Source organism: Phyllobates terribilis, unplaced genomic scaffold (genome assembly GCF_046119375.1).
Source record: "Phyllobates terribilis strain yellow unplaced genomic scaffold, ASM4611937v1 Scaffold_1__5_contigs__length_1240528914, whole genome shotgun sequence".
Classification (NCBI taxonomy): domain Eukaryota; kingdom Metazoa; phylum Chordata; class Amphibia; order Anura; family Dendrobatidae; genus Phyllobates; species Phyllobates terribilis.
Window position 1 is genome coordinate 663551869 of NW_027362761.1, and position 1153433 is coordinate 664705301.

General features: G+C 44.9%; 1 protein-coding gene across 4 annotated transcripts; it reads left to right on the forward strand.

Annotated features, from left to right (window-relative positions):
• Positions 1-30395: 30395 nt before the first annotated feature.
• Positions 30396-611843, forward strand: CRTC1 (CREB regulated transcription coactivator 1). 4 transcript variants are annotated; one of them, XM_073684981.1, is made up of 14 exons: positions 30396-30637; positions 148889-149005; positions 177800-177937; positions 201843-201904; positions 285349-285443; positions 341884-341969; positions 355387-355430; positions 383331-383551; positions 420210-420355; positions 433721-433963; positions 504900-505001; positions 535595-535678; positions 609188-609368; positions 609507-611843. In XM_073684981.1, exons 1-14 carry the CDS (start codon positions 30512-30514, stop codon positions 609716-609718), a joined length of 1857 nt encoding a protein of 618 aa, XP_073541082.1. In that variant the 5' UTR covers positions 30396-30511; the 3' UTR covers positions 609719-611843. The 4 variants fall into 4 exon arrangements, with proteins under 4 accessions (XP_073541082.1, XP_073541100.1, XP_073541091.1 ...); XM_073684990.1 differs by lacking the exon at positions 504900-505001 and having other exon boundaries at positions 30398-30637; XM_073684999.1 differs by lacking the exons at positions 504900-505001; positions 535595-535678 and having other exon boundaries at positions 30397-30637.
• The last annotated feature ends 541590 nt before the right edge of the window (positions 611844-1153433 follow it).

A 1153433-nucleotide genomic window follows, 5' to 3' on the forward strand; every position in this document is an offset into this window, starting at 1 on the left:
CGTGCCATACCGATGGCCCTAGTTTTCCTGGACTGGGGTGCGGGAAGGGGGTTACAGGAAGTGGGGGTGTCGGAGAATCTCACCTCTAATGTGCTATTGGGGACTGATCTGTGATGGTTGGTTGCCCGATACATTCCTGACAACCCTCCCAGAACTGATATGTCATGTAATGTCATTGTCAATAATGTCAAGGTCATGCATAATAAAAGTGTGTTGTGGTAAAGGGGAACACAGCCACCTCACACCGTGGGGTGATGCTGCTGAGAATCCCCTAAAATGAGCCAGTATAAGAGCTATGGTCGATGGGAGCAGGCACGGACACCAGGAAGCAGGTAGTCCCATGCAGCTAATCAGTGTCATGACGGATGGTGACATGGTCAGTGGTAGTTGCCCCATGACTAGCACGGCTCCAGAATCTGTGAGCCATAACGCAAAAGGACAAAAATAACGGACAACAGCCAGGTCATGTCTGGTCTATAAAAAATGGTAAATTCACAATAAAAAAAATGGCATCACTTGCTAACTTCTGCGATCAACTAGCGAGAAGTTATCACAGAAATTCGAGATTTAATAAAACCATGAAGGGCGGAGACCAGCCCATGAGAGGTCATCACAGGGGAGTGTGTGGGCAGGTCCCGCCTTCGGCATAGAAAATCCAGTTGAAGATGGGTATACACTCATGCCGGGGGATACATATTTATATAAGCAGGGGTCCCGTTCCATAACGGCCAGGATTGGAGTGCCTCTCTCCAGCTAAACTGAATCGTCTCTGTGATCGGTCTAGTAAGTTCTTCTATTAACCCCTTTTTATTTTGTGTAACTGTATATGCTGTATCGTCTTGTCCCTCTTTGTAAAATCAAATACATTACAGACCAAAAGTTTGGACACACCTTCTCATTTAAAGATTTTTCTGTATTTTCCTGACTATGAAAATTGTACATTCACACTGAAGGCATCATATTATATTATGGAATTATATAGTTAACAAAAAAGTGTGAAACAACTGAAAATATGTCTTATATTCTAGGTTCTTCAAAGTAGCCACCTTTTGCTTTGATGACTGCTTTGCACACTCTTGGCATTCTCTTGATGAGCTTCAAGAGGTAGTCACCAGAAATGGTCTTCCAACAATCTTGAAGGAGTTCCCAGAGATGCTTAGCACTTGTTGGCCCTTTTGCCTTCACTCTGCGGTCCAGCTCACCCCAAACCATCTCAATTGGGTTCAGGTCTGGTGACTGTGGAGGCCAGGTCATCTGGCATAGCACCCCATCACTCTCCTTCTTGGTCAAATAGCCCTTACACAGCCTGGAGGTGTGTTTGGGGTCATTGTCCTGTTGAAAAATAAATGATGGTCCAACTAAACGCAAACCGGATGGAATAGCATGCCGCTGCAAGATGCTGTGGTAGCCATGATGGTTCAGTATGCCTTCAATTTTGAATAAATCCCCAACAGTGTCACCAGCAAAGCACCCCCACACCATCACACCTCCTCCTCCATGCTTCACGGTGGGAACCAGGCATGTAGAGTCCATCCGTTCACCTTTTCTGCGTCGCACAAAGACACGGTGGTTGGAACCAAAGATCTCAAATTTGGACTCATCAGACCAAAGCACAGATTTCCACTGGTCTAATGTCCATTCCTTGTGTTCGTTAGCCCAAACAAGTCTCTTCTGCTTGTTGCCTGTCCTTAGCAGTGGTTTCCTAGCAGCTATTTTACCATGAAGGCCTGCTGCACAAAGTCTCCTCTTAACAGTTGTTGTAGAGATGTGTCTGCTGCTAGAACTCTGTGTGGCTTTGACCTGGTCTCTAATCTGAGCTGCTGTTAACCTGCGATTTCTGAGGCTGGTGACTCGGATAAACTTATCCTCAGAAACAGAGGTGACTCTTGGTCTTCCTTTCCTGGGGCGGTCCTCATGTGAGTTTCTTTCTAGTGCTTGATGGTTTTTGCAACTGCACTTGGGGACACTTTCAAAGCTTTCCCAATTTTTCGGACTGACTGACCTTCATTTCTTAAAGTAATGATGGCCACTCATTTTTCTTTACTTAGCTGCTTTTTTCTTGCCATAATACAAATTCTGACAGTCTAGTCAGTAGGACTATCAGCTGTGTATCCACCAGACTTCTGCACAACACAACCGATGGTCCCAACCCCATTTATAAGGCAAGAAATCCCACTTATTAAACCTGACAGGGCACACCTGTGAAGTGAAAACCATTTCCAGTGACTACCTCTTGAAGCTCATCAAGAGAATGCCAAGAGTGTGCAAAGCAGTCATCAAAGCAAAAGGTGGCTACTTTGAAGAACCTAGAATATTAGACATATTTTCAGTTGTTTCACACTTTTTTGTTAAGTATATAATTCCATATGTGTTAATTCATAGTTCTGATGCCTTCAGTGTGAATGTACAATTTTCATAGTCATGAAAATACAGAAAAATCTTTAAATGAGAAGGTGTGTCCAAACTTTTGGTCTGTACTGTATATACATATTCCATGCGCTGGAATTTGGAGGTGTGTACGCCATACACTCACTTGTCAATAGCTACGTAGTGAGTAATCGGGATCGTGGGTGTGCATAAACCCTGACAAATTGGTGGCAGCGGTGGAATATTGTATGATCCTACTGGTGTCATCCTGACACCCAGGATCTAAATAATCCTCACTGATTATACTATGTCCTAGGATATGCTCACAAGGACTTTTGACTAAAATAACAGTACAAACACACAATATACAACAACTGACACGTATACAATTTACAACAACTGACATAATATCTGGCACGTTCCCAAAAATTCCTGTATTTTTACGTCAGTCATATGGAATCATATCTGATAGCCACGGTTTCAGGCAGCCGTCTAATAGTATGGTGTTTGTCACCGACCAACTGTGAATAGGTTTAACACACAACTGCCATACTTTAAATGCAGTGTAATATCTGACAAGTTCCCAAAAATGTCAGTATTATTACGCCAGTCATATGGGATCACGTCTGATCATGGAAAAAAGTTTCTCTGCTTCCACAATACAGTAATGCGAATATAATCAAAAAAATCTGTCTGTATTCTGCAAACAAGCAAATGGAGCATTAAAATGTTGGACTGGATTGCTTTTTAAAGAAATAATCATGATTAAGAGCAAAAAAAGAAATCGCCCTGATATCTTGTCCAATGGCTGTCTGTAACAGGCAGCAGCAGCAGACAGCATGTGCAATGTAAATTATTGTGCTGTAAAGTGTTCACAATCTCTGCCTGCCTGACTCCTGCTATCACCACAGAATATATGCAGTTGGATTAATCCTTAGTTCAGATGGATATGTATCTTACTGTGGAATACCCAGGGCCGCATCAGGGCATTACTGTCCTTACTGGCATATGGGGCCCCCCCTCTGCTCACCGGGCCCCAGGGAACTGAACTTGCGTCTTCGCGCGGACGCAGGTTCATTTTAAAGCTATTGCTGTGTGGGAGTCTTCCCGCCAGCCAATCACAGGCCGGCAGCTGACGTCACACGCATGTCGCTGGCGTATGACGTCAGTTCCGGCCTGTGACTGGCTGGCGTCCACTCTTCACATCAGGAGGAAGGAGCGTTGTCGCTGGAGCAGCAGCAAGGTAGGGAGGAAGGTTTTTTTTGAGACATGGGGGCGTGCAGAGCTGAGACATGTGGGGGGGATGCAGAGCTGAGACATGGGGGGGTGCAGAGCTGAGATATGGGGGAGGTGCAGAGCTGAGACATGGGGGAGGTGCAGATCTGAGACATGGGGGAGGTGCAGAGCTGAGACATGGAGGGGTGCAGAGATGAGACATGGAGGGGTGCAGAGATGAGACATGGGGGGTGCAGAGCTGAAACATGGGGTGCAGAGCTGAGACATGGGGTGGTGAGATGAGACATGGGGGAGGGCAGAGCTGAGACATGGGGGGGGCAGAGCTGAGACATGGAGGGCAGAGCTGAGACATGGGGTGGTGAGATGAGACATGGGGGGCAGAGCTGAGACGACATGGGGGGAGTTGAGACATGACATGAGGGCAGGATGAAGTTACATGGGGGCAGGATGTGGGACATTATTACTGTAGGGGCTATTTAAGGGATATTATTACTGCTGTGATGTATTTTATTTTTGAGGATACTATTTTCAGTGGGGGGGGGCTGTCCTGTTACTGTGCAGGGCGGCACTATGTCACTTTTTTCTTCATCTGGTGTAGTGTAGAAGTTGGGGAAAAAGTGGGGAATGTGCTCTGGAAACTGCTGTAGATAACTGTGTGTTATTTTCTGCAGAGACGTGTCCTGGATGGAAGAAGTGGTGGCGGTCTGTATTGGATGCACAAGAAAAGCGAAGATGAAGGACTTAATCTAGAGACATCACCGGTGAGTCAGTGTGTTACCGGTATACTGACACTATACATTACATACTATACATAGGGCTCCTGTGTATAATGTCACTGGTGATCCCTGTATTACCTGTACACTGACACTATACACTGTATATTATGTGCAGAGTTCCTGTGTGTAATGGCATGTTACGGATCCGGGTGGTGGAACCTCTGTGCTGCGGTGCAAGGAGGGACCAGAGGGGCGTAACTAGGTATCAACTCGGACCGACAAAGGTCGTACGGCGGCTCAATCGACTCCGTGACCGGGGAAGGACCGAGCAGAGGGACCAGGTGCTACTCTGGGACCGACCTTGTATGAGAGCAGATGACTCCCACGGGTCAGAAGGCAGGGACTGACCGGTACAGCAGATGAGCACGGCAGGCAGGCTGACGGGTGATCCGGGCAGACGTACAGGCAGACACGGCAGGTAACAAGCAGGAGCTTCCCGGTAGCCTGGCTGGTAGGCACGGCAGGCAACAGCCAGGTGCTTCTAGGTAAGTGGGTTGGGAGGCACGGCAGGTAACAGGCAGGTGCTTCTAGATAAGCGGGCTGGCAGGCACGGCAGGTAACAGGCAGGTGCTTCCAGGTAAGCGGGCTGGCAGGCACGGCAGGTAACAGGCAGATGCTTCCAGGTAAGCAGGCGGACAGAGCCCATAGACAGACTGGCGGACTGGACTGTAGACAGACTGTCGGGCTGGAGAGTAGACAAGCTGGCGGGCTGGACTTGTAGTCAGGCTGGCGGACTGGACTTGTAGTCAGGCTGGCGGACTGGGCTTGTAGTCAGGCTGGCGGACTGGACTTGTAGTCAGGCTGGCGGACTGGACTGTAGTCAGGCTGGCGGACTGGACTGTAGTCAGGCTGGTGGACTGGACTTGTAGTCAGGCTGGCGGGCTGGACTTGTAGTCAGGCTGGCGGGCTGGACTTGTAGTCAGGCTGGCGGACTGGACTTGTAGTCAGGCTGGCGGACTGGACTTGTAGTCAGGCTGGCCGGCTGGACTTGTAGTCAGGCTGGCCGGCCGGACTGGTAGTCAGGCTGGCGGGCTGGACTGGTAGTCAGGCTAGCAGCGGGACCTGAGGGCTGAAGCAGAGTATAACAAACAAAGCTACAACTTTGCACGAGCACCTCCATTTTGGAGGAGGTGCCTTTTATATGAGAGGTCCTCCGGCCATTGGCCAGGGCCCCCTTAGGATGGCGCGCGGCCCCTTTAAGAGGGAGGCAGCGCGGGCGCACCCTAAGCAAAGTTACCGGGAAACGGCGCGTGCCGGCAGCGACAGAGGCAGGAGCGCCGGAGGACGCCGGGCAGGGAGCGTGGCAGTAAGTGGGACAACGCCTCTGTCTGTCAGGGAGCAGAGACGCTGATACTACATGGCACTTATGGTAATATTAGTATTTTTTTGTTTGTTAATGATCAGTATTGTAGTAGTCAGTCACTATGTCATGATAATATGTGGTCCGGCGGTATTTGTTCTGGTTATGGTCTGGTTATGGTGTGGCAGTATTTGTTCCTTGTATGTGGTGCTATTCGGTCACTATGTGGTGGTAATATGTGGTCTGGTCATGGTGTGGTGGTATTTTTTCTTGTATGTGACATTATTCAGTCACTATGTGGTGGTAATATATGGTCTGGTCATGGTTTGGCGGTATTCCTTGTATGTGGTATTATTCGGTCACTATGTGGTGGTAATATGTGGTATAGTAATGGTGTTGCAGTATTTGTCCCTTGTATGTGGTATTATTGGTCATTTTAAAAAAATGTATGTGACACATTTGGGAGAGTATGAACTGTAATAGCAGCAGGAGAGCATTAGGACCCTGTGGGTTTTGCCTGGCTGAGCAGAGAGCAGGGGCAGACCGGGAGACCCTGTGTGGAGTGAAGCTGAAGGAAGGTTAAGGGAAGGGAGGATTGAAGTCTGCTGTGTGAGACGCAGGAAGCAGATACTGGTGAGATGCGAGAGAAAAGACTGATGAGAAGTGTGTGGACTGAACTTAGGTAAGACTCTCTCTACAAGCTTTCCTGTGGGGGTTGTTAACCCCTGCCCCTAGTGAAGCTGTGTCCCTGCTTAAGAATGAGTGCTAAGCTGGGGAAAGCTGTGTGGCTCTTTGGAGTTTTGTGGAAGTCCATGCTGAGTGGACTAGAGACTTTGTGTTGAACGGGCCACGTGGCAATTATTCTGAAAGAGACAGAGGATATCATCTCTGTGATGGAGTGAGTGGTCGGTGACCAGGGAAACAGTGAGTGACGGCGAGAGGAGAGACAGGGTCTGGTGTCATTCACATTGAGAGGATACTGACAGGCCCTGTTGAAGAGTTCTTCCCTAACCATAACCTGAGGCTACAGGACTAAAGTCCCCGGCGTGTGGGCTCTGCATCGGCCGACAAGACACGGAACCTTTGCTGTCTTTGCAAAAGTTGTTTTTTAATTTGGCGCCAGGTTTTTTTTTTTTTTTCGGGACTAGCTGCAGCCAACGTGAATCACAGGCCTGTGATAGACCCCACCTGAGGTTAATGGTGTTGTAGCTTTAAGATACCGGGGTATCCCTATACTAGGTACATAAGAGCAATTGGTGTAGTTTCATGCATTTTTATTGTTAGTTTTGTTAGGTTTGTACTCAGTGTGCCATTTCAGGGGTTTCCATAAAACACCCTCACCAGATTGACACTGTGTCTAGGTAAAATTGTTCCAGATCCTTAGTGTAATTCACATAACCTGGGAACCTTGGGATTGGCACATTGATTTCAGCTCTTGCTGAGTGTGTTTAATTAGTAGAGATAGCGTCCTAGGGCGAACCTGAGACTGATACATTCAATACTGAATCCTAGTCTAATCTCTGTTTCAGTAAAGAAAGTGTTGTTTATTTCTGCCTCTGTCTCAGTTTGTGACTCACTGGATCTCTCTCGGACCTCTGGTCATTACACATTCCCTTAAAGAAAAATATACTTAAAAAGAGTATTCGGTATTATAAGAAATATTTAATAGGTTAGAGTAGAGTAGGGCCCGGCCAGAAGAGCCTCCTTGTCCTGGTAGCGGCTTAAGAAATCTTTTGGCCAAAACAAAAGCTGCTGGCTATGTGTGTGATCTGGTGTTCAATGGGAACTGTTAATGTTTGATGGGTGAGGACGTGGTGCAGAAGTGGCATTTTTCCAAGACTGGGCGGTGGGACTGTGGAAGGTTTGAGGGATGGAAGCGGAGCTGGGGTAGAGCCTGGGGCGGAGTCTCAGGGGGGGCCGAAAATTTTGCCAGTATGGGGCCCTGAAATTCCTAGGGGCCGCCCTGGGAATACCTATACCTAACATTTACACCACCAATTCTGTCCCTCACTCAGCCTGTTTCTCTGCCTCCTGCCCGGCAGAGACGCCGCCCCCCTTATCGCCGCGGTCCTGCTCCGGCGTCTTCTGGCCTCCTTGCAGCTGCTGCTAGTGCACGCAGCTTCCCTGGCTCTGTGCTCAGGGCAAGCGCGCCCGCGCTCCCGCCCTCTTAAAGGGGGCGCGCGCGCCGTCCTAAAAAGTCCCGGGCCGGAGGACTTCCTGTATAAAAGGCACCTCCTCCAATATGGAGGTGCCCGTGCAAGGTTGTAGCTTTGTGTTTGATACTCTGCTTCAGCCCTCAGGTCCCGCTGCTTGCCTGACTACTAGTCCAGCCCGCCAGCCTGACTTCAAGTCCAGCCCGCCAGCCTGACTACAAGTCCAGTCCGTCTGCTTGTCTACTCTCCAGCCCGACAGTCTGTCTACAGTCCAGTCCGCCAGTCTGTCTATGGGCTCTATCCGCCTGCTTACCTGGAAGCCCCTGCCCGTCACTTGCCTTGCCTGCCTGACAGCCTACGTAGAGGCTCCCGCCTGTCACTTGCCGTGACCACCTGACAGCTTACCTAGAGGCTCCTGCCTGTCACTTGCCGTGACCACCTGACAGCCTACCTAGAGGCTCTTGCCTGTCACTTGCCGTGACCACCTGACAGCCTACCTAGAGGCTCCTGCCTGTCACTTGCCGTTACCACCTGACTGCCTACCTAGAGGCTCCTGCTCGTTACTTGCCTTGCCTGCCTGACAGCCTACCTATAGGCTCTTGCCTGTTACCTGCCGTGCCTACCTGTCAGCCTATCTGGAGGCTCCTGCTTGTTCCTGCCGTGTCTGCCAGTCCGTCTGTCCGGACCACCCGTCAGCCTGCTTGCCGTGCTCATCTGCTGTACCGGTCAGTCCTTGCCATCTGACCCGTGGGAGTCACCTGCTGTCTTACAAGGTCGTCCCCAGAGTAGCACCTGGTCCCTCTGCTCAGTCCCTCCCTTGTCACGGAGTCGATTGAGCCGCCATACGACCTTGGTCGGTCCGAGTTGATACCTAGTTACGCCCCTCTGGGTCGCTCCTTGCACCGCAGCACAGAGGTTCCACCACCGGATCTGTAACAACAAGCATAGGACCACCAGGTCTTATATAGACCCGATGACGCTATGCAGCCAGCCAATCACTGTAATGCCACAACCAACATGGCTACGGCATTACAATGTGTGGCAAGCAATCTCTGCATGTTCATTGGATCTCTGAAGAGCGCCAATGTTATGTCCCATGATTGGGAATTTCGCAGACTATATTGGACTTCTTTCAGTTGTCATGTATTGCTGTTTCATTGCTATGCAGTAATGTTTGCTTTCCTTTGAAGTTTGTCTTTCCCTCTCCCTGTCCCCCTCTGGTGTGGCTGTGATGTAACTAACCCTTACCTTCTTGTTCATGTTCCTCTCATTCTCCATCTTAACCACAATAGAAGCTCATGTACTCTCAGCCTGTCTCTGAGAAAAAGTCTGTTTACCTTCTGCTGGATGTAAAACAAGATTTCTGCAAGAAAAATAAAGCTTCTTTTGAATCTTCACAATGTGCCATCCTGCAGCCGAGTTAAAGCTATCTGTGAACATTGCCCTTGTAAGTAAGGTGAAGAGACAGTCTGGAAACAGTGTCTCACGGCGCCCTATACTTGCAGCACAGCTGTGGCACCCCAGGGGTCTGTTGCCACAGTGATAGAAATATCACATCTGAGAGCAAGTGGGAGGTTCCCTGGTCAGGAGCCCTTGAACCTGCAACACCTCCTGTCCCAGACCAGATAGGGGAGGAACCTGCCCTATATAAACTGGATCTGGGGCGGGGTTAGTTCAGTTACAGCCTGGAGTGAAGTTCCCGAGACAGGGAAAGCAACAGCTAGGAGCTCTGTAGGAGCAGGAGCTGAGTGCCAGGGACTGGAAGCAGATATTGCTCATCCTGGCTGAAGACACTATGACCGGACAACGGAGTCCGAGGCTGTGAGGACTTATATATCCAGCAGCAGAAACCAGCCGGCAGGGGATATCAGGTCCTCTGGCCATAGGAAGCCCGGAGTCTCAGTCACACACACAAGGGACCGGTACCGCCATCGAGGAGCGGAAGCTACCAGAGGGTCCAAGTCACCAGCCATACGGGTGAGCACCACACGGTATACTCAGGGATGTGGGCTACTTCCACTCGCTTACAGCAAGGTAGCCAGGAAGAGTGCAGATAGACGGGGAGGCCTACAACTCCACCTCTCCAGGGGAACTCCTGTTTGTTCACAGTCTGACCAGGCCCCTTATGCTAGCCAGTACTCCCGGGAGGGTCTGCCTTATCACCATCAGTAAAGACCCTGAACTGCACTGCAAAGACTCTGAGTCGTTCCTGCTTCACCCGTGCACCATCACTCCCATCATCCACACTCACTGCCCTGAGGCTATACTCCTCCCGTGGGGAGTTGTCCCATCCTCTGCTGCGCACACAACACCAGCCTCAGCGGTCTGTCTCGCAGCGGCGGTACACCCTGACCGCAATCCACGGGTGGCGTAGTCGGACATTAACCTAAAACATATAAAAGACTGCCACTGGTCTGACCACCCTGAGCCACGGACCGGGTCACCGCGGAGCCTACAACCCCCAGCATCCCACAAGAGACCCGGCTCCGGGTAACTCACACACGTGCACACACGGCCCAGGGGGCGCGTCAACCTTTTGGCGTAATCGGCAGGATTGTGACCAACCCGCCACAAACGGGTATTGCGCGCCTGAAAAAGACTGTACACGTACCTCAAAAGGAAGTTTCCCGCCATTCGGAGCAGTCTCCCGCCATCTTCAGTCGTCTCCCGCCATCTTCAGTCGTTTCCCGCCATCTTCAGCTATTTTCCCGCCATCGGACGCCATCTTCAGGACGCCGGGCAGGAAGAAGAGGGGCGTGGACGTCCAAACCGCGCGAGACCTGAAGCCCCGCCCTACGCACCGACGCTGCGCAAGGTCCTGGAAGGAGAGAGAGCGGCGCTGACGTCACCAGGACGCGACGCAAGGTCCTCGCCCGGAGCAGCACCAGCGGAGCCGCGGCCTACGGAGGAAGAGCAACAAAAGGTAGGCCACGGTTAACTAGGGGGGCGGAAGATACCAGGAATGGAGGGAGCTCCCACCGCCAGTGCGGCCGCTGCCGCAGTAATGCCATTTACAATGCCTTACATCCCTGGAGCGGCCTGGCTGCCCCAATACTCAGGGGAGTCGCATACCCTAAGCGACTTTAAAGAGAAACTGTACAGCCTATTTAAAGTGTACCCCCTGACGGAGGGACAAAAAGTGAGCATATTGGTAGGCCAGCTTACCGGCGCAGCCCAACGTGAAGTAAAGTACTGGTCAGTCAGGGACAAGGAGACTGTGAAGGAGATCTTAGCCCGTCTGAAGGACCCTTTTGATACCCGTACCTCAGCAGAGATCAAAATGAGATTTTATGGGTGCAAGCAGCGGGCCCAAGACAGTATAAGAGGCTATGCTTTGAATTTGCAGGAGGCCCTGGGAGCTATTAAACAGGCAGACCCTGACAGTGTGCGGAATGCAGATGAACTGTTGACTGAGCAATTCATTGAGGGTCTGGTGTCCAACGCCCACCGAACCCAGTTACGTGCAATGGCCTTGCAGCACCCTGGGTTAGACTTTGCAAAGTTCAAAGACAGGGCCATCCAGGTGCTCCGAGAATCGGCACCGGGTAGCGTTGTAATCCACCGGTGCCCTGCTATTACCTATCACCAGGAGGCGGCGCCCTTGTCTGCAGAGCCTGTGGGAGCTGGTGCGCAGGCTTTGGATAAAGACCCGGCTACAGACCTGCACCATCAGGTCCAAGAACTGACCAAAAGCGTTGCCGCATTAACCAGGACTGTGCAGTCTTTACAGGTATCCTCTCCAGGAAGGATCGAGCTGGCCACCAGTCCGGAGGACGTCCCGTGGCGCCGACAGAGGAGGATCCCATCGTCCAGAGGAAGACCCAGCGACAGATACAATGAGGACGGACAACCCATCTGCCGCCGCTGCAATCAAACCGGACATATGGCAAGGTACTGTCATTTAAACGGGCACAACCTGGGGCAGAGGGCCCATCCCCAGGCATAAGATCATCAGGCCCATCGAACTGGCGTGATAAATACGTAGGGGGACGTCCAGTCTTGCCTGTGGTACTGGATGGCATTCCTATGAGTGCCCTACTAGACACCGGGTCACAGATAACTACCATCCCTTATGTGCTCTTTAAGTGGTACTGGAATGACTCGGACATAACCCGCTACCCAGATGACGACCTGAGTATCATCGCCAGCAATGGTCAGCCGTGCCGCAGATGGGATTCAAAGAGGTGACCATTAAAATTGGTAAGGTTGAACTGGCGGCACAAGGACTGATTATTGTGGACATTGATCGTCGTGAAAGTCACTCTAAAATAACCTTGGGTACTAACGTTATTGAGAATTGCCTTTCAGAAGTAATTGCCATTTTACAGCAGGTTGCCATGAACGCCAGCTCTGGCCAGCAGCGGGTCCTACAAAAGGAGATCCGGGCACTGATGAAAAGGCAACAGGTAGAACTGTCGGGTGGTGAGATTGGTAGCGTTAGGATGAGTGACCCGTTCCCTATCGCCATGCCCCCAAAGAGTGAGATGATGATCTGGTGTCGGGCAGCTATTGGTCTGAGGGGTAGAGACTACCAAGCTATGGTAGAACCCGTTTACTCAGACAGTAGGCCCACCATTTTGACGGCACGGGGGGTGGTTGATGTCCGCCATGGGAGGGTACCTGTCCGCATCCTAAACATTGGGGAAAGAGAAGTATACTTGCCCCGGTATGCCACGCTAGCCAAATTGTTCACCATAAACCAGAATTCTGTAAAGGCCGTAGAACCCTTGCCTCCGTCTCAACCAGAGGAAGGTAACGGCTCTAAGAAACAAATGGAAGACTGGTGTCAGCAGCTGCATTTGGGTACTGACTCCACTCCCTCACACCAAAAACAGGGAGTCTACCGGGTGGTTCAGGAGTACGAAAGAGTCTTTAGTAAACACCCACTAGACTTCGGGCGAGTAAAGGGGGTAGAACATCACATCCCCACAGGAGACCATCCACCCATAAAGGAAAGATACCTACCTGTACTCCCTGCACACTATCAGCATGGAAAGGGGATGTTGCGAGACATGAAGGAGGCTGGGGTAATCAGGGACAGCTGTAGCCCCTGGGCAGCTCCACAAAGATGCGTACCCGTTACCTAGGATAGAAGAATCTTTAGCTGCATTAAAATCTGCTAACTTCTTCTCCACTTTGGATCTTACTAGCGGGTACTGGCAGGTTTCTGTAGCAGAGGCGGACAAGGAGAAGACTGCGTTCACCACCCCGATGGGTCTCAGCGAATTCAACTGTATGCCGTTCGGGCTCTGCAACGCACCGGGAACCTTCCAGCGGTTGATGGAATGCTGTCTGAGACACCGGAATTTCGAGATGGTCCTGTTATACCTGGACGATGTCATCGTTTATTCCAAGACCTACGAGGACCATCTGAAACACCTGGCAGAAGTGTTTGACGCCCTGGCAAGCTACGGCCTAAAAGTGAAACCCTCCAAGTGTCATCTACTGAAACCAAAAGTACAGTACCTGGGACACGTGGTGAGTGCTGACGGAGTGGCTCCCGACCCCGATAAGATCACTGTGATTAAGGACTGGCCAAGCCCCTCCAGCGTAAAGGAAGTGCGGCAGTTCCTCGGGTTGGTAGGCTACTACCGAAGATTCATTCCCAGTTTCACCAGAATGGCAGCTCCTATGCAGGACCTCCTGATAGGCCAGTCCAAGAAGGCCAAAAAGCAGAAGCCACCCTTCAGGTGGGAAAAGCTGGAAGAGGAGTCCTTCCGGCAGCTGAAGATGGCCCTCACGGGGGATGAAATCCTGGTGTACCCTGACTATGGCCAGCCCTTTATCCTCCACACAGACGCAAGCAACATCGGGCTAGGAGCTGTACTGTCTCAGATCCAGCAGGGGAGAGAACGGGTAATCGCTTATGCCAGCCGAAAACTACGGCCCACAGAGAGAAACCCTGAGAATTATAGCTCATTCAAGCTAAAGTTCCTGACAGTGGTGTGGGCAGTGACGGAACGTTTCAAACATTACCTTGCCTCCTCCAAGTTCACCGTGTACACGGACAACAACCCATTGACACATCTGGACACTGCAAAACTTGGTGCCCTGGAGCAGAGATGGATGGCCCGCCTGTCCAACTATGAATTCACCATCAAATACCGGGTGGGACACTCAAATGCCAATGCAGACTCCCTGTCCAGGATGCCGAACTTACCGGACGGAGGGGAAGATCCAGAGGAACTGGAAGAGATCGAACTCCCTGCGTTCCACCGTCATGGGATTACCCAGTATTCCCACCGTGTAAGGGACAGGCACTCTGCTACGTTCAATCCCTTACCCCACTACAGCTGGGCAGAGACTCAATTCAGTGACCCTGCAGCCCGTCTGGTGAAGGAAATGCTGACACAGGCTGATGCCCGTCTTGACCCAGACGCCCCGGAGGAGACCAAACAGCTGTGGAAGGAGAAGAGTAAACTGTTTCTCTACAAGGGGAAGCTGTGCCGGAGAACTGTCAACTCCCGGACACATGAGCTGACCTGGCAGGTAGTGGTCCCGAGACGGGACGCGGCTATGGTCCTGGAGGCATACCACGACGGAGCAGGGAACTTCGGATGGAAGAAGCTGGAGTTCCTGTTGCGTGACCAGTTCTTCTGGGTAAACATGAGAGGGGCCATTGAGAGATGGTGCAGAGACTGCGGCCCGTGCAACCTGAGGAGGAAGGACCGTGCCAGCCAGAAGACCCCCCTGCAGCCCATCATCACAAAGCAACCACTAGAACTGGTAGCCCTGGACCATGTGAAGCTGGCTCCGAGTAGGTCTGGGTACGTCTACGCCCTCACCATCGTAGACCACTACTCTCGGTTCCTGGTGGTGGTCCCTGTCAAGGACTTAACGGCTCAAACAGCAGCTAGAGCCTTCCAGCAGCACTTCTGCCATCCACACGGGTATCCGAAGCAAGTGTTGACTGACCAAGGTCCAGCCTTCGAAGCGGAGGTCTTCCAGGAGTTCTGCAACTTGTATGGTTGCAGGAAGATAAGGACAACGCCTTACCACCCCCAAACCAACGGGCTGTGTGAGACAATATCGTCATTGATCTCCTCAAGACGTTGCCCCTGGAAGAAAGCAGCCTGTGGCTGGAGAAGCTGCAAGACCTGATTGACTTGTACAACCATATCCCAGTAAATTCCACCAACTGCACCCTGGCTTACCTAATGAGAGCAAGGCCTGGTAAGCTGCCAATTGACCTGGAGATGGGAGTCCTGACACCCGAAGACACCTCACCAGAAGCAGACTGGGACACGGAACGGCAGCAGCAGTACCGGAAAGTACAGGAGACCGTGGAGCGAAGTCTGTCTCAAGCAAGAGGAAGGCAAGAGAGGACTTATAACCAACATGCTCCCGCTGTTCTCCTGGCACCTGGAGAGCAGGTCTTGAAGAGGAAGAGACGGCTCCACAAGTTGGATGACCAGTGGGAGAAGGACCCATACACCATACTGCCCTCAAGCCATGAGAACCCAAAAGTATGTGTCATCAGTAAGGATGGAGGAGAGACCACAGCCACTGTCTCCAGAGACCACCTGAAGAAGTGTTCCGAGCAGCTACAAGGTGCTGAAGAAGACCAGGATATCCTTCAACCCGCAGAGGAAAAGGAAGAAATGATCAGTACCGTACTCGGAGACGTTCCCCGGTCCTGGACTCAAATCAACAACGCAGTCGTAGTACCCGTCCTCACCTTTCTCCAGCCAGCCCCTCAAGGGCCTACAGAAGAACAGGGAGTGTCGGGAGAGCAGCCAGCCCAGGAGGCAGAAGGATCCATACAAGCAGCCCAGGAGAATCAACCCTCTGCTAGTAGTGAGCCTGTCGTGCCCCTAGTAAGCCAAAGAGTACGCAGGAAGCTGCCAGGCCTACCCGCAACACCTCCTACACCTTGTAGTGCAGAGCCAGATAGTGGGTTACGTAGGTCCACCAGGAGCACTAGAGGACAGATGCCCGCTCGCTGGAGAATCTAATGAGAAGTATATATCTACCTGTACATACGTAAAAGTTGAAAATGTTTGATGTTTTTGTTACCTGGTTATTAATTATGTCTTTCTAGTTTTCCTAGTTCATGGACTGACAGGTTATGGACGCTGAATAACCGGAACTACATTGTAAATAGTTGCACTTAGTGCCTCTTGCGAAGACGGCCACGGAAGAAAAACCTGTCTGGCGTGGTCCCGTGTGGTCCAAAGTAGTTCGCTTCGCCTTGCAGCCACGCCCAGGGCCATCGTTTGGGGTTTGCTTTGGACAGGTCCCCTACTCTGTTCTAAGACTTCACCTTGGGTGATATGGACACCTGGTTAAGGAAATGCCGTGACCATCAAGACAAAATGTACTTTTTCCTGTTATTGTTTATACCCTGTTATATTATGTTTCAAAAATGTGTTTAGTCCCGGAGTACTAAAATTCACTAGTGGGGAATGTGGCACCCCAGGGGTCTGGTTGCCACAGTGATAGAAATATCACATCTGAGAGCAAGTGGGAGGTTCCCTGGTCAGGAGCCCTTGAACATGCAACACCTCCTGTCCCAGACCAGATAGGGGAGGAACCTGCCCTATATAAACTGGATCTGGGGTGGAGTTAGTTCAGTTACAGCCTGGAGTGAAGTTCCAGAGACAGGGAAAGCAAGAGCTAGGAGCTCTGTAGGAGCAGGAGCTGAGTGCCAGGGACTGGAAGCAGATATTGCTCGTCCTGGCTGAAGACACTACGACCGGACAACGGAGTCCGAGGCTGTGAGGACTTATATATCCAGCAGCAGAAACCAGCCGGCAGGGGATTTCAGGTCCTCTGGCCATAGGAAGCCCGGAGGCTCAGTCACACACACAAGGGACCGGTACCGCCATCGAGGAGCGGAAGCTACCAGAGGGTCCAAGTCACCAGCCATACGGGTGAGCACCACACGGTATACTCAGGGACGTGGGCTACTTCCACTCGCTTACAGCAAGGTAGCCAGGAAGAGTGCAGATAGACGGGGAGGCCTACAACTCCACCTGGCCAGGGGAACTCCTGTTTGTTCACAGTCTGACCAGGCCCCTTATGCTAGCCAGTACTCCCGGGAGGGTCTGCCTTATCATCATCAGTAAAGACCCTGAACTGCACTGCAAAGACTCTGAGTCGTTCCTGCTTCACCCGTGCACCATCACTCCCATCATCCACACTCACTGCCCTGAGGCTATACTCCTCCCGTGGGGAGTTGTCCCATCCTCTGCTGCGCACACAACACCACCCTCAGCGGTCTGCCTCGCAGCGGCGGTACACCCTGACCGCAATCCACGGGTGACGTAGTCGGACATTAACCTAAAACATATAAAAGACTGCCACTGGTCTGACCACCCTGAGCCACGGACCGGGTCACCGCCACGCAGAGCTTACAACCCCCAGCATCCCACAAGAGACCACTGCTCCGGGTAACCCACACACGTGCACACGCGGCCCAGGGGGCGCGTCACAGCCATGGGGACAGAATAGCCAAACATGCAGGGCGGGGACCCGAGCTTCCGCCCGAGCATCCTGGAAATACTCGCCGAGCATGTCGAGCTTGCTCATCACTAGTTGTTAATCATAATCACAATCCAGCTTTGCCCACTTTAGTGGAGCTATGCGAGATTGACGTCAAAACACCAAAAGTCGCAATATTTTTGTGCAATCCCGAGTTGTGAAAAAAAGTTTTTGACTTTGCCAAAGTGTTTTTCTCCACATTTCTGGCAAAAACACTTTAATGATCTGTGCCGTAGTATCTAAATGAAAATGATATAAATGAAAACACTAGCTCACCACAGAAATAAACAAGCCCTCACACATAAACTTACCGACAAAGCGTGTCCTTACACCTCCAGAGGAAGCCGCAAGTGAAGGCGGTGAAACGCGCTTTGAGGCGGTCTGTTTGGCACTCCCTCTTCCCATCTTGGTATCTTGCGGGGTGTTCTACAATCATGAGCATAGGTATGTTTGAATGACATATCCTTCTTGGCTATATTATATATATATATGCTGTGATATCTCAATATACATAGCAGTTCATCTTACTTTTGGATTATGTCTTATAGCATATGGGCTTAGTAGTTTGATTCAGGTTGCAGACAATTAGGCACTATATATTTTACAGCCTGCTATGCCACATACCTTTTGCTATTGTATTTTACTATTTTGATAGCTTTATAGTATACCACGTGGGATTAGTGTTCAGCCATTAGCTTTGTGTTTTCTGTTACCTATTATATTGTCCAGTATTAAGTATATGATATATGTAATGTGATTTATTAATAATCTTAAAATAAAGATCATGCATTCTTTATCCCATACACTCTGTTGGGTTCTTTGTTGATACTTTGCTAGTTTTCAGAGGGGAGCTGATTTATTGTGAGGCCATTTATATATACTAAGCCCTCACACATTGCCATTAATCAAAAAATAAAATGTTATGGATCTCAGAAAATGGCAGCACAAATCAGTATTTTTTTACAAAGTTGAGAATTTTTTTTTGTTTCAATTATTTTTTTTAAGGAAATGTTACATAATAGGGGGAATAAAAACAAAAAGGGGATAAAACACATGTGATAATGAAAAAACAAATGCAAGAATATAAGCCAAGAAAAGAAAAAAACAAGCTATACCTTAACAGCCTATCTAAACTAAAGGAGAAGGTAGAAGGTGAGGAAAAGAGGAAGGAAGAAAAGAGGAATAAAGAAGAAAAAGAAGGGAAAGGGGGGGTGAAAAGGAGGGAAAGGGAATGAAAATAGAGAAAGGAAAGGGGGAAGGAAAATAGGAGAAATAGGAGGGTGAAAGGTTAAATAGGAAAAGAATAAACAGGGAAGGTTGAAGGAAGGAAAGGAGTGGGAGAACAAAATAGTTATCTGAGAAGTGTTTAACACCGATAACACATAATGTACATTAGAGTATATGTAAAACACATTCAATGTTTTAGAAAAAAAACTGGCTAACAGGATTCATCATAAGAATTTAGTCTTTTTTAAGCCACTAATATAGCAAAAAAAAAAAGCAATACAAGTTTGGTATCTCCAAACTGACCCATAAAATCTTGTTGGTAAGTTATTTTTATTGCACAAAGCTGTAAAAATAACCCCCCAAAAAAGAATAGTGGAATTATGTTTTATTACCATTTCACTGCATTTCAATTTTTTTTAACACTTCCCTTCCGCTGTGTTCAGGGCAAGTTTTAGACAAAGTGGGGTCCTGGGCAAAAGTTTAAAGTGGAGCCCCAAATGCTAACATATTGCACCTTCACACAGAAACATTTTGATTCTATTTACACACACTGAGTTCAGGCCGTTAAACGAGCGTGATCGACAACATTGAAGTTGTTCGACACTTGTTTCCCGGCCTCTTTACATCAGCTGAGGAAGAATGATGGTCACAGAACAATCACTAATGGATCAACCTGTCCCCATACAGTATCATGTTATCAGCAGCATATCTGCAGTTTTCACCAGACGATGTACCGCTGCGAACAGATTATCATTCCAGCATAAACAATCTAATCACTCGATGAATAAGCAGCATTTTGCTTGTTTAGTATAAAACACCCCATAGTCCTCCATATAGTATAATGCACACCCCTTAAGGGTGCGTTCCCACGTTCAGTATTCGTTGCGGTTTTGACACTGCGTGTTTATGCAGGGTCAAAACCGCAGCGGCCAGATGTTGCAACATAGTGGATGGGATTTCTAGAAATTTCATGTCCACTATGCGTCTCTGTGCACCTGCGGATCACCCTCATATCTGTGGTCTTGTTGTGGAGAAATCATCTTTTATTTCTTTATAGTAATGGGTTCTTCCAGGCTCTGGGGCGTGCGGTGCCTGGAAGAAAACTCTGCCTCCGGTCTTCATTTGCGTGTCACCCCATCCCATTAGCGTCACAAGGCCCTGTGACGTGTACTCTGCTCATTGAATAGCAGAAAAGGTGCGTATAATCACGCTATTGCAAGGCGCAGGCGTGTGGGATTCCTGGGCCTCCAATACACATCACAGGACCCCGTGATGCTGATGGGAGGGGAGTGGTACGCAAATGAAGACCGGAGGCAGAGTTTTCTTCCAGGCACCACACGCCCCAGAGCCTGGAAGAACTCATTACCATAAAGAAATAAAAGATGATTTCTCCACAACAAGACAAGACAAGATATGGGCATACAGTTAGAATGGTTATAATAATCCTATCACCTGTATGCCCGTGTTAATAGCTTAAAAACTTCCCAGGGGGTGACAGATTCCTTTCATTTAGTGCTGCTCAGTTATGAAATACACACACACACACACACACACACACACACACACACACACACACACACTGTATACACCGTACACACCACACACGTACACACACACACACACTGCCCGGCACCACTCCTCCTGTCCAGTATATAATATAAACACATACAGTACACACCAAAAGTTTGGACACACCTTCTCATTTACAGAATTTTCTGTATTTTCATGACTATGAAAATTGTACATTCCCACTGAAGGCATCAAAACTATGAATTAACACATGTGGAATTATATACTTAACAAAAAAGTGTGAAACAACTGAAAATATGTCTTATATTCTAGGTTCTTCAAAGTAGCCACCTTTTGCTTTGACGACTGCTTTGCACACTGTTGGCATTCTCTTGATGAGCTTCAAGAGGTAGTCACTGGAAATGGTCTTCATAGTCATGAAAATACAGAAAAATCTTTAAATGAGAAGGTGTGTCCAAACTTTTGGTCTGTACTGTATATGTACACACACTGCACAGTACCACTCCTCCTGTCCTGTATATATATATATACACACTGCACAGTACCACTCCTCCTGTCCTGTATATATACAGTGGGTATGGAAAGTATTCAGACCCCTTTAAATTTTTCACTCTTTGTTTTGTTTCAGCCATTTGGTAAATTCTAAAAAGTTCATTTTTTTCTCATTAATGTGCACTCTGCACCCCATCTTGACTGAAAAAAAACAGAAACGTAGACATTTTTGCAAATTTATTAAAAAAGAAAAACTGAAATATCACATGGTCATAAGTATTCAGACCCTTTGCTCAGTATTGAGTAGAAGCACCCTTTTGAGCTAGTACAGCCATGAGTCTTCTTGGGAATGATGCAACAAGTTTTTCACACCTGGATTTGGGGATCCTCTGCCATTCTTCCTTGCAGATCCTCTCCAGTTCCGTCAGGTTGGATGGTGAATGTTGGTGGACAGCCATTTTCAGGCCTCTCCAGAGATGCTCAATTGGGTTTAGGTCAGGGCTCTGGCTGAGCCAGTCAAGAATGGTACTTTCCGTACCCACTGTATACACACACACTGCACAGTACCACTCCTCCTGTCCTGTATGTATATACAGTGGTGGCCAAAAGTATTGGCACCCCTGCAATTCTGTCAGATAATACTCAGTTTCTTCCTGAAAATGATTGCAATCACAAATTCTTTGGTATTATTATCTTCATTTAATTTGTCTTCAATGAAAAAACACAAAAAGAATTGTCCTAAAGCCAAATTGGATATAATTCCACACCAAACCTAAAAAAGGGGGTGGACAAAAGTATTGGCACTGTTTGAAAAATCATGTGATGCTTCTCTAATTCGTGTAATTAACAGCACCTGTAACTTACCTGTGACACCTAACAGGTGTTGGCAATAACTAAATCACACTTGCAGCCAGTTAACATGGATTAAAGTTGACTCAACCTCTGTCCTGTGTCCTTGTGTGTACCACATTGAGCATGGAGAAAAGAAAGAAGACCAAAGAACTGTCTGAGGACTTGAGAAACCAAATTGTGAGGAAGCATGAGCAATCTCAAGGCTACAAGTCCATCTCCAAAGACCTGAATGTTCCCGTGTCTTCCGCGCGCAGTGTCATCAAGAAGTTTAAAGCCCATGGCACTGTGGCTAACCTCCCTAGATGTGGACGGAAAAGAAAAATTGACGAGAGATTTCAACGCAAGATTGTGCGGATGGTGGATAAAGAACCTCGACTAACATCCAAACAAGTTCAAGCTGTCCTGCAGTCCGAGGGTACAACAGTGTCAACCCGTACTATCCGTCGGCGTCTGAATGAAAAGGGACTGTATGGTAGGATACCCAGGAAGACCCCACTTCTTACCCCGAGACATAAAAAAGCCAGGCTGGAGTTTGCCAAAACTTACCTGAGAAAGCCTAAAACGTTTTGGAAGAATGTTCTCTGGTCAGATGAGACAAAAGTAGAGCTTTTTGGGAAAAAGCATCAACATAGAGTGTACAGGAAAAAAAAAGAGGCATTCAAAGAAAAGAACACAGTCCCTATAGGCAAACATGGCGGAGGTTCCCTGATGTTTTGGGGTTGCTTTGCTGCCTCTGGCACTGGACTGCTTGACCGTGTGCATGGCGTTATGAAGTCTGAAGACTACCAACAAATTTTGCAGCATAATGTAGGGCCCAGTGTGAGAAAGCTGGGTCTCCCTCAGAGGTCATGGGTCTTCCAGCAGGACAATGACCCAAAACACACTTCCAAAAGCACTATAAAATGGTTTGAGAGAAAGCACTGGATACTTCTAAGGTGGCCAGCAATGAGTCCAGACCTGAATCCCATAGAACACCTGTGGAGAGATCTCAAAATGGCAGTTTGGAGAAGGCACCCTTCAAATATCAGGGACCTGGAGCAGTTTGTCAAAGCAGAATGGTCTACAATTCCAGCAGAGCATTGTAAGAAACTCATTGATGGTTACGGGAAGCGGTTGGTCGCAGTTATTTTGGCTAAAGGTTGTGCAACCAAGTATTAGGCTGAGGGTGCCAATACTTTTGTCTGGCCCATTTTTGGAGTTTTGTGTGAAATGATCCATGATTTGATTTTTGCTTCATTCTCTTTTGTGTTTTTTCCTTGCAAGCAAATTAAATGAAGATAATAATACCAAAGAATTTGTGATTGCAATCATTTTCAGGAAGAAACTGAGTATTATCTGACAGATTTGCAGGGGTGCCAATACTTTTGGCCACCACTGTATATATGTATATATGCAGTACAATGCCAGACCTCATGTGGCTGCAGTGTGTCAGCAGTTCCTGCAAGATGAAGGCATTGAAGCTATGGACTGGCCCGCCCGTTCCCCAGTCCGAAATCCGATTGAGCACATCTGGGACATCATGTCTCGCTCCATCCAACAACGTCACGTTGCACCACAGACTGTCCAGGAGTTGATGGATGCTTTAGTCCAGGTCTGGGAGGAGATCCCACAGGAGACCATCCGCAACCTCATCAGGAGCATGCCCAGGCATTGTAGGGAGGTCATACAGGCACGTGGAGGCCACACACAATACTGAGCCTCATTTTGACTTGTTTTAAGAACATTACATCAAAGTTGGATCAGCCTGTAGTGTGTTTTTCCACTTTAATTTTGGGGGTGACTCCAAATCCAAGCCTCCACTGGTTAATAAATTTGATTTCCATTGATGATTTTTGCGTAATTTTGTTGTCAGCACATTCAACTTTGTACAGAACAAAGTATTCAATGAGAATATTTCATTCATTCAAATCTAGGATGTGTTATTTGAGTGTTCTCTTTATTTTTTTGAGCAGTGTATATATATTGTAATGCAGTGATTTGCTGGCATTACGGTAATGGTCTAGGATGTGTTTTACCTGACCATATACCTTCCCCCTCAGGTGACTGGTCACATGACTGTGACATCACACAGGTCCTGTATGCACAGTAAAGGTCTGTACACATGACTGGGACAGCACACAGGACCTATACACACAGCTGACTGATCACATGACTGTGACATCAGCAAGGTCCTGTCAGTATGTGTGTGTGTGCATAGGATATATAAACCCTGGTAATTTGAGACAGGTGTGTTCGGTGTGAGGCGTGAGGCCTGTGCTCCGTGTGTGTGGGACACAGTTTGTGAGAGGCCTAGTGAGGCCGAGAGTGAAGCCTGGCAGCCTGGAAGGCCAAGCCTGGATCCGGTGCGTGGATGTCAGTGGCCTTTGAGGGAGAGCCGGCTTGGTGCAGAACCCTGAAAGGCGCAGGCTGGATGTCAAGTGTGGCAGACATACCAGTAGCCTACGAGGGGACGACGGCTAGAGACCCCCACCTGGGAAAGCCGCAAAGCCACAGTGGTGGCGGAATAAACGGACTGTAGCAGCCAAAACCCGCTAAAGGTAAAAACGCTGCGTTATATGGACATTTATGTTGTTGCCTAGCCGAGGGCTATAACGGGAGCCAAGTGGACCTATCTGTCGCTGGAAAGGCTCCTGAGTGTGATGTGTGTAATATGCCGGTCTGCCACTTGAGAAGCTCCCGTAGGTGATAGGTGTAAACATGCCAGGCGTATACTAAGATGGACTGTGTGATTAGCGGTTTATGATGAAATAATAAACTGCATTGTGAAATATCGGAAGGACATTGCTTATGTGCCTTAATTGACCCGGTGCAGCGAGTATCCCCCATTATGATGACTAGCGCTGCCTTACAATATATATACACACACTGCACAGTACCACTCCTCCTGTATATATACACTGTACAGTACAACTTCTCCTGTCCTGTATATATACACTGCACAGTACCACTCCTCCTGTCCTGTATATATATACTGCACAGCACCACTCCTCCTGTCCTGTATATATACACTGCACAGCACCACTCCTCCTGTCCTGTATATATACACTGCACAGCACCACTCCTCCTGTCCTGTAAATATACACTGCACAATACCACTTCTCCTGTCCTGTAAATATACACCGCACAGTACCATGTCTCCTGTCTTGTATATATACACCGCACAGTACCACTGCTCCTGTCCTTCATATATACACTGCACAGTACCACTCCTCCTGTCCTGTGTATATATACACCGCACAGTACCACTCCTCCTGTCCTGTATATATACACTGTACAGTACCACTCCTCCTGTCCTGTATATATACACTGCACAGTACCACTCCTCCTGTCCTGTATATATACACTGCACAGTACCACTGCTCCTGTCCTGTATATATACACTGCACAGCACCACTCCTCCTGTCCTGTATATATACACTACACAGTACCACTCCTCCTGTCCTGTATATATACACTGCACAGTACCACTGCTCCTCTCCTGTAAATATACACTGCACAGTACCACTTCTCCTGTCCTGTATATACACTGGACAGTTCCACTCCTCCTGTCCTGAATATATACACTGTACAGTACCACGTCTCCTGTCCTGTGTATATATACACTGTACAGTACCACTTCTCCTGTCCTGTATATATACACTGTACAGTACCACTTCTCCTGCCCTGTATATATACACTGCACAGTACCACTCCTCCTGACCTGTATACATACACTGCACAGCACTCCTCCTGTCCTGTATATATACACTGCACAGTACCACTCCTCCTGTCCTGTAAATATACACTGCACAGCACCACTCCTCCTGTCCTGTAAATATACACTGCACAGTACCACTCCTCCTGTCCTGTATATATACACTGCACAGTACCACTCCTCCTGTCCTGTATATATACACTGCACAGTACCACTCCTCCTGTCCTGTATATATACACTGCACAGTACCACTCCTCCTGTCCTGTATATATATACTGCGCAGTACCACTCCTCCTGTTCTGTATATATACACTGTACGGTACCACTCCTCCTGTCCCGTATATACACTGCACAGTACCACTTCTCCAGTCCTGTTTTCGGAGAGGCGTCAATATTGGTTTAGTATTTTCAATATTACTATGGCCAAATACAAATAACTATTGGAAAACCTGTTTAAATTGATTATTCCAAGTAATCATCTCTCCTCTGGATAGGGGATAACTGTCCAATCACTGGAGACTCGACTGTTTTGACCCCCATGATCCCGAGAATCGGAGCTCTGTAGAGCACCATGTAAATGGAGATGTGGCCAATCATACGCACTGTGGCGCCATTCACATGCTGCTCTTCAAATAACTCCCTTTAGGAGAGTGAGGGGCACAACAAAGTAAAGCAAAATTCACTGATCGGGGGTAATGAGTGTTAGGGTATGTGCACACGATCAGTAATTGCTGCGGATTGGACGCAGCGCACTTACGCTGCGTGCACTCCTCAGCGGCCAGATGTTACAGCATAGTGGATGGGATTTGTAGAAATCCCATGTCCAGTATGCGTCTCTGTGCACCTGCGGACACGGATATGTGGCGCGTCTTTCCAGACTGCATCATGTTAATTTCTCTTGCAGAGATGCTAGTCTCCACAACAGAAATTCTATCAGTGCAATGTATAGGATGCTGTAAATCCGCATGGTTCCATGAACACATGCGAATTCACTTGCGTGCATTGCTTTGGACGCAGCTTAAAGTAGGCTGCGTTCAAAGCGCTGCCAATACCAACTGTGTGCACATACCCTTAGGCTGTGTGCCCACGATGCATTTTTTAAGCGTTTCTGCATCAGCAAAAACGCTGCAGAAACGCTTAAAAAACGCATGGTAGAAGGCCTGCCATGTCCCCCAATGATAATCGCAATACATGCCCCATGTTCCGCAATGATAATCCACATGTGCTGTGCATATGCTGCGGAAATTTCTGCTGCGGATTACCATTGCGGAAAAAAACGCAGCACTACCAATTATTTTGCAGAAGTGCTGCGTTTTCGCCGCCATTGACTTGCATTAGAACGCATGCATTCCGCTTCACTAGATAAGGACATGCGGAATGCATGCGTTCAATGTGCGGATGGTACCCAGGTCTAGAGAAGAAGAGACTCTCCTACGGACCCGGGTACCATAGAAACTGTGAAAAAAAGAATAAAATAAAAAATAAAGATTATACTTACCTTCTGACGGCCCCCGCTGCGCTCGTCCTTTCATGCCGGCAAATCGCGATGGACTGAAGGACCTGCGCTGACGTCATAGTCATGTGACGGGTCACGCGACGCTGACGTTGGCAGGTCCTTCAGTGTACCGCTGCCGGCAAGGGAGAACGGAGGGAAGCAAGACACCGGGGGCCATCAGAGGGTAAGTATAGATTTATTTTTTACCATTCTTTCGGTCACAGTACATAAATCCATGCAGTTTGCATGGATTTATATAGTGTGACCAAGCTGACAAGCACTTCCCAAGTGATGCTAAAATCGCTTGGAAAGCGCTTGTCAACTCGCATGCAGAAATGCAAGTGAAGAACGCTTCACATCCGCATGTCCCTGGCAGGAAAACGCATGTACAATCTGCATGTACAATCTGCATGTACAATCTGCATGTACAATCCGCATGTACAATCCGCATGCGTTTTTTTCTGCCAGGGAGATGCAGAAACGCTCAGGAAAAAATCCTGAGCATTTCTGCATCGTGGGTACATAGCCTAAGGCTGTGTGCCCACTATGCGTTTTTCAAGCGTTTACGCTGCGGAATTTCCGCAGCGTAAACGCTTGGGAAACGCTTGGTAAACCTTCCCCCGTGGTCTCCAATGCAATTCCGCACTTTCAATGCCCATGCTGCATATTTTTCCGCAGCGTTTATGCTGCGCTCAAAAATCCGCAGCATGTCCATTAATTTTGCGGACACGCAGCGTAAAAAATATATGCATTTCTGCATCGTGGGCACTTAGCCTAAGGCTATGTGCCCACAATGCAGAAATGCTGCATATTTTTTCTGCTTCTTCCCCGCATGCGGTTTTTACATGCGTTTTTCCCGCCAGGTAGAAGCGTTTGTGAAGCGTCTTTGCATGCATTTCTGCATGCGGGTTATCAAGCGCTTTCCAAGCGATTTTAGCATCACTTGGAAAGTGCAACTGGCATGGATTTATATAGTGTGACCAAGAAATAGTTAAAAAAAGAATAAAAATGGTAAAAAATGAAAAATAAAGATTATACTCACCTTCCGATGGCCCGCGGTCTTCTCTCTGGTGCGTCTGGTCTCTTGTATGGCTCGCGGCGGTGTGAGGACCTGCCATGACGTCATTTAGTCATGTGACAGGTCACGCGACGTCATGAAAGGTCCTTTTACACCATCGCGAGCCGCTGGGGAGCCAGGACGCACCATACAGGAGACCGGGGGACAAGTATACCGGAAGGTAAGTATAATGTATACTAGATGGTGGCCCGATTCTAACGCATCGGGTATTCTAGAATATGTATGCGGCCGACCGGGCGCAATTAGCAGAGCGGTGTTTAAATTTGGCGGCAATATCGGAGATTGGTCGCGGGCGCCGCCCGCGACCAATCAGCGAACCGTGTTAGTGAGAACTGGAGAGCGTGTTTAAATTTGGCACGAAAATAGCTGACTAGTCGCGACCAATCAGCAGAGCGGTTTTTAAATTTGGCTCCAATACTGCTGGTTGGTCGCGACCGCCGACCGCGACCAATCAGCAGAGCGATGCAGAGCGTTGTTTCAATTTGGCGCCAAAATTGCTGATTGGTCGCGGATGGCGGCCGCGACCAATCAGCAAAGCGGTGTTTAAATTTTGGGCCAAAATCGCCGATTGGTCGCGGGCGGCGGGCGCGACCAATCGGCGAACCGTGTTAGTGAGGACTGGAAAGCGTGTTTAAATTTGGCACCAAAATCGCTGATTAGTCGCGACCGCGACCAATCAGCAAAGAGGTGTTTAAATTTGGCGACAATACTGCTGATTGGTCGCGGCCGGCGACCGCGATCAATCAGCAGAGCGTTGTTTAAATTTGGCACAAAAAACGAAGATTGGTCGCGGCCGGTGGTTGCGACCAATCAGCAGAGTGAGGTTTAAATTTGGCGTCAATACTGCTGATTGATCTCGGCCAGCGACCGCGATCAATCAGCAGAGCGTTGATTAAATTTGTCGCCAATCTCGTTGATTGGTCGCGGCTGGAGTACGTGAGCAATCAGCACAGCGTTGTTTAAATTTGGCGCCAATCTTGCTGATTGGTCGCGGATGCCGGACGCGTCCAATCAGCAGAGCGGTGTTTAAATTTGGCGCCAAATTCGCTGATTGGTCGCGGCCGGCGGCCTCAACCAATCAGCAGAGCGGTGTTTAAATTTGACGCCAATCTCGCTGATTGTTTGCGGCCAGCGACCGCGACCAATCAGCAGAGCGGGGTTTAAATTTGGCCCCAATACTGCGAATTGGTCGCGGCAAGCGACCGCGACCAATCAGCAGAGCGTTGTTTAAATTTGGCACAAAAAACGAAGATTGGTCGCGGCCGGTGGTTGCGACCAATGAGCAGAGTGAGGTTTAAATTTGGCGCCAATACTGCTGACTGGTCACGGCCGACAACCGCGACCAATCAGCAGAGCGGTGTTTAAATTTTGCGCCAATACTGCTGACTGGCCACGGCCGACAACCACGACCAATCAGCAAAGTGGTGTTTAAATTTTGGGCCAAAATCGCTGATTGGTCGCGGGCGGCGGTCGCGACCAATCGGCGAACCGTGTTAGTGAGGACTGGAGAGCGTGTTTAAATTTGGCACCAAAATCGCTGATTAGTCGCGACCGCGACCAATCAGCAAAGAGGTGTTTAAATTTGGCGACTGTACTGCTGATTGGTCGCGCTAAGATCAGTGATTGGTTGGGTCCGAAGACCGCGACCAATCATCGTATCGTCTTGGTGAGGACCGGGGAGCGGCGCTGCCTGTGCGGGTACTTGAGCTGTGAGAACCCGGGACATAGCGGGCGCTGGCAGCAGAAGTATCCCGACCCGCAGCGCCGCTCCCCGGTCCTCCCTTCCGCATGGACGTCAGCGGCGCCGGCGGTCCTTCCGCTGCTACCGGCCGGGAGATGAGCGCATCGCGCTGCTCATCTCCCGGCTGCATCTCCGTCCCACAGATGGGTCCGGCGGTCGGGTTCCTTCTGTTGTTGCCGGCCGGGAGATGAGCGCCTCGCGCCGGTCATCTCCCGGCTGCATCGCCGCTGAGCTCCGTCCCGCAAATGAGCCGCTAACGGCCGCCATCTTTTTTCAGAAATCCCGCGGCGCTGATTGGCCGCTGGCGGACCAATGAGCGACGCGGGATTTCCTGGACAGACAGACAGACAGACGGGATAAGACGATTATATATATAGATTTTCTATTTTATTCTTTTTTTTACTAATGGTACCCGGGTCCGGAGGTGAGTCTCCTCTTCTCCAAACCCGGGTACCATCCGCACATTGAATCGCTTAATATCCGTGTGTGCTCATGTAGTCATGCGGATATTAAGCGATTCAATGCAAGTCAATGGCGGCAAATACACTGCGTGTCCCCAAAATTAATGGACATGCTGCGCATTTTTCTGCAATGATAATCCGCAGTGGAAATTTCCGCAGCATGTGCACAGCACATGCCGATTATCATTGGGGACCATGGGGCACGTATTACCTAGCGTTTTCGCTGCAGTAATTCTGCAACAAAAACACTTGAAAAACGCATAGTGGGCACGCAGGCTTACAGTATGTGGGCTGGTGGGGTTTGGGTGGCAGGCCTGCTTTATTGAACCAGTCCGGTCCTGGGAGGGGTTAATGGTAGGCAAATGTGGACGTAACATCAATAACTCCAGCAGGTAAATGAGCACTGACACATTGCCGCCCGACGCCGCACCCGTCACCCCACTTCTCGCACACAAGCGGCCAGTCAGGTACGGAGCAGGCGCACTCCGGTCACTAAGCAGGAGCGGAGCCTCCGCTGTGGAGTCGGGAGCGCGCCCGCCGCTGGGAGTAGTGCTCCTTACTCCCACTCCCCGATAGCTGCTACGTCACGTTCACAGCGGGACTGCGCATCCAGAGGAGGAGGGAAGATGGCGACCTCAAACAATCCACGGAAATTCAGTGAGAAAATTGCACTGCACAACCAGAAACAGGCAGAAGAGACCGCAGCCTTCGAGGAGGTGATGAAGGACCTGAGCATCACTCGTGCTGCGCGGGTAAGACGAGTAGGGACCGTTCTAGCTGTGTCTGTGGACGAAGTGACATAACCATTACCACCAGACACCCCCCTGCATTGGGGTGAAGGGTCCTGTGAACAGGGGCCCTTGGCTGGACATTGGGAGGTGGTGTGTGCTGCCGGCCTGTCATAGAGTGGCACCGCATCCTGGCGTCCGTACACCCATAACAGGCAGCGCCTGCTCTGTGCCCTCCATGCTGTCCAGGCCTGCCAATGCGCTGCTGCACTACCTGGCCCTGCTGGCAGATGCCCATCCTGCCTTGTTTTGGATAGCTCCTATTTGCCACTGTGAACTTTAGCTTCTGCTTGGGCAAGAGCGCCCTTCTTCATTTCCCTGCTCCTCTGATGATCTTGTAGATGTGGGGTCAGGTTGGAATTCAGAACTATTTCTAGGTGTTTGTTTATATGGTTTGTATTTACACCTATAAATATTTAATTTAAGTTGTAACATTGTATTGAGGGAGGGGGGAATTCTCTTAGGGTTCACTGTGTTCATTGTATTATGGGCAGGGGGGGATTCTCTTAGGGTTCACTGTGTTCATTGTATTATGGGCAGGGGGGGGTTCTCTTAGGGTTCACTGTGTTCATTGTATTATGGGCAGGGGGGGATTCTCTTAGGGTTCACTGTGTTCATTGTATTATGGGCAGGGGGGGATTCTCTTAGGGTTCACTGTGTTCATTGTATTATGGGCAGGGGGGGATTCTCTTAGGGTTCACTGTGTTCATTGTATTATGGGCAGGGGGGGATTCTCTTAGGGTTCACTGTGTTCATTGTATTATGGGCAGGGGGGGATTCTCTTAGGGTTCACTGTGTTCATTGTATTATGGGCAGGGGGGGATTCTCTTAGGGTTCACTGTGTTCATTGTATTATGGGCAGGGGGGGATTCTCTTAGGGTTCACTGTGTTCATTGTATTATGGGCAGGGGGGGATTCTCTTAGGGTTCACTGTGTTCATTGTATTATGGGCAGGGGGGGATTCTCTTAGGGTTCACTGTGTTCATTGTATTATGGGCAGGGGGGGATTCTCTTAGGGTTCACTGTGTTCATTGTATTATGGGCAGGGGGGGATTCTCTTAGGGTTCACTGTGTTCATTGTATTATGGGCAGGGGGGGATTCTCTTAGGGTTCACTGTGTTCATTGTATTATGGGCAGGGGGGGATTCTCTTAGGGTTCACTGTGTTCATTGTATTATGGGCAGGGGGGGATTCTCTTAGGGTTCACTGTGTTCATTGTATTATGGGCAGGGGGGGATTCTCTTAGGGTTCACTGTGTTCATTGTATTATGGGCAGGGGGGGATTCTCTTAGGGTTCACTGTGTTCATTGTATTATGGGCAGGGGGGGATTCTCTTAGGGTTCACTGTGTTCATTGTATTATGGGCAGGGGGGGATTCTCTTAGGGTTCACTGTGTTCATTGTATTATGGGCAGGGGGGGATTCTCTTAGGGTTCACTGTGTTCATTGTATTATGGGCAGGGGGGGATTCTCTTAGGGTTCACTGTGTTCATTGTATTATGGGCAGGGGGGGATTCTCTTAGGGTTCACTGTGTTCATTGTATTATGGGCAGGGGGGGATTCTCTTAGGGTTCACTGTGTTCATTGTATTATGGGCAGGGGGGAATTCTCTTAGGGTTCACTGTGTTCATTGTATTATGGGCAGGGGGGGGATTCTCTTAGGGTTCACTGTGTTCATTGTATTATGGGCAGGGGGGGGATTCTCTTAGGGTTCACTGTGTTCATTGTATTATGGGCAGGGGGGAATTCTCTTAGGGTTCACTGTGTTCATTGTATTGGGGGCAGGGGGGGATTCTCTTAGGGTTCACTGTGTTCATTGTATTGGGGGCAGGGGGGGATTCTCTTAGGGTTCACTGTGTTCATTGTATTGGGGGCAGGGGGGGTTCTCTTAGGGTTCATTGTATTGGGGACAGGGGGGGATTCTCTTAGGGTTCACTGTGTTCATTGTATTGGGGGCAGGGGGGGATTCTCTTAGGGTTCACTGTGTTCATTGTATTGGGGGCAGGGGGGATTCTCTTAGGGTTCACTGTGTTCATTGTATTGGGGGCAGGGGGGGATTCTCTTAGGGTTCACTGTGTTCATTGTATTGGGGGCAGGGGGGGATTCTCTTAGGGTTCATTGTATTGGGGGCAGGGGGGATTCTCTTAGGGTTCACTGTGTTCATTGTATTGAGGGCAGGGGGGGATTCTCTTAGGGTTCATTGTATTGGGGGCAGGGGGGGATTCTCTTAGGCTATGTGCCCACGATGCAGAAATGCTGCATATTTTTTGCGCTTCTCCCCCGCATGTGGATTTTACATGCGGTTTTCCCGCCAGGTAGAAGCGTTTGTCAAGCGTTCTTCACTTGCATTTCTGCATGCGGGTTATCAAGCGCTTTCCAAACGATTTTAGCATCACTTGGAAAAGTGCTTGACAACTTGTTCACACTATATAAATCCATGCAACCGGCATGGATTTAGAAAGAAAAGAATAAGAATGTTGAAAAATAAAAAATAAAGATTATACTTACCTTCTGATGTCCCCCGGTCTCCATAGCGATGCGTCCAGTCTCTTGTATGGGTCGCGGTGGTGTGAAGGACCTGCGGTGACTTCATTGAGTCGCGACAGGTCACATGACCGCCGACGTCAGCTGTCGCGTGACCTGTCACATGACTCAATGACTTCATGGCAGGTCCTCACACCACCGCAAGCCATACAAGAGACTGGACGCATCGCTATGGAGACCGGGGGACATCAGAAGGTAAGTATAATCTTTTATTTTTATTTTAAATTCTTTTTTTAACAGGTTCTATGGTACCTGGGTCTGGAGGAGAGTCTCCTCTTCTCCAAACCCGGGTACCATCCGCGCATAGAATCACATAATATCTGTATGTGCACATGTACTCATGCGGATATTAAGCGTTTCAATGCAAGTCAATGGCGGCAATTACGCTGCGTGTCCGCAAAATTAATGGACATGCTGAGTATTTTTCCGCATTGATAATCCGCAGCGGAAATTTCCGCGGCATGTGCACAGCACATTCTTATTATCATTGGGGACCATGGGGCACATATTACCAAGCGTTTTTTAAGCGTTTTCACTGCGGAAATTCTGCGGCAAAAGCACTTGAAAAACGCATAGTGGGCACGCATCCTTAGGGTTCACCGTGTGCATTGTATTGGGGGGAGGGGGGATTCTCTTAGGGTTCACCGTGTGCATTGTATTGGGGGGAGGGGGGATTCTCTTAGGGTTCACCGTGTGCATTGTATTAGGGGGAGGGGGGGATTCTCTTAGGGTTCACCGTGTGCATTGTATTGGGGGGAGGAGGAGATTCTCTTAGGGTTCACCGCGTGCATTGTATTGGGGGGAGGGGCTGGATTCGCTTAGGGTTCACCGTGTGCATATTTTGATACATTCGCCTTGTGATGCTTTTTGTTACATCACATATGTCCAGGAGGCAAGTAATTTGAGTAGTCTACAGGTTCAGATATTCTGTCAACTGTATATACTGTATGTCTGTGAATGATAACTATACCACAGAAATATCTACTTGAGGAATGAAGTCACTATAGACCTGTAATCTCCAGCATGTGGCTTCAATTGTGACAGGTTGGAGACATATTACTGGGCTACCTGAGTTTGGCTGCGTGCCCACTATGCGTTTTTCAAGCGTTTTTTGCCGCGGAATTTCCGCAGCGAAAACGCTTAAAAACCGCTTGGTAATACATGCCCCATGGTCCCCAATGATAATCGGCATGTGCTGTGCACATGCTGCCGAAATTTCCGCTGTGGATTATCATTGCGGAAAAATACGCAGCATGTCCATTAAATCTGCACATGCGGATATCACACTGTTCAATTTGCAGATGCTACCCAGGTTTGGAGAAGAGGAGACTCTCATCGAGACCCAGGTACCATAGACACTGTAAAAAAAAAAAAAAAAAAAAAAAAAAGAATTTAAAATAAAAAATAAAGATTATACTTACCTTCCGATGTCCCCCGGTCTTTTGTATGGCTTGCGGTGGTGTGAGGACCTGGCATGACGTCATTTAGTCATGTGACAGGTCACGCGACCGCTGACGTTGGCGGTCGCGTGACCTGTCACATGACTCAATGACGTCACCGCAGGTCCTTTAACACCACCGCGACCCATACAAGAGACTGGACGGAGCGGAGATAATACCAGGGGTCATCGGAAGGTAAGTATAATTTATTACCATTCTTATTCTATTTTTTTTTTTTTTTTTTTTAACTATTTCTTGGTCACACTACTATAAATCCATGCCGGTTGCATGGATTTATATAGTGTGACCAAGTTGTCAAGCACTTTTCCAAGTGAAGCAAAAATCGTTTGGAAATGCATGTGAAGAACGCTTGACAAACACTTATACCTAGTGGGAAAAACACATGTAAAATCCACATGTGTTTTTCCTGCCAGGGAGAAGCGGAAAAAATCTGCAGCATTTCTGCATCGTAAGCACATAGCCTTTGAGTTGTGACTTGATCGTTGAGCATGTTTCTCCGGCTTTTATTTATTTATCAAATATTTCTATTAGAAAAATAATATGGTAACTTTAACAGAAAAATGTCAAAAGTAGGTTCCAGCTTTATGTATTGTTTCCAAGTAAATTAACCCCTTCACCCCCAATCCTGTTTTCACTTTCATTATGACAAGGCCATATTTTACAATGCTGACCACTGTTACTTTATGAGGTAATAACTCTGGAACGCTTCAACGGATCCCCCTGATTGAGACTTTTTTCTTGATATATTGTACTTCATGATTGTGGTAAAATTTGTTCAGTATCACTTGCGTTTATTTGTGAAAAAACTGAAATTTGGCGAAAATTTTGCATTTCTCAAACTTTTAATTTTTATGCCCTTAAATCATAGTTATGTCACAAAAAATAGTTCAGAAATAACATTTCCCACATGTCTACTTTACATCAGTACAAATTTTTTAAATTATTATTTTTTTTTGTTAGGAAGTTATAAGGGTTAAAAGTTGACCAGCGATTTCTCATTTTTTCAGCAAAATTATCAAAACCATTTTTTATGGCCCACATCATTTGAATTGACTTTGATGGGGTCAATATGAAGGAATAATCCAAAAATGACACCATTCTAAAAACTGAACCCCACAAGGTGCTCAAAACCACATTCAGGAAGTTTATTAACCCTTCAGACTCTTCACAGGAATTAATGGAATGTGGAAGGAAAAAATAAACATTTTACTTTTTCACCAAAAATGTACTTTATGCTCAATTTTTTTTACGTTCATAGGGGTAATATGAGAAATTTGACCCCAAAATGTGTTGTGCAATTTATCCTGAGAAGGCAGATAAACAATATATGGAGGAAAACTACTGTTTGGGTGAACAGCAGGGCTTGGAAGGGAAGGAGCGCCATTTGACTTTTTGAATGCAAAATTTTCTGGAATAATTAGCGGCCGCCATGTTGCGTTTGCAGAGCCCCTGATGTGCCTAAACTGTGGAAACCCCCCAGAAGTGACACCATTTTGGAAACTAGACCCCTCAGGGAACTTATCTAGATGTGTGGTGAGCACCTTTAACCCAAGTTGCTTCACAGAAGTTTATAACGTAGAGTCGAAAAAATAAAAAAAAAAAATCACATTTTTCTCTCAAATTTTGTTGGCCCCCAATTTTTTTTATTTTCACAAGGGTAACAGGGGAAAATGGACCCCAAAATTTGTTGAGCAGTTTTCTTCCGAGTACGCAAATTCCCCATATTTAAAGGAAAACTACTGTTTGGGTGGACAGTAGGGCTCGAATGGAAGTGGAAACTCCCACAAGTGACTCCATTTTGGAAATTAGACCCCTCCAGGAAGTTATCTAGACTTGTGGTAAGCAACTTGAGCCCACAGGTGCTTCACAGAATTTTACAACGTTGATCTGTGAAAATGATAAAACGAGGATAGCAGGAGAAAATGGATCTCAAAATTTGTTGTGCAATTTCTCCTGAGTATGACGATAAGTGGTCGAAAACTGCTTTTGAGGTACAGTGCAAAGCTCTGATTTTGCTGGACTAGTTTGAGGGTGCCTTGTCTCGGAGGTGCCAGAACATCATACTCTCCCATTCCCCATAAGAGACCTCATTTTACAAGCTACACTTCTCAATGAATTCACCTAGGAGTGCAGTGATCATATTGACGCCATAGGTGTGTCAGAGAATTTTATACCATTATGCAGTGAAGAAAAATGATTACATTTTTACCTCCATAATTTAGTTTTAGCCCCAGATTTCACCTTTTCACACAGGAAATAAGTAATAATGGCACCAAAATTTGTCCCACAATTTTTGCCGATTGTAGAAAGAACCCATACGTGGCTGCACAGTACTGCTTAGCCATACAGCGAGACTCCGGAGGGACAGAGCGCTATTTGCCTGCTGGAGCGCAGATTTTCTTAGAATAGTTTGCAGACTCCATATTCATAGCCCCTAAGTGCTAGAAGAGCAGAGACCATGTTAAATTTAAAGAGCCACTGACATGCCAAAACAGCAGAAATGCTCACAAATGACCCCATTTTGTAAACTACACCTCTCAAGAAATTCATCTGGGGGTGCAGTGATCATATTGACACCACTTGTGCCTCTCAGAAATTTATACCATTGGGTGGTGAAGAAAAAACAATTAAATTTTTACTGCAAAAAAAATTTTAGCCCCAGATTTTACATTTTTACTCAGGGCAATGGGTAAAAATGGTGCCAAAATGTCCCACAATTTCTGCTGAATGTGGAAATACCCCATATGTGGCTGTACTGTACCGCTTAGCCACACGGCGAGACTCTGAAGGGAAGGATCGCTATTTGACCCTTGGTGAACAAATTTTTGTAGAACAGTGTGCCGACTCAATATGCCAAGCCCCTAAGTGACCCCATTTTGGTAATGATAACTCTTTGGGAATTTATCTACAGGTGTGGTGATGATATTGACTCCATGGGTATTTTCCAGAAACAAGCAGCAGTGGAGTGAAAAATGCAAACTGCCTTTGCAGTGACCAGTACGTTGTGCCCAGCTCGTGCTTTTAGAGGAGACATGCGCCCGTAAATTAGGCGGGCTCTATTGCTACAGAATGCCAAACATGTGGATGCTAAATGTGGTTTAGGCACACTGGGCAACAGAAGGGAGGGAGGCATTTGGATTTGGGAGCGCAGAATTTGTATGGATGGTTATGTCCAAGGTTGTGAAGGGGTTAATATTTAGAATGCAGGGTTTCTTTACCTTTTCCTAAATGTATGAATCATGGGTATGTTGCAGGTTAGTACTTGTTATATTTCAAAACTGTCAGAACTCATCCTAAGCTTTATTTACATTTCCCAATACATTCTGCTTGTACAGTGTTTTATCATATTCACCATGCATATCCACAGGCTCTGTTTAAGGCCAGGGTGACACAAGCATATAATACAGCCATGCGCTATTCAACGTTTTATTGCATAGCACTCGGTCCAATGTTATACTATGGGCCAAGTGCTATCTGCGATTATTTTCTCATTCTGCAATTGGCAGTGAGACTCGGTTCAGTTGCACCCATACAAGTCTATGGGTGCGTGTGAAACATCGGACTGCACTTGGATGTCATCCCATTGCAGTCCGATATACTCTGAGATGGTCAATAGAGGAGATGGAGAAATTACATTCTCTGTCTCCTCCGCACCTGTGCTGCGATTCTGTCATGCGAGGCACGGAGCACAGAGCACTGACACTCGGATCACGCGTGCTGCAGAGCAGGAGCCGAGGGTCATTGGCATATCACATCCGATCCTATACGCTCATGTGATTCCAGACTAACATCGTACTTGGCATACTTCACCCATAGTGTTCAATTGTTTAAAAAAAGATAAACAAACAACATACTTTGTGGTATAACTTGGGGCTCATTCAGACATTCAGTTTTGACAATTTGTGGTTTTGTTCAGGTTGTCATCCAAGTTTGGTCCGTGTTACTTCAGTTATCTGATGACGAATTCTGACCAGCATCACTTTGAGGTGATAACTCTGAAACGCTTTAACGGATCGCCGTTATTCTGAGATTGTTTTTTTCGTGACATACGAGGGGCCATCCTAAAGTAATGATAATCAATACTAAACACAATGAATATAGTCAAATTTTTTTTTAATTTTTCTACATAGTCTCCTAACAAGTCTATACATTTAGTGCATCTCTTTTCTAAACTTAGAATTCCCTTCGAAAAAAATTCTTGATCTTGACCCTCAAAAAAATCACCAACAGCAGTTATCACGTCGCTATTGTCGTCAAATTTCTTGCCCCGGAGGTGTTCCTTGAGCCGAGGAAAGAGAAAGAAGTCACTGGGGGCTAGATCTGGCGAATAGGGGGGGTGTTCCACCAGTTCAAAGCTTCTTCTTGAATGGTAGCCATGGCAACTGCAGCTTTGTAAGCCGGCGCGTTATCTTGGTGAAACAGCACTACAGCCGCAGTTTGCCGCGCCTTTTCTCCTTGATAGCCTCCCGCAATCTTCTTATTTGTTCTGCGTAGTAGGAGCCCGTAATAGTAGCTCCCTTCTCCAAATAGTCCACCATAATAATTCCTTCAGCGTCCGAAAAAACGGACGCCATAACCTTCCCTGCTGAACTTGACACTTTGAATTTCTTCGGCGTCGGTTCGTTGGCTCGTTTCCATGTCATCGATTGTTGTTTTGTTTTGGGATCAAAGTGGTGGATCCAGGTCTCGTCCATGGTCAAAAAACGTGACAAAAAATTCTCCTTGTCTGCTTGGAACTTTTCGAGATTTGCTATTGAAATGTCAACTCGTTTCTTGTTTTGCTCGTCGGTTAACATTTTTTGGCACCCAACGCGCCGAGACCTTTCTCATATGCAATTCTTTTGCAAGGATTCTTTGAATACTGCCATATGAGATCCCTGTGACCTCAGCTACATGCCTGATAGTCACTCTTCGATCGGCCAATACAACTTCTTCAACTTTTTTCACGTTTTCTTCATTGAGGGACATGGATGGGCGTCCTTCACGAGGTTCATCTTCCGTCGATGTTCTTCCCAGCTTAAATTCCTTGGCCCAGCGTGCAACTGTGGAATATGGAGGAGAAGAGTCCCCCAATGTTTCCACCAAGTCGCTGTGTATGTCTTTGGTAGTCATTTTTTTCAAGGAGAGATATTTGATGACAGCTCTGAGCTCGTTTTTTTCCATTTTGATGTTCACTCCTTGGCAGTTCCTATTGAAATGAATGTAGCTCCCGGGAATCGTGGTCTATTTAAGTGATTTTTTTTTTCCTGGACTAGTGGGTACCTAAGAGAAAAGAAAACATTTTATTTTAATTTCTGTGTGCAATAGAAATAACCGATTATCATTACTTTTGGATCGCCCCTCGTATTGTACTTTTTGCTGGTGGTAAAGTAAGATAGAATTGTTATGTGTTTATTTGTGAAAATATCATTATTTTGGATGAAAATTTTGGTAATATCACAATTTTCAAACTTTAAATTTTTATGCCCTTAAACCAGAGAGCATTGTATCACACAAAATAGTTAACAAATAACATTTCCCACATGTCTACTTTACATCTGCATCATTTTTGAAAAATATTTATTTTTTCAGGAAGTTAAGTTAATTAGAAATTTCTCATATTTCCAACAAAACTTACAAAATGTCTTTTTTAGGGACCACATCACATTTGAAGTGACTTTGAGGGGCCAATATTACAGAAAATACCCCAAAGTGACACCATTTTAAAAACTGCAACCCTCAAAATGCTCAAAACGACATTCAAAAAGTATATTCAGTCTTCAGATGCTTCACAGGAATTAAAGCAATGTGGAAGTAAAAAAATTAACATTTTACTTTTTCCACAAAAATGTTGCTTTGGCCCCAAATTTTTCTTTTTTCACAAGATTAACTGGAGAAAATGGACCGCAAAATTTGTAGTGCGCTGATAGCACATATCTGGGGGAAAGCTATTGTTTGGGCACACAGGAGGGCTTTGAAGGGAAGGAGCACCATTTGACTTATGGAACACAAAATTGGCTGGAATAGATAGCAGGCGCCATGTTGCGTTTGCGGAGCCCCTGATGTACCTAAACGGTGGAATCCCCCACAAGTGACCTAGTTTTGAAAACTTTTACCTCTTGAGGAATTCATGTACAGTGGTGTGAAAGTGTTTGCCCCTTCCTGATTTCTTATTCTTTTGCATGTTTGTTACAATTAAATGTTTTCAGATCACAAAACAAATGTAAATATTAGACAAAGATAACACAAGTAAACACAGAATGCAGTTATTTCAAATTGTGGTCTTAATTATTAAGGGAAAAAGAAATCCAAACCTACAGGGCTATGTGTGAAAAATTGATTGCCCCCCCCCCCCCCTTTCACCCTCCAGCCTTAAAACATAAATTAACTGTGGTTTATCAAATCTTTGGGAAGCTGAGTTCAATTTCCCTAGCCACACATAGGCCTGATTACTGCCACACCTGTTTTCAAGAAAGAAATCCCTTAACCCCTTTACCCCCGAGGATGGTTTGCACGTTAATGATCGGGCCAATTTTTACAATTCTGACCACTGTCACTTTATAAGGTAATTACTCTGGAACGCTTCAACGGATTCCCCTGATTCTGAGATTGTTTTTTCATGACATATTGTACTTCATGGTAGTGGTAAAATTTCTTCGATATCACTTGCGTTTATTTGTGAAAAAAATGAAAATTTGGCAAAAATTTTGCAATTTTCAAAATTTAAATTTTATGCCCTTAAATCAAAGAGATATGTCTCACAAAATAGTTAATAAATAACATTTCCCACATGTCTACTTTATATCAGCACAATTTTGGAACCAAATTTTGTTTTTATTAGGGAGCTATGAGGGTTAAAAGATGACCAGCGATTTCTCATTTTTCCAACAAAATTTAAAAAAACATTTTTTTAGGGACCTCTTCACATTTGAAGACACTTTGAGGGGTCTTTGACAGAACATACCCAAATGTGACACCATTCTAAAAACTGCACCCCTCAAGGTGCTCAAAACCACATTCAAGAACTTTATTAACCCTTCACGTGCTTCACAGAAATTTTTGGAATGTGGAAGAAAAAAATTAACATTTAACTTTTTTCACAAAAATGTTACTTTAGACCCAATTTTTTTTATTTTCGCAGGGGTAACAGGAAAAAAATGGACCCCAAAATTTGTTGTGCAATTTCCCCTGAGCACGCAGATACCCCATACGTGGGGAAAGAACACTGTTTGGGCGCACGGCAGAGCTCGGAAGAGGAGGAGTGCCATTTGACTTTTTGAATGTAAAATTTGCTTGAATAATTAGCGGACGCCATGTCATGTTTGGGGAGCCCCTGATGTGCCTAAACAGTGGAAACCCCACACAAGTGACACTATTTTGGAAACTAGACCCCTCAGGGAACTTATCTAGATGTATGGTGAGCACCTTGAACCCCCAAGTGCTTCACAGAAGTTTAGAACATTGAGCCATAAAAATAAAATTTTCACATTTTTCCCACAAAAATGTTTTTCAGCCCCCAATTTTGCATTTTCATAAGGGTAACAGGAGAAATTGCACCATGCAGTTTGTTGTGCAATTTCTCCTGAGTAAGCAGATACCCCATATGTGGGGGAAAACCACTGTTTGGGCGCACGGCAGGGTTCGGAAGGGAAGGAGTGCCTTTTGACTTGAATACTTAGCGGATGTGCCCCTGATGTGCCTAAACAGTGGAAAAACCCCACAAGTGACACCATTTTGGAAACTAGACCCCTCAGTGAACTTATCTAGATGTGTAATGAGCACCCTGAACCCCCAAGTGCTTTGCAGAAGTTTATAACATGGAGCCGTGAAAATAAAAAAATCAAACTTTTTCCACAAAAATAATGTTTTAGCCCCAATTTTTTTATTTTCACAAGGGTAAGAGGAGAAAATTGACCCCAAAAACTGTTGTGCAATTTCTCCTGAGTACGCCAATACCCCATATGTGGGGAAAATACAGTGTTTGGGCGCACGGCAGAGTTCAGAAGGGAAGGAGCATTGTGTGACTTTTTGAAGGCAAAATTGGCTGGAATTGAGAGCGGACGCCATGTCGCGTTTGGAGAGCCCCTGATGTGCCTAAACAGTGGAAACACCCCCCCCCCCCCCACAAGTAACCCCATTTTGGAAACTACACCCCTCAAGGATTTTATCAAGGGGGTATAGTGAAAATTTTGAACCCAGAGGTACGACACAGAATTTGATAACATTAGGTCATCATATTGAATAAGTTGTCATTACTCTTGAGCGCAAGTGCCTCACTACTTGAGTTTGCATCAGGTACACGGGTATGCACCATGTATCACGGGTGCTCGAGTGACATGCTCGAGTCCCCGCTCGCATGTTTTATGGTTATTAGACACCCAAAAAAATCCATGCGGGGATCGCTCGTGCATGGCAGGCAATCCCTGCGAGGTTTTTTTGGCCACAAAGCATATGGGGCAGAGACTCGAGCATGTCAATCGAGCACCTGCGATACTCGGTGCATACCTGAGCACCCGATGCAAACTCAAGTAGTGAGCACTTGCGCTCAACACTAGTCGCCACATCGTCGTCTTTTTTTTTTTTTTTTTTTTTTTTATACTTTTGAAAAAAATCCCTTGCCCAATCCTAACCCTAACACAACCCTAACCCTAGAGTTTATTTTTTACGCCGTTCCACGTGCAGTATAAGTGATTAGACGACTTTATTCTTTCGGGTCGGTGCGATTACCAGAATCATATCGGGTTTTTATGATTGACAGCAGTCACACACTAAAAGACGCATTTTTTTGCTAAATCTAGTTTTTGCATTGCCATATTTTGAGAGCTATAATTTTTCCATATTTTGGCCGACAGTCATGTGACAGCCTGCTTGTTTTTTGCGGGACAAGTTGACGTTTTTATTGGTACCGTTTTCAGGCACTTGACATTTTTGGATCGCTTTCTATTCCAAATTTTGGGAGGCAGAATAAACAAAAACCAGCAATTCCAGAATTTTTTTTTTTTTTATGCTGTTCCGCATGTGGTAAAATTGATAAAGCAGCGTTATTCTTCGCGTCAGTACGTTTATAGCGGTACCACATTTATATCGTTTTTCTATGTTTTGGCTCTTTTACACAATAAAAGCTATTTTTTTACAAAAAAAATATTTTTTTGCATCGCTTTATTCTGAGAGCTATAACTTTTTTTTATTTTTCGGCTGATGGAGCTGTATGGCGGCTTGTTTTTTGTGGGACAAGATGACCTTTTCAGCGGTACCATTTTTATTTATGTTCGTCTTTTTGATCTCGTGTTATTTCATTTTTTGTTTGGCGGTATGATAGAGCATTGTTTTTTTGCTTCGTTTTTTTTTTTTTTTTTTTACTGTTTTCACTAAAGGGGTTGACTAGTGGGACAGTTTTATAGGTCAGGTCGTTCCAGACGCGGCGATACCAAATATGTGTACTTTTATTGTTTTTTTTTCAAAATTATTGATGGGTACATTATATTTTTATTTATGGTGGTTTTTTTCTTTTCTTCATTTTTTAACACTTTTTGGACTTTTATTCTGTGTCCCACTCTGGGACTTTCACTTTTTTATTCTGATCACCTGTATAGCACAGGAATGCAGCACCATTCCTGTGCTATACAGGCTGTCAGTGCTGCACAGGGAGAAGATAGTTTGGTCATGCACTGCGCATGACCAAAGAATCTTCCTGCTGTCTGGTGACCCAGATGTTGTCATGACGACATCGGGTCATCATGGCAACATCCGGGAAGCCGCGGCAGATAGCGCTGGAGGCCGGAAGAGGAGGTGAGTATCCCGATCACCTCCCCTTGCCACCGCAATGCTGCGATCGATTTCGATCTCAGCATTGAGGGGGTTAATGTGCCGGGAGCGGTGCGGGACCGCTCCCTGCACATAGTACCGGGTGTCAGCTGTGACAATCAGCTAACACCCGGTGGCGATCGCACCGCTTGTGTGCGGGCGCGATCGCCTTATGACCTAATAATACGTCATTGGTCCAATCGGCCCAGGTCACCATGATGTACTGTTAGGTCATACGTCAGAAAGGGGTTAAATAGGACCTGCCTGACAAAGTGAAGTAGACAAAAAGATCCTCAAAAGCTAGATATGCTGCTATCCGAAGAAATGATGTCTGGCTTTTGAGGATCTTTTGGTCTACTTCTTTTTGGGAGGGGGGCGGCAATCACTTTTTCACACATGGTCCTGTAAGTTTGGATTTCTTTTTCCCATAATAATAAAGACCTTCATTTAAAAAACGTATTTTGTGTTTACTTGTGTGATCTTTGTCTAATATTTTAATTTGTTTTGTGATCTGTAACATTTAAGCGTGACCAACATGCAAATTAATAAGAAATCGGGAAGGGGGCAAACACTTTTACACACTACTTTAGGTCTGTAGTGAACATCTTTAATCCTCAGGCGGTTCACAGAAGTATGTAACATTAAGTTGAGTAAATGGGAAAATTACCATTTTTTTCCATTAAAATGTTGCATTGGCCCAAAGTTTTTAATTTTCAGAAGCGGTAATAGAGAAGATGATATGTTAGAATTTGTTACTCAATTTCTCCTTAACATAGTAATGTAGGTTGAATAAAGACCTAGTTCCATCAAGTTCAACCTTTCTCCCCCAATTGTACTCCCCATACCAACACTGCACTAACTTACTGGAACTAGGCCTCACAAATGAATTACCATTTTTATCATTACTGCACTATTACAATTAAACCAGTTTATAATTTTTTAATTAGTTTTATATTTGTATTAATAAAATCCATATACCTTAACCCCTTTACAGCCTGTGGCGTATTAGTACGCACCAGGCTGTCACCCCCTGTTCAGCGCGGGCTCCGGCGCTGAGCCCACACTGAACCGGGCCCATGTCAGCTGATTATTACAGCTGACATGTGCCCGCAACAGCCGCTAGTGGAATCACGATCCACCCGCGGCTGTTAACCAGTTAAATGCCGCTGTCCATCTCTGACGGCGGCATTTAACATCGCCGCGCCGGAAGCGCGTCACTTACCCCGTCCATCAGTGACCCCGTCACATGATCGCGGGTCACTGATAAGTGGGCATGACAACCTTGGGTCTGCAGCAGACCCCAGTGGTTGTCATGTGCTGATCGCTATGAGCGCCACCTAGTGGTCGGCGCTCATAGCACAGGAGCATTTCTGCTACATAGAGGTGATCTGCTCATCACCTCTATGTAGCCGAGGCGATCTGCTCATCACCTCTATGTAGCAGAGGCGATCAGACAAGTGCTGCTTCTAGTCTCCTATGGAAACTATAGAAGCATGTAAAAAGTGAAAAAAAAAATGTTTTTAAAAATATTAAAAAAATGTAAAAGTTTATATCACCCCCCCCCTTTCGCCCCATTCAAAATAAAATAATAAAAATAAACCCCACATACACATATTTGGTATCACCGCGTTCAGAATTGCCCGATCTATCAATATAAAAAAAGAATTAATCCGATCGGTAAACGGTGTAACGAGAAAAAAATTCTAAATGACAGAATTACGTTTTTTGATATCCGCAACATTGCAATAATGGGCAATCAAAACATCGGATCTACCCCAAAATGGTATCAATAAAAACTTCAGCTCGGCATGCAAAAAATAAGCCATCACCCGGCCCCAGATCCCGAAAAATTAAGACGCTACGGGTCTTGGAAAATAGCTCTTTTTTATTTTTAAGCATTTTTGGAATTTTTTTTCACCACTTAAATAAAAAGAACTTATACATGTTTGGTGTCTACAAACTCGTAATGACCTGGAGAATAATAATGGCAGGTCAGTCTTAGCATTCAGTGAACGTGGTAAAAAAAAAAAAAAACCTCTGTGGTATTGCACTTTTTTTGCAATTTCACCGCACTTGGATTTTTTTTCCCGTTTTCCCATACACGATATGGTAAAGCCACTAATGTCGTTCAAAAGTACAACTCATCCCTCAAAAAATAAGCCCTCACACGGCCATATTGACCAAAAAATAAAAACGCTATGGCTCTGGGAACAAGGGGAGCAAAAACGGAAAATCCCAGGGTTGCGAAGGGGTTAATCTGTTGATCCAGAAGAAGGCAAAAAACCCAGGATACATTCAGCCAATTTACATCACGGGGAAAAATTCCTTCTTAACCCCAAGAAAGGCGATCAGTACAAGAACCCTGGATCAAAAGTACTACTATAGGTGTAACATTTTGTCTAATTTAACTGTAACCCACAATGTTATGTGTATCGAGGAAATCATCCAGACCTTTTTTGAATGCTGTTATACACTGCTCAAAAAAATAAAGGGAACAGTTAAACAACAGAATATAACTCCAAGTAAATCAAACTTCTGTGAAATCAAACTGTCCACTTAGGAAGCAACACTGATTGACAATCAATTTCACATGCTGTTGTGCTAATGGAATAGAGAATAGATGGAAATTATTGGCAATTATCAAGACACCCTCAATAAAGGAGTGGTTCTGCAGGTGGGGACCACAGACCACATCTCAGTACCAATGCTTTTTGGCTGATGTTTTGGTCACGTTTGAATGTTGGTTGTTCTTTCACACTTGTGGTAGCATGAGACGGACTTTACAACCCACAGAAGTTGCTCAGGTAGTGCAGCTCATCCAGGATGGCACATCAATGCGAGCTGTGGCAAGAAGGTTTGCTGTGTCTCAGTGTAGTGTCCAGAGGCTGGAGGCTCTACCAGGAGACGTGGAGGGGGCCGTGGGAGGGCAATAACCCAGCAGCAGGACTGCTACCTCCACCTTTGTGCAAGGAGGAACAGGAGGAGCGCTGCCAGAGCCCTGCAAAATGACCTCCAGCGGGCCACAAATGTGCATGTGTCTGCACAAATGGTTAGAAACCGACTCCATGAGGGTGGTATGAGGGCCCGACGTCCACAGATGGGGGTTGTGCTCACAGCCCAACACCGTGCAGGACGCTTGGCATTTGCCACAGAACACCAGGATTGGCAAAGTCGCTACTGGTGTCCTGTCCTCGTCACAGATGAAAGCAGGTTCACCCTGAGCACATGTGACAGAGTCTAGAGATGCCGTGGAGAGCGATCTGCTGCCTGCAACATCCTTCAGCATGACCGGTTTGGCAGTGGGTCAGTAATGGTGTGGGGTGGCATTTCTTTGGAGGGCCACACAGCCCTCCATGTGCTCGCCAGAGGTAGCCCGACTGCCATTAGGTACCGAGATGAGATCCTCAGACCCCTTGTGAGACCATATGCTGGTGCGGTTGGCCCTGGGTTCCTCCTAATGCAGGACAATGCCAGACCTCATGTGGCTGGAGTGTGTCAGCAGTTCCTGCAAGATGAAGGCATTGAAGCTATGGACTGGCCCACCCATTCCCCAGACCTGAATCCGATTGAGCACATCTGGGACATCATGTCTCGCTCCATCCACCAACGTCACGTTGCACCACAGACTGTCCAGGAGTTGGTGGATGCTTTAGTCCAGGTCTGGGAGGAGATCCCACAGGAGACCATCTGCAACCTCATCAGGAGCATGCCCAGGCGTTGTAGGGAGGTCATACAGGCACGTGGAGGCCACACACAATACTGAGCCTCATTTTGACTTGTTTGAAGGACATTACATCAAAGTTGGATCAGCCTGTAGTGTGTTTTTCCACTTTAATTTTGGGGGTGACTCCAAATCGAAGCCTCCATTGGTTAATAAATTAGATTTCCATTGATGATTTTTGTGTGATTTTGTTGTCCGCACATTCAACTTTGTACAGAACAAAGTATTCAATGAGAATATTTCATTCATTCAGATCTAGGATGTGTTATTTCAGTGTTCCCTTTATTTTTTTGAGTGGTGTAGTATCTGCCATTACTACCTCTTGTGGTAGGGAATTCCACAGTCTGACTGCTCTGACTGTAAAGAGCCCTTTCCTATTTAGGTGACGGAATTGCCTTTCTTCCACCCATAATGAGTGCCCCCTTGTCCTTAGACTGGTTTTTGGAAGGAATAAGTCATGGGCTAGACCTTTGTACTGACCACACACATATTTATACATGTAAATGAGATCCCCTCTGAGGTGTTGTTTTTCTAAGCTAAACAAGCTCAACTTTTTCTGCCTCTCATCATATGAGAGGCCTTCCATCCCTTGTAATATTGTAGTTGCCCGTCTTTGAACTGACTCTTAACTTCTGAATCTTCTTTAAAATGTGGAGCCCAAAACTGGATTCCATATTCTAGATGTGGCCTTACCAGTGATTTATAAAGAGGTAACAATACGTTGGGATCACAAGATTTTATTTCTCTTTTTATACACCCTAAAATCTTGTTTGCTTTTGCGGCAGCTGCTTGACTTTGAGTACTGCTGCTCAGCTTACTCTTAACTAGTGTTGAGCCACCCCCGTAGTGTTCGGGTTCGGTTCGTCGAACACCGGGATGTTCGAGGAACTGTTCGTCGAACTGTTCGTCGAACACCTTAGAACACCGTCGAACACCGTTAAAACCAATGGCAGGCAAACAAAAACACATAGAAACACATAGAAAACACCTTCAAAGGAGTCCAAAAGCTCACAAACTGCTCAGAAGACGCTTTCTTTAAAAAAGCCGGCCGGCAATTCAGCAGCGGCATACACCGGTACCCGACAATTTAGACATGAAGGAATAGAGCATCACACATAGATTAGATAGATAGAAACATGTCAGTCACATATATATGAAGTACTGTGACAGTGTTGCTTACTGTACTTGTCATTTACTGCAAAGGATTTATTAAAAAAAATAATAGTGTTTTCATGCACTGTCTCTTTAAAAAAGCCGGCCGGCAATTCAGCATCTGTACCCGACAATTTATAACAGACAGAATAGAGCTTCACACGTAGATTAGATAGATAGAAACATGTCAGTCACATATATAATAAGTACAGTGATAGTGTTGGTTACTGTACTTGGCATTTAGTATTAAAATAAAGGATTTATTATTAAAAAAAATTGGCGTGGGGTTCCCCGTAATTTTAGTCTCTAGCGGAGGTTAAGCAGACAGCTGGGGCAGATGTTTGAAGCCTGGGAAGGGGGTAATACCCACGGAGCTTCCCAGGCTACTAATATCAGCCCCCAGCTGAATACCTAGCCTTTACTAGCTATTAAAATGGAGGACCCCCCCAAAAAAATGACGTGGGGTCCCCCCTAATTTAATAGCTAGCAAAGGCTAGGCAGACAGCTGGGGGCTGATATTAATAGCCCAGGAAGGGAGCCATGAATATTGGCCCCCTCCCAGGCTAGAAACACCAGCCGTCAGCCGCCCCAGAAATGGCGCATCCATAGGATGCGCCAATTCTGGCACTTAGCCTCGCCCTTCCACGCTGCCCTGGTGCGGTGGCAGGGGGTAATAGGGCTGGGGTTGATGTCAGCTTATAATGCCAGCTGACATCAAGCCCAGGTTAGTAATGGAGAGGCGTCTATAAGACACCCCCATTACTAACCCCATAGTCAAAGTTAAAAAAAAAAAACACAAACACCCAGAATAAAGTCCTTTAATTGAAATAAAGACACAATTCTTTATTGTTCTAAATTAAACCATACTTACCATCACGCCCATTCCAGCTGAAGCCAACGATCTCCTGCAAAAAAAAAGTAAAATAATAAAGCAACCTCATCCTTACCTTTCCATGGTTCCCAGGACAGCTTCAGCTCTGCTACATCGAGATGACAGGCTGGACCTGCAGAACGCTGCCATCCAGCCTGTCATCCCGCAGACACTGAGAAGCGCAGGCATGCTTGCGCTCCTCAGTGTCTGACTGTGACGGCATCCAGATGAGCCGACAATGAACTCGGCTCACCTCATGTACGTCACTGACAGCGTGGGAAAATTCTCCTGCACTCAGCGCTTCAGCGTGAGAATTTTCCCACGCTGTCAGTGACGTGCATGAGGTGCGCCGAGTTCATTGGACATGACCTCGGCTCATCTGGATGCCGTCACAGCCAGACACTGAGTAGCGCAAGCAAGCCTGCGCTTCTCAGTGTCTGCGGGATGACAGGCTGGATGGCAGCGTTCTGCTGCGGTCCAGCCTGTCATCTCGCTGAAGCTGTCGTGGGAGCCATGGAAAGGTAAGGATGATGTTGCTTTATTATTTTACTTTTATTGCAGGAGATCGTTGGCTTCAGCTGGAATGGGCGTGATGGTAAGTATGGTTTAATTTAGAACAATAAAGAATTGTGTGTTTATTTCAATTAAAGGACTTTTTTCTGGGTGTTTGGTTTTTTTAAATACTTTACTAGAAATTCATGGTGGTCATGTCTAATATTGGCGTGACCCCATGAATTTCGGGCTTAGGGCCAGCTGATAATGCCAAGCTGGCCTTAACCCCTTTATTACCCAGTGAGCCACCGCACCAGGGCCCTGGATGAGTTGGGTACAGCGCCAGAAGATGGCGCTTCTATGAACGCGCCATTTTCCGGGGCGGCTGCGGACTGCAATTTGCAGCGGGTGGGGCCCAGAAAGCTTGGGCCTCCCTGCGCTGCAGATTCCAGCCCCCAGCTGCCTAGTTGTACCTGGCTGGACACAAAAATAGGGCGAAGCTGCACGTATTTTTTTTTTAAATTCATGAAATTCATGGAATAATTAAGAAAAAAAGGGCTTCCCTTTATTGTTGTGTCCGGCTAGGTACAAATAGGCAGCTGGTGGTTGGGAGCAGCCCGTTCCTGCCTGCTGTACCTGACTGGACACAAATATAGGGCGAAGCCCCACATCAATTTTTTTTCATTATTTCATGAATTTCCTGAAATAATTAAAAAAAAATTGATGTGGGGCTTCGCACTATATTTGTGTCCAGTCAGGTACAGCAGGCAGGAACGGGCTGCCCCCAACCACCAGCTGCCTATTTGTACCTGGCCAGACACAACAATATAGGGAAGCCCTTTTTTAAAAAAATTATTTCATGAAATAATTAAAAAAAAATTGACGTGGGGCTTCGCACTATATTTGTGTCCAGCCAGGTACAGCAGGCAGGGACGGGCTGCCCCCAACCACCAGCTGCCTATTTGTACCTGGTTGGACACAACAATATAGGGAAGCCCTTTTTTTCTTAATTATTTCAAGAATTTCATGAAATTAAAAAAAAAAATACGTGGGGCTTCGCCCTATTTTTGTGCCCAGCCAGGTACAACTAGGCAGCTGGGAGCTGGAATCCGCTGCGCAGGGAGGCCCAAGCTTTCTGGGCCCCACCCGCTGCAAATTGCAGTCCGCAGCCGCCCCAGAAAATGGCGCGTTCATAGAAGCGCCATCTTCTGGCGCTGTACCCAACTCATCCAGGGCCCTGGTGCGGTGGCTCACTGGGTAATAAAGGGGTTAAGGCCAGCTTGGCATTATCAGCTGGCCCTAAGCCCGAAATTCATGGGGTCACCCCAATATTAGACATGACCACCATGAATTTCTAGTAAAGTATTTAAAAAAACACAACACCCAGAATAAAGTCCTTTAATTGAAATAAACACACAATTCTTTATTGTTCTAAATTAAACCATACTTACCGTCACGCCCATTCCAGCTGAAGCCAATGTCTTCTGCAATAAAAGTAAAATAATTAAGCAACCTCATCCTTACCTTTCCATGGTTCCCACGACAGCTTCAGCTCTGCTACATCGAGATGACAGGCTGGACCGCAGCAGAACGCTGCCATCCAGCCTGTCATCCCGCGGACACTGAGAAGCGCAGGCATGCTTGCGCTCCTCAGTGTCTCGCTGTGACGGCATAAAGATGAGACAAGTTCATGTCCAATGAACTCGGCGCACCTCATGCACGTCACTGACAGCGTGGGAGAATTCTCCTGCACTCAGCACTTCAGCGTGAAAATTCTCCCACGCTGTCAGTGACGTACATGAGGTCAGCTGAGTTCATTGGACATGAATGAGCTCACCTCATGCATGTCACTGACAGCGTGGGAAAATTCTCACGCTGAAGCGCTGAGTGCAGGAGAATTCTCCCACGCTGTCAGTGACGTGCATGAGGTGCGCCGAGTTCATTGGACATGACCTCGGCTCATCTGGATGCCGTCACAGCCAGACACTGCAGAGCGCAAGCATGCCTGCGCTTCTCAGTGTCTGCGGGATGACAGGCTGGATGGCAGCGTTCTGCTGCGGTCCAGCCTGTTATCTCGATGTAGCAGAGCTGAAGCTGTCGTGGGAACCATGGAAAGGTAAGGATGAGGTTGCTTTATTATTTTTCTTTTATTGCAGGAGATCGTTGGCTTCAGCTGGAATGGGCGTGACGGTAAGTATGGTTTAATTTAGAACAATAAAGGAATGTGTCTTTATTTCAATTAAAGGACTTTATTCTGGGTGTTTGTGTTTTCTTTTAACTTTGACTATGGGGTTAGTAATGGGGGTGTCTTATAGACGCCTCTCCATTACTAACCTGGGCTTGATGTCAGCTGGCATTATAAGCTGACATCAACCCCAACCCTATTACCCCACTGCCACCGCTACAGGGCAGTGGGAAGAGCGAGGCTAAGTGCCAGAATTGGCGCATCCTAAGGATGCGCCATTTCTGGGGCGGCTGACGGCTGGTGTTTCTAGCCTGGGAGGGGGCCAATATTCATGGAACCCTTCCTGGCCTATTAATATCAGCCCCCAGCTGTCTGCCTAGCCTTTGCTAGCTATTAAAATAGGAGGGACCCCACGTCATTTTTTTGGGGGGTCCCCCATTTTAATAGCTAGTAAAGGCTAGGTATTCCGCTTGGGGCTGATATTAGTAGCCTGGGAAGCTCCGTGGGTATTACCCCCTTCCCAGGCTTCAAACATCTGCCCCAGCCGTCTGGTTAACCTCCGCTAGAGCCTAAAATTATGGGGATCCCCACGCCAATTTTTTTTTAAATAAATCCTTTATTTTAACACTAAATGACAAGTACAGTAATCAACACTGTCAGTGTACTTCATATATATGTGACTGACATGTTTCTATCTATCTAATCTATGTGTGATTCTCTATTCCTTCTATTCTAAATTGTTGGGTACAGATGCTGAATTGCCGGCCGGCTTTCTTAAAGAGACGGTGCATGAAAACACTATTTTTTTTGATAAATCCTTTACACTAAATGACAAGTACAGTAAGCAACACTGTCACTGTGCTTCTTATATGTGTGACTGACATGTTTCTATCTATCTAATCTATGTGTGAAGCTCTATTCTTTCGGTTCTAAATTGTCGGGTACCGGTGTATGCCGCTGATGAATTGCCGGCTTTTCATGTTTCACTGTTGGCACTGTTCCCATCGATTTGGGCAATCACTGTAATGCCACAACCACCATGGCTGTGGCATTACAGTGAGTGGCAGACAATCCCTGCATGATTGGTGCTCTAAATAGCGCCAGACATACAGGACACGCTTTTGGTGCACGAACAGTTATCGAACATAACCTCGAACAGCCGAATTTTTTGCAAATCGTTCGGGTTCGTCGAACAACTCGAACACCGCCCAAAACAGCTCGAATTTGAGATTGGCGAACAGTTCTAGTCAAACACCGCTCATCTCTACTCTTAACCCTAGAAGGCATGACCATAAAAATGGGTATTTTCAAAAAAGAGTTGTTATACTGAAAATGCCTGTAACATAAAAATAAATGAACAACTGGAGATGACAAACAACTATATACCTGAGGAATACCTAGAGTTTCAAAATTCTAACTAAAGTAATCTTGCAGAAAATAGAAAACAATTAACAGGGCGGGCCTGCGAGGCCCCAGGTATGCGTTCTAGGGTTAACCAGAATACCCAAATCCTTTTCCTGTTCTGTAGTCCCGAGTATACTCCCATTTATTGTATATGTAGCAATAGGATTACTCAGTCGTAGGTGCATTACTCTACATTTATCTACATTAAACCTCCTCTGCCAAGTGTTTGCCCATTTAGTCATCTTATCCAGATCGTTCTGCAATATCGTATGTCAAGATCAGATTTTAATATCCTACATAGTTTTGTGTCTTCAGCAAAAACTGACAGTTTACTCCAGGGCTGTGGAGTCGGTAAGCCAAACCTGCGACTCCGACTCCTCAATTTCCCTTACACCGACTCCATGACTCCGACTCCCACATATATTGCTCATATTTAAGTGAAAAATTTATTGTAGTACAATGTGAACATCAGACATTGAATCATTTTTATGATACAATAATCAAGATATTTAGATAGAACATAATATATATTTATTGGAATACAACTTTAGAACACAAACTGTAATAAATTGTACATATGTAATACACTATGTAATATACAGTATTTACCATATATATATATATATATATAATATTTACAGTACAGACAAAGTTTGGACACACCTCATTTAAAGATTTTTCTGTATTTTCTTGACAATGAAAATTGTACATTCACACTGAAGGCATCAAAACTATGGATTAACACATGTGGAATTATATACTTAACAAAAAAGTGTGAAACAACTGAAAATATGTCTTATATTCTAGGTTTTTCAAAGTAGCCACCTTTTGCTTTGATGACTGCTTTGCACACTCTTGGCATTCTCTTGATGAGCTTCAAGAGGTAGTCACCGGAAATGGTCTTCCAACAATCTTGAAGGAGTTCCCAGAGATGCTAAGCACTTGTTGGCCCTTTTGCCTTCACTCTGCGGTCCAGCTCATCCCAAACCATCTCGATTGGGTTCAGGTCTGACAATTTTGCAAGTTTTCCCACCTACAAAGAATGGAGAGGTCTGTAATTGTACACTTTACCTGTGAGAGACAGACTAAAAAAAATCCAGAAAATCACATTGTATGATTTAAATAATATGCATTTCATTGAATTAAATACGTATTTGGTACAATAGAAAAACAGAACTTAATATTTGGTACAGAAACCTTTGTTTGCAATTACGGAGGTCAGACATTTCCTGTAGATTCTGTTTCTCTCAGTTGAAGTGTACCTATGATTAAAAATTTCAGACCTCTCCATTCTTTGTAGGTGGGAATCGACAGTGTATCAAATACATACTTTCCCCACTGTATAATTTTAGATAGAAATAAAACAAACTTTGCATAAATCAATAGTACAGATGATAAATATAAAGTTTGTAAAATATGTTATTAGATAGCTTTACTTTGACTTTCCAATCTCAGGCTTTTCTTAGGGTACAGCTCACTAAGGCTATGTGCTTACGATGCAGAAATGCTGCATATTTTTTATGCTTCTCCCTGGCAGGAAAAACGCATGCGGTTTTTCCCGCCAGGTAGAAGCGTTTGTCAAGCGTTCTTCACATGCATTTCTGCATGCGGGTTATCAGTCGCTTTTCCAAACAATTTTAACATCACTTGGAAAAGTGCTTGACAACTTGTTCACACTATATAAATCCATGTAACCGGCATGAATTTATAGTAGTGTGACCAAAAAAAAAAAAAAAAAAAAAAAAAAAGAAAAAGAATAACAATGGTAAAAAATAAAGACTATACTCACCTTCCTGTGTTATCTCCGCCGCGTCCTGTCTCTTGCACTGCTCGCGGTGGTGTGAAGGACCTGCGGTGACGTCATTCAGTCATGTGTCAGGTCACATGACTCAATGATGTCATGGCAGGTCCTTCACAACAGCGCGAGCAGTGCAAGAGACCGGACGGAGCGGACAAAACACCGGGAGGACACCGGAAGGACACCGGAAGGTGAGTATAATCTTTGTTTTTTATTTTAAATTCTTTTTTTTTTACAGTGTCTATGGTACCCAGGTCTGGATGAGAGTCTCCTCTCCTCCAGACCTGGGTACCATCCGCACATTGAACCGTGTGATATCCGCTTGTGCAGATGCAGTGATGCGGATGTCACGTGGTCCAATGCAAGTCAATGGCAGCGATTACGCTGCGTGTCCTCAAAATTAATGGACATGCTGCGGATTTTTGAGCGCAGCATGGGCATTGACATTGCGGCTTGTCATTGGGGACCATGAGGGGCTGATTACCAAGCGTTTCCCAAGCGTTTACGCTACGTAAATTCCGCAGCATAAACGCTTGGAAAATGCTTCATGGGCATGCAGCATAAATGCTTCACAGTCTATGAAGAGGGGAGGAGGGAGCGAGCAAATTTGTTGTGTATCATACTCCAGGAACAAAGAAACTGATAACAGAGCTAATAACTTGATATTTTGGCTTCTATGCATATACAAGTCCTCATATACAGTTGTATGAAAAAGTTTGGGCACCCCTATTAATCTTAAGCTTAATGTTTTATAAAAATTGGTGTTTTTGCAACAGCTATTTCAGTTTGATATATGTAATAACTGTTGGACACATTAATGTTTCTGCCTTGAAATGAGGTTTATTGTACGAACAGAAAATGTGCAATCTGCATTCAAACAAAATTTGACAGGTGCATAAGTATGGGCACCTCACCAGAAAAGTGACCTTATTATTTAGTAGATCCTCCTTTTGCAAAAATAACAGCCTCTAGTGGCTTCCTGTAGCTTTTAATGATTTCCTGGATCCTGGATGAAGGTATTTTTGACCATTCCTCTTTACAAAACAATTCCAGTTCAGTTAAGTTTGATGGTCGCCGAGCATGGACAGCCCTCTTCAAATGATCCCACAGATGTTCAATGATATTCAGGTCTGGGGACTGGGATGGCCATTCCAGAACATTGTAATTGTTCCTCTGCATGAATGCCTGAGTAGATTTGGAGCGGTGTTTTGGATCATTGTCTTGCTGAAAGATCCATCCCCTGCGTAACTTCAACTTTGTCACTGATTCTTGAACATTATTGTCAAGAATCTGCTGATACTGAGTGGAATCCATGCGTCCCTCAACTTTAACAAGATTCCCGGTGCCGGCATTGGCCACACAGCCCCAAAGCATGATGGAACCTCCACCAAATTTTACTGTGGGTAGCAAGTGTTTTTCTTGGAATGCTGTGTTTTTTTGCCGCCATGCATAACGCCTTTTTGTATGACCAAACAACTCAATCTTGGTTTCATCAGTCCACAGGACCTTCTTCCAAAAAGAAATTGGCTTCTCCAAATGTGCTTTTGCATACCTCAGCCGACTCTGTTTGTGGCATGCTTGCAGAAACGGCTTCCTTCACATCACTCTCCCATACAGATTCTCCTTGTGCAAAGTGCATTGTATAGTTGACCGATGCACAGTGACACCATCTGCAGCAAGTTGATGCTGCAACTCTCTGGAGGTGGTCTGAGGATTGTCCTTGACTGATCTCACCATTCTTCTTCTCTTCCTTTCTGATGTTTTTCTTGGCCTGCCACTTCTGACCTTAACAAGAACTGTCCCTGTGTTCTTCCATTTCCTTACTATGTTCCTCACAGTGGAATCGGACAGGTTAAATCTCTGAGACAGCTTTTTGTATCCTTCCCCTGAACAACTATGTTGAATAATCTTTGTTTTCAGATCATTTGACAGTTGTTTTGAGGAGCCCATGATGCCATTCTTCAGAGATGATTCAAACAGGAGAACAACTTGCAAGTGGCCACTTTAAGTAGCTTTTCTCATGATTGCATACACCTGGCTATGAAGTTCAAAGCTCAATGAGGTTACAAAACCCAAAAAAGTGCTTTAGTAAGTCAGTAAAAAGTAGGTAGGAGTATTTAAAACAAGAAAATGATAAGGGTGCCCATACTTATGCACCTGTCAAATTTTGTTTGAATGCAGATTGCACATTTTCTGTTAGTACAATAAACCTCATTTCAAGGCAGAAACATTACTGTGTCCAACAGTTATTACATATATCAAACTGAAATAGCTGTTGCAAAAACACCAATTTTTATAAAACATTAAGCTTAAGATTAATAGGGGTGCCCAAACTTTTTCATATAACTGTAAGTCCTCATCAATCCTGTTGCTGTATTTTCCCTGTATATTGTATAGAAGCTAGCTTCCCAAAAGTATATGAGCTCAAAGAAAAAACAAACAAGCATCAAGCATACAGAGAGAACATACAGTATACTGGACTATTGATTTATGCACAGTTTATTGAAAGTTTAAATATGCTTTAAGAAGTAATTACCTTAATCTTGTTATCCTGTTCACTCTAGCAATTCTTCTGAGATGAGTGCAGGCCTTCCATCTTTCTGAGTGTTTACTTTTTACCCTTTTCTGTAGAGGAGGAGCTTCACTGGTGCAGGAGTGCAGCACTGACTTATCTCAGCTAAGACAAAGCCTAGATCCTCAGGCTGCATTCACACCATGGGCGTAGCCAGGATCAAAACTAGGGGGGGGGGGGGGGGACCTCGTACTGCACACCTCAGCTGCTGCAGAACCTCATACTGCACACCCCTACACTTGAAAATAAAGCCTGCACCTTAAGAAGATGTGGTGAATGCAGTCTATTTATTCCAACTATCAATTGATGTTGATGTGTTACTGAAGACGAGCAATGCCTGTCCTGGGCGTCCTTTTGGGCAGCTATGAGGTGTATCTGGCTGGTGCCAAAAAAAAAAAAGTTGTGTTAGTCTGTGTACTACCCGGCTTTCATTCTTTTTGGTACAGATAAGATGTGGATGGATGGGTGGATAGCCATATGGAGAGATAGTGTGATAGACAGATGACAGCTGCAGACTGCAAATAGTACATTGCACATATCGCACATATAGTTCACACATTGTACATAATAATCAACTACAATATTAGCATTCGTTACCTTCTTGTGACAGAGATGAGCAGTAGTACTTTCACTTTTTCACTTTCTCACTTTCTCCAGCTCGGGGCCCAGGAATCGGATCCTGTGCAGGGCAGGCACCCCTCCTCTCTCTCTGGTGAAGATGGCAGAAGACGGGACAGAGGAGGGGAGATTGCCCCCTGCAGTCTGGAGCCGGTGCAGGACGGGAGCACTGCAGCATACTAGTGAGTTTTGATAGGTGCGTGCCCCTGCTTCTGGGGGGGGGGGGGCATCTGCCCCCTCTGCCCCTCGCTGGCTACGGCCATGATTCACACACAGCGTTTTTGCGGATCCGTTTTTTTCAGTAAAATACAGTGACTCTGGGCATCCCAGCAAAGTCAATGGGTTTCAAGATATGACATTCAGACGCATCGTTTTGTCCAGGTCTGGGAGGAGATCCCACAGGAGACCATCCGCAACCTCATCAGGAGCATGCCCAGGCATTGTAGGGAGGTCCTACAGGCATGTGGAGGCCACACACAATACTGAACCTCATTGACTTGTTTTAAGGACATTACATCAAAGTTGGATCAGCCTGTAGTGTTTTTTTCCACTTTAATTTTGGGGGTGACTCCAAATCCAGGCCTCCATTGGTTAATAAATTAGATTTCCATTGATGATTTTTGTGTGATTTTGTTGTCAGCACATTCAACTTTGTACAGAACAAAGTATTCAATGAGAATATTTCATTCATTCAGATCTAGGATGTGTTATTTGAGTGTTCCCTTTATTTTTTGGAGCAGTGTAGTTGAAAACAATACTCCTTCGTTTTTATCTATATGATTGGACCTATATTTGACATTTTTTTTTCTTTCTCCTGTTTCTTTTAGCATCTCTGCTCTTTGTTACTGATTGTTTTCTGCACTGTCTAACATCCACTTAGAGTAACCCCTTCCTGTCAGTCTGACACGCACCTCATTTTTAGCTTTTTCAAATGTTTCCTGTAGAGATGAATTCCTTTTAAACCTATACAACTCTGCAAGGGGAACGTTCTTAATTACATTTTTCTGATGACCTGACTGTGCCAGTAATGTGGAATTTGTGGCTGTACTTTTGCGATAGGGGGACACTACAACTTGATTCGCAGAATCCAAACTAAGCATCACATCCAGAAAATTAATAGAATTAATTCAAATTGAATGAGTAAATCTCAAATTCATTCATTACAATGCTGGATAAATTCCGATGCGGATTCTACCTTCCCGTCCCACACCAGGAGGATGTCATCTATATATTACGACATCGGTTATCCTCCAATCCTGTGGCACTACCCCTGTTAAAAGGAAGTCTAAGAAAATGTGATTCAGTGGTTTGTCAATTACTGAGCTCAATTCCCTCAGTTTCCATGGATGAACACCATCTGGGCCAGGGGATTTGTCAATGTATAATTTGCTCAGACGCAGGCGTATTTCATGTGTTAAACTAGTTTTATCAGGTGGTGAACTTAGATTTTTGCCTTGTTGAAAGATCCCTGGAACAGACAGTTCATTGGTGACCATGGATAAAAAGTGCCTGTTTAATATCTCAGCTTTTTCTTTGTCCTCTATAATTATCTACTATTATTGTCTTTTAAGGGGCCAATACCATCTATTTTTTATTTTTTGGCATTGATGTATTTTATAAAAATTTTGGGGATTTATTTTAATGTCACTGGTGATTTGTTCCTCTGTAGATAATTTTGCTCGCTTGATTTCTTTATTACATTTCTTATTTAGGTCTTTATACTCCTGAAATGCTATTTCTGTATTCTCGGCCTTCAAGATTTTGAATGCCCTTTGTTTTTGTCTTATTAAACTTTGTACTGTCTTTTTTATCCATAATTTTTTTTTTTTATTCCTGGACATTATATTACCAGAGGGTATACATTTTCTACAGGATTCTAGTAGTATTTCCTTAAACATGCCCCTTTTACATTCAGTATCCCCCAGTTACCATGAGATGGTCCCAATCTACACGATTAAGCTGTTCCCTTAAGTCCCGGGGGTGACACATTCCCTTTATCAGACCGCTAATATGGGCGTACAGGTGATAGAAATGTGTATCTTACCTGTATGTCCCATATTAGCGGTCTGATTGTTGTGGAATATCTTTTTAATAAATTAGTTCTGCCAAACTTCTCGTCCGGGGGACGCCAAGAAATACCCGCCTACTAGCTTTGTTTCCATACTCTCCCTACCTCTCCTGCACGTCACAGGGCCCTGTGACGTGCAGTCCACCGCCGGATCCCTTGCCTGCCAGTTTCCTCCTGTACGGACGACTCTGTTCGTCCTGCCGTCTGTGTAGCATTGTGCAGCAGGAAACTTGTGATCCGGTGAGTCACTCTGCCTTCCCAACTCCTGCGCACAAGTTTCCTGTTGCACAACGCTACACAACGTCCGGAAGAACAGCGCCATCCATACAGGGGAAACTGCACGTCACAGGGCCCTGTGACGTGCAGGGGAGGTGGGGTGCGAATGGAAACAAAGCTAGTAGGCGGGCATTTCTTGGCGTCCCCTGGACGCGAAGCTTGGCAGAACTAATTTAATTATAAGGTATTACACAGCAATCAGACCACTAATATGGATCATACAGGTAAGTATAGATTCACATTTCCTATCACCTGTATGCCCATATTAGCGGTCTGATAGGTACCAGGGGAGTGACAGATTCCATTTAGGAAAGCTGATTTCAGCAAATTAAAGTTCCATTTTTTTTCATTTCCTTTTTGAAATGTTTTATTAAATATTACATTGAAACTTACCATATTATGGTCGCTGTTTCGTAAATGCTCCCGGACCTGTAGATCTGAAATTATTTCTGGTCTATTTGACAGCACCAGATCCAGCAGATTACCTCCCCTGGTCGGTTCATCTACCAGCTGAGCGAGGTAATTGTCCTGAACAGGGCTGTAGAGTCGGAGCCCGTTTTGGTGGAGTTGGAGTCTCTATAAAATGGACCAACTCCGACTCCTAAAATATATAATAAATTGGGTACAGTAGTTCAATGCAGTTTGTGGGGAATAGTTTTTCATAAGAATTTGGGAAAGTTATGAAATGTCCTATAAATGTCTGTCCTATTCCTGATCTAAGGGTCTAGACCTTTAGCTGAGATTAGTCTGTACTACAGTAAATTTATCACTTAAACATGAGCCGTGTATGAGGCCGTTGGAGTCGTGGAGTCGGGGTCAGAGTTGGAGTCGGAGGCAGGGTGGATTTGATTTAAATCTAACTGATTTAAATCACGATTTAAATCAGTAGTCAGTAAGGCTTGATTTAAATCAGTGATTTAAATCAAAGTTTCTACCTAAACTAGTTCTTGCTACTTTAACATGCAAGTAGATGAAGATTTTTAGAATCACTTTTTATATTACTTTTTTCTCCCCAGTTTAATGGGTTAATCATTCATATTTGGACACCACTGTTTTGTTGTACTTAGGAAGGAGAAAAATAATCCTGACCTTAATAACAATTTAAATAGATTTATTCAACTGAAACAATAACAACATTACAACATAAGTTATTTGCTTAAACAAACATCCATATTTGTTAACTAATTTGGCTAAACAAAATATATATATATATATTTTAAGAAACTTAGACTGTCAGCCCAGCCGACACATGAAAAACTTAAATACTACTGTCCCTGCTGTCCTCTGTAGCTCACTCGTCGTCATCTTCATCATCATCTTCTTCTTTGTTCCTATTCATAATCTGGAAAAGAAAAACAAGCTTTCCTGCTTTATTGGGTCCCAACCGATTTCTCAATTTAGAATGAATGAGTCCAAAGGAAGAGAATATTCTTTCAACGCCTGCAGAAGAAGCTACTGCTGTTAAAAGTGAAATCATTACTTGAACAGTCTCTAAATCCAAGCGCTTAAGTGACTTCCACCAGTTTACTGGTGTGACCTTCCTTAAAATATCTTCAGCAAACATATATTTCTTGAATGGTTCCCCCTTAGCTCTGAAGTTTATTATAGTTGGCATTAAAGATGGATGATTGCTGGATACCCATGTCATAGCTAACTCCTCTTCCTCAGCACTTAGGTTTTGACCCTGATATTGGATATTGACAATATTTGCCAAAAAATGAGCTGGAGTCAGTGCTTGTCCCATTCGTTTGTTTACTGCTTGTAATTTAATTCTGTCCATGTGTAGTTCTGTTTTTAAGTGTTCACTCAGTTCCTTCCAAATTTCAACAGCATCCGCAATAAAACAGCTATTTTTCTGTATTTTGTTTAAAGCTTGAGAGATGGGTTTCAGGAAGCTCAGCATATGTTCAACATTTCTCTTAAGCCCAATGTTGAGGATTTTGGCCGTGACAGTGCCATCTATTTTATCTCGATTTTTTTCACAAAGTGTCATCAGAATAGGCCAGTTTTTGATATACTGCTCAAAACAATCCACCACAGAGTTCCATCTAACATCTTGTGGGAGCGTTGGCTTGGTTCCACCCATTCTTTTCAGAGCTGCTGCAGCAAAATGATTATTACGGAAGTATTTAGCAATTTCAACAACATTAGCCTTTATTTCTGGAACACTTAAGTCTTTGGCTAAGAGGTGCAGCAAATGAGCACTGCAACCATATGTTATTAGCAGCTTTGTATTCCCTCCCTGCTCTTCTAAATTTCTTCTCATCTTGGATACGTTTGCAGCATTGTCAGTGACCAAACTGCGTACTAGACATTTGAATTTTTGTTCACATGTTGTTATAGCTTTTACTGCCACTTCTTGTAAGTATTCTGCTGTGTGTGCATTTCCTGACGTATTAGTTGTTTGTGCAAGGAAGACTTTACCTTCTTCTGTTGTTATACAAGCACATACAATAGGATCATTGTGGACATTACTCCACCCATCAATACTTAGGTTAACAATTTTACCCTCCAGAGCTGTTGCACATTGCTCCATTTCTCTGTCATACACTTGATCCAGCAGTTTCCCTGCAACATCAGCTCTGCTGGGTGGACTGTATCCTGGTCTCAGTGACTGAACCATATTAATGAAATGTGGGTTCTCAGTCAGACGGAAAGAAGAGTTCGTTGCATAAATAAACTGGGCAATTTTTTCATCAATCAACTCTTTTTCTAATCTGCTAGTTCTTATCACAAACCTATCTATGGTGGTTCCAGGAGGTAAAGGTTTTTTCTTCCTTTTGGGTGATGGTGATATGTGGCTGTGGGTGTCTGATGATGATGATGCTGCTGCTAATGAAGCACTATCCTGGATGGATAACTCTGAAACTGTAGAACAGGATGATGGTGATCTTGGAGGTGGATAGTTTCCAGAATCCATGAATTCCCCTAAACGAAAAAAGTCAATGCTGTTATTTTATTGTTTATACAATTTCTGCTTATTGTACACAACACATCACTGCCCCTGCCCCAAAAGGAATATTTGTTTTTCTTCATAACTGTACCAAATGACAGTAACATGCAGTAATAATAAGAAATATAATTTTTCTCACACATGACAGTTCAGTCTTTAGAAACAGGATTCAATAAAAATGTTTACCAACAGATCCGGCCTGTTCAGAAGTGTTTCTTTAGTCATCTTCATCACCGCACTTCTCATGATGTTGCCTCATTCGCGCCACCAGGCCTTGCATCTCTTTGTTGCATCGTTTGCATTTTGCACGCATGCCTGCCTTACCGATAGGCGAAGGAGCTTCATTAAAATATTCCCAAACTGGGTCTCTTTTACGGCCTTCTGCCATTATAAGGAAAGAATGTAATAAACCTCAGATCGTACACACAAACAGATCCAGACTTGTCTGTCTGTGGCTATGCTGCAGTATTGTGCTCAAAGTTTCACTTTCATTTTCTTGTCTGCTTGCCCTTCCTCCTCCTCACACTTAGATTCACATTCTTCTTGTGTTGTGCAGATCTATTCCACTCCAAACAATCAGAAACATATTGTCTAACTTCTTGGACTTGGCACTGAAGGGGTTGATTCTGTATTCATAGGTTTGTAGAACAATAGGATTAAGGTCTTTTTCTCAACTCTGTTCATGTTGTAACATTTTTGCCATGAAGAAGAGGCTGGGACCTCTGCGGAGTCAAATTCAGTTTTGAGAACTGCGTAAGTAAAGCGAGCGTCTGTGACAATATAGGAGAGAAACTGCCCACTAATCCTACAGAAACCTCTGGAAGAGCATGGCATTGTGAATGTTACACATATACAGCCTTTATTCTACTGAGTTAAACAACTCCGCTTTATCTCATGATGGAAGAACCTTTGGATGGTAAAATATTTTCCTCAAAAAGCAGTTTATTGAAAAAAATCCGATTTAAATCAAAAAAATCCGATTTTTTTATTTTTTTAAATTTTTTAAAAAAAAACATTGATTTTTATCCACCCTGGTCGGAGGTTTGGTTTACCGACTCCACAGCCCTGGTCCTGAACTGTGAATAAGAACTTGCAGCTTTTAGCACAACTGGATGATTCTATGTCCCATTTTATATCTGGATAGTTAAAATCCCCCATAATAAGGACCTTATTATTATTTGCTGTCTTTTTAATTTGTAGTATTTCGTCCTCTATCTGTTCAGCTATATTAGGAGGCTTGTAACAAATTCCAATTAAAAGTTTTCCATTTTTAAAGCTTTCCATGGTTTTTTTTTTCTTTTAACTTACTGGGTTAGTAATGGTAAACAATTACCCCGATTACCACCACGCCTGGGCGAAGTGCCAGAATTGGCGCATCTGGGGTGGCTGCCGGCTTGTATTTTTAGGCTGCGTTGGGCCTAATAACCAGGGACCTTCCCATCCTGATAATGTAAGCTCCTAGCTGTCTGCTTTACCTTGGCTGAAAAAATAGGGGGGACCCGATGTTACTTTATTTAACCTATTAAATAATTAAAGAAAAAAAAAATGTTAAGCACCCTTTAGTGCCGCATGAAGGGCTCTAAAGCGTGCTTACTTTGGGTAGGAGGCTTGTGAAATTATGTCTTAAGGATATCGATCTCTCTATATTTGTATATAAGATTGCTTTATTAGTTTAAAAACTAGCTTTAAATAGGATCAATTTTTTTTATAAGCTAGTGTGACTGTAGCCTTAGGTCATGGTCCTACTAGCGTATCACATGCTATGCTAATGACACTGCTGCGATCCGGAGCCAAGTATAAGTGCTGTGTGCTCCGATCCTCTTGCATAAGAGGATCGCAGCACAGCTGCAGAGGAGATGGAGAAAGTAACTTCTCCATCTCCTCTTTTGATGGCGTCGGCGGGAATCTCGCTGCACTCGGGTGATATTTCAGTGCAGTGCGATGTTTCACACGTACCCCTAAATTTGTATGGGTGCTTGTGATCCGATTCTTGGGTGCAATTTCAGCATGCTGCGATTGGTTTCGCATGCCGAATCAGCATAAAAAATTGCAGATGTGAGCTGCACCATAGAGAAACATTGGGACTATTGCAATCCGAGTCCTTTCTCTGTACTCCGTCTGGTGTCTTTCTTTTCCACAGGTGCACAACTGTGGTCGACCGCGCTTTTGTGCATGCTTAGGCTATGTGCCCACGATGCAGAAATGCTGCATATTTTCTCCGCTTCTCCCTGGCAGGAAAAACGCATGCGGATTTTACATACTTTTTTCCTGCCAGGTAGAAGCGTTTGTCAAGCGTTTTTCATATGCTTTTCCGCATGCGGGTTATCAAGCGCTTTGCCAAGCGATTTTAGCATCACTTGGAAAAGGGCTTGACAACTTGGTCACACTATATAAATCCATGCAAATGGCATGGAATTATATAGTGTGACCAAGAAATAGTTAAAAAAGAATAAGAATGGTAAAAAATAAAGATTATACTTACCTTCCGATGGCCCCCGGTATTATCTGCGCTCCGTCAGGTCTTTTGTATGGGTCGCGGTGGTGTTTAAGGACCTGCGGTGACGTCATTGAGTAACGTGACAGGTCATGCGACCGCCGACGTCAGCGGTTGTGTGACCTGTCACATGACTAAATCACATCATGACAGGTCCTTCACACCACCGCGAGCCGTACAAGAAACCGGACGCATCACTAAGGAGGTCGGGGGACATCGGAAGGTAAGTATAATCTTTATTTTTTATTTTAAATTCTTTTTTTTTTTTTTTTACAGGTACTATGGTACCTGGCTCTGGAGGAGAGTCTCTTCTTCTCCAGACCTGGGTACCATCCGCACATTGAACCGTGTGATATCCGCATGTGCAGATGCAGTGATGCGGATGTCACGCGGTCCAATGCAAGTCAATGGCGGCAATTACTCTTTTGTCCGCAAAATTAATGGACATGCTGCGTATTTTTCCGCAGTGATAATCCGCAGCGGAAATTTCCGCAGCATGTGCACAGCACATGCGGATTATCATTGGGGACCATGGGGCACGTATTACCAAGCATTTCTTAAGTGTTTTCGCTGCGGAAATTCCGCGGCAAAAACGCTTGAAAAACGCATAGTGGGCACGCTGCCTAAAAAAGACTGACACCACCGTTTTTGTTTAGTATTTAAAGGGCTCGGATACGCCTTTAAAGAAGGTGATGCATTTTTATTATAATTAAATGATTACGGAAATTAGGAAATAGTGTGATATTGCGTACACTTTTTGCATAATATAAATCACAATCGTAAAGTACTTACACTGCACACTACACAGGAAGAAAGAAAACTTCACCAGGAATCGTACACATCATCTGTCCGGAAACATCAGCTGTGAGAAGCCAACAGCAAAGCCAGAGATTCCTGGGATATCCACACTGTGGACCCACATGGGCGTCCCCTCCAGTCTACAGGTTAACAGGCTTCTGTCTTAGCTGAAGTCTTCCCCAACTGATATATTGTTTAGAAACAAATGCTTGCACAACCAAGTGTTACACAAACTCTAACAAATTCTATTTGTCCAATATAGTATCTCTCTTCTGAGTGGCCAGCTCTTCAGATGTCACTCTACACCGGACAAATACGTCACCGGATGAAACCTACCAAAAACTCCTGGTACCGAATGTTTTACCATACTATAACCATATAATTTCTCACCAAACATGGATACTGAAACTATGCAGTAATTGGATGATAATATAAACATGCACTTTCCCACTAAACATTGCTACTATCCCACTAAAAAGCTATGTGATAATATAAACATACACCGTTCTCATTAAACAGTGATAAGGGAATTATGTGGTATTGGGTGATTCTATAAACATGAACGTTCTCATTAAATATTGCAGCCCCCAGGTGTTAGTTTAGCTCTGTATCTTCTGTAATTTTTCTATTACTGTTTAATATCTTTAAAGGGGTCTTCAAAGACAGGAATATCTTAAAGGGGCTTTAAAGACAGGCCATCAATATTGGTTCCTGATAGCTATTACCATTTTAGGACTACATAGGGGTTAGGGTTGTGTTAGATTTGATGCTGCGTGTTTATGCAGCGTCAAACCAGGCAGATGGTGCAGCATTAGTGGATGGGGTTTCTAGAAAGCCCATGTCCACTATTCACACATCTGAGACTGCGGATCACCCGCGGATACTGACATGCGGCATGTCTTTCAGGAATATGCTGCATCCAAAGTTCTGTTACGTCTGGATCGTGGGCACATAGCCTGAACTTAAATAAAAAATGCTGTGCGCTCCCACGTCATAACCAGCAGAGTGAAAGCCAGCCACTGGGGGCTGGTATTAGTAGCCGGGGAAGGGGCCTTTAGCCCAAAATTTTCCCTGGGTATTAACAACAGCCCGCAGCTGTTAACTTAGCATTTACTGGCTAGTTTAAAGGTGGTCCCCAGAAAAAAATTGACGTAGGGTCCCCCTATAAAATCTAACCAGTAAAGGCTAGGCAGACAGCTGCGGGCTGATATTAATAGCCAGGGAAGGGGCCATGGATCCTGGTTTCCTTAGAGGCTAATAATATCCGCTCTCAGTGGTCCCAGAACTGGCGCATCCATAAGATGTGCCGAATCTGGCACTTAACCTCCGTTCTTCCCACTTGATCTGGGGCGGTGGCAAGTGGGGTAATAGGTTTGGGGCTCATGTCAGCTTTGTATTGGCAGCTGACCTGAAGCCCAGGTTAGTTAAGTTTTTGAAATAAAACCACGGCTAGAATAGTCTTTTATTATAAATAAAATTCCACACTGTTTTAATCATTTATTTAAGAATAAAAAACACTGTATACTCACTTAATGCCCATTCCATTTGAAGCCATTGTCACCTGTAAGAAACCAAAAATAAAAAACAACCGTATCCCCTCACCTGTCCGCCATGATGACATAAATCCAGTGTCCCATGACGATCTGGGTCACTTCTACAGCAGTCACACCAGCAATCACTGGTGTGACTGTTGTAGAGGACAGTACTCTATACACTGACAGAAGTGTAATCACTCCTGTCAGTGCATAGCACTGTGCTGTCGGGACTGAAATCACTTGAGTTCATCAGCTGAAAAGCTTCGGTGATTTCACTTACTGCATCAATGTTGCGTGAGAATATTCTCACGCTCCTGTCAGTGTATAGAGAGTGCTGTCGGGTGATCGGATCGCCGTGGAACATCGAGTTTACGGTGGATAGGTGTCACTGGTGTGTCAGAGGTGACAGACAGTCACCCTGCAGTTGGTTGCCGGAGACTCTATGTTTGGCATTACAGACATCATCTTAAAGGCTGGCTGTCTCTAGGACCCAGCGGCTACCTCACTCTGGCTTATTAGCTTCCTGGCCTGGGTGTATAAATACCTGGTGTATCTGAGAGGGAGGTGCCGGCGATATTCATTATTACTTGTGAGTCTTTAGCAAGAGCAGTACGTCATCCTCTCTGGAGCTTGAGGCCGTGTGCGCATTTGTCTGGAGTCATCTAAGCTAAGCAATTTCCCCCTGTTTGTCTACCCTTGTTGTCTATAGAGTTTAGTGGAGATCAACTAGTGCTCATCTCCTCCCTTCCCTAGCCTTAGCCATACGCCAGGGAAAGTCAGGGTGAGGCATGCGTGCGGCGATTGGTGAAGAGCCAATATACCGACGGTACTTGAGTCAGAGTGACCATAGTTCAGTCTAGGCTCCCTTTCCCTCTACTGTTTGTGTTGCACTAAGTCTGTCCCTCACCTTGCGTGACAATAGGTGAATATAAGGTATATTTTTATTTTAATAGTGATTTATTTTAACTATTTTTTTACACTGTGCACAGACGTCGGCTGAGGAGACAACCCCTCACTCAGCCGTACCTGCTCCCGCTGTTATCAGTGGCAGCGTCCGTAGGATGATGGGACGAGTAGTCTCCCGCGGTCAATTCTGTGTCTTTTTGCCGCGTTTTTGACTTTGACTTGAACTGAGTCAGTCAAACATGCAGCAAACATCCGCAGCAAGTTCGCAAATATTTTTATACCTTTTGTTTTTGCTGCTGATTTGACTGACTCAATTGAAGTCAGTGAGTGAAAAATGCTGCTTAAACGCCTTAAGAATTGACATACTACAGATTTAGACGCAACAACAATCCTGACAGGAAAATTCCTCATGTGAACAGCACCTAGCTTTTTTGGCCCATTTGTGTGTACATAGCCTTAGGCTGTCTGCACACGTTGCAGATTTGGTATGTTTTTTTCTGTGCAGATTTGTGACAACCTGTTGCCAGCAAAGTGAATGAGAAACCTGACTTGTCATGCACACGTTGAGTATTTATTCAATCACCCATGACTGCATCACGAGAGAGACCACTCACCAAGGACAGGAAACCTACAGACTAAAAGGACCCTCTCTCCTGCCTCAGTTTGTTTTCCTGCCCTTGATGAGGGGAACCTAGTACAGGCTTACCTGCGATGAAGATCAGAAAATTTCTTCCTAGACCTGGCCGACCGGGATAGGTGGGAATGCCTTCTACCCCTCGGTCGGTGCAGGACTCCATAGCGCCACTGTAGGCTCAAGGGGGCCTGCTCCGTGAGCGGTCGCTATTGAGCCGCATCACCTGGCGATGAGCGAAACCAGTGCAACTCTGACTGCTGGAGGATTACCAGCCGAATCCTGTTTCTCTCTCGCGGTGCGGAAGTGCCTGGCAACTCGTAGAACACCGCTACGCCAGGCTCTCGTCGCACCAGATGTGTGTATAAGGGGAGGCGTCCCCTGCTTGATAATGGGAGGGACGCTGACAGCAATGCCGAATGCCGTGTGGGGGAAGGGGGGGTGTCACGTGACCCATAAGTCTTTAGGTGCCAGGCTCAGTGACCAGTATATAATAAACTGGCTCCACTGAGCAGGTGCCTCCCAGCCATCTGTATGACATGATGGGGCAGCAGCAGCTACAACATCAGTTGTTGCCTGGAGAGTTCGGTGTGATGTCGCCCTTGCGATAACCGTGGAAGCAGCCATACCGCGGTGAAGCGTGGATCTGGGAGTAGGTCCAGCCAACGCAGCTCCAGTAGACTGGACGAATCTGCATTTTTCTCTGAGAGAGGGCGAATGGGAACTAAAGCAGGATATTTTTTTTTCAGAATAGTCCGGAAATGGGGTCTTCCGGTGGTAGATCTCTTTGCCACAAGGCTAAATCGAAAGACAAAGCCCTTTTGCTCCCTAAATCCCAGAGAGAAGCCCCTGGCAGTAGACTCTCTCCAAATAGCTTGGGATTTCAGTCTGGCCTGCGCCCTCCCCCCCCATTCAATCTCCTTCCCATGGTTCTAAGAAAGATCAGAAAGGACAAGGCGAGGGTCCTTCTGGTCGCCCCCTTTTGGCCCTGGAGGCCCTGGTTCTCATGCCTGAGGAACATGTCCATCTCCGATCCTTGGGTCCTACCAGAAATCCCGGATCTCCTCAGCCAGGGTCCGATACTCCATCCTCAAGCTCCTGGCCTCCACTTGACGGTGTGGAACTTGAGAGGTCCCTGTTAGAACGCAAAGGATTCTCCCGAGATCTAGTGACTACACTAATGCATAGTAGAAAACCTGTCACGACCAGGATTTACGCTAGAACTTGGAAAACATTTTTTAATCTTTCTCTGGTTCTACAGTTGGTACGGGAGCTCCAATTAGTAAAATTTTAGAATTTTTACAGAAGGGCCTCGAGATGGGGTTTGCGACAAGCACCCTTAAAGTCCAAGTCTCTGCCTTAGGTGCTCTATATAACTGTGACTTGGCAGGGAATTACTGGATTTCTCGCTTTATCAGAGCTATGTTTAGATCCAGACTGGTTATCAAAAGCAATTTGGTACCCTGGGATCTAAATTTAGTTCTAAAAGCATTAACCGGTTCACCTTTTGAACCAATAGAGTCGGCATCTCTTAAGTCCATCTCCCTTAAAACAGCGCTTCTAATAGCTCTAACATCAGCTAGAAGGGTTAGTGATATCCAGGCTCTGTCTTCAGCCCCACCTTTCACTCAAATCCTGGACGATAGAATAATTCTTAGAACGGACCCGGCATATCTCCCTAAAGTAGTTTGCCGTTTCCATAGACTCCAGGAAATAATACTTCCCTCATTCTGTCCTAATCCAAGTAACCAAAAAGAAGCAGAGTTCCATACCTTAGATGTTAGAAGATGTGTGATTAAGTACCTGTCGGTCACCCAGGCCTTCAGGAAAGATAGTTCCTTATTTATCTCCTTCCAAGGGGTGAGGAAGGGGCTTAAGGTTACTAAATCCACCATAGCTAGGTGGATCAGGGAGGCTATTACTCTAGCCTATGTCTCCAGCGGTGAGGAAGCGCCACAGGGGTTGAAGGCTCACTCTACCAGGGCAGTGGCAACCTCATGGGCGGAGAAGACTGGTGTCTCAATGGAAGACATATGTAAGGCTGCTACTTGGTCTTCTCCATCTACCTCCTATAGGCACTATAGACTGGATTTGGGTGTTTCATCCAACCTCACATTTGGGAAAAGGGTGCTCCAGGCTGTGGTCCCTCCCTAGACTTTTTCATCTCTGCAATTCTCTCGTGGTGCTGTCATGGTCGACCGATAAAGTCATAAGTTACTTACCGGTAACAGGATTTTTCGGAGACCATGACAGCACCCTTATATTCCCTCCCTTCACCTTATGGGAGCACTCCTCATCTATTAATTAAAACCTTTTCTCACTTAGTGGTGATGTATAAAAATTTTATTTTTATGATTGTTTTGCTATGTCTACTAACCTGGCGGTCCTCTCAATGCTCTGTAATCCGAACTGAGGCGAGAGGGAGGGCCGCCCCCTTTTAAGCCTGTAGGTTTCCTGTCCTTGGTGGGCGGATCCCCTCTCTCGTGGTGCTGTCATGGTCTCCGAAAAATCCCGTTACCGGTAAGTAACTTATGACTTTCGTCCATACATGACCTAAAATGGAGTGCACTTGGTTGAGGCATGCACAGATGTGTGATAGGCAAACAAAACACCAGGGATGAAGTGGTCCCAGATGGTTCCTTGGTCATTGACAAGCTTGCTAAGAGATTCTTTGAGTGTTCGATTGTCACGTTCCCGCTGGCCATTTGTTTGTGGGTGGGCAGATGAAATGCGGTGATCTGTTTGAAAATGATCCATCAGGTTGTCGATGATGGAGTTCACAAACTCTCTTCCCTGGTCGCTAATCAAAGTGTCCATACAGCCCAAGTGGCAAATAATGGTGTACAAAAATTTTGCTAGTGACATGGCACTCTAGTCTGGAACAGCTGTTGCTTCAGCCCACTTGGAGAAATGATCAGTGACAGCAACTATATATTTGTTGCCGTTTGATGTTTCCTGAAGAGGACCGATCATATCAATCCCAGCTAAGCTCCATACTTTTCCAGGCACTGGTATACTGTTGAGTGGTGGAGCTTCTTTTCTGATTTTGGGACTTGTGACAAAATATTTTTGACAGGCTTTGACATGTTGGTGAACATCGTTCTTCATTCACTTCCAGTAATAACGGTCAGAAATTTTGGCAAATGTTTTGTCTCTGCCAAAATGGCCACCAGAAGTTGGGTTGTCGTGACAGGCCTTCAGGATATTTGGCAGTCGGCTTTTAGTGAGAACCTCCTTTTTTCCATAGTAAATAATCCCTTTCTCTGCTCGATATTGCTTAGATGTTTGTCTAAACTGTGACTTGGCATTTGAACATTTCTCTGGAGGAAGATCGTAGATCCACTGGGGGTACTTTTCTTCTGTTGCAGTGTAGAATCTCAAAAGCTGATCATACAGTTGGTCTTCTATTATTGTCAAAATTGGAAAACTTATTTTTTTGTTGGAGGTGTTCCAAGTTCACTTTATATATCTTATCAGGATAGAATAGGAACTCACACTGGAGAACTTAAAGTGCATATCATAGAGAGAAGGGAGAAACAGACATAACAAGTTACAGCACATAACATTATCTATGCACTGATTGAACTGTACCATCTACTGTCAGTTAAATGTAATGCCTCCAACACATGCTGTAAGTCTAGTCCACCCGTTCCCATGCACTAGATTTGCTGCTGATTTTCCACAGGGAAAAAATCAGCAGCCAATCTGCATCAAAATCCGCATCCCAATGATGTGGATTTTTTTGTGCAGAATCACAGCAGATTTCTCTGTCACGTGGAAGAGGGAAATCTGCTGCAGACTGCATCAAAATCTGAAAAAAGCCGCATGAAATGGTATATGGTTTGTGTATGTGCATCTATATATACTGTAGCACTACAGCTGCAAAACACACTAATATTCTGCCCTAGAAGAGTATAGACCATGGGTATATTATAGCCTAGGCCAAACTATGCCCCGGGGTTTAAATTGGCCTAGGCCAGATTATACTCCTCCGGGCCAGAATATACCTCTGCTGCTGTAAATCAGATTTTTCACGCTTATGAGAACCATTGGGGTATAGTTTGGCCTAGGCCAGAATATACCCGGGGTATAATCTGGCCTAGGTCACTTTAACCCCAGGTATATTTTGGCAGGGGGGTTAATCTGGCCTGTTACACCGGGAAAGAAGTGCGTTTCTAAATCTAAACACAAGGAATGTGCCTTGTGTAAAACTCTATTGCCAGATTCTTACCCCAAAAGGCTCTGTCAGTCATACATTGACCAGACAGTAGCAGAAGAGACTCCAACTTTTCTTCAGGATTAAAGTCCCTTATTAAAACCAAAATTAGTAAAGCCCTCTCAAAGAAAAAGAAACCAATGGGGGGGACGGGACATTGGAGACTCTCCTGTAATGGGTAGCTCCCCGGTATCTGATGGTGAGCTTAGCGGAGAGGATCCCTCCCTGTTTGCATAATCTTCGGATAGTGACTCTAGTCGCTACCGTTTTCCTCTGAATGAAGTGGATGCATTGGTCTAAGCGGTCCTTTCCACAATGGTTATTATGAACGCAAGGGCGGGGAGATCGGTCCAGGATTTAATGTTTAGGGGTCAGGATCAAAAGTAGAAAAGGTGCTTTCCCTTGAATTATAAAATCCAGGGATTAGTACAGAAGGAGTGGAAGAGGCCAGAGAGAAAAGGCTTCCTTTCACCTTTGTTTAAAAGAAAGTATCCCTTCGAAGAATCATCATCTTCTTGAGACAAAGCTTCTAAGGTTAAGTGCACACTGAGCGGTTTTGAAGGGGTTTCGTGAATTTTTTTCCACGCGGAAATGCACCAAAAACGCTAGGTAATCCGTCTGCCAGCTAATGCTGTGGCAATCCTGATGTGCTGTGCACATTATGCCGAAATTTCCGCTTAGGATTGTCATTGCGTTAAAATACACAGCATGTTCATTTTTTGTGGCGTTTCTGCAGCGCAAAAACGCTCAAAGAATGGTTCCCGGGCCAGGGAAGAAGACTACTTCCATTATTTGACCTGAATCGAGCCGAGGCTGTGCGTGGTGGAAAAAAAAAAAGTAAAAATCTTTTTAAAATAAAAAAACACCTTTTATCCTCACCTGTCCGGTGTCCCACTGTCCTCCTGATGTCCCCCGGCGACACGATCATCCCCGCGGCCGGCGGTACACTGACTGGAGCTTTCTCGCTCCCAGCAGTGTACATCGCTGCTGTCGTCACGAGAGTTCATCAGCTGAGAGCTCCGGGAGCTGTGTGGGAATATTCTCACGAATGTTCCCATGCAGTACTGATGCCGTATGGGGTCACCAGAGCTGATCAGCTTATCTTCAGCTGATCAACTCACCTGACCTCAGCCTGCAGCAGAGCAATATACACTGACAGGAGTGATTTTACACTCCTGTCAGTGTACAGTGCTGTTTTCTACAGCAGTCCCATCAGTGATTGACGTGACTGCTGTAGAAGTGACCCGGATCGCCGAGGGACAATTTGGATTACGTCATAACAGCGAACAGGTGAGGGATATGTTTTTTTTATGTTTCTCTTTTTCAGGAGACGAGGGCATCAGGGATTGAGCGAACAATAAAAAAAAAAAAAGAAATAAAAATTATTAGAACCGTGTGTCATTTTATTTTAATAAAATACTATATTCTGGCGGTGTCTTTATTGAAAAAGTGTTGAAAACTTAACTACGGGGTTAGTAATAGGGGTGTCTTATAGACTTGTAACTTGTTGTAGACTTATAACCTGGGCTTCATGTCAGCCACCAATACAAGGCCGACATGAACCCCATCCCCATTACCACACTCGCCACCGCTACACGGCAGTGGGAAGAGCGGAGGCTAAGCGTCAGATTTGGCGCATCTTATGGATGCGCCATTTCTGGGGCTGCTGAGGGGTGATATTATTAGCCGCGGAGGGGGCTAGTGTCCATGGCCCCTTTCCTGGCTATTTAATTTCAGCCCGCAGCTGTCTGTTTAGCCTTTTAAGGTTAGATTTTATAGGGGTACCCTACTTCATTTTTTTTTCTGGGGTCCCCCTGTAATCTAGCCAGTAAAGTTTACGCAAACAGCTGAGAGCAACAGCCAGGGAACATTTTTAGCTAATTGCCCCTTCCCCGGCTACTAATATCAGCCCCTAGCGGTCAGCTTTCTCTCTGCTGGTTATAAAAATGACGCAGGAGCCCACGCCATTTTTTTAAATTTTTTAGTCTATGTACCCACGAACCGGACTTGGCTGCGCTTTGGATGCCGGATATTTTTGCTGTGTCTAAAACGCTGCGTAATATTGAACGCAGGTAAATCCACACGTGTACACTGAACCATACGTGTTTACCGCATTCAGTACATTTTATTGGCCAAATTTCTGTTGCTAAGACTAGCGTCTCCGCAAGAGAAATTGACATGCTGCGGTCCTGAAAGACGCACCGCATGTCTGCATCCGAGGGTGATCCGCAGTCTCAGATGCACGCATAGTGGACATGGGATTTCTAGAAATCCCATCCACTATGCTGTAGCATCTGGATGCTGCATAACCACGCAGCTTCAAACCTGCAGCTGCACCTGATCGTGGACACATACCCAAACTCACCGACAGCATGTCAATTTCTGTGGTGGACACGCTAGTCTCCCTGCAGATTTTGACCGATTGAAATGTCATTATATGCGGTGGATCCGTATATTGACAACAAAAGTGCGGCATTAGAACACTGTTTTGGACGCAGTGAAAATGCGCTGCGTCGAAAGCGCTGCTTGTTGCTGTTTGTGAGGACGTAGCGGCTAATGAAACAGCTGTGAGCTGCTATTAATAGCCAGGGAACATGTTTGCCTAATGGCACCTTCAAGGGCCTAAAAATAGTAGCTCTCAACTGTCCCAGAAATTACATTAATGGAAATTCTAATGAGTTTGGGTGTATGGGATTAGCTTACACCTAGCCCTTTTGTGTGGTGATGACAAGGTATCAATCAGACCCTTTCATTACTAAAAGCTAATTAAAGTAAAGAGTTAAATAAACACACACGGTAATCCAAGGGTTGAAGCAATGTCCCACGTTTCTTTTTTCAAATATCTTTTTTTAGCGCCAAAAGGCATTCATTGATGTCCAAAAACGCATTAAAAAAAAAAAAAAAAAGCGACAATGTTTTTTTTTTTTCTGCAGCGTTTTTCCTGCCAAGAGATGCAGAAACGCTGCAGAAATCTTTGCATTAAAATACTGAACATGCTCACATAGCCAAAGTTGGACGCAGCCATAACTAAAGCCTCCAGAAGGTCTTCTTTGCCCTTTGACGACATGGGGGCATTGAGAGACTCGCTTGATAGGAAGGCGGATGCCTGCCTCAAAGAAACCTGGGAAACTTCGGCAGGAGCTTTAAAACCAGCGATTGCAGCAACATGCGCTTCCAGATCCGTAATGATCTGGTTACTACAACTGGAATCCCAGCTAAAGGATAAGGTGGCAAGGAAGGAAATCCTGTCCACCATTCCTCTTATTCAGGGCGCATCAGCCTTCTTGGCTGATGCATCAGCAGACTTGATGAGACTGGCCGCAAGGTCGACCGCCCTGTCTAATGCTGCCCGTCGAGCCTTATGGCTTAAGTGTCTGCCGGGGGACCTCCAAGCCAGGGCAAGACTATGTTTCATCCCTTGTGAAGGCGAGTATCTCTTCGGTTCGGCTGTGGATGACCTACTCAAATGTGGGGGACGCTAAGAAACGGTTACCTTCAGTGTCCATGTTTACATATATGCGGTCATTCCAAAAGAGGAAGTTTGTCCGCAGAAGGCTAATGATCTGGACAAGTACGAAGACCACAGAACAAAAGGTATAGGACTGTTTGGATCCTTGCAGTGGGAAGTCCGGGACTTGATCCAGAAAGCCGTCCCACTAGAAGTCCCAGAGCCAGAAAAGGGAGAGGTGTTAGCCCCACCCCCCTCTTCTTGGTACCTAAGCCAGATGGCTCCTTCAGAACCATTATTAATCTGACGTCCTTGAATAAGTATCTAAAGGTGCATACTTTTAAGATGGAATCAATAAACGCAGCAATAAAGCTACTCTTTCCTGATAGTTGCATGGTCTTGGATCTTAAAGATGCGTACTACCACATACCCATTCATGCTTGTTATCAAAAATTCCTCAGGGTGGCGGTAAAATTGGAAGGTTTGATTAGGCACTTTTCAATATACGTCCCTTCCTTTTGGACTATCTATAGCACCTAGAGTATTCACTAAGGTAGTGACTGAAGCTACAGCCCATCTCCAAGAAAGATGTCCTGATCATGCATTATCTGGACAATTTCCTGATGGTCGGGAACTCCTTCCACCAATGTAAGAAACACTTGGAGGAAGTAATGTCCACCTTGAGGAACCTAGGTTGGTTATTAAACCTACAGAAATCCAGACTAGTGCCCATGAAAGCCCAGCAATTTCTCAGTCATACTTGATTCAGAAAGGCAAGAATCTCGCCTCCCGGGCTCAAAAATTAAAAATATTCAGCACCAGGTGAAGAAAGCTATAGGAACCCCATCTGTGTCTCTCAGATGGGCGATGTCATTATTGTGTACTTTAACATCATCCTTCCCGGCAGTTTTATGGGCACAGTTCCATTCTAGGACCCTGCAGTGGGATGTACTCTATAACGAATCAGTCCTCAAGGGGCATCTAGAGGATATAATAACATTAACCCTTCGCTCTAAACAATCCCTTCTGTGGTGGCTGGAAGATAAGAACCTGTCCAGGGGGGTCCCGTTGGTGGTAAATCTGACGTGTAATAACCACAGAAGCAGAGTCCCACAGGGTGGGGGGCCCACCTAGGGGGAGAAGTAATCCAGGGAGTTTGGACAAAGGACGAAAAGATGTTCTCCTCTAATGTTAAGTTTGCCACCAGGCAGAACCGGAGCGTAAAAGATGTCTGTTTCTTGAACCCAAGGGAAAATTCCCTAGTAGTGGACTCTCTCCTGATCCCCTGAAAATTCAGTCTAGCTTATGCCTTTCCTCCTGTGTCTCTACTTCCGGTAGTCTTAAGAAAGATCAGGGTAAACAGAGCGCGGGTAGTCCCCATCTGGCCCAAGAGGCCTTGGTTCTCTTGCCTGATGGAGATGTCTGTTCAGACACGTGGATTCTACAAGAGATTCTGGATCTCCTCTCACAAGGGCCAAAAATCCATCCTCAAGCAGCGGGTCTACACCTGATGGCGTAGAACTTGAGGGCATTATTTAAAAAGAGGTTTTTAATCGAACCTCAGACATCCTGAGGTTCGATTACCCTCAAAAACACGTATATATGCAAGGACCTGGAGGAAGTTTCTGGCATTTTCAGGAGCTAAAGTTGAGGATGGGGCTCCTATAGGTAAAATCTTAAAATTCCTACAGAAAGGCCTTGAATTGGGGTTATCCTTTAGCACCCTTAAGGTTCAGGTGTCAGCATTCGGGGCTTTGTTTACCTGTGATTTGGCTGGGAATTAATGGGTCTTGCAGTTTATCAAGGCATCCTTTAGATCTAGACCCATTACTTAGACTAATCTGATGCCATGGGACTTGAACTTGGTCTTGACAGCATTGACCAACCTGCCTTTTGAACCCTTAGATTCAGCATCCCTTAAAATAATTATCTTTAAAACAGCCCTTCTAGTTGCATTAACTTTGGCCAGAAGAGTGAGTGACATCCAATCCCAGTCTTCGGCCCCACCTTTTACTCAAATATTAGATGACAGAGTGATATTTAAACCAGACCCGGCATATCTCCCTAAGGTAGCTACCTGCTTGCATAGGACTCGGGAGGTAGTTTTGCCCTCCTTCTGCTCCAATCCAAAAAACCAAAAGGAGGAAAAGTTACGCACGTTAGATGTTAGGAGATGCATAATCGGATATCTTTCGGTCACTAAAGATTTCAGGAAAGAGAGATCCCTTTTCGTGTGTCACCATGGAGTTTAGGAAAGAGTGTAGGGCCTCGAAACCCACTATTGTTAGGTGGATAAGGGATGCCATCTCTCTCGCATATTCATCAAGTGATGAAGTGCTGGAAGGTCTGAGAGCCCATTCCACTCGGGCTGTGGCAACCTCCTGGGTGGAGAAGACGGGTGTCTACATAGATGAGATATGCAAGGCTGCTACCTGGTCCTCTCACTCTTTTCACAGGCACTATAGGCTAGATATGGTTGTCTCTACCGATCTCCCCTTTGGGAGACGGGTGCTCCAGGCTGTGGCCCCTCCCTATAATATAACTAACTGTCATGGGTGATCGAATAAAGTCCGTTACTTACCGGTAACAGGATTTTTCGGAACCCATGACACCACCATGATATTCCCTCACATCACGTTTGTGGGAGCACTCCTTTTAAGTTACTTATAAACTCACTCTTATAGGTGTCTGTTGAAAAAAAGGTAACTAAGCATGTTATTGTTAATTTTGATTGTTGTCGTATTAACCTTGGCTGTCCTCTCATGCTCTGTAAACCAAATGAGGCCAGAGAGAGGTGCCGCCCTTTTAGCCTGTAGGTTTCCTGTCCTTGGTGGGAGGATCCCCTCTCTCTTGGTGCTGTCATGGGTTCCGAAAAATCCCGTTACCGGTAAGTAACTAAAACTTTTTGACTTGCAGATTTGGTGCAGAAAATAATCTGCAGCATATCAATTCTTTGTTGTTTTTGCCTGCGTTTTTCACCCATTGAATGCACTGAAAAATTGCAGGCAAACATGCAACGTTTTTGAGGCTGTATTTTCCTGCCAAGAGATGCAGAAATGGTGCAGAAATTTCTGCCGTCAAATACTCCTTGTACACATTACCTTACTCTCTACACATAAATGTGCTTTTCTCTTGAATGGGAGTGTGGGAAACCTTAGATATGCAATCTTATTGGTAAGGAGTTGTGATCAGGCCATGAAGTTCTTGAGTCTTTCTAGGAGAGCATTAACTCCTTAACGACCGCCATAACGCATTTTCACGGCCGCAGTTGAGGGTACTTATTCCTCTTTCACATTGCTGAGGAATAACAGTGTAGCGCCCCACAGCGTTGGAAAATCTCCGGGGTCTCTGCTACCGAGGCTAGCTGAGACCCTATAGAACATGATCAGAGTCCTTTTTTTTTCAGTGAATAGGGTTTATCACGAAAAAAACTGCCCGCTGTTTCAATGGTTTCTCTCTCTGAAATGATATAGATGTCAGAGGAGAGAGAAATGAAGCCGCCCGAGCCCTCCCGGTACCTCTACCATCCCCCTGATCTTCTGATTCGTCCCCCAACCCTCCGTCCTCTTCCGGTGAAAAGAAAAAAAAGCCGAGTGCATGCGCAGTACGCCTGCCGAGATCTGCCGGCCCGTGCCCGGCAACAATAGGGAATTTTCCCTATTGGTTTCTTTTGATCACCGTGATAACCCCCACCACAGTGATCAAAAGAAAAATAATAACCTCTTCTATATGAGGACTTTCAGACTCAATTTATATAGAACACAATGCTGACTATAACAACGAGCATAGCTCAGATAATCACTCTACAGATTGGTGTCAGACAGAAGAGTCTGATTGGGAGGACTCTGATATAGGATGTTTTTCGATAGAGACAACATCACCCCAACCTTCAATTGTATCCTTTCATAGCTCAGATGGAGTTCATGTAGTATATACTTCCTCATCAGATGATGATACTAAGGGGTATGGGCATGTAAATAAGACTCAATCAGAGGCATGATTAGTAAGCACACAAATCAATCCTGTTGAAATTAATGACCATCTCATTCACAAGATGCCATTTTGTGATATTAACGCTAAAGACAAACCACCATCTAAGCTCTTTGTCAAAGAGCTTTGTGATTCAATCGAATCATCCTTTAAATCTTGTCTATTCGCAATGGGGAATTCTCTTTCCAACATACCCTCTTTAGATACCAAAATTAAAAACTGCTCAAGTGGCTCCCTTAATAATATAAACGACTCGTTATCAGACACCTCAGACAACAATAAACCAGCTACAGAATTATAAAACAATCAATTATCTGATTTCATCTATGCAGCAACCCATAATTCCACAGAGAACAGAACTAATGTCTGAAATAAGTCTGTCCAAAATAGAATTGACACAACAGAAAACACTATAGTTAGCATGAGTAAACACAGAGGTTTTGTCAAGTTCAGTTGAATCCCTTCATAAAGAAATAATTCTTATTAAAGAACAACAAGTTATTTTTGAAGACAAGTCCAGAAAAAATAACTTAAAAATTAGAGGAGTTCCTGAAGCAATTTCTCCTTCAAACCTAGAGGCTTATATTACGGAAATGACTACTGTTCTACTCCCAGATCTCTCTGATGAGATGATAGTTACTAATGCCTAGAATCCCAAAACCTGATTTCTTACCCAGGGACGTTCCTAGAGATATTATCGTCAATTTCCACTCTTTTACCGTAAGAAATAATTCACTAAATTTAACTAGAAAAAATAAAAATCTCCCCAAGCCTTATAACCATATTTTACTCTTTAAGGATCTTTCTAAAGCCACCTTATTAGCTAGGAAATCTTTCCGAGACATTACAAGTAAACTTGTAAAGACAGGTGTGAAATATAGATGGATAGGTTCCACTAATCTTCAGATTTACTATCAAAATGAGATTTTCCTGGTCATGACTCCTGAAGAAGGTACAGATTTGTTACAGAAAATAATTACTACTTGATGTTTTCTCGTTAAACTAGCAAATTTTACTTGAATGTAATTTCTGCATATTCTCTTGGATCTGTTTCTCTTGGGTTTATTATGACCCTTATGGTTCTCACACATGTATTAACTTTGCTTTTTAAGAGGTGATTGTGATTCTAATTCCCATGGTCTATATCCCAGTTGTTACTTTTTTGGAGTCCTTTTTGAGACTTCACTTTTAAATCCTAAAACCGGACATTTTCCCTCCAAAGAGGTCATGATGGCCCTGACAAGTGTTCAACTGGAAAAGAATGTGTAGCGTAATTTACTTATCTTACTTGTTTGTGTCCACGATGGCCCTGAGAGGTCATATTGGCCCTTGACAAGAGGGCTTACAAGCAAATGAATAAGAATGTCTAGCGTGATTTGTATGTGTTTATAATTCTTTTCTTAAAGCAGTTACGTGTAATTAAATGATAAGCAATTTTATGTATCTAAAACGCAATGTACTCTTGTCTTGGTCCCTTTTTAGGGACTTATTTCCCCATTCACCTTGTTTCCTTCTCCCTTCCCCCTTTTCCCACCCTATTCTTTCTTTCCTCCCCCCTCCATTTCCTTTATTTTTCCCTTTATTATTCATGTTATAAAAGTTGAATAAAATTATTGGAAATGAAAAGAAAAATAAATCAAATCACCCTTTGTCACCCCATTAGTTAAATAAAAACTAAAAAAATTTTTTTCCATTCTTTACAGTTAGGGTTGTATTCGAATTGGAGTTAGGATTGGGATTTTTTCAAAAGTAAAAAAAAAATGACGATATGATGACTAGTTTTGAGTGCAAGTGCTCGCTACTTGAGTTTGTATCAGGTGCTCGGGTATGCACCGAGTATCGCAGGTTCTTGAATTACATGATCAAGTCCCCGCCCCACATGTTTTCCGGCTGTTAGGCTGCGTGTCCACGATGCGTTTTTGCTGCGGAAATTCCGCAGCGGAAACTCTTTTAAAATGCTTGGTAATACGTGCCCCATTGTACCCAATGACAAACTGCATGTTCTGTACCCATGCTGCGGATTTTCTGTGCGTAAAATCTGCAGCATGTCCATTATTTGTGCGTTTCCGCATGCGGATTTGCCTACTCAATGGATTTGAAAAACGCATTGCAAATCCGTAAGTATAAACGCTTAAAAGCGTGTTAAAATCCGCATGTGTTTTTACTGGCAAGGACATGCAGAAATGCTGCGGAAATTTTCTGCTTCAGTTCTGCATCATGGGCACATAGCCTAATTCAGCAAAAAATAACATACAGGGATTGCCTGCAATCCCTGAATGTTTTTTTTTTTTGGTGGCTGTCTAACAGCTGCAAAACATGTGGGAGTGGAACGGGGACTAGAGCATCTCACTCGAGCACCCCTGATACTCGGTGCATACCCGAGCACCCGATGCAAACTCAAGTAGCGAGCACTTGCGCTCAGCACTAATGACAAGATATTCAATATGACATCCTATTGTTATCAAATCCTGTGTCGTACCTCTGGGTTCAAAATGCTCACTATACCACTTGATAAAATCCTTGAGTAGTGTAGTTTCCTAAATAGTGTCACTTGTGGGGGGCTTTCCACTGTTAAGGCACATCAGGGGCTCTTGTAACGTGACATGGCGTCCGCTAATTAGGCCAGCAAATTTTACATTCAAAAAGTCACAGTGCTCATTCCCTTCTGAACCCTGCCGTTCGCCCAAGCAATGTTTTTCCCCACATATGGGGGGTATCAGCGTGCTCAAGAGAAATTGCACAACAATTCTCGGGGTCCATTTTCTCCTCGTACCCTTGTGAAAATAAAAAATTTGGGGCTAAAAGATTATTTTTGTGGAAAAAGTTGGATATTTTTTTCCGGCTCTACATTATAAACTAATGTGAAGTGCCTGAGGGTTAAAGGTGCTCATCCCACATCTAGATAAGTTCCTAGAGGGGTCTAGTTTCCAAAATTGTGTCACTTGTGGGGGGTTTCCACTGTTTAAAAACATCAGGGACTCTCCAAACACGACATGGCGTCCGCTCTACATTCCAGCCAATTTTGCGTTCAAAAAGTCACACAGTGCTCCTTCCCTTCCGAGCCCTGCCGTGCGCCCAAACAGTGGTTTTCCCCCACATACGGGGTATCTGCATACTCAGAAGAAATTGCACAACAAATTTTGTGGTCTATTTTCTCTTGGTACCCTTGCAGAAATAAATAAAAAAATTAAGGTCTGAAGTAAAATTTGTGTAAAAAAAATTTAAATGTTCATTTTTTCCTTCCACGTTGCTTCAGTTCCTGGGAAGCATGTGAAGGATTAATAAACTTCTTAAATGTGTTTTTGAGCACCCTGAGGGGTGCAGCTTTTAGATTGGTGTCACTTTTGGGGATTTTCGGTCATATAGACCCCTCAGTCACTTAAAATGTGATAGGGTCCCTTAAAAAAAAAAAAATAACCAATTTTTTTATTATTTTATTTATTACCTCATAAAGTGACAGTGGTCAGAATTGTAAAATTGGGCCTGGTCACTAAGGTTAATATTTTTTAAATTGCATTCAGCTTTATGGACCATACAGAAGAATACAGTACTTATCAGAAGTAATAATGCTGCATTCAAATACTTTTTTTTTCTTCTTCTTGACAAGACCATATGTGTAAACACAGCACCTCTACAAATTTTAAGTTAGGGGAAATTTAAATATATGCAGATTGTCTCTTAAGATAGGAAGAGGACTAGAACTTTAGTGTCACCTATTGGAAACAGCGACCCTAAAAGTCTAGATCTACACTTTAACTAGCCTTGCAATATGACTTGGGATAAAAGTCAAACCAGAATCTCAATTTGGTGACACTGTTCGGGGTGTTGCCCCTCATCATAGCAAAGTATGATATCTGATTTGGCTAGGTGACAGGTTCTGGACTGTGGTTTAAGGGGTAACTTTTCTCCTTGTTTAGAGTGATAAGCCAAGCTTTTAGGATTGCTGCTTCCATAAGGTGGCACTAGAGTTCTAGTCTTCTTCCTCTTTGAATAGACAATTTCTGCATATTTAATTTCCCAGAGGAGCATGCATGGCTTATAAGTCTCCTCACTCTGACATGACAGGCTTGGCTTATGACTCTTCATTCTGACGGAAGAGGTGGTTCAGCTTGCAAGCCCGCATCAAAGGTAGGGAGACGACACATGACGTAAAAATACGTCATATGTCAGTAAGGGGTTAATAGCTCTTAGAATAAAAATAAGTTCATCAATTGGATATGTTTAAAAAATAAAATAAAATGTTCCTGTCACAAGATGACTCATTGGGGATAAATTTTGAACATAATTTTTTCTTAAATTTTTCTGCTGATTTTACGGTAAAATAGGTATGCTGATTTCACAGCTGAGATTAGTTTTCTTTTCACGTCTATTTTTTTTCTCTTATTGTAATTTGATTACTCTAGTTTGGGTTGAGGGTAGCACTAGTGTTCTCCTATTGGTCAAGAGTGAACCACACTTGAGTGGGGAGGGGTGTAGGACGACCTTGGCGACAGGCAACAGGTTATTTGTCTAACCCAGTGTTAACCAAACTCCAGTCCTCATGACTCCCCAACAGGTCATGTTTTAAGGATTTTCTTAAAAAAAAAAACCCCAAAAAACAAACCTTTGGCAATTTCTGATGCTATGACGTCTCCATCACCTGTGTAATACTAAGGAAATACTGAAAGCATGATCTGTTTTGGTCTGTATGGACTGGAGTTCATGAAACAATGGTTTAAGCTATTCAGTTAAACGTGAGTGTGGCTAGAGGTTGTGTGCCATTCTATATAGTGATCCAAGGGGTAGCGTTTCTCCTTGCTGAGAGTGACATGTTAAGCCTGACATACTAAGGTGAGGAGACTTTTAAGACTTGCAATGCTCCTCTAGGAAATTAAATATGCATATTGTCTCTTCAGTTCTATATCCTATATACAAGGAGTTGGCAGATTTTATTTTTTATTTACACACTTATTTCCTTTCTTTCAGATCATGTCTGTCACTACTATTGTTCGTCGTAAGTGCCTAAACAGCCCTGATTCATTTTGTTATGTTTGTGGCAGTTCCACCATTCCCAGTCAAAGGATGAACATCAGCACACTTGCCAAGGAAGCCTGTTGTGCGTATTTCAAAGTAAAACTTGGTGATCAATTGAGGACTTAAGCCCCTCACAAAGTGTGCAAGATGTGTGTCGAGCGTTTACAAATATGAATGAACGGAACACATAAGATACCATTTGGTACACCTATGGTTTGACGAGAGCCAAGAGATCATTCCAGTGACTTTTGCAGTGTGAAAATTTTAGGAAAAATATAATAAGTATCCTATTCTACCATCCGCTATACATCCAGTGCCTCATTCAGCTGAAATCCTGGTGCCAGTTTTCCTTGAACTACCCTCTTTTCAAGAACAGCATTATGGTGAAGAACAAAGTGACAGCAATGATGAAGATTTAGAAATTGAAGATATCTTAGTTTATAAGGGATTTGACCATCAGGATTTGAATGATTGGACACGAGATTTGGGACTATCAGAAAAGGCTTCAGAACGCCTACCATCAAGACTGAGGAAAAAATTGCTTGAGGTATCCTACTTTCGATCCAGATGTGGACAGTGCATTTCTGCAATATTTTAGAAATGACAGTGGCTGTGTATTGCCATAACAAAGATGATTTAATCAGGGATTACCATAATGTAATTCAAATGAATGACGACTGTTCATCGATAGCTCAAAGTGCAACATACTGTAACTCCTTCATGCCCTGACCTGTTTTCACCTTCCTGACTAGGCCAATTTTTTCAATTCTGACCAATGTCACTTAATGAGGTTAGAATTCTGGAACACTTCAACTTATGGCAGTGGTTTTTGAGATTTTTTTTTGTGACATTACGTTGTATTAGTGGTAAATTTTGCATTTATTTATGAAAATATTGAAAATTTGACTTTTTTTTTTTTGAAATGTAGAAACTTTACATTTTGATGCCCTTAACCCATTTGCCCCCGAAGACCAAGCCAATATTTACAATTCTGACCAGTGTCACTGAGGTAATAACTCTGGAGTCCTTTAACTTATCCCATTGATACTGAGATTGTTTTTTCATGACATATTGCACTTCATGATACTGATAAAATGTCTTCAATATGACTTGCGTTTATTTGTGGAAAAAAAAAAGGAAAATTTGATGAAAATTTTGTAATTTTCAAACTTTCAATTTGTATGCCCTTAAATCAGAGAATTATGTCACATTAAATAGTTAATAAATAACATTTCCCACATGTCTACTTTACATCAGCACAATTTTTTAAACATGGGCAGCACGATGGCTCAGTGATTAGCATTGAAGCCTTGCAACGTTGAGGTCCTGGGTTCAAATCCCAACAAGGACAACATCTGCAAGGAGTTTGTATGTTCTCACTGTGTTTGCGTTGGGTTTTCTCCGGGTTCTCTGTTTTTTTCCCACACTCCAAAGACATACTGGTAGAGAATTCAGATAGTGAGCCCCAATGGGGACAGTGCCCATAATGTCTGTAAAGCGCTGTGGAATTAATGGCACTATATAAGTGAGTAAAATAAGTAAACATTTTTTTGTTAGGAAGTTAAAAGTTGACCAGCGATTTTCTAATTTTTCCAACAAAATTTACAAAACCATTCTTTTTAGGGACCACATCACATTTGAAGTCATCTATATCGCAGAAAATACCCAAAAGTTACATCATTCTAAATACTGCACCCCTTAAAGGGAATCTGTCACCCCTCTGGGACCTATGAGACTGCTAATATGGGCATACAGGTAATAGAAATGTGATACGATACTTACCTGTATGGCCCAGATTAGCGGTCTTGTGGCTGTGAAATGGCTTTTTATTTCTTATGGGTTATTCTGTGTTCCCGTCCGAGGGATGGGAAGAAATCCCGCCTTCTTGTTTAATTAAAATATTTCTCCCCTTCCCTGCACGTCAAAGTGCCATGTGACGTGCAGTTCCCGTGGCCGGATACCGCGCCTGCGCACTTCACCTGTTATTTCCCTGCCGTCTGTGTACAAGTGTAGAGCAGGGATCTAGTGCGCAGGTGCCGGGAAGTCAGAGTGAAAAGGTAAAAAATAGCACCAAAATTTGTTGTGCAATTTTTCCTGAGCATGCCGATACCTCATATGTGGGGAAAACAACTGTTTATGCACACGCCAGGGTTCAGAAGGGAAGGAGCGATATTTGACTTTTTGAATGTAAAATTTGCTGGAATTATTAGCTGCTACCATGCAGTGTTTGGAGAGCCCGTGAGGTGCTTAAACAGTAGAAACCCCCCTTCAAGTGACGCCATTTTGAAAACAAGTTTCCTGAGGGGTCTAAGATAGGTGTGTGGTGAGAACCTTTTACTCCCAGGTGCTTAATAGAAGTTTATAACGTAGAGCCGTGAAAATTAAAAAAAAATCCCCTTTTCCCACAAAAAAAAATGTTTTTGGCCCCAAATTTATTTTCACAAGGGTAACAGGAGAAAATAAAACCCATGATTTGTAGCGCAAATTCTCCCCAGTACGCAGATAACCCATACATGGGTGGCGCACTGCAGAGCTCAGAAAAAGAATGACTGTTTGGAATGCAGACTTTGATGGAATGGTCTGCTGGCGTCATGTCGCATTTGGAGAGAGTCCCTGTTGTGACTAAACAGTAGAAAACCCCCACGAGTGACCCCGTTTTGGAAACTAGATCCCTTTATCTAGATGTGTGGTGAGCACCTTGAACCCACAGGTGCTTCACAGAATTTTACAAAGTTGATCTGTGAAAAAAAATCACAAAAAATGTTGTTTTTAGACCCAAATTTATTCATTTTCACAAGGATAGCGGGAGAAAATTTACCCTAAAATAGTTGTGCAATTTCTCCTGAGTACACAGATACTCCATATTTGGCTGAAAACTATTTTTGAGGCACAGGGTAAGATATTGCTGGACTGGTTTGAGGGTGCCATATAACATTAGCAGAGCCTCTAAGGTGCCAGAGCAGCAGAACCCTCCCCCCTTATAATTGACCTCATTTTACAAACAACACTCCTTAATGAATTCATCTAGGGGTGCAGTGAGCATGTTAACAGCACATGTGTCTAACAGAGTTTTATACCATTGGGCAGTGAAGAGAGCATAATTACATTTTTACCACCCAAATTTAGTTTTAGCCCCAGATTTTACATTTTCACACTGGAAAATGGGTAAAATGGCACCAATTTTTGTTCCCCAATTTCTGCTGAATGTAGAAATACCCCATATGTGGCTGTACAGTACTGCTTAGCCACACGGCGAGACTCGGGAGGGAAGGAGCGCTATTTACCTCCTGGAGCGCAGATTTTCCTAGAATAGTTTGCGGGCTGCATATACAGAGCCTCTAAGTGCAAGGAGAGCAGAATCCCCCCTCAAGTGACCCCATTTTGGAAATTATATCCCTTTGGGAATTTATCTACAGGTGTAGTGAGGATTTTGACTCCATGGGTGTTTTCCAAAAACAAGGAACAATGGATGTTACTGAGTGAAAATTGCAAACTACTGTCGTAGTGGCGAGTACATTGTACCCAGCTCGTGCTTCTGGGAACACATACCTGCAATTTAGTCTGGCAATCATTGCCACATAAATGGCAAACATGTGAATGCTAAATGTGGTTTAAGCACACTGTGGAGCTCAGAAGGGAGGTGGGCATTTGGATTTGAGAGTGCAGAATTTGCTGAATTTCTTTGGGGCGCAAGGGCCATTTAGCTTTTCCAGAGCTTTTGTACTACCAGTAACATGGAAGCCCCTATATTTCCATTGACAGACGACAGACCTGGGTGGGGGCTTTTTTATTTTTTTGTGGATTGAGTTGAAGCTTTTATTGGGAACATTTTACATAACATTTTGGATCACATTTATCCAGCGCTTTATGCTGAGCACTTACTTCGGGGTTTCCATTTAAATCTACGAGTGACGTGCGTAATTCAGATGAACCCCCGAGGGATCCATTCACTATAATGAGGCAGCAGAGTTACTCTGGATTCCATCTGGCCTCTGTTCAGCATTGTCTATTTCAGAAATGCACAAAACTGTGGCCGACAGCATTTTTATATACGCCTAAAAAGACAGACACCGCAGTTCATAGGTCCACAGTGCCTCCATCTGCCTCATTATAGGGAATCTACCGCCGTGGTTTCCTTTTGAATCACATTTTTCAGAGATTTACACGGAAACCCCAGTGTAAGCGCTCAGCATAGAGCGCAGGATAAATGTGATTTGTGCCTTTTATTTTTTTACGCCGGTCCTCATGCGGTATACAGTTATATGAAAAAGTTGGGCACCCCTATTAATCTTAAGCTTAATGTATTATAAAAATTGGTGTTTTTGCAACAGCTATTTCAGTTTGATATATGTAATAACTGTTGGACACAGTAATGTTTCTGCCTTGAAATGAGGTTTATTGTACGAACAGAAAATGTGCAATCTGCATTCAAACAAAATTTGACAGGTGCATAAGTATGGGCACCTCACCAGAAAAGTGACATTAATATTCAGTAGATCCTCCTTTTGCAAAAATAACGGCCTCTAGTCGCTTCCTGTAGCTTTTAATGATTTCCTGGATCCTGGATGAAGGTATTTTTGACCATTCCTCTTTACAAAACAATTCCAGTTCAGTTAAGTTTGATGGTCGCCGAGCATGGACAGCCCTCTTCAAATGATCCCACAGATGTTCAATGATATTCAGGTCTGGGGACTGGGATGGCGATTCCAGAACATTGTAATTGTTCCTCTGCATGAATGCTTGAGTAGATTTGGAGCGGTGTTTTGGATCATTGTCTTGCTGAAAGATCCATCCCCTGTGTAACTTCAACTTTGTCACTGATTCTTGAACATTATTGTCAAGAATCTGCTGATACGGAGTGGAATCCATGCGTCCCTCAACTTTAAAAAGATTCCCGGTGCCGGCATTGGCCACACAGCCCCAAAGCATGATGGAACCTCCACCAAATTTTACTGTGGGTAGCAAGTGTTTTTCTTGGAATGCTGTGTTTTTTTGACGCCATGCATAACACCTTTTTGTATGACCAAACAACTCAATCTTGGTTTCATCAGTCCACAGGACCTTCTTCCAAAAAGAAATTGGCTTCTCCAAATGTGCTTTTGCATACCTCAGCCGACTCTGTTTGTGGCGTGCTTGCAGAAACGGCTTCTTTTGCATCACTCTCCCATACAGCTTCTCCTTGTGCAAAGTGCGTTGTATAGTTGACCGATGCACAGTGACACCATCTGCAGCAAGTTGATGCTGCAGCTCTCTGGAGGTGGTCTAAGGATTGTCCTTGACTGATCTCACCATTCTTCTTCTCTGCCTTTCTGATGTTTTTCTTGGCCTGCCACTTCTGGCCTTAACAAGAACTGTCCCTGTGTTCTTCCATTTCCTTACTATGTTCCTCACAGTGGAAACTGACAGGTTAAATTTCTGAGACAGCTTTTTATATCCTTCCCCTGAACAACTATGTTGAATAATCTTTGTTTTCAGATCATTTGACAGTTGTTTTGAGGAGCCCATGATGCCACTCTTCAGAGGAGATTCAAACAGGAGAACAACTTGCAAGTGGCCACTTAAAGTAGCTTTTCTCATGATTGCATACACCTGGCTATGAAGTTCAAAGCTCAATGAGGTTACAAAACCAAAAAAAGTGCTTTAGTAAGTCAGTAAAAAGTAGGTAGGAGTATTTAAAACAAGAAAATGATAAGGGTGCCCATACTTATGCACCTGTCAAATTTTGTTTGAATGCAGATTGCACATTTTCTGTTCGTACAATAAACCTCATTTCAAGGCAGAAACATTACTGTGTCCAACAGTTATTACATATATCAAACTGAAATAGCTGTTGCAAAAACACCAATTTTTATAAAACATTAAGCTTAAGATTAATAGGGGTGCCCAAACTTTTTCATATAACTGTAAGTGATTAGTCAACTTTACTCTTTTCTTCGGGTCGGTGCGATTACAGTGATACCAGATTTCTGTCGGGTTTTTTTGTTTGGTTGCTGTCACACATTAAAAGACGCTTTTTCTTTTTTTTTTTTGCAAAAACTTGTTTTTGCGGGACGAGTTGACGTTTTTATTGGTACCATTTTCGGACACATGACATTTTTTGATCGCTTAATATTCTGATATTTGGCAGAATGAACAAGAACCAAATATATATATATATATGTATGTATGTATGTATGTATGTATGTATGTATGTATGTGTGTGTGTGTGTGTATGTATATATATATATATATATATATATACGCACACACATACATTTTTTTGGGAAGAATCAACAACAAGTGGGACACAATCTGGAAGTGGAAAGAAATTTATTGGATATTTTAAACTTTTTAAACAAATTAAAAACTGAAAATTGGGGTGTGCAATATTATTCGGCCCCTTTACTTTCAGTGCAGCAAACTCACTCCAGAAGTTCAGTGAGGATCTCTGAATGATCCAATGTTGTCCTAAATGACTGGTAATGATAAATAGAATCCACCTGTGTGTAATCACGTCTCCGTATAAATGCACCTGCTCTGTGATAGTCTCAGGGTTCTCTTTCAAGTGCAGACAGCATCATGAAGACCAAGGAACACACCAGGCAGATCCGAGATACTGTTGTGGCGAAGTTTAAAGCTGGATTTGGATACAAAAAAATTTCCCAAGTTTTAAACATCTCAAGGAGCACTGTGCAAGAGGTCATATTGAAATGGAAGGGAGTATCAGACCACTGCAAATCTACCAAGACCCGGCCGTCCCTCTAAACTTTCATCTCGAACAAGGAGAAGACTGATCAGAGATGCAACCAAAAGGCCCATGATCACTCTGGATGAACTGCAGAGATCTACAGCTGTGGTGGGAGAGTCTGTCCATAGGACAACAATCAGTCGTACACTGCACAAATCTGGCCTTTATGGAAGAGTGGCAAGAAGAAAGCCATATCTCAAAGATATCCATAAAAAGTCTCATTTGAAGTTTGCCACAAGCCACCTGGGAGACCCAACAAACATGTGGAGTAAGGTGCTCTGGTCAGATGAAACCAAAATTTAACTTTTTGGCCACAATGCAAAACGATATGTTTGGCGTAAAAGCAACACCGCTCATCACCCTCAAAACACCATCCCCACTGTCAAACATGGTGGTGGCAGCATCATGGTTTGGGCCTGCTTTTCTTCAGCAGCAACAGGGAAGATGGTTAAAATTGATGGGAAGATGGACGGAGCCAAATACAGGACCATTCTGGAAGAAAACCTGTTGGAGTCTGCAAAAGACCTGAGACTGGGACGGAGATTTATCTTCCAACAAGACAATGATCCCAAACATAAAGCAATATCTACAATGAAATGGTTCAAAAATAAACGTATCCAGGTGTTAGAATGGCCAAGTCAAAGTCCAGACCTGAATCCAATCGAGAATCTGTGGAAAGAGCTGAAAACTGCTGTTCACAAACGCCCTCAATCCAACCTCAATGAGCTTGAGCTGTTTTACAAGGAAGAATGGGCAAGAATTTCAGCCTCTCGATGTGCAAAACTGATAGAGACATACCACAAGCGAGTTGCAGCTGTAATCGCAGCAATAGGTGGCCGAATAATGTTGCACGGACCACTTTTCAGTTCGGAATTTGTTAAAGTTTAAAATATCCAATAAATTTCGTTCCACTTCACGATTGTGTCCCACTTGTTGTTGATTCTTCCCCAAAAAATTAGAATTTCATATCTTTGTTTGAAGCCAGAAATGGCAAAAGGTTGAAAAGTTCAAGGGGGCCAAATACTTTCACAATGCACTGTATATGTGTCTGTATGTGTGTGTGTATGTATGTATATATATATATGTATATGTGTATATATATATATATATATATATATATATGTATATATATATATATATATATATATATCTGTATACACTGCTCAAAAAAATAAAGGGAACACTTAAACAGAATATAACTCCAAATAAATCAAACCTTTGTTAAATCAAACTGTCCACTTAGAAAGCAACACTGATTGACAATCAATTTCACATGCTATTGTGCAAATGGAATAGACAATAGATGGAAATTATTGGCAATTATCAAGACACCCTCAATAAAGGAGTGGTTCTGCAGGTGGGGACCACAGACCACATCTCTGTACCAATGCTTTCTTGCTGATGTTTTGGTCACTTATGAATTTTGGTTGTGCTTTCACATTCGTAGAGTCCGTCTCATGCTACCACTACCCACAGAAGTTGCTCAGGTAGTGCAGCTCATCCAGGGTGGCACATCAATGCGAGCTGTGGCAAGAAGGTTTGCTGTGTCTGTCAGCATAGAGTCCAGAGGCTGGAGGCGCTACCAGGAGACATGCCAGTACACCAGGAGACGTGGAGGGGGCCGTAGGAGGGCAACAACCCAGCAGCAGGACCGCTACCTCCACCTTTGTGCAAGGAGGAACAGGAGGAGCACTGCCAGAGCCCTGCAAAATGACCTTCAGCAGGCCACAAATTTGCATGTGTCTGCACATACGGTTAGAAACCGACTCCATGTGGGTGGTATGAGGGCCCGATGTCCACAGATGGGGATTGTGCTCACAGCCCAACACCATGCAGGACGCTTGGCATTTGCCACAGAACACTAGGATTGGCAAAGTTACCACTGGCGCCCTGTTCTCTTCACAGGTGAAAGCAGGTTCACACTGAGCACTGAAAGCTTGGTGGTGAGGAAGGGGGCTTCCTCCCTCTGCCTGCTTTCTAAATGCTGAGATTGATATCAATCGCAGAATTTAGGGGTTAGTGTCGGGAGCTGTGCGGGCACTGCTATTGGCACTGAGTCGGGTGTCGGCTGTCAGAATTAGCTGAGGCCCATTGTGATCGCGCGCGCACAGCCTCTGTTGTGCACAAAATCGCCAGGACGTATTCATACGTCCTAGGTCGGCAAGAACTTACTGATCCGGACGCATAGATACGTCCAAAGGTTATGAAGGGCTTAGGCTATGTGCCCATGATGCAGAAATGCTCTGGATTTTTCCTGAGCGTTTCTGCATCTCCCTGGCAGAAAAAACGTATGCGGATTGTACATGCGGATTGTACATGCGTTTTCCTGCCAGGGACAAGCGGAAGTGAAGCTTTCTTCACATGCATTTCCGCTTGTGGGTTGTCAAGCGCTTTCCAAGTGATTTTAGCGTCACTTGGAAATTGCTTGATAACTTGGTCACACTATATAAATCCATGCAACCGGCATGGATTTATATATTGTGACCGAAAGAATGTTAAAAAATAAATATTATACTTTCTTTACCTGATGACCCGCGGTGTGCTTGTGTACACTGAAAGGACCTGCCGACGTCCGCTGTCGCGTGACCCGTCACATGACTAAATGACGTCATGGCAGGTCCTTGAGTCCACCACGATCTGCCGGCAAGCCAGGACAAAGACACCGGAGGCCATCAGAAGGTAAATATAATATTTATTTTTTTATTTTATTCTTTTTTTTACAGGTTCTATGGTACCCGGGTCCGGAGGAGAGTCTCCTCCTCTCCAGACCTGGGTACCATCCGCACATTGAAACGCTTGGATTCCACATGTACAGATGCCGTGATGCTTAATCCAAGCGTTCCAATGCAAGTCAATGGTGGCGAAAACGCAGCGCTTCCGCAAAATAATTGGTAGTGCTGCGTTTTTTTCCACAGTGATAATCCGCAGCGGAAATTTCCACAGCATGTGCACAGCACATGCAGATTATCATTGCGGAACATGGGAGACCTTCTACCAAGCGATTTTTAAGCGTTTCTGCAGCGGAATTGCTTAAAAAACGCATCGTGGGCACACAGCCTTAAACCAGATTATTATCTATTTTGTGTGGTGTAACTAAAATTTACCACATATCTACTTAACATCAGCATCATGTTTGAAACATTAAATTTTTTTTTTTGCTTGGAAGTAAAAAGGGTTAAAAGTAGAGATGTGGTTGAAAACTACTTTTGAGGCACATTGGAATGCTCAGAAGGGAAGATGCGCCATATTGGAGTTCAGATGTTTACTGGACTGGTTTGAGGGTGCCATGTCATATTGGCAGAGCTTCTGTGGTGCCAGAACAGCCTAACCCCCTCAATAATTGACCTAATTTTACAAATGCCACCTTTCAATGAATACATCTAAGGGTGCCGTGAGCATATTGACACCACATGTGCCTTACAGAATTTTTTACCATTGGGCGGTTTAGAAAGAATAATTACATATTTACCAATAGAAAAATGTTTTAGCGCTAAGTTTTTAATTTTTTTTTTAAGGGCTAATAGGAATAAATGAACCTCGGTTTTTTGTTCAATTTCTCCTGAGTGCGCCAATACCCTACATGTAATCGGGAAATACTTAACAGGCACAGTGGAAATCTCAGAAGGGAAGGAGCACCATATTGTAATGCAGATTTGGTTGTTATGGTTTGCAGGTGGCATAACCCACTGGAAAAGTCCCTGAAGTGCCAGGACCTCCATCCCCCCACTCCTCTTTCCCATCAATTTTCTCATTTTACAAACTACACCTCAATGAATTCATCCAAGAGTGCAGTGACATATTGACACCACAGATGTGTCACAGAATTTTATAACATTGGGCACGGAAGAAAAAATTATTACGTTTTTACAACAAAAATTTTGATTTGGCCCCAGATGTTAAATGTTCACATGGGGAATGAGTAAAACTGGCAACAAAATTTGTCACACAATTTCTGCTTAGCATGGCAGTACCCCATATGTGACTGTACAGTACCGCTTAGCCACACGGTGAGACTCTGGAGGGACGGAGCGCTTTTTGACTCTTGAAGAACAAATTATCGTAGAATAGTTTGCTGACTCAGTATACAGAACCCCTAAGTGCTAGAAGAGCAGAATCTCCCCTCAAGTTACCTCATTTTGGAAATTACGCCCCTCTGGAAATTTATCTACAAGTAAAGTGACGATTTTGACTTTGTGTGTTTTCCAGAAACAAGAATTAGTGGGTGTTGCTTAGTGAAAATTGCTAATCTGCCATTGTGGGTCTGTACATTCCCGTTGCCCAGTACATTGTAGTGCCCATACATTGTTCCCAGCTCCTGCTTCTGAAGACTTGGAGTCTGTAAGTTAGGCGGGTTCTCATCGCTACAAAAATGCCTTAAGTGTATGCTAAATGTGGTTTAGGCACACTGCGGTGCTCCGAAGGGAGGGGGTGTAAGGCATTTGGATTTGGGAGTGCAGAATTGACTAAATTTCTCTTGGGCCTGGAGCCATGGCACTTTTCTAGAGCTTTTATGCTACCAGCATACCAACAAAGTGGAACCCCCCCCCCCCTATATTTCCATTAACAAATGATGGACCTGAGTGGGGACTTTTTTTTTGTATATTGAGTTGACGCTTTTATCAGGAACATTTTACATAACATTTTGAAGAACATTTATCTTGTGGTCTACGCTGAGCTAGGGGTTTCCATCTAAATCTCTGAATGAATGTAATTCAAATGAAACGCCCCTCCTTCCTCACTCCTTGAGGGAGCCATTCACTATAATAAGGCAGCAGAGTTACTCTGGACTTAGCCTGGCTTCTTTTCAGCAGTGTCCATCTTTTCAGGGGTGCACAAAACTGTTGCATACCACGCTTTTATGCTTAAAAGAAAAGACATCGCTGAATCATAGGACACACAAGAGTCCGCATTGTCTCCATTTACGGCATTATAGGGGATATTGTGTAGTGGGTTCTGTCTAAATCACGTATTCGAAATTTACATGGAAATCCCGGTGTAAGCGTTGAGCGCAGAGCTCAGGATGAATGTGAGTCTAGCCTTATTGTGATCTTTGGGAGGCAGAAAAAAAAAAGTAACAGCAGGCGAAGAATTGGTTTTACTTTTTTTTTAATTCTATTCCTCGTGCAGTTTACAGTGGCTTGCAAAAGTATTGATCCCCTCTTGGCTTTTTACCTATTTTGTTGTATTATAGCCTGTGTTTTAAATATTTTTGTAATCCGGTTTGTTTGTGAAGTATCAGCACTAAATAGTCTGTTAGTGAAGTGAGAAAAATATAGGCATAAATTTACATTTATGGGATCAAATAACTAAAAATTAGCATGTGTATATGTACCGTATTTGGCCCTTTTTTCTATGAATCCCCTAAAAATTTCTGATATACAAGTGCTTCTCACTAAATTAGAATATCAAAAAGTTACTTTATTTCAGGTTTTCAATACAAAAAGTGAAACTCATTATATAGTGATTACAAACAGTGATCTATTTCAGGTGTTTATTTCTGTTAATGTTGATGATTATGGCTTACAGCCAATGAAAACACAAAAGGCATTCTCAGTAAATTAGAATACTTTATAACAGCTTGAAAAATGATTTTAAAATCTGAAATGTTGGCCTACTGAAATGTATGTTCAGTAAATGCACTCAATACTTGGTCAGGGCTCCTATTGCATCAATGTGGTGTGGCATGGAGGCGATCCGCCTGTGGCACTGCTGACGTGTTAGGGAAGCCCAGGTTGCTTTGATAACAGCCTACAGCTCGTCTGCATTGTTGGGGTCTGGTGTCTCTCATCTTCATCTTAACTATACCCCATAGATTTTTAAACCAAGTATTAAACCAAGTATTTGTACTTTTGGCAGTGTGGACAGGTGCCAAGTCCTGCTGGAGAATGAAATTTCTATCTCCAAAAAGCTTGTCGGCAGAGGGAAGCATGAAGTGCTCTAAAATTTCCTGGTAGACTGCGCTGACTTTGGTCTTGATAAAACACAGTGGACCTACACCAGCAGATGACGTGGCTCCCCAAATCATCACTGATTTTAGAAACTTCACACCTAGACCTCAATCAGCTTGGATAGTGTGCCTCTCCACTCTTCCTCCAGACTCTGGGATCTTGATTTCCAAATTAAATGCAAAATGTAATTTAATCTGGAAACAACACCTTGGACCACTGAGCAACAGTCCAGGTCTTTTTCTCCTTGGCCCAGGAAAGACGCTTCTGCTGTTGTCTATTGGTCATGAGTGGCTTGACACAAGGAATGCGACACTTGTAGCCCATGTCCTGGATACGTCTGTGTGTGGTGGCTCATGAAGCAGTGACTCCAGCAGCAGTCCACTCCTTGTGAATCTCCCCCAAATATTTAAATGGCCTTTTCTTAACACTCCTGCGGTTATCCCAGTTGCTTGTGCACAGTTTCCTACCACACTTTTTCCTTCCACTTCACTTTCCATTAATATGCTTGGATAAAGCACTCTGTGAACAGCCAGCTTCTTAAGCAATGACTTTTTGTGGCTTACCCTCCTTTTGCAGTGTGTCAATGACGGCCTTCTGGACATTTGTCATGTCAGCAGTCTTCCCCATGATTGTGGAGCCTACTGAAACAGACTAAGAGACCTTTTTAAATGCTTAGGAAGCCTTTGCAGGTGGTATTTTGTTAATTATTGTAATTTACTGAGTTAGACTTTTGTGTTTTCATTGGCTGTAAGCCATAATCATCAACATGAGCTGCGGCTCCTGCTGCTGCCGGCTATCTCCTGTGCCCGCTGTTAAAGGCATGAATATTCAACCTCTCTCTACCCCCATGGGCATGGGGAGGGGGTGAATATTCATGCCCTTTAATGAGCGGGCACAGGAGATAGCCGGCAGCAGCCGCAGCGCGGCTCTGCTGTGTGCCGGCTATGAAGGAGAGTGAAGTCACTGCTCCCCGCGCACACAGAGCCGGCATGGGGAGCAGTGACTTCCGGCAGCTGATCTCTCCTTGTGAGCCGCGCATGGCAGTGACGTCATGTGCGGCTCACATGGAGAGATCAGTGCAGGCAGACAGGACGCAGCGCTGGAGGAGAGAAGAGAGGTGAGTATGAGTGTTTATTTTTTTTTTTAATGTACAGCCTGATGGGGATTAGGGGGACCATGCATACTAGGACAGGGATTAGGGGTGCCATGCATACCAGGACAGGGATTAGGGGTGCCATGCATACCAGGACAGGGATGAGGAGTGCCATGCATACCAGGACAGGGATGAGGGGTGCCATACATACCAGGATAAGGATGAGGGGTGCCATGCATACCAGGACAGGGATGAGGGGTTCCATGCATACCAGGACAGGGATGAGGGGTGCCATGCATACCAGGACAGGGATGAGGGGTGCCATGCATACCAGGACAGGGATGAGGGGTGCCATGCATACCAGGACAGGGATGAGGGGTGCCATGCATACCAGGACAGGGATGAGGGGTGCCATGCATACCAGGACAGGGATGAGGGGTGCCATGCATACCAGGACAGGGATGAGGGGTGCCATGCATACCAGGATAAGGATGAGGGGTGCCATGCATACCAGGACAGGGATGAGGGGTGCCATGCATACCAGGACAGAGATGAGGGGTGCCATGCATACCAGGACAATGATGAGGGGTGCCATGCATACCAGGATGGGGATGGGGACCACATATAAAAGGAAGGAGGGCAGCATATATACCAGGATGGGGGATATTGTCAGAATTGGGGGACATTACTCTATAGCAGTGTCAGCAGAAGACCCCCTCCCTCTTAAAAGTGCATCATGACCACATTTTTTGCTTAAATTTTTATTTTTTTATTTTCCTCCTCTAAAACCTAGGTGCGTCTTATAGTCCGAAAAATACGGCGTGTGTATGTATATATGTGTATATTGTAATGCAGCGACTTGCTGGCATTACGGTAATGGTCCAGAATGTGTTTTACCTGACCATGTACCTTCCCCCTCAGAGGACTGGTCACATGACTGTGACATAGCACAGGTCCTGCGCGCACAGAATGTCTGTCTGATCACATGACTGTGACATCAGCAAGGTCCTGTCATTATGTGTGTGTGTGTGCACGGGATGCATATATAAACCCTGCTTGATGGGAGACAGGTGTGTTCGGTGTGAGGCCTGTGCTCCGTGTGTGTGGGACACCGTTTGTGAGAGGCCTAGTGAGGCAGAGTGAAGCCTGGTGCCTGAAAGGCAAAGACTGGATTCTGTGAGTGGATGCTAGTGGCCTTGGAAGGCAGAGGCTTGAGGAAGAGTCCTGAAAGGCAAAGCCTGGATCCTGTGTGGATGTCAGTGGCCTTTGAGGGATCGACGGCTGGAGACCCCTACCTGGGAAGCCGCAAAGCCACAGTGATGGCAAGCCTAATGGACTGCAGCAGCTAAACCCGGCAAAGGTAATACCCTGTGTTATATAGACATTAATATGGACATTGCTATGTTATTACCTTGCTGAAGGCTGTACCTGGAGCAAGTGGGCCAGTGTGTCACTTGGCTCGTGAAAATTATATATGTGTGTCGGCGTGCCACTGAGTTGGACCCGGTCATATGCGGTTTATGAAGTAATAAACTGCTGAGCATTGTTTAAAAACGGAAAGACATTGCACGTGTGCTTTGATTTACCCAGCGAAGCGAGTATCCCCCATTATGAAGACTAGTGCTATATATATATATATATATATATATATATATATATATATATATATATGCACACGCACACACATTAGTGTACAGGTGCATCTCACTAAACTAGAATATCCAAAAGTTAATTTATTTCAGTTCTTCAAAACAGAAATTGAAACTCATTATAGTCATTTACAAACAGAGTGATCTATTTCTAGTGTTTATTTCTGTTAATGTTGATGATTATGGCTTACAGCCAATTTATAGTAGATTGCTGTTCACCAGAGGAAAACCATCTAAATTGAAAGAGCTGGATCTGTGTTATCTTGAGGAATGGGCAAAAATTCCAGGGGCAAGGTGTGAAAAGCTCATAGAGACTTATCCAAAGCGACTTGCGCTTTAATTGCTACAAAAGGAGGCTCTAGAAAGTATTGACTTTAGGGAGGTGAATAGTTATGTACATTTAAGTCTTTAGTTATTTTGTCCTATTTGTTTGCTTCACAATAAAAAGAAAAGTGAATGTTCACAATTGTAGTCATGTTCTTTACATGAACTAATGCAAACTCTCAAATACAGAAAAATTCCAGTAGCAAAATACAAAATATGCCGGTGGGGGGTAGGGGTGGTAAGGTATGTGTGAGGGGGATTATGAATACTTTTGCAAGCCGCTGTAAGTGATTAGACAACTTTATTCTTTGGGTCGATGCGTTTACAGCTATACCAAATTAATACATTTTTTTCTATGTTTGGCTTTTATCACACAAAGACTCTTTTTATTGCAAAAAAATTTGCATTGCCATATTTTGAGAGTTAGAATTTTCTTATAGCTGCTGACAGTCACGTGAGGGCTTTTCGGGACGATTTTACGTTTTTGTTGATACTATTTTCATACACAGTTTTTTGATTGCTTTCTATTTTGATTTTTGGGAGGCAGCATGAAGAAAAAAAAACAAAACAGCATTTCAAGAATTAATATTTATTTTTCTTTTATACCGTTCACAGTGTGGTAAAAATGATAATGCAGGCTTAGTCTTCGGGTCAGTATGATTACAGTGATACCACTTTTATATAATTTTACATTTTTTTTTCTTTATTTTTGCTGCTTTTACACACTATTTTATAGAAAAAAATGGTTTTGGCATCTTTATGTTCAGTGCTATAACTATTATTATTTCTCTTGTGACAGCTTTTCTTTTGCCTTCCAATATAGCTATAACATATTTTTATTTCTTGACTTTTTGATTGTGTTTTTATTTTGCTTTTTGTCCGGCGATATGCTAGAAGAAGTATAGTTCTATGTCTTGTTTTTTTTATTGAATTTTTTTTTTAATGTGTACACTGAAGAAATTAACTAGTGTGACCGTTCTATAGGTAGTCTCATTCTGGACGCGTCAATACCAAATATGTGGATTTTCTCTTATTTATTTTTTTTACATGTGTATGTATTGGTATATTCTTGTTTGGTGTTTTTTTTTTTTTTTACTCTGATCATTGGTAATGCAATGCATTATACCTGTTAGTGCTGCACTGACAGAAGTCTCCAAGACAATGGCATGGTTTAACAGTCTTGCCGTAGCAAGAGGTAGGCAGAGGTTGTAATGACTCCATGGCAACGTTTGGGCCTCCTATGATGTCGTGGTGGTGGTTGGGGGGTGCTGATTGTAAGGGAGAGGGAGCCCTTTCCTATTGCAGCCTTCTAAATGCTGCGTTCCATATCAATCGCAGCATTTAAGGGGCTCCTGTGTCCCTGCATGATCGCCATGAGGAACTCGTACATGAAAGTTCGGGAACATCAAAGGTCATTATTATTTATATAGCTCCATTGATTCCATGGTGCTGTACATAAGAAGGGGTTACATACAAAATACAGATATCACTTACAGTAAATAATCTAACAATGATAGACTGGTACAGAGGGAAGAGGACCCTGAAAGGGGTTAAAGTGTGTTCTCCTCCACAATGGCAATTTATTAAGTGCAGTCCCAATTGGCTATTCAGCTTCTCTTTTGTGAAGAAAACAGGCATAAAGAGTTATTGAGTTGTTGCAATATAACAAACACAATTGGATCATCTGAGTTGAACTTAAAATGGTATGCTTACTTCTTGGTCAGCTACGCAGATAAACCTAGTATTCTTGTTTTCTGTGCGTGTGGACAGCATAGCTTGTGAGAAACATTTGGTGGAAAGGAATTGGGCAAGATCTGATCTCAAACTAGGTGATCCAAGCATTCAACACGAGCCACTTTTGACAGAACATTATATTCCCACCCCTGCACATGAAACTGGGTTTCATGAAGGAATTTGTTAAACATTTGCCATCTGAAGCAGACTGTTTCAAGTACCTCATTTTGGCATTTCCTAGTCGGTCATTTGAATAAATAAAGGCTGGATTGATGGTCCACAGATTAGGCAGCTCATCAAAGATGAACATTTCTTCACCTTGGTGCAGTCAATGATGAGCAAGGTACATGATTCCAGCAAGATTTGAAGGTTATGGATGGACGGTATCAGGGTAGATGGGATGTACATATGATGGCTGACTATTGTTGGAGCATCAGGCGAGATTCTCCACAGATTGAACAGTCCAGGAAAAGCTCCAAGCATAAATTTTTAACGCGCTATAACATACTGTGTCCATCACAAGTAGCCTCCCTGCCCTTGATGCGGGTCTCAAGCCATGCCCACAACTTTTCCGGCACTCCTGTAAAATCCAGCCCGTGGCTGGCGGTTATAGGAGACTGTGGTTTCTGCTATATACAGGACTGCTGTGGCATTGGATAATTGCAGGTTGAAGTATTGAAATACAGTGAAAAGTAAAGTCATTTTTTTTTTAAATATAAAAGTTAAAATCACTCCTTTCACCACATTAAAAATTAAGAAATAGAAATGAACTACACATTTGATTTTGCTGTGTTCGGACTTGTCCGTTCTTTCAAAATATAAAATATATTAACCCCTTTACAACCCAAGGTGGTTTGCACGTTAATGACCGGGCCAATTTTTACAATTCTGACCACTGTCACTTTATGAGTTAATTACTCTGGAACGCTTCAACTAATGCCCCTGATTCTGAGAATGTTTTTTCGTGACATATTGTACTTCATGATTTTGGTAAAATTTCTTCGATATCACTTGCGTTTATTTGTGAAAAAAACGGAAATTTGGCGAAAATTTTGAAAATTTTGCAATTTTCAAAATTTGAATTTTTATGCCCTTAAATCAGAGAGATATGTCACACAACATAGTTAATAAATAACATTTCCCACATGTCTACTTTACATCAGCACAATTTTGGAACCAAAATTTTTTTTTTATTAGGGAGCTATAAGGGTTAAAAGTTGACCAGCGATTTCTCATTTTTCCTACAAAATTCACAAAACCATTTTTCTAGGGACCACATCACATTTGAAGTCACTTTGAGGGGTCTTTATGACAGAAAATACCCAAAAGTGACACCATTCTAAAAACTGCACCCCTCAAGGTGCTCAAAACCACATTCAAGAACTTTATTAACCCTTCAGGTGCTTCACAGGAATTTTTGGAATGTGGAAGAAAAAAATGAACATTTAACTTTTTTCACAAAAGTGTTACTTTAGACCCAATTTTTTTTATTTTCGCAGGGGTAACAGGAAAAAATGGACCCCAAAATTTGTTGTTCCCCTGGGCACGCAGATACCCCATATGTGGGGAAAAACCACTGTTTGGGCGCACGGCAGGGCTCGGATGGGAAGGAGCGCCATTTGAATTTTCGATTGTAAAATTTGCTTGAATAATTAGCGGACGCCATGTTGCGTTTGGAGAGCCCGTGATATGCCTAAACAGTGGAAACCCCCCACAAATGACCCCATTTTGGAAACTAGACCCCCATGGGAACTTATCTAGATGGGTGGTGAGCATTTTGAACCCCCTGGTGCTTCACAAATTAATCCGTAAAAATGAAAAAGTATTTTTTTTCCAGTTTTTCATTTTTACGAATCAATTTGTGAAGCACCTGGGAGTTCCAAGTGCTCACTATGCATCTAGATAGGTGCCTTGGGGGGTCTAGTTTCCAAAATGGGGTCACTTGTGGGGGAGCTCCAATGTTTAGGCACACAGGGGCTCTCCAAACGCAACATGGTGTCCGCTAACAATTTGAGCCGATTTTCCATTCAATTTGTTAGCGGACACCATGTCGCGTTTGGAGAGCCTCTCTGTGCCTAAACAGTGGAAACCCCCCACAAGTGACTCTATTTTGGAAACAAGCCCCCTCGAGGATTTTATCAAGAGGTATAGTGAACATTTTGAACCCAGAGGTACGACACAGAATTTGATAACATTCGGTCATCATATTGAATAAGTTGTCATTAGTCTTGAGCGCAAGTGCTCGCTACTTGAGTTTGCATCGGGTACTCAGGTATGCACCATGTACTGCGTGTGCTCGAGTGACATGCTCGAGTCCCTCCCCCGCATGTTTCACGGTTATTAGACACCCAAAAAAAACATGCGGGGATCGCTCGTGCATGGCAGGCAATCCCCGCGAAGTTTTTTTGGCCTCGAAGCATATGGAGCGGGTGCTCGAGCATGTCACTCAAATACCCACGATACTCAATGCATACCGGAGCACCCGATGCAAACTCAACTAGCGAGCACTTGTGCTCAACACTAGTCGCCATATCGTCATCTTTTTTTCTTACTTTTGAAAAAAATCCCAACCCCAACCGTAACCCCAACCCCAGCCCTAACCCTAGCTCAACCCTAACCCGAGAGTTTATTTTTTACGCCGTTCCTCGTGTGGTATAAGTGATTAGGCTACTTTATTCTTCGGGTCGGTGCGATTACAGTGATACCAGAATCATATGGGTTTTTTATGATTGACAGCTGTCACACACTAAAAGACGCATTTTTTGTAAAATCTAGTTTTTGCATCGCCATATTTTGAGCTATAATTTTTCCATATTTTGGCAGAGAGAGTCATGTGGCTTGTTTTTTGCGGGATGAGTTGACGTTTTTATTGGTGCCTTTTTCAGGCACATGACATTTTTTGATCGCTTTCTATTCCGATTTTTGGGAGGCAGAATAAACAAAAACCAACAATTCAGGAATTGTGTTTTTTTACATTTTTTTATGCTGTTCCGCGTGTGGTAAAATTGATAAGGAAACTTTATTCTTTGGGTCAGTACGTTTACAACGGTACCACATTTATATTGTTTTTCTATGTTTTGGCGCTTTTACACAATAAATGCTATTTTTATAGAAAAAAATATTTTTTTGCATCGCTTTATTCTGAAAGCTATAACTTTTTGATTTTTCGGATGATGGAGCTTTATGGCGACTTGTTTTTTGCGGGACAAGATGACGTTTTCAGCGGTACCATTTTTATTTATATTCGTATTTTTGATCGCGTGTTATTCCATTTTTTGTTTGGCAGTATGATGATAAAGCATCGTTTTTTGCTTTGTTTTTTTTTTTTTTTTTTTACCGTGTTCACTGAAGGGGTTAACTCCTGGGACAGTTTTATAGGTCAGGTCGTTCCGGACGCGGCGATACCAAATATGTGTACTTATATTGTTTGCTTTTTTTTCATAATATTTATTGATGGGTTCATTATATTTTTATTTTTGGTGGATTATTTATTTATTTTTTTTTTAATATTTTTACAATTTTTTTTTTTCACTTTCTGAGAGTTTTTACACTTTTTTACTTTGTCCCACTCTGGGACTTTAACTTTTTTTATTCTGATCGCCTGCATAGCATAGGGATGGAGCACCATCCCTGTGCCATGCAGGCAGTCAGCGCTGCACAGTGAGAACATTGTTTGGTCGTGCACTGCGCATGACCAAACTATGTTCCTGCTGCCTGGTGACTCGGATGTTGTCATGAGGACATCGGGTCGTCATGGCAACACCCGGGAAGCCGCAGCAGACAGCGCTGGAGGCCGGAAGAGGAGGGGAGTACACCGATCACCTCCCCTTGCCACCGCAATGCTGCGATCGACTTCGATCGCAGGATTGCGGGGGTTAATGTGCCGGGAGCGGTGCGGGACCGCTCCCTGCACATTGTCACAGCTAACACCCAGTACTATCAGCTGACCACCGGCGGCGATCGCGCCCGCACAGCCTGTGTGCGCGCGCGATCGCGGTGACGTACTAATACGGGTCAGGCTCTTAAAGCCCAGGGCACAGACGTACTTCATGGGCTTTAAAGGGGTTAATCCAATCGGTAAATGACGTAACGAGAGAAAAAATCACGATGACAGAATTATGGCTTCTCGTCCGCTGCAACAATAGAAATGTTATGGCAGACAATAAAAACATGATACACACCCCAAAATGATATCAATAAAAACATTGGGTCGGGATACAAAAATGAAGCTCTCAAACAGCTCTATAACCCACAAATTTAAAACGTTATGGCTCTTAGAAAGTGGCTACACTATCAAAATGTCGTACTGACCTTGAAAATCATATTGCGTCATTTGTACAGTAGAATAAGCGCTGTAAATAAAATACTCAGATTTTCCAAAATTGACTTTTTTTTTTACTATTTCGCCACACTTGGACTTTTTTAACCCATTTTACATTGCATCATACAGTGGGTACGGAAAGTATTCAGACCCCTTTAAATTTTTCACTCTTTCATTGCAGCCATTTGGTAAATTTTAAAAAGTTCATTTTTTTTCTCATTAAAGCACCCCATCTTGACTGAAAAAAACAAAACAGAAATGTAGAATTTTTTTGAGAATTTATTAAAAAAAGAAAAACTGAAATATCACATGTTCATAAGTATTCAGACCCTTTGCTCAGACACTCATATTTAAGTCACATGCTGTCCATTTCCTTGTGATCCTCCTTGAGATGGTTCTACTCCTTCATTGGAGTCCATCTGTGTTTAATTAAACTGATAGGACTTGATTTGGAAAGGAACACACCTGTCTATATAAGAGCTCACAGTCAGACCAAATGAGAATCATGAGCTCAAAGGAACTGCCCAATGAGCTCAGAGACAGAATTGTGGCAAGGCACAGATCTGGCCAAGGTTACAAAATAATTTTCTGCATTACTCAAGGTTCCTAAGAGCACAGTGGCCTCCATAATCCTTAAATGGAAGAAGTTTAGGACCACCAGAAGTCTGACTAGAGCCTTGGTGAGAGAGGTAAAAAAAGAACCCCAAGATCACTGTGGCTGAGCTCCAGAGGTACAGTAGGGAGATGGGAGAAAGTTGCACAAAGTCAACTATCACTGCAGTCCTCCACCAGCCGGGCCTTTATGGCATAGTGGCCCAATGGAAGCCTCTCCTCAGTGCAAGACATATGAAAGCCCGCATAGAGTTTGCTCAAAAACACATAAAGGACTCCCAAACGATGAGAAATGAGATTCTCTGGTCTGATGAGACGAAGATAGAACTTTTTGGTGATAATTCTAAGCGGTATGTGTGGAGAAAACCAGGCACTGTTCATCACCTGCCCAATACAATCCCAACAGTGAAACATGGTGGTGGCAGCATCATGCTATGGGGGTGTCTTTCAGCTACAGGGACAGGATGGCTGGTTACAATTGAAGGAAACATGAATGCTGCCAAGTACAGAGATATCCTAGATGAAAACCTCTTCCAGAGTGCTCTGGACTTCAGACTTCGCCGCAGGTTCACCTTCCAACAAGACAATGACCCTAAGCACACAGCTAAAATAACAAAGGAGTGGCTTCAGAACAAATCTGTGACCATTCTTGTCTGGCCCAGCCAGAGCCCTGATCTAAAAACAATTGAGCATCTCTGGAGAGACCTGAAAATGACTGTCCACCAACGTTCACCTTCCAACCTGACGGAACTGGAGAGGATCTGCAAGGAAGAATGGCAGAGGATCCCCAAATCCAGGTGTAAAAAACTTGTTGCATCATTCCCAAGAAGACTCATGGCTGTACTAGCTCAAAAGGGTGCTTCTACTCAATACTGAGCAAAGGGTCTGAATACTTATGACCATGTGATATTTCAGTTTTTCTTTTTTAATAAACTTGTAAAAATGTCTACATTTCTGTTTTTTTTCAGTCAATTTACCAAATGGCTGCAATGAAACAAAGAGTGAAAAATTTAAAGGGGTCTGAATAATTTCCGTACCCACTGTATGGTAAAAATGATGGTGTCAATTCAAAGTACAATTTGTCCGGCATAAAAGAAGCCCTTATACTCCTGTATCATCGGAAAAATAAAAAAATGTTTATGGATCTTGGAATAAGGGGAGACAAAAATGAAAAATTGCTTAGTCTTTAAGGGGTTAACTGCTACCTAACTTTACTACTTGCACACAATTTGACTTACAGTAACAAAATATTCTTTGTATGAGCTTAATAGCTTTAAATTGACATTACATTTAGTGTGTTTTTTGCATTATTTTTCATTGTATATATGTTTAAAACTGAGAAAAAGCTCAATCCTCATAATAGCATTTATTTCCATATGCACAGTCACTGTAAGAGCTGCACATTCAATTCCAAATGAAGAAAAATTAATAATAGGCTGTTCAAAGGAATAGCAGCGTCTGCATTTTATTTTACAAACTCTAATATTTATGGTATTTAATTTTGTTTACAGCTTTTCTGTTAATCACTGAACTAATATGTAATGCTAAGTGCACACAGTGTTTTTTTTCTGCTGCAAATCTGCTGCTAACTTTTCTCTTGCAAGAAAATAGCTGCGTAAAAAGCGTGTTTTTTGCTGTGTATTTGCTGCGTGTTTTTGACCACCCATTACTTTCTATGGGTGAAAAACTCAGCAAATACGCAGCAAAAACACAGGTGCGTTTACTGCTGCAGAAACGCTGAAAGAAGTGACATTCTCTATTTTCCAAATACGCAAGCAAGGCAGAAAATACGCAGAAAACAAAAAGCAACATATAAGAACAGAGAACTCTGGTTTCTCTTAGGCTGCGTGCCCACGATGCGTTTTTCATGCATTTCCGTTGCGGAATTTCCGCAGCGGAAACGCATCAAAAACGCATGGTAATCCGTCCCCAATGGCATTCCGCAATGTCAATGCACATGCTGCGGATTTTTCCGCAGCGTTTCTGCAGCGCAAATTAATCCGCAGCATGTTCATTAATTTTGCGGAAGCGCTGCCATGACTTGCATTGAGACGCATATAATCCGTGACTGTACATTTGTACAAGCGGATTATTTGCGTTTCAATGTGCGTATGGTACCCAGTTCTGGAGGAGTCCTGAGGAGATAATTTGCATATTCCCACTGCATTTTGGGGTAAGTGAAGAGTCTCCGCGAGCTCAAAGAACACTGGATTTTGGCTGTTGGAGCTGAAAAGAGGACATCGGTAAACCGCGCGCCTACCGGCGCGCGCATTTTAAAGCTTTTTTTTAAGCTTTTTTCACTGTTTTCAGAACATTAACAATAAGAACATGGAAGAGTCCAGGAGCCATTTGGTGAGCTGCATATCCTGCTACATGTTCACAGACTTGCCAGTGGAAAAGCCAGACTTCACATGCCAGAAATGCAAGCTTGTGTCCCTGTTGGAGGAAAAGTTGCGAAATCTAGAAGAGAGGTTAACTACCTTGAAAATCATTAAGGAAGGTGAAGAGTTCTTAGACAGAGCAGAATTATCTCTTCATGATTCAGAAAGAGAAGAAATTCAAACTGCACCTGACAAAACAGAGGAATGGAAGCATGTGACCCACAGAAGCAGGAGGATCGAGAGGCAGTCAGCACCCATACTGCTCAGGAACCAGTACCAGGCTCTCACACAGGAGAACCATGAAGAAATACAGCAAGATAAGACTTTGCCAGCAATGAATAACCTTGTAAGCCCTCAGAATCCTCCTGGATGGAGAAAGAAGAATGTTGTGAAGAAAAAACGGAGAGTGGTGGTCATGGGGGATTCCCTGTTAAGAGGTACAGAGGCCGCTATCTGCAGACCAGACATAACCTCAAGAGAAATGTGCTGTCTTCCAGGAGCAAAAATTAAAGATGTGTCTGACAGGATATCAAGACTCTTCAGACCTACAGATCACTACCCATTCCTGCTAATACATGTGGGGACAAATGACACCGCAAGAAAGGACCTGGAAACCATCTGCAGTGACTTTGAAGACTTAGGCAAGAAAGTGAAAGAATTGGGAGCGCAGGTGGTCTTCTCATCCATCCTCCCAGTGGATGGCCATGGAACAATGAGGTGGAATAAGATTCTACAGGTGAACAACTGGCTACGTCGATGGTGCCGTCAACAAGGATTTGGATTTCTGGATCACGGAATGAATTACCTATACGATGGACTACTTGCTAGAGATGGGGTGCACCTTACGAAGACTGGAAAACATGTATTTGGAAGTCGCCTTGCTACACTCATCAGAAGAGCTTTAAACTAGAACAATGTGGGAAGGGAAGCAAAAGGCCAGAAAAAGCCATACAGCTGACAAATACTATTGAGATCTCTGCTACTGGAAGTGGAAAAGAAGAACAAAGACAAAAAAATCTAAATAATAAAAATATGGGAGGAAGAGAAACCAATCACAAACTAAAATGTTTTTATACAAATGCACAAAGCATGGGCAACAAACAAGGAGAATTGGAACTACTAATGCAGGAAGAGGAATATGATGTCATTGGAATCACTGAAACTTGGTGGGACGATACACATGATTGGAATAAAAGGCTAAAAGGATACAACTTATTTGCAAGAAACAGACTTGATAAACGAGGAGGAGGTGTTGCATTGTATGTTAGAAAAGCGTATATCTGCACAGAGATTGAAGCTTCAGAGACTGGGAGTTCTGTGGAAACTGTTTGGGTAAGCATACAAGGAGAGAACAACGGAAAGGACACCATTGTAGGCATTTACTACAGGCCACCTGGGCAAGCTGAAGATATGGATGAACTCTTTATGTATCAAATGACCAAGTTCTCCAAAAAATATGACGTAGTGGTCATGGGAGATTTCAACTATCCAGACATTTGTTGGGAATCTCTCTCAAGTAAAACTAACAGGTCAAGCAAATTCTTATCCTCTCTTGCTGACAACTTTATCTTCCAAAAGGTAGGGGAGAAAACAAGGGGATCTGCTACTTTGGATCTAATCCTTATAAACAGGGAGGAAATGGTTGAGGAGGTAAAGGTGGCTGGGACCCTAGGAGGCAGCGATCATGCCATTATAGAATTTTGGATAACTAGAGGAGGAAGACATGTGAAGACTCAAACTTCAAGGTTAGATTTTAGAAAGGCAGATTTTAAGAGACTCGGAAAGAGAATAGGAGGGATCCAATGGTTGGATGTCCTTAAGGACAAAAATGTCCAGGAAGGATGGGAAATTTTTAAAAATGAGATTCTCAAAGCACAATCGTTAACAATCCCGAAAAGTAGGAAGAATGGGAAGCATTTAAGGAAACCAGGATGGATGAACACAGAACTTAAACACATGCTAAAAAGAAAGCAAGAAATGTTTATTAAATGGAAAGAGGGAGGCATATCTAAAGAAGATTATAATGCAGTCTGCAGATCCTGCAGGGCACGTATCAGGTTAGCTAAAGCTGACAATGAATTAAGGCTTGCAAGAGATGTCAAAAGCAATAAAAAAGGATTTTGGGGGTATGTCAAAAGTAAAAGAAAAGTCAAAGATGCTATAGGATTTTTACAGGATGAAAATGGAGAAATGGTAAGAGAGGATGTTGAGAAGGCCGAACTTTTTAATTCCTATTTTGCATCTGTTTTCTCTCAGAAAGAAAATGTAACATCAACTGATCTTCACTGTCCTTTTAAAGGAATAGAGGAATCCAAGTTATCAGTAAACAGAAAGATTGTGAGGGAATATTTAGCTAACATAAATGAGTTCAAGTCTCCAGGTCCAGATGAATTACACCCCAGAGTACTGAAGGAGATTGTAGAAGAAATTTTAGAACCACTCTCCATAATCTTTGAAAATTCTTGGAGAACAGGAGAAGTCCCAGAAGACTGGAGAAGAGCAAATGTTGTTCCTATCTTCAAAAAGGGGAAGAAGGTGGACCCAGGGAACTATAGGCCGGTGAGTCTGACTTCTATACCAGGAAAGATCTTTGAACAAATTATTAAACAACATGTATGTAAGTACATGGATAAGAATGAAGTGATTAACCAGAGTCAGCATGGGTTTGTAACTAACAAGTCATGTCAGACTAACTTAATTTCCTTCTATGACAGAATCACTGACTGGGTGGATCAGGGAAATGCTGTAGATATAGTATATCTTGACTTCAGCAAAGCATTTGACAAAGTACCTCACATCATCCTTATTGAAAAAATGACCAAGTATGCAATGGACCAGGCAACTGTTAGGTGGATTCATAACTGGCTTAGTGATCGGACTCAAAGGGTGGTTGTAAATGGCTTCACATCCAGCTGGATGAATGTCTCAAGTGGGGTACCACAGGGCTCCGTCCTGGGACCTGTATTGTTCAGCATCTTTATCAATGATTTAGATGAAGGAATTGAGGGTAAACTGATTAAATTTGCTGATGACACAAAGCTAGGAGGGATAGCTAATACTAGAGAAGAGAGAGAGAGGATTCAAAAAGACCTAAATAAACTGGAGCAGTGGGCAGCAACCAACAGAATGGTTTTTAACAGGGAAAAATGCAAAGTACTACATCTGGGCAATAAAAATGAAAAAAGCATATACAGAATGGGAGGAATAGAGCTAAGCAACAGTACATGTGAAAAAGACTTAGGTATACTAATAGATCATAGACTGAACATGAGTCAACAGTGTGATGCAGCAGCAAAAAAGGCAAATACAATTCTGGGATGTATTAACAGAAGCATACAGTCTAGATCACGTGAAGTCATTATCGGTCTTTACTCCTCTTTGGTCAGACTTCATCTGGAATACTGTGTACAGTTTTGGGCACCACATTTTAAAAAAGACATAGACAAACTGGAGCAAGTTCAGAGAAGAGCGACCAGAATGGTGACTGGTCTGCAAACCATGTCCTATGAGGAACGGTTGCAGGATTTGGGAATGTTTAGCTTGCAAAAAAGAAGACTGAGAGGAGACTTAATAGCTGTCTACAAATATGTCAAGGGCTGTCACATTGTAGAAGGATCATCTTTATTCTCATTTGCACAAGGAAAGACTAGAAGCAATGGGATGAAACTAAATGGGAGGAGACACAGATTAGATATTAGAAAAAACTTTTTGACAGTTAGGGTGATTAATGAGTGGAACAGGCTGCCACGAGAGGTGGTGAGTTCCCCTTCAATGGACGTCTTCAAACAGAGGCTGGACAGACATCTGTCTGAGATGATCTAGTGAATCCTGCTTTGAGCAGGGGGTTGGACCAGATGACCCAGGAGGTCCCTTCCAACTCTACCATTCTATGATTCTATGACCATTGTACCTGTAAAAAAAAGAATAAAATAATAAATAAAGTTTATATTCACCTGTCCGGCGGTCCCTGCAGCACTTCTCCTTCCAGGACCTGAGATGACGTCGCGGTCAGGCTGTCTCGCGAGATGCCGGCAACCCGGAAGAAGCCAGGACGAGCACGACAGCACACGCGGCGGGGGATCGGGGTTAAGTATAGCTTTATTTTTTTATTTTTACGGTCACACTGTATAAATCCATGCCTTTTGCATGGATTTATACAGTGTGACCTAGTTGTCAAGCACTTTCCAAGTGATGCTATTGCTTGGAAAGTGCTTGTCAGTCCGCATGCGGAAACACATGCATTAACGCATGTGGATACGCATGTGAATCCGCATGTATTCCTCATGTATTCTGCAGGAAAAACGCATGCACAATCTGCATGCGTTTTTTCTGCCAGGCAGATGCAGAAATGTTGCAGAAATTTTCTGCTTCATTTGTGCATCGTGGGCACATAGCCTTAGACTTTGCTGGTACTGCTGGATGCAGCTGAAAATTTGCATAAAAATCTGCTGCAAAACACATCGTGTGTGAACATAGCCTAATTGTATAATCTTTATTTCTGATAACTGCGTCAACTAACATCTGACACCTGTGAACAGTAATTTCGGTCCAAGCTGACTGGACTACATTACTCAGTTCTTTTGCATTCTTAGGTTTTGTATTAAAAAAAACATTTTTGATGTCACTCCACAAATTTTCAATCTGAGGTCTGGGGATAGAGCTTGCCACTTCATAACATCAATCTTGTTGGTCTGGAGCCAGGATGTTGCCCACTTGCCGATGTGTTTGGGATCGTTGTCCTGCTGAAACACCCATTTCAAGGACATTTCTTCAGCATAAGGCAACATGACCTCTTCCAGTATTTTGATATATTCAGGCTGGTCCATGGTGCCTGGTATGTGATAAATGGGCCCAACTCCATAGTATGAGAAACGTCCTCAAACCATTATGCGTGCACGTCCATGTTTTACAGTCTTCAGTGTACTGTGGCTTGAGTTTAATGTTTATGGGTCATCTCTCAAACTGTCTGCGGCCTTTAGACTGAATAAGAACAATCTTGCTCTCGTCAGTTAATAGGATATTGCACCACTTCTCTTTAGGCCAGTCAACATGTTCTTTTGCAAAAAGTAATCCTTTCAACAAAGGTTTTTTTGTTTTTAAGCAATGGTACTTTTACGACGGTTTCTTTCAATTAGTTTGACTTTACTACTTCTGTTGGTTGCCAGACTCCCAGTAACTGAAGATCTTCCTTGATCTCCCTGGAGCTGATCATTGGATGATACTTTGCCATTTTTGTGATTCTATGATCTATGCAGATGGTAGTATTTAGTTTCCTACCACGTTTTTCCGGTTTTACGTTTTAGCTGAGCAGCCAGTTGTTTTCTGCATTTTTGTATTTCCCTCTCCAATCAACTTGTCAATCAAAATTCTTTCTCATTGGGTACAATGTCTGGAATGACTGCATTTACTCACTGAGCAAGGGCTAAAACCAGCAGGTACAACATTTGCTGCCCTCCTTCTTTAAATAACGGCTATAGTTCACATCTGTTTCTTCAGAGAATGAGTAACCTCACTAATTGAACTCAGCTATATTAATTATAACAACCCCTTTCATTAAATAAGTCAACTACACCCAATTAGCAGCGTGCATGTCATGACTGTTAATTCGATTGGTTGCCCATTACTTGCCTACACCTAGTCATTAATTTTTTCCCATGTTTTATGATTAGTGTTGAGCGATACCTTCCGATATCGGGAAATATTGGATCGGATTGGATCGGGCCGATTCCGATACCGGAAGCCAATGCAAGTCAATGGGACAGAAAAATTGGAATGAAAATAAACCCTTTCTTTCCTTGTAGGTTAATTCTACATGAAGGAAAACAACTAAGAATAATGTAGAATGTATTGGGGGAGGTGGGGGAGACAATAAAGGCATAGAGGTTTAGCCCAGTCAAATGGAATAGCAGGAATTAATATTTTTTTTTAAGACGTTCTGAGATACTTAAATATTGACTATGTTAAGTATTTTTATATTTTGTCAGATATTTATGTTTCACTACTTCCATGCTCTTCACCTTCTTTTTTACTTTTCCCACACTTTCTCCTTCATCATCCTCCGCATCTTTTTCATCCACTTCTTCTTCACCTTCTTCATCTTCTTCTTCTTCACCTTCTTTGTATTATTCTTTTTTTTTACATTCTTCATATTCTTCTTCTTCATCATATTCTTATTTGTGACAGGCATTCCTGTAGTTATCTATAAAAGGTTGGACATTACACCTTTCGTTCTGCCTGTCACAAAAGATTTACAACAGGATTTGTCCGCGTTCAGTTTGGCCTGCAGCAGCAGGTCTTTTCCAGGGGCACCACGAGGAGGAACGGACTCACCCCCATACACTGCTTAGTCATCTTCTGCTTATAATTTAGATATTGTCTTTTGCTCTGATTTTTAGTCTTATGCTTAATGTTCTGCAGCTTCTTGTATTTCTGCTTCTTGGTTTTCTGTCTCTTGTTCTTCTGTAGCTTGGTGCTTGTCTTCTCTTCTTTGTCCTCTTGGTCAACTTCTTCAGGGTCATCTTCTTGGTCTTCTTCGGGGTGGTCTTCAGGGTCGTTGTCTTCGGGGGTCCTCGTCTTCGGGGGTCCTCGTCTTCTTTGGGTTGGTCTTCTGGGTCCTCGTCTTCGGGGTGGTCTTCAGGGTCCTCGTCTTCTTCGGGGTGGTCTTCAGGGTCCTCGTCTTCAGGGTGGTCTTCAGGGTCCTCGTCTTCAGGGTCCTCGTCTTCAGGGTCCTCGTCTTCAGGGTCCTCGTCTTCAGGGTCCTCGTCTTCAGGGTCCTCGTCTTCAGGGTCCTCGTCTTCAGGGTCGTCGTCTTCAGGGTCCTCGTCTTCAGGGTCGTCGTCTTCGGGGTCCTCATCTTCGGGTTGGTCTTCAGGGTCCTCGTCTTCAGGGTCCTCATCAGGGAGATCCAGAGTGATTACCAAGAACCATTTCAAAAAGCTTGAACTTGGAAATGTAGCAGAAGGTACAAGAAGGCTGAGGAACTACCGAGGACCAGCTGACGGTACTGGAACCCGGATGGGTAGCAGAAGGTACAAGAGCCAATGGAACTACCGAAGACCAGCTGACGGTACTGGAACTCGGTTACTAAGCAGGAGGTACCTGTGCCAGAAAGCACTACCAAGGACCAGCAGACGTTGGTGGAACTTGGATACCGAGAAGGAGGCACCTAATCCAAAGGCACTGCCGAGAACCAGCTGACGGTACTGGAACCCGGATGGGTAGTAGAAGGTATAAGAGCAAATGGAACTACCGAGAACCAGCTGACGGTACTGGAACCCGGATGGGTAGCAGAAGGTACAAGAGCCAATGGAACTACCAAAGACCAGCTGACGGTACTGGAACTCGGTTACTAAGCAGGAGGTACCTGTGCCAGAAAGCACTACCAAGGACCTAGCAGACGTTGGTGGAACTTGGATACCGAGAAGGAGGCACCTAATCCAAAGGCACTGCCGAGAACCAGCTGACGGTACTGGAACCCGGATGGGTAGTAGAAGGTATAAGAGCAAATGGAACTACCGAGAACCAGCTGACGGTACTGGAACCCGGATGGGTAGCAGAAGGTACCCATGTAAAAAAAAGTTTCAAGGCCGCGAGCCAGCCGCAGTTACCAAAACCCACAGTCCTACAGGGGGTGCTTGTCCTATTGGCACTATGAGACCAGCCTTCATTGCCAAATCCCGCAGCCCACATAGGAGTCACCTAAACTGCAGGCACCATAGAGTCGGCTAACCTGACCGCAACATGACAGGACAACGCATTGGAGGCAAAGTGATGTTGACACTACCCGGAAACAGCTGGCTTGCTGGAACCAGGCTGGGCAGGAGGGAGTACCCGTGCCAAAGACACTGCTAGGAAACAGCTGGCGGTGCTGGAACCCAGGGTAAATACTAAAAACAGAGTGGAGCCAGAGGCGTAATTGGAGCAAGTTTTAAATCAGTAGTACAGTGGATGTGGACAAAGCAGGAGAATTTGCCGGACACACAGCTGGGGAACAGCTGACGTTACTGAACCCCATTAACACGGCATCAAGTGTTGACTGTGCAGACGGCACTTCCGAGCGCCAACTGGCGGTGTTGGAGCTCAGGGATTACAGTTCAGGTGGTAGAAACATGAACACAACAGGAGACCTGGATACTGTTGCCAACCAATTATTTATTCTGGAAGAGGACTGGCAAATTCATGAGAGATCCAGGCCTTGTTCATTTTGAGAAAAGTAAGCCGGTCAACTTAATCGGAGGATAGTCGCATGCGACGGTCTGTTAGTACACCACCTGCGGCACTAAAGACGTGTTCCGATAATACACTAGCAGCAGGGCAAGCTAGCACCTCCAATGCATACTGACTAAGCTCTGGCCATGTATCCAGCTTACAGACCCAAAACTTGAAGGGAGAAGAGCCGTCTGGGAGTACACTAAGAGGGCAAGACATGTAGTCTGTCACCATCTGACAGAAACGTTGCCTCCTGCTGACTGGAGCCGTCTGTGATGGTGTAGACATTTGTGGCGGCGCGGACACAAAACTTTGCCACATTTCGGCCATACTGGTCTTGCCTTGTGCTGAGGTGCTGCTTCTGCTCCCTCTTTGTGCAGAGCTTCCTCCACTGCCTCGACGCACTGAGCTGCTTTGTAAAGCACTAGCAGCACTGCTCTCGGTTGGAATGGAGAACATGATGGAATGCACCAGTGCGTCTTGGTACTCCCGCATTTTACGCTCCCGATTAAACGGTGTTATGAGGCTTTGTAAGTTGTCCCGGTAGCGAGGATCTAGAAGGGTGGACACCCAATAATCAGCAGTGTTGAGAATGTGGGCGATGCGGCGGTCGTTTCTCAGGCACTGCAGCATGAAATCAACCATGTGCTGCAGACTGCCAACTGGCCAAGAAACGCTGTCCCCTGCTTGAGGCGTGATCTCTGCCTGCTCTGCATCACCCCACCCTCGCTCTAGATACTGACTATTAGAGCATTGTGTACCTCCCTCCTCTGGACAGATGTCTTCCTCATCCATTGACTCCTCCTCATCCTCCTCACAAAGTCTCCCCTGCCTAGGCCTTTGTGAGGAACCACGTTGCGCAGACTGTAGAGAAGCAGATGGCATTTGTGACTCCTCATCCTCCACCTCTTCCAAAACCTCATCCCTTAGTGCTTGCAGTGTTTTTTCAAGCAGGCAGATAAGGGGGATAGTCATGCTGACTAGTGCATCATCTGCAGTCGCCATCCGCGTGGAATAATCGAAGGCACGCAAAACGTGGCAAATGTCCTTCATAGAGGCCCACTCAGTGGTGGTGAAGTGTGAACGGCGCGCACTGCGACTTGTTTGCGCCTGCTGCAGCTGGTACTCCATTACTGCTGCCTGCTGCTCACACAACCTCTCCAACATATGTAACGTTGAATTCCACCTGGTGGGTAGGTCACATATGATGCGATGTTCAGGAAGACTTAATCGGAGCTGCAATGCGTGATCTTGCGTTGCTGGAACGCCGCAAGTGAGCGCACTCTATGCGGACCTTGTGAAGCAGTGCATCAAGATCCGGATAGTCCTTCAAAAAACTCTGCACGACCAAGTTGACCACATGTGCCAGACATGGGATGTGAGTGAGGTTGCCTAGGCCCAGAGCTGCCACCAGATTTCGGCCATTGTCACACACTACCATGCCTGGCTGGAGATTTGCTGGCACAAACCACACGTCGCTCTGCTGCTTGATGGCATTCCAGAGCTCCTGCGCTGTGTGGCTTTGATTCCCCAAAGAAATTAATATTAATACGGCCTGTTGACATTTGGCCATGGCTGTGCTCATATCGGTCATCATAACAGGTAACCGTTCACGGGTCGATGTGGAGGTAGACCGTGACGGCTCCTGCAGCGCTGATTCAGAGGAACTGGAGTATGAGGAGGAGTCAATGTGTACAGACTGGATTCCTGCAATCCTTGGAGTTGGCAGAACACGTACAGCGCCACTCTCAAGATCTGTACCCGGCTCCACAACATTTACCCAATGGGCAGTGAGGGAAAGGTATCGTCCCTGTCCATGCTTACTGGTCCACGCATCGGTGGTCAGGTGGACCATGCTACTGACGGCGTTTTGTAGCGCATGTTCAATTTTTCCCTCCACATGATGTTGCAGGGCAGGGACGGCTTGCCTGCTGAAATAAAAGCGGCTGGGCACGTTGTATTGTGGGACTGCCAATGCCATAAAGTTACGGAATGTGTCAGTCTCCACCAGCCTGAATGATAGCATTTCAAGGACCAGTAGTTTAGCAATGCCAGCATTCAGAGCCTGTGCTCGGGGGTGGTGTGCCGAGTATGGGCGTCTTTTCTCCCATGCCTGTGCTAACGATGGCTGTAGACTGGCCTGGGAGTGTGAGGATGACTGGGAAAGTGGTGCTGTGGGTGGAATTACACTGTGTCTCTGTACAACAGTGCCAGAGATTCTTCCATGGTGATCCTGTGAGGAAGCCGAACCAGCTGTGTGTGAGCTGGAGGAAGAGGCTACAACACGAGCTGAAGAGGTGGTAGGTGGCGCTGTAGGTTGGCCTAGGTCTTCAGTGTGTTTTTGTAACTCCACCACGTGCTTGGTCCGCACTTGTTTCCACATATTTGTGGTATTGAGGTTGCTGACACTTTTCCCTCTTTTCACCTTCTGATTACACAGCTTGCATTTGACAAAGCAAATGTCATCTGCAACTGTGTCAAAAAAGGACCAGGCAATGCAAGTCTTGGGAGCGCCCGCTTTGGATTTTGGAAGAGCCATGCTTCTAATGGGTGCCGAAGTGGAGGCTACAGACAACCAAGTCTGCCCCCTCCCTCTCCCTCCTTTTTGGGCTGTTCGGGGAATCTCTTCCTCAGAGCTGCTCCCACCACCTCCCTGTCCCTCACGCCATGATGGGTCAAGGACCTCATCATCTACACCACCCTCTTCAAACAACTGCTTCTTCTGGGTAGTCTCGACAGCACAGTACGCACCAGAAAGTGGCACCTGAGTCTCATCATCAGATGCGTACTGAGGTGTGCTGCTGACCATAGGCACTGGCCCACCCGCCTCTTCAGATTCAGAGAGACAAAACGGTTGCGCATCACTGCATACTACCTCTTCTTCAAATTCTCAAATTCTGCTTGGCTGGCCCCCTCTTTCCAAGCCAAGAGATTCAGAGAACAGAAGTAGAGATGGCTCCTGTCCATGGCTCTCTGACTGCCTGGGCAATTTGGCAGGTGGTGAAGAGACAGATGGGTGCTCTTCAGTGCTCAGGACCTGAGAGGATCTGGAACTAATTGAAGTCGATGCGTTAGCTGCCATCCATCCGACAACGGCTTCAATTTGGTCCTCCCGCAGCAGTGGGGTACGGATAGCTCCTACAAAGCTGCGCATAAAGGACTGTTCCCTGGTAAAACTGGGGGATGCTGAGTCACTGGTGCCTGCAGCAGGCACAGAATCCCCACGTCCTCTCCCTGCAGGCACAGAATCCTCACATCCTCTCGCTGCAGAAACTCCACACCCACGCCCACGACCACATGCCTTACTCCCTGCCTTCTTCATCTTGGTAGACTGATAAAGATAGGCAGAAAAGTACTAAGGGCTTAGTGTGCTTATTCCTGAACAGCTGCTAACAGGTATAAGAAACACTAATTTTATAAAGTTTGGACTAGACTTTAATATGAGCTAATGTGGCCTACACAACTGTAAAGTGGAGTGTTTGGTGATCTTTATTTAGGTTTTTTTTGTCACAAAAAGACACTGGATGTGCCTAAAAATGTAATACCGATAGTATCACAAACTTTTTTAGCTATTACAATGTAGGAAGGTAACCTACAATGCAATAGATGAGGCTACAAAAAATAGGCTAATACTAATCTGGCTGGGGCTGCAGGGCCCAATGCTGCAGAAAGGCTCCTCTAACTACTCCTATATAGTGTGTTTGGAACCAATTTAGCTGAATACGGATGGAACCACCACACTAATAGGAGAAATCAGGAAAAATTATGAATTGGCAAAAAAGGACAATGTATGAGGCAGTGACACACACTGAGTGCACTACAACTAGACGTGGTTGAAGCACACACTACAGGGTGAGCTGCACTCACACACACATACCTTCCAGACAGCGGTGAACAGCACAGAGAACTGTGCACTAGCGCTGCAAGGCACAGCGAATTATGAAGTAGCTTGGGTAAAGCAGAATAGACCAAATAGGTAGCTAAAACTGTCCCTCAGAACAACAGCGTCCTATCCCTAACTGAATTCACAGCAGAGTGAGCTCAAAATGGCGGCGGCGGCTTTTATAGTGCATCATGACATCATTTCAGCAGCCAATCACAGCCATGCCATTAGTTAAGATGCCTACATGCCTAACAGGATGTGCCCACACTTCTTAGGATCCTCATTGGCTGAATAAAATGAAAATGGCTCATTGCATTATGGGAACTTCCGATTCCGGTATACGATATTGCAAAAGTATCGAATTAAGTATCGGAATTCCGATACCGCGAATATCGGCCGATACCCGATATTTCGGTTTCGGAATTCTCAACACTATTTATGTTTTTTTCTGCCAAAAACAGTAATTACACATTAGTGTAAGACGTTAGGCTACTATTAGTTTGCACATGACTACATTTTGTATGGATTTGGAGACTAAGGTTAACCTGTAGCTTAAAAAGTTGATAAAGAAAAACGGAGGTCACTTTTGGCATCAGAAGCCAATAGTTAGTCAAAAACAAGTGTCCGATCTAACTAAACAAAAATTGTGTTTCCCAGTGTAACCTTATAAATGTGCTCTTGTGTAATGGATGTGTCCGACCATGGAGGAACGTGGTCGGATTTACCACTTCTCCTGGGTGGGGAGGAAGCATGAGTATACAGAAATAACAGCAGGGTATTGCAGCTGATTCTTTCTGGGAGGTAAAACAAGTTTTTAAATAGGCAGGGAAATGTTTTTCATTAGAGACCAGCAGCTGCTATCCCTTTCTGTGTTGTCTGTAGAGTGTTTTGCTTCACCCCATGCCCAGGAGCTGTGGTATGATCAGACCATGTTCCAGCATGGTCAGACACAGCCATGATACATTACACAGCAGGGGCACATTTATAAGATTATCCCAGCACAGGAACATTTTTATTTTTACACACATAATTGTGAAACTTTATTTTTATTTCAAAATATATTTATTAAAGCGTAATTTATTCATGGGAAAACCCCTGTAATGGTTTAGGTGCACTATACTTAAGTAAGCCACTTCATTACCCTTTTTCTGACGTACAGCCCTCCATGTGCTCACCAGAGGTAGCCTGACTGCCATTAGGTACCGAGATGAGATCCTCAGACCCCTTGTGAGACCATATGCTGGTGCGGTTGGCCCTGGGTTCCTCCTAATGCAGGACAATGCCAGACCTCATGTGGCTGGAGTCTCGCTCCATCCACTAACGTCACGTTGCACCACAGACAGTCCAGGAGTTGGCGGATGCTTTAGTCCAGGTCTGGGAGGAGATCCCACAGGAGACCGTCCGCAACCTCATCAGGAGCATGCCCAGGCGTTGTAGGGAGGTCATACAGGCACATGGAGGCCACACACAATACTGAACCTCATTTTGACTTGTTTTAAGGACATTACATCAAAGTTGGATCAGCCTGTAGTGTGTTTTTCCACTTTAATTTTGGGGATGACTCCAAATCCAGGCCTCCATTTGTTAATAAATTTGATTTCCATTGATGATTTTTGTGTGATTTTGTTGTCAGCACATTCAACTTTGTACAGAACAAAGTATTCAATGAGAATATTTCATTCATTCAGATCTAGGATGTGTTATTTGAGTGTTCCCTTTATTTTTTGGAGCAGTGTATATACAGGGTGGTCCAAAAGTAGGTGGACAGAAAATAATAACATTTATTTTGATTTATATATAAAATTTTATTTACTAACACAAGCATAACATTGACAATTACATTTTATTCTGAATAATAATACAAAAGCCCTTAAATATTTTCATCGCAGGTGCTCAAACTGTTTTCCATTACAATTTGCACAGCTGTGAAGTCTGCCTCTTACGCTGAAGTCTCTTTGGGTATTAATTTCTTGAAATGCATCTCTTATGTAATTTTTCAAATCACTGACACTTTTTGGTTTTTGACTATAAACTTTGTCCTTGAGTACTCCCCAAAAGAAAAAATCCATTGGGGTCAAGTCTGGTGAACGTGCCGGCCAATCAAGTGGGCCTCTTCGACCAATCCATTTATTAGGAAATGTTTCATCAAGATACTCGCGGACTACTCTTGTGGACTTTTTTGGACTCTGAACAAATGTTTCAGCAACAAGTTGTTTATTATCTTCTGTACAGACTGTTTTGGGTCGACCAGTTTTTGGAGCATTAAGGATTGAGCCATTGGCATTGAATTTGTCACGAATGTGGTAAATGGTTTGTCTCTTTGGGCCTTGAGTACCAAATGTTTCAACCTAATTTGCTCTAACGGATTCAGCATTTTGAAATTTCCAATACTCTGTTAAAATCCATTTTCTTTGATCTGTATTTAAATTATTTGCCATTATGTGTTATCTGAATTATCTGAAAAGAAAACCGATTTGGGGGAGATCTATCTGAGAAAACTAGATCTGTGAAACTGGCTGAGTTGCCCTTAGCAACCAATCAGATTCCACCTTTCATTTTCCAAATAGTCTGTGAGGAATGAAAAGTGGAATCTGGTTGCTAAGGGGAACTGAGCCAGTTTCACTTTACACCATGTTTGATAAATCTCCCCCGTCATAACCTTATTACACTTATTGTCCACCTACTTTTGGACCACCCTGTGTGTGTGTGTGTGTATATATATATATATATATATATATATATATATATATATATATATATATATATATATATATATATATATATATATATATATATATATTAGTACAGACCAAAAGTTTGGACACACCTTCTCATTTAAAGATTTTTCTGTATTTTCATGACTTTGAAAATTGTACATTCACACTGAAGGCATCAAAACTATGAATTAACACATGTGGAATTATATACTTAACAACTGAAAATAAGTATTATATTCTAGGTTCTTCAAAGTAGCCACCTTTTGCTTTGATGACTGCTTTGCACACTCTTGGCATTCTCTTGATGAGCTTCATGAGGTAGTCACTGGAAATGGTCTTCCAACAATCTTGAAGGAGTTCCCAGAGATGCTTAGCACTTGTTGGCCCTTTTGCCTTCACTGGGCGGTCCAGCTCACCCCAAACCATCTCGATTGGGGTCAGGTCTGGTGACTGTGGAGGCCAGGTCATCTGGCTTAGCACCCCATCACTCTCCTTCTTGGTCAAATAGCCCTTACACAGCCTGGAGGTGTGTTTGGGGTCATTGTCCTGTTGAAAAATAAATGATGGTCCAACTAAACGCAAACCGGATGGAATAGCATGCCACTGCAAGATGCTGTGGTAGCTATGCTGGTTCAGTATGCCTTCAATTTAGAATAAATCCCCAACAGTGTCACCAGCAAAGCACCCCCACACCATCACACCTCCTCCTCCATGCTTCACGGTGGGAACCAGGCATGTAGAGTCCATCCGTTCACCTTTTCTGCGTCGCATAAAGACACGGTGGTTCAAACCAAAGATCTCAAATTTGGACTCATCAGACCAAAGCACAGATTTCCACTGGTCTAATGCCCATTCCTTGTGTTCTTTAGCTCAAACAAGTCTCTTCTGCTTGTTGCCTGTCCTTAGCAGTGGTTTCCTAGCAGCTATTTTACCATGAAGGCCTGCTGCACAAAGTCTCCTCTTAACAGTTGTTGTAGAGATGTGTCTGCTGCTAGAACTCTGTGTGGCATTGACCTGGTCTCTAATCTGAGCTGCTGTTAACCTGCGATTTCTGAGGCTGGTGACTCGGATAAACTTATCCTCTGAAGCACAGGTGACTCTTGGTCTTCCTTTCCTGGGGCGGTCCTCATGTGAGCTAGTTTCTTTGTAGCGCTTGATGGTTTTTGCAACTGCACTCGGGGACACATTCAAAGTTTGCCCAATTTTTCGAACTGACTGACCTTAATTTCTTAAATTAATGATGGCCATTCGTTTTTCTTTACTTAGCTGCTTTTATCTTGCCATAATACAAATTCTAACAGTCTATTCAGTAGGACTATCAGCTGTGTTTCCACCTGACTTTTGCACAACACAACTGATGGTCCCAACCCCATTTATAAGACAAGAAATCCCACTCATTAAACCTGACAAGGCACACCTGTGACGTGAAAACCATTTCCGGTGACTACCTCTTGAAGCTCATCAAGAGAATGCCAAGAGTGTGCAAAGCAGTCATCAAAGCAAAAGGTGGCTACTTTGAAGAACCTAGAATATAAGACATATTTTCAGTTGTTTCACACTTTTTTGTTAAGTATATAATTCCACATGCGGAAACGCATTAAATCCGCATCGTGGGGACACAGCCTTAGGGTTTGTTTTTTGCGGGATAAGATGACATTTTCATTGGTACAATTTTTATTTACATTCATCTTTTTGTTCAGTGGTATGATAAATATAAATCCATGCTAGTTGCATGGATTTATATTGTGTGACCAACTTGTCAAGCACTTTTCCAAGTGATGCTCAAAATTGCTTGGAAAAGCGCTTGAAAAAACGCATGCAAAAACGCTTAAATGCTTCTCCCTGACAGAAAAAACGCATGTAAAATCCACATGTTTTTTCTGCCAGGGAGAGGCCGAAACGCTCAGGAAAAATCTGTATCAGTTCAACATCGTGGGCACATACCCTTACATGTCGGCCGAAATATGGAAAAATTATAACTCTAAAAATATGGCGATGCAAAAACTAGTATTTTCAACAAAAAAAAGGTTTTTTGAGTGTGTGACAGCTGCCAAACATAAAAACCTGATTATAAATCTGGTATCGCTGTATTCGGACCGACCCGAAGAATAAAGTCGTCTAATCAATTATACCACATGAGGAACGGCGTAAAATATAAATAAAACCAATTTCTCACCTGCTGCTGACTTGATCATTCTGCCTCCTTAAGATCACAGCAATGGCTCGGCTCACGTTCATTCTACGCTGAGCGCTTAAACCGGGGTTTCCGTGTAAATCTCTGAAATACAGTTATATGAAAAAGTTTGGGCACCCCTATTAATCTTAAGCTTAATGTTTTCTTAAAATTGGTGTTTTTGCAACAGCTATTTCAGTTTGATATACAGTGCCTACAAGTAGTATTCAACCCCCTGCAGATTTAGCTGGTTGACACATGCGGAATTAACTTGGCATTGTGACATTTGTACTGTAGATCAGCCTGGAAGTGGGAAATGCACTGCAGCAAATATTGTTTTTTTTTTTTTTTAAAGTTAATTCAGAGTGTCATTTATTATTCAACCCCTCAAACCACAAGAATTCTGTTTGGTCCCCCTAAAGTATTAAGAAGTAGTTCAGGCACCAAGAATAATGAGCTTCACATGTGTGGATTAAAGATCTATTTTGCCAGCCTTTTCTGACTATTTAAGACCCTCCCCAAACTTGTGAACAGCACTCAGACATGGTCAACATGGGAAAGACAAAGGAGCATTCCAAGGCCATCAGAGACAAGATCGTGGAGGGTCACAAGGCTGGCAAGGGGTACAAAACCCTTTCCAAGGAGTTGGGCCTACCTCTCTCCACTGTTGGGAGCATCATCCGTAAGTGGAAGGCTTATGGAACTACTGTTAGCCTTCCACGGCCAGGACAGCCTTTGAAAGTGTCCTCCCGTGCCGAGGCCAGGCTTGTCCGAAGAGTCAAGGCTAACCCAAGGACAACAAGGAAGGAGCTCCGGGAAGATCTCATGGCAGTGGGGACATTGGTTTCAGTCAATACCATAAGTAACGTAATCCACCGCAATGGTCTCCGTTCCAGACGAGCCCGTAAGGTACCTTTACTTTCAAAGCGTCATGTCAAGGCTCGTCTACAGTTTGCTCATGATCACTTGGAGGACTCTGAGACAGACTGGTTCAAGGTTCTATGGTCTGATGAGACCAAGATCGAGATCTTTGGTGCCAACCACACACGTGACGTTTGGAGACTGGATGGCACTGCATATGACCCCAAGAATGCCATCCCTACAGTCAAGCATGGTGGTGGCAGCATCATGCTGTGGGGCTGTTTCTCTGCCAAGGGGCCTGGCCATCTGGTCCGCATCCATGGGAAGATGGATAGCATGGCCTACCTGGAGATTTTGGCCAAGAACCTCCGCTCCTCCATCAAGGATCTTAAGATGGGTCGTAATTTCATCTTCCAACAAGACAACGACCCAAAGCACACAGCCAAGAAAACCAAGGCCTGGTTCAAGAGGGAAAAAGTCAAGGTGTTGGAGTGGCCTAGTCAGTCTCCTGACCTTAACCCAATTGAAAACTTGTGGAAGGAGCTCAAGAATAAAGTCCACATGAGACACCCAAAGAACCTAGATAACTTGGAGAAGATCTGCATGGAGGAGTGGGCCAAGATAACTCCACAGACCTGTGCCGGCCTGATCAGGTCTTATAAAAGACTATTATTAGCTGTAATTGCAAACAAGGGTTATTCCACAAAATATTAAACATAGGGGTTGAATAATAATTGAACCACACTTTTATGTTTAAAATTTAATAAAATTCAACTGAGCAACATAACTTTTTGGTTTGTAAGATTTATGCTTCTGTTCATAAAACCTACTCTCGTTTGCAGTTTGAAGGCTCTAACTTATTTGTATCTTATCAAACCAGCTAAATCTGCAGGGGGTTGAATACTACTTGTAGGCACTGTATGTAATAACTGTTGGACACAGTAATGTTTCTGCCTTGAAATGAGGTTTATTGTACTAACAGAAAATGTGCAATCTGCATTCAAACAAAATTTGACAGGTGCATAAGTATGGGCACCCTTATCATTTTCATGTTTTAAATACTCCTTCCTACTTTTTACTGAGTTACTAAAGCACTTTTTTTGGTTTTGTAACCTCATTGAGCTTTGAACTTCATAGCCAGGTGTATGCAATCATGAGAAAAGCTACTTAAAGTGGCCACTTGCAAGTTGTTCTCCTGTTTGAATCTCCTCTGAAGAGTGGCATCATGGGCTCCTCAAAACAACTGTCAAATGATCTGGAAACAAAGATTATTCAACATAGCTGTTCAGGGGAAGGATACAAAAAGCAGTCTCAGAGATTTAACCTGTCAGTTTCCACTGTTAGGAACATAGTAAGGAAATGGAAGAACACAGGGACAGTTCTTGTTAAGGCCAGAAGTGGCAGGCTAATAAAAACATCAGAAAGGCAGAGAAGAAGAATGGTGAGATCAGTCAAGGACAATCCTCAGACCACCTCCAGAGAGCTGCAGCATCAACTTGCTGCAGATGGTGTGACTGTGCATCTGTCAACTATACAACGCACTTTGCACAAGGAGAAGCTGTATGGGAGAGTGATGCAAAAGAAGCCGTTTGTGCAAGCACGCCACAAGCAGAGTCGGCTGAGGTATGCAAAAGCTCATTTGGAGAAGCCAATTTCTATTTGGAAGAAGGTCCTGTGGACTGATGAAACCAAGATTGAGTTGTTTGGTCATACAAAAAGGCGTTATGCATGGCGGCAAAAAAATACAGCATTCCAAGAAAAACACTTGCTACCCACAGTAAAATTTGGTGGAGGTTCCATCATGCTTTGGGGCTGTGTGGCCAATGCCGGCACCGGGAATCTTTTTAAAGTTGAGGGACGCATGGATTCCACTCAGTATCAGCAGATTCTTGACAATAATGTTCAAGAATCAGTGATGAAGTTGAAGTTACGCAGGGGATGGATCTTTCAGCAAGACAATGATCCAAAACACCGCTCCAAATCTACTCAGGCATTCATGCAGAGGAACAATTACAATGTTCTGGAATGGCCATCCCAGTCCCCAGACCTGAATATCATTGAACATCTGTGGGATCATTTGAAGAGGGCTGTCCATGCTCGGCGACCATCAAACTTAACTGAACTGGAATTGTTTTGTAAAGCGGAATGGTCAAAAATACCTTCATCCAGGATCCAGGAACTCATTAAAAGCTACAGGAAGCGACTAGAGGCTGTTATTTTTGCAAAAGGAGGATCTACTAAATATTAATGTCACTTTTCTGGTGGGGTGCCCATACTTATGCACCTGTCAAATTTTGTTTGAATGCTGATTGCACCTTTTCTGTTAGTACAATAAACCTCATTTCAAGGCAGAAACATTACTGTGTCCAACAGTTATTACATATATCAAACTGAAATAGCTGTTGCAAAAACACCAATTTTTATAAAACATTAAGCTTAAGATTAATAGGGATGCCCAAACTTTTTCATATAACTGTAGGTGATTCAGCTCGAAGCTCCGGCGGAAGATTCCTTGTAATGATGCAGATGGAGGCACCGTGGGTGCCGTCTGACCTATGATCCCACGGTGTCCCGTCTTTATATAAGGCGTGCTTAATAGTGCCTTTGGCCACAGTTTTGTGAACCTCTGAAAAAAAGGACACCGCTGAACAGAGGCCAGACGGAGTCCAGAGTTACTCTGCTGCTTCATTATAGTGATTAGATCCCTCAGGGGTTTCATCTGAATTACGTCACTCAGAGATTTAAATGTAAACCCTGATATCAGTGCTCAGCGTAGAGCAGAGAATAAATGTGAACATTTTATATAACATTTTGGATCACAAAGGTTTGACTCAATCCACAAAAAAAGCAAGTCCCCACTCAGGTCCCTCATCTGTTAATGGAAATCTGGTATATGAAACGTATTAAAATTGAATATCTATAAATAGAGTTGTGTTTTTTTTTTTTTTTTAAGTAAAGTTAATGACACCATAATATTTTTCTCATTTCAGAGATAACGAATTGTAATATTGGAACTAGATTTGTTACATGATGAAATATTTAATTTATGATTATGAAAATATTGTTATATAATTAATTGTTTTACCTTTTATTAATTTTAAAGCATTTGAAAAAGGCCCATGCTGGGGCCGAAACATCATGTTAATTTTTGGATTGCCTTATTAACAAATAAAGAGCACATAACATTATTTTTGAGTGCCGAATATTCTGTTATGTAAGTTTTAACGGAAATATAGGTGGTTTCCACTTTACTAGTAGCACAAAGGCTCTGGAAAAGCGAAATGGCCCATGCCCCCCAAAAGAAATTCAGCAAATTCTGTTCTCCCAAATATAAATGCCCACCACCCTTTTGAGCCCCACAGTGTACTTAAATTTCAGGTAGCATCCACATGTTTGATATTTCTGTAGCGATGAGAGCCCGCCTAACTTACGCGTGCATGTCTCCAGAAGCATGAGCTAGTACTGGTCACTACAACTGCAGTTTGCAATTTTCACTCGGCAACATCCACTGCTGTTTGTTTCTGGAAAACAACCATGTAGTTAAAATCCTTAGCACACCTGTAGATAAATTCCCAAAGCGGTATAATTTCCAAAATGGGGTCACTTGAGGGGGATTCTGCTCTTTTAGCACTTTAAGGCTCTGTATATGGAGTCTGCATACTATTCTAGGAAAATCTACGCTCCAGGAGGCAAATAGCACTCCGTTCCTCCCGAGTCTCGCCGTGTGGTTATTCAGTACTGTGCAGCCACATATGGAGTATTTCTACATTCAGCAAAAATTGTGACACATTTTGGTGCCATTTTTACCCATTTCTCAGTGTGAAAATGTAAAATCTGGGGCTAAAACACAACTTTAGTGGTAAAAATTTAATTATTCTTTCTTCACTGCCCAATGGTATAAAATTTTGTGAGGCACATGTGGTATCAACATGCTCACTGTACTCCTAGATTAATTCATTGAGAGGTGTAGTTTGTAAAATGGGGTCTCTTACGGGTGTTTCTACTGTTCTGGCACCTTAGGGGCTCTCTGCCTATGTGACATGGAACCGTCAAACCAGCCCAGCAAAATATAAACTCCAATATGGCGCTTCTTCCCTTTTGACCTTTGCATTGTGTCTCAATAGTAGTTTTCAACCACATATGGGGTGTCGTCGTACTCAGGAGAAATTGCACAACAAATTTTGGGGTCCATTTTCTCCTGCGATCCTTTGTCCTTGGGAAATGAAAATATAAAGGACTAAAAGATTATTTTTTTTTTATAAAATGTATCTAGCGCTTTTACAGTTCTACGTTGTAAAATTCTGTGAAGCACCTGGGGGTTCAAGGTGCTCACCACACATCTAGATGAATTCATTGGGGGGTCGTCTAGTTTCCAAAAAGTGGGCACTTGTTTGGCATTTCCACTGTTTATGCTCATCAGGGGCTCTGCAAATGTGACATGACGCCTGCAGACCATTCCATCAAAGTCTGCATTCCAAACAGTCACTCCTTCCCTTCCGAGCTCTGACATGCGTCCAAACTGTAATTTTCTCCCACATATGTGTTATCAGCGTACTCGGGAGACATTTTAACAACTTGTGGTGTCCAATTTCAGCTGTTACCCTTGTGAAAATAAAAACATTAAGACCATTTTTGTGGAAAGTGATTTTTTATTTTTTATTTTCACGACTGTTTTATAAACTTTTATGGAGCACTCGGGGGTTCAAAGTGCTCACCACACATCTATTTAAGTTCCTTAAGGGGTCTAGCTTCCAAAATGGTGTCACTTGTGGGGGGTTTCCACTGTTTAGGCACATCAGGGGCTCCCCAAATGCTACATGGTGTTCTCTAATTATTTAAGCAAATTTTACATTTAAAAAGTCAAATGGCGCTCATTCCCTTCTGAACCCTGCCTTGCGCCCAAACTGGTTTCCCCCCACATATGTGGTATCGATTTGCTCAGGAGAAATTGCACCACACATTTTGGGGTCCATTTTTTCCTGTTACCCTTATGAAAATAAAAAATTTTGGTGAAAAAAAGTTAAATGTTCATTGTTTTAGTCCACATTCCAAAAATTCTTGTGAAGCGCCTGAAGGGATAACAAACTTCTTGAATATGGTTTTGAGCACCTTGAGCGTTGCAGTTTTTAGAATGGTGTCACTTTTGGGTATTTTCTATCATAAAGGCCCCTCAAAGTCACTTCAAATGTAATGTGGTCCCTAAAAAATATGGTTTTGTAAATTATGTTGGAAAAAGTGGAAATCGCTGTTGTTATTTAATAACTACTTTGTGTGACATATCTCTCTGATTTAAGGGCATGAAAATTCAAACTTTGAAAATTTTGACATTTTCGCCAAATTTCCGTTTTCTGTTTTTTTTTTTTTTTTTTTTTTTTTTTTTTTTTTTTTTTACAATTAAACACCAGTCATTTTAAAATAAAATTTTTACCAGTATCATGATGTACAATATGTTCCAGAGTAATTACCTCATAAAGTGACCGTGGTCAGAATTGTAATAATTGGCCTTGTCATTAATGTGCAAACAGCATTCAAGGGTGAAGGGGTTAAGGAGTCTGTCCACTACTTTTACATTCATGGCTTATCCTTAGGATAGGCGATCAATGTCTGATGGTCTGTCAGTATATACACTCCTTTTCTGAAAGGCCACAAAGGCTGCAAACACCATTAAGCAAGAGGCACCACTAACACCATGAAGACCAAGGGAATCTGCAAACAAGCCAGGGACAAAGTTGTTGGAAGTACAAGTCATAGTTTGGGTTTGTTGTTTTTTTTATTTTTTAAACCAATCTCTGATTATACCCTGAAGTACCATCTAATTGAAAGAATATGGTACCACAACCAACCTGCCACGAGAGAGTTAGCCCACCAAAACTCTCAGCCTGGGCAAGGAGGACATTAATCAGAGAGGCAGCCCAGAGACCAAAGGTAATTCCCCTGAAGGAGCTGCTGAGTTCCCAATCAGAGACTGGAGTATCTGTACATACAACCACAATAAGCCGTACACTCCATAGATGTCACCTTTATGGAAGAGTGGGCGGAATGAAAGCCTTTATTTACAAATACAAATTTTAAGGCTCGTCTTGAGTGTGCTGAAAGACATATGGAAGACTCCCCAAATGTTTGGAGGAAGGTGCTGTGGTCAGATGAGACCAAAATTTAACTTTTTGGCCACCACTGTAAGCACTATATCTGATGCCAAACCAACACCTCTCATCACCCCAAGAACGCCATCTCCACAGTGAAACATGGTGGTGACAGCATCATGTTTTGGGATGTTTTTCAGCAGGCAGGACAGGGAAAATGGTCTGAGTCAAGGGGAAGATGCATGGTGCGAAATACAGGGATATTCTTGAGCAAAACTTGTTTGCCAGTGATTTGAGAATGGGACGGAGGTTCACCAACAAGACAATGACCCAAACCATACTGCTAATAGTAACACACGAGTGGTATAAGGGAAAACGTGTAAATGTTTTGGAGTGGCCTATACAAAGCCCAGCCTTTAATCCAATTGAGAATCTGTGGTCAGACTTGTAGATTGCTGTTCACCAGAGGAAACCATCTAACTAGAAGGAGCTGGATCTGTGTTGTCTTGAGGAATTGGCAAAAATTCCAGGGACAAGATGTGAAAAGCTCATAGAGACTTATCCAAAGCGACTTGTAGCTTTAATTGCTACAAAAGCAAGCTCTACAAAGTACTCACTTTAGGGGGGTGAATAGTTATGCACATTGAAGTCTTCAGTTATTTTGTCCAGTTTGTTTGCTTCACAATAAAAAGAAAACCAAAACATGTTCACAGTTCTAGGCATTATCTTAAGATGTCCGACCACCAAATCAAAAAAATTTTTTAAGCTAATCTGTGCATTATTGTAATATACAACAACCCTATAAATTTTTCTTTTTTGTTTCTGCCTTTTGTTCCTCCTGAATTTCACTTCATTCCCTGCACTCAGTTTGTTTAGCGGTGGCTCTACCAAACTTGACAGGCCCTCTGCTGTATTATTTAATCTCACAGCCAGAGTTGGCACCGCGCGCCCTCCATGTCCAGCACCCCTCTCTACCCACCCACTGCACACTCATTGGCTGGTATTATCTGCCCCAGCACTGGCCCCAGCACTGACCCCTGTCATTCATCCCAGCATTAGGAATAACCGAGCAGTGTCCTGTGTCCTCATCTGTGGAAAGCAACACTGATGAGCTCCCTCACATCACATCCACAGCGGTGATAGAGTTGCTACATGTTCCATACATTACCCCTTATATATATATGAATAGGGTGTAGTGAAAAATATATATAGCACCCAATATGAGTCTATAGGCACACTGTGTGCTTCCAGGATTCTCTGGAGGTGTACTGACTGAGGCCGCACACATCTAGTCAGAATGTAGAGTATGCATATTTTATACTTGCAGCCACATGACCGCTCCTTCTCACTGCCGACAACGGAGAATAATCACTGTCTACTGCACTAGATGTGATGATTCACAAGTCCGCAGTCACATAGAGTGACACATGGAGTGCCTGCAGACTTGTAGTTTTAGAGCAGACATCCCCTTTAATGTTACAGCCACATAAAGAAAAAATGAAAGGGTTTGTCCAGTAACAACACAGGAAAAGTCATGAATATGGGATTCGTCGGACACTCAGCACGCCCACCTGATGGATCTGAACACTCTGAATGGAGCTGCGTACTACTACAGATTACTATGCAGTGTTACATGGGTGGGAGAGCAGGGTGCGTGCTCTCAGACCGCAAAGAACGTCCTGATATCTGGCAGTGTCAGTGTTCCAGGGTCCAGACGTGTGCAACGCAGTGGTTGTGTTAAAGGGGTTGTCCGGACCAAATCGATAAGTCTGCAGTCACTCTGTGTGTCTCTCTGTGTGACCGCAGACTTATGAATCCCCCCAGCGCATGCACATACCAGTGTATGGATGGTGCAAAACATCGCACTGCACTCGGATGACATCAGAGTGCAGTGTGATTATCGCAGATGCCGGAGATGGAGAAATTAAGTTCTCCATCTTCTCCGCACCTGTGATCCAATTCTCGAATGCGAGCGAATCTTATCACAGTAAAATGACACTCTGTTCATGCTGGCAGCAGAGTTTAAGCCAATGATAATTTGCATACAGCATCTCATTTTCTTGCACAAGGGAATCATTGGATGTTATACCCCAGTGTGAATGTACCTTAACAGTGTACATGCCAGATCCTTCTCAAGCCAATAAAGGGGATCTCCAGTTTAAAAAAACAAGTCTGCAGGCCCTCTATGTGTCACTCTATGTGACTGCAGACTAGTGAATCCCCACATCGCACGCACTGTGTGCTGTGAGGATTCTACGGTGTTGGTAACGGCGCAAGTATGCAATATGCTCAAGACCACCTTCTGACTATACTGTGTCAGTCCTTGCATTCAGCGAGGCCGAGAACTTCCATCAGCCTAAGGTCTCATTCACCAACAGTACTACACATACCCATTATACTCTATGGTGCTATTCACATGTCTGTGTTTTTTCACAGACCATGTCCATACAAAACTCACAAAGACAGGTCCGTTTTTTTCCAATATCACTGATGAAAACGACCAATACAAGTCTATGGGTTCATGAAAAACTCGTACAGCACCATGGATGGTGTCATTATGCTATCCGTGAGCTGTACGTGTTTAGCATTGAAAAGGATCCAGCACTATAACAATGCTCTGATCCTCTGTGCCTCAGTTCAGTAGTTCTGACAACCCCTCCACAGGGAGCCAGGCTTTTAAAATGCTCTGATCCTCTCTTCCTCACTGAAACGGAGATGACAACCTCTCCACAGGGATCAGACAACCCCTCCACAGGGAGCCAGCCCTATATAAATGGTCTGATCATGTTTCCCTCACTGCAGCAGCGCTGCCAACCCTTCCACAGGGATCCAGCTCTATAACAATGCTCTGATGCTTTCTGCCTCACTGCAGCAGCACTGACAACCCCTCCACAGGGATCCGACAACCCCTCCATTGGGAGCCAGCGCTAGAACAATGCTCTGATCTTCTCTACCTCACTGCAGCAGAGCTACTGTACCAACAGGGAGCCAGGCTATTACAATACTCTGATCCACTCTTCCTCACTGAAACAGGGCTGACAATCTCTCCACAGGGAGCCAGCGCTATAAAAATGGTCTGATCATCTCTCCCTCACTGCAGCAGCGCTATACACAGGGAGCCAGCGCTATAACTGATTAAAATGATCTCTTGCTTGATGAAATCCGTCCTGGGGTTCTTTTATAATCTTTATTTTCATTTCTGACATAATGAGATTCTCGTGCTTTGGGGCGGCCTTCGGGGAGGGGCTTTATCTGGTGCTCTGCTTAAGTATTCCGATGTCTGCCTTCTGACAGGTCACTGTGCTTTCAGTGACCTACCTAGTATTTTAAATACTGCCTGTGTGTTTTGTGTCTTAAGCAAGAAATTTGCCTGTAGCAATATGGCGGCTCCGGCCGCACTTGCGCAGTAGTATCTCTTGGTTGCTGAGCCTTATTGCTACAGGCAAATTAATTTTTCCTCCAGCATAATGGTGCCCGTGTGTGCGCAGTAGCATCTAACGCTTGCTGATGGATGTTACTGCGCAAGCGCTATTTTGCTGGAGGAAAAAGAAATATGCCTGCAGCAATATGGCACCTCCGGCCGCGCTTGCGCAGTAGCTTATCTCGGCAACCGAGAGATCCTACTGCGCATGCGCGGGCGCCATTTTGCTGCAGGCAAATTTCTTGTTTGGGACACAATTACACAGGCAGTATTTAAAATAGTAGGCAAGTCACTGAAGGCACAGTGACCTGTCAGAAGGCAGACATAGGAATGTATAAGCAGAACATCAGATAAAGTCCCACCCCACAAGCCTCCCCGAAGCACGAGCATCTCATCTCCAAACTGATAATAAAGATTACACAAGAACCACAGGATGGATTTCATCAAGCAAGGTATTATATTAATCAGTGTAATGTCGCCCTCCTGACAGTGTGTGTGGTTTACTGTGCACAATCCTGCTGACAGGTGTGCTTTAAGTTTGGTTCTCAGCCTTTTCCTTGGCTGCTGGGCACATATGAATTGGCAATTTTGTGCTTTAAGTATCTTCATTTTTTCCTATTTTCTAGACCAGTAAGGCAATTCCAATATATATATTTTTTGTTTGCATGCCATAGCGTTAAAGAGTGCAACTTAATTTGTTAGATGGGAAAGTCTGCTTGATAGATGGATAGACAAAATTATAGATAGGATGGATCGGATAGAAGGATAGCTAGATTATAAGCCCATGTATATTTGGTTCACAGCATAAGGAACAGGGCACAGATGATCACAGCATGTATTTGCAGCTTCTTTATGAGATTGCCAGGAGTGTGGACAGTCATAAAGAAGGTGCACAGCAGACATTCCAAGTGGAGAGCAAGCAGAGCCAAAATAGATTTACTGGCCACACCCCCTGATCTCGGATTGTATAGAAGGACATTATAAGCGTGGCTGGCAGCTTCTAGCAGACAACACCCCTGCCACTTTCCCTGATCTTGAACTGCATAGAAGGACATTATCAGGGGGCTGGCTGATACTAGAAGCCAGGACCAGGCCACGCCTCCTAATCTTGTACAGCATAGAAGCAGATAGTATCAGGGTCGGGCTGTGGCTCCTAGAAGCCAGGAGTAGACCATGCCACCCTGATTTGTGACGTGACCTCTCATAAGAGCGGGGGAGCAGCGTAACACTGGATTGCAGGTAGTGTGAGGGTGGGACACAACACTATTCAGGTTATCTTCATAGTGAAGGCACGGCTATTACAATTTTTTATCTCCCTGGAGTACTTCTTTAATGGAAGAAAAAAGGTTTCATTTAAAAAAGTCACATTTTTAGGGAACTTAAACCAGCGATTGTTTGTCTGATCGCTTGTACTATATGCTGCACTACAGGCCCGGACTGCTAATCTGCCTTGTCGGGCAAATGCACTGTGGGCTGGTCTGTTAGGTCATAAAATGGGCTGCCTGGCTACTGTTGTCAGTGTGCCATTGTGTACCATTGTGTATCAGTGAGTCATGCAATCTGTGTGGAGTCTGAGGTTATCTGCTTATCTACTTATCTTTATGGTAGGTAAATAAACAAATGACTGGACAACTCAGAGTTCTAAGAGTTTAGAATGGGCTATCCATACACAGATTTTACTTTGAAAAGCTGATCTTGTATATTGTGCACTAATTAATAGCTTCTAATGCCTTTAACTGCAGAGTTTGCTCTGAAGAGTTTGTCACTAGTGATGGGCGAACCCATCACTGTTCGGGTTCAGCTAATATAGCCAAACACCGAACAGTTTTTTTTTTTAAAGTTCTGATTCGGGTACCCGAACCCGAACACGGACCCCATTCACATGAACGGGGCCCCGAATTTGCCTGGTTTCCTTCGCTGTCATGTGCAGGAAACACAGGCTCTGATCGCGGTAATTGCTTTACCGTGGTCAGAGCTCTGTGACATCATGGTGACAGGTGTTAGCATGATGCCACAGCAGTGATAGGTACTAATATTGGAAAAACGTAGCACTGGCGGTAGGGTTCTCAAGTAGGATCCAGAACCAGTCATAAAGAAAACAAAACTTGGCACTCCAAAAGAGTAATTGGATGAAGAATTTTTAATTTCAGTGCAGCTCAGGTAAGATATACAGACGTTTCGGTTGGCAAGACCTTCATCAGCATGTGCAGACTGTTTAGGAAATGTAGAATAAGTATAGGTGAGTGTGGACGCAGTCCAGGTTACAGGGGAAAATGCCCCATCCAGAGAGTGGCACAGAACGTGGCATCCACCGCTTGTCTGGGAGCTACCATGGCAGCCTATCTGTGCCACTCTCTGGATGGGGCATAATCCCCTCTAACCTGGACACTGCATCCCCACTCACCTCTACTTATTCTACTTTTCCTAAACATTCTGCACATGCTGATGAAGGTCTTGCCGACTGAAATATCTGTGTATCTCACCTGTGCTGCACTGCAATTAAAAATTCTTCATCCAATTACTCTTTTGGAGTGCCAAATTTTGTTTACTTACGGCAATGACAGGTGACCGCGGGTCATAGGCTACTACTAGCACCATCAGCCGGCGCTTCCTGCCATAGGAAACAGCGGGCACATGTGCCGCTAGATGGGAGCAGTAGTCTCCCATCCGCCGGTGTCTGTTCTCTGCTGAGTGTAAAAAAAGAAATGTTACAATTAATAAAAAAAAATATTAAAATAAAAATCAAACACTATACTCACCTACACCTTGTCCCCGATGTTCTCCGCACCTGCAAAAAATAAAAAAAGACCCTATACTCCCCTTACAGCTAATCCCCGAAGCCCCTGATCACCTGTAATAAAAGTAAAATAATAAAGCAACCTCATCCTTACCTTTCCGACTCAGTCCAAATAACGAGTGTCCCACGTAAATATTTTATTCTGGGTGCGGGTGTTTTATTTTACATTTTACTTTCACTATGGGGTTAGTAATAAGGGCGTCTTATAGACTTCTCTCCATTACTTATCTGGGCTTGATGGCAGCTGGCATTATAAGCTAACAGCAACCCTAATCCTATGCGAGGCTAAGTGCCAGAATTGGCACATCCTATGGACAGATGAGACAAAAATGGAAGTTTTTGGCAAGGCACATCAGCTCTATGTTCACAGATGGAAAAATGAAGCATATCAAGAAAAGAACACTGTCCCTACCGTGAAACATGGAGGAGGCTCTATTATGTTCTGGGGCTGCTTTGCTGCATCCGGCACAGGGTGTCTTGAATCTGTACAGGGTTCAATGAAATCTCAAGACTATCAAGGGATTCTAGAGAGAAATGTGCTGCCCAGTGTCAGAAAGCTTGGTCTCACATCGCAGGTCATGGGTCTTGCAACAAACACACAGCTGAAAACACCCAAGAATGGCTACGAGGAAAACATTGGACTATTCTGAAGTGGCCTTCTATGAGCCCAGACCTAAATCCTATTGAGCATCTTTGGAAAGAGCTGAAACATGCCGTCTGGAAAAGGCAACCTTCATACACGATACAACTGGAGCAGTTTGCTCATGAGGAGTGGGCCAAAATACCTGTGGAGAGGTGTAGAAGTCTCATTGACAGTTACAGGAATCGTTTGATTGCAGTGATTGCCTCAAAAGGTTGTTCAACAAAATATTAAGTTAAGAAGAACCATCATTTCTGTCCAGGCCTGTTTCATGAGTTCAATTTTTTTTTAAATTCTGTGGAAGCAGGGTTGAAAAGCAATGTCTGACTTTCATTTGTTCATTTTCATAGATTTTTAATTTATTATTACTTTTGTCAGATTCAAGTTATTTCTGTGACCATTGTGGGTTTTTCTTTCATTAAACGAGGGGTACCAACAATTTTGACCACGTGTGTATATCACATATTGATGTCTATCTGTATATCTATTGTCTATCTATCCATAGATAAGATAGATAGATAATAGGTCTATCTATGTATCCATATATCTATTTATCTATCCGTATATCTATAAATCTATTTATCCATATATCTATCCATATATCTATCTATCTATATATTCATATATCTATCTATTATCTAACTAAGATAATTAGCTAGGTCAACAGATAAATGGATAGATAATAGATAGATAGATATATGGATAGCTATATATATATATATAGATTGATATACAAATAGATATAAATATGTGATATATATATTTCGTACTTAGCGTGTGTACCTTACTGTTCATGTAATTTATTAAGAAATAGCCATGGAGCTTCCCAGGCTACTAATATCAGCCCCAAGCTATATACATAGCCTTTACTGGTTATTAAAATGGGGACCCCCCCCCCCCCAAAAAAAAATGACGTGGGGTCCCCCTTTTTTAACAGCTAGCAAAGGCTATGCTGACAGCTTGGGGCTGATATTAATAGCCCAGGAAGGGGCATGAATATTGGCCCCCTCTGAGGCTAGAAACAGGAGCTCTCAGCCTCTTCAGAAATGGCGCATCCATAGGATGCGCCAATTCTGGCACTTAGCCTCGCTCTTCCCACTGCCCTGTAGCGGTGGCAGTGGGGTTATAGGGTTGGGGTTGATGTCAGCTTATAATGCCAGCTTACATCAAGCCCAGGTTAATAAGGGAGAGGCGTCTATAAGACACCCCCATTACTAACCCCATAGTGTAAGTCAAATGTGAAATAAAACACCCGCACCCAGAATAAAACATTTTATTTGAAATAAAGACAGTATTCCTTTAATATCCTAAATTAAGGCATACTTACCGTCACGCCCATTCCAGCTGAAGCCCTTGATCTCCTGTAATAAAAATAAAAAAATAAACCAACCTCATCCTTCCCTTTCCGACGTCCAAATAATGAGTGTTCCACGAAGATTCCATGAACAGAGCAGCCACATAGTATGTGACCGCTCTGTTCATTTGCCGGCAATATACTGACTCAGTGTATAGCCGGCAAATCAGAAAATACTCACTGTGCATGTGCCGCCTCGTTTGCCGGCTCACTTAGTCAGTGTATTGCCGGCGAATGAACAGAGCGGTCACACACAGATTCATGGAATCTTCGTGGGACACTCGTTATTTGAACGTCAGAGAGGTGAGGATGAGGTTGGTTTGTTATTTTACTTTTATTACAGGTGATCAAGGGCTTCTGGGATTAACTGTAAGGGGAGTATATGGTGTTTTTTTATTTTTTGCTGGTGCGGAAAACATCGGGGACAAGGTGTAGTGGAGTATAATTTGTTTTATTTTTAATTTACTATTTTTTTATTAATTGTAACATTTCTTTTTTTACACTCAGCAGAGTACAGACGCCGGCGGATGAGAGACTACTTCTCCCATCCAGCGGCGCCTGTCCCCTCTGCTTCCTTTGGCAGGAGGCGCCGGCTGATGGTGGTGGTAGTACCATCAGTCAGCGCCTATGACCCCCGGTAATCTATTTACCGCCGGGTCATCTGTCACTGCTGTGGCATCATGAGGACACCTCTCAGCATGATGCCACAGTGCTCTGATCGCGGTGCAATTACCACGATCAGAGCCTGTGTTTCCTGCGCTGTCACGCAAGTAACAGTGCAGAAAACACCTGAAACCGAACAGAAACACAGACTTCCAGTGCACACAGCACAATACCACTTCTTCTGTCCTGTATATACAGTACAGACCAAAAGTTTGGACACACCTTCTCATTTAAAGATTTTTCTGCATTTTCATAACTATGAAAATTGTACATTCACACTGAAGGCATCAAAACTATGAATTAACACATGTGGAATTATATACTTAACAAAAAAGTGTGAAACAACTGAAAATATGTCTTATATTCTAGGTTCTTCAAAGTAGCCACCTTTTGCTTTGACGACTGCTTTGCACACTGTTGGCATTCTCTTGATGAGCTTCATGAGGTAGTCACCGGAAATGGTCTTCCAACAATCTTGAAGGAGTTCCCAGAGATGCTTAGCACTTGTTGGCCCTTTTGCCTTCACTCTGCGGTCCAGCTCACCCCAAACCATCTCGATTGGGTTCAGGTCTGGTGACTGTGGAGGCTAGGTCATCTGTTGTAGCACCCCATCACTCTCCTTCTTGGTCAAATAGTCCTTACACAGCCTGGAGGTGTGTTTGGGGTCATGGTCCTGTTGAAAAATAAATGATGGTCCAACTAAACGCAAACCGGATGGAATAGCATGCCGCTGCAAGATGCTGTGGTAGCCATGCTGGTTCAGTATGCCTTCAATTTAGAATAAATCCCCAACAGTGTCACCAGCAAAGCACCCCCACACCATCACACCTCCTCCTCCATGCTTCACGGTGAGAACCAGGCATGTAGAGTCCATCCGTTCACCTTTTCTGCTTCGCACAAAGACGCGGTGGTTGGAACCAAAGATCTCAAATTTGGACTCCTCATGAATTTAGAAATGTTGACGCTACTCCCTGTGTCAGCACAGACCTGGATTAAATGTTAAGGTTTAGTTGTAATTTATTATTATTATTATTATTATTATATATATTGTTATATACCAAAGCATAGATTTCCACTGGTCTAATGTCCATTCCTTGTGTTCTTTAGCCCAAACAAGTCTCTTCTGCTTGTTGCCGGTCTTTAGGAGTGGTTTCCTAGCAGCTATTTTACCATGAAGGCCTGCTGCACAAAGTCTCCTCTTAACAGTTGTTGAAGAGATGTGTCTGCTGCTAGAACTCTGTGTGGCATTAACCTGGTCTCTTATCTGAGCTGCTGTTAACCTGCGATTTCTGAGGCTGGTGACTCGGATAAATTTATCCTCAGAAGCAGAGGTGACTCTTGGTCTTCCTTTCCTGGGGCGGTCCTCATGTGAGCCAGTTTCTTTGTAGCGCTTGATGGTTTTTGCAACTGCACTTGGGGACACTTTCAAAGTTTGCCCAATTTTTCGTACTGACTGACCTTCATTTCTTAAAGTAATGATGGCCACTCGTTTTTCTTTACTTAGCTGCTTTTTTCTTGCCATAATACAAATTCTAACAGTCTTGAATAGTAGGACTGTCAGCTGTGTATCCACCAGACTTCTGCACAACACAACTGATGGTCCCAACCCCATTTATAAGGCAAGAAATCCCACTTATTAAACCTGACAGGGCACACCTGTGAAGTGAAAACCATTTCCGGTGACTACCTCTTGAAGCTCATCAAGAGAATGCCAAGAGTGTGCAAAGCAGTCATCAAAGCAAAAGGTGGCTACTTTGAAGAACCTAGAATATAAGACATATTTTCAGTTGTTTCACACTTTTTTGTTAAGTATATAAATCCACATGTGTTAATTCATAGTTTTGATGCCTTCAGTGTGAATGTACAATTTTCATAGTCATGAAAATACAGAAAAATCTTTAAATTAGGTGTGTCCAAACTTTTGGTCTGTACTGTATATATACACTGCACAGTACCACTCCTCCTTTCCTGTATATATATACACTGTACAGTACCACTCCTCCTGTCCTGTATATACACTGCACAGTACCACTTCTCCAGTCCTGTTTTCGGAGAGGCGTCAATATTGGTTTAGTATTTTCAATATTATTATGGCCAAATACAAATAACTATTGGAAAACCTGTTTAAATTGATTATTCCAAGTAATCCCCTCTCCTCTGGATAGGGGTTAACTGTCCAATCGCTGGAGACTCGACTGTTGGGACCCCCATGATCCCGAGAATCGGAGCTCTGTAGAGCACCATGTAAATGGAGTGATGGCTAATCATAAACACTGTGGCGCCATTAAAATGCTGCTCTTCAAATAACTCCTTTTAGGAGAGTGAGGGGCACGACAAAGTAAAGCAAAATTCACTGATCGGGGGTAATGAGTGTTAGGGTATGTGCACACGATCAGTGTTCACTGCGGATTGGACGCAGCGCTGCGTGCACTCCGCAGCGGCCAGATGTTACAGCATAGTGGATGGGATTTGTAGAAATCCCATGTCCAGTATGCGTCTCTGTGCACCTGCGGACACGGATATGTGGCGCGTCTTTCCAGACTGCATCATGTTAATTTCTGTTGCTGAGATGCTAGTCTCCACAACAGAAATTCTATCAGTGCAATGTATAGGATGCGGTAAATCCGCATGGTTCCATGAACACATGCGAATTCACCTGCTTGCAGCGCTTTGGACGCAACTTAAAGTTTAAGGCTGGTGGGGTTTGTGTGGCAGGGCTGCTTTTTTGACCCAGTCCGGCCCTGCTGCAGTACCACAGTATTGCAGTATATTGTGTAAACACATGATCTCTTAGGAAGCTAATCCTTTGGCCTTCATAAGTGTTACTAACGTGGCAGCAAACATAGCCTTTAGCCAAGTACCTGGCTGCCATCGCATTGTCGGGGGAGGAGGTGGAGTGCAGATGTGCAGGAGCACACCAGCAAGTGTTTTGTTCAAATGCCACTATTGGAGATTAACAGCAGCATCTAAATGGTAAACCGCAGCGGCCAGAGCCAAACTCTGATTTGGTTGGGCTATTAGTAACAGATGTTGGTTATGTAACATGTCTAATGAGTCTTCTCCATACTTGTGGTCCCCTGTCCAGGATGTACATTTTAGCCTATATGCGCGAAATGGTTAGAGAGTAGATACTGACTTGTAGGATTGCTTCTTACCACCCCTTTCTCTTCCTCTTAAAAGAGGATATTTGTATAAAATCACTAAGGGAAACATTTCATCATGTTCCTTGCCTGAGTGGAAAATGTAGGATACAATCCTCATTTTAGGTCTTATCTGCAGCCAGGATCAAAGTAAAATCTTGACCCAATATATACGTTTTTGGCAGATTTGAGATTTGAGATTTCGGACTACTTTTGGAATTTCACTATATATGAATTTCATTGAATTTACTTGATTTCTTGAAATTTTCGAACTTCTTGGTTCTAACTTTCCTGCCAAAGAGAACTTAATAAAGCTGAACATCAACTGTGGGGGTACTAAAGTTTTGTAATTCTGTAAAAATCCACTGAATTTGTCATTTGTATATAAAAATGTACTGTACATAACTCCTTTTGTAACTTAAAAATTAATAAGATATTTACATACATATATAGGGTACCGTATATATTTTACATAATGTACCCAAATAGTTTTTGTTGTTAAAAATAGTATTTGATTTAATTGCTCACTGCACTTTCAAGTGATGAATGTCACTTTTAGTTACAGCTACAGAAGACCCAATATTTGCAGTTGGGACAGAATCGCGGGCAGTTCTATGGAGGGTCTCTGCCAAACGTCAATCAGATTGGGAACAGTGCTATTGACCTGCCTTTTCAGGTAAGCATCTCCATCTGTGTGTCTGTCCATGGAAAAATAGCTAGTTCTCTTGCTTTTGCTGAGTATTATTCAAAATTAAATTGATGTAAATGTAGAACTATCCAGTTATTTTCTGAAACTACACAATCGTGCATAGTAGTGATGAGCGAGCGTGCTCCTTTAACCCTTTTGCCAAACACGCTCGGGTGCTTTCCAAGTATCTTCGGCGTGCTCGTATATTAAGTTCGAATCCCTGCGTCGCCATGATTTATGACTGTTAGTCAGCCTCAACACATGTGAGGATACCCTAACAAAAAGGCAATCTGTGCATAAGTTGAGGCTGACTAACAGCCATAAATCATGCTGACGCAGGAACTCGAACTTAACATAAGAGCACATCGAATATACTCGACAAGCACCCGAGCGTGCTCGGCGAAAGGTTTAAACGAGCATGCTTGCTCATCACTAGTGCATAGTTTGGAATAGCACATTGAATCTGATTGACAGCTATCCTTGTATTCTAACTTTTATACCGAAAGCAGCCAATCACTCTTTGAGGGCATGGAAGCAATACTCATCCACTGGACCAAACATTCAGACAAGACCTTGACACATTTACACAGATATTTATTTTCTTTTAAAAATGCAGCCATTTTTTAAACCATGAACGGTTTGTGCCGTGACCAGCACTTGAGGTAGAGCATTCCACATATTGATAGTACTTATGGTAAAGAAGGCTGGTCTATGGGGACATATACATCACGGAAGATGTTGGGGGCATATACATCACTGGAGATGCTGGGGCATATACAACTGGTGAAAGAGGTAATGAACACGTCACCAATATTCTAAGTAAATATATTTCTTAAGGAGCTGTTGACATGAAATTCTCACCAGATGTCGGTAACAACCCATCCAATCCACACAGGCAAAGAAATCAAGCCATAGATATCCAAGCCCTTACACTGTTGTCTATGTAAAAAATAAAAGGGTTGTGGCTCTTTAAAGACATAGCTTTACCAAAAAAAAAAAAGACCATGATGAATTGCAGTGGTGGGGAAAGACTAGTTGGCTTCAACCCGCTCTAGTTTTAAATAATATGGAAGCCCCATTTTTCCTTAGGGAAAGTAATACAGAAAAAGAGATGTACACTTGGTTTCCCAATATACAGGGTGGGCCATATATATGGATACACCTAAATTAAATGGGAATGGTTAGCTATAACAACTTCATGTTAGTGGCACATTAGTATATGGGAAAGGGAAAACTTTTCCAGATGGATGTTGTCCATGGCGGCCATTTTGAAGTCGGCCATTTTGGATCCAACTCTATTTTTTTCAATGGAAAGAGGGTCATGTCACACATCAAACTTATTGAGAATTTCATAAGAAAAACAATGGTGTGCTTTAACGTAACTTTATTCTTTCATGAGTTTTTTACAAGTTTATGACCACTTTTAAAATGTGTTCATAGTGCTGCCCATTGTGTTGGATTGTCAATGCAACCCTCTTCTCCCACTCTTGACACACTGATAGCAACACCGCAGAAGAAATGCTAGCACAGGCGTCCAGTATCCGTTGTTTCAGATGCTGCACATCTCGTATCCTGATGGTATGGTGTGGTATATGGGGTACAAAGATAGTGGGGCCATTCTTCATCAATGGAAACCTCAATGCCACTGGATATCTGAAATTGCTACATGATGATGTGTTGCCCTCTTTATGCACTGAAGATGGCACGTTCCCTGAGTTTTTCCAACAAGATGGTGCACCACCACATTATGGCTGTCAGGTCCGAGCATTCTTACATGAACAGTTTCCTGGAAAGTGGATTGGTCGTTGTGGGCCAGTTGTATGGCCACCAAGGTCTCCCGATCTGACCCCCTTAGACTTTTATCTTTGGGGTCATCTGAAGGCAATTGTCTATGCTGTGAAGATACGAGATGTGCAGCATCTGAAACAACGGATACTGAACGCATGTGCTAGCATTTCTTCTGCGATGTTGCTATCAGTGTGTCAAGAGTGGGAGAAGAGGGTTGCATTGACAATCCAACACAATGGGCAGCACTTTGAACACATTTGATAAGTGGTCATAAACTTGTAAATAACTCATGAAAGAATAAAGTTACGTTAAAACCAAGCACATCATTGTTTTTCTTATGAAATTCTCAATAAGTTTGATGTCACATGACCCTCTTCCCATTGAAAAAAATAAAGTTGCATCCAAAATGTCCGACTTCAAAATGGCCACCATGGTCACCACCCATCTGGATAAGTTTTCCCCCTCCCATATACTAATGTGCCACAAACAGGAAGTTGATATCACCTACCATTCCCATTTAATTTAGGTGTATCCATATAAATGGCCCACCCTGTATTATTTTTATTAATGTGCATTGATGGTGTTAGCTGTAGCAAAAATTAAACCTACAACATTAAGTTTAGTACAATTAAAAGGGGTATTGAGATAAGCCATAATGTGATTATCAGATAAATTTATTGATAGTATTACAGCAGTAATTGCTTAACTTTTTATTAACATTAACAGAACTTTTGGTATTTAATATGTTTTGTTATAACTCAACATACCCCATAAAGAAGAGAATGATACAATTATTAACTATATGTTGCAAACCCATGATGATTGTGAATATTCCCATGCACAATGTTAACATGCTCTGGTTGTTACTTATTAATAATAATAAAAAATATGTTTGAAAAAAAAAAGTTGCAATTAATAAAGAAATATTTAAAGAAACCTGTGTTCCATTTTTTGTCTTTCTAACAATACTGTAACTTGGCTGTAAAACAACTGTATGCAGAAGAAGCATTTCTTCTTTGCCCAGACTGTAGGAAACTAAGATTGAGCCCTACTCTCTTTATTTAGATTTACACTGCACAATTATTGTGAAAGAGCATTCAAGTTTCTTAAACATCATGCAGTGTAAACAGGCTGCTGATCACCCAATGAGAAAAACGCTTCGTCGGGCGAAATCATTTTTTAAATAGGCTAATGCCCTTAGTGACCTTAATGACCTCACTTCATGTGATAATAACTCTGAAACGCTTTAACGTGTCCCAGTGATTCTGAGATTGTTTTTTTCGTCACATATTGTACTTCTTGATAGTATTATGAAAGTTATTCAATATGACTGGCATTTATTTGGGAAAAATATTGCAGTTTTCGCAAAAATATTGAAAAAAAATCTTAATTTTCAACCTTTTAATCTTTATATCCTTAAACCAGTTAGTCATGCTGTACAAAATATTTAAGAAATAACATTTCCCATATGTCTACTTTACATCTGAATCATTTTATTTTGTTAGGATGTTAGATGGGTTAAAAGTTAAGGAGCATAATTTTATTTTTTTAAAATTTTTTACAAAACTTGTTTATTTAGGGACCTATTCAGATTACAATGGACCTTGAGGGGCCTATATATTGGAAACTCCCCAAAAGTAAGAACATTTTAAAAACCACACCCCCCAAATACTTCAAAACTGTCAGGAAATGTTTTAACCGTTCACATAAAACATGTTTTTTTATTTCATGAAGAAGTTGGTTACACTTTGAAACATGTAGAAGAATAAAAGAAACCGTTATTTTTTAATGCTTCTGGCTTCCGACGTTTCTTCACAAGCTGGCATCGCGGATATGGACCACAAACTTTCCATGTTTTATTTGGTCTTCTGGTGAAATCACCCGTGGATTCCCAGCAGCCTTTCAACTCTGGATCAGGTCAGCATATATCTATACAATTTCTGATATTTATCAACCAGATAAGACCCTATCCTTGCGCTATTTTTTTCTCTTCCGCTTTTTTTTTTGCATTTTTAACGCTTTACATGCTACACAGGAATTAATGCAAAGTGGAATGAAAAAAAAAATTCATTTTTTCCCTTTTGCAAGAGGTAACACCAAAAACTGGAACCCACAGTTTGTTACCCACTTTCTTACTAGCTCAATAATACCCCATATATAGTCAAAAAGTTCTGTTTGGAGAATTGGCAGGGCTCTGAACGGAAAGAGAAAAATTTGAATTTTGGAGCACGAAATGGCTGAAATAGATTGTGGGCGACATGTCACGTATGCACGGCCCCTAAGACACCCAAGAGCAAAACCCCATTTTGGAAACTACACCACTCAGGGATTTTATCCAAGGGTATAGTGAGCATTTTGAACCCACAAATACGACACAGAATTTGATGACTTTAGGTCATCATATTGAATATGTCATCATGTCGTCAAATTCTTTTTTTTTTTAAAAAAGCCTAAGCCCAGTCCTAATGGCAAAGAATGAATGAAAAAAAAGTATAAAATACAGTACAGACCAAAAGTTTGGACACACCTTCTCATTTAAAGATTTTTCTGTATTTTCATGACTATAAAAATTGTACATTCACACTGAAGGCATCAAAACTATGAATTAACACATGTGGAATTATATACTTAACAAAAAAGTGTGAAACAACTGAAAATATGTCTTATATTCTAGGTTCTTCAAAGTAGCCACCTTTTGCTTTGACGACTGCTTTGCACACTGTTGGCATTCTCTTGATGAGCTTCATGAGGTAGTCACTGGAAATGGTCTTCCCACAATCTTGAAGGAGTTCCCTGTTATGATCTGCTACAGGGCCTAAGGAAAGACAGGAGAACTGTCCCTACAATAGAACTAAACTAGATCCCTACGATGTAACGGGGAACCTGATCCTGCGATCAGACCCGCTAAAGTCCTCGGCTAGTCTGAACGAAGACCTATAGATGTGAGGGAGGGATCCCTAAAAGAACTAGGGACTGGGATAAGTTGGACACCTCCTAGCAGAAATAGTAGCAGTCAAAGACAAACACACAACAAAAAGCATAGAGGTCAGAAGACCTAGCAAAACTAACAGAGAACGGCAACAGAGCACCAAGCTAGCTCAAGAGTAGTAAATACAATGAAGTCCAGCAAGACCAGGAGGGCGGAGCCGGATTAAATAGGCAAAAATGGTCATGTGACCAGCAAACTAAAAAAAACCTAACAGGAGAGTTCTAACCGTACCCCCTCTTCTAAGAGGATCCTCCGGATCCCCTAGGCCCAGGCTTACCAGGAAACCTCCTGTGAAACGCTCTGACAAGTCTGGAAGCAGAAACATCATCCGCCCTCACCCATGAGTTATCCTCATGTCCGAAACCCTTCCAAGCGACGAGATACTGCAAACTCCCTCTATACCGTCTAGAATTTAGGATGCGGGAAATTTCATATTCCCCGTCCTCCACCACCGGAGGAACAGTGGCAGAGGCGTCACTATCAGACACATCAGCTTTTTTCAACAGAGAAACATGAAACACCGGGTTAATCTTCCAGGAGGTAGGAACCTCCAACCTAACAGCAGATTGGTTAACTATCTGAAGCACCTTAAAGGGCCCTACAAACTTGGGACCCAATTTTTTAGAAGGAATCCTCAATCGCAGATTCTTAGAGGACAACCAAACCATGTCACCAACAGCAAACAAAACCTCTTGCCGTTTCCTATCAAAGTACCTCTTAGATTTTTTGTTAGCCTCCTGAAGATTACCACGCACATCCGTCCAAACTCTCTCCAAATCACCGGAAAAACTCTCCTCCTCAGGCACAGCCGAAACCAATTTGGAGAATGACCCAAAAGACGGATGTCTCCCAGAACAACAAAAAAAAGGCGAACACCCAGCAGAAGAGGATGTATGGTTGTTAAGAGCAAATTCAGCAAGTGGCAGAAACTCAGACCACCCCTCTTGATTGTCTGCCACAAAACAACGCAAGAACTGCTCAACATCCTGGTTCTTCCTTTCTGTCTGGCCATTAGACTCAGGATGATATTCAGATGAAAACGACAAATGAACTCCCAACCTGTCACAAAAGGCACGCCAAAAACGAGCCACGAACTGAGGTCCCCTATCAGAAACAATGTCAGTAGGAACACCATGTAGTCTGACAATTTCCTTGACAAAGGCCTTAGCGAGTGTCTTAGCGCAAGGCAGTTTGATGAAGGGAACCAAGTGACACATCTTGCTAAAACGGTCCACGACCACCCAGATGACCGTGAAACCTTCAGAGGGGGGAAGGTCAGTAATAAAGTCCATAGCCAGATGTGTCTAAGGTGCACTAGGAACCTCCAGAGGGCAAAGCAACCCCGCAGCAGGAGCATGCGAAGACTTGGATCTAGCACACACAGTACATTGGCGCATCCACTTAATGACTTCCTTCTGCCATCCAGGCCACCAAAAACTGCGACCCACAAGTCTCTTGGTCTCAGAAATTCCTGGATGACCTGCCAACCGAGACTCATGACACTCAACAAACAAATCTCTCGTAAAGGTCCTAGGCACAAACAACCTCCCATGGGGAGTGTTAGATAGGGCATACTCCTGAGCTTTAAGAATCTCATCCTCCAAAACGGAGTCCAAAGCAGCAATCACACCTTCTTGTAAAATGCTCTCCTCTTCCTCCTCAACACCGACCATGGGAGAAAAGCTGCGAGACAAAGCATCCGCTTTAACATTCTTGGTACCCGGGATGTAAGTAACGGAAAAATTAAACCGCGAGAAAAAAAGTGCCCACCTAGCCTGACGGGCATTCAAGCGCTTGGCAGCATCAAGATAGATCAGATTTTTATGATCAGTGAAAACCTGAATGGGAAATTCAGCACCTTCCAAGAGGTGACGCCAGTGTTCAAATGCGAGTTTAATCGCCAGCAATTGCCGATTACCAATATCGTAATTAAGTTCAGTCTCAGAAAATTTTTTTGAAAAAAAGGCACAGGGATGTACTCCATCCTTGTTTTCCTGAGACAACACCGCACCGACCCCCACCGAAGAAGCATCAACCTCAACCAAAAACGGCTTAGTCACATCAGGCTGCATAAGGATGGGAGCAGAGGTGAACCTCTCCTTTAGAAACACAAAAGCTTCAATGGCCTCAGAAGTCCACTGAACCGCATTAGCACCTTTCCTGGTGAGATCGGTCAGCGGTTTGACAATAATAGAAAAATGTTTTATGAATTTTCTGTAATAATTGGCGAAACCCAAAAACCTCTGTATCGATTTCAAACCAATAGGCCTAGGCCATTCCTGCACAGCTTGAACTTTAACCGGGTCCATCTCAAAACCTTCACTGGAGATAATGTAGCCCAAAAAACTAATTCTCTGTACAGCGAACTCACATTTCTCCAGCTTAGCAAAAAGCGAATTGTCCATTAATAACTGTAATACCTCACGTACGCTCCGCCAATGAGACTCCAGATCAGGCGAATAAATCAGAATGTCATCCAAATACACAACCACATTTTTGCCGATTAAAGGTCTAAGGATGTCATTAATAAGATTCTGAAAAAATGCTGGAGCATTGGTAAGACCAAAAGGCATAACCAGATTCTCAAAATGACCCACAGGAGTGTTAAAAGCAGTCTTCCATTCATCACCCTCCTTCATGCGCAACAAATTGTATGCCCCCTGGAGATCAATTTTAGAGAACCACTTGGCCCCCACTAACTGGTTAAATAAATCAGGAATCAATGGCAGTGGGTAAGGATTGCGTACAGTAATTTTATTAATCTCACGAAAGTCCAGACAAGGACGTAAACCGCCATATTTTTTTTTTACAAAAAAAAATCCAACAGCCACAGGAGACTTGGAAAGCCTAATGTGACCGGCGGCCAAGCTTGTCTGTATGTATTCCTCCAAAGCCTTTCTCTCAGAAATAGTCAGATTAAATAAACGACTTTTAGGAAGAGTCGCTCCAGGGACAAATTCAATGGTACAATCATAGTCTCTATGGGGAGGCAAAATTTGTGACTCCTCCTCAGAAAAAACTCTCCAAAAATCCTGAATAGGTACAGGCAATTCCCCTTTATCCACAGCAGCAATACGTCCGTTACAACACTTGTCATAACACTTAGGGCTCCAGGACTTAATTTCATTGGTAGACCAATCCAGTACAGGATTGTGCAATTTTAACCAGGGTAACCCCAATATTACTGGAGAAGGCAAATTATCCAATACCACCAAATCCAAATTTTCTTGGTGAATACCATTAATAGTGAGGGGAAATTCACAGACCTTATGAGTAACACTCTTCAAGGGAGAGCCATCAACAGAAACCACAGCAATAGGGGATGACAAAGTTTTAGGTTCTAATCTAAGTTTTTCCAAGAATCCCCCATCAATCACATTCAGAGTAGAACCACAATCCACAAATACCCGAAATTCAATTAATTCATCCTGAGCAGCAGTAGTAGTCGATAGGAATACTCCCTTAGAATTTAAACAGGCAATACAGGCATAACTGACCATTTTTTTTACTTTCTTCAAACGAAGCACACAGTTCTTAATAAAATGACCAGAATTTCCGCAATAGAAGCACAAGCCTTCAGAAAGCCTGCGATCTTTTTCCTGAGAGCGGGGTGTCATCGCTCCAATCTCCATCGGCTCTCCATTGTCAGCACAGACCCTCTCAAGACTCGGAGCTGACATAGCAGAGGATTTGCTCTCATTAACCCTTGCACGCAGTCTCCTGTCCACCCGTATAGCTAATTGCATAGCCTCCTGCAAGTTTCCAGGTGTGGGATAAGCAATCAGTAAATCCTTAACCCTTTCACCTAGCCCTGCAAGAAACAAGCTTTTCAAAGCTGAATCGTTCCACCCCACCTGGGCAGACCACCGACGGAAGTGAGAACAATATTTTTCCACATTACCTGATCCCTGCCTCAAACGTCTCAATTCAGACTCAGCAGATGAGACACGATCAGGATCATCATACAACAAACCCAAAGCAGAAAAAAAACTATCCACTGATCTAAAGCACGGATCACTAGGTTGGAGAGAGAAGGCCCATCCCTGAGGATCTTTGCGCAAAAGTGACATTATGAGCCCTATGTGCTGTGATTCATCACCTGAGGATCCGGGTCTCAAACGAAAATACAATAAACAAGCATTTTTAAAAGAAAAAAAATCTTGTTGTTCGCCAAAAAATAAATCAGGCAGACGTACCTTTGGTTCCACAAAATGTGCTCCAGAACAGCTACTCACGTGTTGTTGGAGCTTGGCCACCCACAGAGAGAGTCCCTGCAAGCGTTGAGCCAAATCTTGAACCGAGACCATGATGGAAAACTGGAGGTCTTTCCTTAGAGAAAATTTTTTTTTTCTTTTAGGGCTGGACTTACTGTTATGATCTGCTACAGGGACTAAGGAAAGACAGGAGAACTGTCCCTATAATAGAACTAAACTAGATCCCTACGATGTAACGGGGAACCTGATCCTGCGATCAGACCCGCTAAAGTCCTCGGCTAGTCTGAACGAAGACCTATAGATGTGAGGGAGGGATCCCTACAAGAACTAGGAACTGGGATAAGTTGGACACCTCCTAGCAGAAATAGTAGCAGTCAAAGACAAACACACAACAAAAAGCATAGAGGTCAGAAGACCGTCCAGCTCACCCCAAACCATCTCGATTGGGTTCAGGTCTGGTGACTGTGGAGGCTAGGTCATCTGTTGTAGCACCCCATCACTCTCCTTCTTGGTCAAATAGTCCTTACACTGCCTGGAGGTGTGTTTGGGGTCATGGTCTTGTTGAAAAATAAATGATGGTCCAACTAAACGCAAACCAGATGGAATAGCATGCCGCTGCAAGAAACTGTGGTAGCCATGCTGGTTCAGTATGCCTTCAATTTTGAATAAATCCCAAACAGTGTCACCAGTAAAGCACCCCACACCATCACACTTCCTCTTCCATGCTTCACGGTGGGAACCAGGCATGTAGAGTCCATCTGTTCACCTTTTCTGCGTCGCACAAAGACACTGTGGTTGGAACCAAAGATCTCAAATTTGGACTCATCAGACCAAAGCAGATTTCCACTGGTCTAATGTCCATTCCTTGTGTTCTTTAGCCCAAACAAGTCTCTTCTGCTTGTTGCCTGTCCTTAGCAGTGGTTTCCTAGCAGCTATTTTACCATGAAGGCCTGCTGCACAAAGTCTCCTCTTAACAGTTGTTGAAGAGATGTGTCTGCTGCTAGAACTGTGTGTGGCATTGACCTGGTCTCTAATCTGAGCTGCTGTTAACCTGAGATTTCTGAGGCTGGTGACTCGGATAAACTTAGCCTCAGAAGCAGAGGTGACTCTTGGTCTTCCTTTCCTGGGGCGGTCCTCATGTGAGCCAGTTTCTTTGTAGCGCTTGATGGTTTTTGCAACTGCACTTGGGGACACTTTCAAAGTTTTCCCAATTTTTCGCACTGGCTGACCTTTATTTCTTGAAGTAATGATGACCACTCATTTTTCTTTACTTAGCTGCTTTTTTCTTCCCATAATACAAATTCTAACAGTCTATTCAGTAGGACTATCAGCTGTGTTTCCACCAGACTTCTGCACAACACAACTGATGGTCCCAAGCCTATTTATAAGGCAAGAAATCCCACTTATTAAACCTGACAGGGCACAACTGTGAAGTGAAAACCATTTCCGGTGACTACCTCTTGAAGCTCATCAAGAGAATGCCAAGAGTGTGCAAAGCAGTCATCAAAGCAAAAGGTGACTACTTTGAAGAACCTAGAATATAAGACATATTTTCAGTTGTTTCACACTTTTTTGTTAACGATATAATTCCACATGTGTTAATTCATAGTTTTGATGCCTTCAGTGTGAATGTACAATTTTCATAGTTATGAAAATGCAGAAAAATCTTTAAAGAAGGTGTGTCCAAACTTTTGGTCTGTGCTGTATATATTTTTTTAATCTGATTAAGGGGATAACAGGGGGAGATGAAGGTGGGATGGGAATAATGTACTAAATATTGGGCTTTTGATCACTGTGATACGGTCTATCTCGGTGATCAAAAGAAAGGAACCAATAAGGAGAATCACTGCTGTTACAGGGTGCCGGCTGGCAGATCCCAGCGGATGCATGCGCCTGCCATTTTTCTAAAAGTAGAGATGGCGGGCCAGGGGATGGCATAGGTAATAATGTCAGAAGAGAGAGAAATGATTTTGTTTTCGCCGTTATTCAGTCATTCACCTCCAGAAAGAACGCTTATTATTGTCTGGACGATGCAGTTTAGGAGCAGAGGAGAAGGCTTGTTTTAAAGAAAAGATACAAAGACACTTTCTGCCTCTGGAGTCCATATCTTAGGATTGGCCCCTTTGCTGGTCAGGGCTGAGATAAAAGCAGTCCGAGAAGAGAAATGTGAGATGAACTGGTGGTAGTAGTTTGCGAATCCGAGAAACCGCTGGATACCTTTTAGACAGTCTGGACGGGGCCACTTGAGAACAGCGGACACTTTCTTGGGATCCATTTTCAGGCCGGTTACTGAGCTAATGTATCCAAGAAACGGAAGAGAAGTTTGCTCAAAAACGCACTTTTCATATTTGGTGTACAGTCGACTCTTCCTTAATCTCTGCAGAACCTGGTGAACATCTCTTTGGTGTGAAGGCAGATCGGGGGAGAACACGAAGGTATCATCCAAGAACACTACTACACATGTGTATATGTGTAGACAAGATCCCAGAAGATGTCGTTTACCAGTTCTTGCAAGACTGCAGGTGAGTCCGAACGGCATAACATGATGCTCGCAGTGGCCATCACGGGTATTAAAGGCCTTTTTCCATTCATCTCACTGGCGAATTCGGATCAGGTTGTATGCCCCCCCACCCATGAAGGTCGAGTTTCATGAAGACTCTGGAACCTTTAAGATGATCGAACAGATCGGTGATGAAAGGCAGAGGATATTTATTTTTCATAGATTTTACCTTGTGGAGGTGATTCGCCTGGAAGGAGATCGATAGGATAGTCATACAGTCTTTGAGTTAGTAGTGTCTCAGCTTCCTTCTTGTAAAAGATGTCGTTGCACGTTCAATATGGCGCAGGCAAGCCAGGTAAGTTAAATGCAGAAACGGGGGGTTGAGCAGGATGAATGGGGACAAGGCAATTTTCTTGGCATTCCTGTTCCCAGCGGCGTACTTTTACAGTCCAAAGACAGGCTCGTGTCTCCGCAGCCATGGCAGACCTAGTAGTAGAGAATGAGACAGACCTGACAGCATGTAGATTGACCCGATTGTAGCATCCCTACCCGAAGTACGGGCTCGGTAACTAACAGGATGGTCTCGGAAAGAGGCTTTCCATCCACAGGTGAAACTACCAACAGATCCTGTAGACGTTGGATCAGGTTTTTATACCGCTCTACAATGGTCTGTTGGATGAGATTGCCTGTGCAACCGGAGTCCAGGTAGGCTGACTCGACAAAACAGATGTTGCCGCAGGAGACAGATACTGTCAGTCAGCGAAGGAGAGGAGTGATTCTTGCCCAGGGTAGCCTCTCCAACAGACCCTAGGCATTGGAGTTTCTCGGGGCAGGACCGGATAAGGTGTTCGGGACTGCCACAATAGAAGTATGTTCCTTCTGCATGATGAACCTCCTGACAATACTTATCCAACTTCACCTGGTCAATCCACAGCATGGGCTTGCTGAGTGATTGGCCTTTGGAAGGTGGAAGCTAGGCGCACAGATCTTCTTTCGTGGGTTACCTTTTTGGATCGCTCCTGAAACCTGATGTCTATCCGGATTGCTAGGGACACCAGGTCACCCAAAGAGGTGTGTATTTCCCGACCAGCCAGCTCGTCCTTGGTTCGCCAAGCGAGGCCCTCCCAGAAGGCAGCCACCAGAGCCTCATTATTCCAAGTGAGTTCGGACGACAGGGTACAAAAACGAACAGCTTACTGGCCCACTGTGAGGTTACCCTGGTGTAGCCTGAGTAGAGAAGATGCTGTAGAGGAAGCGTGGTCGTGCTCATCTAATACCTTTATGTAAGGCCTATAGAAAGGACTGGAAGTTTGACACCAGAGGATCTCCTTTCTCCCATAAAGGATTGAACCATGCTAGAGCTTCGCCAGAGTGATGGGACATGATGAAAGCCACTTTGGCCCGGTCCGAGACTAACTGATGAGCCAGGAGTTTGAAGTGAAGCGTGCCCTTGTTGATGAACCCTTGACATAGGACAGGCAATAGCGTGGAGGAGCAGACAGACTAGGTCCAGGAACATAGCTTGCTGGCTGATGGGTTGCGACCATGGTTGCCGCAGCTTGGGGAGATGCGGCTGCAGCCGACGTTGCCAGCATATTTAGGCTGGTGGTCACTGTCCGCAGGTAGGAAAATATTTTATTCTTCTGGTTTTCTGGCTGGAGACCTCCTGGTACCGGATGGAGGAAGCCTCGGAGCCAGCGGATTCCATGGCCTCTGCAAACTGTAGCGGACTGGGTGGTGGAACCACTGTGCCGTGATCTGATGAAAGCCTGGAGGAGTGTGACAAGGTGCCTCACCAAGTTCGACCTCGGATGCACGGCTGTTTACGATACCACTATCTGAGGAGAGATGAGGGAGGCGGGACCAGATTCTACACCAGGACTGACCTTGGGTGGATGGCAGCTCACCCTCAAGGGACAGGAAGCAGGAACTCCCAGAAATGGTAAACTTGGCAGGCGGACACGGAAGAAGACTTTTAATGTCAGTGAGGTCTATAGCGTCAAATTGGAGTCCTGAGTTGCCCATGGAATTTAGAATCAGAGGCTGATATTTTTTGGGGGTGGAGTTCATATGGGATCAATTACTAAAGGGATTGCTTCAGTCTTGAAGCACCTTGCTGGCAGTCCCTCCTGACTAGATGAGGAGGAAGAAGAAAGTGGAATGTGGCATCTTCCTTACTGTCTGAATCCGTGTTGGAGGTAAGGAAAGCGTATGCCTATCCTGCTGAAAAATGTATTGTTGCCGACTGGTCTATTTTATTCTTTTTTATGTGTATTGCATGGATCGTGTGTAAAAGGTACTATTTTTATGAATTTTACTGTAAAAAGAGAAAAGGAAAAGGGAACAATTTTGAAGAAATACTTAGACATTTTCCCACGAACGAAAGTTTATTTCAATAGATCTTGTAATAATAATAAGTTCCACATTTGGATGTGTTTAACCCCTTACTGACATTGTCAGTAATAGTACATCCCTGTGCCCTGGGCCTTATGGACCAGGTATGTACTATTACGCACAATGTGATTGTGCCCACACAGAAGCTGTGCAGGGCGATCGCCGCCGGGTGTCAGCTGATTCTCACAGATGACACCCGGTACTCTATGCCAGGAGCGGTCCCGCTCTGCTCCCGGTACATTAACCCCCGAAATGCTTTGATCGGAGTTGATCGCAGCATTGGTGGAGCAGGGTGAGGTAAGAGCCCCCCTCTTACCTTGTATCGGAGACCCCACGCTTTGTGCGTGGGGTCCCTATCGTTGCCATGGTGACCCGATGTTGTCATGATGACATCTGGATCACCAGGCATCAGCAAGTTAGTTAGATCGTGCTCAGTGCACAATCTAATTAACTTGTGCCAGTACAGGGCTGACAGCCTGCATAGCACAGAAATGTTGCTGCATCTCTATGCTATGCAAGCGATCAGCCTGCAAAAAATGAAAGTCCCATAGTGGGACAAAGTGTAAAAGTGAAAAAAAATTTTAAAAATATTTAAAAGAAAAAATAATCCCAAAAAAATAAAAATATATTGTACCCATAAATAAATATTATGAAAAAAAAAATAGAAGTACACATATTTGGTACCGTCGCGTCCAGAATGACCTGACCTATAAAACCTTCCCACTAGTTAAACCCTTAAGTAAACAGTGTAAAAAAAACAAAAACGATGCTTTATCATCATACCGCCAAGCAAAAAATGGAATAAAACGCGCTCAAAAGACGAATGTAAATAAAAATGGTACCTCTGAAAACGTCATCTTGTCCCGCAAAAAACAAGCCACCATACAGCTCCATCAGCCGAAAAAGAAAAATAATAATAAAGCGATTGCAAAAATTTTTTTTTTCTATAAAATAGTTTTTGTGCCAAAACATAAAAAACTATATAAATGTGGTACCGCTGTAAACGTACTGACCCGAAGAATAACGCTGCCTTATCAATTTTACCACACGCGGAACGTCATTTAAAAAAAAAAAAAAAATCCTGAATTGTTGGTTTTTGTTTATTATGCCTCCCAAAAATCGGAATAGAGAGCGATCAAAAAATGTCATATGCCAGAAAATGGTACCAATAAAAAGTCAACTCGTCCCACAAAAAACAAGCCGTCACGTGACTGTCAGCCGAAATATGCAAAAATTATAGTTCCCAAAATATGGCGATCCAAAAACTATTTTGCAAAAAAGTTTTTTTTAGTGCGTGACAGCTGTCAATCATAAAAACCCGATATGAATCTGGTATCGATTTAATCGCACCGACCTGAAGAATAAAGTCATCTAATCACTTACACCGCATAAGGAACAGCGGTAAAAAGTAAACTCTAGGGTTGTGCTAGGGTTAGGGTTGTGCTAGGGTTGGTGTTAGGGTTGTGCTAGGGTTAGGGTTGGTGTTAGGGTTGTGTTGGGGTTGGGATTTTTTCAAAAGTAAAGAAAATAAAAAGATGACGATATGGTGACTAGTGTTGAGCGCAAGTGCTCGCTACTTGAGTTTTCATTGGGTGCTCAAATATGCACCGAGTATCTCGGGTGCTCAATTGACATGCTTGAGTCTTCGCCCCATATTTTTCACGGCTGTTATACTGCCAAAAAAACCTTGCGGGGATTGCTTGCCATGCACGAGCGAGCTGCATGTTTTTTTTTTGGGTGCCTAACAACCGTGAAACATGCGGGGCGGAGACTTGAGCATGTCACTCGAGTACCCGCGATACTTTGTGCATACCCGATGAAAACTCAAGTAGCGAGCACTTGTGCTCAAGACTAATGACAACATATTCAATATGATGACCTAATGTAATCAAATTATGTGTCATACCTCTGATATCAAAAAGTTCACTATACGCCTTGATAATATCCTTGAGTAGTCTAGTTTCCAAAATGGGGTCACTTGTGGGGTGTTTCCACTGTTTAAGCGCATCAGGGACTCTCCAAATGCGACATGGAATACGCTCTCGATTCCAGCCAGTTTTGCTTTCAAAAAGTCATTTAGTGCTCCTTCCCTTCTGAACCCTTCCTTGCTCCCAAACTGTATTTTCCCCACATATGCGGTATCGGCTTACTTGGTAGAAATTGCACAACAAATGGTATGGTGCAATTTCTCCTGTTACCCTTATGAAAATGCAAAATTAAGGGCTGAAAAACATTTTTGTGGGAAAAATGTGAACATTTTACTTTTACGACTCAATGTTATAAACTTCTGTGAAGCACCTGGGGGCTCAAGGTGCTCACCACAACTAGATAAGTTCCCCAAGGGGTCCAGTTTCCAAAATGGTGTCAATTGTGGGGTGGTTTCCACTGTTTAGGCACATCAGGGGCTCTCCAAACATGACATGGTGTCCGATAATTATTAAAGCAAATTTTACATTCAAAAAGTTAAATGGCGCTCCATCCCTTCCAAGCCTGCCGCATATGGGGTATCGGCATGCTCAGGAGAAATTGCACAACAAATTTTGGGGTCCATTTTTTCCTGTTACCCTTGCAAAAATAAAAATAATTGGCGTCTAAAGTAAAATTTTTGTGAAAAGACTTAAATGTTCATTTTTTTCTTCCACATTCCAAAAATTCCTGTGAAGCACCTGAAGGGTTAATAAACTTCTTAAATGTGAATTTGAGCACCTTGAGGGTTTTTAGGGGTGCAGTTTTTAGAATGGTTTCACTTTTGGGTATTTTCTGTCATTTTAGGCCCCTCAAAGTCACTTCAAATGTGAAAATGGTTTTATAAATTTTTTTGGAAAAATCAGAAATCGCTGGTCAAATTTTAACCCTTATAACTTCCTAACAAATATAATTTTGGTTCTAAAATTGCGCTGATGTAAAGTAGACATGTGGGAAATGTTATTTATTAATAATTTTGTGTGACATATCTCTCTGATTTAAGGGCAGGAAAATTCAAAGTTTGAAAATTGCTACATTTTCATAATTTTTGCCAAATTTCCGTTTTTTTTTTTTTTACAAAGTAACGCAAGTTATTTCGAAGAAATTTTATCACTATCATGAAGTATGCCACGAAAAAAACATTCTCAGAATCAGTGGGATTCGTTGAAACTTTGCAGAGTTATTACCTCATAAAGTAACACTGGTCAGAATTGTAAAAATTTGCCTGGTCATTAACGTACAAATCCCCTTCGGGTGTAAAGAGGTTAAATAAAATGTTCTTGTGCTGATATAATGTTATAAATGTTACCCTGTGTAATGGCTGTGTCTGACAGTGTATGAAACACGCTCTGATCATACCACATCTCCTGGGCAGGGGAGGAAGGAAGAGAAATATACAGGCATTAAAGCACGGGATCACAGCTGATTCTTTTTGTGAGATACACATTTCACTGCCTGTTTTTAAAAAATGTTTTACTTCAAAGAAGGAATCAGCTGCAATCCCTTGCTGAAAAGTCTGTATACTCTTTTGCTTCCTACCCTGCCCAGGAGACATGGTATGATCACACTGTGTTCTGTAACGGTCAGATACAGCCATTACGCAGTACACAACAGGGGCGTTTTTTTAAGCACAGGGACATTTTATTTAAAGCGCTCCTTTCAGCGGGATTGTGCTTAGTAAACTACATACATTGTCAGGTGGGCGACATTACACTGAGTAAAATGATAACTTTGTTGATGAAATCCGTCCAGTGGTTGTTTGATAAACTTTATTTTCAGAGTGCACCATTTACTGCCCCTTCCTAAAATCCCGCCCCAGAGCACAAGCATATCATTATGGCAGAACTGAAAATAAAGATTATCAAACAACCACTGGACAGATTTCATCAACAAAGTTATCATTTTACTCAGTGTAATGTCGCCCACTTGACAGTGTATGTACAGGGTCGGCCATTTATATGGATACACCTAAATTAAATGGGAATGGTTGGTGATATCAACTTCCTGTTTGTGGCACATTAGTATATGGGAGGGGGGAAGCTTTTCCAGATGGGTGGTGACCATGGTGGCCATTTTGAAGTCGGCCATTTTGGATCCAACTTTATTTTTTTCAATGGGAAGAGGGTCATGTGACACATCAAACCTATTAAGAATTTCATAAGAATAACTATAGTGTGCTTGGTTTTAACGTAACTTTATTCTTTCATGAGTTATTTACAAGTTTATGACCACTTATAAAATGTGTTCAAAGTGCTGCCCATTGTGTTGGATTGTCAATGCAACCCTCGCACTCTTGACACACTGATAGCAACGCCCTCGTTACATAAGATTTGGTTCAGATGATCACCTAATCAGAAGCACATTAAGTAGAATGAGGTGTGTTTTGGTTGGAATTCAACTGACACTGGAATGGAATGGCTGTCAGACATGTAGAGATGGTGATCTTTAGAAAACTGTGCAGTGGTCTCTTAATTTTTGCCAGAGCTGTATAAAAAAATTACAGTGACGTTCACTTCACTAATGCTCTACCTAAAAAGCTGCTTGGTAATATTTTTTTTTTTAATGGAAAAGAAAAACAGATCACACTAACACTGTTACGTCTGCTCCCCTGATGTCTTTTCATTTAATCTATGCTGCACTAACTACTACTTTATAATGGAAAAGTAAAATTTCTGTAGTCACTCTCTCACTGCAGTTGCTGAATCGAGATAGCGTGCTATGCACACTGTCATGATTCCCCTCAATTCCCAGCTTAGTAACCACTGGTGTGCAATCTGCATAATTGTGGTCACGTCCCGACTAGAGTCTAAGCTGTTTATTTCAGTAAAACACTGATGAATAAGAATATATTTAGTATTTGACTGATGCTATACAAATCACATACCTGTGATCACTTGGCCACCCTCTGAATGGGAATAGAGGGGAATCGTGATAGTGAACAAATCATTCACATGGTGACAAAAACCTCCTTAAGGCTGTGTGCCCACTATGCGTTTTTTAAGCGTTTCCGCAGCGGCAATTCCGCTGCAGAAACGCTTAAAAAACGTTTGGTAGAAGGCCTGCCATGTTCCCCAATGATAATCCGCATGTGCTGTGCACATGCTGTGGAAATTTCCGCTGCGGATTATCATTGCGGAAAAAAACGCAGCACTACCAATTATTTTGTGTAATTGCGGCGTCGCCGCCATTAACTTGCATTGAATCACATAATGTCCGCATCAGTAAATGTACACATGTGGATATTCTGCGATTCAATGTGCGGATGGTACCCGGGTTTGGAGAAGAGGAGACTCTCCTCCAGACCCGGGTACCATAGTACCTGTTAAAAAAAAAAAAAAAAAAAAAGAATTTAAAATGAAAAATAAATATTATACTTACCTTCTGATGGCCTCCGGTCTCCTTATCCGATGCGTCTGGTCTCCCCGGCAGCTCGCGATGGTCTAAAAGGACCCGCCATGACGTCATTTAGTCATGTGACGGGTCACGCGTCCGCCGACGTCGGCGGTCACGTGACCCGTCACATGACTAAATGACGTCGTGGCAGGTCCTTTTACACAACCGCGAGACATCGGGGAGACCGGACGCATCGGATAAGGACACCGGAGGCCATCAGAAGGTAAGTATAATATTTATTTTTTATTTTTTACCATTCTTTTACGGTCACATTATATAAATCCATGCCGGTTGCATGGATTTATATAGTGTGACCAAGTTGTCAAGCACTTTCCAAGTGATGCTAAAATCGCTTGGAAAGCGCTTGACAACCCGCATATGGAAAAGCATGTGAAGAACGCTTCACATCCGCCTGTCCCTGGCAGGAAAAATGCATGTACAATCCGCATGCTTTTTTTCTGCCAGGGAGATGCAGAAACGCTCAGGAAAAAAACGGAGCATTTCTGCATTGTGGGCACTTAGCCTCAGGGTATGTCGACACAAAATCTGTTGAGATCAGTTTTTTTAGTCTAAGCCACGTAATGAAAACGATGTCGGTCTTTATGCTGAAGAGTCTTCAATGGTTACTTTAAAGTTTTCTGCTACGCCCTGGCGTCAGTTCTCTTCATTTTACACTGTGTTGGAGAGCGGCTTCAGCAAAGAATTAGCATGTCACTTCTTTTAACCTCTTAGTTTCTAAACCTTCAAGCAGTTAAAGTAGTAAGAAAACACTTAACATGTGCATAGCAATATTGTTTTTACAGTTCCCTGCATTATGTTCATTCGAGCATTTTAAACAGGCTATTTGCAGAATTGTGGATAATCTTTTTTTTTCACTAAAATTTTACTACAGCCAAAAATTTCTCATTTTCCCAAGGCTAAAAGGAGAAAGTGGACCCCATTTTTTTGTTGCGCAAACTCTCCTGACTACGATGATACCCTGTATGTGGTCGTAATCTAACATGGACAAACGGAAGTGCTCAGAAGATCATTAGAGCTATTCGATTTTTGAAGTGCAAATTTGACTGGAATGGATTGCCGATGTCTTCTCGGATGCTTTCCAAATGCGACTTGTCAAAACAGCGAAACCCACACCCCATCCCAAATATGCCCCATTTTTAGAAACTACACCCCTCAAGGAATTCATGTAAGGGTGTGATGAGCATTTTGAACCCACTGATGCTTCCCAGAATTTTAGAATATTGAGATGTGAAAATGTTGCTTTAGCTTCAAATTTTTTATTTTCACTAGGGCAACAGGAAAAAATAAACCGCACATTTTGTTGTGCAATTTCTCCTGAGTATGCCTTATGTGGTCAGAAATTACTATTTGAGCACACTGCAGAGCTCAGAAGGGAAGGCGTATCATTTGAATTTTGGAGTGCACAATTTTTGCTAGGATAGTCTATGGATGCCATGTAACATTAGGAGAGCATCTAAGATGCCAAAGAAACAAAACCCTTCCACATATGACCCCATTTTGTAAACTAGTGGTTTAGTGAGCATTTTATGCCCACATGTGATTTACAGAATTGTATAATCTTGGGCTGTGGAAATTAAAAAAAAAAAATTACACTTTTTCCACTAAAATGTTTCTTTAGCCACTATTTTTTAATTTTCAAAAGGGCTAATAGGAGAAATTGCATAACACATTATGTGGTACACTTTCTCCCGAGTGCGGGAATGGTTTACAGGTGCCTTATCACATTAGCAGAACTGATAGTCTTAGAAGAGCAGACCTGTCTTATTCCCCCCTCCATAACTGACCCCATTTTACAAACAAAATTAACATTTTATACCATTAAGCGGTGAAAAAAAAAATTTTCTCCACTAAAATTTTGTTCTAGCCCCATTTTTTCCATTTTTACAAGGGAAAATAGGTAAAAATGACTCCATAATTTGCCACACAATTTCTCCTGATTGTGGCAGTACCCATATGTAACTGTACAGTACTACTTTATTGCTTAGCCACACAGCATGGCTCATGAGGAAAGACACGCGGTTTGACTTTTGGAGCACAGGTTTTTCTAGAATAGTTTGCAGATTCCATGTCGAGAACCCCTTAGTGCCAGGATAGCAGAACACCCCCTTTCCCCTCATGTGACCCTGTTTTGGAAATTAAACCCCTCTGGGATTTCATCTATGGCTGCAGCGACTATTTTGGGTACTTGGGTATTTTCAAGAAACAAGCACACAGTGCAAGTTACAAAGTGAAAGTTTCAAATATTCCATTGGCTATACATTTTGCCCAGCTTGTGGTTCTGGAGAGACACTCCCTGTAAATTAAGTGAGTTCTCTTTGCTACGTCTATGCCAAGCATGTGGATGCTAACCATGGAAACCACATACCGTATATTACTATTAGTAGATGATGCACCCGTGTGGGGGCCTGATTTTTTGTGTGGATTAATTGGAATATTTTATTGGTATCATCTTGGCGTACATAATATTTTGGATCACTTTTAAGACTCGGTTCACATTTATGCTGCGCTCTATGCTTATCACATCAGCGGAGTTTCCATGTAAATCTTCGAAATACGTAATTCAGATGGAACCCTTTACATATCCATTCACTATAATGAGGGAGGCATAGTTGCCCTGGACTCTGGCCTGTGTTTAGCCGTGTTTATCTTTTCAGTTTTGCACGAAACTGTGGTCAACCCTGCTTTTGTGCATGCCAGAACAGATGGACATCGCCACATCACAGGCCAGATGGAGTCAATAGTGAATCCATCTGCTTTATTATTATGAATGTTCCATTGGGGGTTTTGTCTGAATCAAGTATTTCAGCAATTTACACAGAAATCCCAGTAAATAAAGAAACAAGAGCTTACAATTTACCAACCTCTTTTAATAGGACTACACAGTTTAACAAATGGGAAATGAGTAAGATTGCGATGTATCGATTGGAAACAAAAAGAGAGGTGAACCATCCTGATTAACATGCATGCATCCCTTTTGTGAAGTGAAGGACCCTAGCAGTGCCCAGGTGACTGAACGACGATGTATACTGTGCAAGAGTTACAGATTGGACAAATATTTAAGACAGGAAAAAGTTTAAGTTTTAACAGGATTAAAGCGGACAGCTAACGCTTCTTAGAGAGAGCCATTGTCCATGCAGGATGGACATTTCCTTCCTAAACGCATCTTTGGCAGGCTTAATGTCTCGAATTGAATATCGAAGTTTGTATGAATCAGATAATGATGAGACATACATTTTCTGCACCAGAGCAAACCAGGGAACAAGATGCGTATTTTCTCATAACTGTAATCCCTGCCTATAAGCCACAAATCAGTAGTGCCCAGAAAACTGACAGTAGCCATGTCATGTTTGATCTCTAGGTAACAATAATATCGCAATAAAAAATAGTGTCATTTTCAAACTACTGTGATCACAACCCAGCCCACGTGAGGTCATCACGGGCGGGTGGGTGTAACTCAGGTGCTAATAAAAGATCAAGCCAAATTATGATCCATGTTCCTGTAGAGAGAAACACATCATCGTGTATGCATGAATCCCATTTACTGAACATCCCCAAGCAAAGCGCTCACCTTCGGTTAAGTTGACTCGTTTATGCGAGCAGCTTACTAAGTTCTTATGTTAATCTCTTTTATTTTATGCAACTGTATATGCTGTATTGTTTTGTCCCTGTTGTAAAATCTTTTGTATATTTTTTATAAACACTGTCTCCGTTAGTTTTAAATATAAAATTTAATAGATCTGTTCCTTTTGTTATGTAAACTGCGCCTCAAAGCAATACGCTACCAAAACCAGGCCTCCAATCTGCCTGATTTAAATAAACGATCTGTGGTGGCAGCTAATAATCATTCTGGGGTAATCGTGGAGTAAGCATCGACCTACAGTGGGTTCGGAAAGTATTCAGACCCCATTAAATTTTTCACTCTGTTTCATTGCAGCCATTTGGTAAATTCTAAAAAGTTCATTTTTTTCTCATTAACCGGTTCCCGACCGCCCACTGTAGATAAACGTCGGCGCTTGCCGGGCTCTGTGCAGTGCCGACGTTTAAAAACGGTGGGTGGTCTCGCAATGCTCAGGACCCCCAGGGTCCTGCAAGCACTGCGATTCCGGTGCAGAGCGTTAGCTCTGACAGGGTACATCATCGGGACCTGATTAGATCAGGTCCCAGTGATGTTAACCCTTTGCTGTCTTCTATATGCTGTGATCTATAGTGATCACGGCATATAGGAGACAGCAGGAAGAGAGGGGGTCGTCTTACTTACCTCCGAAGACCTCCGTTTCGTTTGAGGACCTGGGGTTGCTATGGCAGCTGGAGGTCACATGACCGCCTCCAGCTCTGCCATATATGGTGTCCTTCCTGTCTGACTTCAGCCTGTATGTAGCTAAAGTCAGACAGGAGACTCTGACTGAAACAGTCAGTGAAGATCTCATATAATGTAATATATGTGTATTACATTACATGAGATCAGTGATCAGAAAAATAAAAATTAATGTCCCATACAGGGACTAAGTAAAAATGTAAAAAAAAGTAAAAAAAAAGTTTTTAAACTATTAAAAAAAAAAATCACAAAATAAATAAAAATAAATAAATAAAATATTAAACCAATAAATCCGTAAATTATTACAAAACCAAAAAAAGTACACATATTTGGTATCGCCGCGTCCGAAACAACCCGAGCTATAAAACTGTCACACTAATTAACTCCTTCTGTGCACACCGTAATAAAAATAAATAAAAAACGAAGCAAAAAATATGCTTTTTCATCATATCGCCAAACAAAAAGTGGAAAAAAATGCGATCAAAAAGCAGAATAGAAATAAAAATGGTACCACTGAAAACGTCATCTTGTTCCGCAAAAAAAAGCCGCCATACAGCTCCATCAGCCAAAAAATAAAAAAGTTATAGCGCTCAGAATAAAGCAATGCAAAAAAAATATTTTTTTTTCTATAAAATTGTTTTATTGTGTAAAAGCGCCAAAACATGAAAAAAATACAGTAAGTGTAGTATCGCTGTAAACGTACTGACCCGAAGAATAGCGCTGCCTGATCACTTTTACCACACGCAGAACGGCATAAAAAAAACCTCAAAAAATAATTCCTGAAGTGTTTGTTTTTGTTAACTTTACCTCCCAAAAAACGGAATAGAAAGTAAAAGAGTTTCTGTGTAAATCTCTGAAATACGTGATTCAGCCAGAACCCATGATGGAAGATTCCCTGTAATGAGGCAGATATAGGCCACTGTGGATGCCGTCTAGCCTGGGATCCCACGGTGTCATTTGTTTTAGGCGTGCATAAAAGTGCGGTTGGCCACAGTTTTGTGCACTTCTGAAAAAAAGGACACCACTAAACAGAGGCCAGACGGAGTCCAGAGTAACTCTGCTGCCTCATTACAGTGAATGGATCCTGCAGGGGTTTCATCTGAATTACATCACTTGGAAAATTAGATGGAAACCCCGATGTAAGTGCTCAGCCTAGAGCGCCGGATAAATGTTACGTAAAATGTTCCCAATAAAAGCTTCAACTCAGTCCTCAAAAAAAGCTAGTCCCCACTCAGGTCCATCATCTGTTAAAAATATAAGGGACTTCCAAGTTACTGGTAGCAGAAAGGCTCTGGAAAAGCAAAATGGTCCTTGCCCCCCAAAAGAAATTCAGAAAATTTTGTGCTCCCAAATCCAAATGCCTATTCTACAATAATTTGTTCTCCAATTGTCAAATAGCGCTCCTTCCCCCTCAAATCTCACCGTATGGCTAAGTGGTACGATACAGCCACATATGGGGTATTGACACTTTTAGAAGAAATTGTGTGACACATTTCGGCACCATTTTTACCCATTGCCCTGTGTGAAAATGTAAAATCTGAGGGTAAAACATTTTTTTGTGGTAAAAATATAATTATGCTTTTTTCACTGCCCAATGGTATAAATTAAAAAATTAAAAAATACTCACTACTTCCCTAGATGAATTCCTTGAGAGGTGTAGTTTACAAAATGGGGTCACTTGTGGGGGTTTCTGCTGTTTTGGCATGTCAGCGACTCTTCAAATGTGACATGGTGTCTGCTGCCTATCCCAGCCAACATAGCGCTTCTTTCTCTTCCGAACCCTGCCGTACACCAAAGCAGTGGTTTTCCCCCACATATGGGGTATCGGCGTACTCAGGAGAAATTGTACAACAAATTTCATGGTGCAATTTATCCTGTTACCCTTATGATAATGCAAAATTAGGGAATGAAAAACATTTTTTATGGGAAAAATGTGAAAATTTTATTTTTACGGCTCAATATTATAAACTTCTGTGAAGCAGCTGGGGGTGCAAGGTGCTCACCACACATCTAGATAAGTTCCCTAAGGGGTATAGTTTCCAAAATGGTGGCACTTGTGGGGGGTTTCCACTGTTTAGGCACATTAGGGGCTCCCCAAATGTGACACGGCGTCCGCTAATTATTCAAACAAATTTTACATTCAAAAAGTCAAATGGCGCTCCTTCCCTTTCAAACCCTGCCATGTGCCCAAACAGTAATTTGCCTCCACATATGGGGTATCGGCGTGTTCAGGAGAAATTGCACAACAAATTTCATGGTGCAATTTTTCCTGTTACCCTTATGATAATACAAAATTAGGGAATGAAAAACATTTTTTATGGGAAAAATGTGAAAATTTTATTTTTACGGCTCAATATTATAAACTTCTGTGAAGCAGCTGGGGGTGCAAGGTGCTCACCACACATCTAGATAAGTTCCCTAAGGGGTCTAGTTTCCAAAATGGTGGCACTTGTGGGGGGTTTCCACTGTTTAGGCACATTAGGGGCTCCCCAAATGTGACATGGCGTCCGCTAATTATTCAAACAAATTTTACATTCAAAAAGTCAAATGGCGCTCCTTCCCTTTCAAACCCTGCCATGTGCCCAAACAGTAATTTGCCTCCACATATGGGGTATCAGCGTGTTCAGGAGAAATTGCATAACAAATTTCATGGTGCAATTTATCCTATTACCCTTATGATAATGCAAAATTAAGGGATGAAAAACGGTTTTGTGGGAAAAATGTGAAAATTTTATTTTTACAGCTCAATATTATAAACTTCTGTGAAGCACCTTGGGGTTCAAGGTGCTCACCACACATCTAGATAAGTTCCCTAAGGGGTCTAGTTTCCAAAATGGTGTCACTTGTGGGGGGTTTCCACTGTTTAGGCACATCAGGAGCTCTCCAAACGCAACATGGCGTCCGCTAATTATTCAGACAAATTTTACATTCAAAAAGTCTAATGGCGCTCCTTCCCTTCCGAACCCTGCCGTGCGCCCAAACAGTGGTTTTCCCTCACATATGGGGTATCAGCACGCTCAAGAGAAATTGCACAAAAAAATTTGGGGTCCATTTTTTCATGTTACCCCTGTGAAAATAAAAAAATTGGGTCTAAAGTAACATTTTTGTGAAAAAAGTTAAATGTTAATTTTTTTCTTCCACATTCCAAAAATTCCTGTGAATCACCTGAAGGGTTAATAAAGTTCTTGAATGTGGTTTTGAGCACCTTGAGGGGTGCAGTTTTTAGAATGGTGTCACTTTTGGGTATTTTCTGTCATAAAGACCCCTCAAAGTGACTTCAAATGTGATGTGGTCCCTAAAAAAATGGTTTTGTAAATTTTGTTGGAAAAATGAGAAATCGCTGGTCAACTTTTAACCCTTATAGCTCCCTAACAAAAAAAAATTTGGGTTCCAAAATTGTGCTGATGTAAAGTAGACATGTGGGAAATGTTATTTATTAACTATTTTGTGTGACATATCTCTCTGATTTAAGGGCATGAAAATTCAAAGTTTGAAAATTGCAAAATTTTCAAAATTTTCGCCAAATTTCCGATTTTTTCACAAATAAACGCAAGTGATATCGAAGAAATTTTACCACTACCATGAAGTACAATATGTCACGAAAAAACAGTCTCAGAATCAGGGGAATACGTTGAAGCGTTCCAGGGTAATTACTTCATAAACTGGCAGTGGTCAGAATTGAAAAAATTGGCCCGGTCACGAAGGCAAAAACAGACTCTGGCGCGAAGTGGTTAATGTACACCCCATCTTGACTGAAAAAAACAAGAAATGTAGAAATTTTTGCAAATTTATTAAAAAAGAAAAACTGAAATATCACATGGTCATAAGTATTCAGACCCTTTGCTCAGTATTGAGTAGAAGCATCCTTTTGAGCTAGTACAGCCATTAGTCTTCTTGGGAACGATGCAACAAGTTTTTCACACCTGGATTTGGGGATCCTCTGCCATTCTTCCTTGCAGATCCTCTCCAGTTCCGTCAGGTTGGATGGTGAGCGTTGGTGAACAGCCATTTTCAAGTCTCTCCAGACATGCTCAATTGGGTTTAGTTCAGGGCTCTGGCTTGGCCCGTCAAGAATGGTCACAGATTTGTTCTGAAGCCACTCCTTTGTTAATTTAGCTGTGTGCTTAGGGTCGTTGTCTTGTTGGAAGGTCAACCTTCTGCCAAGTGTGATTTCCAGAGCACTCTGGAATAGGTTTTCATCCAGGATATCTCTGTACTTGGCCGCATTCATGTTTCCTTCAATTGAAACCAGTCGTCCTGTGCCCTGCAGCTGAAAAACACCCCCATAGCTGCCACTACCATGTTTCACTGTTTGGATTGTATTGGGCAGGTGATGAGCAGGGCCTGGTTTTCTCCACACATGCCACTTAGAATTATCACCAAAAAGTTCTATCTTCGTCTCATCAGACCAGAGAATCATATTTCTCATAGTCTGGGAGTCCTTCATGTGTTTTTGAGCAAACTCTATGTGGGCTTTCATATGTCTTGCACTGAGGAGAGGCTTTCGTCTGGCCACTCTGCTATAAACGCCTGACTGGTGGAGGGCTGTAGTGATAGTTGACTTTGTAGAACTTTCTCCCATCTCCCTACTCCATCTCTGGAGCTCAGCCTCAGTGTTCTTGGGGTTCTTCTTTATATCTCTCACCAAGAAATTTTTTTTAATGGGGTCTGAATACTTTCCGTACCCACTGTCCAACATATATTCCATGTGTTTAAATCCGGAGGTGTATATACCATTCGCTCACTGTTAGTATTCTCTGTTAATTGTTAGCCAATCGTGTAATTGTCTGGACTATAGGGGGCAGCAGAGAGCTGTTAGACAAAAAGACCACAGTGAGTGTTCCTGAGTGACCTTCCCAGGCTGTGATATCTTGACACTAAGTTTATATAGGTTTTACTACTATTACTCACTAAATGCATTTAAAAAAAAGTGTTGCATCTCCATATTTTGAGATCTATATATTTTCTTCCTTTTTGCAGGATATGTTGATGTTTTTATTCCTGCCATTTTGTGGTGCATAACCCTTTTTTGATTGGTTTGTATTCTCATTTTTGCTAAATATTTTGCCTTTGTGAAAAAAAAAAACATTTAATGCATAGTACCCATCATCTAAAAGCAGTATTGGTCATTTTGGATATAAAGTAAATTTATTAAATTCAGTTTACTACATAAATAGATAATGTTTTTTTGTTTTTTTTACAGACGCCGTTTCCATCTTCTGCATTAGACACAAGCAGAACAACTCGACATCATGGTCTAGTAGACAGAGTATATCGAGATCGAAATCGCCTTGGATCCCCACATAGGAGACCTTTGTCAATTGATAAACATGGACGTCAAATATCCTTAGGAAGAATGTTACGTTTTGATGAGGAATAGTTTTAATCTGGTCATGGTTATGTGACGTTCACATAGAACAAATTAGTGGTAAAGGAAAGCTGCAACTCTATGGATCTATCTGAGGTATCTGGCAATTGCTAGTCGCATGCTGCAGCTTTCCTCTCCTGGCATTTTCATGACATGACCGTGCCAGGAGAGGAGAGCTCCTGCAGTGATGAAGATTATGTGACTTGTGAGCAGCTTTCATAACATATAACACTCTGGATCTATCCCAGTTGTTGAAGCCTAATTCCACACTACCTGGGATAGATCCAGAGCATCGTTTGTAATGACATTACCACAATGACTCAAAGGCTATGTGCACAAGTTGCTTCTTTTGCAGCATATTTTTGAAGAGTTTTTGATTGCAGATTTGTCACAAAACCTGACGGAAATCCTGATGCCAGCAAAGTCAGTGAGAATCCTGAAGTGTCATGCATGTTGCTTATTTCTAACTAGCAGATTTGGTGCAGAAAAAAATCTGCAGCATGTCAATTCTTTCAGCTTATTTGCAGCGTTTTTCACTCAAAAATGCTAGAAAAATGCAGATAAAAAAAGCATCAGCTCGTTTTTGTTTATTTCCTTCCAAGCGAAATGGTGCAGAAATTTCTCCAGTCAAATACTGAACATGTGCACATACCCTTACTGTTTTTACAAGCACCTGGTGCTAGTAATGACACTAAGAGTCAGGAGAGAGAGAAGACGTTTTGTTGTTAGAAGGTTACACATATCTGTCTCTCCAAATCATAGTGAAAAGGCTCTAATAAGTTGCTACACTCTATTATTTTTTGACTGTAATATTCTGTCACCTTTCTATTTTGGTGCACTCCCATTCATTTTAGTTGCCACAAAGCACACACTGTCTATACTCAAAATATACAGGAAGAAAATGCATTCCTCTTAAAATTTACATTCAGTAGAGGACAAGCACATTCATTTTCTTCTGCATACTTTTAAATGCTGATAAAGTGGTTGGCAGCACTCACGAAGGAAGGGCACATAGTCTATCAAATACCTTTTCGCATGTGTGTAACATGGCCGAAGGTGGCCTTATCATCTCCGTTACCAGGTAACCTCAGTCAGCTGTCCAAAGTCAGATGTAGTGTTTCTACTCACTTGGGTGTGTCGGTAGGCAAACAGGAAGCATTTTCATTTAAATGTCCATGTTGGTTTATTACCTCATAAACCGTTCATAAGCAAAAGGAAAACTAACAGCCTTTAGTGCAGGCAAAACAAGGTAAACAGTCCTTTAGGAAAAGTCTCTGGTTAGCCAGTCCTGTGGTCACACAGGCTGGATAACGTCCAGTACACTGACTCAGTCTGGAGGCAACAACACACAGGAGGCCTTTTCCTTCCATACACAGCCCATGTGTCAAACAAAGGACTCCATTTTAACCTCTTAACCACAGCCAGAGATGAGGTGTGTGGGCAGCCAGACCTGCCCATCTCTCAGGGCTGCCCGTAAACTGGTCCCGGATGCACCAAACAATCCTTAGTGCTATGTGCACTAGAGCAACACTTCAGGATTACATCACAGACGACAACCATCTCTGTGATACATACCTTCCATCAACTATATGTCCGGTAGCTGCCTTACAGAGACATGAGGCAGATTCATACGTACATTCATTATGTAATGGCCAATCGTCGCCAAGCTGTTCAAATAATCTTAGAACCTGGCAATTCAGAACTGAATATGGGAGGGAATGATAATCACAACCCCTACATCATTTATATCATCATTTGCGAATAAAAAAGAAATGGTAAAATTATATTTTAACAATGCACAAGGCTATAAAGCAAAAAACACAAAAGGAATAAACAAAATCAATTCTGAGCCACTTTAGTCCAGAGCCTAGTGAGCGTATTCAACAGGTTTCTAAATAGGTGATTACCGTGGACTAACATTTAAACTGCCTCATGACCGGAAGATTTTCAGTTTTTGTTTTTCCCTCCACTTTTTCCAAGAGGCATAATTTTTTATTTTTCCATACACATAACCGTATGAGGGCTTGTTTTTTGTAGGACAAGTTGTAGTTTTGAACGACCCCATTAAACTTCTTATGTGATGCATCGGAAAGTGGGAAAAATATTCAGTGTGTGAAAATGGCAAAAAAAAAGTGTAATTCCACAATTGTTTTTTGTTTTTTTAATTACCATGTTCACTATACAGTTAAACTCACAAACATGTATAGCGTTTTTTTTTTCAAATGGTGAAAAAAAAATTTGGAATTTAAAAAAAAACAAAAAACAAAAGCGTTGCCATTTTCTGGATATGGGGCCATCTGAGGTCTTATTTTTTGTGAACTTAGCGGACGTTTTTACTGATACCATTTTGGGGCAGATACGGTTTTTTGGTCGCATTTTACTGCAATATTGCAGTGGTCAACTTAATTCTGGCGTTTTGATTTTTTTTTGGTAAGTTTCTGGATCAGATTACTGTTTTATGTTTTGATAGATGAGTCTCTATTGAACACCGCAATACCAAATACTGTGTGTACATTTTTTTTGTAATGGGGCAAATGGGGGGTTATATGAACTTTTGTACTTTTATTTCTTTCATATTTTTATTTCTTTTTACTATATTTAATATTCCCCTTAGAGGACTTGAAGCTGTGTTCGTCTAATCACTTGTAATATACAGATGAGCTTCCTGGAGAATATATGTAGATCCTTTAGGGCAATGAAGTAATTAAAACCATTAGTCAGGGAGAATGTCAGGCCGTTACTCAGTACCTCAAGGTGTACCCTCATCAAAATGTGAAGACAAATTAATCACCTGTAATTCACCCAGGGACTTATTCCCTTACTGTTTCACTGTGGATCCCTTATTCTTGGACGCTTGTCTAGTCTTCACTCCGTGTCAGTTTGGTACTCCACTTTAACCCATCTTGACTGTTCTTATTGGTGGCTTGGAGTTCTTCACATGAAGTGAAGGATTTCATGGAAGTAGACCTAGAGCGGGAGACTGAATCCGCTCTGAAAAAAGAGCGTGAGCGATGGCTTGTGTTCCTCCATTTATACATCCTAATGGATTGTCTGTCGTTCAAATCTCTCTGAAGTTTTTTAGTTTTTACTAGCTGGGTTTCAGACACCCACTAATATACACCGCGTGCAGGATTATTAGGCTAATGCGTATTTTGATCACTTCGATACTTTTTATACATGTTGTCCTACTCCAAGCTGCATAGGCTGGAGAGCCAACTACCAATTAAGTAAATCTGGTGATGTGCATCTCTGTAATGAGGAGGGGTGTTGTCTAATGACATCAACACCCTATATAAGGTGTGCTTAATTATTAGGAAACTTCCTTTCCTTTGGCAAAATGGGTCAGAAGAGAGATTTGATGGGCTCTGAAAAGTCCAAAATTGTGAGATGTCTTGCAGAGGGATGCAGCAGTCTTGAAATTTCCAAACTTTTGAAGCGTGATCACTGAACAATCAAGCGTTTCATGGCAAATAGCCAACAGGGTCGCAAGAAGCGTGTTGGCCAAAAAAGGCGCAAAATAACTGCCCATGAATTGAGGAAAATCAAGTGTGAAGCTGCCAAGATGCCATTCGCCACCAGTTTTGCCATATATCAGAGCTGCAACGTTACTGGAGTATCAAAAAGCACAAGGTGTGCGATACTCAGGGACATGGCCAAGGTAAGGAAGGCTGAAAAACGACCACCTTTGAACAAGAAACATAAGATAAAACATCAAGAATGGGCCAAGAAATATCTTAAGACTGATTTTTCAAAGGTTTTATGGACTGATGAAATGAGAGTGACTCTTGATGAGCCAGATGGATGGGCCAGAGGCTGGATCAGTAAAGGACAGAGAGCTCCACTCCGACGCCAGCAAGGTGGAGGTGGGGTACTGGTATGGGCTGGTATAATCAAAGATGAACTTGTGGGACCTTTTCAGGTTGAGGATGGAGTGAAGCTCAACTCCCAGACCTACTGCCAGTTTCTGGAAGACAACTTCTTCAAGCAGTGGTACAGGAAGAAGTCGGTATCGTTCAAGAAAAACATGATTTTCATGCAGGACAATGCTCCATCACATGCATCCAACTACTCCACAGCGTGGCTGGCCAGTAAAGGTCTAAAAGAAGAAAAAATAATGACATGGCCTCCTTGTTCACCTGATCTGAACCCCATAGAGAACCTGTGGTCCATCATAAAATGTGAGATCTACAGGGAGGGAAAACAGTACACCTCTCGGAACATTGTCTGGGAGGCTGTGGTGGCTGCTGCACGCAATGTTGATCGAAAACAGATCAAGCAACTGATAGAATCTATGGATGGAAGGCTGTTGTGTCATCATAAAGATAGGTGGCTATACTGATCACAAATTTTTTTTGTTTTTGTTTTTGCATGTCAGAAATGTTTATTTCTAAATGTTGTGCACTGATATTGGTTTACCTGGTGAAAATAAACAAGTGAGATGGGATTATATTTGGTTGTTATTAAGTTGCCTAATAATTCTGCACAGTAATAGTTACCTGCACAAACAGATATCCTCCTAAGATAGCCAAATCTAAAAAAACCCTTCTCCAACTTCCAAAAATATTAAGCTTGGATATTTATTTGAGTCTTTTGGGTTGATTGAGAACATAGTTGTTGATCAATAATAAAAATAATCCTCTAAAATACAACTTGCCTAATAATTCTGCACACAGTGTAGTTCTTGGTCTAACTTGGCATAAAGTTCATTTAAATTCTTAAATGACATTTCTCTTTACAGGGTAGGTTGTAAATCTTTAGTCATTGGGTAAATTCACTACAAGTTTTTTTTTTTTGTATCTGGTCTCCTGGTGGGTATGCTGACTTTGCCGTATATTGTTTTAATGTTTGTCGTCTTTTTTTTTTTTTTTTTATTGTAAATTTTTATTGGAAACTTCAAAATTTTACATTACATATAATGTAACAGGAGTAACAATTATTGGTTATAGAAGTAAATAGCTTATTTTGTTGGAGACATTTTGAATAAAATATATAACCGTAAACTATTAAGCTATATGCTCAACAAAGAATAGAATATAGTGATTTAAACCATTTTTAAAGATTAGTAATCTAAGGGGGGTAAAAGATAGACAAGATTTACATTGGAAGGGATAAGGAGAGGTTAGATTAGAAGGGTGAGGGAAGGATTGATTGATTAGTAGAGGTTAGTAGTCAAATGTTTAGTGTTGACCAAAAAGCATCCCAAGGAGACCAAATTAAATTGAATTTTTCAATTCTGTTTTCGTTCATTGCATGCCGGTATTCATAGTTTCTAATATCCTTAATTCTCATAAATAGATCTAATAGGAAGGGAGGGGATGTTTGCTTCCAGTGAGCTATTATTCAACATCTAGCAGCTGTTAATATGTTTAGAATGAGTTTGATCTTGTTTTTTGATTTAACTTGTTTGAATACTTTTAGCAAGAATATCTTAGGCTCCAATGGTAGTGTCAGACCAAAGATTTGATTAATTACTGAATGGACATTAGTCCAAAATGTGGTAATAAGGAGACACTCCCAGCATACATGAAAAGCAGTACTTTTATCCACTTTGCATCTCCAACACAATGGGGATATGGACGGGTCCATTTTATTTAGCTGTTCTGGTGTATAGTACCGGAAGTGCAAAATTTTATATTGATTTTCTTTGTATGTAATACAAGAAGCCGTGGTGTTTGCTCTGGACCAGACCAGTCTCCATTCTTCGTCCTCCAAAGGTTTTCCAAGATAATTATCCCATTTCAACATATATGGGTGTCTGATTAGGGAGTCCTCATAGGGATGTTGTAAGATATTATATATATCGGAGATCAGACCTTTTGTTGAGGGGCCCGCTTTACATAAACATGCAAAGGGTGTAGGAATAGAAGAGACCTGTGGGGAGCGATATATGGAAGTGGCAAAATATTTAATTTTAATTTATTGGAATAGGGAAAGGTTATGCACAGAAAATTTGGATTTCATCTCGTCATATGTAGTGAGTTTCAATGCTACTCTATTACTAATATCTGCTAAGGTAAATAAACCGGTATTATTCCAAATGTTTGTCAGCGAGGAAGTCAGACTGTCTGGGAGAGCTGGGTGGAATAGAAAGGATGTGAGGAGCGCGTTTGTGGATGATAGTTTAAATTTTTTGGAGCATTTCTTCCATACGTCTCTGGTTGCGATCATTGGGCCTAATAGTTGATTTGTAGGGGGGGTGTAGGGATTGTTCCAAATTAGAGAGTTAGGATGGGTGGGAGTTAGCCAGAGTTTCTCCATCTCCATCCATTTTGTGTAGGCTGGTTTAGATGACCAGGCTGGGATTCTCCATAGGTGGGTAACCCAATAATAACATACAAAATGGGGAACACCCAAGCCACCAAGGCATTAACTCGTCAACATAATTGAATGCGTAATCCTATGTCGTCTATCTGCCCATATAAACCTCATGACAGCTGCTTGGAGCGATTTTAACTCTCCAATTGGAACATGAATGAGTAGTGCTTCAAATAAGTATAATAGTTTTGGGAGAACAGTCATTTTTATTGCTGAAATGCGGCCAAAAAGGGATAAGGGGAGGGACATCCATTTTACTAGAAGGGAACAAATTTCCTTATACAATGGTAGGAAGTTAATTTTATATAGAGTTGAGAATGAAGATGTGAGATTAATTCCTAGATTTCTAAGGGCGTCCTTTTTCCAATTATATTTAAAGTTAGCTCGGAGGGGATTCAATTGTGGGACTCTGGGATATTCAGTGGTAGGGTTTTAGTTTTAATTGTATTTGTTTTGTATCCTGAGAGGTCACCAAATTTTATTAGTAGATGATGAAGATTAGGAAGGGATATGTGGGGATTAGTGAGAGTTAGGAGGATATCATCTGCAAAAAGTCAAAGTTTAAATTCTATGTCCTTTACCCATACTCCCTGTATGTCCGGGTTTAGTCTAATGGCGGTAGCTAGGGGTTTGATACATAGGAAAAAAAGTAAAGGCGATAATGGACATCCTTGTCGAGTACCATTTTTTATTGTGATTGATTTGGGAGACCCATGGGGTAGTCTAATTGTTGCAGAAGGTGTAGAATACAAAGTTTCAATACCTCTTAAGAATGGGCCTTTTGTGCCGTACATTTCCAGAGCCTTTAACATGAAAGGCCAGCTTAGGCGGTCAAACGCCTTTTCTGCATCAAGGCTCAAAAGCAGGGCAGAGTTTTTAGATTTTTGAACAATATCTGTAAGGTCAATTGGATGTCTGGTGTTATCACCTCCTTGTCTAAATAGGATAAAAGTAATTTAGTGAATATTTTAATGTCCTAATTAAGAAGGACTATAGGTCTATAATTTTTGCAATACAGTGCCTACAAGTAGTATTCAACCCCCTGCAGATTTAGCTGGTTTGATAAGATGCAAATAAGTTAGAGCCTTCAAACTGCAAACGAGAGTAGGATTTATGAACAGAAGCATAAATCTTACAAACCAAAAAGTTATGTTGCTCAGTTGAATTTTAATAAATTTTAAACATAAAAGTGTGGGTCAATTATTATACAACCCCTATGTTTAATATTTTGTGGAATAACCCTTGCTTGCAATTACAGCTAATAATCGTCTTTTATAAGACCTGATCAGGCCGGCACAGGTCTGTGGAGTTATCTTGGCCCACTCCTCCATGCAGATCTTCTCCAAGTTATCTAGGTTCTTTGGGTGTCTCATGTGGACTTTATTCTTGAGCTCCTTCCACAAGTTTTCAATTGGGTTAAGGTCAGGAGACTGACTAGGCCACTCCAACACCTTGACTTTTTCCCTCTTGAACCAGGCCTTGGTTTTCTTGGCTGTGTGCTTTGGGTCGTTGTCTTGTTGGAAGATGAAATTACGACCCATCTTAAGATCCTTGATGGAGGAGCGGAGATTCTTGGCCAAAATCTCCAGGTAGGCCGTGCTATCCATCTTCCCATGGATGCGGACCAGATGGCCAGGCCCCTTGGCTGAGAAACAGCCCCACAGCATGATGCTGCCACCACCATGCTTGACTGTAGGGATGGTATTCTTGGGGTCGTATGCAGTGCCATCCAGTCTCCAAACGTCACGTGTGTGGTTGGCACCAAAGATCTCGATCTTGGTCTCATCAGACCATAGAACCTTGAACCAGTCTGTCTCAGAGTCCTCCAAGTGATCATGAGCAAACTGTAGACGAGCCTTGACATGACGCTTTGAAAGTAAAGGTACCTTACGGGCTCGTCTGGAACGGAGACCATTGCGGTGGAGTACGTTACTTATGGTATTGACTGAAACCAATGTCCCCACTGCCATGAGATCTTCCCGGAGCTCCTTCCTTGTTGTCCTTGGGTTAGCCTTGACTCTTCGGACAAGCCTGGCCTCGGCACGGGAGGACACTTTCAAAGGCTGTCCAGGCCGTGGAATGCTAACAGTAGTCCCATAAGCCTTCCACTTACGGATGATGCTCCCAACAGTGGAGACAGGTAGGCCCAACTCCTTGGAAAGGGTTTTGTACCCCTTGCCAGCCTTGTGACCCTCCACGATCTTGTCTCTGATGGCCTTGGAATGCACCTTTGTCTTTCCCATGTTGACCATGTCTGAGTGCTGTTCACAAGTTTGGGGAGGGTCTTAAATAGTCAGAAAAGGCTGGCAAAAGAGATCTTTAATCCACACATGTGAAGCTCATTATTCTTGGTGCCTGAACTACTTCTTAATACTTTAGGGGAACCAAGCAGAATTCTTGTGGTTTGAGGGGTTGAATAATAAATGACACTCTGAATTAACTTTTAACGTTTTAAAAAAAAAAAAAAAAACAAAAAAAACAACAATATTTGCTGCAGTGCATTTCCCACTTCCAGGCTGATCTACAGTACAAATGTCACAATGCCAAGTTAATTCCGCATGTGTCAACCAGCTAAATCTGCAGGGGGTTGAATACTACTTGTAGGCACTGTACAATCTATCTTTGCCCGGGTTAGGAATTAAGGTGATTGTAAAAATGTAGAATAGAATCAAGGATGGGGGACAAGTTTAAAATAAAAGAGTTAAATAGAGGGGTTAAGGTGGGCAGGAAAATATCCTTAAAGGTTTTATAGTAGAGATATGATAGACTATCTGGTCCTAGTGTTTTCCTATTTGGTAAGTTCTGTATGATCTCCTCGATCTCTTCCTTTGTGATGCATGTATAGAGATCTGAAATTGCCTCTGATGAGAGGACAGGGAGGTGGCATGATTTTAAAAAGGACCATATGAGATTGTTCCTTGTGGAAAGGGTAGCATTTAAGGTGTTGGGGAGCGAATATAGTGAGAAATATTCGTGAAATATTTTTGCAATCTCTTTTGGGTCATACACTGTCTGTTTTTTTTTTTTATTACTTATTGCATAGGGTGAAGATTGTTCTGTATGATATCTAATTTGTTTAGCTAGTAGTGTATGCGGTTTGTTAGCTTTTTTCTAGTAGCGTTGACATGAGTAGAGAAGTAGTTTGTATACTCGTTTAATTGCTATATTTTTTAGTTGGGCTCTAACGTCTATAATTTTTTTACAATTTGTTTACATGGGAGATCAATCTGGACTCCAATGTCTTCAGCTCCAGGGAGAGAATCTCTTGCTTGCCTTTAGAGTCTTTTTTTTAGTCTAGCCCCTAATGCTATACAGTGTCCTCGAAAGACTGATTCATGGGCTTCCCATAGTACAGTTTCCGAGGAGACTGAGCCATTATTGAGTTCAAAGTAAGTTTGCAGGTGGGTAAGTTTGTGTAGTGCTTCTCTGATAGAATGTTTATGAAGAAAAGTTTTGTTAAGGCTGTGTGCCCACGATGCATTTTTTAAGCATTTCCTCAGCGGCAAAAACGCTGCAGAAACGCTTAAAAAACGCATGGTAGAAGGCCTGCCATGTCCCCCAATGATAATGCGCATGTGCTGTGCACATGCTGCGGAAATTTCCTCTGCGGATTATCATTGCGGAAAAAAACGCAGCACTACCAATTATTTTGTGGGAGTGCTGCATTTTCGCCGCCATTGACTTGCATTAGAACGCGCCAATTCCGCAAGACTGCATCTGTACTTGCGTAATTGGCGCGTTCTAATGTACGGATGGTACCCGGGTGTGGAGGAGAGGAGACTCTCCTCCACACCCAGGTACCCTAAAAGCTGTAAAAAAAAGAATAACATAAAAAATAAAGATTATATTCACCTTCCGACGGCCCCCGGACTCCTTCCCTGTGCTGGCTGCCGGCAATCGCGCAGGACTGAAGGACTTGCGGTGACGTCACAGTCATGTGACGGCAGGTCTTTCAGTACAGCGTACGGCGAAGCTGGCAGCCAGCACACGGAGCGCAGCAAGACTGCTTGGGCCATCGGAAGGTAAGTATAGGTTTATTTTTTATTTTTTGACATTCTCTCGGTCACACTATATAAATCCATGCTGTTTGCATGGATTTATATAGTGTGACCGAGTTGTCAAGCACTTTCCAAGTGATGCTAAAATTGCTTGGAAAGGGCTTGTCAACCCGCATGCGGAAATGCAAGTGACGAACGCTTCATTTCCGCATGTCCCTGGCAGGAAAATGCATGTACAATCCGCATGCGTTTTTTTCTGCCAGGGAGATGCAGAAACGCTCAGGAAAAAATCCCTGAGCATTTCTGCATCGTGGGCACATAGCCTTAGTCTCTACTGGCAAGAGCGGGTAAAAATCTGGGAGTCTTTAACGGATATTTCCACCGGGGCATGGTCAGACCATGTCACCTGACCCATTTCTGCCCCCGTTAATATACGTAGGAGAGGGGTATTTCCAAAGAAATAGTCTATGCCTGTGTGAGTGTTATGGGGTGGTGAAACAAAGGAGAAGGATTTGTCTTCAGGGTGGTTAATTTTCCATAGATCATATAAAGAGTATCTACGGATGAGCTTACGGAATTCTCTGGGTAGGTGAGATTGGCATGCGGATGGTGGTTTGTTATTTAAGGAAAGCCTGTCCTTTTGTTCAGAGAGCGCCATGTTAAAATCCCCTCCTAGAATAATCGCCGAAGATGGGAAACGTGAGATTTTAAGCAGGATCCCCTTGAGAAACCTAATTTGAGCTGTTTTAGGAGTGTAGATATTGCATAATATAAGGGTTTTTTCCCTAAGAATACCTTGTAGAATTATGTATGTCCCATTAGGGTCTAAATGGGAAGAAATTATTTGGATTGGGCATGTTCTAGGTATAAGAATTGCTACTCCTGCTTTCTTTCTTGTGTAGCAGAGTATATTATAGGGTAATGGTTTAGTGCAAAATTAAAGGAGCCAGGCTTATTAAAATGTGTTTCCTGAAGAAATACCACTTCAGCCCTGAGGGACTTCATTTCTGTGAGGGCAAGGCATCTTGGCATTTGAATTAAGTCCTTTGACATTTAGTGGGACACATTTAACCATGGTTGAGGTAACGTGTATGACTGCTGATGTGACTTACTTCTCTCAGAAGATGGGTGAGGGGTTATACGGATCAATCCACAGTTCCTCAGCAAAGCAGGTCTAGAGATACAGGGAGGGAGGGGAAACACAGAAGGGTACATGGTATACAGGGTAAACTTAAACATATGTGTTCAACAAGTTAAGTCTGAGAAGAGAAAAAATAAAGAATTAATATCTTAGTGAATGCTTAAACAAGGATCATAAATTCCTTGGGAATTCCGAGATTCAGGGAAATTTCTGGTCTCGGGAACACCCCATGAATTGTAGGGTCACAAACAAGCTCCCGGAAGGGCAGAACAAATGATTATAACTCTTAAAGCAAATTTAGTAAACAAACAAGTATATAAGTATTCCGAAGCCAATACTCTGGCAACTATGTTACATAATAAACATATGTAAATAGGCTATTTTATAGTTCATGAGAGAAAAAAAAGAGGATTCATAGCATCTCTGAACTATCACGCTGAGTCAAATGGAAATGAGTGAGATAGTCAATTAATTTCTCTTTGGTTAAGAATCAAGGGGGTTCATTTCTCGTAGGTGGTGAGGAAGATTGAGTAGATGCTGGTCTTATGCATTTCTTGCTGAATGATTGCCACAGGGGGGGTGGAGCTGATGGTGGTGTTCCCAACTCCAAGTCTAAAATGTCCGGGATAGGGACGTCCAGGATCTTGCCGAAATTTGGTAGGTCGTCATATATCTTTAGGATGGCCGATTTACCTTCATTTTTTATTGCTGTAAGTGAGAAAGGGAAGACCCATCTATAGATAATGCGTCGGTCTTTTAAGGAACAAAGAAGAGGCCGCAAATGGCGTCTTTTTTGTAGGGTTATCCAGGAGAGATCAGGAAATATTTGAAACGCGGTGTTTTTATATTCAAAGGTTCGGGCAATCCTTGCTTTAGACATAACAGCCTCTTTTGTGATAAAGTCATGAACACAGCATATGATGTCCCGTGGTGCGGAAGGGGGCTCCTTTGGCTTAAGAGCACGATGCGCCCTGTCCAGTTTGATTTTATTGGATTACGGTAGGCCTAGGATTTTATTAAAGATTGATTGAAGATCTTCTGTTCCATCTGTTTCAGGGAGGCCTCGCAGACGTATGTTGTTCTTTCGTTCTCTGTTGTCTATATCTTCTAGGTGGTGATTAGCGATCTTGAGGGCGTCAGAGTGGGAGGCGACTGCCTGTTGGATAAGATTCATATGCTTGCGTGTCTCATCATGGGTTTCTTCAAGGGAATCCACACGTTCTGCGATAATTTTAATGTCTTATCTCATGGCTGTTATTTCCGCCCTACAAGTAGATTTTATTTCTGAAATGAAGGCTTTAAAATCCTGTTTTGTTGGTAGATGTTGGAGGTAGGAGTAAAGCTCCTCAGAGATAGAAGGTCTTTGGGATTTATTGAAGAATGAGAAGAGTTTGGTGAATCATTCCATGGATCTGGACCTTCCACAAGATTTGAAAGGGATGGAGTGGCCCACAAATTTTCAGATGGAGCCTCCCATTCTTTAGTGGTACAGGTTTCCTTGGATGTGTCCTTTTGCTGATTTCTTTGTGGTTTTGGGGACATGTATGTAAAAGAGGGGTTCTCTTTCACTGTATCTCGGTTTGGGTGTTGATATTTATTTCTTGGGTATTGGTTATATGACCCGGGGGTGCGCTGGTAGAGCCGGTCAATGAGATGATTTTTAGGGATGTCCGTCTAGGAGTGATTAGATCTTCCTTTTTTTTGTTTGTTTGAGGGTTGAAAAAGAATTCACTTATAGTTTTGGGACTGGTTAATGTGGTGTGAGTAGGACCTTTTTTTTTTTTCCCACCGTCTTTTACCCCATCAGATTTAGTACAGAGTTATTTCTGAGCTTATTTCGTTGCCAGGTATAGGGAGCTTTTTAATTCAAGCGTTCATCTTTTATTTTTGTTTTGCGGGGGATATCCATGGTCAAAATGAAGAGTAGTTAGAAAGGGCTATTGAATGACAGTTATTGAGTGTCGATTCTTAGCTAGGTCTCAAGATGGCAGTAGAAATATAGTCTTGTATTTTCTTGAGTGTTTCTTCATATGAACACCAGAGGGAGGGCACTATTGTATTATATGTGTAATATTTAATAGATGTTTATATAGAGGAGGTCAAAACATTCCCAAAAGGTCTCTATAGGAGATAGAAGTTTTCAGTAGGGTTTCAATTTCTTTTGAGGAACTTTGAGATGTAACTTTAAGCTGTAATTTTATATATAATGTCCTTTCTATACTGTCCACAGGGAATGTCCCCCGAGTGGGTGGCGGGGGGGATACTATAGGCAGAGCATACAGTGTCAGCAATAGATTTTTCTGTTAGTCTTTACTAGATATTCTTAGGAAGTTGTCAAGTGTAAAATAATAGGAGGGTTAATAACACCTCTGAAACAGTTTCCCAGAAAGGGAGGGGGGAAAACCTCCTTTCAGCAGCCTTTGCAGTGTTCAGGAGTGACCGCACGAGGGCACTGTTATAGTCAGTGTTTTGGCACCAAGTCTCCCATAAAATGGCATCCCAAGGAGAAGCAAGGGGGGGGGGGAGGGGAGGAAAAAAGGCCCCCAGAGCCACGCCAGGTCCCCTCCAACCCACTCACGACATGACTCTGCAAGTCTCAGCCCCCGTAGGTCCGCAGCATCGGTCCCTCCTTCCAGGTCTCCCCGCAGCTCCGTGACTCCATGCCTCACCCTATCCACGTGGGCGATTCCACTATCTCTTCACCCCAGCCCCGCCGGCGTCCGGTCCCCGGGGCGAGCCCCCAGTGATTCAGGGTCCAGGTAAGCAAGAGGGAGGGCGGCGATCGGCGGGTCCCTTCTTTGGTATTGTTTCCTTGTTTGTGGATGGGAAAAAGGGTCACCCCTAGTCATGTTGCCACAACAAGCACAGGCATAGAAAATGACCAAGCCTGGGGGTACCAAGTACAGTTAATACCATTCCCTTAGAAGCAGCCACATCTAATTTGATTTGTTTGTCCTTAAGATTATAACATCACTTGTATGATAATAAATGTGGCTGTGCATACTCACTAATGACCATTATCCAGCAGTGGCCAATATCTTTTAAGTATTCTTAGCCATTATTTGGCAATATGTACACACAAAGGAAATCCTACTTTTTTTGACTCTTGAACATCCCTTCAAGCGCTCCATACGATTAAGTGTTTTGGTCTTTTTAATCCACATTACCTCAATCATTAGGTAACCCTAGTTATAAACTTCTGACACGTCGTCTTTTGCCCACCTTGGATTAACAACTGACGATACTCCTAACCCCTAATGAGCTGACTCGATTGTAAGAAGCCCACCATATTGCAGGGTGTGATTGCACTTAATATGCAACAATTTATTTCTATCAGTATTTTTCACGGTCTCGCACCGCTCCTGGCACATTAACCCCCGAAATGCTACGATCGAAGTCGATCGCAGCATTCCCGGAGCAAGGGGTGGTAAGTGCGACCTACTTACCTCCTCTCCTGCATCCCGTGATGTCTGTTCTGGGTCCCTGTAGTTGTCATGGTGACCCGATGACGCCATGACGACATCTGGGTCACGATGCAGCAGGAAGTTACTTTGATCATGCGCAGTACGTGATCAAAGTAACTTCTGTCTGTGAAGCGCTGACACGCAGCATAGCATAGAGATGCTGCTGCATCTCTATGCTATATAAGCGATCAGCTTGCAAAAAGTGAAAGTCCCATAGTGGCGCTTAATGTAAAAGTAAAAAAAGTATCAGAAAGTGAAAAAAAAAAAGTTAAAAAAATATATAAATAAAAATGAAAAAAATAGTCTAAAAAAAACATACTGTACCCATAAATATTATTATGAGAAAAAAAACAACAAACCAATAAAAGTACACATTTGGTATCGCCGCGTCCGGAACGACTTGACCTATAAAACTGTCCCACTACTTAACCCCTTTAGTGAACACGGTAAAAAAATAAAAAACGAAGCAAAAAACAATGCTTTAGCATCATACTGCCAAACAAAAAATGGAATAAAACGTGATAAAAAAGATGAATGTAAATAAAAATGGTACCGCTGAAAACGTCATCTTGTCCCGCAAAAAACAAGCCACCATACAGCTCCATCAGCCGAAAAATAATTTATGGCTCTAAGAATAAAGCGATACAAAAAAAAAATATTTTTTCTAAAAAATAATTTTTATTGTGAAAAAGCCAAAATATAAAAAAAACAATATAAATGTGGTACTGCTGTAAACGTACCGACCCGAATAATAAAGCTGTTTTACCACACGTGGATCGGCATAAACATCCCCCCCCCCCCCACACTAAAAAAAATTCCTGTATTGTTGTTTTTGTTTATTCTGGCTCCCAAAAATTGAAATTGAAATAGAAAGCTATCAAAAAATGTCACGTGTCCAATAATTGTACCAATAAAAACATCATCTCTTCCCGCAAAAAGCAAGCCTTCACATGACTGTCGGCCGAAATATGGAAAAATTATAGTTCTCAAAATATGGCAATGCAAAAACTAGTCTTTGCCCAAAAAACCCAGTCTTTTAGTGTATGACAGCTGTCAGTCATAAAAACCCGATATGAATCTGACATTGCTTTAATCGCACCGACCCGAAGAATAAAGTCATCTAATCATTTATACCGTACGAGAAACGGCGTAAAAAATAAACTCTAGGGTTAGAAAAAAAAGACCGCAAAATAATCAGCAGTATTTACCTGCTCAGATCTTCGGACTAAAATGAACTACCATATATACAGTACAGACCAAAAGTTTGGACACACCTTCTCATTTAAAGATTTTTCTGTATTTTCATCACTATGAAAATTGTACATTCACACTGAAGGCATCAAAACTATGACTTAACACATGTGGAATTATATACTTAACAAAAAAGTGTGAAGCAACTGAAAATATGTCTTATATTCTAGGTTCTTCAAAGTAGCCACCTTTTGCTTTGATGACTGCTTTGTACACTCTTGGCATTCTCTTGATGAGCTTTAAGAGGTAGTCACCGGAAATGGTTTTCACTTCACAGGTGTGCCCTGTCAGGTTTAATAAGTGGGATTTCTTGCCTCATAAATGGGGTTGGGACCATCAGTTGTGTTGTGCAGAAGTCTGGTGGATACACAGCTGATAGTCCTACTGAATAGACTGTTCGAATTTGTATTATGGCAAGAAAAAAGCAGCTAAGTAAAGAAAAACGAGTGGCCATCATTACTTTAAGAAATGAAGGTCAGTCAGTCCGAAAAATTGGGCAAATTTTGAATGTGTCCCCAAGTGCAGTTGCAAAAACCATCAAGCGCTACAAAGAAACTGCCTCACATGAGGACCGCCCCAGGAAAGGAAGACCAAGAGTCACCTCAGCTTCTGAGGATGTTTATCCGAGTCACCAGCCTCAGAAATCGCAGGTTAACAGCAGCTCAGATTAGAGACCAGGTCAATGCCACACAGAGTTCTAGCAGCAGACACATCTCTTCAACAACTGTTAAGAGGAGACTTTGTGCAGCAGGCCTTCATGGTAAAATAGCTGCTAGGAAACCACTGCTAAGGACAGGCAACAAGCCGAAGAGACTTGTTTAGGCTAAAGAACACAAGGAATGGACATTAGACCAGTGGAAATCTGTGCTTTGGTCTGATGAGTCCAAATTTGAGATCTTTGGTTCCAACCACCGTGTCTTTATGCGACGCAGGAAAGGTGAACGGATGGACTCTACATGCGTGGTTCCCACCGTGAAGCATGGAGGAGGAGGTGTGATGGTGTAGGGGTGCTTTGCTGGTGACACTGTTGGGGATTTATTCAAAATTGAAGGCATACTGAACCGGTTTGCGTTGGACCATCATTTATTTTTCAACGGGACAATGACCCCAAACACACCACCAGGCTTTGTAAGGGCTATTTGACCAAGAAGGAGAGTGAAGGGGTGCTACGCCAGATGACCTGGCCTCCACAGTCACCAGACCTGAACCCAATTGAGATGGTTTGGGGTGAGCTGGACCGCCGAGTGAAGGCAAAAGGGCCAACAAGTGCTAAGCATCTCTGGGAACTCCTTCAAGATTGTTGGAAGACCATTTCCAGTGACTACCTCTTGAAGCTCATCAAGAGAATGCCAAGAGTGTGCAAAGCAGTCATCAAAGCAAAAGGTGGCTACTTTGAAGAACCTAGAATATAAGACATATTTTCAGTTGTTTCACACTTTTTTGTTAAGTATATAATTCCACATGTGTTAATTCATAGTTTAGATGCCTTCAGTGTGAATGTACAATTTTCATAGTGATGAAAATACAGAAAAATCTTTAAATGAGAAGGTGTGTCCAAACTTTTGGTCTGTACTGTATATATAGATTTTCTTCCGGGGTGCAGCCAGACCCATTAGCGCTAGCATTGTAAACTGGGGTGTCTGTTCCCATGGGGTGCACTTGGATAGTACCGGGCAGCCCGCCTAATCTAATAGTATAGGCTGTAATCCTCATACTGTGTACTACCCAAGTGTGAACAGCACCCTATACAAGCCTTTTTGTGTTCAATTCAAATGCTAAGTAGTCATCCCCTCCATGAAATGGTAGGCTTTGAGTTATTGTCTCATCAGTATTTTGCACCTGTGTAGCCACCATCTTTATATGGGTCTGCTGCACCCTGGTAGTGAATTTTGGTCTGAAAATCTGAGCAGGTAAATACTGGTGATTATTTTGCTGTGTTTTTTCTTGAATTTTGGGGGAATTTTTATTCTTCTTATTGTGGCTTTGCTTTTTGTATTTTGTTCTTGGGTTAGGGTTGTGCTAGGGTTAGGGTTGTGTTAGGGTTGTGCTAGGGTTGGGATTTTTTCAAAAGTAAAGATAAAAAAATGATGACGATATGGCGACTAGTGTTGAGCGCAAGTGCTCACTACTTGAGTTTGCATCGGGTGCTTGGGTATGTACCGAGTATCGTGCGTACCCGAGTGACATGCTCAAGTCTCCGCCCCATATGCTTCGCTGCCAAAAAAAACTTGCTGGGATTGCCTTCCATGCACGAGCGATCCGCGTATGTTTTTTTTTGTGTGTCTGACAACCGTGAAACATGCGGGGCGGGGACTCAAGCATGTCACTCGAGCACGCACGATACATAGACCTATAGACCCTTCAAAGTCACTTTAAATGTGATCTGGACCCAAAAAAAAAAAAATAAATGTTTTTGTAAATTTTGTTGGAAAAATGAGAAATTGCTGGTCAACTTTTAACCCTTATAACTTCCTAACAAAAACAAATTTGTTTCCAAAATTGTTTTGATGTAAAGTAGACATGTGAAAAATGGCATTTATTAATGGTTTTGTCTCATACAACTCTCTGATTTAAGGGTTTGAAAATTGCTAAATTTTCTGATTTTTTTCACAAACACAAGTCATATCGAAGAAATTTTACCACTATCATGAAGTACAATATGTCATAAAAAAACAGTCTCTAAATCAGTGGGATCCGTTGAAGCGTTCCAGAGTTATTACCTCATAGTGACAGTGGTCAGAATTGTAAAATTTGGCCTGGTCATGAACATGAAAACAGACTTTGGGGGTGAAGGTTCAAAGGGAATTCATATAAATATGTATAGTTTATACATAATTATATGTATAATTGGCTGGGCGTGTGAACACTGGCACTGAGATATACTTAAAGAGATTGTCCACTACTATATAAAATGCACCAATGTATTTAAACTGTGGAGAGAAGTCTTTTTGTAAATACCTTGCTTGTTCTTTATTGCCTGTGAGTGGCGCTATCGCTGACCGCTCACAGGTATCACGTGAACTCCGGCTGCAGCCGACTCTGGCATCCGGTGATGTCACGCCAAGTCCCGGCTGCAGCCGAGGGTGACTCAGTGACGAGCTCCCCCTTGATTGATTGGCTGCGGGCGGGGTTTTGCCACATGTTACAGCCCAGTATCCACTGCACGCGTTCCCTCTCCTCTGCATTCATTGGGAAAGCGCACGGTGGATGCTGGGCTATGATGTGCGGGGAAACCCCACCCACAGCCCATAAAGCAGGGGGGAGCTCGTCACTGAGTCACCCCCGGCTGCAGCCGGGACTTGACGTGACATCACCGGATGCCAGAGTCGGCTGCAGCCGGGGGTCACGTGATGCCTGTGAGCTGTCTGCGATAGCGCTGCTCACAGGCAATAAAAAACAAGCAAGGTAATTAAAAAAAGACTTCTCTCCACAGTTTAAATACATTGGGGGGCATTTTATATAGTAGTGGACAAACTCTTTAATGTGCTGATGAAGGTACAGTCTGTAGACCTGGCTTCACTACGTAGGCCCCATCATTTAAGACATTGTGTGAATGTGCAAGATTTCCGGGGCTGAGGAGAGGGGATACGGAGAGTGTAAGGAACTTTAATTATGTCAAGAGGTGCAAGATAGAAGCTTGTAGGGGGAGGATTATTCCGTTGGAATAAATACCTCACTTGACTAGTCTGTGTTAATTTACATATCTTTGCAGCGGTACATAAGTCAAAATTGCACATATAGAGCAACTAACTGAACCCCCCCCCCCACCTTCAGAAAACAGTGATATTAAATATCTTGGTATATCTGGCTATTTTAAATGGAGCAAATTTGATACCATGATTTAAAATTATATATATTTTTTGGGATTCTAATGCTTTGTGTTCCACTAATGAAGTTGGTTCATCAACAGAATTGTGTCTGGGAAGAAAGATGTAGCAGAATTTAGAGTTTTACTAGGGCATAATAGAGTAAGATAACTTGGGTTCCTATAGTCATGTTGCTCTCTTTAGATTATTCTTGGATTTATCTATGAATCCACCTGTGGATCATAATCTTTGAAGACATCTGAGGGAGTAGGTACTTTATTGAGCTATTTTTTAGGGATTCATTTTTTCTACATTTCAATTGTCCAAATAGCACATTTTATTGTAAAAATATTGTTTTACAACCTCTAACCCTATTCACATGTTAATATTTGGTAATTAAGTATTTTGCATCAGTACTTGTTAGCTAACACTAGGAGTAGAATCTTCAGAGAGTAAAAATATAATGGAGAGATTTTCATGTTATCTGTTTAAAAGCCACTTCTGGTTTTGTCATATGCTGCTGAAATACTAACCAGAAATACTGATACACACGTGGTCAAAATTGTTGGTACCCCTCGTTTATTGAAAGAAAAACCCACAATGGTCAGAGAAAGAACTTGAATCTGACAAAAGTAATAATAAATTAAAAATCTATGAAAATGAACAAATAAAAGTCAGACATTGCTTTTCAACCCTGCTTCCACAGAATTTAAAAAAAATTAATCTCCTGAAATAGGCCTGGATGGAAATGATGGTACTCTTAACTTAATATTTTGTTGAACAACCTTTTGAGGCAATCACTGCAATCAAACCATTCCTGTAACTGTCGAGGAGACTTCTGCACCTCTTGACAGGTATTTTGGCTCACTCCTCATGAGCAAACTGCTCCAGTTGTCTCGTGTTTGAAGATTGCCTTTTCCAGATGGCATGTTTCATCCCTTTCCAAAGATGCTCAATAGGATTTAGGTCAGGGCTCATAGAAGGCCACTTCAGAATAGTCCAATGTTTTCCTCTTAGCCATTCTTGGGTGTTTTTAGCTGTGTGTTTTGGGTCATTATCCTGTTGCAAGGCCCATGACCTTCGACTGAGATCAAGCTTTCTGAGACTTTGCAGCTAATTTTTCTCTAGAATCCCTTGGTAGTCTTGAGATTTCATTGTACCCTGCACAGATTCAAGACACCCTGTGCCAGATGCAGCAAAGCAGCCCCAGAACATAAGAGCCTCCTCCATGTTTCACAGTAGGGACAGTGTTCTTTTCTTGATATGCTTCATTTTTCCGTCTGTGAACAAGGAGCTGATGTGCCTTGCCAAAAATGTCCATTTTCACCTTTAATCTCTTTAGAAGTTATCCTGGGATCTTTTGTTAACATTCGTATTATCCATCTCTTTGATTTCTCATCAATTTTCCTCCTGCGGCCACATCCAGGGAGGTTGTCTACAGTCCCATGGATCTTAAATTTCTGAATAATATGTGCAACTGTAGTCACAGGAACATCAAGCTGCTTGGAGATGGTCTTCTAACCTTTACCTTTAACATCTATAATTTTCTTTCTAATCTGCTGAGACAACTCTTTCCTTTGCTTCCTCTGGTCCATGTTGAGTGTGGTACACACCATGTCACCAACCAGCACAGTGAGTTTCTGTAGCCCTATATACAGGCCCACTGACTGATTACAAGATTGTAGACACCTGTGATGCTAATTAGTGGACACAACTTGATTTATCATGTCCCTTTTGTCACTTTATTTTCAGGAGTACCATAATTTCTGTCCAGGCCTATTTCATGAGTTTATTATTTTTTTTTAATTCTGTGGAAGCAGGGCTGAAAAGCTATGTCTGACTTTCATTTGTTCATTTTCATAGATTTTTAATTTATTATTACTTTTGTCAGATTCAAGTTATTTTTGTGACCATTGTGGATTTTTCTTTCATTAAACGTGGGGTACTAACAATGTTGACCATGTGTGTATATGAATTCGGTATAATATTGGCAGTTTAACCCATTGTTTGTGGACCGGACAAGTTCCCTTTAAGATATGCAAAGTTCATGAATGCCACTTTTGCCCATGTCTGAATGCATAGACTGTAGCGTTCAAAATAATAGCCATCAAATATGACTAACCAGATTAATCACTGTTTTTGGTATAAATTATATTACCTCTTGTCAAACAATTTACCAGTTGGTGCAATAGGTTATAAGAAAACCAACAGACTCAGCATTCATGATCTGCATGTTTTTGAGTCACTGTATTTGAATAATTGAAAGGGGGTGTGTTCAAATTAATAGCAGTGTGGAGTTCAATTATTGAGGTCAATCATTCTGTGAATAAACAGGTGTGAAGCAGGTGTCCATTATTTAAGGGTGAAGCCAGCACATGTTGTACATTCATTTCTCCTTGAAAACCTGAGAAATATGGGTCATTCGAGACATTGTTCAGAAGAACAGCGTACTTTGATTAAAAAGTTGATTGGAGACGGTAAAACTTATAAAGAAGTGCAGACAATGATAGGCTGTAAAGCTAAAATGATCTCCAATTCTTTAAAATGGAAAGTAAGACCAGAGAGATGTGGAAGAAAACGGAAGACTACCATTCGAATGGATCGAAGAATGGCAAAGGCTCAGCCAATGATCAGCTCCAGGATGATCACAGACAGTCTCAAGTTACCTGTGAGTACTGTGACAGTTAAAAGACGCCTGTGTGAAGCTAATCACTTAGCAAGAAGTCCCTGTAAAGTCCCACGGTTAAAAAAAAAACAAACAAACAAAAAACAAACAAACATTTACTGAAGAGGATACAATTTGCTGAAGAACACATCAACTGGCCTAAAGGGAAATGGAGAAACATTTTGTGGACTTATGTAAGTAACATTGTTCTTTTTGGGTCCAAGGGCTGCAGACAGTTCATCAGATGACCCTCAAACTCTGCATTCAAGCCACAGTATACTCTGAAGACAGTGAAGCATGGTGGTGCAGCATCATAATATGGGCATGCTTCTCTTAATATGGTACCGGACCTGTTTACTGCATACCAGAGCTTATAGACTAGTTTCCATATATTAAAATGCTTGAAGAGGTCATGTTGCTTTACGCTGAAGAGATTATGCCCTTGAAATGGGTGTTTCAACAAGACAATGACCGTAAACGAGCAAAATATTGGTTCCAGTCCAACAAAACTGAGGTTATGTAGTGGCCAGCCCAATCCCTGCACCTTAATCCGATAAATCACTTGTGGGGAGACATCAAAAATGCCATTTCTGTGGCAAAGCCAACAAATGTCAAAAAACTGTGAGATTTAGTCAAAGCATCCTGGGCTGGAATAACAGTTGACAGGTGCCAGAAGTTGATTGAGTCTATGCAACATAGATGTGAAGCAGTTCTAAGAAACTGTGGGTATACAACTAAATATTAGGTTAGTGATTCACAGGAATCAATAAGTGTACATATTGTGAGTTTGTAAAGACAAATGCAGACACTGCTACTTTTTAGAACAGCCCAATGTTCATTTTTCGTTATTTTCTGTCAAGTAATTAAAAATTATATACATTTTTCTTTATGTTTTGAATTAGAAAACCGTGTGCAATGTTCCCAATGCATGGAAATAAAAACTAGTATAAAGATTTTGTGCTTAACTCATGTTTTTGAACACACTGCTATTATTTTGAACACTACTGTACTCCATCTTAACTTAATTACCAGAACTGAAGAAAACAAAAACCTCTGCAGTCTCAATCTTAGTAAACAAAATATGGATGTCAGTATCTTATTAGCAGCTAAGCTATAATTTAATTCTAATTTGAGGCCTTTTAAATGTATTACTTATTACGTTAAGGCTTGGCTTCACTTTTTTTTTGGAGGAGGGAGGGGAATAAGATTATGGCTTCAATCCTTAACTTGCATGATACGTTGACAGCTGCCCCTATGGAACTGTGTATTTATCACCTCCCCCTGATACCAGCTGGAGACGGTAGGTCTTGCATCTTTGTTCTGTTTTTCTATTTAACTTGCATATGAAGTTTTTTGCTTAAAGAAGCACTCACATTAACATTTTCACAGGTTTAGGGGAAAAGGTTAGTGTATTGTCAGTGTGTTAATTTACTCACCTATGACCATCTTCTCTGGTATCTGTTGCTCTTTTTAATCACGTGACGACTGTTGAGACTCTCTGGATCACACTTTGCTCTGTGTGACGCACAAGTGGCTTATACAATGTAAGCCTGTGGAGTTTCACAATGGAGCTCCATGGACTTACATTGTGAAATATACTTCTGGCTCATGCATCGTTGTCATAGGGACACCACGAAAGAGAGGGACCAAAAGACCGTGGCGTCTGGTTTCACCAACTCCTTCACTGGTTAGAAGTACTTCACCATCTTATTAAGCATTGCATTTTTTTTTACTTACTAGCAGTGCAAGGTTTAATTTGTTCAGTTGAAGCTCTTACAGCTTTCCTACCTGGATTTTCTCAGCTGTTCAGTATTGACCACTCTCCTATGCTATATATGCTTGCCTCTGGCACTTAGGGATTGCCAGTGTTCTTTTTGCCTGGTTCTGGAGTTGGAAGTGTAGTTCGTGTTTGAGTAGGCGTTTGGGGACTTACGTAAGAGATTGTTGCTATGAGTTTTTTGTCTGTGTGCACATCCTCATCTTCTATTTAGTTTCTCCATCCTTTAATTCCCTTGTGTCCCACTCTGTTGCTTGGGGAGTGTATTTTGTATGGTTGGTACTTTAATTCATCCCTTTCCATCTTCCCTTGTTGTTCCTATACACTTCAGCTTCCCACTACCCTGGGTGAGGTAGGTGACAGATCAGGGTTAATATACGAGGATAGCAAGGCACGTGAACCCCGGCGTCTCCAACTTCAGAAGTAATCCGGGAGACAGGGATAGACTAGGGTGCTCCTGGTTCTAGGGACCTGGTTGGCACCCATAGTCCCAACACCTTCGTGACAGCAGTGTTATCCGGAGAGTCTGTATCGCAATCATGTGACTCCGAAGAGGAGCTGAACAGTGCTGGATACTGATAGAAGAGTAAATTAACACATTTACACTACACTAACATCATGGGTTTAGCAAAAAATAAAAAGTTAACAGGAGTGCTACTTTAATGTATGTTTAAAGTCTTGACTGTTCGTGTGCCATTTTGCCATGTTCACTTATTTCTCCATTTCTTCTTTGTATGTCAACTGCTTTCATGTCTGGAGAGGCAGGTTCAAAACACAGTGGGCTTTTTCTGTGACGTTTGCTATATACTATTTTTAAGAGTTTGCATCTGTTCATGTAAAGAACATGCCTACAACGTATAGCAAACAACAAATAGGATAAAATAACTGTAAACTTCAGTGTTCATAACTATTCACCCCCCTAAAGTCAGTACTTTGTAGAGCCTCTTTTTCCACAATTACAGCTGCAAGTTGCTTTGGATAAGTCTCTATGAGCTTCCACATCTTGCCACTGGGATTTTTGACCATTCCTCAAGGCAAAACTGCTTCAGCTCCTTCAAGTTAGATGGTTTCCTTTGGTGAACAGCAATCAAGTCTGACCACAGATTCACAATTAGATTTAAGGTCTTGGCTTCGAGTAGTCCACTTCAAAACATTTACACATTTCTCCTTAAACCACTCAAGTGTTGTTTTAGCAGTATGCTTTGGGTCATTGTGTTGTTGGAAGATGAACTTTTGTCCCAGTCTCAAATCACTGTCAGACTGAAACAGATTCTGCTCAAGAATATCCCTGTATTTTGCACCATCCATGATTCGTTCCATTTTCCCTGTCCCTGCTGCCGAAAAACATCCCCAAAGCATCGTACTGCCACCACCATGTTTCACTGTGTTGGGTTGACGCCTGACATAGTGTTTACTTTGGTGGCCAAAAAGTTAAATTTTGGTCTCCTCTGACCACAGCACCTTCCTCGATACATTTGGGGAGTCTTCCACATGTTTTTTGGCAAACTCAAAACGAGCCTTACAATTTGTGTGTGTAAGCCACTCTTCCATAAGGGCCACCTCTATGAAGTGTACTGCTTATTGTGGTCTCTGGTTTGCCTCACTGATTAATGACCTCCTTGCCCGGGCTGAGAGTTTTGGTGGGTGGCCCTCTTTTGGCAGATTTGTTGTGGTACCATGTTCTTTCCATTTGATGATAATATATTTGATGGTGCTCTGAGGGATCATCAGAGATTGTTGTTTTTTATTATAACCCAACCCTAACTTGTACTTCTCAACAACTGTGTTCCTGACTTGTTTGGAGATTTACTTGGTCTTCATGGTGTTGTTAGGCTAGTGGTGCCTTTTGCTTAATGGTGTTGCAGCCTCTGTGGCCTTTCAGAAAAGGTGTGTATATACCGACAGACCATGTGACACTTAGGAAGTTCACCTGTGTACAATCTTTCTCTTAAGAATGTGACTTATGAAGGTAATTGCATGCACCAGAAATTTTTAGGAACTTCATAGAAAAAGGGATGAATACATATGCACATGTCAATTTTTAGCTATTTTTCCCATAAATTTAATTTATGCCTATATTTTTCTCACTTCACTAACTTAGACTATTTAGTGCTGATGCATCAAACACAAATCGGATTACAAAAATATTTAGACACAGGTTGTAAAGTAACAAAATAGGTAAAAAGCCAAGGGGGGGTGGGTGAATATTTTCGCAAGCCAATGTATTTCTAAATCCCTAATCTGTTTTCTAGCCTCTCTCTCCAACCCTCTTCTCCCAAACTGGCTATGCTGTGCAAGTTTTAACTTTTGTGATTAATTGCAGCTCTGCAATCTCTTTTAGTGTTTTTTTAATATGCTGTGTGTGAATTACACTATCCTCCGTACTAGTCACAGATGCTGAATGGGTTGGCAAGAAGCTATTCTCATAAAGTGCAGTAAAAATATAACCTGGTCAGACTACACATAGCTTGATATCTGTAAACAGGTCACTGCAACAAAAGTGCACACCAATTAAACTAACTTTAATGGACCATAATGCATTTGTGCTCAAAAGTTTACATACCCTGGCAGAATTTTTCCTTTCTTGGCCTTGTTTCAGAGAATATGAATGATAAAAAAAAACTTTTTCTTCATTCATGGTTATTGGTTAGGTGAAGCAATTTATTTTCAAACTACTGTGTTATTTCTTTTTAAATCTTCATGACAACCAAATACATCCAAATGACCCTGATCAAAAGTTCACATACCCTGGTGATTTTGGCCTGATAACATGCACAGAATTTGACACAAATGGGTTTGAATGGCTACTAAAGGTAACATCCTCACCTGTGACCTGTTTGCTTGTAATCAGAGTGTGTGCATAAAAGCGGAGTGAGTTTCTGGGATCCAGACAGACTCTTGCATCTTTCATCCTGCCACTGACGTTTCTGGATTGTGAGTCATGGGGAAAGCAAAATAATTGTCAATGGATCTACTGGAAAAGGTAGTTGAAATGTATAACACAGGAAAGGAATACAAAAAAATATCCAAGGAATTGATAATGCCAGTCAGCTGCATTCAAACTATGATTAACAAATGGAAAATCAGGGGCTCTGTAAAAACCAAACAACGGTCAGGTAGACCAACAAAAATTTCGGCCACAACTGCGAGGAAAATTCTTCTTGATGCAAAGAAAAACCCACAAATAACATCAGCTGAAATTCAGGACTCTCTGAAAACTAGCGGTGTGGCTGTTTCAAGATGCACAATAAGGGGGGCATTTGAAGAAAAATGTGCTGCATGGTCGAGCCGCCAGAAGAAAGCCATTACTTCGCAAATGCCACAAAGTGTCTCGCCTACAATACGCCAAACTGCACATAGAGAAGCCTCAAAACTTCTGGAACAAGGTAATTTGGAGTGATGAGACCAAAATTTAACTTTTTGGCCACAACCATAAATGTTACATTTGGAGAGAGGTCAACAAGGCCTATGATGAAAGGTACACCATTCCTACAGTAAAGCACGGAGGTGGATCACTGATGTTTTGGGGATGTGTGAGCTACAAAGGCACAGGAAACTTGGTAAAAGTTGAAGGAAAGATGAATGCAGCACGTTATCAGCAAATACTGGCGGCAAATTTGCACTCATAAGCCCAGAAGCTGCGCATGGGACGTACTTGGACGTTCCAGCATGACAACGATCCAAAACACAAGGCCAAGTCGACCTGTCATTGGCTACAGCAGAACAAAGTGAAGGTTCTGGAGTGGCCATCTCAGTCTCTTAACCTCAATATCATTGAGCCACTCTGGAGAGATCTTAAGTGCGCAGTTCATGCTAGACAGCCCAGGAATTTACAGGAACTGGAGGCTTTTTGCCAAGAAGAATGGGCAGCTTTACCATCTGAGAAAATAACCTCATCCACAACTACCACAAAAGACTTCAAGCTGTCATTGATGTTAAAGGGGGCAATATACGGTATTAAGAACTGGGGTATGAGAACTTTTGATCAGGGTCATTTGGATGTTTTTGGTTGTCATTAAGATTTAAAAAGAGAAAACACAGTAGTTTGACAATAAATGGCTTTATCCAACCAATAACCAAGAGTGGAGAAAAAGTTTTTTTGTTTTCATACATATTCTCTGAAACAAGGCCAAGAAAGCAAAAAATTCTGCCGGGGTATGTAAACTTTTGAGCACAACTGTATCTAATGTGTGACTGGCTGTTGCTGCCTACCACAAAATCGGCTGACATGGAGTATCAATGGCAATCATTTGTAATAATGTCCATTCTTTGATTTACCACAATAATTGCTGAAAGACTGATGCGATGCATGTCTGTATGTGATAATTGAAATACAAAACAAGGAAATATTTATTTGCCAATGTACTCAGGTACAATTACAAACAATATCAATCAACTCACATTGCAAATTAGGTTTCTGAGCAAAATTTAAAACTTTATTCTGTTTGAAATAAGCCAATAAAACAAGATTAAATTAAATAACCCGACACAAGTAATGTAAGACTTAGTTAACATGTTGCAGCCACAAAAAAAGCACCATGGTCCCAACGTGTAAACACAAACACTTTTGATGGCTACATACATGATTTGTCAGAACACTGTGATTAATGTATAAATAAACTCCACTATTTCTGTAAATATTAAAAATGTATTTTTTTTTTATCAAAAAGCGCATAAGTCATCCAACCACGTCAAGGTGTACACAAATATAGATGGTCACTTTCACTAATTTTCTTCCTCTTCATGTGTCAAACCAGTCCTCATCTGATTGAGGAAGTGAAAAAACTTCAAGCATAGCTGGCAATTAAAACCTTGTTTGAGAATGATGTGCAGATAAGGTTTAGAAGCCCTGGAGAGGGTTTCCCCCTCCCCCTATATATGCTACAAAAAAATAGGGATCCTAAACTTTTGATGGTTTCTGAAGTCTCAGAATTATTCAACCCATTCATGACAAGCGTTTAGTATTTAGTAGAGCACCCTTGAGTGTGTGGTGACTTGTTGCAAACAATGAATAATAGCCAGACACCAGCTTCTGGCAGCTTTCCTGTGGAATTTTAGCACATTCCTCTCCAGTTCATTAATATACTTCTGTTTTTATGCTGTAATTGTCATCTTCTAATCCCACCAAAAGTTTTTTATAGGGTTCAATTCAAGCAACTATGTTTGCAACTCCAAAAACTTTCCCAGACTACTTGTCAAACAAAGCTTTGGTGAAGTTTGAGGTTTGCTTGGTTTCATTGTCTTGTTCTAAGGTACAATGATGCCTAAACGTCTGCCTCCTCGTTGAAGGCATGACTTTTGTTTTTCTATGGATTCTAGATTTAATCTATCTTGCCATTCACGTGCTGCATGGTTCCAGTTCCAGACAGAGCAAAGCATCCCCAGAGCATTACTAAGAGAGTGAGAGAGCTCCCATACTTCAGTGTAGGCAAGGTTTTCTTTTCAGTATATGCTTCATTCCTTCTCTTCCAGATGTTCCATTGATCTATAGACCCCAAAAGTTCCAATTTTGTTTATTTTATGCACAAAAGAGAAACCCATAACTTCTATGGCTTATTGTTTGGTTTTGAAATCATTGGAGCTGCCTTTTTTTTGTTCTTTTGGGTCAGTATAGTGGTACGTTGGGCATGGAGTGAGTATGCGCCATAGGCAACGGCCCAACTATCAGTATTTGGTCAGTATTTTATCTCAGGAGTGGGAGCCAAAACCAGGTGAGGAACAATCAGAGAAAAGGTATAATAGATACAAGTCACCAATTCTGCATTTATCACCCACTCCTGGTTTTAGTTCTCACTCCTGAGATAAAATACTGGTAGTGGGGCTTTGGCCTTACTATGCAAACTGACCTCTCAGTGCCTGCTGCCACCAAATCTTCCTGCAGGTGCTGTGCAAACATTCAAGGGTTTTTGATCATCTGCCTCATCAGGAATCTGGTGGCACCCAGTGAAGGCTTCCTCTTTCTGCCGTTTTCAGGAAACATAGCCAGTGTTCCTTTTAATTCTGAATTTGCAAATTATGCTTTGAACTGTATTTCTAGGAATATTCAATGCCTTTGCCTTTCACATACAAGGAAAAGAATATAAAAAGATAGCAATCATCTCAAATTTTTGGATATTTCTAACATGCAATTCAACGTAATAGTTAATAAACCCCTTTTCAAAAGTTTTTCTGTCGTAAAATCTTTCACAAATCGAAGCCAGTGTGCTTTAGACTCCAGCTTACCCTCCGAGATTTCCAAGGTGAAGACATGTCAAGAAAACTATTTTGGCAGGAAGCATCTTTAGGCTATGTGCCCACGATGCAGAAATGCTCCGGATTTTTCCTGAGCGTTTCTGCATCTCCCTGGCAGAAAAAACGCATGCGGATTGTACATGCGGATTGTACTTGCATTTTTACTGCCAGGGACATGAGGATGTGAAGCGTTCTTCACTTGCATTTCCGCATGCGGGTTGACAAGCTCTTTCCAAGCGATTTTAGCATCACTTGGGAAGTGCTTGTCAACTTGGTCACACTATATAAATCCATGCAAAAGGCATGGATTTATATAGTGTGACTGAAAGAATGGTAAAAAATAAAAAATAAATCTATATTTACCTTCCGATGGCCCCCGGAGTCTTGCTTCACCGTCCTGGCTGCCGGCAGATTGTGGACACATGACTATGACATGAGCGCAGGTCCTCCTGTCCATCGTGATCTGCTGGCTAGGGAGGAGGAGCTCACCGGGGGCCGCCAGAAGGTAAGTATATATTTATTTTTTATTTTATTCTTTTTTTTTTTTTTTACAGTTTCTATGGTACCCGGGTCCGGAGGAGAGTCTCCTGTCCTCTAGACCCGGGTACCATCCGCACATTGAAACGCATGTATTCCGCATGTGCTTAACTAGTGAAGCGGAATACATGCGTTCTAATGCAAGTCAATGGCGGCGAAACGCAGCGCTTCCACAAAATAATTGGTAGTGCTGCGTTTTTTTCCGCAATGATAATCCGCAGCGGAAATTTCCGCAGCATGTGCACAGCACATGCGGATTATCATTGGGGAACATGGCAGGTCTTCTACCATGCGTTTTTTAAGCGTTTCTGCAGCATTTTTGCCGCTGCGGAAACGCTTAAAAAGCGCATCCTGGGCACACAGCCTTATTGTGACTGTTTTCATGGTTTTTGCATCAGTTCTTTTTTGTAATTTAAACTTTTAATAGGGAGCAGTTTGCAAGAAGAAGAATGAACATGCTGCTTTTTTATGGCTTCTCAGCTTTCAAAGCCTGTAATGGTTAAAACATGACATGAAAAAACGGAACATATGCTCATGAAGTCGTCTTTACATTGCTGAAATGCGTAGAGCTGTGGCAGGACAGGGCTTGTCTGCACACCCGTCGAGTTCATCAAATCTGTGGCCATTTTTACTACTGAAATGCTCTAGAAGTTTTTTTTACTGCCTGCATGCCACTTACTAGAGGCACCAAATTCTTTAAGGTGGCATGCACCTCTCAATGAATCTGAAGCCGTTGAATCTGTATCTTTCAAGACTGGCATAGCGGGAATGTTCCCTATGTTAGTCTTGATGAATTGACCCTGCAGTGAGGAAAAAAATTCCAATACTGGCTTTGTTTTTTTCCCCCCTACTCCAGCATTTACCTGTTTTTTATACTTAGTCCAGTCACTTAAACGCAAAGATACACACCCAGATACCTAGTATGTTAATTTGTTTTTATCTTTTATATATTGCTGTTTACTTTTATGAACATTACATATTTTAATCTTTTATATTTTGTGTTTGTTTTTTTTAATCATTTTTAATTAGACCCCTTGGGGAACATGCTATCTCTTGTTTGCGTATGCAATACACTGCAAATACAATGATATATGATCTCCTATAGAAGGCTTTCAGGCTGCCATGACAACCAATCGGTAACCCCGTTATTAACTGGAGTTTCCGATTATCTTTAGTTGCTTCATCCAACATCCTAACTTTAAAATGCCGCTGTCATGCCTTTTTTGGCGTATTTATGACGTGAACTATAAGCGCTAGTTCCTATCGCATTGGTTAATGTCATTTGTCGACAATATAAAACAGCCGGAACCCGCTTTGCATGAAAGTACGGTGATCTCAGCTCCTGATTCCGCTTCATAAAGTGATAGCCAAGATTACCGTATATGTATAGCGGCTATGCACCAAGAGGTTAAAGCTTTTTTTTTTTTACTGTATTGCTGATGAAGAGTGTCATAAAAAATATTAAAATCTCTACGCCACACGAAATTGCAGGGGCAAAAAGAGCTGACAGTCTAAGTCTCTCTGTTGTAGGATTGTACAACAGACTAATTCAAGTAAGAAACTGATGTGGCTGACTAGTGAACCAGCTTAGTTAACATGCAAGATCACCTTTTGGGACAAAAGGACCATGGCAATACTAACAAGGATGTCCATTGTGCATAGACAAAAAGCTATAGATTGAACAGGGGATTAAAGCAGGGAGCCTTTTGTTCCCAGGAAATGCATTGTCCTTTCAGGGGAGATATTCTACATTTTCAACAGACATCTGTTGTCCCTGTAAAGGAAATATGCCTGCAACTGACATATGTCTCTGAAAGAAAATATGGAATATTGGAGTTTGTATAAATCCGACAGTGATGGGACCTGCATTTTCAGCCTCAGGCGAACCATTGAAGAAGAAGCATATTTTCTCATGACGGTAACCTCTGCCTATAAGCCACAAATCAATAATGGGCAGACCGCTGACAAGAGGCTTGTCATGTTTGGTCTCTGATTAACTGTAAACTCCCATTAAAAAATATAGTGGCAATCTCGAACTTTTGCGCTCATCCGTAGAGGAGTTATCGCATAAGTTGGGATTTTCATAAAATCCTGAAGGGCTGAGGACACAACCCGGCCCACGTGAGGTCATCACTGGGAGGGGTGAGTGAGTGTAACTCAGGTGCTCATAAAAGATCCAAGCAAATAATGATCAATGCTAAGGAAGATGCATTTCGGTGTAGGGTTGATCCCGTTAACCAGACGTTTTCAACGGATTGCTTCCATCCACTAAGTTGACTCATCTGTGTGAGCGGCATAGTTAATGTGATGCTGAGTCCCTTTTCACGGCCAGGCCGTGAGATGGGATAGTTAAGGAGTCAGAAGTCAAAGCCAGGAGGGTACGTCATAAATAGAGGGAAGAGGCAAAGGCATAGTCAGGTAACGTTCTGTAGATCAGAATTACAGGAGGAAAGCAGATCAGAGCAGAAGGGGTTAAACAGTTGGATGATCAGAACAAGGTCCAAGGTCAGGCAACAGAAGATCACTAAACAGAACTCAAGGCACAGAGAAGAAACCACACACTAACTGAATGTACGTCTGGCAGAGATCTGGGGAAAATAGCTTAGTTAAGTAGCCAGACATTCAACTGGGATTATGAACACCTGAAGATAGCCAGTGCCTCCCTGTACCAGATTGGATGGGCGAGTTGTCAATCACAGTACTGACAGCTCCAGCACGTCCCTGTACAAGATTGGACGGCTGAGCTGTCAGTAGCTGCATCCCAGACACAGTGAGGGGTGGAACCGTGACAGGTAAGTTCTTTTGTTAATCCCTTTTATTTTCTGTAATTGTATATTGCTGTATTGTTTTGTCCCCTTTGTAAAATCTTTTATATATTTTTCCTTCACCCATGACCGCACCACCTGAGAGAGGATCCGCCCATCCGGGACAGGAAATCCTCTTAAATAAATGGGCGGCACCTCTCCTCCGCATCAGTTCAGTATCCTGTCTTTGATGGGAGACCTCAAGAAGAAGGAGCGTCTGGAAGAATCCCAGATATCACCCGGCAGCTGGAAGGGTGTCTTACCTGGATGTGGCACCGTGAGTCGAGTCTGGAAGCGCCGCCCCAGAACTTTATATGGTTGATGAGGTAGGCGAGCATGGGCAGCAAGAAGTCCGGGATGATCCGCTGCCTACACGCTGCTCGAGTCTGCACGCACGGATATCCATGCGATGGTAGGCCCTTGTGTGTTGTTCTCCGAGTGAATACAGGAAGCCGGCGCGTCACGTGGCGCACCCTGTTGACGGGGTGCCGAGCAAAATGGTAACTGCCCGGCGAATGGTTACAGATGGTGCGCCCTGTAGCCAGCATGCCAGGCAGGTTGCATAGGCCTAACACATGATGAAGTCAAGTGACATGCAGTAAGAGAATTCACTTCCGGAGCCTGGCGGAGGCGGGACTAGGCTGCAGGCACAACATTTAAAAAAGGAGGCATGTTGAAGTGAAGGTTTTGATGCTCCAGCTATCCTCTATAATAGAGGAACAGCAGCAAGACCTGCAGCAACATCAGCAGCATTGTCAGAGGAGTGAGCACAGCTGTGGCAATCGCACGAGTAAGAGCGGCAGTAAGACCAGCAAAAGGTCTAGAGACTCCAGGAAGGAACAACCCTGTGACTTGATCCAGCCTCGAGAATCATTATCCTTGAATATCAGCGGGTTGTGAATGGTCTTGGAGAAAGTTCTCTGTTGCTAATGGTTCCCCCTTGTTTATTTTTTAAATACAAGAGGCCTAGAAAAGTGGTTGCAAAGTGTAAAAATAAACAATGTGCGCTTTGCAAATCCTCATCACCATCTGACTGGCAGAAACATATGTGTATGTCTTGCATTCAAAAGACAATCTGCGAGGAGGCCCCTGATTTTGTGTTAACCCTAGAATCAATCATTAAAGCAGAGGTCAAAGAGTCCTTTAAAACCCTGATACAGTCAGCTGCTAAGAAAGGAAATGAGATACGTAGACAATTATCTTCTAATTTAGATGAATCCCTTAGAGTTGTGGACAAATCTGATTCAGGTTCATCCTTGTCCTCCTCCGCCTCTTCATCATCTGAGGGTGACGTTGGTGGTAAACCATGATTTCCCTGTGGGAGACACAAGCAGATTAATTAAAGCTGTAAGAACCACCATGGGACTTGTAGAAACAAGACCCTAAATCAATTGAGAATATCATGTTTGGGGGCCTGGAACACAGAAGGAAGCGTACAATTCTGGTAAATGAGTTAAAAAACTCATTAGAGAACAGTGGAAGAGACCTGATAGAAGGCTTTACTGCCCTCATCCCTGAAGAGAAAATACCTGCTTGGAGAGCAGGCTACCTCAGTAGCAGTTGCTAAATCTTCAAAAAAATCTACTTTACCTTTTGAAGACCTGGGCATAGTTAGATATAGTTAGATAGGAAGGCAGATAGCTACCTGAGGGACATATTGGAGACATCAGCAGGCGCCCTGAGACCCGCCATAGCAAGGACTTGTGCAGCACCATCTTAAATGGTCTAGCAACAGCAGTTGGAGGAGCAGCTTAAAGACAATGTCCCTAGGGAAAGGATCCTGTGTAATCTACCATTAGTACATGGTGCAGCAGCCTTTATAGCAGACGACTCGGCGGACTCAATGAGGTTGGCAGCAAGATCTGCAGCTCTCGCTAACTCTTCTAGAAGAGCATTATGGTTAAAATGCTGGCCAGGTGATGCACAGTCAAAATCCAAAGCTATGCTCCATTCCCTGTGAAGAAGAATTTCTTTTTGGGCAAACATTGGATGATGTCCTAGAGATGGTGGGGGATAAAAAGAAAGGGTTCCCCAGTTTGCTGGTAGCCACCTTCAGAAGTAGGTCCTTTCGGAGGAAGAAATATATGAAAAGAAGGCCTCCCAAAAGGCAGGACAATTGGGATAATAAGAAAAAAAGGAATCCCATGTTTATGGTTGGGGGTCCTTCCTGAGAGGGGAAAAAGATCTCCCAATGACTCCATCGTCCAGGTGGGAGGAAGGCTCTCCTCCTTTCCTCTGGCCTGGAAGAAAATTTCATCCAGCAGCTGGATATTAAATATAATATAATAAGACTGTTTGAAGCTGGAGTTTCACTCGACCCCTCGGCGGGTCCCTAATAACATCTGGCAGGAGACCACGCAAAAAAACAATAGGCCATGGAAAAAGAAGTTCTGAGTCTGGTCCTGAACGAAGTCTTTGTAGAGATTCCAAAAGAAGGAGGCAGGGTATTCTATTCCCCCCTCTCTCCGATAAAAAAAAAAATGGATGGAACCTTCAGGACAAATATCAATTTAAACAGACTAAACAGTTTTTTGATTCATTGTCCCTTCAAGATGGAGTCAATAAGGACTGCCATAAGACTCCTGTTCCCGGATTGCTACATGGAGGTATTAGATCTGAAGGATGCATACTACCATGTGCTGATTCATGTAGTCCATGAAAATATCTAAGAGTGGCTCTACCCATGGGATGGGACCGATGACATTTTCAATTTACAGCCCTTCCCTTTAGCCTCTCTATGGTGCCAAGGGTGTTTACAAAAATTGTGGCGGAGATGATGGGTCATATTCGGGAACAAGACACACTCACTGATCATCCCATACCTGGATGATTTTTTGATTGTAGAGAGGTCAGTAGATTACTGCAACACCCAGCTTCTGCAAGTCTGGACTATCTTAGCAGAGTTGGGATGGCTGTTAAATCTGGGAAAATCAAGGTTAAAACCGTTAAAAGTGCAAACCTTTCTAGGTCTCATTCTGGACTTGACAACCCAGATGTGTTGTCTTCCAGAAGAAAAGAAACACAAGATAATGTCCTTGGTTTACTTGGAAGTAAACAGGCCAAACATGTCTCTCAGGAAGGCTATGTCCTTAGTAGGGTCCCTAACATCATAAATCCCCACAATATTATGGGCTCTGTTCCATTCCCGGCAACTACAGGGGGAAGTGTTGAGAGGGCAAAAGCGATTAGTAGGGCATGGAGTAGGAAAGATAAATCTCTCCTTGACAACCACAGACTCCCTGCTTTGGTGGTTAGAGAGAGAAAATCTGTCAGCAGGAGTCCCCTGGGTAACTTCAATAAGCGATACTGTAACCTGTAGCGTCGGCGTCCCTGCCTCCTGCTAGGCAGTGACGCCGTTCCCCTCACCTCTCCGCTCCGTGCCCGGCGTCTTCTTCCCGCTCTGCTGGCAGCGCGCGCTGCTTCCCGGCCACTGTGCTTAGGGCGCGCGCGCTCCCCCTCTCTTAAAGGGGCCGCGCGCGCCGTCCTAAGGAGTCCCCAGCCAATGGCCGGAGGATCTCACCATATATAAGGCACCTCCTCCAAAATGGAGGTGCCCGAGCAATGTTGTTGCAAAGCCTATCAACTCTGCTTCAGCCCTCAGGTGCCGTTACCAGATACCTGCCAGTTACCTGCCAGATTCCTGCTTGATACCTGCCTGATTCCTGTCTATCTGCTTGCATGCCTGCGGTCCGACAGTCTGCCTACCAGCACCTGCCAGTCTGTCTATGGATCAGTCTGCCCGCTCACCTGGGAGCGCCCACCTGCTACCTGCCTGCTAGCCTGGTCCGACAGTCTGCCTACCAGCACCTGCCAGTCTGTCTATGGATCAGTCTGCCCGCTTACCTGGGAGCGCCCACCTGCTACCTGCCTGCTAGCCTACCTGGAGGCTCGACCGTCACTTGCCGTGACCACCTGCCAGCCAGCCGTGAGACTCTTACCCGCTCACCTGGGAGCGCTCACCTGCTACCCGCCTGCTAGCCTACCTGGAGGCTTAGCCGTCACTTGCTGTGACCACCTGCCTGTCCAGAGACTCTTGCCCGCTCACCTGGAGCGCCCACCTGCTACCTGCCTGCTAGCCTACCTGGAGGCTCTGCCGTCACTTGCTGTGATCACCTGCCTGTCCAGAGACTCTTGCCCGCTCACCTGGGAGCGCTCACCTGTTACCTGCCTGCTAGCCTACCTGGAGGCTCTGCTGTCACTTGCCGTGACCACCCGCCTGTCAAGAGACTGTTCCCGTCACTTGCCGTGTCCGTTCTGTCCTTCTACCCTGAGACTGTTCTTGTCACCTGCCGTGTCTACCTTCCCACCTTCCCTGGGAGCCACCTGCCTCCTTACAAAGACTGCCCCTTTGTATAATAGCTCAGAGGTTCCACCTCCCAGACCCGTTACATAGCCAATGCAATCAAGACTGGATGGGGGGCACATCTAAGTGAGTGTGTAGTCCAGGGTGTGTGGATGAACCAGGAAAGAAAGGCTTCTTCCAATATGAAAGAGCTGTTAGCTGTGAGGATGGCATTAGAGAAGTTTCTCACTATCCTTCAAGGCCGTCATCTTCGAGTATTGTCAGACAACCGAGTGAAGGAGGCATATTTAAACCCTCAGAGGAGAAAGAGATCTTGCTCCTTGATGAAGACATCGGGGGACATTTTCTGTACAGCAGAGCAACACCGCTCTTCCCCGACCAGTGGAATCAGTGGGGGCTTCCGGAAATAGATCTGTTAGCCAACAGGAGGAACAGGAAAGTAGACTGATTCTGGTCTTTAGACCCTAGAGAGGAGCCGTATGCAGTGGATGCTTTCCAGATACCATGGGGGCCCAGCCTAGCCTATGCCTTTCCTCCCATGATACCATCAGTTCTGAGTAAATTCAGGGAGGATGGGGCAAATGTGATATTAATAGCTCCATTTTGACCCAAGAGGCCATGGTTTTATTGGAAGAGGCAGATGTCGATCTCAGATCCTTGGATCCTGCCGGAGATCCCAGATCTGCTCTCACAGGACCCTTAGGTTTCAGGGCTCCATTTTACAGCCTGGATTTTGAGAGCAGGTTGTTGACAGGGCAGGTGTTCTCCCAGTGTCTTCCCTTTTGAAGAGCAGAAAGCCTATAACCACTACGATATATGGTAAAACATGTAAGTTCCTATCTAGTTCAGGGGAGAAGTTAGATGAAGTTCCAATAAGATTTATACTAGAATTTATCCAAAAGGGATTAAAACTGGGGTTGTCCACCAGCATCCTTAAGGTTCAGGTTTTGGCCTTGGGGGCACTGTACTATTGTAATCTTGGAGCCAATAGTTAGATTGTGTGGTTTATCAAATCCTGTCATAGATCTAGACCGGTCCCTAATCCAAAGATTCCTCCTTGGGATTTGAATCTAGAAGTTCTAACGAAAAGCCCCTTTGAACACTTACAGGAAGCTTCCATCTAAAATCTCACCCTTAAGCTCACAATACTCATAGCATTAACATCAGCTTGTAGGGTCAGTGATATTCAGACCTTGTCAGTAAATCCCCCATACACTTAGGTGCTGGAAGATAGATTGGTCTTGAGACCTGACCCGGTCTACTTGCCGAAGGTGGCTAAAAAGTTCCATAGGACTCAGGAGATTGTTCTTCCCTCTTTTTGTAGTACACCAAAAAACCCAAGAGAAGAAGAGTTCTATACATTAGATGTCAGAAGATCCCTAATTAAATATATAGAAGCAATTAAAGGTTGGAGGAAAACCCAATCGTTGTAAGTGGCCTTTTTGGGGGGGGCTCAGAAAGGGATTAAAGGAGGGATGTCAAGCTCAAACACATAGGGGCCAAAATGAAAAACTTGGGCAAAGTCACGGGCCAATCAGTATACAGTATAATGGGTCCCACACAGTCCTCCATACAGAATAACGGGCCCCACAAAGTTCTCCATACAGTATAATGGCCCCACGATAGGGGGTGGTGGTTCTGGTGTCGTGGGTCACAGATAATCACCCTGTGAGCCAGATTTGCTCCACGAGCCAGAGTTTGACATGTATGACAAAGTCTCAAAGAGCACCTTAGCAAGGTGGATTAGGGGGTAATAAGTATAGCTTATTCGGCCAGTAGTGTGTCAATACCAGAAAGCATTAAAGCTCATTCGATTCGAGCGATTGCAACTTCTTGGGCAGAAAAGGCGGAGGTATCAATCGACCAGATATGTAAGGCAGCATCTTGGTCCTCTCCTTCAACTTTCTATAGACTCTAGGGTGACAATGTCAGCCCTTGAACACTTAATAGCCGTTAAAATAGCATTTGGGTAATTTTAATATAGAGCAGAAATAAGGGCCCCACCGCTCCTTGAAACTCTCTCCAATTTACTTATTTGTAAAGAATATTTAATATTATGAGTTTATATTTCCTGTTTCAAAGTAAACTTGCCAGATTAGACATTCATTATTATTTACTGTTTTATGTAAGTGTAATCTCTAAATATTTACGCAGCAACCTACACCACTCCCGTGTGTCTTTTACTGTCCAATTAAATTTTTGCCTGAAATTCACTTGCAAATTACTATTATAAATGACTGTGTATGTTGAAAGATATTTGGGTGATTTGCAGCAACTAGGGATGAGCGAATCCTTGTGTATTTGGCTTTGTTGTCCAGCCCGCACTGGAAGTGAATGGAGCGGAGGGTGAGCATGCACAGAAGTGCACTCGTGCTCCATTCTCTGTCCTGGCTACAGTTCAGGACAATAAAGTTTGGCTGCCCTGCACTCAGTCTCTCAACAGTCAACAAACTTTGTGGCTGTAGCACCTCCCTCAGTCATTAGCATAGGTTGCTAATGGCCAAGGAGCACAGCAGAACAAAGGGATTCTCTCATCCCCACCAGCAAAGTATCAAACTTTAAGGAAATGTGGTTTTATGTTTGCTATTTAGGCCTCCCACAGGTTTAGTCACTGTTTTCAGGAAAAATGGCGTCTTCATATTGCAGTGTTAGTGGAATGTGGTTTATTGGAGGGACAGCAGGCTGTATTACTGGTTCTATGCTGCCGTCAAATAGGCAGGTGTTTATTTATTTTACTCACTTATATAGCGCCATTAATTTCACAGCACTTTATAGATATTATCGGCACTGTCCCCATTGGGGCTCACAATCTAAGTTCCCGATCACTATGTCTTTGGAGTGTGGGAGGAAATCGAAGACCCCAGAGGAAACCCACACAAACACGGGGAGAACATTCAAACTCCTTGCAGATATTGTCCTTGGTGGGATTTGAACCCAGGACCCCAACCCTGCAAGGCTGAGCCACCATGCTGCCCCAGGTTTTAATAACTGCATTGTACTGAATCGCAATAAATATGTACTAGTGCAACCTTTGCAGCCAACAAAGTACTTAGGTTCTGGAAAAAGTGAGAATCCTGACAAGGCAACAATATCACGTGAAGTCTGTTTGGTTAATGGGAGAGTCTCAAGAAGAATGCTAAATGGCAAACCAAAACATAAGAATCCAAGGAGAAGGAATTTGTTAATAAAGGTGATGATTTGTTTGATGTTGCTCATGCTGACGCCATGAAATTTATGAAACTTCAGGAAGACCGTGACTTCTTGCTTTCTCAAAGGAAAAATGGTCGTCGTGGAGCCATGGGATCATTGAACAGAAAGATGGCCAAGGCCGGGGAAAGAAGATTTATGAGAGAATTACAGGCAGAGAAACAAAGAAAAAAGGAAACTAAGCAAGTTCAGCAGTCAAAATCATCGGCTGAACTTTGCAGTAGTACCAATTGCAGCGACAACGGCGCTTCCAATATCGATAGTGATGAGGGAGAAGTGCATTTTAGTCCCAAGAAACGCAAGTCAGTAAGACCTGTCAACATTATGACTCCGGAAGTTACTGCAGTTCTAGACAGAACTTAAACCAGTGATAGAAAAGCAACAAAACTTATCGCCAGCATTGAGAGATTGCAGCAAATGCTGTCAAAGCTTTCTTTGATAGCAGCGGTCCACTAACTGACTCTGGGACTGGAAAAGGTTTGCAAGCCAGATCCGCAATGAAACTGCTGAGCAACTGGCAGTACTCGTGTCAGGACGAGCAACTGAGAAGTTGTTTTCGGTCCCAGAGATGCCTAACAGCACAGGAGAGAAACACAAGGCTGTATTTGAGGTTCTACAGGATTGGCAGCTTTTGGATAAAGTGAAGTTTGTCATTCCACGTGACCAGTAGTAACAATGGTACAAAGGCTGGTGCATGTGTCCTCTTGCAACAGAAACTGCAGAAAAAACTGCTGAGTTTGACGTGTAGGCACCACATTTATGAGCTAAATTATTGCAAGCGTGTTTGATAAATTGTGGCCGGCATCAACAGATCAAAATATAAAGTTGTTTGAGAGATTTTCGGCTTCCTGGTAGCAACTGGATAAAACCAAGTTTTCGGCTGTGATGGAAGACCACACATTTTCAGCTGAGCTAGGTCCACTTAAGGAGTGTCTAGTTGAATTTTGCACTAACCATCTTGCTCAATGCCATCCAAGAGATCATTACAAGGAATTGTTAACACTGGCAATCCTGTTCGTTGGTTTGCTGGCAAACCCAGACGTACACATCAACACTCCAGCCGCCTACCATCGTGTCCGATGGATGACCAAAGTGATATACGCTCTGAAAATCTTCATGTTTCAACACCAATTTTGTTTAACTTTGATGTTAAAAAAGTTAGAATTAAAAAATCTGTAAATTTTGCATTTTACTGACCGATCATACTTGATCATACTTGAAGACTTGGTACCTCTGTCAGATCCTAGCCACATGGCTGCGAAATGACTTGACATTACAGCAAGGACTCGTAGCATATAAAGGAATCAATGCGCCTGTTGCTGAGGTAGCAATAAAAAATTTCAACAGACAAATGTGGTATCTCAGTGAGAGTATGGTGGGTTTTGTGTTTTTTTTTTTTTTGCTTAACAGTGAGGTTCCAACCGCAAAAAAGGTTGCGCTGGTACTGCTCTGCAGAAGGAAGGCAACAATGTCTGCTCAACTCACGTGCAGCTTGCCACACAAGACCTTGTCACACAAGAAGCTTCATCACTTCATGTCATCCAACACATAAAAACTGTTAGTTGCACTGGAGATAAACCAAGACTTTCTTCATCAAGATCCTTGTCTGAGGCACACTAATGCAAGTTACATCGCTGCATCCTCAAAAGTCACCCAATTGAAAATCGTGAATGATGCTGCCGAATGCTCCATTCCACTCATGAGTAGTGTTGAGCAAATTTGTTCGGCATTTCAAATTCGCTCAACACTACTCTTGAGTACATTAAATTCGCCACTGAGCACTCAAGAAGACCAGAAACAGTTTATTTTCCAGTGTGTGGAGACGCACTGCTATGATTATCCTGAACCAAATAAAGCTTGTTTTGTTAGAAGTGAAACTACTGTAAAATTTTACATTTAATTTCCTGCAAGACATTTTGTTACAAATAATTGTTAGTTTTGTGGTGATTGAGTCACCAGTAAACAATGTTATAAATTTTATGAATGGTACAATCACACCAAAGGGAATTATTCCCAAGGGTGAGACCTAAAAATTTGCACAATTTTTTTTGACTGTCACCCTAATAGATGCTACAGGCTGGACTTATTATCCTCCACAACTGATCTAACCTTTGGTAGAAGGGTTCTACAAGAGGTGATCCCTTCCTAAGGTGGATGGTTATTGTATATAAATCTCTTAGGTGGTGCTGTCATGGGTGAAGTGGGAAAAGCTTAGTTACTTACCGGTAATAGGATTTTACAGAACCCATGACACCACCCTTATATTCCCCTCCTTATCAACGGTTGTGGGTGCACTTTTTCAGATGGAATAATTAAATTTAGAGAGTGGTGAATATTTGGTGTAGGTATGTACTAATGATTGTTTAGAGGTCCTCTTATGCTGTTTAAACCAACTGGTGTGTAGGAGAGGTGCCACCCTTTTATTTCAGTGGGTTTCCTTTCCTGGATGGGCAGATCCTCTCTCAGGTCGTGCTGTCAGGAGTTCTGTAAAATCCCATTACCAGTAAGTAACTATGATTTTTTCATAAACACTGCCTCCTTTTGGATTAAATATAAAATGTAATAGTTCTGTTCCTTTGGTTCTGTAAACCGCGTCTCAAAGCCATAAGCTATCAGAAATCAGGCCTCCAGTCAGCCTGTATATAAAAAAACGACTGGTGGAGGCAGCTAATAATTTTTCTTGGGCTATCGTGGATATTGCAGTTACCGTATTGTTATGCACACGCCCGGACTGACTGGCGTGTGCATGATTAGTGATCCCACTGTGCCATGAACCGGAGAGTACCTGGAGGGGCATAACTAAGTATCAACCCGATCCGACCCAGGTCGCACGACGGCTGCGACGCTGTGCACCAGGGAGGAACCGAGCAGAGGGACCAGGTGCTACTCCAGGTCAGACCCTGGACACGGCTGTTGACCCACATCGGGGAATACAGGAACTGGCAGGTTAGGCTGGCACACGGACAGGCGGGTGTAGGCAGGCTCGACTGGTATGAAGACAGGGGGGTACTGGCAGGCACGGCTGGAGCGCAGACAGGTAGTCACTAGCGGGTTGAAGCGCAGGCTGGATAGGGTCCAGTACAGACTGGGACTCAGGAACAGAACCGCAGATGCGGTAGACAAGCAGAGCAAAGAGACACCGCCGGAGCGGTGAGCAAGCAGAGCAGGGCGAAACCACCGGAGCGGTGAGCAAGGCAGAGCAGGACGAAGCCGCGAGTGCGGTGAGCAAAGGCAAAGCAGAGGGAAGACCGCCGGAGCGGTGAGCAAGGCAGAGCAAGCAGGAGCCGCCGGAGCAGTGAGCAAGACAGAGCAGGCAGGAGCCGCTGGAGCGGTGAGCAAGACAGGGCATGCAGGAGCCGCCGGAGCGGTGAGCAATACAGGGCAAGCAGGAGCCGCCGGAGCGGTGAACAAGACAGAGCAGGCAGGAGCCGCCGGAGCGGTGAGCAAGACAGAGCAGGCAGGAGCCGCCGGAGCGGTGAGCAAGACAGAGCAGGCAGGAGCCGCCGGAGCGGTGAGCAAGACAGAGCAGGCAGGAGCCGCCGGAGCGGTGAGCAAGACAGAGCAGGCAGGAGCCGCCGGAGCGGTGAGCAAGACAGAGCAGGCAGGAGCCGCCGGAGCGGTGAGCAAGACAGAGCAGGCAGGAGCCGCCGGAGCGGTGAGCAAGAAGCAGGCAGGAGCCGCCGGAGCGGTGAGCAAGACAGAGCAGGCAGGAGCCGCCGGAGCGGTGAGCAAGACAGAGCGGGCCGGAGCCGCCGGAGCGGTGAGCAAGACAGAGCGGGCCGGAGCCGCCGGAGCGGTGAGCAAGACAGAGCAGGCAGGAGCCACCGGAGCGGTGAGCAAGACAGAGCAGGCAGGAGCCGCCGGAGCGGTGAGCAAGACAGAGCAGGCAGAAGCCGCCGGAGCGGAGAGCAAAGCGGAGCGGGCAGGAACCGCCGGAGCGGTGAGCAAGACAGAGCAGGCAGGAGCCGCCGGAGCGATGAGCAAGACAGAGCAAGCAGAAGCCGCCGGAGCGGTGAGCAAGACTGAGCAGAGGGAACAGGGCTCTGTTCACACGGAACAGACTGGAAGGGAAAGGCAGAACCAGATATACACAAGGTACTTGCAATGAAGTATCGAGTGGACTCTAAACTTACAAACGGAAGTACAGCGACAACGAGTAGGAGTTAGGTGCAGGTTCAGACTCTGCAGAAAAAGGGAAGATACAGACATAGAGCAGAACAGGTAACAGGCTAGGAGAGTGTTCAGACAGGAACTGAGTGTTCAGCCAGGAACTGACACTGCAGCGAGACACAGGAGCGAGTCTGGGTATACGGTCCCCAGAAAGGCGGACAAACAGGCTAGAAGACACAGATAACAGGTCTGGGTATGCGGCCCCCAGACGGCGGGACGAACAGGCTAGGAGCGTGTTCAGACAGGCCTGGAAATACAGCCTCCAGGAAGGCGGACAGGCAGGAAAAAAGAACAGGACCTGGCAGATCAGAGGCTAGGAGCTCTCTGAGGGTAACAGTTGCTCAGACACCAGCTTCCAGGTGAAGCTGGTTTAAATATCCAGTGACAGACAGCAATAGGCTGAGGACGCATTAGGGGTGTGCCCACAGCAGCTACAAGAAACAGGAAGTAACCGGGCCGCCGCCCTAAGCAGTCAGAACAGAGACAAACAGACAGCATGAATAGAAGCCAGGCCAGCAGACTGGACTGAAGATCAAGTTTGCGATCTTGCATAGTGAGAGATGGTGCACCATGCAAGCCCGCCACCAGGTATGTTACAGTACCCCCCCCCCTTATGCCCCCTCTTCTTCAAGCCTGCAAGAGTGTTCCGCAGAGAATTGGGAGGCCAATCCTTCTCTTCAAGAGGATTACCTCTTCTGTCCACTAGAGGGAACGAAAGTGGTCTCATCATCTTGGTAACTAGGATGCTTCCTCCCATCAAGCCATCCTCAGCAACGGATGAAGTGGGTGAAGTACCAGGTACAGGGTGTAAGAAAGTCTCTGTCCATTTGCAATCAGGTAGCACCCCGGAGGGTTCAGGAGACAACTGGAGGCCCTCCGCCTGGTTGGAGGGGTGCGGAGACTCGGGGGTAACCACTGCTTCGGGGTCCACTTGGTCAAGCTCACTGGATGAAGCGGGCGAGGTATCAGGTACAGGGTGTAGGAAAGTCTCTCTCCATTTGTTATCAGGTAACACCCCGGAGGATTCAGGAGGCAACTGGAGGTCCTCTGCCTGGTTGGAGGGGTGCAGAGACTTGGGGGTATCCACTGCCTCGATAGACACAAGGCCAGATTTATTGAAGATGGAGGGTCCATGCTTTGGGACCATGCTCAAACTGGTTTCAGAGATGACATGTCTGTGAGGCGGGACGGTACCTGAAGCCAGATCATTGGTACAATCGTCGAGACTGTGTGGGGACATTGCCTCCGCTTCTCTTCCTTCGGATACTTCAGCGCACAGCGAGTCAGCGACTAGCAGATCTGGTGAAGAAGAAGAAGAAACTGCTGACTGTCCTGAAGATATGGGGACTGGATACCCCTTGTACCTTAGCAGTCCCCCAGGATACACCATACAGGGTCTCCAGACCTGAGCAGGCACTAGATCTCTCGACTCTGGACAACTTGTGGGTTAACCAGTCAGCACCTGGAATGTAAGCTTCTTCATGTGTAATGCTCCAATCTGGAGCTTAATTTGTACAGACATATTTTAACTGTTTCTGAGTAGGGCTCGTCCTTCCGCTGACAATGCCCAAACCGGCTTCTGGAGTTTTCGGACGGGAATCAAACACTGACTCTTCAAGGCTTTAAGCCCGAAACTTCCGGTTAATCCGAGGCTTTTACTTGCCACGGAGACAGTCATGGTCATCTGTGGAGAGGAAACACTAAGGCCAAGGGCAGCCTCTCCTACATGCCTAATGTCTTGAGATTCTCCAACCCTCTCTGGACAAAGACCGTTAGGGGGTCCCAAACAACCGCAGTGGGACCGCAATCTGATTTTGTGACTGAGTTCCGGCCTCTGCTTCGCCTGACGAACATGGTCAACGTTCATGGATTCAGTGCGGGTAGCTGCTTCTGCAGACTGGGGAACAAGAGGTCTTTGGGAGGACAGAACCTGGCGTGATGGTTTGCCTCTACGCCTTGCACGTCTGGACTGCCTCTTGAGGTTGGGAAGAGAAGTATTCTGCGGAGCGTAGTCATCCTGTGTGGATTCTGGGTGGGCAGCAGTCTCTTCGGGCTGGAGAACTGGTGAGCTACCCACACACATTACCCATCGGGGCTGCTCCGGGATACTGGGAAGTGAAGCTTTAGCAGAGGCTTCAGGATTGGGGTCATCGAAGACCATTAGAAAGGCCACCAGGAAGGCCTGCAGGTCAAAGACGACAGGATCTCATGCTTCCCATAGGGGGGTGATCCATTTCAAGGCATCACCCGCTAGGTAGAACATCATAAATGCCACTTTAACCCGATCGGTAGGAAAATAGTGAGGATAGAACTTGAAATGCAGCATGCATTGCTCCACAAACGCACGGCTTTGTTTAGGATCCCCATAGTACCGTGGCGGATCCGTAGGAACGGGTGCTGAAAGCTCCATTTGGACTGGTGCGTACATCGCCTGGGCCATAGCTAGAGAAATTTTTTTTACATTTATTTTATTATTTATTTATTTATTTTCAATGCACGTATTCGCTGGACACGGATTCAAAATGTCTCTGAGAGCGAAGGGCCGTGGGGCTCAACGGGAACCATGGCCTGAGCAAACTGTTATGCACACGCCCTGACTGACTGGCGTGTGCGTGATTAGTGATCCCACTGTGCCATGAACCGGAGAGTGCCTGGAGGGGCATAACTAAGTATCAACCCGATCCGAACCAGGTCGCACGACTGCTACGACGCCGTGCACAAGGGAGGAACCGAGCAGAGGGACCAGGTGCTACTCCAGGTCAGACCCTGGACACGGCTGTTGACCCACTCCGGGGAATACAGGAACTGGCAGGTTAGGCTGGCACACTGACAGGCCGGTGTAGGCAGGCTCGACTGGTATGCAGACAGGGGGGTACTGGCAGGCACGGCTGGAGCGCCGACAGGGAGTCACTAGCGGGTTGGAGCGCAGGCTGGATAGGGTCCAGTACAGACTGGGACTCAGGAACAGAACCGCAGATGTGGTAGACAAGCAGAGTTGAGAGGAACCGCCGGAGCAGAGGGCAAGACAGAGCAGAGAGACACCGTCGGAGCGGTGAGCAAGCAGAGCAGGGCGAAACCGCCGGAGCGGTGAGCAAGGCAGAGCAGGACGAAACCGCGAGTGCGGTGAGCAAAGGCAGAGCAGAGGGAAGACCGCTGGAGCGGTGAGCAAGGCAGAGCAGGCAGGAGCCGCCGGAGCGGTGAGCAAGACAGAGCGGGCAGGAGCCGTCGGAGCGGTGAGCAAAGCAGAGCGGGCAGGAGCCGCCGGAGCGGTGAGCAGGACAGAGCAGAGGGAACAGGGCTCTGTTCACACGGAACAGACTGGAAGGGAGAGGCAGAACCAGATACACACAAGGTACTTGCAATGAAGTATCGAGTGGACTCTAAAATCACAAACAGAAGTACAGCGACAATGAGTAGGAGTTAGAAGCAGGTTCAGACTCTGCAGAAAAAGGGAAGATACGGACATAGAGCAGAACAGGTAACAGGTTAGGAGAGTGTTCAGACAGGAACTGAGTGTTCAGCCAGGAACTGACACTGCAGCGAGACACAGGAGTGAGTTTGGGTATACGGTCCCCAGAAAGGCAGACAAACAGGCTAGAAGACACAGATAACAGGTCTGGGTATGCGGCCCCCAGAGGGCGGGACGAACAGGCTAGGAGCGTGTTCAGACAGGCCTGGAAATACAGCCTCCAGGAAGGTGGACAGGCAGGAAAACACAACGGGACCTGGCAGATCAGAGGCTAGGAGCTCTCTGAGGGTAAGAGTTGCTCAGGCACCAGCTTCCAGGTGAAGCTGGTTCAAATATCCAGTGACAGACAGCAATAGGCTGAGGACGCATTAGGGGTGTGCCCACAGCAGCTACAAGAAACAGGAAGTAATCGGGCCGCCGCCCTAAGCAGTCAGAACAGAGACAAACAGACAGCATGAATAGAAGCCAGGCCAGCAGACTGAACTGAAGATCAAGTTTGCGATCTTGCATAGTTAGAGATGGTGCACCATGCAAGCCCGCCACCAGGTATGTTACACGTATCTTAGGTATATACATATATTCCAGTTGTTGGAATCGGAGGTGTATATACCATACGCTCACTGTTAGTTTCCTGATAATCGGCCTAGTAGTGGTGACAGCCTGCGGCCTCATCCGTTAATCATCAGCCAATCGTGTAATTGTTCGGACGATAGGGCGCAGCAGAGAGCTGTTCAACAAACAGATCACAGCGGGTGGTTCTGCGTGACCTTGACACAGAGTAATAAGCGGTGTGCTTTTGCAAAAATCTTTACCTCATTGATTTGATGGTTCTTTCGGCTCTCTCCCTTCCTGTCCCAGTGTTAGAGATAAAAGAAGGGAAGTACTTGTACACAATGTCCACAGCATTCAGAGAGGAGAAAGTACTCTAAGGCATATGAAGAGGAAATAGCAGGATAGAAGCTGTGCTGCTAGATTAATTACTGAAAGACCATATAACTGTAGATATAAGCAGATCTCACATCCAGCTTTTATTACTGAGAGATACAATTCCACAAGAGAAAAATCGGAAACTTGCATTAGGCTGCAAACTTTACATCAGGTGGTTGAAAATGATTGATTAAAAAAGTGAAGATTGCAGTCTGAATCTTTTAGCCATTGTATTAGGTAAAGTTAACCACTAACATACAGTGCTGGCCAAAAGTATTGGCACCCCTGCAATTCTGTCAGATAATACTCAGTTTCTTCCTGAAAATGATTGCAATCACAAATTCTTCGGTCTTATTATCTTCATTTAATTTGCTTGCAAGGAAAAAACACAAAAGAGAATGAAGCAAAAATCAAATCATTGATCATTTCACACAAATCTCCAAAAAAGGGCCGGACAAAAGTATTGGCACCCTCAGCCTAATACTTGGTTGCACAACCTTTAGCCAAAATAACTGCGACCAACCGCTTCCGGTAACCATCAATGAGTTTCTTACAATGCTCTGCTGGAATTGTAGACCATTCTTCTTTGACAAACTGCTCCAGGTCCCTGCTATTTGAAGGGTGACGTCTCCAAACTGCCATTTTGAGATCTCTCCACAGGTGTTCTATGGGATTTAGGTCTGGACTCATTGCTGGCTACCTTAGAAGTCTCCAGTGCTTTCTCTCAAACCATTTTATAGTGCTTTTGGAAGTGTGTTTTGGGTCATTGTCCTGCTGGAAGACCCATGACCTCTGAGGGAGACCCAGCTTTCTCACACTGGGCCCTACATTATGCTGCAAAATTTGTTGGTAGTCTTCAGACTTCATAATGCACACGGTCAAGCAGTCCAGTGCCAGAGGCAGCAAAGCAACCCCAAAACATCAGGGAACCTCCGCCATGTTTGACTGTAGGGACCGTGTTCTTTTCTTTGAATGCCTCTTTTTTTTTCTTGTACACTCTATGTTGATGCTTTTCCCAAAAAGCTCTATTTTTGTCTCATCTGACCAGAGAACATTCTTCCAAAATGTTTTAGGCTTTCTCAGGTAAGTTTTGGCAAACTCCAGCCTGGCTTTTTTATGTCTCGGGGTAAGAAGTGGAGTCTTCCTGGGAATCCTACCATACAGTCCCTTTTCATTCAGACGTCGACGGAGAGTACGGGTTGACACTGCTGTACCTGCGGACTGCAGGGCAGCTTGAACTTGTTTGGATGTTAGTCGAGGTTCTTTATCCACCATCCGCACAATCTTGCGTTGAAATCTCTCGTCAATTTTTCTTTTCCGTCCACATCTAGGGAGGTTAGCCACACTGTCATGGGCTTTAAACTTCTTGATGACACTGCACACGGCAGACACAGGAACATTCAGGTCTATGGAGATGGACTTGTAGCCTTGAGATTGCTCATGCTTCCTCACAATTTGGTTTCTCAAGTCCTCAGACAGTTCTTTGGTCTTCTTTCTTTTCTCCATGCTCAATGTGGTACACACAAGGACACAGGACAGAGGTTGAGTCAACTTTAATCCATGTTAACTGGCTGCAAGTGTGATTTAGTTATTGCCAACACCTGTTAGGTGACACAGGTAAGTTACAGGTGCTGTTAATTACACGAATTAGAGAATAATCACATGATTTTTCAAAGGGTGCCAATACTTTTGTCCACCCCCTTTTTTAGGTTTGGTGTGGAATTATATCCAATTTGGCTTTAGAACAATTCTTTTTGTGCTTTTTTCATTGAAGACAAATTAAATGAAGATAATAATACCAAAGAATTTGTGATTGCAATCATTTTCAGGAAGAAACTGAGTATTATCTGACAGAATTGCAGGGGTGCCAATACTTTTGGCCAGCACTGTATGTAAAAATAATTTTTTCATGCCAATTTAGTTTATAATCCTTAAATAATATATTTGCCGAAAATCCAATGCTGGACTAAAGTGGATGTCTGGTCACACCATACTGATGTCATAAGTATAAGATCACTTGGGGTCCAAAATATGGCATTCCCATCGATCAGCTATTTGTTCCAGTGGCCTCTGGATGTAAAAACTATGAAAGTAACTTCAAAGCACAGCTCCATTCAATGTATAGAAACTGCTTTTGGAACTATATTACAACATTTCGAGAATACAAGCTGAGCCCCTATTCTCCTTTTCTCCACTATTTCAGTGTAAGGGCACAATTACATGATCAGTATTTGGTCAGTATTTTACATCAGTATTTGTACGCCAAAACCAGAAGTGGGTGAAAAAAACAGATGCACGAGTTTCTATTATACTTTTGCTCTGACCTTACACTCCTGATTTTGTCTTACAGATACTGATTTAAAATACTGACCAAATACTGAACATGTGAACGTGCCCAGTGTTAACTGTTATGTGATTTTGTTTTAGTAACTTCCCTTTAAGGTTCTTTTCTTGTCTCAAATTTTTTCTCAGATTGATGCTTGTAAATTTGTGCAGATTTTTCCATATTTCTGCATACATTTGATCGAAAACTACATAAAATTTTCACACTAGTCCTAAAAGTAGATAAAGAAGACCAAGTTAGACACACATGTCAAAAATATGAGATGGTTATTAATTTTTTTATTGAGGAAAATAATCCAGTATTGTGTCTGTTATCTGCAAAAGTATGCTTTCAGTAACTAGTGTGACCACATTGTACATCAATCTAATCATTTCTGGTAATTGATTGGTCCTACACTTCTGCTTGGAGGAATTTTTGCTCACTCATCCCTACAAATCATCTTGAACTTTGTTTTGTTGTGTGTTTTCTCCCATGATTTGCTAGCTTCTGGTCCTTCCACAGCATTTCTATAGATTGTAGGACTGGGCTTTGTCTTATCCATTCCAAACTTAAATACAAATTTATTCTTTAATTATTCTTTTGTAGAACTCCTTGTGTGCTTGGGTTCATTGTCTTGCTTATGACTTACATTCTCTTGAGATTCAGTTCATCAACAGATGTCCTGACATTTTCTTTTAGAATTTGCTGGTATGATTGAGAATTCATTGTTGCTTCAGTGATGGCAGCCTGTGCTGGCTTCATTGCATCAAAACTGGCCCAAACCATGGGCTTGGCCTAGAAAAGCATGACGTAGGAAGCAGCACAGAGAACTCCTGCTGAGATTTATCGCTTTTATCCTGACATCTGTTCTGAAACACTTAAATAACACACCAAGATGAAGGGGGAGAGTTTCTGGAGGCTAAGGATCAACCATCTGAGTGTGCTGGCAGGCAGAATGACCCAAAAAAGGCAGAAATATCCTGGGGCCACGGTAAGCACTCAGAATCAAGATGGTACCCGATACCAAGGCTGAGGCTGCACAAGCCAATGCAGCCCTTGCAAAGAGGCTTGAGGTAGCTGCTAAATTGGAGTGGTTTGCTCGCTTGCAGAGTGAGGCTGCCATAACCCTGCTGATGACGAACTTTTAGAGGCGCCTGCAGCGTCTGACAAGCAGGGGGAAACCTCAGTGCAGCAAGCCATGGGGAATGGAGAATCACCAGAACCCACTATTTAAGATGTATTTGTGGTGGTATTCTTTTACAAAGCCACATTAAGTACCCTGACTCAGCGAATAAGTGGCATTAAAGAGGACATTTCTAATATCAAAGCAGATCTTAAAACTGTAATACGAAGGACAAGTGCAGTGGAAGAGAGAGTGGGCACAAATGAGGATGACATGGTTAACGTTAAGAGGATCCAAGAGAGGTCAGTCCAGCGTATTTCTGAACTGATTGCTTATACAGACGACCTTGAAAATCGCCTGAGAAGGAATAATTTGAGAATAATAGGGAATCCCAAAAAAACAAAAAGGAATGCTCCCACTGAATTTACTGAAAACTGGCTTAAAACAAATTTGGCGCATAAGTCCTGTCTGCACTGTTTGCAGTGGAGAGCGCCCACTGGATCCCTTCCAGACCCCTGCTACAGGGTCACCCTCCTAGACCAATGCTGGCATAAATTGTGCACTATAGGGATCGAGACACTATACTGAGGAAGGCCAGGGATATGACTGATCTGTCGATTAATGGACATAAGATCTCCATCTTTCCAGATTATTCCACTGAGGGGCAAAAACAATGGATGAAATTCTTGGAGGTTAAAAGACACCTAAAGGAACTTAGGACTGTCATATACCATGATGTATCCGGCTCGTCTGTGATTGCTTGCACTGAAAGAAACCCATTTTTTCCAGGTCCAGAAGAGGCCATGAAGTGGCTAGATCAACATGAAAGACAAATACGTCATAACCCCACCTGAAACTGCTGAGTAGTGAAGAGAGTGGTGGAAGAAGATGTGGCAGTGCTGCGGATTCATGCTTACGATTTTATATAGTAAATATTCCTGATGGGGTTGCTATCAGACTTGAAGTTATTATAATGGTTTTTCTTTTCCCTCCCTACTACTTGATTTAGTTTGGTGTGGTACTATATAATGAAACATATGCAGAGATAGATTTAATGTCAGGAAGTTTATCTGCGTTCTAATGGTGGTAATGTTTGCTGTCCTGCTAATTGCTCTAGGAGTATTTTCACCTACTCTCTAGGCAAGAGAAGAAAACAACCTTCCCTCCCCAAACAGCGGAGTATTATCTGTTATATATGGGGGGGCATTCACAGGATGAGTTCTTGAGGTACTGGCATGTAAAAAAGGCACCATGTAATGGCTTTCAAAACAAGATCCTAAGTACAATATATAATCCTAGCACTAATGTCTGGAACAATTGAGATTATAAGCTGGAACGTCAGGGGTCTTTCAGATGGGACAAGACGAGCAGCGATCCTTCAATATAGTCAATGACAAAATCCCTCCATAGTATGTTTGCAAGAAACACACGTCACAAAAGGGAAGCTTTATACTATGAAGAAGAGATGGATTCAGGCGAGTTACCACTCCATCTTCTCGTCATACTCCAGGGGAGTCTCTATAATGATTCACGCTTCTTTACCGTTTAATGTAATTAAAGTAGATATAGATGCAGAAGGACGATTTGTATATTTAACTGGTAAGATATCTGATATAGTGATCTCCATTGTTTCCGTCTACGTTTCGCCTCCTTATTCTGGTAAGGTTATGCAAAAAATATTATCTTCATCTGCGTCTAATCAGGGGACTCCGCTCTTGGTTATTGGAGATGTTAACAACACTATGGACCCCCAATTTGGATAAAGGGAAGCATGACCCCATTAGAATAGAAGGGAATATGACACCTTTTGGGTCCTTCATGAAAGAGGTTGCGCTAGTAGATTTGTGGAGAAATAGATTTACTGATACCTATCAATACTCTTTATTCAACAACACATAATTCCTTGTCGAGCATAGATTTGGCGCTGGGGATTTTGGCTATGGATCGCCTGGTGGGAGATGTTCAATACTTGCCTAGAATTATCTTGGATCACAGTCTTCTTCGGGTTTCACTCAAATTGGGCCTAAACTCCTCTAAGCTCTGGAAATTAAATCCGTTTTGGCTACCGAGCATAAATTTAGAAAAAGTGGCCGTAGACCTCAGAGTTTTACCAAATTAATAATAGAACAGCATCTACTCCAATGGTCTGGGAGTCTATGAAGGCCTCTCTGAGAGGGATATATTTCAGGAACTCGGGCAGTCTGAAATTAACATGATAGATGATCCTACGCCTGATGCTCGAAGAAGGCTTAAAGCAGCCCAGTCCCTGGCTACACGGACGTATTCCAAAAAGCTGAGAGGTAAAGAGCCTTTCAGGGAATCACCTTTTTTGAAGAAGGTGAAAGAGTAGGGCATTTACTATCTCTTGTTACTGCAGCGCAAAGGGATCCGTCCCATATTTACAAGCTTCGCTCTCAAAATGAGGGTTTTGCCAGAGTCTACAGGGGAGATTCTGGAGGTTCTGCTTTCATTTTAGGAGACCTTATTCTCTTCAAAGGTTAGACCCCCAGAAGGAAAAATTTTGCATTTCTTAGAAATGGCCAGGTTGCCCACATTGTCTGCAGGGAAGCGGAGGGCTCTGGATGTTCCCCTGTCACTGTAGGAACTAGAAAAGGCTCTAACTTCTATGCCGTGTGGTAAAGCTCCAGGTGTAGATGGCCTTCCTGCGAAGGTGTATAAACGGTTTAACAAGATATTACTCCCAAATTTGCTGCAGCTATACAACCACTCCCTTTCAGTGAAGTCGTTACCACCTTCCATGAGAGAGGCAATTATTACTATTATCCCTAAAAAAGGGTAAGATCCTCAGTTCCCTGAGTCATATACAGTGGGTATGGAAAGTATTCAGACCCCTTTAAATTTTTCATTCTTTGTTTCATTGCAGCCATTTGGTAAATTCTAAAAAGTTAATTTTTTTTCTCATTAATGTACACTCTGCACCCAAAAAATGTTTTGCCAATTTATTAAAAAAGAAAAACTGAAATATCACATGATTATAAGTATTCAGAACCTTTGCTCAGATACTCATATTTAAGTCACATGCTGTCCATTTCCTTGTGATTCTCCTTGAGATGGTTCTACTCCTTCATTGGAGTCCAGCTGTGTTTAACTAAACTGATACGACTTGATTTGGAAAGACACACACCTGTCTATATAAGACCTCACAGCGCACAGTGCATGTCAGACTCAATGATAATCATGAGCTCAAAGGAACTGCCCAAGGAGCTCAGAGACAGAATTGTGGCAAGGCACAGATCTAGCAATGGTCACAAAAGAATTTCTGCAGTACTTAAGGTTCCTAAGAGCACAGTGGCCTCCATAATCCTTAAATGGAAGACGTTAGGGACCACAGAAGTCTTCCTAGAACTGGCCGTCCAGCCAAACTGAGCAATCGTGGGAGAAGAGCCTTGGTGGGAGATGTAAAGAAGAACCCCAAGATCACTGTGGCTGAGCTCCAGAGATGCAGTAGGGAGATGGGAGAAAGTTCCACAAAGTCAACTAGCACTGCAGCCCTCCACCAGTTGGGCCTTTATGGCAGAGTGGCCTGACAGAAGCCTCTCCTGAGTGCAAGACATATGAAAGCCCGCATAGAGTTTGCTCAAAAACACATGAAGGACTCCCAGACTATGAGAAATAAGATTCTCTGGTCTGATGAGACAAAGATAGAACTTTGTGGTGATAATTCTAAGGGGTATGTGTGGAGAAAACCAGGCACTGTTCATCACCTGCCCAATACAATCCCAACAGTGAAACATGGTGGTGGCAGCATGATGCTATGGGGGTGTTTCTCAGCTGCAGGGACAGGACGACTGGTTGCAATTGAAGGAAATATGAATGTGGCCAAGTAGAGAGATATCCTAGATGAAAACCTCTTCCAGAGTGCTCTGGACCGCAGACTTGGCCAAAGGTTCACCTTCCAACAAGACAATGACCCTAAGCACACAGCTAAAATAACAAAGGAGTGGCTTCAGAACAAATCTGTGACCATTCTCGACTGGCCCAGCCAGGGCCCTGACCTAAACCCAATTGAGCATCTCTGGAGAGACCTGAAAATGGCTGTCCACCAACGTTCACCATCCAACCTGACGGAACTGGAGAGGATCTGCAAGGAAGAATGGCAGACGATCCCCAAATCCAGGTGTGAAAAACTTGTTGCATCATTCCCAAGAAGACTCATGGCTGTACTATCTCAAAAGGGTGCTTCTACTCAATACTGAGCAAAGAATCTGAATACTTATGACCATGTGATATTTTAGTTTTTCTTTTTTAATAAATTTGCAAAAATTTCTACTTTTCTGTTTTTAAGTCAAGATGGGGTGCAGAGTGTACTTTAATGAGAAAAAAATGAACTTTTTAGAATTTACCAAAATTTACTGTCGAGACTGGGAAACTTGCCATTGCTCGATTACTATACATGGCTAGAAAACTGATTGCTAAAAACTGGATTTCTGCAACTCCCCCGACAGGCACAGAGTTTATTAAACAAGTTGAGTTTCTTATATCATTAGAAAAAGGGGTATACCTCAAAAGGGATAGAAGTAAATATTTTGAGAAACTATGGGGTCCCTGGCTTGGAGACAACCAGTTATCAGCCTCGATAGGGTCTTGTTCGATGTGTAACAGTTACTATGGAATCACTCCACATTACGTTAACATATGCCAATCGGCTCTGTGCCTTTCGACTTGGCTGATCTCCATCGGCCTGATTTATTCTGTTTTGTGTGGACATATATCTACGATAAAGTATTCTGATTAACATATGTTGGGGGGGTGTTCAGGGTATGGGGAAGGGGAGAGGGTTAAATACCTTGGTTGAGAATGTTATTTGTATATGTGTAACTGTTATAAAATAAATAAAAATGTACTTGATTAAAAAAAAACAGGCCCAAACCATGATATTCCCAGCATTGTGTTGGTATGAGGTTTTTATCCTGTAAAGCAGTGCTTTTCTTTCTCCAAACATAAGTATTCCTATTTAAATCAAAAAGCTCTATTTTGGTCTCATCTGTCAACAAAACATTGTTCCAATAGTTTTCTGGCTTGTCTCAGGTGATCTACAGGCAAATTTTCTCTTTAACAGATATATTTTCCCTCCGATTCTTGATTAACATACTTAAAAATATTTGGTATTTTGTCCATAAAAGTCCAATCAAAATATGAAATTAATTAACCTGATCTGTAAATTCTGTAATGAAAAAAAATAAAAAAATAAAATCACAGATTTATCAACCGAAAATTGAAAACCCTAGAATCATATTGACATGAAATTTATACTGTACAATGAACACTGTAAGTAAATAAGAAAAAAAAAACGTGGAACTTCCCTTTTTTAGTGATTCAACCCCACCTAGAATAATTAAAAAAAAAGCCTATTGCTGCATCGATGGAAAAAAATTAAAACCTAAAAATGTCCATTATGTATTTAATATAAAACTGGATGCTCATTTACGATTGTCATCCCATATACTGCTAACGCCTGATTCAACTTTCACCTTCAATTATCTGCTAATCCTATAGGTTCACATACTTTTGCATCTCAGATACTAATATTTGATCATTTTTTCCTCTATAAAAAGACAGCGTCTGAGCTTTTCGACTAATTTGTTTAATTTGGTTCTCTATCTACTTTTACTAGTGTGAAAATCTGATTAGTAGTTTTAGGTCAAATTTATGTATCAATATAGAAAATTCTGATGGGTTCACAAACTTTTTAGCACCAATATAAAGGGCATTTTTTATTAGGAATACAGCTTTTCATAGCTTATAAATTAATATATTCTAAATTATGTAAGATTTATAACTAATTATGCTTTTAGCAGACAATTTCTAATATTGTGGGTTTTCAGCACGTTTTGAAGCAAAAATTATTTTACCAGAATGAATGCTCAATGACAACTGCAAAAACACTTAATAGTTCTTTTTATGTGTGTCCCTTTCAGAACCTTTTCCCATCAATTGGTTTGTGTAGACATTGTCAAATGACAGACAGCACTCAGGTTTCTGATGAAAAATTATATACTATTGGTGCACACTGAGGATTTTTCAACTTGAGTGCTGTGTCCTATTGTGTAAAAAGATTTCTTAAATAACGGACCGATCACTACAGAAATAAACCTACTGTAATGTCAAAAATATTCATCTTATCATATAAAGGCCGTGTTTGCTGTTCCATTATTTTGAATGCATTTATGTATAAAAGATATGTAGTGGCAGTGTAACGTGCCTAACTAACATTGTTATGACACTTTTAAGACAATATAAACAAATGATTGTCCAGTAAACTCACCCTCACACACAATTTTACCTATTTTTACTCTTAACCTTTTTTCTATAACTACTAAATCTTTTAATTATGGTCCTTAAATATATTAGTATGAAAACAGTTCAAAATAAATAGAAGGAAGGATTCATTTTGACACACCGGCCAGGTAAAATTGCAAAAGTCTTTTCAAACTGTTTAAAAGTTCCTCCCTAGCCCCCTCTCCACCTTTCAAAATAAATAGTTACCGCCTGGGGTCGCAGTCCTTTTGATGTTTCCCTGTTTTACAGTTACTTTAATCATTACGCTGCGTGCCCACTATGCGTTTTTCAAGCGTTTTTGCTGAGGAATTTCCGTAGCGAAAACGCTTAAAAAACACTTAGTAATATGTGCCCCATGGTCCCCAATGATAATAAGAATGTGCTGTGCACATGCTGCGGAAATTTCCGCTGTGGATTATCATTGCGGAAAAATACGCAGCATGTCCATCAATTTTGCGGACACGCAGCGTAATTGCCGCCATTGACTAGCATTGAATCTCTTAATATCCGCATGAGTACATGAGCACATGCGGATATTAAGCGATTCAATGTTCGGATGGTACCCGGGTCTGGAGAAGAGGAGACTCTCCTCCAGAGCCGGGTACCATAGTATCTGTAAAAAAAGAATTTAAAATAAAAAATAAACATATACTCTCCTTCCTATGTCCCCCGGTGTTTTCTCCGGTGCGTCCGGTCTTTTGTACGGCTCGCGTCCGGTCTTTTGTAGACCACCGCGAGCCATACAAAAGACCGGACGCACCGGAGAAAACACTGGGGGACACCGTAAGGTGAGTAGATGTTCATTTTTTACCATTTTCATTCTTTTTTTTAACTACTAACTTGGTCATAAACGCCACACACACACACACACACACACACTCTATACGCCGTACGCCGGTTGCATGGATTTATATAGTGTGACCAAGTTGTCAAGCACTTTCCAAGTGATGCTAAAATCGCTTGGAAAAGCGCTTGATAACCCGCATGCAGAAATGCAAGTGAAGAACGCTTCACATCCGCATGTCCCTGGCAGGAATCCGCATGCGTTTTTCCTGCCAGGGAGATGCGGAAAAAATCTGCAGCATTTATGCATTGTGGGCACTTAGCCTCAAAAGGTTTTTGTTCTGCCACTTTAAGAAAAAACCCAAAACACTGAGCTGTTTGCAGGTCTCCCTTTTATCTCTAAGGAAATGGACAGTACGTACTTGTTACGCTCTTTGATGATAACTTGCTTTTGGTGCCTTTCAATTTCAATAATGGCTAGGTCTCAGTGGGCTATGCCCTGCTTACTGTAATTTATATTTATGACCATGGTAACTATAAAAGTAATAAAAAAAAAAGCACGAGTCAGACTTCTTTATAGAAACTTACTAGGATAGTTATCCTAGTAGTATGTTCTCTTTTTAGAAGTAAAACTGTGTTAAAGAAGCACTCCCATGAAAAATTTTCTTAATTAAATGTGTATATATGTGTATGGTGTCAAGTGTCAGGTTGTTAATCTACTCGTCTACTGCTGCCTTCTCTGTGATCCATCGCCGATCTGCTCTGCTTCTCAGTGACGTCACCACAATTCAGACTAGCTAACTCACTATGCTCTATGCGTGAGCCGGAAGTGTCTTGTCAAGCCTCGTTCTGATACTCCATAGATTTACATTGTAAAATGCCATTTCCAAGTCATGCAGAGCGCAGTGTGACAGTCTGCAGAGCGGGTATGTTGCAGAGATGTGGAGCACACTGGCAGGAGTATTAATACTTCATCATACTACACTACATGCACATATGCACAAATTTAATGAAACTAAATATTAATGGGAGTGATTCTCTAAGAGTTTAGACTCTTAGGCTCCCCCCATTTATAAGCCGTTTCTCCAGTTTTCTGGAGTAATTTGCTTTTTTTTTTAGTGGCTTGACTATTTGCACCTTATTTTTTCTAAACGTTTTGTGACGCTTTTTAAGTTTTTCTTGTAAGTCATTTTTTTCTATTTTTCCTTTACACTTTGCTTATCCAGATGTCTTAGACAGATTCATGAATTGCATTTTTATTGCTGCTAAACGTAACCGGATTGGAAGTGTTTGAGTTCACTACTCCTTCCTCAGGACAACCATACAAAAATAGCCCTGAGGAATGAATCGATGGACTCTGAAACGTGTCGACATTAAACCTGCAAATTTTATCTAATATAACTCGTGTCATAATTCCAGAGAGAGCAGGAACACTTCCAATCCAGTTACCTTTATTGATTTTTTATGGAAGCTGCTGCATCTGATCTCAAGGCTCTTTAAGTGTTGTCTGTCACACAGCCTTATAAGGTGAGCGGTTTTACTTTTATTCATCATACTTTTAACCTGGATAAGACCCTATTGCACTCTTGCATTTCTTTACAATTTTTTTGCCGCTTCTCATTCCTGTCCCCCCTCCCTGAGTAAGGTGTTTGAAGATGTTTTTTCAATCTGGTGCATTTTTCAGACTTTTTTAACGGGGACCTGTTAGTAGGATTAACCCTCCTAAGCTGTCAACTTGGCTATTCAGGTCATAGCAAGTTAGAAGGTTATCTGCGATCAGATGTCTTTCTCCAGAGAACTCCTCATTTTTCTTAATATGTAAATGAGCTGTTAGGATCTACGGGCTGGACACAGATCTCCCTGACAATCTGCCTACAGAGCTTATTTTAAATCAGTGCGGACGTTAGCAGTGTGAGACAGGTACATTAGGAGAGCAGACTGTCAGTTATTACATAACACATCGGTAATGCACCTTTTCATTTGGAGGCAGATTCTCAGGGAGATCTATGTCTGGCCCAGACATCTTAACTAATTTACATATTAAGAAAAAGTGGATCTCTCTGGAATAAGACAACACATCGCAGTTAACAAGGTATTTGACTATCTATGACCTACATGCAGGGGTGCATTAAGAGTAGCCAGGGCCCCAAGCAGTTAAGAAGGCGTGGGCCCCCCCCAGATACCCGATTTATCATGTGACATGTCACATGATCCCCTTTGATCATGCCATAGGTCATGTGAGTAACAAACAGATGCTCTGGTGTACATCTGTAGATGGAAAATGGCAGACAGAAATTTTTCCCATATTTACAACACTATACATAACATAGCGTTACAATAGAGCAGGGGTGGGAGATTAATTTTCCTAGGGGGCCACATGAGAGACCATGACTGTTGTGGAGGCCACACCAATAGGCTGAAATTAATTCTGCTCCAATATTAGCATATTAATTAAAATTGTTTTTTTTATATTAATTGTATGACTTAATATTAAACAGAATTAAGTGTGTTGACATCCCCCTATATACAGTATGAGCCCCTACATACAATATGAATCCCCACCATAAACAACCAAATTGACCTGTTCGGCCCCTATACAGTTGAAACCAGAAGTTAACATACACTATATAAAAAGAAACATGCAAATGTTTTTCTCAATATCTGACATGAAATCACAATTAACTTTCCCAATTTAGGTCAGTTAGGATTACCATAATTTTTAATATTTGCCAAATGCCAGACTAATGAGAGTGAGAAAGTTTTAAGGCATTTTTATTATTTACTGCAAAGTCAAAAGTTTACATACACTAAGATTACTATGCCTTTAATTAATTCTGGACTGCCCATATGATGATGTCATGTGTTTGGAAGCTTCTGATAGGTTTTTTGGCAACATCTGAGTTAATTAGAGACACACCTATGGATGTATTTTTATGCACATCTGAAACACACTGCTTCTTTGTGTAGCATCCTGGGAAAGTCTAAAGAAATCAGCCAAGACATCAGGAAGAGAATTGTGGACTTAAGCAAGTCTGGTTCATGTTTGGGTACAATTTCAATATACCTGAAGGTGCCTCGTTTATTTGTACTAACAATTATACGCAAGTACAAACCAGAATGGGAATGTCCAGCCATCATGCCGCTTAGGAAGGAGACGGGTTCTGTGTCCCATAGATGAACGTGCTTTGGTCTGACATGTGCATATCAGCCCGAGGACAAAACCAAAAGACCTTGTGAATATGATGGTGGAAGCTGGTAAGATTGTGTCAATATCCACAGTGAAACGAGTACTGTATCAACATAGGCTGAAAGGGCACTCTGCCAGGAAGAAGCCATTACTCCAAAAGAAAAATATATAAGCCAGATTAATGTTTGCAAATGCACACAGGAACAAAAACCTTAATTTTTGAATTCATGTACTGTGGTCTGATGAAACTAAAGTTTAACTTTTTGGGCATAATGACCATCGTTACGTTTGGAGGAAAAAAGAAGAAGCTTGGAAGCCTAAGAACACCATCCCAACTGTGAAACACGGGGGTTTCAGCATCATGTTGTGGGTTTTTTTTGCTGAAGGAGGGACTGGTGCACTTCACAAAATAGATGGCATCAAGAGAAAAGATTATGTGGCAATAGTGAAGCAACATCTCAAGAAATCAGCCAGGAAGTTAAAGCTTGGGTGGAAATGGGTCTTCCAAATGGACAATGACTCCAAAGCATACTGCCAAAATGGTAACAAAGTCAATGTTTTGGAGTGGCCCTCACAAAGCTCTGATCTCAATCCTATTGAAAATTTATGGGCAAAGCTGAAAAGGCAGGTGATGGCAAGGCGACCTACAATCCTGGATCAGTTACACCAGTTTTGTTAGGAGGAATGGGCCCAAATTGTCACCAACTTTTGTGAGAAGCTCGTGGAAGGATATCCCAAACGTTTGACCCAAGCCATTAAGTTTAAGAGCAATGGTACCAAATACTAATGAAATGTATGTAAACTTTTGACTTTGCAGTAAGTAATAAAAATGCCTTAAAACATTCTCTCTCTCATTCTGGCATTTGGCAAATATTATAAATGATGGCAATCCTAATTGACTTAAAACGGGAAAGGTTTATTCTGATTTCATGTCAGATATTAAAGAAAACATGCATGTGTCTTTTTATATAGTGTATGTAAACTTCTGGTTTCAACTGTATTTCTGTATCTAATATATACTTACCTTGTAATGTCTTCACATCCTGTTACGTCCAGATGTGTCCGGATCCCAAAATTCCAAGCTGCCAAAGTTCCCCCACCGCCATATTGGGACACCCAAGTGATGGGTGTCTCAATATGGAAACCGCTGGTGATACCACCAGCGGAACACCATCGCAACACACACACACACACTGTATACACCGTACGCAACACACTGTATACGCCTTACGCACCACACACACACACTCTATACGCCGTACGCACCATACACACGCTGTATACGCTGTACGCACCACACACACACTGTATACGGCGTACGCACCACACACACACTGTATACTGCAAACGCACCACCACACACACACACTCTGTATACGGCGTACGCACCACACACACGCACACACACTGTATATGCCGTATGCACCACACACGCACCACACACTGTATACGCACTACACACACACACTGTATACGCCGTACGCATGACACACACACACTGTATACGCCGTACGCATGTCACACACACTGTATACGCCGTACGCACGACACACACACACTGTATACGCCATACGCACGACACACACACAATGTATACGCCGTACGCACGACACACACACACTGTATACGCCGTACGCACCACACACACACACTGTATACGCCGTACGCACCACACACACACACTGGATACGCCGTACGCATCACACACACACTGTATACGCCGTACGCACGACACACACACACTGTATACGCCGTACGCACGACACACACACACTGTATACGCCGTACGCACGACACACACACACTGTATACGCCGTACGCACGACACACACACACTGTATACGCCGTATGCAAGACACACACACACTGTATACGCCGTACGCACGACACACACACACTGTATACGCCGTACGCACGACACACACACACTGTATATGCCGAACGCATGACACACACACACTGTATACGCTGTACGCACGACACACGCACACTGTATACGCTGTACGCACGACACACACACTCTATATGCCGTACGCACCACCACACACACACACTCTGTATACGGCGTACGCACCACACACACACTGTATATGCCGTATGCACCACACATGAACCACACACCGTATACGCACTACACACACACACACACACTGTATACGCCGTGCGCACCACACACACACTGTATACGCCGTACGCACGACACACATTGTATACGCCGTACGCATGACACAAACACACTGTATACACCGTACGCATGTCACACACACACTGTGTACGCCATACGCACGACACACACACTGTATACGCCGTACGCACGACACACACACACTGTATACGCCGTACGCACGACATACACACACACTGTATACGCCGTACGCACGACACACACACACTGTATATGCCGTACGCACGACACACACACACTGTATACGCCGTACGCACGACACACACACTGTATACGCCGTACGCACGACACACACACTGTATACGCCGTACGCACGACACACACTGTATACGCCGTACGCACGACACACACACACTGTATACGCCGTACGCACGACACACACACACTGTATACGCCGTACGCACGACACACACACTGTATACGCCGTACGCACGACACACACACTGTATACACCGTACGCACGACACACACACACTGTATACGCCGTACGCACGACACACACACTGTATACGCCGTGCGCACGACACACACACACACTGTATACGCCGTACGCACGACACACACACTGTATACGCCGTACGCACGACACACACACACTGTATACGCCGTACGCACAACACACACACACACACTGTATACGCTGTACGCACGACACACACACTCTATATGCCGTACGCACCACCACACACACACACTCTGTATACGGCGTACGCACCACACACACACTGTATATGCCGTATGCACCACACATGCACCACACACCGTATACGCACTACACACACACGCGCACACACACACTGTATACGCCGTGCGCACCACACACACATACACTGTATACGCCGTACGCACGACACACATTGTATACGCCGTACGCATGACACACACACTGTATATGCCGTACGCATGTCACACACACACTGTATACGCCATACGCACGACACACACACTGTATACGCCGTACGCATGACACACACACACTGTATACGCCGTACGCACGACACACACACTGTATACGCCGTACGCAACACACACACTGTATACTTCGTACGCAACACACACACACTCTGTATACGCCGTACGCATCACCACACACACACAGACTCTGTATACGCCGTACACACCACACACACACTGTATATGCCGTACGCAACCTTTTGCGTGGTACCACCAGTGGAACACCATCGCGAACACGCCGTACACACCGCACATGCCGCTGCCATCAGCCGAATGATTCACTGACCGCCGCCATCTTTGTACAGGAGGAGCGCATGCGCAGTTTTAATGTGACCGCCGCTATCTGCCTGCACAAAGATGGCGGCGGTCTGATTTACTTCGCAGGGAGACAGCTCAAATGAGAGAACACATGAGGGAAGAAGACCGCACAGGGGTGGAGAGAGAGAGCAGACAAGGGGGTGAGCACATTGGGTACACAAGTCAAAGAAGGGATTACATCAGAGGAGAAGACAGCAGATGGGGGAGAGAGAAAGCGCACAGGGGGGAGAGAGACAAAGCACAGGGGGGAGACAACTCAAACGGGACAGCACATGAGAGGAGAACACAGCACAGGAAGGAGAGAGACAGCAGTCAAGGGGGATAACACATGGGGTAGACAGGTCAAAGAAGAGAGCACAGACTGGAGAAGACAGCAGATGGGGGAAATAGAGAGTGGGTAGGTGAGCGATTCTCAACGCTACAAAGCCTACCCCCATCATGACATTACCGCCCTCCTGATGCGATAGCATCGGGCCTCTATCTAGTAATACATATATGTATTACATCCTTTACATAATATGAGGTGTAATGTATAATCAGCAGGTGAAAGACGGAATGAACAAGTCACCAATTTTCTAAGAAAATAGAGAGAAAAACATGCATGTGTGTCTTTTTGTATAGTGTATGTAAACTTCTGGTTTCAACTGTATGTAGAGAAATATGTATAAATATACGAGACACACACACATATATACATACACATCGCAAGGCTAATGTTTGCGTAGTCCATTGGAGGTATGTGTCACAGAGATGGCTGGTCTCTGTGATGTAACCCAGAGTGTTTCTCTAGTGTATGTAGCACTAAGAGGATCATTTGGTGCACCTGGGAGCCATATTACGGGTAGTTTATAGAGATGGGCGGGTCAAGCTACCCACATACCTCACCTCTGGGTGTGGTTAACTATATAATGTAGGCTGTTGTTTGGCACATGTGCTGTGTTTGGAGGGAGAAGGCTTCCTGTGTGTTGTCTCCAGACTGAACTGTGTGCTGGATGCTTACCAGCCTGTATGACCACAGGTCCAGTTTACCAGAGACTTTGCTTAAAGGACTGTTCTCTTTGTTTTTGCCTGCACTAAAGGCTGTTTGCATTTTGCTTTTGACAGTCTATGAAGCTAATAAGCCGCTATGGACATTTAAAGGAACATGCCTGCTGTTTGCCTCTCATCGCACAATATCAATATATATATATATATATATATATATATATATATATATATATATATATACTGTATGTATATATACATATATATATTTATATATGCTGTGTATATATATATATATATATATATATATATATTTATTTATATATATATTGTGGTATGACGCCACATGTCTCTTCTGGAAGTAGACTGAGGAACCATGTTTTCTCTGCAGCCTTTATTTAGTGGCATAAAGCCCTGCAGCTCCAGCAAAAATAAACACAGCCTTGCTGGCAAAACAACAAAACAAAAGATAAACAATCGCACAGTCCATAGCAGTTTGGGATTAGCCACACAGGTTACTGTAGTCCTAGCTGTCAGCTCCTCTCTGAGCTGTGGCCTCCCAGTCTGGAGTCTTTGCTACTCCAAACTCAACAAAAAAAAAAAATGGTGACTGAGCATTTAAACCTTGCTCAGCCACACCCTGAAGCGGAGGTATGGGGAATGACTTCCCTCCCATCTCTACGTCATTCACATAAAACCACACCCTTTAAAAGAGTCAAACTTCAGCATATAACATGCTGGCGAAAAGTCTATTGGCTTCAGTTCACACAGGCCAGCAACCTACTTGTGACACATACCTCCCCTCATATAGCATACCAGTGACTCTGTCACAATATATATATACAGTACAGACCAAAAGTTTGGACACACCTTCTCATTTAAAGATTTTTCTGTATTTTCATGACTATGAAAATTGTACATTCACACTGAAGGCATCAAAACTATGAATTAACACATGTGGAATTGTATACTTAACAAAAAAGTGCAAAACAACTGAAAATATGTCTTATATTCTAGGTTCTTCAAAGTAGCCACCTTTTGCTTTGATGACTGCTTTGCACACTCTTGGCATTCTTTTGATAAGCTTCAAGTGGTAGTCACCGGAAATGGTCTTCCAACAATCTTGAAGGAGTTCCCAGAGATGATTAGCACTTGTTGGCCCTTTTGGCTAAACTCTGCGGTCCAGCTCACCCCAAACCATCTCGATTGGGTTCAGGTCTGGTGACTGTGGAGGCCAGGTCATCTGGCGTAGCACCCCATCACTCTCCCTCTTGGTCAAATAGCCCTTACACAGCCTGGAGGTGTGTTTGGGGTCATTGTTCTGTTGAAAAATAAATAATGGTCCAATTAAACGCAAACCGGATGGAATAGCATGCTTCTGCAAGATGCTGTGGTAGCCATGCTGGCTCAGTATGCCTTCAATTTTGAATAAATTCCCAACAGTGTCACCAGCAAAGCACCCCCACACCATCACACCTCCTCCATACTTCACGGTGGGAACCAGGCATGTAGAGTCCATCCGTTCACCTTTTCTGCGTCGCACGAAGACACAGTGGTTGGAACCAAAGATCTCAAATTTGGACTCATCAGACCAAAGCACAGATTTCCACTGGTCTAATGTCCATTCCTTGTGTTCTTTAGCCCAAACAAGTGCGTTCTACTTGTTGCCTGTCCTTAGCAGTGGTTTCCTAGCAGCTATTTTACCATGAAGGCCTGCTGCACAAAGTCTCGTCTTAACAGTTGTTAAAGAGATGTGTCTGCTGCTAGAACTCTGTGTGGCATTAACCTGGTCTCTAATCTGAGCTGCTGTTAACCTGCGATTTCTGAGGCTGGTGACTCGGATAAACTTATCCTCAGAAGCAGAGGTGACTCTTGGTCTTCCTTTCCTGGGGTGGTCCTCATGTGAGCCAGTTTCTTTGTAGCGCTTGATGGTTTTTGCAACTGCACTTGGGGACACTTTCAAAGTTTTCCCAATTTTTCGGACTGACTGACCTTCATTTCTTAAAGTAATGATGGCCACTCATTTTTCTTTACTTAGCTGCTTTTTTCTTGCCATAATACAAATTCTAACAGTCTATTCAGTAGGACTATCAGCTGTGTATCCACCTGACTTCTGTACAACACAACTGATGATCCCAACCCCATTTATAAGGCAAGAAATACCACTTATTAAACCTGACCGGGCACACCTGTGAAGTGAAAACCATTTCCGGTGACTACCTCTTGAAGCTCATCAAGAGAATGCCAAGAGTGTGCAAAGCAGTGATCAAAGCAAAAGGTGGCTACTTTGAAGAACCTAGAATATAAGACACATATTTTCACTTGTTTCACACTTTTTTGTTAAGTATATAATTCCACATGTGTTAAGTCATGGTTTTGATGCCTTCAGTGTGAATGCACAATTTTCATAGTCATGAAAATACAGAAAAATCTTTAAATGAGAAGGTGTGTCCAAACTTTTGGTCTGTACTGTATATATATATATATATATATATATATATAGATATATATATAAAAGGTGGGCTATTTATATGGATACACCTAAATTAAATGGGAATGGTTGGTGATACCAACTTCCTGTTTGTGGCACATTAGTATATGGGAGGGGGAAAACTTTTCCAGATGGGTGGTGACCATGGCGGCCGCTTTGAAGTCGGCCATTTTGGATCCAACTTTGTTTTTTTTTATGGGAAGAGGGTCATGTGACACATCAAACTTAGAGAATTTCATAAAACCAACCACACCATTGTTTTTCTTAACGTAACTATTCTTTCATGAGTTTTTTACAAGTTTATGACCACTTATAAAATGTGTTCAAAGTGCTGCCCATTGTGTTGGATTGTTAATGCAACCCTCTTCTCCCACTCTTGACACACTGATAGCAACACCGCAGAAGAAATTCTAGCACAGGCTTCCAGTATCCGTTGTTTCAGATGCTGGACATCTCGAATCTTGATGGTATGGTGTGGTATATGGGGTACAAAGATAGTGGGGCCATTCTTCATCAGTGGAAACCTCAATGCCACTGGATATCTGAAATTTCTACATGATGATGTGTTGCCCTCTTTATGCACTGAAGATGGCACGTTCCCTGAGTTTTTCCAACAAGATGGTGCACCACCACATTATTGGTGTCAGGTCCGAGCATTCCTACATGAACAGTTTCCTGGAAAGTGGATTGGTCGTCGTGGGCCAGTTGAATGGCCACCAAGGTCTCCCGATCTGACCCCCTTAGACTTTTATCTTTGGGGTCATCTGAAGGCAATTGTCAATGCTGTGGAGATACGAGATGTGCAGCATCTGAAACAATGGATACTGGAAGCCTGTGCTAGCATTTCTTCTTTGGTGTTGCTATCAGTGTGTCAAGAGTGGGAGAAGAGGGTTGCATTGACAATCCAACACAATGGACAGCACTTTGAACACATTTTATAAGTGGTCATAAACTTGTAAAAAACTCATGAAAGAATAAAGTTACGTTAAAACCAAGCATACCATTGTTTTTCTTATGAAATTCTCAATAAGTTTGATGTCACATGACCCTATTCCCATTGAAAAAAATAAAGTTGAATCCAAAATGGCCAACTTCAAAATGGCCGCCATGGTCACCACCCATCTGGAAAAGTTTTCCCCCTCCCATATACTAATGTGCCACAAACAGGAAGTTGATATCACCCACCATTCCCATTTAATTTAGGTGTATCCATATAAATGGCCCACACTGTACATATACAGTACAGACCAAAAGTTTGGACACACCTTCTCATTTAAAGATTTTTCTGTATTTTCATGACTATGAAAATTGTACATTCACACTGAAGGCATCAAAACTATGAATTAACACATGTGGAATTATATACTTAACAAAAAAGTGTGAAACAACTGAAAATATGTCTTATATTCTAGGTTCTTCAAAGTAGCCACCTTTTGCTTTGATGACTGCTTTGCACACTCTTGGCATTCTCTTGATGAGCTTCAAGAGGTAGTCACCGGAAGTGGTCTTCCAACAATCTTGAAGGAGTTCCCAGAGATGCTTAGCACTTGTTGTCCCCAACCCCATTTATAAAGCAAGAAATCCCACTTATTAAACCTGACAGGGCACACCTGTGAAGTGAAAACCATTTCCGGTGACTACCTCTTGAAGCTCATCAAGAGAATGCCAAGAGTGTGCAAAGCAGTCATCAAAGCAAAAGGTGGCTACTTTGAAGAACCTAGAATATAAGACATATTTTCAGTTGTTTCACACTTTTTGGTTAAGTATATAATTCCACATGTGTTAATTCATAGTTTTGATGCCTTCAGTGTGAATGTACAATTTTCATAGTCATGAAAATACAGAAAAATCTTTAAATGAGGTGTGTCCAAACTTTTGATCTGTACTGTATCTTCATGAAATAACTTTCCTTGTATAAGAGGAGTCATCATCAATGATGTCCAATATAAGATGTGTTTTTAAAAGAGAAGAAAAAGGAGCTACTAATCACTTAAAATATACTGTTGGACTATAGAAAAGGACACCCAAATGGCAAAGACAAACTTAGGCTGCGTATTTTCGCGCGCTTTTTTGCGCGTGCTTTTTCAAAATACTCAATGTGCCTTGTGTCTGCCAGCAAAGTGAATGGGAAATTCACTTTGCCGTTCAGACACTGTGTGATTTTACGCAGCGCGAAAGCGCAGCTGCGTAAAGAATTGACATGTCAGTTCTTTACGCAGCTGCGTCCCGCGCTTTCTCCTATTGTGCCCATTATAAGCGATGGAATTACGCAGCGGTGTTCACACACTGCGTAATTCCAGCGCTTTTTTATGGAGGCGCAGGAGAAACTATGGATACTCACCTATCCGATGGATGGGAGAGCCGTCCGGTCCGGTCCCGCGCTTCCAGCATCTGCCGGTGAAGCGATCAGCTGTTAGCTAACCGGCTTGTAACCGGCTTCCGGTCAGCTGATTTACAAGCCGGTCACGTGACAGTCAGCTGATCGCTACACGGCAGATGCTGGAAGCCGCCGGACCGGAGCGGACACCTCTCCCATCCATCGCATAGGTGAGTATCCATAGTTTATTTTTTTTAAAGCAGTGTATGTACTGCAGCCAGAAGCTGTCTGTACATACACTGCTAGGGGGACACTCACACACACGACACATATACGCACAGTACACACAGGAAACATACATTACACATGTCACACTTCATTTCACACTGCGTTTTTGGCTGCGCTTTTTTACGCAGTGTGTGAATGGAGGTGCTTTTTTTACCTGCGTAAAAAAACGCAGGTGAAAAAAAGCAGGAAAATACGCAGCGTAAAAAAACGCAGGGTAATACGCAATGTGTGAACGCAGCCTTAAATCAAATTCTAGAATACATTTCATTTTATCAGTTCCCTCCTCTTTAATAGTTTACATCTATCACCTCCTTTTCTAAGGGGAGGTATGTGGTCAATTATACAAAATCTCGACTGTCATTCAGTATGTTCGTATTGGACACCGGTAAATCAAGGCTTTTTTTTCTGATAATGTTACCTTGATGATTTATCCTGGTTTTAAAGTCCCAGGTACTCTCACCTGCATACCACAGTTTGCAGGGACATTCTAGTAAATAAATTACCTATTCTGAATGGCAGGTAAGAAAATAATTAATAAAGAAAACATCTTGAGTAAACTTTACTTTTAATCCTATTGTTCCAACTGACACAGCCCAAACAGGGAAATCAGAGTTTACGTGGTATACCTGTAAGGGTAGATTGAGTTTGTGTCTTTAAAGGACCAATATCTGAATATACAAATCTATCATGAAGATTTTTATTTCATCTGTAGGAAAAAATAGGGGGAGTTTTGAATTCCTCAATATCTGTCACGGGTGTGTCAGAGGTGACAGACAGTCGCCCTGCAATGGTTTGCAGGAGGTCTCCACGTTTGGCAGTGCAGACAGCTGCCTAGATAGGAGGCTGTGTTTAGGACCCAGCGACTACCTCCCTTTAGTCTGGATGTATATATACCTGGTGTGTCTAGATGGGTGTCGCCTGTTATACTCATTTCTACTTGGAACTTGGCTGAAGCAGCATCATGTCCTCTTTGGAGTCTTGATGCCGTGTGCCCTGTTGGAGTTCTTCTAAAGCCAAGTTATTATTTCCCTGTGTTGTCTTCCCCTTTTGTCTTTAGAGTGCTAGCGGAGGTTGACTAGCGCTCATTTAATTCCACCCCCAGGTTTAGCCTTACGTCAAAGAAAGTTGGGCGAGGCACGTGATCGGCGACAGCTGCGGAAGCTGTATAGGGACGTTAGGGGAAGACAGGGTGACGCTAGTCCAGATTAGGAAGCCACCTCTTCCCCCTTTCCCTAGTGTCTGGGCTCCCTTTCCCTTTCTCCTCTGTTGCACTCACACCTGGCGAGACAATATCTGGCAGACATTCACCCAACATTGGCAAATTTTGGCATAAGGTTTGATGTACATGACATCTTATTCAGACTTTCACGTACTGCTGTTTAAACTTTTTTTGTGTGGCTTTTTGAGGTGTACAATGAAACTACATCAAATCAAGCATGAATTATGTTACAATACAGTTCTACTGTCTGCAGTTTACATACAGTGCATTGTGAAAATATTTGGCCCCCTTGAACTTTTCTACCTTTTGCCACATTTCTGGCTTCAAACATAAAGATATAAAATTCAAATTTTTTTGGGAAGAATCAACAACAAGTAGGACACAATCGTGAATTGGAACAAAATTTATTGGATATTTTAAACTTTAACAAATTAAAAACTGAAAAGTGGGGCGTGCAATATTAATTTGCTCCCCTTGAGTTAATACTTTGTAGCGCCACCTTTTGCTGCGATTACAGCTGCAAGTCGTTTGGGGTATGTCTCTATCAGTTTTGCACATCTAGAGGCTGAAATTCTTGCCCATTCTTCCTTGTAAAACAGCTCAAGCTCATTGAGGTTGGATAGAGGGCGTTTGTGAACAGCAGTTTTCAGCTCTTTCCACAGATTCTCGATTGGATTCAGGTCTGGACTTTGACTTGGCCATTCTAACACCTGGATACATTTATTTTTGAACCATTCCATTGTAGATTTTTCTTTATGTTTGGGATCATTGTCTTGTTGGAAGATAAATTTCTGTCCCAGTCTCAGGTCTTTTGCAGACTCCAACAGGTTTTCTTCCAGAATGGTCCTGTATTCATCTTCCCATCAATTTTAACGATCTTCCCTGCCCCTGCTGAAGAAAAACAGGCCCAAACCATGATGCTGCCACCACCATGTTTGACAGTGGGGATGGTGTTTTGAGGCTGATGAGCTGAGTTGTTTTTACGCCAAACATATCATTTTGCATTGTGGCCAAAAAGTTAGATTTTGGTTTCATCTGACCAGAGCACCTTATTCCACATGTTTGGTATGTCTCCCAGGTGGCTTGTGGCAAACTTCAAACGAGACTTTTTATGGATATCTTTGAGAAATGGCTTTCTTCTTGCCACTCTTCCATAAAGGCCAGATTTGTGCAGTGTACAACTGATTGTTGTCCTATGGACAGACTCTCCCATCTCAGCTGTAGATCTCTGCAGTTCATTCAGAGTGATCATGGGCCTTTTGGCTGCATCTCTGATCACTCTTCTCCTTGTTCGAGATGAAAGTTTAGAGGGACCATCTGGTCTTGGTAGATTTGCAGTGCTCTAATACTCCTTCCATTTAAATATGATCGCTTGTGTTACGCACACGCCCAGACTGACTGGCTTGAGCGTAGTTAGTGATCCCACTGGACCATGAACCGAGGAGTGCCTGGAGGGGCGTGATTAAGAATCAACTTGGTCCGACCAAGGTCGCACGGCGGCTCAGTCGACTCCGTGAACCAGGGAGGAACCGAGCAGAGGGACCAAGTGCTACTCCAGGTCAGATCCCGGTCACAAGCTGTTGACCCACACCGGGGAATGCAGGAACAGGCAGGTTAGGCTGGCATACAGACAGGTGGGTACTGGCAGGCATGGCTGGTATGCAGACAGGTGGGTACTGGCAGGCACGGCTTGTGTGCAGACATGTGGGTACTGGCAGGTAGGAATGCAGGCAGAATAGGGACCAGTACAGACTGGGATACAGGAACAGAGCCGCAGGTGCGGTAGATGAGCAGAGCAAAACCCCCAGGTGCGGTAGATGAGCAGAGCAAAACCCGCAGGTGCGGTAGACAAGCAGAGCAGAGCAAAACCCGCAAGTGCGGTAGACAAGCAAAGCAAAACCCGCAGGTGCGGTAGACAAGCAGAGCAGAGCAAAACCCACAGGTGCGGTAGACAAGCAGAGCAAAACCCGCAGGTGCGGTAGACAATTAGAGCAGAGCAAAACCCGCAGGTGCGGTAGACAAGCAGAGCAGAGCAAAACCCGCAGGTGCGGTAGACAAGCAGAGCAGAGCAAAACCCACAAGTGCGGTAGACAAGCAGAGCAAAACCCGCAGGTGCGGTAGACAAGCAGAGCAGAGCAAAACCCGCAGGTGCGGTAGACAAGCAGAGCACAGCAAAACCCGCAGGTGCGGTAAACAAGCAGAGCACAGCAAAACCCGCAGGTGCGGTAAACAAGCAGAGCAGAGCAAAACTCGCAGGTGCGGTAGACAAGCAGAGCAGAGCAAAACCCGCTGGTGCGGTAGACAAGCAGAGCAGATCAAAATCCGCAGGTGCGGTAAACAAGCAGAGCACAGCAAAACCCGCAGGTGCGGTAAACAAGCAGAGCAGAGCAAAACCCGCAGGTGCGATAGACAAGCAGAGCAGAGCAAAACCCGCAGGTGCGGTAGACAAGCAGAGCAGAGCAAAACCCGCAGGTGTGGTAGACAAGCAGAGCAGAGCAAAACCCGCAGGTGCGGGAAACAAGCAGAGCAGAGCAAAACCCTCAAGTGCAGTAGACAAGTAGAGCAGAGCAAAACCTGCAGGTGCGGTAGACAAGCAGAGCAGAGCAAATCCCGCAAGTGCAGTAGACAAGCAGGGCAGAGCAAATACACACAAGGTACTTACAATGAACTAGCGAGTGGACACTAAACTCACAAACAGAAGTACAGAGACAACGAGTTGGAGTTAGGTGCAGGTTTAGACACTGCATGAAAAGGGAAGATATGGACATATAGACAAACAAGTATCGGGCTAGGACACTGTTCAGACTGGAACTGAACCAGGAACAAGATACAGGAACGAGCCTGGGAACTCAGCCCACAGGGTGGCGGAAACAGACTAGAAGTCACAGATACAGGTAACGGGCCTTGGTATACAGCCCCCAGGGTGGCAGAACAGACTAGAAGTCACAGATACAGGTAACAGGCCTGGGTATACAGTCCCCAGGGTTGCGGAAACAAACAAGATACCGGACAGGACCTGGCAACTCAGTTGCACAGAACATACTGAAAGAAAGTGTTGCTCAGGCACCTCCTACTGGGTGGAGGGAGTTTAAGTATCCAGTGACTCACAGCAATAGGCTGGGGACGCATTAGGACTTTGCACACAGTAACTACAAGAAACAGGCAGCAACCGCGCCGACGCCCCAAGCAATCAGACAAGAGACATGCACACAACAGGCACTGGAGCAAAGTGTGCAGCCTGGACTGATAGGTAAGATGGCGGTCTTGCATGGTGGGAGGTAGTAAGCCATGCCAGCACGCCGCCAGGGATGTTCCAGTACCCCCCCCTTTACGCCCCCTCTTCTTCAAGCCTGCAAGGATTTTCTGCAGAGAATTTGGAGGCCGATCCTTCTCTTCAAGAAGATTACCTCTTCTGTCCACTAGAGGGAACGAAACTGGTCTCACCATCCTGGTGACTAGGATGCTTCTTCCCATCGAGCCATCCTCAGCAACAGATGAAGTGAGTGAAGTACCAGGAACAAGACACAGGAAAGTCTCTCTCCATTTGTTAATATCGGGTAGCACCCCAAAGGATTCACGAGCAAACTGGAGATCCACCACCGGGTTGGAGGGGTGCAGAGACTCGGGGGTAACCACCGCCTTGATGTACACTTTGCCAAGCTTACTGGATGAAGTGGGCGAAGTAACAGGTACAGGGTGCAGAAAAATCTCTCTCCATTTGTTATCAGGTAGCACCCCGGAGGATTCAGGAGGCAACTGGAGGTCCTCCTCCTGGTTGAAGGGGTGCAGAGACTTGGAGGTAGCCACCGCCTTGATGGACTTATTGCCAGACTTTTTATAGATGGAGGATCCTTGCTTAGGGACCAACTTCAGTCTGGTTTCTGAGATGACACGTCTGCGAGGTGGGGCGGTACCTGAAGCCAGATCATTGGTACAATCGTCGAGACTGTGTGGGGACAATGCCTCCGCTTCCCTTCCTTCGGAGACTTCAGCGCACAGCGAGTCAGCGGCTAGCAGATCTGGTGAAGAAGAAGACACTGCTGACTGTCCTGAAGATATGGGGACTGGACACCCCTTGTACCTCAGCAGTCCCCCAGGAAACACCATACAGAATCTCCAGACCTGAGCGGGCATTAGATCTCTCGGCTCTGGACGACCTGTGGGTAAACCAGACAGCACCTGGAATGTGAACTTCTTCATGTGTAATGCTCCAATCTGGAGCTTAATTTGTACAGACATATTTTGACTGTTTCTGAGTAGGGCTCGTCCTTCCGCTGACAATGCCCCAACCGGATTCTGGAGTTGTCGGACGGGAATCAGACACCGACTCTTCAAGGCGAGGCCTTCACTTGCCATGGAGACAGTCATGGTCATCTGTGGAGAGGAAACACGAACGCCAAGGGCTGCCTCTCCTACAGGCCTAATGTCTTGGGATTCTCCAACCTTCGCTGGACAAAGACCGTCAAGGGGTCCCAAACAACCGCAGCGGGACCGCAATCCGATTTTGTGACTGAGTTCCGGCCTCTGCTTTGCCTGACGAACATGGTCATCCTTCATGGATTCTGTGCGGATAGCTGCCTCTACAGGCTGGGGAACAGGAGGTCTTTGAGAGGACAGAACCTGGCTTGACGGTTTACCTCTACGCCTTGCATGTCTGGACTGCCTCTTGAGGTTGGGAAGAGAAGTATTCTGTGGAGCATTGTCATCCTGTGTGGATTCTGTGTGGGCAGCAGTCTCTTCAGGCTGGAGAGCTAGTGGTCTACCTACACGCATCACCCATCGGGACTGCTCCAGGATATTGGGAAGGGAAGCTTTAGCAGAAGCCTCAGGGTTAGGGTCATCGAAGACCATTAGAAAGGGCACCAGGAAGGCCTGCAGGTCAAAGACGATAGGATCCCATGCTTCCCATAGGGGGGTGATCCAATTCAAGGCATCACCCACTAAGTAGGACATCAGAAATGCTACTTTAACCCGATCAGTGGGAAAATAGTGAGCATAGAAATTGAAATCCAGCATGCATTGCTCCACAAACGCATGGCTTTGTTTTGGATCCCCATAGTACCGTGGTGGATCCGCAGGAACGAGTGCTGATAGCTCCATTTGGGCTGGTGCGTAAATCGCCTGGACCTCAGCTTGAGAAAAAATTTTTTTTCTAGGTGTACCTATTCGCCAGACAAGGATTCAAATGTCTCCGAGAGCGAAGGGCCGTGGGGCTCAACGGGGACCATGGCCTGAGAAAACTGTTACACACACGCCAGGACTGACTGGCGTGAGCATGGTTAGTGATCCCACTGGACCATGAACCGAGGAGTGCCTGGAGGGGCGTGACTAAGTATCAACTCGGTCCGACCAAGGTCGCTCGGTGGCTCAGTCGACTCCGTGAACCAGGGAGGAACCGAGCAGAGGGACCCGGTGCTACTCCAGGTCAGACCCCGGTCACAAGCTGTTGACCCACACCGGGGAATGCATGAACAGGCAGTTTAGGCTGGCATACAGACAGGTGGGTACTGGCAGGCACGGCTGGTGTGCAGACATGTGGGTACTGGCAGGTAGGAACGCAGGCAGAATAGGGACCAGTACAGACTGGGATACAGGAACAGAACCACAGGTGTGGTAGACAAGCAGAGCAGAGCAAAACCCACAGGTGCGGTAGACAAGCAGAGCAGAGCAAAACCCGCTGGTGCGGTAAACGAGCAGAGCAAAACCCGCCGATGCGGTAGACAAGCAGAGCAGAACAAAACCCGCTGGTGCGGTAAACAAGCAGAGCAGAGCAAAACCCGCTGGTGCGGTAGACAAGCAGAGCAGAGCAAAATCCGCAGGTGAGGTAAACAAGCAGAGCAAAACCCGCAAGTGCGGTAGACAAGCAGAGCAGAGCAAAACCCGCTGGTGCTGTAGACAAGCAGAGCAGAGCAAAACCCGCAGGTGCGGTAGACAAGCAGAGCAGAGCAAAACCCGCAGGTGAGGTAAACAAGCAGAGCAAAACCCGCAAGTGCGGTAGACAAGCAGAGCAGAGCAAAACCCGCAAGTGCGGTAGACAAGCAGAGCAAATACACACAAGGTACTTACAATGAAGTAGCGAGTGGACACTAAACTCACAAACAGAAGTACAGAGACAACGAGTTGGAGTTAGGTGTAGGTTCAGACACTGCAGGAAAAGGGAAGATACGGACATATAGACAAACAGACTGGAACTGAACCAGGAACAAGATACAGGAACGAGCCTGGGAACTCAGCCCCCAGGGTGGCAGAAACAGACTAGAAGTCACAGATACAGTTATCAGGGTGGTGGAAACAGACAAGATACCGGACAGGACCTGGCAACTCAGTTGCACAGAACATACTGAAAGAAAGTGTTGCTCAGGCACCTCCTACTGGGTGGAGGGGGTTTAAGTATCCAGTGACTCACAGCAATAGGCTTGGGACGCATTAGGACTGTGCACACAGTAACTACAAGAAACAGGCAGCAACCGCGCCGCTGCCACAAGCAATCAGACAAGAGACATGCACACAGCAGGCACTAGAGCAAAGTGTGCAGCCTGGACTGATGGGTAAGATGGCGGTCTTGCATGGTGGGAGGTAGTAAGCCAAGCCAGCACGCCGCCAGAGATGTTACAGCTTGCACAGTGCTCCTTGAGATGTTTAAAATTTGGGAAATCTTTTTGTATCCAAATCCGGCTTTAAACTTTGCCACAACAGTATCTCGGACCTGCCTAGTGTGTTTCTTGGTCTTCATGATGCTCTCTGCACTTGAAACAGAACCCTGAGACTATCACAGAGCAGGTGCATTTATACGGAGACTTGATTACACACAGGTGGATTCTATTTATCATTACCAGTCATTTAGGACAACATTGGATCATTCAGAGATCCTCACTGAACTTCTGGAGTGAGTTTGCTGCACTGAAAGTAAAGGGGCCGAATAATATTGCACGCTCCACTTTTCAGTTTTTAATTTACTAAAAAAGTTTAAAATATCCAATAAATTTCGTTCCACTTCACGATTGTGTCCCACTTGTTGTTGATTCTTTCCAAAAAAATTAGAATTTTATATCTTTTTGTTTGAAGCCTGAAATGTAGCAAAAGGTAGAAAAGTTCAAGGGGGCCAAATACTTTCACAATGCACTGTAGCAAATCCGTAGTATCCAATATGAATGATGTCTCTTCTGACAAGTGGGCTTCAAACTTTGTCTAGAAAAATACCAATATTGCTATATATATATATCTTCACTTCTTGAAACTATGGGTCTTCCAGGGGGATCAACTAATAACTTATGTATTTTAGGAATTATTTATAAAACAGGAGATATAGGGTTATCTACCATGTGAAACTACTCAAACAAGTTGTTATATATTATCTTTGTTTTTCTTTTTTTTTCAAAACCATTTTGATTTTTTTACTAATCACTATTCACCTTGACACATACAGCAGGTGAAATAACTATTGAACACTTAACCAATTTTCTATGGAATTATATTTCTAAAAGTGCTACTGGCATGAAATTCTCACCAGATGTCTTTAAAGGGGTTGTCCGGTCGAAAGTGATAAGTCTGCTGTCACTCTGTGTGACTGCAGACTCATGAATCCTCCCAACGCAGGCACTGTGCGCTGTGGGGGTTCTCCAGTATGAGACCCGAGACTGGAGGGTATGTATACATTATACCTACCCCTGGCCATTCCGCGCTGCCTCACTATGGAGTGAGGCCACGTCCCGTCTACTGACGTGGACTAGAAGACAAGGCCTCGCTCAATACAAGTGTATAACGCATACATACCCTCCGTTACCTGGTCTCATACCGGCGAATCCCTGCAGCACAAGGTGCCTGCGCGGGGTAGAGAGGGTGGGATTCATTAGTCTGCAGTCACACAGAGTGACTGCAGACTTATCACTTTTGACCGGACAATCCCTTTAACAGCCCATCCAATCCACACAGGCAAATAAATCAAACCATAGATGTCCAGAAATTAAGTTACATGTAATAATGTGAAATTCATAAAAAGAAAAAAAGAATTGTGCTATAGAAAGTTGGGATCACCAAATAGGATACAGTATAAATTTATTAAACCAGGCAAACAATAACATAAAATAAATGAAAACATTTAAAAATCAAAAAGTGCTGCAGAATATAATCTACCAGGTGTGTTCGTGTTGGGATTAACACTCCTTCTCCAGTGTCCACTACTGTTATTCCACAATATGCTTAGGATATCACCAAAAAATGTGTAATGATATTGAATAGTCAAATACACATATAAGAAGTGTCATAGACCTACAACTATACCACTGTAAGGTGCTACATACATAGTATGGTTGAATGAGCTTCATACATCACAGAACAACCAAGATAATCAGAAGTAAAGAAAAAACATGTATAACAATAATAGTAATTAATAATTATATAGCTTAAAAACTACATGGCACTGTATGAGCCATATAAAGGAAATGATCCACAATTTGTGCGTGATGACACGGCAATATATAATAAGAAAAATAACATGTGAAGAAATACAAAATCATATGAACACCAAGTATTCAAAAATCAATATGCCATAGAGTAGACCAATTATTTCAATGCATGGTGTATAAGATTGAAAAGGCTGTGAGTGAAAGGATTCATATCCACAGTCTAAGAAATCTGGCATTAAGATCGGTAAAACCTGTGAATGAAAGAGAGTAGTGGACTTTTTGATTGTATACTTAGTAAACATTCCATTGTCTAATGCAGATTTTTTTTGTTGTTATTCAATCAATCTTGATATTAATGGATTTCGTTGTTTGTAATTGTTCCGTTTAACTTCTCATGCTTACTTTATGCATGATCATTCTCTTCATGAGGACTTATTCATCTTAGGCATATGAATAACCTACTATGCCTTGTACCTTCAGATTAGCATACTGAGGGAAATACTTACCTATGCATACCCTACTATACACTTGACACTTGGGTGTGTCTCATCTCCCTTAAATGTGCCTGTAGTGTGGCATTCATCATCCGGTTCCTAAGGGCATTGTTCACAATGAAGTGGTCATCTGTGTGGGATGTGGCCAAGGGATGCTCACTTCTCTGCCTTTCTGTGACTCCTCCAGTCTCTCTGTATCTCTGTTGCAACTTGCTGATGACACTCAGTGACACTCTCAGCTCAGTGGCCCCTTCCGTCTGAGAACATCCTGCTTGAAGCCTCACAATGGTGAGGTACTGTTCATTAATTGTTAGGTGTCTTCTCAGGCTGGGTGCCCACATAGCGTTTTTCAAGCTTTTATGCTGCGGAATTTCCGCAGCGGAAACGCTTGTGAAACGCTAGGTAATCTGCACCCCATGGTCCCCAAGGGGATTCCGCATGTTCTATGCACATGCTGCGGATTTTTCCGCAGCGTTTATGCTGCGTACAAAAATCCTCTCAAAAATCCTCTCAAAAAACTCTCATCCAGACCTGGGTACCATTGTACCTGTAAAAAAAGAATAAAATAACAAATAAAGTTTATACTCACCTTTCCGAAGGCTTTTCTCTGAATGCCGGCATCGCTTGAGGACCTGCGGTGACGTCACAGTCATGTGACCGCAGGCCCTTCACCGCTCTGTCTCGCGATATGCCGGCAGCCAGGAACCAGACAGGAACGAGCGCTGCTGCACACACCGGGGCCTCGGGGGTGAGTATAGCTTTATTTGTTTTAATTTTTACGGTTCACACTGTATCTAAATCCATGCTGTTTGCATGGATTTATACAGTGTGACCTAGTTGTCAAGCACTTTCCAAGTGATGCTATCGCCTGGAAAGCGGTTGTCAATCTGCATGCGGAAACGCAGCAGGCCACAAATGTGCATGTGTCTGCACAAACGGTTAGATACCGACTCCATGAGGGTGGTATGAGGGCCCGACGTCCACAGATAGGGGTTGTGCTCACATCAGGTGATACCATGCTTTCTATAGTTAGTCGTCTTATGTGCCCTCTATAGCTATCTATTATACTTTATATTTCTTTATAATAATTTATAATAAATTACTCGATAGTTTTACAGCTTTATGATGTTTATTAATCTGCTGTAATTATAAAAGAAAGTCCAACCTTACAGTGGACACAGGTGGAAGTGTCCTCCATGATGGTGTAGGCTGAGGTGGAGCAAGTATATGGATCCGCATGTATTCTGCAGGAAAAACGCATGCACAATCTGCATGCGTTTTTTCTGCCAGGGAGATGCAGAAATGCTGCAGAAATTTTCTGCTTCATTTCTGCATCGTGGGCACATAGCCTCAGTCCGATGATGTCAAAATGTGAACAGCATGATGTGGAGAACTGTTTAAATACCAATTCTAATTGAACGGCCCGAAACACCGTGTCTGCAAATTGAGACTCTGATTTGGCTTTTATCCTAAGTCATATTGCACGACTCGTTAAAGGGTTGGTTGTGACTTGTAGGATTGCTACTTCCAATAGGTGGTTCTATAGAGTACAAGTCCTCTTTTTCTCTGAAGAGGCAATTTGCATATTAAATTTCCCAGAGGAGCATTGCATAGCGAATAAGCCTCCTTAACTTGACGTGCCAGAGCTGGTGCGTCACTCTCCATAAGGAGAAACGCTACGCCTTAGACCTAATTGAACCCCGAAATGTATTGGGCTATTCATGGATCAATCATCTGTTGTGAATTTTGCCATTAACCCCTTTAAAGCCCGTGAAGTACTGATACGTATCTGCGCCCTGGGACTTAAGAGCCATATATGTATTAGTACGTCATGGCGATCGCGCCCGCACACAGGCTGTGCGGGCGCGATCGCCGCCCAGTATCGGCTGATTGTCACAGCTGACACTATGTGCTGTGAGCCGGCCTGCACCGCTGCCGGCACATTAACCCCTGCAATGCTGTGATCGAAGTCGATCGCAGCAGTGCGGTGGCAAGGGGAGGTGATCGCGATACTCACCTCTCATGCCTGTGTCCAACGCTGTCTGCTGCGGCTTCCCGGATGTTGCCATGACGACCCGATGTCGTCATGACAACATCCGGGTCACCAGAAATCAGGAAGATACTTTGGTCATGCGCAGTGCATGACCAAAGTATCTTCTGCATCTGCAGTGCTGACAGCCTGTATAGCACAGGGATGGTGCTCCATCCCTATGCTATAGAGGCAATCAGAATAAAAAAAGTGAAAGTGCCATAGTGGGACAAAGTATAGTAGTAGAAAAAGTGTTTAAAAATGAAAAAAAAAAAATTTGTAAAAATCTTAAAAAAAATAATAATAATAATCCACCACATATTTGGTATCGCCGCGTCCGGAACGACCTGACCTATAAACCTGTCCCACTAGTTAACCCCTTTAGTGAACAGGGTAAAAATCAAAAATAAAAAACGAAACAAAAAACAATGCTTTATCATCATACCGCCAAACAAAAAATGGAATAACATGCTATCAAACAGACGAATATAAATAAAAATGGTACCGCTGAAAACGTCATCTTGTCCCGCAAAAAACAAGCCGCCATAGAGCTCCATCAGCCGAAAAATAAAAAAGTTATAGCTCTCAGAATAAAGCAATGCAAAAAAAATAATTTTTTCTATAAAATAGCTTTTATTGTGTAAAAGCGCCAAAACATAGAAAAACAATATAAATGTGGTACCGCTGTAAACGTACTGACCCGAAGAATAAAGCTTCCTTATCCATTTTAGCACATGCTTAACAGAATAAAAAAAAATAAAACAAAAAAAACAATTCCTGAATTGTTGGTTTTTGTTTATTCTGCCTCCCAAAATTCGGAATAGAAAGCGATCAAAAAATGTCATATGCCCAAAAATGGTACCAATAAAAACGTCAACTTGTCCTGCAAAAACAAGCAGTCACATAACTCTGTCGGCCGAAATATGGAAAAATTATAGCTCTCAAAATATGGTGGTGCAAAAACTAGATTTTACAAAAAAATGCAACTTTTAGTGTGTGACAGCTGTCAATCATAAAAACTTGATATGATTCTGGTATCACTGTAATCGCACCAACCCAAAGAATAAAGTCATCTAATCACTTATACCACATGAGGAACGGCGTAAAAAATAAACTCTAGGGTTAGGGTTGTGATAGGGTTGGGGTTGGGGTTAGGGTTGGGCTAGTGTTAGGGTTGGGCTAGGGTTGGGGTTGGGCTAGGGTTAGGGTAGGGATTCTTTTCAAAAGTAAAAAAAAAAGGGGGCGTGTCTGAAGGCCGAAGGAGACAGACGTGTGAAGCAACGCTCCTGCTGGCACCCGCGTCTTATTTCGGCCATACCCGGCTGTTTACTGCCTTACCTACCGGGAACAATACCGGGTTGAAGTTGGGAGTCAGCAGAGACATCGGGTGTGGGTCCGGAGCCCTTGAGAAGGTGTTGTGGAACACCGCGGAGTCGGCGGCCTGGTCTGGCGGCCTCCTGGACCACCGCTTCCGCCCGCTCTTTCCCTGGAGCGGTCCGACACTCGGTGAGCTCTGTAGTCTCTGAGAAGTTCAGCAGCAGCGGAGAGGTCCACGGAGACACGCACCTGAGTCCTGTGATCGGAGTCGGTGGTGAGTGGGAGAGATAGCTGGGAGGGAAGAAGGGACGGCGGCCATCTTACTGATCCCCTCCCCTCTGGAAACGGAGAGCAAAGTTTGCAGCATTCCGCTCCTCATTCCACAGTAAAGGCTAAACGGCCCAGGACTGTAATGGTGTTTTAACCCCACATGGGTTGGGATCCATTTTATTTTCTTATACCGTGACTCCATTCCTGTGGAGACAGCTACGTGGAGTTACCTAAGATACAAACTATAGTCTCCACGCTGCTGCTGTGAGATTCTTCTTCTCCTGTGTTTTCTAACGCAAGTCTGCCGTCTGCTGGATCTTCTGGGAAAAGTAGATAACACCAAACTATTCCCAATATACAGTAACATGACTATGTCCAGTGCTTAACCCACTATGTTAACCCCAAGGTGAGGTGACTCCTATTGCATAGACTTCAATAAAAGCGGCACGGCGCATTTCTACTCACAGAGAACAGTGAAGCTAAGCTAATACTCCAAGACAGAGAACACGCTTAATACTGTTATATTTTGATCCCATTAATAAAACCAAAATGACCAGGGGCAGACCTCGCAAAACAGCGTCCCCTACTAAATTAACTGAATTTTTCTCACGAGGAGCAGCACAATCCACATCCAATCTGAGCGAATCCCAGCGAGTCTCCTCACCACCCTCTGGTATCTCCTCCCGTGAAAGTTCAACTATGGGAGAAGACCCAGGATCTGCAGATGCTCCGTTAACCAAAAATATGATGCAAGAACTACTGAGCACTCTGCGTAAGTCTCTAAAAGATGACATGAAACAAATGGAGAGTGCCTTGAAAAAAGATGCGAGAAACCTGGAGGAACGTACCTCGCGGTTAGAGGACAAAATGGTGGATTTTGCGGATTCTCATAACTCTCTGGTTGATGCATACTACGAACTAAAAGATACTTCAGAATATCTCAGAAATAAAATGGGAGACCAGGAGAACAGGTCTCGTAGGAATAACGTGAGACTTCGTGGGATTCCTGAAAGCGTTAAAAACTCTGATTTATCCCAATTTTTTCACAATCTGCTGCAGTTCGTACTCCCAGACGCATCTATCTCTGAGTTGGTAGTGGATAGAATTCACAGGGTTCCTAAACCTAAGCATGTAAACCCTTCACTGCCTAGAGACACTCTAGCAAGGATTCACTTTTTCACCATCAAAGAAAAATTTCTACGCTGCATCGGAGCTAAACAAGACCTGCCTGCTCCGTTTCAAGGGATCGCTATTTTTCAAGATCTATCAGCCGCCACTTTAACAAAGCGCAAAGAGTTTGCTCCTTACACAGCAATTTTGAGAAACGTCGGCATTCCCTACCGCTGGGTATACCCAGTCAAACTGTTAATCAGTAAAGAGGATGACGTGGTGGTCTGCCTATCACCGCGACATGCAGAAAAACAACTCGGCAAATGGAAGCTGCTTCCGGAGGGGTTTGTTTCACCTCTCCCCACAGAGAAACAATATAAAAAAATTCCAACTGATTGGATCACTGTAAATCGTTGAGTTCTGCAATCTTTCTTTTTTAGGAGTTCACCTCTAATCTCTGAATCTCTACTTACTGTTTCCTTCTGTTGCCTTCCGGCACGGGAGTACGGTCCTGACGACCTCGGTCGTCCTCTTCTGTTATGTCCGTACTCTTTGAATACCTCCACTCGATAGCGCATACCCAGATGGTTCGCTGTCATTTGGACATTTCTTCCATATATGTGTTTTTAGTTGTTTTATTTTATCTTTTCCCTAAAAATGTTTATGTTTGGTTAATTAACCTTCAACCATTGGGTCCCTATTCTCCAAATGCACGATATTGTATTGTTCTACCTCTCTCCATGCCAGGAATATGTATTGATGTACAAATGTCTTATTCTTTGATCATACTCGAGAATTTTGAACCCCATCATGGGTATTAAGATCTTATCTCTTAATGTAAGAGGTTTAAACTCCCCCTTTAAAACGTCTCTTCTTTGGAAAGAGATAGGATCATCCAAATGCGAAGTTATTTGCTTACAGGAGACTCATTTGCTTTCCCAAGACGCACCTAAATTATCCAATATTCACTTCTCCATATAATTCAAGCTAATGCCCAACATAAAAAAGCGGGTGTTGCAATACTCATAAAACATACCATATCATACTCCATGTTGTCCCTTTATACTGATCCCAGAGGGAGATACATAGTCCTATCCTGTTTACTAAATAATTCCCAATACATGATTGTGACCTATAGCCCTAATAATAAGCCCAAAATTTTCTTCTCTAAAGTTCTTAAAAAAATTCGCTCCGTCTCTCAGGGACCATTGATAATTTGCGGAGATTTCAATGCCCCTGTATCTAGAGATTTAGACACGGACTCAGATCGAAATACAGGTCGGGAAGATTTGAAAGGTATTATATCACAAGAAGCACTCCACGATGTTTGGAGATATCATCATGCCAATGAAAGGGACTTTACGTACTTTTCTCCTAGATTTTCATCACTTTCTCTAATGGACTATTTTCTAGTAAATAAAACAGCCTTATCATTATGTAAATCCTCAAATATAGGTTCGATAACCTGGTCTGATCATGCCCAAATTATATTAGAACTCACTGATGGAGGTGCTCCACCCTCTGTGTTTACCTGGCGTCTGAATACTTTTCTTTTAAAATCTGCTTATAATAGGGAATATCTTTCTAATGAACTAAAACATTTTCTCGAAATTAATGACAATGGAGAAGTTTCTGATGAGACTTTATGGTTATCGCAAAAAGCATTTATGAGAGGTTTATGTATAAAATTAGCTTCACGAGAAAAGAGACGCAGAGAGTGCGAAGTGCAATCGGTCATAAATAAAATTAAAATTTTGGAAAACAACCAAAAACAAAACAAATCCCTGGCAGTTAATAATGCTTTACTGGAGAGTAGAAATGACCTTCGGAAGCTCTTATTATTCAACTATGAACATAATTTAAAACGGGTTAAAGCAAAATACTATGCTATGGGTGATAGAGCAAGCGCTTTACTGGCCCGTAGAGTGAAAAAACTGACTGCTAAGGGGAGAATTGACCATTTGCTCCAGCCGAACGGGGATAAAATTTATGACCCAATAGAGATAGCCAACGCATTTGCGGACTATTATTCCCATCTGTACAATCTGAACATGGATCAGACCATCTGTCATCCCTCGCCCCCACATATAGAAAAATTTCTAAAATCTATAAACTTACCGAAAATCTCACAATCCCAACTTGAATCATTGAACTCGCCTATACAGGTTGGTGAAATAAAGAGTGCAATTAAAGCGTCTAAATTACACTCCACTCCAGGGCCAGATGGCTTTGCTAACGAATTTTATAAACTGCTCTCGGAGCAGTTATCCCCATACTTGCAACGACTCTTTTTAAATTGGAGAGACAAGGGTAAAATTAACCCATTATTTTTGTAAGCGACTATCGTTACCCTCCCAAAACCAGGCAAACCCCCAAATAAACCTGAGAATTTTTGACCTATTTCACTACTGAACTGTGATCTTAAATTGTATGCTAAGATCCTAGCTCAAAGAATTAATACGGTCCTCCCTCAGCTGGTAGCACCAGATCAAATGGGTTTTGTGACGGGGAGGCAAACCAGAGACGCAACTCGACGGGTTCTAAACCTGATCCACAGAGCAGAAAAATCTGGGGTCCCCAGTGTGCTCGTTTCGTTGGACGCAGAAAAAGCGTTTGATCGAGTACACTGGGGATACCTCCAAGCAGTCTTGACTAAATTCGGGTTAATTGGACACATACAAAAAGATATAATGGCATTATACTCCTCCCCGAGTGGGAAGGAATTAGCAGCAGGCTTTAGTTCAGACCAGGTCCATATCTCGAATGGAACCCGCCAGGGGTGCCCGTTATCGCCTGCAATTTTTGCATTGGTAATGGAACCCTTGGCGCAGGAGATTCGCACTTGTAAAGATATCTTTGGAATAAAAATAGGGTCCGTGGCTCACCCAGTTGGTCTGTACGCGGATGACGTAATTATCTCTGTAACACACCCCGAGACTTCCCTTCGAGCACTGCTATCCATTCTCTCTCGGTTCTCAGGAGTATCCCTTTACAAATTGAACTCAACAAAATCAATGGCCCTTCCAATTCATTGCCCCCCACAACTAATTTCTAGTTTAAAAAAATCTTTGCCATTTACATGGGCTAAAAACTCCATTATCTATCTAGGAATTCACCTAGTCTCTCCCTCAAAAAACTTAGTCACTAAAAATATTTCAGAGCTACTAAATTCAATCAAACCAGAGCTCAAAAGACTGAGCAATTTAGAACTTTCTTGGATGGCCCGTATACAAACGTGTAAAATGACCTTTTTACCTAAAATCCTATACCTTTTAAGATGTATACCACTTCCCATACAAAAAAAACTACTAGACGAAATCCAAACTTTACTACTTCGTTTTATATGGGGTGGCAAAAAATCCAGATTCCAGAGCTCCTTGCTGTATTATAAATTGGGAGAGGGAGGCTTGGGACTACCGAATATCTACCTCTATTATAGAGCATGCACGATTGACGCTCTTAGAGAGTGGTGGGACACTAAGTCCAATCTCTCCTGGGTTCAAATGGAAAAATCGGACACCAAATTTCATTCCACTAGACTCATGTTGGAAGCCGAATTCCTTCTTCCGAAGTCTCAATCTTGCTCCCTCCGACAATGATACATGCCCTTAAAATGTGGAGAGAGCTGATTTTTAAAAAGATTATACACATTCCGTTGAAATATATCTCGCTTAGGAGCGTTGATTTGGTGGTCCCATTCTCCTACTTCTGCCGTTGGGAAGATTACGACATTTCTAATTTGCAATCTATTTTTTCAGCTAGTTCTATCATGATGTTTGATGAATTATCCGCTATATATCAACTCCCCGGTAATCTTCACTTTTCCTATCTTCAATTGAAGAGTTTTCTTTCTTCCTCTCCAGCAATTGTGTCACGGCTAGCTCCATCCACAATACAACACTTTGTGTTGGGGAAGAAGGGATTCTCTAGGGGTGTTTCGGTGGCATATAATTTTCTCAACTCTCCCCCTAGTAATACTAAACTTCCGTACATGGTTAAATGGGAATCGGATTTGGACACTTCGTTTACCCTTGATCAATGGCAATTAGCCTTATCGTGGCCCCTTAAAAGTTCATCATGCATAAACCACTTAGAAATTGCAAAAAAAATCCAACTCCGTTGGTATTTACCACCAAACCGTATAGCTCACCTATCCCAAGATACATCCTCCTTATGTTGGAAAAAATGTGGAGGAGTAGACACACTTCTGCACTCTTGGTGGTCATGTCTTAAACTAAATAGTTTCTGGAAAGATGTATTTAAGATATTATCATTTGGTGCGGGAAAGGACGTCCCAATGAATCCAGCATTGGCCTTATTGAACATAGGCATTACAGATCTCCCATACAAGAACAGATGGCTCTGTTCCTTTATATTAACCGCGGCCAGACAAGCCCTGGCCTCTAAGTGGAAATCCCAATCTGCTCCATCAATGGACGATATCTGGTGGAGAATGGACTCATATAATAACTCTTATGAAATGATTCTCTCATGGGACGGATCGAAAAAAGATAAGACCCAACAACGCTGGTGTGCATGGCCGGAAATTAAAGCACTTTTTCATAGTCAAAAATCTTAGAGGTATTTTGCTCACGGTAGTTATTTTGGAGAATATACCCTTTTTTTTCCTGGTTCCCCCCCCCTTTTCTCTCATCCTTTACTGAGAGGTTGGCGAATATTTTGCTGCCTTTCCTCTCTTTTCCCCCAGGTTCATGTCACTAGAAGCTTCTTGTTATTTTCTTTTAGATACTTTATTGTACTCTATATCGCATGTGATGTGCCTGATACCCTCTCTTATGTTATGTTTAAAAACTTCAATAAAAATCGTATTGTTTAAAAAAAAAAAAAGTAAAAAAAAAAGATGACGATATGGTGACTAGTGTTGAGCGCAAGTGCTCGCTACTTGAGTTTGCATTGGGTGCTCGGGTATGCACTGAGTATCGCGGGTGCTCAAGTGACATGCTCGAGTCTCCAGCCCCATATGCTTCGCGGCCAAAAAAACCTTGCGGGGATTGCCTGCCTTTCACAAGCGATCCGCGCATGTTTTTTTTTGGGGTGTCTAATAACCGTGAAACATGTGGGCGGGGACTTGAGCATGTCATTCGAGCACCCACCATACATGGTGCATACCTGAGTACCCGATGCAAACTCAAGTAGCTAGCACTTGCGCTCAGGACTAATGACAACTTATTCAATATGATGACCTAATGTTATCAAATTCTGTGTCGTACCTCTGGGTTCAAAATGTTCACTATACCTCTTGATAAAATCCTTGTTTCCAAAATAGAGTCACTTGTGGGGAGTTTCCACTATTTAGGCACATCAGGGGCTCTCCAAGCAAGGCATGGCGTCCGCTCTCAATTCCAGCCAATTTTGCGTTCAAAAAGTCACACAGTGCTCCTTCCCTTCTGAACTCTGCCGTGTTACCAAACACTGTATTTTCCCCACATATGGGCTATTGGCGAACTCAAGAGAAATTGCACAAAAGTTTTTGGGGTCCATTTTTCTCTTCTTACCTTCTTAAATAAAAAAATTGGGGCGAAAATCAAATTTTTGTGTAAAGAGTTTGATTTTTTTATTTTCACAGCTCCATGTTATAAATTTCTGTAAAGCACTTGGGGGTTCAGGATGCTCACCACACATCTAGATAAGTTCCCTGAGAGATCTTGTTTCCAAAATGGTGTCACTTGTTGGGGGTTTCCACTGTTTAGGCACACCAGAGGCTCTCTAAATGCAAAATGGCGTCCACTAATTATTCAAGCAAATTTTACGTTCAAAAAGTCAAATGGCGCTCCTTCCCTTCCGAACCCTGCCATGTGCTCAAACAGTGGTTTTCCCTCACATATGGGGTATCTGCTTACTCAGGGGAAATTGCACAACAAATTTTGGGATCCATTTTTTCCTGTTTGGGTCTAAAGTAATATTTTTGTGAAAAAAGTTAAATGTTAATTTTTTTTTCCACATTCCAAAATTTCCTGTGAAGCACCTGAAGGGTTAATAAAGTTCTTGAATGTGGTTTTGAGCACCTTGAGGGGTGCAGTTTTTAGAATGGTGTCACTATTGGGTATTTTCTGTCATAAAGACCCCTCAAAGTGACTTCAAATGTGATGTGGTCCCTATAAAAATGGTTTTGTAAATTTTGTTCGAAAAATGAGAAATCGCTGGTCACCTTTTAACCCTTATAGCTCCCTAATAATAATAATAAAAAAAAAATTTGGTTCCAAAATTGTGCTGATGTAAAGTAGACATATGGGAAATGTTATTTATTAACTATTTTGTGTGACATATCTCTCTGATTTAACCCCTTCCCGACCCGTGTCACACCGTTTGTGACATGGAAAACAGTTCGTTCCCGACCCATGTCACAGCGTCTGTGACATGGAGGGAAAGAGCCCCTGCAGCGCCTGCGAGCGGGGTCGCTCAGGTGTCACAGTTGCTACTGCAACTGGACATCCTGAAGTCGACCCCCCGGGGGGTGGATTAACCCCCCCGTGCCTGGGACCCCTCCGATTGGCTGTTTCATTTTCACTTTTAATGAAACTGCCAATCGGTATGAATTAAATATTTCACCAATGAAAATTGGTGTAATATTTAAATCTGGGCATGGCCTGATGCTTACAGCATCAGCCATTGGCTGGGGGGAGTGTCAACTCTGTCCCCCCCTCCCCCCAGATCTGATTGGGGGGCTAGCGTCACATGGATACTAGCCCCAATCAGATGTGGAGGGAGTTTTTAATGATGGCCGCAACTGCCCGTCCATGGATCGGGTGCCGGCCGTTGTGGACCCTCTGCTGCTGCCTCCTGTGGACCCTCTGCTGCTGCCCCCCCCGTGGACCCTCTGCAACTGCCCCCCCGTGGATCGCTTCTGCCGCCGCTGATCGCCTGCTGCCGCCGCTGATCTGCATCAGGTAGTATTGCCCCCGCTCCCCCACGACCCCCCCTCCACTCCACCCTGCCCCCCCCTCCACCCCCGACCCCCCCTCCACTTTCATACCTGCACCCCGACCTCCGCTCCCTCTGCTCCCTCTCCCACGTCTTCATCCACCGGCTGCTGCTCTCCTTCTGACAGCCGGTGGACTGTGATCACAGCAGCAGCAGGCTCAGTGTAAATGCCCTGCTCCTGTGATCAAACCCACCATCCCCCAGTCCCAGTGATATCACCCCCTACCTCCCAATAATCACCCCTCCCCCCAGTGTTCACCCCCCCTGTCCCCAGTGTTCACCCCCCCTGTCCCCAGTGTTCACCCCCCCAGTGTTCACCCCCCCTGTCCCCAGTGTTCACCCCCCCTGTCCCCAATGTTCACCCCCACCTGTCTCCAGTGTTCACTCCCCATCCCCAGTGTGCACCCCCCCATCCCAGTGATCATCCCCCCCCCCGCAAACCCAGTGATCATCCCCCTGCTGCTGGCTCCTGCTCCCCTTTCTGCCACTGTAATCACCCCCCTTGCTGCTGCCGGCTCCTGCCCCAGTGATCACCCCCCTTGCTGCTGCCGGCTCCTGCCCCAGTGATCACCCCCCTTGCTGCTGCCGGCTCCTGCCCCAGTGATCACCCCCCTTGCTGCAGCTGCTGGCTCCTCCATCTCTTCAGCCCCCCCCTACGCCTGACAGCCCCGTACGCCTGACAGCCCCCTACGCCTGACAGCCCCCTACGCCTGACAGCCCCGTACGCCTGACAGCCCCCACACGTGACTGCAGAAGGTTACACCAAGCACACACACGTACACTCACACTATAATAAAGTTTCGATTTTTTTTTTTTTTTTTTACACACGCACACAGCACACAAAATGTCCCGCCCGTCCCACTCATCCCAGTCCAGGGCGTACTCAGCTTAGGAGGCTATGTCAGGTTGGTGTGTGTGTTGTAGTGTGTGTGTGTGTGGTGTATACACTACAATATACCACACCGCACACCAACCTGACATACACTACACAATGGTGTCCACTAACAAATTGGAACCATGTTGCGTTTGGAGAGTCCCTGTGTGCCCAAACATTGGAGCTCCCCAACAAGTGACCCCATTTTGGAAACTAGACCCCCCAAGGCACCTATCTAGATGCATAGTGAGCACTTGAAACCCCCAGGTGCTTCACAAATTGATTCATAAAAATGAAAAAGTGGAAAAAAAAACACTTTTCTATTTTTACGGATTAATTTGTGAAGGACCTGGGGGTTCCAAGTGCTCACTATGCATCTAGATAGGTGCCTTGGGGGGTCTAGTTTCCAAAATGGGGTCACTTGTGGGGGAGCTCCAATGTTTGGCCACACAGCGGCTCTCCAAACGCAACATGGTGTCTTCTAACAATTTGAGCCGACAATTTGTTAGCGGACACCATGTTGCTTTTGGAGAGCCGCTGTGTGCCCAAACATTGGAGCTCCCCCACAAGTGACCCCATTTTGGAAACTAGACCCCCCAAGGCACCTATCTAGATGCATAGTGAGCACTTGGAACCCCCAGGTGCTTCACAAATTGATTCATAAAAATGAAAAAGTGGAAAAAAAAACACTTTTTTATTTTTACGGATTAATTTGTGAAGGACCTGGGGGTTCCAAGTGCTCACTATGCATCTAGATAGGTGCCTTGGGGGGTCTAGTTTCCAAAATGGGGTCACTTGTGGGGGAGCTCCAATGTTTGGCCACACAGCGGCTCTCCAAACGCGACATGGTGTCCGCTAACAAATTGAATGGAAAATCGGCTCAAATTGTTAGCGGACACCATGTTGCGTTTGGAGAGCCCCTAATGTGCCTAAACAGTGGAGCTCCCCCACAAGTGACCCCATTTTGGAAACTAGACCCCCCAAGGCACCTATCTAGATGCATAGTGAGCACTTGGAACCCCCAGGTGCTTCACAAAATGATCTGTGAAAACAAAAAAGTACTTTTTTTTTCACAAAAATTTTCTTTTAGCCTAAATTTTTTAATTTTCACATGGGTAACAGGATAAAATGCATCCTAAAATGTATTGGTCAATTTCTCCTGAGTACACTGATACCTCATATGTGGTCATAAACCACTGTTTGGGCACATGGCAGGGCTCAGAAGAGAAGGAGCGCAATTTGACTTTTGGAGCTAATTTTCCATTCAAAAAGTAAAATGGCGCTCCTTCCCTTCTGAGCCCTGCCGTGTGCCCAAACAGTGGTTTATGACCACATATGAGGTATCAGTGTACTAAGGAGAAATTGACCAACAAATTTTAGGATGCATTTTATCCTGTTACCCATGTGAAAATTAAAAAATTTAGGCTAAAAGAAAATTTTTGTTAGAAATATAAAAATGTTCATTTTTTTCTTCCATGTGGCTTTAGTTCCTGTGATGCACCTGAAGGGTTAATAATCTTCTTGAATGTAGTTTTGAGTAGCTTGAGGGGTGCAGTTTTTGGAATGGTGTCACTTTTGGGTGTTTTCTGTCATAAAGACCCCTCAAAGGGACTTCAAATGTGATGTGGTCACTAAAAAAATGGTTTTGTAAATTTTGCTGGAAAAAAGATAAATTGCTGATGAACTTTGAACCCTTCAAACTTCCTACCAACATTTTTTTTTTTCCAAAATTGTGCTGATGTAAAGTAGATATGTGGGAAATGTTATTTATTAACTATTTTATGTCACATCACTCTCTGGTTTAGTAGAAAAAAAATTCAAAATTTGAAAATTGCAAAATTTTCACATTTTTTCCCATATTTTTGATTTTTTCACAAATAAACGCAAATATTATCGACCTAAATTTAATACTAACATGAAGCCCAATATGTCACGAAAAAACAATCTCAGAATCGCTAGGATCCGTTGAAGTGTTCCAGAGTTTTTACTTCGTAAAGGGACACTGGTCAGAATTTACAAAAATGCCAAGGTCTTTAGGGTCAAAATAGGCTGGGTCCTGAAGGGGTTAAGGGCATAAAAATTCAAATTTTGAAAATTGCTAAATTTTCAAAATTGTCGCCAATTTTCCATTTTTGTCACAAATAAACGCAAGTGATATTGAAGAAATTTTACCACAATCACGAAGTACAATATGTCACGAAAAACAGTCTCAGATCAGGGGGATCCATTGAAGCGTTCCAGAGTAATTACCTCATAAAGTGACAGTGGTCAGAATTGTAAAAACTGGCCTGGTCATTAACGTGCAAACTACCTTGGGGGGTAAAGGGGTTAAGCTACAAAAAGTACTGAAACATTGAACAGTTGGACATGTGTATTCAAAAGTTTATAAACAGTCACATTACGTTCACATGAAAAAGGTTAGAGTGCATTTCACCCAAAAGCCAAATATCCCTAACTTTTTGAGTATTTAACAGGGCCAGGATTATTGGAAAACCAATATTTTGTTTAGTAGATAGTTAGATACATACATACAAAGATGAATAGGGGATAGATAGATACATAGATAATAGTCATGTGATAGATAATAGAGAGATGGATAGATGGTAGAGAATAGATATGGGAATAGATAGGGGATCGATAAATAAATATCTAATAGATAGTTATAGATATGAGATTGATATACATACAGTCATGGCCAAAAGTATTGAGAATGAGACAAATAGTAATTTTTCCAAAGTTTACTGCTTCATTTTTTGTAATGGCAATTTGCATATACTCCTGAATGTCAAAGAGTGATCAGCTTAACAGCAATTACTGTACTTGCAAAGTCAATATTTGCCCAGAAAATGAACTTTAACCCCCAAAACACATTTCAACATCATTTCAGTCCTGCCTTAAAAGGAGCAGCTAACATCGTTTTAGTGATTGATCCATTAACACAGGTGTGGGTGTTGATGAGAACAGGGCTGGCGATCAATCAGTCATGATTAAGTAAGAATGACATCACTGGACACTTTAAAAGGAGGCTGGTTCTTGGTATCATTGTTTCTCTTCAGTTAACCATGGTTATCTCTAAAGAAACACGTGCAGCCATCATTGCACTGCACAAAAATGGCCTAACAGGGAAGAGTATCGCAGCTACAAAGATTGCACCTCAGTCAACAATCTATCGCATCATCAAGAACTTCAAGGAGAGAACTTCCATTGTTGTCAAAAAGGCTCCTGGGCGCCCAAGAAAGACCAGCAAGTGCCAGGACCGTATCTTAAAACTGTTTCAGCTGCGGGATCGGACTACCAGCAGTGCCGAGCTTGCTCAGGAATGGCAGCGGGCTGGTGTGAGTGCTTCTACACGCACTGTGAGGCGGAGACTCTTTGAGCAAGGGCTGGTATCAAGGAGGGCAGCAAAGAAGCCACTTCTCTCCAGAAAAAACATCAGGGACCGACTGATATTCTGCAAAAGGTACAGGGAGTGGACTGCTGAGAACTGGGGCAAAGTCATTTTCTCTGATGAATCCCCTTTTCAATTGTTTGGGACATTTGGAAAACAGCTTATTCGGAGAAGAAGAGGTGAGCGCTACCACCAGTCTGATCAGAGGATATATAAAATTAGGGATAATATAAATTGTAAGACCAAAGGGATTATATATATAGCATGTTGCTCTTGCCCTATGATATACGTAGGGAAAACAATACAAGAATTTAGGAGACGTATTTCTAAACATCTGAGCAGTATAAACACTAATCTGGATACCCCCCTCTCTCGCCACATGAGAATAGTTCACTCTGAGAATCCATTAAAATTACAATTTATTGGAATTAGACAGATGAAGTTGGGGCCCAGAAAAGGCAATCTTGATAGAATTTTACAGCAAGAAGAAGCTAAATGGATTTTCAGACTGAACGCTCTTGGGGAGGGGGGTTTAAATGAGGGATTTACCTATACATCCTTCTTATAATTAATCGATGTGAAGCCTGCAAATATAATATAAAATAAAATACTCTATTGAATATTGTTATTATGGTATAGTAATTTTAATGCACCCTGATTGAAACGCCCATATACCCAAAAATCTAGTTACCTTTTTTGCAGTCATATTTTACTCTTAATTATGATCAATAATGAATAGGATATCATTACTATTATCACTATATAGGTTAAGCAATAATTATTTATAGGTTTATTAACCATAGTGGAATGAAATATTGATATAAATGGAAGTGTTTATCCCCTTATAGCTATCTGTGATATATTGACAATAAGAAATCTCTGTTGTATGCGCAGTGAAGTCTAATTACTCCAAGAAATTAAATTAGAGCGTAAATAAATCAAGTAAATAGACATGCACATTGTGTAAAAGGAATGACATAACAGGACGTTGCCTACGTGGTACCGCGTGACTAGAACATGTAAAGGTCCTGATATGCATGATCTTTAATGATCCTAGTAACCTGTGCAATTATAGAAAGAAATCTGAAAAAGACCTTGGCTACGTAGTACCACGTGTTTAAAAAAAGAAGTAGAAAAAGAAAGAAAAAAAAAGAAAAGAAAGATATAGAAACCATATGTGTCAGGACCTTTATATATATACAGTGCCTACAAGTAGTATTCAACCCCCTGCAGATTTAGCTGGTTTGATAAGATGCAAATAAGTTATAGCCTTCAAACTGCAAACGAGAGTAGGTTTTATGAACAGAAGCATAAATCTTACAAACCAAAAAGTTATGTTGCTCAGTTGAATTTTATTAAATTTTAAACATAAAAGTGTGGGTCAATTATTATACAACCCCTATGTTTAATATTTTGTTTAATAACCCTTGTTTGCAATTACAGCTAATAATCGTCTTTTATAGGACCTGATCAGGCCGGCACAGGTCTGTGGAGTTATCTTGGCCCACTCCTCCATGCAGATCTTCTCCAAGTTATCTAGGTTCTTTGGGTGTCTCATGTGGACTTTATTCTTGAGCTCCTTACACAAGTTTTCAATTGGGTTAAGGTCAGGAGACTGACTAGGCCACTCCAACACCTTGACTTTTTCCCTCTTGAACCAGGCCTTGGTTTTCTTGGCTGTGTGCTTTGGGTTGTTGTCTTGTTGGAAGATGAAATTACGACCCATCTTAAGATCCTTGATGGAGGAGCGGAGGTTCTTGGCCAAAATCTCCAGGTAGGCCGTGCTATCCATCTTCCCATGGATGCGGACCAGATGGCCAGGCCCCTTGGCTGAGAAACAGCCCCACAGCATGATGCTGCCACCACCATGCTTGACTGTAGGGATGGTATTCTTGGGGTCGTATGCAGTGCCATCCAGTCTCCAAACGTCACGTGTGTGGTTGGCACCAAAGATCTCGATCTTGGTCTCATCAGACCATAGAACCTTGAACCAGTCTGTCTCAGAGTCCTCCAAGTGATCATGAGCAAACTGTAGACGAGCCTTGACATGACGCTTTGATAGTAAAGGTACCTTACGGGCTCGTCTGGAACGGAGACCATTGCGGTGGAGTACGTTACTTATGGTATTGACTGAAACCAATGTCCCCACTGCCATGAGATCTTCCCGGAGCTCCTTCCTTGTTGTCCTTGGGTTAGCCTTGACTCTTCGGACAAGCCTGGCCTCGGCACGGGAGGACACTTTCAAAGGCTGTCCAGGCCGTGGAAGGCTAACAGTAGTTCCATAAGCCTTCCACTTACGGATGATGCTCCCAACAGTGGAGACAGGTAGGCCCAACTCCTTGGAAAGGGTTTTGTACCCCTTGCCAGCCTTGTGACCCTCCACGATCTTGTCTCTGATGGCCTTGGAATGCTCCTTTGTCTTTCCCATGTTGACCATGTCTGAGTGCTGTTCACAAGTTTGGGGAGGGTCTTAAATAGTCAGAAAAGGCTGGCAAAAGAGATCTTTAATCCACACATGTGAAGCTCATTATTCTTGGTGCCTGAACTACTTCTTAATACTTTAGGGGGACCAAACAGAATTTCTGTGGTTTGAGGGGTTGAATAATAAATGACACTCTGAATTAACTTTTAACGTTTTAAAAAAACAAAAAAAACAAAATAAAAACAAAATTTGCTGCAGTGCATTTCCCACTTCCAGGCTGATCTACAGTAGAAATGTCACAATGCCAAGTTAATTCCACATGTGTCAACCAGCTAAATCTGCAGGGGGTTGAATACTACTTGTAGGCACTGTATATGTATGTTTTTTTTTTTTTTTGTTACTTTAGTAACCGCAGAAATGAATATGCTAAGGGAAATAACTTTGCCTATGTGGCATAATCTGATTGGAGTAAGCAAAGGTGCTGCTATATATGCCTTCTATTGATTTGGACCAATGGTGCAGACTTCATAACTGATGTGCATAAAGAAAAGGACCTTGCCTATGTGGCCTAATCTGATTGGAGTAAGCAAAGGTCCTGTTATGCATCTCCTCTATTGATTTGGACAAATTGTGCAGACGTAGTAAATGATACGTATCAAGAAAAGGACCTTGCTTATGTGGCGTGTTTCGAATTGGAGCATGTGACGGCCATGACATGAATCCCTCCTATTTTGAGTCAGCTGATCACGCAAGTGCAGCAATCGTTTAACACTACCTTCCACTTGTGGATTGGATGTAGGTAAGTTAATGCAGATTGGTTCCTGAAACTGAGGCATTCAGGCTATTATGAGAATGCTGATATATCGCTTTAATCTCCACCAATGTGGTTCCTTCTGGCCTGAATGACAGGTTTATCCTCCAATCATTTAAATGGTAGGTAACATTATAATGATATGATCTTCATGATTGGAAATAGGGTAGTCTATTCTATTGGCACATGGCTACAACAATACACATTGGCTTAGAGCCCAAACAGAGGTGATAAAAGCTACCTGGCGGCCATTTTGGGTGTCATTTAGCCTCTATCCCCTGAAGAGGCCGGTTTGGCGAAACATGTCGGGGAGGCTATAATTTTAGTTTACAATAGGACAGGTAGGGAATAGTGCAATAAGTGGTCCGCGGCCACAAGCATATGATAATGGAAATAGATAGGATGGCTATTGGATACACAGTTATGCCAATTGAATAATCCTGATAGTCCTCACTACCTGCGCCTATATTGGAATTTTAATATAAATTACTACTATAATAAGGATTTAATTATTAAAAGTTAAGTTTTATAGAGCTTTAGTTGGGGGTTCTATTTGCCAACAGGCAATATGTTAATGACTACCACCAGTCTTGTCTCATGCCAACTGTAAAGCATCCTGAAACCATTCATGTGTGGGGTTGCTTCTCAGCCAAGGGAATCGGCTCACTCACAGTCTTGCCTAAAAACACAGCCATGAATAAAGAATGGTACCAGAATGTCCTCCAAGAGAAACTTCTCCCAACCGTCCAAGAGCAGTTTGGCGCCCAAAAATGCCTTTTCCAGCATGATGGAGCACCTTGCCATAAAGCAAAGGTGATAACGAAATGGCTCATGGAACAAAACATAGAGATTTTGGGTCCATGGCCTGGAAACTCCCCAGATCTTAATCCCATTGAGAACTTGTGGTCAATCATCAAGAGACGGGTGGACAAACAAAAACCAACAAATTCTGGCAAAATGCAAGCATTGATTATGCAAGAATGGACTGCTATCATTCAGGATTTGGTCCAAAAGTTGATTGAGAGCATGCCAGGGAGAATTACAGAGGTCTTGAAGAAGAAGGGGCAACACTGCAAATATTGACTTGCTGCATTAACTCATTCTAACTGTCAATATAACCTATTGGTACTCATAATATGATTGCAATTATATTTCTGTATGTGATATAAACATCAGACAAACACTAATAAAAACCAGAGGCCAGCAGATCATGTGAAAATATAATTTTGGTGTTATTCTCAAAACTTTTGGCCATGACTGTAGATATGAGATAGTTAGATATGAGATAATAGATAAATATGTGACAGATAATAGGGATGCAGATATGGGATAGATAAGATAGATTTAGCTTTATTGTTCTGCTATCAGCTGAGTCATGACACTGCTGCCTTGTCCTGTGTGTAGGCACGGGAAGGCTGAAGCAAGAAGCATGAGGGGAGGGTCTGGCAGAGACTGCGCATGGCGTCAGTTGTGACATTATGTGTAATCTCCGAACAGAACAGGAAAATACCGTATTTTTCGGACTATAAGATGCACTTTTTTCCTCCAAAATTTTGGAGGAAAGTCAGGGGTGCGTATTATAGTCAGAATATTATATAGCTGTATATACTGTATGACTCTGCGTGGTAGGAGGTGTGGGGGAGCGGCAGCAAGGGATCAGCGTGGCACGGAAGGCAGCCGCCGCTTGATGCAGCCTATGCTGTTCCCGCTACTAAAGAAAATGAATATTCCCTGCTCCCCACGCCCATGGGCGTAGAGAGCAATGAATATTCCCTAATAGCTAGCACACTGTACCTCAGCGCGGCTCCTGCTGCTGCTCTGCGGTCTGTGTGCCCTGTATTAAAGCTCATGAATATTCACTACAACCCACTCCCATGGGTTGTAGGGAATATTCATGGTCTTTAATAGCAGGCACACTGACTGCAGAGCAGCAGCAGGAGCCGCGCTGCAGCTACAGTGTTCCGGCTATTGAAGAGACTGAATGGTCACTGATCCCCATGCACACAGTCCCAGCGCGGGGAGCAGTTACTATTCCGGCACAGCATTTCACACTGTGTGAGGGCGCATGGCAGGGACGCCATGCGCGCCCTGCCATGCGCGGCTCACACAGTGAGATTGTTGGCAGCAGAGCGGGACAGCGCTGGAGGAGAGAGGAGGTGAGTATGATTGTTTATTTTTTGTAGGCAGCGTGATGGGGGCTCAAGGGGTGCCATGCATACCAGGATGAGGTATCAAGGGGTGCCATGCATACCAGGATGGGGTATCAAAGGGTGCCATGCATACCAGGATGGGGTATCAAGGGGTGCCATGCATACCAGGATGGTGGATCAAGGGGTGCCATGCATACCAGGAAGGGGGATCAAGAGGTGCCATGTATACCAGGAAGGGGGATCAAGGGGTGCCATGCATACCAGGATGGGGGATCAAGGGGTGCCATGCATACCAGGATGGAGGATATTAACAGAATTGGGGGTCATTACCCCACTAACCATGTCAGCAGCAGACCCTCTCCCCCATAACATGGCATCATGACCACATTTTTTGCTTACCTTTATTTTCCTATTTTCTTCCTCTAAAACCTTAGGTGTGTCTTTTGGTCCGGTGCTTCTTATAGTCTGAAAAATACGGTACTAGTCAGGGTGTGACCCGCTCCTCCAGAATCAGGAATGAGGAAGATCACAATCCTAAGTGTTGTATCTAGGCAATGGTGCAGAATGCTGACAAGGGAGTACAGTGGGTACGGAAAGTATTCAGACCCCTTCAAATTTTTCACTCTTTGTTTCATTGCAGCCATTTGGTAAATTCTAAAAAGTTCATTTTTTTCTCATTAAAGTACACACTGCACCCCATCTTGACTGAAGAAAAACAGAAATGTAGAAATTTTTGCAAATTTATTAAAAAAGAAAAACTGAAATATCACATGTTCATAAGTATTCAGACCCTTTGCTCAGACACTCATATTTAAGTCACATGCTGTCCATTTCCTTGTGATCCTCCTTGAGATGGTTCTACTCTTTCATTGGAGTCCAGCTGTGTTTAATTAAAACGATAGGACTTGATTTTGTAAAGGCACACACCTGTCTATATAAGATCTCACAGCTCGCAGTGCATGTCAGACCAAATGAGAATTACAATGACTAAGGATTAATTTCCGAAACGCGTCTGCTGTTCTCCCATGCTTGTGATTGTTGTGACTAAAAACCGCATCTATTTGGCGATATGAAATATTTTAAATGAATTCATAAATATGGCTTTTATTGGAGATCGTTTTGCTGGATTTTCATCCTTTGCTGATCATTCCTCTACGTAACTCCGTGGATCCGTGCATATGATCTAAAAAAGGGTGAGCTGACTTTTCTTTTTCTATTTTTTCTTTAATGAGAATCAAGAGCTCAAAGGAACTGCCCAAGGAGCTCAGAAACAGAATTGTGGCAAGGCACTGATCTATCCAAGGTTACAAAAGAATTTCTGCATTACTCAAGGTTCCTGAGAACACAGTGGCCATCATAATCCTTAAATGGAAGAAATTTGGGACCAACGGAAGTTTTCCTAGACCTGGCCGTCCAGCCAAACTGAGCAATCGTGGGAGAAGAGCCTTGGTGAGAGAGGTAAAGAAGAACCCCAAGATCACTGTGGCTGAGCTCCAGAGATGCAGTAGGGAGATGGGAGAAATATTCACAAAGTCAACTATCACTAGCCCTCCACCAGTCTGGCCTTTATGGCAGATTGGCCCGACGGAAACCTCTGATCAGTGCAAGACATATGAAAGCCTGTATAGAGTTTGCTCAAAATCACATGAAGGACACCCAGACTATGAGAAATAAGATTCTCTGGTCTGATGAGACGAAGATAAAACTTTTTGATGATAATTCTAAGCGGTATGTGTGGAGAAAACCAGGCACTGCTCATCACCTGCCCAATACAATGCCAGCAGTGAAACATGGTGGTGGCAGCATCATACTATGGGGGTGTTTTTCAGCTGCAGGGACAGGATGACTGGTTGCAATTGAAGGAAACATGAAGGTGGCCAAGTAGAGAGATATCCTAGATGAAAAGTGCTCTGGACTTCAGACTTGGCCGAAGGTTCACCTTCCAGCAAGACAATGACCCTAAGCACACAGCTAAAATAACAAAGGAGTGGCTTCGGAACAACTCTGTGACCATTCTTGACTGGCCCAGCCAGAGCCCTGACCTAAACCCAATTAAACATCTCTGGAGAGACCAGAAAATTGCTGTCCATCAACGTTCACCATCCAACCTGATGGAACTGGAGAGTATCTGCAAGGAAGAATGGCAGAGGATCCCCAAATCCAGCTGTGAAAAACTTGTTGCATCATTCCCAAGAAGACTCATGGCTGTACTAGCGCAAAAGGGTGCTTCTACTCAATACTGAGCAAAGGGTCTGAATACTTATGACCATGTGATATTTCAGTTTTTCTTTTTTAATAAATTAGCAAAAATTTCTACATTTCTGTTTTTTTTTCAGTCAAGATGGGGTGCAGAGTGTACTTTAATGAGAAAAAAATGAACTTTTTAGAATTTACCAAATGGCTGCAATGTAACAAAGAGTGAAAAATTTAAAGGGGTCTGAATACTTTCCGTACCCACTGTATATTACAAACTGTCATCATTCTGCAGCTTAGATAAACACACAGAATAGGAAAAGAGCGTGTACAACCCCCCTTAAGTATTAAATTATAAAAAAAAACTGAAGATGTTGAGGTACAGTATATAGGAAGGCATTGTCTTGGATATTCACTACTGTTTTCTTTTTCTGACATTTAGAACTAATTCAGATTCTGCATTGCATCAAAGTACGATGAATCCCAGTCAACAAGAACCCTTCAGTGGAAGCTCTCAGGATATTCAGCAAAAGAGAGGTAAAAATTTATTTATAAATTTTCCATGGGTTTTAACCAAACTCTGTAAGTACTGTCTATGAAGGTGAAACTGTGTTAGAATTTGATGCCTTAAGTGTTTCCTTTTGCACTTTATTATGCTTAACGTTTCCATGTTTGGTGCCAGTTTCTTAAAATGTGACAATATAATGTACTTAATGGGAATTAAGTACTCAAATTCCAATTACACATAACATTTCAATAACCTCTTCCCATCACAGCCAACTTTTTTTTTTTTTTTTTACACTTTTTGTATTTTCTTCGCCTTCTTTAAAAATCCATGACTTAGTTTCTATGGGAATGGCCATGTGAGGTCTTGTTTATTGTGGGATAATTTGATTGTACCATATAGTGTTCTGGAAAACTGGACCAAAAATCAATGTGTATTGAAATTGCAATAAAAAAAAAAATTCTTTTTCTTTTTTATGAAGTTCATTTTGTAGCAAAAATGACCAAGCATAATGATTCTTTAGGTTATGACAAAAATAAAATTTACAAATTTTGTTAAAGAAAAAAAAATAGCTTTTTGGAGACTGATAACTTTTTTTTTTAGTCAATTGACCTGTGATGAAAAGGGTTTTTGATGTGATAATTGATGCCTTTTTGCAATACATACTGGATAAGGTCTAAAATAGCACTTTTTGAGGGAAGAGTCCTTCAGATAAATAAACCAGGTATGATAAATTTATAAAATTCATGCAATATGGGTGACTTCACATACTTATACATATTAATGATGGTTTGCTGATATTCACCTTGAATATGAAACCATAATTGAGGGACTGCTTTTTCTCAATAATCAATGGCTGAGAAATATAGGTATACAACACAGGGCCCAAGCTGTTGCCTCCTTAACATTTGCAAACATGCACACACACAGTACGCAGACAGGCACGCGTGCACAGAGCGCGTGGGCATGCGCGCACAGAGCACGCGGGCATGCGCGCGCACAGAGCACGTGGGCACGCGCGTGCGCACAGGGTATGCGGGCATGCACGCTCGCACAGGGTATGCGGGCATGCGCGCGCACACAGGGTACGCGGGCATGCGCAGGGTATGCAGATACGCAGATATTTTAACACATTATTATTAAAAACACATATAAAACAGACATAAATATATATACACAGTCATACACACTGACATACACAGACATTCACATCATATATGCACACACACACACACACACACACACACGAAATATTTTTAATATGGGGATTGGGGAAGCCGACAACAAGCCTCATTCACCTGCCCCCGGCCTGTGCCCCGTCCAGCTCCTCAGGCATGTGGCTGTGCAGGGGTACCGGTGTGTCTTTGATGACCATCACAGACATGGCCCTGGACCATGAGAGGGGCCTGCTCGCCTTCGGGGCCCGGGCCGCTCCCCCAGCATCTGTGCAGGATCTCTGGTGCTGTTTGATTGGCTTCACTTTACCAGACATGGCAGCGCACAGTACGGCTGTGTCTGCTAGTAATGACGCGGCAGGGGCGACACACAAGCACAATTAAAGATGCATTGTTGTCCCTGCCGCGTCATTACTATCAGGCACAGCCCAACAGCGCACTACGCCATGTCTGGTGAATTGCTGGCGATCAAGCAGCTCCAGAGGTCCTGCACAGATGCTGGGGGAGCTGCCCGGACGCTAACAACGACTGGGCCCCCCTGATGGGGTTATATACCCATTTATATTGATTAAATAGGAATCAAATTCCTCTTATGCACTAGCACTTTATTGATTGTTCTCTTATATATTTGAGAACTGGTGGTTTCACTTGTGTTCACTTTTTGGATAGTGGCACTTCTAATATACACCGCGTGCAGAATTATTAGGCAAATGCGTATTTGGATCACTTTGATACTTTTTATACATGTTGTCCTACTCCAAGCTGCATAGGCTGGAGAGCCAACTACCAATTAAGTAAATCTGGTGATGTGCATCTCTGTAATGAGGAGGGGTGTTGTCTAATGACATCAACACCCTATATAAGGTGTGCTTAATTATTAGGCAACTTCCTTTCCTTTGGCAAAATAGGTCACAAGAGAGATTTGACGGACTCTGAAAAGTCCAAAATTGTGAGATGTCTTGCAGAGGGATGCAGCAGTCTTGAAATTTCCAAACTTTTGAAGCGTGATCACCGAACAATCAAGCGTTTCATGGCAAATAGCCAACAGGGTAGCAAGAAGCATGTTGGCCAAAAAAGGCGCAATATAACTGCCCATGAATTGAGGAAAATCAAGCATGAAGCCGCCAAGATGCCATTCGCCTCCAGTTTTGCTATATTTCAGAGCTGCAACGTTACTGGAGTATCAAAAAGCACAAGGTTTGCGATACTCAGGGACATGGCCAAGGTAAGGAAGGCTGAAAAACGACCACCTTTGAACAAGAAACATAAGATAAAACGTCAAGAATGGGTCAAGAAATATCTTAAGACTGATTTTTCAAAGGTTTTATGGACTGATGAAATGAGCGTGACTCTTGATAGGCCAGATGGATGGGCTAGAGGCTGGATCAATAAAGGGCAGAGAGCTCCACTCCGACTCAGACGCCAGCAAGGTGGAGGTGGGGTACTGGTATGGGCTGGTATCATCAAAGATGAACTTGTGGGACCTTTTCGGGTTGAGGATGGAGTGAAGCTCAACTCCCAGACCTACTGCCAGTTTCTGGAAGACAACTTCTTCAAGCAGTGGTACAGGAAGAAGTCGGTATCTTTCAAGAAAAACATGATTTTCATGCAGGACAATGCTCCATCACATGCACTCCACAGCGTGGCTGGCCAGTAATGGTCTAAAAGAAGAAAAAATAATGACATGGCCCCCTTGTTCACCTGATCTGAACCCCATAGAGAACCTGTGGTCCATCATAAAATGTGAGATCTACAGGAGGGAAAACAGTACACCTCTCGGAACATTGTCTGGGAGGCTGTGGTGGCTGTTGCACGCAATGTTGATCGAAAACAGCTCAAGCAACTGACAGAATCTATGGATGGAAGGCTGTTGAGTGTCATCGTAAAGAAAGGTGGCTATATTCATCACTAATTTTTTTGGTTTTTGTTTTTGCATGTCAGAAATGTTTACTTCTAAATTTTGTGCACTGATATTGGTTTACCTGGTGAAAATAAACAAGTGAAATGGGATTATATTTGGTTTTTATTATGTTGCCTAATAATTCTGCACAGTAATAGTTACCTGCACAAACAGATATCCTCCTAAGATAGCCAAATCTAAAAAAAACCCACTCCAACTTCCAAAAATATTAAGCTTGGATATTTATGAGTCTTTTGGGTTGATTGAGAACATAGTTGTTGATCAATAATAAAAATAATCCTCTAAAATACAACTTGCCTAATAATTCTGCACACAGTGTATACTTGCCTTGTAATGTCTTCACATCCTGTTCTGTCCCAGAATTCCAAGCGGCGGAAGTTCGCCGACCGCCATATTGGGACACCCAAGTGATGGTAGCCTCTTACGTGGTACCACCATCGGAACACCGTCGCACCACACACACACTGTATACGCCGTACGCACCACACACACAATGTATACGCCGTACGCACCACACACACACACTATATACGCCATACGCACCACGCACACACTGTATACGCCGTACGCACCACACACACACAGTATACGCCGTACGCAACACACACACACACACACTACGCCGTACGCACCACACACACACACACACTTTATACGCCGTATGCACTAGACACACTGTATACGCCGTACACACCACACACACTGTATACTCCGTACGCACCACACACACACTATATGCCGTACGCACCACACACACACACTAGACACCGTACGCAACACACACACACTGTATACGCCGTACGCAACACACACACTGTATAAGCTGTACGCACCACACACACACTGTATACGCCGTACGCACACACACACACTGTATACGCCGTACGCACCACACACACACACTGTATACGCCGTACTCAACACACACACACACACTGTATACGCTGTACGCACCACACACACACACTGTATACGCTGTACGCACCACACACACACTGTATACACCGTACACACCACACAGACACACACACACTGTATATGCTGTACGCACCACACACACACTGTATACGCCGTACGCACCACACACACACTGTATACGCCGTACGTACCACACACACTGTATACGCCGTACGCACCACACACCCTGTATACGCCTTACGCACCACACACACTGTATACGCCGTACGCACCACACACACTGTATACGCCGTACGCACCACAACACACTGTATATGTCGTACGCACCACACACACACTGTATACGCCGTACGCACCACACACACACACTGTATACCCCGTATGCACGACACACACACACTTTATACGTCGTACGCACCACACACACTGTATACGTCATACGCACCACACACACACTGTATACGCCATACGCACCACACACACACACTGTATACGCCGTACGCACCACACACACACACTGTATACGCCGTACGCACCACACACACGCACACTGTATACGCCGTACGCACCACACACACGCACACTGTATACGCCACACACACGCACGCTGTATACGCCGTACGCACCACACACGTACACACACACTGTATACGCCGTACGCACCAAACACATTGTATACGCCGTACGCACCACACACGTACACACACACTGTATACGCCGTACGCGCCACACACGTACACACACACTGTATACGCCGTACGCGCCACACACATTGTAGACACCATACGCAACACACACACACTGTATACGCCGTACGCAACACACACACACTGTAGACACCATACGCAACACACACACTGTAGACACCGTACGCAACACACACACACACTCTGTATACACCGTACGCACCACACACACTGTACACGCCGTACGCACCACACACACACACACTGTATACGCCGTACGCGCCACACACACACTGTATACGCCGTACGCACCACGCACACACTGTATACGCCGTACGCACCACACACACACTGTATACACCATACACACCACACACACACACTGTATACGCCGTACGCACCACACACACACACACACTGTATACGCTGTACGCACCACAGACACACACACTGTATACGCTGTACGCACCACAGACACACACACTGTATACGCTGTACGCACCACACACACACACACACACACACACACACACTGTATACGCTGTACGCACCACACACACACACACACTGTATACGCTGTACGCACCACACACACACACACTGTATACGCTGTACGCACCACATACATACACACTGTATACGCCGTACGCATCACACACACTGTATACGCCGTACGCACGCACCCCACACACACTGTATACGCCGTACGCACCCCACACACAATGTATACGCCGTACGCACCACACACACACACTGTATACGCCGTACGCACCACACACACACACTGTGTACTCTGTACGCACCACACACACACTGTATACGCCTTACGCACCACACACACACACACACTGTATACGCTGTACGCACCACACACACACACACACACACTGTATATGCTGTACGCACCACACACACTGTATACGCCGTATGCACCAAACACACACACACACACACTGTATACGCCGTACGCACCACACACACTGTATACGCCGTACGCACGAGACACACACACACTGTATACGCCGTACGCATCACACACACTGTACACGCCGTACGCACGCACCCCACACACACACTGTATACACCGTATGCACCCCACACACTCACTGTATACACCGTATGCACCCCACACACTGTATACGCTGTACGCACCCCCCCACACACACTGTATACGCCGTACGCACCACACACACACACTGTGTACGCCGTACGCACCACACACACTGTATACGCCTTACGCACCACACACACTGTATACGCCGTACGTACCACACACACACTGTATACGCCGTACGCACCACCACACACACTGTATACGCCATACGCGTTACCCAACACACTGTATACGCCGTACGCACCACTACACACACACACACTCTGTATACGCCGTACGCAGCCTCTTACGCGGTATCACCAGTGGAACACCGTCGCGTACACGCTTCCGCCGGGATTAGCCGAATGATTCACTGACCGCCGCCATCTTTGTACAGGAGGAGCGCATGCACAGTTTTAATGTGACTGCCGCTATCTGCCTGCACAAAGATGGCGGCTGGCTGATTTACTGCGCGGGGAGACAGCTCAAACAAGAGAACACATGAGGGAAGAAGACAGCACAGGGGTGGAGAGAGAGAGAGCAGACAAGGGGAAGAGCACATGGGGTACACAGATCAAAGAAGAGATCACATGAGAGGAGAAGACAGCAGATGGGGAGAGAGAAAGCGCACAGGGGGGAGAGAGACAGAGCACAGGGGGGAGACAGCTCAAACGGGACAGCACATGAGGGGAGAAAACAGCACAGGAAGGAGAGAGACAGCAGACAAGGGGGATAGCACATGGAGTAGACAGCTCAAAGAAGAGAGCACAGATGGGATAAGTCAGCACATGGGGGAAAGAGAGAGTGGATAGGTGGGTGAGCACATGGGGGGGGGAGATTCTCAATGCTGCAAAGCCTGCCCCCATCGTGACATTACCGCCCTCCCGATGCGATAGCATCGGGCCTCCATCTAGTAGTCATATAGCAATATACTTATTCAGGAGGTCTTTATACTTTTTTATATTGTGGACTTAGTTTACCTATGCCTGTTACTCTATTGTGGATCTTCAGCCACAAACACCTGTGTCTTTGAGTTTGACTTTTTTATATTGTTATGTAATATAGCTTACTTTTTTGTATTTATTGTGGTAGGACGACTCGGTCGGCCACTTCTAGAATTAGACTCAGGAACCCGGGTTTTCTTTGCAGGCTTTGTTAAACCGTATAAAGCTCTGCACTCCAGCAAAATAAACACAGCCATACTTGGCCAAACAACAAAACAAAAGATAAACTGTAGCACAGTTCATATACTGTATGTGTGTGCGGTTCGCCTACACAGGTTATGTCCAGCCTTCAGCTCCCTCCTGAGCTATGGCTGTCAAATCTGGAGACCTTGCCTCTCCAAACACAACACAGAAAGAAAAAAAAAAACAGGGCTGAACATTTAAACATTGTTCCGCCACACCCGGCGGTGGAGGTATGGGGAATGATATCCCTCCCATCTCTATGTCATTCCCCTAAAACCACACCCTTTATGTGAGTTAACCCTCCAGCATATAACCTGCTGGCAGAAAGTTTATTGGTTTCAGTTCAGTTGTAGTAGTTCTCGACATAGTTGCTTCTGGGCCGGCGATAGAGTCTCTGCTATAGTGACCTTTTCCACCTTGCCTTCAGGAGCGGCTCCCAGGCAAGGAGTTTTCACCGGTTCCCGGTCCCGCCACGGCTTGAGCAAGTTCACATGGTATGCTTCGTGCGGCTTTCTTCAGCCAGGCTGGTGGACTCGGTAGTTCACGTCACTGAGTTTCTCCACCACCTCATACGGGGCTTGCCACTTGGCCAGGAATTTACTTTCGACAGTGGGAATGAGAACCAGAACGAAATCCCCAGGCTGAAACTGTCTCAGCCTTGCTGACCGGTTATACACCCTCGTCTGGGCTTCCTGCGCCCGGAGGAAATGTTTCTTCACGATGGGCATCACTTTCGCCATTCTCTCCTGTAACTGGGCGACATGTTTGATGATGCGCCGGTGGGGGGTGACCTCGGCCTCCCAGGTTTCCTTTGCGATATCTAAGAGACCCCTTGGATGCCGGCCATACAGAAGCTCAAATGGAGAGAAGCCAGTGGAGTATTGGGGAACTTCCCTGACGGAAAACAGTAGAAACGGAAGCAGGTAGGCCCACTCTCGACCATCCTTCTTGTCGACCTTTTTGAGCATTGCCTTCAGAGTCTTATTAAAGTGCTCTACGAGGCCATCGGTCTGCGGATGGTAAACAGAGGTTCGCAGCTGGGTTCATCACCTTGCTTATGAATGGGGTTCCTTAGTCCGTCAGGATTTCCTTCGGCAGGCCGGTCTTGGGAAAGATATGGACAAGTTCCCGAGCTATGCTCCTACTGGACGAGTCCCTTAAGGGTACCACTTTGGGGTACTGGGTTGCATAGTCCATGATGACCAAGATATATTGGTGGCCCCGGGCCGATTTAACTAAGGGGCCCACGAGGTCCATGGCAATCCTCTCAAAGGGAACTTCTATAACAGGTAGTGGAACTAAGGGGTTACGGAAGTGGGAGGTGGGCGCGGTTATCTGGCACGTGGGGCAGGACCTACAATAGTTTAAGATCTCCTGGCAACATCCTGGCCAATAAAACCTCCTCACTATTCTCTTCTGAGTTTTTTCCACCCCTTTTTTCCACGCCTAGGTGTCCCCCCAGAATATGTGAGTGTGCCATATCCAGTACCCTCCGTCGGTATGGTCCTGGCATTAACTGCTGTACCACTGTCTAACCGCCCCTTAATTTAGCCACCCGATACAGCAACTCCCCCTGAACTGCAAAATGGGGGAACCTGGTATCGGCCCTCTACTCTTGGGCAACCCCATTACATACAGTAACCTGGTCAAACGCCCCCTTTAATGTCAGGTTCCAAACTTGAGCAGTCCCAAAGTTTTCTCCAGACACATCTAACTCAGGGAGATCGACCTCCTTGCTCACCGTCTCGCCCTCATCGCTGGCAAGGACGCACAGTTGGAACTCATCCACTTGAGACTTCGTTGTGGGTCCTTCTCCAGGGACCTGGCTTTTTCCCATGCTACTTAGTCTAGTTCCCTTCCCCCACAAGTCCCAAAATAAAGAAAAATCACGGCCCAGTATGACGGGATGTATCAGGTCCTTAACCACCCCAACCTCCTGGGACTGAGCGCCATAGTTTGTTCCCACTGTCACTGTGGCCACGGGATAGTCCTTGGCGTTTTCGTGGATGCACCGAACGCCCACAGTTTTGGAAGGGATCAACTGGTGGGGAAGGGTAGCTCTGATTAAGGTCACCAGACTCCCAGAGTCCAACAGTCCAAGCTCCTTTACTCCATTAATGGATATGGCACATGCCTGCGGCCCCTCGCCAGGTCGACAGTCCACACTGCAGGCTGGATAAGCATAATAGGAATCCCGCATTCCGAGGCTGCAGTCCATGGGCTCAGGGGACATATGACACCGGGCGGCTACGTGTCCAGGCTTGTGACACCGCCAACAGACCATGTCTTTAACAACAGTCCTTGTGGCACCTTCAGTGGGAGTGGGATGCCCTCCAGTTTTGGCTCTAGACCCCTTCCATGGTGAACCCGCCCCCTTTTGGGTATCCCAGTATGGAGAAGTGATCACATCCGGTTTCCCTAGGGATTTGTCAACCACCTGATACCTCTCTACCAGGCCGATGAAGTCATCTGCATTCTGGGGATCGCCCTGGGCAACCCAAGTCTGTACCGACTTGGGAAGGAAGTGCATAAATCTATCAATCACCAACCGCTCAACCATCTGGGCCGGAGTGGAAGGCTCTGGCTGCAACCACTTTTGAACAAGATGCAGTAGGTCAAACATCTGCGAGCGAGGGGGTTTGTCGCTGGCATACACCCAGTGGTGGACTCGTTGGGCTCTCACCGCCATATTCTCTCCCAGGCGTGCTAAGATCTCTGTCTTTAGCTTGGCGTATTCCTTGGCATCCTGCAGTGCCAAGTCGTAATATGCCTTTTGGAGTTCACCCTACAAATATGGCGCCAGAACCTCTGCCCACTGTTCTGGTGGAAGTTTCTCCCGATCAGCCACCCTCTCAAAGACTGTTCTACATCATCCCCGGGAGTCATCTTCTGCATAGCCCGTCTTACCGCCTTCCTGACGTGGGAGTCATCAGTCGGCCTTGGGGGTGGGGCATTGCCCTGCCCTGGATGGCGTCCGCCAGAAGCTGTATCTGCTGTTGCTGCTCCTGCTGGTGCTTTTGTTGCTCCTGCTGGTACTGCTGTTGCGACTTTTGCTGCAAACTGGATCTGTTGCAGCAACAGTTTGGTTGTCTCCTGGTGCTGCTGCATGCTCTGCTGCATGTGCATCTGTTCTTGGTTCTGCACCAGGTGCTTAATGAGCTCTTCTATGCTGCCGGACTTCTCTGGCTGGCTGTCGGCCTTCACCCAGGACATCCAACGGTCTCTGTTGCAGGTACACGTGCTCCTGGAATCTTGCCAGCACGCTCACACCAACTGTGGTAGGACGACTCGCTCTGCCACTTCCGGAAGTAGACTCAGAAACCCGGGTTTTCTTTGCAGGCTTTATTAAACCGCATAAAGCTCTGCACTCCAGCAAAATAAACACAGCCTTACTTGGCAAAACAACCAAACAAAAGATAAACTGTATCAGAATCCATATATGTGTGTGCGGTTCGCCCACACAGGTTATGTCCAGCCTTCAGCTCCCTCCTGAGCTATGGCTGTCCAGTCTGGAGACATTGCCTCTCCAACCACAACACAGCGAGAAAAAAAAACAGGTCTGAACATTTAAACATTGCTCAGCCACATCCTGAGGTGGAGGTATGAGTAATGACTTCCCTCCCATCACTATGTCGTTCCCCTATAACCACGCCCTTTAAGTGAGATAACCCTGTGTGACACAGTTATATGAAAAAGTTTGGGCACCCCTATTAATCTTAAGCTTAATGTTTTATAAAAATTGGTGTTTTTGCAACAGCTATTTCAGTTTGATATATGTAATAACTGTTGGACACAGTAATGTTTCTGCCTTGAAATGAGGTTTATTGTACTAACCGAAAATGTGCAATCTGCAATCAAACAAAACTATGAATTAACACATTTGGAATTATATACTTAACAAAAAAGTGTGAAACAACTGAAAATATGTCTTATATTCTAGGTTCTTCAAAGTAGCCACCTTTTGCTTTGATGACTGCTTTGCACACTCTTGGCATTCTCTTGATGAGCTTCAAGAGGTAGTCACCGGAAATGGTCTTTCAACAATCTTGAAGGAGTTCCCAGAGATGCTTAGCACTTGTTGGCCCTTTTGCCTTCACTCTGCGGTCCAGCTCACCCCAAACTATCTCAATTGGGTTCAGGTCTGGTGACTGTGGAGGCCAGGTCATCTGCCGTAGCACCCCATCACTCTCTCTCTTGGTCAAATAGCCCCTACACAGCCTGGAGGTGTGTTTGGGGTCATTGTCCTGTTGAAAAATAAATGATGGTCCAACTAAACGCAAACCGGATGGAATAGCATGCCGCTGCAAGATGCTGTGGTAGCCATGCTGGTTCAGTATGCCTTCAATTTTGAATAAATCCCCAACAGTGTCACCAGCAAAGCACCCCCACACCATCACACCTCCTCCTCAATGCTTCACGGTGGGAACCAGGCATGTAGAGTCCATCCGTTCACTTTTTCTGCGTCGCACAAAGACACAGTGGTTGGAACCAAAGATCTCAAATTTGGACTCATCAGACCAAAGCTCAGATTTCCACTGGTCTAATGTCCATTCCTTGTGTTCTTTAGCCCAAACAAGTCTCTTCTGCTTGTTGCCTAACCTTAGAAGTGGTTTCCTAGCAGCTATTTTACCATGAAGGCCTGCTGCACAAAGTCTCCTCTTAACAGTTGTTGAAGAGATGTGTCTGCTGCTAGAACTCTGTGTGGCATTGACCTGGTCTCTAATCTGAGCTGCTGTTAACCTGCGATTTCTGAGGCTGGTGACTCGGATAAACTTATCCTCAGAAGCAGAGGTGACTCTTGGTCTTCCTTTCCTGGGGCGGTCCTCATGTGAGCCAGTTTCTTTGTTGCGCTTGATGGTTTTTGCAACTGCACTTGGGGACACTTTCAAAGTTTTCCCATTTTTTCTCACTGACTGACCTTCATTTCTTAAAGTAATGATGGCCACTCGTTTTTCTTTACTTGGCTGCTTTTTTCTTGCCATAATACAAATTCTAACAGTCTATACAGTAGGACTATCAGCTGTGTATCCACCTGACTTCTGCACAACACAACTGATGGTCCCAACCCCATTTATAAGGCAAGAAATCCCACCTATTAAACCTGACAGGGCACACCTGTGAAGTGAAAACCATTTCCGGTGACTACTTCTTGAAGCTCATCAAGAGAATGCAAAGAGTGTGCAAAGCAGTCATCAAAGCAAAAGGTGGCTACTTTGAAGAACCTAGAATATAAGATATATTTTCAGTTGTTTCACACTTTTTTGTTAAGTATATAATTCCACATGTGTTAATTCATAGTTTTGACGCCTTCAGTGTGAATGTACAATTTTCAAAGTAATGAAAATACAGAAAAATCTTTAAATGAGAAGGTGTGTCCAAACTTTAGGTCTGTACTGTATGTGTGTGTGTGTATATATATATATATATACAGTACAGACCAAAAGTTTGGACACGCCTTCACATTTAAAGATTTTTCTGTATTTTCATGACTATGAAAATTGTACATTCACACTGAAGACATCAAAACTATGAATTAACACATGTGGATTTATATACTTAACAAAAAAGTGTGAAACAACTGAAAATATGTCTTATATTCTAGGTTCTTCAAAGTAGCCACCTTTTGCTTTGATGACTAATTTGCACACTCTTGGCATTCTCTTGATGAGCTTCAAGAGGTAGTCACTGGAAATGGTTTCCAACAATCTTGAAGGAGTTCCCAGAGATGCTTAGCACTTGTTGGCCCTTTTTCCTTCACTCTGCGGTCCAGGTCACCCCAAACCATCTCGATTGGGTTCAGGTCTGGTGACTGTGGAGGCCAGGTCATCTGGCGTAGCACCCCATCACTCCCCTTCTTGGTCAAATAGCCCTTACACAGCCTGGAGGTGTGTTTGGGGTCATTGTCCTGTTGAAAAATAAATGATGGTCCAACTAAACACAAACCGGATGGAATAGCATGCCGCTGCAAGATGCTGTGGAAGCCATGCTGGTTCAGTATGCCTTCAATTTTGAATAAATGCCCAACAGTGTCACCAACAAAGCACCCCCACACCATCACACCTCCTCCTCCATGCTTCACGGTGGGAACCAGGCATGTAGAGTCCATCCGTTCACCTTTTCTGCGTCGCACAAAGACACGGTGGTTGGAACCCAAGATCTCAAATTTGGACTCATCAGACCAAAGCACAAATTTGCACTGGTCTAATGTCCATTCCTTGTGTTCTTTAGCCCAAACAAGTCTCTTCTGCTTGTTGCCTATCCTTAGCAGTGGTTTCCTAGCAGCTATTTTACCATGAAGGGCTGCTGCACAAAGTCTCCTCTTAAGTTGTTGAAGAGATGTGTCTGCCGCTAGAACTCTGTGTGACATTGACCTGGTCTCTAATCTGAGCTGCTGTTAACCTGCGATTTCTGAGGCTGGTGACTCGGATAAACTTATCCTCAGAAGCAGAGGTGACTCTTGGTCTTCCTTTCCTGGGGCGGTCCTCATGTGAGCCAGTTTCTTTATAGCGCTTGATGGTTTTTGCAACTGCACTGGTGGACACTTTCAAAGTTTTCCCAATTTTTTGGACTGACTGACCTTCATTTCTTAAAGTAATGATGGCCACTCATTTTTCTTTACTTAGCTGCTTTTTTCTTGCCATAATACAAATTCTAACAGTCTATTCAGTAGGACTATCAGCTGTGTATCCACCAGACTTCTGCACAACACAACTGATGGTCCCAACCCCATTTATAAGGCAAGAAATCCCACTTATTAAACCTGGCAGGGCACACCTGTGAAGTGAAAACCATTTCCGGTGACTACCACTTGAAGCTCATCAAGAGAATGCCAAGAGTGTGCAAAGCAGTCATCAAAGCAAAAGGTGCTACTTTGAAGAACCTAGAATATAAGACATATTTTCAGTTGTTTCACACTTTTTTGTTAAGTATATAATTCCACATGTGTTAATTCATAGTTTTGATGCCTTCAGTGTGAATGTACAATTTTCAAAGTCATGAAAATGCAGAAAAATCTTTAAATGAGAAGGCGTGTCCAAACTTTTGGTCTGTACTGTATACACACACACACACACACACACACACTATATATGGCCCCCAATCCAGGTACACATGACCCCCCCAATCCAGGTGTCCATGGCATTGCATCCCCATCCTGGCATACATGGCACCCCATCCTCATCCTGGTATATATGTCCTCCATCTCATCCCTATCCTGGTATGCACGGCCCCCATCACGCTGGACACAAAAAAATAAACAATTCTACTTACCTTCCTTTCCTCTGCTCCAGCCGCATTGTGTTCTCCTGCCAGCAGATGATCTCAGCGTGTAAGCAGCGCATGACGTCACTGGCATGCGCCCTCATACGCCAAGACCAGTTGCCGGAATATTCACTGCTCCCACGCCCATGGGGAGCGATGAAAATTCATTCTCTTTAATAGCGGGCACACGTGAAAGCCAATCTGCTGTAGGAGCCGACGGCTGCAGCCAACACTGTGCCCGCTATTAAAGAGAATGAATATTCATTGCTCTCCACTCCCATGGGCGTGGGAAGCAGTGAATATAAATTTTCTTTAACTGTGGGCACCGCGTTAGCCCCAGCAATCGGCTCTTGCCTCCTGTGACCTGCTCCTCCGCCGCTCCCCCCCCCCTCCACAGTCACAACTATAACCATATCATACATCCGGACTATAGGACTCACCCCCCACTTTCCTCCAAAATTTTGGAGGAAAAATGCGTCATATAGTCCAAAAAGTATGGTAAATACAATCTCAAAAGATTTGGCTCCAGCCTGTTGCTTAGTGGCACTGAGATGCAAAAACATAATTGGTGGTAGTGGGCAAGTGTCCACAAATCAGATAAAATGGGGAGTGGTTTCTGCTAAATTTCTTAGTGTGTTCCCACTTCTTTTTTTTTTCCGCATTCGGTTGAACTGGATAAAAAACACAGCAAAAATGCTGAAAGAACTGATGCTATGATTTTAAAAAAAATTGTGCTGCAGCTCAGAACGCAAAGAAAAAAGATTGATCATATAACTTAAATTTTACACATCTCATTTATTTTGCTGCTACTTTAAAACACTGCATTTTTTCTGCACAAAGATGCACGGTAAAAAAAAACACCGCCAAAAAGCTTTGTGTGAACAAGCCTTTACTGTTATGTCATTGTCTCCAGACAGTTGCTTAGTGACTCTGAGATGCTAAGGCATGTTTGGTGGTGGCAGGTAAGTGTGCCAATCCGTTTGGAATGGGGAGTGATCTACACTGAAACTTCATTTTAAGGCACACCAGTGTTACACTAACTAAAGACCGCCACTACTGCTGATACTGCTGCCCTCATACCACCACCTTTTTCTGCTAAAATGTATATTTTTCTCTTGGATCATTCCAATGTGGGTGCCTTTGTGTTGTAGAGAATAATTTACGTCCTACTAACCAACAATTTCAGATAAATTAACACAACTCATCCAAGTCTGTCTAAAGTCTGTGAGAACTGCTATGAATAACAGATTTGCCAATAACACTGACATTATCATGCGAGGTGCAAACAAAGGGGGAGGAATAGTTATCCAAGATTGCTCTCCTTACATCATGAAGCTAAACGAATACAGTCAGACCGAGAATATTAGATTCATCTAAATGTGACCCACACCCACTTACATAAATGAATTATATACTCTTATTGCTGCTTATTCAGATGCGGTATTCACATGCAATGAAAAGGGGAATACTTAAAAATCAAGATCCAGTGTTGGCTACCTTTTGCCACCTACCCAAGGTCCGTAAAGACACATCCGACGTTACCAGGCAGACCAATTATTGCAGGAATACTTTCCCTCGCTTTCAACCTATCCCAATATATTGAAATACAACTATAAAGGTTAGCTGTCAACCTCAGCTCCTATCTTAAGGACTCAACTTACTTGATAAAAATGTTAGAGAAATATAAATGGCATATGTCCTATAGATGAGTAACTCTAGATGTTGCCTCACTATACAGCAATGAACACTTTAACCCACGACCTTTGATGTACACATACGTCCTAGATAGAAGGGGTTTCCGACCTTTGATGTGTGAGGTTTGTCATGGTTATCGCTCAAGCACAGGGACTGTGCCCGTGTGATCAATCCCGGGAACTCTAGATCGATCACAGCATTTAGTAGGCAGGCAGAGGGAGGGGTCTTCCTCTCCCATCCGATCGGTACCCCTACAACGTCATCACGAGGGTCCGATCGTTGCCATGGCAACCTGAGGTTGTCATGATTACATCATGGTCACTAGGATGCGACAAGCCTGTAAGACCATGCTCAGAGCATGATCTATGGGGCTTCTGTCAGTGTAGCACTGACAGGTATAATGCATTTCAATGCTGTTGCATTGCAATGCATTATAAAAGTTATCAGAGTGAAAAATGTTAAAGTCCCATAGAGGGACTAAGTAAAAAAAGTATAAATAAAGTAAAAAAAAAAAAAAAAGTAAAAATATTTAGAACAATCACAAAATAAAAAACATAAATAATAAAAAAAAAAATACTTTTTATGTAAGCAAACAAACAAAAAAGTTCACATATTTGGTATTGCCCTGTCTAGAATGACCTGACCTATAAAACTGTCACACTAGTTAACCCCTTCAGTGAACACCGTAAAAAAAACGAAATCAAAAACATGACAAAAAACTGCTTTATCATGATGCTGAAGAAAAAGTGGAATAAAACACAATCAAAATGAGTCTGGAAATAAAAATGGTAAAGCTGAAAATATCATCTTGTCCCACAAAAAAAGCCGCAATACAGATCCATCAGCATAGAAATAAAAGTTATAGCTTTCAGAATATAGCGATGCAGAAACTATTTTTCTTCTATAAAATGTTTTTTGTGTAAAAGCGCCAAAGCATAAAAAAAATGCTGGATTTTGTTCTTTCGGCCTCCCAAAATTTGGAATTGTAAGCAATAAAAAAATAGTGTGCTCGAAAATGGTACCAATAAAAACGTCAACTCGTCCAGCAAAAATCAAGCCCTCACATGAATTCTAAAAAACTTATAGCTCTTAAAATACAAAAGCTTATTTTTTCAATAAAAAGCATCTTTTAGTGTTTGATGGCAGCCAAACCTAAAAAAATCTGTATAAATCTGGTATCGCTGTAATCGCACTGACCCGAAGAATCAAGTCGTCTAATCACCACACGAGGAACGGCGTAAAAAATAAATCCAATTCTTCACCTGCTGTTTTGTTCATTCTGCCTCCAAAAGATCGCAGTAAGGCTCGGCTCACACTTATCCAGGGCTCTACATTGAGCACTCACACCAGGGTTTCTGTGATTTAGACGGAACCCCCAATGGAAAATTCCCTGTAATGAGGCAGATGGAGACACTGTGGATGCCGTCTGACCGACGGTGTCTGTTTTTTAAAGTGTGCATAAAACCACGGTCGGCCACAGTTTTGTGCATCTCTGAAAAGGACAATGCCGCTGAACAGAGGCCCGGCCAAGTCCAGAGTAACACTTTTGCCTCATTATACTGAATGGATTCCTCCTGAGTTTCATCAGAATCATATCATTTGGAAATTTAGATGGAAACGCCGATGTAAGTACTGGAGCGTGGAGCACAGGATAAACGTGATCCAAAATGTTATGTAAAATGTTCCCAGCCAAAGCTTCAACTCAATCTGCACTCCAAAATCCTAATGCCGGCCTCCCTCCTGTGCCTAAACCATTTGTAGCGTCCACATGTTTGATATTTCTGTAGCGATGAGAAATTGCCTAATGCAGAGGTCCCCAACCGCCGGTCCGCGGACCAGGACCGGGCCGTTGGGGTTTTTCAGCCGGTCCGCGGCGCCGCTGACAGCTAGCTTCACGCCTGAGCAGGCAGAGGGGCCCACTGGCGGTCGCGCACCCCGCTGGGCTATGGGCGGATGAGAGGGGAGCGGTGTCAGCGCGCGCCCTTCTCCGCCGCTTGCTCAGGGCCCCGGCAGCCCGATACTTACCTCTCCCCGTGCCTCCGCAGATCCGCTGTCTTCCTGCTCTGCGCTCCCTGTGACGTCTCAGGTCAGAAGGCGCGGTGACGTCTTTACACCGCGCCCTCCCCTGGGCCGTCACAGGGAGCGCAGAGCGGGACAAAGTCGACAACGCTGGAGTTCGGAGCCGAGCAGCGAGCGGCGGGCAGCGAGCGGCGGGCAGCAGGTAGCAGGTGAGGAGAAGGGAGGTGAGTATTTGATTTTTTTTTTTTTTTTAATGTATGGAGGCATGGGGCATTATAAAGAGGGGAGGGGGGGCATCCTGCATGGGGCATTATAAAGAGAGGGGGAGACATCCTGCATGGGGCATTATAAAGAGAGGGGTGACAGCCTGCATGGGGCATTATAAGGTGGGGAACAGCCTGCATGGGGCATTATAAAGAGGGGAGGGGGGGCATCCTGCATGGGGCATTATAAAGAGAGGGGGGGACATCCTGCATGGGGCATTATAAAGAGGAGGGGTGACAGCCTGCATGGGGCATTATAAGGTGGGGAACAGCCTGCATGGGGCATTATAAAGAGGGGGGGATTCCTGCTTTGGGCATTATAATGAGGAGGGGTGACAGCCTGCATGGGGCATTATAAGGTGGGGACCAGCCTGCATGGGGCATTATAAGGTGGGGAACAGCCTGCATGGGGCATTATAAAGAGGGGGGGATTCCTGCTTGGGGCATTATAATGAGGAGGGGTGACAGCCTGCATGGGGCATTATAAGGTGGGGAACAGCCTGCACGGGGCATTATAAAGAGAGGGGGGGCATCCTGCATGGGGCATTATAAAGAGGAGGGGTGACAGCCTGCATGGGGCATTATAAAGAGGGGGGGCAGCCTGTATGGGGCATTATGTGGGGGGTAACAGCCTGCATGGAGCATTAAAAGGGGGGGGCCTGTATGGGGCATTATGTGGGGGGGAACAGCCTGCATGGAGCATTATAAGGGGGGGGCATCCTGCATGGGGCATTATAAAGAGGAGGGGTGACAGCCTGCATGGGGCATTATAAAGAGGGGGGGCAGCCTGTATGGGGCATTATGTGGGGGGTAACAGCCTGCATGGAGCATTAAAAGGGGGGGCAGCCTGTATGGGGCATTATGTGGGGGGTAACAGCCTGCATGGAGCATTAAAAGGGGGGGGCCTGTATGGGGCATTATGTGGGGGGGAACAGCCTGCATGGAGCATTATAAGGGGGGGACAGCCTGTATGGGGCATTATGTGGGGGGTAACAGCCTGCATGCAGCATTATATGGGGACCGGTATCCTGTATGTAGCGTTATATGGGGGCCAGTATCCTGTATGGAGCGTTATATGGGGGCCAGTATTCTGTATGGAGCCTTATATGGGGGCCAGTATTCCGTATGGAGCCTTATATGGAAGCCAGTATTCCGTATGGAGCCTTATATGGGGGCCAGTATTCCATATGGGGGCCAGTATTCCGTATGGAGCCTTATATGGGGGCCAGTATTCTTTATGGAGCCTTATATGGGGGCCAGTATTCCTTATGGAGCCTTATATGGGGGCCAGTATTCCATATGGGGGCCAGTATTCCGTATGGAGCCTTATATGGGGGCCAGTATTCCGCATGGAGCCTTATATGGAGGTCAGTATTCCGCATGGAGCCTTATATGGGGGTCAGTATTCCGCATGGAGCCTTATATGGGGGTCAGTATTCCGCATGGAGCCTTATATGGGGGTCAGTATTCCGTATGGGGCCTTATATGGGGGCCAGTATTCCGTATGGGGTCTTATATGGGGGCCAGTATTCCGTATGGGGTCTTATATGGGGGCCAGTATTCCGTATGGGGTCTTATATGGGGGCCAGTATTCCGTATGGGCGTTATATGGGGACCAGTATTCCGTATGGAGCCTTATATGGGGGCCACTATTCTGTGTGGAGCGATTCACCGGTTTCTGAGCTATTGTGGAATTTACAATAGATATCACTCATGAAGTGAAATCTTTGCATTGTACTATATATAGATATATTTCTCCGCCGTATCTCTGCATCATGAATCGTGGTATGTGTTAAAGGGGCCCACTGAGACTCTTTCGCCCGGGGCCCAGAAAAACCTGGAGCCGGCCCTGCTCCGCGGCCCTGCGCCTGGTCAGAGCTCGCAGCTCCCGGCAGAGAACATTATGCAGGATGGGGTGGGGCGTCGGGCGGGTCTTAGTGACGCCGCCCTCCTGCACAGCATGGTGTGTTCCTGACGGGGTGGGGCGGCAGGCTCTCCTCACTGACACGCCCCCGGCAGAACATGTTATGTGGGGCGTGCTGGGGCAGCAGACTGGCTTCAGTGACGCGGCTCCCGGTACCGGTGTTCAGTGTGTAGCGCTGCTAAGCAGCAGCGCTGTATACACTGACGCTCAATGTACAATGCTGCTACTTAGCAGCGCTGTACACCGAGGTCCCGCCAGCATCCTCCCCATACAGCTCCACCCCTCCATAACCCCACCCCCATATGACCAAAGCCCCGCCCCCACCCCCACCGGGCCATGGAAAACTGGTCTTGCTTAAAGCCGGTCCCTGGTGCAAAAAAGGTTGGGGACCTCTGGCCTAATGTACGGGGTCCATGTCTCCAGAAGCATTAGGCAGACTTGTAATTTTCACTCCGCAACATCCACTACTGAGTGTTTCTGGAAAGCACATATGGAGTCAAAATCATCACTACACCTGTAGATAAATTCCCAGAAGGGTGTAATATCCAAAATGTTGTTGCTTAAGGGGGGGATTCTGCTCTTCTGGCACTTAGGAGCTCTGTATATGGAGTTTGCTAACTATTCTACGAAAATTTGATCTCCAAGAGTCAAATAGTGCTTCATGCCTCACGAGTCTTGCCGTGTGGCTAAGCAGTACTGTACAGTCACATATGAGGTATTGCCACGTTTTGAAAAATTGTGTCAGTTTTACTCATTTCTCGATGTGAACATTTAAAATCTAGTGCTAAAACGACATTTTTTTAAGAGTTAACTATTTTTTCTTCACTGCCCAATGGTATAAAATTCTGTGTCACTTTGTGCTGTGTCACACGACTGTGAATCTGTTAAATTCCTCGCTGACTGGGACATGCATCATCCCACACTCCCATTGGCGTGACAATGACGTGATCGCTGGGCACCGATGGGTTATCATGACAGTTGGGGAGTCTCTTGATGACCTCCTTGCCTGCCATTACAAGACTCATTCATTGAAGATAATAATTTCTGCTTCTTATAGCACAAGCTATTAGACAATCGCAGCTTCAAGTCTCCTAAACGACTATTAAATAAAGTAAAAAAGTTAAAAACAAAATTTTTTTTAAAAAAAAAATGACAAAAAAAACCACAAGTTTATATCACTCCTCTTTTGCCCCGTTGAAAATAAAATAAAAAACTTCACATATTTGATATCGCTGCATTCAGAAATGCCTAAATGATCAAAATATGAAATAAATTAATCTGACCAGTAAATAGTGCAGCAAGAAAAATAAATTGAAACTCCAGAATTACTTTTTTGTTTGCCGCAACATTGCAATGAAATGCAATTAGAGACGATCAAAACATCATATCTACCCCAAAATTGTACCAGTAAAAACTTAAGCACATGGTGCAAAAAATAAGCTCTAAAACAGTCCAACATCATGAAAAATTAAAATGCTACGGGTCTCGGAAAATGGTGACAGAAGAGAACATTTTTTTATACAAATTTCTTTTATTTTTTTCACCACATAAAAAAAAAAATATGTTTGGTATCTGCTGACTCGTACTGACCTGGAAAATCATACTGCCAGGTCGGCATTACCATATAGTGAGCAAGTCAGCATAATACATAAAAAAAAAATTGTGGAAGTTAACTTATTTTGCAATTTCACCTCTTTTGGAATTTATTTCCTGTTTTCCAGTACATTCTATGGTAAAATCAATGGTGCCATTCAAAACTACATCTCGTCCCACAAACAACAAGCCCTCATATTGATGGAAATTTAAAAAAGTTATGGATTTTGGAAGAAGAGGAAAAAACAAAAAAAAAGGAATTTGGCCTGGGGTTGAATGGGTTAAAAGGTTTCAGCTACTGAGGATCTAAAATTTTAATATTTTTTTTTACCAATGCTGACTAATTTATCAAATCATTACTATTCAGATACTCTACTATTCTTCGTTTGTTCCTGTTTGTTCATCAGATATAGGATGTATCCACCTAACTGACTGCGTCGGCATGCCTGTCTCCGCTGTGATTCATTGCCATTTTTTGGTGGAACTTAGCAGTGCATGACACCTTATTATGGACCAATTGCGTGAGCTGGCTGCTTTAATTTCATCAGCAGTTATCTTCCCCATGGGTGATGACCATGTTTTAGGGGGTATAATTTTGCGCTTGTGCCCCTGAACATTACATTTCTGGGTGACAGAAGGCGGGGTAGAAGGAAGATTGGCAGGGAGGCTAGTCCTGATCTGGCACACTGCAACAACTTTGCCAAGTTGGCAGATGAGGGTGTGTCAGTACAGACACATCCTCCAAAAGAAAGCCATAAGAGTGTCTGCTACAGAAAGGGAGGAAATAGGAGGGCAGGCCAGACAGGTTTCTAAGTGGGGGACTCCATTATTTAGGGAACACGCAGGGCAATCTGTCACAAAGACAGGGATCGCCGAGCTGTGTGTTGTCTTCCTGGCACTCGAGTTCAGCACTTCGCTGATAAGGTTGACAGATTACTGAAAGGGGCTGGTGAGGACCCAGTGATCATGGTGCACATTGGCACCACTGACAAAGTTAGATGTAGGTTGAAGGTCCTTAAAAAAACGTTTTCAGGGAATTAGTCTGTAAGCAAGGACCTTGAAGGTAGTATTTTATGAAATACTGCCTGTATCACATGCCAAACTAGAGAGGCAGCTGGAGATTAGGGAGCTGAAAGTGGTTTAGGGATTTGTGTAGTAAAGAGGGGTTTGAGTTTCTGGAAAACTAAGCTGAGTGCTCTGTTGGCTACATGTTCTACACTAGGGATGGGCTACACCTGAATGGGGAGGGTGCAGCTGTGTTGGGGGAAAAAATGTCTATAAGGTTGGAGGAATGTTTAAACTAGGGAATATGGGGGTTTGGCAATCACTTGTACAGGAAGCGACTATAATGTAGATAATGACCTGGGCATTATTTATGAAATTGGGGTGCCATGGGGTGAGGGGTTAAGACAGTCAAGACACTAAGCAGGAACAGAGGTACAGAGAATACATAAAGTGCATGTACACTAATGCTTGAAGCCTCACCAACATTATGGAGGAATTAGAAATAAAATTGTGTAAGAAAATTATATTGTGGGGATAATGGAGATATGGCTGAGCCACAGCTATGACTTGGAGGTTAAAGGGCTATAGTCTGTTTAGGAATGATCGTAATAATTAAGCAAGGGGGAGGAGTTTGCCTATATGTAAAATCTTCCCGCAAACTTATACAGCTTGATAATATACAGTTATATGAAAAAGTTTGGGCACCCCTATTAATCTTAAGCTTAATGTTTTATAAAAATTGGTGTTTTTGCAACAGCTATTTCAGTTTGATATATGTAATAACTGTTGGACACAGTAATGTTTGTGCCTTGAAATGAGGTTTATTGTACTAACAGAAAATGTGCAATCTGCATTCAAACAAAATTTGACAGGTGCATAAGTATGGGCACCTCACCAGAAAAGTGACATTAATATTTAGTAGATCCTCCTTTTGCAAAAATAACAGCCTCTAGTCGCTTCCTGTAGCTTTTAATGAGTTCCTGGATCCTGGATGAAGGTATTTTTGACCATTCCTCTTTACAAAACAATTCCAGTTCAGTTAAGCTTGATGGTCGCCGAGCATGGACAGCCCTCTTCAAATGATCCCACAGATGTTCAATGATATTCAGGTCTGGGGACTGGGATGGCCATTCCAGAACATTGTAATTGTTCCTCTGCATGAATGCCTGAGTAGATTTGGAGCGGTGTTTTGGATCATTGTCTTGCTGAAAGATCCATCCCCTGCGTAACTTCAACTTTGTCACTGTTTCTTGAACATTATTGTCAAGAATCTGCTGATACTGAGTGGAATGCATGCGTCCCTCAACTTTAACAAGATTCCCGGTGCCGGCATTGGCCACACAGCCCCAAAGCATGATGGAACCTCCACCAAATTTTACTGTGGGTAGCAAGTGTTTTTCTTGGAATGCTGTGTTTTTTTGACGCCATGAATAACGCCTTTTTGTATGACCAAACAACTCAATCTTGGTTTCATCAGTCCACAGGACCTTCTTCCAAAAAGAAATTGGCTTCTCCAAATGTGCTTTTGCATACCTCAGCCGACTCTGTTTGTGGCGTGCTTGCAGAAACGGCTTCTTTCGCATCACTCTCCCATACAGCTTCTCCTTGTGCAAAGTGCGTTGTATAGTTGACCGATGCACAGTGACACCATCTGCAGCAAGTTGATGCTGCAGCTCTCTGGAGGTGGTCTGAGGATTGTCCTTGACTGATCTCACCATTCTTCTTCTCTGCCTTTCTGATGTTTTTCTTGGCCTGACACTTCTGGCCTTAACAAGAACTGTCCCTGTGTTCTTCCATTTCCTTACTATTTCCTCACAGTGGAAACTGACAGGTTAAATCTCAGACAGCTTTTTGTATCCTTCCCCTGAACAACTATGTTGAATAATCTTTGTTTTCAGATCATTTGACAGTTGTTTTGAGGAGCCCATGATGCCACTCTTCAGAGGAGATTCAGACAGGAGGACAACTTGCAAGTGGCCACTTTAAGTAGCTTTTCTCATGATTGCATACACCTGGCTATGAAGTTCAAGGCTCAATGAGGTTACAAAGCCAAAAAAAGTGCTTTAGTAAGTCAGTAAAAAGTAGGTAGGAGTATTTAAAACAAGAAAATGATAAGGGTGCCCATACTTATGCACCTGTCAAATTTTGTTTGAATGCAGATTGCACATTTTCTGTTAGTACAATAAACCTCATTTCAAGGCAGAAACATTACTGTGTCCAACAGTTATTACATATATCAAACTGAAATAGCTGTTGCAAAAACGCCAATTCTTATAAACCATTAAGCTTAAGATTAATAGGGGTGCCCAAACTTTTTCATATAACTGTATGTGAGGCTAATGCAAATGTAGAGTCCCTGTGGGTGGAGATGAGGGGAGGGAGAAAGAATAAATTACTGATAGAGTTTGTTATAAGTCTCCAAATATAAGGGAAGCGGCAGAAAATATCTTCATAAAGCAAATAGATAAGGTAGTGAATCAGGGAGAAGTAACTATTTTAGGGGCCTTCAACTATTCTGATATAAATTGGAGGTCAGAAACCTGCTGATCCAGTAATGGGAACAGGTTTTTGATAACAATTAAGGACAGTTATCTTTGTCACCTGATGCAGGACTCAACAAGAGGGGTGCACTTCTAACTAATAGGCCAGACAGAATATCAATCGAACAAGTTGGGGGTTACTTGGGTAATATTGATCACAAAATAAGTGTTCACGTATCGTTTAATAAAATGTGTAGTAGAACGGATAAAAGGACACTAAACTACATGAAGATGAATTTCCAACACCTATGAGATGATCTTAATTTGATAAACTGGGACGATTTCCTGAAAAAATAAAAAGTACACAAAGCAAACACACTTTTATAAGCATCCTAAATTGACCTATGCACAATATATACCCTTTGGGAATAAGCAATTGAGAAATAGGAGGAAGCAACTATGGCTAAATAGAGCTGTAAGGGGCTCAAAAAAATAATAATTTAGCATTTAGAAAATTAAAACAAGAAGGTAGTAATAAGGCATTACATTATCTTAAAAAAAAAAAAACAACAACAAATCAGGTCAGCAAAGACTGAGACAAAGTACAACCCCTGGCAAAAATTATGGAATCACCGGGCTCGGAGGATGTTCATTCAGTTGTTAAATGTTGTTGAAAAAAAGCAGATCACAGACATGGCACAAAACTAAAGTCATTTCAAAGGGCAACTTTAGGGCTTTAAGAAACACTAAAAGAAATCAAGATTAAAAATGTGGTACTCAGTAAGGGTAATTTTTTTCAGACCAAGCAGAGGGAAAAAAATATGGAATCACTCAATTCTGCGGAAAAAATTATGGAATCATGAAAAACAAACACACAAAAGAACACTCCAATACATCACTAGTATTTTGTTGCACCACCTCTGGCTTTAATAACAGCTTGCAGTCTCTGAGGCATGGACTTAATGAGTGACAAACAGTACTCTTCGTCAATCTGGCTCCAACTTTCTCTGATTGCTGTTGCCAGATCAGCTTTGCAGGTTGGAGCCTTGTCATGGACCATTTTCTTCAACTTCCACCAAAGATTTTCAATTGGATTGGACTATTTGCAGGCCATGACATTGACCTTATGTGTCTTCTTTTAACCCCTTTGCAACCCATGACGTCTTAGTACGCAGAAATTTTATCCCCCCCGTTCAGTGAGGGCTGCTGCACTGAGCCCGCACTGAACCGAGCACGTCAGCTGATTCTTACAGCTGACATGTGCCCGCAACAGCCCCGGGTGGAATCGCGATCCACCTGCGGCTGTTAACATGTTAAATGCCGCTGTCAATCTCCGACAGCGGCATTTAACGCGCGCTTCCGGGTAGCGCGTCATACGCCCCGCCCATCGGCGACCCCGTCACGTGATTGCGGGTCACCGATGGGTGGGCATGACAACCCAGGGTCTGCAGCAGACGCCTGTGGTTGTCATGAACTGGTCGCTATGAGCGCCACCTAGTGGTCGGCGCTCATAGCACAGGACCAATTCTTCTATATGCAGGGGATCTGCTGATCCCCTGTATGTAGCAGAGGCGATCGGATAGTTGCTGCTTCTAGTCTCCTATGGAGACTATTAAAGCAAGCAAAAAGTGAAAAAAAAACGTTTTTAAAAATATAAAAAAAAAAAAAATATATAAAAGTTTAAATCACCCCCCTTTCGCCCCATTCAAAATAAAATATTTTTTAAAAAATCCCTACATAGACATATTTGGTATCGCCGCGTTCAGAATCGCCCGATCTATCAATATAAAAAAAGAATTAATCCAAACGGTAAACGGCGTAACGAGAAAAAAATTCTAAACGCCAGAATTACGTTTTTTGGTCGCCGCAAAATTGCAATAAAATGCAATAACGGGCGGTCAAAACATCGGATCTACCCCAAAATGTTATCAATAAAAACGTCAGCCCGGCGCGCAAAAAATAAGCCCTCACCCAGCCCCAGATCCCGAAAAATGGAGACGCTACAGGTCTTAGAAAATGGCGCTATTTTTTTTTTTACCAGATTTTGGAATTTTTTTTCACCACTTAAATATAAAACAACCTATACATGTTTGGTGTCTACAAACTCGTAATGACCTGGAGAATAAGAATGGCAGGTCAGTTTTAGCATTCAGTGAACGTGGTAAAAACAGTAAATAAAAAACAACTGTGGTATTGCACTTTTTTTGCAATTTTACCGCACTTGGAATTTTTTTCCCATTTTCCCGTACACGATATGGTAAAACTAGTAATGGCGTTGAAAAGTACAACTTGTCCCGCAAAAAATAAGCCCTCACACGGTCATATTGAGCAAAAAATAAAAACGCTATGACGATGGGAACAAGGGGAGCAAAAAACGAAAAAGCAAAAACGACAAAATCCAAGGTTGCGAAGGGGTTAAGGAATGTTTTCACAGTTTTTGCTCTATGGCAGGATGCATTATCATCTTGAAAAATTTTGTCATCATCCCCAAGCATCCTTTCAATTGATGGGATAAGAAAACTGTCCAAAATATCAATGTAAACGTGGGCATTTATTGAAGATGTACACTGTGTTCCAAATTATTATGCAAATAATATTTTCTCAGATTTTCCCAAATTACCTATATGAATTGCAGTCATTGTAATTTTCCAGTCAAATAACTATTAGAGTACAATTGAAAGGTTTTTGTACAAACTGCCTATGATAACAGTATATTTTTTAAAAAATAAAAAACTCAAACTGCACTCAAAATGCATGTTCCAAATTATTATGCACAGCAGAGTTTTCAACCTTTTCATTTTAATAAAGAACAAAAAAATGGTCATTTGTGAAATTATAAGCATTAGCAGGTTATTACAAACTGAAATCAAACAGTTTTCAACTCAAAAGTTTATTCTAGGTGATGTTACATTTGCACATAGGACCCCTTGTTCGAAAGGAGCTTCTGAACTCTCTCGTCCATTGAATTTGTCAGGTTATGGATGGTTTCTGCTTTAATTGTTTTGCATGAGGACAGAATACCCTCCCAGAGCTGTTGCTTAGATGTGAACTGCCTCCAGCCATCATAGACACTCCTTTTGATGATGCTCCAGAGGTTCTCAATGGGGTTGAGGTCAGGGGAGCATGGGTGCCACACCATAAGTTTGTCCCCTTTTATGCCCATAGCAGCCAGAGATGCAGATGTGTTATGTGCAGCATGAGACGGGGCATTATCATGCATGAAAATGATCTTGCTGTAGAATGCACGGTTCTTCTTCTTGAACCATGGAAGGAAGTGCTGTTTGAGAAACTCAACATACATTATGGAGTTCATCTTTACCCCTTCAGGGATCCTAAAAGGGCTGACAATCTCTCTCCCCATGATTCCAGCCCAAAACATTACTCCACCTCCTTCTTGTTGGCGCCGTAGCCATGTTTGCATGGGGTGTCCATCAACCAGCCATCCTCCACTCCATCCATCTGGACCATCGAGATCATTTCATGCATGATAATGCCCAGTCTCATGCTGCACATAACACATCTGCTTCTCTGGCTGCTATGGGCATAAAAGGGGACAAACTTATGGTGTGGCACCCATGCTCCCCTGACCTCAACCCCATTGAGAACCTCTGGAGCATCATCAATTACCGCCATTGACTTGCATTGAAACGCATACGCTTAATATCCGTGTCAGTACATTTGTACACATGGATATTATGCGTTTCTATGTGCGGATGGTACCCTGGTCTAGAGAAGAGGAGACTCTCCTCTAGACCCAGGTACCATAGAACCTGTTAAAAAAAAGAATTTAAAATAAAAAATAAAGATTATACTTACCTTCTGATGTCCTCCTGGTGTTTTCTCCGCTCCGTCTGGTCTGTTGTACGGGTCGCGGTGTTGTGAAAGACCTGCCATGACGTCATTGAGTCATGTGACCTGACACATGACTCAATGACGTCACCGCAGGTCCTTCACACCACCGCGAGCTGCCCAAGCCACCGGACGGAGCGGAGAAAACACCGGGAGGACATCGGAAGGTAAGTATAATCTTAATTTTTTACCATTCTTATTCTTTTTTTTTTTAACTAACTTGGTCACACTACTATAAATCCACGCCGGTTGCATGGATTTATATAGTGTGAACAAGTTGTCAAGCACTTTTCCAAGTGAAGCTAAAATTGCTTGGAAAAGCGCTTGATAACCCGCATGCAGAAATGCATGCAAAAACGCTTGACAAACGCTTCTACCTGGCAGGAAAAACGCATGTAAAATCCGCTTTTGTTTTTCCTGCCAGTGAGAAGCAGAAAAAATATGCGGCATTTCTGCATCGTGGGCACTTAGCCTTACTGAGTACCACATTTTTTATCTTGATTTCTTTTCGTGTTTCTTAAAGCCCTAAAGTTGCCATTTGAAATGATTTTAGTTTTGTGCCATGTCTGTGATCTGCTTTTTTTCAACAACATTTAACAACTGAATGAACATCCTCCGAGCCCGGTGATTCCATAATTTTTGCCAGTGGTTGTAAAAACAAACCAAAAATATTCTTCAACTATATAAAAGATAAACTCAAAAGTGATAGTGTTGGCCCCTAAAAATTAATCTGGTAGAAATGGTGGAAAAGTGTGGGGTGATGGCTAGTCTGCTAAATGTCTTTTTCTCTTCAGTATTTAAGCAAGAAAATGCCATGCCAGACTACATGATCAGGGAGACAAGAAATTCTCCAATAAATGTCACCGGCTTAACCCAGCAAGAAATACGGTGCCGCCTTACAATCATTAAAGTAGACAAATTCCCGAGTGTAGGCAGGGAAAAACTGCACAAGTTAAATGCGATGCTAAGGCATATGGGCATGGACATAATAAATCATTAAGGTTTACTCTCAAAGGTCGGCATCACACAGGTGAAAACAATCCGCACAAGTAAAGTTTTGCACTGAGGTATATTTTGTGCATGCTTAAACACATGAAGCCAATAAAGTTAATTTACAAATGCATACGACTTATGCTGAAAAAGAAGGTCCGTGAAGTAGCGATAATAGAGCATTGGACAGGGGGTACCCGGATTGGATTTTGAGGAAGGAATATAATGAAACTAAGAATATAAATCAAGCTCAGCTACTTGTTCCTGCTCTCCCTAGAGAAGGACAAGCTTCTTTTCGTTAAATTTCCACTTTTGATAACGGCCCACAACAGGTCCATTCGATCTTACAAAAATACTGGCCAATTTTGCAGATGGATGGGGACATTGGGGAGTTGGTCTGTTCAAGTCCTAAAATCTCTTTTCAAAAAGTTAGCTCTATAGGTGATAGAAATGAGGCAACGAAATGGCTACGGACCAACACAAAAAATATGGCTTTCCTTTAACATCAAGGTCTGTTTCAAGTGTAGTGGATGTATGGCCTGCCCAGTCATCACTATAGGAATTAACTTTACGAGTAGTGTCGCTGGAAAAGAGTACCAGAATCCTTAATAAACTGCCTTACAAAGGGCTTTATATATACGTACAAAGGGCTTTATATATAGAGCTGTATGCCAATGTATAGGTGTAGCCGAACATGCTAAATTAACTTAATACATAACCTTTATTTCAATGATTAAAACACCACTAAACGTGGTATAAAAAACAAAACACACAAACCTATATAGACCTCACTACAAATACACGAGCAAACCAATATGAATCTTATTCTTCGAAGAGATGCTGTACATACAGCCATATATTAAGAAACAACTCCCTCCGCAAAGACGCGGTGGGGATGGGTGGGGGATAAGTTTTAATTTCAACAACCAGAAAAATACCACACATTAATTAAGCCAGCTTTACCATCAATAAGGAAGTATAAATTAAAGGAATTATCTCACCCAAGGCTTGCAGTTTTTTTCAGTCATCAGGTACTTTTTTCCTTTGGTCCATCAGGATGAAAAGTGAATCCATGCATAAATCTTGCATCCCATTGTGAAGGTTTCACCAATTTAAGATACACTAGGTAACTGCTCTCCTCCAAATTAAAGATGTCTGAGTGCATGCAGAGAAGCTAATTAACCAAATCTGCTAATCTGGTTGAAAAACTTCACTCAGAGACTGAACCATGCAAATGGCATACTTTATTACGTAGACATGGGGTTATATAGTATTCTCCTTCTAGGTGGGATTAGTACAATTTATTGCTCTTTTCTGATAACTCGGCACGCTGTTCATCCATGTATCTTTTGACCTTATTAACGACTTAGGAATTCCGATGGGAGGGGGTGAGTTCGTCTCTCAGCGCCATCTTTGCCAACTCGACATGAATCTCTCTGTTGTGAGCCATGCACATGCATACGTCATTCCCAGGAAATCATTTAGTTGTTTGTGTCTACAAATTAGAACAGAAACAGTTAGTTATATATTCATTAACTATTAACATAATCCATGTGCATATACACATTTGCATACATACATACACATAGATTATTCCATCATCTCTATATTGATTCACACTGATTAGGTAATCTATTAAAAGAAACTAATTGATTTTCTATAATATATATATTTTACCTTGATACCATTACCAGACCATATTAATAAATCCCATTTTTTTATCAAGGAAAACCTCCCGAAGCGTTTTCCCTTCACCCATGACAACACACCTTGAGAGAGGGATCCGCCCCATCAAGGACAGGAAACCGTCTGAAATAAAAGGGCGGTACCTCTCCCTCGCTTCAGTTGGTTTCCTGTCCTTGATGGGAACCTGTCTCTTATTTTGAAAAGGGAAGAAGAAAGAAGAAATTAAGTCGTCCCTCTTACCCGGCCCTGTCCTGGTTGCGGAAGAACAGGCTCCGGCCTGTGCACCGGCCTTCAGGGACCAGAAGCGCTGTCCGCAGCCCCTAGATGGTGCGGGCACAGGCGGTGAGGAAGGCTCCGGCTCTCTGCAGACCGCTGCGCCGCCCTCTCCCTGCCATCCGTCTGAAGCGTGGAGTGGCTTCTTTCGGGTATAAAGCGGCCCTTGACATCACGGTGCTGGCCATGCTGGGAGAGGCGTGCCGCATGACTTCAGGAGGTGTGGTCCCAGAAGCAAGATGGCGGCGCCGTGTTAACGCTCGCCGGCCGGTTAATGAAGCCTCGGCTAGCAGGTGCATGGAGGGCCCATAATCTGGTGGAGGAACCGGATGGTACCAGACCCTATTTAAAGGTGGGTCAGGGAGGTCAGCGCTGCTCATGCTCCAGCCCCATAGTCTTAGAAAGCCATTGTAGACCAGGTCAGCCAGGAGAAGCAACAACTGACACCCTCACCTCAGCAGCAGCAACAGCAGCAGCATCAGCGTAAAAAGCAGGCTGATGACCCACATATGCACAGTCGCTCGAGCAACCGCAGCAGTAGCCGCAGAAGCAGGGTCTCTGACGTCTCTGTGCCATTCCGAAGGGATTCTTCTTATATCCCGCCACAACCTCCAGAACCGGTACCCTTTTGTAACTTCAGGGGTGAGTGATCTTCGTGAATGTCACCTGATTCTAATAGAGGGTTTTCTCATGTGCTTAACCCCTAGGAGCCCATGAAAAGTAGCTCCAAAAAGAAGCACAGGATAAGTGCCTTGTGCCAGATACCCCTACCTGTAGAGTGGCAGAAGGATCTGTGTTCAGCCTGTATTGAATGAACTATTGCTCAAAGTATGCCCGATTTTGCCATTAATCTCAGGTCTATGGTCCGCTCTGAGATTCAAGGTTCCCTGAAGGGGTTGCTTAGGAAGAAGAGAAGATCCCGTAAGTAATCCTCCTCTAGTTATGCTTCTTCCTCTCAGTCTCTGGCTCTTACTGATTCCTCGGCCTCGTCCTCTTCGGATAGTGACTGTGGTAGGCCCTGCTTTCCTATTGAAAACACTCACAGGCTGGTTAAGGCCATCAGATCCACCATGGGTCTGAAAAAGGAAAGGGCTACTAAAACCTTAGAGGATATGTTTGCCTGTCTGGAGGAGAAAAAGAGGCGTACATTCCCGGTTAACCCTAAGATCCAGGCCCTTATCGATTGGGAATGGAAAAAGCCTGAAAAGTCAGTCGCTTTACCTTCATCCTCTAAGAGAAAATATCCCTATGAAGATAAAAATTCGGAGTCCTGTGACAAGGTTCCCAAGGTGGATGGCACTGTGGCTCGATCCTCTAGGAAATCTTCCTTGCCATTAGAGGACTCGGGCATTCTTAGAGATGCTCTAGACAAAAAGGCGGACTCCTTCCTGCATCATGCATGGGAGGCATCGTCAGGAGGCCTTAAGCCAGCTGTAGTGGACACCTGTGTAGCCAGATCATTAATGGTCTGGTTACAACAATTAGAAGATCAGATTAGAGACAAGAAGACCCCTAGGGATACAATCCTGACTAATCTGCCCCTAATTCAAGCAGCTTCAGCCTTCCTGGCTGATACTTCAGCCGACTCGGTCAGACTATCGGCCAGATCGGCAAACCTATCGAATGCAGCCAGGCGAGCCTTATGGCTCAAGGGCTGCCCAGGAGACCTGCAGTCGAAACAAAAATTATGCTCTCTCCCTTGCGATGGCAAGTTCCTCTTAGGCCGGAAATTGCACAATGTGCTCGAAAAAGTAGGCGATAGGAAAAAGGGCTTTCCAGGTATTTCGGTAGATGCAAGGAAGTCTTATTTTCGGGGGGAAAAATTTAACCGGGGTCAACCTCCCTCAACCTTGGCTAGAAAATCCTCCCAATGACTCCACACTGAGGGTAGGTGGAAGGCTGTCCCGTTTTGTTCCAGCTTGGGAGGCCATCACCTCAAATCAGTGGGTACTAAACATGATGGAGAAGGGTCTAAAGCTACACTTCCATTAGATCCGTCATCGCTCCTTTACAATTACCCCCAGAAGGAAGTCAGTGGAGGAGCAAAAAGCCTTGGAGACAGAGATCTTAGGTTTATTGGAAAACAGGTCCTTCTCGAAGTTCCAGAGACTCAAAAGGGAAGAGCATTCTATTCCTCCCCCTTTTCCTAATAAAAAAAACAAATGGGTCCTTAAGGACCATTATCAACCTCAGAAACCTGAACCAGTTAGTAGAGAACCAGACGTTCAAGATAGAATCGGTGAACTCTGCAGTAAAGCTCCTCCACCTCAATTGCTTTATGGCGGTAGTCGATTTGAAAGACGCTTATTACCACGTCCCAATCCATCCAGTCTTCCAGAAGTACTTAAGGGTGGCTTTGTTTATACGGGAGAAACTGAGGCATTTCCAATTTACGGCCCTTCCATTCGGCCTCTCAGTGGCTCCAAGGATATTGACGAATCTCATTGCAGAAGTGGCAGCCTTTCTGCGGATCAGGAACGTGGTAATCGTCCCCTACCTGTACGATTTTCTTGTGGTAGGGAAATCGGAGAGCCATTGTTCCGCTCAGGTGTCAGAAATCACGACACTTTTGCAGAAATTAGGTTGGCTAATAAATTTTCAAAAGTCAAGGTTAATTCCCTGGAAGACTCAGGACTTTCTAGGTCTGACCCTGGATTCTCAGCTCCAGGCCTGTTTTCTCACGGAGGAGAAAATATGCAAAATAATCCTTTTGGCCACAAGGGCCATCAACATTCCTGTAATGTCCTTAAGAGAAGCAATGTCACTCCTGGGTTCCATGATATCCTGTCTCCCAGCAGTAGCATAAGCCCAAGGTCACGAGTCCTCTGCAGTGGGAAATCCTGTCAGCGCAGAGGTTCTTCAGTGAACATTTGGAAAGAAAACTAGTTCTTTCCCAAGAGAGTGTAACCTCCCTATCTAGGTCGATGGACAGAAAAAAACTTATCCTCAGGCATACAGTGGCCCAGACCAGTCGACTCTGTTATTACGACCGACGCAAGCGGTTCCGGCTGGGGAGGGTCACCTAGCATATCACTCGATCCAGGGACTCTGGGCAAATCACGAGAAGGGGGCATCATCCAACCTGATGGAGCTTTGGGCGGTAGAAAGATCTCTGTTAGGTCTTCTCCCCCACATTCAGGGTCACCACGTTCAAGTCAGGTCGGACAACCAGACAACGGTGGCATATATAAATCACCGGGGAGGCACCAGATCTCTCTCCCTTATGGTAGTTGCAAACAACATCCTACAGCTAGTAGAACACCATCTCCCATTCCTCAGTGCGCTACACATAAGGGGGGTGGGGGGAGAATTCAAAAGCAGACTTTGTGAGCCGCCACACGTTAAGCCAGGGGGAGTGGGCCCTGAACTCGTTAATCTTTCACCAAATTGTCCGGTTGTGGGGTTTACCAGACATAGACCTGTTCGCCTGAAAGTCCAACAGAAAGGTCGAGATATTCTGTTCCCTAGACCCTTCAGAAGATACTTACTTCCTCCGTTTTCCTTGGAAGTTCAGGAAAGCTTATGCGTTTCCCATAAGAGTGATGATTCCTGCAGTGGTAAGGAAAATTCGGGAAGAACAGACAAGAATCATAATTATAGCCCCCTTCTGGCCAAAGAGTCCTTGGTTTTCCCTGCTCCGACTGATGTCGATATCAGACCCCTGGATTCTGCCAGACAGGCCGGACCTTCTCAGTCAGGGGCCAGTTTTCCATACGCAAACCAAGGGATCTTGTGGCATGGAATTTGAGAGGTCATTACTGAATAGTAAGGGTTTCTCCCCGGCTGTGGTTTCCACTCTTCTGCGTAGTAGGAAGCCCTTAACGACAAGAATTTATGGTAGAATTCGGAGGAAGTTCCTGGATTTTCTTAAAACCCCTTTTTCATATAATCCTCATATTAAGGAGATCCTGGAATTCCAACAAAGAGGATATGATTTGGGGTTAGCCACGGGAACACTTAAGGTTTATGTATCGGCCTTAGGTATATTATATAATTCTAACGTAGCCGTAAACAGATGGATTTCTAGATTCATTAGATCCTGTGCTAGGTCCAGACCAGTCGGAACCCCTAAAGTTCCTCCCTGGGACCTGAATTTAGTCCTTAACACTCTCTCTAGCGACCCATTTGAACCCCTGCTGGCTATTTCCCTGAAATTACTTCCCCTCAAAACTGTTCTTTTGATAGCTTTGACATCGGCCTGTAGGGTAAGTGACTTGCAAGCTCTTTCGTTTAATCCTCCTTTCACCCAGATTTATGATGACAAGATTGTCCCAGACCCGGCGTACCTCCCTAAAGTTGTGTCCAGGTTTCACTGTAATCAGGAGATTGTGTTACCTTCTTTTTGTAGCAATCCCAAAAACCCCGGGGAATCTAAATCTCATAATTTGGATGTTAGGAGGTCCTTATTGCAGTATATAGACGTAACTAAACAATGGAGAAAGGAGCATTCCTTATTCTTAGCCTTCCAAGGGTTTAGGAAAGGCCAGGGTGTGTCAAAAAGTACTATTGCCAGGTGGCTTAGGGAGGCCATCAGTTTAGCATACACATCTGCGGGAGTTCCAGCCCCGGTCGGTATCAAAACCCACTCCAGCAGGACCGTGGCAACCTCTTGGACAGAGAGAGCGGAGGTCTCCATTGACCAGATATGTAAAGCTGCTACTTGGTCTGCACCTTCCACTTTTTATAGGCACTATACAGTCATGGCCAAAAGTTTGGAGAATGACACCAAAATTATATTTTCACATGATCTGCTGGCCTCTGGTTTTTATTAGTGTTTGTCTGATGTTTATGTCACATACAGAAATATAATTGCAATCATATTATGAGTACCAATAGGTTATATTGACAGTTAGAATGAGTTAATGCAGCAAGTCAATATTTGCAGTGTTGCCCCTTCTTCTTCAAGACCTCTGTAATTCTCCCTGGCATGCTCTCAATCAACTTTTGGACCAAATTCTGACTGATAGCAGTCCATTCTTGCATAATCAATGCTTGCATTTTGCCAGAATTTGTTGGTTTTTGTTTGTCCACCCGTCTCTTGATGATTGACCACAAGTTCTCAATGGGATTAAGATCTGGGGAGTTTCCAGGCCATGGACCCAAAATCTCTATGTTTCGTTCCATGAGCCATTTAGTTATCACGTTTGCTTTATGGCAAGGTGCTCCATCATGCTGGAAAAGGCATTGTTGGGCGCCAAACTGCTCTTGGACGGTTGGGAGAAGTTGCTCTTGGAGGACATTCTGGTACCATTCTTTATTCATGGCTGTGTTTTTAGGCAAGACTGTGAGTGAGCCGATTCCCTTGGCTGAGAAGCAACCCCACACATGAATGGTTTCAGGATGCTTTACAGTTGCATGAGACAAGACTGGTGGTAGCGCTCACCTCTTCTTCTCCGAATAAGCAGTTTTCCAGATGTCCCAAACAATCGAAAAGGGGATTCATCAGAGAAAATGACTTTGCCCTAGTCCTCAGCAGTCCACTCCCTGTACCTTTTGCAGAATATCAGTCGGTCCCTGATGTTTTTTCTGGAGAGAAGTGGCTTCTTTGCTGCCCTCCTTGAAACCAGCCCTTGCTCAAAGAGTCTCCGCCTCACAGTGCGTGCAGAAGCACTCACACCAGCCTGCTGCCATTCCTGAGCAAGCTCGGCACTGCTGGTAGTCCGATCCCGCAGCTGAAACAGTTTTAAGATACGGTCCTGGCGCTTACTGGTCTTTCTTGGGCGCCCTGGAGCCTTTTTGACAACAACGGAAGCTCTCTCCTTGAAGTTCTTGATGTTGACTGAGGTGCAATCTTTGTAGCTGCGATACTCTTCCCTGTTAGGCCATTTTTGTGCAGTGCAATGATGGCTGCACGTGTTTCTTTAGAGATAACCATGGTTAACTGAAGAGAAACAATGATACCAAGAACCAGCCTCCTTTTAAAGTGTCCAGTGATGTCATTGTTACTTAATCAGGACTGATTGATCGCCAGCCCTGTCTTCATCAACACCCACACCTGTGTTAATGGATCAATCACTAAAACGATGTTAGCTGCTCCTTTTAAGGCAGGACTGCAATGATGTTGAAATGTGTTTTGGGGGTTAAAGTTCATTTTCTGGGCAAATATTGACTTTGCAAGTACAGTAATTGCTGTTAAGCTGATCACTCTTTGACATTCAGGAGTATATGCAAATTGCCATTACAAAAAATGAAGCAGTAAACTTTGGAAAAATTACTATTTGTCTCATTCTCAATACTTTTGGCCATGACTGTAGATTGGATCTATCCTCCTCTGCTGACCTTACCTTTGGGATAAGGTTTCTTCAGGCGGTGGTCCCTCCCTAGGGTGCTTTTAAGCTCCAAACGTCTCTCAAGAAGTGCTGTCATGGGTGAAGAGAAAACTCCAAGGTTACTTAACGGAAGTCAGTGTTTCCAGAACCCATGACAGCACCTCCTGTATTTTCTCATGTCTTGGGTATGCACTAATTGGGTGCTTTATGTGTGATGTAGGTGTTGGTTATGTCCCTAACATTTGTCTGGAGGTCCTCTCAATGCTCTGTAATCAACTGAAGCGAGGGAGAGGTACTGCCTTTTATTTCAGATGGTTTCTTGTCCTTGATGGGGCGGTTCCTTCTCTCAAGGTGTAATGGGTTCTGGAATAACCAGCTACTGGTAAGTAACCTTGGTGTTTCTTCCCTATTCAGTATTCATCAGAGGATATAGTGATTTTGGACAGAGGGAGGTCTTCACCTTCACCTCTTGTGTGAAAGCTTGTTCATCTGGGCTCACCTATAGCATTTTTATATTGCCCGGTGAAATACCTCACGGATGCGATATGCATAATTTCCGCTTATCGGAATGCATCCGCCCACTGTAATAGACTGCCAGTATCATTGTGATACGTCACTTCCGGTGTGCTGTATTAGTCAGAGCCACAGCACCATTGTGTCACGTCATTTCCGGTGCGCCGCTTCCCTGTAACGCATACATATGTCCAGTACACTCTATCAATTGAACCACAGCGTTATTGTGACGCGTCACGCCATCTCTGGAACGCATACATCAACTTGATACCACTTTTAGTGCGTCCCCTCCTTGGAACATATCCAATAGGGGAATGGTCCATATTTCTCAATCACATGTCTTTGTTACCAAGCATTTATAATGACTATAGAGACAGATAGCGGATGCTGGAAGAGTGCGGTAAGTATCGGTTGTAACTCAGTGTATCATAAATGTTCAGTTGTACCAAACAAGAAACAGTGCACAACTTGAACATTTGAGGTATGTTCATAAGAGCTCATTTCTAGGCTCATAAGAAATTAGTATTTTGGCAGTAACAACAGAAACTGCACAAAAAACCAACAGAAGAGGGACATAGAGAGACACTCCTACAAGTACTGTCCATACTGCAGAAAGCCAAATCACAACAAACCTCTACATTGAGTACCTCATGCCATGGAATATAGATATCCTAATTGAGAGAAAACCATAGAGGGAGAGTAGAAGAGAGCTATAAGTGGTTCAAAAAGATCTAATCTTTCCCTATGTAGGCTCTTACGGGTAACCCTACCTGAGAGTGGAGGTTGGCACCCTAAAACCTGCGCAGTGGCGCCCCCACTCCTCGTCTTCTCACCTTCCATAAGTTATCCCTATAGCTTGATAGAGAAAAATAAAAATTTTGAGAAAACATCCATATATCAGTTGTTCATTTAGGTCCAGAGGGGTTGTAGTTTTCAACCGATAGAGCCATCTTGCTTCTCTTTGCAAGATGGATCTATTCCAGTCACCCTCCGTTTGGGCCTCTCAGTTTTATCAATCCCCATCAATTTTATTGCAGATGTCAGACCCCCATGTGCCTGGTCTACTTGTCTTGCTATTGGGGTATCTCTTTTTTTGATGATTCTCCTCAATCGTCCCCCTAAATGCTCTTTATTTTCCAGACATACTCTATATCACAGGCACATGTTGCCCTATTTCTGCAATTGATAAAGGATCTTATGGTGTATCTTTCTCTAGTGGCCTTGTTCAGGAAATCTTCCCCATAGTTAACTCCTTGCATGCCACACAACCACTGCATTTATAGCAGCCAGTCGTTCCTGAAGAGAGCCAAATGGTTTGGCGTGAAGGGGAGAATTGATTATGGACAAGAAGATCTTTTAGGACCTAATTTTTTTATTGTAATTTGTGGATACGATGTTATAATCTCCCTGATGTCATTGTCCTTTTTGAGTGTAGATCAGTGCTTCCCCAATACAGATCTAATGGCTTGGGCACCACTGTTAAATGTTGTAATAAATTGTGAGTCTGGGTTGATTTCCTGCTTCTTAGGGGTTTTTACCAACAGATCTGTTCTCTCTTTTCTCAAGGCTACCTTGTATGCTTCTCTTAGAACTTTGTCCGGATATCCCCTTTCTAGAAATCAATATCTGAGATCCCCTGCTTGACATTTGAAAGTATCCATGTCTGTGCAGTTCCTCAGATACTGAGTCATGGGGATCCTTTTATTTTGTGGGGCAGGATGATTGCTCTCCCATCTAAGTAAAGAGTGTGTTGATGTTTGCTTTCTGAATGTACTGATATTCAGGGTGCCATTGGGCATCTTTTCAATAAGAATATCAAGAAAAGAGCCTAGTGCCATTTGTCTCAAAAGTGAAAGCGAGTGACGTTGAGAGTGTCAACAAAATGTTTAAAACTCTCATTTGTGCCACGCCATATTATGAAGATGTCGTCAATGTACCTATGGCACATTACGACGCCCCCACCGCCCGGAGTCCTCTCCTCTACAAAGACAACTGTTTCCTTTCACCAGCCCAGGAGCAGATTTGCATACGAGGGGGCACACGGGCTTCCCATCGCTGTTCCCCTGAGCTGGTGGAAGTACTTGCTGTCAAAAAGGAAGACATTCTTTGTCAGCAGGAAGTCCAAGCCCTCCATAACAAACTTGCTATGTCTCCGAAACGGACAGTCACTACTATTTAGGAAGTATTACACTGTTTCAAGTGTAGTGGATGTGTGGCCTGCCCAGTCATCTCAATAGGAATTACCTTTACGAGCAGTGTCACTGGCAAAGAATATCAGATTCACTCCTTTATAAACTGCCGTACAAAGGGTATTATATATAGAGCTGTATGCCGATGCAGCCTGGAATATATAGGGAAGACAACTAGGGAACTCAGAAGAAGAATTGGTGATCACTTTAGGGACATTACCCTCAAAAGCGATACCCCCTTGGCCATACACATGAACACCGCCCATAATGGAGATGTTTATGGGAATGGATAAAATCAATATGCCAAGGATGACAACTGGTCTTACAATGTGAGACGAGATGGATATTCCATCTCAAACACAGGCTCCCATGAGTCTCAACGAAATTGACTTACAGTTGTTTCCTCTAGACAAGGGATATATAGGGGTAGCAGGGATATCCGCCGTTGAGTGGGGGTGCCACTTCATTTCCCCCTAGTGTGCCATCCTCCACTGCCAGGCAGATGTACAGCCCTAGGTTATTGTAGGGTTTATTAGCATCCCCCAAGTACCATTGTTGATTCCCCCCTCCTTATCATCTGTGTGCTCATCCATTTGGGATTCATTTCCACCATTTTTGGTCAGTGCCTTCTGCTTTTTATGTCTCCAATACCTCTTTTTTTGCCTGTCCTCCCTCATGTTTTAGGGGTTGTAGGACTTCTGAATTTCTCCCTGGGACGGCTGGAGTGATTGTTGATAACTCGGCCTCCTCCCATCAATACCATATTCATAAAAAAATCTATTTTTGGACATACCTCTATTATAAACTGAGGTATGATGAATATAATCATGAAATGATTACTCTTGTTTGTGGGTCTATATGATGTGTTTTGTGGTCCACATATATAAATTATGACTTTTTGATTACCTGTCACGTGAGTGTCTCACCCTATGTGAACGCTCTGCTATACAGCATCACAAGGGACGCAGTAATTGACATCCCTAACAACAAAGGTGATGCACTGGAAGTGATATCTGCAGGCCAGGGGTGTGCTCCAGTTTGGAGGACACCACGTCTTCTGTTAATGTGGATGGCACGCCGTTAGTGATGGTTGCGGTTCATGAGTGCGCTCCAGGTAGTAGCGCATCGGAAATTACTTATGCGGTCCATTAGTGCGTCCCAAACAGGAGCGCAGCAGAAGTGACTAGGGCGGCAGGACTTTTAAACTCCCGTGCCCATAAGTATACAGTGCCAGACAATCTTCCTTCACAAGTAGAAAAGGGATTGATTCAGCCATAACAGCTGGTATACTAGACCCACTTTTCCTATTCTGAAGATTCGCTAGTTGAAACGCGTCAATAGCACCATGGGGCATCAATTGATCTGATCCTAGGAGTCCATTTTTTCAGGGTGTTTTGTGAGTATTTTACGGAAATCGCCCCCCCCACCTTTTGTTAATTCTAATAGGATCTATACCTGATTGACTCAGTAAGGGATCATACCCGTTGGTGAGGACAGCACCTGGAAGCACGGTGAGACTGTTCTTTTTTCCTAGGTTTTACAAGAGTCAATTCATATGACATATTCAGGTGTGTTATAGAGATTTGAGAATTATCACATCCTGTTATGCACACGCCCGGGCTAAGCGGCGTGTGCGTGGGATTGGTAGTGATTCCACTGGACCGTGCCGGAGAGTGAATGCCTGGAGGGGCGTAACTAAGTATCTGCCCGATCCGACCAAGGTGGCACGACGGCATACGACGCCAGAGCACCAAGGAGGAACCGAGCAGAGGGACCAGGTGCTACTCCAGGACAGACCCCGGACACGGCTGTTGACCCACACAGGGGAATACAGGAACAGACTGGTAGACTGGCACGCAGACTGGTATGCAGGCAGGCGGGTATGCAGGCAGGCGGGTATGCAGGCAGGCGGGTAAAGGTAAGCACAGCTAGAGTGCAGAAGACTGAGCAGGGAGGACAGGGCTCTGTTCACACTGAACAGACAGGAAGGGAAAGGCAGAGCCAGACACCCACAGGGTACTTGCAGTGAAGTAGCGAGTGGACCACAAACTCACAAACGGGAGTACAGAGACAACAGGCAGGAGTTAGGTACGAGTTCAGACTCTGCAGAAAAAGGAAGGGAACGGGCATAGAGGCAAAACAGGTAAAGGATAGGAGAGAGTTCAGACTGGAACTGAGTGTACGGAGGAGACCGACACTGCAGCGGGATACAGGAGCGGGTCTGGGAATACTGCCCCCAGAGAGGCGGAACGAACAGGCAAGGAGCGTGTTCAGACAGGACAGACTAGATACAGGAGCGGGTCTAGGTAATCGGCCACTAACAGGCGGGAGGAACAGGCTAGGAGCAAGTTCAGACAGGACAGACAAGAGAACACAGAAAGGACTCAGTTCAGACACGGGAACTAATACCGCAAAGCAGGAGACATACAGGACTCAGTTCAGACACGGGAACTAATACCGTAAAGCAGGAGACATACAGGACTCAGTTCAGACACGGGAACTAATACCGTAAAGCAGGAGACATACAGGACTTAGTTCAGACACGGGAACTAATACCGTAAAGCAGGAGACATACAGGACTTAGTTCAGACACGGGAACTAATACCGTAAAGCAGGAGACATACAGGACTAAGTTCAGACACGGGAGCTGACACCGCAAGGCAGGAGACATACAGGACTTAGTTCAGACACGGGAACTAATACCGTAAAGCAGGAGACATACAGGACTTAGTTCAGACACGGGAACTAATACCGTAAAGCAGGAGACATACAGGACTAAGTTCAGACACGGGAGCTGACACCGCAAGGCAGGAGAAATACAGGACTAAGTTCAGACAGGCCTGGAAATACAGCCTCCAGGAAAGGCAGACAGGGAACACAGAACGGGACCTGGCACATTCAGAGTGCAAGCACACACTGAAAGAAACACTTATGCTCAGGCAGGGATAGAAGGGAGCTGCTGAGCTATATACCAAGAGACAGACAGCGATAGGCTGAGGACGCACAAGGGGTGTGACCCACAGCAGGTACAAAAGGCAGGAAGTGATCGGGCGCCGCCCTTAAGCAGCAGAAACAGACACAGACACAAACAGACAGCATGGAGGGAAGCCAGAGAGACATTCTGGACAGGAGATCAAGTGCGCCCTCTTGCACAGTGGGAGATAGACCACCATGCAAGGACGCCGCCAGGTATGTTACACATCCTAGCTGGTTATATTTTTGCTGGTCACGTATATGTATTGTCATTTGTGTATATGATTTGTGTGTTTGCAGTCTGATGGCTGTTTTGTTCATTATTTTTGGTCTATATATGTGGTTATTCTCTGTGATGATTTCATGTGGTTTTAGTCTGAGGGCTGTTTTTTAGAATTTTCTATTAAGTTATATTTTCTACTACTTTCTACCTTGCTGGATCTCTCATAATCTTATTGATTGGTAGTTGCTCACATCGACTTAACATGTGCTAATCAAAATACAAATTGAAAAGAGAGATCACCCAAGCGCTATAATCGCTACTATAACTTCACTGACTTTATCCTTTAGCATACCTCATTGGTACATTAGGGGCTCTGCAAATGAGACTTGGTGTCTGCAATATATTCCAGCCAAATATACACTCAAATGTCACTTCTTCCCTTCCAAACCCTGCCATTGGTCCAAACAGAACCTTTTGACTATATCTGGGGTATCGCCACACTCAGAGGAAAGTGGCTAATGAACTTTCGGGTCCACTTTTTAGTGTTAACCTTTGCAAAAGTGAAACATTTGTGGCTGAATCAACATTTTCATGAAAATAAAAATTTTTAGTATGACAACCTAATGTTATCAATTTCTGTGTAGTACCTGTGGGTTCAAAATGCTCATTATACCCCTGGATAAAATACTTTAGTGGTGGAGCTTTCAATATAGCATTACTTGTTAATGGTTTCTGCTGTTTAGGCACCTTAGGAGCCCTGCAAATGTGACATGGTGCCTGCAATCTATTTCAGCCAAATTTGTGTTCCAAAATTCAAATGGTGGTCCTTCTCTTCTGAGCCCTACTGTTTGTCCTATCAGAGGTTTCTGATCACATGGCATATCAACGCGCTCAGAATTACGTTAACTGGGTAACAAATTCTGGAGTCCATTTTCTCGTGCTATCCCTTGTAAAAGTGAAAAATTTGTAAAATTATTATTTTTTCAATCCATTTTGCATAAATTCCTGGACAACACCTTAAGGGATAACAAAATTCCCGACAGCAGTTTTGATTTTTTTAAGTATTTGAGGGGTGTGGTTTTTAAAATGGTAAACCCCTTTAGGGAGTTTGCAATATATAGGCCCCTCAAATTCAATTACATTCTGAATGGGACCCTAAACAAACAGGTTTTCTAAATCTCTTGAAAATTTGAAAAATTGCTGCTAAACTTTTAACCCTTATAGCATCTTAACAAAATAATATAACATTTGAAAATTGATGCAGATGTAAAGTAGACATATAAGAAATGGTATTTAAGGATATAAAGATTGAAAGTTTGAAAATAAAATTTTCACCAAAATTCCAATATTTTCACAAATAACCGCAAAACATATTGATCTACATTCATCACTAAGATCAAAGAAAAAACCTGGGAGTCTGAACTGAAACGTAAATTGATGTGCGTGCAAAATGTAAATGCATGTTCACATAGGGCCACTAGACAGAGAAAAACCAAAAACAAGCAAAATACCCAAATAACTGGAAGTAAATGGGTAAATCCCACAGTGCAAAAATAATAATAAATAATAAAGGGTATTTAGTTAACATAATTTTGATCAAAATAATGTAAAAGCCATCCCACCAACGTCACGGTAACCCTTATGGGACAGTCCTAACTCTAATATTAAAACCTTAACATTTGTCAAGTGACATACAGTACAGACCAAAAGTTTGGACACACCTTCTCATTTAAAGATTTTTCTGTATTTTCATAACTATGAAAATTGTACATTCACACTGAAGGCATCAAAACTATGAATTAACACATGTGGAATTATATACTTAACAAAAAAGTGTGAAAAAAACTGAAAATATGTCTTATACTCTAGGTTCTTCAAAGTAGCCACCTTTTGCTTTGATGACTGCTTTGCACACTCTTAATTCATAGTTTTGATGTCTTCAGTGTGAATGTACAATTTTCATAGTCATGAAAATACAGAAAAATCTTTAAATGAGAGGGTGTGTCCAAACTTTTGGTCTGTACTGTACCTCCCCTCATATAGTCACAGTTATTAAACTTGGGGATTATTCAGGTTGAAAAAAATGAATGCTTAGCGGTGGTCTTTCTGCAATGTACAAATGTATGAGGGGTTAGTGCAGAGATCTTTTTACACCTAAGGCTGCATTGGTGACAAGGGGGAATCCTCTTCATTGAGGAAAGAATGTTTAATCATAGTTATAGACTCAAATTCTCTACTTTTAAGGCTATGAATCTCTCTGCCACATGATGTTGTAATGGTTGATTCACTCCAAAAATATTACAACAGGTTAATGGGTACTAAATTCTGTAATGGAGCTGTGATCCAGGGAGCTAATCTGATTGCCATAAATGGAGTCAGTAAGGATTTTTTCCCCTAAAATAAAGTTATTAGCGTCTGTACCATGGAGATTTTATCTTCCTCTGGATCAACATTTTGTGCTATAGGTTGAACTCGATAGACTTAAGTCTACCTTCAACTTTTAAAACTATGAAATAATAAGTTAATAAATATAAGTTTCAGTATAGACCACTACCCATTCTGTCTTATCTGCTACCGAAGACATCTTAGCATCTCGGCATCACTAAGCAACTCTCTGGAGACCAAACAGGAGATTAAGCATGAAGCACTCCCCATTTTATCTGATTGGTGTTGAAGATAAGTGTCCTCCAACCATGTTTTAGCTGCTCAGTGCTTCTAAGCAATAAACCAGAGCCAAATCTTTTTGTGATTGTATTTACTTTTTTGTTACTCGCTGTCATTTAATACAAAACAATAATCTAATTATTTGCTGTATCATATTATTTTCTGTATTACCATCATTACTACAACCAGTTTGACCATTGACCACGCTCATGATGCTTTAGTTATACTTTTGCATCTTTTTGTTCTGTTCAAACTCTGTAAGTCTTTCCCTGTTTCTTTAAGGTTTTTACCAAAATTCTGGCTTAAAATACCTTAATATATTACAGGATTTTTGTTAAATCGGAATTTAAGCAAAAATATTGTGACTTTTGGCATTTTCACACCTGTTTGGGGCAGCTTTGCCAATTTACGTTGACTGGCATACATTTCTTCCACATGCGCATGCCAGTTAATAGATGAGCTTAATTCATAATGTATGGACTAGCTAATGTACGATGTGAATAATTAATCAAGAGGGGCACACCATGTAATAGATTAAGCGCATCTCTTAACTGGTGTCCACCTCTTGATTAATTAGGCTCTTCATACACCAGCTAGCCATTATTAAGACTGTGGTGCGCATGCCAGTCTTAATGAATTGGCTCTTTAGTATTTTTATCTCAACAAGTGGGACTCTCCCCTCAAAAATCACTATTTTATACTCCATAAATATATACTTTACTTAATAAAAAACACTAGTGCCCATTTCTTTTTGTTTGTTTTCGTTTCTGCGTATACCTTTTCAAGTACTTATACACACTGGATGGCTGTTTTTTAAACCTTTCATAAACAGCATCATCTGTATCTTAGTAAGAAGGTACTGTATACCACGTTTTAGATACTTAAAACTTATATTCTGTCATAGTGTCGAGGCTTCTCACAACAACCCGCATATAACCAATATGCATACCATTCCTTATACTATATTATGCTATGTGCCGCGCTGTGGTGCTCAAATTAATTATTCATATATTCTGTATGCCCTTATGACAGGTAACTGTGCCTTCAGTGACTTGCCTCCTATTTTACATAGCATATGCATTATGTGGGATTAGAAAAAAAAAAGTGCATCAAGCAAAATGGAGCAGACGCTGTAGCATCTATCACTTGCCGATTCTTGCTACTGCGCAGGCACCTCGGCTATTTTGTTAAAGCAAAAAAAATTGTCTCCAGCAAAATTGCCGCGGTGCTTGCACAGTAGCATCTATCGACAAGTGATAGATGCAACAGCGCCTGCAGGGGCACCATTTTCCTGGATGTCTTTTTTTTTTTTTTCTAACCCCACATAATGCATATACTATGTAAAATAGGAGGCAGGTCAGTGAAGGCACAGTGACCTGTCATAAGCGCATATAGATGAATATGTAAGCAGAGCACCACATAAAGCCGTGCCACAGGCTACCCCGAAGCACCAGAATCTGATTATATCCAAACTGCAAATAAACATTAAACAAGAACCACAGGAGGGATTTCAGCAACCAAGGTATAATTTTAATCATTGTAACAACGCCAACCTGACAGTGTATGTAGCTTACTTAGCACAATTCTGCTAACAGGTGCACTTTAAGCAAGTTGAAGATGAAATAATCTCTAAAAGGCCTAAAGTTAAAGATGACACATTTCCTTTGTATTTTAGGCAATATATATATATATATATATATATATATATATATTACTCTTTTACATTTTAAAAATTACAAAAAAGAAAATGGGCTGATGTAAAAGTTTGGGCACTCTGCATGATTAGTGCCTAGTAGCATCCCTTTTTGTAAGTATCACCGCTTGTAAATGTTTTTTGTAGCCAGCCAAGAGTTTTTAAATTCTTGTTTAAGGGATTTTCATCCATTCTTCCCTGGAAGATTCTTCTAGTTCTGTGAGATTCCTAGGTCTTCTTGAATGCACTGCTATTTTGAGGTCTAGTCATAGATTTTCAATGATGATCAGGTCAGGGGATTGTGACAGCCATTGTAAAACCTTCAGATTGCTCCTTTTGAGGTAGTCTATTGTGGATTTTGACGTGTGTTTAGAATCATTATCCATTTGTAGAATTCATCCTCTTTTCAACTTCAGCTTTTTTAAAGATGGTGTTATGTTTGCATCAAGAATTTGTAGAAATTTCATTGAATCCATTCTTCCCTCTACCAGTAAAATGTTCCCTGTGCCATTAGCTGCAGCACAACAACCCCAAAGCATGATTGATCCACCCCCATGCTTAATTGTTGGCAAGATGTTCTTTTCTTGAAATTCTGTGCCCTTTTTTATCTCCACACATACCTTTGACCATTGTGGCTAAAGAGTCGGTCCACAGGACTTGTTTCCAAAATGTTCTGACACTGAATTAATTTGTTGGTAAGGACACTGGAGAGGTTTTCTTCTGATGACTCTTCCTTGAAGGCCATATTTGTGCATGTGCCTCTGTACAGTAGAACAATGTACCACAACTCCAGAGTCTGCTAAATCTTTCTGAATGTCTTTGCAGTCAAGCGGGGGTTTGCCTCTCTAGCAATCCTACGAGCAGCTCTCACTCAAATTTAGCTTGGTCTTCCAGACCTTATCTTGACCTCCACTGTTCCTGTTAACTTCCATTTTTTAATTACATTTCAAACTGAGGAAAGAGCAACTTGAAAATGCTTTGCTATTTTATTATAGCTTTCCATTTTCATTTTTAGATTGTTAGACAGCTGCTTAGAAGAACACATGGCTGCTGTTTTTTGGCACAAGGTTAGAGGAGGCTAGGTTTTTATAAAGCTGGGAAATTTGCATGACTTAGCCTTTCCTAATGATGATAGTGAACAAACCAATCTAAAGTTTGAAACATAGGTGAGCTTATGATTTCTTTTTTTCACCTCAATAAAATAGTCGCTTAAAAACATAGTTATATATAAATTTTATTACTTTTTTATTTTTAAAATTGGATTTATATTTGTTAGGTGGTGCGATGGTGCTTTTCAGCTGATCACAAACCATGCTATAGCACTGCCTGAAACAACCTTAATATATATGTTTAGTCTTAAGTGAGATGCAAACTGTTCTGCATTCAATCAATTAAGTGAACCTGTCATTTCCCCAAATGCTAATAACCTGTAATTATGAGAAAGCTGCATGCCCACTGCACCGAAAGCCTTGCTGCTGGGAGGAAATAAGTTTCATTTCTCCCAGAGGCGCGGCCGGCGCGGTTTCAGTCTCTACTTAGTATACAGTGAGCAGCAGCTGTAAGAATACTTTAGCATGTTGACGGACAGCCGTCTCTACACTTAAAATGCTATTAACCTGCACATTATCTGCAGGTTAATAACATTTGGGGACATGACAGGTTCCATTTAAGATTCACCTTTATTAGTTGTAATTTGTGTTTCATTGATTACGTTTTGAACATGCACTTCATTCTCATTTCCTAGTTCTCTGGAAAAATTACACTAGCTCAATTTTTTTCATACAGTGTCTGATATACACACCATGACCTTCGTGGTTTCCCATTTTGATCAATACCCATGACAATTTTGATATTTACTGCTACTTCAATATTTGTTGTTTTCAGAATGTAAAAGATATTTAGAGCAGATCCGTCACCAGATTTTAGATTTTACAGCATCAGGGGCATAATGACCGCGGTTGCAGAGGTCGCCACTGCCCCCGGCCCCGTGCTGGTGAGTGGTCCATCGACGCCAGCAGAAACTTAAACTGGATGTGCATCTTCAGACAATATGCGCTGTCGGCCAATCAGAGGCCAGCAGCTGACGTCTGCATGCACGTGACTGGGTGGCGCATGGTAGTGACGTCGTGTACTCCCATTGCTTGCACGCTGAAGTCAGCTGGTGGCTTCAGAAGACAGCATTGATCGATTGGCGGGGGAGCAGAGGATAGGTGAGTATAATGGTTTATTTTTGTTTTCTATGCATAGAAAAGGTGGCTAACGGACGCATAGTTGATGGGAGGCATGTATCACTGATATGGCTGATCTCTGTGGTGTAACCCGGAATGTTGCTCTAGTGCAAGTAAGCACTAAGAGGACTGTTTGGTGCACCTGGGACCAGGTTACGGATAGTTTGAGAGATGGGCGGGTCTTGCTACCCACATACCTCACCTCTGGGAGTGGTTGAGGTATAAAATGGAGGCCGTTGTTTGGCACATGGTCTGTGTGTTTGGAGGGAGAAGGCCTCCTGTGTGTTGTGGTCTCCAGACTGAGCCAGTGGACTTGATGCTGTCCAGCCTGTGTGCCCACAGGACTGGATAACCAGAGACTTAGCCTTAAGGACTCTTTACTTTGTTTTTGCCTGAACTAAAGGTTGTTTGTATTCCTTTTTGCTTTTGTCTGGTTTATGACGTAATAAACCGACATGGACATGTAAAGGAACATGCTTCCGGTTTGTCTTTCGACGCACCTTAGTGAGTAGAACCCCTACAATTGGTGTTGGCAGTGTGGGCAGCGTTCCCAGCAGATACGTGTGACTGCTACAGAATGGACTGCATTTCCTGGGCGAAGTCTGCTAAAAGATATCAAGTGACGCCAGACAAAATGGAGGACCTACTGAAACATTTGGTTCAGGTGCAGCAGGCACAACACCAGCAGCACTAGCGATTATTTCAGCAGCAACAAATGGCGCAACAAGAGACCACTAAGCTGCTGATGCAGCAGATACAGCTCCAGAAGCAGCAGCAACAGGATCAGCATCGTCAGCAGCAGCAGATCGAGGTACTTTCAGAGGCGATGCATGGCACAGCGACAGCTCTGACAAGGTCACTAAACGAGTTTTCCATCTGAAAGGCAGTAAGGAAAGCCCTGCAGAAAATGACCCCAGGGGATGACACAGAGGCCTTCCTGACCGTGTTTGAAAGGGTCTCCGAGAGGGAGAGACTTAAGTCAAAGCAGTGGACTGAGGTGCTGGTGCCATACGTGATGGGGAAGCCCCAGAAGGCTTACTATGATTTAGCTTTGCAGGACGCCAAAGAGTATGGCAATCTAAAAACTTATATTCTGGCATGCTTGGGGGTGACTGTCTGTCAGGGCACAGCGAGTTCACCGCTGGGCGTATCACCGTAACAAACCCCCTCACTTCCAAATGTTTGACCGTTTGCACCTGGTCCAGAAGTGGCTGCAGCCGGAGTCCTTTACGCTTGCGCAAATGGAAGAGCGAGTGGTGATGGACCGATTTGTACATTCCCTGCCGAGACAAATACAGACTTGGGTTGCCCAGGGTGATCCCCGGATTGCCGATGAACTGCTTTGACTGGTTTAGAGATACCAGGGGGTTGAGGGTTCCATGGGAAGGCAGCCCACTCCATACTGGGGGTCCCAACAGGGGGCGGAGGCCCAAAAGGGGGTGGGGCATCCATGGTCCAAAGGGGCGGGGGGGTGACAGGTGATGTCATTTGCTGGAGGTGCCACGGCCCAGGCCATATATCCACCTGTTGTTCCCTGACCCCCGAGCAGATGAACTGCAGCATAGGACGTCGCTGTTCATACTATGCGTATCCGACCTGCAGTGTGAACTGTCCGCCCATTGAGGGACCACAAGCTTGTTCCGTGAAGGTGAACGGTTAGCAGGTAATGGGACTCTTGGAGTCTGGTGACCCTTGTGAGGGCCACACTACCTCTCCAGCTGATCCCAGGGAAAAAGGTTGGAGTACGATGCATGCATTCATGGCGATGTTAAGGACTACCCCATGGCCAGAGTGGACATTGAAACGGCTCACGGTACTGAGTCTCACGAGGTTGGTGTCGTCCAGGACTTGTTGCACCCCATTATTATAGGCCCTGGACTTACGTTTGTTTTGTGATCTATGGGGGAAGGGTTCAGTGTTCGCTGGCTCTGTTAAAAAAACAGTTAACCCTGAAGAAGTCGGACGGCTTTCCCTTTTGTGTTCTTGTAGGGGATGAGGGTGTAGTGTCCCCTGAGTCTGACATTCCGGAGTTAGGGGTGACCAGCGAGAATTTTGGGTTCGCCCAACATAGGGACCTAACTCTGAGGGAAGCCTTTAATAATGTCACTGTCATAAATGCGATTGCACAGGAGTCGGGGACTGACAAAAGGTTTCCCTATTTTATATTGAGTGGGGAGTTGTTGTACCATGTTACGAAAGTGAGGGAGGAGCTTGTGGAGCGGTTATTGGTGCCGGGGCCCTATAGACGGAGGGTGTTGGACATGACCCATACACATATCTTGGGAGGATATCTGGGAGTGGAGAAAACGCAGGAACGGATTGTGCAAAGGTTCTATTGGCCCAGATGTCACTGGAAAATATTAGAGTATTGCAGGTCCTGCCCTACGTGCCAGTTAACCGCACCCAACTCTCACTTTCGAAGTTCCTTCATGCCATTGCCCATCCTTGAAGTACCGTTCAAGAGAATTGCTATGGACTTGGTCGGTCCCCTGGTTAAATCTGCTCGTGGGCATCCATATATATTGGTCTTCTTGGACTATGCCACCCGCTATCCTGAAGCGATCCCCCTGAGAAACTCCTCCACCAAGAGTATAGCTCGCGAGTTAGTCCATGTTTTCTCCCAGACAGGGTTACCAAGGGAAATCCTGACCGACCAGGGAACTCCCTTTATGAGTAAGGTGATGAGGGAATTATTTAAGGTCCTGCAAGTCTCCCAACTGAGAACATCAGTATACCATCCTCAGACAGTTGGCCTCGTGGAGAGGTTCAACAAAACTCTGAAGAGTATGGTGAGGAAGGTCATAGAAAAGGACGCCGGAGACTGTGACTGTCTCCTCCCGTATCTGTTGTTCTCTATCCGAGAGGTTCCCACAGGCCTTTACTGAGTTCTCGCCATTTGAACTTCTGTATGGCTGACATCCATGAAGGTCTCCTGGATGTAGCAAAGGAAACCTGGGAAGCCGAGGTCACGCCCCACAGGAGCGTTATCGAGCACGTCGCCCTGATGCAGGAGAGGACTGCGAAGGTGATGCCCATCATAAAAGAACATCTCCGGGCACAAAAGGCGCAGGCCAGGGTCTACAACCGGTCAGCCAGAGTGTGGAAGTTCAATCCCTTTTACTGATTCCTACCATGGAAAGTAAGTTCTTAGCCAAGTGGCAAGGGCCGTATGAAGTGGTGGAAAAGGTTGGTGAAGTGGATAAGATTCATTAACCAGAACGACATAAGCCATACCAGATATACCACGTCAATCTCATCAAGCCGTGGCAAGACAGAGAGACTGTTGAAGCTCCATGCTTGCTAGTCAAACCAGAAGGCAAGGTTGGAGGAGTTGCAATAGCGGAGACGCTGACGAAGGCCCAAAAACAGCAGTGTCAGAAGTTGCTGCAGAAGAACAGGGATTGGTTCTTGGAATTGCCGGGGTGCACAAGGATCCATAGAACACAAGGTTGTGACGGAGCCACTTGTGCGGTTGAACTTGAAGCCCTATCGGATTCCTGAGGCCCGACCTAGAGTTGATCTCCAAAGAAGTGACTCGTATGCTGAAACTCGGGGTCATTGAGGAATCTAAGAGTGGTTGGTCAAGCCCGATTGTCCTGGTCTCAAAACACAATGGCGAATGGAGATTTTTTAATGACTATCGGAATTTGAATGAGGTTTCCAAATTCGACGCATATCCGATGCCGCCTGTCGATAAGCTGATCAAGAGACTTGGGCCAGCAAGGTACATAACCACCTTGGATTTGATGAAGGGATATTGGCATATCCCCATGTCTCAGGGAGCCAAGGAGAAGACTGTGTTTTCTACACCAGATGGATGCTTCCAGTATGTCCGCATGCCGTTTGGATTGCAGGGGGCACCTGCCACCTTCCAGAGAGCCATGGATCAAATCCTTGCGCCCCACAAGAAATACGCCGCAGTATACCTGGACGATACTGTTATCTTCAGTCCAGACTGGGAAAGTCATCTGGAAAAGGTCCAGGCGGTGTTTGATGCTCTAAGGAAGGCGGGGTTTTCAATAAACCCCCCAAAAATGTGCCGTGAGGAAAGAAGAAGCCAAATACCTGGGATATGTAATGGGTAGATGCGAAATCAAACCCCAAATCACTAAAGTGGAAGCAATCCAATCTTGGCCGAGACCATTATGAAACCAGGAGGTTCATTCCAAACTTCGCCATGATGTCCGCACCCCTGACTGATCTCCTTAAGGGGACAAAATGAGCAATGGCCAAGTGGACTGCAGAGTCGGAGACGACCTTCCAAGAAATGAAAGTGGCTCTGTGTAGGCAATCGGTTCTGGTTGCCCCCCGACTTCAAGAGGGAGTTTATACTCCAAACAGACGTCTCAGATGTTGGGTTAGGAGCAGTCTTTTCCTAGGAGATACACGGGGAGGAGCACCCTGTTCTCTACCTGACTATGCAGCTGTCCTCATACGAGTGTTGCTCTAGTGCACGTAAGCACTAAGAGGACTGTTTAGTGCTCTTGGGACCAGGTTACTGGTAGTTTGAAAGATGGGCGGGTCTTGCTACCCACATACTTCTTAATGTGATTAAGGTATAAAATGGAGGCCGTTGTTTGGGACATGGTCTGTGTGTTAGGAGGGAGAAGGCCTCCTGTGTGTTATGGTCTCCCGACTAAGCCAGTGGACTGGATGCTGTCCAGCCTGTGTGCCCACAGGACTGGATAACCAGAGGCTTTGCCTTAAGGACTCTTTACTTTGTTTTTGCCTGAACTAAAGGTTGTTTGTATTCCTTTTTGCTTTTGCCTGGTTTATGGCGTAATAAACCGACATGGACATTTAAAGGGACATGCTTCTTGTTTGCCTCCTGACACACCTGAATGAGTAGAACCTCCACATCATTAAAGAACAGCAGCAGAATGGGGGACATATACTAGCATGTGGCCCAGGATTAGGGACATATACCAGAATAAGGGACGTATTACCCTGATGGGGCCCAAGATAAGGGACATATACCAGGATAGGGCCCAGGATGGGGAATATGTATATACTAGGATGGGGGATATATATCCCATGATGCAATATGTATGTATGTATGTATGTATACACATATATATCTTAGACCCACTGAAGCTTTTGTAATTGCTTTGTAAATCCATGTCAAAATTGCTGTATACGTTTTCCAGTCTTATAATAAAATTAGCATTTTGTTAATGTATACTGTTTAGTATTATGAAATCGTTAAGCCATAACAGAAGTGGGATTCTATGAGTTAGTGTGCCTTAAAGTTACAAGTTGTCTAACCACATCATAGGTCATAAATATTTGATTGTTGGGACCACTATCGATGATGATAACAGGGGTCCTGAATCTTCTGTCTCCATCAGAATTAACCAGCAGAGCAAAATCACAACTATGGCTCTATTGAAACCGTGGGGGTCCCAGCTGGGGGACCTCCAGCAATCGGATTCCTATTCTGTGGATTGTAGATTTACCCTTTTAATCACATCAGTCCCAAAACAGTACAAATATAATTGTGAAAATAATTGCATTTTTGGTGTGTTATATATTCATTTTTAGATATACTTTAGACTTTAGAAATCTTCAAATTGTGTCAAGTTATTTGTTTTTTGTAAATGAAAATATTGAAACTCTACCAATTAATACACTGCTTGCAATATACGGTAGTTACAAAAAAAGTCAAAACCTTCTGATTATTTTCATTTAAATATGTTATTTTAGTGTTGTTGCTGACTGTGCCCGGATTGGAAGATAATTCTTCAGAGACTGATAAACCACTTAACAAACAGGGATGGGACACAAAAAAGGTAGTTTCTATATGTTTGGTTTATTTTTGGTGGGGGGGGGATGTTACAGGGTAAGAGCGACGTTCTTCATTATAAATGTTTAACTGTATCTCTGATTTGCATTGACAGTATAGAAAACAATATAACTATATGCCAAAATATATTATCATTGGTTTTGGATCTAGAATCAAATATACCTCACCTCTACTCAATGGCACACAAACACCAATAAATGAAAAATTCCAAAAGATCTTTATTTCTTATTATGTGAAACATATTAAAAGCAAGAAACATGCATTACAGTCAAGCAACATTATGGACAAGAAAGATTACATACAGTCGTGGTCAAAATTTGAGACTTGACACAAATTTAGGTTGCCACAAAATTTACTGCTTCAGTTTATTACCTTATATTGACAATTTCCATTAACTAGATTGTTATGAAGAGTGAAAATATGAATGGCAAAAAGGAGTCATTCGTTGCCATGAAAATTAGCTTTAACACAAAAAAACACAATTTTCACAGAATTTCAACTGTGCCACAAAATGTTAACCTGCTTACATAATTTCACTGATCGATTTGGCTCAGGAGAAAGTGTTAACAGCTTCCTTGTCATCACTCTTTCATGGAATTTGAATTATAAGAGGAGACTGGTTGTTTTAAAAGGGGGTGAGTGCTTGAAAATATTGTTTTCTCCTGTTAATGGTTTTCTTCAAGGAAACACTTGTAGTTATCATTGTTTTGTGTCAAAAGAGTTTGACAAAGGATATTAACCCTAAATCAACCATCATCAAGATCTTTAAAGAGAGGCTCAATTGCTGTGAAGATGACTTCAGGGCGTCAAAGAAAGTTCAGCTAGTGCCAGGACCAACAAAGTGAGGATTCGGCTGCCGGATCGGTTCAACATCAGTTCAGAGCTCCCTTGGCGCTGACTGATAGCTTGCTCATCATTAGGGCCAGCTATCAGTTAGTGCCGCGAGTGTGGTTACTGCCACCGCTCTCTATACACAGAGTAGTGACTGAAGCCATGCCATCGTCATCTCTTTGACTGGAAGTCGAATGCTTCGGGGAGGAATAAAGTTAATTTCCTTCCTGCAGCTGAGCTCTAAGTGCAGGTGCTGGTTCAAAATGCTATTAAACTGCAGATTAAACCCCATATCTGCAGGTTTATAGCTTTTTTTCTACATGAGAGGTTTTCTTTTAAAATAAGAGACATACTCATTGTATATATACATTCTATATATTTCACAGTAAAGAGTGAAAGATGCCGGTGGCACTCCGAGAACAATGACAAAATCGCCAAGAAAGTCTCTTCAGGAAAATGTCTACTGGCATTTTCCTAAAGCAACTGTGCTTGGGAAAACTAGGTGCTTGTGCCGTTGTCTAAAAGTTGGCATGTGCAAATAACCTAAATAATCTAAAAACACTGAACCAAGCCAACTGTGAAAACCAATCATTGTCTGTCTGAAAACTCATGTCCACAACTGTACAACAGTACAATCACAATCTGTCAAATGTGCATCATGTGGTCTCTAACAATATCAAAGAGGCATGCGTCTTGTTCAGTTGTGTTGCGTTATTTATTTTCTTATCTCTTTGCCTCATCTATGTCCTAGCTGCTACTCTCTTTCACATCTACTGTCATTTTACACATAATGTGCATTTTCTCCACATCCGTCCCTCCCTCTCTCCTTCCCTCTCCCATGTACATCTCTTAATCCCTGATTATGATTCTGAAACACTAAAAAACATACACTACCAACATATAGCGCACAAAACGCTGACACACATCACTGAACCACCTGCTCTTTCTCTTTTGTTCTCCATCTCCCAGTTGCTGGCAACATCTCCACTAACCCTTGCTCTGAAACGTGGATCCAACAGTCGGACGCCGCCGCTTCTGCTCTCTCATATTGTGGGGTACAATTTTCACATAACGCTAGACCTGAGAGCAGACAAGGTTGAGGTGTTGGTCTTCTACTTTTATCACAATATTCTTTCCAGTTTTTTGGTACCCTCGATTTATGTTTCTTTCTTTAGAAGTCCACATTGTTTAACTCTTCAAACTTTTCTCCCTGCGAGTAGTTGTTTTGTATGGTCCTCCCGTCAAAACAAACCAGTTCCTGCATCACTTTGCTCCCTGGCTTACACACTTTTTATCCTCAGACATTTCCACTCTCATCATGGAGAATTTTAACATACACATTGATAATCCGTCCTCTCCATCTGCCACTCATCTTTTTTTTTTCTAACCTCATCCTTTAACTTTTCACAGCTTACTCTTCTACATATGAGGATAGGAATACTCTGGACCTGGTCTTTTCCCGGCTCTGCTCATTGTATGACTTTACCAACTTCCCTCTCCCGCTGTCTGACCAACCTTCTTTCCTTCTCTGTTAAGAATTGAATTCCAGCTCAGGACACTCCCACTTACCAGACATACAGAAGTCTACATGCCATCAATACCCAGCAACTTATGAACAATCTACAGTCCTCTTTAGCTCCGATCTTCTCCCTCCCCTGTCCAGACTTTGCATTGTCACATTATGTTAAGGCATTAAAAAATGCCATGGATGACGCAGCACCTGCTACACGCAGGACAACCTGACACAGACAATAGCAACCCTGGCACACGCAGCAAACATGTTTTCTCCAGGTGCGCCTAGTGTCAGTGGAGAAAATCACTTTAAGCAGAAGACTTCATCCACTTTAAGTTCATGCTTAAAGCTTATAACTCTGCTCTCCATCTAGCCAAACAAGTTTAGTTCATCATCCTCATCACATCACTATCCGACAATCCAAAACGACTCTTCAAAATTTTCCATTCCATCCTGAGCCTTAAAGTATAGGCCCCTGTCACCAACCTCACTGCTGGCTATCTGGCCACTTATTCCCTACGAAAAATCAATCATATCATTCAAGACAGTTTCGCACAATCCCCTCAGAGCCTGGATTCCCTTCCCTCCCGCATCTCAAGCTTAATTTCCACCTTTGAACCTTTTGCGAAAGAAAAAGTTACCAGGCTCCTTGCTTATTCTTGTCCTACAATTTGCATCAGTGACCCTATTCCCTCTCACCTCCCCCAGTACCTCTGCCTGGCTGTCACTGCCCACCTAACTAAAATACTTAACCTCTTTTTTTTTTCTTTCTTCCGGTATCCTATCTCTGATCACTCTCTTCTTGACCCATCACAATTCAATTTCCACTCTTTACATTTTACTGAAATTGCCCTCACTAAAGTCTCTATCGATGATTCTCCTGGATCTTTCTGCTTCATTTGACACTGTGGATCACCAGCTCCTCCTCACTATGCTTAACTCTATCTGCCGCTCTCTCCTGGTTCTCCTCCTACTTCTCTGACCGCTCTTTCACTAAATCTGTTATCTTCTATTCCTCTAATCTTCCACTTACTGTAGGGGTTCCTCAGGGTCCAGTCCTAAGCCCCCCTCCTCTTTCTTTACACCGCCCCTGTAGGACAAACCTCATGACCTGCATGCCTATATAGACTGCTTAGGAGGGTTTATCCTACTGGCAAATTCCCTTTAATCTCGTCCACTTCCTATACTATGTTTATTTCCTTTTGAAAATTGGTGCATGTATGAAGACAAGCCATCTTTTATGTTGATTGTATCAGGAAAACTAAAAATTTAAAAGGCAGAGCTTCTCTTCCAGCTTCCAGTGGTTTCTTCTTATTGGAGAAAGCTGTGGGTCACAGCACCTAGTGCTGCCAGGGGATAGTTAGTACTCGGAAGAAGTAGCTTCCGGTTCTAATGAGATGGCTGTGGGCAAGTATGTTGGAGTATCTACAGCAAAAAGGTGCAGCCACGAGCAGTCCCTGGAATCTTAACTTTGCCACCACAGTGGTGAATTTTCGGGGTAGAGTGCACACAATTACGATTGATGTTGTGACCCGACGTTGGAGCATCTGGGGCCAGTTCTGTGGATTGCGGCCTGGTTGGGCTCGGGCGTTCTGGACGAGCGCATGATATTTGAATAAGACAGAGCAGGAACGCTCATCTGGAGCTGTAAAGAGCTTGCGTGCATGCAGTGCTTTTGCAGATAACAGAAGATAACAGCCAGTCGAAGGATCTGGTGAATGAAGCCGCTCCACCATGCATTTGCCTTTTGAGGTGGGTAAGTCACAGATACCTTTTTTTATCCTTTGGGTCTAATGCTGTTTTCCTTTTTAATGCATTTTTGTTGTAGGACAGGCCTAGGAAATCACAGGCAAAACAAAGAATAAGGAGTGTGCCCTATGTAGAGTTATTACTGGTTTATGATTATAAGCTGTGTCAGAATTGTAGTGAAAAAATGCTGCCGGATGAATCCCCATTCTTTGTAAAGAGCTGTGATAAAAGCAGAAGTCGAGGACTCATTTAAAGGGAATCTGTCATCAGGTTTTGCTACCTCATCTGAGAGCAGCATAATATAGGAAAAGAGACCCTGTTTCTAATGATGTGTCACTTAGTTTACTGGGTGCAGCAGTTGTGACACAGAGTTCTTAGCTTTTTCAGCCCTACTATATTCTACATCTAACCCTGCCCCCACCAGGCTCTCTATGTACATTGTTTGTTGACAGTGAGTTGCTTTTCACAGGAGGGGGTGTGGTGGGGTGACTTGGCATGAGGCAGCTAGTCCTAGCAATGATAATGTCCTAGTGATAAAACCTTCACTGTAAGTAAACCTCACACTGTTATAACCACTACCTCATGCTGTCCTCAAAATGGTAGAAATGTGTCGGTAGGCACATAGGGCGTTTTTAAGGGATTGTCTATTGTGTGTGTTTATATGTAAAATCATCCTTAAAACCCATATTGCTTGAGAATATATGTGAATCTAATGAAAATGTAGAGTCCCTGTGGGTGGAGATAAGGGGAGGGGGAAAAATAATAAATTACTGATAGGGGTTTGTTACCAGTCTCCAAAAATAATGGAAGCAGCGGAGAATTTCCTCATAAAGCAAATAGATGAAACAGAGACTCAAGGAGAAGTCATTATTATGGGGACTTCAACTACCCTGAAATACATAGGGGAACAGAAACCTGTAGTTCCAGCAAAGGTAATAGGTTTTTGACAACTATGAGAGACAATTGCCTTTCACAACTGGTTCAGGACCCAACAAGAAGGGAGGCACTGCTAGACCTAATATTAACCAACAGGCCAGACCGCATATCAAATATACGAGTTGGGGGTCACTTGGGTAATAGTAATCACAAAATAATAAGCTTTCATGTATCCTTTAATAAGATGTGTAGTAGAGGGGTTACAAGGTCACTAAACTTCAGGAAGGCAAATTTCCAGCGGTTGAGAGATGATCTTAGTGCAATAAACTGGGACAATATCCTGAGACATAAAACTACACAAAGCAAATGGGAGACATTTATTAGCATCCTGAATAGGACCTGTGCACAATATATACCCTATGGGAATAAGCATGCTAGAAATAGGAGGAAACCACTATGGCTAAATAGAGCTGTAAGGGGCGCAGTAAGTGACAAAAAGAAAGCATTTAGAGAACTAAAGCAAGTAGGTAGTGATGAGGCATTAAATAAATAAAGAAAATTAAATAAATTCTGTAAAAACCAAATCAAGGCAGCAAAGATTGAGACAGAGAGACTCATTGCCAGAGAAAGTAAAAATAATCCCCAAATATTCTTTAACTACATAAATAGTAAGAAACTAAAAAATGATAGTGTTGGCCCCCTTAAAAATAGTCTGGAAATGGTGGATGAGGATGAGGAAAAAGCCAATATGCTAAATGATTTTTTTTCAACCGTATTTACACAAGAAAATCGCATGACAGAAAACCTGATTAGTGATGACAAAAATTCTCCATTAAATGTCACTTGCTTAACCCAGCAGGAAGTACAGCGGCGTCCAAGGTTTCATCCTCATCCTTTTCCTTGGATGATAACGAAGGCTACCCTTGTTTTCCTGGCTAACACATGGATAAGATGGTCAAGGCAGTTAAAGCCACAATTAAAATCAAGGACATTAAAGAACCCAAAACTATACAGGATATAATTAATGTTTGGGGGATTGGAGGGTTAAAGGCAGAGGTGCCTTCCTGTATGTAAAAATGTGTCCTTCCTGATAAAGGGGGAGTGGAAGAAACCTGATAAAAACTGCTTAATTCTGAAAGGGATTAAAAGGAAATACCTCTCTGAATTCAGTATTTGTGAGTGTTGGGAGAAGGCCATTTATCTGCATTTAGACCTCCTGATAAACCAATACCCGGTGGGGAAACGCATTGAGATACCTATGAATTTATATATATTTAGTGCTTTAAGCCCATAACCAGTACCATGCTCTAGTGCACTTTATGTATGTCTTGGTCTTGCGTGATCATAGTAATGTGTACCCTGTATTGACTAATGCTTTGACCTTTCATATACATGTGTTGAATGATGAGTAACATGGTGCTTGTACATATTAATGCTATAAGCATGTTATTACTAGGCATTACCTTATTTATTGCTGTTCATCATAGCGATATGTATTCTATACCGATCAACATTCCTGCCCTACGTATACATATGCCTGCATAGGATGTTGAGAGTGCGATCTGTAGCACAATATCAATTTTTTGTCTTTATCTGATTATGCCTATTGTGGATGTATCTTGATGTAATTAATGCGTTTAAACCATCAATCAAGGTCCAGTACTGAGGATATGATTTGGCTGCTACAAATGAGTTTTTGTAAATATTTATAATGTATTCTATCTAATACTGTACTGCCACCTGCTGTGACCTATGCAATACTAATGTAACACAACATGCAATACTGTTTATTCCATAAACTGCATACCCTACAGATTTGTCTTTACATTTTCACAGTAAAAGTTCTATTTACTCCCAATCCTGCTAAAATTTATTGATCTACTACCACTCCCTATCTAGTCTTGTTGGGGACTCCTAGTTACGTAATAGGGACAGACAACACGTGAGTGAGGGCGCCAATGTCGTACTATGTCGTACTATCTTATGGTGCCGACTCCTGCGACCAGGAAGGGATAGAGCAGGTACTGTCCCCCTTCCCTTTATTTTCACCTGTCACATGACCGCTGACGTCATGGAAGGTCCTTTTACATTACCGGTACCCGCCACGAAGCCAGCAGCGATGTCTGGAGCAGAGCGGGGGACATCAGAAGGTGAGTATAAGGTTCTTTTTTATTTAAATTCTTTTTTTAATTACAGATACTATGGTACCCGGGTCTGAAGGAGAGTCTCCTCTTATCCAGACCCGGGTACCATCCGCGCATTAATCGCATAAGATCCGCATGACTACATGTAGTGCGATCCAATGCAAGTCAGTGGCTGCGATTTTGCATCGAAATCGCACTAGAATTGGTCTTGCTGCGGGTTTTACCGCAATGCAAATTCGCAGCGGAAATTTCCGCATGATGTGCACAGCACATGCAGATTTGCATTGCAATAAATGGCAGACCTATTAATAGCTATTTTAATGCGTTTTCGCAGCGAAAATACGCCGCAAAAACGCATTGAAATCGCTTTGTGTGCACATAGCCTTACAATAGGGGATTGTTGGGAGAGATTTTTCTAATACTTTTCCTGTTACTGTGTTTCATAATTTACCAATGTACACTTAGTATATATTCTTGCACATGCATTTTATTCTTTTTGTTTTTTTTGTGTGGACATTTTTTTAATTATAACTAATAAAGATTATATGTCAGGGATTCACAGTGACAACACCGGGGAGACCACACAATATCCCACCGCTGCCATCAATCTGTCAGGATCGAGCAGGGATTAGCGCGGACACAATCCCGATTACTCACTACTTAGGTATCGGCAAGCGCACAGTGCGCGTATGGCATACACACCTCCGGATTCCAACGCATGGAATATGTGTATACGCCCCCATACGGTTACTGTCAGCTTCACGATAGCCCAATTTTTATTATTCGCTACCACCACCGACCCAATTTGAAATGTAATACAGGCCGGGTTGGACGCCTGTGTTCTGGTAGCGTATGGCTTCAGGGGAGAGAACGATTGCAGAGCAAAAACGAAACTATTAAATTTTATATTTAATCCAAAAGGGAGGCAGTGTTTATGAAAAATATGCAAAGATTTTACAAATGGACATTTACAGTACAGAATATACAGTTAAACAAAATAAACAGGATTAAAGAAGACTTACATACTAGACAGATCGCAGAGACTATTTCGTTTAGCTGGAGGGGGGCGTGCCAATGATTTGACTATTATCGAACGTGATCCTTTGCTTATAGAATCTATACTCCCCAGCAATGAATACTGACCCACCCTCGGCTGGATCTTTTATGCTGAAGAGGGAACCCGCCCACACACCCCCTGCGCTGACATCATGTGGGCTGGGCTCCAGCTTTCATATTTTTATTAGAATCACTAACTTCTGGGATAACTTATTGCTGGTTGATTGCAGAAACTTGCAAGCGACGCCATATTTTCTTTGTGTGTTAATTTGCATAGAAGCCACTGGCCAAAGTGTCAGCTCTTCTCCTTTGACAAACAGTATAGAGGAGAGAAGGTGGGGATTCAGGAGGGAGAGAGAAATCCTTAATATTTTCTTAGTATTTTTATGTCATGTTACTGTGTTTCATAATTTACCAATGTACACTTAGTATGTCTTCTTGCACATGCATTTTATTCTTTTTTTTTTTTTTTTGTGTGGACATTTTTTTAAATTATAACTAATATAGGTTATATTTTAAGGGTTACTTTTAATGTTAGTCCGATATTGGGAGAAGGCCCTAAAATTGATTATCCATTTCGCAAGTATCTCGCAGATCTGCTTTGCCCTTAGACGATGCCGGTGTGAAATGCACGCAGTTTCCTTACAAGGGCCTGGAAGCTGGCTGTGGCAGTCTTTAGCCACATGCAAAGCAATTTCTTTAATTATATGGCTAGATCAGCTGCAATCTCAGATTAAAAGCAAAAGTCTGTGTAATCAGATTTTGGCCATCTTTCTCACTATCCAGAAAATGGCAGAATTTTTATCGGTTGCCATGGCCAATGCTGTAAGTCTTAAAGTCCGCTTTTACACCCTGTCTAACTCTGTATGTCGGGCTCTTTGGGTGAAAAATTCATCAGGGGATCTTCAGTCAAAAAGTAGTTTATGTGGCATTCCATTTAAAAGAGAATTCCTCTTCAGGTCAGTCCTGGACGAGATTCTGGGGAAGGCAAGAAAGGCTTTCTCTCTAGTTCCTTTCAGAGAAGATCTAGACCTCTCCGTCAGGGCTATTGTGAACCTAAAGGACTTAACTCTTTGCTTGAAGGTCAAGCGTTTCAAAATGGGAATGGCATTGAAGCTCCAAAGCTTCAAAGTGTTACATGGCAATATTGTATCCCCAGGATGTGTATTACCACGTACCTATCCTTCAGGGACACCAAAAATTTATATAAGTAGCAGTGAATAGTCAGAATGACTAGTATTTATAGTTTAACGCTTCAGGCTTTCCATGTCCAACATAGTGTTTACTATGATCATTGCAGAAATGTCTGCTCATATTAGAGAAAGCTATGTTATTCTTTCTATACTTAGATGATACCATACTTCCTGGTTGTTGGAAGGACAAAGTTACATTGCAGTCAGGCAGTGAAACATCTACCCAGTAGCCTGGCATCCTTAGGATGGCTGGTAAGTGTGAAAAAAATATCAAGGATTATTCTGGAACAGAGACAGGTTTTCTTGGGAATCCTTCTGGATTCATGCAGACATAGATCCTTCCTTCCAAAAGAGAAAATAGTCAAAATGTTTAGGATTGTTTTGACATCTCATCAGGAATCCATTAATCACTCTGAGGGGTGCCACGTCATGCATTTCGGCATTTGCATTGGCATAGAGTCATTTCAGATCTCTTCAATGGGAGATACTGAAAGCAGAGAAAAGATGCAGGGGACACCTAAATGAGAAAATTTGGATCTCAAAAAATGACTCTGGAGTCCCTAGTTTGGGGGCTCTGCCAGGAGAATCTTTCACATGGAGTTCCCTGGAAAATTAGAAATCCTACAGTCATCACTACGGATGCCATCCTCAAATTTTAGGGAGTTGTCTTTGGTCAGGTTGGCTTTGGTAGAAGCCCTACCTTGGTTGGAAGGCAGCTATGTAAGAATCATTTCGGACAACAGAACAGCAGTGTTATATATATACAATAAGGGCAGCACAAGGTCTCGATCCCTGATGATAGCAGCAGGAGAGCTTATGGTGGTGGAGGAAGAAAATCTTCTGTCCCTATCTGTCGATTTTTTTTAAGGGAAGGACAATTTCAAAGCAGACTATCCACCATCATCTGAGTCAGGATGTATGGCCTCTGAATCCTGCAGTTTTTCAAAAGATAGTTTTATTAAGGGGTCAACCACTAATGGAACTCTTTGCGACAGGAGTCAACAGGAAAGTGCAGATATTTTTTTTTCCTTAATCCAGGGAATAAGCTCAAGTATTAGTTTATGCCTTCCCAAACATTTCCCTGATCCCAGTAGTATTAGGGAAGATTCAAGCCAAAGTAAACCCGATAGCTCACTTCTGGCCTAGAAGAGCGTGGTTCACTTGGTTGAAGCTAATGGCAGTGTGGAACTCATGGGTTCTTCCGGAGATGCCAGACCTCTATCACGGGTGTGTCAGATGTGACAGACAGTCGCCTTTCAGTTGGTTTTAAGAGATCTCTTCGTTTGGCCTTACAGGTACCTTCTTATAATGTGTCTCACTGTAGGACCCAGCGGCTACCTCCCTCCTGCTCTAATTAACACCCTGGCCTGGATTTTTAAATACTTTCAGTTTGCTTTTGGGAGGCGTCGGTGCTATTCACATGCTTTCCTGTGAAGCCTTGGAGCTATTGCAGTGTACTTACGTCCTCTCTGGTGTTTGGAGGATCTTTGATGTAACCTCTCTGAAGTCGGTTCAAGCTATGTTATTTTCCCCCCGTGTTTGTCTCTCCTTGCTGTCTTTATTTGTTAATGGGGACTCACTAGTGTTTATCCCCCCTTCCCAAGCCAAGGCCTAGCTCTAGGGAGATACAGGGTTTTAGGTTCCTGTGCGGCGATTGGCTTGGAACCAATATAGAGATGATAGGTGAGATTGGGTGATATCCGATCAGCCTAGGAAGTTTCCACTCCCCCTTTTCCTAGTGTCTGGGCCCCCTTCCCCTTATCCCTTTGTGTTGCGCTTAGTCTTTCCCACACCTTGCGTGACAACCTCCTTTCGCAGGGTCCAGTCTCGTGTCCCAGGTTGAGAAAATTTAATTTCATTGCATGGTGTTTGAGCTCCTTGAATCATGTTTTTTTTACAGAAACTTTAGTTTTCATCCTGGCAGGGTGTTAAGAGTGAGAAACAATATTTATATAAGGGTTTGGAAGAGTTATTATTTTTTTAAACGTTTACTTTGTGAATAATCAAGTTCTATGGGCCAGGATTTTGGAATTTTTACAGAAAGGCATGGAGTTGGGTTTGTCAATTAACACTTCTAAGGTGTAAGTATCAGCTTTGAGTGTACTTGCTGACCACCCTTGGGTAGCGAGGTTTATCAGGTTCATAGGCAGGTCTAGGCATATGGCCCTGCCTTGAGACCTCAATATAGTCTTGGATGCCCTGACTAGATTCCCTTTTGAGCCGTTACCTGAAATACAATTTAAGGTTCTAACCTTTAAAAACTATCCTACTGGTTACCCTTACTTCAGCTAGAAGGATATTGCAGTCCTATCAATAAACCAGCCTTTTTCACCAATATTCTCCCTGATAATGGTCATTAGACCTGATCCGACTTTTCTCCCCAAGGTATCCTCAAACAATCATAGATCTCAGGAGATTGTGTTACCCTCTTTTTGGAATGATCCTTGGAATAAGTAGGCAAGATTCCTTTTTTCGATGTCAGGTGGTGTTTGATTCAATATTTGGAGGCTACGTCTAGCTGGAGAATAACAACCTCTCTAGTATTTTTTCAGGGTCCAAGCAAGGGCCAGTCAGCTGCAAAAGGTACTCTGGCTAGATGGGTTAAATTGGCATTTTCATTAGCCTACACTTCAGGCAGTCAGAACCCTCCTGAAAATTTAATTTAAAATCTCTCACTGAACAAGGCGAGTGTCTGCCTCTAAAGGCGAAAAGAGCTAAAATCTCCCTTGAACAAATTTGTACGGCAGGCAGTTGGTCTACACCATCCACTCTTTTTCAAACATCATCGGTAAGATTTGGGTTATTCTGACTTTTCCCTTTGAAGAAAAGTGTTTCTAACGGGGGCTCCTTCCTAAGGGCTTCTTTGTTATCGCACTCTGTGGTGCTGTTGTGGTGATTGGAAAAATTATAATTACTTTCCAGTACTTTGATTTTCGAGAACCCACAACAGCACCCGTCCTTATTTCCTCCCTTCCATGGTTATTGGGCTTTCCTTAGTCTTCCTATTTTTTCACTGGGTGCTGCAGTTAAAAAAACAAAGCAATATGGTGCAAGTGTGGCTGGTGGCGGCATATTACTACAGGCAATTTTTTTTTTCCCTCCAAAAAAATGGCGCCACTAGCGGCGCTTGCGCAGTTGCATCTATATGCTACTGCGCGGGCGACATTTTGCTGGAGGAAAAAAAATTTGGCTACCACAACATGACCCGCTAGCCGCGCTTGCGCAGTAGCATCTCTCAGCAAACAAGAGATGCTACATTGCATGCGCGGGTGGCGGAGGCCATTTTCCTGCTTGTAAATTTCTTCATTTCAACCACAGAATTAAATATGCAGTATTTAAAATAGGAGGCAGATCACTTAAGGATCAGTGACCTGTCCAAAACGCAGAAAGTGAATATATAAGCAGAGCACCAGGGGTTGTTAGGGCAAAATAAAACTTTGCCCAGGGGATGAGATATGTAAAAAGTAAACTCATACTCACAGGCATCCATCTGGATCAGACACAGGAAGCTATGATGTCATAATAAAGAAATACTGATAGGGAATTTAGATTGTAAGCTCCAATAGGTACAGCGATAATTATGTATGTAAAGCGCTGCGGAATATGTTAGCGCTATACAAAAAAAAAGATTATTATTATTCCATGAGTCACCTTACCTTTGTGGTCTGGGACTGACTGCAACTTTCAATTTACTTTGAGCAGTGACTTGTAATACTTCTGATAACTCGCTGCTGAAGTCACCCCACTGCGGCTGCTACTCTCAGACTGCAGCAGTCCTGCAATGGTAGAATAGTGACACCATCACTTTCTGCCTATGTCCAGACCACCAAGTGGCCTGCACTGGATCCTGGTCTTTACCGGTATTTGAGTACAACTGAGTTGGGTATTTGTTAAATATTTAATTTCTGGGCTACGTGTTATTTTTACAACCCCTTTTCAATTCTCTCTCGATAAGTGGAAAATAGCTTTTGGCAAAAAAATAAATAAATGTTTGAACATATCTTTAGTTTTAATGTTTTTTTTTTTTATATATATTCTTAGAGTGGATCTTCAAGACCTAAATCATGTGAAGTTCCTGGCATAAGGTAAGTGGTACAATTGGATTGTAGATAGTATTGTTGTTATGGATTTAATAAATGAAGCAAAAATGCCCTACTCTTTTACCATGTACATTATATTAGTTTAAGTACTGTTCACAATAATGCTGAGATTAGTACCATGACATTTATTTTTTGACAGATGGTGCTCCACGGTTTTTATTTTTTGCTTGTTTTTCTGTAAAAAGAAAAAAAAATGTGCCCAGACAAGATATATTATAAGCAAATTAATTTTTCACGATGGAATTCTCAAAGCTGTTGTGACTCTGTTATGAATGTCTCCTACTTCCTATTCCTCCTGTGCATACTGGGTTGTCAGTAACACCACTGTGGGCATGCTACCAGCATGTGGTTGGAATGAGTGACTGCTGTCCCTGACTACTATGGGTTTTAAATATGCTGCTTAAGAATAATATGGTGATCATATACAAGTAATATTAAAGGGGTTGTCCACTACTATGGATAATGCCCCCAATGTATTTAAATAGAAGCACAAAAAGGAAATATCTTCAACGAAGGATAAATTAAAAACTTGGGTCTTACTTACTTTATTAAATACAGGTACAAAAAATATGTTCCAAAATAAATGAGTACAACCATCAGTTAATAATCCCAGAAATGGGTATTATCAGTCTGATCGGACACATTTCGACTCAATAGGTTTTAATCATGATCTAACATATAGTATGACTAACTCAGATTTATAGCAAAACAGAACCTCCCAAAGGAAGCAGGTGTGTTAAATTACTATCAAGGTTTCAAAGTAGAGACACAGGAGTAGCCAAACATTTGGGAGGAAAATGAACGGAATTAACGGCAGAAATTCATTCAAGACAAATTAACATATAATATTAAAAATCATCATACAAAACAAATGAATAAAAACATAGTAACATGATCAAGCTAATTGTATTGAAGAATAAGATCTTGCCTCATATTTAAACCATATGGCATTCTAGTTTGTAATTTGAATATCCAGAAACTTTCCCTGTTGAGGATTTTTCTTTTTATGTCTCCCCCTCGTATTGGTTTAGTGACTCTTTCAATCTCCATAAATCTCTAATAACACAGTACAGCCTGGAATACCAAAGAATTGTTACTAAATTGGTACTAAAATGAAAACAAACAATTATAATACAAATAATTGGTTATCCTGTAAAGGGTTTTACAAGTGTGAGCACAATATTTGTAAAACATGCAATTGTATCGTCCACTTACTCTTCTTCTGCAAACGGCTGACAATATACTATTAGAAGTTTTATCAACTGCAACTCTTCAGGGGTGATTTATCTTGTTGAATGTTTTGCCTGTCACATTCAGTATGTGGGGTGTACTAAGGGTCCTTTGAAGAAAAGGATCCGTAGGCATATCTCAGACATGAGCAGAAGTCCACTGCTACTAATATCTCAGCTGTTTCAAAACACTTTGCTCACAAACATGGGGGAGATGCATGTCATTTGAGATTTATGGGGATTAAAAGAGACCTATTGACCTATTGAGTCGAAACGCCTCCGATCAGACTGATAATACCCATTTCTGGGATTATTAACTGGTGGTTGTACTAATTTATTTTGGAACATATTTTTTGTACCTGTATTTAACTCCTTTACCCCCGAGGGTGGTTTGCACGTTAATGACTGGGCCAATTTTTACAATTCTGACCACTGTCACTTTATGAGGTAATTACTCTGGAAATCTTCAACGGATCCCCCTGATTCTGAGATTGTTTTTTCGTGACATATTGTACTTCATGATAGTGGTAAAATTTCTTCGATAACTCTTGCTTTTATTTGTGGGAAAAAAACGGAAATTTGGCGAAAATTTTGAAAATGTTTATGCCCTTAAATCAGAGAGATATGTCACACAAAATAGTTAATAAATAATATTTCCCACATGTCTACTTTACATCAGCACAATTTTGGAACCCAAATTTTTTTTTGACAAGGAGTTATAAGGGTTAAAAGTTGACCAGTGATTTCTAAATATTCCAACAAAATTTACAAAACCATTTTTCTAGGGACCACATCACATTTGAAGTGACTTTGAGGGGCCTTTATGACAGAACATACCCAAAAGTGACACCATTCTAAAAACTGCAACGCTCAAGGTACTCAAAACCACATTCAAGAAGTTTATTAACCCTTCAGGTGCTTCACAGGAATTTTTTGAATGTGGAAGAAAAAAATGAAAATTTAACTTTTTTCACAAAAATGTTAATTTAGACCCCAATTTTTTTTTATTTTTGCAAGGGTAACAGGAAAAAATGGACCCCAAAATTTGTTGTGCTATTTCTCCGGAGCACGCCAATTCCCCATATGTAGGGGAAAACCACTGTTTGGACGCACGGCAGGGCTCGTAAAGGAATGAGCGCCATTTGACTTTTTGAATGTAAAATTTGCTTGAATAATTAGCAGACGCCATGTTACTTTTGGAGAGCCCCTGTGTGCCCAAATATTGGAGTGACACCATTTTGGAAACAAGTCCCCTCAAGGATTTTATCAAGGGGTATAGTGAACATTTTGAACCCAGAGGTACGACACAGAATTTGATAACGTTAGGTCATCATATTGAAAAAGTTGTGCAAGTGCTCGCTACTTGAGTTTGCATCGGGTACTCAGGTATGCACCATGTATCGCGGGTGCTCTAGTGACATGCTCGAGTCCCCGCCCCCACGTTTCACGGTTATTAGACACCCAAAAAAAAACAATATGCAGGGATCGCTCGTGCATGGCAGTCAATCCCTGTGAGGTTTTTTTGGCTGTATAACAGCTGCAAAACATATGGGGTGGAGACTCGAGCATGTCACTCGAGCACCCACTATACTCGGTGCGTACCTGAGCACCTGATGTAAACTCAAGTAGCGAGCACTTGTGCTCACTAGTCGCCATATCGTTGTCATTTTTTTTCTTTACTTTTGAAAAAATCAAAACCCTAGCCCCAACCATAATCCTAGAGTTTATTTTTTACGCCGTTCCTCATGTGATATAAGTGATCGGACCACTTTATTCTTCAGGTCGGTGTGATTACAGTGATACCAGATTCATATCTGGTTTTTATGATTGACAGCTGTCACACACTAAAAGATGCTTTTTTTTTGCAAAGACTAGTTTTTGCATCGCCATAGTTTGAGAGCTATAATTTTTCCGTATTTCGGCCGACAGAGTCATGTGACGGCTTGTTTTTTGTGGAACAAGTTGACGTTTTTATTGGTGCCATTTTTGGGCACGTGATATTTTTTGATTGCTTTCAATTCTGATTTTTGGGAGGGAGAATAAACAAAAACCAACAATTCCAGAATTGTTTTTTTTTTAATACCGTTCCGCGTGTGGTAAAATTGATAAGGCAGCGTTATTCTTCGGGTCAGTATGATTACAGCGGTAATACTTTTATATTTTTTTTTTATGTTTTGGTGCTTTTACACAATAAAAACTATTGTATAGAAAAAAAAAAATTTTTCTATCGCTTTATTCTGAGAGCTTTAACTTTTTTCTTTTTTGGCCGATGGAGTTGTATGGCGGCTTGTTTTTTGCGGGACAAGATGACGTTTTCAGCGGTACCATTTTTATTTGCATTCGTCATTTTGATCGCGTTTTATTGCATTTTTTTGGGGCGGTATGATGATAAAGCTTGGTTTTTAGCTCTGTTTTTTTTTTTTTTTTTAAAGTGTTCACTAAAGGGATTAACTAGTGGGACAGTTTTATAGGACAGGCCGTTTCGGACTCGGTGATATCATATATAGGTATTTTTTTTTTTTTTTTTTTCCACAGTAATATTTATTTATGGGCACAATATATTTTTATTTTTTTGGATTAATTTTTTTTTATATTTTACATTCTGATTCTTTTTTTACTTTTACACCTTGTCCCACTATGGGACTTTGACATTTTATTTTCAGATCGCCTGCATAGCATAGAGATCAGCAGCAGCTCCCTGTGCTATACAGGCTGTCATTGCTGCAGAGGGAGAAGATACTTTGGTCATGCACTGCGCATGACCAAAGTATCTTCCTGCTGTCTGGTGACCCGGATGTTGTCATGACGACATCGGGTTGTCATGGCAACATCCGGGAGCCGCAGCAGACCGCGTTGGACGCTGGCAGGAGAGGTGAGTATCTGCGATCATCTCTCCTTGCCCCCGCAATGCTGCGATTGACTTTGATCGCAGCATTGAGGGGGTTAGTGTGCAGGGAATGGTGCAGGACCGCTCTCTGCACATAGTACCGGGTGTCAGCTGTGACAATCAGCTGACACCTGGCGGCGATTGCCCCGCACCGCTTGTGTATGGGCACGATCGACATATGACCTAATAGTACGTCATTGGTCCAATCGGCCCATAATAAAGGAAGACCCAAGTTTTTAATTCATCCTTCGCTGGACATATTTCTGTTTTGTGCTTCTATTAAATCAACCCGTACCAGGCCGGCTCCTTGCAAGGATTTTCTGGGAAGAAAGAATGATTCTATTACTGGTGAGCTGACTCTCCCTTTCCACTTTCCCTCTTTGTATATTCAACTTATTTAAATGGTGCAAGTAAGTTCATTTGTAAGTACCTTCTTTTGTCCTTCTTGCCTGTGAGACGCGCTATCGCTGGCCGCTCACAGGCAACACGTGACCCCGGCTGCAGCCGTCTCTAGCATCCGCTGATGTTACGTCAAGTTCTGGCTGCAGCCGGGCGTGACTCAGTGATGCGCTCCCCAGTGATTGATGGGCTGTGGGCGGGGTTTCTGCACCCATCACACCCAGCATCCACCGCGCACTTTCCCAATGAATGCAAGAGAAGGAAAGCGTGCGGTGGATGCTGGGCTGTGACACGTGGGGAAATTCCGCCCACAGCCTAGCATCCACCATGGGGAGCACGTCACAGAGTCACCCCCGACTTGACGTGACATCAGCGGAAGCAAGTGCCGCCTGCAGCCGGGGGTCACATGATGCCTGTGAGCGGTCAGCGATAGCGCCATATAAACACAATAAACACAACTCAAGGTAATTAGAAAAAATCTTCTCTCCACATGTTAAATACATTGGGGACATTATAAATAGTAGTAAATAGTAGTGGACAACTTCTTTAAGATAAATTCTGCTGTCGGGTTAACTTTATTTCCTTGCCGCAAATGCTCGTAACTGTACTTTCAGAATGCAGGTAGTTTCCCTCAGTTTCGTCTGTTTCATGGCACAGGCGTTGTGCCTGTGCAATCTTCAGTACGAGTTGGCTGTAATACACAACCAGGCTCTTTCTCCATATGTTGTGATAGGATTTTAACCACTCAAATATGCTATCCACACTGACAACGTCAAGAGAAGAGTTAAACAAAGGAAGATCCTCTCCCTTTGTCAACCATTGGCACCCACATAGCACGATCATGGAGACCTGGCATATCCAGAGGCCTGCCATTTTACTTACTCAATCAGAACTCGCTGGGGTGGGCTTCATAGGCTTATTGTCAGTCAAACACTAAGTGGTTAGATAATGCAGTGTGCAACATAGGTAGCACTGTGTATTATGAATATGAACAAATTATCCCTTGTTCAAGTTTCCTTGTATGACCAGTACATTTTGTAAAAACACTAAATAAAGAAACTTTTCAATCTAAAAAAAAATCAGTTTTAATAATAAAAAAATGGTTTAGCTTTTAAAAAATATATCCCCAGTAAAAAGATCCCATATTTGGTATTGTCGCAATCGAAACAATCTCTGCTTTAAAACATTATATTTTTTTCATTTTTCATCCCATATGGTGAACTCCATTAAAAATAAAATTAATAGCTTTACCATAATTGTCGTTTATTAATCTTTAGCTAAAAATTAAAAAAATTACAGTGTCATCTAAAAGTCGTATGTATCTTAAGATAGTGACAAACTATGGCCCATTATACAAAAAACAAACCCTTGCACAATTCTGTAAACAGAAAAATGAAAAAGTTTGGACTCTTACAAAATGATAACCAAAACATTTTCTTCTTTTTTTTATAAAAGTTGTAAAACATAAGAGAAAAGTATTAAGTTGGTATTAACGTAATCGTATCAACCTCAGAATAAAGTTAACATGTCAATTATTCTGCATGATGAATTCCATAAAAAATACAATTTTACAGCAATTTCAGATTTAATATTTTGGGAGCTTTTTTGTTCATGCATCCTATGAAAAAAAAAAAAGAATTAAGCATTGATCTAAAATTGGTATTTATCCAGAAATGGTACCAGTAAAAACCAAGGCTGCGAAGTCTGTAAGATTAAACCTCTGACTCCTCAATTTCCCTGACTCCACAGCACTGTCTGACTACTGAGCAAGTACATAAAGTGCAGCACAGATTCATCTCAACTAAAAGCCGAGATCCTTAGATCAGGAACAGAACAGACATTTATAGGACATTTCATAACTTTCCCAAATTCTTATGAAAACAGTTACAGCACATACTGCATTGCTGAAAATATGTCTTATATTCTAGGTTCTTCAAAGTAGCCACCTTTTGCTTTGATGACTGCTTTGCACACTCTTGGCATTGTCTTGATGAGCTTCAAGAGGTAGTCCCTGGAAATGGTCTTCCAACAATCTTGAAGGAGTTCCCAGAGATGCTTAGCACTTGTTGGCCCTTTTGCCTTCACTCTGTGGTCCAGCTCACCCCAAACCATCTTGATTAGGTTCAGGTCTGGTGACTGTGGAGGCCAGGTCATCTGGCGTAGCACCCCATCACTCTCCATCTTGGTCAAATAGCCCTTACACAGCCTGGAGGTGTGTTTGGGGTCATTGTCCTGTTGAAAAATAAATGATGGTCCAACTAAACGCAAACCGGATGGAATAGCATACCGCGGCAAGATGCTGTGGTAGCCATGCTGGTTAAATATGCCTTCAATTTTGAATAAATCCCCAACAGTGTCACCAGCAAAGCACCCTCACACCATCACACCTCCTCCTCTATGCTTCACGGTGGGAACCAGGCATGTAGAGTCCATCCGTTCACCTTTTCTGCGTCACACAAAGATACGGTGGTTGGAACCAAAGATCTCAAATTTGGACTCATCACACCAAAGCACAGATTTCCCCTGGTCTAATGTCCATTCCTTGTGTTCTTTAGCACAAACAAGTCTCTTCTGCATGTTGCCTTTCCTTAGCAGTGGTTTCCTAGCAGCTATTTTACCATGAAGGCCTGCTACACAAAGTCTCCTCTTAACAGTTGTTGAAGATATGTCTGCTGCTAGAACTCTGTGTGGCATTGACCTGGTCTCTAATCTGAGCTGCTGTTAACCTGTGATTTCTGAGGCTGGTGACTCGGATAAACTTATCCTCAGAAGCAGAGGTGACTCTTGGTCTTCCTTTCCTGGGGTGGTCCTCATGTGAGCCAGTTTCTTTGTAGCGCTTATTGGTTTTTGCATCTGCACTTGGGGACACTTTCAAAGTTTTCCCAATTTTTTGGACTGACTGACCTTCATTTCTTAAAGTAATGATGGCCACTCGTTTTTCTTTACTTAGCTGCTTTTTTCTTGCCATAATACAAATTCTAACAGTCTATTCAGTAGGACTATCAGTTGTGTATCCACCAGATTTCTGCACAACACAACTGATGGTCCCAACCCCATTTATAAGGCAAGAAATCCCATCTTATTAACCCCTTACCGACCCAGGGCGTATTAGTACGCCCCAGGCCATCACCCCCAGTTCAGTGAGGGCTCCGGCGCTGAGCCCGCACTGAACCGGGCACATGTCAGCTGATTATTACAGCTGACATGTGCCCGCAACAGCCGTGGGTGGAATCGCGATCCACCCGCGGCTGTTAACATGTTAAATGCCGCTGTCAATCTCTGACATCGCCGTGCAGGAAGCGCGGCATTAGCCCCGCCCATCAGTGACCCCGTCACGTGATCGCGGGTCACCGATGGGTGGTCATGACAACCCTGGGTCTCCAGCAGACCCCAGTGGTTGTCATGTAAAGATTACTATGAGCGCCACCTAGTGGTTGGCGCTCATAGTACAGGAGCATTTCTGCTGCATACAGGGGATCTACTGGTCCCCTGTATGTAGCAGAGGTGACCAGACAGTTGCTGCTTCTAGTCTCCTATGGAGACTATAGAAGCAAGCAAAAAGTAAAAAAAAAATTATTTTAAAAATATAAAAAAAATGAAAAAAATATAAAAGGTTAAATCACCCCACTTTTGCCCCATTCAAAATAAAAGAATAAAAAATAAACCCTACATACACATATTTGGTATCGCCGCGTTCAGAATCGCCCGATCTATCAATATAAATAAAGAATTAATCCGATCAGTAAACGGCGTAATGAGAAAAAAATTCTAAACGCCAGAATTACGTTTTTTTGGTCGCCGCAACATTGCAATAAAATGCAATAACGGGCGATCAAAACATCCGATCTACCCAAAAATGGTATTAATAAAAACGTCAGCTCGGTGCACAAAAAATAAGCCCTCACCAGGCCCCAGCTCCCGAAAAATGGAGACACTATGGGTCTCGGAAAATGGCGCCATTTTTTTAAATTTTTTTAGCAAACTTTAGATTTTTTTTTCACCGCTTAAATAAAAAAGAACCTATACATGTTTGGTGTCTACTAACTCGTAATGACCTGTAGAATAGGAATCGCCGGTCAATTTTAGCTTTCAGTGGACGTGGTAAAAAAAAAACAAAAAAAAAACATCTGTGGTATTGCACTTTTTTTGCAATTTCACCGCACTTGGATTTTTTTTCCCGTTTTCCAGTACATGATATGGTAAAACTAGTAATGTTGTTTAAAAGTACAACTCGTCCCGCAAAAAATAAGCCCTCACATGGCCATATTGACCAAAAAATAAAAACGCTATGACTCTGGGAACAAGGGGAGCAAAAAACGAAAATGCAAAAACGGAAAATCCCATGGTCGCGAAGGGGTTAACTGTGAAGTGAAAACCATTTCCGGTGACTACCTCTTGAAGCTCATCAAGAGAATGCCAAGAGTGCGCAAAGCCGTCATCAAAGCAAAAGGTGGCTACTTTGAAGAACCTAGAATATAAGACATATTTTCAGTTGTTTCACACTTTTTTGTTAAGTATATAATTCCACATGTGTTAATTCATAGTTTTGATGCCTTCAGTGTGAATGTACAATTTTCATAGTCATGAAAATACAGAAAAATCTTTAAATGAGAAGGTGTGTCCAAACTTTTGGTTTGTACAGTACGTTCCCACAATGGATTTTGGTGAGTTTTTGACACTGCAGAATTTCCGCACCCATGATTTCAATTCGGTTACTTGCTTTTTTTCATTGCATTTTTGTATGCATTTTCTTTAACACTCGCTTCTATTGCGTTTTTGACGCTGCATTTTTTGTCCTTTTCTGATGTGTCATGCTTTAAATAAAGCTGTTTAGTTTTTTATATTTCCTGGTATTTGGCTTTGACAAAACGTAATTCATACACCTTGGTGCGAGTTATATGCGTTTTTGATGCGTTTATGCATGTTCGTTGTATACCTGCAGATTTTCCACATCTAACGTAAGTCAATGGGGAAAATCTGCATAGAAAACTGACCAACAAAATAGGTTGACGTGCTGCAGATTTGAAACACACACCGCAGGTCACTTTACGCAGCGTTAAAAAGAAGCACAGTAGGCAAGATATTTCTATAAATCCCATCTACTTTAGTGGACGCTGCATTTTTGACACAGCAATAATATGCAGCACCAAAAGCTCATTGGGGAAATGTAGCCTAAATGGTGTTTAACCCCTCCCCACAAGGCAATTTTTTTTTCACTTGTTTTTCTCCTCCCTTTTTTCCTAGAACCATAACTTTTTTTAATTTTTTGTCAATATAGCCATATAAGAGTTTATTTTTTTGCGGGTTGACTTTTATATTTGTGTACTGGAAAACGGGGAAAAAGATTTTAAGTGTAACAGCGAAACTGCGTAAAACAATGTTATTCCACTACTTTTTTCTGGTTTTGCTTTTTACGCCATTTGTTATGCTGTAAAAAATGACCTGGCAGTGTTGTTCTCCAGGTCATTAAATTTTTTAGTTTGTTTTTGTATTTCTATTGTAAACCCTTTGTTTTTAAAAAAAAATAAAGGTTTTTTTTGTTTGTTTATTTTTTGCTAGTCACCATTTTTCAAGACCTGTAACTGTTTCATTCTTTGGTCATTAGAACTGTTTGAGGGCCATTTTTTTTTGCGGGTCAAGCCGGCTTTTTTATTAATACTGTTTTTAGGAAGATGCAATGTTTTTTTTCCCCTCACCCATGACAGCACACCTTGAGAGAGGGATCTGCCCCACCAAGGACAGCAAACTGTCTGAAATAAAAGGGCGGTACCTCTCCCTCGCTTCAGTTGGTTTCCTGTCCTTGATGGGAACCTGTCTGGAAGAAGATGCTGTCATACTTTCCTGGGTCTGTTCCAGTGTGGAAGAGCGGTCGCTGGACTGTGCACCGGGTTCCAGGCTCCAGAAGCGCCATCCACGAGCAGTGTCCAAGCGTGCGCAGGCGGTGAGGAGGGCTCCGGCTCCCCGCAGACCGCTGCGCTGTCCTCCCCCTGCAGCAGGCTCCTGGCTGGCCGCATGCCGGGATCGGCGTCTTCCGGGTGTGATGCGCCTGACTTTACGGCGCGGTGCACGCTGGGAGAGGCGTGCCTGATAACATCTGGGGGCGGCACCCGGATCCATCATGGCGGCGCGCTGTAAGCGCTTGCCGGCTGGCTTGGAGCCTCGGCCGGCGGGCGTCAGGAGGAGGGTGGACACCTGAACCGGAGGATGTTCCGGATGTGCCCTATTTTAGGAGGGGGGTTGTCCTGGCAAACGCTGCTATACTCGTGCTTGTGGTATAGCCGCTATGGCAGACCAGGACAGCCAGGAGCAACAGCAGCTGACCCCTCCACCTCAGCAACGCCAGCGAAAGAAGCAATCGGACGCCTCTCACACGGACAGCCACTTGAGTAACCGTAGCGGCAGCAGGAGGAGTAAGGTGTCGGACGCTTCAGGGCCATCCAGAAGGGATTCATCTTATGTCCCGCCACAGCCTCCAAATCCGGCAGTCTTTTGTGACTTCAGGGGTGTCTGATCTTCGGGAATGTCACTTGATGGTAATGGAAAGTTATTATGTTCTTCATTCCTTAGGAGCTTAAGAAGAGCAGCGCCAAACAGAAGCACAAGGTTTGCGCCTTATACCAAATGCCCCTTTCCATAGATTGGCAGAAACAGCTTTGTGCAAGCTGTATTAACAAAACCATAGCGGAGAGCACCCTGGATTTTGCATCTAATTTGAGGTCCATAATCCGTACAGAGGTTCAAGATTCCCTAAAAGGTTTACTTAAGGGAAAAAAGAGATCCCATAAGGATATCTCCTCCGACTATGATTCATCCTCCCAGTTGGAGGATCCATGCCTCAGTGAATCATCATCCTCCTCTTCATCAGACAGTGGTAGGCCCTGTTTCCCTATTGAGGGTGCGGACAAGTTGGTCAGAGCTGTCAGATCAACCATGGGGTTGAGGGAGGAGAAGGCAGCCAGGTCCCTGGAAGACATTATGTTCGCAGGCCTGGAGGAAAAAAAGAGACGCTCTTTTCCAGTGAATCCTAAAATTCAGACCCTTATAGACAGGGAATGGAGGTAGCCTGAGAAATTGGGAGTGTTGCCCTCATCCTCTAAAAGGAAGTACCCTTTGAGGATAGTGTCTCTGGGTCTTGGGATAAAATTCCTAAAGTTGACGGGTCTGTAGCCCGATCATCCAAAAAATCGTCCCTACCCCTGGAGGATTCGGGCAGTCTAAAGGATGCTCTAGATAAGGAGGCAGACTCCTTCCTGCGTCACACCTGGGAAGTGGCCGCAGGGGGCCTGAAACCAGCGGTAGCAGGCACTTGTGTTGCTAGGTCACTTCAACAATTAGAAGACCAGCTGAAGGATAAAAAGGTACCCAGAGATAAAATCCTCTCCAATCTACCTTTACTGCAGGAAGCATCCGCTTTCCTTGCTGACTCCTCAGCGGATTCGGTTAAACTCTCTGCCAGGTCTGCAAACTTATCGAACGCTGCTAGACGAGCCCTGTGGCTCAAAGGTTGCCCAGGAGACCTGCAGTCAAAACATAAACTATGTTCCCTTCCTTGTGATGGTAAACTCTTGTTTGGCCAAAAACTGGATGAGCTTTTGGAGAAGGCTGGCGACAGGAAGACAGATTTCCCAGGGTTCACGGGGGAAACTAAAAGGTCCTACTTTCGGAGGAAAAGATTTAACCGGGGTCGCCCTCCTGGAGAAAGGAAAAGATGGGAGCCCAGATCTAATGGTTACATGTTTGGGGGACCATCCTCCAGTTCCAAAAAATCTTCCCAATGACGCCAGGCTAGAGGTCGGTAGAAGGCTTTCCCATTTTATCCCAGCTTGGGAAGCCATTACTTCAAATCCCTGGGTGTTGAGTATCATAAAGAATGACCTAAAGATACGCTTCAGTCAAACCCCTTACTGAACCTTCATGATCACCCCCAGGAGGAAGTCCAGGGAAGAGCAGATAGCCCTAGAGTCGGAGGTGCTAGATTTAGTCAACAAGCAGGTCCTTCACAAAGTTACGGATTCACAAAGGGGAAGGGGATTTTATTCCCCCCTATTTGTAATAAAAAAACAAATAGGTCCTTAAGGACCATTATCAACCTCAAAAGTCTAAATCAGCTGATAGAGAACCAGCCTTTCAAGATGGAATCAGTGAATGCGGCAGTAAAACTCCTACACCACAATTGTTTCATGACAGTTATCGACCTAAAAGATGCCTGTTATAACGTCCCAATCCATCCAGACTACCAGAAGTACCTAAGGGTAGCCATATTCATCCAGGGAGAATTAAGGCATTTCTAATTTACTGCCCTTCCTTTTGGACTCTTGATAGCGCCGAGAGTGTTTACAAAGGTGATAGCGGAAGTGACAGCTTTTCTCCGAATCAAAAACGTTGTGATTGTTCCCTACTTAGACGACTTTCTGGTAATAGGGAAATCGGAAGACCAATGTTCCTCTCAACCTTTAGAGGTCAGGACAGCCTTACATCAGCTAAGATGGTTGATAAATGTTCAAAAATCAAAACTATCTCCCTCAAGGACTCAAATCTTTCTGGGTTTGACCCTAAATTCCCAACTCCAAGCCTGCTTCCTCCCGGAGGAAAAAGTTTGCAAAATAATCAGCTTGGTCTCAAGGGCCATAAAATCTCCAGTGATGTCCCTGAGAGGAGCAATGTCCCTACTGGGCTCCATGATGTCCTGTCTCCCAGCAGTCAAATGGGCCCAAGGTCATATGAGGCTTCTTCAGTGGGAAGTCCTGTCAGCGCAAAGATCCTTCAACGGACATTTAGAAAGAAGACTATCTCTTTCCCTAGAGATGGCAGACTCCCTCTCATGGTGGACAAACAGGGAAAATCTGACCTCAGTCTTGAAGTGGTCCAGACTAGTCGACCATACAATTACAACAGATCAGACAATGTGAACTGAGGTCTAAGATGGCAGACATACAAGAAACAGAGGCATGTTCACACTAGCAAAAAAGAAGCAAGACAAAAATATATCTCATACCCTACCATAATTATATATAAATGTAAAGCAAAATTGCATAATAAATATAGGGTACTTAGTGAACTATTTTTGATCAAAAAAAGTATACAAGCCGTCCCACCAGCGGCAAGGTGACCCTAAATTGGGACGGTACCTATACTGCCTATATTAAAAACCTTACTGTATATCAAAGTTGAAGTAATGCATATAAAAGGGTAGACAAATAGGACCGGGTCCCAACTCCAGACCACCTAGGCCCGTGGTAAGCTACATATATACCAATCAGCTCAACAAAGGGCATGCCACACCCTTAAATTGCACAGAATGCAAACAAGTCAAAAAACCAGACAATGTGAACTGAGGTCTAAGATGGCAGACATACAAGAAACAGAGGCATGTTCACACTAGCAAAAAAGAAGCAAGACAAAAATATATCTCATACCCTACCATAATTATATATAAATGTAAAGCAAAATTGCATAATAAATATAGGGTACTTAGTGAACTATTTTTGATCAAAAAAAGTATACAAGCCGTCCCACCAGCGGCAAGGTGACCCTAAATTGGGACGGTACCTATACTGCCTATATTAAAAACCTTACTGTATATCAAAGTTGAAGTAATGCATATAAAAGGGTAGACAAATAGGACCGGGTCCCAACTCCAGACCACCTAGGCCCGTGGTAAGCTACATATATACCAATCAGCTCAACAAAGGGCATGCCACACCCTTAAATTGCACAGAATGCAAACAAGTGAAAAAACCAGACAATGTGAACTGAGGTCTAAGATGGCAGACATACAAGAAACAGAGGCATGTTCACACTAGCAAAAAAGAAGCAAGACAAAAATATATCTCATACCCTACCATAATTATATATAAATGTAAAGCAAAATTGCATAATAAATATAGGGTACTTAGTGAACTATTTTTGATCAAAAAAAGTATACAAGCCGTCCCACCAGCGGCAAGGTGACCCTAAATTGGGACGGTACCTATACTGCCTATATTAAAAACCTTACTGTATATCAAAGTTGAAGTAATGCTTATAAAAGGGTAGACAAATAGGACCGGGTCCCAACTCCAGACCACCTAGGCCCGTGGTAAGCTACATATATTACAACAGATGCAAGTGCCTCCGGCTGAGGGCGTCATCTAGCAGATCTCTCAGTTCAGGGTCTCTGGTTACGTCATGAAATAGGGACATCATCGAACCTAAAAGAGCTTTTGGCAGTGGAGAAATCCCTGATAGGCTTCCTTCCCCACATACAGGGTCGCCATGTCCAGATCAGGTCTGACAATCGGACAACATTGGCTTATATAAATCACCAGGGAGGAACAAAATCACGCTCCCTGATGGTAGTGGCAAACAGAATCCTGCAATTAGCAGAACAGCATCTCCCATCCCTCAGTGCTCTTTACATCTGGGAGGTAGAAAATTCAAAGGCAGATTTTCTCAGTCGCCACACTTTAAGACAAGGAGAGTGGGCTCTAAACCCGATAGTCTTCCTGCAGATTATCCAACTATGGGGGTCACCGAACATAGATTTGTTCGCCACCAGGGCAAACAGGAAGGTGGAGAGATTCTGTTCACTAGATCCGACAGAGAATCTCTATGCTGTAGACGCTCTCCAGATACCCTGGAAGTTCAGGAGGGCCTATGCTTTTCCACCGATAGTAATGATCCCGGCAGTTGTGAGGAAAATTCGGGAGGAGGGGGCAAGGATAACTCTGATAGCCCCCTTTTGGCCAAAAAGACCCTGGTTCTCCCTGCTTCGTCTAATGTCGGTCTCGGATCCCTGGGTCCTGCCAGACAGGCCGGACCTTCTCATCCAGGGGCCAATGTTCCATGCACAAGCCAAAGGTTTCCATCTGGTGGCTTGGAATTTGAGGGGATGTTACTGAGTAGTAGGGGGTTTTCACCGGGCCTAGTTTCCACCCTATTGGGTAGTAGGAAACCCATAACAACGAAGATTTATAGCAGAGTCTGGGGAAATTCCTTGCTTTCATAGACTCCCCGTTGTCGGATAAACGTCCAACTAAAGATGTCCTAGAGTTTTTACAGAAGGGACGTGACCTGGGATTAGCTACGGGAACGCTTAAAGTTCAGGTGTCCACCCTAGGGGCGCTCTATAATTGCAACCTGGCTGGGAACAGGTGGGTCTCTAGATTCATTAAATCCTGCTCCAGATCTAAACCAGTTCGGGCTCTCAGAGTTCCTCCCTGGGACCTGAATTTGGTTTTAAACGCACTCTCTGGCATTCCCATTTGAACCCCTGCAGGTTATCTCTCTTAAGTTCCTCACCCTGAAAACCATTCTCCTAGTGGCCCTAACATCGGCCCGTAGGGTGAGTGACCTGCAGACCCTTTCTGTTGATCCCCACGTACACCCAAATTCATGATGACCTGGTCATCCTACGTACAGATCTAGCATACCTTCCGAAAGTAGTTTCCAGATTCCAGTGTAATCAACAGATTGTGCTTCCCTCATTTTGCAGTAACCCAAAAAACCCCGGGGAGGTTAGATTCCACAATCTGGATGTTAGAAGGGCTTTGCTACAGTAAATAGACATGACTAGTCAGTGGAGGAAGGACCACTCCTTGTTTCTGGCCTTTCAGGGGAGTAGGAAAGGTCACAGGGTGTCAAAGGGAACTATTTTTAGGTGGCTTAGGGAGGCCATTTGTCTAGCTTAAATATCTACAGGCGTTCCGGCACCAGACGGTATTAAAGCTCATTCCACCAGAGCTGTAGCGACCTCCTGGGCAGAGAGAGCAGACGTCTCCATTGACCTGGAGAGAGCAGACGTCTCCGTTGAGATATGTAGCTATTTGGTCTGCACCATCCACCTTCCTCAAGCACTATAGGTTGGATCTATCCTCCTCTGACCTCCCCTTTGGGAGAAGGGTACTTCAGGCGGTGGTACCTCCCTAGGGTGCTCATATTCTCCAAAATTCTCTCAAGGTGTGTTGTCATGGGTGAGGGGAAAACACCAAGGTTACTTACCGGTAGCCGGTTTTTCCTGAACCCATGATAGCACTCGTAGTTTCCCCCCCTGTCTTTTCTCAAACTGTGGTGTGCACGTTATGTTTGGGGTGATTATATATATTGTAAGTGTTGGTTTATGTGTCTAACCTTTTCTGGAGGTCCTCTCAATGCTCTGTAATCAACTGAAGCGAGGGAGAGGTACCGCCCTTTTATTTCAGACGGTTTCCTGTCCTTGGTGGGGCGGATCCCTCTCTCAAGGTGTGCAGTTGTAACGGGTCTGGGAGGCGGAACCTCTGAGCTACTATACAAGGGGGCGGTCCTTGTAAGGGAGCGGGTGGCGACCAGGGAAGACGGGCAGGCAGTCACAGCAGGTGACCGGGACAGTCTCTGAGTGAACGGGCTGGAGGTCACGGCAAGTGACCGGGGCAGTCTCTGGATGAACGGGCAGGAGGTCACGGCAAGTGACCGGGGCAGTCTCTGGGTAAAGGGTAGGTACGACCTGTGATGGCAGAGCCTCCAGGTAGGCTAGCAGGCAGATGGTAGATGTGTGCTCCCAGGTGAGCAAGCGAGAGTCTCTGGAATGGCAGGTGGTCACAGCACGTGACGGCGGAGCCTCCAGGTAGGCTAGCAGGCAGGTAACAGGTGTGCTCTTCCAGGTGAGCGGGCAGGAGTCTCTGGAATGGCAGGTGGTCACAGCACGTGACGGCGGAGCCTCCAGGTAGGCTAGCAGGCAGGTAGCAGGTGTGCGCTCCCAGGTGAGCGGGCAGGAGTCTCTGGAATGGCAGGTGGTCACAGCACGTGACGGCGGAGCCTCCAGGTAGGCTAGCAGGCAGGTAGCAGATGTGCGCTCCCAGGTGAGCGGGCAAGCTGGTCCATAGACAGACTGACAGGAGTAGGAAGGCAGACCTTCGGACCTCAGGCTAGCAAGCAGGTAGGAGGAATGTCAGGCAGGAAACAGACAGCAAACTGGCAGGATTCTGGCAGGTAACTGGCAGGTAACTGGCAACGGGACCTGAGAGCTGAAGCAGAGTAGTGAACAGTGCAACAACATTGCTCGGGCACCTCCATTTTGGAGGAGGTGCCTTATATATGATGAAGTCCTCCGGCCATTGGCCGGGGACTCCTTAGGACGGCGTGCGCGGCCCCTTTAAGAGGGAGGGAGCGCGCGCGCGCCCTAAGCACAGTGGCCGGGAAGGAGCGCGCGCTGCCAGCAGAGCGGGAGGAGGACGCCGGGCTCGGAGCAGAGGGGTGAGGGGAACAGCGTCCCTGCCTAGCAGAGGGCAGGGACGCCGGCGCTACAGCAGTCATGGGTTCAGGAAAAACCGGCTACCGGTAAGTAACCTTGGTGTTTTTATTAAATTGGCATTTTTTATTGAAATAAATTTTTCGATTTTTACAGGAAAATAAAAAAATAATTAGCCTTTTTAGATTTTTAACTGTTATACGTTGTCAACCAATCTTATACTATAGTAATACTTTAACATTTGCTTAAATATTTTCAAGTATATAAAGAGTAAAAGCTTATAAACCAACTCGCAGACTCAGACAAAAGTAAACAGGGGGAAATGATATGGAATGTTATGACCTATTTACAGTGAAGGAAATAATTATTTGATCCCTTGCTGTTTTTGTAAATTTGCCCACTGACAAAGACATGAACAGTCTATAATTTTAAGGGTAGGTTAATTGTAACATTAAGAGATACAATATCCCCCCAAAAAATCAAGAAAATCACATTGTATAAAGTAGATAAATTTATTTGCTTTTTGCAGTGAGAAATAAGTATTTGATCCCTCTGGCAAACAACACTTAATACTTGGTGGCAAAACCCTTGTTGGCAAGCACAGCAGTCAGATGTTTTTTGTAGTTGATGATGAGGTTTGCGCACATGTAGAAGAATTTTGGTCCACTACTCTTTGCAGATCATCTCTAAATCATTCAGATTTTGAGGCTGTCGCTTGGCAACTCAGAGCTTCAACTCCCTCCATACGTTTTCTATGGGATTAAGGTCTGGAGACTGGCTAGGCCACTACGTGACCTTAATGTGTTTCTTTTTGAGCCACTCCTTTGTTGCCTTGGCTGTATGTTTTGGGTCATTGTCTTGCTGGAAGACCCAGTCACGACCTATTTTTAATGTCCTGGCGGAGGGAAGGAGGTTGTCACTCAGGATTTTATGGTTCATGGCGCCATCCATTCTCCCATTGATGCGGTGAAGTAGTCCTGTACCTTTAGCAGAGAAACACCCACAAAACATAATGTTTCCACCTCCATGCTTGACAGTGGGGACGGTGTTCTTTGGGTCATAGACAGCATTTCTCTTCCTCCAAATACGGCGAGTTGAGTTAATGCCAAAGAGCTCAATTTTTGTCTCACCTTCGTCATGATCAAGGATACCCCACAAGGTGAGATTTTGCATGGTGCTCCAGATCGATGTCGATGGACAGTCATTTTGTATTTCTTCCATTTTCTTACTATTGCACCAACACTTCTCTCCTTCTTACCCAGCATCTTACTTATGGTTTTGTAGCCCATTCCAGCTTTGTGCAGGTCTATGATCTTGTCCCTGACATCTTTAGAAAGCTCTCTGGTCTTGCCCATGTTGTAGAGGTTAGAGTCTGACTGATTGAGTCTGTGGACAGGAGTCTTTTATACAGGTGACTGTGTAAGACAGCTGTCTTTAATGCAGGTAATGAGTTGATTAGCATCATCTAACTGGTCTGTAGGAGCCAGAACTCATAATGGTTTGTAGGGGATCAAATATTTATTTCTCACTGCAAAATGCAAATACATTTATCTAATTTATACAATGTGATTTTCTTGATTTTTTTTGATATTCTATCTCTCAATGTTAAAATTAACCTACCCTTAAAATTATAGACTGTTCATGTATTTGTCAGTGGGCAAACTTACAAAAACTGCAAGGGATCAAATAATTATTTCCTTCACTGTATATCCATCTCACAGAGGTCATATATTTAACTTGGCTCAAAAGAAATGCCAAGACCAAATAAGGTTAAGTCTCTCTACAGTATTGTCATTAAGAGCTGTCCGGTACTCGAAGATTCTGATATCCTTGATGCGAAACTATAGATCTAGATGGGAAGGTGGAGATGTTCCAATGGTAGACAAACAGCGTGCAAGATGCAATGTTTGGATAGCTTTTACATTTTTTTTGGAATGAGCGGCCGCTGAAACATCGCAATTCTGACTTTTTATTTTTTTTTCTCTTTATGACAATTGCTGATCTTGTTAATTTTCTATTTTTATAGATTGGACTTTTACTGACATGCTGTTACCAAATGTGTGTTTCTTAAATTCACCGTAAAAAAAAAAAAATAAATAAAATTGCACTATTTATTAGCCCCCTCAAGGAACTTGAACCTGAAAACGGCCAATCATTTTTATGCACAGTATTGCTATATAGCAAAAATCACGGTCTCCTATGAAATACAGCTACAAGCCAGACTGCATTGGAGCATCGTTATGATAGACACAGGAGACCTAGGATTTTGGGTCACAAGGGAAGCGATCGTCGATTTAATATAGTTTGCCTCCCAGGCCATATGCTGTAAATGCTCCTGTCACAGATTGACAGTGGCATTTAATAAGTTAATAGCCATGGGCAGAGCTCCTCTATACTCACGGCTTTTAGATGCAGACAATGGTTGAATAACACGGCTACCGTCTGCTGACAAAGATGCGGGCTTATCTTCTGAGCCTGCGTCAAAGCTGGGGAGATAAAATTTGAGATATCTGTACTTCTACCCTCGGTAAGGAGTTAAAAATGAACAAAAAATATAATTACTAGTGTTCTGTTCTTTTTGTCTCCCAAAGAGTTAATAAAAAGCGTTTAAAAAGTCAAATGTACAACAAGATGTCACCAATGAAGACTACAGCTTGTTGCTGACGGAAGATTGCATAACTTATGGGTCTCAAAATATAGTGACCCAAAAGCGAATAATTTTTTTCAATTTTTCAAAAATGGAACTAATCCTGGAAAAGAAATTACACTTAAATAAAACTACATAAATTTATTTCCTTATTCGCCCTGACCTTTAGAATAAAGTTAATACTTGATTTTTTTTTGTGCAGCATGTCAAAGAGCGTAAAATTTAAGTGGATGAATCTATTCTGCTTGCAGTCCTAAACATTCATAAAACTTCCAGCTACAAGTTCTTGGCCGTTAGGTACTGAACACTGGTGTAGCAAGGACACTTTGCTTTTTCTCTTCTAAGAAAAAACTGTGGCATCTTTAGAGCACACAAGGCGCAAACATTTAGTTACAATCTCTGTATTCTAAGTAATTATCAATCCTACATAGGGACCTAACAGATACCTTGGTAAGAATTGATTTGTATTTAAAGGGGTTGTCCGGTCAAAAGTGATAAGTCTGCAGTCACTCAGTGTAAGTTTTGCTCTGCTCGTGACAAACCCTACATAGCATTGTCCACTAATGTCTATCGTCTTCAAAATAAGCTACAGCAGCAATTGCCTTGATTGAAGCATCGGAGAACACACTAAGGGTTTGTGTCTATCTTGGTATTAGGTACAGATACATATGAGCTTGTTATGTGAAGAATTGATAAGGCTGTGCGGGAATTTCTCCAGGCTACCCACTTGGTTTTTTATTTTGTGGGAAGAGAAGTATCTCAGTTTAACGCCTCTCTGGTGAAGTCTCTTAACATAGCCTTACCCTCGATGATTACAGGAGTTGCAAACGCCAGTGGGTCATATAAACTGCTTATGGTTGACAGCACTCCTCTGAAAGTAAAGGCTTTATCTTCTCTGCTAATTTGGAAGGTGACTGTATCAGCTTTTAGGTCCCATAGTAGGCCGAGGCTCTTCTGCATTCGTGGGGAGTCTATGCCTAGATCTAAATTCAAGTAATTTGAGTGATCATCAGGAGAAAAGGCTTCCATCAATTCCTTGCTGTTAGAAGCGATCTTGTGTAACCTCAGGTTAGATAGAGCGAGCATGTCCTTGGCCCTTTTAAGAAGACAAATCACAGTCTCATTTGTAGGCATTGATTTCAAACAGTTGTCCTCATAGAAATCCTTCTCTACAAAGAGTCGGGCATCTGTCCCATACTTTGCTTCCACCTATTGAGTTGCGCGTCTCAGCCTATAGATGGCTACTGCAGGAGAAAAACTATTACCGAAAATATGTACCTTCATATGATATTCCGTAATCTCTTTGGAAGGATCATTATCTTTGAACCACAGGAATCTCAAGAAATTTTTGTATTCATCTTTAACGAAGAAGCAATGGAACATTTGTTGGATGTATGCTGTGAATGCGACAGAGTCTTTACGAAAATGGACCCGGGCCTGATAGCAAGACATCATTGAATTGAGACGCCTTCATACTTGGCACTTGAATCAAATACTACCCTGATCTGACCTGGCTTCTTTGGGTGATACACTCCAAACAGAGGCAGGTACCAGCGCTCTTCAGAGTCTTGTAGGGTAGGTTCTAACTCAGCATGACTGTTCGTAAATATCTTCTCCATGAAGGTTTATTATGGAAGCTGTGCCTGAGGGAGACAAATCATTTGTAAACTTGTTTTCTTTTGTTAGGTAAGCTTTGTCTTTGAGGCTTGTAGGGTAGAGGTGAAATCCAGCTCTTAGTTTGTCCTGCACCATTCCTTGCGCCATCATCTCTGGGAACAGTTTATCTTCATATGTCATTGCTGTACGATTGTCTTCTTCACTGTGCACCCAAGATGATCTTGGTTGCCATCCCAGAAGCAATCATCGTAGGCACTAGTCACTAAGATACTTGGTGCTGAAGAGCTGGCAGTTCCTTTATGAAGTTGTGATTTTCACATGGTTGAAGGAGAGATGGGCATCCATCCTCAAGTGTATTGGTAAGCATGCTGTTGATCGTTGAGTTGTGTGTATCTCCTAAACAGACCTCTCCTAAAATGACCCATCCTAGGTCAAGTCTCTGGGCATATGGAGCTTTGTGAGGGCGATTGATCTGCTGCCTAACCTTGTGGACTCATAGGATATCTCTCCCAAGGAGCAAGACTATCTGAGCCTCTGGATCAAGGTTGAGGATCAGGCATTCTATACGCTTCAGATGAGGATGATGCGATGCTACTTCAGCCATAGGTATCTCTGACCTATTGTCGGGAATCTGATTACATTCCAGTATGGTTGGCAAGGGAAGATACATTTGGCCATCTATAGACTCGACTGCGTAGCCTGTTGCTCTCCAACCAGCTGTCTCTACGATACCGGCACAAGTTTTTAGAGAAGAGAGGGCAATGGGTCCTCTGACGTTGAAGCTATCAAAGAAGGCAGACTTGTTACTCTGATAGTCTAAAATCGCGTATACTTTGATGGCTTTGTCCTTCTCTAATGCTGGATAAACTCACTAGGGAAATTTTAGAGCAGGACTTGCCTCCTGTGAGGTTTCCACAAACTTCTGTACACTTAGAAGTAATTGCTGGAGTGTCAGTATTTGTGTCCTTCAGCTCCTCAATATGCTCTTGGACTTGGGGCAAAGTCACCGTTGGTGGTCCATTGTGTAGAACTGTGTTATGTTCAGAGCTGTCACATTCGGCACACTTTGCACTTACCTCACAGTCCCTGGCAAAGTGGGATGTTGAAGAGCAGAATTTTTAGCAGAGGTGGTTCTACTTAAGGAAAGGAAGCCTTCCGTTCTTCTAATGACTTTTCTCTGAAAGCTCTGCACTTAAATAAGGAATGTGGCTTTTTGTATAAGGGACACTGTCTGCTTTGGTCCTTGGATTTGTCTTCTCCTTGACGGGAGATGAACTCTTTTTGAACTGAACCTGTGGAGGAAACGTTAGTTTTGTGGACCTCTACAGTTGCTCTATGAGGTATTGGCACATGACAGCATGAAATCAAAGGTAGGATCGTTTCTAATTCTTGCTTGTTCAGAGACCAAATCTACAAACACATTGAATAGAGGAAATGGTACATTTGTAAGTCTGTTTATACCTAGAACCATGTATAACACACTTGTCTTGCAGGTTGTATGGGAGCTTTTGAACTATGGGGTTCACACCTCTAGCAGTGTCAAGAAATGTCAACCCCACAAGATCCCCTTCTTCTTTTGCTACAGACAACTCCATTAACAAGTCAGTTAACTCTCTAAGCTCTGAATAATCCTTGTTCGCTATTCTAGGAAAGTCTTCTATTCTCTTAAACCAGGCACTTTATATAACCTCTACTGAGCCACAGCATTCATCAAGTCTATTCCAAATTCTTTTGAGACCGACATCTGGACGATTTACATTAATGTCTCTTTTTCTCTTTGCTTTCTCAGCAGACTCACTTCTTAGCCATTTTACCAGTAGATCCACCTCTTCACTACATGATGGACCTATGTCTCTGATGGCATTTTGGAAAGAGGCTCGCCACGCTCTGTAGTTTTCAGCGCGATCGCTGAACTTTACAAGTCCCTTAGTGATCAACTCATGTCGAGCAAGGAACTTTTTCAAAGTCCATTGTAGCTTGATTAGCGCTAATACCAGCTGATGGTGTGTTGTCGGAGTACATGTGTTAAGTGCATTCAAACCTGTTAGATGTCCTGGTTTAGTCCAACTGGTGTATTACCTTTCTGAAGCGAAGGGAGTCTCTTTAAGCCGGGGAAGATTCCGGATCTTCTGTCCTGGAGAAAAAATATTGTAGTCAGTCTCATCCCAATGTTTATTTCCTTGCTTGTGGTAGGGAAACTGATAGTTGGCTCTCTGGCGGTCTGAATAATCTGGTTGGCTTGACTTGTTGACAAAATGTTCTGTCTCCAACTGTAGGTCTGGGTCGTCGTCCAGTTTGGAATGTTGATGGACGTACTCTGAAGTGCGTTGCAGTGAATCGCGAGGAGCTTGCTGTAGGCCTAGCATACTGGTGTGTTCGCCATCCAAAGATATGGCAGCTTCTAAGGCTTCTGCTTCCGCTATGGCTGCTGCTGTTTCTTTTTCAATAGCAAGCTTCTCTAATGTCGCTTTAAAGCGCGCCTTTTCTATCGCTCCTTCTGCATCCAGGGATCCTTGTTGACTTGTGTTTTCTGCATCAAGGAATGCTTGTTGTTATTTCAGTTGAATCTCTTGCTCAGCAAAGGTGGCTTGTGCTTTCGCTGCTTCAGCTTTTGCGTGGGCTATGGCAGCGGCATTGCTGACGGATGATGCCTTTGAGGAACCAACTCGTGATCTCGTCTTTCAGATATGATGCAACCGTTAGGAGACCGCTGCGATATCCATATGCGGAATCTGCATATATAATAGCGTGCTCCATATGGTACTGAGCTTGTTCTTAGCAGCTTCACTATACTGTCCTCACAAGTTAGCACAGTGTGCAGTGAGACAAGTAGCTAACTCCCCTGTCTTCTTTAAGAAAAGAGGCTGTGAAGTTGTAACCTTCTTCTTTTATTGATTGGAGATTGACAGGAAATGGTGAAACTATAGGATGTAATAACAGGGGTATTTCAGAACATATAACTGTACAATGCATAGATACAGATAGTCTGCAATACACAGTATAGCATGAGGTAATAATACAAGGTGGTGATTACCTATCTAATATATCAACATTCTTGCAGCAACACTGCATTAAAACACATAGATAATGACTTACCAACTTTGCTTAGAGCAGGCTGTTTGCAAGGAACACAAGACAGAGCAAGAAGTGATGTGGTTTCTCTTCAGGAGAATACAGAAAATGGCTGCTGCTTCTTTCACAGTGACAAGACCACAATGCAACAGGAACAATCTCACAATACATAGCAAACTTAAACTAGAATGCATACATTAAATCACCAGCAGATGGTGCTGTTACCAAACAATATAAAAAATAGACAAGGTTCAATAAACACAGAAAGTATGACTATTGTAACTTGTAATAAACACAAAATATGACTTTCAGATAGCAAATTTACTGTCAGGACAGAGCACTCCCCGCTTGACGTCAACCGACATCACTATTGTGTTTATTGTTCTGTCCTGACAGCAAATTTGCTAAATCTAATATCCTGCTTGACATAAGCACTGTTTACATATACTCAACTATACAATAATGAACACTGATATCTGGCAAAATAGAATACTACAATCCAGCTCACCAAATCTTCATTAGAAGTTAGCTTTGCAAAAGGTAAAAAATCGACTTGGATGACCTCCTCCCCCTCAGTTATGAAAAGGTTAATATTCACTTCATCCTTTGCTTTTTCCATGTCTGTTTATTGCCATGTTACAGCCCACGAGTTGCAGCAAAATTGAATATATACCATATTTTTCGGATTATAAGATGCACCGGACCATAAGACGCACCTAGGTTTTAGAGGAGGAAAATAAAAATAAAAATGTAAGCAAAAAATGTGTTCATGATGCACTTTTAAGGGGGAGGGGGTCTTCTGCTGACACTGGTATAGGGGTAATGACCCCCAATACTGACAATATTCCCCATCCTGGTATATATGCCCCCCCCCTTCCTTTTATATGTGGTCCCCATCCCCATCCTGGTATGCCTGGCTTCCCTCCATCCTGGTATGCATGGAACCCCTCCATCCTGGTATGAATGGCACCCCTCATCCCTTTCCTGGTATGCATGGCATCCCTCATCCCTATCCTGGTATGCATGGCACCCCTCATCCCTGTCCTGGTATGCATGGCATCCCTAATCCCTATCCTGGTATGCATGGCACCCCTAATCCCGATCCTGGTATGCATGGCACCCCTCATCCTTATCCTGGTATGTATAGCCCCTCATCCTAATCCTGGTATGTATGGCCCCCTCATCTTTATCCTGTTATGTATGACCCCCTCAGCGTTATCCTGGTATGTATGGCCCCCTCATCTTTATCCTGTTATGTATGCCCCCCTCAGCTTTACCGTGGTATGTATGGCCCCCTCATCTTTACCCTGGTATGTATGACCCCCTCATCTTTACCCTGGTATGTATGGCCCCCTCATCTTTACCCTGGTATGTATGGCCCCCTCATCCTTACCCTGGTATGTATGGCCCCCTCATCCTTATCATGCTGCACATAAAAAAAATAAACACTCCTACTCACCTTTCTTCTCTCCTCCAGCGCTGCGTCCGGTCTGCCCGCACTGATCTCTCCGTGTGAGCCGCGCATGGCGTCACTGCCATGCATGGCTCACAAGTAGAGATCAGCTGCCGGAAGTCACTGCTCCCCACACCGTGACTGTGTGCACGGGGAGTAGTGACTTCATGCTCCTTCATAGCCAGCACACAGCGTAGCCGCGCTGCACTTGTTAACTTCCCTGTGTGCTGGCCCGGCCGAAGAAGAAGCAGCGGCCGTGCGCAGCTGCTGGAGGAGTGGTCCGGGGGCCCTCCGCCTCTGACTGCCGGTATGTGCCGCGGCGCCGCACATATTATAATGAGGGCAATCTGGCCATGGGTCCCCCGGAGCCCCGGGCGGTAGCCCAGATTGCCCTTATTATAATCCGCCTATGATTGCACCAGATTCCAAAAGCAAGTGTGCTCTGTGGACTGTGATATATTGCTGGACCCTGGTTAATACTGCAAACAATAACTTAGTCAAGATGTTACATATGTATGTATGGATCTAAATAAAAATAAATCTTTTCCCAAGTGAGTTAGGTCAAAGTGTGGATCACACCGTCACACTTTGTGAAGTTGATTTTTTTTCCCTTTCCACACTATTTTGTAACCAAGTTAGTGAGGCAACTGAAGTAAGCATCATTGTAACTAATATAGCAGCATATTGTGGAGGTTCATGCATATAAAATAGTACATACAAAAAAACAAGCATAAGCTTTTTTAGCATCCAAAATTTAACTGTCAAAATTTAATTGTGAATATAACAAAATTTTAAATGAGCATTTTTCATTCTGTTCTGTGACCTCTGACTGTCACACTATTTCAACTTTCTGCCTTTTTATTGTCAGACATTCAGCGACTGGAAAAGTTGACACTTTTTGCACCTTGGGGTCATTGTGACTGCCGTTTCATCTTCCACATCCAAGCTAATGCATTTTATGGGTCATTCTGTTACAATGGTGTCCCTTTAAAACCGCTGCTATGAATTAATTTAATTTTTATCCACCAAACAAAAACAACTGTTTTTTATTGCAAATTTGTGGCATAATGTACAATGCTGTTGTGTTTTTTTTACATTTTTTTTAATTCAATTTTCAAGTTCCCTTAATGGTTGTGTGTAGGTGTATTTTTTTCCCTTTGCGGCAATATATAATGAATACATTCCTTTTGTAAAAGATGATGGTTTTAATTTGTTCTTGATGTTTGTATTTAATATAAACTTGTCCTTTTTCATATTTTTTTTATTCAATGTTTGTGAGAACGCTACAATACAGCTATGTGAAAGATTTTCTATGTGTAATAATAATTTGTTATTTAAGTTTTCTAATCTATCTTATGTCTGTCTTCATTATTGAAGCATTTACCCATCAAATGAACAGGAGAACACTACAAGCCTCATACCTGCTACACACAACACAGGAGGCTCGCTACCTGACCTGACAAACATCCACTTCCCTTCTCCATTACCAATTCCTCTAGATCCTGAGGAGTCTACATTCCCGACACTGTCAAATTCCAACAGTACTGGCAATCTTGCAACAAATTTAACTCACCTGGGTATTAGCACTGCCAGCCCAGGTAAGCGGTCATAAGCTATTTATTTATTTGCTTAGTACCTATGTGTGTGTATATACTGTGTGTATATATATATATATATATATATATATATATATATATATATATATATATATATATACACACACACACTAACTATTGAACCTGTTCTGTGTCCGGGTGGCGAGCATTTTTATTGGTACATTTGCTGCGACATTTTTTTTTTTAAAGACCGTGTTTGCGAATTCACATATACAGTGTCTTCAGTAAAATGGCGCCGGAAATCACGGTATGCGCACGCGCTTACTCCAGCGCCATTTTATTGAAGTAATGAAATGTAATGTATTACAATGTCGACATAGCCGTGTGCACGTGCCGGCCATGGGGATGATGGCGATGGGTGGTGCCTGTGCAAAGCTATGTTGATATTGTAGTACGTTACTTCAATAAAATGGTGCCGGTGTCAGCGCATGTGCATACTGCGCTATCCGGCTTCATTTTATTGAAGACACTGTATATGCGAATTCGCAGACAGTCTTTTAAAAAAAAAAAAAAGAAAATGACACCAGATAGAGCGCTGACTTCGGCGCCATTTTATTTAAGCATTGTGCTACAAAATTAAAGGAATTCTGTCATCAGAAATAACGTTAACCTGCAGATATGTGGTTAATCTGCAGGTTAATAGCTTTATTATGCTGTCCAGCGACCACATGCAGCCAAATGCAGCGGGGAGAAAATTAACTTTAGTCTTCCCGCCAGAATTCGGTTTCAGTCAAGGAGACGGGGGCGGGGCCTCCAGCACTGACTGACTCTGTCTCTTCATTGAGGCTAGTTGTCATTCATGGACAAGGTTACAGCAGCCGCTCTATATTCTCAAAGCAATGACTGAATCGGAGCTGACCCAGACCCTGTGACTGAAACCGAATGCTCCCCCATCCTGATATATGCTCCCCCATCCTGGTCGCCCACCCTGGTATATGCTCCTCCATCCTGGTATATGGTCCCCCATGCTGGTATATGCTCTCCCATCCTGGTATATGGTCACCCATCCTGGAATATGATCTCTCATCCTGGTCCCCCATCCTGGTATATGCTCCCCATCCTTGTCCTCCATCCTGGTATATGTTTCCCATCCTGGTATATTCTCCCCCATCATGGTATATGCTCTCCCATCTTAGTTCCCCATCCTGGTATATGCTCCCCCATCTTAGTTCCCCATCCTGGTATATGCACCCCCATCCTGGTTACCCATCCTTGAATATGCTCCCCCATCTTGGTATATGCTCCCCCATCCTGGTTTCCAATCCTGGTATATGCTTTTCCATTCTGGTCCTCCGTCCTGGTATATGCTCCCTCATTTTGGTCCCCCATCCTGGTATATGCTACCTCATCCTGGTAAATGCTCCCCTATCCTGGTTTCTCATCCTGGTATATGCTACCCCATTCTGGTATATGCTCCTCCATTCTGGTCCACCATTTTGGTATATGCTCCCCCATCCTGGTCCTCTATCCTAGTATATGCACCCCCATCCTGGTTTATTCTCCCCCATCCTTTTCCTCATCCTGGTATATGCTACCCGATGCTGGTCTCCCATCCTGGTATATGCTCCCCCATCCTGGTATATGGTTCCCCCATCCTGGTATATGCTCCCCCATTCTGGTCCCCAATCCTGGTATATGCTCCCCCATCCTGCCTGCACTACTGTTCTATCAATACCAAAAAAACAACTCCTCCTCACCTTTCCTTGCTCCCCTGCAGCACGTCGTCTGCGTTATTTAATGGCGCCGGAATCAGCACGTGCGCATACTGCACTATTCATCGCCAGTTTGTTAAAGACACTGTGTGCAAATTTGTCTTCAGCAAAATGGCGGTATGTGGTCAGCATCTCCGGCGCCACACTCGTCCATCCTCGTCCTCCTCCCTGTCACCTGTAACGGCTGGATGTGTACTTCTGTCTGCGGCCACAGTGTGCAGACGCAGTCTGTAGAGGCTTTGGACAGAAGGACACATCCCTGATTATATTATAGATATACATACAAACGTGGTCAAATTGTTGGTACCCCTCGTTTAATGAAAGAAATACCCACAATGGTCACAGAAATAACTTGAATCTGACAAAAGTTATAATAAATTAAAAATCTATGAAAATGAACAAATGAAAGTCAGACAATGCTTTTCGACCCTGCTTCCACATAATTTTTAAAAAAATGTAACTCCTGAAATAGCCCTGGACAGAAATGATGGTACTTTTAACTTAATATTTTGTTGAACCTTTTGAGGCAATCACTGCAATCAAACGATTCCTGTAACTGTCAATGAGACTTCTATGCCTCTCGGTTTTTTTTGCCCACTCCTCATGAGCAAACTGCTCCAGTTGTCTTGTGTTTGAAGGTTGCCTTTTCCAGACGGCATGTTTCAGCTCTTTCCAAAAATAGGATTTAGGTCAGGGCTCATAGAAGACCTCCTCAGAATAGTCCAATGTTTTCCTCTTAGCCATTCTTGGGTGTTTTTAGCTGTGTGTTTTAGGTCATTATCCTGCTGCAAGACCCATCACCTATGACTGAGACCAAGCTTTCTGACACTGGGCAGCACATTTCTCTCTAGAATCCCTTGATAGTCTTGAGATTGCATTGTACCTTGCACAGATTCAAGACACCCTGTGCCAGATGCAGCAAAGCAGCCCCAGAACATAACAGAGCCTCCTCCATGTTTCACAGTAGGGATAGTGTTCTTTTCTTGATATGCTTCATTTTTCCATCTGTGAACATAGAGCTGATGTGCCTTGCCAAAAACTTCAATTTTTGTCTCATCTGTCCATAGGACATTCTCCCAGAAGCTTGTCAACATGTAGTTTGGCAAATTCCAGTCTGGCTTTTTTATGATTTTTTTTTTCAACAATGGTGTTCTCCTTGGTCGTCTCCCATGAAGCCCACTTTAGATCAAACAATGACGGATGGTGCGATCTGACACTGATGTTCCTTGAGCTTGAAGTTCACCTTTAATCTCTTTAGAAGCTATTCCGGGCTCTTTTGTTAGCATTCGTATTATCCGTCTCTTTGATTTGTCATCAATTTTCCTCTTGCAGCCACGTCCAGGGAGGTTGGCTTACAGTCCCAAGGATCTTACATTTCTGAATAATATGTGCAACTGAATTCACAGGAACATCAAGCTGCTTGGAGATGGTCTTCTAACCTTTACCTTTAACATGCTTGTCTATAATTTTCTTTCTAATCTCCTGAGACAACTCTTTCCTTTGCTTCCTCTGGTCCATGTTGAGTGTGGTACACACCATGTCACCAAACAGCACAGTGAGTATCTGTAGCCCTATATACAGGCCCACTGACTGATTACAAGATTGTAGATTCCTGTGATACTAATTAGTGGATACAACTTGACTTAACATGTCCCTTTTGTCACAATATTTTCAGGGGTACCATCATTTCTGTCCAGGCCTATTTCATGAGTTTAATTTTTTTTTAAATTCTGTGGAAGCAGGGTTGAAAAACACTGTCTGACTTTCATTTGTTCATCTTCATAGATTTTTAATTTATTATTACTTTTGTCACATTCAAGTTATTTCTGTGACCATTGTGGGTTTTTCTTTCATTAAACGAGGGGTACCAACAATTTTGACCGTGTGTATGCATTTAGGTATGGTGTATTATATGTAACTGGCTTTTGGGTACTCGATTTGATAAAAAAAAAACCCTCTCTTCCTAAATCCTCACAGGGTGCTTTAAGATAGGTCAAATGGTCAGGTATATGTCAAATGAATGTGCTTGTGACACATGTTTGGTAACTTTGGGACACTACTTTTTGGGGTTGCTGAGAAGAATTATCAATAATGTTTTACAATACCATTCTAGTTATAATATAAGTAAACAGCAGACAGGACAGATAATTTGACAAATGCTAAGAATTTTTTTGCAACTGCTTTCAATGTGCATCTGCAACAAAATCTACATTTGCTGTGGATTTCACCACTGCTGCATTTAAAAAGGTGCCATGGAAAAAAAACATAGAAAATTTGCAAAAATGGAACATATTAATGTTTTTAATATTTTTTTTAAATACCTTTTTTTTTAATGGTGGAAAATGTGAACATTTTTAAAGTGTTTTGATATTTTCTACTTTTAACCCCTTTCCGACCAAGTCAGTAATAGTACGTAGCTGTGCCCTGGGACTTATGGACCATCTACGTACTATTACACATAATGCGATCGCGCCTGCACACAAGCGGTGCGGTGCGATCGCCGCCGGGTGTCAGATGATTGTCACAGCTGTCACCCAGTTCTATGTGCCAGGATTGGTCCCTCACCGCTCCAAGCACATTAACCCCTGCAATGCTGCGTTCGAAGTCGATCGCAGCATTGCGGGGGCAAGGGGAGGTAAGCGCCTATACTTACCTCCTCTCTGGCGTCTAGCGATGTCTGCGGTGGCTCCTCGATGTTGCCATGATGACCCAATGTCATCATGACAACATCCGGGTCACCAGGAGGTAGGAAGTTACTTTGGTCATGCACAGTGCATGACCAAGGTAACGTCTCCCTGTATGCAGCGCTGACAGGATGCATGGCATAGGGAGCTGCTGCTCTCTATGTTATACAGCCGATCAGGCTGCAAAAAGCTGCCTTATCAATTTTATCACATGCAGAGCGACATAAAAAAAATAAAAATACGGAATTGTTGTTTTTTGTTTATTCTGCCTCCCAAAAATCGGAGTAGAAAGCGATCAAAAAATGTAATGTGCCCAAAAATGGTACCAATAAAAAGTCAACTTGTCCCGCAAAAAACAAGCCGTCACATGACTGTCGGCCAAAATATGGAAAAAATATAGCTCTCAAAATATGGCGATGCAAAAACTAGTCTTTGCAACAAAAAAAAGCGTCTTTTAGTGTGTGACAGCTGTCAATCATAAAAACCTGATATGAATCTGGTATCGCTGTAATGACACCGACCTGAAGAATAAAGTCATCTAATCACTTATACCACACGAGGAACGGTGTAAAAAAATAAACTCTAGGGTTAGGGTTGGCCTAGGGTTAGGGTTGGCCTAGGGTTGGGCTAGGGTTGGGCTAGGGTTGGGGTTGTGTTAGGGTTGGGCTAGGGTTGGGGTTGTGTTAGGGTTGGGCTGGGGTTAGGGTTGGGGTTAGGGTTGTGTTAGGTTTGTGCTAGGGTTAGGGTTAGGCTACGGTTAGGGTTGGGGTTGTATTAGGGTTGGGATTTTTTGAAAAGTAAAAACAAAAATGACGATATGGTGACCAGTGTTGAGCGCAAGTGCTCGCTACTTGAGTTTGCATCGGGTGCTCAGGTATGAACTGAGTATCGCGGGTGTCCGAATGACATGCTCGAATCTCTGCCCCATATGCTTTGTGGCCAAAAAAAACGTTGCTACGATTGCCTGCCATGCACAAGCAATCCCCGCATGTTTTTTTGGGTGTATAACAACCGTGAAACATGCAGGGCGCGGACTCGAACATGTCACTCGAGCACCCGAGATACATGGTGCATACCCGAGTACCCGATGCAAACTCAAGTAGCGAGCACTGGCGCTCAAGACTAATGACTACTTATTCAATATAATGACCTAATGTTATCAAATTTTGTCATTCCTCCGGGTTCAAAATGTACACTATGCCCCTTGATAAAATCCTTGAGGGGTCTATTTTCCAAAATGGAGTCATTTTTGGGGGATTTCCACTATTTAGGCACATCAGGGGCTCCTGAAATACGACATGCCGTCCGCTCTTGATTCCAGCCAATTTTGCGTTCAAAAAGTGCTCCTTCCCTTCTGAACCCTGACATGCACCTAAACAGTGTATTTTCCCCATATATGGGGTATTGGCTTACTCAGGAGAAATTGCACAGTTTTTACGTTCCAATTTCTCCTCTTACCCTTGTGAAAATAAAAAAATTGGGGCTAAAAGATGATTTTTGTGGAAAAAGTTAGATTTTTTTATTTTCACGGCTCTATGTTATAAACTTCTGTGAAGCACCTGGGGGTTAAAGGGTGCTCACCACAGATCTTTATAAGTTCCCTGAGGGGTCTAGTTTCCAAAATGGTGTCACTTGTGCGGGTTTTCCACTGTTTAGGCTCATCAGGAGCTCTCCAAATGCAACATGGTGTCCGCTAATTATTGAAGCAAATTTTACTTTCAAAAAAGTCAAATGGCGCTCCTTCCCTTCCGAACACTGCCATGCGCCCAAGCAGTGTTTTTTCCCCACATATGGGGTATCGGCTTACTCAGGAGGATTTGCACAACAAGTTGCAAGCATGGTGCAATTTCTTCTGTTACCCTTATGAAAATGCAAAATCAAGGGCTGAAAAACATTTTTGTGGCAAAAATGTGAAAATTTTATTTTCGTGGTTCCATGTTATAAACTTCTGTGAAGCACCCGGGGGTTAAGGGTGCTCAGCACATATCTAGATAAGTTCCCTGAGGGGTCTAGTTTCCAAAATGGTGTCACTTGTGGGGGGGGGTTTCCACTGTTTAGGCACATCAGGGGCTCTCCAAATGCAACATGGCTTCCTCTAATTATTCAAGCAAATTTTACATTCAAAAAGTCAAATGGCGCTCCTTCCCTTCCGAACCCTGCCGTGCGCCCAAACAGTTTTCCCCACATATGGGGTATATGTGTGCTCAGTGGAAATTGCACAACAAATTTTGGGGTCCATTTTTTCCTGTTACCCCTGCAAAAATAAAAAAATTGGGGTCTAAAGTAACATTTTTGTGAAAAAATTAAAATCTTAATTTTTTTCTTCCCCATTCCAAAAATTCCTGTGAAGCACCTGAAGGGTTAATAAACTTCTTGAATGTGGTTTTGAGCACCTTGAGGGGTGCAGTTTTTAGAATGGTGTCACTTTTGGGTATGTTCTGTCATAAAAGCCCCTCAAAGTCACTTCAAATATGATGTGGTCCCTAAAAAAATGGTGTTGTAAATTTTGTTGTAAAAATGAGAAATCGCTGGTCAACTTTTAACCCTTATAGCTCCGTAATAAAAGAAAATTTTAGTTCCAAAATTATGCTGATGTAAAGTAGACATGTGGAAAATGTTATTTATTAACTATTTTGTGTGACATATCTCTCTGATTTAAGGGCATAAAAATTCAAATTTTGAAAATTGCAAAAATTTAAATTTTTTTGCCAAATTTCCGATTTTTTCACAAGTAAACACAAGTGATATCGAAGAAATTTTACCACTTTCATGAAGTACAATATGTCACGAAAAAATACTCTCAGAATCAGGTGGATCCGTTGAAGCGTTCCAGAGTAATTACCTCATAGTGACAGTGGTCAGATTTGTAAAAATTGGCCCGGTCAATAACGTGCAAACCACCCTCGGGGGTAAAGGGGTTAAAGACTAGGTGGAGTGTGACACCCCAGGGGTCTGGTTGCCACAGTAACGTAATGTTATGTCTGAGAGCAGGTGGGAGGTCCTTTGGTCAGGGATCCTGTGCATGCCACACCTCCTGCCCAGTCTTGGGAGGGGAAGAACTTCCCCTATAAAAACCTGGGGCTGAGGCAGGGTGAGTGAGTAGAAGAAGAGAAGAAGTAGAGACAGCATAGGAAGAAACAGCAGTTACAAGGAGTCAGGGGCTGGCAGCTGCAGAGTTCGCCCTGACTAAGAAGACTTTTTACCGGACCCGGAGTCCGAGGCTGTGGGGACTAATTCCTACCCAGCAGCAGAATCCGTCAGGCAGGGGATTTCAGGTCCTCTGGCCCAGAAGCCCGAAGGCACGGTCACACGCGTGGGACCAGCACCGCCATCATGGAGCGGAAGCCATTAGAAGGCCCCGAGTCACCGGCCATACGGGTGAGCACCACACGGTACACTCAGGGACGTGGGCTACTTACATCAGCTTCTAGCAAGGTAGCCAGAAGAGTACAGTCAGTTTGGGAGGCCTACAACTACGCCTGGCCAGGGGAGATCCCATCTGCTCAAGGACTGACCAGGCCCCGTTCGCTAGCAAGTACTCCGGGAGGGTCTTTTGTTGTTACCAGTAAAGACCCTGAACTACACCGTACCGTCTCTGAGTGGTTCCTGCTACCCCCATCATCCACGTCGGCTGCCCTGAGGCCATACCCCTCCCGTTGGGGGTTATACTATCACGCTGCACAATCCCACCATCGGCCTCAGCGGTCTGCCCTGCAGCAGCAGCCCCCTGGCTGCACTCAACGGGTGGCGTAGTCATCAACCATTTACTACTAATAGACTGCCGTCTAGTTTGACTCCCTGGGCACGGACCGGGTCACCGCCACGAGACTACAACCCTCCACAGATCCGGCTCCGGGTAAGCTCCCGCGTGCGCAGCGCGACACAGGCCCAGGGGCGCGTCAACTTTGGCGTAGTCGGCAGGATTACGTGCCCGCAACAACCGGGTACTGCGTGCCTGAAAAAGAGACTGTTCAAACTTACCAGTGGTGAAGATTCCCGCTATCCGTGGAGGTTTCCCGCCATCCGGCGCCATCTTCTACCTTCTTCCCGCCATCCGCGAAGTTTTCCCGCCATCCGGCGCCATCTTCGACCTTCTTCCCGCCATCCGTGGAGTTTTCCCGCCATTGGACGCCATCTTGAGGACGCCGCGCGGGAAGAAGAGGGGCGTGGACTCCGAAAGCGCGCGAGAACTGAAGCCCCGCCTCACGTCCGGACGTTGCGTAAGGTCCTGGAAGGAGCCCAGCAGACGCCGACGTCACCGGAGCGCGACGGAAGGTTCTCAACCCTGACGATCCACTGCGGAGCCGCGGCCTACGGAACAGGATCATCGCAAGGTAGGCCACGGTCCACTAGGGGGGAGGAAGATGTCGGATACGGAGGAGAGCTTCACTGCCTCAACCCCCGCCAGCGCCACCGCTGCTGCAGTTATGCCCTTCACCATGCCCTATATCCCGGGAGCAGCTTGGCTACCCCAGTACTCAGGGGAGTCACATACCCTGCATGACTTTAGAGAAAAGCTGGATAGCCTCTTCCAGGTGTACCCCCTCACAGAAGAGCAAAAAGTGAGCATCCTGGTGGCCCAACTAACCGGGGCAGCCAAAAGGGAAGTAAAATCCTGGCCACCTGGGAGGAAGACTGTCGCAGAGATACTAACCCGGCTGAGGGACACCTTTGATACCCGCACCTCAGCCGAGATCAAGCTTAGATTCTACGGGTGCAAGCAGCGAGCGCATGAGAGTATAAGGGACTATGCACTAAACCTACAAGAGGCCCTGAGGGCCATAAAGCAGACCGACCCTGATGGGGTGGGAAACGAGGACAGGCTGTTGACTGAACAATTTATAGAGGGTTTATATTGCAATGCCCACCGAACCCAGTTGCGGGCAATGGCCTTACAGGATCCCCATCTGGACTTTGCACAGTTCAAGGACAGAGCTATCCGGGTGCTCCGAGAACCGGCACCGGGTGGCGTTGTGACCCACAGGCGCCCAGCTATCACTTACCACCAGGGGGCGGCGCCCTTGTCGGCAGGGCCTGTGGGAGCTGATGCGCAGGCTTTGGACAATGACCCGGCTCCAGACCTACACCATCAGGTCCAAGAGCTAGCTAAGAGCGTTGCTGCGCTAACCCGAACTGTGCAGTCTTTACAGGTTTCCACCCCAGGGAAGATCCAGCTGGCATCCGGACCGGAGGACATCCCGTGGCGTCGACCAAGGAGGACCCCACCGGCCAGAGGAAGACCCAGTGACCGATACAGCGAGGACGGACGACCCATCTGCCGCCGCTGCAATCAACCCGGACATATGGAAAGGTACTGTTCTTTAAACGGGCACAACCTGGGGTAGAGGGCCAACCCCCAGGAAAAAGATCACCAGGCCCATCGAACTGGCGCGACAGATATGTGGGAGGACGTCCAGTCTTGCCTGTGGTACTGGATGGCATTCCCATGAGTGCCCTATTGGACACCGGGTCACAGGTCACCACCATCCCGTACGTGCTCTTCAAGCAGTACTGGAATGACTCGGATATTACCCGCTACCCTGACGACGACCTGAGTATCATCGCCAGCAATGGTCAGCCCGTGCCACAGATCGGATTTAAAGAGGTGACCATCAAAATTGGTAGAGTCGAACTGGCCGCACAGGGACTGATCATTGTAGATATTGATAAACATGAGAGTCACCCAAAAATAACTCTAGGAACTAATGTAATTGAAAATTGTCTTGCAGAGGTGATTTTCCTTTTACAGCAGGTTGCCAAGAATGCCAGCTCCGGCGAGCAGCGGGTGCTCCAGAAAGAGATCCGGGCACTGATGCAACGGCAACAAGTGGAACTCTCCGGCGGTGAGATTGGTAGCGTAAGAATGTGTGACCCTTTTCCTATTGCCATGCCCCCAAAAAGTGAAATGATGATTTGGTGCCGGGCAGCTATTGGTCTGAGAGGTAGAGATTACCAGGCAATGGTAGAACCAGTTTACTCAGACAGTAGGCCCACCATTTTGACAGCACGGGGGGTGGTCAATGTACGCCATGGGAGGGTGCCCCTTCGCATAATAAATATCGGGGAGAGGGAAGTGTACCTGCCCCGGTATGCCACGCTAGCCAAATTATATACCACTAATCAAAATTCTATACAATCTGTGGAACCCTTGCCTCCATCTCACCCGGAGGAAGGTAACGGCTCTAAGAAAGACATGGAGGACTGGTGTCAGCAACTACATCTGGGTACTGACTCCACTCCCTCACACCAGAAACAAGGAGTCTATCGGGTGGTTCAAGAGTATGAGAGAGTGTTTAGTAAACACCCGTTAGACTTCGGGCGAGTCAAGGGGGTAGAACACCGCATCCCCACGGGAGATCATCCTTCCATAAAAGAGAGGTATCGACCCGTACCCCCTGCACATTACCAACACGCCAAGGGGATGCTTAGAGACATGAAGGAGGCTGGGGTAATCCGGGATAGCTGTAGCCCCTGGGCAGCCCCACTAGTTTTAGTCAAAAAGAAAGACAACACCATGAGGATGTGTGTAGATTACCGGAAAATCAACCGTATCACACACAAGGATGCGTACCCCTTGCCAAGGATAGAGGAGTCATTGGCTGCTTTAAGATCTGCTAACTTCTTCTCTACCTTGGATCTCACTAGCGGGTACTGGCAGGTTCCTGTAGCAGAGGCGGACCGGGAGAAGACCGCATTCACCACCCCGATGGGACTTAGCGAGTTCACCTGCATGCCGTTCGGACTCTGCAACGCCCCAGGAACCTTCCAACGATTAATGGAGTGCTGTCTGGGCCACAGAAACTTCGAGACGGTCCTGTTGTACCTGGACGATGTCATCGTATACTCCAAAACTTATGAGGACCACCTGAAACACCTGGCGGAGGTGTTCGAAGCTCTGGCGAGTTACGGCCTAAAGGTGAAACCCTCCAAGTGTCACCTCCTGAAACCAAAGGTGCAATACCTGGGACACGTGGTGAGCGCTGACGGAGTGGCTCCCGACCCCGATAAGATCACCGCAATTAAGGGATGGCCAAGCCCCTCCAGCGTAAAAGAAGTGCGGCAGTTCCTAGGGTTGGTAGGCTACTACCGAAGGTTTATTCCCGGTTTCACCAAAAAGGCAGCGCCTATGCAGGACCTCCTGATAGGCCAGTCCCGGAAGGCCAAGAACCAGAAGCCGCCCTTCAAATGGGAGGAGCTGGAAGAAGAGTCCTTCCGCCAGCTGAAGATGGCCCTCACGGGGGACGAAATCCTGGCGTACCCGGATTATAGTCAGCCCTTTATCCTCTACACCGACGCCAGTAACATCGGGCTAGGAGCTGTACTGTCCCAGATCCAGCAGGGGAAGGAACGAGTAATCGCCTACGCCAGCCGAAAACTGCGACCCACTGAAAGGAACCCCGAGAATTACAGCTCATTTAAGCTAGAGTTCCTGGCCGTAGTATGGGCAATCACTGAGCGCTTTAAGCATTACCTCGCTTCTTCCCGGTTCACCGTGTACACGGATAACAACCCGTTGACACACCTGGACACGGCAAGACTCGGTGCCCTGGAGCAGAGGTGGATGGCCCGTCTGTCCAACTATGAGTTCACAATCAAATACCGGGCAGGACGCTCCAATACTAACGCGGACGCCCTGTCCAGGATGCCCAACCTGCCGGACGAAGGAGAAGATCCGGAGGGACTGGAAGAAGTTGAACTCCCTGCGTTCCACCGTCATGGGACTATCCAGTATTCCCACCGGGTAAGGAGTAAGCAGGCTGCTACGTTGAACCCCTTACCCCACTACAACTGGGCAGAAACGCAAGACAGCGACCCTGCCGTCCGACTGGTGAAGGAGATGCTGACTCGGCCGGAGGCTCGCCTTGAACCAGACGCTCCGGAGGAAGCCAAACAACTATGGGCAGAGAAGAGTCGACTATTCCTTTACAAGGGGAAGTTGTGCCGCAGAATGGTTAACTCCCGGACGCATGAACTTCTCTGGCAAGTAGTGGTGCCGCGAAGAGACGCAGCCATGGTGATGGAGGCATACCACGACGGAGCTGGACACTTCGGGTGGAAAAAGCTGGAGTTCCTGCTGCGCGAGCGGTTCCACTGGGTAGGCATGAGGGGAACCATCGAGAAGTGGTGCAGAGACTGTGGCCCGTGCAATCTGAGAAGGAAGGACCGGGCCAGCCAGAAGACTCCCCTGCAGTCCATCGTCACCCGGCAACCGTTGGAACTGGTAGCCTTGGATCATGTAAAACTGACCCCAAGCAGAAGTGGCTACGTCTACGCGTTAACCATCGTGGATCATTACTCTCGGTTCTTGGTTGTCGTCCCCGTCAAGGACTTAACGGCTCAAACAGCAGCTAGAGCCTTCCAGCAGCACTTCTGCCGTCCACACGGGTACCCGGACCAAGTGTTGACGGACCAGGGACCTGCCTTTGAAGCGGAGGTCTTCCAGGAATTCTGCAATCTGTATGGCTGCCGGAAGATAAGGACGACACCCTACCATCCGCAAACTAATGGACTTTGTGAAAAAATGAACCAGGTGGTAATGGATCTTCTAAAAACATTGCCCCTGGAAGAACGCAGTCTGTGGCCTGAGAAGTTGCCCGATCTGGTGGACCTATACAACCACATCCCGGTAGGTTCCACCAACTGTACCCCGGCTTACCTAATGAGGGCAAGACCTGGTAAGTTACCTGTTGACCTGGAAATGGGAGTCCTGACACCCGAGGACACTTCACCAGAAACAGACTGGGACACAGAGAGGCAGCAGCAGTACCGGAGAGTACAGGAGAGCGTGGAGCGAAGTCTCTGTCAGGCTAGGGAAAGACAAGAGAAGACATACAACCAGTATGCTCCCGCTGTTCCCCTGGTACCCGGAGAGCAGGTCTTGAAGAGGAAGAGACGGCTCCACAAGTTGGACGACCAGTGGGAGAAGGACCCGTACACCGTACTGCCCTCAAGCCACGAGAACCCGAAGGTCTGTACCATCAGTAAAGACGGAGGGGAAACCACAGCCATTGTATCCCGGGACCACCTGAAGAAGTGTCCCGAACAACTGAGGAACCCTGAAGAGGAACAAGAAGACCTTCGACCCGTGGAAGAAAGGGAAGATATGGTTAGTACCGTGCTCGGGGACTTCCCTCGGTCTTGGACTCAAGTCAATGGTGCAGTTGTGGTACCCGTACTCACCTTCCTCCAACCATCATCCCAAGAACCTACGGAGCAACGGGTAGAGCTGGAAGAACAGCCGGTCCAGGAGGCAGAAGACTCCACACAAGCAGAACAGGAGAATCAACCCTCTGCTTATAGTGAGCCTGCCGTACCCCTAGTGAGACAAAGAGCCGGTAGACAGCTGCCCAGTTTACCCTTGACAGCTCCTACACCCTGTAGTTCAGGGCCAGACAGTCAGCTCCGTAGGTCCACTAGGGCCACTAGAGGCCAGTTACCCGCACGTTGGAGGATCTAAATGTTTAAGCTATTTTATATGTTTACCTGTGTATAGTTGCTTGTGTGTAATTTTGTGTTTCTAGTTGTTTTTAGGAATCCTTGGTGGATTTACCGGGAATCCTTGTACATAGTTGGAGCGTAACCCAGGATGGACTAAAGACTGTCAAGGACTCGGGGTAGAACAGACCCCTACCTGGTTACGTCTCCCTGTTTCGGTGAAATGGACACCTTTGCTTTTCTTCAAAGACTGCACCCGGTTGCGGACACGCCGTGACCATCTTATTGTGTTTCCTTATTGTATTTTATTGTTATTGTTTTTACCTTGTTATGTTTTTCTATAATGTGTTTAGTCCCGGAGTACTAAATTTTACTAGGGGGGAATGTGACACCCCAGGGGTCTGGTTGCCACAGTAACGTAATGTTATGTCTGAGAGCAGGTGGGAGGTCCTTTGGTCAGGGATCCTGTGCATGCCACACCTCCTGCCCAGTCTTGGGAGGGGAAGAACTTCCCCTATAAAAACCTGGGGCTGAGGCAGGGTGAGTGAGTAGAAGAAGAGAAGAAGTAGAGACAGCATAGGAAGAAACAGCAGTTACAAGGAGTCAGGGGCTGGCAGCTGCAGAGTTCGCCCTGACTAAGAAGACTTTTTACCGGACCCGGAGTCCGAGGCTGTGGGGACTAATTCCTACCCAGTAGCAGAATCCGTCAGGCAGGGGATTTCAGGTCCTCTGGCCCAGAAGCCCGAAGGCACGGTCACACGCGTGGGACCAGCACCGCCATCGTGGAGCGGAAGCCATTAGAAGGCCCCGAGTCACCGGCCATACGGGTGAGCACCACACGGTACACTCAGGGACGTGGGCTACTTACATCAGCTTCTAGCAAGGTAGCCAGAAGAGTACAGTCAGTTTGGGAGGCCTACAACTACGCCTGGCCAGGGGAGATCCCATCTGCTCAAGGACTGACCAGGCCCCGTTCGCTAGCAAGTACTCCGGGAGGGTCTTTTGTTGTTACCAGTAAAGACCCTGAACTACACCGTACCGTCTCTGAGTGGTTCCTGCTACCCCCATCATCCACGTCGGCTGCCCTGAGGCCATACCCCTCCCGTTGGGGGTTATACTATCACGCTGCACAATCCCACCATCGGCCTCAGCGGTCTGCCCTGCAGCAGCAGCCCCCTGGCTGCACTCAACGGGTGGCGTAGTCATCAACCATTTACTACTAATAGACTGCCGTCTAGTTTGACTCCCTGGGCACGGACCGGGTCACCGCCACGAGACTACAACCCTCCACAGATCCGGCTCCGGGTAAGCTCCCGCGTGCGCAGCGCGACACAGGCCCAGGGGCGCGTCAGGAGCAGCTGCTGAAATTACCTTATGTACTTCAAGCTTACTTTAGGAGTGCTGTAAAAGTGGGTGGGGTCTGCTCATATGTATGATGTCACACCTCTCCTCCTCTTCTGGGTGAAGGCTAGAGGACTAGGGAGATTAAAGTTTACAATCATAGTGCAGTGGTGACTGCAACGTGACATTGACATGTGGAAAGTGTCTCAGAGGACGACTGCCAGCTGCTCGCTATTGTCAAGTGGTACAAATCTGAATATTTTTTTTACCCGATGTCTTCAGATTTTTTTCTCTTTGTTTTTTTGTGCTACTTTAGTGAATTACAAAAAAAAGTTTTGCGTTTTTATCTTCATTAGTTAATTGCTTATAGATTTCTGAAGTGTTGAAAGTCTGAATTTTGGGCTTCTATAAGGTTACATTTCTTATTATATCTCAAGTTAGAAATAAGATAAAGAGATGGCAGAGGCACCGTTTTGTTTAGAACGGTACAGGCATTAATTTGATGTGTCACAAGATTATGTTTGTTGATATTTTGTTTTTGAGGAGTCAAATTCAAAATTTTGGTGCGCAATTTTGGAAAACAATATGTTATAAAATTTTTAAAAAAGGTATATGTGTCACTTGAGTTATTGGTTACATTTGTACAAGGATTAAAGTTGGACTCTCCTTGGATCATATTTTTAAGTGTGATTTTCTAAATACAGTCTCATCCTAATCATATGCTTAGTACTAAAGTAAAAACTGCAATATTAAATATTTAAATATACGTGTATCAATTTTTTTTTTATTACAACACTAGACATGTCCTTTTTTACGTTTTTAAATAGAGTATAGTAGTTAAATCATCATGCTTTAAAGTAAAACAAAATGAACTAGTCTGAACAATTAATAATACTTCTTTAAACTGAGCTTTTATCATCAATTTGTCCCTTCTAGTTAGCGAGATTTAATCTTGTCCACAATCGCTTATGAACAATGCGTGTTTCCTTTTGTGTCAGTATGTCCGGCTGTTACGGGGTTTGGCTCCACAAAAGTTATGTCTGATTTGGGTTTATTTTTATAATGTCTGGTTTTCTTGGATACAAAATGGATGGGGATGGACAAGAAGGTGCAGAAAAGTCACTTCTACTTCTTCGTTGTGATAATCTTTGGAGAGTCCATTAGCTGGCAGTGCTGATCATATTCACAGGTCACATAACCAGTTGTGTCATCCATTGCAAATCTTGTACCATCTTCAATTACTTCATGGACTTTACTGTCATTGCTGAATGAAAAAATCCTTGTTTTTATTACTGTTTCACCCAATGGAATGAAAGTGTGATATTGCGGAGTCCCTTTAACCAATGTTTTATTGTAATTATTGCTATATTCCAGCCCTTCTGGGGTGTGCTTGTGGTACTCTCCTTTCCAGAACCTGCTCAGGTTGTCTCCGTTACTGGGCAGATGTGGGAGATGTGACTGGATTGATGGAGAGCAGTCTGTGCGTGAAGATATGAGCATTTATAAAGCTCATCTCCAGTCAGCTGTTTGTCGTGTAAAGAAGCAGCCGAAGCATCCCTCCACACTCCCAATATCTAAAAAAAAAAATATCTAAAAAAAAACCCACACGTTTTTTATGTGGAAAACCTAGACACTTTTAGACCACAAGCTGAACAGATCTGAATTCAAGATATATATATATATTTATTTATTTTTTTTTTTTTTTAAGTATGATCCCATTGAGAGCCCAACTTGAATTTTGGTACAGATGTGGCTAGGAGGATAGGAGGCACATGTGATTTTTTTTGCAAATTTAATATTATATTGATTTTTATATTGATATATTGATTTTTCGGAAGTGCTTTGTTGAAATTTTGCGTTTGATTCCGTATGGGTAAAATATTAACAAAGATAGATATTCTTGTGACATATCTATTAAAAGCCTGTACTGAGTTGAATGGTGTTTTATCCATTTCTCTATCTTGTTTCTTGGACCTGTAGAAGTGTTGAACCACCGCGAAACGGCTGTCATCCTCCTTTCCTTTCTCCTTTCATTCTGCTTCCCTGCACCCATTCCACGTCACATATAATGGAATAAAGGACTTTGAATTTTTTGCTGAATTGGTGAGTGCCACTTTTTCCTCTTTTCCTTAATGTGCGGTCTACAGTATCTTGTTTCTTGCGTTACGAGGAGAAACGTAAAGGCATGCAACACAGAAATTCTCATTTTTTCACAATGAAAATTAATTAAACTAAATTTTTTTTCTTCACATTTTGCATTCTCTAACACAGTATTACTGAAGAACAAATTCTCAAAAGAATTAAAAATATAGTGGTAATAATCATTGATTCATTTGGCGTGGAATGGACCCATACGCGGAGTGTATCACATGTTGTGGTTAGATACAGGGATCAGTCTAGTGTATCACATATGATGGGATTAGATACAGGGCTCAGTAAAGTGTATCATACAGGATGGAGTTAGATAAGTGTGAGCCCCGCTCTGTCCACTTCTGTGGGAGCAGTGGTGTAATGTGTGACCCCCCCGCTCCATCCACTTCTAGGGGAGCAGTGGTGGGTGTAATGTGTGACCCCCGCTATGTCCACTTCTAGGGGAACAGTGATGTAATGTATAATATACGCTGGGATGGGATACACAGAGTGTAGCACACAGTAAGATTGGATACGCAGAGTGTATCTTATGGTGGGATTGGATACGCGTGTCTGGGGGCTGTACCACGCATGATGGGTGTTAGATATACTGCTCTGCTATGTCAGTCAGAGGCATACAATGACTTAGCAGATCTCAGTCAGTGTTCAGGTCACAGCCTGCGTGATGATCACACTGCTGTGCTCTGAACACGGCGGTGACAGCGAGAGGCAGTGGTGATCAGCAGCCAGATATAGTACTACTAATATCAGCTTGCCGGTCACCACTCACTTGCCGCCGAAACTCATCTCATCCTGGACCTCCGCTTTGCATTCTCCGCATCCCGTCACCCAGGGGTGGATTAAGAGTAGTAAGGGCCCCGGGCAGTTTAGAAGGCGCATGCCCCCCCCCCCCCCCCACACACACACACACACCTGATTTATCGCATGTCACATGATCCCCTGTGATAGATCATGTGATAGTTCACGTGTAATTAATTTGGCGCAATATTAATATATTAATTATAATTATTTTTTTAAGGCTGTGTGCCCACTATGCGTTTTTTTAAGCGTTTCCGCAGCGGCAATTCCGCAGCACTACCAATTATTTTGCGGAAGCGCGGCGTTTTCGCCGCCATTGACTTGCATTGGAACGCATGGAATCCGCATCGCTGCATCTGTACATGCGGATTCCACGCGTTTCAATGTGCACATGGTACCCGGGTTTGGAGAAGAGGAGACTCTCATCCAGTTCCGGGTACCATAGAACCTGTTAAAAAAAAAGAATAAAATAAAGACTAAATATTATACTTACCTTCTGATGGCCCCCGGTGTCTTTATTCGATGCGTCCTGGCTTGCCGGCAGCTCGCGGTGGTCTGAAAAGGACCTGTGGTGACGTCATTTAGTCATGTGACTGGTCATGCAACTGCTGACGTTGGCAGGCCATCAGAAGGTAAGTATATATTTATTTTTTATTTTTTACCATTCTTTTGCGGTCACACTATATAAATCCATGCGGTTTGCATGGATTTATATAGTGTGACCAAGTTGTCAAGCACTTTCCAAGTGATGCTAAAAGCGCTTGACAACCCGCATGCGGAAATGCAAGTGAAGAACGCTTCACATCCGCATGTCCCTGGCAGGAAAAACGCATGTAGAATCCGCATGTACAATCCGCATGTACAATCCGCATGCGTTTTTTCTGCCAGGGAGATGCAGAAGCGCTCAAAAAAAATCCGGAGCATTTCCGCATCATGGGCACATAGCCTTACATTAATTGTATGACTTAATATTGAGCACACATAGCCATCTATACACAGCAGGAGGCCGAAGGAGGCCGCACGTAGCCATTGTAATGCACGACCTTGCTTGGCATTACGGTAATGGTCCAGGATGTGTTTTGCCTGACCATGTACCCTCCCCCTCAGCTGACTGGTCACATGACTGTGACATCACACAGGTCCTTCTGCACACCGAAGGTCTGAACACTTGACTGTGACATCAGCTCAGGTCCTGTCTGTGTGTGTGTGTGTGTGTGTGTGTGTGTGCTACAGGATATAAAAACCCTGTTAATTTGAGACAGGTGTGTGAGAGGCATGAGGCCTGTTCCCCATGTGTGTGGGACACCGTTCGTGTGAGGCCTAGTGAGGCTGAGTGAAGCCTGGCAGCCTGAAAGGCTGAGACTGGATCCTGTGAGTGGATGCTAGTGGCCTTGGAAGGCAGAGGCTTGCTGAAGAGTCCTGAAAGGCGCAGGCTGGATGTGAGTGAAAACATACCAGTAGCCTTTGAAGGTACGAGGGCTGGAGACCACCACCTGGGAAGCCTAAAAGCTGAAGTGGTAGCAAACTAAACCTGAAACCGTTAAGACCCTGCAAAAGGTAAAAGCGGTACGTTATATGGACATTGTGATATATGGACATTGTTATAGTTTGCTGAAGCCAAGTGTTTTAGTTTACCTGGTGCCAAGTGGGTATAGCTGCCACTGGAAAGGCTCGTGGACATTATGTGTGTGAACAGCGGTTTATGATAACATAATAAACTGCTGAATCGTGAAATACCGGAAGGACATTGCACTTGTGCTTAATTTACCCGATGCAGCGAGTATCCCCCAGTATGATGACTAGCGCTGCCTTACACCATCTATACACATCAGGAGGCCGCACGTAGCCATCTATACACATCAGGAGGCCGCACGGCGCCATCTGTACACGGCGGGAGGCCACACGCAGTCTGAACGAAGACCTATAGAATTAAGTGAGGGGTCCCTAAAAGAACTAAGGACTGGGACAAAAATGGGACACCTCCTAAACAGAAATTGTTGTAGAACACAAAAGACACACTGACACAAAGTACTAGAGGTCCCAGAGGACCAAGCAAACTGACAGAGAAAGGCACCGAAGCACAAGGCTAGCAAAACAGTCAAACAACACTGAAGTCCAGTAAAGCCAGAAGGGCGGAGCTGGAATATATAGGCAGATGGTCACGTGACCGCAAAACAAAGATAGAAAAAACTAACAGGAGGGTTCTAACACTACCCCCTCTTTTATGAGGATCCTCCAGGCCCAGGCCTATCCAGAAACCTCCTGTGGAAAGCTTTAACAAGCCTAGGAGCAGAGACATCATCCATCCTTACCCAGGAGTTGTCTTTGGAACCGAAACCTTTCCAGGAGACAAGATACTGTAATTTCCCTCTATGCCATCTAGAATTCAAGATACGCGAAATTTCAAATTCTCCGTCTTCCACGACAGGGGGAACTGTGACAGTGGCGTCCCTATCAGATACGTCAGCCTTTTTCAACAAGGAAACATGAAACACAGGATTAATCTTCCAGGAAGTAGGAACATTCAACCTAACAGCAGACGGGTTAACAACCTGAAGCACTTTAAATGGACCCACAAACTTAGGACCCAGTTTTTTAGAGGGAATCCTCAACTGCAGGTTCTTCGAGGACAACCAAACCATGTCACCCACAGTAAACAAAACCTCTTTACGTTTCCTGTCAAAATACTTCTTGGACTTCTTGTTAGCCTCTTGAAGGTTGCAACGTACATTAGTCCAAACTGTCTCCAAATCACCAGAAAAATTCTCCTCCTCCGGCACCGCCGACCCTAATTTGGAGAACGAACCAAAAGACTGATGTCTCCCAGTAAAAAAAAAAAAGGAGAACACCCAGCAGAGGAGGATGTATGGTTGTTAAGAGCAAATTCTGCAAGAGGCAGAAACTCAGACCACCCCTCTTGATTGTCCACCACAAAACAACGCAAAAACTGTTCAACATCCTGGTTCTTTCTTTCTGTCTGTCCATTAGACTCAGGATGATAACCAGACGAAAATGACAAATGGACTCCCAACCTGTCACAAAAAGCACGCCAAAAGCGAGCCACAAACTGAGGTCCTCTATCAGAAGTAATATCTGTGGGAACGCCATGGAGTTTGACAATCTCCTTAACAAACGCCTTAGCGAGTGTCTTGGCGCAGGGCAACTTAATGAGCGGAACCAAGTGACACATCTTACTAAAACGGTCCACGACCACCCAGATGACAGTAAAACCCTCTGACAAAGGAAGATCAGTAATAAAATCCATTGTGAGATGCGTCCAAGGCGCACTAGGAACTTCCAGAGGGCAAAGCAACCCCGCAGCAGGAGTATGTGAAGCTTTTGACCTAGCACACACAGTACATTGATGCACCCACTTGATGACTTCCTTCTGCCATCCAGGCCACCGAAAACTGCGACTGATAAGTCTCTTAGTTTCCGAAATTCCTGGATGACCTGCCAACCTAGACTCATGACACTCCACAAACAAATCTCTCCTAAAGGCTCTAGGCACGAACAACCTCCCATGGGGAGTGTTACATGGAGCATCATCTTGAGCTTTCAGAATCCCATTCTCCAAAACGGATTCCAAAGCCGCCACCACAACTCCTTTCTGTAAAATGCTCTCCTCCTCCTCGGCACCGACTGTAGGAGAGAAGCTGCGAGATAAAGCATCGGCTTTAACATTCTTAGTACCAGGGATGTAGGTAACAGAAAAATGAAACCGAGAAAAAAAAAAGTGCCCACCTAGCTTGACGGGCATTCAAGCGCTTGGCAGCATCCAGATAGATCAAATTCTTATGATCTTTGAAAACCGCCATCCAAAAAATGACGCCAATGTTCAAACGCAAGTTTAATAGCCAGCAACTCCCTATTTCCAACATCATAATTCATTTCGGTTTCCGAAAATTTCCTCGAAAAGAAGGCACAAGGATGCACTCCACCCTTGTTCTCCTGAGACAAAACTGCTCCGACTCCCACTGATGAAGCATCGACCTCGACCAAAAAAGGCTTGGTCTCATCAGGCTGCATAAGGATAGGGGCAGAACTGAACCTCTCTTTGAGATACTCAAACGCTTCAATGGCCTCAGTAGTCCACTGGGCCGTATTCGCACCTTTCTTGGTGAGATCGGTTAGAGGTTTAACAATTACAGAAAAATTCTTAATGCATTTCCTGTAATAATTGGCAAAACATAAAAATCTCTGTATAGATTTCAAACCAATAGGCCTAGACCATTCCTGCACAGCCTGAACCTTCACAGGGTCCATCTCAAAGCCCTCGCTGGAGACAATGTAGCCCAAAAAACTAATTTTCTGCACAGCGAACTCACATTTCTCCAGTTTAGCAAAGAGTGAATTATCACTCAATAACTGCAACACTTCACGTACACTCTGCCAATGGGACTCCAGATCTGGCGAATAAATCAAAATGTCATCCAAATACACAACCACATTCTTACCAATCAAAGGTCTCAGGATGTCACTAATAAGGTTCTGAAAAAATGCAGGTGCATTGGTAAGACCAAAAGGCATCACCAGATTCTCAAAATGACCTACCGGAGTGTTAAAAGCAGTTTTCCATTCATCACCCTCCTTCACTCGTAACAAATTGTATGCCCCCCGGAGATCAATTTTGGAGAACCACTTGGCTCCCACTAACTGGTTAAACAAGTCAGGAATTAACGGCAATGGGTAGGAATTGTGTACGGTAATTTTATTAATTTCACGAAAATCCAGACATGGACGTAAACCGCCGTCCTTTTTTTTAACAAAGAAGAATCTAACTGCCACAGGCAACTTAGAAGGTCTAATGTGACCAGCAGCCAGGCTAGTCTCTATGTACTCATCCAAAGCCTTTCTTTCAGGGATGGTCAGATTAAACAAGCGACTTTTGGGAAGAGTAGCACCCAGAACAAACTCAATGGCGCAATCATAATCCCTATGAGGAGGTAAAACTTGTGACTCCTCCTCCGAAAAAACCCTCCAAAAATCCTGAATAGGTACAGGTAATTCCCCTTTTTCCACAGCCGCAATGCGACCATAGCAACATTTGTCATAGCACTTCGGACTCCAAGACTTAATCACATTAGTAAACCAGTCCAATAAAGGATTGTGCAGTTTTAACCAAGGCAATCCTAGAACAACTGGAGAGGGCAAATTATCCAAAACAACCAAGTCCAAAATTTCTTGGTGAACTCCATTGATAGGGAAAATGCAGCAGGCTTGTGAGTAATACATTTCAAAGGAGTGTTATCAATTGCAACCACAGAAATAGGTGATGACAAAGGTTTGGATTTCAATTTAAGATTTTCCAAAAACCCTTTATCAATCACATTAAGTATTGAACCACAATCCACAAATACCTGAAATTCAATCAAATCTCCCTGCAGATTAGTACTCCCAGAAAGAAATACTCCTGCAGAGCGTAAACAAGCTATACGGGCGTAACTGACCTTTTTTTTTTCTTTACTTAAACGACGCTCACAATACTTAATCAAATGGTCAGCTTTACCACAATAAAGACATAAACCCTCGGCGAATCTCCGGTCTCTTTCCTGAGAGCGGAGTGATATTACCCCCTCCATTGGTTCTCCGCTGTCGGAGCAGAATTTCTGGGAACTAGGACCTGACGTTACAGGAGTTTTTACATCATTCACCCTGGACCTCAGTCTCCTGTCCACACGAACAGCTAACTGCATAGCTTCCTGCAGAGTCTCAGGTGCAGGGAATGCAATTAGCAAATCCTTAACCCTTTAACTCAGACCAGCAAGAAATAAACATCTCAGCGCAGAATCATTCCATTTAACTTCTGAGGCCCATCTCCTGAAGTGTGGGCAATAATTTTCAACATCATCTGACCCCTGATTCAAACGTCTAAGTTCTGATTCAGCAAATGAGATTCGATCAGGATCGTCATATATTAGCCCCATAGCAGAAAAAAATTCTTCAACAGAACTTAAACACGGATCATTAGGCTGGAGAGAAAAGGCCCAACCCTGTGGTTCTTTGCGCACAAGTGACATTATAAAACCAATGTGCTGTGATTCATTCCCAGAGGATCTTGGTCTCAAATGAAAATATAACAAACAAGCATTTTTAAAGGAAAAAAAATCTTGCTGTTTACCATAAAAAACATCAGGCAGTCCTACCTTCGGTTTGACAAAATGCGCTCCAGGACAGCTACTCACGTGTTGCTGAAGCTCGGCCACCTCCAGAGACAATCTCTACAGACGTTGAGCCAAATCCTGGATGGAAACCATACTGATCCCCGAATTTCTTTCCTTTAAGTTTTTTGGGCTGGACTTACTGTTATGATCTGCAACAAGAACTAAGGAAAGATAGGGGAAAGCTGTTCCTACAGTAAGACTAAGCTGAATCCCTACGATGTAGCGGGCTGCCTGTTCCTAGTGAACAGACCCGCCTTAGTCCTCGGCTAGTCTGAACGAAGACCTATAGAATTAAGGGAGGGGTCCCTAAAAGAACTAAGGACTGGGACAAAAATGGGACACCTCCTAAACAGAAATTGTTGTAGAACACAAAAGACACACTGACACAAAGTACTAGAGGTCCCAGAGGACCAAGCAAACTGACAGAGAAAGGCACCGAAGCACAAGGCTAGCAAAACAGTCAAACAACACTGAAGTCCAGCAAAGCCAGAAGGGCGGAGCTGGAATATATAGGCAGATGGTCACGTGACCGCAAAACACAAGATAGAAAAAACTAACAGGAGGGTTCTAACATAAACAGACATCACACAATGATATCTGCCTGCACACACACACACTCACCATCCCCCGGCTCCCGTCATCCAGCTCCTCTCCGGTGGTAAGTAGCAGTGCAGGGCACGCACTGCGTGACATCACACTGGCAGACATGGCCGCGCACAGGGCCATATCTCCTAGCTGTGACGCGGCCGAGCCAGCACACAGGGAAGTTAACAGGTGCAGTGCTGGCCCGGCTGAAGAAGAAGTAGCGGTCATGCGCCGTTGCTTGGGTCCATGAACAGGCGTGCACCCTTTCATGGACCAGGAACATATGACATCACCACGCTCCCTCTTGATGGTCTTGATGAATCGAGGCACAAATGTTTGCATCAGACTGAAGAGAAGGCTATCTAAAAGTTACTTTGTAGTCTGTGAGTAGTGAGCAGGCTGTCCATCAGACTGCAGGGAAGTGGTTATAATTAGTGTTGAGCGATATGTTCTATTAACCCTTTCGCCGAGTATGCTCAGGCCGAGCTCCGAGTATTTACAGCTGCTCGGTGATATGGTTGAATCGCTCCCGTGTGCATGATTTTCAACTGTTTTACAGTTTTATTACATGTGAGGAATGTCTATTTCTTACACATTTCTCCCATGTAATAAAGCTGTCAAACAGTTGCAAATCATGCACACGGGAGCGATTCAACCATATCACCGAGCAGCTGTAAATACTCGGAGCTCGGCCCGAACATACTCGGACAGAACATACTCGCTTAACTCTAGTTATAATTAGTGTTGAGCGAGCACTAAAATGCTCGGGTGCTCGAAGCTCGGTCCGAGCTCACCGTGATACTCGGGTGCTCGACCCGAGCAACGAGCCCAATGTTAGTCTATGGGAGACCCGAGCATTTTTGCGGCGGCACCCCCGACAGTCTGTAGAAAGCCTAAAAAGTGCCCAAAACTATAGTGACAGTGCTCAAAAGACATGGGGACAGCATGGGCATCGCCCCAGGAAGCATTTCTGACCCCCAGGTCACTGCTGTCAACAACGTGGTCAGAGGTATTAAGCCACTTTTACGGGCTCACAATAAAACGTTCAAAAACGAAACTGAGATGGTTTTCCTGTGAAATATGTTAAGGAACTTCCTTTCCAGGGTAAAGACTTGTGTATAAGGTAAAATAAATAACCAAAAACAAAAATACTCCTCCACACCTTGGGCTATGTTCACAAGTAGCATTTTTTATGCGTTTTTGTACTTTTGTATTGCTTTCAATCGTGGCAAATGCATTCACCGGGAAATGTAATTTTAACATTTTACAATCTTATCTGGCCATGTGCTGTGTGACACATGCATACAGTGCTGAAAAGACATGGGAACAACATGGGGAAGACCCCTGGAAGCATCTCTGACACCCAGGTCACTGCCTAAAAGTGTGCCCATCAGAAGTGATCCTTGCCGCATCAGAAGATGCAGACTTTCAACTATCCCCGTGCAAGTCCTTGTCCCAGGGCAGTGTTCAATTGTACCTCCCCCATTCCTTGCAATGCAAGCGCAAGTATGCAGCCTGCCACCCACCCACCCCCGGGCTGCAATACCATACTGCTAGCTTGCACTTGAAGTGGGGCCTTTTAGTTTGGAGAAGGCCGAAGCTGGCCACTACCTCATGGCTGCATCGGCAGCGAGGTATCCATACTCAGTCACCAGCCGCCCGGCGGCCGGGTGTCCACGCTCGGTCCCCAGCCGCCAGGGGGCGGCCGGGTGTCCATACTCGGTCCCCAGCCGTCTCGCGGCCAGGTGTCCACACATGGTCCCCAGCCGCCTGGGGGCGGCCGGGTGTCCATAAACGGTCCCCAGCCACCCTTATTTCTCCTGGGAACTTCACCCACACTTTTCTTAGCCTGGCCTGCTTTAGAACAGCATTGGATGAGCCCACCAGAGAACCAGACTCCTCCGGTGGGCCCTGGCTTCTCCATCAGGGGAGATGAGAGTGCCAAGGTGAGGAGCATGATGATGATGATATTAGTTAGCATCTGCTTTGTTTACTTGGAATGCAAGCGCATGTATGTAGTAGCGGCTAGGCCTGAGGTCAGCGTTTTGGCGCATATCCTACCTTCTCCGAGGATTGCTGGATGTTTTCCTGCTACTATCCCAGTTCTATGACTCCCGTTAAAACAAACCTTCAGGTGATGAATAATGGATGAGGTGGTGGCAAAGGAGAAAGAGCAGGATGAACAGGGACCATTCACATCAATATCAGGCCAGTCAACCACACATGTCTTGTAGGATATGCTTCTGTACCAAAAGGAGCGGTTCGGCTACACAGTTATAGGGCATGCAGTGAGTGCAATGCCTACCAAAAATTTTGAGGCACTCCAATGCCCCTTGGAAGTGACATGGAGGTCAGAGGGCATTAACTAAACCGTTTTTTCCATTTATAGCAACTGGGTCTCCTGTGCACTGTTGGCCTAAGCAGTGAATGTAAGGCTTTCCAAAAATTATGAGGAACTGCAATGCCCCTTGAAACAGACGTGGATTACAGCATACTAAAAGCCTTCTACCCATTATTGGGGAGTAGGTCTCCCTCAGTGTTCGCCTATGCATTGAAAAGCAAAAGCTGACTAAAATTAGGAGGAAATGCAATGCCCGTTGGAGGAATGGTGGAGGTCGCAGTGGAATAAAAAGACAATATCAATGCCCCTTGGGAAAATGGTGGAGGTCGCAGTAGCTTAACAAGACGGTTTTAATGCCCCTTGGAAGAGACGTGGAGGTCGCAGTAGCTTAACAAGATGGTTTTAATGCCCCTTGGAAGAATGGTGGAGGTCGCAGTGGAATAAAAAGACAACATAAATGCCCCTTGGAAAAGTGGTGGAGGTCGCAGTAACTTAACAAGACTGTTTTCATGCTCCTTACAAGAGCCATGCAGTACAGCATATTAAAAACATTAATCCCATTATTGGGGAGTGGGTCTCCCATAGTCTTTGCATATGCCTTCCAAGCAAAAGCTGCCAAAAATTAGGACGGAGGAACTTGCAATGCTGGCAACACGGACCACGGTCACCCTAGTGGTATAGTGGTGGTGGAGGCTGAGGATAGGGAGAAGAGCAAAAAACAGCCGAAATGAGGAAGCATATACCCATGTGTGGGTGTGAAGTGGTGCATGGGAATACACCTCCCGAAATAACACAGTGGATTTGACACTGTTACTCTGCTGTCATTTGGTGGTGATGAGAAGTCTGGCCCAATCCAGCCCTTGTTCATTTTGATACGGGTCAGCTTGTCAGCATTGTCAGTTGACAGTCGAGTGCGCTTATCAGTTATAATTCCCCCAGCGACTCTAAAAACAATCTCCGATAACACACTAGCGTTTGGGCAGGCCAGGACCTCAAAAAGCGTACAAAGCGAGTTCATTCCAAGTGTCCAGCTTGGATACCCAATAATTAAAAGGCACAGAGGAATCTCGGAGGACGCTGGTACAGTCGACAAGGTACTCCCTCACCATCTTTTGAAACTTTCCACTCCTTGTGAGAGTATCCCGCGCCTCAGGGCCTGTAAGCTGGTTGGGTCTCAGAAAACTGTCCCAGAATGTTGACAGTGTTCCCCTGCCTCTGCTGGATTGGAGTTGCGTCTCTCTCACCTGTACGCCTTGGTGGGTCAACGAACTGTGACCTCTGCCGCTAGCGTGTTCAGATGGGAATTTTTTTTAACAATTCTGCAGCAAGGGCCTTCTGGTACTGTCCCATTTTAGTAGACCTCTCCACCTCAGGAATAAGAGAGTGAAAGTTCTCCTTGTAGCGGGGGTCTAAAAGTGTCACCAACCAGTAATGACTGTCACCCTACATTTTGACAACGCGAGGGTCACGGTTAAGGCATCGTAACATAAAGTTAGCCATGCGTGCCAGACTGGTAACGGGCAAGAAGACTTCCGTGTCCTCACCAAGATGACGACTGACCATGCTCTCCTCCTCCTCCTCCTCCTCCCCCCTGTCCTCAGGCCACCCATGCTGAACCGACTGTATTACAGTTGTACAGGTGCTACCGTCTACAGCGCATGATACCAGCTCCTGTTCTTCCTCCTCCTCCTACTCCTCTCCCTCATTGTCCCCCAATGCACGTTGGGATGAGATGAGGCTGGGCTGTGTGTAATCGCCGATTACGGCTTCTTGATCCATCTCATCATACTCTGGCTGCAATGCCTTCTCTTTAATTCTCTGCAGAGAGCGTTGCAAAAGACAGACAAGTGGGATGCTGACGCTAATGATGGCGTCATCGCCACTCCCCATCTTGGTGGACTCCTCAAAGTTTGTCAGGATGGTACATATGTCAGACATCCAGGTCCACTCCTGAGGTCTTATGTGTGGAGTCTGACCTGAATATCGACGGCCTTGTTGCAGCTGGTACTCCACAACTGCTCTCTTCTGCTCACAAATCCTTTGCAACATGTGGAGGGTAGAGTTCCAACGTGTGGGGACATCACACCAGTCGGTGTGCCGGAAGCTGCAAACGCTGCTGCAACACAGCAAGGGCTGCGGAAGCTGTAGCCGACTTCCGAAAATGAGCTGACAGGCGGCGTACTTTGACGAGCCGATCTGGCAACTCGGGGTACGATTTAAGAAACCACTGAACTATGAGGTTAAGCACATGAGCCAGGCATGGTATGTGTGTGATCTCGCCTCGCCTCAGAGCCGCCACCAGGTTACGCCCATTGTCTCACACCACCATGCCTGGATGTAGGTTCAGCGGTCTCAGCCACAGATCTGCCTGCTCTTTCACAGCTGTCCACAGCTCACAAGCAGTGTGAGGTTTATCACCTAAGCTTATGAGTTTCAGCACCGCCTATTGTCGCTTGGCTGAGGCAGTACTGCAGTGCTTCCAGCTAGTAACTGATGTGGTGATATCTGAGATGGAGGCTGAACATGAGGAGGAGGATGATGCGCAGGAGCTGTACACTGTGGGGGCAACTCTGAATGACATAGGGCCCGCAATCCTCAGTTTGGGGAGGATGTGTTCCGTCCCAAGGTCTGACTGGGTCCCGGCTTCCACTATGTTTACCCAGTGTGCCGTCAGGGAGATGTACCGTCCCTGGCCACAAGCACTTGTCCACGTGTCCGTTGTCAGGTGGACTCTCCCAGTAACTGCGTTGTTGAGGGCACGGCAGATGTTTTGGGACACGTGCTTGTGTAGTGTGGGGATGGCACACCGGGCAAAATAGTGTCGGCTGGGGACCGACTACCGAGGGACGGCCACCTCCATAAGGTTGCTGAAGGATTCCGTCTCCACCAGCCTGAAAGGCAGCATTTCCAACGCAAGCAGTCGTGAAATGTGTGAATTTAGGACTGTGGCCTGTGGGGCGTTGGCTGTGAATTTGCGCTTTCATTCAAAGCTCTGGGACGTGGACGTTGATGCTGTTTCTTGAGAAACTGCCATAACAAGTGAAGACTGAGAGAAGGGGGCATCTTTGCATGCAGTATAGACAGGGGATTGCCTTGCACGCACAACAGCGGGTTCTATTACACACACAACAGCGGAAGAAACAGTGGTGACTCCCGCAGACACTCGTCGTGGACCCTGGGGTTCGCCCCACAAAGTCGGGTGCTTTGCTGACATGTGCCTGATCATGCTGGTGGTGGTCAGGCTGGTAGTTTTGTCACCCCTGCTGATACTGGCATGGCAGCTGGTGCAAATGGCCTTTTTGGGGTTATCAGCAGAGTCTTTAAAAAAATTCCAGACTCTGGAAGACCTACTGGTTGTACTGGCAACGTCCCTCGTGTTGATGTTACGGGGAACTGTTGCCCACCTTCTGTGTGCGGCCACCACACTGCTTCTTCCTGCCTGTTGGGGTACTCTGCCTCCCTCACCCTGTGTGCTGCTGGCCTCGCACTGCGTGTCCTCCTGCCACGTTGGGTCAGTTACTAGATCATCCACCACCTCCTCCTCTTCCACTTGTGCACCACGATCCTCCTCCTCACTTCCTGGCAATTGATTTTTCGTCATCATCCACCTCTTGTGACAAATTGCCAGTGTCTACTTCCTGTGGCCGTGACTGTTCAAATATTTGGGCATCGCTACATGGGATCTCCTCTTTCACCACTTCAAGCGGAGCAGGAGAGGGGCACAAATATGGAAATGGACCAGTGAACAGCTCTTCAGAGTGTCCAAGTGTGGGATCAGTTGCTGTCTGACGACACTCGGCATGGTGGGAGGAAGGAGCATCAGGGTGAGGAGGAGTATGCGGTCAAGACTCACGGCTACTAAAACTTGACAGTGTGGAAGACAGACTGGAGGCGGTGGTGCCCAGGTAACTTGAAGTATTATCTGCTATCCAATTAATAACCTGTTCACACTGATCAGTTCGCAATACTGGTGTTGTAGTGTGCTTCCCTAGTAATTCGGTCAAGAAGTGGGAGCGAGAAGATGTGGCTGTTGGTTGTGGCACATTTTCACCGTGGCCACGGCCCCGTCCTCTACACGCACCATCACCAGAATGTCCCTTGCCATGCGCCTTGCCCATTGTAAATGAAGTAAAATAGCTTACACTCGCACGATCAATGGAAAAAGGGTAATAAAAAGGAGATTAGAACCATGAAAGAGGAAAACCACAGTTCTGTTTTTCTGGCCTACACCAGACTCTCTCAAACAGATATATTGGTGTCTGATCAGTCAGGGAGACACTATTACAGTTTTTTTTTACGGCAAAAAATGGCAAAAGCAGGATAATACAGATATTTGACCCGTGGAACTGCAAAACCACAGTTCTATTTCTCTGGCCTGCACCAGACTCTTTTAAACAGATATATTTGTGTCTGAAGTCACAGACACACTCAATTTTTTTTTGTGTGTGTGTGTGTGTGGGGGGGGGGGATACCGAAAGGTTAATAAGACGCGTATTTGCACAGTCTGACTGAGGAAAAAAATAATACAGGATTTAAATGAAAAAAAAAAAGGATTTTTCCTGACCCCTGAGACCGGGGAATAAGTCTAGCAATTTGACCAACAGGAGCACACAGGACTGTAATGCAGCATTTGCTGGTATAACCACTGCGTCTCCTATACAGCCTGCCTGCCTGATATCTGGGATGGATATTAGTCCTGAGGAGGACTGTTTGTTTGATCTGGCAACCTTTACAGACCCTACACTAACTATTTCGCAGTATATATCTCTCCCTAAATCAGCAGCTCTGTCCCTACACTGTCTGATGCGGAGCAACTGTGTCCAAGATGGCGGCGCCCGATTTTAAATACTCGAGTTGACGCTGTGCGGCCAGCCAATCACTGTACTGCCCACAAACAGCATGGCTGCGGCATTACAGTGACTGGCTGGCAATCCCTGCATGTTCATTGGCTCTGTAAAGAGCGCCAAACGTGCAGGGCGGAGACCCGAGCTCCCGCCCGAGTAACCCGGAAATGCTCGGTGCTCGCCGAACATCCCAAGTAGTGAGATGCTCGGGCGAGTACCGAGCAGTGTCGAGCATGCTCGCTCAACAGTAGTTATAATCACACATTATATAGTGAGCGTTAACTATTACAACCCACGTGCACCATTCCTATGACTGGAAGTTAGTGGCTGAATGGACAATATAACTTTTTCTTTTAACTTACAAATATGAACAGTCACAGTGAGATTCTTTGAGTGTTTCCACACATATAACCTCATTTATGTGAGTAAATATGTTATTTGTAATTGTTTATTTCCATAATCCATATAAATGTGCAGAAATTTGGTTTCTTATGTAAGAAGAACTTTTGACAAAAAATTGATCACATTCACTTAAAATGGTGTCCTTTAAGGTTATAATTTTGGCATATTCTGCTAGTCTTATTAACAGGAGGATTATTCCCAATAGAGCCTTTAGTAAGCAGTGGCAACATGGTCTAATTAGGAAATGCCACAGTTCTAATAAAAGATGATGTTTAAATGCTGACTTTATTCCAGTGTAATTAAAAATAATGTTTTTCACAGCCGACTAGAGTAGATAGTTGGCTGACATCTACTTTTTTTCTGTGGTAACTTTTGTTTTTTTGCTGTTTTTTAGCACCTTGGGGGCTCTCTAAATATGACATTGCATCTGCAATTTGTTCTAGCACAAATTGCACTCCAAAAGTCAAATAGTTCTCTTTGCTTCTGATCCCTACTGTGCGCCCAAACAGTAGTTTCCCATCACATATGGGTATCCGTGTACTCAGGAGAAACTCAGGGGTTAAATTATGGATTTGTTATTGAGGTGAACACTAAAGAGTAACCTCAGGCACAAGGTGCTTATACCACCACGAAGGTTAAATTTACACCTGCATTGAATTTTTGGAGAGCCATGATTGCTTCACACCTTCACTTTGCATTTCCTTCACTGTGCAAAAGGGACTTTCCTTTTTCTTACTACAAGGGGTCTGTTATTCCATGTGTAATTATTATTAGGTTGGACACAATGCTGAATTTTTACAGGAAGTTTTGGTAGTATGTATTTGCCATTTTTATTGGCAGTATGTGACCAAAAATATTTTTACTTATTAACCCCTTTATCCCCGTAGGCTGTTTGCGTGTTAATGACCAGGCCAATTTTTACAATTCTGACCAATGTCACTTTATGAGGTAATTACTCTGGAACGCTTCAACGGATCACACTGATTATTTTTCGTGACATATTGTACTTCATGATAGTGGTAAAATTTATTCAATATGACTTGTGTTACTTTGTGAAAAAATCAGAAATTGGGCGAAAATTTTAAAAATTTTACAATTTTCAAAGTTTGAATTTCCATGCCCTTAAATCAAAGAGATATGTTTCACAAAATAGTTATAAAGTAGACATGTGGGAAATGTTATTTATTATCAGCACAATTTTGGAACCAAACATTTTTTTGGTAGGAAGTTCTAAGGGTTGACCAGCTATTTCTCATTTTTCCAACAAAATTTGTTATACCATTTTTTTTAGGGGCCACATCACATTTAAAGTGAGTTTGAGGTGTCTATATGACAGAAAATACCCAAAAGTGACACCATTCTAAAAACTGCACCCCTCAAGGTGCTCAAAACCACATTCAAGAAGTTTATTAACCCTTCAGGTTCTTCATAGGAATTTTTGGAATTACTTTAGACCCAATTTTTTTTATTTTCACAAGGGTAACAGGAAAAGATGGACCACAAAATTTTTTGTACAATTTCTCCTGAGCTCGCCAATATCCCATATGTGGGGTAAAACCACTGTTTGGGTGCACGGCAGGGTTCGGAAGGGAAGGAGAGCCATTTGAAAATTTGCTGAAATAATTAGGGGACGCCATGTCCCGTTTGGGGACCCCCTGATGTGCCTAAACAATTGAAACCTCCAACAAGTGACCCCATTTTGGAAACTAGAACCCTCAAGGAAGTTATCTAGATGTGTGGTGAGCACCCTGAAACCCCAGGTGCTTTACAGAAGTTTATAACATTGAGCCGTAAAAATCAAATTTTCACATTTTTCCTACAAAAATGTTTTTCAGCCCCAAATTTTGCGTTTTCATAAGCGTAACAGGAGAAATTGCACCAAACCATTTGTTGTGCAATTTCTCCTTACTAAGCCTATACCCTAAATGTGGGGGAAAACCACTGTTTGAGCACACGGCATGGTTCGAAAGGGAAGGAGTGCTGTTTGATTTTTTCGTTTTTTTTTATGTAAAATTAGCTTGAATAATTAGTGGACGCCATGTCGCATTTGGGGAGCCCTTGATGTGTCTAAACAGTTGAAACCTCCAACAAGTTGACCCCATTTTGGAAACTAGAACCCTCAAGGAACTTATTTAGATGTGTGGTGAGCACCTTGAACCCCTAGGTGCTTCACAGAAGTTTATAACGGGAAAATAAAAAAATCTAACTTTCTCCACAAAAAAGATCTTTTAGCCCCAATTTTTTTATTTTCACAAGGGTAAGAGGAGAAAAAAGACCCCTGAAATTGTTCTGCAAATTACATATGTAATTTACTGCTTGAGCGCACAGCAAGGTTCAGAAGGGAAGGAGCACTGTGTGACTTTTTGAACGCAAAATTGGCTGGAATCGAGAGCAGACACCATGTCGCGTTTGTAGAGCCCTTTAAGCGCCTAAACAGTGGAAACCCCCCCCAATAAGTGACCCCATTTTGGAAACTAGATCCCTCAACGATTTTATCAAGAGGTATAGGGAACATTTTGAACCCAGAGGTGTGACACAGAATTTGATAACATTAGGTCATCATATTGAATATGTTGTCCTTAGTCTTGACCGCAAGTGCTCGCTACTTGAGTTTGCATCGGGTACTCTGGTATGCGCCAAGTTTCGCGGGAGTTCGAGTGACACGCTTAAGTCCCCGCCCCGCATGTTTCACGGTTGTTAGACCACCCCCGCCCCCCCAAAAAAAACATGCGGGGATCGTTCGTGCATGGCAGGCAATCCCCGCAAGGTTTTTTAGGGCTGTATAACAGCCGCAAAATATATGGGGCATCGGATCAGCATGGAAATGATCGGTCAGCGCGGGGTCTCCGATCCAAGGTAAGAGGGGCTGTCTTAGCTCTTCCTGCTCCTGAAATGCTGCGATCGACTTAAATCGCAGCATTTCAGGGGTTAATGTGCCTGGAGTCGTGCGGGACCGCTCCTGGCACAGAGTGCCGAGTCTCGGCTGTCAGACTCAGCCGATACCTGGTGGCGATCGCGCCCACCGAGGCGTAATAATACGTACCTGGTCCTTAAGGCCCAGGGCACAGAGACGTATTATTATGCCTCACGTCTAAAAGGGGTTAAAGAGAATCTGTTACCAGGTTTTTGCAAACCTATGTGAGAGCAGCGTAATGTAGGGACAAAGACGCTGATTCCAGCAATCTATCACTTACTGGGCTTCTTGCTATCATTTTCTTAAAATCATTTTATATCTGCTGCAAAATAACCAGTTGTCTGAATGCTGAGCTATGTATAACCCCACCCACAGCTTTGGAAGCTTACACAGAAAGCTACCAATTAGTGGATGAGGCTGGCTTATACATAGCTTATGAATTTCCTTGACTTTACCTGGCAGCAGGTTTACTAGTCCTGTAATGACAATCTCCCGGTGATAAAACTGTGATTTTATCAAAACTACACTGAGCAGCTTAGTAAGTGACAAGTCCCTGGAATCGGGGTCTCTGCCCCTACATCATGTTGCTCTGAGGTTGCAAAAACAGTTTCTCTTTAAAACCTGATGCATTTTTTTTTTTTTTTTGATTTTTTTTTGTTTGCTCTACATGACTATGGATGCAGATGTTTAATTTTAGCTATTGCCAAGATCAGGAGTTCTTTCAAATTAATGAGAAATATAAGGAAAGGACTTCTCTTTCCTTCAGGATCACGTCTGGCTTTATTTTGACAATTGTAATTAAGAACTGCACCTTAAAGGAGATGACTGGTCTTCTCTTAAAAGTCTGCAGTCTCCAAATGGGTACCTGTCGCCTAAAAAGACGCAGATATGGGGTTAATCTGCAGGCTAATAGTGTTATGAACCTGCTCGGCAGGTGAGTTTCCTCCCTGTAGTAGGGGGTCTAACTTTATTTCGCCCGGCAGCATTTGGCTTTCAGTGACCGCTCTGTGTATAGAGCGCAGCTGCTGTAACCGGCTCTGACTTGGGGGGGCCCTTTTCATACATTTCCAGGATGAATAATAAATGAATGTCAGACTACAGAGTTCTAATGAAAGATGCTTCAGTATTATTTCATTGGAAATGTGTATACTCAGTAAAACAGACATGTTATTAACAAGGACAGGTCCTCTGGTTGTTTTGGGGGCTTTTCAACTATTGAATGACTTCTGTCCTTTTCTTTGTAAACATTGCGATGTATTTTCATTTTAGGATTGACGACAACACAAGGAACAGTTACATGTTCCTCACAGCATCGACAACCATCGGTAAGCCCGTTGTTATTAAATTCAGATTCGAGGAGGCAGCAGTCCCAGCAGATGTCTCCAACTATATCTCCTCTTTCACCTATTACTCAGGTATGAAGATTATTCTAACTATGCCTTAAAGAAGTTCTACAGTTAGTTTCTCTTTTTTTAATAGAATAGGAAAATATTAAATTTTCGTATATACATTGTTCAAAAAAATAATAAGGAAACACTTGCACATCATAGTTTAACTTCAATTTAGTTAAACTTCAGTAATGTCAATCTGTCTAGTTAAGAAGGGTGAGCGATTGTGAATCCGTTTCATTTGCTAGTGTGCACATGAAAGTGACAACACTGGAGAGGCAGCACCAGGACAACTTACAAAAAGGAATGGTTTTGCAGGTGCTGGCTATAGAAAATTACTCTTTTCTTATCCTTCCTGACTGATTCTTCTCAAGCTTTATGTTTTGCCTGTGCCCAGGACAACGGGCCATTACATGAGGAGAGCTGGGCAGGGCAGTAGAAGGACATCAACCAGCATCAAGTGTAATATCTGTTATATTGTGCGAGTAGGAACATAAGGAGCATTTCCAGATTCCTACACTATGACCTTCCATGGGCTGCTGGTTTGCATTTTTCTGACCGTATTGTCAGAAACAGACTCTGAGAGTGGCATTAGGGCCCGATGTCCTGTAGTGGTACCTGTTCTCGCAGCCTGGTACAGTGCATGTTGATCAGCATTTACCAGAGAAAATCACAATTTCAGTCCACCATTGGCCCACATCTCTTCATGGAACACTGAGCACATGTGACTGATGTGAAAGAATGTGGAGATGCCGTTGTCAACGTTCTGCTGCCTGATAAATCAGCCAGCATGACCAATTTGTTGGTGAGTCAATGATGTTCTGGAGTGGCAAGTACTTAATCTGTCTCATAAATCTCCATGTGATTTCCAACTCTAAACTGATTTTTGTTAAGTACTGGAAGGAAATCTTCAAAGCCATTGTCAAAACTTACACTCTTGCATTTGACTCTGGGTGCCTTCTGGTGTAGGGCAATGCCCGGCCTCATGTTGCAAGAGAGTGTAGGCAGTTCCTGAATGATATAGGCATTGATGTCATTGACTGGCCTCAAAGCTGAATCCAGATGAGAACTAGTGATGGGTAGTGTTGAGCAAATTTGTTCGGCATTTCAAATTCGTGTTCATGTTCGGGGTTCCAGCTTGTTCGCGCCAAAAAATCGGCTCCGCCCATGAACATCCCTGATTTGCCACGCTGTCACGCAGATAACAATCTTCTTTTGAGAAGTACGCAAAACTCTGATCGACCATGCTTCTATGCACACTTAAAAAGATGGACACTTGTGGATCATAGGCCAGAAGGAGTCCAAAGTGACCCCACCTTCCTAATTATAGGGAATCTTCCATCGGGGTTCTGTCAGAATCACTTATTTCAGAGGTTTACACGGAAACCCCAGTGTAAGTGCTAGGTGTAGAGCGCAGGATAAATGTGAGCTGAGCCTTCCAGCGATCTTTGGGAGGAAGAATAAACAAACAGCAGTTCAAGAATTGCTTTTATTTATTTTTTAGAAGGAAGAGTTGGCGTGCACTCCGTGTAGGAACTTTGAGGTGCTGGTGAAGTGGGATGGAACCCAGTGATTTGTAAGCAATGAATCACCGCACACTCTTGAAGAAATTTGCAGATAATTAATTTCACATATAGTGAGTACGACAAAAGGCACTGGTATAGAAAATATTTTTTTAGGCCGTTCACTGTGAGGTATAAGTGATAAAGCGTATTAATCTTTGGGTCAGTACGATTACAGCGATTACAGATTAAAGTATTTTTTTTAAGATTTTGCTATTATCACGCACTAAAAACATTTTTTTTTCTTTTTTTTTTTACATTAAGTTTTTGTATTGCCATATTTTCAGAGCTATTATTTTTCTATATTTCTGCTGACCGGTTTTTGTGAGGGCTTTTTTTTGCGAGATAAGTTGAAGTATTTATTGGTACCGTTTTCTGGCATATCACTTTTCTCCCTTGACCCATGACAGCACCATAAGAGCGGGTCCACCTGTGAGACTGTCTGTACCATGAGAGAGGAAACCTGTGGATACAAAAAGGCGGAACCTTCCGCCATTCCCCAGTGGTTTCCTGTCCTAGAAGCAGGATCCTGCGGACGTCCAGGCACTGCCTGGGATCAGGCGAGGATATTTTTCTTCACCCAGCAAGAGACTGCCTTCTCACTGGGTGGTTGATGAGTGGTAATTTCCTCATTAAGACTGTGCCCGGGCCCCACAAGAGCCCCCCTATTATCCAGGATCGGCAAGGATATGATCGACCGCAGACATCCGAGTAAATCAGACAGGTCTGTGGTCTGCCATCAGCAGTTCGTCTTGGTTCCCTGTCCAGACTGGCCGAGCAGTGTCTGTCACAATGGTCACAAGTTCTATTAGTGACCCAGGTTTCTCCGGGCCACATCCCAGAATGCTCCCTTTCCACAGCCGCACTGCATCCAGTCATGATTTCATGTGAAATCCTCACACATGAAAGATCCTTTACTGATGCCATCGCGCAAGATGCAGGGAGGTGACGGGCTTCGGCTCGCGTTGATTAGGGACACACTCTAGGGGTGTGCAGTCCTCTTGTCAGCTGCCAAATCTGATAACAGAGGTGCATGCACGTATACGGAGAAATGATGACACTTGACTGCCAGTCTGGAGTCAAAGCATAAATTCTGTTTACTAATCAAGTTACACAAGTTTATATAGCAAATGTCTTGTGTGTTTCCAATGATTGCATATTTTTATTCTTGATCATTGCTGAAAGGTGCAATTATTACATTTACTCATGATTATTGCTTACAGCTGCAAAATAAATTAGCGAAATCAGAGCAAGCAGATCAATGTCCATATGAGCAGAAGCAGATCAATGCCCATATAAGCCTGACACGTCTTATAAGGCCTCTGAAGCTAACACAGGTGTGGTACAGAGTGTCAACAATTTGTATATCTTCATTAGTTACTAATATCCTTAACAGTCCCCTCTTTGGACATATGCAAAACCTAGCCCTATTCTCGTCGAGTCTATTGATCTGTCCTAGTGCATCGATGGTTGTTTCACCGTTTACGAGACAACCCATCCCTTGTGTATGGACCCCTCCTAACGGACTTGTGCAGAAGGAAGTCAGATCCTATTCTGTCTCTCATTAGCAAGTTCCAATTAGGCAATTAGGCATACTCCTCAGTGAGGGGAAGTGGAAACCTCCTCAGGGGATCATAGTAGCCTTCGTCATTTGGATCCTCGAAATCTGCATGCATTTGCCACCACAGTGTTTTCCATAGTTTGTCTCATGATTTTCTTCACACATGAAGCTACACAGCACAGAATTAAGGTCAATATCATCAAAACACATAGGATAACTACCCCTAGTTTGATAAGGGCTCTTTGCCATCCATCTCACCACCCAAACCAGGTATCAAATAGATCCTTTACACATGAGTCCTGGGCTATTTCTTATGATAAGTCAGTAAATCGTTTAAGTGCCTTAGTTATGCTCCCATCCGGGGCTGTATTATTGGGTATATATGTGCAGCAGTTAATCCCTATCATTTTGCAGACCACCCTTTTTCTGCCAGAATCATGTCTAGTGCTATCCTGTTTTGGAAGGTCATAATGGATGTGGAACCTAGCTGCTCAACAATTCCTTTTAGGTCATCCCTAGTATAGCTCACAAACCGTTGTTGATTATAGTATAGATCATTTATCCAAGCTACATTTTTATTTGCCATTATTATGGGGAAAATGGATTCAAATCCAGCTGCTACTTGGTCTCTAGCTTTGAATTTCTTAGGCACTCCCTGTGGGACTCCCAAGTCATCTATGTAGACATGAGAATCAAAAGACCCTTTTAATTCCCTTTTCATTTTGTACTTTAACCTAATACATATAACCCTTGATCTCTGAGGGATTTTCGATAGTGAGGTACAGGGTTATGCATCTATCCTTAGGACAATACACTGCGGGGATGGGGATTATTGGATCCGAAAAGCGTCTCCTGCCTTGAAAATGGGCTTTTGTTGGGGTCATGTGGGTTAATAGACTCTTTCCCTATTTATCCTTGCGTTCTGTTTGGGAAACGTCTGAAGTGCCTGTGTATAAAGTAACATACCCAGCACATCACCAGGGCAAGAGCGAAACCCCTTCTCACGTGCCACTGAAGTAATGATAATGTATCAATGCATCAGGCAGTGGCTTCCTTGTCTTGTCACTCATTGATGACAGTGCAGAGCACAGTAGTTGTGACTCACCCCCTGGACCTGTGCTGGGGAACCCGGAACCGGGCCTGTTTGTAGTATGCTGGGGGTTGTAGTCTCCGTGTGGCGGTGACCCGGTCCGTGGCTCAGGGTGGTCAAACCAGTGGCAGCCTATTTGTATTGTAATGGTCCGACTACGCCACCCGTGGATTGCGGTCAGTGGGGACCGCCGCTGCGCTGCAGACCGCTGAGGCTGATGTTGTATGCGCAGCCAAGAATGGGATAACTCCCCACGGGAGAAGTATTGCCTCAGGGCAGCTGGTGTGGATGATGGGAGTGATGGTGTGAGCGTCCCAATACTAATGGTGCTGATGCGGCGATGAAACACAGACGTGTGGTTGCAGTTCAGGGTCTTTACTGGTGTTATAAGGCAGACCCTCCCAGGAGTACTGGCTAGTATAAGGGGCCTGGTCAGTCTGCGAGCAAGCAGGAGTTCCCCTGGCCAGGTGGAGTTGTAGGCCTCCCCGTTTATCTGCACTCTTCCTGGCTACCTTGCTGTCAGCGGTTACAAGTAGCCCACGTCCCTGAGTATACCGTGTGGTGCTCACCCGTATGGCTGGTGACTTGGGGCCTTCTGTTAGCCTCCGCTCCTGGATGGCGGCGCTGGTCCCTTCTTTGTGACTGAACCTCCGGGCTTCTGTGGCCAGAGGACCTGGAATCCCCTGCCGGCTGGTTTCTGCTGCTGGGTATATATCAGTCCCCACAGCCTCGGACTCCGGTGTCCGGTTACTAAGTTCCTCTGCCAGGATGAGCTATATCTCTGCTCACAGCCCCTGGTCTTCTGCTTCTGCTCCTACAGAGCTCCTAGGTCTTCCTTTCCCTGTGTCTGCTGTCCTCCAGACCCGACTGCGTCTCTGTCTGGGACTTCACTCCCTAATCCCGCCCCAGACCCAGTTTATAAGGGCAGATTCTATCCCCTCCCAGGTCTGGGCGGACCGTGTTGCATGCTTAGGGCTCCTGACCAGAGAAACCTCCCACTTGCTCTCAGACATAATATTTCTATTACTGTGGCAACCAGACCCCTGGGGTGCCACAGTTGTGTTCAATTTGTCATCTGACTGCTGCCCTATGCTCAGGCAGTGACAGACATGACATAGCAGTGTAATGAAGTGAACTCTGACCTATCGGCTGTGCTATGCAGAACACAGCAGTCATATGACAAAGCCATTACAACTGCTGCAATGTGAGTAGTAACTAAGAAAATAAAGTAGCCACTGCCTTCTTAACTGGTTCAACTCCACACATGCCCCTTCCATGTATCTTCCACTGGCTGTTGCTATCTGTCTTCTTCCTGACTCTCCTCCCACATGTATTCCATTCTTGCTCCCCAGGTACTGATCTCTCCTCCTTGCAGTCAGGAGCAGAGGCAGTAAAACAGGCAGTGGCTTCTTTCCCTTCTCAATCTGCTGGCAGTGCAAAGCCCAGCAGTTGTAATGAGTTTGTCAACTGACTGCTGTGCTATGCAGAGGCTGGGATCTCGATTACAGAGCTCATTTCATTACACTGCCTGTGGATAGTGCAGCAGTTACATGACTGATCACAACTGCTGCACTCAGAGTTGTGGAGGTACAAACACTCAGTGGCTTCTTTGTCTTCTAACACTGCCTGTCAGTCTTTCTACAGCATCCATTAAAAAATAACTTGCATTATAATAAAGTTTACATTTTTGCATACTTTTTCTAACACCACCACAACAGAAGACCAGCAACCATCTAGCTGATTTTCATAAGATGATATCAGATTTTTTTTTTTTTTTTAAATGGAATAATTTTATTTCATCAATATTAAAATCATAATAAAATTACAGGTACTTTCCGTGACCAACCAACTACCAATTGCATCAGATTTAAATTACACCAGAATTACGTTGCACCTATTCTAAATTTATTAGGTGCAAATGCCTACCAATTAATTTAAAAATTACAATGGCCTTCTGTGCATGGTAGTGTTGGTTTATGGTTGGGTCATAAACCAACGCTACCGTGCACAGAATGCCATTGTAATTTCTGTAAGTAAGCCATTTATTTTATGAATAGACACTAGTTCTGATGCACAAACCTGCATTTAACAACCTCTTTGGCCAGCACATGATTGCACTTACACCTCACAATTGGACATATTATTGCTGTTTGCACATTGAATTGCTGTTATTCATGCAGGACTTTGTAAAGCTCATACACAGAATTGTGGCAAGGCACAGATCTGGCCAAGGTTACAAAAGAATTTCTGCATTACCCAAGGTTCCTAAGAGCACAGTGGCCTCAATAATCCTTAAATGGAAGAAGTTTGGGACCACCAGAAGTCTTCCTAGACCTGGCCATCCAGCCAAACTGAGCAATCGTGGGAGAAGAGCCTCGGTGAGAGAGATAAAAAGAACCCCAAGATCACTGTGGCTGAGCTCCAGAGATGCAGTAGGGAGATGGGAGAAAGTTACACAAAGTCAACTATCACTGCAGCCCTCCACCAGTCGTGCCTTTATGGCATAGTGGCCCGACGGAAGCCTCTCCTCAGTGCAAGACATATGAAAGCCCGCATAGAGTTTGCTCAAAAACACATGAAGGACTACAAAACTATGAGAAATAAGATTCTCTGGTCTGATGAGACAAAGATAGAACTTTTTGGTGATGATTCTAAGCGGTATGTGTGGAGAAAACCAGGCACTGCTCATCACCTGCCCAATACAATCCCAACAGTGAAATATGGTGGTGGCTGCATCATGCTATGGGGGTGTTTTTCAGCTGCAGGGACAGGACAACTGGTTGCAATTGAAGGAAACATTGATGCTGCCAAGTACAGAGATATCCTGGAAGAAAACCTCTTCCAGAGTGCTCTGGACCTCAGACTTGGCCGAAGGTTCACCTTCCATCAAGATAATGACCCTAAGCACACAGCTAAAATAACAAAGGAGTGGCTTTAGAAAAACTCTGTGACCATTCTTGACTGACCCAGCCAGAGCCCTGACCTAAACCTAATTGAGCATTTGTGGAGAGACCTGAAAATGGCTGTCCACCAACGTTCACCATCCAACCTGACGGAACTGGAGAGGATCTGCAAGGAAGAATGGCAGAGGATCCCCAAATCCAGGTGTGAAAAACTTGGTGCATCATTCCCAAGAAGACTCATGGCTGTACTAGCTCGAAAGGGTAGTTCTACTCAAAACTCAAAAAGTTTTTCTTTTTTAATGAATTTGCAAAAATGTCTAAGTTTCTGTTTTTTTTCAGTCAAGATGGGGTGCAGAGTGTACTTTAACGAGAAAAAAATGAACTTTTTAGAATTTACCAAATGAGTGAAAAATGTAAAGGGGTCTGAATACTTTCCGTACCCACTGTATATAGACTAATGTATTGAGATCTATAATAGCTCATAAACTAATTGGTAGGAATTTGCACCTTATAAATTTAGAATAGGTGCAATGTAATTCTGGAGTAATTTAAATCTGATGCAATTGGTAGTTGGTTGGTCATGGAAAGTACCTGTAATTTTATTATGATTTTAATATTGATGAAATAGAATAATTTTATTTTAAATAAAAAAAATTTGATATCTTCTTATGAAAATCAGCTAGATGGTTGCTTGTCTTCTGTTGTCGTGATAATATAGAAGGGAAGTAGTAATTACAATTGACGTTTGAGTATATTATACTTTTTCTAAACCCCAACTAGGATTCGGGTTAGGACTAGGATTAGTGGTAGAGAAATAACTGAAGCCCCCATACATAGTGGACGATGGTTGAAAACGGCGAGATTAGCCGATAATCTTATGTATGTTTACCCCTGACTAATGATGAAGCTCCGCTAGAGACTGTGAAATTGGCTATATACTTCAGTACTGTTGGAACTGTAGTACATACACTGCTCAAAAAAATAAATGGAACACTTAAACAACAGAATATAACTCCAAGTAAAACAAACTTCTGGGAAATCCAACTGTCCACTTAGGAAGCAACACTGATTGACAATCAATTTCACATGCTGTTGTGCAAATGGAATAGACAATAGATGGAAATTATTCGCAATTATCAAGACACCCTCAAAAAAGGAGTGGTTCTGCAGGTGGGGACCACAGACCACATCTCAGTACCAATGCTTTCTGGCTGATGTTTTGGTCACTTTTGAATGTTGGTTGTGCTTTCACACTCGTGGTAGCATGAGACGGACCCTACAACCCACAGAAGTTGCTCAGGTAGTGCAGCTCATCCAGGATGGCACATCAATGCGAGCTGTGGCAAAAAGGTTTGCTGTGTCTGTCAGCGTAGTGTCCAGAGGCTGGAGGCGCTACCAGGAGACAGGCCAGTACACCAGGAGACGTGGAGGGGGCGGTAGGAGGGCAACAACCCAGCAGCAGGGCGCTTGGCATTTGCCACAGAACACCAGGATTGGCAAAGTCGCCACTGGCGCCCTGTGCTCTTCACAGATGAAAGCAGGTTCACACTGAGCACATGTGACAGACGTAACAGAGTCTGGAGACGCCGTGGAGAGCGATCTGCTGCCTGCAACATTCTTTAGCATGATCGGTTTGGCAGTGGGTCAGTAATGGTGTGGGGTAGCATTTCTTTGGAGGGCCGCACAGCCCTCCATGTGCTCGCCGGAGGTAGCCTGACTGCCATTAGGTACCGAGATGAGATCCTCAGACCCCTTGTGAGACCATATGCTGGTGAGGTTGGCCCTGGGTTCCTCCTAATGCAGGACAATCCCAGACCTCATGTGGCTGGAGTGTGTCAGCAGTTTCTGCAAGATGAAGGCATTGAAGCTATGGACTGGCCTGCCCCTTTCCCAGACCTGAATCCGATTGAGCACATCTGGGACATCATGTCTCGCTCCATCCACCGTCACGTTGCACCACAGACTGTACAGGAGTTGGTGGATGCTTTAGTCCAGGTCTGGGAGGACATCCCACAGGAGACCATCTGCAACCTCATCAGGAGCATGCCCAGGCGTTGTAGGGAGGTCCTACAGGCACGTGGAGGCCACACACAATACTAAGCCTCATTTTGACTTGTTTTAAGGACATTACATCAAAGTTGGATCAGCCTGTAGTGTGTTTTTCCACTTTAATTTTGGGGGTGACTCCAAATCCAGGCCTCCATTGGTTAATAAATTTGATTTCCATTGATGATTTTTGTGTGATTTTGTTGTCAGCACATTCAACTTTGTACAGAACAAAGTATGCAATGAGAATATTTCATTCATTCAGATCTAGGATGTGTTATTTGAGTATTCCCTTTAGTTTTTTGAGCAGTGTAGTACAAAAGAACAGACGATTATAGGTTCTAGTCCTTCAAGGGGACGAAAGTAAGAGAAATTTAAAATATATATATATATATATGAATATCGGTGTAGATAAGATATTTAGGTTTCTTCTTCTTGCATTTTTGTGGTGTCATAGCAGCCAAAAAGCTGCAATTCTGGCAATTAGATTTTTTTTTCTCTTTACGTCATTTATCTCTCAGGTCAATTTTATATTTTGATAGAACACACTTTTACTTTTTTTTTATGGAAATGAAAAGGGAGTTTAATCAATTTTTTAGATTTATTTTAAAACTTTTTTTTACCTCTCTTTTTAGTCACCTTAGGGGACTTGCACCTGCAATTGTCTGATCATTTACAACGGTATTGTGGTATATAGTAAAAATCATACACTCCTCTGAATCCTGAACTCCTACATACAGATCATGGGGCCCCCATAGCAGAAGTTTTATTTCCCGCTCACCCCCCCCCCCCCCACTTAACAAAAAAAAAATACTCAGCCTCAGAAGAGCATCTCAGAAGATCATATCTCACAACTTTGCAGTCTTTATAAAGTAATTTTCCTCCTATTGAAGCCATAGATTCCCTTGCATTGCACCCATAAAGTACGATGCCAATAAAAGTGCTCCCCAAACACAGTATAATACCCCCACAGTGAATTCCTCCACACGCACAGTATAATGACACTACTGTACCTCAACTTCACAGGTGACCCCAACACAGTATGATCCCCCAACTGTGACCCCCACACAGCCCTCCATAAAGTATAAAGTCTCCCACTCATCTCTCCAAATATTATAATGGCCCCCGCATAACCCTCCAAATATAATGGCCCCACATAGTCATCCAAATATTCTAATAGCCCCCTGTAGCGCTCAATATAGTAGAATGGGCCCCATAGTCCTCCATATAGTAGAATGCATTGCCCATAGTCCTCCATACAGTATAATGCACTCCCTATAGTCCTCCATAGTCCATACCGCATAATGCACTTCCATAGTCTTCCAAATAGTATAATGCAGCCCATAGTCCTCCATGCAGTATTTTGCACTCCCTGTAGTGCTCCATACAGTGTAATGCGCCTCAGTATTCCATATAGTAAAATGCACTCCCCATATTCCTCCATACAGTATTATCCAACCCCATAGTTATCTATACAGTATCATGCACTTCCCATCGTCCTCCCGTCAGAATTCCTGTTGTCCTTCTACAGTAGTTTGACCACCAGTGGCTGCTATTGTTCACCTTAAAAATTGTGCTACAATCCCACTCCTTACGACTGGAGGCTGCTGATGTGTTCTGCAATTGCCCTTTACTAAGATGGCAGATTCCGAACCTGTGGGATCCATCTTGTTTCCTGTTTGGACCTACTTACAGTCTCATGAATCTCTCATTCATTGCTTGAGTATTGTGTTTAGCTGTTAGCCTAGTTTTAGTCTCCAGCTCCTGAATATTTTTTCCCAGACTGCTCTCACCTATCTATGGATTGTTTCCTACAACTCTTTTTCTTAACTCCAAGAACTTCTACTACCGCTTGCTGTTCCTGCTTGTGCTCCTTTGGCCACTGGTTTCCAGCAGTATTACACCAGTGTCGTAACACCTCCATTCAGTATAATGCACTCTATAGTCCTCCATATAGTATTCTGGCCACCACAATGTACTTATGTATTCTCCTCCTCAATCCCCCACTGCTCTGGTCCCTGCAGTGAGCTTTCTGAAGCGCCCACACATCTCTGGACAGCGGTCCATAAGTAGTGATGTCATTACACCCGCTGTCCTCTGAAAAAAAAATTTTGTTCATTGCTGTGTGTGTTTGTATATGTATGTGTATATATATTAATATAATGTGTATCTATGTGTGCAGTTGAAACTAGAAGTTTACATACACAATATAAAAAGACACATATGCATGTTTTTCTCAATATCTGACATGAAATCACAATAAAGAATTCTCATTTTAGGTCAATTAGGATTATCATAATTTTCAATATTTGCCAGATGCCAGAATAATGAAATAGAGAGACAAAACTGGTGTAACTGATCCAGGTTTGTAGGTCCCTTGCTTGCACCTGCCTTTTCAGCTTTGCCTATAGATTTTCAATAGGATTGAGATCAGGGCTTTGTGATGTCCACTCCAAAACACTGACTTTGTTATCCTTAAGCCACTTTGTTACCATTTTGGCAGTATGCTTCGGGTCATTGTCCATTTGGGAGGCCCAAGCTTTAACTTCCTGGCTGATGTCTTGAGATGTTGCTTCAGTATTGCCACATAATATTCTTTTCTCATGATGCCATCTATTTTATGAAGCGCACCAGTCCCTCCTGCAGCAAAACAACCCCACAACATGATTCTGCCACCCCTGTGTTTCACAGTTGGAATGGTATTCTTAGGCTTCCAAGCTTCTCCCTTTTTCCTCCAAACGTAACGATGGTCATTATGCCCAAAAAGTTCAATTTTAGTTTCATCAGACCACAGGACATGTCTGCAACAATTAAGGTCTTTGTTCCTGTGTTCATTTGCAAATATTAATCTGGCTTTTTAATGTTTCTTTTGGAGTAATGGCTTCTTCCTAGCAAAGTGGCCCTTCAGCTCATGTTGATACAGTACTCGTTTCACTGTGGTTATTGACACAATCTTACCAGCTTCTGCCATCATCTTTTGCTTTTGTCCTTGGGTTACTATGCACATGTCGGACCAAAGCACGTTTATCTCTGGGACACAGATCCCGTCTCCTTCCTGAGCGGTATGATGGCTGGACATTCCCATCATGTTTGTACTTGTGTATAATTGTTTGTACAGATGAACGAGGTACGTTCAGGTATCTTGAAATTGTACCCAAGGATGAGCCAGACTTGTGCAAGTCCACAATTCTCTTCCTGATATCTACAGTATTTAGACTATTTGAACATAGCAGTGGGGAAGGTGACTAAATTGGCGGTGATGGGGCAGCTGAGCCAATGAATGAGAGGCAGTTGCTGTCTCATGGCTCTTCTTGTTAGCCCTCCCACAATCTCTTCTGTTTAGTGCAGGGATGTCAAACTTAAACACACAGAGGGCCAAAATGAAAAACTTGGGCAGAGTCATGGGCCAACCAATATACAGGATAATGGGCCCCACAAAGTCCTCCATACAGAATAATGGCCTCACATATGGGTGGTGGTTCTGGTATTTAGGGCCAAATAATACCACCCTGGCACACGGGCCAGAGTTTGACATGTATGGTTTAGTGTGACATGAAGGGGGTATAAGTGAATCAGAAGACTTATAATAAGGTATTATTTATTCACGTTATCCACGTTTAACATTTTCTGTGATCATTTGTACCTGTTTAGGAGCCTTTAACTGCAAAGTGTGTCCTTGCACAACCCCCTTTAAGCAGTTAAACAGCAACAGACAGAGCTTGCACTGTTTGCTACTGTTGAGACCTATGCCAACTATACAATGCAGCTGCTAGCTGCTATGTAGATGTGGGCTCAGCTCCTGAGCGTGCACCTGATATCTAATATACGAGATATATGAGGAATGTCAAAAAGTAAAGAGAATCTGTTAGGCCCTTCATTCTGTCCTCTCTGACTGACAAATTTCCCCTATTACTGTATATAAGGAAGAATCTTTAAATTAGTGGCTGCAAGGTGAGCAGAAACCTGAAGCACATGAATATTGCTGAATATTGGGAATAAGTTGTAAGCTCTCCTAAATAACACATACATACCACTGTAACAGCATGTCTGTGTAAATTATGCTGTCCTAATTGTAGTCAGCTGAAAGGGGCTAACCAGTTTTTTTGAAATGTTGTGTGATAGTCATTTTAGCTTTTGACTTTTTTGTCTGTATTACACTATGTAAATGTCAGAATATGTTTGTTTGTCTTTTTGACATGTCAAGTGTATTGGTATTTTTTACTTTTATAGGCTGTAGCAATGGATGCTTTGTCTCTGGATCACCAACTGCCCCCGTACACTTTTTTTACGCAATCAGCTTCACCGCAACAATCCCAAGTGCCAAGTGGCCTTTCCCAAACCTCATTAATGCAGGGCTCTGGTTTACAAAGAGGAACACCACTCCCACCTCTTACTGTTACAATATCAACTACAGTCCCTCAGTCACCACCTGGCATTCAGACTCCATCATCATTGGCTATTGATATCAATTCGGTAAGTGTGTTAGCACAAACTGTTGATTTTATATATTTTTGTATAGTTAAAGTTCTTTGTTTTGGCTAATATGAATGGCACATGGGTGTTTTTTTTACACTTGTGGTCAACATTTGTGGCAGCTTTGATTTTGTTTTATTTGAAAAAGTCTATATCTTCAGAAATAATTGCATATTTACTATGCATCAGTAGAATATTGTATTAGCTTTTCCAAATACATTCAACAAAGAATTCAACCAGTCTCCATACATGATCTCATGTCATGAAAAAAATGATGAAATATCGTATATGACATGGATAGGATTAAAGATGATCTTTCACCAATGTCATCATATTAAACTGTCCACATCATGAAATAGTGGCTGATAAGCTGAATAAAGCATTTTATTTTTTCATTTTTCTACTCCGTTACGCTAGAGCGACACTAGCGTATAAAAAATCGGTCCGATATTGATCCAGAAAAGTAGGACGTGTGTCATGTGATTACAATTAACAAACTGTAACGCTAAGTATGCAAACATGAAATATATGAAATGTAAATAGCATTACTGCTGTAGAAAATAGAAATAAATGAGAAACCTTAGTCCATAAATTGGCCAATTCATGTGTACCTGGCATCCACGGTAAGGCGTCTCTCATCATACCAGGAACGTGCCAGTGTGAACTCCTCTCTAAGAGACATATGTCTGATTGTGTGTGGGATAATAAGATCCTACTGTAATTAAAATCACCTGTGGCCTAGAGGCGGAGTGCTCAGTCAAAGCTCAAACATAGAAACAGAAAAAACTGTCCGGCACTTCCAAAACAAGAAACAGGTATGAACAGGTGCAAAGTGGCCCTTTCAGCCCATGTTGATACAGTACTCGTTTCACTGTGGATATTGACACAATCTTACCAGCTTCCGCCATCATCTTCAAAAGGTCTTTTGCTTTTGTCCTTGGGTTGATATGCACATGTCAGACCAAAGCACGTTTATCTCTGGGACACAGAACCCGTCTCCTTCCTGAGCGGTACAATGGCTGGACATTCCCATCTTGTTTGTACTTGCATATAATCGTTTGTACAGATGAACGAGGCACCTTCAGGTATCTTGAAATTGTACCCAGAGATAAGCCAGATTTGTACAAGTCCACAATTCTATTCCTGATATATTGATTGATTTCTTAAGACTTTCCCATGATGCTACACAAAGAAGCAGTGTTTTTCAGGTGTGCATTAAAATACATCCATCATATGGGCAAAAAACCTGACCAGCACCTCCATATAGTGTGAACAGGTGCAAGCTGCAATGACTGCATAACATACAAAAAGAGAACACAGCAGCACTCTGTAAGGCGCCCAACATATATGCCAACACTGAAAGCATAAGATCTAAACTACATTGTTGCTAAATAAAGTGTACTTACAAAAAATTGCTTCTTACAAAAAATTGCGTCTTACAAAAAATGAAGGTTCTTAGCGCATAAATTGGCCAATTCATGTATGCCCATCAACCACGGCAAGGTGACCTCCCACTGATGGACTGCCTACTATCCCCTAGCTTGTTTCTGAATAATATGATAACATCAAAAACATGGTTACATAGGCTTTTTCAAGTGTGGACACACTAATTGCACTTGTTGTGGGCACATTACTAATGCAACAAATTTTACTTCTCTAGTTACAAACAAAGTGTACACTATACACAATTTCATTAATTGCACCTCTTCCAATGTTGTGTATCTAATTGCTTGCAACATATGCAAAATACATTGTCGGCTGCACATCTGGCCCTTTAAAAACGCTGGTCAGAAGATACCTGCCTGATGCTCATAATAAACTTATCACTAGATGTTCTTCTGCATCCAAACATTTCACGTTGGAACTGCATCTTTTTCAGTAATTGGCATTGAAAAAGTTAACAGACCATACAGAGGGGGTGATTCACGCAGAAAACTCCTCAACAGAGAATCTTGGTGGATATATATCCTTAAAGGGGTATTCCCATCTCCAAGATCCTATCCCAATATGTAGTAGGTGTAATAATAATAATATTAGCAAATATCTTCAATTAGAAATGTAGTATAGTATATTTGATTCGCTATGTCTCTTTCCTCATGTACAGGCATTGCAAGACCTTAGGTATCCACGGTTACGACCACTAGCAACTAGCTAACTAACTGTTACTTTATCAGTGGACGTAACCGTGGATACCTAAGGTCCTGCGATGCCTGCATATGTGGAAAGAGACATAGCAAATCAAAAATACTATACTACATTTCTAATTGGAGATATTTGCTAATATTATTATTATTACACCTACTACATATTGGGATACGATCTTGGAGATGGGAATACCCCTTTAATACTAGAATGCTACAGGGCATGAATGTCCGACTCAATATTATCTACCATTATCGATGAATTTTAGTGCACATTTCTTGGGTTATTCATATATGTTATTTCTCTATATTACGGCATTTTTCCTACAGGTGTTTCCAGGCTCGGACTGGCCCATAGGGCAGCAGGGAAATCCTCTGGTGGGCCCCCAACTCCACCATATGGCCAGTACTTGGCATAATTCACTTGGAACAGAAAAAAAGCAGCATACCATCATTCATTAACCAAAATACCCAGTTTATTATTATATAGAGGTATAGGTAAATTTGTGAACAAGGTAGTATAATATTTGCATGCAGTTGAAAAGTGGGTCCCCCAAAGTCAATGTTACTGGTGGGCCTTTGGCACCCCAGTCCGACACTGGGTGTTTCTCTCATTCCGTGTTTTATATCATTGTATATGTTAATTTTATTCATCCTTTCTGATTGGAGAAATTTCAACATGTTGACTGACAGGATATGACCTAAAACGCCTATTCACTTGTTACTCAGACATGCAATGATTAAAGTCGCACAGTCTGAAACGCATTTTCTACGCTAAATGCCATGCTGGTGATTGTGACCATTAGTCCTGTATTTATTTTAAATTTATACCAATAAACTTCAGTTTTAAGAAGATCATTGTACCCTGGAAGTTTTTCCTTTGTTTATTGATAACAATAGTACAATCGTATTATAGCATGCACAATATTGTTAGGCCATAGGACCAATAATACAATACCGTATAATGCTTAATAAATAAAGGCAAATAAAGGAACACTCTCACCAATTCTTGTAGTTTATGTAGTCATGACGATGATTCCATTTGCCAGTATGAAAGAAGTCCTGGTTTCTGCCCCTGTCCGTCCCTGTCAATAGACTGACCCTGACAACGCCAGACTCCTGCCCTTACAAGGGCAGTCCACAGCTAACCCTTTGAAGCTAGGCAGCCCTGGACTGTTACTATATGCCTCCTGATGTGTTTCTTCAAAATGATTCATCAGGGGAATGGCACTAATTATGTCATCAAGAACACACTGCAAACAACCCTCACTAGGGATGTGAGACAGGCAGTGGCACCAAACTAGTGGACCCTCAGGTTTATAAGCATGCACAATCATGGGTTAAGTCAGCACACCTAAAAACAATAATCAAGGACTTATCCCATCTCTTTTCCATTTGTGTAAGCTATGCATGTCAGAAAAGCGGCTTCCTGCACCTTGGATCGCTCACTCCCATGGAATGAAACACAGAGAACTAATCATCAGTGTCCCTTGGGACATGCCCCTCTCTACCTTATTCTGTACATCATTTCAGTGACCTGGAGCACATATTACGCTACACACTTGGTGACGCCCCACTGATGGCGTCACTTCCGATGGTCCACAACGCAAACTTGTGTTCCAAAGTGTGTGATGCCTACACTGTGGTGTCACTTCCGGTCTATGCGACATGTGACATCGATGTATGTGCGGAATTCATGCTCCACAGAAGGAAACGCCCACCAATTACGTGGTAGAAGATGGTTAAATTAGAACAGTGCTGGTTTCACCGAAATAAGCTTTCCACCATAGCAGATGCCCATTAATTCAAGTGGGAGGCGCCTGCTGGTATCGAACTTTATAGACTGAGTTAAGTGTAGCAGTAGTTGCACCTCACATGACCGGTGGTATACTGTGAAATTCATGCAAATGTATTAAAAAAGTGCAGTGATATAATGCCTTAAATGGATCTTAACAGAAGGTGGATTGACATGCAAATAGTTGGAGAAAGATGTATAAAAGGTTTTAAATTAGGGGGATATAAATGGAATTGGAAATATATTTACTGCATTTGGACTCTGCGTTTGTCTCCAAAATCTATTCCTGACTTAAAGAAGTTCAGGGGTGGCCATAATACCACCACAAATCTAATAAATAACTTCCATAAATGCCTTTAAGAGGCAAAAGGAAGTATTTGTCCCAAATCAAAAAATACATTTTAAACATCAATCATAGGATAATATCAATAGGTGACACCTAATTAGATGCCCAGGAATAGACTGGGTTTTTGCCTAGAACTGTTATATAAAGCAGCCAAATGTTAACTGCTCATTCAAGCCATGTGGTGACACAGTATTGAGGCGAAATATTCATCTTGCCTCCATTTGCAGGATCAAACGATCCCAGTCACCACCTCTCAATTGTTTTCCAGCCTTTTCAATGCCCATAAATCTCATCATAGTTCGGGCACCTCCATGGACCCCATTAATATGTTTAGAGATTGAAGTATCCCTTTTATGTTCTGTATCTCCAAGATGTTCTCCAATCCTTCATCTGAGCTCACTTTTCTTTTTCCCTATATATTAGAGTCCGCATTCACATGTTCCTTTATAGATTACACCCTGTGTACGACAGTTAATGAAGTCCATGATGGTAAACTCCCTGTTAAGGGTTGCTACCAGTGTGGGAAATACATCGGCTATCTCTTCATTCACAGTGCAAAAACTTTTAGAGGGACAGATGATGCATTTCCCACACTGGTAGCAACCCTTGGACTTCAACCAGGACTCCTTTTTTGGGGCGGAGAATTGACTGTGTACCAGCTTATCCTGTGTAAGGCGGCGGTGTTCACACCGTGCAGTAACTGAAGCAGTGACCCAAGCAAGTCCAACATAAACAGCTTTATTCAGCAACTCACGGGTAAACAGAAAAGTCCTTTGGTTAGCAGCCGGGTTAACATGAGTCCTTAAACAACGGTTGCCTTGGGCAACGGCTGCGCCGGGCCACTCAGAGCCTGATGGGTGCAGAGCCTTCTCAGGCGTGTGTTCAGCTGCTCACAGATCCGCCGAGCTTTCCTGCTATGCTCCTAGCTGGTCCCAACACTGACCAACACTAATCCTTAATGCAGGGTTTTTAAAGCACCTGTGGCAAGAGCCACTGGAAAACCCGGGTTGGAGGGAGGAGGCCGCTCCACTGCCTTCCTGTAGCCTTCTCCAAGAAATGAAGGTCCTGCCGGGTTTAACTTAATCTGCCTTAGCCTGGTAGTCTGACCAGGTCAATGCTCACCTTCATTCCTGCATTGCAGCCGCAGCTGTGTCCGTGACTGCAATGCACTCCAATGGGTTTAATAGGTCTCTGTACAGATTCTGGGGGATATATAACGTCCCTCGTATACGATCCCGGTCACTGCTTCACACCTTTAAGAAGCGACCCATTTTGTATGTAAAATGTGGATAGCCTTCTAAGATTGGGGTGATGTCACTATCCATTTCATGAATAGGCCAGTACTTTTCAAAAACATTTCTCACTTCTTTTGCGCCATTACTGAAGATGGTGACAAACCTCACCACATCTTCATTTTTAATCCTGGCATCTTTGGTCAAGAGCTCAGTCCTGTCCCTGGATCTAACACTGTAGGCCTTTTATTTGTATCTTCTTGGGGTACCGTCTCTCTAGAAACCTTGTCTCTAGATCATCTGTTTGTTCTTTTTTTCTCATTGGAGCAGTTTCTGCGAATCCACAGATAGTGCCCCCTGGGAAAGCCCCTTTTCAATAGGACAGCATGATTGCTCTCCCATCTGAACAACGAATTGGTTGCTGTCGGTTTTGCATGTCTATAGGAGTCAGTTATCATTTTTCTTGATAAGTACATATGTGAGGGGGTAGTAGATGAGTCCCACTCCCCTCTAAAGCTGTTTTAGTACATCTGTGTAATATAAAATGTGTTATTTATAGTACGGCCATTAGAACCACCCTATCCCCCGTTACACATCCAGAAAGGGCAGACATGTGGGACTGTATTCAAAGGTGAATCTTAAGGCCTATTGGATGGTTGTTAAGCCTATTCACGAACATTTGAAAACCAGGTGAAGTAATTTCTGGTCAAGCAGAACTCAAGGGCTTTCAGAACCAAGTCATTGTATGCCTTGCACTGTGTGCTCCTTATGGACAAATAGTATTTAACCTCTTCCAATCCCATATGATGTGGGATTGACGAGTATAGGGCCTCAACATCAATACTGGCCAGGATGGGTCTCAGGCCTACCGTTATACCTTCAATTTCAAAAGTAGATCAGTTGTGTCCCTAGTATAAGATTGTAATGACAATACAAAGGGTTGGAGAACCTGGTCTAGGTAAATACCGAGGTTTTTGGAACAAACCATCTACCCCTGAGACCAGGGTCGGACTGGGGTGTCTGGGGCCCACAGGGAAAATTGACTCTAGAGGCCCACCCTACATCTATATGCAAATACCTGTTAGCCATTATTCCCGTTATAGTGGAGCATTGACTGTAAAATACACGCGGCTCCTGCACATCTACTGTGCACATACTATAACGGGGATGTACACAGAATTACGGTAGTCTGCATTAAAGGGTTCTTTGATGAAAACTAATCAACACCGATCCACAAGTTAAGTAGGTGATAACTTATTGATGGGTGGAATCCGAGCACTGGAAACCTCACCGATCGGAAGAATGGGGAATTTTTATCACTATTTTAAAATGAATCTGCAGGTGGGATGTCTGACCGCAGCTCCATTCATCCTCTTTGGGGTCTTCCAGAAAAAGCCAAGTGCAGCCCCTTAGATAATGAATAGATCAGTGGTTGAGTCACACGTGCCGCTCCATACTAATGAGGATAAAAGCTCCACATTCTGCAGATCGGTGCAGGTCCCAGCAGTCGCCCCCCACCAATCAATAACTTATCACTTATCCTTTGGCCACGTTCAGTATTTGATCAGTATTTTACCTCAGTATTTGTAAGCCAAAACCAGGAGTGGAACAATCAGAGGAAAAGTATAATAGAAACATGTCACCACTTCTGTATTTATCATATTTATCACCCACTCCTGGTTTTAGCTTACAAATACTGATGTAAAATACTGACCAAATACTGAATGTGTGAACGGGCCTTAGGATAGGTGATTATTTGTTTTCACCATAGAACACCTGTAAGTGCATATTTGCTACTGTGTAATTGTCCCAGGACAGAGAGGGGTTAAACATCCAAGTATTTAAACTCTATTGGAAATCAAGAATCTTCCCATTATTGATATCAGAGAGAACAAATGGCCGCCATACACAACACAATCTGCTATACCAAGAGCAATACCACCACATACAAGGGATAAATACCACCACACCATGACCAGACTACATTTTAACACCACACTGTGACCGAATAATAATACATACAGGGAACAAATACCGCCACACTATGACCAGACCATATAGTGACCAAATACCACATACAGGCGATTAATACAGTCACACCATGACAAGACCACATATTACCTCCACACAGTGACTGAATAATACCATTACTCCATGAACAGACCATTTATTACCACCACAGTGACTGATTAATACAACATACAAGGAACAAATACCTCCACACCATGACCAGATCATATATTACCACTTCATTGTGACCGAATAATACAATAGTGATCATTAATAAAAAACACAATACTAATAACACTAATATTCTCACTGGTGACATTATACACAGGAGCTCTGTATATAGTATACAGTTAATACAGTAATCACCGGTGACATTACAGCATATACAGAGTACCTATATGCTGTAATACAGGTATATACAGTACGGACCAAAAGTTTGGACACACCTTCTCATTTAAAGATTTTTCTGTATTTTCATGACTATGAAAATTGTACATTCACACTGAAGGCATCAAAACTATGAATTAACACATGTGGAATTATATCGTTAACAAAAAAGTGTGAAACAACTGAAAATATGTCTTATATTCTAGGTTCTTCAAAGTAGCCACCTTTTGCTTTGATGACTGCTTTGTACACTCTTGGCCTTCTCTTGATGAGCTTCAAGAGGTAGTCACCGGAAATGGTCTTCTAACAATCTTGACGGAGTTCCCAGAGATGCTTAGCACTTGTTGGCTCTTTTGCCTTCAGTCTGCGGTCCAGCTCACCCCAAACCATCTTGATTGGGTTCAGGTCTGGTGACTGTGGAGGCGAGGTCATCTGGCGTAGCACTCCATCACTCTCCTTCTTGGTCAAATAGCCCTTACACAGCCTGGAGGTGTGTTTGGGGTCATTGTCCTGTTGAAAAATAAATGATGGTCCAACTAAACGCTACCCGGATGGAATAGCATGCCGCTGCAAGATGCTGTGGTAGCCATGCTGGTTCAGTATGCCTTCAATTTTGAATAAATCCCCAACAGTGTCATCAGCATAGCACCCCCACACCATCACACCTCCTCCTCTATGCTTCACGGTGGGAACCAGGCATGTAGAGTCCATCCGTTCACCTTTTCTGCGTCGCACAAAGACACGGTGGTTGGAACCAAAGATCTCAAATTTGGACTCATCAGACCAAAGCACAGATTTCCACTATTCTGATGTCCATTCCTTGTGTTCTTTAGCCCAAACAAGTCTCTTCTGCTTGTTGCCTGTCCTTAGCAGTGGTTTCCTAGCAGCTATTTTACCATGAAGGGCTGCTGCACAAAGTCTCCTCTTAAGTTGTTGAAGAGATGTGTCTGCTGCTAGAACTCTGTGTGGCATTGACCTGGTCTCTAATCTGAGCTGCTGTTAACCTGCGATTTCTGAGACTGGTGACTCGGATAAACTTATCCTCAGAAGCAGAGGTGACTCTTGGTCTTCCTTTCCTGGGGCGGTCCTCATGTGAGCCAGTTTCTTTGTAGCGCTTGATGGTTTTTGCAACTGCACTTGGGGACACTTTCAAAGTTTGCCCAATTTTTCGCATTGACTAAGCTTCATTTCTTAAAGTAATGATGGCCACTCGTTTTTCTTTAGCTGCTTTTTTCTTGCCATAATACAAATTCTAACAGTCTATTCAGTAGGACTATCAGCTGTGTATCCACCAGACTTCTGCACAACACAACTGATGGTCCCAACCCCATTTATAAGGCAAGAAATCCCACTTATTAAACCTTATAGGGCACACCTGCGAAGTGAAAACCATTTCCGGTGACTACCTCTTGAAGCTCATCAAGAGAATGCCAAGAGTGTGCAAAGCAGTCATCAAAGCAAAAGGTGGCTACTTTGAAGAACCTAGAATATAAGACATATTTTCAGTTGTTTCACACTTTTTTGCTAAGTATATAATTCCACATGTGTTAATTCATAGTTTTGATGCCTTCAGTGTGAATGTACAATTTTCATAGTCATGAAAATAAAGAAAAATCTTTAAATGAGAAGGTGTGTCCAAACTTTTGGTCTGTACTGTACAGGTGATGCAGTGACCATATCCATACAGAATTATGGGCCCCTATGGTGCTGCTCCATACAGTATATGGGCCCCTATGGTGCTGCTCCTTACAGTATATGGGCCCCTATGGTGCTGCTCCATACAGTATATGGGCCCCTATGGTGCTGCTCCATACAGTATATGGGCCCCTATGGTGCTGCTCCATACAGTATATGGCCCCTATGGTGCTGCTCCATACAGTATATGGGCCCCCATACTGCTCCATACAGTATATGGGCCCCCATACTGCTCCATACAGTATATAGGCCCCCATTCTGCTCCATACAGTATATGGGCCCCCATGCTGCTCCATACTGAGTATGGGCCCCCATGCTGCTCCATACAGTATATGGGCCCCCATGCTGCTCCATACAATATATGGGCCCCCATGCTGCTCCATACGGTATATGGGCCCCCATGATGCTGCTCCATACAGAATATGGGCCCCCATGATGCTGCTCCGTACAGAATATGGGCCCCTATGGTGCTGCTCCATAAAGTATATGGGCCCCTATGGTGCTGCTCCATACAGTATATGGGTCCCCATGCTGCTCCATGCAGTATATGGGCCCCCATGCTGCTCCATACAGTATATGGGCCCCCATGCTGCTCCATACAGTATATGGGCCCCAATGCTGCTCCATACGGTATATGGGCCCCCATGCTGCTCCATATGGTATATGGGCCCCCATGATGCTGCTCCATACAGAATATGGGCCCCCATGATGCTGCTCCGTACAGAATATGGGCCCCCATGGTGCTGCTCCATAAAGTATATGGGCTCCTATGGTGCTGCTCCATGCAGTATATGGGCCCCCATGCTGCTCCATGCAGTATATGGGCCCCCATGCTGCTCCATACAGTATATGGGCCCCCATGCTGCTCCATACAGTATATGGGCCCCAATGCTGCTCCATGCAGTATATGGGCCTCAATGCTGCTCCATGCAGTATATGGGCCCCAGTGCTGTCCCATACAGTATATGGGCCCCCCATGCTGCTCCATACAGTATATGGGCCCCCATGATGTTGCTCCATACTGTATATTGGCCCCCATGATGCTGTATACATTAAAAAAAAAAATCAAATCCTCACCTCTCCTGCTCCCTGGCTGCAGGTTCGGTGTAGTCAGCGTCTTCTGACTTCAGTTCTCAGAGCAGAGGGTGGTAGTGACGCCACCTCGCCCTCTGCCCTGAGACATCAGAAACAGAAGACGGTGACATCACTCGAGCTGCGGGGAGCAAGAAGAGGTGGGTATCTGAGAAGGAGGTGGGGGTGGCTCTCCCTCCCGGAGGGGGGGCTCTCCCTCCCCCGTCAAAATAGCATTCCTTCCCCCTGGGGCCCCAGCACTTACCTGAGTGCGCCGGGTGGTGAAGTGGCCGCCGTCCATGGGCATCACGGCGGGTCAGGTTCGCGTGCATGCGCTCCTGACTCCTGCGCTTTTAAAGGGGCATTTCCCTGCTCCACCCAGTCAGTGATTCCATCCTGGGGGAAAATTAGATGAATCTGCCATGATTTGTTTGCTACAAACCCATGCTGGCTCTGATTAATTTCTATATTGTTATCCAAGTACTTTAATACTTGCTTTTTAGGTTCTACAATTACCTCTATCTCTTTCAGTACCTTAGGATGTCATTTGTTTGGACCAGGAGATTTAAATTCATTTAAATTAGCTACGGCTGTGTGCCCACGATGCGTTTTTTAAGCGAAACACTTAAAAAACGCATGGTAGAAGACCTGCCATGTTCATCGGAAGGTAAGTATAGATTTATTTTTTTATGTTTTGACATTCTTTACTGTCACACTATATAAATCCATGCCGGTTGCATGGATTTATATAGTGTGACCAAGTTGTCAAGCACTTTTCCAAGTCATGCTAAAATCGCTTGGAAAGCGCTTGTCAACCCGCATGTGGAAATGCATGTGAAGAACGCTTCACTTACGCTTGTCCCTGGCAGGAAAAACGCATGTACAATCCGCATGCTTTTTTTCTGCCAGAGAGATGCAGAAACGCTCAGGAAAAATCCGGAGCATTTCTGCATCGTGGGCACATAGCATAAGTGTTCCCTCACCATCTCTCTATTTATACATAGCATGGATTATTTTATTTCTTCGAAAGCACAGTGAAGATCACTTCATGTTACATTTGCTTTGTTAGTGAACACAGATGCAAAATAACAATTTAAAAGTTCGTCCTTCTCAGTCCCGGGAATTTTACTGGTACCCCGCCAGGCCAGTCTGACCCTGCCTGAGACTATGTGTGTTGTGTATCTAATTATTTTATAGGATTTTTGCAATTTTAAATTATGTCAAGTAAAAGTTAAGTTTTAGCTTAGCACTCTATGCTACATAGTTGTTTTCATTGTTTTGCAACGTTTTTTCCACATGAAAATGCTCACAAAACTGCGTCAGAAGCGCACATAAATTATTCATTCTTTTTCCTGCCAACCCTCTGGTTTTTGCTGCAGAAAAAAATGTTCAAAAACGCCACTTGTGACCATTCCCTTAGACTGCATGTGATTGGTGCGCTCAGACAGCTCTGTTGGACTTAATTATCTTCAAAGCCAGTATTTATAAGCTAGTTAGTGTCATCTGAGTGCTGTCAGAGTGGACAGGTGAGTCTAATTAATCAACGGTTAGGCCAGTTTGACACATTAATAATAATTACCGTTATACATTTTTTTAAAAGTATTTTGTCTTGATAAAGCATAGATATGTGTTTTTCTATAATTTTCCTAATAGCTATAAATTGGGGATTGTAATTAGACACAAAGATAATGTTATCTAAGCTATGGGTTTCTTTGTTTTCTTTCTTTCAAAATATCCTGTATGGTGTATTATATTATTTGGTCTCTTGAGCATCCAATTATGGTATTTTCTAATCTGTAATCTTTGATTAACCAACCTAGCTTCCTGTTGGAATCTAATATCTGATGTTGTATTCCTTTTTGTACTTATTAGTTCACCAATATGGATATTTTTAATAGTTTGTTCAGGGGAACATGAGGTTGCTAGTAAAATAGAATTGGTTGCTGAACTTTTTCTGTTAGGAATGGGAGAGTTCATTAGAGAAATGTCAAAAAATCTATTTGTGTTTCTTTAATGTTATAAGTGAATTTTAGTTTCAAGTCTTTATTATTGAAATATTCAACGAAATCAACTGCCATTTCTCTGGTGCCATCCCTATCAGGTCATCTATATAGCGAAGTTATAATGGTTAAAAGTTGACCAGCGATTACTGCTTTATCCATCAAAATTTGCAAAACCATTTTTTTTAGGGACCGCATCATATTTGAAGTCACTTTGAGGGGGTATGAGAGAAAATACAAAATAGTGACACCAGTCTTAAAACTGCACCCCTAAAGGTGCTCAAAACCACATTCAAGAAGTTAATTAACCCTTCAGGTGCTTCACAGGAACTGAAGCAATGTGGGAAAAAAAATGAACTTTTAACTTTTTTTTTCACTAAAATTTTACTTTAGACCTATTTTAAAAGGAGAAATTGGACCCCAAAAGTTTTTGTGCTATTTCTTCGAGTATGCTGATACCCCATATGTGGGGAAAAAACATTGTTTGGGCGCATGGCAGGGCTCGGAAGGGAAGGAGCACCGTTTGACTATTTCAAAGCAAAACTCGCTGGAATCAAGAACGGACCCCATATCGCGTTTGGAGAGCCCCTGATGTGCCTAAACAGTGGAAACCCCCCACAAGTGACCCCATTTTGGAAACTAGACCCCTTAAGGAACTTATCTAGATGTGTGGTGAGCACTTTGGACCCCCAAGTGTTTCACAAACGTTTATAATGGAGAGCTGTGGAAAAAAAACACTTTTTTCCACAAAGATTATCTTTAAGCCGCAATTTTTTTATTTTTACAAGGGTAACAGAAGAAATTGGACCCCACAAGTTGTTGTGCAGTTTCTCCTGAGTACACTGATATATCATATGTGGGGGAAAACCATTGTTTGGGCGCACGTCAGGGCTCGGAAAGGAAGGAGTGACGTTTTGGAATGCAGACTTTGATGGAATGGTTGATATTCATCTCCTTTCTTTGAAGAAGCGACGCTCTAGATGACGGAGCGTGTGGTTTTCCTTTCCTCCAACTCCAGGCTACATAGAGGTTGAATACGACTAACCCATATCCTCTTAAAGGGACCGTTCAGCTACATAAACCCAAGCAGAGCATGCCAGAGTGCATATAGCCATTTCTAACAAATGTGTGGTGACTTACAGCTCAGGCCTTGTCATTGATCCTTTTTCTTATTTGTATTCTGACACCAGTTTCCATCATAGAGCATAAATCGGCATTATTTCATTCCCTTTAATACTTATATACAGTACAGACCAAAAGTTTGGACACACCTTCTCATTTAAAGATTTTTCTGCGTTTTCATGACTTTGAAAATTGTACATTCACACTGAAGGCATCAAAACTATGAATTAACACATGTGGAATTATATCGTTAACAAAAAAGTGTGAAACAACTGAAAATATGGTGTGCCCTGTCAGGTTTAATAAGTGGGATTTTTTGCCTTATAAATGGGGTTGGGACCATCAGTTGTGTTGTGCAGAAGTCAGATGGATACACAGCTGATAGTCCTACTGAATAGACTGGTAGCTGTTTTTTTCTTGCCATAATACAAATTCTAAGTAAAGAAAAACGAGTGGCCTTCGTTACTTTAAGAAATTAAGGTCAGTCAGTCCGAAAAAATTGGGCAAACTTTGAATGTGTCCCCAAGTGCAGTTGCAAAAACCATCAAGCGCTACAAAGAAACTGGCTCACATGAGGACCGCCCCAGGAAAGGAAGACCAAGAGTCACCTCTGCTTCTGAGGATAAGTTTATCCGAGTCACCAGCCTCAGAAATCGCAGGTTAAAAGCAGCTCAGATTAGAGACCAGGTCAATGCCACACAGAGTTCTAGCAGCAGACACATCTCTACAACAACTGTTAAGAGGAGACCTTGTGCAGCAGGCCTTCATGGTAAAATAGCTGCTAGGAAACCACTGCTAAGGACAGGCAACAAGCAGAAGAAACTTGTTTGGGCTAAAGAACACAAGGAATGGATATTAGAACAGTGGAAATCTGTGCTTTGGTCTGATGAGTCCAAATTTGAGATCTTTGGTTCCAACCACCGTGTCTTTGTGCGACGCAGAAAAGGTGAACGGATGGACTCTACATGCCTGGTTCCCACCGTGAAGCATAGAGGAGGAGGTGTGATGGTGTGGGGGTGCTTTGCTGGTGACACTGTTGGGGATTTATTCAAAATTGAAGGCATACTGAACCAGCATGGCTACCTCAGTATCTTGCAGCGGCATGCTATTCCATCCGGTTTGCTTTTAGGTAGACCATCATTTATTTTTCAACAGGACAATGACCCCAAACACACCTCCAGGCTGTGTAAGGGCTATTTGACCAAGAAGGAGAGTGATGGGGTGCTACGCCAGATGACCTGGCCTCCACAGTCACCAGATCTGAACCCAATTGAGATGGTTTGGGGTGATCTGGACCGCAGAGTGAAGGCAAAAGGGCCAACAAGTGCTAAGCGTCTCTGGGAACTCCTTCAAGATTGTTGGAAGACCATTTCCGGTGACTACCTCTTGAAGCTCATCAAGAGAAGGCCAAGAGTGTGCAAAGCAGTCATCAAAGCAAAAGGTGGCTACTTTGAAGAACCTAGAATATGACATATTTTCAGTTGTTTCACACTTTTTTGTTAAGTATATAATTCCACATGTGTTAATTCATAGTTTTGATGCCTTCAGTGTCAATGTACAATTTTCATAGTCATGAAAAATCTTTAAATGAGAAGGTGTGTCCAAACTTTTGGTCTGTACTGTATATCTATTTCCACTGGCATTATTAGCAGAGTGATGTGGGTATTTACATATACTGTGGAAGCCTGTTGTGTTTACTTATCTATATATATTCTTAGAATTGTGGTTTGGAGGATAAAAGCCAGCCCTAACACGGGCTGCTGAGATGAGTTACATAGCCATTCTGGGCTTTTTTTAAATGTTTTTAATTGTGTGATTTCCTTCATTGTTCAATAAAATTCTTTCTATTATTATGTTACTAATTTAATGGTGATCCTGACTATTTATATACATGCTTCTTTTCTTCCGTTACGCATTATGTTGTTTAGTGTGTAATCAGTGATCCCATAAGTATATTGGTACTTAGCTTTGCTTCTATAAACAGTGGAACCCCCCCCCCAAGTGACCCCATTTTGGAAACTAGACCCCTTAAGGAACTTATCTAGATGTATGGTGAGCACTCTCAACCCCTAAGTGTTTCACAAAAGTTTATAACGTCGAGCTGTGAAAAAAAAAATCACTTTTTTTCCATAAAAATGAACTTTTAGTCGCATTTTTTTTAATTTTCACAAGGGTAACAGGAGAAATTGCACCCCAAAAGTTGTTGTGCAGTTTCTCCTGAGTTACTCTGATACCCCATATGTGGGTAAAACCATTGTTTGGGTGCACATCAGGGCTCAGAAGGGAAGGAATGATGTTTTGGAATGCAGACTTTGATGGAATGGTCTGTGGGCGTCATGTCGCGTTTGCAGAACCCTTAATGTGCCTAAGCAGTGGAAATGCCCAACAAGTGTCCCTTTTTGGAAACTAGACCTCCCAATAAATTTATCTAGATGTGTGGTGAGCGCCTGGAACCCCCAGGTGCTTCACAGAAAATTATAACGTTGACTTGTGCAAATAAAAAAAGTCAATTTTTTCCACAAAAATGTTATTTTAGCCAAACAAAAATTATTTTCACAAGGGTAATTGGAGAAAGTGGACCTCAAAATGTTGTCCAATTTCTCCTGAGTATGCTGACACCCCATATGTGGGAGAAACTACTGTTTGGGCACATGTCAAGGCTCGGAAGGGAAGGAGTGATGTTTTGAAATGCAGACTTTGATGGAATGATTTGCAGAACCCCTGATGTGCCTAAACAGTGGAAATGCCCAACAAGTGCCCCCTTTTTGGAACTGATCTACTGTTTCCTGTATGGCATAGTGTAGTGGCATACATGAGTTGTGTAGTGTTCGTCAAATTGTCATACGTCAGTTGTGTAGTGTTCGTTAGGTTGCCATACGTCAGTTGTGTAAGTCAGAACTGAATTAAGTAGTCCATGGATGTGTGGTACAGTCTGAAGCATTCTTTCATACACAGGCCAAGTTTGTCAGGGCAGGTGTCACATTGATAAATGTTGTCCTTGCATATTCCCCTTTTGTAACACACTCGGCACCTCTATTATGACTTAGTTTTTTTTCTGCTTTGAGGGATCTCTCCCAGGAAATGTTGGCATGGTACGATTTGAGGATTTTCAGTTCCAGAAATACTGGGGCCCGCTCCTTCCTGACTGCCAAATATCATGGCCTTGATCACTACCTCCTGGAACTGAAGGTACGGCGAAGAAGTCTAGCCTGCACATCATGATAGTAGGAAAGAATAGTACATTGCCATCTGTACAATGTGCATGGCCAGCTTCTTGTACCACACCCTGGCCTTTCTAAATGCACTGTATGGCTGGAGGACTTGATTAGAGAGATCAACTCCCTCCATGTACTTGTTGTACCCATTACACAGTCTGGTTTGACGACTTGTGTAGAGGAACCTCTTACAGTGCTGATGGTGCTGCCATCACCATGTATGGTGGTCAAGAGAAGGACATCCTTCTTGTACTTGACCACCAGTAGGTGGTCGCTACATTGGTCTCTGCTCTCACCCTTACTGAGCATCTGTCAATTAGCGTCTTTGGGAGGCCTCTCTGATTTTTAACAGTGTTGCAGGCTGCGGTACCTCACGCTGAGAGGGACTTGAAGAGTTGGGTGCTGGTATAAAAGTTATCCATGTAGAGGTGATATCCTTGATCCAGCAGTGGGTGCACCAAATCCCACACTACTTTCCCACTCACTCCCAGGACAGAGGGACATTCAAGGGGTGCAGTACACGAGTCCTTCCCTTCATAAACCCTAAACTTGTGGGTGTGCCCTGAGATACTCTCACAAAGTTGTAGAGCTTAATTCATTATCTGGCCCTCTTACTGGGCACATACACGTCAGCAAACTTGTTGTTGAACTGATCGATGACCGGCCGAACTTTGAAAAGACTATCAAAGTTGGGGTCATCTCATGCATTATCGTTGTAATGCAAGAACTTGTGGATGGCCTCAAAACGTGTCCGGGTCATGACCATTCAGAGCACCGGAGTGTTATACAAAATGTCAACACTCCAGTATTACCGAACTTCTGGCTTCTTCAGGATCCCTATGTGAAGGACCAGGCCTGAAAAATTCATAATTTATATTGCATTTACAAGAGTCCAGTTAGAAAGTGATGAGCGGTTTTGTGGCAAAAAATTTTGAGCATACAAATTAGATTGGTCCACCATGAGGTTTACAAAATCCTCAGAGAAAAAGACTTTGAATAAATCTCTTTCTGTGAGGCCGGTGGTGTCATACTTGATTCCTAATTGTGCCACAAAATCAGGAATCAGTGGGTCATAATTTTCAGGGGGACGAGGTCCATACGGGGTCAGTAATGGGGGGCGCTGATTCATCTTCTATCCTAGAGCATCTTCGTGGCAGTTCAGCATCACCTGAGGAGGATGACAAGGAGTCAGAAAAATAAAGAAAGTTGGGATCCTCTCCCTCACTGTCAGTGTCGGAGGCAAGGAACACGTATGCCTTCTCCACTGAATAACGTTTTAGGGACTGGCGGGACTACATATTTTTTTATGTATGTGGTGTTTGTCAGTACTTTATTCAGTTGTGTGTGTAAGAGTGCTTGGTGTAAACGTCTTTGTTGCTTTTTTACTTAAAAAAAAAAAAAATCGGAGGTAGTGCAAGGAAGGGGGGGGTGAGTCAGTGAAAAAAAAAGTGTAAAACAGCGAGCACGAGTGTGGATCAGTGATCTGCGTCACTGATCAATGCTCATCAGCTGCTGGATGTGCACACGGAAGTGGTGCAAAGGGCGGGGGAGAAAAGTGAACAGGGACAAAAAAAAGTCCTGGAAAACAGTGAGCACGGAGGTTGATCTGTTATTTGCGTCACTGATCAGCGCTTGGCTACTGCACAACACACAAGGAAAAAAACTGCCAAAAATCAAGCGATCAAGTACTGATCACCACTCAGTGGCAGAAAGGAGGGGTGGAGAGAGGGGGATTGGTCGCGGTGGCGCATTAAATGTTAGGCATAATACGTATCTGGTCATTAAGGCTCAGGGCTCAGAGACATATTATTACGCCTCACGTCAAAAAGGGGTTAAACCAAGCACAGGCACCTGTTTCATTTTTGATGTGTCCAAACCATTCAGTACACCTTTCCATCTGCTTGCGGTTGATCTATCTCTGCACTTCTCTGGTTCCAAGTAAATCCTATCAAGAAAGGGGTAAGGGGAGAATCCACTGGTTCATAAATAAATATAAATAAAAAAAAACTAAAATGATATAATAGGAGACTTAATATTGTGTATTTTGTTACTAGTAAAAGTACTAAAGTTTAGCATAGACTACTGCATTAAATAATACATTTTATTTCTTTTGCGCCATCATATTCCTCAGCACTTCACATTTTAGAGGGAACTTGTACAGACAATAAAGACATTACACCTAACTCAACAGATACCAAAAGTTATGAGGGCCCTGCTCACAAGTTTACTATGAGGAAGTAGGCGAGACACGAAAGGTAAATGGTAAAGAGTGCGTGTATTGTATGGTTCAGCCATCAATAAAATAGCGTATTCCCATAATGCTGCATGAACCGATCACCAGCCAGTATGTCAGTATGTGTACTGACACAGACACAGAGGGCTATTAAGTGCATGGAGAGTGTGTGAACAGATGCTACAAGGGTCCTGATTTAGAATAAAATTTTGTATGGGCAAAACGTGGATAGTTAGAGAAATGACATGAGGTGAAAGGCCAGTCTTAAGAAATGCATTTTTAGGCCACACTTAAAACTGTTGGTATTGGAAATTTATCGAATTGTCCTGGGTAGTGCATTCCGGAGAATTGGCGCAGCACGCTAGAAGTCTTGGAGACAGGAGAGGGTGGTTCGGATTATTGAGGATGTTAATTTTTGGTCATTAGCAAAACGGAGGGCATGGGTAGGGTGGTAGACTGAGATCAGGGAGGAGATGTAGGGTGGTGCTGAACTGTGGCGTGCTTTGTGGGTGATGGTGATAAATTTATATTGGACTTTGTAGAGGAGGGCCAACCAGTGCAATGACTGGCACAGGGTAGAGCCATTAGTGTAGTTGTTGGAAAGGAATATGATCCTGGCTGCTGCATTCAGTATTGATTGGAGTGGGGAGAATTTAGTAATAGTTAAGGAGATTTAGTAGAGAGTTGAAATAATCCAGACGAGAGTGAGTAATAGCAACAGTAAGAGTTTTTGCAGAGTCAAAGGTAAGAAAAGGTCAAATTCTAGAGCTGTTTGTGAGGTGTAGGTGAAATGAGCGAGCGAGTGATCTGAATCATATATGACCCCATGACAGCGGGCATGTTACTAGAGAGTAATGGTGGAACCACGCACTGAAATAGCAATATCGAGCATAGGTAGATTAGTGAAGGGAGAAACACAAGGAGTTCAGTTTTTGACAGATTTAGTTTTAGATAGAGGGAAGACAAAATGTTAAAGACAGCGGAGAGACAATCACTCTTATTTTGTAGTAATTCAGGGGTGATGTCAGGAGACTGTGTATAATTGGGCATCATCAACAAAGAGATGATACTGAAAACCGAATCTACTGATGGTTTGTTCAATAGGGGCAATATATAAGGAGAAAAGGAGGAGGCCTAGGACTGATCCTTGAGGAACCCCTATAGTAAGGGAAGAGGAGCCAGCAAAAGATACAGTGAAGGAGTGGTCAGAGAGGTACGATGAAAACCAAGAGAGAGCAATATCCTTGAGGCCGATAGAACAGAGCATAGTGAGGAGGAGCTGGTGATACACAGTATCGAATGCTGCAGAGAGATCCATTAGAACCAGCAGGTAGTAGTGACCATTAGATTTAGCTGTTAGTAGATCATTACAGACTTTAGTAAGGGCAGTTTCATTAGAGTGTAAGGAGCGGAAACCAGATTGTAAAAGGTCAGGAAGAGAGTTATCTGACAGATAGCAGATTAGACGGGAGTGGACCAAGCGTTCCAGGAAATAGTGATGAAGGGAAGATTACAGACAGACCTTTTAAGTAATGGGTGTATGCTGGCATATTTAAATGAGGAAAAGCTACCAGATGCAAGAAAGATAATATTTTAGTTAGGTGAGTGGGTGGTAATAGCCAGGAAAAGGGACTGAAGAACATGTGAGTGCATAGGGTCCCTGGTGCATGTAGTAGTGTGAGAGATTGACTTCTTCTTCCGTGCCTGGTTAAAATACCGAATGTGAGCTAGATGTAATGTGGGATAGAGGAGAATGCAAGATATTAGGGGATTGGGAGAAAATTTCCTGTCTGATATGGCCAGTTTTTTCCTTTTAAATTGGGCAGATCGTCAGCGCTGAGCTCGGTGGTGTGGGCCTGCACTTGGATTGAGGAGAGAATGAAAAGTGTCAGTCGTTTAGGATTGTTGGATAAGTTTGTGATAAGGGTGTTGAAGTAGATTTGTTTGGAGAGGTGAAGGGTAGAGTTGTATGTTTAAAGCATAATGTCACAATGCTGTTGTCTGAAAACCCGAGACCAGGGGCTCCTTCCCGGTCCCGAACACTAAGAGCGCCCTGTCTATCCCCAGGTTACTTAAGATGGCAATGATGCTGGGGCCATGCACCTTGCTGTTCTCCTGAGTCAGCCCTTATTTGTTCCCCTTAGTCAGCCCTTATTTGTTCCCTTCCCCACCCAAGGAAGTGGGGAGGAACAGTGTTTGTAAAAACACCAACCAGACAAACAAGGAAGGACGTACAGGGGTAAAATAAAATACCAAACACAAAATATGCACTCACAGCCAACAGAGGGAGGCACCGAAGGGATGAGAAAGGTAAACCAAAACAGAAGAGGATAGGACTATGCACACAACCAAAACACCAAGCAACAGTCACAGATCGACTCGTGCACTCACACTGCAGACAGCGACATACTGTTAGAACCCTCTTGTTAGTTTTTCTATTTTTGCTGGTCACATGACTTTTTGCCTATATAATCCAGCTCCGCCCTCCTGGCCTTGCTGGACTTCAGTGTTACTTTTACTCTTAAGCTAGCCAGGTGCCTTGTACCTTACTCTGTAGTTTGCTTGGTCTTTTGACCACTAGTACTTCTGTTTGTTTGTCTTTGCTCTGCTACAATTTCTGCTAGGAGGTGTCCAACTATATCCCAGTCCTTAGTTCTTGTAGGGACCCCTCCCTTATATCTATAGGTCTGCGTTCAGACTAGCCGAGGACTTAGGAGGGTCTGTTCACAAGGATCAGGTCCCCCGCTGCATCGTAGGGAATCAGCTTAGTCCTATTGTAGGGACAGTTTTCCTTAGTGTTTGTAGCAGTTCATAACAGTAAGTCCAGCCCAAAAATAAAACACTCTAAGGGAAAAAAAATAGAAATCCTGATTTCAGCATGGTGTCGGTTCAGGAGTTGGCTCAACGCCTGCAGGGACTGTCTTTGGAGGTGGCCGAGCTCCAGCAACACGTGAGTAGCTGTCCTGGAGCGCATTTTGTCGAACCGAAGGTGTTAGAACCTTGCTCTTAGGTTTTTTCCTTTGCTGGTCACATGACCTTGTTGGCCTATTTAATCCTGCTCCGCCCTTCTGGCTTTGCTGGACTTCATTGTATATCTACTTTCTAGCTAGCCTGTGCTCTGTGTCTTGCTCTGTTAGTTTGCTTGGTCTACGGACCTCTATGTTCTATATATTTTGTTTGTTCGTCTGTCTGCTACTATTTCTGTTAGGAGGTGTCCCATATTCCTCCCAGTCCTTAGTACTTGTAGGGATTCCTTCCCCACATCTATAGGTCTCCGTACAGACTAGCTTAGGACTTTAGCAGGTCTGATCGCAGGATCAGGTCCCCTGTTACATCGTAGGGATTAAGCTGAGTTCTATCGCAGGGACAGATCTCCTCTCTTTCCTTAGCTCTGGTAGCAGAACATAACAGTAAGTCCAGCCTGCAAATTCTCTAAGGAAAGATTTTTCTGTTCCATCATGGTGTCGGTTCAGGATTTGGCTCATCGCCTGCAGGGACTCTCTCTGGAGGTGGCCGAGCTCCGTCAGCACGTGAGTAACTGTCCTGGAGCACATTTCTTGGAGCCTAAGGTATGTTTGCCGGATTTATTTTTTGGTGAACACCGAGAATTTTTTTCATTTAAAAATGCTTGCTTATTGTATTTTCGTTTGAGACCCAAGTCCTCTGGGGATGAATCCCAGAGCGTAGGGTTCATAATGTCACTTTTGCGCAAAGAGCCTCAGGAGTGGGCCTTTTCTTTGCAACCTAGTGATACATGCTTCAGATCAGTGGATAGTTTTTTTTCTGCTTTGGGCCTATTATATGATGATCCTGACCGTGTCGCATCAGCTGAGACTGAGTTGAGACGTTTAAAACAAGGATCAGGTAATGTGGAAAAATATTGTACTCATTTCCGTCGGTGGTCTACTCAAACAGGGTGGAACGATTCTGCTCTGAAAAGTCTATTTCTTGCTGGGCTCAGTGAAAGGGTTAAAGACCTGCTAATTGCTTATCCTACACCTGAAGATTTGCAACAGGCTATGCAATTAGCTATACGGGTGGATAGAAGACTGCGTGCAAGGGTTAATGAGAGCAAATCCTCTGCTATGTCAGTTTCTGGTTATGAGAATGTGTGTACTAACAGTGGTGAACCGATGGAGATTGGATCGGTGGCACCTCGCTCTCAAGAAAAAGACCGTCGATTTTTTGAAGGCTTGTGTTTCTATTGCGGAAAATCTGGTCATTTGATAAAAGCCTGTGAGCTTCGTATGAAGAAAGAAAAAAAAATGGTCAGTCACGCCCGTATTGCCTGTTTAAATTCCAAGGGTATATTTTTAGCTGCTTCCACGATTGCTCAGGAAAAAGTAATGGAATTTCGGGTGTTTGTTGATTGCGGGTCTACTCTGAATGTAATTGATGGGGGATTCTTGGAAAGACTCAATTTAAAACCCGAACCTTTGTCATCCCCCATTGCTGTGGTTTCTGTGGATGGTTCCCCTTTGAAGAATATTACTCTCAAGGTCAGTGAATTTCCTCTCACTATTAATGGTGTTCACCATGAGAAATTGGATTTGGTAGTGTTGAATAACTTGCCTTCTCCAGTAATATTGGGATTGCCCTGGTTAAAATTTCACAATCCTGTACTGGATTGGTCTACCAGTGAAATTAAATCCTGGAGCCATAAATGTTATGACAAGTGTTGTAACGGGCGTATTGCAGCTTTGGATAGGGGAGAATTGCCTGTTCCTATTCAGGATTTTTGGAGAGTTTTTTCTGAGAAGGAATCGCAGGTTTTGCCTCCCCATAGAGACTATGATTGCTCTATTGAATTTGTCCCTGGAGCGACTCTTCCTAAAAGTCGTTTATTTAACCTTACTATTCCTGAGAGGAAGGCTTTGGAGGAATACATACAGACAAGTTTGGCCGCCGGTCACATTAGGCCCTCTAAGTCTCCTGTGGCGGTTGGATTTTTTTTTGTAAAAAAAAAAGGACGGCGGTTTACGTCCTTGTCTGGATTTTCGTGAGATTAACAAAATTACTGTGCGCAATCCTTACCCACTGCCATTGATTCCTGATCTGTTTAACCAGTTAATGGGGGCCAAGTGGTTCTCTAAAATTGACCTTAAGGGGGCATACAATCTGTTGCGCATGAAGGAGGGTGACGAATGGAAGACTGCTTTTAACACTCCTGTGGGTCATTTTGAGAATCTGGTTATGCCTTTTGGTCTTACCAATGCTCCTGCATTTTTTCAGAATCTTATTAATGACATCCTTGGGCCTTTGATCGGCAAAAATGTGGTTGTGTATTTGGATGACATTTTGATTTATTCGCCGGATCTGGAGTCTCATTGGCGGAGCGTACGTGAGGTATTACAGTTATTAATGGACAATTCGCTTTTTGCTAAGCTGGAGAAATGTGAATTCGCTGTACAGAGAATTAGTTTTTTGGGTTACATTATCTACAGCGAAGGTTTTGAGATGGACCCGGTTAAAGTTCAAGCTATACAGGAATGGCCTAGGCCTATTGGTTTGAAATCGATACAGAGGTTTTTAGGTTTCGCCAATTATTACAGAAAATTCATAAAAAATTTTTCTAGTATTGTCAAACCTCTGACCGATCTCACCAGGAAAGGTGCTGATGCGGTTCAGTGGTCTGCTGAGGCCATTGAAGCTTTTGTGTATCTCAAGGAGAGGTTCACCTCTGCTCCCATCCTTATGCAGCCTGATGTGACTAAGCCGTTTTTGGTTGAGGTTGATGCTTCCTCTGTGGGGGTTGGAGCAGTATTGTCTCAGGATAATGGGGATGGATTACATCCCTGTGCCTTTTTTTCAAAAAATTTTTCGGAGACTGAACTGAATTACGATATTGGTAATCGGGAATTATTGGCTATTAAGCTCGCGTTTGAACACTGGCGCCACTTCTTGGAAGGTGCGGAATTTCCCGTTCAGGTTCTTACGGATCATAAAAATCTGATATATCTTGATGCTGCCAAGCGCCTGAATGCCCGTCAGGCTAGGTGGGCACTGTTTTTCTCGCTGTTTAATTTCTCCGTTACTTACATCCCTGGTACTAAGAATGTTAAGGCGGATGCCTTGTCTCGCAGTTTTTCTCCCATAGTCGGTGCTGAGAAAGAGGAGAACATTTTACAAGAAGGTGTTGTGATAGCTGCTTTAGACTCCGTTTTGGAAGATGAGATTCTTAAAGCACAGGAGAATGCCCCTTCTAACACTCCTCATGGGAGGTTGTTTGTGCCTGGGACCTTTAGGAGAGATTTGTTTGTTGAGTGTCACGAATCTCGGTTGGCAGGTCATCCCGGAATCTCTGAGACCAAGAGACTGGTGGGTCGCAGTTTTTGGTGGCCTGGATGGCAGAAGGAAGTCATTAAGTGGGTGCGCCAATGTACTATATGTGCTAGATCTAAGTCCTCACATACTCCTGCTGCGGGGTTGCTTTGTCCTTTGGAGGTCCCCAGTGCTCCTTGGACACATTTGGCTATGGACTTTATAACTGACCTTCCCCCCTCTGAGGGTTTTACTGTCATCTGGGTGGTCGTGGACCGTTTTAGCAAGATGTGTCACTTGGTTCCCTTCGTCAAACTGCCCTGCGCTAAAACTCTCGCTAAGGCCTTTGTCAAGGAAATTGTCAGACTTCATGGCGTTCCTACTGACATTGTTTCTGATAGGGGTCCTCAGTTCGTGGCTCTTTTTTGGCGTGCCTTTTGTGACAGGTTGGGAATTCATTTGTCGTTTTCGTCCGGATATCATCCTGAATCTAATGGCCAGACAGAAAGGAAAAACCAGGATGTTGAGCAGTTCTTGCGTTGTTTTGTGGCAGACAATCAAGAGGGGTGGTCTGAGTTTCTGCCACTTGCTGAATTTGCTCTGAACAATCATACATCTTCTTCTGCTGGTTGTTCGCCTTTTTTTTGTTGTTCTGGGAGACATCCGTCGTTTGGGTCGTTCTCCAAGTTGGGATCTGCCGTGCCTGAGGAGGAGAATTTTTCCGGTGATTTGGAGAGAGTTTGGACGGATGTGCGTGGTAATCTTCAGGAGGCCAACAGAAAATCTAAAGACTACTTTGATAGGAAACGACAGGAGGTTTTGTTCGCTGTTGGTGACATGGTTTGGTTGTCCTCTAGGAATCTGCGGTTGAGGATTCCTTCTAAGAAATTGGGTCCCAAGTTTGTAGGGCCCTTTAAGGTGCTTCAAGTTGTCAACCAATCTGCTGTTAGGTTGGAGGTTCCTACCTCCTGGAGAATTAATCCTGTATTTCATGTCTCTCTGTTAAAAAAAGCTGTTGTGTCGGATGGTGACGCCTCTGCCTCTGTTCCTCCGGTGGTGGAGGACGGGGAATATGAAATTTCTCGCATCCTTGACTCTAGACGGTATAGAGGTAGTTTACAGTATCTTGTGGCCTGGAAAGGTTTCGGACCCGAGGATAACTCTTGGGTGAGGTCAGATGATGTTTCCGCGTCCAGACTTATCAGAGCGTTTCACAGGAGATTTCCTGATAAGCCTGGTCCTAGGGGATCCGGAGGATCCTCTTAGAAGGGGGGGTACTGTTAGAACCTTGCTCTTAGGTTTTTTCCTTTGCTGGTCACATGAGCTTGTTGGCCTATTTAATCCTGCTCCGCCCTTCTGGCTTTGCTGGACTTCATTGTATATCTACTTTCTAGCTAGCCTGTGCTCTGTGTCTTGCTCTGTTAGTTTGCTTGGTCTACGGACCTCTATGTTCTATATATTTTGTTTGTTCGTCTGTCTGCTACTATTTCTGTTAGGAGGTGTCCCATATTCCTCCCAGTCCTTAGTACTTGTAGGGATTCCTTCCCCACATCTATAGGTCTCCGTACAGACTAGCTTAGGACTTTAGCAGGTCTGATCGCAGGATCAGGTCCCCTGTTACATCGTAGGGATTAAGCTGAGTTCTATCGCAGGGACAGATCTCCTCTCTTTCCTTAGCTCTGGTAGCAGAACATAACAGAAGGTAGGACTTCCAGATTTTTTTTGTATGGTAAACGGCAAGATTTTTTTTCCTTTAGAAACGCTTGTTTATTATATTTTCGTTTAAGACCCAGATCCTCGGGAGTGAATCACAGCGCATTGGGTTTATAATGTCACTTTTGCGCAAAGAACCACAGGGATGGGCCTTTTCTCTACAACCTAATGATCCGTGTTTTAGATCTGTGGAAGATTTTTTTTCTGCTATGGGGTTGTTGTATGATGATCCTGATCGATTCTCATCTGCTGAAACTGAATTAAGATGTTTGAAGCAGGGATCAGGTGATGTGGAAAATTATTGTACATACTTCAGAAGATGGTCAGCTGAAGTGGAATGGAATGACTCAGCATTAAAATGTTTGTTTCTTGATGGTCTAGGTGAAAGGGTTAAGTATCTGTTGATTGCCTTCCCAAAACCTGGAACCTTGCAGGAGGCAATGCAATTAGCCATACGTGTGGACAGGAGACTGCGTGCTAGGAGTAATGAAGAGAGATTTACTGCTATGGCAGCTCCTAGTTTTTAGAGGGTCTGTTCGGAGGGTGGAGAACCGATGGAGATTGGGGCGATGTCACCCCACTCTCAGGAAAAAGACCGCAGGTTTGCTAAAGGATTGTGTTTTTATTGCGGTAAATCTGACCACTTTATTAAGAACTGTGTGCTTCGTTTGAACAAAGAAAAAAAAAAAAGAGGTCAGTTATGCCCGCATAGCGTGTTTAAACTCAAAAGGAGTATTTCTTTCTGGAAGCACCTCATTCCAGGAGGAGTTGATTGAATTTCGGGTATTTGTGGATTGTGGTTCCACACTCAATGTGATTGATGAGGATTTTTTGGAAAAATTTAAATTAGAATCCAAACTTTTGTCATCTCCTATTTCTGTGGTTGCTGTTGATGGCTCTCCCTTGAAAGGTATTACTCACAAGGTTTTTGAATTTCCCCTCACCATTAATGGTATCCACCAAGAGAATTTGGATTTGGCGGTATTAAATAATTTGCCTGCTCCAGTGGTTTTGGGGTTACCTTGGTTAAAATTGCACAATCCTGTACTGGACTGGTCTACCAATGAAATTAAGTCTTGGAGTCCTAAGTGTTATGATAGATGTTGTAACGGTCGCATTGCTGCTGTGGAAAGAGGGGAATTACCTGTACCTATTCAGGATTTTTGGAGGGTTTTTTCTGAGGAGGAGTCGCAAGTTTTGCCTCCTCATAGGGACTATGATTGTACTATTGAGTTTGTCCCTAGAGCAACTCTTCCCAAGAGTCGCTTATTTAATCTTACTATCCCTGAGAGAAAGGCCTTGGAGGAATACATACAGACAAGCTTGGCCGCCGGTCACATTAGACCTTCTAAGTCACCTGTGGCTGTTGGATTTTTTTTTGTAAAAAAAAAGGACGGCGGTTTACGTCCATGTCTGGACTTTCGCGAAATTAATAAAATTACAGTACGCAATTCCTACCCACTGCCATTAATTCCTGACTTGTTCAACCAGTTAGTGGGGGCCAAGTGGTTCTCTAAGATTGATCTCCGGGGGGCATACAATTTGTTACGTATGAAGGAAGGTGATGAGTGGAAAACTGCTTTTAACACTCCAGTGGGTCATTTTGAGAATCTGGTGATGCCCTTTGGTCTTACCAACGCACCAGCGTTTTTTCAGAACCTTATTAATGACATCCTAAGACCGTTGATCGGTAAGAATGTGGTGGTGTATTTGGATAACATTTTGATTTTTGCGCCGGATCTGGAGTCTTATTGGCAGAGCGTACGTGAGGTGTTGCAGTTGTTAAGCGACAATTCGCTTTTTGCTAAGTTGGAGAAATGTGAGTTTGCTGTGCAGAGAATTAGTTTTTTGGGCTACATTATCTCCAGCGAGGGCTTTGAGATCGACCCAGTGAAGGTTCAGGCGGTGCAGGAATGGCCAAGGCCTATTGGTTTGAAACCAATACAGAGATTTTTGGGTTTCGCCAATTATTACCGAAAATTCATTAAGAATTTTTCTATAATTGTTAAGCCGCTGACCGATCTCACCAGGAAAGGTGCGAATACGGTTCAGTGGACTACTGAGGCCATTGAAGCTTTTGTGTATCTCAAGGAGAGGTTCAGTTCTGCCCCCATCCTTATGCAGCCTGATGAGACCAAGCCTTTTTTGGTCGAGGTTGATGCGTCTTCGGTGGGGGTCGGTGCTGTTTTGTCTCAGGAAAACAAGGATGGAGTACATCCCTGTGCTTTTATTTCAAAAAAATTTTCTGAGACCGAACTTAATTACGATGTCGGTAATCGGGAATTGCTGGCGATTAAACTCGCATTTGAACATTGGCGTCATCTCTTGGAAGGTGCTAAATTTCCCATTCAGGTTTTTACTGATCATAAGAATCTGATCTATCTTGATGCTGCCAAGCGCTTGAATGCCTGTCAAGCTAGGTGGGCACTTTTTTTTCCGCGGTTTAATTTTTCTGTTACTTACATCCCGGGTACCAAGAATGTAAAAGCTGATGCTATATCTCGCAGTTTTTCTCCCATGGTTGGTACCGAGGAGGAGGAGAGCATTTTACAGGAAGGTGTTGTGATAGCAGCATTGGATCCGTTTTGGAAGATGGGATTCTGAAAGCCCAGGAGGATGCCCCATCTAACACTCCCCATAGGAGGTTGTTTGTGCCTAGGAACTTTAGGAGAGAGTTGTTTGTGGAGTGTCATGAGTCTCGGTTGGCAGGTCATCCAGGAATTTCGGAGACTAAGAGACTTGTAGGTCGCAGTTTTTGGTGGCCTGGGTGGCAGAAGGAAGTCATTAAGTGGGTGCTTCAATGTACTGTGTGTGCTAGATCTAAGTCTTCACATGCTCCTGCTGCGGGGTTGCTTTGCCCTCTGGAGGTTCCTAGTGCTCCTTGGACGCATCTTGCTATGGATTTTATTACTGACCTTCCTGCCTCTGAGGGTTTCACTGTTATCTGGGTGGTCGTGGACCGTTTTAGCAAGATGTGTCACTTGGTTCCCTTCATCAAACTACCCTGCGGCAGGACACTCGCTAAGGCTTTTGTTAAAGAAATTGTCAGGCTCCATGGCGTTCCTACCGACATTGTTTCCGATAGGGGACCTCAGTTCGTGGCTCGTTTTTGGCGTGCCTTTTGTGACAGGTTGGGAGTCCATTTGTCATTTTCGTCTGGTTATCATCTTGAGTCTAATGGATAGACAGAAAGAAAGAACCAGGATGTTGACAATCAAGAGGGGTGGTCTGAGTTTCTGCCACTGGCTGAATTTGCTCTTAACAACCATACATCCTCTTTTGCTGGGTGTTCTCCTTTTTTTTGTTGTACTGGGAGACATCCGTCGTTTGGGTCATTCTCCAAATTGGTATTGGCTGTGCCGGAGGAGGAGAATTTTTCCGGTGATTTGGAGAGAGTTTGGACTGATGTACGTAGTAACCTCCAAGAGGCTAACAAAAAATCGAAGAGGTACTTTGACAGGAAACGTCAAGAGGTTTTGTTTACTGTTGGTGACATGGTTTGGTTGTCCTCTAGGAATCTGCAGTTGAGGATTCCTTCTAAGATATTGGGCCCGAAGTTTGTAGGTCCTTTTAAGGTGCTTCAGGTAGTTAACCAATCTGCTGTTAGGTTGGAGGTGCCTACTCCTGGAAGATTAATCCGGTGTTTCATGTTTCCTTATTGAAAAAAGCTGATGTTTCTGATAGGGACGCCACTGTCTCTGTTCCTCCGGTGGAGGAAGACGGTGAATATGAAATTTCTCGCATTCTTAATTCTAGATGGCATAGAGGGAGATTGCAGTATCTCGTCGCTTGGAAAGGTTTCGGTCCCGAGGATAACTCCTAGGTAAGGGCGGATGATGTCTCTGCTCCTAGACTTGTCGGAGTGTTTCACAGGAGGTTTCCTGATAGACCTGGGCCTGGATGATCCGGGGGATCCTCATAGAAGAGGGAGTACTGTTAGAACTCTCCTGTTAGTTTTTTCTATTTTTGCTGGTCACATGACTTTTTGCCTATATAATCCAGCTCTGCCCTCCTGGCCTTGCTGGACTTCAGTGTTACTTTTACTCTTAAGCTAGCCAGGTGTCTTGTACCTTACTCTGTAGTTTGCTTGGTCTTTTGACCACTAGTACTTCTGTTTGTTTGTTTGTCTTTGCTCTGCTACAATTTCTGCTAGGAGGTGTCCAACTATATCCCAGTCCTTAGTTCTTGTAGGGACCCCTCCCTTATATCTATAGGTCTGCGTTCAGACTAGCCGAGGACTTAGGAGGGTCTGTTCACAAGGATCAGGTCCCCCGCTGCATCGTAGGGAATCAGCTTAGTCCTATTGTAGGGACAGTTTTCCTTAGTGTTTGTAGCAGTTCATAACAGTAAGTCCAGCCCAAAAATAAAACACTCTAAGGGAAAAAAAATAGAAATCCTGATTTCAGCATGGTGTCAGTTCAGGAGTTGGCTCAACGCCTGCAGGGACTGTCTTTGGAGGTGGCCGAGCTCCAGCAACACGTGAGTAGCTGTCCTGGAGCGCATTTTGTCGAACCGAAGGTAGGACTTCCAGATTTTTTTTGTATGGTAAACGGCAAGATTTTTTTTCCTTTAGAAACGCTTGTTTATTATATTTTCGTTTAAGACCCAGATCCTCGGGAATGAATCACAGCGCATTGGGTTTATAATGTCACTTTTGCGCAAAGAACCACAGGGATGGGCCTTTTCTCTACAACCTAATGATCCGTGTTTTAGATCTGTGGAAGATTTTTTTTCTGCTATGGGGTTGTTGTATGATGATCCTGATCGATTCTCATCTGCTGAAACTGAATTAAGATGTTTGAAGCAGGGATCAGGTGATGTGGAAAATTATTGTACATACTTCAGAAGATGGTTGGCTGAAGTGGAATGGAATGACTCAGCATTAAAATGTTTGTTTCTTGATGGTCTAGGTGAAAGGGTTAAGTATCTGTTGATTGCCTTCCCAAAACCTGGAACCTTGCAGGAGGCAATGCAATTAGCCATACGTGTGGACAGGAGACTGCGTGCTAGGAGTAATGAAGAGAGATTTACTGCTATGGCAGCTCCTAGTTTTTAGAGGGTCTGTTCGGAGGGTGGAGAACCGATGGAGATTGAGGCGATGTCACCCCACTCTCAGGAAAAAGACCGCAGGTTTGCTAAAGGATTGTGTTTTTATTGCGGTAAATCTGACCACTTTATTAAGAACTGTGTGCTTCGTTTGAACAAAGAAAAAAAAAAAAGAGGTCAGTTATGCCCGCATAGCGTGTTTAAACTCAAAAGGAGTATTTCTTTCTGGAAGCACCTCATTCCAGGAGGAGTTGATTGAATTTCGGGTATTTGTGGATTGTGGTTCCACACTCATTGTGATTGATGAGGGTTTTTTGGAAAAATTTAAATTAGAATCCAAACTTTTGTCATCTCCTATTTCTGTGGTTGCTGTTGATGGCTCTCCCTTGAAAGGTATTACTCACAAGGTTTTTGAATTTCCCCTCACCATTAATGGTATCCACCAAGAGAATTTGGATTTGACGGTATTAAATAATTTGCCTGCTCCAGTGGTTTTGGGGTTACCTTGGTTAAAATTGCACAATCCTGTACTGGACTGGTCTACCAATGAAATTAAGTCTTGGAGTCCTAAGTGTTATGATAGATGTTGTAACGGTCGCATTGCTGCTGTGGAAAGAGGGGAATTACCTGTACCTATTCAGGATTTTTGGAGGGTTTTTTCTGAGGAGGAGTCGCAAGTTTTGCCTCCTCATAGGGACTATGATTGTACTATTGAGTTTGTCCCTAGAGCAACTCTTCCCAAGAGTCGCTTATTTAATCTTACTATCCCTGAGAGAAAGGCCTTGGAGGAATACATACAGACAAGCTTGGCCGCCGGTCACATTAGACCTTCTAAGTCACCTGTGGCTGTTGGATTTTTTTTTGTAAAAAAAAAGGACGGCGGTTTACGTCCATGTCTGGACTTTCGCGAAATTAATAAAATTACAGTACGCAATTCCTACCCACTGCCATTAATTCCTGACTTGTTCAACCAGTTAGTGGGGGCCAAGTGGTTCTCTAAGATTGATCTCCGGGGGGCATACAATTTGTTACATATGAAGGAAGGTGATGAGTGGAAAACTGCTTTTAACACTCCAGTGGGTCATTTTGAGAATCTGGTGATGCCCTTTGGTCTTACCAACGCACCAGCGTTTTTTCAGAACCTTATTAATGACATCCTAAGACCGTTGATCGGTAAGAATGTGGTGGTGTATTTGGATAACATTTTGATTTTTGCGCCGGATCTGGAGTCTTATTGGCAGAGCGTACGTGAGGTGTTGCAGTTGTTAAGCGACAATTCGCTTTTTGCTAAGTTGGAGAAATGTGAGTTTGCTGTGCAGAGAATTAGTTTTTTGGGCTACATTATCTCCAGCGAGGGCTTTGAGATCGACCCGGTGAAGGTTCAGGCGGTGCAGGAATGGCCAAGGCCTATTGGTTTGAAACCAATACAGAGATTTTTGGGTTTCGCCAATTATTACCGAAAATTCATTAAGAATTTTTCTATAATTGTTAAGCCGCTGACCGATCTCACCAGGAAAGGTGCGAATACGGTTCAGTGGACTACTGAGGCCATTGAAGCTTTTGTGTATCTCAAGGAGAGGTTCAGTTCTGCCCCCATCCTTATGCAGCCTGATGAGACCAAGCCTTTTTTGGTCGAGGTTGATGCGTCTTCGGTGGGGGTCGGTGCTGTTTTGTCTCAGGAAAACAAGGATAGAGTACATCCCTGTGCTTTTTTTTCAAAAAAATTTTCTGAGACCGAACTTAATTACGATGTCGGTAATCGGGAATTGCTGGCGATTAAACTCGCATTTGAACATTGGCCGTCATCTCTTGGAAGGTGCTAAATTTCCCATTCAGGTTTTTACTGATCATAAGAATCTGATCTATCTTGATGCTGCCAAGCGCTTGAATGCCTGTCAAGCTAGGTGGGCACTTTTTTTTCCGCGGTTTAATTTTTCTGTTACTTACATCCCGGGTACCAAGAATGTAAAAGCTGATGCTATATCTCGCAGTTTTTCTCCCATGGTTGGTACCGAGGAGGAGGAGAGCATTTTACAGGAAGGTGTTGTGATAGCAGCATTGGATCCGTTTTGGAAGATGGGATTCTGAAAGCCCAGGAGGATGCCCCATCTAACACTCCCCATAGGAGGTTGTTTGTGCCTAGGAACTTTAGGAGAGAGTTGTTTGTGGAGTGTCATGAGTCTCGGTTGGCAGGTCATCCAGGAATTTCGGAGACTAAGAGACTTGTAGGTCGCAGTTTTTGGTGGCCTGGGTGGCAGAAGGAAGTCATTAAGTGGGTGCTTCAATGTACTGTGTGTGCTAGATCTAAGTCTTCACATGCTCCTGCTGCGGGGTTGCTTTGCCCTCTGGAGGTTCCTAGTGCTCCTTGGACGCATCTTGCTATGGATTTTATTACTGACCTTCCTGCCTCTGAGGGTTTCAGTGTTATCTGGGTGGTCGTGGACCGTTTTAGCAAGATGTGTCACTTGGTTCCCTTCATCAAACTACCCTGCGGCAGGACACTCGCTAAGGCTTTTGTTAAAGAAATTGTCAGGCTCCATGGCGTTCCTACCAACATTGTTTCCGATAGGGGACCTCAGTTCGTGGCTCGTTTTTGGCGTGCCTTTTGTGACAGGTTGGGAGTCCATTTGTCATTTTCGTCTGGTTATCATCTTGAGTCTAATGGATAGACAGAAAGAAAGAACCAGGATGTTGACAATCAAGAGGGGTGGTCTGAGTTTCTGCCACTGGCTGAATTTGCTCTTAACAACCATACATCCTCTTTTGCTGGGTGTTCTCCTTTTTTTTGTTGTACTGGGAGACATCCGTCGTTTGGGTCATTCTCCAAATTGGTATTGGCTGTGCCGGAGGAGGAGAATTTTTCCGGTGATTTGGAGAGAGTTTGGACTGATGTACGTAGTAACCTCCAAGAGGCTAACAAAAAATCGAAGAGGTACTTTGACAGGAAACGTCAAGAGGTTTTGTTTACTGTTGGTGACATGGTTTGGTTGTCCTCTAGGAATCTGCGGTTGAGGATTCCTTCTAAGATATTGGGCCCGAAGTTTGTAGGTCCTTTTAAGGTGCTTCAGGTAGTTAACCAATCTGCTGTTAGGTTGGAGGTGCCTACTCCTGGAAGATTAATCCGGTGTTTCATGTTTCCTTATTGAAAAAAGCTGATGTTTCTGATAGGGACGCCACTGTGTCTGTTCCTCTGGCGGAGGAAGACGGTGAATATGAAATTTCTCGCATTCTTAATTGTAGATGGCATAGAGGGAGATTGCAGTATCTCGTCGCTTGGAAAGGTTTCGGTCCCGAGGATAACTCCTGGGTAAGGGCGGATGATGTCTCTGCTCCTAGACTTGTCGGAGTGTTTCACAGGAGGTTTCCTGATAGACCTGGGCCTGGATGATCCGGGGGATCCTCATAGAAGAGGGAGTACTGTTAGAACTCTCCTGTTAGTTTTTTCTATTTTTGCTGGTCACATGACTTTTTGCCTATATAATCCAGCTCTGCCCTCCTGGCCTTGCTGGACTTCAGTGTTACTTTTACTCTTAAGCTAGCCAGGTGCCTTGTACCTTACTCTGTAGTTTGCTTGGTCTTTTGACCACTAGTACTTCTGTTTGTTTGTTTGTCTTTGCTCTGCTACAATTTCTGCTAGGAGGTGTCCAACTATATCCCAGTCCTTAGTTCTTGTAGGGACCCCTCCCTTATATCTATAGGTCTGCGTTCAGACTAGCCGAGGACTTAGGAGGGTCTGTTCACAAGGATCAGGTCCCCCGCTGCATCGTAGGGAATCAGCTTAGTCCTATTGTAGGGACAGTTTTCCTTAGTGTTTGTAGCAGTTCATAACAGTAAGTCCAGCCCAAAAATAAAACACTCTAAGGGAAAAAAAATAGAAATCCTGATTTCAGCATGGTGTCGGTTCAGGAGTTGGCTCAACGCCTGCAGGGACTGTCTTTGGAGGTGGCCGAGCTCCAGCAACACGTGAGTAGCTGTCCTGGAGCGCATTTTGTCGAACCGAAGGTAGGACTTCCAGATTTTTTTTGTATGGTAAACGGCAAGATTTTTTTTCCTTTAGAAACGCTTGTTTATTATATTTTCGTTTAAGACCCAGATCCTCGGGAATGAATCACAGCGCATTGGGTTTATAATGTCACTTTTGCGCAAAGAACCACAGGGATGGGCCTTTTCTCTACAACCTAATGATCCGTGTTTTAGATCTGTGGAAGATTTTTTTTCTGTTATGGGGTTGTTGCATGATGATCCTGATCGATTCTCATCTGCTGAAACTGAATTAAGATGTTTGAAGCAGGGATCAGGTGATGTGGAAAATTATTGTACATACTTCAGAAGATGGTCGGCTGAAGTGGAATGGAATGACTCAGCATTAAAATGTTTGTTTCTTGATGGTCTAGGTGAAAGGGTTAAGTATCTGTTGATTGCCTTCCCAAAACCTGGAACCTTGCAGGAGGCAATGCAATTAGCCATACGTGTGGACAGGAGACTGCGTGCTAGGAGTAATGAAGAGAGATTTACTGCTATGGCAGCTCCTAGTTTTTAGAGGGTCTGTTCGGAGGGTGGAGAACCGATGGAGATTGGGGCGATGTCACCCCACTCTCAGGAAAAAGACCGCAGGTTTGCTAAAGGATTGTGTTTTTATTGCGGTAAATCTGACCACTTTATTAAGAACTGTGTGCTTCGTTTGAACAAAGAAAAAAAAAAAAGAGGTCAGTTATGCCCGCATAGCGTGTTTAAACTCAAAAGGAGTATTTCTTTCTGGAAGCACCTCATTCCAGGAGGAGTTGATTGAATTTCGGGTATTTGTGGATTGTGGTTCCACACTCAATGTGATTGATGAGGGTTTTTTGGAAAAATTTAAATTAGAATCCAAACTTTTGTCATCTCCTATTTCTGTGGTTGCTGTTGATGGCTCTCCCTTGAAAGGTATTACTCACAAGGTTTTTGAATTTCCCCTCACCATTAATGGTATCCACCAAGAGAATTTGGATTTGGCGGTATTAAATAATTTGCCTGCTCCAGTGGTTTTGGGGTTACCTTGGTTAAAATTGCACAATCCTGTACTGGACTGGTCTACCAATGAAATTAAGTCTTGGAGTCCTAAGTGTTATGATAGATGTTGTAACGGTCGCATTGCTGCTGTGGAAAGAGGGGAATTACCTGTACCTATTCAGGATTTTTGGAGGGTTTTTTTTGAGGAGGAGTCGCAAGTTTTGCCTCCTCATAGGGACTATGATTGTACTATTGAGTTTGTCCCTAGAGCAACTCTTCCCAAGAGTCGCTTATTTAATCTTACTATCCCTGAGAGAAAGGCCTTGGAGGAATACATACAGACAAGCTTGGCCGCCGGTCACATTAGACCTTCTAAGTCACCTGTGGCTGTTGGATTTTTTTTGTAAAAAAAGGACGGCGGTTTACGTCCATGTCTGGACTTTCGCGAAATTAATAAAATTACAGTACGCAATTCCTACCCACTGCCATTAATTCCTGACTTGTTCAACCAGTTAGTGGGGGCCAAGTGGTTCTCTAAGATTGATCTCCGGGGGGCATACAATTTGTTACGTATGAAGGAAGGTGATGAGTGGAAAACTGCTTTTAACACTCCAGTGGGTCATTTTGAGAATCTGGTGATGCCCTTTGGTCTTACCAACGCATCAGCGTTTTTTCAGAACCTTATTAATGACATCCTAAGACCGTTGATCGGTAAGAATGTGGTGGTGTATTTGGATAACATTTTGATTTTTGCGCCGGATCTGGAGTCTTATTGGCAGAGCGTACGTGAGGTGTTGCAGTTGTTAAGCGACAATTCGCTTTTTGCTAAGTTGGAGAAATGTGAGTTTGCTGTGCAGAGAATTAGTTTTTTGGGCTACATTATCTCCAGTGAGGGCTTTGAGATCGACCCGGTGAAGGTTCAGGCGGTGCAGGAATGGCCAAGGCCTATTGGTTTGAAACCAATACAGAGATTTTTGGGTTTCGCCAATTATTACCGAAAATTCATTAAGAATTTTTCTATAATTGTTAAGCCGCTGACCGATCTCACCAGGAAAGGTGCGAATACGGTTCAGTGGACTACTGAGGCCATTGAAGCTTTTGTGTATCTCAAGGAGAGGTTCAGTTCTGCCCCCATCCTTATGCAGCCTGATGAGACCAAGCCTTTTTTGGTCGAGGTTGATGCGTCTTCGGTGGGGGTCGGTGCTGTTTTGTCTCAGGAAAACAAGGATAGAGTACATCCCTGTGCTTTTTTTTCAAAAAAATTTTCTGAGACCGAACTTAATTACGATGTCGGTAATCGGGAATTGCTGGCGATTAAACTCGCATTTGAACATTGGCGTCATCTCTTGGAAGGTGCTAAATTTCCCATTCAGGTTTTTACTGATCATAAGAATCTGATCTATCTTGATGCTGCCAAGCGCTTGAATGCCTGTCAAGCTAGGTGGGCACTTTTTTTTCCGCGGTTTAATTTTTCTGTTACTTACATCCCGGGTACCAAGAATGTAAAAGCTGATGCTATATCTCGCAGTTTTTCTCCCATGGTTGGTACCGAGGAGGAGGAGAGCATTTTACAGGAAGGTGTTGTGATAGCAGCATTGGATCCGTTTTGGAAGATGGGATTCTGAAAGCCCAGGAGGATGCCCCATCTAACACTCCCCATAGGAGGTTGTTTGTGCCTAGGAACTTTAGGAGAGAGTTGTTTGTGGAGTGTCATGAGTCTCGGTTGGCAGGTCATCCAGGAATTTCGGAGACTAAGAGACTTGTAGGTCGCAGTTTTTGGTGGCCTGGGTGGCAGAAGGAAGTCATTAAGTGGGTGCTTCAATGTACTGTGTGTGCTAGATCTAAGTCTTCACATGCTCCTGCTGCGGGGTTGCTTTGCCCTCTGGAGGTTCCTAGTGCTCCTTGGACGCATCTTGCTATGGATTTTATTACTGACCTTCCTGCCTCTGAGGGTTTCACTGTTATCTGGGTGGTCGTGGACCGTTTTAGCAAGATGTGTCACTTGGTTCCCTTCATCAAACTACCCTGCGGCAGGACACTCGCTAAGGCTTTTGTTAAAGAAATTGTCAGGCTCCATGGCGTTCCTACCGACATTGTTTCCGATAGGGGACCTCAGTTCGTGGCTCGTTTTTGGCGTGCCTTTTGTGACAGGTTGGGAGTCCATTTGTCATTTTCGTCTGGTTATCATCTTGAGTCTAATGGACAGACAGAAAGAAAGAACCAGGATGTTGACAATCAAGAGGGGTGGTCTGAGTTTCTGCCACTGGCTGAATTTGCTCTTAACAACCATACATCCTCTTTTGCTGGGTGTTCTCCTTTTTTTTGTTGTACTGGGAGACATCCGTCATTTGGGTCATTCTCCAAATTGGTATTGGCTGTGCCGGAGGAGGAGAATTTTTCCGGTGATTTAGAGAGAGTTTGGACTGATGTACGTAGTAACCTCCAAGAGGCTAACAAAAAATCAAAGAGGTACTTTGACAGGAAACGTCAAGAGGTTTTGTTTACTGTTGGTGACATGGTTTGGTTGTCCTCTAGGAATCTGCGGTTGAGGATTCCTTCTAAGATATTGGGCCCGAAGTTTGTAGGTCCTTTTAAGGTGCTTCAGGTAGTTAACCAATCTGCTGTTAGGTTGGAGGTTCCTACTCCTGGAAGATTAATCCGGTGTTTCATGTTTCCTTATTGAAAAAAGCTGATGTTTCTGATAGGGACGCCACTGTCTCTGTTCCTCCGGCGGAGGAAGACGGTGAATATGAAATTTCTCGCATTCTTAATTCTAGATGGCATAGAGGGAGATTGCAGTATCTCGTCGCTTGGAAAGGTTTCGGTCCCGAGGATAACTCCTGGGTAAGGGCGGATGATGTCTCTGCTCCTAGACTTGTCGGAGTGTTTCACAGGAGGTTTCCTGATAGACCTGGGCCTGGATGATCCGGGGGATCCTCATAGAAGAGGGAGTACTGTTAGAACTCTCCTGTTAGTTTTTTCTATTTTTGCTGGTCACATGACTTTTTGCCTATATAATCCAGCTCTGCCCTCCTGGCCTTGCTGGACTTCAGTGTTACTTTTACTCTTAAGCTAGCCAGGTGCCTTGTACCTTACTCTGTAGTTTGCTTGGTCTTTTGACCACTAGTACTTCTGTTTGTTTGTTTGTCTTTGCTCTGCTACAATTTCTGCTAGGAGGTGTCCAACTATATCCCAGTCCTTAGTTCTTGTAGGGACCCCTCCCTATATCTATAGGTCTGCGTTCAGACTAGCCGAGGACTTAGGAGGGTCTGTTCACAAGGAACAGGTCCCCCGCTGCATCGTAGGGAATCAGCTTAGTCCTATTGTAGGGACAGTTTTCCTTTCTTTCCTTAGTGTTTGTAGCAGTTCATAACACATACTCCTGAACATCCTGATGCGCCCCAGACCACCAAAAACACCGGGTAAGGAGTTCTGTGGTGGCTTTACTTCCAGGGTGTCCGGCTAAGAACAAATCATTATGTTCACTTAAAATCTTATGATGTAGATGAACAGTTTACCTGATTATGATGTAGATGAACAGTTTACCTGAAGGATAGGCAGCCGGGGCATCCCCCTGAGCCTCTTTAACCTCTTTCTGAAGGTCAGAACTCGTAGCCACTATAACTGCTCCTTTCTGTAATATAGGTACCGATTCACAATTATCTCCTCATCCAAGAAAACAACAGGATAAGGCATCCGCCTTAATATTCTTATCCCCCGGCCTATACGCTCTGAAAAAGTTGAATCTGGCAAAGAATAGAGACCTCCTTGGCTGCCTAAGCGTCAGACAATTCTAAATACAATAGATTATGACCAGTGATTACAATGATTGGTTGTACTGCCCCTTCCAGAAAATGACACCACTTTTCAAAAGCCCACTTAATCACCAAGATTTCCCTGTTACCGATGTCATAATTTTTCTCAGCAGATGAGTTTCTTAAAAATATATGCACACAGACGCCATTTAATAGGAGACTCACCCGGCGACATCACAGCCCCCACCCCCACTTCAGACGATTCAACTTCAACAGTAAATGACGTCAGGCTGTATAAGGATTGGCACAAATGCAAAACATTTTTTCAAGATATCAAAAGCTTCCCAGGCCGGACTGGACCTGTTGGAAAAGTCCACCCCTTTTCTGGTCATATCTGTGAAAGGTTTGACCACCACTGAAAAACCTTTGATGAACTTTCAGTAGTAGTTGGCGAAACCCAAAAATTTTTGTAAGGCTTTTAGGTCCTCAGGACGATCCCAATCCAGTACCGTCCAGATTTTCACCTATGCAAAGCCGGAGGACAAAAAAAAATAACCCAAAAAAGGGATCTCCTGAACCGAGAAGATGCATTTCTCCGGTTTGACAAATAATTTATTGTCCCTGAGTATTTGAAAGGCCTGCCTTACATGATACTGATGTGACTCGAGGTCAGGTGAATAAATTAAAATGTTATCAAAGTAGATCACAACAAACCTGTCTGCCAGGTGACTAAAGATGTCATTAACAAAGTGTTAAAAGACGACGGGAGCATTAGTCAACCGAAATGGCATGACGAGGTTCTCATAGTGTCCTTCAGGGGAATTGAAGGCTGTCTTTCACTCATCCCCCTCCTTGATGCGAATGAGATTATAACAACCCCTGAGGTCTAGTTTAGAAAACCATTTGACTCCCACAATCTGATTAAAGAGGTCCAAGATGAGAGGATATCGATTCCGGACCGTGATCCGATTAAGTTCGCGAAAGTCTAAGCAATGGTGTAACCCCCCCATCTTTTTACTTGACAAAGAAAAACCCTGCAGCAACAAAAGATAAAGATGGTCTTTTTCCAGACATTCAGTGATATAGTCCTTCATGGCCTGCCTCTCTGGGCCAGAGATGTATAACCTGCTTTTTGGCAACTTGGCCACAGGAATAAGGCTAACTGCGCAACCATAAGGACGGTGTGGAGGAAGTTCCTGACACCCCTGTTCTGAAAAGACATCCCCGAAGTCAAACAGTATTCAGGCTGAGATTCGGTGTCTTCCCTGGCTAGCTGGGTGCCAAAACAGTGTTCCTGGCATTATTCGCTCCAGTTAACAACCTCCTGAGTTTGCCAGTCTACCACAGGGTTGTGTAGCGCAATCCAGGGTAATCGTAGAACTACAAGAGAGTACAGGCCCTCCAGCACATAACAGTCTATAAGTTAAGAGTGCATGGCCCTTACCCGTAGATTCATTATCTGAACAACCTGAGTAAAATACTCCTGGCTTATTGATGCAGAGTCAATAGCAATAATGGGTATTAGTTTAGATAATGCTTATGGTTTGAGACCCTTGGCCTGGAAGAACCTGTCATCGATCAAATGAAACCCTGCCCCACTGTACAGAAAGGCAGAAATGACCACCCTCTCTTTGCCAAGAAGTATCAGATGGTACAAAAACTTGAGATCTACCCACAGAGGAGATAAGTACACCCGGATTGCCAACCTCCACGCAACCCTGGCTCCTTAGTTTTCCGTTGGCTGTGTATGGAGGGGGGGATAGAAGGACACATACCCACAAAATGACCCCTTCCACCACAGGAAAAGCACACTCCCCTTTATGCCTAACTACCATTGCACTTACAGAACGTGCCGCCCCACCCAACTGCATGGGTTCGATGGTAGACTCAAACGAAGATGGCTTTCCACTCACATGGCCAGAGACATGGCCACCTCCGGGGAGTCATCTTCAGTAGGTTTTATTGAACATGGAACTTTCTGTATCTTCATTTTTTTTTGTTTTTGTTTTAAGCAGTTTAGAACCGCCCATTTTCTCCGTCCTGATGAGGCACATTTTAGGCTTTCTTGTACATGCGCTTTTACTGCCTCTAAGTATGGGTATGGAAAGTATTCAGACCCCTTTAAATTTTTCACTCTGTTTCATTGCAGCCATTTGGTAAATTCTAAAAAGTTCCTTTTTTTTCTCTTTAATGTGCACTCTGCGCCCCATCTTGACTGAAAAAAAACAGAAATGTAGAAATTTTTGTAAATTTATTAAAAAAAATGTATATTTATTAAAATATCAAATACATATGATCATAAGTATTCAGACTCTTTGCTCAGTATTGAGTAGATGCACCCTTTTGAGCTTCCTGGGAATGATGCAACAAGTTTTTCACACCTGGATTTGGGGATCCTCTGCCATTCTTCCTTGCAGATCCTCTCCAGTTCCGTCAGGTTGGATGGTGAACGTTGGTGGACAGCCATTTTCAGGTCTCTCCAGAGATGTTCAATTGGGTTTAGGTCAGGGCTCTGGCTGGGCCAGTCAAGAATGGTCACAGAGTTCTGAAACCACTCCTTTGTTATTTTAGCTGTGTGCTTAGGGTCATTGTCTTGTTGGAAGGTGAACCTTTGGCCAAGTCTGAGGTCCAGAGCACTCTGGAAGAGGTTTTCATCCAGGATATCTCTGTACTTGGCCTCATTCATGTTTCCTTCAATTGCAACCAGTCGTCCTGTCCCTGCAGCTGAAAAATATCCCCGTAGCATGATGCTGCCACCACCATATTTCACTGTTGGGATTGTATTGGGCAGGTGATGAGCAGTGCCTGGTTTTCTCTACACATACAGCTTAGAATTATCACTAAAAAGTTCTATCTTCGTCTCATCAGACCAGAGAATCTTATTTCTCATAGTCTGGGGGTCCTGCAGTGATAGTTGACTTTGTGGAACTTTCTCCCATCTCCCTACTGCATCTCTGGAGCTCAGCCACAGTGATCTTGGGGTTCTTCTTTACCTCTCTCATCAAGGCTCTTCTCCCACGATTGCTCAGTTTGCCTTGACGGCCAGGTCTAGGAAGACTTCTGGTGGTCCCAAACTTATTCCATTTAAGGATTATGGAGGCCACTGTGCTCTTAGGAACCTTGAGTACTGTAGAAATTCTTTTGTAACCTTGGCCAGACCTGTGCCTTGCCACAATTCTGTCTCTGAGCTCCTTGGGCAGTTACTTGGAGCTCATGATTCTCATTTGGTCTGACATGCGCTGTGAGCTGTGAGGTCTTGTATAGACAGGTGTGTAATGGACATAGATTTCTCTCCAGGCCAAATGCGCTCCCAATCATCGATAATACAGGTAAATATAGGCAGATATTATTTCATGTGCAATCTTTATTTAACCGTACAACGCGTTTCAACATAAAATTGTCTTCATCAGGTATATTTATCTAAATGAACAAAGGCCATGACTGCTTTATATAGAAAGCAGAAACATGTCAGTTAGAGCGGAGGCCGTGTTTAGCAAATCAAGGCACACCCATTTAAAATCTCTCTTACATAGGTAATCTAGTCCTAATAAACTCCATATCTTTATATAAACAGATAAAAAAAGAAATACATTTTTTTTTCCTTTTTTAAAAATTATATATATACGAATAGCTGCCTATGTTAATATTCATATTAAAACATCAACATCAATATACAGATAAAATATATTTTTCTTATACATACAACACACATAAATAAAATCTTATAAAAATTATATTTCTTTATATATGTCAGAAACATTTAAAACTCATAAACCCTGAAATTATTCATCGAGCATTCTTCATATTCCTTCTATAACATCATTTAGCCTGTCAGGGTACAATGTCCCCAATCGGAACATCCAAAACGATTCCTTGCTATTTAATTTTTCAACTCTATTTAAACAATTTGCAGGATTTTGTTCCACTGGAGTGACAGTTATATTAAATATTTTATGTTTTAAACATAAATGTCTTGACAAGCTATGTTTGAGAAATCCATTCCTTGCATTGTGCCTGTGGCCATTCATCCGTGTTCTTAATGTCTGCATTGTGCGACTCACGTATTGTAGACCACAGGCACAAGTTATAACATATATTACAAATTCACTATCACATGATAGTGTCTGTGTGATCGGAATTTTTTCTCCGGTGTTGTTTGATATAATGGAGTCCACATTATGGCTAATAATCCCACCACAGCAACATTTTCTAGGCTGACATTTTAAAACTCCCATTTTTTATCCCTTTGATCAGTTTTTTTTACTGTCTTTTGGGATTAGCTGTAACTTACTAGGGTCTTTTTTCCCCCCATATTCTTAATTTTCTCTTTACTGACATTTCTGTTGTTGTTTTTATTATTTTTTTTAATAAGGCACTCATCCTGCATTTTTTTCAAGTTCGCTTTATATGCATTTATACTTTAACATAATCTGTTTATATTCCAAGGCCAATTTTACCTCCAGCAGCTTGGTACGACGATGGGGACTCTCTTTATGGGCTATTCGAGTCCTCATCGCCTGTACATCAACAGCCTTACAATGAACATGTAGTGCTGTACCGTCAGTTTATAGATTATTTAGTGTTTAAATTTATAAACATTATGAATTATAATGAGTGGGGTATCACATTTACTGCCAATGTGAGCAAAGAAAAAATAGACTTTTTGGACCTTGAATTATATCATGTTGATAAAAAAAATTATTACTAAAACTTTTTTCAAAATAACAGATACAAATGGATTTCTAGACTACCGCAGTTGCCACTATAAAAAATGGAAATGCAATTTTCCCTTTAGCCAATTTCATTGTATAATAAAAGACAATACGAATAAGGAGGATTATATTAAGCAATCGAAAATACTCATTGATAGATTTAACAATAGAAAATATCCTAAAATATTAATTATGGGTGCATATAAAGCGAACTTGAAAAAAATGCAGGATGAGTGCCTTATTAAAAAAAGTAATAAAAAGAACAACAGAAATGTCAGTAAAGAGAAAATTAAGAATATGGGGAATAACAATAGATGGTGGTATAATTCTATAACAGCTTCTAATCGAAGTAATAACGATATTAGAAAAATCCTGAATAATTATTGGTATTTACTTAAAAAAGATGTGTATCTGAAAAAAGTAATACCAGAAAAACCGAATATCACCTTACGTAGAGGACAAACTATAAAGGGCATCATTACCCCTAGTAAGTTACAGCTAATCCCAAAAGACAGTAAAAAAAACTGATCTAAGGGATAAAAAAATGGGAGTTTTAAAATGTCAGCCTAGAAAATGTTGCTGTGGTGGGATTATTAGCCATAATGTGGACTCCATTATATCAAACAACACCGGAGAAAAAATTCCGATCACACAGACACTATCATGTGATAGTGAATTTGTAATATATGTTATAACTTGTGCCTGTGGTCTACAATACGTGGGTCGCACAATGCAGACATTAAGAACACGGATGAATGGCCACAGGCACAATGCAAGGAATGGATTTCTCAAACATAGCTTGTCAAGACATTTATGTTTAAAACATAAAATATTTAATATAACTGTCACTCCAGTGGAACAAACTCCTGCAAATTGTTTAAATAGAGTTGAAAAATTAAATCGCAAGGAATCGTTTTGGATCTTCCGATTGGGGACATTGTACCCTGACAGGCTAAATGATGTTATAGAAGGAATATGAAGAATGCACGATAAATAATTCCAGGGTTTATCAGTTTTAAATGTTTCTTACATACAGTACAGACCAAAAGTTTTGACACACCTTCTCATTTAAAGATTTTTCTGTATTTTCATGACTATGAAAATTGTACATTCACACTGAAGGCATCAAAACTATGAATTAACACATGTGGAATTATATACTTAACAAAAAAGTGTGAAAAAATTGAAAATATGTCTTATATTCTAGGTTCTTCAAAGTAGCCACCTTTTGCTTTGATGACTGCTTTGCACACTCTTGGCATTCTCTTGATGAGCTTCAAGAGGTAGTCACCGAAAATGGTCTTCCAACAATCTTGAAGGAGTTCCCAGAGATGCTTAGCACTTGTTGGCCCCTTTTGCCTTCACTCTGCGGTCCAGCTCACCCCAAACCATCTCGATTGGGTTCAGGTCTGGTGACTGTGGAGGCCAGGTCATCCTGGCGTAGCATCCTATCACTCTCCTTCTTGGTCAAAAAGCCATTAAACAGCCTGGAGGCGTGTTTGGGGTCATTGTCCTGTTGAAAAATAAATGATGGTCCACCTAAACGCAAACCGGATGGAATAGCATGTCGCTGCAAGATGCTGTGGTAGCCATGCTGGTTCAGTATGCCTTCAATTTTGAATAAATCCCCAACAGTGTCACCAGCAAAGCACCCCCACACCATCACACCTCCTCCTCCATGCTTCACGGTGGGAATCAGGCATGTAGAGTCCATCCGTTCACCTTTTCTGCGTCGCACAAAGACACAGTGGTTGGAACCAAAAATCTCAAATTTGGACCCCTCAGACCAAAGCACAGATTTCCACTGGTCTAATGTCCATTCCTTGTGTTCTTTAGCTCAAACAAGTCTCTTCTGCTTGTTGCCTGTCCTTAGCAGTGGTTTCCTAGCAGCTATTTTACCATGAAGGCCTGCTGCACAAAGTCTCCTCTTAACAGTTGTTGTAGAGATGTGTCTGCTGCTAGAACTCTGTGTGGCACTGACCTGGTCTCTAATCTGAGCTGCTGTTAACCTGCGATTTCTGAGGCTGGTGACTCGGATAAACTTATCCTCAGAAGCAGAGGTGACTCTTGGTCATCCTTTCCTGGGGCGGTCCTCATGTGAGCCAGTTTCTTTGTAGGGCTTGATGGTTTTTCAACTGCACTTGGGGACACTTTCAAAGTTTGTCCAATTTTTCGGACTGACTGACCTTCATTTCTTAAAGTAATGATGGACACTCATTTTTCTTTACTTAGCTGCTTTTTTCTTGCCATAATACAAATTCTAACAGTCTATTCAGTAGGACTATCATCTGTGTATCCACCTGACTTCTGCACAACACAACTGATGGTCCCAACCCCATTTATAAGGCAAGAAATCCCACTTATTAAACCTGACAGGGCACACCTGTGAAGTGAAAACCATTTCCGGTGACTACCTCTTGAAGCTCATCAAGAGAATGCCAAGAGTGCGCAAAGCAGTCATCAAAGCAAAAGGTGACTACTTTGAAGAACCTAGAATAAGACATATTTTCAGTTGTTTCACACTTTTTTGTTAAGTATATAATTCCACATGTGTTAATTCATAGTTTTGATGCCTTCAGTGTGAATGTACAATTTTCAAAGCCACGAAAATACAGAAAAATCTTTAAAAGAGAAGGTGTGTCCAAACTTTTGGTCTATACTGTATATATATTGGATAAATATACCTGATGAAGACAATTTTGAAAAATTTTGAACAATGTTCAAAATGTCAAAACGCGTTGTATGGTTAAATAAAGATTGCACAGGAAATATCTGCCTATATTTACCTGTATTATCGATTATTGGGAGCGCATTTGGCCTGGAGAGAAATCGATGTCTATTACAATCCTATGACAACTCTGAAGGTGTTCTCAATAGCTACCAGGAACGTGCAGCAGACCAGCAGTGAAGGAAAACTCACTATTGTGATCCTTAAGGATTGATATGCAAGATCTATAAATAGGTGAGTACAATATTTATTTGTATGCACCCATCTTAGCGAAGCAGCTACATTTAGATCTATGCACTCACTGTTTCTTTCTCTTTCTTTTTCTACGGTGGACATAGACTGGTGTGTGCTTTTCCAAATCAAGTCCTATCACTTTAATTAAACACAGCTGGACTCCAATGAAGGAGTAGAACCATCTCAAGGAGGATCACACGGAAATGGACAGCATGTGACTTAAATATGAGTGTCTGAGCAAAGGGTCTGAATACTTATGACCATGTGATATTTCAGTTTTTCTTATTTAATACATTTACAAACATTTCTACATTTCTGTTTTTTTTCAGTCAAGATGGGGTGTGGAGTTAATGAGAAAAAAAATGAACTTTTTATAATTTACCAAATGGCTGCAATAAAACAAAGAGTGAAAAATTTAAAAGGGTCTGAATACTTTCCGTACCCACTGTACCTGTGTGACTGGCGCACTATGCTAGCCTCATCTGTGTGCATTTATAATACTAGGCAAACAACCGGTTCATGGATGGTAGGTTTGTTAGTGGTTGTTTCATCAGTATTTTGCTCCTGTGCTGCCCCTGCTTTTATCATGGGGACTGCTGCATCCTGCTAGTGCATTCTTATTGTAACTTTGTATTGGTAAAAAAGCATTTTTCATGTGAACACTGGCCGTGTTCTGAGACTGAGCAGGGAAGCACTACCTCTAACAAGTGATGGAATTGTTTTCGCAGACATTTTTTCTTGGTATCCAGACATGAATAGCAGAACTGACTTTGTCTCTTAGGAATAAGATGCCTCTGCTACCTCACCACACCCATTGATCACCTGGTTACTGGGTCCAGAGGAGGAAACACTGTCAGTGCTACGTAAACTATACACACAAATGCTGGTTCAGCGTTATATGTACAGATATTAATCGGGTTGTCTTATCCTAATCTATAAGTCTGCAGACTTATGAATTCCCCCAGCACACGCACTGTGTGCTACGGAGATTCACCAGTCTCTGACCCTGGATTAAAGGATATGTATGTGTTATACATACCCCCTGCCAATGTGCGGGGATTCGCTTGTATACAATAGAAGTGTATGAAGGTAGACAACATCCAATGGACATGCTCTGGCCGGGAGTATGCTTAACTTATACATACCCTCTGGTTCCAGGTCAGAAAATGGCGAATCCCCGCAGCGCATACTGTGTGCGCTGGGGAGATTCATAAGTCTAAAGTCACACAGTAACTGTAGACTTATTGATTTGGACAGGACAACCAAAGGGTTAAAATTTTGTAACAGAAAAAAGTGCATACTGTTCAGATTTGTATGTAATTATCGGACACCAAAGCAAAGCCTGATGGGCCCACAGTCTTCTGAAAATATGGGGCTACATTATCCGTAACACAGGTTACATTGCCAAAGGATATACTGCTGCTATATCAGAACATAATGCAGGTGAATGGGGCTGTATTGCTACTTATCAAGGGCGCCATCCTTTGCACGTTGCAATGTGTCTATTTTCACCTGTATTAAGCTGGAATGTAGCAAGAATATACAGCGTTGTTTGGCCTAGACCTCGAACACTGGCAAAGTCACCGTGCAGCCTTAGGGTATGTGCACACGATGCAGAAATGAAGCAGAAAATTTCTGCATCATTTCTGCATCTCCCTGGCAGAAAAACGCATGCGGATTGTACATGCGTTTTTCCTGCGGAATACATGCGGATTCACATGCGTTTCCACATGCCTTTCCGCATGCGGATTGACAAGCGCTTTCCAGGCAATTTTAGCATCACCTGGAAAGTGCTTGTGACAACTAGGTCACACTATATAAATCCATGCAACCAGCATGGATTTATATAGTGTGACCCGAGAGAGTGGTAAAAATAAAAAATAAATGTATACTTTACCCTCCGATGGCCCGCGCTGTCCTGCTCACTCCGTTCTCCCTTGCCGGCAACATTGAATTGAAAGACCTGCCGACGTCAGCGTCACGTGACCCGTCACATGACTCTGACGTCAGCGCAGGTCCTTCAACTCACTGCAAAGTGCCGGGAACCAAGCAGGAGCGGTGCGCGGGCCGACAGAAGGTAAGTATACATTTATTTTTTATTTTATTCTTTTTTTACAGATTTTTTAATGGTACCTGGGTGTGGATGAGACTCTCCTCTCCTCCACACCCGGGTACCATCCGCACATTAGAACGCACCAATTACGCAAGTACAGATGCAGTCTTGCGGAATTGGCGCGTTCTAATGCAAGTCAATGGCGGCGAAAACGCCGCGTTTCCGCAAAATTAATGGACATGCTGCGGATTTTTGAGCGCAGCATAAACGCTGCGGAAAAATCCGCAGCATGGGCACAGCACATGCGGATTTCCATTGGGGAACATTGCTGCCCTTCTACCATGCGTTTTTAATGCGTTTCCGCAGCTTTTCCGCAGCTGCAGAAACGCTGCGAAAACGCATCGTGTGCACACAGCCTTCATCCTACAAAATGATAAAAACTGGAGAGACCAAAATCTCTTACAATCCAGTTAATACGGTCACATATTGATATACACGTACACAATTAATCACACATTTTTTTCCCCAAATTAGCCAATTAGATATCACACATCCTTCCCCAATTGGTAAAGGGAGTAATATTATGAAGAAAAGTTCCTAAAGCTGCCTCTGGGGTCCCTGAAGGCTGCATGTGGGTAAGGATCAAAATAACATCTGTAATTTTACATCCTCATGTAGCTTCCAGCAACCTGATTTCAAATGTATACAGTGCCATGTGTATTGCACTTTGAATTTTGAGATTCTTGATTTACTATACCACTATGTAAGTTAATCCTTATATTCTAGCGCCAATGCTACTGAAAGAGGTAAGTTATTTGATAATTAGATATAAATATATATATATATATATATATACCGTATATATGTATTATGTTATTAGCACTTATTTTATTGGAGTGCTAAAGACAATCTAGCTGAAATATTGTTACAAGGTTAAGTTCCCCACACCCTCCTAGGAGCCCATTCACAGGTGTGTACTGTAACTTTTATTCCTGTTATTCTGGTAGCAGTTTTGATAAAATAGATTTGAGATGCTGTAAATAATAAACGTATTAAACTTTATTTCCACCAAATCAAGAATTTATGGAAGAGCAGTGTTTTATAATATTGCGTTATGAAATTTTGCAGGTTAAAAACAACACAGATTGCGGAGTCGAGCCTCTGCAATCTGCCTGCACAGAAGCCTTTTTCAATTGCAATAATATAGTTCATCCACTGAGTTTATAGGGCTTACATCCAATCACGAACTAACTACAAATGTTACAGATGTGTACATAGATGAAAAGTATATATGGATATAAGTGTTGGGTCAAACTTCTAAATAATTGCATTCAGGTTTTTCATTCAGTCCCATTGCCATAAGTGTATGAAATTCAACACCTAGTCATGCATTTTGCTTTACTAAAATTTGTGAAAGAATTGGTCGCTCTAAAGAGCTCACTGAATTTAAATATTGTACTCTAATGGTATGTTACTATTTTTATTTATTTTACTCACTTATATAGCGCCATTAATTCCACAGCGCTTTACAGACATCAGCATCGCTGTACCCATTGGGGCTCACAATCGAAATTCCCTATCAGTATGTCTTTGGAGTGTGGGAGGAAACCAGAGAAACCGGAGAAAACCAACGCAAACACAGAGACAACATATAAACTTCTTGCAGATGTGGTCGGTGGTTGGATTTGAACCCAGGACCCCAGTGCTATAAGGCTGTAGTGCTAACCACTGAGCCACTGTGCTGCCCACAAATTGCTTAGGAACACCGACAACTCGGCAACCAAGAGGCAGAAATAAGTTAAAACACCACTCCAGTGTTTTTTTTGTTGTTGCAGCGCTAGAGTGGTGTCAGTAATAGAAGTTCCCTTCTCCTAGTAATATACTCAGGAACCACCATCTTCATATTTTATCAGTGCTGCTTCAGTCAGTCTTCTGCAGGTTGTGACCTGCCGGGGTCGCTCCAGTGTTTGCTGGGTGGACCGGATTTTCACAACTCCGTGTACGTCTGAGAGCCAGAACGAGGGTCTTATAGACTTAAATTGAGAGCTTGTGACCGTTACCTCTGACTTCCAGTCAGTCAGAAGCTGTGGTCACAAAATGATGGTGTAGGACCGGAGCTGCGCTGGAGAGAGCTGGAGATGGTGGCTGGTAAGTAGAATACTAGGGTCAGGGAACTTAGATTAGTAGCATCACGCTGAAGCGATGCTTTAACCCCTTTATGACGTGGTACGTAATAGTACGCTCCACGTCGTAAACCCCGGTTCAGCGCGGGCTCCGGGGCTGAGCCCGCACTAAACCGGGCACATGTCAGCTAATTTATACAGCCAACATGTGCCTATAGACCGTGTGCCGGGGTGGTCTCTCTCAGAATACAGCGGGCTGAGGACAAAAAACACGACCAAGCAATTTGTTAAGAAACTAATTTTTACTAACAACAAAAACAGTGTTACCCCGGAAACGTAAAAGAAACGCAGCTAAATATCACACGCACCTAGCCCAGATCAGCTAGGACCCCTGCGCTGCACAACTGATCGGCCCAGTATGTTCTTTCAGATACACTATAATTTGCCTGACCTGTGGTTATGCCTAATGCGGTAACCGGGAGTTTCCCAGAGCAAGGGTGTAATTAGATGAGTGCAAGAGGCGGCCCCTGCAGTGGTGCAGCGCAGAGATTCACAAACTTAAAGGGGTATTCCTATCTACCAGATCCTATCCCAATATGTAGTATGTGTAATAATAGTAATATTAGCAAATACCTCCAATTAGAAATGTAGTATATTTTTTCTGATTCGCTATGTCTTTCCTCATGTGCAGGCTTTGCAGGACCTTAGGTATCCATGATTACCACCACTAGCAAATAGCTAACTAGCTGTCACTATATCAGTGGTCTTAACCATGGATGCATAAGGTCCTTTAATTACTGCACATGAGGAAAGACATAGAGAATCAGAAAAACTATACTACATTTCTAATTGGAAGTATTTGCTGATATTTTTATTACTACACCTACTACATATTGGGACAAGATATTGGAGATGGGAATACCCCTTTAACAATTATGTAAAATTACAATTCAGTTATGCTCTCTATACACAAGCTCACCCACTGAAGGGAGTATCTACCTAATATTCACACAGCCCTATTAGCAAACAATGTCTCTAACTGAGAATTTATGTTTGGCGCCAAACTCGCTCTATAGACTGCTTACATACGTCCACTGCGATCCCTATGCTGGGGCCTGAGCTCGGGACTTGCCGACCGTTAACTGATCACTGAAAAGGCTGTCTGATCGTTTGAACGGCCGTTTAGCTGGGAGACTGTGGAGTGCATACTGGGCTTGTCACCTGAAGGGCTGTTTTAGCCTGAAAGGCTAGCAGAAGACCATTCACGTCACAACCAATGCTTTTGGGGGGAATTCAACTCTGCATCCAATTGTAGTCGTCCCCCCAACGTGTTTCTTCTTCTTTGACAGGAATTACAAGAATAGTCTGTCTCTGACAGGAACCCTCTCACGTCTGTCTCTATTCACTGTCTTTTCAACTGTGCGCTAAGATGGGCCGCCTTCAACCCTCAGAAATCCTTCAGTTTTCAACTGACGCTTGGGGCAGCTCAAACCAGTTATTTTCCTGTGTGCCAACTGGCACACAGGTGACAGTAGTATAAATGTGTAAACCGTTGCCATCTAATGGCCAAAACTCCAATAACATCTCTTATGTTTATATATGTTATACATATCTGATAAACACCAATAACATGTTTATACATGTAATCCATATCTGCTAAACACCAATAACATATTTTATGTTTACACAGGTAATCATATCTACTAAAACAGCTTTAGATGGGAGTGGAGTGGGAATCTTCAACCACCCCCTCACATGTCCGCAACAGCCATGGGTGGAATCACGATCCACCCGCTGATGTTAACTAGTTAAATGCCACTGTCAATCTCTGACAGCGGCATTTAACATCGCAGCTCAGGAAACACGTCACTTACCCTGCCCATCGGTGACCCCGTTACATGATTGCGGGTCACCGATGGTTTGGCATGACAACCCAGGGTCTGCAGGAGACCCCTGTGGTTGTCATGTCCAGATTGCTGTGACCGCCGCCCAATGTTCGACTCTCATAGCAAGTGAGCAAAAAAGCTACATACAGGCTATCTGCTCATCGCCTGTATGTAGCAGAGCCGATCAGGCAAGTGCTGCTTCTAGTCTCTCATGGAGACTAATGAAGCAAGCAAAAAGTAAAAAAAAAATGTTTTTAAAATTATCTAAAAAAATATATATATAAAAGTTTAAATCACCCCCTTTCACCCCATTCAAAATAAAATAATAATAAAAAAACATAATTTGGTATCGCCGCGTTCAGAATCGCCTCATCTATGAATATAAAAAAATACTTAATCCGATCGGTAAACGGCGTAACGAGAAAAAAATTCTAAACACCAGAATTACATTTTTTTGGTCACCGCAACATTGCAATAAAATGCAATAACGGGCGATCAAGACATCGGATCTATCCCAAAATTGTATCAATAAAAACGTCAGCTCGGCGCTCAAAAAATAATCCCTCACCTGGCCCCAGATCACAAAAAATTTAGATGCTATGGGTCTCGGAATTTTTTTTTTTTTTTTTTAGCAAACTTTGGATTTTTTTTTCAACACTTAAATAAAAAAGAAGTTATACATGTTTGGTCTCTTTGAACTTGTAATGTCAGTTTTAGCATTTAGTGAACGTGGTAAAAAAAAAAACATCTGTGGAAATGCACTTTTTTTTGCAATTTCACTGCACTGGGAATTTTTTTTCTGTTTTCCAGTACACAATATGGTAAAACCAGTGATGTAGTTCAAAAGTACAACTTGTCCCGCAAAAAATAAGCCCTCACACGGCCATATTGACCAAAAAATAAAAACGCTATGGCTCTGGGAACAAGGGGAGCAAAAAACGGAAAATGACCCTGTCATTAAGGGGTTAAAGAGTGAAATTACCGAGTGTTCATGCACGTAGTGCATAAAAGTTGCCAATGCTCTACTTATTCAACTCTTTTGGCATTAACTCAGTCCAAAGATAGATTCATATGCGCCACTGATGAACTTGTGCCGAACACTGATGTGCCTCCCACAAGGTCCAAAAGCAATATAAAAGTTCAGGAAAGCCGAGTCACCAAAACAACAGGTTCTGGATGAAAAAAAACCAACTTGTTCTTTATTCCATGTCCAATTATTGAAAGGCCAATTATGGCTGAAATGTTGCCTTCTGTGTCTTACTATGATGTTTTTAACTGACATGGAATAAAGAACAAGTTTTTTTTATCAAGAACCTGCTGTTTTAGTGCCTCAGCTTTCCTGATCTTTTGGCATTAACATTAGCTTCATGGCATAGGTTTCTATGGCTGAGCATATGCATGCTAACCTTACATCAACAATCATCAGTGTAGAGTAAATCACACCAACCCTGAACTCTAGAGCAATGAAAATTTATTCTGTGGAGTGACGAAACACGCTTTGCTATCTGGCGGTCTGAAGGACAAATCTAGATTTTCAGAATGCTAGGAAAACATCTGCCTGACTGCACTGTACCTACTGTAAAATTTAGTGGAAGAGGGATAATGATATGGAATTATTTTTCAGGGTTTGGCCTATCTATGCCACTTAGTTCTAGTGAAGGAAAATCTTAACGCGTTAGGGTGCCTTAACACTGGGTTATGCGCCACGCTCATAGATCCCTTCGGAGCTTACGGGTTTCGAGCGTATGTGTCGACTGGGCCAAGACTAATGGTGGAGACGATGTCACAATGTGCTCTGTCGTGCATCATTTTTGGGCATATACAGTCATGTCCAAAAGTTTTGAGAATGACACCGCAATTATATTTTCACATGATCTGCTAGCCTCTGGTTTTTATTAGTGTTTGTCTGATGTTTATATCACATACAGAAATATAATTGCAATCATATTATGAGTACCAATAGGTTATATTGACAGTTAGAATGAGTTAATGCAGCAAGTCAATATTTGCAGTGTTGCCCCTTCTTCTTCAAGACCTCTGTAATTCTCCCTGGCATGCTCTCAATCAACTTTTGGACCAAATCCTGACTGATAGCAGTCCATTCTTGCATAATCAATGCTTGCATTTTGCCAGAATTTGTTGGTTTTTGTTTGTCCACCCGTCTCTTGATGATTGACCACAAGTTCTCAATGGGATTAAGATCTGGGGAGTTTCCAGGCCATGGACCCAAAATCTCTATGTTTTGTTCCATGAGCCATTTAGTTATCACCTTTGCTTTATGGCAAGGTGCTCCATCATGCTGGAAAAGGCATTGTTGGGCGCCAAACTGCTCTTGGACGGTTGGGAGAAGTTGCTCTTGGAGGACATTCTGGTACCATTCTTTATTCATGGCTGTGTTTTTAGGCAAGACTGTGAGTGAGCCGATTCCCTTGGCTGAGAAGCAACCCCACACATGAATGGTTTCAGGATGCTTTACAGTTGGCATGAGACAAGACTGGTGGTAGCGCTCACCTCTTCTTCTCCGAATAAGCTGTTTTCCAGATGTCCCAAACAATCGAAAAGGGGATTCATCAGAGAAAATGACTTTGCCCCAGTCCTCAGCAGTCTACTCCCTGTACCTTTTGCAGAATATCAGTCGGTCCCTGATGTTTTTTCTGGAGAGAAGTGGCTTCTTTGATGCCCTCCTTGAAACCAGCCCTTGCTCAAAGAGTCTCCGCCTCACAGTGCGTGCAGAAGCACTCACACCAGCCTGCTGCCATTCCTGAGCAAGCTCGGCACTGCTGGTAGTCCGATCCCGCAGCTGAAACAGTTTTAAGATACGGCCCTGGCGCTTGCTGGTCTTTCTTGGACGCCCTGGAGCCTTTTTGACAACAATGAAAGCTCTCTCCTTGAAGTTCTTGATGATGCGATAGATTGTTGACTGAGGTGCAATCTTTGTAGCTGCGATACTCTTCCCTGTTAGGTCATTTTTGTGCAGTGCAATGATGGCTGCACGTGTTTCTTTAGAGATAACCATGGTTAACTGAAGAGAAACAATGATACCAAGAACCAGCCTCCTTTTAAAGTGTCCAGTGATGTCATTCTTACTTAATCATGACTGATTGATCGCCAGCCCTGTCCTCATCAACACCCACACCTGTGTTAATGGATCAATCACTAAAACGATGTTAGCTGCTCCTTTTAAGGCAGGACTGCAATGATGTTGAAATGTGTTTTGGGGGTTAAAGTTCATTTTCTGGGCAAATATTGACTTTGCAAGTACAGTAATTGCTGTTAAGCTGATTACTCTTTGACATTCAGGAGTATATGCAAATTGCCATTACAAAAAATGAAGCAGTAAACTTTGGAAAAATTACTATTTGTCTCATTCTCAATACTTTTGGCCATGACTGTACATCTACTGGAGTTGAACACTCAGATGCATTTTACTATGTCTGAGTGTCCGCCTCCAGTAGGTGTATACACCCGAAAATGATGCACAACAGAGCACACAGTGACTCCGTCTGCACCTCTTTAGTCAAAGGTCCTGTTGGCACATACACCTGGAACCCATTTTGTGGGGGGGGGGTTCAAACATAAGGCCTGAAAGGACCCCTGAATGTGACGTAGAACACAGTGTGAAAGGGGCCTAATTCTCAAGATATTAAATAGATAAAATTGCCAAGTGCTTGTAAAAATAAGCAACTTTGTAATCTACTTATTAAAAATCCTCTCCATTCTCAAGAATGGATGGATTTTAAATTTTGTTTGCTGTTCTTACCTTATGCTAATGCTATTGCTTATGTTGATCAAAGGTAGCAGGTCTCCTAGGCAAGAAGTGCTGCGCTTAAAAGCGGTCTCCAGCTAGATCTAGTCAGCTTTAGTGCAACTGCACTTCTCCAATGCTGCAGAGGCAAAGCTCCCTCTGCTTGAAGCATCAGAGAATTCACAATTCAGACCAACGGCACAACCATGCTGCTTGTCCAAACTGTCAATAGTTCAGGAGCACATAACCCCACATACCCCGCCACCCTTAGCAAGTTTGAAAGCAGTGGAGTGGTATACTCCTGAAAAGAAATCATGATACCAACTTGCTAATTTTGAACAATTATATGCACACCACTTTGTGGTAACAGTTTGGGGGAGGCCCTTTTCTCTTCCAGAATGACTGTGTACCAGTGCACAAAGCAGGATCTTTAAAGGCATGGATGTGTGATGTACACGACCCTGACATCAACCCAATTGAACTTTTTGGGGTGAACTAGAATGGAAATGACAAACCAGGCCCTTTCATCCAACATCCGTGCCTAACCTCACAAATGCTATCCTGGATCAATAGGCAAAAATATCCACAAACCCGTTTTTTTCTAATTTGAAAGTTGCATAATGTAGACATAGAGACCCTAATTCTAACAATGTGTCGCTTACTGGGCTGGTTGCTTGTGAGCACATGGGGGTCAATGGGTGCTCTCATCTGCTGGCCTGGCTGTCTTTAGAAAGACCGCATGGACCAAGGCTCATCCCACTGAACGCCCGTGCTCCTTCCCCGTAGGCAGAATACTACTTAGACAACACAGGGTGAGGGTAACACAGTGTGGCAATACTTTATTGAACCATCAACAGACAACATATAGAACAGTCCCAACAAATACAAAAAATGATGCAAATTACAGAGTCTCACCCTTCCGCTGGCTCGTCGGGAATTAGAACATCTGTGGCTTCAAGGGCCAACTACACCAACCAGTGGCACAAAGCTTTGGGCAGGCACCCACAGAGAGGGGGTAGTGGCAAGCTTAGGAAGCTGACAGTCCTTTGACGTACGTGACCAGGTGACCTGATTTTCCCAACCTGGCTTCTCCAAACGTCTCCATGGGTTCAGTGATGGTCAATGGATCAGATCTGCATTCCTCCAGCTGGGGCTGTGGTCCCTTAAAGGGGTTGTGCCGCGAACAAAGTTGATTTTAATCAATAGATCTTGGAATAATAATAACTTCCACAACTGGATATGTTTAAATAAAGAAGTCCCTGTGCTTAGAAATGTGCCCCTGCTATGTACTGTGTAATTGCGGTGTCTAACCCTGCAGTAACATGGTCCGATCATACCACAGCTCCTGGGCAGGGAAGGAAGGAAAACAAATTCTACAGACATTACAGCATGGGATCGCAAATAAATCCTTTCCCTTCCTCTTTTTAAAAAATGTTTTCCCTCAAAGAAAGAATTATCTTACAAAAAGAATCATCTGTGATCCCATGCTGTAATGCCTGTATACTCTCTTGCTTTTTCCCCTGCCCAGGAGCTGTGGTATAATCAGACAATGCCCCTGTACGGTCAGACACAGCCATTACATAGAAAAAAATAAACACAAATTTTGAACTTGGTTTAAGTTGGTATACATGCAGCACATAAATGCATGTTTCACAATGGCCATGAATCAGAAAAACCTACAAGAAGAAAAATGAACAAAAACCCTGCTGTAAATAAATAAAAAGCAAGTGCATTTACATAAAAGAGGGTTCTTAATAACACTGCATTACCCAGCACATAGCAGGAGCACATTTATAGTAGTGTTCAAAATAATAGCAGTCCAATATGACCAGATTAATCACTGTTTTTGGTATAAATTATATGACCACATGTCAAACAATTTACCAGTTGGTGCAGTAGATTCTAAGAAAACCAACAGACTCCGCATTCATGATCGGCATGTTTTTGGGTCTGTGTATTTAAATAATTAATTGAAAAGGGGTGTGGAGTTCAATTAGTGAGGTCAATCATTCTGTGAAGAAACAGGTGTGAATCAGGTGGCCCTTATTTAAAGGGAATCGGTCACCCCCTGGGAGATTTGCGACCTCTAATATGGGTATACAGGTTATAGAAAAGTAAATCTATACATACCTGTATGGCCCTCGTCTCACTCATTTCCTGCGCATGCGCAGAGCATCAGGAGCGCTCCTTTTTCTCCCGGCCCTGTTCTCTGCAGTGTTGTAATGCACAGTGCGCCGGGCAGTCACAGTGACTGCATGATTTTTTGGTTCATAATGCACCAAATGTTTTCTTTTTTTTAAACTAGTGTTTTAATAATCTTTTATTTTTAAATAAATGCTCATTGAAGCAATCAAAAAGACACCGTCCTTGATTCAATTGTGGCATTATTAGTATAATGCCTCAATTGATAATTCTAATTATTATAATTAAGATTATAATATTTTTTTTAAACACATCCAGTTGTGGCAGTTATTATTATTCCAAGATGCATTGGTTAAAATCAACTTAGAAATTATCTTTGTTGGTCGTAAAACCCCTTTAAGCTGACGTCCTTTAGAGTCTCTCAAATCTGTATTCCTCTGGTTGGAGTTATGGTGCCTTGGCTACTGTCATGTATTGTTTCTGCAGGAAGATAGAGGTCCCTTTTTATACCCACAACTGTCCTCCAGGCTGTCATCCACAGGTCAGGTGGGAGGCGGTGATCTCTTTTTGTTCAATCAATCTGCATAGTTGGTCCTTTGTAACGGGTCTGGGAGGCGGAACCTCTGAGCAACTTATACAAGGGGGCGGTCCTTGTAAGGAAGCGGGTGGCGACCAGGGAAGACAGGCAGGTAGTCACAGCAGGTGACCGGGACAGTCTCTGGGTAAACGGGCAGGAGGTCACTGCAAGTGACCGGGACAGTCTCTGGGTAAACGGGCAGGAGGTCACAGCAAGTGACCGGGGCAGTCTCTGGGTAAACGGGCAGGAGGTCACGGCAAGTGACCGGGACAGTCTCTGGGTAAACGGGCGGGAGGTCACGGCAAGTGACCGGGACAGTCTCTGGGTAAAGGGTAGGTACGATCTTTGACGGCTGAGCCTCCAGGTAGGCTAGCAGGCAGATGGCAGATGTGTGCTCCCAGGTGAGCAGGCGAGAGTCTCTGGATAAGCAGGTGGTCACAGCATGTGACGGCGGAGCCTCCAGGTAGGCTAACAGGCAGGTAGCAGATGAGCGCTCCCAGGTGAGCGGGCAAGAGTCTCTGGACTGGCAGGTGGTCACAGCACGTGACGGCAGAGCCTCCAGGTAGGCTAACAGGCAGGTAGCAGATGAGCGCTCCCAGGTGAGCGGGCAAGAGTCTCTGGACTGGCAGGTGGTCACAGCACGTGACGGCGGAGCCTCCAGGTAGGCTAGCAGACAGGTAGCAGGTGAGTGCTCCCAGGTGAGCGGGCAAGAGTCTCTGGACTGGCAGGTGGTCACAGCACGTGACGGCGGAGCCTCCAGGTAGGCTAGCAGACAGGTAGCAGGTGAGTGCTCCCAGGTGAGCGGGCAAGAGTCTCTGGACTGGCAGGTGGTCACAGCACGTGACGGCGGAGCCTCCAGGTAGGCTAGCAGACAGGTAGCAGGTGGGCGCTCCCAGGTGAGCGGGCAAGCTGGTCCATAGACAGACTGACAGGTGTAGGAAGGCAGACCGTCGGACCTCAGGCTAGCAAGCAGGTAAGCGGATAACAGGCAGGAATCAGACAGCAAACTGGCAAGTAACTGGAAACGGGACCTGAGGGCTGAAGCAGAGTAGTGAACAGTGCAACAACATTGCTCGGGCACCTCCATTTTGGAGGAGGTGCCTTATATATGGTGAAGTCCTCCGGCCATTGGCCGGGGACTCCTTAGGACGGCGCGCGCGGCCCCTTAAGAGGGGGGGAGCGCGCGCGCGCCCTAAGCACCGTGGCCGAGAAGGAGCGCGCGCTGCCAGCAGAGCGGGAGGAGGGCGCCGGGCTCGTAGCGGAGAGGTGAGGGGAACAGCGTCCCTGCCTATCAGGAGGCAGGGACGCCGACGCTACATCCTTCATTGTTTGCAGTTCAACAAGCTTCATGGACTGGAACAATGGGTAATCAACATATTGGTAACCATCGATTGTTCAGTTACCCTGCATCCATGACCTCCAAGGATAGCAGCAGAATAGGTTGCAATAAACATCAATTCAAGAGTCAACGTTAAGGCTCATATGAACAATGGCTCAGGTCTCCTGACCTGCTGAATAACATGTCTGTCATAATTAAGAATAAACATGTGTCTTCACGTTGCTGTATTGTTGATAGTTTCCTACTGATAAAACAGTGATTTTTATCACTATTGGAATAGTATACCCTCAAGCATGTAGTCCTCCACATTCATGAGCTTTGTATAACCCCACCACTAATTTGACAACTTTCTGCCTATATGCATAGTAGAGCTCTGCTTTCAGGGATTAGCTTTAACAGTGATTTTATCAAAACTGTACCCCAGTAGCCCAGTAAGTGATACATTGCTGATTCAAGGACTCTGTCCCTACATCATGCTGCTCTCACATATGGTAGCAAAATTCTGCTGACAGATTCTCTTTATTATTTATTTAGTAATGTAGAGTTTTCAAAAATTGTAGACTCGTACCACAATAGCATAAACTCAAAAAGTATCCTCTGATTAACTCGACTTTGCAAATGATTTGTTTGAGAGACTTGGGCAATTTTGGAGTACGAAACTATTTGGATTTGGATTACTGATAAATTTATTAGCTGGCATTTTTGATGATTAGGAGCTGAAATATTGTACACCAAATTCAAAAACAGTTGGGACTCTATGTAAAATGTAAAGAAAGTAAGCATGCAATGATTTGGAAATCTTATAGCCATATTTTATTCATAACAACATAGAACATGAATCAGAAGTTGAAAGACCTTTTTATGTTTTACTTTAAAAAAAATAACTCATTTAGAAATTGATGGCGGCAACATATCTTAAAAAAAATGGGAAAGGACCATGGGTCTACCATTGTGTGACATCCCCTCTCCTTTTTACAAAAGTTTATAAAGGTCTGGGAAGTGAGGAGACCAGTTGCTGGAGTTTTGGAACAGAAATGTTGTCTCATTCTTGTTTGATGTAGGATTCTAGCTGCTCAATAGTCCTGGATCTTTTGCATGATTTTTTCTTCATAATGCTCCAAATGTTTTCTATTCTTAAAAGATCTAGATTGCAGGCGTCCAGTTTATCACCTGAACTCTTCTTCTATGAATCCATGATATTGTCATGGATACAGTAGCATAGCTACCAGGGGAGGGTGGGGCAGAGGTGGTGGTCGCCCCAGGCCCTGCTCTCTGAGCGGGGCCCACTTGGAGCTACGCTACTATTAACTGTATTGGCGTGCGCAGCGCACCTACACAGTTACAATCTGCGGCAGAGTCGGGAGGCTCAGTCTCCCTGCACTGCCACCTGGGCGCTATGAGGCCCGGGCGGGAGTGGGGGCTGGATACTGATACAGTTAAAAGCAATGATGAGAGAGGGAGCGTCCTGCTCCCTCTCTCATCTTTCCCCCTCTGCGTCTGACGTCAATGACACAGACACTGACAGCGGTCATTATGATGTCCGTACATAGCACCAGCTGTGCTGAGATGTGCGGGTACTCAGAGCAGCGGGGGAATGAGGAGGAGAGGTGACTATTGTGTTTTTTATGGATAGGGCATTATACTGTATGGAGGTCTATGGAGAGTGCATTATACTATATAGAGGCCTAGGGGGAGTGCATTATACTATATAGATGCCTATGAGGAGTGCTTTATACTATTTAGAGGCCTATGGGTAGTGCATTATGTTGCATAGAGGCCTATGGGGAGTGCACTATACTATATGGAGGGCTATGGGGAGTGCATTATAATGTATGAAGGCCTATGGAGAGTGCATTATACTATATGGAGACTATTTAGGGGGCCATCATACAGTGTGGGAGCTAATGTGGGGTCTTTGTACAGTGTAGGGACCATCATACAGTTTTGGATCCCCACTGAATACTAAAGACAACAAGTGAGGACAAACGGGGAAATTGCTTAGCTTTAGACGACTCCAGACAAATGCGCACACGTCCATAAGCTCCAGAGAGGAGGAAGTACTGCTTTTGCTAATGCCTTCACAAGGAGTAATGAATATCGCCGGCACCTCCCTCAGGAACACAGCAGGTATTTATACACCCAGGCCAGGGGGTTAATTAGCCAGAGGAAGGTAGCCGCTCGGCCCTAGAGACAGCTGACTCGCCCCCTGGGCCGTGGGGCACCCGGATCCGGGCAATAGGGAAACGATGGGGGTAGTGGTGGCAACCTGGTCCGTGGCTCAGGGTGGTCAGACCAATGGTAGTCTGCTATGTGCTGTTCATGTTGTCCGACTACGCCACCCGTGGATTGCGGTTATTATGAACTGCCGCTGCAAGGCAATCCCCTGAGGCCGATGGTGTGTGCAGCTAAGATTGTATGACTCCCCACGGGAAGAGTGTAGCCCCAGGGCAGTGCAGAGGATGGTGGGGGTGATGGTGAGGAGAGTCCCGGTACCGATAGTGCTGGAGGAGCAAGGAACGCACAAACAACGTACTGCAGTCCAATGCCTTTTACTCACAGTTCATGTGCTCCGGGTCACTTCTGCACAGGTAGTGACCGCCCGAGCCGTGCTGCGTCCACCAGGTGTGGGGCTCGGTCAACTCCCACACAGTTCAGAAGCATGGCTCAGGACCCCCTTTTGTCCTCTCTCTGGCCTGCCTCAGCAGTGACCCACTTTAGTCCAGCTGCCGCGGATCTGTGTGGGTAAACGTGGGCCCCGTTCCCCGCTGTCCTATATGGTGCCTTCCTAGCAGGTTTGATGAGGTGTCGCACCAATAAATTATCACGACGTCCGGTCTTTGGCTGAGGGTAGTTTCTCCTCCACCAACTTGGGATCCGGTACCCTTAATCTGCCTGACCCTTCACCCGGTATTCTCGTGGGTTCTTAGGGTCCCTTCCACCTTCCTTTGGCCTCTTCTCCAGGCACACTTCTCCTTCTCCTCTCAGGCTCCAGCCTTTTCTCTAGGCCTGCCTCTGAGCAGAGCTCCTACAGAGCCTCGGCTCCCAGTCTTCTCCTCTCACAGACTGAACTGAACAGAACTGGACCTAGATCTAAGATGGTGCCCACCTTTTATACTTCCCTCTAAAACATGAGCCCAGGTGACCAGCAACCAATGGGCTCCTACCTACGCTCAGGAACCGTCCCCTCCTGCTCCTACATCACTGGGTTTTCCTCCCCCCTCCCCACTCCAGCCAGGGACATGGTCTGTCGTGCCTGCATTTCTGTCTAGTGGGAGCACCGTTGAACTGTCCCTCGGAAATGGGGTGAGTGTGCTGTATGCAGCTAACTGAGCCCTGGTCCATACTCCATCCTTACCTGGGATTTCAATATCACACCTCTGGCAGAGGTGCAATACCCCTGTAGCGGCCGAACCCTCGGGGCGCTACACAGCCTCTAAGAAGGTGCCTGCAAAGCCAAACGTAGAGATCTTCTGCAACCCACTGCAGGGCAACTGTCACTTCTGACACACCCGTGACAGGGGGCTACTAAGGGGTCTGTATACTGTGTGGGTGGTACTATTCAGTGTGGGGGCATTATACTGTGTGTATAGGAGAGCATCACACTGTGTAGAGGAGAGTTGTACAAGGGGAGACTTGAGACATTATTAAATGTTAAGTGGGCACTTATTGTTATAGGGGAACTCCAGGTTATCGTGACTGTTAAAGGGGCACACAGAGGGCATTATTATTTCCTTGGGGGCAAAATGTGGGCACTGTTTTTTAGAGCACTTTCACAAGGCATTAATATATTCTAGAGGTTTGTTTTACCATCTAGAGGGCACACAGTACCATACAATAGGTGCAGTAATAGGGACACATACGGCAGCAGCTGCTCAGTATTGGGTTATCAGTAGGATGAGGAGTTTGTGCAGGTTGGGAATAGATGGGGCCTTTCTGGAAATGTGTCTTTGTTGTAATCTCTGCAGTTGAGTCCTGCCTGGAAGAAGTTGTCATGTCGGTCTGGGTCAGATGGAAAAGACGGGAAATGAAAACAATTCAATTAGAAAGAACATCATCTGCAAGTTACTATATATAACTGCACTGTAATCTTCTATATGTTCTGCAGGACTGGTATCTACTACTATATGGTCTCCATATGGCAGTATTATCAGTTTTGGTTTCTGTATAGAGATTATTTTCAGTAACTACCCAGTCATCTGCTGAGATTTTCCTACATCCACTATTAGGGTATGCCACTATAGGTGTAATTACCTGGTTAGTGGCCCACTCAGAAGTTTCGTTCCCTTCCCCCGCCCTGAACCAAAACCCTAGCTACCCCTCTGGATGGATACAGTATGTGGTTTAGTATTGTCTTGCTGAAATATGCAAGTCTTTCCTGAAATAGACATTGTCCTGATGGAAGCTTATCATGTTCTAAAACCTCTATATAATGTTAAGCATTGATGGTGGCTTTCAAAATGTATAAGCTGCTCTTGTCACTAATGCGGCCCCATACCATCAGAGATGCAGGCTTTTGAACTGTGTGCTGCTTATAACAAGCATGGTGGTTCATCTATTATGAGTCCACAGGGCAGAGAGTCTGTGGTTTCCATAAAGAATTTCTCATTTTGATTCATCTGACCACAGAACAGTTTTCCATTTTGCCTCAGGATTTCTGGATTGTGCTGATATATGTATTATTCATCTTTGCATGTTAAAGTTTTAAATACCTGTTGTGGATTGCATGTCTAACTGTTCACAAACAATGATTTTTGAAAGTATTCCTGAGGAGTCATGCATGTTATTAATGCAGTGCTGCCTGAGGTCCCTGTCTGAAACTTTTGATGGTATGTATTGTAAATGGTGGAATATTCAAAGTTTTTGCAATTTTACGTTGAACATTTTTCTGAAGGTTTTCCACAATTTTAGCTGCAGTTCAGATTGAGAACCATGTGACAATCTTTGGTTCTGAGAGATTTTGCCTCTCTAACATGCTCTTTTTATACAGTCTTGTGACTGTGTTGAAAATTGACCGTCCATCTGTTTTTTTATTGGTACTACTTACTTTTCCAGTCTTATGTTAGCCCTGTCCCAACTTTTTTTGAGATGCGTTTACTGCCATCAATTTCTAAAATTAGTTAATTTTTTTCAAGTGAAATTAATTTTTTTTAACTTCTATCATATTCTGTTTTTATTCTGTGAAAAAAATGATTATAATAATTTTCCAAATTATTGCATTCTTGAGTTCTGAATATTTTACATAGCATCCACACTTTTTTTTTTTTTAATTGGGTTTGTAGTTATGCACTATTAGCACTTTACAATCTCCTAATGCACAGAAAAGAACATCACTGGCAAATCTAATGGATTGATTAAGATCTGGGTATAGGTTAATGTGGAGCAAGTGTACAAGACTGACATCCTCAACATATGATGTACTTTTATGATGTGTGGTGGGAGTGTATGGTGTAGGCTCAGAAGCTAGAAATGTCATAAAGCTGACAACCATCTACCACTGACAGGATGGATAACCACTCCGGTTGTGGTGATTTAATCTCTTAGATGTACAAGCTGTCAGAAGCGACCATGGAGCTTACATGATTAATCAGATGGAGGTGCCCCACCTTATGTCAACGCATGTAGCAGCACGATTGTGGAGTTTAATATGAAAATGTTGATGGAACAATACAAAACAATAGTGGCTTTTCTTGGATACTGCAACTCAGTTCCCATTGAAGTGAATGTGATCTGAGGTACAGTACTCAAGAATGGTGACTACACAGCATACAGCGCTGTGGTATTCCTGCTCACTTCATTATGTTCTTCTGGCCTTGGCATCAGTTATTAGCTGACCCTTTTCCTCGCTCCATTCACTTGTATAAATTCCACGCCCTGTCTAGTGATGTGGACGGCCAGTGTGCTCGTCCGACTAGAAGGCGAATCCCCGCAGCACACAGTGCCTGTGCTGGGAGGATTCATAAGTCTGGAGTCACACACAGTGACTGCAGACTTATCACTTTTGACCAGACCACCGCATTAAATACTTTTCACAAATAGGAACTGACAAGTTAGTTGCTTTTGTGACTCTAGAGCAATTAATTTGCTCGAGGGACCACATAAAACACTGTGAATGTTGTGGAGGGTCAAACCAAAAGGCTGAAATTAATTATCATTATTAATATTAACATATTAATTCTAATTATTTTATATTCATTTTATCCCTTAGTATCGAGCAGAATTAAGTATGCTGACAACCCCCTATATACTGTATGAACTCACACACAGCCCCCTACATACAGTATGAGCCCCCTGTATACAGTGTGAACCCCCACATAGCCCCCTGTATAGTGTGAACCCCCACATAGCCCCTGTATAGTGTGAACTCCCACATAGCCCCCTGTATACAGTGTGAACCCCCACATAGCCCCCTGTATACAGTGTGAACCCCCACATAGCCCTCTGTGTATAGTGTGAGCCCCCACATATCTCCCTGTATACAGTGTGTCTCCACATAGCGTCTCTATATACAGTATTAACCTACACATAGCTGCCTAAATACAGTGAACACACACATAGCCCCTATATACAATATGAGCCTCCACATAGCCCCCTATATACAGTGAGCCCCCATTTATCATCCTATATTTAATGAGCCTCCACATTGCCTCTCTATATACAGTATTAACCTGCACATAGCCACCTAAATATTGTGAGCCCCTATATATAGTATGAGCCTCCAAATATCCTCCTATATTCAATATGAGCCTACTTAGCCTCTTATATACATGCTAACATCCCATACTCATATGAAAAAAAAGATACTCGCCTCGCTTCTTGACTCCTCGCAACCGATGCAATTAAGTGACTTCATCGTGTCTGCTGGCTCAGTTGCACACGCTGATTGGTGCAAAAAATAGCTGGCGGCCCCTCCTCCACCATTGTATTCACCGCAATCTGCATCCTGAAAATGCAGATAACTGTGACCGCGAGCTGTGGAGATCATGGTGCGGGGCCTGTGGGCCACCATTTCAGCCCTTCAGCTGTCTCAGTCCGTGGGCTGGACAGGAATCGAGGTATAATGGACAATTAGTACTTAACTTTTAAGAGAGATTAGCGGAGACAGACATGCTGTGTAACTGGTAAAATAACCCATCTCTGAGTGTGCTGCAGATTTAGGTCCTCTGATGACCCCAGAGGGAACAAACGCGTTGGAACAGTATGGCAAGCACAGGGCTATCAGTACAGTTCTAGATGTGGACAGCCCTGTCAGGGCAGGAGCAAGGGGGGTTAGGACAGTTCAGACCACAGAGGGATATATTAGGGGCAGATGTATACACCTCTTCTCTGAACTTTTGCCTGTCTAGCTTCCTGGGAGAACCCCCCGATGTTGCATGTATACCTCACAACTCACGCGTGAGGACGTTCCAAATATTTTTTTTTGTAGTCTATTTGTATTTCTATACTACATGCTTTGTATTCCAGATTTCAAATACTTACTCTAGACGTTCTCTTATATACCTGGTTATCTGTCTATACACATACATACCTATGTCTATCTCATCTATTGTTTTATTAGAGAACGCTGTATTAATGTGACTTACTTTGTCCATCCAAGATTTGACTGGACGCTATGTATGAACATTGGGTCGTTAGGACATACATTTGACCTTGATCGACCACTGCCCGTCACTTGAATATGAGATCTAGGTCTCTCTTGCTGACACGGTCATTGCTACTGTTTGGGTAACAAACCGTTGCTGTCTCCTTTATCATATTTTAATTCTAGTTTTTAACCTATTTACGATTAACAGTTAAATATTAATTGACCCCTGCTACATTTCGAATTTTGACCGGGTGTATTTGTAAATGATTTCAAATCATTTCTTTGCTGCTCCTGGACTGGAATCGCCAGAGGGTCGTCGGGGGTGGCCCGCGAGCCACACTTTGCCCGGCTCTGCTCTAGAGGGAACTTGCTAGTTAAGTCCTCCTTCTCTTGAGCAGAGGAGGGGAAATGAAATGTGAGCTAGCTTGCTTGAATAAACAGTGACCAGACAGTGGGCTGCAGCTTAACTTGAATTGGCTTATTTTCTTATAAGTGAATCTGGAAAAGCTGCACAAACACTTCACAAAAGGTACTGTGCATGAAGATCTAGGAGCTGGAAGATCTAGTTTTATTTTTGCACTGGAGGTACGGGTAAAAGTCTGAATACATAAACCAAATCGAGAGTTTACTTGCAACCAATATGGAAAAAACTGATGAACGTACTAAAGTAGTGCTGCTGTACTTCTATATGAGTTACCAATTATTTTAAATGTATTTAACTAGATATCACGCCACATAACTTTTCCCAAAGGACCTGTTTAAATATGAACTGCAAGTGGTATTTAATTCTGTGTTGTTCTATAGGCCTCTCTCCAGCAGTACCGCAGTAATGCTGGGTCCCCAGCCAACCAGTCTCCCACTTCTCCTGGCTCCAATCAAGGTTTTTCTCCAGGCAGCTCCCCTCAAGTAAGGGAAACTGTGCCTTGACTTTGTTGTAGGCTTTCAGTCTCACCATCGCTACCACATGGTCTGTCACTGTATCTGTCGTGTTTTTCCATGATATTCCCATCATGTTGCATAGTATCATTAGATTGTGTGTGTTTTTGAGGTGACAGCTGTTGCTCTACCGCATGGTCTTCAATCAGTCCTTTGGGAGAGCTATGCAAACGAATTTTTATCGAAGACAAAAAAAGTTCTAAATGCAAGTTATTTTAAGAGTTCGGACAAAATTTTAAAAACACATTTGTATACAAAGTCCTGATTTTCAGCAGATGATTAGCATAAATAATACTTCTCATAAAACAAAGAATTTACCTAAATTAATTAAAAGTGATACTAACATAAATACTGAAGGACTATTTCTGCAATTTTCTCTACACAGATGACTGATACAATCTTCATATAAGTTCTATATATTATCCATGTTTGTTATACTGCCCAGGAAAAGGAGTTTACATTTGATTGTAAGGGGTTAATCAACAAAGCCTCTCACAAGTAAAAACACAGATTTGGCTTAAATGGTTTAAAGTTAGCCATACAGATTAGATATCACTTGGTTGAACTGTCCTTTCGATGACCGCTCTTTCTCTCTCGACTCCATCATATACAGAAATGCTGGGCTTATGAGAGAGCGCTGCCTCCAGAGTTACCTGGCATCAGCTTATCTCCCCCGTAGAACAGAAGGATGAGGCGCTTGAACTCTTAACTGCAAAATCTTTGTTTGGCATACACAATAGATAGTAGGCTTATCCCGCTCAAAATTAGTGGGTTTGGCTCACTTTTATCTGTGTATTGGGGTATTTAGCCTCAGGCAGCCTCCTACTGAGCCTTCTATGTATATCAGCCTTTAGGGCTCAAACATGTAAAAAAAGGAGAGAACAGGGCGCAATGGGTGACTCAGTAATGCAATTTGTAGAGGGGTGTGGGAATGGCTACTAACCTTATGGAGTTGTGCACCTCTGCACAACCCCAGTGTAAAGCTCCACAAGCTCCGCTCTGTTGGTGGCTGTCATCTGCTTTCAGCGGCGTTTACAGATCCTGATCTCACGGTGGTGGGTCACGTGATCAGGTTAGTTGCGCATACCGCCGAGATGGACGCCCACCTTCACCAACACTCACGGCAGTGTTCCAGAGGGGTTAGGGCAGCGCAGCTTGGAAACCAGGGTAGTAACTCTTAGTTAACTTCATCCCACAGGTGGTTGAACAAGTAAATAAAGGCAGCTCTACCGCACCCCAGCTGGGGGAGAAAGACAATCAGTGAATGTGAATAGCGGTATCAGAGCGCCAATAACAGGGCAAAAATTAATTAAAATTACTGATTTATTAATACACACAACGCATTTCGGTGGACAAGGCCACCTTCATCAGGTGTCTAGGGCTCAAACAGCCTTTTTCTACATTTTTGGCCCTGTTTGTATCGGTATCAGACTTGAGGGCTCAAATTTTCACACTTCTATCCACATCATAACAGAATGCTACAGGGATTGCAGGCTGCTCCCAAACAGAAAGGGGCCAATTCATTAAAACTGGTGTTGAGCACACCAGTCTTAATGAATGGGCTCGCTGGAGGATGATGCACTTAATCCACGCTACATAATGAATTGGGTTCTTCTCTTAAATAACATGCATCGCTGCCAGAAATGTACTCCAGTCAAAAATCCTGAGGATATAACTTTAATACATTGCCATTTATTTCTGAAGATATTGTACAGTCTATGAAAAAAATTAAGCGGTGTCAATAATGGTGAGCAGCACTGTACTTTAGGGCTATGCTCACAAGTGGTGTTTTTTGCAGCATTTCTTAATGCAAATTAAAAGATGCTTTTTACAACGCCAGCAAAAGCTTTCGGATTTCATATATCTCATGCACACACATTATTTTTTAATTCCCGGCTGAATTAGAAAACTACTGCATTATTTTTAAATCTGCAGCATGTCAAGTCTTTCAGCATTTTTTTTCACCCATATAAAGCAATGGGAAAGTGAAAAAATGCCGCAAAAATACAATAGTGTTTTTATGGCTCTTTTTAGGTATTCTTGCTGCATTTTTTATGCGTTTTTGGTGAATAAAACTAGCTTCATTAAATATAAACTGAATGCTGAAAACAAGGCACCCATGTAATCAGCTGAGAAAACACAGAAAAACTGGCATTTTGGTTGAACGCGGATTTTACTGGCAAGAAAGCATATTTTGACTGCAGAAAAAAATACAGCAAAAACCCTGCTTCTGAACATAACTTAAAGGGGTTGTGCCACAAACAAAAGTATATTTTAATCCATAGATCTTTGAATAATAAGAAGTTGCACAATTGGATGTGTTTAAATTGAATGTTTCTTTTGCTGAGATAATGTTATGAATGTTCCCCTGCTGTGTACTGTGTAGTGGCTGTGTCTGACTGTAGAGGAACATGGTCTGATCATACCACATCTCCTGGCCAGGGGAGGAAGGAAAAGAGTATACAGACATTACAGCAGGGGATCACAGATGATTCTTTATGTGAGAGAGAACATTTCACTGCCTGTTTTTAAATAATATTTTACCTCAAAGAAACAATCAGCTGTGATCCTCTGCTGTAATATCTGTATACTCTCTTTTGCTTCCTCCCATGCCCAGGAGCTGTGGTATGATAACACTGTGTTCTGTACATGGTAAGACACAGCCATTACACAGTACACAGCAGGGGCACATTTATAAGATTATCTCAGCACAGGAACATTTTTTAAAAACACATCCAATTGTGGAATTAATTATTATGCCAAGATCTGTTGATTAAAATATACTTTTGTTTGTAGCACAACCCCTTTTAACTTAAGCTGTTAATGAACTATAGATTTAGATGTGCTGTATAGCTGGTTTGTTGGCATTGTCTACATTCTGTCAAATTTTTGGGATAGGTTTCAGTAACTATAAGGGCAATAATAAAAGTTGTTTTTTTCTTCCTAACTTCTGGCTAGTATTGCCTAGGTGACGTTTACAATTTATTATTATTTAAATATATAAAATATAAATATACAGTGGGGAAAAAAAAGTATTTTAGTTTTTTTGAAAAAAATTTCTTTCCAAATCAGACAATGTGATTTTCAGGATTTGTTTTCTCATTTTGTCTCTCATAGTTGAGGTCTATCTATGATGTCAATTACAGGCCTCTCTCATCTTTTTAAGTGGGAGCACAATTGGTGGCTGACTAAATACTTTTTTTCACCACTGTATTAATAATAAACTAATATATTATTAATTGTTTGATACAGTTTTAGATAGTTTACTGTCAAAAGAAATCCTTGCGTTCATTAGCAATTCGTAAGTGACCATAAAAAAAAAATAGAAAGGTCTCGCTCATAGGCTGAATCTGCATTTGACTCTGTACGACAGATGCGGTTATGGCCGTAGGAAAGGCTTTTGTCACAGATACTATTGTCTATCTTTATCACTAGTTAAAGTAGTTGTTTTGTTACACAGCCTTTTTCATTATGGTTGGATTTCCTGGATGAATCAGCCTGTGTGCAGAGCAAGCTGTCTTCCAAAGTGCATGAGCGCTCCCCTTCTATTGAGTGGGATGTAATTACTCCTCTGCAATGTCTGGGTGACTCTGAGATAGCTGTTACACAGTGATTACAGCTTAATTTTCTCTGGGTAGCTGCACTTCATGTCAGCTAGTTACACAAGGTTGTAAAACTATTTACCTACGGATTGACCCCATATTTGTAAATATCTAGCATTTTTAGTGATGTCAGATTCGTTATTGCTACTGCAAGGGCAGCACAGTGGCTCAGTGGTTAGAACTGCCGCCTTGCAGCGCTGGGGTCCTGGGTTCAAATCCCATCAAGGACAACATTTGTTCTTCCCATGCTTACATGGGTTTCCTCTGCATACTCCAGTTCCCTCCCACATTTCAAAGACATACTGATAGGGAATTTAGATTGTGAGTCCCAATGGGGACAGTGCCCATAATGTCTGTAAAGCGCTGTGGAGTTAATGGCGCATACAGATGCATCTTGCAAAATTAGAATATCATCAAAAAGTTAATTTATTTCAGTTCTTCAATCTAAAAAGTGAATCTCATATATTATATATAGTAATTACAAACAGATTGATACTGATATTAAACACTATTTCAAGTGTTTATTTCTGTTGATGATTATGGTTTGCAGCCAATGAAAACACAAAAGTCATTATCTCAGTAAATTAGAATACTTTATAACAACAGCTTGAAAAATGTTTTTAAAATCCGAAATGTTGGCCTACTGAAATGTATGTTCAGTAAATGCACTCAATACTTGGTCGGGGTTACTTTTATCAATTACTGCTTCAATGCGGCGTGACATGGAGGCGATCAGCCTGTGGCACTGCTGAGGTGTTACTTTTGACAGTGTGGACAGGTGCCAAGTCCTGCTGGAGAATGAAATTTCCATCTCCAAAAAGTTTGTCAGCAGAGGGAGGCATGAAGTGCTCTAAAATGTCCTGGTAGACAGCTGCGCTGACTTTGGTCTTGATAAAACACAGTTTTTAGACCTACACCAGCAGATGACATGGCTCCGCAAACCATCTCTGCTTGGATTGTGTGCCTCTCCACTCTTCCTCCAGACTCTGGGACCTTGATTTCCAAATGAAAATTGGAACTCGGGGACCTCATGGAATGTGTCAATGACTGCCTTCTGGACATCTGTCAAGTCAACAGTCTTCCCCATGATTGTGGAGCCTACTGAAACAGAATAAGGTACCTTTCTAAATGCTTAGGAAACCTTTGCAGGTGTTTTTTGTTAATTATTTTAATTTACTGAGATAATGACTTTTGTATTTTCATTGGCTGTAAGCCATAATCATCAACATTAACAGAAATAAACACTTGAAATTGATCACTCTGTTTGTAATGACTCTATATAATATATGAGATTCACTTTTTGGATTGAAAAACTGAAATAAATTAACTTTTTGATGATATTCTAATTTTGTGAGATGCACCTTTAAGTGATTAAAATAAATAAATTCCCATTTATAACATCAACTGACCAAATATCTCTCCCTCCCCCTTTTTGACATTTGTTTTCCTTAAACCTTTTGCGCCAGAGCCTGTTTTCGCTTTTGTGACCAAGCCAATTTTTTCAATTCTGACCACTGTCACTTTATGAGGTAATAACTCTGGAACGCTTCAACAGATCTCACTGATTCTGAGATTATTTTTTCGTGGCATATTGTACTTCATGATAGCGCTAAAATTTCTTCAATATGACTTGCGTTACTTTGTGAAAAAATCAGAAATTTGGCAAAAATTTAGAAAATTTGGCAATTTTCAAACTTTGAATTTTCTTGCCCTTAAATCAGAGAGATATGTCGCACAAAATAGTTAATAAATAACATTTCCCTCATGTCTACTTTACATCAGCACAATTTTGGAACCAACAGTTTTTTTTGTTAAGTTATAATGGTTAAAAATTGACCATTGATTTCTGATTTTTCCAACAAAATTTACAAAACAATTTTTTTAGGGACCGCATCATATTTGAAGTGACTTTGAGGGGCCTTTATGACAGAAAATACCCAAAAGTGACACGATTCTAAAAACTGCACCCCTCAAGGAGCTCAAAATCACATTCAAGAAGTTTATTAACCCTTCAGGTGGCTTACAGGAGTTTTTGGAATGTGGAAGAAAACAATGAACATTTAACCTTTTTTCACAAAAATATTACTTTAGACCCAAATTTTATTATTTTTGCAAGGTTAACAGAAAAAACCGACTACAAAATGTTCTGTGAAATTTTTCCCTGAGCACGCCGATACCCCATATGTGGGGGAAAACCACTGTTTGGGCACACGGCAGGGCTTGGAAGGGAAGGAGTGCCATTGGACTTATTGAATGTAAAATTTGCTTGAATAATTAGCTGACGCCATGTTGTGTTTGGGGAGCCCCTGATGTGCCTATGTGCCTATACAGTGGAAATCCCCCACGTGACACCATTTTGGAAAGTAGACCCCTCAGGGAACTTATCTAGATATGTGGAAAGCACCTTGAACCTCCAGATGCTTCACAGAAGTTTATAACATTGAGCCGTAAAAATACAATTTTCACATTTTTCCCACAAAAATGTTTTTCAGCCCCCAATTTTGCATTTTCATAAGGGTTACAGGAGAAATTACACCATACCATTTGTTGCACAATTTCTCCTGAGTAAATCGATAGCCCATATGTGGGGGGAAAACCACAGTTTGGGCACACGGCAGGGCTCGGAAAGAAAAGAGAGCCATTTGACTTTTTGAATGTAAAATTTGCTTGAATAATTAGCAGACGCTATGTCGTGTTTGGGGAGCCCCTGATGTGCCTAAACAGTGGAAACCGCCCACAAATGACCCCATTTTGGAAACTAGACCCCTCAAGGAACTTATCTAGATGTGTGGTGAGCACCCTGAATCCCCCAGGTGCTTCACAGAAGTTTATAACGTAGAGCTGTGAAAATAAAAAAATCTAACTTTTTCCACTAAAATGATCTTTTAGCCTCACATTTTTTATTTTCACAAGGGTAAGAGGAGAAAATGGACCCCAAAGCCTGTTTTGCAATTTCTCCTGAGTATGCCGATACCTCATATGTGGTTGTACAGTACCACTTAGCCATATGGCGAGACCCGGGAGGGATGGAGCGCTATTTGACTCTTGGAGAACAAATTATTGTAGGACTCCATATACCGAGCCCCTAAGTGCTAGAAAAGGAGAATCCCCCCTCAAGTGTCCCCATTTAGGAAATTATACCCCTTTGGGAATTTATCTACAGGTGTAGTGACGATTTTGACTTCATGGGTGTTTTCCAGAAACAAGCAGCAGTGGATATTGCTTAGTGAAAATTTCAAACTGCCGTTGAAGTGACCAGTACGTTGTAGTGACCAGGACGTTGTGCCCAGCTCATGCTTCTGGAGACATGCACCCGTAAATTAGGCGGGCTCTCATTGCCACAGAAATGCCAAACATGTGGACCCTAAATGTAGTTAAAGCACACTGGGGCTCAGAAGGGAGGGGACATTTGAATTTGGGAGCACAGAATTTTCTGAATTTCTTTTGGGGGGCAAGGGCCATTTTGCTTTTCCAGGGCCTTTGTTCTACCAGTAACGTGCAAGCCCCTTATGTTTTCGTTAACAGATGATGGAACTGAGTGGATTGTAGATTGAGTTGAAGCTTTTATTGGGAACATTTTACGTAACATTTATCCTGTGCTCTACGCTGAGCACTTATATCGGGCTTTCCATCTAAATCTCCAAGTGATGTAATTCAGGTGAAACCCTCGAGGGATCCATTCACTATAATGAGGCAGAGTTACTCTTGACTCCGTCTGGCCTCTGTTCAGCGTTATCCTTTTTTTAAGAAGTGCACAAAACTGTGGCCGATGGCACTTTTATGCACGCCTAATAAAAAGACGAACACCATGGGATCACAGACCAGACGGCATTCACGGTGCCTCCATCTGCCTCATTACAGGGAATTTTCTTCCGGGGGTTCCGTCTGACTCACGTATTTCAGAGATTTACACGGAAACTCCTATGTAAGCGATCAGCGCAGAGCGCAGGATAAATGTGAGCCGAGCCTTACTGCGTTGTATTGGTAAGCAGAATGAACAAACCAGCAGCAGGTTAAGAATTGTTTTTATTTACTTTTTACGCCATTCCTCGTGCAGTATAAGTTATTAGACGACTTTATTTTTCTGGTAGGTTTGATTACAGTGATACCAGATTTATATCTAGTTCTTATGTTTGGCAGCTGTCACACACTAAAAAACACTTTTTGTTTGCAAAATCTAGTTTTTGCATCGCCATATTTTGAGAGCTATAATTTTTTCCATATTTCGGCCTGTTTTTTGCGTGACGAGTTGACGTTTTAATTGGTACCATTCTCGAGCACACAACATTTTTTAATCACTTTCTATTCCTTTTTTTGGGAGGCAGAATGAACAAAAACCAGCAATTCAGGATTTTTTTTAGAGGTTTTTTTTTAATGCCGTTCCGCTTGTAGTAAAAGTGATAAGGCAGTTTTATTCTTCGTGTCAGTACGATTACTAAACTTATATTGTTTTTTTATGTTTTGGCGCTTTTATACAATAAAAACTATTTTATAGAAAAAATAATTTTTTCTACATCACTTTGTTCTGAAAGTTATAACTTTTTTATTTTTCGGTTGATGGAGCTGCATGGCCGCTTTTTTTTTTGCAGGACAATATGACATTTTTAGCGGTACCATTTTTATTTCCACTTGGCTTTTTGATCGCACTTTATTCCACTTTTTGTTTGGCAGTATGATGAAAAAGCATCGTTTTTTACTCCATTTTTTAAATTTTTTTTACGGTGTGCACAGAAGGAGTTAGTGTGACAGTTTTATAAATCGAGTTGTTCCGGACGTGGCGATACCAAATATGTGTACTTTTTTTTGTTTTTGCATAAATATACGGATTTATTGGTTTAAAATATATATACAGTACAGACCAAAAGTTTGGACACACCTTCTCATTTAAAGATTTTTCTGTTAAGTAAATTCCACATGTGTTAATTCATAGTTTTGATGCTTTGAGTGTGAATGTACAATTTTCATAGTCAGGAAAATACAGAAAAATCTTTAAATGAGAAGGTGTGTCCAAACTTTTGGTCTGTACTGTATATATTTTTTATTTTGTGATTTTTTTTTTTAAGTAGTTTAAAAATATTTTTAGACTTTTTACTTTTACTTTTTTACTTAGTCCCTGTATGGGACTTCAAATTTTTAGTTTTCTGTTGACTGGTCTCATGCAATGCAATAGACCTGTATTGCATTACACGAGAGCTGACAGTTTTACGCTGTCAGACCTCCTGTTAGGCTCAGCTGATGACTTGAGCCTAGCAGGCCACTGTATATGGCAGACCCGGACGTCATCATGTGACCTCCGGCTGCCATGACGCCAGATCTTATTGCAGGGGCTGTCGGAAAGGTGAGTGAACGACCCCCTCTCCCTCTCACTACCTTCTAAATGCCACAATCGCTATGGATCGCGGCATCTACAAAATAGCAAAGGGTTAACATTATTGATTGAGGACCTCAACAACTCCAAAATAAAGTCCACTATTTCAAAAAGTTACTGACTGAGGTGGACTTACTCAATTAAAATACAACCTTTAATTGATTTCCTTTAAAAACACATAGAAATACACCGTACTTATATGCAGTTTTATCAGGTCTGAACATCGACCACGATACTAATTGTAAAATAGGTTAGCATGCTCATCTGCCAGCAGGTATGTCCTTTTTATTTCAATTACTCCCGTAGATTAGCAGGCCTTTTCCTACTGCAATGGCTATTATTTATTGCACTCAGACCTTACTAGCCCACTATCCCTATTATTCACAACAATATCCAGTTGGTCACATCAATATGTTTAGCTGCATTACTATTTTATGCAGACAGTACCACTTTATTGCACTAAGCCCTGGATAGATTACACTGGGGAACACAATTTTCGTTGAGGTAAATTTACGCATGTTGCTTTTCCTGGAATGTTCAGTATTGTGGAAAATCTCGCCTGATGCTCCAACAATAGTCAGCCATCATATGTACATCCCATATACCTTGATACCATCCATCCATGACCTTCAAATCTTGGTGGAATCGTTCACCTTGCTCATCACTGATTGAGCCTAGGATTTCAGGGAAGTTTGCAAGATTGCTATGCAGAAAATGTACCTTGATGCTCATGTTGCAACCAAGCATTTTGTAGCTCTCCAAGAATTTCTGGACAGTTTAGGTGTAATTGTTTGCTTGTATATTTCCAAGAAATTCCTTGACAAGTTTTTTGAATGATAACCAAGCATTATTTTGCAGTTCTGACATTGTCCCGATGAAATGTTCATCTTTGACGCGCTCCCAAATCTGTGAACCATCAAACATATCGGCCTTTATTTTTTCAAATGATGGTCTAGGAAATGTCAAAATAAAATACTTGAAACAGTCTCCTTTAGTTGGCAAAGCTTTAATAAAATATGCTTTGTGAGACCCTGTTCCATGTGCACAGGTGGGAATATAATAAACTTTTTGTCAACAAGTGGGTCATGAAGAATGTTTGGATCACAAGAGGCCAATTCCTCTCTAGCAAATGCTTCAAACGAGCTCTCCCACATGCATAGAAAACAAGAATATTTGGTGTATCTGCATTGCTGATCAAGAGGTAAGCATACCATTTTAAGGTCAACTCAAATGATCCAACTGTGTTTGATATTGCAACAACTTAATGATTTTGTATCCGTATTTTTCACAAAGAGAAGCTGAATAGCCAATTGGAACTGCACCAAATAAATTGCCATTGTGGAGGAGAACACACTTTAAGCTCTCCTTTGAGCTATCGATGAACAGTTGCCATTCATTTGAGTTATAGATTGGAATTCCCAATTCCTCAATTAAACCATGTATGTTATGGAAATGCTGTCACTTCTAAATTATTGCAGAAATGCACTTTTTCTGGATCGAAAGTAGGATACCTTTGCTCCTTTTTCCAAGCAAGTTTTTCCTCATGCAGTCTTGATGCTAGGAGTTCTGAAGCCTTTTTTCACAGTCCCAAATCTCACACTCAACTTCTGCTGGTCAAATCCCTTACAAACCAAGGCTGAGTTCACACGATGCGTTTTTCATGCGTTTCCGCGGCGTTTTTGCAGTTGCGTAAACGCCGCGGAAACGCATGAAAAACGTATGGTAGAAGGGCAGCAATGTTCCCCAATTGAAATCCGCATGTGCTGTGCCCACGATGCGGATTTTTCCGCAGCGTAAACGCTGCGGTCAAAAATCCGCAGCATGTCAATTAATTTTGCGGAAACGCTGCTCTTTTGCCGCCATTGACTTGCATTAGACCGCATGGAATCCGCATCACTGTATATGTTGATGCGCTTTTCATGCAGTCTAATGTGCGGATGGTACCTGGGTGTGGATGAGAGGACTCTCATCCAGACCCAGGTACCATTAAAAAAAAAAGAATAAAATAAAAAATATATATATTCTCACTTTCTGACGGCCCGCTCAGCGCTCCTGCTTGATTCCCCGCACTTCGCGGTTGAATGAAGAAGGACCTTCGCTGACGTCAGAGTCATGTGACGGGTCATGTGACGCTGACGTCGGCAGGTCCTTCAGTCTTCACTGCCGGCAGCCGGGACCGAGCGAAGCCGGACACCAGGGGCCATCAGAGGGTAAAGTATATATTTATTTTTTATTTTTTGACATTCACACACTATATAAATCCATGCCGGTTGGATGGATTTATATAGTGTGAAGTTGTCGAGCACTTTCCAAGTGAAGCTAAAATCGCTTGGGAAGCGCTTGTCAACCCGCATGCGGAAATGAAAGTGAAGACCGCTTCATTTCCGCATGTCCCTGGCAGGAAACCGCATGTACAATCCGCATGTGTTTTTTCCTGCCAGAGAGATGCAGAAATGCTCAGGAAAAAATCCTGAGCATTTCTGCATCGTGTGCACATACCCTGAGACATCTTCAATTTGAAAAGCTTCATAATTGCTGTCGCTTTGTTCTTCACCGTACTGCTGTTTATCTATTTATTTTTCTTGCTATATCCCGAAGTTTTCACTTAAGAAAAGTAACAGTCACTGGAATGATCTTTTGGTTCCGCCAAACGATAGGTGTACCGAATGCAATCTTAACACCTACCTAGTACACTTTGTGAGGGGCCCGAAACCTATCTTGATCACCAAGTTTTACTTTGAAATATGCAAAATAGGCTTGCTTGACAAATGGGTTGATGTTCGTCCTTTGACTGGGAATGGTGGAACTGCCACAAATGTAACAAAATGAATCAGGGCTCTTTAGGCACTTATGACGAGAACTAGCAGAGACAGACATGATATGAAAGAAAGGAAATAAGTGTGTAAATAAAAAAAAAAAATGCTAATTCCCTGTATTCAGACTTTCGGAATACGTTTTATTATATAGAGTGGCATACAACCTCTCACTACACTCTCACATATAACTGAATAGACGACTGCCAACCTGTTGCTGGTAGTCAAGGTTGTCCTCCTCACTCTTGAGGGCGGTTCAATCTCGACCAATAGGAGAGCACTAGTGCTATCCAGCCTAAAGTAAACGCATTAAGATAAGCTGTGGAGAAAAAACCTGACCTGATAGTTTTCTTCTAACCACAGTTTTGAAATGAGCATGCCTAGATTCAGCAGAAAAATCGAAAACAAAAAAAATAATGTTCAAAATTGTTGAAAATGAGTCTTGTTGAAAATATTCTTTTAAAATAGAATTGTAGAACACTGTATGCAAAAAGTGTAAAGTAATGGTTACAATTCTGTAACGTGACTGTAGGCCATAAAAAATATGTGGCTCTTTTGAGGTCTGTAGAAGGGGAGCAATACTTCAGCTAGCTCCTTTTTCATGAATTCTGTGAACCTGTGGAGGCTTTACCCTCTTTATAGAAATCAGACATTTTTCCTGGCGTCACCTGGTTATATACAGTGAAGGAAATAATTATTTGCACCCTTGCTGTTTTTGTAAGTTTGCCCACTGACAAAGACATGAACAGTCTATCATTTTAACATTGAGAGAGAGATTATGCAAAAAAAAATCAAGAAAATCACATTGTATAAATTTATTTGCATTTTGCAGTGAGAAATAAGTATTTGATTCCTCTGGCAAACAACACTTAATACTTGGTGGCAAAACCCTTGTTGGCAAGCACAGCAGTCAGATGTTTTTTGTAGTTGATGATGAGGTTCGTGCACATGTCAGGAGAAATTTTGGTCCACTCCTCTTTGCAGATCATCTCTAAATCATTAAGATTTTGAAGCTGTCGCTTGACAACTCGGAACTTCAACTACCTCCATAAGTTTTCTTTGGGATTAATGTCTGGAGACTGGCTAGGTCACTCCATGACCTTAATGTGCTTCTTTTTGAGCCACTCCTTTGTTGCCTTGGCTGTATGTTTTGCGTCATTGTCTTGCTGGAAGACCCAGCCACCACCCATTTATAATGTCCTGGCGGAGGGAAGGAGGTTGTCACTCAGGATTTTACGGTACATGGCTCCATCCATTCTCCCATTGATGTGCTGAAGTAGTCCTGTGCCCTTAGCAGAGAAACACCCCCAAAACATACTTTTTCCACCTCCATGCTTGACAGTGGGGACTGTGTTCTTTGGGTCATAGGCAGAATTTCTCTTCCTCCAAGCACAGCGAGTTGAGTTAATGCCAAAGAGCTCAATTTTTGTCTCATCTGACCACAGCACCTTCTCCCAATAACTCACAGAATCATCCAGGTGCTCTTTGGCAAACTTCAGACGGGCCTGCACATGTGCCCTCTTGAGCAGGGGGACCTTGCGGGCACTGCAAGATTTTAAACCTTTAAGACGTAATGTTTTACCATTGGTTTTCTTGGTGACTATGGTCCCAGCTGCCTTGAGATCATTAACAAGTTCCCCCGTGTAGTTTTAGGCTGATCTCTCACCTTCCTCATGATCAAGGATACCCCACGAGGTGAAATTTTGCATGGTGCCCCAGATCGATGTCGATTGACAGTCATTTTGTATTTGTTCCATTTTCTTACTATTGCACTAACAGTTGTCTCCTTCTCACCCAGGGTCTTATGGTTTTGTAGCCCATTCCAGCTTTGTGCAGGTCTATGATCTTGTCCCTGACATCCTTAGAAAGCGCTTTGGTCAAGCCCATGTTGTAGAGGTTAGAATCTGACTGATTGAGTCTGTGGACAGGAGTCTTTTATACTGGTGACTATGTAAGACAGCTGTCTTTAATGCAGGTAACAAGTTGATTAGGAGCGTCTAACTAGTCTGTAGGAGCCAGAACTCATAATGTTTTGTCGGGGTTCAAATACTTATTTCTCACTGCAAAATGCAAATACATTTATCTAATTTATACAATGTTATTTTCTCTATTTTTTTTTTGGGATATTCTATTGCTCAATGTTAAAATTAACCTACCCTTATAATTATAGACTGTTCATGTCTTTGTCAGTGGGCAAACTTCCAATAACTGCAAGGGATCAAATAATTATTTCCTTCACTGTGTGTGTGTATATACACTGCTCAAAAAAATCATGGGAACACTCAAATAACACATCCTAGATCTGAATGAATGAAATATTCTCATTGAATACTTTGTTCTGTACAAAGCTGAATGTGCTGACAACAAAATCACACAAAAATCATCAATGGAAATCAAATTTATTAACCAATGGAACAAAGTATTCAATGAGAATATTTCATTCATTCAGATCTAGGATGTGTTATTTGAGTGTTCCCTTTATTTTTTTGAGCAGTATATATAATGGTTATATATAGTTTTCACAAGACTGCTGTGTGATGGTGCAATATCTTACCATTTGGGGTCCCGGTTTTAATTTTAACCAGTCCACTTTGTCTAAAACCTGCCCTGGCTGGACCATTCTACCAGCTTTATTGTTTTTCTCTGAAACCAATTGAAAGTTTCTTTAAGGGCTGTGGAGTCAGAGTCCTGGAGTCGGTGTCCATTTGGTGGAGTCGGAATCGAAGTCGGTATAAAATGGACCGATTCCAACTCCTAAAATATATAATAAATTGGTTACAGTAGTTAAATGCAGTTTGTGGGGAATATTTTTTTCATAAGAATTTGGGAAAGTTATGAAATGTCCTATAAATGTCTGTCCTATTCCTGATCTAAAGGTCTAGACTCTTAGCTGAGATGAAAATGTGCTACAGTAAATTCATCACTTAACCCCTTTACAACCTAAGGTGGTTTGCACATTAATGACCGGGCCAATTTTTACAATTCTGACCACTGTCACTTTATGAGGTAATTACTCTGGAATGCTTCAACGGATCCCCCTGATTCTGAGATTGTTTTTTCGTGACATATTCTACTTCATGATTGTGGTAAAATTTCTTCAATATCACTTGCGTTTATTTGTGAAAAAACTGAAATTTGGCGAAATTTTTTTACATTTTGCAGTTTTCAAAATTTGAATTTTTATGCCCCTAAATCAGAGAGGTGTCACACAAAATAGTTAATAAATAACATGTCCCACATGTCTACTTTACATCAGCACAATTTTGGAACCAAATTTTTTTTTGTTATTAGGGAGCAATGAGGGTCAAAGTTGACCAGCGATTTCTCAATTTTTGCAACAAAATTTGCAAAACCATTTTTTTAGGGACCACATCACATTTTAATTCACTTTGAGGAGTCTTTATGACAGAAAATACCCAAAAGTGACACCATTCTAAAAACTGCACCCCTCAAGGTGCTCAAAACCACATTCAAGAACTTTATTAACCCTTCAAGTGCTTCACAGGAATTTTTGGAATGTGGAAGAAAAAAATGAACATTTAACTTTTTTCACAAAAGTGTTACTTTAGACCCAATTTTTTTTATTTTCGCAGGGGTAACAGGAAAAAATGGACCCCAAAATTTGTTGTGCATTTTCCCCTGAGCACGCAGATACCGTATATGTGGGGAAAAAAACACTGTTTAGGTGCACGGCAGGGTTCGGAAGGGAAGGAGCGCCATTTGACTTTTTGATTGTAAAATTTGCTTGAATAATTAGCGGGCGTCATGTTGCGTTTAGAAAGCCCCTGATGTGCCTAAGCAGTGGAAACCCCCCACAAGTGACACCATTTTGGAAACTCCCCTCAAGGATTTTATCAAGGGGTATAGTGAATATTTTGAACCCAGAGGTACGATACAGAATTTGATAACATTAGGTCATCATATTGGATAAGTTGTTATTAGTCTTGAGCGCAAGTGCTCGCTACTTGAGTTTGCATCGGGTACTCAGGTATGCACCATGTATCGCGCGTGCTCGAGTGACATGCTCAAGTCCCATGTTTTGCGGTTATTAGACACCCAAAAAACCCATGCCGGGATCGCTTATGCATGGCAGGCAATCTCCCTCAAGGTTTTTTTGAAGAATATGGGGCGGAGACTCGAGCATGTCACTCGAGCACCCGCGATAATTAGTGCGTACCCGAGCACCCGATGCAAACTCAAGTAGCGAGCACTTGCGCTCAACACTAGTCACCATATCGTCATCTTTTTTTTCTTACTTTTGAAAAAAATCCCAACACTAATACAACCCCAATCTTAACCCTAGCCCAACTCTAACCCTAACCCTAGAGTTTATTTTTTACGCCGTTCCTCGTGCTGTATAAGTGATTAGACAACTTTATTCTTCGGGTCGGTGCGATTACAGCTATATCAGAATCATATTGGGTTTTTATGATTGACAGCTGTCACACACTAAAAGACACTTTTTTTTGTAATATCTAGTTTTTGCATCTCCATATTTTGAGAGCTATAATTTTTCCATATTTTGGCCGACAGTCATTCATGTGATGGCTTGTTTTTTGCGGGATGAGTTGACATTTTTATTGGTACCATTTTCAGGCATGTGACATTTTTTGATCGCTTTCTATTCCGATTTTTGGGAGGCAGAATAAACAAAAACCAACAATTCAGGAATTTTTTTTTTTTTTTTAATATTTTTATGCTGTTCCACGTGTGGTAAAATTGATAAGGCAGCTTTATTCTTCGGGTCAGTATGTTTACAGCGGTACCACATTTATATTGTTTTTTTATGTTTTGGCGCTTTTACACAATAAAAGCTATTTTACAGAAAAAATTATTATTTTGCATCGCTTTATTCTGAAAGCTATAACTTTTTTTATTTTTCAGCTGATGGAGCTGTATGGTGGCTTGTTTTTTGCGAGACAAGATTATTTCAGCGGTACCATTTTTATTTATATTCGTCTTTTTGATTGCGTGTTATTCCATTTTTTGTTTGGCGGTATGATGATAAATAGTGTTGAGCGAGTATGTTCTATTAATCCTTTCGCTGAGTATGTTCTGGCTGAGCTCTGAGTATTTACAGCTGCTCGGTGATATGCTTGAATCCCTCCCGTGTGCATGATTTGCAACTGTTAGACAGTTTTATTACATGTGAGGAATGTCTATTTCTTACACATTCCTCACATGTAATAAAGCTGTCAAACAGTTGCAAATCATGCACACGGGAGTGATTCAACCATATCACCGAGCAGCTATAAATACTCGGAGCTCGGCCCCCCCGAGCATACTCGGACAGAACATACTCGCTCAACCCTAATTATAAAGCATTGTTTTTTGCTTCCTTTTTTAATTATTATTTTTACCTTGTTCACTAAAGGGGTTAACTAGTGGGACAATTTTATTGGTCAGGTCGTTCCGGACGCGGTGATACAAAATATGTGTACTTTTATTGTTTTTTTTGTTTTTTTTCATAATAGATACCAAGTATTTGTACTTTTATTGTTTTGCGTGTTTTTTTTCATAATAATATTTATTGATGGGTACATTATTTTTTTATTTTTGGTGGATTATTTTTTTGATTTTTTTTTTTTATATTTTTACAAATTTAATTTAATTTTCTTTTTCATGTTTTAACACTTATTTTTACTTTATATTTTATCCCAATATGGGACTTTCACTTTATTTACTCTGATCGCCTGTATAGCATAGGGATGGAGCACCATCTCTGTGCTATACAGGCTGTCACTGCTGCAGATGCAGAAGATACTTTGGTCATGCATTGCGCATGACCAAAGTATCTTCCTGCTTTCTGGTGACCCGGATGTTGTCATGACGACATCCGGGAAGCCGCGGCAGACAGCATTGGATGCCGGCAGGAGAGGTGAGTATCGCGATCACCTCCCCTTGTCCCCCCAATGCTGCGATCGACTAAGAACTAAGAACGCGGCATTGCTTGGGTTCATGTGTCGGGAGCAGTGCTCCCAGCACATAGCACCGGGTGTCAGCTGTGACAATCAACTGACAGCCGGCGGCGATCGTGCCCGCACAGCCTGTGTGCGGGCGAAATCAACAGGGCGTACTAATGCGTACCTGGCTCTAAAAGACCAGGGCGCAGGTACGTATTAGTACGCCCTGGGCTTTTAAGGGGTTAAACATAAGCCATGTATGAGGGAGTCGGAGTTGGAGGTTTGGCTTACCGACTCCACAGCCCCTGGTTTCTTTGGCTGTGTGTTTTGGATCATTGTCTTGCTGAAATGTCCTCCCTTGTTTCATGATCATCATCCTGGAATATGGTAGCTGATATTTATCAAGAATGTCTTGATACATTTGGCCATTCATCCTTCCTAACGTCAATCAAGTTTCCAGTGCCATATGCTGAAAAACAGCCCCACACCATGATGTTCCCATCTCCAAACCATGGTTGGTATGGTGTCCTTGATGTGATATGCAGCGCCTTTTGGCCTCTATACATGATGTGTATTATGACATCTAAAGTGTTCAGTTTTGGCCTAATCTTACAAGATTATATTCTCCCAGTATTTTAAAGGCTTGCCCAAATGTAGTGAAGCAAACTTTAAGCGCGATTGAACATGTTTTTTGTTCAGCAATGGAGTCTTGCATGGTCAGCGTGCATACAGTCCATGGAGGTTGAGTCGTGTCCGTTTATGGTGAAATTATGTTTTTTTCACTTCGGGATTATGGCCCCACCAGGCTCACTGGAGCCTTCAGTAGTTTAGAAGTTCTGATGTAACCAGTGCCATCAGTAAGTTTTGCCACTGGATTTACCCATCATGAGATATTTTTTGTGTGGCACCTTGGTAATAGACATTTTTTTTTAGGCCATTACATATTATTTTTCACTAAGTGGCAGGATTGCTTTCTAATTACTGATAGATTTCAGCTGGTGCAATGACTTTCCATGGATTTTACACATAACTTAATTTATGGACATCAATGATTTGATTTCTTTTCCTATGTGGATTGGATGGGTTGTTATCAACATCTGGTGAGAATTTCATATCAATAGCACCTTTAGAAATATATTTACTTAAAATATATATTTATTTATAAAATGTAATAGTTAAATTATATTTAATTCGTCGATAACTAGCAAACGTAAACAGTAATTGAACTGATCTATTACTGTTGAATTTCTACCTATGAAGTTGTATCACAAGTAGTGTTGAGCATTCCGATACTGAAATATCGGGTATCGGCCGATATTCACTGTATCGGAATTCCGATACTTAATTCCGATACTTTTATAATATCGAATACCGGAATCGGAAGTTCCCATAATGCCTGCGCTCTGCAGTGTCTCTGAAGGATGACAAGCTGGATGGCAGCGCTCAGCTGCGATCCAGCTTGTCATCAGAATGCCATCCCAGCGTGGGAGAATTCTCCTGATTGTTTAAAAGCCGGCGCGCGGTAAAAAGCCGCCGGCTTTTAAACAATCACACAGCCCCATACTGCTTCCCCGCAGCCTCCCACCCCGATCCTCCGCTCCCCTCGCCACCTCCCATCCCGATCGTAAATTAGGACCGGGCGGGGAGCGCAGCACCAAGGAGCGAAGGACCCGGGCGGGGAAGCCGGCAGTGAAAAGACTTCACCGCCGGCTTTCCCGTTCTGTGCTGCGCTTTCCCGCCGGTTATTTCAAATGAACAGCTGAGGTATCAGCTGATGCCGATCAGCTGTTCATTTGAAGTAGCCGCGGTGCCCTCAGAGGGTTCATGTGAGTTCATGCTTGACTGCATGAACTCACATCAACTTTCCCACGGCCGCACAGGTCAGCCTCACCTCCCAGACCCGTCATGATTAGTGTGTGCGGGGTGTGTGTGTGTGCGGGGTGTGTGTGCGGGGTGTGTGTGCGGGTGTGCGCGGTGTCTGTGCGATGTGTGCGGGTGTGTGTGTGTGTGCGGGGTGTGTGTGCGGGGTGTGTGTGCGGGTGTGTGTGTGCGGGTGTGTGTGCGGGGTGTGTGTGCGGGTGTGTGTGCGGGGTGTGTGTGCGCGGTGTCTGTGCGATGTGTGCGGGGTGTGTGTGCGGGTGTGTGTGCGGGGTGTGTGTGTGCGGGTGTGTGTGCGGGCAGACATAGGCCGATGTGACACTACTACTCCCATCGGCCTATGTCTGTCCCCCGTCCACTCCTGCCAGCAGGATCAGCTCGATGGGAGCAGTAGTTCCCATCAGCCTGATCCTGCTATTTAAATTGCCCTACTGTGTCCCCAATAAATGTTAGATACATGTCATTGGTGGCCAGTGGTTACCTAAAAGAAATTAGTTCATACATTACCTGTCCCCGCCGATCGCCACCTAAAATAAAGTAAAAAATAAAAAACTACACCTATACTCACCAAGACACCTAATTCCCCGAAGCCATCGATCTCCTGTAATAAAATATAAAATAATAAACCACAACCTTATCCTTACCCCTCCGTAGTAGTCCACGAGTGTCCCACGAAGATCTCCAGTTCAGAGCAGCCACATAGAATGTGACCGCTCTGAACCGCTGCCGCCGCTAGAATGACGGGGCCGTAAGGGTTCACCGGAGTTCAGGCAGCGCTGCTCCGGTTAGCTCCTTTACGGCACTGCTGTATCGTGAGAAATTCCCACGGTACAGCACTGCCGTAAAGGAGGTCTCCGGAGCTGCGCTGCCTGAATGCACTCCGGTGACCTCAGTCAGTGGCTCCCGCTGCCGGGAGCGGACGTGTTCCCGGCAGCGTGAGCTTACAGCAGCCATGCACAGCTGTCACCATCTCCAGATGTGACAGCTGTGCATGGGAGATCAGCGCAGGAACGTGGACAGGTAACTATTTTTTTTTTAGTAAACTAAGAATTAAATAAAATGGTGTTTTATTTCAAATAAATTATTTTTTTCTGGGTGTAGTGTGTTTTTTCTTTTTAACACTTTGTAGGTTAGTAATGGGGGTGTCATATAGACGGCCATCATTACTAACCTGGGCTTCATGGCAGCTGGCGCTGACATGAACCCCACCACTATTACCCCCTGCCACCGCACCAGGGCAGCGTGGAAGAGCGAGGCTAAGTGCCAGAATTGGCGCATCCTATGGATGCGCCATTTCTGGGGCAGCTGACGGCTGGTGTTTCTAGCCTGGGAGGGGGCCAATATTCATGGCACCCTTCCTGAGCTATTAATATCAGCCCCCAGCTGTCTGCCTAGCCTTTGCTAGCTATTAAAATAGAGGGGACCCCACGTCATTTTTTTTTGGGGGGTCCCCCATTTTAATAGCTAGTAAAGGCTAGGTATTCAGCTGGGGGCTGATATTAGTAGCCTGGGAAGCTCCGTGGGTTTTACCCCCTTCCCAGGCTTCAAACATCTGCCCCAGCCGTCTGCTTAACCTCCGCTAGAGACTAAAATTATGGGGGATCCCACGCCATTTTTTTTTTAAATAAATCCTTTATTTTAACACTAAATGACATTTGAGGACTTAATAAAGATGCAGTCCCTAAATTATTATTTATTTTTTAATAAATTTTTCCCAAAACTTTTGACGTGGGCTTCGCCATATTTTTGTATGCCAGCCAGGTACAGCATCCAGCTTCTATGAACGCGCCATTTTCCGGGGCGGCCGCGGACTGCAATTTTCAGCGGGGGGGGGGAGGGCAAAAAGCTTGGGCCTCCCTGCGCTGCAGATTCCATCCCCCAGCTGCCTAGTTGTACCTGGCTGGACACAAAAATAGGGAGAAGCTCCACGTTTTTTTTTTTTTAATTATTTCATGAAATTCATGGAATAATTAAGAAAAAAAGGGCTTCCCTATATTGTTGTGTCCGGCTAGGTACAAATAGGCAGCTGGTGGTTGGGGGCAGCCCGTTCCTGCCTGCTGTACCTGGCTGGACACAAATATAGTGTGAAGCCCCACGTCAATTTTTTTTTAATTATTTCAGGAAATTCATGAAATAATTAAAAAAAAATTATGTGGGGCTTCGCCCTATAATTGTGTCCAGCCAGGTACAGCAGGCAGGAACGGGCTGCCCCCAACCACCAGCTGCCTATTTGTACCTAGCCGGACACAACAATATAGGGAAGCCCTTTTTTTCTTAATTATTCCATGAATTTCATGAAATAATTAAAAAAAAAAATGTGTGGCGCTTCGCCCTATTTTTGTGTCCAGCCAGGTACAACTAGGCAGCTGGGGGCTGGAATCTGCAGCGCAGGGAGACCCAAGCTTTCTGGGTCCCACCCGCTGCAAATTGCAGTCCGCAGCCGCCCCGGAAAATGGCGCGTTCATAGAAGCGCCATCTTCTGGCGCTGTACCCAACTCATCCAGGGCCCTGGTGCGGTGGCTCACTGGGTAATAAAGGGGTTAAGGCCAGCTTGGCATTATCAGCTGGCCCTAAGCCCGAAATTCATGGGGTCACGCCAATATTAGACATGACCGCCATGAATTTCTAGTAAAGTATTTAAAAAAAACACAAACACCCAGAAAAAAGTCCTTTAATTGAAATAAAGACACAATTCTTTATTGTTCTAAATTAAACCATACTTACCGCCACACCCATTCCAGCTGAAGCCAACGATCTCCTGCAATAAAAGTAAAATAATAAAGCAACCTCATCCTTACCTTTCCATGGTTCCCAGGACAGCTTCAGCTCTGCTACATCGAGATGACAGGCTGGACCGCAGCAGAACGCTGCCATCCAGCCTGTCATCCCGCGGACACTGAGAAGCGCAGGCATGCTTGCGCTCCTCAGTGTCTTTCTGTGACGTCATCCAGATGAGCCGAGGTCATGTCCAATGAACTCAGCTCACCTCATGCACGTCACTGACAGCGTGGGAAAATTCTCCTGCACTCAGCGCTTCAGCGTGAGAATTCTCCCACGCTGTCAGTGACGTGCATGAGGTGCGCCGAGTTCATGGGACATGACCTCACCTCATGCACGTCACTGACAGCGTGGGAAAATTCTCACGCTGAAGCGCTGAGTGCAGGAGAATTCTCCCACGCTGTCAGTGACGTACATGAGGTGAGCCGAGTTCATTGTCGGCTCATCTGGATGCCGTCACAGCCAGACACTGAGGAGTGGAAGTATGCCTGCGCTTCTCAGTGTCTGCGGGATGACAGGCTGGATGGCAGCGTTCTGCTGCGGTCCAGCCTGTCATCTCGATGTAGCAGAGCTGGAGCCGTCGTGGGAGCCATGGAAAGGTAAGGATGAGGTTGCTTTATTATTTTTCTTTTATTGCAGGAGATCGTTGGCTTCAGCTGGAATGGGCGTGATGGTAAGTATGGTTTAATTTAGAACAATAAAGAATTGTGTGTTTATTTCAATTAAAGGACTTTTTTCTGGGTGTTTGTGTTTTTTTTAAATACTTTACTAGAAATTCATGGTGGTCATGTCTAATATTGGCGTGACCCCATGAATTTCGGGCTTAGGGCCAGCTGATAATGCCAAGCTGGCCTTAACCCCTTTATTACCCAGTGAGCCACCGCATCAGGGCCCTGGATGAGTTGGGTACAGCGCCAGAAGATGGCGCTTCTATGAACGCGCCATTTTCCGGGGCGGCTGCGGACTGCAATTTGCAGCGGGTGGGGCCCAGAAAGCTTGGGCCTCCCTGCGCTGCAGATTCCAGCCCCCAGCTGCCTAGTTGTACCTGGCTGGACACAAAAATAGGGCGAAGCTCCACGTTTTTTTTTTTTTAAATTCATGAAATTCATGGAATAATTCAGAAAAAAAGGGCTTCCCTATATTGTTGTGTCCGGCTAGGTACAAATAGGCAGCTGGTGGTTGGGGGCAGCCCGTTCCTGCCTGCTGTACCTGACTGGACACAAATATAGGGCGAAGCCCCACATCAATTTTTTTAAATTATTTCATGAATTTCCTGAAATGATTTAAAAAAAATTGACGTGGGGCTTCGCACTATATTTGTGTCCAGCCAGGTACAGCAGGCAGGAACGGGCTGCCCCCAACCACCAGCTGCCTATTTGTACCTGGTTGGACACAACAATATAGGGAAGCCCTTTTTTTCTTAATTATTTCATGAATTTCATGAAATAATTAAAAAAAAAAAATACGTGAAGCTTCTCCCTATTTTTGTGTCCAGCCAGGTACAACTAGGCAGCTGGGGGATGGAATCTGCAGCGCAGGGAGGCCCAAGCTTTCTGCCCCCCCCCCTCCCCCCGCTGAAAATTGCAGTGCGCAGCCACCCCGGAAAATGGCGCGTTCATAGAAGCTGGATGCTGTACCTGGCTGGCATACAAAAATATGGCGAAGCCCACGTCAAAAGTTTTGGGAAAAATTAATTAAAAAATAAATAATAATTTAGGGACTGCATCTTTATTAACTCCTCAAATGTCATTTAGTGTTAAAATAAAGGACTTATTTTAAAAAAAATTGACGTGGGGCTTCGCCCTATATTTGTGTCCAGCCAGGTACAGCAGGCAGGAACAGGCTGCCCCCAACCACCAGCTGCCTATTTGTACCTGGTTGGACACAACAATATAGGGAAGCCCTTTTTTTCTTAATTATTCCATGAATTTCATGAAATAATTTAAAAAAAAAATGCGTGGGGCTTCGCCCTATTTTTGTGCCCAGCCAGATACAACTAGGCAGCTGGGGGCTGGAATCCGCAGCGCAGGGAGACCCAAGCTTTCTGGGCCACCCCCGCTGCAAATTGCAGTCCGCAGCCGCCCCAGAAAATGGCGCGTTCATAGAAGCGCCATCTTCTGGCGCTGTACCCAACTCATCCAGGGCCCTGGTGCGGTGGCTCACTGGGTAATAAAGGGGTTAAGGCCAGTTTGGCATTATCAGCTGGCCCTAAGCCCAAAATTCATGGGGTCACGCCAATATTAGACATGACCACCATGAATTTCTAGTAAAGTATTTAAAAAAACACAACACCCAGAAAAAAGTCCTTTAATTGAAATAAACACACAATTCTTTATTGTTCTAAATTAAACCATACTTACCACCACGCCCATTCCAGCTGAAGCCAACGATCTCCTGCAATAAAAGTAAAATAATAAAGCAACCTCATCCTTACCTTTCCATGGTTCCCAGGACAGCTTCAGCTCTGCTACATCGAGATGACAGGCTGGACCGCAGCAGAACGCTGCCATCCATCCTGTCATCCCGCAGACACTGAGAAGCGCAGGCATACTTCCACTCCTCAGTGTCTGGCTGTGACGGCATCCAGATGAGCCGAGGTCATGTCCAATGAACTCCGCTCACTTCATGTACGTCACTGACAGCGTGGGAAAATTCTCCTGCACTCAGCACTTCAGCGTGAGAATTTTCCCACGCTGTCAGTGACGTGCATGAGGTGAGCTGAGTTCATTGGACATGACCTCACCTCATGTATGTCACTGACAGCGTGGGAGAATTCTCACGCTGAAGCGCTGAGTGCAGGAGAATTTTCCCACGCTGTCAGTGACGTGCATGAGGTGAGCTGAGTTCATTGGACATGAACTCGGCTCATCTGGATGACGTCACAGAGAGACACTGAGGAGCGCAAGCATGCCTGCGCTTCTCAGTGTCTGCGGGATGACAGGCTGGATGGCAGCTTTCTGCTGCGGTCCAGCCTGTCATCTCGATGTAGCAGAGCTGGAGCTGTCCTGGGAACCATCGAAAGGTAAGGATGAGGTTGCTTTATTATTTTTCTTTTATTGCAGGAGATCGTTGGCTTCAGCTGGAATGGGCGTGATGGTAAGTATGGTTTAATTTAGAACAATAAAGAATTGTGTCTTTATTTCAATTAAAGGACTTTATTCTGGGTGTTTGTGTTTTCTTTTAACTTTGACTATGGGGTTAGTAATGGGGGTGTCTTATAGACGCCTCTCCATTACTAACCTGGGCTTGATGTCAGCTGGCATTATAAGCTGACATCAACCCCAACCCTATTACCCCCTGCCACCGCACCAGGGCAGCGTGGAAGAGCGAGGCTAAGTGCCAGAATTGGCGCATCCTATGGATGCGCCATTTCTGGGGCGGCTGACGGCTGGTGTTTCTAGCCTGGGAGGGGGCCAATATTCATGGCACCCTTCCTGGGCTATTAATATCAGCCCCCAGCTGTCTGCCTAGCCTGTGCTAGCTATTAAATTAGGGGGGACCCCACGTCATTTTTTTGGGGGGGTCCCCCATTTTAATAGCTAGTAAAGGCTAGGTATTCAGCTGGGGGCTGATATTAGTAGCCTGGGAAGCTCCGTGGGTATTACCCCCTTCCCAGGCTTCAAACATTTGCCCCAGCTGTCTGCTTAACCTCCGCTAGAGCCTAAAATTAAGGGGAACCCCACGCCAATTTTTTTTTAAATAAATCCTTTATTTTAACACTAAATGACAAGTACAGTAATCAACACTGTCACTGTACTTCATATATATGTGACTGACATGTTTCTATCTATCTAATCTATGTGTGATTCTCTATTCCTTCTATTCTAAATTGTCGGGTACAGATGCTGAATTGCCGGCCGGCTTTCTTAAAGAGACGGTGCATGAAAACACTATTATTTTTTTAAATAAATCCTTTACACTAAATGACAAGTTCTGTAAGCAACATTGTCACTGTACTTCATATATATGTGACTGACATGTTTCTATCTATCTAATCTATGTGTGAAGCTCTATTCTGTCTGTTATAAATTGTCGGGTACAGATGCTGAATTGCCGGCCGGCTTTTTTAAAGAGACGGTGCACGAAAACACTAATATTTTTTTTAATAAATCCTTTACACTAAATGACAAGTACAGTAAGCAACACTGTCACTGTACTTCTTATATATGTGGCTGACATGTTTCTATCTATCTAATCTATGTGTGATTCTCTATTCCTTCTATTCTAAATTGTCGGGTACAGATGCTGAATTGCCGGCCGGCTTTCTTAAAGAGACGGTGCATGAAAACACTATTATTTTTTTAAATAAATCCTTTACACTAAATGACAAGTTCTGTAAGCAACACTGTCACTGTACTTCTTATATATGTGACTGACATGTTTCTATCTATCTAATCTATGTGTGAAGCTCTATTCTGTCTGTTATAAATTGTCGGGTACAGATGCTGAATTGCCGGCCGGCTTTTTTAAAGAGACGGTGCACGAAAACACTAATATTTTTTTTAATAAATCCTTTACACTAAATGACAAGTACAGTAAGCAACACTGTCACTGTACTTCTTATATATGTGGCTGACATGTTTCTATCTATCTAATCTATGTGTGATTCTCTATTCCTTCTATTCTAAATTGTCGGGTACAGATGCTGAATTGCCGGCCGGCTTTCTTAAAGAGACGGTGCATGAAAACACTATTATTTTTTTAAATAAATCCTTTACACTAAATGACAAGTTCTGTAAGCAACACTGTCACTGTACTTCTTATATATGTGACTGACATGTTTCTATCTATCTAATCTATGTGTGAAGCTCTATTCTGTCTGTTATAAATTGTCGGGTACAGATGCTGAATTGCCGGCCGGCTTTTTTAAAGAGACGGTGCACGAAAACACTAATATTTTTTTTAATAAATCCTTTACACTAAATGACAAGTACAGTAAGCAACACTGCCACTGTACTTCATATATATGTGACTGACATGTTTCTATCTATCTAATCTATGTGTGAAGCTCTATTCTTTCTGTTGTAAATTGTCGGGTACCGGTGAATGCCGCTGATGAATTGCCGGCTTTTCATGTCATTCTACATTATTCTTAGTTGTTTTACTTCATGTAGAATTAACCTACAAGGAAAGAAAGGGTTTATTTTCATTCCGATATTTGTGTCCCATTGACTTGCATTGGTTTCCGGTATCGGAATCGGCGATATCCGATACTTTTTGGGTATCGGCCCGATCCAATCCGATACGATATTTCCTGATATCGGAAGGTATCGCTCAACACTAATCACAAGTATTCAACATTTCATATTTTGTAATTTTTTTTTTCTGTTAGCACACTATTTTTACTTTGTGTAAGTAATTGTCTTGATTCTTGCAAAGGACTTTTGAAATGACCAATAACATCAGGATCTGTGTATAGAGATGTCATGCTACTTGTTTTCATCTGTATTTGTTGGTTTTATGTTCCTATCATTTGCTGTGAAAAGGAAATTCTTAGCTGTAGCATGCTAACTTATTCTTAATTATTTTATTACAATGGACCTGTCTAAATCGATCAACTTTGTTAATGTATTATTTCATGCCATATAGTAGAAAATTATGTAACAGAAAGTCACTTGGGAAAAAATACAAAGATGAATAGAAACTGTATTTAATCCTATGTGTTATATAAATCCCAAATCCTTTCAACTGTATTCTGTGGTGTAATATTTCTTAACATTTGCCTTATTCCTAGTAATATTTGTCATATGTAACCTTATTACCAAGGAAACATTGTGTACATTTTCTTCTACACATACTTCTATGGCTGGGCTTGCTTAGTCTTAAACCACCTGTGTTATTTAGCTACAAAGTGCATATGGATTCTATACATGAGAAATAGGTGTTTTTACGCATCTTCTAAAACAATAATAATATAATAATGATTTTTTTATTTTTATAGTGTCAACATATTCTGCAGCACTTCACAATTTTAGGGGGGACTAATACTGACGTTACAGAATAAGCATAACGCATATCAAAAGGAGTGAGGGCCCTGCTCTCTAGCTTTTACAGTCTGAGGAAATAGGGGGGACACAAAAGGTAATATGTACATATGTTATATAATACAGCCATAATATACTAAATCGGGTATGTACATAACACTACATGAACTGGTCGCCAGCCAGTATGTGTACAGTACAGGCAGAAGCTATTTAGTGCATGGATGGTATGAACATGAATTTGAAGAAAATGTTAATATGGGCCAAACTAGGACTGTTAGATAAGTATGTTGAGGTGATAGGCCAGTATAAAGAAACTAGATGGTGGCCCGATCCAAACGCATCAGGTTTTCTAGAATATGTATGCGGTACACCGGGCGCAATCAGCAGAGCGGTGTTTAAATTTGCCGCCAATATCGCTGATTGGTCGCGGCAGCGACCAATCAGCGAATCGTATTTCTGAGGACTGGGCAGCGGCGTTCCCTGTGCGGGTAATTCCGCTGCGAAGAGCTGGGAGATGGTCGGCTGCTCGCAGCTGAAGTATCCCGACCGGCGCCGCCGCTCACCAGTCCTCCCTTCACACTTGCCGTTGGGAGATCAGCGGACCAAGTCGCTGATCTCCCGACGGTAGCCGCATGGAGGTCAGCGGCACCGCCCGTCAGGGTACTTGTGCTGCCAGCAGGCTAGCGCCGCTCATCTCCCTGCTGCATCGCCGCTGACCTCCGTCCGGCAGATGAGCCGCTAATGGCCGCCATCTTTTTCTGAAATCCTGCGTCGCTGATTGGCCGCGGCCGGACCAATCAGCGACGCGGGATTTCCTGGACAGACTGACGGGATAAGACGATTATATATATTAGATAGTTTTTTTAGGGCACGCTTAAAACTATGGGTAATGAAAATTAATCGAACTGTCCTGGGTAGTGCATTCCAAAGAACTGGCGGAGCATGTGCGAAATCTTGGAGACGGGAGTGGGAAGTTTGGATTATGGAGGATTTTAGTTTTAAGTCATTGGCAGAATGGAGGGCACGGGTAGGGTGGTAGACTGAGACGATGGAGGAGATGTAGGGGGGTGCTGAAGCATGGAGCGCTTTGTGGGTAAGTGTGATAAGTTTATGTTGGGCAACTAGTGCAATGACTGGCATAGGGAAGAGGCATCGGTGTAGCGGTTGGCGAGGAATATGATCCTGGCTGCTGCGTTCAGGACGGATTGGAGAGGGGAAAGTTTAGAAATGCATAAAGACTCCTCTATTTCTCTTGTATATAATCTTTCAAGTGGGGTTAGTGTGTGTATACATAATCTTTGAATATGAAAATATGGGACTTTCTAAAAATCAAAAAGTAAATATGGATTTCCTTTGTATGGCTGTTATTCTTTCTTGTGTAGCCCTTTAGTAAAAATTTGCCTAGTGAGACATAGTCAACTAATCCAAGGGTTGTAAAAGCTAAAACTCTGATGTTACCTGTTATGAAAAGCTAGTCCAAATTCTAACTACTTATTAGAACATGCACTGTACTATAGTATAACCTATTAATTGTGTAGAAAATTTTGTTGTGTGCTTATTAATACCTCTTAGGCTATGTTCCCACATGTTGTATTTTTCTTACGTCAGAAATCTGCAGCAAAACTGATCTCTGGCAGGAAATAAGCTGCGTCAAAAATGCAGGTTTTGCTGCGTTGTTTTCACTGTCCTTCTCTCTCTATGTATATAAAGTTCTATGAAAAAAAAAGAACCCCATTCTATTTTGCCATCAAAAACGCTGAAAAAATTGAACTGCATTTTTTGATGCGTTTTTCATCGTTCTTTTTCACCATCCATTACTTCTTATGGGTGAAAAAGCACTGAAAGAAGTGACATGCTCTATTTTCCAAAAACCCAACCAAGGCACAAAATACGCTGCAAAAAAACACAAGCTGTGTGAACAGAGAATTCTGGTTTCTCATAGACTTTGCTGGTACTGCAAAACGCCGATGAAAATTTGCATAAAAATCTGCAGCAAAATACGCGGAAAAATAGAACGTGTGGGAACATAGCCTTAAGGTATATAATTTTGTTTGTGTTTTAATCGATACACAATATCTGCCCTGTATATTTACGTTACTTTAAAGACGAGACTGCCTGACTCCTGAATTTCTTGCTTTTTTTTGTTAAGGAGTGCAGCAAACTCTATTTTTTAAAGCATTACTTTAAAGCATTTTTCCAGCATATAAGGATCAATTTTTTGTTTCTTTCTTTTTTAGCATTCAATTTTAGGCAATGTGTTTGGAGATTCTTTTTATGACCAGCAGATGACTGCACGGCAAACAAATGCTTTGTCACACCAGGTATGTTACAAGATAAAAGTTTTATTTATGCCGCCTATATTGTGCCAACATATTCTGCATTGCTTTACAGAGCTTATGATTCACCGTCCTCATTGGAGTTCACAATCTAAATTTAATTAAACTTATTTTAAATAATTAAAAATATAGTTATTCACCCTACATTATTTAGTTAAAGGGGTACTCCGGGGAGATAAAAAAATTGTACTGTTCCTACACTCATACACTATAAAGATGATAAGGTCAGTGCAGTTTAATTTTCTTTATAACCCCTGCAATTCCATGTGCCAGAATCTGCTCCTGACCCCTCACCTCTCCGTCTGTGTCATTACATCATATACAAGTGTTAACCTCCCCCCTGTAAGGAAGAGTCACCCTGAGAATAGCAGGAGGCCAGGCTGTCCAGAGCTCCAGCCCCATGATATCTGTCTCTATTTAGTCCATGAACAGGGGGGGCTCCCTTCTAGTAACAGTCATGTCAAGAAGCAAATAGATGCTGCAACCCTCTGCTTTATGACCCATGACTGTGCAGAATGTATCCTGCCATGTGTCATACAGGGACCAGAGGCAGAGCACTACACTGATTTATTCAGTATAGCCATAGTCATAGTCCTGACTCCTGCAACTTTATCACTCTGGATTGTCAGGTGTCTCCTCAGCCTGAGGAAAGCAGTGCGTCAGCATCTGTCAGACATGGCATAAACCCCCCAGGCCCCACTGCTCTGCTCCTTATACTGTGCAACAGACATACATGGGCTTATAAAATATCTAGCTATCTATCTCTCGCACATCAAATCAAATAATAATAATGTCACGGGTGTGTCGCCACGAAGATCGTCACGATTACACAGCCTGACTTCTCGCAGCTGAGTTTTTGGTGCTTTGTGTTTTTCGGCACTGAGGGAGTTAACTCCCTCTCTCTCTGTGCTAGACGAGGTCCAGCCTCGCCCAGCTGCAATCAATGCTGCTGTAGTGAGACTCCTTCAAATGCCTGCCGGTCTGTTAGGGAAGTGTCGGTGAAAGCATTTCATGCAGACTAACAGAGCGGATTGTGGTATTTGGAGTTTCAGAGCTAAGTGTATTCGGAGTGTTTTTTCCCTTCCTCGCTTTATCATTTATCTCCTTTCCCGTTGGTGTTCCCTCTGTTGTAGTTGTGTAGTTTTTGTATGCAAGGTGGTTTTGGTTTTACCCTTGTACTGTCTCGTTCGTCTAAGTACTGAGTGTTGGCATATTATTACCTGTCCCCTTTTGTTGTGATCGGGGTCCTTCTCAGGACTAGATTACTTAGGTGCAGGGATCCTCAGGAGGTAGGGGTTACGCTGGTGGCCTGGACCTCTGTACCTTTAACAGTACCTCCAGGTAGAGGGATTAGTCAGGGCCCCAGCTTAGGGTCAGCTTAGGCCCCCTACCTCCAGTACACAGAGACAGCGTGACAAATAATCTTTATTTTTATATAGCGCCAACATATTCCGCAGCGCTTTACATACATTATCATCGCTGTCCCCATTGGGGTCTTTGGATGTAGTGTGGGAGGAAACCGGAGAACCCGGAGGAAACCCACGCGAACACAGGGAGAACATACAGTGGGTACGGAAAGTATTCAGACCCCTTTAAATTTTTCACTCTTTGTTTCATTGCAGCTATTTCGTAAATTCTAAAAAGTTCATTTTTTTTTCTCATTAAAGTACACTCTACACCCCATCTTGACTGAAAAAAGCAGAAATGTAGACATTTTTGCAAATTTATTAAAAAAGAAAAACTGAAATATCACATGGTCATAAGTATTCAGACCCTTTGCTCAGACACTCATATTTGTCACATGCTGTCCATTTCCTTGTGATCCTCCTTGAGATGGTTCTACTCCTTCATTGGAGTCCAGCTGTATTTAATTAAACTGATAGGACTTGATTTGGAAAGCCACACACCTGTCTATATAAGACCTCACAGCTCACAGTGCATGTCAGACCAAATGAGAATCATGAGCTCAAAGGAACTGCCCAAGGAGCTCAGAGAGAATTGTGGCAAGGCATAGATCTGGCCAAGGTTACAAAAGAATTTCTGCATTACTCAAGGTTCCTAAGAGCACAGTGGCCTCCATAATCCTTAAATGGAATAATTTTGGGACCACCAGAAGTCTTCTTAGACCTGGCGGTCCAGCCAAACTGAGCAATCGTGGGAGAAGAGCCTTTGTAAGAGAGGTAAAGAAGAACCCCAAGATCACTGTGGCTGAGCTCCAGAGATGCAGTAAGGAGATGGCAGAAAGTTCCACAAAGTCAACTATCACTGCAGCCCTCCACCAGTTTGGCCTTTATGGCAGAGTGGCCCCACGGAAGCCTCTCATCAGTGCAAGACATATGAAAGCCCTCATAGAGTTTGCTCAAAAACACATGAAGGACTCCCAGACTATGAGTAATAAGATTCTCGGGTCTGATGAGATGAAGATAGAACTTTTTGGTGATAATTCTAAGCGATATGTGTGGAGAAAACTAGGCACTGCTCATCACCTGCCCAATACAATCCCAACAGTGAAACATGGTGGTGGCAACATCATGCTATGGAGGTGTTTTTCAGCTGCAGGGACAGGACAACTGGTTTCAATTGAAGGAAACATGAATGCGGCCAAGTACAGAGATATCCTGGATGAAAACCTCTTCCAGAGTGCTCTGGACCTCAGACTTGGCCGAAGGTTCACCTTCCAATAAGACAGTGACCCTAAGCACACAGCTAAAATAACAAAGGAGTGGCTTCAGAACAACTCTGTGACCATTCTTGACTGACCCAGCCAGAGCCCTGACCTAAACCCGTTTGAGCATCTCTGGAGAGACCTGAAAATAGCTGTCCACCAACGTTCACCATCCAACCTGACGGAACTGGAGAGGATCTGCAAGGAAGAATGGCAGAGGATCCCCAAATCCAGGTGTGGAAACTTGTTGCATCATTTCCAAGAAGTCTCATGGCTGTATTAGCTCAAAAGGGTGTTTCTACTCAATACTGAGCAAAGGGTCTGAATACTTATGACCATGTGATATTTCAGTTTTTCTTTTTTAATAAATTTGCAAAAAATTCCACATTTCTTGTTTTTTTCAGTCAAGATGGGGTGCAGAGTGTACATTAACCCCTTAAGCCCCGAGGGTGGTTTGCACGTTAATGACCAGGCCAATTTTTACAATTCTGACCACTGTCACTTTATGAGGTAATTACTCAGGAACGCTTCAACGGATCCCCCTGATTCTGAGATTGTTTTTTCGTGACATATTGTACTTCATGATTGTGGAAAAATTTCTTCGATATCACTTGCGTTTATTTGTGAAAAAAACGGAAATTTGGCGAAAATTTTGAAAATTTTGCAATTTTCAAAATTTGAATTTTTAAGCCCTGAAATCAGAGAGATATGTCACACAAAATAGTTAATAAATAACATTTCCCATATGTCTACTTTACATCAGCACAATTTTGGAACCAAAATTTTTTTTTGTTAGGGAGCTATAAGGGTTAAAAGTTGACCAGCGATTTCTCATTTTTCCAACAAAATTTACAAAACCATTTTTTTAGGGACCACATCACATTTGAAGTCACTTTGAGAGGTCTTTATGACAGAAAATACCCAAAAGTGACACCATTCTAAAAACTGCACTCCTCAAGGTGCTCAAAACCACATTCAAGAACTTTATTAACCCTTCAGGTGCTTCACAGGAATTTTTTGAATGTGGAAGAAAAAAATGAACATTTAACTTTTTTCACAAAAATGTTACTTTAGACCCAATTTTTTTTATTTTCACAGGGGTAACAAGAAAAAATGGACCCCAAAATTTGTTGTGCAATTTCCCCTGGGCACGCACATACCCAATATTTGGGGAAAAAACACTGTTTGGGCGCACGGCAGGGCTCGGAAGGGAAGGAGCGCCATTTGACTTTTTGATTGTAAAATTTGCTTGAATAATTAGCGGACGCCATGTTGTGTTTGGAGAGCCCCTGTGTGCCCAAACTTTGGAGCTCCCCCACACGTGACCCCATTTTGGAAACTAGACCCCCCCAAGGCACCTTTCTAGATGCATAGTGAGCACTTGGAACTCTCAGGTGCTTCACAAATTGATTCATAAAAATGAAAAAGTGTTTTTTTTTTTCACTTTTTCATTTTTACGAATCAATTTGTGAAGCACCTGGGGGTTCCAAGTGCTCACTATGCATCTAGAAAGGTGCCTTGGGGGGTCTAGTTTCCAAAATGGGGTCACTTGTGGGGGAGCTCCAATGTTTGGGCACACAGGGACTCTCCAAATGCAACATGGTATCCGCTAACAAATTGAATGGAAAATCGGCTCAAATTGTTAGCGGACACCACGTTGCGTTTGGAGAGCCCCTCTGTGCCCAAACTTTGGAGCTCCCCCACAAGTGACCCCATTTTGGAAACTAGACCCCCCAAGGCACCTTTCTAGATGCATAGTGAGCACTTGGAACCCCCAGGTGCTTCACAAATTGATTCGTAAAAATGAAAAAGTGAAAAAAAAAAACACTTTTTCATTTTTATGAATCAATTTGTGAAGCACCTGGGGTTCCAAGTGCTCACTATGAATCTAGATAGGTGCCTTGGGGGGTCTAGTTTCCAAAATGGGGTCACTTGTGGGGGAGCTTCAATGTTTGGGCACACAGGGACTCTCCAAACGCAACATGGCGTCCGCTAACAATTTGAGACGATTTTCCATTCAATTTGTTAGCGGACACCATGTCGCGTTTGGAGAGCCCGTGATGTGCCTAAACAGTGGAGCTCCCCCACAAGTGTCCCCATTTTGGAAACTATACCCCTCAAGGATTTTATTAAGGTATATAGTGAACATTTTGAACCCAGAGGTACAGCACAGAATTTGTTTACATTAGGTCATCATATTGAATAAGTTGTCATTATTCTTGAGCGCAAGTGCTCGCTACTTGAGTTTGCATCGGGTACTCAGGTATGCACCATGTACAGCGTGTGCTCGAGTGACATGCTCGAGTCCCTGCTCCGCATGTTTCACGGTTATTAGACACCCAAAAAAAACCATGCGGGGATCGCTTGTGCATGGCAGGCAATCCCCGTAAAGTTTTTTTGGGCCGCGAAGCAGAGACTCGAGCATGTCACTCAAATACCCACGATACTCAATGCATACCAGAGCACCCGATGCAAACTCAAGTAGCGAGCACTTGCGCTCAACACTAGTCGCCATATCGTCATCTTTTTTTCTTACTTTTGAAAAAAATCCCAACCCCAGCCCTAGCCCCAGCACAACCCTAGCCCCAGCACAACCCTAGCCCCAGCACAACCCTAGCCCAATCCTAACCCAAGAGTTTATTTTTGACGCCGTTCCTTGTGCGGTATAAGTGATTAGACGACTTTATTCTTCAGGTCGGTGTGATTACAGCAATGCCCGAATCATATGGGGTTTTTATGACTGACAGCTGTCACACACTAAAAGACGCATTTTTTGTAAAATCTAGTTTTTGCATCGCCATATTTTGAGAGCTATAATTTTTCCAGATTTTGGCAGACAGTCATGTGACGGCTCGTTTTTTGCGGGATGACTTGACGTTGTTATTGGTCCCATTTTCAGGCACGTGACATTTTTTGATCGCTTTCTATTCCGATTTTTGGGAGGCAGAATAAACAAAAACCAACAATTCGGGAATTGTTTTTTTTCTTTTTTTTATTCTGTTCCGCGTGTGGTAAAATTGATGAGGTAGCTTTATTCTTCGGGTCAGTACGTTTACAGCGGTACCACATTTGTATCATTTTTCTATGTTTTGACGCTTATACACAATAAAAGCTATTTTATAGAAAAAAATATTTTTTAGCATCGCTTTATTCTGAGAGCTATAACTTTTTTATTTTTCGGCTGATGGAGCTGTATGGCAGCTTGTTTTTTGTGGGACGAGATGACGTTTTCAGCGGTACCATTTTTATTTATATGCGTCTTTTTGATCGCGTGTTATTCCACTTTTTGTTTCGCGGTATGGTGATAAAGCATTGTTTTTTGCTTCGTTTTTTTTTTTTTTTTTTTACCGTGTTCACTGAAGGGGTTAACTAGTGGGACAGTTTTATAGGTCAGGTTGTTCCGGACGTGGCGATACCAAATATGTGTACTTTTATTGTTGTTTTTTTTTTTATATAATAATATTTATTGATGGGTACATTATATTTTTATTTTTGGTGGATTATTTTTTTTATATTTTTGCAATTTTTTTTTTTTTTTTTTCCCACTTTCAGACAGTTTATACACTTTATTACTTTGTCCCACTTTATTACTTTCACTTTTTTTTTCTCTGATCGCCTGCATGGCATAGGAATGCAGCACCATTCCTATGCCATGCAGGCTGTCAGCGGTGCACAGTGTGAAGATTGTTTGGAGATGCACTGCGCATGTCCAAACAATCTTCCTGCTGTCTGGTGACCCGGATGTTGTCATGACGACATCGGGTCGTCATGGCAACACCCGGAAAGCCTTTGCAGACTGCGCTGGAAGCCGTTAGAGGAGGTGAGTATCGGCGATCACCTCCCCTTGCCCCTGCAATGCCGCGATCGACTTCGATCGCAGCATCGCAGGGGTTAATGTGCTGGGAGCGGTGCAGGACCGCTCCCTGCACATAGTACCGGGTGTCAGCTGTGACAATCAGCTGACACCCGGCGGCGATCGCGCCCGCACAGCCTGTGTGCGCGCGCGCGATCGCGATGACGTACTAATACGGGTCTGGCTCTTAAGTCCCAGGGCACAGACGCGTATTAGTACGTCAGATGTTGTTAAGGGGTTAATGAGGAAAAAAGAACTTTTTAGAATTTACCAAATGGCTGCAATGAAACAAAGAGTGAAAAATTTAAAGGTCCTTGCAGATGTTGTCTTTGGTGAGATTTGAACCCAGGACCCCAGTGTTGCAAGGCTGCAGTGCTAACCACTGAGCCACTGTGCTGGACTTTATTAGCAGGACTAAGTACATGTTAGCATTGCCAAAGCAAGTGGTAAAATAATGGGGGGATGGGGATAGGGACACATCCAGGGTAGGGTATTTGGGTCCATGACATATCAAGCTCCTCTTAGTCTGTGGCAGGCACTGACATATTGCGCTGCTATGGCCGCTGCACTTTCCTCTTCCCCTAGTAGTATAGGCAGTTAGTCTTCCTCCTCCATGGAGGTGAAGTCTGGGAGGAGATCGGACAGTCCCATGAAGTGAGTGTCCCTCACTGCGGAGTATTTGGAGCAGTCCAGCAAGAAGTGAGTCTCATCCTCCACGGCCTCCTGGGGGCACTGCTGGCTGAGTCTGGGCTCTTGGGGCATGTAATTCGGTCGGTGCCATCTGGATTCGATGAGTAGGCCATGGGCGCTCAGTCTGTACCGGCTCAGGATCTGTTGCTCTTTGGGGTTTGCAAGTTTCTCTAGATATGGGGCCCGTTTGTATTCCCTCTGTAGGTTCTGGTATATCATCAGTTTCTGTGATTTGTTAATGTCGTTCCTCCAGATGCTGAGATATTCCTCTTTGCCTTTTTGTACCGTTTCCGGATTTCCCCTTTTATCAGGCCACGAAGGTTGGTGGCTTGGTCAGGATGGTTTGGGGTGATTTGTGTTGGGGGGCTTCATTCTCCTAGGGCTTCCTGGTGTTGCAAGGCTTTGTGATGGTAGGAGTTGGGACTACTACTTTGTAGATGAGCCTTGAATGATAGTGCCTTCTTCTGGATCACAAGGTGTAGCGGGAATCTGCCCAGCGCTGCTCGGCAGGCGCTGTTTTATGTGCTCCGATGGACTTGGAGGAGGTGTTTGCAGAACTCTAGGTGGAATATTTCTGTTGGTCCAGCATCCCACTTTGACCAGTTTGGGTACGAGACTGGACCCCAGACTTCTCTGCTATACACAAGGATTGGGGCAATGATGGTATCAACGATTTTTAGCCAGACTGTTACAGGTGCTTTGAGGTGGTACATGTCTTCTGACGGCATGGAAGGCTTTGCACGCCTTATCTTTCAGCCACTGTATGGCTTGCTTAAAACTCCTTGATTGGCTGAGTTCTAGGCCCAGGTAGGTGTACTTGTTGGTTTCTGTAAGTAGACAGCTGTCTATTATTTAGGGGGAATGGCCTGCTGGTTTCTGCTTTCTTTTCTGAAACACCATGATATTAGTTTTCTTCCGGTTGATTGGCAGTGCCCTTTGTTTGTGGTACTGAAGGTGTCTAGGATTTTCAGATTATCCTGGAGGCCTTTCTCAGTTGGTGATATCAGCACGAAGTCATCAGCATAGAGCAGAAATTTCACCTCTGTGTCATGGAGGGTGAGTCCTTGTGCTGAGGAGGACTCCAGAGCCACCGCCAGTTCATTGATGTAAATGTTAAAGAGCCTTGGACTGAGGCTGCTGCCCTGTCGCACTCCTCGGCTCTGTTGGAAATAGGCTATCCTCCTTCCATTTACCCTCACGCTGTAGCTGTTCTCAGTGTAGGCGCTTCGGATTGCATCATATGTTTTGCCTCCTATTCCGCTCCCCAGCAGTTTTAGGAATAGCCCTGGGTGTCGCACTGAGTCGAATGCCTTTTTGAAGTCCACAAAACAGGCAGAGATCCTCCAATACTTTGTATTGTGGACATGGTTCTTGAGGCTGTGCAGGGTGTAGATGTGGTCGGTGGTGCGGTGGGTTGTCAGGAAACCTGCTTGGCTTCTGCTGAGGACGTTGTGTTAGGTGAGGAAGGTGAGGATCCTCTTATTCAGGACGCAGTTGAAGAGTTTCCCCAGGTTACTGCTGACACATATTCTTCGGTTGTTTTTTGGGTCGTACTTGTCCCCGTTTTTGTGTATCGGGGTTATGAGTCCTTGGTTCCAGTTTTAGGGAAAGTCGCCAGCCTGCAGTACAATATTAAATAGTTTTGCTATCACAGCCTAGATGTCTGGCGGGCTGTATTTCAGCATTTCTGGGAGGAACCCATCTGGGCCGCTGGCTTTTTTACCTTTTATCAGTGATCCTTTCTGTTATGTCTGGCAATGTAAGTGGTGTGTCCAGAGGGTTTTGGAAATATTACAATTTTTCCTCCATATCCTTCAGTTGGCACAAATAGAGCTTGTGAACAGAGTTCAGGTCTTCACTTGGGATGTCTTTGTAAAGGTCCTTGAAGTACTGGAGCCAGATGTTGCCTCTCTGAATGTGGGGGTTGTTGCTTTTTTGGTCGGATCCTAGGTGGTTCCATAGTTCCCAAAAGTTGTTGTCTTCAAGGGCATCTTGTAGTTGGAGGAGTTTGGTGGAAATGTGTTTTTGCTTTTTCTTTTTGAGGATTGATTTGTAATTTTGTTGTATGGTGAGGTAGGCTTCTCTCAGAGTGGGGTTGTTTGGGTTTCTGTGTTTTTTGTTTGAGGCCATTCTTAGGGCCTTCCTTATAACTTTACATTCCTTGTCAAATAAGTTATTGGGATTTTGCTTATTCTGCCCTTTGTTGTTGTATCTTTTCAGGTCTTACATTTCTGCCATGGCATAGAGTATGTCGTTAAGGTCCCTTACTGCTAGGTGTACTCCTTCTGGGTTAAGTTCATACACATTATTATGAAAGCGTTGGAGCTTATCCTTGATCTCTGGCCTGTTGATGCCATTTCTATATTTTACGGCCGACATCTTGGACCATTTGAAGGATGGAGGCAAGCTAAAGAGGCCGGTCTGCTGCGGAGTTTGTAAGTGTGATTTGTTTGTGGATTTAATGTATAGGAGCAGTTGGTTGTGGTCTGACAGATGTGTTTGTAGGGTGACTATAAAGGCGCCAATCCTTGTAGGGTCCATATCTGTGATGGCATAGTCTATCACGCTGCTGCCAACATGGGAGTTTAGGGTGTGTCTTCCCAATGAGTTTCACTTGGTGCGGCCGTTAAGGATACAAAGTTCAAGGCTTCGGCATAGGTTCAACAGTGTTCTGCCACTTTTATTAACAGTGCCATCATAGCTCTCGGTGTGCACTGGGTTGTCACAGTCTGTTTCTGCTCCGAATATATAGACGTTTCCTTCAGGTCAGGTAGTCTCTCTCCTTTCCCGTTCTGACATTGAGTTTTCCGTAGATGAGAACATTTCCCAGAGTCTGGAAGTGGGCAGATTCGATCTGTAGGGTCTCAAAACTGTCTGGGTTGAAGTTTGGAGAGTCTGGAGGAACTACATATGCTGCACAAAGGTGGATATCTGCCCAAGAAGTGAGGATGGAGTGGCTTATTCTTACCCAGATGTGGCTGTCTCCTCTCTTCACTGCTCTGATAAGTTCATGAAGCTCCTCTTTGTACCATACTAATATTCATTCTGAGCTCCGGTCCTGTTTGATATTTTTGTTTTTCAGGGAAGGGACAGAGAATTCCCTGTATCCAGTGGGGACAAGGGATTCATTTTCTGCTTTAGGCCATGTTTCCAGGAGGATCTGTGCATCGATATTTTTCAGTCTTTGACTGAAGTCTGGGTCGTCTGTCTTACGTCCAAAGACTGAGGTGCTCAGGCCCTGGATGTTCCAGCTACTAATGATTAGAGGTGGCATTGTATGGCTATATACCTTGTAATGAGCTGCCCTGCATAGGACAATTTGTGTTGCTGACTGGTGACCATGTTATAGGCAATTGGTCCAGTCGCATGAGTTATTTGCTCAGAGAGCTTAGCATGGTCTTTCTCTCCTCCATGTCACTGTTCTGCTTTACTCTGTGTGGCATGGGTGGTGTCTTCCACGGTTTGTCTCTCTCATGGCCTAATTTTGGGTACAGGTTCCAGTTACCCTTGCTGAGCATATTCAGTTTTAGGTCGATTTGTTCGCAGTGCTCTTTCTACAGGTTTTTGGTTCATGCTTGTATCATGTCCTAAGACTCTGTTGAGCACCATGTCTTTGAGTTTTTTGGCCAGAAGGCTGACTACTAAATTGTTCAGATGTTTATCATCATACTGGTGATGGAGGTTTATGGTTGGATGTCTGGCGTCGAGGTGATCTTGGCTGCTAGCTCTCTGTTGATGTCTTGTGTGATGTGTTTAGGAACATCTTTTCTTGGCAGCAGAGATGACAGGATGATCTTACAGCCAGGGTCTTCTGTTGTATGGTCTTTGCTAGCTGGCCCAATTGTCCTGCTACTTGCTGGTGTTGGTCCTGGAGGTTGTTGGTGTCTGTATGTATTATGATGTGGTTTGGGTCGGTGAAATATGGATTACTGATTACGGCTGTTGCTTATTCTATGGTTGAGCAGCGGATTTTGGAAACCCTTTTACCTGGGAAGAGTCGCCTTGTGTTAAAGTATTTTCCATTGGAGTCTATAATCAGGACTGTATCCGGACGTTGTGATTGGCTGCTTCCGTGTGGTCTTTTGTATGCGTTGTGCTTACTGCTCTGTCGTCTTGTAGTGGCCTGCTGTCATTCTAGGTTTGGAGTTTTTATAATTTTTGCTCTGGCCCACCCTGGATTTATTGGTTATTTTCTGCTTTGCTCCCGATATTTAGGCAGTTAAGTTATTGGTGTTGTGGCTGTTGACTCTCATTTTGTGTGCACTGCTCTTCTTCCCTGGGTCCCCCTCCTGAGTTAGGGGTGGTGTCTGGCTCTTTAGCTTTGCTATCTCTCCTGTTAGTTTTGCATTTTCTTGCTGCAGTTCATATAGTTCATGTTTGATTTCCTGCACGACCAATACACACTTCAGTCTGGTTGTCTCTGCATCTGTGTGGTCATTTGTTTTTCTTTGGAGTTGCTCCTTAAAAAGTATGAAGTCCCTCTCCAGCTGTGGCAGGCAATCTCTGAGGGTCTCCAGTGAAGAGGGTGCATCATTAGGGCTTTGGGCAGCAGGGGGATCTCTGGTGGTTCTCTTTGTAGAGGTGGGGCCTTTGCTATTCCTACATGCTGGCCTTACTTCTTTGTGTTTGAGCCTTGACCTTAACATGGGGAAAATTTTTCTCAAACGAATGAAGATTGTACTCATTGCCCTGTATGACTATTTTGCCAGAGTGGTATAGATTAATGGTGAATGTGACGTCGACATTTTCTGGGTCTTTTATTCTGATTTGATGGCCCCTGTTGATGCCACATTTTATAATGTTTTTATAGTGTTTCCACAAGGCTGTGTGCCATGCGCAGGGCTGCTCGCTATTGAAGAGGACATTTGTCTTTTTCTTATATTCCTCCTTAAGAGTAAAGTCAGCAAAGAGGTTTTCTGTTTTTTGTCTGATGGTGGATTGTTTTGTGGTCTTTCTTGCACTAATTCTCTTGTGACCTCTTGGATATGTTCTCTCCATGACACCTGTGTCCCTGCTGTCTGTTGTGGCTATAGTACTGATCTCTATGCTGGGCTCAGTTACAGGGCTGGAATTTTCAGTGTCCAAAATAATAATAATAATCTTTATTTTTATATAGCGCTAACATATTCTGCAGCACTTAACATACATAATCATCGCTGTCCCCATTGGGGTTAACAATCTGCATTCCCTATCAGTATGTCTTTGGAGTGTGGGAGGAAACCAGAGAACCTGGGGGAAACCCACAGAAACAGAGGGAGAACACACAAACTCCTTACAGATGTTGTCCTTGGTGGGATTTGAACCCAGGACCCCAGCGCTGCAAGGCTGCAGTGCTAACCACTGAGCCACTGTGCTGCCCAATATGTGATTTCTTTCCATATTTTCTATTGGGTTTGGTCTCTATAGGGATTCTATAGGGTTTGGAGATGCAGAGCGATGTAGCAGGGTGGCCTTACCTCTTCAGGCTCGGCTCTGGGGTCAGTCAGATTTGATATTCTCTGCTGTTTGCAGCCTGTCCAGTTCTATTGGTGTAGTTCTTACTTGTCATCTAAAATCCTCTTTTATCCTGATTTCTTTGTTTCTTTCTTGGGTGTGTTTCAGTCCTGCTCGCTTCTGCCTTCCATTGAGCTGTTATTTTCCAGGTTTTGCCTTACAGGTTGCTCATTACAAGGTATAAGTTGATAAAATCTCAGGAGCTCATGTTGAGTGCTGCTAACTCCTGGGAATCGTGGGCGGGATTATCTCTCTCTCTATAATAGAGACAGATATCATGGGGCTGGAGCTCTGGACAGCCTGGCCTCCTGCTATTCTCAGGGTGACTCTTCCTTACAGGGGGGAGGTTAACACTTGTATATGATGTAATGACACAGACGGAGAGGTGAGGGGTCAGGAGCAGATTCTGGCACATGGAATTGCAGGGGTTATAAAAATAATAGAAGTGCACTGACCATCTCATCTTTATAGTGTATGAGGGCAGGAAGAGTACAAAAAAATGTTATCTCCCCGGAGTACCCCTTTAACATTCATTATTAAATGTAACCAGTTGGTATTGAATTATTCATAGCACATTCAGGCATTTACTGCATTTAAAAAAAACATTTGCATTTTATATTAAGTTCACATCTAAGATTAAAATGTAATTTTGTTAAGTAGGTCTAATCTTCTTGACATACCACTAGTTTCCTTGTTTGTTTTTTTTTGCTCAACCAGAAATTGGAAGGGAAAATTTATGACGCTCATGAACAAGGTTGTAGAACTGTTGGTAAGGTATTTTTACCTCAGCATTTGTAAACCAAAACCATAAGTGGAACAAGCAGAAGAATTATAATAGAAACACATCACCACTTCTGTATTTATCACCCACTCCTGGTTTTGGCTTACAAATATTGACGCAAAATACTGATCAAATAGTGAATGTGTGCACATGTGCTAACTGCATGGGTTGCAGATTGTGTACCAATTTTCTGACTTTCATATTAATCTGCGAAGCAATTAACCTTGGATTTATGGTTAACTATCCTGCCAGAGTTTACTTTAAAAAAAACTCTTCAGTTCAGTCCTTTTATTGGCCATGGCATAGTTTTTGCTATTTCTTCTGTTTTTATAGAGGTTCTTTCATTTCTAGACTAAACCGTACATGCTGCCTCTTATATTTTAAAGGGAACCTGACACTTGATACATGCTGCCCAATCCGTAGGCCGCATGTATCAGGTACTGGCTGCCCAATTTCAGCCATATACACTACTGACAAAAAGTGAGAGATATTTGGCTTTCGGGCAAAATTTTCAGAATGAACCTAAAATCCATTCTAACTTTTTCAGGTGAACTTAATGTGACTGTCTCTAAGCTTTTGAATGCACATGTCCAACTGTTTAATGTTTCAGTACTTTTTGCACAACTTGCTGTTCTCTAACAAGGAGCTTAATAGCAAAATTCATAACCGGTGTTTGATCAATGAATCAGCCAATACATTTTTGGGGTTCAAACTACTTTTGGTATTTAAACAGTCCTCCACATAATGCTGTTCAGATTTTAACATCATGAGACCAAGATGACACCTAACAATTAATGAACAGTACCTCACCATTGTGAGGCTTCAAGCAGGATGTTCTCAGACGGAAGGGGCCACTTAGCTGAGAGTGTCACTGAGTGTCATCAGCAAGTTGCAACAGAGATACAGAGAGACTGGAGGAGTCACAGAGAGGCAGAGAAGTGGACATCCTTTGGCCACATCCCACACTGATGACCGCTTCATTGTGAACAATGCCCTTAGGAACCGGATGATGAATGCCACACAACTCCAGGCACATTTAAGGGAGGTGAGGGCCACCCAAGAATCACGTCACACCATTCAAAACCGTTACCATCTGCGTGGTCTTTGTGCTAGATGACCTGCAAGGGTACTTGACGGCACCACCAGGCACAGGTGTCAGTCTTGCTGGACGAGTTACGAGTGGGCCTCAGTGCTGTTAACTGATGAAAGTCGATTCACACCGAGCAGAAATGATGGCCGCCAATGATCTTGGAGATGTCAAAGAGAGCGCTATGCATCAGTCACTGTTGTCACCAGACGAGTCCTTGGTGGTGGTGGTGCTACAGTGTGGGCAGGTGTGTCTAGTCATTACAGAACTGCCCTACACTTTGAGAATGGTAAAGTGACAACCCCCTACTACTTGAATAACATCATTAATCCAGTCATTGCGCCTCTGCATGAAAAACACAGGCCTAATTTCATCTTCATGGACGACAATACTCCAACTCATGAGGTTGCATCATTAGGAAACTGCTGCTGGAGACTGGGGAATCTCAAATGGAGTGGTTTGCACTTTCTCTGGACCAGAATCCCATAGAAAACCTATGGGATCAGCTGAGTCACAGTGTAGAGGCTCTTAACTCTGTACCCCAGATCCTCAGTGACCTGAAAGCCACCCTTCAAGAAGATTGGGAAATAACTCGACCTGTGGACAGAACAAAACAACGTTGTCAAGTTATAATTAATGCTCAAGGCGGCATGACAAGTTATTGAGACGTTGACATTTTTTGGGGGGGGTATACCCACCATTGTTGTTGGCTTTTATTTCATTAAATTGTTTGAGATGCAGAAATCACTATTGCAAGCTTCTACATAAATGCCCTACTTTCATGACAAATTATTACTGTAGTGTAAACTTTTTATGTTTCCCATAAATTTTGCCCGAAAGCCAAATATCCCTAACTTTTTGTAAGCATTGTATGTTTAAATCTGAAACTCAGAGAGAAATATACTTTAATAGTCACTAGGTATTGAATGACAGGTCTCTCTCCCTGTGTGCATGCATAAGGAGAGACCTTTTACTCCAGGTCAGCGGGCGGGGAGAAGCTGTTATTAATCTGTTTAACATATATGCCTGAAATCATATACGCAATGTCTAATACATGCCTCCCTTAGAAAAGGCAGTATGTATTTTCTCTCAGGTTAGCTTTTACTCTTTACATGTTTTTTCGAAAAGCGCTCATTTGTGATATTGTATTTATTTTATTTATTTTTTTCTTTTATTTGTTTTATTTCTCAAAGTGAAACAAAACAGCTAGATGAGTAACTCAATGTTTAGGATACCTTTGTCAGAATTGAAATGAGTACTCTTCCCCAAATCCTTTGATTGAGTCTCCTACAATTTGTAGGCCACATACAATACAGACCAAAAGTTTGGACACACCTTCTCATTTAAAGATTTTTCTGCATTTTCATGACTATTGTACATTCACACTGAAGGCATCAAAACTATGAATTAACACATGTCAAATTATATACTTAACACAAAAGTGTGAAACAACTGAAAATATGTCTTATATTCTAGGTTCTTCAAAGTAGCCACCTTTTGCTTTGATGACTGCTTTGCACACTCTTGGCATTCTCTTGATGAGCTTCAAGAGGTAGTCACCGGAAATGGTCTTCTAACAATCTTGAAGGAGTTCCCAGAGATGCTTAGCACTTGTTGGCCCTTTTGTCTTCACTCTGCGGTCCAGCTCACCCCAAACCATCTCAATTGGGTTCAGGTCTGGTGACTGTGGAGGCCAGGTCATCTAGCGTAGCACCCCATCACTCTCCTTGGTCAAATAGCCCTTACACAGCCTGGAGGTGTGTTTGCGGTTATTGTCCCGTTGAAAAATAAATAATGGTCCAACTAAACGCAAACCAGATGGAATAGCATGCCGCTGCAAGATGCTGTGGTAGCCATGCTGGTTCAGTATGCCTTCAATTTTGAATAAATCCCCAACAGTGTCACCAGCAAAGCACCCCCACACCATCACACCTCCTCCTCCATGCTTCACGGTGGGAGCCAGGCATGTAGAGTCCATCCGTTCACCTTTTCTGCATCGCACAAAGACACGGTGGTTGGAACCAAAGATCTCAAATTTGGACTCATCAGACCAAAGCACAGATTTCCACTGGTCTAATGTCCATTCCTTGTGTTCTTTAGCCCAAACAAGTCTCTTCTGCTTGTTGCCTGTCCTTAGCAGTGGTTTCCTAGTTGCTATTTTACCATGAAGGCCTGCTGCACAAAGTCTCCTCTTAACAGTTGTTGAAGAGATGTGTCTGCTGCTAGATCTCTGTGTGGCATTGACCTGGTCTCTAATCTGAGCTGCTGTTAACCTGCGATTTCTGAGGCTGATGACTCGGATAAACTTATCCTCAGAAGCAGAGGTGACTCTTGGTCTTCCTTTCCTGGGGCGGTCCTCATGTGAGCCAGTTTCTTTGTAGCGCTTGATGGTTTTTGAAACTGCATTTGGGGATACTTTCAAAGTTTGCCCAATTTTTCGCACTGACTGACCTTCATTTCTTAAAGTAATGATGGCCACTCGTTTTTCTTTACTTAGCTGCTTTTTTCTTGCCATAATACACATTCTAACAGTCTATTCAGTAGGACTATCAGCTGTGTATCCACCAGACTTCTGCACAGTACAACTGATGGTCCCAACCCCATTCATAAGGCAAGAAATCCCACTTATTAAACCTGACAGGGCACACCTGTGAAGTGAAAACCATTTCCGGTGACTACCTCTTGAAGCTCATCAAGAGAATGCCAAGAGTGTGCAAAGCAGTCATCAAAGCAAAAGGTGGCTACTTTGAAGAACCTAGAATATAAGACATATTTTCAGTTGCTTCACACTTTTTTGTTAAGTATATAATTCCACATGTGTTAATTCATAGTTTTGATGCCTTCAGTGTGAATGTACAATTTTCATAGTCATGAAAAAACAGAAAAATCTTTAAATGAGAAGGTGTGTCCAAACTTTTGGTCTGTACTGTAGCTCCATTAGTGGACACAAAAAGAAGTTATAGTTCATCAGATTATAGCAATGCAAATTTTTTTTCCATAAAATATTTCTTATCTTGTAAAAAAAATACCAAAAATTTGGTATCATTATAATTGTACTGATCCCAACAATAAAGCTGCCTTATCACTTTTATCACCTGGTAAACGGCATAAAAAAAAACAATTCCTGAATTGCTGTTTTTTTTTTTTGTTTATTCTGTCAAAAAATGTCGTGCATAAAAATGATACCAATGAAATCGTCAAATTGTCCCACAAAAAACAAGTCCTCTGTGGGCCGAAATATTGAAAAATTATAGCTCTCAAAATGTGGTAATGCAACACCTAATTTTTGAAAAAAAAATAATAATAATAAAAAGTGTTTTTTAGTATGTGATAACAGCCAGACATAAACAACCAATATACATCTGTTATCGCTGTAATTGCACCGACCCGAAGAATAAGTCGTCTTTCACTTAAACCGCACTAGGAACGGTGTAAATAATAAAACCAGTTCTTGACCTGCTGTTGTTTTGATAATTGTGCCTCCCAAAGATCATAGTAAGGCTCAGCTCACATTTATCCTGCTCAGAGCGCTTACACTGGGCTTTCCGTGTAAATCTCTGAAATACGTGATTCAGATGGAAACTCCAGTGGAAGATTCCCTATAATGAGGCAGATGGAAGCACTGTGGACACCGTCTGAGCTATGATCCGACAGGATCAGTCTTTTTAGGTGTGTATAAAAGCAAGGTCAGACACAGTTTTGTGAACCTCTGAAAAGGACACCACTGAATAGAGGCCAGACGGAGTCCAGAGTAACTCTGCTGTCTCATTATAGTGAGCCGCTCCCTCGTGGGGTTTCATCGGAATCACGTCATTCTGAGATTTAGATAGAAACCCCGATATATGTGAGCAGCGTAGACCACCGGATAAATGTGATCCGAAATGTTATGTAAATTTTCCCAATCCAATAGAAACTTAAATCAGTCCACAAAAAAATCCCCTACTCAGGTCCGTCATCTGTTAATGGAAATATAGGGGGCTTCCACGTTACTGGCAGCACAAAAGCTCTGGAAAAGCGCAATGGCTCCTCGCCCTTCAAAAGAAATCCAGCGAATTCTGCATTCCCAAATCCAAATGCTCACCTCCTTTCTAAGCGCCAGTGTGCCGAAACCAAATTTAGGGTATGTGCCCACGTATCGTTTTACAAGCGAATATGCTGCGGAATTTCCGCAGCGTAAACGCTTGTGAAACGCTAGGTAATCCGCCCCCCATGGTCCCCAAGGGGAATGCGCAAGTTCTATGCCCATGCTGCAGATTTTTCCGCAGCGTTTTTGATGCGCGCAAAATCTGCAGCATGTCAATTAATTTTGCTTTTCCGCAAGCGGAATTGCCTTTGCAATGCAATAAAAAATGCAAGGCAATTCCGCATGTCGAAAACGCGCAATAAACGCACGATAAACGCTTGCGGAATTCCGCATGCGTTTTTCCGGAAGAGGACACGCAGAAATGAAGCAGAAAATTTTCTGCTTCATTTCTGCAACGTGGGCACATAGCCTTAGCGTCCATATGTTTTGGCATTTCTGTAGAGATGACAGTCCACCTAATTTACGGGTGCATGTCTCCAGAAGAATAAGCTGGTCACTTCCACGTGCTGGGGACTACAACAGCAGTTTGCAGTTTTCACTCAGTAACATCCACTGCTACTTATTTCTGGAAAACACTCATGGAGTCAAAATCGTCACTACACCTGTAGAATAATTTCAAAAGGGGTATAATTTCCAAAATGGGGTCACTTGAGGGGAGTATTCTGCTCTTCTAGCATTTAGGGGTTTGGAATATGGAGTCTGTAAACTATTCTAGGAAAATGTGTGCTCCAGGAGACTCCGTCCCTCCCTAGTCTCGCCTTATGGCTTAGCAGCACTATACAGCCAAATATATATGGGGTATGTCTACATTCAGCAGTGTAACATCCCTGGCGGTGTGCTGGCATGGCTTACCATCTCCCACCATGCATGACCGCCAACTTAGCTACCAGTCCAGGCTGCGCACTATGCTCCTCTACTTGCTGTGTGCATGTCTCTTGTCTGCTGGCTTAGGGTGGCGGCGCTGGAACTTCATTGGATACTTAAACCACCTCCACCCAGTGGGAGGTGCCTGAGCAACACGTTCTTACAGTGTGTTCTGTGCAACTGTGAGTTGCTAGGTCCTGTCCTGAATCGTGCCCGTTTCTGCCACCCTGGGGTCTGATTACCCAGGCCTGTTACCTGTATCTTGTTACTGTACCTCTTTCCTGTCTGAACGGTGTCCTAGCCTCTTACCTGTTTGTCTCTATAATAACAGGAGACAACAAGAGCTTTTAAATGCAAGTACGAAAATTCTTTATTAAATAAATATATAAATTGTAAAAATTTCACATAGAGTCAATAAAACATCTACAATGTGTACAGGACAGAAGCAAACACCCCAAACGGATAACCACTCCAAGGAGTAAAGTGGAAGGTAATAAAGTTGACAAGCATACAAAAGCCACCTATCAGCACATGAACCACCTAGTAGAAAGACTATTAGGAGGTAACATTAGATGAAGGGGAGCAGACAATGCTGCTAAAACACCCCATAGCTAATCAAAAGCCAATCAGAGGGAACACTAAATGATAGCCCTCCTGAAAAATTGTGCTGAACTGGAAAAGGGTGAAACCAGTAGTGGACACTTACCCAAGGATAGGAGACCCCCCAGTGGGATGAAAGGGTGCTAAAACAACTTCCCAACGCGCGTTTCGCGTTGACAGTGCGTTGCTTTCTCAAGGGAAGGTTACCTGTTTGTCTCTGTCTGATCCTTCCCTTTTCCTGCAGTGTCTGAACCAGTACTTAACTCCAACTCATTGTCTCGGTACTTCTGTTTGTGAGTTGTGTGTCCTCTCACTACTTCATAGCAAGTACCTTGTGTGTATCTGGTTCTGCTTGTCCCGTTTTCCTGCCTCCGTATCTACTTCCTGTGTTTTCCTGTGCCTGTCTGTTCCATGTGAACATAGCCCTGTCCTGTCTGCTCCGCTTTCTGTCCGCACCTGCGGCTCTGCTCTGCTCCGCTTTCCGTCCGCACCTGCGGCTCTGCTCTGCTCCGCTTTCCGTCCGCACCTGCGGCTCTGCTCTGCTCCGCTTTCCGTCCGCACCTGCGGCTCTGCCCTGCCCTGCTCTGCTCTGCTTCCCTTCCGCACCTGCGGCTCTGTTCTGCCCTGCTCTATTCCGCTTCCCGTCCGCACCTGCTGCTCTGCTCCGCTTCCCATCCGCACATGCGGCTCTGCCCTGCTCGGCTGATCTGCAATTTTTTTTCTCAGCTGAAATCGGACTGAGAGAAAAATCGCAGAATGCTTCGTATTGCTGCGTATCTCGGACAAGACTTGCCAATGCAAGTCAATAGGTGCGTGAAAAAAATCGCAAGGCACTCAGACCATGCAAGTGCCGTCCAATTTTCACACACCCATCTCCTAGAAACCCAGCAAATCATCAGTTGCGAACAGTAAAAACACAGCGTTACCTGACAATTTAGAATTTATAAACCTATTTATATCTATGTATATAGAGTGAAGGAAATAATTATTTGATCCCTTGCTGTTTTTGTAAGTTTGCCCACTGACAAAGACATGAACAGTCTATAATTTAAAGGGTAGGTTAATTTTAACATTGAAAGATAGAATATCCAAAAAAAATCAAGGAAATCACATTGTATAAATTATATAAATTTATTTGTATTTTGCAGTGAGAAGTAAATATTTAATTTCTCTGGCAAACAACACTTAATACTTGGTGGCAAAACCCTTGTTAACAAGCACAGCAGTCAGACGTTTTTTGTAGTTGATGATGAGGTTTTCGCACATGTCAGGAGGAATTTTGGTCCACTCCTCTTTGCAGATCATCTCTAAATCATTCAGATTTTGAGGCAGTCGCTTGGCAACTCGGAGCTTCAACTCCCTCCATAAGTTTTCTTTGGGATTAAGGTCTGGAGACTGGCTAGGTCACTCCATGACCTTAATTTTGCTTCTTTTTGAGCCACTCCTTTGTTGCCTTGGCTGTATGTTTTGGGTCATTGTCTTGCTGGAAGACCCAGCCACGACCCATTTCTCTAATCCCCTCCACGACAGCACCAACAGGAAGTTGCCTCCCCATCCTAATTAGGGACAAGAAACGAGGTTAAATAGCCCTCCCCTTCCCTCTAACCCCAGTGTTTTTCCTGTCCCTAAGGGATGAAGAGGTTTCCTTCTGGTGGGGCTGTGGCCGGCAATCAGCTTCCCCAAAAATCAGTATCTTTCAGCCGGGCAGCCGTGGATCGATCGCCCGCCCTGTGCCTTTCTTCCATGTCTGCTGCTCCTGCCTCCCGGCGGGACCGCACCATGCTGGATGGTGAGAAGATATTGGCTGGGGGCCTCTCGTAGCTCCCCAGCCAGTTGCGATGTCTCCCCCTCTACCTGCACACAACGCTCTCCTCCGGTGTATAGCCGGCCGCAAGGAGAGCGCATAGGAAGAGACGCTTGCCGGTCCATTCAATGGCCTCGACATCACCTTTGGGCGCGTTCCAGGGTGCAACGCACCGCCATTTTGGCGGGAAATTTGAAATTTAAAAAAAAAAGCGCAATAATCAGGATTGGAGGACCTAACATTAGGAGAGGGGGGGCCTCATCCTATTGGATGAGGACAGCGCTGGATCTCGGTTCAGGTATAAAAGGACCCTGATGGAAGACACTATAAGGTAGGACTGAGGTTCTAAAGATGGTGTGTCTGCCCCTAAAGCTGCATCTGCAGAGCCCAGCGCAAAACCCTGGCCCAGTGTGTATGTCTGGGAAGGGTAAGTCCGTCTCGGTGCAGGATCCGTTCTTATGTCTTCCACTTATTATTTTAGGGTGACAAGGATCCTGCACCGAAATCAAAAGAAAAACCTGCAAGTCGCAGATGTGCCATTTGCAATAAGAAATTCCCACCCACAAAAAGGCCCTATGTCAGTCGTGTACGGAGAAGATTGTCCATGAGGAACAACCATCCCTAATGGATGAAGTCAGGGGAATGGTGCGCCAGGAGATCCAGTTGTCCTTAGCCACCTTCTCACAATCTTTTTCGGGGGGTCCCTCAGTATCAAAAAAGCAGAAGTACGCCCCAGAAAATTCCTCATACTCTGAGGCAGAAAATTCAGCTCAGGAGGAATGGTTAGAAGAAGGCGAGGTCATTCCAGACATCAGTACTGATCAGGAGGATAGGAAATTCTTCCTCTCCTCTGATGACATGGAGGAACTTTTACTTGCCGCCACAAACGCAATGGGCGTGGAAGAAGAAAAAACGCCAAGACTAGATGTTTGGGGGATTGAGATCAAGGAAGAGAATGGTGTTCCCCATTCACAACGTCCAGAATTTAATTCTGGATGAATGGGAATTTCCAGAAAAAGACTGAACATCCCATCTCACCTAAAAGGATCGCTTTCCCTTAGATGAAAACATCTCTAAATGCTGGACAGAGATTCCTAAAGTCGACATTCAGGTGCCCAGGATAGCGACAAGGACTACCCTACCCTTTGAAGACTCCTCTCAGCTTAAGGGTCCACTTGATCGTAAGATGGACAGTTTAAGATGGACAGTTTTACAGTCATGGGAGACATCAGCTGCTGCCCTAAGAACAAACGTCGCCTCCACCTGTGTCACAAGAACCCTGTTCCGCTGGTTACATTAGTTAGAAGATCATATCCAGAGCTTTACTTACAGAGAAGATCTTCTGGACTGTCTACCCCTCTTACAGAAGGCAGCGGGATTCCTGGCGGACGCCTCCGCTGAATCTGTCCGGATTGCAGCAAGAACTTCGGTTCTCTCCAAAACCGCAAGAACAGCTCTATGGTTAAAGATGTGGAGTGGTGACATCCTTTCTAAATCCAAGTTATGCTCCATACCTTTCAAAGGGGAGAACGTGTTTGGTCCAGCACTGGACAATTTATTGGAGAAATTGTCCAATAAAAAGAAATGTCTTCCCGCACCTAAAACACCCAAAAAGATGCCATTTTGTCCCCTTCAAACACATAATCCCTCATACATAGTAAAGGGTAAATCAGGTTGTTGGAGCTACCCCAAAGCGGGTAGAGGTAAAAAAACATTTTTCAGTCCCAACGTTCTGATAGGCAATGACGCCAGACAAGAAGGGGGCCGAATCTCAGGATTTTTCAGGCAATGGGGGAAGATAACATCAAACCGCAAGATCCTAGACTGGGTCAGGTCAGGAATAAAAATAGAATTTTCCTCCTCAGAGACTGGAAATAACATCTCTCCTATCAGCAAAACTCAAGAAAGTTCTAACATCAGAGCTTCAGCAAATGCTATCCTCAGCAGTAATTACTCCCATGCCAGAAGCAGGGCAAGGCACATTACTCAAGATTGTTCCTGGTAAAAAAAAAAAAAAAATGGAACCCACCGGGTTATTAACAACCTGAAGCTGCTTAATCAATATATTCTTTATCAAAGATTCAAAATGGAGTCTGTAAAATCCACGGTTTCTCTGATCGAGAAAAACGTTGTCATTGCTACCATAGACCTAAAAGACGCATATTACCATGAGCCCATCCACCCAGATTACCAGCGTTATCTGAGATTTGCTTTCTCTCTGAATCAGACCGTATGCCATTTTCAGTTCAGGGTCCTTCCCTTCAGCATCTCCTCAGCACCCCGGACCTTAACAAAAGTCATGGCGGAAGTAACTGCATTTATCAGGGAAGAAAATATCTGCATCGTCCCTTATCTGGACGATTTCCTCGTCACGGCTCCATCTTCTTCCGTTCTCAGAGACCAACTTAAATCAGTCCTACAGATCCTGGGATCCATGGACTGGATCGTAATACGAGAGAAGTCAGACCTTACCCCGTCAACTCAAAAGGTCTTCTTGGGAATTCTCTTGGATTCTCAAAACCAGAGGTTCTTACTGCCAGCATCCAAATGGTTAAATGTGAGATCAAGGATCCAGATACTAAAGAGCCAAAAGATGGTATCCATAAGGTTTGCCATGTCGGTCCTGGGTCGATGACAGCGTGCATTCAGGCGGTCCCCTGGGCCCAGGCTCATACATGAATCCTTCAGAACTTTATCTTTTCTCGCTGGGACAAGTCTCCAGAGATGCTCAACTCAAAAATATCTTTTCCCCACCATGTGAAGGTATCTCTCAATTGGTGGCTCACACCAGGAAATTTGACCAAAGGGATTGCTTGGATTCCGCACCCGATCTCTTCTCTAACAACAGATGCCAGCAAAAGAGGTTGGGGAGCAGTCATCCGCAAATATCCTTTATTTTAACACTAAATGACAAGTACAGTAATCAACACTATCACTGTACTTATTATATATGTGACTGACATGTTTCTATCTATCTAATCTATGTGTGATGCTCTATTCTTTCTGTTATAAATTGTCGGGTACCGCTGCTGAATTGCCGGCCGGCTTTTTTAAAGAGATGGTGCATGAAAAAACTAATATTTTTTTTAGTAAATCCTTTAACACTAAATGACAAGTACAGTAACCAACACTGTCACTGTGCTTCTTATATATGTGACTGACATGTTTCTATCTAATCTATGTGTGATGTTCTATTCCTTCTTGTCTAAATTGTCGGGTACCGGTGTATGACGCTGAATTGCCAGCCAGCTTTTTTAAAGAGAGTGTCTTCTGAGCAGTTTGTCAGGTTTTGGACACCTTTGAAGGTGATTTCTATGTGTTTCTATGTGTTTTTGTTTGCCTGCCATTGGTTTTAACTGTGTTCGACGGTGTTCTAAGGTGTTCGACAAACAGTTCCACGAACATCCTGGTGTTCGACGAACCGAACCCGAACACTACAGGGGTGGCTCAACACTACTCCTGTCTCTATCAGCCCTTCATCTAAAAGGCGCCGACAATATTCAGGCAGACTTCCTAAGCAGGACAGAAATAAATCCGGGAGAATGGAGCCTCCGTTCAAGGATGTTTCAGCTAATAACCAGGAAATGGGGACTCCCAGACATAGACCTGTTTGCAAATCGACAGAATACAAAAGTGAATCGATATTTATCCCCATAGACCCCAGGGAGAATCATACAAAGGTAGATGCATTTTCTCACCCATGGAGCTTCAGGTTGGCCTACGCATTCCCTCCAATTCCATTACAGCCGAGGACCTTGCAAAAAGTCATAGTGGACAAGGTCAAAACCATTCTAATCGCCCCTCTATAGCTGAAAAGAAGTTGGTTTGGGGCTCTGAACCTTCTAAACCCAGAAAGCCCTCTTATCCTGCCTCCGGATCACAATCTACTCCATCAAGGTCCAATATTTCATCAGGCTCCCGACAGCTTATGCTTGGCAGCCTGGCTTCTGAGGCCTAAATCCTGAAAGCAAAAGGGCTCTTGGATTTTGTAATAGACACCCTGCAGAAAAGCAGGAAACCGGTCACTAATGCCATCTATTTCAAAATATGGAAGACCTTCTCTACATGGTATGGTTCTACTCCTATTGATCCCTTTCACCCTGATATTGCCAGAATACTGGATTTTTTACAGGACGTTCTATCTAAAGGGCTAAAACCCAGCACCTTGAAAGTCCATATTTCTGCTCTAAGTTCATTCTTTGACCAAAACCTATCTGACCACTGGAGGATAAAGAGGTTCATAACAGCAGCCTCTAGAATATGCCCGAGAAAGCCTATCGTGGTTTCTACCTGGGACCTAAATATAGTTCTAAAGGGTCTAACTATCTCTCCCTTTGAACCTATGACCCAAGCTCAGATGGACAAATTATCTTGGAAGGCAGCTCTGTTAGTAGCAATAACAGCAAGAAGAGTTGGCGAGATTTCTATCAGGGAACCTAATCTGAGAATCATGGATGACAGAATAATCTTCCGCCTAGACCCTTCTTTCCTTCCAAAGGTATCATCCCATTTTCACATGTCCCAGGAGATAATTCTCCCATCATTTTGTCAAAATCCCAGAGACAACAGAGAATCAGAATTCCATTCTCTAGATGTCAGAAGAATCCTCCTTTACGGTCTACAATAGATGGAACCTTGGAGGAAGGATCAGAATCTTTTTGTCCAATACTGTGGACCAAACCAAGGGAAGAAAGCCTCCAAAAGTTCTCTACCTAACTGGATTAAAAAAGCTATCACAGAAACGTATAAAAGTCACTCCTCCAGTGTTGCTAAAAGCTCATTCTTTAACATCCCTGGCGGCTTGCTGGCATGGCTTACCATCTCCCACCATGCAAGACCGCCAACTTACCTATCAGTCCAGGCTGTGCACTATACTCCTTTACTTGCTGTGTGCATGTCTGCTGGCTTAGGGCGGTGGCGCTGGTACTTCCTGATTCTTAAAGTCACAGTGTGCGAAGTCCTAATGCATCGCCAGCCTATTGCTGTTAGTCACTGGATACTTAAACCTCCCCCACCCAGTGGGAGGTGCCTGAGCAACACTTTCCTTCAGTGTGTTCTGGGAAACTGAATTGCCAGGTCCTGTCCTGTATTTTGTTTGTTTCCGCCACCCTGGGGGCTGAGTACCCAGGCCCGTTACCTCTATCTGTGATTTCTAGCCTTTTCCGCCACCCTGGGGGCTGTATGCCCAGGCTCATTTCTGTATCTCGTTCCAGTGTCAGTTCCTGTCTGAACTGTGTCCTAGCCCGTTACCTGTTTGTCTCTATGTCTGAACCTTCCCTTTTCCTGCAGTGTCTGAACCAGTACCTAACTCCTACTCGTTGTCTTTGTACTTCTGTTAGTGAGTTTTGTGTCCACTCGCTACTTCATTGCAAGTACCTTGTGTGTACCTGGTTCTGCTTGTCCCGTTTTCCTGCCTCCGTATCTACCTCCTGTGTTCTAGCTATCTTCCTGTGTTTCCCAGTCTGTTCCATGTGAACAGAACCCTGTCCTGTGTGCCCGCACCTGTGGCTCTGCTTGGCTCCGCTTGTCCTCCGCACCTGCGGCTCTGCTCTGCTCCACTTGTCCTCCGCACCTGTGGCTCTGCCCTGCTCCGCTTGTCCTCCGCACCTGCGGCTCTGCTCCGCTTGTCCTCCGCACCTGCGGCTCTGCTCCGCTTGTCCTCCGCACCTGCGGCTCTGCTCCGCTTGTCCTCCGCACCTGCGGCTCTGCTCCGCTTGTCCTCCGCACCTGCGGCTCTGCTCCGCTTGTCCTCCGCACCTGCGGCTCTGCTCCGCTCTGCTCCACTTGTCCTCTGCACCTGCGGCTCTGCTCCGCTCTGCTCTGCTCCGCTCTGCTCTGCTCTGCTCCGCTTGTCCTCCGCACCTGCGGCTCTGCTCCGCTTGTCCTCCGCACCTGCGGCTCTGCTCCGCTCTGCTCCGCTTGTCCTCTGCACCTGCGGCTCTGCTCTGCTCCGCTTGTCCTCCGCACCTGCGGCTCTGCTCTGCTCCGCTTGTCCTCCGTACCTGCGGCTCTGCTCTTCTCCGCTTGTCCTCCGCACCTGCGGCTCCGCTCTGCTCCGCTTGTCCTCCGCACCTGCGGCTCTGCTCCGCTTTTCCTCCTCACTTGCGGCTCTGCTCCGCTCCGCTTGTCCTCCGCACCTGCGGCTCCGCTCTGCTCCGCTTGTCCTCCGCACCTGCGGCTCTGCTCCGCTTTTCCTCCTCACTTGCGGCTCTGCTCCGTTCTGCCCTGCTCCGCTTGTCCTCCGCACCTGCGGCTCTTCTCCGCTTGTCCTCTGCACCTGCTGCTCTGCTCCGCTTGTCCTCTGCACCTGCGGCTCTGCTTCGCTCTGCTCTGCTCCGCTTGTCCTCCGCACCTGCGGCTCTGCTCTGCTCCGCTTGTCCTCCGCACCTGCGGCTCCGCTCTGCTCCGCTTGTCATCCGCACCTGCGGCTCTGCTCCGCTTTTCCTCCTCACTTGCGGCTCTGCTCCGCTCTGGTCTGCTCCGCTTGTCCTCCGTACCTGCGACTCTGCCCTGCTCCGCTTGTCCTCCGCACCTGCGGCTCTTCTCCGCTTGTCCTCCGCACCTGCGGCTCTGCTCCGCTTGTCCTCCGCACCTGCGGCTCTGCTCCGCTTGTCCTCCGCACCTGCACCTGCAGCTCTGCTCCGCTTGACCTCTGCACCTGCGGCTCTGCCCTGCTCCGCTTGTCCTCCGCACCTGCAGCTCTGCTCCGCTTGACCTCTGCACCTGCGGCTCTGCTCCGCTTGTCCTCCGCACCTGCCGCTCTGCTCCGCTTGTCCACTGCACCGCTTGTCCACTGCGGCTCTGCTCCGCTTGTCCTCTGCACCTGCGGCTCTGCTCCGCTTGTCCTCTGCACCTGCGGCTCTGCTCCGCTCTGCTCCGCTTGTCCTCCGCACCTGCGGCTCTGCTCCGCTCTGCTCTGCTCCGCTTGTCCTCCGCACCTGCGGCTCTGCTCCGCTCTGCTCTGCATCGCTTGTCCTCCGCACCTGCGGCTCTGCTCTGCTCCACTTGTCCTCCGCACCTGCTGCTCTGCTCCGCTTGTCCTCCGCACCTACGGCTCTGCTCAGCTCTGCTCCGCTTGTCCTCCGCACCTGCGGCTCTGCTCAGCTCTGCTCCGCTTGTCCTCCGCACCTGCGGCTCCGCTCTGCTCTTGTCCTCCGCACCTGCGGCTCTGCTCCACTCTGCTCTTCTCCCCTTGTCCTATGCACCTGCGACTCTGCTCTGCTTGTCCTCCGCACCTGCAGCTCCGCTCCACTTGTCCTCCGCACCTGCGGCTCTCCTCTCCTCTGCTCCCCTCGTCCCCCGCACCTGCGCCTCTGTTCCTGTATCCCAGTCTGTACTGGTCCCTATCCAGCCTGTTTTCCTACCTACCAGTACCGGCCTGTCTGTATACCAGCCGAGCCTGCCTGTACCCACCAGTCTGCATACCTTCCGTGCCTGCCAGTGCCCGCCTGCATACCAGCCAAACCTGCCCTTTCCTGCATTCCCCAGTGTGGGTCAACAGCTGTGACCGGGGTCTGACCTGGAGTAGCACCTGGGCCGCCTCCCACGTCCCTCCTCGGACCATGGAGTCGATTAAGCCTCCGTGTGTTTGTGGTCGGATCTGGCGAAGCCCCTAGTCACGCCCCTCCAGACACTCCTCGATTCGTGGCCCAGTGGGACCACTAACCACGCTCACTCACGCCAGTCAGTCCTGGCGTGAGCGTGACACATTCCACCAGAACCATGTCCACCTCATGGGCTGAAAGGGCCAGCGCTTCCATCGAGCAGATCTGCAAAGCTGCTACTTGGTCCTCGGTTCATACCTTTACCAAGCATTACAGATTAGATTTGATGTCTGTAAAAAATTTAGCCTTTGGCAGAAAAGTTCTGCAGGCTATAGTCCCTACCTAACGATTTTCTTTGGTATTACTCCTGTTGGTACTGTCGTGGAGGGTCTTAGAAACCGAATTGCCGGTAAGTCTAATTCTATTTTTGAATGTCCTGGCCCTTAGCAGAGAAACACCCCCCCCCAAAACATAATGTTTCCACCTCCATGCTTGACAGTGGGGACCATGTTCTTTGGGTCATAGGCAGCATTTATCTTCCTCTAAACAAGGCAAGTGAGTTAAAGATGTATTCCCATCTCCAAGATCCCATCCCAATATGTAGTAGGTGTAATAATAGTAATATTAGCAAATATCTTCAATTAGAAATGTAGTATAGTATTTTTGATTCAGTATGTCTCTTACCTCATGTGCAGGCATCGCAGGACCTTAGGTATCCATGGTTACGACCACTAGCAGCTAGCTAGCAGCAACTGTGACTTTATCTGTGGACGTAACCATGGATACCTAAGGTCCTGCCATGAGGAAAGAGAGATCGCGAATCAGAAAAAAATATACTACATTTTTAATCGGAGATATTTGCTAATATTATTATTATTACACCTACTACATATTGGGATAGGATCTTGGAGATGGGAATACCCCTTTAATGCCAAAGAGCTCAATTTTTGTCTCATCTGACCACAGCACCTTCTCCCAATAACTCACAGAATCATCCAGGTGTTCATTGGCAAACTTCAGATGGGCCTGCACATGTGCCTTCTTGAGCAGAGGTACCTTGCGGTCACTGCAGGATTTTAAACCTTTAAGGCGTAATGTGTTACCAATGATTTTCTTGGTGACTATGCTCCCAGCTGCCTTGAGATCATTAACAAGTTCCCCCGTGTAGTTTTAGGCTTATCTCTCACCTTCCTTATGATCAAGGATACCCCACGAGGTGAGAATTTGTATGGTGCCCCAGATCGATGTCGATTGACAGTCATTTTCTATTTCTATCATTTTCTTACTATTGCACCAGCAGTTGTCTGCTTCTCACCCAGCATTTTACTTCTGGTTTTGTAGCCCATTCCAGCTTTGTGCAAGTCTATGATCTTGTCCCTGACATCCTTAGAAAGCTCTTTGGTCTTGCCCATGTTGTAGAGGTTAGAGTCTGACTGATTGAGTCTGTGGACAGGAGTCTTTTATACAGGTGACTATGTAAGACAGCTGTCTTTAATGCAGGTAACAAGTTGATTAGGAGCGTCTAACTGGTCTGTAGGAGCCAGAACTCATAATGGTTTGTAGGGGATCGAATACTTATTTCTCACTGCAAACTACAAATACATTTATCTAATTTATGCAATGTGATTTTCTTGATAGAATATCCAAAAAAAAATCAATCTCTCAATGTTAAAATTAATCTACTCTTAAAATTATAGACTGTTCATGTCTTTGTCAGTGGACAAACTTACAAAAACAGCAAGGGATCAAATATTTCCTTCACTGTATATATATCTGAATTTGTGTATGTGTCTATCAATCTGTATATATCTATATATACTGCTCAAAAAAATAAAGGGATCACTTAAACAACAGAATATAACTCCAAGTAAATCAAACTTCTGTGAAATCAAACTGTCCACTTAGGAAGCAACACTGATTGACAATCAATTTCACATGCTGTTGTGCAAATGGAATAGACAATAGATGGAAATTAGTGGGCATTATCAAGACACAAGCAATAAAGGAGTGGTTCTGCAGGTGGGGACCACAGACCACATCTCCGTACCAATGCTTTCTGGCTGATGTTTTGGTCACTTTTGAATGTTGGTTGTGCTTTCACACTCGTGGTAGAATGAGACAGACTCTACAACTCACAGAAGTTGCTCAGGTAGTGCAGCTCATCCAGGATGGCACATCAATGCGAGCTGTGGCAAGAAGGTTTGCTATGTCTGTCAGCGTAGTGTCCAGAGGCTGGAGGCGCTACCAGGAGACAGGCCAGTACACCAGGAGACGTGGATGGGGCCGTAGGAGGGCAACAACCCAGCAGCAGGACTGCTACCTCCGTCTTTGTGCAAGGAGGAACAGGAGGAGCACTGCCAGAGCCCTGCAAAATGACCTCCAGCAGGCCACAAATGTGCATGTGTCTGCACAAATGGTTAGAAACCGACTTCATGAGGGTGGTATGAGGGCCCGACGTCCACAGATGGGGGTTGTGCTCACAGCCCAACACCGTGCAGGACGCTTGGCATTTGTCACAGAACACCAGGATTGGCAAAGTCATCACTGGCACCCTGTGCTCTTCACAGCTGAAAGCAGGTTCACACTGAGAACATGTGACAGACGTGACAGAGTCTGGAGATGCCGTGGAGAGCGATCTGCTGCCTGCAACATCCTTCAGCATGACCGATTTGGCAGTGGGTCAGTAATGGTGTGGGGTGGCATTTCTTTGGAGGGCCACACAGCCCTCCATGTGCTCGCCAGAGGTAGCCTGACAGCCATTAGGTACCGAGATGAGATCCTCAGACCCCTTGTGAGACCATATGCTGGTGCAGTTGGCCCTGGGTTCCTCCTAATGCAGGACAATGCCAGACCTCATGTGGCTGGAGTGTGTCAGCAGTTCCTGCAAGATGAAGGCATTGAAGCTATGGACTGGCCTGCCCGTTCCCCAGACCTGAATCCGATTGAGCACATCTGGGACATCATGTCTCGCTCCGTCCACCAAGGTCACGTTGCACCACAGACTGTCCAGGAGTTGGCGGATGCTTTAGTCCAGGTCTGGGAGGAGATCCCACAGGAGACCATCCGCAACCTCATCAGGAGCATGCCCAGGCATTGTAGGGAGGTCATTCAGGCACGTGGAGGCCACACACATTACTGAGCCTCATTTTGACTTGTTTTAAGGACCTTACATCAAAGTTGGATCAGCCTGTAGTGTGTTCTTCCACTTTAATTTTGGGGGTGACTCCAAATCCTGGCCTCCATTGGTTAATAAATTTCGTTTACATTGATGATTTTTCGTGTGATTTTGTTGTCAGTACATTCAACTTTGTACAAAACAAAGTATTCAATGAGAATATTTCATTCATTTAGATCTAGGATGTGTTATTTGAGTGTTCCCTTTATTTTTTTGAGCAGTGTATATCTACTAGCTATTGAGCCCGTTCTACACCCGGGTGGTGAGCATTTTTATTGGTATATGGTCTCCCATGCTGGTATATGCTGCCCCCATCCCAGTATTTGTGCTGCCCCCATCCTGGTATTTGTGCTCCTCAATACTATTATGTGCTCCCCTCATCCTTATCCTGGTATGCATGGCAGCACTCACCCCGAGTCTTGGTATGCATGGCACCCCCCACCTTCAATCCTGGTATGCATGGCACCCCTCACCCCCAATCCTGGTATGCATGGCATTCCTCACCCCCAATCCTGGAATGCATGGCACCCCTCACCCCTAATCCTGGAATGCATGGCATCCCTCACCCCCAATCCTGGTATGCATGGCACCCCTCATCCACAATCCTGGTATGCATGGCACCCCTCATCCCCAATCCTGGTATGCATGGCACCCCTCATCCAAATCCTGGCATACATGGCGCCCCTTATCCTGGTATGCATGGCTCCCTCATACCCAATCCTGGTATGAATGGCACCCCATCCCTCATCCCTATCCTGGTATGTATGGTACCCCTCATCCTGGTATGCATGGTACCCCTCATCCCTATCCTGGTATGCATGGCACCCCTCACCCCCAATCCTGGTATGCATGGCATCCCTCACCCCCAATCCTGGTATGCATGGCACCCCTCACCCCTAATCCTGGTATGCATGGCATCCCTCACCTCCAATCCTGGTATGCATGGTACACCTCACCCCCAATCCTGGTATGCATTGCACCCCTCACCCACAATCCTGGTATACATGGCACCCCTCATCCCCAATCCTGGTATGCATGGCACCCCTCATCCAAGTCCTGGCATACATGGCGCCCCTTATCCTGGTATGCATGGCTCCCTCATACCCAATCCTGGTATGCAAGGCACCCCATTCCTCATCCCTATCCTGGTATGTATGGTACCCCTCATCCTGGTATGCATGGTACCCCTCATCCCTATCCTGGTATGCATGGCACCCCATCCCTCATCCTGGTATACATGGTACCCCTTATCCCTATCCTGATATGCATGGCCCGTCATCTGGATCCTGGTATGCATGGCCCCCCCAGATCCCTATCCTGGTATGAATAGTACCCCTCATCCCTATTCTGTTATGTATGGTACCCCTCATCCTGGTGTACATGGCACCCCTCATCCCAATTCTGGTATGTATGGCACCCCTCATCCCCCAATCCTGGTATGTATGGCTTCCTCATCCCCCAGTCCTGATCTGCATGGCACCCAACCCCTCATCCTGGTATGCATGGCTCGCTCATCCCCAATCCTGCTATGGTATGGCCCCCTTATCCCTATTCTGGTATGCATGGCACTCCTCATCCCTTCATCCTAGTATGCATGGCACCCCTCATCCCCAATGCTAGTATGCATGGCACCCCTCACCCCCCAATACTGGTATGCATGGCACCACTCCTCCCCAATCCTGGTATGCATGGCCCCCCTCACCCCCCAATCGTGGTATGCATGGTCCCCTCACCCCCCAATCCTGGTATGCATGGCCCCCCTCACCCCCAATCCTGGTATGTATGGCTTCCTCATCCCGCAGTCCTGATATGCATGGCACCCAACCCCTCATCCTGGTATGCATGGCTCCCTCATCCCCATTCCTGGTATGGTATGGCCCCCTCATCCCTATTCTGGTATGCATGCACTCCTCATCCCTTCATCCTGGTATGCATGGCACCCCTCATCCCCAATGCTAGTATGCATGGCACCACTCAACCCCAATCCTGGTATGCATGGCCCCGCTCAACCGCCAATCCTGGTATGCATGGTCCCCTCACCCCCCAATCCAGGTATGCATGGCCCCCCTCACCCCCAATCCTGGTATGTATGGTCCCCTTACCCCCCAATCCTGGTATGCATGGTACCCCTCACCCCCCAATCCTGGTATGTGTGGGCCCCTCATCCCCCAATCCTGGTATGTGTGGCCCGCTCATCCCCCAATCCTGGTATGTGTGGTCCCCTCATCCCTTTCACGCTGCACACATAAAACATACAAAAAAACCAAAACACTTATACTTACCTTTCTTCCCTGTGCTCCAGCGCTGCTGTGTCCTGTTCTGCTGGAGGCCGGGGGAGGAGTGTGGCGCCGGAGTTCGCGCATGCCCATACCGCGCTGTCCGGAGCAATTTTGCTGAAGACACACTGCAAATGTGTCTTCAGTAAAATGGCGCCGGATAGCGCTATGCGCATGCGCCGATTCTGACGCCTTCACTCCTGCCCCGGTCTCTGGCAAGAAGAGAGATGCCACGGCAACACTCCTCCCGGTCAGGTAAGTATGTAAGTATGGCGCCGGATATCGCAGTATGCGTTCAGTGTCTACGCATACCACAATCTCTGACGCCATGCACACTCCTCTTACCTGTAACAGCTCCATGTGTTCTTCTGTCTGGAACCAGACTGCGCAGGCGTGTCGCTCTTGCGCTGTCTATAAAGGCTTCAGACAGAGGGACACTTGTACGATTATATTATAGATATATATCTATAGATATTTGTCTCTATATCTATATCCTAGACAATTCCCCTATGTAAAAGCCCATGTTAAAATCGTATTGCATATGGATGTCATATGGATGCTAGGTGAGGAAATCGCATAACACTCGTCCTTTTTTTCGGTCCAGCTATCGTAACTTTTTTTCTCACATATGTGTATGAGCCCTTAGATGCGTTCCAAAACTCCTTCCTTTCTGAGCTCTGCCGTGTGCTTAAACAGTAGTAATCCCCTTCACATGGGGTATGTACGTACTCAAAATAAAATGCACAGTACATTTTTGGGTTCATTTTCTCCTGTAAACCTTGTGAAAATAAAAAATTGGGACTAAAAAAAACATTTTTGTGAGAAAAATTTGATTTTTTATTTTTATTTTCACTGCTCTGTTATAAACTTCTGTGAAGCACCTGGGGGTTCAAGGTGCTCACCACACATCCAGATAAGTTCCTTGAGGGGTCTAGTTTCCAAAATGGGGTCACTTGTGGGGGGTTTCCATTGTATAGGTACATCAGGGGCTCTCCAAATGCGACATGGCGTCCGCTAATTATTCCAGCAAACTTTTAAGTATAAATGTCAAATGACACTCCTTCCATTCCGAGCCCTGCCATGCGCCCAAACAGTGGTTTTCCGCCACATATGAGGTATCAGCACGCTCAGAAGATATTCCACAACAAATTTTGGGGTCCACTTTTTTTCCTGTTTCCCTTGCGAAAATAAAAAAGTTTTGTCTAAAGTAAAATTTTTGTGAGAAAAAGTTAAATGTTCATTTTTTCCTTCCACACTCCATTAATTCCTGTAAAGCAGCACTTGAAGGGTTAACAAACTTCTTGCGTGGTTTTGAGCACCTGGAGGGGTGTTGTTTTTAGAATGGTGTCACTTTTGGGTATTTCTGTCATGTAGGCCCCTCAAAGTCACCTCAAATGTGATGTCTCTAAAAAAAAAAAAAAAATGGTTTTGCAAATTTAGTTGGAAAAATGAGAAATCGCTGGTCAACTTAACCATTATTACTTCCTAACAAAAGAAATGTTTCAAAAATTGTTCTCATGTAAAGTAGACATGTGGGAAATGTTATTTATTAATTATTTACTTTGTGTGACATATCTCTCATTTAAGGGCATTAAAATCAAAAGTTTGAAAATTTATAAATTTTCTACATTTTCGCCAAATTAGCGTTTTTTTTTTGCAAATAAACGCAAGTCATATCGAACAAATATTACCACTATCATGAAGTACAATCTCAGAATCAGTGCGATCCGTTGAAGCGTTCCAGAGTAATTACCTCATAAAGTGACAGTGGTCAGAATTGTAAAATTTGGCTTGGTCATGAAGGTGAAAACAGGCTTGGAGGGTTAAGGGGGTTAATATAATTTCAAACAATGTTTGAAAATTAACCCATTGTTTAGTTATAAGCACCATTGGTCTTAAAAAAAAAAAAAAAGTTAACAAAAAAATATACATATTTAGTATCTCTGCGTCTTATCACTCTTACCACACGATGAACGCCATAAAGAAAAACAAAATTCCTGAATTCCTGCATTTTGTTCACTTTGTGTCCCAAAAATCAGAATAGAAAGCGATCAAAAAATGTTGTGCAGCTCAAAATTATATCAATACAACTCATCCCGCAAAAAACAAGCCCACACATAACACTATTGGTAAAAAAAATTATTGCTTTCAAAACATGGTGATAGAAAAACTTTTTTTGTGTGTATAACAAAATTAAAAACATTTGTGCAAAAGTAGCCAAATCTCAAAAAAACTATACAAATCTGGTATCACCATAATCATACTGACTAGAATAATGAAGCTGTCTTAACACTTATACCGAATGATGAACAGCATAAAAAAAGCAATTCTTAAACTGCATTTTATTTGTTCATTTTGCCTCCCAAAGATCACAATGTGGCTCGGCTCACATTTATCCTTTGCTCTATGCTGAGCACTTAAATCAGGGTTTCCAAGTAAATCTCAGAAATACGTTACTCAGATAATACCCCTGACTGAAAATTCACTGTAATGAGGCAGATGAAGACACTGTGGTTGCCGTCTGGCCTATGATCCGAACATTGTCCGTCTTTTCAATGGTGCGTGAAAGTGCGGTGGACCACAGTTTTGTGCACCTCTGCAAAGACGGGCACTGCCCACCAGGCTAGACAGAGTCAAGAATAACTGTGACTATGCCTGCCTTATTAGTGAATAGGTCTGTCTGGGGTTTCATCTGAATCTCTGAGATGTAGATGGAAACCTGATGTAAGTGCTTAGCGTAGAGCACAGGATAAATGTGAACCGAGCCTTAAGAGTGATCCCCAATATGCTACCAATAAAAGCTTCATCTCAACTCACAAAAATAAGTCCCCGTTTTTATTGGAAATATAGGGGGTGTCCACATTACTGTAAGCACAAAGGCTGTAGATAAGTGACGTGGACCCCACCTCCCTCAACAGAAATCCAGCAAAATATGTGCTCCCAAATGCCCCTCCCCTCTGAACCCCATGGCAAACTTTCACATGTTTGATATTACTGTAGCGAGCAGACTCAATTTATTGAATGTGTCTCCAGAAGCTCAAGCTGGGAACAATATATTGGGCACTAACATGGCATATTTGGAAATGTCTCTTTGCAACATCCACTACCTGTTTTGTTTCTGAAAATCACCCATGGCGTAAAAATAATCACTACACCTGTAAAAGGGGTGTAGTTTCCAAAACTAAAGTCACTTGAGAGAGGTTTTGGTGCTCTTTAAATGTAAACTATTATAGGGAAATATGTGCTCTAAAAGTCAAATAGAGCTCCTTCTTCTATAGGATTTTGCCACATTCAGGAGAAATTGTGCAACAAATTATGGGGCCTTTTTGACCAATTTTCCTTTGTGAAAATGTTAAATCTGGAGATAAAATAACATTTTAGTGGGAAAAATTTAACTATTTTTTCTTTATCACCCACTGGTATAAAATTTTATAAAATGTCTGTGGTGTCAATATACTCACTGCACCCCTAGATGAATTAACTGAGTGGATGTAGTTCTTAAAAGGAGGTCACTTATGAGAGAGGTCTGCCGGGGTGACACCTTAGGGCAGAGGTCTCAAACAAGCGACCCGCAGGCACAGACCCCTTGACGATCCTGACCTGGTCCAGGAGGAGCCGCTGACAGCAGCACTGGATTGCCTTGCAGAGACTGTCTCCCAGCACAGCATTTCCAATTCCAGCCGCTGGCCTATCAGAAGCCAGCAGCTGATATCTGCATCCCAGCGCAGTGGCATATGACGTCAGCTGCTGGCCTCTGATTGGCCGGCGCCTGGCATTGGAAATGCTGTGCTGGGAGACAGTCTCTGCGCGGCAATGCAGCGCTGCTGTCGGCGGCTCCTCCTGGACCAGGTCGGGATTGTCAAGGGGTCTTTGCCTGTGGGCCGCATGTGTACAAAGGACGCCGAGGGAACGGAGGACAAGTGAGAAGAATCTTTTTTTTTTCTCTTTTATGTGTGTGTGAAGAACAGTGCAGGGGAGAATTCTACAAGATGGGGACCACTAGGATGGGGCATTACTACCAAATGGGGGACATTACTCCAAGACGAGGACCACGGTGGGGCACATTACTACAAGGTGGGGACCAGGATGGGGCACATTACTGCAAGATGGGGACCACCAGGATGGGGCATATTACTACAAGGCGGGGACCAGGATGGGGCACATTACTGCAAGATGGGAACCACCAGGATGGGGCACATTACTACAACATGGGGACCACCAGGATGGGGACATTACTGCAAGATCGGGACCACCAGGATGGGGCATATTATTACAAGATTGGGACCACCAGGATGGGGCACATTACTAGATGTTTGCCAGAATTACTATATGGTGCTAATTGTAAAACAATATTACTGTATGTGGCCAATTGGAGGAAAGAAAATTGTAAAAATTAAAAAAAAATAAAAATAAATAAAGCATGAAAAACTATTTTGCCACTAAAAATGCTGTTTTATATATAAACTAAAGTAAACACAAAAAAGTGCACGTTTATTATCGCCACCTCCATAATGACCCAAGCTGTAAATAAAATAAACACAGCAAAAATGTTCAGACGGTGTATACAAAAAAAAAAATGGTATCACTAAAAATGTCACTTTGACCTGCAAAGAATGCGGTCCCCCAAATTCAAATTTTTTCCATGTGCGGCCTATATACCCAGCCAAGTTTGAGACCCCTGCCTTAGGGTGTCTGCCAATCTGACATGGCACCTGCAACCCATTCCAACAAAATCTGCACTCCATTGTGGCACTCCTTCTTTTCTGAGCTTTGCACTGTGCCTCAAAAGTCGTTTCTGACCACATATGAGGTTTTGACATACTCAGTAGAAAATGCATAAGAAATTTTGTGGTCTATTTTCTCCTATTATCCCTTTTGAAATTATTGTAATAACTTGGGGCTAAAACAACATTTTTAGCTGAAAAAAAATGTAATTTAATTTCTCATTTTCATAGTCCAATGTTAGAAAATTCTGTGAATCGGCTTTAAAATGCTTAAAAGCTTATATGAATTCCTTGAAAAGCGTAGTTTCCAAAATGGGTCACTTGTTGGCGTTTTTTTCTATTATGGCATCTTAAGGGCTCTCCTCAATCTATTCTAGCAAAAATTTCCCACTAAATATCAAATAGCGTGCCTTCCCTTCCTAGCCTTGCTATTTGCCCAAACAGTAGTTTCTGACCACATATCCGTTATTGGTGTACTCTTGTGGTTGAACATAGAGAATCTGTCCAGTGAAGTCCCTTGGGAAAATTGAATATCATGAGCAATAACCATAGACGCAAACCCAAGGGGATTGGTAGCACATTCGTAAGACCGCCTGATCCAGGGCTGTTGGTCAAAAGAAGAGAAGTTAAATTCTTGCAAACTGAAAGAGCTGCTGAAGATAAGTCATGCTATGAGGCATTCTTTCAAAAATTCAGAGCCTTCATGTATGAATCCTATCAGACAACAAGGTGACAGTAGCTTAAATCAACCATCATGGAGGAACTCGGTCCAGTTCTCTCACGACGGTAACCGATCAGATTTTTAGATAGTGGAAACTCATCTCTCTTATGTAACTGCACTTCACATAAAAGGGAAAAAACTGCAAGGCAGACTTCCTAAGCTGAAATCAGCTGAAGCAAGGAGAATGGTCTCTGAATCCTGCAGTCTTCAATCAGATAGTAGACTTATGGGGTCTTCAGGAATCGACCTGTTAGCAAACAAACAGAACAGGAAAGTGATGCTTACTGGATCCGAGAGAAGATCCGCATATGGTAGATGCCTTTCTGGACAGATAGGATTTCAGTCTCGCATACGCCTTCCCACCAGTGATGTTGGTTCCGGTAATTCTGAGGAAAATCAGAGAGGAACAGTTGAGGGTGATCTTATAGCACTGTTTTGGCAGAAGAGACCATTGTTCTCGTGGATGAGGTTAACGTTTGTCTCCGTACCATGCGTATTACCAGAGGTTCCAGATCTACTCCTCTAGGGTCCAGTGTGGCATACTTAGGTGGCCAGGCTTCACTTGACAGCATTGAATTTGAAAGGTTGCTTTTAACCCCTTTACCCTCCAAGCCTGTTTTCACCTTTATGACTAGGACAAATTTTACAATTTCGACCAGTGTCACTTTATAAGGTAATAACTCTGGAACGCTTCAACGGATCCCACTGATTCTGAGAATGTTTTTCGTGAAATATTGTACTTTCTGATAGTGGTAAAATTTCTTCGACTTGACTTGCGTTTATTTGTGAAAAAAATGAAAAATTGGCGAAAATGTTGAATATTTTGCAATTTTCAAACTTTCAATTTTTGTGCCCTTAAATTAGAGCGTTATGTCACACAAAATAGTTAATAAATAACATTTCCTTCTACTTTACATCAGCACAATTTTTGAATCATAATTTTTATTTGTTAGGAAGTTAAAAGGGTTAAAAGTTGGCCAGCAATTTCACATTTCTCCAACCAAATTAACAAAACCATTTTTTTGGGGGGACGACATCACATTTAAAGTGTTTTTAAGGGGCCTATATGACAGAAAATACCAAAAAGTGACACCATTCTAAAAACTGCACCCCCTCAAGGTGCTCAAAACCACATTCAAGAAGCTTATTAATCCTTCAGGTGCTTCTAATTCCAATCAATGGAATTAGGAAGGAAAAAATCAACATTTAACTTTTTTCACAAAAATGTTAGTTTAGACCCAATTTTGTTTATTTCCCCAAGGGTAACATGAAAACCGGACCCCAAAATGTGTTGTGTAATTTCTCTTGCGTACGCAGATATTCGGTATGTGGGGGAAAACTACTCTTGGGGTGCACAGCAGGGCTCAGAGGAAGGAGTGACGTTTTGATGGAACAGTCTGCATGTCATGCCGCGTTTAAATAGCACTGCTTGCGGAAACCTCTCACATGTGACCACATTTTGGAAACTAGACCCCTCAAGGAGTGTATTTAGATGTGTGATGAGCACCTTGAATCCCATGTGCTAAACAGAATTTTACAATGTTGATCTGTGAAAATAAAAAAATATTTATTTTTCCCACAAATATGTTTTAGCCCCAATTTTTTTCATATTCACAAGGATAGCCGGAGAATGGACCCCAAAATTTTTATGTGGTCAAAAACTACTTTTGAGTCACAGTGCAAAGCTTAGAAGGGAAGAAGTGCCATATTGGAGTTCAGATTTTGCAGGGCTGGTTTAAGGGTGCCATGTCACATAGGCAGAGCCCCTGAGTTGCCAGAACAGCATAAACCCCCCATAAGAGACCCCATTTTACAAACTACATCTCTCAATGAATTAATCTAGGGGTGCAGTGATAATAATGCCACCACAGGTGTGTCAAATAATTTTATACCATTGGGAAGTGAAGAAAAAATAATTATTTTTACCACCCAAATTTTGTTTTAGCCCCAGATTTTACATTTTCACACCGGGAAATGGGTAAAAATGGCACCAAAATTTGTCCCACAATTTCTGCTGAATTTAGAAATACCCCATATGTGGCTGTACAATACTGCTAAGCCATGATGGAGTGCTATTTGCCTCTGGAGTTCAGATTTTTCTAGAATAGTTTGCTCCATATACAAAACCCCTAAGTGCTAGAAGAGCATAATCCAACTTCAAGTGACCCTATTTTGGAAAATATTCCCCTTTGGGAATTTATCTACATGTGTAGTGTAGTGTTGAGCGAGTATGTTCTGTCCGAGTGTGCTCGGGCCGAGCTCCGAGTATTTATAGCTGCTGGTTGATATGGTTGAATCCCTCCCGTGTGCATGATTTGCAACTGTTTGACAGCTTTATTACATGTGAGGAATGTGTAAGAAATAGACATTCCTCACATGTAGTAAAGCTGTCAAAAAGTCGCAAATCATGCACACGGGAGTGATTCAAGCATATCACCGAGCAGCTATAAATACTCGGTGCTCGGCCCGAGCGTACTCGTCGAAAGGGTTAACAGAACATACTCGCTCAACACTAGTGTAGTGACAATTTTGACTCCACCATGGGTGTTTTCCAGAAACAAGCAGCAGTGGATGTTGCTGAGTGAAAATTGCTAACTGCCGTTGTAGTGCCCAGCTCATACTTCTGGAGACATGCACCTGTAAATTAGACAGGCTGTCATCGCTACAGAAATGGCAGATGCAGAAATTAATCAGAAAATTTCCGCTTCATTTCTGTATGTCCATGCCCGGAAAAACGTGTGCGGAATTTGACACGCGTTTTTCTGCGTTTTTGAAGCGTTTTGCACATGCGGAATTGCCTTGCGTTTTTTAATGTATTGACAAGGCAATTTCGCATGCGTAAACGCACAAATAATGGTCATGCTGCGGATTTTTCTGCACATCAAAAACGCTGCGGAAAGTTCCGCAGCATGGGCATTGAAAGTGCGGATTGTCATTGGGGACCATGGGGGACGGATTCCGCAGCAAATACGCTTGAAAAACGCATCGTGGACACGCAGCCTAAATGTGGTTTAGGAGCACTGGAGTTCAAGAAAAGGGCAAGCATTTGGATTTGGGAGCGCAGAATTTGCTGAATTACTTTTGGAGGCAAGGACCATTTCACTTTTCCAGAGCCTTTGTACTACCAGTAACGTGGAAGCCGCCTTTATTTCCATTAACAGATGACTGACCTGAGTGGGGGCTTTTTCTGTGGATTGATTTGAAGTTTTTATTGGATTGGAAACATTTTACATAACATTTCGGATCACATTTATCCAGCGCTCTATGTTGAGCACATATCTACGAGTGACGCAATTCTGATGAATCCCCCGAGGGATCCATTCACTATGAGGCAGCAGAGTTACTCTGGACTCTCTAGCCTCTGGTCAGTGGTGTCCTTTTTTTCATAAGTGCACAAGACTGTGGCCAACGGCACTTTTATGCTCCCCTAAAAAGACTGACACCGCTGGATCACAGGTTAGACAGCGACCACGGTGCCTCCATCTGCCTCATTTTAGGGAATTTTCTGCTGGGGGTTCCGTCTGAATCGCGTATTTCATAGGTTTACACTGAAACCCCGGTTGAAAGCGCTCAGCACAAATCAACAGCAGGTGAAGAATTGGCTTTATTTATTATGTCGTTCCTCATTCATGCGGTATAATTAGACGACTTTATTCCTCGGGTTGGTGCGATTACAGCGATACCAGATTTATATTGGGATTTTATGTTTGGCTGCTGTCACCCACTAAAAACCCTTTTTTTTTTGCAAAAACTAGTTTTTGCAACGCCATATTTTGATAGCTATATTTTTTTCCATATTTAAGCCAACAGAGTCAAGTGAGGGCTTGTTATATGTGGGACGAGTTGATTTTTTTTTTCATTGGTACCATTTTTGGGCACATGACATTTTTTTTTTATCGTTTTCTGTTCCGATTTTTGGTATGCAGAATAAAAAAAACAAGCAATTCAGGAATAATTTTTTGGGGTGTTTTTTAATGCTGTTTTGCATGTGGCAAAATTGATAAGCCAGCTTTATTCTTCAGATCAGCACGATTACAGCGATAACACATTTATAACTTTTTTTATGTTTTGGTGCTTTTGCGCAATAACTATTTTATAGAAAAAAAAAAATTTTGTATCGCTTTATTCTATGAGCTTTACCTTTTTTATTTTTCCGCTGATAGAGCTGTATGGCATCTTGTATTTTACGGGACAAAATTACGTTTTCATAAATACTATTTTTATTTACATTCGCCTTTTTGATCGCATTTTATTCCACCTTTTATTCAGTGTTTTTCAGGGTTGTTTTTTTTTACAGTGTTCATTGAAGGGGTTAACTAGTGGGTCAGGTTTATAGGTCTGGTTGTTCCAGACGTGGTGATATCAAATATGTGTACTTCTTTTTTGTTTTTTTTCCTTTTCATAATATTTGTTTATGTAATATGTATGTATGCAATTGATTTGAACTGTCAGCCTGCTCTCACACAAACATATTAGATCATACACTTAGCATGATCTAACAATTGTGCTAGAGCCTGGTGAATCGGATGTCATCATGATGACATCTGGTCACCATGGCAACGATCAGGCCCCCCGCAATGACCCTGCCTTCTAAATGCTGCGATCGCTAGCGGGCACCGCTTTTGGCAGTGAATACTGGGTGTCAGCTGTCAGATTCAGCTCACACCCGGCGGCGATCGCATACTCAGTACATCCAAGATCGGAAAGCACTTCCTAACCAGGGCGTACTGACTATGTCCAAGGTCATGCAGGGGTTAAGGGATAGCTGTTTCTCACCGAACCAGGACTTCACCTTACTTCAAAGTAGAAAAATAGTAACCACAAAGACCTTTGGAAGTGCATTGAGCTGTAGGGTGCATTGCTGCAAAAGGGGAAAAAAAAACAAAAAAAAAACCTCTTTAAATCTCTTAGTTTGCGAGTGTGAACGAGCTGAATGTGACCGGAGCGTAAGTGCGAATGAAAGTAAGTGTGTGACTTGTTTTTCAGTGACTTTGGATTCAGGGAGTTTGGAAGAGAGGAATTTGGACTGAATTGCAGTCTGTATTTAATTAATTCTTTACTTTTCTTTTTACTTAACATTCTGTCTATTGCAATCCCCATTAGGAAATGAGATCCATTATTGACAATGCTATCCAGTGTACATCTTGCCACATGTATGCATTACTTGAACAGCCGGTCGGGGTTGCTTACTGCTGCGCGAGATGTGTGCATGTTGTGCATTTGGAAGCCCAGGTACTGGATCTAAATGAGCAGCTGGCAACACTGAGATCCATTGACAATATGGAAAGGAGTCTGCTGCTCACTGAGCAGCTGCTCACTGGGGTAGATATGGGGGAGGGTGGTAGTAGGGAGCTGCAGGACAGTGAGGCCGCTAGTTGGGTGACAGAAAGGGGGGTAGAGGGAAGAGTGCCAGGGAGGCTAGTCCTGATCTGGCACACCCCAATAAGTTTGCAAAGTTGGCAGATGAGGGGAGTGACGGTACAGGGGTAGCACTGCTGCAGCAAGGCATGTCCCCTGAAAGCCGGAGGAGTGTCAGCTCCAGTAAAGAGGGAAATGGGAGAGCAGGGCAGGCCAGGCAGGTGCTGGTAGTGGGGGACTCAATTATTAGGGGAACAGATAGGGCAATCTGTCACAAAGACAGGGATCGTCGAACAGTGTGCTGCCTACCTGGCGCTCGAGTCCGGCACATCGCTGATCGGGTTGACAGATTAATGGGAGGGGCTAGTGAGGACCCAGCGGTCATGGTGCACATTGGCACAAATGACAAAGTTAGAGGTAGGTGGAAGGTTCTTAAAGATGATTTCAGGGAATTAGGCTGCAAGGACCTCCAAGGTGGTATTCTCTGAAATACTACCGGTACCACGTGCCACGCCAGAGAGGCAACAGGAGATTAGGGAGATAAATAAGTGGCTCAAGAACTGGTGTAGGAAGGAGGGATTTGGGTTCCTGGAGAACTGGGCCGACTTCTCAGTTGGCTACAGACTCTACGCTAGGGACCGGCTGCACCTCAGTGGGGAGGGTGCAGCTGTGCTGGGGGAGAAAATGGCTAGAAGGTTGGAGGAGTGTTTAAACTAGAGATTGGGGGGGAGGGTATTCATTTTATAGATGGTGCAGATAGTGACCTGGGCACAATTAAAGAAATTGGGGGTGGGGTTAGAACAGTCAATAAAGTAATAAGGAATAGAGGTACAGAGAGATACATAAAATGCATGTACACTAATGCCAGAAGCCTCACCAACAAAATGGAGGAGTTAGAATTAATTTTGTTGGAAAATAATTATGACATGGTAGGGATATCTGAGACGTGGCTGGACGAGAGCAATGACTGGGCAGTTAATTTACAGGGCTATAGTCTGTTCAGAAATGACCGTGAGGATATATGTGAATCTAATGAAAATGTAGAGTCCCTGTGGGTGGAGATAAGGGAAGGGGGAAAAAATAATAAATTACCGATAGGGGTTTGCTAGAAGTCTCCAAAAATAATGGAAGCAGCGGAGAATATCCTCATAAAGCAAATAGATGAAGCAGCGACTCAAGGAGAAGTCATTATTATGGGAGACTTCAACTACCCTGAAATACATTGGGGTACAGAAACCTGTAGATCAAGCAAGGGTAATAGGTTTTTGACAACTATGAGAGACAATTATCTTTCACAACTGGTTCAGGACCCAACAAGAAGGGGGGTACTGCTAGACCTAATATTAACCAATAGGCCAGACCGCATATCAAATATACGAGTTGGGTGTCACTTGGGTAATAGTGATCACAAAATAATAAGTTTTCATGCAACCTTTAATAAGATGTGTAGTAGAGGGGTTACAAGTACACTAAACTTCAGGAAGGCAAATTTCCAACGGTTGAGAGATGATCTTAGTGCAATAAACTGGGACGATATCCTGAGAAATAAAGCTACACAAAGCAAATGGGAGACATTTATTAGCATCCTGAATAGGACCTGTGCACAATATATACCCTTTGGGAATAAACATGCTAGAAATAGGAGGAAACCACTATGGCTAAATAGAGCTGTAAGGGGCGCAATAAGTGACAAAAAGAAAGCATTTAGAGAACTAAAGCAAGTAGGTAGTGATGAGGCATTAAATAAATATAGAAAATTAAATAAATTCTGTAAAAACCAAATCAAGGCAGCAAAGATTGAGGCAGAGAGAATCATTGCCAGAGAAAGTAAAAATAACCCCAAAATATTCTTTAACTACATAAATAGTAAGAAACTAAAAAATGATAGTGTTGGCCCCATTAAAAATAGTCTGGGTGAAATGGTGGATGAGGATGAGGAAAAAGCCAATATGCTAAATGATTTTTTTTCAACCGTATTTACACAAGAAAATCGCATGACAGAAAACATGATCAGTGATAACAAAAATTCTCCAGTAAATGTCACTTGCTTAACCCAGCAGGAAGTACAGCGGCATCTAAAAATCACTAAAGTTGACAAATCCCCGGGCCCGGATGGGATACACCCGCGAGTACTGCAGGAATTAAGTAACGTCATAGATAGACCATTATTTTTAATCTTTAAAGATTCCATAATAACTGGGTCTGTACCACAGGACTGGCATATAGCAAATGTGGTGCCAATATTCAAAAAGGGGACAAAAACCGAACTTGGCAATTATAGACCAGTAAGCTTAACCTCTACTGTGGGTAAAATCCTGGAGGGTTTCCTAAGAGATGCTATACTAGAGTATCTGAAGAAGAATAACCTCATGACCCAATATCAACATGGGTTTACGAGGGACCGTTCCTGTCAAACTAATCTGATCAGTTTTTATGAGGAGGCATTTCTGGACTGGACCAAGGAAATGCAGTGGATGTTGTGTATATGGACTTTTCAAAAGCTTTTGATACGGTTCCACACAAAAGGTTGATACATAAAATGAGAACAATGGGGATAGGCGAAAATATATGTATGTGGGTTAAGAATTGGCTCAGTGATTGGAAACAAAGGGTGGTTATTAATGGAAAGCACTCAGACTGGGTCTCAGTTAACAGTGGGGTACCACAGGGGTTAGTATTGGGCCGCCTTCTTTTTAACATATTTATTAATAACCTTGTAGAGGGCATACAGAGTAGTATTTCAATATTTGCAGATGACCCTAAACTCTGCAGGGTAATCAATACAGAGGAGGAAAATTTTATATTACAGGAGGATCTATGTAAACTAGAAGCTTGGGCTGATAAATGGCAAATGAGCTTTAATGGGGATAAATGTAAGGTAATGGACTTGGGCAGAGGAAATAAAATGTATAATTATATGCTTAATTGTAAAACACTGGGCAAAGCTGTCACTGAAAAGACCTGGGTGTGTTGGTGGACGACAAGCTCACGTTTAGTGGCCAGTGTCAGGCAGCTGCTGCAAAGGCAAATAAAATAATGGGATGCATTAAAAGAGGCATAGATGCTCACGAGGAGAGCATAATTTTACCTCTATACAAGTCACTAGTGCGACCACACTTAGAATACTGTGTACAGTTTTGGTCTCCGGTGTATAAGAAAGACATAGCTGAACTAGAGCGGGTGCAGAGAAGAGCGACTAAGGTTATTAGAGGACTGGGGGGTCTGCAATACCAAGACAGGTTATTACACTTGGGGTTATTTACTGTGGAAAAAAGAAGGCTTAGGGGTGATCTTATTACTATGTACAAGTGTATGAGGGGACAGTACAAAGACCTGTCTACTGATCTTTTTACTCTGAGGCCTGAGACGGGGACAAGGGGGCATCTTCTACACCTGGAGGAAAGAAGGTTTAATCATAATCACAGACTGGGATTCTTTGCTATAAGAGCAGTGAGACTATGGAACTCTCTGCCGCATGATGTTGTAATGAGTGATTCACTGTTAAAATTTAAGAAGGGCATGGATGACTTTCTTGAAAAGTATAATATTACAGGTTATATATACTAGATTCCTTGATAGGGCGTTGATCCAGGGAACTAGTCTGATTGTCGTATAGAGTCAGGAAGGAATTTTTTTCCCCAATGTGGAGCTTAGTGTTGCCACATGTTTTTTTTTTGCCTTCCTCTGGATCACCATGTTAGGCAATGGGTTTAACTAGATGGACTTAGTCTTCCTTCAACCTTAAAAACTATGTTACTATGTTATGATACAACCTGGAGAAAGTTTCCAACTTGCTCAAGGGCAAGGCTGGAGGATGGAGTTCCAATCAAAGCCATTCTAGAGTTTCTCCAAAAGGGTCTAGAACGAGGGTTGTCTACTAGCTCACTTAAAGTCCACCGATAGAATAAAAATATAATTTGTATTCATTGAGAATAAAATAGAACATGGGGAAAGAAAAAGATTAAACACAGAGTGATTTCTCCCCCAGTAAAATAACAATTAGCCAAAGACAACTTCATGCACAGTACAGAAATAATAAAAGGGTACTTACTATTTCATCCGAGAAAAAAGTGAAAAAAAATCACATACATTGATACACTGTGGCCATCTAGTGGATGGTAGAAAATATTACATAAAATAAATTCATTCTAATAGATCCATATCAAAAAGTCAATTATGCAATTTGAACCTCAAAACCTTATTAGAAATTGCAACCTAACATATATAAAAAAAAATTGAGATAAAGAGTGTATATATATGTGGCCACTGTGTATGGTGTTGTGACAAGTAATAAGGTACTATATTCCACTAGTATTAATATGCAACAAATAAGAGATTATGTATTGTTTTACATTTTATACCCTTTTACACCTTCTCAAACACTAATATATATATATATACATTTTATCCCTTTAGTATTTTATTCACCTTTCACAATAGCAGTAGTCACTTTTCATATCTACCCTATTATCTACATGGTATTTATACTCAGTCCTCAATCCAGGTTCACACAAATAGGTTTCTGTTTTTTATTTTGTCAACACATTTCGAAGTTCATACATTTCTTCATCAGGACAAAAAAACTTCCTTTTTTGCCCTCGATGGAGAAGTGTATGAACTTTGACAAAATAAAAAAACTGGCATCTATTTCTGTGAACCTTGATTTATCAACTCCACAATGAGCAGCGCAGAACTTCAACAGCTATCCTTTCCTGCATTTTTCAAAATGCTCATCTCATGCTCTAGATGAATTCATTGAGTGTTGTAGCTTCCAAAATGGGGTCACTTGTGCGGATTTCTGCTGTCTTGGTACTTTAGGGGCTCTGCAAATGAGACATGACATCCGCAATGTATTCCAGCCAAAATTGTACTCCAAAATTCAAATAACACTCCTTCCCTTCCGAGCCCTGCTGTGTGCCCAAACAGCAGTTTCCAGCCACGTATGAGGTATCGTGCTCAGGAGAAAATGGACTCTACAATTTCTCCTATTACCCTTGTGAAAAATTTAGGGCTAAAGCAACATCTTTGTGGAGGAAAAGTAATATTTCAGTGAATATTAATTTCTTTAGTAGCTGGCACAGTGTAAGCTGCAGCAGGCGGCTGCTGCCTCCTGTGCCCCACTCCTCCACCGCTGCCGTCCCCCCACACCACCCACAGTATATATACACTGCTCAAAAAAATAAAGGGAACACTTAAACAACAGAATATAACTCCAAGTTAATCAAACTTCTGTGAAATCAAACTGTCCATTTAAGAAGCAACACTGATTGACAATCAATTTCACATGCTGTTGTGCAAATGGAATAGACAATAGATGGAAATTATTGGCAATTATCAAGACACACTCAATAAAGGAGTAGTCCTGCAGGTGGGGACCACAGACCACATCTCCGTACCAATGCTTTCTGGCTGATGTTTTGGTCACTTTTGAATGTTGGTTGTGCTTTCACACTCGTGGTAGCATGAGACGGACTCTACAACCCACAGAAGTTGCTCAGGTAGTGCAGCTCATCCAGAATAGCACATCAATGCGAGCTGTGGCAAGAAGGTTTGCTGTGTCTGTCAGCGTAGTGTCCAGAGGCTGGAGGCGCTACCAGGAGACAGGCCAGTACACCAGGAGACGTGGAGAGGGGGGCCGTAGGAGGGCAACAACCCAGCAGCAGGACCGCTACCTCCGCCTTTGGCAGTGGGTCAGTAATAGAGTGGGGTGGCATTTCTTTGGAGGGCTGCACAGCCCTCCATGTGCTTGCCAGAGGAAGCCTGTCTGCCATTAGTTACCGAAGTGAGATCCTCAGAACCCTTGTGAGACCATATGCTGGTGCCAGACCTCAAGTGGCTGGAGTGTGTCAGCAGTTCCTGCAAGATGAAGGTATTGAAGCTATGGACTGGCCCGTTCGTACCCCAGACCTGAATCCAATTGAGCACATCTGGGACATCATGTCTCGCTCCATCCCCCAACGTCACGTTGCACCACAGACTGTCTAGGAGTTGGCGGATGCTTTAGTCCAGGTCTGGGAGGAGATCCCACAGGAGACCATCCGCAACCTCATCAGGAGCATGCCCAGGCATTGTGGGGAGGTCATACAAGCACGTGGAGGCCACACACAATACTGAGCCTCATTTTGACTACTTTTAAGGACATTACATCAAAGTTGGATCAGCCTGTAGTGTGTTTTTCCACTTTAATTTTGGGGGTGACTCCAAATCCAGGTCTCTATTGGTTAATAAATTTGATTTCCATTGATTTTGTGTGATTTTGTTGTCAGCACATTCAACTTTGTACAGTACAAAGTATTCTATGAGAATATTTCATCATTCAGATTTAGAATGTGTTATTTGAGTGTTACCTTTATCTTTTTGAGCAGTGTATGTTTGTGTGAATATACAGTACAGACCAAAAGTTTGGACACACCTCATTTAAAGATTTTTCTGTATTTTCATAACTATGAAAATTGTACATTCACACTGAAGGCATCAAAACTATGAATTAACACATGTGGAATTATATACTTAACAAAAAAGTGTGAAACAACTGAAAATATGTCTTATATTCTAGGTTCTTCAAAGTAACCACCTTTTGCTTTGATGACTACTTTGCACACTCTTGACATTCTCTTGATGAGCTTCAAGAGGTAGTCACCGGAAATGGTCTTCCAACAATCTTGAAGGAGTTCCCAGAGATGGTTAGCACTTGATGGCACTTTTGCCTTCACTCTGCGGTCCAGCTCACTCCAAACCATCTCGATTGGGTTCAGGTCTGGTGACTGTGGAGGCCAGGTCATCTGGTGTAGCACCCCATCACTCTCTTTCTTGGTCAAATAGCCCTTACACAGCCTGGAGGTGTGTTTGGGGTCATTGTCCTGTTGAAAAATAAATGATGGTCCAACTAAACGCAAACCGGATGGAATAGCATGCCGCTGCAAGATGCTGTGGTAGCCATGCTGGTTCAGTATGCCTTCAATTTTGAATAAATCCCCAACAGTGTCACCAGCAAAGCACCCCCACACCATCACACCTCCTCCATTCTTCACGGTGGGAACCAGGCATGTAGAGTCCATCCGTTCACCTTTTCTGCATCGCACAAAGACACGGTGGTTGGAACCAAAGATCTCCAATTTGGTCTCATCAGACCAAAGCACAGATTTTTGGTCTAATGTCCATTTCTTGTGTTCTTTAGCCCAAACAAGTCTATTCTGCTTGTTGCCTGTCCTCAGCAGTGGTTTCCTAGCAGCTATTTTACCATGAAGGCCTGCTGCACAAAGTCTCCTCTTAACAGTTGTTGAAGAGATGTGTCTGCTGCTAGAACTCTGTGTGGCATTGACCTGGTCTCTAATCTGAGCTGCTGTTAACCTGCGATTTCTGAGGCTGGTGACTCGGATAAACTTATCCTCAGAAGCAGAGGTGCCTCTTGGTCTTCCTTTCCTGGGGTGGTCCTCATGTGAGCCAGTTTCTTTGTAGCGCTTGATGGTTTTTGCAACTGCATTCGGGGACACTTTCAAAGTTTGCCCAATTTTTCGGACTGACTGACCTTCATTTCTTAAAGTAATGATGGCCACTCGTTTTTCTTTACTTAGCTGCTTTTTTCTTGCCATAATACAAATTCTAACAGTCTATTCAGTAGGAATATCAGCTGTGTATCCACCAGACTTCTGCACAACACAACTGATGGTCCCAAGCCCATTTATAAGGCAAGAAATCCCACTTATTAAACCTGACAGGGCACACCTGTGAAGTGAAAACCATTTCCGGTGACTACCTCTTGAAGCTCATCAAGAGAATGTCAAGAGTGTGCAAAGCAGTCTTCAAAGCAAAAGGTGGCTACTTTGAAGAACCTAGAATATAAGACATATTTTCAGTTGCTTCACACTTTTTTGTTAAGTATATAATTCCACATGTGTTATTCATAGTTTTGATGCCTTCAGTGTGAATGTACAATTTTCATAGTCATGAAAATACAGAAAAATCTTTAAATGAGAAGGTGTGTCCAAACTTTTGGTCTGTACTGTAGGTGAGCGGGTTCTGCCCGCACTCGGTAGCACAACTGCTCAGGCAAAGTCCTTGTGAAAAGCTTTGCAGCTTCCACAACACTGTGTGGAGACTTCACTCTCCAGACCACAATCCAGAGAAAAAAAAAGGGACTGAGCTTTTACACATTGCTCAGCCACACCCTGAGGGGAGGTAGGGGGAATGGCGTCCCGCCCTCTTTGCCATTCCCATAAAACTGCACACTCCTTAACCGAGTAAACCCACCAGCATATAACATGCTGGCAGAAATAAAGCAGGTCTTAGTTCACACAGGAGAGCATCCTGAGTGACACATACCTCCCGTCACATATAAAACCAGTGACACTGTCACAATGTGTGTTGTGCACACGGCGTATACAGTGTGTGTGTGTGGTGCGTACGGCGTATACAGTGTGTGTGTGGTGCGTACGGCGTATACAGTGTGTGTGTGGTGCGTACGGCGTATACAGTGTGTGTGTGGTGCGTACGGAGTATACAGTGTTTGTGGTGCGTGCGGCGTATACAGTGTGTGTGTGTGTGGTGCGACGATGTTCCGCTGGTGGTACCGCGCAAAATGCTGGTACCACCAGCGGTTAAGATATTGAGACACCCATCACTTGGGTGTCCCAATATGGCGGTCGGCGAACTTCGGCTGCTTGGAATTCTGGGATCCGGACATATCTGGCGGAACAGGATGTGAAGACATTACAAGGTAAGTATATATTAAAGATGTATGTATGTACAGTGTGGGCCATTTACAGTATATGGATACACCTAAATAAAATGGGAATGATTGGTGATAACAACTTCCTGTTTGTGGCACATTAGTATAGGGGGGGGACTTTTCAAGATGGGTGGTGACCATGGCGGCCATTTTGAAGTCGGACATTTTGGATCCAACTTTATTTTTTTCAATGGGAAGAGGGTCATGTGACGCATCAAACGTATTGAGAATTTCATAAGAAAAACAATGGTGTGCTTGGTTTTAACGTAACTTTTTTCTTTCATGAGTTATTTACAAGTTTATGACCACTTATAAAATGTGTTCAAAATGCTGCCCATTGTGTTGGATTGTCAATGCAACCCTCTTCTCCCACTCTTGACACACTGATAGCAACACTGCAGAAGAAATGCTAGCACAGGCTTCCAGTATCCATTGTTTCAGATGCTGCACATCTCGTATCTTCACAGCATAGACAATTGCGTTCAGATGACCTCAAAGATAAAAGTCTAAGGGGGGCAGATCGGGAGACCTTGGTGGCCATTCAACTGGCCCACGACGAACAATCCACTTTCCAGGACTTTTTTTCTTCCACCTGTAATGAGTGCCCCCCTGGTCCTTTAGTATAGACTTTGGAAAGAATAAGTCATGGGCTAGACCTTTGTACTGACCACATACTAAATGACCACACTGTAAATGAGATCCCCTCTGAGGTGTCGTTGTTCTAAGCTAAACAAGCTCAACTTTTTCAACCTCTCATCATATGAGAGGCCTTCCATCCCTTGTAATATTGTAGTTGCCCGCCTTTGAACTGACTCTAACTTCTGAATATCTTTTTTAAAATGTGGAGCCCAAAACTGGATTCCATATTCTAGATGTGGCCTCACCAGTGATTTATAAAGGGGTAACAATATGTTGGGATTGCGGGATTTTATTTCTCTTTTTATACATCCTATAATCCTGTTTTCCTTTGCGGCAGCTGCTTGACATTGAGTATTGCTGCTCAGCTTACTCTTAACCAGAATACCCAAATCCTTCTCCTGTTCTGTAGTCCCGAGTATACTCCCATTTAATGTATATGTAGCAATAGGATTACTCAGTCGTAGGTGCATTACATCTACATTAAACCTCATCTGCCAAGTGTTTGCCCATTCAGTCATCTTATCCAGATCGTTCTGCAGTATCGTTATGTCAAGATCAAATTTCAATATCCTACATAGTTTGGTATCGTCAGCAAAAACTGACACTTTACTCACAATCCCATCCCCCAGGTCATTAATAAAGAGGTTAAAGAGAATTGGTCCTAGCACAGATCCCTGCGATACCCCACTGCTAACTATGTCCCATTTAGAGAATGTACCATTTATGACTACCCTTTGTTTCCTATCATTTAGCCAATTCCTTTCCCATCTACATATAGTTCCCCCACGTCCTTGCTTCTGTAGCTTAAGTATAAGGCTGTTATGTGGTACAGTATTAAATGCCTTCGCAAGGTCCAGATAAATCACATCAGCCGCATTACCAGCATCCAGATTTGCACTTACCTCCTCATAGAACCCCAACATGTTGGTTAGACACGACCTATTCTTCATGAATCTGTGCTGATTATCATTTATTATATTATTCTCTGCAATATAACTCTGCGGGTCATCTCTTATGATGCCCTCAAAAACTTACACACTACTGATGTCAGACTTACCGGACAGTAGTTACCTGGATCCACCTTCTTACCTTTCTTAAAAATCGTTTCCACATTGGCTATCCTCCAATCCTGTGGCACTACCCCTGTTACAAGAGAGTCTAAGAATACAAGATACAGCGGTTTATTAATTACTGAACTCCATTCCCTCAGTATCCACGGTTGAATACCATCTGGTCCAGGGGATTTGTCAATGTTTAATTTGTTCAGACGCAGGAGTACTTCTTTTTGTATTAAACTAGTTATATCAGGTGATGAACTTTGATTTTTGCCCTGTTTAAAGATCTCTGTAACAGACTGTTTGTGAACACAGATGAAAAGTGTCTGTTTAATATCTCAGCATTTTCTTTGTCCTCTATAATTTTCTTCTTATTATAGTCTTTTAAGGAGCTGATACCTCTGATTTTCTCTTTTTGGCATTGATGTATGTATAAAAATTTTTGGGATTTAATTTAATGTCCCTGGTGATTTGTTGCTCGGTAGATAATTTTGCTTGATTTCTTTTTTACATTTCTTATTTAGGTCTTTATACTCCTGAAATGCTATTTTGGTATTCTCAGCCTTCAAGATTTTGAATGCCCTTTGTTTTTGTCTTATTAAACTTTGAACTGTCTTATATATCCATAATGGTTTTAATTTTATTACCAGAGGGTATAAATTTTGTACAGGATTCTAGTAGTAATTCCTTAAACATTCCCCCAGTTAACATGACATGGTCCCAGTCTGCACGATTAAGCTCTTCCCTTAATTTGCTGAAATCAGCTTTCCTAAAGTTCCAGGTTTTTGCATTTCTTTTTTGAAATGTTTTTTTAAATATTACTTTGAAACTTACCACATTATGGTCGCTGTTTCCCAAATGCTCCCGGACCTGTAGATCTGAAATTGTATCTGGTCTTTTTGACAGCACCAGATCCAGCAGATTACCTCCCCTGGTCGGTTCATCTACCAGCTGAGAGAGGTAATTGTCCTGAACTGTAGATAAGAACTTGCAGCTTTTAGCACAACAGGATGATTCTATGTTCCATTGAATATCTGGATAGTTAAAATCTCCCATAATAAGGACCCTATTATTATTTGCTGCATTTTTAATTTGTTCTAGTATTTCATCCTCTACCTGTTCAGCTATATTAGGAGGCTTGTAACAAACTCCAATTAGCAGTTTACCATTATGGCCATCCCCATGTACATTTACCCAGACTGACTCTACATTGTCGCAGCTCCCCCCAATGTTGTCATTGAGCACAGGTTTTAAGTTGGATCTTACGAAAATACACACTCCTCCACCTTTTCTGTCTTTCCTGTCCTTTCTAAATGTAGTGTATCCTTCTATGTTTGTCACCCAGTCATGGCTTTCATCCAGCCAGGTTTCCCTAATAACCACCACATCGTATTCTGTGACCGACATAAGAATCTCCAGTTCAGCCATTTTGTTTGCCAGACTTCTTGCATTAGCTAGCAGACATTTAATACAATTAGCACATTTGCTACTCCTACTCAGCTCCCTACTTTCCTTGCGTATCCCAGCCCCCTTTAGATCCTCTATAACCCCTGCTGTCCCACTATCTCTGTCTACTTTATCTATCCCCTTATTAGCACAAATACCCTCCCTACCCCCAGATCCTAGTTTTAAAGCTCCTCCATCCGTCTGACCATTTTTTCCCATTGAGATGCAGCCCGTCCCTACTGTAGAGCCTGTAGCCGACAGCAAAGTCAGACCAGTTCTCCATGAACCCAAACCCTTCCTTCCTGCACCAATTTCTGAGCCACTTATTTATCTCCCTAAGGTCCCGCTGTCTTTCTAGTGACGCTTGTGGCACCGGCAGTATTTCTGAAAACATCACCTTGGAGGTCCTGGCCTTCAGCTTCTCTCCTAGTTCCCTGTAATCATTTTTAAGAACCTTCCACCTTCCTCTAACTTTGTCATTAGTACCCATATGTACCATGACCGCTGGGTTTTCCCTAGCCCCAGCAATCTGTCTATTCGATCCGCAGTATGTCGAACCCGAGCACCCAGCAGACAATACACTGTTCGGCATTCATGGTCTCAGCGGCAGATGACCCTGACTGTCCGCCTAATTAGAGAGTCCCCTGCCACCAACATCTGTCTAGCCTTTCCTGTACTTCTATTACCTTCCTTCCTACAGCAGTCGTCTTCCTGGTTGCTAGGAGCATCGTCCTGCTGCAGTCATCCTAATCCTGGACTAGCATTCCTAATATCAGCCAAACAGGCATATTTACTAGGTTGTGCCAGATCAGGACTGGGCTCCCTGGCACTTTTCCCCTTAACCCTTCTTCTGTTACCCAAGTACCTACTTCTGGGTCCTGATCTTCCCCACCTCCACCCTCCTTCATATCACTGGCTCCAGCCAGTGCACACTCAGTGAGCTCTAAACTCCTCTCCTGGTTTGCAGTGCTCCTGAGTGTTGCTAGCTGCATATTTAGATCCAGTATCTGGGCTTCCAAACATGTGACTCGCTGACATCGAGTGCAGATATATTCACCCTCAAACGGCTGTTCAAGTTATGCATACATCTCACAAGACGCACACCTGGTATCATTGTCTATGGAGCACATATTAATGGGGATAATCAATACAGGTAAAAGCAGAAAAACAAATAGAAGGCAAGTAAGGAAAACACCAAACTATTCTCTTGTATTAAACTGTTATTGAGTAGAGATGAGCGTTGTTCTACTCGAACTGTTCGCCAATCTCAAATTCGAGCTGTTTTGGGCGGTGTTCGAGCCGTTCGGCGAACACAAACGATTTGAGAAAAATTCGGCTGTTCGAGGTTATGTTCGATAACTGTTCGTGCACCAAAATTATAACTGGATTTTTTCTCAGTAATGATGAAAATTAATGTTAATACGCAGTTTGAGTGTACAGCGGGGTGGGGGGAGGGGCAGGGGATGGATCTCTGCAGGAATAATGAAGATCTCCATTTTTTTTTCTCTTTCCCGCATTTACAGTGGGGAGGTGCAATCTGTCAGCCTATCAGCAGCGCACACACGGAGCGAAGTGCTTTTTTCACACAAGCAAGGGCATGTGTCATTGGCAGTGTATGTCACATGTCCTTGCCCTATAAGACCAAGCCATTTTCCCCGTCGCCACCATTTTCTCACTGCTGCAGCTGCGTGTTAGACGGCACCGCTATTGCTGTGTGCGCTATACCGTGTTAATTTCAAGCCAATTTTCGCACAAATCTAGAGATAGCTTGGGAGTAGGGAATAGTTGTGATTGCAGTCCTTTTAAGGACTAGGTTACAGCATTTCCTACGACTTTTATCAGGCAGGTCTGTGCTCTTAAATAGATAGATTGTGGGAGTAAAGACTAATTGTAATTGCAGTCCTTTTCAGGACTAGGTTACATCAGTTCCTATCAGTTTTTGCCAGGCAGGTCTGTGCCAGTGCTGTGCAAGTTTTTTTCACAGCATTTGGCTGAATCTAGCAAAGCTAATCCTTTTTGGCCTATTGCAGAGTGTGTTAGTCAGTGGAGTAGCCTATCTGTGTTGCAAGATATACCACCTGTGTATAGAATACCAATTTTTTTACTGCACCTAGTGAAGTAAAATCTTTTGGGCATAGCATCATTCTATTAGTCCATCTATACTGACCTCCATCAGGTTGCAAATTGAATATAATTTTTTTCTGCATTTAGCTCTGAAAAAATATTTAGGCTTCTAGCAGTGTGTGGGACTTGTTCTATTAGTCCATCTATACTGACCTCCATCAGGTTGCAAACTGAATATAATTTTTTTCTGCATCTAGCTCTGAAAAAATATTTGGCCTTCTAGCAGTGTGTGGGACTTGTTCTATTAGTCCATCTATACTGACCTCCATCAGGTTGCAAATTAAAAATAATTTTTATCTGCATCTAGCTCTGAAAAAATATTTGGACTTCTAGCAGTGTGTGGGACTTGTTCTATTAGTCCATCTATACTGACCTCCATCAGGTTGCAAATTAAAAATAATTTTTATCTGCATCTAGCTCTGAAAAAATATTTGGACTTCTAGCTGTGTGTGGGACTTGGTCTATTAGTCCATCTATACTGACCTCCATCAGGTTGCAAATGAAAAATAATTTTTATCTGCATCTAGCTCTGAAAAAATATTTGGCCTTCTAGCAGTGTGTGGGTCTCATTGTATTAGTCCATCTATACCAAGCTCCACCAGCTTTTAAATTAATAATAATTTTTAGCTGCATCTAGCCCTGAAAATAATTTTTCTTCCCAATAGTGGTAGCAATAGAAATATGGGGCGCGCGCCTGGCTTACAAAAATATACGCTTCATAACAAAAAACACCAGCCTAGCGCACTGCATTAATAAGATGGCATCATCGTCTCCCCCAGTGCTAGGCCTACTACCCAGGCTAGCATTCCTGTGCCTAAAACGCAATGTATGGGTCCGCGCTAGCCACTATGCTGAGGGGTCTAAAGCTGCTGCTAACGCTTTATAACAATTCAATTGGCAGATTTTCACAGAGCTCTTCCACAACGCCCACCCATCGGGCAACAGTTGCCCACCTTCCCTATGGGATCTAGTGGCTAATAGTTGATGCCATTAATCAGAGTGTCAGTTGCCCCGTCGACGTGGCAAGCATACGGTAAGGCATGGGAAGAGTGGACACGACTAGTAGCAGGCAGACGGGTTGACCAATGTGAACAAGCCAGATCACAAGTCACCATAGAATTTCTCCACCAGCTAATTATGAGGGGCATATCAGGGGCGTCAGCGCAGCGGTGTCTGACCCGAGTAGCATTTCACTTCCAACTACTGAATTGGGGAGATGTGACAAAGGTTCATCATCAGACAATCCATAAAAGGGTGGAAAAGGGGTCAGCCAAGTCAGGAGTTTAGACGTCCTGTCCCGTGTCACTAAAACTGATTTCTCACATCATATCCCTAACACCATTAACATGACACTCACAATTTGAAGCAACACTACTGTCTACTGCATTTGTGATCGCCTTCTTCGGGGCGCTATGCATAAGCGAATTAGTCCCTCATTCCAAAATTACCACCAGTGGAGGCTTATTACACCAGGACGTAGTCATAGCCAATAATGCAATACGTCTACGCATACACAAATCGAAAACGGTTCCAGCGGGCAGGGGCACTTGGGTACTTCTACAACCCACAAACGGTACACTGAGTTGGGTAACAATAGTAAAAACATATCTAACCATCAGATCACAAAGTAATTTCTTCCTATCACACATTGATGGAATGCCATTATCAAGATACCAGTTCCAAGCTATATTTAATAAATGCATAACATCGGCAGGGAACCACCCCAAAGATTACGGGACACACTCATTCCGCATAGGCGCGGCCACGGAAGCAGCAAGAGCAGGACTGTCAGAAACGGAAGTTCAGAGGATAGGGAGATGGCGATCCACGTGTTTGGCAAGATACATAAGACCGGACTTGTTATCCTAACGTGGTTTGTTTCTTTTACAGGTGACGCTAAGCCAACAGTGTGGGTGATAGGCCACTCGTATATGTATTGGGCAGAAAAAAGGGCGAAAGTCTGCCCAGGCGGGAGGAAATTAGAGTTTCATAACACATATTTCAACTAGAGAGGTATTAGAGGCCTGCTATGGCCACAGGTACTAATGGAGGTAATCAAGGTAGGGAGAGAGGCAAGATGTCCGGTCATCTTAGTTATACAGGCCGGGGGAAACAACCTAGGTCATCATAACAGCGCATAACTAATGGCAATAATGAAACTAGACACTGAGCGCTTCAGAGAATTTTTCACAAAACTAGCGATAGTATGGTCAGAGATTGTGCCGATAGCGGTATGGCAAGGTGCGCGAGACATCACGGCCATCGAACGGATAAGGCGGGTAATAAATATTCGGATGGCAAAATTTAGAAGAGACAGAGGCGGTGTAGTGGTACGACACCGACAACTGGAAGGAGATAAAGCAGGCCTCATACGGCCCGACGTTGTTCACTTAATGGATATTGGACTGGACATATTCCTGTCAGGACTCCAGGACGGAGTGGAACAAGTGTTAAGAGTGATGGGTGGGGGTCAGAGTCCTGCATACGAGTACGCAGGATCCTCCGTGGCCTGGAAATAGGACATGTTGGAGAGTTACACTTGTTGGCCAACTTGCCGGAGTGGAGACCCAGGGCATGCTGCAACAAGCTGAATTATTTTAGAAATAAAATGCCTTTCTAATGGAATGAGTATAAAGAGTTAATAAAGCTGTGACCGATCCTCACCCATCCAGTTGTAAGAGTTACATTATTGTATTGTCAAGGAAAGGGGGGCGGTAGGGGATACTGGATAGAAGTGTCACTGGGTGTGAGGTGCAGGAAGAAGGCCAGAGAAAGGACACACAGAAGGGGGTCCTGCTAAGTACTCCGGAGCTATCTGGGGGTGGACTGAGCCCCTCACTGAGTACGCACAGCACGACGGGTGAGATTGCTCTGGTACCTGTAATCTGGACTGCAACAACTGTGAGTAAAGATCTTGGGACTGCATCACACGGACTCTGTGTTCATTACTGACTCCCTGCACTACAACCACCATCATCCACCCACACTGCCCTCAAGCTACACTCTTCCTGTGGTGAGTAATAATACCATTGCTGCAAAACCACCAGCTTCAGAGGACTGTTCCGCAGCGGCGGCCCCTTTTGCCCCACTCCAGAGGTGGCGTAGTCGGACATTATAAAACCCATATATACAAATTACCGTTGGATTGACTGCCCTGGATCACGGACCGGGTCACCGCCACAGTGACTACAACCCCCAGCGTCTGCCGGCCCGGCTTAGGGTACCCCACGGCCCAGGGGGCGCGTCAACTTCATAGGTCCCTGATCTGAGACCACTCCTGCAGCGTGATTTGCCCCACCTCTGGATCTCGTTGGCCCAGGCTATACGTCAGAACGTATTGCACCAGGGCTTGTCGGTGCTGCCACAGTCGCTGCAACATGGTCAGAGTTGAATTCCACCGTGTCGGCACATCGCATTTCAGCCGGTGAACTGGCAGGCCCAACGACTTCTGTAGAGATGTAAGTCATTGAGCTGCGGGATGCGAACGGCGGAAGTGAGCACACAGCGACCGTGCCCCCTGCAGAAGGCCATCTAGTCCGGGATAGTGGGCTAACAATTTATGGACAACCAGGTTCAACACGTGAGCCATACAAGGCACGTGTGTGACATTGCCCCGGCGATGCAGCATTGTCGCACACGGCCTTCCCTGGTTGCAGGTCCAGTGGAGACAACCATTCATGAAACTGGGTCTCTAGAGCTGACCACAACTCCTCAGCTGTGTGACTCACATTTCCCAGACATTTCAAAGTAAACACTGATGCCTTGAGCCCTGCTGCCAGCATAGTAAGGAGGTGTGCTGGATTCCTTCTGCGCAGTTAGAATGCAGGTGACATTACCAGACAGGCTTTGGGTGCAGGTGGAGGACCGAGAGGAGGTTGAGGAGGCAGAAGCAGTGGAGGAACTTCGAGATAAAGAGGATTGACGCACAACTCGTGGGGACGGTAAGACTTGGACAGCAGCCCCTTGTCCTGCTGTCACCATAGTTACCCAGTGCCCAGTCAGCGACATGTAACGCCCCTGTCCATGCCTACTCGTCCAAGTGTCTGTGGTGAAATGCACCCTGTCACACACAGAGTTTCTCAAAGAAGCGGTGATGTTGTGTGCGACATGCTGGTGGAGCGCAGGCACACCTTTCTTTGAGACGTAGTGCCGACTGAGCATCTGGTACTGGGGCACTGAAACGGACATAAGGTCTCGAAAATCCACTGTGTCCTCCAGGCGGAAAGGCAGCATTTCTGTAGCCAAGAGCTTGCAGATGGTGAAATTCAACCTCTTAGCTTTCTCATGGCTAGGAGGAAATGGTCTTTTACTTTTCCACATCTGAGGGACCGAGGGCTGGCTGTTGTGCTTAGACGGGGTTGAGTAGGATGTCCCCGGCAAACTGCCGGTCTGTGAGGAAGATGCAGGCGGACATGTTAGATTGCCTTGATCCAAAGCTGGTGCTCTCGATGTCAGAGAGCGCTCAACACCAGCAGGTGTTTCCACTTCCCAATGAACTGATGACCTGCCAATCACACTGGCTGTTGCAGGTAAAGAGGTGGCAGGTCTGCGTCCAAAAACATGTGTGACTGCTGTCCCCCCAGTCACAGAGGATGAAGAGGCCGCGGATGCACAAGATGGGGCAGACGGTGGTTGGCCCAGCCTGCTAGGCCGCATTGTAGCACAGTGAGCTTCCCACTGCAACTTATGCTTCATATCCATGTGCCGGTTCATGCATGAAGTACTCAAACTATGGATTTTTTGGCCTCTACTTATGTTTTGGTTACAGATATTACAGATAACACGAGTTGGGTCATCCTTATCATTCTGAATAAATGCCCAGGCTATGCAAGGCTTAGAGCCCATGCGACCTGAAGAGCCACTACGACTTGTGGTCAGAGGCAGAGTTGTGGTTGAGGATGCAGTTGTTGACGTGCTTCCAGTACTACATCTGTGTCCAGGAAGGCGCAACCTAACCTCGTCGTCAATAGCATCTGTGACGCCCCGCTGTGCTTGGTATCACATATCCTAGAAGAGTGTATTGATGGAATCCTCCACAAGAGGCCCCCATAAACATTCACACATCTCCACCTTCCACCTCAGACCAGCAGAGGGAGCCCGTTAGGGATATAAATAGGGAAGGTGGAGCTAGGCAGTTCAGTTCCTCTGAAGAGTTCCTGCAGTAGAGAAGCCTAAGAGAGGTCAGTCTGCAGTGGAGCTCAGTCTAGTCTAGAGAACTCAGTTAATAGTTCAGCAGTGGAGCACGAGGCTCCTGCTAACTAGATTCAGTAAGGCATAACCGGAATCCCTGGAGAACTACAAGTCCCAGGATGGCTAAGGTGCTGATACGTAACAGAGCCAGGAGACGCTTAGGCCCCGCATAGTGGGAGCGTGAACTCCAAGAGAAGGCCCTACCACAAGGTCAGCCAGCGCAGGACAGAGACAAAGTTAGGCCTAGCTCCAGGCAGGTCAGAAACTTACTACGCAGAGGCAAGAAACAGGAGGCCCTACACCCGCTCATTGGGGAGGATCCTGATATTCACCCTTCACCCTACAGTGCTCCGGGATGTGCCTGAATTTCCTCCAGTAAAAGGTACTGAAGTGACTACCGTGTCCGTTCCCGTTCTTGCTCTGACCCAGCTGGGTCTCGCCTGTCCTGCATTCCCCCTGCATACGCTGCCCTGAGACCTAGCTCCACCTGTGGGGAGCTATACCATCGAGCAGCCTTATCACGGGTCTCAGTGGACTGCTGCAGCGCTGGTGCTTCTCACCAGATACCACAGGTGGCGTCACAAACTCTTATAAAATTAACAATTATCCACTCTTTTAAAGAGTGACCCCAGGGTACGGGCCAGGGAGCCGACCACCGCGACATCCCCAAGGCCAGGCAAAGGCCCGGGTCCCGAGTCATCCCCATCCCCTGGGCTAGTCACATCCTCCTCCACCTCCTCCGTTGACCTCATCAACTGGCTGACTGTGGGTTGACAGTAAGTGGGATCTCCAACCTCGTCATCATCACCCTGTGTGTTATCACACCCGTCGTCCTCAAAGCCAACCTCTTCCTGCCCTGACCGAAAAGTCAAGTTGTCGCTCCAATCAGGTATTTGAGTCTCATCATCGTCTTCATCATTGTCTCCACCAACAGGAGTGACAGTTTGGGAACGAGGGTCTACATTATGCTCAGAACCTTCTTCATCTGGTCCTGGATCCGACTTATAAAGATTCTGGGCATCAGTGCAGATCATTTCCTCGTCTGGATTAACAGAAGCTCTGGAGCAGACTTACGTTTCCCAGGCTATAGTATGAGTAAACAGCTCTGCAGACTCAACCATCTGTGTTACCCCATACTCAGACGGGCAGCTGGAGACTTGGGAGCTGTGAGGAAGCAAGTGCGATTGGGGTGACACCTCTGAGGACTGGAATATTTGTGATGTTGAAATTGAGGTGGAGGAGAGCCCACTTGAAGGAGCACTTGATATCCGCTGAAGCACCTGCTGTTTTTGTGCCTCATCTGGAATTTGTAGCGATGGGCGTGTCCGTAAGAAAGGGATCGTATCACATTGTCCACGAAAAGAAGTCGACATCTTAGCTTGGCTGGAAGATGGTCTTTCTTCTGCAGATGTTACCCCCCCCCAACTGCGGGGGGGCTCGACCCACCAGCGGACAGGCACCAGTATTGGGAGAGGGGGGCTGGCCGTCAGGGTCCACCGCGGCTCTGGCACAAACCCGGCGACACGGAGGTGGCACGGGCAGGAACGTACTGGCCGTGTCGGCTTCTCACTTTTTGGATTTTAGAAGGGCATGACATGCCTATATCTGTGTCTCCCCCTCCTTTTACTCCTCTACCTCTTTTCTTTTCGCATGACTATATGTACTTGTCACTTTTCCATGTGTTAGTTATGTCTTCTGAGCAGTTTGTCAGCTTTTGGACACCTTTGAAGGTGTTTTCTATGTGTTTTTGTTTGCCTGCCATTGGTTTTAACGGTGTTCGAAGGTGTTCGACGAACAGTTCGACGAACAGTTCGGCGAACACACGGGTGTTAGACGAACCGAAGCGAACTCGAACACTACTGGGGTGGCTCAACACTATTATTGAGTTTAACTATGTACTTTACTGCCGCCTTTGTACTTAATTGTAGCCTCTGGGACGTTCAATCAGCCTCTCACGCTCGGTAGCCTCGCTGGTTGTTTTTTGACTTGTAGTGCTGCAGTCAGCCCAACACAGGTGATCCTGACACACTCCACAAGAGGGTAAGCGACAAAAGGTCATTGCTAAAGAAGCTGGCTGTTCACAGAGTGCTGTATCCAAGCATCCTAATGTTAAGTTGAGTGGAAGGAAAAAGTGTAGTAGAAAAAGGTGCGCAAGCAACAGGGATAACCGCAGCCTTGAAAGGATTGTTAAGAAAAGGTCATTCAAAAATTTGGAGTAGATTCACAAGGAGTGGACTGCTGCTGGAGTCATTGCTTCAAGAGCCACCACACAGACATTTTCATGACATGGGCTAAAAGTGTCACATTCCTTGTGTCAAGCCACTCATGACCAATAGACAACGCCAGAAGCGTCTTACTTGGCCAAGGAGAAAAAGACCTGACTGACCACCAGAAGGTATTAGTCAAATCAGCCCAGAGGCCACCAAGGGCCCCACTAGGTCCATAGCAATTCTCTCAAAGGGGCCCTCTATCACCAGTAGTGAAACTAAGGGACTACGGAAATGGGAGGTGGACGCTGTTATCTGGCAGGTGAGGCAGGACCTACAATAGTCTAAGATTTCCCGGTAACATCCTGGCCAATAGAACCTCCTCATTATTCTCTCCTGGGTTTTCTCAACCCCTGGGTGTCCCCCCAGAATATGTGAGTGGGCCATGTCTAACACCCTCCGACGGTATGGCCCTGGAACTAACAGTTGTTCCACTACCTCTTCACCTTTTATTTTAGTTACTCGCTATAATAGCTCCCCCTGAGCTGCAAAGTGTGGGTACCTGGTGTCCACCCCCAGCTCTTGAGCAATACCATTACAATCAGTAGCATTGTCCCACGCCCCTTTCAAGGTCAAGTCCCAAACTTGAGCTGACCCAAAGTTCTCTCCGGGGACCTTCAATTCAGGGAGGTCGGCCACCTTGGTCAGTCTCGTCCTCGGCAAGGACACAAAGTGGGAACTCATCCACTTCCGATGTCGAACCTGAGTATTTCTCTTGGGTCCTGGGTTTTGTCCACGTGAGTCAGTCTGGATCCCTTCCCTCATGAGTCCCAGAACAAGGGAAAATCGCGCCCCAATATGACGGGATGTATCAGGTCCTTGACCACACCGACCTTGTGGGATTGGGCGCCGCAGTCTGTTCTGACTGTCTCTCTGACCACCGGGTAATTCTTGGCGTCCCCATGTATGCAGTGGACGCCCACAGTTTTGGTAGGGATCAACTGGTGGGGAAGGGTGCCACTGATTAGGGTCACCAGAGTCCAATAGTCCAAGCACCCTTACTCCATTAGTGGACACTGCACATGCCCTACGGCCCATCGCCGGGTTGACCGTCCATACTGCAGGCTGGATAACCATAATATGAACACCGTCTGCCTAGGCTGCTGTTCATTGGATCACGGGACATATGACACCAGGCGGCTTCTTGTCCAATGGTTGTGACACCGCCAACAAACCACATCCCTCATAGCAGTCTTTGCAGCACCTTCAGAGGAAGTGGGACGCCCCCTAGTTGTAGCTCTGAACCCCTTCCGTGGTGACCCCGCCCCCTTTTGGGTATCCCAGTACGGGCAAGTGACTATACCCAGTTTCCCAAGGGATTTCTCAATGACCTGGTACCTCCCTACTAGGCCGATGAGGTGGTCTGCATTCTGGGGATCGCCTTGGGCGACCCAAGTCTGTACCGACTTAGGAAGGGAGTGTATGAACCTATCAATCACCATCCACTCGACCATCTGGGCAGGAGTGGAAGACTCTGGCTGCAACCACTTCTGAATGAGATGCAGCAGGTCAAACATCTGTGAACAAGGGGGTTTGTGCCAGCATACGACCAGTGGTAGACTCGTTGGGCTCTCATTGCCATATTCACTCCCAGGCGTGCCGGGATCTCTGTCTTTAGTTTGTCATATTCTTTGGCATCCTGCAGTGCTAAGTCATAATATGCCTTTTGGGGTTCACCCGACAAATATGGAGCCAGAACCTCTGCCCACTGTTCTGGTGGAAGTCTCTCCCGATTAGCCACCCTCTCAAAGACTGTCAGAAAGGCTTCTACATCATCCTCGATGGTCTTCTGCATGGCCCGTCTTACCGTTTTCTGGACTTGCCAGCCTCCCGCGAACTGCCTCTGTCAGTAGCTCAATCTGCTGCTGCTGTTGTCTGTACTGGTATTCTAGCTGTTGCTGCTGCTGCTGTTGGATCTGTTGCATCAGTAGTTTATTTGTCTCCTGCTGCTCCCATTGCAGCTGCTGTATGTTCTGCTGGCTCTGCAGGTGCTGCTGCATGCTCTGCTGGTGATGCGTTTGCTGCGCCTGCTGTGCCTGCAACAAACGCTTAAGCAGGTTCTGCATTTTGTCCAGCGTCACTTGCTGGCTTACGGGCGCCTTCATCCAAGACATGCAGCGCCTCTTATAACAGTCACAAGTGTTCGCTGGGATCGCCACCCGCACTTATAACACCAACTGTGGTAAAGCGACTTACTTGGCTGTATGCAGAGGTAAACAAGTGACACTGTCTCTTTAAATTTTCAGTTGGTTTATTCAGCAGCATAAACCAATGCAAAGTTCATGAAACATAAACGTAGCCCATCTGGCATAATGGCTAAACAAAATTGAGAAAAAATCCAGCATAGTCATTGCACCTGCCGGTGTCCCGGCCACTCAGGGTTAACAAAAACCACACGGTTCAGTTTTTTCCGGAACAAACACACTCTCCTCTCTCTGGAGCTGGCCTCCAGGTACTGACCACACCTGAGTGTCAAGGCTGTCTATTTAAAGCCCACTCCCCTGATTAGAGAAATATGGTGAATGACCTCCCACCCTTCACAATAGTCATTAACAAAAAAACACTCCCTTTTACTATAGGCTTAACACCTCTCAACAAATAATATGCTGGAGGAAATTTAATGTTTTTTAGTTCACTGAAGCGAATAGCCTCAGGTAAACATATCTCCCCTCCAGCACTTTACCAGTGATCCTGTCACAGTATGTATATGTATGTATGTGTATATATGTATGTGTATATATGTGTGTGTGTGTGTGCATATATTCAATTCAAAGAAGTTTTATTGGCAAGGTCAAATAAACATTATTTTTGCCAAAGCATGTGCACAGAGGGATAGGGACTGTGAGGATGATTGGTAGGGACTGTGAGGACGATGGATGGGGCACCTTCAGGGTGGGGGCAATAGAAGTTCATGGCATATCAGTCTTTTTCCTCGCAGCCCATGGCATGCGCTCACATATTGTGCTGCTAACTCCACCCCACTCTCTTCTTCTGCCAGCAGGATATAAGTTTTCTCTTCCTCTTTCATGGAGCTGAAATTTGGGAAGAGATCAGAAAGTCTGCTGAAGTGAGTGTCCCTCACTGCTGAGTATTTGGTTCAGTGTTGCAGAGAGTGGGTCTCATCCTCCAGGTCACATTGTGGGCACAATCTGTCCTCCATGCTCTTGTAGTTGTGTCTGTGCCATCCGGACTCGATGGGCAGATTGTGGGCACTACGTCTATACCAGCTCAGGATCTGTTGCTCTCTGGGGTCCTGGAGTTTCTCCACATATGGAGCCAGCCTAAAATCTTCTCATTCAATGTCAAATATAAATGTAATAGTATAAAATATAACTTGTAATATTTATTAAAATCAAATCACTAACCACACCAAAATGTACCTATTGTCTCACAGGGCCAGATAAGTATATCATACAACAAACCCTATTTTCTAACATTCCAATAGCTATGATGTTTGAGCAATATTTAGTGTCGATTTGATACTATGATTATTGCTAAAAAAAACAGTCTCAACACCCAATTTATTGCTGATTCAAAAATATGATCAACGTATTATTGGGTAACAGCGCTAATTCATGATGATCTTGCTGAATGTTGGTAGTGACCACTAATTATCTTGTGTACCTGTGGTGTAACCAAATAGTTCAAAAAATCTCAGCACTTTATAAGATCCTAAATATACTCACCAGTTTTAGTGGTAACACTAAACTCTATGTAAGTGAGCAATATTTGTAGTGGACACTAATAGTGCCAGTATTGACAAGATTTTAACCCTCAGCACCTATAGAGAACGAGCCCAAATCCTGAAAATAACCACTAATTTTGATGATCACAATGACCGAAATGACCACTAGTTGTAGTGGGCATTTCTAGTGCCAAGATTTATTGTAAACATTTAGATATCCGCACCGAAGAGAACGATCCCTACGCGTTTCATCAAGTATTATGTTATTGCTTTGAGTCATCAAGGGCTAGCTGTAAATAATGTGAACTAAGTGCATTCAATGTCATGATATACAGCATTAATAACATGTCACGTTTGACGGTTAAACCACCATCTTTAAATAGGTAGGTATTCCCCACCTCCCTGATTACCAGATACACCCCTTAACCAATCATATGAAGGGGGCTCGATTACATCTGATTCGCCCCACAAATAGACCGCCGAACCGTGTAAAGGGCCTGCACACCTAGTCCAATAAGACCCCTGTATGTCTGGGTCACGTCCACCAATCCAAATGGTCAGCTTCACCGCCACGTCACTAATAGCCGGGCCACTCAAACAACACCAAGGCCCAGCATCATCCCGACGAGCGCATGAAACCAATCATGCAATGAAGGTGCTTCGCGTCATCCCAGTGGGCGGGATAACCCGATCATTCCCATACATGGTTGTCAGGGATTCACATGATCCCGATTAATCACAGAGACCACCACTGTGATCTCTTGAGTGAACAGCTCTCTGCTGCCCCCTATCGTCCGGACTATTACACGATTGTCCGACGATCAACCGAGGGGACCGCAGGCTGTTCTCGCTTATTATTTATTGGAAAGCTAACAGCGAGTGTATGGCATACACACCTCCGAATTCCAATGCATGGAATATGTGTATATACCGCCGTACGATCACTCAAAGCTTCACGATAACCCAGGGAAGATTATTAGCTGACACCACAAATTAGTTTCTCTTTAACTATTAAAATACATTAAAGGCGGATTGAACGCCTGCTTTCTGGTAACGTATATGGCTTCGGGGAGGCACGATTACAGAACAGAAGAAACAGAACTATTAAATTTGCTTTTTAATTCAAAGGGAGGCAGTGTTTCTGAAAAATATACAAACGATTTTACAAAGGGGACCAAACAATACAGCATATACAGTTGCAGAAAATAAAAGGGATTAACAGAAGAATTTACTATACCGATCGCAGAGACGATTCAGTTTAGCCGAAGGAGAGTACTCCGATTGACCGTTACGAGAGCGTGGCCCCTGCTTACACGAAAAATGTATCTCTCAGCACAAACCCAGCTCAATATTCGACTTGATCTTTTATGCCCAATTGGGTCCTGCCAACACACTCTCCCTGTGATGACCTCACGTAGGCCGGGTTGTGGGCTGGTCTCAGCCCTTCATGGTTTTATTAAATCCATAATTTCTGCAATTACTCCTCTCTTGTTGATCGCAGAAGTTAGCAATTGATGTCATGTTTTTTATTGGGATTTTATCTTTCCTTAGATATCAAACATGACATGGCTGCTGTCAGTTATCTTTTACCTGTTGAGTTACAGCTCACTGGCAGGGCTCACAGTTATGAAAAAATATGCATACTGTTCCCCAAATAGCCCTGCCACTAAAAATATATGTCCCATCACAATCAGAATTATAGAAATTCCCCTATTCCATATTTTCCTTCGGTGCCTCAGTGTCTGGCAAATGTGAATGTCCATGAGTGTGATGGATTCCCTTTGACGCTTAACGAGATGTTTCCTATCTCTTCACGTTTTGTACTCTTTATCTCTAATCAAATACACAACTCATTCAGTGCCTGGCCCATATGTTAAACGGTATCTATTCGGCACACATATCTCTATTACTAGGCACAAGGTACATTTTTCTAGTCTCTGTGCTACCAGGGGCTCTCTTTTGCATGGTAATTAACCTGGATAATTAAGTTTGTTGCTTCTTGTGTACACTGCCTTTTTACATACAGTACAGACCAAAAAGCAGTCATCAAAGCAAAAGGTGGCTACTTTGAAGAACCTAGACTATAAGACATATTTTCAGTTGTTTCACACTTTTTTGTTAACGATATAATTCCACATGTGTTAATTCATAGTTTTGATGCCCTCAGTGTGAATGTACAATTTTCAAAGTCATGAAAATACAGAAAAATCTTTAAATGAGAAGGTGTGTCCAAACGTTTGGTCTGTACTGTATATTTTCATCTTTTACATTTTAAAAACTACAAAAAGGAAAATGGGCTGATGTAAAAGTTTAGGCACCCTGCATGGTTAGTACCTAGTACACCCCCTTTAGAAAGTATGATAGCAAGTGTTTGATACATGCTGCACACGGATTGGGTAGCATGTATCAGTTTACAGATTCAGCTTAAGAGTCCTAGAACAGTCACATGGGCACTTTGAATCATATCATGTACATGTGTGAACACAAAGGATAACCGTTTTATTCATGGCGTAACTGGAAAAGATGCTCAACTAATGTGATCACTTTAACTATTTTGTACTTGATGCTAATTATTGCTTTATGGCTTTTTACATTTGCTTTGTATGTATAATTTATACTGTCTACTTATTTTTTTCTGCAGCTTGAACAGTTTAACATGATCGAAAATGCAATTAGCTCCAACACTCTTTATAATCCTTGCTCGACCCTCAACTATTCTCAGGCCGCTATGATGGGACTTACAAGTGGTCACAGTACTTTACCAGATTCTCAGCAGATTAATTATTCTAGCCATGGCAACATACCGAACATTATCCTTACAGGTAAACGATTTGTAATATGCATAAGTTTGAAATGCATGCGGCATTGGCTAGAGATCTAATTGTTGTAATCCATGAGACCTACAATTACAATCACCATAATATTCAGGTATATAACTTTGCAAATCTTTCTTTTTACAGTAACTGGGGAGTCTCCCCCAAGTTTATCAAAGGAACTTACCAATACATTGGATGTGGTTGGAGATGTGAGTTTTGACTCTGATTCACAGTTTCCATTGGATGAACTGAAAATTGATCCTTTAACTTTGGATGGACTGCATATGCTTAACGACCCAGACATGGTCTTGACTGACCCTGCCACAGAAGATACTTTCAGAATGGACCGACTGTAGAGAAAACACTACCAAATTAAAAAAATTGCTGCCCCTTCTACGGCTAAGCATAAAAGTTCAGTAGGTCAGCCAAGTCTAAGGCAACTGCTGAGAGGTGTCGCTCTGTGATGTACAATGAGTAAAATCTTGTTCTCCCAAGCTTGCAATGCTAGAAACCCCTCATTGTGTAACATGTTTTAGATCTTGTAATTCACTCATTGCAGCTTAATGAAGGACTGCACATGAAATCCCCACACTCACCACCAAACTTGTCCTTGGTGAACCAACTTAAACACCTGCCTGAAATGTAGGAAACGTAAGGAGCGCTATATAGGAATTCTGTGTTCTTCGCAAGCTATATCTAATAATGCTGCATACAAAATTGAAACCGGGATGAAAGGCCGGAGCATAACTTCTATTTTTCCAACATATGGTTCAACTTTTTTGATGTGAATGTGCTGCATGTGGACACTGTTACCTGCTCTCTAATTCATAAAGAAATTTGTTGGTTTGATTGAAGCTGAGATGGAGAGGATGGAAATGATCTTAAGTAGAGATTTTCCTGTAGCTAAATCCACCTTATGCAAGCTTCTTTCTATTCCCTTTAAGGCCATGTTCACACTTTCAGTATTTGATCAGTATATTACATCAGTATATGTAAGCCAAAATCAGGAGAGGAACAATCAGAGGAAAAGTATAATAGAAACACGTCACCACTTCTGCATTTATCACTCACTCCTGGTTGTGGCTTACAAATACTGATATAAAATACTGACCAAATACTGAATGTGTGAACGTGGCCTTATGGTGTATTTTGTTCATTGTTTTGTTTCTTGGTCTCTTGACCCAGTTGCTGCAGGAATAGGCCAGCAGCAATCATGTTAAATACTGCTATTACATTTCCTATGATATGTAATTGCTTTAAAGATATGGAGTGCTGTGATGCTTCAAAATGGCACTTTTTTGTTTTGTATGCAAACTGGAAATTGATTTCTGTAGAATTCTGAAAAGGGAATTCTTTGTAAATCTTACCAACAAATGTACTTAGAAAGGATGGACAAACCATGCCTGTCATTTGCTTAATCCTAATCGTTCTATAGTTTCATTCAAATTAGTCATAATTACACAGCAACATAGAGTTTACAGACTATCAATCTTGTTTTAATTCTGCTGGAAGTGTGATAGCAGCCTAATACTTGTTATTTTCTCCTCTTTGTATTCTAACTACACCAACAAAGCATGCCTGTGCCATTGAGGAGGTGTCTTTGCTGCATATTTGTAATGCAAGCTTTTTCCTGCATTGAAATTGCAGCTTCATGGACAAATTATTTCACAAAAACATCAGACTGTGCTATGGTAAGATGTGGCTCTGCGCGGTGCACACAATGATTTCACCATGCATAGCTGTATGAAAGTATTTTACAAAGTGAACCGGAATCTCTCGCTCCTAAGGACTAATACCCAAGAAGTTTGTGAATTTTGCAAACATGACCTTGGCAGGAGCATAAGATTACTATCAGTGTGTAAGCATGTGTCTAAAAAACTGAACTGATAAAATTAGCATTAGAACAAAATTAATATTGGCCATGTTACCTCCAGTATAAAACCCTTCAGCATTAATTTCTCACATGCTTTGTGTTCAGGGCCCTTTAGCAAAAGATTAAAGCTAATCCACAAAATATGTGACTGAGTAAGGTTCTATGCGGGGAAAAAAAATTTAAATGTATTCAATTTAGTCTGAAATACTTGCGGAAAATTATATCGAAATATCTGTTCAATCAGGTAGGAAATGGAAAGCCTTTTTTTGCCTTTTGGTTTCATTTTTTTATTTAGAATTTGATCTATTAACAGTTGTTGTTTGTAAATCATAGAGTTGCATATGTAAGGTTTGATCTGTGTTGTCTCATTGGTAAATCTTGAAATAACTGTTCTGAGTTTTGATCAAATACAAACACATAGCCACTCCAAGCTACCTGCAATTTATAAAGTACTAATCCGTTTTTGCTAACATTTGAAAATGATGTTCAAAATGCTGACAGTTGGAGCACAGAATCTGATTACAGACTTAACTTTTAGCATCTTGTTGTATTCTGTGTGCTACCTAATCCTTGTTTAAAAAATATAATAAAAGACATTTTTCACAAAACTTTTTATACATATTTTTTGCATTTTCCTTAAATGTAATCTGCCACCAGGTTTTTGCTACTTTATCGGAGAGCAGCATAATTTAGGAAAAGAGACCCTGATTCCAACGATGTATCACTTAGACGACTGGGTGCAGTGGTTCTGATACAATCTTGGGGCTCTTTCACATGTCAGTTTGTCCGTTATGTGTTGTGACAGTTTCCACACTGGAGACCCTGACACGCAGACCCATTCAAATCTATGGGTCTGCGCACATGTCAGTATGTTTCCACGGACAGTGTGTCCGTGTGCTCCACACGCTGACATGTCCATTTTTTACACATTGCACGGTCCTCAAAATGTACCACCCTGAGCACACACGGATGACATCTATGTGTCATCAGTGTGACACGTACCGGCCCCTGGGAATCAGTGTACAGTTAGCGCTGTTCCCAAGCTCTGGGTGCTTTACACTGCCCTCATCTTTGTCCCTTGCTCACGCTGTGATCAGCACTTGCAAGGGACAATGTTGGGAGTAGTAGTCTGCTCCCACAGTGTCCCATGTGTAAAAATAAGACTAAAATAATAAAATCTTCATACTCACCTGTCCGGAGATGTCCCTCACTGTAATCCTCTGACCACTGATGCCGGGGAGAATGAGCCGCTCCAGCGAGCGGGGCTTTGCACTGAGTGGAGCTCACTGAGTTGCCGGACACCACTCCCGAGCTCAGCACAGCTCCGGGGCCCATTCGGTGAAGCTGCTCATTCTCCACTGCTCCTCGGCGTCAGCAGTCAGAGGATTACAGCGGGGGACATCTCCGAACAGGTGAATATAAGGATTTTATTATTTTATTCTTATTTTTACACCAAGACACTGCGGGAGCAGACTACTACTCCCAACATGTGATCAGCATGAGCAAGGGACAATGATGAGGGCAGTGTTCAGCACCCGGCGCTTGGGAACAGCGTTAACTGTACACTGATTCCCAGGCGCCGGTACGTGTTCTCCTGATGCGGCACACTGTTGCCACATATGGACACAGATATCTCCGGTACGGGTTTTTCTGGTACCGGAAAAATGAGGACGTGTGAAACCGGCCTTAGAGTTCTTAGATGTAATATGAAGCAGAGCTGAGAAAGCCACCCCTGCCCACACTAGGCTGTCTGTGTAAATAGTTTATTGATGGGTGAGCTGCTTATCAAAGGAGGGAGTGTGGTCGGGCTAGCAGTCTATGCACATTAGACCTGGTAATGATAATCCCCTAGTGATAAAACCTTCATTATAAGTAAACAACAGCACACAACTTGATAAAGTGACGCATTGTTGAATTCAGTGTTTCAGACCCTATGTCCTGCTGTCTTCCGATTACATTGCAAAACCTGCTGACAGATTCCCTTTGAACTTTTTTAGGTTCCAGAAAATCCCTTCAAATTTACAGAGATTCCTAAAAACGTATTTAAATTGTTTTATTGCAAAGACCTTATTCTCAAAAGTAGATATGTAGTAGTGCGGGAGGCAACTACTAGAATAGGTCTCCCCAATATATTGTGCAGAGAAAAATAGGTTGCAAGGAACCCACATAATTAATATGCACATAGGACAATAAGTAGTTAAAAATTTGAGATTTTATTATTCATATATAAAAAAAAACGGGTGAAACAAAAGGAGAAGGGCACAACACATGGGTTAATAAAATTGACATGCGCAGAGGATAAAAACAGGGGGGGGGGCGGGGGAGACATGCTACATGGTACTAACAATTATACATATATAGTGTAGAACCAAGATCCAGTGTATAAATGTATGTGCCCTAATTTACAGGCAATATCAATGTGATCCACAGCAGTAGCCAGCTGTGCAAGTGGAGGCACAAATGCATGGGAAGCATAGGTAAGAGTAGGTAAGAGGGGGCTTCACTTAAAAGGTCCTGCTGCCAACTTGGTATGTGTTAATTAACTCTTATTACTCTAATTGCTGGTTGTTTGTATGCACACATTCATATTTATATACTTACCTATGCTTCCTATGCATTTGTGCCTCAACTTGCACAGCCGGCTACTACTGTGGATCACATGATGCTCCATACACTATAATGGCCCCACATGATGTGCTATGCTGTATAATGGCCCCACATGATGCTCTATGCTGTATAATAGCCTCACATGATGCTCCATACACTATAATGGTCCCACATGATGCTCTATGCTGTATAATGGCCCCACATGATGCTCCATACACTATAATGGCCCCACATGATGCTTTATGCTGTATAATGGCCTCACATGATGCTTCATACTGTATAATGGGCCCACATGATGCTCCATACGCTATAATGGCCCCACATGATGCTCTATGCTGTATAATGGCCTTACATGATGCTTCATACTGTATAATGGGCCCACATGATGCTCCATACACTATAATGGCCCCACATGATGCTCTATGCTGTATAATGGCCTCACATGATGCTTCATACTGTATAATAGCCCCACATGATGCTCCATACAGTATAATGGCCCCACATGATGCTCTTTGCTGTATAATGGTCCAATGTGATGCTTCATGCTGTATAATGGCCCCACATGATGCTCCATACAGTATAATGGCCCCACATGATGCTCCATGCTCTATAATGGTCCAACGTGATGCCCCATGCTGTATAATGGCCCCACATGATGCTCCATACAGTATAATGGCCCCACATGAGGCTCCATACAGTATAATGGCCCCACATGATGCTCCATGCTGTATAATGGCCCCACATGATGCTCCATGCTGTATAATGGCCCCACATGATGCTCCATACAGTATAATGGCCCCACATGATGCTCCATGCTGTATAATGGGCTCACATGATGCTCCATGCTGTAAAATGGCCCCATGTGATGCTTCATACAGTATAACGGCCCCACGTGATGCTCCATGCTGTATAATGACCCCACATGATGCTTCATACTGTATAATGACCCGCATGGTGCTCCATGCTGTATAATGGCCCCACATGATGCTCCATGCTGTATAATGGCCCCACATGATGCTCCATGTTGTATAATGGTCCCACATGATGCTCCATGCTGGTTAATGGCTCCACATGATGCTTCATACTGTATAATGGCCCCACATGATGCTTCATACTGTATAATGGCCCCACATTATGCTCCATACTATATAATGGCCCCGCATGGTGCTCCATACTGTATAATGACCCCACATGATGCTGTATAATGGCCTCAGATTAAAAACAATAAAATAATAATGACTAATCACCTCTGCCTGTTCCAACGCTGATGTGGTCTTTTCATATATCCCAGTCCTACCTGTGGGCACACATGCCATCTCCTCAGCACCGACGCTGCCTCCACTCTCCTCCGCACTCACGCAGACTGATGCCACCTAACGCATCGCTAGCGCCGTGGCCACTCCTCTTCACACATGACCTCCCATCAGACCATGCGCCTGATGAGAGGGTGCACGTGCAGAGGAGTGGAGGATGGCGGTCGGGCTGAGAAGTGTGGTGGCGGCGGCAATGCTGAGGAGATGGCGTGTGTTCCCATCAGGAGGGCTCTGCGTGCCACCTCTGGCACGTGTGCCATAGGTTTGCCACCAATGGCACCCACAGGGGATGTCTTATTTTTTTGCATGAACACCAATCAGCATTTATTCTGTAACAAAACATTCGACCACTAGACGCGTTTCGAACATACTACATGCTCTTATACTCAGTATGGTCTAATGTACCCCCTTTTTACCCCTCACGTCTCACTATGTGGTCATACCGAAGTCCCTGCTTTTAATGGATTAAATAAAGCATGAACGTTTTTATCGTGGAAGCTGAATTTTCTTTACTTACAATCAATCATATAATAACGCTTACACACACGTACACATGTATATACACAAACACTGCAAGTTCATGGCCAAATAACGGCCTTAGAGCCTGCTGGCTATAGCGGGCAGTTCAGAAGTTATCAAATTTTAGGTGGTAAAAAAAACTTTTTCATTCCTGTCATGCCACTTTCCATTACTCTTGAAAAGAACCAGGAGGGTTAATTAACTACCTGAAAGCAATTTTAAATACATTTAGGGGTGCAGTTTTTAAAATGGTATGACTTTTGGGTGGTTTTCAGCATATAGGACCCCCAAAGTCACTTCAAAACTGAACAGGTCCCTATATAAATAAGTTTTGTAAATTTCCTTGGAAAAATGAAAAATTACTGCTACATTTTAAAACCTTCTAAAATGCTAACAAAATAAAATAACACTTTACAAATGGTGCTTATGTAAAACAGACATGAGGGAAATGTTATTTATTAATGTTTTTGTGTGGTATGACTACTGGGATTGTAGGAATAGTCATTCAAAGTTTGAAAATTGCAATTTTTAAAACATTTTTGTCAAATTTCTGATATTTTTATAAATAAACGCAAAACATATCAATCTAAATTTACCATTATTATAAAATATCATGTGTCACAAAAAACAATCTCAAAATCAATGGGATATGTTGAAGCTTCCAGAGTTATTACTACATAAAGTGACACTGGTCAGATTTAAAAAAATTGGTCCGGTCACTAAGGGGTTAACCTTAGAATAGAAACGCTGGGGGCCCCTAAGAGATTGCCCAAGAAATCCACGTTGCTGGCGTCAAAATGGAAGTCTGTTCTTGTTACGGATCCAGCCACGGGCCCATCCATCTGATCCATCAAGAGTCACTCTCATCTCATTAGTTCATAAAACTTTTGAAAAATCTGTCTTCAAATATATCTTGGCTCAGTCTTGACATTTCAACCTGCATCTTATTCAGAAGTGGCTGGGTTTTTACCTCTCTTACCTTGGTTATGTCTCTGAGCACTGAACACCTTGTACTTCTGGGTTATCCAGGAAGGTTGCAGCTCGGGAATATGTCAGCACTGGAGGATAATGTGTTCAGGTTTGATTCTTTGGCAGTTAATGTGCATCTTTTATTCTCAACACCTTTTTTTTGCGATCCTGTTGACTAGTTGTAATAAAACTTTTGATGGTTCTGTGATCGCGCCGCAATATCTTGGCAATTTCAATAGTGCTGCTTCCCTCTGTAAGAATTGTTAACAATTTTTGACTTTTCAGAGTCATTTAAATCTTTTTTGGCCCATTTTGCCTAAAGAAAACAAGCTACCTAATAATTCTGCACACCTTGATGAAGGGTGGTAATATCTTTAGGCCACACCCTCCCTCATTACACTTATACACATCACCTCATATGCTTAAGCCATTCAAGTTTATACAACTTAGAGTTGGAAAGTATGCTTTCAAAAATTCTAATTGGTAGCAAGGAAAAATCAGTTAGCTATTGATCGTTCCTTACTTGTACAATCAGTAATTCTTTATACCTTGCTGGTTGGATAAGTTTTTTACTAAACTTTTTTTTTTACCTTTAAAAAGGTTGGCTAAGATATGTTTTTTTTACCCATTTTGTTGAAGCTGATGAAAATTACAAACTGTGGTATACTCGTCTTCTCTAGCTCAATCTGTGCCTCTCTGCATTTGCTCAAGTCTTTGACAGGCTCCAGTGATATCTTCATGACTACAGTGCTCGTAATCCCTGTAGTAAACAACTGGGCTCAGCGGCCATAATGTTCTCTCTGCAGCCTGTCAAAAAAGATCAGAGCAGCAGTGGAGAGGCAGCACTAGAGCTGGGAATGGTGGGTATTTCTGAGTTTATTTTGTCCCGTTGAATCCTATGGATACATTTTTTTATCTCAAACCATCTCTTTCATTTACTACCAGTAATTTAGTGAACTACAACAAATATATGCAATTATAGATGCTGCACCCCACAATTTATGCAAAAGTCGTTCCCAAACAACTTTCATATAGATGTGCAAAATGGGAGGGAGTATTTTTTTTCTATTAGGGACAGTTATTATTAATCTACATGTTTTGTTTTCAGTATTCTCCATTGCAACTGTTACTTTTTTATAGAAACATTGAAAAAGAAGAGTTATTTCCCTACTGTTAAAAAAAAACCACAACTTCATTTCTCAACTTTGTTATACTTTAGATACCTTAAAGTTAGACTCTCTTCCACTTACCGCACGGACTAATTTTAGTTTTTGCACTTTTTTTCCTCCCTGTCTTCCAACAGCCATAACTTATTAATTTTTCTGTCAACATAGCCATTTAAGGACTTTTTTTGGATGAGTAGTAGTTTTGAATGACAATATTTACATCACCATATAATGTACTAAAAATGGGGAACAAATTGTGAAAAAATGCGCTTCCTCCATTGTTACTTGGGTTTCAATTTAAGGCTATGTTCACACATTGTGTTTTTGCTGAGTTTTTTATGCAAATTAAAATCTGCTTTATACAGTCCCAGCAAAAGCTCTGGAATTTCAGAAAACTCATGTACAGTGGGGAAAAAAAGTATTTAGTCAGTCACCAATTGTGCAAGTTCTCCCACTTAAAAAGATGAGAGAGGCCTGTAATTAACATCATAGGTAGACCTCAACTATGAGAGACAATTTTTAAAAAATTTTTTGGTGGAAATTAAGTATTTGGTCAATTACAAACAAGCAAGATTTCTCTCACAGACCTGTAACTTCTTCTTTAAGAGGCTCCTCTGTCCTCCACTCATTACCTGTAGTACTGGCACCTGTTTGAGCTTGTTAGCAGTATAAAAGACACCTGTCCACAACCTCAAACAGTCACACTCTAAACTCCACTATGGTGAAGACCAAAGAGCTATCAAAGGACACCAGAAACAAAATTGTAACTCTGCACAAGGCTGGGAAGACTGAATCTGCAATAGGCAAGCAGCTTGGTGTGAAGAAATCAACTGTGGGAGCAATAATTAGAAAATAGAAGACATACAAGACCACTGATAATCTCCCTCAATCTGGGGCTCCACACAAGATCTCACCCCGTGGGGTCAAAATGATCTCATGAACTGTGAGCAGAAATCCCAGAACCACACAGGGGTAACTAGTGAATGACCTGCAGAGAGCTGGGACCAATGTTACACAGGCTACTATTAGTAACACACTACACCGCCAAGGATTCAGATCCTGCAGTGCCAGACGTGTCCCCCTGCTTAAGCCATCACATGTCCAGGCCCATCTGAAGTTTGCTAGAGAGCATTTGGATGATCCAGATGAGTATTGGGAGAATATTATACGGTCAAATGAAACCAAAGTAGAACTGTTTGGTAGAAACACAACTCATCGTGTTTGGGGGAGAAAGAATGCTGAGTTACATCCAAAGAACACCATACCTACTGTGAAGCATGGGGGTGGCAACATCATGCTTTGGGGCTGTTTTTCTGCCAAGGGACCAGGACGGCTGATCTGTGTACATGAAAGAATGAATGGGGCCATGTATCATGAGATTTTGAGTGTAAACCTCCTTCCATGAGCAAGGGCATTGAAGATGAAACGTGGCTGGGTCTTTCAGTATGACAATGATCCCAAGCACACAGCCAGGGCAATGAACGAGTGGCTTTGTAAGAAGCATTTCAAGGTCCTGGAGTGGCCTAGCCAGTCTCCAGATCTAAACCCTATGGAAACCTTTGTAGGGAGTTGAAAGTCCGTGTTGCCCAGCAACAGCCCCAAAACATCCCTGCTGTAGAGGAGATCTACATGGAGGAATGGGCAAACATACCAGCAACAGTGTTTGCCAACCTTGTGAAGACTTACAGAAATTTTTTGACCTCTGTCATTGCCAACAAAGGATATATAACAAAGTATTGAGATGAACTTTTGTAATTGACCAAATACTTATTTTCCACCAAAATTTGAAAAAAAATTCTTTCCAAATTAGACAATGTGATTTTCAGGATTTGTTTTCTCATTTTGTCTCATAGTTGAGGTCTACCTATGATGTCAATTACAGGCCTCTCTCATCTTTTTAAGTGGGAGAACTTGCACAATTGGTGGCTGACTAAATACTTTTTTCCCCACTATACATGTTTGTTTTTTTTTCCTGACACAATTTGAAAACTGTTGCATGTTAATTCTTTCAGCTTTTTGCAGCATTTTTTCACCCCTAGAAAAAAATGAGTAAGTGCAAAAACGTAGCCATCAGATTTTTCAACGTTTCTGGTGAAAAAGATGCAGGTGCAGCAGGATGTGAAACCCATTTATTTTTGTGATTTCCTCAAGTTCAAACCATAATGTTTTGGTATCCTCACATGATCATGGGATATTAGTACTGTTTGAATTATTGATATGTGTAAAAGTAAACAATGTCCTACCAACTTAATGCCCTACCAATGTGTAAGGTAGACAATGCCTGACCAATTCAACTTCCCCTTGTTGTTTTACATGTAGAGAAAATCTGGGCTGTGAGAAAGATAAAACTGGGAAAAGAAAGGAGCGCTAACTGAACGCAGTAAATAACATCAGATATAGAATTTTGAAAAGGTAACTGGTGCACCTGATAAAGGCTCCTTGAGAGCAGAAACGCGTTGTGCCATTATATGCTATTATATGCCAACCACTCATCCCTTGGTTGGCATGGCTTTAATTCAAAATAAATTTTTATATCTTGATCCTATGCACTTTTGAGCAGTCACCTGCGAGCCTATTGGAACGTTTCCACTAAACTTTCAGTGGAGTCTCTATCATTATCCACGGGAGCACCTCCGTTAATCTGTTGTTTTACATGTGCAATTATGTATTTTTTCATGAACTCATGACCTTAGTTCACCGCTGCGCTTCATACATGAATCCAACTTTTTTACTCAGGATAGTCACTATTTTTTCAGACATAAAAAAATGTTTCCGCTAATTGATCAAATTGCCCTTTTTTCAAAAAATGTTTTATATAAATCTTGCATTGGTGGCCTCACACCTTGTATTGTTCATTCTTGCAAGGTAGAAGCGAAGCTGAACTTTGTGATCCAAAAAATGCAGCAGGAAAAGAAGCAAAAAAGTCAACAAAATTTGCGTTTTGTCTGCAGCTTTTTAGCTGTCATGGGATCACGTTTTGGCTGCTGAAAAAAGCAGCTAAAAAGTAACGTGAGAACATAGTTTAACAGCATTCAATATGCTCAAAAACATGTTCTGCAGATCAATACAATTATGGCCATGATGAACATTTTTTTATTTAATATATTATTGCTTTTCAAGAATAGCTTTAAAAATAATTTAGACATTTTATGAAACTTAGAATTTTATTTTTATTTATTGCTTCTATAATGCTATGTGAGAGCTTTTTTTTTTGCAGCACCAGCTGCAGTTTTATTGGTACATAATTTAAAGGTATCTTTTAAAGGTACTTTTTAAATCCAGTTTTTGGAGTAAGCGAGGTGACTAAACAATCAAAATACTTTTTTTTATTTAAAACTACATTCATTGAATGGGATAAATATTTTATATTAAACTAGTTTTTGCTTTGCTTCTTTTAGTCCTCTTTTTGTAAAACACTGCAGTATTTTAGTCACAGAGGTCCCAGTAGATGACAGAAGAGTCCCCTCTCTCCAATCTTAAAAAAATAAAAATAAATGCCGCTATTGTCTGGAATACAATGGATTACGCTGAAATTTGCTAATTTTGCAGCTCTAGGCAGTGTTATACAGCTGGTACCTGCCATGTACAGAATGGTGTCACATCTAACCTTGGCATGTATATGTCTGGGAGGAATTTTATTGAGTAAAAGATTAATTCACCAGTATCACAAGTACTATATCTCACAGAATTACAACCATTTAATTTTGTTGAAGTGAAATCAAATCATAAAATGTATTTGTTTTGATTGAGTTGTATATACAATGGTCTACTTTGCTTCTTACAGAAAAAAAACCTCAGTGTTGAGATGCTAGGACTCCCATGTGCCTCCATGTGTACAAGACCAACTGTATAGAGCTTTGCTTTTCTTGAATCTTGCATGACTACTAGGGAATTGCCAACAATAGATCAGCTACAGGAAGCCCCATCAATCTCCTAGTATTTGTTTCCCAGTTCCATCTCATTTTTTCATTTAAATGAGCACTAAGAAATATTAAATGCCTTCTAATGATATAAAATCATTGTGTTTCATAGTTACTACATGATAAAGCTTTGTCAATAAATGATCAACACTAGTTGTTACCGTCCTCTTCCGGCTTTTAGTGGAGAGCAATAGGGAGTAAGAGTGAAAAGTTCACACTTGTGAGGTGAACTAACATTACATTTGTGGTAGCTTGCACAGAGTTTTATGCTTTGGATGATTTATTTTTTATTGCTATATTTGATACAAGTTCTATCCTTAAAGAATTATCTGCATCCTTCATATTTATTACATAGAGAAACGTTACTAGACTGTTTGCTATAACCATTTTATAAGACCTCTGAGTAAACTCAATCCTAGGAACAAGTCCAAAAAGTGGGAATGGCCAACATGTCAGCCTGCCCAGTTGATGTGCGTGAATCTTTACGTTAATTGAAAAATGGAACCCATTTGTCAATAGAACTATATTAATACCGTACAGTGAGGCAGCTTCTGATCCTAACACATTCGTAGCCTTCCCGAATTAACGTCTGAGGTGCCTCCTAGATGGTCTGGTGCCTTGTATAATATATTAACTGGCCAAGATAAGAGATTATGTAACCATGTTAAGTTCTAATTATATATAGGAAGATATATTTTATTTTCAGCTACTTTTGGAGACATCACTGTTAACTGTTACTCTTGCAATGTGTAAAGTATATTTTCTACAACACTGTTTCAAATGAAATTTGCCTGGACGTATGCTGCTTTAACATTTTGCATTTCATGCTTTGTTTTTCTTTTTTGAGGGGACTCTTCGAGCGATATGGGTTAAAATTAAGACTGTTGTATATGCTTACATTTGGAAAATGAGCGGTATTCTCATAACTAAAGTATGCCTAAACATAAAACTGTGATTTGATCTAAAACTGCAAATATCTTGTGGCATGACTGGTGAAAGGAGAAAGCTGCTTTATGATTTGTACATAATTGAGTACAAAAATAATGTATACTGTGTGCATGAAAAACATGCATAGGCGCCAGATCCGAGTGTTAGCGATATTATGTGCTGCAAGTGCATGCCAATAGAATTTTTCCCCATTATTTACTGAATATGTATTAGTCACAATTTTAAGTATTTATTGCCATTACTTTTTTTTGCTATCATTGTCTGGATTGCCTTGACACTGTGTAATATGTCCATTGTAAACTAGATCACTGATTTATGACTCTATTGAATCTGGTTAACATCAGTATGCAATCTGCTTTTCACCATACCATATGATATGTCTTAAACATATTAATTTGCAAAGTTGTATAAAAATATATTTCTTTAAGAGACTACATTAAAAAAGAAAAATTGACTCAAACCAGCATGGTACGTAATATCAAACTGTACAATAAAGATTAAAAAAAGGTCTGAATAAATATTCTAATATTGAATGTGGATGTATGAATGAAAATATTTCCTTTTGGTAAAGAGCCTGTCACTGTGAGTCTGAAATGATAGGTATCTTGTTTTATATGTATGTTTAAAGGAAAACAAAAGTGCTAGTGTTGTCTAATGTATTTTAGTTGGTTATTCTTTATATTGATTAGGCTAGGCATGGATGCATGTGCATTTTCTATGCTAGCACGGCAACATAAATATCTGTGTATTATAAATCATTTTTACCTTTTTAAAAAGATCATTGTGTGCAATTTATATCCTGCAAAGCAAATACTGTCATGTCCTATTCATTGTGGTTTTTTTTATTTATTTTTGTTATGTATATTTTTTCTCTTTATGGGACTGAAAAATTGGAAGGGGCTGTTTGTTTTCATTGTGGTGTTATTGCCTGATTTGTAGGCTTCACAAATTAAACAAAAATATACAAAGGAAAGTCTGAATCGTTATTAAAGCATTTTGTTGCAAACGTTTATAGGGATTCAGGCCAAACAATTGTCTAGAAATATCTAGAAAGAGGTGACTTTATAAGAACAACATTTCATCTCCTTCACCATTAGCTTTGTAGAAATTAACTCTTCCTGTTTTACTTTTTAATTGAATTCCGTCAAAGTAATTAAATGGATGAACTGTGTGGAAACCTGTCAGCTCTTAATACGGCTTCCACAGATAAGCTTTGCACAAGCCACTCTGCTAAGCAGATTTCTGCCATTCACCCTTTAAGGGCACATAACCATCACCGTAAAGAAAAAAAACCTGTACGATATCGGACTGAAAAGTCAGACAAGTGTCATGCGATTTTCATCTGAGTACAATGCGATTTTTCTCACCTAGCATCTGAAAGATATCCAATTCACATGCAAATGCAATCAAATTGCAATGCGATTTTAACATGAGCTTTTACATAGAGGAATTCTTTGTCATTTTCACATAGTTTTCCGAGGAGATATTCTTATATATATATATATAGATATACAGTACAGACCAAAAGTTTGGACACACTTTCTCATTTAAAGATTATGCTGTATTTTCATGACTATGAAAATTGTACATTCACACTGAAGACATCAAAACTATGAATTAACACATGTGGAATTATATACTTAACAAAAAAGTGTGAAACAACTGAAAATATGTCTTATATTCTAGGTTCTTCCCTTATAAATGGGTTTGGGACCATCAGTTGTGTTGTGCAGAAGTCTGGTGGATACACAGCTGAATAGACTGTTAGAATTTGTATTATGGCAAGAAAAAAGCAGCTAAGTAAAGAAAAACCAGTGTCCATCATTACTTTAAGAAATGAAGGTCAGTCAGTGCGAAAAATTGGGCAAACTTTGAAAGTGTCCCCAAGTGCAGTTGCAAAAAGCATCAAGCGCTACAAAGAAACTGGCTCACATGACCACCCCAGGAAAGAAAGACCAAGAGTCACCTCTGCTCCTGAGGATAAGTTTATCCGAGTCACCAGCCTCAGAAATCGCAGGTTAACAGCAGCTCAGATTAGAGACCAGGTCAATGCCACACAGAGTTCTAGCAGCAGACACATCTCTTCAACAACTGTTAAGAGGAGACTTTGTGCAGCAGGCCTTCATGGTAAAATAGCTGCCAGGAAACCACTGCTAAGGACAGGCAACAAGCAGAAGAGACTTGTTTGGGCTAAAGAACACAAGGAATGGACATTAGACCAGTGGAAATCTATGCTTTGGTCTGATGAGTCCAAATTTGAGATCTTTGGTTCCAACCACCGTGTTTTTGTGCGACGCAGAAAAGTTGAACGGATGGACTCTACTTGCCACCATGAAGCATGGAGGAGGAGGTGTGATGGTGTGGGGGTGCTTTGCTGGTGACACTGTTGGGGATTTATTCAAAATTGAAGGCATACTGAACCAGCATGGCTACCACAGCATCTTGCAGCGGCATGCTATTCCATCTGGTTTGCATTTAGTTGGACCATCATTTATTTTTCAACAGGACAATGACCCCAACACACCTCCAGGCTGTGTAAGGGCTATTTGACCAAGAAGGAGAGTGATGGGGTGCTACGCCAGATGACCTGGCCTCCACAGTCACCAGACCTGAACCCAATCGAGATGGTTTGGGGTGAGCTGGACCGCAGAGTGAAGGGAAAAGGGCCAACAAGTGCTAAGCATCTCTGGGAACTCCTTCAAGATTGTTGGAAGACCATTTCCAGTGACTACCTCTTGAAGCTCATCAAGAGAATGCCAAGAAAAATCATTAAATGAGAATTTGTGTCCATACTTTTGGTCTGTACTGTATATATAGATACATATTGATAGATTCATAGATATATATACATATAGATAGATATAAATATGTGAGTGAAATGTATAGTCAGTGCTTTGCGTGTGTAGCTTACTGTATATGTAATTTTGTAATTATTTAAATAGATGTAAAAATGGCATGGAATCCACTTTAATTTTATTAACCAGCAGACTGAAAGCGGACAGCTGGGGGCAGATGTTTCTAGCCTGGGAAGGGGACAATACCCATGGAGGTTCTCAGGCTATTAATATCAGCTCACAGCTGTATACTTGGCCTTTACTGGTAAACTATACTTGGTTTACTGGTAAAATGGGGGACCCTAAAAAAAAATGACGTGGGGTTTCCCATAGTTTAACAACCAGCAAAGGCTAAGCAGACAGCTGCGGGCTGATATTAATAGCATAGGAATAACGTCCGTGCGAGCGCCAAGAGAACTTTCCTATTGCGTTCGTGCTAGCGTAATTGTGGTGCCAGGAGTTTTTTGGCTCTGAGATCTGTTGACCTTTCTGATGGCACCGCGAGCATGAGAACTTTCTCACGCTTGCAGTGATGTCAGTGAGGTGAAAGAAGTTCATAGGATATGAACTCCGCTCAACTTTATCACGTCACCGCAAGTCATTGAGGAGCGCAAGAATGCACAGGTCAGTGTCTCATCATGCAACAATTCAGCCTGCCATCTAGATGTAGCAGAGCTAGACGCTACTATGGACAAATTGATTATTATCTTCTCGTTTGAGACAGGTGAGGATTATGGTTGTTTTATTTTTTTAACTCTTTTACAGGTGACAAGAGCTTCAATGGATTGGGCATTATGGTAAGTATAAGGGTTTTTGGTAAATGTAGATTCAATAAAGGAGTATGGGTTTTTATTTCAAATAAAGCACTTTATTCTAGGTGTTTGTATTTTATTTACCATTTGACTATGAGGTTAGTAATAGGGGCATCTTATAGATGCCTTTCCATTACTAACCCCTGGGCTTGATGTCAGCTGCCAATACAAAGCTGACATCAACCCCAACCCTATTACTCCACTTGCCACCACACCAGGGCACGTGGGAAGAGTGGAGGCTAAGCGCAAGAATTGCCGCATTATGCGCCATTTCTGGGGCGGCTGAGAGCTGATGTTCTTAGTTTGGGAGGGGGCCAATATCCAGGCTAGAAAAATCTGCCCACAGCTGTCTGCTTTCCCTCTGCTGGTTAATAAAATTATGGGGGATCCCACGCCTTTTTTTTTTTTTAATAACCACATTTTAAAGAGCCATTTTATTGTTAATTATACATCTGGGTGTTGATAATAATAGTCTGCAAAACTCAAGGTGTTTATTAGAAATTCATCAGCCCCTAGTAGTATGCTTTATGCTGTAGCGTCGGCGTCCCTGCCTCCTGGTAGGCAGGGACGCTGTTCCCCTCACCTCTCCGCTCCGTGCCCGGCGTCTTCCTCCCGCTCTGCTGGCAGCGCACGCTCCTCCCCGGTCACTGTGCTTAGGGCGCGCGCTCTCCCTCTCTTAAAGGGGCCGCGCGCGCCGCCCTAAGGAGTCCCCGGCCAATGGCCGGAGGACCTCTCCATATATAAGGCACCTCCTCCAAGATGGAGGTGCCCGAGCAATGTTGTAGCATAGCCTATCACTTTGCTTCAGCCCTCAGGTTCCGTTACCAGTTACCTGCCAGTTACCTGCCAGTTTCCTGTCTGATACCTGCCTGACTCGTGTCTATCTGCTGTGATTCCTGCGGTTCGACGGTCTGCCTACCATCACCTGTCAGTCTGTCTATGGACCAGTCTGCCCGCTCACCTGGGAGCGCTCACCTGTTACCTGCCTGCTAGCCTACCTGGAGGCTCCGCTGTCACGTGCTGTGACCACCTGCCTGTCCAGAGACTCTTGCCCGCTCACCTGGGAGCGCTCACCTGCTACCTGCCTGCTAGCCTACCTGGAGGCTCCGCCGTCACGTGCCGTAACCACCTGCCTGTCCAGAGACACTTGCCCACTCACCTGGGAGCGCACATCTGCCACCTGCCTGCTAGCCTACCTGGAGGCTCTGCCGTCACTTGCCGTGACCACCTGCTTGTCCAGAGACTCTCGCCTGCTCACCTGGGAGCACTCACCTGCTACCTGCCTGCTAGCCTACCTGGAGGCTCCGCCGTCACGTGCCGTGACCACCTGCCTGTCCAGAGACTCTTGCCCGCTCACCTGGGAGCGCACATCTGCCACCTGCCTGCTAGCCTACCTGGAGGCTCTGCCGTCACTTGCCGTGACCACCTGCTTGTCCAGAGACTCTCGCCTGCTCACCTGGGAGCACACATCTGCTACCTGCCTGCTAGCCTACCTGGAGGCTCTGCCGTCACTGGCCATGACCACCCGTCTGTCAAGAGACTGTCCCTGTCATTTGCCCTATCCTCCTGCCCTTCTACCCAGAGACTGTCCCTGTCACTTGCCGTGACTACCTGCCCGCCTTCCCTGGGAGCCACCTGCTTCCTTACAAGGACTGCCCCTTTGTATAGTAGCTCAGAGGTTCCACCTCCCAGACCCGTTACAGTTTGCTCGGGCCATGGAACCCGGTGGCACCCAAGCTCCCTCGCTCTCGGACCTATGTCATGAACTGTCCCGTCAGAGGTCCCAACAGGAGTCCATCCTGAGTCACCTGCGGAATGTCAACTCTCGCCTAGACACTCTGACTGCTCCACCAGCAACCACCGCTAGTGTCATGACTCGCAACCCGGCAGCGCCGCTGCCCACCAATACCATGGTATCCTGCCCCGGACCCCGGCTTTCTGCACCTCCTCGTTTCGGAGGCGACCCCGCTCAAGCTCGGGGCTTCATAAACCAGTGCACCCTGCACTTTGAACTCTTGTCCCACCAGTTTATCTCCGACCGGGCCAAAGTAGCCTTCATCATGTCCCACCTCACGGGGGAGGCACTGGCTTGGCTAAATCCTCTATGGGAGAGAGGAGACCCCCTGGTGTCCGACCTGCCAGCCTTTCTCTCGGCTTTCCAGAAAGTCTTTGACGAACCTGGACGGAAGACCTCATCCGCATTATCTCTGCTACGCCTCCATCAAGGAAATATCACCGTGGGCCAATATGCCATACGGTTCCGTACCTTTGCTTCGGAGCTGGCCTGGGATAACGACGCCCTGGTGTCTGTCTTCTGGGAGGGTCTGTCCGGCCGTATTAAAGATGAACTCGCCGGTCGGGACATTCCTACCACTCTCGACGACTTAATAACACTTGCCACCCGGATTGACATCCGGTTCCAGGAGCGCGCCAAAGAGGTCACCCGTGAGAGGAGGTTTCCACGTCTAGCCCCTACCTTCCAGAAACCCGTCACTCCCTCCGTTACTCCCCAGGCACACTCACCTGAGCCTATGCAGGTCGACCAGACCCAGATGGTCAAAACCCATCAAGACTTACGCCGTGCCGAGGGGAGCTGCTTCTACTGTGGCAGTAAGGAGCACCGGATCCGTTCCTGCCCAGAGAGGCCGGGAAACGCCTGTGTCTAGGATCGCTCAGAGAGGTCGCCCTAGACAAAAGTAAACCCTCTCCATCCCTGATGCTGTCAGTCTCTATCATCTGCGGAGAGAACCGCTATTTTGAACTGGCTTAACTTGACTCAGGAGCTGCTGGAAATCTCATCTCTCAATCCCTGGTAGAAAAATACCGCATTCCCACCAAACCTCTGGCCGTACCTTTATCTGTCGCCGCCGTGGATGGGGGCCTCTTACCACATCCCATCCAACTCATCACCGAATCTCTAACTCTACAGGTGGAAATGCTGCATTCTGAGAGCATCTCCTTTCATGTTCTGCCTGGACTCTCTCACGCACTCTTGCTAGGCCTACCTTGGCTCCAGAAACATGCACCCGTGCTTGACTGGCAGACCGGAGAAGTCCTTCTCTGGGGACAGGACTGCCATAAGACTTGTCTAGTTTCCGTTCATCCTGCTCGTCCTTCTCCTACCCCAGCCAATCTACCCGGTCTACCAGTTCCCTATTGGTCTTATGCAGATGTCTTCAATAAAAAAGAAGCAGAGACATTACCCCCTCATAGACCATACGACTGCCCAATCGACCTGATACCCGGCTCTACTCCTCCCCGTGGGCGTATCTATCCTTTGTCCGCTGCAGAGACCCGGTCCATGTCAGAATATATTGAGGAGAATCTGGCCCGGGGATTTATCCGGAAATCTACCTCCCCGGCGGGAGCAGGCTTCTTCTTCGTCAAAAAGAAGGACCGCTCACTCCGTCCATGTATAGATTATAGAGGCCTTAACCAGATTACAGTGAAGAATAAATACCCCCTTCCGCTCATTCCTGAATTATTTGACCGTCTGAGGGGGGCTAGAATCTTCACCAAACTGGATCTCCGTGGGGCGTATAACCTGGTCCATATCCGTCAGGGGGATGAGTGGAAGACGGCATTCAACACCCGGGACGGCCACTATGAGTACCTTGTAATGCCCTTCGGTCTCTGTAACGCTCCTGCCGTCTTTCAAGAGTTGGTCAATGACATCTTCCGTGACCTTCTCTACTCCTGCGTGGTGGTGTACCTGGACGACATCTTGGTCTTCTCTCCGGATCTTCCTACTCACCGGAGGGATGTTCGTCAGGTCCTGCTCAGGCAGAACCACCTCTACGCTAAATATGAGAAGTGCATCTTTGAGCAGACCTCTCTTCCATTTCTGGGCTACATAATCTCTCAGACCGGCCTACAAATGGATCCTGAGAAACTGTCTGCCATCCAGAAGTGGCCCCGACCAGAGGGGTTGAAGGCTATTCAGCGGTTCCTGGGCTTCGCCAACTATTACCGCCTCTTCATACCGCACTTCTCTTCCCGGACTGCCCCTATCTCTGCGCTCACCCGTAAGGGTACTAATCCCAGAGAATGGCCGCCCGAAGCAGAGGAAGCCTTTCTTTCCTTAAAACAGGCTTTCTCCTCCGCCCCGGTGCTGCATCGTCCGGACTGCAACAAACAATTCTTCCTAGAAGTTGACGCTTCCTCCTCCAGAGCCGGGGCGGTACTTACCGAAAAGTCATCTTCTGGAAGAATGGTAACCTGCGGCTTTTTCTCCAAACTCTTCTCCTCGTCTTTGCGCAATTATTCTGTAGGAGACCGAGAATTATTGGCCATTAAGCTGGCACTGGAGGAGTGGCGTTACCTGCTCGAGGGGGCTCTCCACCCGGTAATAATTTACACAGACCACAAGAAGTTGGCCTACCTCCAGAGCGCCCAGAGACTTAACCCGCGCCAAGCCCGGTGGTCCTTGTTTTTTGCCCGCTTTGATTTCGTTCTTCATTTTCGCCCGTCTGACAAAAACATCAAAGCTGACGCCTTGTCCCGATCCTTCCTGGTGTCTGATCTTGAGGAGGAACCTAAACACATCATCGATCCCGCCAGAGTAATGCAGGTGGCCCCCGTGAGTCTAGATCGTCTCCCTCCCGGTAAGACGTTCGTAACGGTACCTGATCGGGAGAAGATCCTACACTGGGGTCACTCGTCTAAGCTAGCTGGCCACGCCGGTCAGAAAAAGACCCTCCAGCTTATTACCCGGCACTACTGGTGGCCTACCCTGCACAAGGACGTAATAGACTTTGTTTCTGCCTGTGTGTCCTGCGCCCGCAACAAGGTTCCGAGACACCTGCCAGCCGGTCGCCTCCTTCCTCTTCCAGTACCTGCTGCCCTCTGGCAGCATATAGCTATGGACTTCATAACAGATCTCCCTGTCTCTGCCGGTTGTACGGTCATTTGGGTGGTCGCTGACCGCTTTTCCAAAATGGCTCATTTCATTCCCCTGCCAGGCCTCCCGTCTGCACCCGAGCTGGCTAAAGACTTTATCCGCCACATCTTCCGTCTCCATGGCCTGCCCCTCCACATCGTGTCGGATCGTGGGGTTCAGTTCACCTCACGCTTCTGGAGAGCCACATGTAAGCTGCTAGACATCACCCTGGACTTCTCCTCCGCTTACCACCCACAGTCCAATGGTCAAGTGGAGCGGATCAATCAGATCCTGACCAGTTACCTCCGGAACTTCGTTAATGCCCACCATTCAGACTGGGTGGATCTCCTACCATGGGCCGAATTCTCTTACAATAATCACGAGAGTGAATCTTCCTCCAAATCCCCGTTTTTTGTAGTTTTCGGTCAGCATCCTCGGATCCCATTTCCCGTCTCCACCTCGGTGGACATTCCGGCTGCGGAATCTCTCGTTAGCAAATTTTCCTCCATTTGGGAGAGTACTCGATCCGCACTCCTTCAGTCGTCCGAGCGGATGAAAAAACACGCTGACAAAAAACGCCTGGATCCTCCACAATTCCGTCCTGGAGATAAAGTCTGGCTCTCGTCCAAGTATGTCCGGCTCAAGATTCCTTCCTACAAGTTAGAGCCTCGGTTCATCGGCCCACTGGAGGTTATCAAACAGATCAACCCAGTGGCCTATAAATTGAAACTCCCGGCCAACTTGCGGATCCCTAACTCCTTCCATGTATCTCTCCTCAAACCCGTGGTACTTAACTCTTTTTCTAAGTCTACAGGTACTCCTCCTGCTCCGGTTTCCGCTGAAAACAAGTTTGAGGTAGAGAACATTCTGGCCACCAAAAGGATAAGAGGAAAGACCTTTTTTCTAGTAGATTGGAAGGGGTTTGGTCCTGAGGAGAGAACGTGGGAGCCCTGGGAGAACATCCATGCCCCTCTCATCCTTGGTAAATTTCTGTCTGGCCTAAAAAAGGGGGGGCCTAAAGGGGGGGTTCCCCTCTCCGCTCCATGCCCGGCGTCTTCCTCCCGCTCTGCTGGCAGCGCGCGCTCCTCCCCGGTCACTGTGCTTAGGGCGCGCGCGCGCTCCCCCTCTCTTAAAGGGGCCGCGGACGCCGCCCTAAGGAGTCCCCGGCCAATGGCCGGAGGACCTCTCCATATATAAGGCACCTCCTCCAAGATGGAGGTGCCCGAGCAAAGTTGTAGCATAGCCTATCACTTTGCTTCAGCACTCAGGTTCCGTTACCAGTTACCTGCCAGTTTCCTGCCAGTTACCTGCCAGTTTCCTGTCTGATACCTGCCTGACTCGTGTCTATCTGCTGTGATTCCTGCGGTCCGACGGTCTGCCTACCATCACCTGTCAGTCTGTCTATGGACCAGTCTGCCCGCTCACCTGGGAGCGCTCACCTGTTACCTGCCTGCTAGCCTACCTGGAGGCTCCGCCGTCACGTGCTGTGACCACCTGCCTGTCCAGAGACTCTTGCCCGCTCACCTGGGAGCGCACATCTGCCACCTGCCTGCTAGCCTACCTGGAGGCTCCGCCGTCACGTGCCGTGACCACCTGCCTGTCCAGAGACTCTTGCCCGCTCACCTGGGAGCGCACATCTGCCACCTGCCTGCTAGCCTACCTGGAGGCTCTGCTGTCACTTGCCGTGACCACCTGCTTGTCCAGAGACTCTCGCCTGCTCACCTGGGAGCACACATCTGCTACCTGCCTGCTAGCCTACCTGGAGGCTCTGCCGTCACTGGCCGTGACCACCCGTCTGTCAAGAGACTGTCCCTGTCATTTGCCCTATCCTCTTGCCCTTCTACCCAGAGACTGTCCCTGTCACTTGCCGTGACTACCTGCCCGCCTTCCCTGGGAGCCACCTGCTTCCTTACAAGGACTGCCCCTTTGTATAGTAGCTCAGAGGTTCCACCTCCCAGACCCGTTACATATGCTCCATTATTTTGTACAAAAAACACAAATGCACAAAAAAAGAATGTTATTAAAAATTTGGATTCCAAATTTCCAGCAAAAGCATATTATTTACATACGCCCAAAAATACTTAATTTATTATCCTAAAAAATGATTTTATATATATATATATATATATATATATAAAATCTATATTACAATATTTACATATTATAATACATATGGGGAAAACTAACATGAGGGCCTAGACTGGGTGTGGGGAAAGGTGGGTAGCCAAAATGGTAGTTAACATATAGAGGGTTACAGACGGCAGGGGACTAAAGGGTGGGAAAGTCCAGGGTCCGGAGTTGCTGGTTGCTGATCTTCATTTTTTTGTGTCCACATTCCATCTGGAGAAATTAAATAATGGCAAGCTAGCTGGTGTTAATGGTGTTTGGCTAGGCAAATAATGTGGGCCAGGATGTTGTGGTGTGGCCTGGGCATTCTGGGCCACAGGAAGAGGTGGCGGGAAGGCCTGGATGTTCGGACCCACAGGAGGAGTAGGTGGAATGGCCTGGATGTTCGGGCTCACAGGAGGAGGTGGCGTAAGTAGGGCAATTTGCTGGGCTGACTGCCCTTGTTTGGGCTCCAATGGCTGGTTTTTGTTTTCCTGAAGAAGCTGCCATCTCTCTAGTAACGCAAAAACCACCATTGGACTGTTTGGGTGGGTGGTAACATAGTAACATAGTTTTTAATGTTGAAGGAAGACTAAGCCCATCTAGTTCAACCCATAGCCAAACATCTTGATCAAGAGGAAGGCAAAAAAAAAACATGTGGCAAACACTAAGCTCCATATTGGGAAAAAAAATTCCTTCCTGACTCCATACGACAATCAGACTAGTTCCCTGGATCAACGTCCTATCAAGGAATCTAGTATATATAACCTGTAATATTATACTTTTCAAGAAAGGCATCCAGGCCCTTCTTAAATTTTAGTAGTGAATCATTCATTACATATGCGGCAGAGAGTTCCATAGTCTCACTGCTCTTACAGTAAAGAATCCGCGTCTGTGATTATAATTAAACCTTCTTTCCTCCAGACGTAGAAGATGCCCTCTCTCCCCGTCTTTGGCCTCAGAGTAAAAAGATCAGTAGAAAAGTCTTTGTACTGTCCCCTCATATACTTGTACATAGTAATAAGATCACCCCTAAGCCTTTGTTTTTCCAAACTAAATAACCCCAATTGTAATAACCTGTCTTGGTATTGTTGACCCCCCAGTCCTCTAATAACCCTGGTCACTCTTTTCTGCACCCGCTCTAGTTCAGCTATGTCTTTCTTATACACCGGAGACCAAAACTGTACACAGTATTCTAAGTGTGGTCGCACTAGTGACTTGTATAGAGGTAAAATTATGTTCTCCTCATGAGCATCTATGCCTCTTTTAATTCATCCCATTATTTTATTTGCCTTTGCAGCAGCTGCCTGACACTGGCCACCAAACGTGAGCTTGTCGTCCACCAATACACCCAGGTCTTTTTCAGTGACAGTTTTGCCCAGTGTTTTACAATTAAGCATATAATTATAAATTTTATTTCTTCTGCCCAAGTGCATTATCTTACATTTATCCCCATTAAAGCACATTTCCATTTATCAGTCCAAGCTTCTAGTTTACATAGATCCTCCTGTAATATAAAATTGTCCTCCTCTGTATTGATTACCCTGCAGAGTTTAGTGTCATCTGCAAATATTGAAATACTACTCTGTATGCCCCTACAAGTTCATTAATAAATATGTTAAAAAGAAGCGGGCCCAATACTGACCCCTGTGGTACCCCACTGTAAACTGAGACCCAGTCTGAGTGTTTTCCATTAATAGCCACCCTTTGTTTCCTATCACTGAGCCAGTTCTTAACCCACATACATATATTTTCCCCTATCCCCATTATTCTCATTTTATGTATCAACCTTTTGTGTGGAACCGTATCAAAAGCTTTTGAAAAGTCCATATACACAATATCTACTACATTTCCTTGGTCCAGTCCGGAACTTACCTCTTCATAAAAGCTGATCAGATTAGTTTGACAGGAACGGTCCCTCGCAAACCTATGTTGATATTTGGTCATGAGGTTATTCTTCTTCAGATACTCTAGTATAGCATCTCTTAGAAAACCCTCCAGGATTTTACCCACAGTAGAGGTTAAGCTTACTGGCCTAGAATTTCCAAGTTCAGTTTTTGTCCCCTTTTTGAATATTGGCACCACATTTGCTCTACGCCAGTCCTGTGGTACAGACTCTGTTATTATGGGATCTTTAAAGATTAAAAATAATGGTCTATCTATGACTTTACTTAATTCCTGCAGTACTCGCAGGTAGTCAATGGACTACTGAAATAGTAGTCAACACATAGAGGGTTACAGACAGCAGGGGACTAAAGGGTGGGAAAAGTCCAGGGTCCCGGGTTGCTGGTTGCTGATCTTCATTTGCTGTGTCCACATTCCATCTGGAGAAATGAAAGAATGCCAAGCTAGCTGGTGGTAATGGTGTTTGGCTAGGCAAACAATTTGGGCCGGATGTTGTGGTGTGGCTTGGGCATTCTGGGCCACAGGAGGAAGTGGCGGAAGGGCCTGGATATTTTGGGCCACAGGAGGGAGGTGGCAGGAGGGCCTGGATGTTCGGACCCACAGGAGGAGGTGGCAGAAGGGCCTGGATGTTTGGGCTCACAGGAGGAGGTGGCGTAAGTAGGCCAACTTGCTGGGCTGACTGCCCTTGTTTGGGCTCCAATAGCTGGTTTTTGTTTTCCTGAAGAAGTTGCCATCTTTCTAGGAGCTCAAAAACCACCATTGGACTGTTTGGGTGGGTGGTAACATAGTAACATAGCTTTTAAGGTTGAAGGAAGACTAAGTCCACTTCCTTTCTAGGAACTCAAAAACCACCATTGGACTGTTTGGGTGGGTGGTGGAACTGAGAACTATTTGTAGAGCTACCCTGGTCCTTAGCGTCCAACCAAATGGCACATTTCAAAAATATTGTGCCAGGCTCATAGAAAGAAGTCCTCCTCACCTTCTTCGGGTACAACCACCTCGCTGTCTGTTCCTGCACTATTCGTGTTGGGATCCCTCCTTCCCAGGTGCATCGAAGGCTTATGGGCAACTTTGGGGAGCTGTCCATGGTGTTGCTTGGACTTGTGGTCATGAGTGGCTCATCCTCGTCCTCTTCACAAACTCCCGTCTGAATTTCATAAGGTCCACCGGCCTCCACAACCTCAGAACTCGATGAACTTCCCTTTTTCAATCTGAAATGTAAGGAATTTGAGAATTAATTTACGATTTTGTAAGGTACATCATAATAAAAAGAATATAACACAAAACAAATAAGGTCGGCGCCTACAGTAGCAGATCTATGACTGGGGCCAAAAATTGTAGTACTACAGGTAGGGCCCGCTGTTTGCCTGCTGCTGCCTCTCTCAGCGAAACTGGTCCCGGCAACTTTGCCATCTTTTGGTGACTGTAACCACTGTGAAATAATGCAAAGTAGAAGGTAATTGCACAAAAAAATTAAAAATTGTCAATGATGGTAGGTGGCATAAAATGTACATTTTTTTTAAAGCTCCTTGCTAGTATGGTGTATTATTATGTTTAATGGTGTTGTATTTTTTATTGCTATGGATTTTGAAGAATGATTTACCAACATGCAAAAAAAACCCATTAGGGCCGCTAATGCGACATTAAAACATGTATTACGACACGCATAATCTAACGTTTAGATATGTGGTAATACTTGCCTATATCATCCTGTACTTTTTGGGAGCTGTTTGTAACATTGGCAAACAGGTTGCTGCAACTCTGGGTCCAAGGCGCTTAATCCGCATATCCTATGTCCCTGCTGTCCCATAATTCAGGATGCTGCTGCACCACAAATATCAGTAGCTCTACGTTAACCATGTGTTCCATCTTCCTGCTTTCCTTGGAGGTGTGTTTTGTTTCAAACTTCCTATTTATAACATCCCTTGTGTGAAACGATGAGCTTCCTGGGTTTTCCTAACAATTTCCAGGATTTTTGATACGTATATGTTTTTTACTGACAAAAATCGGATGGCACTCGCATGGGCCCAGTGCCGTCCGATTTTTTTAATCGCACCCGTTAACTTGCATTGGCGAGTCTCGTCCCATGTACGCAGCAAAACACAGCAGCGTTTTTTTTCTCAGTTCCATCTGAGAAAAATATCGGAGATGAACAGGGACTTGTAAATTAACATTGGTCAGAGTGCAATCCGATTTTTTATCTGATTGCACTCATCCATTTTTCATGTAGATGAGCATGAGCCCTAACACACAGGGATCAGAACATAAAACAGGATTACATGGATTGGGTCCATGGAGTAGCTGTCAGCTGATGGAGAGAGTTGGCAGAGGGTAGTAAATTAACTGGATCAAAATCAGAAAGGTCATATATAGGGCAAAATCAAAGTCAGGAGATACCTGAGGTCAGAACAAGGATGGCTGAGTCAGAGGAAGAAACGTCTGGCAATTAAAGGGTTAAGTCAGTCCAGCAATGCATATCAAATAAGCAGTGTAAGATAATTTTCAAAATCATGAGACAAAGACCAGGCTTTGTATAAAATCAAATCTGGCTGCTCCCAAAATAACAAAACTATTTGCAACTGCAAAACTTATTTCTGATAAAACAAAAGTAAACTAAAAAGTACACATAATTGGTATCATGCGTCTATCTTTAACCCCTTCACTACCTTTGACGTACTTGTACATTGTAGCATTGGCGTCTCTGCCTCCTGCCGGGCAGAGACGCCGTTCCCCTCACCGCCGCGGTCCCGGTCCGGCGTCTTCCTACCCCCCGCTCCCGCCGCTACTGTGGCGAGCACCGCGCGCAGCTTCCCGGGCTCTGTGCTTAGGGCGTGCGCCATCAGGTCGTCATGGCAACATCCGGGAGCCACGGCAGACATCGTTGGACACCGGCAGGAGAGGTGAGTATCTGCGATCACCTCCTCTTGCCCCCGCAATGCTGCGATTGACTTCGATCGCAGCATTGAGGGGGTTAATGTGCAGAGAGTGGTGCAGGACCGCTCCCAGCACATAGTACCGGGTGTCAGCTGTGACAATCAGCTGACACCTATCTGCGATCGCCCCGCACCGCTTGTGTACAGGCGCGATCGCCATATGACCTAATAGTACGTCATTGGTCTAATCGGCCAGGTCACCATGACGTACTATTAGAAAGGGGTTAAAATTATGAAAAAATTAAAATACAAGTTCAAATTCACCCCTTTTTTGCCCCATTAAAAATAATTTAAAAAAAATACACATTTGGTATCGCTGCATTCAGAATTGTCCAGTCTATCAGTCTATCAAAATCTAAAATAAATTAATCCGAGCAGTAAACAGTGTAACGAGAAAAGTATCAAAACACCAGAATTATTTCTTTTTCACTGCCACAACATTGCAATTAAATAAGAGGCGATCAAAACATCATATATACCCCAAAATGGTATCATATTCAGAAAAATGAAAGTGTTACAGGTATCGGAATATGATGGCAAAAGCAAAATATATATATACTGTATATATATATATTTTTACGAATTGCCAAATTTGTTTCACCACCTAAATAAAAAAAAAAGAAAACTATACATGATTGGCACCTGTGTAATTGTACTAACCTGTAGAATCATGTTGCCAGGTCAGTTTTACCATATACTGAGCATGGTAAATAAAATACCCAAAAAACAATTGTGGAATTGCACTTTTTTTACGATTTCAGTCTACTTGGCATTTTTTTCCTCTTTTCCAGTACACTATATGGTAAAATGAATGGTGTCATTCAAAAGTACAACTCTGCCCGCAAAAAATTAGCTCTCATATGGCTATATGGCCAGAAACTGAAAAAACTATGGCTCTTGGAAGAAGGGGAGGAAAAACGGAAAATTGATGGGTAGTGAAGGGGTAAACCATTATTTAGCCCGTACAGTAAACACCGTAAAAAATAAAGCTTTTTCATCATACTGACGTGCACAGAATAGACTAAAAAGTCATCATAAAGTCATATTAAAAAAAAAAATGAATTCACTGAAAACATCATGTCTTTCCACAAAAACACATGCTCTCGTATGGCTCTGTTGTTGAAAAATTAAAGATATAAATATCAGAATGTGGCAATTTAATACATTTTATACATTAAACAATGTAAAAAGTACCTTATTTTTCGGACTTTAAGACGCACCGGACCATAGGATGCACCCCAAATTTTGGGGTGGAAAATAGTGTGATGTAGCAGACATCCCTTTAATGGTTCAGTGTGTTTTGAATGACCATGTACCTTCCCCTTTAACTGACTGGTCACATGACCGTGACATCACACAGGTCCTTATGCACACAGAGGGTCTGGACACATGACTGTGACATCAGTTAAGGTCCTATCTGTGTGTGTGCTGCAAGATATATAAACCCTGTGTGTTCCTGTGTGGGTGTGTTCCGGTGTGTTGGAGTTCCTGTGTGTTGGGAGCTCCTGTGTGGGCACTGTGTGAGAAGCACGAGGCTGTTCCCTGTGTGTGGGGAGAACACCGCTCGTGTGAGGCCTGGTGGACTCCGGTGGAGGTGAAGCCTGGATCCCTGTGAGAGTGTGGGGGATGCCAGTAAGCCTCGGAGTGCCACACAAGCATCCTGGAGGGCAGAGCCTGGATCTGAGAGTGTGAGAGATGCCAGTGGCCTTGGACGGGTGGAAGGCTGGAGAACACGTCTAGTCAAGCCTTAGAGCCATAGTGGTGGCGGACTGAAGCAGCTAAAACCGACTAAGGTAATACTCTTTGTGTTATGGACATTTACATGGACATTGCTTTATTATTACCTTGCGAAGGCTGTAACTAGAACCAAGTGGGCCTGTCTGCCACTTGGGCTTGTTTGACATTATGTGTATGAAATGCGGTTTATGATGAGATAATAAACTGTGGACTGTGAAACACGGCAAAGTAGTTGCTGGTGTGCATTGATTGATGCAGCAAAGCGAGTATCCCCCGGGATAATGACAAGCGCTGCCTTACAATAGGAAAAAAAATATTTTTTATAAGATGGGGTACGTCTTATAGTCTGAATAGGTATGGTATCTTACCTTGGGGGTAGTGGAAGGGGGGTCACAGGAGGCAGGGTCGTTCAGGAAATCGGCCCTGCGTAAGTGGAGGAATGCTGCGGACCATGGATAGATGAAGCCGGTGCTCCAGCAGCTGTGAGTTGCGGTGGTGGTGGAGCAGGATCGCAAGTCCCTCTGTTCCCTGCCCCAGGAACTTGGCGACGGCAGCAGAAGAGATGAGATGCTGCGGGGCCGGTGTCTGAAGTCTGGGGCCTGTCTGAAGTCTGGGGCCCGTCGCCTGCTGGGGCCCGTCGCCTGCTGGGGCCTGTCACCTGCTGGTGCCTGTCTGAACTCTGGGGCCTGTTACCTGGCTGTGAGCGGCATTCGGCGGTGAGGCAGAGAAGCCAGGGCCTGTGTCGGGCTATGAGTGACGTCCGGCGGTGAGGCAGAGGAGCGTGTGTAGCTTCCAGTGGCCTCTTCCTGAGGCTGTGATCTACAGAAAATGGCCACCAGAGCTCCTGGTCGGCACATGCGCCCGCTCGGGCGGCCATTTTCATGTACATCACGGCCTCAGGAAGACAGCCTGGCACAGGCCCCGGCTCCTTTGCTTCACCGCTCGACACCAGCCACTCCAGCACAGGTACAAGCCCCGATTCCAGCCGCATCTCACCTCTGCTGCCGCCGGAGGACCCTGCGATCCCCGCTCCACCACCACCAGTAAAGTAACGTTCGGACCATAATACTCACCCCCCTTTTTTTCTTCCAAATTTGAGAGGAAAAAAGTGTGTCTTATGGTGCGAAAAATACGGTAGTTTTTAATGTGCAAAATAGCAAAAATTAATAACCCTTTCATGACCGGGCTATTTTCCTTTTTTTTGTTTTTTTTCTCCCCTTCTTCCAGGAGCTATAATTTTATTGTTCTTTCCACATAGCCATATGAGGGCTTGTTTTTGGGGGGACGAATTTTACTTTTGAATGACATCATTCTTTTTATCATGTGATGCACTGGACAGAAGGAAGACAATTCCAAGTATGTTGAAATTGCAAAAAAAAGTGCAATTCCACAATTGTTTGGATTTTTTATTTACCATGTTCACTGACTGACTTGGCAAAATGATTTTCCACGTCAGTATGATTACAAAGATACCAGCATAGTTTTTCTTTTAAGTGGTGAAAAAAAATTGAAAATTTATAAGTAAAAAAAACGTTTGCTTTTGTCATCATTTTTGGAATATAGGGCTGTGTGAGGGCTTATTTTTTAGCATCCTGAGCTGATGATTTTAGTTTTGATCGGCAAGTATTGTAATGTTGTGGATGCAAAAACACAAACTTAATTCTGCCGTTTCGATTTTTTTCTCTTGTTACGCCATTAACTCATCTGAATAATTTGTATTTTCATAGATCTGACTATTCTGAAAACGTCGATACCAAATACATGTATTTTTTACAATTTTATTTTGAATGGAGCAAAAGGGGGGTGATTTGAACTTTTGTATTTTTTTATATTCATATTTTTAAAAAAAATGTCCTACTTTTTACTGTAATTATTAGTCCCCTTAGGGGACTTAAAGCTGTGATAGTCTGATTGCTTGTGCTATACATAACAGTGATGAGTGCGCGAATGGGCACATGAAAAGATGCACCCCCCCTACCACTGCGTGTTAAATGCCGCGTTCAGAGATTGACAGCAGTATTTACCATGTTAACAGTGGAGGGAGGAGCACCATTCCACCCGCGACTGTTAGAGGCAGATGAAGGCTGAATAACAAATAACATCATCTGCCAGTAAAGATGCGGGCTTGGCTTTTCAGCCTACATTAAAGGCACGGGTATATGACGTGAAGTGGATAAGACCTATATACAGTAGTGTTCAATATAATAGCAGTCCAATATGAGTAACCAGATTAATCACAGTTTTTGGTATAAATTATATTACCACATGTCAAACAATTTACCAGTTGGTGCAGTATATTCTAAGAAAACCAACTGACTCGGCATTCATGATCTGCATGTGTTGAGTCTTTGTATTTGAATAATTAATTATAAGGGGGTGTTTCAAAATAATAGCAGTATAGAGTTCAATTATTGAGGTCAATCATTTTGTGAAGAAACAGGTGTGAATCAGATAGCCCTTATTTAAGGGTGAAGCCAGCACATGTTGTGCATGCATTTCTCCTTGAAAGCCTGAGAAATATGAGTCGTTTGAGACCTTGTTCAGAAGAACAGCGCACTTTGATTAAAAAGTTTATTGGAGAGGGTAAAACTTATAAAGAAGTGCAGACAATGATAGGCTGTTCAGCTAAAATGATCTCCAATGCTTTAAAATGGAAAGCAAAACCACAGAGACATGGAAGAAAAAGGAAGACTACCATTCGAATGAATCGAAGAATAGCCAGAATGGCAAAGGCTCAGCCAATGATCAGCTTCAGGATGATCAAAGACAGTCTCAAGTTACCTGTGGGTACTGTGACAGTTAGAAGACACCTGTGTGAAGCTAATCACTTAGCAAGAAGTCCCCGCAAAGTCCCACTGTTATTAAAAAAAAAAGACGTACTGAAGCGGATTCAATTTGCCAAAGTACACATCAACTGGCCTACAGAGAAATGGAGAAACATTTTGTGGACTAATGAAAGTAAAATTGTTCTTTTTGGATCCAAGGGCCGCAGACAGTTCGTCAAACGACCCCCAAACTCTGCATTCAAGCCACAGTATACTCTGAAGACAGTGAAGCATGGTGGTGCAGCATCATAATATGGGCATGCTTCTCTTACTATGGTGCTGGACCTATTTACCGCATACTAGGGATCATGGACCAGTTTGCATATATTAAAATGAAGAGGTCATGTTGCTTTACGCTGAAGAGAAAATGCCCTTGAAATGGGTGTTTCAACAAGACAACGACCCTAAACACACCAGTAAATGATCAAAATCTTGGTTCCAGTCTAACAAAATTGAGGTTATGGGGGGTGGCATCAAAAATGCCGTTTCTGTGGCAAAGCCAACAAATGCCAAAAAATTGTGGTATGTAGTTAAAGAATCCTGGCCTGGAATAACAGTTGACAGGTGCCACAAGTTGGTTGACTCTATGCAACATAGATGAAGCAGTTCTAAAAAACTGTGGGTATAAATATTAGGTTAGTGATTCACAGGAATGCTAAATCCTCAAAAAAAGTACATATTGTGAGTTTGTAAAGACAAATGCAGACACTGCTATTTTTAGAACAGCCCAATGTTCATTTTTTGTTATTTTCTGTAAAGTAGTTAAAATTATATACATTTCTCTTCATGTTTTGAATTAGAAAACAGTGTGCTATATTCCCAATGCATGGAATTAATAACTACAGGGTGGGCCATTTATATGGATACACCTAAATTAAATGGGAATGGTTGTTGATATCATGACCCTCTTCCCATTGAAAAAAAATAAAGTTGGATCCAAAATGGCCGACTTCAAAGTGGCCACCATGGTCACCACCTATCTGGAAAAGTTTTCTCCCTCCTATATACTAATGTGCCACAAAAAGGAAGTTGATATCACCAACTATTCCCATTTAATTTAGGTGTATCCATATAAATGGCCATAGGCGGATTATAATGAGGGCAATCTGGGCTACTGCCCGGGGCTCCGGGGGGCTTGGGGCTCTGGGGTGCCCATGGCCAGATTGCCCTCATTATAATATGTGTGGCGCCGTGGCACATATTAGACCGCTCCACCAGCAGCTGCGCAGGGCCGCTGCTTCTTCGGCCGGGACAGCACACAGGGAAGTTAACAGGTGCAGTGCTGGCCCAGCCAAAGAAGAAGCAGGGGCCCGGCTTGCGTCACAGCAAGGAGACACGGCCCTGTGCGCAGCTGTGTCTGCTAGAGTGACGTCACGCAGTGCGCGCTGCACTGCTGCATCGGAGAGGAGCTGGACAACTGGAACTGAGCCGGGGAATGATGAATGTGTGTGAGTGAGTGAGTGTGTGTGTGTGTGCAGACAGATATCATTGTGTGATGTCTGTTTATATGTATTTTTGTGTTTCAAATGTGTTTATGCGTGTATGTACAGTACAGACCAAAAGTTTGGACACACCTTCTTATTTAAAGATTTTTCTGTATTTTCTTGACTATGAAAATTGTACATTCACACTGAAGGCATCAAAACTATGAATTAACACATGTGGAATTATATACTTAACAAAAAAGTGTGAAAAAACTGAAAATATGTCTTATATTCTAGGTTCTTCAAAGTAGCCACCTTTTGCTTTGATGACTGCTTTGCACACTCTTGGCATTCTCTTGATGAGCTTCAAGAGGTAGTCACCGGAAATGGTTTTCACTTCACAGGTGTGCCCTGTCAGGTTTAATAAGTGGGATTTCTTGCCTTATAAATGGGGTTGGGACCATCAGTTGTGTTGTGCAGAAGTCTGGTGGATACACAGCTGATAGTCCTACTGAATAGACTGTTAGAATTTGTATTATGGCAAGAAAAAAGCAGCTAAGTAAAGAAAAACGAGTGGCCATCATTACTTTAAGAAATGAAGGTCAGTCAGTGCGAAAAATTGGGAAAACTTTGAAAGTGTCCCCAAGTGCAGTTGCAAAAAGCATCAAGCGCTACAAAGAAACTGCCTCACATGAGGACCGCCCCAGGAAAGGAAGACCAAGAGTCACCTCTGCTTCTGAGGATAAGTTTATCCGAGTCACCAGCCTCAGAAATCGCAGGTTAACAGAAGCTCAGATTAGAGACCAGGTCAATGCTACACAGAGTTCTAGCAGCAGACACATCTCTTCAACAACTGTTAAGAGGAGACTTTGTGCAGCAGGCCGTCATGGTAAAATAGCTGCTAGGAAACCACTGCTAAGGACAGGTAACAAGCAGAAGAGACTTGTTTGGGCTAAAGAACACAAGGAATGGACATTAGACCAGTGGAAATCTGTGCTTTGGTCTGATGAGTCCAAATTTGAGATCTTTGGTTCCAACCACTGTGTCTTTGTGCGATGCAGAAAAGGTGAACGGATGGACTCTACATGCCTGGTTCCCACCGTGAAGCATGGAGGAGGAGGTGTGATGGTGTGGGGGTGCTTTGCTGGTGACACTGTTGGGGATTTATTAAAAAATGAAGGCATACTGAACCAGCATGGCTACCACAGCATCTTGCAGCGGCATGCTATTCCATCCGGTTTGCATTTAGTTGGACCATCATTTATTTTTCAACAGGACAATGACCCCAAACACACCTCCAAATTGACCAAGAAGGAGAGTGATGGGGTGCTATGCCAGATGACCTGGCCTCCACAGTCACCAGACCTGAACCCAATCGAGATGGTTTGGGGTGAGCTGGACCGCAGAGTGAATGCAAAAGGGCCAACAAGTGCTAAGCATCTCTGGGAACTCCTTCAAGATTGTTGGAAGACCATTCCCGGTGACTACCTCTTGAAGCTCATCAAGAGAATGCCAAGAGTGTGCAAAGCAGTCATCAAAGCAAAAGGTGGCTACTTTGAAGAACCTAGAATATAAGACATATTTTCAGTTGTTTCACACTTTTTTGTTAAGTATATAATTCCACATGTGTTAATTCATAGTTTTGATGCCTTCAGTGTGAATGTACAATTTTCATAGTCATGAAAATACAGAAAAATCTTTAAATGAGAAGGTGTGTCCAAACTTTTGGTCTGTACTGTATATGTCTGTATATGTTCGTGTGTGTGCGTGACTTCGTGTGGCCTCCCGCTGTCTCTGGAGGGGGCGCCGTGCGGCCTCCCGCTGTCTCTGTGGGGCGCCGTGCGGCCTCCCGCTGTCTTTGGGGTGGTACCATGTGGCATCCCGCTGTGTATAGATGGCACCATGCGGCCTCCCTCTGTGTATAGATGGCATTGTGCGGCCTCCTGCTGTGTATAGATGGCACCTTGCGGCCTCCTGCTGTGTATAGATGGCACTGTGCGGCTTCCTGCTGTGTATAGATGGCACCGTACGGCCTCCCGCTGGGTATAGTTGGCGCCGTGCGGCCTCCCGCTGTCTCTGTGGGGCGCCGTGCGGCCTCCCGCTGTCTCTGGGGTGGTACCATGTGGCATCCCGCTGTGTATAGATGGCACCGTGCGGCCTCCCGCTGTGTATAGATGGCACCGTGCGGCCTCCCGCTGTGTATACATGGCACTGTGCGGCCTCCTGCTGTGTATACATGGCACTGTGCGGCCTCCTGCTGTGTATAGATGGCACCTTGCGGCCTCCTGCTGTGTATAGATGGCACCTTGCGGCCTCCTGCTGTGTATAGATGGCACTCTGCGGCTTCCTGCTGTGTATAGATGGCACTGTACGGCCTCCCGCTGGGTATAGATGGCGCCGTGCGGCCTCCCGCTGTGTATAGATGGCTACGTGATGCCCCCTGCTGTTTATAGATGGCACCGTGCGGCCCACGCTGTTTATAGATGGCACCGTGCGGCCTCCCGCTGTGTATAGATGGCACCGTGCGGCCTCTTGCTGTGTATAGATGGCACAGTGCGGCCTCTTGCTGTGTATAGATGGCACAGTGCGGCCTCTTGCTGTGTATAGATGGCACAGTGCGGCCTCCTGCTGTGTATAGATGGCACAGTGCGGCCTCCCGCTGTGTATATGATGCGCCCCCTGGGCCATGGGGTACTCAGTAGCTGGGCCGGTCGTCGCTAGGGGAGATGTCACAGTGACCCGGTCCTTGACCCAGGGCGGTCAATAAAAGGGGTTGTGAAGAAAAATGATTATAGTAAATGTTCGTGACACCACCTGTGGTATGCGGCTATATGGAGCCGCCGCTGCGGAGCAGGTCCTCTGGAGCTGATGTTAATGCAGCAGAGTTGGTTCAGCTCTCCACAGGTAGAGCTAAGCTCCAGGGTGATGCGGTGATGGTAGATGATGAAGTAACTGTGGTTGTGCAGTGTGGTGCAGGGGATGATGGCGCAGCAATGATTCACAGAGACAGTGGGGTACAGTCTTCAGGGTTTACTCACAGTTCTCTCTTTGCTCCTGGTTACAACTGCCAGCTTATAACCTCCCACGTCATGCTGCGTTCACCGGGCAGGGGTTCAGCAATCCCTCAGGTAATTCCAGAGTGCCTGACAGGACCCCGTTCTAGATGTCTTTCTCCGCCGTCTTCCTGCGCTGGCTTTCACCCTTCTGCCCTGCGCCTCGCAAACAGAGTCTCGGATCTTTCTGGGCAACCTGGAGTTCCCTGGATCCTATGTGGTTACCTTTTTGGCAACTTGAGTGCGGATGCGGCAACTACTCCCTGAAAAAGTAGAAGCCTCTGGTTTCTAGCTGAACGTTGTAATTCTCACTAGTTAGGGGCCAGTCCCCTTCTGCGGCTCAATCCCTCCACCGCCTGGTAGATTCGGGCGTACGGGTGGCCTCCAGCACTGCCCGTACCCCTGGGATCCCTTCTTCACTCCTTGAGCCTTCCCTCTGCTCCCGTTCCTTCCTCCTCTTCTTCTCCTGGGCCTCTCTCACTCAGGCCCGTGCTTCCCTGAGCAGAGCTCCTGCTCCCAACTCTTCCCCTGACTCAATCTGTCTCTAGAACCTTCCACCCTCTCTTTTATATCGCTTCTTACTGAGCTCCCCTGAGCTACTTCCTCCACCCACACCCACTACATGGTTTCCCCCTACTTTGGTTCCCCTACTCCAGCCAGGGACAGGGCTCAGCAGAGGAGCAGTGCATCTTGCCCCTCCTGTCGGTCTCGAGTAGTGTAGTGTTAGATGCAGGTGTTAGGGTCCCGGGCAGCACTCTATCCTTACCTGAGAGTGAGATACCACACCTGTGGGTGAGATGCAGTACCTCTGTGGCGACTGAAGCCACAGGGGCGCCACATATACAGTACAGACCAAAAGTTTGGACACACCTTCTCATTTAAAGATTTTTCTGTATTTTCATGACTGAAAATTGTATATTCACACTAAAGGCATCTAAACTATGAATTAACACATGTGAGATTATATACATAACAAAAAAGTGTGAGACAACTTTTGCTTTGATGACTGCTTTGCACACTGTTGGCATTCTCTTGATGAGCTTCAAGAGGTAGTCACTGGAAATGGTCTTCCAACAATCTTCAAGGAGTTCCCAGAGATGCTTAGCACTTGTTGGCCCTTTTTGCCTTCACTCTGCGGTCCAGCTCACCCCAAACCATCTCGATTGGGTTCAGGTCTGGTGACTGTGGAGGCCAGGTCATCTGGCGTAGCACCCCATCACTCTCCTTCTTGGTCAAATAGCCCTTACACAGCCTGGAGGTGTGTTTGGGGTCATTGTCCTGTTGAAAAATAAATGATGGTCCAACTAAACAGCAAACCGGATGGAATAGCATGGCGCTGCAAGATGCTGTGGTAGCCATGCTGGTTCAGTATGCCTTCAATTTTGAATAAATCCCCAATAGTGTCACCGGAAAAGCACCCCCACACCATCACACCTCCTCCTCCATGTTTCACTATGGGAACCAGGCATGTAGAGTCCATCCGTTTACCTTTTCAGCAGCAGAAGGGAAGGAAGGGAGACACAGATTCTCTACTTCGTGGGTAGGCGGAGCCCCATAGGATAGTCACCTCAGATTGGAAAATGACGACCGGCCCCTCCAGTATATAGGCTCCTCCTACTCCCATGTTCATCAGTCTTTTTATCTGAGGTCTCAGAGGATAGTCGCTGCTTCGGCAGCTCCTCAGAAGAGTTTGTTATTTTATATCCAGCGAGTCCTGGACCCCCCGTGGTCTAGAGGTCTCCCCTGACCCTCCCCTGGCAGCTCTGTGTACCCCTTGAGGAGGTTCCCACTTATGCCTGCCGGCCCCGGGGGATACAGGGCGCTCCCTGGCGGAGGCGCACACCACACATCTGCGAGGGTCCCTGCGTGCTCCGCCATAGGGGGGAGCAAAGGGCCATGGCGCCACACATCCCTGAGGATCCCTGTGGCATTCAGCCGGGTAAGTGCTCTTTGGTCTAAAGAGTATCTTTGACGGCTACGGCAAGTGTACTGCCTGTGTGTTTCTTGTCTATTTCAGATGCTGCCTTGACTGGGGAGCAGAGACGGAGGCCAGTAATTTTTATTTTTTATTTGCGCATGCTTTTTCGTTTTTGCTTCCTGCCTTCATTGAGGCAGGAAGCTCCCTGTATTTGCGCGCGTTTCCTTGCTTTTATTGACTTGCTTCCTGCCTTCATAGAGGTAGGAAGTTTTCTGCCCTCGTTTTTTGAATAAGCGCGGGCTTTGGCGGGGGGCGTGGCCTAGCGGGGGCATGACCTAGCGGGCGTGGCCTAGTGGGGGCGTGGCTTAGCGTCTCCTGGCTTCCTGCCGTCATTACTTAGACAGGAAGTGCTTGGTTGAGCACGCGCTGGCAGTCCCTGCTTCTCCCTCCGGCGTCCAGCGGCATCTCCTGCTCTCTGCTCCCCGTCCGTCCGTCCACACACTCAGGAGGAGCGGTCACCGCAGTACCCCCTCTGCCTCTGGCAGGGGTTCTTTGTCAGTGCTGTCACTTCGGCTACCTATTAGGAGTCGTCGTGAGCACTGCCGCTTTTAGGCAGCGTAGTATTATAGTTGCTGTGATGTTAACCCCTTCTGAAAAAGTGGAACTTTAGGGGAAACACATGGTGTTTAAGGGAGTTTCCCCCTATTGATTTTTGCTCTGCTTTCTGGGGTAGCTCTTTTCTAAGGGTGAGCTTTAACCCCTCAGAGCCTGACGCATATATAAAAAAAAGAGTGAGTTTTGAAAACAGGCTGTGCAGCTTTTACACTTTTTTTGCCATCCTTGTTGTACATCCTGGCATCTGGTGTGGGTGGCATGTCGGATCAGGGGTCTGGGAGTGCGGATCGGTCTCCTGATCCGTTTCAGGTTCAGTCGCACGCGTCTGATACACTCATGCCTTCTACTACATCAAGTTCAACGCTCAGTGATGTTAAAGTGGAGGCGCTCACTCGCTCCATTGATAGTCTCTCTAGTCTCCTGGGACAGTGGGTGTCAGCTAGATCAGACCCAATGCCACGAGGTAAAAAGCGCCACAAGACTATGGTGGCGTTGTCTCCCTCGCAGAGCGCATCAGAGGCTTCGGATTCACCAACAGATTCGGTTGATGAAATTTCTGAGTCCGAAGAGGAGGATCAACAGGATCGCTCTGTTTCTCTTTCTGGTCGTGTAGATGGGCTTATTAAGGACATGCGGGAAGTATTAGAGCTGTCTGAAGAGCCGACAAGACCGTCTAGGTCGGCCCGTCTGTATCAGAAGACGCGCCGTGTTTGTTCTACATTACCTGCGCATGAGGAACTTAACGAAGCGGTGGAGAAGGAGCGTCAGTGTCCGGATAAACGCTTCCGAGGAACGCGTTTTTTTGATGCCCTATATCCCTGTGCCAAGGAGATGGTTATTAATTGGGTTCCCTCTCCTGAGGTGGATATATCTCTGTCTCAGCTGACCAAGTCTTCCCTGCTTCCTGTTAAAGGGAGAGCCAATCTTCAGGATCCTTTGGACAGAAGATCGGAGTCAGCGGCGAAATCCATCTATGAAGCCGCAGGTCATGGTTTCCAAGCGGCCTTGGGGGCCATGTGGGCCGGTGAGGCTTCTCTGCGGTGGTTGGATCAGCTGCGTGCGGCGTGGCAGGATGGGACTTCGCGTTCAGAAGTGGAAAAGCTTTTTCAGCGAATGGAAGAAGCTATGTGTTATGGCAGAGATGCAGTACTGGACACTGCTTCAATTCTATCCAGGGCTCAGGCTTCGGCAGTCACGATTAGAAGAGCTCTGTGGCTTAAACAGTGGACCGGAGATGCGGTATCTAAACAGGGATTGCTTAGTCTGGCATATAAGGGCGGTCAGCTCTTTGGTTCAGATCTTTCGGAACTAATTGCCAAAGCTAAAGCTAAGGATGTTACTCTGCCTGGGAAAAAGTCAGTGGCATCCACAGCCAGCAGGACAGGGCCCGGCAGAGGTCTTCGGTCCTTTCGGGCCAGGGGACGATTCAGTCAGCCTTCTTGGAGATTGGGTCGTCCCTCATCCTCCGGCAGATGCGCCCAGAAATCTCATAACTCTCTGGAAGCAACGGTCCCGTCAGGACAGACGGGAGGTTGATAAAAAGTCCGCTAAGGCTGACTGACGCCAGGGATCCCCCCGAGGGCTCTCGGGTGGGAGGTCGTCTGCTACAATTCGGGTCGATCTGGGCATCCCACATAGCAGATGCCTGGGTGACACGGGTTATGTCGGCAGGCTATTTCATAGAGTTTCATTCTCTACCTCCAGACAGGTTTCGTCTGACGGGCATTCCGTCCGTGCCAAGACTGGCTGCCGCACTGTTTCAGGAGGTCGACTCTCTCCTACAGCAGGGTGTGGTGGTTCAGGTTCCTCCGGAAGACCAGGGAAAGGGTTTTTATTCCAACCTTTTTGTGGTCCCCAAAAAGGAGGACAAGTTTCGTCCGGTGCTGGATCTCAGGGATTTGAATATTTACGTCCAGACACGGAAGTTCCGCATGGAGTCTCTCCGATCGGTGATAGCGACCCTGTCGCAGTACGATTTCTTGGTGTCGATAGACATCCGCGACGCCTATTTGCATATCCCTATTGGCAGGGCTCACCAGCGTTTCTTGCGTTTCGCTATAGGTCAAGCCCATTACCAGTTTGTGGCCCTACCCTTCGGGTTGGGTTAGCTCCCAGGGTTTTTACAAAAATTCTGGCTCCTCTCATGGCGCTTCTTCGAAGACAGGGGGTTACCATCCTCCCCTACCTGGACGACCTGTTCATAGTGTCACCCACAGCAGAGGAGGCAATAACGGCTCGCGATCTCTCCCTTCAGTACCTTATGGACTTCGGGTGGCTGATCAATTGGAAGAAATCGTCATTGGAGCCAGCACAGTCCATTCTTTTCCCGGGGATGCAGTTCGATACAGTTCGGGCAGTTGTGTCCCTGCCTCCTGTCAAACAGACGAACCTTCGTCTTCTGGTCCAGGCTATGTGGTCGGCGCTGTCAATGTCCCTTCGGGAATGCATGCGCCTTCTGGGTCAAATGGTGGCAACTATGGAAGCAGTACCGTTTGCACAATTTCATTCCCGGGATCTCCAAAACCTTATTCTGACTCATTGGGATCGATCGCTAACTTCTCTGGATCGCTCGGTCATTATCTCCCGCAGGGTGCGAGAGTCTCTTGGATGGTGGTTACGTCCGGAGACTCTATCCGTGGGGAAATCCTTCCTTCCCCCGAGATGGTCGGTCGTGACAACCGATGCCAGCCGGACAGGCTGGGGGGGAGTTTGGAACGACCTCTGGATTCAGGGGGTCTGGTCGCCAAAGGAGTCGTCTCTCCCGATCAACATTTTGGAGTTGAGAGCAATATTTCTCTGCCTCCAACATTGGACGGTCTTATTAAGCGGTCTACCGGTCCGGATCCAGTCGGACAACGCTACGGCTGTCGCGTACATCAACCACCAAGGCGGGACGAGGAGTTCCAGTCTCATGTCGGAGGTCTCTCGAATCCTGGTCTGGGCCGAGTCCAAAGTTCCAGCAATTTCTGCAATTCACATTCCAGGGGTGTTGAATATCTCGGCGGACTTCCTCAGTCGCGAGCAAGTGGACCCTGGGGAATGGAGTCTCCATCCAGAAGTGTTTTCTCTGCTGTGTTCCCGTTGGGGGACTCCTCAGGTGGACTTGATGGCATCCAGGCTGAACGCCAGGGTTCCGACGTTCATGTCCAGGTACAGGGACCCGGAGGCGGTGGCGGTGGATGCTTTAGTGGCCCCGTGGGGTCAGTTCAAGCTGATCTATGCATTTCCGCCGATATCCTTACTGCCTCTGGTGATCCGACGGATCAAACTCGAAGGGGTATCAATAATTCTGATAGCACCAGACTGGCCGCGGAGGACATGGTATTCGACGCTGGTGTCTCTTCAGGTGGCACCTCCGTTTCCGCTGCCCCTTCGCCCGGACTTGCTCACTCAGGGGCCCATTCGTCATCCGGACCTGAGGTCCCTTCGTTTGACGGCGTGGCTCTTGAGACCGAGATCTTGACCCGTCGCGGTTTTTCGCCCGAGGTCATTGCTACCTTGCGGGCGGCCCGGAGTCCAGCTACGTCCAGGATTTATCACAGAACTTGGGAGTCTTTCTATTCATGGTGTTCTGGATCCTCAAGAAACCCGAGGGTTTTTTCCATCCCCAACTTCTTGGCCTTTCTGCAATCTAGTCTGGCCAGGGGTTTGGCAGTAAGTACGGTGCGGGGACAGGCTTCTGCTCTTTCCGCACTTTTTAGGAAGGCTATTGCCTCTCGCAGGGATGTTCATTCTTTTTTTCGCGGAGTCGCACGTCAGTTTCCGCCACGGAGGGCAGTTGTGGCTCCATGGCGGCTTAATCTAGTCCTGGAAGCCCTTCAGCATAGGCCTTTTGAGCCTATGGATTCTGCTAAACTTTTACTATTTTCTTGGAAGGTGGCCTTCTTGGTGGCAGTCACCTCTTTGAGAAGGGTATCGGAATTGGCAGCACTTTCTTGCTTACCTCCTTTTCTGGAATTTTTTCCGGATCGCGTGGTGCTTCGTACTCGTGAAGATTTTTTGCCTAAGGTAGTGTCACAATTCCACATTAATCAGGACATTGTGTTGCCTTCGCTTTGTCCAGGACCTAAGAATCCAAGGGAGCGGGCCTTGCACTCGTTGGACTTAGTGCGGGCATTGAAGTTCTATCTTACGATCACTCAAGGTTTTCGGAAGTCGGACTCTCTTTTTGTAATTCCGGCAGGTCGTCGGCGTGGTCAACGTGCTTCCAAAGACACGATAGCTCGGTGGATCCGTTCAGCTATCCTGGAAGCGTACCGGCTCAAGGGCGAGCCTTGTCCGGTTAAAGTTAAAGCTCATTCCACGAGAGCCATTGGCTCATCGTGGGCTTTTCGTCAGGGGGCCTCGGCAGCGCAGCTCTGCCGGGCGGCCACCTGGCGCTCCGTTCACACCTTTACTAAGTTTTATAAGGTGGACGTAAGTGCTTCAGCCGATGCGGCCCTGGGACGCAGGGTCCTGCAGGCGGCGGTAATTTAAGTTATCCCTTTATTTAGTTTTCCATTATTTAGCGCGGTTTGCGCTCTTGCCTAAGTTTTGGGGTATGGAAGCTTCTGCCTCTATTTCCCACCCTTAAGTAGGTACTGCTTTAGGACGTCCCACGAAGTAGAGAATCTGTGTCTCCCTTCCTTCCCTTCTGCTGCTGAAAGACGGATTTTGGTAAGAACTTACCTGTAAAATCCTTTTCAGCGAAGGAAGGAAGGGAGACACAGCACCCTCCCAGGGCAGAAGTGTGTTGTTGTGTTTCTAGATGCAGCGCGTCTCCTTCCTGATGTCGATCTTCTGGACTGGGTTTAGCGCTCTACGGCTCTCCTTCCAGTTTCGCCAGCTCTACACAGTTGTCAGGTCCAATGGGGTATGCCTAAGACTGTGTGTTTCTATTACATAACCTGTTTTCTCTCATTTCTGAAATTTCAGAAGGGGATATGTTGTTCTGCTGGTTGGTCTGCTCTTCCTTAGCTTGTGTACGGACTGATGAACATGGGAGTAGGAGGAGCCTATATACTGGAGGGGCCGGTCGTCATTTTCCAATCTGAGGTGACTATCCTATGGGGCTCCGCCTACCCACGAAGTAGAGAATCTGTGTCTCCCTTCCTTCCTTCGCTGAAAAGGATTTTACAGGTAAGTTCTTACCAAAATCCGTCTTTCTGTGTCGCACAAACACACGGTGGTTGGAACCAAAGATCTCAAATTTGGACTCATCAGACCAAAGCACAGATTTCCACTGGTCTAATGTCCATTCCTTGTGTTCTTTAGCCCAAACAAGTCTCTTCTGCTTGTTGCCTGTCCTTGGCAGTGGTTTGCTAGCAGCTATTTTACCATGAAGACCTGCTGTACAAAGTCTCCTCTTAACAGTATTACGCACACGCCCGGACTGACTGGCGTGAGCATGGTTAGTGATCCCACTGGACCATGAACCGAGGAGTGACTGGAGGGGCGTGACTAAGTATCAACTCGGTGCGACCAAGGTCGCACGGCGGCTCAGTCGACTCCATGAACCAGGGAGGAACCGAGCAGAGGGACCAGGTGCTACTCCAGGTCAGACTCCGGTCACAGCTGTTGACCCACACCGGGGAATGCAGGAACAGATAAGTTAGGCTGGCATATTGACAGGTGGGTACTGGCAGGCATGGCTGGTATGCATACAGATGGGTACTGGCAGGCACGGCTGGTATGCAGACAGGTGGGTACTGGCAGGCACGACTGGTATGCAGACAGGTGGGTACTGGCAGGTAGGAACGCAGGCAGGATAGGGACCAGTACAGACTGGGATACAGGAACAGAGCCGCAGGTGCGGCAGACAAGCAGAGCAGAGCAAAACACACAGGTGCGGTAAACGAGCAGAGCAAAACCCGCAAGTGCGGTAGACAAGCAGAGCAAAAGGTGTCGGCTGACAGGACAGGACTCTGTTCAAATGGAACAGACTGGGAAACACAGGAAGATAGTTAGAACACAGGAGGTAGATACGGAGGCAGAGAAAATGGACAAGCAGAACCAGATACACAAAAGGTACTTACAATCAAGTAGCGAGTGGACACAAAACTCACAAACAGAAGTACAGAGACAACGAGTTGGAGTTAGTTGCAGGTTCAGACATGGCAGGAAAAGGGCAGGTACGGACATAAAGACAAACAGGTAACGGGCTAGGACACAGTTCAGACAGGAACTGAACCCGGAATAAGATACAGGAACGAGCCTGGGTACTCAGCCCCCAGGGTGGCGGAAACAGACTAGAAGTCACAGATACAGGTAACGGGCCTGGGTATACAGCCCCCAGGGTGGTGGAACATATTAAATACAGGACAGGACCTGGCAACTCAGTTGCACAGAACAAACTGAAAGAAAGTGTTGCTCAGGCGCCTCCAACTGGGTGGAGGGGGTTTAAGTATCCAGTGACTCACAACAATAGGCTGGGGACGCATTAGGAGTGTGCACACAGTAGCTATAAGAATCAGACAGTAACCGCGCCGCCGCCCTAAGCAATCAGACAAGAGACATGCACACAGCAGACACTGGAGCAAAGTGTTCAGCCAGGACTGATAGGTAAGATGGCGCTCTTGCATGGTGGAAGGTGGTAAGCCATGCCAGCACGCCGCCAGGGATGTTACAAACAGTTGTTGAAGAAATGTGTCTGCTGGTAGAACTCTATGTGAAATTGACCTGGTCTCTAATCTGAGCTGCTGATAACCTGCGATTTCTGAGGCTGGTGACTCGGATAAACTTATCCTCAGAAGCAGAGGTGACTCTTGCTCTTCCTTTCCTGGGGCGGTCCTCATGTGAGGCAGTTTCTTTGTAGCGCTTTGTAACATACCTGGTGGCGGGCTTGCATGGTGCACCATCTCACTATGCAAGATCGCAAGCTTGATCTTCAGTCGAGTCTGCTAGCCTGGCTTCTATTCATGCTGTCTGTTTGTCTCTGTTCTGACTGCTTAGGGCGGCGGCCCGGTTACTTCCTGATTTTTGTAGCTGCTGTGGGCAAACCCCTAATGCGTCCTCAGCCTATTGCTGTCTGTCACTGGATATTTAAACCAGCTCCACCTGGAATCTGGTGCCTGAGCAACTCTTAACCTCAGAGAGCTCCTAGCCTCTGATGTGCCAGGTCCCGTTCTGTGTTTCCCACCTGTCTGCCTTCCTGTAGGCTGTATTTCCAGGCCTGTCTGAACACGCTCCTGGCCTGTTCATCCCGCCTTCTGGGGGCCGCATACCCAGACCTGTTATCTGTGTCTTCTAACCTGTTTGTCCGCCATTCTGGGGGCCGCATACCCAAACTCGCTCCTTTATCTCGCTGCAGTGTCAGTTCCTGTCTGAACACTCAGTTCCTGTCTGAGCACTCTCCTAGCCTGTTACCTGCTTTTCTCTATGTCCTACCTTCCCTTTTTCTGCAGAGTCTGAACCTGCACCTAACTCCTATTCGTTGTCGCTGTACTTCCGTTTGTAAGTTTAGATTCCTCTTGCTACTTCATTGCAAGTATCTTGTGTGTATCTGCTTCTGCCTTTCCCTTCCAGTCTGTTCCGTGTGAACAGAGCCCTGTCCCCTCTGCCTTGTTCACCGCTCCGGCGGTTTCTGCCCGCTCTGCCTTGCTCACCGCTCCGGCGGCTTCTTTCTGCTCTGCCTTGCTCACCGCTTCAGCTTTTCCTGCCTGCTTTGCCTTGCTCACTGCTCTGGCAGTTTATCTCTGCTCTGCCTTACTCACCCCTCTGGCGGTTCCTGCCCGCTCTGCCTTGTTCACCGCTCCGGCGGTTTCTGCCCGCTCTGCCTTGCTCACCGCTCCGGCGACTTCTCTCTGCTCTGCCTTGCTCACTGCTCCAGCGGTTCCTGCCTGCTTTGCCTCGCTCACCGCTCCAGCGGTTTCTCTCTGCTCTGCCTTGCTCACTGCTCCAGCGGTTCCTGCCTGCTCTGCCTTGCTCACCGCTCCGACGGTTCCTGCCTGCTCTGCCTTGCTCACCGCTCCGGCGGTTTCACTCTGCTCTGCCTTGCTCACCGCTCCGGCGGCTTCTCTCTGCTCTGCCTTGCTCACCGCTCCGGCGGTTCCTGCCTGCTTTTGCCTTGCTCACCGCTCCGGCGGTTTCTCTCTGCTCTGCCTTGCTCACCACTCCAGCGGTTCCTGCCTGCTCTGCCTTGCTCACTGCTCCGGCGGTTCCTGCCTGCTCTGCCTTGCTCACCGTTTCGGCGGTTTCACTCTGCTCTGCCTTGCTCACCGCTCCGGCGGCTTCTCTCAGCTCTGCCTTGCTCACCACTCCAGCGGTTCCTGCCTGCTTTGCCTTGCTCACCACTCCGGCGGTTTCTCTTTGCTCTGCCTTCCTCACCGCTCTGGCAGTTCCTGCTTGCTCTGCCTTGCTCACCGCTCCGGCGGTTCCTCTCTGCTCTGCCTTGCTCACCTCTCCGGCGGTTTCGCCCTGTTCTGCTTGCCCACCGCTCCAGCGGTTCCTCTCTGCTCTGTTTGTCTACCGCATCTGCGGTTCTGTTCCTGAGTCTCAGTCTGTACTGGACCCTATCCAGTCTGCTCACCAGCCGTGCTTGCCAGTACCTCCCCGTCTGTACGCCAGCCGCGCCTACCTATATCTACTAGTCTGTGTGCCAGCCTAACCTGCCTGTTCCTGTATTCTCCGGTGTGGGTCAGCAGCCGTGTCCGGAGTCTGACCTGGAGTGGCACCTGGTCCCTCTACTCGGTTCCTCCCTGGTGCACGGCATCGTTAGCCGTCGTGCGACCTTGGTCGGATCGGGTGGATACTTAGTTACCCCCCTCCAGGCACTTTCCGGTTCATGGCACAGTGGAATCACTAAATCACGCACACGCCAGTCAGTCCGGGCGTGTGCATAACACGCTTGATGGTTTTTGCAACTGCACTTGGGGACACTTTCAAAGTTTGCCCAATTTTTCACACTGACTGAACTTCATTCCTTAAAGTAATGATGGCCACTCGTTTTTCTTTACTTAGCTGCTTTTTTCTTGCCATAATACAAATTCTAACAGTCTATTCAGTAGGACTATCAGCTGTGTATCCACCTGACTTCTGCACAACACAACTGATGGTCCCAACCCCATTTATAAGGCAAGAAATCCCACTTATTAAACCTGACAGGGCAAACCTGTGAAGTGAAAACCATTTCTGGTGACTACCTCTTGAAGCTCATCAAGAGAATGCCAAGAGTGTGCAAAGCAGTCATCAAAGCAAAAGGTGGCTACTTTGAAGAACCTAGAATATAAGACATATTTTCAGTTGTTTCACACTTTTTTTGTTAAGTATATAATTCCACATGTGTGAATTCATAGTTTTGATGCCTTCAGTGTGAAAGTACAATTTTCATAGTCATGAAAATACAGAAAAATCTTTAAATGTGTCCAAACTTTCGGTATTTACTGTAGATTTCACCGTGCGGCCTCCTGCTGTGTATAGATGGCACCGTGCGGCCTCCCGCTGTGTATAGATGGCTACGTGTGGCCTCCCGCTGTGTATAGATGGCTACGTGCGGCCTCCCGCTGTGTATAGATGGCTACGTGCGGCCTCCCGCTGTGTATAGATGGCTCCGTGCGGCCTCCCGCTGTGTATAGATGGCTCCGTGCGGCCTCCCGCTGTGTATAGATGGCACCGTGTGGCATCTTGCTGTGTATAGATGGTGCATTGCTTCCCTATGCTGTGTATAGATGACTACGTGCGCCCTCCTGCTTTGTATAGATGCTACGAGCGGCCTCCCGCTGAGTATAGATCGCACCTTGCGGCCTTCTGCTGTATATAGATGGCTACGTGCGGCCTTCTGCTGTATATAGATGGCTACGTGCGGCCCCCTGCTGTGTATAGATGGCGCCGTGCGGCCTCCTGCTGTGTATAGATGGCGCCGTTCGGTCTCCCGCTGTGTATAGATGGCTATATGCGGCCTCCTGCTGTGTATAGGAGGATTATGTGGCAGCTCATATTTTATGTAGGGTCTCATACTGTATATAGGGGATGTCAGCATACTTAATTGTGCTCAATATTAAGTCATACAAGTAAACAAAATTATTATAATTAATATATTAATATTGTGCCAAATTAATTTCACGTGAACTATCACAGGGGATCATGTGACATGTCACGTGATACATCAGGTGTGTGTGTGGTGGGGGCCCACACCTTTTAAACTGCCCGGGGCCCTTGCTACTCTTAATCCACCCCTGTAAATGGCCCAACCTGTAGTATAAAGATTTTGTGCTTAACTCATGTTTTTGAACACATTGCTATTATTTTGAACACTACTGTATATGTGATATTGCTATAATTATCCTGAACCAGGAAAAAGTTTTCTAATTACTTAAAGGGGTTTTCCCACGAACAAAGTTAATTTTAATGAACATTTTAATCAATAGATCTTTAAATAATAAGTTTGACAACTGAATGTGTTTAAAAAAAATGTTTCTTTTGCTGAGATAATCTTATAAATGTGCCCCTGCTGTGTACTGTGTAATGGCTGTGTCTTACAGTGCAGGAACATGGTCTGATCATACCACAGCTACTGGACAGGTGTTCCACAACCAATTGTGGTACTTGTTTTTATTCCAAGATCAATTAATTAAAATGTACTTTGTTAGGGGAAAACCCCTTTAAACTGCACAATGAAGTTGAAAAAAGTAAAGTTCAAAAAAGTGATAAAAAAACTTTTCTAGTCCAAAATGGTACCAAAAAAGTCAACTCATCTGGTAGAAAACAATCTCCCACACAGCTTAAATGGAACCTGTCAGCTGATACATGCTGCCCAAACTGTGGCAGCATGTATCAGCCACTGATTTTAGTATCCCAGCCATGTTTGTTTGTCTCTGAAATGCTGTGGCGTTTCAGAGAAAAACATGCTTTTAATAGCCTCCTTCTCCGGGCAGGCTGACAGTTACTGACAAATCTCTGCCCACGTGTGTGTATAGGAAGAGACCTACCAGTCACTGTCAGCAGATGGGGAGAAGCCACCAGATACCTGTCTGTACGACTAGCACCCAGCGCAACTTTTCCCCGGCAGTTATTAAAAGTTTTTTTTTCTCTGAAACACCGCAGTGTTACAGAGAGAAGCATACATGGCTGTGATACTACAGCCAGTGGCTGATACATGCTGCTCGCTGTTGGGCAGCATGTATGAGCTCACAAATTTTCTTTAATACTATAAAATTCTGTCTGTACACATACTGACTAGTGTTGAGCGAGCACTAAAATGCTCGGGTGCTCGAAGCTCGGGCCGTGCTTGCCGTGATACTCGGGTGCTCGACCCGAGCAACGAGCCCAATGTTAGTCTATGGGAGACCCGAGCATTTTTGCGGCAGCACCCCCGGCAGTCTGTAGAAAGCCTAAAAAGTGCCCAAAACGATAGTGACAGTGCTCAAAAGACATGGGGACAGCATGGGGATCACCCTAGGAAGCATTTCTGACCCCCAGGTCACTGCTGTCAACAACGTGGTCAGAGGTATTAAGCCACTTTTACGGGCTCACAATAAAACGTTCAAAAACGAAACTGAGATGGTTTTCCTGTGAAATATGTTAAGAAACTTCCTTTCCAGGGTAAACACTTGTGTATAAGGTAAAATAAATAACCAAAAACAAAAATACTCCTCCACACCTTGGGCTATGTTCACAAGTAGCATTTTTTATGCGTTTTTGCACTTTTGTATTGCTTTCAACCGTGGCAAATGCATTCACCGGGAAATGTAATTTTAACATTTTACAATCTTATCTGGCCATGTGCTGTGTGACACATGCATACAGTGCTGAAAAGACATGGGAACAACATGGGGAAGACCCCTGGAAGAATCTCTGACACCCAGGTCACTGCCTAAAAGTGTGCCCATCAGAAGTGATCCTTGCCGCATCAGAAGATGCAGACTTGCAACTATCCCCGTGCAAGTCCTTGTCCCAGGGAAGTGTTCAATTGTACCTCCCCCATTCCTTGCAATGCAAGCGCAAGTATGCAGCTTGCCACCCACCCACCCCCAGGCTGCAATACCATACTGCTAGCGTGCTTGCACTTGAAATTGGGCCTTTTAGGCATGTGGAGGTGGAATCTGGCTACCACGTCATAGCTGTGTCGGCAGCCTGGTATCCATACTCAGTCCCCAGGCGGCCGGGTGTCCACGCTTGGTCCCCAGCCGCCAGGGGGTGGCCGGCTGTCCATACTCGGTCCCCAGCCATCCCGCGGTCGGATGTCCATAAACGGTCCCCAGCTGCCCCTATTTCTCCTGTCAACTTCCTCCCACACACTTTTCTTAGCCCGGCCTGCTTTAGGGCAGCATTGGACGAGCCCACCAGAGAACCAGACTCCGCCGGTGGGCCCTGGCTTCTCCATCAGGGGAGTTGAGAGTGCCAAGGTGAGGAGCATGATGATGATAGAAGTTAGCATCTGCTTTTTCTTGGAATGCAAGCGTAAGTGTGCAGCCTGCCACCCACCCACCCCCAGGCTGCAATACCATACTGCTAGCTTGCTTGCACTTGAAATTGGGCCTTTTAGGCATGTGGAGGAGGAATCTGGTCACCACGTCATGGCGGCCTGGTATCCATACTCAGTCCCCAGCCGCCCGGCGGCCGGGTGTCCACACACGGTCCCCAGCCGCCTGGGGGTGGCCGGGTGTCCATAAACTGTCCCCAGCCGCCCCTATTTGAAAGACAGCCTAACCACAAACACGTGGTGACAAGTGAATGTGGCCTGGGATGGTCCATCTCACGCCTTCACACTGGGTTATTATTGTGGAAGCCGGGACACAGTTGGACTCTGGGATGCAACACGTCCTCCAGACATAGAGGATTGAGGGTCCTGGGTCGATCAGGCTTCAACACAAAGTTCAAAAGGTAGACAGCAGCAGTGATCGGCCTCCTACACAACGAGTAAATTATTCATGATCATGAGGCCATCCATCTCCTTAGCTTTCTGTTCCTTGGAATGCAAGCGCATGTATGTAGTAGCGGCTAGGCCTGAGGTGGTCAGCGTTTTGGCGCATATCCTACCTCCTCCGAGGATTGCTGGATGTTATCCTGCTACTATCCCAGTTCTATGACTCCCGTTAAAACAAAGCTTCAGGTGATTAATGATGGATGAGGAGGTGGCAAAGGAGAAAGAGCAGGATGAACAGGGATCATTCACATCAATATCAGGCCAGTCAACCACACATGTCTTGTAGGATATGTTTCTGTACCAAAAGGAGCAGTTCGCCTACACAGTTATAGGGCCTACAGTGAGTGCAATGCTTACCAAAAATTTCGAGGCACTCCAATGCCCCTTGGAAGTGACATGGAGGTCAGAGGGCCTTAAATAAACAGTTTTTTCCATTTATAGCAACTGGGTCTCCTGTGCACTGTTGGCCTAAGCAGTGAATGGAAGGCTTTCCAAAAATTATGAGGAACTGCAATGGCCCTTGAAACAGACGTGGATTACAGCATACTAAAAAACTTCTACCCATTATTGGGAGGTGGGTCTCCCTTAGTGTTCGCCTTTGCATTGAAAAGCAAAAGCTGACTAAAATTAGGAGGAAATGCAATGTCCGTTGGAAGAGTCATGGAGGTTAGAGTTAATTAAAAACAACATTTCAATGCCCCTTGGAAAAGCTGTGGAGTTCAAAATGGTTTAAGAAGACGGTTTTAATGCCCCTTGGAAGAGACGTGGAGGTCACAGTAACATAGTAACATAGTTTTTAAGGTTGAAGGAAGACTAAGTCCATCTAGTTCAACCCATAGCCTAACATGTTGATCCAGAGGAAGGCAAAAAAAACCATGTGGCAAACACTAAGCTCCACATTGGGGAAAAAAATTCCTTCCCGACTCCATACGACAATCAGACTAGTTCCCTGGATCAACGCCCTATCAAGGAATCTAGTATACATAACCTGTAATATTATACTTTTCAAGAAAGGCATCCATGCCCTTCTTAAATTTTAACAGTGAATCACTCATTACAACATCATGCGGCAGAGAGTTCCATAGTCTCACTGCTCTTACAGTAAAGAATCCCCATCTGTGATTATGATTAAACCTTCTTTCCTCCAGACGTAGAAGATGCCCCCTTGTCCCCGTCTCAGGCCTCAGAGTAAAAAGATCAGTAGAAAGGTCTTTGTACTGTCCCCTTATATACTTGTACATAGTAATAAGATCACCCCTAAGCTTTCTTTTTTCCACAGTAAATAACCCCAAGTGTAATAACCTGTCTTGGTATTGCAGACCCCCCAGTCCTCTAATAACCTTGGTCGCTCTTCTCTGCACCCGCTCTAGTTCAGCTATGTCTTTCCTATACACCGGAGACCAGAACTGTACACAGTATTCTAAGTGTGGTCGCACTAATGACTTGTAAAGAGATAAAATTATGTTCTCCTCATGAGTATCTATGCCTCATTTAATGTATCCCATTATTTTATTAGCCTTTGCAGCAGCAGCCTGACACTGGCCACTAAACGTGAGCTTGTCATCCACCAATACTCCCAGGTCTTTTTCAGTTACAGTTTTGCCCAGTGTTTTACAATTAAGCATATAATTATACATTTTATTTCCTCTGCCCAAGTGCATTACCTTACATTTATCCCCATTAAAGCTCATTTGCCATTTATCAGCCCAAGCTTCTAGTTTACATAGATCCTCCTGTAATATAAAATTGTCCTCCTCTGTATTGATTACCCTGCAGAGTTTAGTGTCATCTGCAAATATTGAAATATTACTCTGTATGCCCCCTACAAGGTCATTAATAAATATGTTAAAAAGAAGCGGGCCCAATACTGACCCCTGTGGTACCCCACTGTTAACTGAGACCCAGTCTGAGTGTTTTCCATTAATAACCACTAGTGTTGAGCGATACCTTCCGATATCGGGAAATATCGGATCGGATTGGATCGGACCGATACCGAAAAAGTATCGGATATCGCCGATTCCGATACCGGAAATCAATGCAAGTCAATGGGACAGAAATATCGGAATGAAAATAAACCCTTTCTTTCCTTGTAGGTTAATTCTACATGAAGGAAAACAACTAAGAATAATGTAGAATGTATTGGGGGAGGTGGGGGAGACAATAAAGGCATAGAGGTTTAGCCCAATCAAATGGAATAGCAGGAATTAATATTTTTTTTTAAGACGTTCTGAGTTACGGAAATATTGACTATGTTAAGTATTTTTATATTTTGTCAGATATTTATGTTTCACTACTTCCATGCTCTTCACCTTCTTTTTTACTTCTCCCACACTTTCTCCTTCATCATCCTCAGCATCTTTTTCATCCACTTCTTCTTCACCTTCTTCATCTTCTTCTTCTTCACCTTCTTCGTATTATTCTTTTTTTTTTTACATTCTTCATATTCTACTTCTTCATCTTCTTCATCATATTCTTATTTGTGGCAGGCATTCCTGTAGTTATCTATAAAAGGTTGGACATTACACCTTTCGTTCTGCCCGTCACAAAAGATTTACAACAGGATTTGTCCGCGTTCAGTTTGGCCTGCAGCAGCAGGTCTTTTCCAGGGGCACCACGAGGAGGAACGGACTCACCCCCATACACTGCTTAGTCATCTTCTGCTTATAATTTAGATATTATCTTTTGCTCTGATTTTTAGTCTTATGCTTAATGTTCTTCCGCTTTTTGTTCTGCAGCTTCTTGTATTTCTGCTTCTTGGTTTTCTGTCTCTTGTTCTTCTGTATCTTGGTGCTTGTCTTCTCTTCTTTGTCCTCTTGGTCAACTTCTTCAGGGTCATCTTCTTGGCCTTCTTCGGGGTGGTCTTCAGGGTCGTCGTCTTCGGGGGTCCTCGTCTTCGGGGTCCTCGTCTTCTTCGGGTTGGTCTTCTGGGTCCTCGTCTTCGGGGTCCTCGTCTTCTTCGGGGTGGTCTTCAGGGTCCTCGTCTTCTTCGGGGTGGTCTTCAGGGTCCTCGTCTTCAGGATCGTCGTCTTCGGGGTCCTCGTCTTCTTAGGGTTGGTCTTCAGGGTCCTCGTCTTCAGGGTCCTCGTCAGGGAGATCTAGAGTGATTACCAAGAACCATTTCAAAAAGCTTGAACTTGGAAATGTAGCAGAAGGTACAAGAAAGCTGAGGAACTACCGAGGACCAGCTGACGGTACTGGAACCCGGATGGGTAGCAGAAGGTACAAGAGCCAATGGAACTGCCGAAGACCAGCTGACGGTACTGGAACTCGGTTACTAAGCAGGAGGTACCTGTGCCAGAAAGCACTACCAAGGACCAGCAGACGTTGGTGGAACTTGGATACCGAGAAGGAGGCACCTAATCCAAACGCACTGCCGAGAACCAGCTGGCGGTACTGGAACCCGGATGGGTAGCAGAAGGTACCCATGTAAAAAAAAGTTCAAGGCCGCAAGCCGGCCGCCGTTACCAAAACCCACAGTCCTACAGGGGGTGCTTGTCCTATTGGCACTATGGAACCAGCCTTCATTGCCAGATCCCGCAGCCCACATAGGAGTCACCTAAACTGCAGGCACCATAGAGTCGGCTAACCCGACCGCAACACGACAGGACAACGCATTGGAGGCAAAGTGACGTTGACACTACCCGGAAACAGCTGGCGTGCTGGAACCAGGCTGGGCAGGAGGGAGTACCCGTGCCAAAGTCACTGCCGAGAACCAGCTGACGGTACTGGAACCCGGATGGGTAGTAGAAGGTACAAGAGCAAATGGAACTACCGAGGACCAGCTGACGGTACTGGAACCCGGATGGGTAGCAGAAGGTACAAGAGCCAATGGAACTACCGAAGACCAGCTGACGATACTGGAACTCGGTTACTAAGCAGGAGGTACCTGTGCCAGAAAGCACTACCAAGGACCAGCAGACGTTGGTGGAACTTGGATACCGAGAAGGAGGCACCTAATCCAAAGGCACTGCCGAGAACCAGCTGGCGGTGCTGGAACCCAGGGTGAATAATAAAAACAGAGTGGAGCCAGAGGTGTATTTGGAGGAGGTTTTAAATCTGTAGTAGTGAGAATGTGGACAGAGCAGGAGAAATTGCCGTTCGCACAGCAGGGGAACAGCTGACGTTACTGAACCCCAATAACACGGCAGCAAGTGTTGACTGTGCAGACGGCACTTCCGAGCGCCAACTGGCGGTGTTGGAGCTCAGGGATAATACTGAAAACAGAGGAGCCAGAGGTGTAATTGGAGCAACTTGAAATCTGTAGTAGTGAGAATGTGGACAGAGCAGGAGAAATTGCCGTCCGCACAGCAGGGGAACAGCTGACGTTACTGAACCCCAATAACACGGCAGCAAGTGTTGACTGTGCAGACGGCACTTCCGAGCGCCAACTGGCGGTGTTGGAGCTCAGGGATAATACTGAAAACAGAGGAGCCAGAGGTGTAATTGGAGCAACTTTAAAATCTGTAGTAGTGAGAATGTGGAGAGAGCAGGAGAAATTGCCGTTCGCACAGCAGGGGAACAGCTGACGTTACTGAACCCCAATAACACGGCAGCAAGTGTTGACTGTGCAGACGGAACTTCTGAGCGCCAACTGGCGGTGTTGGAGCTCAGGGATAATACTGAAAACAGAGGAGCCAGAGGTGTAATTGGAGCAACTTTAAAATCTGTAGTAGTGAGAATGTGGACAGAGCAGGAGAAATTGACGTCCGCAAAGCAGGGGAACAGCTGACGTTACTGAACCCCAATAACACGGCAGCAAGTGTTGACTGTGCAGACGGCACTTCCAAGCGCCAACTGGCGGTGTTGGAGCTCAGGGATTACAGTTCAGGTGGTAGAAACATGAACACAACAGGAGACCTGGATACTGTTGCCAACCAATTATTTATTCTGGAAGAGGACTGGCAAATTCATGAGAGATCCAGGCCTTGTTCATTTTGAGAAAAGTAAGCCGGTCAACGTTATCGGAGGATAGTCGCATGCGACGGTCTGTTAGTACACCACCTGCGGCACTAAAGACGCGTTCCGATAATACACTAGCAGCAGGGCAAGCTAGCACCTCCAATGCATACTGGCTAAGCTCTGGCCATGTATCCAGCTTACAGACCCAAAACTTGAAGGCAGAAGAGCCGTCTGGGAGTACACTAAGAGGGCAAGACATGTAGTCTGTCACCATCTGACGGAAACGTTGCCTCCTGCTGACTGGAGCCGTCTGTGATGGTGTAGACATTTGTGGCGGCGGGGACACAAAACTTTGCCACATTTCGGCCATACTGGTCTTGCCTTGTGCTGAGGCGCTGCTTCTGCTCCCTCTTTGTGCAGAGCTTCCTCCACTGCCTTGACGCACTGAGCTGCTTTGTAAAGCACTAGCAGCACTGCTCTCGGTTGGAATGGAGAACATGATGGAATGCACCAGTGCGTCTTGGTACTCCCGCATTTTACGCTCCCGGTTCAACGGTGTTACGAGGCTTTGTAAGTTGTCCCGGTAGCGAGGATCTAGGAGGGTGGATACCCAATAATCAGCCGTGTTGAGAATGTGGGTGATGCGGCGGTCGTTTCTCAGGCACTGCAGCATGAAATCAACCATGTGCTGCAGACTGCCAACTGGCCAAGAAACGCTGTCCCCTGCTTGAGGCGTGATCTCTGCCTGCTCTGCATCACCCCACCCTCGCTCTAGATACTGACTACTAGAGCATTGTGTACCTCCCTCCTCTGGACAGATGTCTTCCTCATCCATTGACTCCTCCTCATCCTCACAAAGTGTCCCCTGCCTAGGCCTTTGTGAGGAACCACGTTGCGCAGACTGTAGAGAAGCAGATGGCATTTGTGACTCCTCATCCTCCACCTCTTCCAAAACCTCGTCCCTTAGTGCTTGCAGTGTTTTTTCAAGCAGGCAGATAAGGGGGATAGTCATGCTGACTAGTGCATCATCTGCACTCGCCATCCGCGTGGAATAATCGAAGGCACGCAAAACGTGGCAAATGTCCTTCATAGGGGCCCACTCAGTGGTGGTGAAGTGTGAATGGCGCGCACTGCGACTTGTTTGCGCCTGCTGCAGCTGGTACTCCATTACTGCTGCCTGCTGCTCACACAACCTCTCCAACATATGTAACGTTGAATTCCACCTGGCGGGTAGGTCACATATGATGCGATGTTCCGGAAGACGTAATCGGCGCTGCAGAGCTGCAATGCGTGATCTTGCATTGCTGGAACGCCGCAAGTGAGCACACTCTATGCGGACCTTGTGAAGCAGTGCATCAAGATCCGGATAGTCCCTCAAAAAACTCTGCACGACCAAGTTGAGCACATGTGCCAGACATGGGATGTGAGTGAGGTTGCCTAGGCCCAGAGCTGCCACCAGATTTCGGCCATTGTCACACACTACCATGCCTGGCTGGAGATTTTCTGGCACAAACCACACGTCGCTCAGCTGCTTGATGGCATTCCAGAGCACCTGCGCTGTGTGGCTTCGATTCCCCAAAGAAATTAATTTTAATACGGCCTGTTGACGTTTGGCCACGGATGTGCTCATATCGGTCATCATAACAGGTAACCGTTCATGGGTCGATGTGGAGGTAGACCGTGACGGCTCCTGCAGCGCTGATTCAGAGGAACTGGAGTATGAGGAGGAGTCAATGTGTACAGACTGGATTCCTGCAATCCTTGGAGTTGGCAGAACACGTACAGCGCCACTCTCAAGATCTGTACCCGGCTCCACAACATTTACCCAATGGGCAGTGAGGGAAAGGTATCGTCCCTGTCCATGCTTACTGGTCCACGCATCGGTGGTCAGGTGGACCTTGCTACTGACGGCGTTTTGTAGCGCATGTTTAATTTTTCCCTCCACATGATGTTGCAGGGCAGAGACGGCTTGCCTGCTGAAATAAAATCAGCTGGGCACGTTGTATTGTGGGACTGCTAATGCCATAAAGTTACGGAATGTGTCAGTCTCCACCAGCCTGAATGATAGCATTTCAAGGGCCAGTAGTTTAGCAATGCCAGCATTCAGAGCCTGTGCTCGGGGGTGGTTTGCCGAGTATGGGCGCCTTTTCTCCCATGCCTGTGCTAACGATGGCTGTAGACTGGCCTGGGAGTGTGAGGATGACTGGGAAAGTGGTGCTGTGGGTGGAATTACACTGTGTCTCTGTACAACAGTGCCAGAGATTCTTCCATGGCGATCCTGTGAGGAAGCCGAACCAGCTGTGTGTGAGCTGGAGGAAGAGGCTACAACACGAGCTGAAGAGGTGGTAGGTGGCGCTGTAGGTTGGCCTAGGTCTTCAGTGTGTTTTTGTAACTCCACCACGTGCTTGGTCCGCACATGTTTCCACATATTTGTGGTATTGAGGTTGCTGACACTTTTCCCTCTTTTCACCTTCTGATTACACAGCTTGCATTTGACAAAGCAAATGTCATCTGCAACTGTGTCAAAAAAGGACCAGGCACTGCAAGTCTTGGGAGCGCCCGCTTTGGATTTTGGAAGAGCCATGCTCCTAATGGGTGCCGAAGTGGAGGCTACAGGCAACCAAGTCTGCCCCCTCCCTCTCCCTCCTTTTTGGGCTGTTCGGGGAATCTCTTCCTCAGAGCTGCTCCCACCACCTTCCTGTCCCTCACGCCATGATGGGTCAAGGACCTCATCATCTACACCACCCTCTTCAAACAACTGCTTCTCCTGGGTAGTCTCGACAGCACAGTACGCACCAGAAAGTGGCACCTGAGTCTCATCATCAGATGCATACTGAGGTGTGCTGCTGACCATAGGCACTGGCCCACCCGCCTCTTCAGATTCAGAGAGACAAAACGGTTGCGCATCACTGCATACTACCTCTTCTTCAAATTCTTGAATTCTGCTTGGCTGGCCCCCTCTTTCCAAGCCAAGAGATTCAGAGAACAGAAGTAGAGATGGCTCCTGTCTCTCTGACTGCCTGGGCAATTTGGCAGGTGGTGAAGAGACAGATGGGTGCTCTTCAGTGCTCAGGACCTGAGAGGATCTGGAACTAATTGAAGTCGATGCGTTAGCTGCCATCCATCCGACAACGGCCTCAATTCGGTCCTCGCGCAGCAGTGGGGTACGGCTAGCTCCTACAAAGCTGTGCATAAAGGACTGTTCCCTGGTAAAACTGGTGGATGCTGAGTCACTGGTGCCCGCAGCAGGCACAGAATCCCCACGTCCTCTCCCTGCAGGCACAGAATCCTCACGTCCTCTCCCTGCAGAAACTCCACGCCCACGCCCACGACCACATGCCTTACTCCCTGCCTTCTTCATCTTGGTAGACTGATAAAGATAGGCAGAAAAGTACTAAGGGCTTAGTGTGCTTATTCCTGAACAGCTGCTAACAGGTATAAGAAACACTAATTTTATAAAGTGTGGACTAGACTTTAATATGAGCTAATGTGGCCTACACAACTGTAAAGTGGAGTGTTTGGTGAACTTTATTTAGGTTTTTTTTGTCACAAAAAGACACTGGATGTGCCTAAAGATGTAATAACGATAGTATCACAAACTTTTTGTAGCTATTACAATGTAGGAAGGTAACCTACAATGCAATAGATGAGGCTGCAAAAAATAGGCTAATACTAATCTGGCTGGGGCTGCAGGGCCCAATGCTGCAGAAAGGCTCCTCTAACTACTCCTATATAGTGTGTTTGGAACCAATTTAGCTGAATACAGATGGAACCACCACACTAATAGGAGATATCAGGAAAAATTATGAATTGGCAAAAAAGGACAATGTATGAGGCAGTGACACACACTGAGTGCACTACAACTAGACGTGGTTGAAGCACACACTACAGGGTGAGCTGCACTCACACACACATACCTTGCAGACAGCGGTGAACAGCACAGAGAACTGTGCACTAGCGCTGCAAGGCACAGCGATTTATAAAGTAGCTTGGGTAAAGCAGAATAGACCAAATAGGTAGCTAAAACTGTCCCTCAGAATAACAGCGTCCTATCCCTAACTGAATTCACAGCAGAGTGAGCTCAAAATGGTGGCGGCGGCTTTTATAGTGCATCATGACATCATTTCAGAAGCCAATCACAGCCATGCCATTAGTTAAGATGCCTACATGCCTAACAGGATGTGCCCACACTTCTTAGGATCCTCATTGGCTGAATAAAATGAAAATGGCTCATTGCATTATGGGAACTTCCGATTCCGGTATACGATATTGCAAAAGTATCGGAATTAAGTATCGGAATTCCGATACCGCGAATATCGGCCGATACCCGATATTTCAGTATCGGAATGCTCAACACTAATAACCACCCTTTGTTTCCTATCACTGAGCCAATTCTTAACCCACATACATATATTTTCCCCTATCCCCATTGTTCTCATTTTATGTATCAACCTTTTGTGTGGAACCGTATCAAAAGCTTTTGAAAAGTCCATATACACAACATCCACTGCATTTCCTTGGTCCAGTCCAGAACTTGCCTCCTCATAAAAACTGATCAGATTAGTTTGACAGGACCGGTCCCTCGTAAACCCATGTTGATATTGGGTCATGAGGTTATTCTTCTTCAGATACTCTAGTATAGCATCTCTTAGGAAACCCTCCAGGATTTTACCCACAGTAGAGGTTAAGCTTACTGGCCTATAATTTCCAAGTTCAGTTTTTGTCCCCTTTTTGAATATTGGCACCACATTTGCTATACGCCAGTCCTGTGGTACAGACCCTGTTATTATGGAATCTTTAAAGATTATTAATAATGGTCTATCTATGACGTTACTTAATTCCTGCAATACTCACGGGTGTATCCCATCCGGGCCCGGGGATTTGTCAACTTTAGTGATTTTTAGACGCCGCCGTACTTCCTGCTGGGTTAAGCTAGTGACATTTACTGGAGAATTTTTGTTATCACTAAAAATATTTTCTGTCATGCAATTTTCTTGTGTAAATACGGTTGAAAGTAGCTTAACAAGACGGTTTTAATGCCCGTTGGAAGAGACGTGGAGGTCGCAGTAGCTTAACAAGAGGGGAGTCAGGTGACCGGAAGCAGGAAGCAGCGGGACCGGAAGTGGGACCACGCGGGGTGTGTGCACGTGGGCTGTGGTGAGCGGCGTGCGGCATGGTCAGACTAGGCTCGCGGCCCTCCGGCGAGGGAGCAAGGCGGAGGTGATCGAGTGGACCGGAGGCGACCGGAGGGACGAGCGATAGAGAGCGCTGTGACAGCGTGCAGCGCCGGCCGGCGGAGGGCGCCAGGTGGTGGTGACCAGGAGGACCGGTAAGAGGCGACCGGAGGGACGAGCGCGCTGTGATAGCGTGCAGCGTCCCTAGAGGAGGTGAGTGAGGGGCAGGAGGCCGCGATAAGCGGCCCTACTGAACCCAAGTGTGTGCTGTACTGTATTATATTTGTATCTGTATTGTAATTGTATTGTATTCCCCAGTCCATATTTAATTGATCACCCCCCGTCCATATTTAATTGATCACCCCCGTCCATATTTAAATTGTTCCCCCTGATCACCCCCGTCCATATTTAACTGATCCCCCTGACCACATTTAAATTGATCCCCCGTCCTCATTTAATTGATCCCCGACCACCCCTGTCCATTATAAAGTGATCCCCCTGACCACATTTAACTGATTGACCCCCCCAGCCCATAATCGATTGATCCCCCTTGTCCTATTTAATAGATTCCCCTTGTCCACTTTTACTGATCCCCAGTCCCTATCTATTTGCCTTATCCCCCACCATATTTAATTAACCCCTGTCCATAATTAATTGATTGATTTCCCAGTCCACAATTAATTATTTCCCCAGTCCATATTTATTGATATTATTGATACTTATTGATCCCCAGTCCTTAGTTAATTGACCCACCGTCCATACCTATTTATTTGCTTTACCCCTTATCCTATTTAACTAACCCCCAGACCATAATTAATTGATTCCCTAGTCCACAATTAACTATTTCCCCAGTCCATACTTATTGATCCCCAGTCCATAGTTAATTGACACACCGTCCATACTTAATTAATCCACCTGACCCACTCAGCTGATTCCCCCGTCCATACTTAATTGATACTTAATTGATCCCCCGTCCATACTTAACTGATCCCGCGCCGATATCTAATCAATACACTTGCACATCCCTAATTGAAACCCCGCCCATACACCTATATATAAATAATTGTGTTTTGTACTTGTACATATATACTGACTGTATCCCCATATTTAGAATGACGTCCATGTTGGCCGGAGCCGTGCAGTGTACATCTTGCGCAATGTATGCAGTCCATACCGCTGCGAGAGATGTGAGCATATCGTGCACTTGGAAGCCCAAATCCTGGATCTAAGTGCTCAGATAGCGGTACTGAGGAGCATCGACAACATGGAACGGAGTTTGCTGCTCACCAAGCAGACACTCAATGGGTCAACACTGGGGGTGGAGCATAGTAGGGAAGTGCAGGCTGAACAGGTAGGGAGCTGGGTAACAGTTAGAAGGGATAGAGGGAAGAAGTATAGGAAAGCTGGTTCAGAACCGGCATTATTGGAGCACGACAGATCCTCTGACCGCCGGGGGAGTGTATGCTCCAGTAATGAGGGGGAGGGGGGAAGTGTAGGGCAGTCTAGACAGGTCCTGGTAGTGGGTGACTCTATTATTAGGGGGACAGACAGGGCAATCTGTCACAAAGACCGGGATTGCCGAACGGTGTGCTGCCTCCCTGGCGCTCGAGTCCGGCACATCGCGGATCGGGTTGACAGGTTACTGGGAGGGGCTGGCGAAGACCCAGCAGTCATGGTCCACATTGGCACCAATGACAAAGTGAGTGGTAGATGGAGGGTCCTTAAAAATGATTTCAGGGATCTAGGTAGGAAGCTTAGGGCAAGGACCTCCAAGGTAGTTTTCTCAGAAATACTACCAATCCCGCGAGCCACACAGGAGCGCCAACGGGAGGTTAGGGAGGTGAATAAGTGGCTAAAGAGTTGGTGGAAGGCAGAAGGGTTTGGGTTCATGGAGAACTGGGCCGACTTCGCGGTCGGCTACAGGCTCTACCGTAGGGACGGGCTGCACCTCAATGGGGAGGGTGCAGCCGTGCTGGGGAAGAAGATGGCTAATTGGTTGGAGGAGTATTTAAACTAGAGACGGGGGGGGGGACCAAGGAAATAGGTGGGATGTGAGGCAAGGAAGGGGGAAGGGGATAAGTGAATATAATGAGGGTGGAGAGGGGGGTGGGGATATCACAGTTAGATCATTAGAGAAGAGTAGGATGCTAAATAACCCAAAAATGTTTATCTTGCATGCTGACCAACGCAAGAAGCCTGACCAATAAGGCGGATGAGCTACGGGCACTTATATCGGAGGAGAGGTATGACATCGTAGGTATAACAGAGACTTGGCTAGACGATAGCTACGACTGGGCGGTAAATTTATTCGATTATAGTTTATTTAGAAGGGACCGGAAATGGGGGGAAAAGCGGAGGAGTCTGCTTATATGTAAAGTCATGTCTAAAGCCCAGACTAAGGGAAGATATAGGAGAGGGAGAAGAGGGGGTCGAGTCCATGTGGGTAGAGATAGAGGGAACTAAAAATAATAATAAAATATTACTGGGGGTCTGCTATAAGCCACCCAATATAACAGAGGAGAATGAGAAACTGCTATTAGGACAAATAGACAAAGTAGCAAAACATAATGAAGTGATTGTAATGGGGGATTTCAACTACCTGGATATTGACTGGGAAACTGAAACCTGTAGATCTCAGAAAGGAAAAAGGTTCTTGACAAATATTAAGGATAATTATCTCTCCCAACTAGTGCAGGAACCAACGAGAGGGAAGGCCGTGTTGGTCTTAATATTGACTAATAGGCCTGAGAATAACTGAGGTACAGATAGGGGGGCACCTAGGTAATAGCGATCATAATATTATCGACTTCAAAATGCCCTTCAGTAGGGTTATCAATAAGGGAACAACTAAAACATTAAACTTTAGGAGGGCGAAGTTTGACCAGCTGAAAGAAAGCCTTCAACTTATAGACTGAGACAAAGTTCTTAATCAAGGGAATACGAATAGTAAATGGGAAACCTTCAAAATAATTCTGAATACTCGGTGCGAGAGGTATATACCGTATGGGAATAAAAGGGCCAGAAACAAGAGGAAACCAATATGGTTGAATAAGAAAGTAAAAGGGGCGTTAAATAGCAAAAAAGAGGCATTCAAGAGATTAAAAAAGGAAAACAGCAAGGAGGCACTAATGTGTTACAAGGAAATAACGAGAACCTGCAAAAAACAAATAAAAATAGCAAAGGAGGAAACAGAGAGACGTATTGCTAGGGAAAGTAGATCAAATCCTAAACTGTTCTTTACGTATATAAATAGTAAAAGGATTAAATCGGATAATATTGGACCGATAAAAAGTGATGAAGGCAAAATCATAGCGAAAGATGAGGATAAAGCTAATCTATTAATTAAATTTTTTTCATCAACTTTCACAAAGGAAAAAGAACTAACAGGCGAAATGAGAAGGGACAAGCTTAATCCTCCACTAAGTATGACAAATCTAACCCAAGCTGGGGTACAGAAACGCCTCAGTAACATTAAAATAAACAAATCACCAGGACCTGATGGCATACACCCACGGGTACTAAGGGAACTAAGTAATGTGATAGACAGACCGTTATATCTTATATTTAAGGACTCTGTTGAGACTGGGTCTGTACCACTTGATTGGCGACAGGCGAATGTAGTGCCAATATTCAAAAAGGGAGCAAAAAGTGACGCCGGAAACTATCGGCCGGTGAGTCTGACGTCCGTTGTGGGCAAAATTTTTGAAGGCTTTATTAATGAGGCAATTATGGAGCATCTTGATGCTAATAATCTATTAACCCCGAACCAACATGGATTCATGAGGAATCACTCAGGCCAAACAAACCTGATTGACTTCTACGAGGAGGTTAGCTCTCGATTAGATCAGGGGGAACCAGTGGATGTCGTTTATCTCGACTTCTCAAAAGCGTTCGATAGCGTGCCACATAATAGGTTGGTATACAAAATGAGAATGATGGGGCTGGGGGAAAATGTTTGCAAGTGGGTAGCTAACTGGCTAAAGGATAGAAGGCAGAGGGTGGTTATAAATGTAATATACTCAGAATGGGTAAGCGTCACTAGTGGGGTACCACAGGGGTCTGTACTAGGCCCAATGTTATTTAATATCTTTATTAACAACATAGTCAACGGGTTAAATAGTAAAATATCAATATTTGCAGACGACACAAAGTTATGTAAAACAATTAATACAAAAGAGGATAGTGAAGACCTACAGAGGGATTTGGATAAACTGGGTAGGTGGAGCATTAAATGGCAAATGAGGTTTAATGAGGAGAAATGTAACGTCATGCATATGGGAAGGAAAAATGGAAGTCACCAGTACTCACTGAATGGGAAATCATTGGGGAATTCAGAGATGGAGAAGGACTTGGGCATCTTAATTGATAGTAAATTAAATTGGAGTGCCCAAAGTCAGGCCGCTGCTGTAAGGGCAAACAGGGTAATGGGATGTATCAGAAGAGGTATAGCTGCAAAGGATGAGAACATTGTTCTTCCACTGTACGAAGCACTGGTCAGACCACACTTGGAATACTGTGCTCAGTTATGGGCCCCAATATATAGAAAGGATATAAACGAGCTTGAAAAGGTACAAAGGAGGGAAACAAAATTAATAAGGGGAATGGAGGGACTGTAATACCCAGAGAGGTTGGCAAAACTAGGACTATTCAGCCTGGAAAAAAGAAGGTTGAAGGGGGATATAATAAATGTGTACAAATATGTTAGGGGACAGTATAGAGACCTTGCCAGGGATTTGTTCAAAAGGAGGGATATTACGTTAACAAGAGGGCACTCACTAAGACTAGAAGAGAAAAGGTTCCAGCACCAGCATAGGAAGGGGTTCTTTACGGTAAGAGCAGTGAAAATATGGAATTCACTGAGTGAGGAGATGGTAATGTCGGATTCACTAAACCAGTTCAAGCGGGGACTGGATGCATTTCTAGATACCAGGCAGATTTCAGCATATACTTAAAAATATAATAAAATAGTAAGTTGATACAGGGATTTATTCTGACTGCTGGTTTCAGAGTCAGGAGGGAATTTTTCCTCAGGTGAAAATTGGCCAAATCATTTGGGGTTTTTGCCCTCCTCTGGATCAACTTTAGCAACTACATAACTTACAGGTCGAACTTGATGGACGCAAGTCTTTATTCGGCTTTACTAACTATGTAACTATTTACTAACTATGTTTTAATGCCCCTTGGAAGAGACGTGGAGGTCGCAGTAGCTTAACAAGATGGTTTTAATGCCCCTTGGAAGAGACGTTGAGGTCGCAGTAGCTTAGCAAGATGGTTTTAATGCCCCTTGGAAGAGACGTGGAGGTCGCAGTAGCTTAACAAGACAGTTTAAATGCCCCTTGGAAGAGACGTGGAGGTCGCAGTAGCTTAACACGACGGTTTTAATGCCCATTGGAAGAGACGTGGAGGTTGCAGTAGCTTAACAAGACTGTTTTAATGCCCTTTGGAAGAGACGTGGAGGTCGCAGTAGCTTAAAAAGACGGTTTTAATGCCCCTTGGAGAAGTGGTGGAGGTCGCAGTAGCTTAAAAAGACGGTTTTAATGCCCCTTGGAGAAGTGGTGGAGGTCGCAGTAGCTTTAAAAGACTGTTTAAATGCCCCTTTGAAGAGACGTGGAGGTCGCAGTAGCTTAAAAAGACGGTTTTAATGCCCCTTGGAAGAGACGTGGCAGTCGCAGTAGCTTAAAAAGATGGTTTTAATGCCCCTTGGAAGAGACGTGAAGGTCACAGTGGAATAAAAAGACAATATCAATGCCCCTGGGAAAAGTGGTGGAGGTCGCAGTAGCTTAACAAGACGGTTTTAATGCCCCTTGGAAGAGCGGTGGAGGTTGCAGTAGCTTAAAAAGACGGTTTTAATGCCCCTTGGAAGAGACGTGGAGGTCGCAGTAGCTTAACAGGATGGTTTTAATGCCCCTTGGAAGAGACGTGGAGGTCGCAGTAGCTTAACAAGACGGTTTTAATGCCCCTTGGAGAAGTGGTGGAGGTCGCAGTAGCTTAACAAGATGATTTTAATGCCCCTTGGAAGAATGGTGGAGGTCGCAGTAGCTTAACAAGACGGTTTTGATGCCCCTTGGAGAAGTGGTGGAGGTCACAGTAGCTTAAAAAGACGGTTTTAATGCCCCTTGGAAGAGACGTGGAGGTCATAGTGGAATAAAAAGACAATATCAATGCCCCTGGGAAAAGTGGTGGAGGTCGCAGTAGATTAACAAGACAGTTTTAATGCCCCTGGGAAAAGTGGTGGAGGTCGCAGTAGCTGAAAAAGACTGTTTTAATGCCCCTTGGAGAAGTGGTGGAGGTTGCAGTAGCTTAAAAGGACGGTTTAAATGCCCCTTGGAAGAGACGTGGAGGTCGCAGTAGCTTAAAAAGACGGTTTTAATGCCCCTTGGAAGAATGGTGGACGTCGCAGTAGTTTAACAAGACGGTTTTAATGCCCCTTGGAAGAGCCATACAGTACAGCATCTTAAAAACATTATTCCCATTATTGGTGAGTGGGTCTCCCATGGTCTTTGCCTATGCCTTCCAAGCAAAAGCTGCCAAAAATTAGGAGGGAGGAACTTGCAATGCTGGCAACACGGACCAAGGTCACCCTGGTGGTATAGTGGTGGTGGAGGCTGAGGATAAGAAGAGCAAAATACAGCCGAAATGAGAAAGCGTATACCCATGTGTGGGTGTGAAGCGGTGAATGGGAATACACCTCCCGAAATAACACAGTGGATTTGACTTTATGTTACTCTGCTGTCATTTGGTGGTGATAAGAAGTCTGGCCCAATCCAGCCCTTTTTCATTTTGATAAGGGTCAGCTTGTCAGCATTGTCAGTTGACAGGCGAGTGGGCTTATCAGTTATAATTCCCCCAGCGGCACTAAAAACACGCTCCGATAACACGCTAGCGGCAGGGCAGGCCAGGACCTCCAAGGCGTACAGAGCGAGTTCATTCCAAGTGTCCAGCTTGGATACCCAATAATTAAAAGGCACAGAGGAATCACGGAGGATGCTGGTACGGTCGGCAAGGTACTCCCTCACCATCTTTTGAAACTTTCCACTCCGTGTGAGAGTATCCCGCGCCTCAGGGCCTGTAAGCTGGGTGGGTCTCAGAAAACTGTCCCAGAATGTTGACAGTGTTCCCCTGCCTCTGCTGGATTGGAGTTGCTTCTCTCTCGCCTGTACGCCTTGGTTGGTCAACGAACTGTGACCTCTGCCGCTAGCGTATTCAGATGGGAATTTTTTTTAACGGCTCTGCAGCAAGGGCCTTCTGGTACTGCCGCATTTTTGTAGACCTCTCCACCTCAGGAATAAGAGAGGGAAAGTTCTCCTTGTAATGGGGGTCTAAAAGTGTCACCAACCAGTAATGACTGTCACCCAACATTTTTACAACGCGAGGGTCACGGTTAAGGCAGCGTAACATAGTCAGCCATGCGTGCCAGACTGGTAACGGGCAAGACTTCCGTGTCCTCACCAAGATGACGACTGACCATGCTCTCCTCCTCCTCCTCCCCACTGTCCTCAGGCCACCCACGCTGAACCGACTGTACGCCAGTTGTACAGGTACTACCGTCTACAGCACATGATACCAGCTCCTGTTCTTCCTCCTCCTCCTCTCCCTCATTGTCCCCCAATGCACGTTGGGCTGAGATGAGGCTGGGCTGTGTGTAATCACCTGCTACTGCTTCTCGATCCATCTCATCATACTCTGGCTGCAATGCCTCCTCTTTAATTCTCTGCAGAGAAAGTTGCAAAAGACAGACAAGTGGGATGCTGACGCTAATGATGGCGTCATCGCCACTCACCATCTTGGTGGACTCCTCAAAGTTTGTCAGGATGGTACATATGTCAGACATCCAGGTCCACTCTTGAGGTCTTATGTGTGGAGTCTGACCTGAATATCGTTGGCCTTGTTGCAGCTGGTACTCCACAACTGCTCTCTTCTGCTCACAAATCCTTTGCAACATGTGGAGGGTAGAGTTCCAACGTGTGGAGACATCACACACCAGTCGGTGTGCCAGAAGCTGCAAATGCTGCTGCAACACAGCAAGGGCGGCGGAAGCTGTAGTCGACTTGTGAAAATGAGCTGACAGGCGGCGTACTTTGACGAGCAGATCTGGCAACTCGGGGTACGATTTAAGAAACCCCTGAACCACGAGGTTAAGCACATGAGCCAGGCATGGTACGTGTGTGATCTTGCCTCGCCTCGCCTCAGAGCCGCCACCAGGTTACGGCCATTGTCACACACGACCATGCCTGGATGTAGGTTCACCGGTCTCAGCCACAGATCTGCCTGCTCTTTCACAGCTGTCCACAACTCACAAGCAGTGTGAGGTTTGTCACCTAAGCTTAGGAGTTTCAGCACAGCCTGTTGCCTCTTGGCTGAGGCAGTACTGCAGTGCTTCCAGCTTGTAACTGATGTGGTGATATCTGAGATGGAGGCTGAACATGAGGAGGATGATGTGCAGGAGCTGTACACTGTGGGGGCAACTCTGACTGACATAGGGCCCGCAATCCTCAGTGTGGGGAGGATGTGTTCCGTTCCAAGGTCCGACTGGGTCCCGGCTTCCACTATGTTTACCCAGTGTGCCGTTAGGGAGATGGACCGTCCCTGGCCACAAGCACTTGTCCACGTGTCTGTTGTCATGTGGACTCTCCCAGTAACTGCGTTGTTGAGGGCACGGCAGATGTTTTGGGACACGTGTTTGTGTAGTGCGGGGATGGCACACCAGGCAAAGTAGTGTCGGCTGGGGACCAAGTACCGAGGGACGGCCACCGCCATGAGGTTTTGGAAGGATTCTGTCTCCACCAGCCTAAAAGGCAGCATTTCCAACGCAAGCAGTTGTGAAATGTGCGAATTTTGGACTGTGGCCTGTGGGGTGTTGGCTGCGAATTTGTGCTTTCGTTCAAAGGTCTGGGATATCGACAATTGAACGCTGCGGTGGGACGTGGACGTTGTTGCTGTTTCTTGTTATGGCAGTTTCTCAAGTGAAGACTGAGAGGAGGGGGCATCTTTGCATGCAGTATGGACAGGGGATTGCCTTGCATGCACAACAGGGGGTTCTATTACACGCACAACAGCGGAAGAAGCAGTGGTGACACGCGCTGACACTCGTAGTGGACCCTGGGGTTCGCCCCACCAAGTCTTGTGCTTTGCTGCCATGTGCCTGATCATGCTGGTGGTGGTCAGGCTGGTAGTTTTGTCACCCCTGCTGATGCTGTCGTGGCTGGTGGTACAAATGGCCTTTTTGGGGTTATCAGCAGAGTCTTTAAAAAAATTCCAGACTCTGGAAGACCTTCCTGTTGTACTGGCAACGTCCCTCGTGTTGGTGTTATGGGGAACTGTTGCCCGCCTTTTGTGTGCGGCCACCACACTACTTCTTCCTGCCTGTTGGGGTACTCTGCCTCCCTCCCCCTGTGTGCTGCTGGCCTCTCTCTGCGTGTCCTCCTGCCACGTTGGGAAGTTACTAGATCATCCACCACCTCCTCCTCTTCCACTTGCGCACCACGATCCTCCTCCTCACTTCGTGGCAATTGTGTCTCGTCATCGTCCACCTCTTGTGACAAATTGCCAGCGTAGACTTCCTCTGGCCATGGCTGTTCAAATATTTGGGCATCGCTACATGGGATCTCCTCTTTCACCACTTCAAGCGGAGCAGGCGAGGGGCACAAATATGGAAATGGACCAGTGAACAGCTCTTCAGAGTGTCCAAGTGTGGGATCAGTTGCTGTCTGACGACACTCGGCATGGTGGGAGGAAGGAGCATCATGGTGAGGAGGAGTATGCGGTCGAGACTCACGACTACTAAAACTTGACCGTGTGGAAGACAGACCGGAGGTGGTGGTGCCCAGGTAACTGGAAGTATTAACTGCTATCCAATTAATAAACTGTTCACACTGATCAGTTCGCAATACTGGTGTTGTAGTGTGGTTCCCTAGTAATTCGGTCAAGAAGTGGGAGCAAGAAGATGTGGCTGTTGGTTGTGACACATTTTCACCTTGGCCACGGCCCCGTCCTCTACACGCACCATCACCAGAACGTCCAGTTCCACGTCCCTTGCCACGCGCCTTGCCCATTGTAAATGAAGTAAAATAGCTTACACTCGCACTATGAATGGAAAAAGGGTAATAAAAAGGAGATTAGAACCGTGGAAGAGGAAAACCACAGTTTTATTTCTCTGGCCTACACCAGAATCTTTTAAACAGATATATTTGTGACTGAACAGACAGGGAGACACTATTTTTATTTTTTTTTATGTAAAACAGGCAAAAAGCTGGATAATACAGAGATTTGAACCGTGGAACTGCAAAACCACAGTTATATTTTTCTGGCCTACACCAGACTCTTTTAAACAGATATGTTGGTGTCTGACCAGTCAAGGAGACACTATTACTGTTTTTTTACGGCAAAAAATTCCAAAAACAGGATAATACAGAGATTTGACCCGTGGAACTGCAAAACCACAGTTATATTTTTCTGGCCTACACCAGAATCTTTCAAACAGATATATTTGTGTCTAAACAATCAGGGAGACACTATTACCGTTTTTCTTTACGGAAAAAATATCAAAAGCAGGATAATACAGAGATTTGACCCATGGAACTGCAAAACCACAGTTATATTTTTTCTGGCCAACACCAGACTCTTTTAAACAGATATATTGATGTCTGAACAGTCACAGACACACTCAATTTTTTTTTGGGGGGGGAGGAAATACCAAAAGGTTAATAAGACATGTATTTGGACAGTCTGACTGAGGGAAAAAAAAAATACAGGATTTAGATGGAAAAAAAAAAAAAAAAATTATTCCTGGCCCCTGAGACCGGGGTGATAAATCTAGCAATTTGACCAACAGAAGCACACAGGACTGTAATGCAGCGTTTGCTGGTATAACCACTGCGTCTCCTATACAGCCTGCCTGCCTGATATCTGGAATGGATATTAGTCCTGAGAAGGACTGTTTGATTTGGCAGGCTTTAGAGACCCTACACTAAGTATTTCGGAGTATAAATCTCTCCCTAGCTCAGCAGCACTGACCCTTCACTGTCTGATCCGGAGCGACTGTGCACAAGATGGCGGCGCCCAGTTTTAAGTACTCGAGGTGACGCTGTGCGGCCAGCCAAACACTGTAATGCCCACAAACAACATGGCTGCGGCATTAAAGGCAATCCCTGCATGTTCATTGGCTCTGTAAAGAGCGCCAAACGTGCAGGGCGGAGACCCGAGCTCCCGCCCGAGTAACCCGGAAATGCTCGGTGCTTGCCGAACATCCCGAGTAGTGAGATGCTCGGGCGAGTACCGAGCAGTGTCGAGCATGCTCGCTCAACACTAATACTGACCTGAAGATTTGTTTTTTTATTTTCGGCGTAAAAATAAAGTAGACAGTTCTTAAATTGCTGCCTATTTCTTCATTATGATTCCCAAAAATCTGAATAAAAAGTGATTAAAAAATGTAGCCCCATATGGCAACTTAAATCATCCCACAAAAACCAATGGAAAAAGAGGTTTCCACGTTACTAGTAGATCAAAGGTGCTGAAAAAGCAACATGGCTCCTAAAAAAACAATCCAGTAAAATTCATGCTCTCAGAACCAAATGGTCCTCTCTTTTGAGCCCTACAGCGTGCCCAAACTACAGATAACGTCAACTTTTAATAATAAACTTTTATGCCATTCCTTCAGTAGGAAGGAGCCACTTTAAGGGGCTCTAAGGTCATCAATGGATGGATATTTCATGACTATGAGATCGATGAGGGTCCAAAATCTGGCGCACCCATTGATCAGCTGAAAACTGCTCTGGCAGCAGCCAGAACTAAGCGATGTATGGGCAGAAAGCCAGAGCCCCGTACATTGCTAGTGATCACAAACGAGTACTGAGCTTTATCTCCCATTGAAATGAACATGCTGCAGTACTTGACAGCAATCACAACGCATGTGCTGCTGTATTCCCTGTCCATTGTTTATTTCTGACTGTTTTCAGCACCAGGGGCATACCGTCCTTAGCGGCAGCCCACGCAGTTGCTATGGGGCCCGTGAGAGAGGGGGGCCCGGTGTGTAACAGAATCGGACCTCTCTATCCACGCATCAGAATTTAAACAGTATCTGCATCCTTAGGATGAAGATACAGTTGAAAACAACCAGGCTCAGTCAGAGCCAGCGGAGGATTCCGTGGGCCCGGAGTCGGGAGAAGGATCATCATCTACCGCTGCTCCTCTGGCTGCACTGTGTTCGCCATGCAGAGGATGCTGTGTCTGCTGTCAGTGCTCTATTAGAGCAGGAGAGGAGGCTGCTTACAGTATCGCCCCTGCCCCCACCCCGCTTTGTATAATAGTACTCTGCTTTCCCCCTCCTGCCTTCTGCCCTGTAATTACAGCAGGAGAGCTCTGCAGTCGGGCCCCAGAATGAGGGGAGGCTGCACCACAGAGATGACAAAAGTACAGTAAGAAGAAGCTGGCAAGTGAGGGCCCCACTGTTATCCAGGGCAGCATGCATCCTCTTCAGAGAGGGTAAGTGCATGTGTAATTTGTGTTCATATATGTGTGTGTCTTTTTAATATGTTTGTGTGTGTCATGTCTATGTATGTGTACATATGTGTATGTGATGCACATGTACTTGGTACATACTGTACATGTATTCACATATGGTCATATGCAGCATTTCAACTCCATTATAAGTTTAAGAAAGGCCCCGTGGGGTGGGGCTGAAGTGCCACATGTGAAAATATCGGTGAATGAATATACTTAAGACCTGTTTCACACATCCTGATATTTCCAGTACCGGAAAAACCAGTACCGGAGATATCCGTTTCTGACTGCACCTGTGTGGCAACCGTGTGCCACCCGTGTGCCGCATCAGGATCACAGGTACTGGCACCTGGGAATCAGCATACAGTTAGCGCTGTTCCCAAGCGCCGGGTGCTGAACGCTACCCTCATCATGGTCCCCTGCCGGCCCTGCGATCAGCACCAGCAGGAGTAAATGATGAGAATAGTATTCTGCTCCCACTGTCTCCCGCTGTAAAAATAAGAATAAAATTAAAAAAATCCTTATACTCACCTGTCCGAAGTGTCCCACGTTGCAACCCATCTGACTGCCCATGTTGAGATGCCGGGGAGAATGACTTGCTCGAGTGAGCGGTGTCCTTTCACTCACTGAGCTCAACGCAGCTCCGGGGCTCACTCGCTAGAATGAGTCATTCTCCCCGGCTCCTCGTCATGATCGGTCAGGGGGATTACTGCAGGGGACATCTTCGGACAGGTGCGTATAAGGATTTTCTTATTTTATTCTTACTTTTACAGCTGGACACAGCAAGAGCAGAATACTACTCTCATTATTGTCCCTTTCTCGCGCTGATTGCAGTTCAAGCAGGGGACAATGATGAGGGCAGCGCTCAGCACCTGGTGCTTGGGAACAGCGCTAACTGTACCGCTAATTCCCAGGCGCCAGTACGTGTCACACTGATGACACATGGATGTGTGGGACGTTTTGTGGCCAATGCAGCGCAAAAAAAACGGACATGTCGACATGTTTTGCCCAAGGACACATAGTCCGTGGAAACACACTGACATGTGCGCAGACCCATTGATTTGAATGGGTCTTCATGTGTCAATGTCTCCGGTATGGGGGGAAACTGTCACCACACGTACCGGACACACTGACATGTGTGAAAGAGGCCTAAAGTGAACCTGATAAATGCTGCCCAAACTGTAGGCTATGTAATGCAGCAGCTTGCGGCATTACTGTAATGGTCCAGGGTGTGTTCTGGCTGACCATGTACCTCTCCCTCAGAAGGACTGATCACATGACTGTGACATCATTGCAGGTCCTATGTGCACTCAAGGATATATAAATCCTGGTGCTTTTGAAACAGGGTGTGAAAGGTGTGAGGCCTGTTCCCCATGTGTGTGACACCGTTAGAGAGTGAGGCCTAGTGAGGCCTAGTGAAGCCTGGTGAAGCCTGAAAGGCAGAGGCTGGATCCTTGTGTGTAAGAGATGCCAGTAGCCTTGGAAGGTACGAGGGCTGGAGAGCACGTTTGGTAAGCCTTAAAGCCACTGCTGTGGCAGAACAAAGCTGACTGAAGCAGCTACGACCCGGCAAAGGTAAAAAACGCTGCGTTATATGGAAATTGATATAAGTTACTTTGCTGAAGGCTGTAACTGGAGCCAAGTTGGCCTGTCTGCCACTTGAAAGGCTCTTGGATGTTGTGTGTGTAAATATGCCGGTGAGCCACTGAGATGGACTATGTTATAAGCAGTTATGAAGTGTAATAAACTGCTGGATTGTGAAATACTGGAAAAAACGTTGCATGTGTGCTTTGATTCACCCGGTGAAGTGAGTGTCCCCCAGCGTGATGAATAGCGCTGCTTTACAGCTGCATTTATCAAGCACCGGCTCTATGATCCCAGCCAGGTATATCTGACTCCAAAACTGCGGCGTCTCAGAGAAAAACATGCTTTATTAGCAGCCGAGAACCAAGCTGTGCTGTAGACTAGTCAGACTGGTGGGTCCCTGGTGGCTCCCCGCACACCTGCTGCCAGTGATACACATGTCTCTTTCTAAGGCCACGTTCACATGTTCAGTATTTGGTCATACGGCTGGTGCCTGATACATGCTGCCCGTCGATTTATAGGTATCAGCTGTTAATCCCTTACAACCTTGGACGTTTCAAGGTCGCATCCCCCTCTTTGGCGCAGGCTCCAGCGATGAGCCTGCACCTTTCCTTGGACATGACAGCTGATCTGATCAGCTGTCATGTGACCCTAACAGCCGTGGGTGAAATCGCGATCCACCCTCAGCTGTTATGTTAAATGCCGCTGTCAAACTTTTAACACGACAGCATTTAACACGATTGCAGTGGGAGCACGTCTTAAGACCCGCCCATGTCACATGACCGCGGGTTGGCGAGGGTCTACTGGAGATCCCTGTGGCTGTCATTGCCGGAAGGAAGCCCTGCTATATGTAACACTGACGATCAGACGATCGCAGCTTCTATAGCACTGGTACTCTCTTTGATTGTAAGCTCTAGTTAAAGAGATGCTGGAAGACAGTACACAACTCATTTGCACACACTCTGAGGACACGTGGTCTCAGTCCACGTGTCCTCAGAGTGTGTGCAAATGAGTTGTGTACTGTCTTCCAGCATCTCTTTAACCAGAGCTTACAATCAAAGAGAGTACCAGTGCTATGGAAGACTTCCTGCCTGGTGCCGGTTCCCAAGACTACCTTCCCGGCTTCCCCGGGGGACTATAGACCGGTGGCCTTAACATCGCATGCGATGAAGTCCTTGGAGAGAATAGTACTTGCTCACTTGTGTCCGAGGGTGATGGCGCATACTGATGCTCTTCAGTTTGCGTACCGGCAGGGACTGGGGGTGGACGATGCTGTAGCGTATCTGCTACAAACAGTACATTCCTTTTTGGACAATGATGGAACCACAGTGCGTGCTTTGTTCTTTGATTTCTCTAGTGCGTTCAACACATTACAGCCACTCTTACTGCGTGGAAAGTTGATTAAAATGGCGGTGGATGAGGGACTTGTGAATTGGATAATTGACTACCTGTCGGATAGGCCACAGTTTGTTAGGTGGGGGACGGCTACATCAGATAGTGTACTGAGCAGTGTCGGAGCCCCGCAGGGAACAGTGCTGTCGCCATTCCTCTTTACATTGTACACAGCTGACTTTCAGTATAAATCAGACCGTTGTCACCTCCAGAAGTACTCGGATGACTCTGTGATAGTTTGCGGTATTGGGAAGGACCAGGATGAAGAGGAATATAGAAGAGTGGTTGCGGACTTTGTAGTATGGTGCCAGGCTAACCATCTAGAACTAAATGTTAAGAAAACCAGGGAGTTGGTGATGAGCTATGGAAGGTGCAAGAAGGTATGCCTACCTGTTACCATTGACGGTCAGGATGTGGAGATGGTGGACAGTTTCAAATATTTGGGGGTTTACCTGGATAGCAAGCTAGACTGGAAGTGCCACATGGAGAAGGTCTACAAGAAGGGGATGAGTAGATTGTACTTCCTAAGGAAGTTAAGGTCTTTTAATGTGTGTGGCAAAATGGTTGAGGTGCTCTACCAATCCATTGTGGCTAGTGCCACCTTTGCGGCAATAATTTGCTGGGGTAACAGTGTGCGTGTTGCTGACGCCAACAAGCTCAACAAACTTATAAAGAAGGCTAGCGCGACAGTGGGCTTACAGCTTGGGACTTTTGAAGAGGTGGTAGAGGATAGGATTAAGAAGAAGTGCAGAGCTATAATGGGCAACAACACACACCAGCTTTATGAACTGTTTGCGAAACAGAAGAGCACATTCAGCAATCGCCTAATACAACTAAGGTGTAAAAAGGAAAAATACAGGAAATCGTTTGTTCCAACAGCTATGGGGGTGTTTAACAAATGTCTGAAAAGCAATGTCTAAAGCATTCCAAATGTTATGTTATCATATGTGTCATGTTCGAGATCTGTGTTCTGCTGCTGTGATACCACAATTTCCTCCGGGATAAATAAAGTATATCTTATCTTATCTTATCTTATCTTATCTTATCTTATCTAGTCTCCCATGGAGACTATTGAAGCAAGTGTACAGTGATAAAAAAATGTTTTTAAAAATATCAAAAAATATATATACAGCTCTGGCAAAAATTAAGAGACCACTGCAAAATTTTCAGTTTCTCTCATATTTCTCTTTATAGGTATATTTTTGAGTAAAATGTACATTGTTGTTTTAGTCTATAAAGTACTGACAACATGTCTCTGAAATTCAAAGTGTACGGTAGCGCTATTCATCACGCTGGGGGGTACTCGCTTCACCGGATCAATTAAAGCACACATGCAACATTTTCCGGTAATATGAAGACCAGCAGTTTATTACACATGATAAACCGCTCATAACATAGTCCATCTCAGTGCCTCGCAGGAATGTTACACATGTATCCTAAAGCCTTTTCAGTGACAGATATGCCCGCTTGGCTTCAAATACAGACTTCAGCAAGTTCCAGCAACAATATTCACTTAAAGCGCCGGTTTACCTTTGCCGGGTCTCAGCTGCTTCTATCAGCTCAGTTCTGCCACAGCTGTGGCTTTAAGGCTCCCCAAACGTAGTCTCCAGGCCACGTGCCTTCCAAGGCTACTGGTATCTCAGACACAGGGATCCAGCCTCTGCCTTCCAGGCTAGTGGAGTCCCAGACACAGGGACCAGGCTTCTTGCCTCACCAGGCCTCTCTCTCACTCCCTGTTTCAAAACCACCAGGATTTATATATCCTTCTGTGCACACAGGACCTGTGATGATGTCACAATCATGTGATCAGTCACCTGAGGGGGAGGTAAATGGTCAGCCAGAACACACCCCCTGGACATTTTAGCAATGCAGCAAGCCGCTGCATTACATATCCCTCCCCCCTGTTCAAACTTGTGGGGTTGAACACATGATATACACAATCACATTATAACCCATGGTTCACACAGAGACCATGTACTTGACAATTGCGCTGCTCAGCCCCTGGAACATTTGTCATCAACATTAGCCCATTCCTTAGGGACCTACCATCTGTCATTGTCACTAACTTTGTCAAGTCACATTTCCAAGTCGTAACCTTGTCAGACCTCCCCCGCTCCCAGCGGTCAATACAGCAGTGTGACTCACTTGCCCTTGTATCTAAGGTCAGGTCTGACTTCGTGCTGTCCCTTACTCTATTGGGTCGTTTGTATGGGCCTCTCAGACCTGAGTTACTGGAGGTCTCACTACTAGTGTTGAGGCACCCCCGTAGTGTTCGGGTTCGGTTCGGTTCGTCGAACACCGGGATGTTCGAGGAACTGTTCGTCGAACTGTTCGTCGAACACCTTAGAACACCGTCGAACACCGTTAAAACCAATGGCAGGCAAACAAAAACACATAGGAACACATAGAAAACACCTTCAAAGGTGTCCAAAAGCTCACAAACTGCTCAGAAGACGCTTTCTTTAAAAAAGCCGGCCGGCAATTCAGCAGCGGCATACACCGGTACTCGACAATTTAGACATGAAGGAATAGAGCATCACACATAGATTAGATAGATAGAAACATGTCAGTCACATATATATGAAGTACAGTGACAGTGTTGCTTACTGTACTTGTCATTTAGTGTAAAGGATTTATTAAAAAATATAATAGTGTTTTCGTGCACCGTCTCTTTAAAAAAGCCGGCCGGCAATTCAGCAGCGGTACCCGACAATTTATAACAGACAGAATAGAGCATCACACATAGATTAGATAGATAGAAACATGTCAGCCACATATATACGAAGTACTGTGACAGTGTTGCTTACTGTAATTGTCATTTAGTGTAAAGGATTTATCAAAAAAAATAATAGTGTTTTCATGCACCGTCTCTTTAAGAAAGCCGGCCGGCAATTCAGCATCTGTACCCGACAATTTATAACAGACAGAATAGAGCTTCACACATAGATTAGATAGATAGAAACATGTCAGACACATATATATGAAGTACAGTGACAGTGTTGATTACTGTACTTGTCATTTAGTATTAAAATAAAGGATTTATTTAAAAAAAAATTGGCGTGGGGTTCCCCTTAATTTTAGGCTCTAGCGGAGGTTAAGCAGACAGCTGGGGCAGATGTTTGAAGCCTGGGAAGGGGGTAATACCCACGGAGCTTCCCAGGCTACTAATATCAGCCCCCAGCTGAATACCTAGCCTTTACTAGCTATTAAAATGGAGGACCCCCCCAAAAAAAATGACGTGGGGTCCCCCCTAATTTAATAGCTAGCAAAGGCTAGGCAGACAGCTGGGGGCTGATATTAATAGCCCAGGAAGGGAGCCATGAATATTGGCCCCCTCCCAGGCTAGAAACACCAGCCGTCAGCCGCCCCAGAAATGGCGCATCCATAGGATGCGCCAATTCTGGCACTTAGCCTCGCTCTTCCACGCTGCCCTGGTGCGGTGGCAGGGGGTAATAGGGTTGGGGTTGATGTCAGCTTATAATGCCAGCTGACATCAAGCCCAGGTTAGTAATGGAGAGGCGTCTATAAGACACCCCCATTACTAACCCCATAGTCAAAGTTAAAAAAAAACCACAAACACCCAGAATAAAGTCCTTTAATTGAAATAAAGACACAATTCTTTATTGTTCTAAATTAAACCATACTTACCATCACGCCCATTCCAGCTGAAGCCAACGATCTCCTGCAATAAAAGAAAAATAATAAAGCAACCTCATCCTTACCTTTCCATGGTTCCCAGGACAGCTTCAGCTCTGCTACATCGAGATGACAGGCTGGACCGCAGCAGAACGCTGCCATCCAGCTTGCCATGCCGCACACACTGAGAAGTGCAGGCATGCTTGCGCTCCTCAGTGTCTGACTGTGACGGCATCCAAATGAGCCGACAATGAACTCGGCTCACCTCATGTATGTCACTGACAGCGTGGGAAAATTCTCCTGCACTCAGCGCTTCAGCGTGAGAATTTTCCCACGCTGTCAGTGACGTGCATGAGGTGAGCCGAGTTCATTGGACATGACCTCGGCTCATCTGGATGCCGTCAGAGCCAGACACTGAGTAGCGCAAGCATGCCTGCGCTTCTCAGTGTCTGCGGGATGACAGGCTGGATGGCAGCGTTCTGCTGCGGTCCAGCCTGTCATCTCGATGTAGCAGAGCTGAAGCTGTCGTGGGAACCATGGAAAGGTAAGGATGATGTTGCTTTATTATTTTACTTTTATTGCAGGAGATCATTGGCTTCAGCTGGAATGGGCGTGGCGGTAAGTATGGTTTAATTTAGAACAATAAAGAATTGTGTGTTTATTTCAATTAAAGGACTTTTTTCTGGGTGTTTGTGTTTTTTTTAAATACTTTACTAGAAATTCATGGTGGTCATGTCTAATATTGGCGTGACCCCATGAATTTCGGGCTTAGGGCCAGCTGATAATGCCAAGCTGGCCTTAACCCCTTTATTACCCAGTGAGCCACCGCACCAGGGCCCTGGATGAGTTGGGTACAGCGCCAGAAGATGGCGCTTCTATGAACGCGCCATTTTCCGGGGTGGCTGCGGACTGCAATTTGCAGCGGGTGGGGCCCAGAAAGCTTGGGCCTCCCTGCGCTGCAGATTCCAGCCCCCAGCTGCCTAGTTGTACCTGGCTGGACACAAAAATAGGGCGAAGCTCCACGTATTTTTTTTTTAAATTCATGAAATTCATGGAATAATTAAGAAAAAAAGGGCTTCCCTATATTGTTGTGTCCGGCTAGGTACAAATAGGCAGCTGGTGGTTGGGAGCAGCCCGTTCCTGCCTCCTGTACCTGACTGGACACAAATATAGGGCGAAGCCCCACATCAATTTTTTTTTCATTATTTCATGAATTTCCTGAAATAATTTAAAAAAAATTGACATGGGGCTTCGCCCTATATTTGTGTCCAGTCAGGTACAGCAGGCAGGAACGGGCTACCCCCAACCACCAGCTGCCTATTTGTACCTGGTTGGACACAACAATATAGGGAAGCCCTTTTTTAAAAAAATTATTTCATGAAATAATTAAAAAAAAATTGACGTGCGGCTTCGCACTATATTTGTGTCCAGCCAGGTACAGCAGGCAGGGACGGGCTGCCCCCAACCACCAGCTGCCTATTTGTACCTGGTTGGACACAACAATATAGGGAAGCCCTTTTTTTCTTAATTATTCCATGAATTTCATGAAATAATTAAAAAAAAAAATGCGTGGGGCTTCGCCCTATTTTTGTGTCCAGCCAGGTACAACGAGGCAGCTGGGAGCTGGAATCCGCAGCGCAGGGAGGCCCAAGCTTTCTGGTCCCCCCACCCGCTGCAAATTGCAGTCCGCAGCCGCCCCAGAAAATGGCGCGTTCATAGAAGCGCCATCTTCTGGCGCTGTACCCAACTCATCCAGGGCCCTGGTGCGGTGGCTCACTGGGTAATAAAGGGGTTAAGGCCAGCTTGGCATTATCAGCTGGCCCTAAGCCCGAAATTCATGGGGTCACGCCAATATTAGACATGACCACCATGAATTTCTAGTAAAGTATTTAAAAAAAACACAAACACCCAGAAAAAAGTCCTTTAATTGAAATAAACACACAATTCTTTATTGTTCTAAATTAAACCATACTTACCATCACGCCCATTCCAGCTGAAGCCAACGATCTCCTGCAATAAAAGAAAAATAATAAAGCAACCTCATCCTTACCTTTCCATGGTTCCCAGGACAGCTTCAGCTCTGCTACATCGAGATGACAGGCTGGACCGCAGCAGAACGCTGCCATCCAGCTTGCCATGCCGCAGAGACTGAGAAGCGCAGGCATGCTTGCGCTCCTCAGTGTCTCGCTGTGACGGCATCCAGATGAGCCGAGGTCATGTCCAATGAACTCGGCTCACCTCATGCACGTCACTGACAGCGTGGGAAAATTCTCACGCTGAAGCGCTGAGTGCAGGAGAATTTTCCCACGCTGTCAGTGACGTGCATGAGGTGAGCTCATTCATGTCCAATGATCTCAGCTCACCTCATGCACGTCACTGACAGCGTGGGAAAATTCTCCTGCACTCAGCGCTACAGCGTGAGAATTCTCCCACGCTGTCAGTGACGTGCATGAGGTGAGCTCATTCATGTCCAATGAACTCAGCTGACCTCATGTACGTCACTGACAGCGTGGGAGAATTCTCACGCTGAAGTGCTGAGTGCAGGAGAATTCTCCCACGCTGTCAGTGACGTGCATGAGGTGCGCCGAGTTCATTGGACATGAACTCGTCTCATCTTTATGCCGTCACAGCCAGACACTGCAGAGCACAAGCATGCCTGCGCTTCTCAGTGTCTGCGGGATGACAGGCTGGATGGCAGCGTTCTGCTGCGGTCCAGCCTGTCATCTCGATGTAGCAGAGCTGAAGCTGTCGTGGGAACCATGGAAAGGTAAGGATGAGGTTGGTTTATTATTTTTCTTTTATTGCAGGAGATCGTTGGCTTCAGCTGGAATGGGCGTGATGGTAAGTATGGTTTAATTTAGAACAATAAAGGATTGTGTCTTTATTTCAATTAAAGGACTTTATTCTGGGTGTTTGTGTTTTCTTTTAACTTTGACTATGGGGTTAGTAATGGGGGTGTCTTATAGACGCCTCTCCATTACTAACCTGAGCTTGATGTCAGCTGGCATTATAAGCTGACATCAACCCCAACCCTATTACCCCACTGCCACCGCTACAGGGCAGTGGGAAGAGCGAGGCTAAGTGCCAGAATTGGCGCATCCTATGGATGCGCCATTTCTGGGGCGGCTGACGGCTGGTGTTTCTAGCCTGGGAGGGGGCCAATATTCATGGAATCCTTCCTGGGCTATTAATATCAGCCCCCAGCTGTCTGCCTAGCCTTTGCTAGCTATTAAAATAGGGGGGACCCCACGTCATTTTTTTTGGGGGGTCCCCCATTTTAATAGCTAGTAAAGGCTAGGTATTCCGCTGGGGGCTGATATTAGTAGCCTGGGAAGCTCCGTGGGTATTACCCCCTTCCCAGGCTTCAAACATCTGCCCCAGCTGTCTGCTTAACCTCCGCTAGAGCCTAAAATTACGGGGAACCCCACGCCAATTTTTTTTTAAATAAATCCTTTATTTTAACACTAAATGACAAGTACAGTAATCAACACTGTCACTGTACTTCATATATATGTGACTGACATGTTTCTATCTATCTAATCTATGTGTGAAGCTCTATTCCTTCTATTCTAAATTGTCGGGTACAGATGCTGAATTGCCGGCCGGCTTTTTTAAAGAGACAGTGCATGAAAACACTATTATTTTTTTTAATAAATCCTTTATACTAAATGACAAGTACAGTAAGCAACACTGTCACTGTACTTCATATATATGTGACTGACATGTTTCTATCTACCTAATCTATGTGTGATTCTCTATTCCTTCTATTCTAAATTGTTGGGTACAGATGCTGAATTGCCGGCCGGCTTTTTTAAAGAGACAGTGCATGAAAACACCATAATTTTTTTTAATAAATCCTTTACACTAAATGACAAGTACAGTAATCAACACTGTCACTGTACTTCATATATATGTGACTGACATGTTTCTATCTATCTAATCTATGTGTGAAGCTCTATTCTGTCTGTTATAAATTGTCGGGTACCGCTGCTGAATTGCCGGCCGGCTTTTTTAAAGAGACGGTGCATGAAAACACTATTTTTTTTGATAAATCTTTTACACTAAATGACAAGTACAGTAATCAACACTGTCACTGTGCTTCTTATATGTGTGACTGACATGTTTCTATCTATCTAATCTATGTGTGAAGCTCTATTCTTTCGGTTCTAAATTGTCGGGTACCGGTGTATGCCGCTGATGAATTGCCGGCTTTTCATGTTTCACTGTTGGCACTGTTCCCATCGATTTGGGCAATCACTGTAATGCCACAACCACCATGGCTGTGGCATTACAGTGAGTGGCAGACAATCCCTGCATGATTGGTGCTCTAAATAGCGGCAGACATGCAGGACACGCTTTTGGTGCACGAACAGTTATCGAACATAACCTCGAACAGCCAAATTTTTTGCAAATCGTTCGGGTTCGTCGAACAACTCGAACACCGCCCAAAACAGCTCGAATTTGAGTTTGGCTAACAGTTCTAGTCGAACACCGCTCATCTCTACTCACTACCTCTAAACCCACGCCCACTATCCTCAGGAAATCTTGAAAGGTCTCTAACTTCTACTGTAGCTGTCCTATTATTTGAAGGGCCCTTTTTGCATGGGCTTCTCAGACCTGAGTTACTGGAGGTCTCACTATTTATAGGCGGCTGCCATCTTCTGCTGCTCAGACGATGCTGTCTTTCCATTCGCAGTCTGGCGAGATTCAACTGTTCTACCTCTCGCAGGTAGGTCACTCGGTACTCTATCAGCATGCGTGTATAAGCAAGATTTTCTTCTGTTCCAACAGCGGAGAATGACACCATGCCATCTTCATCTGGTATCTAGTCCTGACGATCACGTGGACTGCTTACTTTCATCACACCAGACTTCTTTACCATCATTTGCATGGTTCGGCCATTTTTCCCAATGAGCTTTCAAACCAAAGCATGAGGCACCCGGATGACTTCTTCCCGCAGACTTTGAGCTTTTCTCATAAGCTCCAGTTGTCTAATGGCTTGTTCCGTCTTCAACCGGACAAACCGCTTCGTGCGAACACATCGCCAGTGCATGTCACTTAAGATAGCCACCCTCTTCACTGTGACTTCGGTTGTGGACAGGACCACCAGCCGTTTAGCTTCTGAGGTCGAGTACACCTTACAGGCTCCCACGGCCTTCTTAAACTCTTCATGCACTGACTCTCCGGTGCATTCTTCTCTCAAATCTTCAGGTACATCTGTGAGGCACTAGTACCGAGACGTTTCTGTCTCACCAGTGGTCTCCAAATGATCATCTGGCTCTGGTTTCAGGGACAACTGACTTTCAGCTTCTTCATCCTGTATGCTTCCCCCTGAGCTGACTCACCGCTATGAACTCAAGAATTCTCGTCTTGACAGCTTCCATTCCATACTTATCTTCTTTTAACACTCTCTCAGCTCTCCTCAGGTCCACCTTCTCATGGTTTAAAGGATTAAGCGCAATTTGTTTGCCCTTCTCCTTCTCCAAGGAGGCCTCGTTCACTGATTGGTATTTTGCCAGGCGACCTTTGAGCTCTACAACTACTCACCTCTCAGCAACCCATCTCTGATGCTCTTCCTGCTTCAACTGCTCCTTTATCAGCCGAATTCTCTCAGACCTCTCTGTCTCCAATGCGCCTACTCGACTCTCGACAGCCAGTCTCTCAAGCTCCTCTTGCTTCAAATGGGCTTGTAGCGTCTCCTTGAGCTCCTTGATCTTGGCTCTGACATCCACCGAATCATCCAAGCTCGCATTATTCGAGGAGGCATTTTCTTTATACCTCCTTTCTCCGACAGACTCCTCCATCTTTTTCCGCTCAGCTTCCATCCTGCCGATTCTGTCCTTAAGGCACGTGTCTGCCCTCTGGAGATGATCATAGAACATCTGGAGCTCCTTCACCTGAGCTTCCAGTCCCGAGATCTTTCTGCGGAGATCATCATTCTCATCACGGGTGTCCTGTAGAGTAGTCTCAATCACTTGGCGCATGTACTCTGTATCCGCCTTATCATCCTCTAGTTTTTTCTTAACCTTGAGGAGATACTCATCCAGCTTTTGCTTCACCTGCATCAGCTCTAACTGTACCAGGGAGAAACGATCTTTCATCTCGCACAGCTCATCTTCAAACTCCGCTTTGTCAAGCTCCAACTGAAAAACCTCCTCTTTATTTTATTGGAACTTTTCCTTCCATTTGTTGATTTCCTCGCTGCTTTCCTCCAGTTCTTGCTGCAAGTTCCTCACAACCTGATTTATTTTCTGCCGTTCAGACTCCAGGCTCAGCTGGTCCGGGGATACGTTCTCCATGTTTTTCTTTAGTTGCTGCACGTCACTCTGATACTGCTGCCTGATAGGCTCCAGCTCTTGGTCATGATTGGCCACCTCTTCTTTCAGGGCTGTCGGTTCTTGATCCTTCTGTCTCAGTAGATCACCCTGCTTGTAACGAATCTGCAAAACTGCATCCAACTCTTCCACCTGGTCTTCATTGTTGTCTGATACTGTACCAGAGATTGCTACTGGCAGCATCACCTCCTCTTCACTCCTGATCTCCTCTGCTTCTATAGGAGGATCCACACTTGGAATAAAGGCACACTGCATTGCATTTTCTTTATTTGCCCTTTCAGCAAAGGCTACAGGAGCAACTTTTTTGTGGCCCTTGCGCCTTTGACGGCAAGAGGGGGACTTTCTCACCTCGTCTAGCTCCTCCTGACTGAACTCTCTTTCTACTTTCATAGTGTCACCGTCAGCTATGGGGTCTGTGTCACTCCCCATGGTGTTGTGGATCAACAAGTCACCTCCCACTTTGACGTCAACCCCTTCTACTGGAGCTATCCCGTTATCAACGGTCAAATTGTCATTTTTCAGCGGGACCAACCCACAACCAGTAATCAATTTTGGTTTTCTATACTCCACGCTCTTTTGAAACTCCACCCCCTTTTTAGACTCTGCCCTCTTTTGGACACCCATACCTGTAGGGGGTACTTTACAAAAACCCCACGTGATAGTCTTAGGACCCAGTTCACAACATCTCTTACCACCTCCCAGGCACTCTGGGACTGCATCGGTGCCACCGGAGAACTCAAGGAGTGGTCCGCTGCCGCCCTTCCTTCCAACAGCTCCTGCCATTCCTGCAGAAATTCCTGATGTCATTTCTCAAATGCCTGCTGCAAGTCCTGTTGCGGTTTCTCAAATGCCTTCTGCTGCGCTTTTGACAGGCACTTTAATCGATCAATAGCTTCAGTCTCATTTGCTGCTCCTTTCACAGCCATCTTTAACTGCTCCTGCATTTTTTTAGGACACTCCATTATGCTGAAAAGCGATTGCACCCGGTCATCCAACCACTTCTCCATTCCGTCTGGGGATACTGCTCCATTCATAGCCAATCACGGTACGCTGTTCACACTAGACACTTCACACCGCTCTCCCCGGAAAATTTTCGTGGATCACCAAGCCACAGCAAACCAGGTTTGAGTGCGACGACAATTTACGTAACCCCGCCGAGTTACTGCCAGATGCTTTAATCTTCGTGACCCCGCCGAGCCACAGCAAACCAGGTTTGAGTGCGACGACAATTTTCGTAACCCCGCCAAGTTACAGCCAGATGCTTTAATCTTCGTGACCCAGCCGAGCCACAGCAAGAGGCTTGCATCCACAATCGTCGTCGTGTGCCGTTACCCCTAGCAACCAGGCTGCAGTTGCCCGCATTCTCCACCACATGTAAGGTAGCGCTATTCATCACGCTGGGGGGTACTCCCTTCACCGGATCAATTAAAGCACACATGCAACGTTTTCCGGTAATATGAAGACCAGCAGTTTATTACACATCATAAACCGCTTGTAGCATCGGCGTCTCTGCCCCCTGCCAGGCCCTCTCACCTCTCACCTCCCCGCTCCCCGCGCGGCGTCCTCCCGCGCTCCTCTTCCTGCTGCTGTCGGCGCGCGCAGCTTCCCGGGCACTGTGCTTGGGGCGCGCGCTCCCTCTCTCTTAAAGGGGCCATGCGTGCCATCCTAAGGAGTCCCTGGCCAATTGCCGGAGGATCTCCCATATATAAGGCACCTCCTCCAAAATGGAGGTGCCCGAGCAAAAGTTGTTGCACAGTATATTACCTCTGCTTCAGCCCTCATGTACCGTTGCCAGCCTGACTACTGTTTCAGTCCGCCAGCCTGACTACTCTTCAGCCCGACAGTCTGCCTTCCGCTCTACCCGCCAGTCTGTCTATGGGCGAGCCCGCCTGCTTACAAGGAAGCACCTGCCAGTTACCTGCCTGCTACCTGCCGTGCCTGCTAGCCTGCTCACCTGGGAGCACTCGCCCGTTACCTGCCTGTTTCCAGCTAGCCTACCTGGAGGCTCCTGCTGTCACTTGCCGTGACCACCCGTCTGCTAATCCTGAGACTTCAGCCTGCTCTGCCGTCACGTACCGTGACCACCCGTCGGCTAAACCTAGAGACTCCTGCCAGCTTGGCCGTCACTTGTCGTGACCACCTGATAGCCTACCTGGAGGCTCCTGCTGTCACTTGCCGTGACCACCCGTCTGCTAATCCTGAGACTTCAGCCTGCTCTGCCGTCACGTGCCGTGACCACCCGTCGGCTAAACCTAGAGACTCCTGCCAGCTTGGCCGTCACTTGTCGTGACCACCTGATAGCCTACCTGGAGGCTCCTGCTGTCACTTGCCGTGACCACCCGTCTGCTAACCCAGAGACTTCTACCTGCTTGTCGTGCCTACCCACTATACCAGTCAGTCCCAGTCATCTGACCCGTGGGAGCCACCTGCTGTCTGACAAGGTCGTCCCCAGAGTAGCACCTGGTCCCTCGGCTCGGTCTCTCCCTGGGCATGAAGTCGTTAGTCAGGGAGCCTTTTCAGTGACAGCTATGCCCGCTTGGCTTCAAATACAGACTTCAGCAAGGTACAGCAACAATATTCACTTAAAGCGCCGATTTACCTTTGCCGTGTCTCAGCTGCTTCTATCAGCTCGGTTCTGCCACAGCTGTGGCTTTAAGGCTCCCCAGGCGTAGTCTCCAGGCCACGTGCCTTCCAAGGCTACTGGTATCTCATACACAGGGATCCAGCCTCTGCCTTCCAGGCTAGTGGAGTCCCAGACACAGGGACCAGGCTTCTTGCCTCACCAGGCCTCTCTCTCACTCCCTGTTTCAAAACTACCAGCATTTATATATCCTTCTGTGCACACAGGACCTGTGATGATGTCACAATCATGTGATCAGTCACCTGAGGGGGAGATAAATGGTCAGCCAGAACACACCCCCTGAACATTTTAGCAATGCAGCAATCCGCTGCATTACAAAAGCTAAAAATGTTGTGTTTATTTGCAGCAAATGATAAAGCGTCAAAATACTAACAAAGAAACGGTGCTTTCAGACCTCAAATTACTCATGTTTTAACTCAGGAACAGTTCAGAAATCAATATTTGGTTTACTAACCATAATTTTTAAAAACAGCTTTCATGCGTGTTGACATGCTTTCCACCAGTCTTTCCAAGCTTTCCAATAGAAAACTGTTCAGGGGTCTCTTAATTTTTGCCAGAGCTGTATTTAAATGTTCAAATCACCCCCCCCCCCCTTTCGCCCCTTTCAAAATAAAACAAATCGAAAAAAAAAAAATCAAAAATACATGTTTGGTATCGCTGCATTCACAATCGCCCGATCTATTAATATAAAAAAAAGAATTAATCCGATTGTTTAACGGTGTCACAAGAAAAAAATTAAAACACCAGAATTACGTTTTTTTGGTTGCCGCATCATTGCAATAAAATGCAATAACTGGTGATCAAAAGATCTTATCTACCCCAAAATGGTAACAATAAAAACGTCCATTCACCGTGCAAAAATAAGTCCTCACCAAGCCCCAGATAATGAAAAATGAAGATGCTGCGGGTCTTGGAAAATGGTGCTTTTTTTTTTTATAAAGTTTTTTTTTTTCACCACTTCAATAAAAAATAACCTATACATGTTTGGTATCTATGAACTCGTAATCACCTAGAGAATAATAATGGCAGGTCAGTTTTAGCATTCAGTGAACGTGGTAAAAATAAAAACAATTGTGGAAATGCACTGTTTGTGTAATTTCACCACACTTTGAATTTTTTTTCCCTTTTTCCAGTACATGATATGGGAAAACCAATGGTGTCGTTCAGAAGTACAACTCGTCCCTCAAACAATAAGCCCTCACATAGCCATATTGACAGAAAAATAAAAAAAGTTATGGCTCTAAGAAGAAGGGGAGCAAAAAACGAAGCCGCAAAAACGGGAAAACCCAAGGTGGTAAAGGGGTTAAAGGAGTTGTCCAAAATAATGAAAGCACTGCACATCAGAAGTAATACATGTACAGTAGATTGTCTGGGCAAAAGGTTCTAATGCGGGCTAGATTTTGTACAAATAACAAGAAAAATCACACTCACCTGCTGTCATTCCTCTGGATCCAGCTCAGATTGATCTGTGGTCTGCGCCAGCATAAAGGTGCCACCGTTCTACCAGACACAAGACCACTGCATGTTGTGATAGGCAGCAGCGGTCAGGTGATTTGAACTGTATCCATCAGAAGCTGCAGCAGTTGTGTGTCTGGTAGAATGGTGGCGTCATTGTTGTTAGTGCAAACTATGAGGCGGACTGCGATGGATCCAGGAGTGGCACAGCAGAGGAATATGATTTATTTTGTTATTTTTAAAGAATCTGGCCTCCAGGTAGTGAGCACCTTTCGTCCTGACAACGCTGTTAATAAACTTACAAATGCTCATCTTTCTAGCTCCTGCCATCTCTAGTATGGCATTCCCTGACACTTCTGTTTACAATGACTGCAGGTCACTGGCCTCATGGTCTCAAGCTGAATGCTACTGACAAGCTGCAAAAAATGCATAGCCATCTGCAGCCCATGTGAATAGAAGCATCAGAGACATGGCACTGGAGCTGCCGCCAGCTAGAAGGGTGAGTATATATTTCTTCATGTGTGCAGCATTTTCTTTATTTAGAATGTGGCACCCCAGGAGTTCGGTTGCCACATTGGCATTGCCTCCCTCACAGGGGGTAATGCCATGCCTGGAAGCAAGGAGGGGTCCCCTTATCAGATAACACCAGCATCCAACACTTTTCCTGGCTCCAGACCAGAAGGGGGAGCTCTAACCCGGTTTCAGGGAAGCTTCCCCTTTAAATTGGGGCCTGAAGGCGGGGGTTAGGAGAGTCAGTTGGAGACGGAGGAGAGTCAGTTGGAGGCGGGGGAGAGTGAGTGAAAGACGAGGGAGAACCTGGGGAGTGGAGATGTGACCAAGCTCGCCCCAGAGAAAAGCACCAGAAACCGGACACCGGAGTCTGTGGTTGCTCGGGTACTGAAGTCCCGGTAGCTAAATCCGGAGGGCAGGAGACTGCAGGCCCCACCAAACACCTGGCTGCTCAGCAGCATACAAGAGCCCGGAGCCGCCACGAAGGAGCGACACCTGTAAAAGGCTCAAGCTTCCTGCCATACGGGCTCAGGCTCACTCAGGAAAGAAGGCCGCAGCATAGCTTTAGGCAGCAGGGCAAAAGAGGACAGCGCAGAAGGAAGGCCTACAACCCCACCTGGCAAGGTGCATCCCAAATTGCTTCTAGGCTGCCCGGATCTCTATTACCTTCTGTTACCAGTGCCCCGGTCTGCACCATCAGACATCAAGTAAAGGTAGAGGAAACCACCATTCCTGTGTCATCTGGTCATCTGCACCCTCAGTCCTGCACCCCAACATCCACAATCCCCTACATAAACTGTACCGGTAGCCCTGGGGCCCTGCTCTACCCGTGGGGAGCAAAACCATCCCAGCTGCGTCACCAACGGTCCTAGCGGTCTCTTTCAGCAGCGGCGGCCACCTATAGCCGCATACCACTGGTGGCGTCACAAAACTTTTCCCCTAAATAAACTGTCCTTTTTTTTGACCGCCCAGGGCCCCAGACCAGGTCACGCCCCCGTGACTATCCCAAGGAACCGACCGACCCGATGGCGGGTAACCCACGGCCCTAAGGGGCACGTCATTTTTGGCGTCGCAAACAGGATTGTCGTAGCCCGTGTAGGGATTTGTACTCACTGAGCCGTGCTGAAGGTAGGCACAGATTCACACAGTGATGCAGTCTGCGGCTTTAAACAAACTGGTGGTTTATTTAGTGTCCATACACCAGTGAGGAAACAAAAGTAACAGCCTTTTCCTGGCACAAAAAGGAATAACAGAACAAAACTCAAAATAATAAGTCCATGCAGCACGGCCTCAGCCGTTTAAACAAAGTGCTTTTCTCTGCCTCCTGCAGAGTGTAAGAAGCACATGCAAGGTCTGCTCACCTTGCCCAACACACACAGACAGACTGAGACAGGTGCAGCTGTCTTAATTAAGCTTTCCAAGACCTGGACTGGAGGTAAGTGAGCAGCTGTTCCCTCCAGCTCTTCAGCTGCTTGTAAAACCCGGCCCTATAATCCGGGCCCATTAAATTCCTCTCAGCACTATGTGTGCTGGAACCTACTTCTCCGGGTCCTAAATCACTGAAGCTTGGTACTTGGGGGACACATATCTCCTGTCCACGACTTGTACGGCAGCTACCTTACATCCAGTATAACCGGGTACTGTGTGCCATAGACTTTGTTGAACTGTATAATCGTGTCATTTGACGTCAGTTGGGGGGAAGCAGGAGGCCCCGATCCGGAACCACCGGGTAAGCGATTTCTCTGGCCTACAGAGCAGCAGACTGGTACGCAGACACCCAGGACCTGGCTGAGGTTCACTAGGGTGGGGGGGGAAGATCCCCCAACCTAGAAGAGGGTCCAGCTGCGGGTGTGGCCGCAGCAACTGTAATGCCTTTATCCATGCCATATATCCCAGTGGCGGCGTGGTTGCCTCCATACTCAGGGGAGTCGCACACACTGAGCGAATTTGAGGAGAGACTGCATAGTTTGTTCGAAGTGTACCCCCTGTCTGAGAAGCAAAAAGTCAGCATCCTTATAGGCCAGCTAATCAGTGCAGCCCAGAGGGAGGTGAAGCCCTGGCCGGGCAGGGACAAAAGAACTGTTAAGCAAATTCTGGCCAGGTTGAAGGATACCTTTGACACCCGCACAGCAGCGGGGATTAAAATGAAGTTCTACGGGTGCAAACAAAGGGTGCAGGACAGTGTACGGGACTATGCTCTAAACCTGCAGGAGGCGCTGTCGCCATTAAACAGGTAGACCCCGACAGTGTGCGAGACGAGGACAGATTGCTAACCGAACAGTTTATTGAGGGGCTCCTGTCTAACGCTGACCGGACACAGCTGCGCATTATGGCTCTGCAAAAGCCTGATCTAGACTTTGCGCAATTTAAAGACCGAGCCATCCGGGTGCTGCGAGAATCAACCCCAAGTGGCACTGCACGCCTGCGGCGCCCAACTATCACATACCACCAGGAGGCGGCGTACTTTTCCCCGGCACCTGTGGAAGCTGACGCGCAGACCCTAGATAATGACCCCTCTGTAGACCTACGCCTTCAGGTCCAGGAGCTGACCAAAAGTGTGGCTACACTAACCAAAACCGTGCAGGCCATGCAAGTGTCTCCAAAGGAAAGGATCCAGCTGGCTTCCATTCCAGATGACGTCCCGTGGTGATGGCAGAGAAGAATTCCACCGTCCAGAGGGAGAGACAGCAATCGCTACAACCAGAACGGACAACCCATCTGCCGCCGCTCTCAAAAGGTGGGGCACATCGCAAGATTCTGCGATTTAAACAAGCAACCCCTGGGGCAGAGGGTCAACTCCCAGGAGTAAGACAACCAGGCCCACAAAGCTGGCGAGACAAGTACGTGGGAGGACGACTGGTCCTGCCTGTCGTGCTTGATGGCATTCCGGTGAACGCGTTACTGGACACTGGTTCCCAGGTGACAACGATGCCATATATCCTTTTTAAACGGTACTGGGCTGATTCAGACCTTATTCGCAGTCCAGATGAACACTTTAACATCTTTGCCAGCAATGGTCAGCACTTGCCTCAGGTGGGGTATAAAGAGGTGACCATAAAGGTTGGCCGAGTAGAATTGCCATCACAAGGGTTGATTATTGTAGATATTGATCGCCGAGTAAGCCATCCTATGATAACCTTAGGCACCAATGTGATAGAGAATTGTCTTGGGGAAATTATTGTTTTGTTGCAACAGGTCGCAGAGACTGCCAGTTCTAGTCAGCAGCGAGTTCTGCAGAAGGAAATCAAAGCCCTGATGCAGAGACAACAGGTAGAACTGTCTGGTGGAGAAGTCGGCAGTGTCAGAGTGAATGATCCATTCCCCATTGCAATACCCCCTAGGAGTAAAATGTTAATGTAGTGTCGGGCAGCAATAGGTCTCAGGGGTCAAGATTATCAGGCTCTGGTAGAACCCGTGTACTCTGATAGTAGGCCTACCATCTTGACGGCCAGGGTGGTAGTCGATGTCCGCAAGGGGAGAGTACCGATACGCATCCTGAATGTGGGGAGAAAGAGGTCCATTTACCCCTTATGCCAGCCTTGCTATGCCATTCACTGTCAGTAAAAACGCAATAAAGGCAGTGGAACCCTTGCCTCCGTCCGAACAGGCTCCAAGGGGCAGATGGAGGATTAGTGTCAGAAGCTACAAGTAGGTGTAGCATCAGCGTCTCTGCCCCCTGACCGGCAGAGACGCCGCCCCCGTTACCGCCGCGCTCCAGGCCCGACGTCCTCCGGCCCTCCTGCTGCTGCTGCCGACGCTCGCACCTGAGCACTGTGCTTAGGGCTCGCGTGCGCTCCCGCCCTCATAAAGGGGCCGCGCGCGCCGTCCTAAAGAGTCCCCGGCCAATGGCCGGAGGACCTCTCATATAAAAGGCACCTCCTCCAAAATGGAGGTGCCCGTTCAAGGTTTTAGCTCTGTGTTCTAAACTCTGCTTCAGCCCTCAGGTCCCGCTGCTAGCCTGACTACCAGTCCAGTCCACCAGCCTGACTACCAGTCCAGTCCGCCAGCCTGACTACCAGTCCAGTCCGCCAGCCTGACTACCTGTCCAGTCCGCCAGCCTGACTACCAGTCCAGCCCGCCAGCCTGACTACCAGTCCAGCCCGCCAGCCTGACTGCCAGTCCAGCCCGCCAGCCTGACTGCCAGTCCAGCCCGCCAGCCTGACTACCAGTCCAGCCCACCAGCCTGACTACCAGTCCAGCCCACCAGCCTGACTACCAGTCCAGCCCACCAGCCTGACTACCAGTCCAGTCAGCCAGTCTGTCTACCTGTGTCCGCCTGCCAAGTACACTTTCCAGCCCGACGGTCTGCCTATGGTCCTAACCCGCCAGTCTGTCTATGGGCCAGGCTTGCCTGTCTACCCGGAGAACGTACCAGTTACCTGCCGTGCCTACCAGCCAGCCTACCTGAAGGCTCCTGCCAGCTACCCGTGGTGTCTGCTATTCCGTCTTCCCGGATCACCCATCAGCCTGCCTGCCGTGCTCATCTGCTATACCGGTCAGTCCCTGCCTTCTGACCCATGGGAGTCACCTGCTCTCATACAAGGACTGGTCCAGAGTAGCACCTGGTCCCTCTGCTCGGTCCCTCCCTGGTCACGGAGTCGTTAGCCGCCGTGCGACCTTGGTCAGTCTAAGTTGATACCTAGTTACGCCCCTCTGGTCCCTCCTTGCACCGCAGCACAGAGGTTCCACCACCCGGATCCATAACAGTAGGCACTGACTCCACCCCTTCGCACCAAAAGCATGGGGTTTACCAGGTGGTCCAAGAATATGAGCAAGTCTTTAGCAAACACCCACTAGACTTTGGGCGGGTAAAAGTGGTCCAACATCATATCCCCACAGAAGATCATCCGCCCATTAAAGAGAGGTACCGGCCTGTACCCCCAGCTCACTTTCAATGTGCCAAGGGAATGTTACGGGAGATGAAGGAGGCTGGGGTGATCAGAGATAGTTAAAGCCCCTGGGCAGCTCCATTAGTCCTCGTTAGAAAGAAAGATGGTACAATGAGGATATGTGTTGATTACAGGCAGATTAACCTCATTACACATAAGGACACCTACCCATTACCCAGAATTGAGGAATCATTAGCTGCTCTGAGATACGCTAACTATTTCTCCACTTTAGATCTCACCAGTGGGTATTAGCAGGTTCCCGTGGCAGAGGCAGACAGAGAGAAGAACGCGTTTACGACACCAATGGGCCTCTGCAAGTTCAACTGCATGCTATTTGGGCTCTGCAACAAATCGGGAACATTCCAGCGGTTAATGGAGTGTTGCCTAGGACACCGTTCTGCTGTACCTGGACGACGTAATCGTCTACTCAAAGACGTACGAAGACCACCTGGAGCACCTGACCAAAGTGTTTGAGGCCTTATCCGGTTTTGGCCTGAAAGTAAAGCCGTCCAAGTGCCACCTGTTGAAGCCCAAGGTGCAGTACCTAGGCCATGTGGTAAGTGCCAAAGGTGTAGCACAAGACCCTGAAAAAGTCACCGTGATCAAGGACTGGCCAAGCCCCTCCACTATCAAGGAAGTGCGGCAGTTCCTCGGGCTGGTAGGCTACTACAGGAGATTCATCATTGGTTTCACCAAGATAGCGGCACTCATGCAGGACCTCTTAGTGAGCCAGTCCAAGAAGGCCAAGAACCCGAAACCTCCGTTCGAGTGGGGTAAAAAAGAAGAAGAATCCTTCACTCGGCTGAAGGTGGCTCTTACGGGAGACGAAGTCCTGGCCTACCCCGACTATGGCCAACCCTTTATACTCTATACGGATGCCAGCAACGTGGGATTGGGAGTGGTGAAGTCCCAGCTACAGCAAGGCAGAGAGAGAGTGATTGCCTACGCAATCAGTAAGCTCCGTCCCACGGAAAGGGACCCCGACAACTATTGTTCCTTTAAGTTGGAGTTTCTAGCCATAGTCTGGGCTGTAGCGGAGCGCTTCAAATACCACCTGGCTTTAGTGAAGTTTACCATTTTCACAGGCAATAATCCGCTGACTCACCTTGAAACGGCAAAGCTAGGTGCACTGGAGCAGCGATGGATGGCCCGGCTGTCCAACTACGAGTTTACCATCAAGTATCGGGCTGGGCATAAAAACGCTAATGCTGATGCCCTGTCCAGGATGCCCGACTTGCCAGGTGGGGGAGAAGACCCGGAAGAGCTGGAGGAGATAGGGCTACCGGCTTTCCATCATCACGGGGTGACCCAGTGCTCCCACTGTGTGAGGGACAAGTGCTCCACCAACAGAGAGGCCATGTTTAACCCATTGCCCCACCATGGATGGGCAGTGACCCAGGATAGCGACCTGGCTCTCCGCCTAATAAAGGAGTTGCTAACACAAGCTGACTCACACCCTGGTCCAGATGCTCCACAGGAGACCCAACAATTGTGGAAGGAGAAGGGCTAGTGTTTCAGGAGATCTGTAACTTGTACGGCTGCAAGAAAATAAGGACGACGCCGTATCATCCCCAGATCAACTGGTTATACGAGAAAATGAACCAGATAGTAATAGACCTGTTGAAGATGCTGCCCCTTGAAGAGTGTAGCCTGTGGCCAGTGTAGTTACCGGATTTGTTAGACCTATATAACCACATCCTGGTGAACTCCACCAACTGTACACCCACCTACCTGATGAGGGCAAGACCTGGCAAATTACCCATTGACTTAGACATGGGAGTTTTAACACCTGAGACGGCATCACCAGATGCAGACTTGGATACGGAGCAGCAGCAACAATACCGCAAGGTGCAATAATGTATAGAGAGAAGTTTGTCCCAGGCGAGACAGAGGCAGGAAAGAACTTATAATCAGCACGCACCTGCAGTTCCCTTGTCACCTGGAGAACAGGTACTCAAAAGGAAGAGACAAGTTCACAAATTAGACGATCAGTGGGAGGTTGAGCCATACACCGTCTTACTTTCAAATTTCGACTACACCAAGGTATGCCTCATCGGTAAAGATGGAGGAGAGACTTCGGCGACAGTCTCAAGAGACCATCTAAAGATATGCCCTGATCAATTGAGACACCAAGAGGAAGACCAAAACAGCACCTAGCACACAGAAAAGGTGGAAGAGACGGTCCAAACCATCCTTGGAGAATTTCCCCAGTCTTGGACACAGGTGAACCAAGCAATCATTGTACCTGTCCTGACTTTTCCCCAAGTAGCCTTACCAGAAGCTGCAGAGACTCTAGAACAGCTGGGAGACCAGACGGCCCCAGCAACAGATGCCACAACCAAAGTGGAACAAGTGAATCTACCCCCTGCTAGCGGTGAATCTGTCAGTCCCGTGATGAGTTTAGGAGTTTGCAGAAGTCAATCTGGTATACCAATACTACGTAGGTCCACAAGTAGCGTAGTGAATAGTGCACCCACCACACCAGCAGTAGACACTAGAGACCTGGGTAGGTCATTAGCAATAAATGTACTGCGTAGATCAACCCGTAGTACCAGAGGTCAGCTCCCTGCCCTTTATAGGGACTAAGGTGTAATAAAATAATAGTGTATAGTATATAATTGCAACCCTTAAGCATGAGAGCCTACAGAGACTTTCTGTAAGAACCTTTAAGCAATCGTGAGTGCATATAGTTCTTATATTTATGGACAAATGGACCACAGGACTAGATGTGGTTAGAATTATATTGAGTAAAGTTAATTGTTAGCCTTGAAAATAAACCACAGGCGTGGCTGAAAACCAGGCCCACTGACAGTGTCCTGAAGCCGCGCCCAGGGACGATACATGAAGTGGGTTAAGGCGGTTCCCACCAGCCAACCTTCAGTTACCCGGAAAGAGACAATTCCCGGATAGCGGCGTAAAGAATAAGCGCCGCAATGACTGCTCCCAATTTTTTTTTTTGTTCTGTAATTTTTCCCTTTTTGAGACTGTGTAAATTTTTGGTAATATAAATCGTTATTGTTGTTAATTGTTTAACTCTAAAGGTGTATAGGGCAGAAAGGGTAATTTAAAACATAACCTTTAATTAGTTAGATGAAGAATATACAACACTTAGTAAAACCAAAATAGGACCTGATCAAGGTCAATATAGAACAATGTCCAAGACAGAAGTATATGGTGATACTCAATAAGTGCAATGACACTGTCTTACCAAAAAGGACTGAGAGTAAAGCCCCACGGAGGAGAGCAATGTAGCCTATGGAGCTGACTCCCTGTCCCAAAAATGAATACTCATATGAACCAATCTCAAACCATTAATCAATGGAAAAGACATCAATATGCATCTATCTACAAGGGTCAGTCAATAAGTAATGCCTCCTATTTTTTTCTCTTTTTAATTGGCAAGAAATTCAAATGCAATTACATAACTTGAAAACCACAACATTAACGATTAATTTGTCACTTTTCAATATAATCTCCATCCAGCTCCACAGTCTTGGTCCACCGTTTAACAAGGGCATGCATTCCAGCATGGTAAAAAGCATTCTTGGGACCTACCGTGCACAAACTTTTCTGTATCCCAGTTGTCCAATAATTTTCATCACACTGCCTTTACTGAGGCAGATAATGCCACACAATTCATCTGCAGTCACCCGGCGGTCACCACGAATGATGTCATCGACTCGCTGAATGTTGCTTGGAGTCACTGCGGTTACTGGCCTGCCACTCTGCATTTTGTCAGCCTACGGTGATGGCCCTTCAGCTGTGTTACAGCGATGAACCCATCGTCTAACAGTACTGACATCCACTGTTGCATCACTGTACACATTTTTCAGTCTCTCATGAATTCGAATGGGCGTTTCACCTTCTGCATGCAAGAATTCAATCACAGAACATTGTCTAATACGAACATCGATGTCAGCCATTTTGCAAACGGATACAGTCCTGCCACCTGTTGGTGCAGGAAGTTGCAATTGCTGTGGATTGGAGAAGAAGGTTTGAGGAATTGTGCCAAATTCGAATATTTAACATAACTACCTTATTTAAAGAGAAAAAAATAGGAGGCATTACTTATTGACTGACCCTCGTATATATGGAAAAATGATACAAGGAGTGTATTTAGAAACCCCAATGTTTAGTGTATCTAACCATGTGCATATCAGTCAAAAAACAGATTTAGGTATATGGAGAGTATACTATTACCGTTAGGCAAGACAAACACTCTATATAAATCACCCCAATGGTGAATAAGACAAAAAATTATATCTAAAACAGAACGTCCTCACCCGTTGTAGTAATCTCCATGGTAGTTAGTCCTTGGGCTGTCTCAGTGGAAGGAGCCATCATCAATAAGGAAACGCAGCAGCATATTAGTGAAGGCATATGGTTCTGCCCCTATTGAGCCCTAAAGGGGAATACTGCTCTGCCCTGTTCCCAAAGGCTCCTGACCTGACTAGGACAGTCCACAACTACCACTGCAATACACAGACCCTGCACTTGCCCTTAATATGCCTCTCATGCGTCCCAAAGCATTTCATCCTTCACAAGAATCATCAGGGGACATAGAGTGCATTGTGAAAGTATTTGGCCCTCTTGAACTTTTCTACCTGTTGCCACATTTCTGGCTTCAAACATAAAGATATAAAATTCAAATTTTTTTGGGAAGAATCAACAACAAGTGGGACACAATCATGAAGTGGAACGAAATTTATTGGATATTTTAAACCTTTTTAACAAATTAAAAACTGAAAATTGGGGTGTGCAATATTATTCGGCCCCTTTACTTTCAGTGCAGCAAACTCACTCCAGAAGATCAGTGAGGATCTCTGAATGATCCAATGTTGTCCTAAATGACTGGTAATGATAAATAGAATCCACCTGTGTGTAATCAAGTCTCCGTATAAATGCACCTGCTCTGTGATAGTCTCAGGGTTCTGTTTCTAGTTAAGAGAGCATCATGAAGAACAAGGAACACACCAGATAGGTCCGAGATACTGTTGTGGCGAAGTTTAAAGCCGGATTTGGATACAAAAAGATTTCCCAAGTTTTAAACATCTCAAGGAGCACTGTGCAAGCGGTCATATTGAAATGGAAGGAGTATCAGACCACTGCAAATCTACCAAGACCCAGCCGTCCCTCTAAACTTTCATCTCGAACAAGGAGAAGACTGATCAGAGATGCAGCCAAAAGGCCCATGATCACTCTGGATGAACTGCAGAGATCTACAGCTGAGGTGGGAGAGTCTGTCCATAGGACAACAATCAGTCATACACTGCACAAATCTGGCCTTTATGGAAGAGTGGCAAGAAGAAAGCCATTTCTCAAAGATATCCATAAAAAGTCTCGTTTGAAGTTTGCCACAAGCCATCTGGGAGACACAACAAACATGTGGAGTAAGGTGCTCTGGTCAGATGAAACCAAAATCAAACTTTTTGGCCACAATGCAAAACGATATGTTTGGCGTAAAAGCAACACAGCTCATCACCCTCAAAACACCATCCCCACTGTCAGTGGCAGCATCATGGTTTGGGCCTGCTTTTCTTCAGCAGGAACAGGGAAGATGGTTAAAATTGATGGGAAGATGGACGGAGCCAAATACAGGACCATTCTGGAAGAAAACCTGTTGGAGTCTGCAAAAGACCTGAGACTGGGACGGAGATTTATCTTCCAACAAGACAATGATCCCAAACATAAAGCAATATCTACAATGGAATGGTTCAAAAATAAACGTATCCAGGTGTTAGAATGGCCAAGTCAAAGTCCAGACCTGAATCCAATCGAGAATCTGTGGAAAGAGCTGAAAACTGCTGTTCACAAACGCCCTCTATCCAACCTCAATGAGCTTGAGCTGTTTTACAAGGAAGAATGGGCAAGAATTTCAGCCTCTCGATGTGCAAAACTGATAGAGACATACCACAAGCGACTTGCAGCTGTAATCGCAGCAAAAGGTTGGCGCTACAAAGTTTTAACTCAAGGGGGCCGAATAATATTGCACGCCCCACTTTTCAGTTTTTAATTTGTTAAAAAAGTTTAAAATATCCAATAAATTTCATTCCACTTCACGATTGTGTCCCACTTGTTGTTGATTCTTCCCCCCAAAAATAGAATTTTATATCTTTATGTTTGAAGCCAGAAATGTGGAAAAGGTAGAAAAGTTAAAGGGGACCAAATACTTTCACAATGCACTGTATATGCATGACAAAGTTGGATGCTATACTATTCTGCTATATTAGGAGTCAATGTGTACTCCACTACATGCTAAAAGGGAGTGCTGGAAGAAGTCAGTAGAGAGGATATAAATATATCAGGGTTAATCAAGGGAAATCGCAAAAAGGTGACTCAAAGTTGTGTTTGGTCCAATCTAAATTCCCCCAGGTGTACAGTACAGACCAAAAGTTTTGACACACCTTCTCATTTAAAGATTTTTCTGTATTTTCATGACTATGAAAATTGTACATTCACACTGAAGGTAGCAAAACTATGAATTAACACATGTGGAATTATATACTTAACAAAAAAGTGTGAAACAACTGAAAATATGTCTTATATTCTAGGTTCTTCAAAGTAGCCACCTTTTGCTTTGATGACTGCTTTGCACACTCTTGGTATTCTCTTGATGAGCTTCAAGAGGTAGTCACTGGAAATGGTCTTCCAACAATCTTGAAGGAGTTCCCAGAGATGCTTAGCACTTGTTGGCCCTTTTGCCTTCACTCTGCGGTCCAGCTCACCCCAAACCATCTCGATTGGGTTCAGGTCTGGTGACTGTGGAGGCCAGGTCATCTGGCGTAGCACCCCATCACTCTCTCTCTTGGTCAAATAGCCCTTACACAGCCTGGAGGTGTGTTTTGGGTCATTGTCCTGTTGAAAAATAAATGATGGTCCAACTAAATGCAAACCAGATGGAATAGCATGCCGCTGCAAGATGCTGTGGTAGCCATGCTGGTTCAGTATGCCTTCAATTTTGAATAAATCCCCAACAGTGTCACCAGCAAAGCACCCCCACACCATCACACCTCCTCCTCCATGCTTCACGGTGGGAACCAGGCATGTTGAGTCCAACCGTTCACCTTTTCTGCGTCTCACAAAGACACGGTGGTTGGAACCAAAGATCTCAAATTTGGACTCATCAGACCAAAGCACAGATTTCCACTGGTCTAATGTCCATTCCTTGTGTTCTTTAGCCCAAACAAGTCTCTTCTGCTTGTTGCCTGGCCTTAGCAGTGGTTTCCTAGCAGCTATTTTACCATGAAGGCCTGCTGCTCAAAGTCTCCTCTTAACAGTTGTTGAAGAGATGTGTCTGCTGCTAGAACTCTGTGTGGCATTGACCTGGTCTCTAATCTGAGCTGCTGTTAACCTGCGATTTCTGAGGCTGGTGACTCGGATAAACTTATCCTCAGAAGCAGAGGTGACTCTTGGTCTTCCTTTTCTGGGGCGGTCCTCATGTGAGCCAGTTTCTTTGTAGCGCTTGATGGTTTTTGCAACTGCACTTGGGGACACTTTCAAAGTTTTCCCAATTTTTTGCACTCACTGACCTTCATTTCTTAAAGTAATGATGGCCACTCGTTTTTCTTTACTTAGCTGCTTTTTTCTTGCCATAATACAAATTCTAACAGTCTATTCAGTAGGACTATCAGCTGTGTATCCACCATTTTAATTTGTTTCACACTTTTTTGTTAAGTATATAATTCCACATGTGTTAATTCATAGTTTTGATGCCTTCAGTGTGAATGTACAATTTTCATAGTCATGAAAATACAGAAAAAATCTTTAAATGAGAAAGTGTGTCCAAACTTTTGGTCTGTACTGTATATGTAGATTAAGAGACCACCATCTTGGTTCCTAACTGTTCACATGGCTATGTTCCCCAAACGATATGCGTCCAGTTCAGTGTTATGATCTGCAACAAGTACTAAGGAAAGAAAGGGGAAAGCTATCCCTACAGTAAGACTAAGCTGAATCCCTACGATGTAGCGGGCTGCCTGCCTGTTCCTTGCGAACAGATCTGCCTTAGTCCTCGGCTAGTCTGAACGAAGACCTATAGCATAAAGGGAAGGGGTCCCTAAAAGAACTAAGGACTGGAACAAAAATGGGACACCTCCTGAACAGAGAAGGTTGTTGCAGAACACAAAAAGATAAACTGACCAAAAGGTACTAGAGGTCCCAGAAGGACCAAGCAAACTGACAGAGATAGGCACAGAAACACCTGGCTAGCAAAACAGTCAAACAACACTGAAGTCCAGCACAGCCAAAAGGGCGGAGCTGGAATTTAAAGGCTGATAGTCACGTGACCGCAAAACACTAGATGGAGAAAACAAACAGGAGGGTTCTAACATTCAGCACGCCCACAATGAAAGCACACATGTCGTTTCTAGAGGCGGAGATCAAAGTGAGCAAGATCGCTGTCATTCCTGCCTGAGTTGGTTCGCTCGTCTGAGACGCATACGTCATATCCGGTCCCATGATTCCACACCAAGGCCGAATACCAGTGTGGAACGCACACTGGACCGCATGCGTCACATACCAGGGCGTGACGATGATGACGTCACATCCGGAACTGTTAATAAGCCGGATGGTTAATACGGGCGCTGGCTTTCAGCATCATTCAGATCCGGGTTGGAACGCATGTCGTGATGCAAACGTCGCATCTGGTCTCTCGGCTGAAGGCCGAGACAGGATGTCAGTATAAGACATTAACCGGATGGCAGGCCCCATATCCCGGAGCGTCAAAAAATGACACCAAGGACGATGCTGCCACTAAGCCAAGCTGTCACTCAGAAAGCACCTCATTGTGCCATCCATATATCCAACAATGACTATCTGCTAATTATTTACCACAAATCACGTAGAATAACCCCAAAGAGATTTGCATGAACAAGTATAATACAATACCATATATAAATGCCATATAGGCAATATGTCAATAAGATGGTATAAATCACTTAGCCTAAAACAAGGATCATAACAGAGGATCAAGGGGTACATCAATGTAAATATACTGTAACATCCCTGGCGGCGTGCTTGCATGGTGCACCACCTCCCACCATGCAAGACCGCAATCTTCCCTGTCAGTCCATGCTGCACTCTTTGCTCCAGTACCTGCTGTGTCCATGTCTCTTGTCTGATTGCTTAGGGTGTCGGCGCGGCTTTCTGCTTGTTTCTTATAGCTACTGTGTGCACAGTCCTAATGTGTCCCCAGCCTATTGCTGTGAGTCACTGGATACTTAAACCCCCTCCACCCAGTAGTAGATGCCTGAGCAACTCTTTTGCTCAGTTTGCCTTTGCAACTGAGGTGCCAGGTCCTATCCTGAATCTAGTCTGTCCGCCACCCTGGGGGCTGAGTACCCAGGGCCTTTTCCTGTACCTGAGACTTCTAGTCTGTTTCCGCCACCCTGGGGGCCGAGTACCCAGGGCTGCTGTCTGTATCTCTGACTTCTAGTCTGTTTCTGCCACCCTGGGGGCTGAGTTCCCAGGCTTGTTCCTGTATCTTGTTCCCGGTTCAGTTCCTGTCTGAACAGCGTCCTAGCCCGTTACTTGTTTCTCTCTATGTCCGTACCTTCCCTTTGCCTGCAGTGTCTGAACCTGCACCTAACTCCAAATCGTTGTCTCTGTACTTCTGTTTGAGTTTTGTGTCCACTCGCTACTTCATTATAAGTACCTTGTGTGTATCTGGTTCTGCTTGTCCCCTTTCCCTGCCTCCATATCTACCTCCTGTGTTCCAACCATCTTCCTGTATTTACCAGTCTGTTCCATGTGAACAGAGCCCTGTCCTGCCTGCCTTCACCCTCTGCTCCGTTCTGCTCTGCTTGTTCACCGCTCTGGCGGTTCCGCTCTGCTCCGCTTGTTTACCGCACCTGCGGTTCTGTTCTGCTTGTTCACCGCTCCGGCGGTCCCGCTCTGTTCCACTTGTTTACCGCACCTGCGGTTCTGTTCTGCTCTGCTTGTTCACCGCTCTGGCGGTTCCGCTCTGCTTTGCTTGTTTACCGCACCTGCGGTTTTGCTCCCCTCTGCTTGTTCTCCGCACCTGCGGTTTTTCTCTGCTCTGCTTGTCTCCGCACCTGCGGTTTTGCTCCACTCTGCTTGTTCTCCGCACCTGCAGTTTTGCTCCGCTCTGCTTGCTCACCGCACCTGCTGTTTTGCTCTGCTCTGCTTGTTCACCGCAGCTGCAGTTTTGCTCCGCTCTGCTTGTTCTCCGCACCTGCGGTTTTGCTCCACTCTGCTTGTTCTCTGCACCTGCGGTTTTGCTCCGCTCTGCTTGTTCACCGCACCTGCGGTTTTGCTCCACTCTGCTTGTTCACCGCTCCTGTGGTTTTGCTCTGCTGGTCCACCGCACCTGCGGCTCTGTTCCTGTATCCCAGTCTGTACTGGTCCCTATCCTGCCTGCGTTCATACCTGCCAGTATCTGCCTGTCTGCATTACAGCCGTGCCTGTCAGCACCCGCCTGTCTGTATACCAGCCGCGCCTGCCAGTACCCACCTGCCTACATACCAGCCGTGCCTGCTAAGTACCCCCCTGCCATCATACCAGCCATGCCTGCCAGTACCCACCTGTCTGCATACCAGCTAACCTGCCTGTTCCTGCATTCCCCGGTGTGGGTCAACAGCTGTGACCGGGGTCTGACCTGGAGTAGCACCTGGTCCATCTGTTCGGTTCCTCCCTGGTTCACGGAGTCGACTGAGCCGCCATGCGACCTTGGTCGGACCAGGTTGATAATTAATTACGCCCCTCCAGGCACTCCTCGGTTCATGGTACAGTGGGATCACTAATCACGCTCACGCCAGTCAGTCCGGGTGCGAGCGTAACATATACATTGGTAGCATAGATCAACGACCAACCACATATTTGATCTGCTCATATATGAAAAGTATATCATTCTACTATACCTAGGAATAATCAAAGTGTCAAAGAAATTTGAGAAATAGGATTACCACTGGCAGTGTGGGATGGAATATTAAAAAAGAATAGTGGAGATATTAATTGGTATAGGGGGAATGTGTAACAAATTCCAAAATGAAAGTTATATGTGAGCTGTTCATTAAGACCCATGGGTGCAACGGTATCTAGGTAGAAGATACATTTGGCCTCAGCCTACAGTATCAATCTATCACAGTCTCCTCCTCTTTGAGGTTTGGGTATCCGGTCAATGCCCATGAATTTGATCACTTTCACATTGCCCTCATGGTGATTTTTAATATGTCAGGCAAGAGGCGTGTCACGAGCAAGCTCAATGTCTCCCAAATGCTCACCAATTCCACTCCTAAACTCATGTATTGTTTTCCCTATGTATTCCAGGCCGCATTCACAGGTAGCCTTATAGACTACTCCTTGTGACCGACAGTTGATGAAATGTCTGATTTCATAGGGTTTGTTAGTGATTTTGCTCCTGAAATGTGTGTCCGTCTGTAAATATGGACATGCTATGCAATTATGACACTTAAAACAACCTTTAAGATTGTCAAGCCATGTGGGATTACGAGAGGCATTAAAATGACTATGTACAAGTCTATCTCCAATGGACTTTCCCCTTCTGAATGTGATCTGGGATCCAGCTGATAGCAAACCCGCCAGATCTTTATCCATCTGAAGTACTGCCCAATGTCTGCCCAGAATCTCACGGACCTGCCGAGCTCCATTATCATAAGTAGTGATGAACCTAATGTTCTTATCAGTCACGGTTCTTCCTCTCGGTCTCAGAAGGTCCGAGCGATTTTGAGCTTTGGCGTAGTGATAGGCTCTCCTTAGAATATGATCTGGATAACCCCTGTCTCTAAATCGAGTTCTCATTTCTCTAGCCTGTTGCTCAAAGGTCCGATCATCCGTGCAGTTTCTCCTGATTCTCAAGTATTGTCCTTTAGGTATCCCCCTTTTTGAGGTGTATGGGGTGATTGCTCTCCCACCTCAAAAAGGAGTTTGTTGCCGTGGCTTTTCTGAATGTACATGTTTCAATTTCCCCCTTAATTTTTTTGGATATTGTGATATCCAAAAAATGTCTCCAATAAAACTGAAGTAAAGAGCATACCGATGTCATTCTGGTTGAGTTCAAGCATAAATTCATTGAACTCACTCTGACCACCCTTCCATATAAGGAAAACATCATCAATGTATCGTGTCCATAATTCGATCTTCTCAGTGTGATTGTCCAGATCTCCACCAAAGACCGCAGTTGCTTCCCACCAGCCTAGGAACAGATTAACATAAGATGGTGCACAGGGACTGCCCATGGCAGTGCCCCTGAGCTGGTGGAATATCCTGCGGTCAAAGGTGAAGTAGTTTCTGGTAAGACAAAAACTTAATAGGCGTAACACAAACTCATTATGTGCTTGGTAGTGGCAACCCCTCATCCTCAGGAAATACTGCACGACGATCAATCCCTTGTTATGAGGGATGGAGGAATATAGAGATTCCACATCAATACTGCCAAGTTGGACATCTTTGTCTACCGTTAATCCCTCTAATTTTAAAGGAAGATCCGGTGTGTCCCGTATGAAGGACTGGAGAGCTGTCACAAATGGTTTAAGAATAGAATCAAGATAAATCCCACAATTTTGTGTCAAACTGTTTATACCTGCCTGTCTGCCTTTAAGATTATTAAGGCCTTTGTGTATCTTAGGTAAACAATAAAATGTTGCTGTAACAGGATGTGTGGGTAGCAAAAAATCATACTTTGTTTTACTGACTACTCGTGTCTCCAATCCTTCATCCAAGATCCCCTTCAATTCCTTGGTATGTTTCTCAGTAGGATTGAAGGGCAAAATCTCATAACCCTGTCGATCACTCAGGAGATCTTTACATATTGACTTATAATGGGAGGTATCAAGGACAACCACATTGCCACCTTTGTCCAATAAGTCAATATGTGAAGATTATATACTAGGTATAGTAGAATGATATACTTTTCACATATGAGCACATCAAATATGTGGTTGGTCGTTGATCTATGCTACCAATGTATATTTACATTGATGTACCCCTTGATCCTCTGTTATGATCCTTGTTTTAGGTTAAGTGATTTATACCATCTTATTGACATATTGCCTATATGGCATTTATATATGGTATTGTATTATACTTGTTCATGCAAATCTCTTTGGGGTTATTCTATGTGATTTGTGGTAAATAATTAGCAGATAGTCATTGTTTAACATATGAACAGCACAATGAGGTGCTTTCTGAGTGACAGCTTGGCTTTGTGGCAGCATCGTCCTTGGTGTCATTTTTTGACGCTCCGGGATATGGGGCGTGCCATCCGGTTTATGTCTTATACTGACATCCTGTCTCGGCCTGCATCCGAGAAACTGGATGTGACATAGTAACATAGTAACATAGTTTGTAAAGCCGAATAAAGACTTGCGTCCATCAAGTTCGACCTGTTAGTTCTGTAATTGCTAAAGTTGATCCAGAGGAGGGCAAAAACCCCAAATGATTTGGCCAATCTTCACCTGAGGAAAAATTCCCTCCCGACTCTGAAACCAGCAGTCAGAATAAATCCCTGTATCAACCTACTATTTTATTCTATTTTTAAGTATACGCTGAAATCTGCCTGGTATCTAGAAATGCATCCAGTCCCCGCTTGAACTGGTGTAGTGAATCCGACATTACCGTCTCCTCACTCAGTGAATTCCATATTCTCACTGCTCTTACCGTAAAGAACCCCTTCCTATGCTGGTGCTGAAACCTTTTCTCTTCCAGTCTTAGTGAGACGTTTGCGTCTCGACATGCGTTCCAACCCGGATCTGAAAGATGCTGAAAGCCAGTGCCCGGATTAACCGTCCGGCTCATTAACAGTTCCGGATGTGACTTCATCATCGTCATGCCCTGGTATGTGACGCATGCGGTCCAACGTGCGTTAAACACTGGTATTCGGCCTTGGTGTGGAATCATGGGACCGGATATGACGTATGCGTCTCAGACGAGCGCTCCAACTCAGGCGGGAATGACAGCGTTCTTGCTCACTTTGATCTCCGCCTCTAGAAGCGACATGTGCGCCTTCATTGTGGGTGTGCTGAACTGGACACACATCATCCACATGGCTATGTTACCCAGTTAGGAACCAAGATGGTGGTCTCTTAATCTACATATACACCTGGGGGAATTTAGATTGGACCAAACACAACTTTGAGTCACCTGTTTGCGATTTCCCTTGATTAACCGTGATATATTTATATCCTCTCTACTGACTCCTGACTCCGTCCTTTGGGACACATGAGAGGCATATTAAGGCCAAGTGCAGGGTCTGTGTATTGCAGTGGTAGTTGTGGACTGTCCTTGTCAGGGCAGGAGCCTTTGGGAACATGACAGAGCAGTATTCCCCTTTAGGGCTCAATAGGGGCAGAACCATATGCCTTCACTAATATGCTGCTGCGTTTTCTTATTGATGATTGCTCCTTCCACTGAGACAGCTCAAGGACTAACTACCACGGAGATTACTACAATGGGTGAGGATGTTCTGTTTTGTATATAATTTTTTTGTCTTATTCACCATTGGGGTGATTTATATGGAGTGTTTGTCTTGCCTAACGGTAATAGTGACGCGCCCCTGGGCCTGTGTCGCGCTGCGTTGCGCACGCGGGAGCTTACCCGGAGCCGGATCTGTTGAGGGTTGTAGTCTCGTGGCGGTGACCCGGTCCGTGCCCAGGGAGTCAGACTAAGTGGCGTGGTATTAGCGGTAGATGTTGGACGACTACGCCACCCGTTGAGTACAGCTAAGGAGCTGCTGCTGCAGGGCAGACCGCTGAGGCCGGTGGTAGGATTGTGCAGCGTGATAGTATAACCCCCAACGGGAGGGGTATGGCCTCAGGGCAGCCGACGTGGATGATGGGGGTAGCAGGAACCACTCGGAGACGGTACGGTGTAGTTTAGGGTCTTTACTGGTGAAAAAGATAGACCCTCCCGGAGTACTGGCTAGCGATTGGGGCCTGGTCAGTCCTTGAGCAGATGGGATCTCCCCTGGCCAGGCGGAGTTGTAGGCCTCCCAAACTAACGATACTCTTCTGGCTACCTTGCTAGAGGCGGGTATAAGTAGCCCACGTCCCTGAGTGTACCGTGTGGTGCTCACCCGTATGGCCGGTGACTCGGGGCCTTCTAATGGCTTCCGCTCCACGATGGCGGAGCTGGTCCCACGCGTGTGACCGTGCCTTCGGGTTTCTGGGCCAGAGGACCTGCAATCCCCTGCCGGTCGGTTTCTGCTGCTGGGTAAAGATTAGTCCCCACAGCCTCGGACTCCGGGTCCGGTGATAACTTCTCAGTCAGGGCGAGCTCTGCAGCTGCCAGCCCCTGACTCCTTGTAGTACTGCTCCCACAGAGCTCCTGATGTTCTTTGCCTATATCTGCTTCTCTGTCTCTTCTTCTTCTCTACTCACTCACCCTGCCTCAGCCCCAGGTTTATATAGGGGAAGTTCTTCCCCTCCCAGGACTGGGCAGGAGGTGTGGCATGCATAAGATCCCTGACCAAGAGACCTCCCACCTGCTCTCAGACATAACATTGCTGTTACTGTGGAAACCAGACCCCTGGGGTGCCACATTCCCCCCTAGTGAAATTTAGTACTCCGGGACTAAACATATTTTTAGAAAAACATAACAAGGTATAAACATTAATAATACAACAAGAAAAACACATAAAGATGGTCACGGAGTGTCCGCAACCGGGTGCAGTCTTTGAAGAAAAGCAAGGTGTCCATTTCACCAAAACAGGGAGACGTAACCAGGTAGGGGTCTGTCCTGCCCCGAGTCCTTAACAGTCTTTAGTCCATTCCTAAGTTACGCTCCAACCAATTGTACAAGGATTCCCGGTAAATCCACCAAGGACTCCTAAAAATAACTAGAAACACATAATTATACACAAGCAACAAGAAAAACAGGTAACCATAAATAAAACAATTTATACACTTCAAATCCTCCAACGTGCGGGTAACTGGCCTCTAGTGGCCCTAGTGGACCTACGGAGCTGACTGTCTGGCCCTGAACTACAGGGTGTAGGAGCTGTCAAGGGTAAACTGGGCAGCTGTCCACGGGCCCTTTGGCTCACTAGAGGTATGGCAGGTTCACTATAAGCAGAGGGTTGATCTTCCTGGTCTGCTGGTGTGGGGTCTTCTGCCTCCTGGACCGGCTGTTCTTCCAGCTCTACCTGTTGCTCCGTAGGTGCTTGGGATGATGGTTGGAGGAAGGTGAGTACGGGTACCACAACTGCTCCATTAACTTGAGTCCAAGACCGAGGGAAGTCTCCGAGCACAGTACTAACCATATCTTCCCTTTCCTCTACGGGTCGATGGTCTTCTTGTTCCTCTTCAGGGTTCCATAGCTGTTCAGGACACTTTTTCAGGTGATCCCGGGATACAATGGCTATGGTCTCCCCTCCGTCTTTACTGATGGTACAGACCTTCGGGTTCTCGTGGCTTGAGGGCAGTACGGTGTACGGGTCCTTCTCCCACTGGTCGTCCAACTTGTGGAGCCGTCTTTTCCTCTTCAAGACCTGCTCTCCGGGTACCAGGGGAACAGCGGGAGCATACTGGTTGTAAGTTTTCTCTTGTCTTTCCCTAGCTTGACAGAGACTTCGCTCCACACTCTCCTGTACTTTCCGGTACTGCTGCTGCCTCTCTGTGTCCCAGTCTGCTTCTGGTGAAGTGTCCTCGGGTGTCAGGACTCCCATTTCCAGGTCAACAGGTAACTTACCAGGTCTCGCCCTCATTAGGTAAGCCGGGGTACAGTTGGTGGAACCTACCGGGATGTGGTTGTATAGGTCCACCAGATCGGGCAGCTTCTCAGGCCACAGACTGCGTTCTTCCAGGGGCAACGTTTTCAGAAGATCCATTACCACCTGGTTCATTTTCTCACAAAGTCCATTAGTTTGCGGATGGTAGGGTGTCATCCTTATCTTCCGGCAGCCATACAGGTTGCAGAATTCCTGGAAGACCTCCGCTTCAAAGGCAGGTCCCTGGTCCGTCAGCACTTGGTCCGGGTACCCGTGCGGACGGCAGAAGTGCTGCTGGAAGGCTCTAGCTGCTGTTTGAGCCGTTAAGTCCTTGACGGGGACGACAACCAAGAACCGGGAGTAATGATCCACGATGGTTAACGCGTAGACGTAGTCACTTCTGTGTAGTGCCGGCGTCCCTGCCCTCTGCTAGGCAGGGACGCTGCTCCACTCACCGCTCTGCTCCGTGCCCGGCGTCCTCCCCCCGCTCTGCTGTCAGCGCGCGCTCCTTCCCGGCGTCCTCCTCCTGCTCTGCTCTCAGCGCGCGCTCCTTCCCGGCCCCTGTGCTTAGGGCGCGCGCGCGCGCGCTCCCCTCCTCTTAAAGGGGCCACGCGCGCCGTCCTAAGGAGTCCCCGGCCAATGGCCGGAGGACTTCATCATATATAAGGCACCTCCTCCAAAATAGAGGTGCCCGAGCAATGTTGTTTGCACCTGTGTCTCACCTGTGCTTCAGCCCTCAGGTCCCGTTGCCAGTTACCTGCCAGTTACCTGCCAGTTACCTGCCTGATTCCTGCCTGAATACTTGTTACCTGTCTGCCAGTCTGAGGTCCGACGGTCTGCCTTTCTACTCCTGTCAGTCTGTCTAAGGACCAGCCTGCCCGCTCACCTGGGAGCGCATATCAGCTACCTGCCTGCTTGCCTGAGGTCCGACGGTCTGCCTTACTACTCCGGTCAGTCTGTCTATGGACCAGCTTGCCCGCTCACCTGGGAGCGCTTCTCCGCTACCTGCCTGCTTGCCAGCCCGGAGGCTCCGTTGTCACGTGCTGTGACCACCAGCTATCTCAGAGACTCTTGCCCGCTCACCTGGGAGCGCTTCTCCGTTACCTGCTTGCCAGCCCGGAGGTCCCGTTGTCACGTGCTGTGACCACCAGCTATTTCAGAGACTCTTGCCCGCTCACCTGGGAGCGCTTCTCCGTTACCTGCCTGCCTGCCAGCCCGGAGGCTCCGCCGTCACGTGCCGTGACCACCTGCTATTCCAGAGACTCTCGCTTGCTCACCTGGGAGCACACATCTACCATCTGCCTGCTAGCCTACCTGGAGGCTCTGCCATCACAGGTCGTACCTACCCTTTACCCAGAGACTGCCCTGATCACTTGCCGTAACTCCCTGTCCATTCATCCAGAGACTGCCACCCGCTTCCTTACAAGGGCCGCCCTCTTGTATAGTAGCTCAGAGGTTCCGCCTCCCGGACCCGTTACAGTTTGCTCGGGCCATGGAACCCGGTGGCACCCAAGCTCCCTCGCTCACGGACCTGTGTCATGAACTGTCCCGTCAAAGGTCCCAACAGGAGTCCATCCTGGGTCACCTGCGGAATGTCAATACTCGCCTGGACACTCTGACTGCACCACCTGCAACCACTGCCAGTACCATGACTCGCAACCCGGCAGCTCCGCTACCCACTAATACCATGGTAACCTATCCCGGACCCCGGCTGTCTGCACCTCCTCGCTTCGGAGGCGACTCCGTCCAGGCTCGGGGCTTCATAAATCAGTGCACCCTGCACTTTGAACTTTTGTCCCATCAGTTTAACTCCGACCGGGCCAAAATTGCCTTTATCATGTCCCATCTCACCGGGGAGGCCCTGGCCTGGCTAAATCCTCTATGGGAGAGAGGAGACCCTCTGGTGTCCAACTTGCCTGCTTTTCTCTCGGCTTTCCGGAAAGTCTTCGACGAACCCGGACGGAAGACCTCATCCGCATCCTCTCTGCTACGCCTCCGTCAGGAGGGTCTCACCGTGGGCCAATATGCCATACGGTTCTGCACCCTTGCCTCGGAGCTGGCCTGGGATAACGACGCTCTGGTATCCGTCTTCTGGGAGGGTCTGTCCCGTCGTATTAAAGATGAACTTGCTGGTCGGGACATTCCTACCTCTCTCGATGATCTAATAACCCTTGCCACCCGAATTGACCTACGGTTCCAGGAGCGTGCCAAAGAGGTCACCCGTGAGAGGAGGATTTCACGTTTAGCTCCTACTTTCCAGAAACCCGTCATTCCCTCCGTCTCTCCCCAGGTACACTCTCCTGAGCCTATGCAGGTCGACCAGACCAAGATGGTCAAAACCCGTCAGGACTCACGCCGTGCCGAGGGGAGCTGCTTCTACTGTGGCAGTAAGGAGCACCGGATCCGTGCCTGCCCGGAGAGGTCGGGAAACGCCTGTGTCTAGGTTCGCTCAGAGAGGTCCACCTAGACAAGAATAAATCCTCTCCATCCCTGCTGTTGTCAGTTTCGATCATCTACGGGGAGAACCGCTATTTCGAACTAGCCCAACTTGACTCTGGAGCAGCCGGGAATCTTATTTCACAGTCCCTGGTTGAGAAATACCGCATCCCCACCAAACCTCTGGCTGTACCCTTGTCTGTCGTTGCCGTGGATGGGGGCCTCTTACCTCGCCCCATTCAACTCATCACCGAATCCATTACCCTGCAGGTGGGAATGCTGCATTCTGAAAGTATCTCCTTTCATGTTCTGCCTGGACTCTCTCACGCCCTCTTGCTAGGTCTGCCCTGGCTCCAGAGACATGCACCCGTGCTTGACTGGCAAACCGGAGAGGTCCTTCGCTGGGGACAAGACTGTCATAAAACCTGCCTGGTTCCCGTCCATCCCGTCCGTCCCTCTCCTACCCCAGCTAATCTACCTGGACTTCCGATTCCTTATTGGTCTTATGCAGATGTCTTTAATAAAAAGGAGGCAGAGACATTACCACCACATAGACCATACGACTGTCCCATCGATCTGCTACCCGGTACTACTCCTCCCCGTGGGCGTATTTATCCTTTATCCGCTGCTGAGACCCGGTCTATGTCCGAATATATTGAGGAGAATCTGGCCAGAGGATTCATCCGGAAATCTACCTCCCCGGCGGGAGCAGGCTGGCTTCTTTTTCGTCAAAAAGAAGGACGGCTCTCTCCATCCCTGTATAGACTATAGAGGCCTAAACCTGATCACGGTGAAGAATAAGTACCCCCTTCCGCTCATTCCAGAATTATTTGATCGTCTGAGGGGGGCTAGGATCTTCACCAAACTGGACCTTCGTGGGGCGTACAACCTGGTTCGTATTCGTCAGGGGGATGAATGGAAGACGGCATTCAACACCCGGGACGGCCACTATGAATACCTGGTAATGCCCTTTGGTCTCTGTAACGCTCCTGCCGTCTTTCAAGAGTTGGTCAATGACATCTTCCGGGACCTTCTCTACTCCTGCGTAGTGGTGTACCTGGACGACATCTTGGTCTTCTCTCCGGATCTCCAGACTCACCGGAGGGACGTTCGTCAGGTCCTGCTCAGGCTCAGGCAGAACCATCTCTACGCTAAATTTGAGAAGTGCCTCTTTGAGCAGACCTCGCTTCCGTTTCTGGGCTACATTATCTCTCAGACCGGCCTACAAATGGATCCTGTGAAACTGTCTGCCATCGAGAAATGGCCCCGACCGGAGGGGTTGAAGGCCATTCAGCGATTCCTGGGCTTCGCCAACTACTACCGCCTCTTCATACCACACTTCTCTTCCCGGACGGCCCCAATTTCTGCGCTCACCCGTAAAGGTACTAATCCCAAAGAGTGGCCACCCGAAGCAGAGGAGGCCTTTCTTTCCCTAAAACAGGCCTTCTCTTCCGCCCCGGTGCTGCATCGCCCAGATGGCAACAAGCAGTTCTTCCTGGAGGTTGACGCCTCCTCCTCTGGAGCCGGAGCGGTACTTACTCAAAAATCATCTTCCGGGAGGATGGTAACTTGTGGCTTCTTCTCAAAACTCTTCTCCTCCTCTGAGCGCAACTATTCCATAGGAGACCGAGAGTTATTGGCCATCAAACTGGCATTGGAGGAGTGGCGTTACCTGCTCGAGGGGGCTCTTCACCCGGTAATAATTTACACTGACCACAAGAACTTGGCTTACCTCCAGCATGCCCAGAGACTTAACCCGCGCCAAGCCCGGTGGTCCTTGTTTTTTGCTCGTTTTGATTTTGTCCTTCATTTTCGCCCGGCTGACAAAAACGTCAAGGCGGACGCCTTGTCTCGATCCTTTCTGGTGTCTGATCTCGAGGAGGATCCGAAACACATCATCGATCCCGCCAGAGTAATGCAGGTGGCTCCCGTGAGTCTAAATCGTCTCCCTCCTGGTAAGACGTTCGTACCAGTACCTGATCGGGAGAAGATCCTACACTGGGGTCATTCGTCTAAACTAGCTGGCCACGCCGGTCAGAAAAAGACCCTCCAGCTTATTACCCGGCACTACTGGTGGCCTAACCTGCACAAGGATGTAATAGACTTTGTTTCTGCCTGTGTGTCCTGCGCCCGCAACAAAGTTCCGAGACACCTGCCGGCCGGCCGCCTCCTACCTCTGCCAGTACCTGCTGCCCCCTGGCAGCATATAGCGATGGACTTCATAACTGATCTGCCCGTCTCTGCCGGTTGTACGGTCATTTGGGTGGTCGCTGACCGCTTTTCCAAGATGGCTCACTTCATTCCACTGCCAGGCCTTCCGTCTGCACCCGAGCTGGCTAAAGACTTTATCCGCCACATCTTCCGTCTTCATGGCCTGCCCCGTCACATTGTGTCGGATCGAGGAGTACAGTTCACTTCCCGTTTCTGGAGAGCCACTTGTAAATTGCTGGACGTCACCCTGGACTTCTCCTCCGCTTACCACCCACAGTCTAATGGTCAAGTGGAGCGGATCAATCAGAACCTGACCAGTTACCTCCGGCACTTCGTTAATGCCCACCATTCTGACTGGGTGGATCTCCTGCCATGGGCCGAATTCTCGTACAACAATCACGAGAGCGAGTCTTCCTCCAAATCCCCGTTTTTTGTAGTCTACGGTCAGCATCCTCGGATCCCGTTTCCCGTCTCCACCTCGGTGGACAATCCGGCTGCGGAATCTCTTGTTAACAAATTTTCCTCCATATGGGAGAGTACCCGGTCCGCACTCCTTCTGTCATCCGAGCGTATGAAAAGACACGCTGACAAAAAACGTCTGGACCCTCCTCAATTCCGTCCTGGGGATAAAGTCTGGCTCTCGTCCAAATATGTCCGGCTCAAGATCCCTTCCTATAAGTTAGGGCCTCGATTCATCGGCCCACTGGATGTCATCAGTCAGATCAACCCGGTGGCCTATAAATTGAAACTCCCGGCCAACTTACGGATCCCTAACTCCTTCCATGTATCTCTCCTCAAACCTGTGGTGCTTAACTCTTTTTCCAAGTCTACAGGTACGCCTCCTGCTCCGGTTTCTGCTGAGGACGAGTTTGAGGTAGAGAACATTCTTGCCACCAAAAGGGTAAGAGGAAAGACCTTTTTTCTGGTAGATTGGAAGGGGTTTGGTCCTGAGGAGAGAACGTGGGAGCCCCGGGAGAACATCCATGCCCCTCTCATCCTAGCTAAATTTCTATCTGGCCTAAAAAAGGGGGGGCCTAAGGGGGGGGTACTGTAGTGCCGGCGTCCCTGCCCTCTGCTAGGCAGGGACGCTGCTCCACTCACCGCTGTGCTCCGTGCCCGGCGTCCTCCCCCCGCTCTGCTGTCAGCGCGCGCTCCTTCCCGGCGTCCTCCTCCTGCTCTGCTCTCAGCGCGCGCTCCTTCCCGGCCCCTGTGCTTAGGGCGGGCGCGCGCGCGCTCCCCTCCTCTTAAAGGGGCCGCGCGCGCCGTCCTAAGGAGTCCCCGGCCAATGGCCGGAGGACTTCATCATATATAAGGCACCTCCTCCAAAATGGAGGTGCCCGAGCAATGTTGTTTGCACCTGTGTCTCACCTGTGCTTCAGCCCTCAGGTCCCGTTGCCAGTTACCTGCCAGTTACCTGCCAGTTACTTGCCAGTTACCTGCCTGATTCCTGCCTGAATACTTGTTACCTGTCTGCCAGTCTGAGGTCCGACGGTCTGCCTTTCTACTCCTGTCAGTCTGTCTAAGGACCAGCCTGCCCGCTCACCTGGGAGCGCATATCAGCTACCTGCCTGCTTGCCTGAGGTCCGACGGTCTGCCTTACTACTCCGGTCAGTCTGTCTATGTACCAGCTTGCCCGCTCACCTGGGAGCGCTTCTCCGCTACCTGCCTGCTTGCCAGCCCGGAGGCTCCGTTGTCACGTGCTGTGACCACCAGCTATCTCAGAGACTCTTGCCCGCTCACCTGGGAGCGCTTCTCCGTTACCTGCTTGCCAGCCCGGAGGTCCCGTTGTCACGTGCTGTGACCACCAGCTATTTCAGAGACTCTTGCCCGCTCACCTGGGAGCGCTTCTCCGTTACCTGCCTGCCTGCCAGCCCGGAGGCTCCGCCGTCACGTGCCGTGACCACCTGCTATTCCAGAGACTCTCGCTTGCTCACCTGGGAGCACACATCTACCATCTGCCTGCTAGCCTACCCGGAGGCTCTGCCATCACAGGTCGTACCTACCCTTTACCCAGAGACTGCCCTGATCACTTGCCGTAACTCCCTGTCCGTTCATCCAGAGACTGCCACCCGCTCCCTTACAAGGGCCGCCCCCTTGTATAGTAGCTCAGAGGTTCCGCCTCCCGGACCCGTTACATTCTGCTTGGGGTCAGTTTTACATGATCCAAGGCTACCAGTTCCAACGGCTGCCGGGTGACGATGGACTGCAGGGGAGTCTTCTGGCTGGCACGGTCCTTCCTTCTTAGGTTGCACGGGCCACAGTCTCTGCACCACCTCTCGATGGTTCCCCTCATGCCTACCCAGTGGAACCGCCCGCGCAGCAGGAACTCCAGCTTCTTCCATCCGAAGTGTCCAGCCCCGTCGTGGTATGCCTCCATCACCACGGCTGCGTCTCTTCGTGGCACCACTACTTGCCAGATTAGTTCATGCGTCCGGGAGTTAACCATTCGGCGGCACAACTTCCCCTTATAAAGAAACAGTCGACTCTTCTCAGCCCACAGTTGCTTGGCTTCCTCCGGAGCGTCTGGGTCAAGGCGAGCCTCTGACCGAGTCAGCATCTCCTTCACCAGTCGGACGGCAGGGTCACTGTCTTGCGTTTCCGCCCAGTTGTAGTGAGGCAAGGGGTTAAACGTAGCCGCTTGCTTACTCCTTACCCGGTGAGAATACTGGATAGTCCCATGACGGTGGAACGCGGGGAGTTCGACTTCTTCCAGTCCCTCTGGATCTTCTCCTACGTCCGGTAGGTTTGGCATCCTGGACAGGGTGTCCGCGTTGGTATTGGAGCGTCCTGCCCGGTATTTGATTGTGAACTCGTAGTTGGACAGACGGGCCATCCATCTCTGCTCTAGGGCACCGAGTCTTGCTGTGTCCAGGTGTGTCAACGGGTTGTTATCCGTGTACACGGTGAACCGGGAAGAAGCGAGGTAGTGCTTAAAGCGTTCGGTGACTGCCCACACCACTGCCAGGAACTCTAGCTTAAATGAGCTGTAATTCTCAGGGTTTCTCTCGGTGGGTCGCAGTTTTCGGCTGGCGTAAGCGATTACTCGTTCTTTCCCCTGCTGGATCTGGGACAGCACGGCTCCTAGCCCGATGTTACTTGCGTCGGTGTAGAGGATAAAGGGCTGGCTGTAATCAGGGTACGCCAGGATTTCATCCCCCGTGAGGGCCATCTTTAGCTGGCGGAAGGACTCTTCTTCTAACTTCTCCCATCTGAAGGGCGGCTTCTGGCTCTTGGCCTTCCGGGACTGGCCTATCAGGAGGTCCTGCATAGGAGCTGCCTTTTTAGTGAAACCGGGGATGAATCTACGGTAATAGCCTACCAACCCGAGGAACTGCCGCACTTCCTTTACACTGGAGGGACTTGGCCATTCCTTAATTGCGGTGATCTTATCAAGGTCGGGGGCCACTCCATCAGCGCTCACCACGTGTCCCAGGTACTGCACCTTTGGTTTCAGGAGGTGACACTTGGAGGGTTTCACCTTTAGGCCGTAGCTTGCCAGAGCTTCGAACACTTCCGCCAGGTGTTTCAGGTGGTCCTCATACGTCTTGGAATATACGATGACATCGTCCAGGTACAACAGGACCGTCTCGAAGTTTCTGTGGCCCAGACAGCACTCCATTAATCGTTAGAAGGTTCCTGGTGCGTTGCAGAGTCCGAACGGCATGCAGGTAAACTCGCTGAGTCCCATCGGGGTGGTGAATGCGGTCTTCTCCCGGTCCGCCTCTGCTACAGGAACCTGCCAGTACCCGCTAGTGAGATCCAAGGTAGAGAAGAAGTTAGCAGATCTTAAAGCAGCCAAAGACTCCTCTATCCTTGGTAAGGGGTACGCATCCTTGTGTGTGATACGGTTGATTTTCCGGTAATCTACACACATCCTCATGGTGTTGTCTTTCTTTTTGACTAAGACTAGTGGAGCTGCCCAGGGGCTACAGCTATCCCGGATCACCCCAGCCTCCTTCATGTCTTTAAGCATCCCCTTTGCGTGTTGGTAGTGTGCAGGGGGTACGGGTCGATACCTCTCTTTTATGGGAGGATGGTCTCCCGTGGGGATGTGGTGTTCTACCCCCTTGACTCGCCCGAAGTCTAACGGGTGTTTACTAAACACTCTCTCGTACTCTTGAACCACCCGATAGACTCCCTGTTTCTGGTGTGAGGGAGTGGAGTCAGTACCCAAATGTAGTTGCTGACACCAGTCCTCCATTGTTTTCTTAGAGCCGTTACCTTCCTCCGGGGAAGATGGAGGCAAGGGTTCTACGGACTGTATGGAATCTTGATTGATGGTATACAATTTGGCTAGCGTGGCATACCGGGGCAGGTACACTTCCCTCTTCCCGATGTTAATTATGCAAACGGGCACCCTCCCATGGCGTACATTGACCACCCCCCGTGCTGTCAAAATGGTGGGCCTACTGTCTGAGTAAACTGGTTCTACCATTGCCTGGTAATCTCTACCTCTCAGACCAATAGCCGCCCGGCACCAAATCATCATTTCACTTTTTGGGGGCATGGCAATAGGGAAAGGGTCACACATTCTTACGCTACCAATCTCACCACCGGAGAGTTCTAGCTGTTGCCGTCGCATCAGTGCCCGGATCTCTTTCTGGAGCACTCGCTGCTGGCCGGAGCTGGCGTTCTTGGCAACCTGTTGTAAAAGGAAAATCACCTCTGCAAGACAATTTTCAATTACATTAGTTCCTAGCGTTATCTTTGGGTGACTCTCGTGTTTGTCAATGTCTACAATGATCAGTCCCTGTGCTGCCAGTTCGACTCTACCGATTTTAATGGTCACCTCTTTAAATCCAATCTGTGGCACGGGCTGACCATTGCTGGCGATGATACTCAAGTCGTCGTCAGGGTAGCGGGTGATATCCGAGTCATTCCAGTACTGCTTGAAGAGCACGTACGGGATGGTGGTGACCTGTGACCCGGTGTCCAGTAGGGCACTCATAGGGATGCCATCCAGTACCACAGGCAAGACTGGACGTCCTCCCACATATTTGTCGCGCCAGTTCGATGGGCCTGGTGATCTTTTTCCTGGGGGTTGGCCCTCTACCCCAGGTTGTGCCAGTTTAAAGGACAGTACCTTGCCATATGTCCGGGTTGATTGCAGCGGCGGCAGATGGGTCGTCCGTCCGCTGGGTCTTCCTCTGGCCGGTGGGGTCCTCCTTGGTCGACGCCACGGGATGTCCTCCGGTCCGGAGGCCAGCTGGATCTTCCCTGGAGTAGAAACCTGTAAAGACTGCACAGTTCGGGTTAGCACAGCAACGCTTTTAGCTAGCTCTTAGACCTGATGGTGCAGGTCTAGAGCCGGGTCATTGTTCAAAGCCTGCGCATCAGCTCCCACAGGCCCTGCCTACAAGGGCGCCGCCTCCTGGTGGTAAGTGGTAGTGGGGCGTCTGTGGGCCACAACACCACCTGGTGCCGGTTCTCGGAGTACCCGGATGGCTCTGTCCTTGAACTGTGCAAATCCCAGATGAGGGTCCTGTAAGGCCATTGCCCGCAACTGGGTTCGGTGGGCATTGCAATATAAACCCTCTATAAATTGTTCAGTCAACAACCGGTCCTCGTCTCCCACGCCGTCAGGGTCGGTCTGCTTAATGGCTCTCAGGGCCTCTTGTAGGTTTAGTGCATAGTCCCTTATACTCTCTTGTGCTCGCTGCTTGCACTCGTAGAATCTAAGCTTGATCTCGGCTGAGGTGCGGGTATCAAAGGTGTCCCTCAGCCGGGTTAGTATCCCTGCGACAGTCCTCTCCCCATGTGGCCAGGACTTTACCTCCCTTTGGGCTGCCCCGGTTAATTGGGCCACCAGGATGCTCACTTTTTGCTCTTCTGTGAGGGGGTACACCTGGAAGAGGCTATCCAGCTTTTCTCTAAAGTCCTGCAGGGTATGTGACTCCCCTGAGTACTGGGGTAGCCAGGCTGCCCCCGGGATATAGGGCATGGTGAAAGGCATGACCGCAACAGCGGTGGCGCTGGCGGGGGTTGGAGCGGTGAAGCTCTCCTCCGTATCCGACATCCTTCTCCCCCCTAGTGGACCGTGGCCTACCTTGCGATGATCCTCTTCCGTAGGCCGCGGCTCCGCAGTGGATCGTCAGGGTTGAGGACCTTCCGTCGCGCTCCTGTGACGTCGGCGTCTGCTGGACTCCTTCCAGGACCTTACGCAACGTCCGGACGTGAGGCGGGGCTTCAGTTCTCGCGCGCTTTCGGAGTCCACGCCCCTCTTCTTCCCGCGCGGCGTCTTCAAGATGGCGTCCAACGGCGGGAAAACTCCACGGATGGCGGGAAGAAGGCAGAAGATGGTGCCGGATGGCGGGAAAACTTCGCGGATGGCGGGAAGAAGGCTGAAGATGGCGCCGGATGGTTTATATAGGGGAAGTTCTTCCCCTCCCAGGACTGGGCAGGAGGTGTGGCATGCATAAGATCCCTGACCAAGAGACCTCCCACCTGCTCTCAGACATAACATTGCTGTTACTGTGGAAACCAGACCCCTGGGGTGCCACAATGGTATACTCTCCATATACCTAAATCTGTTTTTTGACTGATATGCACATGGTTAGATACACTGAATATTGGGGTTTCTAAATACACTCCTTGTATAATTTTTTCCATATATAGATAGATGCATATTGATGTCTTTTCCATTGATTAATGGTTTGAGATTGGTTCATATGAGTACTCATTTTTGGGACGGGGAGTCGGCTCCATAGGCTACATTGCTCTCCTCCGTGGTGCTTTACTCTCAGTCCTTTTTGGTATGACAGTGTCATTGCACTTTTTGAGTATCACCATATACATCTGTCTTGGACATTGTTAAACTTCTATATTGACCTTGATCAGGTCCTATTTTAGTTTTACTAAGTTAAATTACTCTTGCTGCCCTATATATAATTTACGGGTTGTGAGATACTTTGGGGTTATATTCCCTTCTGCTGCAATTAACTCTAAAGGTGTCCTCAGTCCGGGAGTACTGCATTTAACTAGGGAGGAATGTGGCACCCCAGGAGTCCGGTTGCCACATTGGCATTGCCTCCCTCACAGGGGGTGATGCCATGCCTGGAAGCAAGGAGGGGTTCCCTTATCAGATAACACCAGCATCCAACACTTTTCCTGGCTCCAGACCAGAAGGGGGAGCTCTAACTCGGTTTCAGGGAAGCTTCCCCTTTAAATAGGAGCCCGGAGGCGGGGGTTAGGAGAGTCAGTTGGAGACGGAGAAGAGTGAGTGAAAGACAAGGGAGAACCTGGGAAGTGGACCTGTGACCAAGCTCGCCCCAGAGAAAAGCGCTGGAAACCGGACACCGGAGTCTGTGGTTGCTCGGGTACTGAAGTCCCTTTAGCTAAATCCGGAGGGCAGGAGGCTGCAGGTCTCCTGGGCCCACCAAACACCCGGCGGCTCGGCAGCATACTAGCGCCCGGAACCTCCACGAAGGAGCGACACCTGTAAAAGGCTCGAGCAGGGCCAAAGAGGACAGCGTAGAAGGAAGGCCTACAACCCCACCTGGCGAGGTGGATCCCAAATTGCTTCTAGGCTGCCCGGATCTCCATTACCTTCTGTTACCAGTGCCCCGGTCTGCACCATTAAACATCAAGAAAAGGTAGAAGAAACCACCATTCCTGTGTCGTCTGGTCATATCTGCACCCTCAGTCCTGCACCCCAACATCCACAATCTCCTACATAAACCGTACCGGCAGCCCTGGGGCCCTGCTCTACCCGTGGGGAGCAAATCCATCCCAGCTGTGTCACCAACGGCCCCAGCTGTCACTTTCAGCAGCGGCGGCCACCTATAGCCGCTTACCACTGGTGGCGTCACAAAAGTTTTCACCTAAATAAACTGTCCTTTTTATTGATTGCCCAGGGCCCCGGACCGTGTCACGGCCCCGTGACTATCCCAAGGAACCGATCGACCCAGTGGCAAGTACCCCACGGTCCTATGGGGCGCGTCAAGGACAACTCCATTAAAGTTTTTTTTCTACATCATATACTTTTAGGACTCTAGGACACAATTTTTAGCAAGAAAAAATATATTTTTTAAAAGTCTTGGTCTTATGGTTACTGATCAGGGGGGCACAGTATTGCCAACCCCCTTGTTCATTTCCTTAATGATTGAGCAGAGAGCTCATGAAGCGTTCTGCCTGATCGTTTAGAGTATTTTCTGTATGTTGATATTTGCAGAATTCTCTTCTGCCTAGCCCTGATCTGCATGATCAGTATAAGGCAGCAGGAGAAGCTGAACTCCATATGTAAAATGTATTTATCTTCCCAACATGGAGTGAGCTCATAGCCGCAAATGCCTCTTCTATTTCCTGCCCTGCAACAATATGTATGATCAGAAGAGGAAGCTTAAAGCGATGTGTATTTTGCGTTCCACTTCTAGGGCATTGTTTTCATGTATGGCTAAGGTGGGCCCTAGGAATAAATGTCATTGGTGGGTCCCATGTACCCCATTCCAACAATGAATACAATGGTGGAACAGGCAGCTGTCAGAACTGATCTCCATCATTCAACTTGGCTGTCTGCTTCTCCTGCTGTACGGAGCCTCAGTCTGCAAGCTGCATAGAGAGGAGCAGCACAAGAGGGGAACGTGTCTAGGAAAGTAGTGTTTTCCTTTCTTTTATCAGTCAGTACTTATAGGGGTCCATCATACTCTGGTGGTGGGGACCATTGTGGGAGTGTTTATACTGTGTGTGGGGAATTGTATTTGTGGGGCCGTTATACTGTGTGAGGTGATATGGGTGTCTCGTATTGTGCATGTATTTACTTGTGATGACACCATACTGTTTTGGAGACACTGGGGTCATCATACTGTGCGTGTGGGGGTATCATGCAATGTGTTACATGCATTTTTGGAGGCATCATACTCTGAGGGTCCATAACAGGGACATTGTAGTGGGTGAGAACAGTAAGGGGCTTCAATAGGAGCAACATTACTCCGTATTTGCTGTAATACATGTACCTCTTTGTTTTTAAATTTATGAAGCATGCCATTCTGTGACTTCTCCTATGTGCCATGACCATGTTTACTCCACGAAGAGGGAAGGGGTGGCCCAATTAGAACTTTTGCTATGGGGCTCCAGGGTTTCTATGTACACCACTGTTTCAGCCAATAGGTGTAGATGTTGGACCACCATCAATCTCATATTGAAATATATTACACTGTTCTACAGCCAAATTGGTTCAGAGATCAAAACAGTTAAACTTAACTAATTTTGTATGAAAATAGTGGTTCTCCAGCGATGATGGAAAAACAGGAAAGTATAAAACTTCACATTTATTTAAGCATATTAAAAGTCCAAAATGTCATCATGACACAGTGCAGCACTAGAGAAAAAAAGCAACGCGTTTTGGCTAGCATGCCTTAGTCATCATGTGTGAACAAGCATCTAGCTAAGATAATAAATATTTGTTCATTAATTAGCATTAAAGAATATTTAACTCTATCCTAGCTAGATGCAATAATAGACTGAAAATACAAAAAAAACACTATGAAACAAGCTGTTAGTACTGAAGGATTAAATCTTGTGTAATATTCATACCAAACGGTATTCTGGTTTGGAGCTTATAGATCCAAAATGATTCTCTGTTTAGCATTTTCTTCTTTAAATCCTCTCCTCTGATAGGTTTGAAAACCTTTTCAGTACCTGTAAATTTGAACGATGTCATATTCCCCTTATGTATCAATGAAAAATGTATAAAGGCTGCATACATTTTAACTGTTGCCGGATTTGAAGCATCAGACAAATGATGTCTGATGCATTTTTTTAAAGGGCCGATAGTGCACCCTACATATTGTTTTTTGCATGTTATGCAGTATATCAAGTAAATAACCCCTGTTGTATTGCAATTGATAAAGCTACATATCGGGAATTGTTGTCCTGTTGACAAATATCTTTGACATTTAAATGCGTGTTTACAGGATATACATGGTGTGTGTCCGCATCCAAGGAATCCCTTAAAGGAAAGCCAAGTCAATTTATGAGATTGTGTGTTTTTCTGGAAGAGACTGAGATAAAATCGCACCCTACTGTGGTCACTTTTTTTGCAACAAATCTGATTTCATTGTTCTGTATTATTTCAGAGAGTCTACTGTCCTGATTGAGAATTGGTAAATATTTTTTTTCTACATGATTATATCTACCTGGACCTAGGGTAGCTCCGTGCAGTGTATCCTGCTGACAAGGTGTTTCGGATTGCAGTGAGCTGACTCTCCCTTGTTCCCTCTCCCTGTTTATTATTATAACTAATTTTGTGGTGCTGAAAACGAATATGATATGCCAGAATATTCACTGCTACCCACGCCCAGGACTATGGGTGTGGGGAACAGTGAATATTAATTTTCTTTAATAGCGAGCACACATGTTAGCCACAGCTGCCAGCTTCCTGCAGCGGCTGGGTGATCAAGTGTGTCCGCTGTTAAGGAAAATTAATTTTCATTGCTCCCCATGCCCATAGTCCCGGCCATGGGGAGCAGTGAATATTCCAGCAGCTGACGTCTGCCTGTGGCATGGCATTGACGTCATGCGCTGTGGCATTTACATGCTGAAAAGTCAGTTGCCGGCATCAGAAGAGGATGCCATGATGTGAGGGAGCACAGGGAAGGGGATTAGAATTGTTTTTTTTTATATATGCCAGGATGGGGATCATATATACCAGGATGGGGGTCATATACTGTATACCAGGATAGGGATCATACATACCAGGATGGGGATTTGGGGATTATATACTGTATATGAGGATGGGGGCCATATATACAGTACCAGGATGGGGATCATATACTGCATACCAGGATGGGGATCATATATACCAGGATGGGGGCTATATATACCATGATGGGGATCATATACTGTATACCAGGATGGGATCATATATACCAGGATGGGGCCATATATACCAGAATGAGGATCATATCCTGTATACCAGGATGGGGATCATATATACCAGGATAGGGATCATATACTGTTAAACAGGATAGGGATCATATATACCAGGATGGGGGTCATATATACCAGGATGGGGGTCATAAACTGTATACCAGGATAGGGATCATACATACCAGGATGGGGATTATATTCTGTATATCAGGATGGGGGCCATATATACCAGGATGGGGGGCATATATACCAGGATGGGGATTATATACTATATACCAGGATGGGGTCATATATACCAGGATGGGGATCATATGCTGTATACCAGGATGGGGATCATATATACCAGGATGGGGATCATATATACCAGGATGGTGGTCATATATACCATGATGGAGATCATATACTGTATACCAGGATGGGGATCATATATACCAGGATGGGGGCCATATATACCAGGATGGGGATCATATACTATATACAAGGATGGGGATCACATATACCAGGATGAGAGCCATATATATCAGGATGGGGATCATTTACTATATACCAGGATGGAGATCATATATACCAGGATGAGGGCCATATAGATGTCAGGATGTGACAAGGATGGGTAGGGGGGACATTAGTACAGAATTGGAAGACATTATCCCCATAACAGTGTCAGCAGCAGATCTCCGCCATAACAGTACGTCACTTTTTTTGCTTCAATTTTTTTTTCTGTTTTCCTCCTCTAAAACCTAGATGCGTCTTTTAATCTGCAAAATACGGTATTTAGTCTATTGAGCCTTCAGTATTCTATCATCTTAGGGTGACCAATCAAAAAGCGCCAACTCGACTCCGATGACATAATCCTAATTACAGTTGCATCACCTACTCTAATAAATTCTTTCTGCGTAAGATATACAGTTTTAGAATTTTTTAGCTTAGTTTCTTAGCATAGTGACATGTTTCTATATGTTTTTCTCAGATTTGCCACTTGCATTAACAAAGAAGATTTTTGCTGCATTTGCAGAGAATTCAGTTTTGCCTCACAAAGCGAAACTTGACTACCATGATGAGGAAAGCCTACAAACTGTATTTTGCCTGAAAAATAGGATATCAGGACATGAGTTGGGCTCCACAGATATGTTCAATAGATGTGCATCACACCTTACCCAGTGGTTGCATGGGAAGAGGCAATCTATGCCTTTTGCAGTCCCAATAATCTGGAGAGAGCCAACCGATCGCACAACTAATTGCTATTTCTTAAAGGTAGCTTACAGAACAAGGCATAATGCACAGTGTATAATAGTATATTAATAATATCCATGTTATGTCTACTGCTAAATCCAAGGACTGTCACTAGGGACAGATCATCCTATACAGTATACAAGGGAGGGAGGCTGGGAGGCCTAAACAGACGATCAAACCAGTCCATCAATGGTGAACAATAGAAATCTTGAATAATTAAAATACATACAAGTGAATTTGGGATATACAAAAGACACAAGCAACAAGATGCAATGTGAGAAATAAGCACATCAAGGAGGATTACTCATATGTAATAACACAATATATTAAATCACCTCTATGTGCAAAAGCACTAGTTATACACAGGTAAGTTACAAGTGGACACCAGGGAAATCGGTCATAATTGACCCGGAGAACCTAACTGTTTGTAAGATCATACTAGTAAAGCGTAATCATGATTACCTGGGCAAGTGCCAGCCACAACAGGAGACTCCAGCCTGCGTGCGTTAAACCCGACGCACATATCGGCGCAAGCCTTTGTCAAGGGGCCGTAACATGACAGTGGAAAGTGGGGTTTAAAAAGAGGGCCCGACCAATAATAGTGTGGCGCATGTCACTGCCTCGGCCGGAAATGATGTAACCGGTGTCATGGTACAGGGCAGCGTCTCCCAATGATGCTCAGCGTCCACTAGGAAGTAACACATGCAGCACCATGGTAAGTGGGACGACACATAGAGATACCAAAAGCTGGCGGACTCACAGGACCATGATGCACATGCGTGCAGGTGTAGCTGCGCATCAAGAGAGTACTCTGTATACATCGGTAGGTAAATATGCCTCATATAGGTGACGATACAGGGATGATCATTGAAAGATGCAGTATTTATACAAACGACGTGCTAATAATAGTCACATTAGTACCCTTGCATGGGAATAATGTACAAAATGACAATGACATAAAAAGCACAAGATATTTACAATGTATTATCCATGTATACATATTACATGAAATGGTACGGGTATCACGTCACCACCAGAGTCATGGGTAAAAAGAGAGACCAATAAAGAATATGAACTTTTTATTTACTCGTCTTTGTGTACAGTATGTTACATATATATGTGTGTATATATTTATATATATATATATATATATAGATATATATATATATATATATATACAGTTATATGAAAAAGTTTGGGCACCCCTATTAATCTTAAGCTTAATGTTTTATAAAAATTGGTGTTTTTGCACCAGCTATTTCAGTTTGATATATGTAATAACTGTTGGACACAGTAATGTTTCTGCCTTGAAATGAGGTTTATTGTACTAACAGAAAATGTGCAATCTGCATTCAAACAAAATTTGACAGGTGCATAAGTATGGGCACCCTTATCATTTTCTTGTTTTAAATACTCCTACCTACTTTTTACTGACTTACTAAAGCACTTTTTTTGGTTTTGTAACCTCATTGAGCTTTGAACTTCATAGCCAGGTGTATGCAATCATGAGAAAAGCTACTTAAAGTGGCCACTTGCAAGTTGTTCTCCTGTTTGAATCTCCTCTGAAGAGTGGCATCATGGGCTCCTCAAAACAACTGTCAAATGATCTGAAAACAAAGATTATTCAACATAGTTGTTCAGGGGAAGGATACAAAAAGGTGTCTCAGAGATTTAACCTGTCAGTTTCCACTGTGAGGAACATAGTAAGGAAATGGAAGAACACAGGGACAGTTTTTGTTAAGGCCAGAAGTGGCAGGCCAAGAAAAATATCAGAAAGGCAGAGAAGAAGAATGTTGAGATCAGTCAAGGACAATCCTCAGACCACCTCCAGAGAGCTGCAGCATCAACTTGCTGCAGATGGTGTCACTGTGCATCGGTCAACTATACAACGCACTTTGCACAAGGAGAAGCTGTATGGGAGAGTGATGCGAAAGAAGCCATTTCTGCAAGCACGCCACAAACAGACTCGGCTGAGGTATGCAAAAGCACATATGGAGAAGCTAATTTCTTTTTGGAAGAAGGTCCTGTAGACTGATGAAACCAAGATTGAGTTGTTTGGTCATACAAAAAGGCGTTATGCATGGCGGCAAAAAACACAGCATTCCAAGAAAAACACTTGCTACCCACAGTAAAATTTGGTGGAGGTTCCATCATGCTTTGGGGCTGTGTGGCCAATGCCGGCACCGGGAATCTTGTTAAAGTTGAGGGACGCATGGATTCCACTTAGTATCAGCAGATTCTTGACAATAATGTTCAAGAATCAGTGATGAAGTTGAAGTTACGCAGGGGATGAATCTTTCAGCAAGACAATGATCCAAAACACCGCTCCAAATCTACTCAGGCATTCATGCAGAGGAACAATTACAATGTTCTGGAATGGCTATCCCAGTCGCCAGACCTGAATATCATTGAACATCTGTGGGATCATTTGAAGAGGGCTGTCCATGCTCGGCGACCATCAAACTTAACTGAACTGGAATTGTTTTGTAAAGAGGAATGGTCAAAAATACCTTCATCCAGGATTCAGGAAATCATTAAAAGCTACAGGAAGCGACTAGAGGCTGTTATTTTTGCAAAAGGAGGATCTACTAAATATTAATGTCACTTTTCTGGTGAGGTGCCCATACTTATGCACCTGTCAAATTTTGTTTTAATGCAGATTGCACATTTTCTGTTAGTAGAATAAACCTCATTTCAAGGCAGAAACATTACTGTGTCCAACAGTTATTACATATATCAAACTGAAATAGCTGTTGCAAAAACACCAATTTTTTATAAAACATTAAGCTTAAGATTAATAGGGGTGCCCAAACTTTTTCATATAACTGTATATGTATATATATATATATATACACTGCTCAAAAAATAAAGGGAACACTCAAATAACACATCCTAGATCTGAATGAATGAAATATTCTCATTGAATACTTTGTTCTGTACAAAGTTGAATGTGCAGACAACAAAATCACACAAAAATCATCAATGGAAATCAAATTTATTAACCAATAGAGGCCTGGATTTGTAGTCACCCCCAAAATTAAAGAGGAAAAACACACTACAGGCTGATCCAACTTTAATTTAATGTCCTTAAAACAAGTCAAAAAGAGGCTCAGTATTGTGTGTGAACTCCACGTGCCTGTATGACCTCCCTACAATGCCTGGGCATGCTCCTGATGAGGTTGCAGATGGTCTCCTGTGGGATCTCCTCCCAGACCTGGACTAAAGCATCCGCCAACTCCTGGACAGTCTGTGGTGCAACGTGGTGGATGGAGCGAGACATGATGTCCCACATGTGCTCAATCGGATTCAGGTCTGGGGAATGGGCGGGCCAGTCCATAGCTTCAATCCCTTCATCTTGCAGGAACTGCTGACACACTCCAGCCACATGAGGTCTGGCATTGTTCTGCATTAGGAGGAACCCAGGGCCAACCGCACCAGCATATGGTCTCACAAGGGGTCTGAGGATCTCATCTCAGTACCTAATGGCAGTCAGGCTACCTCTGGCGAGCACATGGAGGGCTGTGTGGCCCTCCAAAGAAATGCCACCCCACACCATTACTGACCCACTGCCAAACCGGTCATGCTGAAGGATGTTGCAGGCAGCAGATCGCTCTCCATGGCATCTCCAGACTATGTCAAATCTGTCACATGTGCTCAGTGTGAACCTGCTTTCATCTGTGAAGAGCACAGGGCGCCAGTGGCAACTTTGCCAATCCTGGTGTTCTGTGGCAAATGCCAAGCGTCCTGTATGGTGTTGGGCTGTGAGCACAACCCCCATCTGTGGACGTCGGGCCCCCCTCATACCACCCCCATGGAGTTGGTTTCTAACCGTTTGTGCAGACACATGCACATTTGTGGCCTGCTGGAGGTCATTTTGCAGGGCTCTGGCAATGCTCCTCCTGTTCCTCCTTGCACAAAGGCAGAGGTAGCGGTTCTGCTGCTGGGTTGTTGCCCTCCTACGGCCCCCTCCACGTCTCCTGGTGTACTGGCCTGTCTCCTGGTAGGGCCTCCAGCCTCTGGACACTACGCTAACAGACACAGCACACCTTCTTGCCACAGCTCGCATTGATGTGCCATCCTGGATGAGCTGCACTACCTAAGCAACTTCTGTGGGTTGTAGAGTTTGTCTCATGCTCCACGAGTGTGAAAGCAGAACCAACATTCAAAAGTGACCAAAACATCAGCCAGAAAACATTGGTACTGAGATGTGGTCTGTGGTCCCCACCTGCAGAACCACTCTTTTATTGAGTGTGTCTTGATAATTGCCAATAATTTCCATCTATTGTCTATTCCATTTGCACAACAGCATGTGAAATTGATTGTCAATCAGTGTTGCTTCCTAAGTGGACAGTTTGAATTCACAGAAGTTTGATTTACTTGCAGTTATATTCTGTTTTTTAAGTGTTCCCTTTATTTTTTTTGAGCAATGTATATATATATATATATATATATATATATATATATATATATATATATATATATATATATATATATATATATATATATATATATATACATACAGTACAGACCAAAAGTTTGGACACACCTTCTCATTTAAAGATTTTTCTGTATTTTCATGACTATGAAAATTGTACATTCACACTGAAGGCATCAAAACTATGAATTAACACATGTGGAATTATATACTTAGCAAAAATGTGTGAAACAACTGAAAATATGTCTTATATTCTAGGTTCTTCAAAGTAGTCACCTTTTGCTTTGATGACTGCTTTGCACACTTTTGGCATTCTCTTGATGAGCTTCAAGAGGTAGTCACCAGAAATGGTCTTCCAACAATCTTGAAGGAGTTCCAAGAGATGCTTAGCACTTGTTGACCCTTTTGCCTTCACTCTGCGGCCCAGCTCACCCCAAACCATCTCGATTGGGTTCAGGTCTGGTGACTGTTGAGGCCAGGTCATCTGGCGTAGCACCCCATCACTCTCCTTCTTGGTCAAATAGCCCTTACACAGCCTGGAGGTGTGTTTGGGGTCATTGTCCTGTTGAAAAATAAATGATGGTCCAACTAAACGCAAACCGGATTGAATAGCATGCCGCTGCAAGATGCTGTGGTAGCCATGCTGGTTCAGTATGCCTTCAATTTTGAATAAATCCCCAACAGTGTCACCAGCAATGCACCCCCACACCATCACAACTCCTCCTCCATTCTTCACGGTGGGAACCAGGCATGTAGAGTCCATCCGTTCACCTTTTCTGCGTCGCTCAAAGACACGGTGGTTGGAACCAAAGATCTCAAATTTGGACTCATCATACCAAAGCACAGATTTCCACTGGTCTAATGTCCATTCCTTGTGTTCTTTAGCCCAAACAAGTCTCTTCTGCTTGTTGCCTGTCCTTAGCAGTGGTTTCCTAGCAACTATTTACCATGAAGGCCTGCTGCACAAAGTCTCCTCTTAACAGTTGTTGAAGAGATGTGTCTGCTGCTAGAATTCTGTGTTCTGTGTGGCATTGACCTGGTCTCTAATTTGAGCTGCTGTTAACCTGCGATTTCTGAGGCTGGTGACTCGGATAAACTTATCCTCAGAAGCAGAGGTGACTCTTGGTCTTCCTTTCCTGGGGTGGTCCTCATGTGAGCCAGTTTCTTTGTCGTGCTTGATGGTTTTTGCAACTGCACTTGGGGACACTTTCAAAGTTTTCCCAATTTTTCGGACTGACTGACCTTCATTTCTTAAAGTAATGATGGCCACTCATTTTTCTTTCCTTAGCTGCTTTTTTCTTGCCATAATACAAATTCTAACAGTCTATTCAGTAGGACTATCAGCTGTGTATCCACCAGATTTCTGCACAACACAACTGATGGTCCCATCCCCATTTATAAGGCAAGAAATCCCACTTATTAAACCTGACAGGGCACACCTGTGAAGTGAAAACCATTTCCGGTGACTACCTCTTGAAGCTCATCAAGGGAATGCCAAGACTGTGCAAAGCAGTCATCAAAGCAAAAGGTGGCTACTTTGAAAAACCTAGAATATAAGACATATTTTCAGTTGTTTCACACATTTTTGTTAAGTATATAATTCCACATGTGTTAATTCATAGTTTTGATGCCTTCAGTGTGACTGTACAATTTTCATAGTCATGAAAATACAGAAAAAGCTTTCAATGAGAAGGTGTGTCTAAACTTTTGGTCTGTACTGTATATCTCGAAGGATCCATGCGGCAGACGGAGATATGGCATTACATATGTTTGCGTTCTCTCCTTCTCTGCTAAGTAACACATGGAAAAATTCCACCTTGTTGGAATCAAACCGGAAAGTAATATGGATGTTCAGATCATTGACATTCAAGTGAGATATGATCTTCTCTAGCTGTTGTGGTGATCCCTGCCAGATCAGTAGTATGTCATCGATGTACCACGTCCAAGATAGGACACAAAACATTGACTGATCTGACTTGAAGAGGTCCCTTTCCCAAAGCCCCAAGAACAGATTGACATAGGATGGAGCTAAGGCTGCCCCCATAGCTGTTCCCTGGAGCTGTAGGAAAAAGGACCCCTTTTTTGAAAACAAAAAAGTTATTAGTTAATATAAACTCTAACAATTCAACCACAAGACTTCTTATATCAACTGGTAAGTTGGATCTGTCCAGAAAGAATTTTGTTGCCCTGAAACCCAACATTGTGCATAATGGCACTCAATGTCCACTGTCACCAACAATGTGTCGGGCTCAAGGTATAGGCCATCGGCCCTTCGTAAAAGGTCACCAGTATCCTTCATGAAGGAGAGCAAGTTCTTCACTAGTGGTTGGAGTTTGGAATCAATGCATCTGTTGACTGGCTCCAAGTAGTTCCCCCCTCCCAATATAATGGGGAGCCCTGGCAGTGTCTCTGTATTTTTGTGAAGTTTAGGGAGTAAATAGAGTTTAAAAATGGTAGGTTCTGAAACCACCAAGGCTGCATCTAATTCCCTAGTGATCACTGCACTCACGGTAGCTCTACTAAATATATTTTGTATGGTTAAAGGCAGATAAGGGGTGGTATGTGAGTTTTCATAACACACTTTGTTATTCAATTGGCAGAATGCCTCGCACTCATACATCTTTTTTGGCCAGATGACTAAATTGCCCCCCTTGTCTGCTGGCTTCAATACAACATCAGGTAGATTACTCAGTACTTTTAATCTATCACATTCCTCCCTACTAAGATTGTCACCTCTGATACGACGGGATATTTTGAAATTCATTGGCAATGATCTGAACAAAAAGGTCTACATTAATACAGGCAGACAAACGGGGGAAATTCTTGGAGCGTTGTCAAATAGATGGCGGTATCTTACCACTTTCAGAGTCATCGTGCTCTGACGGTAGTTCTTCCAGCGTTCTCAATGCCAGTTGTTCCTCCTCTGTCGGGAATAATTTATACAAGTTATCATTATAAAAATGTTGCATGAATATCAGTGAACGTGCAAAAGTGTGTAGGTCTTTTACGGCAGTGAACTCGTCAACACCGGAAGATGGAGAGAAGAATAGACCCCTACTAAGTAGGGAAATATCTGCAGTAGGAAAAGGGTGTTTACTCAAATTGATTACCTTATTATCTTTTTTTCTTATCTGATGACCGAAAGTCATGTAGTTTATATGGATGAAAATTATAGTCGCATTGTCTATTGGCGTTAGCACCAGACTGAATGACCATGGACATGGAAGATCCGTCCGATGTATTACTAAAGGAGGAAACGGAAGTAACAGATGGTGTACTTGAAGGTTGGGAGTGGTGAACTGATGCTTGTCGCCAACGATACACTGTCTTAAATTGGTAATCCCGTATGTCTATATTCAACTTATTGGATTGTACTTCATGGATTTTTTTTTACCATAATGTCCATGATATTATCCATCTTAATATCAATGACTGTAGTTTATCAGGTGGACAACTAGATCTCATGGTAGATTGAGACACATCAAACATTTTGTCCAAGTTAGCAATTGTGTTTGTATTAGATTCTATCAACAATTGCATGAAGCTATTGGAACAGTTGTTGCATGCCTCCTCCCATTTGGATATGAATATTTCATCCTCTACTGGTAGTGACAACCCGTATCCGTAAACCCCCAAGGTCCAAATCCACCTGGATTCCACCACTTTCTGGTGGACACTGAGCATCATTGGGAGATGCCGCCCGGCACCATGACTACCATGACGCCGGTTACATCATTTCTGGCTGAGGCGGCGTCACGCATATTCTGTTATACACCACACTATTATTGGACTGGCCCTCTTTTTAAACCCCCCTTTCGCCTGTCATTTTACAGCCCCTTGATAAAGGCTTGCACTGAAACGTGTGTCGGGGTTAACGCACGCAAGCTGGAGACTCCTGTTGTGGCTGCCACTTGCCCCAGGTAATCATGATTACTCTTTGCTAGTATTATCTTATAGCTCTTACAGACAGTTGTGTCTTTTGTATCTCCCAAATTCACATGTATGTATTTTAATTATTAAAGATTTCTATTGTTCACTAGTGATGGACGAGCACTAAAATGCTCAGGTGCTCGATGCTCGGGTCTAGCACATTGGAATACTGGGTGCTCGATCAGGGCAACGAGCCCAATGTAAGTCTATGGGAAACTCGAGCATTTTTCATGCGGCTCCCCCCGGCAGTCTGCAGAGGGCCTAAAAATTGCCCAAATCAATGGGAACAGTGCTGAAATGACATGGGAACAGCATGGGGAAGGCCCCTGGAAGCATTTCTGACTCTCAAGTCACTTCTGTCAACAACATTGTGAGAGGTATTACGCCACTTTCACGGACTCACAATAAAACATACAAAAACGTAACCAAAATGGATTTTCATGGGAAATATGTTAAGGAACATCTTTTCCAGGGTAATGACTTGTATATAAAGCAAAATAAATAACCAAAAATAAAAATACTCCTCCACACCTTGGGCTATGTTCACACTTAGCGTCTTTGATGTGTTTCTGCACTTTTGCATTGCTTTCAACTGTGACAAATGCATTCACCAGGAAATGTCATTTTAACATTTTACAACCTTATCTGGCCATGTGGTGTGTGAGATATCATCAGACACATCGTGTTTCATTTATGAAGGAGGGACTCTGAAAGTCAGAAAGCCTATTTTTATAGGGCCAACAGGTGGCCTTTACTATTCTTAAAGGGCCAGCAGTCGCCTCTCACTATTGTTAGAGAGCCATCAGCCGGCTATGTTTTATTGTTCCCATTACTAAAGAGTGGGTCTCCTATACTGTTATTGCATATGCAGTGAGTGGCAGGGCTGCCCAAAATTTGGACGCACCCCAATACCACTTTGAAAATTTTGATGCACCCCAATACCCCATTGAAGAGACTTAGAGGAGGGCCTCCTGAAAACAATGTTCTTATTATTAGGAAGTAGGTCTCCCATTGTGTTTGCCTATGCAGTGAATGCAAAGGCTGCCAAAAATTTGGAGACACTCCAATCCCCCTTGGAAGAGACGTAGAGGAGGGCCTCCTGAAAAAAAATATTCCCATTACTAGGAAGTGGGTCTCCCATAGTGTTGGCCTATGCAGTGAATGCAAGGGCTGCCAAAAATTGGGTGGCACTCCAATGCCCGTTGGAAGAGACGTGGAGGAGGGCCTCATAAAAAATGTTCCCATTAGAAAGGAGCGGGTCTCCTATACTTGTAATGCCCCTGCACTAAGTGTATGGGCTGCCAAACATTTACCCCTGGGGGTATACATGAACATACTGTATAAATATTTTTTTTTACGGACATCATAAACACGCTTTAAAAAAATAATGTGGGTGTTGCATCACAGACCACGGTCACCCTGGTGATATGGTGGTGGAAGATGAGGATGAGGAGATGGAGGAGGACAAGAGCAAATAGCCGAAATCAGGAAGTGCATACTCATGTGTGGGTGTGAAGAGGTGCATGGGAATACACCTCCCAAAAAAAGACACTGGATTTGAGTTTATGCTATCATTCGGTGGTGTTGAAAAGTCTGGTCCAATCCAGCCCTTCAGCCTGTCAGCATTTTCAGTTGACAGGCGGATGCGCTTATCAGTTATAATTCCACCATCGGCACTAAAAACCCACTCTGATAAAACGCTAGCGGCAGGGCAGGCCAGGACCTTCAAGGCATAGAGAGCCAGTTCATTCCACGTATCCAGCTTGGATACCCAATAATTATAAGGCACAGAGGAAGCTGGTACGGTCGGCAAGGTACTCCGTCAGCATCTTCCCAAATTTTGCACTCCTTGTGAGAGTACCTTGCGCCTCAGGGCCTGTGTGATGGGAGGGGCTGAGAAAATTCTCCCAGAACTTTGACAGTGTTCCCCTGCCTCTGCTGGATTGAAGTTGTGTCTCTCTCGCCTGTACTCCTTGGTTATCCAACCAACTGTGACCTCTGCCGCCAGCGTTTTCAGATGGAAATTTTTTTAATAGTTCCGCAACAAGGGCCTTCTGGTACTGCCCCATTTTTGTAGACCTGTCCGCCTCAGGAATAAGAAATATAAAGTTTTCCTTGTAGCGTGGGTCTACCCTCTGTTGCCTCACCTACCCATGTTATGTCTCCTATTATATGGAATTTATACAATGTGTGTCTTTATGAATATATTTAATAAATTATGAAGTCTTTTTAGTCATCACATTGTGTCCTAATTATGTTATATTCTGGGGTGGTTAAAACACTTATGGCTGTCCTTGTTCTGCCACTTCCATATGTATAAAGATATTCTTCTGTAGGCTAGGGTCACACACAGTGGTTGGTGCAAGGTCATTAAAAGTAGATAATCAGTTTATTATGCTTTGCTGCCATAGCGCCATCATACTCACTTGTCTCTTTTCAATGCAGCAAAGTTTATGTAGCATCGGCGTCTCTGCCCCCTGCCAGGCAGAGACGCCGTCCTTCTCACCACCGCGCTCCCTGCCCAGCGTCCTCCAGTGCTTCTCTTCCTGCTTCTGCTGCTTGAATATGGTTAATTTGACGATTAGCCTCTTTGTACACATCCAATGAGTAAGTTGCAGTATGGATAGTATGTGTATATTTTATTTTACATTTTTTGTAGTATGCAACTTGATACTCTATCCTAATTATCCCGTTTGTGCTGCCGGCGCGCGCAGCTTCCCGGGCACTGTGCTTAGGGCGCGCGCGCTCCCTCCCTCTTACAGGGGCCGCGCACACCGCCCTAAGGAGTCCCCGGCCAATTGCCGGAGGTCCTCCCATATATAAGGCACCTCCTCCAAAATGGAGGTGCCCGAGCAATAGTTGATGCACAGTGTACTTACCTCTGCTTCAGCCCTCAGGTCCCGCTGCTAGCCTGACTACTAGTCCTGCCCGCCAGCCTGACTATCAGTCCAGTCTGCCAGCCTGACTACTCTCTAGCCCGACAGTCTGGCTTCCGTCCAGTCCGCCAGTCTGTCTATGGGCTTTGCCCACCTGCTTACCTGGAAGCACTTGCCTGTTACCTGTCAGCCTACCTGGAGGCTCCTGCTTGCCATGACCACCTGTCTGCCTACCCGGAGGCTCCTGCCTGTCACTTGCCGTGACCACCTGTCTGCCTACCTGGAGGCTCCTGCCTGTCACTTGCCGTGACCACCTGACAGCCTACCTAGAGGCTCCCGTCTGTCGCCTGCTGTCTCTGCCAGTTCATCTACCCGGATCTCTCGTCAGCCTGCCTGCTGTGCCCATCTGCAGTATCGGTCAGTCTCAGCCATCTGACCCGTGGGAGTCACCTGCTCTCTTACAAGGTCGTCCCCAGAGAAGCACCTGGTCCCTCTGCTCGGTCCCTCCCTGGTCACGGAGTCGTTAGCCGCCGTACGACCTAGGTCGGTCCGAGTTGATACATAGTTACGCCCCTCTGGGTCCCTCCTTGCACCGCATCACAGAGGTTCCACCACCCAGATCCGTAACAGTTTATTTACAAAGTTGGTGATTGCACATTTGCACAAATATAGAAAAAGGTGCAGGGAATTCATATATTCATATATAGTCGGGTGAAAGGTTATAGAAGTATAAAGGTCTCAGGATTGAATAGCTTCAGATCTGGATGTGATTTTTACGGATCATGGTCTGGAGCAGGTGTGGTACAGGGCTTCTACCGCGACTGCACAGTGTGCAGCAGTGCTCCCGGAGAACTTTGCGATGCTCCAGTAAGATGGCATCTGTTTTAGATTTGAGTGTGCTCCAGTCAGAGTTAGAGAGGGTAGCTGTTTGCTGTGTTTCAATGGCAGCAATTTGTTGCTGAGGCTCGATAATTGCCTGCTGATGAAATTCAACTGTGAGAATGATGATGTCCAGGGAACACTTGTTCAGAATTCTCTTGAGTTTGTCGCAGTACTCAGGGCCGGCTCCAGGTTTTTCTGGGCCCCAGGTGAAAGAGTCTCAGTGGGCCCCTTTAACACATGCCACGATTCATGATACACAGATACCGCAGAGAAATCTAGATATAGCACAATGCCAAAGATTTCACTTCTTACATTACATGAGCGATATCTATTGTAAATTCCACAATAGCTCAGAAACCGGCGAATCGCTCCACACAGTATACTGGCCCCCATAAAATGCTCCATACAGAATACTGGTCCCCATATAACGCTCCATACGGAATACTGGCCCCCATATAATGCTCCATACAGAATACTGGCTCCCATATAACGCTCCATGCGGAATACTGGCCCCCATATAATGCTCCATACAGAATACTGGCCCCATATAACACTCCATACGGAATACTGGCCCCCATATAATGCTCCATACGGAAAAATGGGCCCCATATAAAGCTCCATACAGAATAATGGGCCCCATATAATGCTCTATACAGAATAATGGCCCCCATATAACGCTCCATACAGAATACTGGTCCCCATATAACGCTCCATACGGAATACTGGCCCCCATATAATGCTCCATACGGAATACTGGCCCCCATATAACGCTCCATATGGAATACTGGCCCCCATATAATGCTCCATACAGAATACTGGTCCCCATATAACGCTCCATACGGAATACTGGCCCCCATATAATGCTCCATACAGAATACTGGCCCCCATATAACGCTCCATACAGAATACTGGCCCCCATATAGCGCTCCATACGGAATACTGGCCTCCATATAACGCTCCATACAGAATACTGGCCCCTATATATTGCTCCATACAGAATACTGGCCCCCATAAAACACTCCGTACAGGATACTGGCCCCCATATTAAGCTCCATACAGGATACTGGCCCCCATATAATGCCCTATGCAGGCTGTTCCCCCCCTTATAATGACCCATGCAGGCTGTTCCCCCCCTTGTAATGCCCCATGCAGGATGTCACACCCCCCTCTTTATAATGCCCCATGCAGGATGTCACACCCCCCTCTTTATAATGCCCCATGCAGGATGTCACCCCACCTCTTTATAATGCCCCATGCAGGATGTCACCCCCCTCTTTATAATGCCCCATGCAGGATGTCACCCCCCTCTTTAAAATGCCCCATGCAGGATGTCACCCCCCCTCTTTATAATGCCCCATGCAGGATGTCACCCCCCTCTTTATAATGCCCCATGCAGGATGTCACCCCCCCTCTTTATAATGCCCCATGCAGGATGTCCCCCCTCTATATTATGCCCCATGCTGGATGTCACCCCCCCATATTATGCCCCATGCAGGATGTCACCCCCCCATATTATGCCCCATTCAGGATGTCACCCCCCCATATTATGCCCCATGCAGGATGTCACCCCCCCATATTATGCCCCATTCAGGATGTCACCCCCCCCCATATTATGCCCCATGCAGGATGTCACCCCCCCTCTTTATAATGCCCTATGCAGGATGTCACTCCCCTCTTTATAATGCCCCATGAAGGATGTAACCCCCCATGTTATGCCCCATGCAGGATGTCACCCCCATACTATGCCCCATGCAGGCTGTCACCTCCCCATATTATGCCCTATGCAGGATGTTACCCCCCCATATTATGCCCCATGCCTCCATACATAAAAAAAAGTAAAAATCAAATAATCACCTCACTTCTCACCTGCTGCCGCTGCTCAGGTCCTGACTCCAGCGTCACCGGCGTCTTCCCACTCTGCACTGCTTGTAACGGCTCAGGGGAGGGCACGGTGGAAAGACGTCACCGCGCTCTCTGACCTGAGACGTCACAGGGAGCGCACAGCAGGAAGACAGCAGATCTGCAGAAGCATGGGGAGAGTTAAGTATCTGGGGCCCTGAGCAAGCGGGGGAGAAGGGTGGGCACTGACACCGCTCTCCTCCATCCATAGCCCGGCGGGGTGCCCGACCGCAAGTGGGCCCCCCCGCCTGCTCAGGGACCCGGCACTTGCCAGGGTGCGCCAGGTGCTGGCGCTGGTCCTGACAGTACTCTTTGTTATCTGAAAAGAGTGTAGGTCGCAAGTTACATCTAAGGCCTCTCAGGATCTTACTCTGGTGGTGTTATTCCGCGAGAGTGGTGCCGTGCAGATAATACGATATAAGCTTGTGCCTTTCTTTTTCGTAATCCCTGGTCTTAATGTCTTGGACTGGTGTCCTCAGGAAGTCACTCGAGCCTGTGACAGCTGTAAGGATATTGTGGCTGGTAGAGTCGTAGTATGCAAAAGTATTCATTATCTGGGTGCAGGTGCTACTGCCGAAGACCAGATACGTTGTAGAGAAAATTTGCGTGCACTCTGCCAAACGAGTGAGGTGCTGGTGAGGTGGGGTTCAACCACACAATCAATAGGAAGAGATTCACCGCACACTCAGTTGTCTTTTTTCAATGCAGCAAAGTTTATTTACAAAGTTGGTCAATTGCACATTTGCACAAATATAGAAAAAGGTGCAGGGAATGCGACAACTAATTTACATATAAGAAAAGCATGGAATTCTCTGGAATAAGACATCAGATTGCACATATCAAGGTATCATTTTATTCAACTTTGAATGACCTGCACTCCCATACAGACGACTTAGAGGGGTTGATCCTACCGACAGATACCTTTTAATGTAAAAAGCATCTATGAAGAGATAGGAAATATTAGGGAGCAAGCAAAGAAAGTATTTGAAGTTGAAGTTTTGAATTCAAGAATACTGGGAAAGTGTAGTGAAGTGATAGGTAGAAAGCTGACTTTTGTGGCTTGCACTGCACTTCAATATGCCTCCAAATTGATAAAATGAGTCGTTTTCTATTAGATTCTGTAGGTAGAAAATAATCCGACATACAAGCTGTCAAATTGATTACAGGGAAAGGAGTATAATGGCTCAGTGGTTAGCACTGTAGCCTTGCAGCACTGGGGTCCTGGGTTCAAGTCCAATGAAAGACAACATCTGCAAGTGGTTTGTATGTTTTTCCCATGTTTGCATGGGTTTCTGCCAGATACTCTGGTTTCTTCCCACACGCCAAAGGCATATTGCTAGGAAAATTAGACTGTGAGCCCCGATGGGGACAGTGATGGTAATGTCTATGATGGTGCTATAGAGAAAATTGGCGTGCACTTTGCCAAACAAATGAAGTGCTGGTGAGGTGGGGTTCAGCCACACAGTCTACTTACATCCTCCCTGCTGCTGAGAGGACGTGTGTGTAATCTCTCTGAAGATGGCTCAAGCTAAGTTGCTTTCCCCTGTGTTTGTCCCCCTTGCTGTCTTTAGTTGTTAGTGGGGACTGACTAGTGCTCATCCTCCCCTTCCCTATCAAGGGCCAAGTGTAATGACCGGAGGTCCGAGAGAGATCCAGTGAGTCACAGACAGAGACAGAAATAAACAACACTTTCTTTACTAAAACAGGGATTAAACTAAAATTCAGTATTGAATGAATCGGTCTCAGGTTCTGCCTGGGACACTGTCCCTACTAAATACACACAATCAGCAAGAGCTGAAATCAATGTGCCAATCTCAAGGTTTCCAGCTTGTGTGAATTATTCTAGAGATCTGGAACAATTTTACCTAAACAATGTGTCAGTCTAGTGAGGGCGTTCTATGGGGACCCCCTTGAGATGGCACACTGCATACAATCCTACCACTATGAACAATAATAATGCATGAAACTATATCAATTGCTCTTATTATCAGGATACCCGGATATCTTAAAGTTATGGTACCGTTAACCTCAGATGCAGTCTATCACAGGCCTGTGAATCACGGTGGCTGCAGCTAGTCCCGGAAAACTTTGGCGCCAAAACAAAAACAAAGTTCACAAAACAGCAAAAATTCCTTGTCTTGTCGGCCGATGCCAAGCCCACATGCCGGGGACTTTAGTCCTGTAGCCTCAGATTAAGGTCTGGGAAGATCTCTTCACAAAGTCTTGTCAATGTCCTCTCAGTGGAAATAGCACCAGAAATCTTCTTTCCTCCCGAAGTCTCTCACTGTTATCCAGACACCATCCACGTGCTCAGTCACAGAAATGGATTCCTCAGTCCCTTCATCACTCGACACGTGACTCCTTCAGCACAAAGTCAATAATCCACTCAGCATGGACTTCCACAAAACTCCACAGAGCCACACAGCTTCCCCAGCTCAGCACTTGTCCTTAAACAGAGTTAGGGGTAAAACAGCCTCCACACAGAAGAGTGTAAAGACAGCGTCTTCTTGCAGCTCCTTTTCACAGACTTCCTGTCTAGACTTACACATCAGATGCTCTAAGAATACACACAGTCTCTAGCCCTGCCCCTCCTCTGAGCCCAGCCAGGCAAAAGTCACAGGGTCCTAGTGCTCTCCTGCTGTTATCACATTTCACACTCTCACATGCCACCCCACTAGAGGTTGGCGTCCTCGACACACCTCCCCACTCAAAGTCGTCTTGTGCATAGCGTTGTGGAGGTATACCTGCCGTAGCTCGAGTAGTTCTCCTGAGACCCACCCCAACAGGCTCGACTCCCGAGGGAGCAGAAGTCTCTTCAACGGGAGCCAATGAGGCTGCTCCCTCCTGAGGTGTGGCGCCCGGTGCCACATCATATGGATCAGGTAACTGACCTGATTCCCCGTTCTCCGAAGGACATACCACATTCTCAATACTCTCTCCACACGGGGACAGATCGCAGGGGGCAAGTAAGCAGGGGCGGAGACAGATCCACCATCAAATTCAAGAGTATTAGGGATGCCCACCCCTCGGGACACGGCCTGTGATTCCGGGGAAACGGGGACGGCATCTTTAAACCAGCACCGTTGTAGCATGTTACGATGAAGATTACGGGATGGTCCCCCTGTCCCCACCGGTTCAACCTCGTTGACTGGAATCTCAGGGCTCAGTCATTTTTTTACCAGGTACGGAGTCGCCTCCCACCGTTCACTCAGCTTTCCGAACCGTCGTTTGATTCTCACCAACACTCTATCTCCCGGGGAAAAAGGCTCGATTTGCACAGGGCGTGTGTCCCTATGGGTCACCTGACTGAGTCGATCACCCACCACCTGACACACCACCCTCAATCGCCGCCGGTGTTCCCGAACCCATTCTGATGCGGTCCGAGGGGGATTGGAGGAGTGATCTGGCATGCTCAAATCCTCAATGTCCTGCTTTTGCCTCCCGAACATCAACATGTGTGGTGAGTAGCCAGTAGTGCTGTGCACTCTATTATTGTAGGCCCACATCAATTCGGGAAGACACTCAGGCCAGCGTACCTGTTGTTTACCCTCCAACGTCCTCAACATCTGCAACAGAGTCCGATTAAAGCGCTCACAAGCTCAATTACCTTGGGGATGGTAAGGTGTCATTCTCGACTGTGCGACACCATACAGCTGGTACAGCTCCTTCATCAATGCCCCCTGAAAACATGCCCCTTGATCAGAGTGTATTCTTTGCGGACACCCAAACACCAGAATGAAATATCGACACACGGCTTCAGCCGCCGACTCCGCCGTCTGATCTCTTGTCGGCACTGCTACAGCATACTTGGTGAAGTGGTCTGTCATTACCAAGCAATAGGAATACCCAGACGTTGAGTATCCTATCAGGACATAGTCAATCATGAGCAGCTCTAAAGGAGCGGAAGTCTTAATAGATTGCGTGGGTGCCCGCTGCTCAGGGCTCTTACTGAGACCACAGACCCGACACTGCCGACACGCCTCTGTCACCATCTCCCCCAATTCAGGACAATAGAGGACTCGCTGTAGCCACTGGAGTGTCTTTTCACTCCCAAAGTGGGCCCCCTTCTCATGCGCCTCGCAAGCAACTACCTGACCCATCCCCATAGGAATTACTAGCTGGTACCGGTGCTGCAGCTCAGATGGCAGGTATACCTTACGGTACAAGAGGCCCTGTTCCACGCACAACTTATCCCACTGTCACAGTAGTTTCACTCCTTCCACGGACAGCTGGGCCTTTTCCTCTGCACGCGGCCAGACCCCTTTTTGTACCCAACTGCGCACTAGTGCAATGTCAGAGCAATCGTTCTGGTCCTTCGCCCAATCCGAGGGTGTTTTCCCCAGAACACACGGCATCCCTGACGCCACCCTACTTGAATGTACCACACTTCGGAAGATAGGTACCTGCCCCAAGTCAGGGGTTTCAGTGTCCTCCAGCTGGTCATTAACATTTTCCCCCGAGGACCCAAGGGGCACCCTTGAGAGTGCATCCGCATTTCCGTTTTCCCGCCCAGATCGAAACTTAATTCGATAGTTAAACTTAGCAAGGCGAGCGACCCACTGCTGCTCCAACGCTCCCAGCTTTGCATTTTCTAAATGAGCCAGAGGGTTATTATCGGTCATGACCAGCACCTCAGCTCCCGTTAAATACTCGGCAAAGCGTTCCGTCATCGCCCACACCAGGGCCAGTAGCTCTAGGCGAAATTAACTGTAGTTAGCTGGGTTGCGTTCAGTGTCTCTCAAAGACCTGCTGCCATAGGCGATTACTCGCTCCTGACCATCCTGCACTTGTGCTAGTACCGCCCCCAGCCCATGCAGACTGCCATCGGTATACAACAGGAAAGGGGAATCGAACCGGGCATATGCTAACAACGGAGCAATCGTTAGGGCGGCCTTCACCTCCTCAAATGCCTTTCGTTGCTGGGGTCCCCATGGGATGGGGCGATTTTGGGGGCCTTGTGCCGTCCCTCTTAAGAGCTCATTCAGGGGACTCACTACTTGAGAAAACTTAGGTACAAATTGCCGATAGTACCCCGCTAAACCTAAGAAGGCCCGAACCTCTCGCAGGGTACGGGGGGGGTGGCCACTCCTGCACAACCATGACCTTACTGGTCGTGTGCAGAACCCCGTCCGGAGTCACCACGTGACCTAGATACTCAATCTGACTCTGTAACAGTTGGCACTTCTTTGGCTTTATTTTTAGGCCATAACAACTGAGCCGCCGGAGAACTTGACGTAACTTCTCAAGATGGTCTTCAAATGAGGCCCCGAACACCACAATGTCATCTAGGTATATCAGGACTGATTCAAAATTCAGATCACCTAAGCAATGTTCCATCAGGCGCTGAAAAGTTCCCGGGGCGTTAGTGAGCCCGAAGGGCATACGGTTGAATTCAAAGAGCCCCATTGGTAGGACAAACGCCGTCTTGGCTCGATCTTTTTCGGCCATTGGTACCTGCCAATAGCCACTTGCTAAATCCAACGTTGAGAAATATTTGGCCCGACCCAATGCCAACAGAGACTCTTCTATGCGAGGTAATGGATATGCGTCCCTCACCGTGTGAGCATTCAATTTGCGATAGTCCACACAAAACCGAAGGGTCCCATCCTTCTTCCGCACCAAGACCACAGGGGCCGCCCAGGGACTCTGGCTTTCTCGGATCACTTGGTTATCAAGCATACTGGCCACCATGCGCTTCACCTCTTGATAGAGTGTTGGGGGAATTTGACGATAACGTTCCCTAATAGGAGGAGTATCCCCTGTGGGAATCTCATGCTCAATCATCCGGGAACAACCGAAATCCTCCACATGTCGCGAAAAGGTCTCTTGATGTCCCCACAAGACCTTCTCCAGCTGCTCCAATTGCACGGGGGTCAGTTTCTCCCGATCCACTCCCATCTGGTCCATGATCACACGACCATTCCATTCTTCGGTAGGAGATTCGGTCTGGCCTACTTCAACCGCGAATGTCCAGGAAGACTGTTCATCTGAGTGAAGCTCAAACACTGTCTTATCAGGCACCTTCCCTGCTGGCACGAACAGTTCAGCCAGAATGGTCCCAGCTGGAATTGTAACAGCCTCATCTAAAACGTTGATACATCTGACTGGCACCCGCCCATTCTTCACAATCGCCAGAGATCGGGCCACATGCGCCTTGGCGAACGAGGACTTCTCTGGGGCTGGCTCGATGAGTACTTCAAGCCCATTTAGTCTCTGCGCAGCCCCCACTGGCAACATTAAGAGTTCTTCATGCCGGGGCGCTAGCGAGATCGTGGTCCGCGATGGCACTCGGACCAGGCCCACCCGACCCCCAGGGACCGCACTCTTCAGGAGATCGCAACTCAGCACTAGACGGTTTAACATTCTCTGGGTGAGACGATGGTGGGTAGCACTTGCCCAGTATCGGGTTCCCTCCCTGGCATACATCTGATGATTTAAATCTCGCAGAACGTTCATTCCGAGCGTCACCTCCATCCCTCTTCTGGGAGGGTGGTCCACCAGCACTATCACTTTCTGACCCAGCTCTTGACCAAACATTTTCAGTTGCATCCACACGATCCCCTTCACCATCAGTTGGCCATTGTTAGCGGCTGTAAGCCTTATCACTCGGCCGTCCTCGGGAACCACGAGTTGACTGAAGTGCCTTTCGTACACCTCTAAGGGCATTATGGTACATTCGGATCCTGTGTCGACCAAGCATCTCATCTTTCGCCCTTCAAACTCTGCTTCCAGCACTGGACTGCATGCAAACAAATCTTGTTCTTCCCGTCGAGGGCTTTGTGGGGGGTGGGCCGCTGCTGCTCGCCCTCTGATGGCAGCGGCTGGGAGTTTAACGCCGGCGAAGGAGGCTCCGGGGCTGCAGACATCCGGCAGTACCGGGAAATGTGTCCCCGATGCCCACACCTCCAGCAGGTGACTGCTCCTCGTGGACGAGAGCTTGGATCATTCGAGGGGAGCGACCTGGCAGACTGTGGAACCACCATTCCAGAGGACGGGGTGGGTGGCCCTTCCGTAGGAGTAGGGACCGGCCCAGCTCTGAGTTTAGACACCTCCAGCTTTAACTCCTTCAGTTCGGCACGCAGAGCCTGTACAACGTTTACCAGTCCACCCCCTCCTGAAACTGGCGCCAGACCTCCCTCCAGCTGTGCACTGTCCACTGCCCCCTCGGCCACCAGAGTAGACTCCTCCTCCCTTTCCACCGCAGCCCGATAAATCTGCCAGAAGGATAATTCCGGGGTAGCTTGGGACATCTCCATCAGTTTGTCTCGAAGGAGTCTATTGGCTAACCCCGTTATGAATTGATCCCGGAGTAGGCGGTCTACCTCTTGGAATGCCCCCATGGCCCCTGGGTCTAGTCGCTGCACCTCATTCAACATTTCCTGTAAAGTGTTCGAGTACTGCATCAAGGTCTCACATTCCCTTTGGGGCCGATTGAAAAACAAGGAACGAAGCTGGGCCACATGAGCCCGGCCTCCTGAACTCCCCTCTAACAGCTCCAAGATTTTCTCTAACGTGCTCCTCTCTGACTCTGGACGTACCATCACTATCCGCCTAGCGTCACCCTCTAGTGCATTTAATGCCAACTCTGCCCGTAATGCGGGGGCCAGATTACACATCCGCAGCACACTCCGAACCCTCTCAGCCCAATCCTGCAACGGCATATTACGCCCGTCGTATTTCGGCATGTGCTGGAGTAAAGCTCCTACCGGCACATATCCTCCCACAGTCGTCGCAGCTGCCAGGGGTTCCGCTACCAGCGGGGGGGCTGCTGGTGCGGCAGAGTCATTTCTTCCCTCGCCTCCGTCCATGGCAAGCACTGGATCCTGCCGACTACGCCAAAAATGTAATGACCGGAGGTCCGAGAGAGATCCAGTGAGTCACAAACTGAGACAGAGACAGAAATAAACAACACTTTCTTTACTAAAACAGGGATTAAACTAAAATTCAGTATTGAATGAATCGGTCTCAGGTTCTGCCTGGGACACTGTCCCTACTAAATACACACAATCAGCAAGAGCTGAAATCAATGTGCCAATCTTAAGGTTTCCAGCTTGTGTGAATTATTCTAGAGATCTGGAACAATTTTACCTAAACAATGTGTCAGTCTAGTGAGGGCGGTCTATGGGGACCCCCTTGAGATGGCACACTGCATACAATCCTACCACTATGAACAATAATAATGCATGAAACTATATCAATTGCTCTTATTATCAGGATACCCGGATATCTTAAAGTTATGGTACCGTTAACCTCAGATGCAGTCTATCACAGGCCTGTGAATCACGGTGGCTGCAGCTAGTCCCGGAAAACTTTGGCGCCAAAACAAAAACAAAGTTCACAAAACAGCAAAAAATCCTTGTCTTGTCGGCCGATGCTGAGCCCACACGTCGGGGACTTTAGTCCTGTATCCTCAGATTAAGGTCTGGGAAGATCTCTTCACAAAGTCTTGTCAATATCCTCTCAGTGGAAATAGCACCAGAAATCTTCTTTCCTCCCGAAGTCTCTCACTGTTATCCAGACACCATCCACATGCTCAGTCACAGAAATGGATTCCTCAGTCCCTTCATCGCTCGACACGTGACTCCTTCAGCACAAAGTCTATAATCCACTCAGCATGGACTTCCACAAAACTCCACAGAGCCACACAGCTTCCCCAGCTCAGCACTTGTCCTTAAACAGATTTAGGGGTAAAACAGACTCCACACAGAAGAGTGTAAAGACAGCGTCTTCTTGCAGCTCCTTTTCACAGACTTCCTGTCTAGACTTACACATCAGACACTCTAAGAATACACACAGTCTCTAGCCCTGCCCCTCCTCTGAGCCCAGCCAGACAAAAGTCACAGGGTCCTAGTGCTCTCCTGCTGTTATCACATTTCACACTCTCACACAAGCTCTAGGGAAATACAGGGTTTTAGGTTAAGTGCACACTGAGCGTTTTTGATGCATTTTCGCTGTGTTTTTTCCACGCGGAAATGCACCAAAATGCTAGGTAATCCGTCTGCCAGCTAATGCAATGACAATCTTGATGTGATGTGCACATGATGCAGAATTTTCCGCTCAGAATTGTCTTTGCGTTAAAATAAGCAGCATGTCCATTCTTTGCAGCGCAAAAACGCTCAAAGAATGGTAACCGGGCCGGGGAAGAAGACTACTTCTCCCATCATCCAACCGCTGCTCCCGCTGCAGTGCGGCTGAGGGGAGAAGTAGTCTCAGCTGAGCCGGCGTGTGCGCAGTGTAAAAAAAAAAGTAAAAATAAATATTAAAATAAAAAACACCTTTTATTCTCATCTGTCTGGCGTCCCCTGGTGTCCCGCCGTCCTCCTGATGTCCCCCGGCAATGCGATCATCCCAGCGGCCGGCGGTACACTGACAGGAGTGTGTTCGCTCCTGGCAGTGTACATCGCTGCGGTGCCAGCTGAGGTCACGCAAGTTCACAGCTGACAAGCTCTGGGACCTCAGTTTACAGTTTCGGTGCTGTGTGGGAACGTTCTCAAGAATGTTCCCACGTACCACTGATGCAGTATGAGGTCACCAGAGCTGATCAGCTGATCTTCAGCTGATGAACTCACCTGACCTCAGCCTGCAGCAGCAATGTACACTGACAGGAGTGATTACACTCCTGTCAGTGTACAGTGCTGTCTTCTGCTGCAGTCCTATCAGTGATTGATGTGGCTGCTGTAGAAGTGACCTGGATCGCTGAGGGACAATCTGGATTACTTTGTGACGGCGGACAGGTGAGGGATATGGTTGTCTTTGATTTTTTTTTTTTTCAGAAGACAAGGGCGTCAGAGTTTGAGAGTACAATAAAAAAATATTAAAACTGTGTATCATTTTATTTCAATAAAAAACGTTATTCTGGCCATGTCTCTTGAAAAAGCATCGAAAACTCTACTACGGGGTTAGTAATGGGGGACGTCTTATAGACGCCTCTCCGTTACTAACCTGGGCTTCATGTCAGCTGCCAATACAAGGTTGACATGAACCCCAACCCCATTACCCCACTCGCCACCTCTACAGGCAGTAAGAAGAGCGGAGGCTAAGCGCCGTCTTATGGATGTGCCATTTCTGAGACTGCTGAGGGGTGAAATTATTAGCGGCGGAGGGTGCCAGGATCCATGGGCCCTTCCCTGGCTAATAATATCAGCCTGCAGCTGTCTGTTAAGTCTTTAGATTTTATAGGGCACCCTACGTCATTTTTTTTCTGGGGTCCGCCTCTAAACTAGCCAGCAAAGGCTAAATAAACAGCTGTGGGCTGTTATTAATAGCCAGGGAACATTTTGGGCTAATTGCCCCTTCCCCGGCCATAACAGCTCCCAGTGGTGGGCTTTCCATCTGCTGGTTATAAAAATGAGAGCCTACGCCATTTTTTTTTATTTTTTAGGCTATGTGCACACAATCCAGATGCAGCAGCGCTTTGGACGCAGCATATTTTTGCTGTGTCTAAAACACTGTTCTATGGAATGCAGATAAATTCACATGAGTTCACTTAACCATGCGGATTTACCGCATTCAATACATTCTAGTGGTCAAATCTCTGTTGCGAAGACTAACAACTCTGCAAGAGAGTTTCACATGCCGTGGTCCTGAAAAATGCGGCGTATGTGATCAGTGTCCGCGGGTGATACGCAGCCTCAGATGCATGCATAGTGGACATGGGATTTCTAGAAATCACATCCACTATGTTGTAACATCTGGATTCTGCGGGTTCAATGCTGTATAAACACGCAGCTTCAAACCTGCAGCGGCTACTGACCATGGCCACGTCCCCAAACTCACCCACAGCATGTAAATTTCTGTGGTGGACACGCCAGTCTCCACTGCAGATTTTGACCAATTGAAATGTCATTATGTGCGTTGGATCTGTATATATTGACAACAAAAGTGCGGCATTAGAACACAGTGTTTTCGACACAGAGAAAATACGTTACGTCCAAAGCGCTGCTTGTTGCTGTTTGTGTGGACATAGAGGCTAACAAGACAGCCTAGGTTAGAAACAGCATCTCTCAGCTGCCTCAGAAATGACTTGAATGAAAATGTTAATGAATATTGGGTATATGGGATTAGCTGACACCTAGCTCTTTTGTTTGGTGATGACAAGGTGTCAATCAGACCCTTTCAGTACTAAAAGATAATAAAAGTAAAGCGTTAAATACACTGTGTTCAAAATTATTATGCAAATAATATTTTCTCAGATTTTCCCAAATTACCTATATGAATTGCAGTCATTGTAATTTTCCAGTCAAATAACTATTAGAGTACAATTGAAAGGTTTTTGTACAAACTGCCTATGATAACAGTATATTTTTTAAAAAATAAAACACTCAAACTGCACTCAAAATGCATGTTCCAAATTATTATGCACAGCAGAGTTTTCAACCTTTTCATTTTAATAAAGAACAAAAAAATGGTCATTTTTGAAATTATAAGCATTAGCAGGTTATTACAAACTGAAATCAAACAGTTTTCACCTCAAAACTTTATTCTAGGTGATGTTACATTTGCACATAGGACCCCTTGTTCGAAAGGAGCTTCTTAACTCTCTCATTTATTGAATTTGTCAGGTTTTGGATGGTTTCTGCTTCAATTGTTTTGCATGAGGACAGAATACCCTCCCAGAGCTGTTGCTTAGATGTGAACTGCCTCCCGCCATCATAGACACTCCTTTTGATGATGCTCCAGAGGTTCTCAATGGGGTTGAGGTCAGGGGAGCATGGGGGCCACACAATAAGTTTGTCCCCTTTTATTCCCACAGCAGCCAGAGATGCAGATGTATTATGTGCAGCATGAGACGGGGCATTATCATGCATGAAAGGATCTCGATGGTCCAGATGGATGGAGTGGAGGATGGCTGGTTGATGGACACCCCATGCAAACATGGCTATGGCGCCAACAAGGAGGAGGTGGAGTAATGTTTTGGGCTGGAATCATGGGGAGAGAGATTGTCGGCCCCTTTAGGATCCCTGAAGGGGTAAAGATGAACTCCATAATGTATGTTGAGTTTCTCAAACAGCACTTCCTGCCATGGTTCAAGAAGAAGAACCGTGCATTCCGCAGCAAGATCATTTTCATGCATGATAATGCACCGTCTCATGCTGCACATAACACATCTGCAACTCTGGCTGCTGTGGGCATAACAGGGGACAAACTTATGGTGTGCCCCCCATGCTCCCCTGACCTCAAGCCCATTGAGAACCTCTTGAGCATCATCAAAAGGAGAGTCTATGATGGCGGGAGGCAGTTCACATCTAAGCAACAGCTCTGGGAGGGTATTCTGTCCTCATGCAAAACAAATGAAGCAGAAACCATCCAAAACCTGACAAATTCAATGGACGAGAGAGTTCTGAAGCTCCTTTCGAACAAGTGGTCCTATGTGCAAATGTTACATCACCTAGAATAAAGTTTTGAGTTGAAAACTGTTTGATTTCAGTTTGTAATAACCTGCTAATGCTTATAATTTCAAAAATGACAATTTTTTTTTCTTTATTAAAATGAAAAGGTTGAAAACTCTGCTGTGCATAATAATTTGGAGCATGGATTTTGAGTGCAGTTTGAGTGTTTTATTTTTTAAAAAATATGCTGTTATCATAGGCAGTTTGTACAAAAACCTTTCAATTGTACTCTAATAGTTATTTGACTGGAAAATTACAATGACTGCAATTCATAGAGGTAATTTGGGAAAATCTGAGAAAATATTATTTGCATAATAATTTGGAACACAGTGTAAACACACAGACACAGAGTAAATACTGCATTTGAAATGCAACAGACACATTCTTTGATCATTTAAATTAACCAATATACTCACCCCAGGTCTGATGGTAATCCAAGGGTTGAAGAAATGTCCCACATTTCTTTTTCCAAATATCTTTATTTAGCTCCAAAAAGCATTCATTGATGTCCAAAAACACATCAAGAAACGCATCAAAATTGTGTCAAAATGTATGTTTTTTCCGCAGCGTTTTTCCTTCCAAGAGATGCAGAAACGCTGCAGAAATTTCTGCAATCAAATCCTGAATGTGCGCACATAGCCTTAGGTTCCTGTGCCGTGATTGGTGAACCAATATAGGGGAGACAGGGTGAGATCAGATCAGCCTAGGAGGTCTCCACTTCCCCCTTTCCCTAGTGTCTGGGCTCCCTTCCCTTCGTGTTACACCTAGTCTTTCCCACACCTTGCGTGACATTAACCCTGGCCGTGCACATTTAGAGAAAAAAAACAAAAAACTAACACTTGGGTTTAACCACTTTCTGACATTGGGTGTATTATTCCGTACCTGCACCCTGGGCCTTTTGGGCCAGATACGGAATAGTACGTCCTTGTGATTTCACCCGCACACAGGCTGTGCGGGCGAGATCGCAGCCGGGTGTCAGCTGATAGTACCGGGTGTCAGCTGTGACAATGTGCAAGGAGTGGTCCCGCATAGCTCCCTGCACATTAACCCCAAAAATGCTGCGATGGGGGGGGGATGTAAGCGCCAACACTTACCTCCTCTACCGGTGTCCCCTCTGTCTGAGGCGGCTCCCGGCTGTTGTCATGGTGACCCGATGTCGGACGAAATCCGGGTCACCAGGAGGCAAGAAGTTACTTTGGTCATGTGCAGTGAGTGACCACAGTAACTTCTGAATGCAGCGCTGACAGGCTGTATATAGCATAGACGCTGCGGCATCTCCATGCTATATAAGCGATAGCCTGCAAAAAGTGAAAGTGTTATAGTGGGACACAATGTGCAAGTAAAAAAATTGACAGAAACTGAAAATAAAATAAAAAAAAATTGTAAAAGTATGAAACAAATAATACCCCAAAAATAAAAATCTATTGTAAAATAGATTAAATAAATATTCAGTCATTTATTTATTCGTAAGAATAAATAAATATTCTTATGAAAAAAATAAACAAAAAAAACAATAAAAGTACACATGTGGTATCGTCATGTCCGGAACGACCTGACCTATAAAACTGTCCCACTAGTTAACCCCTTAAGCGAACACGGTAAAAAGAAAAAAAACATGAAGCAAAAAACGTTGCTTTATCATTATACCGCCAAACAAAAAATGGAATAAAACGCGATCAAAAGGATGAATATAAATAAAAATGGTACCGATAAAAACGTCATTTTGTCCCGCAAAAAAATAAGCCACCATACAGCTCCATCGGCCGAAAAATAAAAAAGTTATAGCTCTCAAAATAAAGCAATTTCTATGAAATAGTTTTTGTGTAAAAGCGGCAAACATAAAAATACTATATAAATGTGGTACCGCTGTGACGTACTTACCTGAAGAATAACGTTGCCTTATCAATTTTACCACATGCAGAACAGCATAAAAAAAACAATTCCTGAATTGTTGGTTTTGTTTATTCTGCCTCCCAAAAATCGGAATAGAAAGAGATCAAAAAATGTCACGTGCCCGAAAATGGTACCAATAAAAATGACAGCCCTTACATGACTGTCGGCCGAAATATGGAAAAATAATAGCTCTCAAAATATGGCGATGCAAAAACTAGTCTTTACAAAAAAAAAGTTTTTTTAGTATGTGTCAGCTGTCAATCATAAAAACCTGATATCAATCTGGTATCACTGTAATCGCACTGACCCGAAGAATAAAGTAATCTAATCACTTACAGTACAGACCAAAAGTTTGGACACACCTTCTCATTTAAAGATTTTTCTGTATTTTCATGACTATGAAAATTGTACATTCACACTGAAGGCATCAAAACTATGAATTAACACATGTGGAATTATATACTTAACAAAAAAGTGTGAAGCAACTGAAAATATGTCTTATATTCTAGGTTATTCAAAGTAGCCACCTTTTGCTTTGATGACTGCTTCGCCCACTCTTGGCATTCTCTTGATGAGGCCATGGACCCAAAATCTCTCTGTTTTGTTCCATGAGCCATTTAGTTATCACTTTTGCTTTATGGCAAGGTGCTCCATCATGCTGGAAAAGGCATTGTTGGGTGCCAAACTGCTCTTGGACGGTTGGGAGAAGTTGCTCTTGGAGGACATTCTGGTACCATTCTTTATTCATGGCTGTGTTTTTAGGCAAGACTGTGAGTGAGCCGATTCCCTTGGCTGAGAAGCAACCCCACACATGAATGGTTTCAGGATGCTTTACAGTTGGCATGAGACAAGACTGGTGGTAGCGCTCACCTCTTCTTCTCCGAATAAGCTGTTTTCCAGATGTCCCAAACAATCGAAAAGGGGATTCATCAGAGAAAATGACTTTGCCCCAGTCCTCAGCAGTCCACTCCCTGTACCTTTTGCAGAATATCAGTCGGTCCCTGATGTTTTTTCTGGAGAGAAGTGGCTTCTTTGCTGCCCTCCTTGAAACCAGCCATTGCTCATAGAGTCTCCGCCTCACAGTGCATGCAGAAGCACTCACACCAGCCTGCTGCCATTCCTGAGCAAGCTGCTGGTAGTCCGATCCCGCAGCTGAAACAGTTTTAAGATACGGTCCTGGCGCTTGCTGGTCTTTCTTGGGCGCCCTGGAGCCTTTTTAACAACAATGGAAGCTCTCTCCTTGAAGTTCTTGATGATGCGATAGATTGTTGACTGAGGTGCAATCTTTGTAGCTGCGATACTCTTCCCTGTTAGGCCATTTTTGTGCAGTGCAATGATGGCTGCACGTGTTTCTTTAGAGATAACCATGGTTAACTGAAGAGAAACAATGATACCAAGAACCAGCCTCCTTTTAAAGTGTCCAGTGATGTCATTCTTACTTAATCATGACTGATTGATCACCAGCCCTGTCCTCATCAACACCCACACCTGTGTTAATGGATCAATCACTAAAACGATGTTAGCTGCTCCTTTTAAAGCAGGACTGCAATGATGTTGAAATGTGTTTTGGGGGTTAAAGTTCATTTTCTGGGCAAATATTGACTTTGCAAGTACAGTAATTGCTGTTAAGCTGATCACTCTTTGACATTCAGGAGTATATGCAAATTGCCATTACAAAAAATGAAGCAGTAAACTTTGGAAAAATTACAATTTGTCTCATTCTCAATACTTTTGGCCATGACTGTATAAAGTGTTCAGAATGAACAAAATGTCATCAGATGCTGTACACATTGGCTTTAAGAATAACATAGTAAAACCAAAGGATTTCTTTTTAAATTTACCTATTAGTGATTCAATGTTCACTGCCCTAATTGACTTCAGATTGCAGCTGTGATGTTCCAGTGGCTTAATGGGTTAATGAGCTGGACTGGTGAACAGGTGGTTATAAGTTTGACTTCAAGCAGAGCTGTTTTTCATTTACATATTAATAAGCTTCCTATAGAGCCAATGGAAATTTGTATTGATTTTGGGCTTGAGATAGTGCAATTGTGAGATATAGAATCTGTATTAAGTGTTCATAAAGAACAAGATGTCATCATACACTGTATAGACTGGCTTTAAGAATAACATAGTAAAAGCAAAGGGTTTATTATTTAACTTATCTATTAGTGATTCAATGTTCTCTGCTCTTCTTAACATTACTTTGCGCTTGTCATTTGCTGGTGGCTTACTGGGTTAATGTTCCCATTTTGTAAGCAGGAGGTTATGAGTTCAAATCCACTGAGTGAGTTTTTCTATTTCCTAACAATAAAGATTTCTATCTAGCCAATAGAAATTTGCATTAACTTCAGGATTGAGATAATACAATTGTCAGATATAGAATCTGTATTAAGTTTTCATAAAGAACAAAATGTCATCATACACTGTATAGACTGGCTTTAAGAATAACATAGTAAAAGCAAAGGGTTTATTATTTAACTTACCTATTAGCGATTCAATGTTCACTTCCTTTCTTGACATCACCTAGCACTGGAGATGTTTCAGAGGATTGCTGGGTTAATGCACCTGACTTGTGAGCAGGTGTTCATGAGTATGACTCCATGGAGAGTTTTTTTTCATTTACTTACTAATAAGATTCCTATAGAGCCAATGGAAATTTGCATTGATTTTGGGCTTGAGATATAGAATCTGTGTTAAGAGTTCATAAAGAGCAAGATTTCATCATACGCTGTATAGATTGGTATTAAGAATAACATAGTGAAACCAATGGATTTCTTTTTTAACTTACCTATTTGCGATTCAATGTTCACTGCCCTTCTTGACATTACATTACACCTGTGATGGTCCAGTGGCTTATTGGGTTAATACTCCCGACTTGTGAATAGGTGTTCATGAGTAAAACTCTCTGGAGGGTTTTTTTTCATTTACTCACTAATAAGCTTCCTATAGAGGCAATGGAAATTTACATTGATTTTGGGCTTGAGATAGTGCAATTGTGAGATATAGAATCTGTATTAAGTGTTCATAAAGAACAAGATGTCATCATACACTGTATAGACTGGCATTAAGAATAACATAGTGAAACCAATGGATTTATTTTTTAACTCACCTATTAGCGATTCAATGTTCGCTGCCCTTCTTGACATTACAATTCACCTGCGATGTTCCAGTGGCTTACTGGCTTACTGGGTTAATGGGCCTGTCTTTTAAACAGGAGTTCATGAGTTTGACCCCATGGAGAGCTTTTTTTGTTCATTTACTTACTAATAAGCTTCCTATAGAGCCAATGTAAATTTGCATTGATTTTGGGCTTGAGATAGTGCAATTGTGAGATATAGAATCTGTATTAATTGTTCATAAAGAACAAGATGTCATCATACACTGTATAGATTGGCATTGAGATTAACATAGTAAAAGCAATGAAATTGTTTTTGAACTTACCTATTAGCGTCTCAATGTTCACTGCCCTAATTGACTTCAGATTGCAGCTGTGATTTTCCAGTGGCTTAATGGGTTAATGAGCTGGACTGGTGAACAGGTGGTTATAAGTCTGACTTCAAGCTGAGCTGTTTTTCATTTACATATTAATAAGCTTCCTATAGAGCCAATGGAAATTTGCAATGATTTTGGGCTTGAGATAGAGCAATTGTGAGATATTGAATCTGTATTAAGTATTCATAAAGAACAAGATTTCATCATACATTGTATAGATTGGCATTAAGAATAACATAGTAAAAGCAATGAATTTCATTTTGAACTTACCTATTAGCAATTCAATATTCACTGCCCCAATTGACTTCACAATGTAGCTGTGATGTCCAAGTGGCTTACTGGGCTAATGAGACGAACAGGTGTATATGAGTTCGACTTCTCAGAGAACATAATTTCATTTACTTAATAATAAGCTTCCTATAGAGCCAATGGAAATTTGTAATGATTTTGGGCTTGAGATAGTGCAATTGTGAGATATAGATCTGTATTAAGTGTTCATAAAGAACAAGATGTTATCATGCACTGTATAGATTGGCATTAAGAATAACATAGTAAAAGCAATACATTTCTTTTTTAACTTACCTATTAGCGATTCAATGTTCACTGCCCTTCTTGATATCACATTACTCTTGCAATAGTCCAGTGGCTTTCTGGGTTACTGCGCCTTACTTTTGAACCGGTGTTCATGGGTTTGACTCCATGGAGAGCTTTTTTCAATTACTTACTAAAAAGCTTCCTGTAGAGCCAATGGAAATTTTGCATTGATTTTGGGCTTGAGATAGTGCGATTGTGAGATATAGAATCTGTATTAAGTGTTCATAAAGAACAAGATGTCGTCATACGCTCTACAGATTGGCGTTAAGAATAACATAGTGAAACCAATGGATTTCTTTTTTAACTTACCTATTAGCGATTCAATGTTTACTGCCCTAATTGACATCACATTGCATCTGTGGTGTTCCAGTGGCTTACTGGGTTAATGCACTTGACCTGTGAACAGGAATTCATAAGTTAGATACCACGGAGAGTTTTTTTCATTTGCTTACTAACAAGCTTCCTATAGAGCCAATGTAAATTTGCATTGACTTTGGACTTGAGATAGTGCAATTGTGAGATATAGAATCTGTATTAAGTTTTCATAAAGAACACGATGTCATCATACGCTGTATAGATTGGCATTAAGAATATCATAGTGAAACCAATGGATTTCTTTAACTTACCTATTAGCGATTCAATGTTCACTGCCCTTCTTGACATCACATAACACCTTTGACGGTCAAGTGGCTTACTGGGTTAAGGTTCCAGACTTGTGAACAGGTGTGCAAGAGTTTGACTCCATGCAGAGGTTTTTTTTTTCATTTACTTACTAATAAGCTTCCTATAGAGCCAATGGAAATTTGCCTTGATTTTGGGCTTGAGATATGGCAATTGTGAGATATAGAATCTGTATTAAGTGTACATAAAGAACAAGATGTCATCATACGCTGTATAGATTGGCATTAAGAATATCATAGTGAAACCAATGGATTTCTTTTTTAACTTACCTATTTTCAATTCAATGTTCACTGCCCTTCTTGACATCACAATGCACCTTTGATGTTCCAGTGGCTTTCTGGGTTAATGCACCTGTCTAGTAAATATGAGTTCATGAGTTCGACTCCATGGAGACTATTTATTCATTTACTTACTAATAAGCTTCCTATAGAGCCAATGGAAATTTGCATTGATTTTGGACTTGAGATAGTGCAATTGTGAGATATAGAATCTGTATTAAGTTTTCATAAAGAGCACGATGTCATCATATGCTGTATAGATTGGCATTAAGAATATCATAGTGAAACCAATGGATTTCTTTTTTAACTTACCTATTAGCGATTCAATGTTCACTGCCCTTCTTGACATCACACTACACTTGCTATGGTCCTGTGACTTACTGGGTTAATGCGCCTGATTTGTGAACAGGGGTTCATGAGTTCAACTGCACGTAGAGTTTTATCATTTACTTACTAATAAGCTTCCTATAGAGCCAATGGAAATTTGCATTGATTTTGGGCTTGAGATATTGCAATTGTGAGATATAGAATCTGTATTAAGTCTTCATAAAAAACAAGATGTCATCAAACGCTGTAGATTGGCATTAAGAATATCATAGTGAAACCAATGGATTTCTTTTTTAACTTAGCTATTTGCAATTCAATGTTCACTGCCCTTCTTGACATCACAATGTACCTTCGATGTTCCAGTGGCTTACTGGACTAATGCATCTGTTTTGTAAATAGGAGTTCATGAGTTCGACTCCATGGAGATCATTTATTCATTTACTTACTAATAAGCTTCCTATAGAGCCAATGGAAATTTGCATTGATTTTGGGCTTGAGATAGTGCAATTGTGAGATATAGAATCTGTATTAAGTCTTCATAAAAAACAAGATGTCATCAAACGCTGTATAGGTTGGCATTAAGAATAACGTAGTAAAACCAATGGATTTCTTTTTTAACTTACCTATTAGCAATTCAATGTTTACTGGCCTAATTGACATCATATCGCATCTGTTATGTTCCAGTGGCTTACTTGGTTAATGCGTCTGATTGGTGAACAGGTCTTCATGAGTTTGACTCCACAGAGAGCTTTTATTCATTTACTTACTAATAAGCTTTCTATAGAGCCAATGGAAATTTGCATTGATTTTGGGCTTGAGATTAGTGTTGAGCCACCCCCGTAGTGTTCAAGTTCAGTTCGGTTCGTCGAACATCTTCGAACACCGTTAAAACCAATGGCAGGCAAACAAAAACACATATAAACACATAGAAAACACTTCAAAGGTGTCCAAAAGCTGACAAACTGCTCAGAAGACACAACTAACACATGGAAAAGTGACAAGTACATATACTCATGCAAAAAGTAAAGAGGTGGAGGAGTAAAAGGAGGGGGAGACACAGATATAGGCATGTCATGCCCTTCTAAAACCAAAAAAGTGTGAAGCTGACACGCCCAGTCCGTTACTGCCCGTGCGACCTCCGTGTCGCCGGGTTTGTGCCAGAGCCGCGGTGGACCCTGACTGCCAGTCGCCCTCTCCCAATATTGGTGCCTGTCCGCTGGTGGGTCGAGCGAGCCCCCCTGCGGTGAAGGCAGGTCTAATCTTTTTCATTTAAATTGTCTCTCTAATTTGAATGAGTACACTTTAAATCCTTTTACAAGGATCTATCGGAGGGCAAGTCTCATGCCAGCAGCCACAGTAATTCCAGCTCCAGTAGCGTCCACTAAAGCTGCTGCAGTTAAAAAGCTTTTATGAGGATCGAGTTTGGCGGTCCACCTCAAGGCGTCCTACCGCCAGTCCCAGCCCCTGTGCCTTGGGGTGCCTCCTCGATGCTCTTCACTGAGTGTCCCGGGGGCCCGAATCATTTCCTTTGAAAAAATTAAGTGTCCAAACTACAGGTGGTGTAGCTTGCTTAACAGCTGGGTTAATCCGCTGACTAGCAGACACTGCTACTAGGCCCAAAGTATTGCTTGGGCTAGATGCAGTTAAAAATTTGTAATTAGATACGCTCGTTGGATGCTGAGAAAGCATTCCATAGAGTCTCCTGGCACGCCATATATTATTCTCTTAAAAAGCTTGGGGTAGGGGACCCTTTTATAGCCAAAATCATGGCCCTGTATCGCAATCCGTCAGCTAGGCTGAAGATAAATGGAACATTATCATCACCTTTCATAATCACCAATGGGACATGGCAGGGATGTCCTCTGTCCTCTCTCTTATACATCCTAGTGATGGAGCACCTGCTCTCATCAATTCAAGATAACCCCAATATTAGGGGGATTGAGGTACATAGTCAAATTTTAAAATCAATGCAGCGAAGTCTGAGGCCCTCAATGTCTCCCTCCCCAAATCCATACAGGATTCCATCCAGTCCAACTTTCCCTTTGCCTGGCCCTCACAGTGTATCATATACTTAGGAATTCGTATTCATAGAGACTTCTCCCGTCTATTTTATCTTAATTTTGGGCCCTTTATTGAACAACTCCATACAGATCTTACTTCTTGGCCGGTGAAGGATTTTTCCTGGTTCGGCAGAATAAATATACTTAATATAAACGTCCTACCTAAACTCCTATACCTCTTCCAAACCATTCCCGTGGTAATTCCCTCAGATTTTTGGAAAAGACTACGCAGTAGCTTTTGCAGATTTATCTGGGCGAGTGGGCGTCTACGCATTCGGGGGGACGTTCTGATCGGACACAAACAAAAGGGGGGCCTTAGCCTTCCGGATTGTAGAAGGTATTACATGGCAGCAGTACACGCTAGAATCCTGGACTTCTTCCATCATTCGGAGGGGAAATTGTGGATCAATTGAGATCCCCAACAAGAAGCTTATCCTCAATCGACCCCCAGGGCCCCTTGCTCCCGATTTCAGAGAATCCAGATTTCCCACCAGGACTATCTGCAAATAGATTTCTCGGTTCAAATAAATCCCATCCGATATTATTTTCTCATGTCATCTCCAATACTTCGCTGCTCCCCCTCAATGACTTGTTACATAGTTACATAGTTTACATAGTTTATAAGGCCGAAAAAAGACAAGCGTCCATCCAGTTCAGCCTATTTCTTGTGCACTGCAGCTATTCCGCAGCGTTGATCCAGGGGAACGCAAAAAAAAAAAAAACAAAACAAAAAAAAAAAACATGCGGTATAGGCCAATTGACATCATTGAGGAAAAAATTCACTTCCCGACACCAATCTGGATTAATTAACTATCACTAAGCATAAGATGTAATTTTATTGTTCTCAAGAAAGGCGTCCAGGCCTCTCTTGAACTCATTAAGTGAGTTGGACATCACCACTTCCTCTCCCAGAGAGTTCCAGAGTCTCACGGCTCTGACCGTAAAGAATCCCCTTCTATGCTGGTGCAGGAACCTCCTTTCCTCCAGACGCATAGTGTGCCCCCTCGTCTTTGTCACCATCCTTGGTATAAACAGGTCATGGGAGAGATCTCTGTACTGCCCCCTGATATATTTATACATGTTTATGAGGTCTCCCCTAAGCCTTCTCTTTTCCAACGTAAATAGGCCTAATTTTGACAACCTCTCTGGGTATTCTAGTCCCTCCATTCCCTTTATTACCTTAGTCGCCCTCCTTTGTACCCTCTCTAGCTCCAATATGTCTTTCCTGAGCACCGGAGCCCAGAACTGTGCACAATATTCTAAGTGCGGCCTTACCAGCGCTTTATACAGAGGAAGAACAATGTTCTCATCATATGCCCCTATTCCTCTTCTGATGCATGCCATGACTCTATTTGCCTTCGCAGCTGCTGCCTGACACTGGGCACTCCAATTTAATTTGCTATTAACCAAGACGCCCAGGTCCTTCTCCATGTCAGATTTCCCCAACGGTTTCCCATTTAATATGTATGGGTGACTGCTGTTTTTCTTTCCCATGTGCATGACCTTACATTTATCGGCATTGAACCCCATTTGCCATTTTTTGGCCCAACTCCCCAATTTATCTAAATCCTCCTGTAGCTGTGCCCTATCCTCATCTGTGTTAACTACTTTACAAAGTTTAGTATCATCTGCAAATATTGCTATTTTACTATGCAACCCTTCCACTAGATCATTAATAAATATATTAAATAATATAGGGCCCAAGACAGACCCTTGAGGCACCCCGCTAGTAACCCTGACACACCCTGAGCTTACTCCATTGATAACCACCCTCTGCTTTCTATCACTCAGCCAGCTATTTACCCACTTACACACATTATCCCCCAGACCAAGCATTCTCATTTTATATACCAACCTTTTGTGTGGCACGGTATCAAACGCTTTGGAGAAGTCAAGGTATACAACATCCACTGACTCTCCCCGGTCCAGCTGTGAGCTCACCTCCTCGTAGAAGGCAATCAGGTTTGTTTGGCAGGAGCGATCTCTCATGAATCCATGTTGATATGGAGTTAGACAGTTATTATCATTAAGATATTCTACAATAGCATCTCTAAGAAATCCTTCAAACAATTTACCCACAACAGACGTTAAGCTGACTGGTCTATAGTTCCCAGGGTCACTTTTAGACCCCTTTTTGAATATTGGTACCACATTTGCTTGGCGCCAGTCTAGTGGGGCAGTCCCTGTCCATAAAGAGTGCTTGAATATAAGATACAGCGGTCTGTCTATCACATTACTTAATTCTTTTAGTACCCGGGGGTGTATGCCATCTGGGCCTGGTGACTTGTCTATTTTGATATTATTTAGGCGTTTCTGAACTTCCTCCTGGGTTAGGTGGGTGATATTTAGCGGAGGGTTTACTTTATCACTTTGCATTTCCTCCGATAAATTGTTTTCTTTTGTGAAAACAGTGGAGAAGAAGCTATTGAGTAGGTTTGCTTTACCCTCATCGCCCTCTATGATTTTACCCAGGTTATTTTTCAATGGGCCAACTCCATCAGTTTTAATCCTTTTACTGTTTATATAGTTAAAGAACAGTTTGGGATTCGTTTTACTTTCTTTGGCAATTAGTCTCTCTGTCTCCTCTTTTGCTATTCTTATTTGTTTCTTACAGATTTTGTTTTTTTCCCTATAAGATATTAGCGCTTCCTCGCTGCCTTCTTGTTTAAGTTTACCGAAAGCCCTTTTTTTGTTTTTCATTGCCCTCTTGACTTCCTTATTTAGCCACATTGGCTTCCTCCTATTCCTAGCCCTTTTATTCCCATAAGGTATGTACCTTCTACAGTGACTATGTAGGACTGTTTTGAAAATTTCCCATTTTCTATCCGTGCTCCTATTACTGAAGATACTATCCCAGTCTATAAGGTGAAGGGCATCTCTTAGCTTATCAAACTTTGCCCTCCTGAAGTTCAGTGTTTTTGTGACTCCCTTGCTGGGCACCCTACTGAAGCACATGTGGAATTGTATAATGTTGTGGTCACTATTTCCCAGGTGCCCCCCAACCTGCACCTCAGTTATTCTGTCTGGCCTGTTAGTTAATATTAAGTCTAAAAGGGCCGTCCCTCTAGTTGGTTCCTGCACAAGTTGTGACAAATAATTGTCTGTGATAATTGACAGAAACCTGTTTCCTTTCTGAGATCTACAGCTTTCGGTTTCCCAGTCTATATCGGGGTAGTTGAAGTCCCCCATAATAATCACCTCGTTATTTTTTGCTACTTCGTCTATTTGTCTCATTAATAGACTTTCCGTGGCTTCTGCTATATTTGGTGGTTTATAACAGACTCCTATGATAATTTTATTATTGTTTTTTGCCCCATGTATCTCCACCCATAAGGACTCGACCTCCTCATTTCCCTCCCATACATCCTCCCGTATTGTAGGCTTTAGACACGTCTTTACATATAGACAGACTCCACCCCCTTTCCGATTTCTTCGATCCCTTCTAAACAGACTGTAACCCTGTAAGTTAACTGCCCAGTCATAGCTTTCATCCAACCATGTCTCGGTTATTCCCACTATGTCAAAGTTACCTGTAGATATTTCTGCTTCCAGTTCATCCATCTTGTTTGTCAGGCTCCTGGCATTTGCTAGCACGCAGTTTACACGATTTTGTTTTGTTCCAATCTTCTCCCTGTGGATTGTATTAGAAATTTTCTTACCTTCCTTCCAAGTATCTTGTCTTGGACCTTCTTTGTCGCACTTCATATCTTTCATTAGTATGTCCTCTGGTTGCATGTTCGTGTCCGGCGTTTTTCTTCCCATCCCCTGTTACAGGGAAGAGCCACTTCCCCGAAGGCTAATTTTGAATATAGCCAGTTACAACACTTCTATTCAACTGTGAAGAAGTGCACACATCTTCATAGAGATCTCACAAACTTTGAAAAATTGAGCCTATCATTGTCACCCCCTACACACTCCATCTCCCTACTGTATAATCTCCTCATTGCCCAGGTAACTGACAATAGGCCAGGATTCTGCAGTGCATGGGAAAGGGAACTGGGGAAGTCCTTCTCTGACTCACAATGGGATAAATGTTTCTTCCTAACACATAAAACCTCAATAGGGTCCAAAGCTCAGGAAACCTCCTTCAAAATTATATCTAGATGGTACCGGGTACCAGCAGACCTTCATAGATGGTATCCAGTGGTCTCAGATAGATGTTGGGGATGTGGAGAGGAGGAAGGGACAATGTCACACATATGGTGGGCATGCCCTATAATAAATGAATTTTGGGTAAAGGTGGTTCCCATGATTGAGAAAATAACTGGTTTGACTATCCCTAATACGCCAGAAGCCCTCCTTTTATCAATGTTACCAATAAGTAGACGTAGTTATAAAAGGTCATCAATAGGCTACCTAATACAGGCGGCTAAGAATGTCATTCCACGACACTGGAAAAGCAGAGACCCACCCACTGTGGAGGAATGGTTTGCGGAGATCTCCCTCCTTAATAGGATGGAGTATCTGATTGCCATCTCACCGGCTGATGTTGATAGATACTGTGTGATTTGGAGGGATTGGATTGATTTGCAAAACTCTGACGCCTACCATCTAGCCCCCAGCTAAAGTTATCCGTGATGTCGGCACAACAATGATCATAATCACACTCTATTGATTGGTGGTCTTCCATGGTCCGCTCCCTCTCTCTCTATCTTTCATATGGAAAAATACATGCTTGATCTGGATATTGATGGAAAACCCTCCCTGTATCCCCCAATGTACTGTCGTTATGCATAGATTTATAGTTATACTACCCCTTTTACTATGCATATTGTATTTTCTTGTACTTTTTCAACACAAAAATAAAAAAAAACTAGAATTTGAAAAAAAAAATTCTAATTAGATCTACAGGCGGTGGCTACTCCGCTGACTAGCAGACACTGAAGCTTTGGAGCAGACCTCTGATTCGCAGGTTATAGCATGAGTAAACAGCTCTTCAGACTCAACCATCTGTGATACCCCAAGCCATAGTGTATGTAGTTTCTTACGGTTAAAAGGGGTTGGGAGACACGACCCACCTGGAATTGACGATGGCAACGTCATGTAAAACACAGCAAGGGGACTCCAAAAAGAGTCTCCATTTTGTCCCAAAATTGTGGCACAGACACCACTTAAGTGGCATCAATTGTCCTAGAGTTGCTTAAAATGGTTGGTGAGGTGATTTTCCAAAATCCTCAAGCTTTTAATCTCCCCAGAATGACACAAGTGGGGCAGATGGTGGTTGTCCCGGCCCGCTAGGCCGCATTGTAGCACAATGAGCTTTGCACTGCAACTTATGCTTCATATCCGTGTGACGGTTCATGCATGAAGTACTCAAACTATGGATTTTTTGGCCTCTACTTAGCTTTTGGTGACAAATGTTACAGATAACACGAGTTGGGTCATCCTTATCGATCTGAAAAAATGCACAGGCTATGCAAGGTTTAGAACCCATGCGACTCTGCTACTAGCAATACTATCAAATGATTGTCTGGGTTAGATGCAGAGCGTCTGGGTTTGGTTGGGGGTCCCCACAGTCTGCCTAGGCTAGATGCAGTTAAAAATTATTATTAGATACACAGGCGGTGCAGTTTGCTTCGCAGCTGGGCTAATACGCCCAAAGTATTGGTAGACTCTATACTAAATAAGGAAGGATTCACTGACTGTGGTGTCCCCTCCTTGGGCCGTAGCGATTGGTGCAAATTGGATGGATGATTATAGGAGAAAGCTCCTTAATAAAGAAAGTTGGTGGATTTATACTTTAAATACACGTGTACCAGCGGGTTTAAACATCAGACATGCTTTGATGTATCATTATGATCATTTATAGATTATTACTATATATGTGTTCCTTTTTTCTTCTTTTCTTTTTCTTTTGGATTATTTACATTTATATGCATTGTTTCTATGCTATACGATTTTAACATGGTATGCGTGTTTAAATTTCTGATTTACTCAGCCTTGAACAGGTGCATAGCAGGACATGACATATAAATACCACTTCCTTGCTGTTTTTTTGCTACGCAATGATTAAGAACCTTTAGTTCGAAACGCGTTTGCTGTTCTTCTCCAAGGTGGACTTTTTAACCCTAGAACGCATACCTGGGGCCTCGCAGGCCCGCCCTGTTAATTGTTTTCTATTTTCTGCAAGATTACTTTACTTAGAATTTTGAAACTCTAGGTATTCCTCAGGTATATAGTTGTTTGTCATTTTTGTTTGAGTTATTCCATGTTATTTGCACACGGGCCTAAAAGGCCCCAGGTATGTGAAAATGTAGATTTTTATGGTCATGCGTTCTAGGGTTAAAATATTTTTTGTATGACCCAATAAAAAGTGGATTTTAGAAGATTTGTTCAGCTGGATCTTCCTGGTTCCTCATGTTCGTCTGGTAGCACTCCTGGCTCCGTGCTGTTGATCTTCTAGGTGGGTGAGCTGATTTTTTCCTTTCTTTTTCTGCCATGTGGCGATTGGTCATCCACTTTTGCTGCCCCTTACTCAACAAATTCACAAACATCTCCCGTCGGTTTGGAGTCCCATTATGCCCAACCCAACCATAGGCCCCACAACTAAAAAAAATCGTTCTTAGGCATCGAAATCGACACCACAGCAAGGTTGTTCCGTCTCCAATGGGAAAAAATACCAAAACATTACACCTGATCTAGGTTTTTTGCGCAGTATGGAAAGCAACACTACAGCAGATGCAAGTATTACTAATTCTCCTGGTGTTTGCGAGCCGGGTCATGCCAGTCGGAAGGGTTTTTTCTCTTCATTTATCGCCCCCAACAAAAGGGGCATCTAAATTGAGTCATACAATCCGAATCAGTAGGCAGCTACAGGCGGACTTAGAGGTGTGGAAAACCTTCTTATAATCATTCAACGGTCACACGTTATTTATGTCAGCAGAACAGTCCAACATTCAACTAAGATTATTCACCGGGGCGGCAGAATCAGGCGGATATGCAGCGATACTAAATAACCAAGCACAAGCTTATGGCCTCCATATTGGGCAGAACAAGTGCTGGCAAAAAAACAGACAGTCCTGGAACTGTTTCCAATAGTGGTAGCAATAGAAATATGGGGCGCACGCCTGGCTAATAAAAATATACTCTTCATAACAAAAAACACCAGCCTAGCGCACTTCATTAATAATATGGCATCATCGTCTCTCCCAGTGCCTGGCCTACTATGCCGGCTAGCATTCCTGTGCCTAAAACACAATGTATGGGTCCGCGCTAGCCACGATGCTGAGGGATCTAACGCTGCTGCTAATGCTTTATCACAATCCAATTGGCAGATTTTCACAGAGCCCCTCCCCAACGCCCATCCATCGGGCAACAGTTGCCCAGCCCCCCTATGGGATCTAGTGGAGAATAGTTGATGTCATTAATCAGAGCGTCAGTTGCCCCGTCGATGTGGCAAGCATACGGTAAGGCATGGGAACACTGGACACGACTAGTAGCAGGCAGACGGGTTGACCAATGTGAACAAGCCAGATTACAAGTCACCATAGAATTTCTCCACCAGCTAATGATGAGGGGCATATCAGGGGCGTCAGCGCAGCGGTGGCTGACCGGAGTAGCATTTCACTTCCAACTACTGAATTGGGGACATGTGACAAAGAGATTCATCATCAGACAATCCATAAAAGGGTGGAAAAGGGGTAAAGGGGTCAGCCAAGTCAGGAGTGTATACGTCCCGTCCCGTGTCACTAAAACTGATTTCTCACATCATATCCCTAACACCATTAACATGATACTCACAATTCGAAGCAACACTGCTGTCTACTGTTTTTGCGATCGCCTTCTTCGGGGCGCTATGCAAAAGAGAAATAGTTCCTCAATCCAAAATTAACCCCAGTGGAGGCTTATTACACCAGGACGTAGTCATAGCCAATAATGCAATATGTCTACGTGTACGCAAATCGAAAACGGTTCCAGCGGGCAGGGGCACTTGGGTACTTCTACAACCCACAAATGGTACGCTGAGTCGGGTAACAATAGTAAAAACATATATAACCATCAGATCACAAAGTAATTTCCTATCACACATTGATGGAACGCCATTATCAAGATACCAGTTCCAAGCTATATTTAATAAATGCATAACATCGGCAGGGAACCACCCCAAAGATTATGAGACACACCCATTCCGCATAGGCGCGGCCACGGAAGCAGCAATAGCAGGACTGTCACAAACGTAAGTTCAGAGGATAGGGAGATGGCGATCCACGTGTTTGGCGAGATACATAAGACCGGACTTGTTATCCTAACGTGGTTTGTTTCTTTTACAGGTGACGCTAAGCCAACAGTGTGGGTGATAGGCCACTCGTATATATATTGTGCAGAAAAAAGGGCGAAAGTCCGCCCAGGCGGGAGGAAATTAGAGTTTCATAACACATATTTGAACTGGAGAGGTATTAGAGGCCTGCAATGGCCACAGGTACTAATGGAGGTAATCAAGGTAGGGAGAGAGGCAAGAGATCCGGTCATCTTAGTTATACAGGCCGGGGGAAACGACCTAGGTTATCACAAGAGCACATAACTAATGGCAATAATGAAACTAGACACTGAGCGCTTCAGAGAATTTTTCACAAAAATAGTCAGAGATTGTGCCGAGCGCGGTATGGCAAAGTGCCCGAGACATAACGGCCATCGAACGGACAAGGCGGCTAATAAATATTTGGATGCCAAAATTTATAAGAGACAGAGGCGGACAACTGGAAGGAGATAAAGCAGGCTTACTTGGTTAATGCCCCAGACAGGCAAACAGGTGTTCATGAGTTTGACTTAACGGAGAGTTTTTTTTCATTTACTTACTAATATGCTTCCTATAGAGCTAATGGAAATTTGCATTGCATTTGGGCTTGAGATAGTGTTTTTTGAGATATTGTATCTGTATTAAGTGTTCATAAAGAACAAGATGTCATCATACACTGTACAGATTGGCATTAAGAATAACATAGTAAAATCAATGGATTTCTTTTTGAACTTACCTATTAACGATTCAATATTCCCTGCTCTAATTGACTTCCCATTTTACTTGCGATGTTACAGTGGCTTCCTGGTTAATGCACCAGATTGGTGAACAGGTGTTCATGAGTTCACCTCCACAGAGAGTTTTTTTTCATTTACTTACTAATAAGCTTCCTATAGAGCCAATGGAAATTTGCATTGATTTTGGGCTTGATATAGTGCAATTGTGAAATATGGAATCTGTATTAATTGTTCATAAAGAATTAGATGTCATAATACGCTGCACAGATTGGCATTAGGATTAACATAGTGAAACCGATGGATTTCGTTTTTAACTTACCTACTTGTGATTCAATGTTCACTGCCCTTCTTGACATCATACTGTATCGTGATGTTCCAGTGGCTTATTGGGTTAAAGTGCCTGTATTGTGAATAGGTGTTCACGAGATCGACTTCACAGACAGCTTTTTTTCATTTACTTACTAATAAGCTTCCTATAGAGCCAATGGAAATTTGCATTGATTTTGGGCTTGAGATAGTGCAATCGTGAGATATAGAATCTGTATTAAGTGTTCATAAAGAACAAGATGTCATCATACGCTGTACAGATTGGCATTACGAATAACATATTAAATTCAATGGATTTCTTTTTGAACTTACCTATTAGCGATTCAATGTTTACTGCCCTTCTTGACATCACATTGTATCTGTGATGTTCCAGTGGCTTATTGAGTTAATGCGCCTGTCTTGTGATTAGGTGTTTAGGAGTTTGAGTACATAGAGAGCTTTTTTTTCAGTTGCTTATTAATAAGCTTCCTATAGTGCCGATGGAAATTTGCATTGATATTGGGCTTGAGAAAGTGCAATTTTGAGATATTGAATCTGTATTAAGTGTACATAAAGAACAAGATGTCATCATACACTGTATAGATTGGCATTAAGAATAACATAGTAAAAGCAATTAATTTCTTTTTGAACTTACCTATTAGCGATTCAATGTTCGCTGCCCTAATTCACTTCACATCACAGCTGTGATGTTCCAGTGTCTTACTGAGTTAATGCAGCAGACTGCTGAACAGGTGTTCATAAGTTCAACTCCATGCAAAGCTTTTTTTCATTTACTTACTACTAAGCTTCCTATAGAGCCAATTGAAATTTGCATTGATTTTGGGCTTGAGATAGTGCAATTGTGAGATATAGAATCTGTATTAAGTGATCACAAACAACAAGATGTCATCATACGTTGTAACAGATTGGCATTAAGAATAACATAGTAAAACCAATGGATTTGTTTTTGAACTTACATATTAGCGATTCAATGTTTACTGCCCTTCTTGACATTACATTGTATCTGTGATGTCCCGGTGGCATATTGGGTTAATGCGCCTGTCTTGTGAATAGGTGTTTAGGATTTCGACTTCACGGAGAGGTTTTTTTCATTTAATTACTAATAAGCTTCCCATAGAGCCAATGGAAATTTGCATTGATATCATTATACATTGTATAGATTGGCATTAAGAATAACATAGTAAAACCAATGGATTTCTTTTTGAACTTACCTGTTAATGATTCAATGTTTACTGCCCTAATTGACTTTACATTGCACCTGTGATGTTCCAGTGGGTTACTTGGATAGTGCTGCGGCTGGTGAATAGATGTTCATGAGTTCGACTCCACGGAGAGCTTTTTTTCATTTACTTACTAATAAGCTTCCTATGGAGCCAATGGAAATTTGCAATGATTTTGGGCTTGAGATAGTGCAATTGTGAGATATAGAATCGGTATTAAGTGTTTATAAAGAACAAGATGTCATCATGCACTGTATAGATTGGCATTAAGAATAACATAGTAAAATCAATGAAATTCTTTTTGAACTTACCTATTAATGATACAATGTTTACTGCCCTAATTGACTTTACATTGCACTAGTTATGTTCCAGTGGCCTACTGGGTTAGTGTGCTGGGTTGGTGATCTTGAGTTCAACTCCATGGAGAGCTTTTTTTCATTTACTTACTAATAAGTTTCCTGTAGAGCTAATGGAAATTTGCATTGATTTTGGGCTTGAGATAGTGCAATTGTGAGATATAGAATCTGCATTAAGTGTTCATAAAGAACAAGATGTCATCAAACGCTGTACAGATTGGCATTAAGAATAACATAGTGAAACCAATGGATTTGTTTTTTAACTTACCTAATAGCGATTCAATGTTCACTGCCCTTCTTGATATCACATTACACTTGTGATGGCCCAGTGGCTTACTGGGTTAACGTGCCTGACTTGTGAGAAAGTGTTCATGAATATGACTCGAAGAAGAGCATTTTTTCATTTACTTACTAATAAGCTTCCTATACAGCCAATGGAAATTTGCGTTGATTTTGGGCTTGAGATAGTGCAATTGTGAGATATAGAATCTGTATTAAGTGTTCATAAAGAACAAGATGTCATCAGACTCTCTATAGATTGGCATTAAGAATAACATAGTGAAACCAATGGATTTCTTTTTTAACTTACCTATTAGCGATTCAATGTTCACTGCCCTTCTTGACATCACATTACAACTGTGATGGTCCATAGGTTTGCTGTGTCTATGCACCTGACTAGTAAACAGGTGTTCATGAGTTCAATTCTATGGAGAGCTCTTTTTCATTTACTTACTAATAAGCTTCCTATAGAGCCAATGTAAATTTGCATTGATTTTGGGCTTGAGAAAGTGCAATTGTGAGATACTGAATGTGTATTAAGTGTACATAAAGAACAAGATGTCATCATATGCTCTATAGATTGGCATTAAGAATAACATAGTGAATTCTATGAATTTCTTTTTTAACTTACCTATTAGCGATTCAATGTTCACTGCCCTTCTTGACATCACATTACAACTGTGATGGTCCATAGGTTTGCTGTGTCTATGCACCTGACTAGTAAACAGGTGTTCATGAGTTCAACTCCACGGAGAGCTTTTTTTTCATTTACTTACTATTAAGCTTCCTATAGAGCCAATGGAAATTTGCAATGATTTTGGGCTTGAGATAGTGCAATTGTGAGATATAGAATCAGTATTAAGTGTTCATAAAGAACAAGATGTCATCATGCACTGTATAGATTGGCATTAAGAATAACATAGTAAAAACAATGAAATTCTTTTTGAACTTACCTATTAACGATACAATGTTTACTGCCCTAATTGACTTTGCATTGCACTAGTTATATTCCAGTGGCCTACTGGGTTAATGTGCTGGGTTGGTGATCTTGAGTTCAACTCCATGGAAAGCTTTTTTTTCATTTACTTACTAATAAGTTTCCTGTAGAGCCAATGGAAATTTGCAATGATTTTGGGCTTGAGATAGTGCAATTGTGAGATATAGAATCTGCATTAAGTGTTCATAAAGAACAAGATGTCATCAGACTCTCTATAGATTGGCATTAAGAATAACATAGTGAAACCAATGGATTTCTTTTTTAACTTACCTATTAGCGATTCAATGTTCACTGCCCTTCTTGACATCACATTACAACTGTGATGGTCCATAGGTTTGCTGTGTCTATGCACCTGACTAGTAAACAGGTGTTCATGAGTTCAATTCTATGGAGAGCTCTTTTTCATTTACTTACTAATAAGCTTCCTATAGAGCCAATGTAAATTTGCATTGATTTTGGGCTTGAGAAAGTGCAATTGTGAGATACTGAATGTGTATTAAGTGTACATAAAGAACAAGATGTCATCATATGCTCTATAGATTGGCATTAAGAATAACATAGTGAATTCTATGAATTTCTTTTTTAACTTACCTATTAGCGATTCAATGTTCACTGCCCTTCTTGACATCACATTACAACTGTGATGGTCCATAGGTTTGCTGTGTCTATGCACCTGACTAGTAAACAGGTGTTCATGAGTTCAACTCCACGGAGAGCTTTTTTTTCATTTACTTACTATTAAGCTTCCTATAGAGCCAATGGAAATTTGCAATGATTTTGGGCTTGAGATAGTGCAATTGTGAGATATAGAATCAGTATTAAGTGTTCATAAAGAACAAGATGTCATCATGCACTGTATAGATTGGCATTAAGAATAACATAGTAAAAACAATGAAATTCTTTTTGAACTTACCTATTAACGATACAATGTTTACTGCCCTAATTGACTTTGCATTGCACTAGTTATATTCCAGTGGCCTACTGGGTTAATGTGCTAGGTTGGTGATCTTGAGTTCAACTCCATGGAAAGCTTTTTTTTCATTTACTTACTAATAAGTTTCCTGTAGAGCCAATGGAAATTTGCATTGATTTTGGGCTTGAGATAGTGCAATTGTGAGATATAGAATCTGCATTAAGTGTTCATAAAGAACAAGATGTCATCATACTCTGTACAGACTGGCATTAAGAATAACATAGTGAAACCAATGGATTTCTTTTTTAACTTACCTATTAGTGATTGAATGTTCACTGCCATTCTTGACATCACATTACACATGTGATGGTCCTGTGGCTTACTGGGTTACTGCGCCTGACTTATTAACAGGTATTCATGGATTTGACTCCACGGAGAGATTTTTTCATTTACTTACTAATAAGCTTCTTATAGAGCCAATGGAAATTTGCTTAAATTTTTGGCTTGGGATAGTGCAACTGTGAGATATATAACCTGTACTTACTATTCATAAAGAACAAGATGTCATCATACGCTGTATAGATTGGCATTAAGAATAAGTTAGTAAAAGCAATGGATTTCTTTTTTAACTTACCTATTAGCGATTCAATGTTCACTGCCCTTCTTGACATCACATTACAATCGTGATGGTCCATAGGCTTACTGGGTTTATGCACCTGACTAGTGAACAGGTGTTCATAAGTTCAATTCCATGGAGAGCTCTTTTTCATTTACTTACTAATAAGCTTCCTATAGAGCCAATGTAAATTTGCATTGATTTTGGGCTCGAGAAAGTGCAATTGTGAGATACTGAATGTGCATTAAGTGTACATAAAGAACAAGATGTCATCATATGCTCTATAGATTGGCATTAAGAATAACATAGTGAAACCTATGAATTTCTTTTTTACCTTACCTATTAGCAATTCAATGTTCACTGCCCTTCTTGACATCGCATTACATCTATTATGGTCCAGTGGCTTACTGGGTTAATGCGCCTGACTAGTAAACAGGTGTTCATGAGTTTGACCCCATGCAGAGCATTTTTTCATTTACTTACTAATAAGACTCCTACAGAGAGAATGGAAATTTGTATTAATTTTGGGCTTGAGGTAGTGCAATTGTGAGATATAGAATCTTTGTTAAGTGTTCATAACGAACAAGATGTCGCCATACGCTGTACAGATTGGCATTAAGAATAACAAAGAGAAACCCATTGATTTCTTTAACTTACCTATTTGCAATTCAATGTTCACTGCCCTTCTTGACTACACAATGCACCTGTGATGTTCCAGTGGCTTACTGGCTTACTGGGTTGAAGCGCTTGTTTTGTGAACAGGAGTTCATGAGTTTGACTCCATGGAGAGCTTTTATTCATTTACTTACTAATAAGCTTCCTATAGAGCTAATGGAAATTTGCATTGATTTTGGGCTTGAGATAGGGCAATTGTGAGATATAGAATCTGTATTAAGTGTTCATAAAGAACAAGGTGTCATCATATGCTGTACAGATTGGCATTAAGAATAAGATAGTGAAACCAATGGATTTCATTTTGAACTTACCTATTAACGATTCAATCTTCACTGCCCTTATTGACTACTTGCTGCACCTGTGCTTTTACAGTGGTTTAAGGAGTTAATGCGTCTGTTTGGTGTACAGGTTTTCATGAGTTCGACTCCACAAAGAGATTTTTTTCCTTTACTTACTAATTAGCTTCCTATAGAACCAATGGAGATTTGCATTGATTTTGGGCTTGAGATAGTGCAATTGTCAGATATAGAATCTGTATTAAGTGTTCATAAAGAGCAAAATGTCATCATGAACTGTATAGATTGGCATTAAGAATAACATAGTAAAACCAATGGATTTCTTTTTGATCTTACCTGTTAATGATTCAATGTTTACTGCCCTAATTGACTTCACATTTCTCCTGTAATGTTCTAGTGGGTTACTTGGTTAATGCTGCGGGCTGGTGAATAGATGTTCATGAGTTCGACTCCACAGAGAGCTTTTTTTCATTTACTTACTAATAAGCTTCCTATGGAGCCAATGGAAATTTGCAATGATTTTGGGCTTGAGATAGTGCAATTGTGAGATATAGAATCGGTATTAAGTGTTCATAAAGAACAAGATGTCATCATGCACGGTATAGATTGGCATTAAGAATAACATAGTAATATCAATGAAATTATTTTTGAACTTACCTATTAACGATACAATGTTTACTGCCCTAATTGACTTTATATTGCATTAGTTATGTTCCAGTGGCCTACTGGGTTAGTGTGCTGGGTTGGTGATCTTGAGTTCAACTCCATGGAGAGCTTTTTTTCATTTACTTACTAATAAGTTTCCTGTAGAGCCAATGGAAATTTGCATTGATTTTGGGCTTGAGATAGTGCAATTATGAGATATAGAATCTGCATTAAGTGTTCATAAAGAACAAGATGTCATCATACGCTGTACAGATTGGCATTAAGAATAACATAGTGAAACCAATGGATTTGTTTTTTAACTTACCTAATAGCGATTCAATGTTCACTGCCCTTCTTGATATCACATTACACTTGTGATGGCCCAGTGGCTTTCTGGGTTAATGTGCCTGACTTGTGAGAAGGTGTTCATGAATATGACTCCATGAAGAACATTTTTTCATTTACTTACAAATAAGCTTCCTATACAGCCAATGGAAATTTGCATTGATTTTGGGCTTGAGATAGGGCAATTGTGAGATATAGAATCTGTATTAAGTGTTCAGAAAGAACAAGATGTCGTCATACGCTGTAGAGATTGGCATTAAGAATAACAAAGAGAAACCAATGGATTTCATCTTGAACTTACCTATTAACGATTCAATCTTCACTGCCCTTATTGACTACTTGCTGCACCTGTGCTTTTACAGTGGTTTAAGGGGTTAATGCGTCTGTTTGGTGTACAGGTTTTCATGAGTTCGACTCCACGGAGAGCTTTTTTTCATTTACTTACTAATTAGCTTCCTATAGAACCAATGGAGATTTGCATTGATTTTGGGCTTGAGATAGTGCAATTGTCAGATATAGAATCTGTATTAAGTGTTCACAAAGAGCAAAATGTCATCATGAACTGTATAGATTGGCATTAAGAATAACATAGTGAAACCAATGGATTTCATTTTGAACTTACCTATTAACGATACAATGTTTACTGCCCTAATTGACTTTACATTGCATTAGTTATGTTCCAGTGGCCTACTGGGTTAGTGTGCTGGGTTGGTGATCTTGAGTTCAACTCCATGGAGAGCTTTTTTTCATTTACTTACTAATAAGTTTCCTGTAGAGCCAATGGAAATTTGCATTGATTTTGGGCTTGAGATAGTGCAATTGTGAGATATAGAATCTGCATTAAGTGTTCATAAAGAACAAGATGTCATCATACGCTGTACAGATTGGCATTAAGAATAACATAGTGAAACCAATGGATTTGTTTTTTAACTTACCTAATAGCGATTCAATGTTCACTGCCTTTCTTGATATCACATTATACTTGTGATGGCCCAGTGGCTTTCTGGGTTAATGTGCCTGACTTGTGAGAAGGTGTTCATGAATATGACTCCATGAAGAGCATTTTTTCATTTACTTACAAATAAGCTTCCTATACAGCCAATGGAAATTTGCATTGATTTTGGGCTTGAGATAGGGCAATTGTGAGATATAGAATCTGTATTAAGTGTTCAGAAAGAACAAGATGTCGTCATACGCTGTAGAGATTGGCATTAAGAATAACAAAGAGAAACCAATGGATTTCTTTTTTAACTTACCTATTAATGATTCAATGTTCACTGCACTTCTTGACATCTCAGTGTACCTGTGATGTTTCAGTGGCATACTGGTTAATGTTCCTGTCTTGTAAAACATGAGTTCATGAGTTTAACTCCATGGAGAGGTTTTTTTCATTTACTTTCAAATTAGCTTCCTGTATTGCCAATGGAAATTTGCATTGATTTTCGGCTTGAGATGTCATCATACGCTGTATAGATTGGCATTAAGAATAACATAGTGAAACAAATGGATTTTTTTTTGAACATACCTATTAGCGATTCAATGTTCACTGACCTTCTTGACATCACTTTACACCAGTGATGGTCCAGTGGCTTTCTGTGTTAATGCGCCTTACTTGTGAACAGGGATTCATGAGCATGACTTCACAGAGAGTTTTTATCATTTACTTACTAATAATCTTCCTATAGAGCCAATGGAAATTTGCATTGATTTTGGGCTTGAGATAGTGCAATTGTGTTATATAGAATCTGTTTTAAGTGTTCATAAAGAACAAGATGTCATCATACGCTGTATAGATTGGCATTAAGAATAACATAGTAAAACCAATGGATTTCATTTTTAACGTGCCTATTAGCGATTCAATGTTCACTGTCTTTCTTGACATTATTTTGTATCTGTCATGTTCCAGTGGCTTATTAGGTTAATGCGCCTGTTTTGTGAGTAGGTGTTCATGAGTTCGACTATTCGGAGAGCTTTTATTCATTTACTTACTAATAAGCTTTTTATAGAGCCAATGGATATTTGCATTGTTTTGGGGCTTGAGATAGTGCAATTGTGAGATATAGAATCTGTATTAAGCGTTCATAAAGAACAGGATGTCATCATACGCTGTATAGATTGGCATTAGGAATAACATAGTAAAACCAATGGATTTCATTTTTAACTTAACTATTAGCGATTCAATGTTTACTTCCCTAATTGACATCATATTGCATCTGTGATGTTCCAGTGGCTTATTTGGTTAATGCGCCTGATTGGAGAACAGGTCTTCATGAGTTTGACTCCATGGAGAGCTTTTATTCATTTACTTACTAATAAGCTCCTATAGAGCCAATGGAAATTTGCATTGATTTTGGGCTTGAGATTAGTGTTGAGCCACCCCCGTAGTGTTCGAGTTCGGTTCGGCTCGTCAAACACTCGTATGTTCTTCGAATATCTTCGAACACCATTAAAACCAATAGCAGACAAACAAAAATACATAGAAAACACTTCAAAGGTGTCCAAAAGCTGACAAACTGCTCAGAAGACACAACTAACACATGGAAAAGTGACAAGTACATATAGTCATGCGAAAAGAAAAGAGGTGGAGGAGTAAAAGGAGGGGGAGACACAGATATAGGCATGTCATGCCCTTCTAAAACCAAAAAAGTGTGAAGCCGACACGGCCAATCTGTTACTGACCATGCGACCTCCGTGTCACCGGGTTTGTGCCAGAGCCGCGGTGGACCCTGACTGCCAGTCGCCCTCTCCCAATACTGGTGCCTATCCGCTGGTGGGTCGAGCGAGCCCCCCTCCGGTGGAGGCAGGTCTAATCTTTTTAATTTAAATTGTCTCTCTAATTTGAATGAGTACACTTTAAATCCTTTTACAAGGATCTATTGGAGGGCAAGTCTCATGCCAGCAGCCACAGTAATTCCAGCTCCAGTAGCGTCCACTAAAGCTGCTGCAGTTAAAAAGCTTTTATGAGGATCGAGCTTGGCGGTCCACCGCAAGGCGTCCTACCGCCAGTCCCAGCCCCTGTGCCTTGGGGTGCCTCCTCGATGCTCTTCACTGAGTGTCCCGGGGGCCCGAATCATTTCCTTTGAAAAAATTAAGTGTCCAAACTACAGGTGGTGTAGCTTGCTTAACAGCTGGGTTAATCCACTGACTAGCAGACACTGCTACTAGGCCCAAAGTATTGCTTGGGCTAGATGCAGTTAAAAATTTGTAATTAGATACTCTCGTTGGATGCTGAGAAAGCATTCCATAGAGTCTCCTGGCACGCCATATATTATTCTCTTAAAAAGCTTGGGGTAGGGGACCCTTTTATAGCCAAAATCATGGCCCTGTATCGCAATCCGTCAGCTAGGCTGAAGATAAATGGAACATTATCATCACCTTTCATAATCACCAATGGGACATGGCAGGGATGTCCTCTGTCCCCTCTCTTATACATCCTAGTGATGGAGCACCTGCTCTCATCAATTCACGATAACCCCAATATTAGGGGGATTGAGGTGGGAGGCACCGAGTACAAGTGCTCTGCCTTTGCTGATGATGTCCTAGTATATATCACTCAACCACATATATCCATCACTGCTGTTATGGCTGAAATAGATCACTTTGGTACATGGTCAAATTTTAAAATCAATGCAGCGAAGTCTGAGGCCCTCGATGTCTCCCTCCCCAAATCCATACAGGATTCCATCCAGTCCAACTTTCCCTTTGCCTGGCCCTCACAGTGTATCATATACTTAGGAATTCGTATTCATAGAGACTTCTCCCGTCTATTTTATCTTAATTTTGGGCCCTTTATTGAACAACTCCATACAGATCTTACTTCTTGGCCGGTGAAGGAGTTTTCCTGGTTCGGCAGAATAAATATACTAAAAATGAACGTCCTACCTAAACTCCTATACCTCTTCCAAACCATTCCCGTGGTAATTCCCTCAAATTTTTGGAAAAGACTACGCAGTAGCTTTTGCAGATTTATCTGAGCGAGTGGGCGTCCACGCATTCGGGGGAACGTTCTGATCGGACACAAACAAAAGGGGGGCCTTAGCCTTCCGGATTGTAGAAGGTATTACATGTCAGCAGTACACGCTAGAATCCTGGACTTCTTCCATCATTCGGAGGGGAAATTGTGGATCAATTGAGATCCCCAACAAGAAGCTTATCCTCAATCGACCCCCAGGGCCCCTTGCTCCCGATTTCAGAGAATCCAGATTTCCCACCAGGACTATCTGCAAATAGATTTCTCGGTTCAAATAAATCCCATCCGATATTATTTTCTCATGTCATCTCCAATACTTCGCTGCTCCCCCTCAATGACTTGTTACAGGGAAGAGCCACTTCCCCGAAGGCTAATTTTGAATATAGCCAGTTACAACACTTCTATTCAACTGTGAAGAAGCGCACACATCTTCATAGAGATCTCACAAACTTTGAAAAATTGAGCCTATCATTGTCACCCCCTACACACTCCATCTCCCTACTGTATAATCTCCTCATTGCCCAGGTAACTGACAATAGGCCAGGATTCTGCAGTGCATGGGAAAGGGAACTGGGGAAGTCCTTCTCTGACTCACAATGGGATAAATGTTTCTTCCTAACACATAAAACCTCAATAGGGTCCAAAGCTCAGGAAACCTCCTTCAAAATTATATCTAGATGGTACCGGGTACCAGCAGTCCTTCATAGATGGTATCCAGTGGTCTCAGATAGATGTTGGGGATGTGGAGAGGGGGAAGGGACAATGTCACACATATGGTGGGCATGCCCTATAATAAATGAATTTTGGGTAAAGGTGGTTCCCATGATTGAGAAAATAACTGGTTTGACTATCCCTAATACGCCAGAAGCCCTCCTTTTATCAATGTTACCAATAAGTAAACGTAGTTATAAAAGGTCATCAATAGGCTACCTAATACAGGCGGCTAAGAATGTCATTCCACGACACTGGAAAAGCAGAGACCCACCCACTGTGGAGGAATGGTTTGCAGAGATCTCCCTCCTTAATAGGATGGAGTATCTGATTGCCATCTCACCGGCTGATGTTGATAGATACTGTGTGATTTGGAGGGATTGGATTGATTTGCAAAACTCTGACGCCTACCATCTAGCCCCCAGCTAAAGTTATCCGTGATGTCGGCACAACAATGATCATAATCACACTCTATTGATTGGTGGTCTTCCATGGTCCGCTCCCTCTCTCTCTATCTTTCATATGGAAAAATACATGCTTGATCTGGATATTGATGGAAAACCCTCCCTGTATCCCCCAATGTACTGTCGTTATGCATAGATTTATAGTTATACTACCCCTTTTACTATGCATATTGTATTTTCTTGTACTTTTTCAACACAAAAATAAAAAAAAACTAGAATTTGAAAAAAAAATTCTAATTAGATCTACAGGCGGTGGCTACTCCGCTGACTAGCAGACACTGAAGCTTTGGAGCAGACCTCTGATTCCCAGGCTATAGTATGAGTAAACAGCTCTTCAGACTCAACCATCTGTGTTACCCCAAGCCATAGTGTATGTAGTTTCTTACGATTAAAAGGGGGGGGGGGGAGACCCGACCCACCTGGAATTGACGATGGCAACGTCATGTAAAACACAGCAAGGGGACTCCAAAAAGAGTCTCCATTTTGTCCCAAAATTGTGGCACAGACACCACTTAAATGGCATCAATTGTCCCAGAGTTGCTTAAAATAGTTGGTGAGGTGATTTTCCAAAATCCTCAAACTTTTAGTCTCCCCAGAATGATACAGGTGAGGCTGATGGTGGTTGTCCCGGCCCGCTAGGCCGCATTGTAGCACAGTGAGCTTCGCACTGCAACTTATGCTTCATATCCGTGTGACGGTTCATGCATGAAGTTGTCAGGTGTTAATACTGTTAGTATAGAGTCTTATGCATGGGTGCAAAAGAAAACTCTGGAAACACAGGCTTGTCTTGGAAAGTCTTGTATTACTTCATACAAGTAGTTTAACAACAGAAAAGTCACTGGTGCTGGTACAAATGTAGGGATTACAGCAAACAGGCATAAACCCTCAGTTCGGTAAAAAGTCTCTCTTACTTTCAGTGCTGAGTAGATATTAGAGCAACAGGGTTCTTGCATGTGTTCCAAAGTTCACTGCAAAGAGACAGCAGAGATAAAAGGTTCAAGGCTTCAGGAGACCAAACTACAGACAGGTTGCAGGCATGATTCAGAAGCACTGATTACACAGCTGAGGCGGCTTACATAGGTAAGTGAAAAAGGACTGGGCGGGAACAAAGAGGCTGAGGACTCCATACTGAAAGAGGGCAAGATGATGCAGCATGATAGAAAGAAAAAGAACTAAATTCAAACAAAAAATGATATCGAATATAGCAAAAGAGTCTGAGAATCTCACATTACTCTCCTCTTAGGGACAGCCTCTGGATGACCCCGGACCAGGCTTGTCTGGGTATCTCAAATGGAACTGGCGGAGTAGGCGTGGAGCATTAATGTTGTCAACTGGTTCCCACGAGTTGTCTTCCGATGAGTAGCCCTGCCACTTAATCAAATATTGTAACTGATGTCTATGCAACCTTGAATCCAGAATCCGTTCTACTACAAACTCCTCCTGACCATCGATGAGCACAGGATCAGGGCGAAGAGAAGAACGTGCAGGAAACGTATTGGCTGTTGCGGGCTTTAAAAGGGAAATGTGAAAGACAGGGTGAATTCTCATAGATTTGGGCAGTTTAAGACGACAAGCAACAGCACTTACAATCTTGTTGATCTTGTAAGGCCCAACATACTTATGCCTCAATTTCGATGATGGAATTCTTAGTCTTAGATTTCTGGTTGATAACCAGACCAAATCTCCTACCTTGAAGTTTGCTGCAGGTTTACGATACTTATCTGCCGCTCTCTTATACCTCTCCTGAGCTAATTCCAGATTCTCCTTTAGAAGATCAATGTTCCGTTGTAGAGAAGCAATTCTGTCGGTCACAGCTGGTAAAGGCGTATCTATGGGAAATCGAGGAAGGATGTTAGGGTGATAACCCAGATTAGCATAGAAAGGAGACTGCTTAGTGGAAGCGCTCTGAGAGTTGTTATAAGAAAATTCAGCCAATGGAAGTAGATCCACCCTATCATCCTGTAGATGGCAAATAAAACAACGGAGATACTGCTCCAGGGTTTGTTTTGTTCGTTCAGTTTGTCCATTCGACTGAGGATGAAAGGCAGAAGAAAGATTAACTTTAATATCCAAAGCTGCACAGAAACTTTGCCAAAACCTTGAAGTGAATTGCACTCCTCGATCAGAAATGACTTCATCTGGCACACCATGCAAGTGAAACACATTTTGAATGATTAGGTCCGATGTTTGTTTAGCAGAGGGTAGGCCAACACAAGGAATGAAATGAGCTGACTTTGTTAAGCGATCCACAAACACCAGAATGGTATTCTTCCCTTGAGAGATTGGCAGCTCAACAATGAAGTCCATAGCAATGGATCCCCATGGACGGGATGGGATGCGTAGGGGTTGTAAAAGACCTGTAGGTGAAGTACGTGGAGTCTTGCATCTAGCACAAACCTCGCATGAAGTGACATAACTTACCACGTCTTTTCTGTACGTGGGCCACTCAAAAAAACGAGAAAGAAATTCTTGAGTCTTAAAAACTCCTCTATGTCCAGCTATCTTAGAGTCATGGGTGAGTTGAAGTACTCTCGATCTGACCGTTTCAGGTATATACAGGCGTTGCCCCTGAATCCACACACCATTCTTATATACAAGACTTACTTCACTAGAAGGTTGTGCCAACCAGGAATCCAAATGGTAGGCCTCCTTGATGTCATTAAGTAGGTCTTGATTATGAATCACTCCCAGGAATCTTGAATCAGAAAGTATAGTCTTAGGGGGCAAGAGTGGAATAATCTCAGTTGAATGGATTCTAGATAGTGCATCAGCCTTTCCATTGCGTGATCCTCGCCTATAAGAGATTACAAAATTAAATTGATTTAAGAAAAGACTCCAACGAGCCTGGCGAGGGGTCAAGCACTTGGCCGACCTGATAAACTCAAGATTGCGATGGTCGGTCAAGACTAGAGATGAGCATTGTTCGACTCGAACTGTTCGCCAATCTCAAATTCGAGCTGTTTTGGGCGGTGTTCGAGCCGTTCGGCGAACACGAACGATTTGAAAAAAATTCGGCTGTTCGAGGTTATGTTCGATAACTGTTCATGCACCAAAATCATAACTGGATTTTTTCTCAGTAATGCTGAAAATTAATGTTAATACGCAGTTTGAGTGTACAGTGGGGCTGGGGGAGGGGCAGGGGATGGATCTCTGCAGGAATAATGAAGATCTCCATTTTTTTTTCTCTTTCCCGCATTTACAGAGGGGAGGTGCAATCTGTCAGCCTATCAGCAGCGCACACACGGAGCGAACTGCTTTTTTTCACACAAGCAAGGGCATGTGTCATTGGCAGTGTATGTCACATGTCCTTGCCCTATAAGACCCAGCCATTTTCCCCGTCGCCACCATTTTCTCACTGCTGCAGCTGCGTGTTAGACGGCACCGTTGTTGCTGTGTGCGCTATACCTTGTTAATTTCAAGCCAATTTTCGCACAAATCTACAGATAGCTTGGGAGTAGGGAATAGATGTGATTGCAGTCCTTTTAAGGACTAGGTTACAGCATTTCCTACGACTTTTATCAGGCAGGTCTGTGCTCTTAAATAGCTAGGTTGGGAGTAAAGACTAATTGTAATTGCAGTCCTTTTCAGGACTAAGTTACATCAGTTCCTATCAGTTTTTGCCAGGCAGGTCTGTGCCAGAGCTGTGCAAGTTTTTTTCACAACATTTGGCTAAATCTAGCAAAGCTAATCCTTTTTGGCCTATTGCAGAGTGTGTTAGTCAGCGGAGTAGCCTATCTGTGTTGCAAGCTACACCATCTGTGTATAGAATACCAATTTTTTTACTGCACCTAGTGAAGTAAAACCTTTTGGGCACAGCAAATACTAACCTCCACCAGGTTGCAAATTGAATATAATTTTTTTCTGCATCTAGCTCTGAAAAAATATTTGGGCTTCTAGCAATGTTTGGGACTTGTTCTATTAGTCCATCTATACTGACCTCCATCAGGTTGCAAATTCAATATAATTTTTTTCTGCATCTAGCTCTGAAAAGATATTTGGGCTTCTAGCAGTGTGTGGGACTTGGTCTATTAGTCCATCTATACTGACCTCCATCAGCTTGCAAATTCAATATAATTTTTTTCTGAATCTAGCTCTGAAAAAATATTTGGGCTTCTAGCAGTGTGTGGGACTTGGTCTATTAGTCCATCTATACTAACCTCCACCAGGTTGCAAATTAAAAATAATTTTTATCTGCATCTAGCTCTGAAAAAATATTTGGGCTTCTAGCAGTGTGTGGGACTTGGTCTATTAGTCCATCTATACTGACGTCCATCAGGTTGCAAATTGAATATAATTTTTTTCTGCATCTAGCTCTGAAAAAATATTTGGGCTTCTAGCAGTGTGTGGGACTTGTTCTATTAGTCCATCTATACTAACCTCCATCAGGTTGCAAATTCAATATAATTTTTTTCTGCATCTAGCTCTGAAAAAATATTTGGGCTTCAATCAGTGTGTGGGACTTTGTCTATTAGTCCATCTATACTGACCTCCATCAGGTTGCAAATTGAATATAATTTTTTTCTGCATCTAGCTCTGAAAAAATATTTAGGCTTCTAGCAGTGTGTGGGACTTGTTCTATTAGTCCATCTATACTGACCTCCATCAGGTTGCAAATTGAATATAATTTTTTTCTGCATCTAGCTCTGAAAAAATATTTGGGCTTCTAGCAATGTGTGGGACTTGTTCTATTAGTCCATCTATACTGACCTCCATCAGGTTGAAAATTCAACATAATTTTTTTCTGCATCTAGCTCTGAAAAGATATTTGGGCTTCTAGCAGTGTGTGGGACTTGGTCTATTAGTCCATCTATACTGACCTCCATCAGCTTGCAAATTCAATATAATTTTTTTCTGAATCTAGCTCTGAAAAAATATTTGGGCTTCTAGCAGTGTGTGGGACTTGGTCTATTAGTCCATCTATACTAACCTCCACCAGGTTGCAAATTAAAAATAATTTTTATCTGCATCTAGCTCTGAAAAAATATTTGGGCTTCTAGCAGTGTGTGGGACTTGGTCTATTAGTCCATCTATACTGACCTCCATCAGGTTGCAAATTCAATATAATTTTTTTCTGCATCTAGCTCTGAAAAAATATTTGGGCTTCTAGCAGTGTGTGGGACTTGTTCTATTAGTCCATCTATACTAACCTCCATCAGGTTGCAAATTCAATATAATTTTTTTCTACATCTAGCTCTGAAAAAATATTTGGGCTTCTAGCAGTGTGTGGGACTTGTTCTATTAGTCCATCTATGCTGACCTCCATCAGGTTGCAAATTGAATATAATTTTTTTCAGCATCTAGCTCTGAAAAAAAAATTGGGCTTCTAGGAGTGTGTGGGACTTGGTCTATTAGTCCATCTATACTGACCTCCATCAGGTTGCAAATTGAATATAATTTTTTTCTGCATCTAGCTCTGAAAAAATATTTAGGCTTCAAGCAGTGTGTGGGACTTGGTCTATTAGTCCATCTATACTAACCTCCACCAGGTTGCAAATTAAATTTTTTTTTATCTGCATCTAGCTCTGAAAAAATATTTGGGCTTCTAGCAGTGTGTGGGACTTGGTCTATTAGCTCATCTATACTGACCTCCATCAGGTTGCAAATTGAATATAATTTTTTTCTGCATCTAGCTCTGAAAAAATATTTGGGCTTCTAGCAGTGTGTGGGACTTGTTCTATTAGTCCATCTATACTGACCTCCATCAGGTTGCAAATTCAATATAATTTTTTTCTGCATCTAGCTCTGAAAAAATATTTAGGCTTCAAGCAGTGTGTGGGACTTGGTCTATTAGTCCATCTATACTAACCTCCACCAGGTTGCAAATTAAATTTTTTTTTATCTGCATCTAGCTCTGAAAAACTATTTGGGCTTCTAGCAGTGTGTGGGACTTGGTCTATTAGTCCATCTATACTAACCTCCACCAGGTTGCAAATTAAATTTTTTTTTATCTGCATCTAGCTCTGAAAAAATATTTGGGCTTCTAGCAGTGTGTGGGACTTGGTCTATTAGCTCATCTATACTGACCTCCATCAGGTTGCAAATTGAATATAATTTTTTTCTGCATCTAGCTCTGAAAAAATATTTGGGCTTCTAGCAGTGTTTGGGACTTGGTCTATTAGTCCATCTATACTGACCTCCATCAGGTTGCAAATTGAATATAATTTTTTTCTGCATCTAGCTCTGAAAAAATATTTGGGCTTCTAGCAGTGTGTGGGACTTGTTCTATTAGTCCATCTATACTGACCTCCATCAGGTTGCAAATTGAATATAATTTTTTTCTGCATCTAGCTCTGAAAAAATATTTGGGCTTCTAGCAGTGTTTGGGACTTGGTCTATTAGTCCATCTATACTGACCTCCATCAGGTTGCAAATTGAATATAATTTTTTTCTGCATCTAGCTCTGAAAAAATATTTGGGCTTCTAGCAGTGTGTGGGACTTGTTCTATTAGTCCATCTATGCTGACCTCCATCAGGTTGCAAATTGAATATAATTTTTTTCTGCATCTAGCTCTGAAAAAATATTTGGGCTTCTAGCAATGTGTGGGACTTGTTCTATTAGTCCATCTATACTGATCTCCATCAGGTTGCAAATTGAATATAATTTTTACTGCATCTAGCTCTGAAAAAAAATTTGGGCTTCTAGGAGTGTGTGGGACTTGGTCTATTAGTCCATCTATACTGACCTCCATCAGGTTTCAAATTGAATATAATTTTTTTCTGCATCTAGCTCTGAAAAAATATTTGGGCTTCTAGCAGTGTGTTGGACTTGTTCTATTAGTCCATCTATACTGACCTCTATCAGGTTGCAAATTGAATATATTTTTTTTCTGCATCTAGCTCTGAAAAAATATTTGGGCTTCTAGCTGTGTGTGGGACTTGTTCTATTAGTCCATCTATACTGACCTCCATCAGGTTGCAAATTCAATATAATTTTTTTCTGCATCTAGCTCTGAAAAAATATTAAGGCTTCAAGCAGTGTGTGGGACTTGGTCTATTAGTCCATCTATACTAACCTCCACCAGGTTGCAAATTAAATTTTTTTTTATCTGCATCTAGCTCTGAAAAAATATTTGGGCTTCTAGCAGTGTGTGGGACTTGGTCTATTAGCTCATCTATACTGACCTCCATCAGGTTGCAAATTGAATATAATTTTTTTCTGCATCTAGCTCTGAAAAAATATTTGGGCTTCTAGCAGTGTGTGGGACTTGTTCTATTAGTCCATCTATACTGACCTCCATCAGGTTGAAAATTAAATATAATTTTTTTCTGCATCTAGCTCTGAAAAAATATTCTAGCAGTGTTTGGGACTTGGTCTATTAGTCCATCTATACTGACCTCCATCAGGTTGCAGATTCAATATAATTTTTTTCTGCATCTAGCTCTGAAAATAATTTTTTTTCCCAATAGTGGTAGCAATAGAAATAAGGGGCGCGCGCCTGGCTAACAAAAATATACGCTTCATAACAAAAAACACCAGCCTAGCGCACTGCATTAATAAGATGGCATCATCGTCTCTCACAGTGCTAGGCCTACTACGCAGGCTAGCATTCCTGTGCCTAAAACACAAAGTATGGGTCCGCGCTAGCCACTATGCTGAGGGGTCTAAAGCTGCTGCTAACGCTTTATAACAATTCAACTGGCAGATTTTCACAGAGCTCTTCCCCAAAGCCCACCCATCGGGCAACAGTTGCCCACCCTCCCTATGGGATCTAGTGGCGAATAGTTGATGCCATTAATCAGAGCGTCAGTTGCCCCGTCGACGTGGCAAGCATACGGTAAGTCATGGGAAGAGTGGACACGACTAGTAGCAGGCAGACGGGTTGACCAATGTGAACAAGCCAGATCACAAGTCACCATAGAATTTCTCCACCATGGTGGGCATATCAGGGGCATCAGCTCAGCGGTGTCTGACCGGAGTAGCATTTCACTTCCAACTACTGAATTGGGGAGATGTGACAAAGATTCATCATCAGACAATCCATAAAAGGGTGGAAAAGGGGTCAGCCAAGTCAGGAGTGTAGACGTCCCGTCCCGTGTCACTAAAACTGATTTCTCACATCATATCCCTAACACCATTAACATGACACTCACAATTTGAAGCAACACTACTGTCTACTGCATTTGTGATCGCCTTCTTCGGGGCGCTATGCATAAGCGAATTAGTCCCTCAATCCAAAATTACCACCAGTGGAGGCTGATTACACCAGGACGTAGTCATAGCCAATAATGCAATACGTCTACGCATACACCAATCGAAAATGGATCCAGCGGGCAGGGGCACTTGGGTACTTCTACAACCCACATACGGTACACTGAGTCGGGTAACAATAGTAAAAACATATCTAACCATCAGATCACAAAGTAATTTCTTCCTATCACACATTGATGGAACGCCATTATCAAAATACCAGTTCCAAGCTATATTTAATAAATGCATAACATCGGCAGGGAACCACCCCAAAGATTAAGGGACACACTCATTCGGCAAAGGCGCAGCCACGGAAGCAGCAAGGGCAGGACTGTCACAAACGGAAGTTCAGAGGATAGGGAGATGGCGATCCACGTGTTTGGCGAGATACTTAAGAACAGACTTGTTATCCTAACGTGGTTTGTTTCTTTTACAGGTGATGCTAAGCCAACAGTGTGGGTGATAGGCCACTCGTAAATATATTGGGCAGAAAAAAGGGCGAAAGTCCACCCAGGCGGGAGGAAATTAGAGTTTCATAACACATATTTCAACTGGAGAGCTATTAGAGGCCTGCTATGGCCACAGGTACTAATGGAGGTAATCAAGGTAGGGAGAGAGGCAAGAGGTCCGGTCATCTTAGTTATACAGGCCGGGGGAAACAACCTAGGTCATCACAAGAGCGCAAAACTAATTGCAATAACGAAACTAGACACTGAGCGCTTCAGAGAATTTTTCACAAAACTAGCTATAGTATGGTCAGAGATTGTGCCGATAGCGGTATGGCAAGGTGCGCGAGACATCACGGCCATCGAACGGACAAGGCGGGTAATAAATATTCGGATGGCAAAATTTAGAAGAGACAGAGGCGGTGTAGTGATACGACACCGACAACTGGAAGGAGATAAATCAGGCCTCATACGGCCCGACAGTGTTCACTTGATATTGGACTGGACATATTCCTGTCAGGACTCCAGGACGGAGTGGAACAAGTGTTAAGAGTGATGGGTGGGGGTCAGAGTCCTGCATACGAGTACGCAGGATCCTCCGTGGCCTGGAAATAGAAAGGACATGTTGGAGAGTTACACTTGTTGGCTAACTTGCCGGAGTGGACACCCAGGGCATGCTGCAACAAGCTGAATTATTTTAGAAATAAAATGCCTTTCTAATGGAATGAGTATAAAGAGTTAATAAAGCTGTGACCGATCCTCACCCATCCAGTTTTAAGAGTTACATTATTGTATTGCCAAGGAAAGGGGGGCGTTAGGGGGGCTGAGCGTCTGGGTTGCTTGGGGGTCCACACAGTCGGCCTAGGCTAGATGCATTTAAAAATTCTTATTAGATACACAGGCGGTGCAGCTTGCTTCGCAGCTGGGCTACGACGCCCAAAGTATTGCCTAGGCTAGATGCAGTTAAAAATTCTACGCTGACTAGCAGACACTGATGATTTGGAGCAGACCTCTGAGTAAACAGCTCTTCAGACTCAACCATCTGTGTTACCCCAAGCCATAGTGTATGTAGTTTCTTACAGTTAAAAGGGGGGGCAGCGACCCAACCCACCTGGAATTGACGATGCCAACGTCACATAAGACACAGCAAGGGGACTCCAAAAAGAGTCTCCATTTTTTCCCAAAATTGTGGCACAGACACCACTTAACCCTAGAACGCATACCTGGGGCCTCGCAGGCCCGCCCTGTTAATTGTTTTCTATTTTCTGCAAGATTACTTTAGTTAGAATTTTCAAACTCTAGGTATTCTTCATGTATATAGTTGTTTGTCATTTGAGTTTGAGTTATTCCATGTTATTTGCACACGGGCCTAAAACGCCCCAGGTATGTGAAAGTGTAGATTTTTATGGTCATGCGTTCTAGGGTTAAGTGGCATCAATAGCCCCACAGTTGCTTAAATCGGTTGGTGAGGTGATTTTACCAAATCCTCAAGCTTTTAGTCTCCCAAGGATGACACAGGAGTAGAAAAGTCCTTGCGAATCCATGATTTGTTCATCTTTATGAACATGAGTCTGTCTACATTCTCAGTGGAAAGCCGCGTGTGCTTATCTGTCAGCACACCACCAGCAGCGCTGAACACACATTCAAAGAGAACGCTGGCTGCAGGGCATGACAAGATCTCCAAGGCGTGAGTGGCGAGCTCCGGCCATTTTTCCAGATTGGAATACTTAAATGAGCAAGGGTCCAGTGACACAGTCATGGCTTCGATGTTCACTTGGAGATACTCCTGTACCATCCTCTCTAGGCATTGACTATGTGTCAGACTTCTTGTCTCCTGTGGCCTTGCAAAGGATGGTCTAAAAAAGTGGTGAAACGATTCCACAAAATTGCTGTTACCAGCAGATACTGTGTTACTGTTACGGTTTGAGTGATGAAGACTCGACAGTCCCATGGTTGGCAAGTTAGAACTGTGAGATTCACTACGTGCACCACTGGTGTTTTGTGGAAAAGCACATGTAAGATTCTGCAACAGCGTCTGCAGATACTCCTGCATGCGTCAATCCCTTTTTATGGCAGGAATTATTTCGGCAAATTTACTTTTGTACCGGGGATCTAAGAGTGTGGCAACCCAGTAGTCGGGATTACTTCGAATTCTGACAATCCGAGGGTCATGTTGCAGTTAGTGCAGCAAGAAGGCACTCATGTGTCTTGCGCATCCAGGAGGACCAAGTCCTTGTTGTGTTGGTAGCAAGGTAAGAATCATGCTTCCTTCCTCTGCCCTCTCCCCCCAACCTCGCACAACAGAAATGTGATCAAGGTCTCCCTCATCTGATGAGTCTTCCATGCCCATCGCCAGTTTGTCCTCCACTTCTTCCTCGGCTCCTGCACCTTCCTCAACAGTTTGGCTGCTACCATGCGCCCTGGTTAATCCCTCTCCCCCACCCTCACATGCCTGCCGCCTTGGTGCTGCCGACCGTCTGGACCTTGGAGATGTTATCCCTTCCACATATGACTCCTCCTCTACTTCCTCCACCTCCTCTAGTCCAACCACCTGACTCTGAATTCTGGTTAATGTGTGCTCCAGCATGTAAATCACTGGAATAGTCATGCTGATAATGGCATCGTCGTCAGCACTAAACATCTTCGTCTGCATTTCAAAACTGTGCAGAAGGGTGTGTGGTGCCCCTGAGGGTTCAGTCGCCACAGAGTTACTGCATCTCACCCAGAGGTGTGGTATCTCACCCTCAGGTAAGGAAGGCGTATGGCTCGGGACCCTAACACCTGCATCCAACACATACACGCAGTGGGGGTAGGGCGAGATTGCTCCTAAGGGAGAGCACAGTCCCAGGTCCCTAGCTGGTGGGAGGGTCCTATGTATTGGGTGCTTAGGGGAGCAGCTTAGGAGAGCACATGACAGGGAGAGTATAAATAGGAAGCCATCTTAGAAAGAGCAAGCCAGTCAGAGGAGGAAAAGTGACAGGAGCAGAGGCTCGGCATGAGCTCTGCTCCGGAGGCGGGCCTAGCCTGGGAGGCCCAGGACTGAAGGAGAGAAGAGAGGAGTGGGAGCAGGAAGGCTCCAGGAACCAAAGGTACCCTAGGAGTACGGGCCGTGCAGAAGGCCACCCGTACGCCCGCTGCTACCAGGAGGTAGAGGGGTCAGGCCAGATAAGGGGAACCGGTCCCTCAACTAGCGGAGAAACATCAAGGCTCAACTAGAACCCTGAGGCTGCAGCATTTCATGTACTGCAGGCCAAAGTCCACACCAGTCTCACTAAGAAGGTAGCCAGATAGGACCCAGGGGACGGAACACACGTCGCCCACCAAGGCCCGAGGATACCGGATAGAAGTGTCACTGGGTGTGAGGTGCAGGGAGAAGGCCAGAGAAAGGACACACAGAAGGGGGTCCTGCTAAGTACTCCGGAGCTATCTGGGGGTGGACTGAGCCCCTCACTGAGTACACACAGCATGACGGGGGACATTGCTCTGGTACCTGTTATCTGGACTGCAACAACTGTGAGTAAAGATCTTGGGAATGCATGACACGGACACTGTGTTCATTACTGACTCCCTGCACTACAACTATCATCATCCACCCACACTGCCCTGAAGCTACACTCTTCCTGTGGTGAGTAATAATACCATTGCTGCAAAACCACCAGCTTCAGTGGAGTGTTCCGCAGCGGCGGCCCCTTTGGCCGCACTCCACAGGTGGCGTAGTAGAACATTATAAAATCCATATATACAAATTACCCTTGGATTGACCACCCTGAGTTACGGACCGGGTCACCGCCACAGTGACTACAACCCCCAGCGTCTACCGGCCCGGCTCGGTACCCCACGGCCCAGGGGGAGCGACAACTTCATAGGTCCCTGATCTGAGACCACTCCTGCAGCGTGATTTGCCCCACCTCTGGATCTCGTTGGCCCAGGCTATACGTCAGAACGTATTGCACCAGGACTTGTTGGTGCTGCCACAGTCGCTGCAATGTGTGCAGAGTTGAATTCCACCGTGTCGGCACATCGCATTTCAGCCGGTGAACTGGCAGGCCCAACGACTTCTGTAGAGATGTAAGTCATTGAGCTGCGGGATGTGAACGGCGGAAGTGAGCACATAGCGACCGTGCCCTCTGCAGAAGGCCATCTAGTCCGGGATAGTGGGCTAAAAATTTGTGGACAACCAGGTTCAACACGTGAGCCATACAAGGCACATGTGTGACATTGCCCCGGCGAAGTGCCGCACCCAGGTTAGCAGCATTGTCGCACACGGCCTTCCCTGGTTGCAGGTCCAGTGGAGGCAACCATTCATGAAAATGGGTCTCCAGAGCTGACGACAACTCCTCAGCTGTGTGACACATTTCCCAGACATTTCCAAGTAAACACTGATGCCGTTGAGCCCTGCTGCCAGCATAGTAAGGAGGTGTGCAGGATTCCTTCTGTGCAGATAGAAAGCAGGTAGCATTACCAGACAGACTTTGGGTGCAGGTGGAGGACCGAGAGGAGGTTGAGGAGGCAGAAGCAGTGGAGGAACTTTGAGATAAAGAGGATTGACGCACAACTCGTGGGGACGGCAAGACTTGGACAGTAGCCCCTTGTCCTGCTGTCACCATAGTTACCCAGTGCCCAGTCAGCGACATGTAACGCCCCTGTCCATGCCTACTCGTCCAAGTGTCTGTGGTGAAATGCACCCTGTCACACACAGAGTTTCTCAAAGAAGTGGTGATGTTGTGTGCGACATGCTGGTGGAGCGCAGGCACACCTTTCTTTGAGAAGTAGTGCCGACTGGGCATCTGTTACTGGGGCACTGCGTCGGACATAAGGTCTCGAAAATCCACTGTGTCCTCCAGGCGGAAAGGCAGCATTTCTGTAGCCAACAGCTTGAAGATGGTGAAATTCAACCTCTTAGCTTTCTCATGTCTAGGAGGAAATGGTCTTTTACTTTTCCACATCTGAGGGCCCGAGGGCTGGCTGTTGTGCTTAGACGGGGTTGAGTAGGGTGTCCCCGGCAAACTGCCGGTCTGTGAGGAAGATGCCGGCGAACATGTTAGGTTGCCTTGATCCAAAGGTGGTGCTCTTGATGTCGGAGAGAGCTCAACACCAGCAGGTGTTTCCACTTCCCAATGAACTGACGACCTGCCAATCACACTGGCTGTTGCGGGTAAAGAGGTGGCAGGTCTGCGTCCAAAAACATGTGTGACTGCTGTCCCCCCAGTCACAGAGGATGAAGAGGCTGCAGATGCACAAGATGGGGCAGACGGTGGTTGGCCCAGCCCGCTAGGCCACATTGTAGCACAGTGAGCTTCCCACTGCAACTTGTGCTTCATATCCATGTGACGGTACATGCATGAAGTACTCAAACTATGGATTTTTGGCCTCTAGTTAGCTTTTGGTGACAAATATTACAGATAACACGAGTTAGGTCATCCTTATCGATCCTTAAACGTCATTCGCAAGATGCTGGAATGTTGCTGGAGCGTTACATAGCCCGAATGGCATGACCAGGTATTCAAAATGTCCGTATCGTGACCTGAATGCTGTCTTCCATTCATCTCCAGATCTAATGCGGACCAAATTGTAAGCCCCACGGAGATCTAATTTAGAAAAGACCTTGGCATGCCGAACTCTCTCCAAAAGTTCAGGGATCAAAGCCAGTGGATAACGGTTTCTATTAGTGATTTTATTAAGTTCCCCATAATCTATGCAGGGAGATCCGTCTTTCTTTTTTACAAAGAAAATAGGTGCCCCTGCAGGAGATGAAGAATGACGAATGAAACCCTTGGCTAGATTTTCGTCAATATAGTCTTTTAAAGCCTTAAGCTCGGGACCTGCCAAAGAGTAAAGTTTGCCAAAGGGTATTTCTGCTCCCGGTAATAGTTCCATAGGGCAATCGTAAGGCCGGTGAGGGGGAAGCTGGTCGGCATTCTTCTTGTCACACACATCTGCATACTCACGGTACAGGAACTGACATGTCTCTCTTAGGGACAGAACAGACTGGAAACCCTGGACTTATCCGTTTCTCCGCAAAGTGTAGCTCCTTAGTCTCCCAGTTAATTGTAGGGTTTTGAGTCTGGAGCCATGGCAGTCCTAAAATACTGGGGAAATGGGGAGAAGAGATGAGCATAAATGACAGTTTCTCTTGATGATCATTACCCATAATGACTGTCAGGGGCTCAGTCTCCTGGTCCACTGGTCCAGAGTTTAACAATGAACCATCCACAGTCTCCATCTGTACCGGAGTAACCTTCTTCACTGAACATATTCTATGTTTCTGGGCAAAGGAGATGTCCATAAAGTTGCCACTTGCTCCTGAATCGATCATAGCAGAGCTAGACACCCAAAGCGTGTTAATCCAGAGCTTGATGGAAAGGAAACAATGAGAATTATTCTTCGTACAGGTCGACCGAGATACTGCTGAGGAAACTTGAAAAACTGCTGCATTTATACAATCATTGAGCTCAGAAGTAACAGAGTTTAAATCCGAGTAATCTATGTCACAAGCTGCGGATCTTTCTGGGACCTGTGGTTCGGACACGACAGATCTCCTTTCACAGCACTCGCAATGTATAACTGCTGCAGTAGTCTTACGAGAACGGCTGGGACAGTCTATAATGAAGTGTCCTGACTTACCGCAATAGAAACATAGATTTTCCTTCAGTCGATGTTCCTTGCGTGCATCACTGACCCGTCTGCGTAACGAGTCCATCTGCATAGGTTCAGATTCCGGGTCTCGCATGACTTTGCTCAAGGACTCCTTGGTTGGAGAGGAAGGAAGGAAATTCTTAATGCGGTTACCCTCGAACCATTTCTCCTGTCTGCGTTCCATAAGACGGGCATCAATACGAATGCAGTAATTGATAAAGTCCCCTAAAGAGGTGGGAGGGTCAGCACGAGCAAGTTCATCCTTAATCACAAGAGACAAACCGTTCCGGTAGATTGATCTTTTGGCAGAACTATCCCAAGTAGTATTGATGGCCCATCTCCTGAAATCTAAGGCGTACTCGGCTACCGAGCGCTTACCTTGACGCAAAGACAACATGGCTGCTTCGGCAGTAGCACCTCGGTTCGGGTCGTCAAACACCTGCACCATGGCTGAAATAAAAGCATCTAGATTATATAGACTATCATCCTGAGTCTCAATCAGAGGGTTTGCCCATATGAGAGCCCTGTTGGAAAGTAGCATGATCATAGTTAGCACCTTTGATCGTTCAGTGAGGAACTGTGGTGCATGAGCAGCAAAAAACAGTTTGCATTGATTTATAAAACCCCTGAATTTCTCCCGTTCACCGCCAAAGCGGAATGGTGGTAACTTGGGGAGAACAGAACCCGGAAGTGAAGGTGATGACTGGAGTCGTCCCTCCAAAACCTCTATCCTGGTTCGCAAGTCCTGAGTATTTTGTCCAAAAATTTTCAGATTATGATCATTACGATCCCGTAGTTGGCCTTTAAAACTTGCAAATCCGCAAGAATTGCTTCAGTCACCTGAGAATCCATCTTCCCAGGCCCCTTTAAGGCAGAAACACTGTAAAAAAAAAAAAGGGGGTGCACAATAGTGTTTAAGTGTTGTACGACTGCAAGGAAGATAAACAAAAATGCTCACATGGAATGGTTGTGAGAAGTCACAACCACTGTCATCACTTATAATATCAATAGATAAATTGAGTCCACTGTCCGCAGCAATTTCCCAGAGGTGAGATCCAGAATTCTTTATATGGCTGCAGCATACCCAGGTTTCCCAGACCCAGCAGACTCTAACGTTGGCTTCTGAATCTTGTCAGGTGTTAATACTGTTAGTATAGAGTCTTATGCGTGGGTGCAAAGGAAACTCTGGAAACACAGGCTTGTCTTGGAAAGTTTTGTATTACTTCATACAAGTAGTTTAACAACAGAAAAGTCACTGGTGCTGGTACAAATGTAGGGATTACAGCAAGCAGGCATAAACTCTCAGTTCGGTAAAAAGTCTCTCTTACTTTCAGTGCAGAGCAGATATTAGAGCAACAGGGTTCTTGCATGTGTCCCAAAGTTCATTGCAAAGAGACAGCAGAGATAGAAGGTTCAAGGCTTCAGGAGACCAAACTACAGACAGGTTGCAGGCATGATTCAGAAGCACTGATTACACAGCTGAGGCGGCTTACATAGGTAAGTGAAAAAGGACTGGGTGGGAACAAAGAGGCTGAGGACTCCATACTGAAAGAGGGCAAGATGATGCAGCATGATAGAAAGAAAAAGAACTAAATTCAAGCAAAAAATGATATCGGATATAGCAAAAGAGTCTGAGAACCTCACAGAAGTACTCAAACTATGGATTTTTTGTCCTATACTTAGCTTTTGGTGACAAATGTTACAGATAACACAAGTTGGGTCATCCTTATCGATCTGAAAAAATGCACAGGCTGTGCAAGGTTTAGAGCTCATGCGACTCTGCTACTAGCAATACTATCAAATGATTGGCTGGGTTAGATGCAGAGCGTCTGGGTTTGGTTGCGGGTCCCCACAGTCTGCCTAGGCTAGATGCAGTTAAAAATTATTATTAGATACACAGGCGGTGCAGCTTGCTTCGCAGCTGGGCTAATACGCTCAAAGTATTGGTAGACTCTATACTAAATAAGGAAGGATTCACTGACTGTGGTGTCCCCCGTGGCGATTGGTGCAGATTTGGTTGATGATTATAGGAGAAAGCTCCTTAATAGAGAAAGTTGGTGGATTTATACTTTAAATACACGTGTACCAGCGGGTTTAAACATCAGACATGATTTGATGTATCATTATGAATGATCATTTATAGATTATTATTAAATATATGTTCCTTTTTTCTTCTTTTCTTTTTCTTTTGGATTATTTACATTTATATGCATTGTTTCTATGCTATACGATTTTAACATGGCATGTGTGTTTAAATTTCTGATTTACTCAGCCTTGAACAGGTGCATAGCAAGACATGACATATAAATACCACTTCCTTGCTGTTTTTTTGCTACGCAATGATTAAGAACCTTTAGTTCGAAACGCGTTTGCTGTTCTTCTCCAAGGTAGTCTTTTTAACCCTAGAACGCATACCTGGGGCCTCGCAGGCCCGCCCTGTTAATTGTTTTCTATTTTCTGCAAGATTGCTTTACTTAGAATTTTGAAACTCTAGGTATTCCTCAGCTATATAGTTGTTTGTCATTTTTGTTTGAGTTATTCCATGTTATTTGCACATGGGCCTAAAAGGCCCCAGGTATGTGAAAATGTAGATTTTTATGGTCATGCGTTCTAGGGTTAAAATATTTTTTGTATGACCCAATAAAAAGTGGATTTTAGAAGATTTGTTCAGCTGGATCTTCCTGGTTCCTCATGTTCATCTGGTAGCACTCCTGGCTCCGTGTTGTTGATCTTCTAGGTGGGTGAGCTGATTTTTCCCTTTCTTTTTCTGCCATGTGGCGATTGGTCATCCACTTTCGCTGCCCCTTACTCAACGAATTCACAAACATCTCCCGTCGGTTTGGAGTCCCATTATGCCCAACCAAAAACATAGGCCCCACAACTAAAAAAAATCGTTCTTAGGCATCGAAATCGACACCACAGCAAGGTTGTTCCGCCTCCCATGGGAAAAAATACCAAAACATTACACCTGATCTAGGTTTTTTGCGCAGTATGGAAAGCAACACTACAGCAGATGCAAGTATTACTAGGTCTCCTCGTGTTTGCGAGCCGGGTGATGCCAGCCGGAAGGGTTTTTTCTCTTCATTTATCGCCCGCAACAAAAGGGGCATCTAAACCGAGTCATACAATCAGAATCAGTAGGCAGCTACGGGCGGACTTAGAGGTGTGGAAAACCTTCTTATAATCATTCAACGGTCACACGTTATTTATGTCAGAAGAACAGTCCAACATTCAACTAAGATTATTCACTGGGGCGGCAGAATCAGGAGGATATGCAGCGATACTAAATAACCAAGCACAAGCTTATGGCCTCCGTATTGGGCAGAACAAGTGCTGGCAAAAAAACAGACAGTCCTGGAATTGTTTCCAATAGTGGTAGCAATAGAAATATGGAGCGCACGCCTGGCTAACAAAAATATACTCTTCATAACAAAAAGCACCAGCCTAGCGCACTTCATTAATAATAGGGCATCATCGTCTCTCCCAGTGCCTGGCCTACTACCCCGGCTAGCATTCCTGTGCCTAAAACACAATGTATGGGTCCGCGCTAGCCACGATGCTGACGGGTCTAAAGCTGCTGCTAACGCTTTATCACAATTCAATTGCCAGATTTTCACAGAGCTCCTCCCCAAAGCCCACCCATCGGGCAACAGTTGCCCAGCCTCCCTATGGGATCTAGTGGGGAATAGTTGATGTCATTAATCAGAGCGTCAGTTGCCCCGTCGATGTGGCAAGCATACGGTAAGGCATGGGAATAGTGGACACAACTAGTAGCAGGCAGACGGGTTGACCAATGTGAACAAGCCAGATTACAAGTCACCATAGAATTTCTCCACCAGCTAATGATGAGGGGCATATCAGGGGTGTCAGCGCAGCGGTGGCTGACCGGAGTAGCATTTCACTTCCAACTACTGAATTGGGGACATGTGACAAAGAGATTCATCATCAGACAATCCATAAAAGGGTGGAAAAGGGGTCAGCCAAGTCAGGAGTGTAGACGTCCAATCCTGTGTCACTAAAACTGATTTCTCACATCATATCCCTAACACCATTAACATGATACTCACAATTCGAAGCAATACTACTGTCTACTGTATTTGCGATCGCCTTCTTCGGGGCGTTATGCATAAGCGAAATAGTCCCTCAATCCAAAATTAACCCCAGTGGAGGCTTATTACACCAGGACGTAGTCATAGCCAATAATGCAATACGTCTACGCGTACGCAAACCGAAAACGGTTCCAGCGGGCAGGGGCACTTGGGTACTTCTACAACCCACAAATGGTACGCTGAGTCAGGTAACAATAGTAAAAACATATATAACCATCAGATCGCAAAGTAATTTCTTCCTATCACACATTGATGGAATACCATTATCAAGATACCAGTTCCAAGCTATATTTAATAAATGCATAACATCGGCAGGGAACCACCCCAAAGATTATGGGACACACTCATTCCGCATAGGCGCGGCCACCGAAGCAGCAAGAGCAGGACTGTCACAAACGGAAGTTCAGAGGATAGGGAGATGGCGATCCACGGGTTTGGCGAGATACATAAGACCGGACTTGTTATCCTAACGTGGTTTGTTTCTTTTACAGGTGACGCTAAGCCAACAATGTGGGTGATAGGCCACTCGTATATATATTGGGCAGAAAAAAGGGCAAAAGTCCACCCAGGCGGGAGGAAATTAGAGTTTCATAACACATATTTGAACTGGAGAGGTATTAGAGGCCTGCAATGGCCACAGGTACTAATGGAGGTAATCAAGGTAGGGAGAGAGGCAAGAGATTCGGTCATCTTAGTTATACAGGCCGGGGGAAACGACCTAGGTTATCACAAGAGCGCATAACTAATGGCAATAATGAAACTAGACACTGAGTGCTTCAGAGAATTTTTCACAAAAATAGTCAGAGATTGTGCCGAGCGCTGTATGGCAAGGTGTCCGAGACATCACGGCCATCGAACGGACAAGGCGGGTAATAAATATTTGGATGCCAAAATTTATAAGAAACAGAGGTGGACAACTGGAAGGAGATAAAGCAGGCCTCATACGGCCCGACTGTATTCATTTAATGGATATTGGACTGGACATATTCCTGTCAGGACTCCAGGACGGAGTGGAACAAGCTTTAAGAGTGATGGATGGGGGTCAGAGTCCTGCATACGAGTACGCAGGATCTTCTGTGGCCTGGAAATAGAAAGGACATGTTGGAGAGTTACACTTGTTGGCCAACTTGCCGTTGTGGAGACTGGAGACGCAGGGCATGCTGCAACAAGCTGAATTATTTTAGAAATAAAATGCCTTTCTAATGTAATGAGTATAATCCGTTAATAAAGCTGTGACCGATCCTCACCCATCCAGTTGTAAGAGTTACATGATTATATTGTCAATGAAAGGGGGGCAGTAGGGGGCTGAGCGTCTTGGTTTGGTTGGGGGTCACCACAGTCTGCCTAGGCTAGATGCAGTTAAAAATCATTATTAGATACACAGGCGGTGCAGCTTGCTTCGCAGCTGGGTTACTACGCTGACTAGCAGACACTGAAGCTTTGGAGCAGACCTCTGAGTAAACAGCTCTTCAGACTCAGCCATCTGTGTTACCCCAAGCGATAGTGTATGTAGTTTCTTACAGTTAAAAGGTTACCCACCTGTAACTGACGATGCCAACATCACGTAAAACACAGCAAGGGGACTCCAAAAAGAGTCTCCATTTTTTCCAAAAATTTGGGGCACAGACACCACTTAAGTGGCATCAACTGCCCCAGAGTTGCTTAAAATGGTTGGTGAGGTGATTTTAACAAATCCTCAAGCTTTTACTCTCCCCAGGATGACACAGGGGTAGAAAAGTTCTTGCGGATCCATGATTTGTTCATCTTTATGAACGTGAGTCTGTCTACACAGTCATTGGACAGCCGCGTGCGCTTATCTGTCAGCAAACCACCAGCAGCGCTGAACACACGTTCAGAGAGAACAAAAATTCTTATTAATTTGAAAGCTGGTGGAGCTTAGTATAGATGGCCTAATAGAATGAGTACCACACACTGCTACTATGCCCAAAATTATTTTCCAGACAAGATGCAGCTAAAAATTATTATTAATTTGAAAGCTGGTGGAGCTTAGTATAGATGGCCTAATAGAATGAGTACCACACACTGCTAATATTCCCAAAATTATTTTCCAGGCAAGATGCAGCTAAAAATGATTATTAATTTCAAAGCTGGTGGTGCTTGGTATATATGGCCTAATACAATGAGTACCACACACTGCTACTATGCCCAAAAGGTTTTACTTGGCTAGGTGCAGTAAAAAATTTGTATTACATACACAGGTGGTATAGCTTGCAACACAGATACGCTACTCCACTGACTAACACACACTTCAAGAGGCCCAAAAGGATTTGCTTAGCTAGATTTAGCAAAATGCTGTGAAAAACACTTGCAAAGTACTAAAACAGACATGCCTGGCAAAAAGTGATAGGAACTGATGTAACCTAGCCCTAAAAAGGGCTGGAATTACAACTAGTCACTACTCCCAACCTATCTGTCAATTTAAGAGCACAGACCTACCTGCTAAAAGTGCTAGGAACTGCTGTAACCTAGCCCTCAAAAGGGCTGCAATTACAAACTAGTCCCTACTCCCTAATAGTGTTGAGCCACCCCCGTAGTGTTCGAGTTCGGTTCGGTTCGTCGAACACCCGTATGTTCGTCGAACTGTTCGTCGAACTGTTCGTCGTACACCTTCGGACACCGTTAAAACCAATGGCAGGCAAACAAAAACACATAGAAACACATAGAAAACACCTTCAAACGTGTCCAAAAGCTGACAAACTGCTCAGAAGACACAACTAACAGATGGAAAAGTGACAAGTACATATAGTCATGCGAAAAGAAAAGAGGTGGAGGAGTAAAAGGAGGGGGATGCACAGATATAGGCATGTCATGCCCTTATAAAACCAAAAAAGTGCGAAGCTGACACGGCCAGTCCGTTCCTGCCCGTGCCACCTCCGTGTCGCCTGGTTTGTGCCAGAGCCGCGGTGGACCCTGACGGACAGGGCCCCTCTCCCAATACTGGTGACTGTCCGTAGGTGGGTCGAGCCCCCCCGCGGTGGGGGGGGGGAGTAACATCTGCAGAAGGAAGACCATCTTCAGCCAAACTAATATGTCTACTTCTTTTCATGGACAATGTGATACGATCCCTTTCTTACAGACACGCCCATCGCTACAAATTCCAGATAAGGCACAAAAACAGCAGGTGCTTCAACGGATATCAAGTGCTCCTTCAAGTGGGCTCTCCTCCACCTCAACTTTAACATCACAAATACTCCAGTCCTCAGAGGTGTCACCCCAATCGCACTTGCTTCCTCACAGCTCCCAAGTCTCCAGCTGACCTTCTGAGTATGGGGTAACACAGATGGTTGAGTATGCACAGCTGTTTACTCATACTATAGCCTGGGAAACGGAAGTCTGCTCCAGAGCTTCTGTTAATCAAGACGAGGAAATGATCTGCACTGATGCCCAGAATCTTTATAAGTCGGATCCAGGACCAGATGAAGAAGGTTCTGAGCATAATGTAGACCCTCGTTCCCAAATTGTAACTCCTGTTGGTGGAGACAATGATGAAGACGATGATGAGACTCAAATACCTGATTGGAGCGACAACTTGACTTTTCGGTCAGGGCAGGAAGAGGTTGGCTCTGAGAACGACCGGTGTGAGAACATACAGGGTGATGATGACGAGGTTGGAGATCCCACTTACTGTCAACCCACAGTCAGCCAGTCGATGAGGTCAGCAGAGGAGGTGGAGGAGGATGTGACTAGCCCAGGGGATGGGGATGACTTGGTACCCGGGCCTTTGCCTGGTCTTGGGGATGTCGCGGTGATCGGCTCCCAGGCCTGTACCCTGGCGTCACTCTTTAAAAGGGTGGATAATTGTTAATTTTATAAGAGTTTGTGACGCCACCTGTGGTATCTGGTGAGAAGCACCAGCTCTGCAGCAGTCCACTGAAGCCAGTGATAAGGCAGCTCGATGGAAAAGCTCCCCACAGGTGGAGCTAGGCCTCAGAAAAGCGTATGCAGGGGGAATGCAGGACAGGCGAGACCCAGCTGGGTCAGAGCAAGAATGGGAACGGACACGGTAGTCACTTCAGTACCTTTTACTGGTGGAAATTTAGGCACATCCCGGAGCACTGTAGGGTGAAGGGTGAATATCAGGATCCTCCCCAATGAGCGGGTGTAGGGCCTCCTGTTTCTTGCCTCTGCGTAGTAAGTTTCTGACCTGCCTGGAGCTAGGCCTAACTTTGCCTCTGTCCTGCGCTGGCTGACCTTATGGTAGGGCCTTGTCTTGGAGTTCAAGCTCCCAGTATGCGTCTCCTGGCTCTGTTACGTATCAGCACCTTAGTGATCCTGGGACTTGTAGTTCTCCAGGTATTCTGGTTATGCCTTACTGGGTCATAGAGATCCCGGTAAGCTCGGATCCGGTGTCCGGTAAATGCTTCGGGGTGAGCTGGTTAAGCTCCACTGCCCCTTATGTACTAACTCGCCACTCGCCTTCGGCCTACTCGGGCCCTCACTAGGCTATACACACTAACGGCAGCTTGCCACGCTTCACCGATCTTATGGCGCCGGCACACTTTAAGCTCTAACTGGGCTTCCTGAATCTAGCTAGCAGGAGCCTCGTGCTCCACTGCTGAACTATTAACTGAGTTCTCTAGACTAGACTGAGCTCCATTGCAGACTGACCTCTCTTAGGCTTCTCTACTGCAGGAACTCTTCAGAGGAACTGAACTGCCTAGCTCCACCTACCCTATTTATATCCCTAACGGGCTCCCTCTGCTGGTCTGAGGTGGAAGGTGGAGATGTGTGAATGTTTATGGGGGCCTCTTGTGGAGGATTCCATCAATGCACTCTTCTAGGATCTGTGATACCAAGCGCAGCGGGGCGTCACAGATGCTATTGACGACGAGGTTAGGTTGCGCTTTCCTGGACAGAGACGGAGTACTGGAAGCACGTCAACAACTGCATCCTCAACCACAACTCTGCCTCTGACCACAAGTCGTAGTGGCTCTTCAGGTCGCATGGGCTCTACGCCTTGCATAGCCTGGGCATTTATTCAGATCGATAAGGATGACCCAACTCGTGTTATCTGTAATATTTGTCCCCAAAAGCTAAGTAGAGGCCAAAAAATCCATAGTTTGAGTACTTCATGCATGAACCGTCACATGGATATGAAGCATAAGTTGCAGTGGGAAGCTCACTGTGCTACAATACGGCCTAGCGGGCCGGGCCAAACACCGTCTGCCCCATCTTGTGCATCCGCGGCCTCTTCATCCTCTGTGACTGGGGGGACAGCAGTCACACATGTTTTTGGACGCAGACCTGCCACCTCTTTACCCGCAACAGCCAGTTTGATTGGCAAGTCGTCAGTTCATTGGGAAATGGAAACACCTGCTGGTGTTGAGCGCTCTCCGACATCGAGAGCACCACCTTCGGATCAAGGCAACCTAACATGTCCGCCTGCATCTTCCTCACAGACCGGCAGTTTGCCGGGGACACCCTACTCAACCCCGTCTAAGCACAACAGCCAGCCCTCGGTCCCTCAGATGTGGACAAGTAAAAGACCATCTCCTCCTAGCCATGACAAATCTAAGAGGTTGAATTTCACCATCTGCAAGCTGTTGGCTACATAAATTTTGCCTTTCCGCCTGGTGGACACAGAGGATTTTCGAGACCTTATGTCCGTCGCAGTGCCCCAGTACCAGATGCCCAGTCGGCACTACTTCTCAAAGAAAGGTGTGCCTGCGCTCCACCAGCATGTCGCACACAACATCACCGCTTCTTTGAGAAGCTCTGTGTGTGACAGGGTGCATTTCACCACAGACACTTGGACGAGTAGGCATGGACAGGGGCATTACATGTCACTAACTGGGCACTGGGTAACTATGGTGACAGCAGGACAAGGGGCTGCTGTCCAAGTCTTACCGTCCCCACGAGTTGTGCGTCAATCCTCTTTATCTCGAAGTTCCTCCACTGCTTCTGCCTCCTCAACCTCCTCTCGGTCCTTCACCTGCACCCAAAGCCTGTCTGGTAATGCCACCCGCTTTCTAACTGCGCAGAAGGAATCCTGCACACCTCCTTACTATGCTGGCAGCAGGGCTCAACGGCATCAGTGTTTACTTTGAAATGTCTGGGAAATGTGAGTCACACAGCTGAGGAGTTGTGGTCAGCTCTGGAGACCCAGTTTCAAGAATGGTTGTCTCCACTGGATCGGCAACCAGGGAAGGCCATGTGCGACAATGCTGCAAACCTGGGTGCGGCCCTTCGCTGGGGCAATGTCACACACGTGCCTTGTATGGCTCACGTGTTGAACCTGGTTGTCCATCAATTTTAAGCCCACTATCCCGGACTAGATGGCCTTCTGCAGAGGGCACGGTTGCTGTGTGCTCACTTCTGCCATTTGCATCCTGCAGCTCAACAACTTACATCTCTACAGAAATCATAGGGCCTGCCAGTTCACCGGCTGAAATGCGATATGCCGACATGGTGGAATTAAACTCTGCACATGTTGCAGCGACTGTGGCAGCACCGACAAGCCCTGGTGCAATACGTTCTGACATATAGCCTGGGCCAATGAGATCCAGAGGTGGGGCAAATCACGCTGCAGGAGTGGTCTCAGATCAGGGACCTATGAAGTTGATGCGCCCCCTGGGCCGTGGGGTACCCGGAGCCGGGCCGATAGACGCTGGGGGTTGTAGTCACTGTGGCAGTGACCCGGTCCGTGACCCAGGGCTTTCAATCCAAGGGTAAATTGTATATGTGGGTTTCCTAATGTCCGACCACGCCACCTGTGGAGTGCGGCCAAAGGGGCCACCACTGCGGAACAGTCCTCTGAAGCTGGTGGTTTTGCAGCAATGGTATTATTACTTCCCACAGGAAGAGTGTAGGTTCAGGGCAGTGTGGGTGGATGATGGTGGTTGTAGTGCAGGGAGTCAGTAATGAACACAGAGTCCATGTGATGCAGTCCCAAGATATTTACTCACAGTTGTTGCAGTCCAGATTACAGGTACCAGAGCAATCTCCCCCCTCGTGCTGTGCGTACTCAGTGAGGGGCTCAGTCCACCCCCAGATAGCTCTGGAGTACTTAGCAGGACCCCCTTCTGTGAGTCCTTTCTCTGGCCTTCTCCCTGCACCTCACACCCAGTGACACTTCTATCCGGTATCCTCGGGCCTTGGCGGGTGACGTGTGTTCCGTCCCCTGGGTCCTATGTGGCTACCTTCTTAGTGAGACTGGTGTGGACTTTGGCCTGCAGTACATGAAATGCTGCAGCCTCAGGGTTCTAGTTGAGCCTTGCTGTTTCTCCACTAGTTGAGGGACCGGTTCCCCTTATCTGGTCTGACCCCTCTACCTCCTGGTAGCAGCGGGTGGCCTTCTGCACGGCCCGTACCCTTAGGGTTCCTTCGGTTCCTGGAGCCTTCCTGCTCCCACTCCTCTCTTCTCTCCTTCAGTCCTGGGCCTCCCAGGCTAGGACCGCCTCCGGAGCAGAGCTCATGCCGAGCCTCTGCTCCTGTCACTTCTCCTACTCTGACTGGCTTGCTCTTTCTAAGATGGCATCCTATTTATACTCTCCCTGTCATGTGCTCCCCTAAGCTGCTCCCCTAAGCACCCACTACATAGGACACTCCCGCCAGCTAGGGACCTGGGACTGTGCTCTCCCTTAGGAGCAATCTCGCCCTACCCCCACTGCGGGTATGTGTTGGATGCAGGTGTTAGGGTCCCGAGCCATACTCCTTCTTTACCTGAGGGTGAGACACCACACCTCTGGGTAAGATGAAGTAACTCTGTGGCGACTGAACCCTCAGGGGCGCCACATACCCTTCTGCACAGTTTTGAAATGGCGACGAAGATATTTAGTGCTGACGACGATGCCATTATCAGCATGACTATTCCAGTGATTTACAGGCTGGAGCACACATTAAACAGAATTCAGAGTCAGGGGTGGGACAAGAGAAGGTGGAGGACGTAGAGGAGGAGTCGCATGCGGAAGGGATAACATCTCCAAGGTCCAGACTGTCGGCAGCACCAAGGCGGCAGGCATGTGAGGGTGGGGGAGAGGGATTAACCAGGGCGCATGGTAGCAGCCAAACTGTTGAGGAAGGTGCAGGAGCCGAGGAAGAAGCAGAGGACGAACTGGCGATGGGCATGGAAAACTCATCAGATGAGGGAGACCTTGATCACATTTCTGTTGTGTGAGGTTGGGGGGAGAGGGCAGAGGAAGGAAGCATGATTCTTACCTCGCTACCAACACAACAAGGACTTGGTTCTCCTGGATGCGCAAGACACATGAGTGCCTTCTTGCTGCACTACCAGCAACATGACCCTCGGATTGTCAGAATTCGAAGTAATCCCAACTACTGGGTTGCCACACTCTTAGATCCCCAGCACAAAAGTAAATTTGCCGAAATAATTCCTGCCATAGAAAGGGATTCATGCATGCAGGAGTATCTGCAGACGCTGTTGCAGAATCTTACATGTGCTTTTCCACAAAACACCAGTGGTGCACGTAGTGAATCTCACAGTTCTAACTTGCCAACCATGGGACTGTCGAGTCTTTATCACTCAAACCGTAACAGTAACACAGTATCTGCTGGTAACAGCAATTTTGTGGAATCGTTTCTCCACTTTTTTAGACCATCCTTTGCAAGGCCACAGGAGACAAGAAGTCTGACACATAGTCAACGCCTAGAGAGGATGGTACAGGAGTATCTCCAAGTGAACATCGAAGCCATGACTCTGGAAAAATGTCCAGAGCTCGCCACTCATGACTTGGAGATCTTGTCATGCCCTGTAGCAAGCATTCTCTCTGAACGTGTGTTCAGTGCTGCTGGTGGTGTGCTGACATATAAGCGCACGCGGCTGTCCACTGAGAATATAGACAGACTCACGTTCATAAAGATGAACAAATCATGGATTCGCAAGGACTTTTCTACCCCTGTGTCATCCTGGGGAGACGAAAAGCTTGAGGATTTGGTAAAATCACCTCACCAACCGTTTTAAGCAACTGTGGGGCAATTGATGCCACTTAACCTTCCGTCAGGGGCAATATGTTTCATAACGAGTTTAGGGGCATTGCGCATGTCAGGCACAGTCTAGAAAATTGGCTATATTTTCCTTTTTTTAAAATTTCAATGCTCTAAAAGTGATCAGTTACCTTAATTGGAATGTAATAAATGAGAATACACATAATCACACAGCCTTTAAAGTTAGGAAGGTACTGGGAGGAGGGTGTTTCCCAGACAAACCACTGAAAATAGAGAAATGAAACTAAGTGAGCTGCGCCTGTCAGTTCAGCTGCCCCTGACGGAGGGATAAGTGGTGTCTGTGCCACAATTTTGGGAAAAAATGGAGACTCTTTTTGGAGTCCCCTTGCTGTGTCTTACGTGACGTTGGCATCGTCAAGTCCAGGTGGGTTGGGTCGCTGCCCCCCCCTTTTAACTGTAAGAAACTACATACACTATGGCTTGGGGTAGCACAGATGGTTGAGTCTGAAGAGCTGTTTACTCAGATGTCTGCTCCAAAGCTTCAGTGTCTGCTAGTCAGCGTAGAATTTTTAACTGCATCAAGCCTAGGCAATACTTTGGGCGTAGTAGCCCAGCTGCGAAGCAAGCTGCACCGCCTATGTATCTAATAAGAATTTTTAAATGCATCTAGCCTAGGCAGACTGTGGGGACCCCCAACCAAACCCAGACACTCAGCCCCCCTACTGCCCCCCTTTCCTTGGCAATACAATAATGTAACTCTTACAACTAGATGGGTGAGGATCGGTCACAACTTTATTAACTCTTTATACTCATTCCATTAGAAAGGCATTTTATTTCTAAAATAATTCAGCTTGTTGCAGCATGCCCTGGGTCTCCACTCCGGCAAGTTGGCCAACAAGTGTAACTCTCCAACATATCCTTTCTATTTCCAGGCCACGGAGGATCCTGCATACTTGTATGCAGGACTCTGGCCCCCATCCATCACTCTTAACGCTTGTTCCACTCCGTCCTGGAGTCCTGACAGGAATATGTCCAGCCCAATATCCATTAAGTGAACACCATTGGGCCGTATGAGGGCTGCTTTATCTCCTTCCAGTTGTCGGTGTCGTATCACTACACCGCCTCTGTCTTTTCTAAATTTTGCCATCCGAATATTTATTACCCGCCTTGTCTGTTCGATGGCCGTGATGTCTCGCGCACCTTGCCATACCGCTATCGGCACAATCTCTGACCATACTATAGTTAGTTTTGTGAAAAATTCTCTGAAGCGCTCTGTGTCTAGTTTCATTATTGCCATTAGTTATGCTCTCTTGTGATGATCTAGGTTGTTTCCCCCGGCCTGTATAACTAAGATGACCAAATCTCTTGCCTCTCTCCCTACCTTGATTACCTCCATTAGTACCTGTGGCCATAGCAGGCCTCTAATACCTCTCCAGTTGAAATATGTGTTATGAAACTCTAATTTCCTCCCGCCTTCGCGTACTTTCGCCCTTTTTTCTGCACAATATATATACGAGTGGCCTATCACCCACACTGTTGGTTTAGCATCACCTGTAAAAGAAACAAACCACGTTAGGATAACAAGTCCGGTCTTATGTATCTCGCCAAACACGTGGATTGCCATCTCCCTATCCTCTGAATTTCCGTTTGTGACAGTCCTGCTCTTGCTGCTTCGGTGGCCGCGCCTATATGGAATGAGTGTGTCCCGTAATCTTTGGGGTGGTTCCCTGCCGATGTTATGCATTTATTAAATATAGCTTGGAACTGGAATCTTGATAATGGCGTTCCATCAATGTGTGATAGGAAGAAATTACTTTGTGATCTGATGGTTATATATGTTTTTACTATTGTTACCCGACTCAGTGTACCGTTTGTGGGTTGTAGAAGTACCCAAGTGCCCCTGCCCGCTGGAACCGTTTTCGATTGGCGTATGCGTAGACGTATTGCATTATTGGCTATGACTACGTCCTGGTGTAATCAGCCTCCACTGGGGGTAATTTTGGATTGAGGGACTAATTCGTTTATGCATAGCGCCCAGAAGAAGGCGATCGTAAATGCAGTAGACAGTAGTGTTGCTTCAAATTGTGAGTGTCATGTTAATGGTGTTAGGGATATGACGTGAGAAATCAGTTTTAGTGACACGGGACGGGACGTCTACACTGCTGACTTGGCTGACCCCTTTTCCACCCTTTTATGGATTGTCTGATGATGAATCTTTGTCACATCTCCCCAATTCAGTAGTTGGAAGTGAAATGCTACTCCGGTCAGACACCGCTGCGCTGACACCCCTGATATGCCCCTCATCATTAGCTGGTGGAGGTATTCTATGGTGACTTGTGATCTGGCTTGTTCACAATGGTCAACCCGTCTGCCTGCTACTAGTCGAGTCCACTTTTCCCATGCCTTACCGTATGCTTGCCACGTCGACGGGGCAACTGACGCTCTGATTAATGGCATCAACTATTCACCACTAGATCCCATAGGGAGGGTGGGCAACTGAGGCCCGATGGGTGGGCGTTGGGGAAGAGCTCTGTGAAAATCTGCCAATTGAATTGTGATAAAGCGTTAGCAGCAGCTTTAGACCCCTCAGCATCGTGGCTAGCGCGGACCCATAAATTGTGTTTTAGGCACAGGAATGCTAGCCGGCGTAGTAGGCCTAGCACTGGGAGAGACGATGATGCCATCTTATAAATGCAGTGACCTAGGCTGGTGTTTTTTGTTATGAAGCGTATATTTTTGTTAGACAGGCGCGCGCCCCATATTTCTATTGCTACTGCTATTGGGAAGAAAAATTATTTTCAGGGCTAGATGCAGCTAAAAATTATTATTAATTTCAAAGCTGGTGGAGTTTGGTATAGATGGCCTAATACAATGAGTACCACACATTGCTACAAGCCCAAATATTTTTTCAGAGCTAGATGCAGATAAAAATTATATTGAATTTGCAACCTGGTGGAGGTTAGTATAGATGGACTAATAGAACAAGTCCCACACACTGTTACAAGCCGAAATATTTTTTCAGAGCTAGATGCAGAAAAAAATTATATTGAATTTGCAACCTGATGGAGGTCAGTATAAATGGACTAATAGACCAAGTCCCACACACTGCTAAAAGCCTAAATATTTTTTCAGAGCTAGATGCAGAAAAAAATTATATTGAATTTGCAACCTGATGGAGGTCAGTATAGATGGACAAATAGACCAAGTCCCACACACTGCTAGAAGCCTAAATATTTTTTCAGAGCTAGATGCAGAAAAAAATTATATTGAATTTGCAACCTGATGGAGGTCAGTATAGATGGACTAATAGACCAAGTCCCACACACTGCTAGAAGCCTAAATATTTTTTCAGAGCTAGATGCAGAAAAAAATTATATTGAATTTGCAACCTGATGGAGGTCAGTATAGATGGACTAATAGACCAAGTCCCACACACTGCTAGAAGCCTAAATATTTTTTCAGAGCTAGATGCAGAAAAAAATTATATTGAATTTGCAACCTGATGGAGGTCAGTATAGATGGACTAATAGACCAAGTCCCACACACTGCTAGAAGCCTAAATATTTTTTCAGAGCTAGATGCAGAAAAAAATTATATTGAATTTGCAACCTGATGGAGGTCAGTATAGATGGAATAATAGACCAAGTCCCACACACTGCTAGAAGCCTAAATATTTTTTCAGAGCTAGATGCAGAAAAAAATTATATTGAATTTGCACCCTGGTGGAGGTTAGCATAGATGGCCTAATAGAATGATGCTATGCCCAAAAGGTTTTACTTCACCAGGTGCAGTAAAAAAAATTATATTCTATACACAGGTGGTGTAGCTTGCAACACAGATAGGCTACTCCACTGACTAACACACTCTGCAATAGGCCAAAAAGGATTTGCTTTGCTAGATTTACCCAAATGCTGTGAAAAAAACTTGCACAGCACTGGCACAGACCTGCCTGGCAAAAACTGATAGGAACTGATGTAACCTAGCACTGAAAAGGACTGCAATTACAATTAGTTGATTTATTCCACAACTCACACAAGACGTTTCAGCCTGTCCAAGGCTTTTTTCAATTGTGGTTAAATACATTCAGTCAAGATATTTATAAACAAATCCACGGAAATGACATAATTCTCATTAACATAAAAAAAAGAGTAGACCAATAAAAAAATTATATATAACAGAATTTACAACAACATACAAAAATTAAGCAATAATAAACTCAAGTTGCACAATGAAAAAAAAAAACAAGTGAATTCATATATTTAAATAATCCCCGACTACACATAAAACCATATACATCGCAGATTGTAAAATTTATTGCATGCATATACCACATTATATCTTTATTTCTCCATATTCTTTTAGCTAAAAATATGTAACATTTCATAGTTTTTCCAGAAAAGATCCATAATGTTTTTAAGATTTTTTAATATTTCCCATGGAATCAAATATATCAATGACAAGTAAATTCATATATATAAATAATCTCCAACCAAATATGAGAATATAAATCCTAAAACATGGATTCCATTTCATAAATGTATCAAAAATATTCCCATCTAAATTTCTCAATGTTCTTTTTATTAAACACATTCAACATTATATAATTTTTCTGGAAAAAATTCCTTGATATTTTTAAATTTTTTCAAAAAGATTTTTATTAGAACAATACTGTTTATTACATTTGTATATACAACTGATTCCTCATGAACAGCCTGCAACAAGTGACTAAATCTATCTTTTACTCTCTTGCCCTTTATAATTCTATTAATAAATACCTTATAAAGAGATCAGTATACTGCCATATTCCCATAAATCCCAATTCACATAGTAGAAAAAATTCATCATATTATTTCTATATCACTTTATATCTCATTATAAATTGTAACTACATATAAGGCTACTGCTGAAGGAATAATCACAGACGTACGGGAATAGAGAACATCTATGTCCTAAGTGATTCTCACCTCCCCCAGATCGTTGTCTGAGATAAGAGTGACTTTTTAAATTTATCCTTTGTTATCCTCTATTCCCTAAATTAGACCTTATTTATTTCGTTAAAGGTGACAGTATAATTAACTGTCCACCCGTAATTCCTAGAGATACATAGGGAAGCCGTCCATCTTACATCATGTCTTATCTCCGCATTCAATCTAATTTAACCCGACAAAATGTGGCAAGTACAATATGCATCCCATTTGTTCCTATGCAGATACCTCAGGATTTCATCGCATCTGAGATGTCTAAAAAGAAAAATAGGATGCATATATTACTCATTATCCTAATCACATAATCCCACTAACATCATATTCTCGATTCATGCCATTCGGATATAAAGTTCCCAAAGCATAAATCCAAAAGGCTTCTCTACGTAAAAGGATTTTTTTGATACTGCCTCCTCTTCTAGGTGTATCTATTTGTTCTAACACCTGATATTTCAATTGGGCTATTGAATGTCCTTTTTCCTTAAAATGTAATGGAAGGGGAAGCGAAGTATCTCCACACCTGATAGTGGATTTATGTTTATTAACCCGTGTTCCTACTGACTGCATTGTTTCTCCAATATATGAAAAGCCGCACGGACATTTTATCTGGTAAACCACATTTGTAGATTTACACGTGTAGAAGCCCTTAATATTAAATCTTTTACCTGTCCTAGGATGACTAAAATATTCCCCCTTAATTACATTACTACATTGAGCACAATTCAGACAGGGATAAGTTCCTTTATTTTTTGTTGAAAGAAAAGTTTGTCTTGGAATTATTGCATCGCTCCCAACATCCGCCCGTATTAGTTTATCCTTCACATTGGGCAATCTCTTATTACAGATAAGGGGAGGTATATTAAATTCCATCACACTCGGATATGCCTGCCCTAGAATATGCCAATATTTCTTTATAATCTGATCTACTTTTAAATTGACCGGATGATATTCCCTCACAAAGCATATACGTGATTCATCCCTTCTACATGTTTTTTCATCAGTAACCACCTCTCTCAATGCCCCATCTAGAATACGTTGGGGATAGTCTCTCAATCTAAAATTTTCACACATTTCCTCAATTCTTTTTGAACAGGTGGAGGGGTTGGTAACAATCCTAGTCACTCGCTGAAACTGTGATTTGGGGATAGCCTTTTTAACAGAATATGGGTGTGCACTCCTAAAATGTAAGATACTATTCCTGTCCGTATCTTTTTTATATAAATCTGTCTCAAAGTCCCCTTTCTCATTCCTAATTACCATAGTGTCCAAAAAAATTATCCTCTCAGTGCTATATGAAATGGTAAATTTTAGTTCACTCCATACACTATTCAAATCATCATAGAATGTCATTAGGGTTTCTTGTGGCCCCTCCCATACGCAAAAAATGTCATCTATGAACCTAAACCAGGCTCTTCCATGTATCTTGAATAGAGGATGTTCATAGACATAATGTTCCTCAAAAAATGACATATATGTATTTGCGTATGGGGGGGCCACATTCGCACCCATTGCCGATCCCCTCTTCTGTTTATAATATACATCCTGGAACAAAAAATAGTTCTCATACAGAACCACCTTTAGTAACTCTATCACTATATCTCTTTGAACCCCTGGAAATTCATTAATCTCAAGAAGCCACCTCACTGCGTTTAATCCTTTTTCATGTTCTATTGATGTATATAAACTTGTAACATCTATTGTAGTAATGATGGCATCTGCAGATATATTATGAATGGTTTTAATTTTTTCCAAAAAATCTCCTGTATCTAATAAAAAAGATTTATTTTTCTTTACTAGAGGGGTCAAAATGTGTTCCAATGTTATAGATAGAGGGGATAATACTGACTCTGTGGACGCCACAATTGGTCTGCCTGGAGGATCAATTAAAGTTTTATGCACTTTCGGTAATATATAAAATACTGGGGTGATAGGATCATCTTTAATCAAAAAATCAGCCAACTTTGAATCAATATTACCCCCTAATTTATATCTATCTATCATTATCTCAATTTTCCTTTGTATATCTTTCAATGGGTTCCCTTTTAATGGTTGATAAGTTGTAGAATCTGATAATTGTCTCATTATCTCCCCAATATATCTCTCCCTATTCATTATTACAATTGATCCCCCTTTGTCAGCGGGCTTTATCTCTATCGTCTATCTCTATCTATGGCCCCCCCATACGCAAATACATATATGTCATTTTTTGAGGAACATTATGTCTATGAACATCCTCTATTCAAGATACATGGAAGAGCCTGGTTTAGGTTCATAGATGACATTTTTTGCGTATGGGAGGGGCCACAAGAAACCCTAATGACATTCTATGATGATTTGAATAGTGTATGGAGTGAACTAAAATTTACCATTTCATATAGCACTGAGAGGATAAATTTTTTGGACACTATGGTAATTAGGAATGAGAAAGGGGACTTTGAGACAGATTTATATAAAAAAGATACGGACAGGAATAGTATCTTACATTTTAGGAGTGCACACCCATATTCTGTTAAAAAGGCTATCCCCAAATCACAGTTTCAGCGAGTGACTAGGATTGTTACCAACCCCTCCACCTGTTCAAAAAGAATTGAGGAAATGTGTGAAAATTTTAGATTGAGAGACTATCCCCAACGTATTCTAGATGGGGCATTGAGAGAGGTGGTTACTGATGAAAAAACATGAAGAAGGGATGAATCACGTATATGCTTTGTGAGGGAATATCATCCGGTCAATTTAAAAGTAGATCAGATTATAAAGAAATATTGGCATATTCTAGGGCAGGCATATCCGAGTGTGATGGAATTTAATATACCTCCCTTTATCTGTAACAAGAGATTGCCCAATGTGAAGGATAAACTAATACGGGCGGATGTTGGGAGCGATGCAATAATTCCAAGACAAACTTTTCTTTCAACAAAAAATAAAGGAACGTATCCCTGTTTGAATTGTGCTCAATGTAGTAATGTAATTAAGGGGGAATATTTTAGTCATCCTAGGACAGGTAAAAGATTTAATATTAAGGGCTTCTACACGTGTAAATCTACAAATGTGGTTTACCAGATAAAATGTCCGTGCGGCTTTTCATATATTGGAGAAACAATGCAGTCAGTAGGAACACGGGTTAATAAACATAAATCCACTATCAGGTGTGGAGATACTTCGCTTCCCCTTCCATTACATTTTAAGGAAAAAGGACATTCAATAGCCCAATTGAAATATCAGGTGTTAGAACAAATAGATACACCTAGAAGAGGAGGCAGTATCAAAAAAATCCTTTTACGTAGAGAAGCCTTTTGGATTTATACTTTGGGAACTTTATATCCGAATGGCCTGAATCGAGAATATGATGTTAGTGGTATTATGTGATTAGGATAATGAGTAATATATACATCCTATTTTTCTTTTTAGACATCTCAGATGCGATGAAATCCTGAAGTATCTGCATAGGAACAAATGGGATGCATATTATACTTGCCACATTTTGTCGGGTTAAATTAGATTGAATGCGGAGATAAGACATGATGTAAGATGGACGGCTTCCCTATGTATCTCTAGGAATTACGGGTGGACAGTTAATTATACTGTCACCTTTAACGAATTAAATAAGGTCTAATTTAGGGAATAGAGGATAACAAAGGATAAATTTAAAAAGTCACTCTTATCTCAGACAACGATCTGGGGGAGGTGAGAATCACTTAGGACATAGATGTTCTCTATTTCCGTACGTCTGTGATTATTCCTTCAGCAGTAGCTTTATATGTAGTTACAATTTATAATGAGATATAAAGTGATATAGAAATAATATGATGAATTTTTTCTACTATGTGAATTGGGATTTATGGGAATATGGCAGTATACTGATCTCTTTATAAGGTATTTACTAATAGAATTATAAAGGGCAAGAGAATAAAAGATAGATTTAGTCACTTGTTGCAGGCTGTTCATGAGGAATCAGTTGTATATACAAATGTAATAAACAGTATTGTTCTAATAAAAATCTTTTTGAAAAAATTTAAAAATATCAAGGATTTTTTTCCAGAAAAATTATATAATGTTGAATGTGTTTAATAAAAAGAACATTGAGAAATTTAGATGGGAATATTTTTGATACATTTATGAAATGGAATCCATGTTTTAGGATTTATATTCTCATATTTGGTTGGAGATTATTTATATATATGAATTTACTTGTCATTGATATATTTGATTCCATGGGAAATATTAAAAAATCTTAAAAACATTAAGGATCTTTTCTGGAAAAACTATGAAATGTTACATATTTTTTAGCTAAAAGAATATGGAGAAATAAAGATATAATGTGGTATATGCATGCAATAAATTTTACAATCTACGATGTATATGGTTTTATGTGTAGTCGGGGATTATTTAAATATATGAATTCACTTGTTTTTTTTCATTGTGCAACTTGAGTTTATTATTGCTTAATTTTTGTATGTTGTAAATTCTGTTATATATAATTTTTTTATTGGTCTACTCTTTTTTTTATGTTAATGAGAATTATGTCATTTCCGTGGATTTGTTTATAAATATCTTGACTGAATGTATTTAACCACAATTGAAAAAAGCCTTGGACAGGCTGAAACGTCTTGTGTGAGTTGTGGAATAAATCAACTGATTATCAACATGTGAGTGCCGGGATTTTCTTTTCCTACAGACATTGTTTTCCACGTGCACCACTCTAGCTATACGGAGTGCCGACTATTCCTTTTTGCAATTACAATTAGTCTTTACTCCCAACCTGTCTATTTAACAGCACAGACCTGCCTGATAAAAGTCGTATGAAATGATGTAACCTAGTCCTTAAAAGGACTGCAATCACAACTCTTCCCTACTCCCAAGCTATCTGTAGATTTGTGCGAACATTGGCTTGAAATTAACAAAGTATAGCGCACACAGTAACAGAGTTGCCATCTAACATGCAGCTGCAGCAGTGAGAAAATGGTGGCGACGGGGAAAATGGCTGGGTCTTATAGGGCAAGGACATGTGACATACCCAGCCAATGACACATGCCCTTGCTTGTGTGAAAAAAAGCACTTCGCTCCGTGTGTGCGCTGCTGATAGGTTGACAGATTGGACCTCCCCACTGTAAATGTGGGAAAGAGAAAAAAAAATAGAGATCTTCATTATTTCTGCAGAGATCCATTCCCTGCCCCGCTGTACACTCAAACTGCGTATTAACATTAATTTTCAGCATTACTGAGAAAAAATCCAGTTATGATTTTGGTGCACGAACAGTTATCGAACATAACGTCGAACAGCCAAATTTTTTTCAAATCGTTCGTGTTCGCCGAACGGCTCGAAAACCGCCCAAAACAGCTCGAATTTGAGATTGGCGAACAGTTCGAGTCGAACACCGCTCATCTCTACTCCCTAAACCATTCTGTCTATTTAAGAGAAAATTCGCTTGCAATTCAGTTACACAATATAGTGCTAACAGTAGCAGCAGTGCAGTCTAACACGCAGCTGCAGCAGTGAGAAAATGGTGGCGACGGGGAAAATGGCTTGGTCTTATAGGGCAAGGACATGTGACATAAACTGCCAATGACACATGCCCTTGCTTGTGTGAAAAAAAGCACTTCGCTCCGTGTGTGCGCTGCTGATAGGCTGACAGATTGCACCTCCCCACTGTAAATGCGGGAAAGAGAAAAAAATGGAGATCTTCATTATTTCTGCAGAGATCCATCCCCTGCCCCGCTGTACACTCAAACTGTGTATTAACATTGATTATTAGCATTACTGTGAAAAAATCCAGTTACTATTTGGGTGCACGAACAGTTATAGAACATAACCTCGAACAGACGGATTTTTTTAAAATCGTTCGGGTTCGTCGAACGGCTCGAACAACGCCAAAAACAGCTTGAATTTGAGATTGGCGAACAGTTCGATTCAAACACCGCTCATCTCTACTTGAGATTGCAATTGTGAGATACAGAATCTGTATTAAGTGTTCATAAAGAACAAGATGTCATCATGCACTGTATAGATTGGCATTAAGAATAACATAGTAAAACAAATGGATTTCTGTTTAACTTACCTATTAACGATTCAATGTTCACTGCCCTAATTGACTTTACATTGCACCAGTGATGTTACAGTTGCTTGCTTGGTTAATGCACCTGACTTGTAAACAGGGGTCTTGAGTTTGACTCCACAAAGAGCTTATTTTTTTTCATTTATTTATAAATAAGCTTCCTATAGAGCCAAAGGAAATTTGCATTGATTTTGGGCTTGAGTGCAATTGTGAGATATAGAATCTGTATTAAGTGATCATAAAAAACAAGATGTCATCATACTGATTGGCATTAAGAATGACATAGTAAAACCAATGAATTTCATTTTGAACTTAGCTATTAAAGATTTAATGTTCACTGCCCTAATTGACTTCACATTGCACCTCTCATGTTCCAGTGGCTTACTGGGTTAATGTTGCTGGTCTGGTTAACAGGTGTTCATGACTTTGACTCTATGGAGACATTCTTTTCATTTACTTACAAATAAGCTTCCTTTACAGACAAGAGAAATTTGCATTGATTTTTGGCTTGAAATATTGCAATTCTGAGATATAGAATCTGTATTAAGTGTTCATAAAGAACAAGATGTGATCATGTACTGTACAGATTGCCATTACGAATAACATAGTAAAACCAATGGATTTCTTTTTAACTTACCTTTTTTGCGATTCAATGTTCACTGCCCTTCTTGACATGATAATGCATCTGCGATGTTCCAGTGGCTTACTGGGTAAATGTGCCTCACTCGTGAATGGGTGTTCTTGAGTTCAACTCCTCCGACAGCATTTACTTACTATTAAGCTTCCTATAGTGCCAATGGAAATTTGCACTGATTTTGGGCTTGAGATAGTGCAATTGTGAGATGCAGAATCTGTATTAAGTGTTCATAAAGAACAAGATGTCATCATACGCTGTACAGATTGGCATTAAGAATAACATAGTAAAACCAATGGATTTGTTTTTGAACTTACCTATTATCAATTCAATGTTCACTGCCCTAATTGACTTCATAACACACCTGTGATGTTCCAGTGGCTTACTGGGTTAATGCACCTGGCTGATGAACGGGTGTTCATGAGTTTTACTACGCGGAGAGCATTTTTTCATTTACTTACTAATAAGCTTCCTATAGAGCCAATGGAAATTTGCATTGATTTTGGGCTTGAGATATTGCAATTGTGAGATGTAGAATCTGTATTAAGTGTTCATAAAGAACAAGCTGACATCATACGCTGTATAGATTGCCTTTACGAATAACATAGTAAAACCAATGGATTTCTTTTTGAACTTGCCTATTATCGATTCAATGTTCACTGCCCTAATTGACTTAACATCACACCTATGACGTTCCAGTGGCTTATTGGGTTAATGTGTCAGACTGGTGAACATGTGTTCACGAGTTCAACTCCACGGAGAGAATTTTTTCATTTACTTACTAATAAGCTTCCTATAGAGCCAATGGAAGTTTGCATTGATTTTGGGCTTGAGATATTGCAATTGTGAGATACAGAATCTGTATTAAATGTTCATAAAGAACAAGCTGACATCATACGCTGTATAGATTGGCATTAAGAATAATATAGTAAAACCAATGGATTTCTTTTTTAACTTATCTATTTGCGATTCAATGTTCACTGCCCTTCTTGACATGACAATGCATCTGGGATGTTCCAGTGGCTTACTGGGTAAATGTGCCTGACTCTTGAATGGGTGTTCTTGAGTTCAACTCCTCCAACAGCTTTTTTTATTTACTTACTATTAAGCTTCCTATAGTGCCAATGGAAATTTGCATTGATTTTGGGCTTGAGATAGTGCAATTGTGAGATATAGAATCTGTATTAAGTGATCATAAAGAACAAGCTGTCATCATGCGCTGTACTGATTGGCATTAAGAATGACATAGTAAAACCAATGAATTTCATTTTGAACTTACCTATTAAAGATTTAATGTTCACTTCTCTAATTGACTTCACATTGCACCTCTCATGTTCCAGTGGCTTACTGGGTTAATGTTGCTGGTCTGGTTAACAGGTGTTCATGACTTTAACTCTACGAAGACATTCTTTTCATTTACTTACAAATAAGCTTCCTTTACAGACAAGAGAAATTTGCATTGATTTTTGGCTTGAGATATTGCAATTCTGAGATATAGAATCTGTATTAAGTGTTCATAAAGAACAAGATGTGATCATGTACTGTACAGATTGCCATTACGAATAACATAGTAAAACCAATGGATTTCTTTTTGAACTTACCTATTATCAATTCAATGTTCACTGCCCTAATTGACTTCACAATGCACCTGTGATGCTCTTGTGGCTTATTGGGTTAATGCACCAAACTTGTGACAGGTGTTCATGTGTCTGACTCTACGGAAAGCTTCTTTTCATTTAGTTACAAATAAGCTTCCTATACAGCCAATGGAAATTTGCATTGATTTTGTGCTTGAGATATTACAATTGGGAGATATAGAATCTGTATTAAGTGTCCATAAAGAACAAGCTGACATCATACGCTGTATAGATTGGCATTAAGAATAACTTAGTAAAACCAATGGATTTTTTTTTTTACTTACGTATTTGCGATTCAATGTTCACTGCCCTTCTTGACATCACGTTGCAGCTGTGATGTTCCAGTGTCTTACTGGGTATACGCTGTATAGATTGGCATTAAGAATAATATAGTAGGGGCGTGGCCTGGCCGAGTATGTGAGCAGACGTGAGGCAGAGGAGCTCCTGTAACCCTGTCCTGTAATCCTTCCTGCCCGAGGGAAATATTGCATTTGAGAGGACTTATCAGGTGGCCTGGTGTCTCAGGAGTGCAGGGGAGCAATCGGCGGTGCAGTACGGGATGACCCGGCGAGACAGCAAGCAGAGACAGGCGGCCAACGCACCGCAGCACGAGGGCCAAAATGGCGCCGCAGCCTCTGAGGCGGGGACCGAGACTCCAAGGCAGCGGGAGAAGCGCATGGAGACGGCGATCCGGCTTTCCAAATATGCACACTGCGGAGGAGTGGAGGAGCCTGCACCCGATCAGAATGTGCAGTCATTAAAAAGCACGGTAACGGAGGGGGATGTGGAGAGGGCAGCGGGGGAGGCACAGGAGAAGTCATATCAAAGAAAAATACAGACTCCCAATCCAACTACTACCCCCAGCAGAGAGGCTCAGGTTACCAGTGATGCTGACATAGTGGCAGAGGATGATGAGCCTACTTTAAAGGATGTGCTGCTGGCCATCTCACATAGTAAAGCAGATCTCACTGAACATATAGGATCTGTGAAAGTGGACATATCTCATATACGCCATGACTTGCAGAAAATAAGGGAGCGCCTCACTGCAACTGAAGGTAGAGTGGGGGATTTGGAAGATACTGTGACTCCTATGACTAAAACACTTAAAATGCTACTGACTCTATCAACTATTTACTCAACAAAGCGGATGATTTTGAAAATCGCCTAAGAAGAAATAACGTGCGTATTGTGGGTGTGCCTGAGAAAGCAGAGGGCAGAGAGGTGGTGGATTTTTTTTGAGACATGGCTGCTGCAATCCTTTGGAAAAGATAAATTCTTTAAAATGTTCGCTATTGAGAGGGCACACAGGGTCCCCACCAGACCTCCACCCCCTGGGGCAATGCCACGTACAGTCTTAATTAAAATGCTGCATTTTCGTGATAGAGATAAAATCCTGCAATTGGCGCAGTCGGCTAATGACTTATGTATAGAGGGGGCGAGAGTATCCTTCTATCTTGACTTCTCTGTGGAGGTTCAAAGGAGACGTGCCCAATTTCAAGATGCCAAGCGCAGATTGAGAGCACTTCAAGTACCCTATGCAATGTTATATCCTGCACGGCTGCGAGTCATAGCAATGGGTGAAACTCATTTTTTTGATTCATCAAAGGAGGCTGTAAAGTGGCTTGACTCAAAATAGAGACAAATCCGGGCGGGCTGACGCCAATTTTGTGAAGATCCTTGACAGAATATAATATAATAATCCAGGGATTTTGAATCCTAGTGGATAATACTCCTCTGTTGCCTACTGAATTTATGTCCATAAATGTTATGATTGTTATTTTACAGTTATTGTATACTGCTTATAACCTGGCTCTCATATATACCTCGGGCAGGCCAATATACTTATATAGTTGTTGAGGTGCTGGTTTCACCTACAATGTATAAGCAGGGATAAGACACTCTGCCGTTTGAATGTTCTGGGAACGTTGTGTGGGGGGGGAATGAGGGAGTCTCTGATGCAACTCATGTTGCGGCGCCTCGTGTGCTTAAGGCCTACTAGGCTGCATGAGGCTAAACACCAGACTCTACATAGTAAGGCTGTTGGTATTCATTTGATTAAGGGGGGGGATGTTAAATGAGGTAGTGAGGGGGGGTAAAAGAACAGAATTTACTTTGTTTGGTGCAGACTGTATTAATACAATACTATAATCTTGATGGTCAGATGCACGAGTGGGTGCGGAGGGATTATGTGACTGTCCATTTTCAATTGTTGAGACATGGTCAAGCAGATTAATGTAGTATCCTGGAATGTCAGAGGTATGGGAGATCACAGCAAGAGATTTGTGGCACTTAAATATCTTAAGGAATATCGGGACTTGATAATCTGTCTGCAAGAGACGCATTGCAATATGGAGGCCGCTACGGCACTGAGCAAGCTTTGGAGGGGCCCAGCATATCATTCTACACATAGTACTTACTCTAGGGGGGTTAGTATATTGATACATCCGAATTTACCCTTTGAATGTGAAAAAAGTATCTGTGACAGGGAGGGTAGGTATGTGTGCCTAGTGTGCAGAGTGGCTGGACTTAGAAGTTGCCTAATCGCTCTATATGTTCCTCCACCTTTCTCTATACAGACTTTGCGCCAAATATTCCCATGGATAATGGAATTTGCTACCATACCCCTGTTAGTCATTGGGGATTTTAATATGTACCTACATGCTGAGCTTGATAAGTATAGGGGTAATGTGAAGGGAGGGGCTGCTCAAGAGACGTCATTGGCAAGGGTCCTACAGGAAATTAGTTTGGTAGATGTGTGGCGGGCTCGATTCCCAAATGTTAAGCAGTATTCATGTTATTCAGCATCCTATTCTTCTCTGTCCAGAATCGACCTGGCTCTGGGAAATAGTCATCTAGTCCCTTTAGTTACTAAAGTAGAATACTGCACAAGAATGTTATCTGATCATTCCCCATTATTGGTAGCTTTGGGGGTAGATTCTGGCATTACAAATAAAAGAGTATTGTGGAGATTTAATCCCTACTAGCTGGACGTGTTTGGGGAACAGTTGGATTTAGCAGGTAAATTAGATTATTTCTTTAAAGACAAGATAGGCTCTGCTCCTTTAAATATGGTATGGGAAACCATGAAGGCGTTCTTAAGGGGGATCCTGATTAAGGAGATTTCCGTGGTTAAATCCAGAAACAGGGCTCATACCCAGGTGTTGCGGAGAGAAGTAGACATACTGGAACAGAGGTATGTTGGGTCCCCAATTATAGAGAATAGGGAACACTGGATATGGGCACAGGATACACTGAATGATCATATATTGAAACAAGCAGAATATAAACGATTCTTTCTTAAACAACAGTTTTATGTGGAGGGAGAAAGTGCAGGGCACTTGCTGGCCACTATAGCTAAGGCCCAGACTGGGGCTCCTATGATTGCAGCCATCAGGGATACTAAGGATGAGGTAATTACTGACTCAAAAGCTATAATGGAAGAATTTTTTCAGTTTTACAGACAATTATATGCCTCCAAACAGACTAACGAGCAAAGGGACATAGATCTATACCTTCATAATATGCAAATACCATACCTAACAGATAGCCAAAGAGAGCAACTAGATGCACCAATTACGTTGGAGGAGATGCAGGAAGCTTTAAAAGATTTTCAAAATAACAAGGCCCCTAGTGCTGATGGGATCCCCGCGGAAATTTATAAGAAGGCTGGGGGGGTTTTACTTCCCAGGTTACTGGAAGTCTTTAGGGAAGCAAGGGAGAGGGAGACCTTGCCGACTTCAATGAGGGAGGCTAACATAGTTCTTTTGCTTAAACCTGGAAAGGATGCCCTAAACCCTGAATCATATAGGCCAATATCCTTACTCTCGGTAGATGTAAAAATTTTAGATAAGATCCTGGCTACCAGATTGGGGGCGGTTATTAAGCACCTGATTGCAGAAGACCAGACTGGGTTTATACCAGCCAAGTCAACGGCAATTAATTTGCGTCGGCTTTTCCTTAACCTACAAATGCAGCCACACAATGTGGGTGGTAGGGCAGTGCTATCGCTTGATGCCGCTAAGGCTTTTAATAGTGTCGAGTGGGAGTACTTATGGGCTGTTTTGAGAAAGATGGGATTTGGTGCTGAATTTCGAGCCTGGGTGCAACTTTTATATAGCAATCCGGTAGCTCGGATTAGAATTAATGGCAATCTTTCTGGTAACATTGAAATGGGCAGAGGCACGCGTCAAGGCTGCCCGTTGTCCCCCCTACTATTCGCCCTGGCTGTGGAGCCGTTGGCTGTTAAGCTTCGTTCCAGCAGCGAAATACAGGGGTTCTGCTACAAAACACTGGAGGAGCGGGTGGCCTTATATGCCGACGACCTTCTGTTGTTTCTGGGTGACACGGAGCAATCTCTGATGACGGCTATGAATTTAATAACGGAGTTTGGAGATTATTCTGGCTTGCGTATGAATTGGGACAAATCAGTCCTTATGTCGGTTGATGGTTTGTCTCAGAATACGAGGGTAGGGAGTACAAGCTTGAAGGTTGTGCGGGAATTCAAATATCTCAGAGTTAGAGTGACCACATCTATCGGAGATTATATTCCTTTAAATTTACTTGAGCTGCTTGCCAAGTTTCAACAAAAGGCCAATACTTGGAGTAAACTTCCCTTATCAGTGGTAGGTCGAACTAACTTAATTAAAATGGTGTTAATGCCCCAATTATTATATATCCTTCATAATTCACCTGTTTGGATCCCCATGAGAATATTTTATAAGTTTCAGGCATTGTTTCGGGAGCTGATCTGGAAAAAAGGGGTGGCCAGAATTAGTTTGAATACACTTCAAAGGCCCAAAGATCAGGGGGAACTAGCCGCACCTAATCCATGGATATATTTTCTGGCCTCTCAGACTCAACAGCTCGGGTTGGTTCAGGGGACCCTGGATAAACTGATACGCCTACTTTCACACAATCTGCCGATTGTCTCCTTTTTAGAAACAGGAATCTCGGGGTGGGATGCTAGGCGACACCTCCCGACCCTAACACTTATGGGGAAAACGTGGCAGAAAATCAAACTGTTGTTGGGAATGAAAGGCTTTACCCCGTTTACCCCATTGTGGCATAATGCGGGCCTTCCAGAGATCCATAAATTGAAAGGATTCGGAATATGGGAAAAATTGGGAATAACTAATGTGGCGCAAATATTAGAGGGGGAAATATTTAAATCGTTCCAACAGATAAAAGACGAATATTGTGTCCCACATACCAGTTTCTACTTTTATCTCCAATTGAGGCACGCATGGTTTGTACAGCCACGACATATGCAGAGTAAAATCCAACATCATATACTGTTTAATACGCTACTATGCCATAGAGGTGGGAAGGGAATGATATTCAGAATTTACGGGATACTAATGCAGCAATTTCAGTGGGACAGACCCTTAAATGTTAAGGAGAGGTGGGAATGTGACATTGGTACTATATCCTCAGAGGAGTGGGAAGATGTGGTGGAGAGTGTTCTGACATTATCTACATGTGAAGCACATGGACTTTCACAGTTGTATTTATTACATAGAGTATATAGAACCCCCAAATTTCTACAGCGCATTGGGGTAAGGAATGACAGTATGTGTCCAAAATGTGGAGAGGAAGGAGCAGATCTTATGCATATGATGTGGATGTGTAGGAGGGTTGCTGTATTCTGGAATGAGTGTGTGCAATATATTAATAATGTGTTTGAGTGTAATTTACCCCTACATCCTGAAGTATGTGTATTATGTCATGTGGAAATAATAGGATGTGAAAAGGATGAAATAATAGCCATTAAGAGGACTCTATACCAGGTCAGAAAGCTTATAGCTGCACATTGGCTGGATCCCTCCCCTCTCAGGTTCCAAGAATTCTTGGATAGAATGCGTCTGTTATTAATATTAGAGGAGGGAGTGAACAAAAAACGGAAGGCTATACGTAAATTTGACAAAATCTGGGGTAAATGGAGCATGTTTCATGGTTATTGTGTCATGTCTATTTTAAATACCAATTGAGACTGAAATGTTGTGGTCTCTCATATTCTGTATAACTAATTGCTGATTGTCGAATGCTATGCTATATATCCTAGGATCAATTTATCAATGCTTTAACAGTCAAATAAGCTATATGATAGTACACGGTCTGTAATAACAAAATTTGCTCTTGTCATATGGTTCTTGAGGTTGTAATGGGTGGGGGGAAGGGGAATGGGTGGGTTTTGAGAGGCACTACCAGTTTGATGATGTCTCACTGTTGTTTATTTGTAATGTTGAAAAATATTTTAATAAAAATATCTGATTTAAAAAAAAAAAGAATAATATAGTAAAACCAATGGATTTCTTTTTTAACTTACCTATTTGCGATTCAATGTTTACTGCCCTAATTGACATCATGTTGCACCTGTGGTGTTCCAGTGGCTTACTGGGTAAATGTGCTTGACTCGTGGATGGGTGCTCTTGAGTTTGCCTCCACTGAGAGCTTTTTTTCAACTACTTACTAATAAGCTTCCTATAGAGCCAATGGAAATTTGCATTGATTTTGGGCTTGAGATAGTGCAATTGTGAGATATAGAATCTGTATTAAGTGTTCATAAAGAACAAGCTGACATCATACGCTGTATAGATTGGCATTAAGAATAACATAGTGAAACCAATGGATTTCTTTTTGAACTTACCTATTAGTGATTCAATGTTTACTGCCCTTTTTGACAACACATTGTATCTGTGATGTTCCAGTGTCTTATTGGGTAAATGGGCATGTCTTGTGAATAGGTGTTTAGGAGTTCGACTCCACAGAGAGCCTTATTTTATTTACTTACTAATAAGTTTCCTATCGAGCTTATGGAAATTTGCATTGATTTTGTGCTTGAGATAGTGCAATTGTGAGATATTGAATCTGTATTAATTGATCCTAAACAACAAGATGTCATTATATTCTGTACAGATTGGCATTAAGAATAACATAGTAAAACCAATGGATTTCTTTTTGAACTTACCTATTAACGATTCAATCTTCACTGCCCTAATTGACTTCATAATGCATCTGTGATGTTTCAGTGGCTTACGGGGTTAATTTAATGGACTAGTGAACAGGTGTTCGTGAGTTTGACTCCATGGAGAGCTTTTTTTCATTTACTTACTAATAAGCTTCCTATAGAGCCAATGGAAATTTGCATTGATTTTGGGCTTGAGATGGTGCAATTGTGAGATATAGAATCTGTATTAATTGTTCATAAAGAACAAGCTGACATCATACGCTGTATAGATTGGCATTAAGAATAACATAGTAAAACCAATGGATTTCTTTTTGAACTTACCTATTAACGATTCAATATTCACTGTCCTAATTGACTTCCCATTGCACCTGTGACATTCCAGTGGCTTACTTGGTTAATGCACCTGATTGGTGAACTGATGTTCATGAGTTCAAATCCACGGAGAGCTTTTTTTCATTTACTTACTAATAAGCTTTCTATAGAGCCAATGGAAATTTGCATTGATTTTGGGCTTCAGATAGTGCAATTGTTAGATATAGAATCTGTATTAAGTGTTCATAAAGAACAAGCTGTCATCATACGCTGTATAGATTGGCATTAAGAATAACATAGTGAAACCAATGGATTTATTTTTTAACTTACCTATTTGCGATTCAATGCTTACTGCCCTAATTGACACCATGTTACCCCTGTGGTGTTCCAGTGACTTATTGGGTAAATGTGCTTGACTCGTGAATGGGTGCTCTTGAGTTTGACTCCACATAGAGCTTTTTTTCATTTACTTACTACTAAGCTTCCTATAGAGCCAATGGAAATTTGCATTGATTTTGGGCTTGAGATGGTGCAATTGTGAGATATAGAATCTGTATTAATTGTTCATAAAGAACAAACTGTCATCATACGCTGTAGAGATTGGCAGTAAGAATATCATAGTAAAACCAATGGATTTCATTTTGAACTAACCTATTAACGATTCAATGTTCACAGCCCTAATTGACATCACACTATTTCTGTGATGTTCTAGTGGCTTCCTGGGTTAATGCACCTGAATGGTGAACAGGTGTTCATGAGTTCAACTCCACAGTGAGCTTATTTTTCATTTAATACTAATAAGCTTCCTATTGAGCCAATGGAAATTTGCGTTGATTTTGGGCTTCAGTGCAGTTTTGAGATCCTGAATCTGTATTAAGTGTTCATAAAGAACAAGATGTCATCATACACTGTATAGATTGGCGTTAAGAATAACATAGTAAAACCAATGGATTTCTTTTTGAACTTACCTATTAACGATTCAATCTTCACTGACCTAATTGACTTCATATTGCATCTGTGATATTCCTGTGGCTTACTGGGTTAATGCGTCGGACTGGTGAACAGGTGTTCATGAGTTCGACTTCGAGGAAAGAATTTTTTCATTTACTCACTAATAAGCTTCATATAGAGCCAATGGAAATTTGCATTGATTTTGGGCTTGAGTGCAATTGTGAGATATAGAATGTGTATAAAGTGTTCATAAAGAACAAAATGTCATCATACGCTGTATACATTGGCATTAAGAATAACATAGTAAAACCAATGGATTTCTTTTTGAACTTACCTATTAGTGATTCAATGTTCACTGCTCTTCTTGACATTTCATTGTACCTGCGTTGTGCCAGTGGCTTACAGGGTTAATGCGCCTGTCTTGTAAGCCAGAGGTCAAGACTTCCAATCCACTAAATAACTTTTTCTAATTCACTCACAATAAACCTTTCTATCAAGCCAATGGAAATTTGCATTAACTTCAGGCTTGAGATTGAGCAATTGTGAGATATAAAATGTGTATTAAGTGTTCATAAAGAACGAAATGTCATCATACCATCTATACATTGGCATTAAGAATAACATAGTAAAACCAATGGATTTCATTTTGAGTTTACCTATTAGTGATTCAGTGTTCACCACTCCTCTTGAAATCACTTGGCACCTGTGATGTCCCGGTGGCTTTCTAGGTTGATAAGCCTGTCTTGTGAACAGGAGATCATGAGTCTAATCCCACAGAGCGACATTTTAGATTTATTCACCAAAAAGATTTCTGTCCAGCCAATGTCATCATTCGCTGTATACATTGGCATTAAGAATAACTTAGTAAAACCAATGGGTTTATTTTTGAACTTACCTATTAGTGATTCAATGTTCACTGCACATCTTGAAACTTATTTAAATCTGTGTTGTTCTTGTGGCTTACTGGGTTAATGCTCCTCTCTTGTAAAGACTCAGGTCATGAGTTCAAAGCCACTAAGTAGCTTTTTCTATTTCCTCACAATAAAGCTTTCTATCTAGCCAATGGAAATTTGCATTAACTTCAGGCTTGAGATTATGCAATTGTGATTTAAATAATACGTATAAAGTGTTCATAAAGAACAAAATTTCATCATACCATGTATACATTGGCATTAAGAGTAACATAGTAAAACCAATGGATTTCATTTTGAATATACATATATTGTTATTCAATGTTCACTGCTCCTATTGACATCACTTGTCACCTGAGATGTTCCGGTGGCTTACTGGGTTAATATGGCTGTTTTCTCAACAGGAGAACATGAGTTCAAACCCACAGAGTGACGTTTCAGATTAGTTCACTGAAAAGCTTTCTACCCAGCCAATGTAATCTTTTGCTGTATACATTGGCTTAAGAAAAACATAGTAAAACCAATGGGATAATTTTAGCACTTACCTATTAGTGATTCAATGTTCACTGCTCTTCTTGACATTATTTACTGCCTTCAATGTGATGGTGGCTTACTGGCTTAATGCACCTGTCTTGTTAACAGGAGATCAAGAGTTCAAACCCACAGTGTGACATTTTAGATTTATTCACAAAAAAAGCTTTCTATTCATCCAATGTCACAGCGTATGATGACATTGGATGAATAGAAAGCTTTTTTTGTGAATAAATACATTGGCACTAATAATAACATAGTAAAACCAATGGGTTTATTTTTGAAATTAGCTATTAGTGATTCAATGTTCACTGCTCTTCTTGGCATAACTTTTTGTTGGTTATGTGTCAGTGGCTTGCTGGGTTAAATTGCCTGTATTGAAAGCAGGAGGTCATGAGTTAAAATCTCTGAGTGACTTTTTCTATTTCCTCACAAAAAAAACTTTCTATCCGGCCAATGGAAATTTGCATTTTAATGCCAATGTCATCATACGCTGTATACATTGGTATTAAGAATACCATAGTAAAACCAATGGGTTTATTTTTGAACTTACCTATTAGTGATTCAATGTTCACTGCTCTTCTTGACATCTCTTGGCACATGTGATGTTGTGGTGGCTTACTGGGTTAATACGCCTGTCTTGTCAACAGGTGGTCATGAGTTTTAACCCACATAGTGACATTTTAGATTTGTTCACAAAAAAGCTCTCTATCTAGAAAATGGAAATTTGAATTAACTTCAGGCTTGATATAGAATGTGTATAAAGTGTTCATAAAGAACAAAATGTCATCATATGCTGTATAGATTGGCATTAAGAATAACATACAACCCCTGGTAAAAATTATGGAATCACCAGGCTCGGAGGATGTTCATTCAGTTGTTTAATGTTGAAAAAAAGCAGCTCACAGACATGGCACAAAACTAAAGTCATTTCAAATGGCAACTTTATGGCTTTAAGAAACACTAAAAGAAAGCAAGATAAAAAATATGGTACTCAGTAAGGGTAATTTTTTTCAGACCCAGCAGAGGGAAAAAATGATGGAATCACTCAATTCTGCGGAAGAAATTATGGAATCATGAAAAACAAATACACAAAAGAACACTCCAATACATCACTAGTAGTGTTGTGCGAGCACTAAAATGCTCGGGTGCTTGAAGCTCGAGCCGAGCTCACCTTGATACTCGGGTGCTTGACCTGAGCAACGAGCCCAATGTTAGTCTATGGGAGACCCGAGCATTTTTGCGGCGGCACCCCCAGCAGTCTGTAGAAAGCCTAAAAAGTGCCCAAAACGATAGTGACAGTGCTGTAATGACATGGGACAGCATGGCCATCGCCCCAGGAAGCATTTCTGACCCCCAGGTCACTGCTGTCAACAAAGTGGTCAGAGGTATTAAGCCACTTTTGCGGGCTCACAATAAAACGTTCAAAAACGAAACTGAAATGGTTTTCCTGTGAAATATGTTAAGGAACATCCTTTCCAAGGTAAAGACTTGTGTATAAGGTAAAATAAATAACCCCAAAAAATATACTCCTCCTCACCTTGGGCTATGTTCACAAGTAGCATTTTTTATGCGTTTTTGCACTTTTGTATTGCTTTCAACCGCAACAAATGCATTCACCGGGAAATGTCATTTTACCATTTTACAACCTTATCTGGCCATGTGCTGTGTGACACATGCATATGACGCGCCCCCTGGGCCGTGGGGGATGCCCGGAGCCGGGCCTGTAGATGCTGGGGGTTGTAGTCACCGTGGCAGCGATCTGGTCCGTGCCCAGGGTGGTCAAACCAGGGGTAGTCTATTTGTGTGATGTTCTTTGTAAGGTTAATGTCCGACTAAGCCACCTGTGGATTTCGGTCATGAGGAACCGCCGCTGCGGAGCAGACCGCTGAAGCTGATGGTGTGTGCAGCTAGATGATGTGACTCCCCACAGGAGAAGTGTAGCTTCAGGGCAGCGGGAGTGGATGGTGATGGTTGTGATGCAAGCCGCGGAAGTAGTGACTCAGAGTCTTGGCAGTGCAGTTCAGGGTCTTTACTGATGGCAACTACTAGACCCCGCCGGAAGAACTGGTTGGCAATGAAGGCCTGGCCGGCCTGAGAGGAAACTAAGAGTTCCGCTGGCCAGGTGGAGATGTAGGCCTGCCGTTCTGACTGCACTCTTTCTGGCTACCCTGCTGTAGTCGTGTGGTAGCCCACGTTCCTGAGTGTACCGTGTTGTGCTCACCCGTATGGCTGGTGACTCAGGCCCTTGGTATTCCTCACTCCTCTATGGCGGTACCGGTCCCTCTCGTGTGACTGAGCCTCCGGGCTTCCTGCGGTCAGAGGACTTAAAATCCCCTGCCGTGTGGTTTATGCTGCTGGTTGTATAATCCCCACAGCCTTGGACTCCTGTGTCCGGTTCTTGGTGTCTTGGGCCAGGACGAGCTCTATCAGCTCCAGTCCCTGGCTCTCTGCTCCTGTCTCCTACAGAGCTCCTCACTCTGACTAGAGTGAACTCGACTCTACTCCTGGACTCTACTCCTGGACTCGACTCCTGGACTCGACTGCGCTAACCCCGCCCCAGTGTTCCTAACCAGGAAACTCCTGCTTGCTCTCAGACATGGTATTTCTACCACTGTGGCAACCAGACCCCCTGGGGTGCCACACATACAGTGCTGAAAAGACATGGGAACAGCATGGGGAAGACCCCTGGAAGCATCTCAGACACCCAGGTCACTGCCTAAAAGTGTGCCCATCAGAAGTGATCCTTGCCACATCAGAAGATGCAGACTTGCAACTATCCCCGTGCAAGTCCTTGTCCCAGGGCAGTGTTCAATTGTACCTCCCCCATTCATTGCAATGCAAGCGCAAGTATGCAGCCTGCCACCCACCCACCCCCAGGCTGCAATACCATAATGCTTGCACTTGAAATTGGGCCTTTTAGGCATGTGGAGGTGGAATCTGGCCACCACGTCATGGCTGCGTCGGCGGCCTGGTATCCATACTCAGTCACCAGCCGCCCGGCAAGCGGGTGTCCACGCTTGGTCCCCAGCCGCCAGGGGGCGGCCGGGTGTCCATAAACGGTCCCCAGCCGCCCCTATTTGAAGGACAGCCTAACCACAAACACGTGGACAAGTGAATGTGGCCAGGGATGGCCCATCTGACTGACGCCTTCACACTGGGTTAATATTGTGGAAGCCGGATCACAGTTGGACACTGGGATGCAACACGTCCTCCAGACATAGAGGATTGCGGGTCCTGGGTCAATCAGGATTCAACACAAAGTTCAGAAGGTAGACAGCAGCAGTGGTTGGCCTCCTACACAACGAGTAAATTATTCATGATCATGAGGCCATCCATCTCCTTAGCTTTCTGTTCCTTGGAATGCAAGCGCATGTCTGTAGTAGCGGCTAGGCCTGAGGTGGTCAGCGTTTTGGCGCATATCCTACCTCCTCCGAGGATTGCTGGATATTTTCCTGCTACTATCCCTGTTCTATGACTCCCGTTAAAACAAAGCTTCAGGTGATGAATGACGGATGAGGTAGTGGCAAAGGAGATAGAGCAGGAGGAACAGGGATCATTCACATCAATATCAGGCCAGTCAACCACACATGTCTTGTAGGATATGTTTCTGTACCAAAAGGAGCGGTTCGCCTACACAGTTATACAGTGAGTGCAATGCCTTCCAAAAATTTCAAGGCACTCCAATGCCCCTTGGAAGTGACATGGAGGTCAGAGAGCCTTAACTAAACCATTTTTTCCATTTATAGCAACTGGGTCTCCTGTACACTGTTGGCCTAAGCAGTGAATGGAAGGCTTTCCAAAAATTATGAGGAACTGCAATGCCCCTTGAAACAGACGTGGATTACAGCATACTAATAACCTTCTACCCATTATTGGGGAGTGGGTCTCCCTTAGTGTTCGCCTATGCATTGAAAAGAAAAAGCTGACTAAAATTAGGAGGAAATGCAATGCTCGTTATAAGAGTCGTGGAGGTTAGAGTTAATTAAAAACAACATTTCAATGCCCCTTGGAAGAGCTGTGGAGTTCAGAGTGATTTAACAAGACGGTTATAATGCCCTATGGAAGAGCTGTGGAGTCCAGAGTGGTTTAACAAGACAGTTTTAATGTCCCTTGGAAGAGTGGTGGAGGTCGCAGTGGAATAAAAAGACAATATCAATGCCCCTTGGAAGAGCTGTGGAGTTCAGAGTGGTTTAACAAGACAGTTTTAATGCCCCTAGGAAGAGTGGTGGAGTTCAGAGTGGTTTAACAAGACAGTTTTAATGCCCCTTGGAAGAGTGGTGGAGGTCATAGTAGCTTAACAAGACAGTTTTAATGCCCCTTGGAATAGTGATGGAGGTCACAGTTAGTGTTGAGCCACCCCCGTAGTGTTCGAGTTCGGTTCGGTTCGTCGAACACCCATGTGTTCGTCGAACTGTTCGTCGAACACCTTCGAACACCGTTAAAACCAATGGCAGGCAAACAAAAACACATAGAAACACATAGAAAACACCTTCAAAGTTGTCCAAAAGCTGACAAACTGCTCAGAAGACACAACTAACACATGGAAAAGTGACAAGTACATATAGTCATGCGAAAAGAAAAGAGGTGGAGGAGTAAAAGGAGGGGGAGACACAGATATAGGCATGTCATGCCCTTCTAAAATCCAAAAAGTGAGAAGCCGACACGTTCAGTCCGCTCCTGCCCGTGCCACCTCCGTGTCGCCGGGTTTGTGCCAGAGTAGCGGTGAATCCTGACGGCCAGCCCCCCTCTCCCAATACTGGTGCCTGTCCGCTGGTGGGTCGAGCGAGCCCCCCTGTGGTGGAGGCAGCTTTAAGCTTTTTAATTTAAATTGTCTCTCTAATTTGAATGAATACACTTTAAATCCATTTACAAGGATCTATTGGAGGGCAAGTCTCATGCCAGCAGCCGCGTAATTCCAGCTCCAGTAGCGTCCACTAAAGCTGCTGCAGTTAAAAAGCTTTTATAAGGATCGAGCTCGGCTGTCCACCGCAAGGCATCCTTCTGCCAGTCCCAGCCCCTATGCCTTGGGGTGCCTCCTGATGCTCTTCACTGAGTATCCCGTGGTCCTGAAGCATTTCCTTTGAAAAAATTAAGTGTCCAAACTACAGGTGGTGTAGCTTGCTTAACACCCGGGATAATCCGCTGACTAGCAGACACTGCTACTAGGCACAAAGTATTTCCTGGGCTAGATGCAGTTAAAAATTTGTAATTAGATACTCTCGTTGGATGCTGAGAAAGCATTCCATAGAGTCTCCTGGCACACCATATATGATTCTCTTAAAAAGCTTGGGGTAGGGGTCTAGGGGACCCTTTTATAGCCAAAATCACGGCCCTGTATCGCAATACGTCACCTAGGCTGAAGATAAATGGAACTGTAGCACCCTGAGGGCTCGGTTGCTACAGAGGTATTGCACCTCACCCAGAGGTGTGATATCTCACTCTCAGGTAAGGATGGAGTGTGGATCAGGACCCGACACCTGCATGCATTACACCACATTGCCGTGGGGCAGGGCGACCAATATGCCCCTGAGATGGGCACGACAGTCCCTGTCCCTGGCTGGAGTGGGGGGAGGGAACACTGAGGAAGGGGAACCCTGTAGTGCAGGAGCAGGGAGGAAGCAGTTCCTGGGTGCATTGAGAAGGGAGTATAAAAGGTGGGCACCATCTTAGTTCAGTGCAGAGAAGTCTGAGCAGAAGTGGCAGGGAGCAGGGGCTGTGCATGAGCTCTGCTCCGGAGGATAGTAACAGAGGCCCAGGCCTGGAAGAGGGAGAAGGAAGGAAGAGGAGCGGAGAAGGCTCCAGGAACAAGGAACGAAGGGATGCCAGGGGTGCGGACGGGCGAGTCGCCACCGCACGCCCGAATCCACCTGCGTGGAGGGGTCAGGCCAAAGGGGGAGACCAGTCCCCGAAACTAGTGGAGGCAGAAAATGACCCTCAGCTAGAAACCGGAGGCTGTGACATTTTATGTGGCGCAGCCCCTCGCTACACCCGCTAGGAAGGCACCACATAGGGTCAGGGAAACTGGCGCCAAGTTTACCAAGAGGAGGCCCGAGGCAGCCGGACAGAAGGGTTGGTAAGAAAGGCCAGACAAAGGACACACAAAGGGGGTCCTGTGAAGCGCTCCAAAGTTATCTGGGAGTTGTCTGAGCCCCTCACCTGGTGAGCACAGTACGACGTGGGCAGCCGTTACCTGCAGACGTGGTCTGGATAATAAGAACTGTGAGTAAAGGCCCTGGACTGCATCACTGACTCCGTGTCGTTACTGCTGCTGCCCTGCACCATCACCCTCATCCTCCGCATACACTGCCCTGAGGCTATACTCCTCCCGTGGGGAGTTATGCTATGCTCTGCTGCACCCACAACACCAGCCTCAGCGGTCTGCCCTGCAGCGGCGGTTCACTCTGACCACAATCCACGGGTGGCGTAGTCGGACATTTAAACATCAAAACCACATAAATAGTTCCGCCACTGGTTTGACCGCCCTGAGCCACGGAACCGGGTCGCCGCCACGGAGACTACAACCACCAGCATCCACTAAAAAGGGTCCGGCTCCGGGTGTCCCAAGGCCCAGGGGGTGCATCAGAACATTTTCATCACCTTTCACAATCACCAATGGGACAAGGCAGGGATGTCCTCTGTCCCCTCTCTTATACATCCTAGTGACGGAGCACCTGCTCTCATCAATTCGCCATAACCCCAATATTAGGTGGATTGAGGTGGGAGGCACCGAGTACAAGTGCTCTCTATTTGCTGATGATGTCCTAGTATATATCACTCAATCACATATATCCATCCATGCTGTTATGGCTGAAATAGATCACTTTGTTACATGGTCAAATTTTAAAATCAATGCAGCGAAGTCTGAGGCCCTCGATGTCTCCCTCCCCAAATCCATACAGGATTCCATCCAGTCCAACTTTCCCTTTGCCTGGCCCTCACAGGGTATCAAATACTTAGGAATTCCTATTCATAGAGACCTCTCCCATCTATGTTATCTTAATTTTGGGCCCTTTATTGAACAACTCCATACAGACCACGGTTGGCAAGTTAGAACTGTAAGATTCACTACGTGAATCACTGGTGTTTTGTGGAAAAGCACATGTACACTGTGTTCCAAATTATTATGCAAAAGGTGTTTAGGAGTGATAAGGGAAGAATTTGTTTGTTTGTCACTTAAACTTATTGATGGTGATGTGTGTCAGGGCTCTTTATATCACTGTAAGCAATTGCAGACACCTGTGCTAATTAGTTTGGCAGGTGTGTCCAATGAAAGGCAAGACTACTTAAGAAGGCTGTCTCACATTATTAAGCAGCCTACATTTTCTGCCAAAATGGGAAAGAATAAGGATGTGTCGGCTGCTGAGAAGCAACAAATTGTGGAGTGTTTAGGTCAAGGCATGACTACAATCAACATTGTGCGATGATCAGGATGAAGTGTCTTGGCAATCAAGAAGTATGTAGCTGATTCACAGTACACACGTGTGCGTGCTGATAAGGGCAAATTGAGGACTCTTTCCTACAGGCAATTACGTCAGGTTAAAAGAGCAGCGGCAAAAAAGCCTTGTCATAGCAGCAGACAAGTTTTTGAAGCTGCTGGTGCCTCCAACGTCCCCCGAACAACAATATGCAGGGTCCTTCAGAGGTTTGCAGCTGTGCATACGCCATCCTGTCGACCTCCTCTATCCACTTCACACAAGCAGAAACGGCTCCAGTGGGCCAAACATTACATGAAGACTGATTTCAAAACTGTTTTGTTCACGGATGAGTGCCGTGCAGCGCTCGATGGTCCAGATGGATGGAGTGGAGGATGGCTGGTTGATGGACACCCCATGCAAACACGGCTACAGCGCCAACAAGGAGGAGGTGGAGTAATGCTTTGGGCTGGAATCATGGGGAGAGAGATTGTCGGCCCCTTTAGGATCCCTGAAGGGGTAAAGATGAACTCCATAATGTATGTGGATTTTCTCAAACAGCACTTCCTGCCATGGTTCAAGAAGAAGAACCGTGTATTCCACAGCAAGATCATTTTTATGCATGATAATGCACCATCTCATGCTGCACATAAAACATCTGCATCTCTGGCTGATATGGGCATAAAAGGGGACAAACTTATGGTGTGACCCCCATGCTCCCCTGACCTCTACCCCATTCAGAACCTCTGGAGCATCATCAAAAGGAGTGTCTATGATGGCGGGAGGCAGTTCACATCTAAGCAACAGCTCTGGGAGGGTATTCTGTCCTCATGCAAAACAATTGAAGCAGAAATCATCCAAAACCTGACAAATTCAATGGACGAGAGAGTTCAGAAGCTCCTTTCGAACAAGGGGTCCTATGTGAAAATGTAACATCACCTAGAATAAAGTTTTGAGTTGAAAACTGTTTGATTTCAGTTTCTAATAACTTGCTAATGCTTATAATTTCAAAAATGACCATTTTTTTGGTCTTTATTAAAATGAAAAGGTTGATCGAAAAGTTTGGGGGATCTAAGAGTGTGGCAACCCAGTAGTCATGATTACTTCGAATTCTGACAATATGAGGGTCATGTTGCAGGTAGTGCAGCAAGAAGGCACTTATGTGTCTTGCGCATCTTGGAGCCCCAAAATTATTTTCCGGGCTAAATGCAGCTAAAAATTATTATCAATTTTAAATCTGGTGGAGCTTAGTATAGATGGCCTAATAGGATCAGGGCTGCACACTGCTACAAAGCCCAAATTATTTTCCAGCCAAGATACAGATAAACATGATTAGTAATTTTAAATCTGGTGGAGCTTATCATAGATGGCCTAATAGAATCAGTGCTGCACACTGCTACAAAGCCCAAATTATTTTCCAGCCAAGATACAGATAAACATGATTAGTAATTTGAAAGCTTAAAACGGTTGGTGAGGTGATTTTAACCAATCATCAAGCTTTTACTCTCTCCAGGATGACACAGGGGTAGAAAAGTCGTTTCGGATCCATGATTTGTTCATCTTTATGAACGTGAGTCTGTCTACATTATCAGTGGAGAGCCACGTGCGCTTATCTGTCAGCACACCACCAGCAGCGCTGAACACACGTTCAGACAGAACGCTGGCTGCGGGGCATGACAAGATCTCCAAGGCGTAAGTGGCTAGCTCCGGCCATTTATCCAGATTGGAAGCCCAAAAAGAGCAAGGGTCCAGTGACACAGTCATGGCTTCAATGTTTGCTTGGAGATACTCCTGTACCATCGTCTCTAGGCGTTGACTATGTGTCAGACTTCTTGTCTCCAGTGGCCTTGCAAAGGATGGGCTAAAAAAGTGGTGAAATGATTCCGCAAAATTGATGTTACCAGCAGATACTGTGGTTCTGTTACGTTTTGAGTGCTGAACACTCGACGGTCCCATGGTTGGCAAGTTGGAACTGTGAGATTCACTATGTGCACCACTGGTATTTTGTGGAGAAGCACATGTAAGACTCTGCAACAGTCTCTGCTGATACTCCTGCATGCGTGCATCCTTTCTATGGCAGGAATAATTTCTGCAAATTTACTTTTGCACCGGGGATCTAACAGTGTGGCAACCCAGTAGTCAGGATTATTTTTAATTCTCACAATTCGAGGGTCATGTTGCAGGTAGTGCAGCAAGAAGGCACTCATGTGTGTTGCGCATCCAGGAGCACCAAGTCCCTGTTGTGTTGGTGGCGAGGTAACAATCATGCTTCCTTCCTCTGTCCTCTCCCCCCAACCTCGCACAACAGAAATGTGATCAAGGTCTCCCTCATCTGATGAGTCTTCCATCAGTTCGTCCTCCACTTCTTCCTGGCTCCTGCACCTTCCTCATTAGTTTGGCTGCTACCATGCGCCCTGGTAAAACCATCTCCCCCACCCTCACATGCCTGCCGCCTTGGTGCTGCCGACCATCTGGACCTTGCAGATGTTAGCCCTTCCGCATACAACTCCTCCTCCTCTACTTCCTCCACCTCCTCTTGTGCCACCACCTGACTCCGAATTCTGTTTAACATGTGCTCCAGCATGTAAATCACCGGAATAGTCATGCTGATAATGGCATCGTCAGCACTAAACATCTTCGTCGCCATTTCAAAACTGTGCAGAAGGGTGCATAGGTCCCTGATCTGAGTCCACTCCTCTAGCGTGATTTGCCCCACCTTTGGATCTCGTTGGCCCAGGCTATACGTCAGAACGTATTGCACCAGGGCTTGTCGGTGCTGCCACAGTCGCTGCAACATGTGCAGAGTTGAATTCCACCGGGTAGGCACATCGCATTTTAGCCGGTGAAGTGGCAGGCCCAACGACTTCTGTAGAGATGTAAGTTGCTGAGCTGCGGGATGCGAACGGCGGAATTGAGCACACAGCGACCGTGCCCTCTGCAGAAGGCCATCTAGTCCGGTATAGTGGGCTAAAAATTGCTGGACAACCAGGTTCAACACGTGAGCCATACAAGGCACGTGTGTGACATTGCCCCGGCGAAGGGCCGCACCCAGGTTTGCAGCATTGTCGCACACGGCCTTCCCTGGTTTCAGGTCCAGTGGAGACAACCATTCATGAAATTGGTTCTCCAGAGCTGACCACAACTCCTCAGCTGTGTGACTCACATTTCCCAGACATTTCAAAGTAAAAACCGCCTGATGACGTTGAGCCCTACTGCCAGCATAGTAAGGAGGTGTGCAGGATCCCTTCTGCGCAGTTAGAAAGCTTGTGGCATGACCAGACAGGCTTTGGGTGCAGGTGGAGGACCGAGAGGAGGTTGAGGAGGCAGAAGCAGTGGAGGAACTTTGACATAAAGAGGATTGACGCACAACTCGTGGAGACGGCAAGACTTGGACAGCAGCCCCTTGTCCTGCTGTCACCATAGTTACCCAGTGCCCAGTCAGCGACATGTAACGCCCCTGTCCATGCCTACTCGTCCAAGTGTCTGTGGTGAAATGCACCCTGTCACACACAGAGTTTCTCAAAGAAGCGGTGATGTTGTGTGCGACATGCTGGTGGAGCGCACGCACACCTTTCTTTGAGAAGTAGTGCCCACTGGGCATCTGGTACTGGGGCACTGGGACGGACATAAGGTCTCGAAAATTCTCTGTGTCCACCAGGCGGAAAGGCAGCATTTCTGTAGCCAAGAGCTTGCAGATGGTGAAATTCAACCTCTTAGCTTTCTCATGGCTAGGAGGAAATGGTCTTTTACTTGTCCACATCTGAGGGACCGAGGGCTGGCTATTGTGCTTAGACGGGGTTGATAAGGGTGTCCCCGGCAAACTGCCGGTCTGTGAGGAAGATGCAGGCGGACATGTTAGGTTGCCTTGATCCAAAGGTGGTGCTATCGATGTCGGACAGCGCTCAACACCAGCTGGTGTTACCACCTCCAAAGAAAATGATGATCTGCCAATCACGCTGGCTGTTGCGGGTAAAGAGGTGGCAGGTGTGCGCCCCAAAACAGGTGTGACTGCTGTCCCCCCAGTCACAGAGGATGAAGAGGCCGCGGATGTACAAGATATGGCAGACGGTGGTTGGCCCGGCCGTCTAGGCCGCATTGTAGCACAGTGAGCTTCCCACTGCAACTTATGCTTCATGTCCATGTGCCGGTTCATGCATGAAGTACTCAAACTATGTATTTTTTGGCCTCTACTTAGCTTTTGCTGACAAATGTTACAGATAACACGAGTTGGGTCATCTTTATCGATCTGAAAAAGTGCCCAGGCTATGCAAGGCTTAGCACCCATGCGACCTGAAGAGCCACCACGACTTGTGGTGAGAGGCAGAGTTGTGCTTGAGGATGCAGTTGTTGACGTGCTTCCAGTACTACGTCTCTGTCCAGGAAGGCGCAACCTGACCTCGTCGTCCCTAGCATCCTCCTCCACCTCCTCTGCTGACCTCATCTCTTGGCTGACTGTGGGTTGACAGTAAGTGGGATCTCCAACCTCATCATCATCACCCTGTGCGTTACCACACCCGTCGTCCTCAGAGCCAACCTGTTCCTGTCCTGACAAAAAACTAAAGTTGTCGCTCCAATCAGGTATTTGAGTCTCATCATCGTCTTCCTCATTGTCTCCACCAACAGGAGCTACAGTTTGGGAATGAGGGTCTACATTATGGTCAGAACCTTCTGCGTCTGGTCCTGGATCCAACTCATAAAAATTCTGGGCATCAGTGCAGATCATTTCCTCGTCTGGATTCACAGAAGCGCTGGAGTCGACCTCTGATTCCCAGGCTATAGTATGAGTAAACAGCTCTGCAGACTCAACCATCTGTTCTACCTCATACTCAGACGGGCAGCTGGAGATTTGGGAGCTGTGAGGAAGCAAGTGCGATTGGGGTGACACCTTTGAGGACTGGAGTATTTGTGATGTTGAAGTTGATGTGGAGGAGAGCCCACTTAAAGGAGCACTTGATATCTGTTGAAGCACCTGCTGTTTTTGTGCCTCATCTGGAATTTGTAGCGATTGGCGTGGCCGTAAGAAAGGGATCTTATCACATTGTCCGCTAAAAGAAGTATACATTTTAGTTTGGCTGGAAGATGGTCTTTCTTCTGCAGATGTTACTGTTGCTTTAACACCTACCCCACGGACACAACCTTTTTTCCCCTTCCCAACACGCCTATTCCCCTTTCCACCAGCAGCAGGCCTTTTTCCACTCATTTTGGTGGTTAACTAATTCACAACTCTGGAGTTGTTTGCACAAAAAAACAATGGATGGGAACCGAGCAGAGCTGAGTGGCCAAACTGTGGTATTAGGCCAAAACTATTGGCTGGGTTAGATGCAGAAAAAAATTATATTCAATTTGCAACCTGATGGAGGTCAGTATAGATGGACAAATAGAACAAGTCCCACACACAGCTAGAAGGCCAAATATTTTTTCAGAGGTAGATGCAGATAAAAATTATTCTTAATTTGCAACCTGATGGAGGTCAGTATAGATGGACTAATAGAGAAAGTCCCACACACTGCTAGAAGGCCAAATATTTTTTCAGAGCTAGATGCAGATATAAATTATTTTTAATTTGCAACCTGATGCAGGTCAGTATAGATGGACTAATAGAACAAGTCCCACACACTGCTAGAAGGCCAAATATTTTTTCAGAGCTAGATGCAGAAAAAAAATCTATTCAGTTTGCAACCTGATAGAGGTCAGTATAGATGGACTAATAGAACAAGTCCCACACACAGCTAGAAGCCCAAATATTTTTTCAGAGGTAGATGCAGATAAAAATAATTTTTAATTTGCAACCTGATGGAGGTCAGAATAGATGGACTAATAGAGAAAGTCCCACACACTGCTAGAAGGCCAAATATTTTTTCAGAGCTAGATGCAGACAAAAAATTATTTTTAATTTGCAACCTGATGGAGGTCAGTATAGATGGACTAATAGAGAAAGTCCCACACACTGCTAGAAGGCCAAATATTTTTTCAGAGCTGGATGCAGATAAAAATTATTTTTAATTTGCAACCTGATGGAGGTCAGTATAGATGGACTATTAGAGAAAGTCCCACACACTGATAGAAGGCCAAATATTTTTTCAGAGCTAGATGCAGAAAAAAATTATATTCAGTTTGCAACCTGATGGAGGTCAGTATAGATGGACTAATAGAACAAGTCCCACACACAGCTAGAAGCCCAAATATTTTTTCAGAGGTAGATGCAGATAAAAATTATTTTTAATTTGCAACCTGATGGAGGTCAGTATAGATGGACTAATAGAGAAAGTCCCACACACTGCTAGAAGGCCAAATATTTTTTCAGAGCTAGATGCAGACAAAAAATTATTTTGAATTTGCAACGTGATGGAGGTCAGTATAGATGGACTAATAGACCAAGTCCCACACACTGCTAGAAGGCCAAATATTTTTTCAGTGCTAGGTGCAGAAAAAAATTATATTCAGTTTGCAACCTGATGGAGGTCAGTATAGATGGACTAATAGAACAAGTCCCACACACTGCTAGAAGCCCAAATATTTTTTCAGAGCTAGATACAGAAAAAAATTATATTCAATTTGCAACCTGATGAAGGTCAGTATAGATGGACTAATAGAATGATGCTATGCCCAAAAGATTTTACTTCACTAGGTGCAGTAAAAAAATTGGTATTCTATACACAGCTGGTATATCTTGCAACACAGATAGGCTACTCCACTGACTAACACACTCTGCAATAGGCCAAAAAGGATTAGCTTTGCTAGATTCAGCCAAATGCTGTGAAAAAAACTTGCACAGCACTGGCACAGACCTGCCTGGCAAAAACTGATAGGAACTGATGTAACCTAGTCCTGAAAAGGACTGCAATTACAATTAGTCTTTACTCCTACAATCTATCTATTTAAGAGCACAGACCTGCCTGATAAAAGTCGTAGGAAATGCTGTAACCTAGTCCTTAAAAGGACTGCAATCACAACTATTCCCTACTCCCAAGCTATCTGTAGATTTGTGCAAAAATTGGCTTTAAATTAACAAGGTATAGCGCACACAGCAACAGCGGTGCCGTCTAACACGCAGCTGCAGCAGTGAGAAAATGGGGGCGACGGGGAAAATGGCTTGGTCTTATTGGGCAAGTACATGTGACATACACTGCCAATGACACATGCCCTTGCTTGTGTGAAAAAAAGCACTTCGCTCCGTGTGTGCGCTGCTGATAGGCTGACAGATTGCACCTCCCCACTGTAAATACGGGAAAGAGAAAAAAAAATGGAGATCTTCATTATTCCTGCAGAGATCCATCCCCTGCCCCTCCCCCCACCCCGCTGTACACTCAAACTGCGTATTAACATAAATTTTCATCATTACTGAGAAAAAATCCAGTTATGATTTTGGTGCACGAACAGTTATCGAACATATCCTCGAACAGTCGAATTTTTCTCAAATCGTTCGTGTTCGCCGAACGGCTCGAACACCGCCCAAAACAGCTTGAATTTGAGATTGGCGAACAGTTCGAGTTGAACAACGCTCATCTCTAGTCACAGTAGCTTAACAAAAAGGTTTTAATGCCCCGTGGAAGAGTGGTGGAGTTCAGAGTAGCTTAACAAGACGGTTTTAATGCCCCTTGGAAGAGACGTGGAGTTCAAAGTGGTTTAACAAGACGGTTTTAATGCCCCTGGGAAGAGACGTGGAGGTCACAGTAGCTTAACAAAACAGTTTTAATGCCCCTTGGAAGAGTGGTGGAGGCCGCAGGGGAATAAAAAGACAATATCAATGCTCCATGGAAGAGGGCTGGAGGTCTCAGTGGCTTAATAACACGGTTTTAATGCCCCTTGGAAGAGATGTGGAGGTCACAGTAGCTTAACAAGACAGTTTTAATGCACCTTGGAAGAGTGGTGGAGGTCACAGTAGCTTAACAAGACAGTTTTCATGCCCCTTGGAAGAGTGGTAGAGGTCACAGTAGCTTAACAAGACAGTTTTAATGACCCCTTGGAAGAGACGTGGAGGCCACAGTAGCTTAACAAGACAGTTTTAATTCCCCTTGGAAGAGTGTTGGAGGTCAAAGTAACTTAACAAGACAGTTTTAATGCCCCTTGGAAGAGTGGTGGAGGTCACAGTAGCTTAACAAGACAGTTTTAATGCTCCTTGGATGAAACGTGGAGTTCAGAGTGGTTTAACAAGATGGTTTTAATGCCCCTTGGAACAGACGTGAAGGTCACAGTAGCTTATCAACACAGTTTTAATGCCCCTTGGAAGAGTGGTGGAGGTCGCAGTGGAATAGAAAGACAATATCAATGCCCCTTGGAAGAGTGGTGGAGGTCACAGTAGCTTAACAAAATGGTTTTAATGCACATTAGAAGAGACGTGGAGGTCACAGTAGCTTAACAAAACAGTTTTAATACCCCTTCTTAGAGTGGTGGAGGTCACAGTAGCTTAACAAGGCGGTTTTAATGCCCCTTGGAAGGGTGGTAGAGGTAGCAGTGGAATAAAAAGACAATATCAATGCCCCTTGGAAGAGTGGTGGAGGTCACAGTAGCTTAACAAGACGGTTTTATTGCCGGTTGGAAGAGACGTGGAGTACAGAGTGGTTTAACAAGACGGTTTTAATGCCCCTTGGAAGAGACGTGGAGGTCACAGTAGCTTAACAAGACAGATTAAATGACCCTTTGAAGAGTGGTGGAGGTCACAGTGGAATAAAAAGACAATATCAATGCCCTTGGAAGAGAAGTAGAGGTCACAGTAGCTTAACAATATGGTTTTAATGCCCCTTGGAAGAGTGGTGGAGGTCACAGTAGCTTAACAACACAGTTTTAATGCCCCGTGGAAGAGACGTGGAGGTCACAGTAGCTTAACAAGACAGTTTTAATGCCCCTTGGAAGAGTGGTGGAGGAGGTCGCAGTGGAATAAAAAGACAATATCCATGCCCCTTGTAAGAGTGGTGGAGGTCACAGTAGCTTAACAAAACAGTTTTAATGCCCCTGGGAAGAGACGTGGAGGTCACAGTAGCTTAACAAAACAGTTTTAATGCCCCTTGGAAGAGTGGTGGAGGCCGCAGGGGAATAAAAAGACAATATCAATGCTCCATGGAAGAGGGCTGGAGGTCTCAGTAGCTTAATAACACGGTTTTAATGCCCCTTGGAAGAGACGTGGAGGTCACAGTAGCTTAACAAGACAGTTTTAATGCACCTTGGAAGAGTGGTGGAGGTCACAGTAGCTTAACAAGACAGTTTTCATGCCCCTTGGAAGAGTGGTAGAGGTCACAGTAGCTTAACAAGACAGTTTTAATGCCCCTTGGAAGAGACGTGGAGGCCACAGTAGCTTAACAAGACAGTTTTAATTCCCCTTGGAAGAGTGGTGGAGGTCAAAGTAACTTAACAAGACAGTTTTAATGCCCCTTGGAAGAGTGGTGGAGGTCACAGTAGCTTAACAAGACAGTTGTAATGCTCCTTGGATGAAACGTGGAGTTCAGAGTGGTTTAACAAGATGGTTTTAATGCCCCTTGGAACAGACGTGAAGGTCACAGTAGCTTATCAACACAGTTTTAATGCCCCTTGGAAGAGTGGTGGAGGTCGCAGTGGAATAGAAAGACAATATCAATGCCCCTTGGAAGAGTGGTGGAGGTCACAGTAGCTTAACAAGATGGTTTTAATGCACATTAGAAGAGACGTGGAGGTCACAGTAGCTTAACAAAACAGTTTTAATACCCCTTCTTAGAGTGGTGGAGGTCACAGTAGCTTAACAAGGCAGTTTTAATGCCCCTTGGAAGGGTGGTGGAGGTAGCAGTGGAATAAAAAGACAATATCAATGCCCCGTGGAAGAGTGGTGGAGGTCACAGTAGCTTAACAAGACGGTTTTATTGCCGGTTGGAAGAGACGTGGAGTGCAGAGTGGTTTAACAAGATGGTTTTAATGCCCCTTGGAAGAGACGTGGAGGTCACAGTAGCTTAACAAGACAGATTAAATGACCCTTTGAAGAGTGGTGGAGGTCACAGTGGAATAAAAAGACAATATCAATGCCCCTTGGAAGAGAAGTGGAGGTCACAGTAGCTTAACAATATGGTTTTAATGCCCCTTGGAAGAGTGGTGGAGGTCACAGTAGCTTAACAACACAGTTTTAATGCCCCGTGGAAGAGACGTGGAGGTCACAGTAGCTTAACAAGACAGTTTTAATGCCCCTTGGAAGAGTGGTGGAGGAGGTCGCAGTGGAATAAAAAGACAATATCCATGCCCCTTGTAAGAGTGGTGGAGGTCACAGTAGCTTAACAAGACAGTTTTAATGCCCCTTGGAAGAGACGTGGAGGTAATAGTAGCTTAACAAGACAGTTTTAATGCCCCTTTGAAGAGTGGTGGATTTCACAGTAGCTTAACAAGACGGTTTTAATTACCCTTGGAAGAGTGGTGAAGGTTAAAGTGGAATAAAAAGACAATATCAATGCCCCTTGGAAGAGTGGTGGAGGTCACAGTAGCTTAACAAAACGGTTTTAATGCCACTTGGAAGAGACGTGGAGGTCACAGTAGCTTAACAAGACAGATTTAATTCCCCTTGGAAGAGTGGTGGAGGTCACAGTAGATTACCAAGACGGTTTCAATGCCCCTTGGAAGAGTGGTGGAGGTCACAAAAGAATAACAAGACAGTTTTAATGCCACTTGGAAGAGTGGTGGAGGTCACAGTAGCTTAACAAGACAGTTTTAATGCCCCTTGGAAGAGTGGTGGAGGTCACAATAGCTTAACAAGACGGTTTTAATGTCCCTTGGAAGAGTGGTGGAGGTCACAGTAGCTTAAGAAGACCGTTTTAATGCCCCTTGGAAGAGACGTGGAATTCAGAGTGGTTTAGCAAAACGGTTTTAATGCCCCTTGGAAGAGACGTGGAGGTCAGAGTTGCTTAACAAGACAGTTTTAATGCCCCTTGGAAGAGTGGTGGAGGTCACAGTAGCTTAACAAGACGGTTTTAATGAACCTTGGAAGAGTGGTGGAGGTCACAGTAGCTTAACAAGACGGTTTTAATACCCCTTGGAAGGGTGGTGGAGGTCACAGTAGCTTAACAAGACCGTTTTAATGCCCCTTGGAAGAGACGTGGAGTTCAGAGTGGTTTAACAAAACGGTTTTAATGCCCCTTGGAAGAGACGAGGAGGTCACAGTTGCTTAACAAGACAGTTTTAATGTCCCTTGGAAGAGTGGTGGAAGTCGCAGTGGAATAAAAAGACAATATCAATGCCCCTTGAAAGAGTGGTGGAGGTCACAGTAGCTTAACAAGACCGTTTTAATGCCCCTTGGAAGAGACGTGGAGCTCAGAGTGGTTTAAAAAGCTGGTTTTAATGCCCCTTGGAAGAGACGTGGAGGTCACAGTAGCTTAACAAGACAATTTTAATGCCCCTTGGAAGAGTGGTGAAGGTCGAAGTGGAATAAAAAGACAATATCAATGCCCCTTGGAAGAGTGGTGGAGGTCACAGTAGCTTAACAAGATGGTTTTAATGCCCCTTGGAAGTGTGGTGGAGGTCACAGTAGCTTAACAAGACAGTTTTAATGACCCTTGGAAGAGTGGTGTAGGTCGCAGTGGAATAAAAAGACAATATCAATGCCCATTAGAACAGTGGTGGAGGTCACAGTAGCTTAACAAGACGGTTTTAATGCCCCTTGGAAGAGTGGTGGAGGTCACAGTAGCTTAACAAGACAGTTTTAATGCCCCTTGGAAGAGTGGTGGAGGTCGCAGTGGAATAAAATGACATTATCAATGCCCCTTGGAAGAGTGGTGGAGGTCACAGTACCTTAACAAGACGGTTTTAATGCTGCTTGGAAGAGTGGTGGAGGTCGCAGTGGAATAAAAAGACTATATCAATGCCCCTTGGATGAGTGGTGGAGGTCAGAGTGGTTTAACAAGATGGTTTTAATGCCCCTTGGAAGAGACATTGAGTTCAGAGTAGCTTAACAAGACGGTTTTCATGCCCCTTACAAGAGCCATGCAGTACAGCATATTAAAAACATTATTCCCATTATTGGGGAGTGGGTCTCCCATAGTCTTTGCCTATGCCTTCCAAGCAAAAGCTGCCAAAAATTAGGACGGAGGAACTTGCAATGCTGGCAAACAAGATCCATGCAGTACAGCATATTAAAAACATTATTCCCATTATTGGGGAGTGGGTCTCCCATAGTCTTTGCCTATGCCTTCCAAGCAAGAGCTGCCAAAAATTAGGACAGAGGAACTTGCAATGCTGGCAACACGGTCACCCTGGTGGTATAGTGGTGGTGGAAGCTGAGGATAAGGAGAAGAGTAAAATACAGCCGAAATGAGGAAGCGTATACCCATGTGTGGGTGTGAAGTCGTGCATGGGAATACACCTCCCGAAATAACACAGTGGATTTGACTTTATGTTACTCTGCTGTCATTTGGTGGTGATAATAAGTCTGGCCCAATCCAGCCCTTGTTCATTTTGATAGGGGTCAGCTTGTCAGCATTGTCAGTTGACAGGCGAGTGTGCTTATCAGTTATAATTCCCCCAGCGGCACTAAAAACATGCTCCGATAACACGCTAGCGGCAGGGCAGGTCAGGACCTCCAAGGCGTACAGAGCGAGTTCATTCCAAGTGTCCAGCTTAGCTACCCAATAAATAAAAGGCACAGAGGAATCACGGAGGACGCTGTACTCCCTCACCATCTTTTGAAACTTTCCACTCCTTGTGAGAGTACCCCGCGCCTCAGGGCCTGTAAGCTGGGCGGGTCCCAGAAAACTGTCCCAGAACGTTGACAGTGTTCCCCTGCCTCTGCTGAATTGGAGCTGCGTCTCTCTCACCTGTGCGCCTTGGTTGGGCAACAAACTGTGACCTCTGCCGCTAGCGTGTTCAGATGGGAATTTTTTTAACAGTTCTGCAGCAAAGGCCTTCTGGTACTGCCCCATTTTTGTAGACCTCTCCACCTCAGGAATAAGAGAATGAAAGTTCTCCTTGTAGCGGGGGTCTAAAAGTGTCACCAACCAGTAATGACTGTCACCCAACATTTTGAAAACGCGAGGGTCACGGTTAAGGCAGCGTAACATAAAGTCAGCCATGCGTGCCAGACTGGTAATGGGCAAGACTTCCGTGTCCTCACCAAGATGACGACTGACCATGCTTTCCTCCTCTTCCTCCCCCCCCCCCCCCTGTCCTCAGGCCACCCACGCTGAATCGACAGTATGACAGTTGTACAGGTACTACCGTCTACAGCCCATGATACCAGCTCCTGTTCTTCCTCATCCTCCTCCTTCTCCTCTCTCTCATTGTCCCCAATGCACGTTGGGATGAGATGAGGCTGGGCTGTGTGTAATTGCCTGTTATGGCTTCTTCATCTATCTCATCATACTCTGGCTGCAATGCCTCCTCTTTAATTCTCTGCAGAGAGCGTTGCAAAAGACAGACAAGTGGGATGCTGACGCTAATGATGGCGTCATCGCCACTCACCATCTTGGTGGACTCCTCAAAGTTTGTCAGGATGGTACATATGTCAGACATCCAGGTCCACTCCTGAGGTCTTTTGTGTGGAGTCTGACCAGAATATCGACGGCCTTGTTGCAGCTGGTACTCCACAACTGCTCTCTTCTGCTCAAAAATCCTTTGCAACATGTGGAGGGTAGATTTCCAACGTGTGGGGACATCACACACCAGTCGGTGTGATGGAAGCTGCAAACGCTGCTGCAACACAGCAAGGACGGAGGAAGCTGTAGCCGACATCCGAAAATGAGCTGACAGGCGGCATACTTTGATGAGCAGATCTAGCAACTCGGGGTACGATTTAAGAAACTGCTGAACCACGAGGTTAAGCACATGAGCCAGGCATGGTACGTCTGTGATCTCGCCTCGCCTCAGAGCCGCCACCAGGTTACGGCCATTGTCACACACGACCATGCCTGGATGTAGGTTCAGCGGTCTCAACCACAGATCTGCCTGCTCTTTCACAGCTGTCCACAACTCACAAGCAGTGTGAGGTTTATCACCTAAGCTTATGAGTTTCAGCACAGCCTGTTGCCGCTTGGCTGAGGCAGTACTGCAGTGCTTCGAGCTTGTAACTGATGTGGTGATATCTGAGATGGAGGCTGAACATGAAGAGGAGGAGGAGGATGATGCGCAGGAGCTGTACACTGTGGGGGCAACTCTGACTGACATAGGGCTCGCAATCCTCGGTGTTGGGAGGATGTGTTCCATCCCAAGGTCCGACTGGCTCCCGGCTTCCACTATGTTTACCCAGTGTGCCGTCAGGGTGATGTACCATCCCTGGCCACAAGCACTTGTCTACGTGTCCATTGTCAGGTGGACTCTCCCAGTAACTACGTTGTTGATGTTTTGGGACACGTGCTTATGTAGTGCGGGGATGGCACACCGGGCAAAATAATGTCGGCTGGGGACCGAGTACCGAGGGGCGGCCACCGCCATAAGGTTGCAGAAGGATTCCGTCTCCACCAGCCTAAAATGCAGCATTTCCAATGCAAGCAGTCGTGAAATGTGCAAATTTAGGACTGTGGCTTGTGGGGCGTTGGCTGCGAATTTGCGCTTTCGTTCAAAGGTCTGGGATATGGACAACTGAACGCTGCGGTGGGACGTGGATGTGGACATTGATGCTGTTTCTTCAGAAACTGCCATAACAAGTGAAGACTGAGAGGAGGGGGCATCTTTGCATGCAGTATGGACAGGGGATTGCCTTGCACACACAACAGGGGGTTCTCTTACATGCACAACAGCGGAAGAAGCAGTAGTGACACCCGCTGACACTGGTCGTGGACCCTAGGGTTCGCCCCACAAAGTCGGGTGCTTTGCTGACATGTGCCTGATCATGCTGGTGGTGGTTAGGCTGGTAGTTTTGTCACCACTGCTGATGCTGGCCTGGCAGGTGGTACAAATGGCCATTTTGGGGTTATCAGCAGGTCTTTAAAAAAATTCCAGACTCTGGAAGACCTACCGGTTGTACTGGCAACGTCCCTCGTGTTGGTGTTACGGGGAACTGTTGCCCACCTTCTGTGTGCGGCCATCACACTGCTTCTTCCTGCCGGTACTCTGCCTCCCACCCCCTGTGTGCTGCTGGCCTCGCTCTGCGTGTCCTCCTGCCACGTTGGGTCAGTTACTAGATCATCCACCACCTCCTCCTCTTCCACTTGCGCACCACGATCCTCCTTCTCATTTCGTGGCAATTGTGTCTCATCATCGTCCACCTCTTGTGACAAATTGCCAGAGTCGACTTCCTGTGGCCGTGGCTGTTCAAATATTTGGGCATCGCTACATTGGATCTCCTCTTCCACCACTTCAAGCGGAGCAAGTGAGGGGCACAAATATGGAAATGGACCAGTGAACAGCTCTTCAGAGTGTCCAACTGTGGGATCAGTTGCTGTCTGAAGACACTTGGCATGGTGGGAGGAAGGAGCATCAGGGGGAGGAGGAGTATGCGGTCGAGTCTCACGGCTACTAAAACTTGACCGTGTGGAAGACAGACCGGAGGTGGTAGAGCCCACGTGACTGGAAGTATTATCTGCTATCCAATTAATAACCTGTTCACACTGATCAGTTCGCAATACCGGTGTTGTAGTGTGCTTCCCTAGTAATTCGGTCAAGAAGTGGGAGCGAGAAGATGTGGCTGTTGGTTGTGGCACATTTTCATCTTGGCCACGGCCCTGTCCTGTACACGCACCATCACCAGAACGTCCAGTTCATCGTCCCTTGCCACGCGCCTTGCCCATTGTAAATGAAATAAAATAGATTACATTCGCACGATCAATGGAAAAAGGGTAATAAAAAGGAGATTAGAACCGTGGAAGAGGAAAACCTCAGTTCTATTTCTCTGGCCTACACCAGAATCTTTTAAACAGATATACAGTATTTGTGTCTGTACAGTCAGAGAGACACTATTACTGTTTTTTTTTATGGAAAAAAAGGCCAAAAGCTGAGATTTGAACCGTGGATCTGCAAAACCACAGTTCTAGTTATCTGGCCTACATCATAATCTTTTAAACAGATATATTTGTGTCTGAACAGTCAGCGAGAAACTATTACTGTTTTTTTTTTACGGAAAAAAAGGCCAAAAGCAGGATAATACACAGATTTGAACCATGGAACTGAAAAACCTCAGTTCTAGTTATCTCGCCTACACCAGAATCTTTTAAACAGATATATTTGTGTCTGAACAGTCAGGGAGACACTATTACTGTTTTTTTTTTACGGAAAAAAGGCCAAAAGCTGCATAATACTGAGATTTGAACCGTGGAACTGCAAAACCACAGTTCTAGTTATCTGGCCTACACCAGAATCTTGTAAACAGATATATTTGTGTCTGAACAGTCAGCGAGACACTATTACTGTTTTTTTTTTACGGAAAAAAGGCCAAAAGCTGCATAATACTGAGATTTGTACCGTGGACCTGCAAAACCACAGTTCTAGTTATCTGGCCTACACCAGACTCTTTTAAACAGATATATTGGTGTCTGAACAGTCACAGACACACTCAATTTTTTTTTTTTTGGGGGGGGGGGGGAATACCAAAAGGTTAATAAGACGCTTATTTGTACAGTCTGACTGTGGAAAAAAAAATACAGGATTTAGATGAAAAAAAAAGGATTTTTCCTGGACCCTGAGACCAGGGGATAAGTCTAGCAATTTGACCAGCAGGAGCACACAGGACTGTAATGCAGTGTTTGTTGGTATAACCACTGCGTCTCCTATACAGCCTGCCTGTCTGATATCTGGGATGGATATTAGTCCTGAGAAGGACTGTTTGTTTGATTTGGCAGGCTTTAGAGACCCTACACTACCTATTTCGCGCTATATATCTCTCCCTAGCTCAGCAGCACTGACCCTACACGGTCTGATCCTGGGCGACTGTGTCCAAGATGGCGGCGCCCGGTTTTAAATACTTGAGGTGACGCTGTGTGGCCAGCCAATCACTGTAATGCCCACAAACAACATGGCTGCGGCATTACAGTGACTGGCTGGCAATCCCTGCATGTTCATTGGCTCTGTAAAGAGCGCCAAACTTGCAGGGCAGAGACCCGAGCTCCCACCCGAGTAACCCGGAAATGCTCGGTGCTCCCCGAACAACCCCAGTAGTGAGATGCTCGGGAGTGTACCGAGCAGTGTCGAGCATGCTCGCTCAACACTAATAATAAGTACAGTGACAGTGTTTTTGTTACAGTACTTGTCATTTAGTGTTAAAATAAAGGATTTATTAAAAAAAAATTGGTGTGGGGTTCCCCATAATTTTAGTCTCTAGCGGAGGTTAAGCAGACGGCTGGGGCGGATGTTTGAAGCCTGGGAAAGGGGTAATATCCACGGAGATTCCCAGGCTACTAATATCAGCCCCCAGCTGAATACCTAGCCTTTACTAACTATTAAAATGGGGGACCCCAAAAAAATATGATATGGGGTCCCCGCTATTTTAATAGCTAGCAAAGGCTAGGCAGACAGCTGGGGGCTGATATTAATAGCCCAGGAAGGGTGCCATGAATATTGGCCCCCTCCCAGGCTAGAAACACCAGCCGTCAGCCGCCCCAGAAATGGCGCATCCATAGGATGCGCCAATTCTGGCACTTAGCCTCGCTCTTCCCATTGCCCTGTAGCGGTGGCAGTGGGGTGATATGGTTGGGGTTGATGTCAGCTTATAATGCCAGCTGACATCAAGCCCAGGTTAGTAATGGAGAGGCATCTATAAGACACCCCCATTACTAACCCCATAGTGAAAGTTAAAAAAACCCACAAACACCCAGAATAAAGTCCTTTAATTGAAATAAAGACACAATTCTTTAATGTTCTAAATTAAACTCTACTTGCCATCACGCCCATTCCAGCTGAAGCCAATGATCTCCTGCAATAAAAGTAAAATAATAAACCAACCTCTTTCACAGCTGTCCACAACTCACAAGAAGTGTGAGGTTTATCACCTAAGCTTATGAGTTTCAGCACAGCCTGTTGCCGCTTGGCTGAGGCAGTACTACTGTGCTTCCAGCTTGTAATCGATGTGGTGATATCTGAGATGGAGGCTGAACATGAGGAGGAGGGGGATGATGCGCAGGAGCTGTACACTGTGGGGGCAACTCTGACTGACATAGAGCCCACAATCCTCGGTGTGTGGAGTATGTGTTCCGTCCCAAGGTCCGACTGGGTCCCAGCTTCCACTATGTTTACCCAGTGTGCCGTCAGGGAGATGTACCGTCCCTGGCCACAAGCACTTTTCCACGTGTCCGTTGTCAGGTGGACTCTCCCAGTAACTGTGTTGTTGAGGGCACGGCAGATGTTTGGGGACACGTGCTTATGTAGTGCGGGGATGGCACACCGGGCAAATTAGTGTCGGCTGGGCACCGAGTACCGAGGGATGGCAACCGCCATAAGGTTGCGGAAGGATTCCGTCCCCACAAGCCTAAAAGGCAGCATTTCCAACGCAAGCAGTCGTGAAATGTGCGAAATTAGGACTGTGGCCTGTGGGGCATTGGCTGCGAATTTGCACTTTCGTTCAAAGGTCTGGGATATGGACAATTGAACGCTGCGATGGGACGTGGACGTTGATGCTGTTTCTTGAGAAACTGCCATAACAAGTGAAGACTGAGAGGAGGGGGCATCTTTGCATGCAGTATGGACAGGGGATTGCCTTGCACGCACAACAGGGGTTCTCTTACACGCACAACAGCGGAAGAAGCAGTGGTGACACCCGCTGACACTGGTCGTGGACCCTGGGGTTTGCCCCACAAAGTCGGGTGCTTTGCTGACATGTGCATCATCATGCTGGTGGTGGTCAGGCTGGTACTTTTGACACCCCTGCTGATGCTAGCCTGGCAGGTGGTACAAATGGCCTTTTTGGGGTTATCAGCAGAGTCTTAAAAAAAATTCCAGACTCCGGAAGACCTACCGGTTGTACTGGCAACGTCCCTCGTGTTGGTGTTACGGGGAACGGTTGCCCGCCTTCTGTCTGCGGCCACCACACTGCTTCTTCCAGCCTATTGGGGTACTCTGTCTCCCTCCCCCTGTGTGCTGCTGGCCTCGCACCACGGTCCTCCTCCTCACTTTGTGGCAATTGAGTCTCGTCATCGTCCACCTCTTGTGACAAATTGCCAGCGTCGCCTTCCTGTGGCCGTGGCTGTTCAAATATTTGGCCATCGCTACATAGGATGTCCTCTTCCACCACTTCAAGTGGAGCAGGCGAGGGGCCCAAATCTGGAAATGGACCAGAGAACAGCTCTTCAGAGTGTCCAACTGTGGGATAAGTTGCTGTCTGATGCCACTCGGCATGGTGGGAGGAAGGAGCATCAGGGTGAGGAGTATGCGGTCGAGACTCACGGCTACTAAGACTTGACCATGTGGAAGACAGACCGGAGGTGGTGGTGCCCTGGTGACTGGAAGTATTATCTGCTATCCAATTAATAACCTGTTCACACTGATCAGTTCGCAATACCGGTGTTGTAGTGTGCTTCCCTAGTAATTCGGTCAAGAAGTGGGAGCGAGAAGATGTGGCTGTTGGTTGTGGCACATTTTCACCTTGGCCACGGCCCTGTCCTCTACACACACCATCACCAGAACGTCCAGTTCATCGTCCCTTGCCAAGCGCCTTGCCCATTGTAAATGAAGTAAAATAGCTTACACTCGCACTATCAATGGCAAAAGGGTAATAAAAAGGAGATTAGAACCGTGGAAGAGGAAAACCACAGTTCTATTTCTCTGGCCTACACCAGAATCTTTTAAACAGATATATTTGTGTCTGAACAGTCAGCGAGACACTTAAACTGTTTTTTTTATGTAAAAAATGCAAAAAGGTGGATTACACCCAGATTTGAACAGTGGAAGAGGAAAACCACAGTTCTAGTTCTCTGGCCTATACAAGAATCTTTTAAACAGATATATTTGTGTCTGAACAGTCAGCAGGACACTCAAACTGTTTTTTTTATGTAAAAAATGCAAAAAGGTGGATTACACCCAGATTTGAACTGTGGAAGAGGAAACCCACAGTTCTAGTTCTCTGGCCTACACCAGAATCTTTTAAACAGATATATTTGTGTCTGAACAGTCAGCGAGACACTATTACTGTTTTTTTTATGGAAAAAAGGCAAAAAGGTGGATAACACCCAGATTTGAACCGTGGAAGAGGAAAACCACAGTTCTATTTCTCTGGCCTACACCAAAATCTTTTAAACAGATAGATTTGTGTGTGAACAGTCAGCGAGACACTCAAACTGTTTTGTTTTATGTAAAAAAGGCAAAAAGGGGGATTACACCCAGATTTGAACCGTGGAAGAGGAAAACCACAGTTCTAGTTCTCTGGCCTAGCCAAGAATCTTTTAAACAGATATATTTGTGTCTGAACAGTCAGCGAGACAATCAAACTGTTTTTTTTGATGAAAAAAGGCAAAAAGGTGGATTACACCCAGATTTGAACCGTGGAAGAGGAAAACCACAGTTCTAGTTCTCTGGCATACCCCAGAATCTTTTAAACAGATATATTTGTGTCTGACCAGTCACTGAGACACTCAAACTGTTTTTTTATGGAAAAAAGGCAAAAAGGTGGATACCACCCAGATTTGAACCGTGGAAGAGGAAAACCACAGTTCTATTTTCCTGGCGTATACCAGACTTTTTTAAATAGATATATTTGTGTCTGAGCAGTCAGCGAGACACTCAAACTATTTTTTTTTATGGAAAAAAGGCAAAAAAGTGGATAATACAGAGATTTGAACCGTGGAACTGCAAAACCACAGTTCTAGTTATCTGGCCGAAACCAGACTCTTTTAAACAGATATATTTGTGTCTGAACACTCACAGACACACTCACTTTTTTTTTTGGGGTGGGGGGAATACCAAAAGGTTAATAAGATGGGTATTTGTACAGTCTGACTGAGGAAAAAAAAAAAAAAGAGGATTTAGAGACCTGGGGCTAAGTCTTGCAATTTGAGCAGCAGCAGCACATAGGACAGTAATGCAGTGTTTGTTGGTATAACCACTGCGTCTCCTATACAGCCTGCCTGCCTGATATCTGGGATGGATATTAGTCTTCAGAAGTTCTGTTTGTTTGATTTTGTAGGCTTTAGAGACCCTACACTACCTATTTTGCAGTATAAATCTCTCCCTAGCTCAGCAGCACTCTCCCTACACTGTCTGATCCAGAGCGACTGTGTCCAAGATGGCGGCGCCCGGTTTCAAATACTCGAGATGACGCTGTGCTGCCAGCCAATCACTTTAATGCCCACAAATAACATGGCTGCGGCATTACAGTGACTAGCTGGCAATCGCTCCATGCTCATTGGCTCTGTAAAGAGCGCCAAACATGCAGGGCGGGGATCCGAGCTCCCGCCCGAGTTACCCGAAAATGCTCAGTGCTCGCCGAACATCCCGAGTAGTGAGATGCTCGGGCGAGTACCGAGCAGTGTCGAGCATGCTCGCTGAACACTAATCACTAGTATTTTGTTGCACCACCTCTGGCTTTAATTACAGCTTGCAGTCTCTGAGGCATGGACTTAATGAGTGACAAACAGTACTGTTCATCAATCTGGCTCCAACTTCCTCTGACTGCTGTTGCCATATCAGCTTTGCTGGTTGGAGCCTTGTCATGGACCATTTTCTTCAACTTCCACCAAAGATTTTCAATTGGATTGAGATGCGGACTATTTGCAGGCCATGACATTGACGTTATGTGTCTTCTTTCAAGGAACGCTTTCACGGTTTTTGCTCTATGGCAGGATGCATTATCATCTTGAAAAATATGTCATCATCCCCAAACATCCTTTCAATTGATGATATAAGAAAACTGTCCAAAATATCAATGTAAACTTGGGCATTTATTGAAGATGTAATGACAGCCATCTCCCCAGTGCCTTTACCTGACATACAGCCCCATATCATCAATGACTGTGGAAATTTGCATGTACTCTTCTTGCAGTCATCTTTATAAATCTCATTGGAACGACACGAAACAAAAGTTCCAGCATCATCACCTTGCCCAATGCTGATTTGCGATTCATCACTGAGTATGACTTTCATCCAGTCATTCACAGTCCTCGATTGCTTTTCCTTAGCCCATTGTAACCTTGTTTTTTTCTGTTTAGGTGTTAATGATGGCTTTTGTTTAGCTTTTCCCTTTGTAAATCCCATTTCCTTTAGGCGGTTTCTTACAGTTTGGTCACAGACATTGACTCCAGTTTCCTCCCATTCGTTCCACATTTGTTTTGTTGTGCATTTCCTGTTTTGGAGACATATTGCTTTAAGTTTCCGGTCTTGACCCTTTGATGTCTTCCTTGGTCTACCAGTATGTTTGCCTTTAACAACCTTCCCATGTTGTTTGTATTTGGTCCAGATTTTAGACACAGCTGACTGTGAAATACCAACATCTTTTTCAACATTGCGTCATGATTTACCTTCTTTTAAGAGTTTGATAATCCTCTCCTTTGTTTCAATTGACATCTCTCGTGTTGGAGCCATGATTCATGTCAGTCCACTTGGTGCAACAACTCTCCAAGGTGTGATCACTCCTTTTTACATGCAGACTAATGAGCAGATCTAATTTGATGCAGGTGTTTCTTATATTCTTATATTGTTTTAACCCAGCGGATTCCTTAATTCCCGAGGGTCCTCCAAAAGGGTCCTCAATAAAAGATTAGTTTTTACCGGTATTTTGTTTTGTCTTTAGTTTGTAGTTTTGTTGAATTTTGATTCCTGTTAAATGTGCTGTTTTCATTCGTTTGTTTTTCTAGAACTAAACATAAATATATGTTTTATGTTACATATGAGACTCCTTGAATGATCTCTTGATTCACATGTATAAGGATTGAAATATAAAATCCTGAGTGTATAAGGGCGTTCACTTAGGTGTGGTTGACAGTCATTTGTGTACTGGAGATAACTCATAGGTTATTGTGACGTTTAAAACACCTAAATGATCCCTAAATAGAGAATATTTGCTGTTGTATTGTTATATGTGTTTTTCTCTTAATAACACTGAGTGACTGAACCCTCCTCGTTTAAAAAGTGGACGCAAAGTCTTATCACGATCACTGAGTAGTTAGTAGAGTTCACGTCGGAGGAGCTCTGAATACCTGATTTTAAGAACGGGAACATCTCTGGAAATAAAGAGGCGGTGTCAATAGACTTTATCTCAGCACTTCAGGTCTAGGAGTATGAGGGAACTTTTATTGCTTGTCTTATACATTTATCTTGTCTATTACTGTGTATGTGTGTATGTCCAGTCTCTAACTGTGGAAGTTGTTGTATATTGTGTGTTTGTACTGTTATCTTAGTCACAAGTCCGTTATAAACCTTTATTGGATGGAGGTGGTAGGATATAGAGATTTAAGCTGGTAAATACCTAGGACATAGTGTAATCAGTGAGGATAATTTAGATCCTGGACCTGGACATTTAGATCTATTAACAGTAATAGAATTGTTGCTACTAGTTTCTTATCTTCTTGATGACATATGAATTCCACTGACATTTGTCAGACTTCTTACATGTGGGTAGACATTAGTGATGAGCAAGTACTCAGTACTCGCCCGAGCATCTCAGTACTCGAGATGCTCGGAGCTCGCCGAGTAATTCCGAGATGCTCTCTTTAGAGAGCCAATCAACATGCAGGGATTGTCTGCCACACACTGTAATGTCGCAGCTATGTTGGTTGTGGCATTACAGTGATTGGCTGGCTGCACAGATTGGCTGGTGCCGCCATGCTCATCACAGTCTACTCCGCAATCAGGCAGTGTAGGGAGAGGTGCTGCTGAGCTAGGGAGAGATTTGGTTGTTTTTTAGTTAGTGTAGTAGGGGTAGTAGGTTTTAAAAGGGATAAAAAAGATTTTTTATCTTGCTTAAAAAGCAATCCAGAGAACACCGTTTTTCTGCGCCATTTGCTTGTCGGCACTGCAGAATACAGCCAGGTCCTTTCCATGTTAAAATGCTTAAAATCTAGCTATTTAAAACTGGTTTGTCTGTCACACTTATCACATATAATTGCCCTGAAAATTCTGCCATTTCTGGCCTCCATTAAAATTTTGTTTCAGTGTGTCAGCGAAGTTATTGACACCAGTTTGCTGTTAAAAATAGTTACCTACAGGCCAGCTATTTAAAACTGTGGTTTGTCCGTCACATGGATCACATATCACCGATCAATCGGCTGGAAAGAATGCTTTATTGTGTGAAAACAATCACTCCATGGATTTGAACTCATGACCTCCTGTTTACAAGACAGGCACATTAACCCACTGTAACATCACAGAGAGAAGATGCTGTCGAGAAGGGCAGTGAACATTGAATCGCTAATAGGTTAGTTCATAAAGAAATCAATTGCTTTTACTACATCATTTTTAATGCCAATCTATTTAGTGTATGATGACATATTGTTCTATATGAACACTTAATACAGATTGGCTGTATTGTGACTAAAAGGAAAAAGTCACGCTGTGGATTCAAACTCATTGTTCACAAAACAAGCGCAGTAAGCAACTGAGATATCACAAGGGCAGTGCTGTCAAGAAGGGCAGTAGAGATGGAATCGCTAATTGGTAAGTTAAAAAATAAATCAATTGCTTTTACTATGTCATTCTTAATGTCAATCTGTACAGCGCATGATGACATTTTGTTCTTTATGAAAACTTAATACAAATTCTATATCTCACAATTGCACTATCTCAAGCCTGAAGTTAATGCAAATTTCAATTGGCTGGATAGAAAGCTTTATTGAGAGTAAAAGGGCAAAAGTCACTCTGTGGATAAAACAGGCACATTAACCCAGTTAACCACTGGAACATGACAGATACAAGCTGTTGTCAAAAACGGCAGTGAATATTGAATTACTAATAGGTAAGTTCAAAAAGAAATCAATTGCTTTTACTATGTCATTCTTAATGCCAATCTGTACAGCGTATGATGACATTTTGTTCTTTATGAACACTTAGTACAATTCTACATCTCACAATTGCACTATCTCAAGCATGAAGTTAATCCAACTTCCCATTAGCTGGATTGAAAGCTTTATTGTGAGTAAAAGGGCAAAAAGCACTCCATGGATTTGAACTCATGACCTACTGCATTACAATACAGGCACATTAGCCCAGTAAACTACTAGAACATCTCTGATGCAAGTAGGTGTCAAGAATGGCAGTGAACATTGAATCGCTAATAGTAACAGTTTTTAAAGTTGAAGAAAGACTAAGTCCATCTAGTTCAACCCATGATCCAGAGGAAGGCAAAAAAAAACCCATGTGGCAACACCAAGCTCCACATTGGGGAAAAAATTCCTTCCTGACTCCATACAACAATCAGACTAGTTCTCTGGATTAACCCCCTATCAAGGAATCTAGGATATATAACCTGTAATATTATACTTTTCAAGAAAGGCATCCATGCCCTTCTTAAATTTTAGTAGTGAATCACTCATTACAACATCTTGCGGCAGAGAGTTCCATAGTCTCACTGCTCTTACAGTAAAGAATCCCCATCTGTGATTATGATTAAACCTTCTTTCCTCCAGACGTAGAAGATGCCCTCTTGTTCCCGTCTCAGGCCTCAGAGTAAAACGATCAGTAGAAAGTTCTTTGTACTGTCCCCTTATATACTTGTACATAGTAATAAGATCACCCCTAAGCCTTCGTTTTTCCAAAGTAAATAACCCCAAGTGTAATAACCTGTCTTGGTATTGCAGACCCCCCAGTCCTCTAATAACTTTGGTCGCTCTTCTTTGCAACCGCTCTAGTTCAGCTATGTCTTTCTTATACACCGGAGACCAGAACTGTACACAGTATTCTAAGTGTGGTCGCACTTGTGACTTGTATAGAAGTAAAATTATGTTCTCCTCATGAGCATCTATTCCTCTTTTAATGCATCCCATTATTTTATTTGCCTTTGCAGCAGCTGCCTGACACTGGCCACCAAACGTAAGTTAAAAAAGAAATCAATAAATCAATTGCTTTTACTATGTCATTCTTAATGCCAATCTATACAGCGTATGATGACATTTTGATTCTATATCTCACAATTGCATTATCTCAAGCCTGAAGTTAATGCAAATTTCCATTGGCTGGATAGAAAGATTTATTGTGAGCAAAAGGGCAAAAGTTGCTCTGTGGATGTGAACTCATGACCTCGTGTTTATAAGACAGGTACAGTAACCCAGTTAGCCACTGGAACATGACAGATGCAAGCTGTTGTCAAAAAGGGCAGTGAATATTGAATCGCTAATAGGTAAGTTCAAAAAGAAATCAATTGCTTTTACTATGTCATTTTTAATGCCAATCTATACAGCATATGATGACATTTTGTTCTTTATGAAAACTTAATACAGATTCTATATCTCACAATTGCACTATCTCAAGCCTGAAGTTAATGCAAATTTCCATTGGCTGGTTTGAAAGCTTTATTGTGAGTAAATGTAAAAAGGCACTCTGTGGATTCAAAATCATGATCTCCTGTTTACGCCACTAGAACAACACAGATGCAACATATTGTCAAGAAGAGCAGTGAACATTGATTCACTAATACGTAAGTTCAAAAAGAAATCAATTGATTTTACTATGTCATTCTTAATGCCAATCTATACAGTGTGTGATGACAATCAAACCGTGCATGGTTTGCAATCTTCTCCGGTGAGGCCAATGCACCAAACATGTCAGTGAAATTTTCTTCCTTACCAATTAGAAATCGTCCACACCTGAATTCGTAAGATAATTTGTTATTTATTGATCATGCTAGCAAGGAGACAAATTGATATCCACAAAATTAATTCTCTGATCCATTATCACTTTGTTTGAGTTTAAATAGACACAGACAAAGGCATGTATATGCTAGTTCTAGAAACTTACAGAAAGAGAAAAACAACATATGGGTAGGCATGAGCGTACATTTCAATGTTCAGTTCGGAAAAGTTTGCCGAACAAATTGATATTCGCCAAATTTATTCGCCAAATGTTCGTTGAACATTTCCGAATCCCATAGGAGTCAATGGGGAGCCCAAAAAAATGCATATACAAACGGGACCAAAAGCTGCCAAAACACATCAAATTAGGTGTAGACACCAGGGAAGTGCCATCAATTGACCCAGAATACAAGTACTATAATTATTATTACTGTGACAGCGACATTTATTCAATTGAGCTGTGAAAAGTGGTCACTGACTGGTACAACAGGATAGAGGACCCTGCCTGCGAGGGCACACTGTCAAGGATGTGGTTTGTGGAACCACTGTGCCACGGACCCTGGAGAGCCTGAAGGGGCATGACTAAGCGAGTACCGGACTGTTCACTAGAGCCTCTGATGGTGAGGTTAGACTTGCCTCCCGATGAACGCCAGGAACCACTCCAGGACAGACCAATGGACATGCAGCAGCTGGACCCAAAAGGACAGACTAGATGGTGCAGCAGGCAGAGTCTATATCAGAGTGCAACAGGCAGGGTCTGTATTCTGCAGCAGGCAGATTCTGTATCAGAGTGTAGCAGGCAGAGGTCTATATCAGGAGTGGAGCAGGCAGAGTCTGTATCAGGAGTGCAGCAGGCAGAGTCTGTATCAGGAGTGCAGCAGGCAGAGTCTGTATCAGAGGGCAGGAGGCAGAGTCTGTATCAGGAGTGCAGCAAGGACTGGTACGCAACTTTACAGTACAGCCAACCCAGGAGATGGAGACTTAACCACATGAACAGAGGAGGAGGAAGAAGCAGCAGAGGTGTTTGATGGGGCGGCTGATGGTTGTGTAACACCTGCACATGGAACTGTCAGAGCAGCTACTGGTATACTGGGACTTACAGACACTAAGAAGAGCTTTGCAGCTGCTGTTAAACAGGGACCTACAGACATTAATCGTTCTTTCCCTGAGCTGCAGTGGACTACAATTCCCATGGACCCTTGTTTCAGTCAGATGACACAGCCTGGAAAGATAGGAGGGAGGAGGGACTTGGGGGAGGGAGCTGGAGAGAAAGTGAAAGTAAAACTAGAGAGGAAAGGAAGTGTGGCAGCTTGTTGTTGTGAAAGACGGAGCGCTGTGGACTTGTATCCCGCTACGCTGCGGAGCGTTGCCGTCCCCTCTGATATACCCGCGCATCTGGAGAGAGCGCGGCCCTGTCACCCGGTGAAGCAAGTGACATCAAGGACTCGGAGAGTTCTTCCGGCACTCCCACCGTACAAAGGCCTGAATCCTGCCGCCCCCAGCTGGTGTCCAGGGAAACCTACAACCGGTTGAGACGCACGGTGAGTGCCCTTTTGAGACTTGTGGTTCTACCAGCGCCAGTTACAGTGAGTACACTACGCCCCAGACTTTTTACGTTAATGTTCATCTAAGTGCACCAACGGTTATAAATTTGCGCCAACATCCGCGGCAACTGGGCCCCAACGTTTGGACTGAGTTAATACAAGAAAAGGGGAACCCTGCTACGTTATATTTGCAGGGGCGGGGAAGAATTAGGTTGTGATGTGTATATGATTTTTATAGAGCACCGTTACCTGTATTGTATGTTGTTTCTTTAAATCCACCTCATTTCTGCTGCATAGCAATAAACTTGTTAAACTGTTTTACTCCTGTTCCGGGTGAGTGTGTACTGAGCTAAAGGCAGGGGCTTCCCGAATCAGTCCCTGGAAGAAGATAACAGTCCTTCTGCAGTCCTAGAGAGAGCTCCAATCAAGATTCGGGTGGAGGCACTGCACCCTAGAGAGGTGAGACCCCCCATAACACCCAGCGTACCCGTGGTAGCCCTGAAGGGGTGTTACAGTGGAGGCACTACTGAGATCCAGAACTAAAACAGGAGTATTTACTATGGAGATTTTAACAGAGCAAGAAGTGTATTTGTGGTGTGAAGAGAATGATGTTACAGCAAAACAAAGCTTTGCAGTGAGTGGTGAGCTCTGTGATGCATCTGATGAAGAGATACTGAAAATAGTTAACCGACTCACTGAACTTGCCCACCCTAAAGTGGTCGACCGCATGAAGGAAAAGGGGGGACAGTTACCCACAGCCCTGATCTCAACCGGGCAGACATTGAGGAAAGAATACTTCCCATCCATGATAGCTGTGTCCCCGGAGTATGGTCGACAATGGAAGATCACTTGGCCTACTGAGTCCGAAGTTGAGACCCGGCAACAGGAATCAACCACTCAGCCTAGAAAGACTAGTATATGTCCGCCCTCTACTCCACTTAGAGCCAGTCCTGAAGAGACAGCGGCCCCTACTGATGTGCTTATGACAGCTATGGAAAGTTAGTCAGTCAGTTTGCAAAGATGCAGCCAGAAGGGAACTACCGTCTAGTGTTGAGCCAACCCCGTAGTGTTCGAGTTCGGTTCGGTTCGTCGAACACCCGTGTGTTCGCCGAACTGTTCGTCGAACACCTTCGAACACCGTTAAAACCAATGGCAGGCAAACAAAAACACATAGAAACACATAGAAAACACCTTCAAAGGTGTCCAAAAGCTGACAAACTGCTCAGAAGACATAACTAACACATGGAAAAGTGACAAGTACATATAGTCATGCGAAAATAAAAGAGGTGGAGGAGTAAAAGGAGGGGGAGACACAGATATAGGCATGTCATGCCCTTCTAAAATCCAAAAAGTGAGAAGCCGACACGGCCAGTCCGCTCCTACCCGTGCCACCTCCGTGTCGCCGGGTTTGTGCCAGAGCCGCGGTGAACCCTGATGGCCAGCCCCCCTCTCCCAATACTGGTGCCTATCCGCTGGTGGGTCGAGCGAGCCCCCCTGTGGTGGAGGCAGCTCTAAGCTTTTTAATTTAAATTGTCTCTCTAATTTGAATGAATACACTTTAAATCCATTTACAAGGATCTATTGGAGGGCAAGTCTCATGCCAGCAGCCGCGTAATTCCAGCTCCAGTAGCGTCCACTAAAGCTGCTGCAGTTAAAAAGCTTTTATAAGGATCGAGCTCGGCTGTCCACCGCAAGGCATCCTACTGCCAGTCCCAGCCCCTATGCCTTGGGGTGCCTCCTGATGCTCTTCACTAAGTATCCCATGGTCCCGAAGCATTTCCTTTGAAAAAATTAAGTGTCCAAACTACAGGTGGTGTAGCTTGCTTAACAGCCGGGATAATCCGCTGACTAGCAGACACTGCTACTAGGCACAAAGTATTTCCTGGGCTAGATGCAGTTAAAAATTTGTAATTAGATACTCTCGTTGGATGCTGAGAAAGCATTCCATAGAGTCTCCTGGCACGCCATATATGATTCTCTTAAAAAGCTTGGGGTAGGGGTCTAGGGGACCCTTTTATAGCCAAAATCACGGCCCTGTATCACAATACGTCACCTAGACTGAAGATAAATGGAACTGTAGCACCCTGAGGGCTCGGTTGCTACAGACGTATTGCACCTCACCCAGAGGTGTGATATCTCACTCTCAGGTAAGGATGGAGTGTGGATCAGGACCCGACACCTGCATGCATTACACCACATTGCCGTGGGGCAGGGCGACCAATATGCCCCTGAGATGGGCACGACAGTCCCTGTCCCTGGCTGGAGTGGGGGGAGGGAACACTGAGGAAGGGGAACCCTGTAGTGCAGGAGCAGGGAGGAAGCAGTTCCTGGGTGCATTGAGAAGGGAGTATAAAAGGTGGGCACCATCTTAGTTCAGTGCAGAGAAGTCTGAGCAGAAGTGGCAGGGAGCAGGGGCTCTGCATGAGCTCTGCTCCGGAGGCGGGCCTAGTAACAGAGGCCCAGGCCTGGAAGAGGGAGAAGGAAGGAAGAGGAGCGGAGAAGGCTCCAGGAACGAGGAATGAAGGGATCCCAGGGGTGCGGACGGGCGAGTCGCCACCGCACGCCCGAATCCACCTGCGTGGAGGGGTCAGGCCAAAGGGGGAGGGGGGAGGCGGTCCCCGAACTAGTGGAGGCAGGAAACGACCCTCAGCTAGAAACCGGAGGCTCTGACATTTTATGTGGCGCAGCCCCTCGCTACACCCGCTAGGAAGGCACCACATAGGGTCAGGGAAACTGGCGCCAAGTTTACCAAGAGGAGGCCCGAGGCAGCCGGACAGAAGTGTTGGTAAGAAAGGCCAGACAAAGGACACACAAAGGGGGTCCTGTGAAGTGCTCCAAAGTTATCTGGGAGTTGTCTGAGCCCCTCACCTGGTGAGCACAGTACGACGTGGGCAGCCGTTACCTGCAGACGTGGTCTGGATAATAAGAACTGTGAGTAAAGGCCCTGAACTGCATCACTGACTCCGTGTCGTTACTGCTGCTGCCCTGCACCATCACCCCCATCGTCCGCATACACTGCCCTGAGGCTATACTCCTCCCGTGGGGAGTTATGCTACGCTCTGCTGCACCCACAACACCAGCCTCAGCGGTCTGCCCTGTAGCGGCGGTTCACTCTGACCGCAATCCACGGGTGGCGTAGTCGTACATTTAAACATCAAAACCACATAAAAAGTTCCGCCACTGGTTTGACCGCCCTGAGCCACGGAACCGGGTCGCCGCCACGAAGACTACAACCACCAGCATCCACCAAAAAGAGTCCGGCTCCGGGTGTCCCAAGGCCCAGAAGGTGCGTCAGAACATTTTCATCACCTTTCACAATCACCAATGGGACAAGGCAGGGATGTCCTCTGTCCCCTCTCTTATACATCCTAGTGACGGAGCACCTGCTCTCATCAATTCGCCATAACCCCAATATTAGTTGGATTGAGGTGGGAGGCACCGAGTACAAGTGCTTTCTATTTGCTGATGATGTCCTAGTATATATCACTCAATCACATATATCCATCCATGCTGTTATGGCTGAAATAGATCACTTTGTTACATGGTAAAATTTTAAAATCAATGCAGCGAAGTCTGAGGCCCTCGATGTCTCCCTCCCCAAATCCATATAGGATTCCATCCAGTCCAACTTTCCCTTTGCCTGGCCCTCACAGGGTATCAAATACTTAGGAATTCCTATTCATAGAGACCTCTCCCATCTATGTTATCTTAATTTTGGGCCCTTTATTGAACAACTCCATACAGACCACGGTTGGCAAGTTAGAACTGTAAGATTCACTACGTGAACCACTGGTGTTTTGTGGAAAAGCACATGTACACTGCGTTCCAAATTATTATGCAAAAAGTGTTTAGGAGTGATAAGGGAAGAATTTGTTTGTTTGTCAGTTAAACTCATTGATGGTGATGTGTGTCAGGGCTCTTTATATCACTGTAAGCAATTGCAGACACATGTGCTAATTAGTTTGGCAGGTGTGTCCAATGAAAGGCAAGACTACTTAAGAAGGCTCTCTCACATTATTAAGCAGCCTACATTTTCTGCCAAAATGGGAAAGAAAAAGGATGTGTCGGCTGCTGAGAAGCAACAAATTGTGGAGTGTTTAGGTCAAGGCATGACTACAATCAACATTGTGCGATGATCAGGATGAAGTGTCTTGGCAATCAAGAAGTATGTAGCTGATTCACAGTACACACGTGTGCGTGCTGATAAGGGCAAATTGAGGACTCTTTCCTACAGGCAATTACGTCAGGTTGAAAGAGCAGCGGCAAAAAAGCCTTGTCATAGCAGCAGACAAGTTTTTGAAGCTGCTTGTGCCTCCAACGTCCCCCGAACATCAAGATGCAGGGTCCTTCAGAGGTTTGCAGCTGTGCATACGCCATCCTGTCGACCTCCTCTATCCACTTCACACAAGCAGAAACGGCTCCAGTGGGCCAAACATTACATGAAGACTGATTTCAAAACAGTTTTGTTCACGGATGAGTGCCGTGCAGCGCTCGATGGTCCAGATGGATGGAGTGGAGGATGGCTGGTTGATGAACACCCCACGCAAACACGGCTACAGCGCCAACAAGGAGGAGGTGGAGTAATGTTTTGGGCTGGAATCATGGGGAGAGAGATTGTCGGCCCCTTTAGGATCCCTGAAGGCGCTAAAGATGAACTCCATAATGTATGTGGATTTTCTCAAACAGCACTTCCTGCCATGGTTCAAGAAGAAGAACCGTGTATTTCACAGCAAGATCATTTTTCTGCATGATAATGCACCATCTCATGCTGCACATAAAACATCTGCATCTCTGGCTGATATGGGCATAAAAGGGGACAAACTTATGGTGTGACCCCCATGCTCCCCTGACCTCTACCCCATTCAGAACCTTTGGAGCATCATTAAAAGGAGTGTCTATGATGGCGGGAGGCAGTTCACATCTAAGCAACAGCTCTGGGAGGGTATTCTGTCCTCATGCAAAACAATTGAAGCAGAAACCATCCAAAACCTGACAAATTCAATGGACGAGAGAGTTCAGAAGCTCCTTTCGAACAAGGGGTCCTATGTGAAAATGTAACATCACCTAGAATAAAGTTTTGAGTTGAAAACTGTTTGATTTCAGTTTCTAACAACCTGCTAATGCTTATAATTTCAAAAATGACCATTTTTTTGGTCTTTATTAAAATGAAAAGGTTGATCGAAAAGTTTGGGGGATCTAAGAGTGTGGCAACCCAGTAGTCATGATTACTTCGAATTCTGACAATATGAGGGTCATGCTGCGGGTAGTGCAGCAAGAAGGCACTTATGTGTCTTGCGCATCTCGGAGCCCCAAAATTATTTTCCGGGCTAGATGCAGCTAAAAATTATTATTAATTTTAAATCTGGTGAAGCTTTAGTATAGATGGCCTAATAGGATCAGTGCTGCACACTGCTACAAAGCCCAAATTATTTTCCAGTCAAGATACAGATAAACATGATTAGTAATTTGAAAGCTTAAAACGGTTGGTAGGGTGATTTTAACCAATCATCAAGCTTTTACTCTCCCCAGGATGACACAGGGGTAGAAAAGTCGTTTCGGATCCATGATTTGTTCATCTTTATGAACGTGAGTCTGTCTACATTATCAGTGGAGAGCCGCGTGCGCTTATCTGTCAGCACACCACCAGCAGCGCTGAACACACGTTCAGACAGAACGCTGGCTGCGGGGCATGACAAGATCTCCAAGGCGTAAGTGGCTAGCTCCGGCCATTTATCCAGATTGGAAGCCCAAAAAGAGCAAGGGTCCAGTGACACAGTCGTGGCTTCAATGTTTACTTGGAGATACTCCTGTACCATCGTCTCTAGGCGTTGACTATGTGTCAGACTTCTTGTCTCCAGTGGCCTTGCAAAGGATGGGCTAAAAAAGTGGTGAAATGATTCCGCAAAATTGATGTTACCAGCAGATACTGTGGTTCTCTTACGGTTTGAGTGCTGAACACTTGACGGTCCCACGGTTGGCAAGTTGGAACTGTGAGATTCACTACGTGCACCACTGGTATTTTGTGGAAAAGCACATGTAAGATTCTGCAACAGTCTCTGCTGATACTCCTGCATGCGTGCATCCCTTTCTATGGCAGGAATAATTTCTGCAAATTTACTTTTGTACCGGGGATCTAACAGTGTGGCAACCCAGTAGTCAGGATTATTTCTAATTCTCACAATTCGAGGGTCATGTTGCAGGTAGTGCAGCAAGAAGGCACTCATGTGTGTTGCGCATCCAGGAGCACCAAGTCCCTGTTGTGTTGGTGGCGAGGTAACAATCATGCTTCCTTCCTCTGTCCTCTCCCCCCAACCTCGCACAACAGAAATGTGATCAAGGTCTCCCTCATCTGATGAGTCTTCCATCAGTTCGTCCTCCACTTCTTCCTGGGCTCCTGCACCTTCCTCACTAGTTTGGCTGCTACCATGCGCCCTGGTAAAACCATCTCCCCCACCCTCACATGCCTGCCGCCTTGGTGCTGCCGACCGTCTGGACCTTGCAGATGTTAGCCCTTCCGCATACAACTCCTCCTCCTCTACTTCCTCCACCTCCTCTTGTGCCACCACCTGACTCCGAATTCTGTTTAACATGTGCTCCAGCATGTAAATCACCGGAATAGTCATGCTGATAATGGCATCGTCAGCACTAAACATCTTCGTCGCCATTTCAAAACTGTGCAGAAGGGTGCATAGGTCCCTGATCTGAGACCACTCCTCCAGCGTGATTTGGCCCAGGCTATACGTCAGAACCAGGGCTTGTCGGTGCTGCAACATGTGCAGAGTTGAATTCCACCGGGTAGGCACATCGCATTTTAGCCGGTGAAGTGGCAGGCCCAACGACTTCTGTAGAGATGTAAGTCGCTGAGCTGCGGGATGCGAACGGCGGAAGTGAGCACACAGCGACCGTGCCCTCTGCAGAAGGCCATCTAGTCTGGGATAGTGGGCTAAAAATTGCTGGACAACCAGGTTCAACACGTGAGCCATACAAGGCACGTGTGTGACATTGCCCCGGCGAAGGGCCGCACCCAGGTTTGCAGCATTGTCGCACACGGCCTTCCCTGGTTTCAGGTCCAGTGGAGACAACCATTCATGAAATTGGTTCTCCAGAGCTGACCACAACTCCTCAGCTGTGTGACTCACATTTCCCAGACATTTCAAAGTAAAAACCGCCTGATGACGTTGAGCCCTACTGCCAGCATAGTAAGGAGATGTGCAGGATCCCTTCTGCGCAGTTAGAAAGCTTGTGGCATGACCAGACAGGCTTTGGGTGCAGGTGGAAGACCGAGAGTGTTATGCACACGCCCGGGCTGAGCGGCGTGTGCGTGTGATTGAAGTGATTCCACTGGACCGTGCCGGAGAGTGAATGCCTGGAGGGGCTTAACTAGGTATTCACCCGATCCGACCAGGGTCGCACGACGGCATACGACGCCAGTGCACCAAGGAGGAACCGAGCAGAGGGACCAGGTGCTACTCCAGGACAGACCCCGGACACAGCTGTTGACCCACACAGGGAAATACAGGAACAGACTGGTAGGCTGGCACACAGACTGGTGGGTATAGGCAGGCACGACTGGTATGCAGGCAGGCGGGTATGCAGGCAGGGGGGTACAGGCAAGCACAGCTAGAGTGCAGACAGGGAGGCACTAGCAGGTAGGAACACAGGTGGGATAGGACCCAGTACACACTGGGACTCAGGAACAATACAGGCAGAGGGGTACAGGCAAGCACAGCTAGAGTGCAGACAGGAAGGCACTAGCAGGTAGGGACACTGGCGGGATAGGACCCAGTACACACTGGGACTCAGGAACAGAACCACAGATGTGGCGGACAAACACAGCAGAGTGAGGCCGCCCAGAGAGGTGAGCGAGAACAGGGCAGGACAAGGCCGCCTGGAGCGGTGAGCAAGAGTAGAGCAGGACAAGGCCGCCAGGAGCGGTGAGCAAACGGTCAGAGCTGAGCGAGACTGCCGGAGCAGTGAGCAAGAGTAAAGCAGGACGAGGCTGAGCAGGGGGGACAGGGCTCTGTTCACACTGAACAGACAGGAAAGGAAAGGCAGAGCCAGATACCCACAGGGTACTTGCAGTGAAGTAGCGAGTGGACCACAAACTCACAAACGGGAGTACAGAGACAACAAGCAGGAGATAGGTACGAGTTCAGACTCTGCAGAAAAAGGAAGGGAACGGACATAGAGGCAAAACAGGTAAAGGATAGGAGAGAGTTCAGACTGGAACTGAGTGTACGGAGGAGACCGACACTGCAGCGGAATACAGGAGCGGGTCTGGGAATACGGCCCCCAGAGAGGCAGGACGAACAGGCAAGGAGCGTGTTCAGACAGGACAGACAAGATACAGGAGCGGGTCTGGGTAATCGTCCCCCAGAGAGGCGGGACAAACAGGCAAGGAGCGTGTTCAGACAGGACAGACAAGATACAGGAACGGATCTAGGAAATCGGCCCCTAGAAGGCAGGAGGAACAGGCTAGGAGCGTGTTCAGACAGGACAGACAAGATACAGGAACGGATCTAGGAAATCGGCCCCTAGAAGGCAGGAGGAACAGGCTAAGAGCGAGTTCAGACAGGCCTGGAAATACAGCCTCCAGGATAGGCAGACAAGAGAACACAGAAAGGACACAGTTCAGACACGGGAACTAATACCGCAAGGCAGGAGACAGACAGGACTCAGTTCAGACACGGGAACTGATACCGCAAAGCAGGAGACATACAGGACTCAGTTCAGACACGGGAACTAATACCGCAAGGCAGGAGACAGACAGGACTAAGTTCAGACACGGGAACTAATACCGCAAGGCAGGAGACAGACAGGACTCAGTTCAGACACGGGAACTGATACCACAAAGCAGGAGACATACAGGACTCAGTTCAGACACGGGAACTGATACCGCAAAGCAGGAGAAATAGACAGGACTCAGTTCAGACACGGGAACTGATACCACAAAGCAGGAGACAAAGAACGGGACCTGGCACCTTCAGAGTGCAAGCACACACTGAAGGAAACACTATGCTCAGGCAGGGAAAGATGGGAGCGGCTGAGCTATATACCAGGTGACAGACAGCAATAGGCTGAGGACGCACAAGGGGTGTGACCCACAGCAGGTACAAAAAGCAGGAAGTGATCGGGCGCCGCCCTTAAGCAGCAGAAACAGACACAAACAGACAGCATGGAGGGAAGCCAGAGAGACATTCTGGACAGGAGATCAAGTGCGCCCTCTTGCATAGTGGGAGATGGACCACCATGCAAGGACGCCGCCAGGTATGTTACAGTACCTCCCCCCTTACGCCCCCTCTTCTTCAGGCCTGCCAGAATCTCCCGCAGGGAATTCGGGGACCAGTCGTTCACTTCAAGGAGATCACTTCCACTGTCCACAGGAAAAACTGATCTCATCTGGTTAGCTAGGATGCTACTTCCTATCCAGCCATCCTCAGCAACAGACGAAACGGGTGGAGTACCAGGAACAGCACACAAGGAAGTCTCTCTCCACATATTTTCAGGTGGCACCCCAGAGGGTACAGGAGACAACTGGAAGTCCTTCACCGGGTTGGAGGGGGACAGAGACTTGAGGGTAATCTCTGCTTCGAGGTACATCTTGTCAAGCTCACAGGAAGAAATAGACGGGTTATCAGGTACATAATGAGGAAAAGTCACTGTCTCTTTGTTATCTGGTGGTACCCCGGAGAATTCAGGAAACAACTGGAAGTCCTCCGCCGGGTCAAAAGAGTGCAGAGGCTCAGAGAAAACATCTGCTTCAGAGTACACTAGGTCGGACTCACTGGAGGAAGCAGGTGAGGTATCGGGTACCGAGTATAGGAAAGTCTCTGTCCATTCACCACCAGGTGGCACCCCCAAGGGTTCTGGAGACAGCTGGCGGTCCTCCGCCTGGTCGGAGGGGAGTAGAGACTCGGGAGTAACCTCTGCTTCGGAGTACACTAGGTTGGACTCACTGGACGAAGCGAGCGAGGTATCAGGTACAGAGTATAGGAGAGTCTCTGTCCTTTCGCTACCAGGTAGCACCCCGAAGGGTTCAGGAGACAACTGGAGGTCCTCCGCCTGGTCGGAGGGGTGTAGAGACTCAGGGGTAACCTCTGCTTCGGAGTACACTAGGTTGGACTCACTGGACGAAGCGAGCGAGGTATCAGGTTCAGAGTATAGGAGAGTCTCTGTCCTTTCGCTACCAGGTAGCACCCCGAAGGGTTCTGGAGACAACTGGAGGTCCTCCGCCTGGTCGGAGGGGTGTAGAGACTCGGGGGTAACTACCACTTTGGGGTACCCATTGTCAGGCTCACAGGACGAAGCGGACAAAGTATCGAGTACCGGGTGTAGAGAAGTCTCTCTCAATTTGTCATCGAGTGGTATCCCGGAGGATTCAGGAGGCAACAGGGGGTCCTCCACCAGGTAGTAGAGGTGCACAGACTCTGAGGTAACCACAGCTTTGGAGCATCCTTGGACATGCACACCGGTTAAAGTGGGTGAAGCATCTGATGCCGGGTGCAGGAAGTTCTCCTGTGTGGAGTCTGGATGGGCAGAAGTCTCTTCGGGCAGGAGAACTGGTGCACTACCCACGCACATTACCTGTTGGGGCTTCTCCAGGATACAGGGAGATGAAGCTTCAGTAGGGACTTCAAGGTTGGGGTCAGGAGGTCTCAGGGAGGACAGACCCTGGCGTGACGGCTTGCCTCTACGTCTAGCACGTCTGGACTGTCTCTTGAGGTTGGGAGAAGTATTCCGGAAAGCGTAGTCACCCTGTGAGGATTCTGGGTGGGCAGTAGTCTCATTGGGCTGGAGGACTATTGCGCTACCCACACACATTACCCATCGGGGCTGCTCCGGGATATTGGGAGGTGAAGCTTCAGCAGGAGCCTCCGGGTTAGGATCATCGAAGACCATTAGAAAGGCCACCAGGAAGGCCATTAGGTCCAGGAGGATCGGATCCTGTGTTTCATATAGGGGGTTGATCCATTCCAAGGCATCACCCGCCAGGTAAGACATAATGAATGCCACCTTAACCCGATCGGTGGGAAAACATAGAGGGTAGAACTTGAAGTGTAGCATGCATTGCTCCACAAATGCACGACTTTGTCTTGGATCCCCATAGTAACGTGGCGGATCCGCAGGAACGAGAGCAGATAGATCCATCTGGACGGGTGCGTAATTCGCCTGTAACTCAGCTGAGAGAAAAAAAAAATGTATTTATTTATTTTTAATGCATGTATTCGCTGGAAAACTTCTCAGAGAGCGAAGGCCGTGGGGCTCAACGGGATCCATGGCCTGAGCATGCTGTTATGCACACGCCCGGGCTGAGCGGCGTGTGCGTGTGATTGAAGTGATTCCACTGGACCGTGCCGGAGAGTGAATGCCTGGAGGGGCTTAACTAGGTATTCACCCGATCCGACCAGGGTCGCACGACGGCATACGACGCCAGTGCACCAAGGAGGAACCGAGCAGAGGGACCAGGTGCTACTCCAGGACAGACCCCGGACACGGCTGTTGACCCACACAGGGAAATACAGGAACAGACTGGTAGGCTGGCACACAGACTGGTGGGTATAGGCAGGCACGACTGGTATGCAGGCAGGCGGGTATGCAGGCAGGGGGGTACAGGCAAGCACAGCTAGAGTGCAGACAGGGAGGCACTAGCAGGTAGGAACACAGGCGGGATAGGACCCAGTACACACTGGGACTCAGGAACAATACAGGCAGAGGGGTACAGGCAAGCACAGCTAGAGTGCAGACAGGAAGGCACTAGCAGGTAGGGACACTGGCGGGATAGGACCCAGTACACACTGGGACTCAGGAACAGAACCACAGATGTGGCGGACAAACACAGCAGAGTGAGGCCGCCCAGAGAGGTGAGCGAGAACAGGGCAGGACAAGGCCGCCTGGAGCGGTGAGCAACAGTAGAGCAGGACAAGGCCGCCAGGAGCGGTGAGCAAAGGGTCAGAGCTGAGCGAGACTGCCGGAGCAGTGAGCAAGAGTAAAGCAGGACGAGGCTGAGCAGGGGGGACAGGGCTCTGTTCACACTGAACAGACAGGAAAGGAAAGGCAGAGCCAGATACCCACAGGGTACTTGCAGTGAAGTAGCGAGTGGACCACAAACTCACAAACGGGAGTACAGAGACAACAAGCAGGAGATAGGTACGAGTTCAGACTCTGCAGAAAAAGGAAAGGAACGGACATAGAGGCAAAACAGGTAAAGGATAGGAGAGAGTTCAGACTGGAACTGAGTGTACGGAGGAGACCGACACTGCAGCGGAATACAGGAGCGGGTCTGGGAATACGGCCCCCAGAGAGGCAGGACGAACAGGCAAGGAGCGTGTTCAGACAGGACAGACAAGATACAGGAGCGGGTCTGGGTAATCGTCCCCCAGAGAGGCGGGACAAACAGGCAAGGAGCGTGTTCAGACAGGACAGACAAGATACAGGAACGGATCTAGGAAATCGGCCCCTAGAAGGCAGAAGGAACAGGCTAGGAGCGTGTTCAGACAGGACAGACAAGATACAGGAACGGATCTAGGAAATCGGCCCCTAGAAGGCAGGAGGAACAGGCTAAGAGCGAGTTCAGACAGGCCTGGAAATACAGCCTCCAGGATAGGCAGACAAGAGAACACAGAAAGGACACAGTTCAGACACGGGAACTAATACCGCAAGGCAGGAGACAGACAGGACTCAGTTCAGACACGGGAACTGATACCGCAAAGCAGGAGACATACAGGACTCAGTTCAGACACGGGAACTAATACCGCAAGGCAGGAGACAGACAGGACTAAGTTCAGACACGGGAACTAATATCGCAAGGCAGGAGACAGACAGGACTCAGTTCAGACACGGGAACTGATACCACAAAGCAGGAGACATACAGGACTCAGTTCAGACACGGGAACTGATACCGCAAAGCAGGAGAAATAGACAGGACTCAGTTCAGACACGGGAACTGATACCACAAAGCAGGAGACAAAGAACGGGACCTGGCACCTTCAGAGTGCAAGCACACACTGAAGGAAACACTATGCTCAGGCAGGGAAAGATGGGAGCGGCTGAGCTATATACCAGGTGACAGACAGAAATAGGCTGAGGACGCACAAGGGGTGTGACCCACAGCAGGTACAAAAAGCAGGAAGTGATCGGGCGCCGCCCTTAAGCAGCAGAAACAGACACAAACAGACAGCATGGAGGGAAGGCAGAGAGACATTCTGGACAGGAGATCAAGTGCGCCCTCTTGCATAGTGGGAGATGGACCACCATGCAAGGACGCCGCCAGGTATGTTACAGAGAGGAGGTTGAGGAGGCAGAAGCAGTGGAGGAACTTTGACAAAGAGGATTGACGCACAACTCGTGCGGACGGCAAGACTTGGACAGCAGCCCCTTGTCCTGCTGTCACCATAGTTACCCAGTGCCCAGTCAGCGACATGTAACGCCCCTGTCCATGCCTACTCGTCCAAGTGTCTGTGGTGAAATGCACCCTGTCACACACAGAGTTTCTCAAAGAAGCGGTGATGTTGTGTGCGACATGCTGGTGGAGCGCAGGCACACCTTTCTTTGAGAAGTAGTGCCGACTGGGCATCTGGTACTGGGGCACTGCGACGGACATAAGGTCTCGAAAATCCTCTGTGTCCACCAGGCGGAAAGGCAGCATTTCTGTAGCGAAGAGCTTGCAGATGGTGAAATTCAACCTCTTAGCTTTCTCATGGCTAGGAGGAAATGGTCTTTTACTTGTCCACATCTGAGGGACCGAGGGCTGGCTATTGTGCTTAGACGGGGTTGATAAGGGTGTCCCCGGCAAACTGCCGGTCTGTGAGGAAGATGCAGGCGGACATGTTAGGTTGCCTTGATCCAAAGGTGGTGCTATCGATGTCGGACAGCGCTCAACACCAGCTGGTGTTCCCACCTCCAAAGAAAATGATGACCTGCCAATCACGCTGGCTGTTGCGGGTAAAGAGGTGGCAGGTCTGCGCCCCAAAACAGGTGTGACTGCTGTCCCCCCAGTCACAGAGGATGAAGAGGCCGCGGATGCACAAGATATGGCAGACGGTGGTTGGCCCGGCCGGCTAGGCCGCATTGTAGCACACTGAGCTTCCCACTGCAACTTATGCTTCATGTCCATGTGCCGGTTCATGCATGAAGTACTCAAACTATGTATTTTTTGGCCTCTACTTAGCTTTTGCTGACAAATGTTACAGATAACACGAGTTGGGTCATCTTTATCGATCTGAAAAAATGCCCAGGCTATGCAAGGCTTAGCACCCATGCGACCTGAAGAGCCACCACGACTTGTGGTGAGAGGCAGAGTTGTGTTTGAGGATGCAGTTGTTGACGTGCTTCCAGTACTACGTCTCTGTCCAGGAAGGCGCAACCTGACCTCGTCGTCACTAGCATCTTCCTCCACCTCCTCTGCTGACCTCATCTCTTGGCTGACTGTGGGTTGACAGTAAGCGGGATCTCCAACCTCATCATCATCACCCTGTGCGTTATCACACCCGTCGTCCTCAGAGCTAACCTGTTCCTGCCCTGACAAAAAACTAAAGTTGTCGCTCCAATCAGGTATTTGAGTCTTATCATCGTCTTCCTCATTGTCTCCACCAACAGGAGTTACAGATTGGGAATGAGGGTCTACATTATGGTCAGAACCTTCTGCGTCTGGTCCTGGATCCGACTCATAAAGATTCTGGGCATCAGTGCAGATCATTTCCTCGTCTGGATTCACAGAAGCGCTGGAGTCGACCTCTGATTCCCAGGCTATAGTATGAGTAAACAGCTCTGCAGACTCAACCATCTGTTCTACCTCATACTCAGACGGGCAGCTGGAGATTTGGGAGCTGTGAGGAAGCAAGTGCGATTGGGGTGACACCTTTGAGGACTGGAGTATTTGTGATGTTGAAGTTGATGTGGAGGAGAGCCCACTTAAAGGAGCACTTGATATCCGTTGAAGCACCTGCTGTTTTTGTGCCTCATCTGGAATTTGTAGCGATTGGCGTGGCCGTAAGAAAGGGATCTTATCACATTGTCCGCTAAAAGAAGTAGACAATTTAGTTTGGCTGGAAGATGGTCTTTCTTCTGCAGATGTTACTGTTGCTTTAACACCTACCCCACGGACATAACCTTTTTTCCCCTTCCCAACACGCCTATTCCCCTTTCCACCAGCAGCAGGCCTTTTTCCACTCATTTTGGTGGTTAACTAATTCACAACTCTGGAGTTGTTTGCACAAAAAAACAATGGATGGTAACCGAGCAGAGCTGAGTGGCCAAGTCCCACACACAGCTAGAAGCCCAAATATTTTTTCAGAGGTACTGTAGATGCAGATAAAAATTATATTCAGTTTGCAACCTGATGGAGGTCAGTATAGATGGACTAACAGAGAAAGTCCCACACACTACTAGAAGGCCAAATATTTTTTCAGAGCTAGATGCATACAAAAAATTATTTTGAATTTGCAACCTGATGGAGGTCAGTATAGGTGGACTAATAGAACAAGTCCCACACACTGCTAGAAGGCCAAATATTTTTTCAGAGCTAGATGCAGAAAAAAATTATATTCAGTTTGCAACCTGATGGAGGTCTGTATAGATGGATTAATAGAACAAGACCCACACACAGCTAGAAGCCCAATATTTTTTCAGAGGTAGATGCAGAAAAAAATATATTCAGTTTGCAACCTGATGGAGGTCAGTATAGATGGACTAATACAACAAGTCCCACACACAGCTAGAAGCCCAATATTTTTTCAGAGGTAGATGCAGAAAAAAATATATTCAGTTTGCAACCTGATGGAGGTCAGTATAGATGGACTAATACAACAAGTCCCACACACAGCTAGAAGCCCAAATATTTTTTCAGAGGTACTGTAGATGAAGATAAAAATTATTTTGAATTTGCAACCTGATGGAGGTCAGTATAGATGGACTAATAGAGAAAGTCCGACACACTGCTAGAAGGCCAAATATTTTTTCAGAGCTAGATGCATACAAAAAATTATTTTCAGTTTGCAACCTGATGGAGGTCAGTATAGATGGACTAACAGAGAAAGTCCCACACACTGCTAGAAGGCCAAATATTTTTTCAGAGCTAGATGCATACAAAAAATTATTTTGAATTTGCAACGTGATGGAGGTCTGTATAGATGGATTAATAGAACAAGACCCACACACAGCTAGAAGCCCAATATTTTTTCAGAGGTAGATGCAGAAAAAAATATATTCAGTTTGCAACCTGATGGAGGTCAGTATAGATGGACTAATACAACAAGTCCCACACACAGCTAGAAGCCCAATATTTTTTTCAGAGGTAGATGCAGAAAAAAATATATTCAGTTTGCAACCTGATGGAGGTCAGTATAGATGGACTAATACAACAAGTCCCACACACAGCTAGAAGTCCAATATTTTTTCAGAGGTAGATGCAGAAAAAAATATATTCAGTTTGCAACCTGATGGAGGTCAGTATAGATGGACTAATGCAACAAGTCCCACACACAGCTAGAAGCCCAAATATTTTTTCAGAGGTACTGTAGATGCAGATAAAAATTATTTTTAATTTGCAACCTGATGGAGGTCAGTATAGATGGACTAATAGAGAAAGTCCGACACACTGCTAGAAGCCCAATATTTTTTCAGAGCTAGATGCAGAAAAAAATTATATTCAGTTTGCAACCTGATGGAGGTCAGTATAGATGGACTAATAGAATGATGCTATGCCCAAAAGATTTTACTTCACTAGGTGCAGTAAAAAAATTGGTATTCTATACACAGGTGGTATATCTTGCAACACAGATAGGCTACTCCACTGACTAACACACTCTGCAATAGGCCAAAAAGGATTAGCTTTGCTAGATTCAGCCAAATGCTGTGAAAAAAACTTGCACAGCACTGGCACAGACCTGCCTGGCAAAAACTGATAGGAACTGATGTAACCTAGTCCTGAAAAGGACTCCAATTACAATTAGTCTTTACTCCCACAACCTATCTATTTAAGAGCACAGACCTGCCTGATAAAAGTCGTAGGAAATGCTGTAACCTAGTCCTTAAAAGGACTGCAATCACAACTATTCCCTACTCCCAAGCTATCTGTATATTTGTGCGAAAATTGTCTTGAAATTAACAAGGTATAGCGCACACAGCAACAGCGGTGCCGTCTAACACGCAGCTGCAGCAGTGAGAAAATGGTGGCGACGGGGAAAATGGCTTGGTCTTATAGGGCAAGGACATGTGACATACACTGCCAATGACACATGCCCTTGCTTGTGTGAAAAAAAGCACTTCGCTCCGTGTGTGCGCTGCTGATAGGCTGACAGATTGCACCTCCCCACTGTAAATGCGGGAAAGAGAAAAAAAAATGGAGATCTTCATTGTTCCTGCAGAGATCCATCCCCTGCCCCTCCCCCCACCCCGCTGTACACTCAAACTGCGTATTAACATTAATTTTCATCATTACTGAGAAAAAATCCAGTTATGATTTTGGTGCACGAACAGTTATCGAACATAACCTCGAACAGCCGAATTTTTCTCAAATTGTTCGTGTTCGCCGAACGGCTCGAACACCGCCCAAAACAGCTCGAATTTGAGATTGGCGAACAGTTCGAGTAGAACAACGCTCATCTCTACTACCGTCGTCTAAGAACTTCCTCGGGTGCCCTCCCCACCCCTGCTGGAGAAGAAGGATATGATACTTGGAGGGATGTCACTTTACTGTGCTTAGAAGAGTGGCAGTGCACTGATGCCGTAAAGAAGCAGAGAATAGTAGAAAGTTTGAAGGGTACTGCTATGGAAGTGGTGCAGGCGGCTTGGCGGAGCAAGCCACAAGCCACTAGCAACTTATCAAGATTATATGAGTGCTTTAGAAGATGCTTTCGGGTCCCCTGAAGATGCTACTGATCTACTCTATAAACTCCGTACCACCTACCAACTGCCAGATGAGAAGATGTCCGACTATCTATACCGACTAGATAAGCTGGTTCATAGAATAGTATCTAAAGGTGGAGTCAGCCCTAAAGAAGTTGATCAGTGTCGTCTGGAACAAGTGCACAGAGGAGCTCTCACGCATGATGCAATTGCCCAGCGGATGAGGTCTTGTGATAAAGAGAAGATTCCCAGTTCTTTTCATGAGTTGCTTAAGGAAGTTTGCAAGGGGGAGGTTATTTTGGCCGCAATAGAGAAGACATCCCCTCGGGTGACTACTGTTGCCCTGAAGCCAGCAGCCGACTGTCGAGAGATGGAACTGTTGAAAGTCATCGAGAAACAGGGGGAGCAGATTACACAATTGTTAAGTGCTCAGGCCAAGACAATACAGTGGCTACAAAGTGCTGCAGAGGTAGCCGAGAAACAAACCCTGGTTTCAGGAAGAGAGAATGATGACCTGTGTAGAGTGGAGAGTAGGAAACCAGAAGGGTGCTTTGTCTGTGGGAGTCCAGGCCATATAGCTCGTCAGTGTCCAAAGAGGTGGAGCTCACAGAACTCTTCACATTTTCCCCATCACTCCCAGAGGAAGTCGGGAAACGGGAAAGGGGGCCAGTAGAACCCCATACTGAGCCCCCATCAGCAACTAAGGCCTTCTCTACCTCCCCCTCCAATAGTGCCTCATCGAAAACACTGCCTGAAGGGTTAGTGGGACCAGACCCACATGTCCCCGCATATATCAATGGTCACCCTTGTTCAGTATTGCTGGATAGCGTATCTCAAGTGTCCATCATCTTCGAAGGATGGTATAAGAGATATTTATCCAATGTGCCTCTGAAAACGCTGTCTGGACTCGTGGTGTGGGGACTGAGTGAGCACAGCTATCCCTACCGAGGATACGTATCCATGACACTACGATTCCCAGAGACTGTTGTTGGAGTGGATAAAGAGATACCCATCATAGCGCTAATCTGCCCGGAGGCAGAGGCAGATGAGAGACCAACACCTGTCATAGTGGGAACAAATGCCAACATCTTCCGTACGTTAGCTCAGTGGTGTCGTGAAGTTGGGGGAGAAAATTACTCGCAGACCCTATCCATCCACCCAGTCTGTCTGGAAGCCTATGTGAGGACAGAGGAGGAGAAGAGGGAACTGCAGCCTGAAAGCTTTGACCCTTGTTTTGAAGGAAGTGAGCTGAAAGGAGAAGAGAGGAGGCTAGTCATCGACGGCATGATGATGCGGGTGGCGGCTTTCTCTTTAGGCGAATGGGACATGGGCCTTGCCCATGGAGTAGAGCATCACATTCGGTTGAAAGATCAAAAGCCTTTCCGAGAGAGATCCCGAAGATTGGCCCCGGCGGATATCGAAGATGTTAGGCAGCATCTACGCGGTATGTTAGACTCAGGAGTCATCATAGAGTCTAGTAGCCCCTATGCTTCCCCCATCGTGATAGCTCGGAAGAAAAATGGAGCTATTCGGATGTGTGTGGATTATCGTACCTTGAACAAACGTATGGTTCCTGACTAGTGTTGAGCATTCCGATACTGAAATATCGGGTATCGGCCGATATTCGCGGTATCGGAATTCCGATACTTAATTCCGATACTTTTGCAATATCGTATACCGGAATCGGAAGTTCCCATAATGCAATGAGCCATTTTCATTTTATTCAGTCAATGAGGATCCTAAGAAGTGTGGGCACATCCTGTTAGGCATGTAGGCATCTTAACTAATGGCATGGCTGTGATTGGCTGCTGAAATGATGTCATGATGCACTATAAAAGCCGCCGCCGCCATTTTGAGCTCACTCTGCTGTGAATTCAGTTAGGGATAGGACGCTGTTGTTCTGAGGGACAGTTTTAGCTACCTATTTGGTCTATTCTGCTTTACCCAAGCTACTTTATAAATCGCTGTGCCTTGCAGCGCTAGTGCACAGTTCTCTGTGCTGTTCACCGCTGTCTGCAAGGTCTGGTGTGTGAGTGCAGCTCACCCTGTAGTGTGTGCTTCAACCACGTCTGGTTGTAGTGCACTCAGTGTGTGTCACTGCCTCATACATTGTCCTTTTTTGCCAATTCATAATTTTTCCTGATTTCTCCTATTAGTGTGGTGGTTCCATCCGTATTCAGCTAAATTGGTTCCAAACACACTATATAGGAGTAGTTAGAGGAGGCTTTCTGCAGCATTGGGCCCTGCAGCCCCAGCCAGATTAGTATTAGCCTATTTTTTGCAGCCTCATCTATTGCATTGTAGGTTACCTTCCTACATTGTAATAGCTACAAAAAGTTTGTGATACTATCGTTATTACATCTTTAGGCACATCCAGTGTCTTTTTGTGACAAAAAAAACCTAAATAAAGTTCACCAAACACTCCACTTTGCAGTTGTGTAGGCCACATTAGCTCATATTAAAGTCTAGTCCACACTTTATAAAATTAGTGTTTCTTATACCTGTTAGCAGCTGTTCAGGAATAAGCACACTAAGCCCTTAGTACTTTTCTGCCTATCTTTATCAGTCTACCAAGATGAAGAAGGCAGGGAGTAAGGCATGTGGTCGTGGTCGTGGTCGTGGGCGTGGAGTTTCTGCAGGGAGAGGACGTGAGGATTCTGTGCCTGCAGGGAGAGGACGTGGGGATTCTGTGCCTGCTGCGGGCACCAGTGACTCAGCATCCCCCAGTTTTACCAGGGAACAGTCCTTTATGCGCAGCTTTGTAGGAGCTAGCCGTACCCCACTGCTGCGCGAGGACCAAATTGAAGCCGTTGTCGGATGGATGGCAGCTAACGCATCGACTTCAATTAGTTCCAGATCCTCTCAGGTCCTGAGCACTGAAGAGCACCCATCTGTCTCTTCACCACCTGCCAAATTGCCCAGGCAGTCAGAGAGCCCTGGACAGGAGCCATCTCTACTTCTGTTCTCTGAATCTCTTGGCTTGGAAAGAGGGGGCCAGCCAAGCAGAATTCAAGAATTTGAAGAAGAGGTAGTATGCAGTGATGCGCAACCGTTTTGTCTCTCTGAATCTGAAGAGGCGGGTGGGCCAGTGCCTATGGTCAGCAGCACACCTCAGTACGCATCTGATGATGAGACTCAGGTGCCACTTTCTGGTGCGTACTGTGCTGTCGAGACTACCCAGGAGAAGCAGTTGTTTGAAGAGGGTGGTGTAGATGATGAGGTCCTTGACCCATCATGGCGTGAGGGACAGGAAGGTGGTGGGAGCAGCTCTGAGGAAGAGATTCCCCGAACAGCCCAAAAAGGAGGGAGAGGGAGAGGGAGGGGGCAGACTTGGTTGCCTGTAGCCTCCACTTCGGCACCCATTAGGAGCATGGCCTTTCCAAAATCCAAAGCGGGCGCTCCCAAGACTTGCAGTGCCTGGTCCTTTTTTGACACAGTTGCAGATGACATTTGCTTTGTCAAAAGCAGGCTGTGTAATCAGAAAGTGAAAAGAGGGAAAAGTGTCAGCAACCTCAATACCACAAATATGTGGAAACATGTGCGGACCAAGAACGTGGTGGAGTTACAAAAACACACTGAAGACCTAGGCCAACCTACAGCGCCACCTATCACCTCTTCAGCTCGTGATGTAGCCTCTTCCTCCAGCTCACACACAGCTGGTTCGGCTTCCTCACAGGATCGCCATGGAAGAATCTCTGGCACTGTTGTACAGAGACACAGTGTAATTCCACCCACAGCACCACTTTCCCAGTCATCCTCACACTCCCAGGCCAGTCTACAGCCATCGTTAGCACAGGCATGGGAGAAAAGGCGCCCATACTCGGCAAACCACCCCCGAGCACAGGCTCTGAATGCTGGCATTGCTAAACTACTGGCCCTTGAAATGCTATCATTCAGGCTGGTGGAGACTGACACATTCCGTAACTTTATGGCATTGGCAGTCCCACAATACAACGTGCCCAGCCGATTTTATTTCAGCAGGCAAGCCGTCCCTGCCCTGCAACATCATGTGGAGGGAAAAATTAAACATGCGCTACAAAACGCCGTCAGTAGCAAGGTCCACCTGACCACCGATGCGTGGACCAGTAAGCATGGACAGGGACGATACCTTTCCCTCACTGCCCATTGGGTAAATGTTGTGGAGCCGGGTATAGATCTTGAGAGTGGCGCTGTACGTGTTCTGCCAACTCCAAGGATTGCAGGAATCCAGTCTGTACACATTGACTCCTCCTCATACTCCAGTTCCTCTGAATCAGCGCTGCAGGAGCCGTCACGGTCTACCTCCACATCGACCCGTGAACGGTTACCTGTTATGGTGACCAATATGAGCACAGCCGTGGCCAAACGTCAACAGGCCGTATTAAAATTAATTTATTTGGGGAATCGAAGCCACACAGCGCAGGAGCTCTGGAATGCCATCAAGCAGCAGAGCGACGTGTGGTTTGTGCCAGCGAATCTCCAGCCAGGCATGGTAGTGTGTGACAATGGCCGAAATCTGGTGGCAGCTCTGGGCCTAGGCAACCTCACTCACATCCCATGTCTGGCACATGTGCTCAACTTGGTCGTGCAGAGTTTTTTGAGGGACTATCCAGATCTTGATGCACTGCTTCACAAGGTCCGCATAGAGTGCGCTCACTTGCGGCGTTCCAGCAATGCAAGATCACGCATTGCAGCTCTGCAGCGCCGATTACGTCTTCCGGAACATCGCATCATATGTGACCTACCCACCAGGTGGAATTCAACGTTACATATGTTGGAGAGGTTGTGTGAGCAGCAGGCAGCAGTAATGGAGTACCAGCTGCAGCAGGCGCAAACAAGTCGCAGTGCGCGCCTTTCACACTTCACCACCACTGAGTGGGCCTCTATGAAGGACATTTGCCACGTTTTGCGTGCCTTCGATTATTCCACGCGGATGGCGAGTGCAGATGATGCACTAGTCAGCATGACTATCCCCCTTATCTGCCTGCTTGAAAAAACACTGCAAGCACTAAGGGACGAGGTTTTGGAAGAGGTGGAGGATGAGGAGTCACAAATGCCATCTGCTTCTCTACAGTCTGCGCAACGTGGTTCCTCACAAAGGCCTAGGCAGGGGACACTTTGTCAGGAGGATGAGGAGGAGTCAATGGATGAGGAAGACATCTGTCCAGAGGAGGGAGGTACACAATGCTCTAGTAGTCAGTATCTAGAGCGAGGGTGGGGTGATGCAGAGCAGGCAGAGATCACGCCTCAAGCAGGGGACAGCGTTTCTTGGCCAGTTGGCAGTCTGCAGCACATGGTTGATTTCATGCTGCAGTGCCTGAGAAACGACCGCCGCATCGCCCACATTCTCAACACGGCTGATTATTGGGTGTCCACCCTCCTAGATCCTCGCTACCGGGACAACTTACAAAGCCTCATAACACCGTTGAACCGGGAGCGTAAAATGCGGGAGTACCAAGACGCACTGGTGCATTCCATCATGTTCTCCATTCCAACCGAGAGCAGTGCTGCTAGTGCTTTACAAAGCAGCTCAGTGCGTCGAGGCAGTGGAGGAAGCTCTGCACAAAGAGGGAGCAGAAGCAGCGCCTCAGCACAAGGCAAGACCAGTATGGCCGAAATGTGGCAAAGTTTTGTGTCCCCGCCGCCACAAATGTCTACACCATCACAGACGGCTCCAGTCAGCAGGAGGCAACGTATTATCGGTACGCGTCTTTAGTGCTGCAGGTGGTGTACTAACAGACCGTCGCATGCGACTATCCTCCGATAACGTTGACCGGCTTACTTTTCTCAAAATGAACAAGGCCTGGATCTCTCATGAATTTGCCAGTCCTCTTCCAGAATAAATAATTGGTTGGCAACAGTATCCAGGTCTCCTGTTGTGTTCATGTTTCTACCACCTGAACTGTAATCCCTGAGCTTCAACACTGCCAGTTGGCGCTTGGAAGTGCCGTCTGCACAGTCAACACTTGCTGCCGTGTTATTGGGGTTCAGTAACGTCAGCTGTTCCCCTGCTGTGCGGACGGCAATTTCTCCTGCTCTGTCCACATTCTCACTACTACAGATTTTAAAGTTGCTCCAATTACACCTCTGGCTCCTCTGTTTTCAGTATTATCCCTGAGCTCCAACACCGCCAGTTGGCGCTCGGAAGTGCCGTCTGCACAGTCAACACTTGCTGCCGTGTTATTGGGGTTCAGTAACGTCAGCTGATCCCCAGCTGTGTGTCCGGCAAATTCTCCTGCTTTGTCCACATCCACTGTACTACGGATTTAAAACCTCCTCCAAATACACCTCTGGCTCCTCTGTTTTTAGTATTTACCCTGGGCTCCAATACCGCTAGTTGCTGCTCAGAAGTGCCGTCTGCACAGTCAACGCTTGCTCCAGTGTTATTGGGGTTCAGTAACGTCAGCTGATCCCCAGCTGTGTGTCCGGCAAATTCTCCTGCTTTGTCCACATCCACTGTACTACGGATTTAAAACTTGCTCCAATTACACCTCTGGCTCCACTCTGTTTTTCACCCTGGGTTCCAGCACCGCCAGCTGGTTCTTGGCAGTTCCATTTGCTCTTGTACCTTCTACTACCCATCCGGGTTCCAGTACCGTCAGCTGGTTCTCGGCAGTGACTTTGGCACGGGTACTCCCTCCTGCCCAGCCTGGTTCCAGCACGCCAGCTGTTTCCGGGTAGTGTCAACGTCACTTTGCCTCCAATGCGTTGTCCTGTCGTGTTGCGGTCGGGTTAGCCGACTCTATGGTGCCTGCAGTTTAGGTGACTCCTATGTGGGCTGCGGGATCTGGCAATGAAGGCTGGTTCCATAGTGCCAATAGGACAAGCACCCCCTGTAGGACTGTGGGTTTTGGTAACTGCGGACGGCTCGCGGCCTTGCAACTTTCTTTTACATGGGTACCTTCTGCTACCCATCCGGGTTCCAGTACCGTCAGCTGGTTCTCGGCAGTGCCTTTGGCTTTGGTGCCTCCTTCGCGGTATCCAAGTTCCACCAACGTCTGCTGGTCCTTGGTAGTGCTTTCTGGCACAGGTACCTCCTGCTTAGTAACCGAGTTCCTGTATCGTCAGCTGGTCTTCGGCAGTTCCATTGGCTCTTGTACCTTCTGCTACCCATCCGGGTTCCAGTACCATCAGCTGGTCCTCGGTAGTTCCTCAGCTTTCTTGTACCTTCTGCTACATTTCCAAGTTCAAGCTTTTTGAAATGGTTCTTGGTAATCACTCTAGATCTCCCTGACAAGGACCCTGAAGACGAGGACCTTGAAGACCAACCCTAAGAAGACGAGGACCCCGAAGACGACGACCCTGAAGACGAGGACCCTGAAGACCACCCCGAAGAAGACGAGGACCCTGAAGACCACCCCGAAGAAGACGAGGACCCTGAAGACCACCCCGAAGAAGACGAGGACCCCGAAGACGAGGACCCAGAAGACCAACCCGAAGAAGACGAGGACCCCGAAGACGAGGACCCCCGAAGACGACGACCCTGAAGACCACCCCGAAGAAGACCAAGAAGATGACCCTGAAGAAGTTGACCAAGAGGACAAAGAAGAGAAGACAAGCACCAAGATACAGAAGAACAAGAGACAGAAAACCAAGAAGCAGAAATACAAGAAGCTGCAGAACAAAAAGCGGAAGAATATTAAGCATAAGACTAAAAATCAGAGCAAAAGATATTATCTAAATTATAAGCAGAAGATGACTAAGCAGTGTATGGGGGTGAGTCCGTTCCTCCTCGTGGTGCCCCTGGAAAAGACCTGCTGCTGCAGGCCAAACTGAACACGGACAAATCCTGTTGTAAATCTTTTGTGACGGGCAGAACGAAAGGTGTAATGTCCAACCTTTTATAGATAACAACTACAGGAATGCCTGCCACAAATAAGAATATGATGAAGAAGAAGAAGATGAAGAAGTAGAATATGAAGAATGTAAAAAAAAAGAATAATACGAAGAAGGTGAAGAAGAAGAAGATGAAGAAGGTGAAGAAGAAGTGGATGAAAAAGATGCTGAGGATGATGGAGAAAGTGTGGGAGAAGTAAAAAAGAAGGTGAAGAGCATGGAAGTAGTGAAACATAAATATCTGACAAAATATAAAAATACTTAACATAGTTAATATTTCCGTAACTCAGAACGTCTTAAAAAAAAAATATTAATTCCTGCTATTCCATTTGATTGGGCTAAACCTCTATGCCTTTATTGTCTCCCCCATCTCCCCCAATACATTCTACATTATTCTTAGTTGTTTTCCTTCATGTAGAATTAACCTACAAGGAAAGAAAGGGTTTATTTTCATTCCGATATTTCTGTCCCATTGACTTGCATTGGTTTCCGGTATCGGAATCGGCGATATCCGATACTTTTTCGGTATCGGTCCGATCCAATTCGATCCGATATTTCCCGATATCGGAAGGTATCGCTCAACACTATTCCTGACCAGTACACTGTGCCCCGAATCGATGAAGCTCTAGATTGCCTGCAAGGGAGCCAATGGTTTTCTGTGTTACATCTCCGGAGTGGCTACTATCAGATACCCATGTCAAAGGAAGATCAAGAGAAGACCGCTTTTATCTGCCCCATTGGGTTCTTCGAGTTTCAGAGACTGCCTCAAGGACTGACAGGTGCTCCGGCCACTTTTCAGAGATGTATGGACAAAGTAGTGGGGGACATGCATTTATGTGAGGTCTTGGTTTATCTAGACGATCTTATTGTTTTTGGGAAGACTCTGGAAGAACACAACCAGCGGTTGTTCAAGGTGCTGGATCGGTTGAAGGAGGCTGGGTTGAAGTTGTCCCTTGATAAGTGCCGGATTTGCCAGACGACTGTGAAATATGTGGGGCACATAGTCAGCAGAGAAGGAATTTCCACCGACCCCGCCAAAGTGGAGGCTGTGGTAAACTGGCCTAAGCCCACCAAGCTGAGGGAGCTTAGGTCCTTTTTAGGATTTTGTGGATACTATCGAAGATTTGTACCCCAGTACTCTCGGATTGCGAAGCCGTTAACTGCCCTTACCCAGGGGTATCCCCCTTCCGGCGGGACAGCCCACCCCTCAAGGTCAGGAAAGAGAGACTACTTCCGAGTTAATGAACTTTTTGGGAAAAGATGGACACCCTTATGCGACGAGGCATTCGAGAAACTGAAGTCATGTTTGACCCAAACTCCAGTGTTGGCCTATGCAGACCCCAGTAAACCATATGTGTTACATATAGATTCTTCTCTCGACGGACTAGGAGGGATTCTCTATCAGGACCATGATGGCTGTCTACGTCCCGTTTACTACTTTAGTCGAGGATTGACTCCCAGTGAACGCAACTACCCAGCTCACAAACTGGAGTTTCTGGCTCTGAAATGGGCTGTAGTGGACACGCTGCACGACTACCTCTATGGGGTACACTTCGTGGTTCATACCGACAACAATCCATTAACCTACGTGAGAACCACAGCAAAACTGGATGCCACGGGGTACCGGTGGCTTGCCGCACTCTCTCTGTATGATTTCAGCTTAAAATATCGACCAGGGATCAGTAACATTGATGCAGACACACTCTCTCGCCTGCTTAGTGAACCCTTAAATGAGGAAGAAGGAGGATGGATAGAGGTCCCTGCCCCTGAGGTGAAGACTCTGTGCCATAGACATCAAACTGATGCCCTCCCTATGCAGTGCTGTGCTAAATTCTTAGGAGCATCTAGTGAAGTGCTCCCGTTGTCGTACTGCCGGGTGACAAATGTAACCCCAGACTCTCTCCCTCAACTGACTTGTAATCAAGTCAGAACGACGCAGCAGGAGGATCAGTCAGTGGGGGTAGTTCGATGGTGGGTGAAAAGGGGCTGGAGGCCCGAAAAGAATGCATTAAGAACAGAGGAGTCTGTCCTGCTGACTCGGCAGCTAGAGTCGCTAGTAGTAAGAAATGGACTACTATACCGGGAGGCAAAGGGCCAGAAGGGAGGAGTCCGCAGACAGCTGGTGTTACCCACCCGATTTCGGAAGATGGTCATGAAGTCCCTGCATGATGACCATGGACATCTTGGCATCGAAAAGACCACGAGTCTTGTGACCGACCGATTTTACTGGCCTCGCATGGAAGCGGATATTGAAGAATACTGCAAATCATGCTCCCGGTGTGTGTTGAGAAAAACCTTGCCTTTGAGAACAGCCCCCCTTGTGAACATTACCAGTGATGGCCCACTTGAACTAGCGTGCATTGATTTCCTCTCCATCGAGCCTGATGAAAGCAATGTCAGTAATGTGTTAGTGGTCACTGACCATTTCACCCGATATGCCCAGGCCTACCCCACTAAAGATCAAAGGGCAATTACTGTGGCAAAAACATTATGGGAGAAGTTCTTCGTACATTACGGGCTGCCTGCCCGCATCCATACCGATCAAGGAAGAGATTTCGAAAGTAGACTAATCCAGGAGCTATGCCCTCTCTGTGGGATCAAGAAATGCAGAACCACACCATATCACCCCCAAGGGGATCCTCAACCTGAGAGATTCAATCGTACCCTTCTGAACATGTTAGGCACTTTGGATCCCAGGAAGAAGGGACAATGGAGCAGGCATGTGAGCCAGTTGGTTCATGCCTACAATTGCACCACAAATGAGTCAACTGGATACTCTCCTTATTTCCTCATGTTTGGAAGAAAAGCCCGACTACCAGTGGATATTAGTTTTGGGACATCCATTGACCGTTCTAATGGGAAGACCTACTTAAAATATGTGTCCCAGTTGAAAAAAGATTTGACAAAAGCTTACAGATTGGCAGAGCAGGCCTCTGGTCGGTCAGGGAAGCGTAATAAGACTCGCTACGACTGTAGGGTTCGAGAACAAGTTTTACTGCCTGGAGATAGAGTCCTTATCCAACTTCTGGGCCTTCCTGGGAAGCACAAGCTTGCTGATCGGTGGTGTCCCGACCCTTACGTGGTGATGGAGAAGTTGCCCGGTGTCCCGGCCTACAGAGTGAAGCCTGAGAAAGGGGGCGGAGCTGTTAAAACCTATCATCGACACCATCTGTTGCCTGTGGGGAAAAACATCCCTTTACCCCCATTGCCAACTCAAGGAGGTCATACAACTCTTCCGTGCAATAGGAGAAGTCGAAGGTGTAAAAAACCACCCCAGACTGGAGTTGGCTCAGGAGGAAGTGACAGTGAGTCTGGGGATGAATGGGGACCTGACGGTCAATGGAGCTACAGGTGGACCGAGGACCCATGCCCCATGGGCGTAGACCCTGAAAACCAGACTCCTGAAGTAGAAACAAAGAAAAGGGATATTTGTCAGGAGGTGAGTGCACCCTGTCCACAATTGGGGGAAAGTTCAGAAAAGGGACATTTATTGAATGAAGAGATCCACCTGGAGGAGCCCGTTCTTGAGAGACAAGAGTCGGGGGCTGAGGAGGGGGGCCCCTCAGTACACACTCGTCCCAAGTGGGACACTAGGCCACCCATGATGTTGACCTATGATAGAATGGGACATACCACTGAGGTCCCCAGGTTGATACACCCTAATTCAAATTCTGTTTGGCCTTATTTCCCGGTATCTTCCATGTGTCCAGGAGGTGGTTTGTATGCATGTAAATTTGGTGTTAGTCAGGATGTCTTAACCCCCATTCATGTTTCAGGTGGTGAGTCCTCATGTCGTGATGGGACACTTTCGATGACCCACCAGGGGGAGAATGTAACACCTGCACATGGAATTGTCAGAGCAGCTACTGGTATACTGGGACTTACAGACACTAAGAAGAGCTTTGCAGCTGCTGTTAAACAGGGACCTACAGACATTAATCGTTCTTTCCCTGAGCTGCAGTGGACTACAATTCCCATGGACCCTTGTTTCAGTCAGATGACAAAGCCTGGAAAGATAGGAGGGAGGAGGGACTTGGGGGAGGGAGCTGGAGAGAAAGTGAAAGTAAAACTAGAGAGGAAAGGAAGTGTGGCAGCTTGTTGTTGTGAAAGACGGAGCGCTGTGGACTTGTATCCTGCTACGCTGCGGAGCGTTGCCGTCCTCTCTGATATACCCGCGCATCTGGAGAGAGCGTGGCCCTGTCACCCGGTGAAGCAAGTGACATCAAGGACTCGGAGAGTTCTGCCGGCACTCCCACCATATAAAGGCCTGAATTCTGCCGCCCCAGCTGGTGTCCAGGGAAACCTACAACCGGTTGAGACGCACCGTGAGTGTCCTTTTGAGACTTGTGGTTCTACCAGCGCCAGTTACAGTGAGTACACTACGCCCCAGACTTTTTACGTTAATGTTCATCTAAGTGCACCAACGGTTATAAATTTGCGCGCCAACATCCGCGGCAACTGGGCCCCAACGTTTGGACTGAGTTAATACAAGAAAAGGGGAACCCTGCTATGTTATATTTGCAGGGGCGGGGAAGAATTAGGTTGTGATGTGTATATGATTTTTATAGAGCACGGTTACCTGTATTGTATGTTGTTTCTTTAAATCCACCTCATTTCTGCTGCATAGCAATAAACCTGTTAAACTGTTTTACTCCTGTTCCGGGTGAGTGTGTACTGAGCTAAAGGCAGGGGCTTCCCGAATCAGTCCCTGGCAGAAGACAACAGTCCTTTGGCAGTCCTTGAGAGAGCTCCAATCAAGATTCGGGTGGAGGCACTGCGCCCTAGAGAGGTGAGACCCCCCATAACACCCAGCGTACCGTGGTAGCCCTGAAGGGGTGTTACAGTTGTTTATTGAAAATCAATTTAGATTTTATCATGTTTGTGTACCTGTTTGGAAAGAATACTATCTGCACCAAATGCTCAATTTCACTAATGTATAACTATAGGAATGCATAGAGACCAAAACCTCTTCCACTACAGTAAACCCAATGGATGGAGACCCATTCAGGATTCCCCACATTTCCAAAAATTAGCGGCAGGTGCCAGCAAGGTGTAATTAATTTCACTACAGTAGAAATAGTGTAAATGAGACCCACATCTTTTCCAGTACAGACAACCCAAGGATGGAGACGTAACCAGGAGTGTTCACATTGCCCTAAATGAGGGCCTAACACCACCAAAGTGGCATCAATGTCATCAGACTACAAGTAGTTTAACGCAGACCTGTCCCACTACAGCCAACCGAGGAGATGCAGACTCAATCGGAAGTGCTTACATTTAAAAAAATAGGGCCTAAGACCACCATTTCCGTGGCCAAAAGATTGGTGATGGTGGAGTTCAACCTCTTAGGTTTGTCATGTATAGGATGAAACAATCTTTTACGTGACCACAACAGTGGGATTGAGGGCTGGCTGCAGTGCTGAGAGAGGGCAGAGTACGGTGAAGTGGACAAACCGATAGACCGTGAGTGAGGTGCAGGTGGAGATGTTACGGTGGATTGAGAAACATGTGGTGTGCTCAGAGAAACAAACACAGCAGGCATGTCCGCTTCACTTACAGCTGACGGGCTGTCACTCAGTCTAACTGCAGCGGATATACAGCTGGTTCTGTCAGACAACTGCGTGACACAACTTGGCACGGTAACAGAGGAGGAGAAAGAAGCAGTAGAGGTGTTTGATGGGGCGGCTGATGATTGTTTATTGAAAATCAATTTAGATTTTATCACGTTTGCGTACCCATTTGGGGAGAATAATATTGACACCAAATGCTCAATTTCACTACTGTATAACTATAGAAATGCATGGAGACCAAAAGCTCTTCCACTACAGTCAACCCAATGGATGGAGACCCATTCAGGATTCCCCACATTTCCAAAAATTAGCAGCAGACGCCACCAAAGTGGCATCAATTTCACCAGAGTATAAGTATTGCAAAGGAGGCCAAAACCAGTTCCTCTACAGCCAGCCCAATAGATAGAGACCCAATCATGATTCTCCACATTTAAAAAAATTAGTGGCAGACACTAGCAATGTCTAATCAATCGGAAGTGCTTACATTTAAAAAGTAGTTTAACACAGACCCAAACCTGTCCCACTACAGCCAACCCAATGGATGGAATCACAATCAGAATTCTCCACATTTCCCAAAATTAGGGCCTAAAACCAGCAGCAGCAGCAAGAGCAGGCACAGAAGCCATATCACAGACTGCAATTCAAGAGATCAATGCAGCACACTCAAAACGACAACATCACCTACTCTGTACAGTCTGCAGTTGGGGTGCAAAAGTCCTTGGAGATCCATGACTTGTTTATCTTGATGAAAGTTAGGCGGTCTACACTTTCAGGGGACAGCCGGGTGCGCTTATCCATCAAGACACTACCAGCAGCGCTGAAGACACATTCAGAGAGAGCGCTGGCTGCCGGGCATCATGACATTTTATCATGATAAAACCTCTAAGGCGTGAGAGGCGAGCTCAGGCCATTCATCCATTTTTGAAGACCAAAATGTAAAAGGGTCCAAACCCTCCCTGATGGTATTAATATTGAACTCTAGATACTCCTGCACCATCCTCTCCAGTCATTCACCACATATCAGACTTGTACTCTGTTGTGCTGGTGCAAGAAATGTGTGAAAGGACTCCCAGAAATTGCTTCTGCCACTTACTCTGCTGCTGTTGCTAATATTTTGACATTGACGAACTGACGTGCCGGAGGTTGAAAGACTACAGCTGCGATGCACACTGTGTGCCTCACAGTTATCTTGGGGAAAACCTATATTAAGGTTGCTTAAAAGCTTGCTTCAATATTCCAACATAAGCAGGTCCCTTTCCAGGGCGGGAAGCATCTGGCAAAATTGACTCTTATAACGTGGATCTAGCAGAGTGGCAACCCAGTCGTCAGCATTAATTCAAATCCTAACTATACGGGGATCATGTTGTAGATAGTGCATCAAGAAGGCACTCATATGTCAGGCTCTTCCAGGAGGTCCAAAGACAGGCTGTATTGTGGGCTGCGTAACACTGATGGTCCAAAGCCAGGCTGTATTGTGGGCTGCGTAACACCGTCCCCTCCTGCCAACCACGTTCAAACGAAAGGGGATGATTATCCTCTTCATCCTCTGACAGCTGCTTGCCCATCACCTGCCCATCACCTCTTCCTCCTCTTCGGCTCTTGCATCTTTATTAACAGTTTGCCTGGTATCACCATACCCCCTCGATTGCGTCACTTCGAGGATGTGTCACTTCGCATCTGCCGGTGTGACGACAGTCTGGAAAATTGAGACATTGGTATCCCTTCCGCATCCTCTTCTTCTTCTGGGGCCACCACCCCCTGCCGCAGGTTATTCAAAGTTTACTGTATATGATCGGAATAGTGATACTGATGATGGCATTTTCAGCGCTAACCAGCTAGCCATTTCAAAACCATGCAGAAGGGTGCAGAGGTCCTTAATCTGTTCCCACTCTGCAAATGTGATATGCCCCAGGTCCGTACTGCGTTGCCCCAAGCTATACGTCGCGACATACTGCATCAGAGCTCGTTGCTTCTGGCACAGTCGCTGCAACATGTGCAGAGTGGAATTCCACATCGCAGATCAACCTGTTAACTGGCACAGACAAAGACCTCTGTATCGATGCAAGTCGCATGAGGGGTGCGAACGGCGGAAGTGAGCCCACAGCTTCCGTACTTTGTAAAGCAGCTTACTCAGTCCAGGCGGAGAAATCACTGTACCACCAGGTTGAGGACATGAGCCATGTAAGGAACGTGTGCGAGCTTGCCTCAGCCTAGGGCCGCTAACAGGTTCGCACCATTATCGCACACGGCCTTCCCTGGCTCTAGATTCAGTGGAGACAGCCATTGCTCAAACTGAGCCTGGAGAGCTGCCCACAATTCTTCACCTGTATGACTGCGATCTCCAAGGCATATTAATTTGAAGACTGCCTGATTACGGTGAGCCCTGACTGCATAGTACGGAGGTGGTGTGTATTCACTCCGCACCCTTGGAACACTGAGGCAGAGGTTGAGGCAGAGGTTGAGTGCCTCAACGGCCCTCTTCTAGGAGGCCCTAGAGGAGGTGGAGGATGCAGAAGCAGCGGAGGAAGTGGGAAATACAGAGTTCTTCTGCAAGCCTTGGGGATTCCAAGATTTGTGGAGCATCTCCTTTCCCGCCTGCCCCCACAGCCACCAGAATCACCCAGTGCCCAGTCAGCGAGATGTAACACCCTTGGCCATGTTTACTCGTCCAGGTGTCTGTAGTGAAATGCACCCTGGCACTCGTAGATTTAGACAAGGAACTGGTGATGTTGTTTGCAACATACTGGAGTAGTGCAGTCACAGCTTTCTTAGAGAAGTAATGGCGACTGGGCTACTGGTACTGGGGGACTGTGATGGCTATCAGTTTTCGGAAATCGTTTTTATCTACCAGGCGGAAAGGCAGCATTTCCGTGGCTAACAGATTGGAGATGGTGGAGTTCAACCTCTTAGCTTTGTCATGCATAGGATGAAACAATCTTTTACGTGACCACAACTGCAGGACTGAGGGCTGGCTAAGGTGCTGAGAGAGGGTGGAGGATGGTGAACAGGAAAAACTGGTGGAGCGTGAGTGACGTGCAGATGTTACGGTGGATTGAGAAACATGTGGTGTGCTCGGTGAAACAAACACAGCAGGCCATTACAGCTGACGGGCTGTCACTCAGCCTGACTGGAGCAGGTAAAGAACTGGAGTTCTGGGAGACCTGCGTGACAATACTTGGCACGGTAACAGAGGAGGAGGAAGAAGCAGCAGATGCGTTTGATGGGGCAGCTGATGGTTGTTGAGGTGCACTGGTCCGCATTTCAGTGCTGTGAGATTCCCAGCATAAAGAATGTTGTTTGAGCATGTGAACGTTCATGCATGTAGTAGCCAAATTATTGCAGTTTTTCCCTCTACTGAGTATTTTATCGGAAAGTTTGCAGATAACGTGAGTTGGCTCATCCTTTGCAGTGAAAAAAAGGCCCATGCTAGGCAACCCTTGCTGCCCCTGATAGCTGCAGACCCAAGACCACTGCTGGCCACAACCGTGGGGTTGTGGCTAAGGATGCAGTGCTCCTCGTGCTTGCATCACTCCGTGTCTGTGCCGTAAGGCAAAATGAAACCTCCTTGTCTTCGTTCTCCACCTCCTCAGATGAGCTACTCGGCTGCGTGACTCTGGATGCTCACCAAGTAGGATCTTCAACCTCGTCATCATATAATGTGTTATCCCATTCCAAGCCCTCTTGTTGCCCTGACAGCACAGTGCAGTCTGCATGAGCCTCAGGTGTCTGAGTCTCATCGGGATCACCTCCCTCCCCTGCGATTAACGTCTGGTGATGAGGGTCAGGAACCTGCTCGGACCCTACTTCATCCTGCCCCGAATCCAAGCTAAAAAAATGTTGACTCTGTGACTGTTTGGAGTACACTTCTGATGCCCATGGTGTAGTATTATGTACACCTTTGACACCAAGCCTATTCCCCCTTCCACCATGCCCTCTCTTTTTCCCACTCATGTTGGTCAGATACAGTGGTAGGAGCATGCAATTAACTAAAGAAAAATACGTTTTTTTCCTGTGCAATAGCTCAGCACACACTTGAATTTCAGCGACACTAAATGACAAGGTAAGATATGGCCCGCCGTACAACGTTACTAACAGACAAAAGAAATTTGTTAGTGTGCATGAGGCCGATAAAACCTACGATATATTCTCCAAACAATTTCAAACTGAGATGCCCCCTGCTCTATTACTTTAGGAACAAAATAATTTTTTTTTGAATGTGGATGAGGCCAGTATGACATAGAATATATGCTCCAAAATATTTCAAACTCAGGTCTAGCCAGCTGTATCACTTATCTCAGAGCAAAACATATATTTGGGTTACTCTGCATAAGCTCTGCATCAAGCTGACTTTGACCGCCACTGACGTAGTAGCTGGCTTATAGCACTGTTTGACTTTTGCCACAGGAAAAAATATTTTTTTGACTGGGCCTAGTAAGAGAAAAAATGTTTTTTTTTACTCTGAAACCACCTGAAGTTCAAATCCACTAAAAAAGTATCTGACACTAAAAAATACTTTAGTGCACACAGCTTTCGATATCACATTAGCCACAGAAAAAAAACAGATTTTGTGCTCTGCAATAAGAAGCTCTGCAGACTGTGCAGAGCACAATTTCAACCCCACTAAATGAAAGGTGCACTGCGCTTGCTTTATCACATTAGCAAGGGCAAAAAATGATTCAAGGTATACTGAGACATGGAGCTCTATACCAGCAGTGCACAGCACTATTGTAAGGCATGGGCCCTCTGTTTCTGTCAGAATCTCAGTACTTGCACAAGAACACCAAAAATGTGCTGCACCAGCGGTTGCAGAGGTACACAGGCCAGGAATTACCTCCACTACCTCAACCTCAAAACATTACTGACACAGACACTTAGGCTATGTGCCCACGATGCATAATCGAAGCAGAAAATTTCCGCAGCGTTTCTGCATGTCCTTGCCAGTAAAAACGCTTGGGGATTTTACACCCGTTTCTTAAGCGTTTTTACATGCAGATTTGACTTGCGTTTTATAAATGCATTGTGACCTCAAATCCGCATGCGGAAACGCACAAAATAATGGACATGCTGCAGATTCTTCCACAAGGAAAATCCGCTGCGGAAAATTCTGCAGCATGTGCACAGAACATGGGGATTTTCATTGGGGACCGCCAAGCGTTTTTATAGAGATTCCGCTGCGGAAATTCCGCATCAAAAGTGCTTGAAAAACGCATAGTTTTTGCTGAGCCACCAGACATCAGTGCTAGAATTCTGTCTACTTCACCTGTACTGCAGAATCTGCCTAGACTGATTGATAGAAATACACTGCTGTGTATAATGAATGTATTTTTATACATATATTGTACACAGCAGAATAAGAGATTTTTTTTTCATCCTATAAAATTGCTAAAAAATAATAAAGAAAAACACTTGATAATGAAATAAATATTGTAATTTTTAATGAGCTTTGTAAAAAATAATAAATATTAATAATGAACATCCCAAATCAGCACATAACATGGACATATTTGGTGTCCCTGTAATCGTAACGACTCGCAGATCACAGTGATCAGATTAATTATGGGGATCGGTAAATGGCGAAAAAAAATAGCGTAATTTATATTTTTTCTATATTAAACCCATAAAAAATGTAATAAAACTGTAATGCTGAGGCCGTGTTCACACGGCGCGTTAATGCCGTGTTCTTTCTGCTTCTTTTTTTCTGCAGGTGCTCGCACCACACGGCGCAATAACAATCTTCTTTCACTATTGTGTTTGCTGCGTTTCTTTTATGCGTTTTTCCGCTTATTTGATGTGATTTTGGGGAAGATGTGAAGCAGAGTTTTTAACGCTTTTTAATGGTACAGAAAAACTTTGATTCTGCGCTTAAAAATGCAGCAAAGTTTTTTTTCTTCATTCTTTTTTTTCTGAAGAAGCTGAAGAGAAAATGGTCCAAAACCGCAGAGTAGTGATGAGTGAGCGTGTATTGGTAACCCTTTCGGCAAGCACGCTCGGGTGCTTACAGAGTATTTTCGGAGTGCTCAGCACCTACGTTTGAGCTGCAGTGGCTGCATGTGCACTAACATAAATGCTGAGTGTGCTTGCCGAAAGGGTTACCAATACACGCTCGCTCATCTCGCTCTTCAGACGCTTCTATATGGAACCTAAAAAAACGCAGATACTTCATTAAGTGCAAAATGAAAGCTTTTCTGTCCTATAGAAAACTCCTTAAAAACGCGGTTTCACATCTGCACCAAAACGCATCAAATAAGGGGAAGAAAATTGTTCTTGTGTAGTTTGGTGCGAACATCTGCAGGACACACAGGTGACGTTGCGCTGCCCCAGAAGATAAAAGATTCATGGCCTCTCATCCACCCACCAGGTGGCACTGACCTGGATGCTGGACCATAGACCCAGGAATCCATCTGCTTATCTCTAGTCCCAACTGTCCCGGATACAGAGGACAGTCCCGGATTTGGGTCTACACCCTGCAGTCTCGGGCGTCTGCTGAATTTTCCTCACTACCAGCACCCCTCTGACAACTCTTCCTGCGGAGGGAAAAGATAATGGTAAATGGGTGTGGATTGGCGTGTGGCCAGGGTCGTGGCCAAAATTTGCCACGGCGTGCTATGCACAATATTTTCTCTCACTGTCTGCCTCTATCTCCGTGTATTAGATTACACCCCCAACCCCCCTTCACTGCTCACCAACTTTACTGATAAAGTTTACTTGTCCCAGAGTTCAGGAACAGGTCAGAGGAGTCTGAAAGTAGCTGATTTACAGCTTCCAGCCAGCACATCAAAACAGGAGTCTCACACTAAAACTAAGTGAGCCATTAATAAATAGCCCCCTGCACAATTAGCAAATATGCCCCCCTGCACAATTAATAGCCTCCCTGCACAATTAGCAAATATGCCCCCCTGCACAATTAATAAATATGCCCCCCTGCACAATTAATAAATATGCCCCCCCTGCACAATTAATAGCCCCCCTGCACAATTAGCAAATATGCCCCCCCTGCACAATTAATAAATATGCCCCCCTGCACAATTAATAGCCCCTCTGCACAATTAATAAATATGCCCCCCCTGCACAATTAATAAATATGCCCCCCCTGCACAATTAATAGCCCCTCTGCACAATTAATAAATATGCCCCCCCTCACAATTAATAGCCCCTCTGCACAATTAATAGCCCCTCTGCACAATTAATAAATATGCCCCCCCTGCACAATTAATAGCCCCTCTGCACAATTAATAGCCCCTCTGCACAATTAATAAATAGTCCCCTGCACAATTAATAGCCCCCTGCACAGTTAATAAATATGCCCCCTGCACAATTAATATCCCCCCTGCACAACTAATAGCCCCCCTGCACAATTAATAAATATGCCCCCCTGCACAATTAATAGCCCCCTCACAATTAACATAGCCCCCTTCACAATTAATAGCCCCCTGCACAATAAATAGCCCCCCTGCACAATTAATAGAACCCCTGCACAATAGCCCCCTGCACAAATGATAATTATGCCCCCTTCACAATTAATAAATATGCCCCCCTGCATAATTAATAGCCCCCCCTGGACAATTAATAAATATGCCCCCTGCACAATTAATAGCCTCCCTGCACAATTAGCAAATATGCCCCCCTGCACAATTAATAGCCTCCCTGCACAATTAGCAAATATGCCCCCCTGCACAATTAATAAATATGCCCCCCTGCACAATTAATAAATATGCCCCCCCTGCACAATTAATAGCCCCCCTGCACAATTAGCAAATATGCCCCCCTGCACAATTAATAAATATGCCCCCCTGCACAATTAATAGCCCCTCTGCACAATTAATAAATATGCCCCCCCTGCACAATTAATAAATATGCCCCCCCTGCACAATTAATAGCCCCTCTGCACAATTAATAAATATGCCCCCCCTCACAATTAATAGCCCCTCTGCACAATTAATAGCCCCTCTGCACAATTAATAAATATGCCCCCCCTGCACAATTAATAGCCCCTCTGCACAATTAATAGCCCCTCTGCACAATTAATAAATAGTCCCCTGCACAATTAATAGCCCCCTGCACAGTTAATAAATATGCCCCCTGCACAATTAATATCCCCCCTGCACAACTAATAGCCCCCCTGCACAATTAATAAATATGCCCCCCTGCACAATTAATAGCCCCCTCACAATTAACATAGCCCCCTTCACAATTAATAGCCCCCTGCACAATAAATAGCCCCCCTGCACAATTAATAGAACCCCTGCACAATAGCCCCCTGCACAAATGATAATTATGCCCCCTTCACAATTAATAAATATGCCCCCCTGCATAATTAATAGCCCCCCTGGACAATTAATAAATATGCCCCCTGCACAATTAATACCCCCTGCACAACTAATAGCCCCCTGCACAATTAATAGCCCTCTGCCCAATTAATAAATAGCCCTCTGCACAATTAATAAATATGCCCCCCTGCACAATTAATATCCCTCCTGCACAACTAATAGCCCCCCTGCACAATTAATAAATATGCCCCCCTGCACAATTAATAGCCCCCCCACACAATTAAAATAGCCCCCCTTCACAATTAATAAATAGCCCCCTGTACAATTAATTAATAGCCCCCTGCACAATTAATAGCCCCCTGCGCAATTAATAGCCCCCTGTACAATTAATAAATAGCCCCCTGCACAATTAATAGCCCCCCTGCACAATAGCCCCCTGCACAATTAATAAATATGCCCCCCTGCACAATTAATAGCCCCCCTGCACAATTAATAAATATGCCCCTTGCACAATTAATACCCCCTGCACAACTAATAGCCCCCTGCACAATTAATAACTATGCCCCCTGCACAATAAATGCCCCCCTGCACAATTAATACCCCCCTGCATAATGAATAAATATCCCCCCCCCACCCCGGGCTGAATCTTTGGTGTCTTCAGCTCCACAGGAGCACATACCACAGTTGCTCTTCCCTCCTGTCCTGTGGGTGCCGGTGAGTGACATCAGCAGTGCGATCACATGATCTGATCACCCTGCTGACGTCGCTTTAAGTCGACGGTCAGAACTTCAGTTGTACTTGCATCTGCAGTCTCCCACCAGAGGATTTGATTCTGAGGGCCCACCTTTCTCTCCCACTCAAGGGCCCCATAGCAGCTGCAAAGTTTGCGCTATCATGAACTCTCCTGATGGAGAGGCTAGGGCCCAACCGAGGATTCTCTGGTGAGCCCATCCAACCCTGCCGAGATGCAGCCCTGGCTAAGAAAAATGTGTGGGAAGGTGATGGTTGCAAGTCTGCAATGACAGGTGCAGGGCGGGAGGCATCTTCGCATGCGCCATGGACAGGTGATTGGCGTGCACGCACAACAGCGGAAGAGGCAGCGATGTCACCCTCAGACACTGTTTCTGGACCTTGGTGATCGGCCCAGCTAGTCTGGTGCTTTGCTGTCATGTGCCTGAGTATGCTGGTGGTGGTCAACAGGCCCGGATTGGTAATCTGGCGCAGCAAGCATTTTCCGAACATTCCCCGAACATTCCCCCAGGGCTTTTTACAGAGCCATGGCTGTAAATAGAGATATATATTCAACAACAAGGCAAGATCTTTTACACCTGCTCCGTGTAAAAGCCGGTGAAGGATATTATCCGATGATAGAGACTGCTATCCCATATAACAGAGCATTAGACTCCAATACGTATGAGAGTGGCGTTGACTTTTGTAAAGCCCTTAAAATATGGGCTCAGGATAAGTTGACTGATCAATCCACTAGCCTCACAGATGTCATTCAAGAGAAGGGAGAGTCGGCTGAGAAGTTTTATGGGCGCCTTATGCAGGTCTATAAGGACCTTGGGTTATCCTTGCATACTAAAACTCATTGCCAGCTGTTGGTATCCACCTTTATCCAGGGGTTACGGGCTGAAATCAAGGATGCGATATTGGCTGTACGCCCAGATGTTGAGTCAGTCACCCCAGGAGATGCCCTAAAGGTAGCAAAAAGCTTCCAGAAAAGTGTCGCCCGGACCGCTTCTGCGGTTAAGTCTAAATCCAAACCTGCTGCAATGGTAGTTGCTGCACCCGCAGTACCCACAGCACAGTATCCCCCCTTGCCTCCCCGGTATCCTCCTCCTTCCTTACAGCCACACTATTACCCCATGGTTGTACCTGATCAGTAGTGAATTCCCGTCTTCAGTGTTGGAGGTGTGGCCAAGCAGGACACTTCCAAAGGGACTGCCACACCCCTGCTGGTCAGTGCACCACACAAGCCCTCGTATCCAGAAATAGGATGCCCGTTCCACGGGACTTGTCACCAGAAAATGTCCCCCAGGACCGCCCATTCTGAAATGAAGGTCAACCAGAGTCTGCCATCGTGATGCCCGTAACCACCCCCGGGCTCTGTTCATCTGTAGTTCTCCCAGTAGGAGGGAACCCGGTGAAGTTCATGGTAGTCACTGGGGCGGTCAACTCCATTTTAAAATCCACTGAACTGACCCAGGGTCTCCCAGTCCAATTTTCTAACGACAATCTGATATTGATCGGTGTAGATGGCAGACCTAGCAAACACACTCTCACTAAACCTATTCCAATTGCCCATTTCCAGAAGTAATGGCACAATTTGGCATATCCCCGACCTGCCCGGTAAATCTTTTAGGAGCAGACCTCTTGTCTAAATTCCGATCCCGAATTCAATTCCAGGACAATGGTCAGATGATCCTTACTTTAAAAGATCCAAACTCTGATGCACACATTACGGGCACTACTCACGGTTATGATTAACATATCAGATACCAATGGAAATCTCCCAAAAGATCCCAGGTTAGCTCCATACGTAGAGGAAATCCCTTCCCATCTGTGGTCACAAGGCCCAGACGACATTGGGAGATTGCCGGTAGAACCAATACAGGTGTAACTCAAGCCTAAAGCTCCCTTTCCCAAGGTTCTCCAGTACCCGCTCACACATGCACAAGAACAAGGTCTACACCAGCAAATTCAGACCTTTTTAGAGAAAGGGGCACTAATTCACTGCGTTTCCCCATGCAATACGCCGTTGTTCCCCATAAAGTAAAAATCCCAACCAGGGCAGCCGCCCGCTTATCGATTGGTGCAGGATTTGAGGGCAGTAAATGCAGCGACTGTCTTGGAAACTCCTGTGGTGCCTAACCCACATACACTTCTCTCACAGATACCATCTACTGCTGCCTGGTTTACAGTAATTGATTTAGCAAACGCCTTTTTCAGTATTCCATTACACAAAGACTGTCAGTTTCTGTTTGCATTTACATATAAAGGCAGGCAATTGACCTGGACAGTGATGCCGCTGGGAGCACAGAATAGCCCTAATCAGTTTGCAAAGAATATGTCTAGCTGTCTGCTGCCATGGCAGCTGGACAACTCTGAGGTAGTACTGTAACAATACGTGGATGATCTTCTTTTGTGTGCCCCCACGGAGCAAGTGTGAATCAGGACCAGTGTTAGCCTCCTCAAGCATCTAGGAAAACTGAATTGTCGAGTCTCAGCCTCGAAGCTTCAGTTTTGCCTCGGTCAAGTGGTCTTCTTAGGCCATTGCCTTACTCAGGGTGCAAGACATCTCACAGAAGAAAGGAAGATGGCCATCTACGCACTACCATTCCCAAAAGATCCCATAGAGCTGCAACAGTTCCTCGGACTATGTACATATTGCAGACAATGGATCCCAGATGCCTCACGTCTGATGCAACCCCTGCATGATGCATTAAAAGAAGACACTCTGGCTGATGTAAACAACAAGGACCACCAAGAACTGCTGCAACAAGCCTTTGAGCAACTAAAGTCAAGGATAATGATAGCCCCTGCCCTTGGAAACCCGGATTATGCGCAACCTTTCCATTTGTATGTCTCTGAGACAGGAGGGCATGCAGCCGGAGTACTCACGCAGAAACACTGTACAAAGCGGCGCCCAGTCGGGTATTACTCAGCGCATCTGGACCTGGTAGCCAGGGCCTCCCCCAGCTGTCTACGAGTGGTTCATGCCACACAGCAGTTACTTGAAAAAACGGTTGACATCATCCTTGGACATGAGACTCAAATTTATGCTCCGCACGATATTGCGGCTGTTCTGGCTTTACAGCAACCTAAACATCTGTCCACACAGAGACACCTGCGGCTGCAGTGTTCGTTGATGTTGCCAGAAAATGTGAAATTACACCGGTGCACCACCATCAACCCAGCCACCCTGCTACCAGCACCTGAAGGAGAGGGGAAAGAGGCTCCACCACATGACAGTCTGGAACAGATCACTGCGGAGTCAACTCAACTTGTAATAGTGGGGGAAGTACCCTTGGATAACCCAGAACTTACGTTATATATGGATGGATCAAGATATGCTGACACCTCTGGCAGGTTTCACACTGGATATGCTGTCACAACTGAAGATACATTGGTAGAGGCTGCAGCCTTACCTCCCAGTATGTCAGCACAGGAAGCCAAGCTCAAAGCTCTGATTGCTGCTTGTCAACAGGCCGAAGGAAAACGTGTGAATATATTTACTGACTCGAGATACGCATTCAGGATTGCACATGATTTTGGGGAAAGGAGAGGCTTTGTCACGACTGCAGGTTCTCCAGTGAAAAATGCTGAAAGCGTCAGACAATTGATGGAATCGGTGCAACTACCAAGACAGTTGGCTGTCGTAAAGGTAAAAGCTTATACCCACCCAGATGCCCCTGAAGCAAGAGGTAATGCACTTGCTGATCTCCATGCTAAGCGAGCAGCTCTTCTTCCAACATCCATGTCCATGGTTGTTACGCGGCAACAGGCCAAACAGCTACATTCCGTGCCAACCCAGGATCAACCTGCAGAAGAGCATCAACCGGTCCCTCCAATCACAAAGCTACGCTCTACACAGCAAAAAGTCTCTAAAGAAGAGCGCCAGTCATGGAAGGAGGCGGGTGCTAAGTTGATAGATGGGCTATGGAAGAAGGAACAATTGTATTGTTTGCCTCGACTCCTGTATCCAGCCATTGCGGCCTGGGCCCATGGACCGGTACATCGAGGGAAGGATCAAGCTTTGCTACTGGTACAGAAACTCTATTGGGCCCCAGGAATTTCCACCGTGTTGAGTGCACAGAACAAAGGTTGTACAATATGCCAAACCTGCAACCCAGGTAGATTACAGAATGTACCGACAAAACACCTTGCCAAACCAGAGTATCCGTTCCAACGATTGCAAGTTGATCACATCACTCTCCCTAAAGCAGGATGATATGAATACTGCTTAGCGGTAGTGGATATGTTTTCCAGTTGGCCAGAAGCATTCGCCGTTCCAAATATGACTGCCAAGACTACCGCCAAGAAGCTGATCTACAGCCAAGAAGTTGTTTGCCGGTATGGAGTCCCAGAAGTTATCGAGAGTGATCAAGGACCAGCCTTTTCCTAATGCATGTATCAAGAAATACTTACCATGATCGGATCAACAGTGGCGCTGCATACTCCTTACCATCCTCAGTCGAGCGGCAAGGTTGAGAGATTGAATGGCACACTAAAAAGGCAGTTGACCAAAATGATGCAGGAGACTACGGCCCAGTGGCCTGGGCTCCTTCCCATTGCACTATAACACATACGCACCACCCCCATAAGGAAACACAAACTGTCACCCTATGAGATACTCTTTGGATCACAACCAGCTATAGCTCGATTTACCCCACAACTGTTAGAACTCTCCTGTTAGTTTTTTTTTAGTTTGCTGGTCACATGACCATTTTTGCCTATTTAATCCGGCTCCGCCCTCCTGGCCTTGCTGGACTTCATTGTATTTACTACTCTTGAGCTAGCTTGGTGCTCTGTTGCCGTTCTCTGTTAGTTTTGCTAGGTCTTCTGACCTCTATGCTTTTTGTTGTGTGTTTGTCTTTGACTGCTACTATTTCTGCTAGGAGGTGTCCAACTTATCCCAGTCCCTAGTTCTTGTAGGGATCCCTCCCTCACATCTATAGGTCTTCATACAGACTAGCCGAGGACTTTAGCGGGTCTGATCGCAGGATCAGGTTCCCCGTTACATCGTAGGGATCTAGTTTAGTTCTATTGTAGGGACAGATCTCCTGTCTTTCCTTAGTCCCTGTAGCAGATCATAACAGTAAGTCCAGCCCTAAAAGAAAAAAAAAAAATTTCTCTAAGGAAAGACCTCCAGTTTTCCATCATGGTCTCGGTTCAAGATTTGGCTCAACGCTTGCAGGGACTCTCTCTGGAGGTGGCCAAGCTCCAACAACACGTGAGTAGCTGTTCTGGAGCACATTTTGTGGAACCAAAGGTACGTCTGCCTGATTTATTTTTTGGCGAACAACAAGATTTTTTTTCTTTTAAAAATGCTTGTTTATTGTATTTTCGTTTGAGACCCGGATCCTCTGGTGATGAATCACAGCGCATAGGGTTCATAATGTCACTTTTGCGCAAAGATCCTCAGGGATGGACCTTCTCTCTCCAACCTAGTGATCCGTGCTTTAGATCAGTGGATAGTTTTTTTTCTGCTTTGGGTTTGTTGTACGATGATCCTGATCGTGTCTCATCTGCTGAGTCTGAATTGAGACATCTGAGGCAGGGATCAGGTAATGTGGAAAAATAATGTTCTCACTTCCGTCGGTGGTCTGCCCAGGTGGGGTGGAACGATTCAGCTTTGAAAAGCTTGTTTCTTGCAGGGCTAGGTGAAAGGGTTAAGGATTTACTGATTGCTTATCTCACACCTGGAAACTTGCAGGAGGCAATGCAATTAGCTATACGGGTGGACAGGAGACTGCGTGCAAGAGTTAATGAGAGCAAATCCTCTGCTATGTCAGCTCCGAGTCCTGAGAGGGTCTGTGCTGACAATGAAGAGCCGATGGAGATTGGGGCGATGGCACCTCGCTCTCAGGAAAAAGACCGCAGGCTTTCTGAAGGCTTGTGCTTCTACTGCGGAAATTCTGGTCATTTTATTAAGAACTGTGCTTCGTATGAAGAAAAAAAAATGGTCCGTCATGCACGTATAGCCTGTTTAAATTCTAAGGGAGTATTCCTATCTGCCACTACTGCTGCTCAGGATGAATTAATTGAATTTCGGGTATTTGTGGATTGTGGTTCTACTCTGAATGTGATTGATGGGGGATTCTTGGAAAAACTTAGATTAGAACCTAAAACTTTGTCATCCCCTATTGCTGTGGTTTCTGTTGATGGCTCTCCCTTGAAGAGTGTTACTCATAAGGTCTGTGAATTTCCCCTTACTATTAATGGTATTCATCAAGAGAATTTGGATTTGGTGGTATTGGATAATTTGCCTTCTTCAGTAATATTGGGGTTACCCTGGTTAAAATTGCACAATCTTGTACTGGATTGGTCTACCAATGAAATTAAGTCCTGGAGCCCTAAGTGTTATGACAAGTGTTGTAACGGGCGCATTGCTGCTGTGGATAAAGGGGAATTACCTGTACCTATTCAGGATTTTTGGAGAGTTTTTTCTGAGGAGGAGTCACAAATTTTGCCTCCCCATAGAGACTATGATTGTACCATTGAATTTGTCCCTGGAGCGACTCTTCCTAAAAGTCGTATATTTAATCTTTCTATTCCTGAGAGAAAGGCTTTGGAGGAATACATACAGACAAGCTTGGCCGCCGGTCACATTAGGCCTTCCAAGTCTCCTGTGGCTGTTGGATTTTTTTTTGTAAAAAAAAAAGATGGCGGTTTACGTCCTTGTCTGGACTTTCGTGAGATTAATAAAATTACTGTACGCAATCCTTACCCACTGCCATTGATTTCTGATTTATTTAACCAGTTAGTGGGGGCCAAGTGGTTCTCTAAAATTGATCTCCGGGGGGCATACAATTTGTTGCGCATGAAGGAGGGTGATGAATGGAAGACTGCTTTTAACACTCCTGTGGGTCATTTTGAGAATCTGGTGATGCCTTTTGGTCTTACCAATGCTCCAGCATTTTTTCAGAATCTTATTAATGACATCCTTAGACCTTTAATCGGCAAAAATGTGGTTGTGTATTTGGATGACATTCTGATTTATTCGCCTGATCTGGAGTCTCATTGGCGGAGCGTACGTGAGGTATTAGTTATTAATGGACAATTCGCTTTTTGCTAAGCTGGAGAAATGTGAGTTCGCTGTACAGAGAATTAGTTTTTTGGGCTACATTATCTCCAGTGAAGGTTTTGAGATGGACCCGGTTAAAGTTCAAGCTGTGCAGGAATGGCCTAGGCCTATTGGTTTGAAATCGATACAGAGGTTTTTGGGTTTCGCCAATTATTACAGAAAATTCATAAAAAAAATTTCTATTATTGTCAAACCGCTGACCGATCTCACCAGGAAAGGTGCTAATGCGGTTCAGTGGACTTCTGAGGCCATTGAAGCTTTTGTGTTTCTAAAGGAGAGGTTCAGCTCTGCCCCCATCCTTATGCAGCCTGATGTGACTAAGCCGTTTTTGGTTGAGGTTGATGCTTCTTCGGTGGGGGTTGGTGCGGTGTTGTCTCAGGAAAACAAGGATGGAGTACATCCCTGTGCCTTTTTTTCAAAAAAATTTTCTGAGACTGAACTTAATTCCGATATTGGTAATCGGGAATTGCTGGCGATTAAACTCGCATTTGAACACTGGCGTCACCTCTTGGAAGGTGCTGAATTTCCCATTCAGGTTTTCACTGATCATAAAAATCTGATCTATCTCGATGCTGCCAAGCGCTTGAATGCCCGTCAGGCTAGGTGGGCACTTTTTTTCTCGCGGTTTAATTTTTCCGTTACTTACATCCCGGGTACCAAGAATGTTAAAGCGGATGCTTTGTCTCGCAGCTTTTCTCCCATGGTCGGTGTTGAGGAGGAAGAGGAGAGCATTTTACAAGAAGGTGTTGTGATTGCTGCTTTGGACTCCGTTTTGGAGGATGAGATTCTTAAAGCTCAGGAGAATGCCCCATCTAACACTCCCATGGGAGGTTGTTTGTGCCTAGGACCTTTAGGAGAGATTTGTTTGTTGAGTGTCATGAGTCTCGGTTGGCAGGTCATCCAGGAATTTCTGATACCAAGAGACTTGTGGGTCACAGTTTTTGGTGGCCTGGATGGCAGAAGGAAGTCATTAAGTTGGTGCGCCAATGTACTGTGTGTGCTAGATCCAAGTCTTCGCATGCTCCTGTGGCGGGGTTGCTTTGCCCTCTGGAAGTTCCTAGTGCACCTTGGACACATCTGGCTATGGACTTTATTACTGACCTTCCCCCCTCTGAAGGTTTCACGGTCATCTGGGTGGTCGTGGACCGTTTTAGCAAGATGTGTCACTTGGTTCCCTTCATCAAACTGCCTTGCGCTAAGACACTCGCTAAGGCCTTTGTCAAGGACATTGTCAGACTACATGGTGTTCCTACTGACATTGTTTCTGATAGGGGACCTCAGTTTGTGGCTCATTTTTGGCGTGCCTTTTGTGACAGGTTGGGAGTTCATTTGTCGTTTTCATCCGGATATCATCCTGAGTCTAATGGCCAGACAGAAAGGAAGAACCAGGATGTTGAGCAGTTCTTGCGTTGTTTTGTGGCAGACAATCAAGAGGGGTGGTCTGAGTTTCTGCCACTTGCTGAATTTGCTCTTAACAACCATACATCCTCTTCTGCTGGGTGTTCGCCTTTTTTTTGTTGTTCTGGGAGACATCCGTCTTTTGGGTCATTCTCCAAATTGGTTTCGGCTGTGCCTGAGGAGGAGAGTTTTTCCGGTGATTTGGAGAGAGTTTGGACGGATGTGCGTGGTAATCTTCAGGAGGCTAACAAAAAATCTAAGAGGTACTTTGATAGGAAACGGCAAGAGGTTTTGTTTGCTGTTGGTGACATGGTTTGGTTGTCCTCTAAGAATCTGCGATTGAGGATTCCTTCTAAAAAATTGGGTCCCAAGTTCGTAGGGCCCTTTAAGGTGCTTCAGATAGTTAACCAATCTGCTGTTAGGTTGGAGGTTCCTACGTCCTGGAAGATTAACCCGGTGTTTCATGTTTCTCTGTTGAAAAAAGCTGATGTGTCGGATGGTGACACCTCTGCCACTGTTCCTCCGGTGGTGGAGGACGGGGAATATGAAATTTCCCGCATCCTAAATTCTAGACGGTATAGAGGGAGTTTGCAGTATCTCGTCGCTTGGAAGGGTTTCGGACCTGAGGATAACTCATGGGTGAGGGCGGATGATGTTTCTGCTTCCAGACTTGTCAGAGCGTTTTACAGGAGGTTTCCTGGTAAGCCTGGGCCTAGGGGATCTGGAGGATCCTCTTAGAAGAGGGGGTACTGTTAGAACTCTCCTGTTAGGTTTTTTTTAGTTTGCTGGTCACATGACCATTTTTGCCTATTTAATCCGGCTCCGCCCTCCTGGCCTTGCTGGACTTTATTGTATTTACTACTCTTGAGCTAGCTTGGTGCTCTGTTGCCGTTCTCTGTTAGTTTTGCTAGGTCTTCTGACCTCTATGCTGTAACATACCTGGCGGCGTCCTTGCATGGTGGTCCATCTCCCACTATGCAAGAGGGCGCACTTGATCTCCTGTCCAGAATGTCTCTCTGGCTTCCCTCCATGCTGTCTGTTTGTGTCTGTTTCTGCTGCTTAAGGGCGGCGCCCGATCACTTCCTGCTTTTTGTACCTGCTGTGGGTCACACCCCTTGTGCGTCCTCAGCCTATTGCTGTCTGTCACCTGGTATATAGCTTTGCCGCTCCCATCTTTCCCTGCCTGAGCATAGTGTTTCATTCAGTGTGTGCTTGCACTCTGAAGGTGCCAGGTCCCGTTCTGTGTTCTCTTGTCTGCCTATCCTGGAGGCTGTATTTCCAGGCCTGTCTGAACTTAGTCCTGTATGTCTCCTGCTTTGTGGTATCAGTTCCCGTGTCTGAACTGAGTCCTGTATGTCTCCTGCTTTCCGGTATCAGTTCCCGTGTCTGAACTGAGTCCTGTATGTCTCCTGCTTTGCGGTATCAGTTCCCGTGTCTGAACTGAGTCCTTTATGTCTCCTGCTTTTCGGTATCAGTTCCCGTGTCTGAACTGACTCCTGTATGTCTCCTGCTTTCCGGTATCTGTTCCCGTGTCTGAACTGTGTCCTAGCCTGTTCCTCCTGCCTTCTTGGGGCCGATTTCCTAGACCCGTTCCTGTATCTTGTCTGTCCTGTCTGAACACGCTCCTTGCCTGTTCGTCCTGCCTCTCTGGGGGCTGTATTCCCAGACCCGCTCCTGTATCCCGCTGCAGTGTCGGTCTCCTCCGTACACTCAGTTCCAGTCTGAACTCTCTCCTATCCTTTACCTGTTTTGCCTCTATGTCCGTTCCCTTCCTTTTTCTGCAGAGTCTGAACTCGTACTTAACTCCTGCCTGTTGTCTCTGTACTCCCGTTTGTGAGTTTGTGGTCCACTCGCTACTTCACTGCAAGTACCCTGTGGGTGTCTGGCTCTGCCTTTCCCTTCCTGTCTGTTCAGTGTGAACAGAGCCCTGTCCTCCCTGCTCAGCCTTGTCTGCACTCTAGCTGTGCTTGCCTGTACCCCTCTGCCTGTATTGTTCCTGAGTCCCGGTGTGTACTGGGTCCTATCCCGCCTGTGTTCCTACCTGCTAGTGCCTCCCTGTCTGCACTCTAGCTGTGCTTACCTTTACCCCCCGGCCTGCATACCCGCCTGCCTGCATACCCGCCTGCCTGCATACCAGTCTGTGTGCCAGCCTGCCAGTCTGTTCCTGTATTCCCCTGTGTGGGTCAACAGCCGTGTCCGGGGTCTGTCCTGGAGTAGCACCTGGTCCCTCTGCTCGGTTCCTCCTTGGTGCACTGGTGTCGTATGCCGTCGTGCGACCCTGGTCGGATCGGGTGAATACCTAGTTACGCCCCTCCAGGCATTCACTCTCCGGCACGGTCCAGTGGAATCACTACCAATCTCACGCACACGCCGCTTAGCCCGGGCGTGTGCATAACAGCATGCTCAGGCCATGGTTCCCGTTGAACCCCACGGCCTTCGCTCTCGGAGAAGTTTTTTCCAGCGAATACATGCATTAAAATAAATAAATAAATTTTTTCTCCCTTTAGCTGAGTTCCAGGCGAATTACGCACCCGTCCAGATGGATCTATCAGCTCTCGTTCCTGCGGATCCGCCACGTTACTATGGGGATCCAAGACAGTGTCGTGCATTTGTGGAGCAATGCATGCTACTCTTCAAGTTCTACCCTCTATGTTTTCCCACCGATCGGGTTAAGGTGGGATTCATTATGTCTTACCTAGCGGGTGATGCCTTGGAATGGATCAACCCCCTATGGGAGACACAGGATCCGATCCTCCTGGACCTAATGGCCTTCCTGGTGGCCTTTCTAATGGTCTTCGATGATCCTAACCCGAAGGCTCCTGCTGAAGCTTCACCTCCCAATATCCCGGAGCAGCCCCGATGGGTAATGTGTGTGGGTAGCGCAATAGTCCTCCAGCCCAATGAGACTACTGCCCACCCAGAATCCTCACAGGGTGACTACGCTTTCCGGAATACTTCTCTCAACCTCAAGCGGCAGTCCAGACGTGCTAGACTTAGAGGCAAGCCGTCACGCCAGGGTCAGTCCTCCCTGAGACATCCTGACCCCAACCTTGAAGTCCCTACAGAAGCTACATCTCCCTGTATCCTGGAGAAGCCCCAACGGGTAATGTGCGTGGGTAGTGCACCAGTTCTCCTGCCCGAAGAGACTTCTGCCCATCCAGACCCCCTGTTGCCTCCTGAATCCTCCGGGATACCACTCGATGACAAATGGAGTGAGACTTCTCTACACCCGGTACTCGATACATTGTCCGCTTCGTCCTTTGAGCCTGACAATGGGTACCTCAAAGTGGTAGTTACCCCCGAGTCTCTACTCCCCTCCGACCTGGCGGAGGACCTCCAGTTGTCTCCAGAACCCTTCGGGGTGCTACCTGGTAGCGAAAGGACAGAGACTCTCCTATACTCTGTACCTGATACCTCGCTCGCTTCGTCCAGTGAGTCCAACCTAGTGTACTCCGAAGCAGAGGTTACTCCCGAGTCTCTACACCCCTCTGACCAGGCAGAGGACCCCCAGTTGTCTCCAGAACCCTTCGGGGTGCCACCTGGTGGTGAATGGACAGAGACTTTCCTTTTTCCTGTACCTGATACCTCGCTCGCTTCGTCCAGTGAGTCCAACCTAGTGTACTCCGAAGCAGAGGTTACTCCCGAGTCTCTACACCCCTCTGACCAGGCAGAGGACCGCCAGTTGTCTCCAGAACCCTTCGGGGTGCCACCTGGTGGTGAATGGACAGAGACTTTCCTATTTCCTGTACCTGATACCTCGCTCGCTTCGTCCAGTGAGTCCAACCTAGTGTACTCCAAAGCAGAGGTTACTCCCGAGTCTCTACACCCCTCTGACCAGGCAGAGGACCGCCAGTTGTCTCCAGAACCCTTCGGGGTGCCACCTGGTGGTGAATGCACAGAGACTTTCCTATTTCCTGTACCTGATACCTCGCCTGCTTCCTCCAGTGAGTCCGACCTAGTGTACTCTGAAGCAGATGTTTTCTCTGAGCCTCAGTACTCTTCTGACCCGGCGGAGGACCTCCAGTTGTTTCCTGAATCCTCCGGGGTACCACCAGATAACAAAGAGACAGTGACTTTTCCTCATTATGTACCTGATAACCCGTCTATTTCTTCCTGTGAGCTTGACAAGATGTACCTCGAAGCAGAGATTACCCTCAAGTCTCTGTTCCCCTCCAACTCAGTGAACGACTGGTCCTCGAATTCCCTGCGGAAGATTCTGGCAGGCCTGAAGAAGAGGGGGCGTAAGGGGGGAGGTACTGTAACATACCTGGCGGCGTCCTTGCATGGTGGTCCATCTCCCACTATGCAAGAGGGCGCACTTGATCTCCTGTCCAGAATGTCTCTCTGGCTTCCCTCCATGCTGTCTGTTTGTGTCTGTTTCTGCTGCTTAAGGGCGGCGCCCGATCACTTCCTGCTTTTTGTACCTGCTGTGGGTCACACCCCTTGTGCGTCCTCAGCCTATTGCTGTCTGTCACCTGGTATATAGCTTTGCCGCTCCCATCTTTCCCTGCCTGAGCATAGTGTTTCATTCAGTGTGTGCTTGCACTCTGAAGGTGCCAGGTCCCGTTCTGTGTTCTCTTGTCTGCCTATCCTGGAGGCTGTATTTCCAGGCCTGTCTGAACTTAGTCCTGTATGTCTCCTGCTTTGTGGTATCAGTTCCCATGTCTGAACTGAGTCCTGTATGTCTCCTGCTTTCCGGTATCAGTTCCCGTGTCTGAACTGAGTCCTGTATGTCTCCTGCTTTGCGGTATCAGTTCCCGTGTCTGAACTGAGTCCTGTATGTCTCCTGCTTTTCGGTATCAGTTCCCGTGTCTGAACTGACTCCTGTATGTCTCCTGCTTTCCGGTATCTGTTCCCGTGTCTGAACTGTGTCCTAGCCTGTTCCTCCTGCCTTCTTGGGGCCGATTTCCTAGACCCGTTCCTGTATCTTGTCTGTCCTGTCTGAACACGCTTCTTGCCTGTTCGTCCTGCCTCTCTGGGGGCTGTATTCCCAGACCCGCTCCTGTATCCCGCTGCAGTGTCGGTCTCCTCCGTACACTCAGTTCCAGTCTGAACTCTCTCCTATCCTTTACCTGTTTTGCCTCTATGTCCATTCCCTTCCTTTTTCTGCAGAGTCTGAACTCGTACTTAACTCCTGCCTGTTGTCTCTGTACTCCCGTTTGTGAGTTTGTGGTCCACTCGCTACTTCACTGCAAGTACCCTGTGGGTGTCTGGCTCTGCCTTTCCCTTCCTGTCTGTTCAGTGTGAACAGAGCCCTGTCCTCCCTGCTCAGCCTTGTCTGCACTCTAGCTGTGCTTGCCTGTACCCCTCTGCCTGTATTGTTCCTGAGTCCCGGTGTGTACTGGGTCCTATCCCGCCTGTGTTCCTACCTGCTAGTGCCTCCCTGTCTGCACTCTAGCTGTGCTTACCTTTACCCCCCGGCCTGCATACCCGCCTGCCTGCATACCCGCCTGCCTGCATACCAGTCTGTGTGCCAGCCTGCCAGTCTGTTCCTGTATTCCCCTGTGTGGGTCAACAGCCGTGTCCGGGGTCTGTCCTGGAGTAGCACCTGGTCCCTCTGCTCGGTTCCTCCTTGGTGCACTGGCGTCGTATGCCGTCGTGCGACCCTGGTCGGATCGGGTGAATACCTAGTTACGCCCCTCCAGGCATTCACTCTCCGGCACGGTCCAGTGGAATCACTACCAATCTCACGCACACGCCGCTTAGCCCGGGCGTGTGCATAACATATGCTTTTTGTTGTGTGTTTGTCTTTGACTGCTACTATTTCTGCTAGGAGGTGTCCAACTTATCCCAGTCCCTAGTTCTTTTAGGGATCCCTCCCTCACATCTATAGGTCTTCGTACAGACTAGCCGAGGACTTTAGCGGGTCTGATCGCAGGATCAGGTTCCCCGTTACATCGTAGGGATCTAGTTTAGTTCTATTGTAGGGACAGATCTCCTGTCTTTCCTTAGTCCCTGTAGCAGATCATAACAACAACAATTGTCAGAAGAAACAGATCATGTTGTGCAATATGTGATTCAGCTTGCCAAAGCACTAACTAACACCCATGCGTTGATATCATCTTCTATTCCAGATCCAGCTGATGCAGAAGGTTGTCATACCCTCAAGCCTGGAGATTGTGTATGTGAAGAAGCATGTTCGGAAACACGGACTAGACCCATTGTATGACGGACCATACCAAGTGCTCCTGACAACCCCAACAGCAGTAAAATTTGAAGGGAAGTCAACATGGATCCATGCTTCACACTGCAAACGTCAACCATCCTGAGATGTTTTATGATAATATGTATGGTTGGACTAGGCAATACCTGGAATAGCCTACAACAGAGTACTGACCCCTTTAATAACAAGTTCATTACTCACCATCAGATTTTGGTACAAGAATTGAGACAATTAGAGAACAACCAGATCAGTGACTGTTGGATATGTACTCACTCACCAGTTTCAGCCGCTAGTATGCCCTTTCTGGCGGTCCCAGTCACTCTGGAAGAAATATTAAACTGGCCCAATTGTAGCGACACCCTTGCTAATAACGCTACTATGCTTAGTAGATTATGGAACACCACTGTAGGTATACCAGTAGTTGGGTTGGTGGATCTCCCCTGGTGGCAAGGAAATCTTACTGCCACCAGTAAATACCTACAATTCCTTGCCCTCAATCGAAACATATGGGTGCCCAGAAACAAGTCTTCCTTGACTAATTTAGGCTTCATACCAACTGAAGGTTTACAAATTAGTTTTAATGCTACCTCTAGTACGGCAGATGCTTTTAAACCGTCATTGTTGGAAAGATACATTCATAATCACTCATGGGTACATGCAAATCTGTTTATAAAAGGTACCAATGACACATGTTATGAAATATCTGGTAATATCCCTTGTAATGAATCCTCTGAATATAAGCCTAGTGATCCAACATGCGGCAATACGAATGTTGGATATTGCAGCCCCCTGGGACAAATGCCTTCATGGTGTATGTTATCAAATAACACCGCTTTTATTGATTTGGTACATAAGTTAGTATTACAGCACTCTGCTTTATGGAATCTACCATCAGCCACATATTGGGTCTGTGGGAATAATGCATACAAATGGCTCCCAGTCGGAGTAGGGGGGACTTGTACGTTGGCCCGGCTGACTCCAGCCACTTATCTTATTCCCCATAGTAAAGTAGATATGAGAGCCATCCCTCTTCATATCATTTATAAACGTGCCAAAGACAACACCCCACGCCCATCAGGAAGACCCCATTTAGTACAAATGAGTATACCCAATAAAATAGCCAGTACGGTCTTCCTCTACCCTATGGTTACACAAATGTGGGACAAATTAGTGGAAGTCACTGACTACTTAGATGACCAGATTTGGAGTGTATTGGAAGTAATTAATACTACTGTTGCAGTGCAGAATCAACTTATTATAGTGGCTAATCAAAATACTTTAGTGCTGGACTATTTGACAGCAGCTCAAGGAGGGATGTGTCAGGTTATAGGCCCAGCCTGTTGTCACTATATTGACCCGACTCTACCGTACGGTTAAAGACTAAAATGGAAGACATTAGGAAACTCGGGGAAGAATATAACAAACATAACGAATTGACCACAGACAATTGGTGGTCTGATACATTTTCCTTTTTAAATCCTGCTAATTGGTTTAAAGGGATTGGTGGATGGATTGCTGGAATATTACAAGGACGGTTGCATATTGCTGCTTGCATCTTGTTAATATATGTTTTACTAAAACTAGTATTTTTTTGTATTCCATTTTGCATGAGGAAAACCTGCCAGTCATCAGAGAGCAAGGAGGACGCTGTTAACCGACATCCAGTGCTACTGTACACGGACCTCCCAGATGTAATCAGCATTGAGGACCTGGATGACAAGGGAATGATGACCTTTACCCGCATGCCCCAACCAACCTCACGTCTGAAGATCAGAGCTTTATGATTATATCAACTAACAAGGGGGATGGACATGCCGCGACAGCATCGATTGGTAACAACGGCACTAATTGAGTGAAGACCAATGTCCCTCAGGCTCAAAGCATGATTCTGGGATAGCACCTCTAATGTTGATAATAACATCATTTTTAGGGGGGAAAATGTAAAGGACATATTGATATTCATGCTATAGCAGCTCCATTTCGTCCGCCTGTTTCAAAATCATGTTATTATCACTCCTTGCATAACATACATTCTTTCCTTCTTTCCTTCTGTTCACATGCATCTTTCCCACAAACTTTTTCTCACAAGAACATTTTGTCAGACACTCCGCTCCTGTTATCTAACTAGTTTAGGCCAAGAATGACCTTGTAAATCCTGCTTCGAACTAACGATAATATGACCATATATGTGTTTCCGTAATAACTGTACTAACATTGGTTAGCCTGTAGTACTGTAGTATGGCTGCAGAGTTCATTGGTTATTAAAATATTCAAAACAATATAAAATGCAAAGCAAAATAAATAAGATCAGAGATTCTTTGAATCCTCCCAATACAGAACATTGTTTCCGTTTGGTTTTCTGTGGATTGCAATCAACATGATAATTTGACACTCACTTGGTCAACCGTGAAGGGTTATTGCCCTCCCTCAACATCATCATACGCTGTATAGATCGGCATTAAGAGTGAAAACCAATGGATTTCTTTTTAACTTACCTATTAGCGATTCAATGTTAGCTGCCCTTCTTGACTACATTTTGCACCTGAGATGTTCCAGTGGCTTGCTGGGTTAATGTGCCTGACTTGTGAACAGGTGTTTATGAGTATGGGTCCAGGGAGAGCTTTTTTTCAGTAACTTACTAATAAGCTTCCTATAGAGCCAATGGAAATTTGCATTGAATTTGGGCTTGAGATAGTGCAATTGTGAGATATAGAATCTATATTAACCCTAGAATGCATACCTGGGGCCTCGCAGGCGCGCCCTGTTAGTTGTTTTCTTTTTTCTGCAAGATTACTTTAGTTAGAATTTTGAAACTCTGGGTATTCCTCAGGTATATAGTTGTTTGTCATTTTTGTTTGAGTTATTCCATGTTATTTGCACACGGGCCTAAAAGGCCCCAGGTATGTGAAATTGTAGATTTTTATGGTCATGCGTTCTAGCGTTAACTTACCTATTTGCGATTCAATGTTCCCTGCCCTTCTTGACATCAAAATTTACCTGTGATGTTCCAGTGGCATACTGGGTTAATGGGCCTGTTTTATAAACAGGAGATCATGAGTTTGACTCCATGGAGAGCGTTTTATCATTTACTTATTAATAAGGTTTCTTCTGGAGCCAATGGAAATGTGCATTGATTTTGGGCTTGAGATTGTGAGATATAGAATCTGTATAAAGTGTTCATAAAGAACAAGATGTCATCATACGCTGTATAGATTGGCATTAAGAATAACATAGTAAAACCAATTGATTTCTTTTTTAACTTAGATATTAGCGATTCAATGTTCACTGCCCTTCTTGACAACAAATTACACCTGTTATGGTCCAGTAGCTTACTGGGTTAATGCACTTGACTTGTGGAAAGGTGTTCATGTGTTTGACTCCACGGAGAGCTTTTTTTCATTTACTTACTAATAAGCTTCCTATGGAGCCAATGGATATTTGCATTGATTTTGGGCTTGAGATAGTGCAATTGTGAGATATCGAATCTGTATTAAGTGTTCATAAAGAAAAAGCTGTCATCATACACTGTACTGATTAGCATTAAGAATAACATAGTAAAAGCAATGAATTTCTTTTTGAACTTACCTACTAGCGATTCAATGTTCACTGCCCTGATTGACTTCACATTGCAGCTGTGATGTTGCAGTGCCTTATTGGGTTAATGCGCCCGACTGCTAAGCAGGTGTTTGAGTTCAACTCCACGGAGAGATATTTTTCATTTAATTACTAATAAGCTTCCAATAGAGCCAATGGAAATTTGCATTGATTTTGGGCTTGTAAGATATGCAATTGTGAGATATCGAATCTGTATTAAGTGTTCATAAAGAAAAAGCTGTCCTCACACGCTGTACAGATTGGCATTAAGCATAACATAGTAAAACCAATGGATTTCTTTTTGAATTTACCTATTAACGATTCAATGTTCACAGCCCTAATTGATATCACATTGCACCTGTGATGTTCCAGTGGCTTTCATTTTAATTGTCTCTCTAATTTGAATGAGTACACTTTAAATCCTTTTACAAGGATCTATTGGAGGGCAAGTCTGATGCCAGCAGCTGCGGGAATTCCAGCTCCAGTAGCGTCCACTAAAGCTGCTGCAGTTAAAAAGCTTTTATAAGGATCGAGCTTGGCGACCCCCGCAAGGCGTCCTACCACCAGTCCCAGCCCCTGTGCCTTGGGGTGCCTCCCGATGCTCTTCATTGAGTGTCCCGGGGGCCTGAACCATTTCCTTTGAAAAAATTAAGTGTCCAAACTACAGGTGGTGTAGCTTGCTTAATAGCTGGGATAATCCGCTGACTAGCAGACTCTGCTGCTAGGCACAAAGTATTTCCTGGGCTAGATTTAGTTAAAAATTTGTAATTAGATACTCTCGTTGGATGCTGAGAAAGCATTTCATAGTCTCCTGGCACGCCATATATTATTCTCTTAAAAAGCTTGGGGTAGGGGTCAAGGGGACCCTTTTATAGCCAAAATCACGGCCCTGTATCGCAATACGTCACCTAGGCTGAAGATAAATGGAACTGTAGCACCCCGAGGGTTCGGTTGCTACAGAGGTATTGCACCTCACCCAGAGGTGTGATATCTCACTCTCAGGTAAGGATGGAGTGTGGATCAGGACCCCGACACCTGCATGCATTACACCACATTGCCGTGGGGCAGGGCAACCAATATGCCCCTGAGATGGGCACGACAGTCCCTGTCCCTGGCTGGAGTGGGGGGAGGGAACACCGAGGAAGGGGAACCCTGTAGTGCAGGAGCAGGGAGGAAGCAGTTCCTGGGTGCATTGAGAAGGGAGTATAAAAGGTGGGCACCATCTTAGTTCAGTGCAGAGAAGTCTGAGCAGAAGTGACAGGGAGCAGGGGCTCTGCATGAGCTCTGCTCTGGAGGCGGGCCTAGTAACAGAGGCCCAGGCCTGGAAGAGGGAGAAGGAAGGAAGAGGAGCGGAGAAGGCTCCAGGAACGAGGAACAAAGGGATACCAGGGGTGCGGATGGGCGAGTCGCCACCGCACGCCCGAATCCACCTGCGTGGAGGGGTCAGGCCAAAGGGGGAAACCGGTCCCTGAAACTAGTGGAGGCGGGAAACGACCCTCAGCTAGAAACCGGAGGCTGTGACATTTTATGTGGCGCAGCCCCTCGCTACACCCACTAGGAAGGCACCACATAGGGTCAGGGAAACGGGCGCCAAGTTTACCAAGAGGAGGCCCGAGGCAGCCGGACAGAAGCGCTGGTAAGAAAGGCCAGACAAAGGACACACAAAGGGGGTCCTGTGATGCGCTCCAAAGTTATCTGGGGGTTGGCCGAGCCCCTCACCTGGTGAGCACAGTATGACGTGGGCAGCCGTTGCCTGCAGAAGTGGTCTGGATAATAAGAACTGTGAGTAAAGGCCCTGGCCTGCGTCACTGACTCTGTGTCATTACTGCTGCTGCCCTGCTCCATCACCCCCATCCTCCGCATACACTGCCCTGAGGCTAAACTCCTCCCGTGGGGAGTCATACTACGCTCTGCTGCATCCACAACACCAGCCTCAGCGGTCTGCCCTGCAGCGGCGGTTCACTCTGACCACAATCCACGGGTGGCGTAGTCGGACATTTAAACATCAAAACCACATAAATAGTTCACCTTTCATAATAACCAATGGGACAAGGTAGGGATGTCCTCTGTCCCCTCTCTTATACATCCTAGTGACGGAGCACCTGCTCTCATCAATTCGCCATAACCCCAATATTAGGTGGATTGAGGTGGGAGGCACCGAGTACAAGTGCTCTGCATTTGCTGATGATGTCCTAGTATATATCACTCAATCACATATATCCATCCCGGCTGTTATGGCTGAAATAGATCACTTTGTTACATGGTCAAATTTTAAAATCAATGCAGCGAAGTCTAGGCCCTCGATGTTTCCCTCCCCAAATCCATACAGGATTCCATCCAGTCCAACTTTCCCTTTGCCTGGCCCTCACAGGGTATCAAATACTTAGGAATTCGTATTCATAGAGACCTCTCCTGTCTATGTTATCTTAATTTTGGGCCCTTTATTGAACAACTCCATACAGACCACGGTTGGCAAGTTAGAACTGTAAGATTCACTACGTGAACCACAGGTGTTTTGTGGAAAAGCACATGTACACTGTGTTCCTAATTATTATGCAAAAAGTGTTTAGGACTGATAAGGTAAGAATTTTTTTGTTTGTCAGTTAAACTCATTGATGGTGATGTGTGTCAGGGCTCTTTATATCACTGTAAGCAATTGCAGACACCTGTGTTAATTAGTTTGGCAGGTGTGTACAATGAAAGGCAAGACTACTTAAGAAATTTCTGCCAAAATGGGAAAGAAAAAGGATGTGTCGGCTGCTGAGAAGCAACAAATTGTGGAGTGTTTAGGTCAAGGCATGACTACAATCAACATTGCCAAGACACTTCATCCTGATCATCGCATAATCAAGAAGTATGTAGCTGATTCACAGTACACACGTGTGCATGCTGATAAGGGAAAATTGAGGACTCTTTCCTACAGGCAATTACGTCAGGTTAAAAGAGCAGCGGCAAAAAAGCCTTGTCATAGCAGCAGACAAGTTTTTGAAGCTGCTGGTGCCTCCAACGTCCCCTGAACAACAAGATGAAGGGTCCTTCAGAGGTTTGCAGCTGTGCATAAGCCATCCTGTCGACCTCCTCTATCCACTGTACACAAGCAGAAACGACTCCAGTGGGCCAAACAATACATGAAGACTGACTTCAAAACTGTTTTGTTCACTGATGAGTGCGGTGCATTGCTCGATGGTCCAGATGGATGGAGTGGAGGATGGCTGGTTGATGGACACCCCATGCAACCACGGCTACGGCGCCAACAAGAAGGAGGTGGAGTAATGTTTTGGGGAGAGAGATTATCGGCCCCTTTAGGATCCCTGAAGGGGTAAAGATGAACTCCATAATGTATGTGGAGTTTCTCAAACAGCACTTCCTGCCATGGTTCATTAAGAAAAATCGTGTATTCCGCAGTAAGATCATTTTCATGCATGATAATGCACCGTCTCATGCTGCACATAACACATCTGCATCTCTGGCTGATATGGGCATAAAAGGGGACAAACTTATGGTGTGACCCCCATGCTCCCCTAACCTCAACCCCATTGAGAACCTCTGGAGCATCATCAAAAGGAATGTCTATGATGGTGGGAGGCAGTTCACATCTAAGCAACAGCTCTGGGAGGGTATTCTGTCCTCATGCAAAACAATTGAAGCAGAAACCATCCAAAACCTGACAAACTCAATGGACGAGAGAGTTCAGAAGCTCCTTTCGAACAAGGGGTCCAATGTGCAAATGTAACATCACCTAGAATAAAGTTTTGAGTTGAAAACTGTTTGATTTCAGTTTCTAATAACCTGCTAATGCTTATAATTTCAAAAATGACAATTTTTTTGTTCTTTATTAAAATGAAAAGGTTGATCGAAGAGTGTGGGGGATCTAAGAGTGTGGCAACCCAGTAGTCAGGATTATTTCGAATTCTGACAATCTGAGGGTCATGTTGCAGGTAGTGCAGCAAGAAGGCACTCATGTGTCTTGCGCATCTAGGAGCCCCAAAATTATTTTCCGGGCTAGATGCAGCTAAAACTTATTATTAATTTGAAAGCTGGTGGAGCTTAGTATAGATGGCCTAATAGAATCAGTACTGCAAACTGCTACAAGGCCCAAATTATTTTCCAGCCAAGATAAAGATAAACATGATAAGTAATTTGAAATCTGGTGGAATTTAGTATAGATGGCCTAATAGAATCAGTACTGCAAACTGCTACAAGGCCCAAATTATTTTACAGCCAAGATACAGATAAACATGATTACTAATTTTAACTCTGGTGGAGTTTAGTATAGATGGCCTAATAGAATAAGCACTGCAAACTGCTGCAAGGCCCAAATTATTTTCCAGCCAAGATACAGATAAACATGATTAGTAATTTGAAAGCTTAAAATGGTGGGTGAGGTGATTTTAACAAATCATCAAGCTTTTACTCTCCCAAGGATGACACAGGGGTAGAAAAGTCCTTTCGGATCCATGATTTGTTCATCTTTATGAACGTGAGTCTGTCTACATTATCAGTGGAGAGCCGCATGCGCTTATCTGTCAGCACACCACCAGTAGCACTGAACACACGTTCAGACAGAACGCTGGCTGCGGGACATGACAAGACACACCTTCTCATTTAAAGATTTTTCTGTATTTTCATGACTATGAAAATTGTACATTCACACTGAAGGCATCAAAACTATGAATTAACACATGTGGAATTATATACTTAGAAAAAAAGTGTGAAACAACTGAAAATATGTCTTGTATTCTAGGTTCCTCAAAGTAGCCACCTTTTGCTTTGATGACTGCTTTGAACACTCTTGGCATTCTCTTGATGAGCTTCAAGAGGTAGTCACCGGAAATGGTTTTCTCTTCACAGGTGTGCCCTATCAGGTTTAATAAGTGGGATTTCTTGCCTTATAAATGGGCTTGGGACCATCAGTTGTGTTGTGCAGAAGTCTGGTGGATATACAGCTGATAGTCCTACTGAATAGACTGTAAGAATTTGTATTATGGCAAGAAAAAAGCAGCTAAGTAAAGAAAAACGAGTGGCCATCATTACTTTAAGAAATGAAGGTCAGTCAGTGCGAAAAATTGGGCAAACTTTGAAAGTGTCCCCAAGTGCAGTTGCAAAAACCATCAAGCGCTGCAAAGAAACTGGCTCACATGAGGACCGTCCCAGGAAAGGAAGACCAAGAGTCACCTCTGCTTCTGAGGATAAGTTTATCCGAGTCACCAGCCTCAGAAATCACAGGTTAACAGCAACTCAGATTAGAGACCAGGTCAATGCCACACAGAGTTCTAGCAGCAGACACATCTCTTCAACAACTGTTAAGAGGAGACTTTGTGCAGCAGGCCTTCATGATAAAATAGCTGCTAGGAAACCACTGCTAAGGACAGGCAACAAGCAGAGACTTGTTTGGGATAAAGAACACAAGGAATGGACATTAGACCAGTGGAAATCTGTGTATAGGTCTGATGAGTTCAAATTTGGTTCCAACCACCGTGTCTTTGTGCGATGCAGAAAAGGTGAACGGATGGACTCTACATGCCTGGTTCCCATCGTGAAGCATGGAAGAGGAGGTGTCATGGTGTGGGGGTGCTTTGCTGGTGACACTGTTAGGGATTTATTCAAACTTGAAGGCATACTGAACCAGCATGGCTACCACAGCATCTTGCAGCGGCATGCTATTCCATCCAGTTTGCGTTTAGTTGGACAATCATTTATTTTTCAGGACAATGACCTCAAACACACCTCCAGGCTGTGTAAGGGCTATTTGACCCAGAAGGAGAGTGATGGGGTGCTACGCCAGATGACCTGGCCTCCACAGTCACCAGACCTGAACCCAATCGAGATGGTTTGGGGTGAGCTGGACCGCAGAGTAAAGGCAAAAGGGCAAACAAGTGCTAAGCATCTCTGGGAACTCCTTCAACATTGTTGGAAGACCATTTCTGGTGACTACCTCTTGAAGCTCAACAAGAGAATGCCAAGAGTTTGCAAAGCAGTCATAAAAGCAAAAGGTGGCTACTTTGAAGAACCTAGAATATAAGACATATTTTCAGTTGTTTCACACTTTTTTGTTATCTATATAATTCCACATGTGTTAATTCATAGTTTTGGTGCCTTCAGTGTGAATGTACAATTTTCATAGTCATGAAAATACAGAAAAATCTTTAAATGAGAAGTTGTGTCCAAACTTTTGGTCTGTACTGTAAGTGGCGAGCTCCGGACATTTTTCCAGATTGGAAGCCCAAAAAGAGCAAGAGTCCAGTGACACAGTCATGGTTTCAATGTTTACTTGGAGATACTCCTGTACCATCGTCTCTAGGCGTTGACTAAGTGTCAGACTTCTTGTCTCCTGTGGCCTTGCAAGGGATGGGCTAAAAAAGTGGTGAAATGATTCCGCAAAATTGATGTTACCAGCAGATACTGTGTTTCTGTTATGTTTTGAGTGCTGAACACTTGATGGTCCCACGGTTGGCAAGTTGGAACTGTGAGATTCACTACGTGCACCACTACTGTTTTGTGGAAAAGCACATTTAAGATTCTGCAACAGTCTCTGCTGATACTCCTGCATGCGTGCATCTCTTTCTATGGCAGGAATAATTTCTGCAAATTTACTTTTGTATCGGGGATCTAACAGTGTGGCAACCCAGTAGTCAGGATTATTTCTAATTCTTACAATTCGAGGGTCATGTGTCTTGCGCATCCAGGAGCACCAAGTCCCTGTTGTGTTGGTGGTGAGGTAACAATCATGCTTCCTTCCTCTGCCCTCTCCCCCCAACCTCGCACAACAGAAATGTGATCAAGGTCTCCCTCATCTGATGAGTCTTCCATCAGTTCGTCCTCCACTTCTTCCTGGGCTCCTGCACCTTCTTCACTAGTTTGGCTGCTACCATGCGCCCTGGTAAAACCATCTCCCCCACCCTCACATGCCTGCCGCCTTGGTGCTGCCGACCGTCTGGACCTTGCAGATGTTAGCCCTTCCGCATACAACTCCTCCTCCTCTACTTCCTCCACCTCCTCTTGTGCCACCACCTGACTCCGAATTCTGTTTAACATGTGCTCCAGCATGTAAATCACTGGAATAGTCATGCTGATAATGGCATCGTCAGCACTAAACATCTTCATCACCATTTCAAAACTGTGCAGAAGGGTGCATAGGTCCCTGATCTGAGACCACTCCTCCAGCGTGATTTGCTCTCCTCTGGATCTCGTTGGCCCAGGCTTTACGTCAGAACATATTGCATCAGGGCTTGTCGGTGCTGCCACAGTCGCTGCAACATGTGCAGAGTTGAATTCCACCGGGTAGGCACATCGCATTTTAGCCGGTGAAGTGGCAGGCCCAAAGACTTCTGTAGAGATGTAAGTCGCTGAGCTGTGGGATGCGAACGGTGGAAGTGAGCACACAGCGACCGTGCCTTCTGCAGAAGGCCATCTAGTTCGGGATAGTGGGCTAAAAATTGCTGGACAACCAGGTTCAACATGTGAGCCATACAAGGCACGTGTGTGACATTGCCCCGAAGGGCCGCACCCAGGTTTGCAGCATTGTCGCACACAGCCTTCCCCGGTTTCAGGTCCAGTAGAGACAACCATTCATGAAACTGGTTCTCCAGAGCTGACCACAACTCCTCAGCTGTGTGACTCGCATTTCCCAGACATTTCAAAGTAAAAACTGCCTGATGACGTTGAGCCCTGCTGCCAGCATAGTAAGGAGGTGTGCAGGATCCCTTCTGCGCAGTTAGAAAGCTTGTGGCATGACCAGACAGGCTTTGGGTGCAGGTGGAGGACCCGAGAGGAGGTTGAGGAGGCAGAAGCAGTGGAGGAACTTCGAGATAAAGAGGATTGATGCACAACTCGTGGGGACGGCAAAACTTGGACAGCAGCCCCTTGTCCTGCTGTCACCATAGTTACCCAGTGCCCAGTCAGCGACATGTAACGCCCCTGTCCATGCCTACTCGTCCAAGTGTCTGTGGTGAAATGCACCCTGTCACACACAGAGTTTCTCAAAGAAGCGATGATGTTATGTGCGACATGCTGGTGGAGCGCAAGCACACCTTTCTTTGAGAAGTAGTGCCGACTGGGCATCTGGTACTGGGGCACTGCGACGGACATAAGGTCTCGAAAATCCTCTGTGTCCACCAGGCGGAAAGGCAGCATTTCTGTAGCCAAGAGCTTGCAGATGGTGAAATTCAACCTCTTAGCTTTCTCATGGCTAGGAGGAAATGGTCTTTTACTTGTCCACATCTGAGGGACCGAGGGCTGGCTATTGTGCTTAGATGGGGATGATAAGGGTGTCCCCGGCAAACTGCCGGTCTGTGAGGAAGATGCAGGCGGACATGTTAGGTTGCCTTGATCCAAAGGTGGTGCTATCGATGTCGGACAGCGCTCAACACCAGCTGGTGTTACCACCTCCAAAGAAAATGATGACCTGCCAATCACGCTGGCTGTTGCGGGTAAAGAGGTGGCAGGTCTGTGCCCCAAAACAGGTGTGACTGCTGTCCCCCCAGTCACAGAGGATGAAGAGGCCGCGGATGCACAAGATATGGCAGACGGTGGTTGGCCCGGCCGGCTAGGCCGCATTGTAGCACACTGAGCTTCCCACTGCAACTTATGCTTCATGTCCATGTGCCGGTTCATGCATGAAGTACTCAAACTATGTATTTTTTGGCCTCTACTTAGCTTTTGCTGACAAATGTTACAGATAACACGAGTTGGGTCATCTTTATCGATCTGAAAAAATGCCCAGGCTATGCAAGGCTTCGCACCCATGCGACCTGAAGAGCCACCACGACTTGTGGTGAGAGGCAGAGTTGTGTTTGAGGATGCAGTTGTTGACGTGCTTCCAGTACTACGTCTCTGTCCAGGAAGGCGCAACCTGACCTCGTCGTCACTAGCATCTTCCTCCACCTCCTCTGCTGACCTCATCTCTTGGCTGACTGTGGGTTGACAGTAAGTGGGATCTCCAACCTCATCATCATCACCCTGTGTGTTATCACACCCGTCGTCCTCAGAGCCAACCTGTCCCTGCCCTGACAAAAAACTAAAGTTGTCGCTCCAATCAGGTATTTGAGTCTTATCATCGTCTTCCTCATTGTCTCCACCAACAGGAGTTACAGTTTGGGAATGAGGGTCTACATTATGGTCAGAACCTTCTGCGTCTGGTCCTGGATCCGACTCATAAAGATTCTGGGCATCAGTGCAGATCATTTCCTCGTCTGGATTCACAGAAGCGCTGGAGTCGACCTCTGATTCCCAGGCTATAGTATGAGTAAACAGCTCTGCAGACTCAACCATCTGTTCTACCTCATACTCAGACGGGCAGCTGGAGATTTGGGAGCTGTGAGGAAGCAAGTGCGATTTGGGTGACACCTTTGAGGACTGGAGTATTTGTGATGTTGAAGTTGATGTGGAGGAGAGCCCACTTAAAGGAGCACTTGATATCCGTTGAAGCACCTGCTGTTTTTGTGCCTCATCTGGAATTTGTAGCGATTGGCGTGGCCGTAAGAAAGGGATCTTATCACATTGTCCGCTAAAAGAAGTAGACATTTTAGTTTGGCTGGAAGATGGTCTTTCTTCTGCAGATGTTACTGTTGCTTTAACACCTACCCCACGGACACAACCTTTTTTCCCCTTCCCAACACGCCTATTCCCCTTTCCACCAGCAGCAGGCCTTTTTCCACTCATTTTGGTGGTTAACTAATTCACAACTCTGGAGTTGTTTGCACAAAAAAACAATGGATGGTAACCGAGCAGAGCTGAGTGGCCAAACTGTGGTATTAGGCCAAAACTATTGGCTGGGTTAGATGCAGAAAAAAATTATATTCAATTTGCAACCTGATGGAGGTCAGTATAGATGGACTAATACAACAAGTCCCACACACAGCTAGAAGCCCAATATTTTTTCAGAGGTAGATGCAGAAAAAATATATTCAGTTTGCAACCTGATGGAGGTCAGTATAGATGGACTAATACAACAAGTCCCACACACAGCTAGAAGCCCAATATTTTTTCAGAGGTAGATGCAGAAAAAATATATTCAGTTTGCAACCTGATGGAGGTCAGTATAGATGGACTAATACAACAAGTCCCACACACAGCTAGAAGCCCAATATTTTTTCAGAGGTAGATGCAGAAAAAAATATATTCAGTTTGCAACCTGATGGAGGTCAGTATAGATGGACTAATACAACAAGTCCCACACACAGCTAGAAGCCCAATATTTTTTCAGAGGTAGATGCAGAAAAAAATATATTCAGTTTGCAACCTGATGGAGATCAGTATAGATGGACTAATACAACAAGTCCCACACACAGCTAGAAGCCCAAATATTTTTTCAGAGGTACTGTAGATGCAGATAAAAATTATTTTGAATTTGCAACCTGATGGAGGTCAGTATAGATGGACTAATAGAGAAAGTCCGACACACTGCTAGAAGGCCAAATATTTTTTCAGAGCTAGATGCAGAAAAAAATTATATTCAGTTTGCAACCTGATGGAGGTCAGTATAGATGGACTAATAGAATGATGCTATGCCCAAAAGATTTTACTTCACTAGGTGCAGTAAAAAAATTGGTATTCTATACACAGGTGGTATATCTTGCAACACAGATAGGCTACTCCACTGACTAACACACTCTGCAATAGGCCAAAAAGGATTAGCTTTGCTAGATTCAGCCAAATGCTGTGAAAAAAACTTGCACAGCACTGGCACAGACCTGCCTGGCAAAAACTGATAGGAACTGATGTAACCTAGTCCTGAAAAGGACTCCAATTACAATTAGTCTTTACTCCCACAACCTATCTATTTAAGAGCACAGACCTGCCTGATAAAAGTCGTAGGAAATGCTGTAACCTAGTCCTTAAAAGGACTGCAATCACAACTATTCCCTACTCCCAAGCTTTCTGTATATTTGTGCGAAAATTGTCTTGAAATTAACAAGGTATAGCGCACACAGCAACAGCGGTGCCGTCTAACACGCAGCTGCAGCAGTGAGAAAATGGTGGCGACGGGGAAAATGGCTTGGTCTTATAGGGCAAGGACATGTGACATACACTGCCAATGACACATGCCCTTGTTTGTGTGAAAAAAAGCACTTCGCTCCGTGTGTGCGCTGCTGATAGGCTGACAGATTGGACCTCCCCACTGTAAATGCGGGAAAGAGAAAAAAAAAATGGAGATCTTCATTGTTCCTGCAGAGATCCATCCCCTGCCCCTCCCCCCACCCCGCTGTACACTCAAACTGCGTATTAACATTAATTTTCATCATTACTGAGAAAAAATCCAGTTATGATTTTGGTGCACGAACAGTTATCGAACATAACCTCGAACAGCCGAATTTTTCTCAAATTGTTCGTGTTCGCTGAACGGCTCGAACACCGCCCAAAACAGCTCGAATTTGAGATTGCCGAACAGTTCGAGTAGAACAACGCTCATCTCTATTAACTAATTCACAACTCTGGAGTTGTTTGCACAAAAAACAATGGATGGGAACCGAGCAGAGCTGAGTGGCCAAACTGGTATTAGCCCAAAAGTATTGGCTGGGTTAGATGCAGATAAAAATTATTTTGAATTTGCAACCTGGTGGAGGTTAGTATAGATGGACTAATAGAGAAAGTCCCACACACTGCTAGAAGACTAAATATTTTTTCAGAGCTAGATGCAGAAAAAAATTAGATTGAATTTGCAACCTGGTGGAGGTTAGTATTGATGGACTAATAGAACAAGTCCCACACACTGCTAGAAGCCTAAATATTTTTTCAGAGCTAGATGCAGATACAAATTATATTGAATTTGCAACCTGGTTTAGGTTAGTATAGATGGACTAATAGAACAAGTCCCGCACACTGCTACAAGCCGAAATATTTTTTCAGAGCTAGATGCAGAAAAAAATTATATTGAATTTGCAACCTGGTGGAGGTTAGTATAGATGGACTAATAGAACAAGTCCCATACACTGCTAAAAGCCGAAGCCCAAATATTTTTTCAGAGCTAGATGCAGATAAAAATTATATTGAATTTGCAACCTGGTGGAGGTCAGTATAGATGGACTAATAGAACAAGTCCCACACACTGCTACAAGATGAAATATTTTTTCAGAGCTAGATGCAGAAAAAAATTATATTGAATTTGCAACCTGATGGAGGTTAGTATAGATGGACTAATAGAATGATGCTATGCCCAAAAGGTTTTACTTCACTAGGTTCAGTAAAAAAAATGGTATTCTATACACAGGTGGTGTAGCTTGCAACACAGATAGGCTACTCCACTGACTAACACACACTGCAAGAGGCCAAAAAGGATTTGCTTCGCTAGATTTAGCCAATGCTGTGAAAAAAAACTTACACAGCACTGGCACAGACCTGCCTGGCAAAAAGTGATAGGAACTGATGTAACTTAGCCCTGAAAAGGACTGCAATTACAATTAGTCTTTACTCCCAACCTATCTATTTAAGAGCACAGACCTGCCTGATAAAAGTTGTAGGAAATGAAGTAACCTAGTCCTTAACCCTTTAACAACATTTGAGATATTAATACGCGTCTGTGCCCTGGGACTTAAGAGCCAGACCCGTATTAGTACGTCATGGCGATCGCGCGCGCACACAGGCTGTGCGGGCGCGATCGCCGCCGGGTGTCAGCTGGTTGTCACAGCTGACATCCGATACTATGTGCAGGGGGCGGTCCTGCACCTCTCCCAACACATTGACCCCCGCGATGCTGCGATCGAAGTCGATCGAAGTCAATCGCAGCATTGCGGGAGCAAGGGGAGGTGATCGCAGATACTCACCTCCTCTTCCGGCTTCCAGCGCTGTCTGCAAAGGCTTCCCGGGTGTTGCCATGATGACCCGATGTCGTCATGACAACATCCGGGTCACCAGACAGCAGGAAGATTGTTTGGACATGTGCAGTGCATCTCCAAATAGTCTTCTCCCTGTCCAGCGCTGACAGCCTGCATAGCACAGGGATGGTGCTGCATTCCTGTGCCATGCAGGCGATCAGAGAAAAAAAAGTGAAAGTCTCAGAGTGGGACAAAGTAATAAAGTATATAAACTTTCAGAAAGTGGAAAAAAAAAAAAAAAAATTGCAAAAAAATAAAAAAAAAATAAAAAAAATAATCCACCAAAAATAAAAATATAATGTACCCATCAATAAATATTATAAAAAAACAAACAAAAAAAAATAATAAAAGTACACATATTTGGTATCACCGCATCCAGAACAACCTGACCTATAAAACTGTCTCACTAGTTAACCCCTTCAGTGAACACGGTAAAAAAAAAAAAAAAAAAATGAAGCAAAAAACAATGCTTTATCACCATACCGCCAAACAAAAAATGGAATAACACGCGATCAAAAAAACAAATCTAAATAAAAATGGGACTTCTGAAAACGTCATCTCGTCCCGCAAAAAACAAGCTGCCATACAGCTCCATCAGCCGAAAAAGAAAAAAGTTATAGCTCTCAGAATAAAGCTATGCTAAAAAATAATTTTTTCTATAAAATTGCTTTTATTATGTAAAAGTGCTCGAGGGACTCGAGCATGTCACTCGAGCACACGCTGTACATGGTGCATACCTGAGTACCCGATGGAAACTCAAGTAGCGAGCACTTGCGCTCAAGACTAATGACAACTTATTCAATATGATGACCTAATGTAAACAAATTCTGTGTCGTACCTCTGGGTTCAAAATGTTCACTATACACCTTAATAAAATCCTTGAGGGGTATAGTTTCCAAAATGGGGTCACTTGTGGGGGAGCTCCACTGTTTAGGCACATCACATGCTCTCCAAACGCGACATGGTGTCCGCTAACAAATTGAATGGAAAATCGGCTCAAATTGTTAGCGGACGCCATGTTGCGTTTGGAGAGCCCCTGCGTGCCCAAACATTGGAGCTCCCCCACAAGTGACCCCATTTTGGAAACTAGACCCCCCAAGGCACCTATCTAGATGCATAGTGAGCACTTGGAACCCCCAGGTGCTTCACAAATTGATTCATAAAAATGAAAAAGTGTTTTTTTTTTCACTTTTTCATTTTTACGAATCAATTTGTGAAGCACCTGGGGGTTTCAAGTGCTCACTATGCATCTAGATAGGTGCCTTGGGGGGTCTAGTTTCCAAAATGGGGTCACTTGTGGGGGAGCTCCAATGTTTGGGCACACGGGCTCTCCAAACGCAACATGGTGTCCGCTAACAATTTGAGCCGACAATTTGTTAGCGGATACCATGTTGCATTTGGAGAGTCCCTGTGTGCCCAAACATTGGAGCTCCCCCACAAGTGACCCCATTTTGGAAACTAGACCCCCCAAAGCACCTATCTAGATGCATAGTGAGCACTTGGAACCAATAGGTGCTTCACAAATTGATTCGTAAAAATGAAAAAGTGAAAAAAAAAACACTTTTTCATTTTTACAAATCAATTTGTGAAGCACCTGGGGGTTCCAAGTGCTCACTATGCATCTAGATAGGTGCCTTGGGGGGTCTAGTTTCCAAAATGGGGTCACTTGTGGGGGAGTTACAATGTTTGGGCACACAGGGGCTCTCCAAACACAACATGGCGTCCGCTAATTATTCAAGCAAATTTTACAATCAAAAAGTCAAATGGCGCTCCTTCCCTTCCGAGCCCTGCCGTGCGCCCAAACAGTGCTTTTTCCCCACATATTGGGTATCTGCGTGCCCAGGGGAAATTGCACAACAAATTTTTGTGTCCATTTTTTCTTGTTACCCCTGTGAAAATAAAAAAAATTGGGTCTAAAGTAACATTTTTTTGAAAAAAGTTAAATGTTTATTTTTTTCTTCCACATTCCAAAAATTCCTGTGAAGCACCTGAAGGGTTAATAAAGTTCTTGAATGTGGTTTTGAGCACCTTGAGGGGTGCAGTTTTTAGAATGGTGTCACTTTTGGGTATTTTCTGTCATAAAGACCTCTCAAAGTGACTTCAAATGTGATGTGGTCCCTAAAAAAATGGTTTTGTAAATTTTGTTGGAAAAATGAGAAATCGCTGGTCAATTTTTAACCCTTATAGCTCCCTAACAAAAAAAAATTTTGGTTCCAAAATTGTGCTGATGTAAAGTAGACATGTGGGAAATGTTATTTTGTTAACTCTTTTGTGTGACATATCTCTCTGATTTAAGGGCATAAAAATTCAAATTTTGAAAATGCAAAATTTTCAAAATTTTCGCCAAATTTCTGTTTTTTTCACAAATAAACGCAAGTGATATCTAAGAAATTTTACCACAATCATGAAGTACAATATGTCACGAAAAAACATTCTCAGAATAAGGGGGATCTGTTGAAGCATTCCAGAGTAATTACCTCATAAAGTGACAGTGGTCAGAATTGTAAAAATTGGCCTGGTCAATAACGTGCAAACCACCCTCGGGGCTTAAGAAGTTAAAAGGACTGCAATCACAACTATTCCCTACTCCCAAGCTATCTGTAGATTTGTTTGAAAATTGGCTTGAAATTAACAAGGTATAGCGCACACAGCAACAGCGGTGCCGTCTAACACGCAGCTGCAGCACTGAGAAAATGGTGGCGATGGGGAAAATGGCTGGGTCTTATAGGGCAAGGACATGTGACATACACTGCCAATGACACATGCCCTTGCTTGTGTGAAAAAAAGCAGTTTGCTCCGTGTGTGCGCTGCTGATAGGCTGACAGATTGGACCTCCCCACTGTAAATGCGGGAAAGAGAAAAAAAATGGAGATCTTCATTATTTCTGCAGAGATCCATCCCCTGCCCCTCCCCCCACCCCGCTGTACACTCAAACTGCTTATTAACATTAATTTTCATCATTACTGAGAAAAAATCCAGTTATGATTTTGGTGCACGAACAGTTATCGAACATAACCTCGAACAGCCGAATTTTTTTCAAATTAACGTGTTCGCCGAACGGCTCGAACACCACCCAAACAGCTCGAATTTGAGATTGGCGAACAGTTGGAGTCGAACACCGCTCATCTCTACTCATGAGTTCGACTCCTCGGAGAGCTTTTTTGTGCATTTGTCAGATATAGAATCTGTATTAGGTGTTCATAAAGAACAAGCTGTCATCATAGGCTGTATAGATTGGCATTAAGAATAACATAGTAAAACCAATGGACTTCTTTATCAACTTACCTATTAACGATTCAATGTTCACTGCCCTAATTGACTTCATATTGCACCTGTTATGTTCTAGTGGCTTACTGGGTAAATGCGGCAGACTGGCGAACAGGTGTTTATGAGTTTGACTCCACGGAGAGCCTATTTCATTTACTTACTAATAATCTTCCTGTAGAGCCAATGGAAATTTGCATTGATTTTGGGCTTGAGATAGTGCAATTGTGAGATATAGAATGCGTATAAAGTGTTCACAAAATGTCATCTGACACTGTATACATTGGCATTAAGAATAACATAGTAAAATCAATGGATTTCTTTTTGAATTTACCTATTAGTGATTCAATGTTCACCACTCCTCCTGACATTTCTTGGCATTTGTGGTGTTCCAGTGGCTTACTGTGTTACTACGCCTTTCTTGTAAACATGAGATCATGAGTTCAAGCCCACAGAGAGAAGTTTTAGATTTATTCACAAAAAAGCATTCTATCCAGCCAATGTCATCATACGCTGTATACATTAGCATTTAGAATAACATAGTAAAACCGATGGGTTAATTTTGGAACTTACCTATTAGTGATTCAATGTTCACTGCTCTTCTTGACATTATTTTGCACCTGATAGATAGTGCAATTGTGAGATATAGAATCTGTATTAAGTGTTCATAAAGAACTAGATGTCATCATACGCTGTACAGATTGGCATTAAGAATAACATAGTAAAACCAATGGATTTATTTTTTAACTTACCTATTAACGATTCCATGTTCACTGATCTAATTGACTTCATATCACACCTGTGATGTTCCAGTGGCTTAATGGGTAAATGCGCACGACTGGTGAATAGTTGTTCATGAGTTCGACTCCACGTAGAGCTTTGTTTTCATTTACTTACTAATAAGCTTCCTATAGAGCCAATGGAAATTTGCATTGATTTTGGGCTTGAGATAGTGCAATTGTGAGATATAGAATCTGTATTAAGTGTTGATAAAGAACAAGATGTCATCATCAAGAATAACATAGTAAAACTAATGGATTTCTTTTTGAACTTACCTATTAACGATTCAATGTTCACTGCTCTAATTGACTTCACCTTGCATCTGTGATGTTCCAGTGGTTTACTTGGTTAATGCGCCTTATTGGCGAACATGTGCTTGACTCCGCAGAGCTTTTTTTTCAATTACTTACTAATAAGTTCCCAAAGGGCCAATGGAAAATTGTATTGATTTTGAGCTTGAGATAGTGCAATTGTGAGATTTAGAATAAGTATTAACCGGTTCAGGACCGCCCACTGTACATAAATGTCGGCGCTGCCCGGGCTCTGTGCAGCGCCGACGTTTAAAAACGGTGGGTGGTCCCGCAGCGCTCAGGACCCCCAGGGTCCTGCTAGCGCTGCGGTACCGGTTCAGAGCGATAGCTCTGACATGTGGCATCATGGGGACCTGAATGGATCAGGTCCCCATGATGTTAACCTGTTCCTATCTTCTAGATGCCGCGATCCATAGCGATCGCAGCATTTAAAAGATAGTGACAGCTGGTGGTCGGCGATCGGGACCCCCCACATACCTCAGGAGCGGCGGGGATCCTGGTGCTGTGACCTCTGACATCATCGAGACCTGATTGGCTCAGGTCTCGATGATGTCAGCGTCACACCAGCCAATCAGAGAGATCACCAGGGAAGTTTGTTTTAGCAACAAACTTTCCCGGGTGATCTGCCTGATAAATACACTGTTTCTCCTCCGATCTCAGTGAGAGAGCAGAGGAGAAACAGTGTGACAAGAGCTGTGTCAGCCTTGCCACTGTGAAAGTAAAAAAAATAAATAAAAAAGAAAGTAAGAGTTAGGGTTAGTCAGTCCTGTCAGATCTATCAGTCAGTCAGTCCTGTCAGATCTATCAGTCAGTCAGTCCTGTCAGATCAGTCAGTCAGTCAGTCAGTCCTGTCAGATCTGTCAGTCAGTCAGTCCTGTCAGATCTGTCAGTCAGTCAGTCCTGTCAGATCAGTCAGTCCTGTCAGATCAGTCCAGTCAGTCAGTCCTGTCAGATCAGTCCAGTCAGTCAGTCCTGTCAGATCTGTCAGTCAGTCAGTCCTGTCAGATCTGTCAGTCAGTCAGTCCTGTCCGATCAGTCAGTCCTGTCAGATCAGTCCTGTCAGATCTGTCAGTCAGTCAGTCCTGTCAGATCAGTCAGTCAGTCCTGTCAGATCAGTCAGATCAGTCAGTCCTGTCAGGTCAGTCAGTCCTGTCAGATCATTCCGGTCAGTCCAGTCCGGTCAGTCCAGTCCGGTCAGTCCAGTCCGGTCAGTCCCGTCCGTTCAGTCCGGTCCGTTCAGTCCAGTCAAAAAATCTAAAAATAAAATGGCCCGTCAGACTTATACCGCAGAAGAGGTGTATGCCCTGCTGTGTTCTGATACTGATGACAGCGCAATCTCAGATGGAGATATGGATTTTGAGGGCTTTAGTAGCGGCGACACTGAGAGCTCAGAAATGAGCAGTGATTCTGTTCCATCCTCAAGCCCAAGGACCAGTACAGCAATAGGTGCAAATAGCGCTACTGGAGAAACGTCTCCAAATCAGGGAACACTGCCCAGTACAAGCGCTGTCCCTGCTACTAGTGAATTGGCGCACCCCAGTGTACAAGGGGCTTTGCCACATGATCTAGCATTTCCCAGATGGGAGGCTTCGGATTCGGCTGCTCCATTCAGCCCTGATTTCAACGCCACTCCTGGTATAAATGTGGAGGTGGAAGATTTTGGACCAATTAATTTTTTTAATTTGTTTTTTACAGACAGCTTGCTAGAGCATATTGTCGTGCAAACAAATTTATATGCATCCCAATTCATAAGCCAGAATCCCCGATCTTACTATGCTAGGGCAAATTTATGGACACCAACTAATGTCCCGGAAATAAAAAAATTTTTAGGACTTACATTTGCCATGGGGCTTGTTAAAAAACCGAGCATTCGATCCTACTGGTCCAACCACCCTGTTCAAGCCACCCCTATGTTTTCAGTCATTCTGCCTAGGACCCATTATGAAATGCTCATGCGGTTTTGGCATTTTAACGACAATAGTCAATGCCTGCCCAGAAATGCCCCAGAACATGACAGGTTATATAAAATTAGACCCATCATTGAAAATTTGTCAGAAAAATTCTTAAGCCTCTACACCCCAACACAAAATATTTCTATAGATGAGTCCCTTGTAAAATTCAAAGGAAGACTGCACCTCAAGCAATTTATCCCATCTAAAAGGGCAAGGTTTGGAATAAAGCTCTATAAAATGTGCGAAAGTTCAACCGGATACACATCCGCTTTTCGCATATATGAGGGGAAAGACAGCCAACTAAACCCACCAGGATGCCCTACTTATCTGGGGACATCTGGAAAAATTGTTTGGGAGCTGATAAGTCCATTTTTTCAAAAAGGCTACAATCTATATGTGGACAATTATTACACCAGCATACCCCTATTTAAAAGTCTGGTTGAACACAACATCGGGGCTTGTGGGACCATCCGTAAAAACCGTCAGGGGTTTCCACAACCATTGGTCAACCAAAAGTTTCAAAAGGGGCAGTCAGGGGCTGTACGCAACGGAGAGCTGCTTGCCCTGAAATATAGGGATAAGAGGGATATTTTTGTCCTCAGCCCGATCCACACAGATGCCACAAGGGCCACTGTAGAACTAGGATCCACCACTCCGAAGCAAAAACCTGTGTCAGTCATTGACTACAACAAACACATGGGGGGTGTGGACCTTGCAGACCAGGTTCTACAGCCTTACCAGGTATCAAGAAAGTCCTATACCTGGTATAAAAAGTTGGTTATTTATTTGTTTCAGGTGGCCACATACAATTCTTTTGTGTTGTACAAAAAAGCAGGAAATTCAGATCCTTTTCTTGATTATCAAGAAAAGGTAATTGAAAATCTTGTCTTTCAAAGTGTTAGCCCCGCTCATCCATTAGAATCTGAGGATGTGAAAAGACTCACTGAGCGACATTTTATTGCACTTATTCCAGCAACGGAAACAAGAAGGAACCCCCAGAAAAGATGTCGTGTATGTACTAAGAGAGGAATGAGGCGTGATACCCGCTACTATTGCCCACAATGCCCATCATTGCCAGCCTTATGCGTCACTGACTGCTTTAAAATCTACCACACAGAACCACGTTTTTAAACTGTAAAAATGTATCCCAATTTGTCATTCAAACATTTGGTTCATTTAGTGAATGACATATTCGAGTAGAGCTCACTTAATTTCCAGGGGGGGTTCTCCAGAATCTAAACCTTCCATTGCGTGCTTGTTTCTGGAAATCATCCATCGAGTTAAAATGGTCACTAAACTCATAGATGAATTCCCAGAGGGGTGTCATTTCCAAAATGGGGTCACTTCAGGGGGGATTCTTTAGCTCTGGTATTCTGAAAAGTGCCAGAACAGCATAATCCCCCCTGAAGTGACCCCATTATGGAAATGACACCTCTGTGGGAATTCATCTATGGGTTTAGTGACCATTTACCTATCTACTTATTTTCCCACCACTAGATTAATTTATACAGAGGAGTAGATTGTAAAATTCGGTCACTTGTTGTGGGTTTCCTCTGTTTAGGCACCTCAGGGGCTCTCCAAATGCAACATGGCGTCCGCTATCCATTCCAGTCAAATTTCCATTCCAAAAGTCAAATGGCGCTCTTTACCTTCCGAGCCATGCCGTGCGCCCAAACAGTGGCTTTGCACCACATATGGGGTATCAGCGTGCTCAGGAGAAATTGCACAACACATTTTGGGGCCCATTTTTTCTGGCTGCCCTTGTGAAAATTAAAAATTTGAGGCTAAAGTAGCAGTTTTGTGTTAAAAATGTGTTTTTTTATTTTCACCCTTCAACATTATAAAATTCTGTGAAGCCCCTGGGGGTTCAAGGTGCTCACCACACATCTAGATAAGTTCCTTGAGGGGTCTAGTTTCCAAAATGGGGTGACTTGTTGGGGGTTTCCTCTGTTTAGGCACCTCAGGGGCTCTCCAAATGCAACATGGCGTCCGCTATAGATTCCAGTCAAATTTCCATTCCAAAAGTCAAATGGCGCTCCTTACCTTCCGAGCCATGCCGTGCGCCCAAACAGTGGCTTTGCACCACATATGGGGTATCAGTGTGCTCAGGAGAAATTGCACAACACATTTTGGGGTCCATTTTTTATGGCTGCCCTTGTGAAAATTAAAAATTTGAGGCTAAAGTAGCAGTTTTGTGAAAAAAAGTTAAATGTTCATTGTTTTCTTCCACATTCCAAAAATTCCTGTGAAGCACCTGAAGGGTTAATAAACTTCTTGAATGTGGTTTTGAGCACCTTGAGGGGTGCAGTTTTTAGAATGGTATCACTTTTGGGTATTTTATGTCATAAAGGCTCCTCAAAGTCACTTCAAATAAGATGTGGTCCCTAAAAAAATGTTTTTGTAAATTTTGTTGTAAAAATGAGAAATCGCTGGTCAACTTTTAACCCTTATAGCTTCCTAACAGAAAAAAAATTTGGTTCCAAAATTGTGCTGATGTGAAGTAGACATGTGGGAAATGTTATTCATTAACTATTTTGTGTGATATATCTCTCTGATTAAAGGGCATGAAAATTCAAAGTTTGAAAATTGCAAAATTTTCAAAATTTTCGCCAAATTTCCGATTTTTTCACAAATAAACGCAAGTGATATCGAAGAAATTTTACCACTATCATGAAGTACAATATGTCACAAAAAAATAATCTCAGAATCAGGGGGATCCGTTGAAGCGTTCCAGAGTAATTACCTCATAAAGTGACAGTGGTCAGAATTGAAAAAATTGGCCCGGTCACGAAGGCAAAAACAGGCTCTCGCGCGAAGTGGTTAAATGTTCATAAAGAACAAGCTGTCATCATACGCTGTATAGATTGGCATTAAGAATAACATAGTAAAACCAATGGATTTCTTTTTTAACTTACCTATTTGCAATTCAATGTTCACTGCCCTTCTTGACATCGCAATGCACCTGTGATATTCCAGTGGCTTACTGGGTAAATGTGCCTGACTTGTGAATGGCTGTACTTGAGTTTGACTCCACTGAAATTATTTTTCATTTACTTACTAATAAGCTTACTATAGAGCCAATGGAAATTTGCATTGCTATTGTGCAATTGTGAGATATAGAATCTATATTAAGTGTTCATAAAGAACAAGATGTCATCATACACTGTAGATTGGCATTAAGAATAACATAGTAAAACCAACAAATTTCTTTTTGAACTTACCTATTAACGATTCAATGTTCACTGCCCTAATTGACTTCACATTGCACCAGTGATATTCCAGTGGCTTACTGGTTTAATGTGCCTGATTGGAGAACATGTGTTTGACTCCTCGGAGAGCTTTTTTTCATTTACTCACTAATAAGCTGCCTATAGAGCCAATGGAAATTTGCATTGATTTTGGGCTTGAGATAGTGCAATTGTGAGATATAGAATGTGTATAAAGTGTTCATAAAGAACTAGATGTCATCATATGCTGTACAGATTGGAATTAAGAATAACATAGTAAAACCAATGGATTTCTTTTTGAAGTTACTTATTAACGATTCAATGTTCACTGCCCTAATTGACTTCATATAGCACCTGTGATGTTCCAGTGGCTTACTGGGTAAATTTTCCAGACTGGTGAACAGTTGTTCATGAGTTCCACTCCAAGGAGTGCCTCTTTTCATTTACTTACTAATAAGCTTCCTATAGAGCCAATGGAAATTTGCATTGATTTTGGGCTTGATATAGTGCAATTGTGAAATATGGAATATGTATTAATTGTTCATAAAGAACTCAATGTCATAATATGCTGTACAGATTGTCATTAAGAATAACGTAGTGAAACCAATGGATTTCATTTTTAACTTACCTATTTGCGATTCAATGTTCACTGCCCTACTTGAAGTCATAACACACCTGCGATGATCCAGTGGCTTATTGCGTTAATGCGCCTGATTGGTGAATAGGTATTCATGTGTTCCACTCCACGGAGAAATTTTTTTCATATACTTACTAATAAGCTTCCTGTAGAATCAATGGAAATTTGCATTGATTTTGGGCTTGAGATAGTGCAATTGTGAGATATAGAATCTGTAGTTAGTGTTCATAAAGAACAAGCTGTCATCATACGCTTTATAGATTGGCTGATTAGTGACTCAATGTTCACTGCTCTTCTTGACATTATTTTGCACCTGATAGATAGTGCAATTGTGAGATATAGAATCTATATTAAGTGTTCATAAAGAACAAGCTGTCATCATACGCTGTATAGATTGGCATTAAGAATAACATAGTAAAACCAATGGATTTCTTTTTTAACTTACCTATTTGCGATTCAATGTTCACTGCCCTTCTTGACATCAAAATGCACCTGTGATGTTCCAGTGGCTTTCTGGGTAAATGTGCCTAACCTGTGAACATGTGTTCTTGAGTTCAACTCCACTGACAGCTTTTTTTCATATACTTACTAATAAGATTCCTATAGAGCCAATGGAAATTTGCATTGATTTTGGGCTTGAGATAGTGCAATTGTGAGATATAGAATCTGTAGTTAGTGTTCATAAAGAACAAGCTGTCATCATACGCTTTATAGATTGGCATTAAGAATAACATAGTAAAATCCGTGGATTTCCTTTTGAATTTACATATTAGTGATTCAATGTTCACTTCTCCTCCTGGCTAGAGATGAGCGGTGTTCGAATCGAACTGTTCACCAATCTCAAATTCAAGCTGTTTTGGGCGGTGTTCGAGCCGTTCGGCGAACACGAACGATTTGAAAAAAATTCAGCTGTTCGAGGTTATGTTCGATAACTGTTCGTGCACCAAAATCATAACTGGATTTTTTCTCAGTAATGCTGAAAATTGACGTTAATATGCAGTTTGAGTGTACAGCGGGGTGGGGGGAGGGGCAGGGGATGGATCTCTGCAGGAATAATGAAGATCTCCATTTTTTTTTCTCTTTCCCGCATTTACAGTGGGGAGGTGCAGTCTGTCAGCCTATCAGCAGCACACACGGAGCGAAGTGCTTTTTTTCACACAAGCAAGGGCATGTGTCATTGGCAGTGTATGTCACATGTCCTTTCCCTATAAGACCCAGTCATTTCCCCCGTCGCCACCATTTTCTCGCTGCTGCAGCTGCGTGTTAGACGGCACCGCTGTTGCTGTGTGCGCTATACTTTGTTAATTTCCAGCCAGTTTTCGCACAAATCTACAGATAGCTTTGGAGTAGGGAATAGTTGTGATTGCAGTCCTTTTAAAGACTAGGTTATTTCATTTCCTACGACTTTTATCAGGCAGGTCTGTTCTCTTAAATAGATAGGTTGTGGGAGTAAAGACTAATTGTAATTGCAGTCCTTTTCAGGGCTAGGTTACATCAGTTCCTATCACTTTTTGCCAGGCAGGTCTGTGCCAGTGCTGTGCAAGTTATTTTCACAGCATTTGGCTAAATCTTGCAAAGCAAATCCTTTTTGGCCTATTGCAGAGTGTGTTAGTCAGTGGAGTAGCCTTTCTGTGTTGCAAGCTACACCACCTGTGTATAGAATACAATTTTTTTTACTGCACCTAGTGAAGTAAAACCTTTTGGGTATAGCATCATTCTATTAGTCCATCTATACTGACCTCCATCAGGTTGCAAATTCAATATCATATGTTTCTGCATCTAGCTCTGAAAAAATATTTAGGCTTCTAGCAGTGTGTGGGACTTGTTCTATTAGTCCATCTATACTGACCTCCATCAGGTTGCAAATTCAATCTAATTTTTTTCTGCATCTAGCTCTGAAAAAATATTTGGGCTTCTAGCAGTGTGTGGGACATGGTCTATTAGTCCATCTATACTAACCTCCACCAGGTTGCAAATTAAAAATAATTTGTATCTGCATCTAGCTCTGAAAAAATATTTCAGTTTGTAGCAGTGTGTGGGACTTGTTCTATTATTCCATCTATACTAACCTCCACCAGGTTGCAAATTCAATATAATATTTTTCTGCATCTAGCTCTGAAAAAATATTTAGGCTTCTAGCAGTGTGTGGGACTTGTTCTATTAGTCCATCTATACTGACCTCCATCAGGTTGCAAATTCAATCTAATTTTTTTCTGCATCTAGCTCTGAAAAAATATTTAGTCTTCTAGCAGTGTGTGGGACTTGGTCTATTAGTCCATCTATACTAACCTCCACCAGGTTGCAAATTAAAAATATTTTTTATCTTCATCTAGCTCTGATAAAATATTTCGGCTTGTAGCAGTGTGTGGGACTTGTTCTACTAGTCCATCTATACTAACCTCCACCAGGTTGCAAAATCAATCTATTTTTTTTCTGTATCTAGCTCTTAAAAAATATTTCAGCTTCTAGCAGTGTGTGGGACTTGTTCTATTAGTCCATCTATACTAACCTCCACCAGGTTGCAAATTCAATATAATATTTTTCTGCATCTAGCTCTGAAAAAATATTTAGGCTTCTAGCAGTGTGTGGGACTTGATCTATTAGTCCATGTATACTGACCTCCATCAGGTTGCATATTCAATCTAATTTTTTTCTGCATCTAGCTCTGAAAAAATATTTAGGCTTCCAGCAGTGTGTGGGACTTGATCTATTAATCCATCTATACTAACCTCCACCAGGTTGCAAATTAAAAATATTTTTTATCAGCATCTAATTCTGAAAAAATATTTAGGCTTCTAGCAGTGTGTGGGACTTGTTCTATTAGTCCATCTATACTAACCTCCACCAGGTTGCAAATTCAATATAATATTTTTCTGCATCTAGCTCTGAAAAAATATTTCAGCTTCTAGCAGTGTGTGGGACTTGTTCTATTAGTCCATCTAAACTAACCTCCACCAGGTTGCAAATTCAATATAATATTTTCTTGCATCTAGCTCTGAAAAAATATTTAGGCTTCTAGCAGTGTGTGGGACTTGTTCTATTAGTCCATCTATACTGACCTCCATCAGGTTGCAAATTCAATATAATATTTTCTTGCATCTAGCTCTGAAAAAATATTTAGGCTTGTAGCAGTGTGTGGGACTTGTTCTATTACTCCATCTATACTAACCTCCACCAGGTTGCAAATTCAAAATAATATTTTTCTGCATCTAGCTCTGAAAAAATATTTAGGCTTCTAGCAGTGTGTGGGACTTGTTGTATTAGTCCATCTATACTGACCTCCATCAGGTTGCAAATTCAATCTAATTTTTTTCTGTATCTAGCTCTGAAAAAATATTTAGGCTTCTAGCAGTGTGTGGGACTTGGTCTATTAGTCCATGTATACTAACATCCACCAGGTTGCAAATTCAATCTAATTTTTTTCTGCATCTAACCCAGCCAATACTTTTGGCCTAATACCACAGGTTGGCCACTCTGCTCGGTTGCCATCCATTGTTTTGTGTGCAAACAACTCCTGAGTTGTCAATTAGTTAACCACCAAAATGAGTGGAAAAAGGCCTGCTGCTGGTGGAAAGGGGAATAGGCGTATTGGGAAGGGAAAAAAAGGTTGTGTCCGTGGGGTAGGTGTTAAAGCAACAGTAACATCTGCAGAAGAAAGACCATCTTCCAGCCAAACTAAATGTCTACTTCTTTTAGCGGACAATGTGATAAGATCCCTTTCTTACGGCCACGTCAATCGCTACAAATTCCAGATGAGGCACAAAAACAGCAGGTGCTTCAACGGATATCAAGTGCTCCTTTAAGTGGGCTCTCCTCCACCTCAACTTCAACATCACAAATACTCCAGTCCTCAGAGGTGTCACCCCAATCGCACTTGCTTCCTCACAGCTCCCAAGTCTCCAGCTGCCAGTCTGAGTATGGGGTACAACAGATGGTTGAGTCTGCAGAGCTGTTTACTCATACTATAGCCTGGGAATCAGAGGTCGGCTCCAGAGCTTCTGTGAATCCAGACAAGGAAATGATCTTCAATGATGCCCAGAATCTTTATGAGTCAGATCCAGGACCAGACGCAGAAGGTTCTGACCATTATGTAGACCCTCGTTCCCAAACTGTAACTCCTATTGGTGGAGACAATGAGGAAGACGATGATGAGACTCAAATACCTGATTGGAGCGACAACTTTAGTTTTTTGTCAGGGCAGGAACAGGTTGGCTCTGAGGAAGACGGTTGTGATAACACACAGGGTGATGATGACGATGTTGGAGATCCCACTTACTGTCAACCCACAGTCAGCCAAGAGATGAGGTCAGCAGAGGAGGTGGAGGAGGATGCTAGTGAAGACGAAGTCAGGTTGCGCCTTCCTGGACAGAGACGTAATATTGGAAGCACGTCAACAACTGCATCCTCAAACAAAACTCTGCCTCTGACCACAAGTCGTGGTGGCTCTTCAGGTCGCATGGGAGCTAAGCCTTGCATAGCCTGGGCATTTTTTCAGATCGATAAAGATGACCCAACTCGTGTTATCTGTAACATTTGTCAGAAAAAGCTAAGTAGAGGCCAAAAAATACTTAGTTTGAGTACTTCATGCATGAACCGGCACATGGATATGAAGCATAAGTTGCAATGGGAAGCTCACTGTGCTACAATGCGGCCTAGCCGGCCGGGCCAACGACCGTCTGCCACATCTTGTGCATCCGCGGCCTCTTCATCCTCTGTGACTGGGGGGACAGCAGTCACACCTGTTTTGAGACGCAGACCTGCCACCTCTTTACCCGCAACAGCAAGCGTGATTGGCAGGTCATCATTTCCTTTGGAGGTGGAAACACCAGCTGGTGTTCAGCGCTGTCCAACATCGATAGCACCACCTTTGGATCAAGGCAACCTAACTTGTCTGCCTGCGTCTTCCTCACAGACAGGCAGTTTGCCGGGGACACCCTTGTCAACCCCATCTAAGCACAACAGCCAGCCCTCGGTCCCTCAGATGTGGACAAGTAAAAGACCATTTCCTCCTTGCCATGAGAAAGCTAAGAGGTTGAATTTCACCATATGCAAGGTCTTGGCTACAGAAATGCTTCCTTTCCGCCTGGTGGACACAGAGGATTTTTGAGACCTTATGTCCGTCGCAGTGCCCCAGTACCAGATGCCCAGTCGGCACTACTTCTCAAAGAAAGGTGTGCCTGCACTCCACCAGCATGTCGCACACAACATCACCGCTTCTTTGAGAAACTCTGTGTGTGACAGGGTGCATTTCACCACAGACACTTGGATGAGTAGGCATGGACAGGGGCGTTACATGTCGCTGACTGGGCACTGGGTAACTATGGTGACAGCAGGACAAGGGGCTACTGTCCAAGTCTTGCCGTCCCCACGAGTTGTGCATCAATCCTCTTTATCTCAAAGTTCCTCCACTGCTTCTGCCTCCTCAACCTCCTCTCGGTTCTCCACCTGCACCCAAAGCCTGTCTGGTCATGCCACAAGCTTTCTAACTGCACAGAAGGGATCCTGCACACCTCCTTACTATGCTGGCAGCAGGGCTCAAAGTCATCAGGCGGTTTTAACTTTGAAATGTCTGGGAAATGTGAGTCACACAGCTGAGGAGTTGTGGTCAGCTCTGGAGAACCAGTTTCATGAATGCTTGTCTCCACTGGACTTGAAACCAGGGAAGGCCGTGTGCGACAATGCTGCAAATCTAGGTGCAGCCCTTCACCGGGGCAATGTCACACACGTGCTTTGTATGGCTCACGTGTTGAACCTGGTTGTCCAGCAATTTTTAGCCCACTATCCCGGACTAGATGGCCTTCTGCAGAGGGCACAGTCGCTGTGTGCTCACTTCCGCCGTTCGCATCCCGCAGCTCAGCGACTTACATCTCTACAGAAGTCGTTGGTCCTGCCACTTCACCGGCTAAAATGCGATGTGCCTACCCGGTGGAATTCAACTCTGCACATGTTGCAGCGACTATGCCAGCACCGACAAGCCCTGGTGCAATACATTCTGACATATAGCCTGGGCCAACGAGATCCAGAGGTGGGGCAAATCATGCTGGAGGAGGGGTCTCAGATCTGGGACCTATGCACCCTTCTGCACAGTTTTAAAATGGCGACGAAGATGTTTAGTGCTGACGATGCCATTATCAGCTTGACTATTCCGGTGATTTACATGCTGGAGCACATGTTAAACAGAAGTAGAGTAGAGTAGTGGAGGAAGTAGAGGAGAAGGAGTTGTATGCGGAAGGGCTAACATCTGCAAGGTCTATACGGTCGGCAGCACCAAGGCGGCAGGCATTTGAGGGTGGGGGAGATGGTTTTACCAGGGCGCATGGTAGCAGCCAAACTAGTGAGGAAGGTGCAGGAGCCCAGGAAGAAGTGGAGGACGAACTGATGGAAGACTCATCAGATGAGGGAGACCATGTTCACATTTCTGTTGTACGAGGTTTGGGGGAGAGGGCAGAGGAAGGAAGCATGATTGTTACCTCGCCACCAACACAAGAGGGTCTTGGTTCTCCTGGATGCGCAAGACACATGAGTGCCTTCTTGCTGCACTACCTGCAACATGACCCTCGAATTGTGAGAATTAGAAATAATCCTGACTACTGGGTTGCCACGCTGTTAGATCCCCGGTACAAAAGTAAATTTGCAGAAATTATTCCTGCCATAGAAAAGATGCACGCATGCAGGAATATCAGCAGAGAATATTGCAGAATCTTACATGTGCTTTTCCCCAAAACACTAGTGGTGCACGTAGTGAATCTCACAGTTCCAACTTGCCAACCGTGGGACCGTCGAGTGTTCAGCACTCAAAACGTAACAGAAACACAGTATCTGCTGGTAACATCAATTTTGCGGAATCATTTTACCACTTTTTTAGCCCATCCTTTGCAAGGCCACAGGAGACAAGAAGTCTGACACATAGTCAACGCCTAGAGACGATGGTACAGGAGTATCTCCAAGTAAACATTGAAGCCATGACTGTGTCACTGGACCCTTGCTCTTTTTGGGCTTCCAATCTGGATAAATGGCCGGAGCTCGCCACTTCCGCCTTGGAGATCTTGTCATGCCCCGCAGCCAGCGTTCTGTCTGAACGTGTGTTCAGCGCTGCTGGTGGTGTGCTGACAGATAAGTGCACGCGGCTCTCCACTGATAATGTAGGCAGACTCACATTCATAAAGATGAACAAATCATGGATCCAAAACGACTTTTCTACCCCTGTGTCATCCTGGGGAGAATAAAAGCTTGGTGATTTGTTAAAATCACCTCACCAACCGTTTTAAGCTTTCAAATTACTAATCATGTTCATCTGTATCTTGGCTGGAAAATAATTTGGGCTTTGTAGCAGTTTGCAGTACTGATTCTATTAGGCCATCTATACTAAGCTCCACCAGCTTTCAAATTAATAATAAGTTTTAGCTGCATCTAGCCCGGAAAATAATTTTGGGGCTCCTAGATGCGCAAGACACATGAGTGCCTTCTTGCTGCACTACCTGCAACATGACCCTCAGATTGTCAGAATTCGAAATAATCCTGACTACTGGGTTGCCACACTCTTAGATTCCCCACACTCTTCGATCAACCTTTTCATTTTAATAAAGAACAAAAAAATGGTAATTTTTGAAATTATAAGAGTTAGCAGGTTATTAGTAACTAAAATCAAACAGTTTTCAACTCAAAATTTTATTCTAGGTGATGTTACATTTGCACATAGGACCCCTTGTTCGAAAGGAGCTTCTGAACTCTCTCGTCCATTGAATTTGTCAGGTTTTGGATGGTTTCTGCTTCAATTGTTTTTCATAAGTACAGAATACCCTCCCAGAGCTGTTGCTTAGATGTCAACTGATTCCCGCCATCATAGACACTCCTTTTGATGATGCTCCAGAGGTTCTCAATGGGGTTGAGGTCAGGGGAGCATGGGGGTCACACCATAAGTTTGTCCCCTTTTATGCCCATATCAGCCAGAGATGCAGATGTGTTATGTGCAGCATGAGACGGTGCATTATCATGCATGAAAATGATCTTGCTGTGGAATTCACAGTTCTTCTTCTTGAACCATGGCAGGAAGTGCGGTTTCAGAAACTCCACATACATTATGGAGTTCATCTTTACCCTTTCAGGGATCCTAAAGGGGCCGACAATCTCTCTCCCCATGATTCCAGCCCAAAACATTACTCCACCTCCTCCTTGTTGGCGCCGTAGCCGTGTTTGCATGGGGTGTCCATCAACCAGCTATCCTCCACTCCATCCATCTGGACCATCGAGCATTGCACGGCACTCATCGGTGAACAAAACAGTTTTGAAGTCAGTCTTCATGTATTGTTTGGCCCACTGGAGCCGTTTCTGCTTGTGTGCAGTGGATAGAGGAGGTCGACAGGATGGCTTACGCACAGCTGCAAACCTCTGAAGGACTCTGCAACTTGTTGTTCGGGGGACGATGGAGGCACCAGCAGCTTCAAAAACTTGTCTGCTGCTATGACAATGCTTTTTTGCCGCTGCTCCTTTAACCTGACGTAATTGCCTGTAGGAAAGAGTCCTCAATTTTCCCTTATCAGATGTGTGTACTGTGAATCAGCTACATACTTCTTGATTGTGAGATGATCAGGATGAAGTGTCTTGGCAATGTTGATTGTAGTCATGCCTTGACCTAAACACTCCACAATTTGTTTCTTCTCAGCAGCCGACACATCCTTTTTCTTTCCCATTTTGGCAGAAAATGTAGGCTGCTTAATAATGTGGGACAGCCTTCTAAAGTAGTCTTGCCTTTCATTGGACACACCTGCCAAACTAATTAGCACAGGTGTCTGCAATTGCTTACAGTGATATAAAGAGCCCTGACACACATCACCATCAATGAGTTTAACTGACAAACAAACAAATTCTTCCCTTTTCACTCCTAAACACTTTTTGCATAACAATTTGAAACACAGTGTACATGTGCTTTTCCACAAAACACCAGTGGTTCACGTAGTGAATCTTACAGTTCTAACTTGCCAACCGTGGTCTGTATGGAGTTGTTCAATAAAGGGCCCAAAATTAAGATAACATAGATGGGAGAGGTCTCTATGAATACGAATTCCTAAGTTTTTGATACCCTGTGAGGGTCAGGCAAAGGGAAAGTTGGACTGGATGGAATCCTGTATGGATTTGGGGAGCGAGACATTGAGGGCCTCAGAGTTCGCTGCATTGATTTTAAAATTTGACCATGTAACAAAGTGATCTATTTCAGCCAAATCAGCAGGGATGGATATATGTGATTGAGTGATATATACTAGGACATCATCAGCAAATGCAGAGCACTTGTACTCGGTGCCTCCCACCTCAATCCACCTAATATTGGGGTTATGGCGAATTGATGAGAGCAGGTGCTCCGTCACTAGGATGAATAAGAGAGGGGACAGAGGACATCCCTGCCTTGTGCCATTGTTGAATATGAAAGGTGATGAAAATGTTCCATTTATCTTTAGCCTAGGTGACGTATTGCGATACAGGGCCGTGATTTTGGCTATAAAATGGTCCCCAAGACCCCTTCCCCAAACTTTTTAAGAGAATAATATATGGCGTGCTAGGAGACTCTATGGAATGCTTTCTCAGCATCCAACGAGAGTATCTAATTGCAAATTTTTAACTGCATCTAGCCCAGGAAACACTTTGTGCCTAGTAGCAGTGTTTGCTAGTTAGCGGATTATCCCAGCTGTTAAGCAAGCTACACCACCTGTAGTTTGGACACTTAATTTTTTCAAAGGAAATGGTTCAGGTCCCCGGGACACTCAGTGAAGAGCATAAGGGAGGCACCCCAAGGCATAGGGGCTGAGACTGGCGGTAGGATGCCTTGCGGTGGACCGCCAAGCTCGATCCTTATAAAAGCTTTTTAACTGCAGCAGCTTTAGTGGACGCTACTGGAGCTGGAATTACCGCGGCTGCTGGCATGAGACTTGCCCTTCCTTAGATCCTTGAAAAAGGATTTAAAGTGTACTCATTCAAATTAGAGAGACAATTTAAATTAAAAAGATTAGACCTGCCTCCACCGCAGGGGGGCTCGCTCGACCCAGTAGCGGACAGGCACCAGTATTGGGAGAGGGGGGCTGGCCGTCAGGGTCCACAGTGGCTCTGGCACAAACCCGGCGACATGGAGGTCGCACGGGCAGTAACAGACTGGCCATGTCGGCTTCACACTTTTTTGGTTTTAGAAGGGCATGACATGCCTATATCTGTGTCTACCCCTCCTTTTACTCCTCCACCTCTTTTCTTTTCACATGACTATATGTACTTGACACTTTTCCATGTGTTAGTTGTGTCTTCTGAGCAGTTTGTCAGGTTTTGGACACCTTTGAAGGTGTTTTCTATGTGTTTCTATGTGTTTTTGTTTGCCTGCGATTGGTTTTAACGGTGTTCGAATGTGTTCGTCGAACAGTTCGACGAACAGTTCGGCAAACATACGGGTGTTCGACGAACCGAACTCGAACACTACGGGGGTGGCTCAACACTACTCCTGACATTACTTGGCACCTATGATGTTACGGTGGCTTACTGGGTTAATACTAGTGTTGAGCCACCCCCGTAGTGTTCGAGTTCGGTTCGGTTCGTCGAACACCCGTATGTTTGCCGAACTGTTCGTCGTTAAAACCAATGGCAGGCAAACTAAAACACATAGAAAACACCTTCAAAGGTGTCCAAAAGCTGACAAACTGCTCAGAAGACACAACTAACACTTGGAAAAGTGACAAGTACATATAGTCAAGCGAAAAAGAAAAGAGGTGGAGGAGTAAAAGGAGGGGGAGACACAGATATAGGCATGTCATGCCCTTCTAAAACAAAGAAAGTGCAAAGCCGACATGGCCAGTCTGTTTCTGCCCGTGCGACCTCCGTGTCGCCGGGTTTGTGCCAGAGCCGCTGTGGACCCAGACGGCCAGCCCCCCTCTCCCAATACTGGTGCCTGTCCGCTGGTGGGTCGAGCGAGCCCCCCTGCGGTGGAGGCAGGTCTAATATTTTTAATTTAAATTGTCTCTCTAATTTGTATGAGTACACTTTAAATCCTTTTACAAGGATCTATTGAAGGGCAAGTCTCATGCCAGAAGCCGCGGTAATTCCAGCTCCAGTAGTGTCCACTAAAGCTGCTGCAGTTAAAAAGCTTTTATAAGGATCGAGCTTGGCGGTCCACCGCAAGGCGTCCTACCGCCAGTCCCAGCCCCTGTGCCTTGGGGTGCCTCCCCGATGCTCTTCACTGAGTGTCCCGGGGGCCCGAACCATTTCCTTTGAAAAATTTAAGTGTCCAAACTACAGATGGTGTAGCTTGCTTAACAGCTGGGATAATCCGCTGACTAGCAGACACTGCTACTAGACACAAAGTATTTCCTGGGCTAGATGCAGTTAAAAATTTGTTATTAGATACTCTCGTTGGATGCTGAGAAAGCATTCCATAGAGTCTCCTGGCAAGCCATATATTATTCTCTTAAAAAGCTTGGGGTAGGGGTCTAGGGGACCCTTTTATAGGCAAAATAACGGCGCTGTATCGCAATACGTCACCTAGGCTTAAGATAAATGGAAAATTTTCATCACCTTTCATAATCACCAATGGGACAAGGCAGGGATGTCCTCTGTCCCCTCTCTTATATGTCCTAGTGACGGAGCACCTGCTCTCATCAATTCGCCATAACCCCAATATTAGGTGGATTGAGGTGGGAGTCACCGAGTACAAGTGCTCTGCATTTGCTGATGATGTCCTAGTATATATCACTCAATCACATATATCCATCCCTGCTGTTATGGCTGAAATAGATCACTTTGTTACATGGTCAAATTTTAAAATCAATGCAGCGAAGTCTGAGGCCCTCGATGTCTGCCTCCCCAAAATCCATACAGGATTCCATCCAGTCCTACTTTCCCTTTGCCTGGCTCTCACAGGGTATCAAATACTTAGGAATTTGTATTCATAGAGACCTCTCCCATCTATGTTATCTTAATTTTGGGCCCTTTATTGAACAACTCCATACAGACCACGGTAGGCAAGTTAGAACTGTAAGATTCACTACGTGAACCACTGGTGCTTTGTGGAAAAGTACATATACACTGCGTTCCAAATTATTATGCAAAAGGTCTTTAGGAGTGATAAGGTAAGAATTTTTTTGTTTGTCAGTTAAACTCATTGATGGTGATGTGTGTCAGGGCTCTTTATATCACTGTAAGCAATTGCAGACACCTGTGCTAATTAGTTTGGCAGGTGTGTTCAATGAAAGGCAAGACTACTTAAGAAGGCTGTCCCACATTATTAAGCAGCCTACATTTTCTGCCAAAATGGGAAAGAAAAAGGATGTGTCGGCTGCTGAGAAGAAACAAATTGTGGAGTGTTTAGGTCAAGGCATGACTACAATCAACATTGCCAAGACACTTCATCCTGATCATCGCACAATCAAGAAGTATGTAGGTGATTCACAGTACACACGTGTGCGTGCTGATAAGGGAAAATTGAGGACTCTTTCCTACAGGCAATTACGTCAGGTTAAAAGAGCAGCGGCAAAAAAGCCTTGTCATAGAAGCAGACAAGTTTTTGAAGCTGCTGGTGCCTCCAACATCCCCCGAACAACAAGTTGTAGAGTCCTTCAGAGGTTTGCATCTGTGCGTAAGCCATCCTGTCGACCTCCTCTATCCACTGTACACAAGCAGAAACGGCTCCAGTGGGCCAAACAATACATGAAGACTGACTTCAAAACTGTTCTGTTCACCGATGAGTGCCGTGCAATGCTCGATGGTCCAGATGGATGGTGTGGAGGATGGCTGGTTGATGGACACCCCATGCAAACACGGCTACGGCGCCAACAAGAAGGAGGTGGAGTAATATTTTGAGCTGGAATCATGGGGAGAGAGTTTGTCGGCCCCTTTAGGATCCCTGAAGGGGTATATATGAACTCCATAATGTATGTGGAGTTTCTCAAACAGCACTTCCTGCCATGGTTCAAGAAGAAGAACCGTGTATTCCGCAGCAAGATCATTTTCATGCATGCAAATAACACATCTGCATCACTGGCTGACATGGGCATAAAAGGGGACAAACTTATGGTGTGACCCCCATGCTCCCCTGACCTCAACCCCATTGAGAACCTCTGGAGCATCATCAAAAGGAGTGTCTATGATGGCGGGAGGCAGTTCACATCTAAGCAACACCTCTGGGAGGGTATTCTGTCCTCATGCAAAACAATTGAAGCAGAAACCATCCAAAACCTGACAAATTCAATGGACGAGAGAGTTCAGAGGCTCCTTTTGAACAAGGGGTCCTATGTGCAAATGTAACATCACCTAGAATAAAGTTTTGAGTTAAAACTGTTTGATTTCAGTTTCTAATAATCTGCTAATGCTTATAATTTCAAAAATGACCATTTTTTTGTTCTTTATTAAAATGAAAAGGTTGATCGAAGAGTGTGGGGGATCTAAGAGTGTGGCAACCCAGTAGTCAGGATTATTTCGAATTCTGACAATCTGAGGGTCATGTTGCAGGTAGTGCAGCAAGAAGGCACTCATGTGTCTTGCGCATCTAGGAGCCCCAAAATTATTTTCCCGGCTAGATGCAGCTAAAACTTATTATTAATGTGAAAGCTGGTGGAGCTTAGTATAGATGGCCTAATAGAATCAGTACTGCACACTGCTACAAGGCCCAAATTATTTTCCAGCCAAGATACAGATAAACATGATTATTAATTTGAAAGCTTTTACTCTCCCCAGGATGACACAGGGGTAGAAAAGTCCTTTCGGATCCTTGATTTGTTCATCTTTATGAACGTGAGTGTAGCGTCGGAGTCCCTGCCTCCTGCTAGGCAGGGACACTGTTCCCCTCACCTCTCTGCTCCGTGCCCGGCGGCTTCCTCCCGCTCTGCTTGCAGCGCCCGCTCTCCCCCGGTCACTGTGCTTAGGGCGCGCGCGCGCTCCCCCTCTCTTAAAGTGGCCGCGCGCGTCGCCCTAAGGAGTCCCCGGCCAATGGCCGGAGGATCCCTCCATATATAAGTCACCTCCTCCAAAATGGAGGTGCCCGAGCAATGTTGTTGCACTGTTCACTACTCTGCTTCAGCCCTCAGGTCCCGTTTCCAGTTACCTGCCAGTTTCCTGCCAGTTTCCTGCCAGTTTGCTGTCTGATTCCTGCCTGTTATCCGCTTACCCATTTGCTAGCCTGAGGTCCGACGGTCTGCCTTCCGACTCCTGTCAGTCTGTCTATGGACCAGCTAACCCGCTCACCTGGGAGCGCTCATCTGCTACCTGCCTGTTAGCCTACCTGGAGGCTCCGCCGTCACGTGCTGTGACCACCTGCCAGTCCAGAGACTCTTGCCCGCTCACCTGGGAGCGCTCATCTGCTACCTGCCTGTTAGCCTACCTGGAGGCTCCGCCGTCACGTGCTGTGACCACCTGCCAGTCCAGAGACTCTTGCCTGCTCACCTGGGAGCGCTCATCTGCTACCTGCCTGTTAGCCTACCTGGAGGCTCCGCCGTCACGTGCTGTGACCACCTGCCAGTCCAGAGACTCTCGCCTGCTCACCTGGGAGCACTCATCTGCCATCTGCCTGCTAGCCTACCTGGAGGCTCAGCCGTCACAGGTCGTACCTGCCCGTTTACCCAGAGACTGTCCCGGTCACTTGCTGTGACCTCCTGCCCGTTTACCCAGAGACTGTCCCGGTCACTTGCCGTGACCTCCTGCCCGTTTACCCAGAGACTGTCCCAGTCACTTGCTGTGACCTCCTGCCCGTTTACCCAGAGACTGTCCCGGTCACTTGCCGTGACCTCCTGCCCGTTTACCCAGAGACTGTCCCAGTCACCTGCTGTGACTGCCTGCCTGTCTTCCCTGGTCGCCACCCGCTTCCTTACAAGGACCGCCCCCTTGTATAAGTTGCTCAGAGGTTCCGCCTCCCAGACCCGTTACAGTTTGCTCGGGCCATGGAACCCGGTGGCACCCAAGCTCCCTCGCTCTCGGACCTTTGTCATGAACTGTCCCGACAGAGGTCCCAACAGGAGTCCATCCTGGGTCACCTGCGGAATGTCAATACTCGCCTGGACACTTTGACTGCCCCACCAGCAACCACCGCTAGTGTCATGACTCGCAGCCCGGCTGCTCCGCTGCCCACCAATACCATAGTGTCCTGCTCTGGAATCCGGCTTTCTGCACCTCCTCGCTTCGGAGGCGACTCCGCTCAAGCTCGGGGCTTCATTAACCAGTGCACCCTGCACTTTGAACACCAGTCCCACCAGTTTAATTCCGACCGGGCCAAAGTAGCCTTCATCATGTCCCATCTCACGGGAGAGGCACTGGCTTGGCTAAATCCTCTATGGGAGAGAGGAGACCCTCTGGTGTCCGACCTGCCAGCCTTTCTCACGGCTTTCCGGAAGGTCTTCGACGAACCCGGACGGAAGACCTCATCCGCCTCATCTCTGCTATGCCTCCGTCAAGGGAGTCTCACCGTGGGCCAATATGCCATACGGTTCCGTACCCTTGCTTCGGAGCTGGCCTGGGATAACGACGCCCTGGTGTCCGTCTTCTGGGAGGGTCTGTCCGGCCGTATTAAAGATGAACTCGCCGGTCGGGACATTCCTACCACTCTCGACGACTTGATTACACTTGCCACCCGGATTGACATGAGGTTCCAGGTGCGCGCTAGGGAGGTCACCCGTGAGAGGAGGATTCCACGTCTAGTCCCTACCTTCCAGAGACCCGTCACTCCCTCTGTTACTCCCCAGGCACACTCACCTGAGCCTATGCAGGTCGACCAGACCAAGATGGTCAAGACCCGTCAAGACTTACGTCGTGCCGAGGGGAGCTGTTTCTACTGTGGCAGTAAGGAGCACCGGATCCGTTCCTGCCCTGAGAGGTCGGGAAACGCCTGTGTCTAGGATCGCTCAGAGAGGTTGCCCTAGACAAAAGTAAACCCTCTCCATCCCTGATGCTGTCTGTTTCTATCTTCTGCGGAGAGAACCGCTATTTTGAACTGGCTCAACTTGACTCTGGAGCTGCTGGAAATCTCATCTCTCAATCCCTGGTAGAAAAATACCACATTCCCACCAAACCTCTGGCCGTACCTTTATCTGTCGCCGCCGTGGATGGGGGTCTCTTACCACATCCCATCCAACTCATCACCGAATCTCTGACTCTACAGGTGGGAATGCTGCATTCTGAGAGCATCTCCTTTCATGTTCTGCCTGGACTCTCTCACGCACTATTGCTTGGCCTGCCTTGGCTCCAGAGACATGCACTCGTGCTTGACTGGCAGACCGGAGAGGTCCTTCGCTGGGGACAGGACTGCCATAAGACTTGTCTAGTTCCCGTTCGTCCTGCCCGTCCTTCTCCTACCCCAGCCAATCTGCCCGGTCTTCCGGTTCCCTATTGGTCTTATGCGGATGTCTTCAATAAAAAAGAGGCAGAGACTTTACCTCCTCATAGACCATACGACTGCCCAATCGACCTGATGCCCGGCTCTACTCCTCCCCGTGGGCGAATCTACCCTTTGTCCGCTGCTGAAACCCGGTCCATGTCTGAATATATTGAGGAGAACCTGGCCCGGGGATTTATCCGGAAATCTACCTCCCCGGCGGGAGCAGGCTTCTTCTTTGTCAAAAAGAAGGACGGCTCACTCCGTCCATGTATAGACTATAGAGGCCTAAACCAGATTACTGTGAAGAATAAATACCCCCTTCCGCTTATTCCTGAATTATTTGACCGTCTGAGGGGGGCTAGAATCTTCACCAAACTGGATCTCCGTGGGGCGTATAACCTGGTCCGTATCCGTCAGGGGGATGAGTGGAAGATGGCATTCAATACCCGGGACGGCCACTATGAGTACCTTGTGATGCCCTTCGGTCTCTGTAACGCTCCTGCCGTCTTTCAAGAGTTGGTCAATGACATCTTCCGTGATCTTCTCTACTCCTGCGTGGTGGTGTACCTGGACGATATCTTGGTCTTCTCTCCGGATCTTCCTACTCACCGGAGGGACGTTCGTCAGGTCCTGCTCAGGCTCAGGCAGAACCACCTCTACGCTAAATATGAGAAGTGCATCATTGAGCAGACCTCTCTTCCATTTCTGGGCTACATAATCTCTCAGACAGGTCTACAAATGGATCCTGAGAAACTGTCTGCCATCCAGAAGTGGCCCCGACCAGAGGGGTTGAAGGCTATTCAGCGGTTCCTGGGCTTCGCCAACTATTACCGTCTGTTCATACCGCACTTCTCTTCCCGGACCGCTCCTATCTCTGCTCTCACCCGTAAAGGTACGAACCCCAGAGAATGGCCGCCCGAAGCAGAGGAGGCATTTCTTTCCTTAAAACAGGCCTTCCTCTCCGCCTCGGTGCTGCATCGTCCGGACGGCAACAAACAATTCTTCCTAGAAGTTGACGCCTCCTCCTCCGGAGCTGGGGCGGTACTTACCCAAAAATCTTCTTCCGGAAGAAAGGTAACCTGCGGCTTTTTCTCCAAACTTTTCTCCTCTTCTGAGCGCAATTATTCTATAGGAGACCGAGAATTGTTGGCCATTAAGATGGCACTGGAGGAGTGGCGTTACCTGCTCGAGGGGGCTCTCCACCCGGTAATAATTTACACTGACCACAAGAACTTGGCATATCTCCAGAGCGCCCAGAGACTTAACCCGCGCCAAGCCCGGTGGTCTTTGTTTTTTGCCCGCTTTGATTTCATTCTTCATTTTCGTCCGGCTGACAAAAACATCAAAGCTGACGCCCTGTCCCGATCCTTTCTGGTGTCTGATCTTGAGGAGGAGCCTAAACACATCATCGATCCCGCCAGAGTAATGCAGGTAGCCCCCGTGGGCCTAAATCGTCTCCCTCCCGGTAAGACGTTCGTAACGGAGTCCGATCGGGAGAAGATTCTACACTGGGGTCACTCGTCTAAGCTAGCTGGGCACGCCGGTCAGAAAAAGACCCTCCAGCTTATTACCCGGCACTACTGGTGGCCTACCCTGCACAAGGATGTAATTGACTTTGTTTCTGCCTGTGTGTCCTGCACCCGCAACAAAGTTCCGAGACACCTGCCTGCCGGCCGCCTTCTTCCTCTGCCTGTGCCTGCTGCCCCGTGGCAACATATAGCTATGGACTTCATAACAGATCTCCCCGTCTCTGCCGGTTGTACGGTCATTTGGGTGGTCGCTGACCGCTTTTCCAAAATGGCTCATTTTATTCCCCTGCCAGGCCTCCCGTCTGCTCCCGAGCTAGCTAAAGACTTTATCCGCCACATCTTCCGTCTCCATGGTCTGCCTCTCCACATCGTGTCGGATCGTGGGGTTCAGTTCACCTCACGCTTCTGGAGAGCCACATGTAAACTGCTCGACGTCACCCTGGACTTCTCCTCCGCTTACCACCCACAGTCCAATGGTCAAGTGGAGCGGATCAATCAGAATTTGACCAGTTACCTCCGGCACTTCGTTAATGCCCACCATTCAGACTGGGTGGATCTCCTACCATGGGCCGAGTTCTCTTACAACAATCACGAGAGCGAATCTTCTTCTAAATCCCCGTTTTTTGTAGTCTTCGGTCAGCATCCTCGGATCCCTTTTCCTGTCTCCACCTCTGTGGACAACCCGACCGCGGAATCTCTCGTTAGCAAATTTTCCTCCATTTGGGAGAGTACCCGATCCGCACTCCTTCAGTCGTCCGAGCGGATGAAGAGACACGCCGACAAAAAACGCCTGGATTCCCCACAATTTCGTCCCGGAGATAAAGTCTGGCTCTCATCCAAATATGTCCGGCTCAAGATTCCTTCCTATAAGTTAGGGCCTCGGTTCATCGGCCCACTGGAGGTTATCAAACAGATCAACCCGGTGGCCTATAAATTGAAACTCCCGGCCAACTTACGGATCCCTAACTCCTTCCATGTATCTCTTCTCAAACCCGTGGTACTTAACTCCTTTTCCAAGTCTACAGGTACGCCTCCTGCTCCGGTTACTGCTGAAGACGAGTTTGAGGTAGAGAACATTCTGGCCACCAAAAGGGTAAGAGGAAAGACCTTTTTTCTAGTGGATTGGAAGGGGTTTGGTCCTGAGGAGAGAACATGGGAGCCCTGGGAGAACATCCATGCCCCTCTCATCCTTGCTAAATTTCTGTCTGGCCTAAAAAAGGGGGGGCCTAAAGGGGGGTGTACTGTAGCGTCGGCGTCCCTGCCTCCTGCTAGGCAGGGACGCTGTTCCCCTCACCTCTCTGCTCCGTGCCCGGCGGCTTCCTCCCGCTCTGCTTGCAGCGCCCGCTCTCCCCCGGTCACTGTGCTTAGGGCGCGCGCGCGCGCTCCCCCTCTCTTAAAGGGGCCGCGCGCGTCACCCTAAGGAGTCCCCGGCCAATGGCCGGAGGATCCCTCCATATATAAGGCACCTCCTCCAAAATGGAGGTGCCCGAGCAATGTTGTTGCACTGTTCACTACTCTGCTTCAGCCCTCAGGTCCCGTTTCCAGTTACCTGCCAGTTTCCTGCCAGTTTGCTGTCTGATTCCTGCCTGTTATCCGCTTACCCATTTGCTAGCCTGAGGTCCAACGGTCTGCCTTCCGACTCCTGTCAGTCTGTCTATGGACCAGCTAACCCGCTCACCTGGGAACGCTCATCTGCTACCTGCCTGTTAGCCTACCTGGAGGCTCCGCCGTCACGTGCTGTGACCACCTGCCAGTCCAGAGACTCTTGCCCGCTCACCTGGGAGCGCTCATCTGCTACCTGCCTGTTAGCCTACCTGGAGGCTCCGCCGTCACGTGCTGTGACCACCTGCTAGTCCAGAGACTCTTGCCCGCTCACCTGGGAGTGCTCATCTGCTACCTGCCTGTTAGCCTACCTGTAGGCTCCGCCGTCACGTGCTGTGACCACCTGCCAGTCCAGAGACTCTCGCCTGCTCACCTGGGAGCACTCATCTGCCATCTGCCTGCTAGCCTACCTGGAGGCTCAGCCGTCACAGGTGGTACCTGCCCGTTTACCCAGAGACTGTCCCGGTCACTTGCTGTGACCTCCTGCCCGTTTACCCAGAGACTGTCCCGGTCACTTGCCGTGACCTCCTGCCCGTTTACCCAGAGACTGTCCCGGTCACTTGCTGTGACCTCCTGCCCGTTTACCCAGAGACTGTCCCGGTCACTTGCCGTGACCTCCTGCCCGTTTACCCAGAGACTGTCCCGGTCACCTGCTGTGACTGCCTGCCTGTCTTCCCTGGTCGCCACCCGCTTCCTTACAAGGACCGCCCCCTTGTATAAGTTGCTCAGAGGTTCCGCCTCCCAGACCCGTTACAGTGAGTCTGTCTACATTATCAGTGGAGAGCCGCGTGCGCTTATCTGTCAGCACACCACCAGCAGCGCTGAACACACGTTCAGACAGAACGCTGGCTGCGGGGCATGACAAGATCTCCAAGGCCTAAGTGGCGAGCTCCGGCCATTTATCCAGATTGGAAGCCCAAAAAGAGCAAGGGTCCAGTGACACAGTCATGGCTTCAATGTTTACTTGGAGATACTCCTGTACCATCGTCTCTAGGCGTTGACTATGTGTCAGACTTCTTGTCTCCTGTGGCCTTGCAAAGGATGGGCTAAAAAAGTGGTGAAATAATTCCGCAAAATTGATGTTACCAGCAGATCCTGTGTTTCTGTTACGTTTTGAGTGCTGAACACTTGACGGTCCCACGGTTGGCAAGTTGGAACTGTGAGATTCACTACGTGCACCACTAGTGTTTTGGGGAAAAGCACATGTAAGATTCTGCAACAGTCTCTGCTGATACTCCTGCATGTGTGCATCTCTTTCTATGGCAGGAATAATTTCTGCAAATTTACTTTTGTACCGGGGATCTAACAGTGTGGCAACCCAGTAGTCAGGATTATTTCTAATTCTCACAATTCGAGGGTCATGTTGCAGGTAGTGCAGCAAGAAGGCACTCATGTGTCTTGCGCATCCAGGAGCACTAAGTCCCTCTTGTGTTGGTGGCGAGGTAACAATCATGCTTCCTTCCTCTGCCCTCTCCCCCCAACCTCGCACAACAGAAATGTGATCAAGGTCTCCCTCATCTGATGAGTCTTCCATCAGTTCGTCCTCCACTTCTTCCTGGGCTCCTGCACCTTCCTCACTAGTTTAGTTGCTACCATACGCCCTGGTAAAACCATCTCCCCCACCCTCACATGCCTGCCGCCTTGGTGCTGCCGACCGTCTGGACCTTGCAGATGTTAGCCCTTCCGCATACAACTCCTCCTCCTCTACTTCTTCCACCTCCTCTTGTGCCACCACCTGACTCCGAATTCTGTTTAACATGTGCTCCAGCATGTAAATCACCGGAATAGTCATGCTGATAATGGCATCGTCAGCACTAAACATCTTCGTCGCCATTTCAAAACTATGCAGAAGGGTGCATAGGTCCCTGATCTGAGACCACTCCTCCAGCGTGATTTGCCCCACCTCTGGATCTCGTTGGCCCAGGCTATATGTCAGAACGTATTGCACCAGGTCTTGTCGGTGCTGCCACAGTCCCTGCAACATGTGCAGAGTTGAATTCCACCATGTAGGCACATCACATTTTAGCCAGTGAAGTGGCAGGCCCAACGACTTCTGTAGAGATGTAAGTCGCTGAGCTGCGGGATGTGAACAGCGGAAGTGAGCACACAGTGACCGTGCCCTCTGCAGAAGGCCATCTAGTCCGGGATAGTGGGCTAAAAATTGCTGGACAACCAGGTTCAACACGTGAGCCATACAAGGCACGTGTGTGACATTGCCCCGGTGAAGGGCCGCTCCCAGGTTTGCAGCATTGTCGCACACGGCCTTCCCTGGTTTCAGGTCCAGTGGAGACAACCATTCATGAAACTGGTTCTCCAGAGCTGACCACAACTCCTCAGCTGTGTGACTCACATTTCCCAGACATTTCAAAGTAAAAACTGCCTGATGACGTTGAGCCCTGCTGCCAGCATAGTAAGGAGGTGTGCAGGATCCCTTCTGCGCAGTTAGAAAGCTTGTGGCATGACCAGACAGGCTTTGGGTGCAGGTGGAGGACCGAGAGGAGGTTGAGGAGGCAGAAACAGTGGAGGAACTTCAAGATAAAGAGGATTGATGCACAACTCGTGGGGACGGCAAGACTTGGACACTAGCCCCTTGTCCTGCTGTCACCATGGTTACCCAGTGCCCAGTCAGCGACATGCAACGCCCCTGTCCATGCCTACTCGTCCAAGTGTCTGTGGTGAAATGCACCCTGTCACACACAGAGTTTCTCAAAGAAGTGCTGATGTTGTGTGCGACATGCTTGTGGAGCGCAGGCACACCTTTCTTTGAGAAGTAGTGCCGACTGGGCATCTGGTACTGGGGTACTGCGACATAAGGTCTCGAAAATCCTCTGTGTCCACCAGGCAGAAAGGCAGCATTTCTGTAGCCAAGAGCTTGCAGATGGTGAAATTCAACCTCTTAGCTCTCTCATGGCTGTATGGAAATGGTCTTTTACTTGTCCATATCTGAGGGACCGAGGGCTGGCTGTTGTGCTTAGACGGGGTTGAGAAGGGTGTCCCCGGCAAACTGCCGGTCTGTGAGGAAGATACAGGCAGACATGTTAGGTTGCCTTAATCCAAAGGTGGTGCTATCGAAGTCGGACGTCGCTGAACACCAGCTGGTGTTTCCACCTCCAAAGAAAATGATGACCTGCCAATCACGCTGGCTGTTGCGGGTAAAGAGGTGGCAGGTCTGCGTCCCAAAACAGGTGTGACTGCTGTCTCCCCAATCACAAAGGATGAAGAGGCCGCGGATGCAGTAGATGTGGCAGACGGTGGTTGTTCCGGCCGGCTAGGCCGCATTGTAGCACAGTGAGCTTCCCACTGCAACTTATTCTTCATATCCATGTGCCGGTTCATGCATGAAGTACTCAAACTATGTATTTTTTGGCCTCTACTTAGCTTTTGCTGACAAATGTTACAGATAACACGAGTTGGGTCATCTTTATCGATCTGAAAAAATGCCCAGGCTATGCATGGCTTTGCACTAGTGTTGAGCATTCCGATACTGAAATATCGGGTATCGGCCGATATTCGCAGTATCAAAATTCCGATACTTAATTCAGATACTTTTGCAATATCGTATACCGGAATCGGAAGTTCCCATAATGCAATGAGCCAGTTTCATTGTATTCTGCCAATGAGGATCCTAAGAAGTGTGGGCACATCCTGTTAGGCATGTAGGCATGTTAACTAATGGCATGGCTGTGATTGGCTGCTGAAATGATGTCATGATGCACTATAAAAGCCGCCGCCGCCATTTTAAGCTCACTCTGTTGTGAATTCAGTTAGGGATAGGACGCTGCTGTTCTGAGGGACAGTTTTAGCTACCTATTTGGTCTATTCTGCTTTACCCAAGCTACTTTATAAATCGCTGTGCCTTGCAGCGCTAGTGCACAGTTCTCTGTGCTGTTCACCGCTGTCTGCAAGGTCTCTGTGTGTGAGTGCAGCTCACCCTGTAGTGTGTGCTTCAGCCACGTCTGGTTGTAGTGCACTCAGTGTGTGTCACTGCCTCATACATTGTCCTTTTTTGCTAATTCATAATTTTTCCTGATATCTCCTATTAGTGTGGTGGTTCCATCCGTATTCAGCTAAATTGGTTCCAAACACACTATATAGGAGTAGATAGAGAATTTTTTTTGTCTTGCAGCGCTAGTGCACCGTGCTCTGCATCTCCACTGTTCACCGCTGTCTGCAAGGTCTGTGTGTGTGAGTGCAGCTCACGCTGTAGTGTGTGCTTCAGCCACATCTGGTTGTAGTGCGCTCAGCGTGCGTCACTGCCTCATACATTGTCCTTTTTTGCTAATTGAACATTTTTCCTGATTTCTCCTATTAGTGTGGTGGTTCCATCCGTATTCAGCTAAATTGATTCCAAACACACTATATAGGAGTAGAGAATTTTTTTTTTGTGTTGCAGCGCTAGTGCACAGTGCTCTGCATCTGCACTGTTCACGCCTGTCTGCAAGGTCTCTGTGTGTGAGTGTAGCTCACGCTGTAGTGTGTGCTTCAGCCACGTCTGGTTGTAGTGCACTCAGCGTGGGTCACTGCCTCATACATTGTCCTTTTTTGCTAATTGAACATTTTTCCTGATTTCTCCTATTAGTGTGGTGGTTCCATCCGTATTCAGCTACATTGGTTCCAAACACACTATATAGGAGTAGATAGAGGAGCCTTTCTGCAGCATTGTGCCCTGCAGCCCCAACCAGATTAGTATTAGCCTATTTTTTGTAGCCTCATCTATTGCATTGTAGGTTACCTTCCTACATTGTAATAGCTACAAAAAGTGTGTGATACTATCGGTATTACATCTTTGGGCACATCCAGTGTCTTTTTGTGACAAAAAAAAACTAAATAAAGTTCACCAAACACTCCACTTTACAGTTGTGTAGGCCACATTATATCAGATTAAAGTCTAGTCCACACTTTATAAAATTAGTGTTTCTTATACCTGTTAGCAGCTGTTCAGGAATAAGCACACTAAGCCCTTAGTACTTTTCTGCCTATCTTTATCAGTCTACCAAGATGAAGAAGGCAGGGAGTAAGGCATGTTGTCGTGGTCGTGGGCGTGGGCGTGGAGTTTCTGCAGAGAGAGGACGTGAGGATTCTGTGCCTGCAGGGAGAGGACGTTGGGATTCTGTGCCTGCTGCGGGCACCAGTGACTCAGCATCCCCCAGATTTACCAGGGAACAGTCCTTTATGCGCAGCTTTGTAGGAGCTAGCCATACCCCACTGCTGCGGGAGGACCAAATTGAAGCCGTTGTCGGATGGATGGCAGCTAACGCATCGACTTCAATTAGTTCCAGATCCTCTCAGGTCCTGAGCACTGAAGAGCACCCATCTGTCTCTTCACCACCTGCCAAATTGCCCAGGCAGTCAGAGAGCCCTGGACAGGAGCCAGCTCTACTTCTGTTCTCTGAATCTCTTGGCTTGGAAAGAGGGGGCCAGCCAAGCAGAATTCGAGAATTTGAAGAAGAGGTAGTATGCAGTGATGCGCAACCGTTTTGTCTCTCTGAATCTGAAGATGGCGGGTGGGCCAGTGCCTATGGTCAGCAGCACACCTCAGTACGCATCTGATGATGAGACTCAGGTGCCACTTTCTGGTGCGTACTGTGCTGTCGAGTCTACCCAGGAGAAGCAGTTGTTTGGAGAGGGTGGTGTAGATGATGAGGTCCTTGACCCATCATGGCGTGAGGGACAGGAAGGTGGTGGGAGCAGCTCTGAGGAAGAGATTCCCCGAACGGCCCAAAAAGGAGGGAGAGGGAGGGGGCAGACTGGGTTGCCTGTAGCCTCCCCTTCGGCACCCATTAGGAGCATGGCCCTTCCAAAATCCAAAGCGGGCGTTCCCAAGACGTGCAGTGCCTGGTCCTTTTTTGACACAGTTGCAGATGAGATTTGCTTTGTCAAATGCAAGCTGTGTAATCAGAAGTGGAAAGAGGGAAAAGTGTCAGCAACCTCAATACCACAAATATGTGGAAACATGTGCGGACCAAGCACGTGGTGGAGTTACAAAAACACACTGAAGACCTAGGCCAACCTACAGCGCCACCTACCACCTCTTCAGCTCGTGTTGTAGCCTCTTACTCCAGCTCACACACAGCTGGTTTGGCTTCCTCACAGGATCGCCATGGAAGAATCTCTGGCACTGTTGTACAGAGACACAGTGTAATTCCACCCACAGCACCACTTTCCCTGTCATCCTCACACTCCCAGGCCAGTCTACAGCCATCGTTAGCACAGGCATGAGAGAAAAGGCGCCCATACTCGGCAAACCACCCCCGAGCACAAGCTCTGAATGCTGGCATTGCTAAACTACTGGCCCTTGAAATGCTATCATTCAGGCTGGTGGAGACTGACACCTTCCGTAACTTTATGGCATTGGCAGTCCCACAATACAACGTGCCCAGCCGCATTTATTTCAGCAGGCAAGCCGTCCCTGCCCTGCAACAGCATGTGGAGGGAAAAATTAAACATGCGCTACAAAATGCCGTCAGAAGCAAGGTCCACCTGACCACCGATGCGTGGACCAGTAAGCATGGACAGGGACGATACCTTTCCCTCACTGCCCATTGGGTAAATGTTGTGGAGCCGGGTACAGATCTTGAGAGTGGCGCTGTACGTGTTCTGCCAACTCCAAGGATTGCAGGAATCCAGTCTGTACACATTGACTCCTCCTCATACTCCAGTTCCTCTGAATCAGCGCTGCAGGAGCCGTCACGGTCTACCTCCGCATCGAGCCGTGAACGGTTACCTGTTATGATGACCGATATGAGCACAGCCGTGGCCAAACGTCAACAGGCCGTATTAAAATTAATTTCTTTGGGGAATCGAAGCCACACAGCGCAGGTGCTCTGGAATGCCATCAAGCAGCTGAGCGACGTGTGGTTTGTGCCAGCAAATCTCCAGCCAGGCATGGTAGTGTGTGACAATGGCCAAAATCTGGTGGCAGCTCTGGGCCTAGGCAACCTAACTCACATCCCATGTCTGGCACATGTGCTCAACTTGGTCGTGCAGAGTTTTTTGAGGGACTCTCCGGATCTTGATGCACTGCTTCACAAGGTCCGCAAAGAGTGCACTCACTTGCGGCGTTCCAGCAACGCAAGATCGCGCATTGCAGCTCTGCAGCGCCGATTACGTCTTCTGGAACATTGCATCATATGTGACCAACCCACCAGGTGGAATTCAACGTTACATATGTTGGAGAGGTTGTGTGAGCAGCAGGCAGCAGTAATGGAGTACCAGCTGCAGCATGCGCAAACAAGTCGTAGTGTGCGCCGTTCACACTTCACCACCACTGAGTGGGCCTCTATGAAGAACATCTGCCACATTTTGCGTGCCTTCGATTATTCCACGCGGATGGCGAGTGCAGATGATGCACTAGTCAGCATGACTATCCCCCTTATCTGCCTGCTTGAAAAAACACTGCAAGCACTAAGGGAGGAGGTTTTGGAAGAGGTGGAGGATGAGGAGTCACAAATGCCATCTGCTTCTGTACAGTCTGCGCAATGTGGTTCCTCACAAAGGCCTAGGCAGGGGACACTTTGTGAGGAGGATGAGGAGGAGTCAATGGAGGAGGAAGAAATTTGTCCAGAGGAGGGAGATACACAATGCTCTAGTAGTCAGTATCTAGAGCGAGGGTGGGGTGATGCAGAGCAGGCAGAGATCACGCCTCAAGCAGGGGACAGCGTTTCTTGGCCAGTTGGCAGTCTGCAGCACATGGTTGATTTCATGCTGCAATGCCTGAGAAACGACCGCCGCATCGCCAACATTCTCAACACGGCTGATTATTGGGTGTCCACCCTTCTAGATCCTCACTACCGGGACAACTTACAAAGCCTCATAACACTGTTGAACTGGGAGTGTAAAATGCGGGAGTACCAAGACGCACTGGTGCATTCCATCATGTTCTCCATTCCAACCGAGAGCAGTGCTGCTAGTGCTTTACAAAGAAGCTCAGTGCGTCGAGGCAGTGGAGGAAGCTCTGCACAAAGAGGGAGCAGAAGCAACGCCTCAGCACAAGGTAAGACCAGTATGGCCCAAATGTGGCAAAGTTTTGTGTCCCCGCCGCCACAATTGTCTACACCATCACAGACGGCTCCAGTCAGTAGGAGGCAACGTTTCCGTCAGATGATGACAGACTACATGTCTTGCCCTCTCAGTGTGCTCCCAGACGGCTCTTCTCCCTTCAAGTTTTGGGTCTGTAAGCTGGATACATGGCCAGAGCTTAGCCAGTATGCATTGGAGGTGCTAGCTTGCCCTGCTGCTAGTGTATTATCGGAACGCGTCTTTAGTGCCGCAGGTGGTGTACTAACAGACCGTCGCATGCGACTATCCTCCTATAACGTTGATCGGCTTACTTTTCTCAAAATGAACAAGGCCTGGATCTCTCATGAATTCGCCAGTCCTCTTCCAGAATAAATAATTGGTTGGCAACAGTATCCAGGTCTCCTGTTGTGTTCATGTTTCTACCACCTGAACTGTAATCCCTGAGCTTCAACACCGCCAGTTGCTGCTCAGAAGTGCCATCTGCACAGTCAACGCTTGCTCCAGTGTAATTGGGGTTCAGTAACGTCAGCTGATCCCCAGCTGTGTGTCCGGAAAATTCTCCTGCTCTGTCCACATCCACTGTACTACTGATTTAAAACTTGCTCCAATTACACCTCTGGCTCCTCTGTTTTCAGTATTATCCCTGAGCTCCAAGACCGCCAGTTGGCGCTCAGAAGTGCTGTCTGCACAGTCAACACTTGCTGCCATGTTATTGGGGTTCAGTAACGTCAGCTGTTCCCCTGCTGTGCAGATGGCAATTTCTCCTGCTCTATCCACATTCACACTACTACAGATTTTAAAGTTGCTCCAATTACACCTCTGGCTCCACTGTTTTCAGTATTATCCCTGAGCTCCAACACCGCCAGTTGGTACTCAGAAGTGCTGTCTGCACAGTCAACAGTTGCTGCCGTGTTATTGGGGTTCAGTAACGTCAGCTGTTCCCCTGCTGTGCGGACGGCAATTTCTCCTGTTCTGTCCACATTCACACTACTACAGATTTTAAAGTTGCTCCAATTACACCTCTGGCTCCTCTGTTTTCAGTATTGGCCCTGAGCTCCAACACCGCCAGTTGGCGCTCAGAAGTGCTGTCTGCACAGTCAACACTTGCTGCTGTGTTATTGGGGTTCAGTAACGTCAGCTGTTTCCCTGCTGTGCAGACGGCAATTTCTCCTGCTCTGTCCACATTCACACTAATACAGATTTTAAAGTTGCTCCAATTACACCTCTGGCTCCTCTGTCTTCAGTATTATCCCTGAGCTCCAACACCGCCAGTTGGCGCTCAGAAGTGCTGTCTGCAGAGTCAACACTTGCTTCCGTGTTATTGGGGTTCAGTAACGTCAGCTGATCCCCTGCTGTGCGGACGGCAATTTCTCCTGCTCTGTCCACATTCACACTACTACAGATTTTAAAGTTGCTCCAATTACACCTCTGGCTCCTCTGTTTTCAGTATTATCCCTGAGCTCCAACACCGCCAGTTGGCGCTCAGAAGTGCTGTCTGCACAGTCAGCACTTGCTGCCGTGTTATTGGGGTTCAGTAACGTCAGCTGTTCCCCTGCTGTGCGGACGGCAATTTCTCCTGCTCTGTCCACATTCACACTACTACAGATTTTAAAGTTGCTCCAATTACACCTCTGACTCCTCTGTTTTCAGCATTATTCCTGAGCTCCAACACCGCCAGTTGGCGCTCAGAAGTGCTGTCTGCACAGTCAACACTTGCTGCCGTGTTATTGGTGTTCAGTAACGTCAGCGGTTCCCCTGCTCTGCGGACGGCAATTTCTCCTGCTCTGTCCACATTCACACTACTACAGATTTTACAGTTGCTCCAATTACACCTCTGGCTCCTCTGTTTTCAGTATTATCCCTGAGCTCCAACACCGCTAGTTGGCGCTCAGAAGTGCTGTCTGCAGAGTCAACACTTGCTGCCGTGTTATTGGGGTTCAGTAACGTCAGCTGTTCCCCTGCTGTGCGGACGGCAATTTCTCCTGCTCTGTCCACATTCACACTACTTCAGAATTTAAAGTTGCTCCAATTACGCCTCTGCCTCCTCTGTTTTTAGTATTTACCCTGGGCTCCAATACCGCTAGTTGCTGCTCAGAAGTGCCGTCTGCACAGTCAATGCTTGCTCCAGTGTTATTGGGGTTCAGTAACGTCAGCTGAACCCCTGCTGTATGTCCGGTAAATTCTCCTGCTTTGTCCACATCCACTGTACTACTGATTTAAAACTTGCTCCAATTACACCTCTGGCTCCTCTGTTTTTAGTATTTACCCTGGGCTCCATTACCGCTGGTTGCTGTTCAGAAGTGCCGTCTGCACAGTCAAAGCTTGCTCCAGTTTTATTGGGGTTCAGAAACGTCAGCTGATCCCCGGCTGTGTGTCCGGCAAATTCTCCTGCTTTGTCCACATCCACTGTACTACTGATTTAAAACTTGCTCCAATTACACCTCTGGCTCCTCTGTTTTTAGTATTTACCCTGGGCTACAATACCACTAGTTGCTGCTCAGAAGTGCCGTCTGCACAGTCAACGCTTGCTCCAGTGTTATTGGGGTTCAGTAACGTCAGCTGATCCCCAGTTGAGTGTCCGGCAAATTCTCCTGCTTTGTCCAAATCCACTGTACTACTGATTTAAAACTTACTCCAATTACACCTCTGGCTCCTCTGTTTTTAGTATTTACCCTGGGCTCCAAAACCGCTAGTTGCTGCTCAGAAGTGCCATCTGCACAGTCAACACTTGCTCCAGTGTTATTGGGGTTCAGTAACGTCAGCTGTTCCCCTGCTGTGTGTCCGGCAAATTCTCCTGGTCTGTCCACATTCACACTACTACAGATTTTATAGTTGCTCCAATTACGCCTATGGCTCCACTCTGTTTTTAGTATTTACCCTGGGTTCCAGCACCGCCAGCTGTTTCCCAGCAGTGTCTTTGGCACGGGTACTCCCTCCTGCCCAGCCTGGTTCCAGCACGCCAGCTGTTTCCGGGTAGTGTCAACGTCACTTTGCCTCCAATGCGTGGTCCTGTCCTGTTGCGGTCGGGTTAGCCAACTCTATGGTGCCTGCAGTTTAGGTGACTCCTATGTGGGCAGCGGGATCTGGCAATGAAGGCTGGTTCCATAGTGCCAATAGGATAAGCCCCCCTGTAGGACTGTGGGTTTCGGTAGCTGCGGCCGGCTCGCGGTCTTGCAACTTTTTTTTTCATGGGTACCTTCTGTTACCCATCCGAGTTCCAGTACTGTCAGCTGGTCCTCGGTAGTTCCATTGGCTCTTGTACCTTCTGCCCATCCGGGTTCCAGTACCGTCAGCTGGTCCTCGGTAGTTCCATTTGCTCTTGTACCTTCTACTACCCATCCGGGTTCCAGTACCGTCAGCTGGTTCTCAGCAGTGCCTTTAGCTTAGGTGCCTCCTTCGCGGTATCCAAGTTCCACCAACGTCTGCTGGTCCTTGGTAGTGCTTTCTGGCACAGGTACCTCCTGCTTAGTAACCGAGTTCCAGTACCGTCAGCTGGTCCTCGGTAGTTCCATTGGCTCTTGTACCTTCTGCTACCCATCCGGGTTCCAGTACCGTCAGCTGGTCCTCGGTAGTTTCATTTGCTCTTGTACCTTCTACTACCCATCCGGGTTCCAGTACAGTCAGCTGGTTCTCGGCAGTGCCTTTGGCTTAGGTGCCTCCTTCGCGGTATCCAAGTTCCACCAATGTCTGCTGGTCCTTGGTAGTGCTTTCTGGCACAGATACCTCCTGCATAGTAACCGAGTTCCAGTACCGTCAGCTGGTCCTCGTTAGTTCCATTGGCTCTTGTACCTTCTGCTACTCATCCAGCTTCCAGTACCGTCAGCTTGTCCTCGGTAGTTCCATTTGCTCTTGTACCTTCTACTACGCATCCGGGTTCCAGTACCGTCAGCTGGTTCTCGGCAGTGTCTTTTGCACGGGTACTCCCTCCTGCCCAACCTGGTTCCAGCACGCCAGCTGTTTCCGGGTAGTGTCAACGACACTTTGCCTCCAATGCATTGTCCTGTCGTGTTGCGGTCGGGTTAGCCGACTCTATGGTGCCTGCAGTGTAGGTGACTCCTATGTGGGCTGCGGGATCTGGCAATGAAGGCTGGTTCCTTAGTGCCAATAGGACAAGCAACCCCTGTAGGACTGTGGGTTTTGGTAACTGAGGCCGGCTCGCGGCCTTGCAACTTTTTTCTTCATGGGTACCTTCTGTTACCCATCCGAGTTCCAGTACTGTCAGCTGGTTCTCGGCAGTGCCTTTGGCTTAGGTGCCTCCTTCGCGGTATCCAAGTTCCACCAACGTCTGCTGGTCCTTGGTAGTGCTTTCTGGCACAGGTACCTCCTGCTTAGTAACCGAGTTCCAGTACCGTAAGCTGGTCCTCAGTAGTTCCATTGGCTCTTGTACCTTCTGCTACCCATCCAGGTTCCAGTACCGTCAGCTGGCTCTCGGCAGTGTCTTTGGCTTAGGTGCCTCCTTCGCGGTATCCAAGTTCCACCAATGTCTGCTGGTCCTTGGTAGTGCTTTCTGGCACAGGTACCTCCTGCTTAGTAACCGAGTTCCAGTACCGTCAGCTGGTGCTCGGTAGTTCCATTGGCCCTTGTACCTTGTGCTACCCATCCGGGTTCCAGTACCATCAGCTGGTTCTCGGCAGTGCCTTTGACTTAGGTGCCTACTTCTCAGTATCCAAGTTCCACCAACATCCGCTGGTCCTTGGTAGTGCTTTCTGGCACAGGTACCTCCTGCTTAGTAACCGAGTTCCAGTACCGTCAGCTGGTCCTCGGTAGTTCCATTGGCCCTTGTACCTTCTGCTACCCATCCGGGTTCCAGTACCATCAGCTGGTTCTCGGCAGTGCCTTTGACTTAGGTGCCTACTTCTCGGTATCCAAGTTCCACCAACATCCGCTGGTCCTTGGTAGTGCTTTCTGGCACAGGTACCTCCTGCTTAGTAACCGAGTTCCAGTACCGTCAGCTGGTCCTCGGTAGTTCCATTGGCCCTTGTACCTTCTGCTACCCATTCGGGTTCCAGTACCGTCAGCTGGTTCTCGGTAGTGTCTTTGGCACGGCTACCCTCTCCTGCCCAGCCTGGTTCCAGCACGCCAGCTGTTTCTGGGTAGTGTCAACGTCACTTTGCCTTCAATGCGTTGTCCTGTCGTGTTGCGGTCGGGTTAGCCGACTCTATGGTGCCTGCAGTTTAGGTGACTCCTATGTGGGCTGCGGGATTTGGCAATGAAGGCTGGTTCCATAGTGCCAATAGGACAAGCACCCCCTGTAGGACTGTGCGTTTTGGTAACTGCGGACGGCTCGCGGCCTTGCAACTTTCTTTTACATGGGTAACTTCTGCTACCCATCCGGGTTCCAGTACCGTCAGCTGGTCCTCGGCAGTGCCTTTGGCTTTGGTGCCTCATTCGCGGTATCCAAGTTCCACCAATGTCTGCTGGTCCTTGGTAGTGCTTTCTGGCACAGGTACTTCCTGCTTAGTAACCGAGTTTCAGTACCGTCAGCTGGTCCTCGGTATTTCCATTGGCTCTTGTACCTTCTGCTACCCAACCGGGTTCCAGTACCGTCCGCTGGTCCTCGGTAGTTCCATTTCCTCTTGTACTTTCTACTACCCATCCGGGTTCCAGTACCGTCAGCTGATTCTCGGCAGTGCCTTTGGCTTAGGTGCCTCCTTCTCGGTATCCAAGTTCCACCAACGTCTGCTGGTCCTTGGTAGTGCTTTCTGGCACAGGTACCTCCTGCTTAGTAACCGAGTTCCACTACCGTCAGCTGGTCTTCGATAGTTCCATTGGCACTTGTACCTTCTGCTACCCATTCGGGTTCCAGTACCGTCAGCTGGTTCTCGGCAGTGTCTTTGGCACGGGTACTCCCTCCTGCCCAGCCTGGTATCAGCACGCCAGCAGTTTCCGGGTAGTGTCAACGTCACTTTGCCTCCAATGCGTTGTCCTGTCGTGTTGCGGTCTTGTTAGCCAACTCTATGGTGCCTGCAGTTTAGGTGACCCCTATGTGGGCAGCGGGATCTGGCAATGAAGGCTGGTTCCATAGTGCCAATAGGATAAGCCCCCCTGTAGGACTGTGGGTTTCGGTAGCTGCGGCCGGCTCGCGGTCTTGCAACTTTTTTTTTCATGGGTACCTTCTGTTACCCATCCGAGTTCCAGTACTGTCAGCTGGTCCTCGGTAGTTCCATTGGCTCTTGTACCTTCTGCTACCCATCCGGGTTCCAGTACCGTCAACTGGTCCTCGGTTGTTCCATTTGCTCTTGTACCTTCTACTACCCATCCGGGTTCCAGTACCGTCAGCTGGTTCTCAGCAGTGCCTTTAGCTTAGGTGCCTCCTTCGCGGTATCCAAGTTCAACCAACGTCTGCTGGTCCTTGGTAGTGCTTTCTGGCACAGGTACCTCCTGCTTAGTAACCGAGTTCCAGTACCGTCAGCTGGTCCTCGGTAGTTCCATTGGCTCTTGTACCTTCTGCTACCCATCCGGGTTCCAGTACCGTCAGCTGGTCCTCGGTAGTTTCATTTGCTCTTGTACCTTCTACTACCCATCCGGGTTCCAGTACCGTCAGCTGGTTCTCGGCAGTGTCTTTTGCACGGGTACTCCCTCCTGCCCAACCTGGTTCCAGCACGCCAGCTGTTTCCGGGTAGTGTCAACGACACTTTGCCTCCAATGCATTGTCCTGTCGTGTTGCGGTCGGGTTAGCCGACTCTATGGTGCCTGCAGTGTAGGTGACTCCTATGTGGGCTGCGGGATCTGGCAATGAAGGCTGGTTCCTTAGTGCCAATAGGACAAGCACCCCCTGTAGGACTGTGGGTTTTGGTAACTGAGGCCGGCTCGCGGCCTTGCAACTTTTTTCTTCATGGGTACCTTCTGTTACCCATCCGAGTTCCAGTACTGTCAGCTGGTTCTCGGCAGTGCCTTTGGATTAGGTGCCTCCTTCGCGGTATCCAAGTTCCACCAACGTCTGCTGGTCCTTGGTAGTGCTTTCTGGCACAGGTACCTCCTGCTTAGTAACCGAGTTCCAGTACAGTAAGCTGGTCCTCGGTAGTTCCATTGGGTCTTGTACCTTCTGCTACCCATCCAGGTTCCAGTACCGTCAGCTGGCTCTCGGCAGTGTCTTTGGCTTAGGTGCCTCCTTCGCGGTATCCAAGTTCCACCAATGTCTGCTGGTCCTTGGTAGTGCTTTCTGGCACAGGTACCTCCTGCTTAGTAACCGAGTTCCAGTACCGTCAGCTGGTCCTCGGTAGTTCCATTGGCCCTTGTACCTTCTGCTACCCATTCGGGTTCCAGTACCGTCAGCTGGTTCTCGGCAGTGCCTTTGACTTAGGTGCCTACTTCTCGGTATCCAAGTTCCACCAACATCCGCTGGTCCTTGGTAGTGCTTTCTGGCACAGGTACCTCCTGCTTAGTAACCGAGTTCCAGTACCGTCAGCTGGTCCTCGGTAGTTCCATTGGCCCTTGTACCTTCTGCTACCCATCCGGGTTCCAGTACCATCAGCTGGTTCTCGGCAGTGCCCTTGACTTAGGTGCCTACTTCTCGGTATCCAAGTTCCACCAACATCCGCTGGTCCTTGGTAGTGCTTTCTGGCACAGGTACCTCCTTCTTAGTAACCAAGTTCCAGTACCGTCAGCTGGTCTTCGGTAGTTCCATTGCCTCTTGTACCTTCTGCTACCCATTCGGGTTCCAGTACCGTCAGCTGGTTCTCAGTAGTGTCTTTGGCACGGCTACCCTCTCCTGCCCAGCCTGGTTCCAGCATGCCAGCTGTTTCTGGGTAGTGTCAATGTTACTTTGCCTTCAATGCGTTGTCCTGTCGTGTTGCGGTCGGGTTAGCCGACTCTATGGTGCCTGCAGTTTAGGTGACTCCTATGTGGGCTGTGGGATTTGGCAATGAAGGCTGGTTCCATAGTGCCAATAGGACAAGAACCCCCTGTAGGACTGTGGGTTTTGGTAACTGCGGACGGCTCGCGGCCTTGCAACTTTCTTTTACATGGGTACCTTCTGCTACCCATCCGGGTTCCAGTACCGTCAGCTGGTTCTCGGCAGTGCCTTTGGCTTTGGTGCCTCCTTCGCGGTATCCAAGTTCCACCAATGTCTGCTGGTCCTTGGTAGTGCTTTCTGGCACAGGTACCTCCTGCTTAGTAACCGAGTTCCAGTACAGTAAGCTGGTCCTCGGTAGTTCCATTGGCTCTTGTACCTTCTGCTACCCATCCAGGTTCCAGTACCGTCAGCTGGCTCTCGGCAGTGTCTTTGGCTTAGGTGCCTCCTTCGCGGTATCCAAGTTCCACCAATGTCTGCTGGTCCTTGGTAGTGCTTTCTGGCACAGGTACCTCCTGCTTAGTAACCGAGTTCCAGTACCGTCAGCTGGTCCTCGGTAGTTCCATTGGCCCTTGTACCTTCTGCTACCCATTCGGGTTCCAGTACCGTCAGCTGGTTCTCGGCAGTGCCTTTGACTTAGGTGCCTACTTCTCGGTATCCAAGTTCCACCAACATCCGCTGGTCCTTGGTAGTGCTTTCTGGCACAGGTACCTCCTGCTTAGTAACCGAGTTCCAGTACAGTCAGCTGGTCCTCGGTAGTTCCATTGGCCCTTGTACCTTCTGCTACCCATCCGGGTTCCAGTACCATCAGCTGGTTCTCGGCAGTGCCCTTGACTTAGGTGCCTACTTCTCGGTATCCAAGTTCCACCAACATCCGCTGGTCCTTGGTAGTGCTTTCTGGCACAGGTACCTCCTTCTTAGTAACCAAGTTCCAGTACCGTCAGCTTGTCTTCGGTAGTTCCATTGCCTCTTGTACCTTCTGCTACCCATTCGGGTTCCAGTACCGTCAGCTGGTTCTCAGTAGTGTCTTTGGCACGGCTACCCTCTCCTGCCCATCCTGGTTCCAGCACGCCAGCTGTTTCTGGGTAGTGTCAACGTTACTTTGCCTTCAATGCGTTGTCCTGTCGTGTTGCGGTCGGGTTAGCCGACTCTATGGTGCCTGCAGTTTAGGTGACTCCTATGTGGGCTGCGGGATTTGGCAATGAAGGCTGGTTCCATAGTGCCAATAGGACAAGAACCCCCTGTAGGACTGTGGGTTTTGGTAACTGCGGACGGCTCGCGGCCTTGCAACTTTCTTTTACATGGGTACCTTCTGCTACCCATCCGTGTTCCAGTACCGTCAGCTGGTTCTCGGCAGTGCCTTTGGCTTTGGTGCCTCCTTCGCGGTATCCAAGTTCCACCAATGTCTGCTGGTCCTTGGTAGTGCTTTCTGGCACAGGTACTTCCTGCTTAGTAACCGAGTTTCAGTACCGTCAGCTGGTCCTCGGTATTTCCATTGGCTCTTGTACCTTCTGCTACCCAACCGGGTTCCAGTACCGTCCGCTGGTCCTCGGTAGTTCCATTTGCTCTTGTACTTTCTACTACCCATCCGGGTTCCGGTACCGACAGCTGATTCTCGGCAGTGCCTTTTGCTTAGGTGCCTCCTTCTCGGTATCCAAGTTCCACCAACGTCTGCTGGTCCTTGGTAGTGCTTTCTGGCACAGGTACCTCCTGCTTAGTAACCGAGTTCCACTACCGTCAGCTGGTCTTCGATAGTTCCATTGGCTCTTGTACCTTCTGCTACCCATTCGGGTTCCAGTACCGTCAGCTGGTTCTCGGCAGTGTCTTTGGCACGGGTACTCCCTCCTGCCCAGCCTGGTATCAGCACGCCAGCAGTTTCCGGGTAGTGTCAACGTCACTTTGCCTTCAATGCGTTGTCCTGTCGTGTTGCGGTCTTGTTAGCCGACTCTATGGAGCCTGCAGTTTAGGTGACTCCTATGTGGGCTGCGGGATCTGGCAATGAAGGCTGGTTCCATAGTGCCAATAGGACAAGCACCCCCTGTAGGACTGTGGGTTTTGGTAACTGCGGACGGCTCGCGGCCTTGCAACTTTCTTTTACATGGGTACCTTCTGCTACCCATCCGGGTTCCAGTACCGTCAGCTGGTTCTCGGCAGTGCCTTTGGCTTTGGTGCCTCCTTCACGGTATCCAAGTTCCACCAATGTCTGCTGGTCCTTGGTAGTGCTTTCTGGCACAGGTACTTCCTGCTTAGTAACCGAGTTTCAGTACCGTCAGCTGGTCCTCGGTATTTCCATTGGCTCTTGTACCTTCTGCTACCCAACCGGGTTCCAGTACTGTCCGCTGGTCCTCGGTAGTTCCATTTGCTATTGTACTTTCTTCTACCCATCCGGGTTCCAGTACCATCAGCTGATTCTCGGCAGTGCCTTTGGCTTAGGTGCCTCCTTCTCGGTATCTAAGTTCCACCAACGTCTGCTGGTCCTTGGTAGTGCTTTCTGGCACAGGTACCTCCTGCTTAGTAACTGAGTTCCACTACCGTCAGCTGGTCTTCGATAGTTCCATTGGCTCTTGTACCTTCTGCTACCCATCCGGGTTCCAGTACTGTCAGCTGGTTCTCGGCAGTGTCTTTGGCACGGGTACTTCCTCCTGCCCAGCCTGGCATCAGCACGCCAGCAGTTTCCGGGTAGTGTCAACGTCACTTTGCCTCCAATGCGTTGTCCTGTCGTGTTGCGGTCATGTTAGCCGACTCTATGGTGCCTGCAGTTTAGGTGACTCCTATGTGGGCTGCGGGATCTGGCATTGAAGGCTGGTTCCATAGTGCCAATAAGACAAGCACCCCCTGTAGGACTGAGGGTTTTGGTAACTGCGGCCGGCTCGTGGCCTTGCAACTTTTTTTTACATGGGTACCTTCTGCTACCCATCCGGGTTCCAGTACCGTCAGCTGGTTCTCGGCAGTGCCTTTGGCTTAGGTGCCTCCTTCGCGGTATCCAAGTTCCACCAACATCTGCTGGTCCTTGGTAGTGCTTTCAGGCACAGGTACCTCCTGCTTAGTAACCGAGTTCCAGTACCGTCCGCTGGTCCTCGGTAGTTCCATTGGGTCTTGTACCTTCTGCTACCCATCCGGGTTCCAGTACCGTCAGCTGGTTCTCGGCAGTGCCTTTGGCTTAGGTGCCTCCTTCTCAGAATCCAAGTTCCACCAACATCTGCTGGTCCTTGGTAGTGCTTTCAGGCACAGGTACCTCCTGCTTAGTAACCAAGTTCCAGTACCGTCAGCTGGTCTTCGGTGGTTCCATTGGCTCTTGTACCTTCTGCTACCCATCCGGGTTCCAGTACCGTCAGCTGGTTCTCGGCAGTGCGTTTCACTTAGGTGCCTCCTTCTCGGTATCCAAGTTCCACCAACGTCTGCTGGTCCTTGGTAGTGCTTTCTGGCACAGGTACCTCCTGCTTAGTAACCGAGTTCCAGTACCGTCCGCTGGTCCTCGTTAGTTCCATTGAGTCTTGTACCTTCTGCTACCCATCCGGGTTCCAGTACCGTCAGCTGGTTCTCGGCAGTGCCTTTGGTTTAGGTGCCTCCTTCTCAGTATCCAAGTTCCACCAACGTCTGCTGGTCTTTGGCAGTGCTTTCTGGCACAGGTACCTCCTGCTTAGTAACCAAGTTCCAGTACCGTCAGCTGGTCTTCGGTAGTTCCATTGGCTCTTGTACCTTCTGCTACCCATCCGGGTTCCAGTACCGTCAGCTGGTTCTCGGCAGTGCCTTTCGCTTAGGTGCCTCCTTCTCGGTATCCAAGTTCCACCAACATCTGCTGGTCCTTGGTAGTGCTTTCTGGCACAGGTACCTCCTGCTTAGTAACCGAGTTCCAGTACCTTCAGCTGATCCTCGGTAGTTCCATTGGCTCTTGTACCTTCTGCTACCCATCCGGGTTCCAGTACCGTCAGCTGGTTCTCGGCAGTGCCTTTGGCTTAGGTGCCTCCTTCTCAGTATCCAAGTTCCACCAACATCTGCTGGTCCTTGGTAGTGCTTTCTGGCACAGGTACCTCCTGCTTAGTAACCGAGTTCCGGTACCGTCAGCTGGTCTTCGGTAGTTCCATTGGCTCTTGTACCTTCTGTCACCCATCCGGGTTCCAGTACCGTCAGCTGTTTCTCGGCAGTGTCTTTGGCACGGGTACTCCCTCCTGCCCAGCCTGGTTCCAGCACGCCAGCTGTTTCCGGGTAGTGTCAACGTCACTTTGCCTCCAATGCGTTGTCCTGTCGTGTTGCGGTCGGGTCAGCCGACTCCTTGGTGCCTGCAGTTTAGGTGACTCCTATGTGGGCTGCGGGATCTGGCAATGAAGGCTGGTTCCATAGTGCCAATAAGACAAGCACCCCCTGTGGGACTGTGGGTTTCGGTAACTGCGGCCAGCTCATGGCCTTGCAACTTTTTTTTTCATGGGTACCTTCTGTTACCCATCCGAGTTCCAGTACTGTCAGCTGGTTCTCGGCAGTGCCTTTGGCTTAGGTGACTCCTTCGCAGTATCCAAGTTCCACCAACGTCTGCTGGTCCTTGGTAGTGCTTTCTGGCACAGGTACCTCCTGCTTAGTAACCGAGTTCCAGTACCGTCAGCTGGTCCTCGGTAGTTGCATTGGCTCTTGTACCTTCTGCTACCCATCCGGGTTCCAGTGCCGTCAGCTGGTCCTCGGTAGTTCCATTTGCTCTTGTACCTTATACTACCCATCTGGGTTCCAGTAGCGTCAGCTGGTTCTCGGCAGTGCCTTTGGCTTAGGTGCCTCCTTTGCGGTATCCAAGTTCCACCAACGTCTGCTGGTCCTTGGTAGTGCATTCTGGCACAGGTACCTCCTGTTTAGTAACCGAGTTCCAGTACCGTCAGCTGGTCCTCGGTAGTTCCATTGGCTCTTGTACCTTCTACTTCCCATCCGGGTTCCAGTACCATCATCTGGTTCTTGGCAGTTCCTCAGCCTTCTTGTACCCTCTGCTACATTTTCAAGTTCAAGCTTTTTGAAATGGTTCTTGGTAATAACTCTGGATCTCCCTGACGAGGACCCTGAAGACGAGGACCCTGAAGACCAACCTGAAGAAGACGAGGACCCCGAAGACGAGGACCCTGAAGACGACGACCCTGAAGACCACCCCGAAGAAGACGAGGACCCCGAAGACGACGACCCTGAAGACGACGACCCTGAAGACCACCCCGAAGAAGACGAGGACCCCGAAGACGACGACCCTGAACACGAGGACCCTGAAGACCACCCCGAAGAAGACGAGGACCCCGAAGACGACGACCCTGAACATGAGGACCCTGAAGACCACCCCGAAGAAGACGTGTACCCCGAAGACGATGACCCTGAAGACAAGGACCCTGAAGACCACCCCGAAGAAGACGAGAACCCCGAAGACGACGACTCTGAAGACGACGACCCTGAAGACCACCCCGAAGAAGACCAAGAAGATGACCCTGAAGAAGTTGACCAAGAGGACAAATAACAAGAAGACAACCACCAAGATACAGAAGAACAAGAGACAGAAAACCAAGAAGCAGAAGTACAAGAAGCTGCAGATCAAAAAGCGGAAGTACATTAAGCATAAGACTAAAAATCAGAGCAAAAGATATTATCTAAATTATAAGCAGAAGATGACTAAGCAGTGTATGGGGGTGAGTCTGTTCCTCCTCGTGGTGCCCCTGGAAAAGACCTGCTGCTGCAGGCCAAACTGAACGCGGACAAATCCTGTTGTAAATCTTTTGTGACGGGCAGAACGAAAGGTGTAATTTTCAAACTTTTATAGATAACAACTACAGGAATGCCTGTCACAAATAAGAATATGATGAAGAAGAAGAATATGAAGAAGATGAAGAATTAGAATATGAAGAAGAATAATAGTTGAATAAGAAGTATATGAAGAATGTAAAAAAAAAAGAATTATACGAAGAAGGTGAAGAAGAAGAAGATGAAGGAGTTGAAGAAGAAGTTGATGAAAAAGATGCTGATGCTGAGGATGATGAAGGAGAAAGTGTGGGAGAAATAAAAAAGAAGGTGAAGAGCATGGAAGTAGTGAAACATAAATATCTGACAAAATATAAAAAAGCTTAACACAGCCAATATTTCCGTAACTCCGAACGTCTTAAAAAAAATATTAATTCCTGTTTTTCCATTTGATTGGGCTAAACCTCTATGCCTTTATTGTCTCCCCCACCTCCCCCAATACATTCTACATTATTCTTAGTTGTTTTCCTTCATGTAGAATTAACCTACAAGGAAAGAAAGGGTTTATTTTTATTCCGATATTTCAGTCCCATTGACTTGCTTTGGTTTCCGGTATTGGAATCGGTGATATCCGATACTTTTTGGGTATCGGTCCGATCCAATCCGATCCGATATTTCCCGATATCAGAAGGTATCGCTCAATGCTACTTAGCACCCATGCGACCTGAAGAGCCACCACGACTTGTGGTCAGAGGCAGATTTGTGTTTGAGGATGCAGTTCTTGACGTGCTTCCAGTACTATGTCTCTGTCCAGGAATGCGCAACCTGACCTCGTCATCACTAGCATCCTCCTCCACCTCCTCTGCTGACCTCGTTGACTGGCTGACTGTGGGTTGACAGTAAGTGGGATCTCCAACCTCGTCATCATCACCCTGTGTGTTATCACAACCGTCGTCCTCAGAGCCAAACTCTTCCTGCCCTGACAAAAAACTAAAGTTGTCGCTCCAATCAGGTATTTGAGTCTCATCATCGTCTTCCTCATTGTCTCCACCAACAGGAGTTACAGTTTGGGAACTTGGGTCTACATTATGGTCAGAACTTTCTGCGTCTGGTCCTGGATCCGACTCATAAAGATTTTGGGCATCAGTGGAGATCATTTCCTCGTCTGGATTCACAGAAGCTCTGGAGCCGACCTCTGATTCCCAGGCTATTGTATGAGTAAACAGCTCTGCAGACTAAACCATCTGTTCTGCCCCATACTCAGATGGGCAGCTGGAGACTTGGGAGCTGTGAGGAAGCAAGTGCGATTGGGGTGACACCTCTGAGGACTGGAATATTTGTGATGTTGAAGTTGAGATGGAGGAGAGCCCAATTAAAGGAGCACTTAATATCCATTGAAGCACCTGCTGTTTTTGTGCCTCATCTGGAATTTGTAGCGATAGGCGTGGCCGTAAGAAAGGGATCTTATCACATTGTCCGCTAAAAGAAGTAGACATCTTAGTTTGGCTGGAAGATGGTCTTTCTTCTGCAGATGTTACTGTTGCTTTAACACCTACCCCACGGACACAACCTTTTTCTCCCTTCCCAACACGCCTATTCCCCTTTCCACCAGCAGCAGGCCTTTTTCCACTCATTTTGATGGTTAACTAATTCACAACTCTGGAGTTGCTTGCACTAAAAACAATGGATGGGAACCAAGCAGAGCTGAGTGGCCAAACTGTGGTATTAGCCCAAAAGGATTGGCTGGGTTAGATGCAGATAAAAATTATTTTGAATTTGCAACCTGGTGGAGGTTAGTCTAGATGGACTAATAGAACAAGTCCCACACATTGGTACAAGCCGAAATATTTTTTCAGAGCTAGATGCAGAAAAAAATTATATTGAATTTGCAACCTGGTGGAGGTTAGTATAGATGGACTAATAGAACAATTCCCACACACTGCTACAAGCCGAAATATTTTTTCAGAGCTAGATGCATATAAAAATTATTTTGAATTTGCAACCTGGGAGAGGTTAGTATAGATGGACTAATAGAACAAGTCCCACACACTGCTACAGGCCAAAATATTTTTTCAGAGCTAGATGCAGATAAAAATTATTTTGAATTTGCAACCTGGTGGAGGTTAGTATAGATGGACTAATAGAACAAGTCCCACACACTGCTACAAGCCGAAATATTTTTTCAGAGCTAGATGCAGAAAAAAATTATATTGAATTTGCAACCTGGTGGAGGTTAGTATAGATGGACTAATAGAACAAGTCCCACACACTGCTACAAGTCGAAATATTTTTTCAGAGCTAGATGCAGATAAAAATTATTTTGAGTTTGCAACCTGGTGGAGGTTAGTATAGATGGACTAATAGAACAAGTCCCACACACTGCTACAAGCCGAAATATTTTTTCAGAGCTAGATGCAGAAAAAAATTATATTGAATTTGCAACCTGGTGGAGGTTAGTATAGATGGACTAATAGAACAAGTCCCACACACTGCTAGAAGGCCAAATATTTTTTCAGAGCTAGATGCATATAAAAATTATTTTGAATTTGCAACCTGGGGGAGGTTAGTATAGATGGACTAATAGAACCAGTCCCACACACTGCTACAAGCCGAAATATTTTTTCAGAGCTAGATGCAGATAAAAATTATTTTAAATTTGCAACCTGGTGGAGGTTAGTATAGATGGACTAATAGAACAAGTCCCACACACTGCTACAAGCCGAAATATTTTTTCAGAGCTAAATGCAGATAAAAATTATTTTGAATTTGCAACCTTGTGGAGGTTAGTATAGATGGAATAATACAATGATGCTATGCCCAAAAGGTTTTACTTCACTAGGTGCAGTAAAAAAAGTTGTATTCTATACACAGGTGGTGTAGCTTGCAACACAGATAGGCTACTCCACTGACTAACACACACTGCAAGAGGCCAAAAAGGATTTGCTTTGCTAGATTTAGCCAAATGCTGTGAAAAAAACTTGCACAGCACTGGCACAGACCTGCCTGGCAAAAAGTGATAGGAACTGATGTAACTTAGCCCTCAAAAGGACTGCAATTACAGTTAGTCTTTACTCCCAACCTATCTATTTAAGAGCACAGACCTGCCTGATAAAAGTAATAGGAACTGATGTAACCTAGCCCTGAAAAGGACTGCAATTACAATTAGTCTTTACTCCCAACCTATCTATTTAAGAGCACAGACCTGCCTGATAAAAGTCATAGGAGATGATGTTAGCTAGTCATTAAAAGGACTGCAATCAGAACTATTCCCTACTCCCAAGCTATCTGTAGATTTGTGCGAAAATTGGCTTGAAATTAACAAAGTATAGCGCACACAGCAACAGCGGTGCCGTCTAACACGCAGCTGCAGCAGTGAGAAAATGGTGGCGACGGGGAAAATGGATGGGTCTTATATGGCAAGGACATGTGACATACACTGCCAATGACACATGCCCTTGCTTGTGTGAAAAAAAGCAGTTCGCTCCGTGTGTGCGCTGCTGATAGGCTGACAGATTGCACTTCCACACTGTAAATGGGGGAAAGAGAAAAAAAAATGGAGATCTTCGTTATTTATGCAGAGATCCATCCCCTGCCCCTTCCGCCGCCCCGCTGTACACTCAAACTGCATATTAACATTAATTTTCAGCATTACTGAGAAAAAATCCAGTTATGATTTTGGTGCATGAACAGTTATCGAACATAACCTCGAACAGCCGAATTTTTTTCAAATTGTTCGTGTTCGCCGAACGGCTCCAACACCGCCCAAAACAGTTTGAATTTGAGATTGCCGAACAGTTCGAGTTGAACACTGCTCATCTCTAGTTAATATGCCTGTCTTGTAAGCAGGAGATCATGAGTTCAAGCCCACAAAGTGAAATTTCATATGTATTCACAAAAAAGCTTTCTATCCAGCCAATGTCCTCATATGCTGTCTTCATTAGCATTAAGAATAACATAGTTAAGCCAAAGGGTTTATTTTTGAACTTACCTATTAGTGATTCAATGTTCACTGCTCTTCTTGACATTATTTTGCACCTGATAGATAGTGCAATTGTGAGATATAGAATCTGTAATAAGTGTTCATAAAGAACAAGCTGTCATCATACGCTGTACAGATTTGCTTTAATAAAATGGTAAAACCAACGGATTTCTTTTTGAACTTACCTATTAACGATTCAATGTTCACTGCTCTAATTGACTTCCTATTTCATCTGTGATGTTCTAGTGGCTTACTGGGTAAATATGCTGGTTTGGTGAACATGTGTTCATCAGTTCCACTCCACAGAGAGCTTTTTTTCATTTACTTACTAATAAGCTTCGTATAGAAAGAATGGAAATTTGCATTGATTTTGGCCTTGAGATAGTGCAATTGTGAAATATGGAATCTGTATTAATTGTTCATAAAGAACTAGATGTCATAATACGCTGTATAGATTGGCATTAAGAATAACATAGTAAAAGCAATGGATTTCTTTTTGAACTTACCTATTAACAATTCAATGTTCACTGCCCTAATTGACTTCATATTGCACTTATGATGTTCCAGTGGCTTACTGGGTTAATGTGCTTTATTGTTGAACATGTGTTCATGAGTTTGACTCCAAGGAGAGCTCTCTTTCATTTACTTACTAATAAGCTTCCTATAGAGCCAATGGAAATTTCCATAGATTTTTGGCTTGATATAGTGCAATTGTGAAACATGGAATCTGTATTAATTGTTCAGAAAGAACTAGATGTCATAATACGCTGTACAGATTGGCATTAAGAATAACGTAGTGAAACCAATGGATTTCATTTTTAACTTACCTATTTGCGATTCAATGTTCACTGCACTACTTGACATCACAATGCACCTTTGATGTTCCAGTGGCTTACTTGTTAAATGTGCTCGACTTGTGAATAATTGTTCTTGAGTTTGACTCCACTGATAGCTTATTTTTTCATATACTTACTAATAAGCTTCCTATAGAGACAATGGAAATTTGCATTGATTTTGGGCTTGAGATTGCAATTGTGAAATATAGAATCTGTATGAGGTGTTCATAAAGAACTAGATGTCATCATACGCTGTACAGATTGGTATTAAGAATAACATAGTAAAACCAATGGATTTATTTTTTAACTTACCTATTAACGATTCAATGTTCACTGCCCTACCTGACTTCAAACTGTAACTGTGATGTTTCAGTGGCTTACTGGTTAATACACCTTACTGGAGAGCAGGTGTTCATGAGTACAACTTCACGGAGAGCATTTTTCATTTACTTACTAATAAGTTTTCTATCGAGCCAATGGAAATTTGCATTGATTTTGGGCTTGAGATAGTGCAATTGTGAGATATACAATCTGTATTAAGTGTTCATAAAGAACAAGCTGTCATCATAAGCTGTACAGATTGGCGTTAAGAATAACATAGTAAAACCAATGGATTTCTTCTTTAACTTAACTATTCGCGATTCAATGTTTACTGCCCTTCTTGACATCACTATCCACCTGTGATGTTCCAGTGGCTTCCTGGGTAAATATGCCTGATTTATGAACACGTGTTCTTGATTTCGACACCACTGAGAGCTTCTTTTCATATACTTACTAATAAGCTTCCTATAGAGCCTATGGAAATTTGGATTGATTTTGGGCTTGAGATAGTGCAATTGTGAGATATAGAATCTGTAGTTAGTGTTCATAAAGAACAAGCTGTCATCATACGCTTTATAGATTGGCATTAAGAATAAAATAGCAAAACCAATGGATTTCATTTTGAACTTACCTATTAACGATTCAATGTTCACTGCCCTAATTGACATCACATTGCACCTGTGATCTTACAGTGACTTACTGGGTTAATGTGACTGATTGTTGGACAGGTGTACATGAGTTCGACTCCACAGAGAGCTTTTTTTAATTTACTTACTAATAAACTTCCTATAGAGCCAATGGAAATTTGCATTGATTTTGGGCTTGATATTGTGCAATTGTGAAATATGGAATCTGTATTAATTGTTCATAAAGAACTAGATGTCATAATATGCTGTACAGATTGGCATTAAGAATAAAGTAGTGAAACCAATGGATTTAATTTTTAACTTACCTATTAGCGATTCAATGTTTACTGCCCTAATTGTCATTACATTGTATCTGTGGTGTTCCAGGGGCTTACTGGGTTAATGCGCCTGACTGGTGAACAGGTGATTATGAGTTTGACTCCACGGAAAGTTTATTTTCATTTGCTTCCTATAGAGCCAATGGAAATTTTCATTGATTTTGGGCTTGAGATAGTGCAATTTTGAGATATTGAATCTGTATTAATTGATCATAAACAACAAGATGTCATTATACGCTGTACAGATTGGCATTAAGAATAACATAGTAAAACTAATGGATGTCTTTTTGAACTTACCTATTATCTTGACATCATTTCGCACCTGTGATGTTCCTGTGGCTTACTGGGTTAATGTGCTTGTCTTTTAAGCCGTAGGTCATTAGTTTAAATCCTCTAAGTGACTTTTTCTATTTCCTTACAATAAAGCTTTCTATCTAGTCAATGGAAATTTGCATTAACTTCAGGCTTGAGATTGTGCAATTATGAGATATAGAATGTGTATAAAGTGTTCATAAAGAAAAAAATGTCATCATACGCTGTATACATTGGCATTAAGAATAACATGGTAAAACCAATGGGTTTATTTTTGAACTTACCTATTATTGATTCAATGTTCACTGCTCTTCTTGACATTATTTTGCACCTGTATTGTGTCGGTGGCTTACTGGGTCAATGTTCCCGTCTTGTAAGCCGGAGGTCATAAATTCAAATCCATTAAGTGAATTTTTCTATTTCCTCACAATAAAGCTTTCTATCTAGCCAATGGAAATTTGCATTAACTTCAGGATTGAGATAGTGCAATTGTGAGCTATAGAATGAGTAAAAAGTGCAATGATGGCTGCACGTGTTTCTTTAGAGATAACCATGGTTAACTGAAGAGAAACAATGATACCAAGAACCAGCCTCCTTTTACAGTGTCCAGTGATGTCATTCTTACTTAATCATGACTGATTGTCTCATTCTCAATACTTTTGGCCATGACTGCAGAATGTGTATAAAGTGTTCATAAAGAACAAAATGTCATCATACGCTGTATACATTGGCATTAAGAATAACATAGTAAAACCAATGAGTTTATTTTTGAACTTTCTCATTTTACTCACAATAAAGCTTTCTATCCAGCCAATGGAAATTTGCTTTAACTTCAGGCTTCAGATAGTGCAATCGTGAGATATAGAATGTGTATAAAGTATTCATAAAGAACAAAATGTCATAATACGCTGGCATTAAGAATGACATAGTAAAAGCAATTGATTTCTTTTTGAACTTACCAATTATCGATTTAATGTTTACTGCCCTTCTTGACAACACATTGTATCTGTGAGGTTTAAGTGGTTTACTGTGTTATTGCCCCATTCATGTAAACAGCAGGTTAAAAGTTTGAATCCATAGATTGACTTTATCCTTCTAGTCGCAATAAAGTTTTTAATCCAGCCAATGGAAATTTGCATCAACTTCAGGCTTTAGATAGTGCAATCTTGAGATATAGAATCTGTATTAACTGTTCATAAAGAACAATATGTCATCTTACACTAAATAGATTGGCATTAAAAATTACATAGTAAAAGCAATTGATTTATTTTTAAAGTAACCTAATAGCGGTTCAATGTTCACTGACCTTCTTGACTACTTTTATAATCTGAAATGATGTAGTGGGTTACTGCGTTACTGCGTTTGTCTTGCATACAGGAACTCATGAGTTCAAGTCCTCAAAGTGACTGTCTCATTTTACTCACAATAAAGCTTTCAATCCATCGAATGGAAATTTGCATTAACTTCAGGCTTGAGTACAATTGTGACATGTAGAATCTGTATTAAGTTTTCATAAAGAACAAAATGTCATCATATGCTGTATACATTGGCATTAAGAATAGAGATGAGCGTTGTTCTACTCGAACTGTTCGCCAATCTCAAATTCGAGCTGTTTTGGGCGGTGTTCGAGCCGGTCGGCGAACACGAACAATTTGATAAAAATTCGGCTGTTCGAGGTTATGTTCGATAACTGTTCGTGCACCAAAATCATAACTGGATTTTTTCTCAGTAATGATGAAAATTAATGTTAATACGCAGTTTGAGTGTACAGCGGGGCGGGGGGAGGGGCAGGGGATGGATCTCTGCAGGAACAATGAAGATCTCCATTTTTTTTTCTCTTTCCCGCATTTGCAGTGGGGAGGTGCAATCTGTCAGCCTATCAGCAGCGCACACACGGAGTGAAGTGCTTTTTTCACACAAGAAAGGGCATGTGTCATTGGCAGTGTATGTCACATGTCCTTGCCCTATAAGACCAAGCCATTTTCCCCGTCGCCACCATTTTCTCACTGCTGCAGCTGCGTGTTAGACGGCACCGCTGTTGCTGTGTGCGCTATACCTTGTTAATTTCAAGCCAATTTTCGCACAAATATACAGATAGCTTGGGAGTAGGGAATAGTTGTGATTGCAGTCCTTTTAAGGACTAGGTTACAGCATTTCCTACGACTTTTATCAAGCAGGTCTGTGCTCTTAAATAGATAGATTGTGGGAGTAAAGACTAATTGTAATTGGAGTCCTTTTCAGGACTAGGTTACATGAGTTCCTATCAGTTTTTGCCAGGCAGGTCTGTGCCAGTGCTGTGCAAGTTTTTTTCACAGCATTTGGCTGAATCTAGCAAAGCTAATCCTTTTTGGCCTATTGCAGAGTGTGTTAGTCAGTGGAGTAGCCTATCTGTGTTGCAAGATATACCACCTGTGTATAGAATACCAATTTTTTTTACTGCACCTAGTGAAGTAAAATCTTTTGGGCATAGCATCATTCTATTAGTCCATCTATACTGACCTCCATCATGTTGCAAACTGAATATAATTTTTTTCTGCATCTAGCTCTGAAAAAATATTTGGGCTTCTAGCAGTGTGTGGGACTTGGTCTATTAGTCCATCTATACTGACCTCCATCAGGTTGCAAATTGAATAAAAAAAATTTCTGCATCTAGCTCTGAAAAAATATTTGGGCTTCTAGCAGTGTGTGGGACTTGGTCTATTAGTCCATCTATACTGACCTCCATCAGGTTGCAAATTAAAAATAATTTTTTTCTTCATTTAGCTCTGAAAAAATATTTGGGCTTCTAGCGGTGTGTGGGACTTGGTCTATTAGTCCATCTATACTGACCTCCATCAGGTTGCAAATTAAAAATAATTTTTTTCTGCATCTAGCTCTGAAAAAATATTTGGGCTTCTAGCAGTGTGTGGGACTTGGTCTATTAGTCCATCTATACTGACCTCCATCAGGTTGCAAATTAAAAATAATTTTTTTCTTCATTTAGCTCTGAAAAAATATTTGGGCTTCTAGCGGTGTGTGGGACTTGGTCTATTAGTCCATCTATACTGACCTCCATCAGGTTGCAAATTAAAAATTATTTTTTTCTGCATCTAGCTCTGAAAAAATATTTGGGCTTCTAGCAGTGTGTGGGACTTGGTCTATTAGTCCATCTATACTGACCTCCATCAGGTTGCAAATTAAAAATAATTTTTTTCTTCATTTAGCTCTGAAAAAATATTTGGGCTTCTAGCAGTGTGTGGGACTTGTTCTATTAGTCCTTCTATACTGACCTCCAGCAGGTTGCAAATTGAATATAATTTTTTTCTGCATCTAGCTCTGAAAAAATATTTGGGCTTCTAGCGGTGTGTGGGACTTGGTCTATTAGTCCATCTATACTGACCTCCATCAGGTTGCAAATTAAAAATATTTTTTTTCTGCATCTAACCCAGCCAATAGTTTTGGCCTAATACCACAGTTTGGCCACTCAGCTCTGCTCGGTTCCCATCCATTGTTTTTTTGTGCAAACAACTCCAGAGTTGTGAATTAGTTAACCACCAAAATGAGTGGAAAAAGGCCTGCTGCTGGTGGAAAGGGGAATAGGCGTGTTGGGAAGGGGAAAAAAGGTTGTGTCCGTGGGGTAAGTGCAGAAGAAAGACCATCTTCCAGCCAAACTAAAATGTCTACTTCTTTTAGCGGACAATGTGATAAGATCCCTTTCTTACGGCCATGCCAATCGCTACAAATTCCAGATGAGGCACAAAAACAGCAGGTGCTTCAACGGATATCAAGTGCTCCTTTAAGTGGGCTCTCCTCCACATCAACTTCAACATCACAAATACTCCAGTCCTCAAAGGTGTCACCCAAATCGCACTTGCTTCCTCACAGCTCCCAAATCTCCAGCTGCCCGTCTGAGTATGAGGTAGAACAGATGGTTGAGTCTGCAGAGCTGTTTACTCATACTATAGCCTGGGAATCAGAGGTCGACTCCAGCGCTTCTGTGAATCCAGACGAGGAAATGATCTGCACTGATGCCCAGAATCTTTATGAGTCGGATCCAGGACCAGACGCAGAAGGTTCTGACCATAATGTAGACCCTCATTCCCAAACTGTAACTCCTGTTGGTGGAGACAATGAGGAAGACGATGATAAGACTCAAATACCTGATTGGAGCGACAACTTTAGTTTTTTGTCAGGGCAGGAACAGGTTGGCTCTGAGGACGACGGGTGTGATAACGCACAGGGTGATGATGATGAGGTCGGAGATCCCACTTACTGTCAACCCACAGTCAGCCAAGAGATGAGGTCAGCAGAGGAGGTGGAGGAAGATGCTAGTGACGACGAGGTCAGGTTGCGCCTTCCTGGACAGAGACGTAGTACTGGAAGCACGTCAACAACTGCATCCTCAAACACAACTCTGCCTCTCACCACAAGTCGTGGTGGCTCTTCAGGTCGCATGTGTGCTAAGCCTTGCATAGCCTGGGCATTTTTTCAGATCGATAAAGATGACCCAACTCGTGTTATCTGTAACATTTGTCAGCAAAAGCTAAGTAGAGGCCAAAAAATACATAGTTTGAGTACTTCATGCATGAACCGGCACATGGACATGAAGCATAAGTTGCAGTGGGAAGCTCAGTGTGCTACAATGCGGCCTAGCCGGCCGGGCCAACCACCGTCTGCCATATCTTGTGCATCCGCGGCCTCTTCATCCTCTGTGACTGGGGGGACAGCAGTCACACCTGTTTTGGGGCGCAGACCTGCCACCTCTTTACCCGCAACAGCCAGCGTGATTGGCAGGTCATCATTTTCTTTGGAGGTGGTAACACCAGCTGGTGTTGAGCGCTGTCCGACATCGATAGCACCACCTTTGGATCAAGGCAACCTAACATGTCCGCCTGCATCTTCCTCACAGACCGGCAGTTTGCCGGGGACACCCTTATCAACCCCGTCTAAGCACAATAGCCAGCCCTCGGTCCCTCAGATGTGGACAAGTAAAAGACCATTTCCTCCTAGCCATGAGAAAGCTAAGAGGTTGAATTTCACCATCTGCAAGCTCTTGGCTACAGAAATGCTGCCTTTCCGCCTGGTGGACACAGAGGATTTTCGAGACCTTATGTCCGTCGCAGTGCCCCAGTACCAGATGCCCAGTCGGCACTACTTCTCAAAGAAAGGTGTGCCTGCGCTCCACCAGCATGTCGCACACAACATCACCGCTTCTTTGAGAAACTCTGTGTGTGACAGGGTGCATTTCACCACAGACACTTGGACGAGTAGGCATGGACAGGGGCGTTACATGTCGCTAACTGGGCACTGGGTAACTATGGTGACAGCAGGACAAGGGGCTGCTGTCCAAGTCTTGCCGTCCCCACGAGTTGTGCGTCAATCCTCTTTATGTCAAAGTTCCTCCACTGCTTCTGCCTCCTCAACCTCCTCTCGGTCTTCCACCTGCACCCAAAGCCTGTCTGGTCATGCCACAAGCTTTCTAACTGTGCAGAAGGGATCCTGCACACCTCCTTACTATGCTGGCAGTAGGGCTCAACGTCATCAGGCGGTTTTTACATTGAAATGTCTGGGAAATGTGAGTCACACAGCTGAGGAGTTGTGGTCAGCTCTGGAGAACCAATTTCATGAATGGTTGTCTCCACTGGACCTGAAACCAGGGAAGGCCGTGTGCGACAATGCTGCAAACCTGGGTGCGACCCTTCGCCGGGGCAATGTCACACACGTGCCTTGTATGGCTCACGTGTTGAACCTGGTTGTCCAGCAATTTTTAGCCCACTATCCCAGACTAGATGGCCTTCTGCAGAGGGCACGGTCGCTGTGTGCTCACTTCCGCCGTTCGCATCCCGCAGCTCAGCGACTTACATCTCTACAGAAGTCGCTGGGCCTGCCACTTCACCGGCTAAAATGCGATGTGCCTACCCGGTGGAATTCAACTCTGCACATGTTGCAGCGACTGTGGCAGCACCGACAAGCCCTGGTGCAATACGTTCTGACGTATAGCCTGGGCCAACGAGATTCAGAGGTGGGGCAAATCACGCTGGAGGAGTGGTCTCAGATCAGGGACCTATGCACCCTTCTGCACAGTTTTGAAATGGCGACGAAGATGTTTAGTGCTGACGATGCCATTATCAGCATGACTATTCCGGTGATTTACATGCTGGAGCACATGTTAAACAGAATTCGGAGTCAGGTGGTGGCACAAGAGGAGGTAGAGGAAGTAGAGGAGGAGGAGTTGTATGCGGAAGGGCTAACATCTGCAAGGTCCAGACGGTCGGCAGCACCAAGGCGGCAGGCATGTGAGGGTGGGGGAGATGATTTTACCAGGGCGCATGGTAGCAGCCAAACTAGTGAGGAAGGTGCAGGAGCCCAGGAAGAAGTGGAGGACGAACTGATGGAAGACTCATCAGATGAGGGAGACCTTGATCACATTTCTGTTGTGCGAGGTTGGGGGGAGAGGACAGAGGAAGGAAGCATGATTGTTACCTCGCCACCAACACAACAGGGACTTGGTGCTCCTGGATGCGCAACACACATGAGTGCCTTCTTGCTGCACTACCTGCAACATGACCCTCGAATTGTGAGAATTAGAAATAATCCTGACTACTGGGTTGCCACACTGTTAGATCCCCGGTACAAAAGTAAATTTGCAGAAATTATTCCTGCCATAGAAAGGGATGCACGCATGCAGGAGTATCAGCAGAGACTGTTGCAGAATCTTACATGTGCTTTTCCACAAAATACCAGTGGTGCACGTAGTGAATCTCACAGTTCCAACTTGCCAACCGTGGGACCGTCAAGTGTTCAGCACTCAAACCGTAACAGAACCACAGTATCTGCTGGTAACATCAATTTTGCGGAATCATTTCACCACTTTTTTAGCCCATCCTTTGCAAGGCCAGAGGAGACAAGAAGTCTGACACATAGTCAACGCCTAGAGACGATGGTACAGGAGTATCTCCAAGTAAACATTGAAGCCACGACTGTGTCACTGGACCCTTGCTCTTTTTGGGCTTCCAATCTGGATAAATGGCCGGAGCTAGCCACTTACGCCTTGGAGATCTTGTCATGCCCCGCAGCCAGCGTTCTGTCTGAACGTGTGTTCAGTGCTGCTGGTGGTGTGCTGACAGATAAGCGCACACGGCTCTCCACTGATAATGTAGACAGACTCACGTTCATAAAGATGAACAAATCATGGATCCGAAACGACTTTTCTACCCCTGTGTCATCCTGGGGAGAGTAAAAGCTTGATGATTGGTTAAAATCACCCTACCAAACGTTTTAAGCTTTCAAATTACTAATCATGTTTATCTGTATCTTGACTGTAAAATAATTTGGGCTTTGTAGCAGTGTGCAGCACTGATCCTATTAGGCCATCTATAATAAGCTCCACCAGATTTAAAATTAAAAATAATTTTTAGCTGCATCTAGCCCGGAAAATAATTTTGGGGCTCCGAGATGTGCAAGACACATAAGTGCCTTCTTGCTGCACTACCTGCAGCATGACCCTCATATTGTCAGAATTCGAAGTAATCATGACTACTGGGTTGCCACACTCTTAGATCCCCCAAACTTTTCGATCAACCTTTTCATTTTAATAAAGACCAAAAAAATGGTCATTTTTGAAATTATAAGCATTAGCAGGTTGTTAGAAACTGAAATCAAACAGTTTTCAACTCAAAACTTTATTCTAGGTGATGTTACATTTTCACATAGGACCCCTTGTTCGAAAGGAGCTTCTGAACTCTCTCGTCCATTGAATTTGTCAGGTTTTGGATGGTTTCTGCTTCAATTGTTTTGCATGAGGACAGAATACCCTCCCAGAGCTGTTGCTTAGATGTGAACTGCCTCCCGCCATCATAGACACTCCTTTTAATGATGCTCCAAAGGTTCTGAATGGGGTAGAGGTCAGGGGAGCATGGGGGTCACACCATAAGTTTGTCCCCTTTTATGCCCATATCAGCCAGAGATGCAGATGTTTTATGTGCAGCATGAGATGGTGCATTATCATGCAGAAAAATGATCTTGCTGTGAAATACACGGTTCTTCTTCTTGAACCATGGCAGGAAGTGCTGTTTGAGAAAATCCACATACATTATGGAGTTCATCTTTAGCGCCTTCAGGGATCCTAAAGGGGCCGACAATCTCTCTCCCCATGATTCCAGCCCAAAACATTACTCCACCTCCTCCTTGTTGGCGCTGTAGCCGTGTTTGCGTGGGGTGTCCATCAACCAGCCATCCTCCACTCCATTCATCTGGACCATCGAGCGCTGCACGGCACTCATCCGTGAACAAAACAGTTTTGAAATCAGTCTTCATGTAATGTTTGGCCCACTGGAGCCGTTTCTGCTTGTGTGAAGTGGATAGAGGAGGTCGACAGGATGGCGTATGCACAGCTGCAAACCTCTGAAGGACCCTGCATCTTGTTGTTCGGGGGACGTTGGAGGCACAAGCAGCTTCAAAAACTTGTCTGCTGCTATGACAAGGCTTTTTTGCCGCTGCTCTTTCAACCTGACGTAATTGCCTGTAGGAAAGAGTCCTCAATTTGCCCTTATCAGCACGCACACGTGTGTACTGTGAATCAGCTACATACTTCTTGATTGCCAAGACACTTCATCCTGATCATCGCACAATGTTGATTGTAGTCATGCCTTGACCTAAACACTCCACAATTTGTTGCTTCTCAGCAGCCGACACATCCTTTTTCTTTCCCATTTTGGCAGAAAATGTAGGCTGCTTAATAATGTGAGAGAGCCTTCTTAAGTAGTCTTGCCTTTCATTGGACACACCTGCCAAACTAATTAGCACAGGTGTCTGCAATTGCTTACAGTGATATAAAGAGCCCTGACACACATCACCATCAATGAGTTTAACTGACAAACAAACAAATTCTTCCCTTATCACTCCTAAACACTTTTTGCATAATAATTTGGAACGCGGTGTACATGTGCTTTTCCACAAAACACCAGCGGTTCACGTAGTGAATCTTACAGTTCTAACTTGCCAACCGTGGTCTGTATGGAATTGTTCAATAAAGGGCCCAAAATTAAGATAACATAGATGGGAGAGGTCTCTATGAATAGGAATTCCTAAGTATTTGATACCCTGTGAGGGCCAGGCAAAGGGAAAGTTGGACTGGATGGAATCCTATATGGATTTAGGGAGGGAGACATCGAGGGCCTCAGACTTCGCTGCATTGATTTTAAAATTTTACCATGTAACAAAGTGATCTATTTCAGCCATAACAGCAGGGATGGATATATGTGATTGAGTGATATATACTAGGACATCATCAGCAAATAGAGAGCACTTGTACTCGGTGCCTCCCACCTCAATCCATCTAATATTGGGGTTATGGCGAATTGATGAGAGCAGGTGCTCCGTCACTAGGATGTATAAGAGAGGGGACAGAGGACATCCCTGCCTTGTCCCATTGGTGATTGTGAAAGGTGATGAAAATGTTCTGACGCACCCCCTGGGCCTTGGGACACCCGGAGCCGGACCCTTTTTGGTGGATGCTGGTGGTTGTAGTCTTCGTGGCGGCGATCCGGTTCCGTGGCTCAGGGCGGTCAAACCAGTGGCGGAACTATTTATGTGGTTTTGATGTTTAAATGTCCGACTACGCCACCCGTGGATTGCGGTCAGAGTGAACCGCCGCTACAGGGCAGACCGCTAAGGCTGGTGTTGTGGGTGCAGCAGAGCGTAGCATAACTCCCCACGGGAGGAGTATAGCCTCAGGGCAGTGTATGCGGAGGATGGGGGTGATGGAGCAGGTCAGCAGCAGTAACGACACGGAGTCAGTGATGCAGTTCAGGGCCTTTACTCACAGTTCTTATTATCCAGACCACGTCTGCAGGTAACGGCTGCCCACGTCGTACTGTGCTCACCAGGTGAGGGGCTCAGACAACTCCCAGATAACTTTGGAGCGCTTCACAGGACCCCCTTTGTGTGTCCTTTGTCTGGCCTTTCTTACCAACACTTCTGTCCGGCTGCCTCGGGCCTCCTCTTGGTAAACTTGGCGCCAGTTTCCCTGACCCTATGTGGTGCCTTCCTAGCGGGTGTAGCAAGGGGCTGCGCCACATAAAATGTCAGAGCCTCCGGTTTCTAGCTGAGGGTCGTTTCCTGCCTCCACTAGTTCGGGGACCGGTCTCCCCCTTTGGCCTGACCCCTCCACGCAGGTGGATTCGGGCGTGCGGTGGCGACTCGCCCGTCCGCACCCCTGGGATCCCTTCATTCCTCGTTCCTGGAGCCTTCTCCGCTCCTCTTCCTTCCTTCTCCCTCTTGCAGGCCTGGGCCTCTGTTACTAGGCCCGCCTCCGGAGCAGAGCTCATGCAGAGCCCCTGCTCCCTGCCACTTCTGCTCAGACTTCTCTGCACTGAACTAAGATGGTGCCCACCTTTTATACTCCCTCTCAATGCACCCAGGAACTGCTTCCTCCCTGCTCCTGCACTGCAGGGTTCCCCTTCCTCAGTGTTCCCTCCCCCCACTCCAGCCAGGGACAGGGACTGTCGTGCCCATCTCAGGGGCATATTGGTCGCCCTGCCCCACGGCAATGTGGTGTAATGCATGCAGGTGTCGGGTCCTGATCCACACTCCATCCTTATCTGAGAGTGAGATATCACACCTCTGGGTGAGGTGCAATACGTCTGTAGCAACCGAGCCCTCGGTGCTACAGTTCCATTTATCTTCAGCCTAGGTGACGTATTGTGATACAGGGCCGTGATTTTGGCTATAAAAGGGTCCCCTAGACCCCTACCCCAAGCTTTTTAAGAGAATCATATATGGCGTGCCAGGAGACTCTATGGAATGCTTTCTCAGCATCCAACGAGAGTATCTACTTGCAAATTTTTAACTGCATCTAGCCCAGGAAATACTTTGTGCCTAGTAGCAGTGTCTGCTAGTCAGCGGATTATCCCGGCTGTTAAGCAAGCTACACCACCTGTAGTTTGGACACTTAATTTTTTCAAAGGAAATGCTTCGGGACCACGGGATACTCAGTGAAGAGCATCAGGAGGCACCCCAAGGCATAGGGGCTGGGACTGGCACTAGGATGCCTTGCGGTGGACAGCCGAGCTCGATCCTTATAAAAGCTTTTTAACTGCAGCAGCTTTAGTGGACGCTACTGGAGCTGGAATTACGCGGCTGCTGGCATGAGACTTGCCCTCCAATAGATCCTTGTAAATGGATTTAAAGTGTATTCATTCAAATTAGAGGGACAATTTAAATTAAAAAGCTTAGAGCTGCCTCCACCACAGGGGGGCTCTCTCGACCCACCAGCGGACAGGCACCAGTATTGGGAGAGGGGGGCTGGCCGTCAGGGTTCACCGCGCCTCTGGCACAAACCCGGCGACACGGAGGTGGCACGGGCAGGAGCGGCCTGGCCTTGTCGGCTTCTCACTTTTTGGATTTTAGAAGGGCATGACATGCCTATATCTGTGTCTCCCCCTCCTTTTACTCCTCCACCTCTTTTCTTTTCGCATGACTATATGTACTTGTCACTTTTCCATGTGTTAGTTGTGTCTTCTGAGCAGTTTGTCAGCTTTTGGACACCTTTGAAGGTGTTTTCTATGTGTTTCTATGTGTTTTTGTTTGCCTGCCATTGGTTTTAACGGTGTTCGAAGGTGTTCGACGAACAGTTCGACGAACACACGGGTGTTCGACGAACGGAACCGAACTCGAACACTACGGGGGTGGCTCAACACTAATTAAGAATAACATAGTAAAACCAATGGGTTTATTTTTGAAATTAGCTATTAGTGATTCAATGTTCACTGCTCTTCTTGACATTACTTTTTGCTGGTGATGTGTCAGTGGCTTACTGGGTTAATGTGCTTGTCTTGAAAGCAGGAGGTCATGAGTTCAAATCACTGAGTGACTTTTTCTATTTCCTCACAAAAAAACTTTCTTTCCGGCCAATGGAAATTTGCATTGTAATGCCAATGTCATCATACGCTGTATACATTGGTATTAAGAATAACATAGTAAAATCAATGGGTTTATTTTTGAACTTACCTATTAGTGATTCAATGTTCACTGCTCTTCTTGACATCTCTTGGCACATGTTATGTTGTGGTGGCTTACTGGGTTAATACGCCTGTCTTGTCAACAGGTGGTCATGAGTTTAAACCCACATAGTGACATTATAGATTTATTCACAAAAAAGCTCTCTATCTAGAAAATGGAAATTTGAATTAACTTCAGGCTTGAGATATAGAATGTGTATGAAGTGTTCATAAACAACAAAATGTTATCATCTGCTGTATAGATTGGCATTAAGAATAACATACAACCAACCCCTGGCAAAAATTATGGAATCACAAGGCTCGGAGGATGTTCATTCAGTTGTTTAATGTTGTTGAAAAAAATCAGATCACAGACATGGCACAAAACTAAAGTCATTTCAAATGGCAACATTATGGCTTTAAGAAACACTAAAAGATATCAAGATAAAAAATGTGATACTCAGTAAGGGTAATTTTTTTCAGACCCAGCAGAGGGAAAAAATGATGAAATCACTCAATTCTGGGGAAGAAATTATGGAATCATGAAAAACAAACACACAAAAGAACACTCTAATACATCACTAGTAGTGTTGAGTGAGCAATAAAATGCTCGGGTGCTCGAAGCTCGGGCCGAGCTCACCTTGATACTCGGGTGCTCGACCAGAGCAACGAGCCCAATGTTAGTTTATGGGAGACCCGAGCATTTTTGCGGCAGCGCCCCAAGCAGTCTGTAGAAAGCCTAAAAAGTGCCCAAAACGATAGTGACAGTGCTCTAATGACATGGGGACAGCATGGGCATTGCCCCAGGAAGCATTTCTGACCCCCAGGTCACTGCTGTCAACAACGTGGTCAGAGGTATTAAGCCACTTCTGCGGGCTCACAATAAAATGTTCAAAAACAAAACTGAAATGGTTTTCCTGTGAAATATGTTAAGGAACATCCTTTCCAGGGTAAAGACTTGTGTATAAGGTAAAATAAATAACCAAAACCAAAAATACTCCTCCACACCTTGGCCTATGTTCACAAATAGCAATTTTTATGCGTTTTTGCTCTTTTGTATTGCTTTCAACTGCAACAAATGCATTCACCGGGAAATGTCATTTTAACATTTTACAACCTTATCTGGCCATGTGCTGTGTGACACATGCATATGACGCACCCCCTGGGCCGTGGGGTATACCCGGAGCCGGGCCTGTAGATGCTGGGGGTTGTAGTCACCGTGGCGGCGACCCGGTCCGTGTCCAGGGTGGTCAAACCAGGGGTAGTCTATTTGTGTGATGTTGTTTGTAAGGTTAATGTCCGACTACGCCACCTGTGGATTGCGGTCATGAGGAACCGCCGCTGCGGAGCAGACCGCTGAAGCTGATGGTGTGTGCAGCTAGATGATGTGACTCCCCACAGGAGAAGTGTAGCTTCAGGGCAGCGGGAGTGGATGGTGATGGTTGTGATGCAAGCCGCGGAAGTAACGACTCAGAGTCTTGGCAGTGCAGTTCAGGGTCTTTACTGATGGCAACTACTAGACCCCGCCCGGAGTACTGGTTGGCAATCAAGGCCTGGCCAGCCTGAGAGCAAACTAAGAATTCCGCTGGCCAGGTGGAGATGTAGGCCTGCCGTTCTGACTGCACTCTTTCTGGCTACCCTGCTGTAGTCGTGTGGTAGCCCACGTTCCTGAGTGTACCGTGTGGTGCTCACCCATATGGCTGGTGACTCGGGCCCTTGGTATTCCTCGCTCCTCTATGGCGGTACCGATCCCTCTCGTGTGACTGAGCCTCTGGGCTTCCTGGGGCCAGAGGACTTGAAATCCCCTGCCGTGTGGTTTCTGCTTCTGGATGTATAATCCCCACAGCCTCGGACTCCGGTGTCCGGTTCTTGGTGTCTTGGGCCAGGACGAGCTCTATCAGCTCCAGTCCCTGGCTCTCTGCTCCTGTGTCCTACAGAGCTCCTCACTCTGACTAGAGTGAACTCGACTCTACTCCTGGACTCGAATCCTGGACTCGACTCCTGGACTCGACTGCTCTAACCCCGCCCCAGACCTGGTTTATAAAGGGCAGGTTCCTCCCCTCCCTGGACTGCGTCAGGAGGTGTTGCATGCTAAAGTGTTCCTAACCAGGAAACTCCTGCTTGCTCTCAGACATGGTATTTCTACCACTGTGGCAACCAGACCCCCTGGGGTGACACACATACAGTGCTGAAAAGACATGGGAACAGCATGGGGAAGACCCCTGGAAGCATCTCTGATACCTAGGTCACTGCCTAAAAGTGTGCCCATTAGAAGTGATCATTGCCGCATCAGAGGATGCAGACTTGCAACTATCCCCGTGCAAGTCCTTGTCTATCTGGGATGGATATTAGTCCTCAGAAGGACTGTTTGTTTTATTTTGCAGGCTTTAGAGACCCTACACTACCTATTTCGCAGTATACATCTCTCCCTGGCTCAGCAGCACTCTCTGATCCGGAACGACTGTGTCCAAGATGGCGGCGCCCGGTTTTAAATACTCGAGGTGATGCTGTGCGGCCAGCCCATCACTGTAATGCCCACAAGCAACACGGCTGCGGCATTACAGTGACTGGCTGGCAATCCCTACATGTTCAAGAGCGCCAAACATGCAGGGGGAGACCCGAGCTCCCGCCCGAGTAACTAAAAAATGCTCGGTGCTCACCGAACATCCCGAGTAGTGATATGCTCGGGCAAGTACCGAGCAGTGTCGAGCATGATCGCTCAACACTAATAGAAACATGTCAGTCACATATATAATAAGTAGTGTTGAGTGAGCACTAAAATGCTCAGGTGCTCAAAGCTCGGGCCAAGCTCACCTTGATACTCGGGTGCTCGACCCGAGCAACGAGCCCAATGTTAGCCTATGGGAGACCCAAGCATTTTTGCGGCGGCGCCCCAAGCAGTCTGTAGAAAGCCTAAAAAGTGCCCAAAACGATAGTGACAGTGCTCAAATGACGTGGGGACAGCATGGGGATCGCCCCAGGAAGCATTTCTGTCCCCCAAGTCACTGGAGTCAACAATAAAACATTAAAAAACGAAACTGAAACGGTTTTCCTGTGAAATATGTTAAGGAACTTCCTGGTATCCATACTCAGTCCCCAGCCACCCGGCAAGCGGGTGTCCACGCTTGGTCCCCAGCTGCCAGGGGGCGGCTGGGTGTCCCTAAACCGTCCCCAGCTGCCCCTATTTGAAGGACAGCCTAACCACAAACACGTGGACAAGTGAATGTGGCCAGGGATGGTCCATCTGACTGACGCCTTCACACTGGGTTAATATTGTGGAAGCCGGGTCACAGTTAGACACTGGGATGCAACACGTCCTTCAGACATAGAGGATTGCGGGTTCTGGGTCAATCAGGCTTCAACACAAAGTTCAGAAGGTAGACAGCAGCAGTGGTCGGCCTCCTACACAATGAGTAAATTATTCATGATCATGAGGCCATCCATCTCCTTAGCTTTCTGTTCCTTGGAATGCAAGCGCATGTCTGTAGTAGCGGCTAGGCCTGAGGTGGTCAGCGTTTTGGCGCATATCCTACCTCCTCCGAGGATTGCTGGATGTTTTCCTGCTACTATCCCAGTTCTATGACTCACATTAAAACAAAGCTTCAGGTGATGAATGATGGATGAGGTAGTGGCAAAGGAGAAAGAGCAGGAGGAACAGGGACCATTCACATCAATATCAGGCCAGTCAACCACACATGTCTTGTAGGATATGTTTCTGTACCTAAAGGAGTGGTTCGGCTACACAGTTATACAGTGAGTACAATGCCTTCCAAAAATTTCGAGGCACTCCAATGCCCCTTGGAAGAGACATGGAGGTCAGAGGGCCTTAACTAAACTGTTTTTTCCATTTACAGCAACTGGGTCTCCGGTACACTGTTGGCCTAAGCAGTGAATGGAAGGCTTTCCAAAAATTATGAGGATCTGCAATGCCCCTTGAAACAGATGTGGATTACAATGTACTAAAAACGTTCTACCCATTATTGGGGAGTGGGACTCCCTTAGTGTTCGCCTATGCATTGAAAAAAAAAAGCTGACTAAAATTAGGAGGAAATGCAATGCCCGTTATAAGAGTCATGGAGGTTAGAGTTAATTAAAAACAACATTTCAATGCCCCTTGGAAGAGCTGTGGAGTTCAGAGTGGTTTAACAAGACGGTTATAATGCCCTATGGAAGAGCTGTGGAGTTCAGAGTGGTATAGCAAGACAGTTTTAATGCCCCTTGGAAGAGTGGTGGAGGTCGCAGTGGAATAAAAAGAAAATATCAATGCCCCTTGAAAGAGCTGTGGAGTTCAGAATGGTTTAACAAGACAGTTTTAATGCCCCTAGGAAGAGTGGTGGAGTTCAGAGCGGTTTAACAAGGCAGTTTTAATGCCCCTTGGAAGAGTGGTGGAGGTCATAGTAGCTTAACAAGACAGTTTTAATGTCGCTTGGAAGAGACGTGGAGCTCAGAGGGGTTTAACAAGACAGTTATAATGCCCCTTGGAAGAGCTGTGGAGTACAGAGTGGTTTAACAAGACAGTTTTAATGCCCCTTGGAAGGGTGGTGGAGGTCACAGTAGCTTAACAAGAGGGATTTAATGCCCCTTGGAAAAGTGGTGGAGGTCAGAATAGCTTAACAAGACGGTTTTAATGCCCTTTGGAAGAGACGTGGAGTTCAGAGTGGTTTAACAAGACAGTTTTAATGCCCCTGGGAAGAGACGTGGAGGTCACAGTAGCTTAGCAAGACAGTTTTAATGCCCCTTGGAAGAGTGGTGGAGGTCACAGAAGCTTAAGAAGATGGTTTTAATGCCCCTTGGAAGAGACGTGGAGCTCAGAGTGGTTTAACAAGATGGTTTTAATGCCCCTTGGAAGAGACGTGGAGGTCACAGTAGCTTAACAAGACAGTTTTAATGCCCCTTGGAAGAGTGATGGAGGTCACAGTAGCTTAACAAGACATTTTTAGTGCCCCTTGGAAGAGTGGTGGAGGTCAAAGTAGCTTAACAAGACAGTTTTAATGCCCCTTGGAAGAGTGGTGGAGGTCATAGTAGCTTAACAAGACAGTTTTAATGTCCTTTGGAAGAGCTGTGGAGTTCAGAGTTGTTTAACAAGACAGTTTTAATGCCCCTTGGTAGGGTGGTGGAGGTCACAGCAGCTTAGCAAGAGGGTTTTAATGCCCCTTGGAAGAGTGGTGGAGGTCAGAGTAGCTTAACAAGACGGTTTTAATGACCCTTGGAAGAGACGTGGAGTTCAGAGTGGTTTAACAAGACAGTTTTAATGCCCCTGGGAAGAGACGTGGAGGTCACAGTAGCTTAACAAGACAGTTTTAATGCCCCTTGGAAGAGTGGTGGAGGTCGCAGTGGAATAAAAAGACAATATCAATGCCCCTTGGAAGAGTGCTGGAGGTCACAGTAGCTTAACAAGACGGTTTTAATGCCCCTTGGAAGAGACGTGGAGGTCACAGTCGCTTAACAAGACAGTTTTAATGCCCCTAGGAAGAGTGGTGGAGGTCACAGTAGCTTAAAAAAACGGTTTTAATGCCCATTAGAAGAGACGTGGAGGTCACAGTAGCTTAACAAAACAGTTTTAATGCCCCTTGGTAGAGTGGTGGAGGTCACAGTAGCTTAACAAGACGGTTTTAATGCCCCTTGGAAGAGTGGTGGAGGTCGCAGTGGAATAAAAAGACAATATCAATGTCCCTTGGAAGAGTGGTGGAGGTCACAGTAGCTTAACACAATGGTTTTAATGCCCCTTGGAAGAGTGGTGGAGGTCACAGTAGCTTAACAAGACGGTTTCATTGCCCGTTGGAAGAGACGTGGAGTTCAGAGTGGTTTAACAAGACGGTTTTAATGCCCCTTGGAATAGACGTGGACCTCACAGTAGCTTAACAAGACAGTTTTAATGCCCCTTGTAAGAGTGGAGGAGGTCGCAGTGGAATAAAATGACAATATCAATGCCCCTTCTAAGAGTGGTGGAGGTCACAGTAGCTTAACAAGACAGTTTTAAAGCCCCTTGGAAGAGACGTGGAGGTCACAGTAGCTTAACAAGACAGTTTTAATGCCCCTTTGAAGAGTAGTGGAGGTCACAGTAGCTTTACAAGACGGCTTTAATGCCCCTTGGGAGAGTGGTGGAGGTCGAAGTGGAATAAAAAGACAATATCAAAGCCCCTTGGAAGAGTGGTGGAGGTCACAGTAGCATAACAAAGCGGTTTTAATGCCCCTTGGAAGAGACGTGGAGGTCACAGTAGCTTAACAAGAAAGTTTTAATTCCCCTTGGAAGAGTGGGTGAGGTCACAGTAGATTAACAAGACAGTTTTAATGCCCCTTGGAAGAGTGGTGGAGGTCACAGAAGCCTAAAAAGACGGTTTTAATGCCCCTTGGAAGAGTGGTGGAGGTCACAGTAGCTAAACAAGATGGTTTTAATGCCCCTTGGAAGAGTGGTTGAGGTCACAGTAGCTTAACAAGACAGTTTTAATGCCCCTTGGAAGAGACGTGGAGTTCAGAGTGGTTTAACAAGACGGTTTTAATGTCCCTTGGAAGAGACATGGAGGTCAGAGTAGCTTAACGAGACAGTTTTAATGCCCCTTTGAAGAGTGGTGGATTTCACAGTAGCTTAACAAGACGGTTTTAATGCCCCTTGGAAGAGTGGTGGAGGTCAAAGTGGAATAAAAAACAATATCAATGCCCCTTGGAAGAGTGGTGGAGGTCACAGTAGCTTAACAAGATGGTTTTAATGCCCCTTGGAAGAGACGTGGAGCTCAGAGTGGTTTAACAAGATGGTTTGAATGCCCCTTGGAAGAGACGTGGAGGTCACAGTAGCTTAACAAGACAGTTTTAATGCCCCTTGGAAGAGTGGTGGAGGTCGCAGTGGAATGAAAAGACAATATCAATGCCCCTTGGAAGAGTGGTGGAGGTCACAGTAGCTTAACAAGACATTTTAAGTGCCCCTTGGAAGAGTGGTGGAGGTCACAGTAGCTTAACAAGACAGTTTTAATGCCCCTTGGAAGAGTGGTGGAGGTCGCAGTGGAATAAAAAGACAATGTCAATGCCGCTTGGAAGAGTGGTGGAGGTCACAGTAGCTTAACAAGATGGTTTTTATGCCCCTTGGAAGAGTGGTGGAGGTCACAGTAGCTTAACAAGACAGTTTTAATGCCCCTTGGAAGAGTGGTGGAGGTCACAGTAGCTTAACAAGACGGTTTTAATGCCCCTTGGAAGAGTGGTGGAGGTCACAGTAACTTAACAAGATGGTTTTAATGCCCATTAGAAGAGACTTGGAGGTCACAGTAGCTTAACAAAACAGTTTTAATGCCCCTTGGTAGAGTGGTGGAGGTCACAGTAGCTTAACAAGACGGTTTTAATGCCCCTTGGTAGAGTGGTGGAGGTCGCAGTGGAAAAAAAAGACAATATCAATGCCCCTTGGAAGAGTGGTGGAGGTCACAGTAGCTTAACAAGACGGTTTTAATGCACTTTGGAAGAGTGGTGGAGGTCACAGTAGCTTAACAAGATGGTTTTATTGCTCGTTGGAAGAGACATGGAGTTCAGAGTGGTTTAACAAGACGGTTATAATGCCCTATGGAAGAGCTGTGGAGTTCAGAGTGGTTTAACAAGACAGTTTTAATGCCCCTTGGAAGAGTGGTGGAGGTCGCAGTGGAATAAAAAGACAATATCAATGCCCCTTGAAAGAGCTGTGGAGTTCAGAATGTTTTAACAAGACAGTTTTAATGCCCCTAGGAAGAGTGGTGGAGTTCAGAGTGGTTTAACAAGGCAGTTTTAATGCCCCTTGGAAGAGTGGTGGAGGTCATAGTAGCTTAACAAGACAGTTTTAATGTCGCTTGGAAGAGACATGGAGCTCAGAGTGGTTTAACAAGACAGTTATAATGCCCTTTGGAAGAGCTGTGGAGTACAGAGTGGTTTAACAAGACAGTTTTAATGCCCCTTGGAAGGGTGGTGGAGGTCACAGTAGCTTAACAAGAGGGTTTTAATGCCCCTTGGAAGAGTGGTGGAGGTGAGAAATAGTGTTGAGCCACCACCGTAGTGTTCGAGTTCGGTTCGGTTCGTCGAACACCCGTGTGTTCGCCGAACTGTTCGTCGAACTGTTCGTCGAACACCTTCGAACACCGTTAAAACCAATGGCAGGCAAACAAAAACACATAGAAACACATAGAAAACACCTTCAAAGGTGTCCAAAAGCTGACAAACTGCTCAGAAGACACAACTAACACATGGAAAAGTGACAAGTACATATAGTCATGCGAAAATAAAAGAGGTGGAGGAGTAAAAGGAGGGGGAGACACAGATATAGGCATGTCATGCCCTTCTAAAATCCAAAAAGTGAGAATCCGACACGGCCAGTCCGCTCCTGCCCGTGCCACCTCCGTGTCGCCGGGTTTGTGCCAGAGCCGCGGTGAACCCTGATGGCCAGCCCCTCTCTCCCAATACTGGTGCCTGTCCGCTGGTGGGTCAAGCGAGCCCCCCTGTGGTGGAGGCAGCTCTAAGCTTTTTAATTTAAATTGTCTCTCTAATTTGAATGAATACACTTTAAATCCATTTACAAGGATCTATTGGAGGGCAAGTCTCATGCCAGCAGCCGCGTAATTCCAGCTCCAGTAGCGTCCACTAAAGCTGCTGCAGTTAAAAAGCTTTTATAAGGATCGAGCTCGGCTGTCCACCGCAAGGCATCCTACTGCCAGTCCCAGCCCCTATGCCTTGGGGTGCCTCCTGATGCTCTTCACTGAGTATCCCATGGTCCCGAAGCATTTCCTTTGAAAAAATTAAGTGTCTAAACTACAGGTGGTGTAGCTTGCTTAACAGCCGGGATAATCCGCTGACTAGCAGACACTGCTACTAGGCACAAAGTATTTCCTGGGCTAGATGCAGTTAAAAATTTGTAATTAGATACTCTCGTTGGATGCTGAGAAAGCATTCCATAGAGTCTCCTGGCACGCCATATATGATTCTCTTAAAAAGCTTGGGGTAGGGGTCTAGGGGACCCTTTTATAGCCAAAATCACGGCCCTGTATCGCAATACGTCACCTAGGCTGAAGATAAATGGAAGTGTAGCACCCTGAGGGCTCGGTTGCTACAGACGTATTGCACCTCACCCAGAGGTGTGATATCTCACTCTCAGGTAAGGATGGAGTGTGGATCAGGACCCGACACCTGCATGCATTACACCACATTGCCGTGGGGCAGGGCGACCAATATGCCCCTGAGATGGGCACGACAGTCCCTGTCCCTGGCTGGAGTGGGGGGAGGGAACACTGAGGAAGGGGAACCCTGTAGTGCAGGAGCAGGGAGGAAGCAGTTCCTGGGTGCATTGAGAAGGGAGTATAAAAGGTGGGCACCATCTTAGTTCAGTGCAGAGAAGTCTGAGCAGAAGTGGCAGGGAGCAGGGGCTCTGCATGAGCTCTGCTCCGGAGGCGGGCCTAGTAACAGAGGCCCAGGCCTGGAAGAGGGAGAAGGAAGGAAGAGGAGCGGAGAAGGCTCCAGGAACGAGGAATGAAGGGATCCCAGGGGTGCGTGGAGGGGTCAGGCCAAAGGGGGAGGAGGGAGACGGTCCCCGAACTAGTGGAGGCAGGAAACGACCCTCAGCTAGAAACCGGAGGCTCTGACATTTTATGTGGCGCAGCCCCTCGCTACACCCGCTAGGAAGGCACCACATAGGGTCAGGGAAACTGGCGCCAAGTTTACCAAGAGGAGGCCCGAGGCAGCCGGACAGAAGTGTTGGTAAGAAAGGCCAGACAAAGGACACACAAACGGGGTCCTGTGAAGTGCTCCAAAGTTATCTGGGAGTTGTCTGAGCCCCTCACCTGGTGAGCACAGTACGACGTGGGCAGCCGTTACCTGCAGACGTGGTCTGGATAATAAGAACTGTGAGTAAAGGCCCTGGACTGCATCACTGACTCCGTGTCGTTACTGCTGCTGCCCTGCACCATCACCCCCATCCTCCGCATACACTGCCCTGAGGCTATACTCCTCCCGTGGGGAGTTATGCTACGCTCTGCTGCACCCACAACACCAGCCCCAGCGGTCTGCCCTGTAGCGGCGGTTCACTCTGACCGCAATCCACGGGTGGCGTAGTCGGACATTTAAACATCAAAACCACATAAATAGTTCCGCCACTGGTTTGACCGCCCTGAGCCACGGAACCGGGTCGCCGCCACGAAGACTACAACCACCAGCATCCACCAAAAAGGGTCTGGCTCCGGGTGTCCCAAGGCCCAGGGGGTGCGTCAGAACATTTTCATCACCTTTCACAATCACCAATGGGACAAGGCAGGGATGTCCTCTGTCCCCTCTCTTATACATCCTAGTGACGGAGCACCTGCTCTCATCAATTCGCCATAACCCCAATATTAGGTGGATTGAGGTGGGAGGCACCGAGTACAAGTGCTCTCTATTTGCTGATGATGTCCTAGTATATATCACTCAATCACATATATCCATCCCTGCTGTTATGGCTGAAATAGATCACTTTGTTACATGGTAAAATTTTAAAATCAATGCAGCGAAGTCTGACGCCCTCGATGTCTCCCTCCCCAAATCCATATAGGATTCCATCCAGTCCAACTTTCCCTTTGCCTGGCCCTCACAGGGTATCAAATATTTAGGAATTCCTATTCATAGAGACCTCTCCCATCTATGTTATCTTAATTTTGGGCCCTTTATTGAACAATTCCATACAGACCACGGTTGGCAAGTTAGAACTGTAAGATTCACTACGTGAACCGCTGGTGTTTTGTGGAAAAGCACATGTACACCGCGTTCCAAATTATTATGCAAAAAGTGTTTAGGAGTGATAAGGGAAGAATTTGTTTGTTTGTCAGTTAAACTCATTGATGGTGATGTGTGTCAGGGCTCTTTATATCACTGTAAGCAATTGCAGACACCTGTGCTAATTAGTTTGGCAGGTGTGTCCAATGAAAGGCAAGACTACTTAAGAAGGCTCTCTCACATTATTAAGCAGCCTACATTTTCTGCCAAAATGGGAAAGAAAAAGGATGTGTCGGCTGCTGAGAAGCAACAAATTGTGGAGTGTTTAGGTCAAGGCATGACTACAATCAACATTGTGCGATGATCAGGATGAAGTGTCTTGGCAATCAAGAAGTATGTAGCTGATTCACAGTACACACGTGTGCGTGCTGATAAGGGCAAATTGAGGACTCTTTCCTACAGGCAATTACGTCAGGTTGAAAGAGCAGCGGCAAAAAAGCCTTGTCATAGCAGCAGACAAGTTTTTGAAGCTGCTTGTGCCTCCAACGTCCCCCGAACAACAAGATGCAGGGTCCTTCAGAGGTTTGCAGCTGTGCATACGCCATCCTGTCGACCTGCACTATCCACTTCACACAAGCAGAAACGGCTCCAGTGGGCCAAACATTACATGAAGACTGATTTCAAAACTGTTTTGTTCACGGATGAGTGCCGTGCAGCGCTCGATGGTCCAGATGGATGGAGTGGAGGATGGCTGGTTGATGGACACCCCACGCAAACACGGCTACAGCGCCAACAAGGAGGAGGTGGAGTAATGTTTTGGGCTGGAATCATGGGGAGAGAGATTGTCGGCCCCTTTAGGATCCCTGAAGGCGCTAAAGATGAACTCCATAATGTATGTGGATTTTCTCAAACAGCACTTCCTGCCATGGTTCAAGAAGAAGAACCGTGTATTTCACAGCAAGATCATTTTTCTGCATGATAATGCACCATCTCATGCTGCACATAAAACATCTGCATCTCTGGCTGATATGGGCATAAAAGGGGATAAACTTATGGTGTTACCCCCATGCTCCCCTGACCTCTACCCCATTCAGAACCTTTGGAGCATCATTAAAAGGAGTGTCTATGATGGCGGGAGGCAGTTCACATCTAAGCAACAGCTCTGGGAGGGTATTCTGTCCTCATGCAAAACAATTGAAGCAGAAACCATCCAAAACCTGACAAATTCAATGGACGAGAGAGTTCAGAAGCTCCTTTCGAACAAGGGGTCCTATGTGAAAATGTAACATCACCTAGAATAAAGTTTTGAGTTGAAAACTGTTTGATTTCAGTTTCTAACAACCTGCTAATGCTTATAATTTCAAAAATGACCATTTTTTTGGTCTTTATTAAAATGAAAAGGTTGATCGAAAAGTTTGGGGGATCTAAGAGTGTGGCAACCCAGTAGTCATGATTACTTCGAATTCTGACAATATAAGGGTCATGCTGCAGGTAGTGCAGCAAGAAGGCACTTATGTGTCTTGCGCATCTCGGAGCCCCAAAATTATTTTCCGGGCTAGATGCAGCTAAAAATTATTTTTAATTTTAAATCTGGTGGAGCTTATTATAGATGGCCTAATAGGATCAGTGCTGCACACTGCTACAAAGCCCAAATTATTTTCCAGTCAAGATACAGATAAACATGATTAGTAATTTGAAAGCTTAAAACGTTTGGTAGGGTGATTTTAACCAATCATCAAGCTTTTACTCTCCCCAGGATGACACAGGGGTAGAAAAGTCGTTTCGGATCCATGATTTGTTCATCTTTATGAACGTGAGTCTGTCTACATTATCAGTGGAGAGCCGCGTGCGCTTATCTGTCAGCACACCACCAGCAGCGCTGAACACACGTTCAGACAGAACGCTGGCTGCGGGGCATGACAAGATCTCCAAGGCGTAAGTGGCTAGCTCCGGCCATTTATCCAGATTGGAAGCCCAAAAAGAGCAAGGGTCCAGTGACACAGTTGTGGCTTCAATGTTTACTTGGAGATACTCCTGTACCATCGTCTCTAGGCGTTGACTATGTGTCAGACTTCTTGTCTCCTGTGGCCTTGCAAAGGATGGGCTAAAAAAGTGGTGAAATGATTCCGCAAAATTGATGTTACCACCAGATACTGTGGTTCTGTTACGGTTTGAGTGCTGAACACTTGACGGTCCCACGGTTGGCAAGTTGGAACTGTGAGATTCACTACGTGCACCACTGGTGTTTTGTGGAAAAGCACATGTAAGATTCTGCAACAGTCTCTGCTGATACTCCTGCATGCGTGCATCCCTTTCTATGGCAGGAATAATTTCTGCAAATTTACTTTTGTACCGGGGATCTAACAGTGTGGCAACCCAGTAGTCAGGATTATTTCTAATTCTCACAATTCGAGGGTCATGTTGCAGGTAGTGCAGCAAGAAGGCACTCATGTGTGTTGCGCATCCAGGAGCACCAAGTCCCTGTTGTGTTGGTGGCGAGGTAACAATCATGCTTCCTTCCTCTGTCCTCTCCCCCCAACCTCGCACAACAGAAATGTGATCAAGGTCTCCCTCATCTGATGAGTCTTCCATCAGTTCGTCCTCCACTTCTTCCTGGGCTCCTGCACCTTCCTCACTAGTTTGGCTGCTACCATGCGCCCTGGTAAAACCATCTCCCCCACCCTCACATGCCTGCCGCCTTGGTGCTGCCGACCTTCTGGACCTTGCAGATGTTAGCCCTTCCGCATACAACTCCTCCTCCTCTACTTCCTCCACCTCCTCTTGTGCCACCACCTGACTCCGAATTCTGTTTAACATGTGCTCCAGCATGTAAATCACCGGAATAGTCATGCTGATAATGGCATCGTCAGCACTAAACATCTTCGTCGCCATTTCAAAACTGTGCAGAAGGGTGCATAGGTCACTGATCTGAGACCACTCCTCCAGCGTGATTTGCCCCACCTCTGAATCTCGTTGGCCCAGGCTATACGTCAGAACGTATTGCACCAGGCCTTGTCGGTGCTGCCACAGTCGCTGCAACATGTGCAGAGTTGAATTCCACCGGGTAGGCACATCGCATTTTAGCCGGTGAAGTGGCAGGCCCAACGACTTCTGTAGAGATGTAAGTCGCTGAGCTGCGGGATGCGAACGGTGGAAGTGAGCACACAGCGACCGTGCCCTCTGCAGAAGGCCATCTAGTCTGGGATAGTGGGCTAAAAATTGCTGGACAACCAGGTTCAACACGTGAGCCATACAAGGCACGTGTGTGACATTGCCCCGGCGAAGGGCCGCACCCAGGTTTGCAGCATTGTCGCACACGGCCTTCCCTGGTTTCAGGTCCAGTGGAGACAACCATTCATGAAATTGGTTCTCCAGAGCTGACCACAACTCCTCAGCTGTGGGACTCACATTTCCCAGACATTTCAATGTAAAAACCGCCTGATGACGTTGAGCCCTACTGCCAGCATAGTAAGGAGGTGTGCAGGATCCCTTCTGCGCAGTTAGAAAGCTTGTGGCATGACCAGACAGGCTTTGGGTGCAGGTGGAAGACCGAGAGGAGGTTGAGGAGGCAGAAGCAGTGGAGGAACTTTGACATAAAGAGGATTGACGCACAACTCGTGGGGACGGCAAGACTTGGACAGCAGCCCCTTGTCCTGCTGTCACCATAGTTACCCAGTGCCCAGTCAGCGACATGTAACGCCCCTGTCCATGCCTACTCGTCCAAGTGTCTGTGGTGAAATGCACCCTGTCACACACAGAGTTTCTCAAAGAAGCGGTGATGTTGTGTGCGACATGCTGGTGGAGCGCAGGCACACCTTTCTTTGAGAAGTAGTGCCGACTGGGCATCTGGTACTGGGGCACTGCGACGGACATAAGGTCTCGAAAATCCTCTGTGTCCACCAGGCGGAAAGGCAGCATTTCTGTAGCCAAGAGCTTGCAGATGGTGAAATTCAACCTCTTAGCTTTCTCATGGCTAGGAGAAAATGGTCTTTTACTTGTCCACATCTGAGGGACTGAGGGCTGGCTATTGTGCTTAGACGGGGTTGATAAGGGTGTCCCCGGCAAACTGCCGGTCTGTGAGGAAGATGCAGGCGGACATGTTAGGTTGCCTTGATCCAAAGGTGGTGCTATCGATGTCGGACAGCGCTCAACACCAGCTGGTGTTACCACCTCCAAAGAAAATGATGACCTGCCAATCACGCTGGCTGTTGCGGGTAAAGAGGTGGCAGGTCTGCGCCCCAAAAGAGGTGTGACTGCTGTCCCCCCAGTCACAGAGGATGAAGAGGCCGCGGATGCACAAGATATGGCAGACGGTGGTTGGCCCGGCCGGCTAGGCCGCATTGTAGCACACTGAGCTTCCCACTGCAACTTATGCTTCATGTCCATGTGCCGGTTCATGCATGAAGTACTCAAACTATGTATTTTTTGGCCTCTACTTAGCTTTTGCTGACAAATGTTACAGATAACACGAGTTGGGTCATCTTTATCGATCTGAAAAAATGCCCAGGCTATGCAAGGCTTAGCTCCCATGCGACCTGAAGAGCCACCACGACTTGTGGTGAGAGGCAGAGTTGTGTTTGAGGATGCAGTTGTTGACGTGCTTCCAGTACTACGTCTCTGTCCAGGAAGGCGCAACCTGACCTCGTCGTCACTAGCATCTTCCTCCACCTCCTCTGCTGACCTCATCTCTTGGCTGACTGTGGGTTGACAGTAAGTGGGATCTCCGACCTCATCATCATCACCCTGTGCGTTATCACACCCGTCGTCCTCAGAGCCAACCTGTTCCTGCCCTGACAAAAAACTAAAGTTGTCGCTCCAATCAGGTATTTGAGTCTTATCATCGTCTTCCTCATTGTCTCCACCAACAGGAGTTACAGTTTGGGAATGAGGGTCTACATTATGGTCAGAACCTTCTGCGTCTGGTCCTGGATCCGACTCATAAAGATTCTGGGCATCAGTGCAGATCATTTCCTCGTCTGGATTCACAGAAGCGCTGGAGTCGACCTCTGATTCCCAGGCTATAGTATGAGTAAACAGCTCTGCAGACTCAACCATCTGTTCTACCTCATACTCAGACGGGCAGCTGGAGATTTGGGAGCTGTGAGGAAGCAAGTGCGATTTGGGTGACACCTTTGAGGACTCTAGTATTTGTGATGTTGAAGTTGATGTGGAGGAGAGCCCACTTAAAGGAGCACTTGATATCCGTTGAAGCACCTGCTGTTTTTGTGCCTCATCTGGAATTTGTAGCGATTGACGTGGCCGTAAGAAAGGGATCTTATCACATTGTCCGCTAAAAGAAGTAGACATTTTAGTTTGGCTGGAAGATGGTCTTTCTTCTGCAGATGTTACTGTTGCTTTAACACCTACCCCACGGACACAACCTTTTTTCCCCTTCCCAACACGCCTATTCCCCTTTCCACCAGCAGCAGGCCTTTTTCCACTCATTTTGGTGGTTAACTAATTCACAACTCTGGAGTTGTTTGCACAAAAAAACAATGGATGGTAACCGAGCAGAGCTGAGTGGCCAAACTGTGGTATTAGGCCAAAACTATTGGCTGGGTTAGATGCAGAAAAAAATTATTTTGAATTTGCAACCTGATGGAGGTCAGTATAGATGGACTAATACAACAAGTCCCACACACAGCTAGAAGCCCAATATTTTTTCAGAGGTAGATGCAGAAAAAAATATATTCAGTTTGCAACCTGATGGAGGTCAGTATAGATGGACTAATACAACAAGTCCCACACACAGCTAGAAGCCCAATATTTTTTCAGAGGTAGATGCAGAAAAAAATATATTCAGTTTGCAACCTGATGGAGGTCAGTATAGATGGGCTAATACAACAAGTCCCACACACAGCTAGAAGCCCAAATATTTTTTCAGAGGTACTGTAGATGCAGATAAAAATTATTTTTAATTTGCAACCTGATGGAGGTCAGTATAGATGGACTAATAGAATGATGCTATGCCCAAAAGATTTTACTTCACTAGGTGCAGTAAAAAAATTGGTATTCTATACACAGGTGGTATATCTTGCAACACAGATAGGCTACTCCACTGACTAACACACTCTGCAATAGGCCAAAAAGGATTAGCTTTGCTAGATTCCGCCAAATGCTGTGAAAAAAACTTGCACAGCACTGGCACAGACCTGCCTGGCAAAAACTGATAGGAACTGATGTAACCTAGTCCTGAAAAGGACTCCAATTACAATTAGTCTTTACTCCCACAACCTATCTATTTAAGAGCACAGACCTCCCTGATAAAAGTCGTAGGAAATGCTGTAACCTAGTCCTTAAAAGGACTGCAATCACAACTATTCCCTACTCCCAAGCTATCTGTATATTTGTGCGAAAATTGGCTTGAAATTAACAAGGTATAGCGCACACAGCAACAGCGGTGCCGTCTAACACGCAGCTGCAGCAGTGAGAAAATGGTGGCGACGGGGAAAATGGCTTGGTCTTATAGGGCAAGGACATGTGACATACACTGCCAATGACACATGCCCTTGCTTGTGTGAAAAAAAGCACTTCGCTCCGTGTGTGCGCTGCTGATAGGCTGACAGATTGCACCTCCCCACTGTAAATGCGGGAAAGAGAAAAAAAAATGGAGATCTTCATTGTTCCTGCAGAGATCCATCCCCTGCCCCTCCCCCCACCCCGCTGTACACTCAAAATGCGTATTAACATTAATTTTCATCATTACTGAGAAAAAATCCAGTTATGATTTTGGTGCACGAACAGTTATCGAACATAATCTCGAACAGCCGAATTTTTCTCAAATTGTTCGTGTTCGCCGAACGGCTCGAACACCGCCCAAAACAACTCGAATTTGAGATTGGCGAACAGTTCGAGTAGAACAACGCTCATCTCTAGTCAGAATAGCTTAACAAGCCAGTTTTAATGCCCCTTGGAAGAGACGTGGAGTTCAGAGTGGTTTAACAAGACAGTTTTAATGCCCCTGGGAAGAGACGTGGAGGTCACAGTAGCTTAACAAGACAGTTTTAATGCCCCTTGGAAGAGTGGTGGAGGTCACAGTAGCTTAACAAGATGGTTTTAATGCCCCTTGGAAGAGACGTGGAGCTCAGAGTTGTTTAACAAGATGGTTTTAATGACCCTTGGAAGAGACGTGGAGGTCACAGTAGCTTAACAAGACAGTTTTAATGCCCCTTGGAAGAGTGGTGGAGGTCGCAGTGGAATAAAAAGACAATATCAATGCCCCTTGGAAGAGTGGTGGAGGTCACAGTAGCTTAACAAGATATTTTTAGTGCCCCTTGGGAGAGTGGTGGCGGTCACAGTAGCTTAACAAGACAGTTTTAATGCCCCTTGGAAGAGTGGTGGAGGTCGTAGAGGAATAAAAAGACAATATCAATGCCCCTTGAAAGAGCTGTGGAGTTCAGAATGGTTTAACAAGACAGTTTTAATGCCCCTAGGAAGAGTGGTGGAGTTCAGAGTGGTTTAACAAGGCAGTTTTAATGCCCCTTGGAAGAGTGGTGGAGGTCATAGTAGCTTAACAAGACAGTTTTAATGTCGCTTGGTAGAGACGTGGAGCTCAGAGTGGTTTAACAAGACAGTTATAATGCCCCTTGGAAGAGCTGTGGAGTACAGAGTGGTTTAACAAGACAGTTTTAATGCCCCTTGGAAGGGTGGTGGAGGTCACAGTAGCTTAACAAGAGGATTTTAATGCCCCTTGGAAGAGTGGTGGAGGTCAGAATAGCTTAACAAGACGGTTTAATGCCCCTTGGAAGAGACGTGGAGTTCAGAGTGGTTTAACAAGACAGTTTTAATGCCCCTGGGAAGAGACGTGGAGGTCACAGTAGCTTAACAAGACAGTTTTAATGCCCCTTGGAAGAGTGGTGGAGGTCGCAGTGGAATAAAAAGACAATATCAATGCCCCTTGGAAGAGTGCTGGAGGTCACAGTAGCTTAACAAGACGGTTTTAATGCCCCTTGGAAGAGATTTGGAGGGCACAGTAGCTTAACAAGACAGTTTTAATGCCCCTAGGAAGATTGGTGGAGGTCACAGTAGCTTAACAAGACGGTTTTAATGCCCATTAGAAGAGACGTGGAGGTCACAGTAGCTTAACAAAACAGTTTTACTGCCCCTTGGTAGAGTGGTGGAGGTCACAGTAGCATAACAAGACGGTTTTAATGCCACTTGGAAGAGTGGTGGAGGTCGCAGTGGAATAAAAAGAAAATATCAATGCCCCTTGCAAGAGCTGTAGAGTTCAGAATGGTTTAACAAGACAGTTTTAATGCCCCTAGGAAGAGTGGTGGAGTTCAGAGTGGTTTAACAAGGCAGTTTTAATGCCCCTTGGAAGAGTGGTGGAGGTCATAGTAGCTTAACAAGACAGTTTTAATGTCGCTTGGAAGAGACGTGGAGCTCAGAGTGGTTTAACAAGACAGTTATAATGCCCCTTGGAAGAGCTGTGGAGTACAGAGAGGTTTAACAAGACAGTTTTAATGCCCCTTGGAAGGGTGGTGGAGGTCACAGTAGCTTAACAAGAGGGATTTAATGCCCCTTGGAAAAGTGGTGGAGGTCAGAATAGCTTAACAAGACGGTTTTAATGCCCTTTGGAAGAGATGTGGAGTTCAGAGTGGTTTAACAAGACAGTTTTAATGCCCCTGGGAAGAGACGTGGAGGTCACAGTAGCTTAGCAAGACAGTTTTAATGCCCCTTGGAAGAGTGGTGGAGGTCACAGAAGCTTAACAAGATGGTTTTAATGCCCCTTGGAAGAGACGTGGAGCTCAGAGTGGTTTAACAAGATGGTTTTAATGCCCCTTGGAAGAGACGTGGAGGTCACAGTAGCTTAACAAGACAGTTTTAATGCCCCTTGGAAGAGTGGTGGAGGTCGCAGTGGAATAAAAAGACAATATCAATGCCCCTTGGAAGAGTGATGGAGGTCACAGTAGCTTAACAAGACATTTTTAGTGCCCCTTGGAAGAGTGGTGGAGGTCAAAGCAGCTTAACAAGACAGTTTTAATGCCCCTTGGAAGAGTGGTGGAGGTCATAGTAGCTTAACAAGACAGTTTTAATGTCGCTTGGAAGAGCTGTGGAGTTCAGAGTTGTTTAACAAGACAGTTTTAATGCCCCTTGGTAGGGTGGTGGAGGTCACAGTAGCTTAGCAAGAGGGTTTTAATTCCCCTTGGAAGAGTGGTGGAGGTCAGAGTAGCTTAACAAGACGGTTTTAATGACCCTTGGAAGAGACGTGGAGTTCAGAGTGGTTTAACAAGACAGTTTTAATGCCCCTGGGAAGAGACGTGGAGGTCACAGTAGCTTAACAAGACAGTTTTAATGCCCCTTGGAAGAGTGGTGGAGGTCGCAGTGGAATAAAAAGACAATATCAATGTCCCTTGGAAGAGTGGTGGAGGTCGCAGTGGAATAAAAAGACAATATCAATGTCCCTTGGAAGAGTGGTGGAGGTCACAGTAGCTTAACAAGACAGTTTTAATGCCCCTTGGAAGAGTGGTGGAGGTCGCAGTGGAATAAAAAGACAATGTCAATGCCGCTTGGAAGAGTGGTGAAGGTCACAGTAGATTAACAAGACGGTTTTTATGCCCCTTGGAAGAGTGGTGGAGGTCATAGTAGCTTAACAAGACAGTTTTAATGCCCCTTGGAAGAGTGGTGGAGGTCACAGTATCTTAACAAGACGGTTTTAATGCCCCTTTGAAGAGTGGTGGAGGTCACAGTAACTTAACAAGATGGTTTTAATGCCCATTAGAAGAGACTTGGAGGTCACAGTAGCTTAACAAAACAGTTTTAATGCCCCTTGGTAGAGTGGTGGAGGTCACAGTAGCTTAACAAGACGGTTTTAACGCCCCTTGGTAGAGTGGTGGAGGTCGCAGTGGAAAAAAAAGACAATATCAATGCCCCTTGGAAGAGTGGTGGAGGTCACAGTAGCTTAACAAGACGGTTTTAATGCACTTTGGAAGAGTGGTGGAGGTCACAGTAGCTTAACAAGATGGTTTTATTGCCCGTTGGAAGAGACATGGAGTTCAGAGTGGTTTAACAAGACGGTTATAATGCCCTATGGAAGAGCTGTGGAGTTCAGAGTGGTTTAACAAGACAGTTTTAATGCCCCTAGGAAGAGTGGTGGAGGTCGCAGTGGAATAAAAAGACAATATCAATGCCCCTTGAAAGAGCTGTGGAGTTCAGAATGTTTTAACAAGACAGTTTTAATGCCCCTAGGAAGAGTGGTGGATTTCAGAGTGGTTTAACAAGGCAGTTTTAATGCCCCTTGGAAGAGTGGTGGAGGTCATAGTAGCTTAACAAGACAGTTTTAATGTCGCTTGGAAGAGACGTGGAGCTCAGAGTGGTTTAACAAGACAGTTATAATGCCCCTTGGAAGAGCTGTGGAGTACAGAGAGGTTTAACAAGACAGTTTTAATGCCCCTTGGAAGGGTGGTGGAGGTCACAGTAGCTTAACAAGAGGGATTTAATGCCACTTGGAAAAGTGGTGGAGGTCAGAATAGCTTAACAAGACGGTTTTAATGCCCTTTGGAAGAGATGTGGAGTTCAGAGTGGTTTAACAAGACAGTTTTAATGCCCCTGGGAAGAGACGTGGAGGTCACAGTAGCTTAGCAAGACAGTTTTAATGCCCCTTGGAAGAGTGGTGGAGGTCACAGAAGCTTAACAAGATGGTTTTAATGCCCCTTGGAAGAGACGTGGAGCTCAGAGTGGTTTAACAAGATGGTTTTAATGCCCCTTGGAAGAGACGTGGAGGTCACAGTAGCTTAACAAGACAGTTTTAATGCCCCTTGGAAGAGTGGTGGAGGTCGCAGTGGAATAAAAAGACAATATCAATGCCCCTTGGAAGAGTGATGGAGGTCACAGTAGCTTAACAAGACATTTTTAGTGCCCCTTGGAAGAGTGGTGGAGGTCAAAGCAGCTTAACAAGACAGTTTTAATGCCCCTTGGAAGAGTGGTGGAGGTCATAGTAGCTTAACAAGACAGTTTTAATGTCGCTTGGAAGAGCTGTGGAGTTCAGAGTTGTTTAACAAGACAGTTTTAATGCCCCTTGGTAGGGTGGTGGAGGTCACAGTAGCTTAGCAAGAGGGTTTTAATTCCCCTTGGAAGAGTGGTGGAGGTCAGAGTAGCTTAACAAGACGGTTTTAATGACCCTTGGAAGAGACGTGGAGTTCAGAGTGGTTTAACAAGACAGTTTTAATGCCCCTGGGAAGAGACGTGGAGGTCACAGTAGCTTAACAAGACAGTTTTAATGCCCCTTGGAAGAGTGGTGGAGGTCGCAGTGGAATAAAAAGACAATATCAATGTCCCTTGGAAGAGTGGTGGAGGTCGCAGTGGAATAAAAAGACAATATCAATGTCCCTTGGAAGAGTGGTGGAGGTCACAGTAGCTTAACAAGACAGTTTTAATGCCCCTTGGAAGAGTGGTGGAGGTCGCAGTGGAATAAAAAGACAATGTCAATGCCGCTTGGAAGAGTGGTGGAGGTCACAGTAGATTAACAAGACGGTTTTTATGCCCCTTGGAAGAGTGGTGGAGGTCATAGTAGCTTAACAAGACAGTTTTAAGGCCCCTTGGAAGAGTGGTGGAGGTCACAGTAGCTTAACAAGACGGTTTTAATGCCCCTTTGAAGAGTGGTGGAGGTCACAGTAACTTAACAAGATGGTTTTAATGCCCATTAGAAGAGACTTGGAGGTCACAGTAGCTTAACAAAACAGTTTTAATGCCCCTTGGTAGAGTGGTGGAGGTCACAGTAGCTTAACAAGACGGTTTTAATGCCCCTTGGTAGAGTGGTGGAGGTCGCAGTGGAAAAAAAAGACAATATCAATGCCCCTTGGAAGAGTGGTGGAGGTCACAGTAGCTTAACAAAACGGTTTTAATGCACTTTGGAAGAGTGGTGGAGGTCACAGTAGCTTAACAAGATGGTTTTATTGCCCGTTGGAAGAGACATGGAGTTCAGAGTGGTTTAACAAGACGGTTATAATGCCCTATGGAAGAGCTGTGGAGTTCAGAGTGGTTTAACAAGACAGTTTTAATGCCCCTAGGAAGAGTGGTGGAGGTCGCAGTGGAATAAAAAGACAATATCAATGCCCCTTGAAAGAGCTGTGGAGTTCAGAATGTTTTAACAAGACAGTTTTAATGCCCCTAGGAAGAGTGGTGGATTTCAGAGTGGTTTAACAAGGCAGTTTTAATGCCCCTTGGAAGAGTGGTGGAGGTCATAGTAGCTTAACAAGACAGTTTTAATGTCGCTTGGAAGAGACATGGAGCTCAGAGTGGTTTAACAAGACAGTTATAATGCCCCTTGGAAGAGCTGTGGAGTACAGAGTGGTTTAACAAGACAGATTTAATGCCCCTTGGAAGGGTGGTGGAGGTCACAGTAGCTTAACAAGAGGGTTTTAATGCCCCTTGGAAGAGTGGTGGAGGTCAGAATAGCTTAACAAGACGGTTTTAATGCCCCTTGGAAGAGACGTGGAGTTCAGAGTGGTTTAACAAGACAGTTTTAATGCCCCTGGGAAGAGACGTGGAGGTCACAGTAGCTTAACAAGACAGTTTTAATGCCCCTTGGAAGAGTGGTGGAGGTCACAGTAGCTTAACAAGATGGTTTTAATGCCCCTTGGAAGAGACGTGGAGCTCAGAGTGGTTTAACAAGATGGTTTTAATGCCCCTTGGAAGAGACGTGGAGGTCACAGTAGCTTAACAAGACAGTTTTAATGCCCCTTGGAAGAGTGGTGGAGGTCGCAGTGGAATAAAAAGACAATATCAATGCCCCTTGGAAGAGTGGTGGAGGTCACAGTAGCTTAACAAGACATTTTTAGTGCCCCTTGGAAGAGTGGTGGCGGTCACAGTAGCTTAACAAGACAGTTTTAATGCACCTTGGAAGAGTGGTGGAGGTCGCAGTGGAATAAAAAGACAATATCAATGCCCCTTGAAAGAGCTGTGGAGTTCAGAATGGTTTAACAAGACAGTTTTAATGCCCCTAGGAAGAGTGGTGGAGTTCAGAGTGGTTTAACAAGGCAGTTTTAATGCCCCTTGGAAGAGTGGTGGAGGTCATAGTAGCTTAACAAGTCAGTTTTAATGTCGCTTGGTAGAGACGTGGAGCTCAGAGTGGTTTAACAAGACAGTTATAATGCCCCTTGGAAGAGCTGTGGAGTACAGAGTGGTTTAACAAGACAGTTTTAATGCCCCTTGGAAGGGTGGTGGAGGTCACAGTAGCTTAACAAGAGGGTTTTAATGCCCCTTGGAAGAGTGGTGGAGGTCAGAATAGCTTAACAAGACGGTTTTAATGCCCCTTGGAAGAGACATGGAGTTCAGAGTGGTTTAACAAGACAGTTTTAATGCCCCTGGGAAGAGACGTGGAGGTCACAGTAGCTTAACAAGACAGTTTTAATGCCCCTTGGAAGAGTGGTGGAGGTCGCAGTGGAATAAAAAGACAATATCAATGCCCCTTGGAAGAGTGCTGGAGGTCACAGTAGCTTAACAAGACGGTTTTAATGCCCCTTGGAAGAGACGTGGAGGTCACAGTAGCTTAACAAGACAGGTTTAATGCCCCTAGGAAGATTGGTGGAGGTCACAGTAGCTTAACAAGACGGTTTTAATGTCCATTAGAAGAGACTTGGAGGTCACAGTAGCTTAACAAAACAGTTTTACTGCCCCTTGGTAGAGTGGTGGAGGTCACAGTAGCTTAACAAGACGGTTTTAATGCCACTTGGAAGAGTGGTGGAGGTCGCAGTGGAATAAAAAGACAATATCAATGTCCCTTGGAAGAGTGGTGGAGGTCACAGAAGCTTAACAAGACGGTTTTAGTGCCCTTGGAAGAGTGGTGTGGGTCACAGTAGCTTAACAAGACGGTTTCATTGCCCTTTGTAAGAGACGTGGAGTTCAGAGTGGTTTAACAAGACGGTTTTAATGCCCCTTGGAAGAGACGTGGAGGTCACAGTAGCTTAACAAGACAGTTTTAATGCCCCTTGGAAGAGTGGAGGAGGTCACAGTGGAATAAAAAGACAATATCAATGCCCCTTGTAAGAGTGGTGGAGGTCACAGTAGCTTAACAAGACAGTTTCAAAGCCCCTTGGAAGAGACGTGGGGGTCACAGTAGCTTAACAAGACAGTTTTAATGCCCCTTTGAAGTGTAGTGGAGGTCACAGTAGCTTTACAAGACGGTTTTCATGCCACGTGGGAGAGTGGTGGAGGTCGAAGAGGAATAAAAAGACAATATCAATGCCCCTTGGAAGAGTGGTGGAGGTCACTTTAGCTTAACAAAACGGTTTTAATGCCCCTTGGAAGAGACGTGGAGGTCACAGTAGCTTAACAAGACAGTTTTAATTCCCCTTGGAAGAGTGGTTGAGGTCACAGTAGATTAACAAGACAGTATTAATGCCCCTTGGAAGAGTGGTGGAGGTCACAGAAGCCTAGCAAGACGGTTTTAATGCCCCTTGGAAGAGTGGTGGAGGTCACAGTAGCTTAACAAGACGGTTTTAATGCCCCTTGGAAGAGTGGTGGAGGTCACAGTAGCTTAACAAGACGGTTTTAATGCCCCTTGGAAGAGACGTGGAGTTCAGAGTGGTCTAACAAGACGGTTTTAATGCCCCTTGGAAGAGACATGGAGGTCAGAGTAGCTTAACAAGACGGTTTTAATGCCCCTTGGAAGAGTGGTGGAGGTCAAAGTGGAATAAAAAGACATTATCAATGCCCCTTGGAAGAGTGGTGGAGGTCACAGTAGCTTAACAAGATGGTTTTAATGCCCCTTGGAAGAGAAGTGGAGCTCAGAGTGGTTTAACAAGATGGTTTAATGCCCCTTGGAAGAGACGTGGAGGTCACAATTAGTGTTGAGCCACCCCCGTAGTGTTCGAGTTCGGTTCGGTTCGTCGAACACCCGTGTGTTCGCCGAACTGTTCGTCGAACTGTTCGTCGAACACCTTCGAACACCGTTAAAACCAATGGCAGGCAAACAAAAACACATAGAAACACATAGAAAACACCTTCAAAGGTGTCCAAAAGCTGACAAACTGCTCAGAAGACATAACTAACACATGGAAAAGTGACAAGTACATATAGTCATGCGAAAATAAAAGAGGTGGAGGAGTAAAAGGAGGGGGAGACACAGATATAGGCATGTCATGCCCTTCTAAAATCCAAAAAGTGAGAAGCCGACACGGCCAGTCCGCTCCTGCCCGTGCCACCTCCGTGTCGCCGGGTTTGTGCCAGAGCCGCGGTGAACCCTGACGGCCAGCCCCCCTCTCCCAATACTGGTGCCTGTCCGCTGGTGGGTCGAGCGAGCCCCCCTGTGGTGGAGGCAGCTCTAAGCTTTTTAATTTAAATTGTCTCTCTAATTTGAATGAATACACTTTAAATCCATTTACAAGGATCTATTGGAGGGCAAGTCTCATGCCAGCAGCCGCGGTAATTCCAGCTCCAGTAGCGTCCACTAAAGCTGCTGCAGTTAAAAAGCTTTTATAAGGATCGAGCTCGGCTGTCCACCGCAAGGCATCCTACTGCCAGTCCCAGCCCCTATGCCTTGGGGTGCCTCCTGATGCTCTTCACTAAGTATCCCATGGTCCCGAAGCATTTCCTTTGAAAAAATTAAGTGTCTAAACTACAGGTGGTGTAGCTTGCTTAACAGCCGGGATAATCCGCTGACTAGCAGACACTGCTACTAGGCACAAAGTATTTCCTGGGCTAGATGCAGTTAAAAATTTGTAATTAGATACTCTCGTTGGATGCTGAGAAAGCATTCCATAGAGTCTCCTGGCACGCCATATATGATTCTCTTAAAAAGCTTGGGGTAGGGGTCTAGGGGACCCTTTTATAGCCAAAATCACGACCCTGTATCGCAATACGTCACCTAGGCTGAAGATAAATAGAACTGTAGCACCCTGAGGGCTCGGTTGCTACAGACGTATTGCACCTCACCCAGAGGTGTAACATCTCACTCTCAGGTAAGGATGGAGTGTGGATCAGGACCCGACACCTGCATGCATTACACCACATTGCCGTGGGGCAGGGCGACCAATATGCCCCTGAGATGGGCACGACAGTCCCTGTCCCTGGCTGGAGTGGGGGGAGGGAACACTAAGGAAGAGGAACCCTGTAGTGCAGGAGCAGGGAGGAAGCAGTTCCTGGGTGCATTGAGAAGGGAGTATAAAAGGTGGGCACCATCTTAGTTCAGTGCAGAGAAGTCTGAGCAGAAGTGGCAGGGAGCAGGGGCTCTGCAGGAGCTCTGCTCCGGAGGCGGGCCTAGTAACAGAGGCCCAGGCCTGGAAGAGGGAGAAGGAAGGAAGAGGAGCGGAGAAGGCTCCAGGAACGAGGAATGAAGGGATCCCAGGGGTGCGGACGGGCAAGTCGCCACCGCACGCCCGAATCCACCTGCGTGGAGGGGTCAGGCCAAAGGGGGAGACCGGTCCCCGAACTAGTGGAGGCAGGAAACGACCCTCAGCTAGAAACCGGAGGCTCTGACATTTTATGTGGCGCAGCCCCTCGCTACACCCGCTAGGAAGGCACCACATAGGGTCAGGGAAACTGGCACCAAGTTTACCAAGAGGAGGCCCGAGGCAGCCGGACAGAAGTGTTGGTAAGAAAGGCCAGACAAAGGACACACAAAGGGGGTCCTGTGAAGTGCTCCAAAGTTATCTGGGAGTTGTCTGAGCCCCTCACCTGGTGAGCACAGTACGACGTGGGCAGCCGTTACCTGCAGACGTGGTCTGGATAATAAGAACTGTGAGTAAAGGCCCTGGACTGCATCACTGACTCCGTGTCGTTACTGCTGCTGCCCTGCACCATCACCCCCATCCTCCGCATACACTGCCCTGAGGCTATACTCCTCCCGTGGGGAGTTATGCTACGCTCTGCTGCACCCACAACAACAGCCTCAGCGGTCTGCCCTGTAGCGGCGGTTCACTCTGACCGCAATCCACGGGTGGCGTAGTCGGACATTTAAACATCAAAACCACATAAATAGTTCCGCCACTGGTTTGACCGCCCTGAGCCACGGAACCGGGTCGCCGCCACGAAGACTACAACCACCAGCATCCACCAAAAAGGGTCCGGCTCCGGGTGTCCCAAGGCCCAGGGGGTGCGTCAGAACATTTTCATCACCTTTCACAATCACCAATGGGACAAGGCAGGGATGTCCTCTGTCCCCTCTCTTATACATCCTAGTGACGGAGCACCTGCTCTCATCAATTCGCCATAACCCCAATATTAGGTGGATTGAGGTGGGAGGCACCGAGTACAAGTGCTCTCTATTTGCTGATGATATCCTAGTATATATCACTCAATTACATATATCCATCCCTGCTGTTATGGCTGAAATAGATCACTTTGTTACATGGTAAAATTTTAAAATCAATGCAGCGAAGTCTGAGGCCCTCGATGTCTCCCTCCCCAAATCCATATAGGATTCCATCCAGTCCAACTTTCCCTTTGCCTGGCCCTCACAGGGTATCAAATACTTAGGAATTCCTATTCATAGAGACCTCTCCCATCTATGTTATCTTAATTTTGGGCCCTTTATTGAACAACTCCATACAGACCACGGTTGGCAAGTTAGAACTGTAAGATTCACTACGTGAACCACTGGTGTTTTGTGGAAAAGCACATGTACACTGCGTTCCAAATTATTATGCAAAAAGTGTTTAGGAGTGATAAGGGAAGAATTTGTTTGTTTGTCAGTTAAACTCATTGATGGTGATGTGTGTCAGGGCTCTTTATATCACTGTAAGCAATTGCAGACACCTGTGCTAATTAGTTTGGCAGGTGTGTCCAATGAAAGGCAAGACTACTTAAGAAGGCTCTCTCACATTATTAAGCAGCCTACATTTTCTGCCAAAATGAGAAAGAAAAAGGATGTGTCGGCTGCTGAGAAGCAACAAATTGTGGAGTGTTTAGGTCAAGGCATGACTACAATCAACATTGTGCGATGATCAGGATGAAGTGTCTTGGCAATCAAGAAGTATGTAGCTGATTCACAGTACACACGTGTGCGTGCTGATAAGGGCAAATTGAGGACTCTTTCCTACAGGCAATTACGTCAGGTTGAAAGAGCAGCGGCAAAAAAGCCTTGTCATAGCAGCAGACAAGTTTTTGAAGCTGCTTGTGCCTCCAACGTCCCCCGAACAACAAGATGCAGGGTCCTTCAGAGGTTTGCAGCTGTGCATACGCCATCCTGTCGACCTCCTCTATCCACTTCACACAAGCAGAAACGGCTCCAGTGGGCCAAACATTACATGAAGACTGATTTCAAAACTGTTTTGTTCACGGATGAGTGCCGTGCAGCGCTCGATGGTCCAGATGGATGGAGTGGAGGATGGCTGGTTGATGGACACCCCACGCAAACACGGCTACAGCGCCAACAAGGAGGAGGTGGAGTAATGTTTTGGGCTGGAATCATGGGGAGAGAGATTGTCGGCCCCTTTAGGATCCCTGAAGGCGCTAAAGATGAACTCCATAATGTATGTGGATTTTCTCAAACAGCACTTCCTGCCATGGTTCAAGAAGAAGAACCGTGTATTTCACAGCAAGATCATTTTTCTGCATGATAATGCACCATCTCATGCTGCACATAAAACATCTGCATCTCTGGCTGATATGGGCATAAAAGGGGATAAACTTATGGTGTGACCCCCATGCTCCCCTGACCTCTACCCCATTCAGAACCTTTGGAGCATCATTAAAAGGAGTGTCTATGATGGCGGGAGGCAGTTCACATCTAAGCAACAGCTCTGGGAGGGTATTCTGTCCTCATGCAAAACAATTGAAGCAGAAACCATCCAAAACCTGACAAATTCAATGGACGAGAGAGTTCAGAAGCTCCTTTCAAATAAGGGGTCCTATGTGAAAATGTAACATCACCTAGAATAAAGTTTTGAGTTGAAAACTGTTTGATTTCAGTTTCTAACAACCTGCTAATGCTTATAATTTCAAAAATGACCATTTTTTTGGTCTTTATTAAAATGAAAAGGTTGATCGAAAAGTTTGGGGGATCTAAGAGTGTGGCAACCCAGTAGTCATGATTACTTCGAATTCTGACAATATGAGGGTCATGCTGCAGGTAGTGCAGCAAGAAGGCACTTATGTGTCTTGCGCATCTCGGAGCCCCAAAATTATTTTCCGGGCTAGATGCAGCTAAAAATTATTTTTAATTTTAAATCTGGTGGAGCTTATTATAGATGGCCTAATAGGATCAGTGCAGCACACTGCTACAAAGCCCAAATTATTTTCCAGTCAAGATACAGATAAACATGATTAGTAATTTGAAAGCTTAAAACGGTTGGTAGGGTGATTTTAACCAATCATCAAGCTTTTACTCTCCCCAGGATGACACAGGGGTAGAAAAGTCGTTTCGGATCCATGATTTGTTCATCTTTATGAACGTGAGTCTGTCTACATTATCAGTGGAGAGCCGCGTGCGCTTATCTGTCAGCACACCACCAGCAGCGCTGAACACACGTTCAGACAGAACGCTGGCTGCGGGGCATGACAAGATCTCCAAGGCGTAAGTGGCTAGCTCCGGCCATTTATCCAGATTGGAAGCCCAAAAAGAGCAAGGGTCCAGTGACACAGTCATGGCTTCAATGTTTACTTGGAGATACTCCTGTACCATCGTCTCTAGGCGTTGACTATGTGTCAGACTTCTTGTCTCCTGTGGCCTTGCAAAGGATGGGCTAAAAAAGTGGTGAAATGATTCCGCAAAATTGATGTTACCAGCAGATACTGTGGTTCTGTTACGGTTTGAGTGCTGAACACTTGACGGTCCCACGGTTGGCAAGTTGGAACTGTGAGATTCACTACGTGCACCACTGGTATTTTGTGGAAAAGCACATGTAAAATTCTGCAACAGTCTCTGCTGATACTCCTGCATGCGTGCATCCCTTTCTATGGCAGGAATAATTTCTGCAAATTTACTTTTGTACCGGGGATCTAACAGTGTGGCAACCCAGTAGTCAGGATTATTTCTAATTCTCACAATTCGAGGGTCATGTTGCAGGTAGTGCAGCAAGAAGGCACTCATGTGTGTTGCGCATCCAGGAGCACCAAGTCCCTGTTGTGTTGGTGGCGAGGTAACAATCATGCTTCCTTCCTCTGTCCTCTCCCCCCAACCTCGCACAACAGAAATGTGATCAAGGTCTCCCTCATCTGATGAGTCTTCCATCAGTTCGTCCTCCACTTCTTCCTGGGCTCCTGCACCTTCCTCACTAGTTTGGCTGCTACCATGCGCCCTGGTAAAACCATCTCCCCCACCCTCACATGCCTGCCGCCTTGGTGCTGCCGACCTTCTGGACCTTGCAGATGTTAGCCCTTCCGCATACAACTCCTCCTCCTCTACTTCCTCCACCTCCTCTTGTGCCACCACCTGACTCCGAATTCTGTTTAACATGTGCTCCAGCATGTAAATCACCGGAATAGTCATGCTGATAATGGCATCGTCAGCACTAAACATCTTCGTCGCCATTTCAAAACTGTGCAGAAGGGTGCATAGGTCCCTGATCTGAGACCACTCCTCCAGCGTGATTTGCCCCACCTCTGAATCTCGTTGGCCCAGGCTATACGTCAGAACGTATTGCACCAGGGCTTGTCGGTGCTGCCACAGTCGCTGCAACATGTGCAGAGTTGAATTCCACCGGGTAGGCACATCGCATTTTAGCCGGTGAAGTGCCAGGCCCAACGACTTCTGTAGAGATGTAAGTCGCTGAGCTGCGGGATGCAAACGACGGAAGTGAGCACACAGCGACCGTGCCCTCTGCAGAAGGCCATCTAGTCTGGGATAGTGGGCTAAAAATTGCTGGACAACCAGGTTCAACACGTGAGCCATACAAGGCACGTGTGTGACATTGCCCCGGCGAAGGGCCGCACCCAGGTTTGCAGCATTGTCGCACACGGCCTTCCCTGGTTTCAGGTCCAGTGGAGACAACCATTCATGAAATTGGTTCTCCAGAGCTGACCACAACTCCTCAGCTGTGTGACTCACATTTCCCAGACATTTCAATGTAAAAACCGCCTGATGACGTTGAGCCCTACTGCCAGCATAGTAAGGAGGTGTGCAGGATCCCTTCTGCGCAGTTAGAAAGCTTGTGGCATGACCAGACAGGCTTTGGGTGCAGGTGGAAGACCGAGAGGAGGTTGAGGAGGCAGAAGCAGTGGAGGAACTTTGACATAAAGAGGATTGACGCACAACTCGTGGGGACGGCAAGACTTGGACAGCAGCCCCTTGTCCTGCTGTCACCATAGTTACCCAGTGCCCAGTCAGCGACATGTAACGCCCCTGTCCATGCCTACTCGTCCAAGTGTCTGTGGTGAAATGCACCCTGTCACACACAGAGTTTCTCAAAGAAGCGGTGATGTTGTGTGCGACATGCTGGTGGAGCGCAGGCACACCTTTCTTTGAGAAGTAGTGCCGACTGGGCATCTGGTACTGGGGCACTGCGACGGACATAAGGTCTCGAAAATCCTCTGTGTCCACCAGGCGGAAAGGCAGCATTTCTGTAGCCAAGAGCTTGCAGATGGTGAAATTCAACCTCTTAGCTTTCTCATGGCTAGGAGGAAATGGTCTTTTACTTGTCCACATCTGAGGGACCGAGGGCTGGCTATTGTGCTTAGACGGGGTTGATAAGGGTGTCCCTGGCAAACTGCCGGTCTGTGAGGAAGATGCAGGCGGACATGTTAGGTTGCCTTGATCCAAAGGTGGTGCTATCGATGTCGGACAGCGCTCAACACCAGCTGGTGTTACCACCTCCAAAGAAAATGATGACCTGCCAATCACGCTGGCTGTTGCGGGTAAAGAGGTGGCAGGTCTGCGCCCCAAAACAGGTGTGACTGCTGTCCCCCCAGTCACAGAGGATGAAGAGGCCGCGGATGCACAAGATATGGCAGACGGTGGTTGGCCCGGCCGGCTAGGCCGCATTGTAGCACACTGAGCTTCCCACTGCAACTTATGCTTCATGTCCATGTGCCGGTTCATGCATGAAGTACTCAAACTATGTATTTTTTGGCCTCTACTTAGCTTTTGCTGACAAATGTTACAGATAACACGAGTTGGGTCATCTTTATCGATCTGAAAAAATGCCCAGGCTATGCAAGGCTTAGCACCCATGCGACCTGAAGAGCCACCACGACTTGTGGTGAGAGGCAGAGTTGTGTTTGAGGATGCAGTTGTTGACGTGCTTCCAGTACTACGTCTCTGTCCAGGAAGGCGCAACCTGACCTTGTCGTCACTAGCATCTTCCTCCACCTCCTCTGCTGACCTCATCTCTTGGCTGACTGTGGGTTGACAGTAAGTGGGATCTCCAACCTCATCATCGTCACCCTGTGTGTTATCACACCCGTCGTCCTCAGAGCCAACCTGTTCCTGCCCTGACAAAAAACTAAAGTTGTCGCTCCAATCAGGTATTTGAGTCTTATCATCGTCTTCCTCATTGTCTCCACCAACAGGAGTTACAGTTTGGGAATGAGGGTCTACATTATGGTCAGAACCTTCTGCGTCTGGTCCTGGATCCGACTCATAAAGATTCTGGGCATCAGTGCAGATCATTCACAGAAGCGCTGGAGTCGACCTCTGATTCCCAGGCTATAGTATGAGTAAACAGCTCTGCAGACTCAACCATCTGTTCTACCTCATACTCAGACAGGCAGCTGGAGATTTGGGAGCTGTGAGGAAGCAAGTGCGATTTGGGTGACACCTTTGAGGACTGGAGTATTTGTGATGTTGAAGTTGATGTGGAGGAGAGCCCACTTAAAGGAGCACTTGATATCCGTTGAAGCACCTGCTGTTTTTGTGCCTCATCTGGAATTTGTAGCGATTGGCGTGGCCGTAAGAAAGGGATCTTATCACATTGTCCGCTAAAAGAAGTAGACATTTTAGTTTGGCTGGAAGATGGTCTTTCTTCTGCAGATGTTACTGTTGCTTTAACACCTACCCCACGGACACAACCTTTTTTCCCCTTCCCAACACGCCTATTCCCCTTTCCACCAGCAGCAGGCCTTTTTCCACTCATTTTGGTGGTTAACTAATTCACAACTCTGGAGTTGTTTGCACAAAAAAACAATGGATGGTAACCGAGCAGAGCTGAGTAGCCAAACTGTGGTATTAGGCCAAAACTATTGGCTGGGTTAGATGCAGAAAAAAATTATATTCAATTTGCAACCTGATGGAGGTCAGTATAGATGGACTAATACAACAAGTCCCACACACAGCTAGAAGCCCAATATTTTTTCAGAGGTAGATGCAGAAAAAAATATATTCAGTTTGCAACCTGATGGAGGTCTGTATAGATGGATTAATAGAACAAGTCCCACACACAGCTAGAAGCCCAATATTTTTTCAGAGGTAGATGCAGAAAAAAATATATTCAGTTTGCAACCTGATGGAGGTCAGTATAGATGGACTAATACAACAAGTCCCACACACAGCTAGAAGCCCAAATATTTTTTCAGAGGTACTGTAGATGCAGATAAAAATTATTTTTAATTTGCAACCTGATGGAGGTCAGTATAGATGGACTAAAAGAGAAAGTCCGACACACTGCTAGAAGGCCAAATATTTTTTCAGAGCTAGATGCAGAAAAAAATTAGATTCAGTTTGCAACCTGATGGAGGTCAGTATAGATGGACTAATAGAGAAAGTCCCACACACTGCTAGAAGGCCAAATATTTTTTCAGAGCTAGATGCATACAAAAAATTATTTTGAATTTGCAACCTGATGGAGGTCAGTATAGGTGGTCTAATAGAACAAGTCCCACACACTGCTAGAAGGCCAAATATTTTTTCAGAGCTAGATGCAGAAAAAAATTATATTCAGTTTGCAACCTGATGGAGGTCTGTATAGATGGATTAATAGAACAAGACCCACACACAGCTAGAAGCCCAATATTTTTTCAGAGGTAGATGCAGAAAAAAATATATTCAGTTTGTAACCTGATGGAGGTCAGTATAGATGGACTAATACAACAAGTCCCACACACAGCTAGAAGCCCAATATTTTTTCAGAGGTAGATGCAGAAAAAAATATATTCAGTTTGCAACCTGATGGAGGTCAGTATAGATGGACTAATACAACAAGTCCCACACACAGCTAGAAGCCCAATATTTTTTCAGAGGTAGATGCAGAAAAAAATATATTCAGTTTGCAACCTGATGGAGGTCAGTATAGATGGACTAATACAACAAGTCCCACACACAGCTAGAAGCCCAAATATTTTTTCAGAGGTACTGTAGATGCAGCTAAAAATTATTTTGAATTTGCAACCTGATGGAGGTCAGTATAGATGGACTAATAGAGAAAGTCCGACACACTGCTAGAAGGCCAAATATTTTTTCAGAGCTAGATGCAGAAAAAAATTATATTCAGTTTGCAACCTGATGGAGCTCAGTATAGATGGACTAATAGAATGATGGTATGCCCAAAAGATTTTACTTCACTAGGTGCAGTAAAAAAATTGGTATTCTATACACAGGTGGTATATCTTGCAACACAGATAGGCTACTCCACTGACTAACACACTCTGCAATAGGCCAAAAAGGATTAGCTTTGCTAGATTCAGCCAAATGCTGTGAAAAAAACTTGCACAGCACTGGCACAGACCTGCCTGGCAAAAACTGATAGGAACTGATGTAACCTAGTCCTGAAAAGGACTCCAATTACAATTAGTCTTTACTCCCACAACCTATCTATTTAAGAGCACAGACCTGCCTGATAAAAGTCGTAGGAAATGCTGTAACCTAGTCCTTAAAAGGACTGCAATCACAACTATTCCCTACTCCCAAGCTATCTGTATATTTGTGCGAAAATTGGCTTGAAATTAACAAGGTATAGCGCACACAGCAACAGCGGTGCCGTCTAACACGCAGCTGCAGCAGTGAGAAAATGGTGGCGACGGGGAAAATGGCTTGGTCTTATAGGGCAAGGACATGTGACATACACTGCCAATGACACATGCCCTTGCTTGTGTGAAAAAAAGCACTTCGCTCCGTGTGTGCGCTGCTGATAGGCTGACAGATTGCACCTCCCCACTGTAAATGCGGGAAAGAGAAAAAAAAATGGAGATCTTCATTGTTCCTGCAGAGATCCATCCCCTGCCACTCCCCCCACCCCGCTGTACACTCAAACTGCGTATTAACATTAATTTTCATCATTACTGAGAAAAAAATCCAGTTATGATTTTGGTGCACGAACAGTTTTCGAACATAAGCTCGAACAGCCGAATTTTTCTCAAATTGTTCGTGTTCGCCGAACGGCTCGAACACCGCCCAAAACAGCTCGAATTTGAGATTGGCGAACAGTTCGAGTAGAACAACGCTCATCTCTAGTCACAATAGCTTAACAAGACAGTTTTAGTGCCCCTTGGAAGAGTGGTGGAGGTCGCAGTGGAATAAAAAGACAATATCAATGCCGCTTGGAAGAGTGGTGGAGGTCACAGTAGCTTAACAAGATGGTTTTAATGCCCCTTGGAAGAGAAGTGGAGCTCAGAGTGGTTTAACAAGATAGTTTAATGCCCCTTTGAAGAGACGTGGAGGTCACAGTAGCTTAACAAGACAGTTTTAATGCCCCTTGGAAGAGTGGTGGAGGTCACAGTAGTTTAACAAGATGGTTTTAGTGCCCCTTGGAAGAGTGGTGGAGGTCACAGTAGCTTAACAAGACAGTTTTAATGCCCCTTGGAAGAGTGGTGGAGGTCGCAGTGGAATAAAAAGACAATATCAATGCCGCTTGGAAGAGTGGTGGAGGTCACAGTAGCTTAACAAGACGGTTTTTATGCCACTTGTAAGAGTGGTGGAGGTCACAGTAGCTTAACAAGACAGTTTTAATGCCCCTTGGAAGAGTGGTTGTGGTCACAGTAGCTTAACAAGACGGTTTTAATGCCCCTTGGAAGAGGGGTGGAGGTCACAGTAGCTTAACAAGACGGTTTTAATGCCCCTTGGAAGAGTGGTGGAGGTCACAGTAGCTTAACAAGATGGTTTTATTGCCCGTTGCAAGAGACGTGGAGGTCAGAGTGGTTTAACAAGACTGTTTAATGCCCCTTGGAAGAGACGTGGAGGTCACAGTAGCTTGACAAGACAGTTTTAATGCCCCTTGGAAGAATAGAGGAGGTCGCAGTGGAATAAAAAGACAATATCAATGCCCCTTGTAAGAGTGGTGGAGGTCACAGTAGCTTAACAAGATGGTTTTAAAGCCCCTTGGAAGAGACGTGGAGGTCACAGTAGCTTAACAAGACAGTTTTAATGCCCCTTTGAAGAGTGGTGGAGGTCAGAGTAGCTTTACAATACTGTTTTAATACCCCTTGGAAGAGTGGTGGAGGTCGAAGTGGAATAAAAAGACAATATCAATGCCCCTTGGGAGAGTGGTGGAGGTCACAGTAGCTTAACAAAATGGTTTTAATGCCCCTTGGAAGAGACGTGGAGGTCATAGTAGCTTAACAAGACAGTTTTAATTCCCCTTGGAAGAGTGGTGGAGGTCACAGTAGATTAACAAGACAGTTTTAATGCCCATGGGAAAAGTGGTTGAGGTCACAGGAGCCTAACAAGACAGTTTTAATGCCCCTTGGAAGAGTAGTGGAGGTCACAGTAGCTTAACAAGACAGTTTTAATGACCCTTGGAAGAGTTGTGGAGGTCACAGTAGCTTAACAAGACGGTTTTAATACCCCTTGGAAGAGACGTGGAGTTCAGAGTGGTTTAACAAGACGGTTTTAATGCCCCTGGGAAGAGACGTGGAGGTCACAGTAGCTTAACAAGACAGTTTTAATGCCCCTTTGAAGAGTGGTGGATTTCACAGTAGCTTAACAAGACGGTTTTAATGCCCCTTGGAAGAGATGTGGTGCTCAGAGTGGTTTAACAACATGGTTTTAATGCCCCTTGGAAAAGACGTGGAGGTCACAGCAGCTTAACAAGACGATTTTAAAGCCCCTTGGAAGAGACGTGGAGGTCACAGTAGCTTAACAAGACAGTTTTATTGCCCCTTTGAAGAGTGGTGGAGGTCAGAGTAGCTTTACAAGACGGTTTTAATTTCCCTTGGAAGAGTGGTGGAGGTCGAAGTGGAATAAAAAGACAATATCAATGCCCCTTGGGAGAGTGGTGGAGGTCACAGTAGCTTAACAAAATGGTTTTAATGCCCCTTGGAAGAGACGTGGAGGTCACAGTAGCTTAACAAGACAGTTTTAATTCCCCTTGGAAGAGTGGTGGAGGCCACAGTAGATTAACAAGACAGTTTTAATGCCCCTTGGAAAAGTGGTTGAGGTCACAGGAGCCTAACAAGACGGTTTTAATGCCCCTTGGAAGAGTGGTGGAGGTCACAGTAGCTTAACAAGACAGTTTTAATGCCCCTTGGAAGAGTTGTGGAGGTCACAGTAGCTTAACAAGACGCTTTTAATGCCCCTTGGAAGAGACGTGGAGTTCGGAGTGGTTTAACAAGATGGTTTTAATGCCCCTTGGAAGAGACGTGGAGGTCACAGTAGCTTAACAAGACAGTTTTAATGCCCCTTTGAAGAGTGGTGGATTTCACAGTAGCTCAACAAGACGGTTTTAATGATCCTTGGAAGAGACGTGGTGCTCAGAGTGGTTTAACAAGATGGTTTTAGTGCCCCTTGGAAGAGACGTGGAGGTCACAGTAGCTTAACAAGACAGTTTTAATGCCCCTTGGAAGAGTGGTGGAGGTCGCAGTGGAATAAAAAGACAATATCAATGCCCCTTGGAAGAGTGGTGGAGGTCACAGTAGCTTAAGAAGACCGTTTTAATGACCCTTTGAAGAGTGGTGGAGGTCACAGTAGCTTAACAATACAGTTTTAATGCCCCTTGGAAGAGTGGTGGAGGTCGCAGTGGAATAAAAAGACATTATCAATGCCCCTTGGAAGAGAGGTGGAGGTCAGAGTGGTTTAACAAGATGGTTTTCATGCCCCTTACAAGAGCCATGCAGTACAGCATATTAAAAACATTATTCCCATTATTGGGGAGTGGGTCTCCCATAGTCTTTGCCTATGCCTTACAAGCAAAAGATGCCAAAAATTAGGACGGAGGAACTTGCAATGCTGGCAAACAAGAGCCATGCAGTACAGCATATTCAAAACATTATTCCAATTATTGGGGAGTGGGTCTCCCATAGTATTTGCCTATGCCTTCCAAGCAAAAGCTGCCAAAAATTAGGACGGAGGAACTTCCAATGCTGGCAACACGGACCACGGTCACCCTGGTGGTATAGTGGTGGTGGAGGCTGAGGATAAGGAGAAGAGTAAAATACAGCCGAAATGAGGAAGCGTATACCCATGTGTGGGTGTGAAGCCGTGCATGGGAATACACCTCCCGAAGTAACACAGTGGATTTGACTTTATGTTACTCTGCTGTCATTTGGTGGTGATAAGAAGTCTGGCCCAATCCAGCCCTTATTCATTTTGATAGGGGTCAGCTTGTCAGCATTGTCAGTTGACAGGCGAGTGCGCTTATCAGTTATAATTCCCCCAGCGGCACTAAAAACACGCTCCGATAACACGCTAGCGGCAGGGCGGGCCAGGACCTCCAAGGCGTACAGAGCGAGTTCATTCCAAGTGTCCAGCTTGGCTACCCAATAATTAAAAGGCACAGAGGAATCACGGAGGATGCTGTACTCCCTCACCATCTTTTGAAACTTTCAACTCCTTGTAAGAGTACCCCGCGCCTCAGGGCCTGTAAGCTGGGTGGGTCTCAGAAAACTGTCCCAGAACGTTGACAGTGTTCCCCTGCCTCTGCTGGATTGGAGTTGCGTCCCTCTCGCCTGTACGCCTTGGTTGGGCAACAAACTGTGACATCTGCCGCTAGCGTGTTCTGATGGGAATTTTTTTAACAGTTCTGCAGCAAGGGCTTTCTGGTACTGCCCCATTTTTGTAGACCTCTCCACCTCAGGAATAATAGTGTGAAAGTTCTCCTTGTAGCAGGGGTATAAAAGTGTCACCAACCAGTAATGACTGTCACCCAACATTTTGACAACGCGGGGGTCACGGTTAAGGCAGCTTAACATAAAGTCAGCCATGCGTGCCAGACTGGTAATGGGCAAGACTTCCGTGTCCTCACCAAGATGACGACTGACCATGCTTTCCTCCTCCTCCTCCTCCTCCTCCCCCCTGTCCTCAGGCCACCCACGCTGAAACGACAGTATGACAGTTGTACAGGTAATACCGTCTACAGCCCATGATACCAGCTCCTGTTCTTCCTCATCCTCCTCCTTCTCCTCATTGTCCCCAATGCACGTTGGGATGAGATGAGGCTGTGCTTTGTGTAATCGCACGTTATGGTTTCTTGATCCATCTCATCATACTCTGGCTGCAATGCCTCCTCTTTAATTCTCTGCAGAGAGCGTTGCAAAAGACAGACAAGTGGGATGCTGACGCTAATGATGGCGTCATCGCCACTCACCATCTTGGTGGACTCCTCAAAGTTTGTCAGGATGGTACATATGTCAGACATCCTGGTCCACTCCTGAGGTCTTATGTGTGGAGTCTGACCAGAATATCGACGGCCTTGTTGCAGCTGGTACTCGACAACTGCTCTCTTCTGCTCACAAATCCTTTGCAACATGTGGAGGGTAGAGTTCCAACGTGTGGGGACATCACACACCAGTCAGTGTGATGGACGCTGCAAACACTGCTGCAACAAAGCAAAGGCGGCGGAAGATGTAGCCGACTTCCGAAAATGAGCTGACAGGCGGCGTACTTTGACGAGCAGATCTAGCAACTTGGGGTACGATTTAAGAAACTGCTGAACCACGAGGTTAAGCACATGAGCCAGGCATGGTACGTGTGTGATCTCGCCTCGCCTCAGAGTCGCCACCAGGTTACGGCCATTGTCACACACGACCATGCCTGGATGTAGGTTCAGCAGTCTCAGCCACAGATCTGCCTGCTCTTTCACAGCTGTCCACAACTCACAAGCAGTGTGAGGCTTATCACCTAAGCTTATGAGTTTCAGCACAGCCTGTTGCCGCTCGGCTGAGGCAGTACTGCAGTGCTTCCAGCTTGTAACTGATGTGGTGATATCTGAGATGGAGGCTGAACATGAGGAGGAGGAGGAGGATGATGCGCAAGAGCTGTACACTGTGGGGGCAACTCTGACTGACAAAGGGCTCGCAATCCTCGGTGTGGGGAGGATGTGTTCCGTCCCAAGGTCCGACTGGGTCCCGGCTTCCACTATGTTTACCCAGTGTGCCGTCATGGAGATGTACCATCCCTGGCCACAAGCACTAGGCCACGTGTCCTTTGTCAGGTGGACTCTCCCAGTAATTACGTTGTTGAGGGCACGGCAGATGTTTTGGGACACGTGATTGTGTAGTGCGGGGATGGCACACCGGGCAAAATAGTGTCGGATGGGGACCGAGTACCGAGGGGCGACCACCGCCATAAGGTTGCAGAAGGATTCCGTCTCCACCAGCCTAAAAGGCAGCATTTCCAACGCAAGCAGTCGTGAAATGTGCAAATTTAGGACTGTGGCCTGTGGGGCGATGGCAGCGAATTTGCGCTTTCGTTCAAAGGTCTGGGATATGGACAATTGAACGCTGCGGTGGGACGTGGATGTGGACATTGATGCTGTTTCTTGAGAAACTGCCATAACAAGTGAAGACTGAGAGGAGGGGGAATCTTTGCATGCAGTATGGACAGGGGATTGCCTTGCACGCACAAAAGGGGGTTCTCTTACATGCACAACAGCGGAAGAAGCAGTGGTGACACCCGCTGACACTGGTCGTGGACCCTGGGGTTCGCCCCACAAAGTCGGGTGCTTTGCAGACATGTGCCTGATCATGCTGGTGGTGGTCAGGATGGTAGTTTTGTCACCCCTGCTGATGCTGGCATGCAAGGTGGTACAAATGGCCTTTTTGGGGTTATCAGCAGAGTCTTTAAAAAATTCCAGACTCTGGAAGACCTACCGGTTGTACTGGCAACGTCCCTCGTGTTGGTGTTACGGGGAACTGTTGCCCGCCTTCTGTGTGCGGCCACCACACTGCTTCTTCCATCCTGTTGGGGTACTCTGCCTCCCACCCTCTGTGTGCTGCTGGCCTCACTCTGCGTGTCCTCCTGCCATGTTGGGTCAGTTACTAGATCATCCACCACCTCCTCCTCTTCCACTTGCGCACCACGATCCTCCTCCTCACTTCGTGGCAATTGTGTCTCGTCATCGTCCACCTCTTGTGACAAATTGCCAGCGTCGATTTCCTATGGCCGTGGCTGTTAAAATATTTGGGCATCGCTACATGGGATCTCCTCTTCCACCACTTCAAGTGGAGCAGGTGAGGGGCACAAATATGGAAATGGACCAGTGAACAGCTCTTCAGAGTGTCCAACTGTGGGATCAGTTTCTGTCTGACGACACTTGGCATGGTGGGAGGAAGGAGCATCAGGGTGAGGAGGAGTATGCGGTCGAGACTCATGGCTACTAAAACTTGACCGTGTGGAAGACAGACCGGAGGTGGTGGAGCCCAGGTGACTGGAAGTATTATCTGCGATCAAATTCATAACCTGTTCACACTGATCAGTTCACAATACCGGTGTTGTAGTGTGTTTCCCTAGTAATTCGGTCAAGAAGTGGGAGCGAGAAGATGTGGCTGTTGGTTGTGGCACATTTTCACTTTGACCACGGCCCCGTACTCTACACACACCATCACCAGAACGTCCAGTTCCACGTTCCTTGTCACGCACCTTGCCCATTGTAAATGAAATAAAATAGCTTACATTCGCACGATCAATGGAAAAAGGGTAATAAAAAGGAGATTAGAACCATGGAAGAAGAAAACCTCAGTTCTATTTCTCTGGCCTACACCAGAATCTTTTAAATAGATATACAGTATTTGTGTCTGTACAGTCAGGGAGACACTATTACTGTTTCTTTTTAAGGAAAAAAAAGGCCAAAAGCTTAGATTTGAACCGTGGAGCTGCAAAACCACAGTTCTAGTTATCTGGCCTACACCATAATCTTTTAAACAGATATATTTGTGTCTGAACAGTCAGTGAGACACTATTACTGTTTTTTTTTTAAGGAAAAAAAGGCCAAAAGCAGGATAATACAGAGATTTGAACCGTGGAACTGCAAAACCACAGTTATAGTAATCTGGCCTACACCAGAATGTTTTAAACAGATATATTTGTGTCTGAACAGTCAGCGAGACACTATTACTGTATCTTTTTATGGAAAAAAGGCCAAAAGCTGCATAATACTGAGATTTGAACCCTGGAACTGCAAAACCACAGTTCTAGTTATCTGGCCTACACCAGAATCTTTTAAACAGATATATTTGTGTCTGAACAGTCAGCGAGACACTATTACTGTTTTTTTTTACGGAAAAAAGGCCAAAAGCTGGGGGTACTGTTAGAACTCTCCTGTTAGGTTTTTTCTATTTTGCTGGTCACATGACCTTTTTGCCTATTTAATCCCGCTCCGCCCTTCTGGCCTTGCTGGACTTCATTGTAATTTCTACTCTTAAGCTAGCCAGGTGCTTTGTTACCTTTCTCAGTCAGTTTAGCTTTGTCTTTTGACCTCTATGTTCTATGTTGTTTGTTTATCTTTTTACTGCTACAATTTCTGCTAGGAGGTGTCCATCTTTCTCCCAGTCCCTAGTTCTTGTAGGGATCCCTCCCTCACATCTATAGGTCTTCGTTCAGACTAGCTTAGGACTTTAGCGGGTCTGATCGCAGGATCAGGTTCCCCGTTACATCGTAGGGATCTAGCGTAGTTCTATTGTAGGGACAGATCTCCTGTCTTTCCTTAGTGCTTGTAGCAGATCATAACATCATGCACGTCACTGGCAGTGTGGGAAAATTCTCCTGCGCATGCGGTGCCGGCACATGACGTCACCGCTTGAGCAGGAGAATTCTCCCACGCTGTGATGGCATTGAGATGGCAGGCTGGATGGTAGTCATCCTTCAGAGACATTGCCTGCGCTCTGCAGTGCTGTGATCCAGCCTGTCATGTCAATGTAGCAGAGCTGAAGCCGTCCTGGGAACCATGGAAAGGTAAGGATGAGTTTGGTTTATTATTTTACTTTTATTGCAGGAGATCATTGGCTTTAGCTTCAATGGGCGTGACGGTAAGTAGAGTTTAATTTAGAACATTAAAGAATTGTGTCTTTATTTCAATTAAAGGACTTTCACTATGGGGTTAGTAATGGGGGTGTCTTATAGATGCCTCTCCATTAGTAACCTGGGCTTGATGTCAGCTGGCATTATAAGCTGACATCAACCCCAACCGTATCACCCCACTGCCACCACTACAGGGCAATGGGAAGAGCAAGGCTAAGTGCCAGAATTGGCGCATCCTATGGATGCGCCATTTCTGGGGCGTCTGACGGCTGGTATTTCTAGCCTGGGAGGGGGCCAATATTCATGGCACCCTTCCTGGGCTATTAATATCAGCCCCCAGCTGTCTGCCTAGCCTTTGCTAGCTATTAAAATAGAGGGGACCCCACATCATTTTTTTTTGGGGTCCCCCATTTTAATAGTTAGTAAAGTCTAGGTATTCAGCTGGGGGCTGATATTAGTAGCCTGGGAGTACCTTTTAGATTTTTTGTTAGCCTCCTGAAGATTACCACGCACATCCGTCCAAAGTCTCTCCAAATCACCGGAAAAACTCTCCTTCTCAGGCACAGCCGATACCAATTTGGAGAATGACCCAAAAGACGGATGTCTCCCAAAACAACAAAAAAAAGGCGAACACCCAGCAGAAGAGGATGTATGGTTGTTAAGAGCAAATTCAGCAAGCGGCAGAAACTCAGACCACCCTTCTTGATTGTCTGCCACAAAACAACGCAAGAACTGCTCAACATCCTGATTCTTCCTTTCTGTCTGGCCATTAGACTCAGGATGATATCCAGATGAAAACGACAAATGAACTCCCAACCTGTCACAAAAGGCACGCCAAAAACTTGCCACAAACTGAGGTCCCCTATCAGAAACAATGTCAGTAGGAACACCATGGAGTCTGACAATTTCCTTAACAAAGGCCTTAGCGAGTGTCTTAGCGCAGGGCAGTTTGATGAAGGGAACCAAGTGACACTTCTTGCTAAAACGGTCCACGACCACCCAGATGACCGTGAAACCCTCAGAGGAGGGAAGGTCAGTAATAAAGTCCATAGCCAGATGTGTCCAAGGTGCACTAGGAACCTCCAGAGGGCAAAGCAACCCCGCAGCAGGAGTATGAGAAGACTTAGATCTAGCACACACAGTACATTGACGCACCCACTTAATGACTTCCTTCTGCCATCCAGGCCACCAAAAACTGCGACCCACAAGTCTCTTGGTCTCAGAAATTCCTGGATGACCTGCCAACCGAGACTCATTTCACTCAACAAACAAATCTCTCCTAAAGGTCCTAGGCACAAACAACCTCCCATGGGGAGTGTTAGATGGGGCATTCTCCTGTGCTTTAAGAATCTCATCTTCCAAAACGGAGTCCAATGCAGCAATCACAACACCTTCTTGTAAAATGCTCTCCTCCTCCTCAGCACCGACCATGGGAGAAAAGCTGCGAGACAAAGCATCAGCTTTAACATTCTTGGTACCCGGGATGTAAGTAACGGAAAAATTAAACCGCAAAAAAAAGTGCCCACCTAGCCTGATGGGCATTCAAGCGCTTGGCAGCATCAAGATAGATCAGATTTTTATGATCAGTGAAAACCTGAATGGGAAATTCAGCACCTTCCAAGAGATGACGCCAGTGTTCAAATGCGAGTTTAATAGTCAGCAATTCCCGATTACCAATATCGTAATTAAGTTCAGTCTCAGAAATTTTTTTTGAAAAAAAGGCGCAGGGATGTACTCCATCCTTGATTTCCTGAGACAACACCGCACCGACCCTCACAGAAGAAGCATCAACCTCAACCAAAAATGGCTTAGTCACATCAGGCTGCATAAGGTTGGGGGCAGAGCTGAACCTCTCCTTTAGAAACACAAAAGCTTCAATGGCCTCAGTAGTCCACTGAACCGTATTAGCACCTTTCCTGGTGAGATCGGTCAGTGGTTTAACAATAACAGAACATTTTTTAATGAATTTTCTGTAATAATTGGCGAAACCCAAAAACTTCTGTATCGATTTCAAACCAATAGGCCTAGGCCATTCCTGCACAGCTTGAACTTTCACCGGGTCCATCTCAAAACCCTCGCTGGAGATAATGTAGCCCGAAAAACTAATTCTCTGTACAGCGAACTCACATTTCTCTAGCTTAGCAAAAAGCGAATTGTCAATTAATAACTGTAATACCTCACGTACGCTCCGCCAATGAGACTCCAGATCAGGCGAATAAATCAAAATGTCATCCAAATACACAACCACATTTTTGCCGATCAAAGGTCTAAGGATGTCATTAATAAGATTCTGAAAAAATGCTGGTGCATTGGTAAGACCAAAAGGCATAACCAGATTCTCAAAATGACCCACAGGAGTGTTAAAAGCAGTCTTCCATTCATCACCCTCCTTCATGGGCAACAAATTGTATGCCCCCCGGAGATCAATTTTAGAGAACCACTTGACCCCCACTAACTGGTTAAACAAATCAGGAATCAATGGCAGTGGGTAGGGATTGCGTACAGTAATTTTATTAATCTCGCGAAAGTCCAGACAAGGACATAAACCGCCGTCCTTTTTTTTAACAAAAAAAAATCCAACAGCCACAGGTGACTTAGAGGGTCTGATATGACCGGTGGCCAAGCTCGTCTGTATGTATTCCTCCAAAGCTTTTCTCTCAGGAACAGTATAAGATTAAATAAACGACTTTTAGGAAGAGTCGCTCCAGGGACAAATTCAATGGTACTCTATGTGGAGGCAAAATTTGCGACTCCTCCTCAGAAAAAAATTTCCAAAAATCCTGAATAGCTACAGGTAATTCCCCTTTATCCACAGCAGCAATGCGCCCATTACAACATTTGTCATAACACTTAGGGCTCCAGGACTTAATCTCATTAGTAGACCAATCCAGTACAGGATTGTGCAATTTTAACCAGGGTAACCCCAAAACTACTGGAGAAGGCAAATTATTTAATACCACCAAATCCAAATTTTCTTGGTGAATACCATTAATAGTGAGGGGAAATTCATAAACCTTGTGAGTAACACATTTCAAGGGAGAGCCATCAACAGAAACCACGGCAATAGGGGATGACAAAGGTTTGGGTATTAATTTAAGTTTTTCCGAGAATCCCCCATCAATCACATTCAGAGTAGAAGCACAAACCACAAATAACCGAAATTCAATTAATTCTTCCTGAGCTGCAGTAGTAGCAGAAAGAAATACCCCCTTAGTGTTTAAACAGGCTATACGGGCGTAACTGACCTTTTTTTTTTCCTTTGTTCATACGAAGCACACAGTTCTTAACCCCTTAAGCCCCAGAGCATTTTTCGTTTTTGCATTTTCGTTTTTGCTCCCCTTGTTCCCAGAGCCATAGCGTTTTTATTTTTTGGTCAATATGGCCATGTGAGGGCTTATTTTTTGCGGGACGAGTTGTACTTTTCAACGCCATTGCTAGTTTTATCATATCCTGTACGGGAAAACGGGAAAAAAATTCCAAGTGCGGTAAAATTGCAAAAAAAGTGCAATACCACAGTTGTTTTTTATTTATTTTTTTTACCATGTTCACTGAATGCTAAAACTGACCTGCTCTTCTTATTCTACAGGTCATTACGAGTTCATAGACACCAAACATGTATAGGTTCTTTTATATTTAAGTGGTGAAAAAAAATTCCAAAATTTGGTAAAAAAAAAAATAAAAAAATAGCGCCATTTTCTAAGACCCGTAGCATCTCCATTTTTCGTGATCTGGGGCTGGTTGATGGCTTATTTTTTGCGTGCCAGGCTGACGTTTTTATTGATACCATTTTGGGGTAGATCCGATGTTTTGATCGCCCGTTATTGCATTTTATTGCAATTTTGCGGCGACCAAAAAACGTAATTCTGGCGTTTAGAATTTTTTTCTCGTTACGCCGTTTACCGATCGGAATAATTCTTTTTTTATCTTGATAGATCGGGCGATTCTGAACGCGGCGATACCAAATATGTGTATGTGGGTTTTTTTTTTATATATTTTATTTTGAATGGGGCGAAAGGGGGGTGATTTAAACTTTTATATTTTTTTATTTTTTTTTTATATTTTTAAAAACTTTTTTTTTTTACTTTTTGCATGCTTCTATAGTCTCCATAGGAGACTAGAAGCAGCAACTATCCGATCGCCTCTGCTACATACAGGGGACGAGCAGGTCCCCTGCATGCAGCAGAAATGGTCCTGTGCTATGAGCGCCGACCACTAGGTGGCGCTCATAGCGACAAGATCATGACAACCACAGGTGTCTGCTGCAGACCCTGGGTTGTCATGCACGCCCATCGGCGACCCGCGATCACGTGACGGGGTCGCCGATGGGCGGGGCTTATGACGCGCTACCCGGAAGCGCGCGTTAAATGCTGCTGTCGGAGATTGACAGCAGCATTTAACTGGTTAACAGCCGCGGGTGGATCGCGATTCCACCCGCGGCTGTTGCGGGCACATGTCAGCTGTAAGAATCAGCTGACATGTGCTCGGTTCAGTGAGGGCTCAGCGCCGGAGCCCTCACTGAACCGGCGGTACGCAAATATGCGTACTAATACGTCCCCGGTAAGTAAGGTGAAATGGTCAGATTTTCCGCAATAAAAGCACAAACCTTCAGAAAACCTGCAGTATTTTTCCTGAGAGCGAGGTGACATCGCCCCAATCTCCATCGGCTCTCCAATGTCAGTACAGACCCTCTCAAGACTCGGAGCTGACATGGCAAAATATTTACTCTCATTAACCCTTGCAAGCAGTCTCCTGTCCACCCGTATAGCTAATTGCATTGCCTCCTGCAAGTTTCCAGGTGTAGGATAAGCAATCAGCAGATCCTTAACCCTTTCACCTAGCCCAGCAAGAAACAAACTTTTCAGAGCTGAATCGTTCCACCCCACCTGAGCAGACCACCGACGGAAGTGAGTGCAATAATTTTCCACATTACCTGATCCCTGCCTCAAAAGTCTCAATTCCGTCTCAGCTGATGAGACACGATCAGGATCATCATACAACAACCCCAAAGCAGAAAAAAAACTATCCACTGATCTAAAGCACGGATCACTAGGTTGGAGAGAAAAGGCCCATCCCTGAGGTTCTTTGCGCAAAAGTGACATTATGAACCCTATGCGCTGTGATTCATCACCAGAGGATCTGGGTATCAAACGAAAATACAATAAAGAAGCATTTTTAAAGGAAAAAAAATCTTGTTGTTCACCAAAAAATAAATCAGGCAATCGTACCTTTGGCTCCACAAAATGCGCTCCAGAACAGCTATTCACGTGTTGTTGGAGCTCGGCCACCTCCAGAGAGAGTCCCTGCAGGCGTTGAGCCAAATCCTGATCTGACACCATGATGGAAACTGGAGGTCATTCCTTAGAGATATTTTTGGGCTGGACTTACTGTTATGATCTGCTACAAGCACTAAGGAAAGACAGGAGATCTGTCCCTACAATAGAACTGCGCTAGATCCCTATGATGTAACGGGGAACCTGATCCTGCGATCAGACCCGCTAAAGTCCTAAGCTAGTCTGAACGAAGACCTATAGATGCGAGGGAGGGATCCCTACAAGAACTAGGGACTGGGAGAAAGATGGACACCTCCTAGCAGAAATTGTAGCAGTAAAATGACAAACAAACAACATAGAACATAGAGGTCAAAAGACAAAGCTAAACTGACTGAGAAAGGTAACGAAGCACCTGGCTAGCTTAAGAGTAGACATTACAATGAAGTCCAGCAAGGCCAGAAGGGCGGAGCGGGATTAAATAGGCAAAAAGGTCATGTGACCAGCAAAATAGAAAAAACCTAACAGGAGAGTTCTAACACAAGAGGTGAGCTGAGTTCATTGGACATGAACTCGGCTCATCTGAATGCCGTCACAGCCAGACACTGAGGAGCTTCACTGAAGAGCTTCTCAGTGTCTGCGGCATGGCAAGCTGGATGGCAGCGTTCTGCTGCGATCCAGCCTGTCATGTCAATGTAGCAGTGCTGGAGCTGTCCTGGGAACCATGGAAAGGTAAGGATGAGGTTGGTTTATTATTTTACTTTTATTGCAGGAGATCATTGGCTTCAGCTGGAATGGGCGTGACGGTAAGTAGAGTTTAATTTAGAACATTAAAGAATTTTGTCTTTATTTCAATTAAAGGACTTTATTCTGGATGTTAGTGTTTTTTTTTAACTTTGACTATGGGGTTAGTAATGGGGGTGTCTTATAGACACCTCTCCATTACTAACCTGGGCTTGATGTCAGCTGGCATTATAAGCTGACATCAACCCCAACCGTATCACCCCACTGCCACCGCTACAGGGCAATGGGAAGAGCGAGGCTAAGTGCCAGAATTGGTGCATCCTATGGATGCGCCATTTCTGGGGCGGCTGACGGCTGGTGTTTCTCGCCTGGGAGGGGGCCAATATTCATGGCACCCTTCCTGGGCTATTAATATCAGCCCCCAGCTGTCTGCCTAGCCTTTGCTAGCTATTAAAATAGAGGGGACCCCTCGTCATTTTTTTGGGTCCCCCATTTTAATAGCTAGTAAAGGCTAGGTATTCAGCTGGGGACTAATATTAGTAGCCTGGGAAACTCCGTGGGTATTACCCCCTTCCCAGGCTTCAAACATCTGCCCTAGCCATCTGCTTAACCTCTGCTAGAGACTAAAATTATGGGGAGCCCCACGTCAATTTTTTTTTTAATAAATCCTTTATTTTAACGCTAAATGACAAGTACAGTAACCAACACTGTCACTGTACTTATTATATATGTGACTGACATGTTTCTCTATATTTAATCTATGTGTGATGCTCTATTCTTTCTGTTCTAAATTGTTGGGTACCGGTGTATGCCGCTGCTGAATTGACGGCTTTTCATGTTTCACTGTGAGCACTGTTCCAATCGATTTGGGCAATCACTGTAATGCCACAACCACCATGGCTGTGACATTACAGTGAGTGGCAGACAATCCCTGCATGATTGGTGCTCTAAATAGCGCCAAACATGCAGGACGGGGACCCGAGCTCCCGCCCAAGCATCTCAAAAGCACTCGGCGAGCTCCGAGCATCTCGAGTACTGAGATGCTCGGGTGAGTAACGAGCAGTGGCGAGCATGATCGCTCATCACTACAGCATATTAAAAACATTATTCCCATTATTGGGGAGTGAGTCTCCTATAGTCTTTGCCTATGCCTTACAAGCAAAAGCTGGCAAAAATTAGGACGGAGGAACTTGCAATGCCCCTTACAAGAGCCATGCAGTATAGCATATTAAAAACATTATTCCCATTATTGGGGAGTGAGTCTACCATAATCTTTGCCTATGTCTTACAAGCAAAATCTACCAAAAATTAGGATGGAGGAACTTGCAATGCCCCTTACAAGAGCCATGCAGCACAGCATATTAAAACATTATTCCCATTATTGGGGAGTGGGTCTCCCATAGTCTTTCCCTATGCCTTCCAAGCAAAAGCTGCCAAAAATTAGGACGGAGGAACTTGCAATGCTGGCAACACGGGCCACGCTCACCCTGGTGGTATAGTGGTGGTGGAGGCTGGGGATAAGGAGAAGAGCAAAATACAGCCGAAATGAGGTAGCGTATACCCATGTGTGGGTGTGAAGCGGTGCATGGGAATACACCTCCCAAAATAATACAGTGGATTTGACTTTATGTTTCTCTGCTGTCATTTGGTGGTGAGGAGAAGTCTGGCCCAATCTAGCCCTTGTTCATTTTGATAAGGGTCAGCTTGTCAGCATTGTCAGTTGACAGGCGAGTGCGCTTATCAGTTATAATTCCCCCAGCGACACTAAAAACACGCTCCGATAACACGCTAGCGACAGGGCAGGCCTGGACCTCCAAGGCGTACAGAGCGAGTTCATTCCAAGTGTCCAGCTTGGATACCCAATAATTAAAAGGCACAGAGGAATCACGGAGGATGCTGGTACAGTCGGCAAGGTACTCCCTCACCATCTTTTGAAACTTTCCACTCCTTGTGAGAGTACCCCGCGCCTCAGGGCCTGTAAGCTGGGCGGGTCTCAGAAAACTGTCCCAGAACATTGACAGTGTTCCCCTGCCTCTGCTGGATTGGAGTTGCGTCTCTCTCGCCTGTACACCTTGGTTGGGCAACAAACTGTGACGTCTGCCGCTAGAGTGTTTAGATGGGAATTTTTTTAACAGTTCTGCAGCAAGGGCCTTCTGGTACTGCCCCATTTTTGTTGACCTCTCCACCTCAGGAATAGAGATGAGCGTTGTTCTACTCGAACTGTTCGCCAATCTCAAATTCGAGCTGTTTTGGGCGGTGTTCGAGCCGTTCGGCGAACACATACAATTTGAGAAAAATTCGGCTGTTCGAGGTTATGTTCGATAACTGTTCGTGCACCAAAATCATAACTGGATTTTTTCTCAGTAATGATGAAAATTAATGTTAATACGCAGTTTGAGTGTACAGCGGGGTGGGGGGAGGGGCAGGGGATGGATCTCTGCAGGAACAATGAAGATCTCCATTTTTTTTTTCTCTTTCCCGCATTTACAGTGGGGAGGTGCAATCTGTCAGCCTATCAGCAGCGCACACACGGAGCGAAGTGCTTTTTTTCACACAAGCAAGGGCATGTGTCATTGGCAGTGTATGTCACATGTCGTTGCCCTAAAAGACCAAGCCATTTTCCCCGTCGCCACCATTTTCTCACTGCTGCAGCTGCGTGTTAGACGGCACCGCTGTTGCTGTGTGCGCTATACCTTGTTAATTTCAAGCCAATTTTCGCAAAAATCTACAGATAGCTTGGGAGTAGGGAATAGTTGTGATTGCAGTCCTTTTAAGGACTAGGTTACAGCATTTCCTACGACTTTTATCAGGCAGGTCTGTGCTCTTAAATAGACAGATTGTGGGAGTAAAGACTAATTGTAATTGGAGTCCTTTTCAGGACTAGGTTACATCAGTTCCTATCAGTTTTTGCCAGGCAGGTCTGTGGCAGTGCTGTGCAAGTTTTTTTCACAGCATTTGGCTGAATCTAGCAAAGCTAATCCTTTTTGGCATATTGCAGAGTGTGTTAGTCAGTGGAGTAGCCTATCTGTGTTGCAAGATATACCACCTGTGTATAGAATACCAATTTTTTTACTGCACCTAGTGAAGTAAAATCTTTTGGGCATAGCATCATTCTATTAGTCCATCTATACTGACCTCCATCAGGTTGCAAATTGAATATAATTTTTTTCTGCATCTAGCTCTGAAAAAATATTGGGCTTCTAGCTGTGTGTGGGACTTGTTGTATTAGTCCATCTATACTGACCTCCATCAGGTTGCAAACTGCATATATTTTTTTCTTCATCTACCTCTGAAAAAATATTGGGCTTCTAGCTGTGTGTGGGACTTGTTCTATTAATCCATCTATACAGACCTCCATCAGGTTGCAAACTGAATATATTTTTTTCTGCATCTACCTCTGAAAAAATATTGGGCTTCTAGCTGTGTGTGGGACTTGTTGTATTAGTCCATCTATACTGACCTCCATCAGGTTGCAAACTGAATATATTTTTTCTGCATCTACCTCTGAAAAAATATTGGGCTTCTAGCTGTGTGTGGGACTTGTTGTATTAGTCCATCTATACTGACCTCCATCAGGTTGCAAACTGAATATATTTTTTTCTGCATCTACCTCTGAAAAAATATTGGGCTTCTAGCTGTGTGTGGGACTTGTTCTATTAATCCATCTATACAGACCTCTATCAGGTTGCAAACTGAATACATTTTTTTCTGCATCTACCTCTGAAAAAATATTTGGCCTTCTAGCAGTGTGTGGGACTTTCTCTATTAGTCCATCTATACTGACCTCCATCAGGTTGCAAATTAAAAATAATTTTTATCTGCATCTAGCTCTGAAAAAATATTTGGCCTTCTAGCAGTGTGTGGGACTTTCTCTATTAGTCCATCTATACTGACCTCCATCAGGTTGCAAATTAAAAATAATTTTTATCTGCATCTAGCTCTGAAAAAATATTTGGCCTTCTAGCAGTGTGTGGGACTTTCTCTATTAGTCTATACTGACCTCCATCAGGTTGCAAATTGAATATAATTTTTTTCTGCATCTAACCCAGCCAATAGTTTTGGCCTAATACCACAGTTTGGCCACTCAGCTCTGCTCGGTTCCCATCCATTGTTTTTTTGTGCAAACAACTCCAGAGTTGTTAATTAGTTAACCACCAAAATGAGTGGAAAAGGCCTGCTGCTGGTGGAAAGGGGAATAGGCGTGTTGGGAAGGGGAAAAAAGGTTGTGTCCGTGGGGTAGGTGTTAAAGCAACAGTAACATCTGCAGAAGAAAGACCATCTTCCAGCCAAACTAAAATGTCTACTTCTTTTAGCGGACAATGTGATAAGATCCCTTTCTTACGGCCACGCCAATCGCTACAAATTCCAGATGAGGCACAAAAACAGCAGGTGCTTCAACGGATATCAAGTGCTCCTTTAAGTGGGCTCTCCTCCACATCAACTTCAACATCACAAATACTCCAGTCCTCAAAGGTGTCACCCCAATCGAACTTGCTTCCTCACAGCTCCCAAATCTCCAGCTGCCTGTCTGAGTATGAGGTAGAACAGATGGTTGAGTCTGCAGAGCTGTTTACTCATACTATAGCCTGGGAATCAGAGGTCGACTCCAGCGCTTCTGTGAATCCAGACGAGGAAATGATCTGCACTGATGCCCAGAATCTTTATAAGTTGGATCCAGGACCAGACGCAGAAGGTTCTAACCATAATGTAGACCCTCATTCCCAAACTGTAACTCCTGTCGGTGGAGACAATGAGGAAGACGATGATAAGACTCAAATACCTGATTGGAGCGACAACTTTAGTTTTTTGTCAGGGCAGGAACAGGTTGGCTCTGAGGACGACAGGTGTGATAACGCACAGGGTGATGATGATGAGGTTGGAGATCCCACTTACTGTCAACCCACAGTCAGCCAAGAGATGAGGTCAGCAGAGGAGGTGGAGGAAGATGCTAGTGACGACGAGGTCAGGTTGCGCCTTCCTGGACAGAGACGTAGTACTGGAAGCACGTCAACAACTGCATCCTCAAACACAACTCTGCCTCTCACCACAAGTCGTGGTGGCTCTTCAGGTCGCATGGGTGCTAAGCCTCGCATAGCCTGGGCATTTTTTCAGATCGATAAAGATGACCCAACTCGTGTTATCTGTAACATTTGTCAGCAAAAGCTAAGTAGAGGCCAAAAAATACATAGTTTGAGTACTTCATGCATGAACCGGCACATGGACATGAAGCATAAGTTGCAGTGGGAAGCTCAGTGTGCTACAATGCGGCCTAGCCGGCCGGGCCAACCACCGTCTGACATATCTTGTGCATCCGCGGCCTCTTCATCCTCTGTGACTGGGGGGACAGCAGTCACACCTGTTTTGGGGCGCAGACCTGCCACCTCTTTACCCGCAACAGCCAGCGTGATTGGCAGGTCATCATTTTCTTTGGAGGTGGTAACACCAGCTGGTGTTGAGCGCTGTCCGACATCGATAGCACCACCTTTGGATCAAGGCAACCTAACATGTCCGCCTGCATCTTCCTCACAGACCGGCAGTTTGCCGGGGACACCCTTATCAACCCCGTCTAAGCACAATAGCCAGCCCTCGGTCCCTCAGATGTGGACAAGTAAAAGACCATTTCCTCCTAGCCATGAGAAAGCTAAGAGGTTGAATTTCACCATCTGCAAGTTCTTGGCTACAGAAATGCTGCCTTTCCGCCTGGTGGACACAGAGGATTTTCGAGACCTTATGTCCGTCGCAGTGCCCCAGTACCAGATGCCCAGTCGGCACTACTTCTCAAAGAAAGGTGTGCCTGCGCTCCACCAGCATGTCGCACACAACATCACCGCTTCTTTGAGAAACTCTGTGTGTGACAGGGTGCATTTCACCACAGACACTTGGACGAGTAGGCATGGACAGGGGCGTTACATGTCGCTGACTGGGCACTGGGTAACTATGGTGACAGCAGGACAAGGGGCTGCTGTCCAAGTCTTGCCGTCCCCACGAGTTGTGCGTCAATCCTCTTTATGTCAAAGTTCCTCCACTGCTTCTGCCTCCTCAACCTCCTCTCGGTCTTCCACCTGCACCCAAAGCCTGTCTGGTCATGCCACAAGCTTTCTAACTGCGCAGAAGGGATCCTGCACACCTCCTTACTATGCTGGCAGTAGGGCTCAACGTCATCAGGCGGTTTTTACATTGAAATGTCTGGGAAATGTGAGTCACACAGCTGAGGAGTTGTGGTCAGCTCTGGAGAACCAATTTCATGAATGGTTGTCTCCACTGGACCTGAAACCAGGGAAGGCCGTGTGCGACAATGCTGCAAACCTGGGTGCGGCCCTTCGCCGGGGCAATGTCACACACGTGCCTTGTATGGCTCACGTGTTGAACCTGGTTGTCCAGCAATTTTTAGCCCACTATCCCAGACTAGATGGCCTTCTGCAGAGGGCACGGTCGCTGTGTGCTCACTTCCGTCGTTCGCATCCCGCAGCTCAGCGACTTACATCTCTACAGAAGTCGTTGGGCCTGGCACTTCACCGGCTAAAATGCGATGTGCCTACCCGGTGGAATTCAACTCTGCACATGTTGCAGCGACTGTGGCAGCACCGACAAGCCCTGGTGATCCAGAGGTGGGGCAAATCACACTGGAGGAGTGGTCTCAGATCAGGGACCTATGCACCCTTCTGCACAGTTTTGAAATGGCGACGAAGATGTTTAGTGCTGACGATGCCATTATCAGCATGACTATTCCGGTGATTTACATGCTGGAGCACATGTTAAACAGAATTCGGAGTCAGGTGGTGGCACAAGAGGAGGTGGAGGAAGTAGAGGAGGAGGAGTTGTATGCGGAAGGGCTAACATCTGCAAGGTCCAGACGGTCGGCAGCACCAAGGCGGCAGGCATGTGAGGGTGGGGGAGATGGTTTTACCAGGGCGCATGGTAGCAGCCAAACTAGTGAGGAAGGTGCAGGAGCCCAGGAAGAAGTGGAGGACGAACTGATGGAAGACTCATCAGATGAGGGAGACCTTGATCACATTTCTGTTGTGCGAGGTTGGGGGGAGAGGACAGAGGAAGGAAGCATGATTGTTACCTCGCCACCAACACAACAGGGACTTGGTGCTCCTGGATGCGCAACACACATGAGTGCCTTCTTGCTGCACTACCTGCAACATGACCCTCGAATTGTGAGAATTAGAAATAATCCTGACTACTGGGTTGCCACACTGTTAGATCCCCGGTACAAAAGTAAATTTGCAGAAATTATTCCTGCCATAGAAAGGGATGCACGCATGCAGGAGTATCAGCAGAGACTGTTGCAGAATCTTACATGTGCTTTTCCACAAAATACCAGTGGTGCACGTAGTGAATCTCACAGTTCCAACTTGCCAACCGTGGGACCGTCAAGTGTTCAGCACTCAAACCGTAACAGAACCACAGTATCTGCTGGTAACATCAATTTTGCGGAATCATTTCACCACTTTTTTAGCCCATCCTTTGCAAGGCCACAGGAGAAAAGAAGTCTGACACATAGTCAACGCCTAGAGACGATGGTACAGGAGTATCTCCAAGTAAACATTGAAGCCACGACTGTGTCACTGGACCCTTGCTCTTTTTGGGCTTCCAATCTGGATAAATGGCCGGAGCTAGCCACTTATGCCTTGGAGATCTTGTCATGCCCCGCAGCCAGCGTTCTGTCTGAACGTGTGTTCAGCGCTGCTGGTGGTGTGCTGACAGATAAGCGCACGCGGCTCTCCACTGATAATGTAGACAGACTCACGTTCATAAAGATGAACAAATCATGGATCCGAAACGACTTTTCTACCCCTGTGTCATCCTGGGGAGAGTAAAAGCTTGATGACTGGTTAAAATCACCCTACCAACCGTTTTAAGCTTTCAAATTACTAATCATGTTTATCTGTATCTTGGCTGGAAAATAATTTGGGCTTTGTAGCAGTGTGCAGCACTGATTCTATTAGGCCATCTATAATAAGCTCCACCAGATTTAAAATTACTAATCATGTTTATCTGTATCTTGACTGGAAAATAATTTGGGCTTTGTAGCAGTGTGCAGCACTGATCCTATTAGGCCATCTATACTAAAGCTTCACCAGATTTAAAATTAATAATAATTTTTAGCTGCATCTAGCCCGGAAAATAATTTTGAGGCTCCGAGATGCGCAAGACACATAAGTGCCTTCTTGCTGCACTACCTGCAGCATGACCCTCATATTGTCAGAATTCGAAGTAATCATGACTACTGGGTTGCCACACTCTTAGATCCCCCAAACTTTTCGATCAACCTTTTCATTTTAATAAAGACCAAAAAAATGGTCATTTTTGAAATTATAAGCATTAGCAGGTTGTTAGAAACTGAAATCAAACAGTTTTCAACTCAAAACTTTATTCTAGGTGATGTTACATTTTCACATAGGACCCCTTGTTCGAAAGGAGCTTCTGAACTCTCTCGTCGATTGAATTTGTCAGGTTTTGGATGGTTTCTGCTTCAATTGTTTTGCATGAGGACAGAATACCCTCCCAGAGCTGTTGCTTAGATGTGAACTGCCTCCCGCCATCATGGACACTCCTTTTAATGATGCTCCAAAGGTTCTGAATGGGGTAGAGGTCAGGTGAGCATGGGGGTCACACCATAAGTTTGTCCCCTTTTCTGCCCATATCAGCCAGAGATGCAGATGTTTTATGTGCAGTATGAGATGGTGCATTATCATGCAGAAAAATGATCTTGCTGTGAAATACACGGTTCTTCTTCTTGAACCATGGCAGGAAGTGCTGTTTGAGAAAATCCACATACATTATGGAGTTCATCTTTAGCGCCTTCAGGGATCCTAAAGGGGCTGACAATCTCTCTCCCCATGATTCCAGCCTAAAACATTACTCCACCTCCTCCTTGTTGGCGCTGTAGCCGTGTTTGCGTGGGGTGTCCATCAACCAGCCATCCTCCACTCCATCCATCTGGACCATCGAGCGCTGCACGGCACTCATTCGTGAACAAAACAGTTTTGAAATCAGTCTTCATGTAATGTTTGGCCCACTGGGGCCATTTCTGCTTGTGTGAAGTGGATAGAGGAGGTCGACAGGATGGCGTATGCACAGCTGCATACCTCTGAAGGACCCTGCATCTTGTTGTTCGGGGGACGTTGGAGGCACCAGCAGCTTCAAAAATTTGTCTGCTGCTATGACAAGGCTTTTTTGCCGCTGCTCTTTCAACCTGACGTAATTGCCTGTAGGAAAGAGTCCTCAATTTGCCCTTATCAGCACGCACACGTGTGTACTGTGAATCAGCTGCATACTTCTTGATTGCCAAGACACTTCATCCTGATCATCGCACAATGTTGATTGTAGTCATGCCTTGAACTAAACACTCCACAATTTGTTGCTTCTCAGCAGCCGACACATCCTTTTTCTTTCCCATTTTGGCAGAAAATGTAGGCTGCTTAATAATGTGAGACAGCCTACTTAAGTAGTCTTGCCTTTCATTGGACACACCTGCCAAACTAATTAGCACAGGTGTCTGCAATTGCTTACAGTGATATAAAGAGCCCTGACACACATCACCATCAATGAGTTTAACTGACAAACAAACAAATTCTTCCCTTATCACTCCTAAACACTTTTTGCATAATAATTTGGAACACAGTGTACATGTGCTTTTCCACAAAACACCAGTGGTTCACGTAGTGAATCTTACAGTTCTAACTTGCCAACCGTGGTCTGTATGGAGTTGTTCAATAAAGGGCCCAAAATTAAGATAACATAGATGGGAGAGGTCTCTATGAATAGGAATTCCTAAGTATTTGATACCCTGTGAGGGCCAGGCAAAGGGAAAGTTGGACTGGATGGAATCCTATATGGATTTGGGGAGGGAGACATCGAGGGCCTCAGACTTCGCTGCATTGATTTTAAAATTTGACCATGTAACAAAGTGATCTATTTCAGCCATAACAGCATGGATGGATATATGTGATTGAGTGATATATACTAGGACATCATCAGCAAATAGAGAGCACTTGTACTCGGTGCCTCCCACCTCAATCCACCTAATATTGGGGTTATGGCGAATTGATGAGAGCAGGTGCTCCGTCACTAGGATGTATAAGAGAGGGGACAGAGAACATCCCTGCCTTGTCCCATTGGTGATTGTGAAAGGTGATGAAAATGTTCTGACGCGCCCCCTGGGCCTTGGGACACCTGGAGCCGGACCCTTTTTGGTGGATGCTGGTGGTTGTAGTCTCCGTGGCGGCAACCCGGTTCCGTGGCTCAGGGCGGTCAAACCAGTGGCGGAACTATTTATGTGGTTTTGATGTTTAAATGTCCGACTACGCCACCCGTGGATTGCGGTCAGAGTGAACCGCCGCTCCAGGGCAGACCGCTGAGGCTGGTGTTGTGGGTGCAGCAGATCGTAGCATAACCCCCCACGGGAGGAGTATAGCCTCAGGGCAGTGTATGCGGAGGATGGGGGTGATGGTGCAGGGCAGCAGCAGTAATGACACGGAGTCAGTGATGCAGTCCAGGGCCTTTACTCACAGTTCTTATTATCCAGACCACGTCTGCAGGTAACGGCTGCCCACGTCATACTGTGCTCACCAGGTGAGGGGCTCAGACAACTCCCAGATAACTTTGGAGTGCTTCACAGGACCCCCTTTGTGTGTCCTTTGTCTGGCCTTTCTTACCAACCCTTCTGTCCGGCTGCCTCGGGCCTCCTCTTGGTAAACTTGGCGCCAGTTTCCCTGACCCTATGTGGTGCCTTCCTAGCGGGTGTAGCGAGGGGCTGCGCCACATAAAATGTCACAGCCTCCTGTTTCTAGCTGAGGGTCGTTTCCTGCCTCCACTAGTTTCGGGGACCGGTCTCCCCCTTTGGCCTGACCCCTCCACGCAGGTGGATTCGGGCGTGCGGTGGCGACTCGCCCGTCCGCACCCCTGAGATCCCTTCGTTCCTCGTTTCTGGAGCCTTCTCCGCTCCTCTTCCTTCCTTCTCCCTCTTCCAGGCCTGGGCCTCTGTTACTAGGCCCGCCTTCGGAGCAGAGCTCATGCAGAGCCCCTGCTCCCTGCCACTTCTGCTCAGACTTCTCTGCACTGAACTAAGATGGTGCCCACCTTTTATACTCCCTTCTCAATGCACCCAGGAACTGCTTCCTCCCTGCTCCTGCACTACAGGGTTCCCCTTCCTCAGTGTTCCCTCCCCCCACTCCAGCCAGGGACAGGGACTGTCGTGCCCATCTCAGGGGCATATTGGTCGCCCTGCCCCACGGCAATGTGGTGTAATGCATGCAGGTGTCGGGTCCTGATCCACACTACATCCTTACCTGAGAATGAGATATCACACCTCTGGGTGAGGTGCAATACCTCTGTAGCAACCAAGCCCTCAGGGTGCTACAGTTCCATTTATCTTCAGCCTAGGTGACGTATTGCGATACAGGGCCGTGATTTTGGCTATAAAAGGGTCCCCTAGACCCCTACCCCAAGCTTTTTAAGAGAATCATATATGGCGTGCCAGGAGACTCTATGGAATGCTTTCTCAGCATCCAACGAGAGTATCTAATTACAAATTTTTAATTGCATCTAGCCCAGGAAATACTTTGTGCCTAGTAGCAGGGTCTGTTAGTCAGCGGATTATCCTGGCTGTTAAGCAAGCTACACCACCTGTAGTTTGGACACTTCATTTTTTCAAAGGAAATGCTTCGGGACCACGGGATACTCAGTGAAGAGCATCAGGAGGCACCCCAAGGCATAGGGGCTCGGACTGGCAGTAGGATGCCTTGCGGTGGACAGCCGAGCTCGATCCTTATAAAAGCTTTTTAACTGCAGCAGCTTTAGTGGACGCTACTGGAGCTGGAATTACGCGGCTGCTGGCATGAGACTTGCCCTCCAATAGATCCTTGTAAATGGATTTAAAGTGTATTTATTCAAATTAGAGAGACAATTTAAATTAAAAAGCTTAGAGCTGCCTCCACCACAGGGGGGCTCGCTTGACCCACCAGCGGACAGGCACCAGTATTGGGAGAGGGGGGCTGGCCGTCAGGGTTCACCACGGCTCTGGCACAAACCCGGCGACACGGAGGTGGCACGGGCAGGAGCGGACTGAACGTGTCGGCTTCTCACTTTTGGGATTTTAGAAGGGCATGACATGCCTATATCTGTGTCTCCCCCTCCTTTTACTCCTCCACCTCTTTTCTTTTCGCATGACTATATGTACTTGTCACTTTTCCATGTGTTAGTTGTGTCTTCTGAGCAGTTTGTCAGCTTTTGGACACCTTTGAAGGTGTTTTCTATGTGTTTCTATGTGTTTTTGTTTGCCTGCCATTGGTTTTAACGGTGTTCGAAGGTGTTCGACGAACAGTTCGACGAACAGTTCGGCGAACACATGGGTGTTCGACGAACCGAACCGAACTCGAACACTACGGGGGTGGCTCAACACTACTCAGGAATAAGAGAGTGAAAGTTCTCCTTGTAGCGGGGGTCTAAAAGTGTCACCAATCAGTAATGATTGTCACCCAGCATTTTGAAAACGCGAGGGTCACGGTTAAGTCAGCGTAACATAAAGTCAGCCATGCGTGCCAGACTGGTAACGGGCAAGACTTCCATGTCCTCACCAAGATGACGACAGACCATGCTCTCCTCCTCCTCCGCCTCCTCCCACCTGTCCTCAGGCCACCCACGCTGAACCGACGGTATGACAGTTGTACAGGTACTACAGTCTACAGCGCATGATACCAGCTCCTGTTCTTCCTCCTCCTCCTCCTCCTCTCCCTCATTTTCCCCCAATGCATGTTGGGATGCCCGCTATGGCTTCTTGATCCATCTCATCATACTCTGGCTGCAATGCCTCCTCTTTAATTCTCTGCAGAGAGCATTGCAAAAGACAGACAAGTGGGATGCTGACGCTAATGATGGCGTCATCGCCGCTCACCATCTTGGTGGACTCCTCAAAGTTTGTCAGGATGGTACATATGTCAGACATCATGGTCCACTCCTGAGGTCTTATGTGTGGAGTCTGAACTGAATACCGACGGCCTTGTTGACGCTGGTACTCCACAACTGCTCTCTTCTGCTCACAAATCCTTTGCAACATGTGGAGGGTAGAGTTCCAACGTGTGGGGACATCACACACCAGTCGGTGTGCCGGAAGCTGCAAACGCTGCTGCAACACAGCAAGGGCAGTGGAAGCTGTAGCCGACTTCCAAAAATGAGCTGACAGGCGGCGTACTTTGACGAGCAGATCTGGCAACTCGGGGTACAATTTAAGAAACTGCTGAACCACGAGGTTAAGCACATGAGCCAGGCATGGTACGTGTGTGATCTCGCCTCGCCTCAGAGCTGCCACCAGGTTGCGGCCATTGTCACACACGGCCATACCTGGATGTAGGTTCAACGGTCTAAGCAACAGATCTGCCTGCTCTTTCACAGCTGTCCACAACTCACAAGCAGTGTGAGGTTTATCACCTAAGCTTATGAGTTTCAGCACAGCCTGTTGCTGCTTGGCTGAGGCAGTACTACAGTGCTTCCAGCTTGTAACTGATGTGGTGATATCTGAGATGGAGGCTGAACATGAGGAGGAGGAGGAGGATGATGCGCAGGAGCTGTACACTCTGGGGGCAACTCTGACTGACATAGGGCCCACAATCCTCCGTGTGGGGAGAATATGTTCCGTCCCAAGGTCCGACTGGGTCCCGGCTTCCACTATGTTTACCCAGTGTGCCGTCAGGGAGATATACCATCCCTGGCCACAAGCACTTGTCCCTGTGTCCGTTGTCAGGTGGACTCTCCCAATAACTGTGTTGTTGAGGGCACGGCAGATGTTTTGGGACACGTGCTTATGTAGTGCGGGGATGGCACACCGGGCAAAATACTGTCGACTGGGGACCGAGTACCGAGGGACGGCCACCGCCATAAGGTTGCGGAAGGATTCCGTCTCCACCAGCCTAAAAGGCAGCATTTCCAATGCAAGCAGTCGTGAATTGTGCGAATTTAGGACTGTGGCCTGTGGGGCGTTGGCTGTGAATTTGCGCTTTCGTTCAAAGGTCTGGGATATGGACAATTGAACGCTGCGGTGGGACGTGGACGTTGATGCTGTTTCTTGAGAAACTGCCATAACAAGTGAAGACTGAGAGGAGGGGGCATCTTTGCATGCAGTGTGGACAGGGGATTGCCTTGCACGCACAACAGGGGTTCTCTTTCATGCACAACAGCAGAAGAAGCAGTGGTGACACCCGCTGACACTGGTCGTGGACCCTGGGGTTCGCCCCACAAAGTCGGGTGCTTTGCTGACATGTGCCTGATCATGCTGATGGTGGTCAGGCTGATACTTTTGACACCCCTGCTGATGCTAGCCTGGCAGGTGGTACAAATGGCCTTTTTGGGGTTATCACCAGAGTCTTTAAAAAAATTCCAGACTCTGGAAGACCTACCAGTAGTACTGGCAGCGTCCCTCGTGTTGGTGTGACGGGAAACGGTTGCCCGCCTTCTGTGTGCGGCCACCACATTGCTTCTTCCAGCCTGTTGGGGTTATCTGCCTCCCTTCCCCTGTGTGCTGCTGGCCTCGCACCATGGTCCCCCTCCTCACTTCGTGGCAATTGTGTCTCGTCATCATCCACCTCTTGTGACAACTTGCCAGCGTCGCCTTCCTGTGGCCGTGGCTGTTAAAATATTTGGCCATCGCTACATGGGATGTCCTCTTCCAGCACTTCAAGTGGAGCAGGCGAGGGGCCCAAATCTGGAAATGGACCAGTGAACAACTCTTCAGAGTGTCCAACTGTGGGATCAGTTGCTGTCTGATGACACTCGGCATGCTGGGAGGAAGGAGCATCAGGGTGAGGAGTATGCGGTCGAGACTCACGGCTACTAAGACTTGACCATGTGGAAGACAGACTGGAGGTGGTGGTGCCAAGGTGACTGGAAGAATTATCTGCTATCCAATTAATAACATGTTCACACTGATCAGTTGGCAATAGCGGTGTTGTTGTGTGCTTCCCTAGTAATTCGGTCAAGAATTGGAAGCGAGAAGATGTGGCTGTTGGTTGTGGCACATTTTCACCTTTGCCACGGCCCCTTCCTCTACACGCACCATCACCAGAACATCCAGTTAAACTTCCCTGCCACGTGCCTTGCCCATTGTAAATGAAGTAAAATAGCTTACACTTGCACTATCAATGGCAAAAGGGTAATAAAAAGGAGATTAGAACCGTGGAAGAGGAAAACCACAGTTCTATTTCTCTGGCCTACACCAGAATCTTTTAAACAGATATATGTGTGTCTGAACAGTCAGCGAGACACTTAAACTGTTTTTTTTAAGTAAAAAAGGCAAAAAGGTGGATTACACCCAGATTTGAACAGTGGAAGAGGAAAACCACAGTTCTAGTTCTCTGGCGAAAACCAGACTTTTTTAAAATAGATATATTTGTGTCTGACCAGTCACCGAGACACTCAAACTGTTTTTTTTATGGAAAAAAGGCAAAAAGATGGATAACACCCAGATTTGAACCGTGGAAGAGGGAATCCACTGATCTATTTTCCTGGCATATACCAGACATTTTTAAATAGATATATTTGTGTCTGAACAGTCAGCAAGACACTCAAACTGTTTTTTTTTTATGGAAAAAAGGCAAAAAAGTGGATAATACAGAGATTTGAACTGTGGAACTGCAAAACCACAGTTCTAGTTATCTGGCCTATACCAGACTCTTTTAAACAGATATATTTGTGTCTGAACACTCACAGACACACTCACTTTTTTTTTGGGGGGGGGGGAATACCAAAAGGTTAATAAGACGGGTATTTGTACAGTCTGACTGAGGAAAAAAAAAAAAGAGGATTTAGATGAATAAAAATGGATTTTTCCTGGCCCCTGAGACCTGGGGCTAAGTCTTGCAATTTGAGCAGCAGCAGCACACAGGACAGTAATGTAGTGTTTGTTGGTATAACCACTGCGTCTCCTATACAGCCTGCCTGCCTGCCTGATATCTGGGATGGATATTAGTCCTCAGAAGTTCTGTTTGTTTGATTTTGTAGGCTTTAGAGACCCTACACTACCTATTTCGCAGTATAAATCTCTCCCTAGCTCAGCAGCACTCTCCCTACACTGTCTGATCCGGAGCGACTATGTCCAAGATGGCGTTGCCCAGTTTCAAATACTCAAAATGACGCTGTGCGGCCAGCCAATCACTGTAATGCCCACAAATAACATGGCTGCGGCATTACAGTGACTGGCTGGCAATCGCTGCATGCTCATTGGCTCTGTAAAGAGCGCCAAACATGCAGGGCGGGGACCCGAGCAACCGCCCGAGTTACCCGAAAATGCTCAGTGCTCGCCGAACATCCCGAGTAGTGAGATGCTCGGGCTAGTACCGAGCAGTGTCGAGCATGCTCGCTCAACACTAATCACTGGTATTTTGTTGCACCACCTCTGGCTTTAATAACAGCTTGCAGTCTCCGAGGCATAGACTTAATGAGTGACAAACAGTACTCTTCATAAATCTGGCTCCAACTTCCTCTGATTGCTGTTGCCAGATCAGCTTTGCAGGTTGAAGCCTTGTCATGGACCATTTTCTTCAACTTCCACAAAAGATTTTCAATTGGATGGAGATCTGGACTATTTGCAGGCCATGACATTGACGTTATGTGTCTTCTTTCAAGGAATGCTTTCACAGCTTTTGCTCTATGGCAGGATGCATTATCATCTTGAAAAATATGTCATCATCCCCAATTATCCTTTCAATTGATGGTATAAGAAAACTTTCCAAAATATCAATGTAAACTTGGGCATTTATTGAAGATGTAATGACAGCCATCTCCCCAGTGCCTTTACCTGACATACAGCCCCATATCATCAATGACTGTGGAAATTTGCATGTTCTCTTCATGCAGTCATCTTTATAAATCTCATTGGAACGACACCAAACAAAAGTTCCAGCATCATCACCTTGCCCAATGCAGATTTGCGATTCATCACTGAGTATGACTTTCCTCCTGTCATCCGCAGTCCTCGATTGCTTTTCCTTAGCCCATTGTAACCTTGTTTCTTTCTGTTTAGGTGTTAATGATGGCTTTTGTTTAGCTTCTCCCCTATGTAAATCCCATTTCCTTTAGGCGGTTTCTTACAGTTTGGTCATAGACATTGACTCCAGTTTCCTCCCATTCGTTCCACATTTGTTTTGTTGTGCATTTCCTGTTTTGGAGACATATTGCTTTAAGTTTCTGGTCTTGACCCTTTGATGTCTTCCTTGGTCTACCAGTATGTTTACCTTTAACAACCTTCCCATGTTGTTTGTATTTGGTCCAGATTTTAGACACAGCTGACTGTGAAATACCAACATCTTTTGCAACATTGCGTGATGATTTACCTTCTTTTAAGAGTTGGATAATCCTCTCCTTTGTTTCAATTGACATCTCTCGTGTTGGAGCCATGATTCATGTCAGTCCACTTGGTGCAACAGCTCTCCAAGGTGTGATCACTCCTTTTTACATGCAGACTAACGAGCAGATCTAATGTGATGCAGGTGTTAGTTTAGGAAATGAAAATTTACAGGGTGATTCCATAATTTTTTTCCTCAGAATTGAGTGATTCCATAATTTATTCCCTCTGCTTGGTCTGAGAAAAATTACCCTTACTGAGTACCACATTTTTAATCTTGATTTCTTTTAGTGTTTCTTAAAGCCCTAAAGTTGCCATTTGAAATGACTTTAGTTTTGTGCCATGTCTGTGATCTGCTTTTTTTTCAACAACATTAAACAACTGAATGAACATCCTCCGAGCCTGGTGATTTCATAATTTTTTGCCAGGGGTTGTAGTAAAACCAATGGATTTCTTTTTGAACTTACCTATTACTGATTCAATGTTCACTGCTCTTCTTGACATCTCTTGGTACCTGTGATGTACTGGTGGCTTACTGGGTTAATGCGCTTGTTGTGTCAACAGTAGATCATGAGTTTAAACCCACAGTGTGACATTTTAGATTTATTCTAAAAAAAGATCTCTATCTAGCCAATGGAAATTTGCATTAACTTCAGGCTTGAGATAGTGCAATTCTGAGATATAGAATGTGTATAAAGTGTTCATAAAGAACAAAATGTCATCATACACTGTATACATTGGCATTAAGAATAACATAGTAAAACAAATGGATTTCTTTTTGAACTTATCTATTAGTGATTCAATGTTCACTGCTCTTCTTGACATCTCTTGGCACCTGTGATATTCCGGTGGCTTACTGGGTTAATACGTCTGTCTTGTCAACGGTGGGTTATGAATTCAAACCCACAGAGTGCCATTTTAGATTTATTCACTAAAAAGCTTTCTATCCAGCCAACGTCATCATACGCTGTATACATTGGCATTAAGAATAATATAGTAAAACCAATGGGTTTATTTTTGAACTTTCTCATTTTCCTCACAATAAAGCTTTCTATCCAGCCAATGGAAATTTACATTAACTTCAGGCTTGAGTGCAATCGTGAGTAGTGTTGAGCGATACCTTCCGATATCGGGAAATATCAGATCGGATAGGATCGGACCGATAAAGAAAAAGTATCGGATATCGCCGATACCGGAAACCAATGCAAGTCAATGGTACAGAAATATCGGAATGAAAATAAACCCTTTCTTTCCTTGTAGCTTAATTCTACATGAAGGAAAACAACTAAGAATAATGTAGAATGTATTGGGGGAGGTGAGGGAGACAATAAAGGCATAGAGGTTTAGCCCAATCAAATGGAATAGCAGGAATTAATATTTTTTTTAAGACGTTCTGAGTTACGGAAATATTGACTATGTTAAGTATTTTTATATTTTGTCAGATATTTATGTTTCACTACTTCCATGCTCTTCACCTTCTTTTTTACTTCTCCCACACTTTCTCCTTCATCATCCTCAGCATCAGCATCTTTTTCATCCACTTCTTCTTCACCTTCTTCATCTTCTTCTTCTTCACCTTCTTCATATTATTCTTTTTTTTTACATTCTTCATATTCTACTTCTTCATCTTCTTCTTCTTCATCATATTCTTACTTGTGACAGGCATTCCTGTAGTTGTTATCTTTAAAAGTTTGGACATTACACCTTTCGTTCTGCCCATCACAAAAGATTTACAACAGGATTTGTCCGCGTTCAGTTTGGCCTGCAGCAGCAGGTCTTTTCCAGGGGCACCATGAGGAGGAACGGACTCACCCCCATACACTGCTTAGTCATATTCTGCTTATAATTTAGATATTATCTTTTCCTCTGATTTTTAGTCTTATGCTTAATGTTCTTCTGCTTTTTGTTCTGCAGCTTCTTGTACTTCTGCTTCTTGGTTTTCTGTCTCTTGTTCTTCTGTATCTTGGTGGTTGTCTTCTCTTCTTTGTCCTCTTGGTCAACTTCTTCAGGGTCATCTTCTTGGTCTTCTTCGGGGTGGTCTTCAGGGTCGTCGTCTTCGGGGGTCCCCGTCTTCTTCGGGGGTCCTCGTCTTCTTCGGGTTGGTCTTCAGGGTCCTCGTCTTCGGGGTCCTCGTCTTCTTCGGGGTGGTCTTCAGGGTCCTCGTCTTCTTCGCTGTGGTCTTCAGGGTCCTCGTCTTCAGGGTCGTCGTCTTCGGGGTCCTCGTCTTCAGGGTCCTCATCAGGGAGATCCAGAGTGATTACCAAGAACCATTTCAAAAAGCTTGAACTTGGAAATGTAGGAGAAGGTACAAGAAGGCTGAGGAACTACCGAGGACCAGCTGACGGTACTGGAACCCGGATGGGTAGCAGAAGGTACAAGAGCCAATGGAACTACCGAGGACCAGCTGATGGTACTGGAACTCGGTTAATAAGCAGGAGGTACCTGTGCCAGAAAGCACTACCAAGGACCAGCAGACGTTGGTGGAACTTGGATACCGAGAAGGAGGCACCTAATCCAAAGGCACTGCAGAGAACCAGCTGATGGTACTGGAACCCGGATGGGTAGCAGAAGGTACCCATGTAAAAAAAAGTTTCAAGGCCGCGAGCCGGCCGCAGTTACCAAAACCCACAGTCCTACAGGGGGTGCTTGTCCTATTGGCACTATGGAACCAGCCTTCATTGCCAGATCCCGCAGCCCACATAGGAGTCACCAAAACTGCAGGCACCATAGAGTCGGCTAACCCGACCGCAACACGACAGGACAACGCATTGGAGGCAAAGTGACGTTGACACTACCCGGAAACAGCTGGCGTGCTGGAACCAGGCTGGGCAGGAGGGAGTACCCGTGCCAAAGACACTGCCCAGAACCAGCTGACGGTACTGGAACCCGGATGGGTAGTAGAAGGTACAAGAGCCAATGGAACTACCGAGGACCAGCTGACGGTACTGGAATCCGGATGGGTAGCAGAAGGTACAAGAGCCAATGTAACTACCGAGGACCAGCTGATGGTACTGGAACTCGGTTACTAAGCAGGAGGTTCCTGTGCCAGAAAGCACTACCAAGGACCAGCAGACGTTGCTGGAACTTGGATACCGAGAAGGAGGCACCTAATCCAAAGGCACTGCCGAGAACCAGCTGACGGTACTGGAACCCGGATGGGTAGTAGAAGGTACAAGAGCAAATGGAACTACCTAGGACCAGCTGACGGTACTGGAACCCGGATGGGTAGCAGAAGGTACAAGAGCCAATGGAACTACCGAGGACCAGCTGATGGTACTGGAACTCGGTTACTAAGCAGGGGGTACCTGTGCCAGAAAGCACTACCAAGGAACAGCAGACGTTGGTGGAACTTGGATACCGAGAAGGAGGCACCTAATCCAAAGGCACTGCCGAGAACCAGCTGACGGTACTGGAACCCGGATGAGTAGCAGAAGGTACCCATGTAAAAAAAAGTTTCAAGGCAGCAAGCCGGCCGCAGTTACCAAAACCTACAGTCCTACAGGGGGTGCTTGTCCTATTGGCACTATGGAACCAGCCTTCATTGCCAGATCCCGCAGCCCACATAGGAGTCATCTAAACTGCAGGCACAATAGAGTCGGCTAACCCGACTGCAACACGACAGGACAACGAATTGGAGGCAAAGTGACGTTGACACTACCCGGAAACAGCTGGCGTGCTGGAACCAGGCTGGGCAGGAGGGAGTACCCGTGCCAAAGACATTGCCGAGAACCAGCTGACGGTACTGGAACCCGGATGGGTAGCAGAAGGTACAAGAGCCAATGGAACTACCGAGGACCAGCTGATGGTACTGGAACTCGGTTACTAAGCAGGAGGTACCTGTGCCCGAAAGCACTACCAAGGACCAGCAGACATTGGTGGAACTTGGATACCGAGAAGGAGGCACCTAATCCAAAGGCACTGCCGAGAACCAGCTGACGGTACTGGAACCCGGATGGGTAGCAGAAGATACAAGAGCCAATGGAACTACCGAGGACCAGCTGATGGTACTGGAACTCGGTTACTAAGCAGGAGGTACCTGTGCCCGAAAGCACTACCAAGGACCAGCAGACATTGGTGGAACTTGGATACCGAGAAGGAGGCACCTAATCCAAAGGCACTGCCGAGAACCAGCTGACGGTACTGAAACCCGGATGGGTAGCAGAAGATACAAGAGCCAATGGAACTACCGAGGACCAGCTGATGGTACTGGAACTCGGTTCCTAAGCAGGAGGTACCTGTGCCAGAAAGCACTACCAAGGACCAGAAGACATTGGTGGAACTTGGATACCGAGAAGGAGGCACATAATCCAAAGGAACTGCCGCGAACCAGCTGACGGTACTGGAATCCGGATGGGTAGCAGAAGGTACCCATGTAAAAAAAAGTTTCAAGGCCGCGAACCGGCTGCAGTTACCAAAACCCACAATCCTACAGGGGGTGCTTGTCCTATTGGCACTATGGAACCAGCCTTCATTGCCAGATCCCGCAGCCCATATAGGAGTCACCTAAACTGCAGGCACCATAGAGTCGACTAACCCGACCGCAACACGACAGGACAACGCATTGGAGGCAAAGTGACGTTGACACTACCCGGAAACAGCTGGCATGCTGGAACCAGGCTGGGCAGGAGGGAGTACCCATTGCCAAAGACACTGCCGATAACCAGCTGACGGTACTGGAACCCGGATGGGTAGTAGAAGGTACAAGAGCAAATGGAACTACCGAGGACCAGCTGACGGTACTGGAACCCGGATGGGTAGCAGAAGGTACAAGATCCAATGGAACTACCGAGGACCAGCTGATTGTACTGGAACTCGGTTACTAAGCAGGAGGTACCTGTGCCAGAAAGCACTACCAAGGACCAGCAGACACTGGTGGAACTTGGATACCGAGAAGGAGGCACCTAATCCAAAGGCACTGCCAAGAACCAGCTGACGGTACTGGAACCCGGATGGGTAGCAGAAAGTTCAAGAGCCAATGGCACTACCGAGGACCAGCTGATGGTATTGGAACTCGGTTACTAAGCAGGAGGTACCTGTGCCAGAAAGCACTACCAAGGACCAGCAGACGTTGGTGGAACTTGGATACCGAGAAGGAGGCACCTAATCCAAAGGCACTGCCGAGAACCAGCTGACGGTACTGGAACCCGGATGGGTAGCAGAAGGTACCCATGTAAAAAAAAGTTTCAAGGCCGCGAGCCGGCCGCAGTTACCAAAACCCACAGTCCTACAGGGGGTGCTTGTCCTATTGGCACTATGGAACCAGCCTTCATTGCCAGATCCCGCAGCCCACATAGGAGTCACCTAAACTGCAGGCACCATAGAGTCAGCTAACCCGACCGCAACACGACAGGACAACGCATTAGAGGCAAAGTGACGTTGACACTACCTGGAAACAGCTGGCGTGCTGGAACAAGGCTGGGCAGGAGGGAGTACCCGTGCCAAACACACTGCCGAGAACCAGCTGACGGTACAGGAACCCGGATGGGTAGCAGAAGGTACAAGAGCCAATGGAACTACCGAGGACCAGCTGATGGTACTGGAACTCGGTTACTAAGCAGGAGGTACTGTTAGAACTCTCCTGTTAGGTTTTTTTTAGTTTGCTGGTCACATGACCATTTTTGCCTATTTAATCCGGCTCCCCCTCCTGGCCTTGCTGGACTTCATTGTATTTACTACTCTTGAGCTAGCTTGGTGCTCTGTTGCCGTTCTCTGTTAGTTTTGCTAGGTCTTCGGACCTCTATGCTTTTTGTTTTGTGTTTGTCTTTGACTGCTACTATTTCTGCTAGGAGGTGTCCAACTTATCCCAGTCCCTAGTTTTTGTAGGGATCCCTCCCTCACATCTATAGGTCTTCGTACAGACTAGCCGAGGACTTTAGCGGGTCTGATCGCAGGATCAGGTTCCCCGTTACATCGTAGAGATCTAGTTTAGTTCTATTGTAGGGACAGATCTCCTGTCTTTCCTTAGTCTCTAGCAGATCATAACAGTAAGTCCAGCCCTAAAGGAAAAAAAAAAAAATTTCTCTAAGGAAAGACCTCCAGTTTTCCATCATGGTCTCGGTTCAAGATTTGGCTCAACGCTTGCAGGGACTCTCTCTGAAGGTGGCCAAGCTCCAACAACACGTGAGTAGCTGTTCTGGAGCACATTTTGTGGAACCAAAGGTACGTCTGCCTGATCTATTTTTTGGCGAACAACAAGATTTTTTTTCTTTTAAAAATGCTTGTTTATTGTATTTTCGTTTGAGACCCAGATCCTCTGGTGATGAATCACAGCGCATAGGGTTCATAATGTCACTTTTGCGCAAAGATCCTCAGGGATGGGCCTTCTCTCTCCAACCTAGTGATCCGTGCTTTAGATCAGTGGATAGTTTTTTTTCTGCTTTGGGTTTGTTGTACGATGATCCTGATCGTGTCTCATCTGCTGAGTCTGAATTGAGACATCTGAGGCAGGGATCAGGTAATGTGGAAAAATATTGTTCTCACTTCCGTCGGTGGTCTGCCCAGGTGGGGTGGAACGATTCAGCTTTGAAAAGCTTGTTTCTTGCAGGGCTAGGTGAAAGGGTTAAGGATTTACTGATTGCTTATCCACACCTGGAAACTTGCAGGAGGCAATGCAATTAGCTATACGGGTGGACAGGAGACTGCGTGCAAGGGTTAATGAGAGCAAATCCTCTGCTATGTCAGCTCCGAGTCCTGAGAGGTTCTGTGCTGACAATGGAGAGCCGATGGAGATTGAGGCGATGGCACCCCGCTCTCAGGAAAAAGACCGCAGGCTTTCTGAAGGCTTGTGCTTCTATTGCGGAAATTCTGGTCATTTTATTAAGAACTGTGTGCTTCGTATGAAGAAAGAAAAAAAAATGGTCCGTCATGCACGTATAGCCTGTTTAAATTCTAAGGGAGTATTCCTATCTGCCACTACTGTTGCTCAGGATGAATTAATTGAATTTCGGGTATTTGTGGATTGTGGTTCTACTCTGAATGTGATTGATGGGGGATTCTTGGAAAAACTTAAATTAATACCCAAACCTTTGTCATCCCCTATTGCCGTGGTTTCTGTTGATGGCTCTCCCTTGAAATGTGTTACTCACAAGGTTTATGAATTTCCCCTCACTATTAATGGTATTCACCAAGAAAATTTGGATTTGGTGGTATTAAATAATTTGCCTTCTCCAGTAGTTTTGGGGTTACCCTGGTTAAAATTGCACAATCCTGTACTGGATTGGTCTACCAATGAAATTAAGTCCTGGAGCCCTAAGTGTTATGACAAGTGTTGTAACGGGCGCATTGCTGCTGTGGATAAAGGGGAATTACCTGTACCTATTCAGGATTTTTGGAGAGTTTTTTCTGAGGAGGAGTCACAAATTTTGCCTCCCCATAGAGACTATGATTGTACCATTGAATTTGTCCCTGGAGCGACTCTTCCTAAAAGTCGTTTATTTAATCTTACTATTCCTGAGAGAAAGGCTTTGGAGGAATACATACAGACAAGCTTGGCCGCCGGTCACATTAGGCCTTCCAAGTCTCCTGTGGCTGTTGGATTTTTTTTTGTTAAAAAAAAAAGATGGCGGTTTACGTCCTTGTCTGAACTTTCGTGAGATTAATAAAATTACTGTACGCAATCCTTACCCATTGCCATTGATTCCTGATTTATTTAACCAGTTAGTGGGGGCCAAGTGGTTCTCTAAAATTGATCTCCGGGGGGCATACAATTTGTTGCGCATGAAGGAGGGTGATGAATGGAAGACTGCTTTTAACACTCCTGTGGGTCATTTTGAGAATCTGGTGATGCCTTTTGGTCTTACCAATGCTCCAGCATTTTTTCAGAATCTTATTAATGATATCCTTAGACCTTTAATCGGCAAAAATGTGGTTGTGTATTTGGATGACATTCTGATTTATTCGCCTGATCTGGAGTCTCATTGGCGGAGCGTACGTGAGGTATTACAGTTATTAATGGACAATTCGCTTTTTGCTAAGCTGGAGAAATGTGAGTTCGCTGTACAGAGAATTAGTTTTTTGGGCTACATTATCTCCAGTGAAGGTTTTGAGATGGACACGGTTAAAGTTCAAGCTGTGCAGGAATGGCCTAGGCCTATTGGTTTGAAATTGCTACAGAGGTTTTTGGGTTTCGCCAATTATTACAGAAAATTCATAAAAAAATTTTCTATTATTGTCAAACCGCTGACCGATCTCACCAGGAAAGGTGCTAATGCGGTTCAGTGGACTTCTGAGGCCATTGAAGCTTTTGTGTTTCTAAAGGAGAGGTTCACCTCTGCTCCCATCCTTATGCAGCCTGATGTGACTAAGCTGTTTTTGGTTGAGGTTGATGCTTCTTCGGTGGGGGTCGGTGCGGTGTTGTCTCAGGAAATCAAGGATGGAGTACATCCCTGTGCCTTTTTTTCAAAAAAATTTTCTGAGACTGAACTTAATTACGATATTGGTAATCGGGAATTGCTGGCGATTAAACTCGCATTTGAACACTGGCGTCACCTCTTGGAAGGTGCTGAATTTCCCATTCAGGTTTTCACTGATCATAAAAATCTGATCTATCTTGATGCTGCCAAGCGCTTGAATGCCCGTCAGGCTAGGTGGGCACTTTTTTTCTCGCGGTTTAATTTTTCCGTTACTTACATCCCGGGTACCAAGAATGTTAAAGCGGATGCTTTGTCTCGCAGCTTTTCTCCCATGGTCGGTGTTGAGGAGGAAGAGGAGACCATTTTACAAGAAGGTGTTGTGATTGCTGCTTTGGACTCCCTTTTGGAGGATGAGATTCTTAAAGATCAGGAGAATGCCCCATCTAACACTCCCCATGGGAGGTTGTTTGTGCCTAGGACCTTTAGGAGAGATTTGTTTGTTGAGTGTCATGAGTCTCGGTTGGCAGGTCATCCAGGAATTTCTGAGACCAAGAGTCTTGTGGGTCGCAGTTTTTGGTGGCCTGGATGGCAGAAGGAAGTCATTAAGTGGGTGCGCTAATGTACTGTGTGTACTAGATCCAAGTCTTCGCATGCTCCTGCTGCGGGGTTGCTTTGCCCTCTGGAGGTTCCTAGTGCACCTTGGACACATCTGGCTATGGACTTTATTACTGACCTTCCCCCCTCTGAAGGTTTCACGGTCATCTGGGTGGTCGTGGACCGTTTTAGCAAGATGTGTCACTTGGTTCCCTTCATCAAACTGCCTTGCGCTAAGACACTCGCTAAGGCCTTTGTCAAGGACATTGTCAGACTACATGGTGTTCCTACTGACATTGTTTCTGATAGGGGACCTCAGTTCGTGGCTCGTTTTTGGCGTGCCTTTTGTGACAAGTTGGGAGTTCATTTGTCGTTTTCATCCGGATATCACCCTGAGTCTAATGGCCAGACAGAAAGGAAGAACCAGGATGTTGAGCAGTTCTTGCGTTGTTTTGTGGCAGACAATCAAGAGGGGTGGTCTGAGTTTCTGCCACTTGCTGAATTTGCTCTTAACAACCATACATCCTCTTCTGCTGGGTGTTCGCCTTTTTTTTGCTGTTCTGGGAGACATCCGTCTTTTGGGTCATTCTCCAAATTGGTTTCGGCTGTGCCTGAGGAGGAGAGTTTTTCCGGTGATTTGGAGAGAGTTTGGACGGATGTGCGTGGTAATCTTCAGGAGGCTAACAAAAAATCTAAGAGGTACTTTGATAGGAAACGGCAAGAGGTTTTGTTTGCTGTTGGTGACATGGTTTGGTTGTCCTCTAAGAATCTGCGATTGAGGATTCCTTCTAAAAAATTGGGTCCCAAGTTCGTAGGGCCCTTTAAGGTGCTTCAGATAGTTAACCAATCTGCTGTTAGGTTGGAGGTTCCTACGTCCTGGAAGATTAACCCGGTGTTTCATGTTTCTCTGTTGAAAAAAGCTGATGTGTCGGATGGTGACGCCTCTGCCACTGTTCCTCCGGTGGTGGAGGACGGGGAATATGAAATTTCCCGCATCCTAAATTCTAGACGGTATAGAGGGAGTTTGCAGTATCTCGTCGCTTGGAAGGGTTTCGGACCTGAGGATAACTCATGAGTGAGGGCGGATGATGTTTCTGCTTCCAGACTTGTCAGAGCGTTTCACAGGAGGTTTCCTGGTAAGCCTGGGCCTAGGGGATTCGGAGGATCCTCTTAGAAGAGGGGGTACTGTTAGAACTCTCCTGTTAGGTGTTTTTTAGTTTGCTGGTCACATGACCATTTTTGCTTATTTAATCCGGCTCCGCACTCCTGGCCTTGCTGGACTTCATTGTATTTACTACTCTTGAGCTAGCTTGGTGCTCTGTTGCCGTTCTCTGTTAGTTTTGCTAGGTCTTCGGACCTCTATGCTTTTTGTTGTGTATTTGTCTTTGACTGCTACTATTTCTGCTAGGAGGTGTCCAACTTATCCCAGTTCCTAGTTCTTGTAGGGATCCCTCCCTCACATCTATAGGTCTTCGTACAGACTAGCCGAGGACTTTAGCGGATCTGATCGCAGGATCAGGTTCCCCGTTACATCGTAGGGATCTAGTTTAGATCTATTGTAGGGACAGATCTCCTGTCTTTCCTTAGTCTCTGTAGCAGATCATAACAGGTACCTGTGCCAGAAAGCACTACCAAGGACCATCAGACGTTGGTGGAACTTGGATACCGAGAAGGAGGCACCTAATCCAAAGGCACTGCCGAGAACCAGCTGAGGGTACTGGAACCCGGATGGGTAGCAGAAGGTACAAGAGCCAATGGAACTACCGAGGACCAGCTGATGGTACTGGAACTCGGTTCCTAAGCAGGAGGTACCTGTGCCAGAAAGCACTACCAAGGACCAGCAGACGTTGGTGGAACTTGGATACCAAGAAGGAGGCACCTAATCCAAAGGCACTGCCGAGAACCAGCTGACGGTACTGGAACCCGGATGGGTAGCAAAAGGTACCCATGTAAAAAAGTTTCAAGGCCGCAAGCCGGCCGCAGTTACCAAAACCCACAGTCCTACAGGGGGTGCTTGTCCTATTGGCACTATGGAACCAGCCTTCATTGCCAGATCCCGCAGCCCACATAGGAGTCACCTAAACTGCAGGCACCATAGAGTCGGCTAACCCGACCGCAACAAGACAGGACAACGCATTGGAGGCAAAGTGACGTTGAACCTACCCATAAACAGCTGGCGTGCTGGAACCCAGGGTAAATACTAAAAACAGAGTGGAGCCAGAGGCGTAATTGGAGCAACTTTAAAATCTGTAGTAGTGTGAATGTGGACAGAGCAGGAGAATTTGCCGGACACACAGCAGGGGAACAGCTGACGTTACTGAACCCCAATAACGGTGGAGCAAGCGTTGACTGTGCAGACGGCACTTCTGAGCAGCAACTAGCGATATTGGAGCCCAGGGTAAATACTAAAAACAGAGGAGCTAGAGGTTTATTTGGAGGAGGTTTTAAATCAGTAGTACAGTGGATGTGGACAAAGCAGGAGAATTTGCCGGACACACAGCTGGGGATCAGCTGACGTTACTGAACCCCAATAACACTGGAGCAAGCGTTGACTGTGCAGACGGCACTTCTGAGCAGAAACTAGCGGTATTGGAGCCCAGGGTAAATAGTAAAAGCAGAGGAGCCCGAGGTGTATTTGGAGGAGGTTTTAAATCAGTAGTACAGTGGATGTGGACAAAGCAGGAAAATTTGCCGGACACACAGCTGGGGATCAGCTGATGTTACTGAACCCCAATAACACGGCAGCAAGTGTTGACTGTGCAGACGGCACTTCCGAGCGCCAACTGGCGGTGTTGGAGCTAAGGGATAATACTGAAAACAGAGGAGCCAGAGGTGTAGTTGGAGCAACTTTAAAATCTGTAGTAGTGAGAAAGTGGACAAAGCAGGAGAAATTGCCGTCCGCACAGCAGGGGAACATCTGACGTTACTGAACCCCAATAACACGGCAGCAAGTGTTGACTGTGCAGACGGCACTTCCGAGCGCCAACTGGTGGTGTTGGAGCTTAGGGATAATACTGAAAACAGAGGAGCCAGAGGTGTAATTGGAGCAACTTTAAAATCTGTAGTAGTGAGAAGGTGGACAGAGCAGGAGAAATTGCGGTCCGCACAGCAGGGGAACAGCTGACGTTACTGAACCCCAATAACACGGCAGCAAGTGTTGACTGTGCAGACGGCACTTCCGAGCACCAACTGGCGGTGTTGGAGCTCAGGGATTACAGTTCAGGTGGTAGAAACATGAACACAACAGGAGACCTGGATACTGTTGCCAACCAATTATTTATTCTGGAAGAGGACTGGCAAATTCATGAGAGATCCAGGCCTTGTTCATTTTGAGAAAAGTAAGCCAGTCAACGTTATCGGAGGATAGTCGCATGCGACGGTCTGTTAGTACACCACCTGCGGCACTAAAGACGCGTTCCGATAATACACTAGCAGCAGGGCAAGCTAGCACCTCCAATGCATACTGACTAAGCTCTGGCCATGTATCCAGCTTACAGACCCAAAACTTGAAGGGAGAAGAGCCGTCTGGGAGTACACTAAGAGGGCAAGACATGTAGTCTGTCACCATCTGACGGAAACGTTGCCTCCTGCTGACTGGAGCCGTCTTTGATGGTGTAGACATTTGTGGCGGCGGGGACACAAAACTTTGCCACATTTCGGCCATACTGGTCTTGCCTTGTGCTGAGGCGCTGCTTCTGCTCCCTCTTTGTGCAGAGCTTCCTCCACTGCCTCGACACACTGAGCTGCTTTGTAAAGCACTAGCAGCACTGCTCTCGATTGGAATGGAGAACATGATGGAATGCACCAGTGCGTCTTGGTACTTCCGCATTTTACGCTCCCGGTTCAACGGTGTTATGAGGCTTTGTAAGTTGTCCCGGTAGCGAGGATCTAGGAGGGTGGACACCCAATAATCAGCCGTGTTGAGAATGTGGGCGATGCGGCGGTCGTTTCTCAGGCACTGCAGCATGAAATCAACCATGTGCTGCAGACTGCCAATTGGCCAAGAAACGCTGTCCCCTGCTTGAGGCGTGATCTCTGCCTGCTCTGCATCACCCCACCCTCGCTCTAGATACTGACTACTAGAGCATTGTGTACCTCCCTCCTCTGGACAGATGTCTTCCTCATCCATTGACTCCTCCTCATCCTCCTCACAAAGTGTCCCCTGCCTAGGCGTTTGTGAGGAACCACGTTGCGCAGACTGTAGAGAAGCAGATGGCATTTGTGACTCCTCATCCTCCACCTCTTCCAAAACCTCGTCCCTTAGTGCTTGCAGTGTTTTTTCAAGCAGGCAGATAAGGGGGATAGTCATGCTGACTAGTGCATCATCTGCACTCGCCATCCGCGTGGAATAATCGAAGGCACGCAAAACGTGGCAAATGTCCTTCATAGAGGCCCACTCAGTGGTGGTGAAGTGTGAACGGCGCGCACTGCGACTTGTTTGCGCCTGCTGCAGCTGGTACTCCATTACTGCTGCCTGCTGCTCACACAACCTCTCCAACATATGTAACGTTGAATTCCACCTGGTGGGTAGGTCACATATGATGCGATGTTACGGAAGACGTAATCGGCGCTGCAGAGCTGCAATGCGTGATCTTGCATTGCTGGAACGCCGCAAGTGAGCGCACTCTATGCGGACCTTGTGAAGCAGTGCATCAAGATCCGGATAGTCGCTCAAAAAACTCTGCACGACCAAGTTGAGCACATGTGCCAGACATAGGATGTGAGTGAGGTTGCCTAGGCCCAGAGCTGCCACCAGATTTCGGCCATTGTCACTCACTACCATGCCTGGCTGGAGATTCGCTGGCACAAACCACACGTCGCTCTGCTGCTTGATGGCATTCCAGAGCTCCTGCGCTGTGTGGCTTCGATTCCCCAAAGAAATTAATTTTAATACGGCCTGTTGACGTTTGGCCATGGCTGTGCTCATATTGGTCACCATAACAGGTAACCGTTCACGGGTCGATGTGGAGGTAGACCGTGACGGCTCCTGCAGCGCTGATTCAGAGGAACTGGAGTATGAGGAGGAGTCAATGTGTACAGACTGGATTCCTGCAATCCTTGGAGTTGGCAGAACACGTACAGCGCCACTCTCAAGATTTGTACCCGGCTCCACAACATTTACCCAATGGGCAGTGAGGGAAAGGTATCGTCCCTGTCCATGCTTACTGGTCCACGCATCGGTGGTCAGGTGGACCTTGCTACTGATGGCGTTTTGTAGCGCATGTTTAATTTTTCCCTCCACATGATGTTGCAGGGCAGGGACGGCTTGCTTGCTGAAATAAAAGCGGCTGGGCACGTTGTATTGTGGGACTGCCAATGCCATAAAGTTACGGAATGTGTCAGTCTCCACCAGCCTGAATAATAGCATTTCAAGGGCCAGTAGTTTAGCAATGCCAGCATTCAGAGCCTGTGCTCGGGGGTGGTTTGCCGAGTATGGGTGCCTTTTCTCCCATGCCTGTGCTAACGATGGCTGTAGACTGGCCTGGGAGTGTGAGGATGACTGAGAAAGTGGTGCTGTGGGTGGAATTACACTGTGTCTCTGTACAACAGTGCCAGAGATTCTTCCATGGCGATCCTGTGAGGAAGCCGAACCAGCTGTGTGTGAGCTGGAGGAAGAGGCTACAACACGAGCTGAAGAGGTGGTAGGTGGCGCTGTAGGTTGGCCTAGGTCTTCAGTGTGTTTTTGTAACTCCACCACGTGCTTGGTCCGCACATGTTTCCACATATTTGTGGTATTGAGGTTGCTGACACTTTTCCCTCTTTTCACCTTCTGATTGCACAGCTTGCATTTGACAAAGCAAATGTCATCTGCAACTGTGTCAAAAAAGGACAAGGCACTGCAAGTCTTGGGAGCGCCCGCTTTGGATTTTGGAAGAGCCATGCTCCTAATGGGTGCCGAAGTGGAGGCTACAGGCAACCAAGTCTGCCCCCTCCCCCTCCCTCCTTTTTGGGCTGTTCGGGGAATCTCTTCCTCAGAGCTGCTCCCACCACCTTCCTGTCTCTCACGCCATGATGGGTCAAGGACCTCATCATCTACACCACCCTCTTCAAACAACTGCTTCTCCTGGGTAGTCTCGACAGCACAGTACGCACCAGAAAGTGGCACCTGAGTCTCATCATCAGATGCGTACTGAGGTGTGCTGCTGACCATAGGCACTGGCCCACCCGCCTCTTCAGATTCAGAGAGACAAAACGGTTGCGCATCACTGCATACTACCTCTTCTTCAAATTCTCAAATTCTGCTTGGCTGGCCCCCTCTTTCCAAGCCAAGAGATTCAGAGAACAGAAGTAGAGATGGCTCCTGTCCAGGGCTCTCTGACTGCCTGGGCAATTTGGCAGGTGGTGAAGAGACAGATGGGTGCTCTTCAGTTCTCAGGACCTGAGAGGATCTGGAACTAATTGAAGTCGATGCGTTAGCTCCCATCCATCTGACAACGGCTTCAATTTGGTCCTCCCGCAGCAGTGGGGTACGGCTAGCTCCTACAAAGCTGCGCATAAAGGATTGTTCCCTGGTAAAACTGGGGGATGCTGAGTCACTGGTGCCCGCAGCAGGCACAGAATCCCCACGTCCTCTCCCTGCAGGCACAGAATCCTCACGTCCTCTCCCTGCAGAAACTCCACGCCCACGACCACGACCACGACCACATGCCTTACTCCCTGCCTTCTTCATCTTGGTAGACTGATAAAGATAGGCAGAAAAGTACTAAGGGCTTAGTATGCTTATTCCTGAACAGCTGCTAACAGGTATAAGAAACACTAATTTTATAAAGTGTGGACTAGACTTTAATATGAGCTAATGTGGCCTACACAACTGTAAAGTGGAGTGTTTGGTGAACTTTATTTAGGTTTTTTATGTCACAAAAAGACACTGGATGTACCTAAAGATGTAATACCGATAGTATCACAAACTTTTTGTAGCTATTACAATGTAGGAAGGTAACCTACAATGCAATAGATGAGGCTACAAAAAATAGGCTAATACTAATCTGGCTGGGGCTGCAGGGCCCAATGCTGCAGAAAGGCTCCTCTAACTACTCCTATATAGTGTGTTTGGAACCAATTTAGCTGAATACGGATGGAACCACCACACTAATAGGAGAAATCAGGAAAAATTATGAATTGGCAAAAAAGGACAATGTATGAGGCAGTGACACACACTGAGTGCACTACAACCAGACGTGGCTGAAGCACACACTACAGGGTGAGCTGCACTCACACACACAGACCTTGCAGACAGGCGTGAACAGTGCATATGTAGAGCACTGTGCACTAGCGCTGCAAGACCAAAAAAATTTCTCTATCTACTCCTATATAGTGTGTTTGGAACCAATTTATCTGAATACGGATGGAACCACCACACTAATAGGAGATATCAGGAAAAATTATGAATTGGCAAAAAAGGACAATGTATGAGGCAGTGACACACACTGAGTGCACTACAACCAGACGTGGTTGAAGCACACACTACAGGGTGAGCTGCACTCACACACCAGACCTTGCAGACAGCGGTGAACAGTACAGATGCAGAGCACTGTGCACTAGCGCTGCAAGACCAAAAAAATTTCTCTATCTACTCCTATATAGTGTGTTTGGAACCAATTTAGCTGAATACGGATGGAACCACCACACTAATAGGAGATATCAGGAAAAATTGTGAATTGGCAAAAAAGGACAATGTATGAGGCAGTGACACACACTGAGTGCACTACAACCAGATGTGGTTGAAGCACACGCTACAGGGTGAGCTGCACTCACACACAGAGACCTTGCAGAAAGCGGTGAACAGCAGAGAACTGTGCACTAGCACTGCAAGGCACAGCGATTTATAAAGTAGCTTGGGTAAAGCAGAATAGACCAAATAGGTAGCTAAAACTGTCCCTCAGAACAACAGCGTCCTATCCCTAACTGAATTCACAGCAGAGTGAGCTCAAAATGGCGGCGGCGGCTTTTATAGTGCATCATGACATCATTTCAGCAGCCAATCACAGCCATGCCATTAGTTAAGATGCCTACATGCCTAACAGGATGTGCCCACACTTCTTAGGATCCTCATTGGCTGAATAAAATGAAAATGGCTCATTGCATTATGGGAACTTCCGATTCCGGTATACGATATTGCAAAAGTATCAGAATTAAGTATCGGAATTCCGATACCGCGAATATCGGCCGATACCCGATATTTCAGTATCGGAATGCTCAACACTAATGGAGACCCATTCAGGATTCCCCACATTTCCAAAAATTAGTGGCAGGCGCCATCAAAGTGTAATTAATTTCACTGCAGTAGAAATAGTGTAAATGAGACCCACATCTTTTCCAGTACAGACAACCCAAGGATGGAGACTTAACCAGTAGTGTTCACATTGTCCTAAACGAGGGCCTAACACCACCGAAGTGGCATCAATGTCATCAGACTACAAGTAGTTTAATGCAGACCTGTCCCACTACAGCCAACCGAGGAGATGCAGACTCAATCGGAAGTGCTTACATTTAAAAAAATAGGGCCTAAGACCACCATTTCCGTGGCCAAAAGATTGGTGATGGTGGAGTTCAACCTCTTTGCTTTGTCATGTATAGGATGAAACAATCTTTAACGTGAACACAACAGCGGGATTGAGGGCTGGCTGCAGTGCTGAGAGAGGGCAGAGTACAGTGAAGTGGACAAACCGATAGACCATGAGTGAGGTGCAGGTGGAGATGTTACGGTGGATTGAGAAACGTGTGGTGTGCTCAGAGAAACAAACACAGCAGGAGTGTCCGCTTCACTTACAGCTGACGGGCTGTCACTCAGCCTAACTGCAGCGGATATACAGCTGGTTCTGTCGGACAACTGCGTGACACAACTTGGCACGGTAATAGAGGAGGAGAAAGAAGCAGTAGAGGTGTTTGATGGGGCGGCTGATGATTGTTTATTGAAAATCAATTTTGATTTTATCACGTTTGCGTACCCATTTGGGGAGAATAATATTGACACCAAATGCTCAATTTCACTACTGTATAACTATAGAACTGCATGGAGACCAAAACCTCTTCCACTACAGTCAACCCAATGGATGGAGACCCATTCAGGATTCCCCACATTTCCAAAAATTAGCAGCAGACGCCAGCAAAGTGGAATCAATTTCACTACAGTACAAATAGTGTAAACACATATCTTCCAGTACAGACAACCCAAGGATGGAGACTTAACCAGGAGTGTTCACATTGCCCTAAATGAGGGCCTAACAAACACCACCAAAGTGGCATCAATTTCACTACAGTATAAGTATTGCAAAAGAGGCCAAAACCAGTTCCTCTACAGCCAGCCCAATAGATAGAGACCCAATCATGATTCTCCACATTTAAAAAAATTAGTGGCAGACACTAGCAATGTCTAATCAATTTCACTACAGTAGAAATAGTGTAAATAAGACCCACACCTGTTCCAGTAAAGCCAACCCAGGAGATGGAGACCTAACCAGGAGTGTTCACATTGCCCTAAATGAGGGCCTAACACAATTGAAGTGGCATCAATGTCATCAGACTACAAGTAGTTTAACACAGACCCCAACCTGTCCCACTACAGCCAACCCAATGGATGGAGACACAATCAGAATTCTCCACATTTCCCAAAATTAGGGCCTAAAACCTGCAGCAGCAGCAGCAAGAGCAGGCACAGAAGCCATATCACAGACTGCAATTCAAGAGATCAGTGCAGCACACTCAAAACGACAACATCGCCTACTCTGTACAGTCTGCAGTTGGGGTGCAAAAGTCCTTGGAGATCCATGACTTGTTTATCTTGATGAAAGTTAGGCGGTCTACACTTTCAGGGGACAGCCGGGTGCACTTATTCGTCAAGACACTACTAGCAGCGCTGAAGACACATTCAGAGAGAGCGCTGGCTCCCGGGCATCATGACATTTTATCATGATAAAACCTCCAAGGCATGAGAGGCGAGCTCAGGCCATTCATCCATTTTTGAAGACCAAAATGTAAAAGGGTCCAAACCCTCCCTGATGGTATTAATATTGAACTCTATAGAGTCCTGCACCATCCTCTCCAGTCATTCACCACGTATCAGACTTAAACTCTGTTGTGCTGGCGCAAAAAATGTGTGAAAGGACTCCCAGAAATTGCTTCTGCCACTTACTCTGCTGCTGCTAATATTTTGACATTGACGAACTGACGTGCCGGAGGTTGAAAGACTACAGCTGCGATGCACACTGCGTGCCTCACTGTTATCTTGGGGAAAACCTCTATTAAGGTTGCTTAAAAGCTTGTTTCGATATTCCAACATAAGCGGGTCCCTTTCCAGGGTGGGAAGCATCTGGCAAAATTGACTCTTATAACGTGGATCTAGCAGAGTGGCAACCCAGTCGTCAGCATTATTTCAAATCCTAACTATACGGGGATCATGTTGTAGATAGTGCATCAAGAAGGCACTCATATGTCAGGCTCTTCCAGGAGGTCCAAAGACAGGCTGTATTGTGGGCTGCATAACACCGTCCCCTCCTGCCAACCACGTTCAAATGAGAGGGGATGATTATCCTCTTCATCCTCTGACAGCTGCTTGCCCATCACCTGCTCATCACCTCTTCCTCCTCTTCGGCTCTTGCACCTTTATTAACAGTTTGCCTGGTATCACCATACCCCCTCGATTGCGTCACTTCGAGGATGCTTCACTTCGCATCTGCCGGTGTGACGACCGTCTGGAAATTTTAGACATTGGTATCCCTTCCGCATCCTCTTCTTCTTCTGGGGCCACCACCTCCTGCCGCAGGTTATTCAAAGTTTACTGTATATGATCGGAATAGTGATACTAGTGATGGCATTTTCAGCGCTAACCAGCTAGCCATTTCAAAACCATGCAGAAGGGTGCAGAGGTCCTTAATCTGTTCCCACTCTGCAAATGTGATATGCCCCAAGTCCGAACTGCGTTGCCCCAAGCTATACGTCGTGACATACTGCGTCAGAGCTCGTTGCTTCTGGCACAGTCGCTGCAACATGTGCAGAGTGGAATTCCACATCGCAGATCAACCTGTTAACTGGCACAGACAAAGACCTCTGTATCGATGCAAGTCGCATGAGGGGTGCGAACGGCGGAAATGAGCACACAGCTTCCGTACTTTGTAAAGCAGCTCACCCAGTCCAGGCGGAGAAATCACTGTACCACCAGGCTGAGGACATGAGCCATGTAAGGAACGTGTGCGAGCTTGCCTCGGCCTAGGGCCGCTAACAGGTTCGCACCATTATCGCACACGGCCTTCCCTGGCTCTAGATTCAGCGGAGACAGCCATTGCTCAAACTGAGCCTGGAGAGCTGCCCACAATTCTTCACCTGTATGACTGCGATCTCCAAGGCATATTAATTTGAAGACTGCCTGATTACGGTGAGCTCTGACTGCACAGTACGGAGGTGGTGTGTATTCACTCCGCACCCTTGGAACGCTGAGGCAGAGGTTGAGTGCCTCAACGGCCCTCCTCTTGGAGGCCCTAGACGAGGTGGAGGATGCAGAAGCAGCGGAGGAAGTGGGAAATACAGAGCTCTTCTGCAAGCCTTGGGGATTCCAAGATTTGTGGAGCATCTCCTTTCCCGCCTGCCCCCACAGCCACCAGAATCACCCAGTGCCCAGTCAGCGAGATGTACCACCCTTGGCCATGTTGACTCGTCCAGGTGTCTGTGGTGAAATGCACCCTGGCACTCGTAGATTTAGACAAGGAACTGGTGATGTTGTTTGCAACATACTGGTGTAGTGCAGTCACAGCTTTCTTAGAGAACTAATGGCGACTGGGCAACTGGTACTGGGGGACTGTGATGGCTATCAGTTTTCGGAAACCGTTTTTATCTACCAGGCGGAAAGGCAGCATTTCCGTGGCTAACAGATTGGAGATGGTGGAGTTCAACCTCTTAGCTTTGTCATGCGTAGAATGAAACAATCTTTTACGTGACCACAACTGCGGGACTGAGGGCTGGCTAAGGTGCTGAGAGAGGGCGGAGTATGGTGAACCCGGAAAAACTGGTGGAGCGTGAGTGACGTGCAGATGTTACCGTGGATTGAGAAACATGTGGTGTGCTCGGTGAAACAAACACAGCAGGCCATTACAGCTGACGGGCTGTCACTCAGCCTGACTGGAGCAGGTAAAGAACTGGACTTCTGGGAGACCTGCGTGACAATACTTAGCACGGTAACAGAGGAGGAGGAAGAAGCAGCGGATGTGTTTGATGGGGCAGCTGATGGTTGTTGAGGTGCACTGGTCCGCATTTCAGCGCTGTGAGATTCCCAGCATAAAGAATGTTGTTTGAGCATGTGAACGTTCATGCATGTAGTAGCCAAATTATTGCAGTTTTTCCCTCTACTGAGTATTTTATCAGAAAGTTTGCAGATAACGTGAGTTGGCTCATCCTTTGCAGTGACAAAAAAGGCCCATGCTAGGCAACCCTTGCAGCCCCTGCGAGCTGCAGACCCAAGACCACTGCTGGCCACAACCATGGGGTTGTGGCTAAGGATGCAGTGCTCCTCGTGCTTGCATCACTCCGTGTTTGCGCCGTAAGGCAAAATGTAACCTCCTTGTCTTCGTTCTCCACCTCCTCAGATGAGCTACTCGGCTGCGTGACTCTGGATGCACACCAAGTAGGATCTTCAACCTCGTCATCATCCAATGTGTTATCCCATTCCAAGCCCTAAGAGCGACCCCTCTCCTCTTGTTGCCCTGACAGCACATTACAGTCTGCATGAGCCTCAGGTGTCTGAATCTCATCGGGATAAACTCCCTCCCCTGCGATTAACGTCTGGTGATGAGGGTCAGGAACCTGCTCGGACCCTACGTCATCCTACCCCGAATCCAAGCTAAAAAAATGTTGACTCTGACTGTTTGGAGTACACTTCTGATGCCCATGGTGTAGTATGGGTGAGGAGTTTTACAGACTCACTCATCTGTGGTTCACTACAGTCAGTGGGGCAGTTGGGCAGTTGTGACACGGGGGGAAGCATGGGAAACTGGGGTGCCTCCTCTGTGGACCGTACTGCGTGTGTGTGTTTGCTGCGTTTCTTTTATGCGTTTTTCCGCTTATTTGATGTGATTTTGGGGAAGATGTGAAGCAGAGTTTTTAACGCTTTTTAATGGTACAGAAAAACTTTGATTCTGCGCTTAAAAATGCAGCAAAGTTTTTTTTCTTCATTCTTTTTTTTCTGAAGAAGCTGAAGAGAAAATGGTCCAAAACCGCAGAGTAGTGATGAGTGAGCGTGTATTGGTAACCCTTTCGGCAAGCACGCTCGGGTGCTTACAGAGTATTTTCGGAGTGCTCAGCACCTACGTTTGAGCTGCAGTGGCTGCATGTGCACTAACATAAATGCTGAGTGTGCTTGCCGAAAGGGTTACCAATACACGCTCGCTCATCTCGCTCTTCAGACGCTTCTATATGGAACCTAAAAAAACGCAGATACTTCATTAAGTGCAAAATGAAAGCTTTTCTGTCCTATAGAAAACTCCTTAAAAACGCGGTTTCACATCTGCACCAAAACGCATCAAATAAGGGGAAGAAAATTGTTCTTGTGTAGTTTGGTGCGAACATCTGCAGGACACACAGGTGACGTTGCGCTGCCCCAGAAGATAAAAGATTCATGGCCTCTCATCCACCCACCAGGTGGCACTGACCTGGATGCTGGACCATAGACCCAGGAATCCATCTGCTTATCTCTAGTCCCAACTGTCCCGGATACAGAGGACAGTCCCGGATTTGGGTCTACACCCTGCAGTCTCGGGCGTCTGCTGAATTTTCCTCACTACCAGCGCCCCTCTGACAACTCTTCCTGCGGAGGGAAAAGATAATGGTAAATGGGTGTGGATTGGCGTGTGGCCAGGGTCGTGGCCAAAATTTGCCGCGGCGTGCTATGCACAATATTTTCTCTCACTGTCTGCCTCTATCTCCGTGTATTAGATTACACCCCCAACCCCCCTTCACTGCTCACCAACTTTACTGATAAAGTTTACTTGTCCCAGAGTTCAGGAACAGGTCAGAGGAGTCTGAAAGTAGCTGATTTACAGCTTCCAGCCAGCACATCAAAACAGGAGTCTCACACTAAAACTAAGTGAGCCACTGAGTCTGCGTCTACAGACCCAGAAGCTTATCTTCCGTCGCATACCTCCCCAACTTTCGAAGAACAGAAAGAGGGACAAATAATGCATAGCGCGCCGCAGCAAATTTTGGCCACGACCCTGGCCACACCCCAATCCACACCCATTTACCATTATCTTTATTGTATTTACCCAGGGCCAACCGCACCAGCATATGGTCTCACAAGGAGTCTGAGGATCTCATCTCGGTACCTAATGGCAGTCAGGCTACCTCTAGCGAGCACATAGAGGGCTGTGCGGCCCTTCAAAGAAATGCCACCCCACACCATTACTGATCCACTGCCAATCATGCTGAAGGATGTTGCAGGCAGCGGATAGCTCTCCATGGCGTCTCCAGACTCTGTCACATCTGTCACATCAACTCAGTGTGAACCTGCTTTCATCTGTGAAGAGCACAGGGTGCCAGTGGCGACTTTGCCAATCCTGGTGTTCTGTGGCATTTCTTTAGAGGGCCGCACAGCCCTCCATGTGCTTGCCAGAGGTAGCCTGACTGCCATTAGGTACCGAGATGAGATCCTCAGACCTGAATCCGATTGAGCACATCTGGGACATCATGTCTCGCTCCATCAACCAACGTCACGTTGCACCGCACACTGTCCAGGAGTTGGCGGATGCTTTAGTCCATGTCTGGGAGGAGATCCCACAGGAGACCATCCGCAACCTCATCAGGAGCATGCCCAGGCGTTGTAGGGAGGTCATACAGGCACATGAAGGCCACACACAATACTGAGCCTCATTTTGACTTGTTTTAAGGACATTACATCAAAGTTGGATCAGCCTGTAGTGTGTTTTTCCACTTTAATTTTGGGGGTGACTCCAAAGCCAGGCCTCCATTGGTTAATAAATTTGATTTCCATTGATGATTTTTGTGTGATTTTGTTGTCAGCACATTCAACTTTGTACAGAACAAAGTATTCAATGAGAATATTTCATTCATTCAGATCTAGGATGTGTTATTTGAGTGCTCCCTTTATTTTTTTGAGCAGTGTATATCCATCTGAACCTTCTGAGGTCCAATCATGCTGCATATAATCAGAGTTAGGCAGGCAGTGTATGTGGCAGACTGCAGTGCATATAGCACAAGAGGGTCCATTCAGAGGAGTATCTAGGTCCTTCAGCACCTGGGGCAAGAATTCAATTTGGCGCACTCCCCCCTCCCCCCTGCCTCCTTCCCTAGCACATATGCAATCTGCACTCTAAGGCCACGGCCCCACTATCAGTATTTGGTCAGTATTTTTTCTCAGGAGTGGGAGCCAAAACCAGGAGTGGGTGATAAATGCAGAATTGGTGACTTGTTTCTATTATACCTTTCCTCTGATTGTTCCTCACCTGGTTTTGTCTCCCACTCTTGAGATAAAATACTGACCAAATTCTGACCAAATACTAGTGGGGCCGTGGCCTTAGTTACATACCGACGAGCTGCTTTTCCCAATTCTCTCTGAGAGAAGCAGGAAGAAAAGCTCGTTGTCACTTGACAACGTATGTCACTGTCACTGTTCGTGACTGCAGGCTTCTGAATTCTCACATCGCATGCACTGCACACATTTAGGATTCTCCATTGCCGTGGCAACAGTGGACGGTCATGTCACCACAAATATGTGATTTGTATAATTCTGGCCACATTCCGACTAGACATGTCTGGCCTCCCTCAATTCATTTTCATTGAGTGAGACTACGCATGTCTAGTCAGCACGTGACTGCATGTACAGTGGTGGCCAAAAGTATTGGCATCCCTGCAATTCTGTTAGATAATACTCAGTTTCTTCCTGAAAATGATTGCAATCACAAATTCTTTGGTATTATTATCTTCATTTAATTTGTCTTCAATGAAAAAACACAAAAAGAATTGTCCTAAAGCCAAATTGGATATAATTCCACACCAAACCTAAAAAAGGGGGTGGACAAAAGTATTGGCACTGTTTGAAAAATCATGTGATGCTTCTCTAATTCGTGTAATTAACAGCACCTGTAACTTACCAGTGGCACCTAACAGGTGTTGGCAATAACTAAATCACACTTGCAGACAGTTAACATGGATTAAAGTTGACTCAACCTCTGTCCTGTGTCCTTGTGTGTACCACATTGAGCATGGAGAAAAGAAAGAAGACCAAAGAACTGTCTGAGGACTTGAGAAACCAAATTGTGAGGAAGCATGAGCAATCTCAAGGCTACAAGTCCATCTCCAAATACCTGAATGTTCCTGTGTCTTCCGTGCGCAGTGTCATCAAGAAGTTTAAAGGCCATGGCACTGTGGCTAACCTCCCTAGATGTGGACGGAAAAGAAAAATTGCCGAGAGATTTCAACGCAAGATTGTGCGGATGGTGGATAAAGAACCTCAACTAACATCCAAACAAGTTCAAGCTGCCCTGCAGTCCAAGGGTACAACAGTGTCAACCCGTACTATCCGTCGGCGTCTGAATGAAAAGGGACTGTATGGTAGGATACCCAGGAAGACCCCACTTCTTACCCTGAGACATAAAAAAGCAAGGCTGGAGTTTGCCAAAACTTACCTGAGAAAGCCTAAAACGTTTTGGAAGAATGTTCTCTGGTCAGATGAGACAAAAGTAGAGCGTTTTTGGAAAAAGCATCGTCATAGAGTGTACAGGAAAAAAAAGAGGCATTCAAAGAAAAGAACACGGTCCCTACAGTCAAACATGGCGGAGGTTCCCTGATGTTTTGGGGTTGCTTTGCTGCCTCTGGCACTGGACTGCTTGACCGTGTGCATGGCATTATGAAGTCTGAAGACTACCAGCAAATTTTGCAGCATAATATAGGGCCCAGTGTGAGAAGCTGGGTCTCCCTCAGAGGTCATGGGTTTTCCAGGAGGACAATGACCCAAAACACACTTCCAAAAGCACTATAAAATGGTTTGAGAGAAAGCACTGGAGACTTCTAAGGTGGCCAGCAATGAGTCCAGACCTGAATCCCATAGAACACCTGTGGAGAGATCTCAAAATGGCAGTTTGGAGAAGGCACCCTTCAAATATCAGGGACCTGGAGCAGTTTGCCAAAGAAGAATGGTCTACAATTCCAGCAGAGCATTGTAAGAAACTCATTGATGGTTTCCGGAAGCGGTTGTTCGCAGTTGTTTTGGCTAAAGGTTGTGCAACCAAGTATTAGGCTGAGGGTGCCAATACTTTTGTCTGGCCCATTTTTGGAGTTTTGTGTGAAATGATCAATGAATTGATTTTTGCTTCATTCTCTTTTGTGTTTTTTTCTTGCAAGCAAATTAAATGAAGATAATAAGACCAAAGAATTTGTGATTGCAATCATTTTCAGGAAGAAACTGAGTATTATCTGACAGAATTGCAGGGGTGCCAATACTTTTGGCCACCACTGAATAGTAATCGACAGCACGAGAGAATCCTGACAGCGTGCAGTGAACACTGTGAGAATTCAGAAGTTTGCAGTCACATAGAATGACTGCAGACTCATCATAAACGTGGACAACATCTTAAATGTTCCTAACATAAATAAAAATAAAAAAGTGTCAGCATCATATAAAACATTTACATCCAGGTACCTTATAAATGACGCTGTCTCTGGAGTTGTTCTCTTTCTTTTCTTCCTCTTGCCCAGACACCATGGTGACTTTTTTATCTGCAGCTCGTCTCTGCAGACTTCCATCTTCTCAGGTCTTCTGCAGCACATCCCCACACGATGCCCTGAAAAATAGCAGTGTCATTATAATGCTCCTGAATAAAAATATCTGCCCTAAACTGAGCCCCTGAATAAATTATTGCACCTCATTATATTCCCTGCACAAAATATCACCCCACACTGTCAGTCTTATGGTACATGCTCTCCACACTACCCTCTCCTTTCCATACTTGGCCCCCTCTTCACACTGTCCTCACACTTTGTCCCCCCTATAGGGCTCAGTGTCTATACTGTGCCCCCTAATCACACTCCACCTCCTTAGCATACTGTTCCCTCCTGGCTGTGACCTTACACTGTCCCACTCATGCTATCGCCCACCCACTACTCAGTCTCTAGTCTGTGCTCATGTAACACGGGTACTTTAGATGCAGCGACACAGAAACTCAGAGCAGCCAATACAGGGTTAATAAACAGGGGAAGTTTATAATAACAGGGTTACTCTCCACGCAGGGAGTGTCAGGGGGAAATATGGGGGAAAAACAAGGGAAGTAGCAGGTAAAAAAGTCTTTAACTGACATTTCACAGTTTAACTAGATATAGCAGAGTCGAACCGGTTGTAAACGACAGTTTTTACACTTAGCTGACTCTTTTCCTCCACAAGGCAGTTGCCAGCTGAAGCTGGTGTAGATTTCTTCAGGCTTCCCCGCCCAAACAATGCTCCATCTTCTGGCAGCAGTGGGCGGTCTCCGGTTTTACCCGCTGAGCCCTTAGTCCATAACACAGCACCTCACGTGCCTGGCTCCACCGACCTGCGTATATTCTCTAGTCGGCTTGACTCCTCCAGTCCACTGCACTCGGCTCTTGCTCCCAGTCCTGGAGCCAGGAGCCTGGACCCTCTCACACTGCTCTGCAGAGCAGGACAGAGCTCCGCTTTCCCGCGCAAACGTCCTCGTCTCTTCCCCTCTCTACCCACGCCACCAGTCTCTCGGTCACCTGACCACCCAGCTCTCACTCTGAACACGCCCCAGCTTCCCAGTCACCAGACTCCTGTGCTCGCAGTCTGTCTTCCCCCTGCAACCAGAGGCACGGCCCCGGCAGTTCCGAATCCCTTGCTCTGAAATTACTTACACCCCGGTCTTCCCCCTTACACCCACTCACACTTTTCTTCCCCCATACAGTCTCCTCACACTATTCCCCTTACACTTTTCCCCCTACCTCCTAATATTTCCTCCTCACACATCCCCCCACCTCCCCATACTGTGTCCAAACACATCCCAATCACCCTCACTTCCCATACTGTGTCCGCACACATTTTCCCCCTCGCTACCAATAATGTGTTTGCACCCACTCCCCACTCGCTCCCCACAGATTAAATCTCCCCTCCACACAATAAATAAATAGCCCTCTGAACAATAAATAACTATGTCCCCCTGCACAATTAATAGCCTCCCTGCATAAATATTTAATATGCCCCCCCAGCACAATTAATAGCCCCCCTGTACAATTAATGAATAGCCCCCTGCACAATTAATAGCCCCCCTGGATAATTAATAAATAGCCCCCTGCACAATTAATAAATAACCCGCCCTGCACAATTAATAGCCCCCCTAAACAATTAATAAATAACCCCTGTACAATTAATAGCCCCCTGCACAATTAATAAATATGCCCCCCTGCACAATTAATATCCCCCTGCACAACTAATAGCCCCCCTGCACAAATAAATATGCAACAAACATAAATATGCCCCCCTGCACAATTAATAAATAGTCCCCTGCACAATTAATAGCCCCCCTGCATAATTAATAAATAGCCCCCTGCACAATTAATAAATAGCCCCCCTGCACAATAAATATGCCCCACACACAATTAATAGCCCCCTGCACAATTAATAAATATGCCCCCTGCACAATTAATAAATAGCCTCCTGCACAATTAATAAATAGCCCCTTGCACAATTAATAGCCCCCTGCACAATTAATAAATATGCCCCCTGCACAATTAATAAATAGCCCCCTGCACAATTAATAGCCCCTTGCATAATTAATAAATAACCCCCTGCACAATTAATAAATAGTCCCCCTGCACAATAAATATGCCCCTGCACAATTAATAGCCCCCCTGCACAATTAATAAATATGGCCCCCTCCTGCACAATTAATAAATATGCCCCACTGCACAATTAATAAATATGCCCCCCTGCACAATTAATAAATATGCCCCCCTGCACATTTAATAGCCCCCCTGCACAATTAATAAACAGCCCTCTGCACAATTAATAGCCCTTCTACACAATTAATAAATAGCCCCCTGCACAATTAATAAATAGCCCCCTGCCCAATTAATAGCCCCCCTGCACAGTTAATAAATATGCCCCCCTGCACAATTAATATCCTCCCTGCACAATTAATACCCCCCCTGCACAATTAATAAATATGCCCCCCTGCACGATTAATAGCCCCCCCGCACAATTAATATAGCCCCCTTCACAATTAATAGCCCCCTGCACAATAAATAGCCCCCCTGCACAATTAATAGAACCCCTGCACAATAGCCCCCTTCACAAATAATAAATATGCCCCCTGCACAATTAATAAATATGCCCCCCTGCACAATTAATAGCCCCCCTGCACAATTAATAAATATGCCCCCTGCACAATTAATACCCCCTGCACAACTAATAGCCCCCTGCACAATTAATAACTATGCCCCCTGCACAATAAATACCCCCCTGCACAATTAATTCCCCCCCGCATAATAAATAAATATCCCCCCCCGGGCTGAATCTTCGGTGTCTTCAGCTCCACAGGAGCACTTACCACAGTTGCTCTTCCCTCCTGTGGGTGCCGGCAAGTGACATCACATGATCTGATCACCCTGCTGACGTCGCTGTGACGCCTCTCAAGCCCTGCCCTGGGAAGATGGGGTACTCGGAGCCGGGTCAGATGTTGAGGAGGATGCAGTCGTGGCCTTGACCCGTTCCATGCCCAGGGCCGTCATATTAAAAAAATGATGTTAGGGCTATCCGGGTTGAGTGATAATTGTCGACTACGCCACCTATGGTGTCTGGTGATGCGCCACCAGCGCCGCTTCAGTCCGCTGAGGCCCGGTGTCATGGCGGATAAAGTTCTCGCTGCTCCCCACAGGCGGAGCGCGGCCTCAGGGCAGGCAAGGTGGGATGAAGGGGGGGTAGTAGTGCGGGAGTAGAGACGCGGGCACCGCGTCGCGTGGTATGGTGCGTAATGAACAGTCCGGAGGCCATAGGGATGAATTTCCAAGGCTTTACTAACAATTCTCATAAGCAGCGCAAGGCTTCTCCCTGCTCCTCGCGGAGTCCTGCGGCCACCAGGGACGGGGGTCTGACTACCTCCAAGGAAGTCCAGTGTTCAGTAGCGTCCCTACACCAGAGTGTTCCTGCACTACAGACTTTACCCCTTCCCGTCTGTGCGTGTGTGGATAGGCCGGGTCTTCCCCTGAGCTCCTCTCAGGTGTATGGCTTGGGTGGCAATTCCTCTCCATCCCAAGCCCGTTGGGATCCTCTGGGCCTAACCGGGCTTTCCCATCCTGGACATAGAGTACGAGGTCGGGTGTCGGGGGCCGGTACCCCTCTTGCAGCCGGAATCCCTCTGAATAGATCAGGTAGGAGATGACAGGTGGCGAACTCCGCTCCGTCTGCATCCTCCCCGGGACCCATTTGCTAGGGAGCCACACTCTAAAGCTCCCGGGCCTTCTTGATCCTGGTCCTTGGCCGGGTTGACACATTCCTCGTCTGCAACCTCCCTCTCGTCCCATAGATCGGGGTACGAGTGCTGTGTCCCATACCGGTGCAGGCCCACACAGGATCTGCGCTCCCGGAGGGAAGTCACTTTACACACAGTTCATGAGAGCACAGTACGACCACTTGACAGACACACTGTCAGAGACCACACAGGTCAGATGAACTGGACTCTGCACTAAGCAGACAGGACCCATAAAAGAAGAAGAACCAAGATCAAAGATGGCATTCTATTAAATATGAAATTAGAAGTGTCACTAACTAAGTGTTCCTCCACCCACACCCACTAACTGGTTCCTACCACTTTGTGTTCCCCAGTCTCCCTGTAACCAGGGGAGCAGCACCTAGTGCATACCAGCTCCCTCTGTTGGAGAAATGTGGTGTTGGATGAAAAAGGCTAGGTAACTACCATCGCACCGGACTTACCTCAGAGGAGGAACACCACACTCCATTAAAGAAGTGCAGCATTCCTGTGGCAGCCGAACCCTCAGGGGCGCCACATTGCTTTAAGTCGACGGTCAGAACTTCAGTTGTACTTGCATCTGCAGTCTCCCACCAGAGGATTTGATTCTGAGGGCCCACCTTTCTCTCCCACTCAAGAGCCCCATAGCTGCTGCAAAGTTTGCGCTATCATGAACTCTCCTGATGGCGAGGCTAGGGCCCAACCGAGGATTTTTCTGGTGAGCCCATCCAACCCTGCCAAGATGCAGCCCTGGCTAAGAAAAATGTGTGGGAAGGTGATGGTTGCAAGTCTGCAATGACAGGTGCAGGGCGGGAGGCATCTTCGCATGTGCCATGGACAGGTGATTGGCGTGCACGCACAACAGCGGAAGAGGCAGCGATGTCACCCTCAGACACTGTTTCTGGACCTTGGTAATCGGCCCAGCTAGTCTGGTGCTTTGCTGTCATGTGCCTGAGTATGCTGGTGGTGGTCAACAGGCCCGGATTGGTAATCTGGCGCAGCAGGCATTTTCCTGGTGGGCCGCGGATATTTGCATGTTTAGTGGGCCGCGGGGCCCGCTGATCCGGCCGTTGGCCGGTTTTTCTGGCCGCTGTCTCCTTAAATCTGGAGGCACAGCCAGGCTGCATTTTTGCTAAAGGGGAAACCCACACAAACACGGGGAGAACATACAAAATCCTTGCAGGTGTTGTCCTTGGTGGGATTTGAGCCCTGGACTCCAGTGGATTCAGTGCTGATCACTGAGCCACTGTGCTGCCCTCTCTGTTCTCCTTCTGATATCTAACATGGCGGAGAAATTTGCACCTACGCCGCTTCAGCTCCTTTTTGAGAAACTAATGTATTTGGGCAGAAGAAAAGGAAATTGTGGATGGCTTCGCTACTGGTACTGGGGGCACTGCTAATACCATGGCGTTGTGCCATAGTTCACTGGAAATATTCCAGGCTGGTTGGAGCCAAGCTGATTCCCATAGATTAGTACCAGCAGCAAGCTAAGAAGATGGTGGCCTCTATCATCATCACGACATCACCTTGGCACAATGAACTCTCCTGATGGAGAAGCCAGGGCCCACCGGAAGCGTCTCCGGTTCTCTGGTGGGCCCGTCCAACCCTGCCGAGAAGCAGCCCTGGCTAAGAAAAGTGTGTGGGAAGGATTCTGGACACTCTATGGCTGTTTTACTGTGGACTGGCTCCATACCGTCACTGGCCACATTCACCTGTCCACGTGTTTATTGTTAGGCAGTCCTTCCCAGCAGGTGCACTGGAAAGGGCACGGGTAATGTTCTGGGATCCACGCTTGTGGAAGGCGAATATGATACCGGTAGAAATAGTGGCGGCTGGGGACCGAGTATGGACACCCGGCCACCGCCGGCATGAGGTTGTGAAAAGCTTCTGCTTCCACGAGCCTAAAAGGCAACATTTCTAGTGCAAGCAAGCAGTCCAGAAATGTGGCAGTTTAGTATTGCGGCCTGTGGGTGGGTGACTGCATACTTGCATTCCAAGTAACAGGAGATGGATGATCCAACCATCATGAATAATTTGGTTGTTGTCTTGGATATTTACCCAGTGACATGAGTTGAGATGTACCGTCCTTGGCCATATTTCACTTGTCCACATGTTTGTGGTTAGACAGTCCTTCCCAGTCTGTGCACTGGGGAGGGCACAGGTAATGTTCTGGGACTTGCGTTTGTGGAAAGCGGAGACGATACCGGGAGAAATAGTGGCGGCTGGGGATCAAGTAAGGACACCTGGCCGTTGACGCCATGAGGTTGTGGAAAGCTTCTGCCTCCATGAGCCTAAAAGGCAACATTTCAAGTGCAAGCAGTCCTGCAATGTGGCAGTTTAGTATTGCAGCCTTTTAGCTTGCTGCATACTTGCACTTGCATTGCAAGTAACAGAAAACTAAGCATATGGTGGCCTCTATCATCATCACGACCTCACCTCGGCACTATGAACTCTCTTGAAGGAGAAGCCAGGGCTCACCGGAAGAGTCTCCGGTTCTCTGGTGGGCCCGTCCAACCCTGCCGAGAAGCAGCCCTGGCTAAGAAAAGAGTGTGGGAAGGTTCCCGGACACTCTATGGATGTTGTTTTACTGTGGATGGACTCCGTACCATCCCTGGCCACATTCATCTGTCCATGTGTTAGTGGTTAGGCGGTCCTTCCCAGTAGGTGCACTGGGGAGGGCTCAGGTAATGTTCTGTGACTCTCGCTTGTGGAAAGCGGAGACGATAACGGGAGAAATAGTGGCGGCTGGGGACCGCGTTTGGACACCCGGCCGCCGCCGTCATGAGGTTGTGGAAAACTTCCTCCTCCACGAGCCTAAAAGGCAAAGCAGTCATCAAAGCAAAAGGTGGCTACTTTGAAGAACCTAGAATATAAGACATATTTTCAGTTATTTCACACTTTTTTGTCAAGTATATAATTCCACATGTGTTAATTCATAGTTTTGATGCCTTCAGTGTGAATGTACAATTTTCATAGACATGAAATTACAGAAAAATCTTTAAATGAGAAGGTGTGTCCAAACTTTTGGTCTGTACTGTATGTATATATATATAGCATATATATATATATATATATACAGTATATATATATATATATATATATACTGTATAAATATACAGTACAGACCCAAAGTTTGGACACACCTTCTCATTTAAAGATTTTTCTGTATTTTCATGAGTATGAAAATTGTACATTCACACTGAAGGCATCAAAACTATGAATTAACACATGTCCAATTATAAACTTAACAAAAAAAGTGTGAAACAACTGAAAATATGTCTTATATTCTAGGTTCTTCAAAGTAGCCACCTTTTGCTTTGATGAATGCTTTGTACACTCTTGGCATCCTCTTGATGAGCTTCAAGAGGTAGTCACCGGAAATGGTTTTCACTTCACAGATGTGCCCTGTCAGGTTTAATAAGTGGGATTTCTTGCCTTATAAATGGGGTTGGGACTAGTGTTGAGCCATCCCCGCAGTGTTTGAGTTCGGTTCGGTTCGTCGAACACCCGTATGTTCACCGAACTGTTCGTCGAACACCGTCGAACACCGTTAAAACCAATGGCAGGCAAACAAAAACACATAGAAACACTTAGAAAACACATAGAAAACACTTCAAAGGTGTCCAAAAGCTGACAAACTGCTCAGAAGACACAACTAACACATGGAAAAGTGACAAGTACATATAGTCATGCAAAAATAAAAGAGGTGGAGGAGTAAAAGGAGGGGGAGACACAGATATAGGCATGTCATGCCCTTCTAAAACCAAAAAAGTGCGAAGCCGACACGGCCAGTCCGTTCCTGCCCCTGCAACCTCTGTGTTGCCGGGTTTGTGCCAGAGCCGCGGTGGACCCTGACGGCCAGCCCCTCTCTCTCAATACTGGTGCCTGTCCGCTGGTGGGTCGAGCGAGCCCCCCTGTGGTGGAGGCAGATCTAATCTTTTTAATTTATATTGAATGAGTACACTTTAAATCCTTTTACAAGGATCTATTGAAGGGCAAGTCTCATGCCAGCAGCCGCGGTAATTCCAGCTCCAGTAGCGTCCGCTAAAGCTGCTGCAGTTAAAAAGCTTTTATAAGGATCGAGCTTGGCGGTCCACCGCAAGGCATCCTACCGCCAGTCCCAGCCCCTGTGCCTTGGGGTGCCTCCCCGATGCTCTTCACTGAGTGTCCCGGGGGCCCGAACCATTTCCTTTGAAAAAATTAAGTGTCCAAACTACAGGTGGTGTAGCTTGCTTAACAGCCGGGATAATCCGCTGACTAGCAGACACTGCTACTAGGCACAAAGTATTTCCTGGGCTAGATGCAGTTAAAAATTTGTAATTAGATACTCTCATTGGATGCTGAGAAAGCATTCCATAGAGTCTCCTGGCACGCCATATATTATTCTCTTAAAAAGCTTGGGGTAGGGGTCTAGGGGACCCTTTTATAGGCAAAATCACGGCCCTGTATCGCAATACGTCACCTAGGCTGAAGATAAATGGAACATTTTCATCACCTTTCATAATCACCAATGGGACAAGGCAGGGATGTCCTCTGTCCCCTCTCTTATACATCCTAGTGACAGAACACCTGCTCTCATCAATTCGCCATAACCCCAATATTAGGTGGATTGAGGTAGGAGGCACCAAGTACAAGTGCTCTGCATTTGCTGATGATGTCCTAGTATATATCACTCAATCACATATATCCATCCCTGCTGTTATGGCTGAAATAGATCACTTTGTTACATGGTCAAATTTTAAAATCAATGCAGCGAAGTCTGAGGTCCTTGATGTCTCCCTCCCCAAATCCATATAGGATTCCATTCAGTCCAACTTTCCCTTTGCCTGGCCCTCACAGGGTATCAAATACTTAGGAATTCATATTCATAGTGACCTTTCCCGTCTATGTTATCTTAATTTTGGGCCCTTTATTGAATAACTCCATACAGACCACGGTTGGCAAGTTAGAACTGTAAGATTCACTACGTGAACCACTGGTGTTTTGTGGAAAAGCACATGTACACTGTGTTCCAAATTATTATGCAAAAAGTGTTTAGGAGTGATAAGGTAAGAATTTTTTTGTTTGTCAGTTAAACTCATTGATGGTGATGTGTGTCTGGGCTCTTTATATCACTGTAAGCAATTGCAGACACCTGTGCTAATTAGTTTGGCAGGTGTGTCCAATGAAAGGCAAAACTACTTAAGAAGGCTGTCCCACATTATTAAGCAGCCTACATTTTCTGCCAAAATGGGAAAGAAAAAGGATGTGTCGGCTGCTGAGAAGCAACAAATTGTGGAGTGTTTAGGTCAAGGCATGACTACAATCAACATTGCCAAGACACTTCATCCTGATCATCGCACAATCAAGAAGTATGTAGCTGATTCACAGTACACACGTGTGCGTGCTGATAAGGGAAAATTGAGGACTCTTTCCTACAGGCAATTACGTCAGGTTAAAAGAGCAGCGTCAAAAAAGCCTTGTCATAGCAGCAGACAAGTTTTTGAAGCTGCTGGTGCCTCCAATGTCCCCCGAACAACAAGATGCAGGGTCCTTCAGAGGTTTTTGCTGTGCGTAAGCCATCGTGTCGACCTCCTCTATCCACTGTACACAAGCAGAAACGGCTCCAGTGGGCCAAACAATACATGAAGACTGACTTCAAAACTGTTTTGTTCACAAAAGAGTGCCGTGCAACGCTCGATGGTCCAGATGGATGGAGTGGAGGATGGCTGGTTGATGGACATCCCATGCAAACATGGCTACGGCACCAACAAGGAGGAGGTGGAGTAATGTTTTGGGCTGGAATCATGGGGAGAGAGATTGTCGGCCCCTTTAGAATCCCTTAAGGGCTAAAGATGAACTCCATAATGTATGTGGAGTTTCTCAAACAGCACTTCCTGCCATGGTTCAAGAAGAAGAATCGTGTATTCCACAGCAAGATGATTTTCATGCATGATAATGCACCGTCTCATGCTGCACATAACACATCTGCATCTCTGGCTGATATGGGCATAAAAGGGGACAAACTTGTGGTGTGACTCCCATGCTCCCCTGACCTCAACCCCATTGAGAACCTCTGGAGCATCATCAAAAGGAGTGTCTACGATGGCAGGAGGCAGTTCACATCTAAGCAACAGCTCTGGGAGGATATTCTGTCCTCATGCAAAACAATTGAAGCAGAAACCATCCAAAACCTGACAAATTCAATGGACGAGAGAGTTCAGAAGCTCCTTTCGAACAAGGGGTCCTATGTGCAAATGTAACATCACCTAGAATAAAGTTTTGAGTTGAAAACTGTTTGATTTCAGTTTCTAATAACCTGTTAATGCTTATAATTTCAAAAATGACCATTTTTTTTGTTCTTTATTAAAATGAAAAGGTTGATCGAAGAGTGTGGGGGATGTAAGAGTGTGGCAACCCAGTAGTCAGGATTATTTCGAATTCTGACAACTTGAGGGTCATGTTGCAGGTAGTGCAGCAAGAAGGCACTCATGTGTCATGCGCATCTAGGAGCCTCAAAATTATTTTCTGGGCTATATGCAGCTAAAAATTATTATTAATTTGAAAGCTGGTGGAGCTTAGTATAGATGGCCTAATAGAATCAGTACTGCAAACTGCTGCAAGGCCCAAATTATTTTCCAGCCAAGATACAGATAAACATGATTATTAATTTTAAATCTGGTGGAGTTTAGTATAGCTGCCCTAATAGAATCAGTACTGCAAACTGCTACAAGGCCCAAATTATTTTCCAGCCAAGATACAGATAAACATGATTAGTAATTTTAAATCTGGTGGAGTTTAGTATAGATGGCCTAATAAAATCAGTACTGCACACTGCTACAAGGCCCAAATTATTTTCCAGCCAAGATACAGATAAACATGATTAGTAATTTTAAATCTGGTGGAGTTTAGTATAGATGGCCTAATAGAATCAGTACTGCACACTGCTACAAGGCCCAAATTATTTTCCAGCCAAGATACTGATAAACATGATTAGTAATTTGAAAGCTTAAAACGGTTGGTGAGGTGATTTTAACAAATCCTCAAGCTTTTACTCTCCCCAGGATGACACAAGGGTAGAAAAGTCCTTTCGGATCCATGATTTGTTCATCTTTATGAACTTGAGTCTGTCTACATTATCAGTGGAGAGCCGCGTGCGCTTATCTGTCAGCACACCACCAGCAGCGCTGAACACACGTTCAGACAGAACGCTGGCTGCGGGGCATGACAAGATCTCCATGGCGTAAGTGGCAAGCTCCGGCAATTTATCCAGATTGGAAGCCCAAAAAAAGCAAGGGTCCAGTGACACAGTCATGGCTTCAATGTTTACTTGGAGATACTCCTGTACCATCGTCTCTAGGCGTTGACTATGTGTCAGACTTCTTGTCTCCTGTGGCCTTGCAAAGGATGGGCTAAAAAAGTGGTGAAATGATTCCGCAAAATTGATGTTGCCAGCAGATACTGTGTTTCTGTTACGTTTTGAGTGCTGAACACTCGACGGTCCCACGGTTGGCAAGTGGGAACTGTGAGATTCATTATGTGCACCACTGGTGTTTTGTGGAAAAGCACATGTAAGATTCTGCAACAGTCTCTGCTGATAATCCTGCATGTGTGTGAGAGTGTGAAATGTGATAACAGCAGGAGAGCACTAGGACCCTGTGACTTTTGCCTGGCTGAGCTCAGAGGAGGGGCAGTGCTAGAAACTGTGTGTATTCTGAGAGCGTCTGATGTGTGAGTCTAGACAGGAAGTCTGTGAAAAGGAGCTGCAATAAGATGCTGTCTTTACACTCTTCTGTGTGGAGTTTGTTTACCCCTATCTCTGTTTAAGGACAAGTGCTGAGCTGGGGAAGCTGTGTGGCTCTGTGGAGTTTTGTGGAAGTCCATGCTGAGTGGATTATAGACTTTGTACTGAAGGAGTCACGTGTTGAGTGATGAAGGGACTGAGTAATCCATTTCTGTGACTGAGCACGCGGTTGGTGTACTGGATAACAGTGAGAGACTTCGGGAGGAAAGAAGATTTCTGGTGCTATTTCCACTGAGAGGATATTGACAAGACTTTGTGAAGACATCTTCCCAGACCTTAATCTGAGGCTACAGGACTAAAGTCCCCGGCGTGTGGGCTCGGTATCGGCCGACAAGACAAGGAATTTTTACTGTTTTGTGAACTTTGTTTTAGTTTTGGCGCCAAAGTTTTCCGGGATTAGCTGCAGCCACCGTGATTCACAGGCCTGTGATAGACTGCATCTGAGGTTAACGGTACCATAACTTTAAGATATCTGGGTATCCTGATAATAAGAGCAATTGATATAGTGTCATGCATTATTATTGTTCATAGTGGTAGGATTGTATGCAGTGTGCCATCTCAGGGGGTCCCCATATACCGCCCTCACTATACTGACACAGTGTTTAGGTAAAATTGTTCCAGATCTCTAGAATAATTCACACAAGCTGGAAACCTTGAGATTGGCACATTGATTTCAGCTTTGCTGATTGTGTGTATTTAGTAGAGACAGTGTCCCAGGCAGAACCTGAGACTGATTCATTCAATACTGAATTTTAGTCTAATCCCTGTTTTAGCAAAGAAAGTGTTGTTTATTTCTGTCTCTGTCTCAGTTTGTGACTCACTGGATCTCTCTGGGATCTCCGGTCATTACATTTTTGGCGTAGTCAGCAGGATCCAGTGCTTGTCATGGACGGAGGCGAGGGAAGAAATGACTCTGCCGCACCAGCAGCCCCCCCGCTGGTAGCGGAACCCCTGGCAGCCGCGACGACTGTGGGAGGATATGTGCCAGTAGGAGCTTTACTCCAGCACATGCCGAAATACGACGGGCGTAACATGCTGTTGCAGGATTGGGCTGGGAGGGTTCGGAGTGTGCTGCGGATGTGTAATCTGGCCCCCGCATTACGGGCAGAGTTGGCATTAAATGCACTAAAGGGCGACGCTATGCGGAAGGTGATGGTACGTCCAGAGTCAGAGAGGAGCACGTTAGAGAAAATCTTGGAGCTGTTAGAGGTGAGTTCAGGAAGCCAGGCTCGTGTGGCCCAGCTTCATTCCTTGTTTTTCAATCGGCCCCAAAGGGAATGTGAGACTTTGATGCAGTACTGGAACACTTTACAGGAAACGTTGAATGAGGTGCAGCGACTAGACCCAGGGGCCATGGGGGCATTCCGAGAGGTAGACCGCTTACTCCGGGATCAATTCATAATGGGGTTAGCCAATAGACTCCTTCGAGACAAACTGATGGAGATGTCCCGAGCTACCCCGGAATTATCCTTCTGGCAGATTTATCGGGCCGCGGTGGAAAGGGAGGAGGAGTCTACTCTGGTGGCCGAGGGGGCAGTGGACAGTGCACTGCTTGAGGGAGGTCTGGCGCCAGTTTCAGGAGGGGGTGGACTGGTAAACGTTGTACAGGCTCTGCGTGAAGAAGTTAAAGCTGGAGGTGTCTAAACTCAGAGCTGGGCCGGTCCCTACTCCTACGGAAGGGCCACCCACCCCGTCCTCTGGAATGGTGGTTCCACAGTCTGCCAGGTCGCCCCCCTCGAATGATCCAAGTTCTTGTCCACGAGGAGCAGTCACCTGCTGGAGGTGTGGGCGTCGGGGACACATCTCCCGGTACTGCCGGATGTCTGCAGCCCCGGAGCCTCCTTCGCCGGCGTTAAACTCTCAGCTGCTGCCATGAGAGGGCGAGCAGCAGCGGCCCACCCCACACAAAGCCCTCGACAGGAAGAACAAGATTTGTTCGCATGCAGTCCAGTGCTGGAAGCAGAGTTTGAAGGGCGGAAGATGAGATGCTTGGTCGACACAGGATCCAAATGTACCATAAAGCCCTTAGAGGTGAACGAAAGGCACTTCAGTCAACTTGTGGTTCCTAAGGACGGCCGAGTGATAAGGCTTACAGCTGCTAACAATGGCCAACTGATGGTGAAGGGGATCGTGTGGATGCAACTGAAAATGTTTGGTCAAGATCTGGGTCAGAAAGGGATAGTGCTGGTGGACCACCCTCCCAGAAGAGGGATGGAGGTGACGCTTGGAATGAACGTTCTGTGAGATTTAAATCATCAGATGTATGCCAGGGAGGGACCCAGATACTGGACTAGTGCAACCCACCATCGACCCACCCAGAGAATGTTACACCGTCTAGTGCTGAGTTGCGATCTACTGAAGAGTGCGGTCCATGGGGGTTGGGTGGGCCTGGTCCAAGTGCCATCGCGGACCACGATCTCGCTAGCGCCCTGGCAGGAAGAACTCTTAATGTTACCGGTGGGGGCTGCACAGAGACTAAATGGGCTTGAAGTACTCATCGAGCCAGCCCCAGAGAAGTCCTCGTTCGCCAAGGCACATGTGGCCCAGTCTCTGGCGATTGTGAAGAATGGACGGGTGCCAGTCAAATGTATCAACGTTTTAGGTGAGGCTGTTACAATTCCTGCTTGGACCATTCTGGCTGAATTGTTCGTGCCAGCAGGGAAGGTGCCTGATAAGACAGTGTTTGAACTTCACTCAGATGAACAGTCTTCCTGGACATTCGCGGTTGAAGTAGGCCAGACCGAATCTCCTACCGAAGAATGGAATGGTCATGTGATCATGGACCAGATGGGAGTGGATCGGGAGAAACTGACCCCCGTGCAATTGGAGCAGCTGGAGAAGGTCTTGTGGGAACATCAAGAGACCTTTTCGCGACATGCAGAGGATTTCGGTTGTTCCCGGACGATTGAGCATGAGATTCCCACAGGGAATACTCCTCCTATTAGGGAACGCTATCGTCAAATCCCCCAACACTCTATCAAGAGGTGAAGTGCATGGTGGCCAGTATGCTTGACAACCAAGTGATCCGAGAAAGCCAGAGCCCCTGGGCGGCCCCTGTGGTCTTGGTGCTGAAGAAGGATGGGACCCTTCGGTTTTGTGTGGACTATAGCAAGTTGAATGCTCACACGGTGAGGGAAGCATATCCATTACCTCACATAGAAGAGTCTCTGTCGGCATTGGGTCGGGCAAAATATTTCTCGACGTTGGATTTAGCAAGTGGCCATTGGCAGGTACCAATGGCCGAAAAAGACCGAGCCAAGACGGCATTTGTCCTACCAATGGGGCTCTTTGAATTCAACCGGATGCCCTTCGGGCTCACTAACGCCCCGGGAACTTTTCAGCGCCTGATGGAACATTGATTAGGTGATCTGAATTTTTAATCAGTCCTGATATACCTAGATGACATTGTGGTGTTCGGGGCCTCCTTTGAAGACCATCTTGAGAAATTACGTCTAGTTATCCGGCGGCTCAGTTGTTATGGCCTAAAAATAAAACCAAAGAAGTGCCAACTGTTACAGAGTCAGATTGAGTATCTAGGTCACGTGGTGACTCCGGACGGTGTTCTGCCCGCGACCAGTAAGGTCATGGTTGTGCAGGAGTGGCCACCCCCCCATACCCTGCGAGAGGTTCGGGCCTTCTTAGGTTTAGCGGGGTACTATCGGCGATTTGTATCTAAGTTTTCACAAGTGGTGAGTCCCCTGAATGAGCTCTTAAGAGGGACGGCACAAGGCCCCCAAAATTGCCCCATCCCATGGGGACCCCAGCAGCGAAAGGCATTTGAGGAGGTGAAGGCCGCCCAACGAGTGCTCCATTGTTAGCTTATGCCCGGTTCGATTCCCCTTTCCTGCTATATACCGATGGCAGTCTGCATGGGCTGGGGGCGGTACTAGCACAAGTGCAGGATGGTCAGGAGCGAGTAATCACCTATGGCAGCAGGTCTTTGAGAGACACTGAACGCAACCCAGCTAACTACAGTTAGTTTCGCCTAGAGCTACTGGCCCTGGTGTGGGCGATGATGGAATGCTTTGCCGAGTATTTAACAGGAGCTGAGGTGCTGGTCATGACTGATAATAACCCTCTGGCTCACCTAGAAAACGCAAAGCTGGGAGCGTTGGAGCAGCAGTGGGTCGCTCGCCTTGCTAAGTTTAACTATCGAATTAAGTTTCGATCTGGGCGGGAAAACGGAAATGCAGATGCACTCTCAAGGGTGCTCCTTGGGTCCTCGCGGAAAATGTTGATGACCAGCTGGAGGACACTGAAACCCCTGACTTGGGGCAGGTACCTATCTTCCGAAGTGTGGTACATTCAAGTGGGGTGGCGTCAGGGATGCCGTGTGTTCTGGGGAAAACACCCTCGGATTGGGCGAAGGACCATAATGATTGCTCTGACATTGCACTAGTGCGCAGTTGGGTACAAACATGGGTCTGGCCGCGTTCAGAGGAAAAGGCCCAGCTGTCCATGGAAGGAGTGAAACTACTGCGACAGTGGGATAAGTTGTGCGTGGAACAGGTCCTCTTGTACCATAAGGTGTACCTGCCATCTGAGCTGCAGCATCGGTACTAGCTAGTAATTCCTATGGGGATGGGTCCAGTAGTCGCTCGCGAGGCGCATGAGAAGGGGGCCCACTTTGGGAGTGAAAAGACACTCCAGTGGCTGCAGCGAGTCCTCTATTGTCCTGAATTGGGGGAGATGGTGACAGAGGCGTGTCGGCAGTGTCTGGTCTGTGGTCTCAGTAAGAGCCCTGAGCAGCGGGCGCCCACGCAATCTATTAAGAGTTCCGCTCCTTTAGAGCTGCTCATGATTGACTATGTCCTGATAGGATGCTCAACGTCTGGGTATTCCTATTGCTTGATAATCACAGACCACTTCACCAAGTATGCTGTAGCAGTGCCGACAAGAGATCAGATGGCGGAGTCGGCGGCTGAAGCCGTGTGTCGATATTTCATTCAGGTGTTTGGGTGTCCGCAAAGAATACACTCAGATCAAGGGGCATGTTTTCAGGAGGCATTGATGAAGGAGCTGTACCAGCTGTATGGTGTCGCACAGTCGAGAACGACACCTTACCATCCCCAAGGTAACGGAGCTTGTGAGTGCTTTAATCGGACTCTGTTGCAGATGTTGAGGACAACAGGTACTCTGGCCTGAGTATCTTCCCGAATTGATGTGGGCCTACAATAATAGAGTGCACAGCACTACTGGCTACTCACCACACATGTTGATGTTCGGGAGGCCAGGGCAGGACATTGAGGATTTGAGCATGCCAGATCCCTCCTCCAATCCCCCTCGGACCGCATCAGAATGGGTTCGGGAACACCGGCGGCGATTGAGGGTGGTGTATCAGGTGGTGGGTAATCGACTCAGTCAGGTGACCCATAGGGACACGCGCCCCATGCAAACCGAGCCTTTCTCCCCGGGGGATAGAGTGTTGGTGAGAATCAAACGACGGTTCGGAAATCTGAGTGAACGGTGGGAGGCGACTCAGTACCTGGTAAAAAAAACGACTGAGCCCTGAGATTCCAGTCTACGAGGTTGAACCGGTGGGGACAGGGGGACCATCCCGTAATCTTCATCGTAACATGCTACAACGGTGCTGGTTTAAAGATGCCGTCCCCGTTTCCCCGGAACCACAGGCCGTGTCCCGGGGGGGGGGGCATCCCTAATACTCTCAAATTTGATGGTGGGTTTGTCTCCGCCCCTGCTTACTTGCCCCCTGTGACAGATCTGTCCCCATGTGAAGAGAGTATTGAGAATGTTCTATGTCCTTCAGAGAACGGGGAATCAGGTCAGTTACCTGATCCGTATGATGTGGCACAGGGCGCCACACCTCAGGAGGGAGCAGCCTCATTGGCTCCCATTGAAGAGACTTCTGCTCCCTCGGGAGCTGAGCCTGTTGGGGTGGGTCTCAGGAGAACTACTCGAGCTACTGCGGGTATACCTCCACAACGCTATGCACAAGACGACTTTGAGTGGGGAGGTGTGTCGAGGACACCAACCTCTAGTGGGGTGGCATGTGAGAGTGTGAAATGTGATAACAGCAGGAGAGCACTAGGACCCTGTGACTTTTGCCTGGCTGGGCTCAGAGGAGGGGCAGTGCTAGAAACTGTGTATATTCTGAGAGCGTCTGATGTGTGAGTCTAGACAGGAAGTCTGTGAGAAGGAGCTGCAATAAGAAGCTGTCTTTACACTCTTCAGTGTGGAGTTTGTTTACCCCTATCTCTGTTAAAGGACAAGTGCTGAGCTGGGGAAGCTGTGTGGCTCTGTGGAGTTTTGTGGAAGTCCATACTGAGTGGATTATAGACTTTGTGCTGAAGGAGTCATGTGTCGAGTGATGAAGAGACTGAGTAATCCATTTCTGTGGCTGAGCATGCGGTTGGTGTACTGGATAACAGTGAGAGACTTCAGGAGGAAAGAAGATCTCTGGTGCTATTTCCACTGAGAGGATATTGACAAGACTTTGTGAAGAGATCTTCCCAGACCTTAATCTGAGGCTACAGGACTAAAGTCCCCGGCGCGTGGGCTCGGCATCGGCCGACAAGACAAGGAATTTTTGCTGTTTTGTGAACTTTGTTTTTGTTTTGGTGCCAAAGTTTTCCGTGACTAGCTGCAGCCACCGTGATTCACAGGCCTGTGATAGACTGCATCTGAGGTTAACGGTACCATAACTTTAAGATATCGAGGTATCCTGATAATAAGAGCAATTGATATAGTTTCATGCATTATTATTGTTCATAGTGGTAGGATTGTATGCAGTGTGCCATCTCAGAGGGTCCCCATATACTGCCCTCACTAGACTGACACAGTGTTTAGGTAAAATTGTTCCAGATCTCTAGAATAATTCACACAAGCTGGAAACCTTGAGATTGGCACATTGATTTCAGCTTTTGCTGATTGTGTGTATTTAGTAGAGACAGTGTCCCAGGCAGAACCTGAGACTGATTCATTCAATACCGAATTTTAGTCTAATCCCTGTTTTAGTAAAGAAAGTGTTGTTTATTTCTGTCTCTGTCTCAGTTTGTGACTCACTGGATCTCTCTCGGACCTCCGGTCATTACACGTGCATCCCTTTCTATGGCAGGAATAATTTCTGCAAATTTACTTTTGTACCGGGGATCTATCAGTGTGGCAACCCAATAGTCAGGATTATTTCTAATTCTCACAATTCGAGGGTCATGTTGCAGGTAGTGCAGCAAGAAGGCACTCATGTGTCTTGCGCATCCAGGAGCACCAAGTCCCTGTTGTGTTGGTGGCGAGTCTTCCATCAGTTCGTCCTCCTCTTCTTCCTGGGCTCCTGCACCTTCCTCACTAGTTTGGCTGCTACCATGCGCCCTGGTAAAACCATCTCCCCCACCCTCACATGCCTGCCACCTTGGTGCTGCCGACCGTCTGGACCTTGCAGATGTTAGCCCTTCCGCATGCAACTCCTCCTCCTCTACTTCCTCCACCTCCTCTTGTGCCACCACCTGACTCCGAATTCTGTTTAACTGTGAGGCAGTGACGGGGATCATATACGAGGGACAGTATATATCCCCCAGAATATGTACAGAGACCTATTAAATCCATTGGAGTGCATTGCAGTCACAGACACAGCTGTGGCTGCAATGCAGGAATGAAGGTGAGCAATCACCTGGTCAGACTACCTGGCTAAGGCAGATTAAGTAAAACCCGGCAGGGCCTTCATTTCTTGGAGGAGGTCTCAGGAGGCAGTGGGGCGACCTCCTCCCTCCAACCCGGATTTTCCAGTGGCTCTTGCCACAGGTCCTTTAAAACTCCTTCGCTAAGGTTTAGTGTTGTTCTATGTTGCAACCTGCTAGGAGCACAGCAGGTTAGCTCAGCAGGACTGAGGGTGGCTAAACCACCGCCTAGGAAGGCTCTGCACCTGTCAGGCTCTGCGCGGCCCAGCGTGGCCATTGTCCCCGGCAACCATTGTTTATGGATTCATGTTAACCTGGCTGCGAACCGGAGGACTTTATGTTTACCCGTGAGTTGCTGAATAAAAGCTGTTTATGTTGGACTTGCTTGGGTCACTGCCTCAGTTACTGCACGGTGTGTACACCGCCGCCTTACAAAAATGTGCTCCAGCATGTAAATCACCAGAATAGTCATGCTGATAATGGCATCGTCAGCACTAAACATGTTCGTTGCTATTTCAAAACTGTGCAGAAGGGTGCATAGGTCCCTGATCTGAGACCACTCCTCCAGCTTGAGTTGCCCCACCTCTGGATCTGGTTGGCCCAGGCTATACGTCAGAACATATTGCACCAGGGCTTGTCGGTGCTGCCACAGTCGCTGCAACATGTGCAGAGTTGAATTCCACCGGGTAGGCACATCGCATTTTAGCCGGTGAAGTGGCAGGCCCAACGTCTTCTGTAGAGATGTAAGTCGCTGAGCTGCGGGATGCGAACAGCAGAAGTGAGCACACAGTGATCGTGTCCTCTGCAGAAGGCCATCTAGTCCGGGATAGTGGGCTAAAAATTGCTGGACAACCAGGTTTAACACGTGAGCCATAAAAGGCACATGTGTGACATTGCCCCGACGAAGGGCCGCACCCAGGTTTGCAGCATTGTCGCACACGGCCTTCCCTGGTTTCAGGTTCAGTGGAGACAACCATTCATGAAACTGGTTCTCCAGAGCGGACCACAACTCCTCAGCTGTGTGACTCACATTTCCCAGACATTTCAAAGTAAAAACTGCCTAATGACATCGAGCCCTGCTGCCAGCATAGTAAGGAGGTGAGCAGGATCCCTTCTGCGCAGTTAGAAAGCTTGTGGCATGACTAGACAGGCTTTTGGTGCAGGTGGAGGACCGAGATGAGGTTGAGGAGGCAGAAGCAGTGGAGGAACTTCGAGATAAAGAGGATTGACGCACAACTCGTGGGGATGGCAAGACTTGGACAGCAGCCCCTTGCTGTCACCATAGTTACCCAGTGCCCAGTCAGCGACATGTAATGCCGCTGTCCATGCCTACTCGTCCAAGTGTCTGTGGTGAAATGCACCCTGTCACACACAGAGTTTCTCAAAGAAGCGGTGATGTTGTGTGCGACATGCTGGAGGAGCGCAGGCACACCTTTCTTTGAGAAGTAGTGCCGACTGGGCATCTGGTACTGGGGCACTGCGAAGGACATAAGGTCTCGAAAATCTTCTGTGTCCACCAGGTGGAAAGGCAGCAATTCTGTAGCCAAGAGCTTGCAGATGGTCAAATTCAACCGCTTAGCTTTCTCATGGCTAGGAGGAAATGGTCTTTTACTTGTCCATATCTGAGGGACCGAGGGCTGGCTGTTGTGCTTAGACAGAGTTGAGAAGGGTGTCCCCGGCTAACTGCCGGTCTGTGAGGAAGATGCAGGCGGACATGTTAGGTTGCCTTGATCCAAAGGTGGTGCTATCGATGTCGGACAGCGCTGAACACCAGCTGGTGTTTCCACCTCCAAAGAAAATGATGACCTGCCAATCACGCTGGCTGTTGCGAGTAAAGAGGTGGCAGGTCTGCGTCCCAAAACAGGTGTGACTGCTGTCCCCCCAGTCACAGAGGATGAAGAGGCCGCGGATGCACAAGATGTGGCAGACGGTGGTTGGCCCGGCCGGCTAGGCCACATTGTAGCACAGTGAGCTTCCCACGGCAACTTATGCTTCATATCCATGTGCCGGTTCATGCATGAAGTACTCAAACTATGTATTTTTTGGTCTCTATTTAACTTTTGCTGACAAATGTTACAGATAACACGAGTTGGGTCATGCTTATCGATCTGAAAAAATGCCCAGGCTATGCAAGGCTTAGCACCCATGCGACCTGAAGAGCCACCACGACTAATAGAACAAGTTCCACACACTGCTACAAGCTCTGAATAATTTTTCAGAGCTAGATGCAGATAAAAATTATTTTGAATTTGAAACCTGGTGGAGGTTAGTATAGATGGACTACTAGAACAAGTCCCACGCACTGCTACAAGCCCAAATATTTTTTCAGAGCTAGATGCAGATAAAAATTATATTGAATTTGCAACCTGGTGGAGGTTAGTATAGATGGACTAATAGAACAAGTCCCACACACTGCTGCAAGCCCAAATATTTTTTCAGAGCTAAATGCAGATAAAATTTATTTTGAATTTGAAACCTGGTGAAGGTTAGTATAGATGGACTAATAGAACAAGTCCCACACACTGTTACAAGCCCAAATATTTTTTCTGAACTAGATGCAGATAAAATTATTTTGAATTTGCAACCTGGTGGAGGTTAGTATAGATGGACTAATAGAACAAGTCCCACACACTGCTACAAGCTCAAATATTTTTTCAGAGCTAGATGCATATAAAAATTATTTTGAATTTGCAACCTCGTGGAGGTTAGTATAGATGGACTAATAGAACAAGTCCCACACACTGCTACAAGCCCAAATATTTTTTCAGAGCTAGATGCAGATAAAAATTATTTTTAATTTGTAACCTGGTGGAGGTTAGTATAGACGGACTAATAGAATGATGCTATGCCCAAAAGGTTTTACTTGGCTGGGTGCAGTAAAAAAATTGGCATTCTATACACAGGTGGTGTAGCTTGCAACACAAATAGGCTACTCCACTGACTAACACACATTGCAAGAGGCCAAAAAGGATTTGCTTAGCTAGATTTAGACAAATGCTGTGAAAAAAACTTGCACAGCACTGGCACAGACCTGCCTTGCAAAAAGTGAAAGGAACTGATGTAACCTAGCCCTCAAAAGGACTGCAATTACAATTAGTCTTTACTCCCAGCCTATCTATTTAAGAGCACAGACCTGCCTGATAAAAGTCGTAGGAAATGATGTAACCTAGTCCTCAAAAGGACTGCAATTACAACTATTCCCTACTCCCAAGCTATCTGTAGATTTGTGCGAAAATTGGCTTGAAATTAACACTCAAAGTATAGCGCACACAGCAACAGCGGTGCCACTTAGCACGCAGCTGCAGCAGTGAGAAAATGGTGGCTACGTGGAAAATGGCTGGGTCTTATAGGGCAAGGACATGTGATATACACTGCCAATGACACATGCCCTTGCTTGTGTGAAAAAAATCAGTTCGCTCCGTGTGTGCGCTGCTAATAGGCTGACAGATTGCATCTCCCCACTGTAAATTCGGGAAAGAGAAAAAAAATGGAGATCTTCATTATTTATGCAGAGATCCATCCCCTGCCCCTCCCCCCATCCCGCTGTACACTCAAACTGCGTATTAACATTAATTTTCAGCATTACTGAGAAAAAATCCATTTATGATTTTGGTGCACGAACCGTTATCGAACATAACCTCGAACAGCCGAATTTTTTTCAAATTGTTCGTGTTCGCCAAACGGCTCGAACACCGCCCAAAAAAGCTCGTATTTGAGATTGGCGAACAGTACGAGTCGAATGCCGCTCATCTCTAGTTGGGACCATCAGTTGTGTTGTGCAGAAATCTGGTGGATACACAGCTGATAGTCCTACTGAATAGACTGTTATAATTTGTATTATCGCAAGAAAAAAGCAGCTAAGTAAATAAAAACGAGTGGCCATCATTACTTAAAGAAATGTAGGTCAGTCAGTGCGAAAAATTGGGAAAACTTTGAAAGTGTCCCCAAGTGCAGTTGCAAAAACCGTCAAGCGCTACAAAGAAATTGGCTCACATGAGGACCGCCCCAGGAAAGGAAGACCAAGAGTCACCTCTGCTTCTGAGGATAAGTTTATCCGAGTCACCAGCCTCAGAAATCACAGGTTAACAGCAGCTCAGATTAGAGACCAGGTCAATGCCACACAGAGTTCTAGCAGCAGACACATCTCTTCAACAACTGTTAAGAGGAGACTTTGTGCAGCAGGCCTTCATGGTAAAAGAGTTGCTAGGAAACCACTGCTAAGGACAGGCAACAAGCAGAAGAGACTTGTTTGGGCTAAAGAACAAAAGAATGGACATTAGACCAGTGGAAATCTGTGCTTTCGTCTGATGAGTAGAGATGAGCGGTGTTCGACTCGAACTGTTCGCCAATCTCAAATTCCAGCTGTTTTGGGCGGTGTTCGAGCCGTTCGACGAACACGAACAATTTGAAAAAACTCCGGCTGTTCGAGGTTATGTTCGATAGCTGTTCGTGCACCAAAATCGTAACTGGATTTTTTCACAGTAATACTGTTAATCAATGTTAATAGACAGTTTCAGTGTAGAGTGGGCGGGGGGAGGGGCAGTGGATGGATCTCTGCAGAAATAATGCCGATCTCCATATTTTTTTCTTTCCCACATTTACAGTGGGGAGGTGCAGTCTGTCAGCCTATCAGTAGCGCACACACGCAGCGAAGTGCTTTTTTTCACACAAGCAAGGGCATGTGTCATTGGCTGTGTATGTCACATGTCCTTGCCCTATAAGATCCAGCCATTTTCCCCGTCACCACCATTTTCTCACTGCTGCAGCTGAGTGTTAGGCGGCACCGCTGCTGCTGTGGGTGCTATACTTTGTAACTGTGTGAATTGCAAGCGAATTTGCTCTTAAATAGACAGATAGGTTTAGGGAGTAGGGATTAGTTGTAATTGCAGCCCTTTTGAGGGCTAGGTTACAGCAGTTCCTTCCACTTTTTGCAAGGCAGGTCTGTGCCAGTACTGTGAAAGTGTTTTTCAAAGCATTTGGCTAAATCTAGCTAAGCCAATCCTTTTGGGCCTCTAGCAGTGTGTGTTAGTCAGTGGAGGGAGTAGCCTATCTGTGTTGCAAGCTACACCACCTGTGTATCTAATGCCAATTTTTTACTGCACATAGCCAAGTAAAACCTTTTGGGCCTGTAGCAGTGCCTGTTACTCATTGGAGTAGCCCATCTGTACCAAGCTACACCACCTTTGTATTTAATAACAATTTTTTACTGCATCTAGCCCAGTAAATACTTTTGGGCCTGTAGCAGTGTCTGTTACTCATGGAAGTAGCACATCTGTACCAAGCTACACCACCTTTGTATTTAATAACAATTTTTTACTGCATCTAGCCCAGTAAATACTTTTGGGCATGTAGCAGTGTATGTTACTCATTGAAGTAGCCCATCTGTACCAAGCTACACCACCTTTGTATTTAATAACAATTTTTTACTGCATCTAGCCAAGTAAACCCATTTGGGCATAGTAGCAGTGTCTGGTAGTCAGTGGAGTAGCCCATCTGTACCAAGCTGCACCACCTTTTTATTTAATAACAAGTTTTTACTGCATCTAGCCAAGTAAAACCTTTTGGGCATAGTAGCAGTGTCTGGTAGTCAGTGGAGTAACCCATCTGAACCAAGCTACACCACCTTTGTATTTAATAAATTCTTTTACTGCATCTAGCCTAGTAAATGCTTTTGGGCCTGTAGCAGTGTCTGTTACTGATTTTAGTAGCCCATCTGTACCAAGCTACACCACCTTTGTATTTAGTAACAATATTTTACTGCAACTAGCCAAGTAAAACCTTTTGGGCATAGTAGCAGTGTCTGGTAGTCAGTGGAGTAGCCCATCTGTACCAAGATACACCACCTTTGTATTTAATAACAATTTTTTACTGCATCTAGCCCAGTAAATACTTTTGGGCCTGTAGCAGTGTCTGTTACTCATTGTAGTAGCCCATCTGTACCAAGCTACACCACCTTTGTATTTAATAACAATTTTTTACTGCATCTAGCCCAGTAAATACTTTTGGGCCTGTAGCAGTGTCTGTTACTCATTGAAGTAGCACATCTGTACCAAGCTACACCACCTTTGTATTTAATAACAATTTTTTACTGCATCTAGCCCAGTAAATACTTTTGGGCATGTAGCAGTGTCTGTTACTCATTGAAGTAGCACATCTGTACCAAGCTACACCACCTTTGTATTTAATCACAACTTTTTACTGCATCTAGCCCAGTAAATACTTTTGGGCATGTAGCAGTGTATGTTACTCATTGTAGTAGCCCATCTGTACCAAGCTACACCACCTTTGTATTTAATAACAAGTTTTTACTGCATCTAGCCAAGTAAAACCTTTTGGGCATAGTAGCAGTGTCTGGTAGTCAGTGGAGTAGCCCATCTGAACCAAGCCACACCACCTTTGTATTTAATAATTTTTTTTTACTGCATCTAGCCCAGTAAATGCTTTTGGGCCTGTAGCAGTGTCTGTTACTGAGTGTAGTAGCCCATCTGTACCAAGCTACACCACCTTTGTATTTAGTAACAATATTTTACTGCAACTAGCCAAGTAAAACCTTTTGGGCATAGTAGCAGTGTCTGGTAGTCAGTGGAGTAGCCCATCTGTACCAAGATACACCACCTTTGTATTTAATAACAATTTTTTACTGCATCTAGCCCAGTAAATACTTTTGGGCCAGTAGCAGTGTCTGTTACTCATTGTAGTAGCCCATCTGTACCAACCTACAACACCTTTGTATTTAATAACATTTTTTTCCTGCATCTAGCCAAGTAAAACCTTTTGGGCATAGTAGCAGCATCTGTTTCTCATTGTAGTAGCCCATCTGTACCAAGCTACACCACCTTTGTATTTAATAACAATTTTTTACTGCATTTAGCCCAGTAAATCCTTTTTGGCCTGTAGCAGTGTCTGTTACTCATTACAGTAGCCCATCTGTACCAAGCTACACCACCTTTATATTTAATGCATTTTTTTACTGCATCTAGCCCAGTAAATACTTTTGGGCATGTAGCAGTGTCTGTTACTCATTGTAGTAGCCCATCTGTACCAAGCTACACCACCTTTGTATTTATTAACAATTTTTTACTGCATCTAGCCAAGTAAAACCTTTTGGGCATAGTAGCAGTGTCTGGTAGTCAGCGGAGTAGCCCATCTGTACCAAGCCACACCACCTTTTTATTTAATAACAAGTTTTTACTGCATCTAGCCAAGTAAAACCTTTTGGGCATAGTAGCAGTGTCTGGTAGTCAGTGGAGTAGCCCATCTGAACCAAGCTACACCACCTTTGTATTTAATAACAAATTTTTACTGCATCTAGCCCAGTAAATACTTTTGGGCCTGTAGCAGTGTCTGTTACTCATTGTAGTAGCACATCTGTACCAAGCTACACCACCTTTGTATTTAATAACAATTTTTTACTGCATCTAGCCCAGTAAATACTTTTGGGCCTGTAGCAGTGTCTGTTACTCATTGAAGTAGCACATCTGTACCAAGCTACACCACCTTTGTATTTAATAACAATTTTTTACTGCATCTAGCCCAGTAAATACTTTTGGGCATGTAGCAGTGTATGTTACTCATTGAAGTAGCCAATCTGTACCAAGCTACACCACCTTTTTATTTAATAACAAGTTTTTACTGCATCTAGCCAAGTAAAACCTTTTGGGCATAGTAGCAGTGTCTGGTAGTCAGTGGAGTAACCCATCTGAACCAAGCTACACCACCTTTGTATTTAATAAATTCTTTTACTGCATCTAGCCTAGTAAATGCTTTTGGGCCTGTAGCAGTGTCTGTTACTGATTTTAGTAGCCCATCTGTACCAAACTACACCACCTTTGTTTTTAGTAACAATATTTTACTGCAACTAGCCAAGTAAAACCTTTTGGGCATAGTAGCAGTGTCTGGTAGTCAGTGGAGTAGCCCATCTGTACCAAGATACACCACCTTTGTATTTAATAACAATTTTTTACTGCATCTAGCCCAGTAAATACTTTTGGGCCAGTAGCAGTGTCTGTTACTCATTGTAGTAGCCCATCTGTACCAACCTACAACACCTTTTTATTTAATAACATTTTTTTCCTGCATCTAGCCAAGTAAAACCTTTTGGGCATAGTAGCAGCATCTGTTTCTCATTGTAGTAGCCCATCTGTACCAAGCTACACCACCTTTGTATTTAATAACAATTTTTTTACTGCATTTAGCCCAGTAAATCCTTTTTGGCCTGTAGCAGTGTCAGTTACTCATTACAGTAGCCCATCTGTACCAAGCTACACCACCTTTATATTTAATGCATTTTTTTACTGCATCTAGCCCAGTAAAACCTTTTGGGCATAGTAGCAGTGTCTTTTAGTCATTGTAGTACCCCATCTGTACCAAGCTACACCACCTTTGAATTTAATAACAATTTTTTACTGCGTCTAGCCAAGTAAAAGCTTTTGGGCATAGTAGCAGTGTTTGGTAGTCAGTGGAGTAGCCCATCTGAACCAAGCTACACCACCTTTGTATTTAATAACAATTTTTTACTGCATCTAGCCCAGTAAATACTTTTGGGCCTGTAGCAGTGTCTGTTACTCATTGTAGTAGCCCATCTGTACCAAGCTACACCACCTTTGTATTTAATAACAATTTTTTACTGCATCTAGCCCAGTAAATACTTTTGGGCCTGTAGCAGTGTCTGTTACTCATTGAAGTAGCACATCTGTACCAAGCTACACCACCTTTGTATTTAATAACAATTTTTTACTGCATCTAGCCCAGTAAATACTTTTGGGCATGTAGCAGTGTATGTTACTCATTGTAGTAGCCCATCTGTACCAAGCTACACCACCTTTGTATTTAATAACAATTTTTTACTGCATCTAGCCAAGTAAAACATTTTGGGCATAGTAGCAGTGTCTGGTAGTCAGTGGAGTAGCCCATCTGTACCAAGCTACACCACCTTTTTATTTAATAACAAGTTTTTACTGCATCTAGCCAAGTAAAACCTTTTGGGCATAGTAGCAGTGTCTGGTAGTCAGTGGAGTAGCCCATCTGAACCAAGCTACACCACCTTTGTATTTAATAAATTTTTTTTACTGCATCTAGCCCAGTAAATGCTTTTGGGCCTGTAGCAGTGTCTGTTACTGATTGTAGTAGCCCATCTGTACCAAGCTACACCACCTTTGTATTTAGTAACAATATTTTATTGTAACTAGCCAAGTAAAACCTTTTGGGCATAGTAGCAGTGTCTGGTAGTCAGTGGAGTAGCCCATCTGTACCAAGATACACCACCTTTGTATTTAATAAAATTTTTTTACTGCATCTAGCCCAGTAAATACTTTTGGGCCAGTAGCAGTGTCTGTTACTCATTGTAGTAGCCCATCTGTACCAACCTACAACACCTTTGTATTTAATAACATTTTTTTCCTGCATCTAGCCAAGTAAAACCTTTTGGGCATAGTAGCAGCATCTGTTTCTCATTGTAGTAGCCCATCTGTACCAAGCTACACCACCTTTGTATTTAATAACAATTTTTTACTGCATTTAGCACAGTAAATCCTTTTTGGCCTGTAGCAGTGTCTGTTACTCATTACAGTAGCCCATCTGTACCAAGCTACACCACCTTTATATTTAATGCATTTTTTTACTGCATCTAGCCCAGTAAAACCTTTTGGGCATAGTAGCAGTGTCTTTTAGTCATTGTAGTACCCCATATGTACCAAGCTACACCACCTTTGAATTTAATAACAATTTTTTACTGCGTCTAGCCAAGTAAAACCTTTTGGGCATAGTAGCAGTGTCTGGTAGTCAGTGGAGAAGCCCATCTGAACCAAGCTACACCACCTTTGTATTTAATAACAATTTTTTACTGCATCTAGCCCAGTAAATACTTTTGGGCCTGTAGCAGTGTCTGTTACTCATTGAAGTAGCCCAGCTGTACCAAGATACACCACCTTTGTATTTAATAACAATTTTTTACTGCATCTAGCCTAGTAAATACTTTTGGGCCAGTAGCAGTGTCTGTTACTCATTGTAGTAGCCCATCTGTACCAACCTACAACACCTTTGTATTTAATAACATTTTTTTCCTGCATCTAGCCAAGTAAAACCTTTTGGGCATAGTAGCAGCATCTGTTTCTCATTGTAGTAGCCCATCTGTACCAAGCTACACCACCTTTGTATTTAATAACAATTTTTTACTGCATTTAGCCCAGTAAATCATTTTTGGCCTGTAGCAGTGTCTGTTACTCATTGCAGTAGCCCATCTGTACCAAGCTACACCACCTTTATATTTAATGCATTTTTTTACTGCATCTAGCCCAGTAAAACCTTTTGGGCATAGTAGCAGTGTCTTTTAGTCATTGTAGTACCCCATCTGTACCAAGCTACACCACCTTTGAATTTAATAACAATTTTTTACTGCGTCTAGCCAAGTAAAACCTTTTGGGCATAGTAGCAGTGTCTGGTAGCCAGTGGAGTAGCCGATCTGAACCAAGCTACACCACCTTTGTATTTAATAACAATTTTTTACTGCATCTAGCCCAGTAAATACTTTTGGGCCTGTAGCAGTGTCTGTTACTCATTGAAGTAGCCCAGCTGTACCAAGATACACCACCTTTGTATTTAACCCCTTACTTACCGGGGACGTATTAGTACGCATATTTGCGTACCCTCCGTTCAGTGAGGGCTGCTGCGCTGAGCCCTCACTGAACGGAGCACATGTCAGCTGATTCTTACAGCTGACATGTGCCCGCAACAGCCGCGGGTGGAATCGCGATCCACCCGCGGCTGTTAACCAGTTAAATGCTGCTGTCAATCTCCGACAGCAGCATTTAACGCGCGCTTCCGGGTAGCGCGTCATAAGCCCCGCCCACCGGCGACCCCGTCACGTGATCGCGGGTCGCCGATGGGCGTGCATGACAACCCAGGGTCTGCAGCAGACGCCTGTGGTTGTCATGATCTTGTCGCTATGAGCGCCACCTAGTGGTTGGCGCTCATAGCACAGGACCATTTCTGCTGCATGCAGGGGACCTGCTCGTCCCCTGTATGTAGCAGAGGCGATCGGATAGTTGCTGCTTCTAGTTTCCTATGGAGACAATAGAAGCATGCAAAAAGTAAAAAAAAAAAGTTTTTAAAAATATAAAAAAAAATAAAAAAATATAAAAGTTTAAATCACCCCCCTTTCGCCCCATTCAAAATAAAATATATATAAAAAAAACCCACATACACATATTTGGTATCGCCGCGTTCAGAATCGCCAGATCTATCAATATAAAAAAAAAATTATTCCGATCGGTAAACGGCGTAGCGAGAAAAAAATTCTAAACGCCAGAATTACGTTTTTTGGTCGCCGCAAAATTGCAATAAAATGCAATAACGGGCGATCAAAACATCGGATCTACCCCAAATGTTATCAATAAAAACGTCAGCCTGGCACGCAAAAAATAAGCCATCAACCAGCCCCACATCACGAAAAATGGAGACGCTACGGGTCTTAGAAAATGGCGCTATTTTTTTTTTTTTTTTTTTTACCAAATTTTGGAATTTTTTTTCACCACTTAAATATAAAAGAACCTATACATGTTTGGTGTCAATGAACTCGTAATGACCTGTAGAATAAGAAGGGCAGGTCAGTTTTAGCATTCAGTGAACATGGTAAAAAAAATAAATAAAAAACAACTGTGGTATTGCACTTTTTTTGCAATTTTACCGCACTTGGAATTTTTTTCCCGCTTTCCCGTACAGGATATGATAAAACTAGTAATGGCGTTGAAAAGTACAACTCGTCCCGCAAAAAATAAGCCATCACATGGCCATATTGGCCAAAAAATAAAAACGCTATGGCTCTGGGAACAAGGGGAGCAAAAACGAAAATGCAAAAACGAAAAATGCTCCGGGGCTTAAGGGGTTAATTTTTTACTGCATCTAGCCAATTAAAACCTTTTGGGCATAGTATCAGTGTCTGTTACTCATTGGAGTAGCCCATCTGTACCAAGCTACACCACCTTTGTATTTAATAACAATTTTTTACTGCATCTAGCCCAGTAAATACTTTTGGGCCTGTAGCAGTGTCTGTTACTCATTGTAGTAGCCCATGTGTACCAAGCTACACCAGCTTTGTATTTAATAACAATTTTTTACTGCATCTAGCCAAGTAAAACCTTTTGGGCATAGTAGCAGTGTCTGGTAGTCAGTGGAGTAGCCCATCTGTACCAAGCTACACCACCTTTGTATTTAATAACATTTTTTACTGCATCTAGCCCAGTAAATACTTTTGGGTCTGTAGCAGTGTCTGTTACTCATTGTAGTAGCCCATCTGTACCAAGCTACACCACCTTTTTATTTAATAACAAGTTTTTACTGCATCTAGCCAAGTAAAACCTTTTGGGCATAGTAGCAGTGTCTGGTAGTCAGTGGAGTAGCCCATCTGAACCAAGCTACACCACCTTTGTATTTAATAATTTTTTTTTACTGCATCTAGCCCAGTAAATGCTTTTGGGCCTGTAGCAGTGTCTGTTACTGATTTTAGTAGCCCATCTGTACCAAGCTACACCACCTTTGTATTTAGTAACAATATTTTACTGCAACTAGCCAAGTAAAACCTTTTGGGCATAGTAGCAGTGTCTGGTAGTCAGTGGAGTAGCCCATCTGTACCAAGATACACCACCTTTGTATTTAATAACAATTTTTTACTGCATCTAGCCCAGTAAATACTTTTGGGCCAGTAGCAGTGTCTGTTACTCATTGTAGTAGCCCATCTGTACCAACCTACAACACCTTTGTATTTAGTAACATTTTTTTCCTGCATCTAGCCAAGTAAAACCTTTTGGGCATAGTAGCAGCATCTGTTTCTCATTGTAGTAGCCCATCTGTACCAAGCTACACCACCTTTGTATTTAATAACAATTTTTTACTGCATTTAGCACAGTAAATCCTTTTTGGCCTGTAGCAGTGTCTGTTACTCATTACAGTAGCCCATCTGTACCAAGCTACACCACCTTTATATTTAATGCATTTTTTTACTGCATCTAGCCCAGTAAAACCTTTTGGGCATAGTAGCAGTGTCTTTTAGTCATTGTAGTACCCCATCTGTACCAAGCTACACCACCTTTGAATTTAATAACAATTTTTTACTGCGTCTAGCCAAGTAAAACCTTTTGGGCATAGTAGCAGTGTCTGGTAGTCAGTGGAGTAGCCCATCTGAACCAAGCTACACCATCTTTGTATTTAATAACAATTTTTTACTGCATCTAGCCCAGTAAATACTTTTGGGCATGTAGCAGTGTCTGTTACTCATTGAAGTAGCCCAGCTGTACCAAGATACACCACCTTTGTATTTAATAACAATTTTTTACTGCATCTAGCCAATTAAAACCTTTTGGGCATAGTACCAGTGTCTGTTACTCATTGGAGTAGCCCATCTGTACCAAGCTACACCACCTTTGTATTTAATAACAATTTTTTACTGCATCTAGCCCAGTAAATACTTTTGGGCCTGTAGCAGTGTCTGTTACTCATTGTAGTAGCCCATGTGTACCAAGCTACACCAGCTTTGTATTTAATAACAATTTTTTACTGCATCTAGCCCAGTAAAACCTTTTGGGCATAGTAGCAGTGTCTGGTAGTCAGTGGAGTAGCCCATCTGTACCAAGCTACACCACCTTTGTATTTAATAACATTTTTTACTGCATCTAGCCCAGTAAATACTTTTGGGTCTGTAGCAGTGTCTGTTACTCATTGTAGTAGCCCATCTGTACCAAGCTACACCACCTTTGTATTTAATAACAATTTTTTACTGCATCTTGCCCAGTAAATACTTTTGGGCCTGTAGCAGTGTCTGTTACTCATTGTAGTAGCCCATCTGTACCAAGCTACACCACCTCTGTATCTAATAAAATTGTTTTACTGCATCTAACCCAGCCAATCCTTTTGGGCTAGTACCACAGTTTGGCCACTCAGCTCTGCTCGGTTTCCATCCATTGTTTTTTGTGCAAACAACTACAGAGTTGTCAATTAGTTAACCACCAAAATGAGTGACAAAAGGCCTGCTGCTGGTGGAAAGGGGAATAGGCGTGTTGGAAAGGGAAAAAAAGGTTGTGTCCGTGGGGTATGTGTTAAAGCAACAGTAACATCTGCAGAAGAAAGACCATCTTCCAGCCAAACTAAGATGTCTACTTCTTTTCGTGGACAATGTGAAACAATCAATTTCTTATGGACATGCCCATCGCTACAAATTCCAGATGAGGCACAAAAACAGCAGATGCTTCAACGGATATCAAGTGCTCCTTCAAGTGGGCTCTCCTCCACCTCAACTTCAACATCACAAATACTCCAGTCCTCTGAGGTGTCACCCCAATAGCACTTGCTTCCCCACAGCTCCCAAGTCTCCAGCTGCCCGTCTGAGTATGGGGTAACACAGATGGTTGAGTCTGCAGAGCTGTTTATGACGCGCCCCCTGGGACATATTCCTTTTGAGGGGAATACCCGGCACCGGATCAGATGGGGGTTGTAGTCTCCGAGTGGCTGCGACCCGGCCCGTGCCCAGGGTGTCAATCTCAGTGTTATGTGGCAGTCCTACAGATGTTATAAACAGTTCTTTTGTGTCGACTACGCCACCCGTTGTGTTGCGGTCACTGTGGCCGCCGCTGCAGCAGGGTCCACTGAGGCTGATGGTGTGGTGCAGCTTGGTAGGATAACCCCCAACGGGAGGGGTATAGCCTCAGGGGGACAGGTGCAGAGGATGGGGGTTGTGGTGGTGCAGTGCAGACGGCAATTAATGACAGAGTCGGGTTGTGCAGTTTAGGGTATTTACTTACTGCAGATGTTGTACTGGTCACTCCAGCTCCGAGTGACCACCCGAGCCGTGCTGCGTCCACCAGGTCCTGGATCCGGCCAACCCCCAAACAAGTCCGGAGCGTGGCCCTGAGCTCTCCCTCTGTCCTTTCTTCCGCCGTTCCCACTAGTGATCCACCTAGGTCCAGCTCCCTCGGGCCTTCTGTTGGGCAACCCTTGGCCTTAGGTTCCCTGACCCTCCATGTGGTATGCCTTCAGGGTGGATGTAGTGGGTGGCCGTGGCAGATGCTGCCCACAGCCTCCGGTCTCTGGCTAGGGATGTGTTTTCTGCCCCCACCAGTTTGGGTTCCGGTACCCTTGTGCTGACTCCTCACCCGGTGCTCTGATTTGGGTTCTTGGGTCCCTTCTTTGTCCCCCTCTGGGTCTTTCTTCACTGCTCCTCTCTCTCTCTCTCCAGGGCCACTCTTTCTCCTCAGTTCTTCCTTTCTGCTTGCAGGCTTGCTCTCTGCATCTGACTTGTTCTCTGACACTGACAGGATGTTATCTGCCTTCCTCTACAACAGACTTGTCTTCTGCAACTGACCCTGATCTTTGTTGGTGCCCTCCTTATATATCCCTCTATGTGTGAGCTCAGGTGACCAGCACCCAATGAGCTCCTAGCTCTACCCAGACTGCTCCCCCTATCTGCCCCTACAC

Excerpts from the sequence above, each read along its gene's own strand:
- CRTC1 (XM_073684981.1), top strand. The coding sequence starts at position 30,512 with ATGGCGACCTCAAACAATCCACGGAAATTCAGTGAGAAAATTGCACTG. Across the intron at positions 201,905-285,348 it reads CCTGATACCAGCTGGAGACG|AACTAATTCAGATTCTGCAT; the intron begins GTAGGTCTTGCA and ends TCTGACATTTAG. Across the intron at positions 535,679-609,187 it reads CAAATGCTTTGTCACACCAG|CTTGAACAGTTTAACATGAT; the intron begins GTATGTTACAAG and ends TTTTTTCTGCAG.